Source organism: Trachinotus anak, unplaced genomic scaffold, assembly GCF_046630095.1.
Source record: "Trachinotus anak isolate AG129_WGS33_773 ecotype Australia unplaced genomic scaffold, CSIRO_AGI_Tana_v1 ptg000018l, whole genome shotgun sequence".
Lineage (NCBI taxonomy): Eukaryota > Metazoa > Chordata > Actinopteri > Carangiformes > Carangidae > Trachinotus > Trachinotus anak.
In genome coordinates this window covers 16,158,837-17,055,801 of record NW_027273869.1, presented here as the reverse complement: position 1 = coordinate 17,055,801, position 896,965 = coordinate 16,158,837, and the positions used below count along the sequence as shown (strand labels likewise).

Genomic DNA, 896,965 nt, shown 5'->3' with positions numbered 1-896,965 from the left:
GTGTAAAAACAACAAATGTGTAACTTTTCCTTCAAATAAATCAAGAAATTGTGATCTAACAATAAGCCATAAGCAACAATATGTCTTTTGTATGTGTTCTTACTAGCTGACCTATGAGCTACATACACACAATTACTTGATATTCAGTTTTTGATGGTCTTTTCATGTGATTTGACTTAATATAAAACAAAATAAATCTTATCTTTTGAATTAATAACTGTCCACTTTACACTTTTCACTTGGCTTTTTAAATTATTTTTATTTCAGAGTTTCACAACACGATTATCGCGGCCAAAAGAATTCGCGATAACAATATTATCGTAACATCTATTTCGATTTTTATATCTTCTCTGGCAAATGAATTAGACTGAAATACGAGTGCAGGGAGGTGGAGAGAGAGTGTGGAGAGAGAGTGTGTGACCACAGTGTGAGCAGGAAACTCACAGGCGTTACTGACAGCATTAATTAGCACAACTGGAACCATAATGAACATCATTAGCTTCACCTGTGCTTTTCCTGCTGGGACATGTCAAAACGCCTGCAGACGAAAAAGAACTGTTTCCTAATAAATATCAAATATTTCATGTGTTTGTGCAGCATTTTTTTGGTTTTTTTTGTTTGTTTTTGAAACACAAATGAAGAACGGCGCAGCAGGAAGACACAGAAAAGCCAACGTTAGAGGATTAAAGGAGAGGACAGAGGCTGGAAGGTGCATTGCAGCAGCATCACAGCCTGTTGCGCCAGAGATGGAGGGAAAATCTTTTCATTTCAGCTCCAACTTTCCCTCAGTTTAGCTCCAAGCTTTCTCCCTCGTGTGTGCTGAAGTGTGACGGTGATGTTTTTATATCCAAAACACTCAGGGGAGAGGCCTTTTGAAAATAAAACACTGATTAGGCGAAGCCAATATTTGGAGAATCACAGAGATAAAACAGGAGTCTGGAAATTCTCATCAAAGATCTGAGAGTCAAATCCATGCATGGGAGGAAGTCGGGCGTGAATGATGCAAGAGGAGAGGCCGGGCCGGGAGAGGAGAGAAAGGCACAAGACAGTGATGTTAAAAAGAGGAGATGGAGAATCGAAGAAGAGGAGGAGGAGGAGGAGGAGGAGGTGATGGACTATGAATACATTTAAGAGATATGACAGTTGGCAGCAGGGAAGATGAAGAGGGCCGTGTCTGGACATCAAGACGACCCTCTTTGGTCTCTTCCTGGTGGCCGGCTGGCATCGCTACCAGCTGCCACTTCAGTGCACTGCTGCGTCAGCGTTTACGAAGGCCGAGGGAGGGATTATCTGCTCCATTTACAGAGGATGAATCAGGCAGTGGCTATCAGCTGATGTGGGACACAGACACAACAAAACATTCATTGAATAGAAATGTGAAAATCAGGCTAGAGGTCACAGTGAGTGCCACCCAGGCTCGGAGTCAGCTGATTGATCCGAACTCATCTCAAGGCCTCGCCTGTGACGTTGCCTCCACGTCTCCGGGCAGAGGAGACGGGACTGTCGTTCTCCTGAAACGCTGACTCAAGAGGCCAAAAGCTTTTTCTGTCTCTCCCTCTGATGCAGCCGGGCTGAGGAAGCTGACTCACAGACGGAAATCAAAAAGGACAACGCCCCCTCTTGGATATTAAACACTATTACACAGATGGTGTGTGCTCAAACTTACAGCGAGGTGACCTTCTTCTCCTTCCTCTTCCTCCTCCTCCTCCTCCTCCTGCAAACTGTCCCCCCGAGGAAAAATGGATGAAACAGTGAGCCTCCTCATTTAACAGCTCCAGATCCCTGAAACTAGAAAAACAAAGTCTCACCCACTGAAAAATGAAGCATCATGTCAACACAGGTGCATTTTCAGATTATTTACTTATGTAAAAGTTACGATAACACAATATAAACATTAGTAGATTAGCAGTAACTACAGAAGCAATATCAGTACTAAAAATATCAACTCGTTCCACAGAAAACTTGCCTCTGTGATCAATATATGGTTCTGTGACATTAATGATTAATACTCATGCATCAGTTTGTATTGAAGTGTTGTTAATTCTGTTTCATGTACAGTGAAGTAAAGTAGCATAAAGTAGAAACACTCAAGTAAAGTAAGACATAACCATAATTATTTTTCTCTGACATGTTTTTTCCACTAATAAAATTTAAGTACCTTCAGTAAGAAATTCTTAAAATAAAATCAACTTCTTCATCCTCCTTGAAAAATCCAGAATCAGTGAAAATGTAAATGGACTTTGGCTCAGTAAAACTAATGCAGTCTAACGCAAAGCACTCAGATCTTTTACTGCAGGACAGGCTCTGATGCCGCGGTGCAGAAATATCCTGATGCAAGTAAAAGTAAAACTGATTCAAAGCGCACAAACCTCTTCGTGTTCAGTCCCACATGAGAGAGCTGGTCCTGCAGCTGGAGTTTCTCGAGTGTGTGTTGTGCGTCAGCTCTGGAGAATCTCTACACACACCTCAGTGTGAAATGCTGCACGCTGCAACTTCCCCTTAGCTCAGCCTAATCCTGCAGTGATTAAGACGCGGCAGAGACACTGTGCTGTAAGCTCAGTGCAGCACACACAAACCACTGGGCTCAGGCTGTGCTGCTCGGTGAGACCTGTCCACTGACAAAAGGAACTGAACTACATGATGCTTTGATCATGTTTCTGTGTTACACACAAGATGCTGGTCATTCATGGAAAGAGCTGGACCTCTGATGTGATTTTATGTTGACATGATGCTGTTTTACATGATTTCCAGGCTGAAATAATACAAAAATTACTCGATTTCCTCAAGCAACAGAAAATGAATCACTTGATAAATCAATTCAGTCATTTGCCTCCAAAGTGGCCGAACCTTTCTCTGATTCTAGCTTCTTAAATGTGGGGAAATCATATAAAATTTGGGAATTATGAGCATTGTTCCCTATGATGAGACATTTTATTCACAAAGCAACTGATCTGCTAATCGAGAGAATAACTGGCAGATTAATCACTAATGGAAATAACTGATAGTTAGAAACTAGGTGCTGAGGTAACAGATAACAACAGACAGTTTATAGGAGGAAAACACTAAATAAAAAATTGTTTTCTTACATAAAAATTTTAAAATGCTGTTGTGCTGTGGAAATCACAACACCAGGTAAAACTTTCAGTATTTCCCATAAACAGAATTTATCTGGGTGGTCCAGCCACTAATAGATTTTTATTTGAATTTTAACACTGACTTGATATGGAAAGAACCCGATTAATCTATTAAAATCCAGTTTTAGATTCCAGATCAGAAATATGTTGTCAGTCAGTGTCACAGATCTATTCAACCTGACATATTCGGTACATTTGGAAACACAGAGATCTCCTTTAGAATTCAAAATGAGTTTAACAACATTTCCACAACATGAAACTGGATCAACTGAAATATAACTGGAAGATTCATAAACATAAACATAAACATGTTTGTAGAGATTTTATTCAGGACATGTTGGATACAGTGGCAGGAAACCATAATTTACAGCGTGGATATTAACATATGCAGACAGAGCTCACTGAGCTCCAGCTTTGGGTGGAACCCACTCGTGGATCTTCTTGCGGGTGGTGGGGTAGGGCACGTACTGCTCGGGGCTGCCGCTCACGTTGAACTGGTGAACATCAGCCAGGAACTTCTTGGGCTCCGGTGGGTGTGTGGTGGGGGGGTCGTCTGTCATACAGTGCAGCCAGCGATGCCTGAAGAATGAACGTGAAGAGCGAAGGAGGCTTAAATAACAGCGATGAAGCACCTTCACTGAGTTTATGAGGGTTACAACAAAGGTGTTTCCTACACTTTCATTATTGTTCATTTATAAATATATATTATAACTATATAAGGTCATAGAAAAATAAGATTTTAATCCAAGTCAATCACTCAGATAGATCTTTTTTTTTAAAAATCCCAGCGGGTTATTTGTATTATTTCTATAATAAACTATAGGTCGTACCATTCAGCGGGCACCATGCTGCCGTCCACCTCCCACAAGGTGTTCTTCCCGTTCATCTCTGTGGTGTAGATCACCCAGCGGTGACGTCCTGAGACAAAAACAAGCATTTTTTTTGTACCGTGTCAATTATGCATATTTGTCTGCAACAGAGTTATTATAAAAAAATTGATAAAGCAGCACCCAAATCAATACATCCCTCACAAAATCATCCTGAAAACAATCTTAATAGTCTTGTTAGTGTATAATTGTGTAGTCGTACACTTGTTGGGAATCTCTACTCACCAAAGAAGTAGTGCTGCTTGTCCTCATAGTATTTGTTCCCATATTTATCCACACCGATCAGAGCTCCTGTCTTCACATCATTCACCCTGATAACAAAATGGTCACAGGGATGTTAACTGTCCCCAGCACAGGCAGTTTTAGTCGTGTTTATTAGAAAGGTTTATCACACACTCAGTGAAGCAGGTGTGTGCAAGTGGTGAATCACTTGTAAGCCGAATTCATCCGTAGTTACAAAAGTTTATTTAATTACTCTTTAATCATGATCTTCAGTAAGTTTAAAATGAGCGAACTGAGCACTGTCCTTCAATTCAGGGAATTCTGAACGGAGTTTGGCATCACGTTTCTTTCAATTACACGCAAGAGATGAGTGTATACATAAAATGTTTCACACTGTCATACAGATGTTTTACAGGTTTAAATCACACAGTGTATATATAAGGATTATTATTTTATAATATCTATCTAAAGATATTTATCAACGCCTGACAGCTGGATTAGCTGTCAACATGCTAACTTAGCTCTGAGGAGAAAACCCGAGTCACGCTTCTATTTTCTGTCTTATGAAAGATTTCACAGGTATCGTCGGTGCTTCGACACAGACAACAAACACATTTTATGAAACTCACCTGAACAACTGGAGGAGAAAACCTCGGACTCCACCGTGACCTCCTATTTGCCACAAAGCCCTTCGGACAATGTTCGCATACTCCGCCATTTTTAGACGGAAGAGTTACGGTGACGGACTGTGCTGTATCATAAACAGGTCCGGGTCATACCCATGCCCTTGAGTTCCACTTAGAAATTGTTTACCGTAATTGTAATACAAATAAGTTATTAAACTTTAACATTACATGTACGATGATGAATACTACTGCCACTGTTTTTATTACTATGATTATTGATCCCATCAGTTCTACCGTATATTATACTGTTCTGTCCTATTCTGTGTATCCGCAGTGCTGTGTATTTTCGTAATAATCAAATAAAAAAATAAAAAAATCCACACCTCTTACTAACTAGTAGCGACCAGTACTTAATACTGTATTTCTCAAAATTAAAATTTTGCACATACATGACACTTAATCATAATTAAATGTATATTTTTACCTTTATAAAACAATTTTTGTTATTTAAAAACACAATCCTTTTTAACCAATTAATTTGATGTTTTTGTGATTTGTTACCTGTGCAAATAAACTATAACTAAATAAATTATATAGGACATACTTATTACTACACCCATACTAATGCCACTTTCTTTCTCCGCATTATGATATATATTCTAAACACACAGAAGACACTTAATGCCTAAGTATGATGCATGCTTTTATTGCCTATACCTGCATATGTTGTGCTGTATTTATCTATCACAGGCTCTTTATGGTTGTTTTTTTTTTTTGAGTGTTTATAAATTATTCCCTATTACTGTTAGATTCATATTACATTATTATACATTATATAGCAGGCTACAAGTCAAAAGTTCAAGCACATCTGCTTAAACTTATGGATTTTTCACGATCATGTATAATTTCTATGCCATGTCAATAAATACTTCATAACCTAACTATGTTAAAATGTATGCATATGCTATGTGCAATTGTCTTCAGTAAAGTAATATCTCATAGATTTAAGATGCATCAAAGATGATAAATTACAATAAATTCCAGCATAAAACTTACCAGGAATGATACAGCGGCAGCCTTGTAAGCAACAAATTCTCTGTGTTTGTTTAGTTAGTTACTCGCACATCAAGCATGATAACAGTGAAGTGGGGCTGAAAGTGGACAACGAAAGGGTAAATCTGGAAATCCAGAAAGCAACTCTGGAGTATTCAGCAGCCTCCTCGAGGACACTTCAGCAGAGCTGATGTTTCCCGACACAGACTTGAACTCATGTTTTTTAATTAAAGGACAGTTTCTCAAAGCGCTGTGTCTCTCCACTGCCCACGAGAGTGGATCTACTACAGCTCAGTGTCACTGCCGAGGGAGAAACGGGGGAAATAGAGCATAAAGCCACAGTAAAACTCAGAGCTTCGGCATCGTGACTCACTCATAAAAATGCCTTATCTCTCAAATTGAATCGCCAGCTCAAAGAGAGACCCAGACTTCACCCGGACCTAATGCACACAGATGCATATGACAGTCACTTGAACTGCTGCCTCCCACATACATCTGTCTGCACTCTGCAATTAAGTGGTGACAGTGGTTTGTGATTGTGTGTACTCTGCACAGCTCTCTCCCTTTCATCCTTTGAAAGAACAAAACAAGAGGAAATTAATACGGGAGGACAGGATATATATATTTATATATATTTATATATTTTATTTTATTAAAAACTGTTGCCTGACAGTTTAGAAACATTGTTTATAGGAGACTCTAACTCTGATAGAGTGGATGTTTACAAATGTTAATGTACAATCATGAAGAAGCGCATGCTTGCATTTTTCGACCAGGCTCCTGCAGATTTATACCTCACTAGTCCAAATCTCAGTGACACACAAATGAAATTTCTATGCCAACAGCAGCCACAGAGCTCTAATGACAGTAATATCCATTTTATTGCTTCACTAAAAAAAGTAGGATTTGGGTTCATTTAACTGTGGAATCAACTCAATTGCCATAATGGAGTAGTGCAACGTAAGCAGGAAGAAAGACACCTACAAAAATGACTGTTTTTACAACTATAAACCCCCAAGTACCCTGGCTACAAAGTGAGTAGTCATACGAATGCTTCAATTTGTCCCTGTTTAGTGACGATTTTCAAACAGAGCACCTATATTATTGCAATTTATCTCAAAACAGGAGATACAAGGCACCATGTCTGTGAAAACAAGATATCAAAATTCAAAATGTTTTCTTTTCTTTTGAGCATTTCCTTAGAAATATAGTTCATGAATACTTTCCACAGTATTTGCTCATAAAAAAGCCCCTTTTTCTTTAAGCAGTTCTCTTTTAAATTTTAAAAAATAACAATTTTTGATGGAAATACATTTCCTAACAAACCCTGGCTCCCAAAATAAGTGGCAGCCTGTGCTTTTCAAACAATAAATCTTCCTATTTTATAAATATTAGCTCTCGGCTTTGATATAAAAAAGGTCAATGTTGTTCTTTTATGTCCATATACACAGTTTTACCCATTAACTATTTCTAATGTGGCAAAACTACATTATAACTGTATGAAAAAATATCTACATTATTCATGATATTTCCAGTTTTCTCCAGGATGTTGTTTTTTTTTTTATCCCAAGATTTAAATGTTTGGTGTTTTAAATCTAAAAATAAGAGTAAAATCTCTTAACCAGAGAGATCAACCTAAAGAGCAGAATATCAACTTCAAGCCTGATTTTCACAGTAAAATTCCACCTTGTTACACGATTAATCATCTTATCATTTTGAATGTTTTATGAAGTGTGTGTGTTTTTGTCTGTTGTTACCTTTAGATTTTGCTTAAACCGTAAGTCTTCAATATCAACATGCTTGAATGAAGGTGGACAGTTTTATATATTTTACTCTAAAGTGATTCCTTCATCCATTTGCTTTTAAAAAATCATCCTGAGACATCAGACTTTCTTAGATTTCCGAGGGCTTTAAAATGGCCCTGACAACTGTTTGGTCTCACTTCCACACACATGCTTCTGGACTTGACCTTTGACCCACAGCTGTAGCTCACCATTAGCTCTGACCTCAGCAGGCTGTGCTGAGCGTCAGTATTGGTTCTTGGTAGAAACTATGTTTAGAGAAACAGAATCCAGTTCTTTGAGGGAAGCGCAGTCTGTTGTTCTGCAGCAGGTTCTGTTTAAAGTCAACAGTCCATCCGGAGTCCTTCCTGAGCTGGTGACCCCTGACCTGAGATCAATCAGGGGTCGTAAGTTGTCTTTCAACTGGCTCCGGGGCTGTGATGTGACTTCACTGTTTAAAAGGTGATTACTGTTCGAGAATCATTGCCTCTTGGAAGGCCTCGATCCATCTGGAGACAGAAATACAAAAACAGAAACTTAGCTTCCAGAGGAAAAACACCTCAAAATCCTCAAAATGATCTACAGTCAGTTATAATGATCGTCCTTTTTCAGAAACAGCCATTCAATATATTTCCATTCTCAACAAAAGATTAATTTTAAATTAGACCACAGACCCCCATCTGATAAGATTTTTGCCTTGAGATGTTTTATTACATAAAGTGTTTGAAATCCACAACCAAAATAGTTGCACATTCTATCATTGTGTTATTTATAGATGGAATTATAGTGAAATTAAATGATTACCCCCTTTGCTGGAGACCCCCAGGAACCCTCTCAAGGATTCCTGGGGGTCCCCGGACGCCACTTCGAGAACCCCTGCTCTATATAGTAGTTTGTACTGATAATGATGGATGGTTTATTAAAACTATGCGCGTTTGTTTGGCTGCACTGTAAACAGATACCAGCTGCTCTTCTGACACAGAAGCTGCTCAACCACTGTTTTGTGGTACTATTAAAATGCACTAGCTGTTACCATGGTGACCACAGGTATTGTCAGATGAACCAGGACTAAAATCTTGAGGATCACAGATATAAGGCGTTGTCTGCCATGTGAAGTCAGATACCTCTGTGCAGTGGGGATGTCGTCGGCTTTAAAGATGTAAAACAGCGTGTTTTTGTGGTACAGTTTGAACTGCAGCTTCTGATTCGGCCCGTTCTTCTCCTCCCTCAGGAAAAAACCCAGCAGAGGCTGACTCTCCAATGCTGCGACATCCTACAGGGAGAAATAAATGGTCAAATGAAAAGGCAGAAAAGGTGACACAGGGTTTAGAGAAACAGCAAATAAAACAGTGCGAGTACCTCGCTGGCAGCGTAGGTGTACAGGACTTTATTCTTAATGACAAACCACAGCCTCTTCCACTGCTTCTTGTTGCCTTTTGACCTGTTTAAGTAGCCGCTCATGGAAGAGTTCTCTGTGTTGGCGGAAACCTGCAAGAATAACATGAGGAGAATAAATCTCCACACATATTTGCTCTATCAAAGAGAAACAAACAAAAAACCAAACTGTTGATTAGTATTCCTCACCTCTTTTAGTGCAGCAGGAATCTTCTTCTGTTTTCTTGTGAAGGAGAAAGCTCCAGACTTGATAGGAGAAACTGATGTTGAGGCACAGCGGTCACCTAAAAAAAAAAAAAAAAAGGAAATAGATCAAAATCATATGGTTTTACCACAAGTAAATGGTTCAATAGTACCACTAGACTCCACTTTACAATGTTATTGTCAATAAACTTTCTGTCCTAAGCCCATTAATTCCTACTGAAGATCTACAACTTTAAAAAATTTATCACAAATATAGTTTAATTCTTTCAAAGACTAAATCATTTCCTTTTACAGTTGAGAATTGTATTTTTTTTTTAACTTTTTTACTTTGTTATTCAAATTAGAGGAAATGGTCTGTTTGCTGGGGACGATTTTCAGCATCAGATTAATCCACATTTGGTGCTCTAGTGCTCTATTTGGGGCCGCAGGACAGTTTTGTGTGTGACCGAGCCAAAATAAACTACAGTGTGTGTGTTGATGCTGATGAAGGAACAGTGTTTTTGGAGATCAATGGCAGAGGAATCAGATTTATCAGATTTTAATATTTTGTGCTCCAGTGATCACTGAAATACCTGTTTACTTACTATTCTCCTGTAGCTTGGCAAAGCAGTGATCACACACACGTGCAGGCTGGTTCTTCAAGTACTCCAGGTAGTACTTATTAGCAGAGCATGCCTGACACACCACCTGTCACGCACACATACACATAAGTGCACTGAGAAGAGGATGTAATGTGCAATGTTGTGTAGCAGTAGCGGTGGTCACAGCGGTACAGACCTTCCCACAGGCACGGCAGTGATGCCTCCTCCAGGTCAGGGTGAACTCACAGGTACAGATCATGCACATGGTGGCCCTCAGGTCTGGGATCCAGATGGGAGCCTTTGAACCTAACGGGGCCCCGCTGTCAACAACACCCTCAGCCTGATAGTAGAGAGATGGAGGGTTAACATGGACACACAAAGGGTAAAATAATTCACTAAACGTACACCCACAAAGATTTACACACAGAGAGATTTATAGTTTTACCTCCTCTTGACTTCGACTTGATATGAAGGTGATTTTCTTCTTTGTGTAGTCGTCTATGGCCTTGGCGATGGCCTCCAGCCACTCGTCTCTCTCTGTAGCCGAGCTGCAAACACAAGACACTTCAGAACCTCAGCTACAGCAAAAACAACTAACCATAAATTGGTTCAGTTGGTGAGAATAAGTACTGACCTGGCAGACAGAATGAAGGAGCGTTCAACACTTTCAATGTTCAGCTCGTTCTGGTAGGCCTCCTGGCTGGGCTTACTCACCTGGAAAACACAGCAGAAATCCATAAATAACATATTACCACCACTCAAAATGTCTGGGAAATGACTGTTGCTGCAAACTCAGCCACGGTACATCAATAATTCACTTCAGTGTAGATAGACATGGGTAAAATTGTAGAACAGGGAATCAAAAACAGCGACAGATAGACAATAAATACAGAAGGACATCTAACATGAGTATAAATATGAAAAAAGAGACAGACACAAGAAAGTCAGTAAGAATAAGAATGATCGAAAAAGGAAAAAATAATATCAAGATACTGACAGAAAAACTATGGAAAGATAAAAAAAGTGAAGGATTCAAATGAAAAATGACAGTGTTGACAGTGGGTCTCTAACCTTCATCCCGGCCAGAGAGAGGACACTGTTGAGTTTATACTGGCCGGACTGGACTGGAGTGGTGTACATGAGCGCATCATTAAACTGGACAAACAAAGAAACAGAAACCTTCAGAATTTAAGGGCCATACAGGAAAGACACATGGAAAAGCGAATGTAACATAAACTGCATGAGGTCGGACACAAGTTTCCAGTCCACTTATTACTCACCAGAAAAAACATCCGCGGCTGCATGACTTTCCTGGACAGTTTCATTAGAGTGCCCTCCTTCAGAAACACCTGCAAATATGGACACGTTGGGTCTAAACAGGCTTCATTTAAAACAAAGTCCAGTGGCTGAACAGCAACTTTTTATCACTCTAAAAAGTTTGAAATAATCAAAGCAGAGAAACTGTTATTTGCTCGATACAGTCACTCTCATTATTTTATCATTATTAATGATACAGCAACAACAAAACATGAAAGACAGGGGAGGGAGTTAAGATGATGTAATGTCTTCAAGATTATCTTTTGTAATTCAGATGTCATTAACAGTTTTTATGTTTTTTATTTAGTTGAGGTATTTTTAAGAGAACCAAATGTGTTTCTGCATAAAATATTACATTTAGAATATTATGATTCTGTGTCATTGTATTTGTTCAACACAGGCAAGGAAAGCCATTAAGGTATTTGTCGGACTTTTGACAGAATTTACACTTGTGTGAAAATGTTTTGTGACTTACTCTGCCTGGCTGCACGATCTCATGGTGACCATTGAGACTGTACTGGATCTGCATCAGCTTCTGAAAGTTATCCTGAAAAACAACATCAGCGAGATGAGGAGAAACACGAGATTAAAGCAGACCATCACTGTGAAAGTTACTGTTTTACACAGAACAGGTCTTACCCCTTGTTTCATGATGTCATTAGCATGGTTGGCCACCTCCTTCACTATGCTGAGGGCAGCTGCATGGAGAGCAAAGATAAAATGTTTGCGTTTGGTATATGTTTTCTCAGCACAACTGATCATCCTGGTGAACACCAACAGCGAGTCCTGTCTTGTGTCTCACCTTGTGTGTCTTTATAATCCTCTGAGTCCTCTGGGAGGTTTTTCAGATAATCTGGAAAAGCAAAGAGATGTGTGTGGTGAGCACAAAGGACATGGTGTCAGATACAGATATAAAAACAAACATTACAAGATTTTTTAAATTTAAGTGGAAGGGTTTTCTTTTAAATTCCTTTTTCTAAGTGTGCAGAAAGCCTCTATGTTTCCCTAAAATTATTTTCAATAATGGAAATCTGGTACTCCACAGGTTTCTGTTACTGTAGTTATCCACCAGGTGTCAGTACAGCACCAATCCCTGCAGGAAGCCAAAACAGAAAGACCCAACCTCGGTCCAAGTTTCACTCACATGCTGCCAATAAAAGAGTGCCATAATCTAATAAACCCTCGACCTTCAGCGTGCAGAGGTTTGTAGAACGGAGCAGAACGGGGAGTGAATGTGTGTCAGGGTGCCGGTACCTGTGAGCAGCAGCTGGTACTGAGGGATTCTCTGCACTGGTTTCAGCAGGTAGTGTTTCAGAGCCAGGCTGGCACATCTCGGACTCATCTGAGACAAAACACACACAGCTGTTTTCACACGCTGCTGCAAAACCACACAAATACACACATGCACAGACATTGACGTTTCAAAGAAGTGCTTGGGGTAACAGTAGAATTTTTGATGGCTGCTACTGATACAGATGACTTTAGATCAAAACTGCAGATAACGTCACTACAGAATCTTGAACTGTCTGGTGTTCTTGTGAAGGTTTAAAGGACCCTGACTGTTTAGCAGTTCAGTCCAATTCACAACTGATAAAGGTAAATTTAGATACAGACAAAAACAAAGTTTGTTGTTTAATTGCTCTTTACTTCTGAAGAGGATCTAATATTCATGGAGATAATTGTTAGCTGCAGCTCTAATTAATGATAATGCAATAATAACAACAATTAAGAAAATTATAGCTTTACTGCAAGAAAACTAATGTACCTCAAACTCTCGGACGACAGCGGCGAACGCGGGGTTTTTCCTGCACTGTTCGTCTAACAGCGCCACGTTGTTGTCGAACTGACGGATGTAGGTGGAGTACATCTTCAGGTAAGGACCCTTTTGGACAAAAATGTCTGACAGTCTCTGGTGATCGCTCCTGTAACCAGACGGACATAACCTTTAGTCAGTCAGCCAAGTCGGAGATTTAGAAAAAAAACCCCCAAAAAACAACACAAAATGAGTTTGACTGCGAGTAGCATCAGTAGAAAATTAAGTAATGAACTCCAGGTGGAGATCATCATGAGCCAAATGAGTCCAAACACTGGTGGTACATCAGCAGAGCAGCAATATTTTTCCCTTGAAGTTGTCTTTATGTGACTGATTCACTGTTCAAACTACTACTTACGGGAATAAGTGCCACTGCACTGATTTTACACATTAAGTTCAGTTCAACAACTCAACCTGCAAAAACATTTCTATGTGGCTCTGGCGGGAGCTCTCTAAACTTTAAAAATGATGATAAAAATCAGGATATCTCAGCTTCTGCTGCATTAATTTAATCTTTTCTTTTTTAATCTGTCCTCAAACTTTATGTGGAATACTGAAGAACTGGGATACTCCTTTAACTAACAAAGGGAAAATTCTTCATCATTTTACAAGTTTATTTTCAAAGTGCTTTCATTCCCTCCTGAACCACTGATATAGAAGAGAAAGTAAAAGCATTAAAGTGCATATACATAAAAACAGTAATTACAGTTAGTAATGACTTTGACTGACTTTTACAACTGACAGTTAGGATAATAACTTCAGCATTTACATTTACTTTTATTGCTTTATAAGTGGTTTAGATCCTGTTAGGAGTTTGTTTATAACATGATGTATGGTCATGTGACTGTGTGTTCTGCTTTCTCTTATGACTTCATTGTCAACTTTGTCCCAGATTCAGCAACAAAGTTGTTAAAGCCAAAACTACAAACGTGAGATCCTCTTTGTAATGTGTGTGTGTGTGTGTGTGTGTGTGTGTGTGTGTGTGTGTGTGTGTGTGTGTGTGTGTGTGTGTGTGTGTGTGTGTATATACCAGTGTGCCACTCTCTCCTCCAGCTCTCTCTGCAGGTCTCTGTTGAGCTGGTAGAGTTGTGGAAGGTAATACAGGATCTGATTGAGGATCCGCTCATCCACCACCGGCTTCCCATTCTGACGGGTTGCCTTAGCAACAGCATCCCTAAAGTCCTGAAGAGATGCACAAGATTAATCCTGCAGTTCAATTACACACACACACACACACACACACACAGAGCTGTAAAGGGTGGAGTGGCAACATACTGTATTGCAGCTGAACAGGAACACCTGGTTATCACCTCATAAACTGCCCCCTCCTCCACCCCTCCCCCACTCCACTGCTCTGTATGTATTACATGACACACATACACACACACGGCTGAGTCAGCGCTCTTGACTTTGTCCAGTGTGCCAACACATACATCCACCTGGAAGGAAGCAGGGGAGGCCACGCAGGATCCCAGTGTCCTAACACCCACACCCACACTGGTCAAATGTGCTGTTACGTTAACTCTTAGATGAGGAGCAGAGTTCATTTAGCAGGAAAAGACATGACGTCCAACAACTTCTTGCACCTCGTTTATCTTTATTCATAAACAAATTCAATAATATGATATTCAGCCTGTTTTTAAAGGTGCTTTGCAAATAACATCTATTAGTGTATATTCATGAAATTCTTATAATACAGTGTGATGCATCACTAGCTGACTATTAATACATCCGTAAGCATAAACACTGTTGAGTTCAACCCCCTCTGTTTATGTAGACTATCCTTATGTCCCACTGAATTTCAAGTTCATCCAGATTCTTATATCAACAACAACAACAAAAACAACAACATAAAACACGACAATCTAATGAACAATTCTCTGGTTCCTTGCACTCGTGCAAATTCCTACATCCTCATATACTCAGAGTTGAGAAAGATACACAACTTGGTGTTAAGCAATCCAAAATAAAACATAAATCATGATATATTAATCATCATGCACTTATAAAACTTGCCGGTTTAAAACAAGCCAGTTTAGCCCATGACTCAAAGATTTGCCAGAGAAAAAAGAAAACATGTCCCCTCCAGTCCAGGTAAACTGACAAACCACTGTTTTAATACACAATACACACACACACACACACGAATAAACAACAAAAAAATTTAAACACATCGGGTGGTTAACTTGCCACAAGAATGCACACACATAATCGCCAACCCACACACCCACCTTTACACATATAACCCACCCTGTGTGTACACGCGCACACACACACTCTAGAGGATTATCTAAGGCATGTGTGTGTCTGGAGGTCGTCTCTGTGGCCTGAGGAAGCAGCTGCTGCTCGGCCGGGCCGTCCGCGGACACAGAAGAATGCGATCTGACCTCTTTTCTTGGACAGAGCTCCGCGCCCCGCCCTCCCCCATCAACCGCAGGACGACGTTTTCTACTAATCCTGTGGTTGGTTTCACTAAAGCCACGTCTGAGGTGGCCAGACAGGTGGACCCTTGACCTTCGACCTTTCAGTGTGGGTTGTCTGAACCCTCTTAGCTGGGATCCCCTCAGGAGAAAGCCTGTCCTTGACATGTATACTGTACATAAACAAACATGCAGCTTTCCAGCCAAATGCTACACCTGACAGAGATAAACAAGAAGACCTGAGAGACGTCCAGTCTACAGCTGAAATAATCAATTGCCCATCAGTCATTCTCTGGTTCCAGCTTCTTAAATATGAAGACTTGTTTTGGGTTGGTTTATTGGGCTCTGGGCTCATTTTTCATTAATTGCTGACAAAACAATTAATAGATAAATCAAAAAATAAGTGTCATATTGATCAATAATGAAAATAATCATTAGCTGCAACACTACTCCAAAATATTGATGCTGCTGCAAGAAAAATTCATGAGTCAATTTGTGGGGTTTTTAAATGGAAAATTTCACATTCCTGTGACAGCATTAAGTCAGTTTTATGTCCCTCCAGTGCAATTTCAGGAAGAGTAGACGCACAGAGTGTCTAAAATCTACCACTGCTGACATTACAAATCACAGAACTGACCTGATTTTGTTCATTTTACGACGGAGGTTTAATCAAGTTCATTTTTTTCATGTGCTTCTCCTAACAGGACATACAACAACCAGTCACCATGCAGTCACATGGTTCTGGTTTCTCACTCCTTCATTCAAAACAAAGAAGCAGGCAATGTTGTCAGCTTTATGAGAATTTCTTTGGAACAGAACATTAATTGCTAATAAACTGTTAGCTACAACCCTCATCTCTTTAACATGTTTCTGGATGCCAGCCAGAAAGTATTTAGTTGCAGGCAATAACTGCAAATGTTAATCAAATAAAGTGGATGAAGAAATTGACATTTGTGTTAAAACTACGATATGAATATGTAAAATACTGTGAAGATCTGCCCGTATGTGAGTAAGAACCTGTTCCTGTTCAAGTATTGTGTTGCCCATTTCAGCCCACTCATTTAACATAAAATTTTCTGCAAAAACAAGCTTTTTGGCATCTAAACTCACCAGGAAACTACAGAGCTCATCTAAACAGAGCCAAAGCAACACTCAACTTCTCAATTACTCATCTCCCTTTTTTTCTTGCATTAAAAAAAACACACACTCGCCTGACAGTGCTCCTTGTAATGGGACTGATCAAAGCTCCCTGGTTGCAGCTATGCGTTTACCTGCCCACACTGCCACCCACCAGGGAAACCAGAAACCCTCCAACACAGCAACTTTAAAAGCCTCAGCTGTGGAATAACTGCATTATTCAGTTTTGTACAGGCACTTGAGTCAGCCAAGAGCTCATTAATTCATGTCCATCCTCGGGAAAAAAAGCTTTGATCACCATTCAAAACACTCTCAGTGTTACTGTTTGTGCGGGTAACGAAACATTATGTTAGGCTCTTTTTTTCCCCACAGTTGCTGAATCAGCACTCATGAAAATGGTTCTTGAGTAAATAAGACACTTACTATGTGAAGAAGCTTCAGGACATCCACAAACCTGATAAAAGAGCAGAAATACATCAGTCAGACAACCATACTTTACATCACATATGGGTGAAGAGTGTTATGATAGATGTGTTCCTAGTTCATTGTTAAACCACTCACACTTTCTCCGAGCTCATAATCTCCTGGGCGATGTGCACCACCTTCTTCCTCTTCATCTCATCCTCTTGCTGAAAGAGCACAAACACAAACAGTCAGACGATGCCACAGAGATGCAAACAGCAACAGACCTAAACTACCAAAAACACATAGTGTTCACTCACAGGCTCGCTGCAAATCACCATGATCACTGCACTGATCCTGCCTCGCTGTTTAAAACCATCAGGACTGAGTTTACTGCCTCCCTAACAACGGTTCAATCGGGCCTGAAAGTAGAGCAGCAACCTTTCTCGCTCCTCTCCCTGTGTCTCTCTGATGGAGTGTGTTGTTGAATGGTAATGGGGCGGTCGCTCAGTGACTTAATTTGGACAGCGGCCTTGGCCCCCACTTGACTGAAATGTCCTACTGGTCCTATCGGAGCCTGTATTTGTGATACCCTGGAGCTTTGAGGGGCATCAGACACAGGTGCTGACAGTATCATAGAGAGGGTCACACAGGACGAAGGGAAGAAAAAAAAAAGGAGTGCTATTCCTGAACCTGTAACCCTTCTGTGTTTGCTCACCAACCCCCTTCAACACACACACACACACACACACACACACACACACACACACACACACACACACACACACACACACACACACACTTCGGGAAAGCTGTGACAGGCAACGAGCACACTTGGCAGCATGTGTGCACACAGTCTCCAGTGGCTACAGTGACAGTTTAGTCACCGGCAGTGATATGAGTCGTCCATTGTGATCCCTGAACGCTCGGCCACTTTTATATGATGACATCATGTTTGAAAAGAACTCAGTCATTTTTCCGTAAACGTTTCTCTGGCAATCTGCTCACTTAGGACCTTGTAATAATGCTGCAGCATTTTCCACATGTCTCCAGTGTGAATGAAAGCAGTCACATCAAGGCAGAGGTATCCAATGGGAGGGGTGGGGAATTAGCTACAAGATAAATCTGAGTGTTATATTATTAAACATTACTGTTGCACAGTATTGTTCATTTTTTCAGATTTTTCTTAAATCTTTGCATTTTTCTTGGGTAATACTGGACAATTTTGCCTCTGCAGGACTCTACATGCTGTGAAAATCAACCAATGACAGAAGGGAACATCACTCTTTGGTTGCCTACAGCTCAAATACATGTGCATGTTGGCATTGTTTGGCTATAAAAAGGTCACGAGCCTCAACAGTTGGAGCCATGTGCATGTAAGTTTACAACGCTGTGGTGGAGGAAGCATGCAGAGAATTTACAAAAGTAGCATCAACAAAGTAAAAATGCTCCATTACAAGTAATAAACCTGCAGAGACAATGTTACAGTGAGTGTCCTGTGAGTGTTTGAACACTGTACATTATTAATACTGATGTATGAGCGTTTAAGTAGCATTTTACTGTTGTGGTTGTTTCTAACTACAGGTAATTTAATCTATAACAATTCAGATATGATGAATTGTGTATCATAGGTTTGTTGTGTAATTTCTTCATTTGTGAAGTATCTAAAAGTATATAGTGCAGTGCTTGAGTCAATGTGTTTAGTTATGTTCCATGATAATAGTTAAAAGTTATTAAATGCATCTGTCATGCAAACTAAATACAAGAGATCAGAAAGAAACACTTTACAAAATGACTGGAGCTCAAATCACAAAACTTGTCACGCTTCATCCAACCCAATCCCCAATCTCTTTATGACTTTATAGTCAGACAGTAGACTGCTGTGTATTTCCCCCATGCTTTACAGAGGGAGGTGATTACCTGTCTGTCTGCCTCGTCCAGGTGCTCCTTGCTAGAGGTGGAGCTGTTGTCCTCTTCATCTGAACTGTGGATCTCCTCCTCCTCAGAGTGGACGTCCTGACTCAGCCAGCCGCTGTTTGCCGAAACACAGAGACCACACATTCAATACGACACACAGTGACAGCGTGACAGAGAAAACTACGCACATTTTAGCTTTTCTTGAGGAGGAATGTTTCGATGTGTGAATGAGACACAGGGCAGGGCAGGAGAGGAGCATGAGTGTGTGCTCAGAAAAACCCTCTCTGGATAAATAAAGATTAAAGAATGTGTCATGTGAAGGTTTGTGCAACACGAGGGATAAATACTCTTTACTCATGAGTCAGTAGGAAAACAAAACTCATTCAAAGATATTTTACAATGGAAATACTGACTACATTGTAATAATATCCACAACAACAGGAATAAGTTAATTTTTCATTTTCACGTGTGAAAATAACACCATCACTGGTTTAAAATCCCTTCTCTGAGATAAAAGATCGACAAGACTGCTGACACAAACCAATGTATCCACCGAAAATAAAACAATAAACACTATGATTAAAGCAAGAAACAAAACACAAACTCAACAGTGGAGGTGGGACAGATGGAGTGATGCGAAACAGAGTTTACTAGAGGAGCTGCCACCGGCAAAGAACAATGGAAACAAAGATGAAATAAATTTTTGTCCCACAAAAAATGTACTTGCTCTTGAAAAGAAAAAAATGAAAAATGCACCTAACAATGCATGTTTAAGGTCGATCCATATCCACTATTAAAACCTGTACGTCTCTGTGCTGCGTCTTTATAAACGCTGCTGCTGGCAGGAAGGCAGCACGCTGCCTCGGCTCTACCCACAAACAGTGGTGTTTGCCAGGTCAGTACAAGCAGCAACATGTGTTTGTGTGTCACTAATGTTTTGATCTAGCTCATAGTCTTTTCTGCAGAATTAAGCTGTCTGATTTTGAAGACTGATTAACTGGGACTTTGGAGAACGGGGACTTAATGTGTTTTGATTTTGGCTGTTCCTCCTTGTCTCTGTCCTTTCCTGTACAACTCTGTGTACAGAGGTTTGTAGATGTTCTACCTTGGCAAGGGGGCTGATGGCTCAGAATAAATATTAGACGGGAAAGACAATGGAACTCCAAAAATTCTCCCATTTCCTCTCACTCTCATCAGGAATTGCCCACACTCTCCACTTCCCTGTTTTTCTTACGAGCCTCTTGACGGTTTCTTTTGCCCAAAATCTGAATTCAAGCTCGCTCTTCCTCCCTTTTTCTGAACTTCTTCCTCCCTTACGCTTTCTCTATAGTCGAGCATTCCAGCACACTGGGTCCGGCACAGAGCGCCACTTGTTTACAGCCTGAGGCTACTTACATAAACTTAACAGGCTCAGATGCCTGGGAAACACTACAGATTCACTCGCTCCTTCTTTCTGACACACAAACACCCTCCTAACCACTCTACATACCAGACAGAATTAGGAAGCGGGGCACATTTTAATAGTTTTAAAGGCTGATTTCACACCAGTGTGCCTCAGCGTCACCTAACATGGCCTTGACCTCATCCTTTGTAGTGCCCCAGTTTGAGCAAAGAACACAGGAACTATGCCAATTATCATGGGCATAACTCCTCATCATAATATATAAAGAACTGAGTGAGTCAGTGGGATCTTAATACCATGAATATGACCAGGTGGCTGAGTCATTGGCTGGCAATGTCCCTTGACTGTTTAATTAACACTAATTATTGAAAAAAAAGTGTTGAACCAAAGATTGTGACAGTCAATTAACAGTTTGTTGTCATTTAACAAGATAAATGGCTGAGATTGTCCAGTTTTGGCTACTTAAAGGTGCACTAATCAATAAAACTATATTACCAATGGATCAAATTGTTATATGTTATGTGAATGGGGTTAGCTGAAGCAACATACCCGCAGAGAATTATCACTCAACTCTGCAGGTCTGCAGCTCTTTAGCCTCTTTTAGCTCATTGTTTTGGTTTTGAGGCCTGCAACTTTAATGTTTTGGTTCACTCTCATTGTTTTCATAGCAACGTTTTTCCCTGTTTTATATTGTCGTGAATGACCAAAACAAGCTATTTGAAGATGATAACTTAGACATTTTTCAATATCTTTTCAAATTTTACAGCCTAAATGATTAATTGTTAGTTGAAAAAATATGTGACAAATTAATTACCAATGAAGATAATTACAGGTTGCAGCTCTTTTCGTAACCACCTGTACTGTAAAGGGCTGACTTTGTCAAAATATTGAAAAAATATTAATAGACTTATATGAAAGTGGGTGAACAGTTGGTGTATGCTTTGAGCAAAGAAACAACTGAACAGAATTTGATTGTAATCCAGATCTACAATGTCATAAATCAGCAAGTCAGGAACCTGTTCAACACTGAGGGAGGTTTTGTATCTAGGTGTTGATCTTCCAACAATAAATCATGTCCCATTTCATGTCCCATTTCTTTATTATAATTCATTATTAATGAGTTATTTATTCCTGTTTTATTCACTGTCCTACAATGCGTCTTATGACTTTGCGCATCTGCTCAGGATGAAAACAAAACTAACTTCACATTTTCTCACAAAGACACAGGAGAAAACTGGAGTGATGAGGTTAGGAAGAGGCTAAACACAGTGCGAGGGCGGGCAGGCTGAGGAGGAGAAGGAGGAGGAGGAGGCGGCTGGTGGTTGCTGGAGGTTTATTTTCCCTGTTCTAGAGAGCTGTGTGGCGTTTCTGCGATTCTCAGACATTTCCTGCCCTGGCCACTGAAAATAACCCACAGGAAAACAGGCCGACCTGCTGCACATCAATGCTCTATTCAAATTCAATGCCACGGGCTCAAAGGCTGACTTTCACGCTCTGTAAATACAAAACTCCGCTCATGTCACCTGTGCAACCTGTTGCGCACACTACGGTTCCCACGCTGAAGCTATGGGTCACCTGGAATAACAGGGTGACAGCAAGGGTTAAGTGTTGTGCAGCAGGTCTGCATCAACCTTCAGGCTGTTTCTCACATGCACAAACACAAGCAGCCACTGTATTTGGAATAAAAACGTCTCTTCTTTCTTAACTGGGACATTTCATTGATAAAGGCTGTTAAACGGATGTGTTTTCAGTTTGTTTGTTTTTTTATTACGCTGAAAGACTATTCTGACTCAGATGATGAATCTTCTTTAGATACGACACCTGTTGCTGCTGGATTACCTCAAAAAGGCGATAAGACAATATTGAAATTATTAGTTGGTTGAGTTATTGGTGGGTTGATAAAAAAATTAAAAAAAAAAAAACACGTGCAGTTTCCAGCTTTATAAACTTGCTGTCAATTTGTTTTTGTGTAATATTTGTCATGATGAATGGAATATTTTTCAGTTTCCGACAGAGAGAAAGAACTATTATCTGACATTTCATAGACTTAATGATTAGCTGATAAACCATAAAAACAAATGAGAGATGCGGGTTCCTGGTAGAGCAGTGGTTCTCAAACCTTTTCACATCACATTTCAGGAAGCCTAAACTGACATCTGCCATCTGATTTTTGCTTAAGTTGTTTCATTACAGAAAACTTTTGAAACCATGACCAAGTGTTATTTAGGGATGGAATTATGTTGAAAATAAATTACTCCCCTTTTTGCTAGGGACCCCCAGGAACCCCCTCAGGAACCCTGGGGATCCCCAGATCACTGATCTAGAGGTTAAGGCAATGTTCAAGATTTGACCCTTGCTGCTTGTCATCTGTCTGTCCTTTAACTTTTTCTATTATCTCCACTACAATCTCTCTAATAGATGCATAAATGCCACAAACACTATTTATAAAATAGACAAATTAATCAGTAAAAATAATAATTAGTAGCTGTCTTAAAAAGATGTTTACAAGCTTCAATACCGTACCTCTCATATTCATGGTCTTGGCATCTGTGATAAGGATCCTGCACTTCATAGATGTCTGAATCTGCTGCGTCGGGGTCGTTTGGCCACCCCAGCCTCGCGGTGTGAAACGGCAGGTTCATATACTCTGGGATCTCCTCATACAGAGGAACGTTCTCATACTCCACTGATCCCTCTCCACCTTCTCCACAAAAATCAGCCTCCCCTATGCAGCTGTTGGGCCGCTCCAGGCTTCTCTCCCCCCGGTTTGATTCCACACTGGTACAGTCCAGGGACTGCCCTCCCTTGGCCAGCAGCTTTGGCAGCATCTTGACAGACAGCCTGAGCTCCAGCAGCTTCCGGAAAGAGAGGCCCCTCTTTTGAGAGTTGGCCCGCGTTGCCAGGTCGGCTGCAGAGAAGGACTGCGCCCTCTGCTTGCCCCCCAGCGCCGGAGCTCGGCTCTTTGGCGGCACGCTGCTCCTGGTGGGCATCTGCCGGCTGAAGAAGGTCACACAGGGTCGGGTGAAGCGCCAGGCTGTTTTCTCCTGAGGAGGCGCGGGCAGCTCCCTCATGGGGGTGTTAGCGTGTGGAGGTGCGGGAGGGCAGATGGAGGGTGGAGGGGCTGCTGGCAAGCTGTGTCTTTGAGGTTTTCTGGGTGGCGCCCTTGGCGATGGCTGATCCTCGGCAGAGAAGGCTTTCCTGGCGTTAACCAGGGGAGGGTGGCAGCCCAGTTTGATCTGCTTGGGGAGGCTGTGAGTGATGGGGTACCGCTCAAAGTCACCGTACCCATCCTCTTCATCCTCCTCCACCCGGTGCTCCTCGCCCTCTTTTTTGTGGCTTATTGATTCAGGTTGTGACAGCAGGTCTAAGGAGTGGGAGGTGTTTTTGTTAAGTGAGTGGGGTGTGTAGACTGATCTGTGGAGGCGAGGCGAGAGCGAGGTCTGTCGAGGAGGGGGGACGGGCGCGTCTGGCTCATCATCTCCCACACCTGAGTCTTTCTGGGGTAAAGGGTCGTCACTTGCGTCGTGTTTGAGCTCCTCACCTTCTGAACTGAGAGACAGAGCAGCTAGACTCAGTCTCCCCTCAGCCTCTCGCATCTCATGCCCCCGTTTTTGTTCCTCCATCACCTGATCCTGGGCACTGCCCTCCACGCCATCCTGCCGCACCAGGGCCGGCTTTTTAAGTTTACGTGGGTGCGGTACCGGGAGGGGCTTACTGGGGGCAGCGGGGACCTGCAGGTCGGGGTGTAACCTGGTAGGAAAAGCTTTGCTGACAGGCTCACGGCATTCTACCTGAAAAGATTCTGTAGAAAACTCATGAGGAGGGATACTTGAGAAGACGATGATGCTGCCTGCAACATCACAGGCTGGCTTAGAGTCTGTTAAATGTGTGTTTTGGTCCTCAGTGTGTACATCCGCTTTTGAAACATCAGGCTCGGCACTTTCCTGATGGATTACAGGCTCTGCAGCGTTCCCCCTCTGCTCCTCAGTCCTCTCTGCCTCTCTGCTTACCAACCCCCTGTCCAGGTGTCTCTGTCTTTGAGGTTTATCCCTGGGTTTTTTGCTAATCCCTCCGCCTTCACCCTTCTCCACAGCGACTCCCTCCTCCCGGTTTTCTGCTTTCTCTCGTGGCCTCGTCCCTGTGAACCCCTGTGTAGAAATCCCATTCTGCAGCAGCTCTTCGTGCAAATCGTTCCCAATCTCTGTTACATTTCCGTTTTCCAGGCACTGGCACTGGGAACAGTCCTGGAGCCCACAGGAGCAGGTGGGAATGATGTAGTCCGATTCACGCTTGCTAGACTCTGATAAAATCCCATTTTTGGAGTTGAGACGTGAGAGGCTGTCGTCTAAAGCTTCCTGCTGTTCCTGAGATAGGATAAGGGGTTCACTGGGTTTAGGTGGTGGGGGTGAAACAGGCGGAGAAGACGCCGTGGATTTGGGGATGCATGGTTTGGGCGCAACAGCCGGTTTTGTCCTCTTGAGAGTGGAGGGGGAAGGTTGGGAGATGACTGAAGACTGGGTGAGGAGACCTGGTTTGGGGGCGATGGGAGGGGGGGAGGGTTTGGTGGTAGCAGGGAGTTTAGGTTTGGGAGCTAATGGAGGCTTCTTCACACCTGCACGTAGACAAGAGGGAGGAAATTCACAGAAACATTATTCACTCATTTACTACACTTCCTTTAAAATGAGTCATAGAGCACATAAAGCATGCTTCATCCATGTCTCCTCTAATAGACGCACAGACAGCTGGAAGCTGTGGTTAAGACTAGGGTCAGAAGGTCACTGTCAGAGGGGAAGAAGTGAGGGTTGGACTAATGAAATAAATCCAGGGATCAGAATCAGCTTGTTTGGTCTCAAAATTCCTTTTTAGTTCAGTTAAATTCACAGACTTGCTGCTCACATCTTCTTTTCTGAAACATTTGTCTTTATTATAGAGTAATTGACGAATAACTGAATACTCTGCATCTTACATCTCACTTGTTGCAGTAAAGTTAAACTGGATTATTCAATTCAGATTCACAATTGAATCCTTCTGTTCTTGGAAGATTCTTGGTATGCTTGGCATTTTTCTACCTCTCATCTAAATTAAATCATAAAAACTACAGCAGCGGCCAATATTAGATAAAAATGGGTATATTTCTGTTATGTCCTCCTGTTGATGGCACTTTTCTCTCTTTCTTTTCCAGTTCGCCTGCGTTTTTTTTTTTTTTTAACAATTTGTTTTTGCATTTATAAACCACGTGGTTTAATTGACGCCTAATTATCAGTTTGAGCCATGTATAGTTGTCAGAAGTGAATTACACTAAACGCTATGTGCTCTCCTCTTCATATTTAACTATATTATAAATAAACAAAGATTATTTGATGTTGACGAGACAATCTGTGTCTCACTGGGATCAAGTCGGTTAAATAAAGCTGAAATGAAAAAACAGTCTCCACACTAATAAAAAGCTGTGAACTGACATTGTAGGCCATATTTTCCGCTGAAACTCTTGGCTGGCCGACACCACGAGAAGTGGAGTCATCGAGCGGATGTTTCCGAAAAGGCCAACAACCAAAAACTGCTCTGCCCCCAATACACGCTGCTCAGCCTCTGCAGTTAGAGTCTCGCCCCAAACTCCATTTAAAAATCTCTGAGTATAATCTCCTTGTGCTTATAAACCATTACCCCTGCGCGGTGGGACAGTCATTTACTGGTCTATTAATCAATGAGAGATACTTTTCAATTCGGCTATCACCTTCTATTAGAAAGGTTCACCTTTAAGAAGTGGTCCTCCCCTCACTCACTCACTCACAACCTAGAGCAAAATTCACCGAGGATGGCGGTGGAGAGCAGTGGCAACGGAGCAACAACTTTATCTTACTCTTACTTGGTGTTCATTAATAAGCCGATTTTGCCAATGCATGCTAACGACACCATCAAAGTTAATAAACAATGTCCTCGGATAATTATAAGTCTACCAGTGACAGAGGAAACAATAAACTGCCTGATTTTTGAGCGGAATCTGGCCTTATGTTTTCGCCGTAAAAGACAACGCCAGGTTATCAGAACAGAAACCGCGCATGTCGTGGAAAAAACAATCAGAAAACTCTAAGGTACATTTCCCACCAGGTGAAATTAATTCACCGTGGGCCTCCCTCTTCATCCAGACAAATGTTAACAGTTGTATACGCGGTGTTAACGTTGCAGCTTATTATCGAGTCCGAGTGGCTGCATCCACAGCAGGACAGATGTTTTAAGACAAAGGATTTAACCCCCTCCAGCTGCAACTGTGGCTGTAATAACAAACGGAAAAAGGGAAATTTGTGATTGTGAGTTATGATGGCGTTTTTTAAGAAAGCACCGAAAGTCATGCTAAGTCCTCTTTTATATCTTTTTGAAAGCTGTTATTAAGAAAAACTGTAATTAACTGCGGCTGCGTAAAAATAGAGTGGATGCTATCGACCGTTACAACACTCAGAGTGGAGATTATTTCATTTTCTGCGATCAAACTCTAAACAAAACGACAAAAAAAGAGTGTTTATGTTGACTTTTATCTAACCTCGGCAGGAATTTGCTCAGTTAACTTAACTCCCCCACGAAACAAACCTGTGCTCATGACTCCCGACTTGCTCCTTTCTCCATGAGTAAATTTACTTTCAATGGAATTGCGAGAAAATCTGCGTTTTTTCCTCCTTCGACACCATTGTCAGATTGGGAGCCAGTCCGGGCCGAGAACACGCAGATCCATCGCGGTTGTTCCTTATCTCTCCAGCGGATGCACGGATAAAGTCTTTACGCCTGGTACTTTTTTCATTTTCCCGAAGTTTTCGGCCACGGTGCTTTTCCCAACGGCGCCAAGCAAGAGACAACAAAACACCGCACTTCCGGTTACACGTTTCAAAATAAATCATTGTCGAACCTGATGTGTTTCAGCTGTTGGCGTATGGAGTTTGGTTTCTGGGAACCTTTTTGTCAATGATTATCTCACACTGTTTTTGTTTGCAAACCACATTATTCTTTGATGGCACACTGTCATTTTTTGGAAAACACACTGCAATTGCACAAGATTTTACAAGTATCTCAAGAGTTGTCGATTTAACATGCAAAATGTCCTGAGAGAGAGAATTCCTCTTAGTTTACAAATACTTGCTTCAAATGACACCAAAATTTGATTACGTACAACATGTTGTATTGTCATGTAAATGTTGGTGAAATGCTGCATTTAACGATTATATCTTTGAAATTGTTAAAAACCACCAATCATAACTTTGCAGAACCTAACCTGACATCTTCACATATCTTGCTTTGTTTGACCAAAAGTCCAAAAGGTTTAGTTTACTGTGATATCTGACAATATTCGTACACAAGAGGCTGGTATCAGAGAATAATGATTTTGGCATTGTTTCATCATGTTTGCTTGAAAATTGATTACTGATAATTGAACTGATTAATTATCATGATTATTTCTTTTCTCTCCATTGACTAGTTTACTACTTGTTACAGCTCTAAAATCAGGTGTTGCAGAATTTGTTTCAGTGAGCATAAAAATGCGTTCATCTGTATCTTCTTAGTACATGAAAATGTAATTACTGCATATCCTTTTTTTGGCATAAAAAAAATATGGATTTTATTTTGAAGGTTGTTTACCTGCTGTTTTCAGTTAACTTTACGCCCCTAGCTTTCCCAACGGTTGCCTCTCGCGACCACTTTGGGGCGTTCTAACTGGCTCGAGCGATTGGTCGTCTCTCGCGAGGAAGCGACGGTTGAGGGGCAAAGCATCATGGGAATTGTAGTTTTACGCGAAGTTTTAGCCACCGGCTAGCTACCAACTTCTCAACGGCTGTTTGCCGACTACTCTCGCCTACAACTTCATAATGCAGAGCGGGCTGCGTGTAGATGGCGGAGAGCAATGACGGAGGAGTTCGATGAAGATGTGGTATTTGAGGTTCGTGTCTTTGCCGCTGTTCTTTAAAGAAACTCGTAATGCTTTGTCATACCTCGCGATGTCTGAGGTAACTACACCGTTCAAGGTTCATTAGCGCGGCAGCTAGCTTAGCCAGCTAGCAGGCGTGCTAGCTTCCACATAAGGAGCCGTTTGCCCTGTTGCCATGCATTGTCAGTGCAAAACAAATCCACGTATCTGGCCGGCGAATGTGTGTGTTTCTGCCAAGGAGCTTTGGTGGTCATGAGGGCGGCTGAGCCGGGCTAGTGTGCGCATTGTTGTTGGTGTTTCATCATTACTAGACTAGTTGCTGGAGGTGGGGTGGGGATGACCAGATCCAATGCGTCGGTTCTGGAAACAAGACACACACATACAGACACACACACGTCGCTACATCTGGACGGGGACAACATGAGCTGCGGCTTCGTGTGACGATGCATGTGAGTAGCATTTCATCGTCTTGACTGCTGTCTACAGTGTGTTGTGGTGGGAGATGGTTCATTACATTGGACTGAGATGCTCACACCACACAGATGCTCAGAGTGATGTTTTCCCAGCAGCTGGCAGGGAAGTGGGTCAGGCATCTTTCAGACAAATTCTAGCATGGGATGTTTTCCCTCCTCTATGCTTATTTCATGGCTGATTTGGGTCTGAGCTTTCTCTGTTCAGGGCAAGAAACAGCATCGCCTGTGTTTATCCTTATGCAAGAAGATCGGATTATACCATGGTAACTTGTGCTTACATTTAGTGTCCAGTTCTCATGCTGGAGAGAGGAATTGAAGGGGAATCTTGGCTGCATGGAGAACTTAAAAGACAATGCTGGCATCTGTATTTGTCGATTTACAGATTCACATGTGAAGGCACGTAGGCTTTACAGCATTCCTCCTAGAATAGAAAACTAAGCTGCATGGAGGAAAGATAGGGGCTGTGCATGAGGGTGGAGTCTCAACTTCAGCTGATGAATCCTGAGGGAAAGTACACCGGCTCAGCGAATCAGTGATGCTTCTCCCTCACTTATCAGTGTTCGGACACCTTTGGATTCACACTGGGTGCAACTAGACGAAAAATCAGGATGAGTATCAGCTCAACCTGCATGAACCTGATGACCTAATCACCACACATTCTCTCTTTCGCCTCTTCTCCATTCGTCCGTCTCCAACCCTCATTCTCATCCGTCACTGTTCGGTCTGTCTGACTGCATCTCTTTCTCTTTCTCTTTCTCTTCGCAGAACTCTCCTCTTTTCCAGTACCTGCATGATCTAGGGCACACAGACTTCGAGGCATGTCCAACGGCATCACAGGAGGAGGATTATGGCGGACAAGAGGGAGACCTCCCTTCTCCTGATGAAGATCCACGGAAAACTTCAGTGAGTGTGCCCATCATATCACACATGCCACTGCCACCAGCGAATCAGCTTGTTGATTCAATTGAAACATCTCATTTCATCTCTAAAGCTTTAACTGTTTTCACAAAGGGATATTTACAGCCAGGTGAAACACAGAACATACACAGACTTGAGCTGAAAACATAATAAAATACATAAAACACATAATAAAGATATGTCAAACCTAAGCTGAGCAAGCTCACACAAAATACTGTACACAAATGACAACATGCACAGACATAAAACCAGCTGTACTCCAAGTCATCATCATCCAACAGCTACGGTAGAATGATCATATCTCAAAAGACTTGACTAACTGATGCTAAAGATGCACCTCTGGTTTTCTGAAGACATGGTTATCATTTCCACCAATGGCAAATAGCTGTTAAATTTTACTTTGTGGTTTATTTTACCAGGGCCAGTGCACTTTAATAAAGATGATTGTAAATGTGCCAAAAGGCTGTTTTATATCCCTTGTCCCTGGGCACTGAGAAATAGTTCATAAAATGACTATAAAAATAATAAATTATCTTATTAAGGCTCTAACCAAGGATTGTTTTCATTATCAGATACTTCAGTCGCTTAAGAATAATTGTTATTTTTTATTCTTGATTGGTCGACTAATTGGTCCATAAAATGTGAGTGAATGGTGAAAAATGAGCTGCAATGATTCATCTATTAATTCTGATAATTGATTAATCATTAGATAGATAGATGATAGATATGTAAGGGGGGAAATATGACAGACAGTTTTATTATTTTCTGACACTATAGACCATTGATTTATTGATTAATTGAGAAAATGGTCTGCAGATTAATCACTGGTGAAAATAATCAGTTGTAGATCATGTCGTAAGTTTCTCATCCCTGTCCTTAGCTAGCAGCCACTGTTATTTCTCTTCAAACGATCTGCATCCCCGACCTGGGTCAGTGTGTGTTTGTGCGTGTGCACATGTGAGTGTCTCTTTTTGACTTGTGCAGTCAGACAGAAAGTAATTAATTTGGATATTGACTCAGACACATATACTGGCACGCAATCACCCACAGACTGTTATGTACACTGCTTTACATGCTTCACTTCAGTCAGACAAGATTAGACAGACATGGCGAGAAGGGCTCCCTGCACACACACCCAGGTATTTTGTGTTGCATGTTCTTTTCTCTGTGATCGAACAGTAGATTCAGTTTTAGCAGGAGAACCTCTCCCTCTCTCTATGTTGTGCTGATTTTAGAAGAGATAGCCCAAATGCGATTACTGAGACTCACTCTGCTTTCTCTCTGATGTCGGTCCTGCCTCTGTGAGCATCCTCTTACAAACTGTGTGTGTCTGCGTTTGTGTGCATTCTGCTGAAATTCACGTGTGGGCCTGTTTTTTTTTTAATGGACCCGTAGGCCCTTCAAATCTGCAATCAAGGATTAAAAGTGTGATCTTATAATGACACTTGCATTAATGTAACCATGGATGGCTGTAGTTTGAGTCGACCTGTGAGTAATGCGTCCTGGAAAGCTCAGAAAGGATCACATGACTCCCATCCTCTCCTTGTTCTCCCCCTCCTCTTGCGACGGGAAACGGTGTTGTGTTTTCTTCATTCAGGAACTTTCCGTGCGTGTCATGCTTCCTCTCTGCTACACTGTTGTTCTAAGGAGTTAAGGAGGATAGGGGATTCAGATGAGACAGGAAAGGTTTAGGGTCGTCCCTCTGTGACCACTTTCCTGGAGCATAGAGAAAGTCGGAACCGAGACAAACACTTTGTTCATGTTGACAGAGCACGGTTTGTTTTTCATTAGCAGTAAAGGGCCAAACTGTGCTATCATTTGTGGCATGTATAGTATGTGAAAATGTCCTTGACCTGACATGCTGATATTTTGGAGGTCATGTAAATTCATCTGTATTATACTGTCTAAGTAATATTACATAATAAATTCCTTGCACCCTCTCATGACCGTAAAGGACTTCAGTTGTCGTCCCTGGTGTGAATGTGTTTAACTGACTTTGGGGTTTAGTTGAATTTTTCATAAATAAACAGACCTGAAAATTAAAGGTGTCTCATGCAGTCAGGTTGGAGATAAAACATTGTTTTCACAGAATCTTTGGATGTTAAATACTGGCGAGATGAAACATGCCTCTGTTTACTCAACATCACATTTACATATTATATAACCATATTGTTTTTAATCAGCTAGTATTTACATTGGTACGCAGCCGTTTCCATCCACTCCAGTCTAGAGCTGAAACAATTAATCAATTAGTCTATTGACAGGAAATTAATCTGAAACTATTTTGATAATTCATTAATCATTTTAAGTCTTTTTAAAGCCAAAAATGTCAAACATTCACATGTCAAACACTTCTCCAATGGGAAGCTTTGTTGCTTTTCTCAGTCATATATGATATTAATATATCAATATTTGTATTGTTGGTTGAACAAAACAAGAAACACTTTGAGCTTTAGAAAGTGTAGTGGGCTTTTTTCTGGACGTTTTATAGACTAAACTGTTTGTCAGTTAATTGGGAAAATAATATGCAGATTAACAGGGATTGAAAATAATCATTAGTTGCAGCATACTCTAAAACCTTATTTGCCTGGGTGATTTATTACAGTTCAGTAATACTGCTTAGGCAAATATAGGATCATAACTGTACATTGGAGAATTGCTTTTAACCATTATGTAAACTGGTACACAGTACACCCATCTCCAATCACCTCTCTGTTCTTTAGACACTTTATATTTGCTTTAGCTTGTAGCTGATAGATACTTTCATTATTGAATAATCTGCCCATTTTCTTAGTGACAACTTCGAGAAAAAATGTCCATCATAACGTTCCAAAGCCTGTGGAAAAGTCTTCATTTTGCCTGGTTTAGTCTGACTAAAACCCAAATGTATTACGTAGTTAAATAAAACTGGGATCAGAGAATGACACACTTAATGACACCAAGTATGAATCATTTACTAGAACTGTTGTCAGTAAAAGGAGCTATTTGTAAGTTTTGCTACATAGCTAGCATTAGCATTAACAGCTGTTTACTTACCAATCTTGCCAAGAGCTTCAGCCACTGTAATGTTTACAATACAGGAGGTTAGAATACGTCCTCTGAGCAGTGCTACTTCTTCAGGGCAGCCTTGACGCTGCAGTGACTCGGTATCGGAAAATGACGAGACAGTCCAACCGGGCCGGGGCTAGCTGGTCAGAATGCTAACTTCAGTAGAAGACAAGACGTGGTAGAAAAAAATTAAAACGAGTTAACATTTGTGTTGCTTTTCACTGCTGGGCCTACAACGTTTCTTCTGGTGAGTAAATGGTTCATGCTAACGTTGGCTATGTAGCAATAGCAAAAACTTAACATATCTGCCAGTCAATTAAGCGGCTGATTGTTTCAGCAGTACCTGTTGGACAAATACATGCAATCGTACATGGTTGCCTTTTCTGGGTGTGATCCTTGTATCACATAGCTGGAATCTGAAGTGACACCAGCAGAATACTGATGAGTAAAAACAAGACAGGGGCAGGATATTGACTGCAGTGAGAGTACAGGCATCTGTGCGTTAACCTGCTCAAGGTTTACGTCATCTCTGTGGTAGCATTGGATAGGATCTGCTGCTTTGACACAAGAGACGACACTGAACACAGTGGTGTCCTAGTTTGTGAATGCGCGCACACACACACAGACACTGGCTGAGACCGATGACCAGTGTTGTGTGAATGCCCAGTCCTGAAGCTTAGTCTCCTCAGTAATCAATACGACTGCAGCCTTTAAACTAATAACACTTGCGCTTTACCCCACAGAAACGGGTCAGCGTGCAGGCTGCCCAGTCTGGATCAATAACCCCATGTTTCTGCTGCGAGTGGGAGCACACACACACTTCACACACACACGCACATTTCACAGGATGTTATGATGTAAGTTTCTACAGGGTTCTTTTTTTTTTTTTTTTTTTTTTAAACTGAACAGATGAAGAATAAAGCCTCAACATACAAACATCTTTCAGTTCCCATTTTTTTGAACAAAGAATTTCACTGATGTCACAAAACAACTAAGTAGATTAGTGAATAGTAGATCCCGTTCATGATTAGGCTTTGCACAGTTTAGGATTGTTTCCAGGCTCTTAGAAGTCGGAAGAAAAACGTACAACATTTTGAAAAGTCTGAGGTTCGTCCTGAAGTGAAATGTCAGTGTACTTCAGACATGAAGAGTGTTTACACTGGGAGTCCCCGGTGCTGGGAATACAGAGACAACTTGGAAGCAAGGAATAAAAACTGAAAAGTGTGTTTGTGTGTGGTGTAGGCGTACAAACTTGTTTTTTCTTTCTCTGGAACTAAAAAAGAAGCCTTCCTCTCTGTCTGACAGCCGTGTATTTTATAAGGATAAAAAGATTGAGTTTTATTGATGCCATAAATGTAAACACTCAGTTATAATTCCTAAGCAGAAATTGAGAAGTGATGTGGTTTTTGTGCTATAAAAGACTCGGGAGTGAGTGTTGCACAAACACACATTGCACTTATTGTTGTTGCCTGAAAGAGTTTGTCTCCCGGGATACTCCTTTTGACCGTGAGCAAGTGTTTGTGCGCACTTGTTATTGGTTGTATGTGACTACTGGGAAATGCAGTCAAGGATAGAAGAAGCACTTCAGAATGATTGTACGGATTGCAGGTGAATCATTTAGTATTTTAATATGGCGCTGTATTAGGGCATAAAGTGCTGCATAAAACAGCAGTGCAGCTTTTACGTAAGTGACCACATTATAATCTTGTCCCTGTGTGTGACTTGCAGGGAGGATGGCTGTGGAGACTGGCTGAGGTCCTGTGGAGATGGAGCCCGATTCACCAGGCAGCTGCATCTCATAAGCTGGAGCAGCAACTGGTAGGGAGAGTGGGAAACAGAAAGGAATGCTGGCACTAAAACCATCACCTTCCCTCTGTTTTATTTTGAAATGTCTTAAAAAATGTTCTTTCCTACCATCTCGCAGGACTGCGTGTTCGGCCAGTACTCGGTGAGGTTCATTCTGGACCAGGATGTGCTGCTGCAGGAGGATGTGGAGCTGATAGAGCTGCTAGACCCCAGCCTGCTCACCCTCGCCTCCTCGCCCTCTGGCTCACCCAGCCGAGCGAGCACTCTGCCTAGACCAAGCCTCATCGCCAGGCCCTCGCTATGGTACATTGTTGGGAGAGACACACACACACACACACACACACACACACACACATACAGTGGTTGGACAAGATAAATGGATTGCCAGAGAATATACAATTTTCCAAAGGAACACCTGCACAAACTGAAACTAGTCATAAGAAACCCATAGTTCAATGCCTGATAAATGATTTTTTTCAAAGTAAAACTTCACACTTTATTGTGACCAGCCCATGGCGCACTTGTGCAGTATACCGTGTAATCAGCATCTTGATATGCAACACCTGTCAGGAGGATGGATGGTCTTGGCAAAGGAGAAGTGCTCACTAACTCAGATTTAAACACATTGAACATTGAACCAGATTTGAGAGAAAGGCACATTTTTGTGTGCTTAGACAAAGTCTGAGATCTTTTATTTCAGTTGATGAAATAGTGAGAGAAAATTGAGTTGAGAATCCTGACTTTTAGTCTCTTGTGTTTGTCAAGCTGACAAGCTCAACATCTAAATCCTCCACTTTCCTTAATGCAATTGAGCGGTGTCCCTCCTTGCGTGGTAAACACCCACATGCCTCCAAATTTGTAGCCTCTAAACCCAAACTCAGTTATCCTAATTTTGTAATCCTTAAGATTTCAATACTGGATCTGATTTTGATACTGTACATTGTGCAACAGTAAGGTTTGTTACCTTCATCTGACAGCTCAGTGAGGCTGTTTGTTCTTGCTCCATTAAAATACTTAAAACTGATGCACCATCCACAAATTCTCAGGTTCAGCATTAAGCTGACCAGTGCTGTTTCCTGTGACTGCTTCGCAATGAAAGCCACACCACGTTTCACCAGTTGAACGCTTTAAGTGTGAGCTAACAGGATTAGGAAATGTTGGATTAGCATTAGCGTAGTAACTTAATCCAACTTGGATTCAGCTGGGGGGGTGAACAGTAACTAGGTTGATACCACTGTGATGAAATTAAAAACAGTTACACTGGGTTACATGCTGCATTGTTTCCTGTGAATCCCTTGTGCGTGTTAAGGCAATTTTAATCCAAAAAAATGGAATGGTAGATTCTGCCATTACCAATATAAACTACTATATAAAAAGGTAATTAGTGAAAAAATGGGGATGATAAATATTGTCAAAAACAGGGTCTGATTTCATGAAAATCTTACAGATCATAACTTAAATCAATGTCTCCAAGGCTAATAAATTGACATTTCCATTTGGAACTGGCTCAGACCCCCATTAATCCTGGTCCAGCTGAGATGTGAGCATCTAAAGGTCCCACTTTCTGGTCATAATTCCCTCCTGTCGTCCTCTCTCAGGGACATGGCGGGGCTGGTCGGCCTGGCTGCAGTGTTGCTGGGTCTCTGCTCCGTATCTGAGGGCCTCTGGTCTCTGGCTGCGGCGCCGTGGGGCTTGGCCCTGCTGGGCTGGGTGGGGCTGAGGGGGATCACGCTGTGGAGACGGGGCCGCATGCAGAGGGCCGTCCACGCCAGGGCCACACAGCTCCAGAGTCTGGTCCACAACAGCAAGACGCTGACCGGCCTGTCTCGCAAAGCGCTGCGTCTGGTGCAGGAGACCGAGGTCATCTCCAGAGGGTTCACCCTGTAAGTGTGCTTGTTTTATGTCCACCTACCCATCACCCAACCACAGAATGATGACATGAATTCATACTCACTCTGTCATATCTCCCAGCTGTCACTGCTTTGTCCAAGCCTGCTCAATTAATCCCCTCCTTTGTTGGCAGTGCGTTAATTAACCTACCTACCTCAAGCGTTTTATTACACGTTAGAGTAGTGCTTACTTTAGACCACCACACTCTCTGTTTGTGTGTATAGCTTTAGCATTATAGTGTTTAACAAGCATTATACTAAGTGATTGAAATATTTAGTTTGATATAGTTTGTTTATTTTCTTGCTCAGAGTTAGATAAGAAGGTTGATAATCATGTCTGTACAATAAATATGAAGCTATACCCAGCAGACGCTTAGCTTAGCTTAGCTTAGCATAAAGACTGTAAACGGGGAAACAGCTAACCTGGCTCTGTCCAAAGTAAAACAAGCAAGAGATAACCATAAGTCGATCAACAGAAAAATAAATTGCAACTATTTTGATAAACAATTAATTATTTGATTATTTTTTATACAAAACAGGGAAATGATGCTTGACAATCTCTGATTCCAGCCTCCCAAATAAGAGCATTTCTTGCTTTTCTGTGTCATACATCACTATAAATGAATATTTTTGAGTTTTTGGATGAGTAAAATAAGACATTTGAACATGTCACCTTGTTGTGATAGGCATTTTCTTATGTTTTATTGAAAAAAAAAAAAAGATCATCAGATAAATCAATGCTGAATATAATTGTTAGTCTTTATGCTAAGCTAAGCCAAGCCAATCAGCTGCTTAATGCACAGAAAGGAGAGTGGTGTCAGTCTTCTCATCTGACTCTCCTGAGGAAATGAATGAGCATATTTCCCTAAATGTCAAACTGTTCCTTTAATAGCATGTCAAATAGTCCTGATTGCCACCGCAGCCTGGTAGCGTAACATCCCTGTGTAGTGCTCATGTCTGGATCGTCTCGTTGTTTTGTCACATAGTAAACGTCTTTGTGTGTCGTCTTTAGTGATGTGGTGTTCAGTGTTGTGTGTGCCCCCCTGCCTCTTTGGGACGTCTCCACAGTTGTATCACATTTCACTTGTCAAGTTTGCTCGACAGGGTGAGTGCGGCCAGCTCCTTTAGCAGGGCGGGGCCGGGGGCGGTGCCACGCGGTCAGCAGCTGATCGGACTGAGGAAGGCCCTGTACCGGGCGCTCCGTTCGGCCTTCAGAGCCTCGCGGAGAGCCACCTGTCACATGCTCAAGGCATATCCTTTACCTGGAGAGAAAACCAGAACCGCTCACTGTGTCTTCTTTTTGTAGTTATACTGGGGAAGACTGGCCTAGAACTTTACACTTTGGGCTTTTTGTTGCACAAACCTTCAGCTGCATACATGTCCTAAACAAATCCACATCACTAGTCAGGTCACAAGCGGCATAAAGACTTCCCTTTTAAATTTTCAAATATCCTCAGCTCAACAGGCATACATTTTTATGGTGTCTTCCTTTGCCTTTCTGAGGTTAACAGCCATTAGTAAGCAGGAGGAGAACACTGATTCCTGGTTGGAAATCCCAGGAATCAACATGGAAAAATATGTAGCTTTCAGTAGATGCACGTTTATTTTCACAGGAGTGTGATGTGTCCTTAACCCCCCCCAACGTTTCCTCTGAACTCTGAGATCGATAATGTGACCAACTATGTGTCTGCGGTGCCTCTGAAGGAGCTCGGGCTCGGCCTGGGAATCGAGCACCTGGGTGATGAGCAGGCCCAGGAGCTGACAGATGACTACAGCCTGCCTGCCCTGAAGGTGAGCCCTCAGTTAAACCTGTTAAACCTTGTGTGTGTGTGTGTGTGGGGGGGGGGGTTTAAGAGATACTCTTGCTTCTCTACATGTTGGCTAGAAAAGTTGTCACCACTGAGTAAGTATCAAAATACTGATCTAAACTTCTCAAGACACTCATCTGAGTCCACCTAATCTACTTCTCTGCTGTCCATCTTTGGGCTTAGTATCTCGCAAACTCTTTCTGTTTTGTAGAATGGCCCACTTTCTTTTATGCCCCAGAGCTTTGAGTAATGTGATAGTCTGACAAGAAGGTTAATTCATGCATTGACCTCAGTTTGGTTCTAAAAGTAAAAAGCCTGAAGCCAGCAGCAGCTAAAAGACTATGTCAAAGCAAGAAAGCAAAGGATGGTGCTAGTGATATAACGCAATACTTTTTATGTATAAATCTCCACTCAGGATGTTATTAAGCTGGTGTTTGTGGGCTTGTCCTCCTGCAGATGCTTTTCCAGCTGTGGGTGGGACAAAGCTCCGAGTGTTTCCGTCGACTGGCCCTTCTACTGTCGCCGTGCCGAATAGAGGAGCCAAAAGAGGGTGCACCCAAAGCAGAAACCTCCCTTCATGCTCCTCTGCCTCCGCTGTACCGGTCAATCTCCGCAGTGACCGAGCCCCTGCATCACGCCCTGGCCAGCTGCCTCTGCGAAGTGCAGCGCAGCTACGACTTCCACCGACACTTCGAAACCCAGCCGAGGACGACGGGCTCCGACAGAACCGGACGGGCCAGAGAGAAATGCCGAGAGCTCAACACCTTGCACACGTCCATCCGAAGCCTGCAGCTGCACCTCAAGGCCCTGCTCAGCGAGTGAGACACACACACACACACAAAACTCTGACTGGCCTCATTCTACACCCGTAAGATAAGATGAGATTAATAGTCAGTATTGTGAAACTGGGTCACTGCAGCAGCAACGCAGCAATAATAGTAAAGCAAAGTATGTGCATAAGGACATAGAAAGTTTGAGGGATGTTATAGAAATATATTGACAAAAGAAATATATTACATCTCCTCTCTCAGGCCTCTCTCTGGAGCCTCAGCAACAACAGGTTGGTGAGCCAATCAGAAGGGAGGCTGTGAGTCTCCCTTCTGATTGGCTGACTGTTTTCTGAGTGAGTGAATAAAAATACAGCAGATCTCTGGTAAATACTCAGAGAAACCAAATCCTGCACGGTGGGATGTGGATCCAGGTGAGCGGGGGGATGGCTGAGAGCAGGGTTAGCATTCACATGCCATTTACTATCCTTCTGATTTATAAACACTGAAATACAAAACTTTGAAGTTGTTTCAGCTATTTTAATGAGCAGTATAATGGTGTGCAAACATGTTTCACACTATGTTTTGAAACTATTCCATCAACATTCATCTAACTCCTCCCGTTTCTGATGTCATCAGGATGATCATCCTGGAGGACGACCTGGAAAAACTGATGGTGTCCAATGAGCTGACGGAGCTGACATGTGATGGCTACCAGGACCTCAGCGACCGGCTGCACCAGCTGCAGCCGCACATGCAGGCCAGCACGGGCTGCTGGGAGGACACCATCAACCAGGTGGAGCGCATGCTGAGAAGGGCCAACGCCTGTCCAGGTGGGCAAACACAAAAACACACACTCTGAATGTTAGTTTTACTCTTTTTTAACAAGTTGTACATGAGGAACAATCACTATAAGAGCAATAACTTCAACAGTGAATAACGAAAGTAATAATACAGACATTTTAACAGCAATAATACCAATAATACTAACAATATGACTCTGATAACAATAATGGACATTTTAATAAAGATAAAAACAACTACAATGTCTATATATGTCCTAAAATAAGCACTGTGCTCCTGTTTTCCTTAGGTCCACTGCTAGTTAATAACTTTTACTATACTGTGCTATAAAACATACAAAACACAACAGTGACAGCCTCTTTAGGACTATATTGGTTTCCATATTTACTGTGGGCCTATTTTTAGCACAGACTTCCTCCTTCCTTTACCATGAATAAAGACTGTTGCCAGTCATAGAGGAAGTAGCTCCTCAGGAATGTTGGGCAAGAAATGGACCACAGGAGTCGGCTCCAATACCAAGTTGTTGAGGTAATTTTGTTGCAGTAATGTAAGTTTACATAATTTCTGCAGGTAATGCAGAGGGTCTGCAGCAGTGTGGTACTCCTGTAGCCGAGATCCCTGCTCCGCCTCCATCATACCCCCTGATCCTGGACAGAGACCCTGTGCCAGAGGAGCTTGTAAGATCAAATGTCCACCTCTCACATCATTTGCACTTATATTTACACACAAACAGTCTCTCACCATGGTCAAGATTTCTGTTCACATCCCTAACATGGCCTTTAAAATTGACTTAAAACATCTTTTCCGTCCTTCTTTTTGATTGATTCTCATGATGTTTCCTTGTTATCAACATCTCCCACCTGTTCTGTTCGACCAGGAGTGGGAGGCCTACGTCTCTGACTCAGACTCTGACAGCGAAGGCAGAGGGTCTTGGTCCGACATGTTGTCACCGGAGGAACGGGAACGTCAGCGCCGGGAGAGGGAGGAGTCTCGCCGCGTCCTGTCAGAGCTAAAAGCTGTCCTGGGCTTCCGTGCGTCGGAGGGGGAAAGGATGAAGAGGAAGCAGCTGCTCTTCAACGACCAAGGTCTGCGCTGGTGTTGCTGTTATTCTTAGAATGAAGCTGGTTTTATCTGGAATAACTGGGTCTGTCTCTCTGCTGATGCTCCGGGTGATAAAATCTGCTCATGCATTCTTTTGGTAAATCTAATCAAAATGATGCATCGTGATGGATAGCACAGATTGTCTGTGGGTTTCCCATAGTCAACCCGTTTACTACTGATCAGTTATACTTACATTCAAATTAAATTGATCGTTTTTTGATTTTAATTAATCATTTTTCTCATTTAAGCTCAAATGAGTGTGCTAATGTATAATATCATCGGAGTCCATCTTCATTTGCAATTGTTCCATTGAGCCATTGAGTAGATTCAGTTATGTTTCAACCAGTTTTTTATCATTTTTAGCAATCATTAAAAGAATGGGTCAGATATACCTTTGGTCTGGAACTCCCCCAGTAAAATACAGTGGATCTAATGGGATGTCAGTATTTGTTATTTTTTGACTTCTTCTATTATGTTCTGTAAGAATCCCTCTAGAACTGACACTATTTACTGTGGTCCTAAAAAAAACTCATTTACAACTTCTAATCAAATTCTTTTTCTTCTCCTCAGAACTTATTTGACATAAAAAGTATCTTCTGCCAAGTCCGTTAATAAATGATATATTATTTGCTTTCTCTTGTAGCCGCTGTGACGCCCTCAGCTCACAGTGAAAGTTCAGATCCCACCACCAAACCCTCAGATGCTCCAACTTCTGTAGGCTCAGTAGAAGCTGGTGATGAAGAGGGCAACCACGTATCAGAGCAGTCTGCAGGAAACGGAGGGGAGGAAGGGGAAGGAAAAGACGTCAGGGTGAGGCCTGACCCCTCCGCAGAGCCGGTGATGGAGTTCAGCTGCGGTTTGGAGGCGGAGGAAGGGGAGTTGGGAGGGAAATCAGTCTGCACTAGAGGAGGAGGAGGAGCGTCAGAGCTGCATCAGTATGATGGGGTCCTGGATGAGGGGGAGTCCCAGAACGGTCTGGACTGCTTCCTGAAGCCCAAAGTCCCTGCTGTCTCCGTGATGGACAGACTGACAGAGATCCACGGCTCAGAGGCTCTCAGCTTCAGCTCCACCCTCGCCGCTCAGGTGGCGGCACGCTCGCACTCGCTCATCAACATGGAGGAGCAGACGTTCGGAGACGACGGGGAGGAGGATGAAGAGGAGGAGAGCGACAGACGAACCCCTGAGAAGGACTGAAATTAAATCCCGCCGCTTTAACCAAGCACTGAGCAGAGACTGTATTTATGTCTGATTGTCTTTTATCGATGGGTCTGTGTTACATCTTATCTTGTGAGGATATTTCAAATTCACTCTCTATTACCCATCCGTCCATGTTACTGTACATTACCCACGATTCTTACTGCTCTTTTGCTGTTAAAACTCAGGTACCAGAACCACTACAACAAAACACGACCTTACAGTGTTGAGGTCAGAAGACCAGAATGTCTGCAGTTTACTCGGTGACATCCACATAGTGTAAAGTGTTCACAGTCGCTCAGTAGATGTGGAAACAAAGAGTGTAAGCAACAAGTGATAAAGTCATAAAAATGTGTAATAGGATTGAGAAGAATGAATTCTCATGTGTCACTGTAACGGTCCAATCTGAGTTACTGTGGGGAAGGTTTGGTGCTGGAGGAGTGGAGAGGATGTAGCGGTGGTAATTCTCTCAAGGTGTGTTCAGACAGAAAGCAAATATAGACGCGATTAGATGCAAATTCACCCAAGCGACACAAAGACTTGTCTGTGCAAGTTCGAAACGTTTCATCGAGAGCAAAAAAAGTCCAGGCTCATCCCAGGACTTCATGAATCGACTTCGTAGGGAGGGAGGAACTCCAGTCAGAGGCTGAGCTGAACAGACACACTCCCCCACAACGGTGCATTTTCTACCTCTGAAAATCCTCTTTTTGCACCCCCCCCCCCTTACAGTTTAATTTTGATTCATTCACTCCACTTTAGTTAGTGTTTGTATTTTTTTTGCCCCGGGTTTTGCTTCTCAGGCAACATACAAGCTGCTTGAGTTTGTTGGGGCTGAACAAGTCCACCAACTAACTTCTCCTAAAAAGACACAAGCACTGACCATCAATCAAAGATAATAGAGTAAAAGATTGAAATAATGATTGAATTCAAAGGCTTGCTGTTTGCATTTGATATAATAGTTTGAAATTTTTTGTCAAACCTTTTTATATATAACATGATAACATTAATTAAACAGTATCAGGTCTCCATGAAGGAAATTATAGATGATTATCGGGGTCAGTGCATTATAATACAGCAAGTTATGAGGCTTTTTTGGCTTACTAACATTACAATGGAGAGCCTGGTAACAATTTAATTTAATAGATGATATGAATTAAATATAAATGAAGAAAACATCCACATTTACATACAACTAACTTCTGTAATGTTACAGTTTGAAGATGTACTCAGATACTGACGTAAAAGTAGCAACATCACAGCTCATTATGCAGAATGGTTTATTTTATCACTTAATGTTGCAGCTGATAATTGTGGGACTGATTAGAATGACTTTATATCTTGCTGGGTAGATTGTGACTTCTCCCTGGGAATCAATTAAATCTTATTTGATTTTAATTTGTAAAAAAACATCCTAATTTATTTGTTGGGTATATTTGGTTTTATTAATCTGAAATTGCAAAGTAACTAAAGTTATCAAATGACTATAGTGGAGTTGAAGTATAAATCGGCTTAAAACTGAAAGCAAGTACAAGTACCTCAAAATTATATCTCCATAAAGTACTTGAGCGAATTTACTTAGTTACTCTCCACCTCTGTAGTTGGTACTTTGGATATTTTGGGTTGAATAAACACAAACAAGTCAAATGTGTGCAAGTGATTCAAGGGGAGAACTCACTTTGCTTTCTGTCTGGACAGCCTTTACAGCAGAAGGTTGAAGTCAGCCGACCTTAACTCTTATAGGCAGACAGATCTACACACACACGCACACACACACACCTAGTGCAAGAAGAGGAAGTGGAATTCTATTTTTACTCTTGGCGATATATTTCTGTCCCCTTTTCTGTGATCCATCTCTGATCGGACACAATGGGGGGTAACGGTGAAGTAGAACACATGAACGTACATACATTCACAGTCCCATTTGCAGTGACATATTTGGAATACAACACTATTGTATCTAAGAACAATTCATAAAGACTGAAACAATCCCACTTTCTCAGCGTCTGTGTTTACAGGGGCACACTCAGCGGAGAGGTCAGGAAGCCTTGTTTTTCACACTGAATTGTGTGGCATGAATTTAAAGGACTGTGCTGCTGTGAGGTTTAGAGTCAAATACCTCTGTGTGCCGGTATGGTGATAAAAAGAAGAGATTACTTTTTCTCTCATGTGAGGGCAATCTGTAACTTTATGTTCCACATGAAGTTGCCATAAGAGTCTGACAGCCCTGATGTATGCCTCCACCTTCCCGGTCTTTCTTGTCTCCATGTTTGCCTTGTCCTGACCCCCCCTGCACCCTCCCCCTGGGGTGAGGTCTACCCCCTCCTGCATTTTCCAACGTGAAATAAAATACCATTCTGGAAGTGTTCAATGTTTCCCGAGGTCTTTTCTGATATTAGACCGCGCTCAGGTTTCAGAGACTCTGACGGCCAGAGGTTCAGAAACAGGTCTGGTGGGTTATTTGATATGTAGTGTGGGATTTTGCATTTGTCTGACCCACAACAGCTGGTGCTGCCCTTTAAAGCCCTCAGAGGGCTTAGACACAGACAAGCACTGTGCTTTAGTACAATTTTGAGGTACTTGCACTTTACTTGAGTATTTCTAACTACATTTTAGAGGGAGAAGTTTAACTTTTTACTCCCCTACATTTATTTCACAGTGTTATCAGAAGAAAATAACACAATGAGTTTATCAAAGCCATCACACTTTTAAAGATTCAATCTGTGGCTCCCCATCTTTTTGGCTTGTGACCAGTGTTAAGTTGGGGCCCCTTGTCTCAAGTTATTAGAAACGTTTACCCTCTGAACAGAAATCCAACTTTCATTTCATGACTATTTTTCAGGCCTAGAGAGGTAAAATTAACCAATATTTCACCACAAAAACAGCTTAGCACACAGGAAATTCCAAAAAATAGTTTGGCACTAAACACATCAATCAGGCCACAGAGGCGGTTTTTTCTCCTGAGTGTTACACAAACACAAAATCCGCATCACGTGCTGTACAGTTGCCTAAATATAAAACACCACACTGCTGTATTATTAGCTCATTTACTGTTGTGGCTTTGCCATCTGGTGGTTGCTTCTGTCACTGCCACTGGGGCTTTGTAAGCTCCTCATAAAGGTAACTGAACACCAAATATAAACATATGTTAATGTGGGGAAGTTAAACTAATATAAATAGGCCTATAAATTGTTGTTTGTCTTATTGATAATTTGGCTTTACTCCATTCAGTTGTATGTGGCTGTATTAATGTAATAGTTTAAGTGTAGTTCATAAATGTATTTATACTGCAGCACAGGATCTGTCCTCATTAGGCTCAGGGCCTCATGACAGCTGATTCAGCATGCTGTACTCTGTGATGCCTTCGAGTGTTCTTCATCAGCTCAGATTTCTGACTATTCGTGTTTACAGGGTTTCTCAAAGGTTTTTGGTAGAATTCCTTGTTACACAATTTTTTTTTAACTCAAGTAAAAGTATCAACACAACAATCTAAAAATACTCCATTACAAGTTAAAGAACAGACCACTATTCACAAAATGTTCCAGTGGTTCTCAACATGTGGGTCACCATCCTCTGAAGGGCCACTTAATACATTTTTTTCTATAACCTTAAATTTTTGAAGATATAGGATAGTTTTACCACTTTGGCCCTCAAACGATCATTAAAATAAAACCATGTGAGAAGTTTAGAAGGAAAATCTCCCTTTTGCTGAAACTGCTAACAACTAATAGACATTTGAGATAGAGTCGAGTAAAGCATGTACAATACTTCCCTCTGAAATACATGGAAACAAGTAAAATATTCATGAAAGCAGGTAAAGTACAGATACCTTTTACTTTACTTTAGTGTTGTACTTGAGTATAATTTTGCACAATAATCAGATCAAATTAAATCGAGATTTATTGTCATAAATTGTCAAGTATAAGGTGGAATGAAAAGATGTAGGACAGAATAATAAAACAATGAATACAATTATTACTCAAAAACAGGGCAACTACACATTATGATCTTATATTAAAATAATGACATAATAAAACATGTGTTTTAATTGTGCACAACTGCATACCAGTATATAGAAGTATTTTTTTTTACAAGGTAGAGGGTTTTCTGCTTACTCGACAATAATTCCAAAAACTCAGACTGTCCCTGAAGGCAGCATCACACACAGCATTCCCACAATCCTTAGCGCTTCCTTTTCCAGCAGCGTCTGCGATCATGGCGGACGTGGTTGCGGAGCAGGTAGTGGACCAGAAACCAGTCCCGGACCGGGAACTGAACGGGGAGGCGGAGGACAAAGAAGAGGCCGACCCGGTGGAGACCGCGAAAAAGAAGAAGAAAAAGAAGAAGAAGAACAAGTCTGCGACGACGGGTGAGGCTATTCCGAGCGGTTTCATGCTAACAGGCTAGCAGGGCTGCGACAAGTTAGCCACAGTTTGTGACGACCCGATCGGAAACGGTGTGAGGTTTCCTTCAAAATAAAGGACCGGGTCTTTTTGGTTGTTGGAAAGGGGTTTGGTTTTTACTGCCAAAGATAAGCATAATAAGCAGGATCTTTGTCAGTACGACCATGGAGTTGATCCATGGTTCCTACAGCTGGTAGAGCCTGTTATGAACAATTTAGATATTTAATATAACCATTGTTATTATAAAAGCACACAAACTTCTTGTTGCCTGATTTTTGTAATCCAAATTGAGTAGATTAACATACACATTTTCAAAGCTTCACTCCTAAATCAAAAATAATTTTAATCTATCACGATTTAAAGTAAGGACATTATCAAATTAAGTGTAATAGAGTGGGGATTTTATATCAAGATCACTGTTGGCAATTAAGATTAAGATTTAAACTGCATGTCCTGTTGTATTTGGAAACATTTTGTGGTGTTGCACTCAAAAGAGGAATGTAGCAGTTTGACTTTGTTTTATTTGGAAAGTCCCACCGGAAGCGCCGTGGTGTGCCGGGTTTAACTTGACGGTAGTCCTCATTAGCCATGCGGGTTCAGCGGTGTGGACTGTCAGGCCTCATGAAACACGCCGGGCTTCGGCCAGAACCTCGTCCAGGAGCAGTGACATTTACCACAGCCCGCACTTACAGCAGTTCCCTGCTCATTTCGAGAGAGGACGCAGTGATCCAGTCCCCTAACCCGCTCCCTTTGCTGACTGTTTTCCTCACCGACTGCACTGAACCTCAGCCAAGTTTTCCTGTTTCGTAATTCGCCCATTGCCAGAGTTATTATGTAAGAAAACAAAAAGAGCGAAAAGATGCTTTATTTGATAAATAAACCACATCAGAGCACCATGATCTGTTGGTCGCTTTTATTCCCATGCACTTCTAATCAAACTCAATTAAATTACCTGCAACTTAGAGACATTTTAGGAAATATCAAATACTAGATAAATAGATGGACTTTATTGATCCGCTGGGGGAAATTGTAATGTTACATCAGCCTAGGGGTAACAATGGGATTAAAACTAAAACCACCTCTGCTGAAGTGCAGACCTGCAGAGCCAGACATTGAATTAAAATGTACAGTATAAACATTAGAAACAGCATAAATCAGAGGTTGAGGTTGGAGTGCAGTAACAACTTTGCAGAATGGCAGTGTGTAATAAATAGAATAAAAGTATGAAGAGCAGCATTGTGTTCACCTGCACTTCCATCAACATGCCCCCGGGAACATGCATTTTTTTTTCCTACAGTGTTCAAATATTACTTGAATGCCTATTTGTTAAAGTATCCTTCAGAAAGAACTATAAGATACGCTGTGTTACGTCTGTTGCTCTTTTATCTGCTTTCGTTTACTTAACGTCTGCTGTTACAGTCGCTTGTATAAGCTTCTATACAGCTGCTAACATAAATAAACTTGCTTACATACTTGCTAACTCTATTTTTAGCTCCCTGCCTTCTGTTATCTGACATAAAAATGATCCAAATGTTCCACACAGCGCCGCATAAAGCTTTAGCATTTGGGAAAAGAATACTGGTTGGATCAGACTGGTTCTCTGAATTGGCAGATACTCTTAGCTGAGGCGATTTAATCGGTACCAGGAGAGAAAAAAATCAGTGTCTCTGATTTTTGAAAGTGTTTTTTCTTTCCTTTCTTCGTTCATTCTTCAGCTGCTGTGATCATATTCTAAGAGATGTGCTCTAAGGGATGATGCCCCTCTGAGAATGAATGGTTTTACCTCTTGTGTCTGCTGCTTCCTGCTGATACAGAACATTTCAGCTGCAGCTTCTGAATCACTCACTGGCCTGTGCATTTGATCCCGTTGCTGCTGCAGGCGCTGAGCCGGAGGCAGATGGAGTGGGCGAAGTGACCAAACAGCTGGAGAAGCAGGCGATAGAAGACAAAGACAAGGAGGAAGACGGCGAGGAAGGTGACTGTCGAAACACCTGATAGCACAGCAGTTACACATCACATGTAAACATTATGCTCGGTAGTCGGTGTAACAACAGCTTCTTCACTGGCACAGATGGAGATGATGGAGAAAACTCGGCAGGGAAAAAGAAGAAGAAGAAAAAGAAGAAGAAAGGACGTAAGTCGACGACATTTTAATTTGTTACAGCTGCAAAGCGTGTGTGTGTGAATCCTGGATTCAAACCCCCACTTTAAGACTCAAGTTTGTCAGTTTGATGCGTGTTTTCCTGTTTTCTTCTCAGCCAAATCTCAGACTGATCCCCCGTCTGTGCCCATCTGTGAGCTGTACCCAAGTGGTGTGTTCCCCATCGGACAGGAGTGCGAGTACCCCGCCTCTCAGGATGGGTAAGAAGAACACAAACACACCACTCGCGCTCACACCTCTGTAGTGTTTGGGCAGCTCTAGTTTAATAGATGTTCATCAGTCCTGTTGGAAGTAAAGGAGGTCGTGCTCTTCACCTCAGCGTCTGTTTTCTTTGGCCTTATCTCATTTTTCCACTTTTTCTTTTGGTGCTGTTCACTTCGTTCTGCTTGTTTTTTTTATGTTTTATGTCGTCTGTCTCTTTTATCTTTGTCTTTCCCTCTTTGAGTCCCCTATTTTTTATAATTTACTAACAGACTGCTCATTTGAATTTGAGGAAGGTAAATATTGAATATTCAAATGTGCATGTTGGAAAATAGTTGTTGCAGTAACCTCGCAGCGATATGCAGCATCTTCACTCTGTGCTGTCCAGCTCTGTTGATGTGCCCTGCAGCGTTAACACGTTTATCACTATCCAGAATCATCAGCAGCGTTTTCATGTGTAATAGCTGCACCTAAACTAAAGCAGCCGTCTCGTCTCGAGGCCTGTAATCACAAATGCGTGCTGCCGTTGTGTTCGTCTCCCAGTCGCAGCGCAGCGTGGCGTATGACCAGCGACGAGAAGCGGGTGATGGATAAAGCCAACGAGGAGGTGTGGAACGACTTCAGACAGGCAGCCGAGGCCCACAGACAGGTCCGCCAGCACGTCCGCAGCTTCCTCAAACCCGGCATGACCATGATCGAGATCTGGTGAGGATGCCTTTATCGCTGTGATTCGCATCATCAGTGTGATTTTTTTTTAAATGTGTAGAGGTTTCTTCTTCTTCTAGAGGGGAAGGGAGAGACTTGAGTCAGCGATATTGCTAAAGGTGACAGTGTTGGACTTTAAAAAGCAGTTGTGTATATGTCCAGAGTCGGGCGTCGTGTTCAGACCTGGACGCCAGCACGCTCTCACCTCCAGTTTACTCCTCTCATTTTATTTCATCTCTCCCCAGCGAGCGGCTGGAGGACTGTTCTCGTAAGCTGATAAAGGAGAACAGGCTGAACGCCGGCCTGGCCTTCCCCACCGGCTGCTCCCTGAACCATTGTGCTGCCCACTACACTCCCAACGCCGGAGACACCACTGTCCTGCAGTACGACGACGTCTGCAAGATCGACTTCGGCACGCACATCAACGGTACCGCCTCAGTCAGGAGCTGTTTCGGTTACAGTTTGTGCTGATGTTGTAAAGTGGTGCATTCAGGGCCCACTCTATCTTAATGGATCTGAGTCAGAGTAGCTGTGACTAAGAGCGGCAATTAATGTACGACTCCACAATACACTCAGTATTAGTCAGAGCAATGATCTGCTGCTCATTTTGAGTGTTTTTAAGAGATTTATCTGAACTACAAATCATTTATCATCTACAATCCAGTTTCAGTACTTCTCTGCTCAGTTTTTTTTTTTACTGTACAGGATTAAATAGATCAGTGGCTGCCTGAAAGAGAGGATGGATGGAAACATTCATAACTGAGAAACATCACAAAATTACTTGTTGTTTGTGTTTTAGAGGATAATTTTACCCAGAATTAAAATTAAAGAGAAAATGTTCCGTTAAAATAAGAGGGCAAATTAACTGTTATTTTATTGTCCTATTTGGGATAATCAGGCCGTAGTTTACTTATTGTACATTATTATAAATGATAATTTATTGATTCTGTCTTTTAAATTAAATTCTGAGTGATATTTTGCCTCCATAGCTGTGAAGTGAAGTTCACATGATCAACAGTAAAAGGCTTAAAACAAACAAACTAATCTGGTCGTCCACACGTGCTGTGACTTTCACATATTATCATGACACCTCATTTTTTCTCTTTTACTCCAAAATGATGAGCTCAGATGTTTAAATAGAAATAGAAATGTTTCAGATGAATAAATGTTGGTCAAATGAGGCCGAGCGCTGCAAACTTTGTTTTTCCTCTGGGTCAGAAAACAAAAATGTTGGAGAACATCAACTAAAAAAGAAAAACCATCTTCTTCCCTCTGGTGTGTCTGCAGGGCGAATCATTGACTGTGCCTTCACTGTCACATTTAACCCAAAGTACGACAAGCTGCTGGAGGCTGTGAGAGACGCCACCAATACTGGAATCAAAGTACGACCTACACACACACACACACACACGTATATAACCACAGCTCACTGGTTTGATCTGTACTGAACCTGTAGCTGATGGTTTCCTGTTTGTTTGTGGCAGAACGCCGGCATTGATGTGCGTCTGTGTGATGTTGGAGAGGCCATTCAAGAGGTGATGGAGTCCTACGAGGTCGAGCTTGATGGCAAAACATATCAAGGTACGTTCTCACCTGAAAACACCGGGCACGCGGCTGTGATTCTATTGTTTTCAAATACTGGAGAAAGAAAATATCTGTAATCTGAGTTTAAGTACTTAGTTTCCCACAACTTCACCACCACTAAAAATATCTTAGATTTAGGACTGGAATATGTTAATGTTGATAAAGTTTACATAAACCACTTTCGTTACTTTAACAAGTGTAATGAATATATATATTTAGTTTTTTATAAATGAGTGAAACTTGTTTCTTCTCTCACAGTGAAGCCGATCCGAAACCTGAACGGTCATTCAATCGGTCAGTACAGGATACACGCTGGAAAGACTGTGCCCATCGTTAAAGGAGGAGAAGCTACGAGAATGGAGGTGAGATCATGAAGACCATCAGTCTTTGAGTTTGTCTTGTTTATTGCAGTTATCTGTGACAACTGGGGGGTAAAACTATTTAAATTCTCCTTAAGTCACAGATCATAATTTAAATTATTGTGCATGTTCAGCACATTATTGCTACGTTTGCATACTTAAGAATCCTGTATCTGTGAAGACAATAAAAAGCTAAATGTGGACATTTAAAGTCTTAATTCTTATCCTGTTGTTGTGTGTTTTTACCCTGCAGGAGGGAGAGGTTTATGCCATCGAGACGTTCGGCAGCACAGGTAAAGGTGTGGTCCACGATGACATGGAGTGCTCCCACTATATGAAAAACTTCGATGTTGGCCACGTCCCCATCAGGTAAGAGTTTATCTGACTTTATAATGCATCTAATTAGTTTGTATATTGTTGACCTATAAAGTTTGATACAAGATCAATCAATGCTTTTTTGGATTATCCATTAACCCCTATTACCTGATCTGTATATATTTCATGTCAAAATTCACACCTGTAATTCTTAAATGAGTCAAAATGTAATGGACAGACATCACACACACTCTGCTGGAGTGGTCATAGCCAAGATAAGAAAGACAAAACACCAGTAATCCATTTAGAAATTACGTAGACAAGACACAACTCCAGCTGTTGCAGGCGATCGATGTGAAACTGAAACTTGTCGCCTGGGAGATGATGTGAATCCCTGACGCTTCCTTCCTCTCCAGGCTGCCCAGAGCGAAGCACCTGCTCAACGTGATCAACGAGAACTTCGGAACGTTGGCGTTCTGCCGGCGCTGGCTGGACCGCCTGGGCGAGAGCAAGTACCTGATGGCCCTGAAGAACCTGTGCGACCTGGGCATCGTGGACCCCTACCCCCCCCTCTGCGACACCAAGGGCTGCTACACCGCTCAGTTTGAGCACACCATCCTGCTCAGGCCCACCTGCAAGGAGGTGGTGAGCCGGGGAGACGACTACTGACACCCCAAACCCCGCAACAACAGCACCACCACCACCAGACACCTCCCACCCCACCCCACCCAACCCACAACCACCCACCACCCATCACCTCCAGACCCTGTTAGCAACTCCTCCTTCAGAGAAACGGCAGATAAGAGCGTCTAACACAGGAAGTGGTTTTCTCAGAGCGGCAGTGAAGGATGCCAAATGCTACTGTATCCTACCCAAAATGCACCACTCACAGCTTGAAAAGAAGACAGACTGGCTTTCTGAGTTTTCTATCATCAACCACAGCTAAAGAAATTGTAAACAAGCCAACGCATCCTTTGTTGGGGGAAGTAGTTTCCTTCAATCCTGCGGACCTCATTTTACAAAATAGAAACAAGTTAACTGTTAAACAGTTAAAAATGTTGCCACTGAATTTATTGCAACCCCAGTATTCAAACAGATGGTGAGGGTGGGAAACCCCTTAACACCCCCTCCCCTTTTATTTTCAGTTTCTATGGCTTCTTTCTGAGCCTCCAGTACTTTAGTGCTTGAGTTAAATTAAGCACAAATGCTACTGATGGGGTTTAAGAAGTGGGCGGGCCGATGCGCGGCCAGAAACCTCTGCAAACAGACAATTGTTAACATTGAAAGCTCGGGGTGCTGTAGTTAAAAACACCATCTTCATACAGACACCGTGCATCTGCAGCTGTATGTTTGGCTTCTGTCGCTGCCAGGGAGGGGGGGGGGTGACTCTGTACTCTGGCCCTCCAGTCATCGTTTCTTTGATATTTGTAAAATATCTTTGAAATGGCTGCTGCCGCTGTATGTTCCAAATTAAAATGCTTCATTTTGAACTCCCTGAAAATGTTTTTGTAAGAAAAAAAAAAAGATGATTAAAATAATTTTGCTCATTGTGGGCCGTCCTCTTCTGGTGTCTCCAGTCACGGAGCAGGAAATCTAATCTCACCAAACAGTATATTGACATTATTGTTTATCTTAACTACAACTGAAATGATTAATCAAATTACAGAATATTAATAGACAAAAACATTTATAATTGTTGGAGCAATTTTTTAAAGAAAATGTTGATTTTGGGAGTTTGATTAAGGATCAATATCTCATATCCATCTAAAAAATATATATATATATTTTCTAAAACTTGTGTGTTAATCAAATTCAGAAGTTCGATATCACTTCGAAATGTGACCATAAAATAAGAAGCTACGGCTAAGAACTGCTTAGACTGAAAACTTTGCTGTGTCCAAAAACCAAAAACTAACCTATTTACATTCCTGTTTTCATTTGAATAAAAATTAAGCTATAACATGTTAATCAGTGAGATCTAGACCATTAGACACAGCCAAGCTAACTGCTTCCCCAGAATGTTTCTACTCTTTATGTAAGATAACTGGCTGCTAGCTTCGTTAGTTAGCCTCATATTTAATGGACAGCAGTGAATTAACGAGTTTCCCATAATGCCAAACTATTCATTTTAAGGAAAAAGATTAGATATTAGAAAACTATTTCAGATTTTGAATCATTGAACAAAACAAGCAATTTGAAAACGTTTGTCATTTGTATTTTCTGACATTTATACACTACATGACTGAGAAAACGAGGAAGATTAATCTGTAATTTAAATAATCATTAATTACAGGCAGCCCAAATCTGACCTGTTTAAACTATGAAGTGAAAATGAGTTTCTTTCACAGCTGCTTTTCCCCATGAAGATAACTGATCATTTATTTTCTGTAGGCAGAATAAGAAAATCAATGAGTACAATTTTATTTTGGGTTATATAAATAAAATTTACTTGACCCAGCTTCCAGAACAAGGTGAGAAAAAGCAAAAGACTGGCACCTTTTGTAGAAAAATGAAAAAATATTCTCATTTATTGAGGTAATTTTCTCTAGAAAAAAATTGAGGTAACAATTTGCATAGTATAACTTCCATAAATTTACACACACACACCCATGTAGTAGTAAGAAAATGCCAACAAATAAAGTCTGACAATGTTTAACAGTGAAGGAAAAACAATATGAAGTGTGCTTTGAGTTTCCCTCTGATGGATAAATCCAGAGGGGACATGACTGAGGTGGAGATCTTCTCCAGTATGGAGATAAATATCACAATCTGTATACGCTATAGAAATCCTGTTAAAAATGTAAATTTTACTGAACAGCTGGTAAATAAAACAGTCATGTACACATACAGTACACACACCTAATTACTGGTGAACAGTGAAATCTGTCATAACTGCTGGTGGTGCTGAACGATTAGCGGTTGTATAAAACTTTTAAAACAGTCAATGGCCTCTTTTCTAAAACCTCTGAGAAGGATTATATAAAAAAATACATTCATTATCTAAATGCTGGTTCGTGTGGGATCGCAGCTGTGCAGATTCCACGTTGCTTAATTGATATGAACTATAAAAATATATGTTTTTTTCTTCAACAAAGGGCACTTTTCTAGCACACTAGTATCTGTCTGGTTGGTTCAGACTCTGAAAACAATTACATTCTGGAGCAGAGAGGTGGCAGCATTTAGCCAAAAAGAAATCATCCCTTTGGAAACTTTACTTTTTCCTCAATCAGTCATAAAAAGGAGGGAAAAAAAAAAACGTTTTGGAAACGCAGAGAGGTTTTCCAAACATTCCCCCAAGGCTTTGGCTTGAGGTCTGCCAATTCTTTTCCTGACAGACCCGGGATTACTTCAGAGTGAAAAATAAACTTCCTGTCCTGCTTTGCGTACAGATCTTAAACTGTGGACCAACACTGAGTCTGAGTAAAAACAACACTGATGACCTGTTCTGTAGTAATTAGTGCATTTCTGGCAGGAATACGGTTAAATGCAGCCATGTCGTTGACATCTATCTGAACTTTAACCTGTCTAGAACACAGGGAGGCCATTTCTAGAAAGTGAATGACATTGTACAACCCTACATCCAGTTCTGTGTTGACTATCTAAAGTGACTGAGAAACATTTCAGTTGATTTAAACAAAACAGAATTTACAATCAACAAGCCACCAACGCAGGTAGGCAGACACGTGAATACACCTGTACGACCTGTAGAGGACACTTGTGTGTATGTAGTCATGCCCAGCCGGAGTCTGTTGGCTGCTACTGAGACACATCTTGGCTGATACTCTCTTTATAATAAAAAATACAACTGTACACAAAAACACAAACATCACCATTTCTTTTTAAAAAATACCTACATATAAACACCATATACAAGAAGTTCACAAAGCAGAACCAGGTTTTAAAAAGGAGTCCTCCCTCTTTTTTTTTTCCTTATTTAGAAAAATAGACTAAAAAGACCCCATCCTCCCAGGATATAAAATGCCCAAAGACAGAGAGGAAAGAGAGAAAGAGCGATGGGTGGGGCTGTGCTGATTTCATCTCACTGAGTGATCAGGCTGCAGCGGAGGAGGAGGAGGAGGAGGAGGAGGAGGGGATTGTGGTCCTATAGCGGCCGGTCTTTGTCCTGAGTAACTCGCTGTGTGTAGAAGAGGATGTAGGCCTGAGCTCGGCAGACCTCCTCCACTGAACACACATTCAGCTTAGAGTCATTACAGTGAACCCAGAAGCCTGCAGGAGGAGACGAGGAAAAACGATCAATCAGTGGTTGGATAAATATCCTTATATGCAAATGGTGATCAGCTGTGGTGACCCCCTAACGGGAGCAGACTAAAAGTTTATCTCCTGTGGCTCTGAATTATGAGAAAAGTAGGCTAGAATGATCAATCAAAACACCAGGTTGCACAATTAGCTTTCTGATTTCACCCTGAGCGTACAGAGCTCTGGTTGGCGAGACATAAACTAAATGGATCAATCAACACAAAACGAAATCACAGCCGACGTCTCTCACCTGACGTGAATTCTCCGCCATTAAAAACCCCACGGCGCTCTCTACTCACCTCCTTCTGTGTTGTAGCAGTAGGCAGTGTAGTGGCCGGAGCCAAAGCCCTTCCCATGATGCATCACCACAGCGGAGAGTTCGTAGAGGAAGTGCTTGGGGCGCGGCGAGCCTGCAGAGCTGGGGCTGCTGGGACTGGAGCAGGGCACTCCTTTGGGCGAGGGCTCCCGGCAGCAGTAGGGCTCCATGTTGAGAAGCTGGTCGAAGGTGACGTGGACGCCGATCTTCTCCCGGTGGTTCCGCCCAGACCACCTGAGGACCCATCACAGGACAGAGACTGTGACACACTGAACATATTTAATACAGCTGAGCCACAGGAACAAAACTATTACTACAGAGAAAACATCCTCTCAACATTACAGTCTGCGTCCCTGCAGGGACAAGTGAGGTTGTTTTCAGGTGAATACGCGCTGCAGACTGACGTCGTCTTACCTGAAGCGTTTGAGGTGAAGGCGCAGGACCTGAGGCAGTTTGTGGACCATCAGCTGTTTCTGTGCTTCTGTCAGGATGACTGGTTTGGAGGAGGTCCGCCATCGAGCCGCTGCACACAAGAAGAGCGAGTTAACACGTGATACAGACACTTCTCCGCTTTGCGTTGTCTCATTTTTTCTACATTTTTGCGACTAGTGGCTACGTAAGCTGCCTACATCAACAAAGACTGGTCCAAAAAAACATCAGACAAAACATTACGCAACATCTATTTCCTCCCTTTATCCAGATAATAATAATAATGACTTCTTATTTAGGACAAAGGTGTAAATATTTTGGATTCTTCTGCAGTAATATCCTCATACCTTTATTAACACTTGTATAACTTGGTGAGGGGTGTTTTGTTGATCCACCTTCACAGGGCTCAGGAAATACATTTTTTGAATCACATCCCAAAAAAGATACAAGATTATCCACTAAACAGGTTAATCACTGTTTTCAGTCAAATTATCAGAATACTATGAAATACCTGGATATAACTTAGTCTCATCATTTTCCACAACACTGAAAAGTCTTTGTACATTCGTCATGCTCTGCACAAATGAACAACGATGTGCGTTTTCATACAGCATCATTATCTCTGCACATATGACTTACTGCTTTGTGTCTTTCATTACAACTGCACAAATAAAAACAGGGGACTTAATGGCGTCTGTGCGGCCCAATGATTAAGACACATATATTTGCATTGACCACTGTTTCCAGCCTGGTCCAGTAGCTATTTTTCTATGAGACTAATAATAATATATAATCTCAAAAAAGGGGAAGTTATAATTTAATTCAGCACCAGACAAGCTGGCTGTTAACTTCATGACGTTACACCACAATTATTTTGTTTTTTCCACACTTGGTGTCTCAAGTCCTCTAACACTGTAATTAGACAGAAATCCCACACCAGTATTAAAAAGTAAAGATTTTCCTCTCCAAAATGGCTTAATAAATGTCCAGGATGTAGAAAATTTAATTAGGGAAAGAACAGAAAAGACAAACCTTGTCATATTAATCTCAGATATAAATGTGTCAGTGTGAATCATGTGAGCATGTTTACATTATTTCACTCACAGTTACACTGGTCACAGGCATAGATGTTTCCCTCCAGCGCTTCAGTCTCCGTGAACTTGGCCAGCATTTCCGTCAAATGGCACGAAGCCTGCGCAGCCGACTCCCTGCTATTACTGTGATACCGCTCGGGGAACTCCAGAGACAGATCCCAGAAAGGCTCCACAGTGTTAGAGCGATGGTCGCACGCCAGGCACGTCACCTGCATGAGTGAGAGTGAGGAAAATAAAGAGATAAGCAGGAGACGGGTATAGTGGTATATTGTACAAATAATCTAACATTTGTCTAAATATTTATCTTGTAACTGTCCCGGCCATCCTGTGTGCTGTTTCCTGTCTCTCTATTCCGTCTAAAACTATAACAAAAAAAGTAAAATACAAACTGGTGATTTGCTTTATTTTCGTATACAATACAAACTTCAACCGACACATTTGCTGGTTACCGGAGGCAGAGATACCCCAAAACCCTTGCAGACACACAGCCCCTCTGTTCAGCTTGAGCAGGTGTCACAGTGTGTGCTCAGCCTCTACAAGTAGAGACCAATCTCTTGTCCCCACGCTAACCCGCCGCACTCTTTACAACCTCCTCTATTCATTCTTTGATATGATGCTGAACTTGGCAGAACCTCAGATTGTACTGATTTACGTCCATGAGTCCAAGTGTTATCATTTTAATCGGTTCATCCTGTGTCAGTGAGTGCACAACCAAGGTTCACAATCACACCTCTGGCAGTGGAACTATCACACTTTCATTCTGAAACAACCCCCACAAGAGCTGAGTCATTACAGAAGAAGAAAGTACAAACATTTCCTACTGAAAGGGGAAATTGTCTTTATTCTACTGTGCTTTAGTGTAAATGTGAGAACTGGTTTGTCAAACAATTACAGTAAATAGATACAAATTCTCAATTAGCCACTAATGGAGCACATTAGGATAATATTTATATAACTTTATTTGGACTTGAATACTGAGAATAAAAATCAATATAAGCCTGACCTGAGTATAGAAAAATAAAATTACAAAGCAATAAAACCGTAATCAGCAGTACAAAATCTCAATACTCAAATTATAAGATTCATGTCAGTGTTAGAAGCTTAAGCTCCACTTAAGGATTTAAAGTAATGAACAAATCCATCAAGACCAATTTAATCTGATTTAAGAATTAAGCCTTTTCTCATATGAACTGCAGACAATATCAGTGACTGTCTAGTTATGTGCTGCATGTGTTCACACCTGCAGAGAGGCAGAGTAGGAAAGTCATTAACACGCACGCTCGCTGTCAACTCTCTGGACGATTACCTACTCTATTCACTCATCGGCTCAATTGAATATTAAACAGACTTTACACTAGGGAGCTGTCAGGGTAAAGTCCGTTAAATGTCTGATTCAGACATGGGAGTTCACACGTATAGCTCCACTGGGTGATGTCCAGAAAAGTTCAGGGTGGCGGTGCGTGTGTGAAAGCAGCTTTTGTGATACAGTTTAGCTCGAGCTCGTGATATGCTGTTGAATTATCAATGCGGCCAGTGTGTGTGGGCAGATCTGAGTGGGTGAATGTGTGCACGCATCATGAGTGAGTCAGATGAGACTTATGATAACGGCCGAGTTAGTGGTTGTTAAGTAAAGATGATTACAGGTAGGTGTGTGTGTGTGTGTGTGTGTGTGTCATACCTGGCTGAGAAGCTGGCCATGAAAGATGGTGTTTACCACACTGAGCACCTGCTTGATGAGTCGTTTCTGCGTCTGAGGGACTCCTGCGGTGGTCGTGTGCTTGCCGGTGCTCTCCAGCTCGTGCTGCACCTTGTCCAGCAGCTCACAAAGAAACTCCTGAGCATCCTGCTGAGCGTAGCCCCTGAACGCAGGGATCAGCTGCCACACCGAGTGGAGCATGGCAAAAGGGGATACCAGCGCCCACTTGCCGGACCACATGACCTGGAACAAGGTGTGCAGCTCGTGGCAAAGAGAAATGTGCTTCGAGCTGGGCTCTTTGGGTTGAATCAGCTCCATGCTGCGGGCCCGCGATGCCCCGCCACTCAGCCCTGCTCCAGAGCATGAGCTGCTCTGGAGACCCTTCCTCTGAGACAGGAGGGGGGACTGGGACGAGGCCTTCCCTGCCAGTTGGCCGTGGACGGCAGATGCCAGTAGCTCCAGTGCCTGGGTCAGGTCCAGGCGCAGGAAGCACTCCCTGAAGACGTGTAGGTGACTCAGCACCTGCAGGATGGAGTTCATATAACAGGTGTTGCCTAAATTCCTCAGGCCTGTCACTCCAGGAGTGACTGTGGGACGTCGCTTAAAGGGCGAGCCACCCTGTTTGGTACTCTGCTTGCGGCGGGAAGGTGTGTGGGCAGTACGGGGGGTCGCTGAGGGTGTTTTGGGCTTAGATTTAGTGGTAGAGGAGCGGCTCCGGGGCTTGGGAGTTGGTTGGACCTTTTTCATCCGTCTAGCTTTTTTGGGGGTGGCAGTGGCAGGACTTTGAGTCCGTGGTCTGCGGGTGGGAGTCGGGGGCACAGGGGTTTTCGACTTGTTGCGCGCTCTCCGAGATGGTGTTGTGACTGCCGCATCTGCAACTCTCTGGCTCTTCCGACGTAAACGGCGACTCTTCCTCAGCGGAGCATTCTCCAGCTCCTCCTGTAGCTGCCTCTTTAGAGCCCGCCTCCTCTCCCTTGCCTCCCTTTTCTGCTCCTCCTCCTCCTCCCTCTTCCTCTCTTCCTCCTCCCTCTTCTGTCCGCATTCAGTCAATCCAAACCAGAAGCGAAAGACACGTCCCATGAGCGCCCTACGGCGGTGCCATAGGGCAGTAAACATCCTATCCTCGTCCCTCAACTGCAGCTCGCGGGCCCCGGATGGCATGAGGGCATCAGGGGCGGCGCTAGCAGAGCGGAGGGTGCGCCCACTGCGAGTGGTAACCTCATAGCGTTGGCTCTGAATGGCACTGAGCGTACTACGAAGCAGCTTGAGGTCTCCAGTGGCGTTATCATTCAGGACATAGTCGTCACACAAGTAACAAAAAACATAAAGTTCATTAACCTCCATAGCCAACGGGTGGTGCTGCTGCTGGAAGTGTTGCAGAGCATGTTCCTCGATGTAGCGCCCGCACGCCACATGAGCACAGCCAAGGCAGGCCCAGATGGACTCGGTGGTGTTGCAGTCAACGCAGTGCCACTTCTGAGGGTTGAGGATGGAGTGGTCTGGGGCCAGCCGCAGCCGCCCCACATGCTTACACCTGTCCATTACACACGCCTGCCTGCCGAGCTGGCTGGCTGTGTCAGTCAATAACTGACAGTCTGTGTGTGAGTCTGTGTGTGCGTGTCAACGTTTCACACTGGCTTCATATCACCATGGTGACCATGGTGAGCTGAGAAATGGGACCCTTCCAGGGCATGGTGGTGTCTAGAACAGAGAGAGAGCAGGTTTCGTTAGTCAGGATGAATAGATGGAATAAAAAAACAGATCTTTTTCAAAACAGTGTGTGTTATAGTTTAAGACTCTTTTAGATTTAAAGAATACATCCTGTTATTTTCCTTGAAACATCAAACCACACAATACAATCAGTAACTCAAAGTCACAACATCTGACCTCCAATGATTCTGTTTTATGAGACCACAGTAAACTGTGGCAAACTGCCAGATGACAGGCACGTATTAATATTTCCCTGCAGTAACACAGGCCAACGGTAAAATCCCTGGCTCATAAACATGACTGTACTGAGTGTTGCCAGACACTTCCACTCAAAAGCAGAAAGGTGTTTAAGTTAACATGCACTCTCAAACCTGGATGTGAGAACATCAACAATAAAAAAACCTCTTCCAGAAATAGTCACTAAAAAAACCTCAGCGGGTGAAGTGACAGGATGGTTTTACAGGTACATCACCACATTTCCTCATGAAAAGCTTACAAATGTGATTGACAGAAGCTCCGGGATTCGCCTCTTGATGAAATCCCAGTCTTTTGTGCGTCTAATTGCGCAAGAGTTGTACTTCAGTTGAAGGACGACTGAACTCAACCCAAGATCCAACAATCAAGTCTCCACGCAATCTTTTCTGGCTTCTTTTCACATCCCTGGGGGTTGGTGTACCTCAGCTGACAAAGTGGGGATCCTAGAGTGGGTTGAGCCCGATCAAACCCCCCCCCTCTCTCTCCCACTGAGGTCAAAGAAGTAAGATTATCCAACAAAAGGAGGACTGAGCTGGCAAAGTGCTGTGCCTTTTGTCTGGGTACAGGACTACCTTCTATGGAGTAATAAAAGACGGGAAATCAAGGAAAGAAAATTGACTGATAGGAAAGAGATGGACACACTGGAATACAGGAAAGACCGGAGAGCAAGGAAACATTAGGTCTCTAAGCTCAGAAATGTCCAGTTGCAACTGTTTATATTAGCTGTATTATCCCCTCATTTCATTAAACAAATTAAAAAGCAAAGCAAGCATGACTCAAAGCATTCAGGTCAGAGTGGGCGTTTGTTTACCAGTTATATTGTGGGAGTGGGCGTGTTTATTCAATAAGTGTTGATCAGACTGTGCTGCTGTGAGTGTCTGCAGGCTCTGTGATATAAATAAAACCTCAGCGCTGTCAAGGATCCAAGACAGATCCCGCCGAGCTGATAACTAACCACACTTCTTGCTAAATCGTGGCGCACGAAAACCTTAATTGATGCGGAATCAAAATCGGTGATGAGCAGCAAACACACATCCCCCGCTGTCACTCCGGTCAGCAACTTCTGCGAGGATTATCCACATTACTAATTACTCTAATCACTGATTGTAATGTGTAGCAGCAGCGGCGTCTCGTAAAGCAAACACCTCAGCTCTTTGGAGAGTCGCTGCAGAGTTTGCAGTGTCACTGAAGTTTTGCGCGGTTCGCCAGGTTTGTCCTTGTCGGCTGTGCACCTCGCAGCCTCTCAGCAACTCTCCAGCAAACAGACCCACAACTTCAACACCGACAGCCGGTGTAGCCGCCTCACAAGCTGCTGATACTGTCGTCCAAACGGCTCAACTTCAGAGCCCGTCTCCCACGGCTGAGGTGAGCTAGCTGCGGCTAACGTGTAATTGATCCAGCTATGAGGAGTTGCGATTACAAAATACTAAATTCAAACACAAAGAAAATAGAAAACGCAGTATTAAAAAAAAACCTTATGAAATAAATGTCTAATATACCGCAAAATACAAGCAGGACATACCCAAACAAGCGCCGCTTGTGCCGACTCTACCGGTTTTTACTGCATTTATCACAGAGAGCCCTGGCTACGGTTAGCCTAGCATGCTAGTTAGCATTAGCCAGCCAGGCTAACAGCGATAATCCGAGCAACTTCGTGCGTTAGCCGGAGGTCGCTCCCGGAGCCGGGCTCTGGTCGCGAAAGAACCCGTCCCGCCGGTCGGGTTCCACCGAGAACGAACTCGCCATCATTTCTTCTGTAACATGTGAGCCGGAGAAACCACTGGGGAGAAAGAAAACACCGTACCGAGCCTCTCCTTCACGGCAGTAACTCCTCTGTTTCTAAAATGATCGCCATCTTGTCGGTCCCTGTAGCGTGGTGTTGGCCAGAGCGCGTCCTCGATACGTGACGTGTTGTTGTTGTTGTTGTTGTTGTTGTTGTTGAAATATTTATTTATCTTCTGTTAAAAATGAGGAAGTACTCTCAATCTTATATGCAGTGTCGTTGATTATAGTCTATATTTTTCTTAGTGTCAACAAATCCTTAAAAAAAAAAAAAAAAAAAAAAAAAAAATCCAATAAATAATAACAATAAAAAAGTATTTCCTGTGCATCCAAAGTTTGATATATTTTATTTCTCTGTGCCCGCTATTAAAAACACATTAGTGAGCCACACCATTCACATTGTGGTTCATGTTGAGTTAAGATACTGTAGAGACAAATATATATTAATCCACAAGTTTATGCTGTTAAAGTGAGATGCTGTTAAAAGCTTTTGGATTTGTAAACAATTAGAAAAATATGACAATATATAATATAACAATACCACAGTGTAGATAGTGTAAAGTAACATAATAAGATAAGAAAAGTACCTAAAAATGTACTTAAGTACAGGACTTGAGTAAATGTACTGAGTTACTTTCCACCACAGTCACTTTACATGAAATTAATCATCAAACCAAAGAGACTGAACAAAATCACTGCTTCCTCTGATAATAAATAATAGCAGCACAGTTTTATGCCACTAGAGGGAAGTGTTGCACCATTCACACTCAAGTATTGCCCCAAGGGCTTTATTACCACAAAACGACTGCCAGCCCAGTACAGTATTTCACCACCTTTGGTTAATTGATTAAACCCATTGTGAATTGTCAAATGATTTCATTTCAAGCCGAGCGAATTTTGTTTAAATAGTCCCAGAATTACAAATCACAAATTTGTTTTGGGGTTTACAATCAGCCAGTGTCTCAGTGTGTGTGTGTGTGTGTGTGTGTCTGACAGTTATTCATGTTTTATATTTCTCCAGGTCAGGTTACCTAATTCTAGCACCAGCCATGTTTTGAACAATGCGTATTTTCAGCTCTACTCGTATATCGTCCTGATACTTTCCACAATCACAGCTGCGTCGATGATGAAATCTACTTTTAGTTGTAGGAGTAATTGAAGACTCTGACGATATTTTTCCAATAGAATCATTTCCAACAGTCTGGAGCTGGTGTTTGTTGTAGTACCAGTCCATCCATCCATCCTGGGCACAGGGAGAACCTGCAAACTCCACAGAAAGGCCCCAGGTTCACAGCTACAGCTAACTGCTGTAACACCCCTATGTGCCCACTGTTTAAAACTACATTTAAACTTTTTTTATATTTGACATCATGTTTTGGCCTCAGTATTGTGCTGTGATTGCAGGAACTGAAACTGTTCGTTCCCTGTGTGTATTTTCACTAAGATCTGGAACATTTTTAATTGCAGATGCCTCGATTTCTGCCTCCATCTCTCTTACATCTGCAGCTGCCTTTCTCCGGTAATGTGATCTTGCAACTATGCCAGTTTTTTCTTTAACTTTAAGCCCCCACTCTTCCGTTTTTTATGGATCACAAGTGTGTGTGTGTGTGTGTGTGTATTATCTTGTTGCCCTGTGTTCCTGATGTTTAGCAACCAGGTATTTTAGAGTCTTGTGTGCTGGTGTGGGATGCAAATGTAGCACTTTATGCTGGTTAATGGGGGCTGGTGGCACTCACTGTGCAGATGCTATCACTCCAAGATTGTGTTTTTATAAGAAAACAACACTTTACTGTCTGATGTGTGGATTTAAATCTCAGCTTCAACATCATCAACTACAAGCGATAAAAATGTAACCGTTAAATACTAAATTACACAAGAAAATGAGTCAATACACAGGAGCGTGTGTGTTTATACAGCGTTGTTATTATAACACATCATTAATTCCTATATAAACATGACAGTAATTTCATATTAGGTAAACATCTCTACCAGAGAATGAAGGGAGGAGTAGGGTTTCATTCAGGAAACTGCGCCTGAAGGTGGACGTTTCATCTCAACACACGCATGTGAAGAATCCCTCTCATGTGCTGATCAGCGGGGAACTGATCCGTACGAGCCCCCACCGAACAGGGGCGAGTGTGGTAGTAGCTGTGTGTTTTTTATGCCAGCGTGTTTTGCGACAATGGACCAGAGGCTCGTGTGAGAGAGATCGAGGGCCATTTGTGAGTGACTTAGAGAAGGAGGTATGCGTTGATGTGCCATGCGATGCCTGTGAATCACCCCTAATGTTTTTCTCCCTCTATGTCCCCGGGCCTTTCCCGCCTTCATGTCCACACATGCAAACCCTCCCTCCCTCGCTATCCTCTTTTCATCTGCACTCTCTCTCACTCATAAACACACATTTTTTCTGTCACTGCACTTGCGAGGACCCCATGTTGATGATTCACTTAGATTTCATCTTTTAAAGCTGCATTATTCATTGCTTTTCATTTCAGGACTGAATCAAATGACCTCGGGTGTGAGTGAGTTATCGAAAGAGTTATATCACAACCTTGTAGCCTGACCTTGTTTTGGTGCTTCTTTTAGCTCATTGTTTTGGTTTCATGGCATATTTACTGCATGGTCCAATGTCACTCATGTCATTCATGAAGCCTTGTTTTCAGGAAACAAGCCAATAAAACCCGGTGCCCTCAGTTACAAAACCAGCAGCTTTAATGTAGAAGTCTGATATTTTCACATAATTCAAGGCACCACCAGCACTACAGAGCAATGTTTTCACAAGTGGGCCAGCGTTTTGTTGATATTGTGCAACCGCACAAGGACGCGGGCACTATCAACAGCTGGTGGCAGTGCTGCGCCAAGAAACGTGATAAACATGTTTGTTAGACCTCGAGGATACACACAATACGTTTTAGATAGAAACAATGAATGGAGTTTGTTTTCGAGAAAACACTTCAGAGCACCTTTAACCTTTTTTTTTTTTTGTTATTCTCTCGCATTGTACGGAGACAAAACAGTAGAAATAGCCAGTTTAGAAAGCTGGGATCCTTTGACGTTTGCTAGTTAAAAAACTGGTCGATGAACGTCATGTTTACAGCAGCAGCAACAATGTTTTGTTTCGAATAAATTTTGCATGACTGAACAAGACACATAAATGCATCAACACCGGCTTCTGATTACAAAGATGGAGGTGTTCACCTCGGTACTGCAAAATAAAGAGGATTCCACACGTAATCGTAAATATCATGCTGTAGCTAAACCACGAACCATAAAGTGCTAAACTTATACTATCCTCTTGCAAAAGTGAGGACCGATGAAATGGAGTTGCTTTAAAGGACCCAGGTGTAGGATTTGGAGGCATATAGCAGTGAGGTTGCAGATTGCAACCAACTAAATACCAGTATCCCTCCCTCTGCAAGTGTGTAGGAGAAGCTACAGTGGCCTGCGAAGATGCGTAGCGCTCATTGTAAGCTGATGAAAACAACTCAGGTGATTATACACTAATGAAAACAATTCTGCTAATTGAGCCCCATAAACCCTACACGCCGGTCCTTTAAAGGAGTTTGTCCTTATTGTCCTGGCCCTCATAAGGATAGAAATTCACAAGCAACACATATAGAAACATGTGGCTTTGCAGCCTGTTTTCACTGAGAAGAGGCTGATAATTTCAGTGAAAGGAAGCCATTCCGGTGGTTTCATGGTGGTGTTAACGCAGCTGGATACGGTGTTGGTTTTGTGGCGGGTGAAAAACACAGGTGCTGGTGAAGCCAGAGGAAATGCTTTGCAGCCTGTACACAAACACGTCTCCTGTAATTCCTCCTCTGAAGAGTTTCAGCCTGAATGTTACCGTTGGCCACCTGACAGCTTCTGAGGTTTAATCAGTTTTTTAAAGGGTGTCCCGACTTGTCGTGAGAGTCTGTTTTCCCTCCCCGGCCCGTCGGCCTGTTGTCACGTTGATGTGTGGGTTCGTTCATAATGACTCGATGACATCAGGTCCTTGTTTGCATGGCTGTATAATAATCAGCAGTAGCGTCTCAATCGCTCTGCTATGTCAACATGGCCCTCCCTGTTCTGGCTTGCTCTGATGCTGCTCAGGTAGAAAAACATTCCTGATGCGTGTGTGCATGCATCTGTGTGTTTTCATGTGCTATTAAGTAAAACCAAAGGTCTCTGGATGGTCTCTGAGGACAGAGCTGGATATTTTTAGGCGAAGGACTCCAGTGAAGGAGTTTCAGTCTGGCTTCCTATGCCTCAATCTTCTCATTTCCTCTGTAAGTGAATCACAGCTGATGGGGATAATACTGAACACATGACTCAGTTATCCAGCACACGCTTCCTCTGACCATGCTGCAAAGGCAAAAAAAACCAACTCTTTACATATTTTCTGCCTTTATTTGCTTCCTCCTCAGGAGCCGGTTGCAGCAGCTGTTCAGAAATTCAGACTTTGCCTGGTTCCTACTACTTTTACACAGCACTTAATTAAACAGACATTAGTTTTTTTTCTAAATATTTACACCCAGTGACTGCAGGTGTAACTACATCTGACCTGAAACATGATAAATAATAATGATGTGAATCCTGAAGATTTTAATTTAAGCTACCTTGCACAAAAGTAAGACAACGAACCCCAAATTAAAAACTGTAATGGCAATAACGAATAACTGAATAAATGATGTCAGGTCACCACGACATGAGATATTTCCCAGTTATACACAAGGTATGAATACTACTATCTCTGAAACACATTTCTCCATGTCTGCAGACATAAATAAAGAAAAATACTACATAATATAATACATTTGCAAAAGATTAATTTTTCTAAAGCTGTACCGTTTGGTAGATATGCTAGAGTGGGATGCTACAGTGACTTCTTTAATGTCGTTGATTGGTCTTGATTAGACTCATTGATTAACACAAGTTTCCTAGCAACCAATCTCCTAAAGTCTTTACTAGCTCAGACATTTCTGTACCACTTTCTGATAAAGCCCAATTTTAAAGGATTTATAAACGGTTATTAATCACATAATTTGTGTTTTATAGATCAATAATAAGCCATAAGTAAGAACAACTTTTGGGTTAGCAGATTGTCGAAAATCCTCCTCCATCATGTCACTTTTCTTGTTTTTTTAGCTTTTTAATTCATTAGGAAACTAAGTCCAATGGACAGTTTGACCACTTATCTTCTGGAGGAGTTGCAGGACATCTAGTTCTAAACACTATGTTAACATTTACAGTTGCAGACTTGATGCGTTGCAGAACCCATAATTTATTAACATTTAGCCTATAATTGCAGGTGACTGACTTAACTTAACATGCAAAACCCTAAGAACTTGGCGATGGTTTACCAACATTATACCTGCATTAGTACAGAGTAGAAACACACAGCAACGTTATTACCAAAACATTTGATTTAAACAGGACGCATCGATGCTAGAGAGTCTTTATTCAAACAACAGAACAGAAACGCCTTCACTTAAAAATGTATTGAAACAGCCATCGCCATCAAGATTTTTCTATATTTGTACTATTTTAAGTTTTTGCACACAAACCCTTACAGACCCTTTATAAATAGTGCCTTATCAGAAAGTGGTACCAACATTTTTTCAGTTTTAATGGTGCAACCATTAGTTACTAATAACTTTACCTTCAAACATAATAATGGATTTATGAATGGCTGGTGGAACCCAATCCAAGACCTCTGGGTGCCGGTTGCTGTGTGACACCCATAGAAGACCAGTTTCAGGGCGTCTGTCTCAGGGTGATGGGTGCTGCCAAAGAGGGGCATTGTGACTCCCAGCGAGAGGAGGGGAGGGTGGGGGAGTTATTGTCCCTGAGCCCGCGGGAGCTGCCATGCGCTCCAGGGCCAATAGCAACACAAGAATGCTCATAGGACAAAGGCCATAACTCTATTCTATAGCAACACAAGCGGGGCATTGTGTTCATACAGGCACACACACACACACACACACTCATATACACACATGCATGCATTCGCCATTACTACAATAATACACATGCACACACACAGAAACTATACTGGAGCAAACTATGCATCTGTGTGAGCATGCCAAACACTCATTCATCAACTAGTTTCCCACACCATGCAACCCCCCACAGGACATCTCCATCACAGGCTGAGAATGGCCAGTCAATCTGAGGACAATGAGTGAGCGAGCGAGCAAGAGAGAGAGAGAGAGAGTGAGAGAGAGAGAGAGCGCGAGCATGTACTTGTGTTGAGTCTACACCTCAAGGCCAGTTCCCACCATGTCAAACACCTCCGTCACCCACCTAACCTGGAGGTCTGCGCTCAGCAGTAATGGAAGAAGTACTCAGGTACTTTAGTTGAGTAAACATACCAACACAACACTGTAAATGTACTGCAGGAATCCAAAGTGAAAATCTGTTTAAAATCCAATTTACTTCATCAACTGTTTATCCCAATGCACCCGGCTCCTAACATCTGCCCAACAGTAGTGAATGGAAACGTTCATGAATTGCATGAGGTACATGATTTTCTGGGAATGTAGTTAAAATTTGTATTGAGATTCGGGTGTAGACAGCTGAAACATGACAAGGAAGCCCCACTAGAGACTGCTTTTTCTGGAAAAGATAAGATAAGATAAGATAAGATAGGACTTTATTGATCCCACCACGGGGAAATTTGTGTGTTACAGCAGCCAAAACACAGGGGTAAAGAGCACCGAAATAAGAGCAGCAAAAAGTACAAAAACACTATCAACATAGAATACTATATACATTCATTGAGTCAAAAGGTCACAAGCCAAAATAGTTGGGAACCAGTGGATTCATTTTTAACAATCATATAATTGTGTTTAATAAGCTTATAATGTAGTTTTTGTTAATGTAAAGTTGTTATTTGTGAAGCAACCAGTGACTCAAACTGTAAGATGGATCTAATGCAGTACCATTTTTGCACATAAGTGAAGTATGAAGTTGGAAATACTCAGAGTACAAGTACAGTACTTGAGTAAAAGTACTCAGTTACTTTCCACCACTGGCACTGAGGCATTCCTTCCAGTCACATTCCTCTTCCTGTATGCACTCGTTCACCCCTTCCCCTGCTGTCTGGAAACAGCCCGGCAGAAATGAGGAGGAGCCGTGACCCCTCTGCCACAGATCTGTGAATGGGCCACGAATGAGGAAACGTGGGTACAAGAGGCTATCCGGGCCTCGGCTGCGAGAAAACATCCACTCCCTCACTCACCTCTCCTTGGCGAGGCGAGGCCGGCAGACAGGTGAGTGACCTCTGACCCGGCCTGCCGCGCGGCGCTGCTCGATGCGCCAGGAATGTGTCCACACCTCTCGGCCAACCACGTCACGGCGAGCGGGCGAGGAGGAGGTGGAAAACACGCACTCTGCCTAAACCCAAACAGAGTGTGTGTGCTCGCCCCAGCCTCTCTGTTATGGTCTACATTCTGTGGCGCTGTGTGAATGTAGGGGCGAGTGTTTTGGGAGGGAGAGTGATGGATGACTTAATCTGAAGGGACGCACAGAGAGGAAGGGAGGTGTGTGTGTGTGTGTGTGAGAGAGAGAGAGAGAGAGAGAAAGGCTGATAAGGATATTTTTGTCCAATTTATGTGAAGTATTTCAAGGCCTGGACAGTTACATCAGCTGCTGAGAGTCCCTGTTCACGTCTTTCTGCTCTGCAACAAGGTTTCAATGACAAGGAGAGATAGCTGCTCAATGCCAAGCAGAAATAACTTCTTTATGACGACTTTATGACGTCTTATTTTTGCAGTTCCTGCCATCATATGTCAGTCAATAACAAGATTGTACTCGCCAAGTAAATGCTTGGAAGTCAGACGGGGCAGTTAGACGATCACACAGGTTATAAACTATTTACTCCCTGGTATAAAATGATAATTCTGGTTTTAATTGCAGTTTGTTTACAACCTGCATGATTGTCTGACACACTTTAACAATGTGTCTTTGTTTCCATATCTCAGCAAATGGTGGTTTGCTAAGTTACTGTCAAGCTTTCTGTTTCTTTTCAGTTTACCTTCACTACCAGCGCTAAATGAATCCCAGAAACTAATTTTTGAAACTGAAACACTCTTGATTTCAGACAGGTAGTCAAAAGCAGCTTCTCATCTCTGTCTGGTGATGTTAATTTTGTCGGCTGTCGTGGGCAGATTTTGTCAGCTAAAGCTAGGTAAGTAACACTAACACCAAAATGATATTAAATAAAATTAAATAAATATGCAGGTTAATAACATTGGCTGCATGAGTTGGTTGCTGTTTTAAAATCTAAACAATGTAAAACTATCATACAATTGATGGCTACGTGCAATAGCATGCTAGAAGAATGAGGCTAAAGTTAGCTTAATGTCCAAGAGAATGACAACTGTTGTGAGCAGAGTTTGTCAGCTAAAGCTAGCTGGCTAAATAACATTAACTCCAAAAATGATATAATATAAAGTGAAATAAACACATAGGTTAAATAACATTGTCCTGGGCGTCTCTGGGCGACTGTTTTAAAATCTGAACAATGTAAAACTACCATATAATTGATGGCTACATGCATGCTAGCATGCTAAAAGAATGAGGCTAAAGTTAGCTTAATGTCAAAGAGAAACAGTCCTGATGATTCATACATGTAAATAACTAAAAACTAGTTAATGACTACTATGGTAAACAATGATAAGGAAAATTTAAAATCAGTTTAATTCATGTTTGGATACCTAGCTTACTAGAAAAACATACTTTGACAAGCTACAACGCATTTAAGCTTTATTGCTTGTATTTTTGCTTTTACAAGGGAAAAAGATGAAGATGAAAACTGACCAATGTCTTTGGCAAACGTCACGCTATCACAGGAAACACGCATGTAAGTAACACTACATTAATGTTATTTCTGTACATAGTAAGACAGTTAGCCAAACATGCTAACATTGGTAGCTCATATTAGAGCAGATAAACACCGTTTCTAGCATGTTTACGTTAGCATTTTTAGCATTGTTTGGTAGAGGGGTTTAGCAAACTGCTAATTGTGTGTACAGTGTTATTATAGCCAATAGATCTGCTAGCCAAACCTCCAAAAATAAGACTCAAGTTGTAATAAACCAGAACTGTCCTTTAATATAACCATACAAGGACAAAAAAACAAAAACAGAGAGAGAAAGATGGACAATAATATTTATATAGATATATACAAATAATACTGTACAGGAGCACAAAGGAAGGAATAACAAGGATTTTCTGAATTCAGCAGTGGAGTGTAATATGAGATGAATCAATACACAGTTCATAACGTAATCATAAACAATGGAACGGCTGTTTTTTGAAAGTGTACACGATCCTAAAGAAAAGCTTAAGAGCTGGACTGAATCTGGACTGTGCTCGTAGTATACCTCTGCATTCAACCACTCTCTCTCTCTCTCTAGCTCACATGCACACACACATTTGCAAAAACAGTCAAGCAAATACATTCACGTTTGGGGTAAAACCCATTCACTCTGATTTCAACACAGGCACACCTGGACTGGCTAAGATTTAACCACCTGTAGTGGCTTGTATGGCTTGTTCAGCGTCACTCTGGGTGCTTTGCACATCGTGTCTGCAGCACACACACACACACACACACACACACACACACACACACTGATGCCTCCGTGACTGTGTGTCCACTGTACAAGAGCACATAGGGGACGGGCGTTCTCCATCCACAGTCAGGCATTATAGATTTGTGGGTGTGTTTCATCTTCCTCTCTTTGTGTGTCCATATTCCCTCAGTCCATCTTAGGCTAAAGTGCTGCAGAGAGGAGGGAATTCAGTTGTGTGTGTGTGTGTGTGTGTGTGTGTGTGTGTTATAATGTATGTCAACGGGTCTAGGGTCAGTCACTCAAAACAGAGAACTCTTGGTCATAGCGCTGAATTCCTCAATTTCTTGCGCTGCAGCAGCAACAGCAACAGCAAAGGAAATGTTTGCTTAAATCCTACATCAAGAATGTAAGAGTGACAGTTTTGCTCAGATGCGAGGCAGATATGTCTTAACGAAAATTACATCCTGTGTGCTTTTAGCTTGTGCAGTCCACCGCTAGCTTTATGCTCTCATTGGACAACAGCAGAGAATGGAGGGGTCTCAAATGTCTGTCCAGTCCCCCCGAAATCCTGTGCGATATAATATTCCACGCGTGGAGGACAAGGAAACACAAATCCACGGCTTTGTTTTGTTAAAAACAGTCTCGTCATTCGCTGTGTCTGTCGACCCTCCAGCTTTAACTGTCTGTCTACCAGTTGCAGTCTGTCTTGAGTAGTGCGAGGACTTTGCGCCCCAAGCTGGCTTTCCACGGCTTGACGAAGCTCTTCATGTTGACCAGGAGGCGGCCCTGCTTACGGTCCGAGTGTCCCGCCACCAGGTACTCCGCCCCTGAGGAATGAGGTCAAAGGTCAAGGACAATTCTTCTTTGGGAAAGCAATTAAAAAATTTAAAAACCTCAATCAACTTTTATACCAGAAAAGACTACAACAGTTTTAAACACTGTTGTAGTTTTAAAACTGTTGTATTTCGTCTCTTGTACAATCATAGTTGAGTGAGTATGAATATGTGTCTGACCTGGGTTGAGGATGGGGCAAGTGCAGCCCCGTGCAGTCCAGGACTCGGGGTAAAGGGTGACTCGACCTCGCTGTATCTTCACCTTGGTGTTCTGACTGAGCACCTTCTGAACTTTGACCTCCACCTCGGCGTGGGAGCCCTTATCGTGGGCCGACAGCACTTTCACCTTCAGCACTAAGAGTCGGGTAGAGAGACCGTCAGTGTGCAAGCATGTGAGAGGTTGTGTGCATTTGAATTTCTTAAAGAAAGATGAAGCCACATTGTTTGCCTGGTGTCAAACTAAGAAGCATAAAATTTTAAAATGCTCTTTATTACTTTCAAGTCACCAGAGGAGGTATAGTGTTGATTTATAAGAAAGAGGAAGGATTTACTGCATTGTGTACAAAATCTAACTCCACTGGCGGTTAATAGGGCCTGTTGAAGAGGGCTGACGTGGAACTGTACTGTCTAACTTGCTGAGTGTTGTGATTATGATATTTTTTTTTCAGTTTAATCTAAAATTCAGATTAGTTATGCTTTCCCCAGGGGGGTTGGAGCAAAATCAATTATTGCTCTGAATGCTGCAGTCAGTTGGACCATCACTTTGTAGAGACATTCATGTACCCTAATGCCTTTGGTGATCCTCTGACTTTTCCACCAGTTGCACTGTGATTCTGTGGATTTGAGTGAAATGTTTTGACAGCTACTCGACTGATTGCCATGAAATTTGGTACAGACAGTCAAGATGAACTGTAGTAACTTTGGCATCATCTAATTTTTCCTTCAGTGCCATCATCAGGCCAAAATTGTATTTCTTTTCAGTACTTTGTTTTATGACCAGATATCTGCATGTGGACCCATAAACACCTCTAAGACCCAGTTTGCAATAAACCAAAATATACTTTTAATTGTTGCTTGGAAAAGCTTAGTGACACCCAGCTGATGAGGTACAGTGTGTGTGTGTGTGTGGAAGATGTTTGTGTTCTTACCATATGCATAATTCATGGTGCAGAAGAGTTTACTGTTGGTCAGTGCCTGCTCTTTGCACTCACACTTCTCTGCAGGGGACAAACACAGACACACATTTAATATTTGAAACATAACTCATTGTGTGTGTGTGTGTGTGTGTGTGTGTGTGTGTGTGTGCGCGCTCTCAGGTACGTGTCCTAAGAATCTAAGAACAGTGTGTGTGTCCAGGAAGGAATGTGCCTATGAAAGCAGCATGGTGGTGATGTTGCTGGTGGTGTCTGGTGAGAGAAGGGACACTTGGAAACTATTCATGCGCAGAAGCACGCACACATACACATACACACACACACACACACACACACACACACACACACACACACACACAACCATCTTTGTTCCATGTCCTTCTAAGGCCCTATCAAGATTTTCATTACTTAACCATTAATGCTTGGTCATCGAACTGTGGAGGAAGATAAATAACACACACGCACACACACGCACACACACACACACACACACACACACACACACACACACACACACAGTCCCTATCTCACCTGAGTAGTGGAGGGCAGAGAAGAGTTCGTCTGCTCTGAAGATCCTGACTGGCTCGCTGGAGTTTCCCTCTAAGTTGTACAGGTCCAGATCAGAGCTGCACATATAAATCACATTATCACACACATGCATATGTGGGAATGTTAAAATGTACTAAATGGACCTCATTTTTACACCAGAAAAGCTTTTTGTGTAGAGTTTGAAATTTGTCCTTTTACCAATTTCAAACCACCTTTAAAGTCTTTTATCGATCTGTTTATTACTTTAGGGTGTATTGATGATTGTAGCCTCTAGGGTGTAAGACCGTACCACAGGTGCAACCTCTATAACAACATACAATGATTTAGTCTTATTCTTTAAACACATCTGACTTCTATCTTGGTCCTGCTCTCATTTTACCTCACAAAAAAACATAACTTGCAGGGGGGTTTACAGATTTTAAATTCAGGGGGAAGAAAGCACTAATATCAAACTGTACATATTAGTGTAGTATTACTATATATGTAACTGGAATCAGGAAGGAAAAAAAGGTTTTTACTCACCCAAACATGCAGTCCCCAGTGAATGGATCACAGTCGCCTGCACAGTCACATGGACGGCAGCCATATTCATGGAAACCCCAGTATCCCACCATGCACCTGTCGCAGTGGGCTCCACCTACTCCAGGTTTGCAGATGCAGTTTCCATTGGAGGGGTCGCAGGGTGAGCTGTCCGCCAAGTGGAATGGCATGGAGCCCAAGGGGTGACAGTTGCATGCTGGGAAAGAAAAAATTAATAAATTAGATTTGGAGGTTATGTTGGACTGTGACATTCTGCAACTTTAGTTTTTCAAAACCTCACTTGAGCTGCAGTTTTTGAGAACTGACAAAAGAATCCTTATGTGCTATATATATTAAATAGCCCTGCAATAAGCAGTGCATTGATCTTAATCCTATGCTATTTAACATGCTAATGAGTTAAAATTACCCGCATATGCTAATCCTGGTTTTCTCTATTGTTTATCTTGAAATTTTCTCAGATTTGCCTTGATGCTGCTGCAAAAATTCAGTTCACCAAAGCAGATTATTATAGTTGGAGTATATAATCCAAAAAAACATAATCTGACAAAAGTTAGAGTCAACAGTTCAATATGTGGGGAATGAATGCTTGAACCAAGTTTATCTGATAGTTGTTGAGGCTTTTCACTTGAAGCCATAAATGTGAACCTCACAGTGGCACTAAGAGCAAAAATTGCGGGTCAGTCGGATACATTATCTGGGGACCATGAATCTCTGAAGAAAAATAAGTGATATAAAGTAAAAAGTAAAGTAAGAAAAAAAATCACATAAGTGGTGCCCTGAGTCCAAAGGGCTTTCTAAGATGACACTTTGCTGACCTGCAGATTCTAATTTATTACCAGGACTGGTGATAATTTAGAATTTCATCATTCATCACTTGTTCTATTTGTCTGTCTGGTATTGTTGTTAAGAGCTCGCAACACAAAGGCCTCTCTCTTTTTCTTATCGCAGCTTTCTCCCTCCCTCATGTCCCCTCTAATTGTGTGCTGATAGGGTGTTCTTTAAACAACCTCCAAAAACAATATACTGCACACACACACACACACACACACACACACACCCATGTTTTCACTAACAGTCTGAGAAAACTACTGTCTGCTGTCTTGCCTTTGCTGTGAGCACTAAGACCTGGAGCCTTGCAGGAGGAGGTGTCTTGCCTTCCCCATAAATCTGTCCCTATCTCGGGGGCAGACAGGGAGGGAGGACGGGCGGGGGGACAGGCAGAAGACGAAGACAAAGACACATAGAGGGGGTGTTGTTTGGAGCCATTTCTCTTCTGTTTAATGATGCTTGAAGCCTGACTGGCAGTAAATGACTCTAACTTACTGTACACCCAGAGGCCTGTCTCTCTGTTTTGTTTTTTTTTACAACTAATGCTTTTGATTATAGATTAAAATAAACAAAAACTTGAAGTCATAGATTTAATGAAGGAAGTTGTGTGACATCCCGCTAATAAACTTCGATTTTCTCAACAACCGCTCAACCCATCAACGCCAAACTTCATGTGTGTATTGTTGAAGACTCAAGGAAGTGCTGTGTCGCCTGTGAAGTTTTTCCAATGAGCAGTTCTCAAACAACATAAAAACATTAAACAACGGTCTGTTAGACATTCACATAATCAAAGTGCTTTGTTTTAGACAGTGATAGGAAGACAGCACTGTTTTGTTTTCTGTTTTATCCTCCTCCAGGCTGATGTATTAGGATTATTAACAGGCAGAACAAGTAATTAATGCATGACTGTTATGGAAACATATCATTACATCATCATCATCTGACATTGGTATTCGGCTGATGTATATTTTTTAAAGTTTCCTGTAACAGCCATGTTTCAGTGAGAATCTTAAACTAACATTACACATTGTTGATCATTTCTTATATTTTCCTTAATGATGCAGAAGATAAATCCACCAGTGATTTTCTTAACTGCATATTAAAATAAATCCATATCACACCCATTTTAAGTTTTAATTCAAGCTCTTTAGTAAAAATACTGATTCTCCAGTTCAGGTCAAAGTTGCTATTAATTAATTAATTAATCTACACACACGTGCCAGTTTATTAGATACACTTAGATAAAACTAATGCAGTATAATACAATAACCCTGCAATAAATCCTCCCTTAATGAGGATTATAATGTCCAGTTTATATCAACTGAATGAACTGTATGGTTTTACACTGAGAGGTGTTTCTAATATATTATAACTCATATAAATGGGACGGGCAAAATATTAGGAACACCTATCAGTATGACCCAGTAGTGTGAAGATGTCATCTTGGGATTTTGGAAAATTGTAGTTTATTGATTTTCATCATTTTCTAACATTTTATTGACTAAGTGATTACTGTTGAGCTGTGAGCCATATGTAGGAGCTCTAAACTGATTTAAAATGTTTTATTTCTGTCACCTCAGGGACATAAGAGACATCTTATTAAATATTTACATATTACATATGTTTTTTTCCTCTTTCGTTGATAGAGATGAGATATAGGTCTGTGTTTGTGTGTGTTTTGTCATTGGTTGGATTAGTTCTGCAGTTTTCTGCGAATTTCCTCAATAAAACTTTGCAGGAGTTGCAGCTTTCCGACGTTTGAGAACTCATCTACTGCAGATGCACCATAAACGTGTCTCTGCCCAGCGAGGACATCGTCTCATCAACCTCCTAAACCAGACACTTTATCATACGAATCACCGGGAACAACAAAGATAAGATAAACCTTATCATGAGACCCAACAGGACAATATCAGTGAAATCATAAAGATATCACATTCAGAGACTTTATAGACATGGACACACACGCACACAAGCACACACAGACATACAAATACTGGACACACACCAAATATTACAGCTTTGTTTGTGTGTGTGTGTGTGTGTGTGGGTGTGCATCAGGTCCTATCTACACTATTGTTTGGTGAGCAGCCTCCGCATATTAATAATTAACAGAGATTACAGCACCACCTCAGCTCCATGTAGAGCCGAAACACGTGGGACGATGTGTTCAGTAAGCGCGTGTGTTTACATATGTGCGTGAGAATTTATGAGCATTTGAAGGGGGTCAATACACAAGGACTCCTGTATGGAAATGTGTGTGTGTGTGTGTGTGTATCTAAGAAAGCTGTGGGCTGCAGGAGCTGACAATGAAAACTTTATGAGCGTGTGCTGAGACATGACAGGACACCTGCCTGAACAACCACAAAAAAACACCCAGAGCAGATAACGAATCTGCCCCCCACCCCAAACTCACACACACACACACACACACACACACTCATAAACACACACTGTAACTTTCCCCTCTGCTTAAGTGTTTAGGTGTGTATGAGCTTGCGTGGAGCTTGACAAGAGTGTTTTCTTTCCCGGGCCCCTCGGAGCTTGGTATGAAAAAAATGTTCCTCGCAACGGAGGGAAATTCCTCCATTGTCAGCGAGCGGCTACGGTGGGATTTCACAACCTGTACCTTCGTCTCAGGGGTTCTCCAAGCATGTGGTCGCTTCTTTTTTTTTCTATCAATCAGCCGTCAGTGAGGATCATTTGCCTTCCAGCCGCTGAAGTTGTCCCACCACTGAGTTTTCAGGTGCAAAGTGTGAAATTTAAACCCTATTAAAACACGCCTGGGATAAAAAAAAAAATTTTTTAAAGTGGTGGATCAGTTTCCTATGACCTTATTAGAGATGCCAGCACAGCCAGACTTGGTTTTAAAGGTCCCATATTTTACACTTTCCAGTGTTTTATTTTATTTTATCTTAAGTGTTCTCCATATCTCCATAAGAAGATATATTTGTGGTGAATCAAAAACCATCTCAGTGTCGTTTTACATCTCCTCTCTCTGGAGCTCCAGTAGCAACAGGTCAGTGAGCCAATCAGAGGAGAGGATCTGAGCCTCTCCTCTGATTGGCTGACTGTTTTCTGAGTGATCAAAAAAAATATTGCAGATTTCATCTGAACACTCAGAGAAACCAAATCTTGCAAAGTTGGATGGTGGGCCCAGGTGGGCGGGGCTTGGCTGCTTTGTTGTGACATCACAAAGTTACAGTACTGACGGCTGGTTTTAAGGCTCAGCTTCTGAATACAGGCTGTGTGCATTTCTCTGTGGACTGAGGCTTTGATACTTTCACAGTATAAATATAGAACCTAGACCTGCTTTATAATCACAAACACACAAGGAAATCTCACTTTACACAACATGGGACCTTTAAATTGGCACAGGAGGAAGCTACTGGGAAAATACTCCAGAGCAACAATGGAATGAGGCTGTAAATTAATGTTATAATTCATCATTTATAAGATCCTGAATTGATGGACTCCAAGCAGAATGACAAGGCTCAGACTGAGAGATAATGATTTATGTTGGAGCTGTCATAAGGAGGCTGGAGTGATGGTACACATGTATGACAGACTGAAATGTTGACCTGATGATGGCGCCAGATTAAAAAGCCAGAGGATCATGGGAACATGAAGGTGTGCATCAGATAGCGACATATTTCACTCAGAACAATTAATGTCAACCTCATGATGAAAAGCCAAGAGATCTTCTGTTGAGGATGAATTATAGCTGTTGAGATGTTTCAGGGGTGCAGAAGCGTTGTGAGATAATGGATCTCTCTTGGATCGCACTGACAACCATGAATGTGTTGTATCACTCCCAACATGTGTTCACTCTCTGATCATGTTGGTATTTCTGTTTTAATGGATTTCTTGTGATGTAAAAAGCAAACAAATACATGACAACACCCCAACTCTGAGTGACAAAACTGGGCTGATAGCCAACACATTTTCCTCCCTTAGCGTTTTTGAATGGTCTGCTGCAATTTGACAGTTGTTTTGAATTCAATGAGATGATGTGTGTCTCCATGAACACACAAACATACTTCAGTAATCATGTGTGAGTCCAGCATACCTGCAGGACTGGGCTGCCTAGGTCAAATCTGAGAGATAATCAGAGGGTGAATGTAGCCACTGTCGTGTTTATGGATGACTATCTTGTGTTTACTTAAGACTCGTCTCATCACTGGAGGGCAGCAAGCCGCTCAACCCGCCTACACACACACACACACACATAGACGCAGAGAGGACCCTCACACAGTCACAACTACTTCCAATGATTACCCCGAAGCGACTCCAGCTCTGAGTCATGTATGAAAAATGGCAAAACAAGCTGAGATGGACAAGCAGGGGTTGTGTGTCGAGCTTTGACTCAAGACGTAGGAATGCCGCCATCTGATGATTAACTGTGGTGTAAACCTTGGATGGAGCGTGCTGTCTCACACACACACACACACACACACGCGCACACACACACACACACACACACACACACACACAGAGAGACAGAGCCAGGTGCCCATCAAGAATCAGTGTTATCCAGCACGTCCCGGCTTGCGATCTCAGTCCTCGGCATTCCTCGGGATAATGAGAGCGCTGTGCCAGTGTGGTGCGTACGAGGTTAATGTTATGATTCCCGCCAGTAGCATTTTGTCAACACCAGTATCATCAGTTATACTTCATGACATTTGACAGTGTGTTTTAGACGTCGTTGTGGGTTTGAGGGTGACGGGACTGACTCATCTGCATCTAATGTTCGCATCTAAAATTCCTAAAGTCACCTCCTGTCAACAAACAACACTTCTGTGCGTCGACCGGAGTGATGACTACGTGAACTACACTACATGTGGTCAGTGATACAATGCAAGATGAGATTAATATGAGATTCTTTTTTTTTTTTTTTTTTTTTTAACATAAAACTACTGGTACCTGTTTGCTGTGCAGTCCATGTTATATTCTCCCCCTTTTTCTTTCTCCTCTCTCCTCTCAACCTGAAGAAGACACCTCCTCTCTATCATACTGTGAGGTTTTGGCCTTACTGTAATGTGCCTTGAGAGTATTATTGGGTTGAATTGAATTGAATTGAATTGAATTGAATATTCCGATACAGCAAAAGACTTTTCTTCATCCCCGCTACAAATTATGATACCTAATGATCCTTTTTAACTAAATCTAAAACAAAAATCAAACAGAATCACATGTGGTGTTAAGGACACATGGTTAAGCCTTAAGTTCCTTGTATTCACTATTCATAAAGTCTATAGTTTTAATTTCTGGAATCCATCTTTTTGCATTTTATTTTGGAATCTGTTTCTAATAGAGCTTGAAACATGTTAAACATCCCTGAGTCTTAATGTTATTAGAGCCAACAGGTTTCCTCAGCTTGGATTTTAAACCTTAAATCTCACTTTGAATGGAAAAAAGTAAAGTTTCAGTGAAAAAATGTTAAATAAATTAAAAAATAAATTCACAGTTTGGAGTCAATCTACTAAATTACACCACTCACTGCCAAATTAATGATTATTCTTTAGTGTAATTAATAAGTTGCCACAGTTGGACTCGTCACCGGTGCTGCAGTTTCTCAAACTTCTGACCACATTTCAAAATAAACTTCATCCCTCACTGCATGAAACCCAGATTATTTGGTTTCCTCTTTGGCATCACCCCAGGTGTGGTTGTTTCCTTTTTGTGGGTGGATGAACATAATGGAATTGTTTTACTTCCTCTGCCTCGTATCTCTATCAGCAACTCAGAAAGCGTCGGCTCAGATCCTGTTCCTGACAAATCCAAATTTACACAGTTTCAATTTGTAAATTTCACATGTAGGTTTCCTCTAAATGCTGATCTGGGTTGCTCATAAATTATACATATCATTCTTGGTGCAACTTTGCATTCGCTTCTATCACCCAATGATACAAATAACCAGCCACACTCTGCCTCCCTTCTCCACTGCTCAAGAAAAAGGTTGTTCACTGTGATGAGCAACGTGTCTTAGTGAGATATAATTAATGTGTGTGTGTGTGTGTGTGTGTGTGTGTGTGTTTTGCTCGTGTGTCTTACGTTTGCAGGAGTCGGGGGCGGTCTGCGGTCGGTGGGGGTCTCTGTAGAAGCCCGCCTTGCACTTCTGACACTGACGCCCCTCGGTGTTGTGCAGACAGTCACACACGCCTCCGCTGCGCTGGCCGGACTCACGCCACGCCGACCAATCAAAATGGCAGCTCTGAGCGTGTCCGTTGCACTTACACTCTGGTGTGAGAGGGAGGAAATCATTGCTGAATTATCTATGGGAAGCACAAAGTCTGAAATGACTGAAAGGAGGCATTTGATTGGCATTAAAGGAATATTCCACTAAATATCAAACACATTTGTATGTATTTATTAAATACAGGTCAGTGGTGGAGAAACAGATCATGCTACAGGAGAGTCAGAGAAGTTTTAATGGACAATTTGAGGCTTTTTCATGTTTCGTGTTTCTGAGTCTCTACTGAATATAGCTGCTGAACGAACTGGAAAACCTTCACACTTAAGAAATCGTAGCACTGATGGTCAAAAATGACCAGTTGTTTTGCTTAAATAAATCTTGTTTTATTTAAGCATTTAGGGCTGTACGGGGTTCATTATCTTGCCCAACACTGGAGAATCCAGGAATCGAACCATCAACATTCAGAATAGTTGATGACCTGCTATAACCTCTGTTCTACCTTTTTGTCTCTTTCTCCTCCAAAATCTTCTCCAGCCGTAACTGCTGCTGTCTTTGCAGATACGCTGCTCCTGCAAATCATTTTGTTTGTTCTACTAGTTCATACCAGTCCTTTTGTTGACCAGCAACGCTGCTAACATCACCTGAAACTACCTGGAATTCAGGTAGCTCCAGCAACTTTTGCCAAATTCCCCTTAGAGAACGGGGTAAATAAAAGCAGGATGAGTGATGACGGCTGCACGTTACATCACATATCTGTGAGTGTCTGAGGTGGAAAAAGGTGCGAGTGCGTTCGTTCGACTCACTCCGACATTCGTGCGGAGCCCCCGTCAGTCCGTCGGCCGGCTGCCAGGGTCGGTCGTTGTAGAGAGGAGCGCAGCGCTCGCAGTGGTCACCTGCAGTGTTGTGTCTGCACACACACTTCCCATGGACCTGAGGGAGAGAGAGAGAGAGAGAGAGAGAGGAAGAGCTCATTAGCAACAGGCAAAATGATAGACAGAGGTAGAAGGACGGGAGGAACAAAGAGGTCAGTGTGATGGAGAGGACAAGACTGTTCCGGGTGAAGACTTTACTCTTCTTCTGTCTTTCACTCTTATCCTCACTCTTCCTTCACCTCCGTCTGATGAAGATCCTCCTTCCTTTTTTTTCTCCCCTTCCTCTCCGCTCCCTCTGATTTTCTTATTTCCTCTCGTTGCATCCCTTTCTTGTGCTCCCTCGTTCGAAAATTAGTGAATGGAGATTGATTGTTTGGCTTCATCACTGGAAACAGGAACGGGCCTCTGCTCTGAAAAGCCTGTGTGTGTGTGTGTGTGTGTGTGTGTTTGTGTGTGTGTGTGTTTATGAGTGTGTGTGTATGAGAAGAGTGCAAGTATGCAGCACTGAGAGCACAATAACAATCTCCTTGTCATTCCTCTGAGCTGGAATGCCATGCATGCTGGATAATGATTGAAGGAGGGGGGCGAGCAAGGCATCTGAGGAAGCTCTTTATTTGTTTGCGTTACACCGTGCAACTGTAATGTAGGACGCACAATTATACAATGATTACAGAGGCAGACACACACTACACACGCGCATAGAAAGTAACAGCACAGCACAAACACACACATCGATTCTGGCCCTGGTTTCCCACGGTGTGTGATGTGTCACCAACTTGTGAACGGCTCTGGTTCACACACTCACGCACTGTACTGCATGTAGACTTAAACACATCCACATGCTATAGGAATACAGCTATAAACAACATGTCCTCTGCCTGAACTGACCACAGATCAGTCATGCAGTGTAGACTGTGTGAACACACACACACACACACACACACACACACACACACACACACACACACACACAGCATTTCAGTCACACTAATAGGGAGCTAATAGGGGAGCAATTGCATAAATGAGAGGTCCAGGCAAATAGGAGGCAGGAGACCTAATGACACTATCGCGAAAATGAAAAAGATGGAGTGATTCATGAAGAAGTCCAGAGCGGAGAGAGAAAGGAGGGGCACGGAAAAAGAAGAAAAAAAACGGACAGGGAGGAAGGAGAAGAAGGGGAAAAGGCCGGCAGCAGGAGCAGCGGCAGCATCTGGCTCGGGTCCAGACAGCTGGTATTTCAACCCATTTCACATGTTTACCATACCGTGATACGGGACAATTAACAAACGTACACACTGAGAGCTGCACACACGCAATCATGTAAAGTCGGCCACTCAGATGACACAGCAGGGCTGCACTGATATGAAACTTCCAGAGGCTGCTGATAGTAGATTTCAGTGTCACCAGTTTTACCTTGTTCAAGACAAAAATATGGGGAGTAGTAAAAGTATCATCGTCATTATCAGAAATAAACAGATACAACCTTCAAACTACATATTGTCATTAGATATGATAAAATAAACTTAAAGTATCATATCAACACAAATGCAGTGTTGTAGTCGGGTCACTAAACCTCTAAAAGTCCCCAGCGCTCGAGTCCAAGTCCCTATTATCTGAGTCCGAGTCTGAGTCATCAAGGTTGAGTCTGAGCCACGTTCCAGTTTCTCAAGTTAACATTTTGTATGTCGTACATTTGGTTCTGAAATGGTTCTGTTGGGTTACGTGTGGTGATGTTGTAACTTGTTCTTTTGTGGAAAACATCTTTTGGAATCAGCACCTCTTTGTCCATAAAACACTAACCTATTTTCTGTGGTGCTAGAAGAAGAGCTGCTTCATACTACATGTCTAATAAAGACTCAGTTACCCTAACCTTTAGTACCTAGTAGGGGTCAAGCTCCAAAACCAGTTTATCCACGCTTTCCCATAATGCACCTCAGTAGTGTCCCTCACTCATTACACCCTCCATGAATGGCACATGCTGATATCTTCCAAAACTCCAAATCCACAGGTTTGTAACATAAGCGTTCTGTTGCAGATCGTGGTCTCACAGACAACATCTCATGGCTGAGTAGGAACAGGGCTGCGTTCAGACTGACAGTCGCTTGAATGGAGCCAGTAAGGCGTCTAAACGCAAGGGAAGGGAATGGGGGGAAGCAAGGGAACATTCCTTGTGGATTACTTTGTAACATGAACACAGTATTTCTACTGTTTACCTCGCGATTGTTGCGACGGGAGATAAAACGATAACCACTGTGATAACTTTCCAGAGTCGTTTAAAAAAAATCTTACGTCATTATTATGATCTGTGCTTCAGGCTGAATCCCTGCAAACCGCGAGCAGTAATCTGAGCTTTTATGCATCATGTCTTTAAGAAGAGAGAGAATAAAGAATAAAGCAAATAAATGAAAGCAACGAAAGAGAAGAGAAAGAGCAAGAAAACACACAAACACACAAACACACACACACTGGCTGGACTAATTGCTGCAAACGCTCCACTAGCTGGCCCTGGATGTCATTATGGGTGTGTGTGTGTGTGTGTGTGTGTGTGTTGGCTTTGTGGCTAACTAACAGACAGTGTAATCACCCTGGACCGCAAAACCCCATGTGGGGGTCCAGGAGCACAAAACAACAACAACAACAAACAAATGGATCCCTTCACCCACCCCCCCCCCCACCCACCCCGCCGCTCACAGTGTCTGGGCAGTAATGACTCGATGTATAACGGCCACTTTCACCGCTGATTACTGCGCACACACACACACACACACTCGGAGCAGACAAAACATTGCATGCTTAAGCACACGCACCTCACACACACAGCAGACCAAACAAACACGACATATTGTACATGTGTGAATAGAACTGTATGCAACGTATGTTTATATACGCTTAACATACACTACACTAAGGCAGCTTTAAGAGGTCACACACACACACACACATTTATAAAAGCTGAAAAATGCCTAACCACACACACACACACACACACACACACACACACACACCCTTCCCTTCCCTGAGTGATCAGTAATCTCTGCCCTCATCTCCTGTCTTGTGCTGCTCTGCTTGTTTGGGTTTTGCCAGAAACGGCGGCTCTGGGTCGAAACAGAGACACAAAACAAAACTGCTGATAGGCGGGAAAAGGCACTTATATAACATCTGTGTGTTTACCGAACGCTCCTGCATGGCACACAGCAGAACGGCGCTCTGATGACCTGAGGTAATGTTGTGAGGCCGGTTAAGAAGGATTTACTGCTCACACTTGAAGACTAATATTTGCGGCGAAAGATAATTTGCCACCGGGTTTCATATTCCACACAGGCGAGCGTTGAAATGATTTATTATTGTTATTATCATCCTGGCGTGCAGAGGGGAGTTTCACAGTCCTCTGAAACAGTTTAAATACTGTTTCAGAGGATTTAGACCCTCAAAAGAAGGAAATCCTCATTAAAACCCTCAGCAGAGCTACTTGGAATTTCTTGGCGTGAAAACATTAAGACTTAAAGACTGTGTCCAATAAACTGACTATCAGCAGCTTCATTACAAAAGCCTTGATATCAGGAAAGAAAACACACATGAATCGTCTTGTTCAAGTTTCATGTAAAGTGCCAAACATTTTCTTGTATCATATCAGTATAAAATATGAGCATTTTAGGTTGTTTTTTTTCCTCCAGCTGCTTCTCAGAATCTGGGCTCTCCTGAGTTATCTTGGGTTTTGTTGTCGTTTTATCGTTTCATGCACCAGATAACTGGTGAATAATTGAAAAGACGATAAGCAGAAAGCAAGATGCGGAGCATTAAGAATGAATTTAATCATCATCTTTACCAGTCACGAATGCAACATTGACTAAACAGACCTGCATCATATTAGACGAGGAAACTGACTCACTGATATCTCATATAAGGCCTGTATCAGCCCTGTATAATAGCGCCAAATCAGACGAGCCAATATGTTGCTGATGTTTGATATTAAGAGGTTTCAATACAGACATACCAGTAATATGTTTGAGATAGTTGAGAATACAAGGTTATATATGTAACCCAGGTTCTATGAGTGCAGAGGCTCTCTCCAGCTAAAAGCCGCTCGAAACGTTAACTGAATCTAATCGGTGCATGGCGACCACAGGTGATGTATTTTGCACCTGTGGGGTCAGGACCCGTACATATGGATGTTGCATTGGGTGTTTTTGTAGATGAGGCTGATATTTTGTAGTTGGATTCTTCTTAAACTCTCAAATATTCATATGATATAAATTTTAAAAAATCCAGCATCAGTGGGGCTGTACTGCTTGATATCGTGCTATTGTTTACTATAATTAAATGTCTTTATACATTGCAAAGGAAACTCCTTGTTGACTCTCACTTTCCCCCGTCGAGCTTCGCTGATTGCACTGAAACAGACGCTCGGCTTCAAAGTCATACATCATTTCTGCTTGTGGAGATGGCTGCGATAGGAGCCCGCCTATGAAACGCTTATATTTGATTTCAAGCGAAAACATTGCCTGTTCACACCCACCGTCATCAACACACACACACACACACATCAGCACCATCATTAACCCTGAGTTGAATCAATATCTCCATCTCTTGGGTTTGTTATCAGCGGAAAAGCAGCTGTTTATCCGACCGGACAGAGCCAGCAGATCAAAGGAAACAGGAGAAAGAGAGGTGATCCCTCCACCCGTCCTTCAGTCTGTTATTAACACAACTGTCAACAAAAAATGAACAAGCCATTTAGTTTGCAACTATCAAACCTATAATCTTGATTTCCTTAGGAGAAGTGAAAAACCTGCCCATGGCTGATTACTTCATGATAATTATCAAAACACGTGAAAGTTGATGAAAAGTCAGAATGGTGCATTAGAATCATGGTGTTCAAGGCTGAAACAAGTCTCTGTGCATTGGAGATGTAATCACTGATGAGGGGTTTTGATTGTTTTTGACAACAAAAACAAAAGAAATTTAAGATCCGCCTCCTTGTTTTTCCAGAACTTTCAACAAACCGTGAGATGCAGCTAAAATCGTGTACTACGTGCTACCCTACCTAGAAGTTTTGATTTATTTATTTTTTTGTGAAACTTCTGTTTTGAAGGTCAAGAACAAATGCTCATACTCAAGTTATGTTAGTATTCAATTGTATTTTGATAAATGTTATTTTAATTTAAGTTAGACTTAAATAGGTATGGCTTCTAGGTTCTGACTACAGGTAGCACTTTGCGGAAAGGTTTTGATGAGCCGAAGAAAGATTTCAAGAGATTTCAAGGTTATATCTTTAGACTTGCTAGTAAATGTTAAGATATTTACAGTGAACAGATGCAATCTAAACTCTAAAAGCTCATAATGAACAAATCTTTCCGCTCTTACCACATGGTTGGTGCGGTCTCGAATGGGCTGGTATCCCGGTGCAGGAACACACTGCTCGGCGTGTCCATTACAGAAGCAGCTTCCCTTCACTATCAGGTCATAGATGGCAAAGTGTCGGGTCGGAAGAGCTTCGTGTGCGGAGGCAAGGTCTTTGGTCTGGCAGGGACACGACTGGTGCTTCAGCAGCCGAATGCGGATGTTGGTCACCCTCAGTTGCTGCTGACCCTCCAATCCGAACGGATCCAGGGACTCCCACTTTGGGAGTGTTCGGAAGATCACCTGTTGGTCAAAGACAGAGAGAGAAAGAGAGCAGTTTACAGACACAATAGGAACTTGAAATCTGTCCTGAAATCATATCGCAATTCAATTAGCCAAATAAAGACAGACCTCCATTTTTACTGGGCTCAATAGTCAATCCAAAAGACATTGAAGTGCTGTTTTTGAAACAAAAAAGTGCAATCAAATTATCTAGCAAACGTGCTTTATGAATCTTTTTGAAGTAAGAAAGGGAAGTGTAATTACAGAACCATGCCAGTTCTACTAAGTGTGTGAGCTTTCGGAGGTGGGAAGTCATCTGACTGTTGCCAAACTCAGTCTAGTCTCAGAGGGTGTTTCTAGCCAAAAACTGAGTTTGCAGAATTGTTTTCCTGTTCTGCCAATTTTGCCAACATTGCCTGAATGCAGCATTAGTGGCCTGTGATGTACACTTTTTATATAGTGATTAGATATTTCTTACATTTCTGTACCTTTTAGACTTGAAGAGGGTGATTGTTAGTTGCAGCCTCACTTCCTTCCTTCTTGGAAATACAATATAAACATGGACAGTGGGAAAGTGGGACTGTTCTGTTGGGTTTGGGTATCAGTGATTTTCTGCCTCTGTGATTTACTTTTGATTTACGTCTTGAATTACGGAAAAGGATAATAAAATTCTTGCAGCTCCACTTCATGATTTAAAGCAATTAGACGGATGTATTCAGTGGCACAATCGGGGTCATTGATGCTGGTCATGTCATTACATCTGTCATGTTAATGGGGGTTTGTTTTGGTATCACTTGGGCACTAAACTGTGACCTTACACGCCGCCATCGTTGACTACATCCTCACATGACCGTGAGGTTGCTGGGTGTCCCTGAATTAGTGTACCCAACCTTTCTCCTTCTCCCCCCTCTCTCCTCCTTCTCACCCCCCTCTCTCGCTCTTTACTCTGTCTGGTCCCTGGACATCCTTCAAATCGAAGTCCCCTTTGTGGGCTGCCATCGCCATGGCTACTGCTGCCACTAGCAACCAACACCGCTACTGTTGTCGGGGTGAAAAAGTTGGTGTCTGCCCCAACTCTCGCTGTGAAAGAAATGTGTGTTTGCAGTGTGTCTCTTTACCAAAGTGTGTGTTGTTGTTACTGGATAGCTGTCACTGATATCATTGGGTGAGCAGTGTGTGTGTGTGTGTGTGTGAGAGAGAGTGTTTTCTTTGGTTGAAGCTTTGGTTGAGATGCAAGCAAAGCCCCCATGCAGCTCCCTGATTGGCTGGATGACTGGCTGAGAGCATGATGGGAGGAGCGCTATTAATTTCCCTGTTGTTGGAAAAGGTCATGGGGTCACAGCATTGTGGTCCGCAATTAAGAGAACACGACAAATAGGACGAGGGGCGCCGGTCCGCGGGAGAGCACGGAGAGCAGGGCCAGACAAAGACGGGACGGAGATGCAGCTTCACATAACTCAGGGCCGCACAAAAGGCCTGCGACAGCCCGGCGACACCACAGCAACACCAGCGCACACACACAACCACACTGGCATGCACACAAACACACAATGATAAAATCACATCAGTGTTGTGGTTTCCTTTATACAACACAAATTCCACAACAGACCTTCATGGAGCTTTTACTACTACAAAATGTGTGCCTTACAGATTTCCTTTGAATGTGGAAACTAAATATTAGTGTTCGCAAATATGCTGATGACACCCATGTTTATGTTAATCTGTGTCCCGGATAGATGTAAGTCTGGGGAAACCTCAAGGGTCTTTAAATGGTTTTAGGAGGCCAAGCAAACTGAAGGACAGTCTGACAACAACAGTTGAAAACTGGGCAATCTTGTAGCTCATACACTCTGCTTTTAAACCATTTTAAAGGACTATGATACACGTTGAACTGCTTATTTTCCCTTTTTCACCTCAATTTGGATTGTACGAACGTATTTCCTGCATTGAAGGAGGACATTGTCTACTCTAAGTTAAGGTTAACAGTGTCCACTTGCAGCAGAAAACAACTTTTGGATGCAAAGGGACATAAAATTAAGGTCAAAAATTTGTTTAGGCTGATTTACCCCATTTACAAATGAGGATATTTTTGGTGAAACATTTGTAAAAACTCAAAATGTTGAACTTTAAAGCTACCATATGGAGTTTTTGAACACTAACGACACTATGAAACAATCTTTTGATTAGATCTCAGGCTCATGCCATATCATGCGAGACATATTCCTACCAATAGTTTCTTGCTATTTCCACTGACTGACGGTTGGTGCAAAGGTGGGAAATGACACTGCATGAATGTAAGCAATGCACATTTCAAGATATTAATACAATTAGTTTTGGAAATGTTTTATAATGAAGAAATGTATTTATAAGGTTTTTTGGGCAACAACAATACACATAATCTGTTTTGTTCTTAACATTAACATAATTGGTTGTTTATAAGAAAACTCTGGGAGGAACCTTTGACTGTAACATTATCATAAGTACAGAACCAGCTGTTTTAATCCATGTTTCCCCGTCACCGCTTAGTAGCTAATGTGCAAGTCTGAGAAACTTTGCTCTATAGAGGATATTAATCATTAGTATCATTATAGAGGTTGAAAAGCAGAGACTGGATGTATACATTGTGTTGAAAGCAGATACTGTGGGTTAAAGTTTTAAACCTGCTATTAGAATATGCAACACATTTTGGGCCAAATGGGCCTTTTTTTCATTTTGTCTCTCTGAGGCAGTGGGTTCACTGTGGACCATGTGTCCACTCATAATCTTTCTTCCTGTTTCAGGCTGAAAAATAAAGTAAGTCTGGCTTTCACAGGCCTAATTCCATCAAAGCACTGTGGACTGTAATCTGGTAAACACACAATGGGCATTGATGGAAGGAGAAAGACAGAGAGGGTAATAGAGAGGGGGGATGGGTGTCTAGCCAACAGTACCAACATCCATCAGAGCAACGGCACTTCCTTCCCAGCCAACAGACGGAGAGCCGACTGTATGTGTTTATCTGAAAGGGCACGGGTGAGTGTGTATGTGTGTGTGTGGGGGGATGTGTGTGTGTGTGTGTGCTTGAGAAACTGTGGAAAAGAGAAAGAAAATGTGTGTGAGTGTGTGTTGGCTGGTCTGCCTCACTCTCTTCCCTAAGGAGGTCAGTCTCTACAACAAACACTCACATTCTTCCAGCCCAGCTGACCTCATAAATAAGACAAGGAGTCCTGCACACACACACACACACACACACCACCTTTTCCCCACATTACAGGTGAACACGAAAAGCTTTCAGCACAAGAGATGACATGCTTTCATGTTTGCAGGAGAAACACGAGAGGCAGAAAGCTGAGAATACCTGCTGCCTATAATCGCTTCCAGCTTCCCACACACATGCAGGCGAACTTTAAATCAAGTAGTAAGTCGGGTGATGTGCCTTTTATTTAGTATGGCTTAATATTTCAATGCAAATTGTTGAAGCAATGATATTTTTGACTATTTGTCTTACTCTGAAGTAGGGTACAATATCTGGTAAGTGCTGCAGTCAATAACCAATAACCTTAAATTACAAATGTCCTGATGAGATGTAAGTCTGGGGCAATTCATAAATAATCATTCATTATTTGGTCTGAACTAAAGCAAGTGCACATTTGTATATGAAACACAGAGAAAGTGAGGTTCAACAGCCCTAAAACACACACTGCACAGGATAAGGTTTTGTTGTCATCACCTTGCGAAGGCCACAGACAGTTTAACTGTCATTACAGGTGATGTCCAATCACAACAAAAACACACAGAGGCAGAAAACGTGTGAACAGCTGAGCAGCAGCAGCTGGTCTGTCAGAGCACTACTTGACCTCTTTTAACCTCTGGGTCAGCAGTTGATGGGTTAGAGGGCGAAGGTTGTGCTCCTAGCACAGGTGGCTAAAACTAATATGTGAAGCACAGTCATAAAGAGACAGAACAGGGAAAACAAGTTGCTATTTTCACACCTTCATGCACTAAAGGTTTAAAGCTGCAAGGATTAGTCGATTCAGTGATTAAGCGAAAGAACACTGAGCCGATTTGCTCCGAACTTGGTGGAGGGATGGGACACGGTCCAAGGAAGAACCCAATACATTTTGAAGCAGATCTGGATCATTTACCATGAATTAGAATTGTTTCCTTTGAAGTTTGGTGTATGTTTAACATTGTCCTTGGTGTAGGTATGTGCTCCACTCAGCACATTTTCTTGTTAACAGTAAGTAACAGTGCATATGGCACCAGCACCATTTAGGAATGCTTACATCAGTATTACATTCAATGTGCTTCTCAAAAAAATTACACAATAACAATAGCGGTTGTGACATAGCAATGAACAGGTAATAAAACTGCACAGCTGTCTTGGAACAGGATTAAAGACAATAAATAAATAAAGCTATAGTTGATAACAAAAGACGTGTGGGATTGTTTGGCCTTGGGAAGGTGGGTATGCACTCGATCTAGTTCCACTCTAGTTTTTTAAGCAAAAATACCAAAAACGTTGCTGGTTTCAGCTTCTTTAGTGAGAGAAGTTGATGCTTTTCTTTGTTATATTCAACAGTAAGCTGAATATCTTTGGGTTCTGGGCAGTTAGTTGGATAACCGCCTGCATACCAGCAGCAGGAATACATAGAGAAAGATTTATGACCCCATAACAGCTGTCAGGACGGAGTAGTAGCAGGGAGAGCCCGTCAGAGAGGGCGTAAACACTCATTACACATGAGAGCACTGCAGGGGGCCCAGAGCAGCACCACGCTTGGCATGTGCCTCCGCACACATCTGCAGAGCAGCTCCTGACACACACTGCTTCAATTAAACATCAGTGGACTTTCAGGAAGCCCTCTCGTGCTACAGTCAAAGTACGCCTATTAAACACTCACTCATGCACATACGCTCTCGGAGCGCCCCACACCTGGCTGCTCTCTGCTTTCAGTTGCCTCAGCGTGCTAAGTGTGCCGTATGACTCTTGCATGTTGCGTGACTTGAACTGAATTTGTTCCAGAGGGAGGGGTAGTGATGGGGAGGGTGCACTTTAAATGTTGGAAAACTGTGAGCATCTGTCTGCCCAATGGCATGGTTTACCTGTCACTTTGCAGAGTGGCGTGCACAGTATGACATCATGAGCGCTTCATTCACAGAAGGAAGAAAAAGGTGCCTTCTGAGCAGGAACCCCCCCCCCCCCCCCCCCGCAGCAGCTCACTGCAGGTGTTATCCGCCCACCTTTCCACCTGCGTTCACCTGCTTTCTGAGCGATCTCACCGTGTTTGGGTTGAGAAATTTGATCATCAAAGTTGCTTCCAGAAGGTACAGCAGGGCTGAATGGTGAAAGAGGTGCTGAAAGTGTTGTTTCATAATTTCATAGGAATTAGTGTGTTGCAATCTGTGTTTTAGGAAGGAAAGAAAAACCTGATTGTACAGCGTATATTTTACACTAAAACTGTATTTACTCCTACATATGTCTACTCGGTTATGCTCTTTCTGAGGTTTCTCTGATTTTGTTTCTTAAACCTTAAGATTTAAGACCTGGTTGATTTGGTGACACCTGTGGTCACCAGTGGTACTGATAGATGTGTTTCAGCAATAAAAGACCCTGAGTTCATGAGTGTCCCCATTAGGTTAGGAGTTTAGACACCAACCATCAACCCTGATTTGTGTCCAACTATTGACAATTGTTGCATTTCTCCCCCCCCCCAGGTGTCACCTCTCTACTACTGTCTTCAATAAAAGTGTAAAAATACTTGGAAATCAAAGTCCCAGAGTTAGGTTCAAGATGACACACGTATCAAACTCATGGGTGGGGGCCACTCTGTCGCAAACACAACTAAAGCGGAGCAACTGATGGTTCTGTTTACAGCGCAGCCAAACAAATGTAGGATTTGGTTGCATTGTGTCGTTTTAATACACTAAAGTCTAAAAGAGACAATCAGCAGCAGCATCTGACACAGAAACACTAAACTCATGACTGAATGTTGTCTTTCATGTTGCATGAAACGTGCCGTGTACCAGCCTTTGTGTGATGCATAATGTCCAGTACATGCATGAATCCCTTGTGGCTAGGTTCGTAATTTGAATCCTGTGTGGGAAAGGTGGACTCCACCAACAAAGGCTACTATAAAGAGAATGGAAAGACATTGAATACTTGTTGAAGGGTCTAAGAATAGAGAGTGTTGCACATTGTACAAGCTGACAAACTCGACTTCAAACAGATTCTAATGACGGCATTTAATATGATGAAAGGTCAGACATCAGATCAAACACGGAGCCTCCTCCTCACCTCTCCACGGTTGCAGGGATAAGCCCCTGAGTATTTGGATGTGCAGGTGGCCCCGTCCCGGCCCGCTCCTCCCTCCTCCAGCCCGAAAGCTTCGCTGCAGTTACTGGCGTAGTACTGCAGCATCTTCCATGTTCGCCCAAAGTCCTGCGACCGCTCCAGGGTCATGGCAGCAGGCCTCGGCGAGCGAAACACAACGATGAGATGCGTGAAGTAGAACTCAGCCTCCAGGTCCAGCTGCACCGTCTCCGACTCCACCCCTTCAGCTGACTGCCACCAGGTGTTTGGGTGACGGAAGGAGGAGTCGGACATGGCCCCGGCCAGGTGGGACAGAAGCGGCAGGCCGGCGTTGCACTTGGCACATTTGGCGGCACTGCAGGCCAGGTTGGCATTGGGGTCGGAGTAGGAGCAGTAGAGCTCGGTGCCATTGTTGCCACAGACGGTCTGCGTCAGAACCCGGCGACCCAGGGCTAAGTTACCCATGCGGGGGTTGCAGGCCCGGCTCTCGCAGCGAGGGGCCACACCTGCACGAAACACTTCCACCGACAGACCTGGATGGATGGAGAAAAAAAGAAAGAGAAGTTTATACATGCACTTGGTAAATATGGGCTGTGGTGACATAACAGCTCTGTAGAGAAAACAAGAAAAAAAGAGAGAAAGTGTGGGTGTCGGGTAGGTACAGCAAGGTGTGGCACTCAGTAGCCCTCAGCTTAAAGGGTCAGTCCACCCAAACAACTCACTTCTAGTAGTACTTAACCATGCAGATAGATTGGTCTATCTAGATCTAGATATATAGATCTGGTCTTGCCAGGTTTTGAGTTATCTGTTGGGCAGTTCTCTGCACGGGAGCTGAGCTTTGCAGGAGTCTGTGTTTATCTGAATATGCTATCAATTTAAGTGGAACTTGCAGTATTTCTTAACTTCTGGACAATTAAAACCCAAATTACCTGTAAAAGTATACAGGAGAGAAAGGTCAGAAAGTTTCTGTTTTAATTTAGAGGAACTGGCCTTTGTTTGTCTAATAATTGACCATATTAACCAATAAAAAAGTCTTGTTAGGCAGCATTCACTGACCCACTTTGACCCAGGAAATCTTACTTTCTAGACAGGTTTGGAGGTTTAATGAACAGACACACCTGAAATCTGACTTACAGTAAAAGAGTGTGTGTGATAGTGTGGGTGAGCTGAGAGTAAGAGTGAGTCAGTGTGAGTGTGTGGACAAAAGTCAAGTGATTTACCTAGATCGGAAACGTTATGCAAAAAGGGATAATAGAGGCATTGTGCACCTGCCTGCTGCAGACTGCAGCCAGCGTGGACTCTGACACAGATAAAGTTTGGCAGCTCAGGGAGGATGAGCAGCATTCAGACGCCTTGCAGACGCTTTGTAACCCCCCCCCCACCCCCCCCCCCCCCCACCCCCCACCCCGAGGGGCCACAGTGTCATCTCCCTCAGTGGATTTATTATCTTAAACCTGGAGCGCGCTTTGTTTTTCATATCAAAGACCTCACAGATAGAATCTTATTAAACCCTAAAGGCTGAATCAATTTTAAAATATGATTTTTCTCAATGGATGTCAGGCTGGAGTTCATGCTGAATTACATAACTGTCTGTAGGTGAGGAGGTCATGAGAGGAAGACTGGATCCCTTAAACAAAATAATCCTTCATATTCACTCTCCCATTGTGCTAATGAATACAGTGTGCACTAGTAACTAAGAGAGTAACATTATGTTATATGAAACTATTTCAATGTATAGGATCTTGAAAATCCTTAATTTTGAAACCACTGATGTACATGAAAAATATGATTCACAACTCTCATGTTTTTTAATACCAAACTTCCATCCAAATCAGTGAAAGTTAATAACAATCAGTCTCAGACATATCCTCTACAGTCCTATTCTTCCAGGAGGTTAATATGGAAACTGGAGGCTAATATTTCGCTTAATTATTCAAAAATAAACTCTAAACTTTTAATATATGTGAGTTCATGTGTCAGAAATCCCGAGTAGAAACCCTTCCAGTCAGAGGTTAAATTGCCTGAAACTCTGGGCGAGTTCTGCATTGATGCACTTGTCCCTGAGCAGCAACAGCACATTGTTGCATCAGTAACAATAACTCTGACAATAAGGATGTTCGATGTGAAAAAACACACTAACCTGCATCTGACAACAAGGCCAGACTGATCACAAATAAAATCAACATATCTCCTTGTTGCAGGAATAATCCAAAGTATGAGAGAGGAGGGAGAAAACTGGACCAGACAATCCGCTGGAGTTACTCAGGAATTAAGTTTGCAAGGATCTCATCCACGATGGCAAAGTTAAAAAAAAAAAAAAAAAAAAAAAAAAGACAAGTGCGTAGGCTCAAATCCAGTGTGGACTTTCTCTTTCACTCAGCTGCGATCCAATAAGGGGATAATAACTCAGTCGGAGGAAAAAACAACATGATCCCGGACGGTGCGTGATGTCCCGCTGTGAGAGCACCAGAGCCGCAGCGGAGAAGGAGTGAACGGATCTGCCCAGCTCGTCTGCTGCTGCGGGACCTGCAGCGTGTTTCATGTCCCCGCAGTGTGCGCCCGGCTGCCCGCTCTGCCCCGCAGATCTATTTCTAAGGAGCGCAGGGAGACAGAGAGGTTGTGTAGTGACAGCGCCGTGGAGCAGCTCCGCCTCCCCTCCGCATTTCTCTCCCTGGCTTAAAGGAACATTCCAGTTTGTGCTCACACAACCCGATCCCTGCACCAGGGGGCTCCCAACGTGAGGGTCCCGGACCTCCAGGTGGTTAGGGCCTGTGTGAGGAGTTCAGGGACTCCAACAAGGTGTTTCCATAAGATAGGAAGGATTAAAGGTGTTTGATCAGAGGAACACAGACACTTTCTGTTTGGTTTTGTGCTTGATCACATTTTTAGGTACTTGATCACTACTTTAAACTATATTCTTCACTGCATTTATTTCATATGATCAACTTTATTTATATATTTCTTTTATTTAAAAGCATCACTATTTGATTAGATTATAGCTCCAAGCTAATTTACACTTGAATTCCTTTTGCAGGTCATATCAGAAAAAAAAGTGTATATAGAGACAACATACGTACAGTAGCTATACAAAAAGATGCACACAACAAATATTAACAGAAACTACACACAATAGCACAGAACAAAGCTTTGCATAAGAGCACAAGGACATTTATGAAATACGATGCATTATTATATCTTAAAAGCCCTCACAGGTGTTTCCAGGTGTGTGGCCAGTTAGACCTGCTCAGGTTGGAATAGTACAAAGCTTTGCTGGGATTCATTGTCATCGATGACAGTAATAAACCTCCCTGTCCCAGAACAGAACAGGAAGCTGAAAAGTGACTATAAAATGGAAATAAGTACAGTTTAAATAGGTAAATATTCCAGCACTTCCCACCACTAATCATATTATTATATATCATTATGGCATGAGAAAGTTTGGGATCCCCTGTACAGACCACGTGGAGTCTGATGAAAAGCTGACACGGGGCGTAAATGAGCGCTCATATCCACATTTCTGACTAATTGGCTTTGGATGGAGAAATTGCACAGACACAAAGTGATGCTGGACGAGCTGCTGACGCACTTCCAGTTACACCGATTGGTTGCTCGGATGAACCCGGTCTTGGCCTTTGTTGACAACATTGTTGGTGTCCATACAAAACCAGTGAAATATGCAAGCCAGTAAACTGCAAGCATTTTAATTCCAGTTCTGCTTTCCACATGACTGTCTGTCTGTTCCCAACAATGGCTGCTTAATAGCCCATAGAAAGAAGAGAGGGACAAGATGAAAGCATTCACATATGAAAAATGAACTTTTTTGCTTTAAAACAAGCTTCAAACTACCTCACCTGACTATGGTAATGACAAACTTCAGTTAGTGTCCCAGTCTGCGTATGAGACAAGGGCGTGCAGGCTGCAGAGTGCCCCCCTGTGCACAGTAATGGTACAAAAAACAAACAAAAAAACAAAAACAAAAAAAAACCTGAAGTATTTCTGGGAGGAAATCTTTGTTGGAAAACTGTTCTTTTCTCTCAGGCCCATTTGGGTCAAGCTCCACTGAACACAGCATGGCTTTGGCTTCTCTGTCTGCTGTGTAATCGGACCATGACCTGCTTTCTGTGCATCTGACCCGTGTCCAATAAGCAGTGAGTCAAATGAAACTGTCTCACCTGTTCACTTTGTTCTGTCTGTCCCGGTTCACTCATTAGCCATACGCTTTGAGAGGAAGAAAACTGCTCTTTCTCAGGGATTTAAGCTTATGAGCCTCCTGATTCCAGCCTTTATGCTAAGCTAAGCTAACTGCTCGCTGGCTGCGTACAGGCATGAGAGTCTGAGGTCGTTTTTCATCTCTTTCTGGCCATTTTGTGTTTCTTCATGCTTGTTTTTTATTTATTTATTTGTTTTTTTAATGTCTAATCTGTTCAAGAACACATTTCAGGCCATTAATAAAGCGGTGCAGTTTAAATTACACTGTAAATGCCAATCCATCCCCAACGTTTGTGACGTAAAAACTTTATTTTCACTCAACACGAACACTCATCCATTATGAGCTTGACACCATTGTTTTATATAGAGTCAACAATTTTTGATTTTTTAGTTAAATTTACTTAAATTTATAAGGTTGATGTGGTAATGTATATATACAATGCATCATCAGTCATACAGTGGGTAAACATTGCTAATTTATTTATCATAATTTATCCATTTTTCATTTGGAGGATCAACAGGAAGGAGCTAAACACAAAGCATTGTTGTTTCCCATGGTTACACACACATTAAAATGCTGTCATATACATAAACACAAAGGGAGATCACAAAGTTTCCAATGACACTAAACACTGCAGTGGATCCTTGTGTCATTTACGCCCTGTCAGGTCCTAAACCCACTGGTCTGCACTCATCAGCAGCCGGTTGAGTCTCTGCTGTGAACTGGGATCAGTTGTCTCTCAGCATCTAATCATTATTGTAATATATTTAAAATGTAATGATCTGGTTGTATTGATACACAGACCAGCAAAACAGGCCACTGCCCCTATTCAGTATTAACCTGTGAAAAATCTCTTTGTGGTCATTTTTTTCGTCTCTTTTTGGTGGGTTTGTGTCTCTTCGTGCTCGCTGCCACCCCTGGGTGCGACTCCGATCCACCCCTTTCTCTCAACATACACTTAGACACATTATCATCATGCCATAACTGACAAGGTGACTGACTAACGGATTGGTTAATTACACGGAGGGCAACTCAAAAGGAGAGCGAAGAAAAATAGGCTAAATGATGTAAGGACACAAGTATTTGAACCATGCAAAGAAAGCACCAGTGCAATTTCAGAGGAATTTACTGACAGAACCCAGCCCTTTACTGTAGGAAGTCAGGTGTTAGTTTGATTCGAAGTATCAGGTTTGAACTTGTAACAGCTGAATGCTTCAACGCAGAAATATGAGTTAAATCGTCAGACTGTTGGTGCCTGGAGAGAAATAGCTGCACAGACAGAGAGCCGGCACGACCCAGATATGACAGTCACTTTAACTTTTTGCTCATAAACAGGTCACAGTGTTCAATCACTGATTAATTATTTGGTAGAGTTCATGCTAATAAAGCAGGTAAGCATAGTTAAACTGACAGTGATGCTAAATAGACTTCATGTGATTTTATATGCTTTACAGTAATTATTGCAGAGTGCAAGAGGGAATAAGGTCATTTCAAATCAGCTAATTGAATAATTAACTCTACTTATACATAGATGTGTTTTGTTTTTTCTTTTATCTGCAGCTGATCATATCAAGAATATAAGTCATTTTTTTTAGCAAAATACCAAAAATTTACTGGTACCAGCTTCTCAAATGGTAGATTTGTTAATTTCTTTGTATTGATTTTTGACTTTTGGGAATAAAAATAAATAAATAAATAAATATGTTCAATTGGGTGTCAGGGAATAATAAGGACTAAATGGTGAATAATCAATCAGTCCTTAGATAAAATAATGTGTGTGTATGATGGGTTAATGTTATCTTGCTGTACCTTTTCTGTGTTCAGACCACATTTTTCAGTGTGGAGGAAACTTTAATCGACCAGTGGGCGGCAGTGTGTGGAAACAGGACGAGGCCTCAGGGGTCAAAGTTCACTTCCTGCGCGGCGGTAAAGCGTGTTCTGGTTTGTTGAAGCGCTAACGTTATTGTGACGAAAAGAAGTCAAGCATCAAATTTAAAACTTACGATATATATTTGAATTGAGCAAAAAATGGTGAGTATGTTTTACTTATTTTTCACGTTTGAGCTCATTAGATTCTCAGTGTGTTGTGTTTGTTATCACCGCGAAATAATAGCAGCCTGTTAGCTAGTTCGCGTTAGCTGCGTTAGCTTCTCATTCATAACTTCGACTGAATGAATGAAACCCTACGATTCATGCTCACAGACTGTACCATGTGTCATGTTTATTTACTTAAATGTACAATTTTAAGTTGTGTTAATTACCTGCATTCATTTAAAGTGAAGTTATAGTGGCTTTTGTCTGAGTTGGGCCCGGAGAAAAACGGCACACCAAACTCCGTTCTAAAATCCTCTAATTTAAGGAGCATGCACACATAGACAAACGGTACATTTAATACTTTGCAGAACTTGCTCCACGTAAAACCCTAACTTTATATTTAGACCTGCAAAGACACTGTTGTTTGTTTGGGTTGACCGGGGTGTACGTTGGAAAACCAGACACCCTCAATGAGCAAAACTGTATAAAAATAATTATGAAAATAATAAAATGAAAATGATTTCTCATGTGCCGTTTATGTAGACTGTATTCTGTAAAACCTCACCTGTATTTTATGCTGAATTTAATGTTCATGTGCACATCAGGAAATGTCACTATATACACAGGTTTTCATTCGGCATATGTTGTTTATCCACCATTATTGGCAGATTTTTTTTATTTGATAGTAGTATTGCTATTTAGAGATAACAACATTCTCTACGATAGTAAGTCTGTACAATGTTGATGAATGCGATCACTGTATATAGTTATTTAATGTAGCTGGTGGGTAATCTAGTAAAGTGTGAATACTAACCCCATCTTTTTCTCCATAGAGTTTACCTCTCAACCCCAAACCTTTCCTGAACGGCCTCACAGGCAAACCAGTGATGGTGAAGCTGAAGTGGGGTATGGAGTATAAAGGCTACCTGGTGTCTGTGGATGGATACATGAATATGCAGGTGAGCGCAGCCACTATTAAGTAGGATATCTTGTTTTGATACTGCATGCATGTGTGTGTCATAATAAAATTAATTTGTGATTTATTTTGGTAAACTTTGTTCAACTGATACATTATGCATCTTAAATTTTAGTTGATTTCAAAGTTTGTAACAGCTTGACTCATAATTCTCCTCTGTTTATGACGTGTTTACATGTAGTTATATAATTCTAAAATGTTCAGCCCTTAAGAAGCTATTAGAGATAAATCAGATGCAAAATGTTGTCAGAGGAATTACGCTTTTGTGGATTTTTTTTTTTTTACAAAGTCTTAAATAAGGAGTCCTCTAACTGGGTTACAGTGACACCCTCTGTGGGAGATTACTGTTTTGGGATTTTATCGTCCATAATTTAACCCTTCAGTGGAGATGTCTGACTGTCATAACCACAAATAACAAAGTTCTTCACAAAGAAAGAATACAAATACAAAATCATATGTGAGAAAATGAATCTCATGCATGTTACATGTATGAATTTTGATCAAATCGAACAGACAAAAATACATGTTACATGTGGATACCAACCTGCACACACACATAAACACACAAATGCTGTCAAAAACAAATAAAAACACATTTCCATAAAAATCTATTTTTAAAAGTGATGAAAATGTGGTTATTAACTGTGAAAATACATCTTTAGCGTTGCCCGTTGACCTATATTTACATATTTCTGATAGCTGGCAAACACAGAAGAGTATGTGGATGGAGCGTTGGCAGGTCATCTTGGTGAAGTGCTTATCAGGTATGTTTTTAAGTCTTAATATCTATTAATCTTTATTACATGACTAATCAAGTAGAGGATCTTTTATGAAGTACTTTTCTGGTATTCAACAATGTTATCTAAGATAAGATTAAGAGTATCTTTAAGGGACTTTGCCAAGAAAGATTCACACAACAAACAAGTCTAGATATGCAGCAGCACGGTGAAATCTGGCTGCTCAAATGCAGGATCAGATGGTAATCTGAGCAGTTTTTGGCTAAAAAATACATAGAGGGTTCTTTTCATGGCCTCAGGCATTAAGATCCTTAACTACCATAACTAAGCTGTGTTAATAAGTAATGTCTCATTTTTCAAAGAAATCAGTGGTGGAAGAAAAAGAGCACTACGTGATCGACAGTCGCCCCACCACCACCACCACCACAGTTCTGGTACTGTGTGCTAACAGCTGTGTTTCATCCCCGCAGGTGCAATAATGTTTTGTACATCAGAGGCGTAGAAGAAGAAGAGGAGGACGGAGAAATGAGGGAGTGATGTCGGTGTCTGAGTGTGACTGTACCTCGTAGCTGAGTTAACGTGTGTTTGTGTTTTCACCATGTGAAACAGATGAACGTTTGAGGTTTTGTTATTTTTCAAGCAGTTTTGAAATTGATTTTTTTTTTTTTTTTTACTGTATGTGAGACCAATTTTACGTTGTGACATTGTGATACAGACACAATAAAGTGATTATTGTATCCTTTCTTAAACCTGATTTTTGTGTTTTTCTTCCACCGTGTGATGTCAGAACTTGTCTCTAATTATTAAACTGAACAATGTAGAAATAGACTCAGTAGTTAAATGGTCGTCTGTGGCAGAGGCACCACCTCTCTGTGCACTTTAAACTCTCCTGAACAAATATTTGCCTGTTCTCAAACTAGTTTAAAGCCAGTCACTCTCAAGTAAGTGTCTGCTGCTGTGGATGAATCAAAATGTCCAGTCATCACAGACTACTGGTGAAAAATGCCAAACAAGTTGTTCTGATCTGCAACAAGGGAGAGAAATACCTGACCAAGCATGGGATGCAGAATCTCTGTGTGATTGAAAATGGGAGCGTAGTGATTGGGAGGTAAGTTTTCTAAACCAGTTTAAGTCACAGACTGAATATAAAGGATCAACTGTCATAATAACATACAGTATAACTGCAGGCAAAGATATATACTAGAGAGTAGCCACTATAATCAAAGCACAGATGTTCATTTAATAATCATTTAGAATTATTCTATTCATCACTGATTGTCACTGATTTACTGTTGTTTAGTAGTGTTGCTGGCCTTAAGTAGATTTTGAGGATAACTGAATGAAAGCTGTTACTCATTATGCAGTTTGTTAAATTGAGGAAATGTTGCATTAATTCTCATTAATATAGCTGCTCTCAGATCTGCAGACAGCTCTGGTTGAAAGTTTAATTCTGCAGCACCAAGGACTCATTTAGAACAAGGCTCTCTGGTGGCCCCTAGAGGTGTAGTCACTCATTGCAGTTACTTAAATTATACTTTTCATCACTAAATGAATGGATGCATGACATTTCTATTGTTGTATATATAAGCAGACATCATAAATTCATACAAGGGGACCAGAGTACTGCAAATACATTTACAAACAACAGAAATAGGGAACCAAGTTCAGCATTTTTAACAGTTAAATCTTAATAAATCACAGAGAAAAACATCTACTATATAGTGCTGGAAAAATAAGGATGAATATTATTTCTATAAGTCCAACTTGCCTTAATTTCCAGGCTTTTCAGACAAAGTTAGGAAGCTAAAAACATCAAAACCAGAGTATTTCAGAGTTTTGTCAAACCATTTAATAAAAAAAAAAGACTCTTAAATCATCGTAACTTCTGTTCCCTTTCCACGAGTGGAGCAAAAAATGTAAAGTTTTGCCTCATTTCTTCATGCAGTGATGGGCTGATTAAAGCCGTGGGGCCTGCTGAAACCATCAGAGCTCAGTATTCAGGAGCAACATTTGATAAAGTGATTGATGCCACAGGAATGTGTGTCCTGCCCGGTGAGTGTCAGCTATGATTTGTGTTTATGTGTTCAGCAGAGGCAAATAATCCTCTGTGTCAACATGCAAGTAGTGTTTTTGGACTGTTGCTAAGTTTCCGTCAGTGTTTCCATTTTATGCTTCTTTCTACGTCTCTTCTGCTTCTGGTTCAGGGAGAAATATTCAACTTTTTACACTTAGACATTTGTCTGACTTACAGTAGTAGCTGCTTTACACATGAACATTTTACATACAAAATACTGGCACATTTGAATGGCTTTAAAACAAAAAATATAAGAAAGATTAGAAAAGTAAAATACAAAAAACATAAATAAATAATACATAAACTAATTTTGTGTTTTCTGGGGTTTTTTTTGGTCTCTTTTCGTCTATTAATCATCTCATGACCCCTCAGATTTATCTTGTGACCCTTTGCAGGGGCCCGTCCCATAGGTTGGGAACTACTGGACTAAACTACTGTACTCTGTGGTTGTAGTATATAAATTAGTTAAAACTTGTACTGTACTTCTGATACCTCAGTACATCTTGCTGATAATACTTCTGTACTGTAGGATTTTGAATGCAGGACTTTTACTTCATTAGAGAATCTGAGCGCTTCCAGCTTCCTTTTATTCAGTTGCGTGATATTTAAATCAGTGATTAGCATTTAAACAATCTTCTTGTTTCAGGTTTGGTTGATGCACACACACATCCAGTCTGGGCCGGCGACAGGGTGCATGAATTTGCAATGAAGGTAAATCACTAAATGCAAAATATTTTGACAGTATTTTTACCTCATTTTTTCGAACTGCATCTAAACTTTTGATGAGATGCTTGCGTCTTTGCGCCTGCAGTTGGCAGGTGCCACCTACATGGACGTGCACCGGGCCGGCGGGGGGATCCATTTCACCGTGGAGCACACTCGAGCTGCTGCGGCCTCGGACCTCCTGTCCTCCCTGAGCAGCAGGTTGGCTCGGATGCAGCGAGCAGGTACGACCCTGGTGGAGTGTAAGAGCGGCTATGGCCTGGAGCTGCAGACTGAGCTCAAGATGCTGGAGGTGATCGAGGCGGCCAGACGCACCCTGCCCATCAACATCTCCTCGACCTACTGCGGAGCCCACGCGGTGCCCAAGTATGGACTGTCCGCCTTCTTACCTTACCTCACATCACACCCTGAAATTTAATCCTGACTGTGTTTCTGTGTCCTTTCACTCAGAGGGAAGACAGTCGCTGAAGCCACAGAGGACATCCTGCAGGTTCAGCTGCCACGGCTGAAAGAGCAGATGTCTGCTGGGACTCTCAGAGTGGACAACATCGATGTGTTCTGTGAGCAGGGAGTGTTTGACCTCGGCTCTACTCGCTCCATCCTGCAGGCTGGCAGAGACATGGGCCTCAACATCAACTTCCACGGAGATGAGCTTCATCCCATGAACTCTGCTCAGGTATCACTCCCTCACTAAAGCTCCACAACAAGCTGAGAAACCCAATATTACCCACAACATAGGACTAGTTTTATTATACATTATTTAATCCAGATGTAAAAATAATAATGAAAATGCTCATCACAAGTTTTGAATCCTCAAAGTGATATCTTCAAGTGGTCAACAATGAAACCTCACTTTTGATGCTGTAAAATGTTGTAGCTAACATTTTCTTTCATTATCAATTTATCTTCTGATTGTTTTTCTTTTTAATTTATTAATTGTTTGGAAAAATGTCCACCACTGCTTTCCCGAGCCAAAGAAAATGTCTTCAAATTGGTTATTTCATCCAATCAATCATCCATAACCCAAAGAAATAAAATTTATTCAAGTCTGATACTGAAAAAAGCAGCAAATCCTCACACTTGAGATCCTGAAACCAGAGAGTAGTTGGTATTTTTCTTTGATAAATTATCTTTATCACTATACTGCAATATTTTTTAGGCATTAGAATGATAATGTCATTAACTTGAGTGTGTGTGTCAGTTGGGAGCAGAGCTTGGAGCCTTGGCCATCAGTCACCTGGAGGAGGTCACAGATGAGGGGATCACTGCCATGTCAGAAGCAAGAACCGCTGCAGTCCTCCTGCCGACTACAGCCTACATCCTCCGGTATACTAACACACTAACACTCCTGCCCACTTGTGTCACGGCTGTGAGATGCCTGATGATCCCTGTGTGTGTTTAGGCTGCCCCAGCCCCGGGCCAGAGACATGCTGGAGGCCGGCGTGATCGTTGCCCTCGGCAGCGACTTCAATCCCAACGCCTACTGCTGCTCCATGGTGAGTTCAGCAGAAGGGGTGTGAGCTGAAAACCCGTCTCCGTCTTCTCTTTCTGCCTTGTCATCCCCTCTCTTGTGTCCTTCCTCAGCCAATAGTCATGCACCTGGCCTGCGTCAATATGAGGATGTCCATGCCTGAAGCTTTGGCTGCGGCCACCATCAACGCCGCCTACGCCCTCGGGCGCTCCCACACACACGGCTCCCTGGAGGTCGACAAACATGGAGACCTGCTGATCCTCAACACCACACGGTAAATCAGGACAAAAAAAATCTACCGTTTATCCTGTGTTTATGAGTCTGTCTCATCTTTTAGGGGTAGATCAGTGAATGGTGTGAAAAGTACTGTGCTTAAGTACAATTTTTAGGTATTTTTACTTTACTTGAATAGTCCCAATTATTTGAATCATTACTGGCAATAAACTAACAATCAGACACCGCTGCCTGTATGTAACACACAGGTCTCTGGTTTAAGAAACATGTCCTTATTAAGCTGTTTTTAGGCTTTCCTGCTTTATTAAACAGCCACATCACACAGACATGAGATACTGGATGAGAGGGAAGTGAATGACTTGCAACAAAAGGTCCCAAGCCAGAGACTTTACATTATTTCATTTTGCAGTCATGACAACAAAGAGATGTGAGGGAATCGAACCAACCAAGTCAGAATGAAACTAAGGGCAGAGCAGGGATCTATGGATTCATTTCCAAGGGTTTAAACATCTTGTTTACACGTGTATACTGTATCTGCTTGCACCAGAATTTTAACTGCCTTGGATGCACTTCATAAAACATCCAATAGATGGCGTCATACACCTCAAACCAAACCGAACAGCCAGAGAACAACTGACCCCCCAGTTCAGATAAATCCAGATGAATTTGATCCAATACAAAGATCAGGAGGAGAGAAGAAGTGAGAGCATCTGGGTCTAACACTGAGCCTATTTAGTATTTTTACAAATGACTCACTAGAAGTTTTTACTTATAGTGTGAAAACTACTTCATGAGTTTATATGAAAAATTTGTGGGTAGAACAGATCGTCTCCTCTGTGCTTTACTGCAGTTGGGAGCACCTGATCTACCAGCTGGGAGGACATCAGGAGCTCATCCGCTACGTCGTCATCAAGGGCAACATCGTCCATGATAACAACAAGACCATGGACTTATAACCAGATAAGACTGATTCAGACCCGTGAAGGTACAATCAGTAACACTGATAGATGACTGGGGCAGAGACTGGAAGGAAATGTGTGATTAAAGGCTCAGTGTTTTTGTAAAAACGGAGTATCTAAAGGTCACAGTACTGGGAAGCAAAACTTGGAAAAGTTATGCTGACAATATTTTTCTTTTAAGCAGAGAACAGTCGAGCAAGTAGTTTTTAATTATTTCAATCACATGGTAAGAATAAGGCGATAATACACTGTTTGGCTGTTCTCCCTTTATTCCTCCTGAATAATGCAATACAAACAAAAAGTTGTTAACACCATTTCCCCAAACTTCAGTTCTTTTTCTTTTTGTGCTCTGCAGGTATTTACAAAAATACGAGCGTGATTTATTTCTCCTCTGCTCTACAATAACCAGGTGTTTCTTGCACATAGTCTTGTTTTCTTCACTGTACATTTAAACCAGTAAACACTTGATCCATACAACAGAATTACACCCAGTCAGTAATGGGCTGTGACAAAGTGTTTACCCAAGATTGTTTCCCCATTTGCTGTATTTATGCTAAGCTAGGCTAACGGGCTGCTGCAGCTTTTATTTAAGGTATTTGGGAAACCAGACTGTGTTGCTCCAAAACATGAAGCTGCTCAGCTGTAGTTACTGCGATGTCAGTGTGTGTGCTGCCTGATAAAGGCTGAGCCCAATGAATCAGTGTCATTATCTCAACAGTGTTAACAAATCCTCTCCAAACCAATGTTCTCTCAGACAACACTGTGTTATTCCATCACTCTCTGTCATTCAGAGCAAAACCTACCTTCTGTTTTGCCATTAAAATGGATTTTAAATCAACTTATCGGAAGAATTTCTTTATCACCTCAAAAACAGGTCAGATATTTTGCACCTGATGTGATCAAAGAGTTTATTGATCTGACCTTTGTTTGACTTTTCAGTGACCTGATGGTCACCCTGCTTTGATCTGTGTGATCGAAGGATGTAGTGAAACAGAACTACAGAGTGAAGAAGCAAAAAAAGACAAAAGTAATGTGATTATCACCTGAGACAAAACATGGACACACCCGTGAAGAGTGCTCTCGGCTTTTATTGATCATGTTAGTACACAATGCTTGTTTAATCTAAATGGATCTTTACATTATTATTCCACAGGCATCATTAAAAAAAACAGAACGTTTTCTCTTCATGCTTCTTCTCAGTCTTTTTTTTCCTTAGGTTCAGTCTGGTATTTTACATTAAAAAAAAACACTCATTATAATGTGATAAAAAAAAATCTAACCATAAGAAAAACTAGTTCCAATGCTATTCACAACAATAACTGATGACAAAATTATAAAAGGCTGTAGTGGCACACACGATAACTGACTTATTCTGACTATAAACAAAATGTGAGAGTAACAGAGATGATAGATGTGATATATTTTATGTACCCAATATGAAACAGTTTGAAACGACCACTTCTATCCCGTCAGGCTTCATACTTCTTCCCTGCTCGGTGTATCTGTTGGTAAAGCGTCATAGAGAAAGCCATCCCAAGGAGCTGGGAAAAGAGAACAAATTACCATGAATCCACAATGATCTTTGTGCTGCACAGAGTTTGGACGTAAACCCCACATTACCACCTGCTCACCTGTATGACCAACACACACATAGCGATGGTTCCCAGAAGGTGTTTGTTATCATCCAGCCACTCCTCCACCTTCTCATAGCAGCCCTGAAAAAACACACGCTGACAGTAATTAGGGAAGGAAACGTGAACAAGATCAGAAATTACACACTCAGACAAACATGTTTCCCCCTTGTGTTCTACAGGGCGGCTCAACAGAGTGGGCTGTGTACAGAGCGTTTGATCCCCAGAATCAGTGGTGATATATTATTGGAGCACAGTATGAAATTATATTGTATTTTCTTCTCTTTTTTCTTTTTTTTTTTTTACAAGATTTGCCATTGATAACGATCTTTAAAACCAGTGTTAACTCTTCAAAGATAACTCTATCCTACATTTCCATTAACCTCAGTTAATACAATGAAAAGACCAGAACTAACAATATGTTAGTCCGTCTCTCAACACTATCTGACTATCTTACCCCAAGCCCATTGGTTCCTACTGAAGACAGACTGTAAATCATTAAAGCGTGTCAAAAATTCTTAGTTTCATTTTTGAAAAAAGACTTTCCTAAAAAAAGTTCAGAAACTGTTACTCAAACAAGAGTGAACAGTGCACTTGTTGGGGACTATTTTCAGCAGTGAATGAATACGTATTTGGTGCTCGAGTAAGTGTGTGAGAAGATGTATCAGACTTTGGACAACCAGACGATACCTGGATCAATTCATTGTTTGGTCTTTTCATGGGATTCCTAGGCAGTAAGAAAAATAGAGACTATCACTGGACTTATAAACTTCATGACTGACCCTTGTCCAGAAGGCGTTGGAGGCGTTCCGACCACAGCCCGGGTAAACCTGCTGGCAGCAGCGGTCAGGAACCACGTGATCGTTCAGGGCGGTGTACCAGTCGTTGTGGTTCATCACTCCACAACACCTCCACTGGTAAACAAGCAGGAGAGAAGGAAACAGCCAATTATTTCAAAATAAACTGCACAGCAAACCTGATTTACAGTTACTTATAAAACTTGGCAAGAAAAACCTGTACAAAACTATTTTTTTACAATCTACATCAACATATTATTCCAAACCTTTTCAAGCAGGACTTTCCTTCAATGTGATGTGTAACATACCTCCCCCTGTATGGTGTTCCATGCGTCCCTCAGGCCTGCGTTGTTATCTGTGTAGTACAGCACCAACCCTTCTTTCAGGTCCCGTCTGGCATTTTCGCTCACCTGGCCGGACAGAGGTGGATTATGTGTTGACACACTCGCCTACAGCAGAGGAGGTTCATTAATAAACATGAATGCTCCTTCACAAAGTCTCACCTTGTCTGTGTAGACGAAAAACAGGATGAGGAGGATGAGTTCGGCCAAGAGGATGATCAACAGGACGATGAAGAACTGGATAAAAATCACAGGAGAATGGATGGTGAGATTAAAAAGGCATCAACAGAAGAGCAGAAACATGCAAGATGCACTTCTGCTGCATTTATGACAAATCAAAATATAGTAAATATAATATCCATACTCTTAAATATATATCAGCTGTTAAATTATGAAAAATTTACTTGGAGTTTGGTGAGGGATCTTGACTTTTCAAGGCCAAAAAGACATTTCTAATAGTTATGCTAATATAAATATATATTATATACAAGTGTTAAAATAATCCAACTACATCTAAACACCACCACACTGATGCACTATGGGTATTGTAGTACACTCACACTCAACAACAGGCACTTGTTCTCCTTGATGGCACCCAGGCAGCCCAGGAAGCCCGTCACCATGACAACGGTGCCCAGGGTGATGATGAGGTTGGCGGCGGAGAGCGATGGGAAGGAGGGCGACAGGGTGGCGAAGCTGCCCTGCGAAACCGAGAGCCACACGCCGACACCCAGCAACCCACACCCACCCAGCTGAAACACACACACACACAGGAAACTCAGAGACTTCCTGCTGATTTTATGATAACTCCAGGCTTTAATTTGTGTACTGATGTCAGGACTGATTCACGGTGACATCTGAAGAATCGTTTCCCGACTCTTGTGTGTGTGGAGTCATTACCCAGAAGAGCAGGTTGAAGAGGAAGAGCATGTATTTCACGCAGCAGATGCAGCCGCGAGCCATGGTTGAACCGACAGGCACTGCAAAAATAAATAAATAAATACATAAATAAACCATGGAAAGACAATATGCAAGTTTAATAAAAGGTTTGGTTATTATTCAACTTCAGCATTATGCAGGAATAAATTAAATGATAAACTCAAAACTTTAGAACTAATATGATTTTTTTGGGGTATTAATAGTTATTAATTACTGGGTAGGATTAGGGATTTTAAAGGGAAAACAACGACATTTTTCATCTGTTTTGTTTGTTTGCGTTGCCGAACAAACCACTTTGGTCCCTTATTACATCACATTAACAGTAAACAATCACAGCCGGGAGGAGATGAACTCACCACTTCAGCAAACAGGAGAACAGAGAAGCTCTAGTGGTTTACCTGTGACGCAGAAGGTACACAAACATTTATAAAGTACTGTACATTGTACACAATTTATTAAAGGAAGTAATGATTTAACTTTACAGACAAAACTCTACTGACCATTATTTTCCACTTAAATATTAACAGACTTAATGATATACTTTTTTTTCATTTGAAATGGATCTCTTAGATTTGTGTTTTCAAGATCTGTGACCAAGATATGTACTGAGCACGACACTTAAAGACAGAAAAATAGACTTGTCTAAAGACAACACTATTATCAGCCAACAAATAAACTTAAACTGATGTATGTCCAGTAAGATATTATCAGGCAAAATAACTAGGCCCAATTAAATTATGACTCATTGGAGTCATTGGTATAAACATTAAGAAGTAAATCAACAATTTCAGTTATGATTATTCTCAATATCAGTTAATCTGCCAAACTTTTCCCTGATTAACAGATAGAGTAAAAATCCAAAACTCAAAGATACTCAATTTACAATGATATAAAACAGAGAAAGCTGAAGTTGCACCAGTGAATGGGTCAAAAGATTATTACAGGGGCCGAAAACAAGAACCCTTTTCTCTAATCTTTGCTTTTGCCTCAGTGTATAATTCAATAATGTACAGTTCAGGTCTTTACATAAGCATCTCAGCTCTGGATTATGTTAACAAACACAACATGCTTCTATTTCATCTACAGGCAACATTACTTGGCTTGAACATAATCTGTAAACTGTTGCTCCATGTTTTTCAAGCCCTGAGGCTCATACAATTAACTGTTCATGGTTTTCATGTGGGCAGTCTGGGAATCCCCTTAATAACAGTTTTACATTTTTCATTTAAAATGATAAAAACAGACACTTTGATTTGCCAGTGGCCCACAGTGTAATAAAGCTTTATATTCCATGTCCCGTCAAAATCAGACGGAGTGAGATTTCCCGTTTCCCCCTCGATACGATCTCTGGTTCCGAGGTGACGTCACTGCTCTGAACTTCAGACTGCGGCTTTTTTTTCACTGAAGTTTGCGACAAAGTTGATCGAATAAATAAAATCGGACACTTTAATGATGCCAGAGGTCGCCTACGCGCAGCCGCAGCTCAGGCCGTGATTGTTTTCATGTCCACTGCGTTAGGAAATTAGACAAGAAAAAAAAAAAAAAAAAAAAAAAACACAGGGGGGGGTAGTTTCCTACCGTCGGCCAGGAGCTGGAGCTCATCTTCCCGCAAACGCCTTGAGTTTCACCCGCAGAAACTCACAGCATCGCTCGGTGTGAAATCATAAATCCGACGGCTGCGAACTGCGAAGGGAGCTTTGAAGTTTCGTCGATGGCTGGAGAAGAAGAAGAGGAGGAGGAGGAGCAGGAGGAGGAGGAGCAGGAGGAGGAGGAGGGGATCTGGTTGGGAGAGGGCGGAGCACAGTGGAGGACGCGCCCGCAGTGGAGGCGTGACTGTCGGCGGTGGAGAGAGGGACCAGCCGGGGGACGACCTGTGTTCCTCCATCATTCATGAATGTGACTGTGAATGTGCGCTGTGTGTAAACTGCTGCACATATTAACACAATGAGAGAAGAAACCCTGGTTTGTTATGTGTGAACTGAATCATTTATGGATGCAACATGTATTTTTTTTAACCCTTCTGCATTTCAAATCACCGTAACTCCCCCTGAATTAGATTTTTGCAATCTCAGAAATGTTCAATCTGCACTTTTCAAGAATTTATAAAAAGAAAGTTGAAGAAAATTCAATTCCGTTTTTGTCCTTTTTCTCTCATAACACACAGCTTTAGGTATTTAATGACATGAGAATGGTAAATACTGTTCTGCTTCTCCTGGAAAAAAAGTGTAAATTATTTACACATGGGGCATTTTTTGACACAATTATTGACAAAAATAGACAAAAAAGACGTTATAATAAATATATCTATTATTATGGTGCTTAAAGGGTTAATGGATTATAAGCACAGTGAGGGTTTCTAACGTTTAGTCAACTTCAGGTCAGTGTTAGAAAGACATTCATCCCTTGTTAAGATGATAAAATGAACTAGTTTGCAAACCAGTATTCACTTTCTTTTAGCTCTGTTTTTGGTCTCCACCACCTCCTGGAGGAAATATCAGGCTCTTTAACAGCAACTTGCTCCACCATCAGCAGCTCATCCCTCACTGCGTCTGTCTGTCATGTGATTTATTGTCCTCTGAGACCATAAAGATGAGAAGGTGTGACTTGTTTGAACTCTTAATTATCCACACACAAAATCCCAAAGCCAAATAGGACTTTAATAAAGGTTCATCATTGTAACATTGATATAAATACACGACTCTGAACAGAAAATACCAAATGAAAATACAAAATATACAAAGAACATTAAAAGCGTGTTTCTCTTTCAGTTGCTGCCCTTGAGCATCCACGGCGTTAACGCAGGCGTGTGTTTCCTGTTTATTCTAGAGTCGAGGGGAAAAAGCCAAGTGTCCAGTTTTTGCCAGAAAACCAGGCAACCATTCTCCAGTGAAAACTGGGATCTGTATTGGTGCCTCCCCCCCCCCGACAATGAAGGGGGTGGGGGGTCAAAGGACACAGAAGGAGGTGGACAGTGACACTATCACTGACTGAATGTTCCCTCATTATTTAACTCTGTGACTGTTCCTGTTGGTGTCTGTTTATCCCAGAACCCATCGGTCCGACTGGGAGGACTTCAGCTGCACGGACTCACTGCTCTCTCCGTCCTCGTGCTGCAAGACACAGATATTAAAACCAGATATTAACGATATTAAAAATCAATGACTATACTGCTAAACCTGTTAAGTTTGACGGCCCTGAAGCAGCGTCGCCAGTTTTTATTTGATTCATTACAACTTGGCTGAATCTTTTTTTTCTTTTTAAATTCTACTGTCATAGCTCCAAACGCTGTTACATCTGCTCATGTAAGTTTTAAAAGTTTTCATCATTACGCAAGTAGTTTTGGTGTTGACTAAACTTCTTAAACTTACTCATGTTCACACACAGAATCAACATTTAGAATTAATTAGTAAAAATATTACTTTAAAGCGTGTTGGGTGTTTATCAAAACCTGGTTATAATAAGAATATATGTTTTTATCTTATTAAAAATCATATATGTGAATATATGATGGCATTAAATTAAGAAACTCATATTTTCACAAGTAATTTAATAACATCTAAAATTGTATTTTATAGCAACAAATGAAGAAATCTGCAAAATATTGGGCCACAGTTGTTCAGGCTGCCACACATGTTGTTTTATAGGGTTCTGGCTGGATTGATTTCACGAATCCCTTTATGAATTTTTAAAATAAAGCTGATACTCACTTTGTTGGCGATGGCCCGGAGTTTCCCCAGCAGTGTGGGCTTCTGGGTGTAGACCACATCGTCATCAGGCTCCTCTCCCTCCGCCAGGGCACAGCTGTCTGCAGCTGGCAGCTCACACTCCTTGTTGGCAGACATCACCAGACGGGAGTACTTGTACTCCAGCCTGCCCACAGACCACAGAGACTTTGTCATCATGAGGCACCGCGTCATTTACTGTACAAGTGTGTGAAGGCAAATACTAATAAAATGTGGTGTTTTTTAAATTCATTCCGATGTCCTGACAGAGGTCTTTGGCTCAGCCGTCTGGAGAAAACCAGGCCCCAGCTGTGCTTCGTCTGCTGCTTCCTGTCTGATTATGGACTCATACATCATGTAACTATTTTATTTATTTTTTATGTTCAAATATCTGCCAATAGCACCCAAAGGTGAAACCTGTGACTTCAGATCATGTCAGCACTCGTTTGATGGGTAAAAGCAGCAGCATATTAAAATCTTGTAATATTATGACTTTTTTCTTTTTTTCAATTTTTAACTTTATTCCAAAAAAATTATGGTTTGTTTTTTTTTCTCAAAAAAGTCTGATTTCAGTCTAGAATTTTATAATATTATCACATTTTACACTAGAAAAATATGATCACTTTTTCTTATGACTTTTTTCTAAAAAAAATAAATAAAAAAATAAATCTGACTTTATTCGATAATACCCTGTTGTTTTCTTACTCTCAGAGATGACTCATTATTATTTTTCCTAACAGTGGTCCTTATATTCTGTCATGATGTTATTTTATGACAGTATTTAAACATTTTAATCCAAAAATCAAAGTGATTCTCTCAAAAGTTTCTTATTCAAAGTAGCATTTAAACCAGGGTGAATCTGAGGTTTCGCTAGATGAAAAAGAAAAAAGAATATTTTTTTTACACAAGATTATGTAAATCTTTTTCTGATGGTTTATTTTCCTTGCAAAACACTGAATTCTGTCATTTCTTCCAGCCTCTAAAACCACTTCAAAGGAAATAACTTAAGAAGGAAAAATATCTCTTTGGCTGCACACAGTGTGTTTTCAGAAGACCAAAACCATGAAGGAGGCACAAGCAGATTTTGCTGGTAACACCTGTTAAAACCCCAGATTTTTATAACAAAGGGAAAAAAACAATCTGTAAAACAACTGTAGAGTTCAGATTTTTCTTATATTGTGAATAAAACCTTCTGAGTGTTTACCGTCACTGACAAACAGCTGCTGACATCTCTACCTGAATAACAACCGAAGATGATCTTAATGAGCACGTTGGCCCCGACTGAGGCTGACGGTACTGGGTTAAATTGGCAGGTGCCTCTCACCTCTTGTTTTTCTTCCAGAAATAGCAGGTGAGGGAGATGAGCAGCACGGCCACGAAGGCTCCGCCCCCCACCCCGACCTTCAGCCACAGAGCGATGGCCTCGCAGGGGGAGGAGCTTCTAAGAGGCAACGATACACCTTTGGTGCACAACTTGGGCTCGTTCCATACGTACAGAGTTTCCTGCAGAGAGAGGACGGAGGCTGGAGGAGAATTCCTACATTTTTCTTGTGCAAATAGAGATTTAACCTCTTAAATTAAATAAAGCTGAGAGATTTTTTTGATTTGAGAAGATGTGTATTTTGTATGTTTCGTTTGCTCTTTCAATAATTTCACAGTGACTGACAAAGTCAAGACACTGTGCAACCTTAGTTTGGTTAGTTCCTACAGGCAGTAGCAGGTCTCCATAATCAGTGATGCAGCTGTGTGCTCCTCAGAGAGTTTGTCTGAAAACATCAGGAATAAAAACCTGTGCGTGTTACCTGGACCCCTCCCTTGCAGGCTCCCTCTATCTGGTGGTAGTCGTCCTCGGTGCAGCGCGGGCAGGCGCTGGCGCTCTCCCACAGGAAGTGAAACGTGCATCCATCACATGTTCCTGCAGGACAGGAGCTGTGCAAACACACACAGATCAACCCACAGATGTTCTCTGAGTATTTCCTTACATGATCTTTGTGATGTACCACTACGATATATAGTATCTTCTTATTTCACACTATACATTTTTGATATCAAACATTTTATTACCATCATATTGTCTTTAATGTGCAAAATGCATGTGTATTTAATATCATATATCATATAATTTGAAACACATCTTAGACTCACATACACATGCAGCACTACACTGTCGGTTACCTGGGCACAGACAGTCCTCCTCGCTCAGACTTCTGCGGGTTACAGCGAACAGTGATGACTGAACTTCGGCCCTGATCACATGACGCTGTTGCCTGGTTTGACCTAAAAGACAAACATTATTAGAACACAACACGGCAAAAACACACACAGCCTCTGTCTCTGTCTATCAGACTGCACCTGTAGAAGAAGTTGATGTCTGGAACATCCTTTGAGGTTTCTGGGAAAAGATCTGGTTTAGCGTTGATGCCACTCAGGACGGTGTCCACGGTCGCTCCTGGCAAAAGAAACCAGACACGTTAAAGCCAACTTTACCATCACAGAGCCACATGCTGCAAGACAACAAGCATCATACCGATGAAAGTGTCTGCGAGGCTGATGGACTGGGAGGAAATGGCCATCCTGAAGCCCCGCCCATCTGCTGGTATGATGGTTGATTGACAGATGAAGCTGTCCACTGAGTTGACAAACTGAGCCGAGTCGCTCTGGTCGTCTTTGTTGGACACGTCGGTGATGTTATCTGTGCAGATAGCAGCTCTCTTCCCCTGCGGCAGACACGTTCATGCAAACAGCATGAAAATGAGCTGTCAGTTGCTATGGTTACGCTTGATATTTCCCTGCGGCACATTATCTTTTTATCACGCTAGGCTGGCACGCTTGCATGTGATTAAATTTGATTTCTTTTCACATTTTTCACCAATTGATCTTCAAAACAAGAATTGGAAATGGTGCGTTTGTATTGTAGCTGGAATGTTTGATGTGGTGTGTTGGAAATAAAGACGCAGTACACACATTTCTAGAGCAGAATGGAAGATGGATTGTAATTAATCCATCCTGAATATATTTCTAATGCTTGGAACATGAATATATAAGAAGTCATAAAGTAAAATGTCTTTAAATCCAACATTAAAACATTTTGTAATGCTTTCATACAAGACAATTAACCATGAAAACAAGAGCAGAATAAACTTTAGTTCATAAACTTAACACACCCAAAACATAAAGGGGATATATAGGTGATATTAAGTGTGTGTGTGTGTGTGTGTGTGTTACCTCATGGCCACACAGGCTGATGTTGAACAGGTGAAGGTACTTGGTGCCTTTCGAGGTGAAGCTCGGCCCGATGGTTATCGAGGCTACGTCGCTCAGAGGGCTGAGGTCAAAGGTCAGCGTGCGGTTGTTCTCTGTGTGGGAGAAGGAGCAGTCGCTGTAGCACCGAGAGTGTTCCTGCAAATAGAACAAAAACGCGTCCGTAGCTCAGAATCAGAGTCAGACTCGTGACCTATTTTTATACTTTTCTTTTTGGATCAGAAAGTTTCTTATTTAGATGAAAATCTTGTGCAGCTGTTTCTGTTTAGACATTAACCAAAATATGTCTTTAGAAAAAACGAATTCCTCAAAGTAAGATATCAAAAAGTATTGTTTCAGCATCAGTATCGAATCTCAGGTATCATAATGATCAACTGATATCTGCTCAGAGCAGGTCTCTCTACCTTGTTGCTGATACTCCCAGGTCCACATGCGACACACGCGTCCTGGCCGTAGGTGTGTCGTCCAGCCAGGTGTGTGTTGGGCGGGCACTCCTGGCATCGGTTGGTGTCTCTGTCGATGTAAAAACCAGCGGGGCAGGGGACGCAGGAGGAGCCGGCTCGCTGGGAGTTCTGGGGGACCAGAGCGCAGGCCCGACAGGCTGACGCCACCCCGTCCAGGACGTTTGTCACACTGATGGAGTACAGCTTCACTGTGTCGCTGACGTAGCGACGCACCTGCAAACACACAGACACAGGACAGGGATAGAGACATGAGCTAAGGTCACTATGTTCTTGATATTTAATTTAAGGTCATACATTTTAACATCGTCATAATTTGGTATCGAGCTTTTATCCAAAAAATATCAATAAATAATTCATCAGACAATTTATTTTATAGGCTGCTTTTATACATATATACAATTGGAATTAATATCTTTTACTACTAGAATTGTCAGCTGCTTTACTGCAGGAAAAAAAATAAAAAAAATGTAAGTAATAGAAATATCATTGTTTCCTGAGTGGTTAGAAACATTATTTATAGAAAAACATGAAATAATAATGAGAATGGCATTAACAAGCTTTATATGAGGTAGTTTAATAGTGCTCCACATACAAACTTTAAAAGAGTAAAAAAAAGAAAGGTATTAGTAAGGTATTATATCTTTAAAATTTTGATGAAAAAATAAAACTAAGGGCATCAGCAAAGTTATTACAATCCATCCTGAGGAGATTGTATGCACTAAATTTCATACCAAATCACCCAAAGGTCTTTCAAGCATTTCACAAAAAAACCCTCATGGTGGCGACAGAAGAAAAATCAGAGGATCACCAAACTCCTTAGGGTTCATCCTCTGGGGAACATGAATGTCTTTCATTCTGGGCCAACGAGCCATGTGGCTACTGTGGCTACAAGCATCCTGTTTCTTAAGTAGCCGACAACATAATGTTCCCTTGTAGTAAAGAACAAAATAAAAATAAGAATCACGTGACTATTAAAAGTTGCATGAGCAAATTAAAGGGGATGAGGTGTCCACTCACATCCAGAGCTCGGTTGGTCCTCTGGAAGGCCCATGTGTAAGTGACAGAGGCGTTCCTGGTCATGCTGTGTGAGTACGACTGCTTCCCCTTACTGCCCTCCCAGGACTCCACCACCGTGGTGCTCTTCCTGTTCACATCCTGCAGAGGGCGTCACGGCAAAACAATTAGCTGGTAAAATACAGTCTGGATTACTGAAAGACAATATGCAGAACACTGTTCTTGCCTGCTCGTGAAAATAGTCAGCTAATGACTGCTCCCTGCTCCAAACACACAATCACACACATACACACAAGTCAAGCACACACCATCATGAAGTAGAGCTCACAGTCGGCGGAGCAGATTGTCTCAAACACAAAGGTTATCCGGCCAAACTCGCTACCGGTCATCCCCGAAAGTGAGGCTGGGACCCTGCCATGAACACACAAACACAGGCAGTAGATGAGAACACACACTTTGAACATGATCCCACACACACACACACACACACACACACACACACACGATCCCGTACTGTGTTGTTGAAGTGCAGCAGGCGATGTACGTACTTGAAGCCGGGCACATGCAGGCTGAGGATCAGATAGTCATTGTCCGAACTGCCTGCTCCACTGCGAACGTGGTCTCCTGCTACCTCCCATCCTGAGGACAACCACAGACGTGATGCAATAAAACTCACTATAAACCTTATACATGAGACGATGCTGGTGTTTCCACTGTGTGCACGCTGTAAGGTTTGATTTGTATTAGTGGTTGGATCATTTTGGTCATAACAATTAAGAAATGTTCATTTATTTCAAAGGCTGAGAGCTTTAGCTGTTGTTTACAAGATAAAGAGTTTAAAATACTTTCTCTGTGGGCGGAGCTACTTCTTCTTTGTCTCATGCTGAACTGAGGGCAGACTGGACGCTACGGTGACTCACTGTCACAAGGCAGTATTTCAAGATGGTATGGGCCATAGCTAGCCGGTTAGCATGCTAGCTTCAGTAGAAGGAAGGAAATAACAGAATAAAAGCAAAACAAAAGTTAATATTGCTTTGCTTTTTTCCACCATGTGAGAAAGCAACAGAAAAAACGTACATATAGCACCTTTAATGTTTTTGTTTTTTTTTTATTCAACAACAGCAGTTTTAAAAGCCCTCTCTCTCTCTCTCTCTCTCTCTCTCTCTGTTCATTTTGTTTATTGTTTGTCTTTGATGATCCCACTGAGGCCAGGGTCCACACAGCAGCATTAATTAGCAGTGCTTATCTCCATGAGGCTTCTCATGATGAGCAAATATCCAAGTCTGTAATATAATCATTGCCTTTGTTGTTTATCGATGTAAAGGGTCAATTAGACCCTTTAATGCAGCCGTCGAACAACACCTAATTAAAAGTGCTGCTGTCTTATGTTGTACTTTAAAACAATCACATCTCACAGATCTCATCCTGACCCCAGGGTAAATTATTTCAGTGAGGAGTGAACATCTCCTGAGGTGTCGCTCGCTCACCGTTCATGTTGTCACATTTGGAGTTGCCCACGTTGAAACAGGAAGTCTTCATGTTGGAGGGCAGCACGTTCCACCATTTGTACTCGTAACCTAACACGGGCTCTGTACCTGCACGGCACTCCACGCATGCTATTACACGCACACACACACACACACACAGGTTCATTTAGATACTACAAAGACATTTCCCTTTCTGGTACAACATTATGTTTGCACATCTTTTTAGGGGTGAATTATCCAGCCCCGGTCGCCTCTTTGACTGATCACAATGAGAGCAGATGGAGAGGCTCTTTGATGTATATGACTGCTATGGAGGGAGTGTAACAGGAAGCTGGGACTTTGAATGGATCAGTGTTGTATGACAGAACAGGTGCCGAGCTAATTTTCTGGTCCTAGCTTCTCAAAATGTGAAGATTTACAACTTATATCTGACATTTATAATAATTAACTGAGAATCTCTGGATTTTGATTGACCACAAACAACACATTTGAATACATGGCACCAAACTATTAATTAATTCTTTGAGAAAATATCTGGCAGATAACTGATAATAAAAGTAATTATTGAGTGCACAGGTGGGACTTTAAGTATTTGTGTATAGATACAATATTTACCGTTACCTGGGTACATACTGCATGTTTACATGTGTGCACATTTGTGTACAACATATACAGATTAAAACGCTCCAGTTATATCCACACAGCATCAGTGAAGTGGTGCCAGGAGTGGGACAGGTGTGGGACAGGTGTGAGCAGGTTTACCATAGGTGCCGTCAGAGTGGGTTCCGGGTGGGCAGGGCAAACAGGTGGAGTCGTTGCTGTTGTAGTAGCCGGGGTTGCAGGGAGGGCAGGGCTCTCTCTGCCCCGTAGCGGGCAGCTCCACAGCACCTGTGATGTTCTCCACGCAAATCTTTGGCTCCACCCAGCGATACAACATCTGCGTCTGTAACCGACAAAGCCACAGAGGATAATATTACCAGGAGCGGAGGGATTCTCAAATTGATCAAACTAAAAAAAAAACGTACCCGGAGTAAAAACTGCTGAGAGAAATTTAAACAACTGGAAAATTGATTTAAAAAATACCTAAAAACAAATAATACCATCAAGAACAGATCGATGTGTTGCTTTTCATCGCTCTTTCAAAAACATGAATCAAAACATGCCAAGGTCGTGGACGAGGGCCAAGGGTGTTGATTTTGGATCAGGTGACGTGCAAAGTGTTCACTAAGCGATTCATCATTTCCTTTCTCATCACAATGTGACACTTCTCTTGTTTCTGGTGCAGAACAGTGTCGATCTTCACTGTGTATTATTTAAATGTAACACAGGATAATGCTTCGGTCAGAACTTTATATATGAATATGCAATTTTATTTGGACAAAATGAAACAAAAATGCTGATCACATATTAAATATAAAACCATTCATGGGTATTTGTAGTTATCTGGAGTTATCTGGATTGTTTTGCTAAACTAAACTAGAACTCTCTGTATGAACACCATTCATTTATTCCCCATGACAAACAGGGTGTGTTTGGAAGTATGTGTGTCTGTCCTTGTCTGGGTAAAAAGTAACAGGTGAGGGTGTGTGTGTGTGTGTGTGTGTGAAATGTGAAACGCGTGGATGTGGCTGACCTTCCCTTCGCTGTCGCAGGCTGTGTGGATCTGGAAGTAATCCTTCTCCGAGCACGGCGGCCTCACTTTGCATTCGGCCCATCCCTCATCTGAGAGAGGGAGTCTGTATGAGTGCAAATTACTGAGACAAGGACCCTGAGGACGTGTTTTTACGATGCATGTGTACGTACGTGAATAGTGGTGCTCAGGGCACGGTGTGCAGGAGGACGCCCCCTTCACAGAGTAAGTGTTGCTGGGACACGGCTGGCAGGACGAAGAGCCAGGGGCTGCGCTGAACCAGCCGGGTCGACATGGAAAACACTCCGACATGTAAGCTACACCTGGACACATGTCGCATTACACTTCAGTAACTTTTCACCCATTAAATGTGCAGTAATAGAGAACAAGTCAAATCTGAGATGGGATCTTATGAAGCTTTACCTTCGATTTCAATGTTCCTCAGCAGCACAGGTTTGACCATCTTCCCTCCCACCAGGATGCCGGTGGTTCTCCAGTATAAGATGTTCGTGCCAGACTTCAGACTCACCTGAAACAGAGATCCACCTAATGAGCCACACACAGTCCATAATACTGCGCTGACACGCGCACACACACAGGGCAGAACCACATCCTCACCGTGTGTGTGTTCCATTCGTCGTTGCTGGTGATCCACTTCTGGTCATCGCTCTCGGCCATTTCCTGACACTGCTCATTCCGGACCTGAACACATGTTGACACAGAGGTTTTCATCCTCAAATAAACTTTCTTTTCCCAAGTAACAGCTGCTGCTCTTCACTCGTCCACAGTCACTTCTACTAATTATTTGATATTAAACCAGAAGCCTTTTCTTTTAACTTTGCACAAAGACTCGAAACCGGAGGAAACAGCATTTTTTTCCCCAAAATGTCCAAATATTCCATTAGTTTATTCTTTCTTTTAAGTTAGAGCCACATCTGAAACATCATTTAAACCACTATGGGAGCCCTTAACTCTTTGTAAGTTGGTCATTGAAGCAGATTTCAGACTGTGCAGGAAAATCCAGGATGATTTCTTTTGGCATGAAAGTAACAATAAAAGCATTTTACTGGCTGCAAACAGAAAGGAGTTTTTAAAATATCAGCCTGATGTGTATTGCTGAATGAATATACATGTGTTGGTAAAGTATATGATGTTTAGGATGCAGTTAGAGGTGCTTACATAGAACTCAAAGAAGATGTTGTTGTCGGGGTACTGGTATGTAAAAGAGACAGAGCCCTGTTTTTCCAGATGGACGGCGTAAACCAGAGACACGGTACAATCATCACGGTTCGACTCCAGATACACACCCTGCGGCGTCCACGATGAGCTGCAACAACAACAAAACAAAACACACTCAGCAAAAAAAGGGAACAACGGCATCTCCATGTTTCTCTGTGCAGCCTGTGGGAATAGCAGTGAACTGTGAGTGTCACCTGTTACAGGCCTGGCTGTCCTCTCCATTTGGCCCCGGGTCCAGGAAGCTGGCCAGGGAGGTGAAGCCTGTGGGGATTGTGTCCCACTGGTCAAAACGGAGGCCACTGCCCAGAGAATAGGAGCCGGCCGCACATGGCGTGCACTTCTGCGTGGACATCTCTAAAAACTTCCCAGCCGGACAAGAAAAAGCTGTGACACAGGGAGGAAAAGAGGATCATATTGACATGTAAATATACACACACACACACACACACACACACACACACTGGCAGTACGCACAGCAGTCTGTTCCTCTGGTGGGAGGTGGAAGGTCTGAGCAGGAGCCTGGATTGAGAGGGATGGCGACTCTCCATCGTGACCCTGTGCTGTCACACTCTGTGTACTGGTAGTAGTAGTCTGCCTGCAGAACACACACACATATGTACACACACACACACACACACACACACACACACACACAGATACAAAAATCAATACAGTATGGTTTTTCTGTGTTTTCTGCCGTGTCAGTGGCCGGTGGCTTGACTTGCTCTAAGGCAGCGAATGTTTTGCTCTAGGCTGAAACATCTCAACAACTATTTGGTCGTCTCCTGTCTACCTGCAAAACCAGTTCCTCCAGTCACATACGACACTGGACACACATGGCTTGACGCAAGCACGAAGCTGCATGACTCCACATTAAACACAAGCTGGTCATGTAAAAGGGAACATCGGAGATGGAGGCGTTTTCAGGGCAAAAGTGGTGGCTGACCCCGGTCACCACGGAAACCAGGCGCTGGAGCACTAATGGTCCATTAAGAGCACAACAGCAGGTCATGAGTACAGTGGCTTCTTTCCAGGGACGGCTGGTTGTGACTTCACGCTCATCATCTGAACTGAGCGAGCATTGATTCAGAGGAGCGAGTTCTTTTAACCTGCACAGGAACAAGAGCGCGTTCATCTGTTCGCTACAATAACACAGACCTAATAAAACTAACAGATCACAGCTTATAGACTAACTGGCCTCAACATCTTTTTATTTTCCAATCACCAGTCTTCATGTGAACATGTTCGTTTTGTTTCTGTTTTATTGTAAAATATATCTTTTATTCTTTTCATCCATTTTCTAACTTCTCATAAAGTCAATAGCTTTATTTTTTAGACTAAAATCTAATTTTACATAAATACTGAATAAACCGCAGGATGCTTAGTGAGCCTTTGAGGCAGAAGAAGGCAGATTTTGTTGCCTCTATTTACTCGTCTTTATGCTAAGCTAAGCTAACCAGCTGCTGCCTGTGGGTTTACACTGATCAGACAGACATGAGAGTGGTATCATCCTCACATATAACTTTCAGGAAGGAAGCAAATAATTTCCCAAAATACCGAACACCCACATGACCTGGATGACTGAGAATCTTCACAGCTTGCAAACGCTTTACGAAGCAGCCCAGAGTCTTTCTGTTCTTGATTTAGGATTTTTTCAGCTGCTCTTCCTGCAGATCGCTCTCAGTTCTCAGATATTTTTAGTCTGTCCTGCACACACAGCAGGTTCCAGATCCACCCACAGATCCTCGCTGATGCTCAGGTCAGGAGCCTGTGAGGGCTGTCTGCTTCTTGAAGTAGTTCATGGTAGGTTTTGAGTTTTGCTTTCACTGTCTTGACTGACTGCAGAACATTTTGCCTCCAGTTTTACCCTCTATCTGTGCAATGTTGACTAAATACCGACATAGTAAGGTTTGTTTGTTTTTTTCAATTCCTTAAGCTCATGAAATAAAACGTGACCTTACATTAACATTTGAAGATAGAAATGTAAGCTGTTATATTAAATGTACAGTTGAGTTTTGAAGCTGTCAGTGAGTTTGACCAGTGATGGTCCAAATGCAGGTTCAGACACTTTTCCATCCTGATGAGAATAAAGTTTACACGTGAGTTTTTGTGATTTGCTGAATGTTATCAGAGCTTTTGTCCGTCAGTACGAAATATCAGCCGATAACAGATTAATGTCCATCTTTCCTGTTGTCAGCACAAATCCTTCAATCTCCTGTCTCAAAGGTTGGATTGTCAACCCCCCCTCCCTCTGCTTTTCACCAGTCTCCATGACAACCAGTGTGAGTCACCCTGGAGACCAGCGAAACACATTAGCCCATGTCCTCCTTATCAGCTTCACCTTTCCCTCCGCTGTCAGGACATTAGCACAGGCGGCACCGGACATCTTGTTTGTCCAGTTACACAGAAACACACAGCAGGTGAATCGGCGCAGGTAGCCAAGCCACTGTTTGTTTTGTTTGTGTGTGTGTGTGTGTGTGTGTGAGTGTTGGGGAAGGGGTGGGGGGGTGGGTGTTTGCTGCAGAGAGGTGATTAGTTATTTAAAAGAGCTCAGGTTTATCTGTACTGCACACACACATACACACAAACACACACATCCTACATCTGCAAAACCAGCTCCCTCTGTCGCTGTTTAATTCCCCCGAACACACAGCGCAGGTTCGTTTCTGCTACTGTTCCAGTTTAATTAGCTGCTACTTAGATGTCGGTGCTCTGCTGCAGCAGCTGCCTGCTCGCTCTGCTGATTTGTCTGCCCAGCTGAACAGCAGGTTCGGGGGAGGAGATGGAGATCTGCCAGAGCGAGGCTTTGGACTCAAAGGATGTTGCATTAAAAGCACAAAACAAGCTCCACTTACAGGTTTTGAGACTTTAGATATACATGTGGTGATCTGAATTTTGTTGAAATTTAAACGTGCAAGTGCAGTTCATCTATAGAGAAAGAGAGGAAAGTCCGTGTCACACTGCTACTGGGTACCACTTTCTGATAAGGCAAGCTGTGATTAATGAGTGATTAAAACTGGTTAATAAACCATTAACTATTTTTTTTTTTTTAGATCAGTTAAAAGTCATTAAAAATGTGCCAGGTTGTGGAAAATCCTCTCCACTAGGCTGTTTGGCCACTTGGAGGACATCTGGACCGAAAGTCAATTAATAAACAGCTCATTAACCTTTATAACTACAGGCTTTGTGGATTATTGTAGAGCCCATTATTAATTATTCATTACTTACAGGTGGCTGACTAACTTTTGCTGATGGCTTGTTACAAACTGCCCATTAGCCTTCATTAATGACTTACTAACATTTATAACTGCAGACTTGGTGACGGGGGTTTTCCTAATGAGCTGCTTGCAGAGTAGCAGGATATTCCACAACCTGGCAACCAAAAAAAAACTGGCTGACCTGTAGAGCATAAAGAAAATACTACTAATAATACACAATTTTCTGATCTAACTCTGATTAAAATGTAAAACTATTCCCTTTAACACTGGATATTGATTTCAAAATTGAATTAAACAACTGAGCTACTCAAATGTGGATGTAAATTAAACTAAACTGAATGTGGTGCTGCACACTGGTATCACTGTAACTGGCAGGGCAGCATCCACATTGTTTTTCCTAGAGGACAGAAAACCCTGCCAGCACAGTCCCACCCCCACCCCCCGCCACTCTTCCTCAGCGGGTAATCCTGGCAGGGCTGGCCGGCAAGAGGCTGCTCAAAGGAGGGGATGGAGGCCGGCGCACAGCGTCATCTCGTTACGGAGCGTGTTTATAGTCAACATGAAACGCGTTTTAAGCCGATCAGCAGCGTGGAGAGGACACTGCTGAGCCAATATATAGTAGCTGGAGTACAACTTGTAGTAGTAGTGTTTTTATTGTGCACTAGGAGAAGCTTTTTGGATCTAATCCGGCTGTTTATTCCAGCATGCATGGCCATTTTCTTGACTTGATCACCGCATTGAAATAGGAGATAAACAAAATATCCTCATGACAGCAATAATAATAATAATAATAATAAAAAAGAACAATTAAGACCCCGATGTTTGCCTCTTAAAAGGAAACATCTACTACACAGCTGTGATTTGCAGTCGCATCAGGACACTAGGAAATAAACGATGCGGGGGAAGCGCACTCACCTCACCGCACGGCCGCAGCTCTCCATCGGCGGACACGCACGATGCAAGAGCGGTGATGATGAGCAGAAGGCAGCGGGGGAACCGGGAGGCCCGCACCTGCTCCCGCATCCTCGGCTCGGATCACAAACTGTCGGCTTTCCGACGCCAGGAGCCGCAAACATGAAACAGGCCGAGCGCTGAGGCTTTCTGTGGGGTCCCTGTCATTGATGCGCCTGCCTGCCTGCCTCTCACCCTCCTCCTCCTCCTCCTCCTCCACCTCCTCCTCCTCCTCCTCCTCCACCTCCTCCACCCACAACACTGTCAAACCACACTGCTTCATAACGGCACTTCCGGTCCCTGTTTTCAGATTAAAACCTCCTTTTGCTCCTAGAATGAAGCGTGAGATTTTTCATGTAATTTGAAAATACTGGTGGCTAAAATCAATAAATTTTACTCTTACATTAACTGTGTCAAGGAGCATCCTACATCATATCAGAGTGGGGGGACGATGGCTGACTAATGTGCTCTTATTTTGAAGGCAGCGCCTCCCTCTTCACTGTGTCTGACTCTCGGTCGCTTCACTCCTCTCGGGGCCAGAGCCTCTCTCAGACAGTGACGCCATGAGTGTGATCACAAGCGTTATCTTGATTGACAGCTGGAGATGGACAACAGAGCTGCTGAGCTCATTACAACTGTGAATTGATAGACTGGTATGAGCTGGAGAGATGCAACAAAACTGTGTAATGTCATATGCATGGAGAGGATTTTGTCTTGTGATGCTCAAACTTTAGAATTTAAGCAGAGAAATGGAGGCCTGTATTCAACAGTATTGAATTTGTGATTAGCAACAACATTAGCAACTAATACTATGGAAAATACCATATTTCACTCAGATATAAATTTAGCAGCTAATGTAACATGGAATTTTTCATTTTATCTTAGTAGGACATTGATGACCAAAGTAGCAGCTAATGTTAATGAATTAAAAATATATATAATCTAAACATTTGCTGTGGCCAATGTTATGGAAAATATCATATTACTCAGATACTATAATTAATGCCCAATTTAGCAGCTAAGGTTACAGACATTTTTTTTCGCTGTTTCATTTCAAATCAATAGTAAGTTTTTGAATCAGCAGCTAATGTTGCCTTGCCCCAGACATAAGATTGTTTGAGGCAAAGTTTAGCAGCTTTTAAAGCTTTTGTAGTTTTCTTGGCCTTATATCTTTGGTCCCATTTTATTTATTTTTAAAGTTTAAATTGTAAAATTACATTAAAATTCTGAGTCTCAGCCGTGCCTAACCAGTGGGATCAGATCAATGGCTCTCAAAGTGCAATAAATAAAACATAAAACAACATATGAAAGATCATAAGAGCCACCCGCTTCATGCAAACACAAGGTTACTGAACTGATCACTACATGTTCTTCAGGACACCTCATTGGTTTGATTTGAGAACTATACTTCCTCCATGAGTCATTTTTCTAAAGCAGTGTGAAGCGTAAAGAATGCAGAAATGGTTATTGATTAACCAACTGGTATCAAACCTGAATTGTGTGCTGATGTGTCCTGGATTCACTGTCTTTCTCTTAATGGAATCAATAGATCACATGCCAGATTACATGTGAAATTTGAGGCATACAGTTTACGACTTAAGCATTTGCAGGTCAAAAGACGTCAAGGTCAAAAATGTACCAAATATGGTTGAAAATTCAGTTAGGTCTTTTCAAAAATGTCTTAGCTGCATTATTTCAACAGCATTTAAATGATTATATCATGATGACACTACTGTTGTATTTAAACCTAAACATCCAGTCTTCAAACAAAGTTTAACACAGACATCAAGACATCTTATCACCATATCAAGACTTAGTAGGTTGACATTTACTACATGGTAGGTATTACACCCATGACAAACCACTTTTGTGCATTTTCACCTGGTTTTACTGAGTGCTGCATATGTCAAAAGTTTCATGCCATAACTAAAATAAAACATGTTGTTCATCTCTGTAAAAAAAAAGGCAGTATTTGTTTTATATAATTATTATTATATTTGCTTTTCACACTTCTTTTTTCTAGAATAGAGTCAAGATGAGAGAATGTATTTAATATTTTGGTCACAACATTAAATCTAGCCTGGGTTCTGATAATTGACGAGCTATTCCTCCACAAACCGGAAGGCGGCACTAGCAGCTCTGAAAATAAATCCTCACGAAGAAGAATAAAACCCGGATATGACGTAAGCGCAGAATCAAAACAGTTAAAATTTGACAGCTCGGCATCGTCCCGCAGAAGGTGTATAAAATGCAATGGAAAATGTTACTGCCACTGTCAGAAATAAACTACTTTATCTAGCCAAATTCTTCAGAGACTGGGGCGACTTTTTATCGGACTGTCGAGGAATGCTAACCCGAGGAAAAGGCTCTTTTGGCTAGTTTATCTAGTAGCTGCAACGGCTCTTCTCCGGCTAGCTAGTTAGCTTCCACAGCTAATGAAAGTTGCTCCATGGCGATCTATGGGTTGAACATGACCATATATAGACCGGCCACAGAGCTCCCTCGCCGGTGAAATGTAAACGGTGACTCGCTCAGGAGGCCGACAAAGGGCAAGCAAAAACAAAACTCGGCTTGTAGTTAAAAAAAAAAAAACAAGACACCCAGCTTGCTAGCTTCACCATGTCATCTGACCAGATTATTGCCATCGTCATGGATGACAAAATCTACGAGGTGAATAAAAAGAAGCTGATAGAGAAAAGCGACTATTTCCGTGCACTGTACAGCTCTGGTATGAGGGAGTCCACGGAGGACTCGGTGCAGCTGCAGGGGCTGAGCGTCCCAGGGCTGGAGCTGGTCCTGGAGTTCATCAACACCTCCAAAGTTCAGGTTGTCAATGAGACTCTGGAGGACCTGATTGAGACAGCCTCCTTCTTACAAGTCACCTCCATCCTCAAGCTCCTGACCTCGGAGATCCGGCTAGATAACTGCGTGGAGCTGTACAGCCTCTCTGAGGTTTATGGGACTCATGATCTGCGTAATGCTTGCCTCAAGTACATGACCTGCTACTACCATCCCATGCTGAAGCGGCCTGAGTTCAGCAGCCTCCCTTCTGCTGTGAGAGACCAGGTCAGGGAGATGCGCATGAAAGGCACTGCCACCCTGGTAGCCATCGGAGACTTCACCTGTCTGTCCTTGGACGTGCCTGATCAGGATGAACCCTGGTCCATGCTGAGGTATGGAGAGGTGGAGCAGCGCTGGAAGCCGCTCGCAAACAACCTGCCTCCAGATATGATCAACGTCAGAGGATACGGCTCAGCTGTCCTTGACAACTACCTGTTCATAGTCGGTGGTTACAGGATGACGAGTCAGGAGATCTCTGCCGTGCACTGCTACAACCCCTGCAGGAACGAGTGGAACCAGGTGGCTCCACTCAACCAGAAAAGGTAGGTCCAGAGCTGCAGTACTGTGCAAACCTTTTAGGCACATTCTTATCCATCAGGCAGGCATATTGATCTGTCCCAAATTCATTCATCAGCCAGAGTCATAAAGAACTATCTTCAGAGACGAGAAGAGCAAGAAATCCTGCAACAGATGCTATGGCGCCTAAAGATCCCTGATCTCAACATCATGGAGTCTGTCTGGGATCAGTCTAAATGAATTTTGGCAAATTTTCCAAGATGCTTGAAACAACTTCCCTCCAAGTACTGTGAAAAACTTAAGTTTATCAATTAATTTCATACAAAGTGCAGTGAAAAAAAAAAAAAAAGAAAACCTATTTATGACATTACTTTTGAAATCTTCCTCAATTTACTTTTAGTGCCTAAAACCTTTGCACAGTACTGAGCCTACATCCCCTCACAGGTCAGTTGTCTGTCCGTGGTGTGTTGCTGTCATGTTTCACTTCCTGTGTCCTCTTCTTCAGGTCCAACTTCAAGCTGCTGGCAGTACAAGGGAAGCTGTACGCTGTAGGAGGCCAGTGTCTGGGCACAGTCGAGTGTTACAGCCCGGAGCAGGACTGGTGGACCTGTGTGTCTTCAATGCCTGATCCGCTGGCTGAGTTTTCTGCCTGTGAATGCCAGGGAATGATCTACGTCATGGGTGGATACACAGCAAGAGGTTAGTATAAGTTAGTTGTTACTAAAGTCACAATGGACTGAAAAATAAGTGTTTTTTTTTTTACCTTTCCTGTTAAATTTTGAAGCCATAACATATTATGACAATGTTTTAGCTGTGTGGGTTGTCTGTTAAATGCAGGGTTAGGGGTTTGATTCTCTGCTGTTCCTGTCAGCATAAAACACATTGGAAAAGTTATAAATAGAACATTTTTGGCATTTTTGCTTGAAAATTGACTGGAACAATACACCTTTAGCGGTGTCTATTCTCAAAATCAAAATGATTGACATAGAAAATAGGGGAATGATGACATGAGAACATTATATTATTTTAAACAAAGACACTGAAGCAACATTTAAACCTACCTTCACCCAGTGCTGACCTGCTGCTGTGTCCTACCTTCCTCTTATAATCCTATAAACTGTACTTTATGTGGTTATGTCACCAGTCAGCACCTCAGAAACTTGGTCCCTGGCCAAATTGCCAATAATTCAATCAGTGCTTTGGACTGTGTTGTTCTTTGCCTCCACCTCTTTTATTTTTGTAATTAGGAGACCTTGTCATGTGTTAGTTCAACATATATAACTTTAATTTGTCATTATTTGTCATATTTTGATAATTTATTAATCATTTTGGTAATTTTTCAAGCAAAAAAACAAACATTTGCTGGTTGAAATCATATATGATGATAAACTGAATATGTTTTGGACTGTTTTTTAAAAAAAAAAGCAATTTCAAGATCTTATTTTCTGCGACTTTATAGACACAGTGATGAATTGTTTAATCAGGGAAGTAGTCCTTTAACTGTTGTGTCTTTGACTTTTTCTGTGTCCAATAGATAGGAACACAAATGTCCTCCGCTACTGCCCCACCTCTGACACCTGGACGGTGTTTCGCTCCTGTTCAGCACACATTCGGAAGCAGCAGATGCTCTCGGTGGAGGACACAATCTACCTGGTGGGCGGCTACACCCACGAGCTGGAGGCGGGCCGGAGGCAGCGACGTCCCAGCCAGACTGAGGACGTACTGACTGTGCAGTCCTACAATGTCACCACAGGGGAGTGGATCCAGCTGAAGGAGAACACGTCCAAGTCGGGCCTGAACCTGACGTGCACGCTGCACAATGACGGCATCTACATCATGAGCCGGGACGTCAGCCTGCCCACCAGCCTGGAGCACCGCGTCTTTCTTAAATACAACATCTTCTCCGACGCCTGGGAGGCCTTCAGGCGCTTCCCGGCTCTGGGACAGAACATGCTGCTGTGTTCGCTTTACCTCCCCAACATGCTATGACTAACAGGGCTGATGGGAAACGCTTCAGTGAACACTAACAGATAGAGGAGCCTGTGCAGCATTAATATTGGCCAGTGTGTGGCTTGCTTGTTCTTGCACAGAATGCAGCTCTGTGGTATTAGTGGGAACAGTGTGTGGTTGCCAGGTTGAACACCTCGTGACCTCTGTGCCTCGAAAAAAAAAAAAAAGCACTACATTGTACATACTGCTGTGGATGCAAAAACAAAAGCTACAATGACAAGTATGAAAGCGATGAAGCGCCAATGGCCCGTAGGTCAACAGCATCATAACAGCTAGCCCCAGTTTGTGCTTCTCATGTATTAGCATTACAAGTTACACTGAATTCAGTGGTAGTCATCTGCACTCTGAAAATAATTACCCAGCAATGTCTGAAAAACCCACTCATGGCTGTTCTGAGGGTATTTCCAGGACCCTTAAAGACTCTCTTAACCAGCTGGATGAGAAATATTCTGCATACTGGACGATGAAAACGATTTATCTTGTTTTCATCACGCAGCAGGCTGAATATTTTTCCATCCAGATGGTTAGAAGAGTCTTTGAGGGTCCTGGAAATACCTTCACAACAGCGATAAGTGTTATTTAACAACTCTCTTGGTTTTTCCAAACATTGCTGGGTAATTATTTTTCAGGGAAACAGATTGTTACCACTGTGACTCGAATGTAATACTAATACACGAGAGGCACAAGCTGCAGCTACATAACAGCATGCTTTTAAATCTGTGGGCCACAATATTCCTGATGTTTACACTCCACATATGGCATTGCTGTACATGTTTATCCATAATTCACTACAAACCTTAAAATATCTCAGAAACAAAACACATTTCTTGTCTTTATGTACTGTACATAGCAGATAATCATATAAAATGGCTTTGGTTTTACACTGCCAGTTTTATGGGAATTAGAGGTTTCTTTTGAAGTTGTACTGTGGGATATGAATCGGCTCAGAGGGAGCTTTATGTGTTGTATGTACACTTGCACACCTGTCTTATTTTCCAGAGACACACTAAGCAAAGCTTAAAGCGCAATTCCATGAAATGAACGATGCACATGTGCCTTCTGCAACCTCAGTTGATAGAAACTTGATACAAAAAAAAGCACAAAATGCAAGACTTTGTTACATTGCCAGCAACTGACCAAAACTGCTGTGTTTAATTTTCCTTTCTGCTTAAGCAGATTTTGTTTTCATTAAGGTAGTTCTTAGTTCCTTGATTAGATAATGGGTACGTGCAGATTTGAAAAATAAGCCTCAAAGCAACATTTATTTCTTAAACTCTTAAGTTTTGAGAATTGCCGCACTTGAAATGTTTGATTTGGAGGATTTCAGCTTTTTTCTGCATTACTTATCTGTTTGACAGTTTGGAAATTTAGGTCATGATAATAAAGATGATGTTCAGGGGTCTGTTTTTCATGTCCTGCTTTTCAATTCACTCCACAACACGTGTGCACACTGTGTTACTCAAACTTTCCAAAACAACTGAGAAGTCAGGCTGTTTATAACATAGCTAATCTCTGATGTGACCTCTCACCAAAATATCTGCCATGTCACTGAGTAACTCCTGCCTCTGTAGGTCAGTGTGGTCCACTGCTTCCCAGGAAAACTTGGCTCAAAAGACCCAACCAATCTCCTCTGACCCCTGGGGGCTGCCTGCTGGCTCTCCACATTGTGTTGCCTCCTGTAGAGAGTTAGGGAGATGGCACGTATTAAGGTAGAGGAGTTGAGGGGTGTTCAACTGTCCTGTGGTTCCGTGGCAGAAATCTCAGGGATAGACATCTCAAAAATAAAGCCAAAACTATCTGTAATTTGGGTGAAGTGACATTTAAATTACAATAAAGAAGAGAATATATGAGCCTTATTATTCAGTTTAATGTCAGCAATGTTACTCTTCTCAAAAACATATTTTAGATTAAAACCAACTGATGTTTTCCTCCATGATTTTCACTGTTTATTTTCTGATTACTCAAATAATCATTTAGTCTGTCAAATGTACAAAACAGTAAAAACAAAAGTCTAAAAATAGAAAATAGTGCAGAATTCCCATCACAATGTCCCAGAGCACATGATGGCTTCTTAAAATTGCATGTTTTGCCTGACCAACAGTCCGAAACCCCAACATTTTACACAATAAACAGAAAATCCTTGTATTTAAAAAGCTGGAACTGGTGAATATTTGGCATTTTTACTTAAAAAAAAAAAACTTTAAAATGTTATTTTCTCCAATAAATACCCTCCACAGGTTTCCATATGATAAAATATACCCTAATATATTTATCTTTTGGGGTTATTTATAGTATAATTAGCAGTTTTTGAGTATTTACCAAGACATCTGTTAAAAAGGTTTATAAACAAACATCAGTGAGAGATACTGTATCTCTCGATGTGATGCCGACAGATTACCATCTCTGACTGAAATCATAACAAACCGTGACTGACTTCACATCTGCAGAGCTGCGCGTGTCCCTCTGTGGCTATAAAATGCCATCTGAACTCATTATACGTGACGCTTGACAGAGTTTGAATACAGATGCATGTGAGGAGAGAAGAGGAGTGACCAGCAGGGGGCAGCACATGCTTCTGAAACATGAAATCTCTCAGCAGGTTAACTATTCTCCACTTCACCTTCACAAGGACTCACTATTCTATAATATAAATAAATATAAATATCTTCAGAGGTCAAGAACGCAGACGGGTGTTATTTATAGCTTTTGTTGGTGTAGATGGACGGACGGATGAATGTATGGAGGAAATTGGGTTCTTTAATTCACAGTGGCTGCCACACAGGAGCCAGAGGAAATCAATTGTTGCCTTCAGTGGTCCAGATTGATCCCCTGTGTGGGGTCAGACCACAGTGATCTCTCACACCTCCACAGTGGGGTTTCCGAGGCCAATCACCGCTCAAGGGACTAATACTGCAAACTGTGTCAGGCTTAGAAAACAAGATGCAGAGACAGACTAAACAATGCAGAGGATTTGTCTAATATGACGTTAGATTGCAGCTACAATGCTGAGCGTGCTCGTGGATTAAAGGTGACGTGTAAAGGTTTGAAATATTAAAGAGGGTTTGCTTCTTCTGTGTGTTTGCTCGGGTGAGAGTCAACTGAGAAAATGTGCTCTGAATTCGGAGGTGAGCATGCGTCTGTGTTGAATGTGTGACGGAAAGAGGAGGGCTGAGAAGAGAGAGAGAGAGAGAGAGAGCGAGAGAGAGAGAGAGAGAGAGTACCAAGGACAGACGGCACTGAGGGGAGGGGAAAACACACTCTCTGTCACACCTACCCCACAGCCTCACACAGCCTCTAAGAGAAGAGACAGAACTGATCTTGACATTGTGAGGAAGATGAATGGCTTCATGAGAGGAGCTTCCAGGACAGGACATTAGCTCCTGAAGCTGCTGAGACAAATACATGCCAAGGACTACAAACAAACAGAGAGAGAGAGAGAGAGAGACAGAGAGAGAACAGCAAGCCCAGAGGGAAGGACAGCAGCATTTCAGAAAGGGGCAGAACAGGGTGGAAGAGGCAGGTTTACTCTGCTGCTAAGGACCCTAAAAAGGATCTAAACAGCAAAACTAAAAAAAGCTGCCTTTTGGGGTTTTGTCGTCCTCTCTGCAAACTGAAATCTACTCTTTCTCTTTCTGTCTGCAAAAGGCTCCCAGCTGCTGCTGCTGTGAGGTTATAGTCTCCGTGCGTCTGTGCACAGCACCAGAACAGACTGTTTTGTAGTCCGAGACCATGAGTGAGGCGAAGAAAGGTGAGCTAGCCATCCGGGATAAAGCCATTCTGCACCAGCAGAGGCGTCTGAAGCAGGCCACCCAGTTCACACACAAGGACTCAGCTGACCTCCTGCCCCTGGACGGGCTGAAGAGACTGGGCACCTCCAAAGACTTGGTGAGTGGACTTTTATAGAATCTAAATGAGCACTCAGTTCATAATGCACTTGATTGGAGAGGCTATGGTGCTTAGCAGCTGTTAAAAGGTTTAAGTGGAGGAATGTGTCAAAACTGTGTCCAGTTGTGTGTCTGTTTGAGAGAGATAGTAAAAGGCGGTTAAATTATATTTAAAAGAGTTTTTCATCGATTCAGTTTTACACTTCTATATCACTGTTGGGCCCAAGATGGACAGTTTTAAAAGAAGTGATGTAGCAGAACTAGAGATATCGTGGAATTCTTCTTCCTGATACCGACATTACCCACAATGCAACTCTAAATGCTGACCTGTTGCGTGGGAAATTCAGGTGGAGTGTCGGCTAATGTGGCCTGGAGCCGTTAACGTTAAGCAGAGATGAGCAGCAGGCAACAGACATCTGTTAAGCTCACTTCTGTCTAACTCCACAACGCAGGACTTTTATTTTTTCAAACTTGTAGTCCAGTAGCCTATAGACCCAATCGACGCTGACTCAAGTGACATCACACGAGGACATGGCTCCCTCTGTAGCCACAAACAGCCAACAACTTTTTCACATATGTAGTAGTGTTCTCCAACAACTGTATCTAGACTTGTGCATGTTTTGTTATGTTTGACTAAGCGTCCAAAATCCAAAGATCTTCACTTTTCAGTGATACAAGATAGTGAGAAGCTGCAAATCCCCACACTTAAGAAACGTCGTACATAAGGAGCAATTCTGCTCCTTTATGCACGAGTATAACCACCATTTGCTTTAAGCACTAATGCATTACCCTCCTGTATGTACTTTATGTCATCAGAGGGAAATTTGTCATTGAAAGGGTCATGAAAGATTCAGGGCCCTGCAGTCTCTATGCAGAGGAGGGAAGTCAAAGCCGGTTCCACTTCACTGTGCAGGGGCTCATAAATAGAGACTGATGCCATTATAAATTCAGGAATTTTAGGGATGACATATAGGATGAAAGGCAGTCCTGCATGTAAAGTGGGACAAGTCCAACCTCTTCCTCCAAAATCCTCCTGAAATGACCCTTTTACACTGTGCACACTCTGGAGGAACTCCCTGTAATAATCCTAACAATTTATTACTCTGCCTCTGCTCTGACACAGTTCGCATTTGATGGCAACTTCCCAGATTCCCCAGAGCTTTCCAAGAACCTCGACACAATCACTCTGGCACTGGGAAGCAGCACTAGCAGTGCTCTGTGCTCTGCGAATATCACACTGTGATGAATTTAATGCCTGCCAGATTTTAATACCAACATTTGCTGCTAGAAAAACATTCCACCCCCCTGTTCCTCTTCTTTGATGATAGATATGTTTTCTCTCTCTTAATGCGCCGTGTCTCTCTGGGGTGACATATAATTTAAAACTGCAAGTGTGGCAGTAGTAAGTAGATGTTATTTAGGGCATAAATACCAATTTCTCTGTTGTAGATTTATAGCCATGTTAGTGGAAAGGCTTTATTGATGGCAATATTAGCTCACCACTTCTGCAAACTGGATTACCATGAAATGTGATGGAGACACTCACGTCCTCCTGAGGATGAATCATAATAACTCTGGTTCATCTGGTGCCATCAGCAAGTCCAAATTTCACTCATCCAACACTTTGCTGACCAAAACCAAATTACTTTCCCATCAGCCGCAGCTGCAAATTTACATCTGCTAAACATTAGCATGTCAGCAATTAGCGTTGTTCGAGCAAGACACTAATTCGTGCGCACAATTTATCATCTGTGGGAACTTGTTCTTTTGTTTTATATCATCGTAAATGAAATATCTTTCTGTATTTGACTCTTGGTTGGACAAAGGAAGCAATTTGAAGACATAACTTTGGATTTTGGGAACTTTTTAACAGACTGAAGAAGCAGACAGTCAAAAAAACGACAGCCAGATTGATAACGGTTAACAGAAATAACGGTTAGCTGCAGCAAAAGAATAAGATAAACAGATGTTAGCACTGAGATTGTGAACATGCTGGCGTTAGCATTTCGCTAGCAGCTAAATCAGAGGTGCTAGCATGGCTGCAGACTCCTGTTCCTGCGATGGCAGCCAGTCCTTCAGGCGACAAATGAGTCAACTGCTATCACACAAACTCTATAAAAGATAAAATGAAAAAATAATATAAATCATGATACAATTTCCAAAACTCTATTAGATTCAAGGAGCTTAATGTTTCGCCCGTGGTTCAATATCTCCTGCTGTGGCCTGAAAACGCTCTTGTCAGAATACCAATTATCTTCTCCTTGAAGACAGAATGAAGCTCATCTCAATACCCAATCTGTGGCGCAGACGTGGCCACAGGGAGCACAGTACAATTTGCATGGCATCTGTAACAAGTGATTTTCGGTGTCAGAACAGCTTTGGGAACTGGAGGGAGGGGTGGAAATTGCCAGCAGTCCTCTGTCATGTCTGTATCTGTTCTCTGCAGAGAGCCAGCGACATCATTCAGGATCTGAATAGAAATGGATGGGCTAAATGAAAAGAAAGCATGATGCGTTTCTGAGGTGGCTCACATACCAAACCCTCACAGACAAAAGATGAGATCATCAGGATAAGGCTGTCGCATCCCTATTGTTTGTCTGTAGGCCGTCTGACTACAAAACAGCCTGTCTTTTCATTTTCCAGTGTGTATTCTGGGGTTTTCATCTAATTACATTACCACTTTCTTTTTGGCTTATGACCTTCATAAACAAAGGCCGTTCCTTAGATGTCAGACACTGGTGTTTGTCAATAAATGTTCATTTTTATTTGGGCTTTTCTCTATTATTTGTTGCTGGATGAAGACTAGATTCAAACAGTTATCAATTCACAGGAAAAATCAATTAACGTAATTATCTAAGAAGGTGTAATATAAGTTAGTTTCAAGGTCTAGATTTAAACATTAACCATAAATTATTCAACTGGCCTGTCAAAAGCCATTACTAATGCAGAAACTAGTGCTAAATTAACCATTTAAACGATCTATTAAGTTAAAACGACAAAAATTATTTGCTCCTCGCTTTTTTCAAATGTGACAATTTGCTGCTTTTCTCTGTTTTATATCAAAATCTATTCAATTTGTTTTTTGGTGTTGATCAGACAATACAAGCAACTTGAAGACATAACCCTGGACTTTGGGAACTTTTTCTGACATTTTATAGATTATACAATCATTTAATTAAAAAAATAAATAAATAAATTTGAAAATAACCAAAAAAAACACCCTTACTCACTTTTTTTTTTGCTGAGAGTTAGTTGAGAAAAAAACCAGGTTTGGCAATCGGTTACCTTAGCTTAGCATAAAGACCCTGACATTGTTCATAGCCAAGAAATCAGCTGACCGGCAACTGTAACTGTCACTTATTATCACATTTAACTGTAATAATAATAAAAAACTGGTATTGGTCAAGAAATATTTAATTGTAACTTTTTATACATACATTTGTGTTTGTGCAAGACTTGGTGTACTGGGTGAATGTTTTAAACTTTCGCTGTTTCTCCCTGCTTCTAGTCTATGCTAAGCTAAGCTAATCACTTCCTGGCTCCAGCTCCGTACTTGTGGTATCAATCTGCTCATCTTACTCTCGGCAAGAAAGCAAATTAAGCAATGTTCCCAAAATGCCGAGCTATTCCTTTAAATATTCAAATGACCAGTCTGTTGCTACAGCGTGCTCTCCCTTTAAATCAGTAAAAATGGTGCATAACCTTTGGTGTTTATCTTCGCTGAAGAGAACCCGAGCCACACTCAGATCCTCTAGCTGTAACCTCGTCTTTCTCCCTGTTAATTTCTGCTAGCTGGCCTGTCCTGTCCAGTGTGTAATTCAGCAGCGGAGCCTATTATGTAAGAGTGAATTTGTTTTGCTGCTCTTTAGCCTGAGGTCCTCTCACTCTCAGCTGCAGCAGCAGCAGCAGCAGCACCGGCATCACTCCGGCCATGTTGTGCTGCAGAGTGAGGGAAGCAGCGAGCATGAAAAGGGCAAAATCCACAGCTCGAACACAAGAGCGATGGAGGGGAAGGGAAGAGGCGACGGGAGATGGGGTCAAGGAGAACGCACGGTTTAGTGGAGCTGTTTTATATAACACAATGTAGAGCTCTGAGTAGATACAAGGGTGTAGGACGTAAGGAGGGTAAACAGGAGTGTGTGTGTGTGTGTGTGTGTGTTGGGGGATTGAGTTGGAAACATCTGAGCCCAGTTACATTAACACCTGAGCTCAGTTATTGTGTAACCACTGTGTAACCTCACTGTTTTCTACTGTACACACACAACATTTACTTTCCACGCTGAGGGGAGTAACACATGAAGAAGAAAACAGCAAGGTTGGTTTATGCAGCAAAAATTACACCATCAGAATTTTTAAAGGGCAATAGCTCTATGTCCGTGTTGAAGCATCCTACAAATATTCAGTTGTTTCATTTAAATTATTTACAACTTGTGTCCATAATTGTTATTTTATTAAAAGGCAATAGAGAATGGAAAGTGGCACACTGACTAACTGACACATTTATTTCAACTTAGAGGGATCAATCTTAGGCAAACAGCCGTCTTTATAGAATATTATCAAACACTGCACTTTTTTTTACAGTGACATTTCAGCTAATTTGTACGGCTTTCACTGGAGCAATTTCAGTGTCACTGTTTTAAAAAAGGCTTTTCTGCCACGAGCAAACGCTAATTCAGAGAAACTTTGTTCATATATAGGATTAAAATGGTCAAATGAAAAAAAAAAAGGTTACTAGGGGCTTCAACATAAAAATAGTGCCCTTCAGAATCTCATATTGGTCTAATTTTCTGCTGCTGCAAAGCTTCCCTCTTTTTTTCTTCCCGCAGCTTAGCTGTCCGTTTGCTCATGTCCCTCTCTCCCAGCTGAGTGAGTCTGAAACCTGTGTGTGCATGTGTGTGCGTGAGTGTGTGTGTGTGTGTGTGTGTGTGTGTGTGAGTGCTTGTAGGTCTGTCTAATCGAGAGACTAGAGTCTCCAGGTACTTCTGAGGATGATCAAAGCTACAGAACTGGGCTTGAATGTAGAAATGTGCTACAGGAGGAGCAGACCATAGAAAAAGGAGGAACAGTGCATTTACTGTGCACATTAATAAAACTTCAGTTCTGGTTTACGTCCAATTTTAGTGAAAACACCCTGTTGGCCATTTATAGGACACTTGTGTGGAGAGCTGTTCAGCTTTTGTCAGACCTGAGTTTTGTGAACTCGCTGATCCCCTGTCCTTTCACAGTCATGTGTTTCTACAAGCAGATGGTGTACAGTACACTGCATCCCAGAACGGCTTTTTTATTTTCATATGGATTCTGATTCACTTGCCAAACTCATTTGTTTATTTCCCCCAGAAGGCAAAGTAGCACTTCAAAGTGAAGAGCAAACACGACAATGTAACTCGGTGTGATCGTCGTCCTCTCCGGATTTTGTCTCATCCCTCCACAACAAACCGTGTCAAATCGGTTCAGATGCAGGCTTTATTATTAGCTCCGGGACAATTAGGTGGGCTGGAGAGAGGTTAGTGTGAACCTGTCTCTCTCTGTGTCATCTGGAGCTGCGGATGGGTGGCAACACTCCCTCAGCTGCTCCCTCAGTGCTGTGTCGGAAGAGAGGAGGCTAAATATACCCGACAAAAACAAAAAAACGACACAACAAACCCCAGCAACAGAAGAGGGGAGAACACATAATGATGCTGAGACAGAGAGAGGATGCAAGAGAAGAAGAGAGGGTGGGTACGCTATACGGTGTGACACATGTCGTCTTGGGGTTTTTAATCATTTTGATCGAAAGCAAAAGTTAAAAATTCAGAGAAATGTGCGTGTGGAAGTAAAACAAACTGGAGATGCATGTGTTTTTAAAGGGGGATTGTAACTGCAACCAATAACAATGTTCATCATTGGTGGATCTATTGATCTATTTATTTTCTCAATTAGTATATTTTAAAAATGCAAAAAATGATGATCACAATCTAATTCTCACGAGTCAGCTCACAGTTAAAAATGCATAAAGCGCTTCTCAAAATGTAATCTTGGACCTCTTCTACATCTGCATCTATCTTCTACATTTAGCAAGTGAGCAACACAGTTTTTCCCTTGAATATAAAGTAGTGTTAAGTGCACATTATGAATAAAATTGTAAACACATTTCACGCTTATAAAACTAAGGGCCAAGGATTTAATTTCCTTGGGAAACACTAAACCACTAAAACATGATACATGTATTTCCCTGCTCCGCTTACAAAGGTGTCATCGTGATGCATGCCAGTATGATTTATGCATACTTTGAAAAATAAATGCTGTCCCACACACCTCCACATGAACAGCCAGTGGCAGATGGTTCGTCTAAGTGCAGACGTCCACTTTAATTATCACTTTGAACACAGACAGGACAGAAACTGAAAGTCTGCTCACTAATTCATCTGCAGTCCTGTACACTGGGTCCACAGAGGCTGTAATTATTCACCTCACAGTTTACGAAACTGTCGTGACTCAAGGCGGCTGATACAGCAGACGTCAACTACATTACTTTTTAACTTTAAATTACCTTTTTCTGCAGGTTGTAATAACTGGATTTCCACAAAGTAGCTCTAACTGAAGCACAAGTAACCACTGCACACACAGAAGATTTAAAGAAGCTATTTCTAAGATGAACTATTGCTACAGAGCCAACGTTAGCATTAACAGCGCTCGCCAAGAGCTTCAACCATCGTCACGTTTTCAATACAAGAGGTTAAAACACGTCCTCTGAGCAGCTACGTCTTCACGGCAGGCTGGAGGCTACAGTGACTCGGTATCGGAAAGCGACAGGCTGGGCTGGAGCTACCGTGTTAGCATGCTAACCTCAGTGGATGAAAAGAGATGATAGAAATAGAAGAAAAACAAGAGATTTGCTTTCCACTGATGGACACAGCTGTTGGTGAGTAAAGGCGCTGAACTCAGACTGCTGGTGGTAACGTTAGCTATGTAGCATTGCGAAAACTTACAAACGGCTCCTTCAACACTGATGTTCATGTTTTCTGAGAGTTTAATTGATATTGGATTATTCAAATAAAAATTGCAATTAATCAGAGAATAGATTTTATTATCCTTCCCTACTGATCAGCGGTAACGATTCAGCCGTTAATGTAATCAGACATTAGAGTACAGCAAAATGAAATTTATTAACAATCAACTGATTATAAAAAATACTGATTGTTTATTACAACAAATACCCTCATGAGGGGATCAGATCACCTTCAGCGCTATTGTTTATGGCATCAAATGACTTTCAGCCACTGGAGTTTAACCTGTAAATTATATTTCATGGAGGATTTAAGGACTTAGTGAAGAGACGGAGAGCGAGGGCAAGAACACAAAAGGGAAAAAGGACAGAGATGTAAAATGAGAATGAAGTGGCAGTGGAGAGGCAGACAGGCAGCAGATGTGAAGCTGCCAGAGCCTCGTGGTTGGTGCGGGAGGAAGTCGGCGGCTGGGGACCTCCATCAGAATGAGAAAGAGGGCATTACAGAGCTCACGTGACCGGCTGGATGAGCGGGAGAGGAGCCTGTTGCAGTCAGATAATTAGTCCACATGGCAATTAGCCTCTAATCTGACTCGCAGAGGGAGAAAAAGAAACCGAGGAAGAGAGACAGAGAGGATGAGGATGACCAGCACTGGCATCATTCATTATAATAGTTATCTCTCTCTCTCTCTCTCTCTCTGTCCCACTGGCAGAGGACCGGTCTGCACTGGATGGTGTTCAGGGGTCACCACAGGAATCACATCAGCAAAATCAGCAACAGACCACGTATGAGCAGACACAAAGGAACCAAGTGTCTGTGAGACGCTCGACCAGTTTTAACTCAAATTTTACCCAGTTTACAAGACAAGACATAAAAATCCTCCCTGTTAATGTTCTTCAGCAGCTCGAATAACTGTAATTATAGACCAAGCTGGTGTCTTGTATGGCCAAAAAACCCCATGAAAAGAACAAAACTAAAAATGTGTTAGTCTGTCTCTTAAGACTTTTTAACAGCACTACCCTGTCTGTGGTGGGAGGGGCCATGAGGACCAGAGAGGGGAGGTGGGGGTCACAGGTCACGGATCACTTGTAACTCATTGAAGAATGACAAACAATGACATATTTAGAGGAACGCTGAGTTGCACACACAAGAGAAAAAGTGGAGGATGATAAGCCATGAGGAAAATGAAGACTGATGGAGTATTAAATCGACATCATTAATTCACAGAATAAGACAGAGTGAAAGCTTTCCTCAGTTGCTGTAATATCTGTGACACATCGTACAATCAGGAGCAATAAATGTTCCAAGTGATATCATCCAAAATCACTCTGCATGCTGTGAAAAACGAACAAACAGATTACACCTCGCTGATGCCAACTCCACCTCAGCTGCTTCAACAATGACAAAAAAAATTTACTGCCAAATGAAGCATGACAGCAGGTTGCACTGTGCACGATAGATAAACTTTACGGCATGCAGCTGCCGACCGTCTACATTAGACTTCGTGACAATAAATCCACGAGGAGGCCATATGATTGATGCCAGTTCACATATTCTCAGCCTGTTAACAAGCACTCAGCAGAAATGAGGTGAGAGATGTGTTGAATCCCCGAGATGTGTCACAAGAGAAGAAACTTGTTTCACATGATGATTCGTCAGGAGGCTTTGCGAACTGTTTCGCTTGCAGCAGGTGCAATGTATAACGGATTTTCAAAGTGTGACACTGTGGGGCCCATCTAACTTAACAATGTCAAAAAAAAAAAAAAAAAAGTTAATGTTAATAGATTTTGAGGAGAGGCTCGTCATCCTTTAAGTCTTGGAACTACATTTCCCATGATGGTTAAACAGAAGGTATTATCTTGTCATGGACGGTCTGGCCGTGCAGCTTTCGAGCCCCGTTTTTAAGGCTATGCTTGTTTGTATTTTTCAAATGAGCACCATTAAAAGTGCTGAATTAGCTATTAGCAGCTCCTGTTTGCAGACAACTATCGCTGGGTTACTTTGATACTGAAAAAAACTGAAAAACATGATGATTCTTGAGCAAGTTCTGAAATAATAACCTCCATGATTTCTAAGTATGACACACTGAATCTAAAAAAATGTGTGTGAGGTGTGTGTAGGTGTTCAGATTTGACTAAATTACGATGCAAATTGCAGCAATAGGGCGCTAAGAGTTTTAACTGCCTTAATTGCCTCTACTTTACCTTAATTAAGCTCAGAAAGTGTCTTCCTGCCTTGTGTCTCTCACTCTGTCCCCCCCACCCCCTCCGACTCAAACTCCCCCACCTCACAGTTTGAAAACCTGTGCACTATATTAAGATGCAGACAAAGATCAAGTGCAGCCTGTAAAGTGCAAGATTATCAATTCCACCCTGAACTGTAAAACACGAGGCGTGGGTGGTGGTGGTGGTGGTGGTGGAGGGGGGGGGGTCACGTGTTACAACACCAAATGCCGCCTGCTAGCAGCTTGCTGTCGCCGAAATGATTTGCTCTGGAGCTGACCCCAGAGCAGCCAGGGCTCGGAAGAAACAGACGCCAACCATCAGAGGACGCAGGGAAACAGCTGAAATTACATTGGGTTTATTGTCTATCAGATTTTGCTTCCCTGCAGTCTGATGAGAGCACAGATGAGAAGAAAACATCTCTCAAAGAACCAACCCTAATCAAACTCTCTGGTTTCCCTCCGTCTTCTTCCTCAAACTGTTAGAGCTTGACATAATTTCCCTGCATCGTATCCGTTGCCTGCTGAATAAAAACATTGTGTTATGCCACAAGACCCGATAAGCAATTTCATTAATATCATATTCTCCATGCTTTTACTGATTCACACGCTATATGCAAACAAACCTTGATCTGCCCCTGTTTGCATCCTCTTTAACATGCAGCGTAGTTGTAAGAGTATAATTACTGTTAATAAATCCAGTGAGCGTAGAGGAGGGAAACGGATCAGCTGTAATGCAGAAGATTGTTGGAGATAAACTGTCAGGACAGAGGAAGAGGCTAAAGTCAAGAACACAACAATAGAAAAAACACTTGAGTCTGAAGTGGAGCTCCTGATTGAATTTGATTAGTTTGAATGTGAAAAAATCTCCATGTGAAAGCTCCTGTTTTAGGAGGACTCCTGTAGAGAGGAGAGCAGAGGAGAAGATTAGCTGTAGGATTAGCATCACTTATCTCAGGCTCAGGGCTTTGGTTGGTTTATGGAATAAAAAGAATCAATGGGAGGAAGAACTACTGACTTTGATGGATTGTGATGGACGATAGAAGGAGAGGCTGGATAAGGAAAGAACAATGAAACAACAAGGAAAGGAAAGAGAATGGGAGAGGAGGATGGAAGGAATTAATGAAAGTTGATGAGAGGAAAATAAAGACAAGGAGAAGAGAAATGAGATGGGGAGAAGAAAATAAATGAAAAGAAAACGACTGTAAGGTAATGGAAAGATACAAAGGAAAGGAAAGATAATGGATGACACAAGAACAGGAGAGGAAAGAGTTGGAGAAAAGGATAGGAGATGGAGGGAAAGGAAATTAAACTGAAGGTAATGGGAAATGAAACAAAAAGAAAGGGAATATGGGTTTATGGAAGGAAACAAGGAGAGAGAAAATAGGGATAGGAAATTAAAGAAAAGGGAAAATAAGGAGGACGGGCATAAAGAGGAGAGAGGACAGGAGAGGAGGAGGGATGTAAAGAGGAGAGGAGAGGAGAGGAGGAGGGATGTCAGGAGGAGAGAGGAGAGGAGAGGAGAGGAGGAGGGATGTCAGGAGGAGAGAGGAGAGGAGAGGAAAGGAGGAGGGATGTAAAGAGGAGAGAGGAGAGGAGAGGAGAGGAGGAGGGATGTAAGGAGGAGAGGAGGCCATCATCTTTCTCGGTTTATAACTCAGCTGAGCGCTGCTCAGCCACAGCTGGAGCTCGGAGAGGAAGGAATGAACTCACTGACATGGCTGGTGATTAGCAGTTTGAAGTGCTGCTGTCTTGTAGCTTGGTGAGGAAGACTAGTGGAATGACGGAGAGGGAGCTTTGAACAGTTTCTTTTTTACAGTGATAGATTTTTTTTTTTTCTTTTCAAAGCGAAATAAATTGTCTCTGACCTAACGGGCAGACAAAGATGACTCCTCGACGATCTGTAGAGGTGTTGGATTGAGCAGATGGATGTCTGACACAAAACGCTACTGGAGCATATGACAGATAACACAGAGCAAGGCCACAGACTCTCAGACATGACCAGGCATGAGATGACATTATTACACCATAGTAAGATTATACAGCCTCCGTCTCTTGGGCTCTGATTCCTTTTCGTCCTTATTTTTCTCCCTCTGTATTCTCTCTGTCGTCCTCTTGTTTACCAGTCCATGAAATTGTCCTCGTCTTCATTCAAATTCAGCTCAGGAATATCTTTTTTAACAGCACAATCTAGCATTACTGTGCGCACGTTAATCAGAGCAGAACATCAGATAATGACCAATAATGTAGAGGGGGAAAAAAAACAAAACACAAAACAGGCAATAGAAGAGGGGTGGATCTTTTCTATCTCTTTTTGTCTGCATAAGCTGTTCTCTTAATGGGGGTCAGGGACAGACAATCACAGCTGGATGGAGTTCCCTTATAGACAGAGGAAGGTCAGCTTTTGTAATCAGCCGCTGCCTTTGTGATAGCACACAATGCTATCATCCAGAATGCCTCACCTAAAAACAAATCACACATCCAGGCTCAAAAATATCTCCACTCTACCGAGGGATTCTCCCACAAGCTGGCCCGTAACGCCTGCACACTGGCGGGGCTCGGAGGTGGTTCGACAGTGACACACACTGAGCAGAACGACCAAGAAAGAGCCTTTCAGTCTGTGAAAAATCATTGCCATCACTTACAGTAACAGTGGCATCGAAAGCTGCATTTAAAGGTCGTTTTCTCCAACAGGAACATTGTGAAGTAGCTAGACCAATTTCTATAAACGTGTCAGACTGCAGGCACAGCAGCCCCATAATTGTAGTAGAAAAAGGGAAACAACAGGTAGGCAGATGGGGACGTCCTTTATGAGACTGGCATTTGCCCACGATACTTAAACTGGCTCTCCAGATACCAGTGTTGGCTGGCAAGGTGAATATTCAGTCAGCTGTTCCAACACTTTGGTCCAGAGGAGAGGTTTCCGTGACGTTTGGTAAAGACATAGCTCCTGCTGGATAAATAAATCATACAGAGAGCTGAAGTCATGACTTCGCCTTTGGGAAAAAACAAAGCACGTTCCTGACGTTTGCTTCCCATTTTATGAGACAAATCGGCTCCACTATTGCTGTTGCAGTAAGAAATGAAAACATTTGAGATTTTAACAAAGTTGAACTACATTTACTTTGTTAGCACAGAAAAAAACTACAGCTCCCATGAAAAAAACTAAAGCACAGCAGCACAACTATTTACATAATGTGGTTTTGTCCATATCCATAAAACTCTCCAATGCTCTCTTCTATAGTCAGTTTAAAAAAAAAAGAGGAAAATACTGTCCCAGTCTAAACACATGAAGCTCGCCACATGACATAATGTTGAGAGAGGCTCTGTTCCAGTGCTGGAGTTTTGGTGGTTAGCACAGTTACAAATGTCAATGGGATTTTGAATGAGGTTTTCTTACCTCTGGAGCAGAACCTGGAAGCTACAGTTTCACTTTCCCTCTTTGTTTAAGTTGGTGATCTCTCATAGCAAAGTTGCAGGCTGTAAAACCAAAACAAAGAGCTCAAAGATGCTAAAAAGGTCTGTAGAGGTGTTCAGAGTTAGAAAATATCGATTATACTGCAGCTGCTTTCAGGCATTGTTTCCGAGCAGTGGAAGAGCCTTCTTAGTCTTTTGTCTTGTTATGTAATAGTGATTATGGCGCCTCCACTTTATCTATTCCTTCTGTCAATTTCTCATCTAAACAAACAGTTAAGAACCAGACTCACGGCTCCGTTCTGAACCAGCTAAAGCTTCTATGTGGAGCCTATTTTGCTGCATTTGAATACATGGCAAGGCGCTGGTCCAGAAAGATTGTTTACCAACACAAATGAGTATAATACGTTTGAGTAGTTTATATCCATCTGTCTATTTTAGTTATTCTATATTCAGTTCAATACACTTTTTCATTTAGGGTAATATGCAAGAATTTAGTTTATCTAACTTGTGAGTGTAAATATGAGGAGCATTTTTTTTCATATATGCATGTTTGAAACTAAAATACCTTTAGATTTTCACACATTTGTTGTTACTTAGTCATGAATTATCTAATCATAAACCAAATTAAGTTTGCAGCTTGCCAGGCTTGTATTTAAACCAATAATGTTATCTGATGCCTTGATTTTTTTGATAACTGAAACCTCCTTTTATACTAAGTATAATGACTGACTGGTTGTTTTTTTTAGGTTATTTCATGACACATGTTTTTTTGAACATCTTTTAATATTCTAGTGATTTAAGTGTTTGAGAAACCTTTAAAGGAAAGCAAAAGCCTTGTGTTTTATTAATGCAGAGACTCCGCTGGTGTTGGGCGACCTGCTCTTTTCAAGCTGTCTGAGCTCAGACTCTGTACTGGCAGAACAGCAATGTGATTATGGAGGAACAGACAGCTTAAATATAATTTACTGTTTTTATGATCCAGAGAGAACAACCACTCACTGGCCACATGTTGTTCTGAAACAGGGGAAACCTGCCATTAATCAAGATCAACGAACTAGTATTAAATATCTACAGCTAAACTGTGACATTTATGTTGTTCCATAGACAATGCTGTGTCCCTGTTGTAAGAAATTGTGTATCTGTATTCACACTTTGTCAAAACACTGTCTTTGTGGATTGAGTCTACAGGGTGTGCAACTGCTTTTGTGTCAAGGTTGACACCCAAAAAGTGTGTGTTGGCAAAAAAATATGGCCACCAGGCTTGTAGAGCAAAAACAAAACCATTGCAAAAATCTTTTTTCCGTCTGCTGACAGTGACGACCTGAAAGTATGAAGACAGCCCTTGAAGTGGCTTTCATTGCATAATAATATGACCTTCATTTTAGCTAGTTTGGAAAGCAATTTTTTTCCACTGGAGTTAAAGTTAGCAATTTAAATCTCTCTGTGTTATTTGTGTGGAGGCAAAAGAAGGAGAAGGAGGAGAAAGAAAGAAGTCTCTGAAATGCCAAGGACAGTGCTCCAATTTTAATAATACAGGTGCCAGACTGTGAACCACTAATGAGTAATAGTCATTCATGAACAGAAATGATCTAATTCCCAGTGCAATCGATGCCAATTTCAACACTTAGACTTATCTATACAGACCATTTTATTATCTTACAGCTCCAGCTACAAACTACACCACATGTTGTACCTCACACATCAGCAGCTGCACATCTCTTGTTGCATTGGACTGATTTGTCCAATACTTACCTTCATCATGTGTACATACATTCAACAGAAAGTGGCAGCACTGACAGCTGGACAGAAACCTTACCTGCTGTGACACTTAATAGCAGTGAAAACTGGCAATTGAAGCACTGGTCTAGACTTTAAGTAGGATTTAAAAAATGAGCAAATGTGCTAATCAAGCCAATAGTTCTCTTTAAAGTAAAACATCAGCAGTGTAGTCCAGTTCATACATTAAGTAACTCTGATTCCTCTGCTTGTCTGTATGGTTATAACCTCCTGAATGTGCAGCTAATCTGGACCCTCACAAGTTATGCTGACATGTTCCTTTAACACAGTGACCTCCATATCTTGTTTTTGTGCTTTGTTTTGGATTAAATGTACCTTAACTCATGGTGCGTCACTAGCTATCTGTGACATAGTCTTTTAAGATAACAGCACCAGAAATATCTATCTTTTGACAAAGCACAGGAGCGTGGACAAGAATCTTAATCAGGTGAAGGTGAAAAATATCTGCAGACTTCTCGGACAAGGTTATGTCTTCAAATGTCGTGTTTTGTCAGACTCACAGTCCACAAGCCGCAGAGATTCACATCTACTAGATTTAAAGGTCAAGAAAAGAGGCAAAGCCACACATTTGAGACTCTGTAACCATCGAGTCTTTGGCAATTTTCTTGAAAATGATTGAAACAACTGCACAAGCATCCTTACTGAATTTCTATGAACACCAAAATCAGCCTTCACCAAACCCTTTGCTGGACAGAACCCACATCTGAGCTTTCATCACTGCTGAACTTATCTTCCATTTCCACTTGTCCCTAAGAAAACCTGACATCCATTTTTCTTATGTCTCCCCTCTACAGCAACCTCACAGCATTGTCCAGCGCCGCCTGCTGGAGGGAAACATCACACGGCTGCGAGGGGAGGCCCGGGACCCCAGCACCAGGGTTCGCTCCCCACTGGCCGACACCAAGGAAGGACCCACCGACGCTGAGGAGAGGAGCGAGAGCACAGCCGACGACTCCACAGAGGAGAGGGAGTCTCTGGAGGAAAGTGAGAGGAGCCTACGGTCGGACGAGGAGGACGACAGCAGTGAAGCCGGAGCCAGACAGACAGCTGAGAAGACCGAGGGCACGCAAGGCTCGACCCTCCTCACAGCTCTGGTTGTTCAGTGCAAGGTACCGCACCATGTACAATGTGCTCTGCCTGTCTATTTCCAACCGCATTCAATGATTTGAGATTTTTTACTACTGCACAAAAAACTGAAAACAAAGACGATACAAAGGCAGCACTATTCTACTCTCATGACTCATCATTGAAAGCCTACTTTTCCTTTAGTCTCCTTTTTACAACACATCAAAAGCTTGGCAGGACCCAGTGGCTGACTGACTGGATCAGAGAACAGATGACTGAGTCATGGTGACCCAGAGTCCAACCATGAACACATGGACCTCAGATGGATTAAATGAAGGCTGTGGGGGTAACAAGCAGCAAGGAGTTGAAAGGAGCAAACTGTGTAGGCTTCAGCACAAAAGGGGGGAACAAATAAGAATATATTGGCGTCATGGTAACCGACAGTTAAGTCCATGGTCGGTCTTACCTCCTGGGACTGGCCAGTAAAAACTCGACTGAATTTATTACACTGATCAATCAGCAGGTCAGCGGGATTTGTCCCGGTATGGCCAATGGCCAGTCCGACAACAGTTAGGATCTAGTTTTGGCCACTTGTACCCAACGCTGTAGCCCCTTTCAAGACAACTGCCAACTTGGGCCCCACTTGTAGCTGATCTCTGCCGCAAAAGTCTACAATTATGTCAGGGTGGCTTGCTTAGATTTGACCTACTGTGGTCTTCAGCCACACCAGCTTAATGGTGGTGATTGGTTCCAACAGCACTGTCAGCTGTTGCTCACATCAACATTTTTTAGTCCAACTTTCTATTGTAACAAGATCTTGATATTGCTTTCGGCTAAATGGGTGAGGATACCGGGGTTCACCTCAAAATATGTAAAACAACAAGATGTATGCTGGTTAAATTGCTGCCATAGAGAACTCAGCACCCAGCGATTAGTATTGCACGAAGGCATCCGCTTACGGTACAAAAGAATCGGGGTTTACCTGGTATTACGTTGAGCTTTCTGGTGCTTGCTGTAGATTTAATCCACAGCGCAAAATAAAGCAGAGTACAGTGGAAGTCCATGTGGGAATGAAAGCACAGTGATATGTGCAGACAAATGGTTGTGGACAGCATGCACTAGTTGGAGGAGATGCTACCAGATACTATCAATAAAGGCAAAACTACAACATATTGCTTTATTTAGGATAGGAGTTAAAATAAGGGGGGTGTCTTTGGGATATCTCCGATTCCAAATCCTGTCCCCTAACATCATGATTTACAGAGATATGGCAAATAATTCTCTGAATGCTCCTCTGTATCCTCCTGTTGCATTTTAAACAACTCCATTAGTCGACAAAACAAAGTAGAAAACCACACCATTATGCATGCAGTGACTCAGTATTCCAGCTCGCTATTAACTGTCTTTTCTTAAAATTATTTTGAAACACATTAGGCGTTAATGGCTGTCTGGTTTCACATGGAGATGCTCCCTGCGGTCCTCCATCTAACACACTCAACACGACAACGATTAATGTATGCAGAAAGGTCACACAAAACACTTGCATCGTCCTCAACTGATTGATGATATCTAACAATCAGGGAAGGCTGATACGAAATATTTTCAGGGGTTGAGGTTGAACAACGCAATGTTGGTTAAAACAGTGAGGTTTAATATGACGTATCTGCTAAGGCTGACTCTACTGACAAAAGCAGACCAACAGTACAGAATAATTGACATTACATAACAGATAGAGAGGGCGGTTAATTCCCTATTCCTGGTTATTATGATTTGTCATTTATTGAGGAAAATCGTCAAGTATTTTGCCTCTTTCCAATAATGAAAACATTAAGCACTTGACCTGTAACCAGGGGCTGAAGAGGTGACGTTTTAGATTTTGATATGAGTGAATTGCAGCCAAGCATGACACCAAGGATGGAGCCAATTTTCATTCTTTCAAAGAAATCAATACAGTGATCAAACAACTCCTGTTCTCGTGGTATTTAAAGTATATAGTGCAGCTTCCGTGAGTGTATTTAGAATTAGTAGTCCACTTTTCTAGTAAATTCAGTGTTTTCCCCCATTACTCATTGTACTTTGCTCGGTTTTATCATCAACTTATTAAATGCAAAGTGTTCCTCAGTTTCTCATTCAGCTGCTATTTTTAAACTTCAGGGAGAGAATTTTTTTGTGCACCGCCGGGACTGAGACAAAGGAGCAGGTTTGTGGGCCTGCTGATAAGGCAGTGTGCCTGTGAAGACAAAGGGGACTGGGCTCAGTCTGTACAGAGTGTGAAGTATCAAAACAAGGCTCATGGAAACTCAACGTGTTTATTACCAAGGGGGGATATGTCCTCGGGTCAAGTGGATAAGGTATTGATTTATGAAGGAGATGACGGGGGAGAGAAAGATATACAGCTATGTTCTCGGGAACCAGGATGGGTGCTGAACAGTAAAAAAAAAAATCCACAGTAGATGTTAGAAAACCTCAAGCAAAAAGGATTCTCATCATAACACTTAGATTTGTTTTTCTGTGACACTTAATATTAAAAATATGTCCAATAGATGTTTTAATTAGATTTTGATGGTTAAATGTGTTTTGTTTTTTTTTGAATCACTGAATCAGTTAAAGCTGGCTGATTATAATATTAGTACAATATTGTCAAGGTCCAGTATTTTGAGTGTTCACCTTAAATCTATTTGGGCTGCAACAAACCATCTTTAACAATTAGTCTATTGATTATTTCTCGGTTTAGTTAGGTCAACAAAATGTGGAATTTGTGGAACCATAGGCTCTTGTGATTTTTTCAAACACCTTGCTTTATCCAACCAACAATCCAAAGCCAAACACATACCAGTTAACTAGCTTAGATTAGTAAGAAAACATATATATAATATTCACATTTGAGAAGCTGAAACCTGCATTAAAAAAATTAATTGATTACAATTGCAAAAATAAAATATATTTAAACTACACAAAATCACCAAGAACATTAGTGTTGCCGGAGCTTTAGTGTACCTGAAGTAAATGACAGTAGCTGAGATGTATTTGCATTTTATAGTGGGAAAATGTATGCACAGGCTGACACACGGTTAACAGTGTGGGCTTAGTGCTAATATTACATACATGCAGAGCTGCCATATGTCCTGAATATATTCCTCATTCTTCTGTTATTGTTTTTTTCCCCCACAAACATATTTGTGTATGTACACATTACATGACATCAACTGAGAGGGGGATAAATAGAAAAGGACTGCTACAGACAGGAGTGCCCATAAACCACTACAGTCTGCTGCACTATAGATGAAACATGTCTTTGTGACATGAAGTGCCCTGCAGGCAGCAGAGCAACTGTGAGATGCAGAAGAAGAAGAAGAAGAAGAAGAGAAATGTCAGTGGAAATTAGGACAATCTGCCTGTTAGCATTTGTACTGTAAAAATCTATTTTGAATCACAGGAAAATCTAGAAATAATATATCCATTTATTTTCTTTTTTGATGAGAGTTAGTATTGACAGAGACTGTAAGCTTGGGTCAGTTTTTGTTCAAATCAAACAAACAATGTATAAACTGCTAATTTGTGATTTTAGAGATGTTGGTGAGGAGTATTTTTGAAGTGTGGACAGAACCAGGCTAACAGCTCCCCCTTTTCCAGTCTTTCCTATGAGATAAGCTACGCAAACTGTCTCCTGGCTTCATATTTACTTCATGGACAGACACGACAGCGACAATCTTTTCATTTTAACTCTAGGCAAGAAAATAAAATGTCGAGCTATTGCTTTAAACGAGCAATAATTGATTTTTTGGGGTGGAAACAAGCTTTGAACACTGCACTGACCCGAACATGGTGACCTAATTTGCCTAGTTGCCTATTCACACTTCCAGCAGATATGAAGCAACATTATCATTCATTCAGAGTCGTGTCTCTGGTCACCTGATGAATATAAATCTAATATTCATTCTGTTTTAGCTCCGTTTTTGGTCTCTTAAGGGAAATTTTTTGCCCTTTAGCTGCTAAATGTTCCACTATGTTCACATGCTAGACGCTAAAGGTGTATGTCTGCTGCTTATACAGTATAGGGTAGGTTAACAGTCAGGCTGCAGGCTGCAAGGACAAAACAATGAGCTGAAAGATGCTAAAATGCATCATAGAGAAGAAGGAAACTGCAGAGTGGAGTGATCACTCCCTGTGAGTTCAACATTTCATCTGGTGCTCTAACAAAATTATTGATGATATCCACTTTAAAGCACTGCTATAACTACTGCGAGTTTTCAGTTCATAAATCGCCATAAATCAAAAAACACGAGCTTTTCCCTTTAGTGTCGAGTCGTTTAACTAATGAGTTGAATGAGCACATACAGTCTGACTCATATGGTCAGTGTTTCATGCTCTGGTGATGCATTTGAGGCCATTAAGTCCAAAAAAATCTAAGTGCATTGAACTAAAGAATCAGCATCCTGTTGGGAAATAGTCAGCAACATGAACTCCACAGATCAGCAAAAAAAAACAACTCGTGTGATCAGTGATGGTTTACAGAATAACGTTGTGGGTTTATTTTTAACTCGATTATTAAGTGTTAGTCTGCTCAACCATAGGCCTGCAGCGCGTGTCATAAAACTCCATCACAGAATCAATACAGATCAAGTTACAACCACGAAATAACAATTGACTCAAAACAAGTGCTGGCTTGGAAATACACCAGTGGGAGGTTTGTTTTGTTTGTGCAAAGCTGATTAACTGTCACACTGGACTCAGTTTTTCAGTTTAGCAGTTTCACTAACGTGTGGCAGCCAGTTGGATTTATTCAAAAGAAAAGAGAGCAGCGGTTTTCAAAGGCTCCCCAGAGTTGTGTTCATGTGTGTAGTGACTGATTGTTTCCCTCACATGCGCTGGTGTCAGACTGAAGTGGAAAATCACACTGTGACACCAACCCTCCCCTCCTCTGTCTCCCCCACAGTGCTGCGAGACTGAAGTCAAGGCATCTATCAACACCGGCAGCCAACATAACCACATCTCCTCCTCCTGCTGCCAGAGGCTGGGGTAAGAAAACACCTTCCTTTAAATGCAAACAACACATAAATTAACTGCTATCCCTTCATACTTTCAGACAATCATATTAGTCAATTGGCAAAAACTCAAAAAGAGGATAAAAGAGCAAAAAGAAGAGTAAAAATAACCCAAGAAGAAGTATAAAGACAAAATGACAGGAATAGAAAGTAAAGACAATTCAGCAGAAAAAGAAATTGATAAAAAAAATAGAGAGATTTAATGATGGCAGCCTATGAGCTCTCGAGGCAGGTTTTTCCAGATCCAGATCCTTAAAGACCTGACATCACATCACCTTCGTCTTTAAGAAGCGACATTAAAATGCCAAATAAAGCCCAGTCTTCAGATCTGAGTCCGTGCGCTGGTTCATGAGTGTGAGAAGGATGTGACATTTCGTTCTCATCTTAATTTCAAATCAGCTCTAAAGGTAACAGGTAAACAGTAACAGCTGCTATAACCGGTGCAATCTTTGTCTTCAAAGTCCAAGCTAATGAATTCCCAGCTGCACAAACTTTCAATTGACATTTTAATAAAAAAATGATGCACAACATCACAGAGGAAGAGGAAGAGAGGTAATATATGAAAGAGGAAGAAAGAGGAAATATATGTCTGCGAGAGACTGTATCTAAGCAAATGAAATGTTCCAAAATGTATTTGTGTTTTAGCTATTGAAGACGATGCTTTTTGCGACTGTGCATGTCTGTATGTCTGTGTATTACTAGACTGGTGCCGAGTCAGGACACTTCACCATGTGGTGTGAGCAGCACAGTGACGGATCTGCAGCTGCAGCTGGGCAGACAGACGGTGCAGTGTTCAGCCTATGTTAAAGGTAACGCCATCAGATCGCACAATAACAGGGATGATGAGGGGATGTGTCGTTATTTTTGCAGGTATTTGGTCGTAAGCCAAAGAATTTAATACATTACAATTCTGATTGCACTAAAGGAAAAGCTGAGGGATCAACAAGACACATGAATTTACGGTGATCAATCCAATAAGACATGTAACACAAATCCGATGGAAAAAGTCCAAGGATTACCAAGCTACAGTAGCATTTATCAAGACTGTCCTCCTGTTAAAGACGAGCTTGTTTGAGCAGCAGGTTATTATAACCCATAGTTACATTTCGTTGCTAGGCAACATCTAGTGGCTGTAGTTATTATGGCAGGAGCAAAAAGAAAAGACGTAGAATATAGAGCGACAAAGTTCGCGGCTGCGGTGGATGGATGCGTCAACAAAACACAGGAACATGAATACAGTGTTCAATTCCCATGTTTTTATCCATGACCGTTTGACAAAGTTAACCATGTTGTTATTATTGTAACCATGACAACCAAAGTCTGGAATGCCTGCCACCACAGGGATGCTATTTCAGGGGACTTTCCTATGAATCGTATCAGAGGGTTGGAAAAAATGCCCTGAATGGTTGTTCAGGTTGGAGGACTGGTTGCATTTATCATCCCACAGCCATAAACAAAATTTAGTTCCAGTCCATCTGGTAGATATTTCGCTCCGCAAGTGAAAAGTTCAACCTGCTGGTGGCTCTAAAGTAAAAGTCATGGAATTATCGAAGTCATGAGGATTTGTCTTCTTGGGATCATTGATATTTCTTTTCGCTATCTATCTCTATCTTTATGGATATTTCATGGAAATCCATCATATAGTTGTTGAGGCATTTCCCTCTAAACCCTAAAGACTAAAAACTGGTTGTATGTTTTTACCTTAGTGGTTTAAGTGCCCACAAATATTTCTGGTGATTTTCCAGTGTCAATACACACTGGTGTGGTGCATAAATGCAGCAGGAACTCCAGCGGAAAAATACAAGCTCACCTGCTGTGTAATTTGTTTGAGCTTTGAGTTGGATACATGCTTGTCTCTGTACTTAACATTCAACAGTCACTTAACTTAACACTAACAGTCAGTACACTTTACCCACGTCCTCTTAAAGCATCCAGGTAGAAATCAGCAACGAGTAAAAGAACAGCCAGGTCGACAAGAATATGTCAAGGCAATAATAAGTAATGTTTTCAGTCAAATAAATGTCTGTTTTGCTGATCTTTGCCAAATTATATTCTTTGCCAATGCAACACAATAGTTGTGTAAGATTTTACATCTGCTAATCTAATAAATTCAAAACCAGAAAGTCCAAGTATTGAAGACAGTGACACTTACTGAGGAATTTTCTTTGACTGACATTATTTTTTAGATCTTTATGAAATCCTTTAGAATTAACCAGTCAGAGTCCAAAGACAAACACTGAATGGTGATCGTAAACAGTAACAGACTACATCTGCATTATCTGTGTCCATTTCCATCACTTTCCCTCTCTGGATGGGAAAACCAGAGTTTATTTTCGTCCTGCAAACAGTTGCTTTCCTTTTAAGGACACTTTCCTTCAACTCACTGATCAGACTGTTTTTCATTTTTTTCTGGCTTGAATTTTAGAGTCACTGTGTTTGGGTTTTCTGCTTTTCTTCTTGTGTCAGAAATATCACTTCCTGTACAGGTGAGCATTATTTTCCAGGAGAGAAAGACCCATGGGTCATGGATGTTCAGAACATCAAGAATAAACACTTTCATAAATAAGCCTTTGAGATGTGGCAGTATACCAGTTTTACTATACTACAGTGAGACATTGTCATCACTACCGTGACTATCACAGATTTCAGCAAAAACCATAAACACGGCACAGCACTGATAGTAGTAGGGGAGAGGGACTGTGTGGGGGTGGGAAGTGGTAGTCAGAGCCAGACTGGAATAATAATTCAGGCAGGGAATCTAACTTCAGCCCGGGGCAATCACAAGAAATCCTGCTGTTGTTGTTGAGATATTTTATTTGCTAAAGCCAGTAGCACATCTAGTTTTATTGTAATAATATTAACTAATAAAACTGTGTTGAAACACACAAAAACTGCACCCAAATTGTCAATTGCCTTCAGTTGCAAGAGTTAGTCGGTTCTATCATCAAGGCTACAGGAATATATTCTTTGGTGTTTTTTGGCATCGGCTCCGAGCTCTGACTGGACGCCTGTTGGTCCTTGTAAAGATCCTCCAGCTCGGAGGAACTGGAGGCATTTTCATCGAACAGAAAATAATCTATGGCTCTTTATTTTTAATATCGTTTCCATGCATATGTGGTCAGAGATGATACCAACAAGTTAGAAGCAGGTATCTTCAACCTTTAACAACCACCCAGCTTTTGTTTATGGTGTTTTTAGCGTCTTTAAAAGATTTATAATCCAAGACTAACTTTGTGTGTGTAATTTTATTATTTCATCTCCAACAGTACTATTTCAATAAAGTTTGATGATAATACCTTTTACCACAATAATTGCAGCATGAATTTTATAGAAATAGTTCTACATTATTTGCTTCCTTGCTGAGAGTTAAATGATGCCTCTCTAACAGCTGGCCAGTGAATATGAAGCCACAGCCAGAAGACACTGCAGTTAGCTTAGCTTAGCATAAAGACTGTCAGCAAACTCTGGTTTATATACAATACCAGACAAACCAGATGTTTTGAATTAAACACTGAGCTCCAGAGGTGCTGGGAGGTGGATTTGTCGCTATCGGACAGATCCAGGTGAGCTGTTTCCCCATGTTTATAGTTTTTATACTGAATCTTCTCATCGAACTCTTGATAAGAAATCCAATAAAATTAAACCATAAAATTACAGAATTATTACCGTGCCCTCACATGGTCAAAAATGGCTTTCTACAAATATTTATCCTGACCTTCCTCTTGTTATTAGGACACTTGGTGCTCACAAAGATAAAAGAACAAGACCACACACTATTATTTTTGTTGTAGTTTCTGACTGGACCTTCTCCTTAGTCCCTCCTCAGCAGTGAATAATATAATTCAGTTCTTAAACCACTTCACCGCTACAAACGCACACCCACCCTCACACGTACGTATGCTTATCGGCGCTCATTAAAATAAGAGGGAATAATTTAGTTGTGTGGATGATTTAACTTGGATTGAGGCTAATGTATGCATGTTCAGAGGAGGATGAATGAGAATCGGACTGCCTCTCGTTAAGCACTTATAAAATTCAGTTTATTTCTTTCCTTTCCCCTCGGCCCTTATCTTTCCTCTTTTTTTCACTTTCAGAGGATGAGGCGTTTGAGCTGTGCCTGGGTCTTCAGACTCTGTTGGAACTCAAAGTAAGTTTCTCATTTGCTTTGCTAATATTTTGTCACGTCTTTTGGTGTGTGCTTTAAAAAAAAACAGCTACCCTGAAAAGATCACATGGCTTTAAATAAGCAAAAGGGAAGGAGGAGAAAAATAAATGCATTTCAGGGGGAAGGATGGAGGCACAAGCACAAAGTCTTAGAAATGTGCTTGATGTGGTGTTATCTAGGGGAGAGCTGGGCGGTGTTATTTTCTATCTGCTGCCCACTGTGCAGGTAAAACCCAGATAAGAACGAATTGAGGACATCCTGTGATGTGAAACTTTGAATTTGCACATTCGAGAAATGCAATTTAAATCCCATGAAAACACTATCTGGCAATCTGGAGGTCACGCTCTCTTTTATTCCACTATTACCCATGCTAATGCTAATTAGAATGGGATCGGAGAGTATGAAATAAACCTGAGCGCTAATTTTGTAAATTAGCCCTTAAGGTTTTTGTAAGATAAGATCAACATTTCCCTCCAAGCTCACCCCTGTACTGAGCTTCAACTGTAAAATTTCATATGCAACACAGTAATGAATTTGACATCAACCATCATAGGCTTTATTGAAATGTTGTTTAAACCAAGGACTGTGGATTAAGTTATTCTTCTAGTTTACGATAGTCATAAATCATTATGTTAAATATTTTATTCATGCAGCAAGATAATTAATTTGTATATAACATTACTTGCACCGAGAATTTTCATTTTATAATGTAAAGTTGAATTTTACATTCAAAGTTTGAAAGAGGAAAGTAATCAATTAACAACCTAGAATATTACATATGTTAGTGTTTACAATTTAAAGCTGCTACAGTAAATATTATTACAATAACATTTGATCACATGACTACCTGTATGTGAACGGGGTCACTTTAAGCAATGAATAAATAAGTAAATATGATCATGTGTGATAAGTGTATTGATCTAATGAGATGAACTGGAGAGAGAGAGTTAATCTAACACAAAGTACCCTGTTATTGGATTCAGGCAGATTAAAAAAGTATGCAGATATTATGGGTGTGATGATCAGACTCAACCTGCAACAATTATTTTTTTTATCATTACTTAATGTTGATGCTGACATTTGGATTCATTGGTTAATTGTTTGGTCTATAAAATGCCATAAAAAAGGTTAAGATTACCCAAGGTGATGTCTCAAGTAGCTTGTTTCACAGTATTATTATTGAGAAAATGTTTGTCGTCTCACAGTGCTGCTTGGACCTGAGCAGTCGGGCCCTGAAGCTGCAGGGCTGTGGCGAGGAGCTGCCCTTCCTGAACCCTTCGACCGAAAGCCAGTGCCACCACGACACCAACGAGAACCTGTGAACCCGACTCGACGGCGGCGATCGCTTCCTCAAATCCCGACCGGTTGCAGCAAAGTGGCGCGGTGCCGTTTGTGTCTGGACCATCTGAATCACAATGTCTCACACTGCCAGAACATGGATGAGCATTCGCCACCGCCGTTCTTGAGTTTACATCATTGTGTTTGTAGAATTAAGACATTCACCATGATTATCTCTTCTATTAAATTAGTCTAGTTTACAGAGCGGATGATCACCAGTTACGAGACAATCCGATCTCTGTGAGTCTAATCATTCTATATGATTATACTGTATATTCAAACCAATTTCTCTGGTGAGCTGCTCAGGTGCACTGATGCTCTCTAAAAGGGAAAAACATTATAATTACATAAAGTGGACTTTAGTGGAATATTTTGTGATTTGGCTGTAAAAAATACTTTAAATCACAAGTGTTATTGTAAACCTAAATCATTTCAGTTTAGATGTTGTTAAAGGAATTATTTTATATTTGGGGGCATTTGCTTGTTCATTTTCTTGCTGACAGTTAGATGAGGCTGGTGCCTTTTATGTGTGTAAGGTAAATATGACGCTACAGCCAGCAGCCAGGTAACATGTTATATCTTGTTTGCTTAATTGGTACAATCTGTAAAAAATGTCAGCTGGTAGTTTTATAATACAGGAAGTCACTCCTCCAGGCTGAGAGACAGTTCAGCAAAGAAAAGGGCTGTAAAACCACAACTTTCTATTTTTCCAGCTCAGTGTTTGTACGGATTAAAACAGTGGTTCCCAAATCTATTTTTGTCCGACATCACAAGTGACCCTTCATCAACACCACCCATCACGTCTTTTAAATGTGATGATTTGAAGTGATTTTAAACTGAATGTTATTTTAACACTTACAAACAGCAATAATGTTTTCATACAATTGAACTAATGTTTAGATCAGTTTGGTCAAGTTTCCATTTTTACTACGTCGACTTGAAGTAGCAGAAGCTGCAAATTTCACCCACTTATCCAGAACTTCTACCTAACAATTTACTTAATTAATACGTTATTTCAACAATTTTACTTTTAGCTAACTAATTCAACCGTCATTTTTAAATGTTTCAACTGTTCATCCATTACCTTTAGTTAGTTTAGTCCTACCACTAACCCCAGGCCACAGCTGAAGTACCCCCTGGTTTGAAGGTACTTCAAAAAACAACACATAAGTGAATTTCATTATATTTTGTTACCTTTAGAGTCAGGCCTGTTGGTTCTCTGACAGCTGCTGGCTACAACATCATATTTACCAGACCTTTATAAAAGTGGTATCAATCTTCTTCAACATCAACAAGAATGCGAATAAGTGAATTTCCCGAAATGTCAAACTTTTCCTTTAAGAATCTACATAACTCATCTAAAAAGTGGCGGTACTCAGGATGCCCTTCTCAGTGTGTTCAAAAGAAAATTTCTTGCAAGTTTTTTTGAAGTCTTGTGCAATTAGCTGTGGATCAGGCTACCTCCTTAAGAAACAAGGACCGGTTCTCATCTAGAATTTTAAGAGTTTCTGAGGTACTTATATTCAGCTTTGTAAAGCCCCTTTAGCTCTTTTTTTCCTATCAAAGAGACTGATGTGGTTACATTTTCCAGGAGCACACGTTCAGTCTGTCACGATGAGGCTGAATCGCAGTAGTTCCCCATAAATCCCCTCCAATGAAAATAGACTTCAGGTCAACCAGCCAAACATATTTGAGTCAGACTCAGCTACAGGAATATCAAAACATTCCATCTGCATGACTTTGTAAAGTTCTGCCTTTGTATAAGTCTGCATGTTTGTGTACTAGTCTGATTGTGTCACGTTGAAAGTCTGAAGGGGCTGGATGTGTGTGTGCTTTCGTGTGCATGTATGTGTGTTTGGAGTTGAAGCAGGGTTTTTCTGCCTTGTCACGGCTCTGGTTTCACATGGGGGGAGTAAAAAAAAAACAGGTCCTATCTTCCCCCAAACCGGTTCAGAAGAAGCTGCCAAAAGTCGACCCCAGCTGCCTTCCCTCTCTGCCTCTTTCAGGAGATTTTAATCAACTCGGCCGAGGCCGCGCTCTGTGCCAAGGCCCCTCTACAAGCTCATCTTCCTCTTTATTCAGAGGACCTGTCTTCTTTGTGTATTTACCACCTTTTTTTTTGGCTGACGCTATCCACTTTGACACCTCATGTCTGCTGATCTGCCTGTCACGAGAGAACAGAAAGAACTCCCCCACTACAGTGCCACCTGCCTCTCTTGTCTCTCTGTGTTTTCATAGTGTGGAGAATCAAGAGCTGCCTCAGATGTGCTCACCGAAGGCCATCATGCTCTGCTTTAACAACACCTGAGCCGTGCCGTGCTTCTGACTGTGCTACGAGTATCCATCTAACCTCTTCACGGAGGTTGTCCACGTGTAGATTTGGCGATGTTTGTTTCTCTTTGATGTACTAGTGACCTTCCTACGCCGCGTGAGAGGAATCGATGTGTGACAGAAATTTATTTTTGGTGTTTCTCTTCTTCTGAACAGTATTTTCTCTGCCTAATAAAATATGTATTCTGGCTAGCTCTGTTTGTATTTGTACTTATGATATTAACTGACACAGCATGGAGAAGTGACGGGCCCATTAGGAAATGTACAGCAACATTATGTAGAAGGGCAGCCGTTTAAAATCTCTAATCTCCGTCTGTCTGAATAATGTGAACCAGCAGGGAGGGCTCCACTAAAAGGCAGCCAGAGCCGCTGCTTTCTAGTTTTATTGGGCCTCACATTGATTCCCATGGTCTGTACGAACAAAACACGCCTGTTTGTGCCCTTCACTGGTATCCTGCTATATAAAGAACCTTGTCATGTAAGAGCAGAGAAAGCAGATGTTCCCACAGCACCAGGGGGCTTTGACAATTGACCCCTGTGACCATTGAAGATTCCCTTCTGACTGTACTGCCCTCTTCAAAACCACAGATAGAAGAAAGTCCCAATCAAATGTCAGAGCAAGTCACCTGTTAAGCTTTAAGTCTTGAAGGGAGAGTCCAAGTCAAGTCTCATGTCTTCAGACAGCAAATTGCAAGTCAAGATAAAAGTCTTTCACGTCCCTGAATAATCACCAGAATGATTGAACATTTCACTTTCAGCTTTCCACGCACAGAATTAATAACTGAATATTCAACCTCATGCACAACAGACAATTCATTGACAGCCATTTTTAAGGAGCTATGTGTAGCTTTTGCGATTGCTACATAGCCAGCATTAGCATTAAAAGTCTTGCCACGAGGTGTAGCCATCATGGCATTTACATTACGTGTTATAATGCGTCCTCTGAGCTGCGCTACTTCTTCAACACAGACTGGACGCTACAGTGACTCCGTATCTGAAAGTGACAAGACGGTCCAACCTGGTCGGAGCTAGCTGCTTAGCATGCTAACTTCAGCAAAGGAAAAGAAGTGACAGAAATAGTGTCTTCTGGACTGGTGAGTAAACAGCTGTTAATGCTAATGTTGGCTATGTAGCAATAGAAAAACCTACAAAAAGCACCTTTAATGATCAATTGATTTACCAAGCAAAAATGCCAAAGATACTGAAATGTGAGGATTTACTGCTTTTCTCTGTTTTATATCATTTTTAATTGAATATTTGGGTTTTTTTTTAACAAGCAATCTCAAGAATTCAATAGAGCTCTGGGATATTGGGCTTATTATTTTTCTGTATTTTGTAACATTTTATAGATGTAATCATTGATCAATATTTAATATAATAAATAGATTAACTGATAATGAACATTGACCCTAATTTAAGCTTTGTGGTAAAACAAAGTCTCCCTGTCCCTGTCTTGTTTACTTTTTGTTGTTCTGGAAGTTTACCTGGTTGAAATGTGAAACTTTAATGTTTTTGCTTTCAAGAGTAAAAACACAAAAAATTGAATCAGGTCAAGTACAATTAAAGTCTCAAGTCTGATGTAAATCAGATTCAAGTCCCAGTTCTGCATCTATGCTGTATGAGCAAAGGAAAAACAATATTAAACTGCAAAACTAATGAGACCAGGTGCACAGTCAAAGAAACCAGTCACGACAAAAGAAACCATCCACTGCCTTTATATTTTCATTCCCATCTGCATTAAATTGGAATTTCATTTCTGGTAAGACTGAGCTGTTCCCTTCAAAACAGCAAACTGCATCCACCTTGTCAGAGCTGTCAGACGATGCTATTTCTTCGTTACGCTCTGTGTAACAGCTCTCAGCACCACTAAGCCAGGGAACATGGGGAAAGAACATCACAGGAACATGAAATTACAACAAAGCCTGTTAGAGAAGATCCCCCTCAACCTGCCCCCTCACTTGTTTTGAGTCACTTTGCACAACCACATCCTGTTAACACTGCAGCAGGTAACATCTCTGGTAGGAAAGTACCATTAGTCAAGTATTCTCACAGAAAACACTTATGTGGTCGCTCTCCTCTCTTTGCATTGGTGCCTCCTGACAAATGCACGTCAGATGCTCTGTCTCAAAACCACAGACTGATCACTTCAGACTTTGGTGGTCAGTAACAGAAATACGAGGGAGGGTATGTGACTATTTTTTACCTTTCGTTGAACTTAAGGCAGCAGCCAATTCTTGAATCTATCTGTGCAGTAGAGGTTTTGCATACAGCAACGTGTCTCATCCTCTCATACAATATGCATGTAGAAGCTCTTCTCATCTAGGTGGCAAATCTTGACTAGAGATTGCAGCACAGGAAGCACACTGATCTGCAGCACAGAATGACTGTAATAAATCTCCACCCAGAGGACTAAGGGTACATGTAACACAGTGATCTCCTCAGTTCCCCTGAGGAATGAACCCTCTGAGGTGGCACAGCCATCATGGGCACACTGGGCACTGCCCATGTGCTTAGCCACCCCTGTAATTACATTTATAGATAATCGTTGGTTTACGTCAGGCGTAGGAGCAGAACTCGGGAAGGTCGTCGTCAACAGGTTCAATGAAACAGCTAAATATACCGTAATGTGAGTTATGGTTATTATCGATTTGTCTCTCTTCAGCTCTGCAGTCACAGTGCCATGGTTTGCTATTCTTTCATGAATTCTAAAGGTTATGAAGAATGAAGTTTTTTGTCATATGTTGACAATAAGAAAAAAGTCAGCTCATAGTATTTAAGAATACATTTTGAAGCCTGCATGTGAAACTCTGATTAGCAGCCAGTTTGGGATTTCTGCTCCACTTCACATGATTAGAAGCAGTAGAAGCCGAATGTGGGCAGGAGGACTTTGACTTTGTCACAGGCCCTCGATAAAAGCACACAGCCCACTCCTCCATCCAAACCCTCATCACAGTCTGCTCACTCCCACACCAGCGAGACTGTCTGCAAGTCAGGCCACAGAAGAAATTATTTACTTTGCCTGTCACCAGAAATAGCCCTCTGTCTTATTTTGTCTTCCATCTCTATCAGTAGCATCTCCTCCCTCTTTGTATCACTCTCTCAATCTGCCATCTGGTGAAAGGATACGAACACACACACACACACACACACACATGCACAGTGCAGCCCTGCAGGATAGTCACCCAGTGGGAATGACCCACAAGCCTTAACCCCAGAGAGTGAGGTAGCGATGGTGTGAGGGGCATATTGATCAGACCAGGTCTTCTATGGTTGAGGCTGGTGTTATGTAACATGCAGCTTCAGTGAGTGGGAGAACCTCCAGAGAGGTTTTCTAACAAGACCATGAAAACATTTAAAGGGGCAATGTAGAAGTGTTTTAGTCTAAAAGATTCAAAAATGAACTAAGATTATCAACGGGATGTGAAGAAATAACATATGCCGATGCTAACATGCCTACTGTAATCAAGCTAATATCCATCAGTCATTCCTGCTTACAAATAATGTATATGTTTGCATTTTGTCACTTTTGGTCTATGTTAACATGCCAACATTTTGTTTATAATATTCAGCATGCAAACATGCTAACATTAGCATGTTAAGGCTTTAGCAGCATGACCTGCTTGAATGCTGACACAAGCATGTTTGTATTTTATGTTGACAATGGTGCAGTATATCCCCTCACATCCAGAAGTGTTGGCGGACACGGTGGTACAAAGTGGTAGAATTAACAACAGCCAGACAGTAGATGTCCTTAGCATCCATCCCAGCTACAACTTGACACACCTCTTTTCTGAGAAAATGCTCTCACTTTCTTTGCTGTATTAAAAAAGATCCTGTGTCATAACTGGCTCTGTATTGTGTCTTAAAAAAGACACTTCAAAATAAAGCCCACATGCAGAAAAATGATGTGGGATTAATCAAGATGTTCTTTTTTCTATTCAGCCTTTCATGGACAACCTTTTATACTTAATCCCAAAGTGACACTGAGCGTTAAACAGAAGAATTACTCTGTCAAATTTGAGGCATTCTGTTGCATTGATCAAAACTGTTAGGACTTATAACTGTGTCCATAAAAATTCTTACATAAAAACCAAAGACTTGCAGAACACTGTGTATAATCAAGCATCAAATTAGATTGCAATCCTCTCTGCGTCTGCTGAGATAGAACGGTGGCTGCAGCTATCCCCCCAGCAAGCACGAGGGGATGATGAAATGCTGCAGAATTAAGCCTGACGCAGGGAAAATTATTGGACGCTGTTAATCAGTGGTGTCAGTCCCTTCAGCGGCTTGGAGTAGTGATGGAGCTCGTGTCAATCTCTCCCCCCGGTTTGGAGGCTGGGGGTCCAGCTGTCTGTCACTCAGGATCAGATCCACTTTACCACACCCACCTCCCACTGTGCCACCAGGACTAATCATGGGCACTGGGCAGAAACTGAAGTGGGGGATGCTCATGTATCAGCAAATTCTAAAGGAAGTGAAAGTACTTGTTATGCAGTAAAACAGCCTCTGTAATAACATATTATTAAATCTTAAAATATTAGATTACAATTAGTAATGCAACAATGTGTAAGTGGAATTTAATTGTTGTAGCTGGTCAAGTTGGAGCTAATTTGAACTACTTTTTACAAGGCTTGATAGCTAAGTCAGATGAGCCCAACAAAGGGTCGAGCCTCTCGAATGGATCACAAGATAAATTAGAGGGGTTGTGAGATGATTGATGGAGTCGGAAAGAAGAAAAAACTAAGCTTTGCTACACAAAAATGTATTCACTATTCCGAATTTTCTCTAATATTTTATATACTTTTTGTAAAATTTTCAATATATTTACCTCTCTTGGTCTCAAACAGTTATTGAAATGAAAGAGACTGTTCTACCAAGAAAAACAAAGAGCAAATTCCACAAAAACAACATATGATTAAAAGAAAAAACAAACAAAAAAAACCCTCTGACTCTGTTTCACTGGGAGCAAAGTGGTGCAACATTGTTATAAAGCCACCCAGTCCACAATGGCCAAGGGGGATGGATGGGTGAACAAGATATGGGACTTTGACATGGGAGAATACTGTTTGCTTCCTGTTTGCTACCATCAGTTGACATTAGGTTCTATTTTAATCTATTACTGCTATATTTTAAAATGCGCCATTGAATGTCGATGTATCTGACTTTTAAAGAAACACTTGCATTGCATTTGCAAATCTCCCGGGTCAGCAAGTAACACTTTCTGTCAGTCTGACATGCTCTGTGAAAGGACTCATATGGTGAAACATATCCAGGTACTACAGTAATTACAACAATGGTTTATTGTAACCATGACAACTGAGGTCCCTAAAACCTCTACAAAAGTAGTAATTGATCACAAAACAGGTTGTTTTTTGTGCCTAAACCCAAGCACACCCTTTCCACAGCAGTGTTTTATCTTTACAGTGATGTCGTCTTCTCGATGACTTAGTCAAACCAGAAGATGCTTATATGTTATTCTTGGGGGGCGTGAGGTCTTTAGAATCATACATACAACATATGGCTAATCATGTGTTTTGTCATTCAATTTGGAAAGCTGGCTCGAGAAAATGAAACATGTCTAGTGTGGAAAATCTCTTTTGTGAGCGGAATATAGAGGTAGAAGTATAAAATGGATATACTATACTGTGTACTCAAGTAAAGTACAGGTGCCTCCAAATAATACTATAACTGTACTACTGTTAACACAGGCGGAAACATTTTGAGCCTCACAAACAGGATTTGCTGCGTTAGACTCTCAGGTGTTCTTGTCATCTCCTCCACCTCCTGCAGCGTTATGGGGTCTGAAGATGAGCTTTAACTAAAAACCCTGATTCATGTCCTCTCAAAGCCTCCGCATCATTATCCTCATTTATTCAAGCAAACAGCCCTCTCTGGCATTTGTGATTCATCAGCATTGTATTCAAAATGTACGAGACGTATAAACTCTGCGAGTGAATGAATCATGAGCCGTCTTCGTCTGGTTCACCATGGATTTTATGCAATCGACAACAAAAGCTGCAGATATTTCTCTGGGTGAAAAAGTCTTTTGATTGACGAGATTCACAACTAAGTTTATATATATATAAGTGGCAGGCATAATATGAGCAGTTAAACTTTTTTTGAAATGCTAAGGAAGGGAGCTTCAGCGCTTCCTTCACTCTCTCAATTAGCCTTAGACACAGACGCCCATCCTTCACCAAAGAGCACCACATATTTCTCTTTTAAATTCCAGGGCTATAAATACACTGAGCTGGTTGACACATCAGTGTTAAATAAAGACTTTTATCTACATAAAATGTAGTGAGAAAGCAAGAAAAAAAAAACTCCATCTGTTGAAAAACTACTTTCCGCTGCTGTTTCTGAGGTCAAGAATAAACTTTATATCCAGTAAACTGTAAAAATCTCAAGAATCTGAATCAATTCAATGCCAACTTTCAATGGTAAACGCTTCTTGATATCTAATGCTATTCTTGTATTTTCAGGTGATTAGCTTAGGATTCTGTTCTTTTTCTTTCCTTGGTGCTTAAGACAGGAAAAAATAAATAATAATTTAATAATAATAATAATAATTTGCAGCCCTATAGTGTGTGCTACAGTGGACCTCCCCAACCCTATAATCCTACTGTTGTGAAAGAGCATTTTTGAGAGCTATGATAAAGCTTGATAGCAGATGATTACAGTGCTAACAACCTAATGTGAGATCTATTTTTAACCAACAAAATGTGTTGGCAGTTGGAGCTATAGTGTTATTATGTCCTCCAGCAGCGGGGAGGACCTCGTAGGAACAGTGACAGCAGAACCAGGACCAGCTTTTCCTCCACTGATTTGTGCATGTTCTTACGTTCTCACACTATCTAGACGCCACGACAACAGATTGTCTGAGCGCCAACAGTTGTATACGTTTCCAGAACTGACAGCAAACTGCCTTTGCTGCGCTGTGACCTGACACTGGAGGTTGTGGAGGATGGGAGGATGCAGTGTGTGCGCTTTAGGATGGGGTGGGCTGTCAGTTCATGTTCAGCTCACCAAGGGGATTTTCCTTCATTTCAAGCAGCTACATTTCTTTTAGGAGATTAAGCTTTCAAGTATTTGGAAAAGAAGTTTAAAAGCCCCTTTAAAGTTGGATCAAATCATTATAATTCCCTCTATATTCAGTCCATTAAATGTTTTTCATAATGCCTTAAATCAGTGCTTATGTTTCTGATACCAAACAAGGCTCCAGCATCCATTCACTGGAGAGTATAGGGATCAGCCTCAAGGGAGTGTGGCTGCATGTTGTCACGTTCTGTAGACTGGGTCCTCATGACAGGTTTATTACTCTCTAACATGTCTCATGTGATGGTCTTTTATAGACATTAAAGCCACGGTGTAAACATATCAACCTTTTCAGTTTGGAGCCTCATAAACAAAGATATATCTCATAGTAAATGTCAGAAACTGATCTTTGACTACAAATGACCACTTTATTTTCCCTATTCCAGCTTATCATGTGTTTTTTTTTCTAACTGGATAAAGCCTGGATGAAAATGTTTTAGAAATAATTCATGTTAAAAAAATGTCTAAAATATAAAACTGAAAAATAATGAATAAATAATATAATAAAGTAAAATATAAAATATATATGAAATGTTTTATTCCATTTGATTATTAAAAAAGAATCTAATTTCAAAAATGAAATAATATGAAATTGAAAAATAATGAATAAAAAACTAAAAGAAAAAATAAAATATTCAATCAAATTAATATTTGTATAATAAAATAGTATAAAATAAAAATATAACAACACAAATTAAATAAATAATTGAAACAAACAAAAAAACAATAAGAAAACAATAAAAAAAATGTACAAAAAATAAGACTCTATTTTAAAAGAGAATTATACACAGGTGACACAGTTAAGTCTGTATCTCCAAAAAGACTCTATTTAAAGCAGCTGTCTCTTCTGTGTAGTTTCAAAGAGCAATATTGAAGTTATTTTTGAAATCTAGACTTTGACATTTATTCCAAAAGTCAATGAAACGATCCCCTGAACTCATGAGCCAAGAACAGGATCCACAGTAACAGAGGCTGTGTGCTATTTTTCTACTTGAAATATGCTCTAGTACCACGATGACCTTTTTCTTAACTCCTTAGAGAAGCAAATACAAAAATCCTACATGGATAACAACAACCTCTCTAGAGGCAATATCCATTGTGGGCCAACTTGCAGATGAGGGTTCTGCTGCTAAAAAAGGGAAATTTGGGCTTCAGTTACAGAAAACACAAGAAATGTTGTTGAATATAGTTGAATATAAGGTCAGCTGGATCACGACAAGGTCATTTCCCCTGTGTGGTCATGTCCCAGGGTCAGATGTCTGATCCGTGTTTTATGTTTGTCCTGCCTGCCTGGGAAAATAACGGAGCAAAGTCACAGTCACACAGGATTCATCACTGAAAACTAGGGAGCTGAGGACTTTGCATACTAAACAGGCTGACATTTCCTATGGGAAATGGGAATGAAAACAGGAGACGAATGTCCGAAGTCCAAACAAAGTGACCTAAATCCATGTACAAGAGATCGGATCCATAAGAACGACACCACTACATGTCGGCCTGCTCCTGCTTGGCCATGAATGGTCATAATAACATGAATCAGTGTGAGCTTACTGCACAGGAATGTGCCTCTTATCAGGATAAACTGCAGCTGAACAGAGGATGTGTTATTTTTTCTGATATATCTGGAACGGCTACGATGGCAAGGTTAACTTAATCATGACTCATCCTCCAATGTAAATGACTGCTTGACATAAGCACGCTCAATTATCATGATCATTATGAATCACAATGTAATCTACAAAATATTTGGTACACTTGACCTTTTCACAACGTGCACTGATGAGGTGAGACGGGCCAAAAATCACTTACCCTTATTGAGTAGCTTTATTAAAATGGTACCGATCAAAAAAGAAGAGATGGAGATTAGCAGGAGGAGATCAGATGAAATGATATGTAGAAAATTCCTAAGATTTTGTACAGTGTAGAGCTCAAGTTTTAAAAGAAAGAGTCCCTCACTGATTGGCCACACTGATACATATAATTCTGTTGACAATAAGGAAAACAGAACATCTCACTTTTGTCCTTTGACGCTTCAGTAAACACTGATGTTTTTGACAGCAATGTGCTTCCAATTTTGTGTCAACAATTTGTTGTTTTAACATGACAGTGCCTCATGCAGTGGGCAAAACCTGGTCAATTAAAAAATGTTTTTCAGTCTGGTGTGGAAAAACCCGACTGGCCTGCACAGAGGCCCTGACCTCAACCTCATGCAGCACCTTTGGGGATGAACTGGAACGCCAACTGTGAGCTAGAACCTACACCCAACATGTTGAAGTCTGTCGCTGAATGGAGGCAAACCCCTGCAGCCAGGTTCACAAATCTGCTTGGTAAGACTGAAACCAATCAAGTGGAGGCTGTTACAGCAGCAGACTAATGCCCATGGCTTTGAGATGTTTAGTAACTGCATATGAAAGTAATATACAAGAGTCTTTAAACACTTTTGGCCTTTTGGTTTATCAAGATTTCACCAGTTAATTGTAGAAATAAAATAAAAAAAACACACACCTCCATACAAAAACAATTTTAAAAAACTTACACAGTTAAATTGTGATTAGGAGGATTTCACCTTAAAGTCTGACAAAAACAAGTGACAGCAAACAAAACACAACCAAACAGGCTGACTTCGTCCTAGACTTGGCAGAGACTCCTGTGAGCACGTCTCGAAAGGGCAGACACACAGGAGAGATGAGAGGCTGCGGCCTACCAAGACACCTGAGCCTGGATTTACTCTCAGGCACACCAGCACCCTCGCTCACACAGACACAAACACCCACGAAACTCATTTATATTGCATGAGAAAAAGAGAGGCAGTCTACATAGGTGGTTATAGGATCCTCCCATTGGGAACAGTGGGCTATTCCACCAGTGCCTCCAACCGTCACACCCCGCAGGCACTTTGCTGCTCGGCTGACAAACAATACTGCCGTCTTGCTGCCATGCAAACCTCATTATGTAACGAATGCTGCATTATGTAATATCTTTAGCGCTTTATATCTTCAAGATGATGCACTAGATACACTAGCACGGGGTTAAAAGAAAAAAGGCACCGATGGGAGAGCTCTTTTCATCAGTTTGTCAGCGCTGGCTGACAGCAGAATAATACCTCCGTCGCTCAGAAAAATTCACACACTCAGCGGTGAAAACAGCAGGTTAAACAGTATAGTGTTCCTCCTGCATCGTGTCTGTTCTTTTCATCCTCTCTCAGCCTTATGAAAAGCAACCTGGGTCGGCAGAATACCAATGACAGAGGCAGTGTGTGTATCTGTGATTACAGCCAGCGGCGAGCAGATCAGAAACCTGAACCTGACGCGTCTATCTGCAGGGAACACAAATAACAAGAGCAGCAGCACGGGGAGACAGACAGTCAGTGTTTATTAACAGAGTATTTACAGTCAGGGAGGAAAACAGAGACGGCAGCGTGTTGATGTGTCACTGTGCTACGTCTGTGAATCCTTATAGAGGATATTTGTCACCAGTGCTCTAACTGCTGCCGTGTCCTCCGCATCTGTGGAGGGAAAACACAAATGTACCGATGACCATTGACATGGGACCAAAAAAACATTGTAAGAGCTTTCTTAACAGTTAGGCAGTCAGACAATAGCTAAATATAAGAACGGGGGTGAACACTCACACATTTTCTTCTTACCTTTCCTCTTTAGCCATGCTAGCTGCTCTAGGAACAAAATGTCAGGATGAACTGTAGTGACTTTAGCTTAGTGCCATCACCAGGACAGAATTTCAAATTTGTTCAGTATTTTACCAAATACCTGCAAAAACTAACCACATTTTCATAAGTGTTAAGTGCTAATGTTAGCATGCTAACAGGCCACACTCTTCCAGTGGTTTAAAATTTTAAAGAAAGCACCCTCAAGCACTTCAGAAAAGTTGACAAAACAAAGAAAGGAACCACAGCAGCCGTAGATTTCCATGCTAGCTCATACAAACTGTGGTGTTTAGCGTGTGACTGCGCCCACCTTCACCCGTGCTGTAGTTTTTGTTAGATTCAACTGACCCAAACGTATGTTGTTAATATGCAGGCGACAGGAAGACAGAAGATGCTCCCTGAACCAGACGTGACCTTTGTTTGTAATTTATTTCCCTGCTACGTTCCTGCTCTTTAACTAATGGATTTAGTTTTACCATTTTTGCATTTGCATCACTTGTCACAGCTGTGATTAAGTCATTAACTCTCTTGCAATGTGAATGTAAATTTAATACAAGCTAAACACCTGCTGCAGCTGCTTCACACTAGAGACTTTCATGTAGCACCTTCTTGCGTCGTGTGTTTCATCTTGGCAATGTTTTATTTCCATTTGACTTTGGACACAAATGCACACAGATGACGTGATGATGCACATTTGTGCCGATGCTCTCACACTGAGAGACAGCTGGTAGTAAAGCACCAAGATGTGCCAGCAAAGGCAGAGAGGATGAAGACTAGCTAACTAGTTAGCATGGATGTGAACAATTCAGGTTTCAGGAAATTAAAAAAAGGACATCTTTTTATGAAGAAGAAAATACATTCAGCACATTTGTTGGACCCAAATAGATACAAAATATGCATTTGGTGAGTAATTCTGGATGTAAACAAAGAAAGAAAAAACAACATAGGGCATCTTTAATATTATAAAATGTGACAATGCTGTGAAAAGGCATTCTGTGTGGATAATGGATTAGACCTCCTGTACCACTGGAAACATTTACAGTGAAGCAGCTGCAGATTACCTGAGTAAGCTACTGGCATTAATGGCTCTACAGTATATATCCTCCTTGCTGAACAGTGCACTGGCTAAACATCTACTTTTGTAGGCACAAAAGACTGATGATGTGGTCAAACATTGCCTACAAGACCTGCTGCACTCTGGTGTAACAAAACTTTGCTTACCTGGCACTGCTCAACACTATCTTTGACCGCAACACGCTTATTTCTCAAGTTGAAACTAGCTGATGATTGAACTCAAATCAATCTCAAATTAAAGGCAACGAGCGTGTAGGAGGAGCTGTCCATGTTTAGAAACCTTCCAGCGCAGTGACGGAGAACTGACAGACTCTTCATAATCACCCTTTGGCTAAAGGGCGGCTATTAAGGCGAATGAACAGCAGGGAAGAGCCTGAAACCTGCTGCTGACATTTCTAGGAGGTCAGGGTGAGGCAGCAAACACAGCCGACACCTACAGTGGGGTTTTCAATCCCTTCTGTCCTTTTTTTGGTTTCCTTTTTTACTTTTTATGTTCGCAATCCTGTGTATTTTAATGAAATCCGAGCTATTTTTTGAAAGCAAGTTAACATACAAAGTCAAATATCCTTTCCCCTGCACGCTCTACAAACGGTATCAAACACATTTCTACGCTATTATCTCTCCTCAGTTGTCTCCTCTCCTCTCTCTTCCTTGTCCCCGGGCTGCTACATCAGACATTTTCCACAGTGGGTTGGGTAACACGCTTGTGAAATCATAGTCGGAAGAAACACAACAGGCCCAGAGGTTGAATTATTAACACAGGCAGCAGGATGCTACGCAAACACCACCACTACCAGGCTCCAAAAAATAAAATCAGCTGTAACTTGCATTTTCATCAGCCATCATAATGCCCCAGCAAATCCTGCGGAACATGTGTTTGTGTGTCTTCAGATTTTTCTACTCATTTCACAGTGCTTTCCTGACTTGAAGTGGTTGAGTCGCTGGTCATCCGTGCAGACCAAAAAGCACGGACTCATTTGTAATTTAATTAGTTTTTCCCTCTCTTGTAAAAAACATGCACAGAGACTCAAAACACACGAGGACAGCTGTGAGATTAATGTTCTACCACAAAAGGACATTAACAAAGGAAATTAACAGGAAATAAATAACCATTGTGCACATTTACAATCATTAACCCAAGTTATTGACACAATGTGTTTGGAAACCGCCTGGACTGCAGAGACATGAGAGGAGAATAAATGAAATGAAAGCAAAGAGTCAGAGAGCAGCATCCTTGGCTTCAGCCGTCTGTGTGTTCGTGGATCACAGCCCCTCTAAAAATACTTCAGTGTTTTCAGCTCATTTGACTGACTGGCTATGGATTTGAATTGAATTGTGAGTTAAATTAGAAGCTCCCTGAATCTATTTCCTCACTGGCCTCTTCCTGTACATGTACATGTTGGCGTCATGATATGGAACCCTGTTTTCTAAACAATTCTTGATTTATTCCAACAACCACTCAGTGGATTTACACTCTGTAATTACCTCTTTATACATTATCTTTTATTTTTAGTGGAGGAGTCTGCCGTTTCCTGCGTTGAGTTCAGACTGTCTGTCTAAGCACAGGGGTGCATAGAAACAACACACAGCCATGTTTGACCTCTCATTCAGAACACAGTATTTGTTTATATTATCTATATCACTGGATTGTGGAATAATAAAAACAGCAGATAAAAACTGATAAGAACGTATGACACAACAACAGATATTAACAACAGCTGTTTGGTGACACTTTGCTGCTGTTGTTAGCCTGGTGGCCATGCTAGCTCCTGTAGTTTATATTTACAGTCCAACCCATGCTACTTCCTGTCTCAGCTGCTTTTCACCACACAATTAAAGTCAATTTTGCCAAGTAGTTTTCTGTCTGAGTGCAGCTTAAGGCTGTATCAGCAGCATTAGCTGCTTTATATTAACTGTGTCCAACTGTCTTTTATTATTATTATTATTTTATTGTGAAGGAGCTGCAGGAAATGCAATATCTTTGCAACTGAAGTTAGCAGTAAGTTAGCGGGGTTTTTTTTTTGTTAGCAGATCATTTTCAATTTGAGAAGCCTCCATGTGCAGAACAAAATCAGATCACAGTTGCAATTATGTGAGTTTGTTTGGCTGCACTATAAACAGATTCACCAGTTTCTCTTCGCTTGTTATTTTTGTTTGTAATTAAGAGAAACTTTTAAACACAAGAAAAGTAGTGACAGGTTCTCTTAATCACTTGTATGTGCCACTTCTGAACAAAGCTGCTTGTACCAGTCATGAGGCCTGCATGAGGCCCTTTAAACTCGCCAGCAAATAGGATCTTGTTAGTGAAGTCTGTCATGTCATCATTTTCCTGTCCCCTCCTCATTAATATTCAAGTCTGAGTGTCACAGCTAAATGGCAGACGAGTTGACTTCAAACAGTCACAGTTGTCCTCTTGTCCAATTATAACAACAAACAGAGGAGATGTCGGTGTGAATTTAATTGGGGGAAACTGAAGCAGCTTCCTAATTACTGACTCTGAGTGGACGGCAGACTCACCGACTCCCAGGTCCTTCAGGTGGTTTTTAAACTCAGGTTTCTCCTCCAGGACCCGCAGCAGGTTCGTGGACTCCATGCGCTCCAGCTCCACCTTCCAGTAGATGTGGATCTTGTTGTTGAAGCTCACATACACGAGGCAGGGGCTGTTTTTACCCTCCTTACATGTATACTGACCTGCAACCACACACACACAAACAGAACTAACACTCAAATGATTTATGTTACACGTGTGGCAGATAGGTCTGTGATGGAGCCTGATATGTGAATCCCACATCAGTCGTCCGCTGCCTGGCTACTAATGTGTCTCTGTGCTAAATCCAGCTTTCACACAAACAGAGAAACCAATCTAATCTGTTTTAATGATCGCACAGAGCTGGCAGAGAGCAGAGTGGTGGGGTGAGCTGTTTTCATACACATAACACTCTGTGTGCAACAAAACACGTCTCAGTGGAATCAGGCAGATCAAGGTCTCTTGTCTTTTTAATCCACTTACTACTGCACATGTCACATTAGCTCTCTCAGATAAACTGTGGCCTGTTCAAACCCTGCAGAAGGATGTGAAAGGACAGAGGGAGAAAGTAGGAGGATGAGTAAAAGACTGGGTGAATCTGCAGCTCAACGTTGCCACCTACTGGTGTCATGTGAGGGTTGACACTCTTGCCAAACCCTGAAAGGTTAACAGGCCTCTGAACAACTGCTGCAGGGGAGTGGGGAAACAAGATGACTGGGTAAAAAAGCTAAATAATAATGATATAAATTTAAAGGCTGTACCCTTGAATATGGCATCATATACACTGCCTTTTTCCTCATCACTCTCTGTAAGGAGAGAGGTAACTTGACTTTAAATCTGTACTGTCATTGTCAACAAAGAAATGATCCATGATGTGAAAAAGATTGCTCCACGGTACAAAAGGCAGAGAATGAGAAACATGAGGTGTCTCACCCGCACAGAAAGCATTGACGTTCTCATCAAACTGGAACCGCACTACCGTCCGATTGTGGTCGATGATGTAGGTTTGACCGTCCCAGGCGCAGGCGACCACCTCCTCTCGGCCGTCACCCTGGAGGCCAACAAACACATGTACACGGTTGGTGTCTGTGTTAAATTCAGTGGAAGCTTTCCACTTAGATGGGCTCATACACAAAATGCAGATTAGTCTATGAGTTATTAGTTATTAATTATAACAAAAACTATCTGGTTCCATTTTAAATCTTTGTTTTACTGAATAAATTTGGACTAATCACTTCTCAAAGCCCATGTTTCTAAAAAGGCCTTTCATCCAATATGTCCAGGTTAGGTTATGTGGTATGTGAAATTGGTTCATGCTATATACATGTCCTGATTAAAATAATATTTTTAATAAAAACTTTATAAATTGTGGTTTGTTTATTTCACTCTTTTTCTATGATTTAATTATTGGGTATTATCTTTTTTAATATGTCTGATTTTATTCAGGTTTAGTGTTGCAACATTTTAACCTTATATTTTGCCATTTTAAGCACTTTGTAACTTTGTTTTGAAAGGTGAAAGGTACAATAATAACAATAATAATAATAATAACAACAATCATCACAAAAGTGATGTTGCAGCTCTACATAAATACACAAACTCACAGTGACGTCGAGCTTCTGCAGGGCAAAGAGCTGATGATCCACCTGCACTGACCACAGCAGCTGCTCTGAGCTGTCCATCAACTTCAGGGTCCCTTTAACATGTGAAGGCAGAAACAGATGTGAAAACAATATTAAAGACCAGCGCTGACTGTTTAAAATGTGAGAGAGCTGTAACTTTAGAACCACTAATAGAAAAGAAGAATAAATCCACAAATACTCCATAGCTGTTAAATTTTGCTTCCTGAGAAAGATTCTGAGAAATGTCCTTTTCACTATTTTCACAAAACTAAATAATTTGCGTCCGGCCCCTTATAGAAAGGGAAACTGCAGCAGTGAAAAGGTACAAATCTCTTTCAAGGACCAATATGATTCTGACAAAAAGGCCACAACAGAAGGAATTTAACCCTGAGTTCAGTCCAGACTCTGAACATCTTCTTGCCAATAAAAAGAGACTTAAATATATCAACGCTGACACTTTCACACTGTGGTATCCTTGAAAAATACCTGAGATGCTGCTGCTGAACAGAAGTAAATTTAAATGCAGCCAGTAATACTCTCTCTTACTATTTTGTGGGTGTAATCCTCACGGTAAAATAACTTACTCCCTCTAAGTTGGCTCATCAGGGCGTCTGTATAAGGGAGCTTGTGTAAGTAACGCTGGCAGTGACGATAATCCCGCTGGATCCCCCCTTCTTTAAATATTGATGGGCTCTCCAGCTGCTCTGAGAGCTGTTTGCCACTTATCTGCTGCTGCCAGGAGGATCTGCCACGTCAGCTAACAGCCACCGACGTACACTGCAGGGTTTGCTGCTCCACCTGTGGTACTTATAGTACTCCTAATACAGCGGGGGACTCACAAGACATATGGCGCACATTCATTTGCCCTTTAGCTTGTTGCACAGATACCATGTGTTGACTGATAAGAGGAGGGTGCTTTAACATCAGAATCAGAATCAGAATCAGAATCAGTTTTATTGCCAAGTATGTTTTCACATACAAGGAATTTTTTCTGGTGATTGGTGCAATTGATCAGCAACAGTGGGGCTCTCTAGCCTTGTTGATGAGGCTAATAGCAGATGGGAAGAAGCTATTTTTGTGGCGAGAGGTTTTGGTCCTGAAGGACCGCAGCCTCCTGCCAGAGGGGAGTGTCTCAAAGAGTTTGTGTCCAGGGTGGGAGGAGTCAGCTACAATCTTCCCTGCACGCCTCAGAGTCCTTGATCTGATCCAGAATCAGGAAAAACATTGTTGTGTTCAGTTCTGGTCCAATTCATGTGCACACTGGCTTTCACAGAAGGATAAACAGGAAGTCATATAGACTGAAGAGTAACTTGTGGACTGGACAGATTTGATGACTGTTAACATCATCAGCCCAAATTATACAGCACATTTCTGTGCATTATGTGTTTATTTCTCTTCTCTGGGGTCAAACTCACAAAGAAATAATGGCGATAGTTACAGTGTTTTTCTGTCTGTTCACTTGATTCATTCACTTTTTATTAGGGAACTACAATAAAAATACACAGATCAGACAAACTTCAGTTTGAACTCCTTTTCATTTTCTGATTGAAAACAGAACAATCCTTTATGTCACCCGTCACTTTAGCACGATTAGAAATATAGATTGTACAGAAGTAAATTCAAACTGTGCAGCAAAAAAACATTAAAATTTCTTCAAATGTTAACGCACTGTTACTTTTCATCAAATTCACAGTATTTGTGGTCTGTTTGCATGCAACTGCACACGGCTTAGGCTGATCAGTAAACAAGTTTCTCACATATGTACTATCACAAACTCCTGCAGTTCGTCTGTTTTGCTCTCAGACCACGAATGAACATCGGCAAAGACCACATGGTTTGTTTGAACCGAGGAGAAAAAAAACACCTTTATTATTATTATTATTATTATATTAACAAAATATACTGATCTTCTTGCAAAATAAGGAAGAAAGAGATCGAACTTCATGACTTACCGTCTAAAGTACAGAGAGCGAAGAGGCCACATGTAGAAGACTCCTCTTTTGAACCTGATGAAAAACAGGGATTAAAAATCTTTTAGATCTAAGTTACACCCTTTTTATAGGATATAAATTACAAGTTAGTGTGGTGTACAGTAGAAGAAAACCAGTTTGGTACCTTTGCTTATGCTGCCAATGAGATGAGTGGAAACATTCTTGTTGTGTATCCGCCCAGTGGTCAGATGGAGAACTACGTCTCTAGAGGGCCCCTCACTGTGCACAGAGAAATCAAAGCTTGTAGTTAACGTAACCACAGTGAGTATTGTATATTGAACAAGTATAGAGTATTGTGACAGGGTCTACCTCCCAGGGGTGGCAGGGGCATCTTCTCCAGAGCCAGAGGAGTCTTGTTGTGTCCAGGAGCAGAGCAGGATAGCGTAGCCGCAGCCTGGCTGAGACACCATCAGCTCCGGTAAACCCTCTGGACCTGGGTTCACTGACAGACTGTCCACCTGCAACACAGGGGATTCATCTAGTTTCAGGAGCACAGGACAACTGAATTTATCTTTTCATTATGTTTTTCTGTCTAATTATATCACTGACCTCTTCTACCCAGATGTGCAAAGTCAGCAGAAAACTGTCATATCTCCTAAACTGTGAATTAAACTTAATATTTTCAATCAGCACTGCTACTTCTTGGTTTCTATAAAACATCAACACTTTGTTTCCTTGATTATATTATTCTGTTTTAACTAATTTCATTCTATATGTGTTGAATAAATATAATAGTCTCTGCTGTTTCATGTCTCAGCACTTTGTGTCTGTTAAGAAAACCAGATCAATAAGGGGCTTTCTGTAAGATTCTAACAGTGCTAGTGTTACCAGTGAAGGTTGGGCGTACCTGCCCCTCCAGAAGCCATTTCTTCAGCAGGACCAGCTGACCAGACCCCAGGTCTGAACTGTCAGTCGGCTCCTCCCAGCGGAAAGCTCGCACCACCCGGTCTGTGTAGCCCACCACCAGCTCGCAGCGTCCATCGCCATCTGCAGCCACGCACACACTGCAGTTAAACTCAAAAGCGCAACACACAGGATGCACACGTGCAACCACAGAACCTAATGTTTACCGATGTCACTGATGAGGATGACTTTGGTGTTGGCGGGGATGTGTTGGGTGAAGAAGGGCCTCTGGTCGTCAGAGGACAGGAATTCATGCTGACTGGATGAATCTGCTTTGCTTGCAGTGGCGGCTGTGAGATCAAAGAGGTGGAACCAGCCCTCTGCACCCACAGCTACCACCAAGTTCTGACAAACAGGAAGAAAAAACAAGGAACACACAATGATGGGAACATAACCACCTAAATATTCAGGGCATGGTGCTGACACTCATTAATCATTTCACTTCTGTACCTTTCCTTTGTTGCAGACGTCTCCAATTGCAACACAGGTCAGCTGGAAAACCAAGACACATTAAATGAGTAAAAGGAAGAAAATCACTGTATGAAATCACAATTTTTGACCCCAGTGACCTTGTTACTGTACTGACCATGCCCACACAGGTCCTGGTGATCCAGGGTTTGGAGTCATCGTTCTTATACACAAGCAGCTTTCCACTGGTGTCTCCTACAACCAGCTCATTCAGCTACAATGAATGGAGACAGACATCTTGTAGGCAAAAACAATATCAGCAAGAGCCATGCAAAAGTCCTGCAGTATAAAGTTTTCCTACCAAGGTCCATGCATTTTAAGACGCATTTTAAACCGACTTATTAAACTTAAAAGATACCCACAAAGTCCGAGGAAGTTAACGCAGCTCTGGATGTAGCTAAATGTGATTCATGAGCTGTGAACAGATGAACCTAATGTTTACAAAAACGAAGTTAGCTTCATTACCGAGTCGTTGTCCGCGTCTCCCAGACAGATCGCATGAGGAAACAGAGTTCCTGTGAAATCCAAGCTAACCCGCTGCACATAGTTTAAAGACCGCATGGCTGCAGCTGTAATTTATATCAAACCGCATATAAAACCTACATACAACCGCAAAGTCACCCTAAACATCTGGGTAACCTCTTAGTCCAGCTAGCTAGTTTAGCTACTGTTAGCTCTCCAAAGCCGAGACTGAGACGCTGAAATTAACGTTTGTCCGACGTAGAAAACACGACGTAACATACGAAACTGCTTTTTAAAAAGTTAAAAAAAATATATTTGTCTTATTACTTTGCATGCTACAATTATGTTTTATAGCGAAACAGGTGCATAATTGCTAGCTGTTAGCATCCACACGCCTCTCCGTAGTAAACAAAACCATGTGACCACAAACTCTACGGAAGCTCAGCGTAGACATAATATCTGTTTCGCAAATCCTATTACGGCTGTTCGAATATTGTTTTCACAGATTTTTTAAAATATATTATTACACGTTTGTCTATGAATGAGTATAACTGTTATACATATGAAAAATAAAACAATTAAACTACTGTGATTTGATAAAGATTGATTGACATGGTCTTTTGTTATTGTTAGGGAATGAAATCGTGGCATCTAGCGGCGCACCAAAACACATGCACGATTTATTTCACTCCCATTGACAGACACCAGAGCTTGAAAAATACAGGACAGAAAACACGTTTTAGGCCCTAAAAGTAAAGCGAAGGTGCTTTTAAAAGTAATATCATGAAATGTTTTTATTTATCAAAATCCAGCAGTGTTTAAAGCACTTTTTTTCTGAAATACCCATTGGATGAAAAGTTTGTTTACAAGATAATGACTAAGAAATCTAGAGATCAAACTTCTTCATCAGTGTCATCCCGCAGACACTGCTTGCAAAATAAGAAATAAAACTGATATAAGTTGAAATGAGTAACAAACCATCCTTACATTGTGTTATTTGAAAGCTGTTGTCCTCCGGAGGGCGCTGCTCTATTACAACTTTTCATGGGTGAAAACGACACAGACAAGAGGGAGATGTTCACACAAATACCTCAGAGGAGGCAGAAGTCCAATACTGAATTACTTTTAAAAATACCATAGATATTGTAACTGTATTGGTGTCTGAATTGTGTATTTTGTTTTGTTTGCCTCTTTCTTTTTTCCCTCCGTTTATTTCTTCTGACTTTATTATCTTCTTAGATTGCATCAATGTGTCAGTCAGTTGTGGGCTATAAACATACATGAACATGTGCCATTACTGTGTGAAAGGGGTGAAAACCTAATAGAAAGTTGGTTATAAAAAGGCTCATTTTACTGGAACTTTTAGTTTAACTCCTCCCTGTCGAGTTTCTGAATGTCTCCCATCATATTTGTAGAATCTGTGCGCTGAAATCTTCATACATACAAAAAGTAGCTACTTCATTGTTTAATTTGAGTCATTCATACATCAAAGTATCATTTAAACTATTATATAACTATGAAACATCTTGGACATATATATATATATTTTGCATGTTGATAAAAATGATTAAAAGTGGAGAGTAGCTGCTGATACAAACATGTTTCCACTGCTGTTGGTGCAGCTGCAGAAGCAACACAAAACTGTGAGAAAAACTGTTTTTAATGACAAACAAATTGAAAGATAATCCCTTACACCACACACGCAGATTATCATGGCTGCTTATGAGTTTTTGTTTTATTATCTCCCATACAGAGGACTCTCCCCAAAGAAAAGAGAAAATGCAGAAAGTGGTTAAATGGGAACTGGGGCGCCCAGATGTCATATTAATTATTACACTCAGCTATGACTGGAAAGCCCCTCAAGTAAAGTGAGCGCCCTCCCAGCCTCTGGAAGAGCAGCAGCAGCAGAGAGAGGGAGAGGGAGAGTCCTCACAAAGCGCTAATTGGACTCTAGAAGCGCACTGACAGGGCATGGATAGGTTTCAGAAAGCCTGGCGATGGCGAAGGGGTGCAGGGGGAGGCTGAATAGAACCCACGCTTCTTTTCTAAACTCTCTTGCTGGGCCAAAAAATAAAAAAAATAAAAAAAAAAAAAAAAGGGAGGGGGGAGGAGAGGGTGAGGGGGGGAGGGAAAGAATAGAAAGTATTGGTGGTGGGGGGGCGGGGCTGGGGTGCAAACCTGATTCTGAATGCCACTGCCAGCGCAGAAAAATTGCACAATTTATTACAATCTCCTCTTCAGGACGCGCGTACACAGGCGCACAGATATAAAGGAAAAGAAAAAAAGGGGGGAGGGGGGGTCATTTGTACAAACACACACACACACACACATTTACACAAATTAATTGTGCACACGCTGGGAAGGACACGCAAACACTGACAGAGAAGAGTATCATGCGCAAAAAACGGAAAACTTGCGCACAAGAACTAAACCACTGTTCATCTCTGTTTTATCTACACACACACACACACACACACACGCACACACGCACACACGCACACACGCACACACGCACACACATACACAGAAATTGCACACACGCACGGAAAGGCAGGAAACGCAGGCAGAGAAGAACTCCCTGTGCAAAAACTGAAAAATTGTAACACAAACTGAAAACAACTGTTTTTTTTTCACTCTGCGGGTTAATGCGCCTCCTACGTACACACACACACACACACACACACACACACACACACACACACAGGGTGTTACAGTTTGGTCCCGGTTTTGTTCCGCGCTGAAAGACGTGTTTTCATATTCTCCGCTTTTCAAGGCGACAGTAATCGACAGAACACTCCGCGTCCAGGCCGCTGTAACTGTAGCTGTATCCAATCAGACACAAAGCCTCCTCCGAGCAGCTTCTGAGGGCCCCTCCGCAGATTTGCGCCCCTCCGTTCCGCCTGTGCGAGGCTGATGATCTGCTCTAATCAAAGTGGAAAATTCGGCCCCTGATGCACAATGGTGCCTGAAATGAGCGGCGTGCAGACGCGTCTGTACAGTGAACAATAAGCCTGTCCTGGGCTGGAGCGGTGCGCAGGGATGTGAGCTGTCTTTCAGCACCACCGTTTGGTCCAGAGCTTATCGTGAATCATCTGCACAGATCCACTCATAACCCCCTACTCTGGAAAACTGGATGATTATATATTACACACAACAACTGTATCACCTGTTCCTCCTTTACACACAAACTCTGAAACAGTTCAAAGGCGCTCAGACTGAAAGTACAACCGCTGCAGATGTTGTTTGGATGAACCCAAGGCGGCTGGAGGTGCTTCACCTCAGCGCAGGGAAACCACCACACTCAGCCCCGTGTTGAGGGGGTTCGTGTGGGACGTGGAGTGTCGGGACAGCGTGTTTAAGATCGATATGTTTGGTCAAAAGTTGTCATTTATTCGCTAAAAGATCCAGAAATAAGCCACAGGAGCTTTTTTCCTTCATATTTAATGAGGAAATAAAGACAAAAACTAGGAAACACATGATGAGAAACGACTCTCAGTGCTCCGTCTCAGTGAGTCGTGACTTTGGTGGGGAGCAGGACTCTGACGCGCCGCGGCCGCTGTTGCGTGGATCTGGTCCCTAAACGTGAAAACCTTCCCTCTGTGCGCACCCACTGACACCCGTGAAAACCCGTCACCGACTGTTTGTTTTAGCGCTTCGAGTGGCACGCGTCCGGCGCGCGCAACGCACCGGCACCGGCGCAGGAGCCCGAGGTGGATCCACGCGACCGGGGGGCGTGGCCAGTCCCCAGTCCAAACGCGTTGAAAAGCGGTGGCGTCTCTCCTCGAGGGCTCAGAGCAGCTTTGAGGAGCGCGCGAGGCAGCAGCCCAGCGCACGGCCCCCACTGAGACCAGTGCGCGTGAAGCGGCCACACCACGTGAACGGCACGAGCGGGACGCACCGCCGCGAGACTCGGTGATTTCGGTACAAGTCCGTGGGTTTTCGCTCCGCAGCGGGATGGACCTCACCGCCAAGATGGAAATTAACGTCGGCCAGCCGCAGCTCCTGCCGCCCGCCTGTTTCTTTTCCGCTGCAGCGGCGGCGCAGAGCATCCAGCTGAGTCCGTGCGGCAGCAGCCAGGGCAGCGGGAAGTCGGCGTCCAAGCAACCGAAGAGGCAGCGCTCCTCCTCCCCGGAGCTGCTGCGGTGCAAGCGGAGACTGAATTTCGCGGGGTTCGGCTATACTCTTCCGCAGCAGCAGCCGCACGCAGTGGCGCGGAGGAACGAGAGGGAGCGCAACCGGGTGAAGCTGGTCAACAACGGCTTCGCCACCCTGCGGGAGCACGTCCCCAACGGCGCCGCCAACAAGAAGATGAGCAAAGTGGAGACGCTGCGCTCCGCGGTGGAGTACATCCGCGCCCTGCAGCAGCTGCTGGACGAACACGATGCGGTGAGCGCGGCGTTTCAGTCCGGCGTCCTGTCACCCACCATGTCGCAGGGATACTCCGCGGACATGAACTCCATGGCAGGTTCTCCGGTGTCCTCCTACTCATCTGACGAGGGCTCCTACGACCCCCTCAGTCCAGAGGAGCAAGAACTGCTAGACTTCGCCAACTGGTTCTGAGCATCTGTATAAAGTAAGATGATGCCCGAGCTCATATCAGTCACTATTGTAGATAATCATAGACCAGCATTCATGTTGAACACACAGACAAACCCTGAACAGTCGCTTAACCTTTCCTCCTTCTCCCCACAGAAATATGGATCAACTCATTTACTGTTGCTGTGCGCTTGGGATGGTCCCGGAGGAGACTGGGTGTCCTCAAGAACAAGATGCACTGCACACGCGTTTTGGTCCTGCGTCCTTAACGCCCGGTTCCTCCCAGACTGAAAGACTGAATGACAGACAGACGGACAGACAGACACGGCCTAAACGTCCTGAAAACTTGGGGAAAAATCAGGCCAGAGATCAGCGCCAAAGGATTAAAGGAAGACGGGTCTCCTGACAGCGTGGGAATCCAAGCTTCTGTGCATTTTGCCCATGATAAACAAACAAACAAAAAAAGAATAACCCTAAAGTGAATTCACGCTCTTTAGCAGCACATTAAAACATTATTTAATACGTCGCTCTTCAACTATGCTAAATCCAATCACACAGCACCAACCCTTTGGTAAACCTCTCAGACGTTTAATCCAGAAAATGCTTCCAAGTCGCGGATTTATTCTATAAAATTCTATATCAAACGCTTTTTTGAAATATATTAAGATATTTTTGTATGTAAGAGATTTATAGATGTTTTGTACACATCCTTTTGTATATATTTTGTCTATATATTTGCGAAGTTGCTTCTATACCTCCTGCCTATGTAGACGTGTAGTCTATTATTCTCTGGCTCTTCTGTTCATGAGGTTTCCAGATGGAGTTTGAGACTCCGACGTTTTTATTTTAGCACCAATGTGTCTTATTTAATAGCAAAACCATGTTATTGCATTATGTCATGAAGTTCACAATGATCAAAACTTATGCAGCTATTGTCCAAACAGAGCGCAATGGCCATGCATTGTCTCTTTATACTGCCAGCTCTATGTTGTCTTCACATAAACAGATGTTGGGGAAAAAAAGAAGTCTTATAACCATATTTTCTACACTCTAGTCCAAGAATAAAATGATTTGCTACTGAATTTCTTTCCATGTCTTGTTTTTGTGTGTATTTAAGGAACGGGTGGAACTTCCGTTTACAGCTTCAGTGTCTTTAGTAAGCAGCTAGATGAAGAAGAGGAAAGCGAGAGGGAATGATGGAGTTAGAGTATAAGATACACACTGCACAGTAGGGATATAAAGGAAAAAGAAAACCCATCTTTTACGCACAGTTACGCACAATTTACGCACGATATTTTCTCACTCCTCCACCTTAGTAAAGCCTCTAACCACCAATCCCTCAGTAGATGCCAACTCTCTCTCCCCTCCCTTTGCTATAGGAAGGGTACACAAAAGAGATCACAGTCGGACAAAGCCCAGTAAGTACATCTGGTAGCACGACTGCGTAAAAATGAACCATCCCCTGTGAATTTCTAAGCATGCACACATGTGAAATTTCAATCTGCAGCCAAACAAGCAGCTGTAACACAAGTGCTGATGCAGAGCCGTTTTGTTTTTCTCTGCAGAAGAGGACATTACAGTAAACATACACCAGCAGAAATAGTGATAGTTTTCAGAAAACTAATTGGTTTGTTCAGATAAAACGTCTTGTCCACATAGTCTGGATTGTGGCTTTAATCGGTGTGCACTAAAAGTTGCAGAAAGCATCAAAGTTGAAGCCTTAATAGTGATTTTTATTATTGTTTTCATCGTAATTCACAGTTTCAAGGGACACTTAAATAAAAAAATACCGAGAATAATTATTTAGCAGGACTGACCTTTAAATTAGCAGATGGAGGGGATGTCAGTGGCATGATTACACTTTAGCTGCCAGCCACAGATTTTGAGGTAGGGCTTTTGTTTCTGAAAAACCAAGTTTGACAGGTATGGCAGAGGCTGCAACCGGACGCGTGTCTGGTGTAATGAGTGAATGGGGTGTGTGTTTGGTGGTCGAGTGGAGACACGGAGCTGAACTGGCTGGTGGCGTGTGCCTCCTGACAGCAGCGTGCCGCTGAACACACAACAATCACCACCTGGGAAGGAAAAAAAAATCCTCTGTGTGTGGCTCCGGTTAAGATCATCTGGCTCCTGCTTCTTTCACCTTTTTTATCGCAGTGATAAACCATCTCACATTAATAATAAAAAAAAAACCAAACACATTTTTCTCTGATTAAGGATCAAATATTTGATGCACTCAGAGGAACAAGCTGCAAAACCTCATGTTGTGTTTAAGGTTCATTGTGCGCCTCATCAGTTGTTCTCAAAGGAGGGTTCATGGACCACCAGGGGGCCCTAAAAAAAAAAAAAAAAAAGATTCACAGGAATGTCATAGAAACGAGTGACAGCACGAAACACTTGCAAAACTATTGTTATTATTTAACTGAGACTTTCACTTCCACCATTATTGCCTCCTCAGTCATATTATACAGCAACAAAATAAAAAAATAACCTATGTGAGACAAAAAGTTGTTTTGTTTGAGTTAAAACCTGAACTAAAGTTAAGTTCCCTAAAGGCTCATCAAATTTATTATTTAAACTGAGTGAAAATAAAAAAAAGTTAAGGCATTTTTTTCAAAGCCACAATCTGCCATTCAAATATAAACAAAGAGATCCAACCTCCAGAATAGCTGGACTGAAACCTGCTATGACTCTCACATTGACTGACAGACCTTTTCATACTCATACCAATGCTAGCAAATACAAAACAAGACAAAAAACCTTTAATGTAAGAAAACAACTGGTGGTTTTTTAAAAGTAAAATCGAAAGCTTGACAAACTGCCACCATGCACCAGTTAGTAAATGTATATTTTAAATTATGATAAACTGACAAACACACAAACAAAGTTGAACTGATATTCTTCTTGTGTAGTAACTGGGCTTTTAACAGGACACTCTGCAAAGCTGTGAGATTCACAACGACATATTTTATTTATCCAGTTCACTCAGACAAGAACAAGAAGGCAACAAAATGATCGTGAATACTCTGAGGTGATGTGAGGTGCCGAATGTAACAAATGGTATCACATAAAAGACAAAACAAGAGAGACAATGTTAAACAGAAGTAAATAAACAACAAACTCCAAACTTTTAATCAGTTCATTTCTGCCTGCAAACAACCATTGAAGGCTAATATTTTACCTCTACTTTTGCAGAGGTCCTCACCAGAAGCTTCAGTCATTTAAAAACAATAATACAAAGATATGAAAGAATTACAGGTACAAATGATTTCCAAACCTTTTAGCACCAGAGTGTAATATACATGAACTGCCCTGTCAGGTTCTTGGTGTGTTTTAATTACACAGCTGTTACATAAAGATGACAGTAAGATAATGACATGTCATGTCTCTACATGATGACATACGCAGCTTACAGGACGGCTCTGATCTAACAGCCCTGGTTTGCTGCCTGTCAGTGTCCATTATGTTTTCCTCTGCAGCGGTCTGTCGAGTGTGCATGAACTGCTGGAGAGCACGGCCATATCGAATTGGCAAGGCTGAGGCAAAACAATAGCTCCACCTATATTAGTTGAATATCTTATTGAACATCATTCATCAGTGTTGATTAGGCTGGATAGAAGAGGGCAACAGTCTCGACTGCTACCTGCTCAAATAGTTTTTTTTCACCCCACAACAATAAGCAGTTGTTGCATCAGCACATCTACATGCACCACACCCCTGAGCAGTGCGTCACAGCAATTTTCTGAAGATGTTTCACAGTTTTTAACCAATTCAGCCAATATAACAGCTCTTCAGTGGCTCTGCAGTGTGCAGCTCTCAGTGAATACTTGTTGCAGTGCAAGACTTTTTACAGTGAAAGATGAGAACATGCACAGCTGCAGAACATTTCAGGACCATAGACAGCACTTTACAGCTCTATGAAATGTTCCACATATCTGAAATACACAGTAGAAGTTGTGAAGTTGAAGTTAATATTGATTTTATTTTTAGTGTTATTTACTCACATCTGGATGGGAGGGTTGTTTGAGTAAAAAGTTTATAGTCCCAGAGAAATCCTCATCAACAGATTCATCAAACTCATCTTTATGTATCATTGGGTTGTAATAATCACATCAATCATAATAATACAATCCTTTGTTTTGGTTATACTACAATACTTTTTAAAGGACCTATTTGTAAGTTTTGCTAATGCTATATAACCAGCATTAGCATTACCACAGTTTACTTACCAGTCTTTCCAGGAGCTTCAGGCATTGTTGTGTTTACAGTACAGGAGGTTATAATACATCCTCTGAGCAGCGCTACTTTTTCAGGGAAGCCTAAATGCGACAGTGACTCGGTATCGGAAAATGACAAGAAGGGCCGACCGGACCAGATCTTGCTGGTTAGCAGTGACGGACTGTTGCTTTCCACCACTGGAGACAGCTCTTGACAAGGAAAGGAACGAAGTTTGATGCTGAATTCATAATGTTTCCTCTAGACTGGTAAGTTAACAGCTGTTAATGCTAACGTTGGCAGTATCAAAACATACATGTCGCTCCTTTCATGTACTTTAGAGCTCTACTCTGCTCTTTTGGTAAATTATTGTACATCATGTATTTATGTATTTTATTGTTAGTATGCAAAACTAAGCCATTTTGTGAAAGATCTCAGGTTGATTTGTTTGCTTCCACTTGTGAAAAATGACTACAGTGCCCAGTTCACTCCCCTTAATCCGACCTGTTCTGTTTACTACAGTCACGATGGGTGTGGTGGCAGTGATGCTGATATCTGAGCCTCAGGGGGCAGACTGAGCAGTGACTGAGGTGCTGCCGTCATTGAAAGGGTTGGAGATGACTGACTTGTGAATGAGCATGAAGAGGGGCAGGTAGGCCAGGAAGTCCAACAGGTCCAGAGGGGGAATGTGCTGGAGCTCCAGTCTGATGGCCGCCTCCTGCTCCAGATGGATCCCCCCGGCCTTCAGCTCCAGCAGCAGTTGCTCTGCGCTGATGAATCCCTGCTGAGCTCCTGCGTCTCCTCGCTGCTCCTCCAGGAGGAACAGGAACAGTTGCTACTCCAGTCAAAATATTAGACACGAATAAATTTAAAACAAGGAGAACTGGCTCTGGATTTGTTCTCAGCACAGTCGTGAGTGTGTGTGCCTCAAGTGTGAGTATGAGTGTGTTTTTGTGTGTTTGCTCTTTAGGGTAGCCTCATATTACCACAGCCTGTTTCTAGTCTTCTTTGAGTGCACCTGTTTGCACAGTTGATGCAGTCTAGGTAATAATTGTTGGGAGAGGGGGGGAAATAATCCCTCTGGCAATTAGCCCACTCCCCCCCACCAACATCTCCAGTTAACAACCCTATCCCTAACAGCTCTATAATTACACAGCCTCCCCTACCTGGCCAGGGGCTCAGTTTCCACACCCATGGCCACAGGCTTTCATGTTCCTCCTGCCTTTCAGTAGCTCAGCACTTCCTTGTATGAATGAGGGCCTGCTTGTGAGCGGCCAGCTGGTAGGCTGGTCCCGGTCCATCTGAGATGAGCCGTGTGTCTCAGGCTGATTACAGGGCTGGGCGGAGTGGACGGCATGTTCACTGCTGGGCACTTTAATGAGATTAGGGCCGTGCTAATCTATGAAAAGGGAAAAGCACCCCTCTCTTTCTCTCTCTGGCTTGCTTTCCTCATTTCTATGCATGAGGGCTGAGTGCCTCTCATAAAAAAAAAGCTAGCTTTACAAAGCATGCTTTGGAATTGCTCTTCAAAGTGTTTACCAGTATTTATTTCATTATAATTATACCCGCGGAGCCATGAAAGAGAGGCGGCGGCGGTGTTTGTGGCATGAATGTGACTAATGCGAGAGTTAATCTGATGTTTCATGGATGTAATCAAGTGCACCTTGTGAAATTAAAGAGTATAGACATGTGGTGTGGAGGGTTTCACTGTGCAAGCCAAAATATAAGACCAACTTTGACATTACCTTCGCTTTGAAGAGCCTCACTTCTAGAGAGCGAAAGTCCATACTGCTGATGAGTGATCGCATAAATTCACTGTAAGACAACAGCAAAAATCCATCATCAGTTTCTGATGAAGTTTTCAAATGAGAACTCCACTGATTTAGTTTTGCATTTTCAGTCGGGGGATTTGCAAGAGAGATGTTAAATCATGAATGGTCAAAACTGGGGCAGCGCATGTTGAGATATTTTGACTTATAGTCCCTACAATGCCTACACTTCCCAGAATGCACCTCAACAGCATCTCTTCTTATATCCCTGCTGTGTGGTTATAAAGTTGGGGTCTCCAAGCCCAGAGTGAGATAAGCCTGAGACTAGAGCCACAGATACTACTTAACACAAGAGTACAACCAAACATGACTTGTAAAATCAGAGCGGTGCACCTTTAGCAAAGTTTACATTTGTCCAAACAGGGTTGAATCACGATAAAAATAATCAACAATAGGTTTCATTCATGTTTTTCATCAGTGTAAAATCAAAATTGGGAGTGTTGGTGTTTACTTTGGTCACCGCTCCAGGCAGCGTGAGGACAAGCTGGTGGTCGTGGCGGGTGTTTTTTGGCGGGTACCTCCCGTGCGATGTTGTGTTTGCAGAGAAGTGATGGTAAAGTGTTCTGAGCCCATTGTGGTTGCTCACAGCGGCCTAGCTGCCAAACAATGCGTGGGTACACTGCGACATCCCGCCACAGTAACGGATAAAACTGTTCTGGTTTTAGGACAGTGGGTGTGTGTGTGGGTGTGTGTGGGGGGGGGCTGGAGTTGGGTGAGCAGGGTGAGTGGGGTTTGTGTGGAGGCTTAGGGAGGGGAATAAGCAACCAGAGCACACTCTGGTGCAATGTGACCACTCGCAGACCAACAAAATCTAGGTCCACTTGGATAATTAGAGGGAGACACGACCGATTGTGTTGGGACAGACCTCTCCTGTCCAGCGTGTGGCACAGCGACGGCCGTCCCTTCTCTAACGAGCGCCTGGTGTTAATGAGCCCCTCCTCCCCCGAGCGCTCAAAGGCCTGTTGGAGCGAAGAATGGCCAAGCGCTGGGCCATCGAGTGCAATGCACGCCTGAGCGATCCCAGTGCCGTGATTGGCCCTTGTCCGCCAACCACAGTGCAGGCAGGGGTTTGATGGGGATGAAGCGAGACAGGGCAGCTAATGATCATTAATTGCACTTGGTTTGCAGTAAAAGAGTCCAAATGCTGGTGGGCTAAGGACACTGGCGTGATAATGGCTAGCGTAAACGAGGGGCTAAGGGACCGGTGATGGACTGCGGGGAGGATAATAGCAGCCTAACCCATTTTCTTTTGTCGACCCTCCTCTGGCACCCTGCTGTGGCCAACACAGCAGACTTCTCGCTTACGTAATGCCAAAAATTTTGGCGGTCTCCTCATTGGGGAGCTGGTATACAGTGAGGCAGGGGGTGCAAACACACTCTGACCTAGTTTGATTTGACAGAATTGAGAGTTGTTTTGGGATATTTTCTGTGGCGACTCTGGGTGCAGAGGAAACACTCTGGAGGAGGAGGGACCTCGCATTGTCAGACAGTTTATGTGGCGGGCAGCGAATCCAGATTCTGCTGTCTCATGTTTCCTCCAACATTGGCGCGCTGTCGCTCTCTGACTCACTTAGTACAGTGAATTTCCAAGAGACTTACGGTAACCCTCAGTGCACGCATGCATGCTCGCCTATCCAACACAAGCAACGAGGGATGAGGGCGACAATAACAACGACTGCGATGGCTCCGCTGATGCCGTCTGGGAATCCTGTATGGCAATGTACTTCTTGGCAGGTCATGTGACTTGCCCTGAGGGAATGTGGCGCTGTGTGAGGTGGACTTGTCGGGGGAGCACAATGCTACACAGGGACAGATGGGCTGAGTCATGGGCCAAAACAGCATGGCACGGGGGCCGAGAGGGAGGCAACAAGAGGGCTGGAGAGATGAGAGACGTGACATGAAAAGTTGAAAAGAAGAGAGGCGAGTGAAAGGGGGGAAGGGTGCAATTAATGCAAGGTAAAACTGGAGGAAATACAGTAAAAATGTGGGGTGCACCTCCTCAGATTTCAAAGCCTTGCCTGATCAGAAGGGCTGATTGTGTAACTACTGTTGCAGCTCATTGCTAAGCTAGGATTAGAGACAACAGGATTAACTGAAACAGGTAAGAGGATCAATTTAGTTCAGTTGGGGATGAGATGACAGAAGGATGCTATTGTTTTCTCCTTGTTTAGGAGGCAGCATTATGAACGCTGATCTTCTCTCTTCTTATTATTTAAATTGCAAAAAGGAGTTTTGTGAAAGGGGGTTTAATATGGACATTCATTATCATTACTATAATTGCCTCTATACAGAGCAGACACCCTGGTCTTTCAGTGCCAGCGCGGCAGCCAGTCTACAGGCCTCCTCTAACACACAACACAAAGGGCTGGCCGTAAATCAGGGGACCCATGACCCTGTCCCTGTCCTCGCTGAGAGGGAGCTCTCACTCCAGGGCGAGGGCTTTGGGAGCAGGCCTTGACCCTCGGGGACCTCCGGAGTAGGCTTGGCTCCACACACTCCTGTCTGCAGGAAGCTATAAACCCCAGGGCAGGAAAAAAAAGCGCTGTGTGTGGGAATCTGCAGCATATGGGGCAAAATGTAGACACACAAGGACACCGAGGCCGAGTTCAAGTCAGAGTGATGGTTTCTGTCGGCACTGGGTTCAGTCGAGGGCTGCAGCTAGCTGTTACTTTCATTTTCGATTTTTTTGTTAGAAAATTGTGAAAAACGCTTGTTGTAATATCCCATGGTTCAAGTCAACAGCTTTAACTGTCAAGTTTACCGTCATGTACGACAACGAAAAGCATCAAATCCTCACATTTGAAAAGCTGAAACCGGAGAATGTTTGGTGTTTCTGGTCAAGAAATGACTGTAATGATTAATTTACTACAAAATCTGAATTATCTTTCTGTCGTGTATTCAGTTATCTCATCTAAACTTGTAACTCTGACCTCTAAAGTCCTATAAAATGTTTGAAGACACAAATAGAAGAGGATCAAAGAGAGCCCCACACACGACGACAAAATCACTGGAACAAACTTGCGTACACACACTCGTTCTTATTTATGGGAGGTCAGTGACTCCTCTTCCAGCCTCACTGCGGAGTGAGGGGTGTGACTGTCGACGGCCACTTACTCCATGGTGGCTATTTTCTGTGCCAGGCTTGCAATCACAGCAAAGAGCCTCAGATCCACGAGCCCATCTGTCACTCTGAAGTCCACCATCTCCAGGATCTGAAAAGGTTTGATAACCAACACTGTGACTCTGTGTGTGTGTGTGTGTGTGTGTGTGTGTGTACAGATGCAGTAGAGAATGACCCTGTAGACGTAGATCTCCTCTTCGTCAGACAGCAGCTCTGGAGGGATGATGTTTTTAAGAGCAAGTAAAACCTGAAGGCAGGAGATGTAGCCGTCGTCGTCACTGTCCTCCTGCAAAGAAAGAACATCACCATCACCATCACCATCACCATCACCATCACCATCACCATCTAGGTTAGTGGTTCCCAACCTTTTTTGGCAGGGTTAAAAGCAAAAAACCTCAGAAAAGTGAATGGGGTTTTGAATGAATGAAAGTTCAGTCTTGACCTTGAAAACAGCAGTTTAACAAAAAAGCCCTTCCATTTCCAAATCTGAGAACCATGAGGTACAACTGAAAGCTCCAGTGGATCTGAGACTTTTTGTCTATATTTTTTTCTTTCATGTTTTCAATATGTCAACTGACAGATATTTCCTGACAGTTAATCGATTAATTATATTTTAAGAAAAGAAATGCAGGATTAATCAATAAAATAATATGTAGTTGGAGCCATGTTGTAGTCAATGATATTGTTTCACTTTATTCTTCATAGGGAGAGCAACACAATACAGTAATACAGTCTGAATATAAAGGGTTTCAATCCTTTTTCACTTACTGCTTCAAAAGCTCTTTTGTACTCATCCAGCTTCTCCTGACTGAAAATGCAATACTTTGCCAAAAATTCAACTGGGAAGAGAAGAAAACAGAGACAAAGTTTAGAGTTTACAGAAACTGGATTCACGGTAGTTTCTGGCTGCACAATCTTCAGTCTAAAAGATGATGATTTGTTCTGTGTAATACATTTAATACCACGAACGACAGTGATTTCCAGCCTGAGCAACAACATCAGGCTGCTCTGTGTGTGGAGACTGGATTAGAGCAATATTTCTCTCCTCTGGTCAAACAGGGGTCAGGGCGAGAGGTTCACAGGACATCCAGTTGTCCTTGATCTGGGGGGGGGGGGGGGGGGGGTTCAGAGTGACAACTGGCTGCTTGGACTCTTTTTTTTTTAAATACAGAAAGTGAGATGGAGCTGAAGAAGCTGCTGCAGTCAAGACCGTGAAATAAGCAACATTACTCTGCTTTATCAGGAACGACAACAGCAACAGTTTAGATAATTGTTTCATTGGTTTCATCGTTTTTTTCTAGAAAAAATCCCCCAAATTATCTTTTCAAATAACAGGATTTACTGCTTTTTCTTGTTTTAGGTGATAAGTAACTGAATCTCTTGTGGTTTTGGACTGATACTCGATACTGATACTTTTATATCAACCAATCAAACAATGAATTGATTAATTGAGAGAATAATTGACAGATCACACCCTTGTGAAAATAATTGTTAGTTGCTGTCCTACCTGTACATCTGGAAACACCTTCGCTCCAGTCTGTGCCGTTTTACAGTTGAGACTTTTCATCTTTTATTATCATCACTATTACAAAAGCAGCTGTTTTTGTAAACTGTTAACTGATGTTTATGAAACTGTGGCTTATTTTATTGACTTAACTGTAATCACAGCAGACATCTCAAAATGATGATCACATGATGGGCACAAATGGAGACTAACCACACCCATGAATATTTCAATAGGCAAATTTGGTAGGGAGAGAGATTTGGAAAAAGAAGGGGGGTTAGAAAAAGGGGGCTTTTAAGCTGCTGCCACTTCAATTTAGGAGATGAGAATGAGTCTACTGAATAATGGATCTATTCACTGGTTTGGAGAAGAAAGAGGAGCAACAGAGTTGATATCAGTCTGGACTTAAACCCCTGGACCTCTGGGGTTTCTCCGCAATAGCAGGGGGGCTGTTTGAATCTGCCATTTATCAGCTTAGGCCTAATCAAAACCAGGCCTTCTGCAGCCTCGTCCTTTCACATGCAAAACGTTACATTCGTATCTAGTCAACTTGACTTGTTAAAGCTTGATTGATCAAAAAAAACCCTGCAGGCCAGCTTCGTGCATCTGTTTGCAAATATCTGTGATGAGAAGAGGCTGCAGGACGAGGATCTGGAGTCACACATGCAGCCGCCGCTCAGCCCGCATGAGACCAGGCAGGGATTTAAAGTCCTCTGTGTCTTCAAAAGACACCACACATTCACACAGTGGCTGAATCAGTGCACTGGTCAATTTCAATCAGTGGAATGGCAGCTTGTACAGCAGGCTGGTTGAGGTTCAGTGACCATCTGGAGGAGCGTTAGCAGTTGACCTTTGGTGACTTCAGTGAGTCCAGCGACATAGATACCAAAATATTTAAATAAAAATGTCCCACTTAGGTTTATTCTGCTCTGGAGGCATTGATAAGAACCATCCGGGTGAGTCTGTGGTGAGGTTTTAAATCCGTCATCATCTCATGAGACTTGAATGGACCCAGTGTGGGTCAGTTTAGCACAGAAGCAATAGTAATTTTACCCAGTACCCACTGGTATAAAACCACTCATTAAATGGTGTTGTTTTGATCCAATAACCCAACAGTAACACAGAAACTCCACCAAGGCCAATACCAAACAACATATACCAAACTTCAGATGAAAAAAAATCAAATTCATTGTAAATAATCTGGATCTGCGCCAAAATGTAATGGGTTCTTCCCTGGTCCAGGACCAATCCCTCCAGACATGGGTGAAAACATCCTTTGCAGAGGTAGTAACACTATCACTGGGTCAAAACAACCTATTGGCAGCGAGTGAAGTTCACCCAGTGCCTGGCCAGATTTCAACTCTGTCATGTTTAGTGTGTACATTTTATTTGTATCTGAAATGTTACGTCACAAATTAAAATTAACATATTACATGATATAATTTTGACCACCAGATGCATTACTATAGACTAAGATGCCTAAAGATGTACTAATAATATGGTGTCTCGAGTAGTTAAGCATTTTGGTGCAGCACCGCCTGGAGTAGCTACAACCAGCTCCAACTAAGTTCTGTGATTAAGAACAGTTTTGAGCTACTTTGAGTGAAGTTTCTATTTGTTTTATTTTGTACATCACCTCCACTACATTTCACACTTTATTCTACTTTTTGCCTCTTTTACAGCTGTGGTTACTCTGCAGTTTGAGAGTTTACTTGATAAATATGAGAAAATAATATATATTTATAATGCTTAAGGGTTAAGAATAAAGTGGTTTGAGGTTTAAACAGCTATTTTACTAGGAAAACAACGGCCATAAAGAGTTGAAATGATTATTTTGAAGACATTATATCAAAAGATAAGATGAATTTTATAGTTTCTGATACATTGATACATCACTGACAAAAATGCAGAGAAAATGCTGATGTGTGCATCAGATTTGAAGTGGGTTCAACCTCAACATCAGCCCTGACCGTAGCCTTGCTTGTTCTTAGCTGCACTGCTGCTCTCTCTGCAACACACACACACAGTGGTGCAGTGGTGCTGGGGGAGGTCAGGGGGTCCCTGGCTGAGGGGAGCTCCGTCAGGGAATCAGCCGGACAAAAGGTGCAGTGGAGTGAGAGATTGAGGGAGGAAGCGAGAGCGGGTGGAGGAGCGGGACAAAGCCGAGGCAGTAAAGCCTCCTGCCTGATAGCCTTATCTGATTCCACTCCAGCGCTTGATGGCTTTTTTTCCACCCTGCCTTTAAAGCGCACAGGTTGTGCTTTTGGTGTGAAGCCTAGCAGAAAATGTTAATCAAGAGAGGGACTGTGTGGAGAAAGGCGAGAGAAAGGGGAGAGTCACTCTGCAGAGGCCATAATCTGTAATGAGACCGAGGCGATTCAGTTGCAATTGAGAGAGGAAGAATGGGGCCATGATGATGATGAGCAGGGAGGTTCACTCTTTCACTGGCATTTGTTTTTCTGTTTTGTTCCTTTTCTCTTGCAGTCACTGCTCGCGCACCGGCCTGCAGGCTGCAAACAGCCGCGGGTCACAACTCATTTAACACACACTTGGACGTCAATTTCAATGTCTGCAGCTGACAGATGAAAAACACTGCAGACTGCTGCTCTGACAACTATTGGTACTCATCTGTGTATGATTTATATTTCCTCCTGCAGCTCGTGAGGCTGCTGATCAAACCTCAGTGCAGTGACTGAAATGTGTCTGCAGCACAGAGCATCGGAAGCTGTCAGGTGCCGAGAGCTGGCCTCAAACATCTGGTCATATTCAGGCTCTTGTTTTTCCTTTTTTGATCAGGTAGTCATAGATAGCCATCAGACAGCCAGAAGACAACATTCGAGAAGAAACTGTCCTCGTGTAAAAAAAAAAAAAAAAAGAAACAAGCCCTTAGGGCTTTTATGCAGCAGGTTTTACGTTTACGCCATCGTGGGGGCGCAATTTCAGGAGAGGCTCCTATGGGTCGCATCAGAGGGCTGAAAAAATAACTGAGTAGGCTAAAGTAGTTTGAAGTAGGAGTGTCACGATATACCAGTACTGATAATAACTGTAATACTCTGAAATAGTGATATTGTATTAATAGACATATGATAATATCATGATGCTGTTGTGGATCTTTTGTTTATCAGTTCATCTGGTTTCCTTTTTACTATCCATTAAGTTTAATTGTTGTGTTCTTCCTTTAACCACCTCAGGACTGATGTTTACCAGCTGTGACTTAAGCACTTTCTGCATTACACTGTCTATCAGTCACTCAGTGTCATGAACTGAACCATGGAGTTCAGTGTTGAGGCGACAGGACTTGTCGTTGCTGTGAGTTTTGATAGTCTGATGTCTCACCAGTGTGTGTGGTGAAAATGGGAAAAAAAACATTGTAGTGCTTCATCTAACAACACAGGCTCAGACACTGTGTCCATATGTGTATCCAAAAATGGTTTTATCTTCTTTTGACATGTGGATAAATGTTCACAATAGCTGAAATATCTTATGGCTCATATTTCCCAACACAAAAAATTAGGAGAATTCAAAGGTCAGTTGGATTTTAACTCTAACTTTTCTCATTTGGACTGTATATCATTTAGACAAAGTTCTTGTGTGGCTGCTTGCGTTCAGACAATATATCACATTTGAAAGATATATATACATATATATATATATGTATATATATGCTTATATTCCTCAAGGTTACAGCAACATACTGTATTACAGTTGTTATTATTATTATTCAAAAGTCTTAAATCATATCCAGCCCTACTGACCAGTTTGAGGCTCTAACTTACAATGAAACACAGTTTACTAATGTGCAGATGAACTGTCACACACTCAAGAACATACAGGGGTCTATTGTGTTTTTAACGCGTTTGTTGCTCTCTTTCCCGCTTAATCCCAGACTTTTGTTTCTGCTCATCATCGACACTGTAAGTGTCCCATAATTCCTGTAACAAAGGTCACATTCAGCAGCAGAGAGTAGGTGACCCCCTTTTTAGTAGCTGGAGAATGTCAGAGTGCAGCATGCCCCACATATACAGCCCTGAAATATGTGATTAAGAGCCTGAATTTAGAGCAAACAGCATTCACACACACGTGGATAACAAGGGGCTAAACCGATCTCTAACTGCAGCAGAGTCTATGAGAAATAGGTTTATGTGATGTTTTGGGTTTAAGCTCTTAAATGTGTGATGATCCTGTAAATGGACTGCCTCAGCGCGATGACACAAAGCCATAAAATATGTAAGTGTGGTGCTGCGAGATAAGCAGGTGAGACGCCCGAGCGCCACAGCAGACCTGTGAACCGGGCCAAGCGCATTATTTCACAACAGTGCAGACTGTTGTCGATCACTTTGTAAAGGCCCCATAACAAAGGTAAAGATGGAAATCTTATCTGATAAAAGTGCTACAGGAGAAACAGTGGACCTGCAGGAGGTGCAGTGGAGGAGAGTGTGCAGCTTTTCAGACTGATAAAACAGTCGCTTGTGCACATGAAGAGCAGAACACATGTGGTTTGAGCTGTTGTATGAAAAGCATGAAAAGCAGAAGGCAGCACTGTAGTGGTGATAAACTGAAGCTGTCTTAGCACCAATCAGTGAAGTAAATTACATGTTTTTGATTAATTTCCCACTACTTTGATGCTATTATATACCAGAAATATATGTCATATAAGGATTAAGATTAAAGGATCAGTAAACTGAGTCCCTAGTTAACCGTCAACAGTAACACAGCGTAATTAACGTCACATTCCTAATGCTCACCATCACATTCATACATTTTTATATACATTAAATTCATAATACGCTATTTCATGTGAAGTTACTGAAGAAATAATGGTAATATTTCCTGAAGCCGAACTGTTCGAACTATCCAAAATGACCCATGAGAGAAGCAGTTTCTCATATACTGTGGTTTGGTTAAGACGAGATGTAAACTGTGGTCGACCTGACCTCCTCCCAGAGATGTTTGGTGACTTTAAAAGAACATCTCGATACTTCCACCTCTGTCACTCAGAGAGAAAGTCGTAACGCTTGGAACTGCAAGAGGCTGCTCGTCAGGAAAGTGTAAACATATGTAGACCAAATAACTCTTTCTATTAGGAGCAGCTTGTTACTCCTTAGTTGTACAGTTTGTCTTTTCACCACGAGTAACTTTAGTTAATTAAACTTGAGTGGCAGATGGGAAAAAATATCTACAAATAAATTGTCACTTGTGTAACGGTCAGTGTTTTTTTGTTTTTTTAATTTAGAAAGCAATAAAAAACAGCTCAGACTCACAATTTTACGAATACTGAGGCCTGGTGCAACAGTATTCAGTAATATTCATTTATATTCAGTGCCGCAGATAATCTTTGACACCGGAGATTGTGATTGACATCCCATCTCATCACATTCTCTTCGCCGTGACAACGATCCTCCCCTGAGCTTAACAAAGTGCTTTCAGTTGGTTAATCTCAACCAAACTTAACCTTAGAGGTGGAGGATCAGAACACAGTCAGTTTTGTTTTGGTTTTAGGGTGGAGGTCTTTTTGGAAATAGCAGTACTCACAATTTTACAAACACTGAGACCCTGTACAACGATATTCAGTGAGTGTTGCACCAGTGTGGTAAAAGTCCTCTCAGTGTAGACATGTGCTGTTTTTCTCCTGAGTGGGTGCTACAACGTAAAGAGGGCGACAGTGTTTGGTCGCATTCTCCTGCAGGCGCTGTTGTTGCTCCATGAAAACACAACTCCTCCCCCTCACTTTCTCCAAAGAGACTCAGGAGTGTGTGTGTGTGTGTGTGTGTGTGTGTGTGTGTGTGTGTGTGTGTGTGTGTGTGTGAGTGTGTGTGTTTGTGTGTGGGTTAAAGCCTTAGTAGGAAAACAAACAAAGACACACGCAGCGGCCACACTCCTGTCTCTGGCTGCACGCCATGGGCCTCACCACAAACCACAACTTACACTTTCCGCACACACACTCGCAGCGTGCCACACACACGTACGCCCAATCAGCTCCTGCCGCAGATCCACACTGATATGAATCCAAATCATCTGCTGTATTGCAATACCAGATCTGGAGATAACCTCACAAAGCAAAATCATCCGCTATTATTGCCGTGCCGCTCCTTGACATTGTGCCATTAATAAGGCCATTGTGGAGGGCGCTCTCTGTTTGGACACCATATAATAGACTCTTTGACAGATTTACTTTGCTCTCTCTCCCTCTACCCCTTCCTTTTCTCTCTCTCATGAATACAGCGGGCATATTCCACGCTGCCGCTCATCAATAGGCGGGCTGTTTGTTTGCCCAGTCATTCTGGACTGATGGTAAATACATAGAGGTATTCCAGACCAAAGGCTGAGTAAACAGGGGTTACATAAAGGCACTGTACCCGAACGCACACCACAGACATCCTCCCACACGAACACACAAATTCATAAACACCTCAAACTCTCGCTTTGAGCTCCCTCCATCTCTCTTTGAAGCAACTGGTCTTTCTTGTTTATTTAGGAGGCTGTATTTTTTCTTTTTTTTCTTTTTTTCGAGAACAGTTCTGCTTCATCTCCGCCCACAGGTAGCAAGATGGTAATATAAGGTGGCCGGTGTTGGTGGGCGGGGTCATAGAGAGGCTGGCTTCAAGGCCGGCAGGTGTTCCACATCAACACCGACATTCGTCAGAGACCTCGGCCCACAGAGCCCCTGACACCGCTGGTTAACAGGCGCTAAGCTGCTGCTCTGTGGCAACACAAAGGAGACCGCAGCTACTTGACATCAGTGTCACCCTGCTCTCCACGCACTTACAGTCCTTTCAGCCTCAACTGTGCATCACAGGCAGAAACTAACGGAGCTGAGGGACAAAACTGCTCTTAGAAGTCCAGAAAACACTTGTTCAGGGAAAAGCAGAGAGGGATGATTGAGGCTAAATTAACAGCAATTATTACAGAATTACCCTCATATCAGTTTGTTAATGATATTAACTTAATACTGATGTGACTCCTGGATCAGCCATATTCAAGAAACAAATGCATGATCTTATGTATTTCAGGCTCAGAACTTTCATTCATTTGATAACGACTGTGAATCATGATGTCTCAATTAAATAGATGAAAATCTGGAAAAATGTAATTACAGTATGTAGTTATTGAGGAACAGTAAACAAAGATGTTGATTTTTTTGTAGAATCATTGCTGTGTTTTCTTAAGATAATTTTTGTGGAAACTTTCAAATCAACAGTATAGAGTTGAAGGGGAAGTGAGAGGAAATAAAACAAAGGTAGGATCGAATGGAGGAGGTTGACTTTTATTGTATAAAAAAATACTGTGAGATATTGTGAGATTTTGGCACTAAGCGACAGCAGAGGAAGAAAGTGAAGACTCCAGATATCGTTTCAGCATTAGCTTTAACAGTGAAAGACAGAAATCCAAAATGAAAAAATGCCAAAATTCAGTCAGTGGACAGGGGTGGAAACTGAGGATTAATAAAATATTGGGCGTTGGAGCAGATTTGATGCAGCACATGTCTGTACTAAATGTTATTTCTGCTTATTATTATTATTATTATTATTATTATTATTATTCCTCTCTTCCTCTCTCTCTATTTTGGGAATCCTTCGGCAAGTGGTCAGTGTTGGCCCAAAAACAGACAATTATGACCAGTTAGTCCTTTTCAGAGCCTAATGAGGAGCCACAGTTACAAGTGTCCGGACGAGAGGTAGCCAGTGCACACACACACACACACACACACACAAACATTTGTGTGTATGTGCACGGACTCACACACACGACTAAACAAAGGCGAACACTCAGGGGCAAAAAATGACAGATTGTACCAGGACACACTCTGTAAACACACCACACCCACAAACACAAGCACTGTCGGACACACGACGCATCTTTTTACTTCTAGTGTGATGAACAACTTCATTTCCAACCCTTTAGACCTAACTGCAAAGTTCTACTTATGAAATCAACGTATGGAAACTGATTATATATGGAAGACAAAGGGTAAATAAAAAAAATAAAAAAATATAAAGAAGATTTTGGCACATAATCAGCAGCTCTTTGTCTCTTACTGGAAGCGTCTCCTGAGCCGTCCTCGCCACCAGAGCACCTTGTTTACTATAAACGCTGGCATTCAGCGTTTTCTTGCAGTGGAGCGGAGACATAAAAATTTAACTACAAGCAATGTTATCCTTATCTCATACCTAATTCTAATTCTTATCTTGTTCATGAGCCTATATAATGTTTGCTGAACAACGGCTGCTGTGTACACACACGGCAGTAGTTTAACAATATAGAACAAGTGGAGAGGAGTCAGAAAGTCAAGTTTAATAGTCTTGCTTCTAAATCTACAATAACTGGTTGTTTTGGTCTCTTGGAGCAGGTAGAAACAACACAACATGACCACAACATTGACATTTCATCACTAGTTAAGTTGATGTGACAAACTTCACAGCAAAAAGAAATATATTAATACAATCACTCATGGAGTCATGTTTGTGTCGACCTGATGACTCTAAGTCCAATTTTCAGCTCTGTTTTTGGTCTCCACCGACTCCTGAGGGACGTATCTAGCTCTAAATGCTCCACTATGTTCAGCAGCCAGTATCTAACTGTGTCTGTTTCTTAGTGTACTGTGGGCTTTTAGTGCTTTTTTTTTTAGCTGAAAACAGCTTCCTGCTGCAGCAAGACTGATCCAAAACAGTACAGTTGCAGCTCAACAATGAGCTGAAACTCACTATAAACCTGTGCAAAGCCATAGTGAGCTGCAGATTTAGGTGATGACCACAAACACCTTCTTTGACACTGTCACATTGTTTTCACGCTGTCATTTGAAATGCCGGTATAAAAATATTGATTAAAACACCTAGAAGCAAGATGTCACTTTGCACAATTGCCCTCACAGTGTCAATATACTCAACTTTATTTTCACAAGGATAAAGGTACAAAGACACACACACACACACACACACACACACACACACACACACACACACACACACACACACACACACACACACTACAGTCCGCACTCCTGTAACAACACAAAAGCTTCCCATCAGAAATAACCTTGCTGCAGAATTGTGAGGCCAGCTGCAGGGTTCTTTATCCTGCTTGATTACCGTCTGAACAAACCTGTCCAATCAGCCCCATTCATGGGTGCCAGCACTCACAGGACAAATCTGACCTGACTGACCTCTGCAGAGGGCCGGCCCCTCAACCTTGACCCTAGGTGTGGATGCTTATTGTCGGACCCACCGGCCCCACTGCTTTCACAAAGGCCTGGATGCCAGAAATTAGGCACTTGAGGGAAACTGGAGAACTCCTGGCTAAACTCCTGTTTGCCAAAAAAAAAAGCCATTCTAAAAATCAAGTGCTGTAATTGAGGGGAAATTTTTCCAGTCGAGAGGAGTGTTTGGTAAATGTGTTAGGGTGTTTGTGTTTTTCCCACATGCTCCATTATGTGAATACAATGCAAAGAAGAGAGTTGACAGGCAGAGACAGATTCAGCCTTTCAGAACCCTTGATTTTAAACAGTTTAATACTCAGCATTTTCAACCTTGTTTTCTTATATTCATTCATCTTAATGAGCAACTCTGACCAAAACTCTCCACACTCTGCAGAGCTAATATGGTCCTGCAAAGCAAACAGACACTAGCTTCAAGATGTTACGTTAGAAGTTTAGTTCACGTTCGTGCAGGGGTGTTTCCTGTACGCTTTGAGTACAGGTGAAATAGTGAAATATCATCCGGGAAAATGAGTTAGCTTATCTTAGAAGCAAAAACACTGCTCAGCGGTTTGGAATATTATGAGATGGGGTTTTACAAGTCTGGAAATTCATCATGCTGACAGTCATCTTATCCTCTGCAAAGATCACGAGATACGGTGTTTGCAGGTGCTGCCAACTCCACTGTTTCTATTCAAATGAATGAGAATGCAGCACTGATGTCGGCCTCATGCTGCCAGAGGTCTGTACTTTTTTGTTTGTTTAAAAGGAAAAGATTATCAGATGCTCAGGTAGGTTTGTTGTTTTCAGGTGTAAAACTGAATTACACCTGATTTCAGAGTTGCACCTGATGCTCCTGAGGTTTAGCATCAGCTTGAGGACGCTGCCAATTTGTGATTTAATCTTGATCTGTAAGATTCACTAATGAACGGGAATTAATATCATTTTAATTGTTTTTTGAGTTTTGCACTGTATTTCATCATATATTACTTCATTATTTCAACTTTAAACTATACAATAATCCCATTTCCATTTCAGTATAAACTCACAGTCCTCAAAATTGGAGCAACCTTTGCAGCTTTTATTCTGGCGAGGCGCGTCGTCCTGCAGTTTTGAAAGCATGTTCAGCACCTTGGTTTTCCTCTCCTCCATCTTTCTTTCCTTCTCTTCAGCTCTGTGGTCGAGACTCTCGGGGCTCCTCCCTCCAGCTGAGGACTCAACTTGGTCCCTCTGTCCTGGATAATTGGACCCTTCCTCGATGGGGCCCCCTTCATCTGTGCTGGAACCTGGAGCAGAGAAAATACAACATGAAATACATTTAAAATAGTCTTGTTTATGGTAGTATTTGTCACTCTGTCTGAAATGTGTTTATTTCTTAGCACAGGGATTAACTTTTCCACTGTAAACGCTGTAATCAACGCAGTCCTGAAGAAGAAAAACCACATCTGCATTCACGTCGTCTACGTGGAAGTAGCCACTTAGTAAAAAGCTCTAAAACCCATTTCTGGTCCTTTAATAAACACCTATTCTCATTACATTGTTCTGCTAAATGCCACAGTCACATCTCCCTTCAGCCCTTTCAGAGTCCCACTAAGGAACGGACGCTCTCCCTGAAACTTAAACAGCCGTCCATTTTGTCTCCGACCAGCCAATTAAGAGTCCCATTATCTCCCAATACAAAGTCCACAGAATGCACTTCTTGGTGTAGCAGCACAGAGACAAAGCGCCCCATCAATGCAGACTTGAGCTTAAGGAAGGCTCGGATTGTCTCTTACAGCAGTTTCCACTAGAGGGTCGGACTCTTTTCTTCCACCTACTTCTGAAACACGAGTGTTACTTGTGTTGGCGCATGAGCGATAATTCAAATGTGATACATTCGGAGATGGTTGCATTCATTAAGAGGAGAAAGCTTGACCAGCGGAGGAGCTGACAGGCAGCAGATTCATCGGGCCTTCCAAACACGCTGCCGCTGGATTCATTTATCCTGTCAGTGAGCGCGCAGGGGTCAGCAGCACAGATTGATGGAGCCATGTCTGGTCTGACAGGCCGTCTTCCACCACACTGCACACAATCACATGCTGCCGTCAGCCGCCTTGTCCTGCTCAAGTCTCAATGTCAAGAGAGCGGACGACAGGAGGAGAAATGTATTCGTCTTTGGAGAACAGAATTCATCATTTCTTGGTGTTTTTTCATCAGCTACGCAAACCTAACGTCCCTGATAGCAACACTGGCATCATAATAAATGTGACGTGTAAATATTGGCTTTAAAGAATCCAAAAACTTTTCTTTTAAATGCATCATATGTAATTTCAAATGAGGTCAGCATTTATCTTTATTATGGATTCATTCGTTTTTACATTTAGTCGATTAATTGTTTAGTCAATAAAACATCTGAAAATGGTGAAAAATGCAAATCATTGCTGACCACTGCAATTTAGGAAAACACATGCAAGTAGTCAAATAATTCACCAATTTGACAACATATGTGCAGCATTTAGAAAAAAAAATGCTGCAAGAAAATTCAGCAAACACAACTAAATTCAGACAATACAACAAATTATGGAAACATAATGAGGGTGAGGGTGGAATATAAGCAAAAGAATGAATGAATGAAGAATTAATTTTTAATATTCTGATATCAGATTATTTCTGCTGTGTTTTACTCCCTGGAATATGCATTAAATATGATCATTTCAGTCTGTTTATCAGCTTTATATTGATGAAGGTTGGTACATGATACTCCTGATGAAGGTTTGACAAACTACAATGTTGTAAATTAATAAATATTCCAGCAGTAAGTGAGACAGGGTGTGGGAGGTCCTAATGTATAATAAGAGTAATTAATGTACTACAGGCAAACAAAGCCTGTATCATGCTAAGTCACAGAGTTATTAACTCTTCTGTCACTCTCAACATGTAACATGGTTCATGTCTTTTTTGTGCAAATTGCAGTGTTTCTGTATTTGGTTGATTTCTATATTTGCAGCAGATTCTGTTATGCTGTACATGTGTCAAATTAGTAAAGATCTTTTCCTCATTTGCTTGTGTTTTGTCTATTTGCATGCATTTTCTTTAGTTTAGTTGCTGAGACTTCATCGTCAAATTGCTTGTTTTATCAGATTTACACTCTAAAACTAAGATTTTTAAAACAATCATATGAAACAGAAAAATCCTCACATTCAAGGAACTATCCCAATGAGTAATCAAGTAAAAATACCAAATAAAATGTTGATAGTAAAACACTGACTGACTAATCACTTAATCGGCTAATTATCTGAGCACTGGTTAAAATCTATAAACCCAGACTGTTTATATAATGTACAATCTTTAAAGCAGGGTTAAACTCCAACTGAAATTATTCAGGATTTGGTTTCTTCCTTTTCAAACCCTCCTATCCTAACCTCCAACACGGCCTAATCCGTGAATGCACAGTGATTACTGGTCAGTTCAAGCTGGAAACAAGAGCCCATCTAAAACACACAGAGCAGGTTACCATACCAACCGCAGCATCTGAACACAGCAGATAGCTGGATTTGGCTGCGAGTGGCCAAGTCAAATCCCCTCGCTGATCTCAAAAAGGCCATCGAAGACAATAAAAACACACAAACACACACACACACACCACCCACAACTCACACTGCCTGCCCTTTACACTCCCCCCTGCAGCATGGTCCAACATCCAGCGCACAAGGCAGAGGCAAGAAGGCTGGACTTGTATCTCTTTCTGTGCATGTTTGAGAAAGGGATGAGCATCAGCGAGACAATTAGCGTGCCGAGGCTATTCACTGATGCCACCCAGAGCCTTCACTCCTCTATCTCCTGAAAGAATGGCAGAATAGGAGCGGGGCGGAGTAAAAAGGAAAATCCTTGCCAAATTATTATTCATGGGGAAGGGATTTTCCTTTCAGGCCTCCTTTATCGAAGCCTTTCCCAACACGTCACCCTCTCTATCAGCTCTGACAAGTGCCAATCAAAGGGCTTGAGTCCAGGTTTTTTGGGGAAACGCTGGAGGATTTCAGAGACAATAGCCAGCGAGTCCACAGTGGCAGTGGCTTAGAGACAATGGTGACATGGCTACACTGTCAGTGTGTGGTCCTCTGGGGGGAAACGATCCTTGCTTAGTACACGACTAATCTCTGCTTGCACCATCTCTGTCTTTCTGGAGCCTAATCTGTCCTGTAGTTTCCTCAGCTTTCCAGAACAATCCACCAGGGTCAGTTCAGATTAGTGCTCTTTGTGGCCCCCGCTCATCGCTACATTCATTTGGACGCTAACATCTTCAGTAGCAGCTGAATGCTAAACACTGGGGTGAATGCTGAGTGACCAGGGCAGCGGGGAAACAGTCATGAAACAATTATGAGGGGAGGGATTACTCTACCTATGAATTCCTGATGAGCGCAAATGGACAAAGGTTTTATCATGAGCCTCACTGGGGAGCAGCAGCATCTTATTGCAGCCGATTTATGGCTTCAGTTTAATCACAGAATCACACAACCATTTTCAATTGATCCAAAGAGGTGGATGACTCATTGATGTGGAACAGGCATCAGAAAAATTGTTTATCACTGAATAGAAAACATGAATATTTATCAGATTGACTGAGCGGCATTCCACTGATTTCACAGTGAAGATCAGTTTACAACTCAGCCTGTGAAAAGAGTCTCTGGAAGGTTCTTTTTTAAAAGTTTGAATAGTAACACATTCTTAGTGAGAGAAAGAAACGATATTCAGTTATATTATGGGAAATGTAGGATACAGTGTTGATACAAAGGAAGGTATGTCCTTCTTTACATTTTGACCTCTTGTGAGTTCCCCCCTGCAGTTCTTATAAACAGGAAGTATAATGTTGTCATGGAGTCAGTGTGTTACACTCTGAGTTACAACTTTAGAACATATCTGTTTACATTTTGGAAAATTGACACAATTAAAAATATGCAGAATTAACTACTAGTGGTTCCCTTTTCCAGTGTACTCATGGATGTTCTGACAACTATTACTGAATTACTTTGATACTGAAGACAACTTAAAAATGTGATGATTCTCAGGCAAGTTCTGGAGTTTTTTCTGAGCAAATTTATGGATGTTTGTTTGCAATTCTGCAACTCAATCGGGGATAATCAAATCTCCAGAAAGCGTCAGTCAAATTGTTGAAATTCTAAAAATATGTGTTTCATGTCTGTGTGTTCAGATTTGACTTGGTTATGACTCTGACGGTCTGAGTGCCATTTTTGACTCAGGCCAAACTACAGTAAGTAGCTTTCCTTTGTTTTTAGAACGCCGACATGCACCTGTCCCTTTATCCTCAAGCGCTATCTTTACCGCAACATATCAACCTATGTTCCCTAACTCAGCAAGTTCATGTTAATAGATCAACTATCCCTTATGCAAATGGTGTCACAAGCCCATTTTCTCAACTGTCTCATATACACTGAGTCAAAATCAGGTCATTCCCTCCATTACTTAGGAGCTATTCAAAGGTTGAACTGCTTGCACCTCCAGGGTAACCAAATCTCACCTATCCAGACAAAGACATGCCACACACTGGGCATCTTTTAGAGACTGTGTGACCTCAGGCGTAACCTCTCCACGCCCTGCTGATGACCCCCTCTCTTCCTCCTCCCCCCAGAGGGTGACCATGCCTTTGGCCTCCAAAAGGTCAAAGCACACAAGCCATCACCCAAATCCTCTGGGTGACATCTTTTTTTCCATGTTTGTCTAATTCTAATAGGGTAGTTAAACAGGGAAAGTCTTGTTTTAAAATGTGTAAAGGGGCTGAAAAAGCTGCGTTTTAAAGCTGAGGGGAATTTCACTCATTGTACGCTATGACAATAGATGTACATTGTACACATTTAACAAGGTAATAAATCAATCATTCTCTATAAAAAAGGGCACTTAAATCGTATAAAACTCATTTCTTCTTGCAGGGATGACTTGCAGCGTAGAGTCAACACTTTGGGGAGAATCCAGTTAAACACAGAGAAATAGCTCAAAATCTCTGGGTGCCCTGACAACAGCTTGGTTAGGATCCTGAAATAGTAAATATCTACATGTATCTTAATCTATATAATTGTCTATATGTTCCAGGGCCCTGGATGAGTTCAGGTACCCCGGAAAAAGTTGTTCATTCATAATTGAGTTCTATTTTCTTTTAAAATCACACTCAGCAGTTTTGCACTCCAATAAATGTCGGGGACTTTAGAAAGCAGAGGATGAGATTTCCTGACTCTTAGAAACCGCTTTTATTAAAGTTTGAAAAGCACTGGATCCTACAACTTCCATAATTCAACTCATCAGTGTCTTTGTTTGACCCTCACCGACTGGTAAATGCGCATATCGTTCAAACTCCATGCTCCCATATAAAACATATGTAGGTTATATATTTGTAGTCCCCAAGCCTAAGTTGAGATAACTCTGGTGACATCACTTGGGTCATTTGTACTCCCCATTACATAACTCATCACTAATTTTAGCTATTCTGAATGGCTAAGCTCAAAGGTGGGAGAAAATCCTGCTGTTGTATAAAGTGAAGAGACATATGATAAACCATAGAAATGGAGATAACAGCACGATCAGAAAGATGTGTGTGAGGAACTAAAGGAGAGCTTGATGGAAATGTTCAAACTCTGTCTACTTCCTGACCTCCACACACCTAAACGCGAAATAAAACGGGCGTGGTCGTTTGAAAATGGTCATCAGTTTTGAAAATGTACAAAAACTGGCGGATGTAGTCTCCCAGCTGTGACAGCGGACAAGCATTGAATTCTGGGAGGCTGCAGTGATGACCATCAGATCATATGCGTAACCACTTAGCTGGGGTCCTTCTGGGGTGGGGTTATGGGGGTTGAGGGCAAAGGTCAACTAAGAATTTTAGTTTTTTTTTCAAACTTAAAGGAACATTTCCTTTGTATTTTTACTTTGTAGTTTTATACTGATATTTTCATATTTGTTCATATGTAGTATTTATATGTACACATGGTACATGTATAGTGGATATACAGTAGTATTCCTTTGTGTTCTTGGTACTCCGCTATACACGCAGTGAACTCCTTTGGGAGTGGGTATTATGTAGTAGAGTATGTATTTATGTATTACAGAGGATCAACAGGAGATATGTCATTGACCCATGTTTTCTTTTTTTTTAAAAGATGTAAAACAATTAATAAATAATCACTGAGGCTAATCACAACAGGATCATTACTCCTGCAAGTTTTGTGAAAACTGGTGTCAAAACTTTTCAAAGATAGATCATCACAGCCTGCCTGATTTATGGTTCCACCGTCCTCCACTCCACCTGGATGTATTTCATCAAAAACACCACAAACACTGAGTGAATAATTAAGTTCAGCAGCCTGGCGTCAGACATAGAGGATTACAAAGACATATCACTGATCCTTTGGTCTAAATGGTTAGCTGCGGCTTGGCCCTCATATCAATCTCTGATATGATGGATGCATTTGTAACATCCTCTAGGAAAACAGCGTACCATGGACCATTAGTGTTATAGCACAATGACTGATACTGGACAAATGAGTCACCCAGCGAGAAAGAAGCAGAACATGATCACAGCCTGACAGATGTGGTCAAATGAAGGTGGGAGGTAAAAGAGCCATCTATTAGCTCGAGGGTGGCTCTACTTTTCCATGTGGTGACAGTACTTCTGACCTTTTTCCTGTCTTGTGGTGCCAGCTTTTCAGTGTTCGTGGTCTGTACAGTAAGCGCTGCCTCTGAACCCATCACTCATGAGTGTACACAAGCCGGCCACACAGGTAAAGGTGATACTCCGAGCCAGCTGGCCCTAGCAAAGGATTAGCGGGCTTAAGTGTACCGGAGGCAAGGGAACGCCAAACACAGCGCTGACAGTGAGGAGACAATGGCTCCTAATAAACCAGAGCTGACAGGGACTGAATGGGCTTTTACCGGATCAGACTTTAACGGCAAAGACAGGCTCTTGTATTGATTAAGTATTGTGGTTATAGGCTCTTAAGAGTGAGCGCCAGTTTTCAAAAGAGAGGTGGTATGTCATAGCAGCACACACGGATCATGAAAAGAAAATATTTTCTGGGTAGATGCAAGGTATGCAGTACTGTGATTGGACGGGCAGGGAGAATACGAGGATCTGAACATGTTGTATGATGGACTCGGGTCTATGATCCATGAAGACGGTGAGCCAGAGTGTCCGTCAGACTCGTCCTGCAGGGAAAAAGACAGAAAAACTTTTACTAACAGTTAAACCACAACGCCAATCAAACCCTGGGTTCAAAAAGAATAATGAACTGATTAGCAAACTCACTAACTTCTGAGGCTTCAATGGGCATTAAAAGTCTCCTGTTTTGAGGAACTGTGTTAACAAACATCTGGTTCTTTGATTAAAAAGATATCAGCTCAGAGTCAACAACCCAAACTGGTCTGATAACAAAAAAGCACCTAAAAAAAAAATCTCCAGATCTGGATGTGGATCAGATTTTATTGAATGAGGAGGAAGCAGTTGGCCACTCCCTGCAGCACAATAAAAGCCTTCTAGTGGTTTGTTGGTCGGAAACTTGAAGCAAAGCAGAAAGTTTTCAGTTTGCATTAAATCAGATAACAATGAGGCTGTTTTCTGCTTGATGATATCACACAGCTACCGAAACACTAAAAACTTAAATTAACAGATAGATATTTTTCGGTGAGTGTCCTCCTAATGTGTAATGTGATTAATTGGTAGTATAGAATCACCAAGGACGATACAGCGTATGTGGGATGAATCTTAAAAAATTAATCAATCTTTAAGTTATGTTGCATGTCTCGCTAACAGTGAGGCTAAAGATTAAGCTAATAATAGTCTTCACCTAGTAGTATAAATAAAATTACTTCCAGATTCTGGGTCCATATCAGATTAATAATTATATGAGCTATGTGAAAGTTTTGCTGTTGCTACATCGCTAACATTAGCATCAACATCTTTACTTACCAGTTTAGGAGAAATGTTGCAAATTCAGCATCAAACTTCATTCCTTTACTCACCAAGATCTATCTCCAGTGAAAGCAATTCTCTTGCTCCTTTGCTTTTATTTCTATCATTTCTTTTCCTTTACTAAAGTGAGAATGCTAACCAGTTAGCACCGATACAGTCATACTGTCTTATCATTTCCGATACCGAGTCACTGTAACATATACTGTAAATGCAAAAATGACTAAAGCTCTTGGCAAGACTGATAATTAAACAGCTGTTAATGCTAACGTTGGCTACATAGCAATGGCAAAACATACACTTCTGTGTCGTTTACACCACCTGAACAACAAGGCATTTTCAATATCCTTCAGCTATGGAGCTGGGATTATGTTTCTGCAAAGATACACATAGACCTCTCTACAGGTCACAGAGCCTGGCACAGAAGCCAACATGCACATCTACTAAATTTCAACAAATCATCATGTGAACTTGGGCATCAAGATGAGTGGTTGATCTAAATTGTGTTGGGAGGGTGGGGTCAAAATGGAAAACAAAAAAAGGAAGGTATATCTAAAAATCCTCTGAATTTCCCCCATGCAGGTTTGTCTTTGTGCATCTTAGTTGAAGTTGACATAATTACAACTGTTGGCCTTAACATGAACCTACAGTATTGTTAAATTCTCCAGGAGACGACTGTGTCTTTATGTTGAGGAACATTTCGCTCAATTAAAGGCTCCTCCCACTTTAAAACTCAAAACATACCACTGGTTTATCAGCTTCTCTCCATTATAAATAATCCAGTGTGTGAATACTTGCTCCAGTGAGGTGTATTATGCAAATGGTCGTATGAATCCTGCTCTGAGCACTCCAGCTCCTCATTGTGGTTAGGCATAATTGTGGGGGGCTTATGAGTCTCATTCATGCTTTTCAGGGGCTCTCTCTCATCCGTCATAAAGGGGAGATTAATCGTAGATCACGTGGAGCACCTGCGTCCATTCCACTGCAGCCCAGCATGCACAAGCCCTGTTTACCCCCCTGACCCCTCACCCCACAACCCCTGTCTGATCCTGGTGGTGGTGCATCCTCCAAAAGAATCCCACCGTGTCGGGCGTTTAGCCGAGTGTACCCCCCTGCGACAGAGCAATGAGCTGGTGTAAAAGGCTGCCTGTTCCCGTACAGTCGATCCCTCCCCCCTCCTGCAGCCCGTGACTGATTAACCACACACCTGCTGCACGCCGCGTGCCCTCTGTTATATTGTGTCTCAATTATCAACAACAATTTAGCTCGTTTTACTGGAATGACAGTTATAAATGCATGCCAGTTCAAGTTTGTAAAAGGGGGTCTTTGTGTGGGAGGGAGTCTCTGTGTACCAGGTTTGGGGTTATTGTCTGAAAGGAGTTGATTCGCGAAGATTAAGTGTTTGCTCACGACAAGCCACAGTCCTGCTTTTGGAGGAAATCTGATAGATGAACGGAGGAGGGGGGTAGAGAGTGAAAAGCGATTTCACAAGGGGCAGCGGCACTCACCGATTTGTTTTCCTGGACTTTCCCTGCGGAGTCACACCTTTCAGAGATGCTGCCAGCTGTGAGGGGCCTCAAAACACCTGACAAAACCACACAGAACACAGCGTCAAGCTGAAGGGAGAGGAAGCAATTGTGTGTTTGCAGTTGTGGTGCAGACAGGCAGGCAGGCGTGTGCGTCCGTGCACGGGTGCACATAAATGTTAGCCTCGGGCACACACTTACATGCACACTTGTCTTTTGTACTTGAGTGTGTGTGCACAGATATGAGTAATGTAGTGTATTAGTTCCAATTATGGCTCTTAATCTCTGAGCAAATAATGGCAAAAAATGGAGCAACAAAACCCCAGAGGAGCACCTGTCTACAGAAGCGTGCCAGGTGCAAACTTTGTCCTGCAGACACAGAGAGAGGAAAGAGCTTCCAGCTCACTCAGACAGATCTGCTCTTGTTGTAAACAGTGGTGGAACAGATGCATGAATACTAAAGCAACACCACCATGGTTACCAATTTTTTCTTTGCTGGTAGAGAGCCAGTTCATTCAAGTTACAAAAAACCAATTCTCTCCCTTCCTTCTAGTGATCTCTAACTAATGCATATAGTTTTGGTTTTATAATTACAGGTTTGGAGTTTGCTGCTTCTGGGATTTCTGCATCTGTGCCAATAAAGTGGAAGTGAATGGAATTTAAATTGTGCTGCTCATTACATTGAAAATTCACAGTTAAATATTCAACAGCACCACCTCCTTCTGTCCCTGTTTCTGTAGATAGTTCACAGATTTTGCAGTCAACAGTTTTCATGGGAGCTATTTCTTCACTGGAAAACTGTTCACAGTGAGGTCTGTAGATTATCTGGAGTAAAAACAACATTAACCCCCCCCACCCTTCACCCCCCACCCCCCACCCCACCACGAGCAACAAAATCAGCCAACTCTCAGCATGGAAAAAGGACAATACAAATACTCACTTAACACTAGAGTTAAGTGAGATGCTTCTTTGTAATTTGGTTGAACTGAGCCTTTAAACATCGTCCGTGTTTATCTCCCTCTTCAAGGCTTTATCAGACTGTAAACAACTGGCGCTAGACTAAATGAGTTTTCTGTACACACTCTTCTCAGCTTCTTATCCATTGTTATGTATGCAGCGCTTGGTTCTAAGTGTCTCCGGCTATCTTAGTCGGACTTTCCCAGTTAATAATCCACTCCAGCGGTTTGATCTTTATTAATATGGCACATCCTGATATCCCTATAAACCTTTCCTCTCAATTGCCCCACCTCTGAGGAAAAGCAGTTAAGAGCTCGCCGCGGCATGCCGGGGAGCAGATGAGAGGCGGTATCACAGCTCATTAAAAGACAAGCTGCCTGACGCCATAAAGGCATCGCTTACGCTCAAGGCCGGCCAAGGACTGAGAAAACACACCTACAGTGTCTTGTTTTCCCCCCTGTCTTCTCATGTGTTTTTTCCATACACACACACACACACACACACGGACACACCTGTCTGACTGCTCCCTGTTATTAAAGTGACGGTTTTTGCTTATCAAACGATCTCACTCAAACTGTCAGAAAGATTTGACAGAGCAGGAGGTTCAGACTCAGTAAACTGAGATTGCTTGTCAGTCTCTGTGAGCTTTTCCTATCACCAGTAATCACATGTTCACATCACAGATCAATCACAGACACTAGTCAACTGAATAAACAAGTTTGCAATACTTATTAAAGAAACTTGATGCTGAGACAAAGTTTGTCTATTGAGTGTGAACTTCCTCTTCTGGCTCCTCTTCCACCTGGCATTAACAGGCCACTTATATCAAGTGTATCTCTGTGTTTTTGCTGGATTATATTTAATCCTAGCATTAAAAGGAGTTTATGTTAAATTCCCATGGATGTCACTATCTCCCACAATATTTAAGAGCTTTAAATCTGCCAGCAAACACTTCATCGTACTGAGAGTTGGATATTTGTTCTGCATGGAAATGTTTTTTTTTTATCAGTCTAACTGTTAAGTGTAGAAAGGGAAATTTGCCAGTGATATGAAATTAGTTCATTTTAGTTCAACAAACAACTTTCAGCCTCCAGGTTCACTTTTCATGCTTGTAAATAGTTGATTATAGTGTTTGATTGTGTCTATTTTAATGTGTTTTGAGTGCACTTATTTCTTCATCATGATTTCAGAGAAAAAAAGGGGGGTTCATTCATATATATCATATACTTTTAGGCAGGTGAAGAGCGATACCTTCTGATGTCAGTTGTGGATCATACTGCATTCTCAGATTCATCCAGTCCTGCACCGGTGAGAGCTCCTCCTCCAGATCGCAGGGGCTCGGCAGGGTCTCAGGTTCCGGTCGGTCCAAGAGGAGCAGCTGGACCCGGGACAGGGAGCCCAGGTTCCCTGAGTCACAGCCCACCGTCAGCGCTGCCAGGCCAGGAGACAGCTCTGCTGGAGACAACAAAGTCTGAGATACTAGACAGATATCCTGCAGCGCTGCAGCACATAACACATAATCTGAGTTCTACCAAACTGGTTTCCTTTTCCATAGGTGAACCATTCATAAAAGTAAACAGACCACTGATGGGTCCACAATGCAGCTGCAAACCATAAGCAGACAAACCTGGTATTTCATCTTATATTCAGACATAAAATAGTATTTTTCCTTAAACAATACAAATGAGAGTGAGATCATTCTATTTTCTAAAAATCCCGTTCCACTGTTTTTCAGGAATAATTGTTGAAACAAGTTTATCAGAATTATAAACCAGATAAAATACTGTAATTCTGTTGGGAAATGTTGCTGCTCCAACAAAGAAGAAGAATCACTGCACTGGCATGAATGTTGACACTGGCAAATCAGCCCTGAAATACAATAACTGGAAATACACAAGTAAAAAACAGAGATACTTTGCTTTTCTCATTCATGTGAGTATTTAATCAGTTTCTGAAGGTGCGACTGCATCAGCTCCTTTCTTGACTGGTTGTTGCATCCTTTGGTTTAATCAGTATAATGATGCTATTTTGGTGTATTAAGACACAAGTCAATATACTGACATAAAAAGACCTCTACAACCATGCTAGCAGAGTTTTAAGCCTGCTAACATGCTAACTTGCTGATGTTTACCATGTTCACAATCTTAGTTTAGCATGTTAGCATGCTAACATTTTCAAATTAGAACTGAAAACAAGCTACAACTGAGGCTGATGTGAATTTTTTTACAGGTGTTTGGTCATAAACCAAAGTACTGGACAAGTTGTAATGTTGTTGAGATGAAAACTGCAACAGTTGTTGAGATATTTCACTGAAAACTGCAAATATGAACCTGCTGGTGGCGCTGGAGGAGAAGTCAGAGGGTCTCTAAAGTAATTAGCATTCATCCTCTGGGGACCATGAATGTCTGTGAAAAAAATCTAATAGCAATCCAACTAAAAGTTGCTGAGGTATTTCAATCTGGATGATTCCTTGAGCAGCACTGCTAACACAGTTAAAGAGGTGAATGGAAAATACTGTATGTACAGTTTAAATATGTACACCAGAAAACAACTGTCAAAACAGAAACATCTTCACAATATTTATGTATATACACTGTAAAATACCCTTCATATAATCAGAGAATCAAGAGCCCGTATCTAAAAATGTGTTGTAAAATTTTACAACTGTTGACCTTTGAAAATAGTAACTCAAGGTTATAATCAATGACTTGTTGAACTGGTTCATGAAATGAATTTCCCTGCCTTCTGTCCACACAACCTCCAATCCCCCCACCCCAGAGAGTCTCACTACCCCCCCCCCCCAGGCTCCAAAGTTCTCATCGTCACACCCAATTAAAAGCGGATCAGTGACAGTGTGGCTCAGTGCCCATGCAAATCCCCGGCCCACGCTGGCTGGGTGTGGAGCTGCCATTCCTCTCCGAGGGGATTTCACACAACACGCTCCGCTGCAGGTACCCCTGCTACACACACACACACACACACACACACACACACACACACATACACACACACACACACACACACACACACACACACACACACCCTCTCTTTCCCAGCAACATCCCAAAAAGCTGCAGAAAAGCCTCCGTAACCCTTTTACATTAGAATAGCTTTCACACAGAAAGTTTTCTGTCTTTTTTTTTTTTTTTTTACTGTGTTATGCAACGTGTCCAGTCTGCTCCCACACACACACACACACACATTCTTCTGTAAAGGTTTTTCAGTTGGGAAGTCAAACTCCTGTGGGTGTCTGTAGGTGCGCTGATGTTTGGTAAAGTAATCCCTCAGGTGAGAAAAAGGAACTGTTGCCTCAGCTGATAAATGAAGGAGTCGTTGAGAGGAAATCCCTGGGATAACTGTGGCTGTAACATAATGTGGCAGGACACACTTGCAGTTTGGCCCAGTATTAGTCCATCATTAGCCAGAAGTAGCCACAAGATTGAAAGACACTTAGCAAACACAGTGGCAGATAACAAATGACTACTCTTGTGATTAGGGTGTTGGACACACTGGTTACCACCCACACAGGGTCAGAAAGACAGAAGAGCACGGGCACACTTCTAATTAACAGATGGAGAGAAACCACTTTAACCATTTTCATGTCAAAGCTTAGGATGAGTCCTTTCATTGAATGCGCCTAAAAAATAAACATTCAAGGCCGGGCAGGGCAGCCTGATTTTTGTTATAGTGTTCTGGGATTTTGCCAGATCAAGTCTTTTTTCAACAGTAGAAATAAAAAATAAAAATTCAAATTGAGGCCAGTTGTTGGGACAGAAGTCAAAACCAACTCAAGTTTCAAGTTCTCATCTTTGTGGCTTAAACCAAAATCAAAATCTGCAGCTAAAAGTCAAGAAGGACTTGACTCCAGCAGCAGCTGTGGACTTGAGGAGGCACAACGTGGGCTGGGATCAAACTACATTCAGTCTAATTCAGTCATATTCAGTCAAGGACTGTCCTTGGCTGCCTTTCTGTCACTTGCTTCTGCTTTTTGGAAAAGAAATGTATGTACATTTTTGTTTGGGTAGATTTTCCTGCGCAGAAATGAAACTGGATGGATTTGCACCTAACTTGGTGGAGGGATGGGACATGGGCAGGGGAAGAACCCATCAAATTTGTACCGAAATGGTTAAAGGGGTCAGATCCAGGAATTTCTAAATTTCACTTTCCTGAACATTTTTCAACAATTCCTTCAATTTATCAAGAAATAAAGTATTGATCTTGATGTAAAACAAACATATTAATGGTGTTGAGATCTATAGCTTTGTACAAGTTGGTGTAGATCCAGAAAATAATCTGGATGTCACAGATTTGTGCAGGACTGTTTGGCCTTGCCTGAGCTCCACTTAATACCACCCTAGTTTCCTATTGGGCTTAATTATTCAGTTCTGAGTCCAGAACTGAGCATTAAACAAATCTGCATTATCTCAGTTTGTGAGGACGAAATAGAGAGACACAAAAAGACAGCTGGAAGTTTCTTAGATGTAAAAAGTGAAACTATATGTTGTCTGCTCTGTTGCTGTTTGCACATGAGCAGCTTTAATTTAATATTTTCACTTTTTGCAACCAAATATTAGGTCTGTTTGAAGCCCCACCTGTACCTGACAATGAAATACTCCTCTTCATTTCTGCCACTTTGTGATTTAGCCTGATAAGACATCTGCATTTGTCAATAAAAATCCAGCTCATTGTAGCTTTAAATCAACCTCCTTCTATACACATGTAAATTGTTCTTCGTAAATCTCTGATAAAAATCAGTCTGGGGCATTAGCTCACATTTGGCAGAGCATTTGGTTTGAGCCCAGAGTTGATGTTATCATGCTGTGGTTGCTGTGGCAGCAGATGCCCTGATCCTTCCACATCCTCGGGGCAAAGGTCGCCAGGTTCAGACAGAGGTTCGGGTCAAGCAAGCAGGTTAAACACCTTGTCAGGGATTAGCGGGGCTGCGAGGGAGGTGGAGGAAGTCTTCATTGGCTAATGTCTCTCTCCGCAGCTCACTGAACCACCTCCAGGACACACACCCACACATTTACACATGCTATCTAACACAGGCACGCACACACACAACACATTTACTCAGCCTTTGTTGGCCAACATGGGCCGATACAAAGACCTGACACAGTGAGTGCTCAGATAAGCCCATCCCTGTCTGCAGCAAGGCAGAAGTCACAGAGGAAGGAGAGCATGTCTAATTGAGACATTAATGGAGCCACACACAGATGGAAACAACAACAAATCAACACAACTACATTAAGTGCAACACAATGTCGGCGGTTATGACTTTCAATCACGTATTTATGGACCCTATACTTTTTGTCACAATGTAGTGAAAGAGGAGCTTGAATAAAGTCTGGCTGAATTTCCAAACCCTGATAATCTGCTAACTGCAAATTAAACACAATGTATATTAAACAATTTTAATAATCTAACTTTAATCTGGTGATGAACGAGTCTGAAATTCAGGATTAATGTTGGAAGTCAATGGACAGAAAATTAATTGCCAAAATGTGAAATTGAGTCATTCATAAAGCAAAAAATGCCAAAAAAATTGAAAATTGTTAATTGTGAATTTTTTCCCAATTTTTTTTTTTTTTTTACATTTCGTGGATGATTTACAGTTAATGAAATAACTGTAAAAGAAAACTAAAGAAAATATGAGCATACTAATTTGTAAATTAGTATTAAACACAAACTACAAATGAGGCTGATGGGAATGTAATCTTTTTGGGTTGACGTGTGAGTGTCTTTGTGTGTGTTTGTACCTGTATCAGGTGAAGGGCAGGCTGAAGAGTCTGACGCCGGGTCCAGGGATGGACAGGAAGTAGACCGAGGGGCGATGGCCTCCAGTTCATCAAACACATGGGACCGACTGCAGCTGAGCTCCGAGTAGCGTGATGCTGCCGTGCCGCAGCGTCCTGCAACAGCACAGAGTGGGCGTACTGTGTTATGATGGTGATTTTGATGATGAGAATTAGATGCAACTTTAATGATCCACGTGGGCACAGTGGGTTGCTGCATTAGGAAATAATTGGATACAACAAAGAAGTGTATTATAATAATAATAATATTAAAACAACTTGGAGATTGAAATAAACACACTGCAAAAAGAAGCTATATATTATTTTAAGATGATTAAATCTCACATTTTCTCTATTTACACTAGCTTAACTTGGTTCAATTTAATTGATTTTCTCTATTTATTTATTTATTTATTTTCCTCTGGAGCTCACAAAGAATGCTGACGACTAGAATTTTAATGATAGTCCAAAAATCTGTGAAGACAATATTTAACATTTTGGAAAACCATAAAATTATTTTCTCACCAATTACACCACTTATTTTGTACGGCTTAAACAAACAAGACATAAGGTGTAATTAATGAATTTTAGAGCTGATGGGGTTCTTGGACAGAGCTAGGACAGCTGTTTCTGCTCTCAATCCTTATGCTGAAGTTGAACAGTCTCTTGACTGTGTCTTCATGAGAGTCGTGTCTTCTCATCTGACTCTTTGTCCTGAAAGTGGAGAAGCATGTATTACCCAAAGTGTCAAACTATTTCTTTAAGATAAACTTACATGGCCTTGCATTGGCTATACTGTTTTGTAATTGTCTGATTTGAAAGTTTGTTTACCCCACTGGCAGATTTTTCGTGTGACACAAAACACAAAATTCTATGAAATAATTTTTTTGCAGTGCACTTGAAATAAAAGAAGTAAACAAGAGAACAATTAATGTTATTGAAATTGTATCAGATTTTTCTCGCTAAATATATTTTGAAAGAGAATGCATCAAATTTCACTTTATCCACTTGTAGTGGTTTCAGTAAATCTCAGGGATGTAGACGGGGTTAGTAACTAACGAGATGTGAATAAACAAAGAACAGCACAGAAGCCGACAGGTAGAGAAAACGCTCCTGGGGGATATTTTCTGACGCGGTGATATCAGGATATAAATCTTGGCTGGATGTTGTTGTGGGTTTAGTTAAAGCCTGTCACTTCCAGTGTTTACACTCTGACAAGTGGACTAAACAACCCCAGGACCTCCAGGAGAGAAACCACACAGGTGAGGTAAAAAAAAAAAAAAATCTGTCAAGAGGATGGTGTTACAGTCGGACCTCGGGGCAAAAGAAGTCTCATCTCACCTTCAATAAACAGAGCAAGGAACTCTTCCCTTAAGCTCTAATTACCACAGACCTCACTCAAAGGAATGGCAAAAACCGTCACGCTAATCACTTATTACTTATCTCCTCTCAAACCATCAAAACAAAAGTATTTCACCCTGCCTGGTTTAGGAATCAGAGGATTAGCGAGTGAAACTGTTTCACCGGGTGGGGTGTTTTTTCATCGTCCTGAAAGAAGCTTGTTGAGGCTTTTCTCACATTAGAAATGCAGAACAGCTTGCTCTGGACAAAAGGATAATATATACAGAGGCTCTAAAAGGAAAAGGCAAACTCAGCTCCTCCACGTCTGCCCACATGACTGAGTATAAACGTACACACGAAGCCACCCTCACACAGTCAAGTAGAGCAGTGACGCGCACACACCACTGCACTATTGTGCACTTGAGCGGCTCGGAGCTCTACTCAAAGAGACAATGGAAGGACTTGACTTGACACTTCAAAGCATATTGCTGCTGTCAACTCAGCTGTCATTCACAGCCGACAAGGGCCGCACCAAGTCAGGGCGAGTTTTTCGGGGAGGTTAAGGGTGGCGGTGGGGGGTCACCGAGTTTGATATGACAGAGTTAGAGACAGACAAGGCGTTCTCTGTGTGCCAGTGGCCCTCTTTTCCTGGTCACAGTGCCGGGACTGAAAAAGACCCAGAGTGGAGAGGCCAGGCCAGGCCAGGCCGGTGGCCCTCTTCATTGTCAGGGACAGTTACACCCTGGAGATGTTGCTCAAAACAGGTCAGCTCAGGGTCACTCTATGAATTGTAGTGGATCTGAGAAAACCATGAGGGGGGTCACAAAGGGCTGAGTGGGATGAGGAGATTCCCATCAGCCTCTGAAAGCAAATACAGTATGTATACCACACACAGGGTTAAAAAAATATCTGATCAAAATCTCTATCTACTAAGCCCATTTTCATAGTCTTCCTGAAAATGAGCATCTCTTTATAAAACTTCTTAACTTCTTCTTTTAGCGATCATTCCTCCTTCCCCTATCAGATGCATTGAAATTGTTCTAAGAAGGGATCTCTCTGTGGCCAGTATCGACAGGAGGAACAATTACAGCGACTGCAAACTGCTCCAATATACATATGAGACTCTAATAGCCCTTTTCCACTGAATGGTACAGGTTCCATCGGGCAAAAAGATGTGGATAGTACCTGGTACCTGGTATCACCTTCGCCAAGGTCCAAAGCAAGCTGAGACGTGAAGACACTGCAGAGAATGAACCTCTCCTTTAAAAAAAAAAAAATACAAGGGTTGAAAATGTCTGGGTTGTGTTGGATCAGGTATCAGTGAGGTATGAACTATAATCCAGGAAGGTTGTTTTGAATTATAGATCTATACATTTGAAGGCTCATCGGATGCAAATACACTGCATGGTGGTTTATTATGACAATGACAAAAGGATTTTACAGGTCTCAACCTTCTCGGCTCAACCCAGTGCACCGCTGAATGATGCTGACATGAAAGTTGGCTCCCAGGTAAAACAACCTGGACAACCCTGCATTTTTCTGCCGGGCCTTTCTGCATCAGCATGCTGTGCTACTGCTGAACATGGCCCTAAATGAACCCAATCACAGTTCATTGACTGGTTCAACTTTGTCTTCATGTCCATTTAGCAGACACCTTTATCCAAAGCGACTTGCAAGTGAGGGTCATCACTAAAGCTTCAGTGCAGTAGGAGACCTCAGTGTAAGTACCAAGTACTACATCTGGTCAATAAGCGCAAAGAGATCTAGTAAAGAAGAGCACAGTGCATAGTAAGTGCTAGTTAGGCAGGTAAGGGTGTTAAAGGTGTTAGAGAGGAGGTGCTCTCGGAAGAAACCAGTCTTCAAGAGATTCTTGAAGATAGAGAGGACCAGCCCTGCTCTGATAGAATTCAACAGCTTGTTCCACCATTGGGGAACCACAGACAAGAACAGTCTGGACTGTGATTAACTTGTGTGTAGGGATGGCAATGCCAGATGACATTCCTTGGAGGAACGCAGTGGCCAAGAAGGAATATAAGGCTGAATGATTGAGTTCAAGTGGAACATTTCTGGTGCAATCACCTTCAAGTAAATCGATTTAGATGATCTGGCTAAACTGTTGGTGTGGTGTTTACAATATGTCTAATGGCTGTTGTGTCTTGCCCCATCAAACTTTGCTGTAGCAACGTCGCCGTGTCAGCAGTTACTTTGGTGAGAACAGTGTTAATCAAAACTGATGGAAATGACGGCCGAAACTACAAAAACAAGACAGAAGTTGTAATAAACGAGACTGATCCTTTAAGCTTTACATGCTGCCACATTGAGGCCGCATTTGAGATTGAATTGCCTCCATCTGCAGTAAAATAAATGAACCAGTGACACTCGCTCTGTGTCTGCCATGAAGAGAACAGCGTGCTCCGATACAGCATGGGGCCCCCTGCAGTACAGCACCACACAGAGAACAGTAGATGTCTCTGATAGAAAAGAGAAAATCCCTACACAATTTCCACATTGTTTGCTTTCTTTCATAAAGTTCTCGGAGGAGTCAGATGTCAGTGGCCCCGTCCTTTATCCCCATTGGGAACGGTAAATTAGTGGCCGCAGGAAAGCCGCGGAGGTATTCTATTGTGGCGGTCCTCCTCAGTGTTCTGCCGTCAGCGAGCGGTGGTCAGTGTGGATTTATGACCATCGGCTACACGTCTCCCTCTCAGAGTCCAGAGAATAGCAAAGGCACGGGGGAGCCGAGGCTGAGAGGCACGGCACACGAGGTAGGGACCTCGGCGTCTATTGTTGGGGCCCTCATGCCTTTGAACAAGGAATCAAACGGTACCAGCTTTTCATCAAAAGCCCTCCTTTCTATTGCTGATTTAGAGGAAAAAGAAAAGCTTTCTGCGTTATTTATTACGTGGTGGGAGGAGGTGGGGAAAAGCAGGCTGACAGCAACGCTTTCACAAGGTGTTGATGGGGGCAGCAGCATCTGAACGCCTCACTATAGAAACAGGCTTTGATTTCCCTGTGTCTGGCCCAGCCTCTTTGTTTATGGGTGGATGTCCAGCCATGTTCAGGACAATCAGGGTGTAAGAACGTGGGCAGGAGCGCAGGGTCAGCCAGGGAGGAGGCTGCGAATGGTCCATATGTGGCCGGCAGAGCTCATTTCTCACCTCTGACTGGGGAGATGGGAGGCAGGACAGGCCAGTGATGACTCTCCAGCCGACTCACTGGTGGAGAAGGGGTCAGCTTTGCTCCTGACCCTGAGCAGGGAGTGGTCGTCTGTGGACTGGGGCAGGAAGACCAAGTGGTGGATGGGAAAGTGAGTGTAACAAGGCCATGATCAGGGTCCAAGGATGGGTCGAAAGCAGGATCTACGAAGGCATCTTGCTGGAGATTTTCTGCAGTTTTTGTGCTTCTGCTGCCTCTCAGAGGTTTGTCTGAATTAGGGCGGAGGCCTGAAGTTGAGCGAGATGAGAGGGGTTTGGTTCTGCCAAAGAGAGGCTCGTAGAGTGGAGGGTTGGTGCTGGTATTCACTGGGGATTGATGAGGGTTGGATCCTGCTGGAGGGAAAGAGGCCAGAGGTAACTGCATCGGTGGGGAAGGCTGGCGTGGTGATGAACAACCGCTGCCCTCTGGGTCTGAGTCTCTGATATCTGCTGTAAAAAGACAGAAGAAACTCAGAGGGTAATTTCATTTAACACATTGTTCTCTACCTGAAATGATACGATGATGAGTGTAATCCTAAATTACAAAACCCAGAGTTCGGATCATTGTCTTTTGTGTGTCCTCTGCTCTTCTCACCAGTTTGTGCTCTGAGAAATGGTAGTGTCTCATATTTCTATGTATCAATCAGAATTGACCAAAACCTGATTCTTAATCTGATGACTATTGGATGGTTGTTTGCTCATGTTGCCAGGGAGACACCACTGTCAATCAAATCTGATCAAACCACACCAACCTGCTGTAGCAGATCAACTAAACTGTTGACTGTTAATAAATAATGACAAAGAATGTTTTTTGTCCCGACTTAAACTTTGATTTGTTACTTATATAGTTTTTAATGATAAATTTAGCAACTACTGAAATATAAATATATGTGCTTTTTAATAAGTATAATTTTAAGGTAGTGTTTCATGGAAAAGGCTCAACGTCTGCATGTTATTGTTTTGAAAATTAAAGGAAACTTACGTTCATTTTACTACAGTGATTTGTAATGTTACACAATGTTTCGTTTCTTCTTTGCTGAATCACTGGTTTATTTATTCAAACTGATTTCTGCTTAATTGATAAAGTTCATTATTTGATTATTGAGAGAATAATAATCAATCATTTTGATAATCAGTGAATAGTTTAAGCCTTTTATCAAGCAAAAATGACAAATATTATGTGTTGATTCTCAAATATGAGTATTTGCTTTTCTCTGTTGTATATCATCACAAATATAATATTCATTAATTATTGAAAAAAATAATCAATTATACAAATTATCAGTTAATGCAAATTCCACTGTCTCCATAGAAGTTTTACCAGACAGGACACTGCTCCTGCCACTGATGAGGTCTGTGCTCCGGCTGAATAAACTGGAGGGTGGACGACTTAAGTCTGATCCCTGTGAGAGGGAGGTCGGTGATGCTGAGTGCTCCGAGCCCGCAGGCCCGAGGTGCAGCTCCCAGTCCGGCTGCTTGATGGAGGCCACAGCAGCCTGTGGCGCTTTCTCTCTCTCCTGAGATTCATCTTCCTCCTCTGGAGCAGGATGAGAGAAGGGGGGAGATGCTGGCACAGAGTTTGGCATGCTTTCTTTTCTTCCAGAGTCGAGGTGAAGGGTGGTTTGGTGGGGGGGTGTTGGATTAATGGTGGATGGCGGTGGGGTGGCAGGGAGAGAAAGACAGGGAACAACGACAGCAGAGCGCCTTCCTGCGATCAAGCCCTCATGCTGCACAGCATTCCTTCTTCTTCTGTCTGGACTGAGATGGGAGGATCCTTCGAAAAAGACAAAAACAAAACATTTCCTTGAAGATGTTGAGTATTTGCATTTTAAGTGCAGGTCATCTTTAAAGCTGCCAGAGCCTGCTCGTGACATTTTCGTTCCCACTTTCCTGAGTCCTGAGGCAAACACTTGTTTCCCTGCTGGGTGGGTCGACCTGCTAACAATGGCAGCGAGAAATCGGCCCACTGGAGCAGCTGCCTGTTTCCCAACTCCGTGTTCACAATAGTCATCAGAAGTGAGGGCAGGGGAGCGCGTATACACACAACGTTTATTACAAGATAGAGATGTCTGAAAATGATGTCAGTCACAGCTGTCGCCAAAACACACTCGACAAGTGTTTGAGGAACAGCATCGGCAGTGATGCCAGATCAGGTGGTTTTAGTTATGTTTTTATTTAAATTCATGGGTAAACTTCTTACTTATCACTTATACTTAGCATTTATGAAGACTAAAATTTTCATGACTTGGAACCTCCCCTCATCCAATTAGTATCATTATAGTATCAAATGAGAGACAAAACCAAAATACATCTAAGTTAATCATACAACCTTAAATCTGCTCATACAAGTGAAGATTGGTTTTCAGTGCATATTCTATAAGGATTGGTTGCCTTGTCACACTAATAAAACAGAAGACCAGAGGGAAGTCTTATATGTTTTGGATGTCAGATGAATGTAAAATCCCATCCTATAAATAAGGCCTAAATTTATGATGAAGCTGTTGGTTATCTCCCAGTTAACTGATTGATTGTTAAGTCCAGAAAATGATGGAGGATGGTGGAAAAATAGCCATCACAAGCTCCCAGATCCCATCGAGATGTTGTACAATTACTAGTTTTGACCAACAGTCCAAAAACCCAAAGATGATCAGTTTGAAAAGATATAAAAGAGACTAAAGGAGCTAATATTTGCATCTGAGCAGCTGGAGCTAAAGACTTTTTTGTCATTTCTGCCATAAAATGTATAAAAATGTCCATACACAGCGCAAACTTAAACCCATGTCTAAAGCACAGTTTTATCCATCTTTTTTTCATTCATCGTCTCCCCTGCTCCAGTTCCTCTTTCTAACTACGAACCCTTCCTTTCATCCCTCTGAGATTCTCTTCCACAAACATCAACTCCATCCAGCACCGCCCATTTCCCTTTCGCCTTCTCCATTCTTCCCTCTTTGCCTTTGCACACCCCTTCTTTTCTCTCTCCTCCAATTTTTTTGTTGACCACTGTGTGTGTGTGTGAGGGAGGGGTGAGGAGGGGTGGAGGGTGTCAGACAATCTGCTCTTGTTTCCTGGGGGTCTGCCGCCGAGAGGAGTCAGCACTGGGGGATAAAGAGAACACACTGGAGAGCACATTTCTGCACTGCCTCCTCTTACAATGCCCTGCCATTCCCATCTGTTACACACACACACACACAAGTGTACGTGAGCTGGTGCATGTGTGTATTGGTGTGTGTGCTGATGTGCATATGAATGACATGTGTCACGGCGTTGGGCGCAGCACGTTTCTTCAGGGAGCAGGGTTAAGGACGATTGTGAGGGAGCCGACCACCATATGGTAGAATAATTAGTATTAGACCCCGGTGCTGAGAAATACCCCCCTCCTCTGCTCTACACACACACACACTCACAGACACACACACACGCACACACACACACACACGCACGCACACACACACACACACACACACACACACCCCAGCACGCTGAAAGCAGTGCCCTGCTGGGAAGCTGAGGTGTGTGCTCGGGAAAATGCCTTCACATCAGAGGCTGGGCTCTGAAAGGAGCGGCAGGTCTCCCAGCCCCGGGCCTTTCACTCCCACCAGAGGACCACCAGGAGGGCGGCGCTGTGGGCACTTCCTTGCCAGAGAGGGCGGCCGAGATTTGCTCCTAACCAAACACAACCACAGAGAGAGATTAAGAGCTAACAACGAGCTTGGTGGCCCGTACCTCCACCGCTCCAGGAGAGGAAGAAAAGGCGAGAAAAATTGTTAATGAGCAGAGCTGTGGAGTCAAAGGAGTCAGTGCCCTCCTCCCGATGGCGTGAAAGCACCAGGTGTTTTGTTGATAAGCCTCACCCTCCAGCACTTGGGTCTCTGGGGCAGCAAGGATGTGTGTATGCAGCATCTTCCCCTGAGATGGAGGCTGCGGCCTGGACTTGGCGCTCAGGAAACAAGGAGGTCTGAGGTCTTCAGGACGAGCCTTCATGTGAGACAAGAACCGTGGACACAGTAAGGGCCGATAAACAGGACGAGCCTGGGCCTGAGGGAGAAGAAAAAAACTTCAGTATGGTGCAAAAAGAGAAATGTAATTTTTCCATATCAAATGCTCTTATTTGTTTTAGATAAATAAAAACGGATCATGGAAAATAAAACAGAAAAAAACATTAAAAATAAAATAGTAAGTACACAATACAAGTATTTAAATCAAAATTTAATGAAGAGAAAAAACTAATTGAAAATAAAAGAGAGAGAGAGAGAATTACAATAACTAAATCGATAAATAAATGAATGGAAATTTAATAAATTCAAAAAACAACCTGGAAAAAAAGAAAGTAAACATATAATAAATAAAAAGTGTATTAACATTGAACTATTAAAAAGTAACAAATAAAATAACATAAATAAAAAAAGTTTAAAAAATACAATTAATAAATAAGTATATAAAAATAATAAAAGAATTTCATAAATACAACAATAACAAGTCAATTTAAATATATTACTTATATAAGACAGAGCTGACAATTAGAAAACATTCAACACAAAAAAATATAAATAAAAAATTGAAAAAAATTAATAAATAATGAAAATTATCCAAAAATTATTAAAATTACAAAAAATTGTGTTTTCCTCTAACTGAACCTAAAAGAACCAAAAACAGCTCCAAATGTTCGGTAAAAATCTGATGAACGAAAGTTGACTAAATAAAATAAAAAGGAACTAAATGTAAAAAATACATTTGAAAATAAATGTACATGTATGTATAAACATGCTCTCTCCCATCTAACCTTTCAACAGTCTATTGTGACTGTTGTGATTAAATCAAAACACAAAATAAAAGTCACCCTGGAAGACAACTGTGCCACCACAAAATAAAAGCCTGAATGAAAACCCTGCTGCAGCCTACTGTTTGTAGATGGCAATTTCAAAAGATGCATGGTACCACGACTGCCCCCTTGTGTTGACAGACTAGATCACACATCTCCTCTTCAGCACACAAAGTCCTTCCCCTCAAGCTTTCTGCTCTTACACCCACAACCTGCCGCCTGCTTGAAAGAAAAAGTGGCAGAAAAGGATCTGAAGGGTGATAAAACTCTTTAAAGCACACGGGACACGGCAGGTAAAAGCAGGCAGGACAGTCAATATTGAAAATGTGGAGGGATGGACGACTGCCTGCAGAAGGCCAGCCAGTGAAAACCAGTGACTCATTCAGTCCTTCTGTGGCCTTTAGAGAGCAAACACTTGTAATAAATGGCCCACAGACGCAGGGCTTTTATTTGACTTGGATTTAAGTCGCATCTGAAGTTCAGCTCCTCACCCTTTTAACACACAATCAAAACAAACAGAAAATGCAGAAATACAACATCTGTCTGAGGACAATGATGAACCAAGAGACCTTCAGACAGAGAGTAAAAAAAGGGGGGGGGGGGGGGGGGGGGGCAAGAGGGAGGAGGAAGGTGGGGTCACTGTCTGTGACTCACACAGGGAGGATCAGCTTTTAAATCCCTGCACCATCTCCACTGATTCCCTCCTCTCAGATCTGGAGGCTTTAAAGATTTGCATTCTTCTGATGTAAAGAGGGAGAAGTGAGGTAGAAACGGCAGAACAAGAGCCGGTGATGGGGGCCTTGCTCCTCCACGCTCCTCTTCCTCCCCTACGGCCTCCCCATTACCTGTCACTCAGGCCCGTCAGAGGGCGGAGGAGGCCTTTGTGCGGCTAGACTCAGCTGCTGTTATCAAACTCGTGACCTTCTGCAGAACAGGTCCAGGCACGAAATGTTTCATGTAGGTCTGTGCCATTACAACCCACGCAAAGGCTCTTGTAATGCATCCATATACGCAAATGTAATCATACATACGGTACAGGACAAAGCTGCGTGTCCTTTAAACACACACACACTGATGTTTCTCATCATACACCGTCACGCTGATGAGTTTTCTGTGCAAGATTGACTCTTAAAGAGCCGTTTACTCTGGCTGCAGTCGTCTTCTGAGGCAGCATTACTCAAAAAATTCTTTATTACATGCAACAACTTGATGAAGTCGTTCTATTTTAAGCCCTTTATATTTCGTTTTGTTCATTTGACACTATTTTAAATGCTCTTTCCCCAATTTTATTGCAGATTTCTGTGTCATTAAGAACTTTGAATTCCTCCGCCATGAGATTGTTTTGTCACATCACTTTTCCACCTATTTAGCATGTAAAAGCAATATGTTATTAAATTATCTTAGTTTTGGCCATCATTCGTATTGGTCACAACACTGTCACCACCAGGTTATTGGTTAAGATCCGAGAACATGGTGGCTGACTGATGGGGCAGGAAACTCAGGCAGTCAGATGATCAGACAAACAAACCTACAACTTCACCAAACTTATTTGAAAGACCAAAACAAGGACAAACAGTGAAATTATTACCCAACTCTCAACTGCAAAAATCCATCAAAGTTTAAAGACAGGCTTCCAGGTTCAACTTGAACTTGTGTACTGTAGTAGTTCACTTTCGGTTTGACCTCTGAATAAAGTTGGTGATCTGGCTAAACTGTTGGTTTGGAATACCTTAAATCACATTAGTTTTCTCTAACTAGTGTGGTCTTTGCTTCAGTTTTGTTGTTGTAGTGAACAGATATTAAAATGTAAACTCAATATGTTTCAATATCTTAAGCTCAACCCAGCTACACCATGTACAACACATGGTCTTTTCATGCTTATGGATGTCAAAACCAAAATAATGGAGACTGATAAGAGAGAAAGTAAAAGTTTTTCCTGAATGTTATCCGAACAGGAAATGCAATGGCTGTATTACAAATAAATCTGATGATGGAGGTTGGATATTGTTTCTGGACAATTCAGCTTCAGTTTCACATTTACAACTAAACTAAACTCAAAGGTACAATTGGCTAAAATTATGATTCTAGAGCCCTTCGATGAGTAGGACGTTTCCAGCAGTGACAGTAGGTAATACTGTAGTTTCTGTAGACACCCATGACACTCATGTGGGCTCCTTCGGGCCCTTGCAGGCCCCCAGGAAGCAGGCTGACCTCCTGGCGTCAGGCAACCCACACGCTGTCCTCACACAGCCAGAACTGGCTAATGTCATTATGGGCCTGTTTGTGGTCAACAGCTCCCTGATTGAGATGTACAAGTAGCACTGCTCAATGAATGTAGGAAGTCTATTAGTTAGTCAGAGTCCCAGATGGCCTGCAGAGGACAGACTTGCGTGTGCTCCTTCACCCCCCTCACCTCTAAACACACACACATATGCACACAAGCATACATGAGCAATGATTCAGGCACACATGCACACACACATACTTAATTACACTGCCTCCGAGTGAACCCTCTGACAGGCGGACGACTACGAGCAAAGACAGAAGTGTGTCTATGTCCCAGTGTCTGCAGGAACAGAGAATTCTTCACAGAGCTGATACACAAGAAAGCCAGGCTTAGGCCCTAACAAGGTTAAACCCCAGAAAAAAAAGTGACTTTTTAAATCATGGAGATTTGTGTTTCTGTGGGGTGTAATTAGCTTTGCTGTAGGGGAGGAGGGAGGGTGGATGAAGGGTCGGGATACTGGCGAGGGGGCCGGCGAGAGGCAAAGCGGGGGACGACGACAGTGGGGCGCATTGTGGAGTCCGGCGGATTCAGGGGAGTAAATCTGATTATCAGCTCGTGTCAGAAGCCAGGCTCAGATGCAGCTTAGCATTCAGAGCAACTTTCTACTTTCGATGGTTAGACAATGACCCCGCTTTACAGGCCCACGCAGCCCCAGAGGGGCCGTCAACTCCTCCCCCTGAAGCCCCCACATCCTGAAACAACACAACACAACGCAGCATAGTACAGGATGACAGCACTCCAACACAACATTATATACAGTGTTGGAGAGATTAACTCAGACTTTATTTGAGTAAAAGTAACAAGAACATGTGTAAAAACATTACAAATTAAAGTTCTGAATCATCATCAGGAATTTGATTTACTGGTGTTTTATAGATCAGTTATAAGCCTTTAATGAGAAAAAACTTTTGGGTTGCCTAGGTTAAAAAAAATCCTTTTTGTTTGGCAACACTGCTGTTAAAATGTTGGTAATCCATTAATAAATGCTCATGGATTTCCTATTTTCTAATAACCCATCAAGTCTGAAGTTATGCATTATGTTAAAGCCAATAAGTTGTTGATAAATGGTCAAACCATTCAATTAAAGGTAAAGGCATGTTTCAAAATCTGGCAACCCAAATCTTATTCTTACTAATATCTTAAACCGATCAATAAAGCATGAGTAAATCATTCAGAAGGCCATCATTCGTCATAATTCATTATATTATTGGATTATTAATGATGCATTAATGTGTAAACAGCATTTTAATGCTGGAGCTGGTAAAGTTAATTTTACCTACAATTCACATGCTGTTGTGTGGTTTACATCCAAACACTGATATCTTATGCAAAAAAATAAATTGCAACTAAAGCCGAGAAATGTAGAGGAGTAAAAAGTTACCGTACTTTCCTTCTGAAATGTAGAGGAGCACAAGCATAAAGTAGCATAAAATGGAAATCAGGTACAAGCGTCTTGAATTTGCACTTGAGTGAAGGGACTTAAATGCTTTCCATCACTGATTTCAAGATATTAATGAACAAGAAAAGATGGAGTGTTAAGAGTGATGCAGCTTTTTTATGTTCACTATCACAATTTAAGAAAACCACTGAATATCCGTCACATGTCGGCCACTGAAACATAAAACCAGGGTGGAACTCGTTGTCCAAACATATATGAAGTTTTAAACTGGAGCTCTGCAGCGCTGTTGCCTTGTTTGGGCACCTGTGCATTCTGTCCTGCACCGTCCCACAGTGGCTCGTGTCCCAGGTGACAGTGCAGGCGCTCTGATGCCTATATAAAGCAGACTGCTGGGTCAACAGCCTCTTGTCGCCTGCCTGTCTGTTTAGACAGGGACACCCTTGTTGTAAAAGCCGTGTCACCGTATGACGGGAGCAGTTTTACCATCACAATGCCCCCGTGATTTATTAGATATAGCAGGAGCGCGGCAGAAACAGAGGGTGGCAGAGGGCGATGCCAGGCCTGATGAACTCGCTGAATGCAGAAGTGCTGAAGGCAGTTGAGGATGTAAATGAGGCTGTAAGGACCAGCGAGCGTCTTTGTCTGCTGACTTTACTTGTTTGTTTAACCAGAGGCCAAGACAGGAAGCCAGCCCACACAACTCTGTTGTCCCCATGGCAACACCACTGTTAATTGTGGCACATCCACTCCCAGCCTCTTTTCAGCAAAGGGGAGAGGTGGAGACTTGTGAGTGTTGGAGGAGAGAAAGGAGTGTGTGTGTTTTAGTGTTTGTGTGTATGTGTGTGTCTCTTTCTTTTCGCTTGTCAGAGGCAAGGCAAGAATATTGGCACATTGTTTAACTTTTGAAAAGTTCACTAAATTTGAACTTTAAATATAAGTTTAATATCAGATTTATTATTTTTTTTATCAACAAAGCTACTTGAATGTGAAGATTTGCTGATTTCCTCTGTTTCTATCATTATAAACGAAATAAATACAGTTGCAAAAATATAAGAGATCCAGATATGTCATAAGTCAAGGGAAACACACTGTAATAATTTATGAATACAGATTTTAAATATATTACTAAGATCAACTAAAATAAAAAAAATAGATTAGACAGTAAAATCTTCTAAAAAAAATCTTTATTCAGTACAAAATCAATGTGATGTATATGTAAGCAAATGTAGCTTCTAGGAAAAATCTCACACTGCGAGCTCTTAAAGCAGGTGCCTGTCCAGGTGAACATCCTTTGTCATAACACCTGACCTTGGATCATCATCTGTCATGGGATGTAATTTCTCTATTCTGACCTATGACTGTCTAGAAAAACTTAAAAACTGTTGTTGAATGAAGAGTAGTACTGGGGCACTCACAGTGTAGTGGCAGAGTCCTCTGTCCCACAGGATGGCCTTGCTGACAAAAGACATGTAAATGGGTCTCTGCAAGAAACAGAAAAGAAGCCAAATAAATACAAAAGAAAGTTATTGATTACAGAAAGAAATTTAAAAACAGATCTATCAGAGCCAGATTGAGATTGATCAATCAAAAGAGTTCATAGATGAACTGCTTTCAGTAGCTCAATCTCCTGCTCTGTGGGCCCCCAGGCTGGGAACAATGACTGAATCCTGGCACAACAAACATAAAGCCACACAGTGAGAGAGCTCTCCAGAGACATTTAAACCCCCACCAGTGCATTAAAAACCCCTCTGTCTTGATTACTGAGCTGCTGTGAAACACCTCCAGTGGTTTTGAGCCCCTACAGCAGAAGCTGAGGACTCAGTGACGGAGTCTGCTCTCCCACGCACCCACTTTCCAACATCTGCTCAGTGCACACACGTCTGTTCCTTATCTCTTGCCCTTTTCTTCTTGGCATGTAGCTTCTTCAGCAGTATGGTGGTCTTATGGCCAGGGTGCATCAGTTTGACCCGTGGAGCAGGGGGCACTGTGTTAACTCATCAATCAGTGGAGACACTTCACCAGCCAGTACCCAGCAGTCAGCACAGCAGCTCATCCATCTCTCTTTGCAGCTCCTGGCAGCTCCCAGAAGCACAGAGTCAGCTCGAGAGCCGGTCCACTCCAGGGAGCAAGAGAGCAGATCCTCCCAGGGCTCACCCTTCATTCATGGGCTGTAACCCCAGACCAGAGTGGGTGACAGGGGGCAAAATAGGCTCGCATGGTGAGAGGACAATAGAGCGTGATGTGTGTTTCCTTTGGAGTGCACTGGTGTGGAGCTTTCTGCCAGCTTGTGCCAGACTCTCAAACCCATTCAGTGCCACTATGAGAGGCTAGAGGCCAGCGTCAGGTCTGGCCATCTCACCGCCTTTGTCTGTTGGCGTAATTTAGGCCGTACCTGTTGTATTTAACAAAAGCACATCACGTATGATTATGCACATTATGGCAGAAATACCTCACAAGCTCTCCATCCTTAATAGAAGACTTAATTGCAGCTGAATAATGAACCGACCGAGAACAACAACCAATTTTCCTGCAAATCATGGGTGCTTGTGGCCCAATGACCTTGTTGTTACTAATTATACGCTGAATGTGAAATCAAGTACATTTTCAGACAGTAGAGGATGAAGTGGCTGGGGGGGTGGGGGGGTGGGTGAAGTAAAGCAGAAAAGGCAAAAGAAAAAGGGCAGAATTTAAATGAATGAGAAACCCATTGTGTATTTTTTTTTACTTTTTAAAAATACTTAACTAAGGCTTTTCAAAATAAATTTTAAATATTATGTTTTCACTATTATGAACTGCGACTCTACACTTGCAAAGTTTGGAAAAAATTATCAGTTGACAATTTGCTGAACTCATGTGTAGGCCATTTCTCCACATGTTGAAATTGCAAACGTTAGCATGCCCTGCTAACTAGCTTGCTACCTACAGTCATAGCATGACCTCCATGCCTAAGGAGCACATTATTAGCCACCTACATTTTCTTTGACAACAAGTTAAGTTAAAAAAAAATCACCTCCTTCCTGAGAACCTGAAGAGCATTTCTCTACAGTGTGGAAGCTAGTACTGCTATCAGAGTTTGCAATGCTCTGCTCTTTAGATTCGATTTGGACAAGTTTACAATCTAGTAACTGCAACCAAACTCCTTATCCAAAATATCTACTTTCTCTTAAAAGTGAAACCGACAATATAATAATAATATAAGCATAAATCTAACCTCTGTCTTGCTTGTCCAATATAAGCTAAGCAGCTAAAGACTGAAATAATAAACTAGTTGCAATTAAAGCAAATAAAGTTTCTGGCTGTCAGCTAGAAATGAGAAGCTCCTCTCTTTCTTAAATCAGCAACTATACTGTGTGTCCAATCTGCTGCTGTTATCAATGTAAACTACATATGAACCATGTGAGAAGAGCAAGCTTGACTGATGTAACAGCAAACGGTCTATTACACATTGTGAAACCAGCTATTGTATTTGACAAAACAATCTTATCGGAAGGCTTATTTGGCTGACTTAGTGAAGCTTCCTATCTTATCACACCATCTTCCTCAGCAGATAGGCTTTGCCTTACTGTAGATGTTGATATTTCCATTTTTCAGATGACTTATTGATTGTTGCAGCATTTTTTCCGAGAAGTGTTGAAAATACTCTGAAAAATGGAAATACAAACATGGAAAATTAAATAATCTACTGATGTTTCCAAGATCAAGAATTAACTTTCAGTCTCAGTTTTTCAGCCCACATCCTTAAAGTGCTCATAAGCAATGGAAATTTGAATATCTACTATTACAGCTGGGGAAACCCCATCTGCTGAAGAAGATCCAGTACAGCTACTAAATGAAAGCTGTGATTAAAGTCTTTCAACTTCTATTTCCAACGTCAAGAATCAACTTTTAATCTCAACAGATATGGGATGATTACATTATTGTGATGACACATGATTATACAGTGAAAAGCCAGGCCAATAATAAAGCTCGGGCTCCATTAGCGCAACCAAAATTGCATCAGTCAATGGCCTTGCTCTGCCTTTGATGTCATGGTTTGACCCATCATCACAAATACAACACATAATCCCATAGAGGGTTTGTCTAAAGTGATTGCTGCTCCTCTTTTCCTTGCTCAATTCAGATGATGAGATTAGGGAGATTCCTGGCAGATGGGCTTTCCAATGTGCATGTGTCGACAGCATGTTACCCCCCTTTTCCACGCAAACTCCACCTCGAGGTACTTCCTGTCAGAGCCGTTGAGCAAATAGCGGCGTGGGTTGACGGGACTCGAGAGGACAGGAAGTGCTGTGCTGCCGGTCTGAGCCAGCAGGGGGAAATATGGTCAAATATGGCCTTTCTTATCAATGAAGAGTAGGTGGAAGGGGCTAGATCAAATTACCAATTTAGAGCTAATCACCAAAGTGGTGGCTGGTCTTGGCTTTATCCCCACTCCCACTCTGCTTTCTCCTCTCTCTGGTGATTCCTGCCGCCATCTGTCTGTCTTTCTCAGGGGAGCCCTTCCTTCTCTCCTGAGCACGACACTGGATGCTTTATTAATTCCGTTTCACCTGATTACACCCTGTCTGTGAGTCAGGGCACATTAAAAGGCATTTAATCAACGTTTAATTGAGGGAGCAGGCATCGAGCAGGGAGCCGGAGATCAGGGCTTCATCCTGGTGAGGTCAGCCCCAAGGACACACTAACACACATTATACAGACGGATCCAGGAGTAAACAAGCTGCCATTTGTCCAGTGGCACCTTGTTTGTAAACCCACATATTACATGATGATAATAATATGGTAAAATGACATGGTATTACATATCCAGCAGTTTAGGAGAAACATTGCAGTAAATTTGGAGTAGAGTTTCTGACCACCTGATGAATGTGTCATTCTGTTTTTGAGCCGAATCAATTCCTGAGGGAAATATCTGGCTCTCTAGCTAAATGCTAAACTATGTTCACCAGCTAGTCTTTAACTACTCGCTAATTGGACACATAGTTACGTCCCGGACTTAAAAATGATGGTATCAACCAAAAGGGTAAGTATAAACCCCTGTGTAGCTGAGAAGAGCTGCAGGTTCGGATGATAATCCTCTAGAGGGTCATCACTACAAATGCCCCTTTCAAATTGTCACATTGTCATTTAATACATGGTGATGTTTTTTTTCCCAAAGTCTACATCATAACTAATTTTTAGACTCGTGTTTAGAGGATGAATAACTCCCGCATTCACACAGACAATCCTCAACTGTCGGAGGGGGCGACTGCCGACCATGATAATCCAAACACCTCTCCTTTCACATGAGTGTAAAAGTAAAAGTGTTCAGCTTAACTCTGCCACCACAGCAATGGCGGCACCACTTGAGATTGTGACACGCAAACCAGCCACCGGATTTGTCTACAAACCAACTAAGATTGAGACAAAAGAGCTACACAGTTTCTAAAGCAGAGACAAAACTTTAAAAGCACACCACAGGAACTCGGCAATGCAGCGCAACACAGCGGATGAGGAGATCCAGTTCAGAAAACAATCAAGCAAACGGCCGAGCTATCAATGGCAAACAAAAGGCGAGGGTGACCACCTCAGCATGTCTTTGGCCAGGTTAGAGCCAGAGACAGAATAGGAGAGCACCCAGATTGAGAAAAGAGAAAGCCCGGGGTCAGCTATAATGAGCCATGAATGTGAGCATCCGACCAATCCTGTTTAATGGAGTTCATCCCAGGAAAAGGTTTCTGTCCTGCCTTGCACCGGTGTTTGTGTGTGTTCATATTGGGGTCCGGGTCAGGGGGCTGCAAGGACTCTGTGACCCTGAAATGAGCTCTGGGAGTCAGTGGGGATCCCTGCTGATAGGACAGAGCTCCTTTTATGCTTTAATCTGCAAGCAAGAAGGATCAATATGGCAACTATTGGCGCTGGGATTGTGTGTTGGAGTAAGCGGCCCAGCCATTTTAGACGTCTCACAGGGGGTTGGCGCACCCTGACAAAAGCACAGCTCCACTGCCACCACCAGTCACAATGACCTGAGGGACAGTGGCACAACAGCAGCTAACCTACTTAACATTCATTAGTGTCAGAGAGGTGGACAGATGCTCCGGGTCTTACGGATCTTCTCTCTCATGTTCTCTACATGGGGCTCATTCAGCAGCGTTTGACGTGTCTTTCATTTGGGATATTGGAGTTGTGGGCGGTGGCGGCAGTAGGCCGCTCAGCTGTGGATTTAGGAAGAGCTGGGTGGGCATGGATGGACTCACCCTGTGCGCATGCTGTGCAGAACGGGGGCCGTCAGGCGACCAGGTGCTCGTGCTGACGGGATGCCTGGGCCGAGCCAGAAGTCTCAACGGACGCTTGAAATCCTGATTTCTGGAAGGTCTGTTTTCCCAGTGACGCTCTGGAGCTCCTGCTCTGTCAACAGCAGACATGTTCAATAAGCTCTAGTCTTTCAGTTTACTCATTTTCCCTATGAATATTTCACCACTGAAATCCTGAAGTCTCCAAGTTGTCGGCTGTATACCTTCAGTCCTTGTAGCTGAGTGATCTAAGGGTAGAGGACTTGGGCAATGACTCTCTGTGGGAGGCAAAAAAAATGCAGTCTATTTAAATAGTTCACGGCTGTTAATAATTACCATCCTGCTAAACTGGTGCAAGTCTCATCGTTGCACATCGTTTCCTTGGCAAACACAAGAGCACAGCATAAGATACCCCTCTGAGTTTGCTACAAATTTTCAGGCAAATAATGAACATCAACCTCATATTTCTTCCAGATGCAACACGAAAACAAGGCCTACAATAAACCAAAGCTTTCAATTAAGGAGTGAACAGCACTGTAGCCCCACACAGTGACAGAGGCCAGAGCAGAAATCAGGACCAGCTGGACAGAGAGAAGGCTTTTCAGCCCGACTCCAGACACAACATGGATCAGGTTCTGGGCTTCTATACAGCAGCATAAATCTCCTGGCCCTAATTACATTACAGGGCATATAGTGGCAAGTGCTGTGGAAACAATGGACCCTATCAATTCCACAAATCAGACCTCACTAGTGTGTGTGTGTGTGTGTGTGTGTGTGTTTCTGTGTGTGCATGTTCTGCATGTTCTGAACAGCCCTCTATCTGTATCTGCCATCAAAGCTTATTATCTAGAGTGGGTCTCTGCTGTGAAGTTCTTCATCTTTAGATTTGTAGTGCTGGAAAATCTTAGTAAATATACTCTTGGTGTAACATTAACAAGGCATGTGAACAAGTACAGAGTAGACAGTCGGTGTTTTCCATGGTGACCAGACCAAACACTTGGCACAAGCAGCCACCCCCACACAACCCATGTCCCACTTTTGCTAAAAAAAAAAACAAAAAAAAAAAACTCATAAACTTTTTTTTTTTTTTTTTTAATCCTGAGACATTTGTCTTTTACAAAATCTGCAAAAACAAGAATCTTCTTTATTTAATTTAGTCTTTATTTAATTTTGTGACATGACCTCCTCCCTTCCTAAAGCACACTCTGCCTGAGGTCTCCCTCTGTTCGACTCTACGGGGACTCTGCAGTGCACTTTGGGTAATCCAGATGCCACAATAACAGTTGCTAAGACACTGCCAGAAAATGCATTGTGTGAGTGGAAGTATATGGTTGGAAATCGCAGTATTTTGTGAATGGTTTTATTCTATTATGAGGGAAACTTTTAGAGCCAGTCAGTAAATCCAAGATTTTGTATACTTTTCAAGGCATTTTATGCACGCCATTTGGATAATCAGTAGGCTACAATAAAAAAGTCATTTAGTGCTGGGTAGTTAACGTACAATAGGTTTTTAGAGCTTTTCTGGTGCGTGCTGCATCTAAGAAATTACACTATGACAGCTGTGAATCATAGCAGTAAAGTTGTGGGTTGGAAAACCAAAACAATGAGCTGAAAGACGCTAAAACTGCAGATTAATGGATAATTTTCTGTGGATTCATTACTATGAGCAACACCTTTCACATAAAAGCAGTCATGATCCATTTTTAATATAAAATATTGATTAAAGTGGCTTTCATTTTTTATCCGTACTCTTTGTTAGACTGAGAAAAGAAAAAAATATTTGTTTACCACTTTTTTTGGTAATCGAACAACTAGTAAAGCATCTGGCTAACAGTTGAAAATTAGCCCCCAGGCTAACACGGACACATTTGCAATGAATGTCCCTGTGAAAATAAAATAAAAGTACTTTTAAGATAAATCATTTAAAAAATAATCCAAAAAAGGCTAATTTAGATGGTATACATTTGCAAAAGCACACACACACAAATAAACACATACATCAGCACACAAAAGCTGACAAAGCCTCTCACAAAACACATAAAAATACCATTACAAGGGCTTTCATGCTGTTCTAAGGAAAGCAGCCCTGCCCACTGCGTGCTGCCCTTTGTCGGCAGTGGGACCCAGAATCAAAGAGCGTTGACCTGCGCCGGCTCTGCCCGGTAGGCCTGCAGGCAGTCCTGCTCTGACTCCAAATCCCGGTTGCCATGCCATGCTGGGACCCCCCTCGATACTCCCCTTTCTCCTCCTGCTCCCCCGGTTGGCTCTGCTATTTCCGCATCTCATCAATCTGTCAGCTAAGCCCTCTGACATGCAGCACAATATGGTCCCAGTATTTCTCAGTTCATGTCCCCTCTTTCAATATGGTTCCAGCATTTCATGATTAGTCAGCTCATCCACGAGGTCTGCTCCCCTGGTGCCTCGGCAGCAAGGGAGGGAGTCGGCAGCAAATACAGTTGCTATCGGCGATGGCATCAGCCAGAGATGTATTTAAAATCTTTGCACACTAAAATTAATATTGTCTGACAAACACTGATAAGATCTATGTGGAAAATGGTTTGGAAGTTTCATAGCAACAGTAACTGTAAGTACAAGCTCTATTTAAGTGTTTATTAATATAGTTTTGTAAAGACTCCATAGCTGTATAATCAGATAATGAATGACAATATAACACAATTGTAATAATATAAAATATTACAAGGTAATGACTTGTTACAAACAAGTCATTACCTTTACTGTTATTAAGTGTTAACTTAATGGGTGTAATGATGAGCCATGTCCACAAATGTTAGATCTTAATGTATCTTTTGGCATAGAGGCATTACATCGTCCTGATAGGGATATTAATTTATGATATTTGTAGTACAGTGTATTGCTTGATTTTATGATGGACCTGCACAAATCTAAAAATGTCCCAACAATTTATCGCCTAGGCAACTGATTCCCACAAGTGACACAGATAAGGGCAGAGATGTTTTTGTTCAGATCTTTATCTGTAGCATATTATTGCTAAGTGCCATCTGTGCATGTCAATCAATGAGCATTTTATTAACTTATATTTAAAGGAGCTACTTCTACATTTTGCTATTGCTACATAGCCAACATTAGCATTAACAGCTGTTTACGTACCAGACAAGGAGACACACTGTGTTGAGTTCAGCATCAAACTTCATTCTTTTACTCACCAAGAGCTGCCTCCAGAGGTGGAAACCAACCCTCCAGCTTTGATTGTATTTCTATTACTTCTTTTCATCTATTGATGTGAGCATGCTAACCAGCTAGCTCCAACCTGGTTGTCCTATCTTGTCCCTTTCCGATACCGAGTCACTGTAGCCTCCAGTCTGCCCTGAAGAAGTAGCGCTGCTCAGAGGACGTATTATAACCTCTTTTCTTGTAAATGCAACAGTGGCTGAAGCTGTTGGCAAGACCAGGAAGTAAACAGCTATTTATGCTAACACTATGCAGCAATAGCAAAACTTACAAACACTGTCTTAAATGGTTATCGTGTTAGTTTAACTTTAACTTTCAAAGAAGATATCTGCACAGACACTTTATTTATACATGCAAGTAAAACTAAAACGTAATGACACTTTTACCTGATTATTATATTACATACAGACATACAGATAGAACGTCCAAGCCTCAATGCATACAGTATTTTGCAAATCTGCCACAGAATACAAAGTAAATTTATGTCAGAGTTGGTCACCTGTGCATATGGCCAACAGTTTTATGGAGAGAGGGAAGTGAAAAAGAAAGAGAGAGAGTGTGTATTCCTGTTTTGAGATCCCTGCCACTGGACAGGACTCACTCGAGAACACACCATTCAATTTATTTTCAAGTAAGGATGAAAGGAAGACTCCAAACTATGCATGTAGTCTATTCACTGGTGACGCTCTTTAAAGAATGAAAAAAAGACAGCAAAAAGAGTTGGAAAAGGGTGGAGGGGTGGAGCGCTGCATAAATTTTACATACACAAGGCAGCAGACAAAGTGATTGTTGCTTCCCCCAAACTTTTTTTTTCTCCTCCAGAAAACACTTTCCTTGCTGAATAGGCACCTATTAGTGACTCCATTATGGGCACAGGGCTCTTGAATGGCTCCTCACTGTGCGTCTTTATCATAGTCAGGCCGTGAATACAGGCAGCCCCCTCCTCCTGTAGCCCAACCAAGCTCCTTACAGCCTGTATTGATAGGCACTGTGGTGCTGGTGATGATGGGTGAGGCGGGCGGGGTGGGGGGGGGGGGGGTGGGGGGGGGGGGGGCTGCCACTCTCACCCCCTGTTGTGTGCTCCAGGTGTGGTGGGTTAAGCATAGTGCTCCACAGCCTCTATTGTGCTGCACACTTCTTTTTTTTTTTTTAACCACTTGTTCCAATAAAAAAAAAAAATGGATGCAGTGTTTTACATGCATTAGCTGATCTCCATAATGCCATTCCCCCACCCCTGCTGCACCCCAAAACAAGTCAGGCCTGCGGCGAATCGCTGCACACCGCCTCAGAGCCCTGTATTGTTGCTGGATTATTCAGGAGTTAGCTGAAAGAAAGACAGGGAGAGTGGGGTGTCTGTACTTTATCTCCAGGGGAGACAGGGGCTAAAGAAGGAGCTTCTTTAGAGGAGTGAGTTACTGCGGCGAAAAGCCCGAAAACACCTGCAGAAGACAAGCGCAGTGAGGCCGAGGCAAGGAACCCCTATTGTTTGTCTTTACTTTTCCTGCCTCCCATCTGAGGTACTGTAAACCAGCTTCCTCTGAATGCAGGAGCTTCTATTTATCACAAGCTCTGTCTCATAACCTGTCACAACATTATCACCCCGCTCAGTCTGCACAGACCCCGCCTCACTGACAGACCCGTCAGATTGTTAGCTTGCTTCAATCACCGGTATCTGTGTGTGCATGCGTCAGTGAAAGCACGACTCATTCAGCTTTGAAGTTATGTGTGTACTCGCAGTTGAAGGAGGGAGACGCAGAGAGTTAGCGAGACTTTATGATGAATATGGAAGCATTGTTCAGCCATGCTTACCTCCACAGGGAACCATCTGCTCCCTGTCAATGCATCACCTGCTCGTCTGAGCCGTCTCCCAGGCAACAAGGGGTGGGGGGATTAGGAGAGGTTATGGCTTTGATGGGAGGGGCCGTCGCTGGGGACAGAGCGGAGGCTGACTGGAAGAGAGGGGGGACAGAGGGGCTGATGGGAGAGAGGCGAATGTCGTCCTCTGCTGGCAGGAGGAGGGCTACAACAGGGGTTTGCATATTACAACACCATTACACAACATTAAAGCACCAGTTACATAGTTCTGGAAACTGTTGTTTTGACCCTGGATTATCCATAGTCCTCCCTGAGAGCAGCTTTAAAAGGACTATATCTTTAGGCGGATGTAGATATATATATAAATAGTTGACAGAGAAGTGGACCCTGTGGAAACAGCTGCAATAACTCCAGATACCATCGGGTTCATCTCGGCTTGAGCTTAAGGCTCAAGACCTTTGACAGAGAGTCTGCATCATAAACTGCAGTGGAGTTTGACACAAGTGAGCTTTTAGGAGGCAGGGACGGTGTCTGATGAAAAGATGCTATCCAGGTGCATTATGGGAAATTGCATGATCCAATGTGTTTGGAGCTTTAAAAAAATGAAATGGTGAAAAATCTGTCTCTTGTGAGTTTCCCAACTTCGCGGAAGGACGTTGTTAAACTGCTGGAGCAGTGTTTTATGTTTTAGAGAAATCTTATCAATCGCTTTTATTCTTTCAGTCCCTTCATGCTTTAGACCCTTCTTCTTAATGCTCTTGTTACTGCACGTTACATTTCCTGCATTTTGGTCTCTCCGCTATGAAACTGCAGTAAAATCAAAATCATTTTAATTTATGTCTTTTCTTGTCTTTTTTTTGGTTGAAATGCAAGTTAAGTGATATTTTGTGTATTCTGGAAAGTTTTTCACACTACCTCTTTTAATCCAGGATTTGCTTTATTATTTATTGTTTGCGATTTGACATTCCACACAATTTGGTAAACCGATACTGATATATACTGAAATTATTCATATTAATACCAACGTTTTCTACCATTAAAGGACATTAATGAATTTTTATGTATGGATCATGATTTATGAACTAAACACTTCATTAATAAGCTCCTTATACGTGCATTTTCATCATAATTGAATCGTGTTTCCATGGCAAATGACAAATGTTTATTGTGTGATTTCTGTGAACTAAATTTGTGGCCTAATGTCACAGAAAATTTGCTTTCAATGCCAGTATCATCAGTATTCATTTTTATAATGTAAGGAGGAATTTATTACCTCTCCACCTTCATATCATCCATCATTAAAAAAAAAACAAAACATATATGTATGTGTTATAACATAACTCTACGGTGAGGAAATGACTCGTCAAGCTCAAGCATGAAAAACAGCTGCAGAGTGACAGTCCCTCTGTGTGTGTTTGCTGTCGGCATATCAGGTATTGTGCGACCAGCAGTATGAATGTCGGTCAATCACAGAGTTCTCATTTAGTCTCTGTGTTCATCCACCTACAGTGAGCTGCACATTCTGCCAGTGACGGCTGCGCAAACACAGACCTGAGGACAGCTTAAAAGGCAAACACACAGGAGTTGAAATACACCTGATGAATGAGGTGGTTTGGGGGGGGTACATCACTGAACATTCAGTACAGTAACATGACACCTGGTTCAGGTTAGGTACTGAGGGATGAGGTAAAATGTTTGTGACAAAATGTAAATTCTTGAGTTTCTACTGTAGGAAAATTTGGGCAGCAGAAGTAAAGGTTTTTTAATTTAAGGTCATTTAATTTAATTTAATATCTTGAAAATACATCAAGAAAAATATTAATTTATTTACTAATTTAATCTCTATTGAAATTGGAGCATTTACATTACATTTGATTCTTTGAATTGAAATGTGTCTGTTTTAACTTGCAGGTGTACAGTGGATATGAAAACATGTCACACTTTAGTCGAACTGAGTCTTAACTTGGCAAAATTTTGAGCTAAAGGCGAAGGTTTGGTTTCAGATTTGAGATTGACACAATGAAAAAGTGATTTTATAATTATTTATTTATTTGTATACATTCATATGAACCTCGTAATTAACACACTATCGTAAAACTTTTTTTTTTTTCTCTGAAATATTTTTTCATTACTAAATAATGTCTGTGGGTGATACACTCAGGTCAGAGTCATCTGGTTAGAGGAACCTGTGCATATGCCCGAGCGTCTGACGCTCCCAGGTGACATGAGGACAGAGTGCCCCTCGGGACTTGCTCCAGCCGAGGAGTTGTTAACTACACCCAGGTGCTCACCTGGAGCCGCCCCCCTTCACAGACGCTGGGTGACACTGAGAAAGTCTCAGTGACAGGTGAAAGTGACCACAGCCGCAGGGAGGAAACACCTTTTGTATGTGGTCAGAGAGCCGCGGAGGGCGGTGACCCGGGTCCCCCTGCCGACGAGATCATCAGCCTGAGGGTGAGAAGCCGCCGTCAGGGGGAGAGAGGGAGAGGGAGGGAGGGTCAGGATCAGTGTCTCTTTACATCACAACTACCACAACATTATCATGTAATCCCCCCTCAGTTAGGGGCCTCAGCTCACCCCCTTAAAACAAACTCTTGAAAACAACACACCAATCTAATCCTCATCTTGTTGTGTAGGAAACTAATAAGCCCACCCCAACAGCAATTACAGAGCATTCACCCACCTGTAACACTACACTTCCTTATTATGTGTTGCACATTCTGCAGAGGTAGTAAAACAGCAGTGAAGCCCCATACGAGCATTTATAGTACACAGTTAATGTCAATGAGGCACAATACGCCCACATTTAAATTAGGGGGAATTTGAATGTCTAAAAAAACTTGATGCCAACCTTCTGTTGGTGCTAGCAGAAAAGTCAGGTGATCACCAAAGTCATTCAGGTTTGTCCTCTGGGCTCCAGGCCAGTTCATCCAATACTATTTGAGTACTTTCAGTTGGGGACCGACCACCTGACTAACACTGCCAGCCTTAAATGCAATGACGAGAGGTGTCTCACTCACATCATGGCACCATTTGCCTCTTAATATTTCCCTCTCTCACTCCGACACTGGGCCCACTTTGGACTCGTCCCCTGGATGAGATGTTGATCCTGGGAGAGTTCCTGTCAGGGCCACGTGTAGCGGGGGACCCGGCCAGGGAAGGAGGTGACTTTCCTGGGTGTAAAATTCAATTATCCAGCGGGTGAGCGTGTCTGAGCGTGTCTGTTGTCAGCAACGGGCGGACGGCTGCCCGTTCCCAGCATGCGACAAGGGGGTTAAGAACCACAGAAAGGCCTCCATTATCCCGAGTGAGAACGGCCCATGTGGCTGGCTGCACGGCCCCCACACTCATTCACTCCCCTTTACAACAGCGCTGCCGAAAGCCTCAAAGTTTCATTCTCTTTTCTCTGCTCCCACTCCTTTTCTTCCTCCTCCTCCCCCCCACCACCTCTCTTCTCTTGCTCTCCTCTCTCAGAAAAGAGGCTCCACAATGCTGCTGGAAGGCTGGAGTGGATTCTTCAGCACCCCTGTGGACAGTGCACATGTGGACAACAAACCCAAGATGTCTGTCAACTAGTCCATTAATCAACGACGTCTCATGAAAGCACAATTAGAAACCTCACAACTCTATAACCGATTATCATCTCTAAGCACCCCTGCCACTCCTCCTGCACAGCACTGCTCTGTGCTGCAGTCGCTTCCCTCGTCCAACTGCACTTTTTCACAATAATTATGAGGGGAAAAAAGTGAAGTTGCATAATAATGACAAAAGCAAAAAAAAATTTTTTTTTTAAAGCAGGACAGCTGCAGCATGTAAAAGAGCTCATTCCTTGCAGTCTGAGCCCATCAGACAGTTAGAGTGACTCGCATCTGGCTGATTATTAGTGCGAGAATGGACCTTCAGTGTGTGAATAAGACTGAGGCCCTATGGAGGAAGCCATTGTGGGATGCACACTGCACCACTTCATGTGATAAATGAGCAATTGTCTCCATCACCATTAATGACAGTAAATGACGCAGTAGGGAGCTCTCCATCCACTGTACAATGTAAGGAGGACACTGAGGAACCCTGGGAGTTTTATGTGACATCACGTCCCAGATGGGTTCATCTGAAAAATACTGAACACTGGAGACAAGCCAACGACACGCACAGAGTCCCACTTTGAGTCCCCAGTGGCTACAATAGTATGTTTATGTGCATTTCAATTAGCAGCAGCTGGCAGGCCGCGCACAATTTCTAATTCAACTGAAAGTTGTAGTCGTTAATATTTTTGGCAATTTGGGGCAGAGTATCAAGCTTCATCTGGAGCCATATTTGTGTCCAGCTAACTAGTTGCTAACTCTGTCTGTTGTTTGGTGCCAGGCAGGTTCTGTGTAGTGGGTTTATCAGAGCTGATGAGCCATGAAAGCCAAAAAAATGAGCTTGTTGGTGATAATTCTCTGTGGGTTCATCACTACAAGGGACTGTATTTACATTATGTGCAGTCATGTGACCCATTGTAAATGTCAAAATATTGATTAGTGCAGCTTTAATTGTCCATTGAAATGATAATGGAACTCTGCAATTTCCTCTAAACAGCTTGAACACACAATAAAATAACAATAAAAATATATGCAAATACCAAACGACCTTAAAAAGGATCACAGAAGTTGAAAACAAAATATAAAACTAAAAGATGCATACTGTCAAATTCCTACATGATTTTTAATATTTTGCTGTAGAGATATGTATGAAGTTCTATACTGAGTTATCTCACTATGTTCACCATGTTTACTGCAGTGTAGCAACAAGAAGGACTATTTAGATAATTCAATTTTTATTTATTTAAAATTTTTTTGTTATGAGGTCATTTGATTAATTTGATTAATACTGCTTGAATTTTTTTTTTTCAACAGCTGGATTTTAAAAGTGCTGCTCTGTGTGCTGGACTGGTGACGTTCTCTCAGTATAATCAAACCTACACTGCCCTCATGTGGCACCTGTGGATCCCCTCAACCTCAGGTGTGATGACAGGAGTAGCTTTTAACAGAGTTCCTTTATTTAATTTCTTATTTTCTAACTTTAATTACCAACTTGAGAGGGTCATATAAGATATACAGAGTAAGAAAACATCTGGAAAAACACTTTCTGAGTTAATTCAGTCCATGAATCGCAAGCTACAGAAACAATAACACAAAGAAAATGTAACTTAACAAGTTCGGTAAGGATCAAATTTCAAAAGTACAGAATACATGACCAACATGTTCAGAGAAAACTGCTATTAAAAAATTAATTAACTTTAAAATTTATTTAAAATTCAGATTTATTATTACTTCTTGTATCCCATTCTTAATTATGCAATTTTATATATAATCTACATCTGCCATATTAGTTCATCACTTATTTTCTTCCTGAAAAAACTGTGTTAAGGTTTTCATCTTTGTCCTGTAAACCAGCTGAATGAGCGTCGTTACCTGTGAAACAGATTTTGCATGTAGGAACCTTTTTGTCGTACCTCATGAGAGCGCAGACAGGTGGTGTTGTTCTTCTGGCCTTCTCTCTGATAGTTATCCAGGAAACAAAAAGATACTTTGCTTTATTTTAGAAGTTTTAACATAAATTGAATAAACAATACACGTAGTTTTGTTGGTGTGAATTGTCTTTTTCTTGTTATAAAATATGACTCTTTTGGAACCTCTAACCTCCACCACCTTTTAATTAAACGGATAGAATTAAAGAAAAAAAACAAACAATGATTGCAGTAAATTCACAGCCTGAAGGGTGAAAGTGCTCTTCTGTGGTCTTTCTGGAAATGGCAGAAGCTGCTGAAGCAGTTGCCTCTTTGCCCTCTTTACCCGAGCTGCCTGTCTGCACCAAGCAATTAAACAAATGATTATTATTATATCAGTGGCGTTATTATTGTTGCAGTTGCCGGAAGAGTTGTTTTCATCCCATGATCCTGTTCAGACAAGATGACGTCACTGCGTAGCGTGTGATGTTGAGAAACACCTTCTTACTTTGTGCATGAATGAACAGAAGATCAGGTGTTCATCATATATAACTTGTTAGCAGCTGCCGCCTGCTCTGCTCGAAACTGACCCCGTAAACCCCTTCATTCTACATTGGTTCTCATTAACAGTTAATTAGCATGGAGCTCATCACATGGCAGCCAAAGCATATCGCTTGCTCATATGTTCGGCAAGCCGGAAGTTCTTTTTGAGACACAGAGGTTATGACCTCAGTATTTCTAGGCATTTCAAAGACTGCAATTACACATGAATTATACAAGGTAAACTTAAACGGAACAAAGGGATTTTGAAGATTTTGCAGCGTGGATAAGGCTGAAACTGCATTGTCATCACGTAAGTATGAAAATGAACAGAAAATATCATCTCAACAGTTAGAAACATAAAATGTGAAAAATGTGGTTGACTCCTAACCTTATCAAGTATAATAAAAATAGAAAAGGAGCAGTGGGTTGGGTCAGTAAGTTTCACTCCTCTGGTCAAACTTAAATATATAAGATATTTTTAACTAGCCACCAAAGAATATGTTACATCATCTGCTTTGTTTTCATATTTTTCACAGTTCAATAAAATAAAATGAATAATACATTTATCATGATGGGGTAAATGCCTTTTTTAAAATCTTTTCCACGATGCAAGGTGTGGACTGCAATTCTGGTGTTCTCCATCCCTTTCTTTTATCAACTGACTGGAGAATGTCATAGACATTAAAATCTACTGTGAAAAACCCACCATGGATAATCTGTTTGTAACTACACATTGTAAATTCACCCTCAGCTCATCAAAACACCCAAATTAGTGGAACTAAAACAAAGGACATGACCTTAGTGTCCACATGGGACCGTATGTACAAACATGCTGTATGCTCCACGAGCATACAGGCATAACTGCATCACATCATTTCTGCAGGTTTATCAGCTGCACATTCATGCTGCAAATCTACTGGATTCAGATCTAGTGACTGTCTGATGACTCTGAGACAACTTTTTCTTTGTGACATGGAGCATCATCCTGCCGGAAGCAGCCATTAGAGATAAATTGTGACTATAGAGAGACACACATGGTCAGCAACAATACTCAGATAGGCAGTGGTGTTTAATATATGAGTGATTGGTAATAAGGGGCCCAGGGTGCCAAGAAAACCTTCCCCACAACATTACACCAGCAGCAGCCTGGACTGACTACACAAGGCAGGTTGAGTCCATGAATTCATGCTCACAACAAATTCTGACTTTACCATTTGCAGTAAAAATCCTGATTCATCAGACCAGGCTACGTTTCTCTGGTATTCAACTGCCCAGTTTTGGTGATCCTGTGCCCACTGCAGCCTCAGATTTCTGCTCTTGGCTGACAGGTCTTCTTGTATTGAGCATTTGAACTGTGTAGTAATCCCCAAAAAGATGTCAATACTTCCTCCACCTTTGATTAGCAGTAAATAGAAGTAAAGCTGAGGTTGATGGGAATCCCATTACTTTTGCAGGTGTTTAGTCATAAACCAACACGCTGGACCTGATGATTATTTGCTCAATGGTTTAAGATATTTCACTCAAACCCATCTATCATCATGAATTACACTCGCAGTGTACTTATTAGGAACACCTGTAAACCCGCTTATTCATGCAGTTATCCAATCAGCCAATCATGTAGCAGCAGTGCAGTGACAACAAGCATCCTGAGAGGTGTCACTTTGATGGAGATTTTCTATTTTTATAATCTTCTCAAATCAAATAATCCATCAGTCAACTGACAAAAATAATCAGCAATCCGACTAAATACCGGAGTTAAAAAAATTGCACCACCTCAACCAACTACAGTAGTAAAATACTCCTTACACATTAAAGTGGGAAATAAAAGTAATAAATAATCTAATGTTATAATGATATAAAAGTCACACAGGCCAGTGTTTTTACTCATAATACTATTTTAAGAATGTAGTGTAATTTACTGTATTTTATTTTTTTTATTTATTCACTAAATAGCTTTTAAGAACGTTGTATAAAGAGTGAAAATTTTTCTTTAAAAAAAAAAAAAATTAATTAATTAATGTATTTTTTTTAATGTTATTTTATCATATTTTATTTTATTTATTTATTTCGCATTTTGTATTTTGGTCTTAATTTGTATTTAACTTTATTTGAAATGTAATTTTAACTCTGATTCCGGAAACACCTTCAGTTGTAACCTCAACCCAGCGGTGGACAACCAGAACCAGATGCGCCGCTGAGAGTCCGTTTCACAACGAGCATCCCGTGACAGCCCGGTGCTGGGGGGGCGTGGGGGGGGGGGGGGGGGGGGGGGGGGGTGACGTCACGTGGGCCCGTGTTAACCCGGAGAGGTTTATAGACAAGAGCTGCTCCCAGAAACTTCCACAGACCCACAGCCCACAGCCCACAGCCCACAGCCCAGCATCAGTGCGCACAGGTTGTTCACCTGAAGACAGAGACGATGGACGCTGCGTACAAGAGAGTCAATGGAGACCACGGCCCCGGCGCAGAGGCGGAGGCAGACGACCAAGGCACCCGGGTAAATCTGACTTCTCACTCTAGACAAATCTAATATCTGCTGCATTCATTTCAAAGCCTCTTGCATTTAGATTTTTACAGCAACTTTGTGTTTCCAGGAACAGATCCTTCAGCTTACTTGCGGTCTTTTGCCATGATATGGTTATTGTGAGCAAAAAGAAAAAGCAAGTAATTGCATATAATCTTTCAGCTACTGTTCTGAATGCAGAGACAGTAATAGAGAAAGTCATAGCTGGAATATTCCAGGTACAACAGGACACAAAGCAGGGAACTACAAAAGTGACTCGGTGAATAGAAGGCAAAAAAAAAAACAGCTGATGTCAGTGACAAAACAGACAATATGTGCAGTTATAATACACCTGGGAAATATGACAAGGTCCTGCAACAGCTAAAATGACCAATAATTACTAGAAAAAGGCCCTATCTATACAGGTGTTTGGACAGAGTTAATATAAATAAAATATGAGGATTTCTTGCCCTTGTCCAAAGGGAAATTGTGATGTGCACTTTTCATTACTTTCTGATATTTTCAAGGACAAAACGTTTAATCAGTTAATCCATAATGAAATTAATCATTAGCTGGAGCTCCGATATCAAAGCCGTCTGGTTTTAATGATGGAGAAATTCCTTCACTCTTCTGCTCTTGCAGTCGAGATGAGCAAAGCATTTGAGGTTGCAGTCAATGGCTTTGTTCAAGAAAAGATTCTGTCCAGGAAACTAATTAAAGTTAATTAAGAAAAACTGGCTGGACTGTGCAGGAATGTCTCCATCTGTAAGACATTCTGCCCCTCTGAGACACACTCGCAGACAGAAATTATGGATGTATTTATGCACCTTCCCTCATTTGTTAAAAATCCTCTGGTGTGTGGAGCATGTGGTCATGCCAGCATGACTGCTGCTGCAGGGGTCAGCGTCTAAAGGTTAAAGGTGCGAGGGGCTTCAAGCTTTATGATCAGACACCTAAAATGCAGAAAGTCATGGCCATCAACTAGATTTCATGCGCGTTCTCTTACATATGGCTGAGCTTAACAGACACACCCAGTGAGATCCAAACTCAAATCAAACAGCAATATTATGAACAGAAAATGTGGGCTTTACAGATGCTCTTGATTAAGAAAGTGCAGATGGGTGTTGACAGCTTAGCATGAGTTTGTTAGAGTTTAGTACATGACGATGCCCATTTAGCTGCAGAGTTTTTTCATCCGACCTATGCAGTAACAGTATAAGCTGCTCCCCTGTACACAAACATATCTAAAGCACATATGGAAATCCATACATTTTGCATTGAAGCCCTTTGTTTTTAGCTTGAATGTGTCTTTCTCAACAGAAGAGAAGGGGCTCCATGTACCTGGAGGAGGAGACCAACAAGAAGTCAGAGGTGATCTCCTGCATCTTCTCCCTGAAAGAGGAGGTTGGAGCTTTGGCCAAAGCCCTGCGGCTCTTTGAGGTGAACCTGATTCCTCCAGTGACAGCACATAAACATGCAGCCACTCCTTCACTCTACCAGGAGCCCTAATGCTTCTCCTGATCTCCTGATCTGCTCCTGATCAGCAGATTTCCATCCTGTATGCTCATTACCGTCATGAGCACACAGGATGTGACTGTTTCTTATCTGTTATTACTCATCGCCTGGGCCCACACATAATTAAAATGACACTTTAATGTCACCCATCATTCGAAGATCTATTCTTCCTCTCAGACTATGAAATAAGTTGCAGTTGGCCCAAGTTTGCAGAGCAAACTGCATTTCTTCAGGATGTTGAGAGCAACATTACAAGCACTTCCTCTTGCAGTTAACAACCAGGCAATGTAGGAATGTAGTGCTGTAGTGGTGGTGGGGTGGTTTGGTCTACATGTGGTAAAACTAACTACACCAGGCTGTGGTTAAAAACACATCTTCAAATGACTAAAACTGACTGTATATGTAACCAAAATAATGTTTTAAATCATTATGAAATGCATCTAAATTATAGGAATCCACAAAAGATGCATTCTCCCGCAAGAACAAATAGGTTGAATGTTTAAAGAGGAGTTCAACATTTTGGGAAATATATGTCTTCATTTTCTTGCTGAGAGCTCAGGAAATAAAATCGATACCACTTTCACATCTGTCTGTTAGTTATAAGGCTACAGCCAACAGTCAGTTAGCTTAGCTTAGCATAAAGACTGTAAACAGGGAAACAGCTATTCTGGCTGTGTCCAAAGAACACGAATGGTTTGATCCAGACAAACAGACACGATGGCCGGCTCAAGCTTCCTAAGGTCTTTCACGTTCATAAAGTTATTGATTAACATTAAACAAGCTACATGAACCAAAAATATATTTTAAATTCTTTAGATATGAATATATTATAGCATCATAAGATCAGGTACATAATTTTAGTAGATAGCAAGTTTAGTTCTAACTGAGTTTGGGCGGAGGAAAGTAGGTTTTATATGTGATTATCTGAAGTTGTTTTTGTGTAGTTTTCATGGCCTTTTTTGACCCTTTAAAGAAGGAAGCTAAACAAACTGAACTTATCTCAGTTGTTTGTGTATCAGTCGTGTGCAAACATGACAGGTGGCTCTTTGATCCACTACCCCACCTCCTCCAGGGGTCCTGCAGCCATGAAACGGTCTCAGGCAGTGAACTATTTACTGCAACAAGTACTCCATCGATTAATCAATTAGTCGAGGGACAGAAAATGAATCGGCAACTATTTTTATAACTAATTAATCATCTGATTCTAATCAGAAGTGCTTAACACTGGAATATTTTTCGTGTCAGTTTTGACCATTTTCTAAAATTTCATAGACAAAACAAATCGATCAATCACGAAAACACTTTAGTCAACTAATTATTGATGAAAATAACTGTTAGCTGCATCAATAACTATGTACACTCACTCAAGTACTGTACTTAGATCTAGTATTGAGGTATTTGTACTTGACCTGAGTTTTTTTATTTCTTACCTTACACTTCTTCTCCACTGTACTTGTAATATCGGGCTGGAAACAATGTATGTACATAAATAATATGTAATTAGTATCCAAAATTATATTTGCTATAGATTAAACTATTCATTGTTATTTAAAGTAGTTAAGATTTATCCAGTGATGACATCACTACGACATCATCAGGGTTATTCTTTCAAACTTCGGAGACACAGAGGACATTATACAGCTGTTTTTCACAGGTTTGTGATGATTGAACGGGACCTTGTGCCCCATTAAAATTCTGCAACAATAATCCAATAAAATAAAACGACAAGTATTTGTTGCACTACTTTGGAATCTGAATCCTTGCAACCACAAGAGGGTCCAATGTATCAATGTGCGTCATGTTTTTTGATTCTCTTTTATTGATCTAAACTGCCTCTGCGTACGTGACTGTATGAAGGCTTGAAGTAAACACTGATTGTTTAATCTTCAACATCCACATCCTACCAAGATTTGAGTTTGCTCTTCTCAGAGGCAAAGCACAAAGTACGTCTCCAGGACATTTGTCAAGAAGACGATCAAACAAACAACAACAAAACAAAATGTTTTCAGTTCAGAGACACATTTTCTCTGGAGAGACATTCTTTTCCTCAGCCATGTGAGTTTCTGGGGGAGGAGATGTGGGTGGGTTGACCATGATCAATACCAAGTATGTGCCAAGTGCTGTTCTCCAAATGCAGCAGCAAACAGCAGGATCCTCTTTGAACCTATGAGCTCCCACTTTCCCGATCCTCCCCCTGTTCCACCCCCCTCCTCCCCTTCCTCTGCTCGCCTCTCATTTCCAGACTTTCAGGTCAAATGATCCCCAAACCATCAGCACACCCCTCATAAGGCACTGTAACATATGCTGATTCCCCGAACAGCACAGCTTTGAAGAGAACGCGATGCACGTTCTTCCTGTGTTCTCTGGAAAATTGAAACCGACTGCTCGGCCGAACCATGTGCTAATGTTTAGCCCAATCTATCATGTGCTCATTGTCATCTTGTGAATGTCTAATCTCCATATTTTAGTCAGAAAGCCACACGCTAAAACTTCCACAAAGTTGATCCGCCCGAGACTCAAGCATGCATGTGACATGGCAGCGTGGTTTTCATGTGAGAGCCACGGGCCGACCTCGACCTCACACTTCAGCTGATGCAGAGGAAAGGGTCACCTGCATTACAGTGGAGGGACAGCCCAGAGGGGTACTGAAATCTGAGCAAATGACCCCTTTATCTTGCTGGGTTTAGGATTTAGGGTTGGCTATGTTAAGCTGGACCAGGCCGCCAATAGCACACATGCCGAAAAGTTTCTCTTTATGTACAGAAATTTTTTTTCTTTAATGGGGACGGGGACACATTTCACCGAACACTAAACATGCTTGACTGTACAAACCTATTGGAATTTAAATGTTAATGCAATGAATGTACAAAATATGCACCATCCATTTCTTCATTCTCTCACAGTTTAAAAATCTTGGACTTGTTTAATTATTTGTATCTAGACTTGATCTCCTCCTTTGAAACTTGAACAATCTGTATGCATAAAATATTCAGTGTAGGCCTTAAAAAATGTTTTATGTTTCATATTCTTGAATTTACAGAGAAAAACTACAGGTTAAATAATCAATCTTTTCAATTGGAAAACAGTTTTTTCTCCTTTACTATGTTCAGACCGTGACAGTAAATCTACTGACTGTGAAAAGATAATATTACATCACAAAAAGCAAGTCATCATTTCTTTAAAATGCCAACCTGGACACTGTCTTTGGTCATGTTTGTACCACCCCCGGGGGAACACTGGACCATGTGGGCCTTAAAAAAAGCTGTTATATATCGAATGGGATCCAGATGGGAGAGAACAGGGGGGCCCGCTGCTCACGCCCTCCTTTTACTTAGCCTATAGTAGACAGAGAACAACATACTCCCTCTCCCTCCCCAAAAGTTACATAAATAAAAACACATTTTTGTTGGTAATTACGACTTAACGATCACGCTTTCCAACACGAGCCGGAGTCTCTGTGCATTTCGGATGTTGGAATCATGTCCAGAAAAGTCTGGAAACTTCCCAAAGGTCTTGTGTTCACGCTGCAGAGTCAGAAAAGCCTAAATGCCGGCAGGGCAGGGTGATTTACTTGACGATTTTGCACTACACCAGTACAATATGTCCTGAATGCCTTTACCATGCAAGTCCTGTCTGTCTGGTTCAGTGTCAGTTTGCAGAGAGAGGGTTCAAGGCAGCTCTTGGCCAAGGTCAGAGTGGACTTCACTGAGGCTGATAAACAATAGCCTCACACCGCCCTCTGGTGGTTGAATAAGGACAATGCCGCAGCCTGATACAGCAAAAATATTTGCTTTGCCTGATTAACCCAAACAGTAAATGTTTAAATTTGAACTTTGTTTACTTTGAACCTTCTGCCTTTGACAAAGGGGAAAATTGCCTAAAATATATACAGAGATGAGCAAATAAACAGCACAAGTTCTGCAAAAACATCAGCTCATGTCTCACCTGCTCCTTTGTTTCTGCAGGACAAGGGCATCAACCTGATGCACATCGAGTCCCGTCCGTCCCGGATGAACAAAGACCAGTATGAGTTCTTCATCAGTGTGGACTCCACCTGCTCCCAGGCCTTGGATGAGGTCATTGACGGCCTGCGTACACAAATCAGCGGCCACGTGCATGAGCTATCACGCAACAAACAGAAGGATACAGGTCAGACAGTGTGTGTAATTGTAGTGGGAACAAGATAAGCATGAATCCTATGAAAATATAAAAAAACACTAAAGGCGTATAAGTGGCAGCTCCACTCGTCTGTGGTTTCAAATACAGGAGGACAACTGATATTCCACTGGTGTTGTTTGTCGCTTATCTCTTTGTAATAATACTTAGAGTAAACTAATACTAAATGTGATCTTACAGTTTGCATCACTATTCCTTGTGAGCAAAGATCAAGCAAAACTGTCCTAATGTCTGTTAAGGAGCCACATCTCAAATTAAACATAATAGATAAATAAAAATGGGATCTCATCTGATGTATTATATTGATCAAATAATAATTTCTTGTTACATTTAATGGTTGCAAATTGTTCCTCAACTTTAAATTGTATTGAAGTTTTTGTGTCACTTATTATTAGATCCTCGGACTTGACTGTACCTCGGGGTTTAGTGAATTTTGATACGCTTCACGTCACTGATTTATATTTTAACTAGACTAAGAGTCTGCAGGCATGCTAGCAGCTCTGTGCCAATGCTAAAAATAGCATGCTAACATGTTTCCCAAGTATAGTTGTCAAGATATTCCAGTCTGGGTCAAAGTGGCCTAGAGGGACACACAGTTGAAATTATCCATTTATCAACTGAGCACAGTGATGGCTGTTGGCTGGTGGTTTATGAACCCCCCCAGCCAGACTTAGTAATGGGCAGCCAGTGTCGCCGATGAGACTGATGGCCCATGGCCCACATCTAGATCCCTTTATTAGTTGTTTCCAGAATGACATTAGTTTAGCTACTGAGGACCAACAGGCCTGGCATGAACAGAGGAGCTCTGTGTCTCGGGCCCCAGACTAACACAGGGAAGCAGAACATGCCAAGGTCACGGCAGGCTGAGACAGACAGGGCCACCATGGCTCATCCTTTGACCCCCACAGAGACACTGAGGTCTGCTGGTCAGGGTCAAGTGGACGAGGGGATAGTTATGGCCTGTTTTGGAGACAGCCTGTTTATAGAGGAGCCTGGCAGGGGCCTGTTGTCTTCCCGGGGGCCTCAGGGTAGACCACACTGCACAAATTTAGATTAATGATTGGGCCCCAGTGTTTTTCTTGAGGGTCATAAATCCATATGAACTAGCAGATGCCCCTCATGTACTGTTCTGTTGAGTGTCAAAGCGCCATGACACTGAAAAAAAAAATCCTATAGGCAAAACATCATCTCCTCATCTCCTCATCTGTTTCAGTCATGAATCACACAATATTCAGGCTGAAACTAACAGATGTTTTCACTGAGAATTAATCAACTGATCTGTAAAATGTAAAATGAAGGTGAAACAGATCTAAAAATAGAGCTGAAACAATCAGTCGATTAATCAATTAGCTGATCGACATAAGAATAATCTGCAGTTATTATGATAAACAAATACTCATTTGTCAATTTTCAAGCTAAAATAAGAAAACAAAAGCAAAAATGATCAGTTTTTTCTTCTCTAATATGAAGATTTGTTTCATTTCTTTGTTTTATATCACTATAACATAAATATATTTGAGTTGGACAAAACAAGGTATTTGAAGACATCACCTTGGACCCCACCTTTAAACTGGAATGAATGTGTTTTTTACATTTCATATGTTAAACAGTAAATCAATTGAAAAAAAAAAATTTACCAAATTAATCAATACTGAAACTTATCAATAGTTGGAGCCCTTAAAGTGGCGTCTTGTTGTTTAGTTTGAGCAATAGTCCAAAATTAGTCAGTTTGCAGTTTATTAAAGAGGGAGAAGCATCTTTGGGACTAAGTAATAGTTGGTAATTTTGTTTGAAAAATGACTGTAGCACTCTACACAATATGGGAAAATCATCATAAACTCAGGCCTAAAGTAGAAGAAAACAGTGGCAGTGCACAGCTCCAAATGATCTGTTTGAACTCTGTGAGTGCCGGCGTTTTCTTTCTTTATCTTTAAACATTCCCAGGATTTCTACATTTTCTTCCCTCTGGACAGTGTTTGTGGAATGAATGCTAAATTGATTTGACCTGAATAAACACCTGATGAGTAAAAACACAAATTATCGATGTTTAATAGCCGTTATTATCCTCCAGTGCCTTGGTTCCCTAATGACATCCAGGACTTGGACCGCTTTGCCAACCAGATCCTCAGCTACGGCTCCGAGCTGGATGCGGATCACCCGGTAAACACTGACTCATCCATCACTGTCTGTGTGCCACATCCTGTCTCTGCATGTGTGTGTGTGTGAGTGTGTGTGTGTGTGCGTGTGTGCGTGTGTGCGCGTGTGTTTGTGTGTGAATACATGTCCACTCACGCCCACATGTCTAATGAAAGACGTGGGCTGTGAAGATGACAGGCCACACTCTGCTGTCTATTCTAATGGAAACTATCTAGAAACACAAATTGATGTCATTGCTTTAATTGAGCCCCTATAATTATAGATAATTGCTCCCTTTTGCCACCGCCATTAAAGCAAAATGTATTCATCATAAGCTGAAAAACACTCTACAAAGGCTTCATTTGAATATGTATTTCTCTGCTCTTATTAGAGACGGAGTGCATAATGCTGTCAAAGGCCACAGGGTTTAGCCTTAGCAGAGGATTTCCTCTCTTTGATTTAGCTGAGAGTGGCCAGGCTGCGATCATGAGATCTAACATGGCTTTCCTTTGTGTGTGTGTGTGTGTGTGTGTGTGTGTGTGTGTGTTCAGGGCTTCACAGATCCAGTCTACAGAGCCCGCAGGAAGGAGTTTGCTGACATCGCCTACAACTACAGACAGTAACTACTCTTAAAAATCTTTATTCTTAATCTCCAACCCTTTCTACGTCTAATTTCCAAGTCTGGAGAGAGATTTTTTTTTTTTAATATTTGAGTTCTGGCTGATTTCTCTCCCTCCTTTGCTTTGGAAATGATCAACAAATAGGGACAAATTACAGGGAGCCAGTGGTGGATTTAAAGGACCTTGGTCTTTGTGGGTATAATTGAAAAGTATTGTTCACAGGCACTAGAAAGAAGCCCAGTGAAATGCCCACTTAGGTGGCTCACATTTACATCGCTGTGACAAATAATGAAGCCATTCTGTGTTTGAGCAGTCCACCATCATGGGGAAATTTGGGGAAAACAAAAAGACACATGAAATAAATCTTAACCAAATACACAATATTTAAAAAGCATTACATTTATTTTTAATTTGATACTAAAAATATTGATACTGTATATCCAGTATATGACAGTGGCAAAGGATATAGAGTTGAGGAAAGCAGTCATACTGTTTATAAAAGGCAAATTTAAATAAAGAAGTTTATCAAAGGTCATATATATGGATAAAAACATAGATATACACTGTAAAAAAGCTAGTCCTTGTTCACATGAAACCTAAAGTAAAATGTTTCTGTGATTGAAACATATTTTTAATGAGTCTGGAAGCTTCAGTGTTTGTTTATAGAAAAAACAGTTTGTGAATTAGTGCCACAGATGTTTTTGACACGACCACTAGGAGTCACCAAAGTGAGAAACGTTCAAATCCCGCACACTGGGGGCTTAAAAGAGCGCTTTACTCACCACATTAATCGAATAAAAAGGAGAGTTTTGTTTTTTTAGGATGAAATAATGCTTTAAGAAAATTTGACATCATCATAAATACAACAATTTTAGAGAAACAATATTATCTATGTAGCAACACTGTTTTCTTTAAATACATACTGTCCCTATGTTCTATGTCTGTTTGCAGTTATATGAATGTACTTACCCTTTATCACTCTTTACTGTAGCATAAACATTTTTACTTATTTATTTAATGTTTACTAGAAGGACAAGTATGTCACATATAGCCTAAGGTTGCAATGCCAGAGGGATCTGATACAATAACCTCGTGCCCTTATTGCAGCGGCCAAGTCATCCCAAGAGTGGAGTACACAGAGGAGGAAAAGGCCACATGGGGTACAGTGTTCAAAGAGCTGAAGACTCTGTACCCGACTCACGCCTGCCGCGAACACAACCGGGTCTTCCCCCTGCTGGAGAAATACTGTGGCTACAGGCAGGACAACATCCCACAGCTGGAGGACGTCTCCCGCTTCCTGCAGTGTAAGTGCTGTGTTGTCACTGGCACGCTGGGGCCCCACGAATTACATCTACACCGATTATGTCAACTGTTGAGTTTTTTTGGTGTTACACAGACTTACAAGAGTATAAAAGTAAAGCACTACAACATTTATATGCGTTACACAGTTTGGCAGCCGGCCTCAAAACTGTCTGGCCTCTAAACTTTCTCTTAACTCTCAACGCAACTATTGCATCTACTGTATCATGTATCATCAGTCTATACTTTTATTTATATTATTATTCTACTTAATTTTTTATTAGTGCCACAATTAGATTCTGATAATTTAGTCACAACATTTACCCAATAAAGTTGCAATTTAGTAGTAATTTCTTGTGCAGTCCATACAGTAGCTCTTGACTTAATTCTCTGTGACCCTAATACACTGTTAAAATTGAAAATGTTCAAATGTTTGAAGAGATTTTCTTTATGACTGAAGACAGAAACCTATAAAATTCTATGTTCTATGTTCCTTTAACCTGAGTCATGCAGTTCTAGCATCCTACACTACGGTATATAAAACATCTTCATTTCATTTTGGAAACCTCTCAGTGTGAATGTGGCCAGAACCTATTCAAACGCCGCACTTCCTCTTCCCCTCTCTCTTCTCTCTAACCACTCTTATTCAACAGAACCAAACACTCACTCTCGCCTTCTTCTTCTCTTTCACCTGTCTGCCCCTCTCCTGCAGCGTGCACAGGCTTCCGGCTTCGCCCGGTGGCCGGCCTGCTCTCGTCCCGGGACTTCCTGGGTGGACTCGCCTTCCGTGTCTTCCATTCCACGCAGTACATCCGTCACGGCTCCAAGCCCACATACACACCTGAGCCGTGAGTGTTCAGTGTCCAAACTCAATCTGTGGAAGAAGGAAAAATACAGAAACTGAATAGTGTCAAAGAGTAATTTCTGTTTCTAACTCAGGGATATCTGCCATGAGCTCCTGGGACACGTTCCTCTGTTTGCTGACCCTAGTTTTGCCCAGTTCTCACAGGTAATCACGTGTCCTGTAATTAAAACTGATTATAGCCTTTTTTAACTTAGCTAGTTTGCAAGTTAGTAATAGAATTATTTATTTAATATTGTTTGTATATTATATTTATTTTCACATACTAAAGTGTATTCATCATGCACTAATAAAACTGCAGGTAACTACATTATTGCAATACATACATTGCAATTATACACACTGGTCTAATGCATCATACTGCATATGCCATCCTAACTTTTTTTTTTTATTCTCTACTTATCTGTATCCTGTTTGGGTGTTATGTTGTGTTGCTGCAACACTTAATTTTAATTATTAAATGTTACTTTATCTTGAATATCTATGTAACACATTACAGTCCATAACTTTTTATTTTTTTGTTTGCTTGTATAGGAAATTGGACTTGCCTCCCTTGGTGCCCCTGATGAGTACATTGAGAAACTTGCTACTGTGAGTACTATGCACAAGAGAAATAATAATATCATATGAATCTATATTTTTCCAGTCTCTAGTGTCATCTAGGTAGTTGAGGTGATATTTCTCCAGATTTTAAAGGACCAGTGTGTAGCATTTCGGGAGATCTATTGGCAGAAATTTAATAAAATATTCATACTTATATTTTCATTTATGTATAATCCCCCGAAACTAAGAATCCTTGCGTTTTCATTCGTTTAAAATAAGCCCTTCATATCTATATAGATAGGGGATCCTCTTCCACGTAGCCCACAATGTTGCACAGCCATGTTTCTACAGTAGCCCATAACAACTAACCATACAGTGGTGCTAGAGAGGGGCCACACTTGGAAATGAAAGGATGAGGAGCGGGGTGTTGCAATCTGCAACCTCACCACTAGACGCCACTAAATCCTACACACTGGTCCTTTAAAGTTAGATTATGCACAATTATGTAACTTTTACTGAACTCCATCTACAAAGTGCATTTGGGAGATAGTGATAAATGCTAAAGCTAAAATGCTAAGCTATTGTAACAGAAGCAAAAGTGGAGAAGAGTCATAAAATCAGCAAACTGACTGAGTAATGTCCATTATACAACAATATTTACTTGAAGTTTGTTAGCATTAGCAACCATAAGCTAATGATTGTACCAGCTGGGTGTGCTGAAAGTGCCTTTAACTGCTTATGAATTCAGCTTTTCACTTGTACAAGGAAGAATGTGTCATTTCTTCTCTCAAAAGTCATATTGTCTCTCTTAAAATATCTGTCTCTTAGATACAGAAAAGAAACAGTCCAAATGAAAACTATAGACACTGCTTTTGGAAAAGGATGTTCAACATTTTAATATAACTTGCTTAAAACAAAAACTTAAAACAAAAACTATATGCATGGCAGGGTAGAGCAAGACAAAAGTTATAAAATGTGTTAGTTTTTTTTATTTAGGTGAACTGATCCTTTGAAACTCCTCAGGTATTTCTGGGTTTGAGGATTCAACATAAGCCTGTTGACCAACCCTAGATCAATCTTCCTTGGTTTTCTGAATTCTTGCCTGGATCTGTTGTATGAAGCATATTTTTATGATTTTATTATCCGTGTCCTCAGGTGTACTGGTTCACTGTGGAGTTTGGCCTGTGTAAGCAGGGCTCAGAGATCAAAGCTTACGGAGCTGGCTTGCTTTCATCCTTTGGAGAGCTGCAGGTAAGGGGGTGTGTTTGAGTCACTGGAGACAAGAAAACAATCTGTATATCACTCGCAGCAAGGTCTTACTGCTGCCTGCCTCCTGCTGAACCCCACGTCTGATGTTATAACACATTCACCTTGTTGTACAACCGCAGCGGTGCAGACAGTGGGTTAGTGGTCCACTCAGATTCAGGTTTAATGTGTCACTAGGGGACTCAGCCTGCCAGTCCGGCGGGGGTGTGGGTAAAGTGGTTCACTGGGTAAGTGGGGGCAGAGAGAAGATGAGCAGCTCGCTATCGAGGTCACAAGTTACATCAGCCGGCGTCAGCAGAGGATGTGCACTCCGCCGAGTCACATCAGCAGCGAGGCTGAGCCCTGAGTCATGCTGCACTTCCTGTAAACTGACGGCCGTGATGAGAATAGACACTCATTGAGAAATTGAAATCCCTAAATATATTCTTCTTTTTTTTTTTTACACTGTTTTCTTTCAGTACTGCTTGACAGACAAGCCCAAACTCCAGCCCTTTGACCCCGACAAGACCAGCCTCCAGAAATACCCGATCACAGAGTACCAGCCTGTTTACTTTGTTGCTGAGAGCTTTGAGGATGCCAAAGAGAAAGTGAGGTAAGAAATGTTTGTTTTTACTCGTTTTTTATATGTATATGTACCATAACTTTAGGATGCATTCTCTCTTTGTTTAAAATTAATGTCTTTGTGTCTGCAGGAAATTTGCAGCCACCATTCCCAGGCCTTTCACAGTGCGCTACAACCCCTACACCCAGAGTATTGAAGTGCTGGACAACACCCAGCAGCTCAGGAACCTGGCTGACTGCATTGGTAGTATGTATCACACTTACATCAGCTATTTTTGTGCAGAGTTTGGCAATACAATCTTCTTTTCTTCAGTTATATTTATTGATTTTTAAAGCTGCTTTTCCCAGCTTTTTTTTTTCAGATTACTGCAAAACAAATGCACAACACTGCTTATCTCGTCATCAGTGTAGTTACTAGGTTTTCCCCTTAGCTTTATATGTCTAATATTATGTCATGTTAGTGTAATAAATTACAGTGACTTAAGCAGAGGAGTGCTTTATTTCAGGTGAGGCAGGCCGCCTGCACTGTAATACAATACAAAAACACTGGTTTATATTGAATAATTTTTAGAGGTAAAATTGCAAAAAGCAAACATAATATTTAAAATAATAAATATAATTTTCTACAGCCTCAGTGTTTATTTCTGCTTCATGTCCTTTTGATCATCCTGTGACCTCTTGACCTTTTGGGAACCAGTGATTTAAAAGTCTACACTCATCTACTTATGACAACATTGTCACCAAATGGAAAAAAAAGAAAATTTTGTAGTTTTATCAATGTGTTGCTCCTCATTTTGAAAAGAAATGAAGCAAAGAATCACTATAAAGAGTTATTTCTTTTGTTTTGATTTTGTTTTTTCTATTATTTTAGGTGAAATGGGGAAACTGTGTGAAGCCCTGCGGAAACTGGCGTAACTGCACATGTAATCTGGCCTGAAGCCTCTTTTGTTCATTTATTAGACTGCTGGCCTCTTATGGTTATGTTTAGCATGCTTGCAATTTAGCTTTCTATGTATTAAAGCAAATATGCAAATCGAATGATTGCTATATTGCTGTTTTCTAATTAGTAAGATACGTTCTCTGTGTATTTTAGTTAAGTGAATAAAGTTTAGCCTGTTTCTTATGGAGGATAATAAGGAATGAGTCCTTATTATTATTATTATGACAGTATAAATGTATACATGCTTTTCAAAATAAGAGGGTTTTGACAATCAACATCTCCTCAGTGACTTCAGTGAATTTAAAAGCAAATATGTAAACATATGATTTTGCTTTTATTATAATGCAAAACAACTGCAATAATCAGATTTCTTTCTATGCATTTCAATCCCAAAAGTATAAAGAGATCATTTTTTGTCTCAAAAACTTTCATTTTGCTTGGCTAAATTAAATGCTTTGTATATGCATGAATTGTTTTAATGAAATAAATAAATATTCCTCCTCTTGCTTCTCTTGAACTTCATCCACTGGTTCTGTCTTCAATATTTTCCTACTGATCCCTTTCCATATATATATATATATATATATATATATATATATGAGGTACTGAACTTGACTTGCTGCCACGAACCAATAATAATGATTCAAAAATATAAAAACACCAACACCAACTATTCTGCATAAGGAGTAGCTTTACTTTAAGTGCATGTGGTGGCTAAACATTTATAGTTATGCTGATCAATGTGCAATTAAAATAAATAAAATCAAATTCTTAATGCAGGACCTTTACTAAAGTACAGACCTGAATACTTCTGCCACCCATGCCAGTTCTAATAGATAAAGGGGATCTGTAGTATCATCAGCAAAATACTAAAAAGAAAATCAATGAAATCAGGCAGTCAATTGAGCATTTCTTCCTTTTATAAATAAGATTCTGTGACATTTATGTAACCATAAATGACCTGTTTTGGCTGAATACATCTGTCATTCACAGAATTTCTATCCCTAATGCATTTTTTTTTTTTTTTGGTGCACATACTGTTATTATGGCCTCGTCTCCCTCCTAATAGCACTGTTCTCGTCCCATAAATAGATGTAATGTCATGACGCAAAACAGGCCCCAAAAAAGCCAAACAAACGTGCTGTGCTTGCGCAACTCATTTCCATAAAGCCCTCAGATGGCGGAGTATTTAACCCCGGCCGCTGCGCCGCTGAGGGGACATCACCAGCCGGCCCCGGTGACTCCGAGCGGCCCCCGGCAGAGCCCGCACACATGAAGACGGAGGGCGTGGTGCAGGCGGCGCCGTTCGGCGGCAGGAAGCAGAGTCTGATCGAGGATGCCCGCAGGGAGCGCAGCAGCGGCTCCCCGGGCTCCCCGGGGCCCTCCAGGTACGGAGACGGCTTCGTGTTTGAGGAGAAGGACGGCAGGGTGACCCTGAACCTCCTGTTCACCCTCAGCAACGAGAAAAACGCGGGATTCTTCAAAACTGGGAAAATATTCGAGGTGAGCCCCAAATATGCGGAGGTGGAGGAAGGAATACTCCTGTCCACTTTCTCATTTTACTTGAGTAAAAGTCCATAAATATTAGAAAAATGTATTTAAAGTATCAAAAGTAAAGGTTGTGATTATGAGGGGAAATGGCCATGAGTGTTAAATATTATGCATTTTATTACTGGATTATTATTACTGTATGTTAAAGATGCATTTTTCTGTTGTACCTGGTGGAGGTGGAGCTAAAAAATACTGAATGTTTACTGAATATTAAATGTTTTGCATCTAAATTCCAAATCTGAAGTAACTGTCAGTGTTATTATATTATTGGATCATTATTATTGGTGTATCAACATGTTAGCTGCACTTAAATGTTGTAGTTAGTCAAATAATTAATTTCAATTGTTACCACTAACTATTATACACTGTTGGTAGTTTAATCTGTATAATTTACAATATTTTATAAACGTTTTGTATGCAAAATCTTAATCTGAAAGCTATGCAGTTAAATGAATATAGTGGAATAAAAAGTACAATATTTACTCTTAAATGTAATGAAGTAGAAGTCCAAGCTACTATTAAATGAGAGTACTCAAGCAGAGTACTTAGTTGCCTCATCACTTCAAGTAGGCCTATTATATATTATTGACAAATGTTATAATAAAATTTGATAAAATATAAATATAAATTTTAAAAATCTGCCCTAATATGTGAATGTGAGTTCTAGTTACATTATAAATATTCTCATATTCACATCGTTGAAACAGTTGTTTTGTGGTTGTAGCTTATGGATTTGTTTTGGATTTATCCTCAGACTTTTGAGGCTAAACTTCTCCACATCGAAAGTCGACCAGGGAGGAAGTCAAAGAACAGCACGACAGACCTGGAGTTTTTCATGAAATGTGAAGTTCACAGCTCTGACCTGGACGTTTTCATCAACTCACTGAAGAGAGTGGCTGATGACGTTCGCTCGATACCAGAAGAAAAAGGCAAGTACAGGATTTTATCGTCATACTTACTGTTTTGTCTTTATAACTGCTACAATTTCTTGCAAGATACTTTCATATCAGGACATGATGTGCAATGTTACTGTCCAGATTTATTCAGTGGCTACCTTTTGAATGTTTCCATATGATAATAAGATGCAACTAGGCCGATTACAAAACCCTAATTAATTTTTTTTCTCCCTTCAACATCACAGTTCCCTGGTTTCCCCGACAGATAAAAGACCTGGACAGATGCAACATGCTAATAACCAAATTTGATCCAGACATGGATCAGGACCATCCAGTGAGTGTTTACAAATCTGCTGCAAAATGTCACAGTTAAAGTCATGTTAACTGGACAAAATACAGTCTATTTATGGCAACTTTTTTTTTTTTTTTTTTTTGCAGGGATTCAATGATCCAGAATACAGAAAAAGAAGAGCATTTATCTCTGAGCTTGCCTTCAGATACAAACAGTGAGTCAGATCTCAAAAGAAAGTCCATTTGTTTTCTGAGTGTCATCTTAATATCTCATCATACATTTATTTTCTTTGTTGCAGGGGGGACCCGTTGCCCACTGTGGAGTACACGGCAGAAGAAGTATCCACATGGTGAGAATGAACCGCATAGTTACAGATGCAGATGCATTGTGGGGAATGGTTCAGAGTACAACGATGTGATAATATGGTCTGACTGTGTTTAAAGGAGGGAGGTTTACCAGCAGCTGCGGAGTATTTACTCCAGTCTGGCCTGTCGTCAGTTCCTGGACGGTCTGCAGCAGCTGGAGAGAGAGTGTGGCTACGGGGAGGACCGCATCCCTCAGCTCAGAGAGGTTTCTGCCTTCCTGAAAGGTGACGGACACAGAAAAACTGGAATTAAAACAGACTTTGGCCTTCAAAAGAAAACACAGATTGAAAAAGCAGAATAAATGAATATTTCTGCTCATCTTTAAGATCTCATCTAATCTTATTGTCTATAAAATGTTAAAAAAAAAAAAAATAATAATAATGAAAAATGCCAAATTTAACTTCCCTCATCCCAAGGCATCTATCGTCTTAAAATGTCTTGTTTTGTCTGACCAACCGTCCAAAACCCACCGACATTCAGTTTATTATCATATATGACAAAGAAAATCATCAGATCTTCTCATTTGAGAAGCTGGAACCAGCACGTGTTTTTTTCAAGTCAATTTCTGTAGAACTGCTGATCAATTAAAGTTGCAGCTCTAATAGTAATGAAATTATCTACTTTTCATCATAAAAAAAAATCAATAAAAAAATAGAGATAATAAATTCTATTGGCTTTACTTCCTTTGCGCTCAATCTCTCCTGTGTTGACAGTGTTTCTCTCCTCTGGTCATTTTAGAGAAAACAGGTTTCCAGCTGCGTCCAGTAGCCGGCCTGTTGTCAGCCAGAGACTTCCTCGCCAGTTTGGCCTTCAGGGTGTTTCAGTGCACACAGTACATCCGACACTCCTCTGCACCCATGCACTCCCCTGAGCCGTGAGTCACTCTCTATTTGGTACATAACTTATTTATTTAAGAACGTATTGAGCTGCTTTTTCTGTTATTGACTCTGTTTGATCTGCTCTTACAGAGACTGCTGTCATGAACTACTGGGTCATATTCCCATGCTCTCAGATAAAGAATTCGCCCAATTTTCACAGGTAACCGGACTGTGCTGCGCTGCACATTCTTTGATTTCTCTTTAGTTTTACCTTTGATACCAATTTATTTTAACACTTACAGGAAATTGGACTTGCCTCACTTGGAGCTTCAGATGAGGACATTGAGAAACTATCAACAGTAGGTCTTATTTATCCTTTAAAAATAAGAAATGTGGCTATAAATAAGTAAATTTAAGTGTAATTTAAATATTCACAAAGCCTTTACATTTGAAAACATTTGGAAGCTACTCACTTTGTGTATTTAATGGATATTCAGTGCCATCTAGTGGCTAAAGCCAATGACTGCACATTCTGTTGTTCAGACCCTTTTAACTATCCTTATCACACATGCATGGTGTCCTAATTTAGCACAAATAAGATAAAATATTGCTCATCATATCAAGTATAAAGCTGCCAGATGGCCAAAATATGAGAAAAATGACACCGACGCCTATAAAAAGGTACAAATTCTCACTCAAAATATTAAATATTTCATTATTTATAAACACAAATATTCAATAACAGTCTATTTATATGTAAAGTGATTTTATCCAAACTTAGTATTGTGCCTTTTTTCCTTTAAAGTCTATTTATGGCTTTAAATCAATTAATGAGTCAGAGGTTTTAAAATTTTATTTCAACACTGCTTTTATGGTCAGACATAAAAGAAATACTGTGTTAAATCCCTGCACCAACACTTTCATCTGGTTTTCTCAGTCTGTCTCTAAATAATAAATAAAGTTATGTTACTATAAATAAAATATTCTTGGTGCATTCACCGATGAATAGAGAGCCCACATCCTCCTCAGACAGACTTGAAATAATTTTATCTGCTTTTTTATCGTGTTCTCTCATTGTAGTTGTACTGGTTCACTGTGGAATTTGGCCTCTGCAAGCAGAATGGAACAGTGAAAGCTTACGGCGCTGGACTCCTGTCATCCTACGGAGAGCTTGTTGTGAGTGCCATCTCTCTGTTCACACACAGATAGTTTTACTGCAGCGTGTTCTTCTTATTTTATTTGCTTGGCACACCAATAGTCTTTGACCTGTTCTTCCAGTACGCTCTGTCCAATGAGCCAGAGTACAAGCCGTTCAACCCAGAGGAGACAGCAGTGCAGCCGTACCAGGACCAAACCTACCAGCCTGTCTATTTTGTGTCTGAGAGCTTTGAGGATGCAAAGATTAAGTTGAGGTATTTACTCATTACTTTATGTTAAATACTGACTGTAACCAACATCTACACCGTTTTCTATCAGCTGAGTTTTGACAGATGCTTTTTTGTTTTTCTTTGCGTCTTTTAAATACTAATTGAGATGCATTCATTCACTTCCACAGGAGGTACTCTGCAACTATTAAACGTCCCTTTGCAGTTCGCTATGACCCCTTTACCTGCAGCGTGGAGGTTCTGGACCAGCCCAGCAAGATCCAAAATGCTCTGAGCCAGATGAGAGAAGACCTGAAGACCGTGCACAGCGCCTTGGAAAAGCTCAGCTTATCTTAAGACCGGGAGCAGACGTTCTGTAAAGATAAGACAGAAGCTTGCAAACGAAAGGATGGACATTTGGCCTGTGTAGACACTGTACATCAGTTCAACTATTATGAACAACACATAAAGAAAAGCACAATGTAGTCAGTTTTGTGAGGTTCCACAGGGCCATTGATTTGTGTGTATAATATATATGTAATGTGAAGATTATGTAAAAAGAAATAAATGTTTATTTTCAAGAGTAAGTCTGTTTAAAACTCAAGTGTTTTGTATTTCGGAGACACAGAAAAGATTTGTGAAAAAGGTGATGAGGACAGAAGTGTTGTCCAGTGTTTGCCTGCAGGAGGAACAGGAGAGGGAACCACTACAATGCAGGACTTGTAGGCCATTTTCTAGCTTTTAATTCCAAACCCACTATTTCCATTTGGAAAATTCTTGGAACCCATTTATCTTCATGTGTTATTAAGCAAAGGGAAGGAGCTAATTATGAATGATTTAAGTATCATGTTCCCTCTGCTGGTCAAGGCCAGAGCCAGCGCTGAGGCCCAGCACATCAGTAGGGCCAGGTCACCGGAACCTCACAGTCGACCACAGTACGGTCCGCAGGGCTGCGCTGCTGACAGATGCTCTTCTCTCTTCATTTCTCTTCCTCCGTGCGACTGGAGAATTTGGCTTTTGGGGTTTTTTGACGGACGTCCAGCGTTTTGATCTCCACATAGGCGACAATGCATATCAGAGCCGCACATGTCAATTTCCCTTGAAAAGACAAATCATCTCCATCTGCAGGACTCATAAAGCATCAACACCATCAGCACGGTGGCTGGCAAACCCTCCCATCGGCCACCTTGTGTTGGGAAGCTTTCCCTTCCCATAATTCCACTCTACAGTAAATCAAGCCCTGCTCCAGCCTCCCTGGGAAAGCCTGTGTTTGCAGAGTAGAAAAAATTGTGTGTGAAGAGAGAGAGAGGGCTAAAGCAAGTGGAGGGAAAGAGTGATCTACTGCTTGACAAGTGAGTTGGGACACACACACACATACATACACACTCTCTCTCCAACCAAAAGTCAAACACTTTATAATTCCTTGTATCTCGTTCTACATCCAGCGCTCTCAAATCCACAAATCCCCATGAAATCACCGCCAGGATCCGAATCTGCTGAGCGCTAAACAAAAGCAGGTTGCCACGGCAACAGGACGACCAGTAAGGGATCCAGCTAGATTCTTGTGCCTCGCGTACTCGCCGCAAATCCCAAACGCTGTATCATCCTGACTCCAACCATAAGTGTTTTCTTTATTGATGTCAGGGCCATCCCATCCCTACGCTGGCTTGGTTGCCTCCTCCAAGCTGGAAACGGGGTCATGAGGTTCACTTTGCCCTCAAGCCCAACTCCAAAAGAGAAAGAGAAAGAATTAAGGCCTGACAGGGAGCTAATAGTTTTTTTTATTAGTTAACAAATAATTTAGTTTTGCTCTGTACATTAGTTATAAGTCATCAGCGGATTAGTTCAGCAATTTGAGTAACAGGTGAGAAGAGGCATACCAGAGTATTTGGAGCATCTGGTTTGCACAAACAGAGAAATGTAAAAATGAGAATTTGTAGTTTTAGAGGACGTTTTGTGGTGTAAATATTTCTAACATCTGACAACATTTTTGTTCATGCTCATGTAAAAAACAAATGCGATACAAGGTGGTCATCAGGGCACAATGCACATCAAGGCAAGACTGTGGATAGGCCAGGATGTTTTCCCAGCTCTGCAAGCCTAAACCAAAGGTCCTTCTGTGCAAGAATAATGCCAAGTCCATCCTATTGTTCCTCTTCCATCCTTTCAGTTCTGAAAACTGGTGGTAGACCAGGGCGATATGAAAAGGATTGTCTGAGAAAGCCATGTGGCATCCTCCGGCCTAACAAGATCACAGCACTGGAACTACACAGAAAAGACAGAAGCAAGAACATCATCACTGAAGTAAGGCAGAGTCGACCGATGGTTGGGCAACGTGCTTCAACTGGATGCCAATCTCATTTCAGAAGTTGTGCTGAGATGGACTCCTCCAGGCAAAATAAAACCTGGAAGACCAAAATGACCTGGCACAGAATTGGTACTGACGAGGTAGCCAAGATGAACTTAACTGGTGGTGTGGCTCAGCATTTTGCCAAGGATAGGGAATGATGGAGGGAGCTTATTGCAGCTTTATCTCCCACTGGGGACAAAGGAGTAAGCAAATAAGAGGTGTTGGTATGTGAGTTTTTTCACTTTGGACAAAGCCAGTCTAGCTGTTTTCCTCTTTTTAAGGTAAGCTAAGCTAAACATGTGTTGACTACAGCTTTGTATATAACATACTTGTGAGATTGTTATAAATCTTTTCATTTATCATAAGTCTTGGAAGGAAAGCAAATGAGTGCATTTCTAAAAATGTGGAACTATTCCTTTAATAAGAACACCTTTCAGTTTGCCAGGGTATGAAACCCCTTAGGAAGATGGATCCCCCTTCAGAAAGAGTCGTTTCTTTGGTTATTAAACAAGAGGGGTTAACAAGATACATTGGAGATGTGTTTTTTTTCACTTTGTATAGAGCTGGGCTAGCTGTTCCCCCCGTTCTCTAAGCTCTGGTAAACACATCTTGACTTCAGTCTTGGAAAGAAACCAAAATTCATCCCAAAATGTTGCTTTACTCCTGTAATAAAACCAACTTTTGGTTTGCAAGGTTGACACATTTTAGCTAGATTAGTATTTTAGTTTATAATCAGGAGTTACTCATTTCTATTTATGTGTGGGTTAAACCAGTGGGATAATGTTGTGTTAAACGTTCAGCTTCAGAATTGATGTTAGATGTTTTGTTGTTGTTGGGTTTTCTTTTTCTTTTTTCTTTTTGTTAAGAATCAGCCTTAACATGCTCTGATTATCCATCCCTATACTTACTGCACAGCCATGAGAATCAAACCAATTCCCTCATCTCAGTCTTGGAACAAACACAATGAAGCATATTTCCTAAAATGAACTATTCCTTTAATGAGTACATCTGGGGTGCCAGGTCAAGAAAAGCCCTTTGGTTGGTGTTTAACCTCCTCCAGCAGAACACTTTGCAGTTTTAAAATGTTTGCACAGACAGGGGATCAATCATCATCTCTCATTAAGGTTTGGGCGGGTGGGCTGGGGTTCTTGATTATGCTCCCTTATTTATACTTTCTATACTTTGTCTGTTTAGCTAGCTCTTTAGTTCATCAGCTCCACTGCAGTAATAGATGTTGGTAAGTTGGTAATATTTTTTCATGCACCTCACCTTTTTGTTTGTGTATGGGTTAAACAAGCAAGAAACAAAGGGTTAAATGTTGTAGAGGTAGGTTAGGTGTATTTTCTCAGATTGGACAGGTCAGGCTAGTCCTTATGCAAAGTCAGGCTGGTGTTCTTTGTTCTTCAGCATGGCCACTTGCTTTGTCTTTATGGACTGTCATTGATAAATCCTGATGGGTTTCTTCTTTCTATTAAACCTTCAAGTCAATCGCAGGGGTAACGAGACAGGTACAAGTCACACTGGGGGATGATAAACATCTGGCAAACCTTTAATTGTTTATTTATGGTTTAAAACTGATCCATATAGCTTTAGTTAGCTGCCATTTATCCTCCACAAGTGTTTGACAACTGTATCAACTGTTCAGACGATCAACAAACTCCACCCGAAAGTAGTAATGGAGCACTTTTCGGCGGAGTCGCTTCCACTCATCAAGATCAACATAATCACTTCATTCTGGGAAAGCATCGCAAACCAGCCGTGAGATTAAATCAAACACCGGCCTCAAAGAGCTCTAATCTCTTTCTTTGTTTCCCCTCATATCATGCTCCTCATTATTTTTATTTGCTCTCTTTTTGTTGAGCCCGGGCTTAAAGTTGGCAGGGCTGCAGAAGAATTATCTGAGGGGGAGATTAGGAGAAAGTTGGTGAGGATTTTGAGGCAGTCTGATCTCTCTTTCATCCATTTCACAGTTTGTTATTAGTCCACACACCACTACCGCAAGAGATCAAACTGTTTGTGAAGCACAATAGCTTCATTCAGGTTACATCAAAGGTAACATGGAGACCCAGGGCAGTGACATCTGAGGTCGTGCTTCCAGGAAAGAGGTGAGTTTGTATGATGTCCAAGACGGATCATACGTTGCAGAAATCAGTTCACAGACAAAATTGATTTAAATCTTCATGCAGTTCTGCTCATTGTCCATCAGATGGTGTCCTTGAGTCACCGGGGTTTTTTTAAAAGCCACTGAGATTCATGACGCATGTTTCAGCTGGCTCAGTTAGCGATTCCAGTGCCCTCTATGGCTGCTTTTATACTCTTTGGAGCACATTCAGAGTGTGCACAGATGAAAATGGCAGCCTCTTGCTCTGACACTGACATCTCCCGTGTTATATGCAGCTGCTCCGGCACCACTTGCACCTTAAGCACAGCAAATGTAGAGAGAGAAGACCACATTGGACTTGTTCAAACAAAAGAGTGGACCAGGAGAGCGGTAGCATGTTATGCTTTGTGGATGGCGGTTAACGCGCCCTATCCAAGAAATATACAAGGTTGACGAACTGGTTTGAAAGAGTGGAGGTCTCTACGGCCTGAGCTCGCTCCGTTCTGTCGTGCAGAGACATTGTTGCACAATACAACCTAGTGTTTCAGCTGACATATACATTAATAAAGTACAATAAACGGCTCTGTTAGACACTTAAGTATGAATGCATGTATCCAATGCTACACCCTTGAAGATTAAGTACATCTGTGGAAACAAGTGATCAGCTGTCACCTCGAATGATTCATGATCAAGTTAATTAAATGAGTGCCCTGTGCAGCTTAGCCGGCGTATGACCGAAAATGGAGATGGTGGTTTCTCATACATGGTCTTGCTGTGACAGTACAATGAGTCCTTGTTTTACCTGAGGGCATTACAAGTTTCTGCCAAATAACCCCTTGTCTTCCATGTTTGGTCTGTGGAGCATTGATAATTATCCGCCAAGGTAAGGTAACGCGCATCTCCTCCTCTCCCTGCATCCTCACTAACCACTCAGTTCACATGTCATGGAGTTGTAGATGACCTGAAATGGCCTCAGACTCTCATACTTCCCAGGGTTTTTCCTATGATTACATTTCATATAACCCAGTCACCCCCCACCAAGCAGGGTTTGCCCAACATTTGGAGCACGGCCAGACCTCCTAGTTTTTCCTCATCCTAACCTTTCTGTGAATTGACTGCGCTCCACAGCAGGTGAATGGCACATACAAAGTTATATTCCTGACATGATTCAAAGTCTGTGAAGGATAGTGAGAAACCTGAGAAACAGTTCAAGAGAGAGCACCTGTAGTATGATGATCATGTTGACTGGTGAAGTGGAGATTTGGCACCGAAGCTTCAGTGCATTCCTTTGAACTACAGCTCTCTTGGCAGCACATAACAGACAACCGATGTAACTCACTCTTCAGAGAAAAGAAAAATGAACCCTTCGCAGAGACCAGACGAGCCCACTGTTTATCTGTAGCTGACCTGAAGGGGTAGTCAGAAATAAAAAAAAAACAAAGCTCAAGCATGCAGCCAATTTCTATACAAACTCGCCAGATACTCAGAAAAATATTTTATTGAACATTTACTAGAATAGAAACAGAGGATCTAATTATCCACCGTGGGTAGTGCTGTAGAGGTGTCTACATCTCAGTCATCCAAAAGCTAAGTTTCCTGTCGCCGCCGATCACACAAAGCGGAAGTGTCCGGTGCCAGCTGAGGCCTGATCCTACTGTTGCTGATCCGATCATCACTGGCTGTAACAACATCAATAACTGACATGAGACCGGAGCTGTAAAGAACATTAAAAAGATAATGATCTGAACTGCGAAAGGCATCTGACTGACCTGTGGGTGGCCAAGATGGTGGATGAGTAACTGACTACTGATTTTTCCTGGACATCCAGTGGTGGCGAAGAGGTTTTCATTGGCACGAGACCACCTGTGGAGGAGAATAACATCCGTTTGAATGTCATCACGTGTTGCAAAACTGCTTGAATATGATATCAACATTAAAGGTTAATGACTTTCAGACTATTTTTTTCAAAAAAAACCCCAAAACATTCAAAGAGATGGATCAGTTTCCTTACTTGAATAATCGTGCTTTATCTACGTGGGCTGGTCTTTTTTCTTGTGGATAACTGCAAACAATGAGCACAAGGTTGAGACATATCTCAAATCAATACATCAAGCAGCATCAATATTACACTTTCCCTCACCTGGAGCGAGTTATGTCCCAGATGAGCCAGTCATTCCCTGCTACCGCACCAACTTTGATGGTGTTAGTGAGGCACCAGTCAGCCGACATGAGTGGTGACTGGCCGCAGTCCAGTGACAGAATGGCCTGCTGGGTGACCAGGTCGTAGAAGCGAATTGTCCCCTTCTTCTCTGCCACCATTAACTGGAGAGGACAGATAGGTCACCTAAACCAACATTTGCATGTATCATACTATTCATCCATTTATTTTCAATACCCACTTATTCTCTAAGGACTAGAGCCTGTCCCAGCATGCAATGGTAGAGGAAGGGAAAAATCATTAAAATATTGCACTCCATCAAAGGATGTGCTAATGGAATCGGTGTTGTTTAACAGAATAACAACAATAAGAATAAACTTTATTTGTCAATACTTATGACAGCATGTAAAAGAAGAGCTGAGCAGGGAATAAGTGAGAAGAAAAGTGCAAAATTTCAGAGATAGTTAAAGGCAAAGGTTAGGAATAAGGTTTTAAACTTTCCTTTTTAAAAGTACTCAATGAACTGCTACTCTATCTATAGGTAATGTCTTCCATAGCTTTGGGCTGTAACTGACAAAGGCTGGATTCCCAATTTTTATCATCAGATATTTTAAAAATTTCCATTTTAATGCTGGACAGAATATTTATTTCAATTCAGCACTCAAAAGAATATCAAGTATGTTTGATAACAATTAGGATGTTTGAGATGAGCCACAACATGGCTCCATAATGATCCTTCCTGTCCCATTTCTGAAAAACTCATCAGCAACAGCCAAATCAACTGCTCTGTCATCCAGTGGCTACGATTTTACACTCTCTCTCCTGACTTATTGTTATACAGTGGTTGCATGTGGACAACAAACCCAAGAGTTTGACCTCACAATATCAGCATGTACCTAAAAACAAACCCCTCTTACCTTGAACACTTCCTCTGGGTGCCAGCACACGCTGATGCCAGGAGAGCGAAGTCTGAGAGTGGTGCTTTCATTTCCATCCAGGTTCCACACCCTGTAGAGATAAACTAAAATGACTATTAAAATGAACAATAAAATATAGCACAGTTGATGAGGAAGAGCAGTACCTTGGATGTCTTAAGTTGTTTTCAGTGCTTTATTGGAACTAACATTATCTTTGCAAAATCTTAAGCTTTGAATAGCAAACTATTTCTTTAGAAAATGAAAGTTCTGCAAAAACCAGTTTAGTTGTCTCATTACTGTGAAGGGGTAAAAAACACAGGACTGTTAATCAGTTCTAATTAGTAACCTGAGAGACTGATTCTACTTGATATGTGAACCGCTCTTGGCCCAAAATCCAAAACCTCTTAATTAACAACAAAGATAGGGGTTTTAGAGCACACTTCTAAAAATAGCATTGGATTTTGAGCCGCCCTGAGATGCTTACATAATAGGTGAAAAAAAAAAAAAAAAATTCACCTTCTCAGTGTTTCTTTCGATGTAAAACATGATGACGTACTTCCTTCTTCAGAAAGCCAAAATATCACACACACAGTCTTGTGTGATAAATATAAGGTCACAACCTTCTTCATATCCGTATGCCAATATATTCTTTAGTTGTTCCTTCTTCTTATGTGTTTCCTACAGATTTCAACCTCAGTTCTTCCTTAAATTTGTGGCTCAATACAAGACACGTGGCTAACGGGCTTTTATGGCGCACAATGTGGGCAATGATAGATGGCGTGTTTTCATCCAAGTTCATGTTTGCTGCTAATTTATCCAACTGCTGCTAGTTGTGCACAAGTGATGTACAGGGTCTTCGTGCTTTTCCAGGGAAAACGGATTCTTTTCTCAGATCTGGGGCCTGAGCTGTGAAGACAGACAGACTTATGCCGGATTCCTCTTACAGGGGAAAACGCCAGCTTCACATTACATTGAGCTATGATAGCAGGGGCAGAGGGGGGGAGACGGGAGGGAGGGGGACATCACCCTCGCCTGACTCGGCGTTACGCTCCACTCACATTACAGCAAATGTTTCGCTGTGGGCGGCCCGCTGCCATTCATTTTCTGAGGAGTACAGAGAGGGCAGCAGAACACACGTCAGTTGAGGAAGAGCAGGGGAGAGAAGTTGAACACTATCCTACTCTATGCAAATGAAACAGAGAGGTCTTGCGAGCAAACGCTAACCGAGAATCAAACATTGTGTGAGGATTATGACCAATCTTCATTAAAATAATTGCCAATTCTACAGCTAAATAAGACATGTGATAGCAAAAGCAGCTGAGAAACACCACGGATGTAATGAATCACTTGGATGAAGAGAGCTGCGGTTCCTGAGACCTGGATCTATGGTTAACCACATCTGAACGATCCCTGAACTAAAAGAAAAGGTGGGGATGGGGGAGTACGGGCAGGGGGTGGGAGGCTACAAGTGTTTCTGGGAATATAAAACAAACGCTTGTGAAGCATGGGAAGGCGCTGACTGATGAGGTCATGCAGAAGACATCATCTAATAAAGCCCAAAAAGTACCTCCAAAGACCATCTAAATGTCAAGTGTGTTGTTGGAGAGATTGATGTCCTCAGTGGTGCGGTGTAGGGGAGGATATGCCCCGTCTCAGATGAAGACCTCAGTAAACACTCAACTTTTCCTGCCTCGTCTCCCCTGCAGCAGGATAGAGCCCTGTCGAAACTCTGGGCTTCTTTCCTTTGCCCATGTGCAGACTCAGCCAGAGCCCCCACCAGGGAGCATGAGTGGGGTTGAGAGGGGGGAAAAAAATAGAAAAACCCCCAGACCACATCAGGAAAACAACGACTAAACCCTATTCTTTAAGACCACTAGCCAAGCAGGGCTCAATTGCACGCTACACCACCAACGGCCAAACTGCGGTCAACCACTCTGCCCTTCAAATGGAGAGCACCGGCTCCCCATAAAAACATAAACTTTGCCGAAAGAGGTGAAAGACATGAGACACGAAAACACACGTGACCGCCTCTGATAAACACTGTATAATTGCATAACGCTATATCAAGCAATAGCTTTGCCCGTCCATGTACAACAGAGTTGAAAAGGTCATCTGAAGTCCTGTATTGTGTTGTCTAAGTGAGGCCAGAGTGTTACGGTTTGTCAGTGTTTCCCGTACGTGGAGGAAACGGGAATTGCTGTTAGCGTTGTATGATCCGATTTACAGTAGAGAGCAGAGTAAATAATCGAAGGTGACTCTCTGGAGGGAGGGAACTGGAAGAGTCAAACAATATAATCCCATCCCGGTGCCTGGCAGGGTCGCCCGTGTGGAGGTGCACAACGTCTGCATCAGCACGTATCCTAACAGGACCTGCTCAAGATTTCATTTAGATTTGAAACACTAACATTATCTTTTGAAATTTCACTGTTGAGAGCGTTATTGAAACCATTTCATATGTTTTTTGGATGAGCTAGTTTCACCCATACATCTGGTGAGTTCAGGGATCCCCTTATAATGCCTCACAAAGATATGTATTTAAAATGAAAAGTACCTCCATGCACCAGGGGTATGTGGAAAGATGTGGAGTAGCTGAACTAAATTCATAAAATACATTCATATATTTCTGTTAAGGAGGAAAATAAGGACACAAGTAGGATCATCAATTGGCATGACACTGATCTTTAGTATATTCTCAATAACCAGTAAACTACCAGCTGAGCTAGGTTGACTGCTCAGTACAAATCTCCCAACCTGAGCCAGTTGTAATACATTAACACTATGTATGAGGGTATAGGAATAGTGCACAGTCAGCCTGAAGTCATGTATGAATGGTTGAAATGGATAACTAAAGGTATATGGTTAAACTGTTTACGTAGACAGCTAAAACAAATAGCTAAATGGCTAAACAGATATCTAAGAGTAATGGCTGGACAGTTGAATTTGATAACAACAGAAAAATCCTTGAAATAGCTCAAAGTAATTGCTAAATTATTTAAATAAATGGCTAAGAGTAATGGAGAAATGGTTTAAATAGATAATGTGTGCTAAAAGTAAATGGTAGAAAAAGATCCAGACCTAAAACTAATGGATATATGCTAGAAATAGCTAAATGTAATGGATAATTGTTTAAATTAATAGCTAAATGTAATTTTAAAAAGGATAAATGGCTGAAACATCTCTCCTATGAAGTACAAATGTAACTTTAACCAAACCAACCTAAACAATTCAAATGCATGAGAAAATGTTGCACCAATAGCCACATTTTCATAACTACCAGTGTTAAATAACAAGTTTTTAATCTGTGCATGAAAACATCTTGAGAACACGATGATCGGCGGAGTGGATGAAGGGGTACTTGAGCTCATCTAATAGGGCTGTGGTGATATGTCTATCTATAAAAAGGTTGGGATAAAAGATAAGTTAGAAGCATGGATGAGATATAAAGCTGTTCTAATTTGTTTCCCTTACACAACACAAACGATCAAGAAAAACAGATTATCACTGAGAACAGAACAAACGCTTCAAACCATATACATAATGAAGCAGCCGCAGCAGGTGTGCGTTATCCCGAGTTCATCGGCGAACTCGGTCAACCCCAAATCCCCTCAGGACCCTGCAGTGCGCCCTTGTGATCTCTAGGTGGCACATTTCCCCACAGACTCGCTCCATCTTTACTGATACCACGAGCTGTTTAGACTACATGAGCCAAATGTAAACTCCCCTGAGGAAGTGGAGTCTGGCTCCCCACCTCAACGCTGCAGCGTCAGGTTGCATGTTGGCAGCGGCAGAGTTCCCACAACTGCAGGGGACAGTGATGACAAAGCTAAGCAAACTTATAGTAGAGGCACGGCTGCCAAACCTAACAGAGTGATGGAGAGGTCATGAGCCTATGCATGCAGACATACACTTCCCTCCCCTCCCTTTCTGCAAGGACCAGTTTCTTCCTCTCATATCAAGCCTCAGTTTGTGTGGGCTGACTGGAAGGTCCTCTCCTGTTAACTTGATCTATCCCTTGTTCCGCCTCTGTCTTCCTCCCGCGTCCCATATTTTCTCAACATGACAGAATTTAAATCTTTCAGCAGATGGAGCGCACTCCTGTTTTCTCTGGCTGGTCAGTGGAGGGAGGGGAAGAGGAGAGTGGATGGGAGTGGAGGAGACTCATTCTCTCTGTGTGATCTCAGATGGACTGATGTGGCAGGACAAGGGCACTGAGCAGGACAGGACCATCAAAAAGCCAGTGACTATAAATTCCTAAGAAACTCCAGTGAGGCAGTGGAACCTGCTGGCTGTGCAGGATACAGCCATTTAGAATTGGGCTTCATGGGCTGGAGTCAAATGATTTCAAAAAGTGACACTAACTATAATCAATTACATTTAAAAAGAGATTAAACAGACAAATCAGCTGAATGTCCATGAGCTTTAAACACTTAGAAAAATCAGTTACAAGAATCTTCTTTGAGAGAATAATTTACAATCGAAGGAGATAAGAGTCAAAATTATAATGTGAATAATTCCCCCCACCTGTATAAAATTTGACAGATGGTCTGCTACTGAATTGATCTATTGATTGATGGTACCACCCACATTTCTCAAACAACCTTAAAAGGTAAAAACATAGGCACAAAAATATCTTTCAAACGAGAAAGAGAAAATGAATTATTTTGATGATAAACTAATCTGGTTCCAGCTTCTCCAATGTGATGATTTTTTGTTGTCAACTGACTTTCTGAGTTTCAGACGGTTGGTCAGGAGAGAACAAGTCATTTGAACGTGTCGCACTGGACTCTGGGAAACTGTGATGCACGTTTCTCTCACATTTTAAGACCAAACATTTAATGGAGAAGATAATCAGCAGATTCAAATATAATGAAAAGATTTGCCATTTCACCTCACTGCAACTTTTGGTTTGAATCTACAAGTCTATAAATCCATTTAAGGAATTTATACATTTACTCTACAGTAACAATGTAAGAACAGGGCCCGGTACTGCTTGGTTTGCATGTTGCAAGGGAACCAGCCTGCTGATGTAGAGGGGGTTGTCCCTGCAATGACCCTGGCTACTGACACACTTTTTCCCTCCTCTAGCATTAATTGAAAAGGAAAATTTGGGGACCTTATTATAGGTCCCCCTTAGAGAGGAAAATCTTTCTGCAGCTAATTGGATTTCCATATTTAACCAATTAGCTAGAAAAGCAACAAAGCAGCTCTGTGCTTACGCACAGTCACACCGGAGCATGTTGTGCTTAGCATCAAGTTTCACTGTGGAAACACAGTCAGGACTTTCTGCACCATTAACAGAGAACAGAACTGAAAATCAGAAGCTGGGAACGAACACACACACAGACACACACACACACACACACACACACACACACACACACACACACACACGGAAACAAAACGGTCTGGACCTGCAAGTGTGGTCATCACTGACGGAAGCAATTTGTTTCCCCTCTGTGGGCTCGAACACCAAATGGTTAATGTAGCTGGTGTGGCCCTCCATCACCTAGGCAGCAGTACAGAAAAACAATATGTAAATATGTAAAACAGCAAAAACACGATCAACAAACATGATCCATAAAAAGTGAACATTTACTGCAGCAAACTTGGGTTCTCTACACTGGCTGCAGCTCTGCTTTCTGTGTGTACGGCTAGATTTGCTGTATCACTAAGTACCAAATGTCAGTGCTAAGTAGAGAAAGTTTGATGCCAACTGACAAGCGCAATTCTGGCCAATGTGCTCCAGATGTTGCACTACCTTGACTTCATGCCTATCCTGAAGATCAGAAGTCAGCAGGCGTAGCTTTCTGTCAGCTGCAGCAGTGCAAAATCTGGGGGAAGAAAGAGAGGATATGAAAATAAACAAAGAAAGAACATCAAAACAGAGTCAGACTGTACAGACCCAATGACAGACAACATCTTGTTCTGCATACATGCCTGCAACTGCCTAGACTGACACCTCTGGCTGAGAGTGTCAGTGTGTGTGGTAGAAACTTGGACGGTGATCAGTAGAAACGCTGCCAGGGAGATTCTAATTGCAAGCTAAGATAAACATGGAGAAAAACAAGATTCCTCACGCCATTTACGCATGTCTCTGTTCAAAAACCTGTGCAGAGCCAGGCAGAGGACTTTCCCTCTAATCAGTCCTCGTATACACCAGTGCCTGCAATTATTCACACAATTACACTAACTCACTTATGACAAGAAAAACACACACATATCACCAGAATAAACAGACAGCGGTTCACACATTTTCAGTCGCAGGCACAGATGGATTTGGCATGATGTCACTACAAACACCCTTAACGTGCTTCAGGGTATTACTGCTACACTAGATTAGATTATATTAGGATGGGCCTTCTAACCCTACAAATTAGTGTTGTACTTTGGAGCAAACCATGGAACACATTCTGGCTGTTTTTGCTTTTTTTTTTTTAATTTAATGTCAAACCCATTTTCTGGACTGATCTCCAACAATCCTGCATAATATAATAAAAGTCACTATAAAACGGGAAACTACTGAATTTCACCTTTGAATTTTAGGTTTGTTGTTTTAAATCCCTGTGATTATTGTTTTTGCACAAGATAGAAATGAAATGCAAAAATGTATCCTGGAAAAAAAAAAATCCTGAAGTACAACTCCACAGAGACATGAAAACACAAACTTAATGCAAATTTTATGTGAAACAGGAGAATGTTTTAGGCAGAAGAAACATCTTTGAGTGTGGAACTTTTTCAATTGCTCCAACATTTGAATTTTGAAGCCTGGGAGATTGTTTTTTTTCCCAAAACATCCTTCTTTTGCAAGTTCCATTAACTGTGAGCTTAATGATTTTTACAATGTTTTAGTTTTTGTGTCACATTCTCAGTTGCTTTCTTTCTGCGAGTTAGATGAGGACAGTACGAGCACTTTCCTGTCTGAAGCTACAGCCAGCAGCCTTAGCTTAGCAAGACTGGAAACGGCTACAAGCACCTCACTATCTTGTTTGTGAAATACGAGTGTAAAAACGCCAAATTGTGGTTTTATGGGGAGTTAAGTGGTGTAACTTTCTTAGCGACCACTGGCTAGGCGCAGTCACTTCCTGCAGTCTCCCCTAGTGGCCTGGCAACCTCACAGCGACAACAAGACTCCAGGCAAATTAACGTGTTTCCCAAAAAGTCGGGGTGCAAGGTTAGTGCAGGGATTACGTTCTTGGCCACCGTCTAAAAAAAAGGGTTTGATTACAAGTTGTTGTATTTTCAGCTTGGTCTGGCGTTCCACCAAACAAGACTGGTTGTGCAAATGTGTTGGAAGCCAGTGAGGGCCCTCAACCGTGTCACTGCACAAGTGACCCCTATTGGTTGGTCAAGGCAGCTGCACAATGGTGCTTCGTCTGCAGGGGATAGAATGAACCCCCCATATGTTGCCCACCTGGTGGAGCCCATACAGATACATTAACTCATTATTTATGTATGGTTATGGAGAACTAGATCTGTTTTGGACAGAGAGAAAAGTCCCTGCTGCTGTTCCACATCATCTTCTTTTTCTTTTTTTTTTTTATCCGATGCATTTTCTTTCCACAACATTTCTACACTCCTTGTTTGAGTTTTCCATTTCTAAACTAATTTGCTCTGAGAACCGCTGTGATTGGTCAGTTGCTGTGCAAGCAGGACATGTGTGCAAAAACCAGTGAAGAAAATGTAATTTAATAAGGCTGTTATTTATCAGATGGGGGTAGGCATCTCATCTTTGCCATCCCTCATGCGTCACGACACAGCAGACTTTTTTTTGTTTGTTTTTTTCAATACAAGGGAGAGAGAGACAGGTATTACATGCAACAAAAGGATTTGTAGTTTACCTGGTGATGCAACTTGCAGTCACAGTCTACCTAGGAGCATCCTAGGTATGATGCACTAACCATGAACTGCAGAATTCCTGGTTTGAGTGCGACTGGGGGCCTTTTTTGCACGTTGTTCCTATTTCTCTCTCTCCTCATTTCCTGGCATTACCTGTCCTCTCTCTACCTGTCATTCAGTGCATTGTCCTCTGTATAAAGTTTGTTTATTTGGAGGAAGTCAGTTGTTATATGAGATCTTTGTAGGTTTCAACAGTCCTAAGATTTGTTCCCATTACATGATGATGTGGTGGTTGGTGGCAGCGCTGCAGCTCAAGCCCCCTTTCCTCCCCTCATCTCTCTTGCTCTCTCTGGGCCCCTGTTTGAGGCAAGCCTGTGAGAACGTTGTACTTTTCCTGGAAGGCACGGCTACGTGCAGATCGAAGGGAGGGATGGAACCAGAATGGGTAGTCATCAGCGCAATAACATGTGCGCACGTCACAGGGCTGGCTCAAGGGCCCTGTGGAGTAAACCACAGAAGGCTGGGAATTATCGCTGCCTTTCCTTTTCAATTACAGAAAGCCTAAACACCTCTGGAGGGACCGCGGAACCTTCCCCATCCCCTGCTCCAATTAGGAGGAAACTCTTGCTTTCTAACAATCTACAGTTAGGCTACTTCCCTCCTGTCCAAGGCCACCTGAAACAACTTGGCTCACATCCTGGCAGCTGCAGTGTGACAGTGATGACTACTTTCACACAGTGTGGCTGCTGTGCTCTCACTACAACTGCCTCTTGTTCTGGTCACAAGAAGAATGTTTGCAAATAATTATCCCTTTGTGTTGAAAGATATGAATGTAAGGTTTCTAATGTGGAAATACAGCATGGCTTAAGATTTTCTAATCCTTTTAAAATGCTCTGATGACCTCTTACATAAGAGGTACTAGAGCTGCAGCTGTTCCACCATACACACCATCTCATGTTAGCCAGATATGCAAATGAGGTCCTGAAGTAAACTGATTAATGAATTAGCAAGCACACTTCATATAAAGCAGGAATGGTTCAGCTGGGAGCGGGGTGTGTTCATCATCTGTAGAATTGATGATTTGATGCCCAGCTTCTCCTATCTACATGTCAAAGTGTCCCTGAGCAACAGTCTGATCCCCCAATAGCTCCTGATATATATGGACAAAAACATCTGACTGAGTGTTGGTGGGAAGCTGCCATCTGAAACACATGGCATTCAGGGGCTAAGTTGTAAGATATTGTCCAGATATTGTGCAGAAGGGAATCAATCAACAGAAAGGATAGTGTTGATTCGGTAGCTACCTGCTTTTAAACAGTTTTTGCTTAGCAGCCAAAGCTGAGGTGACCTTCTTTTGAAACCTTTTTCAACTCTAACCTGATACTTCCAAGCATAATTTCTGACACAAAGTGACCCCCTGATTAGTGCCACTCTGGTGTGATCTAAGGGCTAAAATGAAACCCTAGATGCTACCCGGAGTGCAGCTGTGGTAGTGCCTAAAAAAAGGGGCAGTACCTGATTGTCGGTATCCTATCCAGTCGGGATTCAGGGCTCCAGGCAAGAGCATCGACCCGTAATTCGTGATGGAAAATCCGAAGGACATTGAATTCAACTCCCTCAATCTCCATATCCTCCTCCTGTGGGGAAAAAGTGTGTATTCATAAAAGAAGGAAAACACAGTGCAACAGGTAAATCAGGTTGTGTGATGCTACATCTCTAACCTGGAAGAGGCAGGTGCCCACCACCACATACTGGTTTCCACCATAGGCCAGGAGAGAGGCAGAGGTTCCAGAGCTGAAGGGGCTGAACTCCACCACATGAACGTAGTCCTCGCATGCCACTGTGTAGCTGGGACTGCGGGTAGAGTCCTCCTGCATGCTGCGTGTCCTGGTACAAGTAGCTACAGATCAGAGCTTCAAGTGTACTACATCAGAATAAAAGAGGACAGAGAACAATTAAACATTAGCTTGAGTTACATCAGTATGAAATAATGTAATGAGATTTTGTGATGACAATTCTATAGGTAGCCTTTCCTTTGTCATCTTGAAAATCAAGTGCCTGCTTTATGGCAAAAATAAAATTCACATATTTTTGTATCAATACATTTAAGTGTTTTGATTTGTCAGGTCATTAACTCTCTGAATTAACAAAAACAGACACTCCTGTTGATTTTTTTTTTATCAATAAACAGTTTGAATTGATATTCAAAAAAATAATTAATAATAAATAAACAAATTAATTAATTAATTTCACTAAATAAAACTGTTTTGTAAGTTAGTGTAAGTGGGCACTCATGAGATTTTAATGTATAAATGCTCACACAAAACAGTACTCAACTGAAATTCATCTATTACTAGAGAGCTGGTGTTGATAAAAAAAACAATAATAATGATAATAATAAGAAAAACTATAATGGCATCATTACATTAACTACTTCCTTAGCATCTGAATAGCACAGTTAAGACAGTTAAATCAGACACCCTCACAAGGCTCATGTCGGAGAACGGCAGACCAAATCTCGTTCAAATTTTGACTTGTTCTGCATACCCTTGTATGCACAGAGACATACATGGATAGTAAGGCACGATTTGGGTTTTTTTTCCTAAACTATATCACTCACCCATCAATTCGGAAAACATTTCACAACTTGGCAGTGCCTTATTTGTCATCTATTTAACTCTAATTTACATGTGGTCACAACTTCACCAAAGAAGGCAGACCGACATTCCCACAATGACGTTGATAAAAGTATAGCGAAATAAAGTCACACATGCCAAATTTTCCATGAGGCTAACGATTCGTGAAATGTCTAGCTTACGAACTAAGCACGGCAACGTTTACCTGCCACATAACGGTAAAGTGTCACCTGTCAAAGAGCTAAAACGTGACCACTACCTGGCTCAGATAAGGGAACACAGCAAGCTAGCCATTAGCGAAAGTGTATTCTGCTTGACTTTACCATTCAACGCACCGACTGACAACTTAATAATTACCCTTAGTTATTAGGGTACACTCCTGTTCAAAATACAGTACTGAATGTTTTACTTTACCACCTTAGTTTCAACTATTTCGATGAGTCAAAGCGTGCGCGCCTTTGGGATGTTTTCAACCTTCTTCCGGCTACGACATGGAATGTACCATTAGGTATAAATGACAAGGGGGGGATTTCGAGGAACGTTAATGAAAGAAAATAAATCTCATCGCGGTATACAGACATGCGATTTAGTTTCAAAGTTTAATTTAGTGTAAACAACACGTTCTAGTTTATTACTGAGAAAATTCAACACCAAAAAAATGTAAGAGAGAAATCATTTTGGTACAGCAGCCCCCATTGTTGTATACTCCAGGCTGATTGGTCAGTGGGCCGCAAACGTCATCGGGAATTTAAAATTTCAAAACAGCAGCTCTTTGTCGTGGACGTGTTGGAGACTGCTACAACCTTAGAGGTTTGCACCATTAAATTAACATTGTTTATGATTTATTGTAGCCATATAGTTAGTAAACCTTGAGGTGTATGTATGAATGTAATGTAAGAGCTCATAACAAGACACATTGACTTGTATTTTTGGGATAAATTTAACTATAAAGTTAACTCAGCACTACAACTCAGAAGGTTTGCTTTTCGAGGAAAGTGGAAATAAATAGTATTATTTTTATTATTATTATCTTATTTTGAAGTCCAATAACTCACTATGCTCCTTTAGAGTTGCATTTTTATAATTATAGTGTGCCCTCTGTACTAAAATGTTGTGAAAGCCATGTTTTCACAGATTTTTAGAAATCATTTTCCTTTTGTGCTGTTTTAAGGAACAATGGAGGCTTTGGGAGACCGTCTGAAGCTGATGGTGAAAACCTTCAGGAGAGAGTGCCACAGAGTTTTACCGTCTGAGAGGACCACCATTCATGGAGCTGATGGCATGCTGATGGTGCTGCAGCTGGCCATGGCTGAAGTGAATAAAAAGGTAACTTATTCATTCAAACCAACCTCTAATCAGTTCAATTAAAAAAAAAAAAACTGTCTGTCTCTCGAGGAGCAATTAGTGGCAAAAAGTTTGCAAACGCAAATGCACACAAACAATGAATTCCCACATAAAATCAGTCTAAAAATGCTAATATGATAATGTAAAGAAAAGGTTGAAATACACATGGGTTCACAGCACTGGCAAATCTGTAGTAAGCCAACAATACTGGACACTACAGAGGCATACTATGTCAGAAAAACCAAGAGCATTCATCACTTTACAGACATGGTAAACTGACCATATCTTGTGCAACTTTTCTGCAAGATTTCTGTTTTGTCAGTGTTTTTGGAGCTCCAGCTAAAAACAACTTGAAATCATCTCTAAAGAAAAAGGAATAAAGCGTTGAAAATATTCCGACCTACAGCAGCAGTGTTCTCGCTGTAAGTCATACGGTGGCCTAAATGCAAGGCTGTACGAGCCCAGTTCACATCATCATCATGGCATAGTTCAAATGAACCATCAGGCTGACTGTCATCACGTCTATAACTGATGACATTACCACTGGTTTCCGGCTGAGACCGCTCATGGCCCGTTTTCGGACTGCAGGAGAAGGTCTCTCTGCTTTTGAACTGATTGGTTCCAGGCCGTCAGTAATTATGGCTGTTCCTTAAACTGTTTTCTCTCTTCCTGTGACAGCACGGTGGAGAGTTCAAAGTGGCTCTGAGTGATGTCCTGATGGCCTGGAAACACTTACTGCTAGGCAAACTCCACCTGCCACCCCCCAACTTTGCACGCTTGGAGAACTATGATCTCATTCTGGAGGCATACGAATCCTTCCTGAAACGCTCCAACACCGTGGACCTGGTTGATATCCTCTCCATGTACAAACAGCTGAGACTTGAGGACTCCAGTCCAGAGGAGCCTGTGAGCCCGGTGAGCAGGAATCAGACTGATGATGTTGATTGTGGATGGTCAGATTGCCTACTGAGTTAGGGATAAGACCAATTAATTTATCTCTCTAATATATTTTTTTTTTATTCTTTTGCCAAGACCCAGCTGTTTGAGTTCCTATCGGGTAACATGGAGGTCTCAGAGTTACCAGACTCCTCAGTCCCGTCAACGCCGTCTAGTAAAGGCAGGCCCTGCAGCTCACAGGTAGGCCCAGTCCTGCTTTCAAGCATTAATAAAAGGTGCAACTTATATCATAAACTCCCATAAGAAATCCCATATTTCCACTTTAACCTCTACGCTCATTTAAAGTGTTTTTAGTAATATGAAATGCCCTTTTCTCTTGCTGGCAATAATCCATGCATTTACTTTTCCAGTCTTCGTCTTAATTTCTGTCTGGAATCCATCCTGCTCTTATTGACAGGAACTCTATATCATATCACTCAGATTTAAGACTGCAATGTGAATTCAATTACCAGGCAGATGTTTAAAACACTGCACAATGTGGGGCTGGACAAGTGCTTCTGTAACAGAGTCTCTTTCCTCCACTCTTCTGTCACTTGCAAATTTATGAGTTTTCAGAAGAGGCTTGCTGCTGCACTACCAGTTAGGGTGATGTAATTTTTGGAGTTTAATACAGGCTGTCAGCTGCTGTTTTTAGCAGTTTTATTCAGGCAGTAAAGCTACTGTCCCTTTTGGTAGATGATAAACACAACCTGGACTGGCCAAAAGTTTTATCAAAGGAATTCTCTGACACGTAGGGAAATGTCTTCATTCAAGAGATGCATGAAAAAAAAAAAATTCAATATCACAGTCAACTCTGTCAGTTTAAATATAAGGCTACAGGCAGCAGCAAAGACTGGAAAGAGGGGGAAACCACTAGCCTAGCTCTAGCTCTGTCTAAAGGAACCACCTACAAGCACCACCAGCTCATTTTTACACTTCAGTAATAAAACAAATGAGATATAACTTGTTAATCACTGAGCTTTAGAGGTGCTGGTCAGCTGATTTAGTTTTATTTTGACAAAGCCACACTAGTTGCTTCCCCCTGCTTCCAGTCTTTATGCTAAGCTAAGCTAAGCAGCTGCTGGATATAGCTTTAATATACAACTGACAGACTTAAATATGGTGTTAATTTCCCCATTTAAGTCTCACCAAGAAAGTGATAATAATGTGTAACTTAATCATTTGTGTTCTGTGTGCTCTCAAAAGGTGAAAACGGCAGTGCGAAGGGTTTTCTGCTCCTATCTGAATTTGCTCGTCAACACCAAGAATGACATGGCCTTGGCGCTGACCCTTGACGTCCCCAGTCGCTCACTCGGACGTCAGGCGTTCACCGACATCAAGCACGCTGCACATAACAACAACACTTCTCTCTTCCTAGTAAGAAACATCCACTCTCAGCATGTGCTCAGGCTTGAGAAATGATGTATTCATACATTACATAACAAGTAAACCAAAACTATGACTTTATAAATTGGAGTAATCCCCTCTGGTGCAACATTTAGGTCTTTTCTCATGCTTCTTGCAGGCTGTGACATCTTTTGTGAGGGCCATCCAGCTTGGAGGAAAGGGCTACGCTCCAGCTGAGTCTGACCCACTGAGGAAACATGTCAAAGGCCTGTCTGACTTTGTACAGTTTCTAGACAACCTGGAAGAAATACTGGGGGAGATTCCTGACCCAAGGTACACAATACAGCTTAATCCAGACTTCCACTCGCTCCCTGTCTTACTGTTGCTTTTGAAGTAAAACCTCCCCACTTGTGACAGAATCAGCTGTAATTGTTGCGAGGCCCGGGATGTGCTCCATTCATCACTGAACTGTAAATTCATGATGGATTCCAGTTCAGTTTTTGACTTTAATCCAATTTTTGAATTAAAGTAGGAAAAGTGACACAGAGTTGCATTTTCAACACCGGGAGTAGAACTGAGTGATTTAAAACTCAGAGGAATACAAATGACTGTGTTGTACAATATACCGTTTATTTTCATATCATGTGGATATTAATCTTTAAATGCATTAAAGCTGCAGCTGTCTGAGTATGAAGATGCACCAAGCAGCTAGTTAGCTTAGCTTAGCATAAAGACTGAAAACAGCTAGTATGCCTCTGTCCAAAGCTTACCAAACTGCCCACTAGCACCTCTAAATTTTATTTTTATATATATATATATATATATATATAATATTGTGCATTATATTTCATTGGCAGAGGCAACCAGCCAGGCCAGCAGCATTAAACATGTTATATTTGCAATTGCTACATAGCCACATTAGCATTAGCATTTACATTTACTCATGAGTCTAGAAGAAACATTGTGAGTTCAGCATCAACCTTCATTCCTTTACTCACCAAGAGCTGTCTGCAGAGGTCGGGTTATATCACGTCCTCTCTTCTACTGAAGTTGGCACGCTAACCAGCTAGCCCTGGCCCGTATCAGCCTGTATTGACACTTTCTGACAGCAACTCATTGTAGTCCCTAATCTGCCCTGAAGACGTTGCACTGCTTAGAGGGTGTATTATAACCTCTTGTATTACAAAGACAGTGGCGGCTGAAGTTCTTGTCAAGCCACAATCACCACTACCTGTCCTGAAAAGAAACCACATTCAGTGGCAGAGAAAACTTACAGCTAGCTCCTTTATATGACCTTAACTGACACAAAGGGTTTTAAAAAGCACACCGTCGGACAGAAATAATTGCTGTTGATGTTATGAGAGAGTCTAATGGAACTCATTTATTTGTTTTTTTTTCTTTGGATAGTCTCTGCAGATGTTTGTTTGTGGCCGCGGTCCTACAGTACTCAGGATGATTTACATCATTATGTGTTTGAAACTGTCCAGACCAGCATTAGACAGCAACTTTGGACTGCCATGCAGTATTTCTAGGAACTTATTCAGGCTTGGTCCATTTGGTGAACCAATTCCTCGTGCTAAAGCAGGAGACCATCATCAAGCCATTTAGAGCTGTTGCAATCTTCCAGTCTGTGGTCAAGCCAAAGAAACTCAATATTGTAACCAAACTACGTTAGAGTTTTGTGGTTTATAATGGCATGCAATGGTTTGTCGCTTGACATTTTCACCTCCTCTGACTAATAAATGTGAATGTCAAAACATCAATTATCAAGCACAAAAAAGGAAAATGGATTTTAAATGTATAAAAACCAACTGTTCTAGACAACACTTACTTCTGTGGAATAAGATATCAGGTTTTGGACAGACGGGAAACAAAGTGTGTGCAAGATCAATTCATTCTTGCTTTTGGTCTTTTGTTTGTTTTTTTAAGAAAAAACTTGCCTTGAGGCTCCAGGTATGATGCATGCAGTTAATCATGCTCCAAACTGCTGTAGCCAAGGAAACAAAGGGATCCAACAGTTGTATCTTCCATCACAACAGCCCCAAATACTCCCTAAAACTAGAAAGTAAACAATAAAGTTATAATTCTATAAGGGATAAAAAAGAATGACAATAATAATAAGTCAAAAACTATGTGGTGCCGCTCTACCTGGGGCCTTCCTGAGCTCTGAAAACCTCCAAAATAAGAACTGGTAAAGGGGAAACAGTCTTGCAAGACTCCATGTTCTGTCTGTCAAGTGCAAAGCAGAATTATGACAAGTTAAATATGTTATGGGGCAATAAAGATAAGATTTGCACAATATCTTGACATGAAAAATATTGCTCTTACATACTGTATCCTTGAAAGGAAGGAGAGAGAAAGAAAGGAGAAACTGATGTCGAGATAAAATCATCTTCATGGTTACAGCAGTTTTTTTCCTTTCAATCTAAAATCAGGGACAAATCATTAATTTGTAGTCGATGATCTCAAACATGCCATATTTGTTTTCCATTCCAAGTAATGTGTCCCTCTGAAATCCTGCACTGAAGTTGCTGTGGCTTTATACATTTCCAGAGAAATCACCCTGAGCTGACAAGGGGAACACAGATTCCAAGAAAATTTGAGTACGACTGTGTATCTGGCAACGACTGAAGTCAAATACAGTGAAACTCGGAGATTTACGATTTTGAGTGGAAGTTTCTTTGAATTGCTTCACTTCTTCCTGCAATTCAAGTTCGGGTTAAATTCTGCTTCCTCTCTGAAGCCAAATCAATGCTCATTAATTGAATTACATTTCAGAAAGCTGAACTGATCCCTGCTGCTGCTGCTGCTGCTGTTCATATTTACAGCCGGTGTATCAGCCTGGCAGGCACCTGTGCGCTGAAATAATACCTGTGATCATGAAATCCACCTGTCCCACTGCAGCTTGTTATTATTCCCTTGAAATCCCTGTAATGACTCCCATCTAAGCTTCTCATGATAACATTTGGATTGCTAAAGCATGGTCATCTTTGCTACATCAAAGCCTGTCTTTGTCAAATAACTTGTTCCCTGTTTGGTTTCGCTCACTTTGATGAATTATCATCAAACCTCGAGCTCCACAGATCATTCTCCATACCATTACAGATTATTTTGGATGTCGAGGCACTTGGCACCACAACAGAAGTGGTTATCAGAAATGATTTAGCCGGTCAATCATGTGAGGGTTGAAGCTTTTGAGGTGAAGCCGTTGAAGGCGGTCCCAGCAGCGACGTTAGCTTCACTCAGCCGAGCCATAACAACACATTGTGATGTTTATGTAGTAGTGGATTCGGCTCTCACTGCTCTTCTGAGGGTTCTCAGTTCATGCAGGCTGATGAGAGCGCTCCACGTCTGATGAGACACTGATGAACTCGGCCAACATGTGTCTTTCAACAGGCAGTGCCTTTTCGCTCTCAGTGGAGTACTGTATTTCCTCATACAAACACCTTCTATGGAGAGTTCAGGGCCCCTTGTTCAGTGAACATCTGTTTTCCCAAATGATTCTGTTACTGAGCCCAGGCTCGCTCACATCAGAGCTGGGTCAGGGTTGGACCACCGCCTCTCCACCTTACTGCGATCTTTTCTAGCTTTAGTGCACTTGACTGTTAGAAACCTACAGAAGTGATATGTTGCTATGATTTTTGGACATGCGGCGCAGGCGAGCCTGCAAGCATGGGTGAAAACTTTAAGGAGGAAAATCCTGGAGTTTCTCCGCTGACAGTCCATCGGTGAGCACAGTGACAGTGCCCAGGGTGACTTTAACAGGGATCCGAAGCATATTTCCTGCTTCATAACTGTTAACATTGGCAAAGCTGCGTTACAGAGAAATAAAGCTCAACTGGATGTTAACACTGAAACAATTACTCTGAGCCCTTAAAGTCAGTGTCCAATTAATTGAAAGTGAAGCTGCAGTATATCTTTTGAAGACATTCACACTAAGGCCCTGGCTTTTCTGGGTTTTCGGTTTTAGGAGCGAGTTATTCATGTTGGCAAATATTGGCTGAACTTTTGAACACTATTAATTCCATCCAGATGAAAACCTGTGTGTGTTCTGCAGAAGAAAGAGTCGACTCCTTTCCAAAACAAATGCAGTTGTTTTTTTTTCCCCTTCTACATACGACACAATGCAGATGTCAGTGTGAGTGTCACTGTCTTTAATTTCAGCGCATGTGGAGCCAGGCTGGTGACCGCCATCAGGGCAGCGCTGGTGAAGGGACGCAGCAGTGGAGAAGAGTTTTATGCTGCAGCTGAAGAGACAACAAAGGAGCTGAGGGAGAGGATCTGCCAGATCCACCAGGTCCAGAAACAGACTGCTAATGGAAGCGGGACGGGGATAAGCCCTGCCAGGGTGAGACATAACCTCTGCTCTTCAGCTCATGAGCCACAGTTTTGGCTTTTGCATCCGTACATTCATACAGAAACCACTTCATCTTCTTTCACAGTCAGATACTTGACAGTGCACTGATTGTGGTTGTGTTGCTGTTCCTCTCCAGCCGAAAGCCTACGCAGTGAATCATGCCACCGCGTACGGGGGTCGGGACACTGTGAAGGTGCTGATGGCGCTGCTGGACGAGGAAGCCCTGACTCCTCCGTGTCAGAACAAGGCGGACCTGCTGTGTGAGGAGCAGCCCGTCCTCAGTGGAACTGAGGGCACATGTGTCCTCACGTTGTTCAGGTTGGTTACAGGCCTCTGTATCACTTACAGGGCAGAGTATCTTAAAGGCAACAGTTGTGTTTAATGCAGATTTGTGTCCATGCTAGCAGCTTGGCTCTCAGGATGACAATGTCAGTTTGCTGGTCTGTTCATCACTTTGGTCCAGAGTCAGTTATTTCTGTCTAACGGACAGGACTGTCATACAACCTTGTGCATTCATTGTTCCCAGATGATGAATCCTACTTACTTTTTTCATCACAGCACCATCATCACCATCATCACAACTTTAACTTGTCAAATACTGTGGTTCATTACCAAAAACCTGCAAAACCTCTCATCCTCCTCAGCTGTAGTTCATGCTTAGTGCTAATTAGCAAATGTTAGCATGCCAATGTGCAAAATTAAGACATTACCCTCTACCTGCTGTGACAAAGTACTGCCTCACAGAGCCACTGTGGACCTTTAGTCTTGTTAAATATTTACTAAAAGTGGTGCTTTTCTAATAAGCCGATTAATCAAAAGAAAATTAATCAGATTTTAATTTTAAATTATTAATTAATAATATTTGCTAGTTCCAGCTTTCCAAATGTGCATGAATTATTGGAAATTTGATGAGGACATCGCCTCAAGCTCTGAGAATCTGTTATAGTGATTTTTTTTTTTTTTTTTTCAGGCTTTTTGCCTTTTTTATAGTTACAGTGAAAGAGGGACAGGAAAGTTGGGGAGAGAGAGAGGGGATGACATGCAGCAAAGTGCCACAGGTCAGACTCAAACCTGGCCGCTGCAGTTAGGACTAAGTCTAACTTGTATGTGTTCTTTGTTGATATTGAAACTGATGGTTATTTGCAGCCCTAAAACACTGTGTGGTAATTTGACACAGTTGCAACTGCAGTCTTTGCACTTTGAACAAGTGAGTGCTACTTGGTGCTTATAGATCATAATGGATTGAGAAATGCAGGCAAAATGGTAACAGTATTGTCTTTTTAACCATTTCAGTTCAGTATTAACAAAAAAAAAAACCCTCATAACTTCTTACAGTTTCATACTAGTGTACTATCTGTGCACCACAGATCAGAACAGACAGTCCTAAATGCAGTTTTACAACTTGTAGGAGTCAATTATAACACTGAGTTGGTATTTCACAATGAAAAAGTCATCACACAGAGCTTTAAGTTAGATGCAGCCATGTTCACTGCTACAAGGAATCAGTCAGAGTGGGAAAGCCCCTGAAACAGCAATTAGACCAACATGAGACTCTACAACTCTCCACTGAAACCATATGGAGGAAAATCCTCCCACACCACACTGGAACAATTTCTCTGGTCAAACGTCTGAAATAAAAATAATAGTATAAAAAAAATAGCCACTGGCTGTGGTCGGGGGGGGAACCTACATTATGTCTGAGGTGGATGACATTGAATGGCTGATATCCAGTCTGTTGTAAAGGCCAAGCATCGGCTCAGGCTGACGTTGGTGAAAACGTGTCTTACTTTCTGATTCTCTGACTGTAAAAACTGTAAAGCGCTGGTTAGTGCGACCATGTAACCTTCTAGCTTTTTTAGTTTATAAACCTCTTGTCTTTGCTTTTCATTGTGGCTTTCTCCTCAGATCCCCCGAAGTGTCTACTGGATGTTCTCCAGAACCCCTAAAGAACCGAGTCCAGAGCCGGCTAGACCTGCTCAAACCCAAGGTAACATGGGCCCCTCCATCCAAGAGCCCCAAATCCAAACCATCAGTTACTTCAAATTGAATCAGATGTACAAACATTGAAAATAATGTCTTTATATCCTGTAATTTCTCCCTGGTATTATATTATTTATTTGCTTAGCTGAAGCTCACATCTTAACTGAATTCCACCGTTCCCGTTTGCACAGCTGTGTTTTAGCTCTTAGCGTTGGTTTGAGGGTGCCGTTTAAATCCATGGCATAAAATGACTTATTCGTGGGGGATTCAAACCATTAACCAATCCTGATGTTTTCCTATTATTAGGACAGAACCATTTGCTTACAGTGCACAATGTAACATGCTATATATCTGATATCAATATCTCATCTTCCTGCCTGTGAGCTCAGCTGTTCTGTCTTTTTACTCTACTGTTAGAAGACACTTTGGCAGATTCTTTCTCTGTTGCCTGTTAATTTTGAGTTTAAAGATTTTACTGTTTGGGAGCTTCTGTTGGTGTGATTTTGCACAGTTAATTTACTCAACTTCTTCAGTACAAGTACCTTAATATGGTACGTGAGTATTTCCATGCTCTGCTACTTTATGCTTCTATTTCACTACATAGAAGCATAAACTACAACCAATGCTGGATTTTTATAAGCTTTTGTCAAATCTGGGATGAGTATAGGTATCACTATAGTATTTATTTTTTTTTATTTTTTTTTAAGAATTGTCATTTTACTGTAACATAAGATCAAGAAACGTAGAAAATTGTCACATTTGAGAACCTTGAACTATGAAATTTGAAAAGGTCAGTCCCATTTACTTGGCAGCTATAGTTTACAAATTACTTTGTCATACTTTAATTTATATCATCAGTATTTATTGTATTTCAGTTGTACATGTCAAAGTAAATTGCAGTACAGAACTACCCAGCGTCACCTTTAGACAGTTTGGCCACCAGAGAGCACTGACAAGTTGAACTGTGTTATGTCCAGCTCAGTGTGTCTCTTGGCCACAGTGAAAGCTGATAAACCACCTCGAGTGATGTCACTTGAGTCAGCACCTCATCTCTGCTTGGGGGTAGCATATCGCACCCAAATTTCCCACCTAACTATTAGAGTTGCATTGTGGGTAATGTAGGAACCAGTAAAAAGAATGAATATCATAAAAAAATAGGATGTCTGTCGTTCTGCTGCATCGATTATGACCCTTTTTTAAACTGTCCATCATGAGTTCAACAAAATCTCTTATACTCTTTTTATATCAAAATATTACAGGTTGATATATGTATATTATTCATATTTTAAAACTGCAATATCAGTATCAAATACCTCAAAAATCCACTAACGATTGGATATAACGGCTACAACGATGTTAACACGAGTTATAATAATCAGTCATAATAATGCAATATAATACTTGTAATATTACTCTGAAAGGAGCCATTGTGATACTTGAAATTCATTTTCCAGAAATACTTTCATAATTTTACTTGAGTGAAATGAGTGAATGCAGGACTTGTAGTATTTCTTACAGGGTGGTATTGCAACATTTATTTAAGTAAAGGATGTGAGTCTCCCACCACTGCATCCATTCCACAGCTGCTGAGTCACCCCAAAACCACAGACAAGACCAGCTTTAGGTTTTAAGGTAGGACTGGTCTTTTAACATGAGGTAGCTCCGCTGTGTGAACTCCTTTTGAACATGTATGCTAAACACATTTTGTGAAATGGCTCCTTTATTTGATTGCGCTACCAGATGTCATTTTAGCTCCCCACAATCTGGCTGCCTTCCTGTTTGAGTGCGCTGTAATGGTCCCTGGGCAGCTCACCGCTTCCTGAACTCGGTGAGCGGAAGCTTTCTGCATCAATTTCACTTTGAAGATGCCATATCAGTCGCGTAACTCGACTAGCAAGGGAAACTTGAAAGGTTATTGTTTCCTGTTGTCTGCTGAATGACTTTATCCCAGCCTCCTCCAGCAGTTTCATCATGCACTGACGTCAACTGGCACACACAGATATGGACAGATTTAGTTTCTGTTTTTTTGGGATGCTTCCAAATCTTTTCCTCAGTGCCACAGATGATTCAAACACAGAAAAAACTTTGAGTAAAGCTCTTAATGCCAATTTAGTGCTGCTCTTCTGTTATGTCAGAAATTATGTTTATGATAACGCCACAGAATATACGTTTTATTTCCTGAGTCATTCCACCATCCTCTGGTGATGATGGTAATGGTGCACCTGCTACTCGTGCTCACTTCCATCACCTGCGTGTGAGAACACATGTCAAAACACGAAGCTGCAGGAACTGCTTGCACCTGGTTTTGGAAGCACTATCAGGAATGTCTTGGTCAGGTGTCTCCAGCGTCGGGTCAGGCGGTGTGCGGGGGTTATTTCAGGACAGCCGTGCTCAGAGGAATGAGGGCCGTCTGACCACACGGTGCCACGTCGGGCTCCCACCTGTTGTAATTGGATTAGATGTTCTCCGTCAGTCATGGTTTGGCCGTGTTCACTCTTCCATCCCCTCCCATTGTTTCAGGGGCGTTCCAGATATGTTTTATTAGCATGCAACCAGGGCAGCATACATTTTTAGCTCCATTATTGAAGTGTGCCTCAGTCTTTGGGTTACTGTTGTTTTAGGTGCTCTTTTAAGAAGTTCTTTTGAAAAGCACAAAGGCTTTGATCCCTTTGTGCTTTACAGGCCCACCCAGCTTTGCTCGCTGTATTTTTTCCCTCAGATTTCTCCTCCCTACTGTGGCCCACTGGCCTGAAGGGTGAAATCCTTGGATTGTGATAATCCCAGGCAGGCGTAGATCAAACAGTGGATGAAAAGCCGTGGATCTGTGTGCCCCAGGGCCAGGATTGTAGTCTTCAGTATCATTCACTTTGTTGTAACTAACTAGGCTGTCTGAAAAGGCTTTTTAATGAGGTGCTGCGTTACTGTCTTACACATATAAATGTGATTATGTGGAAGACAACTGGTCCTACTGTTTAAAGTAGTATAATGTTGGGCTGATGCATGATTTGTCAACTTTTATCAGTGACTACGGCACTCATCAGGTGGCCAGTGATCAGCATAAATAGTCACACAGTAAAAACACAAAGGGCTAAGTTACCTGGACAAACGATGGACTTTGGTACAGATATTCATGGTCCTCAGATGATGGATCCTAATGACTTTGGTAATCCCCTTTCTTTTCAACCACAAATTTGAAAGCTTTACTAAAATGTCTTTATTACTGGATGGATTGTCATGAATTTGAAAAACGAAAAACAGTGACATTCCCACCAGTCTCAGCTGCATTTGTGTTTAATTATTAGCACACACAGCCTCACAGAGCAGCTAGCATGGCTGTAAACATTTGGTGCTTCGTTCTCTATTGTTGAGCAGTTCAAAATGTGCAGGATTGGGAAAGCACAATTTTTTTTTTTTCTTTTCTTTCAAAACACCAAACTAAAAGCCAGAAAGTATGTTTTCTTAAGCCAAAAACTTACTCCATCATCAACCATGTCACTATATCATATCAGCCTGATCAAAGGGTTTTCTTCTGTTCCCTCCAGGCTAGAGACAGAGTTATCCGATCCCAGTTTGCCTGCACATACAAAGATGAAGAGCTGCCGCTCAACCGTGTGCTGGAGTTCCCCAGCACCAGCCAGGTCCCCACCTGTGTGCACCCAGCACCTAAACTCAAAACCACCCCATCTGTGGAGGAGGAGTGCAGCTCTGGTGTGGAGAGCAGAGCCACAGGTACAGACTCAACCTTCACTTCTGGAAATCCTACAGGGACTTTTTGTACTCTGCTGCATGCAGAGAAAAGCTCAAAATGTCAACACAAGCCACGCAAAATTCTCCTTCTGCTGGGATATATTTCTGTTTCCTCTGACGCCACACAGCTGGACTGAAGCCCAGGCACACCTTCTCAGCTCCAGCCATGAACCTTTCCCAGTCCCAGCCCTGGGACTGGTGCTTACCATTAGCCATTAAATGAATCCCCATTCTATAAAACCTGCACACTCCCACATCTGTAGTTAAAAACCAAAAACGTGCGCACATGCACACATACACACACACACACTCACGCTCAAACAGACCCTTTGCCCATTTCCCCTTCTGTCTTTCGTTCCATGGGAATTCAGGCTTGGCTCCATCAGGTTACATGACAAATGTTAAATTTCAGCTTCATAGAATAAACACACGGCCTGCTTTGACTAGCAGCTAACGTCAGCAATTTCGTCACAACATTTTCCTTTTTTCTCCCACCAGGTTTTCACACTTGCTTTTGTTTTGTTTCAATCTTTCCAGCCAAGCCTACCTCTGAATGTCCAAATAAGGAGCAGAGCGGTAGACAACAGGGGGCTGCCCTCGAGCCAAGAAGTGGAAATGCCCAAACCAGCGGTGCAGGCCCTGGCAATAGAAAGAAAACTGGCATTCAGGGACAGAGCAAGGGCAACAAGAGAAAGCAGGTGGATTGTGATCAACATGGGGGATCAGAGAACCAGCCTCCAGAGAAGAAACGGCCCACTAGTGTCTCAGTCAAAATGCCTGGTAGGAATGTCAGCAAGGCCTCGAGTAAGAAGAAGCTGATCGCTGGGCAGGGAAAGCTAACCAGCTTCTTCAGAGTCTGACCATCGTTTGCACGAATGTCATGACAGTGTATGGACTGTCTGTCAAACACAGCAGCTGGATGTTGCACAGTTGTTTTTCTTCCACTGATAAAACAGTTAATGCAGCTAATGATTATTTTTAATCTCATTAATCTGTGATTTTTTTCTTTTTATATAACTTATCAACTTAACCTGGGAAATACACTGATTTTTAGAGACAGGAGACAAACAAGTAGCCTTGCTCTGTCAAACAAGATACAAAATGTTAAACTGGCAAATATTTGTGGTAGTGTCAGGTATTTTTAAATACTGGACAGAGCCAGTCTAGCTGTTTTCCCCTGGTTACAGCGTCTGTGCTAACCTAACTGGCTGCTAGCAGTAGCTTCATATTTAGCATGCACATTAGGTTTTTGTACAGATTAAGCAAACAAGATAAAACATTTTAATTGGTAAGCCTTAAAGATGCTGATAGGGGGATTTTGATACCCTTTAAACACAGCCAAATAGCTAGTTCCCCCTATTTACAGTCTTTATGCTAGCTAAGCTAATTGCCTGCTAGCGATAGTATCATTCTCTAATCTAACTCTTGCCCAACTACTCCTTTATTCGTTAAGTCTATAAAATGTCAGAAAAGAGTGGAAAATAATTTCCAGACCCACTTTTGATATCTTTAAATCACGTTTTGGCCAAACCGAGAGTTCATTTGAAACGGGATATCCTAAGGTTTTGAACAGCAAAAGCAGGAAATAGCAACTGTTTGCAATTTCTGTTTGGTAAATGACTTTGATGATTCACAGATTATGAAAAATTGTTGCTTAATTTTCTATCAATCTGATTAATCATTTCTGCACTGGTTTAAGTGGCTGTTTATACGTGTTATGCTGTGTGGAAATTTGAGTGGCGACAACATGATCAATTTGGTCGGTAAACTCGTGCTTTATTGTCTATTTAACCTGTAAAACTCCACAGTGAAATCAACATTGTAAATACGAAGCAGGCTTTTTCATTTTTAATAAACGTTTATTTTGTTTTACATGTTTGCATGCTCTTATTTTCTACAAGGAAATGCATTTCAGTGTTAACACACGAGGAAGAAATTTTTTACAGCACATTCAAGCGAGGGTGGCACCGTCCCAGCAGGGCCGGTACACTCTTCCGATCATACATCGCAGCACTGGGAGAAGGAAGGAAAGAACACAGAGCATTAGTCAGTATAAACATCAAGAAATGGTTTAGCGTGAGATACTAAATGGAATTTTCTTAGGCGCAAGGGTTTTCCAGATACTTACTGTCGAGCTCAGTGTTTCTGCGATCTACTTTCAAACTGTACTCGGCAGGAGTGTGGCTCAGGCTTTGCTCAGTGAGCAGAGGAAGGCTCCGGCTAAAGGCCGGGTTCAGCCCACGAAGACTGTGTCCTTTCTGCCTCATGTCCTGAAACAAAGTATTGGTCAGTGATTACACGTGACATCATAAGCCCACACACACATTACCATACGGCAGGATCTGAACTCTGGATCGTCAAAGATGATCTTTTCACATGCAGCACAGGTGCTGGATCGGTCTTTTACCAGCTGATCTAAGCCACAGGAACCCCAAATGGAAGAAATGTGTTTCCCCGTTTTTACTATATCACAGTGGCCTGTTTTCTTCCACAGCCCTGGTTCACTCTGACAGCTTTGTTCTCTCCATCACGTCTGCCTGTTCCCCATTACCACAGAGATAACCACCATGTTCATGACACACAGGAGATGCAGCCGCCAGATAAACTCTTTACACATAGCAACCAAACGTTTGAGGAAGCACAGCTATACAATCATTCTTCCCACTGTGAATCCAATAAATCTTTATAGGTTTGTGATCATTTGACCTTTTCAGCTAATAGTATTTCCCGGTTTTCCAATGCTGCTGTAAAAGATTTTCATAGATGTGTATGAAATATAGACTTAACAGTAGACAGGAGGACGGTGGCCAATTGAAAAGGGTCAAATGTTCAGGCACAGGATGGAGATAATGTGCTCTTTGTTGTCGGTGAACTATGATTAGCTGAGGTTGTTTATAGAAAGAACTCTCATACAATGAATAGTTATGATGCATGACTGTCATTGGCAGAATAGAACTAGCTGAATGACGGCAAATGGAGAATAGCCAGACAGTTTACTTGGAATAAATTGAGAAAAGTCCAAATAGCTGGTAAAATTGAAATGAATTCATTTGTTCCAATCTAGCAACGCAATGACAAAAATTGCTTACTTACCTCTTGTGGCATCTAGCCATACAGATAGTTTTGGTTTTGTTTGTCCAGATTTCAGATTTCTGTCTCTATCCCAATACAATGGAAGTAAACGGATTTTCATTTGTGGTGTTCAAATTTGTGCAATACTAAAAATAACAACAAATTTATAAACAGGAAAACTGGGTTACAAACTGGAGATGTGGGTTGCAGGTTAGATCTAACTGAACACTATCCAGTTGCATTATCAGAAAACTGTTGGGTTTTTGGAGCCACTGCTTCAGATTTGACCCTACGTTTTTAAAAGGTGTCCCCAACCTAGGGTTGAACAAACATACTAAATTGCTGAAATAACCCTTTAACGACAATTTGCCATTAAACTGTTTTTTTTTAAATAACATATAAATAGTTGTGCTCAGGGAAAAGTTAATGCAAGCTGATTGAATACAGAATACAGAACCTCCTACTGACTACATTGGTGCACTTCATTATAAAAGTCACCGGTATTTGGTTCTGACTCCACTGCTACCTTGCACCCTGAGAAAGGACCTCTACACAAAAACATCCTTGCATAAATAAGTAATGTCATTAGTGTGCTGTCACATTTAACTAAGCATAAGCAGCATGTGTTTCCAGAATCACTGTCCCTGCAATGCTGTCGTATCCAGTTGTTCCATGGACACTATTTCTGGACAAAGTAGCTGTTTAATTATTTTAAAAGCCATTTTCAAAGCTGCGACCACCACCAATTAAATTCTAGTTGCTTCCATTGTGTTGGGAGGCTGAAATCTAAGACATGGTTAGCTCAAAAGCCTAGATAAACAAAACTAAAACTATCTGCATGGCTAGATACAGCAAGAGGTTTGTAAGAAAATATGTTTTGAACAGTCCCAGTCCCACTAATGGCATTGTAAACACTTAACAATCAGTTCCTAATGCTTCCTAATGTTCCTAATGCTTCATAAACCTAATGTTTCATAATTCAGTTTTAAGAAAAACATTTGTATTGCCAGGTTGTGAAAAATCCCTTAGGCTGACCAAACTACTTGATGAACTATAGCTGGCAACCAAGCTGGCTTATAACAGGTTTATAAAGCATTAGTAAAATGCATTCTTAACTCAAGAACAAAAACACTACCTCGAGCTAATAAACCCTTTAAAATGGGTAAAATGATGCTTACCGAGACCATGATGACTTTAGGGTTCCCATCTTCATCCCTGTCGTTGTTGTCCAGCACAAAGTGCCGTCTGTACATGGGCGGAACCACGGCATGGTCAGACATGGATTCATCACCCAGTAATGAACCCAGGCCGCCTTGCTCTATTTCACCATCTTCTACTTTAGGCGCAGGTATAGCTGCTGTTACAATGTGGCTGCTCAGCTCAGAGAACAGCACCAGGGTGAACAGGACGGAGTAGACGGAGATCATGGTATCTATAATGTAAATATTATTCAGTTCTAAAGACTGAGTCGGATCTTGCCTCACCTGACGACTGTTGTGACTGGGCTCTCAGCTGCTTTATATACTGAGGCAGTGATTGTGCTTACAACAAACAACTGTTAAACATAAAAAACCTGCAGGGATGCACCCATCTTAAGGTCACAAGATGTTTAAAGGTCATAGCAAATGCGCTGCGCTTCCATTAATAGGTGTTCCTTTGTAAAGAAAGTGGTGAATACCTTCATTTTGTCTGTTTAGAGATGTGATAATTCAAATGTCCAAAGAGGGGAAATATAGTGGGCTATAATTCCCTCCACATCATAGAGTGGGGTCAAGAAGCCTCACTGGAGGTGAAGGGGCAGGAATTAATTATAGATCTCTCCTAACAAAATCTTCATGCTAAAATGAACCCAGCAGGTGACAGGACAGGGACTCAATAAATGGTCATAGTGAGTCATTTTTTTCTGAATGGCATTAGTGGATGCACAGGGTTGAGCTAAATCCACTGACAAAAGGTCAGTAACACGTATGAAAACCTCCAAACTGAGACCAATACCGACAAGCTTTTTGCAGAAAATGATGAGTCATTTTAAAGGAATAGTTCAACATTTTGGGAAATAAGCCTGTTTGCTCTCACATGGATAGTTGGGTGAGAAGATTGATACACTTGTCATGTCTCTATGGTAACTGATCTGATAGATTAGTTTAGCACAAAGACTGGAAACAGATGGAGACGGCGAGCCTTGGTTTTGCTGCAAAAAGTGGCAAAATTCACCCCTAAATCTCACAAATTAACACGTTTCATGTTAATTAACTGTTTCATAAATACCATCATCATGTATTTTGACAAGCCAGTGATGTAGATTATGAGATACGCTGTGGGATCATTTCAGAACATCACAGCAAAAGTTAGCCAACCAACACTGGCAGAAATTCAGAGCAACAAAGTTTCAGAGCACCAGAAGAAAGAATCAAAAAGTTGTAGAAGAAAACTGTATCTATTAGGCTGTGATACCACCACCACCACCACAGACTTATAAAGATATGTTATATCACATTGTCAAGCAGACATACAGTGGGACCCCACTTTATATCTGAGAGCCTTGGTGCCAACGAAACACATCAAAAAATGATTGGGTTCAGTTTCAAGTTAACGACCTCAAGACTTTACATATTTTGAGTGAAACTTTTTCTCACACCTTTACCACTTTTTCACTTAAGATTCACATGAAATATTTAGCAGGACTCTTAGCACGACACGGAGCCACACACACTCTCTTATGTACACACTAATATGGAAAACAGTAACACATGACAACCCACCGACCTTACCGCCTGATGACATGTGCCGGTGATTTATTCACCTCTCTATGACCAATGGCTGAATTGAAAGGTTGCCATTACATTGTGGGTTTGTTATTATATTACCTTCCTAGCAAAAGACTTTTGTTATATTTCTTCTTTGTGATCTAGACAGATTTATTTTAGTAAGGATCATGATATACCATTTGGAAATGTAATAAAGTACTGTAATATCATATCATAAACACGAACCTCCTGAATATCGCTTTTAACCACAACTTCTTCCCTCATTCATATATAATTTGGAACAATCAACACATTTTGTAAAAATAAACACAACCACATATTTGAATAATTGAGCTAGAAGTTGAATTAAAAAGCACTTGTGGACAATCAACAATAAATAATTTAAATACACACTGATTATACCATAAAAGTTTCATAGCACTATATCTTCAATTAAGGAGTCAAATCCCAAGACTCAGTATTGAAGGAATATATCTGTGACCAAAGGTGGAACAACTTGTGTATAAGAGGCACAGAAAGTTTAACTTAGTTTGGTTCTGGTCCTGGAGAAACACAGCAGGGGGGGCACATAGGATTTCCGGGTCAAGGTCTCTGGCCTTGTAACACCTGAGCAGTCCAACCCGTGATTCACAGTTTCCTCCAGCCTTAGCGGCTAACAGCCTCACACCTTCAGTAATGGACCAACCTCAGTTTCATGCAGACATATACTGTAAACACACGCAATATTCATCCTAATCAAGTAAGATTAGGCAGAGAAATGTCAGATACAGAAAAATTGTGGTTTTCACCTTAAAGGAGTGTTTTTTTCTCTGCTAATTGGATATTTACGACTATCAACCCTCTTTATTTCACTTCCGGCGAGTCTCCCCTATCTTTCCCTCTCACCCACGGCAAATTCCAATAGGTAACTTTGACTGACAACCGATGTTGTTTTTTTTTTAACGAAACTTTATAATTGTTTAGAACCGAGTTACTATTTATTTTAACGACTTACATCTTACCTGCTTTATTTATGAATAATCAGTCAGTTAACAGTTTTGTCTTTCTTTAAAACTAACTAGAACTTCTCATAATTTTTATCTAACTTTATAGGAAAATAAATCCCTCACTTGTGTCAGAGGGGCTCAGGGCTGCTCTGCCACTTCTCACTCATTCTGTGTTGAATAGTTTGTTATTGTCGACCCCTCTGCTTTGGTTGCTTCTCAAGCCAGTCCCACCTCACCTGGAACCCAAACACTGCCTTGTGAGGCGATTTGCTTGTGTCCTCTAGAAAATGAATGGGGTAGAATTGCAAGTCACGTTGCGTTTAGAAGCTCTTCATCAAAAGTATAGCCTCAAAGAGCCACAAGCATAGATGTTGTTGATCTTCTCACTTAACTTTCAGCAAGATGCAAATAAGCAAAATGTCAAACTATTCATTTAAAAGAGAATTTGACATCCCACCGCTATGTGATTAAGCCCTGGCGGCATTTGATCGACAGGCACCGAGGTGGCGATCATCAGCTGATGGTAAAAGGTAAAGGCAAAACAAAAACCAAAGGGCTGTCATGTTGACATAGCTCCTCACAGGCTTCTTGTCAGCTGAGAAGGCTTACCTTATTAACATCACAGGAGCCGTGGCGCATGGGATGGAGAACTGGGACATGAATAATAGCTATTGAACTCAGTTGAAGTGATTTTACTTGGAGCGGTCAGCCTTTATTTTGTAAGTATTATTGTTGGAGGGCAAGGACTTCTACTGAAGGACTGAACTTGTCCACAGGGGCACGGCCGTTCCAGCAGAAGCACAACTGAACTTGTGAGCTTCGTGCTCTGTTGTTGTAACCTTTCTCGCTCTTTCTCTCTTACTGATAATGTCTCCCTCCCTTTTCCCACATTTCTCCTGATATAGGCTGTATCCACGAACTGATATGGACAGTAGATGCACTGGAAATCACTGCGAGTCCACCTGATCCAAAACTTCTGGGCTCTATCAACTTCCTTGGCAATTACTCTGAAGATTTAATGAACTCTGAGCTGTGGTGAAGGTCTTTATCTGGTAACTGTGATTTTTCCTTGGCTTCAATTTCTAAGAAATCATTACCATAATTCTCTAACAAAGAACATTAGCAAAAAAGCCAAGAGTCAAATAATCTTATGAGGACCAGATGTGATTCGGTGGGTATCCATGAACATTATTTACTAAATCCTCATGTTTCCAAAACACAGTTCGTCAAACCTTCAACCAATGCCAGTGAAGTTTATTCAACTACTGTGCTGTCGCTGATTTACAGTTGATCTCTTTTGTAATTGTTCGTAATTGCGTGCAGGTTCGATGAGGTGTTGTACATGGTTTAAATTTTGAACTCGAGGAAGCTGCAGAGTAGTTATTTCATCAGCTCTGTCAGCTGCTTGCATCACCTGTCAGTTGCCGGGGCTGTATTTCAATCACACCGCCTACAGCTTTGTGCGAAAAGAGACCTCAGAAATCTGGGCCCTATGACATCAGTAGCAGCATTGTTTTATAATCCTCCAGGGGCCAGCACGTTATTTCCCCCGTCCTGTATTAACACGCTGCCTTTCATCGCCGACGCTCATCTTCTAATAGAAAATAAAAAAAGGACAAACACTGTCACAGTGCAGAGGAAGCTTTGGTTCCAAGGACATTTGTTGCACTGATGCGCCATGCATGATGCTTCGTGTCTATGTGTGTGAATTAGGTTGTGCCAGAGGCCGGCGTGCTGCATTCAGCAGAGATGCGGGTGCAAAAGGGGGGGGGTGGGCCGCATTTTGGGCAGGATTTTTTTGTTGCCCAGAGAACAGACCATGGTTTCCTGGAACAATGCAGCTGATGAGAGTCTCTCCAAGGAAAATAAGGCTCTGACATCATGGGTTCTTAAAGCACACAGCTGAGCCAACACTCTCTCCTGCTATAATCAAGCCTCAGTGAATTTCCACTGTCGACTGAAATTGAGAAAGAGGGAGAATCTCCTCCAATGGTTTCAACAGTTTTTTTTTTTGTTTTTTTTTTACACATGCTTTAATCTAACTGCTAATTTTCCCATTGTAGCTCATGGTGCACTTGCTTGATTCTTATGTCTCCGTTTCCTTTTACTTCTGACATTGGCTCATGGTGACAATAAAATGTGACACAAGGCTACTTGTAAATTTGTCATGGTCAACTCATCACAAGCCAAGGCTGGATCCTTGCCGCCAGATCTGAGAATATCGGGGATTAGAGACAACAAATGCTAAATTGACAACAGCAAGGAGCAAAAGTTAAAACCCAGCAAAGTGAAATCCTGTGTGTCCTATTGAAAAAAAATGAATGGTTGAAGACTGATGAAGCCTTGCAACCACTTTTCCTGTAAAACAACCAGTAGAATAAGTAGTAAAATTGGTGAGTGTAGTAAAACAGACCACAAGGTCATTCAAAAGACAATTGTGTGCTTAAGATGAGGAGTTGAAGAGTGTGGAGAGATTGTGTTTCAGGGCTCAGTCCAAACTCTGTGTCCTTAGATGCACTGGATCCTGAGTGCATGCAGATCAATGGGAGAGGATCGTGTTCTTTCCAGAACCATCCTGGTTCTTGAGGTTATTCAAACAGCTTTGTGTTGCACTTCTTGAGTCACCATGTAATCCAAAATTAGCACATAGAAGAGGATAAACACAGCAATTTTAAGACATCCTGATGTTTGTGTTTTATAGTAATTACAACTGGATGATGAGTGCACATCCGTATTCACTTTTATAATTGGCGTATTTGTTATGGCCTGGTTACCCGCCACTGCCCAGGCCTCTGTGCACACAATTTCTCTCTGATTTATTTGAACTCTAAATCTTGCAAGCTTGCAGCCTGCAATTGAACCATTAGGGTGAGATAATTGATTCTGTATTAGTCATCAAGTAGGATGAAATAACATCCAGGGTGGCTGGGATGACCAGGACTTTGCCAACCTCCCTGCTGCTCCACATTTTGATCTCTTCTGAATGTCGGCCAGAGAGCCAATTTATCAGGGTTTGATTGTTGTCCCATATACAGCTGTTTAAAAACTGCTGACAGTGAGTGAGTGAGAGCTCAGCACTGTCACTGTGAGCATCCTCCAAAGAGCTGAACATGCAGCTCTGGCCTGGGGGAGCACCACACCCAGCTCTGTTTGCTTTGGCAGACCCTGCCACCTCTTAGGAAGTATCACTTTGTCATTCAGCACACCCAGCACGCTCAGTTTCATCCTGCACGGTGCACAAAGCCTCAGCATGAGTTACGGCTTCATCTATAGCCGAAACGCCTTAAAAGATTTGTACATGCTTAAGAGAGAAAACCTCTGCTTTGTAATTATCTGCTGTTTATGTGTCTGAATCCACAGAGCTCCTCATAAAAGCCGTATAGAGTTTACCACTGTAATGTTGCGTAATAGAGGGAGTAAAACCTTTATAGGATGATGTTTCCCCTGAGGTTTTATGAGTGTATGTGCATGCTGTTCGCAAGAACACTCCAGCCATTTCTGTGATGTTGACAAGTGGTTTATTCAGCAGGAATGGTGAACAATTTGTCAGTATTTTTTTTTCTACAGAAGGCAATCGAGCACCATAAATAACAGCGCTGTGATCAAACAGTTCCTTGGACAGTGAGCTTTAGGAAATTACATTTTCTTATTTAACACCCCACAGAGTTGTGAATGTCTCACACCCTCCCACATTTTAGACTTTATTAATTATTTCACACAAGTGACGAACAGAAATATTTGAATGATTCATAGTCAGGCGATTTGAAGTTGGTTGCTGTAGCTTTCTTCATCGCTGTTCCAAAAATTCCAGATACACCAAGGGAATTTTGTCTGGCTCACTTTACTATCTATTACACAAGCTGTATTTCAGGTACAAGAGACAGTGTGCGAAGGGCGTATTTGTAGCTGCAGTGCAGTTCAGACAGGGATGGCATGAATTGCTATTTAATGATCTGATCGTAGGTTTAGTTCATGACTTAATAATGCTGAGTGAGGTTTTTCTTCTCATCAAAAAGTCTTTGGTTTTTACTGTATATCTGAAGATCTGGGAGGACCAGTGATGTCTTCCAGCCAGCTTCTTTTTCATTTCAATCGCCAGGTCGACTGATAAGTTTTAAGGAATTTTTAAGGAATAGACACCAAAGCATATACGCAAATTCCCATTTTAAAACCTTGATCATTATAGATAAAAACACACTTTTATAATAACAAATGTTTTGGACAAAACTTCCTGGCTTATTCTTAAAGCGAGACTAGGTAACTTTTGAAAGAAGAAAGAACAAAATATTTCTATTACAAATGAAAAGTTAAATGCATAAGCAATAAAATGCACCTTTCTTCAATTCAGTACACTCAGGGGTTTTATTGCTACAGCCTTATTTGGTCTGGTATGACCAGTGGCTAATGCAGGGTAATGTTAGCCAGTGTTAGCAAACTTAAAGCAGTAGTTTAAAATTTTTGGAAATAACATTTCTTGCCAAAAGTTAGATGGAAATATTTATTAATGCTCTCATATCTGTAAGCCGAGAAGCCAGAACCCAGTTAGCTTAGCTTAGCATAAAGACTGGAATCAGGGGAAGCAGCTAGCTTGGCTCTGTTCAAAGGTAAACAAAAAATCATCACCTACCAGCAAACACATCTTGTCCTGACAGAGCCAGGTTAGCACATTCCTCCCATTTGTAATTTTTGTGCTAAGCTAACTGGCTACTGGCTACAGCCTTATATTTAATGGTATTGATCCTCTCATCTAACTCTAGTCAAGAAAACATGTGAGCAAATTTCAAACTACTCTTTTATGCTAGACATTATATATACATTTACTGACTTTATAGCTCTTTGCTAGTTGTGTATCTGTTATTCTACATTTTAACATGATGTCTTTAAAGCATCTGACTAATGACAATATTAGGAAACAAAGGAAGTCCAATTTGTAATGATTTTCCTATATTTATCACTCGTGGCCACAATGGACACTGTTCAGCAAAAGGTATGTAGTCTCGCTTTAAGTGGTTTTAATAGTCAATACCATGGCTTCCAGTGAGGTGCATGTACACACACATCTCAGGACAGACAAAAGCACACCATGACTTTTAACAATCTCAATACAATTGGAAGAATCACAGTTCACAGTACTTTTGTCAAGTTATTTGGCATAAGGGATCTATATTGAGAAAATAATTTAAAAACAGTAGAAAAAATAGCATTTTGCCTTCTTGGGACCACAACATGGTATTTTCTTATTTTTTAATTCTCCATGCATTCACAGATTTCACACAGATACATTTACTCGCTTACACTACTACCTTATTGAAACAGCTTACAAATAAAAACACTATTAAAATGGTGGCCACAAGGCTGTGCAAAAGGGAAGACCTCCAATGTAAGCCCTGCCATCTGTCTGTCTTAGCCATCTCTTTGCAAGTAACAAACTACAAAATAGCACCATTATACAGTGGATAGGATTCTTAATACAGTTTTGTTATATGAAACCATCATGTACAATGAATGATAGCAATGCATAGGTTAACATAAATGGGAGTACTGTTTGATTATACACAGGCAGAGGAGGCAGAGCCAGTAATGAGATGTCTTGGGCGGTTTGTGCGATATAATGGCGGTAAATCCGCATGGAGGCTAGAACAAACAGCCACGACTGTCAGTCCTCATGCAAGGACTTCTCAGAACTGGCTTTTCATTTGTGTATGTGTATGTCTGTGTGTGCTTGACCCTTGCTCACAGTTACACAACGCTCATTTACACTGGGTGCTTTGTATGTGTGTTTGTGTACTGTTATATGTGGGCCGTATCTCACATATCCAGGAGGACTTGTCGTTTTGGTTGCAATATTTACCAAATTGTTCAATCTGTGTATTCCTCCGGTGGACTTTGCAATGGATTCTGTGGAGTTTTGTTGTACTCTCGCCATCGTGGCAGATAATGCAGTCCAAGTGACAACTGAAGTAGCAAAGTTCTCGGCCTCCCTAAACTAACAAAATATCACAGGCCAAGCTCAATCAATCATTAAACTTCTCCATCTAAGTGACTATTGTTTCAGCCTCTCAGTCTTTTGCTTTAAACTTTGGTATTGACAAATTTGGGAACATTTTCTCAGTTCTTCACAAGAACAAGAATAAGATCTTACTCTAATCGATCTGGGTGTTTTGTTTGGTTTTTTTTAGAATGCTCGTTGGCTTGCGGTGACTAAACTTTAATGACATGCACTTAACCTTGAACTCAGGCCTCCACTCTGACTCAAATGTTGATCACTGTGTAACTGAATTGTTGACAAAAATCTGATATGGCCATGGTGGTGACATGTGAAAAGGATGCAGACGACAAACATTTTGCTTGATTGTCGTTATTTGACTTATTCCACTCACTGTGCCAAATGCACTTTGAATACACCGAATGACCTATTTCTGACAACCAACCAAGCACCATGTACAGACTGACCAAAAATCTTAAATTCATTTTCCTTCTGGGTAATTTGTTTCTCTCGTTTGTACAAACTTATTCAAACATATTTCTAGTACCTACTGTACTTCCCATCTTCCTCAAAATCCCCTGTAATAGTGCTTGATTTGTTGTTATAGAAGTGTTTGGACTGTAGACTCAGTCCTCAGGTTCTCAACACTTCCTGAGGCTTAGGAAGGATTTGGACTGGACTCAAACCTTCTAGCAACTCCATTTAGATATAAGAACCCTGACTTCAGTCATTGAGAAGTAGGGATTTGACTTGGGCTCAAGGTAAAATAACTACAACAACATGTAAAGTCTGATAGTGAGCCATCTGGTCTTTGTCCTTAAAAGCAAACCTTGTTTTACTCTTTTAAAAATATCTTCAGTTATGTAAGTTGCATGAAAACAAATTCTGAAGGTAAGGTAATCAGATTTTAACTTGGGTAGTAACTGTTAAATGTGACCGGTGATTAAATATCCTGTCTTATCAGAGGAGAGACTGAATCCACTCTCTCAGAGTAAAAGGATTTACCAAAGTTCAGGGGACAGGATGGACCATTCATTCTCAAACACAGCCTGTGGCTCTCTGATTGGCTGAAGCCCAGATCCATTCCCACCTTTCCTGGAGCCAGGGGATGCTGCAGCTCACACATGGAGGTATAATAAGCTCTTGTTCGTGTCTCAGCAGCTAAACTAGTCTGTTACATTGCATTAACAAGGAATTCCTCCCGATATGGAATGGTGCAGTGTATAAAATAATCACAAGATCCCTCATCAAACCCTTAAACACCACTTAGCTCTCAGGTTTCAATCATTTTGAAGAGCTTTTCGGACCATTGTTAGCATCCTCTTTGTTTTGTTTTACAGTGAACCATTCCACAGGGGTACCAGGTAAGGCCACTCCCTTCTCTCTTCCCAAGTCGCTGGGCATTTGTCCATTCGCTCCTTCCCTACATTCTGTAATTTCTGCCCCCCGTGTTGCCTCGACTTGAGTTTTTCTGATGCACTTCCTGCAATGAAAGAAACATATAGTTAGATACACAGCAGGGTAGATCCTAGTTAAACTAGTGAACTTTGGGACTTCTTTGGATCTGAAAAACTTGCTAACAGTATATAAGCCATGCTCAGCACTCTTGGTAGTACACCACAAAATTTAACAAGGATGTAGCTCAGCCATAGCTACAAACATATACACATCAGCTTTAGTATCACTATAGTTCATATTTCCACAAAAATGAGAAGAATTCACATTCTAGTTTGATTTGAAGAGAAATATAATAGGATTCACATAGTAATACCAACGTTTACAGTGTGCCACAATCCACAAATTAACGATCAGACGAGGGATGTGGAAACCACTGCACACGTCGATACACCAAACATGACATGCATGCCTCATCTCCAGTCCTTGCATGCGTCAGTCTGTTATGGTGAGATGCCAGAATTTCAGCACATAATGTACAGTAGCAGAGTGGAGATTCTGCCAGGGGAGTGGGAGTGCCACTGGGTCTACCACAAAAACCACTTAGTTCCTTCTCTTGCTAATGGTTTTCTTTTTTGAGAGAAGGGTAAAAAGCACACGGTCGAATCTTAAAAGGATCACACTCTCTTACAGGTTGGCAACTCAGGGATGAAACAGCAAGGACCGCATTTAGACCTCACAGTTTCTTTATTTGGTCATAAGATTAAGATTTCAGAGCTAAGACTGGTTAAATGAATATCTCCCATTTCAAAATAAAGCTTGACCTGCTTTTGGAACTCGTAAGAATGCCAAACTGGAGATTATGTGGTTGATAGAGGTTTAAATGATATAATAAAATCCATTTGTAAGCATACCTTAAAGGATGAGTGACTATGTCCAGGTAAAGGTCTCTGTGGGATGAAAATGAAGCCACTTAAGTTGGATGAATTAATGCCTCTTGTTATACACTAAACTGCTACTAAACTTGAACCTAATGAGCCCTTGAAGTAACAGTTTGACAATTTGAATAAAGCACTTAATAAGAATAGAAATTTGATACCACACTCATGTCTGTATGCTGAATATTTAACAACAGCCATCAGAAGGTTAGCTTAGCTTAAGCATAAAGATTGGAAACAGGTGGAAACAGGAGTGGTGCTCTGTCAAAAAGCACCCGGCCAAGAAATAGCCTCACATGTAACGGCCGTCCAGCCACAAACTGACGCTTTAAATAAAAAGCTATGCTGTGTTGGTCATTGAGCTTTAGCTAGCATGGCTCTTTTCAAAGGAAAAGAAACATTTTATTATTTTTTTCATTTTATTATTTGTTTAATTTGTACAAAAACTCAAAAGTAAAAATGGCAATTTATGGTTTTACAGGTGGTTATGTGTAAGACTATTTCTTGGCTGGGCACCAATTTGGGCGGGGTTAGGCTAACGCTTTCCCCTGTCCCCAGTCTTTATGCAAAGTTAAGCTACCCACCCATTAGCTGTATTTTCAAACTGAATGAACAGATATGCGAGTGGTATCTGTCAGCAAGAAAACAACAAGAATCATGTGTGCATGCTCAGATAGAAGCTACTAAAACATCAATCCTATTCTCTTTTTTCTGACACATTTCTTGATAAGTAAAGCTTTTTTCGTTTAGAGTGTATCTGTTCGGTGCTGTGCTCACCTTCTTGTTTTTTGTCTTGTCTTGCTGCTGTGCCGTCCTACGCTCTGTGCCCTTGTCCACTTTGTGCCCAGCGGTACTAACCTTGGGTGTTCTTGGCATGTCTGTGTGGCGCTGTGCACGCACAGAGCGGGCTGCCTTGCTAGTCTTGGCAGGTGCACAGTACATCTCCAGGCGCCGCAGCTCACAGCTTTGAAAGCAGCATTCGTCCACAATGCCGCGTGACCGCCGTGCATTGGGGCCATAGCCTGGTTTACCTGTTTGAGAAGGACAGCAAGAGGAGTTAGATAACTGAGGAGACAGAATAAATTCCTTCAGTGGTTTTTGTCAGTGTCTAAACAAACAGCGTTTATAACATCTTAACAATCATTGTCTAATCATACTTTAGCAACTGTTGAGGTTTGGATCTGCACGCATGTTCGTAGCCTGGCGGGCCGTCGTACGAGCAAAATTCTCAACAGTTTGAATTGTGGTTTCCTTTTTACCCTCTCCAAAACCAAAAATACTAGAGAAGTGTAAGGAAAAGAATAATGGTGTGTTTATCTGCTCTAATGCATATGTTAGCATGCCCAGCTAACTAGTATACTCATTACAATAGAAAACCAGAGTTATTTGCAAGGCTAGTAGCATTTACATTATTTTGTTGGGTTACAGGTCACCTTTTTTTATTTAAAAAAAAAAATCCCTGTTCATTCCTGGCACATCCACTGTGTAGTATTTCTACAATGTGGGGGAGTCAGTGATATCAGAGTGTGGGCTAACAGTAGCTGCTCTGTCCTGCCTTCCTGGACTTCAAAAAGTGTAGAGTCTGGCAACTCCAGCTAAATTCATCAACTGAGATAGTGTTACAGTCACCACAAACATAGAGAAAACAGCCTTTTCTCTCAGAAGTGAAAAAGTTTAAAAATACAAAGAATAAACCATAAATCGAACCTGTCTTGCTTGTCCTAGTGTGTAAGCTACGCAGCTAAGCAGGTTTATGTTAGAACATTTTTAAGAATATAGTAACGTTTCTGTCTTTTGAAAATCTCCTAACAGCAGCCAACTAAATCAGCGACCACCAGCTACAAATAAAGTCTGCTTTTGTCTACTTCTTTCCAAAACTCAAGGGTTCATTGTTTTGAAATTTAGTAAGAATTTCAAGTGGCCACATCATTACAAACTGCATATGAACTGTGCGAGAATGGAAAGCTTGACAGGTGTAGCAACTAGGTGGCTAGGGGTTTAGCAAACAGTCAATTCAGCTTCTATAAATCAAATTTTTTCCCCCTCACCAACACCTCATATCTGTTAGCAGAGTTAAACAAACAAATCTGTGCGTAGTGGCCAGACACTATGCTTGTAATAAAGCAGCGATAATGGCCAGGTCATTGGGTCTGATTCCTCTGATATATGAACAGCCTTAATGACATGGATTTCTTCCGTGTAAAATTTACAGTGTATCACATTGCACACTATGGACCCTTTCTGGCAGCTGCTTCCCTGTAAAAAAGGTGGTCGCAGTCACCCAAACGCTGAGAATATCACGCTCAGCCATTTTGGCTCAGGTATCTTTTACACACAGGCTCGTCCAGCGAGGCCAAACCACAAGCCCTCTGGGCCCGATCAACCTGCAGAAACAGCCAGGCAGGCTTTGAGGCCGCACCCCCATTGGCTGTGCCCCACTGTTCATTCACATTTTCATTTGGCAGAAGCCTGAGCACCCTGAAGGCTCACTCAGAGAACACTGATGTTGAGGATGGAGGTATGATGCACCTTTTACGCCAAGGAATGACCATAAGGTAAAGAGAAGAAGCCATGGCAAGCAGAGGTGCAGTGGAAATTTTGTTGTTGTAGTCTAATTTAAATAGGTAAAAGGCTAATAAGAGATGTGACACTCAGCATTTTGACTCAATGGCCACATTAAGTTACCATGACGCCAATACTTGCTTCCTTTTTCAACTCCCTTACCCCCTGTACCCACCCTCTTTTGGTGGCCTTTAGAAAAACTCACCTTGAGCAATATAGCCCTGATGGGCTTTTCCCTGTTACCAAATGAAATAATAATAATTTAATATGGCATTTACAAGGAGGAAATGCCTTTCCCTCTCAGAGTTAATAGCTCTTGGCTCAGAGGGCTGCCAGTGCTGACAAAGTGCATTAACTTCTGCTCTGTCTGCCTTGTCTTGACAATGTTGTTTTGGACAGAAAGCAGCTTTCATTTAGAAACAGAAGCATCTTTCTCCCTGGACCCCCTGACACAAAGCAGAGGTGAAGCTAATGGAGGTGTGAATGAGTGGGAAGAAAAGAGGGGACAATACAGAGGCTTTCATGTTGCACATCAGGTACAATGACGCTAAAAATACATTGTGCACCTGCATTATTTAGGGAACAGAGGAACTGGATTTACCCAGATCTCAGTCACCCAAAATAGATGTGTTAAATGAAATCTCTAGATGGCTAAAAAAAATCTTAATTTAACTTTTGGCATCTGTATTTTCATTAAATTCAAAGAAGTTGACAGATACACCGTTTATAGCCAGGTATTCCACTGTATTTTTTGTGGTAATTCTGTGCTTCCATGCTATGTCTCCCCTGTGGTATGTATCAATGGGACCAGCCTTGGCAGTTATATTAACACCTGATGTCAAGAAATTTAGAGAAATATGACATTGAGCCCTGGTTGGCGATTATATAATGGCTGCTGAAAGCCAAAAGAGGGGCTGTGCCTCGTTGCCTGGCCTGTTCCAATCCCTCCCAATAAAGCCTTACAAATTAACGTCCGCTATTATTCTGAAAATAACTTGCAACCCTGCTGCACAAACAGCTGGAAGGGGGAGAAAAATCAGCTGGCACCGGTTGTAACATAGGATAATCAGCTAGGGCAGGTTGGGGAAAAACACGCATACAATAATCAGGTCTAAAAGCTTTGGAGGGTTTTAAATGCTTCAATTCCATGGATAACTGCTGTAATCCCTCATAAACAAAGAGTTTTTTTCTGACTGTTGTTAAACAAATAAGGGTAAACAACCTTTTCAGCCAGTGCTTCCTGCCTCATGGCCTTCTGCTATTTGAAATGGATGCTGGAAAGAGGATGCAGGGCTCACACATGATGATTAAGGAGGGTTTCAGGTCAGATTAGAAAGTGTGTCTGCATTTCAGCAAGTGCAACCATGGTTATCACCAAACATCAAGTACCAGTGGGTGCAATAAGGAGCCCATTATGGTTTGGCGTACTTACTTGGACAAGCGACACAAAGGTGAGATGTATGTCTTATCTGAAGTGGTTTCAAACCATATTTTACAGTTCTACAAGAGAAAAGACTGTAAGGATGAGGACTAACTGATTTATTTTGCAAAGGTACGTCTGGTTAACCACCCCATCTCCATTAATGAGTTGCGCATAGCCACTTTCCTGAACTCTTTTATGGGACCTGGGAAGCGGTCCCAAACAGGCCTGCATTTTTTCACACATGCTGTTGTCTGTTTGAACACAGCCTTATGCTGCAGAAGTGGTTTGAAAAGTTTCTGTGGACATTTTGATATGTTCTGGCATATTTTCTTTTTTCCATAACTCTCACTTGCTTTTGAAATAATTGGTATTTGCTGTGAATCCAAGCTGACTACAGCTGTCGTCCTCTGCGAATGAGCAGGCTACACACTTCACAGAACCATCTCTCAAGTGCTTGATACTATAAAAAGTATTCATTTAAATGATTTACATAAGATGTTAATCTGTCAGCATCCTTCTTAACAGAAAACTATGCAGGAGAGTCAACTATCTTCAACTTGTCAGGATATACTTTTTACCCAGTGTTTCATCTCATGCCACTGCGTTGCTCTGCCTAACATCTTTGGTTTGATGTTTGATCAGTGAACACATAGTGTTCATTCCTCTTGCCATGTTTTTTTCTAGATCCCTACAGGAGCACATGGGACACGTAAGGAGGCTCCTACAGAGACTCCTGGAGAGCCAACTCTTTGTGCAGTGAAGTGTGAGTTTCATGTTGTGAGAGTTTTGTTTTTGGGGTTTGTGCTCAGATGGGTAAGCATCCAGAGAAGCATCCAGATGGAACCAGCCAAGGTCCAAGCACTGATGTAATGGCTGCAGCCCATGTCCCACAAACAACTTCAGCATTTCCTAGGATTCTGCAGACACATGCAGATTTACAGCTTTTCAGTATCTCAAACGACACTTTATCTCTGACCCTGTTCTCACTCTCCCTGGTCCCTCCAGACAACTTGTGGTGGAGGTGATTGCCTCTGAAACAGTGGTGGGGGCTGTCATCTCCTAGCTGTCAGTAGAGGAGTAGAGGGTGCACCCCTGCACTTTCTTTTCCTGCAAGGTGTCATCTGCAGAAAGAAATTATGAAATAGGCAACTAGGAGATGCTGGCTAGAATATAATGTTTGTTGCCAGTTTCAGAAGGAGAAGAACTGTGTGGAGATGGAGGAGGTCCTTGCCCTTTTCTGTGTGGTTGGAGTCTGGGGCATTGAGGGTAAGGTCAGTCTCGTTCTGATTTTCTAGCACCCAGTAACTGTCCTGATGACTGCCTCTTTGTCCCAGATCATCTTTGCTCCCAGGTCCTCCAGAGGGAGCACTCTGGTCTGCCACCTTGGGGTGCAGAACACCATAGCCCTCCTTTGTTAGCAGTTCTGTTGGTTTTGCATGCTGCTGCAGGCTTCAGTCAGTTTATTGTTGGGGGTTCCACCCACAGTCCAACAGCCAAGCTGAACCCTAACCAGGAGATGTTCATCAGACACTACCACCACACTATTCACTGGACCTCGAAGAAGAATCAAAGAGTGGTCAACTGGGGGCACTCCACAGCACCCTAATACACACCGGGTCAGCAGGTTTGGTTCTCCACTTGGGACCTACCATTATGGTTACAGTCCCGGAAGATCGAGAAGGTTCTTAGCAACTTGCCTCTAGTCTCCCACCTCCCCTCCCATTTGTTCAGTCCACTTGTTTGTGCATTCGTGTTCTAATTCTGCTCTCAGACATTGCCACTCCCACCTGCCTACGTCCCAGCAGTAGAACCCTTTGACCTGCTCTTCCTCCCCACTCACCTGCTAACCTGTTCACCATTCCCTCATTAACTCACTAGTATATATACCACTCTGTTTCCACTTGTTCTCTGCCAGATTGTCTTTGTTCCATGTACCCTAGCTTTCCAGCACTCTGTTCTTTGCCTGCCTGTTTTAATTCTTATCATGTTTTGGATCTTTTTTTGGATTTTGCCTCAGCCCGACCCTTTGTTTGCCTGCTTGGATTTTTGTATCATTGCTTTCTTCTAAGTAAAGACTCTACTTTTACATCTGCCTCCTGAGTCATGCTCTTGGGTCCCTTTTCTGAGAACCGTGACACCTCTAAGGAACGGCAATGGAGAGAGATGGCTGGATTCCCCCATTCCAGAGTGGTACAGAAAGCATCTGAGTTTTACAGCTTGGTCATGGTCAATAAAAAACAGTGGATTCTTGGAGCCAGTGCACTGCTCTTCCTGCAAAGTGTCAGGCAGTTTACGGCTAGGCAGGGACTATAAGAGCTGCTAAAGTGCTGGAAACTACCCCTTTATCACTGGTACCACAAAGAGTTTATGGCATAAGTGAAGTGTTCTTCACATTACTATGCTGTGACACTAAAATCTTATCTATATGTATTCACACTAGTATTCAAAGTGTGGTTCACAATAATATCAATATATATGAAAATAGGTTCATTAAAGGTAGATTTTGGAAGTGTTTATAAATGTATGGATGTCCATGTTCATCACCTTTCATGGTTCTTAGTTTTGTAAAATAAATTCCTCAAGTAAGCTTGTAAATAGTGGGTAGACAAGGTTGCCCTCTGTCATTGTATCAGCTTTGTTAGTGAAACATCAACGACAAAAATTAGAAACAATAGGATTATTCCTGACGTTTGTAAGGTTCATCCTTTTCTAGTGTACAAGGTATGCCAACAGGTAATACATTTTGACAAAGGTGTTTCATAATATGAAATCTTATTGATAAAAACAACTCTCAACTGGTCCATAATTTTGTCAGATGAAGGAAAACTTGAAGGTCTAAGGTTAATAAAGTCAGTGCTCAACAACAATGTGTAGGATTCCTTGATGGCCAATTGGTATCTATTACAATATATAGCATTATCAATGGTGTAAGACAGAGTTGTCACCACATCTTTCTTTGCAAGCAACTGAAACAGCGAACTGGAGGTCAAGATATTTTGTTGGGGGCCTAGGCAGGGTTACAAAGTGAGAACAAGTGATCAACAGTTTGCAGGTTTCTTTGGTTTCTTTGCAGCTGGAATGTGAAATGCAAGACAATTTAAGAGACAACCGAAGGTGAAGAAGAAAGAACGCCAAAAGGGTCCAGGATATCAACTATAAATCTTGGTGATGATCTCTGCACTAATGCAACTGGATATGTCCTCATTTTTCTTTGTAGAGCTCGAACATTATGTAATTGGATTAAACTGATGAATAGTTTCAAAGGTAAAGTAGTGTTTAGTTCCTGAGTGTCCTCAAATCCCTCATGTCTCAACTTCACCTTATGTACAGATCTAAATCTGGAGGATGCTTGTCTGTCCTTTTCATGAGATGCTTCTTTGTTCCACTGGGCAGTAATTCATAGAAGGGTCGAAGATTTTCAGTTTGGGGTCTTAATGGGAAAACGACACCTTTTTGCAGTGATGGAGAGGACACAGGGGGTCTTTCTTCAGATCTCAGTGCCTTCTACTGTGTGTTCAGGTCCAGTGTAAAACTAGGGAGGGAGGCGGGGGGGGGGGGGTGTCCTGATCATCCTGTAATCCACATAATCCCCTGCTGCTGAGGGACAAGGCCTAGCTATGTGTGTGTTTGAGTGCGTGCATGTGTGCGTGCATGCATGTGACGTGCTGTTTACACATTCTACCGCTCTCTCCAGCTCTAGTGGCTTTGAATAAAATTGACAGGGATGAATATTGAAGAGGAAGTCTCATCAATGGCTGCTAAAAGCAATTTTCCTCCCCTCTCCTTTCCACCTTAAATTCACATGCCACAAGCCAAAACACCTAAAAAAAAAAACACAATTACTATGTTTCATATTTGGCTACTCTTTTTTTATAAGAACTTCATGTACCAGCAGTTAGGTCTTGGCCAAACTGATGAATTATTCCATCTTGTTGTAATTCATGACAGTTTGGGAATCATTAATTTTGCAGAAAGCAACGGTAAGGTTATATAATTCATGCTCACTCTAGAATAAGTGAGAATATTTCAGCATGAACTAAATGTGACTTAGGACATGGAGCTACTTAGCACTTACACTTAGGCCAAAAAACTCCCATAACAGATCTGATTCATGGAATGAACATCCCAGTGAAATCACCCCACGGTCCTGCCTGCTAAAGCATTACGAAGACAACTGAGGATTTCTAGGTCAGGCTAATAATTGGAAAAACTGACTAAGGTTGTGGATTTTTTTTTCTGTTTCTGAGACCGCAGTTTGTTTCATTACCTTAAAAAAAAGAATTTCCACCAACTAGTATTTAGCATTTCTGTCAGGGTTAGAAATCCACGGTCTTCAAATGGAAGTGTGCTACTTTACTGGTGACATGCGTAAGGTGGATTGGCAAAAGCACTCGCTGCACAGAAAGCCCACTGTCGTTGCAACACTGTCTCTGGACACATTATCAATCAGAGAGTTGCCAAGTTCAACATGACCAGACTGGAGGGGAAGAGTTCAGGGAAAGGAGCACGCCTCCTTTGGCCAGGCTGTTAAAACTGCTGTGTCCTATAGACGACAGAACCCAAATGGATTCTCCAGATATTTTATGCAAACAGCCACTGGTACATGTGGCGACTGAAGGAGAGGAGAAGAAAAAGAAATGACAGTGAGAATATGAGAGAGAAAGAGAAACCGAGGAAGACAGGGAACAGCATATTTTCCAAGGCACGGCACCCTGCTGCTCAAACCTCATCGTCTTTTCAGAAAAAGGATGGAGTGTTCGTGAAATACACCTCTTTTTCAACACAGGAAAATGTGGCATTGATAGATGGACGCTGTGCAGTTCAGTGACTGTTCAGTGTAAGGTAATGCGGGAAAGACAAATACATTCCCCCTACCACAAAAGGGTCTGTTCCTGTTTAAGAAGTGTATCCTGCATCAGGATTCATGAGTTACATTGGCCTCTATTCAACACTTTGTCTCAAGATGAATATGGACAGTAGGGATATATCTCCATTGCCTGTGAGAAACATTTATAAGTCTGTAGTATAAATCCGCTTTCAGTAGCCAACACTTCGTCACATTCTCACATCATCCAATCTCTGGACACCCTCATACCTTGTCAAAATCTTAAACATTTCATCAACTTTTGGCTACAGCTGCAGACACTTCCTGGGACCAATTCACAAACCTTGAAACTGAGATATAAAACATTACCCAAGGATCTGCCAGTGAATTTGATTTTTAAGAAAAAGGTTGGCGAAAATGTGTTAATATTACTGTCTTTAAAATCCAAGCCAAGTTAGTCTAAGTATTGTATAGAAACCTGACTGCATGTTGAATCTACCCAGAGCCAAAATAATGGCTGATGACTGTGGACAAATTAACTTTACAAACAAAAATTTAAGGTATTCATTTGCTAAAATGTAATATTTGATCATGTTGCCTATAATCTTCCACTGTCTCTTAGCCTAAATGAAGAGAACATGGCCATTTGTACAAGAGAAGTGCTGCAGCAGAGAGAATCCAAAGACCAAAAAGTCTTAACTGGCAGAAAACTGGCAATCGAGCAGGCTGTCATGACCACTTCACAGCATGTGGGTGTTGCCAGGAGCATCTGGACGAACAAGACTCGCAGCTTTGCAGCAGCTTGGTGGCTCTCCAACAGCTCTCTGGCAAATGCTGCACAAAGGGCCCGATGCAGAGAATGATGTTGACTGGTCCTGGAAAAGCTGCATGCAGGGGTGGAGGAATTTGGCAGAGAGGTGGTGGGGAGCAGCAGCAGCAAGGTGCATGGTGACTCTACTGCCAGACAGAATGCTGATATTGGATGATTCTGCAAAAAATCTTGTTACATTTAAAGACATTTTTGGGCCTTTTTGAACAATTGAAGATTATTTACTCATAAAATTCCTTACCTTGACCAACAATAGTGTGGTTAATGTTATGTTATGTACTGTTATGTTAATGTAATGCAACTGAAATACTTGGTTAGGGTTAGCTCAAATAATTGGTGTGTGACTGGACCTCTGGTATCATTTCTACACCTTTACTAGAGCTACATATAGATGCTTTCTTCATTGGTACTAACACTTGATATTGGACATGTACTGTGTTCTGCAGAATCATCCAATATAACCCTAATTCTTTCTATACTGAACTGTGCATGAACTATATGCAAGTGTACAGGGAATGGACCTAAAAGGTCTCTCAGCCCAGCCCAGTAACCCAAGGAATTAGGTGCATATTAGACAAATCTCCACAACATAAAAAACTTCCATCCAATGCCAATGCAAGAAGTGGTGTTCCCCCTATGGTGGATCCATCTGTAGCATGTCTGACTTCTATGCAGAAGACCAAGTGTTTGTGCCCCATGACACATCTGCATTTAAGTACAATCTTTACCTATTTCCATACCTTATGTTGTATTATGTTCCTCATGTACAGATATTGTAGACAGTGAGAATTTTAAAATCGTTGGTATTGGAGTTAAAGAGAAAACTTTGCCACCGAACATAAACTGGGGTTTGCAGAATCATCCAATGTCATCGTTCTCATCTGGCAATTGTGTTGGTCGATCAGAGCACTGGGATGCTACGTTATGTTTCCCTGGCCACACATTAGCTGTCTCAAACGGTTAAGAGATAGTTCATGGAGAGATTGGGCCGAGAAGCCAATCAGACGCAAATGGTCAAGGATCACAGGCACCACATGCATTTCCAACAAACCGGGAAGCAGAGGGTACAAGAAGTGGCATGTTATGTTCGCAAAAATAATGATGAAAATGTTCACTTTGTGTGCCAACTTATTAACCAAAATCGATTTGGAAAAACAGAAATGGTCTGTCAGCAGGAGCCTGTTTATAAATGAGCTCCAGATAAGAGTGGTACTGCTAAAAAATACAGTATTTGTTATTATCTTACCAATAAAACCTACTTCTCTGTTTGGGCATTTAAAGGTTTTAGATTTGCATTACTATACACTGGCCACTGCTGCATTATTCCCACTGCCGTCCTGAGACTTGGATGTAAAGACTGGGCCCCTCCTGGCCCCTAATCTTCCATCAGTCACCAGGTTCTTGAGGTGTATCTACAAACCATTCCAGGTTCAAGCTAAGGTGAAAGCAATCAATTACTGGAACAGAGAGCAACTGCAAATGCACTGTAGATGCTGCTGATTTCCCACAGAAATCTTATATCTTCTTCTTTTTGAAATTGGCAGCTGACAAAGTCTACCACATGTGGAAAATCTTTCATAACTTTGGGACTGAACCAAACCATTAATAATGGATTGTTATGTCAAAACTGCACAGGAGTCAGAAGCATGATCAATTATTAGAAAAGTTTAAAAAAAACAGACTTTTGGTGGAGCGTTGTATCTCCACCAAGGACATTTGGTGAATAGTGGCTTAATTGATGGATGTCAGCCAAAGAAATGTGAATAATGAGGTTATAAACTTCAGCTGTGGAGTGTTTGAGCCAGATATACTGTTAATGTACAGTCACACTGTCCGTCTCTGACAGACAGATCAGGATACATGTCCTGAGAAACACTGGCTGCTGGTGGAACACTGCACCTAACCTCGGTAGCTCCATATATCCTGTGCTGCTCTGGGCTGGGTTGTACCCTTAATGGAAAAATTTGAGATTTAAATCCTGGATTCTTGGTGGAGGGTTTTCTTTGGGTAGCTTTCCCTTCTCTGGTGGAAAAAAGAAAAAACTTCACAGCAACATTTAGTTTCTACCCCTCCTTTTTCTGAGAGATAGTCAGCCAAATTCCACTTAAAGCTCCTTGCCCATGGGCAAAACTGTGATTTGCCACCAATAATATAGTTACATATCATTATTCTATATTTTATTTAGGTCTCTTGTTCAAAACCTGGGCGTCAGTCCATAAATGAGAGTGGAGCACTGAAAGAAAAGGGATGAATGTGAACTTGAGGCGAAGATGTAACTGGAAGAGGAATGAATGAAGGAAGAAAGAGACCACTGATGCAGGGGAAAGTCAAGACAAGATGTCAAACTGGCTGCTTTTTTATTTATGAGCTCGCTGGAGGTGGAGAGCTCTGGGACAGATACAGCCAACCTTTATGAATAAATAAAAAGGTGCACTTACTGAAATAAAAGCCTCTCTCTCCACACACAAACTGCAGCGTGTCGACCAGCTCCGCCCCGCACAGGGTCTCTGGGCCCGCCCCTGTTGCCGTCGGAGTCAGGGTGAGGACACACAGCAGTAGTGAGAGGGTGTGGCTACAGGAGATACAGCACATCGCACTCTGCGCACAGGGAGAGAGGAGAGAGCTTTAACATTTCCCCTGCTGTTAAAGGCAGAGCATCATCAAAGGCAGATTTTCATTTAATCACAAATTCAAGCAAAGAAAGTCACTTTTAAAGTCTGTTCCCTTCATACACAGCTGGCTGTTGAGCAACTCTGCTGTGACAGTTAGTGGCTCAGCATCTTGCTCAAGAGCACATCAGTAGTGGCAGTATTACACATTTCCCCACATAAGAATAAAACCAGAGAGCTTAAGGCTTCTTCTTCTTCAACATCCAGCCTGTTTCCTCTGTAAAAGAGGAAAAGGGGAAGAAAAGAGAAATAAAAGTGGCCGCTGCCACAGCTGGTAAGTTTACAGGGTTTTGGAGGAAAACGTATTAAATCCAAACTTCCACTTGCTGCCAGCGTCAAACAGTCAAACAGGAGGCTGACCGGCTCTGATGCTCCGGAGCGCCTGTGCGCAACCGAGCAGAGCGCGTCCAAATTGGAAACACACTTTTCTCCTTATCATCTGGCTACTCCGCGCCTGTGTATGACCTAATCAGCCAACAACAGTCCACATGAATCAGTGAAATTTAAAAACCAATCTTTAATGAGCAGCTGCTAACGAGGATTCAGCGTTTCTCCCGGTGCCAAAACGCAGCTGTCAGCGCATTATTACGCACAAAACTCAACTCAGAGTGATTCAAAATTTAAAAAGCAGAATAAAAGATGCAAGTAAAAAAACAGCGCCAGGGATCTTTCCGATCCAAAATGTGAGATGGAAAACGGCTCTCCCGCCAAACCTAGCGGAGGAAGCAGAGTGGGCCAAATATACATAATAAAGAGAGTAAACACGGGACATTATCCATCTGCATCACAACCCCAGCCGCACGGTCCCGACGCCCAGAAGTATTTCATGTTAAGCTCCCCTCTCTCTTAACCCCGCAGCATCAGGTTAGATATTTAGCACTTAATAATGCAGACTCAGCAGTAATTACTTTGAAAGTTGCAGAGCTGCATTAGGGCTTTCTGGTGAAAAAGAGCGCAGGGCGCACAGAGACACGGAGGATGAAAAACCCATTCATCCGAGCAGTGAAACTCATGCACAATGCATGTCAACATCTCCAAAAGAAAAGTCAATTAAAACCAAAAGGGGGACAATCTCTTATTATCAGAACAACATGCAGGACAGTTGCCTAAATAACTGAATAAAAATCTGAATAAACCCTCATTTATCGTGCATTTAAAAGCTGTAAAATATAAATAAGCGATTAAAACCCCCCTTTATTGTCTCAGTTTAAACTAGGTAAGGATGCTCTGTGCAAATAGTGAGCAAGTGAAGAACCAAGGTGAAATCTATAGTGTCAAAGGAAATCAGGTAAGTTACCTTGAAGACATCACATAAATGCCACTGAAAGGAAAGAGCGCTAGACATCCCCACGGGTCTCCGCAAGTCAAAGCCCGGCGAAAATGAACTTGTTTGAAGTCATTAAAAAACGGGGAGAAAAGAGGATGAGATGCGGGCAATGTCACATCTCAATATTCCGACTTTGTTCCATTGCGCAGGCTCGTTTTGGAGAAGTGAGATTTAGCGAACAGGAGACGGATTTAGAGAGAAAATCCCTCACATTTATCTACATTACACAGACATTTTCAACAGGAAACAGCTGGGGCAGCATTTGCCTCCTACTCGTCCTAAGTTATTCATTAAGGATTTTGGGCACATATTCAAATAACGTCATTTCTCTTTTTTTCTCAGAACGGGATTGAATTTTGATCTCTCTAAGACTTGGTTAGTAGTTCAGATCAAGATAGAAAAAGCGCTGCTGCCCCACCAGCAGCAGCTCAACACTCATATAACACTGTTTTATGCGCTGAAAGCTCATGAAGGAGAAGTTAAAGACAAGCTGGAGGTTATGATATGACTGGTGGTGGTTGTGCGTAATTTGGCACTGCGTAATTCAGCAGCTAGACCATCCAAAGTCTGATCTGATCAGGGATAAAATATATCATTAAAAATAGTTTTCCACTTAGTCAACACTGTGCCACTAACATGAATACCTAATAAAAAAGCTTAATAAAAAGATGAATACATCTGCACTGGAGTCAATATGGAAAAAAACTTTTTTGAACAAAGCCAGAGATAATAAGAAAGACACATTTAAGGTCCTGTTCGCTCTAAACTCTTTGACTCTGTGCAGGATTTGTTGCTTTTCTGCACATTGTCACTGTAATTTCTTGTAATAAATCAGTCACTGCTCTCGGTTTCGTCTGCTCATTTTCAGTCAGTACAAGCAGGTTTGTCTGCAAATGACATCTGATGCTTCTGTGAACTGAGAGGTTGATGTGAAAAAAAGACTGGAAAAACAAAAACACATGGGGATTCATGGTGAAGAAGACATTACTTCATATTTTACATATTTCATATTTCAGCCACCACTTTTGGAGCACACTACAGAGCGTGCTCCAAAGTGTGTTCCCACTGTGACACAGGGGGAAAAAAAGCTGCAGTGCAATGACAGAGCGAAGCTTCACACGAGGCGAGGGCTTAAAGAGAGTTTTCAGCCAGGACGGGATATCAACACTGATCCAGTCACTAAACAAGAGATCAGTGCTGTGACCCAATCATAAAACGGGACAGCAGCGCGTATCCCAGCATGCTCGGCCAGAGTGTGTAAGTGCATCACAAGGAAGGTTGGATCCAAAGTGGACCGAGGCTAAAGACACGCATCAGTTAGGGTTGTTGGGGTAAAGTGGGTCAAAACACAAACACGATCAAATGTCCCCATATGACACGGACAGCACTGAATCACACTCATGGTACAGAGGCTACAGAGCCCACTCACATCTTAACTTGGGTTTCCCAACATGAGCAACGGGGCCCATGAAGGGGTCGCAAGGTAAAATCTGAAAGGTCACAAAACAGAGGCCACATTCTCTCAGATTTTGACACAATGTAAGAAGGGATAATCGTTCACAGATTAAATCATCAGCCAAAATCTGAGAACCGGTATGCTAAACCTTAGGCTTTATACTAGGCTAACTCTTAGTTGATAAGTACAAAATGAATCAGAATCAATGCCATACATGTATTTTATTTATTTCTGCCACACAAAATCTCTTTATTCTGACCTTCTCTTGATTCTTTTGGAAAATACTGAATTGTTTTGTAAGAAAATCATAAATTAAGAGAGGAAAATTGTTCTTATTGTGCAACCTGACATGTAAGCTCTTAAGTTGGCACTGATTCATTTTAATGAGTTACAACACAAAAACAGCTGGGACCCACTGAACCAAATGACTAACACTGAAAAATCTTGTGGTTTTACACTAGAGCGGGAACAATTAGTCAATTAAGATTAGTCAATGGACAGAAAATTTATGTTGCAGTCTGTCGTCATCTACAATGCCACTGGTTTCTGAGCAGCTACTTTGCAGTGCAGCCAAACAAATTCATCATGTTTAAATAAACACACCTAAACAGTTGGTGCATTAAATACCATTGCTGCATTCAAAGTCTCAGCTCTTGCCAGACTTTGGTTAGATTAAGAGTGTTTCATGGCTTTCCAACAACTTCTACCTTCAGGTTTACTGCCACGCATGCAGGTCCACGACCTCAATCTGTGACCCGACTTATCGTCTTCTCAGGACTGCTGCTGGGAGACGAGATGTGCACCGGACCACGTCTCTGCTCGCCTCCCCTGGCGGATTGCGTCACTGCCAGGAGCTGCTGATACAACGTGGAATATGATGATGATGCTCCTCTGATTAGAGGGACAAAGCTGCTTTCAGGCCAGAGGATGACCTTGTTAGCGTCAGATCAGGGGCGTGCTGGTCACTGACGCCCATAAGCCTCTCTGTCAGTAGCTGATCTTAGATGTGAAATTATCTCATCTTTCACTGCCTCTTGACATAAAAGACCCCACAATCTAGCGTGTAAATGCTTCATCACAGATTTTCCTGTTATCACTGTAGCGGTGGTCTGGCAGTACTGATATTGATGATGGGCTTGTGCAGTACATCTGCTGATGCAGTAGTAAGAAGAAGAAGAAGGGGGGAGTGAGGGGGGGGCTGACCTTCCCTTGTTCGCGGTCTCTAATGCCCAATGCTCTGAACTGTCCTGGTGCCAGGTTTCTCTCCCTCTCTCCCTCCCTCGCTCTGAGTTTCTTTTCTCTTCAGTCTTCTCTTCTTTTGAGCCCCCCCACCACCATCACCATCTCCCCCCCACCCCACACAGCCTTGTCTAAGGAGACGTCCGCCCCAGTGAACTCATTGACCAGGGAAAGGCTTGTTTTCACTCCCTTCTGGTGTAGGAAGGAGAAAGTGTTCGCTGCAAAAAATGTCCATCTCTGCAAAGTCAATTTGATCAGGAGAGAATCTCAGAGTCACATTTATTCTTTTGAGGAAGCGTTAAAAATAAATGCTGAATGGATCATTTCACTTACTGGCAATGTATTCACACTTTTTAAAGCACTTTCTTCTTCAGTTTAATGTTGTTTTATTTATAACAGATAAGTGATCTGCCATCTTTAAAAAGAGTTATATTTGCAAAAGAAAATTCTTGCAACAAATTTTCTAACAAGTGGAGTTTTATCAACCCGTTCAGAACAATCTTTATATGTTAACAAAAAGCAAGACAAAAAGACTTGCAAAGATGGACATTTTTTGCAGTGTGAACAGCATCCCGTCTGGTCTCTCCTGCCAAACAAATGTCCAAGTCAGACGGATACACAGATACAGACAGTGGTGCAGAATGCAAATGAATGCAAGTGGATGAAAGTGAGAGGACGGAGGAATAATTAGAGTGGAAGAAAAACGAGATAAAGCTTTTGATTTTGCAAAAAGCCTGCGTGAAGACTACAGCGGCGAGGGAGGATGGAGGGCAGAGTGTGGGGATTGCAGGGCTGGTACCCAAGATGGGAGGGAATGTGTGAGGCTGGGGATATGTCTGGGCACACACACAGGTTCACTTGAGGAAACACACACATGCAAGCGCACACACTTACACACACTTGATTAGGAGAGCAATCCTCCTCTATTCTCTTGATTAGTCTGAGGGTTTTCCAGCTCAGTGGGTTCTCTGTGTTATATTCCCTCCTCTATCCACTGACTAAAACAAAAAAGCTTTGCAAAAACAATGAAAGTAGGGTATCTATTGCAAGTGATTGTAGGGGTAATTTGTAATTTTTTTTTCTAAATGTGTGTATTACTTTCCCAAGCTTGGTGGTTATGCAGGGTAATGGTGGTGGTGCTCATGAGTTTATGTGTGGCACTGCTGTCCATGCATTCAGAGCTGATGTTGTTATCGAAGCCCTGTGCTGTGCCATACACTGTTCATATGGAAGAAATAAAGGTGCGTCATGGAGCAAACGCAAGAAATGGGGCGCTTATTTTGATACGCTATGTTTCCGTAGTAACATGCAGGGGTCACAGTTTTTTGGCAAAAAGGTCAGGAAATTCCATGGTGCCTGTTGATGATCAAAACCTACTTTTTCAAAAATATCTCTGGTACAGTTTAACTGTTTGTGATCGCTGAAGAACATGTTGGAAGTGGCAGGATTTTCAACAAACTGTTATCACATCAGTTTCTTAAGAAACTAAACATTGAGGCTTAACGACAGAGACATGAAAACAATCGAGCCACATCCTCCGAAGGCACCGGCCGTTATACACTGTATGTTTTGTTACCAGTATGTTCAGTTAATGTTAATTGGTCTGCGAAGCTGCACACACATCAGAGAGGTCGACAAAAGAAAAGAGAGATCGGCAGCACCGATCAATATTCTCAAAATTAGCATACCTCCACACAGGTAGCTGTTTGCTAAAAAAGTTAGCAAATAGCTGGTGAACATAGTTTCGCATTTAGCGGCTAAAAAGACAGACATTTCCATCAGGAGCTGGTGGAGACCATAACAAAGCTAAAACAAGAGTGAATATTGGACTTATTTTCATCAGGTAGACACAAACACAACTGAACATGTATGCTAACGTTGCTCTGTAACTGCTGGACAAATAAATGGGCAACTATTTGGGCAATAGCTAACACCTGTTTTACTGCTCTTAAAACTGCTACATAGCCAACGTTAGCATCAGCAGCTGTTTACTTACCAGTCTAGTAGAGACGTTGTGAGTTTAGCATCAAACTTCATTCCTTTACTTGCCAAGAGCTGTGTCCAGTGTCTGACAGCAACTCTCATTTTGCTTGTTCCTATCACTTCTTTTCTTCCACTGAAGTTAGCATGCTAACCAGCTAGCTCGTGCCCAGCTGGCTTGTCTTGTCATTTTCCGATAGCGAGTCACTAGCTTTGTATGAACAAAGATTGCTAGCTTGTGGTAGCTTCATATTTACCATACAAATATAAGAGTGGTATCAATATTCTCAGCGTCTAAAAAAGTCAAATTATTCCCTTAAGTGACTAATTAGTGAGGACATGAGCTGTAATTAGTTCGATTTCTTTTCCCTTTCAGAACGTTTCATTCAAAGGATTTATATAGGCCTGAAGGTATCCAGTAATTCAGAATAAAGTAACAAAACCTTAACAGAATTTTGTGCAAAATAAACATATTTTTCTGTCTTATAATTTTGATCTTGTGACCCTCAGATTCACGTAGGTTTAAAGCATCACAGAGCCCCAAAGAGGCCACATCAACTGCAGGTGCATTGGTGAGACGAAATCTGTAAAGCAAGGGCAACATAAGGCACAAACTATAGGTCAAATGTCACAGCGATGTTGCTTTCGTGTTGTGTTTCCATTATTTTGTCTACCACCCTGTGCTTGTGACACCACGATAATGGCGAGACTTGTTTGAGCGTGCAAGCATTCCATCGGCTACAAAATCCAGGAATGTTCCACTGAGTCAGGAACAAAAACACAAAACAAAACAAATACTTGAACAATAGCATGTACAGTAATTACAGCCTCAATATGTGGTTGCAGTAAACACAACTGATCCTGCGGAGAGAAGCCACAGACAAGAGTCAAATATCCGAAAAGATGCACACATTCAGATCGTTTTAGTGTCAGTGATACTGCAGCAAGCCGTCTGTCCCATCCTGCTTTGCTCAGAATGTGCTGCCTCATTCTGCAGTTAGAGCTGGACGAGGGCCTAAGCGAGATACCTCAAAGCACGCAGGGTAGCGTGCTGTTTGTGCTGTTTACTTATCCCACGACGACGAGTGGTTTTGGGGGGCAAGGGCCACCGCTCCTTGGCTCTATCCTGCTGGCTGAGGAGTGGGTTCGGTGATCCTCTGCCAACCACCTGGCACCGGGGAGGCTATGTCTAGGAAAGAGACCTCTGCCAGGCCTCAATTACGGGGGGAATAATCCAGGACACACTGAAGCAATTACAGCCCCATATAAATCAATATGCTTTGGGTTAAAAAGTGATCTGCTCCCAACACTCTGGAGAAGCTCTGACTCAGTCGGCCTTTGATTTTTCTGAGAGATGGGAGCAGTTTCTCTGAAAATGGGCAGGGATGCTGCTGTGGCTGCTGCCGCTGTGGTTTCGACTGTCACTCAGGCTGGGTAAACAGTCAGGTGACACAGACTGTGAGGAAGAGCAGAAGGTAAATATTGATTTGCAGTCACTGAGCCTGTATAAACAATTGTTGGGAAATTTATGTTGCATCAAGTAAAAAGCTGCATAAACAAATGTGCTTCCCCGCAAATTACAGCCTAAGCACGTCCCTATGTATGTAATCCAAAAAATATTTACTAAGATTTGAAATACGTATGTTAATAAAGGATAAAAAAAACCATGATGATTTATGTATTTGGAAGCTTCCAGGGTCAAAATCCTCCAACACAAGCTGTGGCAGCAGGGGGCAACACCGACAGCTCACCCTCCCCTGTGTAGTGAAGCTGCTGAGGCCCTGATCATCATTACTATTACTATACTGCCATCTCGTGGTAAAACAGCACTACTGTAATACTCATGCAAACTAATAACATTTAAAGCAAGATGTGGATGGTAGTGAAACAGCTTTTATGTGTCCTTAAACAAAAAATTACAGCTAAAGTCTTGGTAAACCTTGTCATGTCTATGTTAATTAATCACTATTATCTATTTGTGAAGTGTAATTTGGGGTCACATCAACATGACAGACGTGTTTTGAATCATTACTTATTGGTGTAAAAGAGTGAAGTATCTGTATTTTTTGTGTGCTAAAATAAATTCCACATAGTATCTACTGTGTACAGTGTATAGTAGTATAGTGTGTATAGTATACAATTGGGACACACTGGTACTGTACCCAAAATAATGTTAATATCCTAAATTCCTATTAAGTAATGATCTTTACATGTTTTGTTGATTCATTTTTACAGCTTCTTAGCCAACAAATAAATGAGTGGATCAAGAAATTAATCACTATTATCTATTTTAATTTTATTAATTATTTCAACATTTGAATTGCTCGAAAAAACCCACCAAAAACTACTATTACTAGTTGCTTTTCTTTGCTTTATGATGCTAAATTTAACATCTTTGGGTTTATACTGTTAATCAGACAAAACCAGAGATTTAAAGATGTCATCTTTGGCTCTTAGATTAATTGTTCATTAAAAAAAAAAAAAAAAAAAATCAGCTGTAGCCCTAAATCTAATCTAAAATTTTAGGGAACAATCAACACATCAATCACACTTCTCCAAAGCAAAGTGTGACGTCTTTGAATTGATGCCAAAATATTTAATTTAAAATGATGTAAAACAGGGAAAAGAAGCACATCCTGACACTGGAGAAACTAGAACTACAGCCTGTTGGACATTTTTCGAAAGTTTCTGAAGTTTTAAGTTACTCTGTCAATCTTTACAACACTTTGACTTACAAATGAAAGGCACAAGAATGACACCCATGGTTGATTTATTTCAAAAAGCAATGTAAGCTGAAATTATACACATGCCTTACAGATCATCAATATGTCTTAGAGAACATGTGAATCAAGACACTGAAACAACAAGGGGAACAAAATAACTTACAGATTGGTCAAAATCAAATTTAAAAAAGTTGAATTAAAAGTCAAGAAATTAAGTGTTCTTATTTGACCATGTACATGACCTGAACATCGTATGAAAAAAAAAAACAACCTGCATGAAAATAAAAGGATTTCTACTGAAGTACTACTTCCACTTCATCAGGGAATGAAGGTTCGATTTTTACGGTGTGAGTGAGCACATGTTCCCAAAGGGATTTTTTCTGGAGGAATGTCACCCCGCACTCCTCACATGCATAGCTCTTTGGCTTCCCAGCATGAGTCCGCCTGTGTTTCTTCATGTGATACGACAACCTGAAGCCTTTCTCACATATGTCACATTTAAATGGCTTCTCTCCTGTGTGGATGCGCATGTGCGACTTCAAATAACCCGACTGGATGAAGGCTTTCCCGCACACTTCACACTTGTAGGGTCGCTCCCCGGTGTGGTACCTGTTGTGCAGTCGGAGCTCGTTGGCGGTCAGGAAGGTCTTACCGCACACCGTGCACTGGTGAGGCCTCTCGCCTGTGTGGATGAGCTCGTGCCTCTTCAGCGACGTCTCTTTCATGAACTGCTTCCCACAGCTGTTGCAGGGATACCGGACGCCCATGTGGATTTGCTCGATGTGGTTGGTCAGCTGCAGCTTTGTGCGATACGCCATGTCGCAGTCTGTGCAGACCCAGGGTTTCTCCTCCGAATGGGTTCCCATGTGGACCGTGAGCTCTGAGGCTGAGCGGTAACACTTTCCACACTGCCAGCACAGGAAGGGCTTCTCCCCAGTGTGTTTCCTCAGGTGAACTGTCAAGCAGTTGGAAGATCGGAACTTCTCTGGACATAAGTTACAAACGTAAGGGAACTCTCCTTTGTGGATCCTCTGGTGGATGGCGAGGTAGGACAGCTGCATGAAGGTTTTGTCACATTGCATGCAGGGATAGGGGCCGGTGAAGTTGTGCTGCTTCTCGTAGTGTTCCCTCAAGCGCCTCAGTAAGGTAAAAGCCTTGTCGCACATTGTGCACTGCATCGGCCTGTGCATCAACTTGTGCCTCTCGAAAGCAGCCTCGTTCGCGAGTATCTTCCCGCACTCTTTGCAGTACAGCGGGTCGTGGATCCTCTGGTGCACTTTGAGCAAGGTCATGCTCTTGAACTCTTTCCCGCAGGAGTCGCATTTCATGATTTCCCTCACATCCACTTTGCACACGTTCTCCTGATGCTCCTTCAAAGCAGACAGGTATTCAAAGTGTTTGCCGCAGTTTGAACACCACACGGGTATCTTCAGCGGTGGCCCCTGTTGGGTGTCAGCACTGTTTACTTCGCTTTGGCTGGGCCCCGCTCTCGACTCCTTTTTCCACAAGAATCGGGTGATTTTCTTGTGACAAATGGCATAAATCTGGTGTCTTTTCAGCCCGTGCATGTGTTTAAAACGCTTCTTGCAGTGGACGCAGTGGTACGGCCGATCATCCGTGTGGCACTGTATGTGCCTGTTCAGTGTTTTCACGCTGTCGAACGCTCTAGAACAGACAGGACATACTTTCTGGGCTTTTTTGCTAACGTTTTGCACAGGCGCAGATGCGGGCTCCTCGGGTGTGTCTGTGGGTATCTCTGGATTACTTTCTTTCTTATCAAGGCTGCTAGTATCATCACAGTTCTGAGTGTCTGCTTCAGCCAAAATCTGCTCCACTGTCTTGCTCTGCTCCTCTCTGATCCCCTCGTGGCCATGAATGATTTGATGCTTCTTCAACGTGTCCTTGTACTTGAAGCCCTTATCGCAAGTGACGCAAATAAAAGGACGCTCTTCCGAGTGAGAGCGTAAATGCTTTGCGATGTCTGCAGTGCAAGGTAATATCCTGCTGCAGATGGGGCAGATCTTACCCTCCGTCGACCCCTCCGGAGGTGGCTGTGGATTCAGCCGCTGTGTCTCTCTCCTCCTTGGCTTTTTCAGCTCTCTGCTCTTACAAATCTCCTTCTGGTGTCTCTTTAAGACATAAGGATTCTTGAATTTCTTCTCACAGAAAGAACATTGATACGGACGGTCCTCTGAATGGGACTTCATGTGTCGCTCCATGTCGACACGACGTGCAAAATACTTCCCACACAAAGCGCAATTTTTATTTTCTGACATCTCAGAGGTGCAGGGATCCTCTGGGTCTTCTTCTTTAGCGTTGCTGCTCACCTCCTCCCTTTCATGAACGCGCATGTTGTGCCGGTTCATGTCGTAATGGTCCCTGAATCGCTTGTCACAGTTGGCACACTTGTACCTGAGATCCCGATTTGCAGAATGAATTTCCTGGTGTCGTCTCATGGCCGCAGCTCGAAGGAATGTCTTATTGCACACGGGACACGTCTTATTGTTTGAGTATTTCTTTCTTTGCTTCTTAGCCATCATTGAGTCGTTCTCTTTTAAAGCTTTTCGTTTTAACTGCAGCCTTTTGCTTTGTTTGAGTGGTTGGAAAGCTGCTGGCTTTAAGGTGTCACTAACATCCTCATCCGTTGTGTCTCCAGCTGTTTCCTCCTCGTTCACATGATTTTCCTCCTGAACATCAGACTCCACCAAACCTGACGGCTGTTCAATCTGTATGTAGTCCAACAGAGTCACAGTTTCCCCCTCCACCTGGACAGTCATACAACCCTGTAGATGCTCTGATGGAGGCTGTAACTGTATTTGATCTGTGTCGATTACAACCTTTTCCAGCTGAGGGAGGGACAATGAAGAAAGGATGCAGTTCCCAAAAGATGATGGAATGGTCTGAGTTTCATCTGTGAGGAAAAGAGGAATCCTGTTAGCAACTCCAATATTATTATGTTTACAAGGACATCAGTAACAAGGTTTTTATATTTATTCAAGGCCCCATTCTTTGTATTGAGTTAACTTGATTTTAATTACTGTATATTTGACACAAGCCTGAATGAATCTATTCTTCAAAACTGGGTTAAAAAAATACATCTACAGCTGTTGTCATAGCAAAAAAAAAAAAAATCCCAAACCTGTTCCAAATACGAGCCTGTTTACTGGATCATGACCAACACTTTTTGTGGTGGATTCATGAGCATGTACAATAGCATATCTGAAACTTTGATCAGCTGTTTTGCTGATTTCCCTCATGACTGCTGTGAAAAGACCCGAAATAAACTGTAGTGAGCTCGTTTTAATGTTACTGGAGAAGTATTTCTGAAACTGTAGCTTGACTGACACTGTCTTTCACTTTTTCTGTCGACTCTGAGCAGTGCATGTAAACGGTAATTTAATGGATAAAATCGTATACAACAATAATCAAATATATTTTTGCATATTTTACCCACAACCAAAGACAACACATGCAGTCCAGATGAGACTCACCAGATAAATCGAAATGTCCGAGTGTTGTGTGGTACAGGAGCACAGTTTTCAGGTGCTGCAGGTCGGGGACTGAGTGCACACACTCCTCCAGGGCAGAGGGGACAGCACAGAGCATGGACGCAGTCTAGAGAAGAGACAGACGTTAAGTATAACAGAGCGCAACATACTCAAATTTTTTCCATTGTAATCTTATGTGCTAAAGAAAAATCGAGTGTCCTCCTTCCAAGTTTAATCATGACAGGAGATTAACACAAACCACCAGGTAATGCTAATAAGACCTGCCTATCACTTGGTTTTAATGTTTGCTCTACCTGCCTCCCATCAGGTTCCTCTTTATACCTCATTATTTTTTCTGGTAAGTGACAAACTAACTGGTTACTCGAAGGTTCCAGTACCTGCTGGATGTCTGGTACTGGGAGGAGCTTCTCCAGTCTGGACAGGAAATCCAGCATTAGCATCTGCAGAGCGCCGTCATATTCAGGCCCAAAATCTGTCGGGAAAACATCCTGGAGGAAAAACAATAAGGCACTGTTGAAACAACGTCGACAGTGAGACAATATGTCATATAGACTGGTTGTGGGATACTTTAGCATAAATAAACATAAATAAAATCACAAACCTGGAAAAACTTCTCCTTCTCTTCAGAGTCTTTCAACAACAATTCGATTTGATCCACAAAGTTTGATTCTGGAAACTCAACCTCTGCAAAACATGGCTGGAACAAAAAATATGTTGTAGTTTAAGAATAAAGAAAAAAAAGGATGTAAAATATGACCATACTTCAGATCCGCAGATCACATTTTAAGAAACTAACCTGCGCTGCCCAAGTGGACACAAGGGCTTTGATCTGTTCCAGGTGCATCTCGATGGTGTCTCTGTCACTTATCTGCTCGGCTTGACACAATTCAAGAACCACCTAAAACACATGATTTCACCTCCAGGTGAGTATAACGGAGAGTGCAGCCTGGAAATGTTACTCACAGGATTCAAAACTGGAAACTTCAGACGACATGAGACATTCACAGTGTTGCAGGTTACTGTCAGTCAGGTAATAATTCAGCTTTTTGTTGTTTGTGTGCATAACAATAGGTTTGTACACTTTGTTTTGACAGCTTAACATCTGCAGGGAAGAAACCAAACTGCTGCTGTTGTCATTTTATGCACTCCCTTGTGTTTTCTTCTGAATCATTAAATGTCTTTGCTCAACACTCCACAGTCTTACCCGTGCTCTGAGTCCCAGGAGGAGCTGAGCTTTCTGATCTGCATTCAGTAGTTCAGGCACAATTTCTGTCACAGTGCTGACGAACTCCTCCACCATCCCGTAGTCCTGCACGTTTCCCCTCTGCACGACCTGCCACATGGCTGCAGACACCAGGCGCAGTGGTGGTATGAAGAGGCGCAGAGACGGCAGCAGAAGAGGCTGATCTGAAAAATACATCACAATGTGCATGTGGTTATCAGAGAAAAAAGAAGTATGTTCAAAGTCCACGGTTAGGCTGATGTTTTATTAGCACCGACCTCTTACTAAAAGACAAATCACAAAAAAATCCTGTGTGATAAATCTAACTTATGCTTAACATACATTTGATATGACATTTTGTACAGATACATTCAATTATAATTATTTATCATTTACTTTCAGTTAGTTCAGTAAGTTTATCTATTCCATTAGCTTATGGTTGGTCTAATGAATGTGCTGCTTAATCGACTGCAAAAGAAGCAAATAAATAAGTAAATAATCAGCAACTATATTGATAATCATTTCAAGCAAAAATAGCAAACGTTTTCTGGTCCCAGCTTCTCAGATGAGAGGATCTGATGCTCTTGTTTGTCATGTAGGACGGCAAAACTCCCTTTAGGTTTGGGACAATCAGTAGAAGTGAAGGACAAATTGAAAACATCTCCTTGACCTGCTGGAAATTATATTGGGCATTTTTCAAACATGTTCGTCCCACTGACTAATTAATGAATCAAGAAAATAAAAATCGGCAGATCAAACAATAATGACAACAATTGTTAATGCAGCCTTAAAGTAATGTCTCTGAGGTCAATTTGCTGTGCCAGTTTCTTTATGAGACACCACATACTTCAAATGTGTTTTGTGTAAAACTGCTCAGATTTTGTCAAACTGAACTGGCATTTAATATCATTTTTTGTCATTCCAGGTTTATATTAATTTCAAAAAACAAATATAAGTTGAAACACAACACAACGAGAACCAGTTAATCACAACATTAACTGAAATAATGACAGTATGAAACCTAGATTTGTGGCCCCTGAACCTGGTCTCCAGGTGAGATAATATTATTTATTATTTATTTCTAGTAAATTTCCATATAAAGTTATCCCCAACAATCAACTGTTTAACCAATAACACTAACACAACTAAACTGACCAACTGAGAAACACTGGTTTTGTGGCCCCTGCAGGATCTGGGGCCACAACTGCTCAACCACCGCCTCCAAACTGGTCCCCAGTTGCCTTCAGGAACTTGCATGTGTGTCGTAATAACGACTCACTGCACTCCAGCACACTTTCTAAATGCTAAACATGGCTGCAACAGTCGTGATTTTTCCATCCTATCCAGGCTGTGTGGAAATGGTAAAGGTAATGCACTTCTTTGAAATGACATCACTTCTCCTTTTACTGTTTTGCTTAAGGAAGCGCGTCGCTGGGTGTCTTTTTTAACGCCCGTCCGACTTTCAGGCGCTAGTTGTTTTTAGCCTTTAGCCGCTGGCTAGCTAAAGCCCGCGAATGCAGCACCTGTCAACCGTTTCAGCGATCGCTTCCAGCTGCCACTGTCTGTTGAGTTAAAGCATTTATGTTCTGATAGAAAATATCAGGACGGAGTGTTTGCTAATTAGCTTAGCTTACGTTGAGCTAATTCCTCTAACTACCGCACACATCAGCTCTCTGGCGCTGGAACGCAGCACAAAGCCACCGCCATCTCAGAGCGGGGTACGCCATGTTCAAAATCGGACGCACACAATCCAAAAGAAAACCTCACAACTCGCCGCGGGTGGGACGTGTTTACATCCCCGCTAGCTTACCGTTCTCGGTGCGTTGCGGACTCTCCATTTTAACTCGGAAAGTGTTCAGTTAAAGACGCAAATCAACTCGGGGTTGTTGTGAGTCCACGTCCGCCCGACCCTGCGGTGCGAGCTGGCGGCGGGGAGGAAGGGCGGCTCGATATTCTGTGCGGAGTGCGCAGGCGTAGTCACTGCGGTGGGTCCCATTCAGTAGCCGCGGGCTTTTGCGGGTTCGTGTCCGCTCATGTCCCTGCCGGGACACCTGTTCTGCTCAGTTTAGTCCAGAAAACTACAAACCCAATCACCGGACTAACTTTGGGACTGGCAGCAAAGGAAATCTGTTCTTCTTCGCCTGCGTAATGTCCGCCGCACATGGAGGTGTTTTGGTGTTACCGCCCCCTAGAGGCCATTTGAGGAAGTGAGCCCAAACTTTAAATGCAAATACCGCTCGGTCCTCATGTTTGCTATAAATATAATGATATAATGATTTGCTTATAATTTCCAAATTTCCAAATGTCTACTGTTTGTCCCAATGTTTCACATGTTTATTCACTGTGGCAATAATATGTTTAGGGAAGTTTAAATCAATGCACATGCAAATCATCACATGTAAACTACCTAAACTACCTAAACTACCTTTCTTTGGTAGAAAAAATATGATATATAATATAATATAAATATGACTTTTTTTTTTTTTTTTTTTTTAGATTAAATGAGTCCTAACATTTAATTCTAAGACAAACAGCTTCAGTAGCAAAAACAACAAAGTATTTCTGTTTGTCAGAGAAGGTTAAATAATTGAAGCCACTTGATAAATGATTGTTTCAGTTATTATACGCCTATTGAATGTTTAAATTCAGAATAAGTATGTACTATATTCTGTGCTCTGGATTAATTTATGGCAATGAGGCTGATAGAATTTTTTTAGGTGAGTAAAAAAATGACATAGATATTATATATAGGTATAGATATTGTATATATGTTGGAGGTGCAACGATTTTCAGTATTGATTAATGTGTCAAATAAAGTCAGTCAATAAAATGTCAGAAAAAATGAAAAAGCCCCTCACATTTTTTCACGGCCCTTTGCTTGTTTTGCCCAACATAGATTTCAGAAGAAGAAAAAGAAAAAGAAAAAGAAAAAGAAATACCGTTACTGTCTCAATTTACTACCATATACACAGAGGAAAGGAATCCCCAAAATTGAATCACAGCCAAACTCTCCTCCAGACCCTTCGCGACCTTGTATTTCTTCATCCGTCTGACTGCAGGCAGTCCGCTGGCTTTGTGACGGGGCTGTCATGACTTCCACAGTCTTGAGTCACTTGCTTGGTCGAAGCGAAGGGACAGATAAAACACCCTGGTGCTGGGCTGCAGCCAGATTTGTCACATTTTTATTCAGGGGATGCTGCGGTGTCCTTGTAAAAGAAGATTTGTCAGTGGTCCTACATTTACTGTGCATGTTCAGTCCAACTTTTCATATTGTTGTTGTTTTTTTTTTATCATTTATACAGTAGACCAATGTAAATACTGGAAATCCTAAAGGAAGCATTTCTCATTATTTGATAATGAGCATTTATATATGTGCTGTTCTTAACAAACAGTCCAGGAGTAAATGTTCCTCATCTCTCAGCTGCCACACTCCTTTTATATCAGCTATTGTTCCTTATTCCCCTCATGACGGCTTTTAAATTAAAACTGAATGTCTCTGTCATTGTGAGTTTGGCCTCCTATTTCTTCAAGTATAAATCTGGTGATATTCAATATATTTCTTATTTTCTTTCTTTATTCTGATCTGTTTTCAACAAATCCCTTGAAAAGACCAACTGCTATTTGATTTACAAGTATTGTCTGTGTATCTGATTCCTCTGTGTTATAGAGCTCCAGTGTTGTCTGAGACCTCTGGCTGAAATGTTCCTCATCACTTGAGTTTATAGACTGTCCCGCTGCTGCAAATACTCACTGGAGCAATAATGTGTGTTAATCCACAGCTGAAGAACCCAGCAAATGCACTGGTTACTCTTTTTGTAAGACCCTTTGTTAAAAACTACAACCCTCAGCTGTTTTAGGATTTTACTAAGCCCTTTAAAAACTTAAAACTACTTATTTATGACCTGAATTTAAAGATTAGTGTCTTCAGAAAAGGGCTGAAGGCTGCGTGTCACAGACAGAGTGGGGATGTCAGAAAATACTGAAAAATGGAAGAATACAGTTTGTTTCTCTCTTTTCATGGAATTTGTTAACAATTTAAAAAATACAGAATACGAACGAACAAACTAACAGGGACACAAACACTGGTGCCTGTGGAACTAGTGCAGTAACTGCACTGACAGTAATGAAAATCCACGGCCATGCTAATTGCTCTTGTAAAGAAATAAATAAAACATTGATGAAAGTTTAAATTTTTTATCTTTAACAGTCGTTGAATAAGTGTCGTAACTTTCTCTGTCAGAAAGGCAAAATATGTCAAATGATATTCAGCACTATTAGAGCAGTAAACACAAATTACTGCCGCCATCTGTATTAAAGGTGTTTGGTAAATACAAAAAAAAATGTAAATATGTTGGTATTGTCAGGAGATGAAAGGTCAGGGGATAACTTTAAAGTTTTCATCCTGTGAGGAATTTGAATGTTTGCACCATGATTTGTGCCGTTTTGCTGAGATATTTGACTGGAAAAGTTTTTACCAGCTGGAGATCCTCATCCCTCAGACACCAGGAATATCTGTACAAATAATTTCAGTTTGGATATTCCACTCTGGACCAAATGATGGACACAGAAAATACTGTTTAAACTGTGGTCGTTTATTAGCTGTCCACAAAAGCATGTCATGGAACGACAGAAACTGTAGCACGAGTGTAACATTCCTTTTCGTTGTTATACTCCACCACATCCCTGCTTCTCACACCATGTATAATTTATATTTCATATATATATATATATTTTGTACAATATACATGTTTTCATCAAAGGAAAAATAAAACTGCAAAAGTTCATCCCCCCGTGGATTTAAAATCTAGTGAACATCCCATGCATGTTTCCACTGCTTCTAGGAGAAATTGTCGTTTATTACCAGGAACAAATACGCAGGCAAATAAATGCTCAGACAACTAAAGGGGAGAGTCCTGTTTGACAGAGCTGGTGTACAGAGCACATTCTCAACAACATTAAACAAGAAGAGCCATGCGAACCAACATTTACTCTACGGCTTTGACCCAGTTTCGAATCAAAAGCGTCAGCACAGGGGGGCAAGCTAAAGTCCGTCTATTGCTAATGACATAACATTAAGACTGATATAAACAGAGATAAGCTTCAAGTCTCTCGGCTTATTCTCATCTGTTAATGTTTAAGTCATATTCAGCTGCTGTTGGGTCACAATGAGACTTAAACTTAAGCTTACAGTTCAAATACTAATGCTTTTGATTGTGTGAGGCTACAGTAACACTAGCACAGAAAGTGCTTGACATCATTATGAACCTTTTTGCCCCCGTGGAGACAAAACAGTTTGCATCTTTAAGTTACATTTCACATTTAAATACATACGTTTCAGTTCAAACGTGGGCATGTGTGATGATTCAAGATGTTTAATAAACGTGAATGATCTCAACCAGAGTTAGTCTAAACTTCTCCGCTTCATTAAAGCTATCAGGGTAAAATCAACAGACTCGCAGTCCATATGTTAGAAATTTAAAATGAGTGAAATACATTTGAAGGAAAATACATCGTGGGATGTCACACAAATATAAACAAAAATAATATATCCAGGCTTTTTTCAGTCACTTGTTTGTTAAGTGTCTTTCAATTTACATTTATATTATAGCTCCGTATCCTGTGGCATGTTATTCATTGTACTAGTCAGAGTAATACAGTCTAATGGAAATATTGCTTAATTTCAAAACTTTAAAGCATCTTTTTATATAATCTTTTTCACTTTTGTAAAACAAAATAGCTGTGAAATGTAAAATAAAATATATAGTGCTATGTATGTAGGTAAGAAAATAAAGTCGTAGGTTAATATCTATATTTCACTTTCTGTAACTATTTACAGAACTTAAAACCAACTCGTATATGCCTTATATGTTTCTCTTAAAATGTTTTTTTTTTTTTGGCCCAAAACAAATATTGAAGTAATTTTGAGTGTGCTACAGTGTTTGAAGTCATGAGATTTGTCTTATCTGAAGGTACAGTCAGATTAATGTAGAAACAACCACCACAAACTATGAGGACACTTTAGAGACATTTGCATTGTAAGCTGTTAGAAACAGAGGGAAGCATCTTCTTTTGGTTTGTTGCTGAACTGACATTGCACATTTTGTAAGGATCCAACTTGTTGCATTGTTACATTCATAAAATAGACTGTATGGTGTATGGTTTCTTCCTAAATTGAGATGTATTGTGTCTGAGTGAGGGGGTCATGGTCAAGTCAAACAGGGATTCTTCAATTTCTGTTGAACTGCATTAAGATTTTGCCCCATTTGAGCGAGTTTAAACAACAGGGCTGATACTGCAGAGGGTGTTTGGTTTAGCATTTGGCCCTTTTAGAACTGATAAGTGTTATCTAATGCACAGCATGTGGGCGGGTGTGGAGGAAAACTCATTCACATGGAACAAAAAGTTGAATGTCCCAATACCTTCAGCACTGAGTTCATTAGAGACGCAACATTTGGATCACGGACATTTGTCAGGCATCAAATTAACAACATGAAACGACACATTTAAACACTAAAGCCACAGGCTGTAACAACCAATCAAATTCTCAAACACCATGGACAATTGCAACATCAATTACCGATATAACCACTGGAATGCTAAGTTAAATAAAATGCAAATGAAACTTGGTAATGAAACATTAAATATCACTGTTAATGTCTGATCTTTTTTAATACGTGAAATCAGCTTATTTTGCATCTATTATCTTTTATTAAAAAAAATGTTGCATTTTTTTCAATCATTGATCTGTTAATTGACTCAGGTGTTTGGGATTTGGTTCCACTTTGTTTGGCTTTAGTGAGAAGATGTGCTGTTTCACATTGTGTCTTTGACGACTGATGAAGGTCCATGGAGATACGAACTGTGAGGAGCTGCAGTTTCCTGAGGGGATTTTCCCCTTCTGTGTTCCCAGAAAATGCAGATTAATGCAGATTAATACATGTTTCATCCACTACCACTGTGCACATCAAGATAAACAGTTGCTAATTCCCCAAAAATGATGTGGGGTATGTGATGGAACGTTTTCATCTGTGGACGTTCAAGTCATATACTTCATGTTTGTCATGATGAATCTATTTCCATTGGACTTTTAGCTGTTATCCATTTTTAATCAACCAACTTGTCCACCTCAGAAAATATGATGTTTCAACTTTTTTCTGGCATGTCCACTGAGCTGTCCGCATAAAAACAGATGGATAGAAACACACTTTGAGAGTCACGTGTCACTGTTTGTGTCTCTAATAAATCCAGGGCTGTTGTCATTGAGAAACTCAGGTGAGGCGAAGTTTGAAACAAAAAGGTGACTTTAAATCTTGTGATCTACCCTGATAATTTGGAATGTATCAGAAATAGCAAAATAATGTAAAGGAAAATCCTTCGACGGGACTTCAACTGGAACAATCAACACCCTACTCAGACCTACCGATCTACACAGACAGCACACCTACAGCGAAACGGAGGAGTCGTACAAAACAGATTAAACATGCAACTTTGCATAAACAGAGACATACAGCGGGAACAAATTGTTCAGGGAGCACATTCAATGAGACTGTTGTCATCAGCCAAGCGAGTGTAGGAGAATACTGTACATCAGTTTACAAAAAGAAAAAAGAACGACCAGCACGATGACTTTCAGGACGTATTTACACTTTGCTTTAAATATCTTTAAGAGAAATTCCCTGCCAGTCAAAATCCATCTCCAAATCCGGCTCAGTCCAGTCTGTTTTGCAGTAGATACAAAGTTAATAAGCAGCGTTTTCCCCTTACTTCCCCTTTGCGAAAGTGGTTCGTGAAGTAAGCTCTGCATAAAAAGCAATATCAGGGCAGCTCAGTTGAGGAGGTGTCATGCAAAAAAAAAAAAAAAAAAAAGACAGTGTTCGTGGAGTTATCACAAGTTAATTTCCCAGTTGGACATCCGTGCTCCTTGCGTACGTCAGCATAGATTTCACTGAGTGGGCCGTCTTTAGTCTGAATCAGCGCTGCGGTGTCGGCCACGGTGGAAGTTCCTGTGATCAGTTTGGCCTCTGCACACAGTAGATATAACACAGTGAAACGTATCCAACATAGAAGTGACAGAATGAAATGTAAAGAAGTTCAAATAAGTCCGCCTAAAATCTGTCTGCTGGCATTGCTACTAGTCACTTTTATTGGTTGTATAGTAGGATTATATTTATGTTTTGGCATGTGTGAAACTTTATACTGCAATGGCATCCACTTCCTTAAAGTGATGTTATTGTAAACCGAAGTCTCATATCAGAGATGATGAGAAAGCTGCTTTTATTGAGTTAAAATTCTACTCTACCTTTTAAGCAAAAAAGGTGTGCAGTATGTATTTCATGCATGTATTCTATATGAAATACAATAGAAAGTTTTATAATCGTGGTTAGGTCTAAGTGATACTGCTGGGTCGAGTCAGTTGTTTGTTTGTGTTGCAGTTTTTACTGTATGGGGTGTGATGTGATCAGTGGGAGCCATTAGGACGACGAGTTCAAGCCTCTGACAAAGCGAGAAACTTCTCTCTCTGATTTTGTTACACGTGCCAACGTTAACCCTCAGTTGGCTGCAACAGGCAGAATTAAAGGGAATCCCTGACATAAAAACTCCTCTTCAGTGGTGGGGCCAGGAGGGGGAGGGGGACGCTGGATGGTGTTACATGGATGCTGCGGCTGGATCGGAGAGCTCCGGAGAGGACGGCGTCACACCACGGAGCCCTTGGAGGTGGAGAGGTGGATGGAGTGGATGCGAGTGGCCAGGGTCTTCTCCAGGTCGAGGAGGATGTCGGAGCAGATGCCGGGGCTGGACACGGGGCTCTCGGCAGGAGGGGGTTCGTACAGAAGCTGCTTGAAGCTGTCGAGTTCGATCAGCAGCACCATGTTCTTCAGGAAATAGCCCTCGATGAAAGCCGTCAGCTCCGTGGCACCAAGGAACTAAATTTAAAAAAAAAAAGACAGTCGTTAGCTGTTTTGAACCTGGATTGAAGCACCTGTGTGTAAAACTTGTGTGTTTGTAGGTTTTTTTTTAACATTCTGATATGGTTGAGTTTTTTGCTTGAAGAAAAATGAGACAATCCTTGTGAAAACTGGTGCGGTGTTGTGTTGCTTTCAGCCCATTGATACTAGTTATTGATATTAGCTTCATACAAAACTAGTTACACAAACACAATCTAATTATTTTCATGACAGAAAGTCCAGAAAATTGCAATAATCTGCAATGACTCAGGAACCATGTGAGAATATTGTCCATCCACCATGCACTTTGATTTCTACATTACTGGAGTTGTCTTATTCTTACAAGTTAATTCATTTTACAGTAGCCACTTTTCTCTATTATTTATCTGTAATTTTTGCATTTGTCTTTATTGACTTTTAAGGTCAGTGAGGTTTCACTGTTGTAGCATAGCATTCAACTCACATTAATTCATGTTTTAGTCACTTGGGGGCAGCACAAAGCTAAAAAAGCAACAGACATATTAGCAACTTATAAAGCTAATTTGGCAAATGAGTTAGCGAAAAGTGGCGTGCTTATTGCTTCAGTCACTCAGCAACATTAGCATTTATTTGAAGTCAAGTGTCCGTCCACTTGTTGAATTGAAGTCTAATATTTATTTTGAGCTCTGTCTTTGGTCTCCACCAACTCGTAAGCTGCTAAATGCTCCACTGTGTTCACCTGCCGTCTGGTGCTGAGCAGGCTGTGTTCAGTGGGTGTTACACCCTCGTCTAGGGGCTGAGAGACAGCATTAAAAAAAGTCGCTGGTCTCCAAACCAAAGTCTGAACACTAAAACTGCAGTTAAAGTGAAATAATTCATTACTACAAAAGGTGAAATTGTGGTAATAAACTGAAGCAGCTCGGGTGAATCAAGGCCAAAACAAGAGAAAAGATTAATCCTGAGGGTGAACAAACAAACAAACAATCAAAAAGACATTTGCTGAACCGAACTCCTGAGATGAAAGAACAGCAGAAAATGACAGTTTGCCCCTACAACTACTCCATTTAAACTACTCACAACAGCAAGGCCACCAGGTTCAACAATCTTACGTCTAAGACACAGCGACTACAAGAAAAAGGTTTAGAGGTCAAAGACAGGAACAGGTGCAGCTTTCAGAAAGCTGTTCCTGGACTCCTGGGCTTTTTAAACCATTTTAAATCAGTTGTACAGATTTTTCACTGAAAGCATCACTATGAGCAGTGAGAGTGAACCGAAACAATCAGTGAGTTCAGAGATGCTAAAAATCTGTAGAGGTGAGGGGAGCTGCAGAGTTGGGTGATGATTCTCTGTGGCTTCATCTCTGCAAGCGATACACAGTCTTTTGATCCTGTGTTACTAAACAAAAATTGATTAGTGCAGCTTTAAAAACAGGCAGACTGAAGTGTTTCATCAATATTTAATATCACATTTTTATCAATCACCATGAGCTCGTTACTTTTATATCTTTTGTAAGAATTTTTTACAGGAACGTTTTCGGCCTGTTTACATTGGTATTTTATAATGAACAAATACTTAAAGTATCTGTTGTCCATCTGTCCATTACAAGCTCCCAGAGAGGGTTCCTCACCTTGGCGTGTTTGTAGAGGTCCACGCAGGTTTCGGTGGTGATGTTCTTGGAGCAGATGATCTCACAGTGTCTCTGAAGGGCCTCTAGTTGGAAGAATTTGGCTGCAGACAGGAGCTGCAGGGAACAGTACAGCCACACAGAATGAGGCACAGGACTTGGGATTAGAAATGCTAATACCAACGCTGTCGCTCTGCAGGCTTTGGTTAAGTCTGTCTTACCTCCATAACTTCAGTGTTGCGTATGTGCAAGGACTCAGTGCCTCCACAGTACAGATACTGCATGACCAACTGAAACAGAGGAGAGAACAGGCTTCAGTCTACAGTATAATTGTTTTTATTATTATTTTTTAAAGTTTTTTACTAGTATTACTTGATGGCTATTTTCTGTAGCTTTTTAATCCTATTAAAGTTTGGGTAAGGAGCCTATCTACTCAAATGATGAAAGCATCCCAACAGTACTGACAAATAATCAGCTAAATACTGATTAAAATACTGATTTCGGTGCTGAAACTATTGTTCAGTTAATCAAATAGTCATTGACAGAAAGTTAATACACAACTGAGGTCATTTAAAACCAATGTTGCCTTTACATTGTTTATTTTCCAACTAGGATATTTTCCACACAGCACTGGTCACAATTCTCCAAAACTACAAATATTGGCTGATATATCATTGTGGCTTAGTCTTCAAAAATCTGTTATTATTCATTATTATCAGGACATAATTGTTAGTTGTAGTGTTAACTGACTCTGCATTTTAAAACACAACCAATGATTAACTAAAACAACAAACATCTTACGTGGAATATATTGTACTTGACATGGCTGATCTCAATACAGGTGTTTTCTGCTGCTGGTCGGTTTTGAAGCAGCGACTTGAACCTGGATGACAGAGAAGAATATCACAGCTGTTTGACAACTATAGTTTTATTTAAGTACATGGGGGAAAAAAAGGACAGAAGACAAAGACATAGTAATAAACTTCTTCATAAGGGAAAAAAGTTCCCTTTACCTGGGTGAAGCTGTAAACAGCAAAACTTTATGTGCATAAAATGGTTTCCCCTCCACCAGGAAAGTGACGTCAGACATCTCCTTGTTGTTCAGGAAGTGAGGATCTGAAAAAAGAAAAGATGACAAAAAGACTCAATAAAAACAGCCTAATGATGCATCATTATTCAAGTCTCCTTCACCGTGGAGGTAGAACAGCAAACGGCACAAGATTAAGCTAATGTGGTCATTAATTACTCTCAGCGCATACTTGACTATTGTGATAAATTAATTAGCTGTCAAAGATTTTTCAGGCATTAATTGTGTTCACACACAAAGTAACAAACCATTTGTCATTTTATTTTCATCCTGTTGTTAAACAAACACTAGGTGGAGCTGCAGCGCAGTCACTGAGTGTTTCTCTGCCTCATGCTCTAATTAAAAAGAACATCAGAAAAAAAAAGGAAACATGGAAAAGTCTGTGACCTTCCCAACTTCAAAGGCCCTTTTACTAACAGATCAGACTGATAAATCACATCATTACAAATATCTGCTCACAAAACAACCTGTGATCATAAATGTTTGTGGAATGAACTCTGAGGATAAAATGTCAGATGTGATTATTTTTTGTGTTTTGTACTTCTCTATGATCTGGAGTCACACAGATGCCACCGCTTTATGTGTAAAACAATAATAAAATAAACTTTTTCATTTTAAATATTATTACATAAGTTGATAAGTTTTGAACTAGTCACCTTTGCCACAAACTGGACTTTGACAGAATATTAAAATGAATAAGAGTATTGATATTACCCAGGCTATGCATATGGTAATATATGTTCATTTTGTTATTGTTAAAAATGTTAACGTCATTAACGTTAATGTCAAACACATGTCAAACACATTTGGGAGCTGTAGTTCTGCATAAAAAGTTCCATCAGCACCTGTCACAGGTGATTATCAAAATCAACTGTAATTAAACATGTTTTACAGCTGGTGTCTTTGATGTGATATTAGGCTCTGAAACTGGAATAATATGGCTGCAATTGTGTTATTTGGATCTGTATACCTTTGCATTTTTGAAAAGGTCCCATATAGTATAAAGGTAGATGTCCATGTCTTTTTTATTATAAAGCAGGTCTAGGTTCTATATTAATACTGTGAAAGTATCAAAGCCTCAGTCCACAGAGAAATGCACACAGCCTGTATTCAGAAACTGAGCCTTAAAACCAGCCGTCAGGACTTCTGTAACTTTGTGATGTCACAAAAAAGCAGTCACCGCTCTCAGTCACACCCCAAGCCCAAGACTTGTTGTTACTAAAGCTCCAGAGAGAAGCCTGAGAGCGGAGATGTATAACTACACTAAGATGGTTTTAAAATATATCTTACAGAATATATCAACACTTCAAATATGACATTGTAAAGGTGTAAAATATGGGACCTTTAAAGGACCAAATGGTGTTTTATAAAAGTGATGCAACCTACAGAGAGTTCATAAAAGCTTTAAAAGCTGCTGAAGAAGGACCATAGACAGCGACATCATGAACTGAAAGCTTGAGTGAAAAAGGTTTCCTCCTATTAAATCAGTTTGATTGACAAGTGATCTCTGACCTCACCAAAGTAGGAGACAAATCCACCCCTCCGAAAAAAAAAAAACAAGAATCTTCGGGTTTTCCACTTTGACTCTAACCCCCCTGTCGCTCCCTCGTCACTCAGCTTCCTTTAATGCAGAAAGCACAGGAAAACACTATTTTTAACTGACTGTCTTACCTAAGCGCGAGGTCTGTTTCTTCTTGATCTCTGTCAGCTTAGGGATGGGGAAGGGCCCGTAGCACTGGGTGAAGATAACTGACAGCTGCTGGCTTATCACCTCGTTCTGCAAACACACACCAACACGACTGAGGACAGAAACTTTATATGTAGATTATAGTTCTGTGGCCTCTGTTTTCCATGAGCTATTCAGGACAAAATTTTATGCAAATGTATGATAATATGCTTTGGAATGCAACTAAATATATGCAAATATGAGTATTAATGTCACCCCAGCACATGAGCACAGGGCAATTTGTATTCCCAGCAAACCAGCCTCACTTAGTCTGATGTTTCCCTAACAAGCATTTTGTTTACATGCACATGAAAGAAAGCCCCGGTGACCTTGCTGGTTCGCAGGATCTGGAACATGAGCGGCAGGCCGTGTGTGATCAGCTCCTCGGTGTACTCGTCCTCCTGGATGCAGCTGAAGTCTTTGAGCAGGCCCTGGATCAGCGGCCGGCGGTGCTGGATGAAGCAGGTACGCAGGGACTCGAGCCAGGTGTGCAGCGTCCAGGGAACGCCTGGGAACACCACCACACGCACAGTAAATACACACTTGTGCCACAGAGAGAGGGAGTCTGATGTCTGAGCGGTTTCAAGGGCGAGAGAACCGACCATGTTTCCATCACTTTATGGCGTTAGTGCGAGTTTGAAGGGCAATTGCACGGTGAGCGTTGGATTAGTGGAAAGTCGGAGGCGCCGGTGGGAATAAAAAGGCAGAACTTGAATATAATTAAAGGATGTCCTGTTAAAAAATGACCATAATGTTCAGCAACAATATGATGAGCAGTGAATGATGTGTGCATGAAATCAACATAAATCATGGCATGACGGTGGGAGCTGTGTGTCTCTATAGCACTACTGAAATTATTACATGATTAAGTGAGTGGAAAATTCATTGATGAATCACTGAGGTCATTTATCAACCGAACATTTACTTGTTTGAGCCTCTAAAAATTGAGGATTTTTTATGTTTTTCATCATCTTGAATTTGTTATCTTTGAGTTTCAGACTGTTGGACGGACAAAATGAGCAGATTAAAGTCGTCACCTTGGGCTCTGGGACATTTTCATGGGCATTTTTTTTTTCTATTTTCTGACTTTAAATTCAATAGTTGAGAGCCGTCAGTCTTATAATATCTTATAATATACAGTAAAACCACAGTGTACTGCTTTTACACGAATGTTTTTTGTACTGACAAAACCAACAAGATATAATGTGTTGATTAATGAGCTTTCGAGGCTCTTGTAGGTGGATTTTGTTACCTTATGACAGAGGCAGGCTAGCTGTTTCCATCTGTTTCCAGTCTTTGTGCTAAGCTAAGCTAACTGACTGCTGAACAGAACTTCATATTTATTGTACAGACACAAGAGAAAAACTGGAAACTCCATCTGCTGAGGAACACTGTGTGATACAACCAGCAGCTGACCCTTGTGGTGAGACTGTTTTGTCACCTAAAATCAATTAATCCTAATCAACAGCCACATAAGGTCTTGCGCCCGATGAACTCGACAATGTTGGGCCGACAGCTGATGATTGCCACATCTACAGGAAGAGCACTGCTTGAGGACACCGTTTCATAACCGTGTTCACACCTTTGGCCCAGGCTATTATCGCCTCGGATATAAAAAGTCCTGCTTCTGAGACAGTTTCATGGTTGGATGAGTAGCGGTGATTGCTGAGGGTGTGTACAGGACAGCACAGGACTGGACAGGACGGGACAGGACAGGCACAGCATGAGCACAGCTCCAGGACAGCTGGAGGCACCAGAGAGCGAGGCATGTGTGCCAGTGAAGCATGTATTAGTAAATCTGACCTAAGCTGCGGATGTCTATGGTGATGTCCACATGGCCGTGCTCTGCGCTATGGTACATGGCCTCTCTCAGGGCTCTCAGTTTGGCCTTTCCTGTTCGCAGGGTCCCTCCGCTGTTAGCCTGCAGAGCCAACCTCTTCTCACCGGGATCCGACCCCTCGGCCAGGATCTCCTCCAGGGACAGCACATCCCCCTTTTCCTTCTCCGACTGGGACAGGAGCTTCCGAAAGACATTCCTGGAGAGGAAAGGAGAGACGATAAAGACACAGATGGAGATTAAAGGAAAGCAGAGTGATAAGATTGAAGAACAGATGGTTTTAAGGTCAGGGCAAGAGGTAAAAAGAGACGAAAGCTGTGGGGAGAAACACACAGGAAGGCCTGGGGTCAGCTGTAGGACAAAAAGCTGTAAAGGGAATGAGCACAAACCGGAAAATGGTTCTAAATTTGACCTACACATACTGTGTTAACTCAACATTAAGCCCTTCAACTCTCCAGCTCTGATGACACTCAAAAAATTCTCATGCACTTAATGAAGCACAATTGTGTGAACCTGTGTCGCAGGTCTGCAGAGTCATAATACAGACACTGACGGTGATTGTCTCCTGAAAAAGGAGAGCTTTGTTTTAGTCTGCAAATATCAGGGCTGCCTGCAACGTCACAGCGCCGCACTGCTTCTGCGACTGAATGACTTCAACATGTTCACGTATGAAGTGGGATCACAACCGTAGGACGCATCACTGCACCATCTGCTTCAGTAAGGAGGGGCTCGTTTAGAGGCCGGCACTGGAGACGTCCTGTCCCTCACTGTGACGTCTCTGTCTTCCCACATTTTTCTTCCTCTGAAAGGATTCTAGCATGTTTCGGGGACTAGCTTACAGGCTAACAATACGGTCACAATCTCCCCTCCCTCAGTTACAGCACTGCATTTGAATTTGAGTTAAGTTGTGTCATAATTTGTGTCTGAATTTGTGAGTTATGGTGAAAAACGTGTTTTGAGAGGTCACAGTGACCTTGACCTTTGACCACCAAATTCTAATCATGCATCCAAGTGAATGCTTGTGCCAAATGTGAAGAAGTTAACTGAGATATCACACTCACGATAATGGGATGCGGTTGTCACTGACTAATTTCTTCTGTTTCATGTTAATTTAGGCAAAATCTGTCCCTGCACTGAACACAGAGATAAAACAGATCAATCTTCTCATATGACTCTTTCAAAACTTCTAAAAGAGGAACTTGAAAGCAGTAGTATTTAAGTATTTTTTCATCCTTTTGTACCTTTTTATCATTGTCCCTGAGCAATTTCACTCACCAAATCTCCTGTGCAGTTTGAACCAGCTCACGACGCGCTGCAGCATGATCATCATATGAAAATTGATTGTCTTAATAATGCTGCATTGTGTTGTTGGCTTGCGCCTCCACTCCACTTCCCAACAGCTCTCACTGCCCTGAATGTTAATGGGCTTTATCTTACTCAGCTGCAGGGAAATGATGTCAAACTGAAGCCATAAGTGCCTCTGAGTAGACTGCGGCGCTTATCGTCGCCTGCTGTCCGACGGGGAAACTGAGATATCTGCTTCTCAAACGCTGCAGGATTTGGTGAGAGGCAGAACGACCAGGGCAGAGTGTATAAATGGATCAACACCGTGGTAATAGATATTCGTATCTCTGGTGGCTGCAGCGAGTGTATATGCTCCAGTGTGTGTTACTGTGTCTGTGTTACCTGTGGCCATGAGCTGCTGCCAGGCTGTACGAGTTCATGTCTCCCAGTGGGGCGGAGGAGATACCGTTTCGACACATGGTCCCGATCATGGGGTCTGCCCCTCGTTCCAAAAGCAAACTCACCAACTCAAAGTTACCTAAAGAGGAAAAACATGTGAGTAAAGTGGTGAATGCACTCAGATAAAGTTGTGGTGGAAAATAACATCAGTAGATTTGAGGTACTTTTATGTTATCCTGTACTGAGCAACAATTATCCAAGAAGAAAATAAGAAAATACATCTTTTTCTGCAGAATAAAAACTTGAGCTTTTGATATCTTCAATACATTATTCAGATAATACTTCTCCACGTTTACTTTTACCGTATTTCTACAGTGTAGTATTTGTACTTATACTGTATGTAAATGATCTGAACACTTCTTCCACCACTGATGTGAAAGTAAAGGGAGGCTCTTTAAATGGCTGCTCAGGTGGACAACAACAAAATATAAATCATCAAATTACCCTTTTCACAGTCACTGAATTCCACATTGTAGCTTTAGATTGAATTAAATCAAGTGACGTGAGCAGTGAGATCTGCTCTGTGAGAACAGACTAGGTCAGAACTAAAGAAAACAAGAACTTAAAGTGTAAAAGTGATGAATATTAACAGTTCAGTGAATGCATATAAATAAGCCGCTATCTGACACTGTTGAGTCTCTGATCTGTGCACTGCTCATTTGAGCTTTTATATCCCAGTGAAGTTGATGCCACAGTGAAGTAAAAACAGAAAATAAGCCTGAACTTGCATTAACTGATTCTGTGTGTGGAAACTTCCTCACTCATTGTTATTCATTAACACAGTTACCTCTGGGATCGTGGTCTTTATTTCATCTACAACATCTACATTATTTATTATTTCATGAATAGGATGTTAATTATGTTCATTTTCTGAGGCTGTGTGTTTTCATCTCGTTGCCGTGGCAACATGGCGGCATACTCCTCCCTGGAGTTACTGAATGTAGTAGAAGGAGACACTCACCTGTTGTGTTTAAGTTAACTTTGATTTATATTTAAAATATTTGATGTTTATTGCACAGATGTGGGAGAGGTATCAGTTTTCTTGTCTTACTCAAGACATAAAAGCAAATAAGATTTCCAAAAATGTCAGACTTCCTTAAAATACACGTCTGGATCTGCTTTGACAGCCAGTTTAACGCCTGTTCTGACCGATTAAATAAAAAGGACCTGCTGCAGGTTCTTTTATACATGGCTGCTCAGCTACACAGCAGCACAGCCCTGAGAAGCAGCATTAAAGATCCACCACAGTCCTGAATCCAAGATAGTAATTGAAAGTGATAAATTAATTAGATGATTAAAGCAGAGTAAGAATGCCTTCTGGTGAGCTCAGAATCAAACATGTCATGACTAATCCCTCATGCGCTGCATCAGGAATAAGAATACTCGGGTTAAAATGTGCACATTGGGAATCTGGAGGTCAAGGTGAATCCACTGCCTGTGTGTGATTACCTGCAGCAGAGGCCAGCTGAAGCGGGGTCTCTGTGTAGTTCTCCGCCCCATCCTGCAGGGCGCCCTCCACATTCGCTCTATTATCCAGCAACAACTGTGGCGGGGATGGGAAGAGGTTGAGAGGGAGGGAGGGGAACATAAACCGGGAGGGAGGGTGGGGAGGAGGGAAAACAGGCGAGGGAGAGACGGTGTGTTACACTCAGGCTTGGCAGGAGGGAAAAGCCTCAACTGCTGGAAACCTTAACCACCTCATTTAGAGACTGTCCGAGCTCTGGACATTAAACACACTCTTAGCTGCACTTCCTCATTAGGCTCTGTCTGGGGCCGGTTATTGTTGGTGTTGAGCTGAGACAGGAGGAATCAAAATGGCTTCTATCACCCCCCTGCCCCAAAAAAAAAAAAAAAAAAAAAAAAAAAAAACTCTGATTGCAGTGGTGCAGATTAATAATTGAAAAAATCCTGAAGGCGACGGTGCTCATCAGGCTGTCAGCCAGTGTCAGCTCACAGAGTAACTACTGCAAGAAAATGTATTATATATTAAAACTGAACAGAAGTGAACAAAACACTGAAATGTGGCAACCCTGCGGCTGTGTATCAGGCTGACTGAGGTCTGCTCTGTTTCCTTTGCCTCTGGAAATTCCTCCCTGCTGCTGCAGGATCAATCCTTAGGTTCAGTTATGGTGAAAACCAGGGGACTGGTTGACTCATCTACACATCTGAAGAGCATACATTATTAAAAACAAACTCAATCAGGAGAGTTTGCCTTGATCAAGTCCTCTCCACAAAGAAACAATTACTGCACAAATAGGATCATGAAGGAGAAATAAAAAGGACACATTGGTTAATGTTATTATTATGATGCACCATAATAATAATCATCATTATAAGAATCCTCATTTTGGTGCAAAGGTCAGGGCAAGGGCCACAGGTTAATGGTTACAGGTCATAAACGTCACTACCTGCACGACAGGGACGTGTCCGTGTAACACGGCGAAAGTGAGTGGCGTCCCCTGGCGCGTTTCAGGATAAACTGAGGGGTGCTTGTTTACTGTGCTTGGCACCTGGGAAGTCATAGGTGAGGTTCAGGGAGAGAGATATACAGCCATTAACATTCACAGCTCAGGGCGGAGGATGGAGGAGGGAGGAGGAGGAGCGAGAAGCAGTATGCAGGAGGAGAAGTGTAAGCAAAGAGGAGGGCAGGATGGCAGAGGGAGATTTTCCTCCCGAGTTTTACAGAAAATCTTCTGTTCCACGCCTCATGTCAGTCCTCGCGGTAAACGTGACACAGTTACTGAGCATCTGCCCGGACACGGCCCTCTGACCACACTCTGTACTATCTGCCTGGCTCCATCTCTAAATAGTGTTTCATTTCAAAGGGGAATGAAACCAGAGAGAAAATACAACACAGGCAAAGACTACAAACACTGACGAGACGGGCGGTGCTGACTCATGAACAAAGCAGCAGCAGAGTCAAATGAAACAGCCGTGCAGCCCAATGCTGTTCTGCGATTTCTAAAGTGGCTTCATCACAGAGTAGATTATAGAAATGATTTCTAAATGTTGCCCAGAGGAGGCCTCTTTCTAGCGCATGTTTAATATTATGTCACGTTTCATTCCAGCTAAACAACAGTGGGACTGTTGGTGTTTATGTCTTCACAGCGATGACTTATTAATTACTTTATAATGTGTATCAGTTTCAGCAACAGACAGCGTCAATGACTGCAATATATTCAAATATAAAGACTCTGGAGTGGCAATTTAACAAAATGCTTTAAATGGTGATAATCAGTGATATGCAGTGTTAAATCTTTCGCTTTACTTAAAGGCTCAGGGGGATTTTTTCTTTTCAAGCTGTTTATTTTTTAAGGATCTTTAGAGGCCTGAAGGGGAAGAAGTATTTCACAAAAAAAAAAATCTGAATACTAAAGGAAAATCTATTTTGATAGACTTTCTGATCCCTCTAATCACCTTGTGACTAAACCAGAACATTGCTCTGAGGAAAACAAAGAAAATTCCATTCATCTTCACTGTGTTGGACTTAAAGGTTATTAGATAAATTATTTCAAAACATTGAGAAGGGAAACCAAAACTGTCTGTATGGCAAGACTCCATTAGAAATTCATGAGAAAATGTGTTTTTAGCTGGACTGCAACAGCGGGGTCAGCCCTATAGTCTGGAATATTCCTGACTGACTGATCATATTTCCACCACTGGTCAACCGAGTGCCTCCTCACTGAGTTGGAGTTTCTGGAGCAAAGAGGTTGTATTAGCAGGGTGTTAACATCCTGCAGTGTTACTGCTGCGCTGAAGAAACTAGCAGATCTGAATAGCACTGTAAACAACAGCAAAACCAGCAACCAGAAATGAGACAATATGCTGCAGCACAGAATAAAAGCCCTGTTAAGGAATAAGAAATCTGCTCACTGAAAAGCTCGAAGGCTTTAAATTTTAAATTATAACATTAAGTGAGAGAGTAAGTAAGAACGATATTCTGTCTCTTCTAACTTCCTCTCTGAGCAATCATTTTACAGTAAATATAGCTGAAATCACAGCTCAGTCTTTGACTTTAATTTATGCGTTTGTTGATTTCGACGAATTTGTGGTTATAAAATCAGGATTTCACCACAGGTGGTCCAGACGTATTTTAGGTTTTCACCTAGTCTTATTTTGTTCAGTTTGGATGAACTGTCCCTTTGGCAATTCATCAACAAATAAACTCAGGTAGCACTTTGCTTTTGAGTCAACACACCTGCACTAAACACAAGCACTAAACCAATGGTGCAACCACAGGAGTCAACAGTGAGGTCACTGTGGGGGCGGAGAGTTCATGAAGCTTTTCTATTCTGGCATGTTCCTGTTGCCAACTGAGACTGAAGCAGCTACACACACACAGGACACACTGCAGACAAGAAGCAACATCGCTCCACTGTTTCTTTTCTTACTTCAACACAATAAATAAATGCAATGAAGTTCATGCTTCACGTACAGTCTGCGGGAGCAAGTTACACTAAGTGCACACACGCGTACAACAGTGATGCATTATTGATGTGGTATAAAGGAAACAGCTGCTGGATGTCTACAGCGTGAAATGTAATGAAGTAACTGCCCGCACTGAGGGAGTATCACCGGATTATTATTCTATATCAGCACACAGACAAAATTTCATTGTTACTGTGCAAACGATCCTTGTTTGTTGCTTATCAGTGCACTTCATGTAATGAGCTGCCAGGAGAACAGAGAGCATGCCGAGAGCAGGTGAGACAATGAAGACAGAAGAGGGGGAGGGGGGAGGGGGGAGCGACACAAAGCTGGTTCATCGTTTTCACTGGTACACAGAAACAAATGTAAATGAACATATTGGACAAATACAAAAATGTGGAACCAATGTGACTTTGCTGTGTTGGACAGAGTTGACAGGAAACACTGACCTCGCTGTTGATGTCGGCTCCGGCGTCAAGCAGCATCTGGACCATGGCCTCGTCGCCGCGGACACAGGCGTACATGAGAGGGGTCATTCCCTGCAGAAGGGAGGATGGAGGAGGGGTTACATTCCAAAAATGTCTCCTTTTACATTTGATATACAAAATGCAAAATAAGAAAGCAACCTCTGAAATACTGAAGAGCTCAAGTAAAAAATGATGTTAAAATTGCATGTGCACATTTAGCGGGTTTGAACTGGGGAAGTTTAAATCTCTTAATCTCCAGCCTGACGGGAGCGTTTCAGACTCACAGTGATGGGTGTGTTTTGTGCACTCAGCCTTGTGGAGGACCTGCTTGTCAGAGATAGTTAGACAGGTGTGTCTGCAGGACACCTATCACCCTGCCAGCCACCTTCACAATAAGGCTCAGGTTGAGTTTTGTCCCCGATGTTCGAGTTACCTTCACCAGCCAATATAGAGGCAATAGAGGAAGTGAGAACAGATTGGATAAAAGACCTTTACTGCTTTCTGTCAGTGTTTAGAATAGAATAGAATAAAATAGAATAGAATCTTTCTTTTATTATCTAATCAGTGTAAAATATTGCCAAATAGCTAACATTTTGCTAATGGCTAACGTTACTTTTTTTATAGGAAATCAGTTTTTCTTTGTTGCTCCAGAGCAAATTCCTGTGAAAGAATTCAGCCTAACAAACACGCATTGAAACTGTATTGCAAAGGCACATTCTTTGGTCATATCTGTTAACTATACTGTAAAAAATGTGAGGGTGGATTTCTGTGCTATCAGCAAAGCCCTGAAGAGACCATTAGCAGTTCTTTAAGGAGCTCACCAACAGCTGTGCTCATTACTTCAACAGGAAACCAATGACAATACATTTAGTCCCCTGGTCTCTCTTTATGTAATGTCCCTTAAATCACCATTCTGTCATAAGGAATCTCTGAAGTGCCATATGTGCAAGATATAAGTTTGCTAATCAGCTCCATTCTTCAAGACTGCACTTAAATATACTCAGTATTCCTACATGACATACAGCTCAGAGCCCAGTTCCTCCTCATCAATCAGAGGCATTTCCAGCAGTTGCTTACAAGTTCTAATTTTCCAGATATAATCATAACTGCTCCAAAATAACCAATGAGAGTGACAGCATAGGTGGGCTGTGAAACTCCTCACGTAACATCTTATATCTCTGCATGCCACCATATGCACCGAGCACTCTCTTGAGCCTGACATGCCCACACACATTATGCTCCGAGCCGCATGGTGAAGCTTCACTCAAGTGTTTTTGCTAAGAGAAAAATAACAAAAGGACTTTACTGTAAACCGTCGTCCCACTTATCAGACGTTCTAGACTAAAGCAGGGCACATTTTGAAGTGTTTTTGGACGAGCTTCCATAAAGAAGACTTCAATCATATGCCTGATCTGCGTCGTTATGTTCAACAGCAGCCTTTTACGACTGGCTCATAACACACCACAGCACTTTATGTTGAAGACTCACATCCCTTTGTGGTGATTCATCCTTAAACATTTCCTGGACACCGATCTATTTAATCAGCAGACAGCTACAGGGCGATAGATGATGGATCCCGATGATCATCACGATGAGTTCAAATGCCTCTCAGCCGTGATGACAGACAGCAGATTTCACTTTATTGCTCCAGTAACGCTGTCTGGTCCTTTGCACCATTTAGCGGCTTTTACAAGGAAGTAAAAGCCTGTATGTCACCATGACTTTATATTTATGTGAGGAGTGAGGAAGAAAAGTGTCAGTTAATACAATTTGTTATCGTGATAAGGACCTGCAAATACTGAAAGCTAACTCAGGTGTGTTTCAGTCAAATGATCTGATTGAATGTGCTATGAATCAGGGGTGAATCAGGGGCTTTGTATAAACAAAAACCCGACTTATCTTTTTTTTTTTTTTTTTTTTTAGAGGATCTGAGTGGGAACCTGCTGAAAGTTTCTTAATTGAACTTAACCAGGCACAGCTTTCTGACCATGGAAAATCAGAATGCACGATTAGCTTCCACTTAGCACAAGGAACAACCAATGTTTCCATTGACAAGGGAATTGTGAAATTCCCAAATGACATTAACACTTGGATGCAGTAAGGCTGAGATATCGACCCGACAGTCAAAGCAAACCCATCAAAGCGCAGGCCTGGAAAAGTGCTGCAGTATCAGGTACAAAGAGAACAAGACTTCATTCCTTCCTTCTTTATTTTTTGGATAAACAGTAGAGTTATAATGCAAAGCTACTGTCTCCGTCACATAGATACCTGTATTTGTATTTGTAATTTGATTTACAGCAGCTTTAGAACATATGCATATTTTATAATGTTGGAGATTCAATTTTAAATGTATAAAAACCACCTTTTCTGCCCATCAATCTACAATTAATAATCCATAGCGACAAAAACATGTTTTTTAGACATTTTTGCAAATGTATTAAAAATTAAAAAACTGAAATCTCTCATTTGGAAAATGATTCAGACCATTTACTGTTTGCTTTTATTTTTTGTTGTCTACAACTTGAACTTTGGGTAGAACAACTGTATGAACTGTATGTCAGCACAAAAGCCATGAAGCCATAAAGTCTTTAGACCTCTGTGATAAAATTGTGATGACCCATAGATCAGAGCAAAGGGGTTAAATCCATTTCTAAAGCTCTGAGTGTTTCCAGGAGCACAATGACCTCTATAATTGTGAAGTCTGGAACCATCAGGATTCATTCAGCCAAACTGAGTGACCAGGGAAGAAGGGCCCCACGTTGCCATAATGTTTTATTGAGTGTAGATTGATGTGCAAAATTGCAGCTTCATCCATTTACAATTAAATCTGCATATTAATCAATAATGAAAAAAATAATTTGCTGCAGCCCGATAATGAGCCAGGATCACCACCAGTGTGAAGTGTGGCTGCGGCTGCATCATAAGAATTTAGCACATTGCATTACTCATGGAGAGCAGTCTGTGCCCAGCGTGTGTGTGAATTAGGATGGGTTGCCAGGTAATACTTGTTAGAAATTCACAATTCACTGTGCATCACTCTCCACTATGCCTGTGTAGGTGTGTGATTTTAATGCAGTATATACTTGTAGGAGTGCATGTTAGGTGCCAGACCTGTTCGCTCATGCTGTTGATGCCATCGGGCCCCAGCAGGTTCACTGCCTGCTTGACCAGGTCCGTCCGTCCGCAGTTGAGCATCCTGAAGCCCAGATCCTGCAGGAACTTGGCCTCTGTGGAGGCTGCGTCCAGCTTTCTGGTGGCACAGAAACAATCCTCCGCTCTGCAGATGGAATAAACAGATCCATTACTGTGATTAAGTGGGAGCTTATCTCTGAAATGGATTTTGCGATCTGTGGGTATATATCTCCACTGCACACCGGAGGAAACAGAAAATGAATGCCACACTGCTTTTCACAACTTAAACTCTTGGTATCATAAAACGAATTGTAAGTTTATTTCAACAATTGAACTGTTTGCAGACAAAGTCAATTCACTGGTGTTTGCATTTGTCAACATATCATTTTTCTTTGCATGCTTCTGTTACTTTCCTCATTTCCTAAAGTAGCTTTTCTCCAGGTAAGGCTTCTGCTATGACTCATTATTACTCATTCATGCCTACTGGAAAAGCCTCTTAATCCACGCTGTGAACAGCTGTCACTGCTGCAGATTCAACGGGGTCACAGAGAAACCTCGTCATGATGTTTGTCCAATGTCTTGTTAGTTATGTGCTCAATGTTAATTTCTTTTTAATCTATTTTTGGCAGCGAGAGCGGAGAGAGACAGGGAGGCAGGGGAGAGGGAAGGGATAACATGTAGCAAAGAGCCTCGACTAGATTTGAACCGGGGCCATTGTGGCAAGGACTCAGCCTTAAAGGTCCCATATTGTACAAAGTGAGATGTCCATGTCTTCTTTGAAAATAAAGCAGGTCTATGTGCTTTATTAATACAGTGAAAGTATCAAAAAGCCTCAGTCCAATGAGGAATGCACACAGCCTATATTCAGAAACTGAGCCTTAAAATGAGCCATCAGGACTTCTGTAACTTTGTGATGTCACAGCTATACAGTCACTGCCCCCAGCCTGCCTATCTGGACCCACCATCCAGCCTTGCAGGATTTGGTTTCTTTGAGTGTGTACATGAAATCTGCTATGTTTTTATTTGATCACTCAGAAAACAGTCAGCCAATCAGAAGAGAGGCTCATATCCTCTCTTCTGATTGGCTCACTGACCTGTTGTTGCTAGAGCTCCAGAGAGAAGCCTGAGAGAGGAGATATAAAATTACACTGAGATGATTTTTGGTTCTTAAGACAACTAACCATTTCATTTTATGGATATCAACACTTCAAATGAAACACCAGAAAAGTAAAAAAAATAAAAATGGGACCTTTAATAAATGTTATGTGCTTAACCTGATGAGTTTCCTATGCAATTTTATTTGAACTCAATCTAATCTGCTCTCTTCTCTAAGCAGTGTGGACATCTTGCTTTTATAACATGCATGTTATGGTTATTTCTAGTCAAAACAAGGGCTAGATTTATTGGTGCACATCATAACTTACCTCAAGTGTTCATAGTTGGACCTTTTGTACGACCTCAGAGATTTCTGAGCTGAGATAATGGGCTCATGGACAAAGGTTTTATGGCAATACAACACTTCCAGAACCAACAAGACTCTGGCTGATGCTCACTTGGTATTTGTCTTGCAGCACAGGAGTCATAAATGGGTATAAACCCCATAGTTACAGTTCCGTGTCATTCACTGAGGTTCAACTACAGCAGTGAGGTTATTTCTATCTCCTGAGTGGCTGGCTCATTGCCCTACAACTACGTTATGAGAATCATTGTCTTACTTTATTTGTCGTGGTTCACAGTCCACACCGGGGAGCAGCAGCCTGGCGGCCTGCCTCACGTCATCACTGTCCACAGAGAAGCTTCGTCGATGCTCAGTGTGGGCGACCGCCACCCTGATCCACTCCATCAGCGGGGGCAGCACCAGGAACGGCCTGCAGAGTAAAAACAGATTTGTGTACTAATGTTTAATGTCAAATTAGGTGAAACATCAAGGTTTTTTCTCTGGTAAAAGAGGTTTCATAAGGCTTGGTTTGTTCTAATCACCTTTCAAACAAAATCACTTAATATGGTCCAACATCGATACACAAACTTTTTAATTAAAGATGCCCTCGCAGATAACTCAGAAGGCAGCTACACCACATCAGTATTCGTAATTTAGGACTCAGATGGGCCAGAACAGAAAGAGATCTAGATGCTGAAACCTCCCTAAATGCTGTTATTACCTCCTTTAATCAAAATCAGTAATGGGTCCTGCCTGGCTGACATGTTCATATTTCATCATTTCTTTCTAGGACTAGTGTGTGTGTGCTTTGCGTACCTATCCAACAGAGGACCTTCACATCATTACACACTCAACAACACTCCATTGAGCCAACAGGGGACATTTTGGAGGCCCACTGTTGGTCATGCCTTATAAACTGGTATAATTACACCTAAAAGCCTCTGATGAATTGATTTTAAATTTAGCCAAGAGGGAACCTGCAGGTGTTTGAGTGTTAAAGTTCAGCTGTTTTGTGGGCACAGTTCGGGCCGAGTTCGGGCCCCAGGCCAGCAGACATTTGACCCTTTAACAGCTTTATATTATTATATAACATAAAACAGACTTCAGACTTATCTAACAGCTATATATATCATATTATAACTTGCAGGCTAATTGCCTCCTGGCTCCAGCTCTGTAGTTTATGCGAAGTGGTATCAATCTTCACAACTAGCTCTCGGCAAGAAAGCGAATAAAAGTATTTCCCCAAATGTCCAATGATCCCTTTAACGTCCTTCCTTTAAGTTTAAGTTTTTGCATAGTTTTCCTTTATTATGATAATGACATTGAGGTAGAGACAAGAAAGTTAGGGGGAGGGAAAGGATGAGATGCAGGAAAGGACCTTGCCTGGATTCAAATGTGGTCCACTGGAGTAAGGACTAAGCCTTAATGGTACATGTTAAACCAGGTAAGACATTGAGGCGTCCCCATACCTAAGGGTTAAATGAAACTTCCATCCTCCCACGGCACATGATCCAGTTTACCATCATAACCGTGGCAGATTAGCACTTGAAGTCCAGTAAACTTTGAAGGAACGGGTTCTTGATTTCAGATAAGGGAGGAGAAAAGCAGCCTTTTCTTTTCTTCTCTGTAGCCATTGAGTTTGACAGCTACAGTGAGTATTGTCGTTGGCAGCTGCAGTTATAGCTTTAAACTAAAATTGGTTGAAAATGCTGTGTCCTTGACTCCTGAATGTTCCTCGGTGGGTTTTTCTTACCGCTGAGACTGAGGCTGAAGCTGCACGTACTGGGCAGAGAGTCAACATCCTCGTCCATGTAGATGACATGGAAATGAACAAAGAGCATTTTAGGATTGAGACTAAGTGATGTGCTTGTGAAACATAAAGCTACCTCGGGGAACTTTGACTGGGGTTGCTGGAGTATAAACTTTGTGCAGAGCTGCTAACATTACACTATACTCTCACAGCATCCATGACTGGTTTCCATTTAGTGGAGAAATACTGGGGATGTTCAGAAATCCAAGGACCAGCAGGACCTATTAGCTGACAAACAATGATTGGTCTGATCAGCAGCTGTTTATGTTTTTATGAGGGAACAAACCTGTGACTTCATTTTGAGGAAACACTGAGGCAGTTATATTAAATATTCCAAGACTGTGGGAACCAAAGCTGCAGCACCAGTTAATGCAGCACATCTACAAAACCCTCGCTACATTAGGCGCCCAGCAACTGCATAGCATCTGTACTTGATCAACCTGAACCACCCTGAAACCCTATTATGATTTGCTGCTTCAGCCCCACTGTGCAGTGCTGTGCAGTGGCTTATTCCATCCTCAGAGGATGGGATTACAAAGTCTCACATCGCACAGAAATCAGCTCCCCAAGCTCCACTGGGACAGACAGAGTTATAACTGCCAAAACCCTGGGAAAAAATATTAGTCAGGTATTTATTGTAACTATTCTATCTTGGAACGTTTCTGAGAAATCTCTCAGAGTGAAGTGCTGAGCAAGTTATTCACATCACAATATGGACAACTCACACTGAACCTTTAGAAAAAAACAAAACAGAAAGCCAGACAGAAATACTGGTAATAATACTCTTATTGTATTCAGCTGTCTCAAGTATAAAACCTGGCTGAAAACTGTCCTCAGTTAACACTTAGAACTCTGTTAGGTAAGATATTTACAGTTTCTGATTTTAGCTTAAGGCTGTAACGCAATCTGTGAAAAAACTGAAGGTGTCTGAAGACTTTCTGAATTACTTCAATACATTCAGCTCCTAAATGCAACAGCGCTGCCAATCTAATTATGTGAAACGCTAAAGGGATCTTTTTTTTGTGATGTTACTTTATGTTTAAAAGTGAAAATAACCATTGATCACACATTTATTTCCACATCTGGTGGTGTAACAGTTTCATTAAAAGCTGTCTTCTTCATTGTAAAACATCCTGACTCACTCACATTGTTTCCCTGAACTGGATGAAGTTCATGGCTGTAAACGATTTTCATCAGTCCATCCACTGGCAGCGTGCCCTCAGTAAATCCTGCTCATTCATAATAATTATCCTCTCAGGCTCACAGAAATGGCTCTTTCTCTACTCTACATTAGTGAACTAATGACAAACAGAGCAACCTTGGGATACGTCCAACGTGAGCTTTTTGCAGCGTCTATCCCTTAAAGCAGGTCATTGGCAGAGAGGACTCCTTTCACAAGGTTCTCATCAGGCAGATATGAAGCTTGAAACTGTGAATATACCCTTTTTATGAACTCAGTGATTCAGCACACTCTTAGCAACATATGTACTTATTCTTCAGGAAACATGAATAATGGCAGCATTAGGAGTAATTCTGACTCAGCTGATCCTGGTTTAGATGATAATAAAACAGACTGTGTTCCTTTGAAACCATGGAGCAGTCTCAGATGTACATTAGAAAACTTTAAAACATTAAATTAAATGGGCTAATTCCATGTTATAGTCAGATAATTATATTACAAATCCATCAGTAAAGGCTCCCTGTAGAGCTGTTTCTCCCTCATGGCCCGCAGGCAAAGATAATTTCTCCAAAAAGGATTTCAAACAGAAGTCAAGTCAATTTTATTTACACAGTATAGCACCAAATTACAACAAAGGTTATCTCAGGGCACTTTTCATATAGAGCCGGTCTAGACTGTACTCTTAACAATATTACACTTGGTGACAGTGGCAAGCAAATGTAATGAGAATAAACCTCAAGAAAAACCAGGCTGTGGATGGGCAGGGAGAGAGGGGGAGAGACGGGAGGGGGAGGAGGGAGCAGGAGCAGAACCACGTACCCAACTGAGAGAGACCATTAGGGACTGTTATGTTTACTGTGTATGCAGCTGCCTGGTCCTTCTGTAAATCTGCTGCAAGCGCATGTTTAATCAGGGCAGCAGCTTTTAGACGTCGATGTGCTGTGTTTGACAAGTCTACATTTTGTGTGCATCAGTTCCTCCAGAGCTATCTTTGTCTTTACACCTACAGTCTGCCAGGAATTTGAACTCTGGCAAAAAAAAAAGAAGAGGAAGGTCTTTGCTGCTGTTTAACAGTTGGCTGACTAATGTGACGATACAGACCTCCTCCCTTTTCTAAGAGCCTTAACTGTCTGCGTCCTGAAAGTATATTTACGGTCGAGGTTTGAAAAGAGGGAGGCCTGGTCCTGAAAGAAAACACTGAGGGTAATGTTGTCAATCGATACAGAGAGAAGGCCTGCACCCACAGCTTTCAGTGTAGAAACTACTCCTTTTGAGTAAAACTCTGGACCAAATTACTCACTACAATAGACTTTAGGAGTCATAAAGCAGTGAAAAAGTCATTTTGGCAATTTACTTCCCTTCAACAAATTTTCACCCAGCAGAGGTTCACCTGAAGCTTCACAAACAACAACCAAAAGATTATTTTACCTCATTTACTCATAGTAGATCTCCCTCTTATCCCACTGCGTTATTCAGGCCCTTTCTACTCGTCTTCAACCTTTCAGCTGAATGCTAAATAGAGAATTTTCTCTGCGGGGGCCCGAGAGCCTGCTGACATGTCACTCTGCCTGACATTCCTCTCACTCCCCAGGGTGGTCAGGATGGAGTTTTATCTCTTTGGAGCGGAGGAAAGATGTTGGAATATATGTCCATCCGTCCATCCGAGTGAAGTCTCCCTGGTTCCCGTCAATCTGCTAAATGCCTGGGGAGGTGTCAGCGATGACCAGCCCACGCAGCATCTTACCAGATCGCTTGTGGGGCGAAGAAAAACTTGTGCAAGAAAAGTAGGAATGTCTGTACAAACCTTTAACAACACTTACAAATACTCTGGCTGCAGTGTGCCACTAACTGACGGCTGCAGTATGAAGGGATGTATGTGTCTGCATATTAAGATGGAGAGTGTTTGGAAATGGTGCCGGCTCGACGTAGTGCTTTTACTGTGTGTGGAGAGTGCCAGAAATGTGGGCAGTGGACATTTTGGGAGATTGGATTTTAACTTACACTAACATTTCTCAGAGACAGAAATCATCTTACTTGTTGATTTACAGCTTGGTAAGTGGAGGCAGAGGGCTGCATATCATGGTGTGCAAACTAGCTAATTGACTAAAGTGAATGGCGAAGAAGGCTCTTTTTTTTCTCGCTCTTTTGCTTTGTACTAGTTCAGGGACAAACTCCAACGTCTGAAATTCAAGACTGAATTACATAATCAGAGGCAACCAAAACAAAAAAAATGCATCTTTTTTGCCTGGTTTTATTATTTACAACCATATATACAGTATAATTTATATTATATCATGTTACTGCGTCTCATTATTCAGATTATTTTACCAGTCCCTGATAAATAAAGGTGAATAATGAAAGCCAGAGTGATCACAGGTTATTCACAGTGTAAAAATGGAGGAAAAACAGAAGTAGTTACCATTAACCCTGTACACCTCTCAAATTTATACCTCAGAGACTGTTTGAAAACAACTTTCTGATGATAAACTGCAACACATCAGTAGTGTTGGTCTGTTCAAGGTCGTACCAGCTCACACAGGAGCCTCCCTTCACGGTCACGTCCTTCAGAGGATCCAACTGAAGTTTCTCTCCACTGTCTGAGATTGAACTGGACCATAAAGATTATTTCTACATCACTGTGGCTCTGTGAGAAGAAGTGACGCAAACTGGTACAATTCACCAGATTCAACTTATCTCTTCTCCGTCACTGTGCTGTGCTGCGAAATGTTTCCGTTGTCTGCTCTTAATGATGACAAACGCACATTTTGGGAGACTACAGAGCAGTTATGCAGAGAGACATCCTGATAGGAGAAAACATTTAAAATGATAATATGTAACTAATCTTAAAATGACCAGACCTACGTTATATATATATTTTGTTGAGTTGTTTACTTACATTATCCCAAATGTTTTGAGCAATTCTCAAACTTCTCAAGAAGTTTTTAATCATGGTTAAGTTTCATTTTGTCGTCTGTCAATGACGTCATATCCTCTATGTTCATGCCAGAAGCTCAAAATTGCTTTTAATCCAGTTTTAAGCCACATTTTTAAGATCCACTTTTTATATCTTGGTCATTTTCAACTGTTTATTTTCACCAGATGAAGGATTTTAGTCATCAGATGTCTGAGTCTTAAGTTATCAGAGGAAACAGGCAGGCAAACGTTAGACAGTTCAGCCTCTAGCCACTCTGTGACGTCCACCAAACTGTGTTGGTGAATCACTGAATTTCAAAGAGAAACTGCTTTATTCAGTGTTTTTACTGGTTTTAAACACCGGGTCTGTTTGTTATGCAGAGGAGCAGACCTCTGTGGATAATTCAGCTCCAGGTGAAAACCTCCTGATCGACTGACACTGACGGAAGCTTCAAACTGGGAGAAGCTTACGGCAATGGTGGTGAACAACTCCCATGATCCCATGCTCTTTCACAACATCACCAAACATTGTCTTGTGTTATTGTTTTGATTGAGAGACCCCCAGCAGCAGAAGTGACGTACTGAACTGTGTGTTTAAGTACGACTGAAGGGAACAATAATCCTTGTTTACGGGGTTACTGTGGGACTCACCTCTCGGTCTGTAAGGTGACTTTGGAGGGTTCAACGTTTGGGTTCTCCCATTCCATCTGTGGGCAGTGCATGAAGTAACACAGGGTGTAGAGGGCCTCGGGCTCCCAGTGCACCGTGGTGGTGGTGGTGGTGGTGGCGGTGGTGGTGTTGGTCTTCTGGTGGACTGGAGTCCCGTTGCTGGGGTTTTTGATGTGCAGCGGCTGCAGGTGGTGCATGGCCCGGGACACCAAATCACCTGGAGGATATTTTTATATATGAGAACAGCACATGATGTGCTACACATACACACTGACACACACAGAAATTCATGACATATGAAATAATGACATTGTTCACCACACTGAGTGAAGAGTCTTCATAACAAAGTCCTACGCATTACTCTGAGAGCTCACATCCATTTCCTACACCACTCCTTCGACACGAGTACTCACAGCAATTCTGATGATATAGAGACGCACTCCCTCATTCACACACCCTCTGATTCATCGTACGTTTAGACATACACATATGCCCACACAGTCCTCGCTGAGTGGGAAATTGCTGCCTTGAAATTAAATCATATAGTAGAAGTGTGAGCTCTTATTCTGTCGTCATGTTTATCTGTAGCTCGTTTTTCTCTCAGTTTGTCTCCACCATTTTCTTACATGACCACCTACTGAGTCGCAGGGAAACTACAATATCTGTGTCAGCGAGTGTGAGTGTGTGTGTGTGTGTGTTAAATGTCAAATGAATGTGAAAAGCATTTTGAAATCTTGTGAGCTTCCTGCCATGAGAAATGTGACTGTAGGAGAATCAGTTTGTGGAGTCAAAAAATCTTTTTACACAGAACTGGTTTTTGGTTGTGTACGGGTCAGATTTAGGTTGTGGTAATAACAACACACACACACACACACACACACACACACACACACACACACACACACACACACACACACACACACACACACACACACTGAATAGTTTTCTGTGAAAACTACACAAGCCAGAGAGATTAAGTAAACCTTTTTTCTCAGCAACATCTTCTTTTTCTAAATGTGGTTCACGTCTTTCAGTATGATTCTGTTTTAAGCTGCGTCTGTGCACAGCAGGAACAGAGGAAAAATGAAAGTCTGAAGAAATTTTTACAATTCTAATAGACTTGATCTCCGGAGGAGGTATGAATTTCAAAGTCTGACGTTCAACACTTCTCTACCACACAGGCAGATTTTCAGAGCAGACATTCAGAAAGTCATGATTTTGATTTTGGCTTTTGGCAGCTTCACAGCAGTGTATCGGTCAGGTCATTAGTGATGCGTTTAAGAATAACGATGTTGCTCCGAGAGGGAAAATACTGTAGCGTGAGCCGGCAGGGATGATTTCTCTGAAAAATTAATACCCCTATTGATCTAATTATTTACATGGTTTATTGAAACGCTGGGGGTTTGTCGAGGAACATGGACACAGAGTCTGACGCTTGGGAAATGGACAACACCACTTCCTGTGTGTGTGTGTGAAAGCATGAAGCTGTGAACTGCAGTGCAACAGTAAACACATCGCAACACACACACACACACACACACACACACACACACACACACACACACACACACACACACACACACACACACAGATTCTCTTCCTGATCTTGTTTGATTGTTTGTTCCTAAAATACCCAGTGTGAGGAAAGTTGGCCTGTCTCGAACCTCATTCCTCAGACAGAACGACACGGTGAGTCTCAGCCCAGGGTCGTCCATCTGTCAGACTAAAGACCCCTGACAGAGTTCACAGGCAGTCAGACGTAAACAGAGCGCGCTGCTCACAGCACAGTCTCCACGCCGGCTCCAGGGAACCCCATAGACACTTACTGATAAAGAATTAAATACATCAACACATAATTGAAAACAAAGCAAATCACACCGTGTTTCCATGACTGTGTTGAAGTGATTGAAGACACACGGCGGGACAAGGCTCCCTCTGTGCTGCTGTGGCTTATCAAACAAACATGGTTAAATATCAGTGCAAGGAGAAGGAGAAATCATGACTGGACCTGCACTGCAAATAAACCACAGTCTGTGTTCCAGTTATAATTCATCAGATTCATTAACACTGAGGAACCACAGCTGGATTTATGCTGAACACAAAGGGTTAACTGGAGTCCAGCTATTAAATATCTACAATGTAGATCTGATTATAGTTCAGTGTTGGATTTCACCTGCTGATAGCACAAGAAACAAGTACAGCAGATGAGGGTTTGTTGTGCTTTAATTATATTCAACACTCTGATTGTGTTTACATCCTCTCATTTACTTTGTGATATAGAGAGACCCAGAGTTTGCTTTGTCTTCTTACTGAAGAGGAGACTAATGCCATTCACTCCCTGTGTTTACCCTCTTTCATTTACTGTCATCAAGTGCAGTCAGCAGAAGAATGGCTTTGCTAAATGTGTGGTACTGAAGAGGAAAACACAACTGTTTTCACCACCGACAATCTCCACCAGCATCAGAGACTTGTAGGAGAAAACATACGCAGCCTGAGCACTGTCACCACGAAGACTACACGTGCATACACAACTATGAATCCAGCCTGTCACCAGTTTGTTTAAGGTTAGTGAAACGTAGAGCGACAAAGTCTACAGAGGATGGATCAACAAAACATCAGACTTTAACCAGGAGCTTCCTGTTTCCTACTGATCGTCATTGCTGGTTTCTTCGAACTGTGTCGTTTCTACACCTAACCAGACCCAATCATCTCTGTTAATTTGTAAAGGTTTTGGAAGCTGCCGGCAACTGGTGTTCCACTAATAAAAGCAGCAGACCAGAGAACTCTTGTTTGTGTCATTCTGGAGGGCAGATTGGAGGATTTATACACTGTGCTTCTCTCTTCAAACTGCAAGAAAACACTTACTTATTAAAATTAATTAACAAGTTGATTATTTATAAATAATGTAAGTCATTTAGCAAACAGAAATGTCACACATTGCCTTGATCCAACCTCTCAAATGTGAGGATTTATTGATGTTCTCTGGTTAATACAATTGTAAATGAAATACTGGAGGGTTTGAACTGCTGACCAGACAACAAGCAGATGAAGACACAACATTGGGCTCTAGGACTAATTCACTAATTCACTAATTTCTAGCTTCAAACCAATATAGAAATGATTAAATACAGTAATCATTACTTGCCGCTCTACAGGAACTACTGGTATAGATATCACTGGAGGACTAGACTGTGCTACACTCTGCAGCTTGCACACTCTGTTTGCTATGCATGTCTGGTGCTCACTAGCATTTAGCTTGAAACCTCAAGCAGGCAGAATAAACTGAGCATAGAAAACCTTTCCACTCCAGATACTCAGGAAGTCCCTGTACTACTCAGTGTGTGCTTATGCAGTGTGCTACTGGCCTGAATATTAAGAGGAAAAGTAAGACATTAATAAAGATTAAGGAGACAAAACAAAAAAAAGGACTGAAATATGCATTTATATTAAACACCCTTCTCAGTGGGAGAAAAAACATGCAACAGATAAAAGAGACGACAGAGAACTCAAAGAACTGACAACGCTCCCCTGGGGTTTGCAGAGCTTGCTGAGCAGAAACAAACTTCTTTAATGGCATGACGTCCATAAATAATGGACCACATCTAGTTTTTTACCACAACAGACTTTGGATGCAGCCACCAAGCAAATGGTTACACCACAGCTGTCCCTCTGAGCTAAAGGCAGCGCTGGGGCTGATAATCAAGCCTCCTTTGCCTTCATTAATTGTTCTTGTGACTTTGGTTTTGTCAGCAGGACAGCATTTGCTCCCGTCTCCTTTGCTGTAATTATCTAAGCAACAGTCCTATGGGGTTCATGCTTCATCTCATTTGAATTAATCATAGGGGACAGCTTCGTGTCTTCCTTTCTCCAAGCCAAGTCCTTCCCACTTGGAAGGACTCATGACAGAGCAAAACTTTGTTCCCTATTCCCAGAGAAAAATGATGAAACAGCATAGAGCACAAATTCTGAGCTATAATTAAATGTCACCGTTTTAAATTCTACAGCGGCTACAAAACCTGTTCTTACCTTGTCTTCATCTCCTTGTACATTACAGCCAATGCATAAGAAATAATGTAAGCTTTAGGTTGCATGGTTTTACATACTAAATTATTATCACCTATTAAGTAAAGGGGGGGGGGCACCGAAGTTATTACAATTCATCCTTAAGTCGGTGTGAATGTCTGTAGCAAATTTCACTGTAATCTACCTAATAGTTGTTGAGGTTCTTCACTCACAACCACAAACATCAACCTCATTGTGGCACAGGTACAGTGTGGGGAGAACCATGGATGTCACTACTAAATACTGTGCAGATTCATGCTGAGGATGTTCCACAGGATAAGGGAGAAGTTTGACCTGTTGGTGGCGCTGGATGAGAGGTCAACGATCACCAAAGTCAGGCCATAAATGCTGGTGAAAGTTTGGATGGCAATCCTCCAACAGTTGTTAAGATACTTCAGTCTGGGCTGCAATGCTGCTACTGCATTATGAAATATCTTTCAGCAATGACACAACCAATAATTACCGGTCTTTGTTTACTGACACTTTACAATCAGTGCATTAGAACTACAGCAAGTCTTGGGTTTGATGATTTCCTGTCAGTAATAATTTCCACAAATCATTAAAGATAGTGTGACACCATTAAAACAGAATGTCAAACGCACCAGGCAATGCAGCAAGGCTTCATTAAAAACTAAAGTCAGCCTCCTGGCACTGAAGTATACAGACTAACAAAGTCTAGCTGCTTCACCTGAAGTGCACTGTTCAGATGTTAACACCTCAACAGCTGAAGCTATTTAAAATCAACTTTAATGGTTGTTTTCTCGACTTGGTGACAGCATATAAAGCCAGATTAAGGTTTCTCTAAGTTTTTATACCATACATTTTTGATCTATAAATGTCTTCTCTTCAACAGCTGCAATGAAGCCCAATGCAATTATGTTGTGACAATGAGAAGCCACTTTGACTGTGAAGTAACTTTGTCTTGCAACACAGTATATAAGCACACCCTCAAACAGATTATTAAAACTAATTATATGTTTTATAAAGTAATTAAATGTGTAAATGTGGCTGCAGTGTTAAAGAGGCAAATTAACAACATGAACTGATTTCAATTCAGCAATTTTATTTTCTCGTAATATATTTTATATCTGTGGACTTTTCATGTTCTGACTGGTCTCTATAAATAACTAAATTAATATTTTCTCCATTTTAATGGGAATATGTGTGAACTAAGACTCTACTGGCACGAACATCAGTGGTAGTGTTTTAATAGGTCCTGTCTAGTTGCATGGGGAAATTATGCATATTCATTTTACAAAGTCTGAGTTCTTCCCAAGTCTTCAATACCCAGGAGTCATGTACTGTGTCATTAGGAAATTATGCACTCCTCCATCAGTCTACAGCACACACTCTTCTCAGTGTATGTGTGGGATGGAGGTTGTGTCAAGGTTACTTACCGTTAAGATTGTCATTTGTGCTGAATTAATTTTACTACTCTGTTGGTATAAAATTATTTACCAGTTTTGTCAACACTGTGTGAATCTGCCCACGTCAGATTCTATAAATTTCTTATTTTTGCACTTTTGCAAAGATTTTTTTTTTCCTTGAGTTGGTGCAGAATCACAGTGGAAATTATTAATTGGAGTCCTGATAGGATTCAGGGTGCAAGTTCAGGACACTCATCTTCTGCAGCAGCTCAGCGTGGAGGCTCCTCTGAGAGGCGAAGGTCACAGTCCATCAAAAGACCAAAATGTTTTAATGAAAATAAAATGGGATACATGAATTTAGTATCATTTAAATTTAGTTCTTCCATCCTGAAAACAGCTGCCTGCTGCAGTCGAACTAAACATCATGAGAATGAATCAAAAACAGTAACGTTTCGGGCCGAAGAATGAAAACAAAATGCTTAAAGACACTAAAATGCTTCGTGGAAACTGCAGAGTCAGGTGATAGTTATGTTTGGATTCAGTTTCACATTACAGACAATTATATAATCCATTGTTATCATACATTTATTGATTATTATGATTACTTTAATAAGGACACAAACCCTCTGTGACTGAGATATTTATTTCTTTGTACAAAAAAACCCCAAAAAACGATCAGTTTTAAAGTTAAAGTAAGTTTTAAGTTGTTAAATTGGGCCTATTTTTGAAAGATTTAAATAAAAAGAAAAATTCAAAAAAACATCAGATGATCAGCAAACAAGTCTGAAATCCAGACAGACAAAGTGAGGGAAACCAGCTTCTTATCAAATGTGACCTGAGATAATCACAGTGAGACAACTTTTGTGTGGAGGACTGGAGATGGAAGATTCCTCAGCTGTCCTCTGACACACTGTCATGGCCTATCGCTTCCTGGGGGCCGAACTGAGGACATTTAATCATCACTTGGTAATATGACCGACTCACGGCTCTGCCTTTGGGGCACATTAGCAATTCCATGGTAACTATTAATCACAGTCAATTACAGAACATGTCATCATCAACACAGAACTAGTAGACACTTTTACCAGCACTGCTCAAGTGGAAATGAATCACCAGCCGACACATTTCATATTGGGAATGTGAGGGAAGGTCAGTGATAACCGTCTGTGTGTGAACAGACAGGGATCTGGTGACAGATACAGAACAGTAGCTACTTTTTAAACATATGAATCCTCTCAGCCTGGTGGTTTAATAATCCAGAATCACACTTTTATAGTAACCTTGCTAGGATGCAATAAGCGGCTGAGTGACCATCTGGAGTACCAGGAGTTCATCTGCTGGGCTCGTCAACCCGTGAGCCAAACAGGAACGAAACAAAGACTATAAATATATCTGAATGTGTTTTATTTTCGTGTCTTTTCTGGAAGGAAACAGGCTCCAGAGGGAAGAGAGGGAGGGTTGGTCGAGAGGGAACTACTCATCCTTTCTTGTCTCTTTATTCACTGAATTTGTTATAATGTAACTCGGTGTTTGTGTTCTGAATAAAGAGCAACATGGAAAAAGTAGCAGGGCACCAACTGCAAAAGGTGGGCAGAAAAAAGGCAGAACAAATAAAGTGCTACACAATGATTCATTCATTTTGAAGCACCAGACATCAGTGCAGCACTAGATGTTCCAGCTATTCATCTGCTCAACATCTCAGACAATACTCACATGAAAGGCCAAGGCACTAAGTATAAAAATAGAAGTGATAAGATATCATAAAGGAGATTTTTTTCAACCATTACCTTTAAATCCTACTGTGTGGCAGTCAACACACCAGTAACTCATAATGTTAAAGTTTCATTAATCAATATATGTATATTAACTAAATCAGAAGGGGTCACTGTGGCTACATAGAGTTAGCATGAACAGAGCCTCTCCTTTATCTCATTGTTTGACCCAAAATCAATTTATACAACTGTAAATGTTTTTTAAAGCTGCTCCAATCCATAATTTTATATCAACAATGAGTGAACATAGTGGAGCATTTAGCAGCTGAAGAGCCAGATACTTTTAACAAAGTGTGTAGAGACCAAAATAGAGCTGAAAGGAGAGTGAATATTTCACTTAGGATAAAATTAAAGATTAAAAAGATTTAAAGATTTATATATCAGATACTAATATTTGTCAATGTGTGCAGTGAAATGCAGGGGTGGCATACCCTGAAGAGGATGTGCTAAAAGGTTACTGTGCAATAATTATTAAAAAAAAAAAGAAAAAGAAAAGAAAAGAAAAAGTTAGAATTGAGTCTGCTTCTGTGGCTGCATCTCAGCCTGTTTGACAACGTCTTGAATTCTTCCACATCTCCAACATCAAGTCCTGAGCTCGGATGGATCCATCAGCCTGTGGTGTGTGGTGCAAAAATAACGGTGATATTGTTGTTGACCAGTGTTGGTGAAGCTTGTTACCACTTCCACAGACTCACTGTGTCACTCACAGGTAACAGGGCGTTAGTCTGTCAGCTTGTTTTGGAGTTCCTCTTCCCCCCTAGTGGCCATAATCAATCAGTGCAGCTTTAACTTATTCTTATGCAGATACTGTAACTTCAGTAAATAACTAATTAAAGGTAATGTACAGTGTCTATCCAGCCTCTGCATCACAAACCACTGTATATCTGGAGGCAGGGACTTAAAAAGAAAGACTTGAAGGCAACTGCAGCATGATACCATCTGTTTTACCCCAGGATCCAGTGACGATGGGGCCCAGAATAATTCATTGAAATATTTGGTTTTTAATTATAAATGATCTAAACGGATTACATGTATTATAAGTTTAGAGTTTAGATCTGGAGAGCGAGATCTAGCTATCTTATTTTTCTGGTATCTATTATTGAATACAGTATCAGGGCAATCAGGGGTCAAATGTCCAGGCTCGTTTCTTTTCTTACTCCCACTCGTCTGAATGACAAATAAGGATCCAATGATGCAAGAGGCTGCAAAATATTATGAAATGTATGTTTAGGAAAGTTAAGTGCTTGTTTCTGCACTGTTCATGCATCTTAGCTGATGCTACTGGGGCTGCAGAGACAATCATAGTTACTTCTTTTTGGCCATTAACATGTCCCGCAGCTGTCCATTGCAGGACTGATGACTACGGTGAAACAACAGCAGACAAGCCCAGTGCACTGAAAAAAGCTGTGATGGCTCATTTGTAAAAGTCCCATGAATCCCTAGAATACGTCTGTTCATTAACAATGATTAGGAAACTAGGCAAAATAAAACAAGGTCTGTCCTGATAATGATGTCTCTCAGTCTAAAGAGGTTTCTGAACCGTAGCTTCATTTTCTCTCATCATTTTATTTTAGTTTTCCCAGATATTTCAGTCTGTGGTGGAAATGGAGCAGGAGATTACACACACTATCTCTCCCGTTCTATTGTCATCATCTTTCCTGCAACTCTCAGGAGGGGACTTCTAAATGGATGCCACTTTATTCAGTCTAATGGCTCTTTTAGGGACTTTAATGGCTCTTCTGTGAAGATCTGCAGAAGCACTACTGCAGACTGCTGCAGTGTATAATAAATAACTTTACTATGTGTGGTCTTGATTATCCACTGTGTCACAAGTACTTAAGTAGTACTGCACCATTCATATTTCAGTTAAGACCTTATTTTTCCTCCCGTCTTTTGATATTCTTCACAGATACACTAAGGCTGGAAAAGACTAGTTCATCTAATTACTAAATCAAATCTAAAGTACATTTTGTCAAGACAACTCTGTGTAGCTGTTTGCAGTGAATGACAGTAACAACTCAGACACTGCAGAGAAAAGTGCGTAGGCACAGAAAAAAATCAACAATAACAACTGTGATGATGCAACTTTACAGAGGAATACAGACAGTTAAGACAGAGTTTACAGCCATGCTAGTAGCTCTGTGAGGCTGCATCCCACTAAATGAGCTAAATGCTTGTTAGCAATAACAATGCTGATGCACGCTAATATTTGATAAGTGGCACAAAACACAAACTACAGCTGGAACTTATGGGAATTGGTCATAAACTAATATCTGGATATCAATATCCTTCAATAAAAAATGCAGATGTAAATCTCATGGAGGAGCTGTATTTCAGTTTGGACCGAAATGGTGGACCCACTAACAGACAGATATTACTATCCCTGAGGCCATGTCACCACAGTTCTTTAATGTTTATGGATGAAAACAACAATACAAGCTAAAGAAATTGCACTGTCAAGCATAAAGACAGATGAGAAGTAGTTCTCTGGCAGGAAAGTTATATTTATAAATTCAAGCTTCAAGTGTTTTCCAGGCACATTTACTATTTTAACCACTTGAAAATCTACCTAGCTACAGACAATTCCTTCATTCACTCTTGTCCTTGATCATATTGTCTGTTTTTTTTCTGAATTAGAAAAAAATTGGCACAATAATCATGGCAGGTCAAAATTTCCTGATAAAAACGTCTTTTGTATCCACAAGATTTTGAAAAAAAAAAAAAAAAGCACCAGAAAGACTCAAGGTCAAGCCAACAAAATCATACCTGAACTCTACTGACCATATGTTTTCATTCAAGCAGCTCACTTACTCAAAACCTCCACTGATCTCAATTAAAGCCTTAATGTAACCTTGTGATAATGCTCCAGTTCATTAAGGCTTGACTGAATAAAAAGCCCTCTTACAGTAAATGAATCATGACTCAATGATAAACTGACTGCCTGGGGATTTGAAGAACGGTACAGTTCTTGATGAGAGAGGTTCAGTCACAATTCCAACAGCTTTCAGGCCCCTCTGTGAAGTCCCCTTTCATCAAAGCGCTGCTGCAAACAGCTGCCGGTGTTTGTCTCCAAACAGTTGCCCTGTCTTTTCCTTTTTTTTCCGGAAACAGTGAGATGAGACGTAAGAGCAGCCTGTTCAATTCACCGCCTTATTACCCCAAAACTTCCATTAGCCTTCTGGGCTTCCTCCAAAACACTCAATTAGTGAGTCTGCATTATCTCTCACCACCAGCACTGCTGTAAAGGCAGAGTCTATGGTGTAAAGTCCGTTTTGCTGCAGCGGGACTTGAGTGTAAAGTGGATGTTAAACTTCGGCTTCTCTCCAGATACTGAAGTCACTTGTTGTCAAGGAGCTGAGAGAGGCAGGCTCCAGTATCCTCAGCTGTCATATGTCGGGCTGATGGGTAATGATTATTAATGGCGAACATCTGCCTGTGGGTGTCACACACTTGAGCGCTTACATGTGTCGGTGAAGTCGCGCGTGTGCATGCACCTCATTGGCAATGCAACATATTCAAAAGGCTCTAATTAAAATCCAACATGGCAACGGCATGATCGAATGTCCACAGTGACATGAGTTTTGAACTGAGGCCGCTCACCTTAAACATCATCAGGAAACAAAGTAACCCCTGATGAATCTGCCAACACCAGCAAGTAGGTGGTTATTAAATTCAAGAGGCCTCAGTTAAAGTTTGTGTCCTTGTGGAACAAACCTCTCAAGAAGATGAGACGAACAAGCATAATTACAGTTTCAAATTGCTCCTGTGTTTGATGCTCCATGATCAGCTCAATCACTTCCTGGCCGTTGTGGGTCTGTAAAACTGGAGTACACAGTTGTTTGGGTGTGATGGGTCGTTCTTTAAGTCAATCTTTGGCTCTCGCCGTCGTTTTTTCCCCATTCGCTGCTGCTGGCCAGGTCCCCATGTGATGTATTCTCAGCTGGCAAGTAAACTCCTGAGATCTTTATCTACCGTCTGTCCTTGTTCTTCCTTCGTGTTTTGTGTTTTTTTTACATCAGGCTTTAAAAATTTTGTCAACGGATTATAGGGGACAAAAGAACAGCCAGTAATGTTTTTGAACAGAGTCCCAAGGTGAACAACAAATCCAAGAATTCAAAGACAATACTTTTATCTATGTTAGAAATATTCTTTCCAAATAGTGATGGAGAATTAAAGGAGGAGCATATTAATAGCTTGAGAAATACCATGCAGTCTGTGTTTCATGTTTAGATACTGTGCATGTTGACTTTTGTAGCTACTGTTTAGTGCTGTTGGGACATGATTTCTTTCTGGCAAAGGAAAAAGGTTCCTAAGGATGAACTTAGACAGAACATAGATTTCAGGCAGCATTAATGCAAAGATGCTACAGGATGCAAACAGTCTGAACTGAAAATGTTTCAACTTAATAAAAAAATGTGTCTTATTCAAAGGTTTTATGACTCAACCTCTGCAGGAACAGGGGGAAAAGAAGATGGAGCCAACAGCTACTCAAGTGAGCTAACAGCTAGGTAACTAATATAAACTTCAGATTATGTCTGTCAGATTGAATACATCAATACATAATTTAACCAAATAGTACACTAGTTTTCTATTTTTAATCTTTCTTTTAATATTACATTCTTTAATATAAAGCTATATAGTCATCTTATTCTGTACTGAGTCAAATAATAAATCCCAAGATGTTCATCATACAGAGTTTTTCTTATATTTCCCACATAAGTATCTGATATCTTTGGAAAGTTCTGGATCTCCAGTCGTGCTTAAAATACACTCCAGTGAGTTTTAATGAAGCCTGCCTTCATAGCATTAGTGTGTAATGACTGAACCACAGTGGAAGTCGACCTGTAAATATTAAAAGCATGTTTACTGGGAAGTTAAAAACACATATTGAGAGTTCATTCAGATATTAAGCTGCCCTCTGTGTTTGGAGGTTTTTATTTTGGGTAATACTACACAGAATTGTTGATTCAACAGCATTTATATTATATAACTAGAGTTGAATGTAAAGCAAGTTGTATTTACAATAAGCTGCTACTGGAACAAACCTAATAAGAAACACAAACGTCTACCAGCTTTAACCTTGATGTCATTTGACCTTTGTTGAAATGACCCAAATCGTGCTCATGCTACTTCAGCCCTGAAATGTTACAAACACAAGAAAACAAACTAAGAAAGACCCCATATGTGTGAGTAATTCACCCAGAAAACATGCTCTTACATCTTCCTTTTGAAAAATACTGCAGTTTTTTCTCAAGCAGCTCTTTAATCTCTAGTTTAATCTTTGAAGCACTGAGCGGCCATGAGCGAGCCGGATCCTGTGGCAGGTACCAGGGGACATTAAACCATTACACAATAATGAATCCAGCCTTGCGTAATTACTGCAGCGTGCAGCAACAGAGCACGAGATCTTCCCGAATCTGTCTCCTTTGCGAGATGAAGAGTGTGTGCTGTGTCTTTGCAGGGATTGTGAGGTGGGTTGTTTGTGTCAGCGCGCCCTCGCTGCCCTCCAAAGGTGGCGGGAGACAGATAAGGAAAATGGACGCAGCAATTTTTTAAATCTCGGAGACTCTAAGATGGACAGACATGAGGAAGTGAATGGCACTGCAGACCTCTGAGAGGACGGAGAAAGTGAAGAGGAAAAAATGACAGCAGGAACCTTTCCCTTTAGCTTTGACATGTCCATCAGAGAGACACTCAAAAGGACATGAGGGCGACTAAATGTGGAAAATGTGCTTATTTGTTTAAAAATACAACTTATAATTGAGACTGGATCATGTCATTTACTGACTAGATAATGGTCCTTATGAGATTTTATCATCTTTAGAGAAAAAACAGTGAATCTGACAAATTTTTCTTTTTTTTTTCCTTTCCCATCAGTCATGCTGAGAAATGGGTCAGACCGTATGAGATTAGGAGAGATGATGCATGGCGAAGTAGGAGAAGTATTTTAGCTCTAATACAATGAAAAATGAGAATAGAATGGATGGTCTCAAGATGAAATGTAACACCTCACTGTGAGCCTCATCGGATCGTGTGTGCGTGTGAATCTATCCCATTATACCATATTCACAAAGTGAGTGTGGGATAATGGAGCAGAGACGATGGGAGAGTAGTCTGAGTCACAGCTTTAAAAAGCAGTGATATTAATGAAACCTTGTTGAAATGTAGAATAGGAAGGGTATGTTTTTTAACACTCATTAATCATGAGAAAAAAACACCTGTTTGTGGAAAGAAATTTGAAGTGTATAGCCATAAAACAAGTGTAAGCATACGCTCACATCCACCTCAGCCAAAATTATTGCAAGGCATTCAGGAAGCAATCACTTCCTGGAAAAACAGAAATAAAATCCCATTGCTGTGCAATTTTCTGTGCCCTTCTCAAAGCACAGCACAACTCCTGCAGCTTTGCAGGGAGGAGAGGAGGGATTCCTCCATTTGTGAAACCAACTCAGCCCTGAAGAATAAGCACTTTTCCTCTGTGCCTATGCACCGCAGAATACACGATGACTCATTTTTCAAGCTGGCTATTGTCAGCCTGAGAAAATACAGAGCGAGTGAAAGTCTGTGATAAACATCAACAGATCTTCATAAGAGTATATGTGATAATTATGTGTTTAGTTGTCATATGAAAAGATGCAATCGAGACACATTGACGATTGAGTCTATGTATCTTAAAGTTGTAATCCTTTAGATTTCACTCCTGGTTAATCTGCCTACACCAGTGGTTACTATGGTAACAGAAAGTGCAGGTTAATACCACAGTAAACACCTGTTGAGCAGCTATGACGAGGGATGGGCTCTGATAGCTGCTTCCACTCTGGATCTGGTTCCCAGTGTGAAACGGACCCGGATCTGTTGAGCTCTGCCGCTAATGATTCTCTTACCACATCTTTTATCTCCCCTTATTCTTTTTACGAGCAAAGAGCAATGCAAACTAAAGAGGTGACAGCTTCTCATCGTTAGCCAACTGTTGCTGTCGCTGATTAAAGACATCACGGGCAGCAGATTGGATCATGAGCAGATAATTAATATTTATCAAGTAACGACTAAAATGTGCTGGTGCAAGTGCTCTCTGAAGCATGTGCCTCCTTTCAGGCAAAGACTATGTTAACTTATCATCTCGCGTCATCTTAATAATTTAATGGTTGTGAATCAGGACCTTGTTGTGTGGAGTAAAGTATCTAGTGAAATACATGAGGCTACAGCTGTTTACTGAATGTGTCAGATGTTGAAGGGTAGAACCTTGAAGGGTAGAAGATTCAAGAAGGAATTTATAAGGATTTTTGATAATTTGATAGAATGCTACCAAACCTCGTTCCTAAATACAACAGAAGAGCAACTGGTGTATTTGTTTAGCTCACACTGTTTTAGAAAGAAGTCGATTACAGCCATCAGTCTGATTTCATGCTGCACACAGTGGGAGATGATCAGTTTAACAGTAACTTAAAACAGCTCTGATGCAGCCAGTGAACAGTAAACAACAGTGAAGCTGATATTAATGAGATTAAATTACAAACAGTGATGTTAGAATACATGCATGCCCCATTTCCTGAACCTCCTCAGCATGTGAAGGAATTCTGAAGCCAGTATGGGACTGACGGACTCCGCCACTGCCAGTAAAAACTATTCTAAAGAGTAAAACTGCCGAGCATAAACAGTATCAAATATGGGGTTTGATTTCATGAAAATCTTAAGTTCATGCTTCACATATTTGCCATCCTCTGTGGTGGAGGCACACCCAGCTTCAGGAATGGAGGGCCCCATTGTTTGAGGCCTGCACTGGATTACATTACGGCGTTTATTTGCCTAGTGGCTGCTCTCTGACCCACGGGGCAGCCGCTGCGCTGACAGATGAATGGCCTTTCTCTGTCACACCTGGTCACAATATGTCAGTTCTGCGCCTATAGATCCTATACAGTGCACGCTACATGAAGGCAAACAGAAAGACGGTTATTCCTCAAGGCCGAGTGTCAGGGGAGACGAGGAAAAGTGCAAACGCCCGGAGCATCAACTGTCCAAACCTGCTGCTGGCGATCTGCTCTCTTTGCTTGGACAAAGACATGAAATATGAGCGCGTGAGATGAGCAGGGAGATAATGGCGACCTCAGAAATAAAAGACTTATTTCTCCACCTCGAAAGAATGAAATTATGGATCTGGTGATGAATGTTGCTCTTTAACAGCCTCTTCTATTATCCATTAATTACTGAACAAGTCGGGTGTGAAATTGTCCTGACAACTGGCTCCGTGTAGCTGCTTTACTTTCAAGCCATCTTGTTTATTGTTCATATATTGAGCTAATAGGCTCAAATTGATTTTAATTTAAACAATCTGAACGTGTTGACACTGATGCAGATTTTAAATGCTTCATGTGGGGACAAAGTGTCTGACCGTGAAACACCTGCTTCCTGTCATCGATTTGTTCCAAGTCTCTGCTGTGATATTAGAGGTGGTGTGTGTAGCATTTTATATTAACCTATCATTAGCACATTATTTCTTATTATGGACATTAGAGTAATTACCGTAGATCAACCAGGCCCCCAGTGAGATGACTGACATCCTCTATCAGCCTCTACTTTGCATTATACATTGAAGCTGCAGGCGTAGGCGTTCACATACACTTAGGAAATCTGCTTATTCTTAGATTTTGACAGTAACCTGATTTCTGGAACATACAAAAACAGGAAACCTGGCGTCCCTGGGTTCTGCAGGAATCCCACTGGATCAGTTTGCAACACAAACGCTGAGACTCTTGTCTTCCTCTCAGCACTAATGCCAAGAGGGCCCAGATCTACAGTACTGACATATACGTGACTGTGCAGATTTTGCTGCATCTCTTTTGCAAGTTAAACTCACAAACAGCAGCACCGGAGTTAAGGGGTCTGCCTTCCAGTTAAAATATTAAACGTGAAGCATGTTGAGCTACAGGTTTAGTGTCATTAGTTTTGCAGGTATTTGGTCAAAAGTATGTTTTGGTTATGCAAATTTTGACTGGATACTGGCATTGCATAGAAAGTCAGGAAATCCCCGAATTAATTACGATTCACCCCCTGGGACTATGAATATCTGGGCCAGATTTCATGGCCTGCTGGTGGCGCTTGAGGAAAAGTCAGCAGGCTCTGTTCATGGGAACCCATTCAACAGTTATGAGATATTTGAGTCTGGACCAAAGAGGTGGCCAGACCATCTGACAGCCTGACACTGCCATGCCTACCATGGCTAGACATTTCATTTGGGTTGTTCTTTATTAAACAAATAAAGATGTAAAAACTGCTGCAGAGCCTCTGGAGGATGTGCATAACACTAATATGTCTGACATCCCCCTAAAATCCCAGGGTAATTGCAGCCTAATGCTCACTTGTAAATGTCTTATCAAAAGAGTGAAATCACCACAGTGCATTAGCAGCTCACTGAAGACTCCCTCTGTATTTGGTGCCAGGAAATGGTCAGAGTGTGTTCTTTTATTTTTAGCCACTGTTTTTGAAGTAACTCAGTTGTGTTCCCCCTGAGGATTTTGAGGCGCAGTCAGACTTTGTTGGGCTACATTGAAATTTATTTTGAAAACAGGTTCATTACATTTTCTTTCAGACCACCATGCTTTTTTTTCTTTTATTAATACATGTGGTGGAGGACCCATTTCCACATAGCCCAGACAACCACACTACATCTCTCTGAGATGTAATAACCACTGGTATTTATTTATCTACAACTCCCTTGTTGGAAAATTGCCATCTTATATTTTATCTTTGCTGCTGTGGTTCATACTTCATCCAGTGCAGAGTAATGTTTCAGGAACACCATACCAGACCTGATCTGGGAAAGATGACTGTTTATTGCGGCACTCTAAAGGAATAATCTGCAAAATCACCTAAAAATCAAATAAAATGTGTAGCTAACTTGTCAATCATCTGGTTTATTAATGCCTGTTCTTGTTATTTTACTTGTATTTTATTGTATCTTTTAACAGGGCATAGCTGTAAAACACCATGTGTGCTCAGCCAAACTACATAGCATAACGATTAAACACAAACAGTTCAAATCCAGTGAAATACACACAGTCACACTCATAAATCCCATGAAAATAGTAGCTACTAGATACTGACTCCTCCCCTTTGTCACAGATCATTTATTATCTCTGTGTTTCTGATGTAAATCTTTAAAAACAGGTCAAAGATATGTCGTTTAATTTTTTTTCCTAAAACTTAGTTTTTATTTACTACTAACTTAGTTTTCAGCAAATGTCACTCAAATAGGAATAAGTAGTGTAGTAGTTTAGCTGTGGAATAATACACAGATGTTGACATCATGACCCCGTGTGGATCATGTGTTCTTCTTATACATCAGGTTTTGGATACATAAAAAAACTACATAAATTACCAGCCTTTGAATGCATGTGCAAATCAGGCAGCAGCACTTCCAACGACAGCTGTTTGATAAATAACTCTTCTGTAGTTAAAAAAAGGGTCTGATCTGGAATGAGATTAAAAAGTCGCAGCAAATCTGCTCCTTTAAGGCAGATGGTGGGTTATGCTAAAAGCGGCGTCCTTAATGCAGTCATCATACACTTGATAAGCAGATCCACACTCATTATTCAGCGATTCGTACACTGTGGATCAATCTGTTCACATAAACCCAACGTGAGGCAGAAATCATGCCACTGAACCCACTGAAATCCCCCAAATGGCTGTGAGCGGTTGGAAGCCACTGCATTATGAGCCACATGTCGACCTCTGGCAGCGTTTGACTGGCCGACCCTGGAGGTGAGGAAGCCCAGCTGAGGCAGCGCGGCGGAGGGAGTCGCACACACGGTGCAGTGCACAGGAATCAAACAGCAGCCGGCGCCGCTTTTTCAGCCTTCTGATCCGAGTGCGTGAACAGAATGTCTTTAATGTTGTGGACTGATATGTTTGCATTAGCAGGCGTAAACACAGGAGAGCTGCTGTGGAATGAATATTTGCATTTCAAACAGCAATTAGAGGAGGTGCACTCACTTATTTGCTTTTAAGCTTAATGTATGTCTTAGTGGTGCATTTCCTGCTGCAGATGTTTAGAATAATTGATTTGCTCAGACAGAAAAGTTCCTACATACGTTACTAAAAGCCTACATCTTGTTCTTTTGCTGTTATTTACATCATATTTCCTTTCTTCTTACTCACCAAAGCATCTCAGCAGTTATAATGAGCAGCCTGCAGAAGGGTTAAAATGTTTTTTGCCTTATGACTTATGTGTGCATTTTATCATTGTGCAACACAGATTTCCCACATCTCTCTCTTTCCATTAAAGTAATGAGACCATTTCCTGTTATACTGTAGATTCAAGTAAAAATTCCTTTTACCTGGAGCCTGTAATGAGCAGAGGGACGGGTGAGCAGACCTGTAAGTGACATACTGTACTAACGCTTAACATGTTTCTTTTCCCCAGTAGAAGGTAATGTAACAGATTACTTTAATCTGTAGGTACTAAGCCCCTGATGATACTGTTACTGCAGAATTTGATTGGACTCATTAATTTGACTGTAGCTCATGGAAAGATAAGAATATCACAGTTAGATGGAGGAAACCTAAACACAGTCAACCTGACAGGAAATCTGCTTGCTCAGAAGTTTTTTGTTGTTTGTCAGATTTTCATATTTTTTACAAAGTAATTAAAGAGTGAAGTGATTAGCGGTGGGAGTAGAGTAATCCCTTTACAATTATGACTTTACAACTTACTAATCAATACATTTTCTGATACTATAACTACCCACAACTTTCTGAAAATCATCAAAAGAAAATTTGAAATCATGTATTTTCATCCCAAAGTCTCTCCACAGAGCTTTAACTCCTTTGACTCCTGCAACATGATCCATGTCTGTGCTGTGTATTTGTACTTTGGTATATTTGCCAAAATAACAACTAAATACACAGCTTTCACCTGCAGCTTGTACAATCACCTGTTTCACCACGAGAAATGAAAGCTGTATATTAAGGTGTATTTTTGAAAATGCAGAGCATATGAATGAACAGAATGGTTTAAAAAAAAAAGGGTTGTTTTTCCCATAATTTAAGTGGGTTAACTTTAACAATTCACTACTGTGAGACCAAGTTGCAAACAGCTGCTATCCTCCAGGAGTGAGCCAGCTACAAACTTTTCAGAGCTTCCTCTCAAGTCTACAGAGAAAAAGTACTTGATATTCAAGACAGGTTTCAGGTGGAGTATTCCTTTAAATAGCTTAAAACAGAAGGAACATGGCAAATTTAGTTAATTACTATCACACTGTGTTCTGGCTCCTGGCTCAATCCGTGAATATCTCCATATTTATTCTTATTTTTATAATTTTCGTAGCAGGAGTAGTAGTAGTGTGGCTGGTTACAGGATTATTTTTGTCATTATATAGGCTACCATAAGTGTAAATGCATCATCTTTGCTTGAGGCAATTTCATGCCAGTACAGATGTTCAGGATGGCATCTTTCACAAACTGCCTCCCGGATGAATCACTAATGCAACATAACACATATGCTGGTGATGGCATTTACAAGAAAAGACTATAAATTGTTACTTTAATCAATGATGCATAGTGAATTCGTGGTTTATAATGTGCCACAGGGGGAGAATGTGCACGGAGGCAAACACACAGCCACACACAGCACAAATGTCTGAGGGGGACAGGATGATCTAATATGAGGCGGAGGGGAGGACAAGGATGAGGGTGGAGGTGACAGTAGAACGGGGGTGTCGGAGTTAAAGGCGGAGCCCTTTCTTTCAAGTTGAGGTTAAAAGCCTCTGAGGCGGTGACCTTGGATTTAAAGGTCCCCGGGCGGGACTCATAAACAGGTGTTAGAACAGCTGTAATAGAACAGTTCCTGGCTGCAGTGTCGGTGGTTGAGGGAGGAGGAAGAGATGGATGAAGACAGGGGTGAACGGACAATTGAGTAGTGTGTGTGTGTGTGTGTGTGTGTGTGTTTGTGTGTGTGTGTGTGTCGGCGGGGGGTTGGCCTCGGACCACCATGACAGCCCACAGGGACGGGGAGGTGCACTCCTTCACATTAATGGAGCTATTTGGAAAATGGATAACGAAATAAGTCATGGAACAGATCAGGTTTAATGTCCCTAACAATTACTGCTGCATTAATAATGTGCTGGTTGCTGAACTTAGAGGTTTGATACATAGTGGTGTTCATCAAACATTAGCTTCTGCTGGCCAATTACTGCAGCCCTAAGTTGTTAATATTTCATGTCAATATTTAATGTTTTAAATGTGACTTTTTTAATTCCATTTTAAACTCTCACAAGAATTTATACGAATTAATTTTAGCAGAATAGAAAAGGTTCAAAAAGAGCATTTAAAAGGATCATTATGTGTCCTTTAAACTGAGTACGCCAAGTACAGATTGTTAATAAAATCCTGTTATTATTCTAATAACAGCTTTTAGGATTGAGGGAGGCAGGTTTTAGCCTATGCTAAATGCAAAGCAAGCAGCTCAGCAAACAAAGATCAGTCTGCATCTGTTTCCATGGGATTGTATGTGCTGCTAGATATTAAAGTTATTATAGTTGGAATAAATGCATAACAGTATGAAAGTCTATGACTGGTTTATGTGCACAGTAGAGGTGCAACAATAAAACACAACGCAAAAAAGTAAAAATATGTAACCTAGAGCTGAGAAATTGAATTCAATATTAACTGAACGGGTCAGTTATGACTTCCAAATGGTAGTAAATGTAGTCTGCATTCATTAAAGACCACAGGGAGCAATTAAATGTCATCAGTTACCACTGTGAATTGTCAGAGGTCTCAGCAGCAGCTCAAAAATATTTCTGAAACTTTTCTCTACTCCAGAAATCTAATTGTCATTTCATGTGAAGATGCTTGTGGCCAACTGAGAATCTAGTACATCACTTTATTCTGCAAACTTTTTTTCATATCATCTTGCCTTCATCAGGGCAGTGATCCAACCTCAGACTTTCAGAGTTGACATTATATATTATTGTATGATGTAAACTACAGGTCACCTCAGTTCTTCCAGCTGTTGCTGAAATTGACAGTGATGTCCCAGAGTTTCTGAAGTGAAAAGTGTAGAACAAATAAATAATAAAGATATAAAGAATTAATCTTAATTCCAGCAGCTGTCATGCAGTCATGACGTTCTTTCTACAATAGAAATCAAATATTGTTCAGACAGTTCATCCCGACACTGTTTGCTTTGTTTTCACCTCCAGTTCATCCCAAACCAGCTCCATGGAGTTTAAGTCTAATTTAAGAGTCCAATCTAAGTGTAATTAAATTAATAAAGTTAATCTAGTTTAAGGAGACTTTGTAGCCAAAACGTATCTGTTTTATTTTAACTTTTTTTAATGAGGGGCTTTCACATGCAACAGAGTAGTTTTATAGTGTTGTATGGCAACCACTGAAGACCATCTTCACGATCACCCCTCCCACATAGAAAACCACCTGTTACAAGTAAATAACAGGTGTTTGCAAATCATCTTGAAGACTGAAAGCTCTGGAGAAAATCTGGGAAACTAACTCTGTGTTTTATCACAAATATTTTTCAAATGCCAGAATAGGGAAAACTTATTTTCTGCTCATTGCATGCATAAGGAGGAATAAATTAGGGCTTTTGTATTCTATATTTTGTTTCTCTCCAACTGGGTTTACATCCTCTGAAACTCTCCTGATACTGTTTACTGCATAATCTTGGTGAAACTACACTCACTCAGCTCGGCAATGCTGCCCACCCGGGTTGCAAGCAGCGACTGTTCCAGTGTGCGGAGCTCGGCCTGAGTGTATCCGTGACCCTCTCCGCCCCTCCCGGAGCGCTGCTGGTCCCGGTGCAGGTTCAGACTCTCCGGCAGGCTCAGCACACCTGCAGACAGTGCAGAGCAAAGACAAGAGGTCAAACAGAGGAAAGACTTATGTATCCCTTTCTGGTTCAAACCAAAACTTTTCCTCAGCATCATATTTCAGCTCCTCACTTTATGCTGATGTCAAATTGGAATAACAGGGGGGTGCAAAGTGTAGAAGGTGTAGAGGAGCAGGGGAAAACACAAATTAGCACTTTCAGTATATTCAGAACAGAGTTAGTAAACTGGATTTTAAAAAGCCCCGTTCATTTCACACACAGCAGCAGCTAGAGAGCAAACATTTGTTTAAAGGATTAAACATGGAGACAACGTTGCAGGTTAATAACACACTGTTCCTCTTGATTTTTAAAACCATCCCAGGTGATGGCATGAATACAGACTCCGACTGAACATTTTAATTACACGACTCAAAGTGCAGAATTTTAGCAGAGCTGCTTATGATCTGTGAAATAAACCGTCTCTTCAGTGAAATTTGAGCCCTCTTGCAGCTCGATATCACTCTCCTCTTGACTTTACACCCATCTTCTACTTCACAGCTTGAATTCTAATTGAGCCAATTAGGTTGCGAGCCACATTTGTTACTTCAAAGCTGTAAATGCAAACAATGACCTTGAATATTTTACATTACATCTTGTAGTGATCACAGGTGTGTTTTGTGTCCCCCCCCCCACAAACAAGGTGCAGCAGATAATGTTGGCTGAAGAGGATTAATCCATTTACGTGCTCTTACTGTAGCCAGGCTTTGTTTCGCTGCAGAGAATGGCTTGTGACAGACGGGATATTGAGTTTTTTTGCTACAGGAGAATGGAAAGCAATACCCCGCCGAGTGCTAATCCTAATGACACGGCGCATGGGGATATGCCGGTTCCCCAACAAATAGTAATTACAACATGGAGGAACTCAGTCAATTTGTCTGTGTTTGATGCCAGCACATAAAACAAAAGACCCATACAGCAGACACAGGCTCATGAGTCTCATTTTGCAGGAGTTTTCCCTCCATGGAAAGGAAGGCAGTGAGGTCTCCAGCACCGGATTCCTCCCACCATGTCCTCTTCCCACAGTGTCCAGCCCAAGAATTCCAGTATTCCCCAGTCAGAGTCCCGCTCCCTCTTCTTCCCACAGCCTTTCCGGGGAGGTCGGCTTTTTTTTAGAACCCACAATAATTATTCTAACAGCCTTTTCCATTGCCGTTCAACCACTGAGCAGTATTGATGGAGCAGCTGGTATTAGGGTGTGTCTCACATGGAATCGCCTCAGTGAAATATGTGATGCTGAAACAAAAATGGATGGTTTTGCTCTACAGTTTTGTCCTGCTTCTGTAGTGCAAAGAGGAGAGAGGCTCTCCAGAGAGCACTGATGGATTTGCTGGAAGGTGAAAACCTGGTAACTGAATGAAAATGGAAAGTTTTTTTTTTTTTTAGCAGCTGCTTCACACTGAATGTAGTAATTTAAATCCTCTTGGAATTAGCTTTATGTAACCTCAACATGAAAAAAACAAGACTAGGTCAAAACCTAGTTTATGGCTGGACCACATATTTACATTCAGCCAGTTTCAGCTCTTTATCTGTTTGCTTCTCCCCCTCTCCGTATTTAAAGCTGCTACATGTGTTTCTGTTTCCATTGTCAGACAATGGAACAAGTATGAAATAATGAAAGGCTACATGCTAATTAGCAGTCACTTCCAAGCTGTGGCTCTGGGAAATTGAATATAACTTATCAGGTGTCACTTCCTTTAAGGGTTTGGTCATTGGTTGCAGTTGCATAATAATTCCCTGTGGGTTCATTAGAGGTGTAACAACTGTGAAACTGCAATAGAAATGTTAACAGTCTTGTTTCCTGATACCCAAAGACAGAACTGCAGCTGAACTGAACCAACATCTCTCACATACAAGTAGCCATTCAACTAATTGTTACTTTTAAAAACACTGATTCCAGCAGCTTTAAGTTTGTTATCTCTAACGGTGATAAGGTCGACTACATCTGCTCCATGAATAAACATGATTCCAGGAATTTATACTGCTAAACTGGGAGTAAAGCATGTTTTTCTAAACAGGAGTAAACAGCTCTGCCCTGCACTATGTTCAGCACTGCAAACGCCTGGGGACAGCAAAGCAGAAAAAAGTGAAAGCAAAGTTAAAACTCTGAAAGAAGACTTCAGAACGGCTGACGGCAAACAGAAAAGCAAGAATTCCTCAGACCTCTGGTAAAAAGGAAGCTGTCAGTCCCTCTCCATCTCCCGTCCCAGAGAGAAGCAGAGAAATCTCCTCTAATCACTAAAACCATATTGGCATTCACAGCTTCCTCTGCTGGAGACTTTGCACTTGTGTGTTTCTTCTTCTTTTTTTTTTTTTGGTGGGGGAAACAGGTTTGAATAATTCACAGTGCTCTCTGTAATCACAGCCTCCCATCTTTTGCTGTTAGCCAACCTCATCTCCCTTGACTTTTATTTTTTCTACTGCCCAAACTGTTCTTTTAATATATTTCTGGGGTGCTGGGGAGCCCTTTGCTGAATTATTCATCCTGTCAGATCAAGACGTATAAACAAGTCTGCAGCTCTCTCTTTCCTCACCTCCCACTCCCTCTACATGTTATCTCTCACTAACACTTGGCTTCTCCACATAGGAAAAAAAAGTAGGAATATTTGATCCTAGGTGGTGTTTGTGTAATAAACATCAGAGGTGAGAAAGAAGCCAGCCTGGCCCCTTGGAGACGGAGAATAAAAAAGGAAGAGGCAGGGATGCAAGGAAGAGGGGACACTGACACAAACGTCTGATTAAAAAATGACAAGCAACATGAGACTCTGAGGCATTACAGGCGTGTTTTATAACCTCATATTTCTGTCACGTCAACCACATCTCTCCGTGACCTCGGAGGCAATTGGATGATCTCAGCAGTATAAATACGTACACTTCACAAACAGTCTAATCCCAGACAAACAGATAAAACCTGCGTTTTCTATTCTGGGGCTCCCTACATCTCTATGGCTGACAGGCAGATGAGGATGGAGACTGGGTCACGGGGACAAGACTACTTTAAAGCTCCAAGCAGTGTACCCAGCTCCCCTGAGTCACCTCCACAGAAATACTGCTGCTCATGCAAGTCATCATAAATAATGTAGAGAATACTGAGCCGTGCAGGGATACACACACACAGGACAGCTTTCTGCACGGGGATAGATCATTCGAGAAAAAGGTTTGGAAAATGATTTTTTTAAGAGAAGCAGAGGCGCAAAAATAAAGCAAAAAAAAAATCCACACGGCCCAGATCAAGGCAATTAATAACTCACACAGCCTGAAACTGCAGAACAAAGATGCCACTCTTTGATACTATCCAGCTTTGAAGCCTTCAGCTGCCACTATGTCAATGAAGCCACATTTTTATGTTTACACGAGCCTGATGAATTGAAAATGGTTCGAGAACAAATGACACAAATGTGGGGGAACAACACAGACAATGCAAGATCCCCTCAGTCCACATCTCATAGATATACAGAGCTGGTTGTCTGTATTGACAGTGGGAGATAGGATGCACCTCAGCAGTCAAAAAGAGATGAAAATTCACTTCCCATGTTATGTTATCCAAACGCATCTTGCTCAGTGGGGTGTGTTTGAGGAATAAGACCTTAACACCTGACCTGGATGTATTTCAATGGTGAAATCTTGCCGCCAAAATAAATTCATTTAAGTGGGATCGTGGTGTATTTTCAACTGTGAGTTCATGGTGTATGAAAAAGGTCTTGAGTTTGCTGACGTTTGAGAGCTGGAGAGTCTAAAATGGAGGTAGCTATCGTAGCTTATTAGCTGTGCTGCACCATCTACTTTAACTCTACGCTGCTTTTTTGGAGTGTAAAAGAGGAAATAGTAAACAGTAGTTAGCTTAGCTTAAAGACTGTAAGCAGTAGGAAAGAGCTAGTTGGGATCTGTCCCACCATGTCGGTTCTCCCTTTTACACAAACAGCTTATTGTTGTAACCCCAATGCCCCTGTTCTGTTTTTCATGTACAGAATGGTGAAGGGACAGCACTCCTGCCCCGAACAAGCTGTACAAAAAGGGCTAATGTCAAGGAGCTAAACTTGACAGATTTATCCTTCAACATATCATCTGAAAACTTTGTAACTTCAGATATTCAACGATATTCAGATATTTAGGAATTCAAGAAACCAGACTGACTCTGGGCCTTGTGACGCTAAACTTTCAACATTGTCCAGAAGTTTCTGAAAAGGTTTCAGATGACAAAGGAGCGTGTGAGCCCTCAACTGAAATGAAAACACGACGAGTCAGCTTCACAGGCGCTAACAGCCTGACAGAACAGAAAGAAAAAAAACTCCCAAAATCCACAGAGATGAATGTGAATCCAAGAGTCACCCCAAACACATTTAACCAACCTCAGGAGCACTGTGCACCAGATTCACAGGTGACAGCACAATGAATTCTGCTTTGAGAAAAACACTGCAGGTTTAATGGCACACCTTGACATTTTGAATTCAGGCTGTTCTCTACCAGACAGTTTCAGCATTTGTGCATTACTCATAAAAAAAAAAGTCTTATTATCCTTCTTAGGTTTTCTCTCTGAGCCAGAGGCAACACCTCACCTCTCCCTGCACCTCTGCTGCTGAATTCAGATAAAAATGGTCGCACCAGACTTTATATTATGTAATTTTCTAGTTTGTCTAGTTTGCAAAAACAAGGTCATCACTGAAATACTGATATTATTTGGTGTATAGGTAGGGCTATAACTAAAAATTGCTTTTTAATGACTGATTAATCTGCAGGTTCTTTTCTTCATTAATGGTTTGTTTTTCAAAATGTCAGAAAACCTGTTTGTACAAACAACAGTGAAAAACCCAGAGATCATTTTTACTGTCACATAAGATAAAGGAGGAAATCCTCATAATTGGGAAATCTGAATGAGTAAATTTATGGATTGTTACTTGAAAAGTGAAGTTAACAATTACTTCCTATTAATCAACTCATCGTTACAGCTCCACATATGGCTCTGAGAAATTAATTATCTGGCTCTGCATGGCTGCACAAATGCGACAAAAGCCAGTCCATGCATGTGTGTGAGAATGTAATTAATAGCTCAGTATGCAGATTTCCCTGCTGCCTGTATGAGAAAAGAAACCATTTAAAAAAAGCTCTTTTCACAAAAGAAATGTGAGATGGGATTGTCTGGACTGTTTGAGATCGAGCTGTGGGCATAATGGGATTCGTGATCAATGCTATCCCTTTTTATGACAGACAACTAATCCCTCCTAAATGGCCTTACCATTCAAGAGAAGAGAAAGCTCAATTCCTTAACACCTGACCTTTGAACAGTCTCCTCCAGAGAAATCTCTGCCAAAGAAAAAACGCTTCTGCAAAAATGACTGGCCATTAAGAGCTAAAGCTCACATCATGATGATACCATCCTGATTAGCAGTAAGCCACATGCACTGAGCCCCAGTTACTCTAAATGACAAGTCAAGGTTAGTGAGGTCACTGAAGCTGTGAACCATCACCTCAGACATGTGCAGGGGCTGCAGCAGCATCCTCGCCCCAGCCACATGGCTCAACTCCCTTATTTTCTCCAGGAATGTCCAATTGATTTTCTGTAGCGAGAAAGTGGCGGTCTCCCCTCGTCAGTGAGAAAACTCTGCCGGAATATTAACAGGTAGTTGCCACGGCAACAGGCGACTGCTGCCTAACAGCGTAGCGATTGGCTGAGCTGGAGAAAGAAGCACATACACACGAAAACTCAGTGAGTTTTAAGCCCCAGAGCCACATACATGTGGATGACCAGCCGTCTAACAAAAAGCATCTCATCATAGGAGGATGATTCAGTTGGGTAATCGCTGCATCTAGTATACCACAGAGACATTTAATCTCTCATCAATAATGAATGAATGTACTTGGGACTCAGACCACATTAGCAGTGAAATGGCCAAAATGATTAAACAGCCGACCCAACAGGCTAACTGCAAATGTCAGCCATAGATCCACGACCCAGCTGTTGGTGGTGGCCCACAGCAGTAAAAGAAAAGAGCAGGGGAAATGATGTGAGTGGGGAAAAAGCAGATTCATATACAGTCCCATTGTGCACTTATGGCAACGGTGTACAGGCGTAGGCATTTTAAATGTGGTTTCAGCTCTGTGGCTCCCCAGCTGGTCAGCAGCTTCCGTCTCATCTATACAGAATAATGAAACACATGGCTTGTTGACGTCAGCAGCTGAACTAGTTATACTATCTCACAATCATGTATATGCATATATCAGGCTTCACCATATGGCAACACAAATGTTATGTTGAATCCTATCTGTGTGCAATCATGCCAACAAATTTGAAGCTGCGTGCACATTTATATTTAAACTGAAGTTTTGCTACATTTTTTAGTTTCTTTTGTAATATTGTGATGCTTAAAGTAAAGCTAGAAATGATGCAGTTCAGAGGCTTCTCTACTGTGCAGCCTGCCCACATCAGATGCACAGAGCCACCTCAAAATAGAATAAATAAAGTATAAAATTGCATCTGTGAGCCTGGAGATTTACGCCTGACCTTGGGGACACATATTCTGTGGGTGGTAAATATTCCAAACAGAAGGTCCTCTTACTTAGCCTATACTTATTTACTGACTCGACTATTCTCGCCTCAGAATATCACACAGTGAAAAAGACGTGACATTTTCCACAGCAAGATTCCCACTTTTGTCTAAAAAGGCTGATATTCAGCAAACGTTACACTTTAAAGTAGTTTTGCTTTTAAACCTTCTTGTGTGTTACGGGTGTATTGACAGCTCCTCATGAAAAATAATTAGGCTGGATACAAATCAAACAAGTTACTTCTGTAGGTAGCTGCCCCATACTTATAATAACTCAAGTTATTTATAATACACTGTGTAAATATAATCTTTTAGGACTTCAGATGCTTATGTGAGAACTCATTTGATTAGTTGAGTAAGATTACTAATAACTAAACACATATATGGCTATCTAGCATTAGAGAAAGCATCGTTACATGGGTAGGATGTAGGTGACACAGGAAGCTAATGAGGCCGAGCAATTTTGATATTAACTGAAACAAAATAAAAGCATAATAGCAGATTAATAGTTGCCCCCAAAAATTCCAAATTCAAATTACTAATACTTGCACTTACTGACGCTGCAAAAGTCAGCCAGCCTTCCACGAGCATGAATGTCCTGGTCACACGCGTTATATACAAAATAAAGTGCTTTTTCATTCATTATATCAGGCTTCACCAGCTGTCTGTATATGTGGAACTCCAGTCTGCAGTAATCACCGGCGAGCACCTACTACATCATGGATAATAGCTCAGTTTGGTGTGGTTGCCATATTCTAGCATTGCCCTTATAAACATTTATTTCACTGGCTTTCAGTGCTGGGTGTCTGCCCGCTCGCTCCGCAGACAGACAACACACAAAGGGTCTGAAAGAGAACTACTATTATCTTTCTCACACAGTGTGAGAGCAGCTCTAAATGGAAGTCCCTGCACCCTTGCACCTAAAAGAGGTGACACGGAGGTTCAGCAGTTATTATCGCACATGGCTCATTGAAGATCAAAGCCGAACATAAACCTTCTGCCTCACATTCAAAACAGTTCAGTGGCACAAAACCTAACTTGAGTCTACTTTACATCAGACATAAAGGAGGAGCTGAAATAGTGTCTTTCATTCTAAGAAAGAAGTCGCTCTGTTCTCTGGGAAATGTTATCAGTGCACGAGATGACTCAGTGAGGATGGGGGATTCAGTGATGCCTGATCTTTATATGAAAAAGGTACACGGCACAGTTTCCCCTACTTCCAGGATGAATGAGGAATGTAAAAGGTGTGAGGTCAAAGCTCCCACCCTGTTGCAACTTGCAGACTTGAGCCTTCTGGCTGGTGGCCTTCATTGGAGTCACACAGATTTTGTGATATGTTGCAGTTTGTGAAAGGATAACATCACGTCTTAAACTAATGTCTACAGTCTCGTCAGGATAATATGGCTGCGTCCATGCAATGACGACAGAGTGGAAAGGAGGGGAGAACTTTCACACATTATTCCATATAGTTAGCTCCATTGTTTTCCTTTCAGTCACCTGGGTGATGGAAATTAGTGCAAGTTGATGACTGTTTGCATTTATATGGGCTTACACAATATCTAACACCATGTCAGATATATAAGAGCTTTCAGAAAGATCCCAGTTTCCCATGCACAGGAATTACAAATAGGATGTTGGGATATTGTAGCAGACAGAAACTCCTGATATCTTCAAATCCAATATTGAACTGAGACTATTTTTTTTGTCCATCACTCAATTCTTACTCAATAATAACGAGTCTATAACATATGACATGACTGCAGCATTAGGCATCATAAACTAACCAATCCCAGTTGGCTTCCTGGTGTGTAATGAGCGCTTCAGTCTCGCAGGGCTGCTAGCATGACTTCTTCAGCTGCTGCTCGCTGACCCGAACACTTCTCCAAACTTTTATTAGCATTCGAGTGATCAACTTTCTTTCCATCACACTTGTTTCCAATGAACATTCCTCCTCTCCTCCAGTGTAATATCTTTCAACAAGATGAGCCCTCACAACCTCATAAATAAATCACAACAAACAAATGTATCCGGCCATGTAATGAAAACACATGCAGATGTGTTTACTTGGAATGATTTAGCAGCAAATGCCCATCTGCTACAAACTGGCTGTTTCTCACTGACATTAAACCTTTGTTTTCCTTCCTATGACCCTCTCTGCACGTCTGCAGACTCTCTCCTCTTGACATATTTGCATATTCTGAGATGCATCGCTGCAGCCTTTTTCTCAATTTGTCTGTGTGTGCCCTTGGCCTTCTGTTTCAAGCACTACAAGGTTTTTCTGTGTATCACGCAAATATCTCCAAGTAAAGGTGAAATTAGTGTCAATCTGACAGTCTGGTGGCCACCTTCTTGTCATGATAAAAGTAGTGTAAATGTACCTCATGCTTGACTAAGACGGCAAAATAAAACAGACGAGACAAATAAAAACACCAGGTTTCAAAGGGAAGAAAACAAATAAAGCAATTAGGTGTATAAAAATCAATACAGAGTCATTTTAAGAGAAATAAAAGGAAAGCAAAAGCAGGAAAAGATAAAAGTATGTTTAAGAAGTGGCTCCCATTTTAAGGACTGGGCCCCTTCAGAGGGTCACAAGGTAAGCCCGAGGGGTCGTGAGATGATTAGGGAGAGGAAAGAAGTTCTGCAAAGCAAATTTATATCTACCGTTTGATCTTTTCTCTAAACTTTTACTGACAGTTATTTACATGAAACCACCTGAAAAGTTTAGAGGGGAAATGTCTCTGTGGTGGAACTCACAAGCTCACAAGGCAGTGTTTTTAAAGCTCATTTAAGATTCTTGATGTTAAATCTTAATCTGAAAAGTCAGATCAATGCAGTGAAGCAGAAGTACACGTGCTTGGTTACTTTCCACAACTTGCTGTGCCTGCAGGAAAGTAACATGAAATCTATGCACAGGAATGCAGGCTAAAGCCAACTGACATATGGCATATATCATTAAGCTTTCCTTGATAACTATTATCTCCACACTTTCAGACACAAACTATTAAACTGCCTCGCTTGTAGAGCAAAATAAATGTCTACAGCAATTACCAATCACGTGAGACATATTTGTTTCAGGGTGAAAGGTGTTGCACCAGATGGCCTTCCAAACAGCTCTGTGGTCCTGTGCAGGATCCACAGCGAGCGAGCAGACAGAGCATCAGAAACAACTTTAACTGGAGTGAACTGGAGCGAGAATAAGACTCGGAATTTAATGTGATAAATCCATATGCTCTGTATCACAGCATTATGCAAAAACAACACGCGAACGTGGCCTGCCAGTCTTCGCAGGTTGTTTTCTTTTGCTGCTTAATCTGGCTCCGGAGTCATCAGTGTTATGAGAAGCCTAATCCTTCATCGTTCAGGCACCTTTATCACGCCAAGCCAGATGGATTGCAGGTGCCCGCCAGATGCCTTACTATATTTACAATCTCCATCTAGAGCACGGGGCCATATCATGGCACAAATTAAATCAGCACACAGCCTTCTTTGTGCCTTCAACGACGCCACTGTCTCTCAGTCAGTCTGTTGTTTTTTAATGCAGATATTTTATATTCAGAAGTGGTCTCCAGTCCCCGGTTGAGTTGCCGTGTGAGGTTCAGTCTATGTTCTCAATGGAGCCGCCTGACTCATCCCAATCACTGGAGGCGGGAAGGCGGGGAGACAGGGAGACAGCGTACGGTAATCAGACGCAACACAAATACCAGCCTGTGTGTGACGAGCTGGGACGACGAGAAGAAAAACACTGGGTGTCCAAGAGGGTCAGCACTAAGTGGTCTGAAAATGATAATGCAAACACACACACAGACACACTCATGTAGTGGTATTACTCACAGACACTAAAAAAATCAAGAGACAAAGTAAAAGGGCCTTTGTGAAAACACACACACTTAGCTCACATTTCCACTTGAATTTTCTACTGTGTAATTCACTATTTATGATCTAGGAGCAGATTTACTCGGCCATATTGTTTACATAAAACTTTAATATCCTACAATAACTTCTGGCATGAATAAAACCTTCAACTGAATATTTTAGTCCAACTGTGGTGACAACAGATAAAAAAGCCACCAGCTAAAAAAGTATAAAAACGGTTTAGCCATCAGCGACAGTACCTCCTTAATCTTTGATAAGCAGCATTTCAAAGACAAGGAGGAAGAAATCATCTCAGGAGACACCTGAGTCGTTGCCCACATCTCCTGTTTTTCCAAACTGGTGTTGGTGTTGTGCTCGTTGACAGCTGTTTCCTCACTCGGAAACACCACCGAGCCAGTTCAAACTTTATCTAGAGCAGAGTATGAATGCGTTTGTCATCTTTTTGTACCAGAGCCAGAAAACTGCAACAGAATGGCCCCAAAAATTCAACATAAATGTACAGGGCTTATGGGAAAAGGTGATTTTTAAGGCAGCTTAACACAAAAATATTGAATACATAACAATGTTAAATCGTTTTTTCCCATTTTCTCTAGACATATGATGTACAGCTGAGGAAGGTTCTGTTCCAAGGCTGGATTTTTTAGTTATTAGCCTGGTTACAAACTCTCTGTGCTTCCTTTTTGTCAGGCTCAGTGTGTTTGAAATGCTTAATGTAAAAATCTATTTTTCTATAATTCAAACTCATTTGGAAAGAACTTGAGTAAAATGTCTACAACAGAAGCATCAGCTCGACTCAGAGACACGTTTAAATGCACCAGGTCGAAAGAATTTTACTCTAATTTCCCTTTAACTGTGTTCCTGAACCAAAATGAGACGGTCTGGTCTACAGAGGATTGTTGCTTTGTGTCACCACCTGTGCCCGCCTTTACCATTGTGTCACAAAGTGTGACTCCTGTCACCTAGCAACCTTGACAACACACAATTTTTTTTTTCCATTAAAAACTTAAGGTTTTAAGGCCTGTGGGTTTAGCAGCTGTACTGTTAGCTCTTGAACTAAGCTGAAACCCAGTACTTGTCTGTGTCGGTGTTGCTTGTTTTGATTTCTGGTGCATTTCTCTGCCGCATTTGGAGGAGCCTTCGAAATGCTGCTGTGACACAATCAGTCGTCAAATGCAGCCTCCGAAGGATGCAGCCCCTGAACAGGGACGCAGCGTCTCTCCCTTCTTTATGGGAACCAGAAGGAGAGAAGTGCATGTTAAAGGGTTAATATTAAGCTTTTAAAAGTTTGTGCTTGTTGGAGCAAAAACCTCTGGACAGTATGAGATGTGAGTCAGCCCTACAGGGTCCAGCAGCAGATCAGTATCCTGCTGAAGGTACTGTGGCGCAGTCACATTATAAGGATTAACATCAAGCCTTTTGTTTGGGCTGTCTGCCTCACTTCAGCGGGGTGTCCTCTCAGCGTTTCCGCTTTCAATCCAAAAGCATTTTAAAAGAATTTCCTGATTGATTTTGAGGAGGTTTTTTATGTGGATTACACAGACTGATACTGCAGCGTGATGCTACTACGGCCTGCTGCATATGGAGAGCAGATCAGGTGTTTTAAGGTAGCAGCATCCTTTAATGTTGCACACAGCATGCACAGGATCCTGTAATAAAATCAGACACTGTTACATATGGAAAACATCCCAAATGTACTGTAATCACTGATTTACTCCTGGTCCCAAAATAGCGCCATTACATTACAGCTATATATAGCACATGACTGATTTAATGGTCAGCTTCAAGGTGGGAAGTGATCACAAATTTACACCTTTTTTAATAGTGTGGAGGAGACTCTTTCCTCTGGGATTCCCCCACAGGATTGGCCCTGTTTATCACCTAGTCTGAGTATTTCACACAGCAAACCAGGTGTAAAGAGATGGATTGATACCATTCAGCCCTTCAGCCCCTCCCATCCCTCCATGTGTACTCAAACAGAACACGACTCTAATTTGGCAGCGGCAATGTTGACATTTGGATCCCGTGCCCTGTGGGAAGGGTAACGAGCTTGCATTAGGATGCTGTTACCGTACAACAACCTGATCTGTTCTGTGTTCAGCAGGATGTTCTCACACTGCATCAGTCACTGTATCTCAAACAAAAATCCCTTAAAACCCTGTATTTATCGATCAGATAATTCTTCCAAAATGCCATTCGATTGAGAGCCGAAAAAAGCGCTGCGAGGCTGCAGAAAAACACAAACTGGCCTCTGGCTACTGAGGTTGTCCCCCAGACAGAGGGCTCGGACATGATCCTCCCCTGCGGCCATATCAAAGTGCCCTCCAGCAAGATCCTAAACTTCCTCTGGCTCCAGAGCAACCACAACATTATTGATTCAGCAACACAACAAACGATGGGAAGCTTTTAAACGATACGGAGCAATCTATGACTGCTACAGAATCTGTAGGAATAAGCAAAACATCTGTCAAACTTGTCCAACCTCCCACAGAAGCCTCTGGGAAACCAGCTCTCATTCTCCCTTAAGCTAAGGAAGCTTGGAAATGACCAGCATCCTTTTAATAATGTAAACAACAGAGCTTAAAGACAAGAGAAAAATACATAAATTAATGAATAAATTCAAGGTCTGCTTTCTATATTTTTCCACAGTTTTCAATTACATCAAAAAGACTTTTTCAGTGGATAGCGTTTCTTTGTTTAAAAAGCTGTGAGATGTGATTAAAACTGTGGAAAAAGCTTGTGAGTAGGCCTTGATATCTTGAAAATGTTTTAATCATAATACCGGTTTCTTCATAGTTTTTAAAATAAAAAAACGGCTCATAACACTGTCCTCCATGAGAGATCATCACAGTCAAATGCTGAAGTTGCCCTTTGTCTTTTTAAGGTTTTTAAGGCTTTTTAATATTGACTATTATAGATGATTTTTGCAGTAATTACTTTTAAAAACATCCTTGAGTGATTGACTGATGAGAGGCGTCCATGTTTGTTTGGTTTCGTAGAAAAAGCACCAGGTCGAACGAGCTGTATAACTATGACTCAGATGTTGACATGAATGCAGGTTGCAAGTCAGAAACTGGTTAAATCCAATAACTCTGATGTGAAATTAATGTGTGACATGAGTGTGGCTGTAGTCCACCTACACACGTTAAGGCAGGAAAACCTTTTCACTCGTATTAGTCCACACAGATCGTTGACATCCTGGCATCGCTCCACCCATTGTCAGTGGACCAATCAGAGAGAGAGCACTGTAAACACCTGTGCACCTCACTTCAGTGTCACCTGAGCTGAGATGTGATGTATTTAAAATGCTGAAGTTTTAATAGTTTCTAAGTCTAAGCAGGAGACTAAGATGATTGACTATTTCTGCTTTTGAGATTTCTACTGATTATTAAATTTTTTATTGGATGTTATTAGAATATCATTATATTGTGGCTTTTTGAAGCAGAGATAAAACATCAGCCGCAGTAACTAAAATGTTTTTAAATTAAGAACTAATAACAGTGTCAAATTAAATTTCCACTTATATTATTTCATCCAGTTGATGAACAGAGCTGCTGGTAAACTGGATTCGGAAGCCATTAATTTTGCTTTTATACACCAAAAAGAAATGACTATAATAGAAAAGCTAAAAAATTATGGAAGCAGTTCCAGATAATGAAGGTGGTAGTGATGAACAACCTTGCAGATGGTCATTTTGTGCTACAGGTTAGTAAAAAACGCACTTATTAATCTATTCACTACGGCGGGCTGCTCTCCTCTGATGATGTTTTAAAATGCAAGGCATGAAAATCCACTTTTGAACAGAGACAGTAGCTGTGACGCAAGTCAAAAAGCTCCACGCAGATTTGGACTGGCAGCTCTATATTTGGGGGCGATATGACTTGGTCTTGATGTTAAGGTTGGCGACACGGCTGATGTGGCCACGCAGCGTGCACGCAGGTCACTGGGCTGCGGGGCATCGCGGCCAGTCGTGGAAGGTTGGGAAGTGGCTGAGGTTACACAGCTGTGACTGGCTGGAGCCCAGGGGCTAGCCTCCAATGATTTCACACATCCCAGCAGGGCTGCAGAGCTCTGATCGCACAATGAAAGAGTGAGAGCACGACAGAAATGATCAAGAGAGTGTGAAAGAACAATGAGGATGAACTACAATGGACCTGAAGGATGCAGAGAGAGGCAGACATGTAAAGCAAAAGAGGGGAAGTGATTGATGTGTGGAGATTGTAAAGGGGAAGCTGTGAGCACGGGAAAGAGACAAAGAGCCAGGAAGTCATGTTTTTATCTTTCAGCTTCACAGTCATTGTCCTTCTGAGGAGTCATCTTGTCTTCCTGGCCTCAAGGAAAGTGACTAGAAAAAACAGAAGATTAAGATGTGACTCGACTTGCAACATAATTTATCAGCACACTGTGTTTTTCAAAGACGTTACAATGTTAATGGGTAATTCGACTGTTTACCTACGGATCGTAACAATGGATGATAAAATGGTTTCTGCAGTTGTACAGTCCTGTCTCACTGCATTATAAAACTCATCAACAGAGCTCTTTGCATTTTCTTAATGGAGTGCAGCCTTTGCTTGGAACACCCATTAAGGCTGGGGATTTAATTTTACCAATGTGTTTGCATAGACAAGCAGCTGCAGATCAGAGCTGAACCGTCCCAACAGAGAAGGTTGGGAATTTGTGCGACTTAAACCTTAAATCAGTGGTTCCCAACCTGTGGGCCGGGGCCTGAAGGTATTGCAAGTGGGCCAAGAAATATGCATTTGCAAAACAACACAAATATATGTGTAAATGTAAATAAATTATCTTTAACAACCACCCATCAATCAAAAAAGAAAAATTGAGCTTCCCCTGCTTTAAGTTAAGTCCTGAATGTTCAACCAGTGTCACCAACATTGTTGAGATTTACAAGTGGGACATGAGTTAATAAGTTTGGGAACCACCGCCTTCAACTACTCACGGTGAAACTTTAGGAGGTTCATATGTTTTTATGTTATTGGAACAGTTTGATATTTTAAATATATCTGTTCCCTTTGAACAGAGCCAGGCTAACTGTTATCCTGTGTGTCCAGTCTTTATGCTAAGCTAAGTTAGCTGGCTGCTTACAGTTTTTTCATACTAACAGTCCACACATGTGAGTGGTGTCAATCTTCTAGTCTAACTCCCTGCAAGAAAAGCTAATGAGTGTTTTTTCATAAATGCAAAGTGCTAATTCTGCAAGGAGATAGACAATGATGTTTCTTTTCTGCAGGGAGACGCTGGTCTTATAAACAAGCGCTCCCAGGTGAAGGAAGGACAACACCACAGAGGCACAAATCATCATCACTGAAAATGTCAAGCCCCTGGACTTTTATTTTCTCAGTAATGTTAAGCTGCTGACATCTCTGATAAAACCTGGGCTCTCCTTGGAAGTGAAAGTGCAAAGTTTGTGTTAGTGTGAATGTGAGGATACATCTCAGAGAGAGAGAGAGAGAGAGAGAGGCTGGTGGGCAGAGAGGGTTTCTGTGTCAGCCAGGCTGCAGCTCTTCTCACGTTGCCATTCCCAGCCTGACTGCCCCGGCGTTAGCTCGCAATGACAGTCGGACGTCTGTCCTCTCCTCTCTCGCCCCAATCGCTCGCCGCTGAAGGGGTTAACGCGACCTGCGGGCCCCAGAATATCACCCAGTCACAATGTTCCGACATCCCTGGGTCGGCCCAGATGGTCACCATATGTCCGCACGCCACGTACAGCGAGCCGGGAACACGAGAGCAGACAGGGGCAAGGAATGTGCGCTTTCCAAGTGCCATGGTTTGTTTACCCATGTGCCTCTCTGGTGTTTGTTACGGTCTGTCTGTCGGAGCATCTGTAGTGACAACATCTGATATTATGTGCAAATAACATATGAATAACCAAAACAGTTCAGCAAACAGCGGTAGGCTCTTTACTCAAGACTTAAAAAAAAGAGGCGTCTGTTATTCTCTTCTGAAATGTTTCATTCACAACCAGAAAACTGAAGACAACTCAGTTCTCTCTACTTTGAAATGACAGGAACCAACATAGTGATATAGCTGATATAAATATTTCTGTTGTCCTAACTCTGAATTCAATTAAAGAGGTGGGTGGTTCCCGCTGGGAGGAAACTATTTTGTGTGTTAAAGGACGATCAGAAAAATCACAGCTTTGGGAAAATTGTTCTTCTTTTCTTCTAGATATTAAAGCAATTCTTATTTCTCTTTTATAAATGTTATTTTTGTAGTGTTATCTTTGGAGTTATGGCCATCACTGCTATCACTGACTGAGATCTGGGCTCGCAGCAACATCACTACACAAAGCTTTACAATAGTAAAGTCCACAAGTGGTCAGATGCTCACACATACATTACCCAACCCACTTATTGTGAAGAGAAAACAGAATAAAGTGCTCTTCTAGCCGACCTTCACACAGAAGAACTGCTCTCCTGCACATATACTGAACGATAAGTATGGTAGGTCAAAATTTAAAAGGAGGTCGCTGAAAAATAAGTGTGATAACATTTGGGGATCGTTATTTAGATTAACTGCTGTTAGGTGAGATCTGGAGGAAAGTTCAAAAGTGCAAAGTATGAACAGCAACGAGAGGTTTTTCATAGAACAGAGATCTGAGAGAAAAGCTGAAGTGGAAACATTTGAGCCACATTCAGCCACATATTTATCAAACATTAAACATCAGGAAAACAAGGTAGCACAGTGGAGAAGTGGTTAGCACTGTCACCTCACAGCAAGAAGACTGGGTTCAAACCCAGGGCCTGTGTTGGTTTTCGCCAGGTTCCAGGAGCTGTGTGATCTTATTCACTGTCAGATCGTCCTATAGTCAACCCGTGAAACTGCCAATAGGCAATATGAAGGGGGGGGGGGTTATGTTACGGTGCATATGGTGAAAAGATGTTTCGAAAACATCAGCAGAAAACTTGTCATCAGCTGTTTTTCCTGTTCTGACATTTCATAGATGAAAAAACAAGCCTTTTTCACTGCAGACGTTTTGGCTTGTCACATTAGAAGAAGTGCAGGTGTTACTAATAAAACTAATGACGGCTCTGTCCCAGTAAGTCATGACAGTGTGACAGTGAACATCACCGGGGCCCCGAAACTGAAGCAGCTAAGTGGAATTCAACCGTCATTAATTTTGTTATTCGCACCTGCTTTTCCTGCTGTGACAAGTCAAAATGTCTTCAGTGAAAAAGGCCAATTAACTGCAAAAATAATCGACCGATTAATCTGTTCGACACTGCACATGCATGCGCTAATGCACTCTCATCCACACACACACACACACCTAAAACTACAGGAGATTTATTTCCATTTTCCGGTTGCATCTGCTAACAGCCATAAATGCTGGAGCACTTAAGCATTCAGAATATTAAATTAAAAGGTGGGCAGGAGATCTATGAATATAAAACATACAGAGAGAAACAACACAGCAGAGCAGCCTACACGTCTCCAGTTGTAAGGAGAGGTTAAGTGATTAGTCTCAAACAGGTAAGAGCAAATCCAAATGAGTTAAAACACAAACAAGCTTCAAAAGGAGGTAAAAATGTTCAATGGGGATTTCAGAGAGAGGAAAATGAATTCAGAGAGAGGAAGGGAGGGGGAGGGCTGCTCAGAGGAGTCTGCATTTTTTTTGAGGGGGGTGGGAGGAGGAGGAGGAGGAGTATCAGAGAGACGTGACAAAGCATGTCTCGGTGCATGAATATGAGCTGGCTGAATTTACTGCAATTACTGTCTCGGTGACACTGACTCAAACAGCTTTATACGACGAAGAGACGCCGACACCTGAGGAAGAGTCACAGCTGGCGGCAGGTCTCATCATGTCTGTCACATGCACGCACACACACACAAATACGAGGACGGATACAAGGCCTCGCTGCTGCACACAAACCAAGTATCTACATTAATAAGGTAGGACTAGTCTTACATGAAATCTAAAGCTCTCCAGCAGTAAAGCGTGTGCAGCAGTTACACTGCAACGACTGAAATATGCATCATACACAGTCAACTACTGTGATGCCTGATGGAAAAAGTTTTTCTTGACTTATCTTCCAGACAATCACTGTGCTCCATCTGATAAATAACTTCATTTAGCCTTTATTAATCAGATTTAGGTTACTGGTTTTACAGTGTGTGCGCAGCATACTAATCAGTGTCAGAGCCACTGATTCATTAATCACAGAATGAAATAAAAGCAAGTCATTAGCATCTCATGTAAATTTGTGCATCAAACTTTGAATGAGAGTAGAGGATGAAATAAGTCATCACATGCATTGGGAATATTTTTGTTTTCTCATAAAACAGAGAGACACCACAAACTCATCCCCGGCCCTGTCCACACCTGTGGCTTTAACATGTGTCCTCAGTGGTCAGTTCACACCTGGCTTTAAAATGCATCATTTTCATATGTGGTGTTCATATGTGCTTGTGTGCACAGTTCATTATGAAGCTGTGCTGGGATTAATCAGACGGTGGCAGACGTCTTACTTTGAAAGTCTTACTTTGCAAATTAAGACAAGTCTGAATTGAGTATTAATTTAAAGAACTAAAAAAGAAACTGGAGACCTAACTGTTGTTCTTCCCGTACCGTCAGCAAAGTCAGTGTCCAGAGTCTTCAAGATCCATTGTGTTCAAAAATATCCAGAATTTCATGTCCAGTCCTTAGTTGTAGAAATATTTCAGTCTGAACCACAGTGGCGGACAGATCCTAGTTTTTGGCCAAATCAAGTTATCAACATGATATCATTAACTGAAAAAAAGTGAGGACTTGTTCTTATCTTCACATTGGAGGAGTGAATCAGGAGCGAATCAGTTAATCATCTACCACATTCATTAGTTTTAGAACATGGTTCAGTTCTTGTCAAAATGACGAGTTAAACTGCAGATTTTTGTGGTGTATTCACACTCTGCCAAAAAGGAAAACGCCCTTGTCTGTGGGTTTCGTGCGAGTCTCCAGTAACAAATCATCCAAACCACAGCAGCACCCTCCACCCCATTTACACTGTTATGGCTGATGTGTCTTCAGGGACTCAGGTGTGGTCGTATTATTACGCTTCACTTCCCCCGGTGAGGAACACAATCATTGCTAAAAGTTTTAGACAGTCGCTGTGCTCCATTTTCTCGGTTCAATTATGTTCAATTACTCTCAAGTGGAGCCCCAGATGCTGCAGCGACTGTGTTTTGTGTTGCTGGTTTGGAGTTATTGTTACATTTGTGGACTTTATGTCATATTATACTCTACATTAGAATATATCATGCTACTAAGTACAATACGTTGTCAGTACAGGCGGATTTCTGAGCACAAATTAGAAACATATTGTTTTCTCTGTTTTTGTAAGTTTCTTTTTAAATATGTTGAGTTTTATTAGAATTAGTTTTTCAGTGTGTTTGTTGTCCAAGTTTCAAGTCACTGGCGACTTTTTCCACATTTAACCGACGGTAAACCAGTAAACCACTAAACTAAAACCTGCTTTTACCTCCCAGTCTCCACTTTGGTTCAGTTGAGTCAAGTCATAAGTCTTAAAAAAGAAAACTGAGTGTTTCACCTGTTGACTCATTAGACTCTTCCTCAGGAGTGTGTGGGCGACTTGTACTGTTTATTGACATGTCCGTCATTCTCCTGCAATCTTTACTGCACACAATTTACACTACTATCCTTCTTATTAGCACATGGAGCCTAGTGACTTTATATAATTCACAACATCTTCAACCTGAGCAAAGGTCCAATTAACCAAATGAAACTAAAAACACCTGTAGGGCTCTGCAGAGTGTCTCAGTGTTTTTAGCATGAATTCATAGATCTTATAATTAGGGCTGCACAATTAATCAAAATATAATCGAAATTGCAGTATGGCCAAGTGCAATATCCAAATCACAGGAGCTGCTATTTCTTTGGTAAAGGTTAAATATGTCACAACATTGTTGTGCATTGTTAGCACCATAAGCAGAGATGCCCGGCTGAAGGGAACAGTTTGGTACAAGCCCCCAAAAAAATCTCGCCTTCATCCTTTTTAAACATTTTCAGTGAAGTGAAATGCAAAAACAATCATTCCAACTGAAATTATGACTCATATCACAATTGCAATATCTGCCAGAATAATCGCAATATGATTTGTTGTCGTTTAGCCCTACCAATAATTAATAATTCAGTGTTTGTCAAGTCGAGCCTCAAGAACCCATTTTCCAACATATTTTCCAAGTCCAACACCCAACATGAACCCCAGTGTCTCCACAGTCCTCATCATGCTGAACCATCCACCCTGTTTCTTTAAACATACCTAGTTACAACGAGCAGATATTGTAGAAAAACAAAAGCTTTTGCTTTTTTACATTTTTTAAAGGAAGTTTCTATTTGTCTCTTGATGTTTAAAACAGCAAATATCAAACTTTTTGAAACTGTCTGAGGGCTGAGTCTCTGTATCGTAACTGGCAGCAGCAAGATGCTCATTTATTGATCTATGTATTGATATTAAGCCTCAGATTCTTCCTTCAGTTGAACTTCTTTAGGCTAAACTTTAACAGAAACTCACTCAAGCAGAGCAACAAGTCAGTGTATCTGGTTTTCACAGTGACTTGTTTTTCACTTCTCAGTTGCAGGTAGTAGTTACCACTGGTTCTCTCCCTGCCCTCCCCTCAAGTCCTTCTCAAGACCCTGTAAGAGTGAAACCAAGAGCCAAGTGAGACCAGACACACAGAGGCTTCTGCAGAGGCTGAGCCCTGGTGGTGTAATTACACCTCAGAAAGGCTGGAGTGTGTCTGGTCGTCCCTTACAACCGCTCCTCGGAGGTGGATTAGTCCAACATGCTCTCACAGGAGGATCATCCAGGAAGGTTTGGGAATTTAGTAAAAGAAAAAAAAAACCTTGTGTGTATCACATGTCAGATTAGCATGGTAGGAGGAGAGGAAGATGATTTGGCATGAATGTTGTGCTTTGAAATCTGAAATCAGACTGCACTGGCTCCCCTGTTACTCCTCGGAGAGCTGCCCTTGCGTGACTTTGCAGTGCCGACATGCCGCTCGCGGTCTGTTTGAAAGGAGATAAATCCTTGATGGGTGGCAGGAGAAAGAGAGATGAGGAGCTTAGTGTCGGGCTCTGACGGAGCCGTGAAGCTCTTCATGAACATGACGGGAGGAGTGGAGTTACATGGTCACCTGTCTGCCTGCCTGCTCCCACCTGAAGGCTAAATAAGACTCCTGGAAGCTATAATATATCAAGTTACTATTCTCAAAAACAACAGAAGCTCAGCTGCACTCATCAGTATTTTTATGTTAAAGATAAATCAAATAGCTATACCTAATATGAATCATTTAGTCACCGTGGTAAAAAACCCACCGAATGTTCTCTGCAGTTCAGATCAGAGTTTTTACATCTTTCAGCTCATTGGTTTTCTGGCCTGAAAATTGAGCTCCAACAGGCAGCTCTGATAAATCAGCTGTACAGATGTTAGCGACTGGATGGTGAACACAGTAAAGTCATCAAGCAGATATTATTCAGTCCAGTATTAATGACAGATTATCTGAGGGGAAAACCTAAAACAAAGTAAAACAGTTACATATTCCTATAAAAATAATACTATTCTTATATCACAGTAATTCCTATAACAAACACCCAACCCTGTGTACCCAATGATTTGATTTATATGACAACAGAAAAACTTTTTTCATGTGAATTTCACCTCTAAAAAAATTCAACTAATCAATCTGAGGTGAAAATATTAGACTCTGGCTGTTTCTTTACAAGCAGACCGTCAACCAGTGATGAGGGGCCAAAAACAGATAACTGCTTTGTTCTAAGGGGTCACAAGCTCTTGAAGATGCTCTTTTGTGAGCTGCAGTCCTCACAGCAGCATCGTGCTCTACCTCTGCAGTAAGATTCGACACCAGGAGCCAACTCGCCTGTCGGGCACTCTGCTGACAGCAGATGGTGACAGGTGGTGCTGACTTGTGGAGAGGCCAGGCCCCCACCCAAGAACCTGGGTCAGAGCTCCAGTGGGTGTCACATCAGGGCACCATCTCCGTCTGCCACTGACTGTCACCGCTCTGCTGGCCAGTGGGGACTGTGGGTGACAGGGCACCGTGTCAGCTGTGACTTTGCAGCCTGGAGAAAGGCAGATGTGTGACCTTTGACCTCCGCTGTCACCTTTTAATGGAGGTGTCAGGTAAGAAGGAGCCCTCACTGCTTCTCAAGCTCCATTACAGCCCACATCTGACAGGTTCTTTAATAAATGAAGCCACACAGTAAACAAATAGAAGGGGTGGGGGTTCTGGGGGTGGGGGGTACAAGTCTCCACAGGACAACTAATTCTTCATCTCCCCCCTTGCTGAAGCTTCTCTCCCTGTCAGTGTCCTGCTGCTTTCAGCCCGGATTAGCTCGCTGGCATTACCACAAAATGAGACAATTACTGTGCAGAAATGGCAGATCGTGACTGCACAGTAGCAGGTGCATCGGCTGTCAAGCGTGGAATCTCGAAATTGACAAAGAGAAAACAATCAGAAAAGGGCACCGTGACTTCATTTGTCTTCGTCCGTCTCTGGGTTTAGATGCTGTTTCTGTTCATTTCTGAGGATGGAGCACTGCGCTGGAGAACATGAGAGGAGACAGATGGACGAAACAGGTGCTAATATGATTTCAGTGTAATATTTTCATGCAGTTATTCAGTAAAGTATCCTCTACTGTCGATACTGAACTTCAGTGGGGCTCTCACTGTAAAATATCAGTGGTCTGTTCTTTACCAGCAACATCTGCTGTCATGCAGACAGACCCATCCTTGTGTGTTGTTATGGTGATGCAAGCATCATATGGATATAGCTGACACAATGAGAGTAATTGAGTAAATCTCATCAGCGTCAGTGAGCCAATAAGCATGCAGCATGTCTGGACCAAGATCTAATAATACTGGTGATTGGCTGTTTATTTACACAAACACGTTAGAGCGTGTAAATAGACTGAGCTTAGAAAAACTAAAGTTTGTACCATAACATGTGTTCTACTTTTCTTTTTGTTGAAATGGTATCAGTACCGATAGTGAACATTTTTGAACAACACCCAGCCGTAGTCAAATGTTCTAATTATCAGTTTGTCATCGTGACCTTTAGGAAAATTGTGATGTTACCGCTCTGCAATGAGCTTTCATTCTGAACACTTTTAGAAAGTTATAAAGACGTGTGGACAACAAAGTTGTAATTTGAACTTGGACCTTTCCTTGGTGCAGCAGGACAGACTGGGAATCAAACACAGCATACAAAACCTATTCTTAAATATGGTTTATATTAAAACAGACCAAATACTGTAAACATAAGAGATAAGCTAAAAACAAAATGTAACTTAAAGTATCAAAGGTTTACAACTCAACAAAACCAAAACAATTAAAATATGCAAAGTAGCTCAGATAATTATAAAGAAAACAACAAGCTAAGAATAAAATGTATCATGTAGTACCAATGTTTTGCCTTTAAAACAGCCTCATTGTTCAGATTTAGAGTCCATATCTCCCAGCCACCCACGCTCCCCCCAGACAGCATTTCCTCAAAGAGACATATAAAGTAATTTAGAGTAATCTTTAATGCAAATATTCACGTCAAATATTTCTTCATTTTTCAAATACCCTCGTTATCCTGAAGACGAGAATATGAGGCAGATAAATGGAAATAGTCCAAAAACACTGGGACACCTGAGACTGAAAGGGTTAAAGCTCCAAAAGGAAGATTTTTTTCTTTTCAAATAAAACTCATCCAATCAGCCCAAATTGCAATCTGCTCCACTTCAGATGCCATAAATTTGTTCTGTTTGCCCAAATCTATTTTTTCTTATTTCAAAACAGCAGCGAAGCTGCAGTGAACTCGCTGTTTTTCTTCTTACAGAAAGCCTGTCACCGTAAAAAGTAAAATCGAACAGCTCTCTGTCAGCATCACTTGAGGCCACAAAAGTGCAAAGTTTGTTTGTTACAGCAACTTTGAGGCAGAACTCTGCTACAGCCATGAACCGAGCTTCATGACTGACATGTGATCGACAGGTTGGTGCCTGCTGTAAATCTTCAAAAGCTGTCTGGTTGGAGGCAAGTGTAAGATCAAACTGACCGGAGGGGCCACAAATTTCCTGCTGTGGCTGCAGCTCCAGGCAGAATCAACCTGACACAGGCAGTGTGGTTTATACATGAACTCCTGCATGAATTAAACATGCAGACGATCCCAGGAACTCAGAGTGCACACCTTCTGAAATGCAAACAAGACGGGGGAACACACCACCTGAGCTGCATGGAGGCAACCGTGAAGCAAAACTAAAAAGTAAACTTGTCAAGCCACCCACGCGTGGTGCAGCCCCCCCTGTGGGTCAGCCAGGACATAAATAAAACTACTTCAACTGCCTTTGGAGAAAAACTCAACATGAGGTATAGTACATTGATCATCCAGCAGGCAAATCTGCAGAGTAAGGACAGCTGAATACGTTATTCCAGTGTGTGTGGGGGCGACATGACTGCTTATTAAAATTCATAACTCTGACCTATAGTTGTGACGCCCCCCCCTCGAGCTAATCAGTAATCGCTGCGATGTCGTGGTGATATGAATCATTCCCATAAGTTTCATTAAAACTAACAAACAAACAAACAAAACAGATGGATGGTCCCACCCTGACAGCATCACTGAGGGAAAACAACACATGGGACATACAGTATGTAACAGCTGAGGTAAATATAGAGGTGAGCATGCTACGCCTACTCTGCAAACATCATATGCTAAATAATCCCCAGGGGAAACAAAAGTCAATTATTTATTCAGAAAAGCATTGATTTATGCTGTTAGTAGATTCAATCTGCATTTTAAATAACAAACCTTTATTTCTTCTTAATCTAATGAGTTTAAATCGTTAATCTAAAAGCCTAAAAAGGTGGAAGGTAGAAAGGTAAAAGTGAGTTTAGGTGGGTTTGTCATCCCTGATCAAGAGCCAACAATCTTAGTGACCCACTTCTAGGCAGAAAGTCCCTCAGCATAATTATTTTTCAGCCGTGTCCTGCAACATATGGCAGGCAGCCCGGCCCAGTGGGAGTCGAGGTGGGAGTTTAGGACAGCCAAGAAAACGACAAGCCTCAGTCTGCCAGTACATTTCTGATACAGCTGCAGAGAGAGGAGATTCCTTCTGCACACACACACACACACACACACACACACACACACACACACACACACACAAAAGAATACATTTATATAAAAAAAAATCCCCTGCTTTTTGACCCAGCCGTGAGCAAAACCCCCTCATCCTCCACTCTGCGAGCGTCTTATAGTATGAGAATGACGCAATAGGAGGATCTCAAAAGTCACAGTCTCCCTGCAGCATCCTCTGCAAAACCCACCTCCGTCGACCAGCAGGGCTGTTGCCTAGTTACCTGGCTCTGCAGAAGTGCAGTGAAGCATTGTGGGGACCACTTCACTACCTACTCCTATTGTGTTACCACGAGGGAGAGAAGAAGTGTGTCAAGTTGTTTTCCAGCAGGAGGTAGAAAAGAAAAGCAAACAGGGAAATGTGACACTGGACAAACTCATACCGTCACATCCATCGTGGAGTTACGAGGCTGAGATCAATGATGTTAAAAAGACTGACGGAGATGTTAATGAGCTGTGTTTCCTGTTTTGTTTAACATCAGACAAAAATCTTGAATTTAACTGGGAATTATTTAGTCTATGAAATGTCAGAAAATGGTGACACAGTGCACCCAAGTGTCTTCAGACGTCTCATTTTGTCCAACCAACTGACAGAACGAGCCTGGGGCCGAATGTCATATTACCCAGCATATGTGATATTTTTCATAACATCAATTTTTTTTATTTATTCTTTTTTTTTCAATTTTGCACACTTTGCCCTGCAGCCAAGTGTGACTGTTGTGTTATTGATTTTACTGTAGAAAATCAGTTTGTCAGCCTTCATTGCATTTTCTTATTTTTCCAAAATCCCATCTTTTCCATCTCAGCCAAGCTTAGACAATATTTTTGCAATATTTTGGCTTTTTATTTAGAATTTCTGGTGATTCCACTCACCAGACTCTGTAGTTCCCCTCCATTAAAGCTACTGACAGCTTGTGGGTGTTTTTTTCTGTTTTGCCTGTTTAGTGTGTTGCTGAAATCAAAACAGCTTGGCGACAGACACAGTTAGAGACTAGCTGGTGAACATTTAGCAGCTAAAGAACCAGATTTGCCTCAGGTGTTGGTGGAGACCAAAAATGGAGCTAAAAGGTGAGTGAATATTGGACTTACATCTGCGAGGTGACCAGACACATGACTCCAAATGCATCATACTGTTGCTCTGTATCTGATGGGAGTGCAAATGGGCAGCTGCTTGCTAACTAGCTAATTGTTTCCGTTTGAACCCTCATCTTTGGTATGTCTGCACTGCAAATACAGTGATATCAATATATATTTCTGTCGAGCTCTGCTTCACTCTGCGTGGGAGGAAACACCGGAAGGAAAACAAAGAGGAAAACTCATAAAAGCATTGGGAGGATTGAAAAGTGCGGTTTCATCAGCTAGGTGGAGAAACTTAGCTGTTATTGTCTGACACATGTAGTTCGCTGAATGACTTGAAGTAATTCAGGATCTCTGTGTGCAATCCAACACAGCGGTGAACTGAACTGGCAAACGATACATGCGGCATTTTATTAGATCCAATATGACACCTCAAGAGGGAGATTTCAATCCCCCCAGACTGTTATTGTATTCTGTAGTGATTATTAGGCTCCTTGTATTATCTTACCCGCTGTCAGAGGTTCACTTGTGTTTAAACTGAATCCATCACTGTGATAATTTTCACAGGCAAATGCGTCTCCACCGCCTCAACATGATCAACATGAAATAGGTCTCGATTGCTCCGAACATGATTTCAGACATGACAAGCTGGCAGCCAGGGTGACCAGAGATAGATTTCATGGTTCATTTCAAATAAAGCAGGAAGATTGTAACACGTCTCGCATTACCCAGCTCGATTACCACATACATGACAAGGTCGACTCTTATAACGTTGTGTCTCCATTAGATACGTTTATCACGGGCATGAGTGTGTATGATCAGCAATGTATAATGTCCCATTAATTATCCAGCTCAGGTTGTCAAGACTTGAAAATAATGACCGTAGTCAATCACTTAATTTGAAAGTAATGAGTGCGATTAATATTTATTTCTTAGCAGAAGCAACAACTGTCACTGACCCTGACCTTGTTGTCTGTCTCCTAATTACTCTGAAAGTAATTACTAAGGAAAGTAAAGAAGTGAGAGATGTGAGAAAACTGTTTGTCTAGATTTGTTCAGTCAGGAGATAAAAAATGATGCAAAGGTCAGAATTTTACAGTAAAAGTAAATTATCTGTATCTCGCTATTTTCCCATTAGTTTCACAACAACAGTTTGGCCAAACATGTGAACGCTGACCACCTGCCTCTCCAATGGTTTGGTGAGAAAATCGATCCAACTCATGACAAAAGGTGAAGGTAACATAATCTGCCTACGAGCACCGAAACAACATGTTGTACTGTCATATATGTGTGGACACAGATCGTCTGGTGGTTTCCCCATGTTTCCAGTCTTTGTGCTAAGCTAACCGGCTGCCTTCATGTTAATGTAACAGCTGTGAGTGGTATTGATCTGCTCAAGTCTCAGCAAATATGTGAACTCATTTAGATGCACTTTAAGAAGTTCCTTGTCTGACCAAATTACCATATATTTTCATTTAATTGTACTTGATTGACATGTTTATGCAGTTAAGGGCTTGTTGTCTTGCCCTAACTATCATAATGTCGTATCCGTTTATGGCACATTCAGTCTGAATTTCTCCCACAAAGCTCTGATTAGTTCTTGTCGTTCCAGCTGTTAATTTGACCATTGAACGGCTAAATGAAAATCAGATATGTGCAGTGATTCTGAGGTCCAGAACCAGGCTACAATACTTTTGAGATAGTTCAGAATTTTAGATTTAAAGATTAAAAATGTATTATTGCTTGCATCTACAATTATCATGGCTAAAATACAGATTTGCCCATGATTAGGTTTTCTCTAAATATGATGAAATGCTGTATATTTACTTATTGCTGTGTCACATGTGTTTCCTACAGTATGTTTTTTTTTATTACTGGAATTCTCAATAAATCAATAACATAATCAATGTGTTTTCACCTTAGATGTATAAACATAAAGTGAAAGCAAATGTCGTACTGTTGGAAAGGGTTCACAGACGACCACCAAGACGATTTTTCAGTCTCAGACAAAGAAAAAAAAATGATGCTGTTGCCTTTTTCATCTGTGTTGATCGGCTGAAGAGAAGTGATTGATTGATTTGTTGAGTTTGTCCCTCTGGGATCTGACGAGGCCCAGGGGAGGGCTCTGTCCATCATTCAAACTCATCAAGGTAGTGGTTTTATTTTTTTCTTTGTCATTAATAAAGGTGGCTCTGGCAGCCACCTCTGGTCCACACCTTCCATTATTGTTTTGTTTTCCTTTTGGTGGCCTCAAGATGGAACGAGTTCGCCAAGCATGAAACTGATGACCTATTTCATCCACCATAATTCCACCAGAAGTACAGTTCTAATAAATGAGCCTAGCAGAGCTTCGGGCTTTCTATTACTGACTACTCTGGGCTAAAAGGCAGGGCTGGAGTCAGCCCGTACTGCACATTGCTCCATCTACCTTCAATGCTGCAACTTGAGAAACCCTGACTCCCTCTGTGCTATAGGTGTACACTGATGAGGCTGCAAAATGATTTGATTTGAAAGTAAATCACAACAGCTTAGGCGTGCTCAAAGGAACAATTGGGGATAATCTCCCTTTCAGTGAAGAGCCACAATATCCTTCATCCAAAGCCTTGCTTTCTCTTTGACTCTAAAAGGATGTTGCTGCAGTCCTTGGGCAGGCACCTCACCTTTGTTGTCATTTACTGAGCATTTCTATTCAGCCTTAAAAATCCATGCTTCATTTGGGGAAAAGGCTAAATGAAGGATTATTTCCTCTCTTTCTGCAGAGTCATGACTTTATGGACCAGAGCCAGGAATTGTAAAAACATGTTTCCTTCTAAATATCAAAGCGATCGGTTTCATTTCTACACCCTGTTTCTATCTATCCTTTATAATCCTTCAGGCTACTTTCCTTCACTGTTACTTATTCATGGCACCGACAGCCTCTGCAGACGTGTATCAACACAACTGATTTCACGGCGAGTGGAGATGACTTCAAAGTTGTGTGATGGATTAAGACGTTGCACGGGTGGTGATGTAAACTCGAGCGTCCTCCAGTAACAAGCTGAGGGAGTAATTGGACACTTATGAAGCACTATCACCATCCTTAGGAGCCCTTCGAAGAGAGTGTTTAGTCACAAAGGCATAAAGCCTAAAAAGCCTCTTAGCCCCCCCCTCACAATACCCCCACCGCTCTCATGTGCACTGTGGCAGCTTTACCAGAGGTTTTCATTTTTAAAGCCTGCCAGTTCAAGGTTAAATAATGACAAGTAAATACCAGCAGTGCATTTTGAAGAAAATACTATACTGTCATTCCCTGCTCATAGCTGCCACTGTCTGACTCTTGTGTAGGAAGCAGGACCAGGAAGATCCACAATGAGAGTTAAAAAATTGATGATTTAAATGAATTATTTCCCTGGAATCTGGACTGGAAGTCTTGTTTCTTCGGCTGACCAACTGAGGTTACGAGATCTGTGTTTAGCAACCTAATTTTTGTCCCATGCACAAGCTATAAATCATAATAACGAGAATATTCAAAACCTTAATTGCACATGGTCTGTCTGGAATTAGCAATGGATTATGGAGGCTGCAGTGGTGGGAACAAACCACAGGAAAAAATACTCTGCAATGAGGCAAAAAAAGAAGCAAGAGTAGCTCCCCAAATTCATACCAAATCTATCTTTATACAGTATACACAACACAGCCACTGGATAGAACAGTGTTTTAGTAGTTAGCACAATATACTTGTTCTCCCTTTTATACTGCGTATTGTACATATTTATGTTATATGAAAACCTACTTGGATACAAACCTGATTCTTATGCACAATCAAGCCATGTTGGAGTGTTACCGTCTTTCTTAAAGCTGCTATAACAATGGATCAAATGACAGTATGTCTATGAGATGAAACTCAAAGAGGATCATCCAGAGTTTTAGTATGTTTTTAGTTTTGGTTTTCCGACTCTCAGTGTTACTGTTTTGATTTGATGAATGTTCACCAGGTGGCTAGAAACCATTCCACTGTTTATTAAGAAATTTGTCATATTAACTTGGAAGATATATGTCAGTGTTGTGTTTATGACTTATTTTCCTTTGTTCTTGTCTCTTAAACGCCAAAAATATTGGAGATTTAAGAATGAATGCTTGTTTTGTTTTCCAAGATCTGTCTGGAGCCGTTTCACCACCATTCAAAAAAAAAGAAAATCTTGACGAGCATCACACACTTAAAAAAAAACAAACCACATTATTCTGAATACCTTCTGCTCTGAGTATGCTCATATAAACTGCCCAAATGTTACACAGAAGTAGTAGAATAGTAATTGCTAATTTCAATAGATTTAACTTCAGACTTTTCAAACTGGTTTATGCTAAACACCAGGCACTTTCCAGCCCAGAAAACACACCACCTTATACTAAAATTAGCCCCGTGATGACTCTACTGATAGCTTCTTATGAGATGAAACAGAGAGGAGGGGAAGCACTGTGCTCTGAGAAGCGTGTAGCTGGAAGGCTGGTGGATTCTGGTGAAACTAATGAACCGGATTCAAAGACAACAGGAAAACTGTAGAGCAGTACTACTCAAGAATTTATCCTAAGTGTATCTGAGGAAATGCTGCAAACAAGAATGCAGCATGAAGCTGTTGGCAAGGACAACATCCTCTCCCCACTCAGGGAATCTCTGTTGCCAATTAAAGGCGAGATGCAATCAGGCCTGACACTTGAAAATAACATGTTAAAGCTCCTGTGTTGTCATTTACATTTACACACATTTATGAACAACTTCACTGTTTTTCTTCTGCAGCCTTTGACTGAAATCTCCATTTTAGCTTTAAAATCACACTGCACTCCAGACACTCAGGGACCGCGCACACTCACTGTGTTTTTCCTCAAGTGCACTGGAAGAGTCCTGCTTATGTAATGCCATCCAATTAGGGAGCTGGGTCAGCTGGAGGACCAGTCAGCCATACACAGCAGCTCTGCTCTCAGGGCGTGGTCACTCTTTTGCCCTATTTTTGCCCTTTTTTTTTGTCACTGAACACCCCTGGCACGAGTCAAACTTCCAGCAGCAGCAGCAGCAGCGGACAGGAAGGCTGCCTGTCTGTCTGAGAGTTACAGGCCTGACCTCACCCACTGGGTAAACACAAGATATACATAGAGGATCTGTAAATATACAGTGAGGAAGCCAATGATGTGGCTTTTGGAGAGGGAGCAGGGCTTAGCACAGGAGTGATTGGAAAAAGAAATCTGCAGCAAGCTCACATATGTTTATCTTATTATCTTTGTATAGGACCCAAACTGTGCTATATTTTAACCAAACAGGGTAAAAATAGCACCAACACAATATTGTGTTAACTTGACCCATGGGCACAGTAGAAAACCACCCAGGACGAGGATTTGTTTTGACCCAGTGTTATTTTCCACTTGACTGTTGGATCATTTACCCAAACTAGAATATGATGTGGTTCTATATAATTATATCTAGTTCTTATATTAACTTATGTCACTATTTGTTACTGATTATTAATGTGTATCATTTGCAATTTTGAATGTTGTATCCACACAGTTTGCACAATTAAAGACAAATTTGTGTCAGTTTGAAGATAAAACCTGTTCACCTGTGTCTAACACCAGGTCAAAATAACTATACCTTAGTTTGGGTAAATAACCAAACAGTAACATAGAAAAATAACAAACACAGGGTGGAAACAACTTGGCACTGGGTAAAGATAACCCTGTATTTCATTGATGCTGTATTGACCCAAACTGGATTGATTTTAAACCCAGTGGATTTCAGAGCTGGATTTAGAGCTGAGACACTCAACTAAACAAATAGTCCATCAGCAGAAAACTAACTGCCAGCTAATTTGTAGTAATTTGTCAAACCAAAGTGCTAAAATGGGGGCGACCCGACAGCTGAATGGTTAGGGTGCACAGATGCTCTTAGCAGGCGAGTCACCGGTTTGACTCCCGACCGGCTCGACTCTTTGTGCATGTCTCTCTGCCCTTTTCCTGTCATATAAAGGCAAAATACCCCAAAAATATCTTTAAAAAAAGTGCAAAAGTGATTTGGTTCTAACCAGATTTTCTCTAGTTTAAATCACGATAAATGAAATAATTTGGTCTGTTCGTTGGACAAGAAAATCAATCTGTAGTCCCACAACTAGGACTTTATTGTAATGGGCTTTTTTTTTTTTTTATTTACCACTTTCAGACATTTTACACACCGATAAATTAAAGGGCAAATCATCAGTTGCTGCCTTACATGGATTTATTGAGAGCTGGCTGAATAAATCAGGAAAATTCAATGTTGGGACAAAGCCAAGACATTACAAACTACAGTAGATGTGAGAACATTTTGAGGAAGAAACTCTTAACTTGTGTTTTCCTTGACTTTGGCCATATATTCCTACATGAAAACATAGACCCTGCTTACTTTTTGAGTTGTTTTTCTTATTGAGGTCAGAGAGGCTCGACGAGAAAGAAAAAGCTCCGTTAACGTTGCTGGAGGCTGCTCGCAAGATGAATTTACTGCCAGTGCTTCACCTCATTATTCACAAAAACACACAGTGAAATCCACAGAATAGCTGGTGAAAGCTGCAGAGAGGTACGTCCTTTAATGAGACAACCACTCTCTCAATCTCTTTGCACAGAAAAAATTCTCTATTTTGTCCATTGTGACCAAATGAGACTTTTTCTGTTAATATGCAGAAGGCGTTGAAGTATTTCACCACAACCTGCTGTGAAACACGGTCCAGTGGCTCCCCCAAAGTTAAAGCGGAGGCTGCATCATCTATATTGCAGAAGTCTGCATTGCAAATCCTCCATTCAGAGCCATTTTAAATGATGCTGTACACATACACTGCAAATTCCAAGCAGGAAATGAAAACAAATGGTGTGACACCATTAGCTTTCCTGGAGCACGGACTATGAATATTTCACTTTGAAGGTTTTACATCTTTGCTCCAGTAGGACTTTATCCTGCATCTTACACTCCTGTCCTAAATCCACTGCTATTACTGATCTGCCCCTACATACCCTGAATGGGTGGAGGCTTTACATAACACCCACTCACTTTGCAAAGACACACACACACACACACACACATACGAACAAACTCGAGCCAGAGAGCAGCTAGACATGTAGCACAGCTGGCCCAAATAGAACAAATCCCTAAAATAACCCTGGTCATTGTATTTTGGTGTATAAAAAAAGGAGTGTGTATTTTCAGAAGAGGCCATTAATCAGTCTGGAGGAGAAGGAGAAGCCCCCAGCTGTGTTCAAGCTATTTTCCACAGCATTTACAATGACAAAGGTGTTTTTATGTAAACCCATTCACAAGTGTGAACCACGGTGTTCCAGGTAAATCTGTCCACATTAGAGTTATCAAGCAGTTAGAAGGAGAGATCAGGTTTCAGATACAGATCTTTCCCTCCAGGTGGCAAATTCTCTAACAGTGAATCTTGAACAGATGAAAGAAAAGCGGTGGCAGGTTCGGTGTGCAGCTCGGGCTCTTTCAAGTATCTCGTTTCATCCTGATCAATTTTCCACAGAATGTGTTTTAATTCTCTAAATGTCGGGCTAATCCAATTTGTTGGCGTGCTGCTTTATTGCAGTCTAAGCCCTAATGAATAAAAGACCCTCAAGGTTTGCCGTATGTTTCGTGTGCGTCTCTTAAGAATCAAAATACAACCCATTATTTCAGCACTGGAACTCTCACAAGGACATTTTCTCAATGGGCTCTTTGCATTCATCTTGCAGGGTCTATTAGATAAAACAATTTTGAGGATCCTAATTGCTTTCAGGAGCACTACCTGAAATCTGTTGAATGATATTGATCCAAACAGTAATTTTCTCACTCAACTGTTGCAGAGCCTGCGGGCCTCGTGCTGTTGTGCCCGACTTTCTAATATGATGGTTTGTAGCTATAAAAACAAAGCAAAGGTAGCACCTGGAATAATGTGTTGCTTGAGGAAATTTTGTCCAATTGGACCTCTTTGAATTTTAATTGAATACCTCTGAGTTAGGGTAAATGTTGCCATGTTCCCATATGAAAATGAAGAGAAACTGGGTGCTCAACCTCTACCTTCAGGTTTTAACAAAGTATTGTTGCTGATTCTGAACTAATTTCCACATTAAGTTTATGAAAATCGCTCTGGATAATGGTGACATGGAAATCTGATTCCCTCTCCTCAGTGATAGATGTTTGTTAGATATGAACAGTTGTGTTGCTCTGGAAAAGATCACATATAGTTTAAGAGAAGGATACAGTGGCAGCCTTATCTAGAATATAAAGGATCACTGACAACACCTGTTTTAGGGAGATACCACTGTTCGTGTAATGTCTCTTTCTGTTTCACTCTATGCACTGATTTGTTTGTTTCTTGGTGTTCTGTGTCCTTTTGTGTAAAATTGTTAAAATAATGATGTGAAAAAATATATATTGTTGCTGATTTATTTTGACAAGGACAGGAAAAGAAGACAGAAGCTCTAACAATGCACCATCTAGTAAAGAAACAGGAAGACAACAGTACAAACACTGTGTCTGTATATCAGGATTCAAACTAAACATCCACTGATAGGAATGACAGCCAAAACCCAGGATAAGAAACCAGAGTTATCCTCCGATATGAGGCCCACAAAGATACTGCAGTGCAGCGCTGAGGTACATTATTCATCAACATCTGAGACATTAATAAACATGTTTGACCATGTATGAACACGTTGGCTTTCTGTCTCGGTGAGTCTTGAAAATGCCAAATGATCAATGATGTATTGACGTCATGTGAGAGTCGAACAAATTAAAAACTGAATAGAGACCTTCAAGATCTCATTCTGATGAGCAGTCATACAACCGGCCAGATTAATTAAGGTTAAAGTCAAAATCAATTCAGATTAGCATGTGCTTGATTAAACAGGCCAGAGTAATTACACAGCACCTGTCCTCATTCAGAGGAGTAAAGTGAGAAAAACCTTCATGCTGCTGGGGAACGAGCCGACTCAACTTCCTCCATGCACAGTGGAAAAAGACTAATTCTGAGCTGGTGTCATCAGGAATGACAAGCAGGATCCTTTCTACACTTTTCATCACTGCTCCAGTGACTGTGGAAGCTCAGCCCAATGTTACAGTCAAAAAAATAGATTAAAAAACAGCCTTTGTATGAATATAACACACTGAATATAGTGAATCATTAGTACAGGTGATGTGAAATACAATCAGTCTGGTGCCTTCCAGAGCAATAATGAAAGCATCACAGGTGCACTTGTGACAGGAGCTGCTGAGACAGATGTTACTGTTTATATGTTCAAACAAAGAGTGAGCATTTCTGAGGATGTCAAATAGACTGAATCATTATATAATCATAATGATAACACCTGATTCGTCCTGGAGAGTGAGAAAAGCAGGGTTCGGTTGACCCATGTGGACAACATCATATTGATAGATGCCAATCAATCTTATAAATTTACGATAATTTTAGAGCAAATGACACAGATTACCCCTTAAACCACTCCTCAGATTACTGCTGCCTCCTGGCTGCAGACACAGGACTTTTGTCACGTCTACCATAGCAGCTCAAAATAAGATACCCTGCTGAACACTATGTATAAATGCGTGTGTGTATATATGTCAGTGTGGGTACCTGTGTACACAGTATGTGGGCAAACATGTAGGGCACAGATTTATTATGCATAAACATGACCATGTGTCCATATGAAGCATGTATCTGTATGTTTTTTACGTGAGACACAAACATGTGAAGGCCTTGAAAACTTTATCTCAGCTGCCAATATTTCATTGTTTTGATGTTCGGTATCTTTACATTGGACCATTTTCATGCCAACAAGCTTTTTTTTTTTTTAAACAAAGCTAATGACTGAAGCCAAGCTAGCAGCGCTGTGGGGCTGTAATGCTCATTATGCACTTCATTATGAAGGATGAAACTTGCTATAGTTGGATTATTATGACTGGGAGGCACCAGAGGAATAAAAGACAAGTATTAATCCTCTGTCAATAAACAGAAAGAAGATTAGAAACAAATAACAAGGAAAGAGATTTAAAGATAAAACTGGACTGAAAAATATACTGAACATATGTAACAGATCGTTAGCATTAGCTGTGCTTTGAGCTGAATGTTAATCCCCTTCTTAGCTAGTACGCAAACTGTAGGTTAACATACCTTATTTCACATTAGCTACCATTGCTAATATCTTAGCATGTTAAGATGTACTAGTATTTGGCTTCTTACAAGTAAAAGCTAATCATTTTTAAGTTATCAAGTTCTGAGCATCAAGTGTCAGGACCAGCCAGGTCATTTATCTTTCGAGGAGCAGGAATGTCTGTGCTGAACGTAAATCTGTCAAATAGTTGTTCAGAAAATTCAGAAAGATTGACCGACTGAGTGATGACCAACACTGCTAACGTGGCTAAAAATGAGAACGATTCAGTATTTCTCCTGAACTTTACTTTTGGGGGAGCAGAAAATCCCCTGAAACTGCATTTATGCAGCATCGAAGCCAATTTAAAATGCACAGGCAGCTCCTTTAGGCAGCGTGAAGAAGGTTTCAATGTCGGATTTACAAACTGGCATCCCTGAAACTGTTGAATATATAATCCTCCCAAACCATCCTGAAACTATTTCTCTGCTCTGGTCTTGGGTTACCGTCGAGCGAAACAGCTTTTCTATCAATTACCAAAAACTGCATGTCATGTTTTTAAGTACAAATACAGGCAAAACCACCTTAGTTAATCCCAACAAGTCCAGCTGAGTTGAAGTTAGTCAAGGTTGAGATGCCAAAAAAAAAACTTTAGTCCTTACAGGGCCAAAACAGGCTATCAGGTTTCTTTCCAAATAAAAAAGGACTTTTCTAATGACCAGCAGAGATGTGGATCCACATCTGCACGGCTCTGTGCTAAACCTTCAAACATCCACCTAATAAAATTGGCTGCACTGAAGCGAGAAGCAGCTGGAGGTGCCCGTTGCCACTCCTGCTGCTCCATCATGGTCCATTCAGCTCGCCAAAAAAATTTGTCTGATCACAGACTGGATGTCTCCCTCAGAAAGTCTTTGTTATCTCCCACCTCTGACCTGAGCGCCTTCCTAGCCACACAGATAAGAGCTGATCAAAAACGACGACATAACAACATGTGTATACAGAAAACACATGGGAGACATATGTAGGATATTATGACGTTAGCACTGGGGTAAAATGCAGGCCAATCACTTGCTCATAATCCTCCAAAGGAGCTCTATGATTTGATACACGATGGAAGAAGTATTCAGATCCTTCCTCAAACTGCTGAAAAACATTACATAAAGAATTTACAAAGAAGAAAGGTACAGGAGTATTAACAGCAAAATGTACTCTAATCATTGTTTTTATACTGTTGCCCTGCAAGAGGCTTTCATTCATCTCAACTTCACTTTCTGAGAAGTTTTATTGTGTCCATCATTCTGACATAGAAATAATAAATACTACAGTACCCATAATCCTCAGACACAAATGGTATTCATAATGAAATTCAATTTTTTCCTTTTTTTAAATCAAAACTGACTCAGAATTTAAAAGTGAACTGACTCAGCTGTAGGATGTTTTCAGTTTTCCAAAACAGTAATCTTTAGCTCTTGCTTGTCATTCACAGCTAAATTTTAAGATTGGTTTCTTGCCCAAATGCACCTTGGGAGTTGTAGTTAACTTCTACCACAACGATTTTGTCCTCAAGCTTTTATCTTCTACTTTTTGTCAAAGAACCAGACATTTGGCAACGTATGGACTGACCATCGATCTGAGTTTCATGCCAGTCCAACTGTGAGTCGTGTTACACTGTCTATGGGGAAAATTAATGGGACTTTTACTTCCTGTAAAATCACAGTTTAACCACTGTTATCAGTGCACAAGGTCCATTCATCAAATTAAAGGCAGCCGTAGTAATAATGGATGAACTGCTTCATCATTCAAAGCATCATTTACTGTCACCTTGCCTGTTATTTTTGCATCTCCCGACATCTTGTCTTGTGTTATCACTCACCTACGGAATTATTGAGATATTGTTAGGTCCTAATTTTTCTTTTTCCTGCCGTTATTACATCACATGATGCTGCAGACTTACATCTGTTTCTGGGTTTTCTCCAACAATAACTTCACTATTTCTCCTCTAATCAGTGCTGATTGTTTTTCTTTGGCCTACGAGCTACTCTGAAGTGACAGATCCAGATCATGTAACATACTACACTTCCATAAATATCCTCTTCAGTTACAGGTTAGAATAAACCACTCTTAGTACAAGGGAATCAAAAGCACAGCAGGATTTTAACCTTGGAGCTGGATTGAAGTTTTTAAACTGCACCAGGGAGTTTCTCAACTTTTCATCTCAAAATTGAGTCCGCTCCCCCAACGCCAAATCTAAATTAGTCTGTGCAAATTATTTGGCAGGTACTGATGCGTGTTATTACATTACTGGACAAGCGCAATCTGGAATCATGTATTAATTCATTTCTCCAATTAAAAAAATATTTTATAGCCAAATGCAGTCCGCCATCTTGTGCAGCCATTGTGGTTAAAGAGATTTATAAATCCAGAGTGGGAGTGACGGATTTGAGGGTCTTCCTGTAAGTCTGAGCACTTTTTTTGCTGCTTGATTCACAAGAGCCAGCGGCATGCTGGGTTACAGCTTTCATTTTTACAGTAAAAACACTGGGATGTCTTATATAATGCTGAGTGAGCTGCCAGGTGAATTAGAGGCCGGCACTTGACGGGCAAAATGTTTATAGACGGAGGAGCTACGCCTCCAACAGAAAACCCCCATGTCGGCCCACAGAGAAAGAGCGAGAGAGAGAGAGAGCGAGAGCGAGCGTGCCTCACTGAAGCGTCCTCATCAGCAGATCTGGAGTGCTGCCACGGTCAGGCTGGGTCACAACTCAGAGGGAGCTTGCTTTAATCAGAGACACGCTTCTTTCCCCACCTCCTCTCAAGCGCTCAGCGTGGATTGTTGTGTGCATGAAAGCAAACACACGGTGAGAACGGCTTCACTGTGGCAGAAGATCCATCGTGTTTGTGCGCCACAGAGAGCAGATTAATCTGATACCCACTCCAATGACGATGTTTGTTCAGCTGGAATGGTTGATATTGACTTCTCCTTACTGAACAGAGGACAGGAGCAGAGTCAATCCACTAACAGAGGTCTTCAGTTAGACTCAACGCACGTGAAGGACTGTGCTCACTTTTAGGGCTGTTTGGTGAAAGGGTCAATACCAGAATCAGCTGTGGAAGACAGTGCAGCTCTGTCCAGTGTTTTATTTTAGACTTTATTGAGTAATCAAAGGGGATCTGCATTATTTAAGGCCACATTTACACTCGTCATTTCTCAATTTTGCCAGAGAAGAACATCAACATGAAAAGATTCTGAAAGATTCCCTGAATTATATTCAGTGACAGCAGTTTAATCTCCCACAACAACATTTTTACAGTTCTGGCTTTCTATCGTATCTGCAGCTAAATAACATGGGTAGGGAATGGTTAGGGAAAGATGGTGGTTATGGTTAATAAAAATCCAAACATTAATGACAGATCTATGATAGGATGCAAACATCTGTCTCCTGCATCAAAGCCAGACCGGCTACAGTCACCACGCAGACCTCTTTACAACCCCACTTCTGGTATTTAACAAAACTGTAGAGGTATGAAATCACGTAATATGAATGTAATTCCCAGAGATGCACAGCTGCATTTCAAGTGTCTCATAAAGTTGTAACAATAATAATAATAATAATAATAGATAATAAAAGTTATTTGCATCGTTTGTTTCACCAATCTGATCTGATGCTACATGTAAATCCGAGCAGGCCCTACTGCAGTCCAGAGGTCTCTCACCAGCACTGACCGTTCCAGTGGCTGCACTCCTCAGGGAAAAGAGCTTCCCGACATCTTGCAGGAGGCATTTTAAACACACTTTGTGTTTCTTAAGGTTTCCTTTTTGCATTTACAGGGATTTTAAAAATAAAAACAGCTCCCTGATATGTACAAGATGCACGACATGTAAAAGGCATCGTTTTGTTTTCATGTCTGCAACTTTACTGTTCCGGTTCTGGAGATTTAACCAGACCGAGCAATGACAAAGCCTTTAAGACCCACAGTACACTCCCTGCCCAGCACCTAATAGCACACACACAGGGTGAGCAACTGGCTGGTGGACACAGTGGAGCATTTAGCAGCACCAAGTGAATACTAATGTCATTCTGTGTATGCTGCATTTGTTAATAGGCAGCTGTTTGCTAACATGATCTCCATATAAACTTTATGTGGTGATAATATTTCAGTGTTGTGTTTACAGCTTGTTGCACTGCCCCTACAGTGTAAGTGGCCATAAAAACAATCAATACAAGGTGAAATATGATGCAAAAGAAAAAATGACACATTCAAAAATCTTAACTGGTTTTATTTCTACTGGAAATCAATTAAGAAAGAAAGCTTTAGATTAGCTGCCTTTACTAATAATAAAGACTAACATTAAATTCATTGTTATGCAATCAAAGGTTTTCTTCGTACAGGGATCCAGATGCAGATGTTGCATAAGTCGACCGAAAGGCCAAACACCCTGAAAGTTGGAGGAGACTTCAGTGCAAACGATCAGCTGGGAGATGCAGCAGTTTTCTCTCACTGAGCAACACTTTTATGTCTCTCTTCTTCTCTTCACTCTTCAGTCCGTCAGTGTTTCTCTCTCCATCACTCTCTGCTCCTCAGGGCTCATCAGTACATCTGGGGCCCGCGATAACAGCCCACGAGTATGAAAAGAGCCCTCAGCAAATTCACCAAAACACCCAAGACTTCATCCTTCGTGCTATCAGAACAGAAAATCACACAATACAGACGAAAGCTGTACCTGAAATTACACTTCCAGTGGGTGAAATATTAAATGATTTACACTTTACAAAGTTCATCAGATAATTTTCATCTGGGTAGTTAATGTCATCCAACTCAATATCCTGTATTGTGATTCCAGAAAACAAATGAAGGCATCTGATATAAGCTAATGAAATGTCAGGGCCAAAATTAAGCCTATGCAGGTGGTTATTAACCATGAATAATTAACAGCTGGGGTGACAGGCACGGAATAACAGAGTGTGATAACAAACCCATAGGAACGAGCGTGGTGTGTGTAGTACGCTCGTGGGAAGAAAATGAGACGGGCCTGTACCTCGCTGACTCACAGTGACGTCCTGCTGATTTTTAATTTTTCAGGAGAGAGCAATTTAACACATCCAGTTTTGTTCTGGGAAACCCACTGATTAAAAGTGGCTCTGTGTATTATCCAGCGGCCACTCACTGACATCCAGAGACCACGGCAACAAATTTAAACTCAAAATATTCACACTCCAATCAGCTTATTAAACTTTACCAATCCAGTGGTGCTGAAACAAGTCCCTAATTCATTGATAAGCCAATTGAAAATGAATTGTCATATCTTTTAAGAGCAAATATTTCAAAATCTAATGTGAGGATTAGCTTCATTTGTGTGTTTTACATGATTGTAGATCGAATATCTTTGAGTTTTGAACTGATGTTCTGAACAAACAAGCAATCTTAAGATATCAGTTTGGATTCTGGGAACTTATTTCAGGTGTTTTTCACCATTTTTGACATGAAAGCACTGTAGCAGGTTATCAGCAGTGTTCAGGACATCAATGAGGCACACTTGACTGAAATGAAAATCATCAAGGATCTGACTCACCCCAGTAATTATCTCCTTAATCTCCCACCATCCCGCAGGAGATCCAGGAACATCTTTTGTCACACAGCGGGATTCAAGAACAACTTATTCTGCAGGGCTATCACTCAAATGAACAGTGCCCCAAATACTCTACACACACCAGTGTGTAATATAACAAGTGTGTAATATAACAACTACACACACAGAGGCTAAAGTGTGTAGAGATGAAAACAAAACAATGAGCTGAATGTTGCTAAAATGCATCACAGTGCTGATGGTGCTGCAGTCAGGTGAAAATTAACACTTTTCACATGAGACAAAGTTATTTCTTCCATTGTTCATATAAAATACTCACCGGTGCAGCTTCAAATTAACTGTTAATGAGATTGTTTTGCAGTGTATAACTACACACTATGGGCCTAGTGTGTTTCCTGTGTATGCTGAGGGGAAACATGGTGGGAAACCCTCCAAACAGCTTCAAAAGACACTAAAACTCTCAGCTGAAGCCAGACTAATGGAACTGTTTCAAGTGGATCTGCACCTCTAAGTGGCAGGGAGACCCACTTACTCAGTGCAGGGGGAATTCTGCTGCTCTACATACTCTACAGTAACTTCCTGTGTGCATGAATTTGAAAATGATGATATAGTTTCACATCTTTGGTGGAGTCCATGACCAAAATTGTTCTAAACTGATAAAAGCAGAGAGCCACCGTCTTGATTTCATGCTCTAATTTTAACACTGATCAAAAAGTAAGAGCTGCACCTTTGCAATCTCCTCCATTTTTTCCAATGGCTTTCTTTGATACTGTATATCACTGTTCCTATTGCTATGCTGTATATAGTACTTGCTACTTTTAGATTTTTTGTTGACTCGGCAGCTGATTGGACATGTAAATGGCATTTTGCTGTCAGATGACAGATTCAAGAAGAGTTTTCTTGTCAAACAGTTAATCGAACAACACAAAACAAAGTACAGATTAACCAACAAAGATAATGATGAGCTGCAGCCCAAAAACAACAGAAAAATACACTGTTTAGTTTACTGACTAACCATCTTGTGTCATTCCCTTTCAGCTATCTTTGGATGCCACACACAGACACACAACAGACACACTCATGAGAATAACTGATAGACCATTGAATTCGGCAAACATTCTGCTAATTAGCGAGCTCTGTTTCCACCAGCGTGCTTTTGTGTAATAATCCGATTAGGGGGTGGACTTTTCTCATCCCGCTATGCAATACGCACACCAAACACACACTGACCATTCACTGCACAGAGCGCTCAATATTCAGCCAAACATTCACTTACGCAGGGTGCAATTGTTTTGACATTTCAAGGCTTAGATTTAAGTTTGTTCTGACCTACAGGAAGAGAAAAAAAGAAAAGGCTTCTGCAGCCAAAGGCAACAATAATGCAGAGGAAACAGTTTATTCAGACTGCCATTATCATTTTTCTTGCATTTAGGGAGTACTAAGAAGAAAACCGCTGTTATTTCTGCTTGTGCTCTGTGATCAAATAGTTAGAAACAGGAGGTTGAGGTTCGTGTCTGAGTAGTTTTTCTAAGAATCGAACACGACATTAAGAAATGGCATTAAGAGCGCGGAGTGTACATTCAAAGTTTGTTTTTACCAAAGAACAAAAGAGAAAAAACCTGATTTCTCTTTTCTGGAGACTCATTGACCATCTCTCCCCCCATCTCCACGAGCGGTGCGTCAGCACTTAGCCTCATCCCTCCAAACAGCAGCAGCAGCATTAGACAGCAGTGTTGCCATGTGATGCTGGAACCAGAGCTGCCCCTGTTAATAGCTGCTGTGAGATTAAGAGAAGTAGACAGGGCAGAGACAGCTCATAAAGACACAGGCTGATCTAAGGCACACAGGCAGGAGAGGAGCGGAGCTGGGGGGTGGGGGCTGGCCAAAGCGCAGGGATACCCCCATAAACCTGGAGCATAACTCTGGCTGACAGGAGCCACTGATGCCAGGTCAGGTCAGGATTATAAAGATCACGCCTTCCCCTCTGCCACTGCTCAGGCCGTTCATCAGCGGCTCTATGAGGTCATCATATGAGTGAAGGTCTGAGTGAGTCGTTTCTGTCTGTAACTGAGTCCTAAACAAGTGACACAGTTCCTACAATTCTCCTGTTTTCTTAAGAAACATTTTAAGGTCATTTCTGTGGAAGATGTTCACCACATGTTAGGAAACGTAAAAACCTGTTGAGCCTGTTTTCAATAAAAATCGAGTTGGTTCAAGTCGTTTCTACACGAGGGTCTGTATCTTGCAACAAAGAGACACGAAGCATGTGGCGTCTTTAGAATCAAGACAAATGAAACCAGATTTTGGACCGTACTTAAAACATGATGGATGTTTGCATTGGAAGTGGACTGAACTATTCCTGCTGCACTGACAGACGGCTCACTGGTTTTAAGAAAGTAAAACTTAAAAGATTCAACTACAGACGAATACAATCACATGAAAATATTTTAGCATGTTGCCAGCCAAGAGCAGCATGTTTTCCAAGTGTTATGGCAAAAAAAAAGGTAGGAAAAAGCATCAAGTGTTGCATCTTTGGCAGAGTCTCTAACCAAAACTGTTCCACACATTTGTCAGTGATGAAAGCCTGAACGCAGAGAACCATCCTCTTTATTTTGTGCTCTAATTGCACCACTGATCAAATACTGTTCAAGATGTTTTTGTCAGAGTGCTGCACAGTTTGACTCAAATTACAGCCTACGCCAGAGCTCACGGTGAAAACGACAGCTTTGATGGAGTAATTGAATTAGACTAAAGCTCATTTAAGTGTGGTGTCCATCAGTTCTGTGCTAAACTGCCGTGCAGCCTTGAAAATGTTTGGCTTACTTGCTTCTTGGTAAAACTTTCCTCCACATTTGTTTACAACAGCTGTCCTAAAACCAGGTAGATCATTCTGTAAACGATGGTCATTTCAAAGTAAAGTCTGTGTGTCAGAAGCTTCAGAGGATTTAGAGAGAATATATTTACTGAAAACAGACTTGTGTTGGTACAGTGAGATCAATGCGTGTTTTCCTCGGGGCAGTGTCCACTCCGGCTGGATGGGCTCAATGATTTTTGCCATCACAACCCACACGAGATCAATAATCACTCCTCCTGCCTCACTCATCACTGCCGCGGCAGTTGAGATTATTCTTCACTCTTGATTATCAGGCGAGCTGCAGTCGCTGCTGCTGGGTTGAGCTTAGGTTAATTGCAGACTGGAAGGCGCGGTGATAGTGAATAATTATGTTTATACTCAACTTATTTATAAAAACACTGATTCCATTCAGTTCCAGCGCTCTGTACCAATGTTGTCGTTGCCCCATCTGAACGATGGTGTAGTTGTCATTTGCACATATTAAAGGAATAATTATTTAAATGAGTGACAATGTTTTTTGTTTTGTTTACAATCAATATAAACAGAAGAAAAACATAATCTTTGTGCAGTTTACACAGAGAAGTAAATGCTGATGAAACAGATGCAGAGAAAACTTTATTTATAGGTCAAACACCCGACATGTGGCCTGTTTTTGTGACACAATCATGACACAATTCATCTTAACTTGAGCTATTTAATATTCTATATGTGGTTTGAGGCAACCCAGAAGTTTAGCACCAGAAATAACAGAACAGTTTGTTCCTGGCATAAAAGCCAACATGTGTTCTGTTAGTCAAAATAGATTCACTAGTGACAAGTTAATGCCTCCATGTCTAAATATGACACAAAGCAGCTTAATTACTCAACCACAGGCTTCTGTCAAAGCTTCATCTAAAGTTAATGTGAAAAATGCTTAAAAACTAAAATAAAAGAGGCTCCAGCAATTTAAAAGTATTTTTTTTAAAAGTGCAGAGGTGACAGGACCTGAGGGGGAGCATGACATGCATCTAAGGTCCTAGGACTGAATCAGGGAGGTTGTGATCACTGTGTGTAATGCCACTTAACCACTGGTCCAACTCAACATCCCAGCAATTTAATACTGTACCTCCATCAAGCTACATGAGACAGGTTAAAATTAAAATGGTCAAAATTTAACATCTAAAAACTTGACAGTTTCACTGACATTTCATTTAAACCTCCAGTTTGTAATGGAGGCCTCTGTTAAAGATATGAAGTCTATGAGCTAAACTGGAAATAACCCTAATGACATAATTACAGGGGTGTTTTCTCAGACTTAATAAGGCTCCCTCCAGAGTGACAGATGACATTATACAGCTTGTGAAAGGCAGTGGACTGAACTCCCTGGATGGAAACGGACTGCATTTATATCACATTTTTACCTTTGCAATTTGTCTGTCATTCACAGTCACACGTGCCACAGTGAGCTGCCATGCAAGGCACTGGCCTGCTCAGACTGGGGTTCAGTATGACAGGAGCAGCTGGGGGTCAAACCACCAACCCTGTGATTAGATGTCGAATGATCTTCATGTGTGAAATTGGACTGTGTCCCAGTATGATCATAGTATATAGTGGATGTAACACAAAAGTGTCCATGTTCAATTTTCTGTTCTTCTTTGCGAGAAAATAATCTAAAGCTAAGTTGTGTCTGACAGAATTGAACTCGCAGAAGTCAGTGTGTTTCAAGTCAAGCCTGCACACGTCATTTTCTGAAAACCCTGCAAGACACAAGCTGTTGGGTGAATCCACCTCCCTCATCCCAATAACCTATTCAGTACTGTACCTAAGGTGACTCCACAGGGCAAAGTATGCAACAGACAATTTGCAAACACTGGACTTTCCCACAAAGTGCCTTCAAATAATCCATAAGGTCAAGTAAAAACAGCTCAGGAGCATAGTGAAGGATTTTATGATTGCCTTTTAAAAAGGGCCATTGTTCACTGTCACTGCCAAAATGGCACCGTCCTCCTCCTCCCCTCTTTCGATCGATACGAGCGCTCAAAATCCAGCACGATGACAATCTTCAGAGCAAATTCAAATCTCTTTGCAAAGCCCCAATTCACCTGGCTATCCCTCGCAGCCTCCCTCCGAGGAGTTGTTGCTGCTGCTCCCTCAATCCACAAGTCAAGCTACGATGACTCCCTGATCACTGCAATGTGAGACCTCTGTGAGTCACAGCTGACTCAATTGATCCCCTTCAGGACAGTCAGTCTGAGTCAGTGAAGCCAACATGGGCAGCGACTCCTGATTAATACCTCTGCTGGATGCGCCGCAGCTGTCTAATTTACTGCCACAGAAGGAGAGTGATCCCTCAGCCCTCTAAAGAAACACCTCGCTGATGTTGAGCACTTTCACACACACAGCGACTCAAGGAAATGAGCTGCTTTCTTTCTTCTTTAACTTGATTGTTTCTCCTTTTTTTTTCTTTGATTTCCCCCTCGTGAGTGTTGGTCTGTGTGTGTGTGTGTGTGTGTGTGACAGCCGATCTGCCGTGAGGTGAAAGCGAGGGGGGGACTGCGACAAATTCTAATTCAGCCCCTGCAGCAGCGCTTCGCTCCAATCGATCTTTTATCCCTCAGCTGCCTTATCTGTTGGATCACTTGTCTGTAGAGTAAAAAATAAATAAATAAATAAATAAAAGCTGCCGTAGCAACAGAGGATAATTAAGAGATTGGACAAGGAGCGAGATATAAGAGAAGGTTTATGTCATCGGAGGAGGAGGGAGGGGTCTCGTTAGGGCAAAAAAAGTGTTAATATAAATTGTAGCTCATAGTGAATGATATATGGGTGTAAATGTGCAGGATGCATTTGACTGTCAGTGTGGAAAATTTAAGCTGCACATTAGATTTGTTTATTCATCTGTTGCCATGTGACTAAAAGCATCTGTAGAGAACGTCTTCATACAAGTGATTTAGTTTCATATTTGGCTTTCAAATTTCTTTTTCTGCAAATGATTCCTCATTTCCAAGACTGACACAAATTGCTGGCTTGCAGTTTGCTCATGAAAATTTGTGACTTGACTTCAATGTCCCCCAAAAGACTTAAAAACAGCTCTGGTAACCATGACAACAGTTTCAGGTCAGGGTCGTGGATGTTTTTGGATGACAAAGGGAAACAGATAAAAGACGTCTTTTCATTTACATCAAAAAAAAAAACACTCAGGGCTCACTGGTCGTATTTTGTGGTGTGAATATGAAGGCACTCAAACTTTAAAAAAAACACAAAAGGAGATACATCAGTGCAGCTCATCTTTAATGTGTTAGCTGCTGGGGAGTTTGGTCGCTCATAAAACTGTTGGAAGCACAAGTTACAGAGACGCATAAGTCTTCTTTGTCTCCTTCTTCCTCCACCTTATAGACTTAAGGACCCAGCAGTAGCTCTTCGAGCTGCTACATTTTAGACCAAAATCTTCAGTGCATTTAACATTAGTCAATTTGCCTTGGAAAGCAGGTATCCACAGTGTTTTCATATGAAGTTCAACTGTACTGAACATCGACACATAAACTGGCCAATTGCAAATCACCTTGATGGAGCTGCCGTTAGAGACTATGGTGAAATCAGTCAGTATACATTTTATCTAAACCTACTGTGCCGAATGAACAGCACAGACAGGCCGATCCTCTTTGTATCCTTTCAGCAACAAGCTAAATGAGTCACAAACATCCACTGCAGATAAAGACGGGCGTAGCCTCTGTGACATCACCCACAGGTTTCTGAGGAGCAGCGTAGAAGCTCAGAGTGAGCTGCTCTGCCATCACCGCCGGACTCCACCTAACGAAAACTTTAGCCACCGCACCAACAACCAACCAACACCACCTCTCATTTCTCAAATGATTTTCATTGGGGCCATAGAGAGACATGTATGCAGCTGAGTGCAAATAATGTCCAAATCATAAGTAGGGTCTCAGACAAGCGAGACTAACTGAAAAAGGAAATGAACCGAGCTGGATATACTGTGCTGAACAGTTCATGATGTGCTGTTACATCCCAACTATTCAGGCTCTCAGAGTGCCTTCTTGACTAGTGCTGAACCTCCTAAAATCAAGCTAAATGTGTGACAAATGGAAGTGGACGCGACAAAAAAAACTGCAGAGGACACGACCTCTGTGTCCTCACTGGTAGTTACAGCCTGGAGATACATCACTGCACTACTATCGAGAAAATGACACTTCATTGAGGAAAAACTCTGGAGACATGTCAGGAAGCTTTACATCTAGAAAGAAGTGGGACTTTTTGTCCTTCTGCAAAAAGCACCATCTGAAGACGCAAAGTTAAAATGGAGACGTTTAAGGTTGGGACTGATTTCAATATCATCCTGTTTCCTCCACACGTGCACTTATGCAATAACACACATGGCTCTTAATCTTTTTTCCCTGACAGTTATGAGAGAGAGGCAGAGTCCCGCAGAGACGTGGAGACAGTAGATTGTCCAGCCGTGACCTCTCAGCTCGGCCCGCCTCACCCGGCTGATGTGAGGAAGGCTGACAGCCCTTCCCAGTGCAGGGCCACAGCAAGGCCACAGGGGCATTCTGGGAAGAGACCAGCTTCTTCGTGAGTGCTTAAAGTCAAGGAACATGCTGAGATTATGAGCTGAGCTGCTCACTGGTAGAATCCTTAAGACTTCATTAAGCCTGTTTTTCATTTTATTTATGGGGGACATTTTTCATTCAGTAATTATTTAGTAATTAAGTCTCTGGATTTGACTGTCAGTGGTGGAGTCCACTGGGTTCAAATTGCTTTCACATGCACAGAAACTTAATGTGAAGTATGTACTGTAATCAGATGCTTTATCTCAGCTGATACAGTATCTTTACTGTTCACTCTCCTGACACCGTGTCAGGTGTGATGACAGATAAAGTAAGAAAACCTCACTCAGAATACCAATAATATTTTTAATCACTAGAATTACAGCCTCAGAGGAGACGATCACTGACTCCCAGCCTGTCATGTACTTTACTGTCTTTTTCTCCATAAGTAATAAAAAAACTAATACCATGGTCTCCTCTGTATTTCTCTTTTTGGTGGCCTTTAACGAACACCGTTTCCCATAAGACCTAGACCTTTGCAGGTTAAACGTCACCTCTAGAAACATAAGATGTGTCCATGAGCAAACTGAAGGTTGTTGTTGTTTGTGGTTGGACAGAGAGAATTGAACCATGAAGAGGTTTTCAGACAACAGTTAAAGCCGGGAAATGGCTTCAAAAGAAAGTGGTTAATTTTATGGATTTGGATAAAAACCAAGTTATGACGACAGACGCCGTCGTGATTGCAAACTTTCATGGGAACTTGCTGGATTCATTTTCTAACAGTAAGTGCTGTAATGGATGCTGATTTGTTTAGAAAATGGAAGAAGGAGTTGAGTTTTTCACAAAGACTGATGACAAACATGCTGAATAAGAAGCTGCACTGAGTGACTGGAGCTAGAACAGAGGACAGCCTGTGGTGACGCCGTGATTTTGACTGTATATTAAGTTTATGCTGATGCTGAATCAACAATTCCTGCTGATTCATATTGAAGTGTTTCAATGGCAAAAAACACAGTGGCTTTTATTGTGAAACACCCACAGGATACACAATGTATTTGCATCACAAGACAACAGTTGTTTTCTGCATTTTTCATCAGCAGGTCAGTTTTCATTTTCGCAAGGCAGGAGAGGTGAAGGTAGGAGCAGCCATAGATGGTCTCCTCCAACTTCTCAGAGAGGTAACTAACTTTACTGAGTTCTGCTGTTCTGTAGAAAATCACCTGTACCATGAGGAGCATGTAAACAGTTGCTAATGGCATATTTGGAACAATTATTGGCCAACCAATGCAATGACTGCCCGGCTTCTTTTTGAAAACAACATGAGTCTGTTTGGCTGAAAACACACATACCAGTTGCTGCTGTTGCATGGTAGCTGCCCAACGAGGATTTGCACAGTAAAATCTTAATATAGCTTTAAACACAGGATATCTGTTTCACTCACGACAGCCACCTGAATACATAACACAGCCTATAAGCACCGAACATCTGAAAATGCAATTCCACTAGAAAGGATGGGATAAAATGATGCACGACAAGTCTAATAAATACATTCTACACAGCTCAGAGAGCCGTAACAGCCCAACACATGCTAGAAAACGCATTTTATAAACTATTTACTTCTTGCATCTTTCATTTTAAGCTGCCTCCATGACTTTGACCACTGACCCTCAAAAGGCAGCCATCCAACAATATCCATCTGATTAAGTCTGCTTGTTCTACAGCCAAAAAAGACTGTGTAACCCCCGGCATGGGGGATCTCTCCGTGAACCCCCGGTGGCCAGCGTACCCTTGTCCTTCACGAGAAAACATGACAGCGCTCGTCCTACGTGTTGTAGGACGAGGGCAGCGGCTTATGCATCTTCATGGTAGCAGCTCTGAATTATTCACAGAGCGAGCTTCAGAGATGCTTCTGAAATACTCTGCAGAAAAATTTTGGCTCTCTCTGTTGCACCCTGACACGTTATGTAACTTTTGTTTACAAGTGCAGGGCGTGTTGGTGGAGTGAGTGGAGCTGCAGTGCAAGGAAAACACAGGTAACCCTTGAGATGAAATTTAGGTCAACAGGTGAGGGATAACAGAAGAGTAAACCCCGCTCTGCAGCAATTAGTAAATAAAGCAGCACGCTGCATCTCCATGAGGATTTCTTTTACATTTTTTGGTGAGAAAATATGCATAAATATTAGATTAAGAGCACAGCACATTCAGCTGAATAAAGTATATTTAGTCTCAACACGTATTAGGTTTTCTTCATTGTATCATTTATAGGCGTTGCTCCTCTGTGTGCTCCTGCATTCATTTATTCAAGGGGCTCTTTAAAAGCAACAGCAACACCAGCCAACATCCATCGAGTTAAATCATATTCAGGCTAAATGGAATTGAGGGGCTGGTTGAATCTTTTGACTAGAACTCTGCCTCAGACTAACTGACCTGAGTCAGACACGCTCCATTAGCTAATTATGTCCCTTTAAATGACAAATGCAGAAGTCAGAGGGCAATACCCACATGAATACTAAAAGGATTTCACCATGTGGTTATGTGTGGGAACTTTAACGACCTATAGAGAGAAGAGGAGGAGAAAGGGCTCCCTGCTGCACCGATGAAATCACCATCTAGCTGTGCTATTTGAATGTGATTAGGCCGGACGAATTCAGAGTAAATCAAAGAGCGGTGGGAAGTGGGAGTGAGCTGAACTAAACTCAATCCTCCAACGTCGTCTCACATCAGGGGAAACACTAACCCTTTTCCTGCGTCTCTGGGGTTGAATGATAAATCGTTTTCAGTGTAATAAGCTGCACTGTACAGGAGCTCCATTTCTCCAGCTGGCTGAGGTCATTGGTTGAAATACCATTATAGCTTGGATGCAGGTGTTATTACACCTGGGATACAGGTGTTATCAGTAACATCTTATGCTCCTTGCAAGAACAAGAAAGTTGTACATCATTTTTACTGCAGCTTCACTCTGCCACAAGAAATTTCTTTAAAAGCTTGTCTTCGGTTTCTTGAGGTGTTATTTCAAAAATGCAATAATTTCTTTAGATTTCATCAGGTGAATTCTTCAGGTGTCTTCAGGCCATTGTAATGAAACCTGAGGTGGTGGGTGGAGGTGAACAGTCTGAAATTGTTGGTTTATTTATGGTGGCAGAAGCTATAGTGTCCTTACAGACAGAAATATGATTTATCACCTACTACAGCTACTGTGTACATCAATGTATGGAGAACTTACTTGCTCTACTTCTCCTTGCATTTCCACTTGTATTCCAAGCTGCCAGTAAACACTGTACTGTGTATATAATATATCTTAAAGTAGTATGATGATGTGAATGTTAGATAGAGATTGAAGTTGTGTGCGTGATTTTTACAACTTTCTGATCAAGTTATTTAGTAAAAGATTCATTTATTCACAAACAAAACAATGAGGAACATTTCAGGTGTTAAATCTGTAAAAAATCAACCTCACATTGAGGCGAAGGTGCATTATTACCCATCCTCATCCTCAGCAGCAGTATGAGTTCTCGCCAGCGTTTGTCACACTTCCTGATAAGCCGTCTCCTTTTAAATGACATCCAGCCTTAAGCTGAGGTGAGGTTTCCGATATGTCAGCGGAAAAAAGGTGAAGCAGCACACAGTGAACCTGTCATGTCTGATATCTTAATGGAATAGTTGAACTTTTTGGGAAATACCTTTATTTGCTTTCTTGCAAAGAGTTAGATGAGAAGGTCGATGCCACCACATGTTTGTACGGTAAATATAAAGGTACAGCTAGCAGCAAGTTAGCTTAGCTTAAAGATTAGAAATGGGGAAACAGAAATATAATAAAACACTTCACAGAGCTGACGCAACACCACAAACATCCAACCAACCAAGTGAAAGATCAACTGAAAAATATCAGGAAATAATCTAAATCAGCTGTAACAGAAAACTGACTGATACTGTGTCCATTCTGTTTATTCTAATGTCAAGAATATTTTAAATATATCATTTCAGATACATTGCACCAAAAGGTTCAGCAAATAATTTTCCTTCCACTGGCAAGTCAAACAACATGAGTAAGACTGAAATTTTGATCATTAAAGTGACAAAAGACATTTTTTGAAGTTAACATGAAGCACAATAATGGATACAGAATAATGACACCGTTGGCATTTGTGTTGCTTCTCTATGAGCCTCACATTCACAATGCGATTCTTTCTGCCACTGGACACAAAATTTTGTGGAAAAAAAATGAAAGCTCGGTTTCTGCCTCAAAGGAAGTGCGCCTACCACTGCCCAACCAAAACACAGAGAGGACAGTGGTTTTGTTTTCCCCAAGTGGCCACCAGTAGCTTTCCCCCGGTACTGGAAAAGGTTGACGCTGGAGCAACCAGAGAAACTGTGGAAACTCTACCCAGCAAAAGATAAAGAGCCATGTTGTTGGAGGAGATAGAGAAGGTGAAGAGGGACAGTGACAAAAACCGAGGTAAAACAAGAGTAAACCTTCACCAGAATTTGTCCTGGTTGTCTCTATGGCCAGTCCGACTGTGGAGAGAGCTACGGGAGCTGACAGGGTTCAAAACCAACCAAAACCAGTTGGTCTTATTTCTACTCTGCCTTCATCACCAGGCTTTCTAGCTCTAATTGGGACTCTTATCATTGTTAGCCACTACCACTAGCAGCCACAAACAAATGATTCATTGCTCGTTGGATAATCTAAACAAATAACACATTTCCTGGCGGTGACTAAAATGAACACTGGTGAAACGTACTATATTCTTTTTTGCAACAGCTGCGCCAACGTTAATACCACTTGGAAACGCTGGGATGGTGGGGAAATTTTCTGTGGCCACTTAAGAGAAAGACAAATGTGACAATAACCATTTTAGAGCATAAGGAGTAAGTTCAAGGTTGTGAATCTGCACCTTTCCCTTTTCATCTGTTTGAAGAGCAAACATCGGCAGAGTGGTAATTACACTGTGATCGAGAGCCTCTTGCTATGATGAATGGCCCTGCTGCATTCATCATGTTAATTTCAGCCATCTGATGCTTGCACGCCTGTTGCAGGGAAGGATGCCTGACAGCCGCAGCCAGGATCTAAAATTTACTTTCTGACCCATCTGCTAGTGGCAGGTAAACTGAGAAATCTACCGTCCAAACTCATTTTTACTGGCCATTAAAATGCATCACTCCAGCTTTTACACAAAACATCAAATTCTTCAGTTTGCTGTTTGTTCTGCAGAAACATGAAACAAATATTGCAGCTGTTCCTGGCTTCAGACTTTTAGATTTGTTACATCACAATCTTTCAGTGGGTCATACGAGGGTCATATTATTGTTCCGACATAATCTCAGCCGTTCAGAGCGCAGAAAGCTGTGATTTCAGCCTGGCACTTTTTCTGAAAATAAATTACCGCCCAACCAGCCTGTGACCCCATTTTATTTTTTCGCCAAAGCCAATTTTTTGCCTGTGTTTGGCACTTGGTGGACAATAATTTCAAATGGTGGCCAGAGCACAGTGTTGCTGCAGGATCAAAGCAAATACATGAAACACTGTGTAACAGTAGCATCCACAACACGTAAAGGGTGAAACCCTCCAACTGACAGAGCTGGAGAATGAGTGTTTGAAACAAATTCTGCAAAATAATCAACATACTGTGCTGAATATCCTGCAGTTTGTTTAATATGAGGGAAAAGAACAATGGGTAATTCTACATTTCATAATTTCACAATATTCCCTTCAAAGGTTCCTGTAAAGAACTAAGAGACACATTTCTGACACAGTTACTATAATTCAGCTCCTTTGAGTTTGTGGTCAATTTAAACACAGTTAATATTCACTGACACTGTCTGACACTAATATCCACTGACAGAGACTCCCTGGGTAACAAGAGCAACTTAAACAATGGGCTCTTGAATCAAACAGGTACATTAAAGCTCTCTTCTCGTTTCTCGCCATTGATCTGTGATTTTGGAGGCTGAAATGGCAGATTACATCAGCTGTAGCTACTTGGTTAAATCAGCTAATGTTAGCTTCAGGACTTGGTTGAAACTCTGTAGCACCTAGTTAATATTTCCAGCCAACTCTTTTTGAAATGAAAACCCTGTAAAAGGAGTCTTAATATGTACTTGATGGCTAAATACAAGTTATCAAGCTAGAATGTTCTTGCATTTCAGCTAATCATACAATTATCCCTAAAAATTGTGAATTGTAAAGATTGCAAGAAAAAAAGAGAAGAGAGAAAGGAAGACTAACTGGTTTGTATTGTGAATGTAACACTATCTTGGATAATGAGTTTGGCTGGAGTTGCTGGAGTGTAAACTCCCACAAATCCAATAAAAAACAGGGCATAGCCTTAAGCTTGCTTACACTGATCATATCAGCATCCAGGATGGATGCAGAAAGAGAAAGGTCCGCATCAAAGCTGCCCTGCACAGCACCCCGAGCACTTCATAGTTTGATAAGTCCGCAGTGAAATGCACAGCCAGCTGCTCCCAACTAACTCCAGCCTCCATCATTTTCTCGACATGTGCTCTCCTGATTGCAGAGCAGTTTCAAATCTTTGAGATTTACAGAGCACAGGTGGTCTGAGTTTTTGATAAGAGCAGGTCGTGTGCTGAGGGCTGCTGCATGTTCACAGTTATGCTGCAGATATTCAGTCTTCAGTTATTCCTCTGATCTGATGTGTTATTCTGAAATACCTTCTAATATGCGCTGCAGAAAGATAAACAAGGTTACAAGACAGAGGACAAACTGTGACGACTGTGACAACATGCACTTAGATGCAGATAATAATGTGTGAGATATAAAGAGTAAGGTTTGAAAGGATGCAGCTGCTTTTTTTAAGCAATTTAAAGCAGGAGCTAAAGCAGCAGCGCTTCACTGAAGCATGGATTTGAAATAACAAACCTCCTGAGAGTATAGCAGTTGAAAAACACTGTCCAACTAGCAGCAAAAACAGCCTGGTAATGAGATATCACACTTTCTAAACTGTTAAAAGAACAAAACATAATAAAAGAAATAATCAGCCACAGCCCAGTAATGAGATGCCGCACACAGCAAACTGTTAAGAGGAGAAAACAAGAGAAAAGGGGTTTCTGTCTCCATCCTCTAATCTGTTACGCAACATACCAACAAAATAACGTGTTTGCTTTTTATGCTGCCAACTTCAGAGCAATGAACTGAGGCCAGCACATCCACTGGCTGTAATACAGTTGGAAAATGTACAGATTCCAATTTCACAACTTGTTAGGCTGCAGTAAATTGTTTTCATGCTTGGCAAGTGGCCTGAACCATTACACTGCAAGGAAAGTGAGAGGACACACGAAGCTCGATGTTAGTGCAACACAAAGAGGCTTACCTGTGGCGGACAGCCGGGAGATCAGGTCCAGTGGCATAGAAAGAAGAAGAGAGATAATTATGTTAGCTGGGATTACACTCTTAAATACAGCTGGGAATACAGACACACATGGTGGGATCATTGCAATTCATATCACGACTCCAATCCTGGATCTTCCTGGTAATCAATAAACACTGGAAACATGGCTTGTTACATAAGATGCTACCTTAGGTGTTAACTTTAATTTACGGCATTCAGCTGAATCTGCTCAGTGGTTGTTCCAAGTGGATGGCACATAAATGGCCTGGAGGTAATTATCTATTCAATGATACTGTAAGCATTGGGGTCTGACGGATGCCTTGGTTTTCTATTTAAGGCCCCCTGAGGAAACTATTACTGTTCATAATCAGAACACAGAAACGCCTGAACCATGTCAATGAATTATTCCACTTTTCTCATTTCACTGGTAATGATTTGAAGACCAGCATCCATGAAGGAGAATTCCAAAAGTTTCCAATGACACTTGGAACAAACCATTTTTAGTACTGTACATACTGGGTTATCTCCATGGTGACAGACTGAAAGGTTCAGGACCATAGATACGATTTTAGAAATACTGACGTTCCCTACCCAAAAAAATTTTGACCAGACTGCAAAGATGAAAACTTGCAAATTGGGCCAATTATTTGAATATTTTCAGATAATATGATCAACTTATAACTAAACTAAGTCGGGGACCTTCGGGGCACGATAGAGGCCCACAGCTCAGTTTTTGCCCCAGGGCTTCACACAACCAGAATCGTAGTGGGGAAATACTCAAGTCCTTCAAATATCTGTTTTTATAATTTTTTGCTGGCCTAAAAAGAAAAATTATAGGGTAAATTTTAATTTTATGGTTTCATTGATTTTTACTGATCGCCTTCTTGCTGGTGACACTGTCTTTTGTTTATTTGCACTGTAATACTAGGACAATATAATTTCTGATTTGCGTTTCAACTCTACTGCCTTATATGAACATAAAGATGATGATTATTATTATCTTTTATTGTTATAAGAAATGATTTGTCATATTAGCACAAACAGTGAAATAACTACAGGTGCATTTGCTGTCTTTTCACTTCTTTCAGAAAATACCTAGACCCAAATTTAAGCATCTTTAAACAAGGCAGAATTAGGCAAACGATTCCAAACGTCCAGCAGATTACACTTGATTCAGTAGCAAGTGTAGCATTGGAGCTCAATATTGACCTTGACATATTTCAAGTCGTTAAAAAACCCCTCAGGTGTTATACTATGTGGTGTGTTGGCCTGTGGCAAAAAATGGATTCCCAGCAGCCTTTAGATGTCCATGATCGTATGGAGGGCTGTATGGGAAAGGCGGTACAGAGGGCAATCATCCCTCCATCAACTCTCCGCCTTATATAACTCACCACCCACAGATATAAAAGAAAGCCTGTCTGTCAATCAAATGGTCAGATGATGTGGGGGAGTAGAGGAGAGAATGTGCTACAGAGAAAGACACACTGCTGAGGTTCATTAACACTCCTCATACAGACATCTTCCAAGTAGAATCATTACTCTGAAGAATAAAAGCAAAGGCAAAAAAAAAGATAATATAACACCCCATAAAAAACGACCTGACCTTTGAAGTAACTACACCGTCGTGTGGCTACGAAGGCGGTATGCCAATTTGTAGTATGTGTGAGCCTTTAAATAGTTATGACAATCACTAATTTACAGCTTTCAGAACAACGTGGAGGAAGTAAGTCTTTAAAAAGGGCAAAAAGTTTCACAATTATTTCATCTTGTTGAAACATAAACCTCAAAAATCATTAAAAGTTTTCTAACACAACTTCATCAACACAGATAAAAAAAATCAACAGCACAAAATGACCTTGAATCAAACCTCTACGACGTCTCATCAGAAACTCCACTGATGAAGAGGAGGTGCATTTTACTGCTTTTGAAACCTCTGACAGAATACAGATGAATTAAAGGACAAACCAACATGAAGTCTCTGGGCTACCAGAACAGCTTCAGCCTCTGAACTCTACTGGAGGGATGGACACCATTCTTCCAAAAACTATTCCCTCATGAAGTGTTTTGATGAAGGTGTTGGAGAGCGTTGTCTAACATTGTTCAACTGTGTTGAGATCAGGTGACAGTGAAAGCCTCAGCATGTGACTCACAGCATTTCTTACTCATCAATATGGATTGTTATCCTGCTTCTCCACTCATACATAATACTAATTATTATCCTAATACTATCACTAATTTGAATTGCCAAATGTGTTTTGGAGAGGACTTTAATGATGCTTGTGTTGTGTTCACTGGTGACATTTTGTCCAATCAAAGTGTGACAGTCTGGCTAATATCAGCTACTTAGTTTGCCAGGAGCGGATACTGTAGCACAGGACTCAATACAAACACCTCTGGGTGAATGTGTATCTGTATAAAAATGCAGTCCATTTACCACTTATTGTGCTGTTAATCACCAAGCTAGTTAGATATCTAACTGACAGTTAGCTAGGCCTACTTAGAATTTGTGACCAACTAATGCAAGCATGTTCAAACAGATTTCAAACCACCACCTATTTCACCATACAGCATTTTGGCAAGAAAAACAAGTTCATCTTGTGTCTCAGTGATCAGTTGTGTTTCTTATCCAGTACCAGTACCAAATTTCAAAAGGATAATGAATTAGTTCCTCCTTTTATACTATATGTAAACAAATTCATCAGTGTTTTCATGAAGATCTGGAGAGTTGAATATCCAGTTTAGGACTGACTCTAAATACCCCATCAGATACAGCTTCACCATTAATGCCGTCAAGACACATTTTAGGAGCTGAAGGATTCTCAAATATTTGACCGTCGGATCAAAGTCCCAAAGAGATGTTTATCAGTTCACCTCTGTAATATTCATCAGTCTTGAATTTTAATGAGCAATTTGACAGAAAAGAGTAAGCAGAACACATTGCTTAGGAACTGAATGTGGATGTGGTGGAGGTGGGGGGGTTGGGGGCATGTTAGGCCCAGATTTTCCTGGTGCAGCAGCGTCGATATGAGCAGACGTTAACCTGGATGTCAGACTGTCAAAGTGAAGCACAAAGAAAATCCCTCCCGCTATGTTCCCACGTCCAATTATCTCCCCGAAAAAATGACATTTACTTGACTCCCCATGGATGCAGAGAGTACCCAAGGAGACAGGCCTGAGAGGAGACTTGAATACTAAGTACAAATAGAAACACTGAGGGAGCACCTTAATAAATCAGTCGAAGGTCAAAGATTCACTTGTAGGAAGTGTGGTTGAGGAGGTCAGCTGAACCAAGACATGACCAGTGAAAGAGCTAATCTTGTAAAAACCTGTCGACATATGTAGAGTTTGGAAACAGAAGGTTATTCCCATCCACAGAGCATTTCAATTGGCGCAATGAGGTGTCACATATTCTGTTCTTTCTCCTGTATAATAGAAACTGAACCAAAGAGAGGGAGGAAGGACAAAATGACAGACACATTCACTGCTTTGATGTTTTCGGACCATTTGCAGAAGATAATACCTCTGGAAAGCCACCACCGAACAGGTCTTGGGCCAGTAACGCTTGAGTACGTCCAAAAGTAAGATTTGAGTAAGTGTGGAAAGTTAAGACTTTAACATCAAGGTGGTCTGTGCTGACTCAGTTAAACTGCAGTAAAATATTAAAATTAACACAAGAAATAATAAAAGGAAAAGAACCAGGAAATATAGATTAATTCTGAACGTGCTGAAAATGATTCTCCAGACTCTTTTTGGCCTTTACCAGCCATATTTCTCCCTAACAAAGAAAAGCCTTTATCAGAAGTTTAATGTGTCTCTTTGGGAGTTTGTAATGAACTCTTTTTACGTCATTTGCTAAAAATCTAGTTGAGATGAAAATGTGACTGTACATTACAGTTAGACTCAGTTGTTGTCTGTGAAAATTGTTCTCGCTGCAGTTAGAAGTCAAGGGAAATGTAAAAATAGCCTCAGTATCGCCTCGCTATGAATCCTGGTCAAAATCAAGGTGTCAACAATGAGTCCTGATTGCTCCTTGGCCAATCCTGCTTTCCAGTGTGTTTCTGGAGCATTTCAGACATTTTATACTCAGGTTCTTAAGAAATATTACTTCATTTTAACTGTATTTTTTACAGCTGAGATGACAAAGATAAACTGTCATTCTGCTATGACACAGAAAGATCATGAAGATGCATGCCAAGAAAAACCTTTATTTTCTTTTAGCTTCACTGTGGATAAACCAATCCTGTCTCCTGGAGAGTATATAAATATATACACCACAGACTACTACTTCTACAAATGCCAGCATGTTTTGGAGGAGATGTAATGTCACCCAATTTCATTTGTTTTCTGCCAAGATAACACTGTCCATGGAATAGATCAATAAATAACAATCCAGGCTATTTTAAAGTTCATTCTTTACCTTGGTATCAGCACTTGACAGAGCATTTAGTAGTTGTTCTGGAGCTTTCAAACGTCCCTTCTTATGCAGATGGAGCTTCAATTTCCATGTCATGGGATTGTTGATTTTCAGATTTGTTTCAGTTACTTAACTGACCTTCAGATGAGAATGTTTTGTCAAAAGAAATAGTTTTGGTGGTTATTTTTAATGTGTCATTTTGGCTGCTGATGCAACATTCACGCATCACTGATTTCTTGCTTTTGGATGCTTATCATGTAACAGCAGTGTCCGGGACATGAATCTAGTCTGGGAACTTTATCTCTCCCCCAGTTATTTCCCTCCTCTCTCTGCTGTGACACTTTAATAAGAGGTAAAAATGTAAAAAAAAAATAATAATAATAATAATAATCACAACATGACTAATTTGTGAAAGCTGAACAAAGCTTTGTCATCCTCTTGATTAAAACCCAGGGCTCCTGTAAGGCTGCTGCCCTACTGTGTGAGATAAGCGGCAATATGGCTTCCAGAGAAACCTCCACTCTACTGTAGCTACTGTGTCTACATGTCCCCTGTGGCTTTCTGTGTGCAGTTGTGTCTTTTTTAAAAAACCAGAAAGAATGACAGCCTGACCTTACCAAACCCTACAAGCTGACAAAATGATTTATACTAGCTGCTGATGAGTGAATTTGGCAGATTTCCCCCCAACTGTATAAATACCTTCAGACAACCTCCACTCTTCGGTCGAGTACTGGCTGGAGCGGTAACAAAGCCAACAGCTCTCTCTTTGAATCGGGCCATCGATATGACGAGGATGTATCCACGGCGACCACAGAGTTCGCAACACATTTAGATTTAGATTTATGCTGATCAGCAGTGGTGGACGAGAGAGGTGGTGTTGATTCTGCATTTTTCTCATTCTCTGTTTTTATATTATTTCTAATGAGAATATCTGTAAAGGGTCAGTTCACCCAAATTACAGAAAACCTTGAGCATTAAATATCACCTGTTTGAACTGAGCTATATCCATGACTAACTGAGGAAGTCTATGATTGAAGTCAGGGAAAAGCTAGTAAGTGGTCCTTGAGTGAGGATTTTAAATAAGAAAAAAATTGTTGAAATCAGCCTGATTTAAAGGTTGTTTGTTATTACTGGAAAATATCAACAACAAGTGAATCCCTTCCTGTGGCACCACCCTCATCCTGCTCACTTCTACTGCAGCTTAATACAAATCCATGTGAGGTAAAAACATTCCCACTACAACCAGACACTGGGAGCTTGACAGGCACACCCAACCTGAGGCCATACTGCTGTGACCGTGGCTGCTGTAATTGAGCTTGTTAGCTGGAGTTCACCGGAGAGAAAGGGCTGCTGCCTCAGTATGAGGCCGACTGTGACATCATGGCTGCAGGTTCCTGGACAGCCCTGTCTTTTGAACTGGTCTCACACTCCACTGAGCGCTGACAGAGAGTGAGCCGGTCGACCGTCGAGTTTGACAACAGAGAGAACACTGCAGAGGGTAGCCAAAATGTTTGAAAGTCAAACTTCAACGCCAGAAGCTCTCAGGTATTTTTCAGTAACACCTACAATCACTTACAGAAAGTAACAAAAAATAAGTAAATCTATTCATAAATAGCTTTACGAATAAGTCAAATAGTGTATAGTAGATACTAGCTTACTTTAGAACAGACGTCTGAACCAATCAGCTTCTAATAATTCACTGATTGGTAAATTGTTAGCAGTCTCATGGATTAGCTAAACTTGTGTCATATACATGTTAATATTAATGTGAATGTGGTAATTTATTTTGACATGTCAGCTGTCGCTTAAATGTGTCATTGAAGAACTAATGGTACTTTTCAGGGCTTCAGTTAATGGTTATTTACATTATCGATAAATCTTTAGTGTTTAGTCATTGGAAAGTTCACAAGTTCTGAAAGACCAGGATGACTTCAAACATCTTGTTTTGTCTAAAACCCAAAGATATTTTACTTAAACTAATATATAACATGGGGGCTACTTTAAGAAGCTGGAACCTGCAAATATTTGCCATTTTTGCTTGATTAAAATCACTGAAATGATTAATCCATTCTCAGTTGTTGCATTGATCAACCAATTGATTGACTGAATGACTCAGCTGTTACATTTGATGAAAAACTTGGGAGATATTTGTCATTTGGGAAAAGGGTGAATCTCTGCTTAATGTGAGTGGAGCCAAACAAGAAAACATTAAGTACTGATGTATTCCTATGAGGACAGTGCAGCTGAAGTCAGCATCACAATATTAATGAGAGCATTACACAGTCCCTGACTTTCTTCCTTGCACAAGGCAATGAACCCTGAGTTCCTCCCATTGTGTACACAGACAGAATTTAGCTAAATAATAACAGTATGTGATCTGAACAATACAGCAGAATTCTACTAGATCACAATGTTGGACTGCACCTCAAAGGGAACACAGAAGTAGTCACTAATATATGTGAAATAAGTAATGATTAGCAATTTGTGTTCATCAGTAACAATCCCTTCTGAAAGTGATCAGTATGAAGAGTCTGAAATCTGCAGTCCTTGTTTCTTAGATATTTAAGAACCAAGTTATTCATTAACCTGCACTGGTCTCACTGGTTCCATGGCAACTACTCACAAGTTTCTGTACCTTAATGTAAGGTGTTTCTCATCATTTCATCCTTTTCTTTCACACTGAATACTGCATCACCTGTTCATGAACTACATGAGTCACATTAGCTGCCACTTCCTCTTCACACCACCACCTCCAGGTTCGGTTTCTACATCCAAATATGTGATGTACAGTAAAACACAGCCCATCAGCTCCATGCTGCTGCAACGGACACGTGCAACAATCACTGCCAGTTGCCCAGAGGTAGTAATGTCACACTCACTCACATGGGACATTGATCACAGGCAGCATGTACACCAACACTTGTTGGGTCAATGATGCGATCCAATTAAAGTCTACGGGGACGGGTTGATTACCAGCATCTCTGTCATTATGTCACCCAGGCATGCCATTAACCTGTTGATCGACTTTCCATTGCAGCGCTCGCACAAAAATGTAACACTTACACCACATCAGTGTTGCAGCAGAGTACTTGCAGGTTTTTATGTTAGCTGAATTTCTCTTGTGTATGACCACATTCAGAAAGTTCCCAGTATTATCTTGGCTTGTCATCCATTCTAACCAATCCCATCTGTTCTCCTATGGAAGAGAGATTGCTGATTGCCACTACTCAGCAAACAACTGCCTCTGTTCACTCAAAACCAGATCAAGAGAAGTATTGACATTCCTCAACTCAAGTATTGCCCAGATCATTTGCGGGAGGTAAAATTCAATCAGCACCACAGGATGAAAAGAAGGAGGAGGTCCCAACGATTGAATGTAGAGGAAAATACTCAAAGACGTTTATTAAAGGACATTTTTTTCGAATTCGGCCTCAAAACAATGTATGTATATGTCCATATGTAGAATAAAAGAGTCATTCGTTTCTATAATTAATCCTGCTGTTCATACCAGCTGTGAGGAGATTCCATCTTTAAGCAACGTCAATCTAAATGACAGGGAACAAATACCCATAGTCTTCATTGTAAAAATGCATTCTTAAGCTCTGCTGAAGCTTATTAGGTTTCAGCAGTTTCAATTAGTTAAATTGAGATATTTCTTACCCCTCCTGATAAGTCATTTTTCAGGCAAATGTGCTCAAATATAAGTATTTGCTGTTCTTTTTTTAAATGTTGGGGTTTTTGGGTATTATGTTAGGAAGAGATCTCTTTACAGCCAATATGGAGAGAAAGAATGAGACAAGCAACGAATAACATAAAAAAAACATAAAATTTTTCAAAATGGAAATGTGACCCACTCTATAAGATTAAATCATCTTCACTACAACAATGAAATAATCAACAATGGATGCTCATCTTGCACCAGTCAAAGAAGCTTAGATCTTTTGAGATTTATCCTCAGAAGCATCCCTCTGTCCTCCGTCCTAGTCTGGGTTGGGTCCCTCTTAACTCCCTCCAAAAAGTAAAGGTCAGTTGCTAGGTGGCCTCCATCAAGGAAGTGCACACAATACATCGCCCCTGACCCAGCTCACCTAGACAAAATCTATCCTGAGGAATACTGAAGTGGCTCGTTCCGCCCTGCACCACCCACCATCTCAACATCCTCTTCCCTCAGGGTGTCTGCATGCTCAGCCAGCCATCCTAATAAGTAAGAACTGGCCAAGGAGCCATCGCCAGCAGGCGTCTTACACTGTCCACTCTTGCACTATATGGGCTGTGAGATCCTTTGTCCTTGAACTGTTTGTATCCTTAAGAGCTGGCTCACTTCATTACAATGCAGCTTTTTGCATCTATGCTAGAATCTCGCCAAGATAAATCCATAGTGCCTGTGGTGTTATGTAAGAGATGTGAAGCAAACAAAGACTGGGAGTCATGCTTTAAGAAAAGATTACATCTGTTGGAGGGTGTTACATTGCAGCAGGATCAACAGAGATTAAACAGAAAAGAGAAGACTTTGCTCAATTTTCTATGTCAGTTATGTATCTTATTTTATTCATGACCATGGAGAACATTTATGAGCTTGGAAAGAGGACGCACATAGCTACTGTAAGCTGGTATGATGGACAAAAACTCGTTGCTAGCTTGAAACCTCAGGCCTCAAAATTTACTTTTCTTAACCAATCAAGCTGTGGTTCTTCACCTCTGCCCATTAAGCTTTAACCTGTATTACTCAACCAATGAGTTATTTTTGCCTCTACAGCAGCTGCGCCTCCAAGAAATGAGTTTCACTGATTTCTTAGTCCTTAATGAGTCGTTCACCTAGAAACCTCTGATTCATGAGCAAAACAATTAATATTCATAAAGTGTTCATAAATAGAGACTTACTAATTGTTCTCCACATGGGCCGCAGTAACCTCATAATTACCCATAATTCATCACTTCTGTGACTTATTTGATTATGACGGCTGATCTTGTGTGGTAGGGCGTGAGCTGTGTCGCTGTCTGTCAGCAGTGTGCTGTGGCACTGGCGGTTTCCCGTTCAGCAACATTAATCGCTAAATCTACAGGGTTGTTTTTATGCCAGAGTGGGGGTTGTGTTCGGGGGAAATCAATTTGGAGTTACACTGTGTTTGGGAATGAGCCTCGCCAAAGTTCCAATGTTCAAGTTTAATTGCATGATGTAATGGTGGGAGATGCGCAAGGCTGTGTGGAGGGAAGGGAGGGGTTAGCAATTTGGTGCAGTTCTTTTTTTTTGAGGGGGGGGGGGTTGATTTGAGGTTGGTTTTAGGGTTAAAAAAACCCATCTGAATGTCAAGCTACAGTCATTAAACTGTTATCTTAGTTTAGCTTAGCATAAGGACTGGTAAACTAAGGGCAAACACCTGGTCTTTTCTTTCCAGTGGTGAAAGAAATCAAATCAAGTTTTATGAGGCATGAGAGACGTCTTGGTCCGTGAGTGTGAGATTTATGCACCATGAAGAACAATGGAAGGAAAAAAAGTAGTTTCCATGGCTCATCTTCCTGCTAATAATCCCATAATGCATTGCATTTTACAGATGCTACAACTACAGTAATATAACATAATGCCCAGAAAATGACTCACAAGTGTTATAAATTTAGCTATAAACTATTGAGTTTTAGTTATATAAGTCTATAGTCTATAGAGCTGTCACCACCATGACATTGCCCGATAAATTGATTTTTGTATGAATTAAACAATAAATGTAATGTATAGCATAGGCTAGTTATGTTTCCAGTCGTTAAGCTAAGATAACCAGCTGTAGCCTTGTATTTACCAGACAACAAGAAAGCAAATAAGTGTGTTTTCAAGGCAAGAATTAGACTCAGGTTGAGCTCAGGGGAAGTGTGGGTGTGGAGCATAAAGAGTATATTTTCTGAACAAATGTCCCCACAAGCAGAGAACTAGAGAACTGATTGTGTGTGTAAGTAGACAAACACAGAGGGTGATATTATTGGGTACTGGTGAGTTTAAATCCCCAGTTTGACCACAGGGATTAAACCTGTCCCAGTCTGTCTTGTGACAGTCTGTTCCCTAAAGCAGAGTGACAGATGATGACCGACGATAACATACAGTTCAATTTAGTGCCGCAATGATGAGACCAGGCATTCAGATACTTTTGCAAGCATTTTGTGCTGCTTTAAATGCCTCTAAGTCTCTTTAGAACAAAGGAAAGAACAGCTCTGAGAATAATTATTTTTCTTGGTGGTATTTTAATTTTTTCTCCGATCTCTAATTGCAGTTGGTAAAGTTTTTATCTGAAAGTTCCAGCTCAAACATTCCCTGTGAAAGCAGTAACTCAGCTGAGATGAAAATGACGGCAGCAGAAACAGACACTCTGCCAGCTCTGCCACCTCACTGCAGTGCAGAAGTTTGGACGGCTCTGGCGGCGAGAATGACACTTTGTGATGTCATCCATGACCCAGGTTTTCCCTAAAGCCAGAGCAGAGCCATAATGGCCTCCTCCACAGGCACTGCGCGGTGGCCAGGAGGACTGGCTGCGGCTCAAATTAAGGAGCCATAACAGGCTCATAAATTTGAAGGGAATCTGCTGAGGATGGTATGAAAATGGAACAGAGGGAGGGAGAAAAAGTAGCAGCTAAGTTTTCTCTTCTTGGAGTCGTAAATGTGTTTTCTATGGAATTTAGAAAAGCCAAGACGCCGCTGTCCTCTCCATAACCCATAATCAGATTCCTCTCTTAAAATACAGTTTATGACAGAATCCCAACAGCAGTGAGGAATATACATTAATCATACCAGTAGATTCATGAGGCTTCACTCGGTCCCCTTTTTAAATTCAATAAATGGCAGTTTCATATCCTCACAACCCCAAACAACTACGACTGCCCACCCACACTCAGTAATGAAGGTAATGTTCCCATAATTGCCCTGAATCTTACTACTGGTTTGGTCACCATGGCAACATGATCAAATGTGCTGCAGACCAAGATAAAAAGACAAAGAGTTGTATTTAGAAATGTACAACTTAAAAAGAAATGATTAAAGAATGGTTTATTCCCAATTACAATACTGGTTGCTGAGCAGCTTCATTATCATCATCATCATCCTGGATCATTTATAATTAGTGTAATTTGTTTATCCAGCTCTGACTTCTAGAAGAGGTCTTTATTTTTTATGTACATGTGTAGTCTTGACTCGCTCTACCAGCTGATGATAGAGTTGTAGTTCTATTAGCTAAATTAAACTGGTATAAAACTCATGTTGAAGTGGTGCAGGTGTTTAGCACTGCACAGTTGCTTCTTTATTTTGGGACACCTACCTCAAAACTAAAGCAGTTATACAATAGTTTGCTGTTAATCCCCCCGTGACAGTCATAACATTCACTTTCTGTTGAAACTAGTTTGAAGAGGTGTTCATTCAACTTTATTTAAATTTTCAAGGCTGCAGTTTCTGCTGCTGTGCCATTGTATTTTGCCTTGTTTTGTATTAATCTAAATGATAATTGTTATTGTTATTCTTTCTACTTTGTTTTTCTTTGAGATTTGAGTGAATATTTGTTGATGTATTTACTTTAATTTAGATGTGCATTACTATAACTGTGCTCACTTATATGTAAACAAATATCAACAATGGGTCAAATGTTTGTTTCCCTGTTTATTGGATTATTGATAATATCAATAAAAAAAAAAGAAAAAGAAAAAAATAAACTAATACATGAATAAATGTGGTGCTAGAACTAATTGCAATGTTCAAACAAATTGATAAACACACAAGTAAATCTAAAACAAATATAACAACTAACCCTCATCTCTTCTGAAACTACAGTAGAACTACAGGCGATCAGTCCTGCTCCGCATTAGTTTGATTTTTCCACCATGGTTGGTATTGATTTGCCCCAAGACCCTGAACAAACATGTTGTAAAGTGGACAAACAGTAAAACCCTGCAGTAGACACCCCTCAGGTTACAATGTTGTTCACTGTGTGCTTTGAGCCTGTCAATGAAACTTACACTGTTCTGAGACACCATTTGCAGCAACTTGGCAGCCAGAGCGGGAGGAGTGAGAGTGTCTGTAGCTGCATGTGTCCGCTCCGCGCTGAGAGCTGCTCGCGTGTGAAGCCACCACACGTACACAAGGAAACGTTTCCGTGAGGCTCGCTGTTTATTTGCAGCTCGAATCTGTCGATAGTTTGCTTGGTCAGCTAAGTCTGTGTATGTGTCCTTCCTGACTGAACGACATCCTGCAGATTTAAGGTCGTGGCCTATTGATCTTTAAAGAGCACAGTTAGATTGGCTGTGGCTTAATGTTGGAGCTTTTCATGACTAAATGTTACAAGTCCAGATGCATAACAAAGTGAGTCCAGTTCATGACCTTCGTTGTATGTCATTTTATTTCAACAAATAGACACTTCCTTTGTTATGTCAAAAAAATGTTTTAAACTTATTCTTGGTTATTTACTGATGTCATTGTTTCTGATATAAGCAAGTTAAATGTTTGCCTAAAATCATGAATAAAACTAATATACAGCTAACCTTGTTTGCATTTCATTATAATTCACATCAACTTGCTGTTTTACTTCCAAGTGATCCTAGAGCATTCAGTGAAGAGGCAATACAAGTACGGGAAATGTCAGTCTCTTCAAATGTTGTGTTACACACATTACACATTATAATCAAATTAAAAAACAGAAAGGCTTAATAGGCCTAGAGTTAATTAAAAATCCATCAGGGGCTGCAGACTGCCAGCTGCAGGAAATGTCTGATCATAAGTGGCAAAACTATGTTTACAGCGGTCAGTCTGTTGATGTGCTGATTTAGCTCTTCAACGACAAACTACAGTTTTACCGACACTCATTTTTAGGGAAATGCTTCTTGAATCTTTTCTCTTCACAAAGCATCGAAAAATATCCGAAAAGCATCAACAACCGTATTGTTTGCAGAGCGCAAGGTTAACTGCGGAAATCTGATAAATTGACCTTCCTCTTTCAGCATAATTACTTTGCTTCTTTGTGACACCAGGTCCTTTGTGAGGGTAATAGTTTCACTGTGGCAAAATCCATTCTGCACCTCAGCAGGCTCATTCAACAGGGCGCTCTGCCCTCTCATGTCACTCGATTTGTCAATCCAGCTACCCGCTTCTCCCGCTGCCTCACTTTCTGATTCCTACCTTCTCTCCTCTCTGTCATTTTCTTTCATCTTCTAAGTGCCTTCCTCATTTATACCCAGAAGTAAGCAGACATTTGCTTTTCTTGTTGTGACTGGCCATACAGTGAGAATGAATAGCAGGCTCTTTGCAGAACAAAGCAGACAGATAGGGTTTGATATTCTTTTGAATGAAATGTTATTAATGTTTGAATGATATATGTAGCATTTCAGCATCATTGAAGCAGTGCTAATTTACTTTATTTGGCCACATGGGGGCAACAGAACAATTTGCAAACACAGCGCTGACATATTATCGCTGTATAAAGCTGTTAGCAAACATCCAGTTCAAACAGTGCAACATTATCATTCATTTGGAGCAGTGCTTCTGTCCAGCTGATGAATCTAAGTCCAGCTCCAGAGGGAACTACATGGCTCCTTAGGCACTTAATGCTCCACTATGCTCTCCAGTTAATTGCTGCAACTTTGACGACACTGTTTGGTGGTGGGCAGGCAGTGTACAGTGGGTTTTGTGAGATTTTTTTTTTTTTGCCTGCTGTGTGTGAGAGTGAAGCACAGCAGTAAAGTTGTGAGCTGTAAAATCAAAGCAATGAACTGTAAGACACTAAAAAGCTGAAGGAGACTGTAAATTCAGGTGACAATTCTCTGTGGGATTGTCTCTAAGAGGTGGTACTTTAACATTACACACAGTCATTTGTCCAACTCTTAATGTAAAGATATTAAATAGGGCAGATTTAATGCTGCAGAATGAATGGGTCCAATTACGAAAATGGATCCCACCTCAGTTATAGGCAGCGGCTCCATGACTGTCCACACACAAATGGACAGTTCAAATCTGGCTCCTTGATCAATAATAATTTGGCAAGTAAAGTAATACATAAATCATGTGGATACATTATATAGATGTTTCACAATTCAACAGCTGTTATGTTTTTGGGCACATCTGCCAACAGTATGTGGAGTACCGGGGGACTTTTCTCAAAAGAAAATGTGGACTATGATGATAATATAGGAAAATATCACAAATCCACACATCTTCATTTATAATCAATATATGTTTTATTGTGTTCCTTTGGTCTAATAATCAAAGATGCATATCATGTAACTTCCTGGGGTTTGATCCTGGTACAGGACATCTGTTGTGTATCATCTTTCTCTCTCCATGTTTCCTGTCTCTACAGTCAAATGACAAGAGATAATATATCTGTTCCAACTGAGAAAATTCATCCTATGAACTATGTAAGTATCAATGGTCGGTAGGCAGCCAGCCACAGTTCAGGACCAAGGGACTAACTGAAGTTTTGCAACCAATACCTTGGACAAGAGCGATGGCAGAAGAATTCTTAATATGTTATAAATGTCCAGTCATGTGGGAGGAAATGGCAGCTCCCACAGGAACCAATGCAATACTCCACAGAGGGGCTTCACTGTGCCGTGTTACCAAGTAGCATAATCTGTGCATTATTCATCTGAGAAAACGCCATAATTTGCCTTGTTAAAATGATTTACCTAATCAGAAACTCTGATTGCCGACTGCCTTGTTGTTGTGAATAATTAGAGCTTTCCATTGTTACCTTCATTGCTTTCTTTTTCGTGTTTCTAATGTTTCGGATTTTTTTTCTCTTGAAGTGGAACAATTGTTGAAGTAAACACAATTATTTCCTCTATTCATACGCCTCCTTGAAGCAGTCCAGCAAATAGGCAGCGTGTGATGTGTGCAGTGACAAAAGCAGCAAGTCGAACTAAGCATCTGTGCAGGAATAATTAGGTGGATGTGTCCCAACATGGCCCCTAATGTATTTCCACCCTCAAACAATGACAAGTGTGATACATGCAACTGCAATCAGAAATACAGAGAATCCAGGGGAAGTAAAATAAACAGTTAAGCTCCTGCAGAGCCGTCACACATCTAAAGCTACTTTAGAGATTGCCGATGACTCAATTGGGCCGGGTTTCAGTGTGGCAAGTCCTGCACAAGTAGATATATGACAGCCAGGGTCCTTTAGGGCTGCGGAGCACAATGACAGTCAGTCAATAAAAGACCAGCAGGGAAATTACAGCAGGGTACTGCTCAGGGCACTGTGGTCCATTACCATCACCTTAACAAATGTCCAACACTTGCTCATCATTCTCCTTTACCCACTGAAACCCCCTTTTTCTCCTCTACACAAAGCCACATACTGACGCGCTCAGATACGCACATTCATACTCAACCACTACAGATAAAAAGCTGCTCTCTGTGTTCCTATGAAGCGCAGAGACCCTGGGATGGATTGAGCCCACGTGGCGATAAGGGGTGTGATTATTCATTTGTGTCAGAGATCTAGTGCCTGGAGATAAGATGGGCCCTCGGCAACAATGGAGGGCCTCAGAGAGGGTAGATAATCGAGCCACTGACCCCTGTAGTATGCTAGACTCAACCACTCGCCTGCTTCCTCTCTGCTTTCTTTCAGCAGGCTTATCTGCTGGGAGTAGCACAGCGTTGCGTGCCTATCTTACTGTACCAGCTTGGCAGCGTTCCTGAACGCCGATGTCAGTCCCCAAGGTACAAAAGCCTTGGTACGGCTTAGAGTGTGCATGGAGAAACCAAGGGGGAGCGGAAAGCACAGGGGGGAGGATGGGGGAGATAATCTGGCACATGGCTCCTGTTTAAGGCCTGTGGATCTGGAAATGAGAAGGAACGCAAAGGTCTACAGAATTATGTTCTGTTTCCAGGTTCTGTTCCCTGAGGCTGTAGAGTAAGAGGTAAATATCTTCATGTGGAAATCAAATCCATTTCACGTACAGTACAGTGTCACATAGTGCTCAGCTTAGGGCTGCAACTAATGTCATTGTATCACTCCCAGTTCACAGCTCATTCATCCATCCATCCATTCATTCATTCATTCATCAGCTGTACTGCTTCATCCTTTTAGGCTCACAAGGGCCCTGGAGCCAATCCCAGCTGCCACTGTGGGAGGGCAGGGTACACCCTGGACAGGTCGCCAGTCTATCACAGTGCTGACATACAGAGACAACCAACCATTCATGCTCATACTCATGAATGGTTGTTGCAATCTGGAGTTGCCAATTCACCTACATGTCTTTATACTGTGGGAGGAAACCGGGGTACCCAGAGGAAACCCACACAGGAACATGCAAGCTCCACCAGCTGGCAGGTTCAAACCCAGAACATACTGAGGCATAGTGAGGCGACAGTGCTAACCACTAACAGCCCTAATTTTTTGTTAATGACACAAAATTAAATAAATAAAATCTTTACATTTGATTAGTTGGAGGAAAAGAAAATCAATCTGCTAACTAATCATGTCTGTCATGATGCAGACATACAGCACTGTCAGGTGATGTCAGAAGTATGATGTATAACATGTATTTTCAGTCTATAAAATATGCTCTGAATGAGTTGTAGCCTGATTTTTTGGGAGGTTTGCTTTGTTTTTGTCTGCAGTATTTGCCTCCTGCATTTGCTCCTCTTAAGGACAACTTACATAAGAAAACTCTCCACACAAAAATGCAATGAGACCCAAACTTTGTCTGACAGCACAGGATTAAAAACCTTAAATAAACTACTTCACCAAGTTGTTGCTTTCATCTTCCCCGAGTCCTTAGACTGACACTGCTGAACTTGCAGCAGGTTGAGTGAACGCGACGGCTGGCTGATTTTAGCACCATTAATATAAATCTAACTCACCTGAAGGCTGCGAGTCAGTCAGTGGAGCTTCTAAAAAGGAACCCCGCTGAGTGGTCTAATCACATGCTTGAGGAACTATTCCCAGCCAAGACAAAAACAACCTTCTAAATGACCTTTCATCTGCCTGTTATGTGTGAAAGTGTTTAACTGTTGCACCAAGCTATGCTGAAGATGCCGTGGTGTAAATGCTCTCTGCAGTAAATCTCTCAGATGATATGTGCAGCATACAGATAGCCTCATTAGGCTCTGATTGATGTCAGTGTGGTGGAAGGTTGCTACGGCTAAAGCTAATGGTTTCATGTGGTGACGAGAAAGAGAAAAGTCAAAACGAAAGCAGCATTTTGTGGTGAGAAAAGGGAACAAAGTGTGTATTAGTAAAAAGGTTACCAGCATACTGAACACAGACACACACACACACACAGGGGCATCATACAGTTCTTGCAGCGACACAGTCTTCCAGACGGGGTTGGTCTCATGTTTGATAGAGGTTAGACGCAGCTGGAAGCAGAGTTTTGTGCACACAGCATACAAAATACCATCTGCATCATTTCAGGCAGCTTTTTGGGGCATCCTGTAGAGCTATATGCCAGATACACCTAATAATCTGCAGGGATGGCACTAGTGCCTTGTTATTATTTGGATTTTCATAATTAATTCAATTCACGTTCATGCATTCTGTGTAGTTTTTTGGGTCATCAGTTTGCATTTGCATTCTACCTGCATGATGATTTCCATTTGCTTTCCACAAATTGGAACAAGAATAAAAACTGATCCCGTCTCTGTGACCTACGCAAATAAATATGTCAGCCATGTTATTCCAGAACCACTTGGTGATTTTGTTTAACAAACGCAAATGTCAAGATCGGCTCGCAGTGACCCGGCTGAGGGCTGCGCGTGCCATTCACAGTAAAGATCACATGCATGCTTAATCAGGTGTGAGTATCACTGAACACAAAGGCAACATCATCTCAAGAACTGGCCTTGGGGCCTATGTTCTGGTCAATTAGGGAACTAGAGGCGTCGGGCAGGGTCGCTGTGCTCCACTACTTTATTCATAAGCCTGTAGAGCTCGTGGGTCTGGACTATGAGGCCAGTGGCGATGACGGTTGTTGAATTTTATATCTCCTTCACACATTTATCCTGCAGGAAGGCAGTCGTGTCAGTCTAACCACTGGTCTGAAAGGTTATTCTGAGATTACACTGACTGTCCCACTCTTCAGCAGCAATACCTTGATGTAGCTGCCATGTTCACCTACATCATTTGGCAAAGGAGCTCAAACAAACATCTTCATGCCAGTCCTACTATAAAACTCAGGACATGTATGAAGGGGCATGTTTTTGGTGCCGCCAGCCGGACCAACCTAACCAACTTTTTCAAGTCATGTTTTTTCCTATAGGACCAATCAGTTGATAAAATAAATCAAAAACTAATTTATTTTACTCCTCTTTTAAACTTTCATTAGCTCATATTTTTCCGCTCTTTTATTGTCTTATCTTTTTGTGCTGGCACATAATCATTTATCTACTCTTTACTTTCCCCACATAATATTTCCTACCATGTCCTTTTCTCCACCACATTTTCAATTCTCCTGCTTTGTGTGTGTGTGAGTGCATGAGTGTAACATCAGTTAATAACTTACTTTTGTCATAAAACTACACCTACCAGTGCATTTATATGTTGTACAGTATATTCATTTTACTCCATACAACACAGCCAGACACATTATCAGCTGCTTTATGGTATTTAAGGTCAATTACCTTCCATGTAAACATTATATACAAAACAATTATCATCTATACCAGAATATGATATGTTTACATATCAGCCCATGTAAACATACTTACTAACAGTCTACATGTTAGAAAATGAACAAAGTTCAAAGAATCAGAAGAATCAGAATCAGAATCAGTTTTATTGCCAAGTATGTTTTCACATACAAGGAATTTTTTCTGGTGATTGGTGCAATTGATCAGCAACAGTGGGGCTCTCTAGCCTTGTTGATGAGGCTAATAGCAGATGGGAAGAAGCTATTTTTGTGGCGAGAGGTTTTGGTCCTGAAGGACCGCAGCCTCCTGCCAGAGGGGAGTGTCTCAAAGAGTTTGTGTCCAGGGTGGGAGGAGTCAGCTACAATCTTCCCTGCACGCCTCAGAGTCCTTGAGGCGTACAGGTCCTGGAGGGACGGAAGATTGCAGCCAATCACCTTCTCAGCAGAGTGGATGATACGCTGCAGTCTGTTATTGTCCCTCTCCGTGGCAGCAGCGTACCAGATGGTGATGGAGGAGGTGAGGATGGACTCAATGATGGAGGTGTAGAAGTTCACCATCATAGTCCTTGGCAGGTTGAACTTCTTCAATTGCCTCAGGAAATACATCCTCTGCTGAGCTTTTTTGATGAGGGAGCTGATGTTTAGCTCCCATTTGAGATCCTGTGTGATGGTGGTTCCCAAGAAGCGAAAATGCTCCACGGTAGCCACGGGGGAGTCACACAGGGTGATGGGGGTGGGTGGGGCTGGGCTCTTCCTGAAGTCCACTATCATTTCCACTGTCTTCAGAGCGTTTAGCTCTAGGTTGTTCTGCCTGCACCAGGTCACCAGACGCTCAGTCTCCCACCTGTAGGCAGACTCATCGCCATCAGAGATGAGTCCAATGAGAGTGGTGTCGTCTGCAAACTTCAGGAGCTTGACAGACTGATGGCTGGAGGTGCAGGTGTTGGTGTACAGGGAGAAGAGCAGAGGAGAAAGAACGCAGCCTTGTGGGGATCCAGTGCTGATGGTCTGGGAGTCAGACACGTGCTTTCCTAGCTTCACGTGCTGCCTCCTGTCAGACAGGAAGTCGGTGATCCACCTGCAGGTGGAGTCAGGCACGCTCAGCTGGGAGAGCTTGTCCTGCAGCAGAGCCGGGATGATGGTGTTGAAGGCAGAGCTGAAGTCCACAAACAGGATCCTGGCATAGGTCCCTGAGGAGTCCAGGTGCTGGAGGATGAAGTGGAGAGCCATGTTGACGGCGTCGTCTACAGACCTGTTGGCTCTGTAGGCGAACTGCAGGGGGTCCAGGAGTGGGTCAGTGATGGATTTGAGATGGGACAGGACAAGACGCTCAAATGATTTCATGACCACAGAGGTCAGGGCAATGGGTCTATAGTCATTTAGTCCTGTGGGCCTTGGTTTTTTGGGGACAGGGATGATGGTGGAGGATTTGAAGCAGGCTGGCACGTGGCAGGTCTCCAGTGAGGTGTTGAAGATGTCTGTGAACACTGGAGACAGCTGATCAGCACAGTGCTTCAGGGATGATGGAGAGACAGAGTCAGGACCGGCTGCTTTGCGGGGGTTCTGCTTCTTAAAAAGCCTGTTGACATCTCTCTCCAGGATAGAGAGAGACGTTCCTTTGGTAGGGGAGGAGGGGGGTTCTGATGTGGCTCTGATGTGGAGGTTAGTGTCAGGCTTGTCCCACTGTCTTTCAAAGCGGCAGTAGAACTCATTCAGATCGTTGGCCAGACGGAAGTCATTAATGGAGTGGGGGGGTTTAGGTTTGTAGTTAGTGATCTGTCTGAGCCCTTTCCAGACAGAAGCAGAGTCATTGGCTGAGAACTGGAGCTGAAGTTTCTCAGAGTACAGACGTTTAGCTTCTCTCACCGCTTTGCTAAACCTGTACTTGGACTCTTTAAACTTGTCCCTGTCCCCACTCCTGAAAGCTTCCTCCTTTTGCCTCCTGAGCTGACTGAGCTTAGCTGTGAACCAGGGTTTGTCATTGTTATAACTCACCCTGGTGCGTGATGGGATACAGCAGTCCTCACAGAAGCTGATGTATGACGTCACAGCCTCTGTGAACTCATCCAGACTGTTGGAAGCAGTCCTGAACACCTCCCAGTCAGTGCAGTCCAAACATGCCCGCAGATCCTCTATGGCTTCACTACTCCACTGCTTTGATGTCTTCACAACAGGTTTACACAGTTTTAGTTTCTGCCTGTATGTGGGAATCAGGTGGACCATGACATGGTCAGAGTGGCCCAGTGCAGCCCGGGGGACGGCGTGATAAGCACCACTGATTGTGGTGTAACAGTGGTCCAGAGTGTTCCCCTCTCTGGTCGGGCAATTAACAAACTGTCTGTATTTGGGCAGTTCGTGGCTGAGGTCACCTTTGTTAAAGTCACCAAGGACAATAACTACGGAGTCCGGGTTGGTCCGCTCCACACACAGTATCTGGTCGGCGAGCGCCCGCTGTGCCTCCTGCACGTTTGCCTGTGGTGGGATGTAAACACCGACCAGGATGATTGAGGTGAACTCACGGGGGGAGTAGAAGGGCCTGCAGTTTATGATGAAAGTCTCCAGGTCAGGAGAACAGTGCTGCAGGATCACTGTCACGTCTTTGCACCAGCCACTGTTTGCATAAAAGCAGATTCCTCCACCTTTGGTTTTGCCGGACAGCTCTGTGTCGCGATCCGCTCTGAAGAGCTGGAAGCCGGCCAGCTCCAGCGCAGAGTCCGGAATCGATCCACACAGCCACGTCTCCGTGAAGCACAGGACGGCAGATGAGGAAAAGTCTCTGTTCTTCTGCACCAGTAGCTGAAGTTCATCCAGTTTGTTGGGCAGTGAACGCACGTTGGAGAGAAAGATACCTGGGAGCGGTGTGCGGAGTGCGCGCCGGCGGAGACGCGCAAGCGCACCGGCACGTTTTCCTCTCCTCCGGCGTTTCACTGCGAGAGCAACGGTCAGTGCACCTCTGACCAAAATGTCCAATAATCCCACAGATGAGTCGAGAAAAGTAGGAAAAAAATCCACTGGAGTTGTTTCTCTGATATTAATGAGCTCTTCTCTGGTGAAAGAGCTCCGGAAACCAAAGCAGAAAACTGGATTTATAAAGAAAATAAGGCAAAAAAATGCGCACCAAAACACCGAGGCAGCCATCCGCGGCGCCATGAAAATAAATTAATTAAAAAAAAGTGGATGTCTGACCTAAAGCAGCAAAATGGCCAAAAACAGCCTTGCATGCAACCCTTGAATTTTCCAGATAGGTAAATTAAAACAGTCCTTATTTTTAACTTTAAAAGGATAAAAGGTACTCAGGAGTTTAAGCATCTCCACAAACTATTTCTGGTGCATTCCCTCAAGCAGAGCAGCCTCATCTCTCTATAATTCAAGACCCAACTTAAAAAACAGTGACGTAGAGGAGTACACAAACACACTCGCACACATTTTCTCTGATAGTCGTGCTGGTTTAAGGACGCAGGAGATAGAGATGTCAGGATGGCGGAAAGAAAATGGGATGACTGAAGTCTAACATGGCTCCCTCCATGTATTGTGTGTATTGCAATGTGCGCCTCATAAATTGGCCTCTTAGGCTGTTGAGAATTTCAACGCTGCAATAATCTGCATTTTTCTCAAGTGCTTTTCCATTTTTGTGCCTTGTTTTCAGAAAACAAGTGAAAAATCAGTCCAATTTGCTATGTTTCCGATACAAAATGACCCGTTTAAAAAACATGGTAGAAATAAGTGATCTTGAAATAAGACAGAAAAGAAAAATATAAAAAGAAAAACTACATTTGAATCTAGAAAATTCTTTAAAATGAAGCTTTTATGACTCAGTCCATGACAAAAATGGCTCGGCACGATGGAGATTTTTTCCAGTGAATTAACAATTAAAGGCATCCATCAGTAATAATAAAATAATTGAAGCAGAAAATCTTATTTTGTTGAGAGACAGAGCTTCACCATATTGTCAGTCTGCCTGGAGACAAAGCATCACGTTGAGCCTCCTTTGTCAGATACTATTCTCTTTATTAGATCTCTGACATGAGCTAATGTAGCTCTCCCTATCGGCCGGCTCCTGCTGAAACTTTTGATGCCTTTATTCATCAGCATCTATTATGCGCTGGATTTAAATTGGACACTGATATGCTCATCAGTCACTTTTCATCAGCCCTGACATGTTGTCTCTGACATCGCAGAGCGGCGATGCATTTCAGATGAGCCTGGTGAGGTGCAGCTCTGTAGTCCTGACTACAGTGTGACACACTCTTCTGCACTCACCGGTTGGCACCGTCTGTCCATCCGCAATCTGCATCGCACTCTCTAATGAGTCAACACACTTCGCACCCAATATGAGCTGCATTTAATGTCACTGGCCTCCCACACACATGTTCACACACACACACACACATGATCTGTGAGAGAGAATGTGTCTTTACACATTCAAGCATGCAGACACACACACCACACACTGATAAGCCCACATAATGACATCTTAAAACTGCTCCTGGCAATGTCACAGTCAGGAGTTAAGTGTAGTGCCGCAACTAATGATTAGCTTCATCATCGATTGCAGTAATTTTTTCATCTTTAATTCACAGATTTCTTTGGCTACTGGGGATGGCTGTAAACACAACATTGACATACATCACCCATGAAGTTAATATGGTGAGCATTAGCAATCATTTTGAGTTATGTTTCTATTCACCTATTCTACTTTCAGCTCTGTTTTTGGTCATCACCAACTCCTCAGGGAACTATCAGGATCTTTAGCAGCTAAATGCAGGGTTCATGGCTGACACTGGTGACTTGTCTGATGAGAGCAGTGAGAGTGAACCAAAACAGTGAAGTTGTGGGCTGTAGCACCAAAACAACAGACTGAAGGACACAATATGTTTTGTAGAGCTGAGAGAAACAGCAAAGTTGGGTGATAATTCTCTATGGTTTTATCAATATGACTGAACCCTTTCACATTACATTTAGTTATATGATCCATTGTTACTAAAAAAGAAACTGTTCTTGTAGATTCAACATCTCAATTTCCAGGAGACGGCACCTTGAGCTGTTGAAGAATTAGCATCTAAAATACTAATTTGGCACTGGAAACAATTCAAAACCCAAAAGGTATTTTATTTTAAATGATTTTAAAACAGAAAAAGCAAGAAAATCCTCACATTTCACACTAATGTTTCACATTGTTGCTTTAGGGACAACTACAACAACTGATGAATCCTCAAAATGTCTGTCACCACTTCCTGTATATTGAATCTCTCCCAATGTTTTGCAACATTATGATTGCTTTCACAAAAAAAGGGCAAACCTAGGAGGCCCAGTTCAGTGATTGAGTCTGACTGGATTGGCATATCTTAACATAAAAACCTCTCTTATTGCAGCTTTAACCAGCTACTTGAGCGACATTCATGTAATATCTTTCACCCATCCCTTTATACTCTCAAGTGAACTGATTGGTTTGATTTTGTGGGGAGTTGGACATATCTTGATTGGGAGACCTCTCATGGAGAGTGAAAAATAAGCTCTCCCTTGTGGTCACCCCCCTGGCAGTTAGTGTTTACTGCCTTGTTTATTTCTCTTGGCTGCAGATCTGCCAGCAATAAGCCCACAAGGTGCACTTCAGGCCAGGCCACAGTCCAGCCAATTGGAAACTCTGGCTCAGATTCCCTCATGTAGTCTGGTCTGTCTTCTCATACATTATGTTTCACCAAGTGTGACCCAGCGGTGCCATATAAGGACAAGTGTAAGTGAGAATAAGACAAGGTGCAGTCTTACACACAGTTGAACAAACTGCTTTTTGGCAGCAGGAGGAGGTTCAGGTTGTGGAGGTGCAGTACGACAGATCAAAGTCGGTTTAAGTTTGGAGCAGGAAGTCTCGCTGTCACTTTTTTCCTGTCACTGAGATCAGCAGATGAAAAACATGCCCGCAGGAGTTCAATATGCGAGGATGTTTGTTGATGACTTACTGTTTAATTATGTAACTGTAAACACAGCATGTACGCAGAGAAGTGCTGAGAGACAAAGTCTTGACATTTTCTAATTAGGATTTCAAGTAAACTTTATTGTAGTGGAGTACGACCATTCATGGTTTCATTGGGGAACCCTGTGGAGGTCCATCAAGGACCCCTGAAGGTCCTAGGACCACAGACTCAAGTTTTAGATATGCAAACATTTCTTCAAGGCAGAGCTAAACTGGAGGTTTACACAACCTTAGTTGATATAAACTTAAGACTTCACTGAAAACCTGTGTTTTAAATATCAAACACTCAGCACCTGAGAGTTGACAGGTGGCTCAGAAAAGTTTTTAGTTTACTTCCTCACAGAGGGTGGCACCTGCAGTCACCCTGCACTGACAGTGCCAATGAAGCAAACATCAAACGTCCCAAAACAGGCAGCTATCATGCTAGTCGTGGCCTAAAGGCCGGAGGAGCAGGCTCATCCAACCCTAATCCACACCACTGTGATGCCCTTGAGCAAAACCCTTAATCCCAACTGCTCAGTGGAGCTGCCCAGTGGCCAGCAGGTCAGACTGTGGTTCTACTGGGCAGCTTCCAGGTGTTGATGTGTTGAACTGTTTAAGGCTAGCTTGTGGTTAGCTGTTTACCTTTGTGTAGTTGTTAGCTTCCAAGCTAAGACTGTGACCAACAGCTAACTATGTGGAGGCAGTGTATTAAGCCATATTTTTCAAACACTTTGGAAAAAGGAGCGACCCAATATTCTAATCATTAGGTCGCATGCCATGTGGCTGCCAATGCTCTGAGCAGCCGAGTCCCCAGTTCATTTCCCGACCGGCCAGATTCTTTGCTGCATGTTATTCCCCTTCCCTCTGTCCCATTTCCTGTCACTCTCCACTGTCCTATAAATAAAGGCAAAATGCCCAAAAATAACAATAAACATTTTGGAAACATTTCATTTGAGGAACATGTTCAGTGTACAAATAGGCAGAGAAGAAGTGTTGCAACAGCAGTGGTTTCAGGGGATTTTTTTCCCTGTGAAGCTGGGCTGCTGATGGAATCCATTTTAATTGTTGTGACTGCAAGATTAAAGCGGGCGTCCTCTGTGAAGAAGCAAACGATTAAATTTTGAGAGCTCCCTTTTAAGTTACCTTTCAAGGGACCAGTGTTTGATATTCAAAACACCAGTTTTTGGTCATCTATCCTTTCATGGGTGAACCAAACTATTAATAATAAGTTTGGCAAGTTTCATTACCAGGAAATACAGAAAGTCCTACTGGCCATCCAGATTCACTGTAGCCATACTAGCCTGTGGATACGTACACTAAGTGAGCTATATAATTACTGTGCTAAGAATTTTATTATTTTATATTTTATTACCCAGACTGGATGATAATAATTCATATATATATATATATATATATATATATATATATATATATTTATTACAGTTATATTACAAGTCAACTCATGCTCTTAAAACTTTCTTTTTTAGTTTTAGTTTTCCGCCTCCTCCTTCAGTCTGACCTCTGTCTTCACTGCCACTTTCTGTTTGTTAGTAGCTGTTATTTTGCCCTGACCCATGAGTGACTGATACATACCCCCCTGTTGATGCCATTTTCAGTCAGCTCAGAAGCAAGTGTAGTGGTTGCTTAATCCCACCTGATTAGATCAGTTGTTTCTCCAACAAAGGAAACAGCCGTCAAGGAGCAAAACACCAGACACTTAAAGATGTAGGCGGTGATTCAGAGGTCTGTAACCAGGCTACTAAGGCTTAACTCAACCAATAGGATTTCTGCCTGCAGAGCGGCTCTGCCTCCAGGAAATATTTGTATAACTTCATCTCAGACATGTCACTTTTGTACCTGGTGTAAACATTTGCTCCCAGTGGTCATGAACACATACATTTCCGCTTTGTTCACCACCTTCAGTCTTTCCTGTACCTCCTGGTATCTGGCTGCTTCTCTGACCACCTGCAGCTCCCTGCTTTTTCTCTTCACAGTCGCCCCCCCCCCCCACCCCCCCCCCCACCCCCCCCCACCCCCACCCCCGCCCCCCCCCACCCCCCTTCCTCCCTTCTCCTCCCTCGCTCCCAGAGGAGTGTGCTCACTGTGAGCTGCCATCCATCAGGCTTGTCATCGGTCGCTCCGGGGCGGTTGGCGAGGACTGCGTGGGACTCGGCTCATTTCCCTGCTCTGATTATCCCGGCCTGCTCAGCGGGAACGGGCCCCTGCCACTCGAGCCTTTACCGCCTCCTCTTCCACCTCCTCCTCTTCTTCTTCCTCCTCTCACTTCTCCTCTGTCTTCCTGCATTTGTTCCCCCTTCAGTCAGTGCAATTATTGCACTCCTTCATTTCTTCCTGATCTCCTCACCTCTCCACCTCCCTCTCTCTTACACAGTATAGATCTGCATGTATGATGTATACGTCTGCAGTGTGCCAATGTGTGAATGCATGATTGCTCTGAGAGTCTCCCTTTGTGTCCCCCCAGGCTGCAGGAAAGCCGGAGTTACACAAGAGACAAGAAGAAGCAATCATTAAAAGCGCTTTGTCTGGCAGCATGGGATTCCCTGACTATTTAACAGCTATAGCCATTTCATCACAGAAACTGTTAAAAGACTCTCCTGGTGGATTTTGACAGTTAAATAAGTGCGGTGGCAAGGTCCTGCTGTGAGCGGCTGTGAAAAATGTATGCCTATCCTTTATTTATGTGAGAGTGGTGATGTCTTAAGGAGAATGTGCCTCTGATATCTCAATAGATGAAGTTCAGTATTTTCCATTAGAATATGGAAATAAATTGAAAGCCTGTGACTGCTGGCAGTCTGTGCCTGTGAAGTTGGCGGGCTTTCAAGAGTATTTTCAGTTTCAGTTTTCATTTTTTAAGGAACCATTAGCTGCAGAGGTCAGATAAATGTAGCAGCTGGTTAGTGTGTTTCCTGAAGGAGGATTACTCAAATAAAATGACCTAAACTTGCACTTGAGCAATAGATGTACTTTATTCTCTGTCCTCAGCAGACTTGGTGCTGCCTGTATGAAAAAAGCTGGAGAGTTTGTTTTTTTTCAGATAGAATCAATATTTTTATATTAGCAAGGGGTCACACGGCTGCTTGTATGTGGAAGAGGTTACCTATAGTGATAAACCCAAGGATAATTATCATTCAGACCAATAATTATAATTATGAGGCAGTTCCTCTCAGCTCCAGAGCTTTATAGCATCATTCAGCTCATTGTTTGGATTTTCCAGGTTTGGAAATCTCCAATCTCACCACTCTCATGGTTTTGAGCCACAGCAGGCAGCTGTTATCAGCAGAAAAGCTCTAAAAACCCACTGTAAACTACCTGCAAAGTCAGCGAGTAGAGTTGGAGAAGGCCAAACCAAAGCAAAAGGTAGAGTGAATATTGCAGTTAGTGTATATTCTTTCCACTTAATTCCTCTGTGGGTGAATTTCTGCTGTTTCCTCCCATTAATCTCCCCTGTCACTCTCACCTTCCTATGCTGTCAACTGCCGTACAGTCACAATTCTCCATATCTGACCACATTCTCTGCCTGCATTCCTCCGGTCCATCAGTCCTTGGATGCTTTATATATCGTTGCAATTCTGTTATTCTGTCCTCCCTCCCTCATCACCACCAGGACTTCCTGGGAGTTTCCATCAACCACCTGCTGGCTCTGCTCCACCACTATCAGCATCTAGACCCAGAGGGACCCTGTCCTATCTACTGTCTTCTTATCAGCCAATACATGAAGGTTGCTTCACTTTGATGGTGTCTGAGCAGCAAAGTCTCTCTCTCACTTTCTAACCTTAATACCTGACCTAAACTTATTTAACTGAAACTATTATAGCATAAAAGGTTACTTGAAATTAAAAATATAAAGCAGTTATAGCTTTTGACAATATATGAAGCTGCTTGCATGGCACTTAGGCAACGTTGGTGAACCAAACCAAGCGAGTTTCCTTTTTTGTTGCATTTCCAGTGCCTCACATTGCCTTGACAGCCCTGGCTCCCTGGAGGTTCCTCCAAAACGCCGCCTCACACTTCGACTAAGGAAGTTCATTTGGCATGGCTGCTCCCAGGCATGAGCTGGCCTACTTTAAAGCCCAGTCTGCATAACCAACAGGCTGAACTAGTCTGGCCTTTCTTCAGCTCCTATCCTGCTAGAAACCATATCTTGATCCCCCAGAAGAGGGCAGGGAGATCCACTGAGGGCCCGCGTCGTCTAAAGTATGTCCTCGCTGTCTACTGGTCCATTTACACTCAGCTCAAGTCAGTCAAGGCTGAATCACAAGCCTTCCAAACACGCACACGGGTACAGCAGGCGACAGTGGTCATCTGGGCCACTTGGATGGCTGTGGCTTGGCTATGGCGCAAATAGGCACTGAAGGGATGCATGCATCAGTGCATTAAATACACTGTAAAACAGACACACAGCACTGTTACTTAACCTCATAGTGATGTCGGCCAAATTATCTTCAAACTTATCAAAAAAAAAAGGACATAAACCCCAAGTTAAATTAGCAACACTTTCAAGGATGCAAATTTTATTCTTCTTGTTTGAACACGACTTTTTCCAGAACATTCCCTTCCTCAACCTACCAGGCAAAACTGTCAAGTAAGAACATTGGTGTTGAATGTTTTGCCAGATTAGTAATGCCACTGTCATACACACATCAATTTATGCTCCTAGGACTCTAAGTCAAGGCATGGTAGCCATGATGTACTGATCCACTGATGAAATGTGATAAAACTGCTGTTTTTCCTCAAGAGATGACATGAAATGATGCTGGAGAAATGAGCAGTGGCATATTCCCGTGTGTTCACGTACATCAAACCTGTGATGGCATGACAAGACGACTTACATAAAACATGGGCGTTGGTGTTTTGACACACGTCAGACAAAGCTGGTTTGTGTGGCCCTTAAGTCTTCTCTGCTTCTTTCTTTTCTATTTTAAAACATAACTTTGCTTAGTTCTAAACAATTTTAAGCAAGCCTATTGCATGGGTGGCCACATTAGACACTGATATATTTGAGAAGTTATAATTTTACTGAACAAAAAAGTTTTATACTGTAGATGTACTCTATGAAAAAAAGGAATATTTTAGAATTGGTGCAGAAACTAAAGTATCAAAAATCTTCAAAAAAAAACCCAAAAACCCAGCAACAAACTTTTTGAAGAGGGAGCCTGAAGGTGATACTTTCTATTTGATAATCCATTCATATTCCATCCCTCACACACACACAAAGATTTGGAGTGGTGTTTGATTCTCAGGGTGTGTACAGCTGCGAGTCTTCACATTCATCCCCTATGTTTCCCCACTCAATGTTCTCTGGGCACATTCAACCGGGAGGACACACTGGGGCAGACATAAGACATACTGGTGCGGCTATAAATCCCACCAGGCCTAGTAATGTCGCAAGATACTTGTGGAGAATGAAGAGGATGTGGCTACTCATTAGTTTACTGCCACCGGGACTGAGATAAAAAAGGAGGAAATGGATGGTCAGGTATTTTAATGATGTTACAGGTTATATAAGCAGACTGTTACATACACACAGACAAATATGAGGGGCTATAAAAGAATTATTGTTCACAAAGCCAAGGTTGCTCTGATGAATTCCTGACAAGTGCTGTCTCACCCAAGACACGACACAATGCTGGGAATGCAACAAAACAGCAGGACCATAGCAACTGCAGCACGCTTGTTCATGTGCAGCTCCGACATGTGGGTTTGATGAGGGTGACTGAGTGGGTGTATGACAGAAAGTCAGTGCTACTCAACCCTGTTATTGTTATCAAAAAATCCTCCTGTGTAAGCCCATGGCAGTTTCTTTTTTTAGGGTCCAGCTTCTTTGTGGAGGAAATTAAGTTGATATTTGCTTTATGAAATGTTTTATCGGCAGCTGTGTTTGCGAGGTAGAGTGTCTCTGCAAAATATTTGGTTGGCTACAGATGAATTAAAAAGAGATGAATGGTGTTCAAGAAAATAAACACTAAGATAGTTAGAATGGTCGAGTGTGGTGAACATAGTCACTCTGCATCTACAAAACTCAAAGTTTAAGTACAAGAGGTGTAACAGAAGTAGGGTTGTCACAAGAACCGATACTTCCGGTACCAATTCGATACCAACACGCAAAAAATACATCGATACCTGCTTTTTTCTGGTACCGTCAGAACCGAATATTCAACTTTTCCCTCGGCGAGCCATGCCGATTCTTGGCGGAACTGACGGGGGCAGTATACGTGTGTGAGCAGCACAGAGCAGTCAGCGGCGCTGAGATAACAATAACAATGGCTTCAGCAAGTGGGAGTGGAAGCACAACACATCGGCTCGTTGACAAAACAGGTACGAAGAGTCGCGAGTGGAAATATTTTGCATTCGAGGCGGATGAATACGGAGCAATTCTAGACACAAACAAGCCAACATGCAAACAGTGTCTGGTATGAGAGGTTTTAGTTATGTGAGATCAGGCTCCACACCACTGTTGTTTTGTTATTTATTTGCATATTTATAAGAAGAAGAAGATTGCTTGTTTTATATATTTGAAGGCTCCATGCCACTGCTGTTCTTTTTTGAATGTAAATAGTTGAATATTGTTGTTATTTATTACCATAAAGCACAGTATTGCTTGTTTTTATAGTGGTATTAAATACTTGACAGTTTAAAGCAGTTTTCAATAAATTAGTGAATTTAAAAGTACATGGGTTCTGTTTTTTTTTGGAAAGATATTTTTTTGGGCATTTTTTGCCTTTATTGACAGGACAGTAGAGAGTGACAGGAAAGGGGCAGAGAGAGAGGGGGAATGACACGCAGGAAAGTTGGGCCGGTCGGGAGTTGAACCGGCACTGGCCTGCTGAGAGCATCTGCTCATGTGGTATGCGCCCTAACCACTCCGCCATAGGGCCGCCCTGTTTGTTTTTTTTTGGTTTGTTTTTTTTTTAAATTGTGGTATCGAATTAGTATCGAGAATCGTGGAAAATCACAGGTATTGGTATCGACTACTGAAATTCTGGTATCGTGACAACCCTAAACAGAAGAGCTGCAGATCGGGAAAAGTCTGGTGATACTCCATATTGTTTCTATTGTCCACAGATCCTGAAAGACCAAAGCCAACAATGTATACAACCGAAGCCTGATATTTCAAATTCTCATTCCTCTGTGCCATAGAGCTCTATTATTGTCCAAAACTTATTTAAAACACATCAGTGAGCCACGCTGTTGCACTGGGAGCTGTAGATTTTGACTCAATTCCACATACACCATCCTGCTGCTGTAAATACTCTCCAGCCCAACAAATGTGTTTCATTCACAGCTGAAAATAGCTGCCATCAAATGCACCTTTTCATCGTGTTTGAGCAGCATTTACTAAGAACTACATTGCTCAACTTTTTAAGGAGATTATTAAGCCTTTTCAGAAATGAAACTGTATATTTATGACCTTTATTTTTTTTATTATTTTTTTTTTTTTTTAAGAGCTAAGTGCTGCAGACAAAGCAGAAAAGCTGGTGAGTATTGAGAGATGCACTAACACATTGGTTTTGGTCTTTTCGTGTAATTAGTTGACATTAAGACAATTATAGAATAAAACCTGCCTTACCCTTCAATGTGCAAAATTACTAGCAACTCTTGCTTTGTTCATGAAGTGCTGAGTTGAATCCAAAGCCATTATTCATTATTAAATGTCCTTATTATATCTATACCAACACAAAAGGAGGTAATGCAGGGCACAAGCAAATTGCAAAGTCAAAATTTCCTCTGTCTTTTCCTGTGTCTTTTTTAAGTTATTCCAATTAAAAGTGTCTGGTTTGTAAGCTTCCTAAACGGACACTTGGATGCACTGATGTTCACGGCGTTCTGCAAAATGCCTAACTAGACCTCAGAATAGGCCTTTCCCCATTAGTCCGTTCCCAATTACTGTTCTCCACAAAGCTGGCTCAGGTTGAAGATCATCACACACGCTAACAAATTAGCTCACTCAATGGAGAGGTGATTATTTTTTGAGGGCATCAATTTCTGCACTGGGGAAAGAGGTTTTCCACCATTGGGTGTCATTATGTTGAAAACTTTCAAAGAGGGAACAAGTGATCTAAAAAGCAAATGATGATATGGAGTATGCAGTGGTGTTTCCCTCCCTCACAGCAGAGCTACTGTAAGTACAATCAGAAGGCTTTTGTAAAAACTGTTTCACCATTAAAAAAGAAAACGTATTTGATGTCTCATTCCATTTGAACTGAACCCATCTATTCATCTACCCTCACTTATCTGGATCAGATGGAAGCGTTATCCCTGTAGACACTGAGAAAAAGCAGGGAGATAACCTAGACAGGTTACCAGTCTATCATAGAACAGGTAGATAAGCACATTCTCATTTACAACTATTATTAGTTTCAGGCCTTTAGTTCATCAGTAAGTCTTTGGGCTGTGGGAGGAAACTACAGCTCCTACAGAAAGCCCACATGAACACAGGGAAAACATGAAAACTCAGGAAAAGACAAAACAGCACCAGGACTTTATATATGCATGTGCATATTTTACAAAATCTTCCCATAACTAGAGGGTCAACAAGGACAGCACAGACTGTGTATCAGCATCAGTACTCACTCATTAAAAAGGACAGAGTACTGAATATTGTTTCTTATTCATCACAAAATGAAAACAAGATTGCACAACCTCTTCTCTCCTCTACACCATGCTTCATTTACCAACCACTATATAAGGAAACTGTGGTATCTGGCTTCCTCATAATACACAGTCCATTAATCAGTCATCTGACTTGAAGGTTACCAGTATACAAAACAATGCTACCATGATCTTTTTACAAAAAACAACATTTACAAGGGGAAATTAAAATAATTTTCATCATCATAGTCTGTAAACAGCTACATTATACGAGTAAAGTAAATTTGGTAGTGTTTCCCAAATAGGTCTTCAAGTTTAGTTGCTCATTCAACCCTCTCAGGCTTTAAGCATCCAATTTAGAAAGCCTAGTAAAATTACAATTTGCACAAGCCTATAAAAGAATTCTGGTTTAGGACCATGTCCTTGTGTTACCTTAAACAGGAGAAAGATCCCAGTAGTTCCACATACATTTAAAAAATTTAAAAAGTCAAAGGAGCACTGATGTTGAATCAATACACTGCATCAGCTAACACCCTACGTTCAGGTTTTCAAATCAATATCAAAGTTGGATTGGTGAATTCTGACAAATTACACTGTACATCTGCTTTTTGTCTCACAAAGCTGTTACATGACTAACTGCAATCACAGTAAGAGTATAAACCCAATAATGCAAAGTTACAGTGAACATGTTCACTGCTCAGGATCCATATATTCAATTACATAAGTCTCACTGACCTCTCAGCAAGTTTCACAAGGCTTCAGTGATGCTCAGAAATTCCCTGTAGTTGTGAATCATGCATCTATCAGGGCCAGAATCAACAGCTCTTCCCACAGCTACAATACACATGACGGACTACAGCAGTGACTGCCATGTGGTCAGTGGTCACACTGGATAAATATCATGAGATGCTGGGTCATCCTGGCAGCTGTGGTGCTCTGTGTTTGTTGATATTTGAAGTGATAAAGTCACTCTGCAACCACACAGGTACTGAATAACATGGAATCTTATAAATTAGGTAACACATCCTCCAGCAGCTGAATCAAATCCTTCTGAGATCAAGGGCAACAATCTTCAGAGAGAACAAAAACTGATTTGAAATCCTGTTCAAGCTCCTATGCTTTGAGAAAAAACATTACATTGTACTGTAGGATGGCCATATATGCATTGTCTTTTCTCATTTTGACTAAGTACATTTACTGGAGTCCTGCAATGAAGTGCAATATTTTCTTAGTTTCTTGTACTTTACACTTTCACTCCATAATTTCAAAGGCAAACATTGTACTTTTTACTGCACTACATTTACTTAATTGTTAGTGGCTTTTAAGATTTTTCCATACAAAAAATACAACTAGTTCGTAAAATATTATTGATTCTTATAAATTAAACCCAAGACTAAGCTGTTATACATCCTCTATAGTACCAAGTACTTTAATGTACTGCTCACTGAAAATTTTATGCAGGAATTATTCTGCACTACTTTAACTGTTTATACTTTATGTGCATTTCTGATATAATCTCTGCACTTAAAAATTTCAATAAATTAAAAATTTACCTTAGAGTGTTTATAGTGTGGTATTCCTACTGAAATACATGATCAACAATTCTCCCATTAATAGACAGTTTTTTCCCTTTTTGCCTCACAACAGCTTAAAAATTGTGTCTATAAAATTTTCATCACCACCTCCAAGGGCCTGTGCAACATCTTGAAATAGTTTTTTCCAACCATGAGTCCAAAACCAAAAGATATGCAACTTATAGTGATGTAAAGAAAAGAAAAGCCGCCAATCCCCACAAGCTAACACACAAACCTGCAGTCACAATGTGCAGCTACAACAATAACAACAACAATTTGCACATCAATTATAAGCCTATAGTGTCTCAAACAAAAGTTAAATGCCAAAATTAATTCAACACAACATTTCAACATTCACACCAACACAGACATTTCCTTTCTGTTTCGGATCAAAAGGAGAATTTATGGTTCTGATAAGCCTTTGGGGAAAAAGCCGCCGATTGTGCGACAGAATCCTTTTCGTCTGTCATTTCATATGCACCGGGTGTGAACAATCTTTGAATGTGACGGAAGTACATCTTCAATTGCTCCCCTTCTACAGATTTCTCCACAGACAAAAAGAAAAGAAAACCAGCAGAACATTTCAGACACTTGATTCTTCATATTTGTTTTTTATAAGAAAGGTGATCAAAGCTGATTTCTCTGCAACTCTTTGAGTCTTTGTCATTTTCTCCATAGAGGAAATCTTGTTTATTCCCCCCTGGCAGACCTGAATGCACATCAGGCTGTGTATCCATGTGTATACTTCAGTGATTAATGGTGTCAGCTGCAAAATGTCTGACAGAGCAGTATCTGTATGGCAAACAGGCCCATAAACAGATGAACACACAAAAATGACAACAACACAGAGCAGCTGACACTTAGGACAGTCCAACAGTGAGGGCAGAAATTGGTCTACTAATAGATCTGGTCCAAAAGACTTATCTTCATGCTCAAGATCACTCACACACACAGAAAATGATGACAAACATAAAAGTTTTATAAGTTTAGCAGTGATGTCAAAGAACAGAAGGAACCACAACACATTTACTTCCAAGCCTGGATATAAGCCTGTGAGGCTACAGGCAGAATCACTGCCCTCCATCTTTTACACAGTAAACTCTCCTGTGCATATTATCTATTTTGTCGAATCACATGATTTGTCTCCCATGTCACCTCTCTGACAGCTCGCTATAAACACTGGAATTATTTAGGACTGGTGTGCTCACTGTCTCGTCTCTGCAACAATGAAAATGAGACAGTGTCTTTATTCTGGTCTGCAAGATTTACAAAAAGGCAGTTTTAAGGCTCCATTTGTTCAATTTAGATTTTCATTAAATAATTTTATTAGTTTTTATGTTTTCATTTTTTCAACACATTCACACTTATTTTTTACATTTTATTACATTTATTATTTATTACATTTCTATTATTTGCTTTATATTATTTATTTCTTGTTCTTTTCTCATGTGATGTTTTATGCACATTTTAATTTTTTTTTTGTTTATTTTGACTTATGGCATCTCTTTCACACAGTTTATTTTATTTTTATTTCTTATAATCAAATGTTTTAGTTTTCAATGTTTGTGTTTAACGTGTATTGATTGGAGTCCACCTGTGGTAAATTCAGTTGGGATTTTTTATTTTTTTTATTTTAGCAAAAAGGGTGGGAAAGAAATTAAAGGTATTAATGATTTTGGGCATAACTGTTTACATACACATCATATATCATACAGTATTTATAGTTTGGCATAATTTCCAGTGCTTTTCCCTATGTGAGTGAGAAAATAAAAAAATAAAATTCAGACATCCAATCCATCTCCCAGCAGGTGAAATCCCAGTTATCTGCCACATATCTCTCTTTGGCAACACTGGCTAACCTCTGGAATGAGGTTTCTAAACACATAAATATATCAACCGAGTTGCACTAAAACATGGATGAGGCCAATCCTTCCTAAGGAGAACTTATAGCAGGGCACTCTATCAGGCTGACTCTCTTCTCCCAGGAGGATACAACTATTTATACAGTGAAGAAGGCACTCAAAATGATAGCAATAAGAACAGGTGGGTGAAAACCTTGGTAAGAGAACCGACCAGAAGCAGGAGTAGGGGTAGGGGGTAGCCTGGGAAATGAAGGCATGATTGGTGTTTCCTGGCCAATTTTACAGCCCTTGACTTCCAGCAGAGAGGGAAAGAGGAACCAAAAAAAAGGGCAACTGTCAAATTTTGCCAAATTCACACATTAATAAATCCTAAAGGAAGTAATTTTGAGTTGCCTTTGGATGTGAACGTCTGTGGCGTGCAAATGAAATAGTAGAGGTTAACCAGTTTAATGAGATTTCCAGTTTAAGCCCCATTGATCCAACATAATATTCTGTCTTTCAAGGCCTATACCAGTGACTTTTGGTTCCTTTGCTACCAACACAACTATTTTTGTCTGCATAGTACACTTTTTTACTTTTTCACATATTTTTCTTACTGTTCCTGGCATCCATTAGTTTACCTTAATTTCTGTATGGCATGAAAATTAATTAGTAGACTCTTCAAACTTGCTTGAGTCGAGTAACCAATTAGAGCCAACCATCGAAAAGATTATATTTAAGTTCCATTAAGTGGAAATTTACTAGAGCTTTCAGCCACATCCGCAGCATTCATCAGTTGGTTGGATTTGCTTAGTTGTCATGGAGATGATTCTGTAGTTGTCACATGACCTAAGTATTGAATTTCACTGTAAACTGTTGTTACATGACTGAAATCCCATGTTTACATCATGTAATAGTAATACTAATGAAGCTATCTCCACGGCAACTAAGCAAACTCAGTAACCATTCATGGCTGTGACACTGTCTGGATGCTATTGAAAACTTCTAGTAAATGGACATTGTGCTAACAATTTTTTGTCAAGGACAGTAATGACCCTTCAATATCATATAATATGTTCCATTATTCAGTTAGTAATAATAACTGGGCCTATTTTTTCATTAGAGAGTACTTTTGTGTATTTAGATATAGAACAAATATGTTACAGCTGATTATGAGTCAAGCTGACGACACTATGGGGAACACAAATCATTTTATGGTGTTTACTGTGTTATCATGTTTGCTTTTGTATTTTTAAGTTTTCACTAAACAGCTGAGCAGCTAAGAAAAAGTCTAAACTACATGTTTGGGTTTTATTGCTTAAATACTGTTTTCTCCTTTTTTCCTTCTTCAGTAGTTTTAAGGTTGAAAATCATCACCATTTGACAGAATACAAACAAGATATTCTGTATCAGAACAAAACAAGTTATTTAAAGACATTACCTTGGTCTCTGAAAAACTTGAAGGTGATCTTGTGATTTTTCTTTTTTACCATTTTCTGATGCTTTTTATTAAAAGAAAAATATCCATCATGTTCTCTAGTTCAGTGTACATTTTATGCATCCTCCTATTGACTCAGTCTGACTCATACATTTAAACCAAGCTTTTGCAGAGCAAAATGCAGGTCAGGAAGAGAGATGCTACCACCCCCCTGATGATACATTCACGGGTGAAAACATGCCAAAAAACAAACTGTATTTTAATGACGATACCAGGCAGCCTCTGGGACATTATGATGGATTGTGGGTACTGATGAGATTGAGTATCTGTTTTGGGAGTGTGGGAAAAATCTGCTGCTATGAGGCCTGTGGATTATGTACTTTGAGTGTGTGGAAGCAGGACTGGTATCACGCAGCTGTCTTGTGTAGGTGTACTTTAGCATAGGTGAATGAGTTCGTGGATGAATAAACTTGGCATAGCAGAATATGCTATGCCAAGTTTATTCACAGATTAAATCTGTTTTGCTGATGCATTAACATGTTATGAAATGACAATAATGTCATGAGACTGATTACTGCACACAACAAAAACAAACCAGATACTCTCAAGTTACACAAGTGCAGCAACAGCAACAGGAGTGACAATGCAGTATTGTTCACTGGCAGTCATAACCCACACGTGTGTGCTCATGCACTTCTCATTTTGTGAGGAACATTACAGCTTTCTTCAGTTTCACATTTCAAATTTCAGAGTGGGAACATTTTTTGGAAGTGCATTATTATACATATATCAGAATGGTGTTTTCAGCTATGTTACCTCATTAGACCTCTCTTCAAGACTGTGTGAGTGCTCTGCTCTTGACTGACATCTCCTTCATTCTTTCAGTTTTGTTACACTTACTAGTGAGGTCCAACTACAGCTTGGCGCAGAAATGAAGACCAGTTGAGCCCTACAAAGAGTGGCCAAACCACACATAAAGTTCGTTTCCACCAGCTTGACATTTTTAGTCTTTATTGAGTAAATACACTAGACAACACATGGGATGACTGGTCAGTAACAACTGGACTTCTAGTGGCAGACAAAACTGCAAATCCCGCAAGAACACCAACTGTTGTGTAGCCTTGTACCAAAGCAAACATGGACAACACCCAGCAGCTTGCACTGTTTGGAGTGACATTTGCTGAAGAGACCAGAAAAAGAGGAAAAAGTCTGGATGAGATCCTCGTTGAAGAGTCGCTGACAACATGGACTTTATAGCAACAGAGGGATTTGGACATGAAAGAGAAATGAGGTCCACATAGTTTTGAGGCCTTTCAGAGTGAAAAAGATTGTGAAAATGAAGACATTTTACTCATCTTCACCTTTTTAAGATTAAGTTCAGATTGATTTTAAGTTTCATGGCCAATATATGAATATAGCTGTGAGGTTTATAGCTGTAGTCACCGACCACACCCACAGACGCAGTAATACAAACAGGCACAAGTGACTGTGTCCCGACACCTGTTTTGTGCCCGTCTGCACGCCTGCACTAAGTAGGTAATTGGCAGTGAATCAGGTTGTGGGACACAGGAGCTGTGATGCAACCTGTCTAAAGCCAAAATGTCTGTACTTGTCTCGCACATCGGCCAAAGGGCCACAGGATGACGCAAAGCAGGTTCAACCAGACAGGTGGCATAGCAGAGTAAATACATAAAAGAAATCTCAGAGGGTGATCGTAATTTGTTATCATACAATGCAATAAGCTTGGCAACGAACTAAAGAATAACAGGGTGATCAGTGGGAAAATATGTGCCGCTCGCGCAAACGCACACACGCACACACACAGACATTAATATTTTATCCAATCAAATGTTCAGTTTCACTTTCAACTCGACTAAATAAGTTTTATTGGACAGTGGGGGTGGAGTGGTTCTTCTTTGCATTTTGTCTCAGAGAATCTTTCATAATCCTCTTTCTTTCCCTTCAGTTTCCCTTCCCTTATTTACACACAATCCATCTGGACCTGATCAATAACCTCAACATAGGCACCAGAATCATCCACTCATATCTAGCACTCCATGCACACACTTAGCACAATTCAGCAACTTCCATGAAATTACTTGTAGATTTCATACATTAAAAAAATAAAATGTCATCATCTCAGGGAAGCTAATGCAGCCTGATGTATTTCTGGAGCCATTTCAGGTGAGTAACCACATATCACGGCGATTTTTTGCTGTATACAATCCCCCCTAATCACCCACCACTGTCACCTTATATGAGAACAGGGAATCCTGGTAGTTCAAACCAATCTCCCACACAAAAATGCCAGATTTAACTGCATCTCCAATAAAAGGCTTTTTTTTAATTTATTTATTTAGCTTCATACAGTAGCTGCTCCAAGATCTCATAAAATACAGTGAAAAGGCTCTCATTAAAAAAGAAAATAGAAATTAATGGAGAGGACAAGAGTTGACACTGAGATGTCATCAACTGTCTAAATAAACATCGTCAGCCAAAGAGACAGGGAAATGATCAGGAGGAAAGTCACGAAGGGGAGTTGCTGAGTGCAACCACCATACACTGATAACACTCCTTGTAGCTTTCCTTTCAACGTCTATCTTTTAACGGTTATGAAATACTTTATGTCAGTGGGAGGAACTGTTCCTGCCTACACAATAGCAGTGAACATAATTGCTACATTTCCACATGAGTCAAGCTGTGAGAAACCCTGAATGTCAGGAATACTGTAGTGGGACGAAGCCACTGTCACCATTTCTCAATGGGCAGTCATTGAGAAACAGTTTATGTAACTGTGGGCTTTGAAAACAACAAAATACAGTGTTCCTTTTGTTACTACAGCCTGTGTGAGTTGGCGTTTGCACTTGTCACATCAGGATTAAGTGGTAGAGTCGGCAAACAAAGGAGAAGAGGAGAGGGAGGGAGGATGTGTTCGAGTCCAGGTTCAGTAGAAGTGTGGGTCTTAATCATCAAAGGTATTCCCCAAGACTCCATTACCCAGAATGCTAAATATCCTTAACCCTATCCCTTGGTCTATTTTGTGTCACTGTGGCACCAGATGGTTCTCCCCAGAGCAAGGGCCTAATTTCCCAGCACCACCTGGGAACAACCAGAAACTGATCCCGCACTCACCCCTTATTAATTAAATGCTGTAATGGCATGTCCGTTCTGTCGGGATGTAACACACCCCACTGAAACCCTGTGGCTTTGAGGACAAGGACATGCCCCATGTGCAGGAGACTCTATTTATCTGTCTCCAATTTACTGCCCAGTGCATCATTTTGTCTCTAGACTCTCCCCGTCCTTGCTTTCTTGTTACTTTACACTATCTGAAGGCAAGTGGATTTAAATGTCCAATCAAAAAACAGGACACATTAGGGATGCACCTGATGATTATATAGTGGCACCTGAAAATTCTGGAGTCTGGATTGGATTGAAGGTAGAAATGAGGAAGTGAGAACCACACAGATATAATTTTAAATGTGTATCACATCTCTGTGAATCTGGAAACACAAATCAACTAACGGTATGAAGACCACCCCAAAGCTTCCTGAACCTTCAGCAAGTACTACCCCCCAAGCAGGGGCTTATTTTTGGAGGTAAAACATATTCCATGGAACTTAATTTAGACCCTGGTTTCTCCGGTGGAACCACAGGTAGAGGAACTGAGTTCCTCATAAGTTTCCTGTTCAACAGGGAAAACTCCTGCAGTGGAAACACACCTAATGACTTCAGTTGGACTTTTGTCTGTTATTGACTTGAATAACCTACCTCAACACATGAGGTAAAACTAAACCTTTAACAATTTAGTTTATTAGATCTTGATTGCAAAAAACTAATAAAGTCATTAATAAAGAGTCATTCATTTACTAATTTTGTAAAGCAATGAAACAATATGCACATATTGTCACAATACGATTTCATCATGTGAAGTATGTATATTTTATTCCTGACAATTAATCAGTTATCAAAACTGTGTAATCATTTTTCTGTCAGTCAACTAATAGTTTGATTCAGTAGTACTTTCCCCTCTGTCCTTTAAGAGTGTTTATTTTTATTTTTTGTTGATTGTATTTGAGAGAAATCAGATTACAAACAGGGCGGATGACAAGCCAAAAAGGACTGTAGCCACCAACAAAAGACAATTACCAACATCACTAATAGGGCTGCATCTATTACTTAAAGAGTAGTCTTTAATCAATCACCTAATCAGACCCAGGGTAATGTCTTCAGATTGCTGGTTTTGTCTGATCAGCATATATTTGGCTTTGTTCTTTCATAACAACAGTGTACCATCTGATTTTTTCCAACAGCTAGAATCACTGGTTTCCATCTGTAAGCTTGAAGAGGAGACTGACCACATATTTAGAAGCTCTCCTTGCTGCATAATGTACTGCAAGTATTACACAAGCATTACACAATTCAGTGCAGGCAGACAAATTGTGTTCTCAGTAAGCCTATGGATAAAACTGTGCAAAGGAGATCCAGCATGACTGGCCACCAGCTGAAAGACATCATCTGTGAGGTGTTTTTTATGAATCATCCAACTGGTACAACTGCTAACATTCAGCTCATAATCTCTTTTTGATCCTTTAAAACCAACTTATTGCAGCTTCTCCACACACAAATCACAGCCAAATAAAAGTAAACAAAAGAGGTTATTCCCTTTGAGTTGATTGTTTTTCTGTCACGAGTCAATGTGAAGTATAAAATCAAAACATATGACAGGAAGAAGTGCAATAGATGCTGTCTAAATGTGGACGTGCATGAAAAGCAATGTGAAAAACTGTTCTTGTTGATTCTCGCAAAGCCTTCAATTACTCCTGCTAGAACACGAGGGACAAGCCAAGTAATCGTGTTTTAGTTTGTGGTAATCTGTGCTTATCGAGGCTGCTGGGAGACATTAGCTAACTATAACTGTCACATTGAACAAAAATGTGACCCACCAACAGGAAGAGACGTCAACACAAAAGGTACAAACAAGCAGAGGTCAACTGAAGACACTGAGCCACCACAAGTAAAAACATAAAAGACTTTTGTACACAGGGTATACGAGAGAGGCATAAAAGCTTTCCTGTTTGTGTGTGAGGTTCTCATAAAATGTACAGGAAACCAGGTCTAGAAGAGGGGTTGGCTTGCAGAATGAAAGGACAGAGAATGGTAGGGGAAGATGGGTTAGAGAGGGAGGGATGGCATATGTTTTCGAGCATATTATATATATTGAATCAAGGTCAAACTGAAATTAAGTGAAATTTTTCCTCTAAAATCAGTATTGGGGGTTTGAAAATAGTTCATAATATCCATTTTTTCCCCGAGTGGTAAATGCAAACTTAACAGCATGATGGGTCTCTCTAAATGTTTAATGTTATATTGGCCTGCTAATAAATTGCTATAGATAATATAGAATGTGAGATGAACACAGTGCTGGGTGTGCAGGAGCTGCAAGTGACTCAGTGGGTGTTGAAATAACATGACGTAAAACTAAGGTCTTGCAGGAGTCACTGGTAACTGACTAACTAGTCTGCTAACTGCCAAGGTTGTATTAGTTTCCACAAGTTAGACATGCTTGCGCTTTGTTGTGGGATACACACTTAACTGCACATTGGTCCAACAGGGCTAAGATGTACTTTATTCAGTTTCACACCGTGGAGGTTAAAGATGCATATCCTTGCAAATCTGGCCCTTAGATGTCAGTCAAACACTGGCAGTGGACACCCACTCACACTCAAGCTTGAATCTTAGACTGTTTGCACAAATACACAATGTCCACAGTAGCCACCGTATCATTATATGCCCTTCCTTGAGTTCAAGGGAAGTAAGAGGAGGGAGGGATAAGCTGAAAGATGATCTGGAGGAAAGAGTCACTGTCATCTGTCACTTTCATTCATTTTGAAGTGCAGTCAGCAGAGAGGAAGGTGTCAATAACTGCATATATTTCGTCAGCACTCAGACCGAGGATACAAATGTAGGAGAGAAATTGGATAAAGCTTCTTTCTGATTTACAGCCATTCACACATAAACAACTTAAGCTCCAGGAGTCTGTAGTAAAGTGTGAGAAATAATAGCAGGGGGAGGACAATAAGCACAGAGGGAATCTGATTGATGCCTACTGCTTTTGAAAACAACTCACATAGAGTTGGAACAATGCAAGTCATCTGCCCCACTGCATAATTCAATAGCAGAAGGGCTGGGTAGCAATGAGTAACCTAACCAAACTTGAATATATCACTGAAGTGATATGATAGCATCCTACATCGCATATTTGTTTTCTCCCAGTCGATTTAATGAAAAATCAAAGTCAAAAGGGCAATGACTCAGTGGAATTTTTTATTTTTCTTCTGACCAAACCTTTTTATGAGCGCCCACATGAAGCTATCGTGATGTTAATTCTTTTGGCAACATGGTGATTCTAGCTTGAAATTCCCTCGTTCAACTTCATGAGAAAAATAACCACAGAGCAACATGAAACAGTTTGAAGTTGCAACGTCTGTGTGCTGGCCAACAGTTCAAAAAGCAATCATGAAAAGTCCCCGAAAGACAAAAGCAGTTCCTGACTCAATATACGAGTTGTCAGAGGATGTGATTTTTTTTTTTTTAGATCAACATCCTCATTCCCTTTTCAAGAATAACATCAGTGTTACAGAAAACCAAACATTTCAAAACCAGTCAACAGCTTTAGTCATAATAGTGTTTTCTTAGATGTATTTACATTAGTCACTGATCATTAGGAATACCAGTGACAAAACAAGTCCAGCTGTTTTTTGTGTAAAAAATACCACACTAGGATTTTTTTCTAAAGCACAGAAAGGAATCTACAATGCACAGAAAAAGCACTTGTGTTTAAGGTTAAATCAAAAGCATCAGAGAAGACAGAACAACCACAGGCTCAGTATGATGAGAGCATGATAATGGAAACCTACAGACACCTCACCAGGAAGAAAAGGTACAGTGAAGCTGACAAAACATAATGTGGTTTTCACCACAAATGCAAACGGCCTGATTTAAATTTCACAGAATCACTGACTACGTGACATCACAGCAGCTCAGTGGTGTGCGACTTTTCATTTTAAATCACTTTGTTTTCACTTCTGCTGAAACTGATGTGTGTTTCAACTGTATGATTTATGGTTCAGCTTATCTATATTACAGAAAGGTAATTTCACCCTTGTAGCATCTAGACATGCAGATCATTTTGGTTTTAGGTGCTGATGTGTTGAAATATCCATCTCTGAGGTTTCTGATGACACCTCAAGGGGGTTAAAGGCACTTGCAGTTGTTGAAAATTTCAAAATCTAACAATTACATTTGAAAAACTTGACAGCAACTTGTCTTCAATGCCCAGGTAACTCCAGGTAATACATGTAACTTTAAATTGTGATATTAATATACCATATATCATGATATAGTATGTTTTAAGTTACAAAATGTCAGTGTCTGTTTTTGGGTGATCCACTTCATTAAATTCTGGAAAACAATTTCAGATTGATGCAAAACTCCTGTACAATTCAGATTTTAAATGGATAGATTGGGTATCATGGTTTAAAATGGTACAGCAAAACCTCTGACACTAAATAAACAGTATCATCATATCACACAACCCTAACGCTATGTAGAAAACATGTTGAAAAAAGATGCAGCAGATATGCTGTTTTAAACTATTACATCTATAAAGTTAATGTTAATAATAAGCTGAACCCTTATTCTTTCTGTTTCAAAACACTTGAACTGCAGCAGGAAGTGAAAAACAAAAAAAAAAAAAAAAAAGGCCTCTGTGAGCCCAAATCAAAATTGAAACCAAGCTGGCAAGACGCCATCTCACCAGTTTGAGTAAGTGAGAAAATGTCATTTTTAATGTGGGTGAATTGACCCTTCGATGCATCTTGTGAGACTGTAATTATCATCATACATTACAATGACTCTCTTTACAAATATAAAATTAAGCCTTTTTTAAAGCATTATAGTACAAAAAAAATGTACCAAAATGCATTACTTAAGTTCACATGAAAGAAAATGCAACACTTCAACTGCTGCGCTTCAGGAGTCTCTGCAGGATATAAGTGTTGAATTAAGCTTTGTAGCACTGACAGATAAAATCTAATAAAACAGTAAGTTCTGACAGCCACTGTCACAAGATGTGTCAACATCAAAGGAGCCCAGCGAGTCTCCAGACTTTCAGGATGCGTGTCATGTCATCTCACTATGTTGCCATCAGTTGGATGTTGTGTATTTGTTAAACTAGGAGTGTACAATTAGGTCATTTTGACATTGCTAACATGTGTGTGCAGGTTGAACTCATCAAACACAATCTCACTCCAATATCAATCGGCCACCTGTTGTACAGACATCACACCCATTGTAGTGGTCAGAAGGTTAACAGATGGAGCTCATTACCCACAGCAACACCAGCACATCGTTCACCACAGTCATGAGCAGGGTGTGAAAGATACAGAGCAAGGAAAGTGTAGAGAAACAGCAAGAGAGGAAGGTAGTGCACTTGTGGGACATTCTGGTACAAAAAAAGCACGTAGCCTGTATAAATCCACTGCGCTGTTGTCTTATCATATCTGTAATATGATACAACACCACAACAGCCACATACAAAAGAAGACAGATGCAGATTTTCTTAGAATGAATTAATTTCTATCCTTTCACAGTATGATCATATCAGTCAACCCAAGTGCTAAAAAACATGTAGAAAAAAAGATATGGCATATATGCTCAGCAGCAACTATTCCTTTTTGTAATGTGGGAGAACTGACCTTAGCCTCACTTTATGCAAAAAGAAACTTGTGTATAATCAAAAGTGAAATCATATTTTATCTGTATTAATGTTAACTTCCATTACACACTACATTTTTCTTGAGTCCTAGAAAATGTGCTCAGCAAAACATGTTACTATGGGCTAGTAACTGTGTATGAGGTCAGGAATTGGGCTACTGTCACAGTTTGAGAGATAGCTTAAATTTTTTATTTTAAATTATTGTGCAGTGGAAATAATATTTTTTGGTGCAAATGGACAGGAAACTCATTAGGGATTATGGAAATATCATTTACACAGGTGTTAGGCTGTGAAAACACCGTTAGCTTTCTGTCTTAAATGTACGGCTAATATGATATATGAGAGGCACAAACTTAGGCTAATGTCTGCCTGTGCTGTGTACAAATGAACATGACACATTACAGCACAAAAGACACGCAATACCGGTAGTTATGAAAGAGCTTTTCAGGTGTACTCACCATGGAAGTAGCTGGCTGATGGCGGCAGGTGTCCGGTAAACCGTTAATGCTAAGCTAGCAGCTGTATTAGCCGCTGTGTTAGCAGCTGTGTTAGCCGCTATGTTAGCCGCTGTGTTAGCCGCTATGTTAGCCGCTGTGTTAGCCGCTGTGTTAGCCGCTGCGTTAGCTTGGCTGCTGCTAATGGCTGCCTCTAACCTGGGCTGAGTTTCCGCGTTTGTTCCACGCTTCATGTCTAAATGTTTCTTTAATCGCCTCAACATTTTGTCTTCTTACTCATAAGACTTTGTTACCAGAAAATCGTTTTCTAATTTCCATTTGCTAGGCCACCTTGCTAGCTGACTGAAAGTCTTAGCCGCTTCATCGCATTAATTACTATCACCTGGGTGAACCTGGGTTACTCATGGCAACCTGGAAACCGCTGCATACAGGAAATATATAGACACATATTCATTGAAGTGTTTTTTGTTTTTTTGGTTTTTTTTAGGCACAGCCTGTGAATGGGACATTTTTATCTGTATATACAGTCTATGATTCATACAAAAAATAATAATATAAGTAATAATGCTATATCCCCATCAATAAACTGACTATTGTATTGGCCAATATAAGCTTATCACAGATATATATTCAGAACAGATCTTAGTCACAGATCTTTACCAACCAAATGTAAGGGCACTGTATCAAAAGATTTTTGTTTATGTTGAAAAATGTATGGCAACCTTTTTAAATTCTCAAATCAATATCGGTATTGATTGAAAATCCAGTATCATTTGGGTTATAATGAATACTGATATCCGATAGCCCTTTTTTGTAATGTCAAATGCTCAACATGTTAAATCCTCACATGCATTCAGAGGCATAGTCTTGCAGGAATCTACAAGAAGTGTTTCCTGCAGTTTCCAGCAGGCCTGTGTGAGGGTGGAGAAAATTACTGACATCAAGGGCAAGTGACGCAACAGGTTGTCTCATCTCAGTGTTCAGTAAGAAACCATGTCACAGAAAGTCCACAGGTCTAAATGTCTGAAAAACATTCAATCTTGGCCACACGGAGCAATCTGATCAAACATGCCAACGTGGACCTGTGCCACGGGTATTTAAAAATGAATGAGAGGAATTATCATCTTTGTTCTCTCCAGCTCCCTGGTGTTTCCCATTGCTAATTCCTAATCTTAATGACTACTAGATAAGCACAAGTGTTAATTAAAGAGAGCTGCATAGTAATTATATCTCAGAGGGACCTGTGCCAATGCCTCCTCACCACCACATCCTCCAGCTGACACTCCAGCCTGGTTTCTCCTCCCGCACTTGACTCCCTCACAACACTAAGCATTCAGCGCTTTCACACTCTTCTCATTATCTCATCCTGACCCAGTGTTTTCACCTAGTTTCTGAAAAAGGAAAGGGATCCACGCTCCAAACACACCGTGGTAATAAAACCACAGCATTTTGGGCTGGTCCCTGTCGCCCAGAGCAGAGTTATAGGTGTTTTTTGGAATCCCTTCCAGTGAAATCACAGAGAAGAATATGAAATGAAAGTCAATATTTTCATAAGCCAGCAACACGGAGGGAAACTAGAAACTGATGCAGCTCATAAAATTCATCTTGGCCCCAAAACAGCTTCACATAACTTCACAATCACTGATCATTGCTGAAGCGGGGTGAAGGGATGTGGGTGCAGCTTCTCGGTCTTATGAAATTACCCTGACATAAAAATCCATCACAACCAGCCAGCCTGCCCGAGTGCTTGCATCTCCACCAGAAAGACAGCAATCTGTCAGCTCATCTGCGAGTCCACCCCAAGGAGGAAAATAATAACACAATGGACAACAAAAGACTTTGCCAGAATCATGTGGGTATGAGTTGAGCTTATTAAAAACCACGGTGGAAAACAAATATGCAAACAGAGAGCCCGCCCCCACCCCCGGCAGAAAACACAATAAAATATGGTGTGAAAGACAGAGAGTGAAGAAGGAGGGAGAACAGACACCCGCTGCTAATTTAATAGACTGACTATAGGAGGCTATGCAATTCCATTATGTTGTGTCATCTGTCCTGCGGAGGCTGGATCGGTTCCTTGGGGAAGGTCACGGCAAATGACAGACATGATCATGACCATTGGGGAATCCAAATTTAAACACCACCCCGGCAGAATTGAAAGCTGATGACCAGGCTGTTTGTTCCTGACGTAACTTGTCATTAGGTGGTTCAACACAACAGAGAGGGGAGAGTCAAACACGCTTTCTTCACATTTTCTTTAAATTTGGCACGAACATTCACTTGGACTCAACTGTGTACTGATTCGATTTTGGTGGTCAAAGGTCAAAGGTCAAGGTCACTGTGACCTTACAAAATACAGTTTTCGCCTTGGGAACACAATATCTCAGGAACTCCTCAAGGTAATCTCTTCACATTTCATCCAAATGTCCACTGGGACTCAAGGACAAACTGATTCGATTTTAGCAGTCAAAGGTCAAAGGTCACAGTGACTGCACAAAATATTTTTTAGGCATAACTAAAGACTTCACACAGAAATTATGATAAAAATTTCACACAAATGGTTAATATTTTATATGACTCTGGATAAACAGGGAAGTAACCTGAAACTAGTCTGAGTGGCAGGGGCATACAACTGCAAGGCAGTTATTCTAGTTTCTGACCGCAGGTGTATTGGGCACAGATTGAGGGTGCTTCACCGCAGTGGTGGCAGGACAGAAAAGACATATGAGTTGCTTCTGTAGTAGCAGTTTTGGTCATTTTTGAGGGCACTTATAAACAATATCACCCCGCAGATGGATCCCAGAAACTCCCATACATTGACAAACAGGAGATGGAACTGTAGATGAAAACATATCTGTCTTACTTTGTTGTTGTCTTTTTTTTTTTTTTTTTTTTTAAGAGCTCCACCTATTTCTCCACCTGTTGACAGTTAACTTTATTATAGGTGTGACTAGTTTCAGAACCAGTGTTGCTGAGGTTAAAAAAAGCATGATAAATCTACTTTCCTTTCGTACACACACTGTAATTTTCCTGTGATAATAAATGTTGGAAATCCTACAGAGAATCAGAGTGTACACGCTGGACGGCAAAGGCAGAGAAGAAAAGCTTCTGTTCAGCTCTGCTCATTAGTCAGAGCAAAGACACTGTCACGAATGGTCACTGGCAGAGCTGAGCAACATGGATTTAGTCACTATGTGCTGCACTGCTTTTGTTCCCCAAACGAGACAGTGTCTCTCAGCAGAGGGAATACCCTGCTCTCTTCCACCTCTGACTCAATACAGACTCCTTCCTAAAACCTCAAAAAGGAATTACACATATATGAGTGATGTTTGATTAATATGTGATTAAGGATGGAAAATTATTTACATTTCAATTTGAAATATGATATTTGAATGAGTTGGTCTTCGTTACATGTGGTCGGGCCTGTCTAAAAAACCAAACTGAAAAAGGCAGCTCCTTGAAATGCTGGATACAAATGTTGTGTTACAACAACAACAACAACAAAAAAGCAGCATCCTTTAAATCCTCACGTTTTTTTCCCTCCTAACTGTCACAGGGTGACATCATGCTGTTTTTGGGCGAGTGCAAATTGTAGCCTCCTCTGCACCATCAGGAAATGATGCGATCCACGGAGGAGGAGGAGGAGGAGGATGAGGAGGAGGAGGTGCGGAGGGGGATGCATGCTTGGCTCTGCATCTTGTCTACAGAGAAGTAGAGCTTCAAGACGAAGAAGCCATGTGTAGCATATTCACCTGAGACTAAATATTAATGTCAAATGAAGAGGATGGATGAGGAGATCAAGGGTGAGAGTGAATTATTCGACCCCCAGTTTGTTATTCATATTAGACCTAAAACAATTAGTACACTGCTGTTTTGACTATCAGTTGATAATTTCATGTGTTTTTTAATACTCAAATCTCAGAATTTGCTGTTTTTCACCATTTTCTATAATTTTAGCTTGAATATCTAATTCTGAATTTTGGTATTTTAAAAGGTTGTTGTTCCATGGGTTGTACATGACAGAGACTAAAGGGTATGGATTATAGAAAAGACCCTGTTATGTTAGAAAAACCTGCACCCACGACACTGAATTTCAAATCATGTCATATTGCTGAGGAGAGCTATTTCATTTTGCCTCAAATTGCTTCTGAAACCATCTTTTCTGGTGCTTTTACAGAGAAGAAGTCAGGGTGCACATGTGCAAAATTTCCTGTCTCATATTCGGACTGAGACAGCCCAAGTATCTTTGTTTTTCACTTATATTAAAGGTCTCATAATTTACATTTTACTGGTGTTTGAAGGTTTCATATCCGTAACAAGATATATCTGTGGTTTTAAGTACCAAAACCATCTCAGTGTAGTTTTATATCTCCTCTCTCAGGCTTCTCTCTGGAGCTCTAGTAACAACAGGTCAGTGAGCCAATCAGAGGAGAGCCTCTGTGCCTCTCTTCTGATTGGCTGACTGTTTTCTGAGTGATCAAATAGAAATATAGTAGATTTCAGGCAAAACACTCTGGATTTCAGAAAACTAAATCCTGCAAGGTTGGATGATGGTTCCAGGAGGGCTGGGCTTGGGTGACGGCTGAGACCAATGACTGCTTTGCTGTGACATCACAAAGTCACAGAAGTCCTGGCGGCTCATTTTAAGTCATATTTTCTGAATATGGGCTGTGTGCATTTCTCTGTGGACTGGGTGCTTTGGTACTTTCACAGTTGTAATATAGGACATAGACCTGCTTTATAATCAAAAAAGACATGGACATCGCACTTTATACAATATGGGACCTTTAAGTTATAAATGCTGAAAGAAAACAGTTGCACTGCAACAAATTAGCAAAAGAGCTGCCATGTGATTTTTTTTTTTCTGGGTCAATATCGCATGACCAAGTCTGGCTCTCGGTTAGAGAACAGCATTTCAAGTCCCTTCTGCTTTATAGTTCCAGCCAACTCATTCAGGGCATTGGATGAGAGGGCCAGCCCACACTGACAGCTTACACCTTCTGGAGCGAGACGGTAATAGCATTACCAACAAGGCCAGCACACAATAGCCTATAAACACAAAAATCCTGTTTCTGCAAAATCATGACACACATATCATCTATACACCAAACACACCAAGGGTTTCACTCTCTCAGAAACAATCATTAACATTAACATTCCTCTCGTCTCTATAATGAAAGTCTGAGAACACAATGGCTTCAAAGAAACAGACATTGGGGCTTGTTTGAGCTTTGTTAACCATAAATATCTATTCTGACTGTTGTTGCTCCAGGGCTTTGATAGCCAAGATAGGTGGTTCCTGTTACAGAGACTTGAGGTCTAAAAAAGCTGAAGGTAATAAATGATCAAGAAACTGTCAGGCCCTTTTGTTTGTTTGGGGGAGGGGGGCAAGATAAGCTAGTGGTTATTCCCTAACATAATTATACAGTTTATGGTCATATTACTTCTCCAACTGGGCTCCACTAAGCAGATTATCACTTGGTGCTTCAATCAAATATTCTGCTTTAAAAAGGAGTCATCCTCTAAACGGATAACTAAAACTTGGAGATGTGTAGGCCTACTTGTGTTTCTCTGGAAGATAATCCAGTTTTCTTGAATCAAATCTCAGGCTCCCAGTTGAGTCACCATGCCTTGTTTAAAGACACAGCCGCCTCTGGTTTCTAGATAGTTCTTGCAACACGTTCACATCCATTGGAGGTAAGTGCTTGAAACAGTTTCTCAGGGGGAAACTGGTGGTGATCTGGTTTATATGGAGGGTTTCACAGTGAATGATAACCAACACAAAACAAATATACACAAATCATCAACTAATAATCACTAATTGGCATTTGGCACATGAAGACATTGTCTTTCTTTTGAACTTTTCTTACCACTTGAATTCTTGCCACATATGAGGTGCTGGTAGGGCTGCAGCAGACCCCAGATCTCCGAGTCGCTGTTGATGGCTTGCTCCAATGACTCCAGCGTAAACTTGGGGATCCCGTTGTCCCTCTCCACCAGCGCGCTGCGCAGGACGCGGCTGAACACCTCCCTGAACAGGCTCTCCATGCAGGCGGTGAGGTATATGGCCGCATGTTCGTGGATCCTGAGGGCCACCCGACTATCCACCATCCACCTGAAGAACTTCCCCACGGAGAAGATCAGCCCGCAGCGCGCCGACTTGCCTCGGCTGAACTTGTCCCCGGTGCTCATGTTGTAGAGGGACAGGGCGCTCAGAGCCGCCGTGATGCAGTTGACGGAGATGGTCCATGAGAGCACCACCTTGATGGCGCTCTGGATCTCATGCTTGGTGCACTTGGCGTAGCGCAGGCTGAGCCGCTGCGCCTCCCGGGCCACCCTCACCAGTGCGCGGCTGATGAGAGCCGACAGCCGCGCCAGGACCTCCGGTGGCGGGTCGCCCACCATCAGCTCCTCGTCTTTCCTCAGTGCGCCCTCCACCTCGCCGAGGCTCCATGGCACGTCCTCCAGCTCGGGCAGTTTGGCGCACTGACCCGAGCACTCCAGTATCTCCGTGTCCTCCGCCAGGACGGTGTTGACTGTGTCCAAACTGTTGTGTCTGCTGTGCATGGATTCCGTCAGATGCCAGCAGTTGCCCCCATGCGAGAAGGATTGATGCGTGTCGGAGCAGCACAGCGACACGCTGGACGACCTGACCGAGTCCGCGGCTCCACCATAACCAGAATCAAGCGTTAAATCCTCCAGCGTCCTCACGACTGTCTTACCCTTGCCTGCCATAACTGCACCGCATACTGTTGGGTATGCTTGGTCTCTCAATTAAATGCCACAAACTCGTCTTGGTGCCTTTTTTCTCAGCCGCTGTCCGAGGACCTCAGTGTATTTCCAGCTCAAAGAGTGAACCGACGGCACCGAGCCTCTATTCCCCCCCTCCTCTAAAGTCGCTGGATGTCTCGGATCTCCTCCTGTCCACAACTTCACACGCGTAACCTGAGAGCGCACAAGCCTTCCGCGCTCACCGCAACAAGCGCAGCGCAGGCAGGGCTCTGATGGAGAGGTGGAGCCTGGAGCCCCCGGGCTGAGACGAGCCAATACGCATCTCCACCAGCTTTGATTGACACAAACAACCCCAACTGCTACCTTCGAGCAGAGGCTACCTGGTGCTGGTGACACACGGCTGCAGAATCAAGAGATACACACGTAGGCTGCTGTGCTGTTGCTCGTAGCCGTGTGTAGCCGCAGTGCCACTGATCATGGCAGTGTCAGGATGAGAGGTGGATCCCCACTGAGGCAACACATGGTGGAAATGGGAACTGATGACATAGCCTATGTAAAACAGACAGGGTATCCAAAAAGGCACTCATTTTAACTTTACGACATGAAATTCAAAGGATATATCTCACTCACAAATCAAATAAAAGGTTGGGAGGCGACACAGGCATAACAGTGTTTTTTTCTCTGTAGAATTCATTTTTCTATAGGTAACTGAAGGGCAGGTAGTTGTGTGCTCTCCTTTTATCTGTGGCTCCATCACTGACTATGATTACAGCAGCTCTGTTGTGGTCAGTCAAAGGCCTACTTGTCTGCAAAAAGGAGCTCACTTTGTGATTTAGAGTAGAAACTGCTTAAATGGAAACACACATATTTTCATACACAGAGTTCCCAGGTGTTATTTCTAAGAATCTCATCTTTTTTTTCATCCTGTATGACTGCAAATATTAATAAAGCTCTGTTTGGCTTCCACTTTGGGAGATGAACCCTCATTCTGTTTGTGATTATTTTGAATTCTTAAAAGATGTAATGCACAGACAGTCCTGGGTCCCGCAGTGACAAGCTGTTATTTTCTGGCATGCTGTCCACCACTAGTGGTAATTTTGAGTGAGAAGTCAAAGTGGGTCTGCTGCGGCAGAAGTAGTTTTATTGAGGAACACCATCCGCTTTAATGCCAGATCCCTATAAATATTTTACCATTCGGAGCACATTCCTCTGAGCTTTTTTAGATCAGAGATCCTCCTAACGTCCAGTGATGATGCAGACACCCAGTCCTGCTTCAAGGTGTAACACCACCTCATCAGGATGCTGTTCAACAACTAATTCTCCATAACACAACATTTTTTTTTTTTTTTTTTGTCAGGCCATAAAAACAAAGAGTGAGTGAGTTGAACATGCTGAGAGGAACAGTTGGTAGAATGATGATTCATCCATTCTGCCGGGGCTTTCTCCTTGTACGTCTGAGCTGGACCAACCATCTGTCCACACTGCCTGCCATGCCAGAGGCCCTTTCATGTTTTCTTAGCATGACACTGCACTACCCATGCCAAAACTGACAAACTTTACACTGGCTCTTTTTTTGAGAAATGATGTGTGACACCCACTCTTGCCAAAGTGATTGACAGGGAAAAGTGTAAAAGAAATCATCCCAGTATCTTACCTTCTTTGTTTGGCTGACAAATGATAAACAATAACACTACCACACTGCATGATTTATGTTTTAGAGCAAAGTATTTGAGTTTATTTATATCAAGACCCTCCGCAGAAACAAGCTGCAGGGCCTCTGAATGCTGTTGGAAAAGACACTTTTGAATAAGCAGGACCGACTGGGTAAGATTGTTGTTGACCGAATGTTGAATAATTGAACAATCAACACAAGGGAAACTCTGATAGGTGATGAAAGGGAAATCTGTAATAACAATATTAATTCTGACATGACCTCCATAGACAAAAAATAATGATTTAATATTTAATATTTTTATTGATGATGAAATAATGATAGTGAAGGATTCTTCACACACACACACACACACACACACACACACACACACACACACACACACACACACACACACACACAAAGAGCTGTTTCATTTTCTGTGTAAGCAGATGTCACTATTAGCACGTGGCGTCCTCCAGTCTGTGGCATTAACCGAGATCATCTCCAGCAGCCTGTCACAAGCTCTTGATGCAATGCAGCATATCTGGATGACTAACTCAGGTGAGAGCCGTGGAGGTGGGCAGCTGTCAGCTGCTTCTCTACGTGCACTGTGGTCCTCCAAAGCTTGTCCTCACTTATTAAGCCTTGGTTGCCTAGTAACAGCAAAAAATGATCATGCGTTTCCCAGCAAGATGATAGATTGTTTGTGTTTTCCCAGCAGAATGAATGTATCATATGATCGTGCTTACTTAGTCATCATGTGCACTCCTGGTTTTTGTTTTTTTTACTCTTTCAGTCATGTGTTTTTCGGTTTGTTTTTGTGTGGTGTGCTTGATGTGATCATGTTTACAGTCTACTTCCTTATTTAAAGCCCTTTCCTTTTGCTTACTTTAAAATTTTATGTATTTTTTTCTGGAGTGATTGTTTATATTACACTTGGTACTTGTGAAGAATGACTTGTAAAGAGTTTTGCATTATTTACTGTTATATTGTAATACTATAAAACAACTAGGATAGAGACACAATAATAACAGTCATCATCATCATCGTCGTCAGCAGAAGCAGAAGAACTGTAATATCATCATTCTGTGTAAATATTGTAAGAGAAAAAGTGCAGCTTCCAGTAAGAACCATAATGATGTGGCTGCATGAGATGAAGTTATCATCAGACACACAGTGTTGTGGTGTGATGCCATACTGCCACTCAGTGGCCACAGCGTGCTCCTGCTTCTATTGAACAAAGCTGCGTTTCGTGTCTTACATAATTACAAGTCATTTTATATAAGAGAAAACTGTGACGCATGGTGTACACCACTACCACAACTACTTCAACTACTACTACTACTAATTATTAATATTATCTTTCATTATTATTATTACAAACATACACGGAAACTAATAAATAAAACAGATAAAACACAAATAGATCATGTAGGTGAGGTGAGACTGAGGTAGGTAACGTTATTCTAGTAGCATCTTGGGTCGAACAGCAATTCATAGCGCTTTATATAAGACATAAAAAGGCAATGAGAGAACACAGAGAGGAAACACAACACCGTATAAAAAGACAAACATGCATATACATTTGTGATAAGGTGAAAACTTTAATGCAACAAACAGCAGTGGCGAATGTAAACATGAAATCTTCAGTCCTAGCCCACTGAACATACAGAATACTTTCTGTACAGCCGACTTTCAGTTTCCATTCTTCATACTAAACTATAAAAACTGATTCACCGGGGTCTTTATCAAATTGCACACATGGTTTCTGAGACTGAAGCCGCTGCGGTGCGCGCACATGCGTGAGCGCCGTCCTCTCATGCCAGACTTCATGTGATGATCCGGGTTCTTTCCAGGTAAACACGCCAGCAGCCTGACCCAGCATCTCATACCTCTGTTTACATTCATGCTCCAGCAAAAAAACTGTGTTCATCCTTTTCTACTATTAACATATTATTTGTCAGCATTAATTTAAGTTATACTTGCAGTAAACCAAAGAAAAGTACCAAATTATTGTTTATTTCCACTTAAGCTTTGGAAACTATATATATATATATATATATATGTGTGTGTGTGTGTGTGGAAAGCGGTGAGTCGACCATAAGAGGTAATATACCAACAAGCAGCCCACTCTCACTGTACATGCTCGCTGTTACTCATGTAGGGCAACGAAAGCACGCTGCAGAAACGTGACCACGCTGGGAAACGGACGCAGGGATCTGGACCAATCAGAGAGCGCAGAGCCGTGTGCGTCTCCAGTGGGCGGAGCCACGGCTGTAGGTGCGGCGAGGCGGACGAGCGTCTATTCGCGGACGTCGGGGAAAATTTTCTGTTATAGCCACTCAAAACATCCGCTCGGCGGCCGGGGAGACGGGGCACACGGAGCAGAGACGGGGTTTTAACAGCTAAGTGTTTGTCCGGGTCGCATTTAGGCGACGAGCTCGACAGCATCGCAGTCAGAAACTGTATTTACATAACCAGCTTTCCCGGTATCCGCGGCGGGGAGCAGCCGGTCCTGCCACGGTGTCTCCTGGTCACCAGCTGCCTCAGATTACAGGCCAGTGAATTACTCTGTTTATCAGTTATACTCAGGTAATGCCTATAGAGTTGCGACCCCGCTAAAGCCTTTCAGTGCGTGTGTATCTATACGTTCATTTTTCACCATTCAGAAAAACAAGTTATACAACGAGCCAGGCTGCTGCTCCTCAGCGAGCCGGGTCCTAAAGCCCGCCGGGTTGGCCGCCACCTCGCCGGAGAGCGCGCTCTGCCTTGTGCCCAAATGGTTCAGCAGCCATCGGTCTATAAATTCTTTGACATTATGGAAAAGGTTCTTTTAGAGCAAGGCTAATTTAAAAGTTGGACCTCATTATTGACAACAAAGGCTTGTATGCTAAAATAGCATACACGGACTTTTCTTCACACGGGTGGATTTTTTTTACCCTTTGGCATAACTGTCACTGAGTCGGGATCAAAGTGGAGTGAGCTCAAAAAGACTTTTGGTATCATTCAAAAAGGAAAAAAAAGGACTCGTCCAGTTGAGTAATGGTCATTAATACGATCCACTGGTTCAGGAAGGGCTTGCGGCTCCACGACAACCCGTCGCTGAAGGAATCTCTGCAGGGAGCGGACACCGTCCGCTGCATCTACATCCTCGACCCCTGGTTTGCGGGATCGTCCAACGTTGGGATCAACAGGTGGAGGTGAGGAAACGGCCCAGCAAACAGAGCGATGAGCACCGTGCTGCAGCACCAGAGTCATCCGTGCACATTTAAAAGAGAAGCATCCCACTCGCTTTCACAAATATGTTTCTATGCAAGTGACAAATGCAACATACATGTCATGTGTCATAGTGCAATATCCTGCATGCACTGACCTTTGGGGACATTGCAGCTCTAAGTTAGGGATGCACAAATTGGCTTTTCTTTGTGCTGATCTCTGACTGGGAGTTGGAATGATCATTTAACTAAGGAACAAGCTTATTGGCAAAAAATGAATCGACAATTTTAATAATTTTGATCCAAAATTATCAAATATTTGCTGGTTTCAGCTTCTCAGATGTGAGGACTTGCATGTTTTCTTTCTCTTATGATAGCGAATTAAATATCTTTGGGTTTTACACTGTTGATCAGATAATCCAAGGTATTTGAAAATGTCACCTTGGGCTGTGCGAACATGTGATGCACTCATTGATTTATTTTACCATTTTCTGACATTTCCAGACCAAAGTAAACAATAATGAAAGTAACTGGGATTGGTAAACCTCATCACTTATTGACCCTTGATCGCCATGGTGATGCATGAGTGTTGACTGTTGGCTTGTTTAATTCAGTGGATATTGTAACTGTGATGCCTTTTGGTGCAGAGGCTGGGCTCGACTGAAAACACTGCTTCTATAGAACCTGTCCCAGTTTCACAGCATCTCTGTTGTCAGCTGTTTGCAGTCACTTGAAGACATTGGGTGCAGCTTACATGTAACAGATAGTCTGGCCCACCATTGTCACGCCGGTGCATTCATGAGACGTTCATTGCCACTGTAAGTTTTGTTTATGTCACATGAGGATAATCTGGTCTTTATGATGACAACATGTTTTTGAAATGAACAAAAAGTTCAGTCCTTTGAAAGAGGTCCAGGAATGATCACATTCAATAAGATATCAAATGGTTAATGTTAAATTACCTGAGCTATAACTGTTATATTACACTTATATGCCAGGTGTAAATATATTATTAATAATATTGGTCTTGACACCATAGTGTATCACTAATGTATGTTGTGCACTCCTAATACGAGTGGTTTGCACTCTCCTCCATCACATCCTCAGATGTGGTTGGACATAAAACTGCAGGCTTTCCCCAGTAATTACCATTAAACAAAGCATCAAGAGCAGAGGAAACATCTTCAGATACATAATTAAAATCAGGCTAAATAAATAATGGGGCCTGACATTGCATATAATTTATGACATTACTTTTCCTTCTCCTCAAAAAGTGAGTAGGATGTCAAACTGGTAAACAGTATTTTGGAGTGTTGACCCTCACCTCACCAATAATTGCAGTCTCGCAGGGACTAGACTATAATTATTGTCAAACTGGATTGCAGTCTCCATTCTTTATGGTATAATGTGTTTTTTTTTGTAAAATGCCTTATGACTGCACATGTCAGTTCCTAAACTCTTTCATATCAAGGGTCCCCAGCTCTTTAAAGACCCCGTTGTGATCATACTGGTGACTAAACTGTGGCGATATAAATGACATTTTTTAGTTCGTTAGTTATTTCTTCCACAGGGATTAGAGCTCTTCCAGACATTTCTTTGGTGAACAGGTTACGCATCATTTAATACAAATGTTTTACATAACTTACATTTCCTGAACTCCAGACTGTCAGCAGGTGTGTGTGAGACTGGTCTGAGTGGCAGACAGGAATAGGCTGTTTGGGTCTGGTGATACTAATAAGTATATAAAGCTTTACAGGCTCATGTGACAGAGATAAGAGCAAGGATTGTTAAGGGTAGTGGACCGTTCGCCAACCTATAACCCACTGGCTTCGTCCTACTCTCTAACCTTCATCCTCAAACCCGTCCAGCTGACAGTCAGCGTTAACCTTCAGTGTTGCGTGGAAAGTTTTCTCAGGCGAAATAAATAGCCGCCGTCCTTCTTACCCAGCTTGCCCTATGACCCAGACATTTATTCAGCGCAGTCCCATAGTTGTGGGCTGTAGCCTGCAGTCAGATAAATAACTGCCTCTGCGTGGAAAGGTTTACACTGCAGCAGGAGTCTCGCTGGGTGTTTGAGTTTCCTCTCCCGCTGTGCACTCTGGTTTGTATTGCAGTCCCATGCCGTCACTGGAAGAGTAGGGCAGCAGCAGCAGCAAAGGCGTGCCTGTTATGGAGCATCCATGTTATGCTTCCACAGTTATATAACGGCAGCCGGGGGTGACGCAGAGCTCACACACAGATCACTCAGTATGGCCTGATTCATTCCCTTTATTTAATTTTTTATGCACATATCAGACATGTAAATGAAATAAAAGCTTTCATCTTAAAAAGAGGTTGGAAAATATATAGAAGAAAAGATACTAAGAGGATTAAAACATCTCTTTTTTTCATAGTCAAGAGAAATGATTTTTTGTTATGAGTTTAAAATGAGAGTTGAGCTGAGATTTCTAGCTCCTGTCTCCCGTCTAAATGTGTGATGTACTTGCACAAGATTTGAATGTTAAAAACATGACATTTTTGCCTGAATCAAAGCTGAGTGATTTTGTATGTTTCAGAATACACAGCTCAAAGCAAGAAAAAGACAGTCAGACAGTGATATGCTAATGCGAAAAGAGGATTGTGCTGAAGGCGATGGAAGCCTTCTTTAGTCTGCAGCCTCTGTAAGTCGAAGCTCACAGCTCCTGCACAGGTTCCTCTCATTTGCATTGCTTGTGTAGAAGTCGTCCTGTCTGTCCTTGAGACTTTGCCGGTGCTCCTCAGTGAACGAGGTGGGTCAATGCCAGATGACATAATCACAATCATTTTCCCTTCCTCCTCCCTCCTTCCCCGACAGCTCCACGCATGGCGTAAGTAGGTCAGTGTGTTAGTTGTAAACCTTCCACGCTTCTCGTCCTTTTGACCTACTTCTGTTCTCTGCCGCTGCAGGAGACCCCAGCTATCTGTGGTGAGCACTAATCCCAACAACGCTGCTTCTGTCTGATATCCATTTCAGCAGTTTATGCTTAAAGCAGTTGAAGCTAGTTGACCAAGTTATGCTGGGTGGGCCGTGATCATGAAAGACCTTTACCTCTACTACTTGTTTGAAATAAGTTCGCAAGGATATAATTAGTGTGGATTTGCTGCATAATAGAGGGGTTATAGCAAGTAGGAGGAAAGTAGGAGTGTCCCTCTCACAGGGGAGCTTGGAGGAATAATGAAAAGCAGACACAGGTTTTTTTTTGTTGTTTGTTTTGTGGATGGCAGTAAACCTTGTAGACTTTGTGCATTGTCTGAACTCCCCAGATGAAGGTAGATCAGGCCCACTGCTTTTCTTTTGGGGTCAGAAGGCTTTAGTCTGGCTTTGCTGTGTCACAGTGACCTTGGCTTGGAGCAGTGACACAGTGACTGACCTCAAACTCAATCCCTGGACCGGTGGGATAAATCTGGGCTGAGATGTGAGAGCGCTGCTCAGTGACCATCAGATAGGTCTGTGGCTGCGACCACTTCCTGATGTGACTGTATACAGTGCGACTGTTAAAAGTGGAGCAGGTGTTCATGCAAACAAAACATTCATGCTCAGTGAATGTAAAGCAAAAAAACAAAAGAAAACCAAAACAAAACAATAAACCACATCCTATATGTTCAAAATAGGAAGTCACCCCTGGGAACGTTCTCTGCAGCCTCATTGTGCAGCTCACACTCAGCATTATTATTGATCATGTTGATAAACAGTATGTTAGCAAAGTTACTCTACATATGTAAAAAGTTGATTGTATTAGACATCAATTTTTGCCACATTGTGCTATATATACATTTTTGAAATATGTGATATAACACAATTATGTGATTATATCACAATATTAATATATTAGCTCATTACAGATGAACTGTATCAGCAGAAATGCTTATAAGGCGCAAGTTTAAATGCCCTATCAAGAATGCATCTATACCTTTTAATTATTAAATAATGAAATTTAAGGGATTCTTATAAAGATTTTTGTTGATTTTATACATTTATGTTAAAAAAAAAGAAAAAGAATATCTATCAGCTGGGCAATAAATACAGCCAGCCCTGGCTGTTACAGACAGAAAAGATGCCCCTCTGGACTTCATCCACTTCTGTGTTAACTCTCACTCTATAGTCCTCTTTGGTGCACAGCGTCATGGAAAGGCTGGACAGTATTGTCTTGTTTTGTGCTGTTTATCCGTGCCTTGGCAGACGATTGCAGAGGAGTGAGGTTAACATTGTTAGTTACACCTTTCACTTCCACTCGGAGCTTGAGAATAGCTTGGAGCCTCACTGTGCACCTTTCTGCTCCGACCATCATCTTTCATTTGAGCTCTGATCTCATTGTGGCTCATTTAGTGGGGTCCAAAGAAAATTGATGCCTTCAGGAAAAATGGTTTGACATTGTAGTGGTGCTGGGTTTAGGTTTAGGAGATAATGTGAGGGCTGAATGTTGCAGGTAGTTCGCTGTCATTAGGATTTTTATTTTGTGTGTGGATGTACTTTAAGAATATCCTCCAGACTGTGGATGATGAATCATATTTCTCCACAGCTGCTAAACCCTGTGTAGAAGCAGACACTGTTTGACTTTTCTCTCACTGGCTCTTTCATAATACACCATGGTGGGTGATGGGTTTAAGCTCTGAGCCTTTCACCCTGTTACAAACTGTCACGGACGCCATTAAAATCAGTGTACGACTGCAAAATCATGGCCTGTGCTTTTCATAAGACACTGAAGTATTTACATTATGGTAATAAACAGGAGAGTGAGAGTGAGTGAGTTTTTTTAGTGTGCACACACACACACACACACACACACACCTGCCTTACATATCAGTGAAACACGTTATTAGAGCTGGTGCTACAGGAAGCTTCCGCCTACGAACTTTGGTACCTATAGCAACAGCACGGGAAGCACCATATTACTGCCGCTCTGTCTGGACCTGTGTGTGTGTGTGTGTGTGTGTGTGTGCTCTGATGTTTACAGTTGGTTTTTATGACTTTCTGGGAGGATAAAATCTGAAGCTATATGATAAAAATAAAGCTGAAACACAACCACTGTGTTGTTGCTGCAGTGTTTCTCTTGGTCATATTTGCTCCTGTTGGGTCAGTTTCTTAAAGTTCACTGACGTCACACACGGTGATGATTAAACTCCAGTGGCTGCAGATTGGTTGACTCATCCACTGTCTGCATGATTCAGCCTTAAGGATGAAGTCAAGGCTTGTGTTTGTTTAAATGAGAGATGCATCAGTGACAAGAGCAAAAGTCCAGCATGCTGCTTGAAAGTTATACTTCAGCTGGTAATAAAGAAAGTGAAGGAGAGTAGAAATACTGTACGCTTTCTCATTGCCTCAGCACAGTAACCTGGTGGCACTTGTTTATTCATGCAAAGTGGAAGTTAAACCGGGCCATCGCAGGAGGAATTACACTGTCAGGATTACAAAGAAGAAAACTGGTGCCCTGAAGGAAAATCATTTAACTTTACCGCTGGCTTCAGGCCCAACTCTGCAGAAATCATGTGAGGAGTGGGGGAGGGGAGGTCAGCATAGAAGGCAGTTAGTAGTTGTCAGGAATAATTGTCATATGAAAATATGCTATTCAGAATTTACAGAACAGGACATTTGCAGGCTTCAGGCAAAGACATCGTCAGCTGAAATGAACTCACAGAGTGTATTAGAAGACACGTTTTATTTGTCATGAGAGATGAGACAAAACATCACAGTTTCCTGGATCTAAAGTTAAAATAGCTTCTCTTTTTGTTCAACCAACGATCCACAAACCACACTTTCAGTTTACTGTGACAGAGGGTGAATGAAACCAGCAGATATTCACATCTGGAAGACCTGGACAGAGGAATTTTGGGATTTTTTTTTTTTTTACTGAAAAATGTTGCTGCTCCATTTATACATAAGTTTAACACCTGTGGTTGGACTAAATCAATAGAGACAACGTTGCACATCAGTGTGTAGATATATGGCAATAAGTGATGAACAGAATTTACCTTGGATTTGTATCAACATGAGAAAACATAGTGATTTAAAGCTTAAGTGCTAGTTGACCTTCTGACCCAGTAAAGATCCAACTGGGATGGAAACATTATCCATTTAAATAAATGATTTGGAGCCAGTGTGCAGTCTGCTGCTGAATATGAAGACATAGGTTGTTGTAGTGTAGTCTCTAAAAGTGTTCTGCTGAATAAAAGAGCAGTGTCAGCCGTGCCCTGTTACATACAGTCTTCTCTGATGAGGCAGCAGTTGGTTTTATTTATGTGGGTTTTTTTTTTTTATTGTCATCCAGAATGTCCAGTTCCCGGTTTGTTCTGCCTGTGGCTTTGTTATCTAACCAGCTGTGACACATTTAGCAGAAATGGGCTCCTTCACTGCGGTTAAGGAGGCCGTTTGTCCTGCTGCCTCCTCTGGCTAACTGACATTATCCTGTCAGACGTTTCTGGTGACTCACACAGCGGCTCTGCTCAGGTTGTTGAGCCTTTGGTCGTCACATTTTAACCCCTGGTGGAACATTTTCTAGATTTAGTAAAAGACACATCTGTTGTGTCAGTAAATTTTAAATATGAAAAGTTCTGCTTTTGATGTTGTGACTTTAAAAAAGGAAAGAGTTTAAATGTCTTTATTAATCAGCTGCATCATCACCTGAATCCTCATTTTCATGCTGTGCTCTGATGAGGATGAGAGGAAGAGGAACTGGCCGCCGTCGAGTAGGAATTAAATTTGGGGAACAGATCTGCAGATTTACATTTCAGCTCTGTGCCATTGTCACGTAACAGGAAGCAGCATTTGTCTGTGTGACATCACTTCTGTCACATCCAGTGGAAAAAAACTGACTGGATCTGTTGAATGAGGTCACTGACTTCAAATCCTTAAACTCTGGGAGAAGTTGTTGCGTCAGCATATTGTTGTGAACAGATCGATATTGTATTTTAGAGTGAGTGGGGGTCTTGATTAGATTTCGCTGCACCGTGCTGCATAAATCTGCATTTCAAGGAGCCAATTGAATTGAAACTGGTCCTTAAGTTTGCTGTATTTATCTTGTTGTCTTGTCAAACCAAGCACAAGCTGAAACAACCAGGCGAATTCACAGAACAGGAGTTTTCCCTCTGCACTGTTTCACTTCCAAACTTTGATTGCAAATAACAAGATGTTCTTTTTTTCGGGTTAATGTCATCGTGACATATTCTTGAATAAATAACTGTAAATGTCTGTCATGTTTGAAGCACGCTTTATTCCCTGTCGCCCTGCAGGTTCTTACTGCAGAGTCTTGAGGACTTGGACTCCAGCCTCCGTAAGCTCAACTCCCGTCTGTTTGTGATACGAGGCCAACCCACTGATGTCTTTCCCAGACTTTTCAAGGTGACATGCTCAACTCAGAGCACCAGGGTGCTGTTAAACAGTGTTCAAGCCCTAAATATTCTCTCCTGTAGCTTACTTCATGTTATTTATTTATTCCCTGTGCTCCAGGAGTGGAAGATTTCTCGTCTGTCTTATGAGTACGACTCTGAGCCCTTTGGGAAGGAGCGAGATGCAGCTATTAAGAAGCTGGCCTCTGAGGCTGGAGTGGAGGTGATAGTTCGCACCTCCCACACTCTCTATGACCTGGACAAGTAAGTTAATGTTGCCCTGACCACTGCATATAGTCCATCAGAAAAACCAGCAGTGACATGAGAGCTGAACTTTATCTGTGAACACTTCCTGTTTTCCCCCGTGCAGGATCATAGAGCTGAACGGGGGTCAGTCCCCTCTGACCTACAAGCGGTTCCAGACCCTCATTAGTCGCATGGACGCGGTGGAGGTGCCGGCAGAGTCCATCACGGCTGAGATCATGGGAAAATGCACTACGCCTCTGTCCGAAGACCATGATGACAAGTTTGGGGTCCCCTCCCTGGAGGAGCTTGGTGAGTGAAGCTGCAGAGAGAGGGAGAGGGCCATGGGGGAGGAGCTCAGGGCTCACAGTAATTATCTCGTAAATGCACAACAGGTACATGACACAAAAAGAAATTCAGAAGTCTACGCTGAATTTTTTTGTTTTTAAAGTTATTTTTGGTTATTTTTGAACTGTTATGACAGCGACAGTCAGAGAGACGGGAAGTTTAGGGAGGAGGGAGTGGGGCTGAGCTGGATTTGAACCCAGGCCACTGTGGTATGGTCTGAGCCGAGATGATAAGCGCTCCACCAGGTGGGCCCCTGGGCTGAATATTAAGGTGTTGTTTGAATGTTTTCTCTCTCCAGGTTTTGATACTGAGGGTCTGTCCTCAGCTGTGTGGCCGGGGGGAGAGACCGAAGCCCTCACGAGGCTGGAGAGGCATTTGGAGAGAAAGGTCAGTCAAAATCACCACAAGGACAAAGAAATAACACACTTTTCACTAATTTAAAAGAAATACAATCTGCATTTATTAGTTTCTTTCAAAAATGTGTTGAATTACAACTGATCAGTTTCTCCCCTAAGTCTGTCATTTGAATGAAAACCATGAAAAGAGCCCAGATTTCACAGTTACATAAGATGAGGTTTTAGATACAACTGTCAGCTGGTTGTTTCTCTCCCAGCGTGACAGCCTTGATAGAAACCTCATCAGCTGTTATGACATAACACCACGCCATAATGCCTTTTCATATCTGCCAATTTGTCCATGTTGCCACCAGGCGTGGGTTGCCAACTTCGAGCGTCCCAGAATGAACGCCAACTCGCTGCTCGCCAGCCCGACGGGCCTCAGCCCGTACCTGCGCTTCGGCTGCCTCTCCTGTCGCCTCTTCTACTTCAAACTCACCGACCTCTACAGGAAGGTACGTCAGCAAACATCTGAACACACACAGAACAGCTCTGGTTCAGTCTAACAATCAGCTGAGTGTATGAGTAATACTGTTTTTTTTTTTTTTTTTAAATCTGAAAGTTATGTTTGCAAAGTGTGGGTCATAGTGTATTTGTGGGTTGGGTTGTTTGTGTAGCTTCAGCGTTGCTAGGCTAAATCTGTTTATACTGTGACTGCCCCAGATGTGTCAGTCAGTCTGGTTTTCCTTAGAAGAGTTTTCTGGCATGTTTTGGAGAAATCAGATTCTGAGTGAAACCAAGTTGGACTCATCTGTCATGCAGACATGAATATATTACGCTGTGTCACATGATGCCGTGATGAGGAGTTTAAAGACCGTCTGACAGATGTTAACTGTCAGAGAAAGTCATTCTTACTGCTTCCACAGGCCTCACAGGAGACTCTCTGAGTATTTGACCAAAACACAGGAGGAGGAATCAGCTGTGATGGAAAAATACCCGGATAAATGACACATGTAAAATCTGTGTTGTAGTAGAAATTTCCAGGAGTTTTATCTTCTCCTTGAGCCAATAGAAATGTCTTTAGGAAAACTTTTTTTTTCCAAAAACAGATGTTGAATCAGGGTCGTCTTATATTCAACTAAAATACCAGTTTTATCTGTTTTATTTTGTATTTACTGTTCTGAAAACACTTAGGTTCTTAGTTTATTCTGTAATGAGGTTAAATAGCCACAGCTATCTTAATTTGAAGGGCTCACGCCCTCCTGTGTGTGATGTTTATTTTTAGAGTCAAATCTACGAGTTTACAGTAAAGAAATAGAGTAAAAAGTCATTAAAGAAATATCTGCCAGCCTGAATTCCTTTTTGATGAAGCTTTTCTGTCTTTTTTGAAAACACGAATAAAGATTATTTTTGATTTGAATCTCCCAGAGATTTAAACACAAGTTTTCATGCTGCTTTTTTCCACCTCTCCAACCCCACCAGGTGAAGAAGAACAGCTCCCCTCCTCTCTCGCTCTACGGTCAGCTGCTGTGGCGCGAGTTCTTCTACACGGCGGCCACCAACAACCCGTGCTTCGACAAGATGGAGAGCAACCCCATCTGTGTTCAGATCCCCTGGGACCGCAACCCCGAGGCGCTGGCCAAGTGGGCAGAGGGCCGCACCGGCTTCCCCTGGATCGACGCCATCATGACTCAGCTGAGGCAGGAGGGCTGGATCCACCACCTGGCCAGGCACGCTGTGGCCTGTTTCCTGACCAGAGGAGACCTGTGGATCAGCTGGGAGGAGGGCATGAAGGTAGACCGCGCTTATAGATTCACAATTTTAGATTCCGGTATATACTTTTCTGTCTGGAGGTATCTAGCTCTTGTTTCCTGTGATATTTTTCCCCACAGACATAAATTAATTTGATTCTCTTGACTCATCATAAAAAGAAAAAAAAACCCACACTTTTTTAAATTCTCACAAAGATTTTATCTTCACCTGAACACATCAGAGTTTTTATAGTTCCTGCTTCCAGAAGAGACTTTTCACTGCACCTTGTAGTAAATGTGGTTCTCATGCTTCCAGGACATAGAAATGTTTTCTAGTTTTAGAAAATAAAAATAAAAATAGGGATTAGTCAACCCAGGCCTGAGGTGGCAGGGAGCAAATCTTTTTATATAGATAAATGACACGTTATCATCCTGCTGGGCCTTACAGCCTCTAAAAGGCTAAATAACATCACCACAAAACCACTGATTCAAAATCAAATAATACATCTGTTTTACAGTAGTGGTGAAGGTGACTACAAATTGAAGGAATCAGAGCCCCCTAGTGGAGCTGGGTGCAAAATCATATTTCACACCAAATTTTGTTTTATTATTTGTTTTTAATCAGATTTATTTAATATTCAAAAGAAACTGATAAAATTGCAGATTTAGTTTTATTAAATTAAACAAAAAGACAAAAAGAATTGCTGTCTGCTGCAGTGGTAGGAGGTGAGGTTGAATACAAAATGATCTGAGAGACAAACGTATGTGGTCGTAACCATCACAGCTGTCAGAGGACCAAAGGACATGATGAATCCTCGTGTGTGGCCTGATTGTGATGTGTGTGTCCAGGTGTTTGAGGAGCTGCTGCTGGACGCAGACTGGAGCGTGAACGCAGGCAGCTGGATGTGGCTCTCCTGCAGCTCCTTCTTCCAGCAGTTCTTCCACTGCTACTGCCCCGTGGGCTTCGGCCGACGCACGGACCCCAACGGAGATTACATACGGTGAGTTATCTGATCTGCTCGTGTTCTGTATGTGGTCCCAATTAGAGCTGCAGTGCAGGTGGGAACCTTCGTGTTGCTTTATTACATTCTGTAATGTTGAAAGGGTGACTGAGTTTATAGGAGTTATTGATCTGTAATCTTTGAATTAGATCTTGTTAATGCAAAAAATGTTACAAGTTCTCCGTGTTTCATCCAGGTGAGATGATTTGTGATTGGAAAACCCTCCAAAAAATCTTTTAAAGATTTGTGGGATAAAATATTCCCAACCTTTTCAGGCTAATTAAATTCTTCAGTGCCATATAAAACTCAGATGTACCGTTTTTGACCTTCAATGAAGAACTAACTAACATCAAAAACTGCAGTTGTGTTTTTAATGTTTGCAGCCAGGGAGGTGGACGACACTGACACACTAATAAATCAGTGCTGGCTAATCCCACCTTGGTAGAAGTAAACCTGAGATATTGAAGCTTGTCATACAAATAAATTCCAACACGCTACATCCTCACTAAACCTCTTCATCTCTCCACTCAGGCGCTACCTGCCCATTCTCAGAGGGTTTCCAGCCAAGTATATTTATGACCCTTGGAACGCTCCGGAGAGCGTGCAGAAGGCTGCCAAATGTATTATCGGAGTGCATTACCCAAAGCCTATGGTTCATCATGCTGAGGCCAGCCGTCTCAACATCGAGCGAATGAAACAGATCTACCAGCAGCTCTCCTGTTACAGGGGCCTCGGTAAAGACACAACCCAAGACACTTGACTCATGTCTCATAAATATCTTTAATGTTAAAATGAAGCAGGAACAACAGAATAAAAATAGGATCGCCTAAATTCCTCTTCTGGAGCTACCCCATTCGTCCTGTAGATCACTTCAAGTTGTTCTACCCACAGAGTTTTTTTGAAGTTTGCTTTGGATCATGTCCTGTTGTAGAAACCAGCTTCTTTTTACTTTCACTTTCTTGCAGGACATTTGCATCCAGTGAGTAAAATGGGGTCAAAAAACATATTGGTCCTATTTCCCTATTGACCAATTAGAATTAGAAAATATAAATGCAAGGTACAAAAATGAACCATTAAAGGAAGATAAAGAAGTCAGGGAGGACTGCCACATCATATGTCTATGGAGTGGGTTTTAAGGAGTAGAGTTGTTCCAAAATAGTTGATCAAATCTTTGGAAACCACCAGATAACGACTATAAGAACTCTAAACTTGCAGTGATTTAGTTGATGTGATCGTCTCTGTCTAAAGTTCCTGTATTTTTTTTTATAAGCTGTTGACTGTTTTCTGTGTCCTCAGGCCTTTTGGCTACAGTTCCCTCCAACTCCAATGGTAACGGCAACGTTAACAATGAGGCGTCCTCAGATGTGATGGGATTCCACGTCGAGACAACACATGACGCTGCAGCTGCATCTGGTTAGTGACACAAGATCTCCTCCTCCTCATCCTCCTCCTCCTCTCTCGCTCCAAACCTCTGCAGTACTCATAATTTTCTCTGTAGCCACCTGCACTCAAGTCATGTTTATGGAGAAGAACTGTTTGTTTTTGTTCTGTTTTTGTCAGGTTATCAGATGCCGGTTCAGCCCCAGGGAGACTGGCAAAGTGGTGTCATGATGTACCTGCAGGGGGATCCACAAACCAACATTGGCACAAACCAGCAGGGTGAGGGGCCTGCAACCACTTTTCATCTATTTAATCTTTCACCTTCATACCATTTCATACAATATTGTTAAAGTCCAGTATTATCTCTGCTAATCCTTGATTCTTTCTCACTAGTTCCAGGTTATGCAGGCCCCAGTTCCAGTATGATGTGTTACATTCAAAGCAACCAGCAGATTCCTGCCCCCATCATTCAGAAAGGTGAGTACTGATGTGCTTTTAGACCAAGAGAAAGGCCAGGACTCTACAGTTAACACTGATGATTTTACTGATTCATTCTTATTTGGTTGAGGGTTTGTGTTTGTTAGGATGAAAACATTCAGACTCATGGTGCTCCATTGCAACAGCTTTGTATAGTTTATTATCTTTATCCTAAACTACATCTCTTTTTTTAGTGACTTAGTGACAGAGATTGTAAAACTGAATTGGTTTTCCAAACTATGTTGTTTTTTCAGGGCCTGAACACCACTCCATCACTCACACCAGTGGCAAACGGCACAACGAGGACTCTGGGAATGGAAAAAGCTCTAAAGTCCAGAGGCAGAGCAGTCACTAGGACGGTTAGTTGGAAACAAAACTAAAACTTATTTACTTAAAGTAAATTGTGAATTTATTGGGAACTATTTCCAGCTGCAGATCTGGTTGATGATTTTGATCTTCATGGGATTTGTTGACAATAAGAAAAATAATATCCTTCAAGTTGCACATGATGACTTGAGGTGGTCGCTTTAATCATTAAATAATTAATGTGATGTCTTACACAGCTTAATTAAGGTGTTAATCAGATTCCCAAAAGTAAGAGTTAACTGCTCAGACTATTAGGTGCATTTATTTGTTTTTAATAGTCAGTATATTGATGTCCTTTCTCTCTCCACACAGGCGTGTCGGGAGCAGACTCGCTGAAATACGCCCTCCATAGGCCAACACAAAGTGGACGCTAAGACTTACATTTTTGTTAAAGCACTACAACGTTGCATGATCACACCTTCAGGAGGAGCATACGAACCTGTCAATAAACACATTCATTCACAAGTAAAAGTTTCTCAAGTAATCGGACTGTATATTCTCATGTGGACTGCACGACCTGGCCGAGGCTGCTACACTGTGCTTATCTTTGGGTTAATATTACTGGGACTGAAGTCCTTGTGTATATAATGAATTTGCTAATTTCGGCTCACATACAACTTGTAAATATTTGGATATTGTATGTGTGTTTTCTCTCTTTGTGTAGCCATAGACCCATTGATATATTTTTGATATGAGAAATCATTGTGGATGGATCTTTTCATTTTTCGAAAATTTTCAATAAAAACAAAAGCATTTATAGACTGTCCATTCTAAAAAAAAAAAAAAAAAAAAAAAAAAAGGTGAGAAATCTTGTATCTCTGCTCGTACAGCTGCCTGTCCTCATTTACTCTACTTCCCAATTTTGTCCCTTTTGAGCCATCCAATGTATCTATCAACAGAAGTGTTTTGATCGGTTCCTTTTCTCTATCTGAGTACTAGTTGGCTTGTTTTATTCCTTGCCACTGTAAAGGCGATATCATTATGACATTAATATCAACTTGTTGCCCTTGTCAATGGTTTTTGAGAAAAGATGACAGGAATAAAGAGTCTTCATATCATGGTGTCTCCCCCGTGTAATTCCCAATAAATGTACCACTGAGAGAACTGCTGTGTTTGCTTCTTGTTCCTTCTCAATGTGCTTGTTTAATTAAAACTGGGCTAAATATACAAATGGTTTCAGTCTATTCTTTGGTGCTCAACTGTTGAAAAAAAGTCAAGATTGTAATCTATTTAACATTTGGCTCAAATTAAACACGCTTGATGATGTTTCCCTGCAAACCTCGACTCTGAGCAGGTTCAAGTATCTCGGGGTCTTGTTCAGGAGTGAGGGTAAGATGGGGCGGGACGATTGACAGACGGATGGTGCAGCGGACGTTGTCCTGGACCGCAGCTGAAATGAGCTCAGCCTTAAAATGTAGGGTGAGGAGCTTGAAGATCCAGAAGGAACTCAGGAGTAGTTTTATCCTTTATGTTGATAGGAGCCAGTGGGGGTGGTTGGGGCATCTGATTAGGATGCCTCTGAGTACCTTCTTTAAGAGGTTCTCTGAGCACGTTGAACTGGGAGGAGACCCCCGGGGTAGAGCCAGATCTCACTTGAAGGATTATATATCTTGAATACCCTGCCTAGCCTGCTGCCACTGCGACCCAACCCCAGATAAACAAAAGAAAATGGATGGATGGATGACAGTGAGGTGTCTGTACAAAAAAATTAAAAGACATAACAGACATTGACATTTATTGCTCATCCGATGTGTTCAGTTTACAACAAACAGTTAATGCATATGAGTAGTAAATCTTAATTTACAAGAGAGACTCGTTTCCACAGTCGGTTATTTCCCAAAACTAAGATTTCAAAACAGTCACAGTGTCATATTTTCAGAAGAGCCCTCAGCATCAAATCAAGAGACCATGAAGACCACAGGTCAAAACGTGTTTGTTTTATAGTAAACTTGTTCTCAAAACCACAAGTATTGCTGGAGGTTTGATATTTCGAACTGCCTCCCTTCTTCATGCATTTTGCACGAAGGTGAAAGTGGGAACCCCGTCTCAAATTCAGGAGTAAATAACAAACATAGTGCAGAATATCAACGCGTTCTGGCATTCACTCCTCAGCAGTTCTGAGGGGAGCCACAGGATTGAAGAGTGGCCTTTGCTGTCTGAGGTGCAGTTTGCTGTAACTCATCTCAAAGTCCTTCTTGGTTCCCACGATAACGTCCAAGCTGCCGGAGCGTACGTCGTACCCGTAGGAAGCCAGCTTCTGGATACGGTAAAGCACGATTTGTGTGGTGAGCTCCAGCACGTTTGGAGATTCCTTCACCTGCTCCATGCTCACTCCAACATCCATCAACCCCTGGAAGCGCCCCACCAGCGTGGGCAAGGAGTAGTACAAAATGGCTGGGCAGCGGATCACTGTTTGCCTGAGTTCGTCCTGGGAGCAGGTGAGAGTCCCCTCGATGTAGTTCAGCGCGTGCCGCATGGCTTCAGGCTGCAGCTCTGCGATGGAGGCTCTGAGGCTGGAGACCAGGCTGAGGAGCTCCTCTGTGGTGAAGCCCTGCTCCCTTAGAAAGCCCAGACTGTCCCTCCAGGCCTCAGCAGGCCGCAGCAGGATGTACGGGTTCTGGCTCAGGAGCTTCTGCAGCCAAATACGCAGGTTGCCCTCATCACCGCCTAGATCCAGGTAGGTCTCCCTCAGTGTGTGGATGACCTCCTGGTTGAGCTCCACAGGTCGACTGAAGCTCTGCGGGGCGCTGGCCATCAGTTTGCCGATGATCCGCTTGCTGAGGCGAAGGCTCTGGAGGTAAAGGATGTTGGCCCGCTGGTTGCTGTGGTGAGTTACTGTAAAGAAGGAGGCTGGGAACTTCTCAATGATGCTCATCAGCTCACGCTTGTTGGGGCACACAGACACCCAAAGGTCTCTCTGGGCGGCCACATCCTCCGGCCGACACAGGACGGCCTCAGGGTGAGTTTCCAGGATCCGGGCGACTGCCATTGTGTCTGCACCCATGTCCCTCAACAAATCAGCAGTTTCAGACACATACGCAGAGCTTTCAGACAGCACCCAGCTCTTGAACTTGCGAACCTTCCGGATGTCCACCGACAGTTCACAGAGGGAGTCCACTGTGTGCTGGTTTTCCAGTCTTTTGTTCTGAGAGGTCACAGTGGAGGCGGAGGCAGCGGGAGGGAGGAGCAGCCTTATCCTCGGACAGTAGGTGCACAGGGAGGCAGTGGTGACTCGAAGCATTGTTGACAGTGGATCTGCATGAAGAACAAAGAACAAGCAAAGACATTTAAGCACAGAGAACAGGCATCAAGTAAAGCTCTGATTGATCAAGGTACAACTTGATAAAACTTGTGCAGTCTTATGGAGCTGTCCTGGAAAGACGCAACTGACTGGAAATCTGACGAATATTTTCTCAATTATTTGATGTATTTTCTGGATAGAATCTCAGAAAAGGGAGAAAAATGACAGTTGCAATCTATAAAGCCTAAACTGACATTTTCATCCCTTGTTTTGTACAACCAAAACCCACAAATTTATTCCATATTTCACTAAGAAAAAAACAGCAAATATTGGTATTTATTATTTGAGAAGCTGGGACCAGTGAATTACACATTTGAAAAAAAAAAACCAAAAACATTTGTTTGTGTAACAGAGTTAGAGCAGAGTTTTTCTTCTCTCTTGTCCTGTTAACCTCATAACCCTCAGCCTTATCGAATCAAGGTTGGGAATCAGGGTATTTCAAGATCTCTGTCCTATGACATGGAAGGTGTGGAACATAGAAACGCACAGACTGATTTCTCTGCAAAACCAATTCACTACCTGTATTTTCTAGACCCACAAAACCAAACTCACTAAAGCTATGGCCCTTAAACCACCCTTTTCTCAAGCTTCAGGAATACTCTGTGTATATTTTGGAGAGTCCTCTGCAGCTGTAAAATGGTTCCATGGGTTCAAGCATATAAGACAACACCTAAATAAATATCTCAGCTTATTTAAGTTGCATGGGAGGGAATTAACCCTGTAAAGATTTAGTTAAAAGTGAAAGTCCTCAGCTTTCACAGGCTGGAACAAGCACAGGGAACACTGTGTCCCTGTTGGCTAACACCTGTGAATGTTGCATGTTATGTATGTGTTACAGTTACACACCCCGAGAGACCACAAGACACAAAGAAATCCATGGCAGACTAATGACAACGCGCAGAAAACACACAGAGAATGGCTGTTTGCATGTTAGGAATGATGAAAACGGGGATATTACCAGTTTGAAAGCCTGCAGCTGGAGGACTCCTGTGAACACCCACTGCTCTGCTTTCATAACAGGAGCGCCGCCGGTGGGCGGAGTCACAGGGAAACACATGGGAGGCATGTGACCGGCTGCGGCCCGCCCACCGGCCCACACCAGCCGCTGCCGCCGGGACAGGCTCCCCTCACTGCGGGGGTGTGGCAGGTATGTAATGCAGAAACCGAAGCACGTGTGGAAACACATTTGGCTTTGAATAATGAGGGCAACATAACTGGCTCCTATGTAACTCCAGCAGCTCAAAAAAAAACAACAAACATTTAACATTATTTTAGCAGCTCAACAGTTAATGACCTCTCCTAAATTTATATCAACTTCTTTCAAAGATGATTTTGCATCTATAAACTATGGTTAAAACAATGAACTCCCATCAACTACCTTTATTTTAGCTACAACAGTTAAAAAGATGAGTCTCTGGGGTATAGTTTTACATTACATTGTCTGTTAATGACTTTTATGGCAAAGAAAATTAATATAAATTTCCTTGTGCATACAACGTATAAACAACAGTGGTGGAATGTAACTAAGTACTGTTGGTTACTTAAGTACAGTTTTGAGGTACTTGTACTTTACTTGTATTTCCAATTTCCCTGTCTTTATGATTGTAATCTACAGGGAGAAATATTGTACTCTGCACAGCCTTACAGGTGTTTCCATTTAACCTGTCTGATTAGAGAATAGGTGGTTATACAAACAACAACAACTGAGTTCACTGCCTGGCCTCGACAGAGGTGCTAATGGAGCACAGCACTGAGAAGGCAACGTGAGTGGAAACACATGTGAGGATGGGCCATGGGTGTGCTGGGTCTTTAAGATTTCACACATAAATTATATGATGCATTGCTATTGGTAAATTACTAAAATTATAATGAGTAATTAGCATTTGCTCCATCTCAACCAGCTACACTCAAAAATGCTAAATGCGTCATCTGTTTTTCTTTTGTTAGCACAAAGCTAACTGGAAAAAGAAGAGGATGTAAGCTACAGGTTGCATGTGCTGTAACGGGTGAGTACTAATTAGGGATTTTATTTTTCTTTCCCTTTTTATTTGTATTTTTTTCTGGCATATTTTGATAAATTTTCATTAAAGTATTGAAAATATCATTTGGTCTTTGTTTTGTAATTTGATCCCTTGTGAAACCAAATACATGACAAAGACCCTCGGGATGTAACCATTCACCGTCACCATTGTTCTGATTTGAAATGTTAAAAGTGAGGTCAGTTGTGTAAAGTCATAAACATTTTTGTAACAGGGCCAAAAAAACAGACACATTAATTCTAATAAAGGATTTGATATGGAAAATAACCGTTCGTGGTGTGGCAAGTATGGTGACCGACAATATTCACAGTAAAGACGCATTTCAACCCCAACTGGAGACCAACACTATGGGACACACTTAACTGTGATGCACAGTATTGACCACATGAGGTCAGTGTGCACCCATGTTTGCCTGCTGAAGTATAGCTGATACTTCCCATGAACAACACACACTTTTCTTGCCTAAGACTTAAGACTAAAAAAGACTTAAAATTAAAAACAACTAGGAGGAAGCAGTTGCATTGACTTTAAACATACAGGAGTTTTACTGTATCACTATGAGTTCATTTTGTGAGTGTGGCTATTTATAGCCCTTGTCATTTGTTTCCTTTCTTTGCTGATGGACACAGTTGTCCCTTGCCACTGTCAACCGAGGGCGCCTTGATTATACTGGAACCACCTGCTGTCCTCATGTTGTGCTCAGGCATGTTTTAGTAGAGCTCAGTCCACTCTGGGATGAGACAGACATGGGACATTCTCATTGGCTTTAAGACTTGTTTTGTGGCCCTCTAAGGCCACAATTACCCCCACTCAGTCTGAGCTCCAGAAGATTTATAAGACTGAAATACAACCCCCTGGAGACAATGTGTTACAGCAGAATAATGTACAAAGGTTTATCCTAAGGAGGAGCATGTAGCAATTAAACCAGGCTTCTCTGATGCTACATAGCACCTGTCAGTCCTTGTCAGTTACCTCATCCTCTGAAAACAGCGTTTGTCCTTTTCCACCGATAACTCAAAATGTGGGAACATAAATTCTTGACATCAGTATTTAAATGCTGCTCAGTGGGAGCAATTAAGCTTTAATCCAGTCAGAGCCGAAAGCAGGAGCCTCCAATAGCAAGAATGTTTTCATTACATTCCAAAGTGGAGACAAGGCCGGACCAGTAAAGCTCATCTTGCACGTCATTGTTCTTATTGAAGCTCTTTCGTGGCGCCTATCTTTAAGTGTTGCTTGTCTTTACAGGAAAAACTGTTGGTGTTCTGACTGACGACAAAGATGACAAAATAATAGATAGATAGATAGATAGATAGATAGATAGATAGATAGATAGATAGATAGATGTATAGCAAAAAAAAAATAGTGTAAAAACAACCAAATTTACACTTAGTTACTTTTTAACTCCAAAATAACATTAGTTTGTTGGTGCTAATACCTTGAATATCCCTGGCACAGGATATTCAAGGTATTAGCTCAACTTGGAAAATGTGACAGCTGTAACTTCCCGCCATTAAAATCCTCAAGGGCTCTGATGTACTTAAGAGATCGCAATTTGTGTTGTTAATGGAAGTTCCTAAACAGCACATGCTTTTCAGCAGTGGCTTTCACACTATCATGATGGATTAGCAAGTTCCCCAAACTATGATCACATTTAGATGATTCAAAGACTGTCCATGGAGGTCGATGGAATTATCCACTATTCAGCAAAGAGTTGAGGTAACTTTTCTCTGTTTGTCCTCTGTATTTCTGCCTCCACACTTTCTTTCTTTCATCGGTGCAGGCAGCTCAGTGGGCCCCTAAAAGTATGGATGTTATTTGTTGTGGATGATGCTATGTGTTGCTTTGTGGGACTGGAAAGCACAAGTGTGTGTGTGCATCTGTTGTGAATCTGAAATAGTCTCTCGTCTTGTCCTTACAAAGGAATGAGGAGCACTGCAGGGTCAGAGTAGACAGCAGGGGGGGTCTTTAGGGGATAAGTGGGGGTGTGTATGTGACTGACAAGACTTTGTGAAGGAGAAAATAGACTATTCCATCTGTCTCAAAATCTGCCCTGCTGCTGACCCACACTCCAGAGACTTTGGTCAGCCCACGGTCACATGGTAAAGGCAAACCCTTAAAAACCCCCAAGGCATACGCCCGAGACCCCAGTCATCTCTGTTGTGCGAGACACCAGCTGGTCTTGGTGTTCATCCCTCTCTCTCTTCCCTGGATCGCCTCCTAGGTACCATCATGTCAGACACTGAGGAAATTGTGGAGGAATATGAGCAGGAGGAGGAAGAGGAAGAGGAGGTGAATGAGGAGGAAGAAGTTGAAGAAGAAGAAGAAGAAGAAGAAGAAGTAGAAGAGCAGCAGGACACCGAAGCAGAGAAGAAAGAGGAGCACGCTGAGGAAAATGAGCATGAAGAAGAGTCTAAACCACGACATAAGACAACTTATGTTCCAAATATTGCTCCTCCAAAGCTCCCTGATGGTGAGAAGGTGGATTTTGACGACCTCCACCGCAAGAGACTAGAGAAGGACTTCAACGACCTCCAGACGCTGATCGAGCTGCATTTCTCCAACCGTCAGAAGGAGGAGGAAGACCTGGTCGCACTGCGTAACCGCATCGAGCGTCGTCGCTCTGACAGAGCCGAACAACAACGTGTCCGTGCAGAGCAGGAGCGTGAGCACCAAGCGCGGCTGGCCGAGGAGAGGGCGAGGCGTGAGGAGGAGGCGGCCAAACTGCGTGCTGAGGAGGAAGCCAAGAAGAAGAAGATATTCACCAACAAGTCGTTTGGTGGCTACCTGCAGAAGGTGGACCAGAAGAAAGGCAAGAAGCTGACAGCACGAGAGGAGAAGAAGAAGGCCTTGATGGAGCGCAGGAAGCCGCTCAACATCGACCACCTGAACCAGGAGAAGCTGGCAGAGAAGGCGCAGGACCTCTGGCAGTGGCTCCATCAGCTGCACGCCGAGAAGTTTGAGCTGGCCGAAAAGCTCAAGAGGCAGAAGTACGACATCTATGTGCTCCGAAACCGGGTCAGCGACCACCAGAGGGGCTCGAAAGCATCTAAGACCTCCCGCAGTGCCAAAGGCAAGTCTGGCTCCTGGAAGTGAGGGACAGAGTCCATGGCAAGCGGACTGCTGATTTGTTTCTGGACTATTTGGCTCCTATTTACAACTCGTACCATAAAAGCTTTCCCAGGAATTGGGTGTAGATTGAGGGGAACCTTCTTTTTCAGAGCTCCGGGAGAATGAAGTGAATGAAATGAAGTTAATGAAGCCACAATACCTTGAATGACATGTGTGATTGTTCTATTGAGACAAAATAATTCCCCTTATTCACCAATTAAGTTTATTAAATTTGAATGTGTGGTGGTGTTAGTTTACTGCTCCACCAGAGTATGCTTTGTGTTTTATTTTACTGTGGCAGTCTCTAACAGTATTTTCACCAGTGCATTTGTTCATGATCAGTTTCATGTGCCAACGTTCTGAAATATGTGATGATGGGTTGAAAAAAAGTCTTCAAATAAGATGCTAAAATTGAATTTTTGTTTCCAATAAATCAAGAATTATTTTAATTTCAAGTATCATTGTTTTCATACTTCTGCAATGATCTGAAGAGAGAGGCTCTTCAACGTATCTCAGTTTACTGTAACTCTAAATTCTCTTTCTAATTCTCTTTCTGATTACTCTGCTGTTAAGAAACCTCTTGAAACATGTCACTGTTTTTGACAAAGGCAGCTCTGTAACAAGGCGGAATAGTTTTCCTAATACTTAACTAATGACGAGGTTAAGAGTAGCATGGGTGGGGTTGTGTTAAACAGTTGAAAAGTCTAACAGGTGTTGCACAGCTGAGTTTTTACACAGCTAATTTAGTCTCCGAAGCTCAGGACAAGCAGTGTTGAGCCCACCACCCTAAGAGTGGGAGAAGGATCACAGAGGGGTGTATGATGTCTGAAGTTATCCTACTAAAATCAAAAAGGCCCTGTTCTTTATAGCTTTTAATGTACTGCAATTTACGAATGACTAATTTCACTTATTTGATATAAAACAACTATCATATAGGAAAACTCTGAAACTCACCGTTAGTTGGATAAATACTGTTAGTCTATCAGCCGAAGTGACATATGAACTAGAACTAGAACTGTGGTTGTGGAAAAGACTACAGTATATCTGCAAAAAAAAAAAAGTCCTATTTCTGCTTCTAATCACTTTCTCATTTTAATCATTTAATCAAATCAGGATTCTGTAGCAATTGATAGGTGCAAGAAAAGCTAGTGCACCCAGTTTACAGTTTAGATTAGATTTAATCATTCAAATGCTTAAAACCACATTGTAGATCTGAATTGCCACATAATTTGCATTCACATCCATTCAATTTGTGTCCACTGTTGTCTCCTCCTCCAGGTCAGTTGAATGTCAATGTATAGTGTAGTGAAATGTTATTTCCTCTAGGTGGCACTAGAACAGTAGTTTATAGCAAACAACTTTAAAACCATACACATCTGGAAAAGGTGCATTACACAGCTAAATGTTTGCATGTGTTGACAATGCATATTTTTAATTGTAGAATTATACAATTAACTCAGTTTCTATAAGCCTGCCATGTGCTTGTATTTAGTTTTACACTAAAGTGGAAAGTAAAACTCTATTCTAACTAAATAAAAACCAAATATCAGTGGGTACAGACTCCCTGTCTTTGATTGTGAGTACACTGACACAGACTTTTTCAGTGCACAGTGGAGAAAACCCTCTTTACTGACAGTGACCTGCAGTGAGACGTATGCCCGACCCAGGTACGGGCAAATTTCTCTCCCCTGCGGTTTTCAATTGTCGTTCAAGCTTGGAGTGTCAATGCCTTACCGCTGTTTTGCTCTCACGGCCGCGACAAGCCATTAAAACCTTCCAGACGTGATAGTATGTCAACAGGTTACCATAGAGACAGGGAGAGGCTGTCTGTGTAATCAGGTCTCTATACCCCCCCTCCTGCCTCAACACGCCCACTCACACAAACACCCCACTAACCTCAGCTTAAAGGTGTGGGGGTCTGTACTGATGATGTCGAGAAAAATGCCTGACTTGGCAGCATCGGGACATACCAGTGCATCAGTCGACTACCCATGGTGCACCGGGGGGAACAAGATGTTCCCACAACTCTGCTGCTGAAGTTGAATTTGACAACAAGTTGTTGCTGGATTCAGTTTCCTTCAGTTTATTTACATCTGCTCCTGCTCTGTTGTGATCGATGCCATTTAGGTTTGAAGGAAAACGTGCACTTTACTGAGATTCACATGGAGCTGAGACGTGGCTGCTCCTGTCAAAAAGGCTGTGTGTGTGTGTGTGTGTGTGTGTGTGTGTGTGTGTGTGTGTGTGTGTGTGTGTGTGTGTGTGTGTGTGTGTGTGTGTGTGCGTGTGTGTGTGTATGTGTGTGTGCATGTGTGCGCACCACGAACAGCAGCTACAGGGTGTTCAGGAGCGTGTTGTCTGCTCATTAATACCCAGCAGAGACCAGAGAATAATGTAAGCGCTGTGTGATTGACAGTTCCTGTGCCACACTTTGAACTCTGACCAGGAACTTATTATCTGATTTGGTTCTCCACAGACAATCCGTATTTTAATTAGATTGATGCAGATCTGTAGCTGTATTCACTGTTCAGTCGTCTGTTGCTTTGCATTGTAGGGATGTTTGGCCACAGTTTGTTCTCTCAGCTGCAAAAGCGTCTTTAAAATCTTGTTTTCCTTGAGACAGGATTAGAAATCTGCTTACTAAAGAAAGTTTATCCATCTGGAAATTCACATCATCTAGACCTTGATAGAGTTTTTGATTTAATTTGAGAAAAACAAGATGTCAAAGCTCCTTACTTGTCTTAAATTCTGACAGACAGTGAGTATTTTTTAACAAGTGGTCTGTCAGCAGCTGTTCAATGTATTATAGGCATATTGACAGGATATTATTTAACAATACTTGGTGCAGACACATTTGTCTTTGTATTTAGCCTTAAGTCCCTTTCCACTAACAAAGAGAACTCTAAGAATTTGGCTGCAGTACATATTAAAAGTACTGTTTATACATGAAAACTGCCTCTAGTGGATGGCTGAGGAGCAAATGCATCTTGCTGCAGTGGTAAACTGACAGTCAACTCAAACATAGGACATTATAATAAACATGAACACTTGTATTCAGACAGAAGAGTGCCTCAAACTTAAGTATTTATAGAGATATTTTCTGTAATTATTATGAACACACATGCACAGTCATAAGAGTGCCACAGGTGGATGTGACCAGCAGATTTCAGCGTTTACTTATATGCCATTTTCTAGTAATCATACATTAGTGACTTGTTATGTACAGGCACTAAGTGGCATAAGTCACAGTTGCTCAGTCATGGAGGAAGGAAGGAGGTATCTGCTGACCCACTCCTTGTGTGTTACTCTCAGTCTTTTCCATCTGTGGTTTAATTAGTTGCTTCTCTCCCAGTGGAGGCGTAACTACAGAAATAGTTAATGTAAACATCTGAACTCTCCAAAGTCTGAGAACGTGGGAATGTGGTCTGAGACTTTTGGACTCCACTGTATGAGACTAAGCAAAATATAAACAGCAGCTGGTTGAACTTGTTCTCTGCATGTAAATATAGCCATGGAGGAACAAACCAATTCAAGGGATGGCTGTCGTGATTTATTGACTCTAATTTCCCATATGTTTGTGTGCGTCAGCGTGTATTTAACTCCACATATCCTGCGTAATGGCTGTCACGAGCCTGTGTGATGTAGTGGCTCACGGTTCCTATTAATTATTTACAATTTTCTTTAATGAGAATTAAATGAGCACAATGAGAGATGAAAACACATTTTCAGACTCATCCCGTAGCTTCATGATACAGCAGTAAACCCCTGTTTACTCCATGGTTTTACATTTTTATTAAACATTTCTGTCTTGTTTTGGTGCAAAGAACCTTTTAACATCCACTGGCAGCAAAGACAAATCAGTTTTATGATGAAATGAAATTGGTGAAAACATAACAACAATAATTTATCATATTATCCCAGCCTTTGTGGCATAATTTCAGGCAGACAGTGGGGTTTTATTCTGAAATACATCATTTGTCAGTGTTTGTATCTGCCTGCAAACACAACAGAGTGTGAGTCTGGGGGTGAACTACAAATTACAACACAAAAGGTTTGGACCTTTTGTGGAGGAGAGGTGTTATATGATCACAGCATGCAGTCTTGTAGAAGTGCTCTGAAACTAGGTACATAAGGTACGTAAGTATTTGAGTACAACTTTGAGCTACTTGTACATTTCCATTTGATGCTACTTTACACAGCTCTTGTTAAAGGGAAAGATGCGAAAGTGAATTCAGGACTTAGAAAAAGTGGACACTCGGCTATGTAATTATGCGGTGGCAGATGTTATTGATGTGTAATAGCACGTTTCTTTAAATGTTGCTGCCACAAGGAATTGTCAGCTCCTGTCCTTTTGTAGAGGGTTGTCCAGTGTACTGTGTGTTAAAGGGGATAAGAAAGGAAGCACTGAAGCACTGTTCCTTAGCATTTAGAGGATTGGAGCAGCTCTTATTATGGCTGCCACTTAAAGATACTTACAGGTCATTTCACTCAGTTAGGAACCTTCCTAAGCAAAAAAGACTTTTTGAACGCAGCCCTCCAGCTCTTGGTCCTAAAACCCAGACATAAATGAGCATTTTTGCACTTCAGGTTCCCTCATATTATTAATTAGGCAGAGAATTAGGTACTTGAGTACTAATCATGATTTAACCCAAGAGGAGATTTTTGCCACACAGCACTTTATGAAATTAAGTGTGAATTCACTGGACAAGTAAGAACTAAAAACCATAAAAGTCATAATATGTGAGGCTGTTCTTTTCCATGTTTTACTTTTCTCATAGGTGTGTTTCTTTATGACAGAATTCAATGTGTTATTCTATGATAAACAAACATGCACACAGAATGCCAGTAGGGAAACCGGCTTAGAGAAATGCAGGAGCTCCAGCTCTCTGGATGCCTGTAGCCTGTGGATAAATTAGTCTGCCCTGGAGACAGTGCCGTTTGGGCTTATCTCCAACCTCCTCCAAATTGAGGTGGGAGTTGGTAGCAGCCAGAGGTATAAAGGAGATTTAGCCTATCCGACAGGGCATTAATCTCTGCACCTCCTCAGCATCCTGCAAGTTTTCAAGCCCCGATCCCTCCGGCCATATAAAGATGTGAAGTCGCCTTGCATCCTATAAGCACCTCATTGCAGCCCTTTGACAGAGAGTTCATGAGTATGTAGCTTTAGTTTGTGTCTGTGCTGGAATGAAGCCATCAGTCTAGTATATAGTCAAGATGAGAATAGTAACAGTGAAGCCTTAATTGCTGTGATACTTAAACAAGCCCTCTGAAGTGGAGGCTCAGCTATCGAGTGGCTTAATCTGAAGATGCAGTCTGTGCCCTACTCACTGCTACACTTAAAACTTCATTAAAAATATTTACTTTCCTGTTTTATGATAAATTTGACGACTACTGTATGTCTCTGAAGAACACTGGAGACTTTTTGTTCAGTTTCATAAAACTAAATTTGGATTCACTATACTTACTGACTGCAGTCTGGCTAGCCTACCTCTTCTCCCGACATCAAATCAAATGTAAAGATCAGACAGTCGTTTCACTTTAATTCACTTGACTTTATTATATTGACTGACCATAATGCACCTGGCTTTGTGTGCAGCACCTGTTGCTCAAAGATGACATGCAGATCACATTGTTCACATTGTTTCTAGAAAAGTAAAAAAAAAAAACAACTTGTATCCAACCTGAGCAAATATCATTTGACTAATTAGATTCATCTCATGACCTCTTGTCGGGGTCCCGGCGCCCACATCTTCTCATCCCGTGACCTTTGGGATAAGGCTGCACCTCCCTTGTAATCAGTGAACCGAGTGGTAGTATACAAACCTTATTCAACCTCCAGATTAGAAAAGTTCAGCTGAATTTCATTATTTTTTGTGGCATCAGACTGCTGCCTTAGACTGGTGCGATTTCATCATGTCAAAATGTTGGCCAAACACTACAAAGTTGCCAAGGCTGTTAAAGGTTCATGCTTTAACATCTTGAAATACTTATCCACTCCCAGGCTTCACAGCAATGCCATGATACCTCCTATGTAGGAACTGATGCAGCTTTAGTGATGTCCCTCACTTGTATGTGATTTGGGTAAAAGCATCTTCCAAATGAGTAAATGTAATCTAATCTAAAGAAGAATCACTGAGGAAAGTTGAGGCTCTCAGACTGTGTTCCTGTTGTTCTTAGTGATAGCACTCATGGTCACTTTAAGTGTGGGAACTGCAGATGTATTGGGCTGGTATACTTCTGTGATGTACACAGGACCTGTGAGTGAGTCATTGTGTGTGTGTGTCATGGGCAAACACTCTTAATATAAACCAATGCACTTACCTAACAGTTTCCTGGCGGTGGTGCCCACAGACACATTGTAACTATGAAGGTCCAAACTATGAGTCACCGTCGGAGTGTAGGAGCTCAGGCTGTTCATTCATGGAAAAACAATACGAACATCACACATCTGGTGACTGCTGTTAGCACGGGCTTCAGCCTGAGACAATGACTGTGAGATACTGTGTGGTTCATGACGTGTTTCCAGGATGCGATGCGTGTTGAAATCAACACTGTGCCAGAGACTCTTGACCATAGCGTCGTTATCGGACAAGCAATGACGGCCAAGAAAAAAATGAACAGATGCACGGATTTGATCTGATGTTGAAATTTCCTCTTGATGGATAAGTGTTGTACATACAAGTGCAGAGTTTTGTGAGGGTTTAGTTTGGCAAAGGCATGTTGTGTGTTTCAAGCAGTGTTGGGAAGCAACAGCTAACAGAGTATGTGTGTAAGACAGCGTTATAGTCAAAACCTCGAGTCCTCAGTGTTAGAGTTAAAGTCCAAGTCACTAAAGAAGAGTCTGAGTCAAGACTCCATTACCTGTGTCTGAGTCTGAACATGGACTCCAGTGCCCCACTCTGGCACAATCAAAGAGTTTACATACAAATAAAAAGGCCTATATTAAACACAAATGACACAGCTGTCACCATCAAAAACTTACAAGTATGGGCACACAAACTACTAACAAAAAAAGTCAGAGTCTGAGAGCAGTCAATGCTGGAGTCTGAGTCATCAGTGCTCAAATCCAGGTCCAGGCACAAGTCCTGAAAGTCTGAGTCCTGGACTCGAGTGCTCCAGCACTGGTGGGAGATGTGGTTTTAAAGCGAAACTGAAAGCTTGAAACAGCAAACATACCTCTGTCATTGTTTGGAGCGTCTCCACTCTTGATGTGACAAGTCTTAATTGTGGAGCTGCTATGACTCTATTATGGGACCTTGTAATGTTTTGATAGACTGGATTTGTGTTAAATGTAATATTGATTTCTCACTTCAGTGATTAATCAATACAGTAACCTCTCATCATTCAAGTTTATGCCCGCAGCATGACTCCATTGATAACAAATACTGTGGTGTGTTTGTCTCTCAGTCCCTCACTATGGTGCAAAGTTAAATATCTTCTATCTAACATTTGGATGCATTGCCATAAAATATGGTACATTTACAGTATATTTCCCACAGGATGAATTGTAATAATTATTTCCTGACTTTAAGTCTTGCACCATCATCCAGACTAACGAACCCAAATGTTAGTTTGCAGAACTAATGACTTTCCCAGCAGCCTTAGGTATACTTTCTGTCAGAGCTAATTTGAAGGTCAGCAGTTGTTAGCATAACACTAAGATTGTGAACATGTTAATTACCTGCACTAATCTGCCATTGTGAGCATGTTAGCACAACAATCACTACAGTTTTTTCTCTGTGTAATTCACACATGACTGCTATGGATCAGACACAAACTTTGGACCTCAAATATTCATCTTACAAAGAAGTTTTCAGTTTTTACAGCCTCGTCGAGCCGCTTGCATTGATATAGTCTTGTTTCAGCTCAAATAATATCTGTTCTTGTGTTGTGATAACAAACAGTGGGTTGAGAGAACGTTTTTAGTTTTGTGAGCGTACCACTGACTGAGCAGGTAGAATAGAATTCCTTAAGACAATATTTGCCTTTGTGCACCGGTTGTTTGTCCACTCAGAGGAAGAGCTCTGATATCTTTATCTGTATTCATGTATTTTGCTTGGAAATGTTTCCCCATATTTGCTGGCCCACCTGTTTCATTTGGTACGTTGGCTGTGTCTCTGGTTATGAATCTCTGTACTGCTGGATGAGCCGTACCTGTGACGGAACGAGCGGGATCTGATGAACGGCTGTATTTAGATTCAAGCTCACGTCCTCAGCTCTGTCCTCTCCGTCTCCCAGGTGATTCATTTCGACTCCTCCACCTCTGCTCACCATGTAAATCAGCAGAGCAGCTGGAGTGGCCTGATCGCACAGAACCTCCCAACCTGTTATTACCATGTCTTCCCACCACTGTGACGGCACTGATAATAGTACCGCTGCTCACACCTGTTGAACCCACAGTGAAACCTCTTGTTTCCCCATCTCTGTGGCAATCACGTTGTCTTAATTACAATTCTCAGACTCGTTTTGAAACAGGACTTAATGTGAGTCTGAGTCAGAGGATATCACAGCCGCAGGGATGATCTCACAGGAAAGAAAATCTTTAAGAGGCCTTAAAAAGCTTTAGTCTTTATCTCTGGCAGTGTGAGAATGCTCACTGGGATTAATTTCCTGCAATCTGGACAAAATCATTTGGATGTCGAGGCAAAGCTATTTGTGTGATTGGATGAAACATTTCTTGTGTTGTTTCTTTAAACATTCTTAAATTAAACAGTAAGGGATAGTGTTGTCGGTGTATTGTCTTCATATGGAAGATTTTTGTCAAAATTTTCTGTCTAAAACCAGCTGGTCTCCTTGGAGCTGAATTCTTCTCCTCAACCAGGAATAAGTACCCAGCTGTCTGAAGTATGTTTTGTTCATCGACCCTCAAAACTGTGGCAGCAGTTTTTAAACTAAGTGTAAAGGCAGAACACTGGCTGACCTGCTCTTTTCATACAATACTGTGTGACAGTAGTAAATACCAGACTATTTCTGGAAGTGAGTTGAATTGAAAATGGCCATGGGTGGCTAATTACTCCATCATCTCCCAGACTAAGGAGAAGCAACATTAACGTTAGCTTTGTACCATTCCCTGACATCTCCTGTCCTCTCTTAGACCTCCTATTTCTCTGCGGAGAAACGTTTTTCTGTTTTCTGCAGACACATTGTTAAGTGACAGTGTTTGTCATGGACGGTATGAACCTCTCCTGGCTGAATCATCAACAGATGAGATTAACAACTGTGATGATAAAAATCTAATGCAGAGGAGAAGTTGACTGTGGCATTTTGACTGAACGAAGATCCAGTCATCAAGCTTAAAATTCAGTTAAATGCACTTTTGAATTCTGGATAAATTTCCAATTAATTAATCAACTGTTTCACAATGTTTTATTCTCAGCTGAGAAGTGCTTGGTGCAGTGGTGGCTGAGACTCATGGGTAACGCTGTTGAAATACTCATAATATCATCCTAAAGGACTGTAACACTGTCTGGAAGATTATCTATTTTGTATAGGTTTAGCATGATTTAATGTGGAACCAGTGACTCCTCCCACTTCTCGATTCTATGTGTCTCTGTCTTCATTCTCCTAAAAACCTTTCAGCTTCAGGGGCATCCTGAATGCCACAATTAAAATATTCACACTTCTGGGTTCAAAAGTTCCATCGCTGGGTTTAAATATGAATCCACGTCATGGTTATTCATTATCTGGACGTCTCTGTCAGGAAAAATCACTCAGAGGAGGCAGAGTAATGAGAGAGGATTCCTGTGCTTTTACCCCTGGGGTAAAACATCTATTTATAGCCACTTACATCAATACGTTTTGCCTCCATGTCGCCTCCGTCTAATGCTTCATAAAGCAAGCGTCGCAACCTTTCATCTCCCCTCTGCTGGTAATGCTGATGGCTGGTTCCAGCAGTGCACTCTACACCAAACAGCTTCAGACGCTCTCCAATTTTAAATGCTTACACACGTTGTGCTCAAAATTAATTAGCAAGATGCATGCTGGGCGTTTTTTATGTTGAAGATTACAGGACACAATTATACTTTGTCCTGTCAGCAAAGAAAAAATATGCGTCAAGAGCAAGACCTCACAATCTTCAAGCTTCTTGATTCAAATCCAGCCACACCTACACATCAATAAACACCTGACGGCATCAAATGAGAGTTTTTGTCTCTATTAAACACCCTCCAGGCAAAACCCAGCCTCTCAGCTCGTAGGTATTACTCACCCTCCAAACCAAGACAGAAGAGGACTGTTAATGTCAGGTCAGTGTCGAGATGTAGACGAGCTCCTGATACTCTGCCAGCCAGAGAAATCATTAAGCAACCACAAGGCTACGTCTGACTCTGAACAGATGTTCCATGGTGGCGGGGGGGCGGGGTTTACATTCACTCCATGAAGATGACCTATTAAGATAGAAAATACAGAAAGCTTCGTGTCTCTCTGAGGAACTAAAGTGAAAATTAACATGTGTTTGTGCTTTGTGTCCATGCTTTCCATGCCTGCAATGGGATCATTTCTAACACTGTAATCATATATATTTTGCATATTTGCTGGAAATTTTTCACACCATAAATTTGATATCTGAATTATGCAACCCAGCTCCTACCAGATGCACTCTCAGCATGACAACATGCTCTAGAGCAATGATTTTTTATTTTTATTTTTTTTCAATGGAAACACCGAAGGCCATAAAACTACCGTTAGGCTGTAATGGATGGTGGCATTACATAACAGTCTGTCCACTTACCCCTTTAACTGTAATTGTTCTCAGAATAGAAGCAGCCCCCGCTACCTCGCCATTAATGAGTTGACCTTTGACCCTCTGTATCCAACGAGCCATGGAAAACCCAGCTATAATAAAGCAAACCTGTGTGTGCACAGCAATATCTTTAGCCGTGAAGTGTCATTATCCAGGAAATGTAATAAATAGAAGCATTTGTAATACCGGTCTGGTTTGATATGACACAATTTGCTCTGGATATTTAAGTACAGGATTTGATTTGGAAAGTATTGAATATTTTTGATTAAATAAGAAGAAGAAAAGATTTTAATCATGCTGGCATTAGTGCGGCTCTTTGATAAGCCAGTGATGGCTAATTAAAGATCTCACGAGGTGCCATTATTCAAAACAGGGTATCTCTTCAAAGAGTAGATGTTGAAAGAAGCACTTATCTTCATGTTACATCTTCCATGTTGACAATTTGAAACTGGCATGGGTAATTGCCCCCAAATAATGACTAATCTTGCAGGTGCATTGTTGGCGCTAGCCACGAGGCCAGTGCAAAGTGTTCATACAGCAGTGGTGTTAAATATCCAGCACAAATAAGCATTCAGGAAATGACAAAGCGTTAATTACATGCATCACCACATGGAGCTATTAGCCCTTGCTAACTAAAGATACAACTCCACTCTAAATGTGGGTTTAGCGTTCAGAGAGTGGGCAGCTCTCATTGCCAAGGAAACTAATGCAACACCCCCCCCTTTTTTTGTCTGTTTCCATCCAATATCGTGGATCAAAAGGAAGTTGTGCTGCATGTCACGCTTTGTGAGAGATCAAAATGTTCTCTTCATGTTTCACCATCAAAAGGATGCAGGATGAGAAAGAAGGAAGCATCTATCTGCCAAGCTTTTTATTTTGTCTTAAAGGTTTTATAAGCTCGAACTCAGGGCTTTGTGTCTGTCAGTGGAGTGGTTATGTAACACTTCTTATTTGCTGAGTGTTAGAAAATGGTGTAAGAGGGCAGCATTTTGCCAGCCAAATAAGTATTATCCCACTTTTAAATGCTACTATTTATAGTGACTATAAAATGAACCACTGCTCTACATTGTAGAAAGAGCAAACAAGAAATGTTCTTTTTCTGCTTCCATTTCATGTCATGCTGCTCTGCGCTCTGAAGAAGTCAAAGTTGCATTGATCTGAATAATTATGTCATTTTTAATGCAGACAACTCCTCTTGTTCTCCAGTCTGGAAAAAAGAGAAAAGTTGTTCTTATTGTTGTTGAGAAACCACTTACAAAAGGCTGCATTACACAACACTGGAAGAAAAGAGCAGCACAAGAGAAACCTAGTGTGTGTGACAGACCCATAATTAAACTGACTGTGTATTGATTGATCGTGTCTGTTCAGTATGTATAAGCCAGGTGTGAGGAGCTCAGCGAGGGAGGGGGGGCCTCACTGTTTTCACCTGCGGATGTGAAGTGAGTTTTCACCAAACTTTATTTGTTCTATTTTCAGTATTGGGCTGTTTCTGTAGTTTTCTTCATGACAAAGAGCCAATGTGGCAGCAGTTCAGATGTTAGCTTTAGCCAGCCAACAACACACGCTAATCCTGTGTGTGTAGAGGGAGCGTATCGTAGTACGTGCGTGCTGCAGTTCTGACTATTTTCCAAGCTAGTTCTTGGAGGGGAGTTGTGTAGCTTGGGGATAAACGTGAACTTTTCACACAAGCTGAAACATTTCCAACTTGCTCTGCCGTATCTTTGTCTCAAGTCAACCAACCTGTGTTTTCTGTAGATGCAGATGAATTGTGATGCAGACAGTCCAGGAAGTACACTGCAGTAATTTATTAAACTGTAAGTTTTACTTTTTACAGCTCTTGAGAGTTATCAATGATCACAAAGTAAACGGCAGAATCATGGCTTCCACGGCACAAAATTTTCCACCTAGAAATGGCATTTACAGGCGTTTGGCCCACACAGGTTTGACCTGATGATATTATACCACATTAAACATTATACTGAATAAGTTTCAGCTTGTGTACTGGATCTCTGAACTCTGAACTGTGATGTAATGGAGATCAATGAGCAGACTGCCTTTTTAAATACCATGCTATTGTTTGAACACAATCTTAAGTTAAACATATAAGGTACACAGACTGAAATTTGCTCATATGGGGAGTAAATGTGTCCTCCTGTCTCTGACACAACCAGTGTTGCACGGAAGACCAATATGATGAATGTAAATAATCTTTGCTTACGTAATAAACCTTAATTTCTCAAATTTTAATGCCTGGTACAATTGTAGCTATACATTTTAATTGGGATAGGGACAGAAAACCCAGTGTTTCAGCTTCTAAGAAAACCAGATGAAAGAGCTCTTCAGTTAGAAAAGTTAAAGAAGCTGTTGGAACAAATCTTAGCAAGTAAGGCTGAAGACTTTGGCTGTGACTTGTACCTTCCTGGACAAAGAGAGACATGCTGTGACTCTTCATTTTTTATTTATTTTGGTAAAATACATATGAAACAGATACAATAAATTATATCCCAAATGTTTACTTTAAATCGTTACAAAAGTTATCACAAACTGTACACATCATGACAGTAGTTGCAGTTGTTCTTGCTCAATATAGATTCAACCAATAAGCAAACAATCACAGCTCAAAGCTCTAAACTCCTAAACATGGAATAACTTGATAAGGTAGAGTTGTCTTCACTTTATTTCCAGTTTAACTAATTGTTCACAACTATTACAGAACGTGTAGAAATTTCACTCGGTTACAAGTCTGAGCTGTTCAAATTATCACCAAACAATAGAAATACATTGTGATGTCTCTATTTCCGTAAGTGTACGACAACTTCTTAAATTTCACATTTCAATATATATAAACAGCGCCATTGACAAGTATATATATATATATATCTATATATATACAAATGTAACACAAAGTTTGAAATTTGAAATACTCTAACATATCCATTGCTTACATTTTCCCTCAGTACGTGTGTTTTTAAAGTGGTGACAAACATGCTACAAGTAAAAATATTTATTTTTAAGGGCAGCACAGGGGAAAAAGCATCATTATATGCATGTGCAAGTAAGATAACAGTACATAGCCTTTTTCTATTTGCTATGTTGGTTTCTTATTACTCACAAAGAAGGAGAGGCTGAGTCAGTGTTCTCTGGTAGATGCACTGAACTTAATTTCATATGGCTTCATGTAAAAAAACTGACATATTATTTGTAAATGTTTGAGTGTGTTTGTGTCTTCGTCCATGGATAATAATTCCCTGAATTTGTAACACGTGGGGAAAAGTTGTACATTAAAGTTGGGCTTTTTTTCTGCCATGCTTTTTTAACTATGTATTACTGTTTTTTTTTTTTATGTTTGTTGTTTTTTGTTGTTTAACCAATTAACCTTCAGGTCCTTTACTTCAGACATATTGACACAAAAGCAGGCTTCTTATATTTACTTGTGCAGTGTTGATTTTGTTGCCTGAAATGACAACTTTAGCTTGCAGATTTTATCAGCTGTAGCTAACTAGCTAATTAGGCTAACGCTATATTCATAAGTTGGTTGAAAATGCAGTCTGTCTATGCAACATAGTAAGGGGCTCTTAAATATGCACTTGACTTGGTTGCTGCAAGCACGATATCAGGCTAAAGCAGCACAACCTGAGCAAAAAAGTCAACATCCTTACAAGTTGATGATCTGAGCAGAAAACCTGCTTAATTACCTGCTTTATCGTTTGTATTTTCAAACTGTATGTTTTCACTTCTAACGTTGCACAAGAAAATTATTTCTGGAAGCGGACTAACCAGTGTGTTTGGACAATGCAATGCTCTCCTGGATAATATGTTGGGCTGTGGTTGGTTGTGTGTTATTCAAATCCAATACAGCGAGACAGAGCGTCTAATGACACTAAGATACTGTAGTAGCATTCAGGACCAGCACCCACTGGGACCCGTCTTTGCCTTGGAAGTAAGGCTTGGTTTGGTTACTACTGCAGGAAGTAAGCTAGTTAGCCAGACATGCTAACATTTTCAACTTGTGTTAAAGCACACAAACACACAGTTTAATCCATCCCTTACACTTTGGGTCTTTCACTTTGGAGCCAAAGCTTGAAACCAAAGCTTGACAGGCCTGCTGTGACCAGTTAATGCTGCTAAGCTTTGATTGGACAATCACTGTTCGGGGGAGGGGCTTAGTGAACACTCACTCTGGACCGAAGGCTTTAATTACCACTTGGATACCATTTTCAGAATCACTGACACAGGCAGTGTCCCCACATATTCAGAACATTGTTATTTAATGTATTGATATCTCCATTTACCTTTTTTATAAATCATTTTTCAAAGTAAAATGTGGAATCAAAACATCAACCGACAGACAGTTGTTCATTAGCATTACTTCACTTTTTAGTTGCAACACGAGGGACATTTGCAGTGTAAACAACAGTTTAATTATATTTAATCGGAGTAATAATAGGATGAGTAACTAATATCTCCATGCTACCAGTTCAATTTGCAATTATGTGCTGAAATTGATCTGCTGTCCAAAAATAAATATGAAATTGTTATTTTTAAAGTCTTGCCAGGTTTTTGGGAAATTTCCATTTCAAACACGCTTTGATTTTTAGTGTTGTCCATCTCTCTGTACATATGTTTGCTACATGTATCTGCTACAGTTTCTCTAAATCTGAGAGGCTTGTTGACTTTTCTAATATCTGCAGGTAACAATGGCTGGTTAATGGCCAGTTTCACACATCCGCGACAGGTGAAGTGACTGATGAATTTTCTGAGAAATTTATCCAGCCCTTGTAGACGCTCAATTACCTGCATTCTTCAGCCAAACACTAAATCACGACTTGCTGGATTTATTGACTGATTTTCTTTCAAGTAAAGGTTTCATGGCACTGAGCAGCATAGCCCTTTAACTTTGTGCCATTTCAAAGTAAAATGCTAACTTCACTAAAGAGCTCTCGGGCCAGAAAAATGTTGCTCAAAATATTGAAAAGGTTGATACAGCTGCAAGTGAATCACTGAGGATGTCTTGCAGTGAGGCCTACCATTCATGTGGTCTAAGTAAATGTTTGGCAAATAAAGCCTTTCTGAGGATTTCAGAGCAGATGTATGAAAAACAAACTCTTGAACTGAATGACAGTTACTGCTGTGCATAGCCAGCTCTCTAGAGCATATGAAGAACTGGAGTTTGAATGAATGAATAAAAACAATTTCAATACAACCTTGTCTTTATAAACACATAAGAAACGTGTTGGAATGAAGTCAGTTTTCATACAACATGCTCACAAGAGACTCATAGGCAACACAACTTGTCAGCGACTCTAAACAAACGTCTGTTTTCTTACAGAGGTGATGTCGTCACTCTACCTGTGATCATCAGGGTGTCTGTGGAGGTTTAGGCGAAGGACACGAACCCTGACTCTCAAAGCTTGCCGCTCTTCCAGGCCACTGCAAGGTAAGATGTCAAAAAATACATAACTTTATAGAGGCACTCCATTTTTGGTAACTAAGCAGGTATTTCTCTACTCCTGAGGATACACTGTGATCATGGGCAATTAGGTTACTTCAGCCCAGCTAGGTCAGATCGCACGAGCACCTTACAGTATCTATCGGTCAGATAGAAGCTTAATGTGAGGGGCAAAACCTTAAACAGTGGTTATATTAAAGCATTTTTTGTCCTAATAATTATATTTTCACCAACACATAACTAAATACAATCCCAGTCTCAGGACCTGATAATAACCACATGATAATTTCAAGCTCACAGGCAAGTGTGTGCACTGGTGTGTTCTCATTAGAGGACACTTCTCCTGCTCTTGTGTTGGTCAGGGCAACTGCTGCCCTCCGATAGTGCACCTGGAGTGTCACTTACTGTTACTTTCCCACAGCACAAAGCATCTCTAAGAATAGATCCATAATAGTGGGTCCAAGAATGAATTTGTAAGAGTAATAATAATAAACCAAGACTACTGTGAGCTCATTTTGATTTTAACAAGAGCTTCACAGGATACTTTTTTTCTTTGCCTATGATCACAGTTTTTACCAAATCATAAAGTAGTTTTTACCACTGAAAATGGGTAATCACCTGTATTTTCCTATTCGTCAGGTGGGAAGTGGGTGTGGCAAAAGAGGAAAAAACATTGATAACATGTAAAATATGAAATTACATTAACTGGAGTGAAACAGTTAGCCTCTGTCAGGTAAAAAAGCCTTCCAGCATTTTTTATTTTAATTTCCTCCGTTACACATGGTATCTTGTTAGCTAGCAAATTAGTCACCACTGCATTTAGCATCTTGGTCCTGTGTGCGTTTCCCTCTCCCTCTCCCTCTCCCTCTCCCTTGAGATGAAATAATCGTCTGACTTTGGGCAAGACAGCTGATAAATTTGTCAAAATTTCAAAATATCTGTTCACCCCAACTTTTTAAAAGAAGGAGTAGATCGAATTCAGGTTATTATATCCCAGATTTGTGAGTCCCCATGCATCAGATTAGCTCTTTCTGCAGCTAGTGGAGCAGTGAAGAACAGAAGAAAGCGAGTCAAGAGAAAAACAGCTGCCTGTTGTGCTGCAGGTTGGCCAGGGTCCCAAAGAACGTACAAATATGAATGCAAAACAATGTTTGCACTGTAAATTGAATTTTACTGTTTGATTTTCACCTCAATTTTTACATTACATGCATACATTACATTTACATTCTTTTCAAGTGTTTTCTAATATTCAAAATAAATACCGGTACATTGTTGATTTTCTTTTTAAAATAAGAAAAGCAAAGGACCATGTAATGTAATGTGTAAAATGCATGTAATGTAATATACATAAAGGAAATGAGGGAAAAGTTCTCACATTCACAATCTGACATGTTGTTGCCTTACGCTGTTCAGTAGAGCATCTTTTCTGGTCATTGTAACATTCAGGAGCTTGTAGAAAGCCCCATAAATACGAGTTCCTTAAGACTGGGGGACAACAGCGTTAGGAATAGAAGAAGACAACATATCTGTACCTCTCCCAGAGCATGCCAGTGTGTGATGGGCTTCCGTGGATAAGCCAACATTTCGTTCCAGTGATCTCGTCCAAGGCCCTCAGCATCTGGCCCGGCACGACATACACCAATCACCTCATTGTGTCCAACCCTGTTAGTAGTAAAACACACATTGACACAGATTTGGATGCACATAGTAATGCTTCTAGTAGTCTGGGCGCAGACACAAAAATAATGACTGTACTGATAAATAAATGCATATTTCACCAGTTTTACATGAAAACATGTTGTGAAAAGAAGCTGGAAGCTTGTCAAGGTCAGGTCGGAACAAAAAAAATAGCTGACCTCAATTACACCCCTTATAAATGAACTCTAATTACTTGTGTTGTCAGTTTCTGTGTTGAGAGCCCTTGTTGATCAAAGGTTAATTCCCTGGTTTTGTTAAAGTGTCTCAAAATGCTAAACTTTATGACATGTAGTAAGTATGACGCCGGAGGCAAATTCACAGAGAACATGAGCGAACACGAACAGACGAGCTGAGTGAACAAGACTTAAATAGACGAGGAAGGCAGGGGTAAAACAGGAGTCCAAAGAGTTACTCGGAGGGGCAGATATATAAAGCAATGACTCACCGATCATAATCCATCACCATGATGGACAAACTGACTTGTTCGACATTCTCTGGGGGGATGTCAAAGATGATGGCCTCGTTGTACACTGGATTAAGTGTGCTTTTCTTGGTGGTTGTTTTTCGCTTCTTCAGCCGCCGTCCATCACAGATCAGGTAAACCTTCACATATGGATCTGAGAGACACGCTCACTGTCATCTGAAGGTTTGTTCATCTGTACATATGTTGCCATTGTAGTTAAATGGGATGAGTTAAACAAAATCTAAGAACAAATGCTAAGGGGAAAACTGCTGAATGTCCAACACACCTAACTTTCAGGTGTGCAGAAGTTCTACTGAATCCAACCTGTTTCCTTTAGCACACTTAAGAGTAAAGCTAGGACCAGTATGGCACTATTCTGATAGAGGCTAATACTTAATAATTTGTTCTCACTGGCCTCCCTGTGTCTCGTTCCCATTTCCATTCTAAGAGACCACCTGCTGCCTCTTTTCAACTATGTTTGATTTATGGCTCAATTTGAGCTTTTGATGTGAGCCACATCTTATTTGCTGTCGGGTTACCTGAAGAGCCTGTGATGTCCATGGCTTTGAGGTTTCTGCATTTGATGACTGTTAGGGTCATTCTGCCTGCTGTGGGGAGGTAGCACAACGAGTACATGATCTCTCCCAGGTCAACACTCTCCTACAGGACAAAAAAAGAGAGACAACAGAATGCATTTCATCCTTTTACATGCTTTGACCACATTCTGTGAATCTGAATGCCAGAGCAAAGGAGTTCCGGAAATAAAGGAAGTCGTACTTTATGAACTGGCACGAAAACATAAGTATCACTCATTGGTCACCTCAGCTACCTTTGTTTTTGGCTTTATTTACTAAATAGCTAATAAAATACGTGTTAATACAATAAGTCTATTAAAACTACGAAAAGTTTATGGAGGAAGATCCAGAAAGTTCACAGTGTCAGGGTAGCTAGCTTAGCATGAGCTAATATAACTATACATTTCTATTCTAGTAAAGTGGGGAAGTTCACGTCAGCTTCAAAACCGACTTTGGGTGCATAGTTGAGGGCAAAGAAGAAATGATGGCCAGACAGCTAAATGAAACATGATACTACCACTGGAGTTTTGTTACCAGATTTGAACTCTAGAGAAACTGAAAACCCTCACAAGCATTTGAAAGCAGTGCTGCACTGGTTCATTTTCTTATCAGATTAGTAAAGTTTGATGCAAAAACTACTGTTTTCACTTCACAGTGTTCATATTATTGCAATCTGTATAACTACAGTAAGATTGACAGGAAGTACTTAAGTACTAAACGGCACATTTAACTCTGAATTGACGACACATTTCATCACCCCAGCATCAAGACTGAATACATATCATTTACACTTAGGTACTATAAACTACTATACATCAGGTAAAAGCAGTATCTGTTGTGGCTCGTTGTGGTATTCTTTAATCTTCATTCTGATTTGCATCTTGATTCAAAGGTGCAGATTATAGTGCATCATAGTGACAATGATGTGTTTACCACCTTTTGTCCAGGATCAAAACAATGGAAATGTTCAAAAATACCCTTTTTTGAATGTTACAAAATCTTTTAAAGGGTCCTGTGTGTGGCTCTTAATCACTAATCACTTGTACTTTGGCTAATGACCCAACTCTACAATAAATTTCACTTAAATCTGTAAGTGTTTTTGAGATGCCCTGCTAATTCATTAACAAGACTGAGAACATTATGTCCTTGGTGGAGCTAACAATGTGGCCCATTATATACTCATATAAATGCTCATAGCCTAAACTCTGGCTTGTGGGCCTGTGTTATTGATATTGATATTGATACTGAGTGTAAAGGGCACAGCAGACTGCCTTGCATTATTGTGTCCTTCCATTTCTTCAAGTCAGGTACATCATTGATTCAATCAACAACAGCAGCATTTTGTTTTTTCTTTTAGTTATTCTTCTGTAAATGAACAGAATATTGTAAAGACTTTGGCGATCCAAATTCCAAGCGCTTTTAAGAAACAATCAAGCATTAAAAAAATCAATAAATAAACATCAAACTTAGTTGAGGAAGTTGAGATTCATATCTAGTCAGTTTGTTTGCAAGACTGAATATACTGTAGTTCTTGTCTTACTATTAATATAACGTACAGAAGCTAATGTGAGCCTGAAAACAATGGCTCCATGTTTATCACACTGAAAACATAAATAAAGCAGAGGCTCTTGAGGAAACCGTGATAAGCGTTAATGTAGGAGTGAAACACATTCTGGCCTAAATTATTTTAAGAAAGAGTTCTTACAAGGACATACTATATACATGATGCTAAAACTGTATACCCTGTTTATTTAATTACCTTAGGGTTAGTGTATATATTTACTAACTGGATAATTTTACTCTCTGATGCTATATTTACTTCTGTAAAATACCCTGCAGTTTCTGGAAAATGTGCGTGGGTGTTTGGCTGATGAAATGCATTTCCCAAAGCATTTGAATTATGCAATGTGTTCCACCTGCCACTCTTGTGGACCAGTGTTGATGAATTCTCTTAGGCTCTCAGAAGTGACTCAGTGCAATACTTGTGTTTGTTTAGACCTTTTCCAAAAACAGCAGAAGTCCCCATTCACTCCTCAGTTATCTCCTCAGTGACAAGTTTGGTGCAACATGTCTTACATAGCAACAGTGTGTTAGTGTGAACGCCAACTCACTGTAGTTGCTGCGTGGATATCCTTCCACACCACCGCCTCCCTGGAAAGATCAGAGAGTTCAAAGAGGTTGTCCACCACCACCTCTCCAATCATATCGTGACTGGTGAAGCGGTCAAAGTCGTAGACGCTGAAGTGTAGCTTGCGGTTGCAAAGCTCATCGTAAACCACCGGGAAACAGAAGGTCTCATCAAACATGGGGTTCAGATTCTTGCGGTGGACACGCGTCTGGAACTTCTTCTTCCTCTCTGGCAGCAAGTAGATCTTCACGTATGGGTCTGAGGTGCCCGTGAAGTCCTTGGCGGGCAGGTCTAAGGCCTTGAGGATTCTCACCACCAAAGCCTGCTCCTCGTAGTCGTAACGCAGCGAGAAGCTCAGCTTTCCACAAGTCTCCACTGGCTCTTTGGCCTCATCCTCCGAGTCCACAGACTTCTGCTTGTAGAGTTCAGGTTTGATTCTTCCAATGCTTGCCGTAGAAGACTGGCGGAGAGGCACTGTGTCCATGCTGAAGTCAACACTGGTGACATTCATCTGACGAGGCAGGTGGCGCCGGAATGAATTGTGCCTGTTGAAAAGGGTAGAGGGCATCTGGTAAATGTCTCAAGTGTCAGTGTTATGCATGAGTGGCTTTGTTATGATGGGTGCTAATGGTTTGTCAGGAGAGGGTACATCTAAAAAGCATGATGCATAATAATGTGGAGTTCATGGAACATGCTTTACATACCGTGGCCTGGTAGAGTAGCTCAAAAAGGTTTTTGGTCTGTCTTTGATTTTTTTTGTTGTTGTTGTTGAAAAAAGTACAGAACAAACACCAATATTCACCTGATATAGTATAGTGCCAAATTACCAGAGGCCTTCAATAGATGTATCTTTCACTGTGGGTCAGTCTCAAAACAGCACTTACCAGTAATGACTCTTGAAGGCATATCTTTCAGTTTGCTTGATGCATATTGACAAGCAATAGTTTAAAAAGCTACAAATTAACTAGGCAGTCAGATGATACACATATATTGTCATCTGACCCTGTTAAAGTGGCTTAATTACCCTGAACATATCAAACTGAAAAATGTTCTTCGTTTTTGTCACCACTGACCATGGTTTTTAAAAAAAATCTCCAGCCTTCAATTTTGAGCTCTTACATAAATTACCTGAATGCTGCAAATTTTTGCAAGGTTGACATCTTTTGAATAAACCACAGTTGTGTTCGTCTTGCCAATCTTGTCACCTAGCAACTGGCCCTCCTCCTTTCTGACAGTAAGACAATCACAGTGATCTGACAGCCAAGCCATGATATAGCACAGGAAGCTGAAAATTAAATAGTATACTCAAGAATTGTAAAAGTAGAAGGCAGCACAAACCTTGAGGAGGGAAAAGAAACAATTCCCTGAAATAATGATTTACAATTGTTTTGTCAACTTTTAACACACACACACACACACACATTGTGTATATTTTATATATGCACATATATTATAAATCTGACAGGTGACAAATGAAAGGTCCCATATTGTAGAAGGTGAGATTTCCTGCATAAATAATGTGAGAGTATCAAAGCCCTGAGTCCACAGAGAATACACACATCTCATAATCAGAAACTGAGCCTTAAAATGAGCTGTCAGGACTTCAGTTACTTTGTGATGTCACAAAGAAACATCACCGCCCTCGGCCATGCCCCCCAGCACAGACCTCCCAGACCCACCATCCAACCTTGCAGGATTTGGTTTCTCTGAGTGTTTTACTGAAATCACTCTTTTCCACATCTCTGTTGACCAGTGCCTCAGGTTTCAGACCAATGAACTCTCAAATGTGCAGTTGTCTTTGTAATGGGGGGTTTATGCACTGCAACTGAACTATAACATCCCTCACCATGTAAGTGTGTGTGTGTGTGTGTATAAATACATATATATATATATATATATATATATATATATATATATATATATATATATATATATATAACCAATACTGTGAATGTCAGAGATTCTTCTTTAACCAAGATTAGCCCTAATTGGGCTTCAGGTGGGACTAAGATGGGGTTTTATCTCCAGTCAAAAATGAAATAATCGATGAAAAAGAGTAGGTGGAGGGATTGAGAAAGTAGGCATTGCAATCTTTAACCCGGCCTTTCTGCATCCCTGGTGGGTGTGTAATTCATGAAGATGTTGGACTCAATATAATTTAATTAACGGGGCTAACGACAAACCAAAGCAAGTGTCAATAACGGCTCCTTCTGAGAAACAGAGCGCAGCTGCCTGGTGCGTTTTACCAGAACCCAGCCTTCCATCATGACAGCTCCCACCCCACAGCACTGCTAATTATGGACGTTCCAGTTTAAACACAGTGCTGGAAAACAAAGAGGAGCTGGAGCTGATTGTTTAATTACTATGGTTGTTTCCTGCCGTTACCATAGCAGCTTCAGTCACATGTACAGTGATCATAGGGTTCGAACTGAGGCAGGGAGATTTGCCACAGCCTCGGCTGATGAGCCTGCAGGAGGTGATCTTTTTTATTTTTCTGGCCAGACAGAGTGAGACTCACAATTCAACATGTACAACAGCGTTTCAAGGTCACCAGCTATTTCCTGACGCTCTACGTGACGTGCCAAACCACCCCGAGGACAGCGGCCACAAAGTCACGAACTGTTTTAGCATTGTGAAGGCATCAGTTTTGTGCGTTTCTGATTTTGCGTTTGTGGGGAAAACAAACCAAAGTGGGTTCAGAAATGCTGCCATTGTACTGTAATTGGAAGGAGCAGATACTTGTCTATAAATGCTGCTACATGAGAATGTTGTTATGTCCTCAGTGCAGGGGCAGGCAGGGAGGGGTTGTGAGTGCAGTGGGTTCATGTTCGGTACCTGGAGGAGGAGGTTGGTTCTGTGGTCTGCCTCTGGATTTTAGCTTGCTGGCTAAGCTTCTCCCTGAGGGCTGTTTGCACCTCGGCAGGGATGTCTGGAGACGTCTGGCTGATCTTCATAGCCGCCTCCAGGAGCTTGACAGAGCTCCGTCCATTCACCTTCACTTCTGGTGGATACTTCTTCTCCACCTCCGCCGCTTTAGACTCGGTGATTGGCGGGGAGCTGGGTGGAGGTGCCTCGGGGAAACCCACATGGAGACCATTTTCAGCGTGGGCTGACAGAGCCTTGCTCCTCCAAATGGGCCAGCACAGCTTCCAAAAGACAAAGAGAGAGACTACCAACAGGGCGAGGCCACAGAAACCCACGACCACAGCAAGGAGACTAATAGAGATGTCTACATGTAACCATGGAGAGACCAGTAGAGGAGGACAGAGAAGGAGACACAGAAAGGAAAGGAGAAGCAAGCAAGGGACAAAATATGACAGACAAACATGCAAGGGAGAAGGAGAAAAAAGGAGAGAGAGCCAGCTGTAAGAAAGAGGGGGCAGCATATGCGCCTGTTCGATAAAGCAGGACAATATAAAGTCATATAAAAAAAGCATCATGAGAAACACATGTTCAGTGACTGAAGAGAGAAAAAAAAACATTTGGTGCTCCCATCTGCTCCTGGCATTTCATGTTCTTACTGATATTTAAAGGTAAAGTTTGCACTTTGTATCAATGAGGCTTCACGCAGACCATAACTGCGGGTAGAAATCCTCCCGATTGCAAAGTTGAAAAAAGAAAATAGAGGAGAGACAGAGGCTGATCATTTCTTCAGTCTATTGTCCACCTGTTGCTGTTCCATCAGTCTGGGCTGAGCTGCAGCAAGATGCGTAACAGGTAGAGAAACACTTTCATAACAGTTCCACACATATAAAACACACTGAACTAAGCAATGTAGTAAAGTTTAAGCCAGTGAGAGCTGAAGTGTGGGTTCGCTTTTTTTATCCAAACGCTGCATCAATTCAATCTGTTTCTTTCAGGGGAACAGGGGAAAGTGATTATTATTGGGGGAATTAGGGAAGTAAAAATAATGACTTTATTCCATTTACCTGCGTGTCCTTTACCTGGTATGTTGCTCTCCAGGGGAAATATATCCGAACATTTCTCCCGGTCTACGTGTCCCGTAAGACAAAGTTCCGTAACGATTTGGAGAGCCCTTTGGCACAAGGTGATGCTGTCCTCCGTTCGGACACTCATGTCTCTCCTGTTAAGCCATTGCACGCCGGTGGAGCCGGGAGGGCGGCGGTTCATTTGGGCACCTTTCTATGCGCTGCAGAGCGCAGCCTGTCGGCGGGAGACAGCAGGGAGGCGCGCTGCGTCCTGATCCATATCCGGCGAGGAGCGACTGGCCACCGGCGCTGCCAGCGTTGGAATCACAGGCGGCGGGGAGCTGGAGTCCAGCCCTCACTCCGTCCAACAGCTCTGCGCATCAGTTTGCTACTGAGTCCTGTTGGTTGGGGGAAGTAACGGGATTACTTTTTCTAGTAATGACTAGAGTGTTCCCCATGAGGGGCTGGCGACCTGTCTGTGTCCCCGCCTTTCGCCCAACATACGCTGGCTTATAGAGTCCACTCCCCCCAGCCCCCAGCAGGCTTCTGTCCCCTGTGACCATCAGGATGATAGTTTATTACCTCCCTTCATTTCTGTCACTCCCACCTGTAGAGATGGAGTGTGATTTAACACAAAGTACTCAAACTACTTCGTTGCAGTTGCTCCATATTATTCATGAGGCGTCAGGGGAATTGAAGGAATGAAAAATAAAGTGCATGTATTCATCGCACATATATTATTTGTAACACAGTATATTTCCATTTATTTTATGCATTATCCATATTTATATACCTGATTTTAAATAATGTATAGATAATGTATGCTACCTTTGACTACATCAGTATGAATTAAGTCACTGTACCGCATAGTCCATTTTAAAAGGTGTACAAAGCTTTTGAGTATCATTATTTAATCCTGATTTCATTTTATTAATTTGAATTTAAAAGGTATTTAGTCTTTCCCAGTTTCCCTAGTTTTTCTAAACTTATCATCATTTGACTTGTAAATTACTTGTGCTTTAGTATAGTGGTCTACCACTAAAGCATTATTTTAAAATGTTTTTTTGGTTGTTTGGTTTTTAACATGTGTGTATAGATACCTGCAGAGAGAAGAAAAAAGCTCTAATTGGCTTACAAAAGCACAATATCACCAAGACACCAACAGAGACAAATCTTAAATACTTCGATGTACACTTGTCTGTAGAAAACATCAGTTATTTTCACTTCATTGTAAACCACAGTAAATAAAAAGTCACACATTAATAACAGCATCTTAAAAAAATGAAAAACATGGACATAAAAGTCAAAAAGTTCAAGGATTTTCTGTAACTGTCACAACAAAGGCGGCATTGTTGCCTCAGCTGCCGGAGCACAGTCCTCATCCAGCCTCTTTTCACTGGGTATTTCTATTATTCGCACTTCATGCCAGTGGGGGGCACAAAACCGTAGCCAAGGGAAACTGGAAATTGTGGTGGAAATGGACAGAACAACAACAACAGCAATGAAAGAGTGACAAGGCCGAGGGTGATTCAGAATTTTGGAGCCATGGTTACTACACAGCACCTGTCCTGAAGGAAAGACGTCAACAATGGACATGAGTCAGAGCAGGAAAGAAAAACCTGCCTCACTATCCAAACACAGCCATTGGATAATTAAGAAATTCAACTACTTTTTTCTTTTTTCTTTTTTTTTTATTTTATTTTTTACAATATTTCCGCATATGTTTCCTTATATTTGTCAAAAGTTGTGCTTATCCACTGAAATATCTCTACATCTCTGTGTTTTGTACTGAACAATCAGTAACGGAACTAATGATTATTTTTGTTATCAATTAATCTGCTGAGAATTATCTGGAAGTTTGGAAAGTCTGACATTTTCTTTAAATAAATGACTTATTTGATCATCAAAGTAGTTGCTGATTATTTTTCGGTGGATTAACCCGCTAATAACTACCTCTACCTAACTAACTCTATCACAAATTTTTCCTCAAACACCAGCATCGGGTAGAATCTATCATCTATCTCAAAGGAGTTTTAAATCGAAAGCAACTGGACTCGGTTATTTGTCTAGGAAGACGTTTCACCTCTCATCCAAGAGGCTTCATCAGCCCCTCCCAGAGGTTAAAAATACCTGGGTCTCCACACCAGATAGTTGGACCAGTCCCAGCCTGGTCAGGTGCGAGAAAGAACTGATGAAGCCTCTTGGATGAGAGGTGAAACGTCTTCCTAGACAAATAACCGAGTCCAGTTGCTTTCGATTTAAAACTCCTTTGAGATACTATGACCTGGACAAATGAGAATATTCACAGGCTTAATCTATCATCTATTTTGTATTTATTTAGTTATCTATTTATTGGTTTATCAGTTTCAGTTTATATGTAATGAGTGCTGCAGCCTCACAGAGCTGCTAGCGTGGCTGTTTTTTGAGAAACTAGATGATTTGGAGCTACACAGCCGAGCATGTGCACAGTCAAAGTCATCACTCCTGTCCACTCTAACATGTGTCTGACTAGAGATTAACATCCTCTGCTGAAAATCCTCCTACTTTCCTGTCATCAAGGATGTATCACATTTTTTAGTAGCATGGCTAACAATGCTGTCTTGAGTCATGAAGCCAAAACCAGAAAGCTGTTTGGCAGAGCTCCAGGATGGGGAATTAAGCAGCAGAAGGGCAGAGTAATCAACTGCGATACTGAATTGGAGTTGGCTAAGCGGACCCAATTCACTACCATGTGATTGGTGTGAATCACCTATGCATGCAGCCCGCACTTTGTTCTGTGTGGATTGTAATTATTTAATTGGATGATGCTCTTTAGCACGCTGAAGGACAATTAAAAACATGCTCATCTGCTTGGAAGCCTCCTGTGGCATTTTGCAATCACGGGTAACTGCAGTATCAATACCAGGCCCCATGCCAAGTATCGTATCAACCTTTTGTCAAAATGCTTTTGTGTATTCAACACAACTGGTGCATCTCTTGCCCCCAGAGTGTTTTATTTCCCGAGGCGGTTTATTCCCAGCCTGAAATCTTCTGACATGAGGGACGTGAATCCAGAAGGGGCTGTCTCCTAGACAGCAGTACATACTGCCCGCATATTGTCAGTAACCTGTCTGGGAGATTGCCTTTGCCTCTGAGTTAATGTCCTCTGTTCATGTCTAGAGCAGCATTGTGGAGAGAAATGAAGTAAATAGAATTTGTGCTGGCCAAGCCTGTACTGCTGGATAATCAATTCCAGTTTAAAATGCAGTTTAATGGCAGTTATAGGTTACTAATTGGTGCTCTGAAAGGGGAGAGTGCTGGATGATGAAAGGTTAGTGTGTGATTATGTTAATGCTCACTGGCAAACACCAAGTAATCACAGCTCACATGGTTTGTGTTGCCTCAAAGACAGAAGCAAAAAAAATTCTCTCAACAATGTGAATTTGCAGCTATCCCATCAGGACTGATTTACATTACAATCATGTCTGCATTGCAGTGCTGTTTGGTTAAGACAAATTATGGAATGATTCTTTAAGCAAAAGGCTATTGTTTATTCTAATTATAGGACAAACAGCAGCAACAAATTCTCGTACCCATAGAAAACTATTGGTTTAGAGTTCCCTCCAGACTGACCCTTATGTGTGCTCTCTGATCAGGCACGTCTATGGTTAATGTTTAGGCAACCAGAACCACTCAGTTAGGGTTGGAGAAAGTCTGTGATTATGGTTAAATGAAACAAACGCTGACTGATTGTAGGCGACAGGACAAGAACTGCAGTGAACTCAGTGGCACATAGTAATGTATCTAGTAACTTAGATATTTCAGAGGTTTATCATGTGTTATCATCTGTTCTGATTACGGATTTTGAAAAAACTACGAAGTCAACGTCTATAACAGTGTTTGGATGACCGCAAAGACTCAAACAGCATTTTTGTAACAAGCTTTGTAACTGAATGTAAAGGTTTACATTTCATCAAGAAAATCCTTTTTTTTTATTTTTTTTACTTTGCTTAATATGATGATGATTGTTCAAAAGTACATCTTATTAATATATCTCCCAAATTTAATCACATTTACCAACTGCTCTCTGTTGTTTAAACTATGACCACACTCGCTCCCTGACCATATTTTACCCAAACCAAACACCAGCCAAGTCACTTCTGAGCCTGAACCTAACCGAAGCTCAACTGTAGCTGTGTCAGACCAGAAAACAGAGTTTGGTAGAGCTCTGAAAGGCTCGAACTAATGTTGGCCTCCTGCCAACAGTGGCGTCTCATCAGAAAATGTCTCTTTCTGGAAACTAATTACAAACGAGATATTTTGTTGTTTGAATCAGAGGACTTGTTGATTTTTACCACAAGATGTTAACACCACCTGAGACCAAAGGCTTTTTGAAGCGTAAAAACATCACAATGCTTCTGTCTTTGCTACTTCGAGGGCAGTTTTTCATCTCTAGAAGTTCTTGCACACAATGAATGTTTATGATTTTACTGTGAGCAAATATTTACAGTATTTATTATTCTTGTGTTGCTTTTGTGGCTTTGTAGGGGTTATTTTGGGCTTGTGTGCAACTTTCTAGTCCGTCAATGAGGAAATCAAATTGTCATATATGGGCATTGTTCATATCTAATGGATCATTACTTCCCTAAATCCTTAATTTCTTGTATCATTTTCCACTGACACTTTGAAGCCTTTATCTTTTGTGGGCAGATGCCTAATTAGATTAAGATACTTGGACAATTTTAGTCCCCAGGAGACTAAATTATCTTGCACAGATGTTCACAGAGATGATATAATTCCTGACTGCACCACTGTTTTTACTCGTATTCATTTTTGTAAGAGATGATTGACCCTTGCTATCTTGGTAAAAATAGTAATTTTATCTTGTAGCTTTGATCATATTATTTAAAATTTCATACCTGTAAATGTCATGGAATTGAAATCTCTTTACAGCATTTATATACTATACAAACTGCAATTACTCTAGTTTCATGCTCGTTAAGAGTTATGTTTGGCAAATCACACGCTTTCCACTCACAGTTGATCCTTGTCAGAAAATAACTGGGTGGAAAATGAGAGTTTAGGTAACAGGAGCAGTGGTGCAAGAGAGCAGATGTACCAAACACATGTTTTTAAGGTTTGAGATATTTGGCTAAACAGAACAAAAAAACAGACAAGATCTTTAGCAATTTTTCATACAGCGATGCTGCCAGTAGATCGAACTGTTGAAGAGAAGGTTATATCTCTATTTCTAAACTTCTCTCTTTTGGTTTGTGGGAAGACAGAGTGTGAGAATGTCAAATGTCACGGTAAATGTCAGCAGAGTGGCCACCAAGGCAGTAGTGTGAAAGTGTTCATATCTCTGACAGAGGGTACAAAACGTTCGGTTTCTTTTACTCGCTCAAGAGGGTAAACAGCAGGCGCAGTGGAGTTCTATCCAGCAGAGCGAATACAAGACGAAACACTGTTTGGCTCCGAGTATTATCAAGTCAGCAGGAGGTTTTTTGGCATTAACAAGCAAACTCACATCAAATTAAAAAGAAAGCTGTTTATCATCGTCAGTGTTATGATGCTGTTATCATGAAATGTCTGTGAAAGCAGGCGGCAGAGGAGCCTTATGGCGACAGACTAGCTTTAAGGATGCGGCCTGTTGCAATGGCTGACATTAAGGGAGCCAGGGAGCGAGAAACGATTCAGTCATTAACATTCATGAGCGGGAACATGGGTGGCTTCCAGCACGCTGCGCTGCTGCCTAAAACAAAACACAGCCAGCACAACACTGAAATTACAGCCGTAATTAATTATTTTGGAGACAGTGAGAACATCATCAGAAATCTGAATGCATCGGCACAACTTGGGGAATACAGCCAGTCCGCTGTGAATGTCAACCACACTGATTGCAAAAAAGAAAATAAAATAAAAAACCCACTTCAGTTTGTCTCATAGGAGCTGGGAAAGTTTGTACACTCGACCCTCGTGGCTGATTCCAGCTCTACCGGTTGTGTTTGACACTGGATCAATTTGTTACCCAACAGTTTAATGACATCCTGGCTGCTCTCGTCGCACGCTCCTAAAAAGACTGTTTTGTGTTAATTATTCTCACAACACTTGAAGCCGCTGAAGCTGGGATTTGTCACCTGTGAGTGCATATTTAAAAGCTTCAGCAACATGACAGGGATTATTTTCTTATGTTTATTCGACCCAGAGAGTGGTGCCTCCATGCTCAGTACAATTTTGAAATGAGAAGACAATGAGCTGTTCAAACACAAAAAGGTGAAGGACTGAAGTACTAAGTCTCCAACAACAGAGGAAGTAAATGAAAATGAAAATGAAAATATATAGATTTTAGTTCACAAGAAAATGAAAACTACACACTGTAATGAAATTGCTCAACAAAATCCAAAGTGCTTGGCTGTAAGCTGAAGTGTAAATGGTGTCAAACATAGAAACCCATTGGTTTTGTCTTCTAAATATACAATGCACAAGCCAACTGAACTTTTTTCTGCACGTTTCATGACCCATTTTAATCAATCATATGCGATAAGCAGTGTCTGTTTCTAGATACACACAGAGCAGCTCAGCTCCAAACTGATGTCTTGCAAATGAGTCAACACACAAATTCACCAAAAGAGAAGGAAATACATTTAATAGCCTCGTGTTAAAGAAAAAAAAAGTCTTATTTGCAGTTAACCTGTTAAAAAGACATCTTTCATTCCCCTCATGGTGCTGCCCTTGATTTAATCACAGATTTCCTAATGGCTCTGTGGTTTAATTAGGCCATTTAAAGGTTAACTGCCAGGTCTGCGCCCACATCCACAACGGTCAGACATCATTCACCAGCGTGCTCCCTCTGCACCAGTCCTCTCAGCTCCACCTGTGCCTATGGAAACTAGATATGGAGCCTATTTTCACCGTATACGTTTATATAAATAATGAGAGTTACCCAGCATGCAGTCACTCCATGTCGCCTTGCACGTGCATGCCCGCAGACTCGTTTGTCACAGGTCTCTATAGAGATGCTGCTTCATGTTCAACCCCTTTGTGGCAAATACACTAAATCTAACACATAATGCAATTAAACTATTTTTACTGATGCAATAAATATTTAGAGCCAAGCTCCTGTTTCCTTTTTATTTGGTCATTCATTAACAATAACATATTTCAAACATGCAACTAAGCAGCTTTGCTTTTGTGACAATAGTTTACACTCAGTGTGATGATTATTTTCTATTGCTTTTATCTTCTTCTATGGACCTGATGTTGGAAATAAGTATAACTGAAACTATTTAAGCAAGTTTATTCAGGGCTTGTCTGTGGTTTCAATAGAGGTGTTTCTCTTAACACCAGAATAACGGTTCAGTAGTTAAGCTGAGGAATGACTGTGTCAGAGATTTTTACCACAGTTTTATTAATATTGATCAAACTGTCAAGTGTTGTAGTGCTACATGCTTTTGTTTGAGTGCTATTCATAATATGTGTAGTTTTACTGTCCTGTGCATATTTCCTTTAATGTGTGGCAAGTAGCATTAAATGAATATTGCATATGTCATTGGTGCATGTCCGCTGTGTTGTATTAATGCAGTATGTTAATGATGAATTATGGCACAGTATCTTATTTTTGACCACTTTAAGGTTTTTCAGTTGATCCATGTTCCTCATAAATATTCAAAAAGAAAATAAAAAAATAACAAATACAATCTCCATATGGTGCCAAGAATACTAAGCCTGTAAATTAGATTTAAACTTTATAGTGCCTGAGCTCCAACCGCTGTATGAATTAATAAGGAGCCAATCTTTTCCCGCTCTTCATCTCTGTTTCACACCGGCGAGCACACATACTCTCAGCACGGACGCACTCGGGTAAGCGGTGACTGATCACGCTGAGAGCGCCTCACTGGGATGTTCGGAACAATTACCTCTGCCTCGCTGCCACTCAGGACCCCTCAGGTGAAGTCATTATCTTAACCAGAGGCTGCTCACCACAGTCACAATTAATTCACATTAACAGTGGAGCTTGGGCCACCAGGGCCATCTGGATGCATGGCTCCAATTATACTCATTACTGGACAAGGCAAGGTCCTCAAAATTGGGACTTTTTATTCCCTTTGCTCAGATGCTGCAAAGGTAAAAGGCGGTTTTGTGAGGCTGCTTCACAAAAGGAAAGGTAATGGGTGGTGAAGTTTAATGGTAGGTGTATGGCTAGAACTTATGAATGTGACCTTGGAGTAATTTGCTTCATTTGCTACTTCAAAACCTCTCAGAACTGGATGTGAGGAGGGCGTGGGTGTCACCGAAAATCATCTTTCAAATAAGAAGTTTAGAGAGGATCATTTTCTCTTACAACAAGAACATATTCATTGTATTCCTTTGGTTCCTGTTAATAATAATTATGTATAATATATAAAAACAGCATAGATGTGGATTAGTAGAAGTTGTGTGAGAAGTTTCTTGTACATTTTGGGGGTTTTTTTTCTTTCCTTGCTTTGCCTTGAATTCATATATTATTTGTTTTAGATGAAGGACGGGTCTTTCACTTGGAAGATAATTGTTTCCTTTGCCTTGGAATATCCTCTGTTTTAAATATTGTGGTGAGAACCAGTGTCCTTCATCCATAGATTTGTCATGTTACTCGTCCCATGGTGTGTGTGCTGGGCTTTAGACCGGGAGCAGCTCTGACTGAGACTTGTCCTGGAGGGACGTTTAATACCAGTTACAAAGCTTCTTATGATAAATTAACATAATATACAGTAGAGGCATTAAATGCAGAGTAATATTTTACCATGTTTGTGTATCTTTGTGTGGTGTTTCTTAATTGTGTGTTATATTATTCTAATAGAAAGTGGCTCTTTGTGTATTACCTCTCGTAGATTTTTATATGCGTGTTCATATTAAGAGCATTGCAGGAGCGTACTGAGTGCGTCAGGAAATATTGCAGCCTTGCTTTGCTTATAACTGTCTTCTTGTTTTCAATTCAGACTGATTTTTCTTTTTACTGTACATTCAGTTTGAAATAGCAAGTCCAACCTTCGGACACTGTAATCATGGTAATCAATGTGCTGTCTGCAGTCATATCTCTCTGATTAAAGCAGGCAGCAGGGATGGTATCAGCGAGGGTTAGCTGAAGTTTGCGGTGCCTATTCAAGTGTTTTTCACTTAACCTGACTGTCAAAACAAAGAGGCTTGTGTTCGCTGCAGCTTCCTGTGTTTTGAAAGGAAAAAGAACATGAAGACTGTACTCACTTTAAGCTGTTGCATCACTACATTTACAAAAAGATATTAATTCATGCTCTTCCCTCCTACACCCACACAACTGTGTGAGCTTTGCATATAATGTATTCAGTCTCACCTCCTGCAACCAAGGCTCTCTCCAGATATTACTCCACATTTTTGGGGGTAGTTCATTCTTTCCAACAGACCCTTCCAGACTCTGTCAGATTGGTTCAGGAGCATCTATCAACTGTCATCCTCAGGTCTCTCCACAGACGTTCTACGGGTTTAAGTCTGGGCTTTGGTTGGGTGCCTTAAGGCCAAATCAGAGATTTATCCTGTAGTCACTCCAGTGTTGTCTTGGCTGTTTGCTTCAGGTGAATTGTCGCCCTGGTCTCATGTACTCTGGACCAGGCTCTTGACCCCTCCACATAGCACGATGCTGCCACTGCAGTGCTTCACTGTAGAGACGGGGTTAGCCAGGTGATGAGCAGTACTTGGTCTTCACCAGACACAGTGTTTGGAGTTCTGCCCAGAGGGTTCGGTTTTTGTCTCATCGGAGCAGAGAATCTTTTTCCTCCTGCTCTCAGAGTCCTTTAAATGTCATTGGGCAAAGTCCAAGCAGGCTGTCACATGCCTTTCACTCTAAGTGGCTTCCATCTGGCCACTCTTCCGTAAAGGCCTGGTTGTTAGAGTGCTGCTGAGATGGTTGTTCATTTCTGCAAAGGACTAATGAAGCTCTGTTTAGAGTGACTGCTGGGATCTTGGTCACCTCCCTGACCAAGGCCAACTCTAGGAAGAGTCCTGGTGGCTTCTTGTGCTCCTGGGAACATGCAAAGCTTTAGAAACAGTTTTATACCCTTGACCTGATCTATACCTTGTCACAATTTATCACGAAGGTCGAAAAAGATTTCCTCGGATTTCATGGCTTGGTATTTGTCCTGACATGTGGTGTAAATTGTGGGACCTTATATCCATGTTTGCCTTTCTAAACTATGCCCAGTCAATTCAATTTTCAATTTGATGACCAAAGTTTGGAGTGCCATATCAGGGCCTGAGTACTTTGGTAATTGTCATTGTGGGTTATTGATTGTAGATCAATGGGCAAAAATGGCAGTTTTATCCATTTAAAACACAATACAGTGTTGTGAAAGTGAAAGGGTCTGAATACCTGTGAAACCACTGTGTCACTTTGACAAATAAAATCATAAGATCACAAGAACAGAGGCTGTATGTACAGTATATAGCAAATACCAGCCAAATGGGGGAAACCAAACATATGATCGTTTCCACTGCATTGTCTAGAGATTGCTCCTGTGCAGACATCCACAATTCAGTGTTGGTCTTTGATTGAGGTGTTGTCATGGTTACCTGGATGTTCGATAGATACTGGACTGGACTGGAGAGACTCTCCCTACTTCTCACAGAGCTATAATTAAACACAATTTAGAGCAAACCACAGCATTAATCTCTCTCAGTAGCAGCTGGAGCGGTTGTGGATATTGCAGGGATGTGTGCAGTGAGCGTCAGCCGGTGTGACAAAGTCTGTGACCCTCTGGAGAATAGGGTGATGGCGAGCTAAGATCAATGGAGTGATAACCTCACATCAGACAAGAGAGCAGCATTTATTGTTCACTTTTTCTTAAGGGCACTTAAACCTAAAACCTGGTTTGTTTGTTTGCATCTGCATCATAAATGATGTTGAATAAAATTTGATCAGCTTGGTTAAATATTGATGCTCTGAGCAGGCACATTTAAATAACACTGGATATAAGAATCACAGAAGACACAAAAATGTCATGAGGCAAACTGAAAGTTTTTTTTTTTATAATGTAAGTCAAAATGTGAACATTTCATAAGATAAACAACTTGAGACAGTCACCAAAGAGAGAAAAAAGAAATGACGATAACTTGTTCATTTGTTCGATGCGACCATGTGCTCTTTCACTGAGTAGCTGAAAATAAATCTCATGAGAGGAGAGCAGACGAGACAGGAACACATAATCCCTGAAAAAGTCAAAAGGCCTCGGTGACTTTATTAGAATCCTGAGGGACATTTGACAGAAATCAACAGCGCAGACACCTAAACAAACAACGCTGCAGAGCGCCGTGCTGAGCTATTTGCACTTCATCGTCTATCTACACTGACAACCCCCGACGAACACTGGATGACCTATTCTTAAGCCCTCACTCACGCACAAAATAAAACCATGAATGAAGCTTCCTTTGAAGGGCTCTTCATAATCTCCAGCATTGCCTTTTTTTTTTTGTTTTCCCAAGGTTATTGAAGGATTTGGTGAGGGACAACACTGGTTAATAAAGGCAAGGCGAGGTGCCTGATAGCAGTTACATAACAGTGGATAGCCGATGACATAACACCTGTGGTGCAGCACCTGCTGTGATTGATACATCTTTCCACTCAGAAACACCCAGACCTGAGTCCTGGTTGACTGAAGCTTTCTTTCCTGTGTCCCACCTTTTATATAAGGAGTCTGGAGTCAGTGTTGAATCAATTACTGAACTGAACAATTTTCAAAGCAGAATAAATTGGTTGCTTTAATTTGTATTTGAATTATGAATAATCATTTTTTTAAGTTAAAAAATGCACAACATGAAGTTTTTAAAATATGTTGGATTACAGCCCCTTTACTAATGTTTTTATCAATAGCAAAACAAAAATATAGAGTATCACAACCTACAGAGCCAGACCCCAGCACAACTGTTCACCACCACTGCTCTGAACAACCCAGTTTATTAATAGATTGCATTTAACAAACAAGTAAGTCTAACATTGATTGTCAGTGCCTTTCAAAAGCATTACAAATGATTAATGTTACACATTGTGTATAATTAAGCTTTGTTCAGGTTTAGGCAATTACTGAATTTACTGCATTAGTCTAACCGCCTGTTTGTCTCTCATGCACATGAGCGCCCGAGCTGTGTGCCCCTCCCCCTTCTCCGTCTCCCCGCCTTGAGATAGCTTATGTTGTGATTTGGCGCAATATAAATAAAACATGATTTGATTTGATTTGATTTTTAGAAATGAGGAGATGCAATTTACTAAAAACAAACAAATAAAAAAAGAATTCCAGCAACAACAATAAAATCACTCTAACCAGTTGAGCAAATAGAAAATTATGCTAAAATTGGTTGTTGCTCTTTACATCATAATGTATAACAAAAACTATAGATGCTCTGTGAAATTTTCTATAGCTACCACAATAATATTATTATTGTGAAAATTATGGTGACAGCTTAAATAGATACCTGACACTCTCTGATAATGTATATGCGTCTTTACTACAAAGAGTATTGTGGCTTACCATCTTACTTTTGACTGATGTTCGGCTCTATCTTCTTGTTAGGACAATATCAACTGTAAATTATAATACAGATTAACCATAGTTCACAGAACCTTTTTCAGCCCTGCCTCGTGTCTGTAAGTATTGTCTGCCTACTGCACCAACAATAATGTGGGGCAGCCTGTACATAGTCTGACAGGCAGACCCAGGACAAAAAAGTCCATTCTGCATCACTAGCTACGGATCGATGGAGCTTGCTTAACTGGAATTGACTCAGATGAGCGTATCAGTATTTTTATCAACTCAGATCTTCTCTCATGTGGATTGTGGAGGCTGAACAGTAGAAGAACAATGTTTAGAGAAATGTCAGCAAGAAAATCAACCAATCAATCAATAACAATGAAGTGCCACCCTCCCACCCTCAGTGGAAATTATACCCACCACTTGCTTAAAGTCAGGGAAGGATCGTCATAAGAAACCAGCATTGACTGGCACAGCATGGGAACAGCAGTCTCCTTTGTCAGAGTCACCAGCTTTGTTGATCCAACTCTCCAACAGGTTTTGTGGCACTATTGCATCATGTTGCACCTGCTTCAGTCACAAGAGATCCTGAACGTAAACAGGTTTTTTTTTTTTAAGGATAAACCTTTGCTGTCATTTTTCTTGGGACATGAAAACGTGCATTAATCTCCGAACTCCAGACTCCATCCATATTTATATCACTTGTTGACTCTTTCTTGCCTCAGAATAACAGTCTGTGACACAACCTGACAAAGGACGCACTAGATGAAACCAGCACCCTGTCTTGCCTCTGGCTCAGACCTTTGCAGGCTATGATGCTATCAGGCTGTCTGCACCCTCTGTATGGGTGAGCCACAGAGATAGGGTGCCTATGGGGAGAAGCAGCTCATCAGCACATCACCTGGGACAAAAGGCCAAAGCAGGAGGAAGGGATAACACTGTTGTGTAATCCCAACTAACAGAGACACCAGTTCAGTTTTGGTCTATCTCCTTTTTATCGGACTAGATTATCATACTGGAGGTAATGGCTTTTGGGAATGGATGGGGCAGGGATGTAAAAGCCACCAATCTGGGCTGTCAGGCTCTTCTTTATTTCCCTCTCAGGCTTTTAGGATGAAAAGATTTGTGAAGTGGAGAAACAGAAATAGCAAAGATAGGAAGGAAAGGCACCAATGCTGCGAAAGAAAACGCCTTTTTTCTAAATTTCTCTCTTGTTTTAGGAAATTAAGGTGAAGATTACATATTTGTCCAAAATATTCTGTGTATTTTTTGTAAAGGCAGTGACACTGTTAGTGATGGATGTACTCGAGGATGTGCTTTCTACAATTAGTTTGATCAACAACCCAATAGATATCCAGTTTGTCCATAATGAACCAACCAAACCCATATACAAATGTAATAATGTATTAAATGTCTGTATATGCACATATGAAATAAAAACATATATTTAAAAATGATATATTAAATCTATTGATCACTTGTATTGTACTGTACTGTGTTTATTCTTTACTAAGAGTATTATAAAAACCTTCGGAAAAAAAAAAACATCTTGGAAAAAAACACCCTGCTCAAGTAAACACCTGCTTCTGTTAAACAACCAAGAGGTGCCTGGGGCAACTGCAGCATAGAATCACACTTGTGCCCTTGTTTTTTCAAATAATAGTAAAATAATAGAAACCCACGGAATACTGAACAGTCTTGTTGGTGTCCATCATCATAAATGTGCTGTGGTTTTCTCTCTTCCGTCTTTAGTCCCCACCATCTTTCTAACTGTTCCACCAGATTAGCACTTAGAGTATACAGCACATAAAGGCTTAAATCTGCTTGACGAAGGTGTGAATTTTAAGCTACAATTTAAGTCTATGTCATATTTAACGTGTGGTCCAACATGGTTTTATGTTTTTGAGTTACAGTTTTACATCCACACTATTTTCTAACTTTACACATAGCTGTTGAAAAAGGCTGCTGATGTTTACTCGTCTAGAATATTTGCAATGTCTTCTGACTGCACATTATGTTTTAGTGAGAATGTAACTGAATGTAAATATGACTGTGTTTCTTTACAAGAAAACAGCACAAGGAACCCACAGTTCACAGTTATGTGTGAACGTGTTATTTTGTCCAACTTTTCCTGAACATGTGCACAAGATGGGCAACGTAAAGTATCATTTTATGGTCGAAAAGGTTCAAAGAACGATGCATTAAGTTCCCTGGGGACTTTCGTTTTTGGTGCAAATGGTCCACTGTAAAATCTTCAGCCCACAAGCCTTCAAGTGTGATCACCATGTAATGGAAAGAGCTCCATTATACATTTGAGAGCAGCTCTACATGGTCATTAATGTGAACAGTGGATTGGCTTGACCCTCCAAATAAATAAAAAAGTCCCCCTTTTTTCCCACTGAACAGAGTCCGATTCTAGTTGAGCAAACACATTCTAACTGTGTCCATGAAGCCACTTGGCAACTCTCTACTTGTTTGCCAATGAATTAATGACAGTTACGGCTCCTCTGAGCCTCCCCTGGAGAAGCTGAGCACTTGAAAGATTTTCTATTACAGTAGTAACACATGTGGGTGAAGAGAGGCTTCCCAGACTGAACGTGCCTGCGAGTGCCTGAATCCCAGGAGACTTTCATTTGTTGCTCCCTTGAATCTGAATAAACCACTAGAACTGTAGTGGATGGAGAAAGATAATGAAGTCTATAGACCGCTGGATTGACAGGCTGATTATTCTTATTGTTTTCCTCTTGCTATGAGAAGTAATGAAATTAACCCCCTTTTTCAACTCAGTATGATCATATATTAGTCTGGTAGCTTATTTATGCATCCTATGAACTCATTGCTATGCTCTCTGGGATTGTGGTGTGGGTTTTTTTCAGTAAAATAAAAATTGACTTGGGGATCAAAAAGGTTCATCTTTAATATAAGCGTCCTGTCTGTCTGAGGGTGAATACAGCTGTCAGACCGCTACTGTGTCTGAATGCTTTCTTTGAATTTGCCTCAATTCAGCAAAGTGCTTCTCGCCCAGACCCTCTGAAGCTGCACACACATCTGTGTGGTATTAACGAAGTGATGGATTCAGAATGGTCTTTCTGATTGCTTTTTGCTGCCATCAGTGTCGTAACGCTAACAGTTTTACACACTGCTACACACAGTTTGGCAAAAAAAAAGGCATTTGAGGAGAGGGAGTACCATATGAAGCCTAGTCTGCCTTCTTGTCAGATAGGTATGAAGAGCCATCCATTAAATATCTCATAAAATTTTTTAATGTGGCTTTAGGCAGGGATCCATAGAAGATCGAGACATTTTCTCCCCTCATTAACCCTGACGACGTCTTTGCTTTCTGGTCGCCACAGTTGGACCCAGAAATTACCATATACATAGAAATTGTCTTGGAAACTATAGATAGAAGCTATTGATGTGTAGTTTCTTTTTGTGACTGATTGTGAAGAGTCATCTTCACTCACTCAGACTCAGAGACGTTGTGCCATCTAGAAGAGGCGATGCACTAAATTTAAAAACTGGCATCTACCTTCTTCTATCAGTTTTCATTTTTTAAGGACCTTGTTATGTTGACCTTGATAAATTGATGAATTTAATTAAATTGTCACGTCACTGCTTCCATGCACAGGTGGATTATTATAAACTTGTAGCTGACTGATGATCTTGGCCGTCCTTCTCTGCTGGATGCTTCTGCTTTTTTCTGATCCAGTTCAATGTGACTCTGGCTGAGACCGACAAGGTTAATTCCAATGTTTGCTGTATCTACTGTAAATCTCAAGGTCAGTGCTACGAGAGGCTTTTATTTCTCTTTGGCCATACTGGAGAAAGGCTCCTTTTCCACATTCATGTGGGGGTGTTTGTTGTGTTTGCACACTCACTGCTACGTGCTGACATGTTTTAGTAGTTTCACACCCACAGGTTCTTATAGCTGCTGTCAGCTATGTTTTCGTTTGTATGAATCCATATATGTGCTTGCTTAAAGCCAAATGATGTGTTTTCCATTGTTTGAGTCCGACTCAGAAGTTACTGCTTTGTTATTGCTCTGTATTATGTACACCAGCTGTCTGTTGGCTGCTATTCATTAGGTCAGACCTACAAAAGGAAAGTGCTAAATTTCACATTTGCTTCACTTTTAAGTTTCAGAACTTTATTGGTAAAAATGTGGGCTGTGCAGTGTGATGAAATCTGGATAGGGAATCCATAACACATAATTTAAGAAGACATTCACACAATAAAACCCAATTCTAGCACCCAACATACATATATGCATGAAAGTATCCTTTAAATACTGGGGAAAATGCCTCCATTAATAAATACATGCATATACCCGAGAGGTCCTGCACTGAATTCTTTACATTTTTTTTTATTGAGGAAATATATTTGTCAAACCCATGATTTTGCTCAACTCTTTCTCCCACTGCACTTAAGTTTTAGCGTTGTAATGTAATGCAACACGACCCTTCTCATGACTTCTTACATCGCACTAACACCCAAAAAAACAAAACACACAACAGCTCTGTAAAATTGCACCAGTGCTTCTTTTAGTGACCCTAAGTTTCCTCTGCTTTACAAAAATTAGCTTCAGGTGGGGTTTTGTTGTTATTATATAGTGGTGACCTCTCACTCCCCTCCAAAAACATTCATTTCAACTGCCACTGAATTTTGAATTTTAACACTGGCTCATAGTTCCCTACTTTTCATCCAGTGCTTTTACCTTGTGTGAACCCGCTGTGCTTCTGATGGGTCACGTGCAAAGACAAATTTCCATCCCCCATGCAGGGTTTCCTCCAGGAAATTAGTTGGCGGAGGTGGTAGGAGCTAACAGATCCTGACATATCTCATCTCATTATCGATGTAGTTATTAAATGACGGTTTTAAAGAACGCCCGAGTCATTAAATATGTGGCCTTTTCTGTGTGATGCAGTGCCACTGTTTGTTTTCCCTGAAGCGTAACAAGCTTAATTTCCTCTGACGTTAGTGGAAGCGGTCTTTATTTTGGGTGAGGCGGACACATGGAAAGTAAAAACTTTTTAAAATATGAATTGTTATATGAAAAGCATGAAGGGTTGACAATTTTTTATTATATGACAATTGTTGGTCAAACATATCTCTCTAAATTTCATCCCCATCTCCCTGGTTTTAGCTCTGATTCCCTTAGACTGCACCATTTCATCAAAGCTTCATCCTCACTCCTCAATGCCCTTTTCATCTTCCTTTGTAGTCAAACCCACTAATGCTGCATCATCTTCAGATTTGAAAAGTGGAAAGTGTGAAGGGACGCGACCCTGAAGAACTCCTCTTTTCCACCACAGCTTAAATAAACCACTCCCAACATGCCTGATGAGAATCCATCCAAACACCTCGGTGAGCTTCAACAGTAATTTATGTGTTTATGTTCCTAGATCTAAAACCCCACCCCTTCTACTCTTGTATATGCCTGTGCTTCATTACTCCACATCTCCCCTAACCTTTAAATACAGATGCATCTGCCCCTCCCGGCTAGCTGGGTGGTTCTCTTGCTGCCTTAAAGGTTAATAGATTTCCTGCCCCCCTTGTGCAGCGAAGTGCAACGGGATGAGAGTCACGGTCATATCATGTGGGCATCACATTCGTGCACTTGCAACATGTGGTGGGAGCTGAATGACATCTCTTTGACAAGAACTGAAATTAAAAAAAAATTGAAAATGAAAGATTTGTGTAAACATTTTGACAGAGTTTACAGTGACGCACAGTAAAACAGACACTCTGGGTTTGCTAAACGTGCAAAATACTCACACATTTGCAGTTACAAAACAGTTTGAGCGATTTAAACCCAAAAGCATCATCCAGCCGCTTCAGTCTATTTTGTCTCTGAGCGCTATGTTTCATAAAGGATAAGCTTCAAACTCAGGCCAGCCTGTGCTCTGGTTCGTGGGCAGAGTGGTAGCCTTACTACTTAGTAACCATGAAGGGACCCCCACTGTTCACTCATACAGGCAGGAAAGACCGAGAACACACACCAGCAAGAGAAGAAAGAACGAGGATTGAGCTATCGGAAAGGGCAAGGCGAGAACTGATGGGGCAAATTGATTTTTCTCAGGGAGACAGCAGCGCTGATGATCATGCATCGTATGTTGTGTTACATAAGCATCTTGCCGCAGCTGAAGGGGATGACAGAAGTAAACAAGGCATAATTGCGAATACAAGCAATCGGTAGTGACAGGGTCAGAGACGCGGGGCCACTGGAAACCAGGGGGAAAATTCTGCACTGGAAAGGCACCAGGAAATCCACTCACTCTCCGTGGTATGATTGTCTCACATCGCTGAGAGCGTGTTTGCCGTGAGACGCAACATGACAGACAAAATCACTATATCTACAATACTGGCTCGGCCTTCAAATGGCTGCACAGTGACAGTATTTGGTGGCGACAGAGATATTCAGGGGTGATTTGGGCAATGAATGAACTTTTAGTTTTGCTATAGTCATGCAGAATTTCGTTTTCATTGTGAGCAGATTTTATTCAGTGGTAATGTCCCTCACTGTCTGACATCCTGCTGTTGAAACATACATTCCTGACATGAGGAAGAGAGTGAATTGGAGGCAAGAAAGACAAAGGAAATATTTGAAATACATCTTTGATGAAGCCGACTGTGCTGACAAGATGGCGGAGACTGGATTTTCAAATCTTTCCTTAAATCAACAGCACAGCAACTGTGTCCAGACTGGGTGAGATAAACAAACATTGTAATGATGACTATAATGATCATGAGCCATGCTAATGACTGCGAGGCTGCACTTTTGCACATTTGTGCTTTGAGCTAAATGATGTTAGCAGGTATAATGTTTACCACGTTCACCATTTTAGTTGAGCGTGTTAGCATGGTAACATTTGCTAATTAGCACCTAACACAAAGTACTGATGAGAAAGGTGGGAATGTCTTTAGTTTTACCGTAATTTGTTCATAAAATTTTGACTTGATTTTGGCGCTAGATGAAAAGTCACCAACGTTGTTGCTATATATCCTAAGTCAAGTCAAGTCAATATTATCTATACAGTGACAAATCATAACAGAAGTTATCTCAGTGCAGTTTTCATATAGAGCAGGTCTAGACTGAACTCACAACATTATTTCCAGAGACCCAATATTCCCCCATGAGTAAACACTCGGCGAGAGTGGCAAGAAAAAAACTCCCTTTCATCAAGAACAAACCTTGAGAAGAACCAAACCAGGCTCTGGGTGGGCGGCCGTCTGCCTCGGCTGGTTTGGCTGAGGGAGAGAGAAAGAAAAGACTTAGAGATGTAAAATAATAATAAAACAATAACAATAATACAAATCTGACTAATAATAATGATTGTAGCAGTGGGTGTTGAGTAGGATTGTGGAGCCAGTAGGTGGTTTGCAATCATAGGTCCAGCTCTGGAGGCAGAAATACCTGCAGAAAGCAACAGGAGGAGAGAGGAGAGAAAACACCCAACTACAGTAGAGAGACGTTAGTAACATGTATTAATGGGGTATGAATATGTACAAATGGAGAGGGAGAGGAGGTGAGGGGCTCAGTGCATCATGGGGAGTCAGCCCTAACTGTAAGCTTTATCAAAAAGGAAAGTTTTAAGCCTACTTTAATGAAAAATGAATGTCTGAATCAAATTTCATGGCAATCGCACCAATAGTTGTTCAGTTATTTTACTCAAAACCACAACCGTCAGCCTCATGGTGGCGCTAGGGGGGAAGTCAAAGGCTCACCAATGTCAGCAGGAATTATCCTCGAGGGACCATGAATATCAGTATAAAATTTGTGCCAATCAATCCAGTAGACGTAGTGATAAGATGAAAATTCAGGAGATAACAGAAATCACCAAGTTTTATCCTCTGGAGATCATGAATATCTGCACCAGATTTCACAGCTATTCATCCAATAGTTGTCAGGACATTTGCTAAAAAACAAAAATGTCAACCTGATGATGGTGTGAGAGGAAAAGTCGTAGGAATATCAAAGTCAGTAGGACACATCCTCTGGGGACCATGAATATCTGAAGATCTTAATCCCTTATTTGAATAAACATATTTATTAAAACAGTATATAATAAATATAAATATTAAAACAGACCAGCTGATGAGCTGACCCTGACTGGAGAAACAGCACAGCCACTTCCTACATCAAATCATTTGCTACCACCTGAGCTTTTCATTCCATAAATGTGGCATCAAACCTATTTTAAACAAAGATACTGAATATGTGATGCAACACTTTTTAACCATTATTGAAGATAACATTTCTTAGAGGAGAAATGTTTTTTGGTTCTTTTCATATCTAATACAAAAAATATCCGTATATCTGTATATTTCACAGAAAAGCATAAAGGTCAAATCTGCTTTTTTGTACCATCGTTTGTTGAGCTTGTTGTACAGCAGGATGAGCACTGATTCATGGAAGTGCCAGCTGCTCTGACGGGAATAATTCACTGTTCATTTAGACACAGGCAGACTCCCATTCATTAGCAGTGGAGCAGTCCTGGCTGTCTCTCTTGATGGCGTCGCTGATTAGATTCTTAGCTCTGTACTTTCTTAACGTCATGTTCATGGCTCGTGAATCCAGAATAATCCCTCTAGCAGATTCATTTTTGCGCATTGTCAGGCAGGCAGCACCAAGCTCAGTGCCTGGCAGCAGACATTCATTTGCAAGGACTCTTCATTTTTGTCGGTAGTCTTGTTAAATGCTGTTGTCACCCTTTGATGTTTCTTTGTGGTTTTGTGGCTGCTCTGTTTTCAAAATGAATAAGATAAAGTCAGAAGAATTGAGCAAAGCGATGCATGTGTCAGCACAATACTACACTTTTAGTATATGTTGTGAACAACCATGTGACCTGCCATTCTCCCAGGGAATTACGCTCCTGTTGGAAGTAATTTTTTTTGCCAATGTTCAGTGTTTGCTGGAGATATTTAATGTAGCAACAAAAAGGTGTTTACATCAAATCTCATCCCCTAATCTTAAAGCTGCACACATTTATATTTTTATATAAAAACAGGCTCAAATAAATGTGTGTTTTTATACTTACGAGCCTGCAGAGAAACACCATGAAGTGTTTCAGGGTCTCTCGGGTCATTGTTTTGGTTTTATAACCTGCAAGTTCTGCTTTCATCAGCCTTGTTTCCAGCTGCAGCAGGCAGCTGTTTTTAGCAGGAAAAGCTCTGATGAACCCGATGTACACCACCTGCCCAGCAACAAACAGCAAACTGACAGAGTTAGAACAATCTGGTGAACATAGTGGAGCATTTAGCAGCCAAACAGCCAGAAAATGTTATCAGGAGTTGCTAGAGAGCAAAACAAAGATAAAAGGAAAGTGCATATTGGACTTTTTGTCTGACAGCCAGACGCATTAACCAAACCAAGTTTATAATGTGATATAGTGTGTGTATAATGTTTTTTCCACTGTGATAATAGATGATAAGTAAGTAGCTGTGCTTTACGCAAAATTCAATTTCCTGTTATAATTCACAGTCAAAACTGTTCAGCTGAGACTTCGTTAAAACAGAAATGGTGGACGCAATTTTCTGCTCTTGCCAGCCCCATTTCTCCCATTTTCTACCAAGAAAATGACAACATTTAAAACCCACATCATAACAGCGCAGGACCTATTATCATAGCAGGATCACAGGTTCAAAACTAGGTGAGCAGGAAATTTACAATGAGCTGGAAGCGCTCTCAGATGAGAGTCTATGCATTTTTATAAAAACCTGACTGACTCATGAGTTGCAATACAAAACTGGTAAATATGCTTCTTTTTTTTTCAAGCAGTGACTGAAAGGTTTTAATGTTCATGTTCTTCTGTCAGGAACATTCACATCACTGCTTGCAGATCGTTTGGCTGTGACAAAGTTGGCAGTGAAAACAGGGAATGAACCACATCTCTGCAAGGCTTTTCTCTGCTGATTATCAGAATTGCTCACTGGGTAGACAAGTCCTCGTTGTACCCGGGTGCAGTGTGCTCTGCTTTTGTTTTTTTTTTTACTTTTTACTTTTTAATTACTGTTACAACTACTGTATATTTCACTTGTAAACAAATTAAAGAGAAGCATATAACCCTCAAACAGTCATTATTACTGCTGCATTAAATGAGTCATTTTACCTTTTCTTTTCATGCTCAGCTGAAAGGAGGAGGGTTGCAAAATTAAGTTATGTCCCCATGAGAATTAGCTTCTATAAAACTCCAGCAAATTTAACTTTTACTTAATATCAAAGTGCAAATGTCTGCTGATCGCAGTGGTGAGGCACAGTAAACACTTGTTTTCTTGTCCTTATTTGCCTTTCTTTTGTTTTTGGAACCGATATCTGGATTTATGTGTCTGTTTTTTCTTATGCCTGAGTGGGGTCTGGCCTCTGGCTTTATCACTGACCTTTTAATACCCTTTTGAGCATGAGAGCAGCCTGAGACATTTTCAGATTCAACAAAGTCTAGCCCGAAAACAAAAAGCAGTCAGCCCTAGTTCATCAGGCTTTAGAACAAATAGAGCTGTGGGAGTAGGATGGCCAATTTAATATTTTTCATGTCTATTATGGTAGTTCATCTTCTTGTTGATCCTCATTGCAAAATATTAATCATAACAGTAATGCCTGGGGATAACTTCTAAAAATGAAAAATGATGATAATGCCTTAAAATGGACTATAAATTAGTTTTTCTTGTTGTTTCATTAAACAAAAAGTTTAAGAGAATTAACTTTGGACATTGGGGAATCTTATAAAACTTGCAAAAAGAGATTAATTTAGACTCACAAAGCAACAAAAGATTTTTGTTGGATCATGTCACCATTGAGCTGCGATGGAAGACACACTCAGATCCTTTACTTCGGTATAAGCAGCAGTACAACAATGTAAGAATACTCCAGTGCAAATCAAAGTCCTGCGTTCAAAATCCCACAAATAAAAGTACAAAGGTATGATCAGCAAAATGCACCTAAAGAATCAAAGTAAAAGTGTTCACTCTGCAGGAAATGGCCCCTGGGACTGATTGTGAATTACATCAATTATACACAGTTAATACTGATGCATCAAGGTGTAAGCAGCACTTTACTGTTGTTGAGGTGGAGCTAGTTTTAAATACTTTATATACAGTTTAGTAGTTTGGTCCAGTGGCGTCTGAGGATCGGACCCTTCAAATAATAATCATATTATATGTTTTAAAATCTTAATCTGCAAAATAACTTCATAGTGACTAAAGCTGCTCTTTCTCATGAAGTACCATTAGAAAAATTGATACTTAAATAACATCAGAATAACAACTTTCCACCACTGTCCATGAGTCATTTGTTAATAAAACTTTATTTTAATTTCAAGACAAAAGGTGGCGAAGGGGTCACATCCTCTCCTTGTCCCCTGCCAGCCAGACTCTCAGACAAATCACCAACTGCTGCCAAGACGTCAGAGCACACCTCCAGTGTACAATTACTGGATGTCCGTTCACTTTCCCTTTTCGTCCTTCCAAAATCCATTACAGCCTCCGCCACCCCAACCCTTTCATCAGAGCTGAGAGCACATTCTGATGGATACGCAGCAACTTGTCAAGCTAATCAAGGTGTCTGTGAGGCACGCAGCTCCCAGTGTGGTGTTGAAGCAGTGGACGTTAATAATAAGCCAAGTCCTGCCTGTGACCCACAGCTAATGCTGCACACTGCAATCCCTCACTCTGCCCTTCTCCCTCACAAACATCAATGTCAGCAAACAAGGCAGGCTGTTTCCCGCAACAACCTGTCTGCCACAGTATCTCTTTCATGTATAATTGCTAATGAAGTAGCTTTAGAGATTACTAGTTGCCCGGGAAGCTTAGTAAGCCATTACATTATTGAGGTTAGGGGGTAATTGCAAGCAAGCTAAAATATGACTGAGTACATGCACAGCTTCGGCAGAACCCATCAACAGAGGCGAGGCGTGCATATCCGAGTCGATGCGTCTGTAGCTTAGGTGAGATATAGAGCTGTATTTATGTACTAGAATTTGCTGCATGCACACAAGCAAATTAAGGAAATGAATGCTTGAGCAGAGCAGGAGAAGAAAAAGAAGAACCTGCAATTACAGTTGAATAAGAAGAGACTGTACAAGCAAAGAAACAACTGTAATGATTAAAAAAAAAAAACCCAATCACAAAAATTGTAATGCATCTCACACATGCTTTTACACATTTTGAGAAGAGCATAATGTCACTTATGAATAAATGTGGTACAATTATAAGAGTTTCTCTGAGAATATACAATAAATTGATAATAATTTTAATAATTAAATCGCCTTTTTTTGCAGCATCCAGGACTTAAATGTTCACCATAGTGTGGAAGCAGTATAACATTGTTTAGTGCAGTGGAATTTCTATTGTTGGGCGTATAAAGTGTCTTTTAACTATATTCACCATCTGTCCCTAACTTTAACTGAAGAAACCATCTCATCACAAGCTCCATTTAGTTTCTGTTCAGGACGTTTCCATCATTTCACAGGATCTTCCTCTGCAGATGGAGTTTGCTGAGTTATCAGTGGAGTTGTAGATTTAGTTTAAAACTTACCGAAATTCTTAAGTTAAGACTAAAAACTCATTCTTGAGTTTGGTATCAGTGGTTGACAGAACAATCTCACTATTTAGTATCTGTGCTGGAGGTGTTGATTGTTGCTAAACCTTTTCTTTAAACATTTTTCTTTTTGGCATTTCACCTGCACCAGGAGCTACAGACTGAGATGAAATGAGATAAGATATAATTCATTGACCTGTGGGGAAACCTTTCAGAATCTCTGCATTACAGAACATCTCCAGACATACTTTACCAACTCTGTCACCTAAAAAAGTTTATTCACAAAGGATTTGCAACCATAGATTCATATTGTAGGAAATGTAATAGGGTTACATTTTCTATTAATGTTAACTGACACGTTAGGCAAGTCACAAATATGTTGACACTGAATAAATGAGGAAACTGTTCAGACAACAAATATGTTTTCTGCCAAAATATCCGATGTTGCTGTGCAATATCCACTTGTAATGATATTATTAACCTTTTTTATGGTTCTGTTTAGACTCTCACAGCTCTTGGTTAAGGTTAGAGAAAGACTGAACTCTGGTTTAATTAATACAGAAAAGGTTCACAGTGACTTCAGACTCATTGTCTTTATTTACATGTAACCAAAAGTGCAGTGTTTCCCTAACGTTAGCCAAAGTGCTTTTGTTGCCACGGACAGGACTGTGGATACGAACCCTGATCTCTGGTGTGACAGTTGTTACGCCATCCACCACAGTAACCTCCTGGTATCTCTGCTGCAGGTGATAATTGTGCAGCTTCATTCATTTATTTAAAAAAAAAAAAAAACTTTGTCTCTATGTAATCCAGCCAGTGATTCCATTTCCTACAAAATGTCTTTGCAGTTGCAGTTTAGTTGCATATAAACATAATTTCCAGGAGACAAGGTTGAATTTGAAGCATCCTTACAATCATTCATATATTAAAACCAAAAGAGAGAGAGGGATAAAACACACATCAGATCAAGGATGTCGCTTTATATGTAATATATAGATGATGTAATTACTGTATTCTTGGCAGATCAGAAAACACTTGTTTGTAACTATTTTGGAAGGTACTGTCCAACAATGCTGATTTTTTGTCAGAGCCCAAAATGAATCAGCCACATATTTTTGTGCATGGTGCTAAAAATTGGGATAAATTTGCATTCGTAAAAGAGAAATAATAAAATGTAGAGGGTGAAGGAAACTCCTAAAACAAACAGGACAAATAGAGAAGAGGCAGCTGAGAACAACACACTGAGATCCTCCGAGGTTTGAATCAGACTCAACAGCAGTGGCACAGAATGCAGAGACGTTTGTGGATCGAATCTTGGATTGTAATAAAGGAGTGTCTTCACTTCTTTTTTGTGTGTGTGTGTGTGTGTGTGCAACTTACTGACGTCAAATGTGTGTGTGTGCTAGACATCAGGAAATGGTGCACTTGAGCTGAACTTTAAAGGTGTCTGCTGAGTGTCCCTGGAATCAAAGTACAGGGTGTTGATTTTCAGTCGCTCACCTCTGTCAGACAGAGAGAGAGCAAAGCTGGAGGGACAGAGGATGTGATGGTAATTATCCAAAAACCTCCCTTTTGCTAGAGGTTTAGGAACTGTCCCCTGAACTCGAGAGTCGGTAACATCCTTTACACCAAGCGGACAGCAAATGTCAAGGACGTTCGATTTGAAAGAAGAAGTCATGTCAAAAAATTCTTTTCATATGAGAATCTGATCACTGCAGTTTTAAGCTTAACAGTTTGTGGGTGACAAGAAACAGTAAATACTTCCAGCTTTCAGCAGTGACAGCTTCTGTTACATCTGGGAAATGACTGACAGCAGTGTGGAGCTGGTACAGGGGGAAGGCAACAGCAAAAAGGTGTAAATAATAGTTACAAATGAGGTTCAAATCTGTAGATTTGAAGTCTTTCTAATAATTCTTTCACAAAACTGACAAGCTAAAGTTCTTGAAAACAGCATTCTCGATGGCTTTTTCCTTTGCTTTGTATGAAATGTCAAACTTGTGTTTGTGTGACGTATCCGCTGTCTCAGTACTAAGCTGCTATAAAGGGAAAAGCCAAAGGGAACATCAGCGAGCATTGACAGGCTGCCACTGAACTAACGCAGGAAACCAGAGGCTGATCCTTCAGAGCATTACAGAGTGAAAGTGCTGCTGACCCCTGCTCTGTGTCAGATGCTCCTGCTGCTCCCAGCTATTATAAAATGCAATGAGATGAATCACTGGCTCAGGCTTCATCCATCAATAACACTGCATCGCAATGTACAATCACTTCAGAATCAGCACCCAGGCACTACTACACAGCAGGTAAACAGGCTGATTTTTCACAGCTTAAGTGGATACTGGAGTTAAGACTATTATTATTATTATTTTATGAACTATTAAGTGCGGAGTTATATCTCATTAAAAAACTACAGGTAATATCAGGTCAAGGCTACAAATCAGTACAAGTACAATGACCAGGTCAGACCAGGTTTTCATCTCGTCACACTGAAGCACTGTTGTTTCAGCCACGGTCTGGACTGCTTCCAGTTTGATGACATTTGACTGGTTTCTCTTCTGTTGCCAGATGAAGTTTTGACCTTGTTGGTCAGACAAGGACCTGGAGGAAAATGCAGGAGCTGCACTGAGTGGAAGAATTCAGGTATTTTGTTGTATGGCTAAAGTTAAATCTTTCATAGTAAAATACTAAAATTGTACATATAATGTTGATAATTATAGTAACATGTAGTGAAGCATTTATCTTAAGATCACAGATCTACAGTAGATTACTGCAAAATTGCAATGTTGCACTTAAAGTGATGCACATTCTCCTTTATAATGCAAAGAAATATTAACAAGACTAAGAGGTAAAATACCTCCCACAAACAGTATAAACAAGACTAAGAGTCTACAGCCATGTCAGCTGCTCCATGAGGCTGTACTGTAGTGCTTCGAGCTAAATGCTAACGTCAACATGTTAACGTGCTGTTGTTAATGCAGCACTGAACACAAGGTATAGTTGAAGCTAATGAATGTTTTTAGTTTTGCAGGTATTTGGTCACAAAGTAAAGTGAGAAGTCACAAGTTGAATATTTGACTTGCTGATGGTGCTGGATGCAGAGTCAGGGGATCACCAAAGTTATCACCATCCATCCCGAGGGGAACATGGATGTTTGTGCCAAATTTTAATGGCAGCCCACCCCAGAGCTGTCAAGACATTTTACTGAACCCTGGAGATGTCAACCTCATGGTGACAGCAGAGGAAAGGTCAGGCCAAGGTCAGTAGGACTTTTTGACATAAATGTCTGTACACCGACAGACAGACAGAGCAACATTACTGTCCCTCGAAACACGCAGCTAGCCTGGTTGAAAAACACACGTCGTTATCATTCAAGAAACTACAGTTGTAAATTCAGTTTCTGTTCAAGCTGCCACGGTAGAGGTAACATATAGTGTAGGGTCAGTTCATCCGTGTCACATTAGTTTGGCTTTATGTGTTCGGTTTTTGAAATATTAATACCCATAACTATTACCTAGACTTAAATACAATAGAAGTTTTGTTTGTAGTGCTGAACGCATTGACAATGGTCAATGAAATTCCATTCACCTCTATTGTATTGCTGGTTATAGAACCAGCAGCTGCAGCAACACGGGCATTGTATGGAGCCACGGTGGTAAAGAGAGATTGTTTCATCGTTTCCTCTAACAGACACCTCATGACACAAACACTGGCTGTGAACGAAGCAGCATGCAGAGGGCTATAGGAGACAGCCAACCAGGACTGGGCTCTATGGAGACCTATTACACTGTCCCAGGTGGCATTTGTGTTGCCCTGTGAAGATCTGTAAGAAGCCCCAAGAGGGACTTTTTGGATTTCTGACAGCTAGCCCAAATCTGTAATAAATCCTCTCAGTGTAACAGGTGGCATTTACATCCAGAACTAACAGCACATGTAACTTTGCAGATTACCTCCTGTTTGAGTGGTTGAAAGGAGTGTTTCACTGCTTTCCAGGGAAAAAAGAAACACTTCTTTTGAAAGATGGCTGATAACTTTTAAATCATACAGACTACGAGAAGATATCAGCAGGAATCACGCAGCGTTTCTTTCATCACAGCAGTCAGGTTTACTGGAGCAGGAGCGGGCTGTCTAGACGATGGCTGACCTTTCTGTTGTGACCGGTGTTTCTCTGGATTTCAAGGCCCTTTGCTTGTTTTTTGCATAACACAAACTGACTGGTTAGAAACCTTGACCTTTTTTCTTTCACAATCAACATTATATTCCCTAAATACAAACTCAGGATAATTTTATGTGTAACAAAATTTTAATTTGTGACAAAGCCTGCATATTTTATCTTGCATTTCACATTGTTTCACCTTTGTTTTCTCAACTGAGAACAGTAGAGTTGATTTGGTTAATAATGTATTCTGTCATAATTATTTGATGAAGGTTTGCAGGGAGTAGACAACTCTCAGTGCACTACCCAGCAGAAGATTGACATCTCCTAAAAATTGTCTAATCCTCTGATAAAAGCATCAATATTCTGTTGCAGGAACACGGCAGACGGACCCAAACAACCTTTCCAAACTTTGCTTCAGTGCACGACCCTGATCGTCAAGTGGGATTTTAGTACGTTTGTTTGTCTGGTGATGTTAGTGTCAGACACCTCCAGCATGGCGCTTGAAAAGCTGTTGGTCTTTTCTTGGCCACAGTCCAGCACCACCTGCCGAGTTTTCCTGGGGAGTACAGGCTGTTCTTTCGTCCTGTCATCATCAACAACAACAACAACAAAAAAAATCACAGATTTATTGCAGCATTTTACATTTGGAAGAAGCTGCCCCCTCACATTTGGATTAGTCCCAGTGAGGAAACCATATCTCTACAGGATACAGCAACAAAAATAATATGAATAAAAGAACGGATCAAGGGCAAACAAAGAAAATATTACAATGCAGAATTGTTTAAAATAAAAAAAAAAAAAGAAAATATGTAGGGTAGCTTTAATCAAAAGAATTTGTAAACCTCCGATATAAACTTCAATACATCTCTTCTATGCCTTTTTGGTAGTTTCAGCTTGTGATCAAAGTTCCTCTTTGTTGACACAGCTTGTCTGTGTTTGGCATAATTTTCCAGACTGTTCCCACTGGCATATGATGATTTGACAGTTTTTGACTGATGCACCTGCAGTCTGGGCACAGATGATTTGGCCTCCTCAAGCGGCGCTCTCGCTCATGTGGCTCTGAAAACTCTCCAATCAAATTCCTGATTAGCAGCAGCAGTTTTTGTCATTATAATTAAAACCCCAATCAATGACTATATAATAAGTTGGAATAATTAGTGTTTAAAGATTTGAGTCACAGTATTGCAGCGTCTAGTGTGTTGTGATGTTTCTTAATTTTGACACTTTTGCTGGATTCCAGATAATGCTTTTAAAGTTATAACCCATCCATGAACATTTTCATCACCTCATTTTTAGAGTCGGTCGGTCCAACACTTTGGTCCTGGCTGAAATATCTCAACAAATCTTTGGTGTATTGTCCTAAAATTAGCGACAGATATTCAAGCTTACAGTTCCGAGCCTGGAACATCAAACATTTGGCATTTCTCCTTGAAAAATAACTGAAAGAAATAATCCAATTGTAGACTAATCAGTTAGTAAGTGTGGCCTCATTTAGCTGCTAATATGACTGTGAATTCTTAGTCTTGTATTATTTATAGCAGATATTTTCTACTTTTATTTTGGACAGACAAAACAAACTGTTAATTAGTGAGCTTTAGAGCTGGTAAGCAGATTTTAGTAGCTTGGACCAAGCTAAGCTTTTGTTCTCCTTGCTTCCAGTCTTTGTGCTAAGCTAAGCTAGCTATTGAATGTAGCGTTGTATTAAATAGAGACATATGAAAGTGGTATCAATTTGCTCCTCTAATGCTGGTGCTTCCATTATTTTCTTTACACCCTGTATCCACATCCTGTTTCCCTTGACAGAAACACAATGTTCCAAGTACATGTGCAGTATTTTCTATTCAAACCACAGGAAGTAATTTACTCTGTAAATATGTTCAGAAATTTGAATTTACCCAGAGAATTTCCTGAATTATATCTTGTTTACTCTCAGAGCTGAAAAGGAATAACAGACAGTCTGGATGTCAAGTTATTTAATAGACATGAAAACAAGAAATGTTGTTTTCTGTGGTGGTGAAAGTGAACTTACCATGTTGTCGGGATTGTTTTAGTTGAATTACAGTCTACAAGTTACTGCAGACCTAAGATTTTACATTTTTAGTTTTAGTGACTCGGTACTGCAGAGGAGAGTCCGTAAGACAAACATGTTTTATACTATCAAAGCTAATGTTAGCTCTTTATCCCCACCAGGAATTATGTAATATTATCACAATAGAAGGCAGAGGTGGTGTTTACTGTACACATGGGCTTATCCCTCAGTCATTCTGAGAGAGCTTATATCCTGCAGGAGATTTATAACAGGATTACTAAAGCAGGGACTCAGAGGGACGCCTACGCTTTGCCAATTGTTTTAATCTGGGGATTTTGTCAACAACTAGCGACACCTTATATTCACACTGAGCCCTTGTAGATCTGTTTGCACTGTTTTCTCACTTATGAGACGTGCACAAAACAAAAGCTCCTGAAAGAGCCACAGTACTGTACATCTGAATTTCAACTGGAGGATGTGTAATGGCAGAGATGTTTCTGATGATGGCATCTCTGGAATAGATAAAAATAAAAGTTTGACGTATATTGAAGCTATGATCAGTATTTTATCTTAGCATCAAGTGGCTATGTATATGTGAAAGGGGTCACTAGGCCAGCAGAGTCTTCAGTTTCTACAGAGCTAAATAGCATCTTCAAGCTCTTTGTTTTGTTTTTAGCTTTGTGGCTCACAGCTTTTGTTTTTAGCAGAAAAGGTTCTGCTTAGCACACAGTACACTACCTGCTCAGCATCAAACAGTAGACAAACATAGCTGCTGGTGAACACTGTGGAGCATTAGCAACTACAGAACCAGATATCATACAGTTACATGTGCCCTTACAATCAAAACAATCAGCGGAAAGAAGCTAAAAAGCTTCATCAACCAACTTATTTTTTATTTGAAGTAATTACTGTAGTTGTGTTGACTCATTGATCCACACAACTTTGACATTCAGTGGTGAACATGTTGGCAAACAGTTCATTTTTCTCACAAGGAACAACCCTAGCTTTCATCTGGAGTTATGTTTCTCCCCTGTTAGCGAACGTAAATCTGATATTCACTCTTCTTTTGTTCTGCACTAACTCCTGAGGGAAATATGTGGCTCTTTAGCGTCTAAATGCTCCACTGTGTTTACCAGCTGGTTGCTAACTGTCCGGCCTGTACCTGAGCAGGGAGCATACAGTAGGTTCATCAGAGCTCAAAACCTACATAAACCTGCAAAGTCTGACGCTAACTCTTCTTTACAGTGCTCCTGTAAACACAACTTTGTCATACGATCACCTTATAATGTTGTTAATGGGGAACACGATGGCAAACAGTATTCATTTGGAGTTATGGTCCTAGATGAAACAGATTTGGTGGGTTTGTCACTTTGAGAGACCACTTTCACATACACATAGTCATTTCATCCAATGTTAATATAAGAATATTGATAAGTGCAGCTTTAAGCTGTCATATGTTTCATATTTCTATCATCAATCATGTAGATTTGCTAAATATAACAATCGTCATCAGTTGTTATGGGAGGGTCGGGGTGGGGGAATTTTATCCATTCCTCCATTACAAAATGCACAAATGCAGCAATCATACCTCAAGTACCTGTTCAAATCATGTGATCAACACACTCACACACACAAAGGAGAGCATATAGACACAAAAAAATGAAGAGCCTCTTGTTTGAAAGAGCCGAAATCTTCCAGGATGAGGCAGTAATGTGATCTCCTATTGTCAGACAGACAGCAGAGTGGAGGCTCAATATAAACATAATTACATTTATGACAGAATCACGCCACATCTCATCAGTGAGTGGAGGAGGGAGCGGCTGGGTTGATCCGTTTTGTTGTCCGTCCAAAGACTGAAGTGGGGATATCGCTTCACCCACTTCTGGCATATTAGGCTACAGCTAATTGAATGAATCGGATAAGGCTTAAATCATGCCAGGCGTCTACTCACCGCATCGCCCACTCACAGGCTCATCTGTAATGACATCCTTCACACATTTGAAGGTTTTCATATTAAATATTTTTTCCTCTTTGATCACACCTTAATACTTCTGTAATATCTTTACTCAAGTGCAGTAATTTAGAGGATTTTACTTTTCATAAATCTGTTTAAGGGCTTAAATTAACGTAGATTCCAAACATTGATCCTACATATCCTTCACAGTTAAAGTGCGGTGATTCTTTAATTACTTCCTCTGTGGAAAATAGAGGTGAATTTCAGAACTGAATCAACATTTACTTCATGATCAGGATGTTTAATAATGGCTGATTGGTGCCCTGTATGTGATTAATGTTCATACTTAAATCCCACAACCTTCTGGCACCATCAGAGACAACATCCGACATCTTCATTCCTCATCCTCGTCCAAATCCATTATTTACACCATATGATGTGGGTGGTACTATACTGGTACCAGTACACTGAATGCAAACAAGCATAAATAGAACAGCTTGTGGGAAATGGCGCTGAGCATATGTATGTACCTTTTGATTTCCATTTATTACACAGAGAGACAAATAAGTTTGTTTACCAAGCTGTGCTTAACCTCAAGGTGAATTTAAACTTGTTCGCCGAGATGCTTTTATTAAATGTCAAATCAAGAAGAGGCTCGGTGAGAGAAAGTTTCAGTGAAGCCTGCCACTACACAAGACAAGACATCAAGTTAGTGTAATTGTAACCACACATCAGACAGACTTCAACATGAGTGGCTTCATGCTTAATATAACAGAATCAGATGAAGATTTGAGGAAGAGGATCAGAGAAAAGTTAGTTTAAATATGATGAAATTGTATTAAAGATATTGTGGAAAATATGTCATCAGTTATCAAAAGTTTAGTTTTAGCCTGTAGCCTAAATAACACCTAAATCAGCGTCTGCGGGATGGCACGGTGGTGCAGTGGTTGGCTCTGTTGCCACATAGCAAGAAGGTTCATGCCTCTGCTGCATCATTCTTTTTCTTCTTCATTAGTGCAATACTGAATTGCTGTATCACTCTTTAAAGAAGCATCAATTTAAAACAATGCTAAATAAACACTTAAGCAGACATTATGAGTGATGTGAATAAAATATTAAGGGCTATTATTCTGTTCACTTTTTGTAACTGTTACGGTTTGTTTATGGCCTTGATTGGGATTTCTATGCTGTAATTTTCCCGTAATAGATGATATTCATCAGAATGTGTTATGGACAGATTAAATGGTAATGTGTGCATTGGAACAGATTTTACCATCTGTTGAGTGTAATTCTGCATAAACATTTTGTTGTTATCGCGGTAAATAAAGTGTAAACAGAAAAATCTGGCAACAATTTGTTTTTATTTTTATTTTTTTTTATAATCCAAAAACATTACCCATGATCCTCTAAAATCTCCTGAATCTTGCAGTGATGTGTTTCCACAGAAGAAACAATCAAACAACATGTTTTATCTGCCTCCTTCCAGGTTATGTTTCTTAACAAGGGACAGAGCGATAAAAGCTTCAGAGCGTAAACAAATAAAGGGGCTTGGAATGAGGAACATTTAATTCAAGCACAGAAGGACTCCGTTTGACAGATTAATCATTTGCCTGTGCGCTCTTTGAATAAATGCACTTGTCTTTGCCAGGCTCCTCTAACCCACACAGTGTCACAGAAAAATGGGTCAATTTAGAAATGTCCGCATTTGCCAAAACATGCTCATCTGGGATTTTGCATCGCAATGATCAACAGGGTGGAATGTGTTCAGGTCACTGTGGTGTGTAATGTGCTTCCCGTGGCACAGTGTGTCCTGTCTACCCAGCTGAGAGTTGCAAGTGATGCTCATGTGTGTGTGTTTGTGTGTGCGTGTCTGCGGTCGACGAGCTCTGTCTGTAGCTGTAGCCTGTTGCTAGGTTTCCCTGTGCTTCACCTGGCAGAAGATCAACCGAGCAGATACTTTTGTCTCAGGAAACTGTCCAATTAGTCAGTGACTGTGTGAGATCTGCACATAAACATGGTCTGAATGATTTTTTTATTTTTTTTTTAAAGGAGAAGAAGTAGAAACCAAATCTGTTCAACTTTGAATAAATATTTATTATTAAGCTTCTGTTTTTGCTGAAAGCTCAGTTATGAGTGATCACTGTCAGTAGGTACCGCATTCAGTTGAGGTTCTGTTTTGTACCAAAACATTGTTATGAATACTTTTTTATAGCATAGATATTAAATAACAGACAGTGCTGGAGATTATTAAACAACACAAGTGATATAACAGATGAGGATATATCATGCAGATGAAGCCCATGTATTAGGACTGAAAGCTCGAGGATGCACCACATGAGGTTGTGTTTTGTTCTAAGGTCAAGAATGAACTTCAGTGCTTTACAAAAGTGATACATGGTTGAAACTAAAACAACAGAAGTGACGCAAAAAATCAAACAGAAGCTACATACAAAGTCAGGATTTAGGACTGTATGTATACCTGATGTTGTTGTCATGTCAATATCTCCAAGTACTGTCTAACTGAGTGTACTGACGGTACTGGAAATTTAAAGTTATTATTTTCCAGTTGTGTAAATCTTCAGCATAAACCTCGGTTTCTCCAGCAGTTGCAGTGACATCTCCATATCTGCAGAATGGGGCTGAGCGCCTGTTGGTTTTGCGTCAACTTTGAGGTTGAATGTTATTTAATTACTCAATGAAACGACCAATAGTTACTTTGCTTTATATGTTCACCAAGCTGAATAACAAATTAAGGAAACTTAGTGCAACTCCGACAAAATATTAACACAGGGTGACAAGTTTACATGACAGTAGGGTTACTGTGAAGAAAACTACAACACAATATTCAAACAGCGTAGGACGCCAGCCCGAGTGCAATAGTGATTAAAATGAACTATGCTAAACAGACGAAATCACAGAAAGAAATTTAAATGCCTCATCCCCTCAGGCTAGGTTGGGTCTTTGAAGAGAGAGGAGCATGAGCTTGTACAAAGTCTTGCCCCTGGGTGCATGGAGATAATTTCCCAGAACTTAGAGGTACCCCATGGAGTTTTTAACAGCTTGAAGAGGAATGGAAGAATGTTTTTATGATTGGGCCCCTGTTTTGTTTCCCTTTGTGCACACATACATACACATTCATGCTAATGGTTTGGCAATAAGGCAACAAGAAACAAAGCAATGTGGCAGCAGAGGCAGGGAAGCTGGTTTTGCTAATCTTAAATGTTTGTTAGGTCTTGCATATTTTTTTTTTTTTGGGCAGAACCACTAAATGTAACCCGAAACATTGCTTATACACAACTCCAGGGGGCACCTTTAATGCTAATAACATATATATATATATATATATTTTTTTTTTTTTGTTATTGAGCCAGGCCTTTACCCCAGGGTGAAGGAAAGCTGTGGTTCCTTTATAGAAGTCTAAATGTCACTATTTACGAGGCATTGATTCTTGAGCATGATTTCTTTAGATTGTCCTTCCTGTCAAATTCATAATCCAGTTCAAGATTCTTGTGATCAGTTAGCTTCTACAGCCCAGTCATCAGAGGGTCTCAGGGGGTGCTGCAGGCGTCAAACTAAAGGTGACTGTGTCTTTGAAGTTGTGGCTTCCAAACTTTGGAAATGACCACCTTTGATTAAATGATCTGTGCATGACGTAGACTCTCCAAACACCAAGCTGGTTACATCAGCTGTTCTGCCTGTTGCTTGACGTCTTCTCTGGAGAAGTGTTATAATGTGGGTTTCTGTGCTGCAAAGGTGAATCACAGCTTTGTAGTGAATCATAGCTATGTCACTGTCATCGAACTTTTTCAGCTGTGGAGGGAAGTAGAGTTGCCGGTGAGCTTTGCCATCATGATGGGGGTTGGTGGGTGGTCAATAGGGATTGGTCGTTGGTAAATGTCATCTGCAGAAAAACAACCAAATCTCAGCTTTACACTATGGTCTTAGTGAACCGCAATTGTACTCAGACATGGGTAGTTAAATCAGAAAATCAGTTTCTTACATCCTCAGAAAGAACTCATTTCTCATTCCAGTATGCAGTTCCAACCACTATTTCCATTACAATACTGGATATGACTCTGACATTATCATGGATATATAACAAGTGGTGCAGAACATATGCATCCTCCCACATACATCTGCTGTCACTTGCATTATATAAGACTTTTTATTGGAGTCTTTATGACATACATACTGTATATTTTACATTTTGCACATGTGCACCTCCCTGTTTTTTTCAGTAATTGGCAGCCTGTGAAATTCTGAAAGAGTCTGAAGTTTGTTTCACCATTGTATGAGCGACTTCTCCTGAAACCAGAAAGCCTTGGTTACAAGCTTGGGGAATGGAGTTTACAAGATCTGGGCTTTTACCAGGCAGCCTGTGAGGCTAATGTAAGTCTCTTCAGTGGAGGTGGTGAATGAAATGTCATGGCCAGTGGTAGTACCGGAGAAAAAAATCACAAATACCAGTTTCCCCTGAAGAATAAAAATGTCAGTGGTGCTGTTGGTCGTCGCTCCTTCAGTTGTGTGGACACAGTTTGGACCATTTAGGACTGCAGTTAGTTGTGCCCTGTCGCTGCTTACAATCTGAGGACTGTGCACTACTTTTCAAAATGGCCATCACGGCACCTCAAAGCGCTCTGTGGGATTTTCTTGTCTTCTTTTTTTAGTTCCCTTTTCATCTTAAATGATGTTGACTCAACGTCTAGTGAAAGTCATTGTCACTTTGCAGCTCATTTGTGGTCCGTCTCTCTCGGTCTCTTCACGTGGCCGCGGCTCAACATCTGAGTGCAATATTTCAATTGGCTCTCCGCAGGGCAGCCGCTTCTTTATTATTAGCCTCCTGACAACCAGGGAATAATTATGGGATGTCAGGAGGTTCGCCGTGGCTGATGGACAAAGCTATTTGTGGTGTGTTCCTCCCTTTGTTAGTACAACTTGCACTTAGGAGGCAGCAGGGACGGCATCTGTGTGACATGCAGGGTTTGAATGACTCTTTTCAGCAGCCTGTGAATAGAAATGCAGAGCTGGATGCCTGCAGTCAGTGGTGACGGTTGCTAGTGTCTTGTCAGAGTATGTAAATCAGTTGTCACATGGGATTAGAAAAGGAAATCACACTTGCTTTTTGTTTGACTGCGTATAGACTACATGTAATGACCGCTCAATGTGCAAATAGATAAACGGTCATCACGCAAATTGCTGTTGAATGTGGGAACTTTGGAGAATGACAACAATCACTGTGGGATAAGATGGGTGAGATAAGTGAGCATAAGATGCTTTCAAGTGCTGTGATGACTGCCACTTCACCAAGCAGACATACATTAGACTATGGATTTGAACCTGTCACTGAGGGGGGACTCAGGACCCCTCAGGGACCCAGCCACCTGAGCGCTCATCTCATTAATTATCACCCTGTCAGGTGTGTTACATAAGAAATAAAGAAATAACAAAGGAATGTGATCTCATGGAACTCATCAGCAGGGAGCTGAATGATGAAATAAAACCGTCTCAGCGTCTCTTCCCTCAACTCTGGGTTAATGAAGGGATAACTCATCCTTTTGAAATTGATCTCAGCAAATCCTGCGGGCTTGACGTCAGGGAGAGTTTGAATATTGTCACTTCAGCTCCTCTTTACCTCCTTTATGGTCCCTTAGCTTTTCTAATTCTCCTCAGACTGACAGGTGCTCTTTTGATTAGAGATTTTAAACTGTGGGTCGACATTATTGTTGTTCTTATTTCACCATGATTCTGCTTGTCATTATCTGTTATTATCTCTCTTTATTTATCAGTCCGTCAGTAAACAGCTTGGTTGGTCTCTCGGGAAAATCTCAGCAACTGTTGGATCGATTCCTATGCCATTTTGTACAGACATTCATGGTTCCCAGAAAATGAATCCCACTGACTTTGGAGATCCTCTGACTTTCTTCTAGAGCCACCATGAGGTTGCTATTTCTGGTTCTGAGTGAATGTACTGTCCTGTACATGTACTGGATATTCTGCCATGAAATTTAACACAGATAGTCACGTTCACCACAGAATGAATTCACTTTCTCCAGTTCTCTGGTTTATTACTGAATATCTCCAAAAGTAACTGTCAAACTGTCATATTTAATGCTAATTACCAAATGTTAGCATGCTAAGATAAAATGTTAACCATATTCAACATTACATGCTAAACATTAGTATGTTAAAGAATAAATTTACTTTATTGCTAAGAGTTAATTCATTATTAATTAGTTCTTGTTGAGCCTCAGCACCGCCTCACAATCCTTAGTCGTGCTTGTTATTTTCTGCTGCACCAGCATTAATATTGTGTATAGCAGAACCCACATGGTCTTCAGTCAACTCTAATACACTCAACTACATGTGTTGCATAAGAATTGAAATTGCTTATTGGAGTTTAAACAGTCATGAGCTGCTGAGAATGAATCACTTGCGTTCAAAGCTTGGGATATAAAGCGATGTTAAACTACTTGTTGCCTGCAAGGACGCTTGACATATTTGTTGTTTCTTCCATTTATCTCTAGGGAGGAGAGAAAGCTTCTGCAGTAGAAATAATATGTTAGACGTGACATAAAAAGAGAAAGAGCTGCAGCTACAAAGAGGAATAAGAGGCAGTTATAAGATGTGGATTTACTGTACGTGTCCACATAGCAATGTCCATTGAGCTTCTGTAGTTATTAGACTTCCCACTTCCGCTGACAATAACAGCACAGCGAAGGGTGAAATACAGACTGGCCCTCTCCAGCTGTTCTACATCAACCTCATTTCCACAAACATCACCCAACAATACATCCATGGAAAAATGGCCAAAACTATTGCTTTATTTTGATTGTTAGACTGTGTAGATGTTTTTCTACAGTGTTAGCACTGAAAACACTGTGAGGTCTGCTTCTTCACACACAGCTCACCATGCTGATGATTCACTGCAGTTTTTATGGCTGGCAGGAGACTCAGATATGAATTATGATTTCTATTTTCACTGCTGGTTATTTCTCTGACTTGAGTGCTTCCACATCTGTTAATGCGCACCAACAGGAGCACTTGACCTCAGCCTGGAGCCACCCTCCAGCTTCGACCAGAACAACTTGACATCAATTCAGCCATGTTGGTTTTGAGTTGCTTCTGGGTCCCTCACCACGTGAAAACTTTTGCAGGGTTGTATAGGTACTTCCAAGCAACAAGGTTGCCATGGCCACTAAAATCACTATGCTGCACGATAGGATGCTTTGAGACATTGTCTCCAGAGATTGTGCCAGATAGGTAAAACACTCCATGAAGCCAGACTGACAGCCAGCTGCAGTGCTAAAGCTTTCAGCACCATAATTTCCCTTCAAACAATCATAGAAACGTGTCAGAATTCAATCAACTGTAGCAGTTCTTCAACAGTAAGTGGTGGGCTTGAAAAAAAGAACACGAAAGGAGGTTTAAAAAAAAAAAAGATTTTAATTGGTTTTACTGTTTTGAATGCTATATGATGAGGTCAACAGGGACACTTTCCCCTCAGACTGTGGCTCAGAGGAATATAACTTATGAGAGTCATTACATACTGTATATGGCACCAAACGTATTAACACACATGTATTCACAGAGAGGCAATGAGCCTGCTCTGGGGAAAACTGAAGGCGTAATGGTTCCTTTATGGGTTGAGATATTTAGATATTTCCTCTGGTTTTTGAGCAAAGTAAACAATTCAAAAACCCATTGGGTTTGCTTAAAATCTATATTCAGACAAAGCTAATAACAAGGCTGTTTTTGTTGGCTCATGAAGAGCAGACATGCTGGATATAGTGTCATTTTCTCAAGTTGTTGTTGTTGTTGTCTCTCGGCTGCTGCTGTGAGGTGGATCACCATCCACATATTTGATTTGGCATAGGTTTTTAAGCCGGATGCACCCTGGGTTGTGGGAGCTGGGGAACCCAGGAACCACCAGCCAACATGCTCTACCACCTGAGCCAGCCGCCCCCCTGTGTGTGGTTTTCCCAAGGATTATCATATATTATTTTAAAATGCTCTAAGGTGTCTCTCAGCCAGCTAATCTCACTGAACTGTCATTTAAATCCATCATTCTTCAGTCTGAAACCATACTTAGTTAGTTTTGTGGGAACCAGATTGTCCACGTTGTTGGAAAGTGTCTTTGGCTTCACCACATAGAATTAAATGTAAAAACAATGATGAGAACAGGTGGCAAAGACACAGTATTTACAGTGATTTGAAATGTATAAATACAGAAAAACTAAGACTCAAATGGGAGAAGGGCTGGATTGAAGTCATTTCCAGTCAGCACTTGGTGCAGTTAATGTTTTTCACATCAGTTGAAGAAGCAGGCCAATTTACAAGATGTTATTTCTGTAATTCGACTTACAACAACCTATAGAGGTGTGTCAATTGCATCTGCTCTTGTTGCTGTTTTTCCGGCTGTGGCACAGAAATATAATGTCCCGTACTCCATACTCATCAACAATCTGATCGGCTTTGTTGCTTTGTTGCTTTTCTAACAAAGGAAACAAGAGTAAATCAACATGCCAGGTTTATTCAAACTGTTTTTAAAGGCTCAATGTACAGAACTGCTGGAAAGAACAAAATAATGTAGTCTTAATGTATTTTTTAGTGTGGTGACCCACATTAAATACAGATTCTTTCTCCACATCACAATAAAATTTGGTGTTTTCACTATTGGTTACAGACACTGGAGTCACAGCAGGCTGCCACCTCCATTTTTAGCACTACGGTGATGCCTGGCTTCACGATGCCTTACATAAAAATGATGCCAATGGGTTCCACACAGGAAAATGAGAACACTGGTTTCCAAACAGGAATCAGTACTGGCAGAGACACTGAGTTGAACTGGCATCAGGAGAGGAAAAATCTGTTTGGTGGATCCCTGATTTTATATTTTTCAAGTCTCAAGGTGATTGGGAATACATACATTAAAAAACATGGCTGCGTAGCCTTTATCCACTTGACTAATCTCCTGATTCATTTCCATGCCTCCCTCACATCCACACACTCTGATGCTTTTCATCATGAAGATGACCTTCAGCCATAAAGTCATACTACTAAAGGCTGACAGTCCTTTTGTGCAGCCACTATCAGTATGCACCACACTGATCTTCAAATAAAATCGAGGAACTCATATGTGGAGGGGAATTAAATTTCAAAAATGGAGCATAAACACCTGGGGAATTTGTAGATGGCAGAGAAAAGCCCATGATGACGGAGCATTCAGCTTTCAATTGTCCAAAACGGCTGCTTATGGAATTAATGTTAATACAACATATTGCTGCACAGGCTGCTATGTTAAACGGTACACAGTCATTAATCAAGGGCCATCGCGCACTGTGTCTGTGTTTTTTCCAGACTGCAGTGAGGGATACAAAGTCCCTTTAGTTGTTCTTGTGCTGCAGGGACAGTCTGTTACATCATGTCTGTTGTACAGGCACTTGTTGAATTGTGAGAAGAATCAAGGCTTCTTCATAAACTGTGCTCGTATGTGTACTCCAAGGATCATGAGCACACCTCTAACTCCACCTGCTGGTTGAACCCACAACACCCTCCATCTAACTTGACCGTGAGAAAAGATTTATCAGGAGGTTTGCAGCCTGCATTTTTGTCAAACAGCAGGTGATTATTCTACACTGATCTGGAAATGATGCTAAGAATAAGGCTTTTAATTGGCACTCTGCCACCCAGCCCACCCACCTGAACACTGATCACTTTATTGAAGCTCAGCCCTTTTACTAACCTTCACATACCCCGTCACTCTTCCTCTCTTGTTCTTACTGGGGCTATAAATATGGTTGAAATTTACTCATTAAATGTAATTGCACAGTCAATCTGTTCAGTTTGACAGTTTTAAGCCATATGGTATCTAATATATACTGTCCTGTATTCATTAAATACATTATCAGTCTAGTTTGTCTGTTTTGCACCAAAGAAATAAGATTAGATATGTTTTTTTTTATTCCCAGGTGGTAGATTAGGTGTTAGAACAGCACAAGAATCAGATCAGAAAAAAATAAAAATAAAAATAAATAAATCAGGAGATATGAATGAGATGACAAATAAGTAAACTTAAACTTTTCTCTGTCATTTATGTATAAATGTTAAAATTTGTAAATGTCCCCAACAATGTTGTATTATTATAGTTTTTGGCCTTTTATAACTGATACAGTTAATTTAACTACTTTATATACTGCTGATAGTTTACATGTAATTATCATGTTTTGGATAGAAATTAAGATCTAACAATTTTCCACAACTGATATGAACTAACATTATATGAGATAAGACAATTCATATAAGATGTTTAAAAAATAAAAAAAATAAAATAAAGTTTTAAGTGTGTGCATGTTTCAGAGAATAGCCACACATTTTGCATTTGGTGCACTGATGAGGTGAATCCAGGTAAAATCCATTATCTCTCATTCAACAATAGAAATTAAATCAAACCATTAAATACAACAAAGAGATGCAGAGAAAAGAAGCTCAAGAGCTACTGAAACATTTAAAAGCACTAAGACAATTTAGGTATCTCTTCACAGACATATTCTCTGTAACAAGGCGATTTTTCACCTCATTTGTGTCAGACATTTTAATCACAACACAGCCTTTTTACCACTGCCATCAGATATCTAGCAGACTGTCAGATAAACTCGATGAACTACAACATAAAGGCTGTTTACTGCTATAAAGCTGATTTGCAGGGGAGACTAATGAACATACTGGTGTTGCCTTCAATGTCTCGTCGTAATTTTTAGTGTTTCGCGACTTTTTGGCCATTCAATCAGTAGCAATTTAATTCTGAGAAAAGTTTTGGTTGTTTTCAGTGGTTCTTTAATATTTATGTCAGGCAGCAGACGATGAGGAGTTTAAGTGCACTGTGGTATAACTACCATATCTGCTAGTCTGTACTGCCAGATACTACCATGTGATTAAAAAATGTCAGTACATTCAAGCAGCCTTCTTCGCAGACCTTATTTTCTGGAAAAGCCACGAATGTATTTGAACGCATGCGCACTGTTAAGCTAAAAGAATAACAAATATCGTTTCCGGCAAAAACTTTCAAAATACATCATATATGAGTCATCTACTCGAGTTATAGTTAATTCAGTTAACATGATATTAAATTAATAATTATTATTTAGTTTTTTGATTTGGTGCTTTGGTGGTCTGTCTGTCCAAGCTGACCTTGTAGCCTTTCCTATGAGCTTGAAAGTTTCATGGAAATTTTTTTACAGCAGGAGTAAACTGAAAATCTTTGCTCAACAAAAAATGTAACCGAGGCTTTGTCTCTTTATTGAACTTACTTACTCATAAAAATACAGATTTATGAAAGATAAAATATATAGAAAGATGTTTGCATGCATACATGCATTGAAACACAACTACACCTACCACATTAACATTAAAATAGGGGTAAGAATCTGGAGGCTTATACAAAGATGAACAGGATTACATTAATTATAAAAAAAAAAAAAAAAAATTAAGGTCATTGGTTTTGAACTGATGAAGATTATGGTTTTATTTTGAAATCCAAATCTCCGGACTTCCTGTGCTCTGCTCGCTGTCTGTAGCTTGACGCCGCTCTGGAGCTTTTTTTAGTTGGGATGAAAAACTTCAGTTCACAGAGAAATTCAATGGGAAGGTGAACACCGACCATGAAGCCCCGCTAAAAAGAGCCCAAAGTGTTTGGAGTAAAGCCTGCTGGAGACTGCAAGATCCCTTCGGTAACGTTTCTGAGTCGAAAACTGTAAGTTCACCGAAGTTTCACTGAACTTTGTGTTGATTTAGCGCCAGTTTTAACGGTTTGTTTATCAACCAGCTAGCTTAACGTAACAGTGTTAAAGCTAATTTTCGTCTCATTTTAATTAATTTGACCTAACTTTACTAAATAGTTTTAGCTAATGTGCTAAGAGAGAGTCTAGCTCCTGATCTTTTGTTAGCATTTTATGAGTATTAAAGATATCACTTGTTTCAATGGATGTTCACAATAGTGGTTTAAATCATTTTGTTTTATTGCTTGGTTATCAACAGAAATTCCCATAGCTAATATCCCGTGGATTGCTGATATATTTCATTATTATTTTAATGGTTTAGTTTATCACTAAATTATACTACTCAGCAGAGGCAAACAGCAGCATCACTAGTGCTTAGTTTTCATATAAAATGTACATGTAAAAAATACTAGATATAAAATATCATCCATTGAGAAGGGATAAAGGAAAATGTCATGAAAGAGAAAGTCTTTTTTTCATTTTTCTTTCATATGTCATGTTGTTTTCTTTTAGTAAATTGAGTCGTGTTTGCTTTGCTTTGTCTGTGAAAACCTTTTTTTAATTTAACCAGAGCTGATTTATGGCTCCGGTGTCCATTAAAGTTGAAGCCAAATTATGAATCATTGTGGCGAAGCTCCAGTCAGACTCAGTTTGGCTCCCACCAACAGTTACTGTAGAAAAGACAGTAGCAGTCAGCACAAAGCCAGCAGTTTAAAGCTGCTTCTGGTCCAGTGTCAGCTTCTTTCATTATCAGTCTCAGACTTCTGCAGCCTTTTGTTTGGGTGAACCTCTGTAGAATACAGTTAAAAATGTCTCTCCTGAGGGGCTGCATGACCTGCTGGCGTCCCTCCACTCTGCGTACATCTGATGATGATTTCTTGGCTTCCAAGCAAAGAGCTGAAAGCATAACAAAGGATTTTATTTCCCTCTCCGACAATAACCATATTTGTATCCCCCGCCACAGTCCCAGAGCTAGTGGTCAACAGCTCAGGAAATCCATGCTGTTGCACACTTGCTTTCACTGATGTTACAGTGGCAAAACTGACATAATAAAAACACTTTTCACATTGCTCTGTGATTGTTTAAGAGATGCAAATAAATGAATCTAATCCCCTGGCAGCAATCATCTTGTTTCCTCAGGCAACAGGCCTTTATTTGCTGCTCAGTCAGGTAAAGACAAAGACAAAGTCCATCTCTCCCGGTTTGTATTAGCAGCAAACTTGGCCTGCTGTAAGATCAACATGTAGGGGATGCCAGAGAGGTTTCTAGTTTTAAGATTTTATTTTTCTTGACACCATGTGTCCAGAAAATTGATGGGGCTTTTCTATCTCAGGCACCTTTTTTCTTGACATTTGCATTCCTTGCATTCTTGGTACAGTGCTCTTGTGGTGCTGTATTTTGAAAGAAGGGAGGTGTCACTTTTAAGTCACATGATATACTGGGATGTTTACACGCTTCTGAAATTCAATTAAAATCTTAATCTGAAACACTTGTTCTGCAGGAACATAATTAAAGGCCACGTTTTATATATGAGCTGTATGAATTCCTCGTTCACTCGAGGAAAGCTGATACTCCCGTGTCCTTTTGGAGTTGCAGCTTTTAGTATTGTTGGTGCAGACAGTACTGGGATTAGTGGAAATGGCAGTTTCTGAGTAAGAGGAAGACATTTCTCCAGAATGTGCCAGGAAACGCTTCCTGACAGGGCAGAGTCAAGGTCTTCCTGAGTGCGGGGATGCCTCTGTTTCAAGCGTGTTTATGGTTTCAGGTCATTCTTTGTAGGGATTCATTTAGAACTCATTTAACTTTGCAGTATTTTACGTAACTTCTGACTCTCTGAAATTATGCCTTTTTAATATGCCCAAGAATTCATACTTAGAAAGGCTGCCTTTGTGCTAAAACCTTGATAACAAAAGCAAAGAGAGGCAGTTTTTCTTGGCTTGCCGAGCTCTCTTACTCAGTTCCTCCAGCCCCTTTCCACCATCCTCTTTAGTTTTTTCCCTTCCAATGTGATTTCTGACTATGATGTAGTTGGGGCCACGTGGAAAATCTGCAATAACTTGGGATCAGTGTCGCGGTGCTACCATGTGAGTCTCTGAAGGACAAAGACTTGTTTGTGCAGTGTCTCAGTGTGGCTGCTGCTGCTGCAGTGAGAAATAAAGCACCAGTTTAAAGCCTGGGCTGCTGTTTCTGACCTCACAGCAGCCCAGACTGAAAGTCCACTGGACCATCTCTCAGGGGGAAATGTAAACAAAGGCAGGGGTTGATGCAGGGACTTGACTGGAGGTTGGATTTCACGTGGGACTGACTTCCACAAGCGCATGTCACACTTCACGTCTGCATTACCTCTATAAGTACTGCTGTAACTATGACTGCTGCGCTGAAACTGTTTGAGGTTAGAGCTGAGATGAGTCAATTAATCAATTAATTTTGAAGCATCCTAGTGAATAATCAACTTTTTAAGCTAACTTATTGTGCAATCCAGTGTCACTGTTATTGGCTGCATTTTCTACAAAAGGGGCTGTTGTCTCACCAACATGAATTGCACAGGTTTATAATTAAAAACTGCTGGGGACGTCTGGGTGCATTAATGAAATCTGACTTTCTCATATTTCTCTTGATATTAAGTTTGATAGCTGTCAAAATCAAATAGCTCTTTAATCAAATGCCACTGGAGAGTAGTGGCAGCAGAACACAAGCACACAGTATATGAAACCCAACAGGATAAGATGCTGTATAATGAAATCTTCTCTTTTTGAATGAGATACAGCTCTGTATAAGAATTCATATTCAGTTTTTAGTTGATGATCAAGGTGATGAATAATCTGCTCTTAAAAATCTGCTCTAAAACACCACCGAGGTCATGGACAGACAAAGAGCACTGTTTAGGATTTAGTTGTAGAGCAACAATGATCAGTCGATGAATAGATTAGTAGAGCAAATCTTCTTTTTTAAACCTATGTTCATAATTGATTAGATGTAAGCAATATTTAAACGAGAAATGGCAAACTTTTAATGGTTGCAGGTTTTCAGAAGTGAGAATTTGCTGACTTTCTTGGTCTTATATTAAATTGAATATTTTTGCATAGATTATTGATCAGAAAGAACAAAGCCTTTAATGACGTCACCTTGTACTCTAGGACATTGTAATGGGCAACTATTAATCAATTTATTAAGAAAATATTCTGCATAGTAACAGATAATTAAAATAATTAGTAAATAGCTTCTTATTGGTACAAGATGGCATCATCAACTTTATGTGAGCCTGGAAAACAGATTCTTTATATATGTAAAGTAGATGCCAAGGGACCTAGTATTGACCCGTGTGGGACGCCCTTTTTTTAACTTTTAAAAAGTATTTAATTTGAAACCCTCCATGACCAGGCACAATTATCCAAACAAATGAAAAGCAACTTATTTAAAAAATGCAGTGACAGCACTGTATTAAAAGTCTGACATATTCACAAAGGGTGCACCATGTCGTTCACATCAGAAGTTACCAAGTGTAAATGCTTATTGCTGCTGCTAATTGTGTTACTGTACTACAGCTAATGCTACTGCTATTACTACGCTGAGCCGGTTTGGGTCTGAAATGCACATCTGTACCACAGCTGGAGCCCAACTGTTTGAAGCACCAGCGGAGGCGTGTGTTTGTGTATGTGGGTTTCAGAGATTGACCACTCAGCATAGGGTCAAGTAATCACACCCCATTTTTTCTTCAAATGCATTGTCCCTCCCCCTCCATATTGTTGCCATATCATATCCTCTCCATCTGGTTGATGTTAAAACCCCCTCACAGCATAAGGAAAGTCAGTTTGACCACCATACAGATTGATCTTTCAATGAAACAAACTTGGACATATTACAGAGCTATAAGTAAACCGTGCAACTGTTTATTCATGTCTTTGTAATAAGTACATTTCAATAAAGCAGATTTCACTTTGGAGCTGTAAGACTGTGAGTGTAATTTAATACTCGTTCTTAGGATTAGTTAAAGGATGAGGCTGATTTTATTCTACTGTTTTCATAGAGTCAACAGATCTCTTTAAAGGACCAAAACCAACAGTGCATTAAGGAGTCAGCATACTTCCCCTGCTTGTCAGATGGTAGAGTAACTACAGAAACCTCCTCCTCCTACACCTGTCTGACTCTGGATTGTGTCTGACCACAATCTGACATTCACACCCACTTTGTGTAGTGATTGGCCAGCTGTGGATGAATACACATTTCTTGCTTTATTGAGTATTTCTGGCAGCAGGACAGTGTTTGTGGACTTGACTCAAAATAAACTACATCGTCTATGTTTATGGTAATGAAGGGGGATGTTGCCTAGTGCAACAGTTTGCTTATTTCTGTGTTTTTAATCGTTGTTGGACAACACTGGAGCTCCGTGGCACGGAGTGATAAGATATCTCACTCTTTGGATATACAGTTGATTGTTGTATTTTCAATTTATCGTTTGTTTTGGTCTTTTCAGGGTATGTGTTGGCAATTAGAAAAATACCAACAGCCGGATATCTCAGTTTTTACTGAATAAAGTCCTAATGGGATTTGGTGTGAAGGGTGGGGGGAGGAGGGGTCGCAGAGGTCGACGGGGATGTCAGTACCAGGCATTAGTGTTTGGTTTTCGGGAGAACTAACCTGCTCAGGAATGTGTGTAGTGCTCACTCCTACACTGTGGCATTATCAATCATCATTACTTCTTGACATGACCAGAGAGATGGACCCTCATCTGTGGGCTTTTCTCTAGAGGTTTTGGTCAGAAAGTTCTTTATGGAGGACCTGCTCATCACTGATGCGAAAAAGAAGTGGAAAATGTCTCAGCCTAGCCTGGCATTTTAAAGGGTCTGGTTTTATGAGTCTGAGGACTGGAGAGCCTAGTTAACGTGGCGAGTTTCAATGCCATTTTCTTCCGCATGACCAGCACAAAATTGATTATTATTATATTAACTATTAAGAAGCTTTCTATGGGAAATGGGATTTCATGAGACTCATAATACCAGATTTGATGTGGCTTTTATCACAAGGAGGCAGAGAACAGAGGACGGCAGCCTCTGCTGTGCCAACACACTGTGATTTGTTTCATCTTAAAATGTTCAAATTCATCTGTGCACCCATGATCTGTGACCAAGAGACTATATAAGATCTTTGAATGGAGCGTATGATGGCACGCACTGATTTTCCACTTTTTTCCTCCTCTCCTCATTTGTTGTTTTCAGCATTCACATGGAGATTGACGGTATTTGGATTCAAAACAAAAAACAAGAGATTGGACTAGCTTTAGGTTTCTCCCATGGGGTGAAACAAGCAGCTGACCAAATACAGCTTCCACCCTGGTGAGGGTGTATGATGGTTTTCCATCATTCTGTGGAAATACCTGTGGAGTAAAATGTATTAGTAGTAAGATGTTGAACCTCAATCCCCATGGGAACTGTGAAATTTAATTGAAAAGCGGATTGTTTTATTTATTTTCTGGTGTGCTTATTGTGCAGGGTCCTGCTTTGTTTTGCTTTAAATGACATGAAATGTGTGCACATACATCACCAGTATTCTGTTGAATATGTTTATGGAGTGGTGCAAATATACAGCAGTGTGCATGAAGTTTTGGCAGAAACTTCCTCCACTTTCTGTAGCGTATGAAGTTAAACTTTGGCAATTGAGCACTTAAAGGCCCCTTGTGTTGACAGCAGACCCCAGCCCCCAGCTCATTTAGACCCCACCGGTTTAATTGCGCTCTTAATGCCCATTTTTTTACCCTGCAAGGTGTGACACTATGACCCCAGAGAGGGAGGAAATGAAGTAAAGCCTGCAGCCCCTGCCCCCCTACCATGGGACGTCTGAACAAGTATAGCCACTGTTTTTATGTTGTTAGTTCTGGGTATTAGCTGCTCTCTCCACAACCTGTGTACCGTCTCGACCACCTCAAATCAGATTTTGTTTGAAGTGATAAGTGCTCAGTGCAAGTAAAGGAGAGACATGTGATAAGTGTTTGAATTCAGTGGTCATGGGGATACTGTCCAACTTTGTTGTGGAAGTTTGAGATGCCGAGCATGCCAGTGCTACAAGGCCTGAGACCCCCGGGAGAATAGTGCCATTATTCCAGATAGGAGCCTGCCCATGAGCACCCGTGACCGCTCGGCTGCCGGAAATAAGGCCTGCTGGGTAATAAGACCAGGAGATCACTTTGTTTTTTGTCTCTCAAGCAGCTTTTTTTTTTGTTTTTGTGGCACAGACTGCAGGGTTAATTTGATGCAGCAGCAGTCAATTGAGAGGGAAGAATGAGAGCTTGTACCATAACAGGATTAGTGATAACACAGTTATATTATTTTCAAATGGAAATGTAAAAACATACAAGCAGCCCTTGTAGTTTGAAACTGATGCACGCATAGGAGCAAAGTAATCCTCTGAATAATGAATATAATGGGAATTAGAGGCATCTAACAATTATTTTCATTATTGACAGTGATGTCTTTATATTGCTTGTTTTCCAGGAGTCAAAAACAGTTACAGTTACACAAGACATAGAAAAGAAGGAAATCTTCATAATTTAGAAGCTAAAATTAAGGAAAGTTTGCTTGAAAATTGGTTATCAAAGTAGTTTCCAATTATTTCTCTGTGGAAAGACAAACCAATAAATCATCAATGATTTCAGCTGTAGACCACAGCACCTTAAAATCTTGATGACAGTAAAAATGATAAAAAAAACAGTAGTTTTCTTTATAAACCTTTTTCTTTTGTCTGAATTAAACCAAACCCAGTTTTTAAGAGGACACTTCTCCAGGCTGTACATTTTGATTGGACTTTTTTACAGATGCTGTGACCGATTCACTCATCCCTCAGTCTACTACTGAGAAATGGGTGTGTTCTTCCCAACAAGTGCTCAAGTGTTTTAACCACAGTTCAACTTTAAGAACAGTGTGAATCAGTATGAAAATGACCTGACTTGTTGAAGGGATACTGTCATTATTGGAAGCTAAATATCCAGCTAATCACTTTTATGTTGACTGCTACTTTTATATGTGTCGGCAAATTTGTTGCATTTCGGTTTAGTAAAGTCTGAAGTGGCTATTGACTGAGGTGATGTTGTGATCTTTGATTTTATTTAATTTAATTGAGATAATTTACAAAATATTCTCACCACATGGTCCATTTAGTAGCTATTCGTGAGCTTTTGATTGTATCACATGAGCATATTTAGCAGAAAGAGTTTGTGTCATGAAAATATACTTTAGAATTTCCACATTTTTCCAATTGAGATAATTTTGCCTTATAATACTGAAGTATTTTGGAAGATTGTCACTCTTCTTTGAGGTTTTTAATTTAAGGTTTTTGTTTGAAGGTTATTAATAATGTTAATGTTGTCTAGCTTCCATAAACACACATGTAAGGTTAGTTTGTTAATTGGCTAAAAGCACATCACCAGAAGAAAAACTTATCTTGCTGCTGCAGACATCCATTAGCTGGCTACTGTAAATTTGGGACTTGACTCTTTTTGCTCCCTCTCATCTCTTTCTCTTAAAACGTCTGAAACTAAAACTTGTCTTCTTTTCTCTCACAGATTCATTGAGCAGAAGATGATGTCTGACGCCAGCGAGATGTTGGCAGCAGCCTTGGAGCAAATGGATGGGATCATAGCAGGTAACCACATTTTACACTTGGACTTTAAGACCTGGCCACAGCACTTAAGGTAGGCATGGCATACTATGGGGTCTAGCCACATCTGGAAGCTATTAAATTGCAAGCTGGGAACACAACATCCAGCGAATGGTAACACAATGTGTCGTTCTCTTTCCACTGCTACCTGCAATTTAATGTGATCCTCCTGAATATACATAAAAGTTTGGAATAAAGCTGGAATTGTGCTGCTAGATCAGTGGCTCTTTCTGCCTCCACTGGATTGTTTCACCATGAGAAATGAAAGTTTCCATTGTCCCTGCAGTGACGGAAACTAATGATTATTCAAGCTCTGTGAGTTTGGAAGACCAACTCCTGCTTGGGAACTTTTGGCCACACTCTGTGTACTTGTGCCGCTGCAGATGAGCAGAGCAGGCTTCAGTTTCAGAGTCCCTACTTTTCCGCTGATGTGTGTAATTATAGCGCTGACCTTTCCAATGGGAGTGAGGCGGCTGATCACGTGACATCCCCCAGTCCCCCCTTGTTTCCACAGAAACCACAGCCGTCATCAAGTCCCACTCCCTCGCTACTGTGCGGAAGCCATGATTGTTTGGATATTTATTTATTCAGCTCCCTCTTTGTTACCACTGGACATCTTCATCATGGCTGACATTTTAGACAGATGACAGATGTTGTGGAGCCGACTGAAGCACACGTAGGGGACACGATGCGCTCGGGATCAGTCAACGTGCCGCTGCATTTGCTTCAAGAATAATTGGAGATTGTGTTCTCAATACATATGGGAGGTCATTTAATTGTCATTATTTGATTATACTGTGTCATATGATGCTTGATAAAACCACTCTAAACACGTGCTTGCTCATTATGTTTTCAGTAGTGTGTATTTGTGATAATGGTGAGATCACCAATAGGTCCCTAAATATAGTTGTTATCTGTGATTTTTCTAGACTGTTTGCATCAGAAGGAGTAAATTTCTGCTAAAATCAGCTCAGTGTAAAATGTCCTGAGCTACTTAAAGAGACAAAATCCTCTTCAATCAATATTTTATTTATTAACTGGATAAACATCAGTTAATAAATAAAATACCCATTAAGTTTTGGGCAACATAGTTTGTTCAGAACTAAAAAGACGGCCATGAGATTAGATCTGCTAAAATTTAACAGGCTTTCCCTTTTCCCCTTTTCTCACATATGTAAATAATAAATTTAGGGTTTTACTGTATATCAAATGTAATTTTTGACGCGAGAATCTTTAGCTTTCAATGAACAAAACCACAGAAAACGTGTAGAGGTTCCACTGCCACATGCTGTGGTTATGCGTTAGACCACTGGCTTACCATGATGTATCTCTAATTTGATTATAACATGGCCATAACCATATGTGAAGTTACAAACCTCTGAAAAAGCTCAGATCAAAAGTATGCAAACAATCTACTCACAGTAATTAGAGTAAGTCAGGCTCTGAACTCTGAGGTAAAATGAATTTGGCATGTTGTCGCATGGTGACTGAATAACGCAGCTACAAACAATCACACTGTCATGGCACGGACCAGATGTATAAACCGTGCTCCCACACATACTGTGAACTAGTATCATGTGTATATACAGTTTTCTAGAGTAAACCATAGGGGAAATAAGTTCTAATCAAATATTTAGGTGAAGAGTTTGTTAGCCAATCGTATGATAATGTGGGTGTTATAAGTGGCCTAAGCTGAGTGCAGTGATGGCTGAAATTGCACAAATTCTTTTCATCAATAAAGAGAGCAGGCAGAAATATTGATATGCAGACACTTACTGAAGGATGTGAATGTCACTGCATCCATCTATGGCAAACTGTGATAGTGGAAATCCTTATGCATGTCTCTATCTTTGTGCATACCCAGTTTTAGCCGTGGGCCTACAGAGTTTTATGTGTCTGGCTCCTGGTCTGTTCACACACAAGATGAAGGAGTTTGCTGCCATGTGGAAAGAGACACAAGTTCGAAAAAAGAAGTAAACACAGTTAAACAAAAGCTAAAATTTATAGTTCTGGCTTGTCATTGTGCTTCCACCGCACCCACAGATAAACCAAAAGTAGCTGTGGTCATAAATTCTTCTTTCTGTCACGGCCTACCATTTTGTCTATGAGAAACCAACACATTAGATTTTCATTTTGAGTTTCATACCAGTCTAATGAGTTCTTCTAATTTCACAACTTCACTTCTCCTTCATTTCAGTCACCACCTCACATCTCAGTCTCCTTCTCTGCTTCCCCAGGCTCCAAGGCCATGGACTACTCCAACGGGCTTTTTGACTGCCAGTCACCCACGTCACCTTTCCTGGGTGGCCTTCGAGTGCTCCATCTACTTGAGGACCTGCGGGCAGCGCTGGAGCTCATGGACAATGAGGAGAGGGACAACCTGCGATGTCAGATCCCTGATACCACTGCAGAGGGGCTGGCAGAGTGGCTGCAGGGACGAATGGTAAAAAGGCCATTTGTAAAGGAGATACAACATTTCTGCTAAATAGTTTGTATCTGTAAAATGAATTCCAAAACATGGTGACCAGTAAATCAAACACACATATATAAATGTTTATTTCTTTATTGCTGTTATGGCTGGTGCTAACCACAAAGAAAATCACCCTGTCTATAACTCTGCTCTTGTGAAGGCAGGTGTTGTGACTTGTGATGGAGCATTTCTCTCTGGCTCCAGGTTACACTTGTCATTACAATTGTCTTGTGGCCAGATGAAATCCAGATGAGATTTAACACACTAACACTGAGCCACAAATGTGTCTCAACTAGAAAGATCACAGATCTGATGGCCGTCTGTCCTGGATTTCCTGGTCTACATGCAAATCAGCCTCTGCCTTACTCCAGCCCAGAGGGTGGTGGTGATGCACCTGCTAAAAATACCAGATGAAGAATAACTTCTGCATGTATACAATAACAGAAAAGTTAGTTAGCTAAGAGCAGACACATGGATGAATTGTATTTAGGCAAGAAAAGGCTAGGCAGATTTACATGAGACAGTTTTAGATCACATTTAAATACATTTAATTGTTAAAAAGCATTAAAAACAATCTGGAAAATCTTTGAAAGATTGTATAAAAGAAAGTCTGAATATGTATAAGTTACTGTGTACATCTTATAGAATACAGACACATGTAAAGATTTCATTTGCATCTTGGGGAGACAAATGCATTTGCACCTTTTCAACATCTGGACAGAATGCATCTCCAACCACCTCTGGAGGGCGTTTGAGTTATCAGATTTCAGTCCATCTCCAGCGTCTCCTGGGTGCTTTTACACATATCTTTTTTGGGATCTGATATCTATCTGACCAGGCCAAGACACATGAGTTGATCCTATGAAGTGGAAAACGGGGTTTCTGATTCTTCTTACATTGGCCATACAGAGAAAACGTCAAAGTCAGCCATAAAGCCAAAATGTATTTGTGTACAGAGATTTAAAGAAAAGAAAATAACCTATTTTTAGTGTCTTTGCACGGTGCAGTTTTAAGACTTCACCTGGTATGAATTATCCACTGATCTGCTTTGCATCTCTTGATCCTGCTCCATTGCCTATACCGTGACTCTTGACTGTGTTTATTCTAGAAGTGCTGTTATGACATACTTTATGAATGATGGAGTTTCTATAGGCGTCCTGCTGCAAATAGTTTCCATCTTTCAAACTCACATTGACTCAGAGTGAGACTCTTGTTTTTCTTCCCTCACGGCCTCGTGATATGTGTGATATTTGAGTGAGGAGTTTGCTTTTCATTCAGTGTTCAAATAACTTGCATGTGAGAGCACCACTGACCCTCTGCTTTCTCTGGAAAACTCAACTCGCTTATCTGTTGTTTTCTTCGCGGTAAAACCACGAGTTCATCATCAGAGGTTATATCCTAAGTGGTACGCACCCATTCGAAAACCTGTGTGGCTCAAGGCTGATGTGTATTTTCATGTACTATATTTCAACATGACAGCTAGAGACCTCCCCCCTCTTTTTTTTCATGAACCTGATTTAAAGCTTTATTTAACTGATGCAGTAAATGTAGCTATTTGCTCAAACAAAACCAATCAACATGTATTGTTTCTCATTTCAGACTAATGGGCACAGCTCAGAAGCAGTCTACCAAGAGCGTCTGTCACGACTGGAGAGCGACAAAGAGTGTCTTGTTCTTCAGGTATGGGAGCAAAACCCTTTATTAGACAGCAAAACAATTGCACCTGAATGTGCAATTAAGTGGTATTGTGCTTTGCTCCTCTTCTGTCATTCACTCTACCAAAGAGGTGGTGTTTTCAGTCCTCACTGTTTGTCTGATACTTAATATACAGAATATTTAAAAAACTACTCAACAGACTTTGAAGAAATCTTATTGAAAATTAAATAGAAAGGAACAAAAGATCAAATATGACAATTTATAAAGAACTCTGAACCCGAGATGCAAATTGTTTTCCTGGATTCCATCTCTCAATATAGTTCTGACTGTCTCTTTTGTTTAGAGTATTGAGACTTAAACAGGCAAAAAACTCATGATTTATAATGAAAATGTGGGGGCGGTTTGATAAACAAAGGTACACGACATCACTGTTTTCCCGCAGAGCCCCACCCACTTCAAACCAGTGAGATTAACATGGACAAGATAATAAAATACAGAGTAAAACTTATCATGTGAGATCTCATCGCTGATTGAGAAACTAAAATAACTAACAAAGATGTCTTATCACGTCCAGGTAAGTGTCCTTACAGACCAGGTGGAGGTGCAAGGTGAAAAGATTCGGGACCTGGACACTTGCCTTGAGCATCATCGGGAGAAATTAAATGCTACTGAGGAGCTGCTTCAACAGGTAAGGCCTCAACAAAGTGACCTTACCTCTGTGCTGCAGATGCATTGGAATTAACACGTAGTTATCTGAACCTTATTAATATTTTAGTGCAGCTTCACAAAGTGTGCATCTTGCTCCACAGGAGCTGTTGAACCGGTCGGCACTGGAGACCCAGAAGCTGGAGCTGATGACCGAGGTGTCAAGTCTGAAGCTGAAGCTGACGGCTGTGGAGAGAGATCACAGGGACAATGAGGTAGACGTCCTGAACATGTAGAGCATCTGAGGCTGTGCAATGGAGCAGAGATAATGAAGTTCTCAGCTGCACCTGTACCGTGTTTAATGTGATGTGTGACTCTGAGTCCTGGCAGCCGCCCAGTCATTGTTTTAAAGTCACAAAGGTCTGTCTCACTCGGCTGGAGGACTCAGTTCTGTCATGTGGTGCAGGGTGAACTTCTTTAAGGGTTACAAAAGAGGCTTAAACACCTCTTGTTCTCCAGCAGCTGTTTCCTGCCAGAACTCCCCCACCCACCCATATCTCTCCTCCTCTCCCCTCTGTGAGGGTATAAAAGGCTGTAGGAAGTATAGTTTCCATACACTCTCTCCACTAGTGGGGACATTTTCTGTTCTTTGATGGTTAAAATGTAAACTAGAGCTGTTAGTAGCTAATGCAGTATGACTTTAAATGGTGGAGAGTTTCAGATTGAAGGCGACCAAATCAGGGCTAAGGTTCAGCTCCCAGCCAGCCCAGGACGAATAGCTGCTGTGATGCAACAGCTGAACGGATCCAAATAAACAACGAAGTGGCTGAATGGAAACAGTACTACCCAAACTGACTGTATTCCAGGGTTTCCCCCAGGAATTCAGTCAGCTGAGGTGATACACTGCCCAGATCCTGACACAGCTTGTCATCCATTTAGTAAGAAAATGATGGCTAAAACAACAGCTACACAAAATATAATGTTTGGCACGAGCACCTCTGCTCTCTTTCCCTGAAGGCTGATTTTATATTTAATTTTTTATGACATTTAGGGAAGTCTTTGTTTCCAGTGCTGTGGTCTACCTCTGATATAAAACCCTGTATTCATTACAAAAGAAAAGGAGGGACTATGAAACTCTGCTCTTACTCTTAACAATCATTAGTTTTATACAGATATTGGTTGAAACCAAACAAATTCAAACTGGGTAAAATGTTTTTCCATTTAAAAGTGTCCCAGTTCATGTAAAGTACATCTCAACATAAAAATACCATTTCTGGTGTTCACATTCAAAAATGAATGAGTTGATAATGATGTAAAATTACACTTATATATCAGCACACATTCCAGTCAATGTCAGTTTCTCCAGGTCGCAGCTCTCCCACACTGCTGCTGATTGGGTAAAAGCAGTTTCACAGTCATTGACCGTGACGCTTCCTTTTAAACCAGGATTTGTCCTCATGTGTGAACCGAGCTCAAATTCTCTCCACAGGGACATCAGCCTGAAAATAATGTTTGGTGCTTTTGGCAGGAATTCTCCCCCTGTTTTAAAAAAAAAAAAAAAAAAAAAAATCAGACACCCCCACCCCACACACACACACACTGTCTCCATAAACCTCCCCAGTGCAGGTTAGTCTCTGAGTTTAATGGGTAATGGGGGTTCTTTTCTCCTCCCCAGGGCTTGTACCAGGAAGTAACGGACCTGCGGTTCAGGGTGACTGACATAGAGAATGAAAGACTGCAGTGTGAGAAGAAACTCAAAACTACCAAAGTGAGTGTGTGTGTAGTTCACTCCTGCAGGATCATTCTTTTACATTTGTCTATGACAGGAGATCAGAACTGATGCATCATTACGTGTTTAAAGGCTTATGATTTTCCCTCTGATGTTATTTCTCTGCTCATTCCTCCAATCTTCACCTTTTTCTGCTCCTCCCCCTCTCTTCTGTGATTTTAACATCTTCCTGCAACATGCTAACCTGTCAAGCGCCCAAAGTGGAACACTGAGCGGTTCACTGGAGACGAGGTGAACGAGGTTTAATCTCCAGCTTGTACTCTTCTCCTTTCTGGCCCTTAAGATCCTCTAAACCTGCTCCTTCTCCACTGCTGCACACTGCTTTCCTGCCTTTCACCACATTTGCTGTAAGTGCTTCCACTTGTACTGGTTACAGGATTTGTACCACATTTAAATCCTCTATTAGCTTTTTTGGTACTAACACTTGTTATCAAGCATATTACAGTGTGTTTCTCCACTTGTAAAGGTATACATCTTTTTAACTGATGCATATTTATTTCAGTTAAATAGTTCTATAATAAGTTCTGTAATTTGTTGCAGTGTTAAATGTCTGTCCAGTTTTGTTTTTTTTTTTGCATGCTAACCATTTTGCACATTATAGGTTTAGTAGATAGTATTGATCTTGCACTGAAGCTCACAGTGTGTTAAACTCAGAACAGTGGTTTGAACTAACTGACCTACTGACTGACTAGTTCTTATTAATGGTCACACATGAAATTCACTTTACTCATCTCAAGAAGTCTTGGGAAAATGGTTGGCGTTTTGAGGTTCACCATCTTAGTACAGCTGAGGCTGCTGGGAATGTGGTCATAAACCAAAGTATTGGACACAATTAAATGTTGACGTGATGATAACATTAAAAGTTGGAGAGTCACCAAAGTTATTAGAGACATGAATGTGCAAAATTTCAAGGCTGTACATACCTAATGAGCTCAGTAATACATGTCTGGGGCTGGGCAATAAAAGCTTCTAAATAACAGACAATTCAAAACTGAAAACCTAGACTGAATTGAATCTACTAAAGTCTGACTCACAAATGAAGTGATGAGAGCTGCAGTGGTGACATACATCTGTGCTCTGTGACAGGAGGAGCTGCAGCTTCTGCAGAGGCAGCTGGAGGAGCGAGAGCTGGAGCTGAGGAGGCTGAAGGATGAGGGCAGACTGAAGGCGGAGAGCCACAGCAGAGCTGAGGGAGGAGACAGAGGTGGGAGCTGGTCTTAATAATTGTCTGGAAGCTTCTTGTACCATCTCATGCAGTCCAGCTCTAATATTACAAAAGGGTTTATGAGGATTAGACAAATAGACAATTCACATTCCAACAACACCAGATCCCCTCCAGCAGCTTCCCTGAAGAAATAATATGTACTTTACTTTCATCTGGAGTTCTCCGTTAATTATTATTTCACTGTCTTATATTTCACAGACAGTCTAAACTAAATTGAGGTAACCTGAGGTCTTTTATACTTAAATCCTTATCTGTGTGTCTGTAGACTTCATACCAAACATATCAGTTTTACTCCTTCCACCCACAGCTGACCTTATCTTATCCACTGGATAGAAGAGGAATGCCATTTATTTAAAAGGGAGTCTCCTATACTGGTCTTCCTGTAAACACGCTGTACACTAACCTGCAGAGCTTTAGGTTTTGTTTTGTCTTCCTGCTCACTGTACAGATATGATGTGTTTGATCAGACACTGACAACATCAAACATGCAAAACTATTCAACAAACTTTGATCTTTTACGAAAGAATCCAAAGGTAGCCAAGAATTCAGATTTTGAAATAATCAGGGCTCAGTTAAGTCATGGATGGAGCTTTTACAATATTGTTTATGTAGAGAAATTCAGGAACAGATAATCATAACAGTGGTCCTGAACCCAGGTGGGTGGTTAAGTTTAACTATTGTTTGCCCAGCACAGGGGCCACCCTGTCTTACATGAAGGGTTTGGTTAAGTTAAAGTGCTCTCATCATTAAAATCAGTCAAATGAATCTCTTATCTTTTTTATTAGTACTGACTAATGTACTATGAAGTACAAATTATAAAGTGTTTAAAGTGTTGAAGAAGTGATACAACATGATAACCTACATCTAATCTATTTTACAAAACCAGATTTCTGGCTCTATGAATTTCAATTTGTGAGTTTCTGTTTACAAACACAGTTTTTGATACTTAAAACTGCATTAATTGCTTTTTTTGCATGGCTTTGGTTTCCTTTGACCACACTGCACTGATAAAGTATTGGCTTATACATTTGTCTATTTACTCATCCGGCAGACAGAGAAACATTAAAATTCATTTGGAGATGTGTCCCTGCTCACCCGGGGCATCGAAGTCCAATATTCACTCTCCTTTTAGCTCTGGTTTGGTCTCCTGAGGGAAGGGCCTGCCTCTGTAGCTGCTGAACACATCAGAGTTCACATGAGGCCAGTAAACTTAGTGTAGGTTAGATTACCAAGTGGTTGGCTTATGTAAAATTGTGTAGCACTTCTAAATGAAACACACAGAAGGTCCTTGTTTTTGATAATTTGTGGTGATAATTGAATCAATAGTTCATTGCAGCAACAAGCTGAAATCGGAGCCGTGCTGAGCAGCACACTGAGCCCCAGTGGCCTCATTATTTCTGCTTTCTGTGGCTGCTTTCAGAGCCAGAGGAGCTGGAGGCAAACTAACCTTCCACAAGTTTAAAGAATGTGTTTTTTTTTCCCAGATAAAGAAATGTTGAAGATGAAGAGGGTGTTGGAGACACTGACGTCAGCCAATGATGAAAAGGTACAGTGTGGGGTGGTGATGTGTCATGAGCAGCAGCTGAGAAGCGTCTTCACTGTGACGTCATGTGTGTTTCTTTGCAGGAGAGAAGAATCAAAGAGCTGCAGGAGTCGCTTACAAAGTGCAAGAAGGTGCAGGAGCTGGTCAAAGGTCAGCCTGCGTTTGAGAGCATAGCTTAATCTTAATTATTTGCTGATGTGCTAATTATTATATGTGCATTACTGTCACTACATCAATATTACACTGAAACTGAAAGTGTTAGGATTTGAAACTAATTCCCTGCTGCAGCTTTTAGATAAAATAGAAACAGAACATCTTTATTACGTTCTGCACCAGTAAATTATGAGTTCAATTAATTAATCACTGTCTCAAAATATATTTGTAAGAATTTTAATGACTGATTTATCATTTCAGTCACTTTTTCTGTGACTCCAGCTTCTGCAAAAACAGACCTCTGTTTTATATATTTGTAAATTGATAATTTGAGTTTTTAACTCTTTTTGTACAAAACATTTGAAGATGTCACTTTGTGCTCTGGGAAACCAGCAGCCAGTTTTCAGAGTTTTGCAGCATTTTATAGAAAAAGGAATTAACTGAAAAAGTAATTTTCAGATTATCAGTAATCAAAAGTGTGAGTTGCAGCCCTAGATGAATCGATTCAGTAACAGCTCACCTCAAAATAACTTTTAATATCAGGAAAATAAAGCTTAAGAAAGGCCCAGTTTTGATGTACTGTACATGAAAAACAATTCTATCATGAAGGTTCATGGTGAAGCTAAAACAGGATAAACTGAGCTCGGTGGGTTTTCACCACAGTACATCACGCTCACTGTCCTAACTGTCCACTCTCAGAGAAGTTGAAGGAAGACGACTATGACGATATCCCAGATGATCCCTCTGTTCCTGCAGCCATGGAGGTGGATCAGGTCACCATGGCGTTGGAGGGGGAGGCAGGAAGGAGCTCTGGCGAGGTAAACACAACCTCTGTCAAAACAATTCACACACAGGATGAACCCCAGACTGTATACTTCCTTTCAGAAAAAAAACTTAATTTCTGCCTCCCACCCTGAACTTGTTTCTCTCTGGAATTTAGAGCTTCTGTTCGGGTTATTCTTTGTTCGACTGATTAAATTAATCCTGTTTTCCTCTGTTGCTCTCTGTCGTCTCAGTTTATTCCATGTATAGCAGTCCTCTCTGAGATGAATGACCTGGACAGAGAGCGACAGTTACAGTCAGCAGAAAGGTAAAACTGTCTCTGTCTCTTTAAATCTAATTATTCTATCTACATGTTATTAAAAAAAACTCTGTGTGTCTGTTTCAATTAGTGAAATAGACTGAAATACTTGAACAAAATATGAATCCAGCTGATGTGTTGGTCACAGACCTTCTGAAAACTAAAAGTAAAGTTTGTCACTGAAACATCAGCTGTAATTACTTTTTGTAACACGATGGGGTGTGTGTGATACAATCTGTTTCCAATATAAATTAAAAAAACAAGTGCTTTAGCATCATCTAAAGGTCTGATGCCACTCATACCTACATTATTGTGGCTGATTAGACCTCTGCTGTTTCCAACAGACTGAACAGTCTGTTCACAGAAACACTCACATCCTGTTAGATCCAATCCTGATTTAATCAGATGTTATCAGACCAGACTCTTGTCTCCATTCATTTCTGTTTCAGTTATGTTTGTATACATGACAGGGTTGACTATTAAAATGCAACATAGGTCATCTGTGATGATCATGTCAATTATTTTACATGTAGATCTAGATGTAAGGCATCACACCAGTCTGCCCAAACCCTCAAAGACAAAACAAATTCAAAACATGAATCAATAGTTGGAATTTTTACAACACACTATATTTGGAGCGCTTGAACATGAACTAAAGATTTCTTCTCTTTCATGTTTTTCTGCCTTTTTTTTTGTCAGTTCTCACACCAGCAGTGTGAGTTTTAATGACGTAGTTAGTCAGACAACGAACCGTAACTGCTGTGAGCTGTGGAGGGTATTTGAAGACTGAAGCCTCTTGTTCTTGACCAAACACTGAAATGCTCCTTCTTGTTATTTCAGCTCGCCCACGACCAGCAGCACTGACCAGGTGAGACCCTGCTGTCTCTGATGAGGACAGGTCGACTGTAGAATAACATCTGCCTGATCAAATCATAGGAATAACAACAGCTCAAACACAAGTTTTTCCTTTTGACTGGTGAATGTGGAGAGTGTGAATGATCTGTGTGATTCTCCTGAGTGAGACAGAGAAGTCACAGGACCAAACACGGGACACATGTGATGAGTCCGTCCCTGCTCATGGTCCTGCACTGACACCTGCTGTTTAAATGGTGCAACTAAACTTTTTCCTCATCTGCTTGAGTTTAAAAGTGAAACTTTTCTATACTGTTGTATTTTTCCTCATAGACCAGCAACAAAACAGGACCTGGTTCCTCCTCCCCTGCTAAAGCAAACGCCACAAGTGATGAGAGTTTTGGGACCAAGAAGGCCCGCACTTCCTTTGGCCGTGGATTCTTTAAGCTGCGTGGAGGCAAGCAGACAGTCAGCGCCCCAAACCTGGGTGAGTTTACCGCACTGGTGTCCTTTTGTTGTTATTGTCCTGCAGTTTGTCATGTTATCAAAGTTTTTTTTTTAAATGTGAGTTGTGTTTCGTTACTGACTCTGATGTTTCTTCCATGCCTCTGTAAAGATCGCACCCGGAGTCTCAGTTCACCTGTGTTAGGTACAGTAGAGCAGTGGCCTAGTCGGCCTGCAGTATGGCTGCTCTGGATGATACAGCTGGATGTGTTTGAGGACAGTACTGACACTGAATTGTGACCATTTCACTAGCATGACCTCATTGTCATACTGTCCTGTGATAGGACAATGTTTCCCCCATTTTTTTTCTACACAAGTGGTTCCCAGCCTTTTTCTTTTACTTGTGACCTCTCCTCACAAGTAAAAAAGTGTGAGCCATCCAATCAAAGATGAACTTTATCTTTAGACTAAACTTTTCTTGTGGAATAATGTGTAATTTAACCTCTTCAGGCCTTTAAAAATGATTAAATCAAAGATGTTTTTCTGGTGTTTCTTGTGTGTTGCTCTGGTGTGAGGTGTTTCTGTCAGTGAGCTCACATTAATCATCCAGTTGTCTCTTATCCATGACATTATAAACCATCTGCAATGACGCTGTTTTCATGCTGCTTGTCAGTTATGTTTTAAAAACATTTCTCATTCATTGTAAATGAGAAAATCTTGCAATGACGTGTTGTTGTACTTAACTAGCTCTGTGCATGGGTGGTTTTTATTTTATTTCTGAGGCTGTAGTGGTGCAGCTGTAGTTGATGCGCTGTAGTGCTGTTTGAAGCTGCGATGACATTTCTGGGAGGTGGTGGTGGTCCAGCCCTCAAGTGCATATTCAGTTATGTTCATGTGTAATATAATTATTTCTACAGCTGAGACAGAACGTAAAGGCACAGATCACCTGGACTTGGCCGGTGTTCCTCCACGGAAATCCCACGATGGAGCTCCTCTGCCATCGTCACCAGAAACCAAGAAGAAGTCCAAAGGCTTTAAGAGATTCTTTGGCAGGTAACGCTCGGCGTCGTGTCAGCTGTGTTTACAGTGATGTACAGTGTCTGCGGTCATTTATACTGTGATATTTGCTCCTGCAGGCTAAAGAGGAGTCACTCTACCTCCTTCAACCTCGATGATGCAGCTGAGATGGAGTTCAGGAGGGGCGGAGTCAGAGCCACCGCCGGCCCTCGACTCGGGTGGTCACGTGAATCTAAACACAAGTAGGTGTCACACAAACATTACGTGTGTTTTCCAAACATCTTTATCTACTCATAATACTACTAACAGCTTATATTGATTTTTTTTGTGGGCATCTGGAGTCACTGAGTGTGCAGGATTATTTACAAGCATAATTCACAAATAACTATGTCAGGTGTAAACAATACAATTCAGTTCAGTTAAAGACTCCTCTGTCTTCTCTGTCTCTGTTCAGTGCTGTTGAAGTTCCTTTCTCACGGTGGAGTAAAGATGAAGTTTGTGCGTGGCTGCATGAGCAAGGCCTCGGGTTATACGCTGCCCAGGGCCAGAGCTGGATCAAATCAGGACAAACACTACTGCAGGCGTCACAGCATGATCTGGAGAAGGTAGGGGTGCCGTGACTGAGGTATTTTCAGAGTGTTTTTGTTACAGCAATACATACTGTATGCACTGTTTCTTTTTTTGTTTTTGGTCCAAAATTTCTGCAACTTTGAGTATAACACTTTTTAACTTTTCAAGCCTGAGTTTAAACTTCCAAAAAGTCACTTTTAACCTTTCAAGCATCTCTGTCAGTTTAACGAATGATGGATGTGATGTGTTCTGTTCCTCTGTTCAGGAGTTGGGCATGAAGCAGCCTCTCCACAGGAAGAAGCTGCAGCTGGCCTTGCAGGCTCTCGGGTCAGAAGAGGACGACCTGAGGGGCAAACTGGACCATAACTGGGTGACCAGTGAGTGTGACGTCATCTAGCAACTAAACCACAGCCGCGTACTGCCCCCCTTATTTTTCATGTAGATTAAACTTGTTTGTTTATCCCAGGATGGCTGGATGACATCGGCCTCCCGCAGTACAAGAGTCACTTTGAAGAGGCTCGTGTTGATGGACGCATGCTGCACTACATGACAGTGGTGAGCTGCTTTTTAAACCTTGTCACATTGCACTGAAGCTTGTTGAACTACTTTGTAAAAAAAAAAAAAAAAAAAAGTTCCTTGTCACTTTAATGTCAGTCTGTCTGGTAATCCTTTTATACTCTGACCGAACTTTCTCACAGAATGAATCATTCAACAGATGACACAACTGTGTGATAACTCTTTGTTTGATCCTGTGACTGTTTCCCAGGAGGACTTGCTGTCTCTGAAGGTGGGCAGTGTTCTCCATCACCTCAGCATCAAGAGAGCCATTCAGGTCCTCCGCCTCAATTCCTACGAGCCCAGCTGTCTCAGGCGCCGACCCTCTGATGAGGTATCACACCAGAAGCCACAACCCGCATCTCTTTTTCCTTTAGTTTAAATTATGTACTTCTAAAATCTGGATTTTTATGCCCTCATGTCTGTTCAGAACAACATCACGCCGGCAGAGATCTCCCAGTGGACCAACCACAGGGTGATGGAGTGGCTCCGATCTGTGGATTTGGCTGAATACGCCCCAAATCTGAGAGGCAGCGGTGTTCATGGAGGACTGATGGTGAGTGGACAGAAACAAATGATCAGGATTAGACAAAGTAAATTAGGTGAAATTTATCAATCTCTTTGGGGAAATGGACCATTGTAGGAACAAATTAAAGGACACAGTATCAAAAATATGGTAAGATTAACAATATAGACCAGCAATAAAAAAACAGAAGGTAGTATTTTGTAAAATTTAAATCCAGAATCATCCAGCAGTAGAGAATGGATCATACTTCATCCTGCAATTTAAAAAATAGCGATGGTCTAGAATGATAAAGTCCTGGACTTATCCACCAACTATTTATTAACCAATCAATCACTGAGCTTTTAGGAGCAGTCTTTGTATGTCATATGTTTTTGTTTTTTTTTAATTTAATGTAAATAAAATACAAAGTAGCAGCACTGTTTAGTCTTTGCCTTAAAGGCTGAAGGATTTGACTCTGTAATTAAAAGTGGCCTGTTCTCGTCCACAGCTCCAGGTCACAGAAGCAAATCCTTACACACTCCTCCTTGAAACTGTTTTTCAGGATCTGACAGAAAGTTGACTGGTCCTCTCTCAGTCTGTAGCTGCAGGCAGCCTTAAATCATTTAAGAACAACAGTTGGTAGTTTTGCATTAAAAAAAATCCCTTTATCAGAGTTTCCTCCCGCTCGGTTCTGTTTCTCTTTTTGACCTCACCACATGACTACCTCTCAAATATCCTTATGCTCTGAAGGTGCTGGAGCCGCGCTTCAACGTGGAAGCGCTCGCCCTTCTGCTCAACATCCCTCCCAACAAAACCCTGCTGAGACGCCACCTGGCCACACATTTCCACCTGCTCATTGGCTCAGAAGCACAGAGGCTCAAGCAGGACTGTCTGGAAAATCCAGACTACACCGTTCTCACCGCCACGGCGAAGGTCAAGGTAACTGCCCAACCACCGCCACACAAACAAATCCCTCTCTGTCACCGTGGTGACACCTGCTTCAGTTTCACTTATTATCACAGGAAAAAAAAAAACAGGTTAACACGCTGTTCTATTTTCCACATGAACTCACTGCAGGCTGTGGGACACTAAACATAAACAGCTAGTGTCATGTTTGGGAACAGATATAGATCTGATCAATTTTGGCCTTTTTATTGATGAATATTGGTCTTTAGTTTGGCCAATACAACAAAAACTTAACAGTCTCACTGCTGTGATTTTACACCAAACAGATCTGTTGTTTTTTTCCCCCATTTTTGTTGAATAATGTTACAGTAACTCGGTCATTTTGTGGTTCAGAGGTCAAATGTTCGCTGCCTGTTGTTCGGCCAATATGAATTAACCCAACAAATCCAAAAGAGAAGCTGTAAACAGGTGATGTTGAGCATTTTGCTTGAGAAATACCTTAAAAGATTAATCAACTATCAGAATAATTAGCAAAGTTAAAGTGAACCTGTCAGCAGTCACTCATGTTGACCGCCTGCTCATTGTGATTTTCTCTCCTCCAGCCGAGGCGCCTGTCATTCGGTAGTTTTGGCACTCTGAGGAAGAAACGTCAGGATGATGGTGAGGAGTACATCTGCCCCATGAATGTGGAAATGCCCAAAAGCAGCAGCTTCCAGAGGGGGGTTCAAATCTACGGGGATAACCTTGACCACCTGGAACAGGTACAAAGACGGACACAGGCACTTCTACTTTGGTTCAGCTTCACCTGGATTTCTGAATAAAACCTTGAATACTTTACTGTGTCTTGTAAAGTATTTTGAATTAATTTCTGTACTTTGTGTCTGAGTTTTCATCCATGTCTGACCCTCTGTATTTTTTGGCAGATGGAGGACTCTGAGGGGACCGTCAAGCAGATTGGCGCTTTTTCTGAGGGCATCAACAATCTGACGGTGAGAAACTGACCTGCTCCAGTGCAGTCGTGCAGTAAAATAAAACTCAGTGCATAGTTGGTCATTCTTTATCCAACATACAGAGTAAACAAACCTGAGTTCCTCTTGAGTTTCCTTCATTCACTCTGGTCGTGTGTGTGTTTCAGAGCATGCTGAAGGACGATGAGTTTTTCCAAGAGATCTCAGTCTGCCCTCCAGACGTCGACGCAGCGCAGAGGCACGACAGCCCCCACATGTGATTGAGATGCTGAGCTCCTTAAGCTAAGTTTTGTGAAAAAATGACCAAACTGTGCCAACACCGCCCTCAAATCCATCCCACCCACCTCTTTAGTAGAACCTGAGACCTCTACTTTAACAGTGTTTTCATCTTTCAGAAGTACAGCCATATCCTCCATGACCATATATATTTATTGAAGCTGTCAAATGTAATGCATGAAATGAAAATGCAAGATTTGATTGCATTAATGTACCTCTTTCTGCAATTATTTTACTATTCAAGCGTTTGTTGTTTTCAGTAATCAGTGTTTGTTTCTTTCCCTCATTTTAAGGACTCTCCCTCGCTCAGCTGTTATTCCTCCTGAGTGTAGCTCTCTAGTTGTCATGTCCACAGCTTCAGTCAGATTAATTTTTATTTGTGGTACGTAAAGTTATCTGTAAGAATAGTTCATTCAAATCACCTTTTCTCATTTATTTCTAGTGGGATCCAGCTGCAAAGATAGTTTTGGTTTTGTTGTAGGTGTGTGAGATTTGTCTGGCTCTGTAGCACGCACAGCTTTAAAAATACATGTGACATTTTTCCCAGCAGTATATCTTTCCAAAAAGGTTAGAACCTGCTGTGAACTGTTTTCATGTGAACTACTTTCCATTGTAGAAATAGTTCTTATGAAAACTGCTCGGAGAAATTCAACAGCAGCATCTATCACTGGACAGATGCTACTGTTGAATTTCTGTTATTTCTGAAAGCTGCAAACAACACACATGATTCTGTTCATATTATTAATGCTTCAAAACGAAAACTGTTTGTGGACGGATACTGTTAGAGGAAGTGAGAAATGATTGGGAAATATGCTGATTTGTTTTCTCACCAAGGATTAGGTGAGAAGACCAAAACACTTCCATGTCTGTGCCTTCAACATGAGCAGCCAAGAGGTGATAAACATTTAGCCTAGCTCTGTCCAGAAGTTAAAAAACACACCTAGCAGCAGCTGTGAAGCTCATTAATGTTGTATTTCACTTGTTTGATCCAAACATTTTTCACCACAAAATTACAGCATGAAACTGTTCTTAAAATCATTGTTTTTACATTTCTGTTTTTGTTCTGATTAAACAAATGAGATAAAACATGCTCTTGAGCTTTAGAGGGTGTGTGTTTAATTCCAGGCCAGCTATTTCCAGTCTTTATGCTAAGCTAAAGGTTTAGCATAGCTTCATATTTAATGGACAGATACAAGTCATATCGATCTTTTAATTTCTCAGTAAGAAAACAAGAACGCATGTTTCCCAAAATGTTAAACTATAACTTCAAAAAGAAGCATGAATGAAAGTAACCATGGAAACCAAAGTCACTGTTTCTACAAGAAATTAGCCATATCTCTTTTTTCTTGAATACCAAATTATGGTTTTATTCTACCTTGTGTTTTTAAATTTTTGGTAATAAAAATGAAAATGCATTTCTCTCTGTCTCTACTCTCAGTAGTATCTCACTTTGATGGTCAAATGAGATGCTACAACAGTTATCATCAAACACTTGCAAATGAGGACAACACTTAGCTTTAACAGTCTGATTAGTGCAGGGTCATAATCATAATAAAAAAAGCAGAGCATCAATTATTCAGTAGCAGTTGACTTTTATGTTGCATATCCAAACACAAGTAACCACTGATGCCAGACTTGCAGCAAAGACATCGTCTCGGTAACCACATCACGTTCAACAATCGCTGAACATCTTTTAGCAAAATATAGACATCATCTGATGACTACAGGTACACGGCAGGAATAACTCCAACACATTCTCAACAGCTGTAATGGAATAATTAATGATTCTGTATAAATGAAGCAAGTGGTCACAATTCTTATTGTGTGCATAAAAAAAAAAAAAAACTTTGCAAATGTTAAGGCACTCAGAAAGAAGCCAGTAAACCTCAACTCTTCTGATATTGAAACCAAACTGAGGCCACAGCAGGACAGTGGGTTTGTTTACAACACATCTGGAATCACATCCTCATTTTCCAACAAACTGTCTAGTCATCCTTTTCCCATCTGACCGATTCCACTCCACACTCATCTCTAACGCTAAACAAATCTTCACTTACATGAATTGGTCCATGCTGTGATTCTGTTGCATGATGAAGATCATGGCATAAATACAGTAAACATAGTGCAATACCCACTGTCACTATATGAGTGCTTAAATGCTTTGGGATACAGATAATAATTCATCGCCCTTAATTCCCAAACCTTGACTCCTCGGCGAGGATGGACGTCTAGAAGGTGAACCTGCGGCTGTCAGAGTGCCCGACTTTGTCCAGGTTGGGGTTGCAGGCGAACTGGATCATCGGTGGCGGTCCACACATGAGGATGAGGGTGTCATCACTGGGAGGAGGCAGGTGGTCCCTGATCATGTCCTCACTGATGAAGCCTTGGCTGTACTCCCAGTCTGAAACACAGAGGAGCCCAGAGTTTAAAAATGGCTCAATATGTAATGAGGTTTGTGTTTGTTAGGATTCTATTAGCTTTTATTAGTGATGATAAAATTATATCACCAATACGTTCATGACTCATTTAACAGTGTAGACTAGTGACACCTACTGGTGAGGATGTTACTGACATACAGAGGTGGAAAGTATTATTATGACCTGTTACTTTTCAGGTTAAAAAAACTGCTAAAATATAAAATACACTTAGCAGTTGAACTACACAGTCATATGTAAGGTACATTATAATACACGATAATACGACACTCTGAAAGGAGAGTTTCTGCATAATTTCTCCATAAATGAAGGTCTGTTACTTGTAATAAAGTTTTTTTTAATATTTGGTATTTCTATTTAAATAAAGTACTTGAATATTTCTTTGACCACTGCCATTACAGCAAAACTCCAACTAATGATTATTTTCATGACTGAGTAATTTACACATTATTTTCTTGATTAATTGTTTGGGCTATAAAATGGCCATCATGATTTCACAAATCCATCTTGTTTTGTCCAACCCAAAGCCCAAACATGAAGAAAAAACCCAAACACTGTGCTGCTGCTTTAATAGAGTCCTTAGATATCTGTATTAACTCCAGCTACTGTCATATAAAAAACTATCTTCAATCATTTTGAAAATGTTAAATGTTTAATTATAAATGAACAAGTATGAATTTAATTTGTGTGGTTTGAGCTTGTTGAAGCCCAACGTGCACCACAGACGCCTCAGAGCTTCAGTAAACACCGAAATGATTAATAGATTAACTGACCCACAGAATCTGATAAGATGGAAACTGGTCAATTATATGTCACGTTTTAGGTCAAACAGTTACTGGTTCCAGTTTCTTCAATGTCAGTCAACCTCATTGGTTAACTTATTTCTGGGTCTTGAACTTTTACTCACATCACTTTAGATTCTAGGAACCAGAGACATTATCTGGAACAGCTTTATATTATAGCCCTTTGTTTTAGATCCCGTTTCCCTGTTAATACAAACTCCTCCATGTTCACCTGCCGTCTTGATAAATTCAGTATAATGTCCATTTCCACAGCACTAATTCCCCAAATGATGTAAAACTATCATGACTCTTCTTTTCACATTAAAAATCTTACAGCCTTTACTTCATAGGGAGGCTTTTAATGTGAAAAAAAAATCAGGAAGTATTGAGTTGTGTTGACAGTAGTGACTGGGGTGAAGAAAAGTGACTGGAACTAATTATGAAAACATTATTTCTCTTTATTTCACAAACTAAGCAGATATGTGACTATAACATGAAAGCAGTGCTGTTTGAAATGTCCATAACACTGAATTTACCATGTGAGCTGCTGTCTGCAGTATCTACAATCCTTCAATGAGAGAAACCAGAGTGTTGGCAGCACTAATCCACAATCTCTTCTCAGATTTCATGAAACGTATTGTTGGAGAACTCACCTTCAGGCGCCTTGTCCAGGGTGAACCACAGCTTGAACCGGTCGGGGTGGTTGACCTGAATCTCCTCCAGCTCCGGTCGCACCAGGATGTCTTTCTCAGTCTGAGAGACGGACACAAACTCTTACATGATGACGATACAAACCTCCACTTCTCAATTCTATCATGAAAACAAACAGTAAGAGTTATATTTCAAACACCAGCTGACCCAGGCTGATAAAGCTCACCTGGTTGGCGAACAGCAGGTGACACACGGTCTTGTCCTGTGGGTCCTTCGTCACTGCGGTGATCAGCTGCAGCATGGGAGTGATGCCTGGAAGAAAACACCAGAAAACAGAATGAGGCTCGAGGTTTTGTTGAGTCATGTTCACAGAAAAAGGCTTCAGACATAAAATTACTGTCATTAAACACAATATATATATGTGGCTAAGCTTTCTTTGTGGACCCCAATTAAGGGAAATCTTAAACCCCTGAAAAACGTCTCTGTAATCTATGAAATATTCCTGACTAAAAGAAGCCAGATCAAGTTAAAAGTATCTTTAGTTGTTATTTGCTCAGAGTTTAAGACTGAGAAACTCTGAGGGCGGTGTGGGTGTGGTCTGATCAGATATGACTGACAGTGAGCAAACAACCACACCGAGCCCCTCCCTGTTCAACAATATGGTGTAACGCTCACGTATCCACAGACTTGACTGTATCATATATTTCTAACCACGGTTACTGGTGCTGAACAGTTCCAGAGTGAAGAGTCATTTCATTAGAAAAACAAACTGAGCAGAAGAGCGACAACAAACAAGGATTCATGGATCAGCAGCTTCAGGAGCACTCAAACAGAACCTCTGCTACCAACGCAGTCAAAGTCACCGACATCATTCTGACGTGTGATGTGAACGTTAACTGAAGCTCCTGAGCTGCATCTGCATGAGTTTATGTATCACACTGCTGCCACGCGATTGGCTGATTGCATGAATAAGCAGGTGCACAGGTGTTCCTAATAAATCCCGGTCCTCTCCATCCAGCAGCATTAGGCTCTGCTTCTTTTTTGTTTTTATTGATCAAGCCTGGTTCAGAAGTTGACACTCAAATAATAATTCTCAAATCACCATTTTATTATCTTAGGTTTTATTTTTTAAGCAACAACGTCAAATATTTGCTGGTTGTCGAATGTGAGGATGTGTCATACATGATCTGAACATTTATGGGTTTTGGTCTGTTGGACAACTTGATGATGATATCTGCATGGAAAAGATATATATAATATATCTTATAATATATAAGATATATATACAATAATAACTCTCAGATCATTGATCGTAAATGAAAACAATCAATCAGCAGCCCTAAAATAAATATTCAAAAAAGAGCATAGGTGCTGTTTCACACAAACTCCAGTGGTTGTGAGGAGCGGAGCTGTTGTTTGTGCCGTTGTCAACTAACTACACTGATCGTGAGATGTGTTTGGATCTGGGGGAAAAAACATGAACAGTATAATTTACACTGGAAGTTTCTCTTACCCGTCCCTCCAGCAATCATGCCCACATGTTTGGCCGTCTTGGTCACAGCTGGAGACTTTTTATCTGGCTGAATGGCAAAAGCTCCTGTGGAGGGAAATTCACAGCATCAAACGTCCGAAAAAAAACTGACTATGATTCATCTCTTATATTTGGGCATCATGCTATGATGCTGACCTTTGCCCTTGTAAACAAGAAGGCCGCTGGGTCCTCTAAAATCAATGGTGTCGTTGATCTTGAGGCTCTCCAAGTACTGACTCATCTTCCCTCCCTCAGGGAATTTAGGATGAACGCCTTTAAAGTAAATCTGTCAAAAGAGGACAACAGGAGAAACTAGTTCAGAAAAGTAAACTGACAGTTTTACAACTGAAGAGAAACAACTTTCTTTCAGGCTTCACCTTCACCACCAAGTCCACGAAGCCTTTGTCATCGTCACTGGACACCGGCGTGTACGGACGGACGACCAGTTTACCGTCGATCTTTGCAGACAGATAGATGTGCTGCCCTGAGAGGAACAACAGCAGCTTCACATCAAATATTCTGGATTACTACCAGCACAATGTGATGTAATGCTAATCAAATTTATGTCGAAACTAATATATTGCAGGAAAATATGGCTGAAACGATAAGTCAATCAACAGAAAATGACCCTAAAATTTTTCTGATAATCAATAAATCGTTGCTCAACAGTCTCTGGTTCCAGCTTCTCAGAAATGAGGATTTGTTTCCTTTTGTCTCATGTGATAGTAAATGAATATTTTTGGGATTTGGACTGATGGTCAGACGAAACAAGCGATGTGAGGACATCACCAATTGATTGTGAAACTACAGTTTTGTAATTTCAGCTGTTAGTTGCAAACCTAATATTATATCTTCTTCATTCGACTGTCTGTGATTTTCAACATATTCCGTACATAAAATCACATCCTTGTTTAAGCTGCTAACAAAGACTGTATGTACATCTTTACCTTTGCAATCCTTTTCCTCTCATTGTACGAATCACCTTTAGGGTTGCAGCTAATGATTATTCCAATTATTGATTAATCTGCTTATTACTTTCTTAATTGATCATTTTGTCTAGAAAAAAAAAAAAAAAGAAGATCCCTCAAAATTTCTAAGAAGCAAAGGTGACATCTTCAAGATGCTTGTTTTGACCAACCATCTCTCCAACACCCACCGATATTCAGTAAAGCAGCAAATCCTTTCATCTGAGAAGCTGGAACCAGCAGATGTTTGGTACAGTTTCTTGAAAAATGTCTGAAACAAAACCTGATTATCAAAATAGTTGGATTAATTTTCTTTTTATTGACTGATCAATTAATTGTTGCAGCTCTAAACATTAGCATTATCTACACACCTTACATCTGTTTGTGTGACACTATGCTGTATTTCCCTGGCACTGTATTTTGTACACATGTAGGTGTTACTGTATTTTGTGTTAAGGTTTCCATGTGTTACATCCTGATCGTGATTCTGTGAGTGCACATACGAACCGATGGGGAGACCGAGGATGTGTTCAGCAGTGGGCAGAGCAAAGCGGAACCTCCTTGTGTCATGACTGACGATCTGAAGCGACACACACAGAGCAGTTTCTCAGAAAGACAGACAGTGCATGAAGGAAGCATGCCAAAACCACCAGCAACAGTGGTGCATGAACGCATCTGCTGCGTTTGCAAACACAGTAAACGGGCGATTTTTGTGCAGCTGTTGTGCTCTGCAGACTGGTCACCTGTTTGTCCAAGAGCCGCAGTGCATATTTGATGTTGGGGTCCTCTAAGGTGATGGCAGGTCTCCTCTTTGAGAAGAAAAGTCTGAAGATGAGGTTGATGATGCTGTCAAAGCCGCCCCGGATCAGCTGCGATAAAGGGCACAAGCGGGAGAGTGACTCAGACCACCGTGCTAGCATTAGCTACCAACTGTTTGAGACCTCCGCGGGGCGTTGTCTAACTAAAGTCATTTCTGTTTAATCCATAACAGGAGAAATGAGTCATGGCAATTCCTGAGGGCAGGCCAAGCTCCCACCAGAACTTGGTCTGGAAAACTGAACGTTAGCTAACGGTAGCCTGAGCTTACGCAGAGGAATGTGTTGAAATAAAACGAGTCTGGCTGCTTTTCGGTGAAGTATACTTACGCCAATGATGTAGGACAGCATTTTCAGTCCGTTTAGTCAACTGCAAGGTCGGCTGTCAGTGCAGGGAGCAGCCCCAGACGAGTTTACTGCAACCAACTGAGACGGTGCAACCAGCTGTCATGTAACCAAGCTAGCTAGAGCAAACATACACATCCGGTCAGCGCTTTTAAAAAATAAAAGCGATTTGGAAAACGAAGTGGACTTTTTTTTTTTAATAACACGCATAAACTCGCCTATGAAATGAATAAACTCAATCATTAACACGCTACTATTTTTATACATTTATTATTGCTTTTAAAACACTGTATTTATATTTTCTTACTAAATAAATGCACACGCTTCCGGTTTTATAACGGCTAAATTTGCTAACTTCAGAAGCTTACTTCAACGTCACTTCCTGTTTTGGCTCTCAGAATAAAAGCTCTCAATACATAAATAAAACCCATACCAGGCACGTTCTCAGGCAAAATACAGTTATTATAATACATTCATATGCCGAGTGACTAGTTCCTCTTTTTCTATTTTTATTTGTCATGTTCCTGTTAGCCACAGCTAATACTTATCTGTTCTATGGATCTAGTTGTCTGTTTCCTGTTGTGCATGTGATACTTCAGTTCCCCTTCAAGAAATATTCCTTCCAGGGGTATGTGTCAAAATTATGTCATTTGTTGCACAGAAAATTATTTCATAATTAAAGTGACACTACCAGTTTTTACTGTCAGACACTTTAAAGTATCAGAACTTTATTTACATGCTATTCAAGAAATACCTTGCTCCTTCTTACATAAACTTCTTCAGTCACACTATCAGCTGGTACAAAATTCACGTGCAGAAAAAGTTAAAACCCCAAAGTGTCCAAAGATTTGGAGAAATTTGTCAGGTTCAATTTTTGAGGAAATGTGAATAAAATTTTGAAAACATATCTAGAAAATATCCATTTGATTGAATGATTAAGTCTTGGGTTTGAATGTTGCACTCAGTGTTAATGTTGCGTGAAACCAGCTGATAAAGAAGATATATGTGATACTGTCAGACACTATGTAGTAAGCTGATATGCAAGCGATACAGTGAAGGGGAAATGCAAGTAAAATGAATGTGATAAGGGGTTGTTTCAGTTTACAGTTAGGCCTCAGTATTTAAACGTGACATCTGTTTTTCTAAAATTCAAAGCACATTCTTTATTGATGAGACGTTTGAGCCTCAACACCCAAATGAGATTCATTTAATAGCAACAGCCTAAAATCTATAAATCATTCTCCCTGGGGAGCTCTGATCATCAAATTCCCTCTCAGCCGAGCTTCACATCGATGCGACATCATACGTTTGGTGGAGGACAAACTCTTGTCCCTGCTCTCTGGCTCTAGTAGACATCAGTGAATATTCACTAATAGAAATTGATCTGAGCTCAGGGCAAAATGGAAAGCATGTTCAGTTTTTTTTTTCATTGTTGTGCTCATATACTCTGGCATGTTCCTTTCCGTCCTTTAGATGGCAGTAGTGACCTTTCTAACAGGCCGGTGTGGACCATTCAAAGCAGGTTTGAAGTATTTAGAAGCAAACATCATCACTAGAACTACAATATACCACACAAGCAATGCATGCAGGCACCTGTCTTTTTGATATAAGGGGAGTTTGTGCAGGAGCAGTGACTCATTCCTCTTCTGCCAATTGATGCTAACACTGCAGGGACGGTAAGTGAGGTTGTTTTGTTATTAAAGATACTAATAGAGGCAGAGGAAATATCTTTTTCTACTTGGATAAATGCTTTGATGAAGCTTGGTGTAACTTCATGAAAATATGACATGATAAGCTTCTGTATCAACAGGAAATAAAACATTTTTATTGATCATTTGTGTATATGAAGTTATATAACAACAGTCAGAAAACTCCACAGAGTGAATCACTACACAAAGTGAAACAAAACTGTAAAACACCTCGTCAAAAATGAAGGTATACACAGCAAATATAACTGTCAGCGGCTCGCCGTCACTGCGAGCGATATGGCAGGAAAAAACACCCCAAACAGTTCTACAAGGTTACAGAGAAAATTTCCACACACAAAATACTCAAGCAGGCAGTTGATATACACAAAGGCAACTAGGATCTTTCTACAGCATCAGATTCTAATACTTTACACAGCTTTGTTTTTGAAAGGTCAGTGTGGCTTTTCGACGGTGTCACTGGAGAGTATCGTTCCTTGTCACACAGAGAGCTTGATAATTCTTTACAAAGAGAAGAATTTGGGGATTTGATTATGCATGCATACTTTGGTAGGAAATCGTAATAAGAGGAGCATTGCGTTGCAGTGCAGGTAATGGCTTTTGCTTTGTGGGTTTTTTTTTTTTTGCCCCACACACTTCGCAATCTGATGGGTTTCTGCAATGCTGCCCATTACTGAATTCCCTGATACGTTTATACACGTCTCCTGTCACAAATTCAGTTTGATTTTCTTTCAGCTTTTATCGGATAATTCCGTTAGTACAACCGTTTTTGCATTAGTATTCATGTTGAATTGCTCAGGCCATTTTTGCAGAGCCTTTTACCTTGTACTTTAATCCATTTTTACATTTAGATCTGAAGCTGTACTGGAATTCATGAGTCTACATATGTAAAACATGTCAAATAAAAGGATCCCTCTGATGAAGAGGGATTGGGAATGCAGCTGTATTAAAGTATATTCAATGGTTTTTGGAATGCTATCAGACAGGGGAGGTTTTACCCCAAAGGGTTATGAAATTAATTCATAATAGTTGAAAAAATATTAAAAAATGACATTTTTTTGTGTTTTTTCACAACAAAAAGTGCAAAGTACATCTAATCTCACGGTTAAAGAAATCTACACTAACACAGACTATACTGTACATTCAGAGTTTTCATCTCAAATATAAAAGGGATTTTTGAAACAGGGCAGATAACAAATAATAAAAAAATCCATGATGAAAAATGAAATAATGATGATGACATATAGTATATGGATGATAGATAGATAGAATGATATTTGCGGCTGAATAATCATATTCATGTCACTTTATATTTATTCTAGATATACATTTTTGACATGATTATGTAAATATATACATGGCATTTTAAGGGGACATTTAAATGTAGAATCTCGTTTGGTATTTAACTAATACTCCCTGAAACTTCTGATGCTGGAACTGTGTGCAAGAAGAGAAAAACAAACCTGCGAAAAGGGAGGGAACCCTAAACAGAGGTCAGCAGGTGTCAAGCTCCAACCTACAAGCTGAATCTACGTGTGCTGTGTCCTAACCATCTCACTGGAAAGGAGAAAACATCTCTCTGGATTGGAATCATCCACTTAGATTTAGAATCTTTTTTCTCGGGCTACGCCACCCACGTTAACACTATGGGATGAACATACAAGTATTGCACAGTGCTCAACAAAATGCTGTGTGAGGCGACCCGCTTGCACTTGGATAAAACGCTGTGGGGTTTTTTTGACCGCGTGCAGTCAGGCGACGCCACGCACTCTCGCTCCCTCTTTCTTTGTCTGCGTGTAGAAGGGAAAATGGCATTAAACGCTACGACATCACTACAGAACAAACTGGTTTCGCTACCTACTGATAAGTCTACATCTCTAAGCACACACGGCAGTCACAGTGATACACAAAGCAGTCCTCAGAGACTCCTATGGAATGACAAGTAGCTTTTTCATAATAGTGCTATCAACTACACAATAACATTGAAAACATTTAGAAAGTCCTCCTGAAGCTAGCATCGAGTATATGCAAGAGGTTCCTCCAAGATAAGAGACTTCATGGTTTTCATGGATTAAAACTCATTCCTTTCCTAATTAGACCCGTAGTAAAGGACATGATGGACTAATAGCCTACACAGACCATTAACTTTTACGGTTATATCGCATTCTCCTGGTGTAGTCCTGTGCCAACATGAAAACGAAACTGATGTAACTGCTGTTGGCTGAAACATGATTTGTCATCATTGCTTTCTTCTTTTTAATTAAGCCAATCAAGCAGGAGGATTTCTGGCTCCCCCTGCAGGTGTCCTGAAATAAAGCCAGCCAACAATCGTCCAGAAATGGTTAATTAAGAAGTCAACAAGCTAGTTCAAAGACATCCAGTGCAAAACAGCAGCCACATAAAAAGTTAAAACTGGCAGTAAAACATGGCTAGCTCTATTGTCACTGTGAGAAGGCAACGCAAAGCAAAGACTGCGATTCAGGGCACCATTGCAGCCAAAGACATTGTTCCCAATAAACCAAAGCTACAACCACTAGCAAGTGGGAGTGTGCATGAAGAGAGGATATCTACATAAGTCACCTCCCTGAAAATGGCAGTGTTTAGAAACTCGCTTCACCTCTGTCAATGTTACATTGACCCAAAGTTACTCTTGATTTTCTTCCTCTCCTCTGATTGAAGGCAAGGGGATAGTATCAGAAGAGCTTCCCCTGGTGTCAGTAGATCTCCCCCCATCCCAGCCTTTAGTAAAGATTGTAAAAAAAATCATGCAGTTTACGAAAAATAGTCAAGACGTTGAATTGCTCTAAAAAATAGTCCTCTTGAAACCAGAGTCGCGACTCTTTTTTAAACTCCGTCTCAAAGATCGGACCCTGGCCTAAATGCGATATACTTCCAACAACGACAAGGCTGTTTAAAGTAAGCAGTTAACAAAATATTGTTAAACGAGCTTAAGGACACAATGGCTACAGCTTGGTGCTTTTTCACATGGGGTTTGTTGCTGAAGGGTTAAGAAATTAGTCTTTTTTTTTTTGGAGGTAACATTTTCCATTGTCGTAAAAGAAAACAAGCCCGTAGAAGTGAACAATGGCCTTTAAAACGAGGACCTATTTCACTTAGAGGAAACTGCTAAATATGGAGAAATGAAATGCTAACTGCTATTGACTATTGTTTCTGGTGTGCAAGCTAAAACGTATAGGTCCTCTGATTGAGAAATAAGTAGAAAAAGTCGTAAGAAATCATGTGCTTGTATAATTTCCAGCAGCATAATTTTTCCCACAGAACCATAGTAGTTAATGGCCTTGTATTTTAGAGTTTTGTGTTTATATATTCATCTTTTCTGTGATGATCCTTTGCTGAACTTAAAGCCAGACATCGTCCTTTACAATGTGAATATATTTCCACTGGCGTCTTGCAGGTTGGAATTTGTTTTTTTTTTCTGGAATGCAATAAGGTAATAAGGTAGAATTTTTAAATCCTGGGATATATAATATTGGCTTTCCTCTATATCTGCATTTACATAATTTAAAATAGAACATCTTATTAAAAACATCAAGATATACACAGATTAGGAAACGGGTAACAACATACAAACACATAAACTAGAAATCATTTTTGTCTGCATACTTATATATACAACTGTGGTACAATAAATTCTTTCAGTCATGCGCTATCTATACAGATCATATTGCTTAAAAGAAGGGGGCATTTGGTCGGGGCAATTTAGGGCTTGGAGATGGAAAACAAAAACTGCTGAATCAGAATGGAACAAAAAAGAGAAAGCGAGAAAAGAAGGAACCTGATAGAAAAAAAGCAGAGGATAGGATGTCACAGGGAGTTTCAACAATTAAGACTTTGTGTGAAATTAGGAGCAGTAAAGCTGGGAGAGGCGGGTTAAAGAGGGGGGTTACATGGATGGACCCATATATCACTGAGGTATTTACACATACTGGCTAAAGAGTACTACAAGGCAGGTGCTGAAAGGGCCCTGCCTATTTCTTGGTGGAGAGCTGAGCGTCCACCTCCTCCTCAGGCTTCAGCACGTGCCACTGAGCGATGGGTCTCCGGGGGTTGGCCAGCATGTCAGACCAGTGGCGCAGTTCCGTCCCCGAGCTGTTGAGGCCTACAAAGACCTTGCCGATGGCATCATTCTTGCCGATCTTGTCATAGTCCAGAACAGTTATAACAATTTGCACTTTCTGTAGAAAGAGTGGGAGAAGTGGGGAGACATAAAAATAAATCGAGGTGTCGTCAGCGTATAGTCGATTAATTTTCACCTCCTAAAAGCCAAGTTTTCTTCAACTAAATAATTATTCTCATAATCATCAGTAATTATTATTATCAGATTTGTACCAACAGAAATCGAAGGTACAATGTCAGAAACAAAAGCATGTGCCAAATAAAATGTAATATCCCCAACACAACAACTAGGATCTGATGTAATATAGAAAGAAGATGTTTCTGTCATATCATCATCAGACAGTCTGACTTATATACTCTAATACTCCATTTACGGTAAGTGATAATCTGCAAGAACTTTTCTCCCTCCTTATACATCTATTTTGCTACACAACTGTTGTATTTTTGCACTTTTATTGCACTTTTTTTGTCAACAGTCAGTCTTTTGTCACATGAGCTGCTAATGGTCATGTCAAAGTAAACCAGAAAACCAGAAATGTATGTATTGTTGTTTTTGTGTGACTGAAAATCTTCTAGAGAAAGGCCCAATAGATGTAGAGTGGGTGAAACTGTATTTTTACATGTACAGCCTACCCTGAAACACTTACTGCAGAGTGGAAAAAAGTATCTTTGATTATTGCTTTAAATAGTACAAGTAATGCAGAGAATGAGGTGCTCCTTCAGACATTAATGTTGATTAACAGTAACTGACACTCCAGACTAGGGCCTCAGTTATATTCAGAGCCAAACATTGCAGAATGTTTGATTACTCAGAGGTCTGCGACTCAGCCTCGGCATGTGTTTATTCAAAGGGACACTGCAAAGAGGAGTGACCTGTGCATCAATCTCTGGAAGAAAGAATATGAATTAGTGCACAAAGAGCTCTGATTAAGTTTCGATCCACTGGCGCACTGAGACGGAGCTACCGCCACCTGCATGAGCACAAAACCACTGTTCAAAAAGAGCATGCCTAATCCGCCATGTAATGAAATACTGAATGAAGGTTCCCAGATGGGCAGTTGGGGTTAGTTGATTTTTAAAGGGACAGTTCACCTTCAAATTACTCATTAAAACAAGATTGTTTCAAGGGAAATTAGTGGGCGCTTACATTAATTATCACTGACCAGTCAGTATTGTCTTTGCTGTAAGTGGTTTACCAATAATCATTATTGAAAAGGGAAACTTTTGAAAACATTCTCGAAAATGCTTTTTGCTTTCTTTCAAAGAGTAACACGAGAAGCTTTATAAATTTCTACGCCACGTCTTTGGGTGTAGCACAGATTAACAGAACAAAACCTGACAACCTAATTTTTACAAAAAGGCAACTGGAAGATGCATAGTTAAGCAGTTGTAGTTTGCAGTTTGAATCTTGGATGGAGTCAGACTAGCCCTTTCCCCCTGCTTTCAGTGTTTATGCTAAGCTAGGCTAACCACAACCCACTCCAGCTCTGTGCTTGATGCACAGACATGAAAGTTTTTACAATCTTCTCATCTCATTCTCAGAAAGAAAGCAAACACACATATTTCAAAAAATATATTTATATAATTTGACTATCCCTATATGTTAACTTTAATTATATGTTTTTATATTGAAACCAAAATAGGAAAAAATATAAATATTTTTCAAATAAGGTTAAATGAAGAAATTAACTGACATTACTTCTTTTAAGACAAAGATGAATCAGGAATATGTTTTTTAAACTTTCATTATTCACCTTGCTCTTAAATCCTTATGTAATGTATTGTATGCATTATCAAAACACTGCATCAGCTTTATGCATAAAATGTGCTATGAAAATTGTCTTGTCTTACCTAGATTCATTTTTAGCTACTCAAAAGCCCAGTTTCACAATTTATATGTGCCATTATGGGAAAAAGTGAGTGTGTCAGAGACTATAGATTAAAACAAATGAATCTAAATGACGTCACTGGGTACTTCACAGCTAATTGTGTGTGTGCTGAGGAGACTGTGGAACAAATTCAGTCAATAAAAAACCTTATGTTAGTGTTATGAGATAGACATATTGAAAGAAAACACTCTTTGCAATTCCCACACAATCTCTGAGACAATTAAAATGTTTACATTAATTACACAAATAGTCCCAAGGTCAACTTTAACTCCAATCCAACACTCCACCCCTGCTGATAAAAGTGCTTTATCTGTAGCTCTCTACAAGCAGCCTGTATAATTGGTTGTAAATGTTAAGAGGATGGAAAGAAGAAATCTGCTGGAGAAATCGATAAACAAATTAAACTATATTTGTTGTCACCTAAAACAGCAGGTTATTGTGGGGAAAGTCTGTGATTACAAATCACCACAGTTCTAAGTGTCTTTATTTAAAATCAGATGCAATACAGCCAAAGGCCTAAAGAACTGTCAGTGATGTGGAGGGTGTTTAAACAGTCCATTAGTTTAACATTTACTACAACCTCTTTAAGGAGCTGGTGTTTGATTGATCTTCACAGTCAAATTACGTTTTTTATGTATGCTTTTAAGTTGCATAATATTCTCAGTCTCGTGCCTTTCAGAAGAGCGTTCAATACACCCAATCAATAACAAGTTTATGATTCAATCAGTGGCACTAATAATTATTTAATGATCAACCTGGCTCTAGGTGATAAGACAAGAAAAATGCAAATTTAGCCAACCTACTGATATCAGCAACACTAAATAAGGGCTTGATTTGGACGAGGTTGATTGGGATCAACATAGTTTAAATTGAATCTGAGGCTCGTGGACCCAAACCCGTGATTTGTGAGCTGTGACAGGCTTAATCAATTTGACTCGATTACTGTCTTGCCTGAAGAGATAATGTTGTTCATTGCTACTCCTTTCTGGCACAGTTTGTGCATTCTTTATCCTTTGTTTCATAATGATCTGGAGAAAGACTCGTGCTTTACTTTTTTGTCTTGAAACATAGATAAAGCATCCATAAAAGCCCCATTTACTGTAGTTGTTGGTGTATGAGCTTTGTTAAATCCCCCTCAATCATAATGTGCATGGTTATCATTGTAAGACATGCTCCAAATAGCACTGATATACATGATACAGGTAATAACAAAGTGCAGAGAATCACATCCACACAGCAATTGGCTTGTCAAATTGCGAAACCGAGGCTGATTTAAACTGAAGTGCCTTTGATTATACTGTTATGATGAAAAGCCTCTAAACTGATTATTTGGTAAATGAGCTCCCACGTATCAGTTGCTTATATGAAACCAAATCTTTGCTGGTCTTTGTGGTACAATTTGTCCCTATGGTGCAGCACAATACCTTTTAGAAATTAAATTAATTATTCCTGTAAATGGAGGAAAATGTACCTGGATTTGTTCAAATGGGACTTCAAAGCTAAAAGACTCGTTGTAGTAAGGGTTGAGGGTGTTCTTCTTGATTGTCGTCTTCTTCTTCTTCAGCCTCTTGCCGTTTTGCATCAGGTGGATCTTCACATATGGATCTGCAAACAAAAAAATAATGACAATAACAATATGCTTAAAGATGCTAAAATGGTCTGTAGAGCTCAGGGGAACTGCAGAGTCAGTCAATTATTCTCTGTGGGTTTGTCACTACAAGCCACATAAAAATATTGATTATACCAGCTTCAAACCAACCTTAAATCCCACAGTGCAAACATCAGTGATGTATTAACAGCTCCAAATTAAGCAAAGGGCAGTGGTTGAAAGTCCTGTCTCTTTCCATCACTCAGTTAACCTTCCCCGCTCAAGAGCCTCATCTTCGTCTTTCCCAATGCCACCTCAAGTAGTACCCAAGTGGTCTGCTTTGTCCATCCTCATCCACTCTCTGGCAATCAGGTTGAGTGTGTGTCTGAAAACAGCAAACCACCCATCGCTTTCGTTTATGACGTGACGCTGCTCTCCCTGATTTGTTTACGCCCTCCAAACTGTCATCAAACTAAATTGGATGAGAGGAGAGCTAGTGTCTTTGTTTGGGCTCTGAGAGAAAACTGACAAGTGGATAGTGGCAGTAATCTCCTCGTCAAGCTGTGAAATAAATACCACGTTTTTTGGCTTTAATTGGGCCATTAAAGGGACAAGGTGAGAGAGTTAATTTTCACTTTCAAAGAGATCCTAATGAAAAATCCAGGCAGCTGAAGAATGTAATAAGTTCCACTGTAATTTTGAGCGGCAAACAAAAAGGATCCAAAAGATGAGTGAGGATTCAATAATTACTGCAGTTCAAAGAAAATGTCCTCATCTTATTCATCCCCTTCTTCTCACTAAATACGATCTATTGTTGCAGCTGGTTGGCGCTTATTAACTCAGAAAGTCAGAAAATGTATGTCTCACCCTTGAGTCATCATTTGTGTTTCGATAAATGGACTGGACAGATGAGGATAGCACTGCAAGGTGTGAATAATAGAAACCAGATATAATCTTTTCTCTTTATTACCCACAAGTGGGCTGCCATGTGGCTTTTATTCAAAGTGGTTTCCATCAAGCCACTCTATCGTAAAAGCCTGATTGATGGAGCGCTGCTGAGATGTTCCTCCTTCTGGCATGTTCTCCCATCTCCACAAAGGCTTTCTGAAGGTCTGTTAGAGTGACTGCTGGGTTCTTGGTTTCCTCCCTGTCTCTTACCTTGTTACTCAGTTTGGCCAGACCCCCAAGTTCCAAACTTCAAACAAATTTCACAATTACAGAGGTCACCGTGCTCCTGGGAAACTTTAGAAATGGTTTCATACCCTTGCTCTGACCTATGATCTTGTCTTTTATTGTGGAAGTCTAGTTCCTTCGACTTCATTGCCTAGTGTTTGTGCATGTCACACATGCAGTGTGATTTCTGGGACCTTACATACACAGGTGTGCGCCTTCCAAAACTACGTCAAATCATTTCATTTTGCCACAGATGGGCTCCAATCAAGTTCTAGACACATTTCAAGGATAACTAGAAGGGCACCCAGAGAGCGCAGACCTTTACCAAGGCCAATGTCTAACAACATACACCAGACTTCAGAGAAAAAAAAATCTAATTCACAGTAAATGATCCAGATCTGCCCCCAAATTTGATGGGTTCTTCCCTGGACCAAACCCCATCTGTGCAAATCAGTTCAGTGCTTTTAGCGTAATTCTGCTGACAAACAAACAGACATGGGTGAAAATATAACCTCCTCGGTGGAGTTAATGAAAGCAAAGAGGATGCACCCGACCACAGTTTGGAGCGCCACAGAAAACTGCTTTCACTTTCTCATTATGGTTTATTCAGTGTAGATTGATGGCTATTTTATCCATATAGAATTAAATCTACAACACAGTAAAGGATGCAACAAGTGAAAGGGTCTGAATACATTCTGAGGTAACTGTATATCTCCATGTAAAACAACACAGGGTAGGCTTATGAGATAATGAATGAATATAAATGAAGCACATAAAAGTCAGGGCTTCATTTGAAGTGTGAAGTATGTTGACCAGATTGTTGAAAATCCTGCTTCTACATGTGAAGGACACATTGTTTTTAATGATCTCGGGACTCGGCCCACAATTGTGAAGAATATACCAGCAAAAGGAGAAATATTAATGGAAAACACAATGTGCCATTTATCATTTAAGACAGCACACTGCTTTAGAAAGACAAAAACCAATAATCGTAATAATCTCAGAGATGCTAATAAGGTAGTCCCTCGCCGGAGGCTAACAATGCCCCATCTAGATACTGAACTTCAGAATTGTGCACTGGAACAAATGAGGAGGAAGACTTTGAATCAGGTCTTATAATTAGTTGTTGCAATGGCACTTGCCCTGATAATCTGGATTTATCCCTGGATCCCATATGCACAGTCTTTATTATGCTTCACGCTTTTTTTGATGTGTGGAGCTGATCTGAGAAAAAATCTCAGTTTTTAGTTGGAACATTGGTTGGATTTCGAGCAATAGCAAATACTGAAAAAGCTTAGCTCCCTTAATCTTTTATCCAATTTAGGCGGATAAGGACCTGATTGCAGACTGGCAGACTCATCCAGGGCAGCTGACATGAATATAGAAAGAAAACCACACAAACAGAGTAAGAGGGAAAAAGCAGCAGCAGCATAAATAGATGACGGAGACATGAGTGAAAAGGTAACAGGCTCCTAATGGAGTGGGTGTCCATTATTACTCTCCTGCTGAGAAGAGCTGGAGTGCTGGGATGATGGAAACAGTGAATGAGGATTGTGTGAATGTGGTGTCACTTTCTGTAGGAAATGAACACATATAATAGTACCTAAATAAGGAACTTCTCCAGCCTTATCGAGTGTTTATTTTTGTCAAACAGCAGAGTCGGCCTTTTATATTGTTTCCATCAAATCCTGTCTCACATTCAAAATTTGACGCCACAAAGCTTTAACTTTGGGAACATTGTCGACTTGACTTGAAATCTTCCAATCCTCAGGGTTATTCTTTGGGATTTATGTTGTATTTCTGCACTGAACTCCCAGAAACCACTTGCCAATCCTGTCACATTGTCCCCGCCTCGTATGATCTGTATGGCTGAAGTTCCAGCAGGTTTTCTTTGTCTGATCAGCCATGGGTGGCTGTCGTCGCTCATAGAAATTCCTCAATTCTTTTTCTGCTTATTTCAAACTAATCTTGCGTAGGCAGAGCTCTGTCTCATCGAGTTCACAGACGTCTAAAGTCAACCACAGAAGCTGAGAAATAGCAAAGGGCAAGGAGGGTCTAGAAAACAGGTCTTTGAGATTTGTGCTTAAAGAATTAGGTTTGAAAAAAGACAAATTTTAAGAAACATCTCAAAATTGAACTAGTACATTTTGCAATTTGGCGTTTGCAAACGGAATCGAAGAACAACTGACAGTTCATTAACCCCTGTGCCCCTTCCTGTTCTTGCACAGGGGTGGCAGACTTGCAACTCAAAATTCTTAGTACTTTTTCAAACAGAGGCATAAAAAAAGCAGGAGTCTCATTTCTAACTGTCACTGGAATCCACTGGATTGTCCACTGGAACTAATAAGTAAGTTAACAATATGCTAACTCTTTGCCTTGGAAGTAATGCTAGGTTACCATAGTCGGCTAGTTAGCCACGTAAGAACAGGTAAATATACAGACTAATACATTCTTTACACATTTGCTGAAGTGATTTTAGTTTGGAAAGACTAAAAACAGAGACCACCTCCAAACTTTAAGACCTGTTTTAAGATAGTTGCTGCTAAACTATGATTGTAAAATCAGTGTTTGGTTTGGGGGATCATTGCACAAAGCTGTTCATTTAGAACAGTGATGCAACATGTACAGTACAGGTCATTTATCTCCTTGTATTAGTGACTGTGCCTGAATTAACACAACAAAACAGCTGAATGAGAATATGCAAGATAACCCTTTCTCAGGCTAAAAAAACAAAACAAAACAAAAAAGATTTAAAAAAAAACACACCTGTGGCACCACATCACTGCTATCCAGATACTCTTATCTTTCTGGCCAGCAGATGAGAGTTTGGCATTATTGAGTTTTGGGAGGCTCGCCGTACCTCATATCCGGCCCATTTTGCCGTCTCATCCCAGACGGATATAATCTCTCCCATTTTATGGATGAATGGCAGCGCTTCTGATGCTAGAGCGCTTCCTCACATATGTGTACAGCACAAAGGTTCGTCTCCGCTATCCTAAGGGTAACTCATCTGAGTCCTGGATCCTTGCCATGGTTTTATGAGGCGATGCGCTATCAGTAGTCCATACATTTCCCCCAGGAGGCTGGAAGCAGGTTTCTGGATAAGTGATGAGCTCTGAGCCAAATCAGCTGCAGTTAAGTGGAGCTGCTAAAGCAGTCTAATTTTAAAGTGGTTACTTGTAGTTTGTATTTCAAGCTGTGAATAATTGCCAGCTGTGAGTCATTTGGATTATTCTGGTGAGGATAGAGCGTCACAGCTGAAGCAACAATACTTTATTACTTGCACAGACAGATCACCACCAAACACAGAATTTGTTTCTTCCTGAAGTATGTCCGTGTTCACCGAGTGCTGGCAGAGTTGTGCCAAATGAACACCAGTACAAAGCAGGGTTAAATATAGCCTGGCTGTCATCTTAGCTTTCCTCCCATCATTTTGGATTTGCCATGGTGGGTGCACCCAAGGGTGACTGTCGGTTTGGTTTTACACACTGAACTCAGTGGTGAATCGCACACATACCACACACCCACACACCCACACACCCACACACACACACACACACACACACACACACACACAAAAGAGCTTACAGTGAAACTCTTGCAGAGGCGCAGACCCACATAAACCACCTTTACACAACCAGATCCAGATCTTTGTGATATTGTGCTGCAGCCTTGTTTACACAATGAGAATCTTAATTATCTGAAATCTGAGAAATCCTTCTGTACCTCATCTGCTCCTGATTATCTACATCTTTGGGATTTGTATTTATTAAAGTAAAATTTGGACAAAATAAATTTTGCATCCTCTAATCACTTTCAAATTGCATCTCGCTTCTCTCAGGCCTGTTCATCATTTTAATGATCCCTCAGGCCCGATGCCTTACTGACTGCGAGAAAGCCTCTTAGTCCGACCAGCCAGAGGAACAAAACAAATAAACCCTCTAGCCGAGAGGTTGGATGGTGAGCTGGAGCACCAGGTCGGGGCAGCGCGGCTTCATTACTGCCGACACGGCGCCTGTGTGCTTTGATAACCTCCCCCACTGTGGGCCATTACCTGGTTATGTGCCGCCTCACAGCCCTCTGGGACGTCTTCAGAGGTACAAAGAGGATGGGACAAAACACTTTTTCTGCCACTACCTGTATAAGCCCACATGTCCTCATTCTGAGTTGCTTCCAGACACTTAGCCTTTGTGTCTGACACGCTTTTGAGTCTGACTCACCTTTGATGGTGCACCATGCCGAGGATATACTACGGTAGTGCAACACTGTAAAATGCATCATTTTAAAACAACTTTTTGCACAAAATAAAATGATACATCTGTGGGAGGCTGAAAAAGCTGTTTACTCAAGGATGAGTTTTCCTGCTGCTGACATTACCAGCTTTTATAACTCACTTTCTAGTCTTTAGTTTGTTTTGCAAAACTGTAAAATTACAAGGTCCCCTGGAGTTCCATGATTCTTCGAACTCTACAACTCAACATAATGGATATGTATTGGAACTATACATTGCCATGGAGCCAGTTTAAGGGGAGAGAGGAGTAACTTGTCTGTAATGAGGCTGGGATTATTTTGAGACGACAGCTAAAGAGCATGGTGCTTGGTGCATCACCGCAGCTGAATAGCAGCAATCGTGAAGGGCACCAATAGTCAACTGCACTTCCAAAAACATTATTTCAAAAGTTTGTTTTTCTAAGAAACACAGCACGGACGTAGATTTGGAGCGATGTTTCATGAGGAGCCAATCAAAAGAATTATTTCTGATTATACATTGGTTAATGATAATACCCACATCTTCCTCTGTGAGCCATAATTAGGCATGGTAAACAGGATGACAATAGAGGAGAAGGCTGATCCCAGGCCATCAATTACTTGTCCTCCTCCTTAGGCTCTGGCTGAGCCGCCTTGTGGATGCAGGCTAATTATTGTTATTAGAGACCTGCCCATTATTTCATCCATCTGCTGCACTTTTAAGTCCATTCTCGGAGCAGAGAAGCAGTCGCAACTAACAAAAATCAAAACTTAAACTGCAATTTGGAGCATATTCTGGTTGTGTGTAATTAGAAACATGCACGGTGTTATTACTGTATGCTAATAATTCACCCTGAAACCCACAGACCAGTGCACGCAGATAAAACATGCTCCAATTAAACGTGACATACAGTACATGGTGTCAAACTGTCTGGCTTCCCTGCCATTTCCCTTCTCTGAACGAGAGAGACCTGGCCTTCAAAGTGAACAGATTCACACCTTTCTCACTCTGGCTAGTCGATGTGGCTGACGACTGAAAATGTTGACAATCCCACGATGCAAATGGGGACAGGTGAGAGCTAATGCCAGTAGCATAAAATGGCAGTAGGGGAGTTTTGTTTTTTTTTCACTGCCAAATGGCTGCATGTGCTGGTCTGATAGATGAAAGGGAGCTGTGAGCTTTTAATGTGCGCTGTGTTACTGTACTGCAGGATGTTAAGGCTTATATGGAGAGACTGGGCTGTCAGGCAGAAAGTAAGTGGACCCAGGTGTATGGTAATTGCAGCAGAAATTACCATCGGAGGGTAGTGCACATCAGGGAATTTAAAATTAAAATAGACCACTGAAGAAAGTCAAAGGAGATTATTGTGTGGTTTTGTATGTGTGTGCCTGATACAATCAAAAATGGCCAGTCAATCTGTCTAGATCCAGAATGTTGAATATGATGCTTTGTTTTTTATCAGACATTGCATAATAGATCAATATTATTTGCAGTGATGCTTGAAGGGAAACTTCAAACTCATTATTATAATGCTGGATTTCAGTGGTGAATCTTTGTTAAGGTGCATTTAGACATGACAATAAACAGTATTTGGCTTTAGCACTGACACTTCTATGTATCAAAAAAACCTCAAACCCCCGGTTTCAATGCAGCCTGTCTTTGTTCACTGAAGCGCTATATCGGCTGTTGATGGACTTTTAAATATTGACAACCACAGATTTCACCATATTTCTCTCATGATGGTCAGTTCTGTCAGGCACAGCCCAAAAAATCATAGTGTGAAGGTAAGAATAATGAAAAATGCCCCATTGGAAGTTCTCAGAGACAAAGATGTCATCTAAAACAGCTAAATATTCAATTAACAGTAATACAAAGTTGTTAAAATCAACAAATACTTACAATTTAGAAGCTTGGAAAAGCAAATGTTTCGTGTTTTTGGTTGATAAATAAACTTATTTTCTTCTTTATTTCTTTATTTATCAAAATTGCCAGTTGTTTCAGCTCTTACTTTAGCGATTTAGGGAAAAATATCAGCTTTTGCAGACATGTTTCTTCAAAAATCCAGCTCAGTGTGTGTGGCTGTGAGTGCTTAGTGTGTTAATTATAATCACAGACTGAGTGAGGTATGTTTGAAAGCTGTAATGTTCACACAGCTGGCTCTGCTATGCACCTTTGCCCACATTGCTGACTTGCCCCCACAGGAGAAATACAATTTTACAAAATGAGATTCTTTCATTCCGCTTCACAGTACAACATTAAAACTTTTATGAGCGGGAACTTACAAATAAGTCTCTCACTGCAAACTCCCAGTGGATTTGTGTGGTGTCCTGGGACTGTGTTAGAGATCTGTCCCTGAATAGAACATCTGTCCCTCTTTGACTGATGGAAACAGACCGACCCCGTGTTGTTTGCCCTAAATACATTCGGTTACCATGACATCAGACCTGCTATTCAGACTTGAACATATTGTGATAAATGTCATCTATTGATCTTTAATCATACATGAGAGAATAGTTGGAGCGACAGCACAGCAGGAATGTCTCAGTCTTTCATTTTTCCCCGGCATATTGTCTTCATTAGTGCAAGTTACAACCATCAGTGGTTGCATGTGTGTCTTCCACACAACATTAGGTGTGAACACTACAGTTTCTTCAGGATCTGAACATCTGCACAAATGTTTTTTGGGGAAACGCTCCAGCAGAAATCATCTGTTTTCTTTGATAAATATAATCGTGACCAGGGATGTGTTTGGGTGGTTGTTACAAAGAAAAAAAACCCAGCAGTGTTGTAGGAGAGGCAAAGTGAGTGCTGCAGTGCATGTATAATTACAGACAAAAGCCCCTGTCGGAGGGAAAGTCAGTGGGCACACACATGCACACCCTTGCAATTCTCCTCACCTGACAAGCCTCCCACATCCATCTTCTTCAGGTTTTTGGCCTCGAGGATGACCACGGTCAGCTTGCCAGCAGTGGGAACGTATCGCAGAGAGAAGCAGATATCACCCAGCTTCTCTTGCTGTTGAGGAGGCAGAGACAGTGCAGAGGTGAGAACAGTTTTAAGAGCAACTATTAAATCCAAATTTACTGCATCACATGTTCACACCAGATGCTCACTAAGAGGCTAGACGAAGGGGAAAAGATAAAAATTGCCTTCCAGAGCACATTGGAAATTGTGCAGTCAACCAAATTTGAAGCTCGTGTTTGCCCTTTCAACATTAGTTAAATGTGTTGGTGTTTATTCAGTTCTGCTCTCCACAGACAGAAATGATAGTTTCTAAAGTTGAAAGCTGTAAATACCAGTGTGTCTGTATGAAAAGTGATAGTTTCACAGTATTAAAGGTTAAAGTACAGTACACTGACACTGGGTTATAGAGTTGTTTACAGTAATTACAGTGTCCAGTTTGAATCCGGGTGCGTATCTGCACAGAATTTACATAACTGACTGAAAGATGTTTTTGTAATTGCGTTAAGTGCACACATTTCTATGCTCAGTGCTTTCTAATCCAGACCATGCACAAACCAATCAGCAAACATAATTCAGTGGTCAACGCAAAACTGGAAAACAAACTTTCTGCAGCTGTATTTGGAGTTAACATTTTAATTAGTTTTCTCTTTTTTGTAGTGACTTCTGTGAAGAAGTATGATGTGGCTGCAAAGTTTACCTGGACAGACACATTTCCACCATTGAGTTGAAATGGAAGAAAGTCAAGTTAAGTCAACTTTATTTCTAGAGCACACAGCTTGAACTGACACTAGTGACATAAAAATAAATAAAAGTAAGTTGAACAAATGTATAAAATCAGTAAAAACACAAGGAAGCATGTCTAATATCTAACGGCAACGGGTTCCATAATTTAGGAGCAGCAGCTACAAAAGCTCTGTCACCTTTTGTTTTAGTCGTGACTGTGGGACATACAAGAGAGATGAGCTCCCAGATCTAAGAGATCTGGGAGCTGAGTGCCAATGAATGAGGTCTGTGATATAAGGTGGGGAAAGGAACACTGAACACTGGAAAAGTATCCTTGCATCAATGTAATTTGGTTTCTCTGATCATTCAGACACAATCCTGCTGGAGAGATAAGTGAAGCCACAGTACATCACTACCACTGACTTTGATCTTTAAAGATATGCGTGGTCACAATCACCTGGAAAGTTGCTGCTGTCAGGAAGTCTAGTGTACTACTGTATGAGATTAGTGTCTAATATGGACGTGGATTATGAGAGGTGTTTTTATTTACAGCACAACAACTGTGCAGAACATATCTACAGCACAACAACAATGAATAAGATGGACGGAGATCAATTTTTACAGACAAATTTGCATGCACAAATATTTTCTAATATATTGTATAATCAAAACAGTCCTGTGATGTGTTATCAGTACAAGCTGTTAACAATGTTAGTCACCATGTGAGCCAGCTGCCTGCTGTCCCATTGTATAAATGGACGAATAATTTCAAAAAATTTGATTAAATTCCAATTGAAGTGACTTAGTCACATTACGAACAATGCTAATGCTGCAGCTGCTGCTACTACAGCCAATGGCAGTCACCACACAGCTATAAAACATTACAATACAGCTATAAAACAACTGTATTTTATATTTCAGTTGTTTTTTTTTTTAATAATATATAATTAAATTTTTGTATGTTCTGTTTCAGGCAAATGCTGCAACTAACCAGCAGTTTTATTTGTCAGATGCCAAGGTACAATATACAGTAGGCAAAGCAGTGAAATGAGGGTTGGACTCATCAGCTTGTGCAAGACTGCAGAATAAAAAAAAAAAAAAAGAATATATAAAAAATAATTAAATAAATGCAAATGATATATTTTGAAAAAATATTGAATAAGGCAGAAAAAATGGCGATATTCGATATTATTGATATTAGCTCAAGCCTATCAAATATATTTAAAATGTACTCTATTATAATTTACAGAGTACCAGACTATGATTTATTTATTATATAGGACTGGTTTTATAATACTCCACTCTGCAAGTTCTATATAAATGCAAAAGTGCTTAATTCAACAGTGTTAACAGTCAAGATTAAAAAACATCAGGTAGAAATACATTAATACATCAATCTAACCAATAAAGGTTCTGACAGGATAAAAAAAGGTACAGCATACGCTTCATATCACTCAGCATCTGTGAGTCACAGCCTCAGAGTCGTAGCCCATCAATTGTACAACAAGTCCTTGCACGTTTTCAATCTTCTGCTATGGATTTGGTCTCTTGTTTGGGTTTGAATTCTTTTGTTTGTCACTCATCAAGTACTGACTGCGAGCACTTCACTGGCTCACACAAGTCACCATCACAACACAGTCCTATTATCATACGCTGAACAGAGAGCGATTCATATTCCTGCCATATCCCGTATCAACACGAGCAGCAGCCTCGGTCAATAACTGTCTCTCGGGCCACACCTGCTTTAAATGAGGCCATTTTGGAGGGAGACTGTAAATCAGAAGCAAAACCAGACATGAATATTGACCTTTGTTTCATTTCAGGAGTTTTTCATCAAGTTTCAATCAAAGAACATTTCCTCATGTAAATGTACGCTGCAAATATATGCAGTGTGTTTTATACACTAAAGGACCCCCACTCATTTGCATCCACTTTCCTGACTGATGGCTGCTATACAAGACCTATGATTAAGTAATCTTACTTTGATGACGAGGGCTGGGGTTCAGCACAAATACAAGCTCCTGTGGAGGCCAGCGAGAGAGGGAGTGACGGTTAATTCTGTCTGTCAAGAGCAGTGACCAGGCTGAACTGTAAAAGGCCAACTGCTGCCTTTTCAACTTAAAGGGCATTTTTGGAACTTGCTACTTCATATTTGACCTTAAAAGTAAAGAGGATTCTGTCACATGTGTGCAGGTGGACTATTAAATCTCAAATTCTATTCATCCTGCTGACTTTTCACTGAGGCCACTGCTTAAAGATTTATACCTAAAAGATTTGCTCTTTCTTTGAGCATGTGGACTGATATGGTGAGTCCTTCCAGAGCTTTCTTCACTGTATACATATGATTTAAACCAGTGGCTTACTTCTTGAAACACGTCAAGATCTATGTGTGCCCCCTAATCACAAGCTGCGCTGTTGTGAACTGTTCTGCCAGAGAGTGATTTTTCCTCCTCAGACTGTTACATTTGAATAATTTAAGAGGCCTGAAGTGGATCAAGTACCCACTATTTCACAGTACAAAACAGAGAAACAGTCTGGAAAATAAGCTCTTTAAGTGAAATACTTTTGGGTTCCCCTGGTGGCCTCAGAGTTTAGGGAGGTGAAGGTGAACTGGAAGGCTGGGGACCATATGCGCACGTCTTATTTCCTGTCATTTCTCTTTTCTTGGTAATAAAATGCCTGAAAAATAATGTACAAAAGGAACATGTACTTTCTTCTTTCTCAAACTCCATTTATCTTAGACCACTTAGATTTGTCTGGCAACCACTTTTAGGGGGCCTCTGTTAGGAGCCATTGCTTTATACTGAGCATGTGCTTTAGACTGATATTGTTCTGGTAGATGTTTTGTTCCTCCCTTGAATTATTTTGACTCAATTACATTTTGATTTCATTTGCTCTATTACCTTACCTTTAATTTTAGCTAGCTTCTGACTTTGGACATCATATGTTGCTTGTCTGCAACTAGTATCTTTATTGTAATGTTGCCACCTCGGAAAACATCTCACTTGTGAAAGACATTCATAAAGAAATAGTTCAACATTTCAGTTATGAAGCTAGAGCCAGGAGGGAAATTACTGTAGTTAAGCTTAGCATCAAGTCCAAAAGCAGGAGTTAACACCTACCCTGGCTTTCTCCAAGACACATTAGTGACACGTTATCTCTTTGGTTCAATCTAGCAAAACAGAAAAGTCAAAATGCAGCTTGTGGTTTAGGGGGAGAAAGGAGTGTGTATTTCCCAAGACGTTGAACTATTCCTTAACCTCAAGAAATTAAGTACAAAAATAAACAAACAAAATAATTGGACTTGTTGTACCTGTTAATAAGATACAATTTTTAGCTCCTAAGGCAATGGAGTCATTTTCACCTTTGCGGGTGTAAATGAGTTCTGCAAACCACCTACCAGTGCACATAATCTGAAAAAAACCTTAACAAACAAATAAATAAATAATGTTTAGTCACTTTTATGAATCCCCAGTTACCATTCAGTGCCACACGATGATTAGAGCACTCACATAATAAACATAATAATGACAGTACATTTTACATTTTCAGCAGTGTGAGGGTGGAAAATAGCATTTTCCATGGTCGACCTCTGCACCTGCCCTCTGCTCTCTGCTGAGCCTCGACGCTAAGTATTCGCTCCAGTGTCTCAAGCCTTGCGTAAAATTGTCAGGTGCAGCAGGTGCAACCAGACGCTGAGGAAGTAGAGTGATGCCCTTCAACTCAAACAACTCCACCAGCTATTCCACGCCGTTATAATTAACCTTTAAATCAAACCACCGTAATGTAAAGAAAAAAAAAACGGTTCCCCTGGCAACACGTGCTATATGCCATGACATTTACCATGAAAATTGAATCTCCTGAACTGTTGCCTGGAAAGTCACACTTCTGTTAATTGAAGGGGAAGTGTGGACATCTGATTAAGTGACATTTCCAGGAGAGATGGATTACATCAGCTATGGGACCACATCTGTGGTTCAAGCACAAATGGCTTGCTGAAAACAAACAGGAAAAATAATCACTGTGACATAACTTATGCAAAAAATAAATAAATAAATAAATACTAATAATTGAAACAGCCACGAGATTTACAAATTTGAGCTCTGACACTCTGACAAAATTCATTCAAACCTACTTGTTCCCCCTGTTCTGAGGAGAGATGCATGAATGTCTACACAGGCTTCACAAGTCTCACCTCCTCCTTCTCAGCGCTCTGCAGATCCCGCCACTCCTCTGTTATGTGGCTGAAGTCCACCTTATTCATGGGCACCTTGATGTCACCGATGGCGTCGTGTTTGGAGAAGCGGTCAAAATCGTACACCGTCATTACCAGCGTCTTCCCACCAAGCTCTACATAGGGGACCTGAAGAAGATGACAACAGTATCAGAAAGGGGAAGAGGTGAAGCATAACGACACAACTACTACCAATATGATGACAGACTACCTGTATCAGGGCTAATCAATAGCTCGATAGCATGTTGTTGGAAACTGAAATGATTAAATATTTATAAGAAAATTCTATCATCATCAGGGTCTTTTTTCATCTATGCATCTTCAGAGCTTTAACTTAGCAAATTAGGCTAACATTACCAGGTGTAAGCAACCTGTTCCAGTCATGAAGTGTCTGTGATGTGATGAGAACAACTGCATGGAGGACCATATGTCATTAATCTGTCTTTGTGAGTTACACAGTTTATTGGGCATACCTGTGCAATATCACGCACTCCATCTCTGCAACATCACCTTCCCTTGTAAAGTTTATGATGTTCAGTTTTCGTTGACTTTGTGTGAGAGGCTTTGTTATATGTGTTTGACACCCTTGACCTTCCATAGAAAAGTTTGTGATGTTTCTATTCTTGAGTTAATTACATGTCAAGCAGAGTCTGATTTGTGTGTTTGTGTAGCGGGAGGATGTTGAAGTGGTGGGTGCTTTGATTTCCAAATCAATCACAACTGCCCCCACCCTGACAGACGCTGTTATCAGGCCTAAAAGACAAGTGAGGGGGGAGATCTAGGCAGTATTTGGGTTATTACACGGAAATGACTTGTTAACAAAAAAATGAGAGTGTGGGAGAGATAAGACTCTCTGGCTTGTCCTTGACATTATCGCACAAAATCATCTTTTCTTGTTGACGGTGTCACCGCGGCTTGGAATCACTTGCAGTGTTCTTTTTCATGATGCATCAAAGATTTCAAATTAAGTATTACAAAAAAACCTGGTATTGAGATGGATATCACATCACATTATGCTTAACTTACACCAAACACCTGCGCTCTTCACTGTCGAGTGAATAACAAAACTTTCCCCACTGCTGAGCAAAAGCTATGCATCCATTATGGCAGAGGCAAGGCCAGCGTGTAGCAGTGCATCTGCCTGTGTTAATCCCAATCACATTGAGCCTCTGTGTGTGTCAGTGTGTGTGTGTGTGTGTGTGTAACCGTGTGTGTGAGAGATATTCTGTCAGGGGCTTGTTAATGTGCCAGCTGGTTGCTGTCTCCACAACTTCCCAGCATTCCTAGCTGCATGCAAATCAGATTGTCAGTGGAACCGAAAGATCTCCAGCTACAAAAAAGTGCCTGAAATGCAGAAATGTTTTTGAGCATATGGTGAAAGAAAATGAAATTAAACTTTTAATGTGAGGCGTACCTTGAAGGTGAACTGCTCATTGAAGACAGGGTTGAGGGTCTTCCTGTGGACCTTGGTCTCAAACTTCTTCTTCTTGTCAGGCAGCAGGTAGACCTTTACGTATGGGTCAGATGTGCCACCCATGTCCATGGCAGGCAGCTCTGCGGCCTGGATGATCCCCACTATGAGCTGAGAGAGAAAGATGAAGGATGGAGAAGTGAGGGAAGATAGTGTCAGACTGTCCACAGACCCAAATCATCATAACTTGCACCTTCATCCCACCAACATCCTTCCAGAAAAACTGTATCTTGGATAAAGAAATGTCAAGAGATATTTCTTGATCATTACTCTATAACCTTCAAGGACATTGGATTTTTTTACTTACGTGTCTTGTCTTTTGATTTCACTAGTAATTGGTCCTTCATATTGGTGGCCTAAAGACAATTCAGTGTCATTTTTCTGGCAAATGGCGCCACTATAAGAAGGTTATGTCGGCGGAGTCTGGCAGCGGCTGAAGAGTTCGTAAAGGTCAGGATGTGTCAGAATACGAGTGAGAGGACTGTTTCTCTTCACACAAGGCTGATAATTGATAACCACAATGGGGAGCCTGGGAGGCTGATTGACCTGCCAGTCAGAGCCTCAACTCAAAGGCCTCTCCAGAGGCCCAGCTAGTCAGTCAATCAACTTCCTATCAGGCAGCCATCAAGCAGCAATCTGGAGGCTGACCAGGGCACTCAGCCATGCAGCTCTACAGCTGTCAGGAGCTGCATCGGTTTACTGTGTGCAGCTACCGGTGACATGGTGGTGAATAAAGAAGTGGGAAACAATGAACTCCCGTTGGTAATCAACACGAGGCAAATAACCACTGATATGAAGGAAAATCAATTTTACAGATAGAAAAACAGATTTATTGAAGTGCAAACACTTCTCAGAGGCAGAGCTTCAAAAATAAATAAATATTTTTAAAATAACATTCAGACTAAAAAGGTAACTGCTAAAACAGAGGGTAAAATCATATTATCAAACTAGATATAAATAAGCCTCCAAGTTCTTGTTTTTGGAAGTACGTGTTTGACAAAACAATCCCAGCTCAACGTCGACTGATTAGCCTTGTGTTTTTTTACGCTTTAATAATATCATACAGTCTTTATTATAATGCTAACACAGTTAGCCAGTTAGCCTAGCAGATCTTCCCACATAAAAAAACACTGACATGTAGATATGTACGTAAGATAGTTATCTTCTTGGATTATGTCCAGGTCTAAATGAATGAAAACAATTACAAAAATAAAAGCTTTGATTAAGTGGTTAAAATAATAGAAGAAGACACAGACACCAGCTGATACTTCATCTTTATAAACTGTGGCTGTTTGCCTCTGCACATTAATGTGTAACTCATCTAATGAGATTACTTATGCCTCCAGAGCAGCTCTTTCCTGTGAATTACTAATGTGCTGTTGTGCCTTACATTCACTGTGCCATTTACTATAAATTAAGTCTTGCTGATTAATTTCAGTTTCGGTAGGTTTACTCTTCACTTTGTCGCTGGGAGTCAACCCACAGAGGGACGTTATTTATGTCTCGGTACCAGGTACAGGTTTGCACAGGATGGTGGTGAGATTCCAGCTCAGAAAGGTGTTCATGGAATGATGCAGTGTTACACATGGTCAACATACAATGAATGTACCACAGATACACATGTGCACTCACTGACAAACATCATATATGACAACAATGGACACAAGGCGAGTACATGGTGGAAAGTGTGGGACGTCCTATGTAACTGCTTCCCAGGTTATGCACAACATTTTCTTGACGTTACATTGAAAACTGAAAACAGTGAAATGAAATCCTGTCGTGATTATGATGGATCACTTTGACTTAAATATTATAAATATTGCACATCTAAATGTATCTCATCAGGATCACTTACTGCGTGACTGTTACACACCTCAGAGGGCAAATAAAAGACGTAGACTTCATTCTAGCTGTCATTTACCTGAACCTAAATGTAGCCATGTTGTGTACTGTAGTGCTGTGAAGCGGCACTTGGATTTTGAGTGTGGCATTTCATCCTTGCATGCTGTCCTTCTGATTTCCACCCATCAATCAGCACGGTCTCTGGCAGACACAGCATGCCATACCATCTTTACTCGGAGAGGCACTGACGCTTGAGAACAGATAAGAGCAGGACGTGGTTTGGAAATGTTCATATGGAGTTTGCTGTTCCGGCTAATTGTATCTTTCCTGATGCTCTTAAGACACCGCGTCTGATGTTCACAACACTTACAAAAGAGGAGTTTCCCAAAATTCTTCTTATTATTGTGAAATCTGACAGACATCAATTGTGCCAAGAGCATGAACGAATGACTTTGCTGATCCCCTGACTTTTGACATTTGTCATTTTGAAATATCTCCACAACTATTGGATGGATGAATTTTTACAAACACACTATATCGATCCCTTAAACTTTCTATCTAGTAACCAGTACTTTGGTTTATGATCATATGCCTCTAAAACAAATGACATAGTGCTAATAACCAAATGTTAGCATGCTAACAAGCTAAATTAAGAAGGTGAACATAGTAAATTACACCTGCATGTTAGCAGCCATGAACAGGTTATCATGCTGACATTAGCCTTTGGTTCAAAGAGGCCAGAGCCCCTGGTGTCATCTTTAACATCTTGTTTTGTCCAATTCAGTTTAGAATAAAACAGAAAAGCCGCAAATTCTCACATCTGAGATGCTGTTTGTCTCTCACTTAAATGGTTAATCAATAATCAAAAATCTTTTTGACTATTTGTTTTGGCACATGTTATAACTACGAATTCAAAGTGTAAACACCTGACTAATCGACCATCACGCCTTCGACAGTGAAAACATAAACAACTGTGGCTGTGTGTTTGCACATCTGTGTGGGTGTTTCTGTTTAACTAAGGACTCACAGCAGAGGGCTGCTGGTATTAACCCCTCTCTGTTTGTGTGTTACTCTCCAGCCCAGTGAGCAGCACACTGACCAGAATGGGTAAAGGATGGTGATTCAGCCCTTGGCAGCTTATCTTAGAGGGCTTTGTCCAAATGCATCATGGCTCTGCTGTGATTCCACACACACACACACACACACACACACACATATACACACTTCCAAAGAAGACCAACAGTGCTTTCCCTGATGAATATTTACTGCAGAGGCTTTGTGTGTTCTTTTGAAAAATGAACTATCTAGAGGAAATTCTGCAATAAACAATTAAAAAGAAATAATACAAATGTTTTGAAATCCATCCCTTCTTAATAATGAGTTTAAAATTCACATATTCTGACTGGACACAGTGCAATAGGCCTGCTCTTGACCTGCAAAAAAGAACAATGAATATGGTAATGATGTTGAAAGTAAGAATGACATTATAATTCTCTTCCTGCTGTGCTGAGAGGGCTCTTTGTGGTTCATTTGCTGTGTATTTGCCTAATGTAGGCACGGTGCCGCTCCCTGAGTGATTTGGATCTTTTACAAAACCTTTTGTCTCATTAGTGTATAAAACCCAGTGTCATCAACATCAGGGGCTGCAGCCATTTGTGGTGGTTAACAGACAGAAACAAAGCTGAGACTTTTTGCCATGACGACCTGTCATTAATCTACAAGTCTTTTCCCATTCAGCCTCACCTCCTTGCCTTAGTCTTTGTACACACACACACACACACACACACACACACACACACACTGGTGTTTCCCTCTTTTTCTTGGCAGGGTGGAGCATTTACTGACACAGTATTTAGGCCACAGTTAGTGGTGCATACAGCTTAAGCTTCTTTGAGACAAGTAGGTGTGAGTACTGTGTGTCTGGGAGGCTTATCAGTGACATTTTGATTAGAAAAAAGTTTTTTCACCAAAAAAAAAAATCACCTGGTGAAATCACTCAACATCCAGCTCTACTGAGACAGGCTGTTCAGGGTTCTTAACCTTTTATCTCACTGTCATTATTTCATTTAGTCCTGCATCTCTGCAACTACGGATTAATTGAGGCAGGTTAGGTGTGTAGTTGTGACATAAACTAACATTAAGGTGCAGTTAAAACCTTCTCCTACAGTCATAGAAAGTTTAGAGTTACAGTAAAAATGCAGTCTCATGCATGAAAGTTCAAGACGCTAGATAAAGGGCACACTACTCCCTCTGAATGTCACGGGCTAATGGAGTCAGTTATGCTTCAAAGTGCCTGCATCTGAAACCTCCTCTCTCCAAACTTTTTTGATGTCAGAAATGGGAGGTGCAGCGTCCAACAATGTTTGTAAATTTCCAGAAATTTCCATCACGCTTCACACAGCGATTAGCCGGGTGCAGCCAGAGAGTGCACGGGATCCGTGACGGTAGGAACGGTTTCAACTTTAAACTCTCTCTTTTTCTCTTTTTCCTAACACAACTATATCTGAAATGTTTTGTATGTACAAATGTGTGCAACCCCTACAAACAGTGACTCTGAGAAAGTGGCTGTTTTCCCTGTTTGAACAATTTTCAGCTTTCTCTTTTCACTTTTCACCCTGAATTCAAGTGCATCCATTTGGAAAAGACATTAACACTTTTGCCTTTAGACGTGGTCCGACACGCCTTAAATCGAGTGCTGCAGAATCGTTCAATATCAACATGATTTTTAGAGATTCTGGGCTGGTTCTTCTGCTTATCACATTATATGGAGGGGTAGTTCAGACTGGTTTGTCTACCAATACTATCTTCATTCTTCAACAGTGATCAAACATGATCTACAAAATTATCCCAAGATTAGACAATACTTGCTTTCCACAGTTTTCCCTCTTTAAGAGATGCCACTCACTCAGTAATAGCAGGAATTTCACATCCAGCCTTCTACTGTACAAAGAAACCTGCAGCCAAGGCATTAAATCAATCACCTGTGTCAGTTCTCCCTCAGCAGTTCTATGGTGTTCACATTGATTGCATGGGTCTCAGAGCCTGAGGATTAAAAAAAACCAAAAAAAACACAACATTTCCTGAAGGCCACGGTGCCTCTGCAATGTGTTTGTCACTGAGCTGAAAGTGGGTCAGATGAACGGCTGCCTCCCCGGGTTTTTAGGTCTGCCTGTCGTAGAGTTCCTTTAACTTCAGACGCAGCTGGAGCGGCAGTGAGCCGAGGTCACTGTCATGAAGCGTGAAAACTGTCATCCATTCATTACACTTCAGCTCCACTGTGGAGCTTATTACCGGTGTAATCAAGAACCTCATACAAAGACCTGTCACTGCCTCCCAATACATGACGGATCAACTCTGTGAATGTAATAATGTCCACATAATATCCCTTTTTATGAAATGACTCAATACTTTGTCATTTTTTCCCAAAATGAAACAAGGGTCTGGTTGACTGAACACTAATGGTGTCTGCGCCTTTGAATTTTACTGGGATCATTATTGGCTCTGTGATCTGTGTATTGATAAATTTCACACAGGTTAATTAAAATTATAGACTAAAAGGACACAAACTTTTGTACTGATTAAAGTTTATGTGTGTGCAGATAAGGACGATGTACCTATGCCAGTGTGTGACTCAGTGTGTACAGGAGCAGTGAGTGTTACTGTCTAATCTCAGGCTGTCAGTTCTGTTTATAATGGCGAGTTAGCTAGCCCAGAGAGGGACAGCGCTGTGTTCACGCACCGCATCTATTATCTGTCACACAACATCTGGCGCTAGGGAGCTGATGTGCCTCCTCATTCTGCTTTTTAAAACTCAGTCGCTGGAAAAAATAAAGCAGATGGATATCTGCAGGGGCTGTTTTCAATCATGTAGAAAGAAAGAAACTAATTCAGAGACCAACTAAATCCCAATAGTGTATTGTATGTTTTTTAAGGCTCACTGGCAAATCCACAAACTCGACCACCATGATATATCCCTGTGAGATTGCTCTCAAGCTTCAGTGACAGCGGTGGTAATGCAACAAAAGGATGTTGTGCACAACCTGGGTTGGGTCCTGTTTAATCTCTGCAGGGATGAAAAGTTGGACCACCTCAGAGGTTCGGTGTGACCATACTTACGAGGGAGGAGCTTTCGCAACAACGACACACAGAGAGAGGTATGGAGAACAGATCCTTACCGTATTCTCTGTGAAATTGTAATCCAGGGAGTATTGTAATTTGCCCAGTTTCTCGTCCTCCTTGGGCTCGGCCTCTTTCTCCGTTTCAGTCAGCCCTGTCTCCGCATCCTCCTCATCCTTCAAGGCCTGAAGGAGACACCCACCAAGAGTCAGTGTCGCCTGTTTGTCGCTGGTGCTAGCACCCAGCCAGCTGTTCCCCGCCCAGGTCCTGCCAGTGGACCTACTCCTGTAAAAGCTGCCACTTGTTTTATGATGTATAAGGGGGGAAACGGGGGGAAGCAAGCACTAAAACACCATAGCATTTAACACCAGGACATGCTCTGTGATGCACTAAAGCCCCGGGCCTGGTCCCCTGATGATGCTTTTCTATCAATCTCTGGGTGTTTCTGTCTAAAGGGAGAAAAGATCAAATGATGGCGCCAGAGATGAGAGCAATGGGCAGGCATTAAGAGGAAGAAGGGAGGAGAGTAGAGAGACATTGAGATAGGACAGAAAGAAGGAGAGAGAGATGCTTCCAGAAAAGATCACAGTAAGACAATTCCCTTGATGTTATTTCAGGCAGATCAAGTCTCTGGCAACACATATCAACTGGGAAGTGTCTGAAGTGGCAGAGTGAGAAGTGAAGTTGCCCTTTCGCTTGCCTGGCACTGAGGTGAGGGTAGCAGGTGGTGGCATTGGTGGGGGGGGAGGAGAGGTGGGAGTGGAGGAGTTTGTTATAGGACCAACATGCGATTGAAGAGGCAAAGACTGGTTTCTCAAGGTCATTCATTCAGCATCAAAAGTTGCCTTCCAAGATGTCTCTGTTAGGCATGCAGAGCATTCTCTGTTGTACAAACTGGTGCTCTTGTGATTCCCCATTCCAAAGTCTGGTTATGCCCTCAAACATTCAGTGACATCGTCATCATAACCCTAAGGCTTTAATGTTAACCCCTACGCCGATGGTAGCTAGAAGCATCATGCCAGCGGTGGGTGGGTAGGTGTTGGTAAAAGGGGTTGTAATGTACATCGGGGGGCCTGCTCCTATTAGTTTGTCAAGTTGCTCATGTGAAAGCAAAAAAGCTGAACAACACTGATTGGTTTTAAAATGTTCCACTGAGCCACTTGGTCTCTGCCTTTTGCAAATCCAAATCGAGCAGTTTTTTTGGTTTTCTTTGATATGTGAAAAAAAGGGAAAAGTGGAGCAGGTAAAATGATTGAGGAAATAAAATCCCTTTATTTATCAAAAGTGTATTTTATATCATTTCCTAAGGTTAATTTAACTGCAGGAAAGGTATGATCTGTTTCACCTGTGTTGACAGATGTGAATGCAAATGATACTGTACGTCAAAAGCCTCTTTTTTTATCACCAGCTTCAAAAGATTTACTTGTAGAGCCTCTCAATCATTCTACGTTTTCCCGCCACCACTTGTTTGATATGTAAATGAAAGATTCAAAAGGCAGGAGACTTTAGCTTGGCACAAAAATCAGTGTGGTTCAACCTTGTCAATGCGCACCCAGTGTTTCTTTCATACATATATATGTGCATATGCAGGTTGTACACACATATATACAGTAGATATACATGTACTGTATGCATAGTTACATATATTTGGTTCTATGGGAGTAAGTCGTTGTCAAGAGGCTATAAAAAAACGTCAGAGCAGCAGGCTTAAGAAGATCCAACAGCAATTAGGAACCTACCGCCAGTGACCATCCCGAACAGTCATCAGACACAACACAGATAAGGAGGACATAGAAGGAAGAAACACAAATTAAAACAACCACACACAGGAGTTAACACACCAGAGTCTGGGCACACCAGGAGAAATGACCGCTTGCCTTGGAAGTGGCAGATTCACCGATGTCAGAGATTAGTTATAACGGTGACCGATATGCGGTCGTTTATTTTGATTTATGGCTATATGGAAATAAAATTGGATTGTACAAAGGCAAGGAGAATATTGAAAACTAAAGGAAAATCATCTCCTGTGCTGAGCTAAGTGATGCACTGTACTGTTGGTTGTTAAACTTCCCTCTGTTCTCTGTTCTGAGAAAATAAATGAGTCTCATTTAAGTCCTAATTTATACTTCCTTCTACAATAAGTAAGTCAAATGAAGTATGAAGACATTGTCAGTGGTTTCTGTCTCTGATTCGGATCCACCTCTGTTAGTCGAGGTGTTGCAGCAAATTAAACACAGTTTGTACACGATTCCACCGAGGACGGCAGTGTAACGACGCTCTGCTGGTGCAATTAGTGTGCTAACTCCATTTGAAGTGTCAGCGTTTCATAGCTTCCCATTCTGTACTGTGGAAACGTAGAGTTTAATTAAATTCCTTCCTATTTGTTATACGGTTTGGTGATGTCATTTCTCTGGGTGGATACCACTTCATTACACGGCAAACGTTACTCACACTCTTCAACAAGAGAGCAGGTCCTCATATGACAAAAAAGAAAACACTCACAGGAACAAAAAGGAGGAGAAATAAAGAGAGACTGAAACACTCTCTTCAACCTGGAGCCATTTTAATGACTTCCATTAACTCTCCTGTAATTAGACTGAATTCCTTTTTAATTAAATGATGAAATATCATAGGAAGTAATACTGCAGTGCATAAAAATGGGGAGGTTTCTGACAGCCATATTTGCAGTGGAATTATTTTTGTACTGTTGGTGAAAACAAAACTTAATGTGTTGACGGAGTTACTGCAAATCTGATCAAATCAATCATCATATAGCATAGGACACTAAAAGTGTCAAACACAGCAAATAAACATAAAATTATAAGATAATATTGTTACATATGTTTAAGACATATTTCTGGGCAGATAAGGTAAAGTTTTAGCATAAGCAAAAGCGCATTATTTAATTAGCGGGGAGGGATGATTTTTTCTTTACCTCGGTTTTGGCTCCATCTTTCACGTCCTTCATGTTGATGGCATTTTTGCCCTTGTCTTTGCCCTTCTTTTTGTTTTTCTTCTTGAATATCCACTTTTTGCAGATGCAGAAGCAGCATGCTAACACCAGGATGATCGCCACAAAGGCAATAGAGACGATGGCCCATGATGGCACTGGTAGAAAAAGCAGACAAGAAAGAACTCGGATTAGACTTTCTGGAAGAAAATCTAACACTGCTGTATCCTGCAAGTTTTCAGTGAATTGGGCCAAAGCAGTATTTAAACCAAAGTTCCAAAAAGTAGTGATTATACCAACTGACAGGTGAGATAAAGGCGGGAAAATCTGTGTGTTTGCAGAGCTGGCACGACAGATCAGCACCTAAGCCAGCGCTTGGGGTCCATCAAGAAGTGGCAGACTAAACGATCGGTCCTGACTAGCAGGACAAGACCCAACCGAGCAGCTTCAGCCAATTTAGTGGAAGTAACAGATGTTGGCATTTTCCACTTGCCATTTAAACAAAAGATTCTGAGACAGCTGACACTTTCACGGCAATCACCGGGAACACAGAACTTCCTGGGACTGAGAGTGGTGGTAATTTTGCAGGGTGAGCTCAAGAGGCATTAACAGAGGTATGACCATGACAAGCCAATGATGCAGTAAAATCAAACAGGTTCACGGGGGTTTGACACACACTGTTCACAAACCCTCAGCTCCCAAATTACCTCTAAAAAACAAAAGGGTGTGAAATTAATCTTTAGAGTTGAGATTTTTTCTGTTTTCAGCCTGATCTCAGAGGTGAAATTAAACCCGAACATGTAGAGTTCAGTCAAGAGAAAGTTAGAGAACAACAGTGTCCAGGGTAGACCTTCCTTTTTAGCTTTAGGGTTTACATAATCTATCAGTGATTGCACAGTCAAATCATCAATTCCATGATGATTCCATCTGAGCCATATTATTTTTGCATGGACAGAGCTGAACTGCTGAACCATCACTGCTCACACAGTTCAGTCCAGTCCACCTTTAGGCTAATCAACTTTAGGAATCTAAAAACTTTGTGGTTTGGATGTACGTCAAGCATCCTGGATAGAAGCTATGCTCACTGTTTTCTGAAGTGGTACAAAGCCTTCAGGATTTCTGAAAGTTTTAAAACTTCCCATAAAGTATAATAATCCATAACAACCTGTCTTCTTTTACTTTGAACAATGTCCCTTTATTGTGATGTGTTTATGCCAGGGGTCAGTGAGAAAACCTTTTCAGCTGCTTGAGGGATGGAGGAAGAGACAGTGGGTAATCTATACTGTGGTTTGAAGTAGCAGAAAATGGATGGATGAATGGACGGACTGATGGATGAACCAATTTAAGTTTTGAGGTCTGGAACAACAGTACTGGAGATTTTCCAGGCTGTTTTTGCTGAAATCACATACAAACTCGCTCTATAACTAATGTCATTAGAAAATTATTTAAGACCCTTATTTATCTTTTTAAACAACTTTGAAAGACTTTTTTTCCCCTGAAGGAAACTGAAATCAATTCCTTTCAAGCTCTGCAGATGCCCTGCTTGGTCACATTAATGGTTTATGAGATAATAAATCAAAAAAGGCAATTAAACGGTAGTGGCACATGAGATGTTGATTTTCCCTTCACCATATGCTGTTGGCTTAGTGTATGGACCTGGGTGAAGAAACTGGACAGCTGGCAGTCAACTCCGTCACTTAAAGACTCTTAGACACTCAGCTCAACAACACAGTGATGACTCTAAACAGTCAGCTGCCAACACAGGGACACCTACAGTATCTATCTATCCAACTACAGCCGGCAGTCAGCTCAGGCTCCCTGGTGCACGCACACAGGTACAGTATACACAACACACAAACACAAACACAATCATGGAGGGAGAAGTGGGTTGTTTTAAGTACCGGAGAGACAGCAAGAAGTCCAGATGGGCTGAAAATAATGAGAGACCTCGCAACAGACTTCTTCATTCAGCAGTCGTAATCGCTGCTCCTTCACTCTACTCAGCAGACACCAAACACCTGGCAGCCCACTCGTCATTTTAATAGAGGAGAATAACAGACAAATGAGCCAATTTTGGAGGCATGTTTTCGATTTTGTCAGTGATTACTAGTCTGAGAGGCAAAGGGAATACTTCTGACTGAGGCAATTTGGGCTGTGTTATCTGTAGAATGTGTAATCTGATGAAAGAAAAAAATCTATCTCCTCTTGAAATATCCCATAAGACACAAACAGTCTCTGTCATGGTTCATCTAAGGAATTAGCCCAGTAGTGGTCATAAGTCCAACCCACCAATAGATAACATAAGCCAGGTCAAACTCCAGTCCCTTGAAGACTTTATCTGAAAAACTCGAAAAAGACCCATCAAAACAGAAAAGTATATTACAGTCTATCACTCCAGGGTTTTGCTCACCACCATTCAGCTGTGGTTCCTTCACCAGGTCCAAGGGGAGTGAGAGAGAAGAAAAATCGATGCTCTGTTGACAAAATCAATAAGCACTCTCCTCTGAGGAAAAACGGCGAGTGATGCTCTAAAATAACTTCAGGAGCTACAGCTTTGGCCTTGCCCTGGAGCGCTGTGGTAATGGAGGTGACACTGGATAGGCCTCGTTTGCAATGAGCCACCCATAACCAGCTGCATTTCCTTCAGAAACTTGAGACTTTTCAGAGAATAAACTGTGTGTCAGGCAGTGCTTGTTGGGTTTAAGCTTTGGATACACAAAAAGACACTGAAAACCTATTGGGAATTCTTAATCTTGTTATTTTTAGATGCCATAAACATTGTCAAAGGGCAGTAAAAGTCAAATTTTTCCACTTAAATTTAGATTTTTTATCAAGACTTTATAATGAGTTAACCCTAAGTTACCCTAAGTAATGGTTGGTAAAATAATTACTAATGCTTTATAGATTAGTTAAAAATAAATGCAAATTATGGGTTGGCAGGTTCTTTATTGTTGACTCAGTAATACTGATGACTCAACCCACTCATGACCATTTATAATAGTCAGTGTTGTCCTATGACGATAATGTAGTTCCAAATTATGGTAAACCCTTTATAAGCGATTGTAAATTCTAATAAGTTGGTAATAAATTGATTTTGGTCAAAATGTCAAACCATTCAAACAACCTAGTAACCCAAATGATGTTCTTAATAATGGCTTTTTAATGAGCTATAAAGCTTTAATAAATGCTTTATTAACCATTAACAAAGCCATTAGTTACACCATTGCCTTATTAGAAAGTGCTACCAGATGTATTTATACTCAGTGCCTGAATCACTGGAGTTACAGTCAAGTGTGTTCTGGCTACATCTCCAGCTCTTTTGAAGACCTCTTTTACTCTGCACATAGAAATGCAAACACATAGTAAGGAAAGGAGACAGTCTTTTAATGGAATTGTCGGAGATATGACAAGTTCGTATTTCCAGATAAGCACTCACCTCTCTAGAGGAACTGTGATATTTTTTTTGGTTTGTTTTTCAAATGTAGGCCCTAATTAACGGAAATCAAAATAAATATCCTGCAAACTCTCACTCAAAATGTCACTCTAAAGTCATTCTGGCATTTCATCAATGCTCAAAACGTCTGATGGAATTTAGCCATTTAGCCTGTTACAGTAGAAATCAATGCATGAACCCAAGTCTTATCTTATTCATCAAGTCTTCCAGTGAAAGGCACTTGTGTGTTCCTTAATTAAAGCAACCTGAGTCCCAGAAAGCAATAAAAGCATCTTCTAATTAACTACATTGTGTGAGTGTCTTTCCTCGAGAGAGAAATAGAGCGAGAACGTGAAAGAAAGAGCGAGAGGCTGCACCGCCAGCATGCGCACTGCAATTCAACTCCCAGCACTTATCTCTTGTTCCGCCATGCGACATGACATGGAAAATGGAGTTTCTCTAATGGGCGGGTTTGCGCATGATGAAATTCATGTTTGCTGCTCGTCAAGGCTCAAATCACTTTCCAGTGCTGTCATCAAAAAGGCATGGTATGGTGGAAAACCAGAGCGCCGAACAATGAGAAACCTTCAGACAACTTCAGACACTGTGAATGACGTATATTTCTATCTGTCTTCAACTCTGCAGCTGGACTTTTTATTTTTCTTACAACAGTCTACCACAGAAGAGGGAGGGATAAAGATACTGATGGTTTAATCAATCCCTCATTAATAAACACACACATGAACATTAAAACATAGTAAAATCAACAGTAGCAAAAGCTTAGTACATCAGGACTTTAGCAGAGTAATCCATGGGAAGTGTCTGTTTATAAAAACACCTGTAGTACATGAATATGATTGTATGTTACTCATCTGCTGCTCTGCCTAAATTACCACCACAATGCTGCATTAACTTATTACCCTGCATTAGGCTAAAGGCAGGGAACCACTCTGAACGGTTCAACTGTACATCACAAAGCTGACACACAGACTGATATATTCATTAATACTCTGTTGTGCAGTACACACACATTATGTGAACAGTTCTATCCAGTGTTGCTAATATGAATTCCACATTGCAGAATGTGGGAGTAAACCACTTAAAGAAAACCAACACAAATGGAAGGAAGCATGCCAATCTCACAGGGAAAGATGTGGGAATTGACACCAGTGACCCACCACCCACCACTGTAACAATAAATGGAAAAAAACTTCATATTAAATATTCATATTAAACTCATATTACGTCTTTGAACACAGGATATTTTCAGTGGTGCCTGGCGCACCAGTACAAATATTAACTCCACTGAATAATACCATCATAGAGTTTTGAATGACATTTTTATATTTAGCCAGTGGAACAGGAAATATCATTGGCTGCAAAAACCTCAGCCCAGCTGATTTGGCTCCGATGCACCACAGTGCTGGGTTTTGGTTCTCAGAGCTGTGAAAGGAGGCCAAAGAACAGCAACCTCAGCATAAAGCAAAAAGTCAGGTTTCACTGGTTGACATTTTGTGTCCTTTAAACATACTGTAGGTTTTTGTTGGAGTCCCTACATAGATACATACCCATATACAAATTTTTATTAAATCATATTTTAGTCAACATTTTCAGGCTAAGTCTAGTTTTCTGTCAGTAATACTATGACCTACTGTAATTACCATACTTGTGCGCACAATGCAAGAGGGCATTACCAGACATTTCAAGCGCTTGGTTTTACCTCAAAATAAAGAGGTTTAAATAATCTGGCAAAATTTGTGTTTGACCTTCTGGTTTCTCATGTTTCTGCCAGACATCACTGCAGCATGTTACTATGTTCCCAGAAGACAGGAATTACTTTGGTGACTTCAGTATTGTCACAACCATTCGAAACCTTAGGCCAAACCTTCGCAAATATCCCCCAAGTTATAATAAACCAGAATTATCCTCGGGAGCTCTTGAATAATGCAGAACTTATTTTCAGCGACTTACAGTCAAATTTATCAAGTGTATGATTACTGTTAGTTTCTGCCACTTAATTAATACTTTTTATTTATTTACGTCATAAAGATTTATGCAAGCTCTATAAATGTCTCTGCTTTGACTCAGTTCTGTTATTAAAAGGAGTTCAGCTGCATTCATCCTGTCCCACGTGGTAACACACAGCACTTTACATAAAAGAGACAGGTTTCATGAAGTGGGCAGAGCTTGATGGATGCATTTAAAAGGCTTGTGTGTGTGTGTGTGTGTGTGTAATATTACATCTGGGTTATATCCACTTCCAGCAGCCCACACTAATCCAATGTGACAGGACCCTGTTGGTCAATTAACCTTGACATTATATCTTGTTATGCCTATGAGAGCAACGCTGTCTGCGCCCTTTCCCCACCGTGGCTTGTTTAAGCAAACAATATGGCTGCAGCAGGGAGCATCTTCCAGCCATCTGCAGCAGTGATTCACCATAAAGTGACTGAGAGGTAACAATAATGAAAACTCGGTTCAAAAATCTTTCTCTTTTTATGTCAAACAAGGTTTAATTTAAAATGGACTGGTCCACTTCTATGTGATGTGTGGTTAAATTATGTATTTCTATTCTGCCGGGTCCATTATTCTGATCATTATTAGAAAATGTGGACACATTTACACAATGCATTTGTAGGAAATTCTTTAAGCTGAAGTGATACTACTTTAACAGGGCATGAAGTGGATTTACAACAATAGGTGTGGTAATGACATGAGATAGAAGAGCAGTGACTGCTTTTTTCCAGGAAAAAGAATAATAGAGCAGTTCAGTGTTCGGGCTATCTCTTTGTTCGCCTTCAGAGTAAAGGCGCATTCACATCGAATATGTATGGAATGATTCTTTCAGACAGAGGAGGCTTTGTGGTTTGTGGTGGTCAGTGTTCCTCCTTCGGTGCAGCTCATTTGACTGCAGCAAACATAAGCATCGAATCCTGACAGTGTTGGACCTGAGGAAACGATTCACGCAATGACAGTGAAAAACCTAAACTAACTACTAGAAAGTCACAACATATTTAACCCTCAAATGTTGACAAAATGTCTGATCTCTGAGGATAACGAAACGAAAACTTTTTCAGACATCCACACAAGGGAGAGGACAGAAGATCTTTCACCCATCTGTTAACGGAAGGCCCAGAGGGAAGCTGCTGTTGGTTGAATCTGTTCTGCTTTTGGTTTGACCGGCCTCTGCTGGAGGCTCATGGTAGGCAAACTTTAGTAACACCAGGGCAAAGAGTAGACAACCAGGCTTGTTGCCAGAGCAGCAGGCAGGCAGAGACAAATAGCTCTGCTGATCCACCACCATAATCCCCTTTAATAAACTCTGCTGTCTGTTGACTGTGAGCAGCCACAGAGTCAAACAAGTTTAGACACTTTTAAACTCTGACGCATCTCTTTGCATTTTTCCCTAAGCTTTGTGTCAAGTTACACCACAAACTCTTTTAATCTTGTAGTCAGTCTGTTTGTATTTTTATCTGGAACCGTCAGCTAAACGACACTCTTGTCAGGCAGCCCCAGAACACACTGTCCCTCAGTCCCAAAAGAGTTTGTGTCTGAAAAAAAGTCCCTAAAGTCAATCACAGACTTGACGAGAAAAAGGTTTCTTGTGTCTGTGCTGTTGTGGGACACAGCAAGTAAAGACAACATGAATGCTGTGTCACTTTTAGTTTGGCTCACATCAATTCAGCGCTTCGATTTTGTAGGCTGCTGTCTGGATTTTATCCAAAACAAAAGAGAAAAGCACCAGTTTACAATTTAAGTTTCAAGTGTTCCTGGCAAAAACTGGCAGACTGATTCAGTCGAGGGTGAAAAAAACAACAGCGAAAACAAGTTGATAATTAATTCTGAACAAAACAAAGATTTTCTTGTTGTTCGATGAAACCCAGTATTTTAAGACTTATTGTTAAGACTTTTTAAAATGTTTGCTTCGGTTGCCCCTGATTAAAATAAATAAATAAACCATTATTTATTTTTCTGAAATGTCAATCGCTTGTCTGTGTTATTTGGAGTAATGGCTGCTGGAGCCAGCAGTCATGGATCAAACAGCCTCTGTGTCCAGAGGTTAATTGTTATCGGGAAGTAAAGCCTCGGGTGTTTAGAAAACGTACTAAGAAATTCAATACACTGGTTTCCTTGGAAGCAACCTCTCTGCTCAATGAGAAGTCACAGTATGGTTTAATGTGATTACAGTGGGACCGCAGCGTGTGTGTGTGTGTGTGTGTGTGTGTGTGTGTGTGTGTGTGTGTGTGTGTGTGTGTGTGTGTGCGTGGGTTGGGGTACGTGTGCTGATGTTTCTGTAGAAGTGGAGGGATTAATCATTCACAAATTGATCAGAGGGCTTCGTTTTGTTGCCGAAGGAATCATACAGATACAGTTTGTGCAACACATTCTGATCAATCATGTATTGCCTCTGCTTTTCATCACAGTAATTAATGTGTTTCTCTACTTTTCTCTACTTCTTCAAATACTGTTTATGATATTTTATTTATAATGTTCATCTAGAAAAGAGCTGTTTTTTTAAAGATTTCACATCTTTGTTAACTGAACATCTTTGTTCTGGGAAATTATGTTGGATATTTTTCACTATTTCATAAACTAATCAATTAACAGACTGATTGAGAAATACTTGGCAGACACAAAAACAATGGTTAGCTGCAGCCCTTCAAGGTATCACACAGGAAACCATCCCTTTATGAATAAACCTCACAAAACCACATCACTGGATAAAATATGCATGTGCTGGTTGCATATTTTTCCTTGTCACATAGTTAGAATATCTAAAACAAAAAAGCAAACAAAATAAATTCACCAAGATGCTGCTGCCATCAGCCAACAGATGGGGCCGAGGCAAAATCCCTGGCTCAGAGATGTGTCCTGCAGATCTTGACGGACAGAAATTTCAGCTACGAGTTCGCCCATGTGACGGCTCCATGCCACCAGCCTCAAAAGCTCACAGAGCTTAAACTGGGTTATAAGCCTCCTGCCACAGCGGCGCAGACTGTGACTGTGCAGCTTCTCCTCTCGCACACTCCTTGTTAAAATCTGCTACCTGACTTTCTCCAGACAGTATCGATATTCCTCGGAGTAAACAAGTCTTGGGACATTCATCATTCAGCTGAGCAGCACCAGGGAGCGGACTCACTTTGACTGAGGGGGGATGAGGTGAGAAAACAGTAATTTATGACTCTGAGTAATAGGCAGACTTTTTTTTTTTTTTGTTTTTTTTTTGGGATGATCTCACAGAACTTTTCTGCCTGTGGTATAGAAAAGCATGATCTAGTTCTTGAAAAAGCTGTCAGGCTCGGGTTAGATTTGGTGGGAATAGCGATACGTCTCAATGACAGACATTCAATGCTGGGCCAAAGGGGACATCAGCCTCAGCAGCCACACAATGGAATCACATTGAACATTGTTGATCTTAGGCAGCATTAAAGCACACATTCAAAACTGAAATGTGTCCACGTGGAGTAGCTAAAGCTACTATGAGCTGTAGCCATGAGGTATGTGAATAAAAAATGAGGGCTTCTATTTTGTAAAATATGCCACCTGGTACAAATAGGAGGAATGTGTCATTCTGACTCCCTGCACTATTAAATCTCTGGAGAGCAGGGAATGTGAGTAGTGGAGTCATTTGTGTCTTTGCTGAAGAAATAGGGCTTCTCTTCCACAGGAGCCATTTCCTGTTGCGAGAATTACTTCCACATGAGCCCGTGGATATATCTATATTTAGATTTCTGCTGAATGCATCTCCAGGCAGCGCTTTATCCCCCATGACAAAGTGACAACCATATTCTCATATATTTAACATTGCAAAATTCTCCAGGCAAAAACACATACATGTGGAAGTATTTGGTTGGAGGGTTTGGTGATGAAAAGGCAGGAGGTGTTGCGTTATGTGGAAATGAAGAAACAGTTTTGACTGAAAACACAAGTGAGACTTAAAAAAAAAAAAAAAAAAGCGGAAAAACTAACAAGCAAATAATAAAGGCTGTTATGCAAAATTTAGTGATTTATCATGTCAAACACTTGAATTATTGTTGCCAGATGTTTATTCTCCACTTCAAGTGTCGTTACTGCTTTCACAAGATAATTCAGTGAGACAGTCCCATCTGAGCAGCAAACACTTGTATTTGTTGTTACTACTTAGACTCGGAGGCAGCAGAATAAAAGCTGAGATAAGTCATCAGTCTACTTGATTCACTGGCAGTCTTTGTCAAAGGTCACGGCTGACAGTAGCACTTTCTTTGTGCGTCACCAACAAAAAGTTCACTCACAGCCACTGCTGAATCATTTCTGAGTCATGGTTACACTAGGATCACAATGAACAGTCTCTGATGGATTCATTGTAAATCAGAAGGAGTGCAATTATACGACATCACATGTAGTAGCAAGGCTGGTGGAGAACAGATTGATGAAGCACGATGAGGACGATGAAGTGTACTTCTCTTTAGGATTCATGTACTTTTGAATCTTCATTGTCAACCACTCAAACTGGTCATAGTGTTATATTTTTACTGCCCTTTTATCAGCATATGTCTGGGTGTGGCGGCCATTTTTAAACATTTTGACACATGGTACATGACTGGGATGGAAAGGTCAATTTAAAAACAATGGAGTTAGTGTTTAGGCTCTTTTCATTGAGTCATTTCAAATATGTCAATTTATCCCCACATCCATCTTAAATGAAGCATAGAACTGAAATTAAAGTGTTTCATTCACTATATTCCTGTGAGTGAATCACTTGTGTAACATACGTTTTTGTTCCATTTCTTTATTTGTAGAGAAATTGTATGTTTTATGTGTTTAATGTGTTGAAAATATCTCAATAACAAGAATATTTGAGCTGTACATTCTTTGTATAAAATGCCAACAGTTGCACGAAACACACCATGAATTAAAAGTTGTCTTCGGTTGCAACTAACTGCAACAACTACCTGTTTCATTATTATTATTAACTGATTTGTTTGTTGTAACTGTTTGTCCAATAAACCGTCTCAAAACCCAAAGATATACTTCACTATCACAGAAGACCAAGAAAACCAACAAATTGGAAAAAAAAAAAAAAAACTTAAATGATAAGTCGATTATAAAAGAGTTGCTGTCAGACTGTGGGGGAAAGTTACACTTACAAGGGATTTTGTTCAGCTCATTCATGAACTTGTCCTTCAGCTTGGAAAAGGCCTCGTCCTTCTCGCCGGCACCTGGGCCGGCCATGTTGGTGGTGTTGGAGCCGGCTGTGGAGGAAGAGGCGGTGGTGGGCACGGGCGCCGCCGCCGCCAGCGCTTCCCTTCGACTCTCATTCATCGTGGCGATGCTGGGCAGCCAGGCAGATGCTGCACAAGTGGAGAAAGAGAAAGACAAAACGGGGTGGGAGGTTAGATTTTCTCCTCTTTTTTTTCTGTTCCTGCTGTGACAGATGCATGTCAGAGGCAGCACGCTCGCCTCGTCAGATGAGTGAGCTGACGCAGACCGTGTGAGCAGCTGCTGGCTCAGCCTGAGTAAACATCAGCTGGGGTCCAGAATGAATTGGCCAGCGAGCTGAATTCAGAACAAAGCCACTCGCTCATTGCTTAAACTCCAGATTAACATCACAGAGCAGAGATAAAATCATTATTTATTACTCCCATACAACACAGGCCGTAAATCCCTGCACTGCCAGTAGCTTAATTGATACTCTGAGCTTACAAAATGTACATAATGTTACAGGGCAGACAAGATTACAAGTCGACTTATCACACCGAGCTTTTTTTAGACAACAGGTGTATTTACTTAAACAGACAGGTCTGTTGTGAGGCGGGAGAAGGAAACCATCCATCTCTTATGAAAACTGGTGCTTTGTGTGTGTGTGTGTGTGCGTGTCTGTGGATACACTCATGTGTCCATGCATGTGCAGTGCTGTGTAATGTTTGTCATTATCTCTCTCACTGTGGGAGGTTGGTTCCACACGAAGTTTCCACATTATTTCAATTCTGCCTGCGGACAACAAAAGGAGACACTTACAATATGTTACTATGACACTAAAGACTCTCTGGCTTTATGGTATTATAAGTACCAAAATATTTTCTGCACACATGAAGCAGGAACATGCTCCAATCCAAATGTCTGAGCAACTAAGGCTGCAACTAATGGTTATTTTTATTATTGATTAATCACCTTATTATTTGTTTGACTAATCAATGATGAGTCAGACAATAAAATGTCAAAACGTACTGATCTCAATTGATATTTCTTGTTTCATATGACCAACAGTTTCATTTAATTTACTGTCACATACTGTAAATCAAAGAAAAGCAGCAAATCTTGATGTTTGAGAGAGTGGAATCAGCAAATGGCTTGAAAAACGACCCAATATCACAGTGGTTGCATATCAATTTTCTTACGATCAATGAATTGATGAGTCGACTATTAGTTTCAGCTCTATAATCAGTAGAGTTAAGCAAACCCTGTGCATGAGTCTGTAGTGGAGGGGTAAACCTATGTGATGATTTAGTTAAAATACATTTTTTATACATGAAACAGTATTTGTGACATTTTAAGCTGACAGGCGGGAGAATAAATAAAACCTGTATTTTGATAGAAAATGCACCAACTGGACTGTGTTTGTATTTAAAACTGTATAAACTCTTATGCTGGCAACTTTCTTTGGGTTTTCTGGTGTTCTGTACTACTTAGCATCATGACGCACAACTGTCGGACAACGCTGCTGCCCAGTGACTATTCTACTGCAGACAGGAACTATTTATTGTCGACTCTTTCTGTGCGGGTTGTAATTTGGCTGTGTCGCCATGGCCATCCAAGAGGATAATGGCACACTAAAGTTATAGAGTTTGTTTCCACCAGTACACAGTGAAGGTTGATAGCCTAATTCTCCTACTTTACCATGGCACAGTGCTCATTAAACTCATAGTTTCCCATTCATAGCATTATTTGCTATATAAGCTGGTGGAGACACAAATGCTGTCAAAAGTTTCAACGTAATTGAAAAATCTAAATGTAACCCCCAGAATGGCATCCAATAATATCTGTTTCTAAACCTCAAAGAGCTGAGAACAAAATGTGGTGGCAATTCTTCCTAGTATAATCTTTAACAACATGAAGGCAAAGAGGGTTCAGAGAGAATTTATCTGTCTTTGAATGTATAAAATGAGCTTTTCAAAGGCAGAGAGGCAATTTAAACACAAAGAGAGTTTTCAATATCTATGCCTATCCAATAAAGTTTAACTGTATTTCAACACTTTAAGCTGAATGTGGAGACTTTTTTGTGGGTAGAAAGAAAAGAATGTGTTTCACTCTCCTGGGTGGTGAAGATAATCAGCTTCTCAATCACATCTTGGAAAAAAAACAAATACAATTTACTGTCGGCCAGTGTTTTTTTTTTTTACTCAGCTCTGACTGAGGTTGGGGGCGAAGGAACCTGACTTCTCATTCTCTGTACTCTTCCAGATTTCCCAGCTGGTCTGGGAATTCAATCTGGCAATTTTGCAGCGACAACCTTGTTTCTCTAAAGTCTAGGTTACCACTGCTCCTGTTGAGACTGCTGCCACCAACAACCACAGGCTGGGATTAATAAACAAACTACATTCATCTAAAGAAAACTGACTGGCCCTCAGAGATTATGGAATATATTTACAAACTACATTCAAGCACTTTGATGCTACATTCAAATCATATACAGCAGTTATGGACATTAATGGACCCAAATGGTTCTATACATTTTCTCTATCAGTGGGTCCTGTGTATCCATCAAAGAGCAGACAGCTGACAGCAGCAAATATCACGACTGAATCTGATAGCAACATCCTCCTAGTCAGCACCATGGACAGCAGTCGTTTCATCTCTACATCAAATTAATGCTAATTATCAAAGATGTCAAAGCTGTAGTTAGTTTGCCACCACAGGTATAAATAAGGTATAAAACTGTCTAGGGTAAAATGAACCTCAACCTGAAAAAGGCTGATGTTTCCAAACCTTAAAACTTGTTGCACCAACAGTGGCATCACATTAAATGACATTACATAATGTAGAACAGAGATCACACACACACGGCAAATTCACAAGAACCAGAGGCAACACAATTATTCAAATTCAAATACAAACAGCGACTGGAGCGGAGGCAGGAAATTACTCATGGTGGCGTAATCCCTAAACATATTCAGTCCTCAGTCCCGACCAGTCTCACCACAAGATGAGCTAAAGTGATTCTATTGTAGGTTTGGAAGCCTAGGACCCTGCGCACACACAGAGAAACTGACCCGTGCTGTTTTCTTACTTAGTTTCTTTGTTGGAAAAGTTCATATAATTAAAATACTTGCTAAATTTACTGCAGGTTCATCTCCCAATTGTAAAAAAAAACCCAAGTTTGTAAACAGAAGTCACACAGACTGAGCTCTTTAATTGGACAGACTCTGCTGACCTGTCTTTCCGTCTGATTCGAGCAGCAGAGTGAAAACAGATTTGATTATCAGCATAGAATCTCAAAAGAGGATATTTTTGTTTTTCAACTTTATTTCCAGTTATCATAGGGGCAATGTTCTTTCTATAATACCCAATCCAAAATGTCTCGTATACATATAACCTGCATTGTCTCCAAATCTATAATATACTGTTAAAACACAGCCCTTTCTTGAAATCCACCACTGAGGAAATGAGGCTAAGAGAGGTATAAGCTCAGGCTGCTAGAGATGTTCTGTCAGGCTAGCAGCAAGCACGGCCAGGCAAGCAGAAGCCAAGTCAGCTGGCCAACAGTGACAGCGCCACCAACACCAGAAACCAGCAGGTTGAGCCGACTGGTATTGAGAAACCAAGGTGCTCCTGGTCCAGGGCAGAGGTAGTGCCAGTGTGTGTGTGTGTGTGTGTGTGTGTGTGTGAGCAACATGGTGTTTGAAACATTCTTAAAAATGCAGTAAACATTCACACTGGTTGGACAGTGTCTGTAGAGAGGAGGGAGAGATCTAAAGCGGGCAGAGATGGTACTGGACAGAAATACAAAAACATGCAGAGTTACTGCTAAAGTGAAAAAAACAAACAGAATAAATACAACTGTTGCCTGGAGAAACCAGTGATATTTTAGCTCTATCACAAAGTACCTGTGTTTGTCTGGCCAGTGATGTAACAGATGATTTCCTCTGTTTATGACTGGGTGAGTGCTGCTGCTAACAGCGGCTATGAGTCACCGGTTGGTGATGGCGCTTTATTGTTTTGCCTGCACCTTCACAAGCGCACTTAATTACTGTTACTGTTATTACTGTTCAGTTGTTATGTGCCAACTGTATTTGTCAAGCAGACAAAGACACATGATAAGGAGCTTATGGGCTAACAACCTCAGATGGGCTGGTCTGAGGGTCTGTCTTTGAGATCCCCACTTGATCTTCTGGTTGCATAGACTAGGAATCCAGAGAGTATCTTTATTTGATTAGCACCAAAATCATCATGACTTCTCTGCCCTGTTTTATCCTCCAAACCATACCAACGCATTAATAAACCAGTGGAATATCAGTGATACACAGCCTTGTTTAACTATCGTAGATGTAAGACGTAAGCCTACATGTAAATACTGGCTGATAATGGATGGCATTCGTCGCTTACTGAGATCATGATTCTGAACTAACCTTAACCCTTCGTTAAAAACAGGATTATATACAACTGCGTTGATGCGACATCAGTAGAACAGCTTTTAAATGAATAAGCTTAACCAACTTTAAACGTCTTGAGTAGTCACTGAACTCAGCGAATTAAAGCAATTCTGACTCTGTGTTGCTAGCGTGAGGTGCGTTCACAGTCACTTCGTGTTTGCCTGTTCTGCTTCCCAACATACTGTGAAAGCATGATATCGCTGCACTCTCCAGCTGTGTGATTCTAACGCTCAGCTAACACTTCTTCAAACATCTTTTTCTGTCACCAGCAGATATTTTCACGCCATGTGGCTAGCTGCTGCAGAAAATACTTTAATGGGGAGAGGGCAAAAATGCAAAGCTACACCTATAATCAAAGCAAGAAAAACAGGATTCAATTAACAATTTAACTTCAGGTAAAGACTGGCAGTGAACCTTCTCTTGCTCTGAACAAAGCAGCTATTGGCTACCTCGGCCCTCTTAACCTCCCCCTTGGTTGCATGGACGCCCACACGTGTCCATGTTCGCTCAGCCTCCCTGTCGTTTTCCCTTTGAAATGCTGCAAGGTTAGTGTGGAGGCTGAGCCATTGAGAGGCACGCTTGGCAATGACAGAGATACTTCAACACAGGCGAGGACTTTTAGGGAGCACAATGATGCTCTGCAGAGTGCATGTGGGAGGCGTCTTCTATAGAAAAAGAATTGATCATGCCCTGAGGGGAGGGGAGGACATAGGCTTTCACTCAATATTTCCAAGTGAGCTTATGTCTGATGTGAGGGACAGAAATGCAAACGTGATGTTTCCCCACGCTTGTACAGGGATGTGTCATATGCAGGGAGCTACATTTGGAAAGGACAATAATTACCCTACAGAATTCAGCAGACAGTGGGCACAGTTTTTCTTATGTAAATGACACCATTCCACTGAATAAAAAAACCTTTCAAATATGCAGAGTGAGACATGCATCTGAATTAAATTATGTCCCAAGCTTTGATATCACATAATTTTCGGATTGTGTAAAAGCTGATGCTTCTCGATCTCCGTGCAAAATGTCAAATGGAAGAATGGGAGCAGTGTGTGTGTGGGGGACCACCCGTGGTGTCTGTTATGCCTCTCCCATCAGGCCTCACATCACTGGCAAAAAAATGAAACATTAATTCAGCTCATCTTTGCACCTTAATGACTACTCGCCCATTCGAGCATAAGAAGACATCTTCTGCATTATCTTCATTGTCTGCGACGCCTCACAGCGGGCAGGACACTGGATCGGGTTTATTTATCTTTATAGAAAACTTAAGAGCAGTGTTGACCTTTTTCCCTTTCCAAGGGCTGTTGTCGCTGTGTAATCATACTGTACATCCACTGCAACACAAAGTTAATATCTGCCCTGTCACTATTATGACCCACTTGGAAGACAGATTTAACTGATGTTGTTGTTTTAGTACAAAATGGCTGTGCTTTCCTTTAACAGTCACACTGCAGCTCATCCTTTCCACACCAATGATAAAGTGCCACATTAAACCCTCCCATCTTGTAACCTCTGGGTGATACAAGCTAAAAGAATGGAAATTTGAGAAGACTGATATAAATTTCGAAGACGCTTGGGCATCAATTGATCAAACCTTTTCTCAACATTCACAGTCATTCCCACCGTCACTACAGGATGCAATAAACTGCTTGTTTCCTCTTTCCTTTTTTTCACTCCAGCCATCTCTTTGGAGGTGCCGCTCAGGTGTAAAACCCCAACCCAATTACAGGGCCGCCAGATGGCCCAGCAGGTCCCCAACCACAGTGGCGATGCTGGCGCACAGCTCCCTTCTATCACCTCTCTCCCCCTCCATCTTTCTCATGCTTCTCTAACTGGGTCAGCTCCCTTGCTCTCTACCTCCCTCTATCCTTCCTGCAATCTCCTCCATCATCCTTTCATGTTTTTTCTTTCTTTCTTTCTTTCTTTCTTTTTTTTTTTTAACTCATCCTTGATCTCCTCCACTGATGGATTCTTGTTTCCTCAAACATGACTGAATAAAAACAGACAACAGAGATTGGGAGCTAATGCGGACAAGAGAACCATTATCGTCTTTCTTGAGTTCAGATTTGGACAGCGTGTTGGTGTCATGTGGACTGCTCTGCTCCCCACTGGTTCCAGTTTTGGCCAGCTCTCTCAGTGTGCCGGGTGTTGCTTCTCATGCTGTTTGAGGAAGTAATAAAGCTGCCAAAATCTGCCCAACGCAGGACTAATACTGTCGATTTTGTCAACTAATTCAACATAACCCATAGCTCATAGCAGACTGTACTGTACAGTAAAAGGAGCAAGACATGCAGACAGCGTTTTGCCATATCACCTCCCTCTTGTCATTTTATTGGGTTTCATGAGTTAATCACCCTGTAAATCACCAATTAAACCCATTTTATAAAGAATTATCTGCCAATTATCACAACATGATTTGGCAGTTGTTATATGTTGGCTTAATTTAAACCAGTTGAATAAATGCATGCACAGAAGACCCCGCAGTAAAAAGGGATAAAGTCAATATAAGAGAACTCATCATCTGCATGTACAAAATTGTTTTCTTGACACAAACAGTATGTGTATTATGCATAATTGGGAAAAGTAAGTTATTATTTTGTTGCCTAAAGCTCATTAAAATTAAGAACAGATAGATGCATGTGTTTCCAGCAGTTACAGCCATTCTTTAGCAGTTCCCATAAGGGAAAGGTTGCGTGTTTTAATGGAGTTCACACTGCTGATGGCAATGAAATCAAACAGAAGAAAAAACATAGAGGAGACTTTCTTCAAATTAACTTTGCTTTCCAATGAAAAGCATATACCTAATTGATGATTATTGATGATTGGTGATTATAATAGTTTAATCTGCTTTTGATGAGCTGAAACCTCCACCACCACAAAGCTAAAACTGTGGCTGTTTCATTTGGTGCAGAAAAAGTTGACGTACGTGACTGTACATAAACAAAGTAAAACTATGGAAACTGCTTCGCAGAAATAACACAGGTGAATCACAGTCCAAATGTAGTAACTAACTGCGTTACTAAATGTCAATAGATAGAAAATTATTCCGCTTCAGTGGATCTGACATATGTCAAATTTAATAGTCTAAAATTACAACAATGAAGTCACCACTGAGAGGCCAGTCTTCAAACATCTGTCATTTAGAGGCAGTAATCAAGAAGAGACTAATTGTGGTGTAAATGTTTTGTCAAAGAAAAATCAAAAGCAGCGAGAGACACACAAATGCTGCTGTAGCGTTGGGATCAATAGTCTGGATCAATGAGGAAGTGCTTCGACTTGACAAGCAAACCCAACGCAAACTCAGGTCCAGAGTCTTAGTCAAACACATGAGCAAGAAAACAGGGGCATATTTGATTTCAATCCAGATTCAGTGATTAAAACTCCCTTTATGATGATGAAATAGTAATGAAGCTGTATCATGTGCCTTCCCACAGTTGCTGAGAGGTTTTAACCTTTTCACAGGTTTCTATTACAGTTTAAAGAATGGGACCTCCTGCTGTTTAAAGTAATCCTCCAGGAGACATTTAGTGATCTGGATAAACTAGTAATCATACCTAGGACACTTGTTTTGATCCAAAGGGAGCACTAACAGTGTAATTATAATAAATGACACGAAAAAACTCTAAGCAAATTAAAGCTTATGTTTTCATGCATAATAGAGAGCTGCATCAAACAATTAACACCATTGTATTGAACTGGGGGGATATTCAGCAGATAAATTACGATTTTTTAAAGTAATTCCAGGTTTTATAGACCATTTCATTATCCAACTGTTATGACTCATACAGTCTTTGTTGAGTGATTTTTTTTTCTTTTTATTGTGGCATCAATTTTACATGTAGCAGAACAAGCACCATTCAGGTCTGGCCTTAGTCATCAATGCCATCAGGCTAATGGCAGTTTTTTTTTTTAAGCGCTCAGATCTTACCTCGGTTATTCAAGTAGCCTTTTTCTTGGACAAGACAGGCCTGAATTACAAAAAACTTCTTTTGCATGAAAATATCTCAATCTTTTCACTGCTGTATTTTACCATCTGCATAAATGTATATTTCTACAGGATTGTGGGAACATCTTAACAAAGCAAAAACCCAAAAACTATAAATAATAATGAGTTTTTCTTGAAGGTAACCAGGCAATTCAACCTGCATTTAAGGAAAAAAGAGCTTAACTGAAGTATAAGCCAAGAGCTGGTTTACTTTGGGCATATAAACGTAACTAATGAGTCGCATGGGTGACTCCAGTAGAAGAAACAACTCATGCGTAAAGCCTCAACCTGCACCTCGGATGAACTCAGATCCTACTGTGCTCCTTCTTTCTTTCCCCATCCTTGTTCGCTCCCCATCAAAGAAAATCCAAAAAATCACCAGTAAAACAGCAGCAAACCAATTTCTGTGTCATTGCTGCTTCACAACAACAACAACAAAAAAAAACAACTCAATTTTATGAAGTTATCTGACAGGAGCACATGTCAAATATCACACCAATTCAGCCCAATAAACTGACATGAAGTTCAAAAACAAGACTGACAATACTGCTGTGCTGATGTCTGCAGGTATAAAACCCAACAGCCCAGCTAAACTTTGGTAAAGTGGATGAGTTAGTGAACTGGCACATTAATTACAGGCTGTCAGTCAAGTATTCGACACCATCTGCCAGGCACTCATTTGCTAGAGGATTGTGTTTCCAGGCATAGTGGTCACACACGTCCACACACAAGGGCGGCGGGGTGAGGAGGGGTGGGGGGTCTTTTATGTATATATTAAGTCACGCAAATGATTGTCAGGTGAGTTGCCTGCAGTGGGCAGAGATAAGACGAGGCTGAGAAGGCCCAGTGGCCACTTCCCCTTGTCCGGTGCAGCCTCTTTACTCACCTGAAGCCAATCTCAGGGGGTAATGGAAGTGGAAAAAGTTATTAACCCCGCTTTGCAGCGAGGGCAGGACAGCTCCATTAAGCCAGTGCACAAAGATTCCCCCATTTTCAATTACTGCTTCCGAAGCTCAGAGTAAAGTGAGAAAAAAGCTGCCTTGTTGTCTGCCACAGAGAAAGACTCACGGACCCCAGATCCCAACAGCTTTTATCATCTACTCTTGTTCCTCATACAGCGTGGGTCTGACACACTCCGTGAGTTGTCGGTGGATACGTTCAGTCTATTTATATGACAAACATTGCAAGGAGGCACACCCCCTGGAAAATGGGTCTGTCAGCCTGGAGCTAAATGAGAGGCTGGGAGGCAGAGAGCAGAATAAAGTGTTGTGAAGCCCAGTGGGGTTTTTACATTTAGATGCTGAATCTGACATTAAATAATGTACAAAGAGCTCTCTGTGGGCAGCCGAGGTGCAAATAGAGCTTTCAAGGTTCAGGTTTAACACTAATCTAAGATACAATTGTGACCTTTATTAGAGGAGAAGTCTCTGATCTGATTTCAGATTCATAGATAACACTTTCTGCCTTTCTGGTGATGACATCTGCATAAATGAAAAAGAAGCTGATTTGTCAGTTAAGTCTTTACAATAACTTTACAACAAACCTTTAAAGAAGCTACTTGATTAATTCAAAACTGCCTGGTTCTAAAGTGTGTGAAGGTTTGATAACATGTAGCATCATTAGGGCCACATGACCATGGCCTTTATTTATTCATTTATTTACCTTATATTTATTTTTTTGTTTATTGATTTGTTTACACCTTGTTGCTTTTCCTAGTTCATACTGCATGTTTTATTCTGTGCTTTTAACTACTACGAACAACTGCTGTTCCGGGTATAAATAAAGTTGTACTGAATATTGAATTTAACAGACTGAATGAAAATTAAGAAATTATTTATTTTCAAAACTGCTATGAGACACCTGTTACTTCATGCGGGCCTGATGTTTCAAACCTTACCTGGGTGAACCGGGGTCCATCCAGTGATACATATTGAGTTATTGTCATACAGGAAGTGTGCACACACTGTATACACACACCTTGATGTCGAAATGAAAAATCAAAGCCTTCAGCAATGAAAGAAAGGAATTCGTCAAACTGTTAAATCTTATTTGAGAATTTACTTTGCTGGGTTTGGCCATCAAAACTCATTTACCCACAGATTACTCACACATGAACTGCTGGGGATCTGTGATGGCCCGCTGTTACTCTGCCCCCGCGTTTATTAGACAAACAAAAGATCTCAGGCTCCGTAGCTGCCTGGCTGGCTTGCTCTGTCTTCTATCACGTTTGACAGATACAGTTCGAAGGAGCTTGAAAAACCACCTCCCACATTTAGCAACCCTTAGCCCTGGTTGCGTGCTTAGTTGGCTGCAAGGCTGGAGGGGGCAAGTGGGGAGGTGGTCAAGGGCCGGTGCTAATATAGCAGTGCCTGGGGAGTCATGTCTGTTGGAATCAGTCTGATGTAGGAGGCGAGGCCAGGGGCCATGGTGCGACTACTGGTAGGTGAGTCATACAGATAAAGGGAGGCTATTTGCTCAGCCACAGCCGGCCTCCAGGGTCAGCCGACAGGGAAACCTGCCCGACAACCACAGGCTTGGAGAGGCAGAAAGTGAGTGACGGAGTTTTAATGGTCAAGGAGCAAGACTGACCGCCAGAGGAGGGCAACAGATTAACTCCAAGGAGTTATATACAGCACTGGGGTCATTCTGGTGTGGAGAACAAGCTTTGGGGTTTAGGACTGCTGATAACCCTCTAAATCTGTGTACCACTATGGGTAATGGTACAGCATTATGAGTTCACTTGGTCCTTATGAGGGGTTCAAATTTATCCTCATTTCAGTCAGCACCTTCATGTCAAAGTTTTATGCTCTTTAGTCTTTAGATTTAAATTCGTGAAGACAGGCAACTGTAAAAACAAGGAGGCAGCACTCAGCAAGAATGCGTGAATATTCATACGGACTCATACGGATTTCAATCTCTGAATGAATGAAGTAAATGAAGAACATAGGAAGGTTTGGAGAGCTAGTAAGTGGACCTTTGAGCTTCAATTATTTGTTACAAATACTGGTCCCAAAGGTCAAGAATTACCTTTCATGCTCACATTTCTTTCTGCTTTCAAAGACTAAAACTGAACTAAATTCAAAGCCTCCATTCAAAAGATTCAAAAGCATTCCAAATTTAGCTGCTATGCTATGACTATATGCCAATTCAAACTAGTTTGTAAAATAAGCGGCATCCATACTAGTTCTTCTTTTATTTTGATGACACCTTTCCCTGTTTTTAGTCAGTGCTATCATCTAACTGTGAAAAGAAATATATGAATGTTTTGCCTCAGAGTGCTGTAGCTCAGTAGAGGAACAACTCAAAACACATGCCCTGTAGCTTTGATTTTATTTTGCCTCCACCCTCCAGCCTCTCCTTTTCATCTCCTTCTTTTCCTTCCCGCCCAACTCTTTCATGCCTTCCTCTATGGCACCTTACCTCCTGCGGGGCTCAGCCACAGGTATCACAACTGACAGGGATTATCAAGACTAATAATCAGGAAGGGAATACTGCATGCAACTAGTACTGATGGGCATTATCAAGTATAACAATTTCTACATATTTTGCATCTAGATACAAATGCAGATGTGTTTACAGTAGCTGTTTACATATCTGGGAAATCTTGATTTTCATGAATCAGTGGGTTAAAAAAGGAAGTGGCCTGTTCTTCCTTGTTCCTTGTTTCTTTGGTTACAGATGACAACAGCTGTGCTTCCTTATTTGTTGTCACTGCCTTTTATCATTTCTATGGCGCCCATGTCAAAAAGACACGTCTCCAGGGCTGTTAATGTTGTTCTCAAACAGACGGCCCTTCAAGTGCTCTTTCCAGACACTTGGCAGCTGACCTTTTAATTCAACGCTGCCTTGGATTGGTTAAGCTACTGACTGAGAGATAAACTCCCACTGTCTCATATGATTTGCCACTTGAAAGAGATCAGATTCAAATGAGTAGGTATTTTGGCTAAATTGTGCGATTAAGGAAGGGGCTGCTGACTCAAACTTTTTGCTCGGGAGCTAAACAAACTTTAACTTGCACTGACATTTTCAGAAAAAAAACTAAAAAGGAACTGCCTTATCTGATTTGCTGCTTGACAAAGATGGATGGACTGTGTGAGTTTAACCTCAGACAGCGTTTACGCCGAGGGGCTAAATTACACACTATCATTGAGGTGGGGTGAATTTAAGGTCACCCGACATCAGCATTCTGCTGAGCGACAGAATAAATCAGCTCGTCCGGGACTTCTTCAGCATAAACACCCACGCCTTGAATCTAATTGACACTTGCAACAGATTGGTGGTCTGATTTCACATTTGAGTCATAGGATCTCTGAACCAGCCCTCTTTTTTTTTTTTTTTTTAATACACACTCATACACACAAAGCTGACAGGTTGCTAATTCGATAGAGGTGTCGTAGGGGTGATGCGAGAGTGTGATTAGAAGGTGACAAATAATTCAACTGCAGAAATAACAGTGCAAGTGTCACCGATCTGCCACGTCAAGCAGATGTGAACAGATCATGGCAGCACGACCAGGGAGAATGAGATGATTGGGATGATTAGGATATGACGCTTCAAATGCTAGCTTTCACTTGACTTTCCTCTTAATTCACCTATCTCCTCGTGGTATCTAGTCCCCGTGCACACTTTGATGTTTTTTTTTTCTCCTTGTGTGCCCATTATGAAGCCCCACCCCCCCACCCTCCTTCACTGGGCATCCTTTCATACGCCTACAGCATCTCACAACATTTCCACCCACGCACTTTGTTTGAAACACAGCATGCTTGCCAATGTCCAACTAGCTCAATAATTGTCACGAAATTATAATTTAGCTCTGCTCATTTTTTTTTTTTTTTTCCCCCAGCAGCACAAAGTAAATAATGACATCAAAAGTACCTGATGAATATCTAGTGAAAGAGAGTTTTTCCTCTTTAGGGGATATCAAGAAGACCGCAAAAATAAAAGCTGCTATCATTTTCCATCATTTTTTTTTCTCGTCATTCAACTGGAGTGAGCTGTCAGATCAGATCTCACTGGCACTATCATTTAACACAACAGCCTCCCTAAATCATACTCCACGTTGCCAGGGTGGCTTGAAGAGTGCGACTGAACTCATTGACGGTGGTGGCAGCTTGACAGATAACATTGTGAGGGTGACACTGAAATAAACAGGCATTGTGACCAACAATCTTTCAGCTTATCATGTGCCATCAGGCGTCTGCGACACAGCGTTAGCGTGAGTTTTGATTTTCTCGTTGGGGAGAAGCGCTCTCATTTGAAAGCTCGCCGTCATCGCCGTGACTCCCCAGGTTGTGAAGAGCTTAGGGGAAAAAAAAAAAGGGGGATGAGACAGATACATCTGTTATACATACATTTCTTTCCAGTGCTTTGATAGATCTCATCAGCTCAGATCTGGCTATAGCACAGGTGTTATTGGATTTTTGCAAAAGAAATCTACATACGCCACACACTGGACAGGCAAACTGGATACCATCAAAGAGATTTCTGTTCCTGTGAGCATCAAGCCTGTAGATTAGGATCAGATGCAGCCATACCAAGACAAGCCATGAAATTGGGTTGAAATTGCTCTTGAATAATACAGTCTGCAGCCATGATAGTGCGACACAGAGATGGAACACCAAGATGGATGTTTGATGGTATACAGAAGGTGAAAACAGCACAATATGCTCTGGTGCTTACAGAGGTGTCCCCTGCAGCTGACTCTGTATTGTGCTGTTTTGCTGCTCTTTGCTTCCTCTCAGGCAGACAGCAGAGGACTTTCTATGATGCCTTTTTCTCCTGGCTGAAAAATCTTTTCATTTTCAAGTTGCGAGAGTCCCTGTTTATATCTTTAAATTGCTTGTCTTGTACGATCAACTGTAAGTATTTAATTTACAGTGTCAGAGAGAAGCAGCAAATCTTAACATTTGAGAAGCTCAGACACTGAAACACAGTTTGAACGTTTGGCAGTTTTGATTAATAAATGACTTAAAGCAACAGTAGTTGATTGGTTAGTCAAGTTACTGCCTAATCCTTTCAGCACTAGCTGGCCAGTGCATTCTCATCTCCTTCCACCCCCTGGTTTCACAGTTTGCATGCACTGGACAGACATCCCTTAGCTGACAAACAAAAGAGAAATTAGAAAGTACAAAGGTTAATCATCGCCCTCCCCCCTGAACACTGTTGTGCCTAAAAAAACAAACAGACAGTATCCTCTAAATCCTCCAGCTCTGCTTCGACCAACTTACCGGTCTTGACACTTGGGAGACGGAATCATAATTGTGAGGATCCCAGCATTGACAGACAAAGCTCCAAACCAAAACATCTGCTGTCATGGTACCCCCAGGCAACAACAGAGAAGCCCCCCCCAGCCTCCCACAGCCCACATGATAATTATCACTGCTGGCTGTGGCCAAGCCAGCAGTGTACCATCCATGCTGCCATGTCCAAGTAACGCTTCAGTGGCTTTTGGGAACTGCATGGTCCTGTGATTAAAATAAATGAGGTCTATGGGGGTGTATGCTTTGAAATCAAGCATGCCACTTATTAATCTGGTGAACTTATTTCCACTGTGAATAAACAACAGTATTTGTTCACTGATCCTTGTAAACTCTTATTCTTTCTGAACTGGGAGCTGTCCGTGGTGCTGCAGAGCCACAACACAAATCATTGACTCGGTTACACAAACCGGAAGAGCTGCTCTGGAGAAGTGGGCGGGGCTCAAATGGAAAAGGGAGCCTCTGTGCTTCAATCAGTGTTTAATGATATTTGACTCAAAACCTGATCACAGTTGGGGGGTTGTTTGTTCATGTTGCCAGAGCCACTGTCAATGAAATCTAATCAAACCACACCCACACAGTCCCGATGAAGCAGCTGAGCTGAGTTTCTGAGAGTTTCACTGTGAGTTTTTTCTTCACATTTAAACTCCGATTGTTGCTTACTTGGTTATTTAATGTTAAATAAAAATACTTCTTTAGGTGTTGAAGCCAAGTTTTAAAGGCCTTTAACATAAATGTAGAGCATACTCAGTCTTGAAAAGGCCCGCGTGCTGACAAAAAACCTAAGACATCAATTCCTGACATTTTCAAAAGGTGACAAAGTGTGAAAAGTGAGAAGTCCAAGTTTTTGTCATTGAATCAACACCTTTTACATTTTCTCCTGTTTTATGGATCTGTACATGTTAACACCTGCTACTAGGTCTTGATAAGCCTTGGTTCCAGAGCACAAGTATAAGTAGTATTTTCACTGATAAAGACAAAAAAAAAAGTTTGCCAATAAAACATCAACGTTCTCTAGATTTTGATCCAACTTCCTTTTTCAGCACTTGGGTTTCAGTTTGCGATGCTGCACGAAGTTGTGATTTTTTTGGGCTCTGCCAGCTCAGCTCCTCAACTCTTGAGATTATTTCTGCCTCCAGAGAAGCTCTGCCGCAGAATTTGTCTAAGTAAACTCCAATCTGCGTACTATGCAGAGAATTGTGTCTGACACACCACCCTGTCAGTGTGGATCAGGCCCAGGCCCAAAATCCCCATACACATCCAATTTCACTCCACATCTTAATTCCAAGTAGGCTGTTGAAATCTCCCCCTATATAAACCTCTCTGTCATGGCTTCTCATGAGTCACTGAGCCTTCTGACTTCTCCAATCTCCCATTTATAGCTGCTCCATCAACACTTTTTTTTTTTTTTTTTTTCACAGGGAGCTAGCGTGAAGATTCAAATGAGATGTTTGCTCATTCAGATGCAGAAGCTTTCACAGATGACTCTGACAAAAGCATGAGATGACTAACAGATGCCACAAACACTTAAGCCTTTTGTCTACATTTTTATATTCTGAACTATAAACCACACTAAAAGTTAACGGCCTGTTGATTAAAGGGGCAATAAGAATAGGATTTTTACAGCCCCCTGCACAATAAGTAATCTGTGGAGTTTTCCAGGAATGTTGGTGAATATCAATGAATCAAGTGTTGCGTCTCCAGGTTGGGAGGTTTCTGTCTGCAAACTAATCTTCCTTTATATGGTTCAGTGCTGAAACAAAACTCTGCCAATTCCCATTTGAAAACTCAATCTTCTTTTCCACTTATTAGGCATAAATCACAAGACATTCAGGCCAAAAATGATTCTTTTAAGCCTGTGAAGAAATATCACCATCATGGCTCTGCGACTGTGTAATGATAGAGTGATACAGTATTACGTTTTCTTTGGATGTGTCTCTTGGATTTCAGCTCTAATTAGCAGGGATAATAAAATGATAAGTCCTCTTAAAAGTTCTGTTGAAGATTATTAATGTACTTCTAACTTTAAAGTGAAACGGGGGAAAGAGCAGAAAACAAGTCAGTGAAGGTGTGTCTCCAGTGACGACGCTTAAAACGGTAGAGGGAGTGTAATTCCTATTGATCTGAGTCTGATTTAACAGTTCACTGAATGGCCGGAGAGAGGCGTGCCCCCTGAGGGACATAAACAGCCGCAGACACAGAGCGACAGGGCTGGTGGAGGATAATGAAACATGCCGAGGAAGGAGGAAGTCAGAGGAAGAGTGCGTTCGGGTCAGATCACACAGGGCTGACTCTGGACTTGTACTGAGGCTGAAGGCAGGCCCGGGAACTGGCTCGGGAGGTGAAACATGCCTCTGAGAGCAATTAGGAGGCCAATTACTTTCTTCTTATGGAGGATGGCTTGTCAGGGCTCGCCAGCTCCAGTGTGGAATCCTCTCTGACATCCGTCCCCAGCAACAACCCATACTGATGCTTCTCATTTCCCCCCATTCTGCTTTCGAAGCAGAGCAGCACAGCTGGCCAGCTGCAAAAACTCAACATCACAAAGAGGAAGTCTTTAGGGGCCGCAAACACACAAGTATCAGTGTTTGTTTAGCAGTTCCCAACACTATGATACACTGAATAGATCTATTATGAGCAAATGAAGCATAAATAAAAGCAGTCAACTGTCTTCAGCTGTTTACCACCCTGTCAGTTTTGGCCTGATTTTTCTAAATGTCTTATTAAAACTGAGATACTTGGAAATTTAAATTAGCCTTTTAATTAACTAAGCATGAGCACCATTTGGTAATTTAAATTATGAGTTGTGACAATGTGAGGCAGGATGGGCTGCTGTGATAATTCTTATTTCTGGTAAACAGCAGGAGATCTGGGAGGTGGAGCTGGATTGGAGGGGATATTTTCCCAGTGAGACGTCTCAGCAGAGACACAGGTTGGCACGAGCAGAATGCCAGTCGGCCTCCACTGGGCACCGGCAAACAGTTGTGTCATTCAGTTGAGGCCCAATCCAATCAGACAGAGAAGAGGCCGGCGCACCGCCGCCACACAGAGCCAAACTGCAGAGCCGAGCCGAGGTCAAAGCACACAAAAGCATGCTGTCCAAATCCTCACTGCTGTTCCCCATCTGACACAACTCATGCGGCCAGAGCGAGGAGCTGGTGAGGACCGGCTTTTTAAGAACATCTCAAAGGCACAGGGCATGACTGATGCAACAGTACTTATTTAATACTACTCTCTAAGTCACACAAAGAGTCATTTAATAAAGACAGCGAGGCGTTCTTAATAATCACACAGATATTGAAATCCCCTGAGTCTATTTTTACGTCCCTAGAGTCTAATCTTATTTCTTATATTAAACACCCTGAGCTGGGGATAATCTACAAGAAAAACTTGATTTGGAAAAGCTGCCAGTGTACTGGGCATTGCAACACTGAGTTAAAATGCTTCATGGTGATTGTAATTGTTTTGAATAAAGCAAAAAGAAGTCATTTATTTGATGTTATTCAGGTTCTGTGTTATTGTGCTACATGTTACAGTTGTTCATTGACTGTGCGTGTTCTCAAATTAGCTATTTTGTGCTGCCATTTTGGCCAAGTCTAGATAATGGGTCTCAAGAGCGTTCCTGGCCGAGTAAAGATTCTACCTGCTACCTGCTGCTGCACTCACTGTGTCAATTGATTTGCACCACACCAGCTCTCCCAGATTTAGTTTCTTCACTTGGTGATGACATCTCTTGCCTTGTGCATTTTGCGTATCTCATATTTCATACAGTAGATATGCTTCTGTACGCTTCTGTTATCTACGGCCCTTTGGGGTGTATCGCTCTGTGCTCTCAATCTCCCACAGCTGCTTGGCTTCACTGGGAAGCAGCATCAGGAGCACAACTTGTTCTTCAACATATAACCATAAACATGACTACCATGTCTCATTCTGCTGTGTAGTCACAAGCTAAATCTTTGTAGCTGCACTGAAGCCATGCTACAGCGTTATGACATCAGTGACTGATAACAACAATTACAGGAACAAAAAGTCCTACTATTCTGCAGAGAAACTAAAAGGTAGCATCAGTAGAACTGGCGCTAAATGACACATCAGAGGTTATATAGTGGGTTATCTACAGCCAACCGAATATTTTTCAGATTTCCCCCCCAGGTTTCTCTGATTCATTGCAGTAGTTTTAGAAGTATTTTTCCAACATTTTTATCAACACCACAGCCTCTATTCCCCCCGCCATGCTCTGAATCCCAGGTGACAGTCCTCTTTTGTCCTCCTCTCATCTCTCCTGAGGTGCAGCTGGATGGAGCTGTGCTTATTGCCTCAGATCTCACTGCGATACCCTGCTCCACCAGGGGGACCCAAATACTGTAAAGCGTAGGCCCGGCCCCTCCAACTAAGCCCCTGTGACCTTGGAGTGAGGTGCAGTGCCCTGGGAGCCTGCGGAATGAACAACATGAGGCGGGGAGGGTGCTGGGCATACAAACAGCCCATTACCATCCATAATGTGGGCTCTCTGCTGGGCCTATCCAGAAACCTTACGGCTCTACCCTCTTCTTTCATTCTATCTTGCCAGGGAGGGGGCATCTCTCTCGCTCTCTTTGTGGCTGCAAAATCTTGCCAAAGAGGAAGAGGCCAGAGTACATGAATAAAGGGACTGGTTTGCTCCAGGCAGAGCTGAAATTGGTCTATTATGGGGTTCTATTTGAGATCAGCGTAGAAAGGAGTGGCAGGGCAAAGCAGCAAGGGTTTTCCCTTTTTGCTTTCTTCTGTCTCTGCCTTTTGTAGTGTGAGCAGTATATTTTACAAAAAACATTGCAACCTCCAGGCATAAGGTAAAAGTGCAAAGAAAAAGTCACATTTTTTACTTTAAGTATGAAAGAAAACTCCAACTCTAATTCCTGTTTGTATCTGTATGACCTAGTATGATATTTTTATAATAGCCTCTTTAAACCTCATACAGATTTCCACATTCTGCCATGTAGGACAATATCACTTTAATCAGTTTTATCCCTATTCAGTTCGATGACTTACGTGGAAAATAGGAATGGGGCTTGTATGATTAGCCCAAATTGAATAGCTGATAGTACATTCAGCTCTGACTAGCAGTGATTATAGAGATGGATCGCCTCCTTTATCGAGCAAAAATTTGCTTTATTATCGTACAGCTGCAGTAAAGTTCATTCAGCTTTTTCTTGACCTTTTTTTTTTTACTCTCACTGAACTACAACACAGACACCGTCATAATGCCCTATCTGAGATGTCAAACGACCTTTATCTGCTCGTGCAAAAGTGGCACATAAGTGGACTGATTTGTTTCCCCCCATTTTCCATCTGCGATGTGCGAGTGGATAAGGTGAATGTCGAGGCTCAGCGACAGAATGATTATATAAGAATAAATGCTCCGCTTTCAGGTTTTATCTATGAACAAAAGAGTTTCAACTGATGTGAAGTAAGCCCGGCCCGGCACAAGGACCATACAATCAGGCGGCATTGTCGTTGGAGTGGGACCCACTCCTGCTTGGTCATTAGGCAAATGGAGATGCAGCATTGGAGAGTACGCCGTGTTTTTTGCAGTGATTTTTCTTCGCTCTGAGGATTTAGAAAATGTGACATGCCATATTATCTTTGCTGCTGTGTAATCTTTGAAATTCTAAGATATGCCCTCCCTTGACTGACAAGAACACAGTGTTATTGCAGTCTACCTGGATACACACAGAGGTGTGTGCTGCAGTATGAGAGAAACTGTATTAAACAAACCACAGGAGAACTGCTTTTCTTATTTCTCTGCTCCAACTTGCGTAAAAAGTCGGTAACCTTGAAAAGAAATTGCAGAGCAAGATTGAGGTCAACCTCTCCGCTTCAAGACATTGTCTGCTAGAATTATAGCGGCCATTCTGTATAATGACTCCACCGAGGTAAACAGAATTAATCAAGATTACTGGACAGTTGAGCTTGAAGGTGGTTCACCGTAGGGAGAGGGAACAACTTAGAGTCAGCATCAGTTGTGAGCTCAGATAAATAGGTGATTTATAGGAGCCATTAATAGTGAGGCAGCCCACGCATCTCATTACACGAGTTAGACTGTTAATAGTTGGTAAAAAAAGCTGCACCTCCATTGTTATGAATGAGGATATTCAATCATAAGAACTGCTTGATATGAAAGGTCAAACTGATGCAAACAATGGAAACTTAAACAGATCACTTGGAGGGGACGTAAGGAAAGTATTACAAAAAGTGCAGCGCTGCATCATCTTATGACTAAAAACATACTGCCTCAAAATACCCACCCCCATGTTTAATCATGTTTATTGTCTTCAGCCATCTGCGACTGATAACCCTTGACTGAACAAGCTGTTAGTTATCTCACGAGGGAGTATGGAGAAATATCCGCACTTGTTCAGAAATGACTTTCCTGTAAGAAGGCAGCACTTCGGGTGATGCAACAAAACAGTTCTGAAAGAGGCAACAGGGCGAGAGAGAGAGCGAGCCAAAAAACCTACTCCGATGTCAGAAATGATATTTTGACGTCTTTGAATTAGAAGCTGAAGCAGCTTGTGAGGCGCTGTTGCTCCTCGGGCGCTGTTGCTCTGTGACTCACTGCTGTACAGCTCCAGATTTTGCCACCAGGAAAACCAGCAAATGCAGTGACAAAGACAAACAACAGTGAGCCCATGACCTTGTGCAACGGAATCTAACCATTCTGTTTCTATCAGATTGGAAATATACTGTTTATACAGAGAATCAGCCAAGAGAATAATTTTTTTAAAAATGGGGGAACGCCCATCAGGGAAACGGCATCGCACTGTTACTCCTGTACAGAACAGGCTGAATGTGTTCTTGTGACATTTAAAGGAATTAGGTGGTGTTAGGAAAAATGACAACCGCTTTGTCTCTGTTAAAGAGCTTAGCCAAGACACTGAGAACAGTTTTATGTAGCTCTCACACAAGATTTAAAAAAAAAAAAGAAAATCTTTGCTTGGCTGGTGGCACTTGAGTGCACCACTTGCTGGGGTGAAAATTTGCAGTCTCGCCATGACTTGGGGGGGAGCTCATCATTTCCTTCATGCCTCACTGATGTCTGGTTGACGTAAACAGGCTGCAGCACCTTTGAGTTTGGGGAAATGACATTGGAATCACAAAATTAATGCTAAAATGGCTTCATTTGTTTATGACATGATACTAATGCCACTACTGGGCTGCTGGCTCACCGGTGAAATCTCAGCCAACAAGCCCGATAAAAAATGAAAAATGGGGGTTCTCTGGTTAAGTGGGTATTTCTAAAAACAATTTAAACCTTGGACATACAGTCACCTGAGGAATATAAGTAGGAATTCCTTTTGATAAAGCTTTCAATTCAAGGTGTGGTCAGCCACTAAGTTTTATACAAACTAATTTTCCTTAATATCCATCTAACTGGACTCCTCACAGCATCCTCCAGCTCCCTCCAGATGTCTCCTGGTTTCTGCATAAATCTCTTCCTAAATTGGCCAGGTTTTTCATGTGACTTACGGTATGTGTTTGTGTGTGTTTCTGTGTGTGTGTGTGTGTTTGTGAGTCAGCGAGGCCACCCTGTGTTGACCTTCAGCTGTGGGCCAACATTCCAAACTGATCAGGCAAAGGGAAACCAACTGCCAGCCATACTTCGTCCGCCGTCAGGTGTTGACAACCTGCATAAACATCGAGTGAGGAGCGCGGCTCACCTGAGGGGCAAAAGCCAGGATGAATGATCTGAGGAGTCACTCAGATGAGAACAAGTTCAGCTAGGATAAATCGGATATGAAAGGAAAGGGGAAATAGTCTGTTAAGGACATTTACATCCAGAAGGTTTGGTGCTTTAGTTTCCCCGAGTGGCAGCCGTAGGTGGTGCTAGGGTGGGGCTAGATGGATCTGTGGTCCCTGCAAGAACTAAAATGATATATTCCAGTAAAGATTCAACTTTTGTAGGCACTTGATAGATGTGAGCTGTGTAATTGCTCTGTTATCTGCCCATATATTTTAAGTTTTAAGTTAACTGCTTAGATTAGATTGTGTTTGTTAGAGTGTGGTACTTTTGAATGATAAGAAGTGTTTGTAGGAATATGATAAAAACTTGTAACTGGCAGTGGCTGACACAGTGTTGTGCTAATGCAAACTCTCGCTCTCTGTACTGTAATGGGTTTATTTTGACCGTCCCTTGTCTCCACAACTTGACTGGATTGGTTCCGTAGGTTATGTGATGTATGAATCTCTGGCTGTCTGAATCCATTTTTACTAAACTTTCATTGGTTCGCTGCTGTTCCAGGTGTAAATGCGCAGTCGTGGTGTTGACTGCTCATTTCGCTCATGATATGTCTTGCATGATATAAAAAAACATCATATTGACATGTTCTCGAGGTTAAAAATTTGATTTTCATTGGAGGGGGTCTTTAAACCAAAGCACACAGGGGTTGTATATGTCTATGTGCTTACCTTCCCAATCTTCCTCGTTTCACTTGAATGTTGAAGGTGTTGTTTGCGTTAGCAGATTTTTTTTCCTTCCTCTTTCTTATCTTGTTCATCACCTTGTTACTGTGACTACTCAGATTTATCTTGCAACCCTGCAGGGTGTCTCATTTACTGGATTTGGGATGTATTTGTCTTCCTGATTGAGTCTGATAAAATAAAGTTTGAGTATTTTTTTTTACCTTTACCCGGTAAAACTTAAAATGTCCTGTAGACTTTTACTTGAAGAAACAAAGCAGATTAAGGTTGCAGTAGTAGAGCAACTGTGTGCAAACAATGATCTTTATGCAAATCAATTGAATCTGCTGTAAAGAGCAAGACAATTTTGGATGATTGACACAAATATGATTGGTCTATTAGCCTATCATTCATGCTATTAAGGTCTGCCATTGTGAATCAGGCTTGATGGTTTTTGATTGGGCACTAAATGCATGTTGGGCTCATTAGTCCCCACTGTCCTCAGCAGATCTGTCCAGATCCAAATCAATGAGCTCCACTTTTTAAAAGGACTACGACAGCTGTGACCTTTGAAGCATCGAGGTCAATGTGATGCCAACTCGCCTCTAAATTGCTTGGGACCGACTGCTGACGGAACAAGGCGGCTTCACCTGGTATCAAACAGTTTGCGTCTTTGTACCGTATCATAGCATCAAACATTCTCGCTCACACACAGCTGCAAACATGAATTATTTACCAAGGCAAGTTATAGTGATCTGTAGATAATGTAGAGGGCTTCAGCGCATCATGTACATAGCCAAGGAGAATGAATCCGGGGCATCCTATCCTATCCTGTAATTATGCATGTGGACGCTAATTTCCCACAAGGGAGAACATTGTGTGCCTGGCCTATCTTTCCTGCCCCCTTAGTGCTATGACAACAAAGGGGGGGAAAAGCCCATACACACAAACACACAAACACACAACCTCACACAGTAAACCAGAGGAGGGCTAGCCTCCAGGCATATCTCTGTCAGTACACAGAAAAAACTTCATTACGGAGTGACAAATGCGTCCTCAGCTGCAAATCAGGCTCAGGAGAAGGTGCTCTTTTAAAAACCTGTGGACAGTATTAAATGATACAGAAACTGACACTGCTGCTCAGTTCGCCAGTGGTTCTGGATGAGCCTCTTGATGTGTGTTGAAAGCCCAAACAAGCTCTAAAGCTCGTTTGGCCAGTAAAATGTGCTTTTGATGGTTTCCCTGAGAAACAGTGCGCGGCTCGCAGAGCAGGTCTGTATTTCCTCCGGAGCATTTTGCCATGCCTGACATGATCCTATTTTGAATGGTCCTCTGTGGTAATAAGGTCATTTGTCTTGTGCAAAGGAGAGGGGATCTATAGTTGTCATACTCTGAGCTGGAGATAAATGTGAAAGGCTGTGCCAGTGAAACAAATTTATGCAGTCAAGCCTTTCCTCTCTCAGCTGTAGTTTAAGATTAAAAACCCCTCAATGTGTGGAAATGATAAGGATGCAATTATAACCTCAGACCTGAATGTGGATATCTGTTACTCAGTTAGCCTTTGATATTCTGGAAACAATGCATATGTTGCTGCACAGCTTATGCAAAACTGTAACTAAATATATGTCTAAATTTTCTCTATGTTCTTTTGTGCAGTGCTTTTGTGTGTGTTGCAATTACTGTCATTAAAGTGTTTTTATTGTGCTTTTTCGGTTGAGTGTCTCCTGAAATAGAAAATTCAGGATGTTTTCAAACCTAACCTTTTTGGTTTGCTTCAAAAGAGTGTTTGCATATTTTGTTTGGTTTGTTTAGTGTCAAAGTCCAAGACCGAGTCCCCAAAGCAATTTCTGGTGAGGTTCGTTTGTGATGACAACAGACCAACCTTGGGTTATTATGATTGTAGTTATGTGATTGTTGCATGAATTAAAAGCAAAACTGCTACTAAATGCTCACAACTAAAACAACTTCTTATTAAGCAATCTGTATTAGCAGTGTATATATTTGAGCTAAACATGTGGACGCAGTGATTTCCACTGATCAGTCAGAAAGTGAAAGCGAATTAAAACTGTGGTGTATTGAGCTGTAGTCCTGGCCTGAGTACTTTAGCAGTTTCCTTGTTAAAGAGTGAGTGAAATGTAAAGTGACAGCATCAACTTCTTTGTGACTCCAGAGAACATTTGCATTTACTCATTTGGCTTTTATCCAAAGCGTCTCACAAGTGAGGAACTACACAAAAGCTTCAAGAATATAATACTACAAATAAAAAGAACCAAAATGCTGCATTGCTGGGGGCTGAGTATTACTAAAATTGTTTGTTTGGTTTGTTTAAACCTAATTTGTTTGTGAAACATTGTGTTGTGAAGATGAACTGGACTAGAACTAAAAAGCTACCACATACTGTATCGATGTTTTCCTTGATTTAAACCAACTAAACCAGCTAAACTAAACCAATCTACAGGTTTAAAAATGACCTTAATCTCAACAGGACTCTCAGGTGGCTAAAAGAAGAGAAAATCAAAAGAGGAATGAAGATGTTTCATTTGTGAAGGAGCCACAAGAAATGCGTGTTGTCAACATAAAACCACACAGAAACACTAATGGCTTCCTGTGCTTCTTCATCCTCCACTGTGTACTGTGAAAAGCAGGTGAGTCAATAATGCTCTCCTTTTTTACTCTTAGTGCTCCTCTTCCTCTAATACCAAAGTGCACATGTTAAAAACAAAGGGTTGTTCAGCCACTGCTGCTAATACCTCCTCTATCATTCTAGTTTAGTAAATGGCTTAGTTCCTCCACCATATTATAGCCTTCGTGTTCTACCTTGCTGCTGTGGTTACGAATAGACTCACTGGGGTCCGACCCTGCAGACTGGCTCAGCCACAAAGACACATTTCTTCACCCGGCTGTTCGTCGTCATGCAGTCGAATTCCTCACTGTGTTTTTGTGTCATAATTTTCTTGGATCAGGCAGGAATGAGTATTTTCACAGCTATAGTGGGAATCCGATTATCATACAGGGATCACAGTCGTCATGGAAACCAAGGATGGTGCACGGTGTTAAGCCGTCCCTTACACATCCTAGAACATTGGGAATTAGTGTGAAAATTCAGCTCCCTTAAAATAAAGACGTGGCAAATTCCGCCTTTCTTATTAAGCACATTCTCAAACAGACGAGCGTGTTTGGTTTTCACAGGCTGCGTGTGTGGCAGGAATACAACCTGTGCTCTTTGGAAATATTACTTTGTCAGATAGTTTCTCATATTAGATGCATAGCTACACATCAAATGTACCATATTTTGCCTTATTTCATGAGGCAGCTCTACAGTTAATGACATCATCTTGAACACAATGTAATTTTCTGATATTTATCTACGGATTGTTCAAGAAAAGTTCATCTAAGATTTAAATATGATCTGAATCTGTTTATCTGTAATCTATAACATCAAGTAAACTGCTATCAAAAATGTTGATTTAAATTCTCTGTCTAGCTGCCTGAAGGTGTAAGTAACAGCCTGCCAGACATTTTCTGATCATTTTATTTGTGTTGAACTGTGTCAATTAATGTCTCTTTGCAACATTTGGGAAAGAGCCGGCTGTTGTAATATAGATACACTGGAGGACAGATTATGAACAGGTTCATGTTAAAACACTTTTCTTTGGTTCTTCTTGGTTCTTCTTCTTGTTCTGTGTTATCACTTTACAAAGTTCTGGTGTTTAAATTAATGAAAAGTGTAATTACCAACTTATGAAACTAAAAACAGAATCAATAAAGCAAGGAAATAAACTTCAGCTGCAGCCCTGTCTGTATGCACCAGCAGAACATAATTCACTGCAATAAACATTAGACTGATTATTTTACATGTAATTTTTTATACGTTTGCATTATTTCTTTCATGTTGTGATATTCATTTCAACTATATCTATACTCGATCAGTGGACATAGTTTAAGCACAAAAGCCTCTGCAAGATCATGCTGTAAAAAGCTCATTGTATTGTCAACCCTCCTGAAGACCAGAAACTGTGCTGCCCACCTCTCCGTCTCTCTCTTTGTCTTCTCCCAGTCGTGAGTCTTTTCAATCACATCTACTCTTCCTCTCTCTCTCCGTGCCTCCTGCTTTTCTTTGACAAAACAGTGTAATATTAATCCAGTGCGTCTTGAGACTTAATTAGAGCCTGTCACAGCTCTAATTTATGCCAGTGTATGCATGTGGATGGCCATCCTGTTCATTACCCTCTCAAGACATTCCTGGTTAATAAATTGAAATTAACAGACTTTGCCTGAAAATTATCCAGTTTAGATTTCCACAGTCGTCAGGATTTTTAATTACCATCTGGTACATACATATATATGGCAAAGCCATCCATTACTGTCCTGTCATCCTTCAGCGCTGAGCAGAGACATAAGTTGGTGAAGCATAAACGCCACTGTCTGAGATAATCACCTCTAAAAAAACCACAACATGATGCATTTAATCACTGCAAGGACAATGAATGTCCAGCTCAGTCATTCAGTGCATATTTTGATACTCTGCTCTGTGGTGTGGAAACACAACTCAGGGTCGACCCTGAACCCTCGACCCCACCCGCCTGCATAGCGCTGCCTTTGGGCAACAGAAAGCTCCCAACTCACTCTGGTAAACACAACGACGCACAATATGCCTGCGCGCACGATGAAAGACATGACTCCGAGCGCTGTCACCACTCATCACGCTGACACAAAAGAGGATGCGGCTCAGATACTGCGCGAGTGGTATAATACCGTGCACACAGACATGATAGGATATCTTCTGAAGGCTCTGGGCCAAACAGCTGAATGGGATCAATGCAGGAATCAATACAGGAGGTGCCTGGTGAGCATTGAAAGCGCAGAGGAGACGAGCATTTTAACAGCCAAATGACCTGTTGGGGAAGGTCCTTGACCAGCTGAAGTGACCGGCCTTGTGGGCTCATGAAGGGGCAGGCGCTGATAAAAGCAACTCGTAGGAAGACATAAATCTCTGAGCATGAAAGAGCGACTATCATTTAGTATCCCAGTGTAGGCGTGTGATCCTGAGCAGTTCGCTGCCATTTTGAGCAACATTTTCTTGTAGAGACTGATGAAGGAATACAGGAACATGTGGATGTATATGTACATGAACTGGTGAGCACCGCACGCTGCGCTCGCGCAGGGCTAGATCTCCTCCTTAGTGCCAGTCAAGCTTACTAGAGCGTGACACAGGCCGGATTGATTGATGGACTAAAGGGGGGAAAGGCAGGTGGGCCAAGACGTGCACAGGAGAAAACCTGAGGTTAGACACTGTCACTGATCTAGCTGCTGCATTCAGGAAGTGCCTCGAGAGCGTAACAGCTCACTAAAAGCTCTTAAACCTTCAAACCTGCAGCTCCACCAGCTCCTGCCCTGCTCTCGTCCAGGTGAAGACAACAAGAAAAGAATAATGTGACTGACATCACATTTTGTTTCGAACCGTTGTAAACACAGATCTCCATCTTTTTTTCTTGCAAATGTCCACATTAGATTAATTTTTGCCTGTGTCACTTATGATGCAGATTTTCAATGACTGTTAGCAAAACAAATAGGGAAGATGTATTCACATGGAAATCAGTGTGCAGCACCTTGTAGCAATTTCCATCTGCTGGACTGACATTAGACATAATAACAGTTTGTGCTAATCAATACTTTACCTTTTCACCTACCAAGGGGAAAAAATCCTCCATGGACACAGGAACTTAGTCTCAGTTTTGTTTGGATTGTCAACGTGACTTGACGTTTTTTAAAATTTCTGGACAAAAACAAAGAAAAATGGCACAGCGATAAAAGCCACACCAGACTACAAAGTATGTATTAGTAGGATCAACATAGTAATTTTTGGCTTTTTCTTTAGATGTGCTGACAGTCTGAAAATTACTGAATATTACTGGTGTATCTCTTATATGTCAGCACAGATTACCAGCATTGTAAAGCAACCAAAACAACTGCAGATATTCTTTTATCTCTTAGACTGTTGACTATTTTAAGGATTAACAGCGTTGAGCGTTTGGCCTATAAAAGGTCAGAGAAAAGCAGGGGTGCAAAGAGTACTGGAAAATTGTACTCAAGTAAAATTACTTCTGTAAAAATGTACTCAGATACAAGTACAAAGTAGATCAGACTCAGTACTCTGAGTAAACGTTAATATGTTTTTAAAAGGGGGAAGAGGAGGGATGTTTTATGTATGAAAGAAGCAATAAAGATGCAGTTGTGACAACAATCAGCACAGTGAACACAAAGGTTTCTGCTTTTAAACTGCTTTTAAACTGCTGCCAGATGATGCAACAAAATGCAAAATACTCGTCTGCAGCTGCACAGTAACCAACTTATTAGTGAGCTTCGCCCTCTAAAAGCTGTGAAACAGGTTATCTTGGCCCCTGCACTTACTCCCTGAAGACGTGTTAGCCCCGGGGGTAAACTCCGACCACGCAGTGACGACTGCTGGAAACGGTAAATTAGCACAGAGTATTCAGTGAATGTCAGACTCAAACCACCATAATCCAGCAGTCGTTCTCCAGGTGAACTACGCTCTCTCTCTCTGTGCATCCTGGGTAATTTGTTTCTCCTGGGGGTTTATCATAACAGGAACCAGAGAGGTTACTTCTACTAACAGTTATGGCATAGAGAAAGGAAGGAGGGGAGGGCTGCGTTTGGTGGAGAGAAGATCTACACTATAAGTCTGCTAATATCGTTCTAATAACACAAGTTCTGGTGTTGTAAAGCAGGAACCTGGGATTTTAACTTTACTTTCCGCAACAAGAAAGAAGCCACAACAAGAAGCTGTTTAACATGACATGTCACTAGTCTTCACACCCAGGTGGTCTCAGGTAATAGACTCAGAGGTGGAAGGGCGAGTTTTGTTAATTTGGCTTCAAATCTTTCAGGAACAACATGTCCCCCCCCCCAAAAAAAAAAAAAAATTCAGTCACGACTTTTGGCAGTAGGTGAAAGTGACAATGGATGAATAATGCATGAGCTCAATGTGCTGCTGTTAATCACAGTAATCTCACACAGCATAATATCTCCTCCCAATGCACACACACACACACACACACACACACACACACACACACACCTCCACCTCTCTCCTCTGATCTGAGAGCAGGTGATGTGAAATCAGGTGGAGCCATTAAGGAGCTGCAGATAAAGCAACAGAGAAAGACAAAGGTTAAACCTAAGTATTTTTCTACTGATAAACATTTCACTTTCAGCTTCCTCCTCACATTCTTCCTGGCTTTTGAAATTCAACACGTTGTACCTGTGTTTTCTTGTGAAAATGCAAAAGGCACTGATTGCCTTATACCAGGTTTTTTACTTTTCTGGCTTTTGTGCAGGTCCTCACCAAACAAATGCAGGGAAAAGGTGAATTTTGCCTCTCTGCACTCAGCAGGAAGAGGAAGGAACTTGAAAAGCTCCAAAATGAGTCCGCAATGCTGCTTTTTTTTTCTCTCTCCCTCAGCCCTTGCAATCATGAAGACATAAATCTCACAGTTTTGCACATGAATACGGCCTTCATTTGCATGGGTGTGCACAGGAACTGCAAGCCCCTTTGAGGCACATCTGTAATGGGATCTGTTTCTCCCATAGTGGACCTTCTTGATGGGGTAGCTGATAACATACTCCCAAGTGGACATCTAAGATCAGTGATTACCCTCCATTTAGCGCAGCTTTGCTCACCTTCAGGGCATGTCGATGCATTAAAGGACAGAGTTTGGAGAAAATGCCTGATTTTAAGATAACCTCCTGGCTTTTTCCGCTCTGTGACAGCCTTTTAACATGACGGATCCTTTAACTGCACTAAACCGGGGCTGACTGGAAGGTTACTGAGAGATGGTGACACCACTCAGGTGACCCTGGGAAATAGAAAAAAGGGAACTGCTGGAAATCTAAGACAATGATCAGCAGTAATCAACAGAGCGGGGGGGTCTAACATTGGTTTTTGTTCACTAAGAGGGAAGGTCAGTTACCAGACATGTACTGTACCAAGCCACAAAAGCATTTCAGGTAGGATGGGGGGGGGTTAGTAGTCTCAATTAAATAACACCTAATAATGTAGATTCTTACTTTTATATAAACATATATTTCTGTGTGTATCAGCAGGTTTCAGGATGCACTTGTATGTGCAGCCCAGATATTTTCACATGTCTTTCTGTGTGAAAATGACATCTACAAGATACATCTGGCCTATACTGGGCAGTTTGTTCTGGCTCAGTGTACGCCGCGTTCCCACGGCCCAAGTCCGGCCCATACAGCACAATCATCAGGTGTCAGGTGCTACTTCCACATCTGGACCAAGTCTGGCGCACAAACACAAAATCTCCCAGCTCAACACTGGAGGATAACAGCTGGAATCTACCCAGATGTGACAGTATATTGGCCAGACTTGGGTCATGGAACCGGAGTTTATACTGTATAGTTTCATTTTGCTGTCTGGGTTTGCATAGTGCAAGCACCATGAAAGTTCTACATAGTGCTGGCATCCCAGGGCTCGGGTAATGTGTTCGCATTCCCACATAAATGACACATTTCTTGTACGACTGATCACAGGGTAACAGCTGAGAATCCATCCTCTTGTCTTATAATGATCTACATTTGAACTTTGCTCTGATTATCTCAATATTCAGGATCTGTCTCTGACGATGACCTTTCTGATCCAGGAAATTAAAGGACTGTCTCTGTGTTAATTTGAACTCTGACAGGCTTGAAAGCTAAAACTTTCAATCACTGATTTGAAAGCTGATACTCAGACCAAAGAACATCAGTCCAGGTGATGAGAAACAAGAGACTGGGTGATTCATGGTAACAGGCTCGGCCCTATATTTTCAGCACAATATTGTCCACAAGAGTAAATTCAAACCCAACCAATCAACTTTGCGAGCTTGTTGTTAAAAAAAACGCATTTTCCTTCTCCTTTTCAAACCATCTTATGTTGCATTCTGTCAAATACAAAACGAGGCTTTGTTTGGTGCTTCAACTACTGAAAACAGTGGGTTGTTGCTATGCAACAATTAAATATGTTTGAGTTGTGCTACCCTCCAGTTTTCTTTTGCCTTTCAGTAACCTGTGCGCTGAAAGATTGCTGGAAAAAAAAAAAACACTTTCCCGGTGCTGTCAGCTTTGCCCCCTTCCCTCTCTGTAAATAGAGGTCTCTGGTGAATATGCAGCCTTCTGTGGAGTCGGAGATGTAGTGATAAAAAGTAGCTCTTCTTTTCCGCTCAGATCGCAGCAGACAGCAGACTGATTTACACAGCGCAATGACAAGGACGACAGCTGCGGCTTACCGAGATGGAAAATATAACCTCGCTCCATCCCCACTGTCACCCTCCTTCCTTTATACCTTTCTTCACTTTGAGTCCAATTCACATCACCTCTCTCTTCATGTGCCCCACCTCCTGCCATCAATGTTTCTGTTGCCCGACATCAGGTTTCCTCTGCTTGGAGGAGAGGTTATTGGCTGTAGACTTGAAGAAGAACCAACCAGCCTCTTTGCTCAGGTCAGAAGGTAAAACCACATGTGTGAACTCTCTCCAGCCTTGCGAGAAAATTAACTTGCGGAGACCGGCAGTCCAAGTGCTGTCTCACCTGCCATACGTATGTGGTCGCCAGTTTTCACGCTGGGACAGCTCCCAGTTTATTAGTCTCTGGCCATCACACAGCTTTCAGAGACAAGGGCATCTCAGAGGAGAGAAACATGACCACACCTTAGTTTTATGGTGTTGACAGGTGGCAAGGAAAAGGAGAAAGGAAGGGCAGGGAGGAGGAGACTGAATGCATGGATGCCTCCCAGTTCACGTCACCGCCAAGCCAAACAAACACAGCCGCACATGTGTTTGCCTCTTTTCCGGACCGTGTTATTAACACACCAGTGGAAAACACTTAACTCATGCCTATTCAATTATGCTAATGCAAACATATACAAATGACCCTGGTTAGTTATAAGCTGTCTCAATTAGGGGACATGTGTATGGAGCTTCACAACAGAGAGAGGAAGATAGATAGATAAAGCGAGAGAGAGAGAGAGAGAGAGAGAGAGAGAGAGAGAGAGAGAGAGAGAGAGAGAGAGAGAGAGAGAGAGAGGAGTGACGGGTGGTTTGCTGTCCACTGGTGAGACAGAAGCTCGAGGGCAAGATTTGCAGCTTGTATTGTTTGTGTCAGGGGATGTGGGCTGGAGAGCTGCCGTACTTGGAGAACAGGCAGCGATGCACAAAATTAATGTCATGCTGAGCCCATGTATGCATATTAGTGTGGACATGTGAGCCTGTGAGAGGGTAAACGCACAGAGAGAGGTGGCTCTTATCTTTCTGGCTTCTCTTAGTCCAAAGATCAGAGAGCAGAGCACAGTAAGCTTTCATATAAAGCTCGGTTCTCAAGTCTGATTTCACACCTTCTCACTGTGTTCATCGTTATCAAACCAGAAGACGTAAAATAAATCTAATTAATGCATGAAACTGGGTGATTTTCAACCAGCTACAGAACACACAGCCCTCGTTATTTTAAAACTGTTATTGTATTGGCAAATGTACTAAACTCTAAATGCAATAATAATCTGAATCAGGGAGCTTAGATTTGAAATGCTTTGCACGTATACACATAGTATAACCATGCATTAAAATCAATAAAATGGATCAGCAAAGCCGTAAATGACTCAAACATCACATTCATTACAGCCAAAGCTGATTAATCACAATGATTTGTAGCTTGGTGTGAAATGAAGCATGCTGCTATGGGAAAGCGTTCTTTGTTAGGCATGATACACTAATGCTGAGCAGAGAAGAGCTAAAGTGAAATTAATTTACTTGCAATCAAGATTTGTGCTCATGATGTTTGTCATTGCAACAAGAGAAACTCACTAAATAAAGTTCCCACTTCACTGATATAAGAATAAATTAGAAATCTAAGCATTTCCCCTGAGGAAGTTGTTTCTGTCACTCCCCATTCCTACTTGTGTTGAATGACATAACAGTTGTTCACAAAGATAGACACTGCCAATGTAACCGCTCAAAAAAATTGTGCAGATACGTCTTAATTGTTGTGTTTTCTCACTAATTTATGTATGTTTACATGATTTCATTTGTTAGTTCTTTTCTCTGGACGCCACACAGTGTCTCTGAAGTGTGACATGTTATATATTTATGTTGTCAATAAACCAAACTTAAAAAACCTCTGCCAGGCAACACCTGGTAGACATAGCCACACTCACAGTTGTGTGGATTTCAGTCTGCCTTATCTTCACTGACTCACTGTCTTTCATAAACACAAATTTAAGCTGACGTCTCTTTGGGTCTACAGATCAAGAGCCAAACAGCTAGAGATCTATAGGAAGGAGTGTCACTGACTGCAGCCGGATTTAATGCTCCAGTGAAATGTATGTTTGTGAGCTTTGCCAGTTTGGTAACTGTTGTAATTATAGCTACCTGGTTAAGTAGCGAGCACTGTTGCCCCTGGACTCAACTGACAGTCAGTGTTGGTTTGTAAACACAAATACATTAAGGCTGGTAAATATTCAAACACTGCTGTGCCTTCTGCAGCCAAAATGTAAAATCTGTCACTCCCCTCGGTATATTACCTAATCACCATATGAATGATCTTTTCAAGTAAGGCAATATTCTCCATCATTTGCCTGCTTTGACACTGTCTCATTATTTTTACCATCACTCCTGGAGTCTCCATTTCTGTGTGACCCTCCCCTTCTCTCTGGACTACTGGTGCTGTCCACAAGAGGTGGTGCTGAAATTACACCCTCCTCTGCTCGTTGCCACCTTTCCCCCCACAGTGGGAGCGCTGTCCATGGTACTGAATCAGCGCTGTATGGTCTGAGCACAGAGGCTCTTTCCCACTGAGAAAAAAAACAAAAAAAAAACATGAATTTTGCTGGCTGACTGACTGGGCGGAGCAGCTTGGACTTCGTCTCAGCCGGGTCTGTCTGTAAGAGGCAAACAAGCCAGAGTCTCAGCAGGCAGGGAGCTCCACGCCCTGTTTGCTTCATAGCTGTCACATTTGACAGCGTCATCTACAAAGGCATGGAGGGGAGGGGAGGGGGGGGCTGGAAGCTTGAACACATCCCTGAAATGGATATAAAACATGACTGTGGTTGGGGTTAGATGGAATATCTGAAAAAGAATGATCTCAGTTATTCCTACTTTGCTCAAATGTGTGACAGTCTCAAGCAGCCGGTTGGATGTGTGATCCGAAAAGAGATGAAAGCAGACGTGCTGCCTTTCAGCAATCAAAAGGCATTTCCTGTCATTTCGACATTCTGCTCCACGACTGTGTTGCAACATTCAGACGGACACATTGTGAGTGTGCACCCAGCGGGATGTTGGGTGAAAAGAACGGCTGATCCCTGCTCATGAGAGGCCGATTCCTCTTCATCCTGTCTTTCCCCGGAGTAGAAAAGCCAGCCAATCAGAGTGGACGAGGCAATGAGTCAGAGAGAGGGCGGACTGGCATCCAGTGGACCGAAAGGAGCTGCCTGCTCTGGGCAGGAGAGCCGTAACCTCTATGGATGGAGTGATACACACCAACACCCACATACATGTGCAGGTGAAGCATCTATATCTATAAATATATTCTTTTTTCCTCCCTTAAGTCTCATTTTTCTGTCCTCCATTACACTTTGAAGTCCTTCACTCTCTGTTTGGTTGGATTTATGAGACAAGTCATTACTCACAAATAATGCCAGCCCATAATAACTCACAAAACACCCACTGTGATGCTGCAAGGTTGTGTGAAGGTCAGCACACTGCCTAGATCCAACTCTGGCTGAGCTGTGTTTAAGAAGGTATAGTACAGTGTGTGTCACCCGAGGCAGAGCAGCCTAAACAAAACACTGTGTGAATGGGCCGTGTGAATGAGTGCCAGAGATGTTCATTAACTATTGATGCAATGGGAGATCTCACAGCTGGATACACATCACACACCGTGGACACACACACACACACACACACAGTTGTTGAATCACATGACAATGCCAGTGGGTGCAATATTTTTCAAACTAAAGAATTAAATTGTCCTCTACGAGAATGAATGGTGTTAAACAGCTTGCACAAATGACTCCGGATTTTACACATAAATCTAATGCTAACAATGGCATGAATATGAGCGGTGAGCAGACTGTTCAGGTCCACTATTGGACGTACAAATCCATTTTCCAAGCAGCCACAAAGGCACCGTGGATGTGAATAGGGTTTAGTGGACCTTGTAGGAGAATAAAGGATTTGGAAGGTGCTGGAAAAATGGGAGTCAAAATGGAACTGAAATCCCACTGAACGGGGTTTTTTGCGTCTGAAAAGACTGAAGCTGCGTGTTGGCTTTCATGGCTTGTTCCTGCACAAGACAATGGAATCAAATAGACAGGAGCTATTTGAAGCCCCACAATCTACCAACCCTCACCTCTTTCATGTTTCTAAATGAGAGAAGAAAGAAAAAAAAATGAAAGTGGCAAATGTTATTAAGAACAGAGAAGCTTTGTTCAGCCTCTGGCCCTCTGCTCTGTCTTTGTTTGACAGTCTACTGTATGTCAGCGTGCATGCATGGAGGGAGGGATGGTAAGGAAGCGAGATCGACTAGTTCATTTCAGTTGAATCTGGGATAATGAGGACAGAGAGGGAGAGAGGAAGAGATAAGGGATGACAAAGGGGAAATGACAAACAGCAGGGAAGGCAGCACAGTGATTCGATTACAGTAGAACTTCCCATTAAATGACAAAGCAAGCAAGCCCTGGGTTAGGAAGCCGCGGTATCATACTATAGATACAACAGCTAAATACAGCTTCTTTTCTCTTTTCTGTAGGGGAATAACTGTCTCTCACGACTTCAGCGCTGCCACGCTGAGCCTGACCCTCCGTGGGAGTCTGCTTATCCCCGCCTGTTACAGATCCTATCAGCTGTAAAGCCACATCCAGCCCGGTCTCGCTCGTAAATGTAGACGTATACGCCAATGTTTTGAGTTTTCAAAGTACATGAGTCACACAGATACTTGAGAAAAACTGATGATATTTGTAGAACCTCTAGTATGAGTGTCAGATACTACACTATTTGAGGGCAGGAGGAACAGTTGTAAAACAAGGCAGTGAGACGGAAAAAGTCTTTTCAGTTTCTCCAAAATCAATCTAATCTTGGAAATTGAACTAATCGCTGTCATTCCCAACATCCCCTGACATCTGTCACCCTGGATGAGCTGCTGTCAAAAAGACACTACACCTACTCCTTGTCTTCCTCCTCCTCCTCTATACGATCTGACTCTTCCAGTCACACGTACAGTACAGTGCCCTGCAAGCCATGTTTGCTGACGTGCTCTCACACACACACACACACACACACACACACACACATGTGCACACATCAAAAGCAGCGTGCTCGCTACATTTCAACCAGGCATCACATGTATTATTTTCAGCAGCGGCACGGATGAGAGCTCTGACTTTAAAAACCACCATCTCCACACTCCATTGTCCTGGTGTCTCTTCCAGTCTCTTACCTGGCAGCAGTTTTCCCTGGCTCCTCTTCACAATCCCAGGAAGGGCTTCCGGCAGACAAGTTCTGCTTTCTCTGAGGGAGCTCGGTGTGGCACTTTAAGGAGAAGAAGAAAAAAAAAGAAAAAAAAAGAAAGGCTCAAAAAGCAATGTCCCCTTTTTTTTTTTTTTTAACCACAGCAGTTCAAGAAGCTCTCACGATCACTCACTCGAACACCAAGTCAACAGCTCCGGCGAGCGAGCAGCTTGCTATTCCCTCTCTCTCTCTCTCTCTCTCTCTCTCTCTCTCTCTCTCTGTGTGTCCGTGACACTCGCCTCCTCTCTTCCCGCCCACCTACTCCAGCCCCCTCCCCCAACTTCTCTCTCTCTCTCTCTCTCTCTTTCTCTCTCTCCTTCGCTTGCTCTTCTTCTGTCAGACAAAATGCACACATCCCCTCTATCTCTCAGCTCACTATTCTGACATTTTCCCCACCCACTCACACCTTCTGCTCCATGAAAACAAATCAGAGGTACTGTTAGACCTGCTTTTCCGCACACCATCAGCAAACTTATTTTCTGTCGATGGAGCATTTCAGGTGTTTTTCTTTCTTGGAATAAGACAAAGCGCCTTGTGAAAGCCTAATAACATTAGATGCTGTAATTAGTGAATAATGGTAATGAGGCACACACTGTATCTGACTGTGGCTGTGACTCCCTTTTTAAAAGCCAACGCCGCCGCTCATTCACACTTATTCTTTTGAAGTCTCTTCTCTCCATCCCCCCCCCCACCCCTCCTTCTGTCTCCCTCCACCTCTTCCTGTCTCTCCTCAGGTCCCGCTGGTGCATTTGATGCTGCTCACGTCCCATTCTTCAGACAGCTAGTCAAGGGCATTCCCAGAGTAAGTGTATGCTAATGCTCCGCCTCGAGGAGCTGCCTGGCGTCCCCTCCACTCTAAGCCCGACCAGATGTGGCACTCGGCTCTCCCAGGGAGGGGGCAGCAAATGCAAAGGCAAAGGACGACTAGCAGTAATAAATAAAAAAAATAATCTGTCTAGCAATTGAGTCTTGTTTATCTTGTTTGTTATGGGGTGTAGCTACATTTTAGTCAGAGACTTGGGGGAAGAGTTGCAAGGTTTTACTCAAGAGTACGTCTTACTTACACTCGGTTACAATAAAGTCCATTTAGGGATGTTGCTTGTAACTATGAACAGTGAAGTTTTCATGTGCTAGTCATGTGTTAAACTGTAATCTGTGAGGAGTGTTGGTCCTCTCTGTGCTCCCTGTCTGCCTTTCCAGCCACACACTCATTTCCTTGATGGGTCATCTTGTATCCAATCAATTCTCTCTGCAGGAAATCCTTGAATTTACCTTCAAAGCGTTTGCTTGTTTTGTCTGCGGATTAATTATGAGGCATATGAACGGTATTCATCCCACTCTGCAGAACATCTGTCTCGTACGTACTGTCTGCGGTAAACTGTAACGCCGCGTGATCTGTGACTGCGGGCGCGAGCAGATGTTAGATGTGTGTGTGCTGCATGTGCACATGTGTATGTCTGTGAGGAGACCTGACATGTAAATAAAGTGCACAAGCTGATAAAGCACAATGAGACGCACGGCCCTGTTTACAACACACACATGTGCAAAAGCTAACAGACGTATAGGCAGGACTGAGGCAAAGCAAACAGGGAGTCCGTGTTAATGATTACCAGCTCACACCCTGCCTGGACACTGCACAGCTTGCTCCTCTGTACATAAGCTTTGGTTCACTGGCTGTGTGTGTGTTATGTTGTGTGTCTTGTGTTGTGTTGTGGGGGGGGATCGATGTGATGTGGCCGGTGCAGATCTGAGGCCCAGCGGTCTTATGGCCTGACCCTAATGAGCAGAGGAAGAAGTGCATCCATGCTGAGCGTCGCGGGCCATCCTCTGCGGAGAATATCTGTTGTCTATCCCAACAAAGTCGGCTCAACACACATCCCAGCGCTGCAGAAACCATCTGCTATCACAACTAGGGGCTGGAAATTGCACACCTCCAACACCTCCAAGCTTATCTCCCTTAAAAACGTAAACTGTCTGGAAGATAATAGTTTTGGCCAAACAATTTCTCTGAGAAAGAGAGTAAACACCCCAGTTGTTTTGAGATTAATGGCGCTCTGAACAGGAAGAATGTAGGCAGCTGTGAAATCGCTAATGACTCAACTGGGTCTCTGAATGCAGATTACTGTCCTCACTGGGCTGTGGAGGTGTAGTGCACATCTGCGTACGGTACAACAACGACAGGACCGTCATTAAAAGACTGCAGAGAAAAGATTTCGATTCCATTACTTACATTCACAATTCAGCAAAGTGCCAACTAACAACAAACAGTAGTTTTGCTCAAGCAGTGATAGAAACTGTGCCACCTCAAACTTCAACACAAATCCAAATAAAAGGATGTGAGAAAATGGCGGTGCTGTTTGACTGACAAGCGAGTTCTCAACAGTGTAGCGTGGAAAAACCATCGCACTGACAGCTTAGCATCAACAGAGGGCCAAAAAAACACCATGCTGTCTAATTATTACCAGTGGCTCCCAGAGGTGGAGAAGCTGTAACTCTGTTAAATATACCTTTAATTTAAATGTCATTCAACAGACTTGTGCGGTGTAACAGAAATCCTCTCCATTTCAAAGACGCTTTGGCTTGAAAATAAATGCTGAAACTGAGCATAATGATAAAAAGCAGGTTTAAAACGGTGCAGCAGAGCAGTCAAAACCCTTTGAATTTTAACAAAATCAATCCCTTTTAAGTACAGACCGCAACGCTCACGTAAAATATACAAACATACAGCACGTCCTTTGACTGCAACAGCAACTTTCATCATCTCAATTTTGGTGTAGGGGGTCAGAAGCTTCACACAACATTTCAAAAGAAATGAACAAGGAGTATGAAACAAGAAAAGCGAGAAAAAAAAACTAAACACAAACATCTTTCAAACCGGGAGCTCTCAGTGGTCGACCTAACTGGAACAAGAAAGGCAAAAGAAAGAAGAGAGATCAACAGGAATGAAAACGGGGAAATGTCATTTAGAAGAAAAAGGTGGGGAATAAAAGGAAATGGGTGAACAAAAAGGACAATTTCCCAAATGTCAGGAGCATTTGAATGGTCACCTCTGGACACTGCAAATCACTGGTCCTTTTCAGCTTCTAAAGGAGAGGACGTGAAGCTTCAGAACAGGAAGTAGCTTTTGTAACTCATCAATACAAGTCAGCACCGACTAATTTGTTCCTGACTCCACAAACTGTACTCAAACTGTAAACAACATAAAGCCTAAAGGGTAGTATCTTTTGTCATTGTGCTATTGTACATCTTGATTAAAACTCTGTTAAAGTGGTCTGCATGACAAACATTAGACCTATCTTTCGGATAATTTCAATTCCAAAAGCAGAGTTTATGTTGCTCAATATTCACAGAAGTCCTGGGTATCTTTATATTTACCATATATGTGTGTTTGTGCGGGCGTACTGGCAAAGGAGCATTTTCCTGATAAAGATCATGCAGCTGTATCCCACATGGAAAACAAGGTGACCGCTGCACTTTCAATGTACTGTTTAAAAAGGAGACATCATCTGCCCTTGGCAGCATATTTTGCATTTGCCAATCTCCATGTTAGCTTCCTAATAGCAGACTAACATTTCTGGACTCTGTAAACTGTCAGCATGTAGTGAAGGGCACCAAAGGAGCTGATGCTGATGAGCCTCATTACATTACATTCATTTGAGAAATGCTTTTGCTAATCCTATTGCCACACAAGCACATTAATATTAGAAGATTCTGCAAAACCCTGGTTTTCACGTGTGGCCCTGGTGTATCATGAACCACCAGCCACAAAAACACTCCCACCAATCCCCACCCACACGGCACACTTGACAGTGCTTTGCACCCTGCACCTTCATTCACAAAGTCAGCACCAATGGTCAACAATAACACTGATCTCTGCAGATTAGCTATACTAATGTTACTTTTTGCCCCTTTAATCCATTCACGTTCTATTGCTTTGACCCACCCAGAGTATCCAGTGCTAATTCTCTCTGAGACAGACGCGCACTTCCAAATGGAGGAAAGTAGCCCTAATTACAGCTGATGCGCTCATTTAATCTTTCTCTCTTTCTCTGATTCTCTCCCACTCATCCTCTCTCTCTCTCTCCCTATCTCTGTCTCTCTGTCTCTCTCTCCACCACAGGCAGGAAGCTGCCACGAATCACTTACAGCTTTATCGGTGGATAAGTGGCTGTTCAAATATGGAGCTATTCAGAGAACTCTTTTCAATGCACACAGGTGCTCCTTTCACCACCGCCCCGTTCCTCCCGCTCACATGCATCCTGCAGATACAGTACTGTACACAAACTCCCACCCACACACGCACACACACGGACATACAGTGCACGCAGTTACACACAGAACACCTGCTGGGGTCAGTAACACTTGCCAATGCCTCTGATGTCACACAGATGTTTGGCTGGCATCTGAGGTTAGAAGAGGAGCAGAGGAAGCCCGAGGAGCTGCTTGTTTTCCCCCAAATTTCCATCTTTAAACTGCAAATGACTCATGAGGTTATTGGGTTACTTAACTGTGGTTAGCTACAAATTTCAAATCTATTTTGTTAACCAGTGGTCAAAGCAAGTTATCAACACATTGTAAGTGCTTTTGTTTGATTTCCTACTTTCCATTTCGTTTTGTGTGCTATGAAAGTTATTTTTTGTCATTTTTATTAAATGTATTATTATTATTATCTTGTCAAGTTATATTGTCATGATGTGCCATTGCTTGGTGCTCTGACAGGACTCTGACAACACAAACCCAAGAATAGGCTGTCAAAATTCATTGCATTTTGTTCTTGAAGAATCAATCTTAACTTAATACAAACAAGACAATCTGCATATTTTGAGAAGGGCAGTGTGAGTCTGGCCATTTCTTGCATGAAAAAGTGATGCAGACATGTAGCAACATTAGCATTCATTTGGAGTCATGTTTCTGGCCACCTGATGACAGTAACTTCAACATTCACTCTCCCTTTAGCTCTGTTTTGGTGAAATGAAGATTAGAGAGAGTTCAGTCAGGAAGACTCTGCATGCCCTCTGAGTCACAAGCGTCATTTCCCGCTATCTATTAGCTCCGCCCACTCATTCTTGTCTTCATCCAATCACAACCTGACACGGTGGCCTTCAGCCAATCACTTGTAAGCCGTCAATTTGTTCTCTCTCTCTGCTGTCATTCAGCTGTCATTTCAGCAGTGTGATATTCCTGCGACCCACCTCCACCCCCTCCACCACCTCAATCACGGACTCCAGACCACCTCCAATCAAACCGTCCAATCAGATTTCCCCTCTCGTGAAGACATTCCCATCCTCAAGCTCCATTCCTCATCACCACCACCACATACATTTCCTCTCACTGGAAGGACCTTAAACCTATGTGTCGTTTCCATGGTGATCCACTTCCTGCCGGGGTCTAAGCGCCAAAATCTATTTCTCCTGTTCCCCATAAATTTAGTTTTACTTAAATTTCTCATACTCTCTTGTTCCTCCTATTAGTTTCTCCTGATTGATCGACAGCATTTGTCTCTAGCTGCTAAATGCTCCACAGTATTCACCAGTTAGTCACTACTGTACCGCTAAGCTGTAAAACCAGAACAATTAGTTGAAAGATGCTGAAAAGCCTCTTACAATTATGAGTGACATCACTTGTATTAAATGTAGTCAGTAGTTTTTTCCCCATTTTTTGATATATAAAAAAATTGATCAGTGCAGCTTCAAGTGTCTGAACAGTGGAAGTTCCCTGGAAGTTAAATATTAATCTAAAACAATGGTCCTAGTGCACCCAGTGTGCAGTAAAGTATATGGACCATTACAAAGCGTGGGACACACTTGCATTACTATAGTACCACATTGCTGCACAGACCTCATTTATCTAGTTATTACTTTCATTTAAACATAAAACCAGCGGAGGCTGTGTTGATGACTCCAGCTGTTTTCTGGAGTCTGATTATAATGCTCAGTAGCCTTTCTCTCCTCTCCTCCTCCTCCTCCAACTCCAGTCACCAGGCGCTGCTGCTCACAGAGGTCACATCCTATTCATCCCAGCAGTGATAATTACGACATTCTTATGGAGAGATGAGTGGCCCTTTTGACCCCAGAGTCCCCTTGACTCACACAGATGGGGTGGGGAGAGCAACGTGAGAGGAATTCATCGGGACTGATGACTGTAGCCCTTTGGACTGAAAGACACATTGGGGCAGACACACACACAACCACACACAGTACAGTGAGGAGAGAACACATCTTCCATGAATCAAGTCACCGAGGAGCATCTTTATGCCGAACAGTGAGCAGCATGTTTTAGTTCTTGGAGGGGCCCTCAATGTCTAGGACGGGATCGAGGAGTCGGCTCTGGCTGTTAGAGCGCCCCGGGCCGAGTCTGTGTAGGGGGCTCAGAAGGGGGATTAGTGGGGATTTAGAGAGCAGTAATTACCCTTGCCCGTGGAGGGTCTGGTAATTAAATTACCTTAGCAACCCCGTTACTGCCCAGCCACACAGAGCCTCCAAGGTCAGCCAGAGTAAAATTTCAGAATACGCAAAACTTCTTTTTGCATTGTCATCGGAAAACAACACATTTTAACCTGAGAGGGGATCACATGCATTATGCATCATCTTCAATATAAATATGTTATTTTTTGCGTATGTTTTCTGTATGTCTAAGTAAGACAACATAATGCTTTTGTGTGATTCTCACACAAACAGAACATTCTGAAGCTGTGTGTGTACATAAGGAGAAGCCATATATTATAAGTTAACCCTATCAGAGCAGCTTCAACTTCTTGAAACTACGTGGGACCTCCATCGCGGATCAGTCGTAAGACTAACTTCCTATTTCTTTATGGATAGTTGCGACACAGAGATTAAATTAGTGGTTAAGGAAGAAATGAGCTGAGGTTAAAGACCAGTGGATTTGGAGAGAGGGAAAAGAGACAGAGAGAAAAAAAGAAAGAGAGATGCGTGGGAGTGGCAGCAGCTCCCACACAGGCAGGAAAGTCACGATCAACCACTGAACAGTGCTCGCTCTCCTGCTCAGACATATAAACACGCCAGAAATGCAAGACATGCAATCTCACTGTCACTGTATATATGTGCTCCGAGTTCCTGACTCTGAAATCAAGACTAAGTAGTGTCCATTAATACAAACCATCCACTTCAAGTGTCAATCACCTTTGCAACAAAAGCTTAGGGGCTGTCAGCGAATTTCATTTCAAGTCCAGTAATTCATTTCCCAACTTGCCCCGTGTGTCACCCAACATTAATCTGCGTCTTTGACTTCTATAGATCCGTAAGCTGCAGCGGCGTGATAACACCCCAAACCCACGTCCTGTACATGCTGCACAAGCATCCGTGCAAACACAGATCCACAGTGACATATGACGTGGACTCCGACACACGTGAGCACATGCACACACTCAAACACATTCAAACACATAGATGCTCCACCAGGAAGGGAGAGAGTCGCTGAAATGCATTACTGGGTAATTAACAGCCTGCCATTCAACTACAACTACAGGAAATGAATAGGGTTTTTCTCGCTTTAAATTCTGATCACACAGACTCACATTATACGGGGGTCCTTTAAATCATCCAAGCTTTACGATGGAGGCACCCAACCTCACCCTTATCTAAACACCCACAGTTGTACTGGTGAATCTTATGACAGTTTGCAAAAATAATGATCTTATTCCACTGCCAAGTGAAGGCGATAGATCATGGTGTCTGAAGAAATTCAGTTACTCAGGCCTCTGATAGGTCCTCCTGTAAAATAAACCGTTTGCTGAGGGTGGTGTTGATCTGGTTTATTCTCTGGCATATTTTAAACATTTAACGAAGCAAACAAAAACTAATCATAGGCAATCTTTTGTCATGTTTCTATTCCTAACAATTAAGTAAACAGGATGAAATATAATATTAGAAAAGCTGTTTACCTCATTATAACTGTCGTGTTATTGATACCGAACATCTTTACTCACTTGAACAGGCCATTAGTGTAAAGACAGTGTTTCTAGATTACTGACAGAAGAAAGGTCATCAGTGTAACACTGATTATCTCCACACTGATGTTTAGATGTTAACAAAAGGTGTGATTAATTACTTAAAACACTCCTTCTGGCCTTCCTGAATCCAGAGTAATAGGAATCTGATCCTGTCAGTGTTAAGTTTAAATAAACAAGCATCTAAACTCATCCGTCATTCAAAAGGTGTCACTAAGTGCTGCTTTTAGCATTTTGGAAGAAAACACTTTAGTAACTGATTTTCATTAACGTGAACCTTCATGCATAAGTCAAGATGAAGTGTTAACACTCTAATAAAGATTAGACTGGAGAAGGGCAACTAAGTATCTTCTTTAATTATTGCTCACTTGATGAATCATGTTAAATGACACACAGAAAATGTCATTCACAAGTTCCCAGAGCCTGAGGCCACATCTCCTTTTTGAGCCCAAGAGTCCAAAACCTAAAGATACTAAATTTACTGACTCATAAATGACAAAGAAAAGCATCAGATATTCACATGCGAGAAGCTGGAACCAGCAGGTTTTGGGGTATCCTTGCTTGAAAACTGATTTACACAAATCAGTTATTAGAATTGTTGCTACTTGAGTTTGAGTCAGACAGTTAATCAACTCATCTGTTCAGCTCTAGGTTAAAACAAAACTTGGACTAGAACTGCAACAGACTAGTTTCAGGTTACATCCCTGTTTATCCAGAATCCTATATTAATAATTTTGGGTGAATTTTATTGTAGTGAAATTTTGTGTCAGAATTGCTGTGTGAAGTCTTGAGTTGTGGTTAAACAGTGCTTTGTGTGGTCACACTGACCTTTGTCTTTTGTCTTTAGTGCAGGTGAATGTTTGTGCCAAATTTAAATAAATTCCCTCTAGGCGTTACTGAGGCATCACGTTCAAAAGAAAGGGATGGACAGATGGACAACTGGAAAATATGATGCCTCCGGCCCCGGCTGTTGCCAGCATGGAACCATGCTAATTTCATGTATATTTCATCATTATCTTCCTGCTGTGGAAGGTGAGGCTTCTCATCTTTGATATGGCTGCTTTGAACTCCGAAAGAATAACTGGTCTAGATATCTCAGGCCAGACTCTCAAGTCTTTTACTGAGAAATGAATCCTGACAAAGGTTCTTTGGGCGGATGTGTACTCTGTCTGCGTGCTGATTAAAGCAGTCTGGTTAGATCGGTGCCTTCCTGTGCACAACAGACAGTACAGTACGTGGTAGCACGTTTGCTCATTAGACAGAATTGACTCTGTCTGTCAAGCACCCGTGTTTGGGGGGGGGGGGGGGGGGGGGGGGGGGCGCAGCCAGCCATATGTTTCTTGGGACTGTGAAGGATGATTGATGCCCTTATTGTACATCAGGTGTTAAAAATCCCAAACACCCAAGGGTCTTCTTTCTGTCCTTCTTCGTTTTTACCCTTTCCTTTTCTACTTCCTGCATTTTACTGGAGGGGGAAGCCGGAAGCTTTGGCAGCTCTCCAGAAGCCAGTCGATCAACAGACATCACATAACGGTGCCATTACCTTCCACTGCAGCCCACTGGAACATGTAAAGGACATGAACAGCTGGTGCCAGATACCCTCTATAGCACCTGACGGCTGTGATGCTATCGACTTGGCAGAATTAGGCCGCCTCGCAGAGCAATAATTACAACAAGAGATCTTAATCTCAAGCGTGAGAATGAAAGCAAAGGAAAAGTGTGTGTGTGTATGGGGTGGTGGTGGGGGGGGTCTCTCTCACGAAAATGTACCTGTCACGTAGGCTCTCTGAAGTCACACCCCACCTATCAACAATCCCACCCCCTATTCTCAACCCCTCAGAAGTCACCTTGACAGCGACCTTCACGGCCTCCATCACTAGACGACCTGCAGGTGACAGAACAGATCTTACGTCCTCTTGTTTATTCACTTCTGAATCACTGCGAGCTGTTTAAAGACCCAAGACCAAAACACAAAGATTCCTTCTTTCATGAGGACACAAACATATTTTTTGGTATGATTGGGGACCTCATTAATTATGCTTTCACTTCAGTCTTAAGACAGAAGTGAAATAAGATTTTAAAAATTTCAAAAATAAAATCAAGCTAAAATTACAACAGATGATTGGCACAACATTTTTTTAGCAACATGAATCTGTCTTAATCAAAACACACCAGATAATTTGAATTATTTTACTAATTACACACATCCTGTACAGACAGTGATTAAAATGGCACATGGTTTCGACAAACCTGACAGTCCCCAGTAAGATAAGTCCTGTGTGATGGAGTGAAAGACAGAGGTAGAAGGCGGAGTAAGTTATAAAGGGGTGTAATCCTAATGGACGCTGGTGAATTGCATTGTTTTAGCAAAGAAAATCGGAGCCGTGTACAGGACTACAGAAGCAGAAATTGGAGATAGACTCTTCCCAGTTCGTCTGAGCTGCGGGCTCCACACTTTTTTTCTCCATCCTCTGTCTCTCCGTGGAACAGTGCTCTGCCACTTTGGATATGTCATGGGCAATAAGGATGAAAAATTGGACTGCTCTTTGGGTCCCCAGTTGGCATGCTGGCTCCGTCCTCTACCTTTACAAGCCTGGAGGAGGCCGAGCTCCACGCTCACAAAACAAAATGGGATTTAACAAGGCCAGAATCACTCACAATGCCTCAATAAATAGCCACTGAACCCTTCCTGAACCAGCATTTGCGGGTTGAATACAGACTTTAACATAGAAGTGAGGAGTGAAAGGATGGTGTTTGACAGCAAAGGGAGGATTGTAGAGGTTAAAGTCCATGATAAAATACGGTGAAGCAGCCAGGTTGTATCAAACCCTGAATGCCAAAGTCAGCATGAATGAAGTCTCTGCTTTGCAACAGCAGAAAATATGATCTGTGGTGACTCTAATCTCTTTCAGTGCACAATTCCACCTAAACACAAGCCAAATGCTTTTTTTTTTAATTTCTGCTTGAGTAAAACACTTGAAGATGATTAGTGACCCATGAACTGCAATTTCTCTGACATTGTGAATATACCAAATAAAGCAGAATAGAAATGCTGAGCGATGTACAGTAACTGCAAAGTAAAGTATATTTCTGGTTGATAATCCAGTCAACTTAGGTTCGATTATATCATACATTTTGCAAACTGTTTACAAACTGTAATTAAAACGTCATTACTACTATTACCTTTGTCTATTTGTATTTAATTTCATTTTATGTATTTTATTTCATCTATTCTATTCTGTCTGTCCAGCTTTTATTCTGGTTTTAATTTCTTATTGATTTTTTTTTTATTCTAATTCTTTACTTGGTCTCTGTAAAGCCCTTTGAATTGCCTCTGTGTTTGAAATGTGTTCTATTAATAAAGCTTTTTTCTGTTGTAATGGATCATACAGAAAAGTGCTAATTGCATTGAGCACTAATTTGATCTTTTTTTTATGGGATTTTCTCATCTAAATTTTCCATGTTGTCATATACACCGTTACCACTGTTCTCAGTTGACTCTCACATTACCCAGCGCTGCTGTTTAGGGATTTCGGATTTGGAAGAATTATTTTCATTATTGATTAAGCTGAGTTTATATATTCAAACGTCTTGTTTTTTCTGATTTACTGTCATAAAAGACAGAAAAGACAGAAAACATGAAATATGCACATCAGCCACCCACACCGCTTTGATGTCACAGCACAAATATAATTCAGCATTCAGGTTCTGTAAGGATAGCTTCTAATAGGACCAAAGGTTAGATTGCTACTAGCCTTTCTTGTTTATATGGACACTTAATTGGGTGGAATTTAGTACAATGTGCTAAATAATGTTTTTATTTATAACAATGTTTTACTGTTACTGACAGTTCACACATTAACACAACCAGTTAAATTTCTATTGGCCATTAAAGCACAGTATTAACAGAACCACCTTTTCCAACTACACACTGTACATGTGATTTCCATATTAATATTCATGTGGGCATGGGTTGATATGAAACAACAAAGTCCCAAGTGTTCTTGTGTACTTAGTATTCAGCATGAGAAAGAGTTACCCTCAGATTCCCGGACAACACATGATTCATCTTGTTTTTCTTCTTCTCCTGATAACGTGGCCTGTACGATGACAGGTGGATGTACTGTACAGTCGGCCTGAGATTCTACTCCCCTCTGAGATAAAGGTAAAATCAATTAGACATTATTCAAGCCATACGTACTGGACCCATAAGCAGAGTATTGTCACAGCGTGACGGAGGATGGCTACGCTTGCCAGAGAACATTCTGCATAACCCGACAGCTCACCTGTTTACCATACACTGTGTCTGAACAGAGGGTGGATCCATAACCTGGTCCTCCAAGCAGCAGAGTGTCCTCCAGGGTCAAAGCACACTTGCTAATTTTTTATTCATACATACTTCACAGTGTCAGCCTCCCTGTGAGTTTATAGTACACTCTGGGTTTGAGCTGACAATGTTCCAATAAAATAAGCTTTAATTATACCAGTAAATATGAAGCTAAGCAGCCTCCGTGATTCCACACAAATCAAATACTTTTTTTTTTTAAACATATGCTGCTGCAAATTTATCCAAGTAGAAAAAGGACACTTCATCTCCCATAATCATCTATCATCTGCTATCATCTGAAGAATATATAATATTCTAATGAACCCAAAAAGCTGCCGTTCTGATCATTTTATGTTAAGAAGCGCACCCAGCAAGATTTATGGTGTTTAAAGCAAATATACTAAGGGTTTAAAGGAAAACAATGATATTCTGTAGGGGCAAATACTTTTTATGGTTCATTAAATTTATGTTCCACTGAATTCTCAGTGAAATATAAAGCACAAACAAGAAAATATACACAACATTAAAATAGGTAGAAATGAATCTTAAATGATCTCAATGGAGAAACTAGAATGTTGCATCAAGAAAAGGGAAAAAAATATCAACAGAAAATTTTAAAATATATGAACAGAGCATAACAGAACCCTACAACCACAACTTTAATACAAACATATTTGGAATGAAACCCTTAGATTTGGAAACACTAGTAGTAGGAGCAAAATGTGAAGGAAAAAAATGAAACTTTGCATTTGTTTTGCTGCAGGCCACTTGACACTGACCCTGCCAGTAAAAACAGATGTTTGCTGCTCTGTAAAGGGCTTGGTTAAAGGAGTAGAGACTCACCTTTAACTCAACAATGCCTGCGGTGTCTATTTAAATGCTACCTCCTCGCTCAGCAGCAGATCTAGAGGAGAAGAAAATGAAAAAAAAAAAAAAAAGACCATGTTTGCACAAATGAATGAGAAACAGTCTGTCATGTGCCAGTTCCCACAGAAAGCTCCAGCTGTTCCTGAGATACATCCAGAGGTTGAAGTGAACAGAAAATGACTTACAATATTAATTCCTGAAAACTACGGGTTGTTGTTGAGATGTGCTGTATTGTATGTAAAACTATGTTCAAAGGAATAAACTGCAGATGCACGAGACAAAGACGAGAAGCCTGCTTTGCAACTGAAATCTCCAAATACTGCACATGTACTATTGGCTCAAACAACTCTATCCATAAACTAGATACAGATAAATAAGCCTACGTCTTCTGCACCACTTAATTGTTCCATCCGCTCAGATACCTGCACATATCAGCGGTGAGGTGGCAGATCTTAGCGATGGACTGTTTTCATTGGGGGGGTTCTGTTTTATAGCGATTCAATGATGAATATTTTAGTCAAAAATAAAAGATAGAATAAGTGATAAAGTAAATAATTATGAGTTGTAATAATACTTAATGTTAGGTAAGATTTAGAGGTTTACAAATAGCTGTTTCTATCATGTCAATCAAATCCTAAATTTGATGTGCTAATCAAGGCTAACGCAGAAGAGACATATAAAAGAGGTGGTTATATTGTAGGTGGTTTCAACAGTAGTGTTAAAAAGCCTGATGAGGTGTATATGGTTTATTTTGATCTATTTTGTCTTTAGATTTCATTTCGGCTTCCTTTTGGTCTGCTTTGGTTTTACACACGTTCTGACATTAAAATAAACTACAGCGCAGTACACTTGCTCAGCAGTAATCCATCCATTAGTTTGTCTGCAGGTTTGATAGTTTGACCTGGGGAAATGGAACAAGTTGAGCATGAATGTGTTCAGTAAAATACATTTCTTGTGCACAGGTGGAAGTTTGTTCATGATGGTGGCATTAGTCAGCAGGTCCCCATGAATCAATATGAATCACCCTTTGTGGACTGGAAATCTGGCCACTGGTTTTCAGGATGTGTTCTGTGTGTCGTTGGTAAATTATGAATGAAAAATCAGTTTGAATCATCCTCTCAGGACTCTGAATATCCACAACAAATTCAGCCACTAGTTCATGACATACCTTATAAGAAAGGATGCTGCGAGATAAAAGATCAAGCAGTTATCAAAATTATTACGGATCATCCTCTGGGGACGATGAATACCCATCCAACCAAACACTACGTCAGGTTATCTAACCAGTTGTAAGAGGCTCCACCCTTTAACCACACTTTGATAGCAAAGTGAACATCTTTACGGCCCAATCACAAGGTGTTAAAAATATTCTGCCAGCACAAAAGGACATGGAACTATCATCACCACTTTGTACTGTAGCTGTGTGAATGTCGTACAACTGCTTCTCATTGCCATGCATTCTGAAAAGAGTATTTACCGAGCGATGCACAGATTAACAGCTGTTACCTCCACTTGGCAGGAGTAGAAAGGAAAAGAATTTCCAGACAACGCATTCATTCACATTTCAATGAAACTGTCATGTCTTATCAGTAAACTGAATTATGATGAAAAGTGAAAGGTAAATAAATTCCATTCGACACAACACTGCGTCCCTGAATTTCAGTTACAAACCACAGGAACATTTAGTGCTCGTGTTTGTGGGAGTTATTATGTGCAGCCACTTTCATTTTTCCTAATAACATCATACATTGACTGAGGGGCTGCTCTCACCACTTTCACACACTTTCCAGCTGTTCTCACATGTAAATCGCACACAGAGAGCTCAGGCTGTGGTGACAACAAGTCCCGTTACAATCGTGTGCACAAATCAATGATGCGTCACCGTTTGAAATGCGCTGCTAAATATGCATGCTTAACAAATAGCATGATTGGAACACAGCGAGCATGTCAACGTGATATTAGTCGCTAGCGACTGAGTATTTGCCTTTGTGACTATCAGCAGCCATCTGCACAAGTTCCTGTTTCCTGCTGTGTTTTCACATTTGCTCCTCCAACCCTTCTGCTCATTGGTCTTTACCACTTCTTCTTCTAACCATTCTTCTTCTAAATATCTCCCTGTTTGGAGGTATTTGTCCACCTCACTGTCGCTGTCTTGCATCTCCTTGGATGCATGAGACTGTAACTCTGCAAAAAATTTAATAACCTCAATTTATCAGGAATGCACAAATACTACTTTGGGTAATACCTGACATGGATTCATATCTGTTCAGTTGGATGGCAGATTTTAAGGGGCAAGTAAGGCCATTACTTCATACTAATATCCCCCAACAAGGGTTTAGAAACCTTTGAGCAACCAACAGAAAGATATCATTTAGAGAAAAATTCTTCAGACATCTTCATTCAAGACATAATTTTGTCGAAAATGTGTCCTTCTGGTTAGATGTGGTAGCAGAGATAAGGTCACTGATCGGCCCAGCCCCCCTAACATTTGGGAAACGTACCAACTGAGCTCAAAAAGCAGGAGCGATATTTATTACACTTACTACTGACAGTGAGTGGAAAAAAGCAATAACCAGGAAACGGCTGAGCAAAGAGTCAGCTACGACCCCTGAATGGACAGAAATAGTTCAGGAGATGTATGTTATGGAAGAATTGATTTTCTCTGAGTCTGAAATGATTTCTTTACTGCGTATTATTTGTTTTCTTTCTCTCTATGGCAGAAGGGACTTTAGGTTATAACTGAGTGAAACCTTTCACTAAAGTATTTTAGCTTTGTATGAGGCAGAGTCATGGATCATAAACTCCAACATGATCTTAAAGGACAATCCTGGACAGACAAGACCTACTGACCTTGATACTGCACTGTAACCCTTTTCCTTTTCTTGTCTTTGAAGTTTCCCATGATGACCCTGTCTGTTTTCTTTTAGTCTGTTTGTTCACATTTCCTCAGTAGATTTAGCATCATTCCGCCCAGCTAGCTTCTATCATTAATTCACCTTAAGCACTCTCGAAGAGCGTTTCAGGCAAAGACTGTGAGGAATATGGACCCAGCCAGATGTTGGCCAATTTCTGAGACTGCAATCATGCAACCACATCCCATTCCCCTTCCCCGGCCCGACATACCGATATCACTGGCAGAAATGACATTCATTTCTCTCACAGCACCCCAGATGTGGCAAATGTAACATACAGCACAATCTCCATGCTCAACAACCTGTGCAGTAGCTTATGTAATGACATGATGAGAAGGCAAGGACGCAATCTTTAGATCTGAGTGTAGACGGAGAACCAGTGGAGGGGGGATGGGTGACACTCGACAGGAGAGATATTACCACAGTAATCTACACTGAGAGGGTGAGCTGTAGAGCAAGCTGACCTTGAAGAGTTTAACCTGCCAATCAAAAGAGTGTTTCTCCTCTCTGACAGGCAGTGAGGCAGAAAGCAAAGCCCCAGATATGTCAGCTGGGTCCAGATGTATAAATGATGTGGAGACACAGAAAGAATATGTGCACCACTTTCCACACTTGAACTTGGTGCAATTTAAAAGAGCAGAATGTGCTGTGTATTACGTGGGTTTTTATGTATGTTTTATACCAGACTGTAGTTTGGAGGTAAACCTCCTGAGAAGGTGGTAAAACGCAGCTTTCTCATTCATTTGGAATGAGCCAGTCTCTTGGCGCAGGAAGGGGGGGGGGGTGTCACAATTCAGGGTTACGGTGTGAGAAAGTTGAACCAGGATCAACTTTTGCTGCAATGCAACACCATCCAGCAAAGATGCTTCATTGACCAATCACATATATTCAAGCACACATTCCTTGCAGATTACTCTGTAACACTATATTTCTACTGTTGCCTCCCGATCGTCGCGACAGAAGGTAAAATAGTTGCTGCATTATTTTGGCATCTGAGGAGCTTCTTGATGCATTAACCAAACTCGACTTCCTTAGTTAGTTAGTTAGCCTCTAGCTAAGGCTGCAGTGTTAGTAGCCAACTGTGCAAGACAAAGAGAAGCTTAATGTCAAAGAGGAACCTTTTCCTCTATGAAAGTCAATGTACAGTATCCTTGAAAATGATTGAGGCCAAGTTTAAAAAGACAGATCTAACATAAAAAGGCTGTTTGTGAATGAATGGGGACGATACTGTTAGATCCTTTGTGCTTCAGCATATATCCACCATTCATATATCTCCAACTACCAAATGCCACTGAAATGCTTAGCAACTGTTTCCCAGCATGCCTCGCAACAACCGTGCTCCACTGTGGAGTACATCCACATACGGCAAATCTCTATGCACATAGGTCTCCACCAGGCTGTCCATCTGCTCCAAGGAAGATGCTTCCACTGGTCAAACAGAGAAGATATCTGAAGCCGAAATTTCAGAGCCAGCGTGCACTCGGACTGTAGATATCTTCATTGCTTCGTCTAACTGCTGAAGGTTGAACTTTCAAAAGAGCTGACTGGATTTAGCAGGTGATGAATATAATGTTATATATACATAATGTTGTAACATAAGACGTGTGACACCTGTGTGATTGCAAGACACTGCATGCTGTCGTTCCACTTCTGTTCTCTTCTTCACATCTTCCTCCATAACAGTTCTCTCACCCTTTGCTGTCACCCAGAAGAGTTGCTCTGTTGTCCATAATAAGGTTTTATTCAGCAGCGCACTCAGTTTGCTGAAACTATTGAATGAGAGTGAACTATAAATGTTACGAGGTGCAGAGATTGACACCCGACAGTGAAACGAATGAGAAAAAAAAAAACATGACACTCAGAAGAGAGAAATTGCGACTGACTTGTGTTTTATCGTTTTTGCAGTTCTATTTTTGCAAGGAAAACTCACTCAGTATTCACATGTGACTCTTACCCCCTGTCTACCATCGCAACACGCAGCCTCCCACCCAAGAGTCTGAATCAAGCCTCGGATGCTGCACCTTGGTTGAAACGCAGACTCTGTTGCAGCTGAGGGATTAGAGGATGAGTTATTCTATGGTGACACAACTGCAATCCTCTCCCCTCTGCTTTTGATGGCTGCTCACTGGGAGAGTAATTATGAACCCCAGAGATCACTTTGAACGGTGAACTCCCCTTGTGCAGAGGCTAAAGGCCGCTCTAAATTTTAACAACAGAGCTGTCAGAGCCCGAACTGTTGTACCTTTAAAGGAACATTTTAAAACACTTTTCATTTTATTTATTCGTTTAGTTATTTACTTGTGCCTCCCACGGTTTTTGTGATGCAGCTTCTGCGGGGCCACCCTTCAGCTTCCAGTGACGTCACGCAGATTTGTGTGCACACATGCCAAACTGCAAGGCCGTCTCCTTTGAAGACATGAAAACAGGGATCACAATATCTCCAGCGTGGGCCTTTATCCCTGTGGCAGTGTGCTCTCCCGCACAGACACTGCCCTCTGAGCAAACAAGATTACCTTGATGAACAGAGGCAGGCTTGTTTACTCCCTGTGCCAAGGTACTTTGGGGGTGACTCGCGGAGAGGAAACTTTAGAGATGAGGTGCAGCTCATAGGACTCAAACAAAGACTGATTCAGAGTTGCTGTATACCCACCTCTCAAATAACTGCTGCTTCTCAGGTCACTGTAGGGTAACGGCCAATTATGAGTTCTTGTGAACTTCTGTTCTTTTTTGGTTTCATTTGTCATCTTATCTGTGTTTATTAATTTCTTTACAGCTTTGCCCTAAAATGACCTGCTGCAACAGGCTCAACTCTGTACAGTGGAAGAGTTTCAGCAGTCTGTGTCTCTCTGGTGAACCCTGTCTCTCACAAATGATGTTCTAATTACACAGAAGTTCTGTAGGGAACAAAACTGCCAACATAACTGATTATGATTACTTCCAAATGTATTTTCCAATGCAGGTAGTGTCACGTTCTTCTGCTGTGGTGAAAAGTCACAAGAAGGAGGTTGGTGTGGATGACTGGGCACATGAAGCTCATGAGTTATTCTATGGTTTTCAATAAATATCAATATGTCTGTGGCACGCAGCCTCATGCCCATTTGTTTCTTCTACTGAACATAAATCTCTAAAAACAGGTAACAAATATATAGTTTCATTTGCAAAGAATGCTCAGTCGTTCCCTCAAGCAGCTGGGTGCTGTAGTCTTCTCAAACATTACTGAAACAGGAGGGAATAGTGCTTTTGTTGGGGACAATTTTCCGCCATGGAAAATGTTTGCTCGTGGGTATTTACAGCAGCAGTATGGTGCCTCTGTGTAGGATTTTTTCAAAATAAACTACAGCGCCCATGTTTTTGATAATGAAGAGACATGGCACCCAGTAGAGCAGTGTTTCTGTACAGTTCTGTGGCACGCAGGCTTTGGCTACACAGCCAATATTTGTTTATAGCATAAAGTCATTTGGTTTTTGGTCTTTTCATGAGATTTGCTGACAATAAGAAGAAGAATAGAGAATAACACCAGACAACCACACTGCACATACCACATCCACAGTGTTACAGGAGCCGAAATCAATCAAATGTCAGCGAATGATGCATTGTCATCTTGATACAAATTAGTTGTACTGATGTGGATGTAAAATCTTCTCTCTTTTATTTATGAACATATTGTACTTGCATGTATGTGCAAATGGGGGAAGGCAAAGAGAAAACGGTGTCTTCCAAACAGGGAGTGAATATGTTTAATGGCTGCTTATGGACATTTTTCTGAAAAGTCAAAGGTTTGAGTCTGTTGTTGCATCAGTTGTGACGCAATGCAACAATCTAGTTTCTCAAACCAGCGAATATTCCCATGTGGTAGATACATGCTGCTATACAGGCCAATACTTGGTCAAGCAATGTTTGTTGTGTCACTATATCTGTACTACTCACTCTATATAAACATTGTTCACGGACTGGACCAGTTTGGGTCACACATGATCATGATGGATGTTGACATGTGTCTGGTCTGCTGTGCTGTTGCTGGAGCAGGAGAGATAGCTGTGCGCTTGGTTGGCAGACCGCCATTTGAGAGTGGGCTCCATCTTGACTAAGGATGGCTGATTCCTATCTCATTCTCTGTCATTTCCCACACTGGTTTATCCATCTACTGGAGGCAATGCTCATACCTGCCTGTGGTGAGATGATTGTTATTCTTACACATACCTGAAGCATGAGCAGGGAAGGTGGATATATCATACAGAGATTGGAGATGGATATGGAGATATCAGATAAACAAAACTGGTACCACTTTACTCCAAGATATTCAGCAGCTTTACAAGAATACAGAGAAACTCCACATGACACATCAGGGGATTAAAGCCATGCCCTGATAAAGAAAAAAAAAAAAAAACCAACAATGACCCATACAAAGCCATTCATTGCCTCAGTGATATTGTCATTTTGTATGCAGCGCACTGCACAGCCTGGAGGTGAAAGCACATTGTCATAAAAAACAGTTTGGGTCTTTAGATTTTAATTCCAGCACCCTGTTTGAACAAATTTTCTACAAATTGTGCAAAAGTAAGTCACTCAAAAGCATATTGCAAATCCATAAGCATAGTATTCATACAGAATAACCCACAATATAAGGCCCATAGAATATTTGTACATTATAAAATGTACTTTTTCTTCCCATTTTGCAGGTAAGAGTGGGCTTTCTAGACATCAATGAGGCTTTTCTGTGACACACAAGCTAGCAAAACATTTATCATATATATCTAAGATCATTTTAACCCCACAAACCTCAACTAATTTACAGATTTGTTGACAAAATCACTTTTGCATGAGGTTTTAATAGCCAAACAATGCCATTTATTTTGTGCTTTTAATACAGCTTATTCACTTTCTTTTTCAATGTTATTGTACTGTCTCTAATCTAAAGCATTTTACATTTAAATTGCATGACTGGTTGCTACAGAAATAACACTTTCCTGACCTTCATCTATGGCTGATGTAGGAAGGATATGCAAAAAAAAAAAGAAAAAGTCATATTGCGATTATTCTGGCAGATATTGTGATTGTGGTATGAGTCACAATTTCAGTTGGAATGGTCATTTCTTCTATAAATATAATGATGATGTAATTTCTGTTGTGTCTTGTACCAAACAAGCATGATCTCTTACCACTGGAGAATATCTTTATGTATGTATATTGTGTTGTATCTCTGCAGCAACACAATACCTCATTTATGGCAAGTTGTGAAACATATTAAAGTCATAAAAAGTTGCAGGAATTTAGGCCATGTTGTGATTTGGATAATATTTCGATGAACTGTTCAGCCCTTCCTTCATGTACACTGTACATAATGTCTGAATAACCCATTAGTATAAGTCTTTCTCCTTGCTGGGCTCCAGTATATGTCAGAATGACTAAGTGATGTCTGAGATCATGAATTCTACTCCTCTCAGGTTCATTGTAGCAGAGTGTAAATCATAATGCCTGAGCAGGTGTGTCTGCTCTCTGTGGAGCACTGTAGTCTATGAACCACATTCATGTTTACGTGCTACAAGGGCCAGGCAAACTAAACTAGGCCAGAGGGGGGTCGTCTCCATGGTGACAGCAGCACAGAAACCAGATGCATTTGTGTAATGCCAGCTACTAGTAGTCTTTTTCGTGGAGTATTATGGGAAAATAAATGGTTGAATCCATTTGCTGATTCATAAAACCTGCTCTTGATCCTCGCTGCTTCCTTTTCTGACATATTTTTCCAAACACATGAAGAGTAGCAATCTTTGCCATGTTTGGAACAACAACCTTCAGAACAGGAAAAAAAAAAAAGCACACTATCATTAAAGCACCCGTGTCAAAGTATCACCACAAAGGTAGTTATTACATGTTTTTTCTGCACTTAAAATCTAATCTCTGCAATTTCATATCACATCTGCAACTGAGTGACCTTCTTTATGAGTGAATGAGCTCAGTAATAAGACCGGAACTATTTTAGTTGAGGAATTAAAGGGCACAAGTGTTTCACTAAATGGAAAGCATAAGCTCCAAAAGTTAAAAGAGGTGCCTTTGGATTCCATTCATGTATTCATCCCTGGCATCTTTTTTAATACAAGCAATGCACTGAGGCCACATAATGAAGCCTAATACATTAGCATCACAAAAAAATTGCCACCCCAGTGTCTTTAATGCACCTCTCCTGCTTGGGCTTTCCAGTAGAATATCAAAGCTGGTCTAGGCCTGTAAAGAGCTTGACTCTGGGGGCAAAGGGGTTCATTGACTTCAGCTCCTCTCCTTTGCCTTTGAGGGTCCAACTGGGCTTTCATTTGCTCGTGCTGTCTCACTGCTATTACCAAGAGTAGATGCCCTGAGAGACGCCTACAGCTTTTTCATCTTTAAGTGCAAGGGGACATTGTGTGCCTGGATTTTTCAGAAAAAATTCTGTAATGCTGCAATTTTCCTCATTTTACAGAATGATTTTAAAAGATGAGATTTGCTTGATGCTGTAAAAAAAAGAGAAAGTTTAGGGAGAGGGCCAGACTGCAGTGTCAAGTTGACCCCAGTATTGACACACTGGGGCTTTCGTGCTTCTTTCTGGAATTTGTTTAGAACTCTGCTTATATCTCACGTACCATTCGCATCATTTTGAACAATTTCTGTTCATGTGTAATTTTGTTTTTTCAAGAATTGGCACCTTTCAGGCTTTTATGTTCAGAGGGTGGCTGAGAGTAGTTCAGTGCGTTTGATTATCCTGCCTTCATGGTTGAACATGGATTCATGTCTTGCTGAAAACTTTCATTTCCATTTTCTGGTTCAGACCTACAGTACATTTCTGTTTCTAGACAGAATTTTCTGCATGTTTGAGGATTAGTGAAAGTTCCTCTGCTTCCCCTGACGTCCTAATAAATGTATGATGATATCTTAGCTTTACTTTGGCAAGATTCCTCAGCTTTTCTGTCGAACAAAGCAGCTTGTGAGCACAGCTTTTATTCTTGGAGGTGTGAAAAACCTGACGTAGTTTTCATAAATAACAGCACAGTCTTAGGAGGCATTTTGTTACCTAGCAACTCGACTGCAAACCTACTTTGACACAGTGCTAATGGTGAAGTTACACATTAACAGAATTTGTAACCTAGTCCAAACAGACACTGCACAGAAGATAGAGCAGCACGACAAGGAGAACTTAATCTGCCTCATCCTTTCATGGGAACAACTGCGTCAGGTTCAGCTTGTTGCCATCCTTCAAACATGGGAGAGAGGAATTAAAAATCCTCTCTGATGTGAGATGGGGGGGCTGTTGATGAAGCCACGCAGGCAGAAGGTTCACTGGTGTTTGAACACGACAAACAGACAGGCAGAATTATACTCCCATGTTCAATTTACAGCCGACTGTGAGCCAGCGCAGCATTAAACAAGCATCTGGGTGTTTTGGCTCGGGCTGCCGTTGGCTGGGCGGAGGAATCCCTTTTTCTTTGCATGGCTCAGCACAGAGATGCAACCACATCTGAGGCCACCTCACTAACTTCCCTCCTCTTCTGTTGGGTAAAAACATATTAGCCGCATCAGTTTCCCATCACTGAAGTGTTTGTTGCTGAATGTTAAAGAAACATATGATGATACATGGAATAATAGTGACTCATGATAATCACTTGTTCTTGCACTTTAAAATAAATCTGAAGGCTCACGAGATGATTAACTGGAAGGACAAACAGAGGAAACACAAATTTCTTTTGTTTTTTTTGTCTGTTTTTGTTGTAGTTTGTTTAGTTTTTTTTTAAATTATTATTAATGGTATTTACATTAACAGTTTAACAAAGTATAAAATTATTTCCTGATACTTTTTCATGTAATTACTATGTAATTATTAGAAAATAGAGACAAAGTCCTATTTAGTTAATATACAAGTTATTAGAGAAGAAGAAGAAGTCAGACATTTCTCCAAAAATGATGATTTTTTGGAACATTATACATCATACATCATATTCAACATCATGTTGAATTCTATGCCTGATTTCTGTTGTTCAGCCGGCCTGCTAGGTTCTGACTGAAGGGTTAATTGCACTTAAAGAAATGGAAGTCTAACAACTGCACGCCTGTCTCCATTTTTTTTCCATTAGTGCCAAATTGCATTGGTTCTTTCCAGGAAACTTTCCAAGAAGTTAAGAATTAATGAACCCTTAACGTAAAGAGTTATCAATCATTTGACATCTCTGGCTGAGAAGGAAAAATGACTCTGGTAGAACTTGCCATCATGAATAGACATGAGAAATTTGCACTGAGGGGTCAGAAAGGATAAAGCTTTGTTTTAAGGAGTCACAAGCTGAAATGGTTTGAAACCACTGGCCTAAAATGAGAAGTTGAAGCAAAAACCAAAAGCCAGAACAACTGAACCATCCAAAAAAAAAAAAAAACAATATACCAAAGTAATAACACATTGTTTTACTGTAAGAAAAGAAGCTTATGGCCTGCATAGGATGCAAACACCTAAACAGAGCTAATTGTGACGGTGTAATGAGTACAATGTCAAGATATGGAGACACAGAATAAAAGAAAATTACAGCCTAAACACAAATCCATGTCTGAGGGCTGACATGCTGCTGAAAATGATTTTCTCTCATCTTACTAATCCATTTGGGAGAATTTGGCCACAAGCCCTCATATGCAAAATCACGAGCTGAACAGGCATCATCAGTGTGATTGAGTTCACCCCTGTGATCTGTTTAAATATTTCCCTGCCAGATTAAGTTTGCTAAACACACAATTCAGCGCAATTACGTTAGCCTCAATATGTGTCATTATGGCACTGAGGAAGAAAGACGGGCGCGGGCTGCAGTGATGAGGAGAGGCAACTAAATTGCTCCAGAGTCGGCCAATCAATCCATTAGCAGTCCAATTCAAAGCCTGCAGGCCGGAGGCAAGAGGGCTAAATGTCTGCTTTGCTTAAACTTTGGAAGCTTCTTCAGAGGAAAACTACAAAAACCTGACTTCAATGTCACAGAGAGAAAACGAAACATGCAGATAAAGAGATAATTAAAAACAAGAATATCCCTGAAATTCATCTTAGAAAAACAATATCCATTTGTCTTTGGACAGTTTAGTCTGTATTAGTGTAAAAGATAAGAGTTTAGCTCGGACTCTAATCTGAGATGTCAAACATAAGCTTCTTATTTAATTAGGTGAAGAAGATGGGAAACTATCATATTTAAAACAGAAACTGTAACCAAGTCCCTCAAGAATTACTAAATCACTGCTTCCAATTCATTCTCTGCTGCAGCGCATAGACGTGATCACAACACAGATGAACAGGTGGAACAAACACATCCCTACTCTTTCTTGCTCAGGGAAACAGTTGTGAGTGGGAGAAGTCTGAATAAACTTTCCAAGAATACACGATTAACACCTGAGAGCTAAATCTCAGAGGTGTTTCAATTTAAAGATAAAAGAACGTGGTGAGATTAAAAGTGTCTTCAGCTCTGCGAATGGTGACATTTTGGCTCGACACTTTAGTTTTGACTGAGGGCCCTGAGTCTATTTATCATCCCGTTATCTGTCTTGATTTGGTACAAAAATGTTTGTGGGTTAATGGGCCAGTCTCTCAGAGACTTCAGGATCGTACCTCAGAGAAGAAGAATGTAGAGACCAGATAGTGTTTTTTATGTTTGCTATGTGCTCTGTTTGTTCTGCAGGCAGTAAGAGTGGCCTCTACTACTCTTTGAATATTTACCAAAGCATAGTTTAATCCCTCTGTGGAAAAAAAGCACTACCCACACTTCCTAAGGACTGGAAAGAGGGATTAAACCCACAGTCTGTACCTCACACCTTCATACACCCACACCCGCCCACTCAAACAGTACGACACTTTACCAAACCCAGATGTTTTAGCTTCCCTGCAGTGTTACACAAAACCAGTGTTGCTTGGTAAATTGACTTGCTTTGGAAGTGCCTTGGGCTCAAGCATCGTGATGAGTCACCAGAAACTGATCTAAGAGCAGTTTGAGCAGCTTTCCTAGCACAGATATTTCACATAGTGGAGGAACAGATTAGAATGCAGCAGCTTTGATCCTGTTAATATGATGCCTACCATCTTTTCTGCCACCTTTGCTACATGAGGCGATTTGCCTCTTTCTGCCAGCAAACAGTAGTGTGGGCTGGGAGTGTGGATCTTTCTGTTTCTTTCATACAGTGTCTCACCAGCTCTGGCTCTCAATTATCAAATAAAAGACCAGGTATGAACCTACTATATGGATGGACTGTGGAGTGGGAATTAGAAGTAAAGGCCTGCCTGTAATCAGGGGTGTCACGATATACAAGTATGAAACACTGACATTGTGTTAATGTTGCACACATGATAATATCATGATGGCAGATGTCAGGCATTGTGGATCTCACGTTTATCAGTTCATCTCGTTTCCTGCAGCACTGCAGTCACATCGACAGTTTGGTTTCTTTACTCTGAGCCGCTGCAGGAGACTTTACTGGGCTGGACATTTGTGTTTGGACAGAATTGTGTCATTTCACCATGTTTGATTTGTGTAGGCCCACTGAGTCTTCTTGACAACACGAGAGACAGCTGGGTATCAGATGAGAGCAAATGTGTCTTTACACTCAAGAAAACATGCATTCTGGGCTTGTTTTCTGGAGTTGGCCCAGATTATTTTGTTGCTTCTTAGGTTAAGACCCTCGTGGAGCATTATATTTCATAACTGCATAGCCTTGCAAGGTCTTGAAATCATTTGTGCCATTTTATGATTTAATTTGCAAACAGAGAACATCCCAGTAATTTCCTCAAATTCTATTCACTTTGCTTCTTGTAACTTAAGCCCCACGTTCTTACTGAGAATAAAATACTAGAAAACTCTTAATGTGAGCATACTTCCACCAAGGTTGCACAGGCCAGTCAATGTGCAGACTCCATTAATTTAATGTTAGAAAATGGCTAAAACTGGATGAGTCATTTTTGTTAAGAACTAGATGTGCATCAAACTTTGCACAATGAGAGTCGTGGGTGCATGTACCAGGTTCTCTTCAACAAGTGCAGCGGTATATCAGAAAATTGCAAATGCTCTCAGAGGGGCCTTATCTCAAAATGTTAAATCCTTTTTAAAAAATCCCTGGATTCTCACCAAAAGCTAATGACTTGTTCCCTGGCTCAGTGCCTGACTTTCCACCAAACTTCACTGAAAATCTGTGCAGTGTTTTGAGATATCGTGCTAAAACACAAATGGGCACAAGAAACACTTCGGTGGAGGTAGCAAGGACTGTTTGTGGCTTCAGTGTACTGTATTTACCACGATGACCTTGTATCTAGTTTAGTCCCTATGAGATATAAGGCTGCCATGAAGCCATCTTTCAGGAGGTGAACTCAAGACACGACAAGAAAACCTGCTTTCAATTTAACACACACCAAAAGCTACTTTTGCAGTCCTGTCCAGACAGGAACAGAGAATGGACTCAAATCAAATTCACCATTATTTCAAACTTTTACCTATTACCTATTACTTAAAGATTACTTTGGTGCTGACTGGTCTCTCTTTTTTTGAGCCATGCAGTCTTCATATTCGGCAATGTGATTGTGCTCAAAGTGATTAAACAAATAGGTGGTGTTACCTTTGGTTGCTGAAAGAGTTTATATTTGACTTGACAATGGACATGACGTTGTATTTAGGTACACGCACTGGGGAAAGTATTAACTGAATTAACCGATATGAGAGAGACAAAGTTGGTGAGAGGTTCTAAATGTTGGTTTTGGTACTTTTTCAGTGAACTGCTCAGCCCTAGAAAAAAGAAAAAAAAAACAAATTGGATTTGGGAGCAAAGGCTGGAGCCTCAAGCTTTGACCTGAGCTTGAAGAAACAACACAGCTGTGTATGATGGGCCAAGACATTGTCATTTAAGTAATCACCCTCCCAATCATTTCCTCTTTTTCAGCCTTAAAATATGCATGTTTGCCTCAGGTTTTGCTGCAGTGCTTGTTTTAACTGCTTAGTTTAAGGCAAAGCAAATTAAAATGTAATTGTTTCACTTTAAATGAGTCGAAATTTAAATGTCTTTTAAATTGATTTAGCCTGCTGATCAGCACAGCAGCTAACAACTGTAATAACACATTTACTGTTTTCCCATTATCAAAGCGAGGCTGCAAGGACAGTAAATACTTCATCCAGTTTTATCAGAGTGCAGCTATTTTTTTTTTTTCACAATTAAAGGTGTATGCAAATTTTCTGAAACTTAACTAATAAATTTGACAGCCCTCCAAAGAAACCAGAAGTGTCTTCCGACAGCTAAGCTCTTACAATATCATTGAGCCACACGCTCGTCTCTCAGGGGAGAGAAGCAAACAGGGTCGGTCCTTTGTATTTGTCATATCTCCTCCAGCCCATGGTGACCGCAATGTGTCTCAGACACTTTGGCTCACAAAGGACAGATCGACACCAAGGAGCCAGGGGAATTGGAGCATTGTGAGAAATGGCTTCCCTGTGGCCATTTTGAACAGGCCAGGCCATCTTCCCCCATGTGTTGTCTTCTCTTAAGCTTATCCAGAGGCGACTTTTTTCTCTCTCTCGCCATGTAAGGATCATAGAGCTGCACTGACAGAGATGAGCCACAACATCTGATGGTTTCTAAACACTGTGTGGCAGCCTCCAGCACATGCCAGAGTCACTGAGGAACTGTTCTGCACATGACACAGAGAGCGCACTGTTGCAAGAAAATACATGTTCTGTTCACGGCCTATTTTAATTATGTATGCAATCCTCTATATACTGCTGCATATACACTGTGTAAAACTGTTGCTTTTTAAGACTTCGGTTTTGTAACTCAAGCCACCAGCTCTATCAATTATGAAAACATTTTACTAACCAAAGGAATTGCTCAGGTTTTGGAGCGCAGTGGCAAAGGTGAAAATAGGTTCGACTCGGCATCTAGCACGAGTCGATGTTGCAAATAGTCCCTCATTGTGTCCACAACTATGACAAGAGTTGAAGAAGTTGGGCCGAAAGCACTTGGGGATTTTTCAATCTGACAGATTGTGTTATACCTTTAATGTTAGCCTCCACTTTTTTTCATGGTATGTGCTTTACAGGTGGGCCACATCCAGCCTCTGTTTTCTCTCCAAAATAAATCTAACCCAAGAGTCTGTTTAAGCCTCTCTGATAATGTAACTGTTGAACCTATTAGCGACGTCACCATGTTAAAAGGTCTCTATTTATTTGGCGAGTACAGAAATATCATGTCACCTGCAGAACCAATGGTTAAAGTTCTGTTTTCATTATTTCCCAAATATCTTGTCTATCATTTCAAAATGAAACCAATCTCTAAACCTAACGCCTGCAGAAAAAGTTCACGTCACTCACTTAACTTTCTCTTTGCCTGGACTTTCTATTCCAGCGGTGACCTTTGGAAAACAAAGTCTGATGAACAGCTGGCTTCAGCGAGCAGGAATGAGCAATAAAACTGCTCAAACTGCCCCCGCATGAAGCATAACCATAGCAACTGTGGGTCAATGATTATTAGGCTAATTATTTCTTTTAAAATTGGTTCAAAATCAGTCAGCTCATATTAATCCCTTCACTGCAGCTAAGAGCATGCAGTCAGGATATATATATATATATATATATATATATATATATATATATATATATATAAACACACACACACACACACATTATATATATATATATATATATATATATATATATATATATATATATATATATATATATCACAACTTAAAAAATCATCTTGTTTTTCCCGAATAAAAAATGTATTAACTTGTTTTTCAGATAGTTAATTATAATACATCAATTAAAGATGTACAGTTTTTGCTCTGTCAGAAAATCCTCAGTGTTTAAGTGAGATGAAATGTGCCTGCCTGGTGTCATCCCACTATTATCGAATAGCAGGTTTGGATTTGATTCAATGAACAAGGCAGGAAATGAAATAGCAGCACAGCAAGATTAAAAAGGGGAACAAGGAGTGCCGTCTGTCCTCTCTGAAAAGGAAACATGGCTGAATACTAACCTTGGCAGTGAAGAAGGCAGATTTCATTTCGTGCAGGCAATGACAAGTGAGAAGAGAGAATGAAAATGTGACTGACAGAGGCACAGTCTGCTCTGGGAAATGTTATAAATATTATGGTATTTATGAAGCTAGTGAGGCTGAGAAACTGGACAAAAAGCCTTGACTCCCATTAAATACCCTCATTTTTTTCCACCTATATTATTTAGTTTGACCTATATTTTTGAAGTTTTACATAGTTTACTTTGCTTCCAAACAAACACATCATTAGTTTTTGCTGAAGCTTGAAAGTTTTAATTAGCCACTGATCTGTTACCTCTAATTAGATCTTTGGGCCTTTCTGTTAGAAATAAGGTTAAACCTGACTCAGTGATTATCATCACTTTCATCATCTTTAAAAGTACGTGGAAACCATGTGCATCACTTTAATATATAGTGGGGTGGGGCACTTGCCATAACCCATGCTAAAATAATGAAGTCAACAATGGTGTTATTCAGGCTTTTATCTGAGTGAGCGATGATCTCACAGAGTCTACAGCAAAGCTAGTGGAAAGGTCAGGGGTCAACAGAGCCAGTACAACACACTGTCGAAGAGCCATCATATTCATAAAGTAGATGTTGAGATATTTTAGTCTGCAGAAAAGTAGAGGACTGACCAACAGACCAAAGTTCCCATCCACAGAGCAGCACCGTTAGTGTAGCTAAAAGTTCTGTTTAGCACCTAAATCTTTAAAGACTCACAGCAGGGAAGGAGTCAGCCTCTATGACATTTGTAGCACTTACACCAAAGTCTCCTCCTGCTCTGAAGCTTTAGTGATGTCCCTCGTTTGTAAGTCGCTTCGGATTAAAGCCTCTGCCAAATGAGTAAATGTAATGTAATATAATGATTCTTCGAAACTGTGTGTAGTGAGCAAACTCATAATTCATCACACTGACTGAATAATAATATCTTGTCAGTCATCAGTCACTGCTACACTATATCCCCAGAAATTCAGTCAATATTCATGAGGGATACATTTTATTAAATTCACACTGTTACGATTTAGTGTATTGAGTCCCCACACAAACACAGCCGAGTTCACACATCTGCAAATTGATGTGTCTGCTGTTGTACATCTCTGCACAGTAAAATATAAAGTAGGGATTCGTTTCTTTCCGCTTTGGACTGAATAATGACTTTTCAGCTGACTCACTCCCTCAGGTAGACCTGGATAAGTTAAGAGCAGAATGAGACAGCTGTCAGTCCAGGAGCTGAGAGTGAGTTAACATCCACTGGCAGATTCGTCACTCCTCTGTGAGCATTAGCTGTAAGGCGAACATTAAGAATCAAGGAAAGGGAGCGACGCTATAGCACATATGTTCTGAGCAGGCGAGTCCCCGGTTGGACTACCGGCCGGCCGGATTCTTTGCTGCATGTCATTCCCCGTCTCTCTGTCCCCTCACTTCCTGTCTCTCTACACTGTCCTGTCAAATGAAGATGAAAAATTCCTAGAAAAATAACTAAAATAAATAAATAAATAAAGGAAAAAAACACTCAACATACTAACATATTTGGCTGTACCAACAGACAGCAACTAGGTGAGAATGGTGAATCTGCAAAGTGTTTCTGCTATTACTCAAAACATCCAAACTTTCAGCAGTTAAATAATGGCAGGTGGCCTCTGCCGCAGCCACTTATTTGTTAAGGTAGAGTGATTTTCAGAATGATTCAGCATACAAACTTTTCTCTGCTACCTGCACACTGAAAATGCCATCAGGTTACAGCTGGGTCAAACACAATGAAACATTCGCAAATTAGCAGTCACTAACATAAACTGCTGCCAAAACACCAGCAAATTACTAAATGGAACATTAGTTGTTTTTTTTGTTTTTTTCTAATTTTCCATAATGATGTTTAAAAGGAGTGAAGGAACAATGAATCCACTCTGAAAAACAACTCATTTGCGATGCTGGAAGCACTTAAGGCTCGTCTTTTATCACATGGATAATTTGGTCAAAGCATTTCTGGTATTTTGTGCTTGTGGTGCTGGACATGAAGCAAGTCTAAAGGAGGAATAAAAAAATCTCCCAGCTCTGACTTCCTTCTGGCCAAATGTGAAACCATGGTACAGTGGGATTTTAACCCAATCATATGGTGTGAAGGAAGATTAATATTCCTGCTAATGGGAGGAGGCCGAGGCATCTCTGAGGTGTAAACAGCAGTGAACACTTGCAAGTGAAGGTGGGATGTGCACAGTGCATCAATCACTGGTGACAGACAGCTGGGACAGACACGGGGAGCTTCATCATCAGGGGAGGAGTGGGTGCTCCACTATGTCAAATCAGACACTGCTGCTAATTACTTATCTGTGTAAATCTCTGTCTGCAACCAGGAATCGAGCAAAACCTCTCCAGCAACCGAGGTGTATAAAAAACGATCATGCAACTTAACTGCTGAAGTATTTATTGAACTGTTCATGAAGTTATAGCTCTCTGGGGTAGTTGTATTTATAGCTGAAATCACATTATTCCAAATGAAAGGTGAATGGGGAAAAATAAGGGGAGGCTGGATTCAGGGGGCGGTGCTGTTCTGACTGCAGAATTGATCTCATTGGTTGAAGTAATAGGTGGAGCCAATTAATGCACAGTAAAGGCCAATTCATTGTTTCTACTTCTGCATGTCCACTAGGCTCCGTGTGACATAAATTTCATCATCTGCCTAAAAACCCTGCAGGGATGTTTGCATACAGCCCATAATTCGCCTGCAAATGGACTCACTGTAGCTACACTAACCACTTTAGACCATCCTGGAGACTCTGCTGAGAAGCAGTTACTGACTAATATAGAGATTTCTTTCCAGCCACTGGATAAAAGTTTGGATTTCCTGAAATCCTAGCACTGCTAATGCAGACTTATGGACACCTGTGTTATAATTACAGTGCTTTTTATACACAGTGTAAACCCATCACTTCATCACAAGCAGAAAGCTGCAGCAAATACATTCATCTGCAGATGGTACTGATAGGATCTTCTGACCTCTAGCAATTCCTGAGCAGCCAGGAGGAACCTCTAACTAACATGTATCTGACTGTCCATTTATTTTCCACCACCTGTCCAGCTCTGGGTTGTGCTGGCAGCAGGTGTGACATGACAGGACTGGGAGAGTAACAACACACCAGTCAAATCAGGCGGGCCCTCTCTCCCCATCACTGCCCCTCCAGACTCCGTCACTACTCATGTAAGCATAGAGGGCCCTCTCACAGAGCTATGGGGCTCCTGTCAGTACTCTGAAACAACACTCAAGAGTCTTCTTGCTTATGGTACATCGAAGAAAGTCTTTAATTCTCCAGGGAAAACTCAACATTACTTCAGGCTGAGCCCAGCCAGACCCCAGTGGGTGCAGGACCAGATGCCAGATGCTCCTTTTGGACAGTATTTCTCCTTTATCCAGGTGAGTCTGCTCTTTTTTCCAAAGATACCATTCAATACAGGTTATTACCGTCGCTCTTAATCTTCCCTCTTACCTCTCAACTGTTGCCCCTGCCATCACAGTGATGTTTGGCTGAAGTCCAGTGCGAGAGAGCAAAAAGTAGAGAAAGTTCCCGACATTATGACTGTACGGGCTGCTAAAAATACTATGCTCATACTGAGCTCTGAAATTAGCCTGACTGTGAGGTATAAATGTCAACCGGTGGCATAAAGAGCACAAACCTACAGCTCCAACAATATTTTTACTTTTTAAACAAGTTGTTTTGCTTTTCTCTTACTGACTGTAAGACTTGTTTGATAAAGAAATGCAAGAATGTGGTGTGAAGTGTGCAGGCCTATAAGTAGGCCTATTTTAATTTCATTGCATCTATGAAGTCTCCAGAAACTGAACTATGTCATAAAGTAAGACCTGCAGGGTTTGACTTCCAAGTTTTAAATGTGTTTAAACTGTATTTTCTTTAAATGTAATGCTAAGCTTCTCTGTCTCTTAGTACTTAATGTAGCCTGAGGAGAATCAGTAACAGATACCCGAGAGTGTTGCTGGAGAACTTCAGCCTCCTTTGCTACCAAACCTGTGATCTGCTCTTCAAGTCTAGTTCGGCCTAATGAATAAACAAAGAACACAACTGTGGACTATTAGTACACTGTGTATAGAAAAGGCTAATGCCCCTCGTCCCTTTGACTGAATGGCCACTCCAGTCCTTCTGATCACAGCTGACTTCACTCCATTGAATTAGCACAGAGCCTTCTGGGTTACAGGCTCAGGGGCCATGTTGGAGCCTCAGTGGTGAATATTAGATTGCACGCCTCCAGATCTCATTAAAGGAAGCAACAGGACAATGTCTGCATCTCAAATGAGGCTAGAGGCCATCAGGCCTCCTGACTCCCTGATCTGGTAGATATTGTGTGTATGTGTCAGAGAATAACAGGAGGACAAGATGGTTGTTTTCAGTAAATATAATGAGGCCACTTTTACAAATTACACAACTGGAGGTAAACTGCTGCAAATGGCCTACATTATACTGCCCATTACATACACTGGTCATATCACAGAGTCAATGAAGAAGTTCGACACTTACAGTATCTCAGAGGGGTTGATTCTTGTCTTCCGTTCCAACTGGCAGCTCACTGAAAAAGAAATATCATAGTTTCAGTGTCCATGGTGGAAAACATCACATAACACAAGTGGTTCAACCAGCGTATTCCAAACACAGTGCTTGGCACGATGTAATTAAATATGTCAAATGAGTCCATGAAGACAAATGAACAAAAAATTAAATTAGTGGGTCACTGTAGACTTGCTAAAACAAAGATGTCCAGCATTAGCCTCAGATTATTAGCTAAAGTTTTAAATTAAAACGACTCGCGCCTGAAGGCAGAAGTTTAACAATAGTTAACTGGTGCGGTAGCCATTAATTAATACAGTTCAGTACCAGTAAAATTTGACAATGTCCACTATTAGGAGAAAAGGTTGATACTCCAGAGAGGTCATGTGACACAAACAACAGGCTATTTAACTAGACTATATGCTTTCAAACCCATCCTTTTTAATGGACAGAGAAAACCTTTTTACCCTTTCAGCTGATTAACACAGCAGATCTCAAGCAACCCTCATATACTCCTGCATCTATTCTCTCATCGTATTGTTCTAATTGATGGACAGTGCAGCAGACAAACAATGTAAATCTAGAATATTAACAACATATTATGCTGCAAAGCTTGTGACTTGAACTCACCTAATTTTCAAATGTTAATAAGCTTTACAATAATTGGTGATAGAATATAGGGGTCTCATCTGCAGGAAGCAGATGGCGCACCATGAAGCAGGAATACATTAACAACATGTGCTGTGCAACTTTAATAGGTTCAAAGAACAAACAAGCTATATGAACCAGAAGATCCCATGATAAAATTTAATCTTGTATTTAGGTCATAAACCTTAACAAGTAGTGTTGTATACTGGCGTCATAGTGTTTCTTAATTTGCCCAAGGATACTGTAAAAAAAAAATCATTGGGAGTGAGCAAGCTGGAGCCCTTCAGAGAGGTGAGGTGTTACCCTTCTAAATTAGATGTACATGGGGTGGCCAATCTCACACCATGTCAGGGGGTGTAAAGTTCACATGCAATTTGCAGGACTGAGGACTGTGGTATAATGAAGCAAACTTCAGCTCTAAGTCCTTAAGTCTGCTTTCCAAAATAAAACGCAATTTTCCTCCCAAAATGTGGATGACAGCCACATTTACCAATTTATCACTTCTTCTCTAGATAGCAACATACAGATGGAGAGATAGAGGCTAGAGCGAGGTTTGCCCATTGATTGCTGAAGGCAGAAAATCAGTACCAGAGCTGGCCGGCTGACGTCCAAAAGATGATGCCGTGAGAAGATATAAACAGCCACTAATTAGAGGCTGATATTTACCAGTAGACAGCAGGAGGGCTTTGAAAGCCAACTCTGTGCTTTTACGGAGAAGGTGTTTCATGAATGTGTAACAGTCATGTGAGTTTGAAAAACAAACACCTCACCGTCTGCCCCTTGGGATATATGGTCCTAAAATAGACGTCAGACGCCCGGGGATACTCGTCGGCCTCAGTCACTGACGCCCGATAAGCCAGGTGAGGAAGGCCTGAGGACATGTCTATTTTTAAAGTGGAGGGGTGAGGAAAAGACCCTACCTTACCCTGAATGGAGACTGAGGGCCCCACAGCTAAACTCCACAGTAGGAGGTCTGAAAATAAGAGGCCCCTGCACTCAAATCACATGCAGGGAATGTGTCCTCAAGTCAACCAAAGCAGTGTTCATCACTATAAACAATTTTCTTGTTTATTGGTTTGAAGCCTATACATTATGATTAGCAGAAAAAATACTCTTAGTTTAAGAAGCATCACAGAGAAATGTTAAGGGTCAGTTAAAATAATTTTAAGAATCCTGGTCTCTGGGTCTAAATGTCAAGAAGACATGATGCTGAAAAGCCAGTCAGCTGTGTTTTTAAATTGAAGCGAGTAAAACACAGTTGAAGCTGAGAGAAATTTGGCACGATGGGGTTTTTCATCTTTCATAATTATCCTAATCCTGAGGGGGCGGGGATGTCCCCAAAAAAATTATCATCTGTGTGTTTTCCTGTGCTTTCATAGCTCTTGCACCATCACAACTTTGGCAGCCTGTCTTTCATTCTCTCACTCTCTGTCATAATCGGGAGCCATCTCCTGCTGTCCTGGCTTCACCCTAATATCCAGGGCAAACATTCATCCTGGGAGCCGGCTGCAGGTGAGCTCAAACATTATTATCGTGGAGGTTTCACTGCTTTGTCTGTGGACTGAAGCCGTCAGTCTCATCAGCAGCAGAGTGAACAAGCTTGACTGAAGTACCGTGTGGAGTGTTTTTCATGTTACACCCTGACTCAGGATCTTCCGCCTTATCCATTGCACCAACAACATCTGTACTTGTTCAAGTTTTTTCACTTTCTGTCGACATTACTGAAGCTCATATGACAGCTATATATTATTGATCTGATTAACATGCTTCTCCTAATACAAATTTGTAATTAATGTACGTTCCTATTTGTGAATATTAGGAGTTAGTACATTGAGATAAACAGTTCTCCCGTTGTCAATTTTTGTTGCATAAAGCTGGACTGAACTAAATAGAGTAGAGCTGCAATGATTAATTGATTAGTTGATCAACAGAAAATTAATTGGCAACTATTTTGATAACTGATTAATCACTTCAGTAATTTTTCAGTATTCCCAGGTTTCAGCTTCTCAGATATGAGGATTTGCTGCTTTTCTTCATCATATCTGAGAGTAAAGTGAATATTTTCTGATTGGTCAGAGAAAACAAGCAAATTAAAGCCATGACCATTGGCTTAGAGAAACTGTAGATGACTTTTTTTTCACTATGTGTTAACATTTTATAGACTAAACGACTAATTGATTAATCGAGACAATTAATCAGCAGATAAACCGCTGGTGAAAATAAACGCCTTACAGTCTGGACAACAGCAGCACACATTGCATGACCACATCCAGTGCTTCTCAGATCCAAATATCTGCAATTGAGATAAACAACTCACCATCCCATTGTCCATATATCTTGCAGCTCCAGACAACACATCAAATATTCTCCTGTGTATACGACACTGCAATACTCATATGCAATAGGAAGGGCAGTCTCATGAAAAACACAAACACAATATTAAGCTTAGGCTCATATTGGTGTGAAGATCTCAACATCTATTTAATAAGAGGCAGAGGGGACTGATGTTTAAGGAACAATGGGGGCTCCTCAGTTTAGCAGCAAGGACACAAAGCCAATATCCGGTACGGAGATATTACCCCTGAGAAGCAAGAGCCTCCATCACTCTGCAAATCTCATGTCATCTTCTTCGAGTTTGAAGGCTGGATGGAGTTGTTTTCATTGTTTTCTTGAAGCTGGTCGTTTCCTTCCCACCAGACAGGCAGCCTTGACAACAGCCAGATCTGAGGCCCACTTGAATTTGGCTCAAAGAATTTGGCAGAAGGATCCCAAGCAGGCTGTTAGGAAACAGCCAAAGGATGAATACACCTCTTTTCTGCCAAACCTGTGCATGGGGGCACTTGTATTTTTGTGGGATGTAATGAGGCAGCCGTATGACACTGTCTGCTATCCCCCTGTTTTTGAGCTGTTTACACACATACTGATGGCTTGTGTTGGATTTAGATCGACATCTGGAGCTTACACCTCTTCTTTGTCCTCCAGAAAAAGTAATTATGACAACCAGGACAAGACATGTTGTTTCTGGTGACGCAGTTGTTATGGATAGAGAAGGACAACAGAACTAGCCATTACTGTACATGTGTCTGGCCCTTCTGATCTGAGTAATGGGTAATGAATTTTAGTCATTTGAGTCACAACTTCAGCATAAACATTATTATCATTAGAGGACAGTTAGAGGACAAAATTATTGCAAAATGTTGTGTGTTGACCCTTTTTGGACTCTTAAAGAACTATTTGTAACTTTTCTCTGCAGCCGGGAACGGGTGGCGGTGGGTATCTCTTGACGAGAGCTTCAGCCATCGTTGTGTTTACATGACAAGAGGTTATGATATGCCCTCTGAGCAGCGCCGCGTCCTCAGGGCAGATTGAAGGTTACACTGAGTCACTGCTGGAAAGTGACGCGATGGGCCGAAGCTAGCTGGTTAGCGTCCTAACTTCAGTAGAAGAAGAGGCGTGATAGAGACAAGAGTTAACACTGGCGTTGCTTCCACCACTAAAGACAGCTCTTGGCATGTAAAGGAATAAAGTTTGATGCTGAACTTGCAATATTTCTTCTAGTCTGGTAAGTAAACAGCTGCTAATGCTAACGTTAGCAGTGTAGCAATAGCAAAACTTACAAATAGCTCCTTTAAGCACTGTCAGTTATGACAGATCTGCAGTGTGTGAGAGTCTGTAGCATGTTTCCTTTTCTTTTTCATTTTAAATAAAGAAATTCAGAGCTAGTATGATGAGTCAGCCCTGCATTATTCATTCCAAATCCTACTCTGTGAACTGAAAGTCAAAGAGCAAGTTTAGGCAAACCTTTTTTAAAAATGATACAAAATAAGTGGCCAATCTTATGTATATCAAATAAAAGAGCCCCCTTGGTTTTCCTCATAGTGGTGAGTCACTTATCTTTTGTTCTTTATTGGGCCTAGTGTATTCAAATTTCTCAACAATCCATCCCTGGACGTGAGTACTTCTTATTGAATTTAATAAAGAGGATGTGCAAAAGAAATGCAGCTCCTGCCTAGAAAAATAGAAAAAAACAGACAGGCAACCTAAAACTTTACAATTATAAATAAGCTAGGCACAGTGAAGGTCAGGCATGTTTGGTTTTTTTTAATTCAACCCACCATCTGGCCAATGCAGGCAGGTAGGCTTTGATGGCTGTACACTCACGCCTGGGACAGAACCTCAGAACTGGAATCAGATATTCTGAGTCCCTCTCAGGCAACAACAAAGTTAGAAACCAGCAAACGCAGGACATCTCCGGATGCTTAAACACAAACATGGGGGTAATGACTAATGAGACAAGCTCCCAATGAAGCATTTATACATTTAAGCTGAAAACGCTGAGATTTTTTTTCCTCTTTTGAAAGCACAGAAAGAAACTAGAGAATCTTAGAGAAACTTCTGCAAACCTGTAACAGTAGACAGAGAGTAGGGAAGGTCATTGCACTTGGGCTCTACTGTATGTGAATAAAATTTGCTCCTTATGCACTGTGATATGCTCAAGCTCCATCTCCTCAGAGCATCAACAGTGAAAGCATATAAGTGGCCCAGTCAATCTCATTTCTGCAGATCAATTCTGCTCTGCCTCCGTCTGTCTGTTGAGGCTGCAGAATAATTCAATGTTTTGTTTGCTTTTTTTTTTTTTTTGTGCGACGGAGAAAAGATGGGTCTCTGCTGTCAGTTACTGTATGATCTGGTGCTCCGGTCTGGCCAGGCCTGTCAGTCAACATTTCTCTCTCTTGACATCAAAACATTTGATAATCACTCTGCTACAGACGCTGAAGAAGGGGAAGGGGGGGGGGCTGAAACAGCGTGGTATGCTGTGCCTACTAATTGTGCTGCCTGAGATGTCTCTTTGTCATCGGACTAAATTGCATGACATTTAACAATACATTGCATTTTTGCCCATTTCCTTAGCTGAGTGTGCAAGAGCAACAATCGAAACTGAATGCATGCAAATGAAAAATGAATATGTGACAGGAATATACGAAACAGGCGTATCCAGTGTGGCGCATCCATGGCTTTGGTTTGATTGTTGTTTAAAAGGACAATACATGATGATGAAACGGGCTTGTCACTGTGATTATGAAGATAGGTTTCTCTGGAAAACATATGCTTACTCCTCAAGGCTTCGCCAGCCCTCGGCTCTCAGTGTAGGCGGAGTACAGTAAACGTCTAAAGCTGCAGGTGGGAAACCTCGGATTGAATGAAAACCTTTTTATTCTAATGTTTTCTTGTGGAGACTTTTTGATTGGTCACAGCGGGATATAGCTTCTTCACAACACTGAGCTAACCCATAGATGGAGCCAGCAAATAGTGATTACCTTGGAGCAGCAGACAGCCTCATCATGAGCGTGACTACAAGTCAGCTGGATGGAGCCGATGTGAGCACTCAGCATTAACTAAATGAAGTAAAGTCTATTAAGGATTGAGTATATAAAGCAAAATGTTTTTTTCTTGTATAAATGATTTTTTGTTTGGGTCTGGTTAAGTGCTACTGAGAAGTTCAATAACCATCTGGGTAGAGTAGAATGCCCTTGAAGCTGGCACTCAAATGAGACAGCATAATAACATTCAGATGGTCTCCCTGCATGATGATGACACAGCACTGGCAAGCCCCGTCTCTCCTGTGCTTTGCCCTTGAATGATAAAGCCTTTACCCTTTCCATTTACGCAGTTACTTAAACTTCCATCACAGGTTTTTTTCTTCTTGGTATCTGCAGAAAAAAAAAAAAAAAAGCTTCACAAGCATTAATCTTGCATCCATTGTTGTCAGTCTGGGCACCTGAGACACACAACTCCCACCTAATGCTGGAGTTGAAAGGTAAGCAGACTTTGCATAACTTGAAGCCTCACATGGTTTATTGGAGGAGACAACCATGACCGTGTGCAGCACACTGCCAGGCTCAGTGGTCACCTCCTTGGTTAGGATGACCCACTTTGAGCTGAACATCGATCAAACACTGTTTAATTTGAAATGGAGCATCCTAAGTCTCAGCCAGCCTGGGTAAGCTGTTTAAAGCAATGCCCTTAAGATTAAACCTAGATCTATAACGTAATGCCACCAGAGACAATCTGTCTTTGTTTGAGTGACACTCTACCTTCAAGACTGTGAGACAGCGAGCTAATCCTGTTTGCTGATGAGCTATGAATATGAGCCGATCTGGAAAGTGGATCAGAAACTCTTTGAACTGTCCCTTCTCTCTGCAGAGGGTTGATCGGGACTCAATCCTCTCACGTAACATAATCAAACTGAGAGTCTGCACTCTGGATAATCATGCAATCAAATTGCATTATTTGCCACAGGTGCAAAGCGAATGCAGAGCGTTTGCCATTGATGCACAACTTGAGTCGTGTTTGGCTCATTTGCCTCTACAGATCAGTGCGGAAATCATTATTCCATGATCAGAGGGTTTTCTTCATGATTAAATGTTTGATAACGGGATGTTACACATCATAATTTCGGTGGTAACAATTCTAAAATTTAGTGCCACATTGTATTACTGAATTATAAACATATACAGCCAACTATCTTGTCCATGCCTCAGGCCATTATCACCAGGTGTGATTGCAGATGCCCAGTCAGAGCAGAGAAAAACTCATTTCGGTCTATGCAGGATGTCAATACGGGATATTTTCAACATCTGCAGAGTGTTATTTCAGCAGAGAAGGAGCTAGAGGCTGATATATATAAAGAAATCATCCATCTATCTATTCAAAATGTTCATATAAATTACCAGCTGGTAAGATTTCTCCCCATCATCCATGTTATTGCATCAAAGACATGGCATTAGTTTTTCAAGATGGTGGCTAATTAAGAATGCAACGTAATTATGTCTTGGCAGAACAGGACAACCTTTCTGATGTTAATGTGAAAACGGCCATTGTTAGTGCATGCAGATGGCACATGAATAGCAAGTTGAGAAGAAAAGAGAAAGATCTCGCTGAGCAGGAGTCTTTTTTTTTTTTTTTTGCCAAAGCTGACTTTACCAGCCCTGTTTTAATGGTTGCTAGGCAACACTCATTAGTGTGCTCCACTCACTGATGGAGATGGGAGGTATGAACTCAAAGTTAGACCTCTGCTCAGAGGCAATTAGATCTCCTTATGGAAAGTTAGGGAACGAACGTCAACACCTGACACACTGCTCTGGTCCACCTAAATATATACTGTGCAGATAAAAGTGAAATTGGCTTCCTGCAGGCTAGTTGAGGTAGTTCACATTTCAGCCATGCACATACGTTTTTGCTGAGAAATCAGGATATACAGTATGTCTTTGGTGTTTGTTTTGACTTTGACTGAACAGTTACATTACTGCAAAAGAGGAAATATAAGCTTTATTTATTGTACTGCTGTGACAGCACCTCATACATTTTTGTTCTCCAGGGGGTGACAATATTTGTTCTGGTAATTTGACTGGTGCAATATCTCTGTGAATCACAGAGATATTGCACCGTCGTATCACCACAACCGGACCCATGAAACAGAAATATCTAATGCTCGATAGACTGCAACCATCGTCTGGTGATTATATGCCACTGTCTTCTTTTGAAAAATGGAACAACAGCCACTATAGGTACCTTTTACCTCATAGTTTACATCATCTTACAGTCTGGATTCAAATTTCAAACACTTTACTACTTACTTTTCTGCTCCATCTACGGATCTCTTTATTTTCCATGATGCATTTCACTGAGGTCATGAATGAATTTATTGAATTTATTTTCTGGTTTAACCTGGTAAAGAAAGCTCAAGGGCGAGATTTAAGCCTCATTAGCTGCATTCTAGGCTACTCTTGGTTTGTGGAGGATGTGGCATGTCTGTCTGTGCTTTTGATGAATTTCACATTATGTTGGCCGAATAGCAAAATAAATTCCAGTGTTGAGAAAGAAGCCTTTAATTACTTCTTTCTTCAAAATTTATGCGATCAAATTCCATCAAAGCTGCTGAAAATACTGTATCTTGATGGGATATCGTGTCCAAAGTATCAAGAAAAACACAACAATGTTCAGTGAAATGGAGCCAGACAGGGTCAATAAAAAGAAATAACAATGAGCATTTCAAAATACCATGGAATTAGCTTGCTCTCAAATGGCTTTAATGGTCAATAAACTTGTGTTTTTGCATGTAGATAACAACTTCTAGAGCTTTCCTCTATCGCAGCCTTTTCATTAGTGACAGAAATGCTAATTTGCTGTTTTATTGCCTTTAGATGTGAAACCAGCTCAAAAAAGGAGAAAAAATATTAGAAATGAAAACAGAGAGGCAGACTACTGAGGGATTATTGGATAAAATCCACAGTTTTTAGTGTTTGAAATGGGCAACTGTGACCTTATGATAAGAATAAATCACCCACCAGCTCTAGAAATACACACACACACACACAGAAACACACACATACACACACATACTACACCTTATTTAAATATATTCCCTTACAATGATGCTTAGTTATTCTTTTCATTTTGAGACTGGAGGGGAGAAAATAGCCAATGATCTTTATAGGGTATGTTTGCCCTTGTTAGTGTGGGCACATATATTTGATCTCAGGCCCACAGATCATATCCAGATCCGGTTCATTAGTTTCTGAGTGAGTGCTGGGCATTTTGCAGTTAAGAGAGTAGAGAAAATCCAATTTTGCGCTCATCCTACTCGCCAATTCTTTCTTTGGGAGTCTTTGAGGTGGCCCATCTAATGAGCTCCCATGAAATTTGGTTTCCACACCAGACAATATACCTCATTGTGTCCGGGGCCAACGTTTATTTCTCCTCTTCCCCCTCCACCCTCAGTGCATGCACGTGCTTGCACACACACACTGATGCAATGAAGCAATCTGAACTTGAGGAAGCTGCCAAGTGGAAGTTTTCAATCATCACCCAAAAGCCAATTGATTCGAGTATAATCCAGATGAGGAGAATGGTCTTTTACAATACACCCTGAAGGTCAATTGTACAGAAGATTAAAGGACAGTTTCAGATCTTTTCAAGTCTATTTAAATACACTTAGTCATTCATTTTCCCCACACTGATATGAACTTTTGTAGCGCAATTACACTGTAAAAGATGAGGGTCAAATACATTCTGAAGTTCAGCCAAAGTTAACATGAGACTTCAGCTGTAACAGAGTTTATTACTGGGACAGCAGCTGCAGCTAAACTTCTCAATGCATGTTTGCACAGAGTAAGGACTGTGGATTTTGAGCCTTGTACAGCACAGAAGCTCCACACTGTATAGTACTGATTCATGGCAATTTATGGAACAAGTACAGAAGAAAAATTACAGCAGACAACAGTTTTTTTAGCTTAAGACAGACTGGAAGTCCTTTAAGGTGGAAGACAGAGTGAAAATCATAACTTTTGAATCAAATCTTTAGAAGTCAGATATTGTCGAGGGACCATTTACATTTTATGTGACACTTTTTGTTGCCTAGAAACATCTATCCATAGTGGTAGAGCAAAGAAACATGAAACAATAAATCGTGTGAAAAGACCAAAGGCAAAAGCCCATCACTCAATACATTTGCACCGCCCACTCTGTCTGTGGCACTCACATACATCTTCAAAAACAGCCATCAGCCATGTTTATTGTAAGGTAGGAGCATGTCAGCCTCAGCAAAGTTAGATCAAGCTTTGGCTACACACACAATACTGATGAGTTGGGAGTGTAAGGCATGATGCAACAGACTTTCTTGCTTCTCATACTGAAAATCAACATGTTTTCTAAGTCACAAACTACAAGGGTATTGTCATCGAGGCAGCTGTCTGTGGCCCTGAGTGCCCTACATGCTTATTTCTGGCCTGCTGTCACAATTTAAATGGATAAACGAAGGTCTCCTCTTGTACGTCAGGGCATCAGGACACAAACACACATCAACACACACACACACACACATACACACACACACACACACACACACACACACACACACACACACTGCATCATCTAGCAGCCACATAGATTAGACTGTTTTAATCAGGTTTGTTTGATGAGAGCATGGTTTGACTGGGACATGCTGCTGGCAGCAAAGGACGTAAGAATTGAATTAGTCCCGCCGTAGACAATACAGTAAACCTCAGTGGAGATTTGTTCCTGACAGTGAGCACTGATCATTTTCCATAATATTAAGAAAAAACTAACCATTGCAGATGAGGATACTGAAAAAGCTGATTGTGTTTGTGTTCTACAGATTTTCACCACATAAATACACTGATTTCTTAAAATGAGCAGATTGATTACTTGAATTTATCACACAACCAGAAGTTGTGTTTTCTGCATAAAGACGAGGCTCAGGAAGATAGCTTGCAATAAGAGAGGCCCTTGTGGGAGAAACAAAAAAAGGAAAACAAAACAAGGAAAAGCACAACTGACTTTTTGATAATGCACCAAAACCAGTCTGGGTAAGTAAAAATGAACATAACATAGTTAAAAACCACTGTGTGGTCATACTGCAGCTGGTGTTTTTCCACCAGGATTAAATCCATCCATCCATTTTCTTTATTTTTGAAAAATAAAACCCCAACAACAAGTCCTGTGTATACTTCATGGCCATGAGTACATGAACCCGTCCTGATTTCAAAGACTTTGTGTAGTACTGGAAAGATGACCATAATAAACACAATGTGAGAGGTGTGGAGACGCTCATTTTCACAGCAGGGACATTGAAACTGTGAAAAAGGCAATCATTCACTTTGATGTGATTATATTCCCGATTCTTTACAGTATGTTTTTTTTCCGGCTCAGCTGCGGTTTCAAGTGACAAACCTATTTCCACCTCCATTTTAAGATAGCACTGAAGCCAGCAGGGTGCGTGTGGCTCGTCGCAATGGCATATTCAGTATTCAGTCAAGCTCTGTGAACCTTTTATGACCTTTTATGTTTCATTAAGGAGTCAGAGCAGTGTCCAGGACTTCAAACTGAAAAAAATGGCTAAGGTCCCAGACAGCTGTGACCATTATTTGTCAAACATCTACTTCTTTAGAAACTTCTCTTTGAAAAGAATAGAGCTTTGACATAATGAGGCAGTGGGTAGTGGCAGTTATAGGTTAATGGGATGCAATTGAAGTTAGCATAGTCTCCATGAATATGTTTTGATGCATTTAAAGGACAAGTCTGTGAGCCTGCGAGCCACCACCCTGACTGGGACTGATGGAAATGGTGCATTACCACCTACGGTAACGGGCACAGGTTCGTTTAGGGGCTCAGGATGACTGGAAGGACTCTGAGCTGAGTTCAGAGGTGACATCTGATCCACTGCAGTAATGATGCAAGAAGAGAAGCGAAGTCAGCCTGATTGATGACCAAACCGTCCTCGTCCTCTTTGTGACGCAGCTCGCTCTGCCTAATCAGTTGTTGTTGTTCTGGCAGAAGGGACTCTACCTCCCCAGCTCATGTCCATTATCCATAATTAACAGAGCAGAGGGCTCCAGATGAGGCAGCGAGGCTCAGTATGCAGAGAAGTGTGGGCTGCATCGCTGCAGCTCCTCTGTCATCATTTGAGCAGATTGAATAAGCACAAAAAAAGCTTCTTTAACCAGCAACACTTAGAAGAAAGCTTGTGACTAAAGAGCTTCATTTGGTTTTGTTTGGGGGGTTTTTTGTAACAGAAAATACATGTCAATTTGACTGTTGAATTTTTCTTTAACTTTTATTCCCACTTTAAACTTGAATCACTCAAACATGTTCAACTAAAGAGTGTGGACTCCAACATGTAAAAGAAAAACCTGAACTAATCTCACAAAAGGCTTCAGGCATTGGGCGACTTGATGGCTGGGTGGTGAGGGCCCATATCACATGGGTGCAAATGCCCTGAGCAGTGAGTCCACAGTTCTGCAAAAGGTTTCAGGCATCAATGAGAATTTGACCTTCATGTGCCAGCAGAGCAATATCATATGATGTATTTGTTGAGGACGGACTCTGAATAACATGTTGTAACATATTACTTTAAAGGGACACTCCAACATATTAGTCTGAAGTCCCCCCTCCTATCAACTGGTCGATTAGTTGCTTGATGTGCTCTCATCTGACCAAAGTCTAATTGGTCAGACGATTTCCGCTGTTACTTTCATAAGGAGAAAAACACCAGATCAATAGCCTTCCAGGATTCATCCATTATTTTTGACAGACTACCTGTGAGAACAGGAGTGTCTTGCAAAGAAATAAAGAAATTTCCCAAAATGATGAAGTATTGCTTTATGTCATTTTCAATGATGGATGCAACAATTATCATTTGCTGTTATTTATGTATGCATTTCGAGTGATTCTTGGTAAATACAATAATGATATTTTCTCTCCACTCTCTTTGGTTTCCTGTCTCTGTTTTTCTTTCAATTGTTTTCAGATCATTTATTTTTTCCAAACACATCACTCTATTCAGATATATATATATATATATATATACTTTTTTTTTGCCATAGTGCCACTTAGAGCTCCTGTTTCTGATCCGAGTTGTTTCAACCAGCAGCAGCAGCAGCATAATTCCAGCCTCTGTCTCCCTTTTTTCTGTTTGTCCTTTTATATGATAAAATGCATTAGAAAAGTAAGTGAGTCTGAGCAGAGCAGGGTCCTGCTGAGCTCTGGCTCTGGTCCATACAGTAAAAGGAAATGTAGCACAGTCCACTCTGCGGTAGATAAGAAGTAAATGTAGCGTTTGAAGAGCCTACACGTGATGGAAATAAATCAACAGCTTGCTGTGGATTAAGCCAAGATAAACAGATATGTATGCATAAACAATAACAGATCTTTCTTATAGGATTAGTATGCAAAACTGGTTGATTTTGATTATCATGGCTGGTTTATTTGGATGCCAGTTTGGTAGCTGGATGTTGTATTGGTTCAGCTTTGGCTTTATATCATGCATATAATCAATGTCAGTCAATTCTTTCATTTCAGGAAGCTAAATTTCCCCTTTTAATTGGAACTTAATGTCCATAGGAAATGCCAAAATGAGGACTGTCATTTCCCAGTGCCACTACATTCATTATCAATTCTTGGTAAACAAAGGCTTCCATTGTTGCCATGCTCAGTCTCAGCCTGCAACTTCAGAACTGATCCTATTCCATTTGCATTTGAGCAGATTATAAGAAGCAATTACCACTTCTATAACAGACCCCTCTCTAGGAAAATCATATATTGATTACTAATTTCTGCCTAATGAAAATGCAAAACAAGCCACTCTTTGGGAAGTTAAATTACTCCTCTGATTATTCTCTCTGCATATGTATGTAGACAATGTTATTTTCAAAAGGTGATGAGCTCTCAGCGAGTGGGCGGAGAGAGTCCTACGATTGGCTCGTGTGGTTTTCTGCTCCAGTTCCAGCGGAGATGTGTGTTACACAAGGCGGCCTGTTGCGTCATGCAAACTAGTCTGTGCTGGACAGAGCTGCTGCTCCTTGCTGCTCCGTGTGTGTGCATGTATGTGACAGAAATTGCATGAATTCATAATTAGGCAGACATTCATAAATTAGGTAGTGTTTACTGACTGTACAAAAAGTTAGGGAAACGATCCTGATGTTGACACACACACAATCCACATGTCAACTGTCTGAAGAGTAAAAATCCCTCTTCAAACAAATTATCTCTGTGAATTTGGATCACGGTGGAGTAACTAGTGGGCAATTCAGCAACAGCATTTGTCAACATCTCTTTTGCTGTGAGTGACAGATTTAAAAAAAGAAATCAATGGGTGATATTGGATTTTGTTAAGATTTACCTCAGCAGTGTACTTCACAAAGACAGGTCACTCAAATATGGCTGAAGACTTGATAAATAATATAAATAAATAATAAATTGATATCTTAATACATTTGAGGCACTTAAATTATAATAAAAAACACAACTTGACATCAAAATCAGTTGCTGCTAAATTATGTACTGTACTGATACAACGTTCTGCAATAGACCCAATAAAGCCTCAACCATCATGGTTTGTAATGTTCAAATGAGGGCAGTCGAAATATTAGAAACACTTCCTCCCTCGGCCAGAAAAGCCCAGCAGCTTGAACCCCGGAGTGTGGGGTACACAGAGAGGGCCAGTAAAGACACTGAATGACAGGTCCAGTAAAACCTTTCTGGATTCAGCTGTGGACAGTATCTCGCCGGCGTTTTAAACAACAGATGTCTCTGGTGAGTTTTCCAATCATTATATTTAGGTTTCCAACTGAGCCTCCATCAATTCCCTGATGCTTAGGCCTGGTGGGCCACCTGGTTTGGAATACACTGGCAGTAACTCTGCCTCTTTACACAGCACAGTTCAAAAGCACAAAAAAATTCAGCAATCAACACCTTTCTAAAATAGTTTCAACAAAGACTGAGCATCATGACCTTCAAGAGCGTAGAATTTATTCCGTGACTGTTGTATTAGGCTGTTAGTTTTAGCTAGATATTCCAGATGACAAGTGAACAAATAACAAACATAACACGCAAATGACTCTCGTTGTTTATCTTCATTGATCATAGGTGATTATTTAAGTTCAGACAGGACAATAGCACTGACAGAAATGTCAAAATCAGCCCTGAGGACAAACATCAAGTATTTTGAAGAGTCGAGAAAAGGAGTGCAATCAAGCCCCTCTTCTGGCTGTTTATTCCTGTCAAGCAGCTCCCACCGAGCCCCCGTTCCCCCTCAAATCACATGCAAATGTAATTTATGTCACCAGGTTGGCCACATCAGCTGCCCACCCACCTCCCAGGATATTTGCATGTGAAGATTGCACTGCTACACCAGTGAGAAGGAGGAGGAAGGAGATGTGGGGAGGGGACTGTTGGGGGGGTGGCAGGGGGACACCGTGAAGGAGAGGTATGCGCACGAAAGAAATTCATATTCATCAGTTTGGTCTAGCAAGCTCACGGGATGCAGAAATGGCAGTACATGCAGCTCTCGAGTTTATCAGCCCATGAACATCAGATTGATGTATACACCATGGAGTAGTGTGCTCTTGTATCTTGTTATGCCAACATAATGTCTATGGAGACCATAAAGAGACTCAAATGGTTTGGCTTGGTTGTTATTTTATACTTTCTTCTAGCACTGCTCACTGCTCACTGTAGACATGACGTGTCTGACTCACAGCAGATCGCAGTTCTTCACTCATACATTTTCATTTCAGACTTTGCGATGTCACTCACCTTTCACACTTCCTGGCTGCTCATTGAATGGGTCAAGACACGGTCCATGCCAACAGTTTGACGCAAGACTCACCGATTGGATGCAAAGAAATCAAAGGGCAAGTCTCATCAAGCATAAAATTGGCCTTAAAAAACAAAAAAAAGCTCCTTCATCAGGTACCACGTCACAAACAGCACCAGAGGAACTCTTTTCCATCCCAAGACCAAAACAGACCATGTTTGAACTCTAAAAAGGGGTTCAAGATCAACCAATATTCTTTTTGTTCAGTTAGGCAAGACAAATAAACATGAGGTGGAGATAATAACTCAAAAATTTAGGAGGTACTGAATGTGGTGATCAGTTTCTAATAAAAAATGCTTTTTGTTGAACAAAACTCCTCCTGGTTGAACCCCAACTGTAGCCTGAGGGCTGTCTGCTTTAAGTAGCAGCTAATGTCCTCTCGTGTCCCCTGCTCTGCAGCCTGCAATGTTAATGTAAGGCTGGAAATGTAAAGTGACAGAGAGCACTTTAAAGGTTTTGTTCCTTCGGGCGGCTGGCTCTCAGTGTCCAGTCTGCCTGAATTGGAAACAACCAGGCCTCACCCACAGAGGCCACGGGCAAGTACAACGAGACCAAGAGTGAGACAAAAAGCCAGATTTCCCTTTGTATTCTGGGAAATTCTGATAATGGTATCAACATTGCATCAACACTGATGAAAATGAGGAATACAGATGAACAAAATGAAATGAAACTTATCAAAAACTCACTCTTTGTGTATCCTTCTTGTACTTTGTGAGTTGGGGGGGGGTGATGGATGGTAGTGATAAAGGAGCTGAAAATAATGGATAAAAAAAAAAAGAAACATTCAAGGTTGAAACAATGACCAATGAGGCATTGTTGGTGGAGTAGAGATGATCAATATGGTGACAAAGCTGGCAGCCAGACCAACAGGTCAGACTGATGCCAGCTCAAACCGGGTGGCTTGCATGGACTCCAGTCACAACACTGAAGTTGTGTATGATACAAATCATTTCCATAAGGGAAACAGAGCATGGTGATGGTAAAAAACAGCATATTTTTATAGGTTAGAGTACTAGGATACATAATGTTAGATATGTATCCTGTGTGTAAACAAAGGTGCTTTAAGAGATAACTGTGCCTAAATAAGAACCACAGTGCATAATTTTCTGGAAAATAAAATATAGGCTGCTAAAGCTGAATGATTCATTATTTTCATGTATAAAATCTCAGTTTTACAAAGGTCAATTCTCAAACCGCAAGAGCCACAATTTTAATTAGAGCTTACATTATTAAGCATGTTTTAACAAGCTGTAACAATGTCTGATAAAAATTTAGTCCAGTGACCATCAACTTTTCCATCGACTATGACAACTGTGGCCAACACGGCTGCAGCTAATTAATTTCAATTTCATTGAGTGAACTAAAGAATGGACATCATTTATGTTGTGTGGTTAATATGCTCTTTAGTTGCTGGTGCTGGTGTCAGTACTACTAATTGGCTGTGCAGGGCTGTGACTTTTTCCTGATCAAAAAGACTGGACCGGTGACTTTCACTGCATTAGCTGTGTATGTGGTTGCATCATTTAATTTTCTGCAGTTAGCTACGTGGTCAGTGGGCTGGCAGACAGAAAATGGTAGTTTAAAACTTCAAGTTGGACTTTGAGCACAGTGCAGAGCTGTCGACGGTATCATGAGGTGTCATCAGTCAACTCTCCAGACATCGTTAAGACATGACTTAATGTCAAATAGTTACAGCGATAAATGTAGTCTTATAGAATGTGAGCTAATTTAGTAATTTTTCCAATGCCAAACTAGCTACTCCAACTGCTTCACTTTACATATATTTTCATACAGAGATAAGTTTGTTACTATGCTATAGGGGTGCAGCCTTGGCGAGCTTGGCTGCAGTCCAAGACGATGGAGTTGCAGTCCATCTGTAGGACGAGAGACCTCCCTGGAGGCAGGGAAACACCAAGCGGGACGAGCTGGGGCTACCTGGTTAGCAACAACTGAACCTTCAAATTAAAATACTTACATATAGCACCTCATAAATAACAGCGCTGTCCAAACAAATACTCAATATGAAGTGTGATTGGTTGTGATACTTCATAAAACAGAATTGTCTGCGGAGAGTAGCAGTGAGCAAACCGATATCTGACAGAAGTGTCAAAGTGGCGGAAAGATCCAGTGAGGAAAGAGGACGTAGAGATTTGTGTGTTGGGCCTTTAGCCTTGAGTTGGAGTGACAGACTTCGTGTCCAGGCAACCATACGCACAACTAATCATGTGACCACATGAGTTCAACTAAATCTGTCGGGAGACTCGTAATTCAGATCGTTAATTGCAATTCTACCAAAAAGGTCGTCATATCTGCCCAGATCTCCCACCTCCACTGTGCTTTTTGATAATGGATCTTGTTTAACACTGTGCAATTTTAATTTCAATCAACACTGTAACACTGGACAGAAAGGCAAACACATCCCCAGATCATTTATTCCTATAGCTCATAGCTTAATACTTTTACTTTTTCTACTTAACACTACTTTACTACAAAGTACACCTGTTTGTTATATTACTTATTATGCTGATGCGCTCCCCCACGGTGCACAGCTAAAAACCTCCAGTATCCATTTTGTTTACCCTCACTTGCAGCAAAAATGTTGAAGGATGCTGAGAGACAAAATGATGTATTGACGTATTTCTCCTCTGCTACCTTCACACCAGCTCCTGTCTGAGGGCACAGCCACACCGAGTTCAGGACACCCAGGGGACAGAGAGAAGAAAAGAGAGGGAAAGACAGAGGGAGAGAGGCAGAGAGAGGCGATGGGGCAGAGCCAAGTCTCATACTTCCTCCGCAGCCGCCAGATGAGCACCCACCTGATCACCACCCCTGGGAGCCGCTGAGCAGCACACAACAGCTGGCAGTGCCACTTTTATTACCTATAGATTATTCCCAAACAATAGCAATTATCAGTCTTTCACTGACAGGCGGTAAAAACATACTGTACAGCTCGGGTGTGTCTCCCAGGATAATACGTTAACTACAAAAACTATCCTTCTGATGGGAGGGAGAGGACCTGTCAGACTTAGTAAAGAACCACTGAAGGTATGCCGCCATCTTGAGTCAGTGCAAGTGCCATCACTTTGCTGTGAGTCATGTTTATATTTAGATTGGGGAGGAAGAGGAGCAACCAGGCGAATAATGCACATCACCTTCCCCGGTGGAAGCATTTGGCTGTGTGTGAGAGAGAAAGAGAATATTTGACTGTGTGTGTAGATGCATGTGATCACACTGTCTGACCTAGAAAAGCAGTTGCACCAATCAGAAGATTCGTGGCAGTTGGGCAACACACTCCACTGTATAAATAACCTGCCGTGTGCCAGTTGCATGCATAATTACAGAGCAAAGAGGCAGAAGCACGCCGTCTTAAAATAATAAGCCATCATGAGTTCCCTCTCCCTCCTGCCCATTTCTCTTGAACATAGCCTGGACATTGTATGCTCCTGTACAGCAGGTGGGGCTACAGTATCTTGGTCATCATTCAACACATGTTGAGCTATGAATGCTGGTGGTTTGAGGGTGCTAGATAATACCCTCCTCGTTTAGGTTAGGGTTGATTGCTGACATAAAGGTTGATCCCTCTTTGATTCTTCTATGTTGAAATTGAAAAAAATCCATTATAATCATGGAGAGATGGAAAAGATGTGTAGTATACATTATCAATCACAGCTATCTCATAATGCTTTCTTATCAGGTGGATGTAACCTTCACAGCTTTTGAGATATTGAATATCAGCACACAGAATTTAACAAAATCTGCTGTTTGTATTGTTAGGTTGATCTTTAGCAGAATCTGTTGTTTAAAGCTTCAAAATCTATTTCTGATTTTTCCCATGAAGGGAAATAAAGAAGGGACAGTGTGTTTTACCTCATTACTGACTCATTATGCAAAATGTTTCATGCTCATCACCTGTTACCTGTAAATTTGATGATTTTGAAATCACAATGCTGACTGAAGGATAAATGTCCCTGTAATGGTAGAGAAAAATCTCCAAGTCCTAACCAAAAAAGCACATGGATAAAAATAAATAAATAAATAATTTTTTTAAAAAATTAAAAAATCACTGTCACAAAGCTGAAAACAGGGCTTATTTTTCTTAGCTGTAAATAGCAATTGTTGCATGCATTCATTGTTAAGGTCCAGGTATAAATACAGTATCATATCCTGGAAAACACAATGCCTAAGAATGAAGGAGAGAGACAGCAGGGTGAAATGGCTAATGAAAACAGGACACAATACGAGTGCTCCATCAGAGGTAATTTATCTATTTTCTGTGGTGAGGCAATAGATATAATCTCAATAGTAGCCAGAGGGACTTAATGGCTGTTTGAAACTGAAAAAAAACGACAAGCTAGGGTGTTCATAGTTGCTTTTATGGTAGTAAATAACACATAGACACAGTTTAAATCTCATTTGTAGGAGTGCCATCGAGTCCAGCAGAGAGGGAGGATATCTGATTGGAGGTCAGTAGGGGATCTTGGCGAGCAGAAGGGGCAAATAACGTGGCAGCCAGCAGAGGATGCTTTGACCTTTTTACTGCTCGTTTTGGAGCCAAACGAAGGGCAGGGGGCTGGGTGGAGGAAGCTCTTGCCTGCGGTGAAGTGGAAGCACCTCAGATCTTTGTCATCTCCGCCCCTCATGCCAAACCTTCGCCTATGTCCTGCGGTGGGACGGACGTCACGGACGACTGTAAGGGTTATAGCTGCTGACAGGTGTGGGCAGCTGTCATGAGAATTACCAGGGACTGCTTAAGTGTCTGACCACCATTTGTATAGGGACATATCACACATGCTCCTTGGGCAGATTAATTTATTCCTCTGACACTTTCCCTTCTCTAGAAATCTGATCAAAGGCTAGAAGATGATGATTTCCCTGATACAGTTTTTTTCTTTATTGTGTTTTCATACAATCAACAAAAACACAAAAAACCTGCTGTGTTTTCTGTACAGACCTACATGAGGCAGCAGTGACAACACCATAATCGGACCCATTACTAGACAACTTATCCATCCCTGCCCTTATGTTTGCATTGAAGCCTGTGCCCTTTTCAATTATTAATGGCATGGTTATCCAAGAGTTTGTCAACAGCATGCTGGCTGATGAATATTATATTATGTTATTATATTATGTGTCAAGGGTCCAGTTATAGCACAATAAACAAACCATAAAATCAGCTTTTGATGATTTGGTTTCAAAATGGGCTGCGCTCAACATCAAATCCCACCACTTAGGACTTTGAGGGTGGGCTCTTATTCCACACTAGCCTTCTTTTTCAAACCACAGCTTTACATATTTTCTGGTATTCTGTCATAGGAAGAACCTCAGGAAATTGAAAGTGGGCTACAAAGAGGCTCTCTTTGGTGCTCATTAAGGTTGGTAGAACACTCATCAAACAGACTTGAAAACTAGAGGAATCGTTTTTTTGTTTTTTTTTTTATCTTTTCTGCTAAAATGTTGAGTTAAGAAACTGCACAGTTTTCTTACCCGAGGATTTTCTCAATAGATTTACACAAATCAGCTTGGTGCTGCAAAATGAGCTGTAGCAATTCAGTGCAATCTGAGGCAAATGTTAAAGCACAAATTTCTTTCTTTTGTGAGGCTTTCAACATAATGAAAAAGAAGTAATTTTTAAAGTAAAAAGCTGCAGATTCTTCCTCATGATTAAGAACAGCCGAAGCGTATTTTTACTTGTAGAAGTATAAAATATAAAAGTGACAGATGTGATGGAGCGGAGATGAGAAAGTGCAAGACTAATTTAAGCCTGACACTTAACTAAAACCTCATCAGCATATAAATACAAGGCAGTGAAGGGTGAAGTTATGAAAAACTTCCAGGAAGACTTTTTTGTTGATAGATTGTCTGTACAGTAGATCCAGCAGCTTATATGTTAGTCATTAACTACAGCTGGCCAAACACAGATGCTGTCTTAACTAAGACGGTAAATACTGTCAACTGCACTACAGTAGTCTGAATGTATGATGGGAGCCATTTTTTGAAGGGACCAGCTGGAAGTCCTTTGAGGAAGAAGTTAGCTAATATCAATTCTATGTTCCCAAATCGACTTTCAGCAGTACCTACGAAACATACAGGCTCCAGCTGTGGAGCCCAGTGAGCTTCTTGCATTTTTGAACAAGTGAGATAAGCCCAGAAATCCCTTTATCCAATTCAGAAGCAGGTTTTTCAGCCGGCATGATTACTACTTTGACCATCTATCGGCCAGGCAGGCACAGGCCTCCAACAAGGCTGAAACTCATCTGTGAAGACGCCACAGGCTTTGTCAGCATGGGAGTAACTCACGATAAATAAGACCAGTCTGACCACGAACCGGCAGCAATGCAGGCTTCCAAATTCACTGCTTCATTAAACGCGAGCGTAGAGATATGCTTAATCACACCAGCTGTAGCTGGAGAAAACATTTGCACAGTTTATATGCCTCTCAGCAAAAAAAAAAAAAAAAAAAAGATGGAGCAGAAATTACAATCATGGTCACCACATCAGGTGTGAGAAGGCCTATTGGTCCTGAACAAATCGCTGTTTTTTAAAAAGAGCAGAATAGGAGGAAAGCACATTATCAGATTCATCTACACAAATCTTCAGTAAACTTCATTTAAAATGTTTGTTCATTGTTAAAGTGATCAGACGTTAATACTCCCTCCTCATGTGTGCCTGTGCTTTAGGCTTTGTAAACAGTATCAATCCATATCCACTCTAACAGCATATGAGCCCTTTGGTTTCCCATCCCATAAATCTATAAGGAGAGATGCAGTCTGCTCACTGACTTTCATCAAGGCCGATTAGCCCAACAGTTTCAGACACTCTGGATGCACTGATTCCCATTTTGGAAATACTAGGCTATATTAGGCATGGTTATTTAGCTCTGGCTTCTGTTTGGAGCACGCCTGCTTGTTGCTCAATACAGGGCATTAGCTCTAAGTGAAGGAAATGGATGTTGACAGACTACACACACACACACACACACACACACACACACACACAGGGTGGAATGTGATTCTGCCATATTGCTAAATTTCAAAACCACGCTGTTTCATTCTCCTTTGTGATTTTAGCTCTTTAGAGTCAGACAAACAGGACGACAAATCACCTGCAGCTGAAACACCTCACCCCCCTTCCTGCTGCCACAGTCCACTCAGACTTTATTCTACATTGCGTAGTTCACTAATACTCTGAACAAGAGAACGAGAGTGATTTAAGTGTGCAGGGAAGGGAACAAGACTCCTATCTGCTGCACAATAATAAGGAGTTTTGGGACAAGTTCCTGGCTTTTATAACAAATCTTGAAGGGCTGTCTGTAAGTTTTCTCTGCCGTCGAGGTTTATTGCTGGGAGCAGGTGGTGGTGGCTGTCTCTTGACAAGAGCTTCAGCCATCGTTGCATTCACAAGACAAGGTTATAATATGTCCTCTGAGGTGAGCTGCGTCTTCAAGGCAGGTCAAAGGCTGCAGTAAGTCCCTATCTGAAAGTGACGAGATGGGCTGGGGCTGGCTGGTTAGTGTGCGAACTTCAGTAGAAGAAAAGACGTGGTAGAGACAAGAGTTAATGTTGCTGTAGCTTTCCACCTCTGGAGACAGCCCTTGGTGAGTAAAGGAAGGAAGTTTGATGGTAACTCGCAACATTTCTTCAGGACTGGTGTTAATGCTAACGTTAGCTATGTAGCAATAACAAAAACTTACAAATAACTCCTTTAAAGTTGGCAAAATGGAGGTGAACTCGCAAATACTGTCTTAATTTGCTTCCCAGTGGGGTTCTGAGAGTCTTAAGTCATTCAGCTTCCAAATGAAATATTTACTATAGCTTCTTAAAAATGCAAATGTATGTAAATTTCCCCATGTTTCATTCATTTTCACGACCACTTTTGCCTCTGTGAGCCTTTTCACTTATGTTGATGACATGATTAATTATGTTTTTAAGGCCACAATATTGATTAGATGTAATAGATGTACTATTGGTGGAGTCATTTATATACATCTTTTAGCACTGAGAGTGTCTAAGATTATGACTCTAAAGAGTTCACAACTTCTATCAGAATAATATATGATTTATTCATTATTAATCAACACTGTGTTTCAAATTCCAAAGGGACTTCTTAGCCAAGATTCTCTCTCTAAGCTTGTTATTCATGTGTGATTATCTTTGAGTTATTTCTGGCTCACTGTAAAGAAGCTTTAGGTGTTCCAAGATGTTTATTCTCCCTGTAGTATACATCTGCATGTCACATGTATAGTCTGACCTGTTTTCAGTCGCCATCTCATTACACGTTACAGCTACATTTTTTTCATTCAGACACTATTCCTCAAGGTGACCTTGAACCTTAAGAAAAATCTATGGGAGAGTTTGAGTGCTTCCCTCCATGGCAGCAAAGATAATACTTGTACATGGTGGGACTAAATGCAGAAGATCAATATCGTTCTCATCTATCGATTTTGGATTATTACATCACAAGTGTACCTCACTAAGACGCTCCCATGCCCTCTCCAGGTCAGCAAACTGGAATTATCTCAGGACACATTTATAGAGCAGAAGGTGATACTCACGGACAGATTTTATTTCAAAGAAAGGAGAAATGTGCCTGCTATGTTGACATTTTCTGGTGTAGCAGCATCCTCAAAATAACTCAAAATTCTAATTCAAAGGACAAGTGAGAGAGAAGAGGGGCTGTTGAGAGTGTGTTGAGACGGTAGCCTTTGCTGCTCATCTTTCTGTGGCACACTGCACTCCAGCCAAATAAACAACACCATGTCAGCTCTCTGCAGCCCATCCATCTCCGTTCATCCCCATGAGTCCCGTGAGCAGATAAAAAGCTAATCAAACCCTCTGCCATGTAATTCATCACTGGCTGCTCATGAACACTCTATCTTCCATTCCTTGCCTTTGCCCCTTTTGGCAGCACCTCCATTTCTCTGACAACTGAGGCGTAATGGTGCTGACAAGCTAACAAATCAAACACATCTCTCCACAGTCATCACTGGCCCCATTAAAATATTGATATTTGATCGTATTATTGGACATTTATTGACTATTTTGATGTTAGATGATCATACGCATTACTGATTTTTATGTTTATGATGTTTAAGTCATTGCTGCCACTCTCATGTCTACATTTTACATGGCGTACTATGTGAGTCTTTGTGTGTCACTATTTTGCTGGGCTCAAATTCCCAGCACCAGTTCCTCCTCTAGTCAGGGAGGAGGAAGTGCAGAGAGACATGACAAAAATCATTCGCTCCCTCGTGAGCTGCTGTCCCACTTCAGCGAGTCTGTCAACAACCTGCCAAATTTGTCTTCTTCCTGATAAATACTATACGTCTTGTCCACCTATTCTGGACAATCCCTCAAGGATTACAAAAGCACTGGCGAGTGTAATGACCTCACTTTTGAATGGATTAATAGGCCTGAGGTTTATATCTGGAGATTGAATCTGTGTCTGTGATTATCGGAAGTGTGAGTAAGAGCTGACTGAATGTAAGTTGAAAAGTGGTTGTGACACATGATGACAATGCCCCAAATGATAGATCATTCATTAAGAAAGATCTTATCTAAAGAGAAAAGATGAAAATTATTTATTAGTAACACATCCTGCAATTGTTTGATAAAGGTAAAATATATCACGACATTCCACAAGTGAAGCGTTAAGGTGGGACAGAGACGCCCCGGCCTATAAATCATATTCTCCAGATGTCAGGGAACATGCTTGTTTTTTTTCAGTGAAAGCGAAATGCAAAAATACCATTCCCAAAAAATGAATCAGGAACTCTAAGAAAATGCTACTATAACATTTGGAAAAACATCCTGGAATATTCCCTCAGTCAAAAATGAAAAGTGGGAAATAGACAGGGTGTGTTGAGGAGAAGTGGGTGCACAAAATACTTGAGTTATGCCGATAAATCAGCATCTGGGAACTGGTTTTTCCTTTCACTAACTGATCTGTTTGCAAGACGCACAGCTCAAAATACAGCTTTGCATCATCCTCAACTCTCTCTCACGTTCTTTCTAATCTTAAGAGAAATGTGAGGCAAGAACACAAAGAGGACTTTCAGTTGGTTAAAGGTGGACTTAATGAATGTGAAGTGAAAACTGCAAAGCCTGGATACAGTATTTCCACACTTTGATGATGGAGAAATCATTACCATTGATGTAGGCGCAGGGCATGCTGAGGATAAAAGGGGCCCAGTCCATTACTGCAGTTGCAGTTATTGAAGGTTGCCACTACAACAGTGGTGCAATCCCATTATTGCAACTGAATGAATTACGGATATGCCATGCATTCAAATTGACAGGGCAAAAGGTGGCTGATGCCAGTGAATCGCTCTGATTTTGGATTTATGCCTAATGAATATGTGCTGAACCTTGGCTGCTAACCTCGATGGAGACTCAAAAAAGAGGGGGGAGGAAAATCATTTTATGGTGAATTAAAGGAAGACGGGACATTTTATGTTTTGGCCACTGCAGAGTCCTCGCCTGATGCAACGGCATTTCATGGTGTGTTGTCTTTGCTCAATTTTGAAATCCTCCAACGCTCCCCAAAGAGCTCATCATCGGTTCAGCAAAAGCTCCTGATCTTCTGTTTTTCGCTGATTTTATTAGTTTTATCTGCCGACATGTTATGGAAATTCTCCACCACAATTCATTTAAAAGGAACAAAGAGTATTTTGACTGATCAGCCCTCTCTTTGGTCCCTTCATTGCATTCTGCCTTGGAAATTTAATTAATTTTCAAACAGCAGGGCGTCATTTTATTGAAAGGTGTAATTCATTCTTTGTGGTTAGAGCAAGTCACATTAATCTACATGTACTGGCTTCCTAAATACCCTCTGAAAGCACGCCCTTAGCAACCGTTTATTTATGGTTAAGCGTGGGGAGGCGCATGGATACTGATAATGTGAAAACACAGGACATACACACACTTTTATGCACAAACGCTCAATTATTTGTGTTTGTTTTTCCATTCACTTTTCATTTGGGAGGATACAATGCAAAATGAAGCAGTCGCTTCATTTTTCTGTCACAAGTGCAGGCTGGAGATATCCACTCGTGGTGTGGTAATCAAACATGTATATTGTCTTTGGTTCAGTGGCTTTTCTTCACTCAGCTGAAATCTTCACACAGTGAAGAAAAAGGAAATGAAAGACAGTGTGAGGGCCATTTTTCTCTGGGGGGATGCACTTCAAACACATGCCCCTGAAATTCATCCAGTATCTGTCTGTCTTTCTGTGACAACATGGAAATTTTGACATTTCTATGGCTTTAGAATTCAACGTTGGGCTGCGGGGCTTTGAGACCAGTCCTCTATGGAGGGGAATCAAAAGACTGTGAAAATATTTTGAACGCATTATAACTATTCTAAAAATATCAGCACTACTACACCACTACTACTAAATCATTTTGACTTTATAATTGAGATTTTTACTGTGGCCTGAGCTTTTTCATGTGGCTGTTAAGAAAGTTTAAGTAAATCAAGCCATAAAAAGCCAAGTGAAAAAAGCAAAAAGAAACACAAGAAAACATTTACTGCGAAGGACCAGATGGAGGGCCACACGCATGAGACATGTATGATGCTCATTAATACACAAGGAACTATTTTTCTCCAGGTAAACCGACAAATCAGTGGTTTTGTAATGAGGCCTGAGCAGGAGTTTTATAGTAGTCACTCCAGAATTGGCACTTGCTGGCTACTGTACCTTAACTACAAGTGTGTGGCCCACAGTTGCAAAGTGTACTACAGGCATCAACTGATGAGCCTTTAATGATGCACAGCTACACCAGTGTGTGTTGCGCTTACTTCCCCCTTCAGCTCAAAACCTAAAACTGTAATTAAGGGAAAGGACAACTGTATATTTAATACTCTTTCGTGCTGTTACTTGAAAGATCGAAATACCTTTGCTTTTTCTCTTGTGCCTACAAGATCAAAACGATGCAAATGCACACAAAAGGACCTTGATGATGGAACATTTCATTTGGTGGCAATATCAGCTGTTAAATGTGAGACAAATTACCAGGCAGCATATAATATGATGACTAATGAAAATCAGTATCAAGTGGGTCTATTCTCCTGATTCAAACTATGAGCAAACTCTGTCTGCTAATGTCTATTTATGACAGATGAGAATCTTTAGTCTAAATTCAACAGGCTCTGTTTTTCATACAGAAGCCTCAACCTTTAAGTTGAGATGATTAAAACATTATTTGTTCAATAAAGGATAATTGACATTAACAGGTCATCGGAAGCCGAGACTTTGCATCATCAGACTATCATTAAAAATATTTGTCAGTCCATGCAACATCCTGTCATCAAGTGCAATGCAGCTTTGTAATATTCAGTGAATATAGTGTTTGGTTTTAGTTACAACACTAATCATTCTCTTGCAACATGCCTATAATGTGCGCGTATAGGAGCTCCCCTGCATCACAAACCAAGATGGACGACTTTGAAATAAACTTAGCATCACACAGACCCAAAAACATTCATCCATTGAAAACCGTTCGGTTCCATCATTTAAACAACGCCACGTCTTTGATCTTGCTGCAATTTCCCCCTCGTCTAAAACTTTCTGGTCCTTTCATCTGAGCTGAGGCTGAATGAGAAACGCTGTCTGGAAACAGGTGTTCTGGTTGTTTGATGTTAGCCTGCGGTGGTCCGGCAGGTTTGGGAACATGAAGCAATAGTGACCCCATTCTGGCGGCCCACGACGCACTCAACCCCCCTCGTCCTACCTTTCTGATGAAGCAGCCAGGTGCCAAAAATACACGCAGCTGTGTTGAATAAAACATCTGACACAGTGACTCCCTGACTGATGGTGGAACAGAAGGAGCCACCCTGGGGACGGACGGGTCTGGGACTCAATGCATCCATACACTCAACTCATTACACAAGTTAATGAGAAAGTTTCTGTGAAGTCTGCGGCTGCAACAGGGCTCAGCCTTGACTGCTGCCCCGGGTGAGGGGGTGAGGGGTCCTGCAGACTGGGGTGCTGAATCTGACTCTGCTCCTAGCACTGTGGTTATTCAGACATTTGCATCTGCTCTCTAGCAGAGTGACTTGTACTGGGTGAACATGAAGGAGGGTCTGTTCGCTTGTCTTGTTTGCTAAAGGGCACAAACATATGAGCCACTTGAACAGTGTATGTGTGTTTATTTTTGTTTTTAACCTAATTTGAAGGAAATACACTTTATGTTTGACTGGACTACAACAGTGGGGCCAGTCCTATAATCTCAAATGTCAGTGACTGACTGACTTAGCCCATTGGTCAGCTGAAAGCCACGTGACTGACTGATAATGTTACACCATTGGTCAGCCAAGCGTTGGAGTTTCCCCATTGGCTGTTGCTCTTTCACAATGAATTGGTGTGAACAAGCAGTGTTGCCACTTAGCACATTTGTCACTAGAGAAACTGACTTTTCAGATCGAATGATTGTTGTTTAAGAAAGCTCCTAGTGACAAATCTAGCCACTTTTGGCCAAACCTTAGCCATGATCCATAGAAAAGATGTGCTAATTTATGTGTTTTGATGATTTCGTCAGACATCGTCACAGATATATAATCTGAATTTTAGCAGCTTGGAAATGGCTTGGAATGACTGCTGGTAAACATGTCGTCTTGATGGGCTGAGTTTCAGTCACTGTTCTAAACTTGTTCAATTGTTGGACAACAGAAACAGAAAAATATGTAAATGAGATCAGCTTTATTGGGAATTCAGCTGTATCAAAATACTATGTATATGAGCAGAGAGCAGGAGAGAATTAAACAGGTAAAGGACTGAAACCAACTGACACTAGTCCAGTTCATACTCGGTTCTGACCTGGTCTTGTTTCTGCTTGAGTTTATGGATTTAAACCAATTTTCCACATACTGTAGATTTTAGATCTCCATAGAAAGGTTTTCAAGAAAAACCTGGTGAACTAACAGTATCAGTAACAATGAATCTACTGGATATGGAATTATAATTTCGTCAACAAATTATTTCAGCTCTACTGTAGTTTACTGTAGTTTACAGTTTACTGTGGTGAGCACAGCTCAGGAAACCTTCCATCGTGAGAATATTTTCACTTTAATACTATTGAGCCCTGTTTAGAAGCATCTGCAATTCATTCTGTTTCTCCACCCATTTATTCAACATTTCCCTTAATTTGTGATCATCTTATGCATATTACTTTATATTTTATTATATTACAGAATCAATATTATCTATTATATAGAATCAATATATCATCAGTTGTTCTGATCCAAACACTCAATAAATATGTTGAGCTGAACAAGAATTATCATTTTGAAGTGAGACTGTTTGTCGCTATTAATATCGTCCCATCACGTCATTAACGAACAACAAACCACGTACCCGCTACACAAACACACCTCCTCTCAGTGACAGACGGCATCTCCAAGCCTGCGGAGATCGGCTTCAAAGCAAGTGAGAAAGTAGTGCACTTCCTGCAAGGCTGAAATAGAACAAAACACAGCTACACATTGAGCGACTGAGCATCAAGTTATTTTTATCAACAGGCAAGGAGTCATTCTGATCCACATGCTGGCACACCACCAAGACCCAGGACCTGGCGTGTTTAGCTACATATTGATTCAACATTTAAAAGACTAGTTCACTGGCTATATCAGATTACAGGAGCCACTGCCCCTTTAAGCCGGAGTGCAACACCAAATCCAGTTTTAAATACGATTACAAGAGGAACTGGGCTTAAGTATTCGCTTAATGTGAAGGATTTGAAACCCATGATTCACTGGCTCTTCGGTAATTGTGCAGACCTGCTAATGATCTGAATTCTGTTTAAGAATCTGGGTCACATTCAATAAATATTATGTCTGCTTTGTTAACACGGGTCTAGCCTGTGATGTAGTCATTGAAAGGAGTCTGCAATGATGCCTCTGAGGCACACCATCAAGCTCACCAGCATGTCAAATAAAATCAAAGTAAGGTTGGTGAAACCGGTCGACACATAACGCAGTAATTCAGCCTTTGTGGGACAATTTTAAAGGACGCTAAATGAATGAAATTGTACTCTGGGGAAAAGGGATGGTGCTCTTCTTTCTTTTCCTGCTGTAAACACATTCATTTGGAGCACATCCTGCAAATTCAATGATGCAGGTACTGCCCTGTGGCTATGTGTTTTCCACCCAATCTCTTTACGTATGCATCCTGAGAGAGAGAGAGAGAGAGAGACACCGATGGACGGAGCAAGAGAGGAAGAGGTAACATAAAGGAGATAGATAGAGGGTAAACAGAGAGAGCCAGTTAGTATGTAGTGACCCCAAAGCTTGAGATGGAGTCGTGAGTCACTGACTGTGTTTACTGTACACAGAGACAGACGGCGAGACAACACAGAGGGACAATATCATTTACTGGCACACCTCTGAGACACGGGGTCAATCAGCGACTGGTGATGTGCAGTGAGGATGTTTCTGTCCAGAGAGGACATATTCTCCTGAGAGCAGAGCAAACAGCTTCACACAGTCACATATACACTGCAAACATAAAGCTCCTGAGATGATGGACTTGTGAGCAGACAATTAAGCAACGCAACAACATGTTTGAGGGATTTTAAGCTTCCCCCAAATAAGATTCTTTCTAATACATTTTTCACTTGTTGACTGGTCAGGGGTGAACAGCTGATCAAAGTACAGTATTTTGAATTTGCTTTTTCAAATTATAATGTAAATTGTGTTTGCAAAATTGAAATCCATGTGCATCAATGTGGAACTGAGACCAATTAAAAGATGGGAACAAGTCTTTATTATTGTGTCAACGTTGATGCGGTTTTCGACGCTCAGTGGCTGGTCCGCACGTTATTCAAAAACTAAACTGTGGGATGTGTAATTAGAGCCGATAATCTACATGTCATGTTTTCTTTCTTTAAAAACAAAATGGAAAATGTTTCAGGTTTCAGTTCGCAGAAATATCTAGTGGCTGTGAGGCCTCGTTGCAACTGTTTCTCCAAAACCTGCTTTGCAAACTGTCCCCTGGTCGACCACGATGACATCTCACCATGACAGAAGATGTTGTGTTTATGGTTTGATGAAAGTTTTCCACACATGGAAGTAGCAGGTCCACAGCCAGGGCAGAGATACTCGTCTGTGCTTGTCTGGTGCTCGGGCCCCACAGGGACTCTTAGCAGGGTTGGTCAGCCAGAGTGGGAGGACGCGCTCCGGAGTTATTGATTGAAGCTTCTCATAATTTGTGAGCAGGTCCACAGGTGCCGCAGGGCAGAGCGTGGCGAGGATGTTTGTGTGTGCCAGTGTGATGCTCTGACATTGAAGTTGCCCTTTCTGCTGCCACTGAATAGGTTTAGCACCCTGAAGAGCCAAGGTGTGATTTGTTTTTTTTACCGCAGTGAAAAAGCAATGTTGCCCCGTGGTCTGGCGGTTTTACACCAATGATGGCACCCGCCTTAAAAACTACAAACTACCAAAAAGTTGTGAACACATGCAGCTTGTAAATGACTTATTGTCTTATTCTCTTCAAACTGCAAATGATACTCTCAAAGAAATTTTTACAGCAACAATAATAATAATAATAATAATAATAATGGCTATAGCCTGACTTGGCTTTTTCACTGTGTAACATAAAAAAGGAACATTGTCCACTAATCAGAAGGTCGTGGGTTCATCCAGTCTGCAGGTCAGAGTGTCCTAGGGCAAGATAAGGAACCCCAAATTGCCCACAAAGTATCACTGGTCTGTGAGTGAGTGTGTGTGTGTGCACTGTAAGATCATGTGAAATGAATGGCGCAGTGTCACTTCTAGTGTAAAGCATTTTGAGTGGTCAATAACACTAGAAAATGTAAGTGCAGACCATTTACCACTGATACATCCAACAGAACGACGCTATCTGTCATCAAATAAGTAGTGGAAACTATCCCCATGATGTACCCCTCCCATACCTGTTTGTTCGCCTGCCATTGTTTCATTTGTTTGTAAATATTTCTACACTAATAATATAAAAGATCTCTCAGGTATAGTGTTTTGATTTGTCGCTTCATTGTAGAGCTACATCCAGTTCAACTGAGCCTGTTCTTGCCCCACTTTTTCTCTCTCTCACAGACACAAACACATTGACAGCGGACCCGTCTGTTGTGGTCGGTCTGAACATCAGAAGCACCGGAAGAAATCTCTCCAATGGAGCCTCAAAAATCCATAAAGTTTCTGTCCCTGTCACTTTACTGGTCCTCTCTGTGAGCCTGTGCACAGCGACAGTGTTCTGCCTGCTTGTCCCCTGGACTGGGCTCACGCAAAACACTACGTTAGCTACGTTAAGGAAGGCATCACATGATCACAGTGTTGCAGTTATTCTGTTATCACAGCCCTTGTTGTGCTGCTACCGGTAAATGGTAATGCTACACAGTGACAGATTCTCATATATCAAAAGGACTGATGTCATGCCAATATCCTTAAAAGCAGCAATGTCCTCTAAAATCATAAAGCTAGTTCTGACTAACATGGCTGGCAACAGCACAACTTAACAGATACAGTAAAGGCCAGTGTACACTCCCATGCAGAGACACACTTCATGTGTTACTACAACTGATAAAAATGTGGAAAAACACAGCGTTTCATTGATTTTGGACTGTGGTGTGAATAGTGTTGCTGGCTCAATGAGTAATTGTTTGTGTTGGTATAAAATATCAAATGGTTGGTTGATTAGTTGCCTCCTGGAGAAGCTTTTGCTTAGCAGGCAGGACACTGGCCCTCTCTGTATATCTGTCAGTCCATTAAGCACAACCCAGCTTCCATGGTCAGAACCACACGTTGTTCTCCAACAAGACGACTGGACATCAAACTGAGAAAAATCCACACAGTTTGGCAGAAGCTGCCCAGGAAAATGACACGGTATCTTCTTCTACCCTTTGTAATATACAGGTCTACAACTAACCTTATACAATCCAGGTGAATAAAATTTCATTTGTGGTGTTCAGAGCACCAAACAATTACACACATAAATCAAAAATCTAAATGTTTTTCCACAAATTATGTTCCAGTTACCAGAGAGAAGTCTTCATTCCATCTTTGTGATTTGGCAGCATTTAGGCGGAACAATATTCAGCGAATATTCAGCCAGGGTACTTGTGTATCATTTACCCCACATCTGGCCTGAGAGAAAAAAAAAATCTCCACTGATCCAACTTCTAATTGGAATACTTGTCTTTAATGGCGGCAGCCTTACACAGTTTGTTTTGCAATGCACAATGCATGCATAATCCACATTTGTAAGTGGCTGCCTCTTCATTAACAACATTTAAGAAATGAATGTGAGGAAATCCATCATTATCACTGTTCGCAATCACCAAACCCTACAGCAGGCGCAAACTCATAATCTTAGGCAATTTGCATATGCAATTAGTGTAAGCTTCATGGAAAGGACGTGATTGACAGGGCTGAAATGTTTTGCCTAGTTGGTCTGATTGAATCCAATTTAGAGAGTAACCATGGCCGACTTTATGGGAAGTGTTTTGTACATTATATCTCCCGAGCCATTTTGAGACACTACAGCAGATAAAGGAACACAATGCTGTTTGACAGCTTGACCTCCTGGCCTCTACTGAAGCAACTTTGTCCAAGAGACAGACAATTTGCCGACCAATTTTTTTGGGCAACAGCACTGTATTACTTTGACACACTCCTTCCACCTTTCTGATGCACACAGCACCAACAAATACACAATCTGACAATTCATCAATTGTTTGGGCCTACTTTTCTGGACAGCTTTGAAGATTTTGCCACCGTGCTACAAAAAAATAAAAAAGAAAAGAAAAAAAATAAAATCAAAGTGCCAGGTTGATAGAATTTCATTTCAGAGGAGCCACAGACAGACATAGGATGCGTCCCATTTCTGCCCCCCCCCGAGGTTGTTCATCTGGCTGTGGCGTCACAATAAATGGCAAGAGCAGGGCTGAGGGTTAAAGGCTTGCGCTGAGTCCTGTGCTATGCATATGGGACGTGAAGGGACGGCCATGTTTCATTATAAATTCAAGGCCAATCTGTTCCCAGGGAGGAAAAGCAGGATGTCAAGGTAATGAGTTAATTTGGGAGATAAGGAACAGCAAATGTAATCTCTGAAATTTCACCAGCAGCAAAATGGCTCTTCAAGCCACAAGCCCATCCTATCAAGGCGGGGGGGGCACTCATTATCATGATAGTCTTAGCTCTGGATTCTCTACAGAGCGGTAAATAAAGGTAATCATCCTCTCAAAATATGCTAAAGCATACCCTGAGGCGTCATTGTAAAGATCCCATTAAACCCTCTGGTGTGAATAACAGAGTGGGATTGCTTCAAATGCTCCAGCTGAAGAACCAAAGTGCAAGAGTCAAACAGCTTAAGAGAGCACAATAATTTCTGCCACTATCGCAGACCCCAGACTACCCAGTACGCCAGCATTATATCAAATTTAAGCAGATGCCTAGTTATTATCCCCAAGTGGGCCGGGTTGGCCCCATGGCGCTGTGGTAATGAGTGTTTTTTCGTCTGACTGGGTGGACATGTTTTGGAAGAAAGGCCTCTTGTCTGCCCCCCCAAGAAGCCTGGCTCTGAGGATGAACTCCACACAGCATGGAGCTATATGCCTCCACATTTGCATCATCCTTCATGGGAATCCCAAACATGTCAGAGCGCTCCATTTTTCAGGCATGAAGGGGTTGATAGATGGCACAGTAAACAAGAGGAGTGGAAATTGAGGCCACTTGCTGTTATATCTCTCTTTCTTTCTCTTGCTGGTGGTGCTATTATTCCAGCAATTGACTCTGGCTGCGCTGGTTGGCAGTTTTCTCGAGTGAAAACATTCCTGTAGTGGAGGGTGTAATGCTATTCAGGTTTCAGCTGTTAAAAAAGAAAAAAAAAAAGGGGGGGGATCACCTCTACAAGGCGCAGGGACAGCGACGTGAAGTAATGAGAGCGGCTTATGAAGATAAACTAGACGGTTCACGCAGAGCGGTGTACGGCACTCACACGTGTCAGATACAGTACAGTGCTAATGGGTGAGGAAGAGCATGGGGGAGGCGGCTGGCTGGCATGACAACCTACAGCAGGCAGGAGACTTGGTTGCCATGGCGACATACAAGGATGTTTGTATCACAGGCGAATCTCAGCGGTTGGCAGCGGAGGGGCACTCATGCTGTTCCACTAACAGTAGTGGAGAATCGTCGGGGCCAGAGATGAGGAGAGGTGGGGTGAAATGGAGGAATGCCTTTATCTTATCACTCTGCGTCCCCTCGCAATCTCTTTTCCACAGCAGGGCTGAGCCAAACTGTTGGGGGGGGCTGTCTAACTGGGAATCAGGGACTCACTGGTTCAACAGCTAATGAACCCTCTTGCTTTGCTGTATTAGAGAAAAGAATGAAATCATCACAGTGGGGAAAATATTAAGGCTGGAATGCTGATTATGTGCCTGTGCATTTATTCTGTTTAATCCATCCACAGTGAATTTAATGAGCATGCAATGACCTTGATTGGCAAAACAATCCAGCAATGTGACTCACTTGAGCAAGATGTTCTCTTTTAGTCAAATAATGCGCTCAGCTGACAGGGGGGTGTAATAACACAGAGGCAATAAGTTGCATATCTGGACAACTAATCATGCTTCCCAGCACATGTTGCAATTATCGTGACACGTTTTAAATCCACCAAGGTCATTTGTGTCATGGGCAGGGCAGTGCAGGGCGATACTGATTTTAATTGCTTTTTTTTTTAATCCCATCATGCCACTGTATCTTGCACACACTGCTGGGTGTCATGTTGCTTTATGACTCATGCATCCTCCAAGGGCGCCCCGAAGCAGCAAGTGAACTGTAGCAGAGCCAGTAGGCAACTTACTTGGACATAGTTTGTTCCGCTTCCCCCTTGTCATGCTGGGACACTGACAGCGGCTCTGGAGAACAGTGAGCTTATACAATCTGTAAAGAACACAATTATCCTCTTCTGCCTAAGATAAGACTCAGCACGATGCTTGAGTTGCAAATGTATCATTTTGTTCAAAATTGATGGATTCGCCTTTGTCTAGATTTCCTGCATATTCAACATAATTTCCCTCCAAAAATGGCAGTTGTCCCACTCTAAACTCATGAATAGGAGATCGACTCAAAAATGGACACCAGTCACTTGAATTCTAGGCTCATCTCCATGCTGACATTGAAAACTGTCAATACAGAGTGGCTGAATCAACGGAGCGGAGCTCCTCTAATCTAATCATTTCAGACCATGTTAGTCAGAAAGAAAAGATAATTACACAAAGAACAACAGTTTGTTAGGTTATTACTGACATAACCCTTGAAGTAAGGTGGTCTTGATGTCAGCATTTTGAACAGGTGCATCGTGGGATGCCCTGTTTGTCTTTAGGGCTGGGTGGATGTGCAAGAGCACTTCTGGTAAGCACAGAAAGAGAACAATGTTTTTTTGTTTGTTTGTTTTTTTTTAAATGCTTTATTACATTCATGAAACATTAAAAATGTCCTCCAGGGCCTTTTTTATGCCATGTGCCCTTCAGTAATAATTAATCTACTCTTTCACTGGGCAAAGGGGATGTTTCACCCACTATGTACAGGCGAGGCTGAGGGGGGGCTCAGGAGCACACAGGGCAAGGTGTGTGTCCCTCAGCTGTACCACACACCAACATGGCATTAATCTCTAATAACTTCCCCACAAAGCACCTTCGGGCAGTGGCAGGAGAAATGCTACGGGTAGCTGATGCATTTTACCAGAGCTAAGTATGATTCAGGATATTAAAAAATTGTAGGAGGGCAAAAGCAATTTCCTCCTAAAGGGGATTTTAAAATTACAGCTCTCAGACTGGAAGGAAGTTTTGCCGTAAAATAATTTTCTCGTTCTTACCCATCACAATGAAACGCCTCCCCTCCGCCACCATCGTTATATACGTCTACACCAAAGATAACTTCTGTAAATGAAAATCTCTCTGACAGTCATGACAAAGCCATGAAATAAAACCCTCTTAAATACAATTTGAATAGACAATTGTACATGAATGTGTATAAAGAAATGGACTCTCAAAATGAATGGTATCCTGTAATTTTATTTCTTTAAGAAGAAAAACCTGAATAAAGTCATTGTACAGTAGCATTAATTCACTTCACTTAGTCTATTTCATTTCTGCTGCTGTATCCCCAAACCATGACAGACATACCAAACACAGACTTGGTTTTTTTTGCCTTCATTACACATTGTTCAGGCTGTGGCGTTGATCCTTTCCGACTGACTGCGGTGTTACGCCAGTTGTTGACCGTGTTGCAGATGATAAATAGGAATTTAAATGCAGTTGCATGCAGCTGGAAGAATGGGCTTCTGCTGCAAACCGAATAACGCTCTCTGCACAAATGAAAATACCCTTTAAAGTTTGTTGTATGGTGGGGAAAGGTCCTCCTCATGCCCTGTTAAATTCAGCCTCTTTACAACATGTGACGTTACACTGTCAAATAAGGTGCACGGGGGACTTAGCTGGGAAGTGAAGTGGTTGTTTTGCCTGTTTAGCAATGGTTGCTGTCAGTGCTAATAATAATGACCCCTTTTTTTTTTTTAGCAAACAGATGCTTATCTGCATGGAAATCATTTGAACTATGATTGTACAGCTTGTTGCACCGTTTTGCCTGCCCACCCTTATGAAGCAGAATACCATAAATGTACCTACTTTTCTGACAACAGGTTGTGTATGAGTATGTGTGTGTGTGTTTGTGAGAGCATGTGTGTGGATTGATCATGTAATCTGAGTCTTATCTCGGTGGGTCTACAGAGATCAAGCAGTCCTGAGTTCTCTGCGCCCTGTCAAACACCCAGATTCAAATCAGGACTTAGACCAAGCTAATTAGCCTATCAGAGCTGGGTCTTTAAGACGACTCTGATACCAGTTAGCCAAGCAACAAGAACTATGAGGAGGACCTTCTCCAATCAGTGCATTATTCCTTTACACATGACAGAATTATAGAATTGTGTTTAGTCTATGTAAAACACCTTTCTGATAGACAGAGCTATGATATTCTGACAATGATGATTTGGACTGCAGTGCTGCTCTACCTCAGTGATTTAAATTTTGCTTATTTGTGTTTGCAGCTCTCCAGTGGAGGACTAATTCCAAAAACCTAAAATTCTCCCAAATGTGTGGTTGTGAGTTGAACAGCAAGAGGCTTCATCATGAAGCAGTTAAAAACATTTTGGCCAGAAATGATGAGTGACTGAAAACATCCAGGATGAAAATGATATGCTTTCACTGCCAGGACAATCAATTCAGGTGAGTTATTTTGTTTTTGTTATTTCATTTTGTTAAGCTGAAGGAGAGATTTTGAAAGCATATGAAAAAGAGGTCTATGTCCGATGTATATAGCAGGCATGATTAATTTGTAAGACAACATTGTAGAAAATGGTCACACTCAGTGATGCCACGCTGGCTTGCTAACAGGCAGTGTTCAATATTTCATTTCCACGAAGAAAACAAACAGTAAATAGAAAACTGTGCAGTCATGTTTATTTGGAGGAATCAAAACACTGCTGGTTTATTTAACTGGATTTCATACTTAATGAAACTTGAGTGTGCAGTGATGCATATTAACATTTTGTGTCACTATCATTTTTTGTTGTATAAAGAACTGCCAGCAAGATTTTTTGTTCAACAGTTTTAATGACAGACTGATCTGTGATGTGACATTGAATGTTTTTATTCGTTCTCACGTAAAGGTCAGTTGGACTGCACACCACGTCAGCTTGATACTGTAAAGAGTCCATATTTTATTTTTTACAGCGTTCAATCACTGTAATTGACCTACTGTAGCTGTGGCACAGTGATGTAGCCTGGACTGAACTGTAATTAATACTCAATCAATAATCAACGGCAACTGACCTAAATTTTCTACAGCAACTGAGCTGCTTAAAAATGATGCTCCTGTAATCCATCACCAAATTATTATTCATTGTTCTTATCTATTCAACCAAAGATTATGATGACACAAAGATGATACAAGGATGAGCAGGATGGCCAGCAGCCAATCCTGAATCTCCATCTCCACCAGCATGAGCTGGTCCATGTGTCTATGTCACATCCCTCCTCACAGGCGCCCACTAACAAATGGCCACACAAGGTCAAATCATAAATCATAGATTCTATTTATGTCCTCTGTTTTGTATTGCTATCCAGAGCAGAAACAAACACCGGCCTCATTCTCTTCACTGTCCCACCTCCACTTCCGATGCCCTCCATCTTCTAATAAACTGATCATAAGTGAGAGGCATCAGCTAAATGCAAAGTAATCCTGGCAGATGCCCTTTTATCTGGACGGCCTTTGGCTTTCCGAAAAGTTCACTCACGATAACTCAGCCCAGGACAAAAGGTTAGCCCTGCTCGGACATCAGACTCTGGACTTTGGGCCTGTACTTTTCATTAATAGCTCTTTAACAAGCCTGATAAAACATGACGACACCTCTGGCGACAGCTGAGTGGCCACTTGTTTAGTTGGGGAGTCACACATACATCTGCCCCCCGCCCTCTGAGGCTTGGTGTAAACAACATCAGGAGATGATGTGTTGGTGAGCTTTTGCAACCAAAAGGAGGACTTCATATCTGCACCTTCATCGTGATCCAAACTGATATCAGAGAAATCAAAAAAGACACCTGGGTGGTGATTACTTTCAGTCAGGGCTCCCTGAAACACAGGAACATGAAATATACCCTCCAGGTGTTTCAAAAAGCTATTGCCAGCCAACGGTCCACGCTGAATCCATCAGTGCCGGCGCAGCCTCAGCCTGTCTGATTCAGTTAGTGCTTATGAAATGGAGCATCTGCAGAAGCTCCCAGAGAGTATGTAAACATAAGCTCTGCCTTGGGAAATGAGCTGAGGGGTCATTTAGATTTGGGTGGGGGAAGCATGGAGTGCTGCCTCACTCTCACTCTCTCTGTCACCTGGTAACAGTTTGACACACGGGAGCTTCCTAGCTAATGTATTCCAAGCGCTAGGGTAAGCAGCAACACCTGAGCAACCCCGACCCCCCTCTACTCCCCTCCCCTCCCTTTTCTTTCTCTCCCGCTGCATTGGCTGATCCTGCCTCCTGAGATATTAGGTAATCCTGGAGCAGGCGAGAGGTGATAGGCCACCCTGTCTTTTAACAACGCCTTATTTGTCAGTGAAGCCACGCTACAATCGCCGCGGATATGCTTGACATGTTTGCTGAGAGCCAGGAGCCATCCATTGCATGTGCCCTGTGCATGAGCCAATCGCTGCTCTATCAGTGAACCTGTGGAAGGTGATAAGCCTCCTTTACAGCAAGGGGGGCTTCCCACCAATCACAGCAATAGCAGAGATATTGGGTAACATATGGAACTTAAGTTGCTTTTCAATTGCATCTGCTCACTCTATAGACTCCTGAGCCTAAAAGATGAGCAGGAATTCATTATCACTGGTCAGCTTTTGTAATAGCTTATCAGCACATGGTACAGTCAGGAACAAAAGCATGCAGGAGAAAAGTCACAGACAGAGAGGGATGTCTTGTTCCCTTTTCAAATGGCATTACAGCTCATTTCCAGATCAATAGCTTGCCTCTTTCCTCCCTGCCCAAGATAAACCCATCACAATTGAAGGATGGAGGAGAGTGGAGAAAAAAAGAAAGAGACAGGGCACCACAGCCACAGCCGGCCCATTTTATCTGATGGAGAGAGGTGAACAAACAGAGGGATTAGCTTCCATGGGATGAAAGCATCTCCTCGTCTTCTGTCTCTATTCCCCTCCCCTTGTCTCTCTATCCGCCCACACATCCACACCGTGGTCTCCCCTCGCAACCATGAGAGGCATGCTCTATATGTTGCAGCCGATCTGCTGTCAGCAGCCGCACTCCACCCTGTACCTACACCAGTTTCCTAGCAATCAAGTGAGAACAAAAAAGCCATTTGGTGCACATGGCAATGAAAGGTGCAATGAAAATAGGCGCCAAAAATGGTGTCACGGAGAGGGGCTGGGAGTTGTAGCAAAGTGTAGTTCCCCCGTGCCACCCTCAAAGCACCCACCCTTCCTGATCCACCCTTCCTGATTGTGTCACCTAGACACCGATACATCAACACACATCCTCTCTGCCACAAAAACACACTCACAAAGCAACAAGAGACACCCCATTTCTCTCTAACTTCTGGGTGGCCCAAAGAGGGAAATGTGCACTCTTACCTGGCAACAGCAGCACACCTTCAGCTCCAAATCTGCTCGCCCTGACGAGGAGGCACGCTCATCTGGAGTAGGAGAAGGGAGTCGTGGGAACACAGTGTGTGTGTGTATTATGTGTGTGAGTGTGAGGCTGGCAGAGAAAGAGAGAGAGAGGGAGAGAGAGAGAGAGAGAGAGAGAGAGAGAGAGAGAGAGAGAAAGTGAGAGGTGGAGCCTGGTTCGGAGGAGAGAGGAGGAGAGATAAAGAGGGCTGGATGATGACTGTCTGCCGTGTATATAGCCAGTCTTGTGGGAGCAGTGTGAATGGCGCTAGATCATCTCCTGTTCAAACACACGGCGGACGCACCTCGTGCAAGGCTGGGAGAAAGAAGCCTGGGGGCAGAGACTGGGAGGAGGAGGAGGTGTGAGAGAGACACCCAAAGCCAGCATCGTCACGCGGCTGTTCCTAGGAATCCCTCCAGTAAGAGGGGCACTGCATCACTGAGTCCTTGTCTGCGATTGGCTGGGCAGTGGGGAGACGCCAAGGATGGTGGGCAACGCTGTGTAACCTAAGATGACCCTTTCAACACATATTAACATGCCCCCTCTGTGCCTCTCAGCCCCTCTCGGCAGACGTCACCTTCAAGGACACTTGAAGAAAATCCCGTCCCCAAGGATCCTGGGGACCTTGGGAGCATGTCTTTGTGTGTGCATGAGTGTGTATACATGTGTTTGTCAGTTCATAGGAAGCCATGACCTGCCCTTGCACATGAATAAAATACAAAAACACATACATGCGCGCATGCATGCAAACACACAACATCCATCAAGAACTTGCCCGTGAAGGGAAGAAGATTTCCCCAGAGGAGGGTTGAGCCCGTCAACAGAAAAGCCACACAAACACCTGCAAGGACAATCTTTCATTAGAGTGATTGAATATGTTGTCATGGTGACCTAAAACCAATGAAGAGGATATATAGTGAATATAGACAATTTTTAAAAGGTCTGAAGTGACCATAACTTAAATTGTCAGCTCAGATATTTTGAAATGCTCTGAAATAAAATCCCATTTAACACTAATGTTGTTGCACATCTGACTTGATTTATCAAATTATTATGTAAATTCTAATTAAAAATCTTGTCATTGATTAAATATTGTTATTATCTTATATTTTAAATAAAATGATCATTAAATCCAATATCTTATTAAAAGGCTTCAAATATAAAGGAGGAAATGAAGCAGCTGAGACATGGCGGTAAAGTGATCATGAGACACAGGATTCATGAATATGGAAAGTGGCTGATAACTCCATTTTTAGCTGCCTCAGGTAGCAGATGAGGTGTTCTATTGGCTGCACGGCATGAATAAAAGCGGTGCCCAGCTGCACTCAAAGGTCAGACAGAAAGCCAGGCAGAAGAATGAATAGAGCTCTCTGTCTTTTCCAGGAAATGTGAGGTGCGGTGTTGTTCAGGAGGAGCTATAAGGATGCTTATGTACATAATATATTGCAATCACTGGAGTCGACAAACAAAACAACTTAGACTGAAGTTGATCTAGAGCTTGAGGTTAAGCTGTTATTGGGCATTCTGGTGATTAGCTGGGATAGACTCCAGTGGATAAAAGTGCATATTATTTTATGATTCAGATGTCAAGAAAAGCTTGGGTTCACTGGTTTAACTATATTATTTAAGGCCAATTTCAACATCTAGATTATATATGGCAATCTATTCATATATTCATGTGAACATATTAACATAAACATATGCATTTAGAATCGAAAATTCTGTTTAGACATTAACTCAACAGGGTAAAAATACTAGAATCAATCAATACAAGCTGCCTGATCTCTTACTTTCTTGTCATGTCATTGTTTTTACACAATCAGTCTGGCAAAGCCTCCTAAAAAGCCGAGGAAACACCTTGTGTTTCCACTGGTGAGTCACATACTGTAGCACCTTGTGGTGATCTCTCTTTATCCAGCACTTAAAGGTCATCCTCCCCTCCAGCATAGCTTTGGTTTTTACTATAAGAATGTAATATACGATAGACTTTTTATAGTAAAATTTTCATTCACAGCAGTGTGGGGATATTTCAGTGGTTGTTCTGGAGCTTTTCATAATATGGAATAAGACAAAGTCTATGTTGATGAGATGTCTTAAGTGCACAGAAAAAAAGAATTAAATTTGTACATACAGATTTAAACTGAGGTTAGACCAGAAAATTCAACAAATGAAAAGAGTTCCTGCTTTGCAGATATTTTTCTCTTGTCAGGCTGGAAAACCCTCTGGAACAGCATTTAAACCATTATGTGCTATTAAAGGTTCGTAATAACAACAATGGTAGTGTAATTATCAGGTTGCTAGCAGCTGCTTCAGGCAGAGTGACACAGTTTTGATAAGACTGAAGTGGTTTAAGAAAGTCATATGCTCAAACCTGCCTCATCAGTAGTTGGTGGTACTGACAGAGCGATGCTTTTATTTAAAGACAGATGTCGGCTCAGTGTATCAGTATACCCTTCATAAAAATCTTGCCAAATCTACACCTCTTGGCCTTGCATGTCCCCAGCCAAGGCTCTGGCCATGGGCTGGACAGTGATCGCTGGCCTTAATGGTGGTTTGTCTAGATATAAAAGAGCTCATTGGTTCTGGAGGGGCTCCACTGGCACACTGACACTGTCAACAGCAGGAGCACCAGCTGCATCCTCCCTGGTCCTGTTCAGAAATAGCTTGGCCCCAGTCACATCCATGGCCCTGTCCCAGTCGGCAGGGCCCACCAGGCAGGCAGGCAGCCGGCCCTGCTCCACTAGCCTGGCTCAGAGTCCTGACGTCCTCGAGGACAGAGGTATCTCTGAGGCCCGGAAACGACAGGGCAGCAAACATCGCTGACCCCTCGCTGTACGAGCTGTGTCCTCTGCCACAGAGTCTCTCATCTTGTGAGCTCAGAACAAAATCAAAGTGACAATATTAATCATGTGACGGGGAAAATAATTAGAGGAGCAATACAAGACCAAGTGAGTCCCCTCCCCCATCTCCCAACATACACCAGATAACAGATTACTGCTTGGCTCAGTGAGAGATGACAAGCTGCTGGACTGGTTTTGAATATGGCCATCAGCAGCCAAACACTTCACAGACACCTGAGATCTGGCAGCAGTTACAGCACAGGTGTCAGTCGATAACATCCATCTCACTAGTGCCTCACTTTAACATTAATAGCATCATTCAAAAGGCCACATCATGAGCATTTTTAAGCAGCAATACTAATGAGCAGAGCTCTAGGGACAATGATCCAATCAAACTGCTCTTTTCAAGGTGCTGAAGTGGAAAAAACTACTGTTGTTAGTTTCTCCCAGTTGACGTTATTCCCTCATTACAAAATGTCACAAGGCCATTGATTGTTTTCATGCTTCCGACATGGCTGTGTGGATCAGACCCCCGCTTTGGTCAAATCAGCTGTCTGCTGGTGTGATTCATCGAGGCAGAGGCTTGCCCTGCCCTGACTGTCTGCACGCACGGTGCCCCGGGAAGCCTGGTGTTTCTCTCTCTTGTTTACAGATCGACAGTGTCACTGGGAGAAGAGGGCCGACAGCCTGTGACAGACTGATGGATGATGTGACACTCGTGCACCACTGTGTCATCTCTGCATTGGCGTCCCCCACTCTACCCTCACCCTCTCACACTCGTCACCTCAGGGGAGGATGGAGGAGTACATGCGGTCATACATTTAGATCAAGCTCAGAGTTGCATCTTTCATCCGAACCATGCATGTGTGTGTAGAAAAGATCCTGATGGCTAAATGGTGGGCGGCTGTCAGCCTGCCTGCTTGTTCACGGCCAGATGACAGGGCTGGACCCGCTGCAGATGATGATGCTCAGGAGCATGGAAGAGCAGATGAGACGAGTGACAAGTGAAGGTGAAAGGACACCAAAGTGCAAAATGAATCTGCATAGAAATGAGCAAGATCCCTTAAAAATTACACATCTCAAAATGTCACTGTAAAGAAAAGAGGGAGTTGCCCATCAGGGCTGGAGAAAACTACCACCACGGTCAGCAAATGGAATGTCTGAAAGATGACAGGCTGCAGTCATACTCTGGAGGAAATGTCATGCATAAGTAACAGTCATCAACGCGTCAGTCGCCGCTGTACAATAAGTCACATCAACAATCAGCAGGATGATTCACAGGGAAAATGTTCCTTATCTAAAAAAAATACACATACAAACCTAAAACATATTCTTTGCATTGATACATCAACATTTAATTAGAATTTGGCTTTTGTGACTGAGTGACATGGCTAAAACTGGACATAATCAATGGCACTTTTGACAGGGCAGTCTGGGTAATGGGCCTGTTGAAATTCAAATAAGGGCTTAAACTCTCCTAGATGTGTCTGCCAATTTCCCAGATCTGTAAAGTGAGTAAACAGCTCTAAGTAATGTTTTGTATGCCGCTGGATGGACTAATCTTCTTATATTGATTTTACCTACCCTGCCATCACTAAAACCCTCCAACGCTTAACCACATATTCACAGGAAAGATGGCAATTAGAGGAGCACTGGGCTCAGATTCAACATTGAATGACAAGAAATTCTTATATAACGTTTTAAATCAAACCCTTTGTGATTCTCAATCACAGTAGTGAGGGAGATCAATAGGAGACCATTTCCACAGGACACTCCATGATGTGGAACCTGCTACTTTGTGAATTTATTAACCACATTCAGACTTTTGCTTTTGCGGAAACAAACCTGTTTGTTGCCTGATGAGGGCTGAAGATTCACACACAGGCCTTTCATTTTTGTGAAGCAGTTTTGAGGGATTACAATTATTTGAGGAAATTGACAGGTGATCCTTAACGGGTCTTCACCACAATGCTTTTCCTGTCTTGCAAGTGATTACTGCCAGAGGTCATCAGTTACTCATTTCCCATCAAATTAGGCTCTGCTTTTGAAAGTAACCAGATGTGGCTTGGTGGAGGCCCCAGTAGACTTCTACCTCTTTGCTTTGCTTCCACGGTCAAAGTGGCCTCTGTATGGTCAATAGGTCAATGAGGCTGCAGTGTCTCCGACCCCTGTCTTTTCCTCCCCCATCTCTGTCTGCACTGTATTGTTTGTGGCCACGCTATGAATTTCTTTTGACAGGCAGAAAGTGAGAATGCCTCAAAGGAAATGCAAGACTGTCACCATGTGTGTGTGTGTGTGTGTGTGTGTGTGTGTGTGTGTGTGTGTGTGTGTGTGTGTGTTGTTTTAAGAATTATAAATGTGGATTTTAATGGTACAGGATTAAATTCTATAATCATCAAATCCAATTATGGCAAAAAGTATTCAAATGTAGCTAATGATAAAAATATGTTATATAATGTTCATAAACTACAACAACAGTTTTGACACTTAACTAATCCAAGAAACCTGAGGGGGGGATCCTGTAATGTTTTCCCACCACTGAGCCTGTTAATGGTTTCTATTGTTATGGTAAAATTGAGTTCCGGAGATTAGTTTAAGGCGGAGACATGGTAAGCTAATTCTCTAAATACACTGAGCACATCACTGACTAAATGGGAAGCTGTGATAATATCTAGCCTGTCAAGTAAACAAGGCAGCAGGTGTCCTTAGAGGAGGTTGTACCTTATGACAAGCAGTCGTGCATGCCTAGGTCATCGAGCAATTTTGATTTATTTTTAAAGATAAACACACTGAGCTGACATGTTAATCTGCACATTTTAAACTCATCAAATCCTACAAAACTGACAAAAAACATGCATATGTGTTAGAATGAAATCAGCTGGATGAAATGTCTTTCGCTTCATCACAGTAACCCTGATCCTCTCAGGGGTCATCCAAGTAGAAGGTGAGCCACCTCCTCTTATCAGTACATCCACACCTCCAGCCAGCCTTATCGCCCGACCAGCCCTGCAGATGTTTGGGCTAGCCATGCACCAATGCCTCCACACCAACACATGATAACACCTGTGGTTGTATGATCATACATCGACCCGTCTGTCAGCACAGTCATTTTCAGGTGCTTGATAAATAGGGTTAGCATGTCTGCCTGAGAGCACATCATCTTCTTATAGGAACCAAGATGGCTGCCTGTCTGCCTTCCAGTGACAGTGCTGCCAACTCCACATATGGTGCCTTAAAGGTAATATATAACCTGGCTGTTGGAGAGACTGATATGTTGCACTGTGGTTCAATCCCCTATGAAATGACCCTTGACATGAAATCTATTCACTGCTCACCCAAGGGCAACAAATCGTGCCCACACATGAAATGGTGTGGATCTCATATAACATATTATTAGAAGATAAGAACAAGGATGGTCCTCGAGTTTAATAAAGATGCAGTCTCATATCTCATGCAAGGTCCTTATGCATAAAGAGAACAGTCTGTGTATCTTTGTCATCTTTGGTATATTAATTAGTCAGGTACTTGTGGTTCACTGGTTCTTATCTATACTTTGTTTATATAAACACTCAGCATGATTACTGATCTTTTCTCCTCATCACTTTATCTACAAACAGAAAAATATCATTCACTCCCCTGCACATGTGCTGTCAGTTCAGCCCTGACACCCCACACCATACTCCTGTACTTGACTCTCATGTTTTACCTAAAATCTCACATTTTAACGTCTTTGTTCCTGTACTGTGAAGCAGCTAAAAAAAATGCAGTGAGTCAACTAACAAAATGTGAGACTTCTCAACAGATGCATCAATCCATCAACTTGTAGGGGACAGCCCCAACAAAGTCAGTATCTATGACTCTATGACCCTGCGGACAGGAAAAAATGAGAGAAGAATACTACAACATGTAGTTATTGCCGAGAACTCATGTTCATCTAATCAACCTTAAAAAGCAACATGAACCTTTGCCTTCTCCTCCTACTCTAACATCCAGATGACCAGCTCCTGAACATCCCCTCGCTCTTCCAGGTCAGTGCACTCCCACACTCCCTCTACTGGAAGCTAGTAATCAATTCACAGCACTGTAGCTTACATTCAACCAGCTCTTTACCTCCAAGTCAAGGTCCTGCCCTACATATCCTAGCATCTGTATTCTCTCCTATACTCAAATGGCACCAACAATCCCTTTGCTCTGTCTGCTTAGGTTATTTCTTTTCCCATACCATCTGCAGATGGTCCAGAGAAATATCCTGAATCTGCTCTTCCAGATTTATTGGTCTTTAAACTATTGGTTAAATCCAGTTTTTGCTGTTCACCTTACTGGAACCTGTGGTGGGATCTTATTCTACTGCTGCACTTATTGTAAGTCACCACATAAAAGCAGATAAAGGCAGCAGGTAAACACCTAAAATACCAAAACCATCTGTGCCATCCACCTTTGTTTACACAGCCCTCCAAGGTTAGAGCAAGATTCATTTTCTCTCCTCAAGTCAATTAGCAAAGATATGTGCCGGTAGTAGCGGATACAGCACCATGTGTACCTGACAGATACCAGGCTGCACCAAGCAAATTATTCTGTCACCAGCTCTGCTGATATCGTATTGTTTCAAGGCCAAATTATTAAATCTCTTCTCTGTTGTGCTGCAGCTACTGCTTCACTGACGATTTACTATCATGTCGCTTTCTCTCCAGTGGGCCTATTCTTAGTCCGGGTATCATCCTCATCATGTGTTGGAGAGAGGGTTATTTTTAGTCAGGCCATCACGTGATGTCAGAGCTAGTGGAGTCTCACAGCTGTAGGCTACTGATGCGACATGTTACAGATCCACAGCTTCCAGCCTGGCACAAACGACCACGATCTCAGGATGCATCGGGTTGTCACCTTAATAATTTACACAGATTCATCTACATGCATTTTACCACGGTCTGGTTACCTAGAGCATGAATGGTGATAGAAACATGAAACAGAAATTCTGTTTTCAACAGATACTGACTTCCTTTTCACAGCTTTTAGTGGAAAAAACAACCATGTTTTACAAATGCACTCAGGCAATGGCTCATTCGGTCATATTGTTATTCAGCAGTCTTTTCAAATATGTAATTGCACTGTGTCAAATGCAAAAAAAACACCATTTACTATTAGATTTGATTAATTATTTGCCTTAAAATGTTTCAATCTGTTAAGAGGAAAAAAAAAAATCACCACTGTCCACTGACTTTGTCATGCTCTGTAATTTAGAATGTAGGAGCAACCCACATGCTAGATTGAGAGTCATTCAGAAACAATGACAAAGAAAAAAAGGTTAATGTAATTACTGATTCTCCGTGGGTAGAGGAAATTTTCTGGTTCAGAACTATTACCCCTTCTATAAATTATGAATTAGAACACTTTATATGTTGCATGAACGTGGATCACTTGGAAGTGTTTGAATAATTCATTGATTGATGCTGTTTAAGTACTAAATGTATGCAAAGGCCACAGAAAGGCAGGTGAAGGGTCTGAACATTTCTTATTTAATGGGAATGATTCCCACTAGCACGGCTGAAATCACTTCTTTTACTTTTAATTCATTCAGAAAGTTAAACAACTATTAACATAACAAAGAAATGCTATTTGTTGAACATTTGGAGCTAAACCACAACTCCAGAGGAGGTGGTGTAATTATGAAGTATCACTCTGCAATTAATGTTTGATTACCACCTGTGTTCTAAGTAAACTAGAGCAAAAACAGTGACGTTCTCATAAAGAATAAAAAGCTTTACTGCAGAGCAAATCCATCCACACCTGTAGGGATCAGAGCCGAATCAAGGCCAGAACAATTAATCACATGATGGTTAAGCGGAGATGACAGGAGCGACTGACACCCTATAATTTTCCTGGGCAGTATTATCTATAATTTAGCTCATTACATAACACAAAGAGACTTCTATCATTGCTGAAATGCACTTATTTAGGTACTTTTTTTCTCCATTTTCTGGAGAAGGGAAGGTTGTGTCATGCCATCGTGCTCGATCCGGCTGGTGGTTATGAACTGTAATTTTCATCTCAGATCATCCACGGTTATCAGTCATGGTCAAAAGACTCACTCGGCCTGACTCTCCCACCTCAGAGAAAATAGTCTGATTTGATGAGAGCAGAGAGCAGAGGAAGATAAAAGAAGGTGGATCCTCAAACTAAAGTTAGAGAGAAAGTGCCATCAGTCTGCCGAAAGGCTGTAATTGAAAACTTTCTTTTCTCAAAGTTTTTGTCAGTGTTACGAGAGCAGGAGCAAAGAAAATGAGAGGGTGGGTGTTTTGACAGCATTAAGATTCCACTAATTGTTGATGCTACTGGCTTCAGCATCTTATAACACTTCAGCCTGGAGTATCACACATTCACATCTGTGAATCTGAGACATTAGTTCATCCTGAAGACCAGCTAGGTGCCTTCATGGAAAACACCATTTTCTAACAAGCATTGCACTCAGTGGATTCCTTGCATTTTTAACAAAAATTCTGACCTCTATGTATGCAAAGCATCACAGGTTGAACATGGTGTGTAAAGCATTAGTAATACCCCATTCTTAACTTTCATGGTATATACACACACACACACACACACACACACACACACACACACACACACACACTGCAAAAGCCATTAAACAGCTCTAGAAACAGTTTTCAGCTCCTTATGCTTTAGGTTAGAAGGACATTACCACTGCATTTTCACTGTGGACATTGTGTGTTCGCCTTTTAGGAGAACAACAGCCTCTGGTCGTCATTTACTAGTGAAATAACAGGCATGTCTCATTTCAGCCCATTTCCAACAGATAGGCCCTCAACCCTTATTTTAAAAATTACATTATTACAAAAATAAAATTAGAATTACTGAGCCACAAGGTGAACAGCAACCCACTGTAAAATAAACACTGAAGCTCTCAGGTTATGAAATGTCATTAACAGTTTGCAGCCTATGGTTAAATAACTGGTGCCATCCAAGCAGGTTTTAACTACATATTAACTCCTGAGCCTGAGGGAGTGTATGAAGCCATTATGTGCTGGCCCTTAGCACAATGACATAGCCATCCTCTGACACAAGGTTAGATTTCAATCAAACTATGAAATTAGCTTGTGAAAGTCCAGAAAATGCACCCAAAAAATCAGCTGCTAAAGGGAAACATTGAAGGATAAGACATTAGTAACCATTACCTGTTGTTTTACACTGCTATGAGAAAAGGTGTACGACATTTGTGACCTTTTGTATCAGAGAACAAGATTTTGACAATAAATGTCAGCTTACTCAAGCCAGAAACTATATGAGCTGCTAAACATCTTGTGTCAGGAGCGGTTGTGCAATAATCTCTCCACATTGCACCTTCCTAACACGTTCCCATTTTTAGTTTTCAAGAACTGCATAAGCCAGTGTTTTAAATGCAAAAACTTCTCATCAGTTTATTTCAAAAAGTCTCATCTTTGTGAAGATAAGCAGTCCAGTCTGACGGTTATTCCACCAAAAATGGCCAATCATTGCCACAGTATGGACCAGTCAGAGCGGAAGGGCTGACTACAGCTCACAAGCCTGTCAGCTGGAAGTGAATACTGTACAGAGCCCATGGTCGAGCGGCTTTCCCCGCTCTCACATTTTCCTCACTTGACCGCAAATTAAACGGCTGTTGTTTAGTCAAGATCAGTGAAGTTGTGCAAAAGATGAGAGAAGGTGGATTATATGGCACGCTTCAGACCTCCATTCACACGTAGGAAGAGCGGCTGAGAGAGGCTTATCATTTGAAAAGCAGATGAAGACCTGCTGAGGCGAATGTGATGTGTGTGTGTGGACCCACTGTGGAAACGCCACGTGACCGACTGCTCCAGCTATCCTGCGCCTGCAGCTGGGTGCCATTGTACAATGCCATTATAGCTGAGTCCTCTTCCCCATACACTCCAAGCTGAGCTCATCCTACAGATTTCACTTCTGTGTGGTCCTTGGATCCTATAGACCTATCTCCCAGCATGCATTTCAATCCTCTAACTGCCTAACATGATTAAAAGTAATGGAAGTTCCCATGTGAATCCGCAGCCTCCTTCTAAACAGTTTGAAAGGAAAGCACTCCATCTCTTTGTCCACCACAACACTTTGGCTGTTTGCTAAATGAACATCCAGCATAAACCCCTTTCCCATGATAAAGTGACTGATGCAGGCTGCACAAGCGGTAAAGTATGGACACTACATGGGGGAGTACACTTGAACAGCTGCAAAATCTTGAAAACATCCATTAGTAACATAAAACAGTTCAGGAATAAAATGCTACTCTGTGTACAATGCGCACTTAAAAACGTACCAAGACGGCCTTTGTCCGTAGGCCAGGGGTGATTTTCTAATTTCAGTAATATGCCTGATAGTATTAGCTGTTCTACATTTCCAACAACTGGCAAACACGCTCTTTTATTTTTGGGGCTCCCAGGGCAATTTGCTGAAGAGCTAGAATATCATTTTCACACATCAATTGCTCTAGTTGCAAATAAAGCACCATATTAGCATCAAATATCACATTATGCCTCTCAATTACAGACTTTTTAATTAGGGGCAGTAAATGTGTTTTGAGAACGCACAGATGCACATCAATTCCAAATGTTTTTCTTTCTTTTCAGTTGCTTTTCTTTCTTGCAGAAAGAAGTGAATTCAAGCAGGCAATATTTCAAAGTCCATACAAAAAAAAAAAAAAAACACAACAATTTAAATGCTTTTTTGAAAAGTGGTGATTTTGAAAATGACAATTTGGTTAGTTGTGTGAAGTGGTCAGTGACATTTTCAGAATAATACTTGTATCTGGACTGAGGACGAAAATTGGAGAAATTAAAGTGAAAGCACACAGTCGAGGCGAGGTCATCTGTGTTTGTGGATGCTATTTGAAAAGCTGATGTACTTGCAGAAAAAAAAGAAAACCACAGTGTGAAACCAATCGTTGAGATTGTTGCTGTTTGTTTCTCTGGGGTCTAACATAATCACTGCAGTGATTCACCCTCAGTGGGTTTTAGATGAGCAAGATACTAACTTATGTCTCAGTCACACAAATCACAAGGAGCAAACCCAAACTCGGCACAACACTGTTTGGATAAGACAATAATCAACTGTCACTCAGGGGAATAAACGGCCTACTGCTGGATGCTTGGCTGGAGCTGGGGCTTACAAAATGCTATATGACAAGCAAAAGCAGTTGCAGCAGAGAGAAAGAGCACAGCAAACTATCAGCACTGCAGCACACCAATATAAACATATCAGATATAAAATGTAGGGCTTTTGGAGCTTGGACCTCTTCTTATGAAATGTAATGTACATTGACATGGATATTAGTACATGAGTACAGGCCTAAGGTTTGCAATGAGTATAGCTGGACAATAGGAGCTCAGCAAATCAGATGCACTTATGGTGAGAATAGTGAAGCAAGCTTTCACGTAAATCCATTACTTTTCTCTACTGCCTTCAGCTTTACCAGGTTATTCTAAAACCATAAAAAATCTAATTGTGGAAAAATATGGCAATAAAATAAATAACATTTTTCTCTCTTTACTAAAGTTGATTTCCTTGTTGATAGGTGAGGACTAGCACAGTAAACAAGCAGCTTCTACATATCATGTTGGTGCAACAGTTTATAATTGCCTGCACTTAATATAGGCTAAATAAATATATTCAACCCACATGGTTCTGTTCCTCTTTTTGTTTTTTCTTATTAAAAAAAAAATAAATTGTAAGTCATATAAATTAGTCAAATATTAAGACAAAACCAGTGATTATTTATCCAAAAGAAGAGGAGATGGCTCCCAAGTTGTCATAATTTATTTTGGACATTAAATTAAGGACAGTATTACCCTCTAATAGACACCACAGGCAACAGGGTGTTCAGAGAGACAAGTCCAACAACAAGGCTAATGTTTAGGACGAAAAAGTAATTCACAACAATAATTCCTCCATGTAAAAAGTTCATGTAGTCAGCAGCTACACTTGATCAGGGCAGAAATGAAGAATGACACAGCCAGCAGCTAACTTTAAGCAACCTCATGCTTCAAGTTAAAAGACATTAACCCACCCTATCCTAACTTTGTAAGCAAAGGCAGAAAACTGTCATCTCACCTTGGTGTTGTGAAGCAGCTGGCATCTTAGTAAACCCTTTAAAGAAGAACTGGTAACAGCAGCAGAACATCGGCGTCAAGTGCGTTGTTGACAGCTCACCACGGCTGGCTAACGGCGTAGTTAGCCTGTTAGCTAACGGCGTAGTTAGCCTGTTAGCTAACGGCGTAGTTAGCCTGTTAGCTAACGGCGTAGTTAGCCTGTGAGCTAACGGCGTAGTTAGCCTGTGAGCTAACGGCGTAGTTAGCCTGTTAGCTAACAGGTGCGGCTAATCAACGTAGCAGCGAAGCTAACCGTTAGCAGCAGAAACATGGTTCCCCCTCCTCCTCTCGAAAGTCCAACATGACACCACACAAATGTACTTATTATATAAAACATTAGTGACAGTTGTTGTTGTTTTTTTTTTTGTTTTTTTTTTATTTTAATGAAATTCAGCCTTTTTTTTTTTTTTTTTTTCCAATGTTTGGGCGGTTTCCTCCACAAAAAAATATTCCCCCTCTTTTCCAATTAGCACCCCAGAGAAAAACACATTTGTCCCCATAGTGTTTTCTTCATATACATAATCATGTCAGATGCTGCCACAGAAATTCTCCACATCTGCCCAGATGTGTAAGTATAAGGGCCAGACTCCAGCCTAGGGCCCTGCAATGTATCTAGGATTAAGATTGGCAGGTTACTGAGTGCAATAAACTCAACGCACAGAGAGAGATGTGACATACAAACCAAATGTAAGTTTATTTTAACTACACTGAGACTCATTTTTTACTTTCCAAAATATTATATATTTAAGAAAAAGTCTTGTAAGAGATCATAACTGCCCCTAAGTGAAGACCACAGTGTGTAGGGTTGATCTGATTGGATTATTTGGTGTCCATCGGACATGGCAAGTGCCTGAACTAGGCTTCGCTCTATTTCAGCACAAACGTCATTCAAGTTCATATTTTTAACCAATAAACTGTGATCAAAGCCGGCAGATGCAGTTGCAGGTGGTGGAGTGGCTATACGGTGCCTGTGAGGTTCTCACGAGTCTTTCATCCGGCTGAGGCAAGAGATAAAGAGAAAGAACATGCGAGAGAGCATCATTACAAGTCCATCTACACTCTTTATCTAATCGCTAATGGCTTCAGAGAGAAGTTTCAAAACCATCAACACTGCTGTTTCACAATGTTTCCCGGAATACCAGCCTCACAGCCAGCAATTATGTAAACTAGAGCACAATATATGCTGGTCCAGTCTGCTCTTCCTCCCTCCCATGTCTCTTTCCCGCCATATGCCACAGTCAAGATGACCTTTTTCCGCTGATGGATGCCAAAGTTACAGTGATCTCTTGTGGACTGACAGTCATTTTAACATCTGATGCAACAGCCAGATTTCTAGGTTATTCAGAGCACATCAAAAGCCTGTCAAGGTGACCCCCAAATCTGAAAAAAACAATCTTAATGTGCAGACTCTCATATAAAAAGGCAGATGACAGGAGGACAATGACGTTTGGTGGAGGTACTGAGCTGACTGTCTTGCTTTTCTTTGTGCTAAAGGTCAATATTCACATGCCTTCAGCTTGAACTGGATCTATACCATCATACGCCCAGTGGATGACTCCTGCCAGTGTGGGATCATGGGTAGCACCACGTGGAGAACAACCTTTTCAGCCATGTGTCACCTGCCCATGATGCTCTGGGTGGCCCTTTCAGCATAGCGTATCTGAATGTCAGTGTCGTACTGCTCCAGTGAAGCAACCAGAACTTGGAAAATAGTAAAAAGCTAAACAGCTTAATGCGGGAAGAATAGTCTATGTGCTGTTGATGAAAAAGTTGGTATTTTGCTTTTGAGAGTTGCTATATGTAGCTATTGTGAGAAGCGTCCACACTCATTTCCAAGCAGGTGGTGTCATTCGTAGATTGACGGAGATCTCAGATTTAAAAATGTAAAACCAGAAGGGGCAGTGGAGGACCACATGTCGCAGGATAAAAATAGCTTTGATAAATGAAGATGATGTAAAGTCTCCATTGTGATGGATTACCCACCTCGAGCTCTCCATGTTGATTTTCACAGCATAGTGAAATCAGCTGAAGCCAGAGACTGCCTGGCAGGTAGAAAACCATTATGAAAAAACTTTGGAAAATGCCAAGCAGTAATGTAAAATGCAGGCAATTCGCAGTTAATGGGCTAAAACACCTCAAACCACCCATGTGGCCTTTCACACATGAACATTAATCTTGTTCAGTCTATGAACAACAAGTCTTGAGGGGAGGTTTCCAGGCATTCAAGGTCCAAACCCTCCAGGACTGCAGCACACCTTGAGCTGGAGTAGAATGAAACCTAATAGAGATAATTGCCTTGTTAGGGCTTCCTATGCAGTCAGCTCCCTAGTGAGCTGCCACGGGAATGGTCATGCATATATGGATGAACTCTGCTCTCCTCCTACTCCGCTCACAACCACCTGTGAGCCGTCTGGCGATGCACGTATTCCATAGATAGGGCAGGTAGCTGTGGGTGGTGATGGCTGACGGATGAATGGAAGGACAAAGAAGGACGGAGACGGGTACGTTTAGTGGTTGACAGCCATTTTTCAGAGTAAGTGTAGATGACAGATGGATGATTAGCGTATGTGTCTGCCTAAACCATCTGCAGAGTCTTTTCACACTCTGTTTACATATTGCAGGATGGCCTGGAGAGGTGAAACTCCGGCCACTTTGGCTACCACGCGCCCAGGATTCAGCAGAGGGATTCTTTTTTGACTCTCTGACAGGCCGCTTGATGATGCCTGTGCGTGTTTGTGTGTCCTTCCCAGGGGAAAGCTCAGAATGAGACTCTGCTCAGGGCTGAACATGCACCTCTGCCTCTCCCCTGCTGACTTGGCGGTGCTGATGAGGGGAGGGAGGGAGGGAGAGAGGGAGTGAGGGAGACGGACATGTTTGTGTGTGTGTGTGTGTGTGTGTGTGTGTGTGTGTGCATGTACGTGCCAAGCAGGAGTTGTTGTTTTCGCATGCATCCCAGGGCAGGTCCCCTCTTCAATCGCACTACGCAACAACAACAACACGAAACACAACGGCAACAACTTCTCCGAGCGAGGCCGGCGCTGTCATGGTAACAGCGTAGAGTGACCTTCAGAGGTTGCTGATGCTCCCCAGAGCTGCCTCCTATTCTGCTTGGCATGGACTTTGTGAGTCATCAACAACATTCAAATTCACATGCTCCCTCTCTGGAGGTTTGGGCTTATTAAAATGGATGAGCAAATGGGGAGAAATGATGGAAATAGCAACAACTGAACTGAACTGACAGCATTTTGAGCAACCTGATTACCATAGTCAATCACAAATCTATCATAAACAAGATCAGTCATAAACAAGATTAGGATAATAGCACATCCAGGATCAAAGGACGTTTTGTTCCCCCATGAATCCATCAGTATTTATATACAGTAGCATGGAGATACAGGTTGTTATGTAACAATAATTGACTTTTTTTCCAGGAAATGCATCATCAGTGACCACATGTGCAGCATGAATCACGAGGATTTTGTGCAGGATTTCCACGCTAACCTCTGCCTATATGACAGGGGTGTTCCACCAGCAGAGCTACTCACCATGGATCACTGGACACATAAGCCTGTTAAAAAAAAAAAAAAAAAAAAAAAAGCACATCAAAGCCATGATAGGCTGCCTCTTGGTGTCACACTGATGGGTTCCACACTGCCACCAACTGGAGGAGAACAGGAAGTGAGGCATGGTGGAGGCATCTTCCTCAGGATGAGTTAGTTTGTGTGAGCACAAATGCTTGCGCTCTCACACGGCGGCTCAAATGAATGACGCCAGTGCATTTAGCAGATAAGGCACCGATAATGTTTCCAGCAGCCATTAGGAGTCTGTGGGTGGTAAATGTGGAACAGCAATTTGTCATCACATTTATAGTAAGGCTTAGTCATCTATCTGGCTGCCAGTACATTGGCATTTTGTGCTTCATATGTATTCTGCATGTGTGTGTGGGTGTCAGTGGGTGAGGTGGGGTGCAATAGAGGGTGTGTGTGTGTGTGTGTGTGTGTGTGTGTGTGTGTGTGTGTCTTTCACAGAACACGTCTCCTAGATGGTTGTGAGTGGACAACCAAGACACAATTTTTGAAAAGATTGATTGGGATACACACGTTGCCATGGCAACCCCCAGGCCCAGGAGCAGATGACTTTATTCCCAAAGGAGAAACAAGCCACTCAAGTCTGCCATCCACTGCCTCTGCTGGGGGGGGGGGGGGGGGGGGGGGGGGTACCACTTTTCAGTATGGTGTGTGTAAATGAGTATGAGTGTGTGTGTGTGTGTGTGTGGGGGTGTGTGGGTGTTTGAGTGCATGCACAACAAATTGAGCAGGTCTGTGGTGCAGCTGGGGTGGGTTTACTTTGCTTTAACTGAATAAAATGTCCATGCTCATCAGACTGATAGCTGTGCAGGAAGATTTCTTTTGTTGTTGGAGTCTCAGGGTGACGATGGGATTTGTGTGGCATTTCATTTCCCTCACAGGAGAGACTTTGGAGACGGGGGGGGGGAAACTTAACTCATGCAAATTGTGCACAGTTTGCCTCGGGGCTCAGGGGCTCTTGGATTGGGCACTGATTAGCTTGGGAAAAGAAATCCACCCACCACCGACAGCCAGGACCATTAGCTGTAGTCTTTTCTTTATACATTATGTGCAAAGGTCAAATATTATATTCCTAGCTTAGAACAGAATCCTGTTGTTGCTCATACTAGGACACTAAATCTCTCCACTGACACCCAGAGTAATTGAATTTGTACCTCTTTACCACCAGGACCCACTGAAGACGTGAAGTTCTCCCTTATTCATTTTCACAAGTGCAAAAACTGAAAAATTTCAGCTTTATGCAAATGAACTTACTTAATGAGTCTGCAGTGACAGCTGAAAAACTGACTGATTAATGCATGACATTCACTTTTTACACTTCTTTATAGCATAACAATGAGTCACAGCACTAACATGCTGCTTTAGAGGATGTATCAAAGTAAATCTGCTACTTGCCCACCGCTGAACTTCACCCAACTCCAGCGTATCGCTAACGAACTGGCAAAGTCACTCAGCCACCAGCAGCATTCACCCACTGAGAGGGTGGAGGAACTACAGCTGCAGTTCTTACAGGTGGAATCACCCTTGTTTCTCTGCTACAATTGGTGCATAAAGTCTTTGAGATCAACAAAGTTTGCTGGTTTGCACATAGTTTGCTAACATGCTAGCTACTTACTAGCTTGCTACAGCAATATTTTGTGTGGTTTCTCCACTTGCAAGAGAAAACAGTTGTTTATGTTACGAGATCAAACAAGGATCTGGAAATATATGCAAGAAAGAAAATAACTTTGCAGATTTTTACCAGAGCAAACCAGCAGGGCAAACTGGGCATCTGCCCCAGGACCCTAGAGCTTTAGGGGCCCTGAAAAGCCTAAATTCATCATTTGTGTTAACATGATACAATCTTCCATGGTGCATGCTTCAAAATAAAGTTCCTAATAAATTAGTGTTAAACCAAAATTAATTGGGTCCCCATAGTGACTTAATCTAGCAATGATTATTTACTGGAGTCTGCAGGGAGGATCCACCACACTGCACTAATACCAGCTAACAGCCTATTAGATATTCACTCCCAAGCAAATATCACCCTACAACTGAAATCTTAGTGCAATACTCTTCCTGTCCCTGAGCACTCTGCTCAGGAAGAGAGGCTTTGAGGTGAAGTTAGAAGAGAAAATGTTTGTCTTTTCTTAAATCCAAATGCAGAGAAAAGTCAAGGCCCCCTGCCTGTTCTGTCAGCTGGGAGCGCCCTGTTTATTCTCCAGCCTGTGGAGCTTCCTGATGAATACTGAAGTCCAAATCAAAGTCTGTCTCACTCTAATTACATTCAGATATTTCTGACTGTGACATTGGAAGTGAGGTTCTAATTTATGCCACTCTAAAATGATTCAACTACATTATTTAAGCCCAATGGACAGAACTCCACTCGACACAAGAGACAGAACTGAGTCCAGAGGTGAAACAGAGTTACAGAAATCAAACCAGCTGAGACAAAAACCAACGGGCCAAAGGACGGAGCAGAATGTGGGTTTGTAGAGCCGTCTCAAATAGATCTCTTTTTTTAGGATAATGGGTTATGAGTGGCAGACGGGTAGACAGGAGTCATATTTGGTGAGGGAGTGATTTAGTTGACAGCTGTGGTGATAAAATGGGCCAGATGGAATGGGTAGAAAATGTCTGGTTATGCTTTATAGCAGCTGATAATGTAATAGCTGCTGGACAAAGTAGTGATTACTTGTCAAAATGTATAAAAGCCCATCTATAGCGTTTTAATCTATTAACTCCTGATTGATAATATAGCAATTATCAGCATAATGTAATGTTTTTTTTAATTTATTGGCATTATTGTTATTATTATTATTATCAACATGTTGATAATGCTGTTTAATTATTTTGCCCTGCACCTGTTTGAAAAACCTCTATTTTAATATTTCCATCTGAACCTTTGCCACCACTCTGAGCCAATTGAGTTAAATCACACCATTTGGTAAATGTCACGGCTTTGGACCATCATTAGCTGATTCCTCACTGTTTGTGCACCATGTTAGTATCCAATTGGCTTTTAGAGGGCTTTTCAACAAAGGGCAGCTCCACATGTGGTCCAGGTGTTGAGGGAAGTGCATGCGAGGTGTGTGAAGTCTGGTTCTCTTTTTGCACTTCTTCCAGCTCCAGCTTGTCTGCAGAGAATGACTTCAAAAAGCACTTTCATGGCGGCGCCACGTTGAAATCTCACCGGCTTGAAAGAGAGATTGTGCCTTCTGCTGAAAGTACAGTGTGACATTAGGTTAGGCTAGAAGGTCTGAATGCAGTAATTTCCCATCATCAAGGATGCCACAATTTGAATACTGGCTTGAAAGCGTCACCTCAGATATCACTTAGCTTTGAGATAACGAGGTATAAAAGGTGCACGGGGAGGCACAAGTCATTTCCAGACTGGTGGTTGAGAAAATGGGCCGCTGTCATAAAGAAGACCAGAGAAAAAGGAATAGGAGGAAACTGCACAAATATGTCCAGTATCATTCTCCCCATCCGTTCTCACCCTTTCTGGCATCCTGACCCCTGCCATCCCTCTGTGTGGATGAGTGCTTCCTTGCATCAGGGACCCCGGGAGATGGAGGAGACCGGCTCGAGAACCAAGACCATGAAACCAGCTGATAATGAAATATGGCCGGTTTTCTTCAAGAAACAAGATAAGGCCTGCTTCTCATCTCTGAGCTGACTATCAGCCTCTCAGGATCTAAAGCGCTTTGTGGAAGGAGTTGTGGCTTTTCACAGCTACACATACAAACAAACCAGATTGGACACAAGCACATCACTATAAGCTATGATACAGCAATACCAGTCTTTATTTGAAAGTAAATGCCAGAAGGTGGTGACAGCTCTCACACAGGCTGATCACAGCTTATAAAGTTATTCTCCAAAGTTAGGCATCCTCCTACAGCAGGTATGCAGCTGCAGTTGAAGTCTGGCTACTCCCTCTTATGGCAAATGGACACATATTTAGTATTATGTGGGTGCATTCACCTGCGGGGAAACATGTATAATCAACAGCAGAAAATAGATTTAGAAAGACTGATAAGGACTTAAGACTAAAGTAGCAAATACATCACTGCGATTCTGCAAGACACATGCAATCCTGGGGTTGAAACCTGGTTTCGTATTTAGCATCTTGCATCAGATGTGTTACATTTGGCAGTGCAGTCTTGACTGATCACCTTTCAGCTGATTTCTGTGAGTGTTTTGAGTTTCCTGGATGTGCTCAGGCAGCAATAAGCCACTAAGAAGGATTCAGCAGCTGTGTTTCTCTGAAAGTTGTAATATTCAACGATTTGTAGCCATGATATAGGAGTACTGAGGTCTGAGGTCTGAGATGAGGTTCCACCATTACGCAAATACACAGAGAAGAAAAGTCTCTAAATTATTTTAATTATTAAGATTTTTCAGATTTTATTCATTGAGTTACAAACTCATTCAACTAAAGAAAAGCAGTCTCAAAACTCTCTAATGACTGTGGAACTAGATTAAACCTCTCAGGGAACTAACAGGAAATTATATCCCTGTAAAATTAAACATTATTTTTAATTCCCAGCTTGAATTTGAAAGAATATTTCAAAACTACAAAGTCTGGTTGAGAATTACTAAATATTTGTTTGTTTTTGCTGCCATCAAAGTTGTCAACTTTAAACACTGGTGTGTAGAAATCCCTCGCTCCAGGTTGATAAAACTCCAACTGTCATGACTTCAGTGTCCTCAGAGGTTAGTACAACCCTACACTAACATTTTGTCAGTCTGTACTGATACAGTATATATAGAGCAGATTTTTATCTTTTTTTGGGGGTGATAACCACAGTGGCCCTTCAAGCTTGACACACCGCAACTTAAGACAAATTCAGAAAACACAAACGCACTGCAAATACTCACAACACAACCAAACACACATTGTTGTTCAATACTTTTAACTTCAAATGTCTCGAAGCCTTGAACAATAAGTGTGTCCCGGCCAAGCTCATCCCTTTTTTGTGTCCCCTGGAAACACTTTCGTTGTGTGGTATTTTCAGCACATTCATGTATTGGGTTGTGTTGTGAATCTTTGCAGTGCATGTGTTGTCAGATCGATTAAGATGTTTTTTGAATTTCTTTGTGTTTTGACTATTTGTATGTTTTCTTAGGAGCCTTGACCTCTCAGGGCCACTGTAGTTAACCTCTTGTTTGTCTGCCTAATTTTTTTTACACACGGGCCTGTCATTTGTCTCTAAAGGTTGTAGACATAATGAAAATTTGTTGTGAAGCTTAAAAACAAAAACAACCTTTGCAAGACCGTTGCTGACAAACTATGTTCACATGCAGTTATACCTCAGATTCACCGACGATGAGACTAAACGGATTCTGATATTTTCTGACCTTTAGTGGAGGCAGGTATGAATTGTCGTCTATTCCAAATGACAAACCCTACAACTTTCTATAAAAATGCTAATAGGGATTGTGGAGGGGGCCTCCAGCACTTTCGATCAACTGAAAGAGGCCATTATCTGGAAATTTAGTTGACATTAGTCCTGATATGGTTCTTATGTAGATGCCTCTCTCCTCACTCCGTCTCTAGGTGAGGGAATTAATGCGTTTCAATAGTATAATAGAGGTTCTGGAGGGTGAATGGAGGTTTCATGTCCCAGTTGCAGGCAGGTTGGTGATTGGCACGTTGAATCATCATGAATGTGTGTGTATATGTGTGTGTGTGTGTGTGCTGAGAGATAGGTGGAGGAACTGAATCCCCCGCCTCCGTCACATTGCATTACTGACTCAGTGGCATGGTATCATCACATCAAATTAGTCTTAATGAACACAAGCGAGTCGACTCAGGAGAGAGATAATCAAACTTTTATTAAATGACTTAATCCTCTGTACATGCATAATGTAATGGAAAGAGAGATGGGTCTGTGATGTTCTGTCTGCACGGGGGATGATCTTTACCCCAAAACATGTGAGTGTACGTGGAAGCCGAGCTGTCTATCGACTGTCTAAAACCTACAGATTATTTGCCACAGTGCAGCAGCAGCTCACTGAACAGCTGGAATAAAATCATCTAAATACACAAAGTAAAATGCCTCTACCAGCCACACCTGTTCCCTTGAGTAAACAAAAGAGATGCATTTCAAATAGTATGTTCCTTCAGATCATTTGGTTATCATACAAAAAAAAATGCACTGTAGCTCACTCCACACGTCTTAGATGCCATAAACAGAGCAGCTAAACTATCAAATATTGCAAAGATCATAACTTGTAAACAAGAGCAAAAATGCTTTTTAAAAAAAAGAATCCACGTATAAACTAGACAAGGGTTTCACCCTAAAACATTTCATCACTGACAGGTATAATATGCAGAGGCTAACATTGAAATGCAAGTGTATAACTGATATAAAGTCTTGCATGTGACAACTTCATCATTCAGATTGTAAATATTTCAAATATGATTTTCATTTATTCAGGTTTGATGCCCCAGTGGGATTCAAATGTACCACGTAATGATCAGAACAAGGTAAATCTGGCTCTAATGTTCATTAAAAAAAAAAAGAAGCACCAAGCTTAAAAATCTCACATGCATTGCAAGGCACTATGCTCACTTTGGCTGATGGTACTGTAGCAGTAATTATGTTGAATTTGGTCCACGTGTTACTAGACAGCAGCTCTGCACTGGCCTCAGACACAATTCAAACACTGCAACACTGAAGTGAAGTTTACCTGGGTGACTGGATGTGTGCACTTTTTTTTTTTTTAGCCGCTAAACAAGTGTGGAAAGACTTTGTGTGTGCTTGTTTTCGCAGCACATACATTCATTTTTAGTTTTGCTTTTTTAAGACCTTATTAATAATCAAAATAATGAACAGATCTAAATGGCCTATATACAATACATTTACATTAAATATGTATACGATGACAGGCAACTGTCAGGACAGGAGAACATTAGCCCCTTGTTCACTCAGCTTTCACAACAAATGGAATCAATCCTTAACGTATTTTAAGGCTGTGAGGCTCTGAGGACGACTACTTTACAGTTTCAGCTCTAACAGACAGAGATAGAATCAAACAGAGAGAAGGCCGTGATGGTGGACTGGAGGTTGGGAGAAGGGAGAGGATAGAAGCTCCACTCATGGGGGGGGGGGCTGGGTTGTTTGCATCGGGTCCGGGCCGTGCAGAGCGGTTCTACCTCGTCAGCTGACCCACCACCTTCAGCAGAGTCTTGTTCTCCTGTTTGAGTTGCTCATTCTCATCTTCAATGTCATCCAGGTCCTGCAAAACAAACACACATCTCTGTGGTCATCACTCTCTGGACACATTTAACCACATGAATATTCAGCACGGTACCTCTGTAGCTTTGAGAGGTCTGGTCAGGTTGTGGTATATTAGTCTGAGAGTTAAAGTGTGCGTCACTTGCTGCCAGGTTTCCCCCTCTAGCCAGGCTGCCTTGATAGCAGCAAATTAAACATTAACAGCTTCAATTAGTTGCAAATGAGAGAGGCTCTTAGTTGCCACAGCACCATCTCATCCAAGTGGCACCACTCATTTTTGGTTTCTTCCAATGCATGAGTGTTGGGAATAAACCTGATTGCACTTTGAGGAAAGTCAAAGTCAAACTAACTCTTTGCTGCAGAGGAAGAGTGATAAAAGTAATTGTTTCAGATCAAACAGACTGGCTTCATGTACAAAATGAACGACTGTTCGTTGTTTTAAAGCAGCTTTATACTAAATATGTTTATAATAACATAGATAACATGAAAGGGGTTGCTTGTAGCTACAGTGACTAGGTGAACCACTTTATGTAGGACTGCACAGCAGTTTTATCCCTTGGCCCGTTAGACGACGTCTCCCATTTTGATTGGCTCTAGTTTTCAAAAGTCAACACTGCAGGACAACCGCTTTTCTAAAATCTAGCTTTTATCGAATGGCTGTGAAGAAAGCAGGGAAGGTTGTCATTATGGGGCTGTGTTTGATGTCAAACTGCACACACGTGGGTTAAGTGCAGATGAACCTATCCCCGGCCTTGCTGCTAACGCTGCACCCAACCAGGTAAATTGCTAGTCACCACAAAGTCACCAGCTATGCAGATTTCAGTAGAATATGATGGAGACTAGCACAAAGAAAAAGAAATGCAGCTGTAATAAAGAGTGGGAAACTACTTCTAACTGTGTGAAGCCAGCAGAAGGTGATTCTCAGGGAGTTATTTTCCAGTTTCACACAGGGAGGAGAATATGACATGAAGCGACGCAGCACGTGAGTTTCACAACACACTTTCAGCTCAAAAGGAGATGTGCTGATCTATGGATGCATCCCAGAGATGATTTCCAGACTGAAAGAGTAACAGCAGCTAAAATAACCAGCATTTACCACACTGTGCTGCTCTGCATTGGTAACGTGTCCCACATTGTCCAACTCAAACATCCTCTTTGTTGGGGTCTGATCACTCTAGTTCAGTACAACATTAGTTTTCAAGTTAGAGCTTTGTCTCTTCATTTACTTATGTTAAGTATGGTGTCCCTCAGGGGTCAATTCTTGGACCAATTTCATTCTCCTTATACATGCTTCCACTTGGGCATTATCCATAGACAATGTTGTTTCTTTTCATTTCTATGCTGATGACGCGCAATTGCACCTGCGGGACAACTGACTACCTCTGTGAGGTTAAAAACTGGATGTCAAATGATTTTATTCATTATCTGCTGATGACCTGTCAGAACATATCAAGTCTTCCTCTGTGCCTGGTTTGACAGTAATCTAAATTTTGAGCAGTACACGACAAAACTTTTACAATCATGTTTTCAGCACCTTCGAAATATATTAAAAATTTTCCAACTTTTTACAACACAGAGACTATTTTAGATGTGTTCATCTCATCATGCCTGGATTACTACAACAGTGTTTTTTACATGTCTCATTTAGCAGAACAGAGCCAGATATTTCCCTCAGGAGTTGGTGGCGACCAAAACCAGAGCTAAAACAACCTAATGTTGCTCCATATCTGCTGGTTGGGTAAATAGCTGTTTTCTAACGAATTCACCAAATCAACATTAAAAAAGATTTAACCTTTGAAAATGCAATGTCTACAACTTGCTGTATCATTTGATCTCATCAGCATCTGACCTCTTTACAGGATTTCTCTCTCCAGAGCACATGAAGAGGGAGATACAGGTCTAATATTTGAGCTTTATCTTTTCTTTCTCTACCAAATAAACTTATACAGTTACTGAGGGTTCAATCATTCTCTGCAGAGACGCCAGACTGGATCAGCTGTTATCTCCCGCCTTCCCATCAGGCCTTGTGGAAGCCTCTCTCAGGAACATTTCTGATGGCTATCAGCATGTCGACCGTCCTTACATACAGCCGTTCTCTTCTGACCAGCTTCCTGTCCATGTGATGCTATCAGCGGGGTGCCTCCTGCAATATAGCACTCTTCATGTCTGCAGATGGATTGTGCAGTGTGTATCGGAATGACAAAAGCATCCAGATAATAACCAAGCAACATCCATTTCACTTGTTGCTGAAAGTGTTCACAGTCTGCTATATTCGCTGGCAGAGCTTGATCTCTTGTTTAGATTTGATTGGCTCTGCAGGGGAGAGCTAAGATTTGTTTTCTCAGAATATTTGAGACATCAGCGTCTCCACCTCCTGCGTTCAGAGATGCCAAAAAAACAAAGATGTTTTTTACCACCAGACTCCGTGACCCAGAAAACACAGGCAATGGCTGCGAGTTGAGGAGGGATTGTTGACAGTCCCGGACATGAGGGTTCAGAGGGTTCAGGGAGGTTTCACTCCGGCTGCTGAGTATAAAGAGACATCGGCTAACCTGCGTGTCCCCTGACCTCTCAACCCTGACCACAGTGTGAGGAGGAAACAGGACCCAGACCAGTGAGGCCAAACCAAACTTAAAAACACACATGACCCCTGCGAGTGGGTTCATGTCACTGTAAAGAGTGTGGGCTCCAAGATTTCTCAAAAGCACTTCTGATGATAATTATAAAGTGAGGCAGCTTATGATCGCTCATGTAGGCATTATCATGTCTTAACTGATTTTCCTGATGGAGGACGACTTCTCCTCAGAGAGACATTGTTCTTACCACAGCAGAACCCACTGCCCTGGTTTTTTAAACTAAGTGAATAAATTATTGGTAAACTATTCAAGACTGTGGCAGAGTGTCCTGCTAGAGGCAAGTGAGAATTCCCAATTATGGAGAAACCAGACATGACCTTTAGCGGCAGTACAAGACTTATACCCAACACAGCACAACAGGTCCGTTTATTTACATGTGGGGAACTCCACCGATCGTGCACAAAACATTGCTTACAGACTGAAAATTCAGTCATAATAATTAATTGTATGACAACAATGAAACATTCAAGTATGACCTTTGGAGTACAGTGGTGAAACATATCAGTCCACAGCTGAGGAAACTGTTGCCTGATTGTGGATTAATTTAATAATAAAGTTCAATATGTAATCAACAAACTCCGTCTGAACTTGGGAAACCCAACTGTGAGATAAAGCCAGTCTTTCTTACATCAGAGGTGGACTGACAATACCACACTGATTGGCTGAGGATGGCAGGGTTGTAATTTGGTGATCATTTAGTTTGACCCGTGGCTCTACTCTACTGACTGTGAAATGACACAGTAATTGTGATGTTAAAATATACTTTGAAAGTTTTAATAGGAGGATTTTTGAACCCTGAAGGCTGAACTTGTACTCAGTCTCCATATTTCCTTAAATCACAACTTATTGAAATACGCTGAATTTAAGGAAACAAAGAAAGAAAGAAAGAAAGAAGAGTTCTACAGTATTTGTGATGCTTTCAGCTGCCAGTGCACAATTCATTTCTCACTGATCTGTTTGTTTTTTGCTTTATTCTATAAAACTATTTGTCCAGACCCTCCAAGATGACGACCACAACAGGAGTGTTTGTCCAATATGATTGAAAATACCCTCAAATTTAAGCTGATAAAAACTCAAAAATGGTCTTGCTCAGTTTGCCTGAGACATACAATCACATTCTTATCCACCAGGCAACAAATTTGTTTTTGTGGGTAAATCAATAAAACATAAATGTCACCTTCTACATTGACCACTAACTATTGAGGCTCAAATGTCACCAAACCACTGGTGAGTTTTTGTATAGTGTTTAAAATGCAAAGTGCTCTTACTGTGCCTGTGAGCAAAATATATATCATTAACATGTGTGTAAATCCAAAAATAAAGGTTTGTTGATGCCCAAATCCTAATGGACCGCAGGAAAAATCATTGGAGAGAAACACATAGCTATTATACACAACTCCACTAAAATGCCAAATGATGATTTACAGCCCCCACAAGCCACCCACACATGAAAACACAAAGGATCGCTCAAACTATCAGACATCAGAGCAGAACGTTATGTAGGCTGGACTCACTCTGTTCAGCAAGTCAATTTCCTCCTTCAGCTTCCCGATGAGGTCGTCTTTGTCCTGGTGGGCTTTCAGCAACCTGGCGTTCTCCTGACGCTCTCTGGCCAGCTCCTACAGCCACACACACGCACAATTACCAACATGATTACATGAACGACACAGTAGATTGTTTCACTGGATGAAAATGGGGCATGAAATTTGTATTGAGGTTCATGCACGTTGCTATGGGACTCCAAACGGCCCTGTAATAACTAGAAATGGTAATTGTCACATCCAAAACACTTGCACTGGAGCAATTCTGCCTGGAAGGAAATATTCTAAATTAACCTGACTTAAATACATTAGGGGTTGGGATGGGTTGGCTGTCGCCCTAAACAAAGTAGTTCAAGTATCTCGGGTGTTGTCCTCTGCACTAACAGTATACCAGACTGTTGTGGTAAAGAGGAAGTGGAGCATGAAGGTGAATCTCTCGATTTACCTGTTGATCTATTCAAACCCTCACCTGGTTTGGTCATGAGCTCTAGAGAGTGACTGAAAGAATCGCAGTCTCCTTCACAGCTGTTCACCCTTAATGACAGGGTAAAGACTGGGGTGTTCTCTAGATGAACTAGTTCATTAGATCCGACCACAGTTAAAGGCAGGTGTTATACATGTTTTCTGAAAGGCCAGACTTGAGGGCAGAGCAAAGTGCCTGCTGTCATAGAGACGAACAATCTGCACAAAAGGAGAAAGGAGAGGGGACGGTCTCGCCTCAGAATCAGTCGTTGTGTTGCACGCTAGTGAATTTTAAAAAAAAGTGAGTTTAAGAGGCAAATCCCTCCTGCTCACACAGCCCTGCATATCTGGCCAAACCCTTCTGTTAAGGATTGTCAGATGCTGAAGTTGGAAAGATACGTGGGGAGGGTTTTTTTAAATGTGTCTGATGATCCAACAAGCACTTTGTTTGATAGAAATGCTTTAAGGAGCTTAGACAACAGCTCATAGTAGGGTTGCTGCTCCATCGTATTAAGAGGACCCAGTTAAGGTGCTTTGGCCATCTGATTGGGTGCCTTGTAAACACCTGACCGTGGGGGTACATCCAACTGGGAAGAACAGAAAATGCTGGAAGGATAATACAGTATACTCCCATCTGACAAGTGGTGGAAACGGGACAAGGTTGAATGTCGGTCTGCACAAAGAAGATATTTATGTATTAGAAATGCTACTGGCTCATTTCAGGTAAATCTTAGCTGAATTAGTCTTAACTGTTGTGCAGCCAGAACTACAACAACAAACAGTTGAATTGGACAGTTGAGAAAATTCAGGCCCGTGCATTAATCTGTTGCTGCTGTAAGCTGCAGCTTGAAAGAGACAACTTTATTAAAAACACATTTTCCTTCCACAAACATCTGTTTTTAACCGACTCAGTCAATAAAAAACATTCACTTTTTGTGATATGACAGTTTTAATCAAGTATGTGATTTTCTATTACCCAACTCAACCTATTCTGCAATAACAAATCCACACAGACTGTCAGCGAACAATGCATCAATAGTTGTTTTTATACAGTGCTTTTGTATTTCTTTTGAAAGGTACTTGGTTAAAGGCCAATGAGTTCCTGTCTGCCTCCTATAGAACTACACTGAAATAAATGGATATTGTTCCCTCCTGTGAGAGACAGAGAAATCATGTGTGTATGCCACCAACACGGGAGGTCAGCGTGCACAGATGTTGAAGCTGCTGTTTGTTTATGATGGAAATGAAGATCATACTGAGAAATCCACTTTCTTTTTGTAGCAGTCGTTTCCATAGAAACCAAGTGGGCAGGTACAGTCAACGGCACAAAGAATAATGTATCCCACAAAGATTCGCTCACCAGTGTGCCAGCACTATTCATCCTGGTTTTTCAAGGACTATAGAAAACTGCAGCTTTGAAGTCTTATAGAATCTCAACCCAAAGACACCTGAACAAACTCCTTTCAGAGCACATGAGTGCAGGTTAAATCTCCATTAGCGTTTTTCTTTTCTGAATGGGTCACCTGACCTGGCTCCATGTTTGAGGTTGGCTTTGGAGAAAAGGTGCTCCTGTGAGAGAAACATATTTATTCAACGTTATTTTTTGGGCATTATTACGATTGGGAAAGTGAGAGAGAGAGGAAGTCCAGGGAAAAGAAAGAGGGGTTGACATGCAGCAGGTTGGATTCAAACCCAGGCCGCTGCAGTAAGGAGTGAGCCTAAAAGGTAGGAGCTCTACGATGATCCAACGTACAGTAATGTACATCTCAGTTCTTTTGTCTGAGCAACTAAAAATGCCACCTGGAGTCTCAGAGATTTACCTGCCAGACCTGTCCACACCACCCACCTGTATGGAAGTGTAATAAACAATGTGCCCAAAAATAAATTGTGTGAAATATGATTTCAAAAGTGTTTCTGGTCATTTGACCCAGACAAACGTCTCTCACTGAAGGGACCGAGGTCGGAGTGGTACTTACTTTAAAAACCTTTTTTTCCAAAGCCACCTGTGTGACATTTGATTCCGAGTTGAGTTTCTGCAGTGGCAGCAGTGAGCCGCTGAGTGTCTGATAGGGGCCGGTGTAGGCGGAAATACATATCTGCAATGTAAAAGGTCATCGCTTCAACAACACCGAGGAGAGTTTCTGCCAGTGCTGAGCCGCAGTTTCCAGCCAGAAAAATCAGAGTCTGGGCTCCTGCTCAAGGGACTGAAAGTGGAAGATCATCTGAACAAAGTGCTGTTGATAGAGGCTTTCAGTGAGTTCTGTATGGCCCCTTACAGGACTCAGAGAGTATTGAAATGTTGATAGGATTTGGTAGTGATGGCAGATTTCAATCAAACAGCTGATCTTTCTCTGTGATTTTACATGTCATGGTGTGGTCAATTTAGCTTAAGTTACACTAAGAAAAGTAGAAGAAGGAAAACCCACAGTATGGGAGGGTATTGCTCTTTCTGACTGATACTTCGTCAACAACTTCTTTACACGACAGAAGAAGAAATCCTCTATGTTTTGGTCTGGGAAGTAGCTAATATTGTCAGTACTGCTTCTTAATTGGACATTTCTTTTGAAGGCTGACTCATATTTACTTTGTATTCTTACATTTGACTGTTAAAATGTAACCAAAAAAATAAATTACAATGAAGGAAAAAAAATAGAGGAAGAGCTGGTGAGAGCAGAAAGTGGACAAGTGAAAAACTTCACTTTATTTGGGTTTTTTTTTCATCGTGGTTACAAAACTAATTTAGAGAAGCAGCAGGAAGAATAACCACTGATATAAATAACTAAACTCCACCGGCCAGAGTGACGCAGGCGGCAAGATGTTCCATTAAGACTCTCGAGTCTCGCTCCATATGTTGTTGCACTTTCAGCAACAACAGGCTCTGACCTTTTCACAGCAGGGAGGCGATGAAACCTGCCAACATGTGTATTCTGACTCATCTGGACAATGATAGGAACCACTGCAGTCTCACAGCAGATGTCGACATCTACTCACCTTTTTATCAGCAACAATGAAAATGTATGTATGTTTTAAAGCTGGTATTAACCTAACCTTAACCTTTACGTGGAGACACAAACATTCATGTATGTTATATAATGATAGGTGCACCATTAAAGGAATAGTTTGACGTTGAATTTCTATTGAGCCAGGTTTCCTTTGCAGTTTTGCACCATATAGAAGTGACAAAACACAATTGCAAATGTTCTGTGTTTCCACTGAGAGATGCTGTGTGAATAAAGCTGGGTTTTCTCCTCTTGTGATATTGTTCCAATTAAATGTGACGTCAGATTTGGTTGGAACTGGCTCCCTGTGGCAGGTGCCATGACTTGAAAGCAAAAAAAGCGTTTCCATTTCAATTTTGTGAAATATTGCTTCGTCACAGTCTGAAAAACCACCTCATGTGAGTAATTTTAGAATGTAATCATTTTTTTGTGACATTTGAGAGTTTCACCTATTTCCATTACTTAGCATAAAGACAGGAAGTGAGAGGAAACAGTTAGCCTGGCTCAAAAGAAAAAGAATACATGCTCACTAATATCTCTACAGCTCAATAATTAAAACATCATCTCTCACCACCGGTTAAAGCACATCTTGAGATATAACATGGTAATATGTGAGCTTTAAAGCTAATGGTCGGCTAAGCTAATCGCCTTCTAGGTCCTGACATGAGCACTATAGTGAAAGTTAATAACTGTATTTCCTGAACTATTCCTTTAAAACACAATCTAACAGGCTGGTGTTTGTGGATGAGCTTCACATGTACCTTCTCCAGCTCCTCCATCCTTTTCTCCAGACCTCCCTGTGCTGCAGCTCCTCCATCTCTGCCGTGGCGGTTGTGTCGTTGCCTGCTGTTCCCACCCACCTCCTCCTCTGATCCTGGTCCTGCAGAGCTGTTACAAACACACAAACACATAAACACATCACTTTTACACCTTTTACAACTAGAAATCTTCAAATTCTTGAAGTTGGGGTGACATTTATGTTCAATTTCCTCTGTTGAAAGTGTCTGCGGCTGTATTCACTCTGAAGCTGTTTGAGGGTATGAATCAAACCCACATTATTAAAACTTCAATAGGAGGACATATCTATCATCAAAAGAACAGGTGGGACTATCATCTGCATGCTTTACCTTTCAATTAGGCATGCATTATTAACAGCCCTCTGCCTTTTATTCCATTAGCTGAGAAAAGGCCAGCAAGAGTTTGATACAAAAAAGATTCTGATTAAGGAACCTTTTACATAGTACAACTTCAAATAGGCTAAAAAATGGCAGCGACAACTTGTGTGTCACTGTTCTTAAGCTGGTGGGGGAAAAAAAAAAAGGTCTGAAAGGTTTTTGTATGCAGCTCGAGCAGAACATTAACCTCATCTCCTTTTCACTTCCTCGCTGCTTAGAGACAGATTCTGGGGCAGCTGGGAAGGAATATTCATGCGCAGGTTATTTTCTTACTGATCTTATTTCAATAATTATTGATGTGGAAACTTGGAATGAGTTGCTGGCTCTGTACCACACCGACTACAACTACTCCCCACTCACTCTGGTAAAAACAGACTGCGCCAGGTTTATGAAACCTCCCTGGGAATCAGATTTTTCAGATTTCTTTTTTTTTTTTTGAGGCTGTAGGCTTCACTGAATTGTCTGACGGAGGCTGTCAGCATTTTTATGCAACTGAAACAGACAGGAGAGCTGCTGGCAAGACAAAGGACAAATATAACTCTCCTTTGTACCATCTGCACTCCTTTCAGGATCTGCCAAATATGATGTTCCCATTATTAGACCACTTTACAGAATACTTTTAAGTCTGTGATTGGAGAGGAAGCAGTGGGCAATATGAATATGAGCTGTCACAACAAAGAAATTGCTTTATTTTGGTGTTCTTAGCTTTTACTGGATAGCTGAAAGTGTAAAAGTGACAGGAAACAGGGAGAAAAAAAAGGGAGATGCAACAAAGGTCCCCAGCTGAACGTAGCGACGGTGTGTGTCCTAACCACTGGGATAATAGGACGCTCAGATTAAATAACCAGATGAAAATGTCTTTCTTGGCTAATGTAGTTAACTTAATACCTGGAAAATAAAGATACTCCATCAAATTACTGCTGGTTTTTCATTTCTCAGGCTCCGAAAACGTATTTTTGCAATTAGCTTCTTACTATGATGGATCAGACCCTACACAAGCAAACTATTCTCTGTCAAGGGTATAAAAGCTTTGGTTATTCTCACTGAGACATTTCTGTACTTCTCTAATTTTTTTTCTTGGTGCTCGTCTCACTGGGTTGAAGAGGGTTTTTTTTTAAACCTAGAAATTTTGCTTATGCAGCTATTATTATTTCATATTATAGAGAAATAGAATTTTCAGGTGCTTTAAGGGGAAGAAAAACTATTTATATCTAATGGAGATTTTATTGAACAATTTGGTTTTAAGTGGAAGGAATATTTCTGGAAATATTTACAATTAAAAAATTGTGCAACATATATGTTCAGTACTGCAGAATTGCTGCAGAAATCCCACACAATTTCATTACGTAATAACTTGTGTGAAAGTGGTATGTTAGAGATGAATCTGAAGATGGTAAATGGACAGAATGTGGTAAATAAATATGTGAAGGAAGCAAAGATAAAGTGTAGACAATATAGGATACCACATAGATATTATCACACTCCAGTTAAGATGTGCTGGAAAATTACTTTTAATATTTACCAAATGTATCAAAATGTGCATTTTCAGTTTCATTCAACCCTAATTAGCCCGACCTTAATCAGTACGAGGATTCAGGAATGACGACAAACTGATGTAAATGCAAGATTAAAGTTGTGACTTCTGTCTGACTCAATCCAGCTGTTGTTCTTTTCTCTGTTGAGGCCACTGTGCCATTTCCCATACACAAGCACAGGCAGTGTTTTTCTGCACCTTGACATTTACAGAACCAACAGCTTATTTTCACTCGTTCTTACAGAAAGGCAGAAACGCCGCTGCGGACATGGCTTTTGATCAAGAGGGAGTCCTTGAAGCGCTCTCCTTGGTGCTCGCCTACACCAAGATAAAGTGTGTTTCATTTGTCTCTCTCACTGTGACTCTTCAAGGCTACTCTCCCTTTATCAGCACGAGCGCGCGCACACACACACACACACACACACACACACACACACACACACACACACACACACAGGAGCACATGCAAAATGCTTGTGCACGCACACACACACACGTATACATTACAGAGCGTGACACCTGATACATCCCTTCACCACGTTGGCCTAAAAAGAGCCAAAAACAAATCAATGACACGCCTGGTGTGCTGTGTGCGTCTGCATCCACGCATGCCATCTTGTTTCCAGAGATATCTCCAGTGTCGCACCCACACACACGAACAGCACACACACGGGTCCTCTGGGGTGCTCAGCAGGTGACGGAGCCAAGCCTAAACATCCATGGCCTCGATACTAAATATCACACCGCGGCCCATTAGCACCTCGCAGGATGAGGTCTGGGGGAGAGAGAGGCTGAGCCAATCGCACACACTTGGGAGCCTCAGCAGGTGGGAAGGAGAAAGCACAGACAGGAGAGCCAATAACAGCAGCAGCCACAGGTTTAACAACGTCTCTCGCAAACTCAAGTGTCAATGTGGAACAAGCCAAAACTACGACAACACACAGTACTCAACCATCTGATTAACACCCCGCCGAGCTCTGACACATGCCATTCCTCCAAACAAAGAAGACATCAAGACAAACGCCACTCTCAGGCTTTTAGAGCTGGTAATTTGAACATGTGATCGTTAACATCTCTCTGCCCAGTCGCACAAAATGAGCATGATTTATAGGTGGAGGCTTTCTGGTGGAGCTGATCAATGACAGTCACTCCTGTTCTCATCTCTATTGTTGCTGAGATTCAAAGCTTTCCAAACAGATGGAGCTGCTACAGCCTACCTGAACTATCCATCCAGAATTAACTGCAGATGCCTTACCCTGCAGGAGGTTTATGTTTTGACAGACTGTATCTACATTAAACTTTTAAAGTGAGGTGTGCTAATGCACCGCTAGCTCTGTTTTATTGTTTATTTAACAGCACAATGCACATTAATGAACATTAGTATAAAATACAAGATGTAAACGAGCTGGATTGGAGCAAGAATGCTTATTTACATCTGTAGTTTCTAGAAGGGTAACATGACAAGAACTTATACACAAATATACAAAGAACAAGTAGAAAAGACAAACACATTATGCAACATGCTGAGTTAAAAGGTTCGATTTAAGCCCATGTAGTTATGTGGTGCATAAATTAAGCATTGTTATGCAGCCTTAGGTCTTATCACTGAAGAAAAAAGTAATAAAAACAATACTGAATTTCCTCTGTAAAAACATGTGGAGGATTGTGGAGGACAAGACAAGTGCACTAGTGTTTGTGTAATGCCCCAGATCTGCTGCCAGATAATACTGCTCCATTTTTGAGATGCTTCTGGTTGCAGTGTTTTTGCCTGAATCTCCCTTCTTGTTTGAGTTTTGCTTTTCAGTTATGTCTGCGCTGTATCTATAAAGAGAGAACGCAGACGTCCGAGCAAAGAGGAAACTACTGGAGGGAAGATGAGAGACCAACAGAACAAAACTCAGAGAGACAAAAATACCAGCTTTCACCTTTTTTTTTTTTTAAAGCTTACAGAGTTTTGGCGTTCCTCTTGTCATAATGACAGACAAGTGCTACAATTAGAACTTGACAAACAGAGGCGTGGGAGGCTGGGACTGAAAATACACTGTAAGACAAAAAGCTGAATAATGCTGCTTTTAGCACAGTGAAATCTTTTTTTTTTTTTAAAGTTAAAAAAGCTTTGTGTTGTATTCCCACACTTATTTACAGCCAAAACACACAGCGGAGTGCAGGGCAGTAGTAAGGAGTGTGAACCACTTAGCAGTGGAGATATTATTGAAATAAAGTGCTGCTTGACAGTTAAGTTCTGTTGAGCATAAAGACAGGTTATATTAAAATGCTCGATATTTGACTGGAGTTTGGTGTGACTTTCCCACATGAGATGGAACATTGGGGACAAACTGTGCAGGGGAACGGCTTGAATCTAGAGGGCTGACAGAGAGGGAGAAAATCAGAGGGACACTTATGTGTTAAGTTGCTCTTTCAGCCATCTTGTGCTGCCCGGCCCACCTGGCAGGTTATCCGTCGCAGAACTGCGGAGCGTCCAAGTCTAGCCGGGCCAGCTGATGAGAGCTGCGGCCATAATTACACGGCCAGATTGAATGTCAGCTGGTGAACTTGGCCGTTGGCGTTGGCCACAACTTCCCAATTTGGTTGCAAATAATGCGAAATGAATACACGCTGGACGCACACAGCGGTTCTCAAAAGGCCTTCACCACATGTAGAGCTGATCACGTGCTGCAGCTGCATTTTGAGAGCTGATTCAATAAATGATTTTCTCACTTTCTCAAGCACACAGAAGGAAGATGAAAAATGTAAAATAATAAGAATTCTGATTGTTTGTTTATGTTGTAGCAAGCAGATAAAATAACCACAATGTTGTGTCTCTGTCAGAATTTCTGCAGTAAATTGTATGAAACAAAAAGTAAAAAAAAATCTGCCGAGAAGAAGGTGTTTTTAGAAATTTTGAAAGCCCCTTATCAAATGCCAAAGCAATTTTGACCGAGCTGAAGAACACATTTTGGTTTCCAAACCTTTCAAAGCAAGTCATTTACTTTCAACACTCCCTGCCAGCTACTGCTGTGAAGTGACGGTTTGAACAAAGTGTCCAGGCTCCAGATGGCGTCCTGTCAACTACTGCTCAAAAGAGTCATCAACCGTCATTCCTTCTTCTACCATAAAAGCATGAAAAGAGCAGCACTGAGAGAAAAAAAGAAATCATCAACAGTGACGCATTTCAGGAGAAATCTGCTCTGGTAACTAATGACTCAAACCGTCGTTTCTCATCCCTGCCTGCTCCTCCTCTTGACACACTAACAGTGATTCTGAGGCAGATAAAGTCCACTCTTAAAAAATGAGTCTCACCTCTTGTGCCGGCTGCTCCCGCACCTCGGGGTCTCCTGAAAGACATAAAAACAGAGGAGAAAAGGGAATGAAAAGACATGAATTCAGACTAAAAAACGATAACTTAAAGGTCTGAATGCTCAAATGCTATGTGAGATTTTATATTTTCAGAGTGGTCTTCATTTTGTAAAAACAGCAGATACCACTGAGGTGTTAGGTATCATCTGTTGTGTTCATGCACCGTGGGTCGTGTTGGTTCACCAAAGAGGAAAAAAAAAAAAAAAAAACAAACAAAAAAACCCACAAAAAATTCCATCTACAGGATAAGAGAAATTTATCAGGAGCAGCATTTATAGAAAGCCTTCAGGTTGTGTAGGAACATTTGTGAATCGCAGCTGCTGAGCTGATATATAGATGAGCTTTGTCGCATTTAATAGTTCAGCAGGAGCCGCATCGCCCCAAGTTGTGGAAGGCAATCTAGTTTTGCACCATGGAGGCTCGTGTTTATCTTCTTTTCCCATTATTGTATGATCTTAAGGTTGTTTAGACGTATACAGCAGTGATGCTCCACTAAAATCACCTGCGGTAAAATAATGCTTTCCTCAAAAAAATGAGGTGTGTGTCACCGACGTCGTGAGAGGAATATGCATCTCCTGTCCTAAGGTCTTGTGCACTGAAGGGTCCCGGGTTTGATTGAGGAGCCTTGGCTCTGCCGTGATCTATCAGTCAGAGCTCGGCTTTCGGCGGGTGAAGGGAAACAACCAGTGCCCGACTCTTAGCATTCATCGGCCACGCTCTCTCTGCGACACATCATCCATTACCTGTGGATGAAATCCTGACCCTCATCTCTCCCCGGCTCAGGCCTGGATGGATTTACTAAGATGGAGGACAGTGAGGGGGCAGTCTGCGTCTGCGCATGAGGCCCGGTTCAAGCAACCCTTGGATTTAAGAGCAATTCAATGAATCTTGTTTTAGAAACTGACATTTTCTAGGATTTTGTATAATCCTGAAGCTGCTTTTTCAACTGCAGGTTTGGCAGGTTTTGCTGTTCTAGTAGTTCAATCTTTCTCCACACACCATCTTATCAGGAATTTAGTCTAAGGCAGATAGATGGTGCTGCTTAAAGAGGGCATGGTACGCCTTTTTCTAACTGGGCCTGAAGATATTAAGCTTAAATAAGAGTAGGATTGTAACCAGTGAGCTGTTTTTTAGAGACTTTTAGAAAATTAGAACCAGGTTGTCCACATTGTGGTTATAGAACAGATAATGTATGATGACGTATTATGGGCTGAGACAAATTCAAAAGGTCAGTGCCTCACATCTATGACTGGAACAAAAAATTATTGTCATTACGGAGAAATATCATTGTATGAATAAACTGTTTAGTCTATAAAATGTTGTAAAATAGTAAAACAAGAGTTTCAAATTGTTTGTTTTGTCTGAGCTGAGAAGCTGGAATCACAATGACTCATTTATTTAAAAAAATAAATAAATATTTGTCGACCAGGCTTTTCAGAACAGCCCCATCCCAGAGTAAGTAGTTCAGATAAGAAGTTACCAAACCAGTGTCAGTGTGAGGCCTCACAGAAACCAGCTTCAATATGGATCAGAGAATAGAAAAAAAAAAAATGTTGTCTAAATGTAAATGTGTGTTTACTGTCTTGCTTTCAGTCCAGCATAACTTAAACAAACCAACAGGATTCTTGGAAACAACGGACCTGGAGAACCAGTCTGCTGGTGTCCAGTGGGAACATGACGATGTAGAAAACAATTATTTGCAATCCTGTTTCTGCAGAAAACTCAATACATGTATTTTGTAAGATCCTGCATGAGCCTAAGTTTCATATTCCAAGGCCAATGGCTGACAGATGAGGGTCAGTGCACTGGATTGATTATTTTCTGAGGGGTAAAAGGGTTGAAATATGAGTCAAAACAACAATATAAGAGAAGGTCACAGCGGTCAGCAGATGTTGAAAGGCTGTGCCAGTCATCATTTGCACATTTTGAAATGTGCACTGAAAACAGAAGAGCAAGAACAATGATACAATGCTGAGTATAGACTGTAAAGGAGAAGAGCTTTATTGCTTTAATAATAAAGTGGAAATGACTAATCTTTCTGATAGTGAATGACTGTGTTAAATCAAACCTGGTGTTAGGAATGGGCTCTTCTCCACAACTACAGGAAGTGAATCTAAACTACAGAACATTTGTCTGTGTTTAAAACTATGTGGCAGCACAGCATCACAGATCAAAGACACTTATGATAACATGGAGTTACTGAGTGTCTTCTTTCTTTATGACAGAGGGCGGCTGTGGCTCAGGAGGTAGAGCAGGTCGTCCACTAATCGTCCAGTCCACGCGTCGAGGCGTGCTTAGGTAAGATACACAACCCCACGCTGCCTCTGACGGCTGCTGGCCATCAGTGAGGTGTATAAATGTGTGGTGTGTATTGTAAAATGCTTCGAGTGGTCTCTTTTTCAGTGGACTGGAAAAGCACTGTGCAGTGCAGTCCACTTACCATGATTTTAATGATCCTAAAGAGGTTCACAGTGGCACTTGACCACTAGATCTTCTTCGGGGTTAAGCTGTGTTGACTTCAGCTGACCATGCTGCTAAATTCAGAAGCACTGCACCATAAATTAAAGGGTCATGTTTTAATTTCAGACACTCAAACTCTGTCTTGTCTTTGCCTCATATATAACGTTTTCCTGTATCTTTGAATGTTTTATTGTGATATGAACGGAGTTTTCATTTCTTTTTAATCCTGTTTGCAGGAGCACTTTGCATGAGAGCATCGCTGCACAAAATGACTAAAGTTATAATTATGTTTGATTTGTTTTTAATCACTTGCTCTTTGGCAGAACCAAAATCTTGCACCAGTGTCTAAGCACTGCAGACAGGTTCAGTTACACAGAGGCAGCATGTCCACTGTCACTCAGATAAATAAATACAAAGTGCTGTTTTTGTGTCAAACAGGGCTCTGCCTGCAAACATTTCTCCTAAAAATGTTCTCCCACTCTTCCCTCTACATCTGCAGCAGAGAAAACAGTCATATCAAAAATCTAATCATATCGTGTTTACAGAAAACATCCCAGAGCTCATTTGCCACATCACTCCTGCACCTCGTGGCATCGCTTTGCAGTGTGCACCTCCCGTCTGGGATATGAATCTGTGAGACAAGGTCAGTGCAATTCATGTACGTCTACTTCACTGCACACAATACAAACCTGTGCAACTTTATTTATCATGCTTGAGCTGCACTGACAGCTCCCATAAGGCCCACTGCAGAGCTCAGAGCTGCTAAGAACACACAGGGACAAATACCAACAATAACTGTACTTCATCACGATTACCACACAATGTGCATTTCTGTGTGTTTGTGTGTCTGTACCTTTCCATAACACTCCACACATTACTCTGACTATGTGATAAAACACATTCAAATGTCTTGGTTGGACATTTACAGCTTTTAAATGCCACCTTAGTCCATAAAAAGGAGATATTTGACAAAACAGCAGCGCGTCTTTGCACAAAGCTGATAGAGATCACAATTTGACTGGAAGCATTCAGAGAGTAAGAGAGATGCCCTTCAAATAAAAATGCATGATTGGCATTTAAAGGAATCAGGCAGGTCAAGGACAAACCCAGCAAAACTAGGTTAGTGGAAAGTCCCAGAATCCTGGGAAAGATCACTGTCATGTACTGTAAATATTCACGTGATAACATGTGCAGCATTTTTCTATCACTTCCTGCTGCAATTTATTGATGTCTACATGTTTGTCACGTGAATTTTAGGCTAAAGTCGTACCTACTGCACCTTTCACTGCTCTACTGTTAAAGACGAGATGCTTTGCAGTTCTCCCACACACCATTTTAATTGAGATGCTAAGCGCACCTAGCTCTCTGAGACGTTACTGCAGGCTGAGGGAGGAGATGTCAGGATGCCAACCTGAAACATAAGTGAGAGGCTGAAGATGAAAACATGACCAACCTGCAAACCAGACTGTAAACAGCTGCAGAGAGTTGCCCTTTGTGGCTGGTTCACCTATTGCATATGTGTGTGTTTTTTAATGCCTTTATTGTAGCTGCAGTGAGAGAGATAGTAAAGTTGGAGACTCAAAGTCGAGCCACTGTGGTGGACTAAGCTTTAACAGTATGCACTCTACCAGGTGAGCCACTGCGGTGCTCCCTATTGCACGTGTGTTAATCAGAGAAAAATTCTTAAATGAACTTTTCTTGCACCCATGCAGCGCCTCTTTAACTTCCATCTGTAGCTTCTTTATTTTTGCTGAAGTGATCCTGGTTTGCTGTGAAAAGCCTCAAGTATTTTTGCTGGTAGCGCTCCTGTCAAAGATAAATATTGGTGTGGTCTAGTTGGCTTACATAAGAGTAATCCTTAAAATGTTGAATCAACAGAGGCGTGAATGTGATCAAATATTGTTCCAGGCAACAAACTTAAGCCCAGTTTGCTGCTGCTGCTGGTTAGAAATGCCATGTGATGGGTAGTGAACATTTCCCTGCTGTTCAGACAAGATGCTCTGCAATTTTTTATTTTTTTTTTTGGACTGAAAGGTGCTAATTACAAATGCAAATGAGGCTTGTTAAAAATGTGCTGGATGGGGATTGTTAGCAGTATGTGTTTTCCACACGGGAGAGAGACCTGAGCCGCTCTGCTGTGGACCTGGCGCCACATTAAAAGCAGATGATCATGAGGAATGTTCCATATGCTTCTGGCTGCTGGATCATTGAAACAGGTTTGCATTGGAGGACTTGCACACAGGAGGGAGGTAAGGCCTGATAACCAGGACCACATGCACGCAGAGGGCCTCCGTGATCAGCTACACATATCAGATACATGTGTCCCGTCACATGCAGAGGAGACGTGTGTCCAAGCACAAATATGCATAAAAGGAGCACATATCAAACTAATTGACATCATCCCTGGTCCCCAGAAAGAGATGGAAAAAGGAATTTGAAACATCTGATGAAAGGTTTCATATTCAAGACCCTGTCTGGAGTTTCCATTATGTCCTCAGCAGCTAACACAAGAAGAGTTACAGCTTGTTTTGGTTGCGAGCTGCTCAGAGACCCGGGGACACGGTTAACAGCCGTACAGCTCTGAAAAGAAGAAGAGCTGAGCTTCTTTTTGAAAAACTTTTTTTGCTCACATATCTTGATACCAGCTAAGAAGCCTGACTGGATGCTCCATATTATATCAGGCCTGACACGACAATTGCTTGTCTCCCCGGTGATAAATGGGGCCCGTGAGAGGAGGCACATTTTTGGGATGCTCCCTCTTTACAGATGCCTGACTGGCAGCTCCGCAGTAAATCCACTGACCGCGCTGGATCCTCATGAGCGGACTGGCACCGGACCTCCAGCGGAATATGAATGTCAGTTTGATGGGAGTGACACTGAGACATTTAATGGTTATTTCTGCACAGCTACATCTGGTCGGCGTTAGGCCTCATGTTGTGATGCAGTGAATGGACATATTCTGTTTCAAATGATGGACTGAGGATCTCGGACGTGTGGCCAAGCGGCAAAGGCCCGGCTCTCGCTGAACCGCTTGTTGTTTGTTGATGCGTAGACTGCTTCGTGTAAATAGTCACTTGCTTTTTTTTTCTTTCTCTGGGCCACATCTCAGCAGGTGCTGTCACAGTCTTCCTGTTCGTGAGGTGTGTGTGTACCTGTTTCATACACAAGCCTTCGTTCTGTGTAAACAGCCTCAGACGGTTCCAGCCCAGAACAAAATAAGCCTGCTCATGCAGAACAGCCAATCCATCTGGAACACAACTCCCGGCTACATCCACATGAGTTGACACTCCGCAGCAGAGTCACTTTATTTATATGATTTTTTTATTTCAAATAGAAATTTTCATATCAGTTGGGTGTTTTTTTTGTACGCAAACAGAGCGACGGTGTCAGTTATTTTTACGCAGCTGGATGCTTTTCATATCCTCAAATCCCTGTGTGTGTTTGAAGTGACTTTGAAATTACATACACTACACTACTGAATATAAACCTCAAAAATAAAAGCATGTCGTTTCTGATTCAGTTTCATTTTCACTAATTCATTTACAGCCTCTCTCTAGCTCCTGGACGTACTGGGAGGAAGAGCAGCCCGTGTCTGCACGGCTTCACTTTTATTAAGTAAACACAGTATTACCTGCCAAAATTAAAGGAGTCTACAGCCTCTCATTCACATTGTTAAGAACCAGACACCCTTTACACAAAGCAGATCCTAACACTGGCTTCCAAATGAAGTTTGATGAATGTAGCTCCTCACTCTGTGGACCTGAGCTGCACGCGGCTCCGCTAAGTGGTGTGCGATGGGGATTAGGCCTGAACGATGTGAGGAATATCTGCGATGTGTGATAACAGTGTTTAATATTGCAATGTGATAAAAATAATTGTGTGCATATGCAGTTCCTGTGTCTTCCTCTACCATCGTGCTCGCTAACCTTTAGCTGACGGCTTCATCTGATTGGCTAAATGGTGTGAATGCATGGCCCCTGCATCCAGGGCTCCATTTTTTCCCGCTTCGTTTGGCGTGTTGCGCTTTGAATGAATGTATGAATGCATGGTGCATGTTAAAAAAATGATTATAATCATTATCAGTTATCTTTTGATTATTTTTATGATTAAGCAGTTAATTGCTGATCCTATAAAAAAGTGACAGATGCCCTTCACATGTTCTCAGAACTCCAGGTGAAAAGTAAGTCATTTGTTTTGTCTGATCGACAGTCAAAACACAAAGATATTGAATTTGCTACACATGTAAAAAACAAACTCCAGCACTACTGCCTTGGAAATATTAATGTCTCACAGTCTACATTCAAATGTTTTTTAGCAATAAGAAAATTTGTGTTTCTTGTTGCTCTTCAACTTATTTCACAGCGATGTTGAAATTCAGAGACACCTCTGAGCTCAGCTCTCCTGACGTCTCCCTGAGCAACAGTGCCTCTGTTTGGCAGCATGCTTGTGTCAATCTGTGCAAACGTTCCTGCTGGTGAAGTGTGGAGGGAAAGTAGAACGTCGTATGATCCAGAAAACATAAGACTGGAGAAACACAGGCACGACTGTCACGTCACTTCTTACCATTAAGTGGCCGGTGGCAGGGTCGGCTGTCATGGCCTCATTCTGGAAAGTGTTGGCCTGCACCAGCTCCTCCTCCTCCCTCCTGTCCTTCTCCCCTGCGTCGTCATCGTCCAGCTCATCCAGGCTCTGAGAGGAGAAGAGGGTGGTGAGACTATGTTTACGTGCGCACAAGAAAGCAGGCGAGGAAACCAGATTAAGGAAAGAAATCAAGTTAATGCATACAGAGACAACCTGGGGTTAGTTTTAGCTTATTTACAACATGCACCTGTGGCTTGCAACAAGAAAACTCATCTTTTCACTAAACAGATGCTGTTTTCTTTGCCATGCAAAAGTACTGAAACTACTGATGTTCACCACAGCACTAGTTATTCCTAAACATAGCTGAGAAATCTGCTTTCTGCTAACCACTGTTCTCTAATCCATTATTCTGATTTTATAAAATCACGTTTTTTCGTTCATATAAAGTCTGAGAAATCAGTTCCCTGCAGAAAACCAAGAGTAGCTTGGTCACTTCAGTGCATGTAAACGCTGTGACAGATGCACGGTGACAGGCGAGGTCATTCCCACCATAACAGCGATGTTGACCTCTGCCTCAACACAGCCAGGGTCTCCTCTTAATCCTCTTAAGACATGATCACATTCACTTCCAGGAATCCCTGAGGAGCTGTGGCTCAAACACAACCCAAAAACCAGACAGATTCAGTCAGGCAACAGGATGACGTCCTGTTCGAGGGACTTTCACCTCCTGAGGACAGTCAGAGGGGATTTTTGACCAGTGGAATGTCCCTTGAAAACACAATGAAAGACAAGTACAAACATACAGAGAGCAAACAACCCTTTTGACCGAGGAGTGAGGGAGTTTGCTTTCATTATTTAGGCAGAGATCTTGCACATTTCCTGGGAAAGTCTCCAACTTTACTCCTCGCAATCTGGATTCTTAGCTTTATCATGAAATATGTGCACGGCCTCAGCTTCCTATTGGCATTACTTTACAGTGAGCAGAGCTGCAGAGTTGCCGGGGCTCAGCTGTCCGGAGTGGTGAAGATGCATTGCGTAAACAGAGCCCGACATTAGGATGGATGGTTGGATCGTGACGAGAGGCAGAGATCAGGGCCAAACTCCCAGAGGGGGCACAATGCAAACCAGTCTTTCCTGTTTCACGCTAGAGGCCGAACAAAAGGTGCCCACTCAACAGGCCCTGTAGTGGTAAAAATAGCCTTGCAAGGTTAACAAGGAATGCAGTCATTTGCAAGGCCTTTCCTGCCAAACGGTTTATCAGTCGTCCTTAGGGAAAACACCAGCTCCTTTTTCTTTTCGCCTCTCACTCAGAGCCTAATGTGAGCACTCTCCTCTGCCTCCTTTCTTCATCTCTAACAGGCATGGACAGGGAGTCTAGACAATAACAGGAACAAGCCCTGTAAAAATCACTACTTTGTTTATGTCAGAGAGGTTTTGATTCTCCACAGCTCGTGGCCTTCTTGCACTGAATTGCGCTGTGTTGTACTTTAATTGTCTCCAACTATGTGCACACGTCAAATATTTTCGTGCAGCGATTCAGGAGTGCCAACCTGACATGGCACCGTTTCGGGATGTGGACAGGACAATAAGGGGGGAAATAAATGGTAGAAGTTTTGAGTTGAAGAAATGATATTAAACAGAAGTCCCGTCTGTGTTAACACACAGTGTATTGTGCAGTGACTAACCACTCTGCTATGCACAAACTTGCCTGAAATGTGGAATTGCGGATCTCAAAGTTTATTTTGGATTGGGATGCAGCCCGTTTTGCCCTCTAGTATTTCAGATTGCTGTGCATTTTCTTCTATTCCAAATAAAGGGATAGGGGATCTCTGTGCAACCATATAAGGGGAGTTTTTGCTCCTGACATCATCAACATGAGTCTGTATTTTTTTGGCCACTTTCCTACCTCGGACCAGGGAGACAAGCGGATAATGTGTGGAAGGATGAACGACCGAGGGTTTGACTGATGGTATGACTTAGATTGCTGAGAGCAACGAGCTCACATTTCATCACTGGGAAGGATCCAGAACTGAGCATTTCTAAAAATGGGACCATTTTTAGCACAAATATTGCCAAAGGAACAAAGCACTCGTCTTTAATATCACTGTTAGGAGATATTTATATAAAACATCATTCTCCCAAAGTTTGTAAATGAAAGTACAACTTGTGCTGCCTGCACATAATGTTTGTTAATGTATCATTCTGACAGAACACTTCACATTGTTTTCTTGAACAGATGTTCTCTGATGTTTATTTAATATTTTGCAGGGTTATTCTGCAGCAGGTTGACGGGGCTAAAGTTAGCTGATGTTTTTAGCTGAGAAACAGGTGCAGACACATGTTGCTTTTCTTCCCAAAATGGTCATTTTAACGTCTCCTACTCTCAGTCTTACTTCTGGTTTGCGCAGGTGGGTGCAAGCTGCCCAGATGCAACTGATTACAGACAGGAATTTCAGATTAATTAAACATATAATAAACATTTCAATGTTTTTAAATTGTTTTATTAGTAACCCTGGAAAGTTACGTAAAATCCTGATGTATGATACAGACAATAGTCAATGCACATAACTGCATCAGCATTCATTCCTGTGTTGATGACACATGTGGAGTCACAGAGATTAAAGAGTTGAGTGTGAGCTGAAAAGAAGCAGCCAGATTTCCAGAATCCTCTCTGCTTCCTGTTTACAGCAGCGCCAAGTGTCAGGGCCTCACGAGAGTGTTTACTTAACTGAAACAACGTATCCTGGTCGACTCCGGCCTCGATACCCGAGCCTGTCACTCTGCACATAAAGAATTAAAGAAGCTACATCTGGAGCAGAGCTTCACGGTCTATTGGAATGTCTGTTGTGGTTGGAAACTCTCTCTACAGGAGGAAAATGATCATTCGTCTGTTCCAAAGCTTCGTCCACGGCTGCGAGGATCTGAATGCATCTGACTCTTTGTCTGCACAACAGCAGACTGTGAGCTTTATTTCCCTGCTCCGACTTTTACCTTTTAAGAGACTTTCAAAGAGACGCTTGTCTGATGGTTGACTGGAGTGAGCTGAGCACATTTTGTGATGGCAGCAAACCTGCAGCATTAGACTGAATAAATTTGGCACAAGTGCAGAAGCAGAGCAGCTGGAACTCTGAAGGATATTGCGGATGGTGTACTTGCCATCTTTTTTTTTTTATGTCAATGGGAATATTTGACAAAGACAAATGAGATAATAACTGAGTTATAAAAGGTTCAATGTGGTTTTTATGACTATAACATAAGCTCTGACGAGGTGAATAGAGAACACAGAGTTCTTGATGACAACGCACAGGTCAAATATCACCCTGATAATCATTATTATATATTATTATTATCATATATTATTATTAATATGATTATATAGCCTGTGTATATACCTGCAGATGTAACTATGTGAAGAACGTTCTACTATTATAAGGTTTACCACATTTGAAACTATGATCATATTAATATTATTATTATTATTGCTATTATTGTTATTATTCTATACGATCAACTCTCATTAGAACTATTAGACTATTATGTTTTATGGTCACAATATCTTCTATGTCACTTTCTGTTTTTTCACAATAAAGAAAAAAAAAAAAGACGACATTCTCATAGCACATAATACATATATCTTTTGACACATTTTATTAAGCTACACACATGACTAAGCTCTTGGGTGTTTTTTTTCCTCTCACACAAAATGGTTCGGCAGCACTGATACAAAAGAAGCAGTTATAGCTACACAGTGGTATCCATGGCGACCACTGGTGCAGCGATGCAAACAAAAACAGCAAGAATATCATTCAGCATCTAACAAGCTATCACATGCTTTATTATCTATGACAGTGTGAATAAAAAACGACAACACAATATGATCATTTGCCCAGCTCCGCGACAGACTGTTTATATATTCAATATTACCTCAGTAAAAACAGACCAGAGCTCCAACACAAGCAGACATGCTGTCCTGTCACCCTGCCAGTGCCCTGTCCACTTAGTCCTCAGATTTATTTCTAAACAAGCAAAGGGCACCTCCGCCCGAGGCACGCTCTTTTACAGCACGCTTAATGACTTGTGTGTATTAATCACCTGCCACTCGCTGCAGCACAGTGACTTCATTACGATGATCTATTAGAGGAGAGGGACGGTGGCACACCGATGCCCACCGTCCCTCCATCAGGAGCGCCAGTCGGCTCAGACAAACAGCACAGACAGGCCCAGCGCCACTCTCAGGTATGGCAGGGATCAAAGAGAGGACATCGGCCCCGGAGCTGCCGGCTGATTAATGTGACACTACAGACTGCCAAGGTCAGTGTTAGGTCCAGGAGAGGTGCGCCCGCTCCAGAGCAGGAGTGAGACATCATTTGACAGCCTCAAAAAGGTGTGAGTGGACCCTCACTGGCCTGTGGCAAGAATATTACATTCAATCCTGTGAGGAAAAACGTGTGTGTATGTGTGTGCTCTGCTTTTCAATAAACTTTGAATTTTACTTGACCTTTATTGAACCAGTGAAATCTGTTCCTCAAGCTGAGGTCAAAATGGCAGCATAGTTGTGTTACTGTTGTGTTATCAGTCACAGAAGGAACAAGAGTTACAAAATCTTTCTCAGCAAAAACTACAGTTGTGCATTTTTAAAGTTACCAACATACCAGTTTAGATTTATCACAACTGCCTCAGTCCGGTAATAATCATACTTCGCAAAATCTGATTCCTTTTCATTTGATTTAAGCCCCAAAATTGCACAACAGGGTTTTTTTTTTTTTGTGAGAGGGTTGTTTGGGGACAGAGTCGAGTCAAACAGCGTACAAGACATTCTCAAGAATCAAAGCTTGTATTGGCCACAAACCCCCGGGTTGCTTTCTTTAAAATCGAGTGTTTATCAAGTGAGAGCCTTTCACTTTCTGGCTTTGAACTTAAAAGTCTGCTGGACTCTCATTTTCACCCCAAGTGAGACTATAATATTTTAATCAGCACTCAGCCAGACCTCAGAATGAGTTCGCTTTACGTGAAGGGGTGCAGGGGAAAAAAAAAATAATAAGGCTTTCAGCAAACAAACAACGGGGGTCTGGCTGTGATTGTTGACCCAGAGATAGCAGCATCAGCATTCCTCTGGATGTGTCAGATGGAGCTGAGGCCTGAGGGCAGGCCAGTCGGGCTCAGCAGGGCCAGGCAGAGATCTTTGACTGTCTGCAATGGCTTTAATACATCTGTGGGAAACAGCTCTGAGCGTATTTTAAGTTTGCCAAACTTGTTCTCTGGTCTACAGCCGCCACAGTAGGTTGGAGCAGAGCGGTGGTTTTGACCGGACTTGTAAAGAGTCTGGCTCTGTGTGTGTGTTTGTGGGGTTGAGAGGACAGCGGAGTATTCGGAGCTTCGGGGGGGTTCACTCTGTATAAATGGGACTTTACACTCCAACACCACAGACCTCCACAGAAAACCACATGGCCCCCGTTCAGCCCTTTGCTCGGAGACGTCAGACTAGAGCCGGCCGATATATCAGCGGGCCGATACTGTATCAGGCCATCACAGAGATGTCAGTGTCTGCATGTATGTTGGCAGATGTTCAAGAAGACGTTTCAAAGAGAAAAGTGCAGCAACAAATATTTGACTTGTTCTCATTTCAAGTATAAAAAATATCAGGGTTTCCCACCGGATAGTGTTGCAGAGTCTGGCTCTAATTTTTAATATTCTCATGTACTGATATTGTTATTGGCCTCAAAGATCCTGGATTGGTTGGACTCTACAACTGTGTTTGTATTCAACACAGTGGGCGAACGGCAGTCCCACCGTAGATGCCCACAGCAGAAGTTTTAAGTCATAGTTTACAGCTGATTGTCAAGTTGTGGCGAACACACAAATTATGGCCTGAAAGAATTAACAATTCACAGTGGAGGTGCCTCTGTTAGAGGTGTGTTACTGCAGATTACTTAATCCTAAATGTTGCCTCTTATCTGCATCAGAGACTCAGCAGAGCCAGCTGACCAGTCACGCTTCTTTTAGTCTCTCTCTGGCTGCTTCATCCCTGACAGGTGGCTGCATTTTCAAGGCGGTGTAAACCTGCTACAACAGCTGCATGATGGAGAAGAAACATTAACCAACAGTCTTTCTTTCAATGCCTTCAAACAGCTTGCTGTACAGCTAAGAGAGCTCTTGAAAATGGAGTGCAACACAGTGAAGTGTGTAAGAAGATTTTAAATATCCCTCCTCTTCAGCTCCATGCTGTTCCTCTGACCCTCAGCGGACCACAGTCGTCTCGCAGCCGTGACCCCTCTGCGTGCACAAACTGACAACTATCAACACCACTGACACGGCAGCATTTTTTTTTTTTTTTTGTCTTGTCAACCTCAGCTGCAAAAACAATCATTATCAATTCAAAACCAGAATCCAGCAGTGGATGATTTGCGCTTATTGAAAGCATTACAATCAAGACGCAGGTGGAATTAAGAGCTGCAGGTAAGCAACACTTAACGAGTCAAACAGAAAAACCAAGGGTTACACGACAGACAGTGTGCAAGTGTAAAACACTGCTAATGGATGACATTACCTGATTATGTTTAATGCCATGAAATTATTCAAGATCATGGAAAATTGTGTAATTACATGGTTTTGCCTGAGATCTCTGATAAATAATTAGCCATTGGTTGAATTTATGCAGAACAGATTGGTTTTTACGTAACTGCAGAGAAAATGTCAAATCTGTTGTGTGCCATTTATGCCTCTCATCACCTCCACTGCTGCCAGAGTTTACAACATGTTATCAAGTGCTTCATGTGAAATTCAAAGTTATTCATCCATCACACCAAACTGAGGCAGAAACATACAAAATAACAGTGCATGTAAAGTCAAACACACTTCCTTTTGGTTCATAGAATCGGACCATGTCTGTTTTCCGTTCTGTTTCCTTCAGGTATAAACATCATCTTCTCAGGAAATAAACTGCAGGAGGAGGAGGTCTTTATCTTTTCTGTGTATTTGCTCGAGCCTCGTGCTCATAAACACCGCCGACCTGCGTCTGCATGTAGGAGATCCAGCTTGTGGTTACAGCCCCCATTAGCACGTCAGCTGTTTGTTTTCTCTGCTCTGTGAGCGGGAAAAGACACGAGGCGCAGCTCTCTGAGACACATTCATCAAGTGAGGGACAGGGTGGTTATTTCTTTGCTTTGTTTTATAAGAAATATTTCATTGGCTAAAATCCCAAATGTCCTGAGATATCCATCAATTTTTACACTGAAGTAAAAGCCCCAGCTTTAATGCGAGGCATGCATCATGAGGTTGTTTTTTACTTCCTGTCTCAAAAACGAATGCGAAGCAACAAACTGTTATGTACAGAGGAATGAAAATAAGGAAGGTTTGCCATTATGGGTCGTTATTATTGTTATTAATAGTTTCACTGTTTCTTTTTGTTGTTATTTTCTTGTTCCCTTTTGTCACTGATTTTAATTTACATTCATATTTTGCATTATGATGTTGATTGGACACAAGGGAAAGTAGTTGCTACCTGGTAGTGGCTGATGTTGATCCAAATAAATAAAAATAATGAAGCTCAATCAAGTTTCAAGAGTCTGCTGATTGAATTTCATACTGTGAAGATATGAAAATCAATCAGTGGCTGCCTGGAATAACAGGAATATTCCTCATCTGGAGGATCTTAATAAATAAAACGAACAGTTTAAGGTGTATAAAACAAATTAAATGTTAAATCAGCAGCTGTAAGTTTATCCGCTGAGAATTACAGACGTTCAGCTGAGATGATGTGCCCACACTGACACTCATCCTCTTCGTACATGACATTGAGTAATAACTGTGTTCTCCCTCAGTCAGGACAGGAGCTTTGGGCTGTCTTTACAGAGTTATGTTATAGTTTTAACATCTGTGTGTCCCGACCACAGACCAGGACGACGGTAATTCAAGCCAGAGAGAGACGACAGGCTGGTGGTGATGGCTGCTACAGCGTTTATCCCAGCAGCCTCTTCTACTTCCTGCATCCCATTAATGAATCCTGTTCCTGCAAACCAGCAGTAATAACGGGGTGCCTGCTGTGTGCCGTACGGAGGCTGCGGGGGGGAGGTGGTCCTGTGTTTTGTCTAACCCCTAATCTTGTTTTCGCCCCAGTGCTGGCATGCGCACTTCTTCTTCCTTCCTGTCCTGGTGTTTTTTGTTTTGTTTTGTTTTTTTTTTTTTGCACAGCGCAGCACAAAGCACAAACCCACCAGGTCCCACCAAGCTGCAGCGTGACAGTGGCGCTCCAGCTCTTTTACTGAACGTATGTTCTCTAGCAGCAAAAAAACTGCTGAGTTACCCAGTTGTTTTCCAGCTCACAACCCATCATCCAAAAGTGGGAAGGATTTAAAAAAAAACAAAAAACACACAGGCAGCTGAAAATCATACAAAGGCATAAGAGAGAAGGCAGGAGACAAAAGGGCACAGAGGGAGCATCCAACATCCTGCTGCTTTTGCATTTTATACTTCATCTTCTTTTTCTCTTCCTCGTTATGTCCATCTTAAAAATATTCTAAGAAACACACTCTCCACATACTGTCTGAGCTTTTACTGGAGCTTTCAACCACATCTCTCAGTCCTTACAAGCAGATAGAAGCAAGTGTTACAAAATGTTAAAAATAAAATAAAATTCAGAAAAAAGAGCAAAATAATATGTGTTTCTACCCACTACTGTTATGCAAAGTATAAACATTATGAGGCCAATGCTCCAGTCAGGTGCTATTAAACCATTACAGAGGAAGAAGGTGCAAAGAGAAGACTTAATTAAGAGTCAGCCAAACCTCTTATTTATAAAAATAGAACAGTAGTAGAACGGAAATATGGCATTTACTTTAGTTTCATGTATTGATCTGTGGAAGGCTACAGTCTCACTGACTGGTTCAAAGCCTTCTACTGAAAAATATTTTAAAAGATGGGCTGTGCTCATCACTGAAGGACATCATGTACTGGAAACTCCAGTGTCAGGAAGCAGGAAACAACATTTTTGGGATGAAAGTTGTTTTAAACCTTTTAGAAATGTTTAGATTTATGAAAATCCTCAGTCATCATTTTAAATTGTGTCTGGACAGCCAGTCAGAATACACCTTCCTGTACCTCTGAGAGTGTGCAGAGAGCCATGACAGCTGCGTCATGGATAGATAGGAGGGATATCTTGTACCTAACTTAGACTTAATAACGGCTTATCTCTCAGGCATTTCATCAGCAGACTACGACGTGATCCCTGACCCTGAGCTGTGGCCGACAGCCTCCACTTCTCCACGAACCCCTTCCTTGGAATGTCTGGTATCTCCTCACGTGTAAAGCCCATTCCCCGTCCCGGCTCACAGCACAATGCCAAATGGGTTGTTTAACATCTGGTATCCCAGGCCATTCTTCTGTTTTGCCCCATAAAGCCTCTTGAACGTGTTGGCCCCGGTCTATCTTGCAACCTGGCACGGACCAGAGCTCGTCCATTTGGCAGAGGAGAAAGAAGCTCAGCCTTTAGACAGAGAGCTATTGTGTCAGCAAGACCCTTCTCATGACAGACACCTCACAAAGAGAAGAGACGTCTTGGGCCATTGTGGACCTCTGACACCGGAGGAGCAGAAATCTGTCCTGTCTCTGTGTTGACCGGGTTTATCTAATGAGAACGAGGCGGTCAGAGAGCCAAGTGCCATTCAGTCCTCGCCGCCTCTCTGCTAGGCCGTCGTGTTTTTTGGCTGCTGACGCTCGGTTTTCTTGGCCGAGTGCTTGCTGCTCATTCAGAGCCCCAACAACTCTGGGGCTATTCAGGTTTCATAGACCTATCAAAAGAACCACAGACATGCTGGGCAGGAGCAAAGCCAGGTCCACAGCATCCAGGAAGCTACAAAAGTGGCAGCAGCAACCACAGTGCAAATGGCTTTCACACATTGTCGGACTGCCTGATGATATCACCGACCAGCATCCTCCAAAATGCACAAAGTGACCTAATAATCGATTTTTACAAGCAACAAAACAAACCTATCCTGTGCACTACAGTACAGTCCACAATCAGCTCCACAGCATGTTTAAGAGCCGGTTGCTAAGCTGGCAAGAAGGCATCAGCCTGGATTTGGACCTGCAGCGATAATAGTCCTGTGTAATTACACCAGTGTTCAAAACATTATATCAAGAATGGATTAATGGATTGTGCCATTTTGTGTTAAGTACACACATTTCAAAGGTTTTCTCTTAGACAAACAGGTTTGTATAAAATAGATTTCGCTATAGAAAAGTGACTCACTCTCACAAAAAAAAAAACCAAACCAACTAAAACATAATTCACAACGTTAGACCAGTTCCAATTAAATTTATGTTGCACTTCTGCACATTAATGTCTTAACAGGGTGAATTCCAGCAGGCAGAGTAATTGCTTCCTGATTTTTGGAACCAAAGCAAGGATGTTGTGTCCTGTTGTAGATCTCTCTGCTCCAGATTTGTCATTTATCAGCACAACTCAGCCTCAAGTTTCTGTATCTTTTTTATGTGGGCTTGTCAGTGTCAGTATCGTTAGTCGTCTTGTGGGTTATTCGGTGGTGCTTATATCTGAGTTACTATTTTCATTCCACAGAGAATTGGTTTAGTGATTATGATGGATAAAATCAATATGACAGCATCGCTCTCATTTACAGACGTGAATATTCTTTATGGAGATTGAGAGATGTTTGCATTTTTTCCCCAACAAGATCCAACAAGGTTAACCAGACTGAAGACAGTGTTTGACACTGATTTGAATCTGGCTGTCTGAAGAAATTGGGTCTTTCTAAACTCTCGACACGTTGGGTGTTTCGCCATGTTGGGTTGTGTATTTGTATCATATCGTATTCTCAGTTGAACCTAGCTCTCAGAATTGTTGAGGATTTCATTTTCACTTCCCAATTCTTGACACTGAGGGTTGAGCTCACTGATATTTCTGGTTATACCACCTGATGACGACACTGATATCCATTGTGTTGGTTTTGTTAGAAGTACACTGCCACACAGGCGCCTGACCTGCCGCATCTTTGCCAGCTTTACATCAAGGCCCAAAGTGGAAATCATGTCAGACCTGGACTTTGTGTGATTATTGACATTATTGAGGTTTTATGTGATTTGACGTCGCCCTTCTCTTTAATAAACAAACACGAAAGAAAGAATCAGTTGACAGAAGTGGATAGAGAGAATCATTTCTTGATGTATTCATACTCAATAATTAGCCAAGACCTGAAACAGGGCTTTGACAAACAACTGCAATCAAGAGGCCGAACCAGAATCAATAAAACCACAATAAAACAACGCTTGTGTGGATTAGTTAAATACTTTAACTGAGACGCCCTGTACCTGCTGAGTGATTGATTATGACAACAGCTGCTGAAAGAACAAGAAGTCAGCCTCACCCTCTGATTGTGTGTGTGTGTGTGTGTGTGTGTGTTTGTGCACGTTTGTTGAGTGACTGCTGGGCAGCTGGAGAGCAGTAGCAGCCCGAGGGCACCTGATGGCAGTGCTTAACCATGCTGTCTCTAGACTGTGCACCTGAACAACACACCTGGCAATAAAAGGTTTAGTGGCTGTGTCCCGTCTCCTTGCAAACACAGCTGCTGCCATCACGGCGTCTCACAGGAGAAAGATCAACAACTGTCCTGGACAAAACTGCTGTGGTTGTGTGGTCATCAGCCATGTGCAGTTATGTGTGTGTTGATGTTTGCACCAAAAAGATCTCAGATGATCTTATTTTGGATTTCTTTTGTTGCTTTTTTAAAATTCTATTTCTTGTTCTTTTGTTTTATAAAAGTCAACATCTCCTTCCAAATGGTAAGAGCCTTAATTTTTGCTGTTTTAGCTAGCTAACGAGCTAAACTTAGCCTAGCCTAAATTAGCAACAAGGCTTAAACGATGGCTAGAGGATCAGGCTATATAACTATTTATCAAATTTACTGATGAAATTATCTGTTTCTATTGGAGAACAGCACCAGAATTAACCATTTATATGCAGTTCTGCTCCTCCAATATGGCCGCCTGTTACATCACCTGAAAAATATACTCACCTGTGCACCCTTCTCCTTGCAGGCTCAATCCTGAGTGTTAAGACAAGATCTGATGGCATTGTCGCCCAGGATCAAACCAAAATTAACTTTCATGGCTGAATTTATAAGGAAATTAAATGACGTTTGTACTTTTATTCTCCTGAACATTAAACTGATCATTTGCAGTGTTGTTTCTGTTATTTCTGATTTATTTCTCATGTCCAGGAAAAGTCTGGCACCAATTTAAAACACATTTGCTGGTAAAAACATTCCTATAGAGGTTCATATTTGAGCCAGAGGGGAATGTTGTCAAAACAGAGGCGAGACAAATTTAGCATTTGAATCAAATACCACATTAAAAAACACTGTGGTCTGCTCAAGATGCCAGAGGACTTGGGTATTGGAGGCTGCTCAGAGCCTCGATCCAGTCATTAGTGAAGAATGGCTCGGAAAGCAAAGATTTCCTCCTGAGATTATTTCTTCTTTGTCATTTTAAAGGGTCTGGCCTGTCGGAGAGGAATTTCTAAGCCTAAATCACAGCCTAATTAAGGAGATAATGTCTTGTAGAAACAAAACAAATACCTCTGGCAAGAAGCTTCAGAGCAGGTCACAATTCAATTATTTTAGTCGGAGCGTCTCACTAGGCAACGGCTGTCTCTTAAAAATCAAATCTACCAATGGGATTAGCCTGCTTTATAGGAAATAAATTGTCTTCTTTGTCTTATTAGGTCTGGCTCATTTTGTGTTTTCCACCGGATGCATTTCCTTTCTTTTTAAAAGGAAAAAGGAAAGCTCACAAATTCCCTTGTGGTGAAAAAAATTTTTTAAAAAATGGATAAATAATTCTGACTGAAGTACTAGACATGTTTGTAAAGACCTCCCAGTAGTCCACACACAAGGAGACACACTGTGAAATATAGTCTATGATTTTGCAAGCTCTTTATAATTAACACCATCTGCAAAACAACCCTACGACCCAGAGTAGGAGAGACTGGGGATGGTTGTAACATGGGTCAGATGTAACACTTCCAACTTCTCTAATCAGAAACAAGTTATGAATCATCTGAGTCACTTCATGTTTAATTTAGTCCTTATTCCACTTCCATTTATCTTTCATGCTAGCTGTCAGTGCTAATGTTTTAGCTGTTGGCTGTAAGGTAAGCTAGTTCATGGCTACACACACACACGCAAACACACACACACACACACACACACACACACACACACACAATCCTTGTATCATCATGTTACATTACTCCTTGTGTTTGAGACTGAACCATGTTTTTTCTGTCTGTGTTGCAGAGATAACTCCTTCACCATTTAACAGCAGAACACACTGGTCCAAGATGCAGACAGAAATGTCAAAAACGTAACAACCATCCCCGAGCTCCCCTGCTAGACAACTGAATCCATCTGCTCTACGACTTAATGTTCTCCCTATTATTTGTCTTTTATTGTGGGAGGAAAATCTCAGTTCAAACCCAACTGATCACAGGTCATGGCATTTCCTCAGTATTTGCCGCCGTAATGATACAGTAGGAGTGAACACACGTCTAACAACACTGCCTGTGTTGATTTTGCTGCGTTGTACAGGTGGCATGAAATACCAACCAGACAGTCCGGTTCGAGAGACGTATCTGACGGCTTATCAGACGCCAAAACATATCAACAACCACTTTATCTGTCGCCTCGACTGCAGAGAGGTTAACAACATAATTATTCGGAGTGCTTACACCTGTTTGACCGGCCAGTGCAGTGTGTGAATTCACGCTGTTCAGCCAGGTTGAACTTATCTGTCAGCTGCACTGCACTGTTTTGCTCAAGCTTCAACACAGGTATCTCATTGAAATGAATGACGATGATGTGTTTTTTGTGGTCTGACTATGGCCTCAGGTCATCGCTAACTGTGGTAGGAGTACAGCCCAAAATGTGTACAGTACAGCTCAAAAATGTGGAATGAAAATGAGGCCAAATTTAGAGTGGTTCCTAATATCAGATCTTTAGCTCCCATTTGTGCCTCATATTGCATGACAACCTGCCTGCTTGAACCCATATGTGGAATTCACAGTTGAGCCCAGTTATTCCCTGTAGGAGCAGCTCCTCCAAACAAACAGCGGACTCAGTACCATCTACCTACCGCACAGCTCAGCACAGTAGGAGAGTGGCCTCTGGGACTACTGTAGCTATGATTGACGCAGCTTAGAAAGAAAAACAATGAGTGGAAAACACAGGGAACACTTCTATTTAAAGCCCACGTCTGCCAGCCTATTCTCCATCCAGTACCATTACCCCCATTTTCATTTCTATTCATGATGACTCCTGTTGAGAGAGGCACCGTTCCAGATGAAAGAGAGGGAAGCTGGGCGATGGACACGCCAAAAAAAAATCATTTACAATCTAAATTAAGAGGGGTGACAGCCTCAAGAGTTTCTTATTCATGAATGGTGGTGAAATAAGATGTTAAAGAGGGACGTCAGCGGCCATGTTTGAGAGCTGCACACATGTTGTGAGCCCACGAGACGGGCAGTAACGTCACTTCATCAACACATTACCGAGCCATTTGGTACCAACTAAAACCAAAAGTATGCAGTGTCTGCACTTGTGCGTGTCTGTTTTCCCTTTGTAAACCGAGACAATTACAGAGTCTTCACAGAGACTTGGCTAATTTGCCCTGTTTGTAAAAGTGAGGTGTCAACGTTGGCTGGAGGCAGGTGCCAGGTGTCGGACTGAAGCATATTGGGAAACTGGCACCGTAGCTTCCCCTGGTTCAACACAGATAGTGAAATAAATAAAAGTAATGAAGGCGTAGAGTTGTTTAAAGCTACAGTGAAATGTTGTGCAAAGTGTGAACTGTGTAAAAATATGCATTTTTTGGTCTGTATTCAGACCAAACAGAGAAATGGTCTGTAAAAACATGTTCTGCAAACAGGCTGAAGTGTGTAAACACACATTAAATACAATATTGTTATACCAACTACTTTTTTTAAGCTGGGGAAACCAACTCATTGAGACATACATGTTTTATCAGGGTTTCTGCAGTGTTCACAAAACTAAATTTAAGACATTTTAAACAAATAGTACAATTTAATACCTTTCTCACTGTCATATCAGTCAAGCATGATGAAAAGTACATGAATTTATTGACATTTATATAACATTTTTCTCAGGGTTTCCCAGTTGTATATAAAAATAATGCATGGTAATATAATTAGTCAATTAACCTGATCTGAACTCATGTATGGATAGTGAAGAGTTGTATGGGGCACCAGGGGTCTGAGGGGTCATCAACCTCGGGACCAGAACCTGTGTATGAAGTGACTGAAATCATAGAGTCTGGGGCCTTTTCCTTGTCTATGTTCAGGGGCCCGTTGTCTCATACTCCGTCCACGACTGGACCCAGATCAGGAGCAGAAAACTGATGGATGGATTATCCATTTAAGAATGAACGTAACTGTTACATGTAATTTTTTTGGCCATTATAAATGAGCTTCCTAAAAAATGCCCCCTGACAGTAAAAGTTTAAATCTTTAGTGTCAGGTCTTTACTGAGGGAACTGAATTCAAAGCTTTTAAGACCTGCAGATATTTTTTCCAAAGCAGGTTTCGTGTAGATGATGTTCACCCAGTCTTCTCTGTCTGCTTTGATTTTTTCATCTCTCATGTTTAAGGCAACTCAATTAGTCCCTGGAAGATTTCCTAACATTAAGTCTGTACCATCTGTTTCTGTTTTAATCAGATGTTTGATTTGATTATTTTAATTAGAGTACATGCAGCTACGAGTAATGATGATTCCTTTTATTCATTCCCAGTTTTGCAGAGTAACTTAAACTTAATACACAGATTTACCTATTTATTTCCATTGAATGCATCATCATTCCTCTACATCACTACCCTTCAGAGATACATGTAGTTTTTAATCCAGTTTTCTGACAGTTAGTTAAGATTTATCATTTTTAAAGTATTGTTATATGAAAAATGAACCAACAGACCACAAAATAGTTAAAATCAGATCCAACTCTTCCAGATGCAACATTAAAATGCTGCTTAAACATGAATAAATCAAATCAATGATATGTCTACAAGAGAAGGGCCATTTTCCATAATGACTACCTTTACTTTTCATACATACAAGCACATTTTGAGACTTTTTGATGCTGTACTTCTCTTCAAACTGAAACTTTTCACCGCTGCTTCCCCTCGTCCTTGGTCTGAGCTCGTATCAACTCTGTTACAAACCCAGTTATGACTCCGCAGAGTCAAGATTTTTTTCAACAGTATTTTTTTCCATTCCTCACCTGATAAAGAAAACCTCATCCTCATTTAAATCAGAAAGCAAGCTGAGAAAAACAAGGTTACTTGAGTTCAAGTTTTAGTCAGGCAGTAGAATAAGTTTTGACAGCTCAATAACCAGCACTCAGAGCCACAGGGCTGCGTATTTCTGTGAGTGAAGAGTTTGCGCGAGAAAGAAATGAGAAAATAAGAACCAAGGAGAATGGCATAAGTTTGTTTTTTTTTCAATATGAATCAATATGAAAATTTGTGCCACAGTAGCGACGGCGCATGTGAGTACAAGAACGAGTAATCAGTCTGAAGTAAGGCCAAGCAGTTAGCAAGGTTCCAGTATCGGAGGAATTTCAATCAACTGTGAGTTGATCCCCAGAGCTGCGGCAGTGGGACACTCATCAAGTTTCTGTGGGTTTGCTTTGGCGAGTTACGCCACATTCTCTCCAGAGCCGGCTCCTCTTGCCAGCAGAGATGAGTAGCAGACACTTAGGAAAATAACTTCTCTTCCCTCCTGTGCAGCTGCCGAACATGGAAATTACATCTGGCGGGATGATTAAACCTGTGTGGCCGCTGACCGCTCCAGCCAACGCAGACTTGCTATCCCGTTGCAGATGTTCGTGTATGTGGAGTGAAAAATGAAAAGACGAAGGATACTGTAGTGTTGACTTTGTTCAGAGAGGAACGCACAGTGTGAGATTAATATGACAAGACAGGCTGCCTGGTCCCTGAACACAACCAGTGTTCAGTAAGTGAAGAGATACTATCGAAGGCCTCACAATAAACAGACTTAGACACGGCCTCCTTCCACTGGCAGGTACAGTCTTATCTCACTTCAACAGGCAACATATCAAAACTGGAGACAACGGGGACACGGCACAGATGATGACAGTGAGCTACTTTGCTTGTGCACTGGTGCAGCTGTGCCCTCAGGCTGAGGACAAACTGAGGATCGCTTTGCCAAGAACGCCATCTAACCAGCTCCAGATATAAGCACAAAACAAACCCGTTCGCTCCTCTCCTCCTCCTGTTGTCGGCTCGCTGTGTTTTGATGCTCTCTTGGTATTTATGGGTGATAAAATGGCTGATAAAAAATGGCCCTGAGGCAGCGCAGATGGGGTCTATAAAGGATGTGTCCAAAGTGCGTACTAATAAAGTACGTACAGTCGATTTTACAAGTCTTCATGGTGACTGTTTTTGTAGTTTTTAGGACTGGGTTCCAAAGAGGTTTCTGCTCAATCCCTTCTCTCCAGGTCTCTGTGGTACAGAGGTGGTTCTGTGATTCAGGTCCTGCCAGTGTTTTACAGAACCTGAAAGATGCTCTCTGTCTTTTTTGATCCATATTCTTCTGATAGGTTTGCACTTTATTTAGGTAATATTGTCATTTTGTTTCTCATTAGTGTTATTTCTTTCTATTCATCATCTATAACAGTCTGTCTGTCCTGGAAGAGGAAACCCCTCCACTGCTGTGTCTGAGGTTCCAGGGGGCTCAGGAAAGAGGATCTTGTATGACGAACAGCTTTTAAAGTCATCATGAGTCAAACTGACATTAGCCAGTTGAATTTCAGATCTGATTACAGGTTGATAAAAAGAAAAAATCCCTATTAATGAAGCACTGAAACAGTCAAAACTTCCTCTCCTCATTTTGTTATGAGCAAAAACAGCAAAGTTCTCAGACACTGCATCAAATATGTGATAATTTCAGATGAACTTAAGTTGAATGTCAATCTTCAGCTTTAGTTCTTAAATGTTTGGTTAAAACTGTTGAAACTCAATAGATTCAATCAAGACCTTCACACAGATTTGGATTTAATAATCACATTTGTATTGTGTGAGTGACAGGGTGCAGATTCAGACCACACCTTTTCAGTCACTGCTATAAAATTCAACAGCTATATAAACACCTGTTCACATCTGTTTTATTTTGAAAAATCAAAAGGAAGTCATGTATTTTCCAGTTGTCAACATTTGCACAGATTCATTTAATGGTGACTTTGGAAAGCTACTGCCATTTAAACACAAAAGGAAGATTATTCCTAAGACTGTGCTGTTTATTTTTTTGCTCTCTGAAATGTTCCTGAAGCTTCTCACCATTCCCCACAATGTGTTTGTCCAGCAGTGGCTCCTCCTCATGTATAAAAATGTCGTGACTTCAGCGCGAGCACTGACATCTTTGAGTAAATTTAATTTTGTCGACTGAAAACCTGCTTAGGATTCGTGTGTAGTCTGGAAACTGGGACAGAGTGAAAGCTTCCTGCCCAAAATAAACATGTGGCACAGCATTACTGGAAGCTCTTCAACAATGAGTGGGGGGATGTGATAAAGGCAGAAGAAGAAATTAGATGGGGAGGCCTACATTATGTGTGTGTGTGTGTGTGTGTGTGTGTGTGTGTGTGTGTGTGTGTGTGAGGCTGCAGCCTGTGATTATGTTATGTAATTTCCACATGAGGTAACAAAGGTTTGCCTCTTACAGCTGCATGCCAGCGGCTCTTTCTCTCTTTCCACACCGATTACATCCTCCCCGGCATTAATGGGGTCAAAACTGGCCCTTATCTCTTTGGGGCAGGGGTCTGCTTTCCCATGCAGGGTGACTCTGCACATGCCCTCTGTCCTCACCCCTCAAGGGCAAGAGCACACTGAGGAAACTACATGCTGCCATCTGCTCTCCCCAGGGCAAACTCTCGGGAGCAATCAACACTGTAATTTCAACCATAAAACAGTGGTTAAATGGATTTCCCTGCGGACAAAATGGAATCTGGACTGCAAAAACTTGGTTTAAGTCGACTACATATCCCAGTGTGATCGGTGCAAAAACAAGCATATGAATCAGTGAATGTGGAAATAATAACTTGCTACAGTAATTTCAAATAAATTACTTTCTAATCAAAACTCCAACATGAATTTGTTGCACAATAAAGCGATCTGATAATATTTGTTCACATGCTGCAAAGCACGTAGGACTTTCCCCGACTCATTCTGACTTACTGTGAGTCAAACGTGCAGAAAAAGGTAGTTCACGTTCATGTGCCTTTGGTAATAAATGTTTATTTCAGGTGGCGTTCTTAGAGGCTTTGATCTTTTCCAGGTGAGTGACTCAGATTAGATTAATGAATGACGTTACTTGACAGGTAAATGAAAGTAAAAGCTATAATTAGAATAGTCATGCAAGGTCGTTTACTGGTGTTAAATAAAACCAATCGTGTTTCCCTCTGTAACATATATTTACTGTACTTTTAATTCTTTTACTGCAGCTGAGAGATCCCTGTTGGAGTTGTCCTGCCATAACGTTTTACCATTTCTTTCCTAATGAGGTTGTCTTTGGAGTCATTTTTGTGCACCAATGGTCTAAAGTTTATGGTTCTGGGTAAACTGGGCAAGGTTTGGTAGGACACACTGGGTTTTGTTTCTCTAGCATGTTATTCTGCGTCTTGTACTTTGTTCCTTTGTGTTTCATGTGGTTGCATTCTGTATTACATAATTATACTCTGTGACCGGCTTCATGTATTTATAGAGGCTGTAAAAAAACAGATGAAATTGGTCCTGTAACCAGCCATAATGGCAAGTTCTGCAGGGAAGAGGAAAGACAAACATTTGTACTAACATTTCAGTGCCATAGATCTCTCTCTTAAATACCTGTTAACCCTCCGCTGTCCACTCCTGGGAATGGAGCCGCTGCTGTAAACTGGCTGCCTATTAAATTCCCCTGGAAACTTTGGTGTCAAATTAATAAATAAAACCAAAATAATAAAACAAATTGATTATTTTTTGATAACTAGACCTATGAGATGGGAAGTTTTCACCCTTTTTCTTACAATGTTGAACCGCCCAACTGCTCTGATGGCAGGTAGAGACCATATTTGTAAGGTATTAATTGTATACTCTGTCGTTTACCTGAAATTTTGCAGGGTGTTCTTTATGAAAATGACCACAATTGCCAAGAACACATATATTGCACATAACAAAAGATTTTCTACATTTTCACACTTCACTAGCCGTTCACATAGTTTGGTTTAGAGATATCACAATACCAGAGTTTTTGGTAGTTGGTACCAAAGCAATTGAAATTCCATGATTCTCGATACTTAATTCAATACCACAGCAAGAAAACAGAAAACAACTGCGTGCTAGTCAGTGTACAAGCAGTAGTTTAAACTGACAAACAGACCAATGCCGTGAAAATATTCATTTGAAGTCAGTGTTATATTTTAACAGACTGAATGGTGACTGTTTTGGGTTTTTTTTTTGTTTTGAAAAGTGCTGCATACATGAATCTTCAATTACTCATGTCCCAGTCCAATGTGTAAAGTTTGTGTTGTTTAACTGAAAATGAACATCAACATGCTGTTGTCCTTTTTACTTTACAGGGACTACTTTCAATCGTTGGTTAAAAAAAAAAAACAACACATTTTGTGGGTGAAAGACACACAGCAGTAAGACATCTACCTCTAAATGTGTTCAGTAATTCCTCTTAATTTGAAACCATGCTTATCATATCGTTATATGTTGTCCTTTGAAACCCTGAACCACTTAACTCACATTAACCCGAAATTAAAGTAAGTGCTTCCTTCATTTGACGCTTGAAATGAAGGTGCCGCTTAAAGCTACTGATTTAATTTGAAGGTTATAGTGAGACACAGGCAACTTAAATCCTTTAGAATGAAATTCATCTCAGTATTATCTGACACTGTTTGATTGGTTTATGGTGTTTGCCTCTGTGGAGTTACTGCAGGCTTTTGTTTTAGAAACAAAGGAGCATAAGATGGTTTAGATGTGTTTTATTGCTTTTAAAACACACACACATCCTGTCAGGACATGTTGCACTACATGGAGCCAACACCCCTGTGAACACAGTACCAGAATGGCATCATTCCCAGCTATTTCATTGAATACAATATAAACTATAAGGAAATATCACAGTTAGACTCATTTCCTTTTTAATGAAAGTTTGCCCTATTGGATGATACAGTTTATTGTTATATTTAGTGTACTATAAAGTTTAGTGGCTTTACTCTGGTTGTCTGTTTTTAAAAAGGTGATCAAATTTCAAGGAAGGATGTAAACAAAATGACTTTAAACTGCATCTTTCTCAGTGCATCAAAAGGAAAACACTGTTAACAGTTCATCAGTAAATAATTTTATGCCAAAGACATTTGAGAAAATATGCCACTAATAGAAAAAGAGGAGATAAATTAAGAGAGAAAACAATCAAGCTGCTGATTATATACTAGAGCAATTGAGAATGATAATAACTACAACATTTGTGCAGCCAATATATTATCAAAACTATATCTTTGCCTCCAGAACTTTCCAAATGGTCAAGATACAGAGGCTAAATGCAGCTTCGCTCCAAACACTGTGGAATAATCTTAATCTTCCTCAGGAGCTGCAGCACTTTTAATCACCTCAGTGAAGCCAGTCGGGGCCGAGGCAGAGGTGAATTCTCACTTACCCAACGCTTTCTGAGCTGTAACATAATATATCTTGGTAACAGAGTGTCGAGAGGAGGACAGGGAACTGGCCCCAGTGCAGCATGGGACACATGGAGTTTTGCAGAAGCTGTCAATTTGCTTTGACATCTGGAACAATCTGAGGGACTTTGTGTTTTGACTGATGTTTTCTCCAAACATGACATCTCCTCATCCAGTCGACACACTGACTGAGTGATTTTCTTCCTCTCTTTTCTTTTCCACGTCTTTGATGACAGTGATAATTAGTTGTTTGACCCGCATGAGTTGTTAGCTTACTTAAGAATAGCTCTTATTAAAGCACAACAGACGTAAACTTTGGCTTTGGAGAAGAGATGGAGAATCGCTCTTCTATGCATGTGCTGGAAGTTTAGTTGTGGTGATAAGAGAAGATCCTTGTCCTTGGAAATTAAATCTTATTATTAAAAATACAACAAACACAGCAAGTTTCACTTCCTGCTTTAACTCCAGGTCCAGTATATCGGCCAGTCTTTGATGTTTTAATCATATAAATTACATACTGTACACAAGGAGTTTCCAGCAATGTTTTTAATTGTCTGCCCTGAAATAAAAAGTTCCTAATCAAGCAGAGGGACTGCATCACACATTCAAGGCCACATTAAAAGGGGATTATCTACGCTACAATTATAACAAGATGAAATGCATCAGCTCAGCGGGGAACTGACTGATCGATCACATTGTATATTTACTTCAGAGAAACTGCTCAGAGCAGCATGTCGCAGTGTTGGAAGAGAAAAAAACTAAAGAATTTTTACAAGTTGAGAAAAGTAGAGAGAAACGGCCCAATTAGCCACAATCAGGTGACATTAAAAAACTTTTTTTGTTGCCGCCTACTATTAGTCAGTGTGTTAGCTTCAATGCCACTGTCACCAGTCAATCAATGTGACAGCAGTTCTGAATCTTCTTCTGTTTAAAGATGAATTAATGTCTAATTCCAACAACATTTTGACAACAGGTTGGAAAATGAGAAGTGCAGTCACACGAAGTGATAAGACTGAATATGTGAAAACTATCACCTCTTCATGAAAAAATATGCAAATATAATTAACTTATTGCAAAAAAGAGTGATAATTCATTTTGATGACTGCGCCTTGAGCTAGAAATGTAGACACTGCCTCAAAACTCTGCTGTCTGCTTTTTGCTGTCAATCACTGATTTCCAAATGGAAAATAATCTGAAAAATACACTGGAGGGAAATAACATAAGCCTAATGAAAAATGTACTGAGTTTCAGGCCAAACCATCAAAACATGTGCGGTCCAAGATTTCTTTTTTTTTTTTTTTTATCTTATAAAATGCGACTGGTTTCAATATTATATCAGAACAGCAGAGTTGCAGTATAGTTTTACTGCAGGAAAGTAGAGCACAGCATGCTCTAGGAAACAATAAGTTTTATGCGTCAGCTCAGAATAAATCTCTGCTGCTATGTAAAGCACGCAGCTCCTGTGCAGACAGTTTAACTGTAGAATTTATTGTCTCTTAAAATACCTTTTTTTTAAGTAAACACAAAGGACTTACAAAAACACCCAGCTTCTGTTTGCGCAATGCAAGAGGAGAGCTTTGGATCATAGCTCAGCCAAAACTACACAATGCTGATATCTGAAGATGTTTTGCAAAAATGTAGGACAGGTGATGCGTTTGAGGGCTGAGAGAGACACTGTGAATACAACCTATTGTTCTCTGTGGTACAGTTCGGCCTGGATTAGTGATTGTGTCACAACATTCCCGTCATAGCAAGAGAAGAAGACACAAATGGGAAGTTGGGGGCTGGAGAGTCTTCAGCTCATCCTGGAAGACAAAGACAATAAACATTTCCCACTCCCACAGCCTCTTTTCCATCTTTATGTCACTGCGTGTTATGTAGAAGGAGAGAAATGGTCCGGGCAGTTTTTTTTTTGTTTTGGTTTCCAAGTGCGCACAAAAGGCAGGGCAGCTGGCAAGGGCAGGGCAGCACGGTTGCATGATTAGTGCATTCCTCACCACTCCACCCCACTCGGTGCAACAGCACAGACAAAGTCAGCGGACAAGCCTGGAGCGACAATAAAATTTCCCTTTTCCATTCCCATCCAGCTCTCTGTAAATAGCCGTTTCTATGCATCACTGCATCCCTGTATTTACATTCAAATAAGAGAGAGGATGTGGATAGTTATCGCTGCCTGACCCCCCTCTGCGAGCCTGCCTGTGTGTGGTTATTTCCCAGTTTTCCCCCTTTTTCCTCAAAAAAAAAAGCTGCGGGGGTGTCAGATTAGAGAAGTTACCGGGTTCACCGAGGGCTGCTTGAGCTCTGCAGCCTCTTTTAACCTGGATAAGGGAACACAAGGAGGACACAAATGATAAATATAACTCCAGAGAGCGGCCTGCAACACTGCTGTGGAGCATCCAGGAGTGTGATGACAGCAGCAGGGGGATGACAGTCTTTTAAATAAAGGTTTGTGTGTGCCACATCGGCTCATCATAAATCAGGACTCATCTACACTGCCCCTCAGCAAAACGCCCCATCTCTGTTGTGTTTGTTGCTCTACTATATCCTGTAGATTTCCTGCATGCCTCCCCCCCCCACCCTGCTGCTCCCTCTGCTTAAGTCTAGCCCACAGAGAGGATCACCCCAGAAATGTGCAATAAACTCTGTGGGGCTTTGAGGAGCAGCCTGAAGGTCTAAGGTGAGAAAGCAGAGCGGGAGAGAGTCGGTGTGAACTCCCTCCCCTGAGCACAGCTCTGTTCGTTATTCATGAGAACGCCGGCTCTCCTCGTGAGACTCTGGGAAATTTATACTGCAGGTCTGGACAAATGAACTGCATCTCTCCAGCACTGGACAGAAAGGGCCGCCGTCAATCCACAGTCCTCCACGACCCTGCGCCCCTCTGAGGCTTATCTTGCTCAGCAGAGTAAAGAGTGAGAGAGACAGAGAGAAAAGAACAGGGTTGGATTTGGTGAGTAGAGAGGAAGGGGGGGGGGGGGGGGGGGGGTAAAGCAAGAGATTGAGTGGGGGAATTAGTTCAGTATTTGGATAATGGATATCCTTGGAAGAAGCCCAACCGCTCATCAGGGCATGGGGGGAAAAATATGCAGGGAGGAAGAGAAAGGGATGAAGACAAAGAGTGCAAAGCAAAAGAATGTGCATTCAGGCATGTCCTGAGGCCAAACCCAAGCTGGTTGAGCCTTAACTTAATTGCAAAAACAGATCCTGAAAGAGCGATATTTCCCTTTATCTACACTGAACCCTTTTACTTATGATCTTGTAAAGCTGCTGCATTATTACCCCTCGCTGCCCGGCACACAGAACTTTCACACTGTAGTTTGAAAAGTGAAAGGCAACTCCTCCTTAGTGACACAACAGACATATTTGCTTACGACGCCTGCCACATAATATATAAGCACAGACAGCTGATTGTACCCTCTTAATTTTTCAAGACTAAAGCTCTTTATCTGTTCTTTGAAGCGTCACTCGAGAGGAGAGTTGTAAGCTTGAAGAGAGAGAGGGAGAGAGAAAAAGAGAGAGAGGGAGTGGCAGAGCTTTGCATGCAAATGAGGAAGCCGGCTGGAAAACGTGGCCACATTAATCGAAAGCGCTCCGCTCCAGATCAGCACCCAGCAGGTCCTGGAAGAACGCTCGGGCACCGAGACCCGTCCATCAACGTTTGTGATTCCTGCTGGAAATAACAATCCAGCTCCTGACTCGCACGTGTCCGTGAAATCCATTAATCCTCCCTCTGATGGAAGACTGGCAGAGGTGCATCAAAATGGCTACTGTGCAAGCATGAAGTTGCACAACAGCACATGCACTGTAACATTATGTAACTGATCTTGAAGGCATTATAAATCCTCATTACAAATCATTCTCGGTTGTGACTTAGTCAGAATTTCGTGGCAGGCAGCGGTGTCACAGAAACACAGCGTGGATGCATACCGCCGCGTAACCTCCCTCGCAGTTTCATCCTCCTCCCTCCTGCATGCAAGGACATGCTGGATCCCGCTTAAAGCGACACTTTGAGAGGGAGGAGAAGCATCAAAGTGGAGGGTGGACACTTTCTCAACAACGACAGGCCTCTCATTAACCCTGAGTGAATGGGAGGAGAGGGGGGCTGGTGACAAAGACGGCTGGGAAACTGGCCGCCGTGTGACAACTGGTTAGTTCTTGTGGTATTTGAGAGGAGCTTGTTACTCAGCAGCAGTGTTTGGAGCAAATAAATGATCTTCCTCTTTTCCTCTGAGAGAGACGGAGAGAACAGACAGTCTGGGGATAGGCCTGAGAGTCAGCATGTGAGTGGTCGTTTCTCAGGGTTGCACCGCCGCAATAATCACGCTAATGTTCATGAATGTGCCACAGGTCCCAGAGGAGCTCCGCTTCCAGGCACCGAGTTTAGAAGCACTGCTCGCTCATGATAACACTTCCTGTTTAAAGAGCGTTTCCTTTTCAAATTAGAAGTAATAAAAACTTATACCTCCTAAAGAAGAGGTTGTAGACTCTACGTTCATTGATTCATTCATTTTTTGGTTTGTTCTTGATGCTAATTGCTTTGATTTTGGTCCAGACACCTGCCAGTGCTTTTCAAGAGGGTCAGAGGTCAAAAGGTTTATTGGGGGAGTCTACAAAAGAAAAATGAGGTGTCCTGTTGGAGGACGATGAACACCAGCCATAGAGATCAAAAAGTCTTCATAGTCGTCAATGATTTATTGAGCACTAATAGAGTCAATAATAAAAAGTGCCTCATAGTGACTAAACTACTAAACAAAACAACTCACAATCAAAGTTTAACATCAGCTGACTGATGCTGTCAATAGTTTTCAAATAAATCACAAACATATTCGATTTTGATCCATGAAGGGGTCACAGTGGGTCTGTGTTTGTTTGTGTGTCGGGGTTGTGTTGTCGAGTGCACCTTGCCTGCCTGTCGTGTAACACAATACTCAGATATACAGTATCGGAAACTGTTAAAGCATGTTTTGCATTCCAGCAGGACAGAGGCAGGACTATTGTGTACAGAGGCCATTGTGTTGGTCTGCTGGCAGACACCGAACCAGACCATGAGTCAAGCTGAGCACAGTCTGAACTCCCCCACCAGTGGTGAAAAGCACAGGCTGGGAAACATTACAGCCTGTGTTCACCACACAGACTTTGTTTCAGCTCAAAATTCAAGCCTGGTTCACCTTTACACCTGACTGAGGACGAAGATGAGACACGACACATACATGAGCCTGGAAATGAGAAACTGGTTAACAGTACGAAAGCATGCAGCACGTGAATAGTGTTCCTGCCATGACCATGCAACTGTGAGAAAAACAGCACTGAATGTAAGACATTCAATTTCACATGTCGCAGCAGCTACATCAGACAGATCCAGTCAACAGAAACCTGAGGTTATTTCTCACAGTGTAAACACCTCCCGTCCTTTTGGAGCCATGAGTAAGGATCTAGTGTGTTAGTCATATGACCGTCTTCCACAAAAACACAGGATTTAATGCTGTACTGGGGAATTTTGCGCAATAGAGATTTTAAAGGGAAGAAAGTGTCAGCTGAAAATTTTACCTTCAGCCAGAAACGCACAAAGAACTTTTGTGTTTGATGTTTTATACAGAAGGAAGACAAAGAGAGATCTAATGCTTTTAAATCCAGATTTCTCCAAGTGACGTATTTACTCTTGAAAAGGCTGCACACACACACACACACACACACACACACACACACACACACACACACACACACACACACACACACACACACACTCTCTCTCCACAGACAATACCATGTAACTAAGGAGGCAAGGGCTTTGTTTCCCTTTAACTTTTCTTCTTACTCTTCTCTCTACCTACACATCGCTCTCACTGACCTATTTGTAATTTACCCAAACTGAACCACTTCTCATCTAATACCTCCAACTCACCATTTTGGTTTATTGTTGGCAGCACATCATGGCAAAGGAAGTAATTATGTGACTCTGCAGCCTCAATTTAGAGGAAAAGAGGTTACAGAGGACTTTGTGGCGAGCAGTCACCAACAGAAATGCCCATAAATCTCCCTGTTCCCTCACACAATAACACAAAACAGTCACGTTCTGTCACGCACTTTTCAATCAATCAATACAACTTTATTAATCCATGACGGCAATTTGATTTTAGGCATAAGTAAGACAGGGAATATACGTTTGCACAGACAGGCAATTACCAGCACATGCAAATGAGCTATCAATAATAAAAGTCATAATAAAGATAAAAACAAATATAGTCCACATGGCCGACAGGAATTTAAATATTTCATGTGCCAGGCTCCAGTTAAAGCGCAAAACTGTCAGATAAAAAAAGTCCCTGTTGAGTCACAATTATCACAAAACTATCCCGAACAGACTGAGCCCAACCCTCTGCTACGTGATGCTCCCTGCTGCAGCTCCACATCATGATGAAGCAGGTGAATATGGAAGTAAACACTGAGCCTGGTGCAACTTAAAAGTCAAACGTTACAGCACTGTCACGCCTGTTGTCCACTGTGAAAGAATTCATGCTACTCCCTCTCTGCCCTCTAGATAATGGTGTGGGGACGACTGTTTGCACTTGATTGTGTGACCTTTCAGGCTGACACGAGGAAGATAAATCCAGCCCCGTGGACAGATAGAGCTGCTGACGCTGGCCCATTCATCGTGCCGTGGACAGCTCCACATTTTGCTACTGGACCGACGGTGAAAAGGGGGAGGATGGAGGTAAAATAGAGATGAAAAGAAAGACGAGAGGAGAGGGCACACAGGCCACACACATGGATACACCTCATGTTTACTTATGAGTTTGCAGCCTGGAATCTTTGGATGCAAACAAATGCCCATGGATGCATGAAGGCTCGAGGACTGATTTACTAATGAGATGTTGGGGGAGATAGCTGCAGAGGGAGAGAACAAATGGAAGAAGGAAAATAAACTACATGCGTCCACAGGCCACAGGCCAAATACCAGATGAAAGATGAAATACAGAAAGATAGGAACCAGACAAAAATACAAACAAGAAGCTGGTGGTGGAAAAGAGGGATTCATGGCGTACAGCAGAAAGCAAAGCATACAATCAAACGAGGCGGGCTTGTGATGAAAATCCAATCTGTCACGCTGAACTGAGAAGTTCGGGTGGCTATGAATCTTTTAGGAGGCCGTCAGCGCCACAGGCAAAAGGTTAATACCCGCTGAGGAGAGAGGGCTACGCTAAACACCAAGGCATGACTGAAACGCCTCTACATCTGTCTGCCCAACCCTCACTCGCAGGTTTGGACACAGCAGACAGCAACAGGTAAAAAAGATAAAAAAATAAAAAACAGTCTGCAAATAAGAAAACACACCACACGCAGGCGTATTAATTGAATAAATAAAATGTGTATAAAAACCCCAAAAGTCGCCATTGCTGCGCTGAGCTCAGTGAACAGTTCACAGTGTGAAGGATGCAAAATCAAAGAGGTGAGCGATCAGACCCCTGAGGAAACAAACAGAAAATTACACGCTCTGTCTGCAACAAGTTCTCATGCAACGCAAACCTGAGAGCTCCTCATGATTATTTCACCTCTTTTCAATTACTGAGAATGAACCACAGAGCAAAGGCAGATTTGCTGATAGTTCAACTACAGCACCTTAAAAGGCAAGAGCTGGAATTTGACTCTTTTTTTTTTTACATTCACGAGTCTTAAAATCATCACGACAACTAATCAGCATGATGGGAGCAGGAAATGGAGACGGCAGGGCGACGATGAATGTGTGAAGGTCAGAGATCAGAGTTAACACAAATCTAAGTGTCTAGTTTCTGCCTGTTACCTTGACCTTCCTTTCTGATCATGACAGGCATCTTAAATTAATTCATTGGAGTCAGCAGCCATCAGTGTAAGGGCAGAGAGCAAGCTCGTTTGACAGGGAGCTGCAGATGTTTTCAGCCTGCAATATGAAACACGCTCTACTGTGATAAAGAAAAACAGGATTTATTATTTATTATCAGTCAGTCTGTCTGTCTGCACGCCTAAACCCCACAGTTTGTTTAAAACTGCAGGTTGCCAACAACATCATCATGAAGGTGCTGTTAGGTCAACACCCTCAGATCAGGGAAGTCATTACAACAACATCTGAAGCAACACGAAAAGAAAACACAACAGAGGTTAATGAGTCAGACAAAAACTTGGCAGATAATAGTCAGGTGTCAAATCAACATGAACCTGACTTGAATCTATTTTGTATTTGATGTCAGAGTCAACATCTGGCTGTAGAGTCCGACCCACAAACATCAGCAGACACTCTGCACCTTCCCTGCTGTTGCTCTGCCGTGAAAACGCTGCACAAATATTCACTTCTGTATCACTGTGGTGGCTTTTTTCATCAGAAGGTCAACGAGATTCAACTGTATTGAATGTCCTAAATTTAGCAACTAAAGATCCACGGTCGACCCGACACACGTGAACGCCTTCAAACTATTATTGTCATATACATACCAGTGAAACCACACCATTGTCCTGATACTGTTTGTACGGGTGTCCACTGACTGGGTGTGTCCGTCAACAGCGTCATGACTGACGACTTGGCTCTGGTTGTTGTTGTATTTGTGCACATGTTCATATCTCCATGTGACTTGAAGTCACCGGATGTCTCACGGTGTCATAATGTAACAGGTCACTGATAAGGTGGGTCTGAAATCTCACACTGAAGTTCACAGTCAGTGCGGTGCTGCACGGACGACACAAGAAGGAGTTCATGAAGATTTCAGACAGTGAACTGTGATGCATCTCTCAGGAGCAGTCGCCAAGAGTCACAGCGTTTTCTTATCCAAAATACATTTTAAATTTATCACTTTTTTTGAGGAAACTATGTAGACTTAATCTGACTTGAAAATCTAAATCTCTGTAGAGAATTTACTTTCATACCACGCTGGAATCTTGCCATCAAAATGCCAATGAAACAGAGGTTTCACTTTTTCAGTCTCTGGTGTTTCGGATTTTTATACAGTTCGGTTTTTAGAAATCGTTTGTTTTTTTGAGTGATCATCATATAGCGTTAAGTCTGAAAACTACTGCAGCCTAGGACAACATAACTCAACCAACTCAACTCCTTCACATCCATCAGCTGGAGGTTGTGAAAAAGTAGTAATTCACTTAACCTTTCAACCAAAGCCTTTATGTCATAACTTGTTACAGACGACTGTTTGAAGACAACATGCAGATTCACACAGGTTCACACAGTGTCAGAGGAGCTGCACTGAGTCTGTTTTAACTAATTCCATAGAACAGTGAAGACGTATCAGTCACAGTCCTGATGAGAACAGGAAGGAGCGACAGGTACAACAGGTTCTACCTCAGGTGTTTCTCGCCATAAGCTGGCAAAGGAAATGCTTTGACAGAAACTATAACCCTCAGACTTTCAGGGAACAATTAACAGTCATCAGGTTTTCTCATTATACGTTATATAAAACTATATAATGCAGGTGTTTCCAGAATTCACTGGTATTTAACTTAATATAAAAGTAAATGTAAATTGCACAGGAAGTCCATGTCACCATACCTATTATTTCACAGTTTTCCGTGCTTTTAAAAATATATTTCTTATAGATGCAAGTTTGACTGGAGACATTAATTAGCAGAGGTGATGAGTCATGTAAAGTGAAGTGAAGTTTGCTTTTAGCTGGAAGGTGGTTCTGTTTTTCCTGACATTTCCTGATGTGCTGTTTTGATTAATTACTGCAAACTAAAGGTTCGACACAAGCGTTCAATTACTGCTATCTCCTGAGAGTGACAGATTATACTGGCATTTCATTATGTGATCAATCTAATTAAATAAGATGATGGTCTAAACCGGAGCGCCGCTTGTTAAATACTATTCATAGCATTTTATTTAGTGGTGTAGTATCTCTGCTTTTTCCTCCTTGAGTTTGTAAAAGTTTGTTAATGTTTTCTGAAGGTTAGTGGAAGTTTGTTTATTTCAGGCGAAGTGTTCTGCTGAGAGGAAACCTTGAAATCTCTTCATTAGTCACTGGAACAACCAAATACCAAATTTTTAAATGTCTTATTTGGTATTTTTGTTTTTTAGCCTTGTTTATTGGAAGCTGCCAAGCACTTTTCCCCCTCGTAGGGATAAATAAAAACTGCAGAGATGGAATCACAGGAGGAAATTAATGCACATGTACGACAGCTTCAAAACAAAGTGCCAGATGTAATTTCCCAAGTCCAGCAAGACGGAGCTGGAATGAGAAAACAAGGCACTTTGTGGGTGGCGCAGTGTAAGATCACTCCCTCCAGTGTTGTGGTGTAAAAGCAGCACACTGCCTTGGTACAGACAACACAACACACACACACTTACATGAGAACATGCACAAACAGAAAGACGCTCGAGCTTCAAGGAGTGAGCTTTAAAACAGGTAGAGAGCTTTCTCAGGACCGGAGCAGGTCTCGGGCTCCTTTGTTGAGAGGAAAGGCTTAAAGATCAAGGCTTCGTGTGTTTGGCAGTTTAGAGCCACATATTTATTCGATTTCAGGGGTTCGGCTGCATTCCTGGGCCGATTCACTCAGCTGTGTTTTCAATACTGTGTTCTTTTGATGTACAACTTTTTTTGCAGCCCGTGCGCAATTTTTCAAACAGCCACGGGGGGAAAAAAAATCCTCCATATCTATCAAATATTAAGGCGAGTCTATGGAAAGTGGAAAATTTAATCAATCCGCTGGTGTTGAAAATATTTTCACTTCAGCCTAAATTACCACATAAATCCTCACATATCTTGTTCTAATAAATCCTATTTGTTTTCGTTCAAGGGCAACACAAGTGGTGAAATGTGAGGTTTTTTTTTTTAATGTTCATTTTGTGTTTGTGAAAATGAAGTCCATGGTAAGAAATGAGAAGTGAAATCTCCAAACAAAACACTGGCGAGACTCAAAAACATCATCCTGTGAAGCCAACATTCCTCCGTCTGAGTCTTTCACTTTCCCTCCAAACTCACACAGGAGGAAATTGTGTTTGTTCATCATTCCTCAAGTGCAGCTCGGGTTACGTGTGTAAAACCAGCTCGTCTGATAACAGCGCTGCTTATCAGGAGAATATAGTCTGAGCTGGATCCCTGGTGACATAACACACAGAAGCTGTGCGTGAAACCTGTTAGACTGCAGACAAAAATCAGTCTGTTAATGTGCATTCACTCATACAAATATAACTGAGGCTTATTGTCCCTCATGCAGTGGAACGGCAGAGCGAGCAGAGCTGTGACTGCAACTTCATCAGACATGAGATCTCAGGTCGTATCTCAGACAGAATCAGTCTGATTTTGATCAAATACTCAAAATGTTTCACATGTGAAATTATATTTGAGACACATTCATCAGATTTGACTGAACCTACTGGGATGAACCCTCATTCTCTGTTTTCTGGCATTTAAAAACATTAAAATGGTTTTCCTGCTGGAGGCACAGCTACCATAAATACTTAAATCCTTCTGACTTCCAAAGGTCATAACTCAGATCATGACTCTCACAGGTTGTGGTTAAATAAATCCAGAAGAGGTGAGAATCTTTGGCTCATAACCGTTTCAAATATTGACACTTAACTCAGTAAAGGTGACAACAGTTGTGTTTAAAAGTGTTGTCAATGTCTAAGAACTGATTTTTGGAAGTTGAGGACTTGACAGGTGTGTTGCACTGTGTTGCATTGTCCAGTTGACTTGTTTATGAAACCTTTAACATGTTGCACATTTGAGGTTTTATGTGGCTCTTTGTTTTTACTGCGTGTCTGTGTTTACTGCCTGCACACATGAATTCCCATCTGGGAAAGATCAACATTAAACAGAAATGAAATACACAGAAGGGCTCAGTCTGGACACTATCATCAAAGGTCATATTTTCAAACTCTAAACTGTCATACAGGAACATCAGCAGCTCCTTTTTACGGGACCTTTGAAGTTGGTAAATCTTGTTACTGAATTCCTGATGTGACATTTATGATTCATTTCCCTGTTTGGAATTTGCAGATGTAGCAGATGTGGTGACTTTATAAAAACTTACAAATAAGGTAACTTCATAAATTATGATTTACTGCTTTAGGCACCACCTGAACCACCTGACGTTAAAGCACTCACTCATGAATCAATAATTTAACTCTGATTCAGGCCACTTTTCATTTTCACACTTGATCTACTTTACTTTTATAATTGTATTTTCTTTGTTACTTGTTTCCTATGATTTCTGTGCAGCACTATGTAACAATATATATATATTTGAAGTCTATAAACAAATGTTTTTAAGTATATTTTCATGCTAATACTTTTATAATGTATACTTTACCTGAGTAAAATTTTACATGCATGTAAAAGAGTATTTTTACATTGTTGTATTGTTAAATTGACTGACTTGATGATGGCCACAATTACAGGACAATTGCACCGTGAATTTGACTCCTTTCCCCAAGATTCTCTTGAGTTGTTTGCTTAAAATACTTCTTTTTGTTTGTTTATGACATTTTTGAAAGTAGTGAAACAGTAGCACAAGCATCCTCCTTACACTCGATAACATGAGCTAATGTTAACCACCAGACCAGACAGAGCCAAACCCATTTTCATTTTTTCATTTGTAAGAGGAAAATTTTGTTATTTCTTATTTTAAAAAGTTATAAAGTCTCTAAAAGACCAAATGCAGACAACAGACAGCAGAATTTAAAAGAGCGACTCAGTCAGACCACATGTGTACCAGAATGTAAAATAGGGAGAGGGAGAAGGGAGGCTGGGGTCTCTAAGTAACGCTGCTTTAATGAACACAAATAGACAGGCTCCCAAATGCCTAATCATGCAGAGTGGCCTGATTAAGGCTGACTCACAAATTCCCCTCAGTCGTCAGCAAACACACAGGAATGTCCAGCAAATAGGTTACACGTTACAGACACACAAAATCACAACACACAGTCGCCCACTCCTCTAATCCACAACTCTCTTACTTAACACCCTCCCTGCTGAGTGTGTTTGTGTGCGTCTGCGCGCTGTCAGACCAGCAAGATGCCCAGCGGCTAGACAAAGAAAGTTCCCCAACAACCACACAACAGAGGGAGACTCATGTCCAACAAACCCATCATCACTTATCTCTGTGTGTCTCTGTAAAATCCCAAACTGTAGATTTACCACAACACACACCAGACCGTGCTACATTTTTAATGAGGGGGACAGAAGGTGTGTAAACGAACTTAAATAAAAAGGTGTGAAATTACTGAGTGGAGATGGTTTGACTTGGATTTTCAGGGCAAAACAATGGCCTGAGTCCAGGGTCAGACAAGGACGAGGCTATTCACTCTGACATTGTTCGGCGCCTGCAGAGAGAACAGTCAAAGTGGATTTAGTTAAATATTTACATGGGTTACGTTGCAGTTTATTCAGCGAGGACTTACAATGTGCGACTGCTGCAAATTCCACAGGATCGATCATTTCTGCTCTACTTAGGGCCTTATTTCTACATTTTAAGTTGACACCCATACAATAGCAGTTTCCTGATGCCAAACTTGTACGACCTGGGTTTGTAGTTAAAGATTAGCCAGAAAGACAGCAACTGTGTCACTCAGGCAGTAGCAGGGAAGTGAGTAATGTCTCAGTTGAAGTGCAGATGCTTCTCTGTCGGGAAACTGCCTTTATAAACATCTGAGTCTCAGTTACCATCAGCTGACCAGAGGTTTGGGATAAACCTCACTGAGATCTGTGAGCTCTTATCTGTAGAGGCAGGAGAGCCCGCGGGGGAATATCAGGCTTGGACTCATTGTGTTCATCCAACGTCGGTGCTCTGGGACAGTGTGGGTTTTGACTGACTGTGTGTTGCTCTTCAGTAATAATCTACAGTCTGCTCCACAAAGTTCACGAACAGACATAAGCAATGAGCAGTGACCCAGATGAAAGAAGACTTTGAACTTTGCAGAACTCCAACAGTAAATATCAAACAGAACAAGTTGTACCACAACACAGAAATGAATATCTAAGCTTTCAATAATACTACGATACCAACACTAATAAACATCAGAATAACTTTTACACAACGTTTTCGTGTCTAGGACTAATTACTCTACATTTTCTGTGACATTTGGCTTTTGAAATCAATTTTCTCAGAGTTTATGTAGAGTCAGACTCAGATTTTTAAACTCCAGTTTCTATCAACAGACAAACTGCAACTCTGTCTCTTCCAAACACTCGTCCTTTAACTTCTTCAGCCCACATGAAATCTGCACATGTTCCTCTGGAGGTGATGCTGACATGAATTTCAAAGTATTAAACCCACTTGAAATAAAATACAGATTTTAGTCTTGAATAAAGAGACAGGACTGGTCACTAATGCTTTTGAAAGGTGGTAAAATGGGAACAGAAAGTGCTGGATGTGACTGTAGTTATAAAGCATAATTCAACTTAAGCAATAAAAACAAATTTCTCTACAAAATTCTTTTGGTAAATTATCAAAAGAACTTTTAAAATGTCAGATTTTGTCTAAACACAAGACAAAATATATATGACTTATAAATAAAAGTCAATAAAATCTGCATTTTTTTCTATGTAAATGAGAAAATACCCAACTAAAGAAAAATAATTTAGGCTACAGATCTGAGCAGGCCACATTTTGACATATTTTGGTACTCGATGCTGGGGACACATTTGAATCCACACTAAAAAGATGCTGAGGTTTGACACCCAGTCCTAGACAAACACCCTCCCACACCCGCTTTAGTTCTAATCAGGTGATCTGACGCCATCTGACAGCATAATGGACGCTCAGCTAGTCAGGGGTCAGTTTAATAAGAACTGAAGTTTATGCAACAATCCCACAAACTGAACAAAACCACGTGCCACGGCCCATTACGAGGGTGCCGTGTATTTTATGAGGTGCTGAGAGACCGCCAGGTGCCCCAGTGGAAAGGAGGCCAGGCTGGTAACGACTTCATCGCAGAGGCAGACAAGCCAACACTTCCTCTTTCCTTCCCTCTTTCCTGCTCCTTTGGAATTCCCTTAAATCTCACAGAGCAGCTCTTCTGGGACTTTTTTTTTCTCCCTTAGACACCCCTTTGAAACTTTTCCAGTGACAGCGGCCCTCGTAAACAATCCAGGGTTCATTCCAATAAGTCAACCAAACAAAATGTTCTTGGGAACACTGCTGGTCCTTCTGGCTTGGGAAACTTCACTTGGAGAAACACATGTTTTAATTAAAGAGTTTAGCATTCCTGTTGTTCAACCAACAAGTGAAAAGAAGGAAACAAAACACCCTGCCTAAATAGCTCCTTTCTTACCTAAGTCCATGATAAAACCCCTGTGGTATTTACTGTGATGATGTGACCTTGTTTGGAGAAGGTTTCAACAGAAAGTGAAACACGCTCCACCCCATCCAAATTAACATTCTTGCATTCCTTTGCACAGCTGTGAATTGAGAGCCTATGATAAACAAGCTACTGTAGAAGTGTGGTGATTCATTAAATTGATGACTTGATATTTGACAAAGTGTCACCAGCTGGTTTCATACAATTTTAAAAGGAGCTATTTGTCAGTTTTGCTATTGCTACATAGCCAACATTAGCAGTAACAGCTGTTTACTTGCCAGTCTTGCCAAGAGCTTCAGTCATTGTTGAATTTAAAAGACAAGAGGTTTTACTACGCCTTCTGATTAATGCCATTTCTTCAGCGCAGACTGGACAAAACAGTGACTCTGTATCGGAAAATGACAAGACGGTCCCGGATAGGCCTGGGCTAGCTGTTAGCATGCTAACACTGTGAATTTCCCCACTGTGGGACTAATAAAGGCTCTGGGCGAGTAAAGGAATGAAGTTTGATGCTGAACATGCAACGTTTCTTCTTCACTGGTAAGTAAACAGCTGTCAATGCTAATGTTAGCTATGTAGCAATAGCAAAACTGACAAATAGCTCCTTTAATTCTACTTTTAGCTTATTGCAACTTTGAGATTTACGCTGCACATTCACAGAACTCATTGTTAAACAGAAGGTTGGGTTACACACCACGTCTCAGTAAAATATTAAAAACTACACCAGCGTACAAGTTTTGATGCCTTAAAAAAAGCTATGAAAACAGTAGTGAAAGTGGCATCCACCTTAAGACTATTAACTGAAAAACCATCCCAACTGTATATTAAGAGGACTGAAGAGATAAAACAGTGAATATGCCACTAATCGACTGCATATCCAAGAATGGCCTGGAAGGAGTCTGTGGTATTAACTCAATTTCTCACAAATCTGGTGCTGCTCTTGTTGAAGAGGCAACAAAAAGACACATTAGCGTCCGTTTCATTAAACCAGTGTCAAACCATGCTCTCTCTCTCCATCTGCACTGGGGTAGAAGTGGATTTAATGTTGCTCAAGCTCTGCTCTCAGCATCCAAACATACATCTTCACCCTCCACTGAACTTCACCACAGAATAAAATGGAGCAGAAACAAATCTGGGGCATAAACAAGGCAGGGGCGTTTGGATTTAAGGCATTTGCTGATTAATGTCATTCAGATGAAAGGGTTGATGCCACAACTCAATGATGCATAGTCTCATTTGATATGAGACCAATAGCCCTATGCACACACTTACAACCTTTGCCCTGGAATAGAGCAATGTGTATGTAAAATGTACACATTGAAATCAAGCTTCAATGAAGTAGAGCATAAAAATAAAATCAGGGGACTTGTTTTTCTTATTGTTTTGAGTGAAATTTAATTGTTAAGTTGACAAAGACATCTGCTTCCCCTTTTATTGCTCCCCTCAGGTTGTTAAAGTAATAATTTTTCACACTTTCTGACAGTATAACAGCCTTTATCAGCCTGTTCCAGCTCTTCATTGAAGCTACAGTACATGAATTTTACACTAAGTGAAATATTTAAATGCAAGACTCCACGCTTCTTTATGGCAGCTCCATTCAAATAAATCATTTTATACACTTTTATATTGCCGTATTTGGTGTCTTTTGGAAACTCTGAGATCTTCACTTCACCAAGTTTAAAAAAAAAATAAAGTTCTGTGGTTCTGAGCAAAGTCCAGCTATAAAACATGAGTTTGTACTAAGTGATTTACCAGTGGTGTTTAAGAGGTTGAGATATGTTTGTATAAATCATAAAACATATTAACAACCACCTGGATTCACAAAGCATCGGGTTAAACAAGGACCCTCTTGTCTGCCACGTTCTCCTGTCAACAGAGTGTTAACGCCCTGAGCGCTCGGCACAGTATCGCATGTTGAACCTGTTGACCTCTTCTGCGATGCTGCAGACAAATAGCTGTGGGGAGGGGTGGTGGTGGTGGGAGGGGGCCTGCTGGGGGCTATACTCCCCACCAGCAGCAGCAGCAGCCTCTGTGGGCCAGATCCAGCCATCCACATGAAACAAAGTTCACACTCCCCTGGCAGGAGGGCCTCATAACTCACTGAGGTCATAAAAGGCTCCACAATGAGCGACATGAATCACCATCGGACCGCGTGCGGCGTGACCAACGGGAAACACGCTTACATCACAACCCAAAACCTTTTCGGATGAGAGGACGCGACCCTCGCAGAGATGCTCAACACACACTCTCGTTTCCACATTCCTCTGTTGCATAAGCACGTCCTGAGCGGGTCAAAGGTCAGCATCAACAACAATGCCCTCCAGTCTGAGGCGGCGAGCAGGGTGAGAGAAAGGGGACACCTTCCTGGAACGCCGGAGATCGTATTGATTGATGCTGTGCAAAAAGTGTCTTTTCTCCAGTAAGGCATGGAGCTTTTATCAGGCCATTATATCCTCAACAGGCAGAAGATTGGGTTCCCTAGATGCTCTGAAATCCCGCTCAGCAGCTATTATTCTGCACAGAACGAGCGAGGAGATAATCCCAGGCATCTCTATTCACACCTGTCCACTCATATTCACGTCACAAAGGCAGCTTGTGTGAGGCCGTCTTCATTTGCATAGTTTGGTCCTTTATAATATGCACCAGGAGGAGAAAGGGAGAGATCTGACAGGAGGAATATATGTGTGTATCTGCTGCGTTGCCAGTTCTGGCAGTTTTACGTCTCTATGATTTCTTGCAGAATTTCCGGCCGTGAGATCTGCGAGATAAAGCCTCCATTATTAAAGTGGGATTAGAAACCTGGAGCTGTTATTTTGTGTTAGTAGCTGCTGCTGGCTAGTTTTAAATGTGCAAGTGTGAGGTGTTGTAAAACAATAAAGTATGTCGGGGCCGGACACATTACCAGTTACAGATCACGTGTCAGAAAAGGGAAGAATTAATTCATATTAATTCAATAAAATCATGAAACTGTTTTTCATCGCTCTAAATTTTGTTTATCAGGAAAAAGGTGCAGAAACGCTGAAATGATTCATCTAAGCTAAACACCTCCTGGTTTCAGCTCCTCAAACATGAGTATTTTTCAGATTTAAATCGCTGTAAATGAAATATATGTACTTCACGATGAACCAATTGGGCACAGGCCCAAGGACCACAGGGGTCAAATGGCCCCTGAGCTGCCAGAGCCTCTGTGTGATAGAATGATTAACATTTCTTGTCAAAGGTCAGAGTTCAAAGTCCTTCTGAGAAACAGCTCCATTCTGAAAATATCACAACAAGCTATCATGACGCTCTCATGAATCATGGAGGTCTGGGGGACTGTTGGTCAGGCAAAACAAACAATTTGAAAATTATATGGGCTTTGGAAAGTGATGGACACTTTTCACAATTTCATGACTCTATTGGCTCAATGATTACATTTAATTAAAAAACTAATCATCAGATTAACTGATAACAAAAAAGGAGGCACATAATTGCATTCAACAAGTTGTAAAGGAGAGAAAAAAATCATGTATTCATGGCCAAAATACGAAAAACTAAGACTTTTCCATTGATGCATTTGCATAATTGTGATGAAGCTGCCGAACTGAGGTTGCATGACACCCAGGGGCCTATCAAAGCATCAAAGTGTTGAAACACCCAACTATACAAATGTTATTATTTATTATTTTTGTCCCTGATTATGTTCACGAGCACATTTGTAACTTGATTATGAGTCTTGTCCTGGTTTTGATAAATAAAACATGGAACATGGAGAAATGGTTATCATTATGAGAGTTCTGTCACATCTGTAACAACTGAATTACATCTGTGGTTGGAGATAATTTAGTTTCTGGTTTTCAGGGTCAAGTTCTCCCTCTGATCACCGATAAAGGAAGACCACTGCCTTTCAGGATACTCTAACTGGCAGATTCAGCTGTCTTAAAACCAGGTAAAGGGCTTATCCTGGTTGAAATGTTTGCAGGCACGAACACACAACCAAGAGATGAAGAACCTGATGTTAAGCTGGACACTAAAGGACATGTAAACGTACTCACAGATAATTCACTGACTGTTTTCTACAAACTGTACTTAATCCAGTTGAAATCAGAGACTTCCAGTTCTTTCTCTCTGCCTCACTCACACAAATCAGCTCAACCCCACCCCTCCCCTTGTAATGGTGCGTTCGCCCACTTTACTCCACAATCAGCTGCCTATGGGCTCAATCTAACATATCTGGCACAGCCCGGAGTGCTGAAGCCCTGCATTACTGCCTGGCTCGTGACCAGTTTTCAAACGGCTTTGCTCAGCACTGCTGAGCACCTAATAACAGGATGTGGAGCACCAACTGACAAACTGGTCAAACTCCAAGTTGTGCTGCCCCGAGGGCACCGGGCTCAAATAAGAGAGGGGCTACGGGAAACAGGGTGGTTATGGACCACTACTAAAGGCATCAAACTACCACTTATACTATCACCTTAATGAAAAAAACATGTGTTCTAAGTATTTTTGTATAATTTGTGTGCTTTTGAAAGTGTGTGTGTGTGTGTGAGTGCACATACTCCCAGCACTTGGCTGGCACAGCTTTGTATCAGAGTTCCTGCATGTGTCTGCACCACAGGAATTAGGCAAGAGTCTGACATGATTTAAATTCAATAACAATGAATGCCCCAACACCGCCGTCCAACACACACAACACCACACATGCACACACACAGTCCACCACCAGCCGCCGCGCCGCGCCCGCGCCCCCCCCCCCTCCCTTGCTTTTTCTCTCCAACATCTGAGAGCTGCTTTCATTTCTATCGCTCCAGAGGGTCGATTAGACCAGACACATGTATGGGAGGAATTTGGAGACTTTTGGAAAACAAGTGCTGTTGTTTTATTTGAATTATTTATGGACCCTCAACACTTTATGGATCTACAACACACACAAACACACACACACACACACACACAGAACCCAAGAGGTAATGTGTTAAAGTGAGAAATGTAAGATATAAAGGTACAAAGGAGAAAAACTTCAGACAGTAAAATACAACAATAACAAACCCAAGGAAGCCCTGGACAAATAACCCGTCACTCTGCACAATAACCACTGAATCTCTTAAACTCCTTCTGGATTTTTATATGATTTCTGGACTTTTTGGTATTTAATAGAAAACTGGTCCACTGCAGGGAAGCAGGATAAAAGTTTACCTCACTTACTTCTAAACGAATGGGCACGCTGGCTGTGGTGTTACAGCCATGCTGAATATGGATCATAGTTTTCTGTGACCACAACTATTCAGGAGCGTGCCTGCTAATTTTGTTCTGACCTGTTTTATAAGCTGAAAGTCAGCTCATCATAAACGTATCGTATTAGCAAACGTCAGCTGATAAGAAACAAGAAGTTGCAGGACAGACAGAGAGAGAGAAATGAAGGATATTAATGCATAAAGGTGCATAACTTATCAATTAAAAACAAACTTACTGTTCTAAAAACAGGCTTATCCACATGACATACAACTTTTTTTTAATGTTTTCCATTGTTTGGTTTTGTTTATCTCATCCCAGCAATTACTATTATATTTTTTGTTTGTGTTACATTTGACAAATTCATCTTGTGCTCAAAATGAATCAATTAGTTAATCAGCAGAAAACTAATTAACATCTAGTTTTTGCATCATTTATTACGTTCAAAATTCAAAGACACGCTACTTTCAGCTTCTTTTATCTGAGTATTTTCTGCTTTTCTTTGTTTTAAACTGTTATAAAGTAAAAATATTTGTTTTAGGAACTGTTGGTTGGACAAAACAAGCAGCCTGAAGACGGCACAATGTTTATGACAGACTTTTATCCCCTTTTTGTGACAATATATAGACTAAACAACTTAATTATTAATCAAAACACAACTGCAAAATGCTCCATTCAGTCAGTAGATGGGATTTCATCAAAAATGTCTGTTTATGTTGTGCATCATGTTCAAACAGAAACAGCAGCTCAATATCAATGCTCAGTATCAGTCTGCCTCTGCTGCAATGCAATCTCTCAGGCGTTGAGACTTTACATGCAGCAAACGCAGAAACTGATCAGAGCCTCTTTGCACAAGCTCTGACAGCCTTCTCCATCCCAACATGGGCCTCCATATTGTTCTGTGGCAGCAGGGTGAATGAGCCCTGACTGAAAACCCTGATCAGCATAAACAGCCACTTCTGATGAGCTCAATGAGATCTGGATCTGAACTGACCTCTGCCAAGAGAAGATGTGCTTTCCCCGCAGGGGATTCACTTAAAATGTCCAACATAAGCCGGACTCACTCACCTCATTGGATGGTATGCTGACAACACCTGTTGATCTCCTCTTTTCCCTCAACTTCCTCTTCTCTATCTGCCCTTTCCCCTTCCTGGCGCTGGGGCCAGTGCTCTTCTTCTCCTTGCCCTTGCCGGGTGATGGACTTTCCTTGTCACTGTCATTGCAAGCCATGGGGCTGGAGTCCGGGGTGGCGCACTGAGCCTTCTCCGTCTGAGGCGGGGCCTTCTTCAGGTTGCTCGCCGGGGTGGCTGCGGGTGCAGGAGGGTGAGAGGCAGGGTGGTGCGCTTCCTCCTCGGGTCTCTTCAGAGCCGTGCCGGAGGAGGACCGAGCCACCGAGTAGGAGGAGGGGAGGCAGTTCCCAGAGGAGGCGCTTCGGTCCGGGTTTCCGTTGTTGGTGAGCTCGGTGCCCGGCGGAGCGGCGTGGCGGCTGCTGCTGCTGGAGCCCATGGGAGCGCCAGTCGCCGCGGCAATGTCCCCCAGCATTTTGGCCCTCATCTTCTCCCGTTTCGCCTTCCATTCCTCCAGAAAGTCCGTGGTAGCGTTTGACTTAAATCCGCCTGTGGCCATGATCCCTTTTTGATAAGTCCCCCCCCCCCCGGTTGGTGAAAATGAACTTAAAAAGTTGAGGTGGATGTGAACTTGCAGCTCTCGGCTCCCGTCCTAATGGCACCACATTCCTGAAGCGATTAACCGAGTGCTGTCGACAGGTAGGAGCAAACACAGTCAGACTCACCACAAACAAAACTTCAAACCGACTTTTCCTGAAACTTCTTCTTTTCCCCCAAAACCCAGAAACTTCTTTTCAGCTCGTCGTTGTTTCTGAACATAAAATAATAATAATAATAATAATAATAATAATAATAATAATAAAAAGTACCAGGTTGTTACTGTGCCACTTCAATGCGCAACAGTTGCAACCCTCCGGTTTGTCTGAGGAGGGTGTCTCCTACAGAAGAGAGTCAAAGTGAGCAGAAGCGGAGACTCGGGCAGGAACTCACCTGTGCGGAGCCGCGTCGGGCCTGAGCTGCTCCCCGGTCGGACCAGGTGTGTGCCTGCGCTCGGATCAATGGTGCTGGGCTGCAGCGCTGAGAGCCGCCGAGCTGCGAGTCGCACTGCCCTCGGCTGCCTCCGACAACGCACGAATGCTTCCGACGGAAGCCGAAGCCAAAGATGGCGCTCAGCCCAAACGTTATGCTCCTTTAATGCTCGCACTGGGGGCTTACAGCTTGTCTCAGGTGAATATGGTGCACTACTCTGGTTTCCATAATGGCAGCAACCCACCAATATATTTATATTCTGTGATTTCATGGTTGCCTAGTGTACAGGCTATCCTATAATATTCCTATGAGAAGTTTATTAAGTTTTAAAATCGTAGAAAATGTATGAATTTGTTCCATTTGTGGGTTCATAGTGCACTTATAACACAGAATCAATCATTTATTCATTATTTTTTATTTTATTTTTATCATATCGTCGTATTTTCTTCTCCTGCTGTACTTTAATAGAATGTTGCAGTATTTTTGACCTTTTATACCATTAGATTATTGTTTAATAATATTAGTGAAACACTGAATTTATTCAAGCACTGTGCTTTTTGAGGTACTTTTACTTTAGTTGAGTATTTTCATTTTATATTTTTGCTTTTTGAGTGTGAGTGGGTTAGAATGGGCTATAGTAACTTTTGGCTCCTGAAAAATTTGGTATTTGTCTATTTTTTACATTTACGTAGACTATACATGAAAAACCAAGCCATAAAAAATAGAATATATAATGAAAATAATGGTTAATCGAAGCCGTGTCCTTGACATAAAAGTGATCTTTCTTACAGAGGAAGGTGAAATACATCTTTCTTGTTCAGAATGACACTGAAATTAACTATTTTCTACCTCAGTTGGCAGAAGTTGAAGAAAAGTTGAGTACTTTGAAAGCGGCATTTCAGAAGTCAGTTTATTCCATCAGCCACAGGTGTGTGTCTACAAAAACGTCTGTTCATCTCCACGACTCAGGCTTACACTAACAGCACAATGTCACTGCTTTTCAGACTTCAATAGGCCTTTGATAATTGCACAGTTTAAGTGCAACAGTTCTGCAGGAGAGCATTTGCTGACGATTGAGCTCTCCCACGCAGATCCCACAGACTGACTCCCCGAGGCGCTGGATGACTCATCCAACCAGCTCTGATCAGAGGAGCTCCTCCTTGTTCGTCTCTCCATGCTGATGAAGGCGCTTCATTCCGGCTAAAGGGCAGGTCGACAGCAACTTAAGATTGACAAGTTTATCTTTTCCACGTTATCATGCTTTGGTTACACACAAATGTGACTAGACACTGAATGTTGAAATCTCCTGCACACATTAATTACGTTTTAATTCATGAATCATTTGCTGTCCCGGCCTTTCAAGATGTCCTTGACATAGATATGACATGCACTCGGCCCAGATAGCTGCCGGAGCCGGGAAAACAGGATACAACAGCCTGGTCAAAGTTTCCTGCTTTGCTGAGGACCGGCGTGATGAAGAGGAGGCGGTCAGGGTATTTTTCTTACTGAGTGTGGACATTACACAGAGCCAGGGATCAGTTCACTGCAGCCATCATGCTTTTTGTTTTCTGTCCCAATGCACAACCTGTTTCCTGTTCATCCAACTTCATTTTCACAGGTAGAG

At 41.3% G+C, this 896,965-nt stretch overlaps 31 protein-coding genes and 2 long non-coding RNA genes across 66 annotated transcripts; 15 read left to right on the top strand and 18 right to left on the bottom strand.

The window, feature by feature from the left end:
• Nucleotides 1-3,447: 3,447 nt before the first annotated feature.
• ndufa12 (NADH:ubiquinone oxidoreductase subunit A12) lies at nucleotides 3,448-5,028 on the bottom strand. Its single transcript, XM_071501703.1, has 4 exons — nucleotides 4,873-5,028; nucleotides 4,247-4,332; nucleotides 3,965-4,052; nucleotides 3,448-3,713 (listed from the first exon to the last, which is right to left on the bottom strand). Exons 1-4 carry the CDS (start codon nucleotides 4,959-4,961, stop codon nucleotides 3,533-3,535), a joined length of 444 nt encoding a protein of 147 aa, XP_071357804.1. The 5' UTR covers nucleotides 4,962-5,028; the 3' UTR covers nucleotides 3,448-3,532.
• A 2,997-nt stretch (nucleotides 5,029-8,025) lies between these two features.
• fgd6 (FYVE, RhoGEF and PH domain containing 6) lies at nucleotides 8,026-27,098 on the bottom strand. The gene is made up of 21 exons (XM_071501699.1): nucleotides 26,877-27,098; nucleotides 22,815-24,903; nucleotides 18,893-19,004; nucleotides 17,132-17,199; nucleotides 16,994-17,024; nucleotides 14,044-14,195; nucleotides 12,966-13,122; nucleotides 12,455-12,542; nucleotides 12,003-12,053; nucleotides 11,840-11,898; nucleotides 11,676-11,747; nucleotides 11,164-11,232; nucleotides 10,955-11,038; nucleotides 10,518-10,597; nucleotides 10,329-10,431; nucleotides 10,080-10,223; nucleotides 9,887-9,989; nucleotides 9,288-9,382; nucleotides 9,063-9,191; nucleotides 8,828-8,976; nucleotides 8,026-8,212 (listed from the first exon to the last, which is right to left on the bottom strand). Exons 1-21 carry the CDS (start codon nucleotides 26,884-26,886, stop codon nucleotides 8,170-8,172), a joined length of 3,888 nt encoding a protein of 1,295 aa, XP_071357800.1. The 5' UTR covers nucleotides 26,887-27,098; the 3' UTR covers nucleotides 8,026-8,169.
• A 953-nt stretch (nucleotides 27,099-28,051) lies between these two features.
• vezt (vezatin, adherens junctions transmembrane protein) lies at nucleotides 28,052-44,379 on the top strand. Of its 3 annotated transcripts, none has more exons than XM_071501701.1 (12): nucleotides 28,052-28,215; nucleotides 29,442-29,579; nucleotides 34,371-34,460; nucleotides 34,567-34,751; nucleotides 36,047-36,331; nucleotides 37,442-37,588; nucleotides 37,981-38,128; nucleotides 38,602-38,963; nucleotides 39,552-39,745; nucleotides 40,287-40,393; nucleotides 40,594-40,801; nucleotides 41,461-44,379. In XM_071501701.1, exons 1-12 carry the CDS (start codon nucleotides 28,180-28,182, stop codon nucleotides 42,009-42,011), a joined length of 2,451 nt encoding a protein of 816 aa, XP_071357802.1. In that variant the 5' UTR covers nucleotides 28,052-28,179; the 3' UTR covers nucleotides 42,012-44,379. The 3 variants fall into 3 exon arrangements, with proteins under 3 accessions (XP_071357802.1, XP_071357801.1, XP_071357803.1); XM_071501700.1 differs by having other exon boundaries at nucleotides 37,430-37,588; XM_071501702.1 differs by lacking the exon at nucleotides 28,052-28,215 and adding an exon at nucleotides 28,518-28,652 and having other exon boundaries at nucleotides 37,430-37,588.
• A 1,811-nt stretch (nucleotides 44,380-46,190) lies between these two features.
• Nucleotides 46,191-53,286, top strand: metap2a (methionyl aminopeptidase 2a). Its single transcript, XM_071502461.1, has 11 exons — nucleotides 46,191-46,377; nucleotides 48,291-48,386; nucleotides 48,483-48,545; nucleotides 48,670-48,772; nucleotides 49,317-49,478; nucleotides 49,724-49,905; nucleotides 50,766-50,860; nucleotides 50,963-51,059; nucleotides 51,321-51,424; nucleotides 51,675-51,790; nucleotides 52,153-53,286. Exons 1-11 carry the CDS (start codon nucleotides 46,224-46,226, stop codon nucleotides 52,403-52,405), a joined length of 1,425 nt encoding a protein of 474 aa, XP_071358562.1. The 5' UTR covers nucleotides 46,191-46,223; the 3' UTR covers nucleotides 52,406-53,286.
• A 947-nt stretch (nucleotides 53,287-54,233) lies between these two features.
• Nucleotides 54,234-63,392, bottom strand: usp44 (ubiquitin specific peptidase 44). Its single transcript, XM_071502459.1, has 6 exons — nucleotides 63,298-63,392; nucleotides 59,511-61,229; nucleotides 57,843-58,041; nucleotides 56,724-56,832; nucleotides 56,293-56,543; nucleotides 54,234-55,963 (listed from the first exon to the last, which is right to left on the bottom strand). Exons 2-6 carry the CDS (start codon nucleotides 61,068-61,070, stop codon nucleotides 55,839-55,841), a joined length of 2,244 nt encoding a protein of 747 aa, XP_071358560.1. The 5' UTR covers nucleotides 61,071-61,229; nucleotides 63,298-63,392; the 3' UTR covers nucleotides 54,234-55,838.
• A 7,920-nt stretch (nucleotides 63,393-71,312) lies between these two features.
• LOC139635297 (uncharacterized) lies at nucleotides 71,313-98,052 on the top strand. The gene is made up of 3 exons (XR_011694155.1): nucleotides 71,313-71,448; nucleotides 72,055-72,123; nucleotides 97,923-98,052. It is a non-coding gene; the product is annotated as an uncharacterized lncRNA (long non-coding RNA).
• Nucleotides 73,394-98,002, bottom strand: ntn4 (netrin 4). Its single transcript, XM_071502460.1, has 10 exons — nucleotides 97,862-98,002; nucleotides 95,707-96,254; nucleotides 89,175-89,453; nucleotides 83,742-83,868; nucleotides 82,797-82,982; nucleotides 75,897-76,110; nucleotides 75,357-75,451; nucleotides 74,820-74,888; nucleotides 73,852-74,025; nucleotides 73,394-73,665 (listed from the first exon to the last, which is right to left on the bottom strand). The coding sequence occupies exons 1-10, from the start codon at nucleotides 97,905-97,907 to the stop codon at nucleotides 73,526-73,528; spliced, it is 1,878 nt and encodes a 625-aa protein (XP_071358561.1). The 5' UTR covers nucleotides 97,908-98,002; the 3' UTR covers nucleotides 73,394-73,525.
• Nucleotides 98,053-101,820: 3,768 nt separating the features above from the next.
• Nucleotides 101,821-104,432, top strand: snrpf (small nuclear ribonucleoprotein polypeptide F). The gene is made up of 4 exons (XM_071502464.1): nucleotides 101,821-101,962; nucleotides 102,799-102,924; nucleotides 103,641-103,705; nucleotides 104,149-104,432. The coding sequence occupies exons 1-4, from the start codon at nucleotides 101,960-101,962 to the stop codon at nucleotides 104,213-104,215; spliced, it is 261 nt and encodes an 86-aa protein (XP_071358565.1). The 5' UTR covers nucleotides 101,821-101,959; the 3' UTR covers nucleotides 104,216-104,432.
• A 166-nt stretch (nucleotides 104,433-104,598) lies between these two features.
• On the top strand, nucleotides 104,599-110,326 carry amdhd1 (amidohydrolase domain containing 1). The gene is made up of 9 exons (XM_071502462.1): nucleotides 104,599-104,786; nucleotides 105,624-105,730; nucleotides 106,399-106,463; nucleotides 106,564-106,841; nucleotides 106,926-107,151; nucleotides 107,677-107,801; nucleotides 107,878-107,971; nucleotides 108,060-108,220; nucleotides 109,031-110,326. The coding sequence occupies exons 1-9, from the start codon at nucleotides 104,650-104,652 to the stop codon at nucleotides 109,134-109,136; spliced, it is 1,299 nt and encodes a 432-aa protein (XP_071358563.1). The 5' UTR covers nucleotides 104,599-104,649; the 3' UTR covers nucleotides 109,137-110,326.
• Nucleotides 110,208-114,588, bottom strand: LOC139635295 (tetraspanin-9). Its single transcript, XM_071502463.1, has 9 exons — nucleotides 114,426-114,588; nucleotides 113,204-113,245; nucleotides 112,809-112,888; nucleotides 112,469-112,660; nucleotides 112,071-112,145; nucleotides 111,876-111,977; nucleotides 111,553-111,684; nucleotides 110,771-110,854; nucleotides 110,208-110,680 (listed from the first exon to the last, which is right to left on the bottom strand). The coding sequence occupies exons 3-9, from the start codon at nucleotides 112,869-112,871 to the stop codon at nucleotides 110,609-110,611; spliced, it is 720 nt and encodes a 239-aa protein (XP_071358564.1). The 5' UTR covers nucleotides 112,872-112,888; nucleotides 113,204-113,245; nucleotides 114,426-114,588; the 3' UTR covers nucleotides 110,208-110,608.
• Nucleotides 114,589-115,483: 895 nt separating this feature from the next.
• Nucleotides 115,484-130,033, bottom strand: LOC139635310 (endosome/lysosome-associated apoptosis and autophagy regulator family member 2-like). Its single transcript, XM_071502498.1, has 22 exons — nucleotides 129,798-130,033; nucleotides 126,139-126,259; nucleotides 125,859-126,048; nucleotides 125,605-125,752; nucleotides 125,044-125,127; nucleotides 124,849-124,954; nucleotides 124,599-124,748; nucleotides 124,429-124,517; nucleotides 123,558-123,738; nucleotides 122,796-122,924; nucleotides 121,857-121,947; nucleotides 121,617-121,719; nucleotides 121,312-121,449; nucleotides 120,235-120,507; nucleotides 119,795-119,968; nucleotides 119,097-119,286; nucleotides 118,922-119,018; nucleotides 118,745-118,846; nucleotides 118,372-118,498; nucleotides 117,894-118,072; nucleotides 116,555-116,717; nucleotides 115,484-115,957 (listed from the first exon to the last, which is right to left on the bottom strand). The coding sequence occupies exons 1-22, from the start codon at nucleotides 129,903-129,905 to the stop codon at nucleotides 115,886-115,888; spliced, it is 3,015 nt and encodes a 1,004-aa protein (XP_071358599.1). The 5' UTR covers nucleotides 129,906-130,033; the 3' UTR covers nucleotides 115,484-115,885.
• A 1,983-nt stretch (nucleotides 130,034-132,016) lies between these two features.
• On the top strand, nucleotides 132,017-136,599 carry klhl42 (kelch-like family, member 42). The gene is made up of 3 exons (XM_071501674.1): nucleotides 132,017-133,216; nucleotides 133,696-133,889; nucleotides 134,725-136,599. The coding sequence occupies exons 1-3, from the start codon at nucleotides 132,453-132,455 to the stop codon at nucleotides 135,177-135,179; spliced, it is 1,413 nt and encodes a 470-aa protein (XP_071357775.1). The 5' UTR covers nucleotides 132,017-132,452; the 3' UTR covers nucleotides 135,180-136,599.
• A 156-nt stretch (nucleotides 136,600-136,755) lies between these two features.
• Nucleotides 136,756-187,692, bottom strand: itfg2 (integrin alpha FG-GAP repeat containing 2). 4 transcript variants are annotated; one of them, XM_071501675.1, is made up of 12 exons: nucleotides 187,259-187,692; nucleotides 186,912-187,007; nucleotides 186,776-186,817; nucleotides 186,493-186,670; nucleotides 186,270-186,409; nucleotides 185,732-185,880; nucleotides 185,547-185,641; nucleotides 185,384-185,437; nucleotides 183,414-183,505; nucleotides 182,743-182,860; nucleotides 181,800-181,973; nucleotides 136,756-136,876 (listed from the first exon to the last, which is right to left on the bottom strand). In XM_071501675.1, the coding sequence occupies exons 1-12, from the start codon at nucleotides 187,352-187,354 to the stop codon at nucleotides 136,773-136,775; spliced, it is 1,338 nt and encodes a 445-aa protein (XP_071357776.1). In that variant the 5' UTR covers nucleotides 187,355-187,692; the 3' UTR covers nucleotides 136,756-136,772. The 4 variants fall into 4 exon arrangements, with proteins under 4 accessions (XP_071357776.1, XP_071357779.1, XP_071357778.1 ...); XM_071501678.1 differs by having other exon boundaries at nucleotides 187,583-187,685; XM_071501677.1 differs by lacking the exon at nucleotides 136,756-136,876 and adding an exon at nucleotides 151,698-151,771 and having other exon boundaries at nucleotides 187,259-187,691.
• On the top strand, nucleotides 138,441-167,641 carry nrip2 (nuclear receptor interacting protein 2). The gene is made up of 6 exons (XM_071501679.1): nucleotides 138,441-139,085; nucleotides 154,300-154,614; nucleotides 159,507-159,589; nucleotides 160,318-160,424; nucleotides 163,710-163,762; nucleotides 164,986-167,641. The coding sequence occupies exons 1-6, from the start codon at nucleotides 138,930-138,932 to the stop codon at nucleotides 165,100-165,102; spliced, it is 831 nt and encodes a 276-aa protein (XP_071357780.1). The 5' UTR covers nucleotides 138,441-138,929; the 3' UTR covers nucleotides 165,103-167,641.
• A 3,351-nt stretch (nucleotides 187,693-191,043) lies between the features above and the next one.
• Nucleotides 191,044-192,873, top strand: ascl1a (achaete-scute family bHLH transcription factor 1a). The gene is made up of 2 exons (XM_071502832.1): nucleotides 191,044-191,828; nucleotides 191,948-192,873. Exon 1 carries the CDS (start codon nucleotides 191,210-191,212, stop codon nucleotides 191,813-191,815), a length of 606 nt encoding a protein of 201 aa, XP_071358933.1. The 5' UTR covers nucleotides 191,044-191,209; the 3' UTR covers nucleotides 191,816-191,828; nucleotides 191,948-192,873.
• Nucleotides 192,874-194,489: 1,616 nt separating this feature from the next.
• On the bottom strand, nucleotides 194,490-248,572 carry LOC139635306 (uncharacterized). Of its 4 annotated transcripts, none has more exons than XM_071502490.1 (15): nucleotides 248,149-248,572; nucleotides 243,331-243,396; nucleotides 237,262-237,445; nucleotides 234,732-235,184; nucleotides 233,375-233,860; nucleotides 228,840-228,992; nucleotides 224,332-224,532; nucleotides 222,106-222,182; nucleotides 219,732-219,837; nucleotides 212,718-212,933; nucleotides 201,722-201,792; nucleotides 201,129-201,239; nucleotides 200,947-201,044; nucleotides 197,749-197,818; nucleotides 194,490-196,838 (listed from the first exon to the last, which is right to left on the bottom strand). In XM_071502490.1, exons 1-15 carry the CDS (start codon nucleotides 248,314-248,316, stop codon nucleotides 196,566-196,568), a joined length of 2,733 nt encoding a protein of 910 aa, XP_071358591.1. In that variant the 5' UTR covers nucleotides 248,317-248,572; the 3' UTR covers nucleotides 194,490-196,565. The 4 variants fall into 4 exon arrangements, with proteins under 4 accessions (XP_071358591.1, XP_071358592.1, XP_071358590.1 ...); XM_071502491.1 differs by having other exon boundaries at nucleotides 194,491-196,808; nucleotides 212,697-212,933; XM_071502489.1 differs by having other exon boundaries at nucleotides 194,492-196,838; nucleotides 212,697-212,933; nucleotides 248,149-248,571.
• A 12,999-nt stretch (nucleotides 248,573-261,571) lies between these two features.
• On the top strand, nucleotides 261,572-276,183 carry pah (phenylalanine hydroxylase). Its single transcript, XM_071501788.1, has 13 exons — nucleotides 261,572-261,737; nucleotides 263,064-263,183; nucleotides 267,224-267,407; nucleotides 269,506-269,594; nucleotides 270,122-270,189; nucleotides 271,298-271,494; nucleotides 272,202-272,337; nucleotides 272,429-272,498; nucleotides 272,886-272,942; nucleotides 274,050-274,145; nucleotides 274,619-274,752; nucleotides 274,853-274,968; nucleotides 275,593-276,183. Exons 1-13 carry the CDS (start codon nucleotides 261,660-261,662, stop codon nucleotides 275,634-275,636), a joined length of 1,389 nt encoding a protein of 462 aa, XP_071357889.1. The 5' UTR covers nucleotides 261,572-261,659; the 3' UTR covers nucleotides 275,637-276,183.
• Nucleotides 276,184-276,827: 644 nt separating this feature from the next.
• th2 (tyrosine hydroxylase 2) lies at nucleotides 276,828-281,531 on the top strand. The gene is made up of 12 exons (XM_071501787.1): nucleotides 276,828-277,164; nucleotides 277,967-278,141; nucleotides 278,354-278,442; nucleotides 278,547-278,614; nucleotides 278,699-278,749; nucleotides 278,844-278,989; nucleotides 279,504-279,639; nucleotides 279,734-279,803; nucleotides 279,886-279,942; nucleotides 280,664-280,759; nucleotides 280,862-280,995; nucleotides 281,139-281,531. Exons 1-12 carry the CDS (start codon nucleotides 276,934-276,936, stop codon nucleotides 281,302-281,304), a joined length of 1,419 nt encoding a protein of 472 aa, XP_071357888.1. The 5' UTR covers nucleotides 276,828-276,933; the 3' UTR covers nucleotides 281,305-281,531.
• Nucleotides 281,532-286,878: 5,347 nt separating this feature from the next.
• Nucleotides 286,879-299,500, bottom strand: nup37 (nucleoporin 37). 2 transcript variants are annotated; one of them, XM_071501789.1, is made up of 10 exons: nucleotides 299,363-299,500; nucleotides 298,031-298,233; nucleotides 297,825-297,946; nucleotides 294,232-294,304; nucleotides 293,885-293,979; nucleotides 288,474-288,564; nucleotides 287,539-287,720; nucleotides 287,410-287,460; nucleotides 287,168-287,261; nucleotides 286,879-287,077 (listed from the first exon to the last, which is right to left on the bottom strand). In XM_071501789.1, the coding sequence occupies exons 2-10, from the start codon at nucleotides 298,184-298,186 to the stop codon at nucleotides 286,964-286,966; spliced, it is 978 nt and encodes a 325-aa protein (XP_071357890.1). In that variant the 5' UTR covers nucleotides 298,187-298,233; nucleotides 299,363-299,500; the 3' UTR covers nucleotides 286,879-286,963. The 2 variants fall into 2 exon arrangements, with proteins under 2 accessions (XP_071357890.1, XP_071357891.1); XM_071501790.1 differs by having other exon boundaries at nucleotides 299,303-299,428.
• A 184-nt stretch (nucleotides 299,501-299,684) lies between these two features.
• Nucleotides 299,685-314,528, top strand: parpbp (PARP1 binding protein). 3 transcript variants are annotated; one of them, XM_071501785.1, is made up of 11 exons: nucleotides 299,685-299,755; nucleotides 300,117-300,271; nucleotides 300,968-301,204; nucleotides 301,322-301,426; nucleotides 302,432-302,602; nucleotides 302,751-302,905; nucleotides 306,737-306,920; nucleotides 307,066-307,247; nucleotides 308,835-308,916; nucleotides 312,452-312,638; nucleotides 313,194-314,528. In XM_071501785.1, exons 2-11 carry the CDS (start codon nucleotides 300,122-300,124, stop codon nucleotides 313,514-313,516), a joined length of 1,776 nt encoding a protein of 591 aa, XP_071357886.1. In that variant the 5' UTR covers nucleotides 299,685-299,755; nucleotides 300,117-300,121; the 3' UTR covers nucleotides 313,517-314,528. The 3 variants fall into 3 exon arrangements, with proteins under 3 accessions (XP_071357886.1, XP_071357885.1, XP_071357884.1); XM_071501784.1 differs by having other exon boundaries at nucleotides 300,968-301,195; nucleotides 313,155-313,653; XM_071501783.1 differs by having other exon boundaries at nucleotides 313,155-313,653.
• On the bottom strand, nucleotides 314,494-317,232 carry pmch (pro-melanin-concentrating hormone). The gene is made up of 3 exons (XM_071501791.1): nucleotides 316,907-317,232; nucleotides 314,785-314,926; nucleotides 314,494-314,669 (listed from the first exon to the last, which is right to left on the bottom strand). The coding sequence occupies exons 1-3, from the start codon at nucleotides 317,153-317,155 to the stop codon at nucleotides 314,608-314,610; spliced, it is 453 nt and encodes a 150-aa protein (XP_071357892.1). The 5' UTR covers nucleotides 317,156-317,232; the 3' UTR covers nucleotides 314,494-314,607.
• A 5,751-nt stretch (nucleotides 317,233-322,983) lies between these two features.
• Nucleotides 322,984-343,736, bottom strand: igf1 (insulin-like growth factor 1). Of its 2 annotated transcripts, none has more exons than XM_071502598.1 (5): nucleotides 343,600-343,736; nucleotides 339,879-340,038; nucleotides 328,579-328,832; nucleotides 327,778-327,813; nucleotides 322,984-326,951 (listed from the first exon to the last, which is right to left on the bottom strand). In XM_071502598.1, the coding sequence occupies exons 2-5, from the start codon at nucleotides 340,030-340,032 to the stop codon at nucleotides 326,892-326,894; spliced, it is 504 nt and encodes a 167-aa protein (XP_071358699.1). In that variant the 5' UTR covers nucleotides 340,033-340,038; nucleotides 343,600-343,736; the 3' UTR covers nucleotides 322,984-326,891. The 2 variants fall into 2 exon arrangements, with proteins under 2 accessions (XP_071358699.1, XP_071358698.1); XM_071502597.1 differs by lacking the exon at nucleotides 343,600-343,736 and adding an exon at nucleotides 341,407-341,693.
• Nucleotides 343,737-348,864: 5,128 nt separating this feature from the next.
• LOC139635355 (zinc finger protein 11-like) lies at nucleotides 348,865-355,718 on the bottom strand. 2 transcript variants are annotated; one of them, XM_071502570.1, is made up of 7 exons: nucleotides 355,376-355,718; nucleotides 353,548-353,750; nucleotides 353,140-353,241; nucleotides 352,945-353,040; nucleotides 352,721-352,831; nucleotides 352,326-352,449; nucleotides 348,865-351,745 (listed from the first exon to the last, which is right to left on the bottom strand). In XM_071502570.1, exons 1-7 carry the CDS (start codon nucleotides 355,401-355,403, stop codon nucleotides 349,128-349,130), a joined length of 3,282 nt encoding a protein of 1,093 aa, XP_071358671.1. In that variant the 5' UTR covers nucleotides 355,404-355,718; the 3' UTR covers nucleotides 348,865-349,127. The 2 variants fall into 2 exon arrangements, with proteins under 2 accessions (XP_071358671.1, XP_071358672.1); XM_071502571.1 differs by lacking the exon at nucleotides 355,376-355,718 and adding an exon at nucleotides 354,721-354,855.
• Nucleotides 355,719-358,136: 2,418 nt separating this feature from the next.
• LOC139635356 (ankyrin repeat and BTB/POZ domain-containing protein 3-A) lies at nucleotides 358,137-520,372 on the bottom strand. Of its 3 annotated transcripts, none has more exons than XM_071502572.1 (17): nucleotides 519,256-520,372; nucleotides 408,440-408,589; nucleotides 386,526-386,760; nucleotides 380,249-380,401; nucleotides 378,513-378,678; nucleotides 375,384-375,473; nucleotides 372,915-373,016; nucleotides 371,956-372,049; nucleotides 370,450-370,585; nucleotides 368,730-368,962; nucleotides 367,256-367,434; nucleotides 366,872-366,977; nucleotides 365,127-365,229; nucleotides 364,915-364,996; nucleotides 364,335-364,403; nucleotides 364,117-364,230; nucleotides 358,137-362,489 (listed from the first exon to the last, which is right to left on the bottom strand). In XM_071502572.1, the coding sequence occupies exons 1-17, from the start codon at nucleotides 520,118-520,120 to the stop codon at nucleotides 362,259-362,261; spliced, it is 3,108 nt and encodes a 1,035-aa protein (XP_071358673.1). In that variant the 5' UTR covers nucleotides 520,121-520,372; the 3' UTR covers nucleotides 358,137-362,258. The 3 variants fall into 3 exon arrangements, with proteins under 3 accessions (XP_071358673.1, XP_071358675.1, XP_071358674.1); XM_071502574.1 differs by lacking the exon at nucleotides 519,256-520,372 and adding an exon at nucleotides 513,389-519,209; XM_071502573.1 differs by lacking the exon at nucleotides 372,915-373,016.
• Nucleotides 520,373-524,021: 3,649 nt separating this feature from the next.
• cry1a (cryptochrome circadian regulator 1a) lies at nucleotides 524,022-539,399 on the top strand. Its single transcript, XM_071502575.1, has 14 exons — nucleotides 524,022-524,971; nucleotides 532,232-532,340; nucleotides 532,449-532,591; nucleotides 532,698-532,882; nucleotides 533,217-533,305; nucleotides 533,628-533,768; nucleotides 534,736-535,047; nucleotides 535,854-536,005; nucleotides 536,537-536,739; nucleotides 537,302-537,418; nucleotides 537,566-537,664; nucleotides 537,779-537,862; nucleotides 538,117-538,221; nucleotides 538,541-539,399. Exons 1-13 carry the CDS (start codon nucleotides 524,814-524,816, stop codon nucleotides 538,215-538,217), a joined length of 1,893 nt encoding a protein of 630 aa, XP_071358676.1. The 5' UTR covers nucleotides 524,022-524,813; the 3' UTR covers nucleotides 538,218-538,221; nucleotides 538,541-539,399.
• A 547-nt stretch (nucleotides 539,400-539,946) lies between these two features.
• LOC139635360 (transcription termination factor 2, mitochondrial-like) lies at nucleotides 539,947-542,637 on the bottom strand. 2 transcript variants are annotated; one of them, XM_071502590.1, is made up of 2 exons: nucleotides 542,488-542,637; nucleotides 539,947-541,483 (listed from the first exon to the last, which is right to left on the bottom strand). In XM_071502590.1, exon 2 carries the CDS (start codon nucleotides 541,467-541,469, stop codon nucleotides 540,330-540,332), a length of 1,140 nt encoding a protein of 379 aa, XP_071358691.1. In that variant the 5' UTR covers nucleotides 541,470-541,483; nucleotides 542,488-542,637; the 3' UTR covers nucleotides 539,947-540,329. The 2 variants fall into 2 exon arrangements, with proteins under 2 accessions (XP_071358691.1, XP_071358692.1); XM_071502591.1 differs by lacking the exon at nucleotides 542,488-542,637 and adding an exon at nucleotides 542,376-542,469.
• A 21-nt stretch (nucleotides 542,638-542,658) lies between these two features.
• On the top strand, nucleotides 542,659-548,230 carry tnnt2c (troponin T2c, cardiac). Of its 4 annotated transcripts, none has more exons than XM_071502595.1 (3): nucleotides 542,659-542,676; nucleotides 543,477-543,535; nucleotides 545,790-548,230. In XM_071502595.1, the coding sequence occupies exon 3, from the start codon at nucleotides 545,798-545,800 to the stop codon at nucleotides 546,659-546,661; it is 864 nt and encodes a 287-aa protein (XP_071358696.1). In that variant the 5' UTR covers nucleotides 542,659-542,676; nucleotides 543,477-543,535; nucleotides 545,790-545,797; the 3' UTR covers nucleotides 546,662-548,230. The 4 variants fall into 4 exon arrangements, with proteins under 4 accessions (XP_071358696.1, XP_071358693.1, XP_071358695.1 ...); XM_071502592.1 differs by lacking the exon at nucleotides 542,659-542,676 and adding an exon at nucleotides 543,214-543,292; XM_071502594.1 differs by lacking the exon at nucleotides 542,659-542,676 and adding an exon at nucleotides 543,229-543,308.
• An 11,625-nt stretch (nucleotides 548,231-559,855) lies between these two features.
• syt10 (synaptotagmin X) lies at nucleotides 559,856-572,820 on the bottom strand. Of its 3 annotated transcripts, none has more exons than XM_071502578.1 (7): nucleotides 571,657-572,820; nucleotides 570,563-570,956; nucleotides 567,711-568,272; nucleotides 565,564-565,684; nucleotides 565,007-565,178; nucleotides 564,396-564,525; nucleotides 559,856-562,844 (listed from the first exon to the last, which is right to left on the bottom strand). In XM_071502578.1, exons 1-7 carry the CDS (start codon nucleotides 571,856-571,858, stop codon nucleotides 562,773-562,775), a joined length of 1,653 nt encoding a protein of 550 aa, XP_071358679.1. In that variant the 5' UTR covers nucleotides 571,859-572,820; the 3' UTR covers nucleotides 559,856-562,772. The 3 variants fall into 3 exon arrangements, with proteins under 3 accessions (XP_071358679.1, XP_071358680.1, XP_071358678.1); XM_071502579.1 differs by having other exon boundaries at nucleotides 571,672-572,820; XM_071502577.1 differs by lacking the exon at nucleotides 571,657-572,820 and having other exon boundaries at nucleotides 570,563-571,562.
• A 43,621-nt stretch (nucleotides 572,821-616,441) lies between these two features.
• On the top strand, nucleotides 616,442-642,327 carry LOC139635023 (liprin-beta-1-like). 4 transcript variants are annotated; one of them, XM_071501920.1, is made up of 27 exons: nucleotides 616,442-616,582; nucleotides 624,163-624,242; nucleotides 626,495-626,700; nucleotides 628,327-628,407; nucleotides 628,958-629,071; nucleotides 629,193-629,303; nucleotides 630,704-630,796; nucleotides 631,010-631,048; nucleotides 631,904-632,021; nucleotides 633,527-633,588; nucleotides 633,669-633,735; nucleotides 634,438-634,556; nucleotides 634,755-634,828; nucleotides 635,660-635,687; nucleotides 636,005-636,158; nucleotides 636,288-636,320; nucleotides 637,033-637,168; nucleotides 637,252-637,374; nucleotides 637,587-637,737; nucleotides 637,968-638,079; nucleotides 638,169-638,257; nucleotides 638,469-638,591; nucleotides 638,688-638,813; nucleotides 639,513-639,701; nucleotides 640,271-640,429; nucleotides 640,592-640,657; nucleotides 640,804-642,327. In XM_071501920.1, exons 2-27 carry the CDS (start codon nucleotides 624,179-624,181, stop codon nucleotides 640,894-640,896), a joined length of 2,730 nt encoding a protein of 909 aa, XP_071358021.1. In that variant the 5' UTR covers nucleotides 616,442-616,582; nucleotides 624,163-624,178; the 3' UTR covers nucleotides 640,897-642,327. The 4 variants fall into 4 exon arrangements, with proteins under 4 accessions (XP_071358021.1, XP_071358023.1, XP_071358022.1 ...); XM_071501922.1 differs by lacking the exon at nucleotides 631,010-631,048; XM_071501921.1 differs by lacking the exon at nucleotides 636,288-636,320.
• Nucleotides 642,328-642,484: 157 nt separating this feature from the next.
• On the bottom strand, nucleotides 642,485-648,580 carry cyb5r3 (cytochrome b5 reductase 3). The gene is made up of 9 exons (XM_071501925.1): nucleotides 648,422-648,580; nucleotides 648,020-648,145; nucleotides 647,784-647,856; nucleotides 646,689-646,795; nucleotides 646,468-646,597; nucleotides 646,294-646,377; nucleotides 645,007-645,092; nucleotides 644,783-644,882; nucleotides 642,485-643,313 (listed from the first exon to the last, which is right to left on the bottom strand). The coding sequence occupies exons 1-9, from the start codon at nucleotides 648,440-648,442 to the stop codon at nucleotides 643,141-643,143; spliced, it is 900 nt and encodes a 299-aa protein (XP_071358026.1). The 5' UTR covers nucleotides 648,443-648,580; the 3' UTR covers nucleotides 642,485-643,140.
• A 1,659-nt stretch (nucleotides 648,581-650,239) lies between these two features.
• Nucleotides 650,240-819,562, bottom strand: syt1a (synaptotagmin Ia). Of its 9 annotated transcripts, XM_071502583.1 has the most exons (12): nucleotides 806,428-806,554; nucleotides 764,416-764,464; nucleotides 742,938-742,998; nucleotides 729,728-729,819; nucleotides 692,039-692,242; nucleotides 681,464-681,636; nucleotides 678,588-678,713; nucleotides 672,514-672,681; nucleotides 671,061-671,228; nucleotides 666,076-666,193; nucleotides 657,640-657,773; nucleotides 650,240-654,338 (listed from the first exon to the last, which is right to left on the bottom strand). In XM_071502583.1, the coding sequence occupies exons 5-12, from the start codon at nucleotides 692,211-692,213 to the stop codon at nucleotides 654,132-654,134; spliced, it is 1,269 nt and encodes a 422-aa protein (XP_071358684.1). In that variant the 5' UTR covers nucleotides 692,214-692,242; nucleotides 729,728-729,819; nucleotides 742,938-742,998; nucleotides 764,416-764,464; nucleotides 806,428-806,554; the 3' UTR covers nucleotides 650,240-654,131. The 9 variants fall into 9 exon arrangements, with proteins under 9 accessions (XP_071358684.1, XP_071358682.1, XP_071358688.1 ...); XM_071502581.1 differs by lacking the exons at nucleotides 742,938-742,998; nucleotides 806,428-806,554 and adding an exon at nucleotides 819,415-819,562; XM_071502587.1 differs by lacking the exon at nucleotides 729,728-729,819.
• Nucleotides 819,563-828,831: 9,269 nt separating this feature from the next.
• pawr (PRKC, apoptosis, WT1, regulator) lies at nucleotides 828,832-895,444 on the bottom strand. Of its 2 annotated transcripts, none has more exons than XM_071501792.1 (7): nucleotides 895,303-895,444; nucleotides 894,314-895,001; nucleotides 850,990-851,115; nucleotides 843,910-843,944; nucleotides 838,662-838,788; nucleotides 834,413-834,517; nucleotides 828,832-830,263 (listed from the first exon to the last, which is right to left on the bottom strand). In XM_071501792.1, the coding sequence occupies exons 2-7, from the start codon at nucleotides 894,869-894,871 to the stop codon at nucleotides 830,177-830,179; spliced, it is 1,038 nt and encodes a 345-aa protein (XP_071357893.1). In that variant the 5' UTR covers nucleotides 894,872-895,001; nucleotides 895,303-895,444; the 3' UTR covers nucleotides 828,832-830,176. The 2 variants fall into 2 exon arrangements, with proteins under 2 accessions (XP_071357893.1, XP_071357894.1); XM_071501793.1 differs by having other exon boundaries at nucleotides 895,182-895,428.
• On the top strand, nucleotides 895,420-896,558 carry LOC139634966 (uncharacterized). The gene is made up of 3 exons (XR_011694108.1): nucleotides 895,420-895,539; nucleotides 896,196-896,269; nucleotides 896,433-896,558. It is a non-coding gene; the product is annotated as an uncharacterized lncRNA (long non-coding RNA).
• The last annotated feature ends 407 nt before the right edge of the window (nucleotides 896,559-896,965 follow it).

Bases quoted from the DNA above. Each gene is read 5' to 3' on its own strand.
- ndufa12 (XM_071501703.1), bottom strand. From the start codon at position 4,961: ATGGCGGAGTATGCGAACATTGTCCGAAGGGCTTTGTGGCAAATAGGA. The intron at 4,333-4,872 runs GTGAGTTTCATA...TTTTGTTATCAG, and splicing joins TTTCTCCTCCAGTTGTTCAG to GGTGAATGATGTGAAGACAG. The intron at 3,714-3,964 runs GTACGACCTATA...TTCATTCTTCAG, and splicing joins AGCATGGTGCCCGCTGAATG to GCATCGCTGGCTGCACTGTA.
- fgd6 (XM_071501699.1), bottom strand. The intron at 17,200-18,892 runs GTAATCACCTCC...GTGCTCTTTCAG, and splicing joins TGGACGAGGCAGACAGACAG to CAAGAGGATGAGATGAAGAG. The intron at 11,233-11,675 runs GTAAGTCACAAA...CCATATTTGCAG, and splicing joins AGATCGTGCAGCCAGGCAGA to GTGTTTCTGAAGGAGGGCAC.
- vezt (XM_071501700.1), top strand. From the start codon at position 28,180: ATGACGGAGGAGTTCGATGAAGATGTGGTATTTGAG. The intron at 39,746-40,286 runs GTGGGCAAACAC...TAATTTCTGCAG, and splicing joins AAGGGCCAACGCCTGTCCAG to GTAATGCAGAGGGTCTGCAG. The intron at 40,394-40,593 runs GTAAGATCAAAT...CTGTTCGACCAG, and splicing joins ACCCTGTGCCAGAGGAGCTT to GAGTGGGAGGCCTACGTCTC.
- metap2a (XM_071502461.1), top strand. From the start codon at position 46,224: ATGGCGGACGTGGTTGCGGAGCAGGTAGTGGACCAGAAACCAGTCCCG. The intron at 48,546-48,669 runs GTAAGTCGACGA...TTTTCTTCTCAG, and splicing joins GAAAAAGAAGAAGAAAGGAC to CCAAATCTCAGACTGATCCC. The intron at 51,060-51,320 runs GTACGTTCTCAC...CTTCTCTCACAG, and splicing joins TGATGGCAAAACATATCAAG to TGAAGCCGATCCGAAACCTG.
- usp44 (XM_071502459.1), bottom strand. From the start codon at position 61,070: ATGGACAGGTGTAAGCATGTGGGGCGGCTGCGGCTGGCCCCAGACCAC. The intron at 56,833-57,842 runs GTGAGTGAAATA...TCTTGTGTGCAG, and splicing joins TGCCTGTGACCAGTGTAACT to CGGCTCGATGGCGGACCTCC. The intron at 55,964-56,292 runs GTGAGTAGAGAG...CTCCTCCTGCAG, and splicing joins CTGCTACAACACAGAAGGAG to GCTTCTGGGTTCACTGTAAT.
- ntn4 (XM_071502460.1), bottom strand. From the start codon at position 97,907: ATGTTGATTTTATTTGTGATCAGTCTGGCCTTGTTGTCAGATGCAG. The intron at 83,869-89,174 runs GTAAGAGCGGAA...TCTCTCCCTCAG, and splicing joins GAGACCGCACCAACCATGTG to GTCCATGGGAAGTGTGTGTG. The intron at 74,889-75,356 runs GTGAGATAGGGA...TGTCCCCTGCAG, and splicing joins CTCTGCCCTCCACTACTCAG to AGAAGTGTGAGTGCAAAGAG.
- snrpf (XM_071502464.1), top strand. The intron at 102,925-103,640 runs GTGAGCGCAGCC...TATTTCTGATAG, and splicing joins ATGGATACATGAATATGCAG to CTGGCAAACACAGAAGAGTA. The intron at 103,706-104,148 runs GTATGTTTTTAA...TCATCCCCGCAG, and splicing joins CTTGGTGAAGTGCTTATCAG to GTGCAATAATGTTTTGTACA.
- amdhd1 (XM_071502462.1), top strand. From the start codon at position 104,650: ATGTCCAGTCATCACAGACTACTGGTGAAAAATGCCAAACAAGTTGTT. The intron at 106,842-106,925 runs GTATGGACTGTC...CCTTTCACTCAG, and splicing joins GGAGCCCACGCGGTGCCCAA to AGGGAAGACAGTCGCTGAAG. The intron at 108,221-109,030 runs GTAAATCAGGAC...GCTTTACTGCAG, and splicing joins CTGATCCTCAACACCACACG to TTGGGAGCACCTGATCTACC.
- LOC139635295 (XM_071502463.1), bottom strand. From the start codon at position 112,871: ATGGCTCGCGGCTGCATCTGCTGCGTGAAATACATGCTCTTCCTCTTC. The intron at 111,685-111,875 runs GTATGTTACACA...CTTGTTTACCAG, and splicing joins GGAACACCATACAGGGGGAG to TGGAGGTGTTGTGGAGTGAT. The intron at 110,681-110,770 runs GTGAGCAGGTGG...CTCTTTTCCCAG, and splicing joins TGTGTGTGTTGGTCATACAG to CTCCTTGGGATGGCTTTCTC.
- LOC139635310 (XM_071502498.1), bottom strand. From the start codon at position 129,905: ATGCGGGAGCAGGTGCGGGCCTCCCGGTTCCCCCGCTGCCTTCTGCTC. The intron at 126,260-129,797 runs GTGAGTGCGCTT...TGTGTTCTGCAG, and splicing joins AGCTGCGGCCGTGCGGTGAG to GCAGACTACTACTACCAGTA. The intron at 124,749-124,848 runs GTAAAGCTTCAT...ACATGTGTCCAG, and splicing joins GAGGAACATTGAAATCGAAG to GTGTAGCTTACATGTCGGAG.
- klhl42 (XM_071501674.1), top strand. From the start codon at position 132,453: ATGTCATCTGACCAGATTATTGCCATCGTCATGGATGACAAAATCTAC. The intron at 133,217-133,695 runs GTAGGTCCAGAG...CCTCTTCTTCAG, and splicing joins GCTCCACTCAACCAGAAAAG to GTCCAACTTCAAGCTGCTGG. The intron at 133,890-134,724 runs GTTAGTATAAGT...TGTGTCCAATAG, and splicing joins GGGTGGATACACAGCAAGAG to ATAGGAACACAAATGTCCTC.
- nrip2 (XM_071501679.1), top strand. From the start codon at position 138,930: ATGAGTGAGGCGAAGAAAGGTGAGCTAGCCATCCGGGATAAAGCCATT. The intron at 154,615-159,506 runs GTACCGCACCAT...TCTCCCCCACAG, and splicing joins CTCTGGTTGTTCAGTGCAAG to TGCTGCGAGACTGAAGTCAA. The intron at 160,425-163,709 runs GTAACGCCATCA...TTTCACTTTCAG, and splicing joins GTGTTCAGCCTATGTTAAAG to AGGATGAGGCGTTTGAGCTG.
- itfg2 (XM_071501675.1), bottom strand. From the start codon at position 187,354: ATGCGGTCTTTAAACTATGTGCAGCGGGTTAGCTTGGATTTCACAGGA. The intron at 182,861-183,413 runs GTGAGTTTGTGT...GTTGGCCTCCAG, and splicing joins TGCAGAAGCTCGACGTCACT to GGTGACGGCCGAGAGGAGGT. The intron at 181,974-182,742 runs GTGAGACACCTC...GTGTGGTTGCAG, and splicing joins CGTCAATGCTTTCTGTGCGG to GTCAGTATACATGTAAGGAG.
- ascl1a (XM_071502832.1), top strand. From the start codon at position 191,210: ATGGACCTCACCGCCAAGATGGAAATTAACGTCGGCCAGCCGCAGCTC.
- LOC139635306 (XM_071502489.1), bottom strand. From the start codon at position 248,316: ATGTCTGCTGTTGACAGAGCAGGAGCTCCAGAGCGTCACTGGGAAAAC. The intron at 235,185-237,261 runs GTGAGGCTTATC...TCTTTTTCGAAG, and splicing joins AGAGACCCAAGTGCTGGAGG to GATCCTCCCATCTCAGTCCA. The intron at 233,861-234,731 runs GTAAAACTTCTA...GTCTTTTTACAG, and splicing joins CAGGAGCAGTGTCCTGTCTG to CAGATATCAGAGACTCAGAC.
- pah (XM_071501788.1), top strand. From the start codon at position 261,660: ATGGACGCTGCGTACAAGAGAGTCAATGGAGACCACGGCCCCGGCGCA. The intron at 267,408-269,505 runs GTCAGACAGTGT...ATTATCCTCCAG, and splicing joins CAACAAACAGAAGGATACAG to TGCCTTGGTTCCCTAATGAC. The intron at 270,190-271,297 runs GTAACTACTCTT...CCCTTATTGCAG, and splicing joins ATCGCCTACAACTACAGACA to CGGCCAAGTCATCCCAAGAG.
- th2 (XM_071501787.1), top strand. From the start codon at position 276,934: ATGAAGACGGAGGGCGTGGTGCAGGCGGCGCCGTTCGGCGGCAGGAAG. The intron at 278,142-278,353 runs GCAAGTACAGGA...TCAACATCACAG, and splicing joins CTCGATACCAGAAGAAAAAG to TTCCCTGGTTTCCCCGACAG. The intron at 280,996-281,138 runs GTATTTACTCAT...TCACTTCCACAG, and splicing joins GATGCAAAGATTAAGTTGAG to GAGGTACTCTGCAACTATTA.
- nup37 (XM_071501789.1), bottom strand. From the start codon at position 298,186: ATGCAGGAGGACTCTACCCGCAGTCCCAGCTACACAGTGGCATGCGAG. The intron at 297,947-298,030 runs GTTAGAGATGTA...TTTTCCCCACAG, and splicing joins TGGGCACCTGCCTCTTCCAG to GAGGAGGATATGGAGATTGA. The intron at 287,721-288,473 runs GTAAGAGGGGTT...TGTCCTCTCCAG, and splicing joins ACCCAGAGGAAGTGTTCAAG to TTAATGGTGGCAGAGAAGAA.
- parpbp (XM_071501783.1), top strand. From the start codon at position 300,122: ATGGAGGCTTTGGGAGACCGTCTGAAGCTGATGGTGAAAACCTTCAGG. The intron at 300,272-300,967 runs GTAACTTATTCA...TTCCTGTGACAG, and splicing joins TGGCTGAAGTGAATAAAAAG to CACGGTGGAGAGTTCAAAGT. The intron at 302,603-302,750 runs GTAAGAAACATC...TGCTTCTTGCAG, and splicing joins ACAACACTTCTCTCTTCCTA to GCTGTGACATCTTTTGTGAG.
- pmch (XM_071501791.1), bottom strand. From the start codon at position 317,155: ATGATCTCCGTCTACTCCGTCCTGTTCACCCTGGTGCTGTTCTCTGAG. The intron at 314,927-316,906 runs GTAAGCATCATT...ACTTTGTTTCAG, and splicing joins CTAAAGTCATCATGGTCTCG to GACATGAGGCAGAAAGGACA. The intron at 314,670-314,784 runs GTAAGTATCTGG...TCCTTCTCCCAG, and splicing joins CAGAAACACTGAGCTCGACA to TGCTGCGATGTATGATCGGA.
- igf1 (XM_071502597.1), bottom strand. From the start codon at position 341,454: ATGTCTAGCGCTCTTTCCTTTCAGTGGCATTTATGTGATGTCTTCAAG. The intron at 327,814-328,578 runs GTGAGCACAGCA...TTCATCCCACAG, and splicing joins ACAAGACAAAAAACAAGAAG to AGACCTTTACCTGGACATAG. The intron at 326,952-327,777 runs GTATGCTTACAA...CTTTCATTGCAG, and splicing joins ATAGTCACTCATCCTTTAAG to GAAGTGCATCAGAAAAACTC.
- LOC139635355 (XM_071502570.1), bottom strand. From the start codon at position 355,403: ATGGAGAGTCCGCAACGCACCGAGAACG. The intron at 352,832-352,944 runs GTTTGTGATTTT...TTTTTCCTCCAG, and splicing joins AGAAGGAGAAGTTTTTCCAG to GATGTTTTCCCGACAGATTT. The intron at 351,746-352,325 runs GTGAGTCTCATC...TTTTCCTCACAG, and splicing joins CGGACATTTCGATTTATCTG to ATGAAACTCAGACCATTCCA.
- LOC139635356 (XM_071502572.1), bottom strand. From the start codon at position 520,120: ATGGCAGGCAAGGGTAAGACAGTCGTGAGGACGCTGGAGGATTTAACG. The intron at 367,435-368,729 runs GTCAGATTTACT...TGGTGTTCCCAG, and splicing joins CATAGACATCCGCAGCTTAG to GCGTTCCCTGGACGCTGCAC. The intron at 365,230-366,871 runs GTAAGACAGTCA...TTCTTTTTTCAG, and splicing joins GAAACAGACCTCGCGCTTAG to ATCCTCACTTCCTGAACAAC.
- cry1a (XM_071502575.1), top strand. From the start codon at position 524,814: ATGGTCATTAATACGATCCACTGGTTCAGGAAGGGCTTGCGGCTCCAC. The intron at 533,306-533,627 runs GTCAGTCAAAAT...TGTTGCCACCAG, and splicing joins AGAGGCATTTGGAGAGAAAG to GCGTGGGTTGCCAACTTCGA. The intron at 537,863-538,116 runs GTGAGTACTGAT...TTGTTTTTTCAG, and splicing joins TGCCCCCATCATTCAGAAAG to GGCCTGAACACCACTCCATC.
- LOC139635360 (XM_071502590.1), bottom strand. From the start codon at position 541,469: ATGCTTCGAGTCACCACTGCCTCCCTGTGCACCTACTGTCCGAGGATA.
- tnnt2c (XM_071502592.1), top strand. From the start codon at position 543,267: ATGGAGCACAGCACTGAGAAGGCAAC. The intron at 543,293-543,476 runs GTGAGTGGAAAC...TTCTTTTGTTAG, and splicing joins CACAGCACTGAGAAGGCAAC to CACAAAGCTAACTGGAAAAA. The intron at 543,536-545,789 runs GTGAGTACTAAT...ATCGCCTCCTAG, and splicing joins GGTTGCATGTGCTGTAACGG to GTACCATCATGTCAGACACT.
- syt10 (XM_071502577.1), bottom strand. From the start codon at position 571,209: ATGTTTTTTTTTCTCTCTTCAGTCACTGAACATGTGTTTCTCATGATG. The intron at 568,273-570,562 runs GTACCGAACATG...CCTTTTCAACAG, and splicing joins GAACCAACCTCCTCCTCCAG to GCACAATTCATTCCGGCGCC. The intron at 564,526-565,006 runs GTGAGTCATTGC...TACTACTAACAG, and splicing joins ATGGTGATGGATTATGATCG to GGTTGGACACAATGAGGTGA.
- LOC139635023 (XM_071501920.1), top strand. From the start codon at position 624,179: ATGATGTCTGACGCCAGCGAGATGTTGGCAGCAGCCTTGGAGCAAATG. The intron at 629,072-629,192 runs GTAAGGCCTCAA...CTTGCTCCACAG, and splicing joins CTGAGGAGCTGCTTCAACAG to GAGCTGTTGAACCGGTCGGC. The intron at 640,430-640,591 runs GTACAAAGACGG...ATTTTTTGGCAG, and splicing joins ACCTTGACCACCTGGAACAG to ATGGAGGACTCTGAGGGGAC.
- cyb5r3 (XM_071501925.1), bottom strand. From the start codon at position 648,442: ATGCTGTCCTACATCATTGGC. The intron at 646,796-647,783 runs GTTCGTATGTGC...TGTTCCTCTCAG, and splicing joins CATCCTCGGTCTCCCCATCG to GGCAGCACATCTATCTGTCT. The intron at 646,378-646,467 runs GTCAGCATCATA...TTCCCTCCACAG, and splicing joins TCTTGTTTACAAGGGCAAAG to GAGCTTTTGCCATTCAGCCA.
- syt1a (XM_071502581.1), bottom strand. From the start codon at position 819,484: ATGTTCTGCTGCTGTTACCAGTTCTTCTTTAAAGGGTTTACTAAGATG. The intron at 729,820-764,415 runs GTAAGTGTCGAA...TTCTCCTTAAAG, and splicing joins ATCAACCCCTCTGAGATACT to TGCCACACCGAGCTCCCTCA. The intron at 678,714-681,463 runs GTAAAGAAAAAA...TGTCTCCTTCAG, and splicing joins AAGATGGAGCCAAAACCGAG to GCCTTGAAGGATGAGGAGGA.
- pawr (XM_071501792.1), bottom strand. From the start codon at position 894,871: ATGGCCACAGGCGGATTTAAGTCAAACGCTACCACGGACTTTCTGGAG. The intron at 851,116-894,313 runs GTGAGTGAGTCC...TTCTCCTCTCAG, and splicing joins TCAGCATACCATCCAATGAG to AGCCTGGATGAGCTGGACGA. The intron at 843,945-850,989 runs GTAAGAAGTGAC...TATGTCTTTCAG, and splicing joins CTGCCACCGGCCACTTAATG to GAGACCCCGAGGTGCGGGAG.